Raw genomic sequence first — 1,140,220 nt, forward strand, 5'->3', positions numbered from 1 at the left:
AGCGTCCCACATGCCACAACTAGAGGAACCCACAACGAAGAATACACAACTATGTACCGGGGGGCTTTGGGGAGAAAATGGAAAAAATAAAATCTTTAAAAAAAAAAAAATCAACTAGAGGAGATACAAAGAGACAGATCCTTGCACATATTTTGAATTGTAAGGATGAAAAATTTAAATCCTCTCCAGATCAAAGACCCAAACTACTTACAAACGAAAGAAAAACAGGGAGATTCACCTGCCTCTGCAGCTCTTGAGCTCAGGAGACGAGGAGAAACTTCTGTATGATATTAAGGCAAAATCAGTTGAAATCTGGCTCTTCGTAGGCAGCCAGATTGTCTTTCAGGCAAAATAAAGATACGTCCAGAAATGCAATAATTTAGAAAAATGTGTCATTAATGTACTTTTTTGGAAAAAATATTACTTGACAATATAATCAAACTGACTAAGAATGAAGCAAAATTCAGAGCTCAAGAATGGAAAGTGTTGGCCACAAGAGCACTGGGGGTGAGCACCAAAAGCAGTTGTAGGTAGCATGAAATCTCAGTAACCCTCCTAAATCCAGCTGCAAGTGAAATAATATCAAAATATTTCTTTGAAGACAAACTATATAACGTAAAATAATAATTTAAAACTAACATTAATCTATATTCTCAGTTTATATTAATAAAAAGCCAAAGGGATTGTGAGTGTGTTAAATTCCTTATCTTAGCTAGGAAAAGACTCAAAAATATATTTGGATTCAAATAATTAGGAAAATAAAAATTAAAGGCTATCAAATCTTAAAGCAAGTCATAAATAGCTTAACATAGATTTATTTTAAGATTGGCCCTAAGCTAATATCTGTTGCCAATCTTCTCTTTTTCTTTTTCTTCTTCTCCCCAAAGCCCCCCAGTACATAGTTGTATATTCTAGTTGTAGGTCCTTCTGGTTGTGCTATGTGGGACGCTGCCTCAGCATGGCCTGATGAACTGTGCTAGATCCACGCCCTGGATCTGAACCAGGGAAACCCAGGGCCACTGAAGCAGAGGGTGTGAACTTAGCCACTCAGCCACAGCCCAGCCCCTTACATAGATTTATACCTTCAAAAATCAATAGAGAAGATAAAAATAAAAGCATGTTTATATGTATTTTTAACAGCAGGAAACAAAAAACAAATCACTGTGAAAAAGCATAAAACGAGATGACAGAAGTAACACCATATAATAAGGCATAAGAAAAGATGTCAGAAGTTAGGCCAATCTTATAAATTATAGCAATAAATGGAAATGTATAAAGACAAAAATAACAAAAGCAAAGACCCTCAATTAGGTCCAACTCTGCAATGTAACATATTTATGAGAGGTGCTCCTTAAACAAAGTGATAAAAACAAAAAAGAGTAAAAAAAAAAAAAACGAAGAACAAAGACATATCAGACAATGTTAAAAAATAAGAGGTAAATGTTACAATAACAGTATAAGATAGTGTAGAATTACAAGATAATGAGCAAAATGCACTAAATGAGACACACACAAAGAAGATACAGAACTGGTGAATCTTCTTAAACTGAATTATATCACACTTTGTATAACACTTCAAAGATGTTTTTTAAAAAATTGGTAAATACGAGAAAGAAGCAGAAACATCATAGCAGTGAGTGGCAATATTCTTCTTTAGTTTTTGTTACATCAAGTAGAAAAAAATGAGAGACTGGGTAATCTAATTAATAAGATTTAATATATGTGTCACATATATTTGTGTATTTGTGTGTGTATGTATAACTTTGTACTCTATATAGAGAGACGATAACTCCTTGTTCAGCATTAGAAAATTTATGAAAATTGAGCCTGTATTAGAACATTAAGAAATTCTATTTATCTATTGATCAATCAGTTAATTGATCTACTATCTTTCCAATGCAAATAACACAGACCACAGTCTGTAATCCCAAACAATAGAACTAGAAATTAGAAAGAACAGATTAAATGTTAATACATACGTGTGTGTGGTATGTCTGTGTATAATTTATACATGTACACATTTAATTTTTAATTGCCCATAGAAACTCTTGGGCTAAAAAGGAAATCAAAACTGTAGTTATATTTTTATGTTAAAAATAGTGACAATGCAGATACTGCTCATTAAATGTTACAGCATGTGGCCAAACTGAACTTAGAGAACTCTAACTTCTTAGACTTATTTAACAATAAATAAACATAGATGAGTGAAGGAAATATTCAAATAAAGGAATGTAAAAGAGATGAAGAATAAAACTAGGAAACTAAGGCAAACAGAAGAAATTCATAAATTAGATAGAAATACATCGTGTCTTAAACTTTTTTCATAACTCTTGTGTTAAGACAAGTAGTCCCTAGACACAAGGTCTCAGAAACTAGGAAATATTTATCTAAATCCATATCAACCAATGTTACATTCACTTGTAGTGTTAAGATTTGCTAACAATAATGCTATACAGCATCCATTTGTTGTTGAAATGGCTTACCATCATCTCCTGTGCAAGCCCAAATTGGCTCTTAACTTTCAGAAATTCATTACTGCAGACATGTGAGGAGATTTGCCTAGGAGGGTGTCCCTCATAACGTTGTTATTTATTGTGAAAAATTGGAAACAACCTAAATTTCCAAAAAGAAAGAGAGTTGTAATTTAATAAATACTCCATCCTTATGACGTAATACTATTTAGTCAATAAACTGGTACTATAGAAGAATATCAAATAACATGGGGAAATGTTTCCAATATATTAAGATCCCAAAAGTGCAACTCACAAAATGAGCTGTAATCTCATTCATTTAAATACAGAGAGACAGAGAGAGGGAGGAGGGAGAGGTGAAGTGGGGGAGAGAAGGAAACACTGGAAATTATAGGTGAAAATGTATAGTAAGATTTCTAACGATCTTGACTTTTTTATTTGTGCTTCCTCAAATTTTTTCAGTTTTAACATGAACTGATTGCTTTTATATTCAGTAATATCACTTTTATATTCATAAATGTCACATTTTTTAAAATAATGCTTTCACCAATATTTCATAGGATGAACAAGCCAGGTAAAGCAACACCACAATTAATCATTCTTTTACTTAAGAAATATGTACAGGGTGTATACTAAGTGCCAGGTGCTCTTCTAGGCACAAGATAGAACAGTATCAGAGCAAAACAAGTTTTAGAGCTTGCCCTTTAAAGAGCAAGAGAGAGAATAAGCAAATATAACTATATATGAGATCATGTGATAATAGAGTCCTGAGGAAAATTGAAGCAGGTAAGGGACAAGGAGAGATGGAAGGAGGAGGTGCTGTATAATAGGATGGCATTGTTTCATTTTTTTGGTTTTTTATTCTATATCCTTGCTTTTTTTTGGTGAGGAAGATTGGCTCTGAGCTCACATCTGTTGCCAATCTTCCTCTTTTTTTTTTTTTCTCCCCAAAGCTGCAGTACATAGTTGTATATCCTGGTTGTAAGTCATTCTGGTTCTATGTGGGATGCCACCACAGCATGGCCTGATGACCCGGCCGCTGAAGCAGAGTGTGTGAACTTAACCACTTGGCCCCAGGGCGGCCCCCTGCTTTGCTTTTTATATTTTTGCAGAGAAGTGCATCTAAATATATATAAAACAGAACATTTGCAGCTCAATTACTCTCCCATACTCCTTTGACTCAACAGGAATTGGCGATAATCTAAGATCTACAAACTCAAAATAGACTTTTAGTGCTTGATGCTTATCTGACAACTGTATTTTAATTTTAATACCATGACTAAAATGAGGGTGAACAGGAGGAATCCCCCGATGGAGCAGACGAAACTTGAGTGTTTGGGGGGAAAAAAAAAAAGCTCTGATTCTTTTGGGTTCTTTCGTAATGATTTTAAATCACTTTTATTTGTGCTGCTGTCAAGTTCCCCTGCCTAGAGCCGGGAGCCCCACCCAGGCCTACTGAATCAGAAATCTTGTTTCAACAAGCCATGCAGGTGATTTTGACGAATGCCAAGTCTGAGGACCGCTGCCAAAGAGACCGGCTGAGTGAGTGTCCTCGGAGGCCAGTGATGTGGATCGAGGCTGCCCCAGGGAGAGAAGCCCAGGGCGTCCTGGCCTACATGCCGATCTGTATGACCTGTTTCATATCTAAAGTTATACGACCACACAGCAACCAGACCCCATCTGCACTGAAACCATTTTAATGACTTTTTACGTCATCTTTCCTTTGTCTGGTAAAAATAAGTCACATACCCATGCCTTATAAATGTAGCCCTAACCCTCAACACATTGCAGCCCTTCACTGCCCATGGATTCTGTCCCCATGCTTGCAGCCCTTCACTGTCCTTGGGTCTTGTCCCCATGCTTTTCTCTGAATAAAGGAGCACTGCTACCAGAACTTGAAAGTCCAGGAAATCTTTCTTTCAGCTCTTTGGCTTGCCGAACCCGCATCATTTCTTCTGGTGGCACGTATGGGGATCTTGCTTCACCGGCTCGTGAGCTTAAGTTCTGGTAAGTGCCCTTTTCTCCCTTGTGCCTCCTCTTTTTCAAGGGTGGATATAATTCACTTATTCATCACAAACCTTCTCTGACAGCTGTATGAATCCATGTTTGCTGCCCATGGCTACTCTATGGGGCAAACCGTGGCATTCAGCCAGAAGAGAATCAGTACCTTGCGCCTGAAGGTGATGAAGAAACAATTAATCCATTCCTTCCTAATTCTCACTCTAATATATACATTTTACATGGGTGCGGGTCAACCACTTAAGTGGTTAGGATGGTCGCCAATCTCCAAGACTCTCGTGGCAGCTTTCTTTTCCCAAGGCTGGATTGGGATCCCTCCCTACGGCTCCTAACCACGCTCCAAACTATGGAAAAGTCCTCATTGAGACTCTAGTTCAAGGAAAGTACCAAACTCTAACCTTTGGTTGAGTATGGGAACCCCTTTTTGGGAGAATGGCTCCAGGATGATTGGGTAGAATGTCCCCCAGACCGGCAGAAAATTCTTCACTGTTTTTCTCTATTCTTCTTTTATCTCTGGGACCATTCATCGGGCTCCTATTATTGCCTGGCATAATAGGGAAGCTATACAAGGGATGCAATGTGGGGGGACGCCCCCATCACCCCTTGCTATAGGAACCCCATAGGAGGAAAAATGGGTAGGACAGCTGCCCTAGGTTCAGGAGGGATATCAAGGTAATGGACCCTTTTCTTTCATCTCTCTTAAAGTTACAGTGACCATTTTTGGCTCCTCTTGAGTTTTGCAACCGAGAAACAGAGAAATCTTTAAAGAGTCAAAGGCTCCCCCTCTGGAAGCCCCCACTCTGGTTTCTGGGCCTGACCTCCCCGCCCCCACCCCCCGCCGGTGACCACAAGTGGGATGCCCTCTCTTGGTGGTTGACTCGTTGAGTGTTTTAGGCACCTGCTGAGTCAGTTGTAAGCACAGGAGATCTGTGATTTATTCTGTGAACTGTCCTGCTGAGGTTGTGTGCCTGGCACAGGAACTGTTGCGTGACACTTATTTTGACAACCTTTGGGAAGAGGCTGTGTGAGTGTGAGGCCCGATCTCTTCTTTTCTGTTCTTTGTCTGTTTCGTTCATCTCCTCCTCTGTTGTCACCAAGTCGAGGTTAAGTTCAGGCTGGACCTGAGCAGAACCTGGACCTTCTGTAAAATCGAAAACTTGAAAACTTTTTGCCAGGAACTTAACTCTCAACCCCGGCACTGGGAGCCCTGGCCCCAGCCCGCTCCAGGCCTTTGCCTCTTGCCTCTCTGGCTTGCCTTGTGCTGGCTCAGGGACTAGATGCCCAGGCTGAGTGGGACTTGACTAAATCTTATAACTATATTCACACCCGCAGTTGGTTTCTGCACCTTTCTCCAGCCCACTGTCAGTCAGACGCTGGTGGTCTTTACCGCCATGAGGAACTGATGAGTCAGACACTGATGGTCTTAACGGCCATGGGGAATGCCCCAAGCATCCCCAGAGACTCACCCCTCGGGTGCATTTTAACTAATTGGAAACACTTTCAGTTGGATGAGTTTTTCTCCAGAAACTCCAGTTTGGAGAAAACTTGAGGGGTTTCTCTGTGCCTTTATGATGCAGTTGGACAGGTCGATCAACGTATAATGTCATTTGAGTTACGACAGCATTTCTGGAAAATCAAGAGTGACTGGGCTTAGAAAATCCTTGTGAGACTGGGAAAGCAGCTCTAGAGGCAGTTCAGATTCCACTCTGTTCCTTTATCTCAAAAAGGGTTATCATCTCCCCTCTCCAGGAACTGTGATCTAGCCTATCACTAATTCCTAAAACTGAAAAAAAAAAAAAAAGGAAAAAAGGGCCATCAGCATACCCTTGCCCAAAAAGCTAGAATCTTAAATGTCTTCTCCATAAATATTAGTAAAGAGGCTCAAAAGAAAATTTGGATTCATAACTGGTGAGCTTTGTCTTACTGTACCTGATTCATAGTGGTAATTTTTAAAACAATAGCTGTGGAGACTCTGTGCTTGTGTGCCTATACAAAGCCAGTCAATTTTGACAAACTCCAGGAAATAACTCAGGGAACAGATGAAAATTCTGCCCTTTTTCAAGGGAGATAAGCTGAAGCCATTCGAAAATACACTAGTCTAGCCCCTACTTCTCCGGAAGGGATGACTATTCTAAACATGCACTTCATTAGTCAATCTGCCCCAGACATATGCCAAAAATTGGCTAAATTGGCCTTGGGTCCTCAAACACCTATACCTGTACACCAAAAGTCTCTACTTTTGGAGATTGCTACTCAGGTATTTAATGATCGAGACTTGACTCTTAAACAGGATAAGGACAGAAGGACAAAATTACAGGGTAAGGTACAGGCTCACATTTTAGCAGCTGCCACTGCAGATATGTCACAGAAACAGGCTAACCAGGGGCCCAAGTCTCACACTACCAATGCCGGAGGCCTGGGTAAGTCCCCTTATTACCGTTGCGGTCAATCTGGACACTGGAGCAAGCAGTGCCCAAGAAGGAGCTTCCTCCTGGGTCTTGTCCTCTGCAAGCTAGAGGGACATTGGAAGCGTCATTGTCCTTGCCTCCAGAGTGAGGAGGGGCCAAGAACACACTTCCCTGCCCGGAGATGCAATCCTGAAGACTCAGTTGAAGGGGCCCAGAGGCCAGTCCAGTTCCCATCACCATCGAACAGACTGAGCCCTGGGTGACTCTGGATGTGGAAGGGAAACAAATCAATTTTCTTATTGATGTGGGAGCCATTTACTCTGTACCTATTTGCCACTCTGGCCCAACTCATAAGTTCCATCAAAAAATTGTCGGAATAGAGGGCGACTCCAAGTTTTGTTATCAAACTCTTCCTTTATCTTGCCAATATCGGACTCAGGTGATTTCCCATACTCTCCTAGTCCTACCTACGTATCCTATTCCATTATTTGGGCGAGACTTAATGAGAAAATTAGGAAGCCAATTTATTCTAACACGTGAGGAGGACGGCTTGTTTGTCGCTCTCTCTCCAAGCGCTGTTGTTTCCCAGATACCGTCTAATATTCCACCCCATATATGGGAAGCAGTTGATCCCCAGGTTTGGGACTGCTCCCTTCCAGGAAGAGCTATAACAGCACAGCCAGTCTCTATTAACCTGCAAGACTCTTCTCTTGTCACCATAAGAAGCAATACCCTTTAAAACCAGAGGCAATTGAAGGATTACAATGCCTCATATTAAAATTCCTCAGTCACAGCCTCCTTAAACGATGTCAATCTCCCTATAAGACTCTTATCTTGCCTGTAAAGAAGCCAAAGGGACATTATCATTTGGTCCAGGACCTTGACATAATTAATCAGGCCACTGTTCCTATTCACCCATGTGCCTAACCCCTGTACTATTCTTCCCCAAATCCCAGAGAACTCTAATTGGTTTACAGTCCTGGACTTAAAGGATGCTTTCTTTTGTATTCCTCTGGATGAAACTTCCCAACTTTTATTCTCCTTCGAATGGAAGTTTCCTAATGGAGCTCTTCCTACCCAGTTGACGTGGACAGCCCTTCAAGGTTTTTGGGATTGTCCTCGTTTGTTTGGAAGTGCCCTAGGCAAGGATCTACGGGATGTCAAACTTCCTGTTGGTGGTTTAATACAATATGTTGAGGATATTCTTATTTATAGTCCCACAAAGGAGGATTCTGATCACAATACTGTCCTTGTCCTTAATTTCTTAGACCAATGGGGATATCGAGTGTCCCCACAAAAGGCACAAATTTCACAACAACAGGTGTCCTATTTGGGCTACGATTTAACCCCAGGACACCGGGCACTTTCTATAAATAGGAAAAAGGCTATCCCCTAACTCGGACCACCAAAGACAAAAAGACAGCTTGGCACTTTTCTGGATATGGCAGGATTCTGTCATTTACGGCTTCCTCCGGTCTGGGTAATAGCAAAGCCTTTATATGAAGCAACCAGAGGCCCTGATTCGGAACCTCTGGAATGGACACAAAAGGAGGAAAAGGGCTTTTAATCGATTCAACAGCAATTGTCTTCTGCCCCAACCCTGCCTCTGCCTAATGTCAACAAGCCTTTTACTCTTCATGTTGCTGAAAAGCAGGGCCAGGCCCTCGGTACCCTCATGCAAAGACTAGGCCCAGAGACCCGAATTGTTGGATATTTCTCAACAACTCTAGACTTGGTGGCTTTGGGATGGCCAGCCTGCTTACAGGCTGTAGCAGTTGTAGTTCTATTAGTCGAGGAGGCCTCTAAATTAACTGTAGGACAACCTTTAACAGTCATGGCTCCCCATCAGGTACAAGCCATGTTACAAACTAAGGGACATCAATGGGTGACTGGAGGACGTCTAACTAAATATCGGGCCATCCTCCTAGACACCCCTGAGGTCGTCCTTAAGGTTTGTCAAACAATTAATCCAGCAGACCTTATGCCTGGTCCTGACTACCGAGTCCAGGATCTGGAGCATACGTGTTCTGAAATCACAGAATAAGTGTACTCAACAGGCCTGACCTGCTGGATTCCTGCATAGATAATATGGATGACACCTGGTTTATAGATGGCAGTAGCTTCATGGAACAGGGGATATGCAAGGCAGGCTATGCCATAGTAAACGCCTCCCACGTCATCAAGGCACAAGCCCTTCCAGCCACCACGTCCACCCAAAAGGCTGAACTCGGCGCTCTTACCCAAGCTCTTCACCTGGCGAAGGATACGGTTATTAGTATTTACACTGACTCAAAATATGCCTTCTTGGTCCTACATGCACATGGGGCCATATGGAAAGACAGGGAATTACTCAATACAAAGAACTCCCCTATCAAACACGGAACAGAGGTTTTTTTAAACTCTGTGCTTCTTCCAAAGCAAGTGGCTGTGGTCCATTGCCAGGGACATCAGGAAGATTTATCCCTTGAGAGCAAGGGCAATAATTTTGCTGACTGGGAAGCTAAACAGGCAGCTCAACAAAGTCATACTTTTAAGCTTACTCCCCACTCCCCCTGCTTTAGGCCTTATTAGTCCTATTTATTTGAATCAAGAAATAACCCTGGCTATATCACATTTGGGACGAATATATTTGCCTCGCTCCTACTAGTGGTCAGCTCAGTCAAAAAGCCTCTCTATGTTGGGAACAAAACAATCATACTTGTGATTTGTGGCCCGATAGCACCCAACCTGTGGGACAAATTCCCCCTTATATGTGATCTCATATCATAGCCTTGAAAAATACTGATTGGATTGGGACTGACTGGCATAGATGGCCCAGCACATGTTGGTTAGCCCCTAACGGCACTCAGTGGTTATGTGGCTCCAACTTATGGCCTTGGCTGCTGCCTGGATGGATTGGGCGATGCACCCTAGGCTTCATCTGGATACAGGGTAGAACTACATTTATTATATCTCCTCCTGCTAAGCTACCTAACCTACAACAACGCTGGACCCATTCTGTCTTCCACTGGTGTGATCACTTTGCCTCAATTTTCCTTCCCCAATTAGGAGTCAAAAGTGTCATCTGGCACATGGAAGCCCTAAACAAATTTCCTATCCAATATGAGTCAGCAAATTAAATCCATGTCTGACCCTATCCTAACCCTAAATGATTGGTTGGACTCCTGGTCAGGTCCTGATCTCTGAACTACTATCAAAGCTTTATTCATTGGGTTAATCATATTGCTTGTATTTCTTATTATAATGTGTTGTCTATTTCATTGTTTGTCTTACACATGTCAACAAAGTTTTGCCTTCCAGACCACTTCTTGTCAAATGGTTCTCTCATCTCCAGCGGACCTGGATACCTTGTCAGCTTTTGACTCCACGGGCACAACCTCCTGGTCCACTGAACTTCCTGCCTGTACCCCTATAGCCCCATTTAGGGACAACTCTACGACCTTGTACAGCTGGAAGTAGTTACAGAAGATTGACCATTGTCCATATCCCCAAAAGATTTCGGGGCCAAATGGGTTCGGGGGGATTTTATGATGTGGATCAAGGCTGTCCCAGGGAGAGAATCCCAAGGCATCCTGGCCTACATACCAACCTGTATGACCTGATTCATATCTAAAGTTATATGACCACACAACAACCAGACCCCATCTGCACTGACACCATTTTAATGACTTGTTACATCAGCTTTCCTTTGTCTGGTAAAAATAAGTCACATACCCATGCCTTATAAATTTAGCCCTAACCCTCAACACGTTGCAGCTCTTCACTGCCCATGGGTCCTGTCCCCATGCCTGCAGCCCTTCACTGCCCATGGGTCCTGTCCGCATGCTATTCTCTGAATGAAGGAACACTACTACCAGACCTTGAGAGTCCAAGAAATCTTTCTTTCAACCCTTTGGCTCGTCCAGCCCACATCACCAGTATTACATTTTTGTCACAACATTGTGACATTTAAATCTTTGGATTGAATAGTTTTATATTTACTGTGCTGATATTAAAAGTCATACCTTTGGAAACCGTTCTTTCAAATTCAATCAGTTCAAACAATAAAAGAACTTCATAGAATAGATTAAATGAATACATTATTCTTTAGACAAAGCATGCCAAATGCCAACATAAGAAATGTATGAAGGTGAAATGTCTTGGTCGAGATTAAAGGGTAACGGCAGTGGACCTTAAACCTCACTTCTTGGACTCCTCCAGCCCTAACTCCTGCCGCTTCTCCATCCTGGCAGCAGCCCCTGAGCACCTCTCTGGAGATTCTGCAGGATAGGCTTTGAAAATCATTGGCTTTTTGACTAGTCATTTGGCCCTTAACTACATACTGCCTTGGCCTTGCCTGGGATGTTTTTACTCATCTTTCAAAGGTGTGGGTCTTTTCTACACCAACAACCAGTTCTCCCACTCTGGACACCAACTGGGTGTCCTACAATTCAATTCAACTCGGACACTAACTACCTGGAGTTAGTATTAGGCTCCGTGGTTTAAGGGCTCAGTCCAAGACTGCCCTCGGATGCCAGTATCAAGTCCCAGGTTGCCACCTGTACTTCTGACCAACTAGGTGTAAATCAGGGGTTCCCACAACCCCTTCTTCAAGTTCAATAATATGCTAGAACTGCTCACAGCCTTGGAGGACGTTTGGTCCTGTCCAAAACATCCGTAAGACATTTGGTCCATGCCAAAAGGTCCTTGATATTTGGTCTTGTCCAAAACCATTTGGCATGGACCAAAAAATGCTCATGGGCATTTTGGACAGGACCAAATGCCAATGACCTTTTGATGTGGACCAAATGTCTTATGGACAATTTGGACAGGACTAAATGTCTGCTAATTGCTCACAGAACTCAGGAAAACACTTTGCTTACATTTACCAGCTTGTTATAAAGGAGACAACACAGGAACAGCCAGATGGAAGAGATTCATAGGGCAAGGTATGGCAGTGAGGGGGGAGATGCATGGAGCTTTCATGCCCTCTCTGGACCTGCCATCCTTCCAGCACCTTGACGCATTCACCAACGTGGAAGCTCTCCCAACTCTATCATTTAAGGGTTTTTCTGGACGTCCCACTCTGTAGGATGGAATCACTGAACTCAATCTCCAGCTCCTTTCCTCTCTCCTGGTGTCCAGGGGCGAGGCTGAATGTGCCAACCCTCTAATCACATAATTGGTTCCTCTAGCAATCAGCCCCCATCCTGAAGCTATCTGGGGAGCCACCAAGAGTCACTTTATTAGCATAAGCTCAAGTATGGTTGAAAGGGGTTTCCTATGAATAACAGAAGATGCTCCTATCACTTCTGTCACTCAGGAAATCCCAAGGATTTTAGAAGCTCTGTGTCAGGAAACATTGACAAAGACTAAATATATAGTTCTTATTGTATCACACTTCTCATAGTTTCCTTGTGCGTTATTTCATTATTACTTTTTGTTTGTTTAACTTTGGCATGCTTGTGGTCTGAGCCCCTTCATGAATGAGGCAGGAGAAAATATCATAGAGCATAGAATAATGTAAAGAGTGCGTGCAGAGAGAGATACAATGAAAACCAATATAGCCACTGGGCTAGCCTGGAAACTAAAGGCAGAGGCTCCGTGTGCAGTATGTTTCCTGTATTTTCCGTAGTTTGCCAACTACGTAGAAGAAGGAATCCAGCTGATTCGTAGAAGACATTGACCGGCAAGGTGACAGTCAGAGTGAGCAGCTACTCACTCGGTTCTCACCTTTTTTTAAAAAATCAAATAGGACCATTATTTTTCTCCTATGAACCCCATATTTAGGAAGATTTTATCTATTAGACTAACTGCAGTATTTTAAGTAGGAAATTAGTTTTCCCAATTTTAGTCAATGTAGAGATTGATCATGCCTTCTCACTGGGGACAAAATTTGTCCTTTTGGAGCAGGTGAAAAGATTCCATTCTTTTTATGTATAAAGCACAGATATAGAGATATATAGAGAACATATGTAATATATCTATGGTATTAAAATTTCATGGGGGTGATTAGGAAAAAAAATATGTCTAAAAAGACTGCTTGGGGCATGACGATACAAAAAAAGGTAATGGGGCCTGCCTGGTGGTGCAGCAGTTAAGTGCGCACGTTCCACTTCGGCAGCCTGGGGTTCGCCGGTTCAGATCCCAGGTGCGGACATGGCACTGCTTGGCAAAAGCCATGCTGTGGTAGGCGTCCAACATATAAAGTAGAGGAAGATGGGCATGGATGTTAGCTCACAGTCAGTCTTCCTCAGCAAAAAGAGGAGGATTGGCAGTAATTAGCTCAGGGCTAATCTTCCTCCAAAAAAAAAAAAAAAAAAGTAATGAAGCACTCATATAAATGACTTCCAGTCAGAACTTTTGATCATATGAGCTTACCAGTATTATCACACACAGTTGGAATTTCAGTCAAAAGCAAATAAATGTCAGATCTCAGCTTGTAGGTAAATGTGTTTCTCCATTCAAGAGCGAGCACTTTGCAGGCAATGTTCTAGATGCTGGAAATACAAAAGGACAAAAACAGTCCTGTCTTTATGAAGCTTATATTCCAATTGGGGGAGATAGTAAATAAAGGAATAAAAATACGTGTAATATATTAAATGATGATAAGGTATTAGATGAAAAATAAAGCAAGGATGGAGATTGACAGAGAGAAAGTGAGAGCTGTTCATATAAGATGAGCAGTTAGAGAAAGTTCTCCTTGGTATAGTGACATTTGAATAGAGTCCTGAAGGTTTTGAGGCAGGAACTATAGGGATAACTGGGGGAACAAGGCTCCAGGTAGAAAGAACAGAAGTTCCAAGAGTGGGCTCAGCATGTCAGAAGTATAATAAAGAGGCTAAAGGAGCAGGAACAGAGTGAGCAAAAGGAAGGATGCGGAGACAAGGTCAGTCTAGCAGGTAGGAGGGGAAGGTCATGGGAGGTAACAAAGTCACATCACTTAGTAAGGTGGGAAGTCGAAGTCTTTGAAGGGTCTGAACAGAGGAGTTCATGATGTGATTTCCATCCTCAGAGGCTACGTTCTCTGCCTTGTGGAGATTAGACCTTACATTGGTGAGTGTGGAAGAAACAAGACCAGTTGGAAAGCTACTGCAAGAGTCCAAGTAAGAAATGGTGGGGACTGGACTAGGATATCCAAATTTGGGATATATTTTAAAATAGGCTCTTCTGAAAGATCCAAAACAGCTTAAGGCCCCAAAAGACTCCAAACTGGGAAATGCAATATTATCCTGAAGTTCTAGATCTTATTTGGGGGGAATCTTTGCCTCTTTGTGTACATATTCAAAAAAAAAAAAAAAAAAAGAATTCTTCCTGGCATGGTAATTCTTCAGGGTGACAAAAACAAATCAGCAAATCTCACATTTTCTTTCATAGGAAAATTTTGTTTGTAGCTGGACTGAATTTTTATTTGGGCAAGGAGCAGCTCTTTTTACAAGACAAGCTTTGTGTATTTTGTTACGAGTGTCCTTTATTTCTGAAGCTGTCAACCACATTTCCAGAATCGCAAGTGGTCTGGATTGATGTAACCTGCTATATTATGCAGCTTTTGGAGTGCATTTGTGTTTTGAGAGCTCAGAAAGTACATAATGAGCATTAATGAGTCTTCCCATGCAATTTCTAGCTCACTCCTGGCATTGATCCACTCTTAGGCTTAGTGTGATAAAACTTTCTTCCAGATAAAACCTGACTTTGGCCCTGAAGTGTGTTTTTCCAATAGCTATTAGTCAATTTTGCAAGCTACCTCAACTTCTTTTGGAAGATAGGATGTCATAAATAAGTAAAAATAGTTATTGGTTTGTCCGGAAATGGAAAAGTGCAAGCTGGTGTACGTGCAAAGCAGCATGGCTGGGGCATATTTATGCAGATGGGAAAGACTGATTCTTCTCTGTTGTTCCATGGGTCATATGGCTTGTATATCACCCTCCTCTCAGTCTAACAAAGGGTCATAAACAGCATGCAAGCCAAGGGTCTACAATCAAAACAAAGACATTTCATGAGTTGTGAGCTGTCGCTTCGCTTTAGCAATGATTTGAGATCATTGGTTAGGGTTTGTATGGAATGTTTTCATAACGGGGCTGGATCTCTCATAAAGAATAAGATTTACAGGAAAAAAATTAACAAGGCTTTGCAAATTTTGTAAACTGGCTTTTCATTCCTGCAGTAAAAATGAATTTATATGACCAAGTAATAAGTATGCAAATATATATTGAGAAAACACTTGTATTCTATGTTAAAGGTATTATTTGTTGTGTGTGCTCAAAATATATATATACTTTTTTTTTTGAGGATGGTTAGCCCTGAGCTAACATCCACTGCCAACTTCCTCTTTTTTTTGCTGAAGAAGATTGGCCCTAAGCTAACACCCATTCCCATCTTCCTCTATATATGGGATGCCTGCCACAGCATGGCTTGATGAGTGGTGCATAGGACCATGCCCGGGATCTAAACCGGGGAACCTGGGCCGCTGAAGCAGAGCATGCAAACCCAACCGTGATGCCACTGGGCCAGCCCCCAAATATATTGTTAATTGTTTATAAGAGGAAAAATAATTTGACTTATCTTACACCTCAGAAAAAAGAACTGGTAGGCCTAAGATTGGGAAAAGGTCATAAAATGTTTAATGATCGTGGACCAGAAGGAGAGGGCTAAGATCAAACTCACATTAAATGCAGGGCAGCCAGCAAGCCACCAAAAGACAGCAGGGTCTCTCCAGTCCTGATTGGGAGTGTAGGGGGCTGGAGGTTTGGGGACCTATTTTTCAAGGAAGGAACTCATTGAATGGATGCTGCTGGAAAGAGAAGCATGAAAAGAAGCCAGCAAGACAGTCACCCCCGCATGTCAGAAGTTCAGGTGGATGTCATTAAGTCACGTGAGCACACAAAGAATAAGAAGGCATGAAGGAAGGGGGATCGTCCCAGGTTCTGGTATAATCCTGCTATGGCCACCAAGAGCAGAAGGCCACAAAATCAGTGAATCTCTACACCTAAGTGCTGTGTGAGTATCTATTCCACACCAACTATAAGTAACAAATCAGGTGAGGGGTTTTAAGTAGAATAGCTCTAGAATCAATGGCCTGTAACTATTTTATCCATGAGCGAAGTATTTCAATTTGAAAACAATCACCATAATGTTTCACATACAGATTGACAATATATATACACACATATATATGTTATAATTAAAAAATTTCACATGAATATGTTAATAAGTAATTAAACCACCTCATGTTCAGACTTGGTCTTGTCTTTAAAAAATATTATTTTCAAAACCTAAATAGAAGGGGCTGGCCTGGTGGCATAGTGGTTAAGTTCACACACTCTGCTTTGGTGGCCCGGGGTTCACAGGTTCAGATCCTGGGCGTGGACCTACACACCACTCATCAAGCCATGCTGTGGTGGTGTCCCACAGACGAAATAGAGGAGGATTGGTACAGATGTTAGCTCAGGGCCAATCTTCCTCACTAAAAAAAAAAAGTTAAGAAAAAACTAAAAAGAAAATAAATCACTTTTAAAACAGCATGTGGGAGGTAGAAAACAAAATAATAAAAATGCCATTAAGGTGAAAGGGGCATAAGCAAGCCCCAATATTTATATTTTTACAGGCCCCGGAGGGCTCAAGACTTTTTGAAGCTATCTAACACCAAAACTTCTAGTGTCTTAGGGAGTCAGCTCTGCCGTGCACAGACCGAAACCTGGAGCCCACTTACAATATGTGAAAACTTTAATGTAAGTTCCAAGTTTGCAGCTGTAAAGATCAACAAGTACAGTAAAAGCAGTTTCAAAGTCAGCAGGGCCCTTCATGTCCTTAGGGATCTTCTTTCTAACTCGTGCTCTTAAGGAAATCTCTGTAACTATTTGTGGTTGTTTACATCCTTATATGGAAAAAGAATGCATTTTGCTGAGGAAAAACAAAAATAATGAACTGGATTTATGGCTAGTTTGTCTCAATTATCTTCTTCCTCCAGACCTTAATCCAAGGATATTCAGTGAAATAATGTTCCAGTTTTAGATACAGTTACTAGAATTGCAACACTGCCTAGGAAACAGATATTTCATTTTTAGGTTACATACTGTAACATTTGAAACTGCCTTCTTTCCACCAAGAGCTGGGCACTAAACTTCTTCCTGAATGAGGAGGTGACAGAACCAGCAACGGGATCGTGGTAATGTTGTATCATTGTTGATTTCCGGAGTTGGTGGCTGTCCTGTGGTTATGTAAGAGTGCCTTGTTTTTGGGAAATGCACACTAAAGTGTTTATAGTTAATGAGCAACATGACTACAAGTTACTCAAATGGCTCAGGAAAAAGAAAAAAACAGCAAACAGAGAGAGAATGATGGATCAAATGTTGTAAAATGTTAATGATTGCATGATGAAATGAGAAAGCTTTTTGTGTTATTCTTGCAACTTTTCTGTAAGCTTGAAATTATTGCAAAATAAAAAGCAAAACAAATTTAAAAAAGACACAGTTTGAAGGGCCTCCAACTGGCCAAATTTTAGAGTATCTGAAGTTCAAAAAAAATAATGGCTGTAATTGTAATCCAATGAGTAAATAAGACTTCTCGAGTCCTCAATGATACTTAATAAAACAGAAAGAAGGAAGAAAGAAAAGAGAAGAGGGAGGGAGAGAAGGAGGGAGAGAAGGAGGAGGAATGGAAAGGAAGCAGGGAGGGAGGGTGGAAGGAAGGGAGGAAGGAAGGAAGGGAGGAAGGAAAAGAAGTACTTATCACCATTGTTGGCTACTATCATGCCAATATCTTACTCTGAAATTTTTTATTGAAAAATTAAGCATTCACCTTATCTTTTTGAGAGGAGTTATGATCATCACCAGTTGCAGAGTGAAAGAAAGGTTTTCTTTTCAGAAGAATGGCAGCTCATATATGTTGAAGAAATGACAGACTAAAAATCACCATTTAAAAATCACCATTTAAAAACCACCAATGAAATAATCAGGTATGCAAGGATTAGCAATGCATGCTGGAAAAACAAAGTGTGTGTGTGTGTGTGTGTGTGTGTGTGTGTGTGTAAATACATAAAGATAAAGGGAGTAAAATGTAAGTGATATTAATATTGATCTATGATGTGAGTGTACAGATATTCCCTGTATTGCTCCTTCGATTTCTTTGTATGTTTGAAAACACATAAACATACAACGGCTTCTCCAATTTCAGTGTCGCTCCATGTTTTGCAGCATATAGAAACTCAGTCCTAACGAGATAATCCATCCCATCGGTGGTTAAAAAACTGTGGCATATCTATTACTTTGTCCCCTCAACCACAAAATACACATAATGGAGGGGATTTTCTCCCAGCTGCTGAATTTCACTAAAGAGTTTAATTCCTGAGAGCTGCAAGATGATTTGCTTTCCAGTTAGGCACAAGAGTTCATGACATTAGGAAAGTGGCATGGGAGGTTTCACCCTCAAGTTTCCCAGATGATGGGTACTACTTGCCACAAAGTACCAGACTGACTGATCTTCTGAAACCAGAAATTAAGCATCCCACTGCTCTTAGGACCTAAGGTCTTAGAGTTGTTAATATTCACATACTAAAGGATAATTGAATTCCTCCTTATTCTCTATTCTTATTAATGCACACTTGTCTCAAGAAAAGTTTGAGGAAATATTAACATTAGATTGAGTCTTGTATTCATGGATAGCCATTCTGGTATTCTCTTCAGCTAGGAAATGTCTCCATGATGGTACGGCTCAGAAAGAAGGCTCAGCGGTCTTAGCGTAACTTTAGTGCCATCCTCAAATCAACAAATCCTCTCATAGTTCACCTTTATTTTTATTTATTTATTTATTTTTGTGAAGAAGATTTGCCCTGAGCTAACATCCATTGCCCATCCTCCTCTTTTTTTGCTTGAGGAAGATTAGCCCTGCGCTAATCTCTGTGCCAATCTTCCTCTACTTTGTATGTGGGATGCTGCCACGTGATGGCTGATGAGTGGAGTAGGTCCACACCCGGGATCCGAACCCTTGAACCCCAGGCCGCTGAAGTTGAGTGCAAGGGACTTTAACCCCTTGGCCATGGGTCCGGCCCCTCATGGCTCATCTTTAAAGAAAATGTCCACTGTTTCTAGAGCCATACAATAAAAACCACTTACAGTAAAAAATTTTTGCATAGACATGACAGAGTGATTTAATGTTTCTATTCTTATCACAAAATATATTTCACATTATCTTAATCATATCTAAATATCTTAATCATATCATATCTAAGTGTGACACGGGACGATTGATCTTTGCGTGTAAAACCAGATCTGACCTACAACTGCACTGTTCTTGTGGTCACATATCCCACTGCTCCCTGGGGACCAGAGGCCCACTTGAGAGACAGTATTTAGCAAACTGAAATATATTGCTATTATATGCTAGAATTGGTCCATCCCTCATGGGCGCGCCACAAATGCTCAGATGGAATAAGCCCGCTCTGCAATCTTGTGCAGCAAAACTACCAAATGGTGTAGGGGGAAAGCAATGGCCAAAAACCAATATTGCATTAAATTGTAACTTCCAGGGAGGGTTTGTTAGGGAGGCAGAATAAACAACTCTGGGAAATCTTTCAAGGACCCTTGCCTTACAGATGTCAATCCTTAAAATAATGGGTTTGGAGGAGCTCTATTTTTAGAGTTCGGTGACTCTTTAATTATGTCATAAGGGAGGGGTGGTGTGCAAAGTAGGGTGCACACTCCTCTGGGTGCGCACAAGAAGATTCACTGGGGAACTTGTACTTCTGTTTGTTTTTCGTCTATAAACAGGACGGGAAGTAAGCTTTACTAATATTTATGATCCAGGTTGGCATTGGTGCTGTCCCTCTGGCTACATGTCAGCCGTTCACTGTGGCCACCGGGCACCAGGAAGAACCCGACGGGGGAGTGGGGATCCCACTACACACGTGTCAACACACGCCTTCGGCTTTCAGTCTATTGGGATATAGTTCAACCCCGCTGAGTTGGGTCAAGCATTACAAATTGATGTGCTTGGGCCTTTGGAAAGAGAGTTAACACTAAAACAAACGTAAAAATACTTCACCTACGCAGACTGCACTGAGCAGTGACTCCCCGATTAGACGTCACTTTCAAGCCAATCGGATCTAAAGAAACCCAAGGGGATAGAACTATTTCTCAGTGGGGCTGAGTAACATTTATTTCGCTAATCTGCGAGCAAAGCTATAATCGTTTGGGTTATAATAGTTTTAAATTGTACGTGATTCACCATACTCGGGCAGATTTCTATAGTGAAGGCACATAGCCATGATAATTAATGATAAGGACCAAGGGAGTCTGTGCCGCCGAGGTAGCTGAGTCATGAAACAGAGGGAGCCCTGGAATTGTGGTTCTCCCCGCAAGAGATTGTAGGGAAGCCAATGGTTTGAGAACAGCTCGAGGCTGGTCCAGCTGCCTTGGGAATCCTCAATCGCATTTCAGGGGCACCGAGCAGCTTTTTGGTTTTGATTTGGGGTGAGACACTGAAATCAGTGCAGTTTACCCTAAACTTCCCTCTCATCTAGAAATACTTGGGGAAAGGCGCATTTCTTATTCAAACCATAGGTTCTCAAAAGTTTACATACTGTGTGTGGGACAGAATGCAGTAGTAAAACAATTATAAATGACCTGATGTTTGCTCTAGGTATGGCTCTGTGGTTAGCATACATGGATTATCTACCTCATTACACAATGTTTCTAATGTTTTATGACTCTGACCACACTTCATCTTTAAACAACTATGACTTCATGTCTTAATTCACAGAAGCCAAACATATGTGCACTTTCTTTTCCCTGATAACTACTATAAAGCATGGATTTTCTCTATGCAGATATTCCAAGTTGGTTTTAATTATTCCACCTTTCAATAGATCGCTAAATCTGCTTTCAATGCCTTCTACCTCAGGCATTTCAAAATATGGTGCACGGAAGACCCAGTCCCCAGCACCGCCATCCTTCTAATTGAAACCCAGCCCAGGGATCGGGTGAGGCTTGTAGTAATTCTCAGAGCCTGGGCCCTGCTGGGATTGCTTGGAAAGGCAGCTGGAAACAAGTGGTAAATGCCAGCTAAGCCTATGTCCTGGCTCAATAGGGACACTAGAGAGTCATGGACCGTATATTCCCTCATCGCAATATTTCTTCTCTGGAAAGAGGAGAGGTAAACGTAATGACCATTCAGGAGAATATGGGCCCTGGGGTTCTCTAAGCACTAATGTATTTGTTTTCTCACACACTTGCAAGTTCTATAGTCACATGACCTCAGTCCCAATCCTGTTACCCCACTTACAAACTGGGTGACTTGAGCTTCAGTTTCCTCATCGAGAAAGGAAGGATAATAATACCTACCTCATAGGATTGCTATGAGGATTCAATGAATTATTTTTTCTGGATAAAGTGCTGAGAACATGCCACTTACATAATAGGCTGTCTGGGAAAAACACTCCTGTGTTTCTCTTCTACTTGACTATGACACTCTATACTTCTGTACTCTGGTCACCAAATATGAGGGAGAGTTCCCCACCCCAAGCAATTCTGCCATACCAGCTGGGTGTCCTACAGTCCAGTTCTGACACCATCCACCTGCAGTTGGAGTCAGATCCCACAGGTTAAGGACTCAGTCCTGAAAGTCTGTCCCCTTTCCCCACCCGATCATTTGGACAATGATCACAAGTCCAGGTTGTCAGCTGTGCTTTGGACCAACTGTCTATAAATTATAGACTCTCATGACCTCCTCTTTAGGTTTGATTTATCTGCCAGAGCAGCTCACAGAACTTAGGAAAACAGTTTACTTACTAGATTACCAGTTTTGATGAAAAGATATAACTCAGGAACAGTCAGATTGAAGAGATGCATAAGGCAAGGTATATGGGAAGGGGCTGAAGCTTCCATGCCCTCTCTGGGTGTGTCACCCTAATAGTACCTCCTCTTGTTTGATAACCTGGAAGCTGTCAGAACTTTGCCCTTTTGGGGTCTTTATGGAGCCTTCATGACATAGACTGGTTGATTGAACCATTGGCCGTTGGTGATGGATTCAACCTCCAGCCCCTTTCCCCTCTCTGGAGAGCCAATCCTTAATTACTGGGTTGGTCCCCCTAGCTATGGGTACCCATCCTAAGGAGCTTTCCAAAAGTCGCCTCATTAACATAAACTCTGGGGTGGTTGAAAGGGGCTTGCTATGACAAAAGACATCTTTACCACTCTTACTGCTTAGGAAATTCCAAGGGTTTTAGGAGCTCTGTGTCAGGGACTGGGACAGAAGACCAAAAATGTGTTTCTTATTACAAGTCACAATACCACATAAGCACTCAACAAATGTTGGTTATTTTAGTCTAAATCCTTATAACAACCCTAAGAGGTAGACATTATTATTCTCATTTTACAATTGAGAAAATAAGCTCAGAGTAATGAAGCAATTTTCTTGGGTCATAAAGCAAGTAAGTCATGATGCTTGTATTTGTACCTAAGCTGGTTGTTTTGACGCTAATATTCAAGTTGTTTTCTCTACACTACACAGCTCCATGAGAAAAATATATATGTTATAAATGAGAACTAAGCAGAACCTTATAGTAGTGTTAAAAGAGAAACAACAGGCCCAAAATGGAGTCACTTGTGCGAAGCCCCATGTCAGCAAACCAGACTAAATACCTAACCTGATTGTAGTTTCAGCCTTTCCTAGGAATGTGACCTTTAACCAGTCAATCTGGAATTACCTGGTCAGCATGAGTGAGGTAATCTGCCTGATAGACCCCACTTCCCCCAAAGGAAGAGGACCTTGCCTGAAACAATCCACTCCTTTCTGGAAACTTCCTTTTTCCACCCACTTCTGCCTATAAAAGACTTTCATTTTGTACAGCTCCATGGAGCTCCTTTCTAACTGCTAAGATGGGATGCTGCCCAATTCATGAATCATTAAATAAAGCCAATTAGATCTTCACATTTACTCAGTTGAATTTTGTTTTTTAACGGTACAGAGAAGGCTATCTGAGTCATGGCTGACCTTCATTTCTATTTTGGTCAAAATATCTGGAAATCAGATTTGATCTAAATCCTTTTCAGAATATAATGATTATGACAACAAATTGTGAGCTCTCAATTTTGAGAAGCTATTTTATGAGATGTGGGAAAATCGAATTCTTTCTTCAGTGCTATGTAATAGCTATGTGTGGAATGCGGCCTTGGAGTTTCAAGTTTCAGTGTAAAACTGCTATTCTTGTTATTATTTCTATATGAACAAATTTAAATATCTACCCAATTTCTAAATTACTTACTGCCTGCACCATAGCTTTGTTTTTGGTTTACTTTTACATACTTTTGTGTGACAAACACTAGAAAAACTTTTTTTAAAAAAAGAATTGGAGATGCTTTACTTCCAGAAGCAAAAAATCCCTTGAAATTGAGAGAGCTTTTGGGGCCCAGGGCAGGCCACCCAAAATATCCCGCAATAGCATACTGTTTTTTATTAAAGCTACTTGAGAAGCAAGAAAGGCTTTCTGACCCTCCTGTCTCTGTTGCCTCTGAAAGCAGGAGGTTCAGCTCCCATTTGAGAGGGGCTCTCCGGCATCCTGATCACCAGAGCTGGGGGACTCAGGCCTGCATAAAGAAACCTTGCTCATTTACTGCTGCCAAGTCTAGACTCTGCTTAAATTTCTCTCTGTTTACATACCCCAAAACTAAGTTCTTTGTCCCATCAATTCTTCACATATTTATCATTTCTTTTTGTAAAAGATAGATATACTGCTTGCTTTGTTCACTCTCTGAGCATCATTTCTTTATGATCTCCAATACGTACGTATTAAACTGGGTTTTTCTCCTGTTAATCTGGTCTTGCATCAATTTTATTATTAGTCCAGCCATAAGGACACAAGAAGGGAAGAAAAGGGATTTCCCCCACCCGGACAGAGCTAAGCAAGTAACAACAATGTAGCATACTTTTCTTCTTCCTCATGCTGTAGATAACTGGAATAGTTCAGGCGCCGCATCTAATCTCTTACGTAAGTCTTACGCAAGAGACGGGAGCCAGTTCTTTCCTGAAACAGTGCCACAACTAATTCAGATATTGAAGGGCTTTTGCTTCCTAATATTCCTGGTGAGCATGGCATGCACTTACTTTACTCAGTTCACTTAAGTTATTTTTAAATCACTTGAGTAAACATGCATACACACACACGCTCACATTTATAAACATCCTTGTCAACCCAGTGAAAGCTCACATTGTATTTGTGCAAGTATGCTTAGCCTGGGCAGGAAGGGGAGAGAGAAAGAAAGGTTTGGATGATTAATGCTACTTCTTTGATCTTTTGTAGAAACATATACTATAACTGAAGACATTTTTAAGACAAGCTCTTAAGATTCATCAGGGCTTTTGTAGGACGTACCTCCAGCATAGAAGGCTGGTGACCCCGTTAACTGGCTCAGGAATTTGATTTTCCTTATTTTAAGAGTGAGGACTGTGAGGCAGCTAAAAGTGGAGTGACTGTGCTCAAGCACAAAGAGGAAATCAGAAACAGATGGATTAGGTCTCAGAGATCCTGTTTGGACCACGAGGGCAGAGTAGCAAAGAGGGAACGTGGAAAAAAGCAAAAGATACCGTTCAAGGTAACTCCTAACCTCTTCATTCAAAGCACAGTCTTCTAAGATAAGCCGCTGAGTCTTGGTCTTAGTCCACTAACGCAGAACAATTGTAACTGATCTTTTGGCTTCTCCGGTGAAGATAGTAGCTGCTGTCTGCCACTGGGGTATTAATTAACTCAACATCGCCTTAGGCCAGCTGTTGTTCCCGTGGCAGGGAACACAGCACTGAACAAACTCCTCTTGGTTCTTGCCTTCATGGGATTGACTAGGAGGATATGGTCCGGTCAATGGTTCTCAACCCTGACTGCACTTAGAATCAACCAGAACCTGTTATTAAACATCATGCGTGTGTCTCACTCCCCTGGGGGATACTTATTCACTTGGCCTGGAATGGAGCCAGGGTGCAGCGGTGGTTGACAACTACTGGTCCAGTGGGATATTGCTGTGGTACAGGCAACTGCTAACAGGACGTTCTGTTATCATGTTCTTTATTCCTTTATTTCTTTATTTTTGGTGAGGAAATTTCACGCTGAGCTAACATCCATTGCCAATCTTCCTCTTTTTTTTTTTTGCTTGAGGAAGATTAGCCCTGAGCTAATATCTGTGACAGTCTTCCTCTCTTTTGTATGTGGGAAGCCTCCACAGAGTGGCTGATGAGTGGGGTAGGTCTGCGCCTGGGATCTGAACCCTCGAACTCAGGCTGCTGAAGTGGAGCACATGAAACTTTAACGACTCGGCCACACGGCGGCCCCTCTTCATTCCTTTATTCAAACTGTTTTTCCAGAGTGTGTATTCATATCTCTAATGATATGTGAGGTGAGTTTAGGTGGTTCAGAGATGAAGATTTTTTATTCAAATAGTTGTATATTTTTTACGTGTACTTAACATATAACTGGCATGTCAAACTGATGAATTCAGAGATATTTGCTCTGTAAAATAGTATTAAAGTTACCTTTAAAATGAATGAATTAAAATTTAAAAATGAGTCAGCTTAAGTAAAAAAAATAAACAAAAAAACTAAACATAGTGGGTGTACTATGATGATATGGCGAAAATCATGGAGTTGGTATGAGAATGAGGCAAAATTAGGAAACTAACTTAAACATCACGAGAAGATCACCGTGCAGGTCCGAGCATGTCATAGATTGTCTAAATTCTTGTTAGTGGCTCCCATGCGTACATCACCTTCAAGATGAAAAAGACGTGAAGCTGACTCCATTCAGCCCTAAATGATCATTTAACATTAATGACCACTTCACTGGATGACCCAGTTGCTAAAAGCCAATTTACTGAATGACCACCTAAGCAATTAACGGAGGGAATGCTGAGAGACAAATAGCTTAAACCAGGCCTTTTGGTGTTTTGCTCTGGGAAGCAGAAGTAAATGTATGGGAAAGAACTGGGGTAGGACATAAGTCCTCAAAAATAGAGAAGAGAGTTAAGTTGCACTGAAGCGAAGCTCACTCTTTCCCATTACACATTCGAGAAGTATTCTCATATCTGAAATTTGAAACACACTTGAGATTCGCATTCAACTGAGCCGGGCTTGGAAATTCCTGGGGAGATGACTGCTGTGACACCGAGGAGGAGCTAAAATTAAAAAATAAAAAACCCTCAGGAATGTAAGTGGATCACAGTGAACCCATTTTTGCTGAAACGGCTTTTAGTGAATTAGTCGCTTGACCAAGTGGCTTCCACAAAACAGATTTGCTAAAGAGAAACAGTTACCTCCCTTATGGCAAATGGGAATGCATTTTTGGGAGCCTTGCTGCTTTCTCTAGACTGCTAACTTCTGGAAGTGTGTCACAACTTTGTATTTGTTCTAACACCTCACTCAAGTTAGCTGGCTAAGCAGGAACAAGCCTTGTTAAATAAAGTGTGTTTGAGTAGAGTGTGCTTTTTCTCATACTGCAACTTAGGGCACACAATCTCAAGTTCAAGTGTGAGTTGAGTCCAGCCAATCCAAATAGCTATCTATGAATAGGAGTGATAAATATGTGATCTATTCATCTATCTATGAGTAGATGAATTTTAACTAGGACTTGAAAGAACCAAATAATTCACTGAAAAACACTAATTCACACTGTATATCATGAACTATACACAATTATAGAATTTAATTAATAATGTAATGGAGTTATTTTTAACATACAGTGAGAATTCTAAAACCAATTCGTATCTTTTCTTCCCAACAAGTGTTGACCTGTTGACTTCCTTCCTTTGATGTGACGAGTAGAATTGTTTCTGTTCTAGAGTGGTCAGAATTCTCATCTTATATTGAACCTCCTGGTTCTATTGATCTTTTTATATATCCTCTGTGTGACTCCAGTCCCAGGGTGTCTTTGTGCTGAGGTTGTCACTCTCATGGCAGAAAATAGTCTCTTGCATTATAAATGTTCAAAGTGCTGGTTTTAGATACCGTCTTTACCAGCTATATTTAAAGGGGTTGCTTTCCTCTAAGGAGCCCTGTTAAATGCCTGCCACATAATGGGCATGTCTCCTCTCTTTATTACTTGACCTTGCTTTTCTCCCTCTGACTCAGACTTCTGATTTCTGCCTTATTGTAGCAATAGGAGCATTTAAAACTTAGCAATTTCAGCAGGAAGAGTAATTTCCTGATCCGATCTGAGTAGATATGACCCTTTCCTGTTCAAACTCAATTAACACCATGACACTCCCAGTCAAACATCATTAAGTGCTCTGACAGCAGAACCTCAAGGTTTTATGGTTTAGCCATTTCATATTCACTATTATACGGGCCTCATTAGCATTATGTGGCACATAGTATCTGAAGAATAAATGCTAAAAGAAACTTACCAGCCAATGTACTATTTGAGTATAACTGCCATATTTGTCTCTAAAAACTGGATCCCTCTAAGAGCTATTTCATGTTTTAATCTAGCCTGTTAGTGCAACCAGAATAGAACCAGTTGTGGACACAAGGGAGCTGGGCAGCGCCCCCCAGTACTATGGTTTTTCAAGGAGTATAGAGTTTATCCCCTACCACAAATTTTCCTCCTGAAATTCTACAATGAGAAGCATTTCACTCATTACTTTGAATTTAAAAACTAAGTTATTTCTGTAAAGGGTTATGTATTATGCTCCCAAAGATTAAAATCTGAGCTGGACTTAGTGAACAGACAAGACTGTCTTCTGGGAGATGACGTAAGAATGGAAGAATGTGCCTTGTGCTTTGTGAGAGGGGATAAGGGAGCAGAGACTGAGAAGTCAATTGAGGTGGTGGGCAAGGGGAACTAGAAACAGGCATTGTCTAGGTCCCAGCACTCTGCAGGGCTCCCTAATCCTAGACAGTTGTTTTTTGACAGTAGCAGTAAGGCCTACAGAGAATCTCCAGGCCTAGACTCGCATTGCTCACGAAACTTTCTGCAGTGCTGGAAATATTCTCTGTCCACTCCATCCAATACGGTAGCCACTGGCCACATGTGGCTACTGAACATTTGTGGCTGGTGCAACTGAGGAAGCGAATTTTTTATTTAAATTTTTAAATAAAAGAGAGTTCTGCCTATATGTTGCCAAGATCAATCAAAACTCTAATTCTTTAGTTCCCTTCTTCTTCATTTTTTTTTAAGGAGAGAATATTTCCAAAGGAGGTATACCAAATTACTGTTACTACTACTACTACTCCCATACATTGAGTACCTACTAGGTACTGAGTATATTTATTATTATTTTAATTCTAACAACAGATCTTCAAGATAAATATTAATTTTTTTAAGAGATGAAGAAATAGGTTCAGAGAGGTCATGAAGACAGTAAAGGAGAGTGCTGAAATTTAAATTTAGATCTGCCTGATTTTGAAGTCTATATTCTTTCCGCTAAAGGTAACACATATATAAAAATATTTTTAAATTATATCCATGTCTGCTTTTCTAGATCAAACCATACCTTTCTTACATTTTATTAGCATGAATAATAAAATTTTCTCTCATTCCATCATTCTCTGTTTGATACAGCCAAAGAGAGTAACTGATGTCTACAGCAGAAGTGGCTCTCTTAGGAAACACAAATGGAATCATAAAAGGCATGGACAGATTTGTGACTAACAGGGCCATAAATTGCTACTAGCACTTTGGGATAAAGCTACTTTTAAAGCTTGTTAGGGAGGACAGTTGCATATTCCCATTACATGTTACTTGCAGTAATTATTTATAGCTGGACACTGGGGTGGATTGACCCTGGAATGGCTCAGTTCGAATCCTAAGTTCATATAATAGGCCATTAGCAAATTAAAGAATCAGAATCCTACATGGGGCTCAGTTGTAAGCTAATAATTTATTAGTTCACGGAAGGTCTCAAGCTTTAGCTATCAGTGTCATTATACAATAATATTAACTGCTTGAAAATTAAGACTTATGAAAATCAAACATAAACAAAAGTACTCAAGTAAATTCACGAGAAGCAATATTAATTTTAGAGAAAGCAGAAAAGCATAATGCTATTGACAACGCGGTTACAAAGAGAACCCCAATTAAGGAAGTGTTCTTTTCAGCTGTTGGATTTAGTCTTCTCGAACCAGAGTTTAGACGGCAGGAAAATGAGCCAAAGTGGAAAAAGAAAAGACTAAGTATCCAATTAGAGCCGCAGTGTCAAGAGAAAGCCAGGTTTCTGAATAAGCAAGTAAGGTCAAGGGTCAGCTATTTTAGGAACAAATTGTACCCAGAAATGTGAGCTTAAAGGGAACTCTTAAAACTAAGAATGAGTCCTTAAGAGAAAATCAAGTAATATACAAAGCAAAAACCCATGGTAACTGCCAAACTAAGAGTGGGTCAGATATTCATAAAAAGCCCAAGTGAATGGGTAGTTGGCATCGACAGGATAAGGGTTGCTGTGCATAAGGAGAAAATTAGATCAATGACAGAAAAACCCAGGCACAACGGAGAGAGACCACAGTACAAGACAAGAAATAAAGTCTCTGAGAGGACAGTACAATCTGCTGTCCGCATCCTCCGGTTTGGCATCCAAGGATTCAACCCACAGCAGATTGAAAGGCCTACAATGGTCGCGTCTACACTGAAAAATGTACAGGCTTTTCTTTCCTGTCATTAGTCCCTAAACAATACAACAGAAGAACTATTTACACGGCATTTACATTGTATTAGGTATTATAAGTAATCTAGAGATGATTTAAAGTATATGGGAGGATGTACATAAGCTATATGCAAATACCACGCCATTGTATAAAAGGCACTTGAGCATCCATGGATTTTGGAATCTTTGGGGTCCTGGAACCAATCCCCAGTGGACACTGAGGGACGACTGTACTTGCTGTGGTCTGAATGTTTGTGTGCCATCCAAATTTATATGTTGAAATCTTAACCCTCCCAGGGTATTGGTATTAGGAGATGGGGCTATTGGAAGGTGCTTAGGTCACGAGGGAGGAGCTCTCATGAATGGGATTACTGTTCGTATAGAGAAACCTCCCAGAGCTCCCACACCCTTTCCTCCATGCGAGGACACAGGGCGAAGGTACAGGCTATGAAGCCAGAAGAGCGCTCTGACTAGAACACGACCATGCTGGCGCCTTGATCCTGGACTTGCCAGCCTCCAGAACTGTGAGAAATAAATTTCTGTTGTTTATAAGCCACCCAGTCAGTGGTATTTTGTTATACTACAGGCTGAGTGGACTAAGACAGTATAGGAGCCCAACTACTGAAGAATAAGGGCTTTAAAAAGGAAGCCAATTGTAAGTCCTGAATATACAGCTGAGAGTGAGCTCAATGCAAGTCTGACTCATTGCTGAGCAAGTGAGCTGTTTCCTTAGAATCGGGGACAGTGAGGTCTTGGCTGATGTGGGAAAGCAGCTGGACTAAGAGAAGCTTCAGTTCAGTCTTTAAAGATGGTGAGACCACTTGATGTGTAACCTTATTGAGAAGGAATAATGGCCCTAGGAATCAACACTAAGGACATCTCTTCTTGCGGCTGCTGAAAAAAGGTAGACGTGCGAGAGCCCTTACTTGCTCATGGATAGACTGGAGTGGGGTAGTGGTAGCTTGGAGGCAGTGAAGAGGACGGTAACCTAATTCCCTCTACCTTCCATCCCTCTACCTAAAGGCATAATCGGAGCTAACCAGAGATTTTCACCCTGGTCAGCAGAGGGACACTCTGAAACTTTTCTGATGGCAACAGCAAGTGATCTGCTGCTCATTTTAACGTCTTCATTCTTCCCTGTGAGAACCAAATGCTACAGTGTCTTAGGTACCATCAATTCATACCCAGGAAAATGGCAGAATGTACAGAATCCTTCTATATTTGCTCCAAGGATGAGGAAGACTGCAAGTCCAAAAGGCCACACTCCTACTGTGCATGATAAAACGTCACCAATTATCTCTGCCAACGGAGGGCATGCTTTGGAAAACTCACATGACTCGATGCTCTTCCATTGGTATCCATTTAGTCCCTTTCCATATGTATGTATTGTGTTTCCCCATCCACGTGTGTAAAAATGACAGCAGTTACACTTAAATGTTTAGCTTGCTTTCTTTATTTGATAGGAGTTTTGGCTTCTGAGAGGAGGCAAAGAGGGGGAAGAAATGGGTGGCTGAGGTGTATCTCAGGCCCACTGTCAAAAAGTCAGCAGTGAAAACTGCTTTTGCCCTTTCCCAACTTGCATCTATTTTCCCCAGCCTTGCATCTATTTGATTCTCCCTCGTAGCTCTGGTAACTCTCAGGTTTTCACTTCTTTTTGAAACTAATAATTGGGCTGCAGTCACAGAACACCGGAGCTATGTGGCAACCAACCAACCAATCGCATAAGTAGCAGAAGAAAAGCATTCAAATCAGCAAAACATATTAAGGATATGCCTGTAGATGTTTATAGATATTTTCTGTAAGAAAGAATGAAGTTTATATTCTATTTAGTTGCATAATATGCGAGGAGGAGGCAAAGGTGCCATTGCACAGTGAGAAAGAACATTGCAAAGACTTTTCCAGAGTCATGCTGTTTTAAGGATTATGTTCTAAGATGGAAATAAATCTAACAATTGGGATAGTGTTTTCTCAGATCTAATTAAAAAGTGTTAGCTTCCGGAAATCTCTCGTTCCTCTTTTTACAATTATTTTGAACATTTGTTTTCTGTTATCTATGGTGCAATTTGTCTGGACCCTGGGCTGTGGGAGTCACCTGCGCCTGCTTCACGTTTCTTGGGTAGCCTCTTGGCACGATTTCTAAAAGTTTTCAGAGGTGAGAAGGGGAATGGAAGCTTTCAGCATCAAGAAAAAAACTACAAGAGGAGTTCATTTTTATAAACGGTATTGTCTTATATAACCCCCTGGAAGACACCCAGTTCTCACTTCTAAGAGCTCTTATGAGTCAATTTGTCATTTGATATTTTGTGGAGTTCGCAGTAAATTGGAAGAAGTGAATTCTCCTACTAATCTTCAATGAGAAACTAAATTCACTTGATTTGGTACTTTAGTTCCTTGAAGGAAGCTATTTTATCTCTTCCCTCTCTCTGTCCAACTCACTCTCAACGTTTAGAACAGTTTCTTACATGTACTAAGCACCGAATAAGTATTTGGAGAATGAAATGGAATTTTGGAAAAGTTTCCTTCTTTTGGATATGGAACTAAAAACATATGAAGCCAGAAAGTTTTGTCATCCCCACCCCATCAACCTCTCCAGGTATCTGCCTTTCCTGGGGCTGGTGATGAGAATACCCCCTTCTCTCCCCTGCTTCCCCTCCTCTTTCCCTTCCTGCTCCCCCCTCCTCCTTTCTCCCCTCCCCTCTCCTATTCCTGCCCTTTCCCCTCTTCCATGGAGATTCTAACCAAAAAATCTATGCCCACGAAGAACAAAAACCAATGGAAAACAAGGTGCCACTTTATTAATAGTTGGGCAAGGACTCAATAATCCCCATGCAAGGCAGATTTGCAGAATAAGGTTTAAGTGAGGAAGTCTAAGGCAGGCTTCTTATTTCCCTGTCCCTGAGTCTAAGATTATCAGGGGGTCCACTTAGCTTCCAACACACAGCAAGAAGGCTATAAGAAGGTCTTACTGTAAGACGGCAGGCTGCATCAAGGTCCTTGGACAGAAGCACAGAGCCTACCACGTGGACACAAGAAACAACAGAAGACCCACTCAGATAGGCTGGTCCTTTAACACACAGGCATTCTGACCACAGGTAAAACATGCCCAGTGAGAGCCTCATGTTCACAGCAACCAGGAAACCACTGGTTCTGCTTTGGGCAGGAGCTAGTGGAGGACCAGTGGGGACAGAAAGATGGAAGTGCTTGCTTCCCTTGTGGACAGAGATAGGAAGTGGGAAAAAGGGACTGGAGGGCCTAGACAGGGAAGCGGAGACACAGAATTGGAAAGTGATTTCAGGAGTCTTTGTAATCTCTAGTCTCCAGAGAAGACCAGGCCATAGAGCTGGGATTTTGCCCCGGGCCCAGTTCAATACATGAATTGTCATCCTGGACTTCTAATTGACTCCCACCTACCTTCAACCTGTCTCCCTCTACTCTCCAAGCTGCCACCAAATTAGATTACTTTTCACTTCCTTAAACAGCCTCTGTACTTTTCTGTCTCCAAGACTTTGATGACTTTATCTTCTCCCATCGCTGTGTCATAAACCTATGCATCCCTCAAGACCCAGCTGAGATCCCGCTCCCATGAGACAGTCTGCTACTGCCCCAACCAGCAATAGGCAAGTTCTTGTGGATGTTCCCAAATTGTGTCTTATAGAGTGAAGAGCAATGACCTAGCAGTTTGAGTCTGAAACCTAGCTCCCCAGCTTTTTAGTTTTGATCTTGAGCAAGTGACTTATGTCTTTATTTTACTCAGTTTCCTCATATATCATATAGGGGATCGTCATGTCCTAGTAATTAGCATCAAGTAAATTATATAATATAATGCCTGGCACACAATAAGTCAGTCACTAAAAAAGGTGCCTGCTACTACCACATGTAGCCATATTTTAGCATCAATATACAAAATATGGTAGCCAGCCAGCCCTGGTGGTCCGGTGGTTAAGATTTAGTGCTTTTACCACCATGGGCCAGGTTCGTTTCCTGGTCCAGGAACCATACAGCCCATCTATCAGTTGTCATACTCTGGGGGCTGCATGTTGCTGTGATACTGAAAGTTTTGCCACCAGGATTTGAAATACCAGCAGGGCCACCCATAGTGGACAAGTTTCAACAGAGCTTTCAGACAAAGACATACCAGGAAAAAGGACCTGGCCACCCACTTTCGAAATATTGGCCATGAAAACCCAAGAATAGTAGTGGTGAATTGTCTGATAGAGCGCCTGAAGTTGAGAGGATGGTGCAAGATGACTGGGCAGGGCTCCCCTCTGCTGTACACAGGGGCGATGAGAGTCAGAATCAATTCAACAGCACTAACAACAAACGAAATATGGTGAATTATATTTATTTGTGAACCTGAGTTATCTCCTCCCACTGGATAATTCACTTGCTGAGGCAGCAACAATAGCTGCCCACTTTTGTATTCCTTCCATCCCCACCCCGGCGTCTGGCACAATGAACACAAACAAAACACATCTGATCGAAGGAATGGAGTTAAATGTGCCAAAACCGACCTGACTCTCTACATCAGTTCACATGATCCTGAATCATTAACCACTACTTACCTAAAAAGGGCACCATATCAATCAACTAATCGAGATTGTAAAACAGTACATGTATTCATTTATTCAAAATATCAGATGACCTAACTTTATACTTTTGCATATATCAAATGTATTTTTAAAGACTGTCCTTCATTTGAATAAAGTATTATATAACCTATTTATCATTTGTTCTAACTTTTGCCTAGCCATTGCCAGAAGTTCAGACCTTGCCAAAAATTTTTCCTCCACCTGGTTAAGAATTATTTTCTTTAGATTTAATCTGATTTTTCTATTATAGAACACTCTTCTTATTAAGATAGTTTAATAGACTCGACAAATGAGTTTGTTGAAATGTCTTTCATAATTGAGGGTAATGTTGATTCTTCCTAGGCCGTATCCTGTACCTTTCTGCTTTACCTGGGCAGGCTTATGCCACCTCCGGGTTTGGAATGCTATCTAAACATCTCGGAGGAGTAGACAGACCCCTTTTGTAAGTGCATGCTTGTTTCAACCACATGGCTCTTTAGCTCGGTTTTAAAAAAATAAAACTAAAAAAACTGTGAGTATAGGAACTTTGCATCACATTAACTCAACAGCGTCTTTAAAGGCAGAGATTCTTTCAGAATCTGGAAGTAACCAACAGGGCCCCTCTGTTCCAGGGTGCACTTCTGAAAGCGCAATTCCAATCCCAACAGGCCAAAGGGGCCCACAGCTGGCCCTGGGCGAGCCTGCCACATGCCCAAAAACGATTCCCGAAATCTTTTCCCTGCTGGCTGAAGTGTTGACAGGCGACAGAGCAGAAAGACCAGGCTGTTAATAGGAATATACAGCTCGGATAGTCAGAAATCAACCTACTCAAATTTCTCAGACCATCCTCCACTTCATTTCTCTCTTCCGGACAATCCAAGTACAGATTTTCCTTTTTAAACCTTCCTCCAGTAAAGTATTTATGTTCCTGCTTCCCTCCATCCGGAAAACATAAAAGCTTTAAGGTTCTTTACGCCAGCTAGAGTCAGCTGCCCCTCCCTTTCAGACCCCCTGTTCTCCCGGATTCCAAGGGTGGGGGCGGGGAAGGGCCGGCAGTTGGCAATAGCTTCCCTCTGGGGCTGTTTTCATCTCACTTGGCATCTCCTGCACCTCGTGTTCAGTCATGTCTTCTGGGGCCTCACAGGGAAACGAAAAGGATCGTTTGCTTGCAAAGAATGTAGGAACCCCTGCAGTCCATGAGCCTTTTCTATTTTACTTTCTTCTAAAAAGCCTTTACTTTTCTAAAAATACATGAGTATCAGCCTATTCTGATGGTTTTAGGGACATCAATACCTCAGTGCACGAGATATTAATGCTCAATAATAAAGCTCTGAGTTTGTACATTTAAAAATTTATGAGATCAATCATACCTCAATAAAGCTGAAAAAAAGTTAGTGAGATCGAAAGAGAGAGAGGCAGAAAATGCTAGCTACTCTGTTACTGATTTTCCTCCTTTTCTGCGATGATAAAACCCTTGACGTGTTCCTGACCACCTGGAACAGAGACTTCCTGTCTCAAGTTCCCCGCAACTAAAGGAGGCCACGTTAGAAAATTCTGGCCAATGGGATGTAAGATGACGCTCTGGATGCCCTTGGCAGAGCAGGTCCCTAAAGTCCAGGACAGGGCCATTCTTCCAGCCCTTCCTCAGCCCTGCTGTCTGGAGCAGGATTCAGTGCCAAAGGCAACATCCTAGGAATGGCAGAGAAACAAGATGGAAGAAACCTCACACAGCACAGCCACAACACCATCCCTGGAGTGTCTCTCTCTGGACTATTACGTGAGAGAGAAATACATTCTTATCTCGTTGATGCCACTATTGATTTGAGTTTCCATTTTATTTCATGTAGCCAACCGTATTTTAAGCAGAGGTGGATTTTCCATGAAACTAATGATGCCTAAGCTTCAGAAACCCTCATGTGCTTGGGACTAGTCCAAGGCCGGAGGAGGAAACTCAGCATTGTGTTCTCATGATTGTTTTGTACTCTTTTCCTTAAAGCGTTGCCCCAGATTGCATAGGCCCCACAACCCTGAATCCACACCTTATCCTCAGTAATTCGGTGAATCTTCTCGTGTGCCTCTTCTGGTAAGCCGAGCTTATACATAGCACACTAAACAGTTCGGGGATTTCTCTTGCATTAGGTAAACTTTAGTGTGCTTGGTGTCATTTAGGAATATCACAGCCCATTGTTTCTCAAAGTATATTCCTAGATATACAGATACATATTTAATTATTTTATTGAGGTCACATTGGTTTATAACATTGTGTAAATTTCAGGTGTACGTCATTATATTTCAGCATCTGTATAGACTGCATTGTGTTCACCACCAAAAGTCTAGTTTCCATCTGTCACCATACATATGTGCCCCTTTACCACTTTCATCCTCCTCCCACCCCTTCCCCTCTGGTAACCACCAATCTGGTCTCTTTATCTTCCACATATGAGTGCAATCATTCAGAACTTGTCTTTCTCAGTCTGACTTATTTTGCTTAGCATTATACCCTCAAGGTCTATCCATGTTGTTGCAAATGGCACAATTTTGTCTTTTTCATGGCCGAGTAGTATTCCATTGTGTATATATATATATATATATATATATATATACACCCCAGATCCTCTTTATCTAGTCATCCATTGATGAGCACTTAAGCTGCTTCCACATCTTGGCTGTTGTGAATAATGCTGCAATGAACAGAGGGGTGCATATACCTTTTTGAATTAGTGTTTTCATGTTCTTTGGATAAATAACTAGAAGTGGATATATTCCTAGATACTAATGACTGTTATAAGAAAAAGGAGTTTCATGACCAAATAATTTGGGGAAATACAATATTAGCCAAAACATTTTTGTCTGTCTTATTAACTGCAATCTCTCTCAGAGGATTTATAGGGAAATGTGCATAGGGAATCTCCCACAGAAAGAGAACACTGTGTTTCCTAAACTTATTGGACTACTAAACCCTCTTTGTAAGGAGTAGTTCATGGACTAGCTTTTGTGGAGTAGAATTTGGAAATACTCAGCAGGTCTCAGCAGGAAATATTTGCAGACTATCTCATAGGGCAAAATAGGTGTTTTATTTTTATAGTCTCAGTGGGACAAGGTGGTTGTTCTTCCTCATCTTATTTTTTGAATTGCTCCCTGTCTGAAGTTTGTTGTTCAGTAAGCACTAATTCCAATAATACTGTCATTTTTACATTGACTCTGGTTCATCTCTCAAGTCTCCAACAAAAGCCAGGACTATTACATACAACGTGTTATACCACTTGTGGAAGAAAGAGTGTGATTTCACGGGGATTGGAGTCACACTGAGGTTTCATCTCCCACGAAGATGGTTTTGATAGTGAGGTATGGAAAGCAACAACCACATTCGAGATAGTTCTGCATAAAAAACCTTTCTGTTTTTTTTTTTTTCTGTTTTTAGCTTGTGTCAATGCTGCGGAAATGTCCCAGCTCATTTATGTGAGTAGATTTTCATTACAGAGAAATAACTAGGCTCCATGCTTCTTGTTTCTAACTGAAATTTAAACGTTCACACTTGCCTTTGTCTTCTAGAGTTTCTGTAACAAAGTACCACAAACTACGTGGCTTAAAACAACAGGAATTTACTCTCTTCCAGTTCTGGAGGCTAGAAGTCCGAAATCAAGGTGTCAGCAGGGCTGTGCTCCCTCTGAGAGGGCAAACCTTCCTTGCCTCCTCCTAGCATCTGAAAGTAGCTGTCGGTCCTTGGCGTTTCTTGTTGTGCACCCGCTCACTCTGATCTCTGCCGTCACCTTCGCCTGGCGGTTTCCTCTTTTACATGGGTTAGGACTTCAACCTGTCTTTTGGGAGGATACAATTAAACCCCTGACAACGCTAAGGAACCCTTCATTATGTGTTGGGCAGCATGATGTCACGGTGGACAGAGCTCTGAGTTAGCAGTCAGAAGGCCTGAGTTGGCGCTGGGCAAACGTCTAACCAGAGATGATAATCCATGGCTTGATTTCCCTCCCAGCATTGTGATAAAGATAGAGAAAAGTGCTTCACAGCTTTTCACTGATAATCGAAGTGTTGTCACTGTCTTTAAAGAGAAACATGGTTAATGTGGATAATTGAAATTTGGCATATTCACACCTTACTTTAGACAATCTTTCTCTACCCCATTTAGCTCCCTACTAGATAAGGATACGAATTATTTTTTTTTTTAGTGAGGAAGATTGGCCCCTAGCTAACGTCTGTTGCCAAGCTTCCTCTATTTTGTATGTGGGACCCCATCACAGTGTGTCTTGATGAGCAGTGTGTAGGTCCATGCCCTGGATCCGAACCCACAAACCCCAGGCCGCCAAAGCGGAGCATGCAAACTTAATCACTACACCACTGGGCCAGCCCCAGGATAAGCATTTTTGTAATTGCTGCCCTTACCCTGTCAACTAATTGACATCAGGTGGTGAGGAGAATCTTTGTCGGTACAGCCAATTCCCAAATTGCACATGAAGTATTGAGTAATGGAAAAATGTCCATTTTGCTTTAATAACAATTCTCTATGTTTTAACTCAAGGTAAAAGACTGAAAAATGCCTGTGGGAGACTTTTTTAAGACTAGTTATTAATTAGTATACCCAAAATTACTCAGCACCCATTGTCCATAAACTACCACTCTTAAAGTCTTTGACACAATAATGAGGAAATAGCAGAGCTGTGGTTAGAAGCTGGTGTTGTAGGTCTCGAAAGGCGTTGGATGTAGTCATAGGAATTTGCACGCTAGTTTCAATTTTGCAAACATCTCTAAAATCATATTTTCATTTAGTGAGCACAGTGTAACTAAAATGTTCTTCTTTTTCCTTTGGTTTGAATTTATTACACAATTTTTGTTATACTGATTATCTCATGCTGGGTAGATGTTCTCTTTGGCAATCATATATCTTTTTAAATACATAAAAATAAAGTATTTATAGTGTGAAATTTTTTGATATACAGAATCTTATAAAACATGGGGATAGAGGGAGATGGAGATTTTAAGAAGAGGTTCTCGGTAGTTAAAATGTGGAGAAAGGGTAGATTAAAGGATGAGTACTGGCCACGTGAATCCCTTCTAATGAACGTCGACAAAACAGGCAGTCTTCTGAATACTAGATCTCTTTCTACCTAAACCTCTTACTTGACTTCAATGCCTTTTAACTATGACCTTCTGCAATTTCCCGTATGATATTCCACTATTTAAAACGTAGTTGGATGGGGCCAGCCCCGTGACGCAGTGGTTAAGTTCGAACCTTCCGCTTCGGAGCCCCTGGGTTCACCAGTTTGGATCCCGGGTGCGGACATGGCACTGCTTGGCAAGCCATGCTGTGGCAGGCATCCCACCTAGAAAGTAGAGGAAGATGAGCACAGACGTTAGCTCAGGGCCAGTCTTCCTCAGCAAAAGGAGGAGGATTGGCAGCAGTTAGCTCAGGCCTAATCTTCCTCAAAAAAAAAAAAAAAGAGAGAAAGAAATAGCAAAATAAATAAATAAATAAAATAAAATGTAGCTGGCTGATTTCTTTTAAGTGATTTTATTGAGGTCACATTGGTTTATAATATTGTGTAAATTTCAGGTGTACATCATTATATTTGACTTCTGTAAAGACCACATTGTGTTCACCATCAGAAGTCTAGTTTCCATCCATCACCATACACATGTGCCTCTTTCCCCCTTTTGCCCTCCCTCCACCTCAGTCCTCTCTGGTAACCACCAATCTGTTCTCCTTATCTATGTGTTTGTTTGTTTGTTTATCTTCCACATATGAGTGAAACCATACAATTATTTGTCTTTCTTTGTCTGCGTTACTTTGCTTAGCATAATACCCTCAAGGTCTATCCATGTTGTTGCAAATGGCATGCTTTTGCCTTTTTTCTGGTTGAGTAGTATTCCATCATATTGATATACCACATCTTCTTTATCCATTCATCTTTTGATTGGCACTTGGGCTGCTTCCAAGTCTCAGATATTGTAAATAATGCTGCAATGAACACAGGGGTACAAGTATCTTTTCAAATTAGTGTTTTTGTGTGCTTTGGATAAATACCCAGCAGTGGAATAGCCGTATTGTATGATAGTTCTATTCTTTTTTTTTTTTAAAGATAGGCACCTGGGCTAACAGCTGTTGCCAATCTTTTTGTTTTTTTCTGCTTTATCTCCCCAAACCCCCCTGTACACAGTTGTATATCTTAGTTGCAGGTCCTTCTAGTTGTGGGATGTGGGACGCCGCCTCACCTCAACGTGGCCTGATGAGAGGTGCCATGTCCATGCCCAAGATTCAAACCCTGGGCCACCGCAGCAGAGCGCACGAACTTAACCACTCGGCCACGGAGCCGACCCCTCTATTCTTAATATTTTGAGAAATCTCCATACTGTTTTCCACATTGGCTGTACCAGTTTGCACATCCACCTGCAGTATATGAGGGTTCCCTTTTCTGGACACCCTCTCCAGACTGATTTCTTTAAAATTTCAAAATATCCTGTATCATTTAATGAGTCTGTGGAGTGTGACTTTTTGTTCTCAGCTCTATAAGTAAACAGAGCCAAAATCTACAGAGAATAATTCGCATATTTAAAAAAAACCTCATACAGGACAGAATCCTTCCATGATACAGTACTTAAAGTAAGACAAAGCCTGGGAGGGCAGAATCGGCATTCTTGAAAGTTTTCAAACCCCAAATCAGGATATTCCACACAAGGAGCTACGAAAGTTCTACCGCATTTGTTGAAGCAACCTTCCCTCATTTGTGATGTGATCATCCCACGTGGGTTTCCCGCACTCTCTGGAATCCCCGAGAACATCAATAGAAATCGCATCCCTGACCCTTCTTTGGTGGTTTCTACCACCTTCCCTAAGCTTTAATTTACTATGATCTTGCTTATTGCACATTTTTTCTTAGAGTAGAATAGGTCCTTATAACCAAGCATTTTTCACTCTCTGCGAAAGATGTTCCCAGGTGAGGGGCAGAATATGGTTTTCCTTTCATCCAGAGACTCAACAATAAGCAGCTTCTCTTCTTTACTTTTTCCAGGAACTTGTCTTCAAATCAGCTCACTTCCCTTAAACGAGGGGATATCACATAACATCCTCTGTTGGAACACAAGGGCAGTGAGAAAAATCACTCCCTGAGTTACTGTTTTTTAAATGTCAACTTTCTTATGAAGTATAACACGCACACATCCCAGCGTGAAGGATATAGCCCAGTGAACTGCTGTGGATGAACCCCCTGCGGGACCACAACTAGAAAAAGCATCGAGGTTTGGCAGCACTCCAGGAGTCTCTCCAAGGCCCCAGTCACTCCCTACCCTACCCCATCCCGGAAAATAACCATTTTTCTGACTTTTATCACCATAGATTAATTTTGCCTCTTTTCCAGACTTACGCAAATGGAATCAGGTAATATTTACTCTTTTGTACCTGGCTCGACATTCTGTTTGTTGAGGCTACTAAAGCAATCATTCATTCATTTTTGTTGCTGACTCATACTCCGTGGTTGAAAATGCAACAATTTATTTTTCCATTCTATCTTGGATGGATCTTTGGGTTATTTCTAATATTTGACTGTTAAGAACATTGCTGCAATAAAAATTGTTGTGCATGTCTTTTAGAGAGCACATGCACATATTCCTGTGGATATATATCAAGAAGTGTAATTTCCGGGTCATAAACAGTGGAGTGCTGTAGCAGGCTTGCACCAGCTTTTAAGAGCCTACTGTTAATCTTTAGGAAATCTGCAATCTGGTTGTTAAATGTAGACATTATTAAAAGTTAAGTTATATAAACTTCTAATTAAATAAAGTAAATTAGTTTTATTTTTTTATTGAGGGAGAGTAGTGCTGAGCTAACATCTGCTGTCAATCCTCCTCTTTTTGCTAAGGAAGACTGGCCCTGAGCTAACATCCGTGCCCGTCTTCCTCTATTTTACATGTGGGACGCCTACCACAGCATGGCTTGCCAAGTGGTGCCATGTCCGCACCGGGGATCCGAACAGACGAACCCCGGGGCTGCCCAAGCAGAACGTGAGCACATAACCACTGTGCCACCGGGTCGGCCCCAAAAGTAAATTATTTTTAAAATAATAGTAATAAATACTCAAAACCTTTCATTTCTCCAATTTTTTTAAACTATATTTTGGTATTAGCTGTGCTTTCAAAATTATTGGCATTTATTATATCTGTGTGGTAGAAATGTTATATAATGGTGTGCTACCATGCATCTCTTCTCAACTCTGCATTCTGGAATATTATGTTGGTAGCATAATATTGGTTGTGTTGATAGCATTTAAACCACAGAAACTGGCAAACACTGAAACTCAAGATTTCATTCGTTTTGCTGATTTTTGAGACTTAAGAAATAAGGAGAAAATATTAGTAATGCAGATTAAACATAAAAATGTATTGCATCTGTAGCCGTTACATTGTAAATAGCATAAAATTTGAGAAAATATTTTTCGAATATTTGAAAACTCTTATCCAATTCAGCAAAGAATCACTCACATAATTAAGTAAATGAAGTTCCAAAATACGTGTTTTTGGTTTCATTTTTTCTTACTTGTTAAACAAAAATATCAAGCAATATTTATATTGAAACTACACTTGAAGAGTCTTAAACATTTATCAGCAAACCGCTGGTCAGAAGGTATAGTTATGTTCAGTTTTCACAGAAAGGGCCGGTTTTCCAATTTATACCCCCACCAGCAGTGTGAGAGACCCTCACTTGCTCCTCACACTAATATTTTGTTGCAAGTACTTTTTTTTCTTTTAATTTAAGTCTTTATGGTTCAATTGTAGTGGTATCAAATTGTTGTTTTAATTTGCGTTTCCCTAATGACTAATGATGTTGATCATCTTGCTGAATGCTTATCAGCCATTTGGATATTCCCTTTGGGAAGTGTCCGTTTTTATATTTTTTGTGCATTTTCTTGGGTTGTCTGTGTTTTTCTTGTTGCTTTGTAGGAGTTCCTTATATATTCATCATCAGATATACATCTTATATCTAATGTCTTATATCTTCTATATATCTGTCCATTTGTGGTTTGATTTTTCCTTCTCTCTCACTCTCTCTCTTTTTTTTTTTTTGTGAGGAAGATTAGCCCTGAGCTAACATCTGTTGCCAATCTTCCTCTTTTTCTTGAAGAAGATTGTTGCTAAGCTAACATCTGTGCCAATCTTCCTCTATTTTGTATGTGGGATGCTGCCACAGAGTGGATGGATGCGGCCACTCTATGTGTGTAGGTCTGTGCCCAGGATCCAAACCCGTGAATCCCAGGCCCCTGAAGCAGAGGACACGAACATAAACACTACACTACTGGGCCAGCCAATGACTTTTCCCTCTTCTAATGGTGACTTTTAGATCTCAATTTTAATGTAGTCTCATTTATCAATCTTTCCCTTTATAGTTGTGGCACACCATTTAAAAAAGTATTTGCCTATCTCAAGGTCATGAGGATATTGTCCTGTGTTATCTTCTAAAGCTTTATTGTTCTTTCATATTTAGATCTATGGTGCCTCTGGAATTGATTTTTGTATATGGTGTGAGATGAGGGTCAAAACTAAGTTTTCTCTACGCAGGTGTCCAAACGCCATCTGATTTTTCCATATGGATATCCACGTACCATTTGTTGAAAAGACCATCTTACCCCATTGCAGTGTAGTGTGATCATTGTCATAAACCAAACAACTATATATGTGTGTGTCTCTTTATAGACTGTAACCTTCTCCTTTGGTTTATTTGCCTATCCATGTGCCAAGACCTCAATGTTTAATGTAAGTTTTGATATCAGATTTTGTAAGTCGTCTAACTTTGTTCATCCTCAAGATTGTCTTGGTTATTCTTGGCTCTTTGTATTTTCATAACAATTTAGAATCTGCTATTTCTCAACTAGAGGGAGGCAGCAAAAGGGAGGGGATGTCACATTACATAATCTGCTGGTGTATATGTACAGTATGAAAAAAGTCTCCTCCCGATTTTGATGATGCATTAGGTTTGTGAACTGTATCATGAAAGTAACTTGGAGGGGCTGGCCCCATGGCCAAATGGTTAGGTTCATGTGCTCTGCTTCAGCGGCCAGGAGTTTGCCATTTCAGATCCTGGGTGCAGACCTACCTACTGCTCATTAAGCCATGCTGTGGTGGCATCCCATATAGAAGAGCTAGACTGACTGGCAACAAGGATATACAACTATGTGCTGGAGCTTTGAAGAAAAGAAGAACAAAAAGAGGAAGATTGGCACCAGATGTTAGTTCAGTGCCAATCTTCCTCACACACGCAAAAAATATTTTAAAAAAACAATGACTTGGGCTGCAAGTAATAGAAAACTCCAAACCAACTGGTTCAATGTTAAAGAACTTTGTTGTCTCATAACAAGAATCTGTTCCAGAGAATATGGCTCCATTCATGGAATGATCAGTATCTCTGGGTCCACTTGTGTATGATTCTGTTTTCCCTGTATTTTGATTTTATCCTCTGGCTGGTAAGACATAACTGCAGTTCCCAGTAACACGCCTGTGAACAACAATATCAAAGAAAGAAGCATTGTTTTTTTGCCTGTCTTCCTCAGGATCAAAAGTCCCCCATCAGACTTCTCCTTTTGCCTTATTGGCCAGAATTATATCCCACGTTTTTGCCCCAATCAATCACTAGTTAAAAGAATGGGACCACCATGAGTGACTTAGATAGGACCTCAGACTAGGCTTTGTTGTATTAAGTATATGATCTTGCAGAAGTGGGTGTCCATGTGAATAAAAACGAAGTGATGAAAGTAGCTGTAGGATAGGCATATAACTATTTCTACTACAGACAGACTATCCCTTTGGTTACTCAACACCCAAACATGTTCTTCTTCAGTCTACACTTCCAAAGATAATCATGCCTATCTGAATTCATATTATTGTTTTCTGAAAGGAAAACAACCCACTGTCTCTTTCAGTTAATATGTCAAGCCCTAATTCTAGTGTCTCTGGATGTTGTGAAGTCTTATCAGTTTCAGATAAAGCTTCTTATGATCCAGCATCCTAAACAGAGACTTAGTGGGCTGGAGGTTACCGAAGAAGTTGGATGATCTCTGGCTAATGTTGGCAAATATTGGGGTTTCTTCAGAGAATAGTTCCCTTAAAAGTGTCATAGGAATAGGTTTGATTTGTTTCTTATCCATTTCATGGGCTAATGAGCACAGCAGAGCATGTGTCTGCACTTTCAGTCTGAGAATTCATGTGCCATATTCAGGATCCTCTGCGCCTTATCTACTCCCCCGGTCTTCAATCAATGGCCACTGCCTTGATTTTACTTAAAATAATAGCCTTGTATGGACAATGCACTGGTCACAATCCAGCATTTCCCTTTACCTTTGTCTCTTTTCTTGGCTAGAGAGTGGCTAATGGGAAGTACTGGGGCAGCGTGTGGCCCACGAAGCTTGTCTCTTCCCCCAGTTTTATCTCCTACCAGTCTCCAGTCTCCTCTGCTTTCAGAAGGTCATCTTCAACCTAAGCTCATCTCTTTATTGTAGGACTTCGTGAAAGCTTGAAAAATAGACCACACTGAAAACCATCCAGGATCATTCCTGCTAGTTCTTTTAACGCTACACTCTGTCCTGTCTGTGACCAAAGGTATGATAGGTGATAGTTTGGTTAAATGTTTTGCAGAACAAGAGTCATGTAATCTGACATAATGGAGCCCTATCTCTTCCACTCCACTGATTTCACATGTTAGAGTCTGTTTCTCACAGAATCCCTTTCCTTGTGTTATTTTATGATTTAACCGTAGTACATAGTAGCTCATAAGGAAAACCAACTCTGTATTGTTTGAACAGAAAAGAAATGTGGTGAAAGGATTTTGAGTAGGTGTAGAATCTCTGTGTAAGCCAGAAAACTAAGCGTAGAGGTCACTTAGCCAGAAACAAGGGCCAAAATCCTGCCTTGAAACAGGGTTGGTGCAGATAGCAATCTCATCACTGCATAGATGCTGACTGAGAGACTGCTGACCACAGTGGAACTGGACACCTGTGTCTCTGCCATCACTGCAGCTAACATTGGCCCAGGAAACTCGACTGACAATGTTTTGGGGCCACATTGCACTGTGCTCTCTTCTCCCAGAGTTCCAGAAGTGGTGTAGGTCATAAAAGTCCCTCCTGTTTCAGCTTTCCCCTCATCATATCGATCCTCTCTTCCCCATGGTACTTCGGTCAGGAGAGGAAAGGGTAAAACAAGGATGATGACTTCCTGTTTCCCTTCCCTCTATCTCCTTTCCCTTCCCAGAATCCATCTTGTTCAGAAGGAGTTGGCTTTCCCTTCATAGTCCTCTCTGATTTTCACATTTCCACGTTTTCTTTCAGGATACTTAGTCTCACAACTCAGCTTTCATCTGGTAAGGTATCCTCTCCCTACCATGGAAACCATTGTATGGTCTGAGTTGGCCAGGAGTAACACTTGATATGGGAACCCCGGAGTGACCCAGGAACTAGTCATTTCAAATGATAGAAAAATACATTGGTTTAACATTCCCAAAATATTATTCCCCAATATACTACATAGATTTGATAAATCCATAGAACATTCTTTGGGAAATGGCCAACTAAGTGACTTGTAGGTTCTTATATTTTCTGGCCCCAGGCAGAGCTGATTCAGTTAGCACCAACTAGCATGGTTGGGGATTGTAAGAATGTTGAAATATATTAAGTCCCACTGGTTATTAGTATAACAGTAATTGTGATAAGCAGGAAAATTGATTAACAATATAAACCCAGCACACATAGATTGTCTTAGGAACTGCACATACAACAATTCTAATACATTTTTCTGGTTTGAATATCAGAGAGCAGAGTTAGGGACTTTGCCAAAGACGTCTTGTTTCAGGTGACGGGGAATTCTCTCAGCTTTAAAATTATTGGGTGGGAGAGGATGGATGTGGAGCAGAACCGAGAAGGATGTTTCTGGTAAACCCCCCAAAGCAATTGGGGAGCTTCTGGGCATAGCAGGTGTTTGTTTGGGTTCCAACATCTCACTGCATAGTAACAGCCCCCTCAGGCGGCCTGGTGGAGCTTGTTTGACACCTTCTCCTTATCCATGGGTGGGGGTGGCCACCCACGAGTACTGCAAGGAACAATGGGAAGGGACTCTACCTGGAACCTCTTTAACAGCCAAAGGGTAAATGGACCAGGAAGGAGCCACATGAACTTCCCTCTGATCTGCCACTGATGGTGAACTGATGGACAGAGAGCTGTGTCTCCCCCGGGCATGCCCTCCTGCTTGCGCTTTCCTGAGGCAGACCAAGCCTCAGCCACGACCTTCTTGTCTCCAGGCAGCCCCAAAGCACTTGCCTGGCCTGTTAGTAACTGCTTTTTTACTATAGCATTGCTATTTTCTCCTCTCTTTTTCTTCCCCCTCTGTTTTGTTGTGCGCTGCTCGGTAGCTGAGCTCAGACCTGCAGAGGCTGATCACTGGTTGACACATACAGGACCAGCAGCTGCCATCTCCCACTGCCTTGGTGGTGGGAGACAGATAAAGAGGCGGGCTCCTGGCGACAAAATGAGCCCTCCTCCTCCACCTCACCTCCTCTCACTCTCCTCTCACTCTCTGGTCCACTTATCCCAGGACAGGCTCCCGGTGGGCAACCAGCCCCAGGAGTCCTGTCCTGGATAATGATGGGTCAGGGGGCGTGGCAAGAAAGGAGTGAAGCCTCAAAGAGCAGTGGGGAGATTTGAGAGCTGAGATGAGAGACAGTGACTCTCAGGCACTTCACAGACCACAGATCACCTTGTCATGATCAGTTTAACCGGCAAGGTGTGAAGAAGTTTGATGTGGAAGAAACTTATGTCAAATCAGAGCTCACAAAGGGCCATCATGTGGCTAGTGACAGCCACGTCAAACAGAAGATCCTATAAATAATTTTTAAAAATCAACAAATGATTTGGAAATTATTAGAATGATTTGAGGAATGATGCCACAATTTAATCACTTGGCAAGTCATTTTATAAAATACATGAATTTTTAGTTTTTAAAAGAATGTCTGAAAATATATTCTTTAAATTTTAAAATTTACATATCAATTGATGTTACTTTACTGGTCACTAAATATTTTTAATATAATCCTTAGTCAAAAGTCTATATTACCAATGAAATGTTTGGCTTTTGGCATGCAAGAGCATTTTGAACTTCCTCCCCATAGTATATGAAGACACTCAAATTAAAAACTCTTGATATCCAGGCTCTCACAACAGAAACTTCTTTATCATGGCAGCCATAAAAAATAAGTAATTTCTTATTTCCCCTTTTCTTTCCCTGTTCACCCTTCAGTCCTGGTGAAAGGGGACTACCAAGGATTGTGGGGTTTGTTGATACAGAAATATGTGATGAGTTCCTTTCAGAGAGATTTCTGCGACCTGATTGTGCAGGACCCCAGGATTATTCATCTGTAGAAGGTATCAAAGAGCAGGGGTTATCTTGGGATGATCAGAAGGCTTCACCTGCGAGCCTCAGTACAAGGCTTTTCTGTTCCAGATGTTCCCTTCTTCACTTCCCAGAAGGACCAGAGTTCTATAAATCCTCTGACCCTCTACCTCTGGAATGTCTTTGTACTTATCTCTTAGAAAATTTGAGCAACAAATCGCATTGCAGTTAGCTAGACATTTTGGAGTATTCTTCGTCTCTCTCCCTTTGACATTGGCGTTGACATAGATCTCTTACGTCAGTATAGCTGGGCATCATTGCCTGCTTAGACACATTTGCCTGACTCTTCCCAAGGCCTGAACAGTTCAATGATTACGGAAGTTTTATTATTGCTGTTCAATTTGTGTTTATATATAAGATTAATAAAAATGTCAATTCAGAAGAGGAATAATGAAAGCATTTTATCCCGTAATGGGTCCTTCTAATCTGGAGAGTCACGCTTCCCCGTTTTACCAGTCACCACCAAAAATCTGAAAAACAGAGCCTGGAAGAGGTCTCTAAGAGACTGGGCCTTGAGAGGACTGAGCAGATCTGCTGTGCTGACCCCATGATTTTGGCCAACACATGTAAGTGATGTTGCCTTTGATCTCATACCAGCAACTCTGCTCAGGACTTGGTAAGAGAGAGGAAAAAAAGAAATGGGGAGGGGTGGAGAAGATACAATCAGCACGTGTCTGAATGTCACATGCTTACTCATCCCCATTTCCTGTACATCTTCTCTGACTCATAAGATGATAAGGGTCAGATACTAGAGAATTTGGTAATTGGGAAGGAGAGTGCCAGCTAACACACAATTTTTGCACATATCCATTTGGATGAGTTCAGTTTCACTAGTTTCAGTTGAAATTGATTACAATTTATTGAATGTATATATTGCTGAGGAAGATTTTCCCTGAGCTAAAATCCATGCCACTCTTCCTCTATTTTTTTTTTTTTTTTGAATGTGGGCCACCAGCACATGTTAGCGTGGCTGCTAACAGAGTGGAGTAGGTCCGTGCCTAGGAACCAAACCTGGGCCGTCAAAGCAGAGTGCACTGAACTTAACCACTAGGCCACTGGGGCGGGCCCTAAAGTGATATATTTTTAACTGATTGTATGACCTCTTGGAAAGTCAAATAACCCATCTGAGGCTCAAGACTAACAACTATTCAGGACAGTTGGTTGATATTAAATGCTGTGGTGTACATGATGCCTGGTACAGGATAGGCAGTTAGTGTTAGTCGATGTTCACTTTGTTTTCCTGATTACTGATAAAGATGGTGCATGCATAAGAACAACAAAACTGCTCAAGGAGCTTTGGGAGATTCAGGTCTCATAGCCACAAATGGTGGTATTAAATACAAGGGAAAGAAATAACGGAGCCTCTCCAAGTAACTGACAACACAATGCAACATAATGGAAAACAGCTGGCCAGTAAAGTCACAAATCACGCAAAAAAGACCCTGACAAAAGTGATCTTGGGGGAGCTGCTCAAATAATACACAAATCTATTGATAATATTTGTTAGACCAGAGTAAAATATGCTATATATATTTCTTGATAGAAGGATCATGTGAGTCGGATCACAGGAAGGTATGTCTATGGCACTCTGAAAATATGGCCATTACACTGCAGCAATGCTTACTATTACTTCCAGTAGACCCCAACCCACCGTGACGGTTAGTTAGCTCCATCAATCACTTTTCCCAGGACCTGCTAGTCTTTGGACTAATCATATTCCAAGTTTTGAGCTGAGGGAACAGACAGACTGTAAAGAGCTAAAAGCAACCATAAGTCTTCCTGGATCAGCAAGCTCGATATCAATGCTATTCAAGGCCCTTCTTTTAAAATTTTTTTTATTGAGATAAAATTCACATAGCATATTTTAAGCATTTTGAAGTATATAATTCAATGGCTTTTAGTATATTCATAATGATGCGCAACCCTCACCATCATCTAATTTCAGAATATCTTCATCACCCCCGCAAGAAACCTCTCTTTTAAAGTGAACATACTTCTGGAAGGGCAACACATAAAGTCAAGCACTAACATATATATGTTTTCAGATTGTTTTTAATTCCAAAAGATGGTAAAAATTTACTGTGCTAAGGAAAATGAATCACTTGAAACAGGGAGAGAGAAATATTGAAACAAGTACCAATAATTTACATTTTGGGTAGTCGTGGTGGCCTGCCTACAACAGAGCATCCAATGGTCCCTGCCTCCTGACAGTCACAGCCTGTGTCAGCTCCTCCTGCATCGTGTCAGGATTCGTCTGTATGACCAATAGAACACTGCAGGAATCATGCTATGTCACTTCAGAGGCCGGGTTATAAAAGACATTGTGGTTTTGTCTTACTCTTTCTCAGATTATTCCCTGTGGGAGAAGCCGCTTGCCCTCTCAGAAAGATACTCAAGAAGCCTACAGAGTGGCTTACTTATTAAGGGACTGAGGCCTCCTGCCAACAGCCATAGGAGGCAGCCATCTTGGAAGCAGATCGTCCAGCCCCAGTCAAGTCTTCAGATGACTGCAGCCCTGACCAGCAGCTTGATTAGAGCCTCTTGAGAGACCCTGAGCCAGAAACATCCAGCTAAGCTGCTTCTGGATTCCTGAGCCTTAGAAACTGTGCGTGATCATAAAGGTTTGTGGTTTTACACAGCTAAGTTTTGAGGTAATTTGCTACAGAGTAATAGATCACTACTATACTAGTGTTAGGGTAATCATTCAACAATAATGCAGCGTGAGAAGAGGAAGTAGCTGTTCTGCATAGAGCAAAGTACCTGTCGCTCATAGACATATAATCAGTGAAAAAACCCTTTAACTGGCATAAGTTTGAGCAGGTCAGATGGCAACTTCCTTTACCTAGGCCTCTCCCTGTCCCCAGACTGCTCTGTTACAATCTCTTTTCCCAGTGAAGGCAGTCCTTGCTCAAATAAAACCCTCTCATACAGAAATCATAGGCCTACATGGTGTGACTTTATCCGGGCCCCATTTATGCCTAGAGATGGAGGATTTTGATCCCCTGAATCTCCACAGGGATGGAGCTGAGAGAAGGTTGAGCTAAATACTTTCCAGAAGGGCCTTCTAATTTTTCTGTTTGTTTTCACTGGATTTTCTGAAAGAGGTAAAACAAACAAATAAAACACCTTAAAGTAAATCAAATAAAATGTCAAACCAATTTAAAATAAGTAGGGGATCAGGGAAGAGACACTGAAAATGTTAAACCAGGTATTAATACCTTCATTATTCCTTAATTTTCCAGAAAACAACAGGTTTCTCATGCCTTGCTTAAAAATTTACTCAGACCCTCTATTCTCTGAGTTGCTTAAACCACTCTACAGTGTTTTCTCTTGGCACCAAAATATGTTTATATAATTCAAACCTCCAGTCTGTTCAGATCTTGTTGAAACTTGTGATGCTTTGCTAGCTGCTAGCGGAGCACACGCATTTTTAGAGTTTGGGCCATAGACTTAAGCCACGTGTGACTAGATGTTTGCCTGATCAGTTTCTGTCACCTTGTCAACAAGTTACTGGAGGAGGTGTTCCTTTTTGTTTTGCAGGAATGTGCCCCAAAATGGGCTTAATGACCTTGAGTCCTGATTTTCTTGGATTTGCAGTGGCTCTTTGATGGCAACTCTGAGAATAAGCCAGATGCTGTCCAGATACTAACATCAGCAGTTGGGAACCAAGGAGCTCATCTCCTGTTTCATCAAATAAAAACATAACACAGATGCATTTTATTAATTGGGCATGAAGGACAGACATTGGATCCATAGGCCCACTGGTTTTTAAAACAGGCCAAAAAAAGTAATCCAGACTGTACTCAGGGGCTCTCAGAATCAGGTGTCCAGACTAAGTGATGATGTCCTCAAGCCTGACCCTTTCTGCAGCCTCCTCTTCTGTTTCTACTGGTCTTTGGAACTGTGCTTTGTGTGAGCTAATTAGTTAAAAAAAAAAAAAATTTTCGTTGCTTACATTTTGAGCTATTTCAGTGATAAAGGTCCAGAGGCAACATAACAGACGTCTGTGCAAGCAACATCAAGATTGAACAAATGTTAAAAATTTAGATTCTGTCTTTTGGGGAGAGAACATATTGTGGACAAAGTCAGGGCTCTAGGCCTGTGGTCGACTTGCCCTCGGTTATACCCAAAGACCCACACTCTTGTTTAGTTGCCTCCCTTTGAGTCACAGAGCCTGCGACTTGTTTCTGATTAATAGAATGTGGCAAAGGTGATGGGGTGTCACTCTCTGGATTAGATTACATTATATGGCAAAGGTTAAGGGATTTTGTGGGTGTCGTTATAGTCCCGGATCAGTTGAGTTTAAGTTTACTAAAGGAGATGATCCGGTTTGGGCCTAATCTAATCAGGAAGCCCCTTAAAAGAAGGTCTGGAGATCAGAGACTTGCAACAACAGAGAACCTTTCTCCTCATTGCTGGTTCTGAAAAAACAAGCTGCCGTGAGCTCTGCAGCTGCAAGGGGAGGAATCCTGCCAACCACTCAAGGGAGCTTGGAAGCAGACTCTTTTCTAGTCTAGCTTCTGAATGAGAACATGGTCTGATTGACACTTTAATTTCAGCCTGGTGAGACCCTGATCAGAGAACCCAGCTAAGCCCCACCTGGACTTCTAATCTACAGAAACTGTACACAGTAAATGGGTGTTGGTTTAAGCTGTTAAGTTCATGGTAATTGTTACTGTAGATAGAAAACTAATACAAGCCCTAATCTCATTCCTCTATCTCCTTCCCCATAGGTAACCATGTGACATGACGTTCAGCCTTACAAGAATGGAGGGAAATACCAATGAAAACAATGAGACGCCATTTCACACCCCTCCAACGGACAAAAATTTAAACGCCTGATAACCTCAAATGTTGGAGTAATGGGAAGTTTCATATACTGGAAATGGAAATGAAAATTGGTATAGCCATTTTGGAGAGAAATTGTATAAGGTTCTACATGACCTAGCGATTTCACTTTTAACATGTTTTTATACTTTTATGACATATATTGTACACAGGTTTTAATACATATTATCCATGAACAATATTGGGTATTTTTGTGTGTTTTAAATTTTACATAAATAGCATACTTTTGGAACTTGATTTTTTATTCACTATTATGTTATCCAGATTCATCTATTTTTGATACATACAAATTATTCTTTTTTTGTTTTTTTGTGTTTTTTTTTGGTGAGGAAGATTGTCCCTGAGCTAACATCTGTGCCAATCTTCTCTATTTTTTTGTATATGAGAGGCCACCACAGCGTGGCTTGATGAGCAGTATGTAAGTCTGCATCTGGGATCTGAACCCATGAACCCCAGACCACCAAAGCAGAGCACGTGAACTTAACCACTATGCTACCACCTGGCCCAGATTATTCTTTTTAACTCAGTAAATATTTCATTACCTTCCAATACCACAGTTTATCTACCCCCAAACTTTACTAGAGTGAACATATCTGTAATTATGTTGGGGAAGTTTCTCTAGAGAATATGCTTAGAAATGAAATCGCTGGGTCAAACAGGCATTATAAAATTTCTCTCTGAAATGGCTATAGCAATTTTCACTCCCACTTCTAGTATATGAAACTTCTCATTACCCCAACATTTGGGGTTGTCAGGCATTTTATTTTCTGCCAAGGTGAAGGGTGTGAAATGGCATCTCCTTGCCTTAACTGGTATTTCCCTCATTCTCATGAGGCTGAGCATCACCCCATATGTTTTTGTTCATTCCAGTTTCTTCTTTACTGATTGCCTGTTCGTGTCTTTCACCCATTTTCCTATAGGGTAGTTATTATTTTCCTCGCTGACTTAGGGGACGTGTTTATATATTCTGGCTCTCAATCTTTCACCAGTGAAATGCACTGCAGATATCTTACTCCAGTTAGTTCCCTTTCAGAAAACATATTTATGGGGAAGCTGGGTTATCTCAGCTGCAAAGTGTGGATGGTACAGTGGAACTCACAGATACATGAAATAATGTACACGCAAGCCCCTGCTCCAGTGCCAGGCACAGTTTAGGTGTTGAGTAACTATGAGTTTCCTTCATCTCCCTTTTAAAGACCTTCCTGACCCAGTAATAGGGCAGTGGCTAAGAGAATGGGCTCTGGACTTGGTTGGACTGAAGTCTTACTGAGTCCTACTGGCTCACCCTGTGCTCTTGGGCCACTCTGCTTTGAGCTCTGTAAGCCTCAATTTGCTCCTTTGTAAAATAGAAATCATAATGCTTGCTTTCTAGAGCCATTTGGAATAAAGCTCCAGCTGGCACGGTGTCTATAACACAGTGAGCCCTCGAAACAATGGTAGTTCCCATTATGTCATCATTATTGTTAGAAAAGATGAGAACTGCAAAGAATAACAAAGTGAACTAGAATGTGATAAAGTCTCTCTAAAAGATGTACTAGCTAACTAGTATCAGAAGGCAGAGGAGAAGGAGAGATTACATCTAGCCAGGGGCTGGTGGAGACTCAGGGAAGGCCAGAGGAAATGCCATTTAAATGCAGCTTGGAAGAAGGGTGGGTGGAATACAAATAGACAAAACTGAAAGAGAAGGAAAATTTTGCAAATAAAATTTTTAAAATGTGGGGGTATTAAGCAACGCAAACAAACAAACAAAACCCCTCGTATTCCAGCTGTGCGAAAGTGTGGGATAACGTGAGAGGGTGCTGGAGACAAGCTGGAAAGGAATGTTGAGACCAGATCACAGAAGCTCTTAGACGGCTTGGGACTTTGAAGTCAGATAGTGATGAAATAGCATTTAATCTTTGAAGATATCAAAGCACATTTTGCACTAAATAGTATCCCATGCCCTGAAAAGGACCTTCTCTGTGCAATGATGGAGTGCTTTTGGCTATGAAATAACGTTTGTCACAGGCGTCAGTGAATGACTTACCCAGAGGTGGGAGTGGGGAGGACTGAGGGACTGTGCACGTGATGGACGTAAAGGAAGCCAGCAGGTATGTCAGGGCGCAGGGCGGTGGGTCAACGGCACTATGGGATCCAGCTTGAAGCTGCTCAATCACTACCATCCCGTACTAGGGATCAACAGAGGATGAATTTTTTCTCCCTTAGATGGGATCAGTTCCTAAATATGACCCAGAAAAGGCAAAAAAGTAAGTACATAGCCTTCCTCATAGGCATTCCTTACAGATCCATGTAATAGTTTGAGCCATGTTAAAAAAAAATTGGATGCAACACAATTCTTTCAGAAAATTTTGTTTTAGACAGAATGTGTACCACTTATTATCTGCCTAAGTCATAGAATTTGGTTATACCAAAATATATTGGATTTACAATTATCTTTGTTTCTATGTTTTGTCTAGACTTTTCTCCTAATTTACCACCACATGATCAATTAACTTTAAAAGATGCTTTCGTCTAACTTGTGTGAGGAATCTAAAATAGTCAAACTTGTAGAAGCAGAGAGTAGACTGATGGTTGATAGGCACTGGTGGAGGGGGATGGAAAAGGGAGGTATTAGTCAAAAGGTACAAAGTCTCAATTATACAAGATAAATAAATCTTAGAAATCTACTGTCCAGCATAGAGCCTATAGTTAACAATACTGTCTTGTACACTTAAAAATTTGCTGAGTGGGTAGGTATGTTAAACATTTTTATCGCAAAAAATAATAATAACAAATAAAGAGGGTAAGTGGAAACTTTTGGAGGAGATGGATATGTTTATGGCACAGATCGTGGCAATGGTTTCACAGGTATATACTTATTTCCAAACTCATCAAGTCATACATTAAATATGTACAGCTTTTTATATGTCAATAATACATTAATAAAGCGGTTTAAAAAATGCTTTGGTCTTGTATTATTGTTTTCCTAACGACCGAACATTGCAGAATCTATTTACTCATAAGAGAACTGACTTTCAAAAGATAACTAGATACAGCTGCAAAACTCAATGCATCCAAATTATGAGTCTGAGGTTAGAACTGTTTCTATTTTTTAAGCAAGTTCTAGGCTTCAGCATGGTGAATGCTTCCTCTCAAACAGAAAATGGTGAGTAATTCTTCTAGTAAAACCAGAAATGAATCAAGCCACAAGAAATTTCCATCACTTGACCTCTATCCACCCACTGTAAAAAAATCCAAAGACATTTCTAGAGGAAAAACGGAGAGTGTTTACCGTGAACTTACCATCTTGCTGACCCTCTTGGTCCAAAATGATTCTGCTGGTGTTGGCTGTCCAGTGGGCCCGGATAGAGCTGAAATGATCTTTGTGAGACCAGCAATTTTCCCCCACTTTCTAACAGGCCTTTTGTAGCATCTGGCAAGAAGTAAGCAAACAGCAGGTGTATTCACCATTGTCTATTTTTGGGAACCATTTCTTAAGCATTCTAATCTTTTTTTTCATCTTAATCTAATTGGTAGAAAACACGAGAAGCTTTTTGAAACAAGCTTATTGTAATGAAAGTTTGTCTGAGACTTTATAAACACAGTGTTTAATTACTCAGAACACTTCATCCTTGTTTAAGCCAGAAAATATAGGAAAAAAGTATGAGAGAGGAGTTGATAGTTAGTTTTTAAATCTTCGCTTCAAAAGACATTTTAGCTGATTTTTCTTTATTAAAAAGTTATCTCTATTTCATATAAAGGGAAATCGGTCTCTGAGAAGGTCCCTGACTCCTAATAGTGCAGATGTGATGGTGGTTCTGACGAGAAACTCGAGCTTGTGATTCTTCATTGTCTATATTTGTTATCTGTCAGATCATGCTTCGCAAATGACGCTTGAAATACTATTTTTCATCAAGAGAGTTTTCTTTGTTAATAAATTAAGTGAGGCAATTTTTTATATTCCTATCAATTTTCTGTAATTTTCCCTAAGTAGCTGCTCCAGATGGCGTGTTGGAGACCGGAACGCAGGGTATTAAATGCTTTCAGGATATACTGCCATCTCTAATAATACTTTCTTCCTGATAACATGGCCAACCTTTTTCTTCCTAATACTTATCAAATTAACCAAAAAGGGACCTGCCAGAAGGAAAATTCCTATTTCCTCTTTGAGAAGGAAAATTCCTATTTTCCCTTCAGAATTAGAGGTTTTTTTATGTGGACTTCGGCACCTGCAAAGCTGGGGCAGAAACACAGCTCACACTAGTGAGCAATTTGGCCTCGTTGGTAAATAAAACATATACCCTTCTAATCAGTTTCATTTAAAATTAAACACAAATTATGTTCCAAGTACGGTTAAAGGCATTGTTTTGGCAAAGTAACTTCACAGGCTGAGTCACTGAGGTTGTACGATACTGTTCCAGGTGGTACAAAGTAAACATCTAGGCTCAGAACTCTCCTCTCCTGTTTGGTTTTGTTTTGTTTTTTCTTCCTTTGGTCCAAGTTCTAAGAATTCAGTTGGGCACAGGACTCTATTTAAAAGGTAAGTTTTCTACTCAGATATGACATATAGGCATGTCCCTGTTATCATTTTCTGAAAGTTATGGAAATGAAATGGCTGATACTGTTGGCCCAGCATGGGCAGAGGTGCAGAAAGTCTTCTTCGATTAGCTTGTGCAAAACTTCCCTAACACTTTCTCTTGTTTTCATGATATTCAGCACTCTTAACATCACGCCCTCAAAAAAATGGAAAAGAAGCTTATTGATTGGGTACGATCAACAAAGAAGGAAATGGAGCCCATTGCTCTCCCCTAGCCTCCCATCCTGGGCCATGGGCAGCACACTCTTCAGTGCTGGCAGCAGGAGCTAGTGACAGATGGGAAGTTAATAACCACTCTTGGAACATGACTTGGCTGTGTTCAGGCCCTGTTTTCAGTTTCTTGGCTGCTTACTTTAATGGAAGTCATTGAGACTGGGTTGGGTCTAAAAGTATCATGTGACTCAGCAAGGTATGCATGGCATCGGCTTTTGTCTGTGACCAGATAAGACTTTTTATAGACTTCCCCCTTCCCCGACTCTGGGAGGGGGACGAAACAAAACAAACCTCTAGTGTAGTTTACACTTAGTCCAACCTAAAAAATAAAACAATCCTATTGGATAAAAAATTTCTCATTTGAATAAAAATGTTCTGTCTCTCAGATCACTCCCTCTGTCTCTGCCTTCTCCCTAAGATGGTGCAGTTGGCATAGAAGGTGGTAAGGGGTGGCCACAGAACCTCGTGAGTTTGGGGGGAAAAGGGTACTCTGGTCTCGTGTTGAATTTGGAGCATGTTCTGGCAACATCTGCTGGTCTCTAGAGTGATGTTGCTTAGTCAACTACTTCCAAACCTGCTATTTTGGGCTGATGAACGCATGGGTCTTTCTTTCGGGTAACGCTTCTGGGCAGCACAAGTCAACTCTCACAGGCTGGCTCTGCTTCTCCTCATCTCCCACCTCCTGCTGACTTCTGAGTCTCTGTTTCATCCTCCACGTGGTCACCTGGCCAGAGAGTCTGCCCTTAGCCTCTGTTGTGGGTCACTTTCCCATATCCTAGCAGCCCCATGGCAGGTTCACCGGCCCTCAACACAGAGTCCTTATCTCACGGGAAGGAGAGTAGCCTGGGAAGCTACACTTCAAGCCATTTCTCTACTTGACTACATTGCATCTTCAAATTTACTTGGATGGACTGTTCCTCCTCTGGGATGTGGCTACGTATGAGGTGTCCTCCTCCCTGAGTCCCAAACAAGCAACACGACGAGTCCATGCGCTCAACTTCTATAATAGATTTCAGAGGGAGGAATCAGGGCACTTCCGTCTCCCCATCTCGCTCTCCTCTCTCTCTCTCTCTCTCACTCTCTCCCTAAGTCCTTTATATAATCGTCTCAGGGCTGGAAAAGGGCAGCTTTCTCTCCTCTTCTGTTCTGTCTGCCCCTAAGCTCAAACTCCAAGCTAAAGAAAAAGATAAGTGAATTCAGCTAATCCTTTCTTGTGACAAAGCATTGCCTGAAAGGTTTTTGTTTTGCTTCATTTAAACCATATTTCTAATGTTTTTTAAAGCTCTAAATGTTTTGTTTCACTTAAACTAAACTAAACCATAGTTTAAATGACAGAAACTGAACATTATCGGTCATTTTGTTGTTGCTGTTAGTTTTGTTTTGTATTCTTTTTATAGAAGTGGTAATCTCCTGCCTTCGGGCGGATGGGTACCCTGAGGGTCGGAGGACCAAGGCCACGTATTAGGAAATTCAGAAGTTAAAAAAGCACAGACATAATTGTCAAATTATTTCCCCCATCGCATTTGAACTACCCCAAATCTTCACAGAAATTTAGCAGAATAGGTGTAACTTTTGATGCTGTTCTCTAGATGAGGAAACTAAGCTTTACCTAAACAGATTTCACACTGCATCTAGCTGCAGAGCCCACCCTCCTTTCCTGCGTATCATGCTGCCTCTGTTGAAAAGCCGGAAGTTCAGATAGAGATCAAGAGCCAAGAGTGGAGCTCAGAAAGGAACCTTGCAAATGGCATCATCCACGCCCACTCACAAGTCAGGGAACAGAGCAGAGACAAATATGGCTCCCGTCACTACCACACCAGGCGATCTTGGATATCTAACTGTTCAAGTAAATGCCGGGCCATTCAGTATTTACTGAAATGTGTCATTCAGTAGAAAAAAAGATCCGGTGCATCTGATTGCTGTTTAATGATAAAAACAGAATCAACGCCTGACTTCATCAAAAAGGAGCAGGCTGTGAGGCACCTTGCCTGAATTCTTGATATCATCTGGGAAGCTCATAAATCATTCCATCGTCTTGTGAGGAGAGGAAGAGCAGATTCTGCTATTTCACCCTCCGGATCCCATGCTCTCTAAGTCTCCACTCTTCAGGCGGATGTCACACGATTTGAGTTCAGAGAATTTAAAGCTTAATGGGCTATTATTTGATAACTAAATAATTTGTTTCAAGCTTGCTTTATTTAAGCTTATAAACACATTGCTTTGTTTTCAGTTGCAGTTTACTCCGTGTAAATTTTCTTTCCCTACTTATTTTCACTTGATTTTATAAGGAATGCTCACAATCATTTGTGATTCCAAGAAGAGTGAGCTCTAACCCTTGGGCAGAGTGAAGAGGCCATCTCTCTGCGGGTGTGTCCTCAACGAGGATGTTAGAACCTGAATAGGGTAGGAAGGACCTCCTTAGAAATGAGTGGCCTGGTGTGTGGGGTCGGAGCCTAGACTGGGTGAAGAGGGTGTCTCTGCAGAGAGCAGAGGCAGCCTGGAGAATGAAAGCCCTAAGAGCACCAGCAGGGGTTCCATGGAGGAGGCAGAGGTGGCAGCCAAACCTTGGGGTGTTGGAGCCGAGGTGTGGTGGGAAAAGCATTTACATGGGACAGTGGGCGGTGACAGCAATCAGAGATCATTCACATGCTGGAGAATTGATCAAATAAGCAGATGTACAAAGAATAATGGGAGACAGATTTCTCACTCATGAAATGAACCTAGCGGTGTTGGGTTGGAATTGGTAGTATGAACATATGGTTTTTCAACATAGAGAGGTAGAAAGGAAATATAAACAGATTTAAATGTACACACAGACATATATATTTTGCCTGACTGTCCAGTGAGGAGGTCTGAGCACAGTGACGATCCATAAACAGTGAGCAGCACGCCTAGCCCTCCGATCTGGTTTTCTCAACACCACTCTTCACAAAAAGGAACCAGCTTCCTTGGAGGACTGACCGATTCCGGGCCTGGGGCAGAGAAAGTACAAGGTGGGACAGGAAAACCTTTCTTGCATCAGAAACTAAGAAAGTGCTCAAAGAATGATGGGGACATGTCCAAGAAACACAGGGCCAGGTTGAAGGGGCTCCCACTGGCCGAGTCTGAGACAATTTGTGCTTTAGAGTAAACAATAATACTAGGAGATTATAACCTATTGAATAAAATAGAAAACCATCAGTCCATACTGATATAAATAAATGAGTAAATAAATTACAAGTTTGATGAGAAATCCCTCTGCGCAAAATTTGATTACAAAGAGAAGAGGAGTAACTTTGCATTGGAGAAGGCTGGCAGTCCATAGCCAGGGATCAAAGTGAGCATCACCAGAACAGGACCAATGGAAATAACGTGCCACCCATCGTGTGCAATGAGAAGACCACAGCATCATGTCTGTGATGCTCCTGCCAAAGATGCATAACCTGAGTCTGATCCTGAGAAAGCAACAGATGACCCTAAACTGAGGGACATTTTACAAAATAACTTACTTAGAGTCTTTAAAAGTGCCAAGGTCATGAAAGTCTGAGCAACAGTTCTGGAGGGAAGGAGAATGACAAGACTGAAAGCTAAATCCATTATGTGGCTCTGAACTGGATCCACTTGCTGTAAAGGACGTTATTGGAACAATTAGCAAGGTGGAGATCTGGGGATCAGATGGTAATTATACATCAAGGTTAATTTTCTGATTTTGGTGGCTATATTGTGGTTGTGTGGGAGACTGTCCTTGTTTGTAAGAAATGCATGTTAAAGTTTTCTGCCCTTATGGGGTATCACGTTGGTAACTTACTCTCAATGATTCAGAAAGAAAGTCTTTATAGTTTCCTGATAACTTTTCGGTAAAAAAAGAATCCTTAATAGCATATTAGATAACAAATAAATGTGTGAATAATTAAAGCAAAGATATTTAATGGAAACTTTAGACACAGACCCTGGCATATTTATTTCTATAGCTACCATAGATGGTTAGACAAAACTGGCCCACTGTGCTAGTTTAATCTGAAGCAGAAAAATGTAATTGGTGTGAAGTTTTAGGTCACCTTTCACTGAATTATTATGATTATCATGATTACTTTTAAATTTAAAATAATTGCAAATGTATGGAAAAGTTGTAAGAATAGTACAAAGAACTTCCATAAACCTTTAAACTTCACCTAAACTCAACATGTATTAACATTTTACCATATTTGATTTTTCACCTCTTTCTCTGTGTTTTCTGAGCTATCTGATGATAAGTTGCAGACATTAAGCCCCTTTCCTCTTAAATGCTTCTGCCTCTGTTTCTAAGAACAAGGATATTCTCTTACATGACCACTGTACAAGAATCAAATTCAGGAAATGTAGCATTGATACAATATATATGGCCCATATTTTAATTTTGTCCACTATCCCAATAATTTCCTTCACATCCTGGTGCAGGATCTGATCCAGGTTTGTACATTACATCCAGATACCATGTCCCTTTAAGCTGGACCAGTTCCTCAGATTTTCTTTGTCTCTCATGATACTGAGAGTTGTTTTGTAAATATCCCTCTGTGCGGGTCTGATGTTTTTCTCTGGATTTTTGTCCCTCTACCTCCTCCTCTTTTCTGAGCCAGTTTTCCCATGTGTATAGCTGGCTCTTCTTTTTCTGCCTTATTAAATTCCACCAAATCCCAGAAATAGACACTTGTTTTGATGGGTGGATTGTTTACAACACAAGCTTCTAATTTTTTTTTACTTTACTGGGTAAACTGTGGATCAATACCTGAATAATCTTAATAATTTAGAATTATATAAGGACAACAAATGGATTAGTTTAGAGAATTACAGAAGAACTAAATTCACAGCTGGAATGAACGATTTACCATTGACTAAACAATTAAGAATAACCCTACACAGCAAAATACAAATCGTGGACTTACAAACCATCATAGCCGCAGTGTGAGCCTGGCATTGCTTAGAAACTGCATCTTTATAAAGCGGCTATAGAACACTTAGCTTGCAGGAATAAAGGTACTGTTTCTGTTCGGCGCGGGCCTCCCTTCATCAGGCCAGCTGGCTGCTGAGCTCTCACACTGGTTCCCTCCCTAATAATAGCACACTGTTGTGTTGTAAGGAGACTTGTGAGTACATGAAGTGAGAAGGTAGAGAACTAACTATAAAAGATGAAACAACCCAAGAGCAAAGAGGTTGTTAAGTGTGCTTAATTTCAGGGAAGGTGGGGCTGGGATGGGCTAGAAAACAATGGGTAGAAGGATTATGCTAAATATAGAAACAGATCTCCACGAAACACACAGGAATATAATGCGCTAATTATGTAACAAAACATCCACCTCATTTAGCAGTATTATAACCTCAGGATTCTCACAGCCACAGTATTTTCATCCCTGCCAATATGGGTAACTGTTAGCTTATAAACCGTGAACATGGTAACGTACGATTTAATATTGAGAGTACTGTCCAGCTGGAAGACTGTTACCCTAATCATAAGCATATTTTTGCTGGGTATTTTGATAAATTATATTATGCAAAAACTAAGCAATATTAATACTCATATCCTTCTACTGAAACAACCCCCCTCCAAAAGGGAAAGATTGTTTATAAATGTTAAAGCAAGCATTTAATGAGTTTATATTACTTATGAGTTTTTTTAAAGTACTCTCCTAAGAATGATGGTATTTTGTTTTAATCTGTTTCAGATGCAAAATAGAAGACTTACCAGATATTAGTTGGCCCTGCTTCACTCTAACTTCCGAGTCCATGCTGCCACCTGGTGTTCACTGAGTGCCTCCAGCTTTTAGGCAAATGAGTTTGGTATTTGCTGCTGCCTGCTGGACATTTCAAGGGGAAGCTCTCCTCACTGCAGCCTCCTCACGCCTACCTGTAGACGCCTCATCTTCTCATCCCTTTTCTATTCCTGCTACTGTTCCCAACCTTTTGTCCAATGGCTGACATAGACAGCGCCTGACCTGTTAGTTGGATGAATGAATGATGCTTGTCACCAGACTGGAAAACATGAAGCCAATTTTAGTTCTCTCTTTGCTCCCCACCGAATGGCCAAAGCTCTTTACCCATTGCCATCCCTTAGTGAGATCTTTACAGTCTCATGTTTGGATCAGTTCTCACTTATGTGTCTCTTCTTCCAACTGAAATTGAAATTTCCCTTCCTCTTCTTTCTGCCAGTATCTCAACTTTCCTTGAATGCCTGTAGCCCTTGCTTTCTGCACCAGAGATGTATAAATAAGGTAGTCAAGTGGATAAGGCTCTAGAGACAGGAGATATAGGTATGGATTCTAACCATCACTTACAAACTGGGTGAATTATGGACAGTAATCTCCTTAAGACCTGTTTCTTCATCTACAAAGTCGGGGTAATAATCACCTCCTCCAGGTGTATATGTGGATGCATGTGAAGTGTGGGAGAGCAAGAGTGTTATTTTTAGATTGCTTCCACTTGAGTCACTGGCCAAGACAGAAGAATATTTCCTAAGGAAAGAACTGCTGTTTTGTTTAGAAAATATCTTGATATGTCTTCTGGGTCTGAAAGGCAAAGCTACTTTTCTCATCCTTCTCCCCCACAAGTATAGATCACGGAAAAGGACTGAATTCTAAGAGAGCTGATTGTCTCGGTTTAGTAGAATATTTGAAATCCAGATATTTATAGTCAGTCGAGGAAAGAGGATGTAAGGTCGAGGAGCCTGAAATTTGGAGAAAAGGAGGAATAGGTGGAAGAGGTCTTTGGAAAGAAGAAGAGAAAGTGTTAGATGTAAACTATTCAATCTTAGCTTGTTTTCTACTCTGTTCTGTACTTAATGCCCTTTACTTTTTTTCCTCTAACTTTCAGAATCGTTTGTTGCTATAATGCACGAGTGTGAGTGGTGTTTTAGAGAATGAGGAAGAAGGGAAGAGTTTCATGAGTGGGATAAAGCAGGCAGAAAGAGGACCAACATGCCAGTGGTCAGCTGAGAGGGGGCACTGAGCATCAGGGAGAAGGAATCTGGGCAGAGGAGGCAGGAGAATGCAACACTAACCACCCCACTCTCACTCCCTCATTCGAACACACTAGAAAGTCGCCAAGATATTGTGGAATGTGTCGGATTGTGTACATTATGAGGGATGGAGGCTCAGGGCATTCTGTTTCAATATTAAAGGAAAGGGACCCACAGAAAGCTGAAGGACTCGGGAGTGTGGGAGTTACATTTGAAAAGCACTTCACAGGATGCCTAAGACAGAGGAAACACTCCAACGGTGAGTGGGGAGAATACTAATTAGGCCACTATCCAGTGACTATCATTACCATTTACTCAGAGGTGAATCGTGTATGTAGGTGTTCTGTGATCTCCCTTAAAGCATTGAAACGAATTTCTCATTATCTCTTGTGCATGCTGGTACTTTGTCCTCACATGCCTTTCTCTCTAATACAGTGTAAACTCTGAAATCAGGGGCTGTAGCTGGGTCTTCTATACCTGCCCCAAAGCTCCTAGTTTGGTATCTTGTACAGAGTAAACTCTTAAAATATTTTTGATTGAGCCACCCCGATACGTGGCGCTAGCTCTTGACTTATGCGTTCTGTTGATGAACAGGGACAACATGGAGGATTTACCTTTAGATGTTCTCCAGATCTCAGATCCCTTCCCTGCCAGACCTTTAAGGAAGGGCTTCCCTGAGAGAAGCAGATGAGTTTAGATTACATTTCTTGTTGTTCTTCAAAATGCAGGCTGTGCTTGGGATGTTAAGGTATCTGTATCCTGGTCGCTTCACTGAAAACTGGGATCAGAGTGAAAATGTTAGCCCAAAAAGGCTCTAGCTTGGAGCCTATTTGAGAAAGTCCATGAGCAAAGGGCCTCATTAAACAACAAGAGCTCTGTGCAGCCATCCTGGAAGCAAGGCTCCCCGCTGCCCTGCTGGTGCTGGTGTGAGACCCAAGTGCGTTTACTCGTGGGGGTGTGGCTGAAATGGCCTCCATATAACAGATTGGTTTTTGCAATCCATGCTCATGAGAAGGTGGTTCGACTTACAGCTGGAGTCATCATCTGTGACACTGCTTCCTTATTTCTCACCTCACTCAAAGCCTTTGCTCCAGAAAAATCATCACTAACCCTCAGATGTAGGGACCAGAAAGAAGCAAGGGAGGGTGTAGGGAGAGATGCGTGGGGCTTTGATCCCTCTCACCTGGGAACACCTGAGAATCATTCGTTATTCACCGAAAGCTACAACTTAGGACCTCTCAAGTTATGTTCATTGTCTTATAATTGAATAACAAATTTATCATTACAAAATCAATGCTATAATGAGACTGTAGGAGAAATATTTACTGTATCTAAGCGCAGAGAAAAAAATAAGGAAGAAAACCCAAAAGCATGGTTTCCTGGGTTAATATCATCACAGATTTTTAAAATGTAAAATGAGAAGGATTGGATAAATACTTTTAAATTATGAGAAGTAACTTATAACACAAAATACGTAGATTAAGATCCAACACACATCTACTGTATTTACTGAATGCTTAATATGTGCACACATGATTGGAGCCTCGTTTCGTCCACAAGTTGCCCTACAATAGAGCCATGCTTTCCAAGGCAGAGTAGTGGATCACAAGAAGGATGGAAGATAGCTTTAGGCTCTGCATTGAGACAGCAAATAGCACAGGCAATAAGGCAATATTGGCAAACATCCTGAAACAGAACAGAATGACTGAAGTTTGAAAACACTGATGTTGACCAAGGATTGTCAGCCTGTTTTATAGATGAGAAAAGATGCCCAGGACGATGATGCCATTTTCCCAAGGTTATATCGAGAAAGCAACAGAGATGCGCTTTGTATTTACTTCTCATTCTAAGATGAGTGCTGGCCTATCTTTCATTCCTTTTCCTTCTTTTTGTTCTTAGTTATTAATTATGAGCTATTTTAAAGCAGAAAAATAATGGAACAGACTTTATACCGACCATGAAAATTAAGGAAATGTTTATATTTTGCTGGATTTGCTTCGGCAATCTCTTTGCCTTCTTACAAGAAATAAACATTGCTGATATAGTCAGAGCACCACCCAGGTCTTTCCTTTCCCTTCCTCCCAGAGATAACCATTCTCCTGAAGTTGGAGCACATCATTTCCTTGTATTCTTCTTTTTTATTTATGTTTATCATATATGTATATAACAAGAAGCAATATAAATAGAGCCCCCAAAATTGAACCATGTAAAACATGCGGTCTTGTTACCATAAGGTTAGTAAAGGCAAGAGGAGGATTTGATAAGGAGGGCAGGTGCCAATGGCTGATGGTATTAAATCAGGGGCCAAGCTACCGCGAGGATTGCTCACACTACTGTTTACCTTTACAAACTTTTACAAATTGTATTTGTGCATATCCTCTTTCTACATTTAGAGGGGACTTACTGAAATGCTAAGTGTGCACATCTTCAGCTTACTTCAACTTATTGCCAAACTCTTCTCTACAGTTGTACCAATTTACACTTCTATCGGATGATAAGAGTTCTTGTTGCCCAGCCTCATCAGCAACACTTCACATTAACTTATATGTTACTTTTGGTGAATCTTATGGCTTTAATTACTAGTTTAAGTGCTGATTTCTAGTGGGATTGACTAGTTCATGTTTATTGACCATTTGGGTTTCTTTCTCTGTGAACTACTCCTCAAATACTTTGCCCACTCATATCGAGTTATTTGAATTTTCCTATTTATTAGTAGGACTTTTTTTAAAAAATGCTGAATACAAATACAGATACATTCCTTCATTCAACAAATATCTGTTGAACACATACTGTGGGCCTGAAATTATTCTGGGTGCCAGGAATGTAGCAGTAAATCACACAGAAAAAAAATCCTTACCCTCATAGTGCTCATGTTCTTGCAAGGAGAATCAAACAAGAAATAAAGTAAGGTTGTAAACTGTACAGCAGATTGGAAGGTGTTAATTCCTGCAGAGAACAACACTGCAAGGAAAGGAGATAGAGGATGTCAAGGTGGGAAGGTTGCAGTTTTAAACATGATGGCCAGTTAGGAGCTCATTGAAAAGATGACATTCTGACAAAGCTATGTGAGGAGGTGACTGGCAACCTATATAATCTGATGTTGGTTATTAGGTCGTACACAGCTTCTCCAAGCACATGCCTTGGCTTTCACTTTTGAGCATCTTTTCTCATCAGAAGGCTTAAATTTAAATCTTTTCTTTTATGGTTTGTACTTTGGAGGTCTTAAGAAATTCTTCCACCCCCGCAGTGTGGTAAACATGTTGTTCTATGTTTTCTTCTAAAAGCATCAGTTCTGCTTTTCACCTACAAGTTTTCAATCCATCTTGAATTTGTTTTTGTGGCCAGGATACAGCAGGAATCTAATTTAATTTTCTCTGTCTGGCTAGCACCATTTATTCAATGCTGTATCCTTTCTCAATTAATTTATATAATGTCCCCTCTGTCATTACAGACATTTACAGAGGGGGCATTAGAGTTCTGTTCCTCTGCCCTCTTTTCTGGGTACACATTTATTCCCATGACAACATCACATGATTTTAATAAACCAGAACTTTATAGTTAATCCAGATCTTTGTGTTGTGTTGTGAATTTCTTTCTTTCTTTTCTTTTCTGTTTTGCCGGGAAAGATTCGCCCTAAGGTAACATCTGTTGCCAATCTTCCTCTTTTTTTTCTCCTGCCCAAAGCCCCAGTGCATAGTTGTATATTCTAGTTGTAAGTGCTTCTAGTTCTTCTATGTGAGCCATCACCACAGCATGGCTACTGACAGATGAGTGGTGGGGTTCTGCAATGGGGAACTGAACCCCAGCCACTGAAGTGGAGAGCACCAAACTTTAACCACTATGCCATCAGGCCTGGCTCAATGAATTTCTTATTCTTCTTCAAAGTCTTGCTTATTCTTAGTCTTTCACTCTTCCATGTGAATTTTTGGATCACCTTATCAAATTCTATAAAATAAACAAATAAAAATAATCCTGTTCAGATTCCGATGGAAATTTCACTGAAATTATGAAGTGTTGCTAACTTAACATAAGGAGAATTGTGGTCTATATGATAATAAGTCTTCAATTCCATTCATTTAGGTTTTATTTTATGCCATTTAATAAGTATTTATAATTTTCTTTAAAAGAAAATCATCTGCACATACTTTGTTGGCTTTATTCTTCTATACATTTTAGTTTTGTTCCTAATTATAAATACTATCTCTGTTCTGAGTTACAGTTTGTCATCGCATGCTGCTGGTGTTTTAAAATGCTGTTGGTTTTTGTGTATTTGTTTTGTTTCTAGCATCATTGGTGAACTCATAAATTCTGACAGTCTCAATATAGTCACTTGGAATTTCTAAGTAGCCAAACATAGATGTTTGATGATAATTTTGCTTCTTTCTATTCAATCCTTATCCCTTTTATTTTATTTTTTAATGTCTTATTGTGTTAACCAGCTAAAGTAAAATGTTGACTAAAAATGGAGATGGGCAACTTGTCTGACCTCTAACCTTAGAGGAAGTACTTTTAAAATTTCAGCAAGTTGTTGTAGGTTTTTCACAGATATGCTTTAACAAGTTAAGGAAGATTCTTCTATTCTTGGTTTGCTGAAGGTTGTATCATGAATGGATGTTGAAGTTTAGCATAATGATTTTCCCGATTCTATTAATTTTCTCCGTATTCATTAATGTGATGAATTTTCTATTTTCTAAAGATGTATTATCTTGCTTTCCTGAGAAAACTTCTACTGGTTCCTGATGAGTTTTTTAAAATACCATATTGGATTTAGGTGACATATTTTATTTCATCTCTGTTCAAAAGTGAGATCGTCCAATAATTTTCCCTTCTTTATTGTTTTTGTCTAGTATGGGAGATCAGAAATTGCCACCCCAAAATGTATCTCTTTGGCTTGATTGTTTTTAAGAACAAAAGACTCTGAAAGAAACTGTGACCTTCCCCCTAACTGCCTAAAAGAATTTAAGATAGAAGGCCTATTCCAGGAAGGAGCTAATACTGTTAAGAGAACTATAGTATAATATAAACTAGGTTTAGCAGACAGGAAGGGACTAGCAAGCCTATTTTTATTAAAGTTCTCTCTTGGGTCTCATTGTCTACAGATGGCCCAGCAAACATTTGCTTTTCCATCTCCATGTAGATTGCCTTCTTCCCCTTTGAAGTCCCAAATCACTACGCCCAGCATCCTCCTTTGTCTTTAGCTGAAGATGGTATTTAAAAGGGTGGCTTCTGCCATTTTGGCGAGATACTCAGTTTTCCTGGGTTTCTCCCATGTATACAAGTTATTAAACTTTGTTTGATTTTCTCCTGTTATTCTGTCTCACATCAATTTAATTCTTAGATCAGCCAGAAAGACTATAGGGCAGAGGTCTAGCTCTGCCTCCCCTACACCAGTTTGGTTATTAAGGTTCTTTCAGCCTCTTAAGATGCATGAAGAGAGACACTCCCTCTTTTTTCTACTCAGTGCCACAATTTATAAAATACTGAGATTATATTTTCCATTAAAAATTTTAAAAAGAACTCACCTATTAAGTTGTCTAAGCTGATGCTTTCTATTTTTTCAAGAACTATTTTTGTAAGTCATGTCTTTCTAGGAAATAACCCATTTTGTCTACATTTTCAAATTTATTTCCCATAAAGTTGTTCATGGTATTTTTTTATGCTTTTGTAAAACCTGCTACTGTATTGACAATTATGCCACTTTTTTCATTACAAAATATTCTTTAGCTGAATGCCTTCTCTTTCTTTCTTTTCTTTTTGACTGATCTTGCTAAAGTTTGTGTATTTTATTAATCTTTTTAAAGAACAAAAGTTGGTGGTTATCTTTTCTATTGATTTTTTTTTCTTGATTTCATTATTTGCTTCATTTTTCTCTTTGCATTTACTCCATAGTTCTTTCTTTCTTACTTTGGATATAATCACTTAATTTATTAATTTTTGATTCTTCATCATTTTCTCATTGTGTTAAGGGAATTTAGACAACTTTGTGCAGCACATTTTCCATGAGACATTTTTTTTCATTTGTGAATGTACGAATTTGGTAAATTCTCACTGAAGATCATGTTAAAGCAAGGCTATGGTCATTTTACTTCCAGGAGATAATTTAATATAAATTATAATTAGAGTAGGAAAGTCAAAAAGAGCTATTCTACATAGCCGCCTATGGTCATGGAAATATTCTACAATGTATACCACCCAATTCAATAGCCACTAGCCACATGTGGCTATTGAGCACTTGAAATGTGGCTGGTCAACTCAGGCACTGAAGCTTAAAGTTTATTTAATTGTAGTTAACTTAAATTTAAAATTAAATAGACACATATGGCTAGTGACTTCCATTTCTCCCCCTCAATTTATTGAGACATAAATGTTTTCTATATCATTTTTGTAGAATTCTTTACTTTTATAAATTTCACATACCTTGTCTTATTCTACGAGATTCAAAAAAGCTGTTCAGATTGGAGCACAGCTCTAGAGTTTTTGTATTATTACCTTTGTCACAAGAATATGCTTACTTGCAGACATTAAAAAGAGAATAAGAAAGTTTCTCTCCCATTCCTTCCCTTCCTGAACAAGCCAATCCTAAAGACACAAGATGCAGGGACGGGCCCCTGGCTGAGCGGTTAAGCTCACACGCTCCGCTTCAGCAGCCCAGGGTTTTGCCGGTTCAGATCCTGGGCGCAGACCTAGCACTGCTCATCAAGCCATGCTGAGGCAGCGTCCCACACAGCACAATCAGAAGGACCTACAACTAGGATATACAGCTATGTCCTGGAGGGCTTTGGGGAAAAGAAGAAGGAGGAAAAAGATTGGCAACAGATTTTAGCTCAGGTGCCAATCTTAAAAAAAAAAAAACGACATAAAATGCAGCAGAGAAAAGTAGGCATCTGCAGGGGTATGGTGGGGAGCCACCCAGAGTGTGGTGTCACAATCTGATCAGTTATGGGACAATTGCCTAAATGTTTGATTACTTTAGGAAATCCTTACTAAAAAGATTTTAGGGGGCCAGCCTGGAGGCACAGAGGTTAAGTGCTCGCGCACATTCCCCTTCAGTGGCCCGAGGTTCATTGGTTCGGATCCTGGGTGCAGCCAGGCACCGCTTGACAAGCCATGCTGTGGTAGGTGTCCCACATATAAACTAGAGGAAGATGGGCAGGGATGTTAGCTCAGGGCCAGTCTTCCTCAGCAAAAAGAGGAGGATTGGCAGCAGATGTTAGCTCAGGGCTAATCCTCCTCCTCCTCCTCCTCCTCAAAAAAAAAAAAAAGATTTTAGGTGTGATTGTGATATTGTGGTTATACTTGTCTTCTTTGTCTAAAGAGTATTTATCTTTAGATATGCATAATGAAATACTTGTTGATTAAATGATATGATGCCAGTAATTTGCTTCAGAATAATCCAGTGGTATGTGCGAGGGGGCAGTGGGGATATAGACGAAGCAGGACCTGCTATGAGTGGTAACTATGGAAGCTGGATCGTAGGTGCACGCAGGTTCATTATAGCATCCTTTCTACTTTCACATCTTTGAAATGCTTTATAATAGAGAGTCTTTTTAAAAGAACCTATTAATTAACTTGAGTCTGTAAAGAAGAAGATAATCTCTCTTTATGTTTGGCCAAAAATGACCTAAAACATGCATGTAAAGCTTTAAATTTCCTTCTAAGTACTGGTTTAGCTGCATCATATTCCTTGTTATATGTGATGTTTTTATTGTCATACAATCTAAATATTTTCTCATTTTTCATACAAAATTTGCTTTGATCTGTGAATTACCTAGATACATGCTTTTAAAATGTCTAAATCGCTTTGGCATTTTATTGTTTGGTGGAGTTATCACTTTCTTTATTTTTAATTTTGAAGCCTTGCATTAAGACAGCATGATGTTTTTGTTATTTTTCTTTGGATATTTTGCAATTTGCCTTTTGGCCAAACATATGGTCAATTTTTGTAAATGTTTCAAGAGTACTTAAAAAGATTATTTATTCTCTAGGGCTCAGCTCTGTACACACTCAATAAATCCAGCCCGTCTTTTGTTTTTTAGTATTCCACAGTAGTCCACCCTTATTCACAGTTTTGCGTTCCATGGTTTCACTTACCCACGGTCAACTGTGGTCTGAAAATATTAGATAGAAAATTCCAGAAACAAACAATTCATAAGTCTTAAATTGTGCACCCTTCTGAGTAGCGTGAGGAAATCTCACTCTGTCCCACCCAGCCCCATTTGGGACGTACACCATCGCTTTGTCTGGCATATCTACACTGTATACACTATCTGCCTGTCAGTCACTTAGTAGCCAACAGATTGACTGTTGTGGTACGGCAGTGCTTGTGTTCAAGTAACCCTTATTTTACTTACTAATGGCCTCAAGGTCAACTTCATTAGTAGTTATTATTGTTAGTCTGTTATTGTGCCTAATTTATAAATTAAGCTTTATCATAGGTATGTATATATAGGAAAAAACATATTATTTATAGGGCTTGGTACTATCTGTGGTTTCTGGGATCCACTGGGGGTCCTGGAACATATCCCTGGTAGATAAGAGAGGACTACTGTACAACCTTATAATTTTGATTCTGCTTAATCTATCAAATAGCACATGCTATGGAAGGTTAAGACTCCAAAAATTACTGTCTTTTTACAATTTTTTTGGTAATTATGACAATATTTTCTTTATCGTTATGTTCACACAAGTTTAGAAATGTATCTTCCTGATGAACAGCTCCTTTTATCATTTGTAGTGAGCATTTTATCTCTCTATAATTCCTCCCTAAAACTCATTTTATATGTATCTATAATTTTTCATTCTAATTGCCATATCTCTTAACCTCTCTTTAATATTTCCATCTATTTTATAGATAATTTCCCCCACATTTATCTTCTAGTTCACTAATTTTTTCATTGATTATGTCTAATCTAACTTTCCACAGGTTTGTTTTGCTTGTTTGTTTTAGTGAGGAAAATTGGCCCTGAGCTAACAACTGTGCCAATTTTCCTCTATTTTAGTATATCAGTCACCACCACAGCATGGCTTGGTGAGTGGTATAGTTTTGCACCCAGGATCTGAACCTGTGAAACCAGGCTGCCGAAGCAGAGAGCATCAAACTTAACCACTACACCACCAAGTTGGCCCCCCAGGGTTTTTTTTAACCTTAAATGTCTGTGTTCTTTATTTCTGGAATTTCTATTTGATTGTTTTGCAAAGCTTCCTGCCCTTTTATCACAGGGTCTAAAAGTTTTGGTTCTCTTTTCATACCTTTATTTTAAACAGGCTTTCTTTATATTCTCTTTCAGATTGTTATTCCATTAAACTGACTTCTCAGAATTGTAAACTCACCCTCTGTTGTTTCTGTTGACTCTCACTCATTGTTTCCTCTTGCAAGTTGACATTTTTTATAATGAGCTTATTTTTGTCAGGGCTTGGTTTTCTGTGAGAATCTTCTGTCACAAGGGTTGTGGGAACATCAGTTTAGTGCAGTGTTACATTTGCTCCTGCAAATGGTTCTAAACTTTTTTCCCAGATGACTTGGCTGTTCCAGTTTCACATCCCAAATTCAGGTGAGGTTCTGGTCTGTGGCTTTTGATACTTAGGGCTGAATTTTTTCCCTACAGATCCCCACACTGAGGCAGATAAGTTTCCTTGTTGTCTCTCTGTGCCAACGCGTGGATTTTTTTCTGGTCCAATCTAAGTGTCAAGGCTTTTCAAAGGGATCTCAGTTATAACTCTCCTTGCATGGACCCAGAGTCTCATCTCCTACCCCCACTCAAGCATCAAACTCAACTCTCTACACTGCTGAACCTCACATCCCACATCCCTGAAAGCATCAGTATTATTTGGTCTTAATTTCCAGACCTGATTCTAGCTCAGTTATGCATTATTTTAAAAGTATTTATTTAGATATACACCCACTTGAATTAAAGCATCATGAGGCCAAGGATTTGTCTGCTTTGCTCACTGCCATATCTCAAAGCCTGGATAAGTACCCAGCACAGAGTAGGAGCTCAGTAAATATTTGTCAAAAGAAACAATGAATGAATTTACCCCACCCTCCTATACGAGTGTGTGTATGGGGCGGGGGGGAGTGCTGCATTTCTACATGTTTATTGTCTAGTCAGCATGAAGGGGACATCCTACCTGTAAAAATGGGGGTGCATTCTACCCATCATTCACTGGATGACGTCCAGTAAAACCCTGATCCTATTAGTCCCCAGTCCAATTATCTAAACCCAGCCTCCCTCCTTTCTGCCTCTGTCTCCCATTTGTAGCCCACTCTTCTTGGTGAAAGCCCCTTACCCCAACTCTACAACTACACCCCACCCCCAATTCCACCTCCACCTGAACGCTGACTCTCAAACCCTTCATCTGCCATCTCCTGCCCAGCCACAAACCCTGCCCCGACTCCCAAACAGAGTGTCCTACCAAGCACTTGAGTCTAAGCATCATGAGGCCAGCGACGTGATTTTGTTCACTGCTGTGCCCCAAAGCCCAGAGGAGAACCTGGTACAGAGGAGGAGCTCAGTAAATATGTGTTGAATAAAATAGAGACTGAATGAATTTAAACACAACTCACACTGAAATACCATATGGTATAAACATACAACATGCACTTAAAAGCTTCTGCTTTAAAGTAAAACAAAAACAGCAGAAATATGCAGCCTAAAGGCTGGTTGTACAATTTTTAAGTGGCTTTTAAAGGGTTTTCAACATGTAATAATGTTTCAAGCTCCCTTGCCACTGTTTCCGACATAAAACAAAGTAACAGACAAAAGCTAGGAAAACTAAAATCTGATATAAAAAAGAATTAGGGGCCCACTCGGTGGTGTAGTGGTTAAGTTCGTGAGCTCCGCTTCGTGGACCCAGATTTCATGGGTTTGGATCCTAGGAGCAGACCTATATACTGCTCATCAAGCCAATCTGTGGTGGTCTCCCAAATATAAAACAGAGGGAGATTAGTAAGATGTTGGCTCAGGGACAATCTTCCTCAAGCGAAAAGAGGAAAATTGGCAACAGACGTTAGCTCAGGGTCTATCTTCCTCACCAAAAAAAAAAAAAAAAAGGAAAGAAAGAAAAGAAAAGAAGAAAAATAGCAGGGAAGACTCTGCTGTAAAATTTAGACATGGCTTTAAAACACTCATGTGGAAATCCCCCAGCCACAGTTTCCAATTAAAAACAAACTAATTAAAGTCCAAAAGTAAAAAATGCGTCTTTATAGAAATAGTCCACCACATTTCTGGACCTGAAGTAGGAAAAACGAAAAAAAGGAGGGCCTTTTTGGAAACTAAATTTTGTTTAAAGTCCTCTAGCCTCAGTTTCTAAACAAAAACAACAAACTTTTCAAACAAAATAAGCCAGAAAAATAGCTGCCCAAAGCCCCAAGGCAAAATTTTGCTAAATGCTTTTTAAAAATCTACCAAGCTCAGCTTCCAATTAAAACAAAGAATAAGAGGAATATACAAATATACGAACTAATTTTTTTCCTTCAAGAGGCCTCTCTGACATTTTCTGAAACCTTTCCTCTAAAAGCTTTTAAAGAAACTATTTTTTAAATGAAAAAATTCTCTTTTAAAAAATAACAACCTCCCTTCTACTTGGTTGGAACCCCAATTACAAAGAGCTAAAATTGGATGCACTAAGTACGTTTCTCTCTCTTCTGACAGCTTTGAAATAAAGGCACATGTAAGTATTTGGCTCGGCCTATGGGACCCTCAGATTTGAGACCAAAAATGGATCCCTGTGCACATGCTCCTGAGAGCTACCTTCTGGGGGCAGATTTTCCAAAGGCAGCTGTCAGGTGGCAGACAGCTCCATGCAGCTCCCCGACGTATTGCTTCATTTCAGGGGTCTCTAGGGTTCTGCAGGGAGCTGCCCTCTCCTGCTCCCCTTGTCAGTCAAGCATCTCTGACTCCCGGGAAGTCTTTTCTGAAGTCTGACTGCCTTCCTTCCTGCTTCAGTTGGGGCCGACTGTGCTGGTATCTGCCCTGGGGTAATCTGGGCCTTGTTCACGCCTTTCCTCTGGCTGACTCTTGACCTCTCTCCTCTCCCCTTTCCTTTATTTTGGGATTCAGAAAACTGCTTGTCACCGACAGTTTATTTTTTATTAAAAAGACAAAGCTTTAAAAAAACGTGTTGGTATTCTACATGCATCTCCAGCTAGAAATGCTCCAAGGGAAAAGGATCTGGGAAACCCATTTGTGGCTCCCAGAACGCAGTTATCAGAGGGGGAACAAAGATATTTTGATATCCTGTGAGTTTAATGTTGTGGAGAAATTAAATTACAGAGGACCAGGCAGGTGACTGAGCTTGGCATGCCTTTCTCAGTTCCAGACGGAACTCCCTGGAGCCCTCTGAGGAAATCCCGGAGAGGCTGGGTCGTGGAGCGGCTGCCGGGCCCTTCGTCTCTGTAACCTAGCGGTCTGCTTGTCCTCGGCTCCCTAGGGCATCTCTTTCAACATCTGAACAGAGACGGGAGATGAATGAAGTCTTGGGTCTTCACAAGGTGGTGAGTTGGAACCAAGAGGCCTACAGAAACGGAGAGCTTGCAAAAGACTACCCCTACTGAAAGAAAGGACTAGAAATAAATCCGGCCCAGCGACAGGAGACAACAAGGAGGCAGGTGCGTCTTGCTCCTTCTGCCATTGCTCCAGGACCAGGCATCCCAAAACTCTCTGTTCTCCACCATGAGACAAGCAATGGCCTTGTCTTGCCTCTTACGCAGGAAACCAAAACCAAAATATAATATTATTTATCTGCTATTACTGCTCCACACTCCTCCAGGGTGTATCTCTAATTATAATCAGAATGACTTCCTCACAGCCAACTGAGCAGACTCTTCCTACACTAGAAACGCTCTGAGATCACACCACCCAGAGAAGTCCCGAAAACATTTTCCACGTCAAACGCTTTGTTTTAAGCTGTGTTTATAGGAACCAAGAGGGAACGTTACCAGATGGCCAAACTGCACAACCTGTCCAAACTAAGATGGTGATGGGGTGCCGTGGACCAGAGGAAACATATGCAAAACATGCCGTGTGCCGGAAAGGAAGATCTGCGCATTCCCCAAATGCCCCTGCCCCGAGCGATGACGCGGAGAGCCCTCCCCCTTCACGTCTCATAAGAATCCTGCTCACCTTCCCTTGAGGGGAGGGGGTGTTTTAGAGCATGAGCTCTGCCTCCTCCGTTCCTTGACGGATAAATAATGTTTCTGCTGTGCTATTCTGACCTAGTCTCGTTCTTTTGGCGGCAGCGGATCTGGACAAAAGGACCCACTTGCGGGTCACCGGTCCTTTAGGGCTGGGTAACAGAGAACATGAGTATCTGTTCAGTGTCACAGCTCCAGTTTCAGGACGTGGTAAGCATCTTTGTGTCTGATTATCTCTTGCTCTAGTTCAGACGGTCCGTCCTCCTCTGTGTGTATGTAAATAGTTAACTTGCCTTTTATTAGAAATATATCTTCTCTTGAGGTGATTTATATACATTATCCTATTTAATTTTTGCAAGACAGGTATTATCAACTCATTTTAGAGACAAGAACATTTAAATTCAACGAACACAGTGCTCAGAAAGCAGAGAAGCAGGATTTAAATTTGGATCTGTCTAACTTTAAAGTGCTTGACGTTTTTCGCCTATGCGCTATTCCCTCTCTTATATTCTGTGCACAATATAAAATCCAGCTGAAGCCTTCCCACATCCTCAGCCAGGGGTGGACTGGAGCCGGCTTGTCGAAGCCAATTACGAGCATCTCCTCCCCGCTCCACGTTCAGTCGCTTCACGCTGGTAACTGGAAATGAGCCATGGTGGAAGTATTTACACCACAGAAATTAGCAAATACCACAAATCAGTGCTTTCCGGAGAGCTGACTGGTAAACATTTACCAGCACACCACCGTCTTCAAACGATAGTACACTTGTACTTTGTACACTTTAGAATTAATTATATGGTCTTTTAAATTTCACATCAATAAATCTTATCCACGCAGACCATCTAGCAGAGGAGTTAGCAGACGCTTCAGTCTCTTAGATTCAGTATGTGATAAAACAGAATTGGATTGCAAAACTGAGAATAAGATGCATTACAAAGTGCTAAACCTGCCAGCAGGGGGAGCCCAATTCCCAAACATGTGCTCTTTGCCTTCTCTCTTGCGGTACAGCTGGGATCCAAATGAATACAGGACGTGGCTTTCATAAAATTTGTCAGAAACTCAATCACACATTCGAAATAAATAGAGATAAAGACTATTCAAATAAAGTTATATTGGCAGAACAAATCTGCATTATCCATGCTGTTGGAAATAAACGAGAACCTTGTACAAAACAAATCTAGTGGGAACATCAAATGAAGAACTCCGAATTTTAAAAGGTCACGACAGTTTTTTCAAAAAGAAAATCAGAAGTACAATGCATTTTGAATTCTCTTATCTAGGTCTTTTAGAATATATAAACGAGGCAACTTTTAGAAAGCCTATTAAAATATTCAAGGCTCTTAAAATCCCCCCAAAAATATATAAATATAATGTAACTACAATCTAAATCTCAATATAGTCTTTAAAAATTTTGCAAGATTATTCTAAATTCTACCTGAAGGAATAAAACAGCAGAAAGGCACTTAAAATACTGAAAAGTGAGAATAACTTTTACAAAAGGGAACTTGAACTTTCAGATTTTATATCATACTATATACAGCACAACAATTAACAGTGTGACACATGCCAAAACATACAGATCGAAAGAACATAATGGATTGTATAGACCTAAGTATTCAGGATTTGATTAAAGTGGCATATAAAGTTGGTGGGAAAATTGTGAATTATTCAATAAATAATGCTGGGATAATTATTTGGGGACAAAAAGTTGTATACTTACTTCTTACCAAGTTCTAAAATAAAGTGTAGATGGACTAATATCATATATATTAAATGATATATATATGTGTATATATCCTCCGGTGTTGTATTCTATGCATAGATATGTACATTTCTTGACATAAAACAAATGTACTTTGTGTGTGTGTGTGTGTGAGGAACATTGGTCCTGAGCTAACATCTGTTGCAATCTTCCTCTTTTTGCTTGAGGAAGATTGTTACTGAGTTAATATCCATGCCAGTCTTCCTCTATTTTTAATGTGGGACCCCGCCTCAGCATGGCTTGATGAGCGGTGCTAGGTCTGCTCCTGGCATCTGAGCCTGTGAACCTGGGCCACCGAAGTGGAACGTGTGAACTTAACCATTACGCCACCAGGCTGGCCTCTCAAATGTACCTTTTAAGCAAAAGGATCACAGGTGATCAGATTCATTTGTGATCAGCTCTCCAGGTGAATAAATAAAATCCTGCAAAATCACCGTATGAGTCAGGACCCTCTCTCTCATTCTCCACCGATTGTCACTGTTTCCCTCTGCAGCGTGGTCTCATCTTTTACTACAGATAAACCTTCTCCAATCATGGAGAAATGGCTGCCGACCAGTCCTGAGCATAGCGATCTAAGAGGAGACAGAATTTCTTTCCTCCAGCTTCAGTGAATAAGGTCTCAGGAATTTCTTTCTTTTCTTTTATAATTATGAAAAAAATCTGAACCTTCCCAGAAATAGAGAAAATAGAGTAACAACCCCCAATGTGCCAAGCATCCTGCTTTAACACGGACAATTTTGTTTTATCTACTCACATCCCCTTGAATTATTCTGATGATTTTGATTCAAATATCAGATTTCAAATCATTTCACCCACAAATATTTCTGTGTGTACATCCAAAGGATAAGAACAATATGGTTCATCACACCTAAAATATTCATTGCAATTCCCTAATAACATTAAATATTCAGTCAGCATTTAATTTCCCCAATTATGTTATAAATGTTTTGTTACTATTTATTTGAATGCAGACTTAAACAAGTTCAAGGATATGTTCTAATTGGTTTGGTCTTGGTTATGTGCTCATATCTGTACTGGTGACAGTGGCGTGTGGGCATCACACACTAGGACTGGCCAACTGTGGGTCATGGGTCCACACACACGGTCAGGTGGACAGGATTTTTGTTACAGGAGAGGTAGGGGCCTGGATAGGCACAAAAAGTAGCCAGTATAATCAATACAACCCAAACTAGATCATTGTATAGTGTTTCATTTTCCAACGGACCTCATCAGCCTGCCCCTTATCACACTGAGCTGCACTTCCGGTTTAGTCTCAAATTGAATAGTAGAAATGAGCCACCCTCAAGAAGCCCCTCAGCCCTTTCTGAGAGTTTTCAGGGGTTCTTCTCCTGTGTGTTCCAGAATGAGCTTCTCTGTGATGTCCCCATGGTATCGTGGCTCTTTCGTGGCATTGCGTGGGTGACTGCGACTTTTACCCTAACACCCATGCTGGAGAAGGCACGCTGCGTTCTGATACAGTGACTAGGCACTCCAGCTGCTAGGAGAAGTGGTTACTCTTGTCATCCTGGGTCTACTGCTTACTAGCTATGGGTGAGTGTTTTCAAGTAGATTCCCCTACGGCCAATCCACCAGGGGTCTTTACTTAATTCCGATTTATCCCTCAAGTGCTAACACGGCTCGAGCTTTGTCTACATGAGTCTTCTCTCACTGTAATCTCAGGTCCAAGCATCCTCTTTAGTCTGCCCTGACTTACCATATGTTTGTCTTTCTCTATGTCTGCTTCCACAAGTGTCTACTCTATGCACTCTCAGTTCCAGATTGGTTTTATTTCTGGAATACTTCCTTTGAAATTAATATGTGCAATGATTCACCAATTAAAGATGAAATGTTTCCTGAAAATTTGCAAAAACTAGCAAGCATGACACATTGAATTATTTCAGATGGAATGGAAAAATGCCCAACAGCAAATTTCAGTTTCGGCTTTAAGGAGAGAGTAAATCTGGATCTGATCGGAAGTTCCTAAGATTCCACTTTGATTTTGATCCAGCCGCCTCTGGTAATTGATTAATAAAAGTCTGTAAATTTCTTTTAAAGGCTAAGATCCCAACACATTTATCTCTGAAATGAACCTATGAGATTCACAACATTCTCGGTGCTAGTTTCAATTTAGCAGTGCTCTGACCAGCTCCTCCGTTCTGATTCTCCCCAGAGGTATTCTGCATTCTGTATCTTAGTAACCTGGTACAATTGTTCAGCCTAGCTTTGCTGCGCAGAGAAAGATGTGTCTCTTGGGATTCATAACAAATGGCAGGCCACGTGAGAAAGCCAATTTGCTGTTTCATTTGTGAAAAATTTATCAAGAAAATACTACGTATCTTATGAAAGAACTGAAGGCATGCATTGACAAGGTGTTAAAAATATTTGATGTTGTTTGCTTTCACTGGTAGTAAGTTCTGGATGCTGTAGACGAAGGGGCTATGGGTTCTAGAGTCAGACACTGGCTCAGAAGCCAGCACCACTTTAAGTTGTGTGTCCATCAGAATTAGTGTATTCACCTTGTATGTAAAATCAAGATCATGATAACCACCTCTGGGGGCTGGTTGTTCTGTTAATTGAGTTAAGGCACGTCAGTTGCATAAACAGTGCCTAGAATCTAGAAGATGCTCAATGATACGAATTCCCTCCTCTGAACTCATGGATTCATTAAATCCGCATTTCCCCAAGTGTCCTCTCTCAACACCAGTTCTCAACACCACGATTTCAATAGTTGTTACATAAAGAAAGAACTCTGTGATTAAATCTATTTGGGCAAAACTGGGTTTTACAAAGAGTAAACAGGTTATAGATTTTCTTTGTGCTTTTGTTTCCTTTTCTAACTGCAGGGCATCTAGGAGACTTTCATGTAGGTCTCTAGTGCACGGTTCCCAGTCTTATTCGAGTATCGAGTCCTTTTATCGTGAACACTAACAATCTGCCGGGCACATGTAGGGCAATACTGAGTGACACTTCATCAGAGAAACAGCTCCCTCATCCACGGCTGCTTTTCTTGTGCCCATACCACAATTATGATGAGACGAGACAGATTCTCGTATAGTTTTTTAAATGAACTTTTCATTTTTTTCTTATTAATGTTAATATGCTTGAAGGAAAAAGACAATGGCTTGCTATAAACAAAAGACATGTTTCTCCTTTTATTAAAACAATCAGAGCCCGGATTTGGTATATGATAGCTGTATGATATACTTACATATTTTCACAGATTTCTAGAAATTTAAAAAATGGAATAAACCCAAAAGGCTATTCAGTCTCATCCCTGCCAGGACAGGCCTCCTTTCATTAAACTGTTTTCTGACTCTTTTAGGCTAATAATTTTGTATGCCAGTTCTCAGAAATGGAATTTGCTGAGGTTGGCCCTGTGGCCAAGTGGTTAAGTTCACGCACTCTGCTTCACCAGTTCGGATCCTGGGCTCAGACCTACACACCACTCATCAAGCCATGCTGAGGAGGCATCCCACATAGAAGAACTAGAAGGACCTGCAACTAGGACATACAGCTATGTACTGGGGTTTTAGGGAGAAAAAAAAAAAGAAGAAGAAGATTGACAACAGATGTTAGCTCAAGGCCAATCTTCCTCACCAAAAAAAAGAAGAAGAAGAAGAAACAGAATTTGCTTTTATAACCAAATCTGCAGTGGAATGAGGCTTTTTCTTTTCTCTAATTTAGAAGATATGAGGACTCCGTAAGACTCGACTACTTGGGGAATATTCTCCCTACTTTCACCCTCTTCCAAATGAGCAGGAGAGAAGAAACAGCAGCTTCAATGCAGAAAGGAGGGGGCCAGGAGATGGGGGAGCCTAGCTGCCTTCATGGGCATGCACCCTGTGCAGTTTTGTGGAAAGGCTATGGCCTGCTTTAATTCTCTGCTGTTGTTGTCTTGAAATTCTTCATAATTTTTCAACAAATGGTCCCACATCTTTATTTTGCTCTGAGCCCCTTGAATTATGTCGCTGGTCTTGTTGGGGAGAAGCTTTGAAGAGAGCCTGTGACCCTTCCACGGTCTGACCTGGTGTGTGTTGGCTGACTCGAGCACTGACCAAGGTCATATTTGGTCAGAGATCTTGACCCAGATGCCACAGACAGAGAAAAATTTGATGCTACTAAACTGTGTGGCAGCCAAAGAACAAATTGAAGTGATAAATACATATTTTGTGAGTGAGCCTTTCTGAACTAATAAAATATTTGATTCATTATTCCTCCTCTGAAACTTTGTGTAACTTAACCTGAAAGGACAGCCTGGAGGTTATTATGCTTTTAATGCTAACCGACAATTTGCTCAGCCACCAATTTTCCTCAAGAAGCATTGCCATGGTGAATTCTGTCACACCTGCCAATCACTTCTACACTCCATTCATTTACCAGAGTAAGTAGTTGAATTCTACCCTAAAAGGAAATACAAAAGAGCAATCATTTTAGCCATCTTGATGACTCTGCCATTGGGATGAAAATGTTCAAAGCATCTTGAGGTCAAAACGATAATTCCACCACTTTAGATTCATTAAGAATATTTTTGGGCACCGTATGTATGTAAAGTTTTCTAGGTGCTGCTGTTACATAGGAAAATTGCAGAAGATACACATATTCATAGAATTTGACTTTTTAAGACTGGAGTTTAGAGCATGGACCCAAGAGAAGACTGTGTGTTTCCCAGTCAGTTTCATAAGAGGGGTAAATAAAAGGGAAGAGCTTTCCCATTGGGCCAAAGTGGAAGAACCTATGGCAGAGATTGAAACGTTGCTTGTGGGCAGAGGAGAAGAAAATCAAGAGAATGTCTTGTCACAGCAGTCAAAATAGGAGCTCATCACAGATGGAGATGTCAGCAGTGACAAATGCGTCACCACCCAGGAACCTGGGGTTGGACACCTAGAGAACAGGCAGAACATCTTTGCCTCTTTGCTCCATTTTTCCCTTCTGCCTGAGAAGCAGTCTCTCCTAATCAATCCTTCTGGGTTTTGATGTCTCCTGTGATCAGAGACTTTTCTACAATGAATGACTTTTTGATAACTGTTAATGGCCACTTTGCAAATTCCTTCAGATCTTTCTCTTTCGGGAGAAAATTTCTTAAAGTAGTATTTGGCAAGAAAAGTCACATGGATATAATTTTAAGTGGTTTCTAACAAAACCCTGAAATAAAAAAGGTTACTAAGCCACTAGTGGATATTTTTTAGTTTTTAGATATTTTACTTATTCTGATAGCCAAAAATATACTTTCTCTCCACAGTGTTGTTCATATTTTGACTCCTAAAAATGTCATGTATAAGGTTACTTTATCTTCAGGTGTATTTTTTTGTCAATTTAATCTAATTTAATTTCCTTTTCCTATTCTTAAATACATATTCCATTTGTAGACATTATTCTTTGAAAAGGGCTATTGGCAATCTCTTCCAATCTTTCTGAAGAAAGGGGTCTTCAGTTTGGTTAGCATGCTGGCTTTTCCAGAGGGTTCTATGAAGTGAACCTGCACATCTTTGCCTCTTCGTATTTTATCTTCTATTCAGTAGCTGATGTTCGGAAGAGACAAGAATAGCCCTTTCTTGGTTTGGTTGAACTGGAAGGTTTTCATGGGTGGCTTGCACCCGTTCCCAAGTGCTATTTTGACTTTGGCTAATGGCCCGAGTTATAAAGTATTTTGCAGGCTGCTCTTTGCGTGGGCATCCTCCTCCTGTTTAATTACGGAGCACAGAGGAGAGAGGAGGGTAGTTCTGGCGAGCAGCCTACAGATGCTGAGAGCCAATGAACCATTTCTGCAACACCAACTTTTCTTCTTCACTCAAAATCGTTCTTCAGCATTGATCCCAAGCTAGACTTGATTCCTCTTTTGCTTTTGTTCTGTAATAAAACCACAGGCGCTTGTCGTCTACCTTTCTCAAATGATCTTTTTCACATTACACAACCTATGCAGTCACAGTTTACTGAAACTATATAAAATTATCGTGTCCTAAAGAAAGAACTCAGTTCCTGTTAGAGTGTCACCATCAGGCCATCAGATTCTGAGTCTCACTTGAATACCTCTAAAGGATTTGTGAGTCAGATGTGCCAGGAGATAATTCGGTAGAACCCTCATATATATTTTTGGTTAGAAACATATATGTTTGGCTGAGCAGATCCTCAGCTGCTTTATGATTTCTAGAAAGACAGTTCCATGATAGAAAAACATATCTCAGAAAATTATGTGTAACAATGACCTTTCAGAACCATGGGCAAAACCAACTGGATTTGGAGATGGTGTCTTTGTGTTCATTTAAAAAGGTTTCGGAAACTCACCTCAATTCATTTTTAATTTATGGGTGACAATGGAGTTCTGTACCGTGCCTGTTGGACTATGGAAACTTTAGGTAACTTCTCTGTGTGTTTTGTATACACACTTGTGGAATTTAAATAGATACTTCATTTTGGGGATGCATGAGAACTTAAAAGTCAGTTCCATTTAAATTGTGCCTCTTTTGCCTTCAAGCCTGAGAGTATTGGGCTCAGTTACCCGCCCTCATGTGGATGGAAAGATGGTTTCTCCACGGGAAGCAGTGTTGATGTGAGAGGGCACGGGTGTTGGGAGTCAGACAGACCTGGCCTTGAACCCTGGCTCTTTCCTGGCCGTGTGACCTTGAACAGCCTGCATAACCCCTCTGAGTATGTTTCCTCTTAGTCACACTCTTCATGTTAAGTGTGAGAACTGGTGAAGTTACTGTCTATAAAATGCTGAGCACAGAGCCCGGAGCAGAGTGGGCCTGTGGTACCAGCCATACTGCACATCAGACATGGTGGAGCTTTTAAGAACAACACGTGCCCAGGCTCTAGGCTCAGAGAATCTAAAACAGCGGACGTGAGGGATGAACTGGGCCTGAGTAGCTTTTAAGATGCTCCACTGGTGATTCAGGTAGACAATTAGGGTCTGTGTATTCAGAAGCACTGTCACTAGGTCACCTACATTTAGGATTGTTACGTCTTTTTGATGAATTGACCCTTTAACATTATGAAATATCGCTCTTTGATCCTGGAAATATTCTTTGTCCCACAGCCCACTTTGTTTGGTATTAATATAGTCGCTCCAGCTTTCCTATGACTAGTATTTGCATGGTCTCTCTCTTTCCAGCTGGTTATTTATAACCTATCTGAGTCTTTATATTTAAAGTGAGTTTCTTGTGGACAGCACAGAGCTGGTTCTCCTTTGTCAGCCAGTCTGGCAATCTATGCCTTTTAACATGGAAATGTCCACTTTACATTTAATGTAATTATTATAATGTAATGTAATAATTTGATTTGATACTACCAACTGAGTATTTTGTTTTCTGTTGGCTCCATCTCTTCTTGGCCTCTTTTCTCCCCCTTTTCTGACTTCTTTTGAATTAAGTGCTTTTCAGTGTTCAATTTTGTCTATTGATTTATTCAGTTGTTGCCTTATTTGGTTACACCTCTTTATATAATCTTTAGAGGCTGCTCTAGAATTCATAATATGCACCTTTAACGTCACAGTCCATTTTCAAATAATATTCTATTACTTCATATGTAATGTAAGAATCTTACAAGAGTTTAATTCCATTTTCTTACTCTTATCCTTTATATAATTATTGTCATACATTTTTGTTCTACATCTATTATAAACCACATTGTTATTATTTTATTTTAAACAACTGCCTTTTTAAATAATGTTTTCTTTCATTTTTAAAATCCTATCTTTTTAAAATGAAAACAAGAATCTTTCATATTAACCCACACATTTAAATTTTTGGCACTCACAATTCCTTTAAGTTGATTTCAGTCCTTTTCTGGAATGATTTTCCTTCACTGCATTGCTTGTAGTGCAGCTCTGCTGGCAATACGTTCTCTTGCCTTTTGTTTGCTTGTCTTGGAAAAATACTTTGTCTTCGTTATTCAAAGATTTTTTTTTTTACTGAATATAGAATTCTGAATTGAGAGGTTTTTCTGTTTTTTCAGCATTAAAAATATATTATTCTCCTGCCTTTTGATTTGCATTGTTTCTAAAGAGTGATAATTATAGTGATAATTACAATCTTTATTATCCTGTAGATAGAATAGGTCACTTTTCCCCCCTCTGGTGGATTTTAGGCGTTTCTCTTTACTGGTTTTCAGAAGTTTGATTAGAGTGTATCTTGGTGTGATTTTCTTTCTATCTATCTGGTTTGGGGTTCTCTGAGTATCTTGCATCTGTAGGTTGATATTTTTCACGCATCTGTAAAATTTGGAGCCATTATTTCCTTCTGATTTGTTTGTGCTTCTTCCTTTCTGGGACCCATATAGACGTATGTTAGGCTGCCTGATATTGTCCCAGAGGTCACTGATGCCTGTTCATTTTTTTCAACCTTTCTTTTCCCTGTGTTTCATTGTCTATTGCACTGTTTTCACGTTTGCTGATGTTTTCTTCTAACCTGCTGTTAAATCTATCAGAGGAATTTTTTGTTTCAGATATGTATTTTTCAGCCCTGCAAGTTCCATTGGCTCTTTTATATAATTTTCATTTGTCTTCTCAGTAGGTTTATGTTTTTCTTTAAATCCTTAAACAGATTTATAATAGCTCTTTTAAAGTCCTTCTCTACTAATTCTGGATCTATTACTATTAATTGATTTTTCTGTGGGATGTAGATCATATTTTCCTGCTTCTTCAAATAGTTTATTGGATACTAGACATAATGAATTATTCCTTTGAAGAGTATTGAGTATTCTATTGTCAGTCAGATAATTTACTTGTGGACCAACTTGATCTTTTTGAAGCTTATGTTTGAGCTTTATTAGGGTGGATCTAGAGTAATCTTAACTCGGGACAAGTTTAGCCCTTGTCCTAAGAAGTGGCCTTTCTGAGGTCTCTTCTGAGTGCTTAGATACTCAACAAGGTATGTCTACTCTGGCTGGTTGGAAATCCACTGTCTCTCCGCCCTGCATAGCTCTGCTATTGTTCAGCTCTTAGCTCCCTACTTGTTGCTTCTTCCCTGATAGCTGGGTTTGGCCCAGCTTTCTAGAGTCTCACCCTATGCACGTGCAGCTTCATGTTCAGCTGAAGTCTCAAGGGGACCCATTTGCAAATTTCTGGAGCCCTTTCTCTGTGTAATTCCCTCTTCTTCCGTGCTCTGCCTGCAAATTCCAGCTGCCTCAGCTTCCTTGAACTCTGGTCTCTGTCTCTTCAGCTCAACCAGATGGCCATGGCCTACCTGGATACTCCTTCCCTACATCACAATCTTAAAAAGGCCTCCAGCCAGCAAGCTGGGCAGTCATTGTGCACTTGGTCTCCCTTCTCTCAGCCATCATGGTTCTGCACTGCCTATTGTCCAATGTTTGAAAACAGTTTATGCATTTTGACTAGCTTTCCAGTTGTTGGCCGTACTAGCAGTAGTTTGGTACCAGTTACTCCATCATGATTGGAAGCAAAGGTCTTCAGTCAAGTCTCAGAACCATCTGCTTGCTGACTCCTGCATCCTCCGTCCCTCTCCCAATACCTGGAATACAGTAGGCACTTGACAATAATATCTATAGAATGAATGAATTCATTATGATCCACACTGGCCTAGGCTAACTTTGAAGTGGGCAAAATTTGCAAGGGACAGTTTGAATTACCTGGACCACCTCCAAAGTTGCAAGCTGGGGAGCGGGTATGTGGTACAGTTGTTGGCACAATTACCAGTGATAATGATCACTGATTCCCTTGTACAAAAATAAAAGCAATAACCAAAATGGATACCACTGGGGCTGGCCTCGTGGCTGAGTGGTCAAGTTCACGTGCTCCATTTTGGCGGCCCAGGGTTTGGCAGTTCCAATCCTGGACACAGACCTACGCACTGCTCATCAAGCCGTGCTGTGGTGGCATCCCACATGGAAGAACTAGAATGACCTACAACTAGGAGATACAACTATCTACTGGGGCTTTGTGGAGAAAAGAAAAAAAGAGGAAGATTGGCAACAGATGTTAGTTCAGGGCCAATCGTAAAAAACAAAAAGGCTACCATTTATTTCAGACTTACATGTATTGGGTCTTGTGCTTGATGCTTTTCATGTTATTTCATTGTATTCCCACAACAGCACATGGTCATGGTCATTCTCATTTTTAAGGTGAAGAAACAATGGCTCAGATAAGTTAAATAACTTGTCCAAGGTCACTCAACTAATAAGAGGGAGTTGAGTTTGAATCTAGACTTTAAGATTGCAGAGTTTATGTTCTGAAGCATTATGATGTCCCGTTGGTACCAAACTTCTGTTACACTGAAGGGAGATCCATAGGGAGATCGAGAACATAACAAAGATAAGTGGCTAACCAAGCCATAAAACTTCATCTTCTGGTGAAGACAAGTGAATTGTGATATTTTTCCTTGTCTCATGGGTATTGGGGTAATAATAATGGAAGGAATTGGAGAAGATTGAAACTGTAAGGATGGGATGGTGACAAACCTTATAGGGAGACAGAGGATATGATCCTTTATAACTAATTATAAACCCACCTGAAATTTGCTATTTCCTTACGTTGTCAAGGTTGGTAATATCTAAATATATCTGAGGATGCTAGAACCAACATTTAAAATGGATGAAAACCAACTGACTTAATAATCAAATAAAAGTACCATTTGCTATAGAGAATATTCTTTATTGAACTTTTTTCAGTGACCTGAATTTAATCAGATAAAATTCTTTTTGGATACCATTCTAATAGAGCTTTTGGAATGGAAGAGTTATAATTTGAAGTTTGTACATCATTCTAACGATGGAACACAACGTCTTCAACTTAGTTATTTTTCACAAGCCTTTAAGGTACAACATTTTAACTATATCAAAACATAATTGTAAGAAATTTATTTTGAAGGGAAAGACTCTAAGTAAATACCACTCTAACTCAGATTAATGGGGGTAGTCAACTGAATTCGTGAAAATAGAAATAATTAATTCATTTTAATTTTATCATTTTCAATGGCAAAACTAATCAGAACATATTATCCACCTTTATACTGTTTCACCATTAGACAGTTTGTTTATGCACCTCTTTTGCTTTGCAGGCTTTTCCTATGCCTTCGGCTTCATCAGGGGCCCTGTGACCAGAACGCAGCACTTCTTCTCCATCATCTTAAGCCAGGTACCTCTTGACCATGATTCATGAACCTCTGCAATCTGTGTCCCAGACTTCCAGGAGCACTCGACTAGGAGACTCGTGAGATCAAGAGAGGGCTTGGGGTGCGAGGGAGAGACCAGGAGACACTGGAGGCAAATGAAGCTAGAGAAGGGGGTGAAATTTTCCAGGGAGGACATAAAAAAAGAAAAGAAAACTTGGACATAGGCCCAGAAAATGTCAGAGTTTAAAGGGAGAAAAAGAATAATAGGAGTCCATAAAGGAAATTAAGAAGAAATCATCAGAAAGTTAGGAAAAAGTAGGCTTCCCAGAAGTCAAGGTTAAAGAAAGCCTTAAAAAAATTTTCTTCAACCAAATTTGTATTTCTGGTGAGATTGTGGTCATGACATTTCTGGATAAATAAATTGTGAAGACAGGGTGATTATTTTTTCTTGTTTTTTTTTTTTTTTCCTGGGAAAGATTCACCCTGACTCAACATCTGTTGCCAATCTTCCCCTCTTTTTTTTCTCCCCAAAGCCCCAGTACATAGTTGTATATTCTCATTTTAGGTCCTTCTAGTCCTACTATGTGAGCTGCCACCACAGCATGGCTACTGACCCACTGAAACAGAGCGCACCAAACTTTAACCACTAAGCCATCAGGGCTGGCTCGACAAGCTAATTTTTAAAGTTCTTATTTAGGGTGATAATTGAGATCCAGGAATGTTGATTGATGTTTGCAAAATGTCTAAAACTTGTTTATTTTTGGATGCTATACAGAGTCAAACAAGCAATAGAAGTCCTCCTATTTCTTACAGGTAATTTCTTTGAAAAGATATGAAGGTTTTCTTAAAAGGTTGGGAGCCTATTAGCCTCATATTGATCAACAGACTGCATTTATTTATTTATTTATTTTTATTTATTTTTAAAGATTTTATTTTTTCTTTTTCTCCCCAAAGCCCCCCGGTACATAGTTGTATGTTTTTAGTTGTTGGTCCTTCTAGTTGCGGCATGTGGGACACCGCCTCAACACAGCCTGACGAGCAGTGCCATGTCCACACCCAGGATTCAAACTGGCAAAACCCTGGACTGCCGAAGCAGAGCGCATGAACTTAACCACTTGGTCACCGAGCCGGCCCCTGCATTTATTAATACATTGTTTCCTGCCAGCATTTTGACAAAATCAGAAATAATAGATTCCCCTATCAAATTCACATCTATCACTTCCTATTCTGCCCATTAAAAAGCACAGTTGTGGATGTCAAGAAAGCTCTGCCTTCCATCAGAAGATTTTTTGCATTTGCTAGAGTTAAAATAAACAAAAAATCAGTCACTTGATACTCTTAGTTGGATGAGAAGGAAAACACCAATGAATCAATTCTCTTTTCTTCCTGCTCTGCTTTCTATCAGTCATTCAACAAATATTTAAGAATGTCCTTTGGTGACAGTCACTGAGCTAGAGATTGGGAAATATAAGTGGATAAGGTGAGATAATGACTTTCAAGAAGAGACGGATGACGAGGGAGCACCTCCATTTGCTGTGGACCCTGTGTGTGCCAGGTGCTCTGCTAGGCCCTGTATGTACCGTATCACCAGGCAGATCCAGGATTCAGGGGTCTTCTTTAGCAAAAAGAATACAAAATTACAAAAGCAAAACTAGGTACAGGGCCTTAGAAGAGGCATGAATCAGATCCCATCACTTTCTTACCTATAGACCTATAAAAAACATCCCTTTCACACTGGGAATAAAATCTAAACTCTTTACCTTGGCCTTGAATGTTCTATATCATTTGGTCCCTTGTAGACGCCCCCTTTGGAGCCCTATATTAAATATGGAGTGCATTTTCCCTGTTTGAAGTATCAACCAAATTGGCGTTTGACTGACAGAGACAGGGAAGGAATCACTAGCTCAACAGTTCCCAAAATTCGGTCTTCAAAAGCCTATGTGGAGGACTCTTTTCACCAGAGGAGAGCCCTGCCCCAACCCAGTGATGCTGAATCAGTGTCTTTGTGGGTGTGGTCCACGGAGACGCACTTTAGCAAGGGGCACCCTCAGAAAGTCTGATAAAGTTTAAGATCACTGCTCTAAATCTAGACACAGGATTTCAATTTGAAGATCATTAGCAGCAGAACTTTGGTTTATATTAATTACAAATAGAAAGATGAAACAGTGAACATTTCTCAACTGTGGGCTGTTCATAAAAATGACTGGGCCCCAAGCCCCTTCCTATTTCCCTCCCGGATTCGGATGTAACTGATCTGGGTGGCCTCTGGATGTTGTGTGCCCTAGATAATGTACAGTATATTTCAATGAGATATTGCAGGAAGTAATCCTAACATAAGACCAGGATCCTCAGTAAAACCTGGAGTGGTCTACTGCAACATTCCACTCGCTCATCCAAAATAGCACTTTGAACCAGCAATGACATTTGTTTTATAGCTATTATTCTAGGATCTCTCAAGGCTTGTAAATTTTTGGAGGGAACACATAGTGGCCACTGGAAAAGGATTAGGCAGGGAGACTCCTTGCTAGAAAAAAGTGGTGAAAAAGAAGTAAGAGAGTATTTTGATTTAAGAGAGAGAGAGCCCTGCTTTGTGCCAGCAATGAGACTTCATTCTTTTAATCTCGCTGCTTTTGCGACATTCACTGAAACCCGTATCACCAAAACCAGCCTCATCAGCAAGTAGACTATTTTTCTCTTATTTAGAATGGCAAGTTCCACCTACCCCAAGACAGATGGCAAACTGGTCATAAAATACAATGAAAATATTAGAACAATATTAACAAATGTTAAAAGTAGAGACTTTGATGAACCCTCTATGTACTGGTCGGCACCAACGACCATCCACCCAGGGACAAGTCTTTTCCGTTCACTTGCCTCCACTCTCTTCATCTTGAAACAGATATAAATATGGAAGAAGAACTAAAATCTCCTGATCTTTCAGAAAAATCAGTATCATGAAAGAGCAGCACCAAACTTAGAAGAGCGAGCTGTGGAAATAAAACTACCAGAAGAAACAGAACAGTGACCAGACGAGGCAAGAACATCAGCTCTGATCGAGAAACAGTTCAAATAACGCAAAAGATTTTTCAAAGAAGGGAACTTTTTGATCTTTTAATTGAATAAGTGGCTTTTGACTGCACCAATGTGCAAGTAAAGGTGACTTTCCTTGTGTCTTCTATAACATCGTTAGAGACCCTGTGACTCAGAACAAATGTCAGGAGTTGCATATCAAAATAAGAATAAGCTCAGTTAATGGTGAGCCTTTTCTATTCTATCCGTCCTGGGTGCTTGAATCTTGACTGTAATTATCTGTTGAAGCATCACGATATTTGCTGGTAACAATGTCAAGAGTATTGGAATTTTAATGTGAGGCTCTTAAAAGACAAAACCAGAAGCTAAGAAAATAGAAATATAGTTGGTAAAGATACGTTTTGAAGAAAGTAATTGTAATAAGACTATAAAGTTTCCACATGAGCCTATATGTCCTCACACAGGGAAGCGATCAGAGAGTACTGTTGCTAATAGCTTACTATCCCAAATCTAGGCAATCCTAGGCCATAAGAAGACCTAAACCTTTTCGGTACCCACTGGAGAAAGGCCTATGACGACTGTAATTTTCTTGAAGATGTCTCCTTTTACCCTGTACTCAATCTCTGCATCTCTCAAGATAACAGACACACATTTTCTCCCTCTTCCACTCCTTTTCTCCCTCCTTCCCACAGATCGAGAGACTTAAACTTTAAAAAATTCTAAATGTTTTCCCATTTAATAAAAATGTCTTCCACATTTAAACCTACTGAGAAATAAGCATGAAGCAGGAAATGTGTCTGTTACAATGTGAAAAAGAAATAAGCATAACCCTTTGGGAAAGAATTAAAAATAAAAATAACTTGGCAGGATTGACAAGTCCAGCAAACTATGCTAGCAATAATGAAGAGGGCTTTTGTTGAATAATACATAACGTCTTCAGCTCAGATTGTTCTCCCCATGTTTCTTCATTTTCCTTTTGTACATAGACATAAATTAGTTATCAGAATTGTTCTGCTGAGGATGTTATTCAACAATCAGATGTAGAGTTTCAGAAAAAGTCTGACAGGAAGAAAGATGGTGGAGATCCAGTCCTCCCTGAAAACCAGAGTATCCTTGTGAACTGGACCCGAGGAAATTCACCAGGACTCATTTCTCATCCATCCTAATTATTGAACTAAAACACCTGGGGATATCTAATTGTTTGAAAAATGGCATTATTAGGCTCCTTGCTATTTGAACTTCAGTCCTGCTCCAAGTAAAACAGAATGAGATGTCCTTAAGAGCAGGCAGGAATAGTCCAACACAGAATGGATAACTGAAAACCCAACCTTCATTAGGATTTCAAAGCTAAACCAAAGATGACTGATTCTCTGTTTCTTTGCCACCCAAGTCAGACTTCAAGAACTTTCCTGCAAATACATGGCATCTCTCTGATCTGAGATTTTGTCATTGTCAGCCCTACACGGTCTCTTACGTCCTTGGTTGGTGAGTGTTCTATCGATATTGAGCCCAGGGGCAGACATGGATTCTGCAGGACTGAGACTAAAGGAATCCTCCAGATTACTGTCTTCCACTTTGCTGTGTATTGGTTTATTATGATTTCAAATCCACTTGTTGATGCCTTAAGTGAAGTTGTTTTGGTCTACGTGTTTGTGGCTTAAAGAACAATGTTTTGACCTAAGAGTGAAGTTAGCTGTGTCGAGATGTCACCCTTTTACTTCTGCGGCTGTTGATAAGCACTCAGTAACTTAGCTGGTGATGGGCATCGCTGGGGGCTGATGGTAAGGACATGTGAAGAAGCAACTATGGCTAAGGGACATTTAACCTTTAAATACCAAGAGTTTGCGAGGACTTACCAAGAGCTTTCCGTCTGGGCAGGACAACACTTTACTGACCTAAATAGCTCTCCAAAGATCTGGAGACACTTGTTCCTGCCATGGCCAAGGCAACTCTTTGGTCAACAGTGCTATTAAAGCAGGCAGCAGTCTCAAGAAGAGAAGGGACATCTGAGGGTCCTTGGAGTGACAACCTTCGGAGCAGCCTATCTTGCCTATCAACAGTTGCCATGGTTCCCTAGCAACATGCTCTAGCAACAGGGGACTTCTGTTTTGCACTGGCAGCTCAGCTCCGATGGCTAAGCTTCCTCTCCCTAGTACCTACTCATAAAAAGGTATGCCTCAAAATAAATTTGGACTTTATTCCTTTCATCTCCCCTTGCCTGGAACAATAATGTGATTACTCTGTCATTGGTTTGGAGTATGTTATGTAATTTCTTTGTTGGCTTATTAAGAGACATTATTCTGTATGCTATTGACTTGTGAAATTGTTATAATTCCCACAGTGAACCTGTGTTAAATAAAGTATTGGTAAAGACAGTCTCAGCCTCTGAGCATAATTTTGCCTCCTAAAACAAAACACACCTCTACCAGTTGGACTAGTGATAAGACATTCACTAAAAGATTTATAGAAAACAGAATAACAGTGAAGAGAACAGTGAAAGAAAATAGAGGAAAAACGAACCAGAAGAAGTGAAGAACCTATTCATCTTTCGAGAGTTGTTTTATGACTCTATAAACCGTTCCAAAATCCATCCTTATCCCAAGGGGACTGGCCTTCTTCACTCGAGGTCCACTGCTTCCCATAGCCCCTTCTATCAAAGCGTTCATAACCCTCTGCTGCATTTATTATTCACACAAAATGAAAAATTTCCATAAATGAAGCATTGAAAGAAAGGAATGAATACACAAAGAAAAATAAAGACACTTACTGTTCTTGCGCTGAGGTTTCTTCCCAAAATAATCACGGCAAATTGAGAAAGGACCACACTCAAAAAACACAGTCTTACTATTGTGAATTATCTTAGTCTGGAAGTTGAAGGAAGGTCTCTCTGCCCAGTTTTTAAATAGAGCGTCAACCCCATTTCAGTGATTTGCTCTGACTCTTGTAAGGCATATAAACTTGGTGTTTCTCTTTATTTCTAATTGGGGCTTTGCTGGAGAGAGAAATGTTTTGTGTATAATTAGAATAAACTCCCATTTATACAGAGAATCCATATAGAAAGACGACTTTGAATTTTTGAGTGCTACTGAATAAAGGCACACTACCTCCCATCATCCTGATGTTTCTAAGCTTTTCAGAGACGTGACAACAGGAAAAGTTATGTTCAATATCAAATGGTAATTGTGTTTTAGTGTGCCCAGTTATTTGAAATCTGTTATCTATCTATAAAATTGTATGATGAAATGACTAATTCGAATATGAAAATATGAGTATACCACTGTTGGAAATAATAGCTCTCCATGTATTTTAGATTTTAATAAATGAATGTGTAATTAACCGTTAAAGACAAATTCAACAGTAGTTTAGTCATCATAGACCATCTGTTATGTTTGTGGACTGTCAAGTTACAGCAAGTTTAGAAACTATAAATATTTCAGTTGTGTTCTTCCCTCGGGACTTCCGTGGGGGGTGTGTGTGTGTGTGTGTGTGTGTGTGTGTGGTGGGATGACGATAAGAAGTAGGTTAAAGGGAGGGATTGGTGTTCCAAATTGGGCATAGAAGGGGAGGAAGGATCAGAGTTTTGCTCCAATGCTTTCAAGTGAATTGATTTTCTCATCTCACTCTTTTTTCAGAACTCTTTCATATTATTGAATCTTTGAAACACTGTAGAACAAAAATGTTTATTTAATATACACTTATATTGTATACATTTTATTTATTTATTTATTTTTTGAGGAAGATTAGCCCTGAGCTAACATCCACTGCCAATCCTCCTCTTTTTTGCTAGAGGAAGATCAGCCCTGAGCTAACACCCATGCCCATCTTCCTCTATTTTATATGGGGCATACCTACCACAGCATGGCCCGATAAGCAGTGCTGGGCCCACACCCAGGATCGGAACCAGTGAACCCCCAGTCGCTGAAGTAGAGTGTGTGAACTTAACCCTATGCCACAGGGCCAGCCCCTACGTTATATTATTTACAATAAAATATTTCTGAGTAACTGCTCCTCTACAGTTAAAACTCTCTGCCCATTTTATTTAAAAATGAAATCCTCCCATGTTGGTATTTTGATGTTGCTTTGGGGGGATCTATCTGTCTATCCAGAAGATTCTATAACAATATACTAGAGCATAGCTCTCAAAGTAGGAATCTAAATGTGTAGTCATGGGAGTTTGAGGGTTCTTTGAGAAATGTTAAAATTTTTTGTTTTCATTTCATTAGAATTTTTCTCTTAAGGAGGCAAATATTTCTTTAAAAGGATACAGAATGCACTAACCACAAGAGAAAAGATTGATCAATCTGGACTTCATTAAAGTCAAGAACTTCTTTTCACCAAAAGGACACCATTAAAAGAGTGAACAGGCCCTCTGAAGACTGGGAGAAGATATTCATAATACATATATCTGTCAAAGGACTTATGTTTAGAATAGAAATCCTACAGTTTAATAAGAAAAGGAGAACTCAACTTTTAAAAAATGGGCAAAAGATTTAAATAGGCATTTCACAAGAGGATATCCAAATGGCCAATAAGCATATAAAAAGGTTCTCAACAGAGTCATCAAGGAAAGGAAAATTAAAACCACAATAAGATATATTATACGCTCTCTAGAATGGCTAAAATTTAAAAGGTTGAGAATACCAAGTCTCTCATGCCCTGCCTATATGACTTTATTTTTTTTATTTTTTATTTTTTAAGATTGGCACCTGAGCTAACAACTGCTGCCAATCTTTTTTTTTCCCCTGCTTTTTCTCCCCAAATCCCCCCAGTACATAGCTGTATATTTCAGTTGTGGGTCCTTCCAGTTGTGGCATGTGGGACGCCTCCTCAGCATGGCCTGATGAGCAGTGTCACGTCCACACCCAGGATCTGAACCAGAGAAACCCTGGGCCGCAGAAGCGGAGTGTGCGAACTTAACCACTCGGCCACGGGGCCGGCCCCTGATATGACTTTAAATTGTTGCAGTTTGAAAATTTATTTAGCCATGTCTACTAAAGTTCCATGTATACCTATCCTGTGACCCAGGAATTCCACTCCTGTTTACCCTAGAGAAATAAGTATATAGGTCCACCAAAAGACCTCTATAAGACTTACTCATAATAGCTCAACAGGAAATATGTCATCAACAGAAAGAGATAAATAAGTTTTGGTATATTCAGAAATAGAAGTGGAATATAGCAACACATCAATGAAAACTACATGTGACATGGTTCAATCTTAGAGACATAACATTGAGCAAAAGCAGCCAGACCCAGAAGAGTATGTCCTGCATGAGTCCATTTATATAAAGATCAAGAATGGACAAAACTAATCTGCAGTGATAGAATCAGAACAGTAGTCAGCTCTGCAGGGTTGAGTATTAATTGGGAGAGGGCATGAAGGAGCCTTCGAAGGTTCTAGAAATGTTTTATATTTTAATCTAAATGGTAATTACATGAATATATACATATGTAAAAATTGATTGAATGATACACTTAAGATTTGTGCAGGTGTGTATGTTATGACTCAATACTTGTTTAAAAAGATAGAAAATGAAAGCAGAGTAGGGTCCATCAAGTTTGAGAAGCTGTGCTAGAGCAAATACACTATATTTATGCACAAGAGAAGAAAAACGTTAATATTGAAGAGAAAATTATTTCAAACTAGGACTAGAAATGCATGATGTTAAATATATGTTATCTTAGAAAATTAGTTGGCATTATAAATAGTCACTATCTGTTAGAATATATTTAACATATTTAAATAACATTTTCAATTCTCTTATATAAATGTGCATAACTTGACTTTAGAAAGGAGCCCAATTCTGCCGTGCCATTCTAAAATAAATCTTGATCTGTTCCTTGCATCATTTTCACTTCATTAATTAACATCTAATTTATAAGCATCTCAACAGTTGAAGCGTTTTCACAAATAGGACAAACTAAAATAAGTACAGACATATTTGAACATCTTGGCAATACAAATGGCCCTTTGCCGTTCTATTTAATGATTTCAAAATCTCTTCCCCATGAAGACTTCCTGACCTGCTTAATCAAAAGTAATCACTCCATCCTTCATGTTCCTGTAACATTTTGTTCTAACCTCTATCATAGCACCTGTCTCTTCACAGATAATATTTGCTAAAACTGTGAGTTCTTTGAGGACAGACAACAAGCCTTATTAATCTTTTAATGCCTTTTGGCTCATACAATGTGGGGATTCAGTCTGTTGAATGACTGAATGCATTAATAGACAATTCTCTCTGGAAACTCTGCCTGACAGTCTTGGGGTGCATTTAACAACTTTGAAAACAAAGACTGTGCAACTCCACCATTGGGTCCCAGAACCCCACATCCTTGCTCACAACAGTCCCTTCTCCCTGGAATGCCTCCATCCTATACGCTCACCCCCACCAGCCTTCTCTTGAATAACCTCTCTTCCTTCTTCATGATTCAGCACAAGGTCATGTATGGCCTACTTCAGACTGGGTGAGGGGTCATTGGTATGTGCTTCCATGAAAGCAGGTGTGGACATCTAACACAGCACATACCACACTGAATGGTTTCCTGCTTTATATAGCCATTTCCCCAAGTGTTCAGCTAGACCTCAAAACTGCAGTCCAGGTTTGAGGGTCAGCAAAAGTGCAAAGGATATTTGGAATAAAGGTACAACTTAGTAGCAGGTGCTGCTCCCGGGTGCCTCACTCATTATCAAAAAGTTGCATCTGAAGTGATATAGACAATGGTTCCCCTATTGTCTCCCAGGGGTGAGAAACCCTTCGGGTCGGAGGGCTCAGAGCCACAGGTTCAGTCTCTCCTCTCGCACGGAGGAGGAGCCATGCCAGCGCTCAACGGTCCACCTTGTACCAGGGAAGGCACATTACTGCCACTGCCTCCTCAATCCTTGGCTTTTGTGGGGACCTGAGGGTAAGGTGCTCAGCTCACACTATCACTGGCCACCCACTTCCAGGGGACAGCTGTGGGTCCAGTGTTCCTTAGCTCTAGCTCACTGTGCATGAGAGCTTTGCAGCTGTGCCCTCAGGAAAGAGGAACTCACTCTCTTTAGCCTCGAACCTCTTCAGTTCCTTAATTTGTTGCAGTTTAGATGACATCACTGTGACCAACCTTTTGCCTGTTGTGCCAGCAAAGGGCTCAGGCCTCTTTCCAAAGCCAGGGCTCTGTTTGTGACTGACCAGCTCACCATCTGATTGTGACAGCCCCTCCGCTGTAATGGAGGCTTCTCAGTAGCCTACCAGCATGTCTTGGGTTCCAGTGTGGTGATCAGCTCCCACCAGTTCTGCATGAGCTGCCTGCTGTAAGCCTAGATGTGGTGCTAGTCCTTAGAGAAGAAAGGCTATCACTGCTGGGACTCCCCTCCCAAGGAGCCTTCCCCTGGAATGAATAAGGAGGGACCTTTGGGATTCCAGAGAATGGCTGTGACAGCATAGCAGCTGGGACAATGCTCAGGAAGGGGCCAGAGTCACCACCACACTTAAGCCTGGGCCTCTGTTCACAACCAGCCAGCGTGAACCATGTTCTCCTCTACCCAAACTTTCTCTGAACTCATCTGTGTTTCAGTTTCGTTTGGTGCTGGCCAACAGAGGGACTTGGTTATGGCAATGGGTTTTCTACTTCAGTCCCTTCCCAAATGCCACGTGCATTCAGGACAGGGTCCAGTTGCTCTGGGCTAGAAGCAGGCTCCATGGTGGCGGGGAAAGCTGACCTTTATCCCATTGTTCTCACTTCCTGCTAAAGTGCAGGTTACTCTTGCTAACCCTAGCAACACCAAATGAACCACACCAGGCGATAAACAGCTGGTTCCAGATCAAGGAGAGGAAAGAATGATAATTAGGATTTCAGTTGCTTTCTTTTTTGTTTTTCTTCAAACTGGTGATGAGGCTATATAACAGATATAGATATAGGCCATCAGTGGGGAGGCCTCACCTCCCAACTGCCTCCTCATCAGTCCACACAGAGATGCTGAAATAGGAGTCTTGGGTGGGAAAAGGAAATCATCGATCATGAACTTGGTAGGAAGACCATGAACTTGCCTTTTAAATACTAGCCTGGCACTCCAGGCTCTACCTACTACTAGATAAGGCAATTCTGTGTTTTCTCATTAGGCTACAGGAGGCTTGGCCCTAGCCAGCCATATCCCTCTCTCCTTTGAGCTCCTTGAATGAAAGAGACCATGTCTCCTACCTCTATATTCCCAGTGCCTAGCACTGTACCAGGCCCAGAGGAGTCACCAGAAAATGTTGGTTGATCAAGTGAGTTGACTGATTTGATTTCCATTCCACACCCTAGGGTAGATGAATATCTCCCAGAGAAGGTGAACAAAACCCAGAAAGGTTGGTCAGATGGTCATGGGGGAATCTGTGATCAGAAACCAGGCAAGGAAAGGGTTACCGAAAATCTGTTCCATCGCTAAACACAGACTGTAAAATGTTTTCCAGACAAGAAGGAAACCAAATGTGCTGTTTTTCAGAAGTTGATGTCCTTGTTTTTGCAGATGTTGCCATCCTACAGTGAAACTTACATGGTTGCAGCAGGCCCTCTGAAAATTGCTCCAGCTCTAAATGTCCAAAAGTTGCCACAGACCTGTAATGTCATGAATGGCATGCTGCATTGAACCTGTTATGTAATGAGACCTTGACCCTGTTATGTAATGGCATGTTATGTTGAAAACTCGTTATGCAATGGTGCCTTGAACTCATTATGTAATGGCCTGCGCATGCACCCTGATTAGGCCCAGTTGTTAAAGATGTAACACGTCCTCTGCACTCTGGAGTACAAGTCTCCACTGGCACTAAGGGGGCAGGGGGCACTGCTTTGGGAGCTATCCCTTGTGTTCTCCATTGCTGTGCAAGCAATAAGCCATTTTCTTCACCCACTTCAGCCTTGGTTGTGCTTTTCAACTCTGCGCTCACTGAGAAACAGACCCATTGAGTTTGGCCACAGTTTCCGCTTTGCTGTAACACCCCTAGGTCTCAATTACGTAGGAAAGGGAGGCTGAGCTTTCCCATAGCTCCAACTGGCCTTCAGAGAAGTGAGGAAGGAACTTCGTGTCCTGAGCTGGAGTTGCTCCCAGGGCATGACGAGCTTTGCGGCAGAGCCCGATGGCAGGAGAGGGGCCAGGACAGAAAGACATGGGGGATGGGTTGCAGAAGCTGCATGTAGGTTATATGAAGAGCTTAAAAGTACATCAACCTTCACCTTTCTTTTCTCATGAAGCTGAAATATCGCAAGTCCTGTATCCCACTGCTTGTCAAACATTTATCCATAGAATTGTTGTGAGATAAAGTTTTCATAGATTTACAGAAAAATAATAAAAATAAGGATAATGTTGTGGTTGTTTTCATAAAGCTAAATTTATTCCTTTTTAAAAGAATGACTCAATATAAGAATATATATTTCTTGGGGTTTTAGGGAGAGAGGAAGTGGACTATTTCTTTTACGACATTATGATGATAGCAGGTGGTTCTTTTAAAAAAAATATCTTTAGTTAATGAAAGTTGGCAAGCTCATACCAATCTCCCAAATGTGTGTTTGTTATCTTAATTTCACTGGGCTGTGATATGTGAAAGTTTGGAAACCACTGATACAATCTTTCTTGTAGATTTTATTTTGAATCCCTCACTTGTATTTGAAGACCATCTGCAAACTCTCTACACATTTTTCATCACTGATTTCAAGTGCAGAGCAGCATATAAAACTGGATTTAGCAAGTGCTGAGTAGATTTGCATATATTTCAAGTCCACACTTTACCTCTTAGCTCCAGACCTGTATATCCAACTATCTTCTTGATAGTCTCATGAGCATCTCAAAATTAACATGTCCCAAACTGAAAGGATTCCCAGTGCCCCCACCCTTTTTCCTCTGGTCTCTGTGTATCTGTAAATGGCAGTATTATCCATCCAAGTGCACAAGCCAGAAAGCTTGGAGTCTCCCTCATTCTGTACATCCAACCCATTGCCAAAATATGTCTTGAATCCGATCTGTCCACCGAAGCCAGATGACCTTTTAAAAATGTAAATCAGATCATGTCTCTTATCCTTACTCTTTGAATAAAACATATAAATGATCCACTCTGAGTACCCTTATTTCCCCTCTGCATTAATCAGGGTTCTTCAGAGAAGCAGAATCAATAGGAAGTGTATACGTATATATATATAGAGAGAGAGAGAATATATATAGAAAGAGATTTATTTCAAGGAGTTGGCTCATTAAGGAGGCTGGTAATTCCAAAATCTGCAGGGTGGAGGCTAAAGACCCAGGAAAGAATCAACATTCTAGTTCAATTCCCAGGGCTGCCTGCTGCAGAATTCATTCTTGCTCGAGAGAGGTCAGCCAAGTCGACTGACCTATGTCTTCCCCTCTGGAAAAGAGCAGTGTGCCTAGGAATTAAATTAAGACAGGCTGGAAGCATCCACTCGTATCCTCTAACACAGAGGGTGAGAGTAGGAACCCAGGGCAGTCCTAGGGGAATGTTAGGAGATAAACCACTTGGAGGCACTCTTTGTTCTGTGAGTCAATGCTTTTGATCCATGGGGCTGCCATGTGAACAGTGGAGATGACCCAAATGTCGCCTAAAACTTCCATGGCACTAGAAAACCTATGGGATAGGAAGGGAGGCACTTCAGAGAGCCATGTAAGAATAATTGGGGCTTAATATTGGCATAAGTGGCCACATAAAATATGTAGAAGAAGTGGTACAGAAAATGAGCTCACTGCTGAGATTTTCCCCAGTGATTCCCACTGCCTCTCCCTAAGTTGCTGGATCTCCAAACTTGAAATGTCCATTGTTAGTAAATATAATTTTTTTGTCCTCTTAGCTAGACTAGTAGAATTGGAACAAACTGAAGAGATGAAAAATGATATATTGGATCCAGGAGATACAGTCTATGAATAATAAGAAATCCAAAGAGATAACAGAAGGTCAAAACAGATGTAATCATAAAAAGGAATAATCAAACTTTCTTAAGATAGATAAATGCCTACATGAACATGTTTAAATGGATACTAAATACTGATTACTGGGTAAAATACATGAAGACAGAGCCATAGGTGGAAATAGCATGATGGGTTTTAGGTTCAGGAATAAAATTTAAAATGCTACTAATATCCAGGAAGAAAAAGAAAGATTACAAATAAAGTGAAAAGTTAGATTGGCCCCCTATGTCATCTATATTAACAGTAAATACAACAAAGCAATAGAGTTCTGAGAAGAAAACTTGTAATCCAAAAGCGGTAAATTAACCTCATGAGGGAAGGCAATATAAGACACAGGGTCTGGACTAGGAGAAGTCCTGGGAATCTCGTTCATAAGGAGATGCTCCCTTCTGGGGGCCTGAGAGTCTGCCCTTCTTAAATTTTGTGCCTGTGTGCCTGGTTTACCTTACCCTAGTCCTAACATTCTCTGACACACATCGCCACAAGAAGGCTTACCATCTACATGCCAGTTCTTTAAAAAAGCACTCAGAGATGTACCTGAACAGACTGAAAGAAAAATCAGAGAAAAAGTTAAAGAATGGGGGAATTGTAGTAAATAACAAGACTTTAAACATTGAAGCCAGTTAAACATAGAGGTTAATCTAAGGAAAATATTGTAAGCAGTTCTTGGAAAAGACATATGATGTTTAAAAAAAAATAGAGGGAGGTTAGTGGCTATGAACAACCCCTTAGTTTATTTATTAGATATCTATTAAACAATCTAAATATGAATCCTTGTGGTGAATATATTTTAAAGCAGACTAGCAATTTGCTGTCTCTCTTTATTGACCTAATCACAGTCCTTAGATTGTCTCCTCTGTGTGATCTCACTGTATGGAGGTGAAATGTGTTGCTGAGAGTTGAAATGATAATAAAAGTTCCTTAGTTTTTATCCAGGAACTAAAGAGGCTGCCAGGTAGGATTTTGCATCTGCCATTTTGATGTTTGTTTTCTGTGATTACGTCTTTTTGTTCCTCTTTTCCTCCATTACCAACTTTTGTGTATATATATATATATACTGTCTTTTATATTTACCTATTTTTTAAATATTTTACCTTTATATTTACCTATTTTATTTCCTTTTATATTTACATTACCTATGTAGTTAATTTTACTAGTGCTCTCTATTTCTTCATGTGTATTCAAGTTACTGTCAAGAGACTTTTAATTTTAGTCTGAAAGACTTCCTTCAGTATTTCTTGTAGGGTAGCCATGCTAGCAACAATTCTCCTAGTTTTTACTTGGCTGGGAATGTCTTAATTTATTCTTCATTTTTTAAAAATAGTTCTTCTGGATATAGAATACTTGGTTGACAATATTTTCTTTTGAATATGTCATCACAGTGCCTTCAGACCTTCCTGGTTTCGGATGAGAAATCAGAATTACTCTCATTAAAGATCACTTGCACATGACAGGTTGCTTTTCATGTGCTGCTTTCAAGATTGTCTCTTTGTCTTTGTCTTACAATAGTTTGATTATGATGTGTTTATGTGTGGATCACTTTGAGCTTATCTTACATCTCAACACTCAGCCACAGTTGGCAAATCTGCTTTAACATTTACTTCCTATTTGTGCAGAGCCTCAAAGTCAGCCATAGGTCTTTCTTGAGCATGTGCACAGCCTTAAATATGCACAGGCATTGTAGATCCTCAGGAATATGTCAGAACTTTTCAAAGCCTTTGTGGACATCTCATTCCTCAGTTTTTCCTTTTAGACTTTTTAATTAGCCTATTATTTGCCTCAACTGTTATCCAATACCTCAGACAGCCATGAAGTCAAACAATTGCCTCTAATTGTTTTCAACAAAAACCCCAGGAGAAAAGGCTTTTGCATTGGGTGGGCTCTGAGTCGGGTGAAATAAAGAAGCCTTGTAAATGGAGCCTTCCAGAGAACCACAAGACAGATCAAATAATGACAATTATCTGGAAATGAGGCTTTAAATACAGTCCACCCTTGTTCTGTTCCCTCTCATGCCTGCCAGGCTGCTGGTTTTCACTGTGATTGAGGCCATTGGTTCTCAAGGCTACTACAAAGCCGAAAAAGAGGAAATAGCAACAGAACATGTTAAACTGCCACAAAGCTCACTGTTTTTTACCAATATCCAGACATTTTTCTTGAAGAAAAGCCACCTGGATTGCTACAAGCCTTTGTCTAATTTCCAGAGTCTGAAAAAAGTTGATTCTGACCATTTTTGCCAGTTCTCCCATTGTATTCATGGAGGAGAGAGTTTTCAGAGATCCTTACTCTGTCATTTTCACTGATGTCACCCAAGCTTTGTTTTTTCATTTCTTCTCTCTCTATAATTTTAAAAGCTAATATTCAATTTTTAAAAGGACATAACACTAAAGACCACAAACCGAAAAAAATGGGACTTAATTTTCTAAAATCTTGGTTTTTGATAGAACCAATTATTATTTGATAATAATCTTTGCCTTTTTGAATGTGTGTAGAAAATCACTTACAGTAGAAAATCCTGGAGTGTGAAAGCAGAAGCCAGAGAACACTTTGTCCAAACTTCACCTCATTTTCCAGGCCAGGAGAGGACAGTTGCTTCTCCCAAGGTCACAGAGCAGGTTAGTGAGGGTCAATGTTAGAAGCCAGGTCTCTGATTCCCAGTCATATCTCTTTTCCAAATTCCAAATCACATTTCAAATTCATTATTTATGTAAGATTATTTGAAGTGGGACAAATGATGTCATAAGAGATTCTATAGCCTCTTTTCAAAAACTACCTGTTTTCTTCAATAACATGTTTTCCAAAATCCTGCAACTGACCTGACTTGATATTTCCTACTCATTTTAATATTCTAAGGTTGGAACATGATTTTGCTACATCATAACACTTTTGAATTTGTAGTGTAGCACTGTCTACTTTTACTTCACTGAGCTGGATTAAAAACTGGTCCTGGTGCCTGTTGGAAAACTATAAGCAATGTCTATGATTCAGATCCCTGACATTCTACTCTTTCCTATAAAAAATATTTTTTGAAGTTTATAACTCAAATTTCTAGGAAATTACCCGAAAAAGATGTTTCAGAACATTTCATTGCTTTTTATGCAGAAATCTTTGTAGCAAATAACTGACATAAAGAGAAGTAAGTATACCTAAGTGTATCCACAATACTAGGTCAACTAATATGATGGTTAATTTAACTGAATCAAATTAAATCCATAGCAATTTATTCAGCAACTAGTATGTACTATACACTACAGAGACAAAGAAATGAAAGGTGGTGTGGTAGAAAGAGAAATAAATGCAAGTCCTGCCACTAGCTGGTTATAGACCTTGGGAAAGTCTGTCTTTTGGTTTTAGCTTCTTCATAGTCACCTTCTATGATTTAAAAACTCAATCCCTTCCCTAAATGAGATTAACAATAATTAGCAGTCAAAACGAAGGAAAACTCACTTGCTCTTTTGTCGGAACTAATCATCACAAAGACCCTGCCAGTGTCCATGAGCTCAGAGAAGCCACTCCTACCTGCAGGAGGGGAAGAGTGAATGAAGGGAGGGAGCCTTGCCTGGTAGCTGTTCCAGGGCACTGGCTTCTGCAGATTGTGCAGTCCTCTTTGCTGCATCTCGAAAGACTCTCTGAACATTGGTTAGGCTGGGAAGTCTGAGCAAAGGGATTTGGGGGGCAGCTCAGTTGTCAGGGGTGCAATAGACTCTGGGGATAGAAATAACAAGGTGGTTACCTGTTCTCCATCAGGAGGCAAGAATAAGTTGTTTTCTGCCTTTCTTGCTCTCCAGTGAACCTAACAGTGGGCTCCATCTGTGACCTGTGAGTCAGAGAATCAGGCTCATTATTTCTGCTCTATAAAAACTCCTTCTGAATCCTGGTTATTTTAGTCATGCTTTTTGTACAGTTGAACATAAAATGTCTGAAGGGAGCTAAACCCACGCTAATTCTGAATGCTAAGTGGATGCACTTGATGTATAAAAAGGAGCATATTTCCAGGCTCCAGGGCATAATGAGCAGTTCAACACCAAGGTGGGGGATCAGCGATAAAAAAAACTAAATGTGTAAACTTAATTAGCATCATTAGCAAACTCGCCATATCCTATGCAACACTGATATTAAACCACCAACCAGAATAAATAAATCATGATCTAACATCCAACCAACCAGCAAAGAAAACAAAAAAACAAGAAAGGATCAAAACATAATTTTAATCGATTTTTTTTAGAGATAAAGCACTATGGTTTAATAACATAGTTACAAAATGAAGCTATTTAAAAAATAAGATCTCTGCCTATAAAAACGTATTTCTGATATTATGCTTAGGGTGGCAATGGCTACAAAAGCAACAAATCTTAGAGAAAGTAAAGATAAAGGTGTCAAATGCAAGTTATTATTCTTTTCCTTTTCTCCTTAAAATTACTATCTGCAGTCTCTTGGGGTTCTGAATGCTGAATTCTTTCTCCAGTTGATGGCGTCCTAGGCAGGCCTTACTCAGAGTACCTGATACATAGATCTGATCATGTACACTTCATTCACTCATTACGTTTTAAGGAGGGCCCACTACACATGAGTCACTGGGGGACCAGTGTCCAATGTCTGGCTTCTGGATCTAGCTCTTTTATAAATTGTGATTCTGAACTGGTTCCTTCACCTTTCTGAGCTTGAAATCCTTCATTTGTAAAACTATCTGTAAAATTACGGAGTGATGTTAAAGCATCTCTAGGTAATCTTTACCTACCTCTAAAATTACTTAATTCCATGTCACACAGAGGTAATACCAACATTATCTATAATAAGTTGGACACTAGAGTGACTCATTAACTCTCTCTGGCCACAAGGCAACTACCAAATACAGTTAGTTGTGCCCATGAGACTCAAATACCAACACTCAATGATACAAATTATTTTGTTAAGACACAGAAACATAATTATCTACAAAAAGTGATAATAATGACTCTGGCCATAAAGCTTGTGGTACTTTTCAATCAAATTAAGAAGTAGAATAGGGTAGCATTATAGAACTATCAGCAAGTCTTGTCTCTAACAAAGTATAATGGCCCACATGATATCTGTCAACTCATTCCAAGTTAATTTTTCATGATCCCTAGGTTAATGATTAATTTTACTGCCCATTATAGGTACGTTATTTTGCTCACTATACAGTAAAAACCCATCAAACTGATTTATGAATAGATCAGAAGAATTAGCATCTGTGAATTTGTTAAGGGTTCGTCAATAGCATAAGTTTGAGAAATTACCTCTGAGAGTGTGAAAGCAGTCATCGCTTTACCTTAATCTTCTTCAAGATAATAATAAATGTTACTTTAATAAATTATATATTAAAATAATATTTTGCCTTGTAGTGGCTAACTTCCTATTCCGAGAAATCTAGCAAAGGTATGGCCATACCCCATCTAGGAATAATCCTTGGGGAGATCTGCCTATGCCAGACTCATGTTCCTTCCTGGAGTGACAGGCCCTTCAGCAAGTTAGATGTCATTTTGCCCTTCAAACAGAAATCTCAACTTGGGGCCAGCCCGGTGGCGCAGCAGTTAAGTGCGCATGTTCTGCTTTGGCAGCCTGGGGTTCACCAGTTCGGATCCCGGGTGCAGACATGGCACCACTTGGCACACCATGCTGTGGTAGGCGTCCCACGTATAAAGTAGAGGAAGATGGGCATGGATGTTAGCTCAGGGCTAGTCTTCCTCAGTGAAAAGAGGACGATTGGCAGCAGTTAGCCCAGGGCTAATCTGCCTCAAAAAAAAAAAAAAGGAAGAAAGAAATCTCAACTTGTTTTAAAACAAAAGGACAATCTCAGAGGTTTACGCATATTGAACGTGTATCTATACTTTGTTATTTTCACATACATGGTAACTTCTGCTGCAGGAATACAGAAGCATATCCCAGATTCCATCCTGTGACTATGACTTGTAACTCTTCTTTTCGTCAATCGCATCCTTCTGATTATTTGCCTAATGAGCAAAGAGCTCATCTACACCACCCATGTTTATAATAAATAAGAAAAAAAATTTATCTGATGCTTGCTGTGTACCAGATACCTCCTAATTCCTTGCTGTCTGAATATTTGTTATAATAGCATGCAAAAAGCCCTTCCAAATCAAAGCAGAAATCCTGCTAAAATGAATCCAGGTGTGCATGTAAGTGAAAACATTGAAACTATGTGCAACATGTGTATGTGCACACACATGCACACATGCCTGCACAGACATGTGTCTGTTTGAACGTCTATACATGCATCTGTATCCTAGCTTTGTCTGCTGAGAAAGCTTAGAATGAATGATACCTCGGTAGCAATAAGTCTACCCAGCACCCGGATCATGGTTTCTTAAGAGTGTTGTCTGCCCTTCTTTCTTTAAACACCAGAGTGAGGTCCTGAAATTTACGACCCTCTCCCGCTCTGCTTTGCAGGGAGGCCACTAAGAAATGCAACCATGACGAAGAGCTAGTAAACAGCTGAGCTGAAATTTGAATGCGGCTCTATTTTACCCCAACGCCCAGCCTCCCAGCTACTAAGCCTTGATAACCTCTGACGAGCGCAGCCTCCCTCTTGCTTCCGATCAGCGTGGATGAGTTCATCTTGCTAGACTGTTCATTATTCGCTTCATGATCACTGATTCCTCCCTGTATCTGTGGGCAATCTCATTATCCAAATGGTTTAGAAGAACGAGAGGAAGCTGGTAGAGCAAAAGCTTGTATTTCAAAGTTATTTTTATGAGGTCTGTCATTTTATTCAACTTCTAAGAGCATGAGGTTTTTGGATAAAATACAAATCACAAGAAAGAAATCATGCACTTAAGATAAAAGCAGGCTCTTTTCAGAAATCCAACACAGGGAGTAGGATTCAAAATCTCCTTTACTTCTTTTCGAAGCAAACCCTAATTCTCGCCTAAATCTGAACTCTAACTCCCCCACTAAATCCTCTTGTGAATTTCATGTGAGCAAGAAATAGACTTCCAGTAAGCCACCAAGATTTGGGGGGTTATGTTCTGTGGTAGTTATCCTTCTGTAATTAATACAGAAATTGGAACACTGAAACGGAGCACAGCTTTTACAAAGACCTGAAAGTTCCATTTAGCATTCAGGGAGTGGGAGATGACGAGGCGTAGAACAGAGGCTGGTGACCTGGAGAGCCATGCTGAGCAGGATCAAAACTTTTAAACGGTGGCCTGGGACAACCTAGAAGGTAGTCTACCAGCCGCCAGCTGAAGCAAAGAGGCTGGAAAAGAAAGCTAGCAGGGAGTGCTGGCTGTTACAGGCTGTGATCACTTGACAGCGGAAGAAAGAGTGGGGCTCAAGCAAGAACTGGACAGTTTGCAAGCACAAATGACATGGAATAGTCTAGAAATTTTCAAGGCCTTGAGGGGTTGGAGAAGCTGACTGCTTCTAGACCTCAAACAGTGAAAAATAAAACCAAGAAAGATTTTGAATGACAAAGGCTCAGTAATGCCCCAACCCAACTCGACTGCATATTAGTGAAAATAAGTTTGTCTTCTGATAGGCCACTAAGATTCACGAGTTTTCTTCTTTCAGCAGTTAACGTACCCTTAGCTGGTACACATTCACTCTCATATTTACTCATTGGAACACCCGTTGTATACACACACACAGACACACCATTAGTAAACAGGCTCTGTAAGAACTGTACCTTAGCTGAATAAAATCATTTAGACTTTAATAGCTTTCCTGGCACTGTGAGCCTTTGTATTAATGACACTCAGTATTTAGTACTGAGATTTTTTTGTGATCCTTGATTTTAATATCCAGCATCTTCTCTTTTCTCAGTTGCTAAACCCGCTTGCTATCTGGAAAGTCAATGAATTCAAAAGTTTAGCTGCTTAGCAATGTCATAGATTCTGTTTTAATTTAGGGAGTAGAAAAGAGACATTTAGGTTGAAAAAATAAGTAAGAATCATCCTACTGCCATCTTTTTAAGGCTTTTAATCTAGATTGGGTAGGCCAGAGGCAAAAATGTTATAAAAGAAAATGATAACCACCATTTTTAATTTTAATGTTAGTGTTCTTGAGGCTCTGGAGTTGTCGTTGAGTTAATATTTTAAGGTAAAACATTCCTATCACAGTCATTTTGCTCTTTAAGTGAATAATAAAAACGGATTTTCCTCCTTCTATCTATTGTGGCTTTTAAACAGTAGAAAATGGGAAGAAATTTCGCAAATATATGGTTAATGTGATCAACATAGGTAGTCAAACTGACAAAAAATAAACTTTGAAGCCTAGATTATTCCAAATAATTTTTTAGGTAAAGACCACATCTTCATATTATTCTAGATACATAATAACTAATTCTGAGGCATGAATACAAAAAGAAAAAACATTTTGAATAATTTCCTAAATAAAAATGATCTTCATTAGGAAGGCAGCTTTAGCAGAATAGTGTCCATTTTTCTGAAGAGCAAATTCTTTTTGTCTTTTTGTGAGGAACGTTGGCCCCGAGCTAACATCTGTGCCAGTCCTCCTCTGTTTTGTATGTGGGTCACCGCCTCAGCATGGCTGACGAGCAGTGTAGGTCCGCACCCAGGATCCCAACCCGCAAACCTGGGCTGCTGAAGTGGAGTGTGCCAAAATTAAGCATTACACCACCGGGCCATCCCAAGAGCAAATTCTTACTAACATCATGTTATAAATTTTGGGGGGTTATACTTACCTTTGAAGATGAGTTTATTTGAATAGCTATACAGAAGTGATTCACTCTGTCTGGTCTCAGTTTATTAGTGTTAGAAGCAGCCGGAGAGTATGTCATACGTGAGACTTCCAGAATGTGAACACTCTCCACACCCTGCTGCTTTCTCTCTGGCCTGAGGCACTAGTTGGTCACCTGGGTTTTGTCTTTGCCGTCTACATGCTACACAGCCACCGGAGTGATCCTTCTAAAATAGAAGTCAAGGGCCGGCCCTGTGGCCAAGTGGTTAAGTTCACACGCTCTATTTCAGTGGCTCAGGGTTTCACCGGCTCAGATCCTGGGCACAGACATGGCACCGCTCATCAGGCCATGGTGAGGTGATGTCCCACATGCTACAACTAGAAGAACCCATGACTAAAATATACAACTATATACTGGGGGGATCCGGGGAGTAAAAAAGCAGAAAAAAAAAATGATTGGCAACAGTTGTTAGCTCAGGTGCCAATCTTTAAAAGAATAAAATAAAATAGAAGTCAGATCAGGTCCCTCCTTTGCTCAAACTCCTCCAGAGGCTCCCAATTGCTCCTGGAGGAAAAACCAGAGTTCTTACTACAGCCTCAGGGCACTCCAGGATACTACACTCCCTTGCCTCTCAGGTCTTCTCTTTTTCTGCTCTCTGCACTTGCTGCTGCCTTTGCTAGGAACATTCTCCCCAAGGTGTTCACATGGCTCACGCCCGCCTTCAAGTCTTAGCTCTGCGCCAGCTCTATGGTGCCTCTTCTGACCACGCACTTAAAATGCAACTTGAACTCTCCCCTCCCTTGCCCACCTCCTCCCACTGCCAACACCTTCCAAGCTACTCTTTTTTCTCTTCTTCCATAACATGTTTTACCTTCCAATACACCATGGAAACTTAATTATTATTGTTCATTGTCTCTGCATTCCACCCCCACTAGAATGTAAGCTCCGTGAGAGCAGGCGTTATTTATTTTGTTCACTAATATATTCCCAGTTCCTAACATTGCCTGGCCCACTGTAGGTACTCAAAATTATTTATTTGATGAAGGAATGAATAACTTGTTATCATTAATCCATTACACTTGTAAAATTAACATAATGCTTTATTTATACAGAGCACCTTGTTTATAGAAGACCCTGGCATATTTTTCTTTTTCTTTCCTTTGTCAAAATGGGAATATCTTTATGATTGCAAATAATTTTCCTGGTATCCTCATTTCTTAAACACCCATCATGGGTCATTTCTAAACTCCAGGTCAGCAGATACTGGTGTTTTCAGATATTTGCATCAATGCAAATATGTGAATTTCACAGACATCGTATTGACAATTTGATCTTTGAATTGATTTTTCTGTGCCTTCAATTTCTTTCATTCTACAGTGGGTACAATGTTTATAACAAGATGTTCCTTATGACTTGCAAAACTGTTTCTGCCATCCTGGTATTATTTTTTAAGTAAATGTTCTATGACAGCACAAAATGATGCTACAAATAACATTTTTGTTGTCGATGTTGTTGTTTTGTTTTACTCTCTTTTTCTTTGTAGGTTTTCCCTCTAGTCACTGGCTCTTAGGAGATCTGATGCTAGGAATAAAAGCCATTAAAGTATGTAATAATATTCCAGCATTTGGTTTTGCAAGAGGATTTACTATTTATTTGCATACATTCTCCAGAAGCCAGGTTTTATGTCGTAGTCAAGCTTACTGTCACTCAGAAAAGAAAAAAAATTGTATAACTTAATTTCTTCTGCAAAGGAGCATTATTAGGAAATACGAGGAAATTGTGTTCAATATGGCATGACAACACGTTTGGCTTCCTTGGGAGGTTTTTGTGAGTTGCAATCTGTCGTAAGAAGGAGCAGATTGGCTATAGTTTTCTAACAACCTGTAAACATCCCTTAGTGTTAGTCATTCTGTAAATAACCAGAAGAGATTTATCTTAAGTGCATTTGAGCCAACTAGATTTCCCTTCCTGGTTGTGATTGGCCCTGACTCTTTTGCCAAGGGAGATGTGTTTACTGGGCTCACAATGATACTAGGGGAAGTGGTTCCAGAACTAGAAAATTTCCATTTCCCCCGGGCTCTAAATTTTGAAGGGCTCCATGCCGGGGTTGAGAGTGTGGAAATTAATAAAAGAAACCGTAACTAAATTGGAGTCAAGGTGGCCTGTAGGGGGAGCTCTTACTCCTGTCATATCTGGTCAATTGCACCAAACAGGAAGAGAAGGACACCTGCATGTTGGACAGGAAGTACAACCCCTTTACTACCGAAGGAAGATGTCTCTCCCCGCTCAGCAATAGCCTAGCCAGTGGGACACCATTGCTGCCCTGAACTATTGCTTTCCCCCATGGACTTTGATTTAGAACAGCCCTTCTCTAATCTCCCTTTTTTTCTATAAAAGCAGTTCCCTTTCTTTGTTTGTTGGAATTTGCCTGTGGTATGCCATAGCATGCTCACCCCGAAATGCAATTCTTTTGGCTATTCCCAAGTCAACTCGTTTTGAGGCTTTTCAGGTTAACAAGAGAAGAAAGCTGTCAGTCATGGCTGGCTGTCTGCATATGCCTGGTTGAGACACTTCCTGCAGTCTTCTTTACCAATCTTTATGTTCTAGATTTCATTGAGCATAGGTTGTCTTTGATGTTTATTTTAGTCTGATATAACTAACCAAATGGCTAAGTTTGGGGAGGGGAGCTTTTCTGTTTTCTCTGAGCATAGAAATGTCCTAGGTGGGGAAAAGAACTTTGGATTAAGAACCAGAAGAACCTAGAATGATAGGCTGACTTGGTCAACATGACCCTTCAGGCTGAGGGTCTGAATCTTGTTTCAGATGATATTTCTATGGACCCACACAATCTAACACTTATCAACTTTTTCTCTTTGCCCTCCAGGAGTGGATTAAGCTGGAGACCCTGACTTGGAGTGGCCTGTCTCAATGCTTTCTCCATCACCAACACCATCCAGTATCACATCTTTCACTTACTGTCCAGTGCTTCAGAAGGGCTTCGAAATGCACTAAATGCTCTTCTACATAACTCCAAATAGGTTATTATGTTGTGAGCTCATTTGAGTTATGATTCCCAATTCCATTTAAAGACAATAACTTATTGACTCAGCATTAACCCAGCATTTCAGTTTATCCACGGTTACCTTATAACCAGGGATAATGAGTCACTGCCTGTTATGGACTGAATGTTTGTGTACCCCCAAAATTCGTATGTTGAAATCCTAACCCCCAATGGGATGGTATTTGGGAGGTAATTAGGGTGAGATTCAGTCACAAAGGGTCCTCATGATGGGATTAGTGACCTTATAAGAAGAAGAGGAGACACGAGACCTCTCTCCACGCTCTCCACATGTGAGAATACAATGAGAGGATTGCTGTCTGCAAATCAGGAAGTGAGATCTCACCAGACACTGGATCTGCTGGCACCTTGATCTTGGACTTCCCAGCCTCCAGAACTATGAGAAACAAATGTCTGTTGTTTAAGCCATCCAGTCTGTGATAGTTTGTTATAAAAGCTCGAGATGACTAAGACACTGCTCTTGCTCAGTTTCAGCAAGGCTTCCACCTTCTACCCAAATTTAACCATACCTCTCCTCTTCATTGGTCTCTCCTTGGTTCACTGATCGATGTCCCAAATTTTTACTTTGAATTTTTTCCTGGCATCTTGAGTCTATTTCAAAAACTGATGTTTTTTTATTTTCTACTGGTCCTCTCTGATGGCAGTTGCCTGTCTTCTGGTACTTCTTTGGATTTCCTCATTATCAGATATTGCCCAATCTACTAACCCGCCCCTGTGGGCAGGTATCCTCATCTCTGGGCCTCAGCTATAGCTGTCTCATCTACATCTCTATTAATTAAGCACCAATTATGTGAAATAACTGACAAGCTGAGCTATTGAAATATTCGGCATTAAGCGTGCCTAATGTCAACCTTAGATGGATGATCCTCACACTGCCTAGAATTGGGATTTTATCTAAAATATCTATTTCCCATAAATCATGATATAAAACAAATACGCAGTGCTCTGCATTTTGGAATTTCATGTATTCATATGTTGTATGCCATTTTGAAGATTAAAATTCTCCAAAGTTGAACAACTTGTCATGATTGTTGTAATATATCACTAGATTTTTCTAATTACATTAATAGAAGGCCCTATTTTAGGAACATAACCTTAGAATGGCTATTCTTAGTGAGCCATTACAGAAAGTTCTTTGTTGTGATTTCTGAAAAAAATTAAACAAATTCCAGTGCTATTAAACGGTTCAGAGTCTGTTTGTTGTTCCAATAACTAAGCTAGATCAAGAGAACTGTGGTTTTCTACACCCCTATAAATCAGTACCCCCAAACTGTTCATATACTGGCACACATGGAAAGTGATAAAATCATATGGCCCAGTGGAGAAAGCGGAGGAGTCTGCTCACAGCCTGAGATGAACGATCCCAGAGACTCTGGCCATCTAAAGTCTCCCTTACTAATACCAAAGGCCGAGGGGGTCAATAATTTGCGTACCTGTGACCTGTGCTATGCTGCACCAGATGAGAAACTCTATCATGTACCTAGGACTCAGGATGAAATCACAAAATTAAAATTACCCAGGTGCACGTGAAAAGATACACAACATCAAGAGTCATTCAGGAAATGCAAATCAAAACCACAATAGGTACCACCTCACACCCACTAGCATGGCTGGAAGAAAATAAAGTTAAAAAACAAAAAAAAAAATAACAAGTGTTTGCAAGGATGTGGAGAAACTGCGACCCTCATACATTGCTGATGAGAATGTAAAATGGTTCAACCACTGTGGAAAAAAGTTTGATAATTTCTCAAAAAGTTAAATATAGAATTGCCATATGACCCTGCAATTTCCCTCCTAGGTAAATAGCCAAAAGAATTGATAACAGGTACTCAAACGAGCACGTGTACACGTGTGTTCATAGTAGCACTAATCACAACAGCCAAAAGGTGGAAACAACCCAAATGCCCATCAACAGATAATAGATAAACAAATTGTGGTATAAACATTAAATGGGATATTATTCAGTTATTGAAAGGAATGAAGTACTGATTCATGCTACAATGTGAACGAACCTCCAAAAAATTATATTAAGTGAAAGAAGGCAGACACAAAATGTCACATACTTGTATGATTCCATTTATAAGAACTATCCAGAATAGATAAATCTGTAGCCACAGCACACGGATTAGTGGGTACCAGAGGCTGGGTGGAGGGAGGAGTGGGGAGAAATGGTAAGACTTTTACTTCGGAATGCTGGAAATGCTTTTGAACAAGACAGAAGTGGTGTGTGCACAACATTGTGAATGCACTAAATGCCAATGAATTGTTCACTTTAAAACGATTAATTTCACCTCAATACATTTATTTTTTTAATTATATAAGTGAAGTAGAAGTAGACATTTAAAAATTCTCCAAAGTTTCTGATCAACACTGATGCTAAAGCCAGCAATTCAGGTGCAAATTTCACCTAAAATGTATCCATATGTTCCAGAATGTTTTTTCCCATTAGCTAGAAAAACTGTGCCAAGAAAAAAATGGTTTATTCTATTTCAATTGAACACTCTTAATACCAGCTATTTTAAAAAGGAAAAGAGGTCAATCTATTGGGTTAAGTGGACAAAGGAAGAAGAGACGGAAGGCTTGAGAATAGCTGAACCATACATTCTCCACTTATTTTTCTACCCCTTTCCTAAAGCAGAATATGCTCATGGTCTTGGCATTTGTTTTTCATGAAAGTAGATATGCTGGAAATGAGTGGAATATTAGAGATCTTTCTTTGATTATAGCTTGACTATACCCAGGCTTCACATAAAATTGCTTGTTCCACAGAGAAACAAATAGTAGTTGTGTCATTTGAGTTCATCCCAAGCAAATAAAACAAACACCACTGTGATGGTTAATTTTGTGTGCCAACTTGGCAAGAACATGGTGCCCAGTTGTTTGGTTAAGCACTAGTCTAGATGTTACTGTAAAAGTATTTTTTAGATGTGGTTAACACTTGCAATCAGTTGACTTTAAATAAAGCAGATTACCCTCCGTAATGTGGGTGTGCCTCATCCCATCCATTGAAGGTCTTAAGAGCTAAGACTGAGTTTTCCCAGAGAAGAAGGAATTCTGCCTCATGACTGCAACATAGAAATTCTGCCTGAGTCTTCAGTCTTTGGACTCAATACTGCAAGTTGACCCTTACCTGAATTTCCAGCCTGCTGGCTTGCCGTACAAATGTGAGACTAGTCAGTCTTGCAATCACATGAGCCAATCCCTTAAAGCTAATCGAGAGAAAGAAAGAGAGAGAAAAAGAGAGAGAGAGAGAGAGCCTATTGGTTCTGTTTCTCTGGAGAACCCTGACTCATACAACCACTTCGGCCCCTTACACTGATCTTGGACACTGCTCCTGGCTGTTAAAATAAGGCCACTGCCACCTTGCTGATCTCCCCCTGAGGCCAGTATATCAGAAGTAAGAGTTTATTTACTTTAGGCTCCCTCAGAGAAACCAGGGCTTAATTATGATTGTTCCCCAATTCATCCTGCTTAGCAAGACAAGGTTTGAGAATACCAAAACCACACAACATTGGTGTCACTAGGTCTCCGTGACAGGACGAAATGATGGTACATTTTAGACCAAAGAATGTTCAATAGCTAAATGCATTCAATGTAGTGATAATTCCTCAAAGAAAATAAATTACAACAACATTTAGAAGGAAGTAGCTGACAGCTGTTCTCTTTTCATTATCTCCCAAGATGAGATAATAACAAACAGAATTTTTTAAATATCCCACAAGCAGCCTGAGTCAAATGAATTTGGAAATTGTCGGAGTCTTATTTCATCTCATTCCAGGGAGACAGAAGATGGATAACGCAGACATGTAGCAAAAAGAGCAAGGATCTGCATCTCGGTGTGGGCTGCCGTGACTCAACCAGCCTCCTCAGGGGGAACAAACCTCATAAGAGACCAAGAGAAAAATAGAGGTCTTATAAAATCCAATAAAGAAGCTTTTTGTCTGAGATGCTAGGTGTTATTAGTAGTCAAGAGGAATACAAATTAGAAAAACGAGGAAGCCATTATCTCCTATAAGATTTATAAAAATTAAAACATTTACAATATCCAGTGCTGATCATGATGTGGCAAAACTTCACACGCTGCTGATATCAGTTTCCACTGCTAGAACATTTTGGAAAAAAAACCTGTCATTATTGATTATATTTGTTCACACTTACAATGCACTCATTGACCCAACCATCCCACTGGGAAATAAAATCGCTGGAACATGAGGATTTGTGTATCTGGATATTTATGAAAGGATGTGTGTAGTTATTAAAAAAAAGAAACTGAAAATAACCTATGTGTCTATAAAGAGAGAATGGTTGAATAAAGATATTCTATGAATATCATAGAATGATATTCTATGAATAAAGATATGCTTTATATGCTATACGATATAAAGCAGCTATTAAAAGTAGTGAGTTGTATCTACTTGTATTAATATGGGGCACTGTTCGTGAAATACAGGCAAGTGAAAGCACAGTAGCAGAGAGATGCATAGAACAATGTGAATCTATGTTTATTAAAAAAAAATCCTATCTTTGAGTCAACATGTTTGCTTACATATGTTTGCACAGGCGTGCGTGAACCCACACCAAAGAGCTAACCTGACTTCAATGAGATGGAAGTGCATAAGGGGTGCGGGGAGGGTGTGAGTGAGACCATTAATGTTTCATTTGTATGCTTCTGTGTAGTTTGCCTTTGTATTGTTTATATTTTTTATTTTCTACATATTTTGATTTTTATAGTGTTTTTTTATTGAGTTCATAATCGTTTATAACATTGTGAAATTTCTGGTGTACATTATTATTTGTCCATCACCATGTAAGTGCAGCCCTGTGGCCATTCCCCCAGCGCTCTTCTCCCTGGTAACCACTGAACCATTCTCTCTTTGCCTGTGTGTTTGTTTATCTTCTACATATGAGTGAAGTCATATGGTCCTTGTCTTTCTCTGGCTTATTTCAGTTAACATAATACCCTCAAGTTCCAACCATGCTGTTGCGAATGGGACTATTTTGTCTTTTTATGGCTTAGTAGTATTCCATTGTGTGTATATGTATATATATATACCACATCTTTATCCAATCCTCGGTTGATGGCCACTTGGGTTGCTTCCACGTCTTGGCTATTGTGAGTAATGCTGCAATGAACATAGGGCTGCATAAGTCTCTTTGAATTGTTAATTTCAAGTTCTTTGGATAGATCCCCAGTAGCAGGATGGCTGGGTCATATAGTATTTCTATTTTTAGTTTTTTGAGAAATCTCCATACTGTTTTGGGTAATGGCTGCCCCAGGTTGCATTCCCTTATATTATGATGTTTTAATGCCTTAAAAACCCTGCTGGCTGGGGAGAGACTGCCCCTCCCTGGGCTAGCCAATCTTGAGAGAGAGCACAGGGCTCATCCTGAGCTGACTTTGATTTGCAAACTGCCCGAGGCAGAGCCACACCTCTCTCTGGCCAGTGCACCCAAGAGGCCATAGTCCTCTGCCTCAGTCACCCCAGCACCCAGTACCAGGCATCTAGGGACCACCCTTATAGCTGAGAGCCCACAGGAATTATTCAAACCAGTGAATCCTAAACTGTTTGCCCTCCCTGCCTTGCCTTTCCTAGGGAGACCCCAACACCAGCTCTGGCCTTATTTCCCTGTGCTCCCCCTTTCTGTCTCTGCCCACCCTGAGCCTTCCCCCTGTGGCCCTGTGGGTGTGCTTCCTATTTCTAGGACCTGTGAGAGTAATGAACTGTTCCCTGAGCCTCTCCTGTGTCTCAGCTTGTGGCCATGATTGACTGACCATCACACAAAAGAACAGAGAACAGACCTGTTAGACAACCAGGTAAAATGTCTGTCATTTAAAAACATCTAAAATTTCAATAAAATACATTCTAAAGTAAAAATCTAATATGTAGATTTAATAAACAATTAAAAAGGCAGGTGGAGACTTAGTTCCACCTGAAGAATGAATCGTAGAGTCCTGTTTTTATGACACAGGACTAAGTGGATGGATGCCACCATGAGGCCTGATGGATTCTCATCCCTCTGGTCTCCTCTCTGTCCCAGGGTTACGGCACAGCTCCGTCCTGTCTCTCTCCTGGTCCCCCCAAATCCCGCTGACCTCTGTTCTGCTGGGAACGGTGAAAACTTACAAGCTAGGGATGTTTAAATTGGTCCGGTTCACCTCTCTGGCTCTCAGTCTTCTCAACCAAAACAACAGCTAGATGAGACGACCTGTCTTTGTGGCTCTAATCCTCTAGGTCCCTGCCTCATTCACCCCTCTTGGAGGTTCTTTGGCTCTAGTCCCTGGAATTCCTATCCAGGTCCCCTCTGTTCCCCTTTGGTTTGCCTGACAAATATTCAGCAAAGCTTAGCATAGCCAGCTTTTACTCTAAGGCAGTTTTACCAATTATTGTGTGACTATGATGAAAGCACCATCATTGTTGAATTCTACAGTTTCCAGGAAACTTCCTTCTTGTTCTTTCTAAGCCGTGCTCCCTGGTGGACTGGGTTTCTAAAACAAGTTTCTATGACACGTTTACACTTCAGCTGAGAATTTCTGATCCAGTGAAGACACGTGTCCTTCCAAGTTCGAATTACTGGTTTAAACCAGCGCTCCAGGTTCTTTCTGAAGACTCATGAAATTATCACTCTTGTCTCTGGTTTGGATAGTCCTCCATCTGGGTGCTCAGCTCCTTATGAAACTCTGAATAATGCTAATCCTTGCACTGGCCCTCCATAAACCATTTAATAAGCTTCTTTTTCTCCCCCCGAAGTGGGTGTATTCACAAAGAACTTCCCATTTCAGAAATAAGAGGAGGAAAATTGGCGAACTTCTGGGGATAAATAAGAGGCCCTCCCATCACCACTCCCTAAGAAGGAAGCCTAGGGTTGGTCACGTCCTAGGACATTTTACTGTGCCACTGGGAGGAGCTTTCACTGGACAGGGGGAACAGGGCACTTGCGTGTGGGTGCAGGCCTTCAGACTGACCCTCCCCCAGAGCTGCCATGGTGGGCATGGCTCTCTCTGGCTGTCCGCCCCTCCCCAAACGCCCAGCACCTAGCACAGAAACTGCTGAGAAGAACCTGAGGTAAACACCTGCCTAGCCTCCATATTCTGTTTCATCTTGTCGGTGAATGTTCTTTCTTCTTATTAGAACAGTAAGATGGGACATTGGGGTTTGGGCTTGGGGTGAAGGAGGTGGGAAGAGGAAGACTTTTGACCTGTTTTGATTCTAAGCAAAAAGCAAAAGGAAATGCCTCAGGTCCAGCCTTTTTCTCTAGAACGCTACTGTGGGGTGGAAATAAAAGATTCCTTTGCTTTGCTTTGTCTATGTGAATATATTGTCCTCACGAAGCTGGTGAGGAATGGTGGCTGCTTGAGGGCCAGACACAGATGTGTTTGCTCATCTCTCTCTTTATTTATGAATTAGCAGCCCCTTTTAACATTCTCTGGAATAATTTTCTAATAGTCACTTATAAGAAAAGGGTTTCTGGGGCCGGCCCTGTGGCTGAGTGGTTAAGTTTGCACGCTTGGCTTCGGCGGCCCAGGATTTCACTGGTTCGGATCCTGGGCACGGACACTGCACTGCTCATCAAGCCATGCTGAGGTGGTGTCCCACATAGCACAACTAGAAGGACCCACAACTAGAATATACAACTATGTACTAGAGAGATTTGGGGAGAAGAAAAAAAAAAGAAGACTGGCAACAGTTGTTATCTCAGGTGCGAATCCTTAAAAAAAAAAAAAGGAAGAAAGAAAGAGAAAAGTTTCTGTTTATTATTTAGTAATAATAAAAAGTAATAAAAATAACATTTTAATATGTAGAAGTTTCAACTGTCTTGCTAAGTGCAATTATAGACTATATGGTCTTTTCGGGCCAGCCCCATGCCTGAGTGTTTAAGTTCAGGTGCTCTACTTTGGTGGCCCAGGCTTCACCAGTTTGGATCCTGGGCATGGACGTACAACCACTCATCTGGCCATGCTGTGGCGGCATCCCACATAGAAGAACTAGAAGGGCCAACAACTAGGATATACAGCTATGTACTGGGGCTTTGGGAAGAAAGAATAAAGGGGAAGATTGGCAATAGATGTTAGTTCATGGCCAATCTTACTCAAAAAAAAAAAAAAGAATATATAACCTTTAAAAAAAAACTTTTACCAACCTACTGTGTTTTTCATAAAGAAAGATAAATCTACAAACAAAAGCCAAATTGAATCCTGGTAGTAATTTTGGATGAAAATTTTTAATGTTACCTTCTTCATACATTATTCTGAAATTAGAAAAAGAAGAAAAACAAAATGAATAACATTAGAGCTGAAATCAAAGTTTTATTAGGTCCATTTATATATATCCTTCTGCACAGATGGAGAAAGTCTAGAAAGAGAGACCACTGTGTTTGAGTAGCCACCAGTGGCCCTCTTACATCTGGGGCCTTTCTGAGATCCCATGGTAAGAACCCAAGCCCTCGCTATGTCAAAAGGAAAGTGTGACTGAAGGTGGACGCAACTGCTCCGTGGACCCCTCTTCGCACAGGGAGTACATCACCGCCTCATTCCCAATTCCAGGGCAGACTGTGACAGGCACGAATTTGCCTTGGTCATCCTCCTCTTCTCTTTGCCCTCCATCCCTTGCTCCTTCCTTTCTTGTTTCATCTTCTATCTCAGCTAACAGTCAAAATGGGCAGAAATCTCCTATGAGGTGTAACACATCCTCCGGGATCTATGCATTTTAACAACGGCTTTCCAAAATTGAAAGACTTTTATTATCCATTACCAAAGTGATAAATACTGACATTTCAGGCATCAGAGAGAGGGAGGCCAGTGAAAGAAGGATCTGAGGACAAAGCACACCACCCCTCTGTGTGTGAGGAGGGGGGAAGAAGTGTTATAAAATGGGAGTGGCTAAGGAAGCATCCTGAAGGCTTCTCTCAAAGGTGCCCTCCCTACCTAACCGCGATCCTTCCATTAAGCACTTGAGACAAGACTATGTCACTAGAAGAAGCATGAGCGCCTGGTGGAGAAGTTTAATTTTAGCCTCTCATTCTTTACTTTTAGTCTGATTCAGCCTATTTGTCTCGAGCTTTTGGCTTCGTGTTAGGAAGCAGATTTTTACCCTCCTGTTCCATGAGCTAGTAATCTCTATAATTAAGAGTTCCGAAAGAATGCTGGAAAGGGTACAACCTAGTTCTTGGATAAAATTAAATATGTGCGTGGGAATTTGATTTCCTTCCGATTCCTTTAATTATAATCTTGAGCCTCTATAGCATTTGTGCCGCATTTAAATTTTAACAAAGCTTCACTTAAAAAAATGCGGATTCTTGAATGACTTCTTTCAAATTCATCTTTTATTTTCAGTTACGTATTTGCAGCCAGTAAATTTTTATGAACTATTTTCAAGTTTTAAATGTTTAACAGACTAAGACAGGCAATGGCTCTGCTCTGCCACATGAACGACTAAACCCTGAAACTTGAATGGTGTTGATATAACAGCTTCACATGAAGTGAGGCTGGTCAGTCATCCCTTCTCTGATTTGAAATGACTGCCTTCTGGTGCACGGGGACTCCAAGGTCACCGTGACGGGAGAAGAGAGGGCGAAAGGAGTGTATAGGGTGTTTTATGGACCAACACTTAAAGTGACTTACTTCACTTTTCCCCAGATTCTAATGGGCAGAACTTTGGCCCAACTTAACTGCAAGGGAAGCTGCAATGTATGGAAGAATAGATGGCTATTTGTTAGTCCAAAGGATTAACGCAAAGGAGGAGCAGAGAATGGAGGGTAAAGAGGGATATCTGTTAAGTATCATCATTTTCTACATTGCATAGAAGGGTTTAAAATAACTCCACAAAGCAGCAAAAGAGAGAAGGCAAAGAACTATTTTAACAGTTAAATAAACAGTGTGCCTTTGCTGTTGGTTTACCATTGCTTTAACATTGTACGGTCATGCACCGCATAACGGCGTTTCAGTCAATGACAAACCACACATATAGGAAGGTGGTCCCATAAGATTAGTACCATAGAGCCCAGGTTTGTAGCAGGCTATACCATCCAGGTTTGTGTAAATACACTCTACGATGTGCATACCAAGTGAAAATCGCCTAACGATTCTCAGAGCGTATCCCCATCCTTAAGAAACACAGGACTGTAATTGGAATCCACTAAGGATACCCAGGGTTCTGATTCTTGTTCAGAACACATGAAACGCTCATAATTGGGTGGCTACGTGTGGAGCAGGCAGTGGGGATGGGGTCAGTTTAGAATGAAGTGAAAGTTGTCAGTGGTCCCTACGAAGGGAGAGAACAAAGAAAAACAGGCAGCTGGGTTGGGGTATGAAAAAGAGAATAATATTCAAGGTATTTCTGGAAGGGGCAGGAGTAGCTAGATTTTCAGTTTCGGAAACTTTCCTTCACACATTGAACATTCCCTCATTCTTATTCCCTAGGATTGCCTCCTATCCCTCTTTCCATTTCTCTACATTCCCTACTTCTTCTAGTGGGTCACAATAATAAAAATAAAAAATAAATTATGGGGCCAGCCAGTGGCATAATGGTTAAGTATAGTGGGCTCTGCTTCAGCCACCCGAGTTCTGAGGTTCAGATTCTGGGTGTGGACCTACACCACTCATCAAGCCATACTGTGGCAGCAACCCACATACAAAATAGAGAAAGATTGGCACCGATGTTAGTTCAGAGCTAATCTTCCTCAAGCAAAAAAGAGGACAATTGGTAACAGATGTTAGCGCAAAGCGAGTCTTCGTCACTAAAAAACACCTGAAAATTTAATCCAAGAAGAGAAAAAGGTAGAAGATTAGAGACAGGCTAATGTTGCCCCGATATTTATAAAAGAAACAGTAATACATCCAGAGACCTCAGAAAACTAAGCCTGAGGTCCATTTCTGTCATGAAGGATACCAGGATGAATAAATATAGTCTCCTCCCTCAAGCAGCTCACAGTCAGGTAGGAGGAGGTGAACTGTGACTGTGGTATAATGTGACATGGGACATAAGGGATCTACATACAAAGTACAACGGGAGTTTAAAGAACACAGCAAGTATATCTGCCTGAGAATGCAGAGACTTATCACAGAAGGGATACTTGAGAGTGTCTCAAAAAACGAGACACAAACAAAGTCAAAGAAGCCTGAACTAGCATGACTTGGTCTGCAAGAGAGAGCCACGTTGGATGTAGGAAAATAACGGGGGCAATGCTGGAAATATAGGCTGCAAGTCCTCAAAAGCCAAATGAAGATGTTTGAACATTATTGGGAAAATGATAGCAAGACATCACAGGTTTTAAAATAAAAAAATAGAATGGTTATATGAGAAGCTTCCCAACCTGGTTTTTGTAGAACAAAGTCCCTCACCCATGTCTGTGGTCAAACACTCATAATGTATCTCCTTCTTGGAAACTCACAAGAACAGTAATGAGCATGACATACACTTGAGAATTCCTGAAATAAAGAAACTTGTTAACTTTCTTTAGCTCAGTGTTTCCAAAATACAATTAGGTATGTATATTAGTTTTCCATTACTGTGTACCAAATTACCAGAAGCTTAGCAACTTAAAACAAAGCCTATCTACTAGCTCACAGATGTGCAGGTCAGAAGTCCAGCATGGCATGACGGGGTTTTCTGCTCAGTCTTTCACAGGGTTAAAGTCAAGCTGTTGCCCAAGCTGTGTTCTCTCTCACCTGGAGGCTTTGGGGGGAAATCTACCTCCAAGCTCGTTCTTATTGTTGGCAGAATTCAGTTCTTCGCTGTGGCAGAACCGATGTCCGCATTTCCTTGCTGGCTGTCAATTGGGGGTTGCTCTCAGCTCCTAGAGGTTCCTTCTACATGGCACCCCAGATAATTCACAGTATGGAGATTTGCTTTCTCCTAGGCCAGCAGGAGTACATCTTTCTTTCTGTCTTCCGTTCTCTGACCAGCAGGCTCATGTGATTAGGTCAGGCCCACCAGGATAATCTGCCTATTTTAAGGTCAACTGATTTGGGACTTTAATTACATCTGCAAAATCTCTTCACTGCAGTAAGTATATTGGTGTTTGATTGAATAATTAGGAGCCAGGAATCTTGAGGATCCATCTTAGAATTCTGCCTACCACAATAAACAACTTTATTTTTCATGAAAAATCTTGTAGGATACTGCAACATAATGCTCCACAGCTGCCCAGTTTGGTAAGAACTGGATTAAGAACACTCTGGCTAGAACACTGGAAATCAGAGGTGTGGAAACATGGAAATCAGTTAAGAGACTATTGTAGTTATCAAAACAAGATAAAATGAGCATCTAAATGAAAGTATTTGGAGATAGAATCAATATAACTTGCTGAGCAAATAGGTAAAGTAGGAAATTGAAACCTTTCAGGGTTTTAGCCCAAAATATTAAGTGAATTGTGATGGTATCGAGCATAGTAGGAATTCAGAACAAGAAATGGGTCTGACAAGGAAGAAGTAATGAGTTTGGTTTTCCATATCTTGAGTTTGAGCCCTGTGGTATAGATGGGAAGAGAAAAGTTTGAAACTTTGGGGGAAATATAGAGACTGATGATATATATTTGGGAACCATCACAGTGGATAAGTTTTCCTAAGTTGGGTGAATAGAAGGAGAATGGAATAGGACTGGGGTTGGAGTGAACAAGTAAGTTTGCTAAAATACAATCAATGCCAAGTTCAATCCAAAAAACAATTTACTTATTAGGGCAGGAGAAGGCTACAGTCAAATTTATCTTAATATTAACAAAGTATTTTGTTGGCTATCCCATGAAATATTTGCAGACAGATGAAAGGTACATAGGCATTTGAGAGTCACATAAAGATGTGATTTCAAGCAGTGAGGATTCATGACTCTTTGTCAAAGGAATGGGTGGAAAGAGCACTGGTCTTGGAGTCAGGGGAGGATCTGGGCTCTTCCACTAAATGTGAGTTCACATGACAGATTAAACAACACGCACACATCTCTTGAATAAATGAAAAACTAGTTGTATGTCCTTGAACCATTCAAGCCACTTTCCAGGTCTCTGTATCTCCTCAATATGAATGCTGCCTTAGCCATTCTGAAAAACACTTCTATCTCCCAAATTCTAAGGATTATAACCTGCAGGGGGTGAAGTGCCCTCTTGCAAGGCACCACACAGTTCTTGTCTCTGTTCTGCCATTTAACATTTTCATTTATGATTTGGATAAGTACATTTTTAGCAATTATGTAGTTGAAACAAATCTGAGAGACACGGCTAAGTGACAGATGGCCAAAAATCAATATTAAATTGTTGGCAGGAATCTGGAAACAAAAACACAAATAATTAGCCAGTACTTTGACTAAATAAAGATTGTTGTTGAAACTTAGAATATACTTCCCAATAAGTATAATATCAAAGATGATAATATGGTTTTCAGACAAAGCCCTAAACTCCTGTTTGGTTAGTTCCTGAGCTATGGAACAAATGGTCTGCAAATGATCTCAACTAGGTGCTGTTCTTTATTCTTTTTTAAATTTTTAAATGATCATCTTAACACAGTAGAGTGACACCTTTCTGCCGGGGTGGGAGGTGGGTTCTGAAGCCAACATGTAGAGATCAACTATTCTATAGTCAAAATGACTGTTGACAATTCTGTGGGAAGATCTATATTGAAGACCAGCCTACGGTTCTTTAGTTAGCCCAGCACAGACCCTCCACCATCATTGGAACAGATTGTCATTTCCCCAGTTAAGCATCAGATAAAGTGGTTGGCTTGCATTCAGGGGCCATATTGTACCAAAAAATAGACACCTTAAAACACGCGACTCATGCTGAGCACAGACAGAGGCTCATTCTGTAGGACACTTGGTTTTCAATTTCTATCTCATCCTCATTCTTAATCGGATATTAATTGAGTAAAATGTGACTGAAAAAATAAAACAATATCTATATCTATCTATCATCTCTCCATCTCAAATATACTCGTAATGAGATTGTACCGTACAGCCAAGAGATTAGAGAAAGATGACAGATTGAGGAAGCTATCCTTCTGTTTCTAATTAAGTGTATATATATATTTTTTTTTTTTTTAAAGATTGGCACCTGAGCTAACAACTGTTGCCAATCTTTTTTTTTTTTCTTCTTCTTCTCCCCAAATCCCCCCAGCACATAGTTGTATATCTTAGTTGTAGATCCTCCTAGTTGTGGCACGTGGGATGCCGCCTCAGCATGGCCTGACGAGCACTTCAGTGTCCGCACCCAGAATCCGAACCGGCGAAACCCTGGGCCGCCCAAGCAGAGCGAGCGAACTTAACCACTAGGCCATGGGGCCAGCTCCAAGTGTATATATACTTTGTAATGTGCCAGAAAACAAGACAGTATGCTCTCAATTGAACAGAAATTATGAAAAATTCCTGAAATCAAGACATGGCATGTTTGATTGAAGGGTGGCAGTCTGAAACACAGGTAAGAGAGAACTGCCAAGGAGGATGGATTGAAACGTACCTTGCAGTGGGTGATTGGAGAGCTGAGGGGACCCTGGGGTAAATATCAAGGTAACGGTTGGGGAACAACAAATGGAGTATCCAGGCCACTCAGCCCCTTCCTGTTTCCCACTTGCACCAAACAATGACGGAGTCCAGAATCCTCTGTCCTTGAGTCCAGAATTCCAACTACTGTGTTCAGGACCAGCAGCACATCCCATCCCTCCCTGACAATCCTTGTGGACAGGTTATGATTTTTTTATTTTTGAGGAAGACTGGCCCTGAGCTAACATCCGTGCCCATCTTCCTATATTTTATATGTGGGACTCCTGCCACAGCATGGCTTGATAGGCAGTGCCATGTCCACGCCTGGGATCCGAACCAGCAAACCTCCCCCACCAAAGCAGAATGTGTGAACCTAACCAACCGCTAGGCCACCGGGCCAGCCCCTATGATTTTTTTTACAAAATACAAAACTCACTAACTAAGTAAAAAAAAAAACCCAATAAACATCAAACGTAAAATATATACCAAATTTAACTTTTTTTGCCCCCAAAGTTGGCAATTTTAAAAAATGAATAATATCATACATGAATGGGAATATGGAGAAATAAGTTCTTTCTTACAGTGTTGGTGGGAGTAAAATTATTACAGACATTTTTTGTGGGCCATTTAGTAGGATTTTAAAATATTTTAAAGATGCATGTTCTTTTACCCCAGAAATTCCACTTCTTGGGATCTGTTAAAGAGAAATTTTCACACATATGCACAAAGAGAAATTCTTACATCTCCACACAAAGTATATGAAGTCTCATTGCAGCATTCTTTATAATAGCAGAAAAAAAAAGGAAAAAGAGAAACAACCTAAATGTGCATCAACAGGGCAACGGTTAGATAAATTATGGTCTGTTGTTACTGTGTGTGTAGTAACACATAGTAACATTGCTGGGGCTGCCATAACTAAGTGCCCCAGACTGGGTGGCTTAACCAACAAAAATTTATTTTCTTGTAGTTCTGGAGGCTGGAAGTCCAAGATCAAGGTGTCAGCGGAGTTCTTCTGAGGTCTCTCTCCTTGGTTTGCAGACATCTATCCTCTCCATCTGTCTTTCTCCTGTGTCTGTCTGTATCCTAATCTTTTCTTTTAAGGACACCAGTCGTATTGGGTTAGAAACCACCCTAATGACCTCATTTAACCTTAATTACCTCTTTAAAGGCCCTCTCTCCAAATACAGTCACCTTCTCAAGTATGAAGGGTTAGGACATCAGCATATGAATTTGGGAGGACACAATTCAGTTCACAGCACTATGGAACACCATGAAACAGTTAAAAAGAAAGAGGCTATATGGACAGACATAGTTCTCTAAGACGTAAGTTAAGTTTAAAATGCAAATTGACCCTAAAGTAAATACTTTTTTTTTCTTTTTCTTCTCCCCAAAGCCCCCGAGTGCATAGTTGTATACTCTAGTTGCAAGTGCCTCTGGTTGTGCTATGTGGACACCGCCTCAGCATGGCCTGACGAGTGGTGCAATGTCTGCGCCTAGGATCCGAACCTGCGAAACTCTGGGCCGCCGAAGTGGAGCGCGTGAACTTAACCACTCGGCCACGGGGCCCTCTCCAATCCCACTTACTTTTAAAACTTAAATTCATTTATAAGATTATAGAATCCATCCCTGGAGTGGAAGCTGAGATAGGAGAGATGATCAAGGGAATTTTGTTTTATGTGTATTGAGTTTTTATGAGGAGAATATATTCCTAAATTATTTGTGAATCCCTCTCTAAAAATTCCCAAACCAAATCAAGACAAAATAACCCTTGCTCACTGTAAAATTTAACTCAGAAATACAGACAGGAGAGAAGGAATGTTATCCCTTCTGCCTTCATCCAAGGCACAGTTTGGGGCAGACCCTCACAGACTGCTGTCTGTGTTTATACAAACAGAGACGCACACAGACAGGGTCAGGTCACCCCAGAATTTGTCATCCACCCTGGGACACTTTCAAAAGTGGAAGGGGGAACTAGTAGTAATTACTCTTGAACAAAAGGCACAAACCAAGACTATTCTGGCAAACCTGGAAGGAAGGTCACCCCGCATAAACACGTGCACTTGTTTTCTAAATAAATGAGATCGTATTGTCCACGTTGTACTGGAACTACTTTTGTCATCAGCTTCACCACAAGAAAGGACTTGGAATCCTTCTTATCAGAACAGATAGGTCTTCTTTCCCTTACCCTTTCCACTGGCTGCATGATATTTCATGGTGTAGACGGACTGCAATTTATTTAAACTATTACTGACGAGAGTGACCTGTTAAACTAGCTCTTTTGTTTTTGTTAAATTGACACCTGTAGAAGAAAAAAAATCCAACCATCTAGAAGCTCCCAGAATGGGAAGTTAGAGTCCCATAACCTAGTCACAGTCCCCTGAAGTAACCACTTTTACCAGCTTCTATCTCACACTGCTTCTGGTGGTTCATTTCATAAGAACATAATTTCATAACTTATTGATTTCTTGGACTAAAATTTAGTATCTACATGAAGATTAGAAATATAATGCATTTATACCACCTTCCACATCCTCTCCTGCCCTCCAATGCCTCATTATATTGAGGAATTAAAATGATTAGAGTAAGACCCACTGATGTACGAATGAGTATAGCCTCCTATGGCCGTCTGCGTCCCTATGCAAACTGACTTCCAACAGATAGGAAGATGAAAAAATCAAATAGAATTTTTAGACAGGAGGAAATCCAAGGGGGAGGCTCCCCTGCCTGGGGCTGCTCCTCATCCCTTCCCAGAGGGACAGCCCTTCCCTGCTTCCTCCAACATCATCCCCTCAAACACAAGGCCGTCCTTTCTGAGATGCTCCTTCTTGCCCGGATGGGCTGGTCGTTAGTGTGAAGTTTTTCATTTATCAGCTGGGGACTCTCTTTACCCAGGTACATCTGCCTATCCATTTACAGAGAGTATGAGGAAAGTGAAGGAGAGACTCCCCACAATGTCCCCCGTTATCTCTTTCATTGTCACTGCTTCTGTCACCTGTAGGAAGCGAATCGCTTTCACCGAGTCTATTTCACTGAAGTCAAAGCTGAAAGCACTACTGATATTCCCTCAGTCCCCAGAGGAGGGTCCTGCCTGGTACAAAACTTCCCCATCAGAGGAGGAAGATGAGTCAGGCCCTAAGCTTGTCATTGTAACTAGATTTAGAAATGAATGATTACATTAAAGGGATTACAAATCTTTTCAGTTACCTTAATCTCTTCTATTAACTTAATAGAAATCTTAGTCAGAGGAATCAACCAGGAATACTATGTCATTTGCTAATGAGGCAAATTGCCTCAAAATAACAAGAAACTTATGACCCAACTGAATGTACACAACTCCCAGCACAGCTTAGTAATACAGTCTTACCTGTTCCTTTCTACAGATTTAGGAAGGAGGGAAGGGAGGAAGGAAGGGAGGAGAGAAAGAAGGAAGGAAGGAAGAAATGAAGGAAATAAAAGAAAAGAAACTCAATGAAGAGAATTTCCTAACCATCACAACTATTATGCGGCTAAAATTATGCCTCACTTAATTCAGCCCTTTATGAACGTGGACTGCAGTGTAATATCCTAGAAGTATCATGCCCCTTGACTGTCCTGATTCCTTGGCTTGCACACAGATGCATCCTGGTGGACCTGTTTATACATGTGGAGTTTGATTGACAGCCCAAGGACATGTTGACTGGACTGAGAGTTTCTTCACTAAGAAAATGCCAACAGACTACGGCTCTTGGTCCAAAACCTTTGGACCTGGACTCAGAGAGGAGCATTTTAAACTTGGAAAGGTGATGTTTAGGAACTGGGAAACATAGCCCTGAACATGGGGACACGTTTTGAAGGTAGTGAGGCAGTCTCAGAGAACACTCTGCTTTCCTGTAAGAAAACAGAAGCTTTCAGAGGAGGGTAGTCTGAGTATTCCTACATAAAGAGATTCAGTTTGCTTCCAGATGTTAACACCTAAATGCAAGAATCTTATTCCAAGATTGTAAATGACTTCAGTGGACTCCAAAGTTTGGATCTCATAAGTATTTGGTTTCCTCTTTATGCTTAAATATTTGTGGATTTCTTTTTACCTGTGTAAGGCTCTATGGTCTGCCTTCCAGGGCTAAGGAAAACGAGGAAGGCAGAGCCCTTCAGCTTCAAGGAGACTGTGGGAGACAGCTCTGAAGCCAAGGAAGGGAGCAACATTTGGGATGGTTGGTGGTGGGCAGAGATGCGCAGAATGGTGGAAAAAGTGATTAACAAGCCAAAAGTTCCAGAATGGAACCCTAATAGGTAGGTGCAGCTTTTAGATATTATCTCAGCATTTGACTGTTAATAAAATATTTTCCCAGATCTGGGGACTGAAGAGAAGATTGAGTAGGGAGTTTAATTTAAAAATCCATTCCAGTGTCTGGGTTACATGTAAGGAGTCCTGCCAAGTACTGTCAATATCTTGAATCAACAGTTACCTTCCACCTCTGTTGGCAGGAAAGTGCTTCAAATGTCATACACTTAGAGCTGAGTGAGGAGCCGACCCTAGGCTGAATCCCTCCAACGAACTGTTTCCACTTCAAGGTCTTCACAGACAGATGAGACAAATGCATTTTAATACGTCCTTGCTGGAAATCGTCTGACCAAAGCATCTCTGTGAAATTCCTGGAACCGTAGACTAATAGACTTACAGACATTACAGCTGTCAGGTTGGAAGGCTCTTGGAACATTGAATTTAAGCTAGAACACTAAGTTTAAGCCTTCCAATCTTTTAGCTACTGGTGGGAACTGACCGATAAGGACAGTGAGATGGAAATGACAATATACCAAAAGAGCCATTAAGGGCTGGCCCCGTGGCCTAGTGGTTAAGTTTGGTGCCCTCCGCTTCAGTGGCCCGAGTTCGGTTCCTGGGCGTGGAGAGCCTTTTAAATTGTCTGTACGGTACTTTAATCCATCAGCTTATTCCCTGATGGTTGGCTCTCAAGGAAACCAATATAAATCATCAGAACCCACTTGTGGGTCCTTATCAATCATGTGGAGAAGACAAGGAAGCCCAAGATGAGTAAGATTGCTTATTTGGGAATGCTCTCCAATAGTGAGTTAGATATTTTCCATGACTGCTCCTTTTTTTTGGAGGAAGATTAGCCCTGAGCTAACATCTGTTACCAATCCTCCACTTTTTGCTGAGGAAGACTGGCCCTGAGCTAACATCCATGCCCATCTTCCTCTACTTTATATGTGGGACGCCTGCCACTGCATGGCTTGACAAATGGTGTGTAGGTCCACACCCGGGATCCAAACTGGTGAACCCTGGGCCACCGGAGTGGAACATGCGAACTTAACTGCTGTGCCTCTGGGCTGGCTTCTCCATGACTGTTCTTAAAACATAAAAAGATAAAATCATAAACCACAAAAATTGAGATCTGGCAGTTGGGAGAAATAAGAACTGATTTTTATCGATCCCATACTATGTGTCAGGTATGAAGCTAGGCACGTCACATTTCACATTTCATTTAGTCCTCCAAACACCTATAAAGGTATATAGTCTTACTAACTTGTTATATGATGCAAGCTAAATGTCTTTATCCTTTAAATCCCCTCAAGCGTTACTTAGAGAGTATAAATTCTGGTCACCTGAAAGTCCACTGTTTGCTGATCTTGAAATTGGGAGGAAGTATAGTATCTATTGGAGACACTGGAGCAAAAATATTCTGCTTAAGAAAAGCAGAGAGCATCTGACCCAGTGGCATAGTGGTTAATTTTGCACACTCCACCTCTGTGGCCCAGGGTTTGCAGGTTCAGATCCTGGATGTGGACCTACACACCGCTAATCAAGCCATGCTGTGGTGGCACCCCACATACAAAATGGAGGAAGACTGGTACAGATGTTAGCTCAGGGCCAATCTTCCTCACCAAAAAAAAAAAAAAAAGACAGAAAGAAAAAGAAAGAAAAGAAAAGAAGATAAAAATAGAAAGGATAAGAGTAGAGGAAAAGAAGGGAAGGAAAAGTCTGTGTGAGAGACTGTCCAAGGATGAATGGAAGGAAGCCAGGAGGCTGGTCACTGAGGAGAGACATCAGAAGGGAAAATTAATGTTTATAGGACTTAAAAAAAACAATAATTTACTTGTTAAATGTATGCAGTGTAAACCATTTCCTCCATTCTTACTCTCCCATTGCTCCCCCCACCAAAAAAAATCCTGTTTTAATAAAATAGACATTGGATTGCTTTGTTGATAAATGCTAAGTCTTGCTTCAAAAAGGACATGGACTGGGAACAGAGGTGGCCAAGGCCAGAGGGGTGGGGAGCAGCAACTTTTGAACTTCATAGCATTGGGGCAGCTGACACTCCAAGACTTTTAGTGACTTCCTCGAGATATCCTAGCAAGAAAGTGGGGCCAGGATTTGATACCAGGTCTGTATCATCACAGACTCCATTTCTTTTTTGTCAATACCAGTAATTCACTAACATAGTCCATGGACCAGCAGCAGCAGCAGCCTCATGTGGGAACTGGTTAGAAATGCAAATTCTACTGAATCAAAACTCGGGCGGGGTAGGACCCAGCAAGCTGTATTTTAACAAGCCCTCCAGGTGACTCCGGTTCATGCTCGGGTTTGAGAACCTCTGCTCTATATTATAGACTCTGTACCATGCTGTCACCCCAGCGATTTAGGAACCATAAAGGTGAACTCCTTCATCCTACAAACAGAAAGCTGAGATTCAGAAAAGTGAATTGACTTTTCCAAGGTTGAATAACTAGTTTTTAAAACACGGCCAAAACTAGAACTTAGATTTTTTTACAAGTTTTAATCCAATTGACTTTCGACATTCTTGTCAAGGTCTCCAAAAACTATATATTGACAAATCCAGTAGGGACTTCTCAGTTCCATTTAATCACACCTCTCGGCAGTGTTTTAAAGAGTTGATCACTCTTCCCTTCTCGAATCATTTTGATGTCCTGGCTTTGGTGACATCAGTCTCCTAGTTTTCTTCTGAGAAAGCAAAAAGCAGCCCCTGGCATCTGGGAGCTGACCTGATGCACACAGTCAGGCCTTGGGGTTGCTGGGAGCTGGCCCTGTACTCACAGCTGGGCCCAGTGTTCTCCGTTTGAACGTAAACAGTTTCACAGAACATCAACCTTAGAAAAGGCCACTCTGTGACGTAGGCATTAAAACAAAGAAAAAAACCCCAGGACTGCTTCACAATGCCGTCATAACACAATCCTACACGTGAACGTTGTCCAAACCAACAAAATAACAAACGTCCCCCTCTCCTGGCTAATCCAAGGGCCTGCTGCTCCTTTATCAATCACGGCTTTACCCATGCTCTTGTCTTTACTCTTCTTCTCCACTGATTTATTCAGAAATCCAATCCTAGAATCATCCTCTCTTCCTGACAGCATCCAATCCAGACCAAAGTCCCACTTCACCCTCCCCAAAATCACCTGACACAAGCCCAAATCTTATAACAGTCATTCCAGCACCCTCTGATTGAGACTCCGTGGCTCCCCATGGTCTGTTCTCTCTCCTGCTGCAATGGGTACTAAACTCAGCTTTGTTCAACTACAGGTGTGCCCCTGGCATCTCTGGCTGGAGAGCATCAACAATTGCCTACCTCACTGCTGCTTTTCTCTCTCTCTTTTGTTGAATCATCTTCCTCTTCCAAATATCTACAGCTTGGTTTTGCCACATCCTCTCCCCTTCCTTCCTCTCTCCTTCTCTCCTCTCTCCTCCTTTCCCCTTCTCTTCTCTCTACACTTCTTCTACAGACAATCTTATCCACAGCATTTTTATACCAGTGACTCTAAAAGACATATATTCCAACTTTGACCTTTCCCATGAACTTTGGTCTCTTGTATTCACCTGCCTATATTATATATCCATGTAAATATCTAATAGGCATCTCATACTTTGCAGAATTAAACTCTGGATTTTTTCTCTCAAACCTGCTCCACTCTCAAAGTTTGCCCTCTTAGAAAATGGTACCACCATTACTTTAGTTTCCCAGAGCAAAAAGCCTTGGAATCATCCTTGACAACTGTCAATCTCACACTGAACATCCAATCCATCAAAATCCTTTAAAATATATCTTGAATCCAAACACTTCTTACCATCCCCACCTCTGATATCCCACCACCACCTATCTTGCAAGGTTCTGCAGTAGCCTCCTAATTAGCCTCCCAGTCTCCATCTTGGCTTTCCCTATTGAGGCAGAGACCAGAATCTAATCTTGCCAGTTTAGCAGAAAGAAACTTACTAGAAGTCCTTTCAATGGTTTAGAGAATCAGTGGGAAGGCTGAAGAAACAAACGCCAATTTGAGCCCCCAGTAAAAACTCTGATGATCTACACTGTAGACAGACCACCAAGAAAGCTACTGCCACTTCTATAATCACTCAACTGGTAAGCTGATGCATCCAAAACTATACTGCTTTGCCACAAACAGGAAGCCATCATGATCAGGAGATGCCACTTCTCTTGGCAATGATACTTGCCAGCAGAAAATAGAAGAACCAGCCAGCCCCTGGCCTTTACCTTACTAAATTTCATGTGAGTTCTTGTGATTGGTGGAACCTACATCACCTCCGGAACCCCAGCTAGACAGGAATCTGGGGGATGTGGTTTTTAGCTTTCTTGTGTCTGTAGGATGGGAAGGCACTCTAGAAAGCAGTTGAAATGGATATTGAGCACCAAACCCCAGGACCCAATATACTCCCCTTTTTCACCACTCAGCAGCTGGAGTAATTCTGCTAAACATAAACCTCATTGTGCCGCTGCTCTGCTTGCTCAACACCCTTACGAATGATGTGCCGTCATGTTTGGAATAAGAGTCCACGTCCTTATCAGACTTGATCTGGAAGTAGGCTCTCCTTCCACTCTCGTCCTTGCTTTCTGCTGCTTTCTGGCTCTGGCCTTCTTACACTTCCTCAAACGTGCTAGAACATGCCTTTTCCTAGACCACTCGACGTTTACTCTGCCCAGACAGGTTTTCCCTCAGATATTCACATTGCTTGCTACCTACTTCACTCAGATCTCTGGCCAAAAGGCCAGGGTAGCCTGCACTGACCCACTCTGTTGAAATAGCGCTGCCCCTCATTCTCCATCCACACCTCTCCCAGCTCATCCCTACCCCCGTGATCACACCTTTGTCATTTTCTCTGTCTGTATCACGCTGCATTTTTCCTCCTAGATCCTATACTATTTGGGATTATATTTATCTGTTTAAATGTTTGTAATCTGTCTCACCTCATTGAAATGTAAGCTTTACAACTTTGTTTTGTTCTACTTCAGACCAAGAACAACAGTGTCTGGCACATGGCAGGTGCTCAACACACACCTGTCAAATAAATTGTTTATTCCGTCTCATCCATCAAGAGGATCTCCAAAGTGTGAACTAAGAAATGTGTTATCAGTAATGAAGTCAATCTAGGTCAGGTCCACAATTCCTTATCCTCATTTCTGAACTCCAAAAATCTCTATTAACTCAAAATTAGACTTTTTTTGGTAACCCGTCTATTTTTTCATGGAACACCATTTTTACTTGGAAGAACAAATGACAAAAAACTATGGTTATTCAGGCCTGAGTATTTGGTAAACACTTTTTGAAAGTAAGATGAAGTGGGCCTGTAGCATCAAAGAAAATGACTGACAGTCTTTACTGTTAATGCCAAAATTTAAGCTTTTAAATGAAAATTAAAACTTTTGAGAATTTGTATTCACCACAGTGAGCTTGTCAGCTTTCCAATATTGGGCAACTTTTCTGATGAGATCAGTGGTGATATGAATGAGTGGAATTTTAAATTTTGTATAATGAAATGTGCTAATATTTGGAAGGTCAGCCTAACTCAGTAAAGCAATATTTGCCAAGTGACTAATATATCGTATTACAAAACGCATGGGGAGAAGATCTATTTAAAGTGCAAGACAGATCAATGGATTTTAATGAATTAGAGTACAAAAACTTCGCTGATAAGATTTCAGATTCCACGTTTTTACTAACCTCTATGAAACGACTACTTGCCAGATGGTGGCACAGTATCGAAGAAAAACATCCACACTTATCTGAAAGGGTTATTAAGACACTTGTTCCTTTTCCTTCTATATATCTGTGTGAAGCTGAATTTTTTTCATATACTTCAATCAAAGCAGTGTATCACAACAGATTGAATGCAGAAGAAGATATAGGAATCCAATTCTCTCCTAGTAAGCCAAACATTAAAGAGGTTTGCAAAAATGTAAAATAATGTCACTCTTCCTACTATTTTTTTATTATGGAAAATATAGCTATTTTTCACAATAAATGTTATATATTAAAATATAATGAGTCATGTTTATTTTTAATGAATTAATAAATATTTGTAAATTTTATTGGTTTCAATTTCTAACATGGCAAATATTGATAGATATATTCCATATAAATAAAAGCTTTCTTAAGTCCTCTAATTTTTAAGAGTATAAAGGTCTCCAGAAATCAAAAAGCTTGAAAACTGCTGCTTTAAAGCATTTTATCAAATTAATATTTAAACTTAATTCAGATGAAATTATAATAATAATGGTATTTTTTTTGAAACTCAATCAACTAATTCTGAAGTTCACTTGGAAAAGAAAATGTGCATGAATAACCAAGGAAATTTTGAAAAAGTAGATTAATGAAAAGAGACATCCTTACTTATATTTAAACATAAGATGAAACTACAGCAATTATAACTGTGTAGTATTGAGCACAGAAGTAGACAACTAGATTATAGGACAGAAAAGAAAAGTGCAGAAACTGACCCTTAAAATGTAATTATGGACAGATTTGGGTGAAAAACATAATGTTTTGTTAAAGTTCTTAGTTGCAGACAATAAAATCCACTCAACTGGCTTGAGATAAAAGGAATTTATTGAGGGAGTGTGGTGTTCACAAAATTGTTTCAGTGAATAAATGAAGAAAAAGATTTCAGGCTGAATTTCCAGAAATGACTCCCAAAACCACACCACAGAATTCAACAGCTAAGGGAACTGATGCACGCACTACAAGAGGAGGCTGCAGAATTAGGAAGCTGCTCCCACAGCTGTTGCTTCAGAACCACACCCCTCTGCCATCTCTGGAAGCTGCCAAAACAGGAATCCATCTGCCTAATTAGAAGCAGCCACCATAGTTGCTGATTCCAGAACTTGCTACCTCTGCCATGATCCAAGCCTGCCAAATGAATACCCGTCCTTTCTCTCTAAATAACTCAGTTTAAATACAAGTCTTTTATAAGTACCTCCTATTGGTAGAACCAGACTCAGATCCAAAAAACCTAGTTATATGGAAATCTGGAAGGAGGGTGGAATGGCCATTGAATGAGACATTCCATTGTGTTGACCATGATCTTTATCTCTCACCATAACAGCAACAAATTACAAAGGTATTACAAGAAAATACAGATGAGTATTTTTACAATCATAGGAAGGAGAAACACTTCATAAGCAAAGTACAAACCCCAGAAGCCACCGTATGAAAGACTGCTAGTTTGGACTACCTACAATGTTAAAGCTGTTATAGGACAAAAGATGCACAAACAAAATTGAAAAGACCTGTAATGGACTGGAAGATAATATTTGCAACATTTATAGCAAAGAATTATCTAGAATTTAAAAAGTCTCTTACAAATCAGTAAGAAAAGGATATCTAACCCAATGAAATCAGACAAAGTGAAATAAATAGGTAACTCACAAAAGAACCATAAATGGCAAAAGGGGCTCAACCTCCCTAGTAATTAGGAAAATTCAAGTTAAACGAATAATGAGACTTTTTATCTAGAAAATTGGTAAAAAAAAAAAAAAAATTACAAAGATTTTTAATGTCCAGAACTGACAAGGGGCACTCTCATACACTGTAGTGGGGACAATACTTAGACAGAGTTCTGGTGGAAGGTCATTGAGGAATATCCATCAAATTTTTAAAAGTAGAATAAATATCCTTTGATACAGATATTCCACTTTTCACTTTCCAACCTGCAGGATAACTCACACATGTGCATAAACAGACATATGCAGTGATTTCATTATAGCAGTTCACAATGATAAATTCAGAAATAATGTAAATCTCTATCAAAAGAGAAATGATTAAATAAAATATAGTAAGTCTACATGATGGATGTCAAAGCAGTAGTTAAAAAGAATGAGGCAAACTGATATGTATGGATAATACATAAAAACCGCTCTCCATCATATCCATCATATTTGTATAGGCAAATAAGTGCTGACAATTGCAAAGAAGTCTGCAGCGATAATACACACTCTCAAGAGAGTTTACTTTTAAGAGGAGAGTGCAATTGGAGTGGGAAGGAGGTTGCGAAAAGGGCCTTTTTCTGTACTTCTTCCTTATTGTTTAAATTTTCACCAAAATATATTTGAATGGGAGTTGTACAACTAAAAGGTAAAAGGTTACTTTGCTGTTGTTAATATTTTTCAATAAATATATATTTTTAAATTTCAGGCATAATTTGGGGCTGTTCAGCTCAGTAACAATCATGATAGGCATTTTCAATGCTTAGCTATGTTTTCTGAAATCAGATTACATTTATACTTTGGATAATGGCCATATTTCTAATAATTAATTCCATGTAGTTTTTACCACCATACTTACTCACGTGATACATATTTCTTGATTTTACAATTGGAAAACAGATTTTTTACATTTGCTTTTCTATTTATATACTAATTACTGAACCTTCAGCAATAAAGCCAGCACTGCTGATTGCAACCTCCCTAATTTCTCCCTAAATAATTATATCCCTATTTTCCCATCTCCACACAAGCACGAATTTGTGACCAATTATAGAAGCCACATGGGAAAAGGAATATATGATTGAGGACTCCAAAAACCCTGTGTTTCCTGAAATAATGCAGCAGTATTGATTGAGAGCAGTTGCATCATTCCCATCTCTTCTGTAAATACATCAACTAGCCAGAAATAGCTTATGAGGACTGAACCTCTTCCTGCCCCAAAGCGCTATGATGTAGGGTAACCAAGAATCACGGAAGACTTGCAATTGCAACAGAAAGGAATTTAGGTCGAATTTAATGATAAATTTCTCATCTGTGAAAGTAATGAAATTTTTTTTTCACTTTTAAAGATTGGCACCTGGGCTAACAACTGTTGCCAATCTTTTTTTTTTTTTTTTTTCTGCTTTATCTTCCCAACCCCGCCCCCGTACATAGTTGTATATCTTAGTTGCAGGTCCCTCCAGTTGTGGGATGTGGAACGCCGCCTCAACGTGCGTGACCTGACAAGCGGTGCCATGTCTGCGCCCAGGATCCGAACCCTGGGCCGCCGGATCCGAGCGCGCGAACTTAACCACTCGGCCGCAGAGCCGGCCCCTAAATATTTGAAGAATTATAAAACTCTGATGAACACGTACTCTAAAAAATAAAATCAGACCTCTGTCATCATCAACAGCAGTTGAGCCATTCCATAAATATTTTTTGAGTGCCTCCCATGTGCCAAGTTCTGTGCCCATCACTGGGAAGTATAAAGATAAAGGAGAGAGGATCTTACACAGAAAGAATTTATCAAACCTGTGGGAGAAATGAAATGCACTCATCCATTAATTCATTCATTTATTCATTTGTTGACAAGTATTACTGAGTGCTAATAAATGCCAACCACTAGGTTAAGCACTAGGGATAAATGGTGGCAAATACTCAGCTACAAGAGTGCAATAAGGGAATAAATTTCCGTGACAGTTTAGAGTGGAGCAAGGTTATTCCACCTGTGATATGAAAGAAAGCTTCAGATAAGTGACACTTGAGCTGAGTCATATGTAAGGTTTTAATAAAGGGAAGGAGGGAATTTCAGGTTGAAGAAACAGTAGGAGCAAAGGGAAGAGAAATGGAGATAGTAGAGGATATATTGGCATAGCGCCTAATGCATAAATGAAACTCAATACAAGATAAATACAATAGGACATTTGGTGCTATGGCAAACAACCCCCGAATCCCAATTGCTCACATCACGTCAAATTTAGTATTCAGTAGGTGGAGATTCATGGACCCATGAATCTAGTTGTTCTGTCTTCCATACGAATTGTGTGTGTTTGAGAGAGAGAGAGATCACATCACAGAGGAGGTTGTAGGGAGTAAGGACCAGGACTGGAAGGACAGACATCACTTTTGCCCACATTCTATTCAGCTGAACGAAGTCACACGGACACGGTCCAACTTGAGCACAGGAGACTGGGCTATGTAGTCGCCCCGAGCGCTGAGGAGGTAAGTGCACCTGGTTTGTTGATCACTTAGCATTATCTCTGCCACAGAGATAACCTTATCTATAAAGGCTAATTCATTTAAAGGACTATTATTTAACATTTAAGTATTTAGTATTTAATTATTGATACTTCAAGCAAACGTTGAGTAACTATTTTGCAAGACGATGCACTAGATTCTGAAAATGCAAGAAAGATAATATACTGAAGGAGTTTACAATTTAGGCAGGGATCAGGACTCACATATAAAGAGAGAAATAACACAATGTAACATATGGTAAGTGTCAAAATACAGAGCAACACTTTATACGGCTTTATTTTATGATTCACATAATATTACTATTAAAAGAACCAGATATACTGTTCTCTGGATTTCCTTACATCGTTTTAAGATAGGCTTACAGTGTTCCCCAAGCACAGAGACAAATGTGTTGCCCTTTTGAAACGCAGAGCCGTGAAGAAGAAAATGGAAGACCTTGAACAGGGAGTAAGTAGTATGTGCTCTCTGAAGGAAGATGCAACTCATACAAATGTCATGGTGATTTATTCGGTAAAGGCTCCTGAAGGAAGTTACTGGATCTCCTGACAAGCAAAAAGAAAAGTTTTTGTCATTTTATTTGGACCATTTACATTTCTCACGTAGAAGTGGTGTATCATAATCATTAGGAATACTGGCGTTAGAGTCAGACCCACATCATTTCAAGTCGCAGCCCCGTCATCTATTGGCTTTGGGCAACAACCTCCCTTACCCTCAGGTTCCTCATTAGTAAAAAAAAAAAAAAAATGGGGTGAAACTGGTGGCCAAATAGCCATTAATGATTATTCTTAAAAGTCATGTAGATAAACAGCATATTATCAGACTCCCACTAGGTTCCTTATACATAACACCTCTGACACCTGGGTCACCGTGGTAACAGGTGCTTAGGTTGTTTTTCAGGAATGAGAGTGAACTCCTTGTGCAGTTCAGGCTGGTTGAGACCACCGACCCATCAACTGGGCCTGCGCCGATGACCCTTTGATGTCAAGGAGCTGAAAACACCCTCAGATCATGCCAACACCACCACTTTGTGAACATGTGTCCTATGAGGAGCCATGAAGCTTGACCACGCTTGTGCAGATCATCAATAACCTCGCTTCTCCTTACCTCCAGTCATCTATCCCCACACTTCAGACCGCCCTGCCTCCTTATCACACAAATATCCCTAATCCCCATTTTCCAGGAGCCAAAATTTTCTCCTATTTCATTGCTTGCCTGCCTTGTGAATAAATCCTTTCTCTGCTGCAAAACTTGTCATCTCAGTGATTGGCATGCTGTGTGGTGGGCAAAACGAGCCTGGTTCAGTAACAATGGGATAATAACAACAACAATAATAATAATAATAATAATGCTGCCTCAGGCTCTCCTAAGGACTGCATGAATGAATACATCATTATACTTTACCACCTGGTGCATGATAAATATTTTATAATGAAATAGGATGATGATAAAATCAGTGTTTTTGGAGATTACTTAACAACATGATAGGTTGTACAAAGATACAATTTAAAGTAAAAATGGACATAATGTCATCCAAATTTTGATTTAAAAAATATTGAATAGATTGACACAGACATACAGACAGGAAGGAAATTCACCAGAATGTTAGCAATGGTGTCTTTAAGTGGTATAATTATGAATTTTTTTCTTTTTTATACAAGTCTGAATTTTCAGATATTTTAGAGTAAATATTTATTTCTTTCATATGCACTCTATTATCTCAAAAATCTCTTAGATCTCTTAAACTTTATACGCACGTGTAGTGCTTTATTAACATGATATGATTCATTTACGTTAGTTTCTCATAAAGATAAGAAGACATCCCTGAGGAAACTCTTTGCTTTGCTCCTGTGTTAGAATAATTGGCCAGCAACATTAAAAATTAATCTGCTGAGAAGCAAACAGTTTTTCTCGCTCCTAGGTTTTTTCTCTCTCAGTCAATAGTAAAGAAGTAAAATCTCTCTTCAAATCCTTATTTTTCCCCTTCTTTCTCTAACATGCACCTGGATCTGAATCAACTTCACGTTGGAATAATTCCAAATAACTTCTAACATAAAATTTCACTAATAGTGGAACACGCCAATCAGAGATGTAGAACTCTAGAACTCCAAGCCATTTCAGACTTTCTTTAAAGCTGGAGCTAAAATATACTGAATTTATATGTATATTGCAGTTTATGGATTTAAGTATAAATTGAACTTTTGAAAAAAAATGATCATTTTTATTTCCGTGTGAGATGGTTTTCTCTTTTGCATGGATGTTTCTTGAGTCAAGCGAACCCTTGTGTAAAGAAAATTCTTTTAGCATGTATTCAGTTTGGATATAGGAAAATTGTACTTGACATTTCTCTTAAATTGTTCTCTTCAAGTTATACTAATTTGAAATCAGAGCACATAGAATTGAGCTCATGAGGGAAACCTACTTACATTATATTACATTACCCTTGCCTATATGTGGCTGGAATAGTAAGTGTAGAGAAGCTTTTGCCTTGGGGAATGGAACAGCCACTGTTCAAAATGATGGACGAGTTTGCTCTTGTTATAACAGGAAATGCACAAGCCAAGGACTTTGCCCCCTGTCTACCCTTTGGCAGTGGCTTCAACCCCTAGGCCATCTCACCTACAATCATCCCCTTAGGAAGGCATTTTCTCCCATTTTGTTATTCTTGTTGGGTGATGGCTGATTATTTTTGCTTTTAGACCAAACAAAAACAAAACAAAACAAAAAGACAAAAAAACCTTTTTCTGGCCTTTTGTGGTTGTTTTGATTGCTCAGTTGGACTTTTTATGCTTTTAATCGCCTTCCTACTAATTATCTTTATTTGCTTATTTTATGTCTTTTCCTTCTTTCCATGTTAAATGGGAAAAAAGACGTACAAATCCCAGGTCAGCGGGTATGAGCTTGGGTATGCCAACCCAAGCATGCTGTTCCCCCTGCTCACCTGTGTGTGGGTTCCTCACCGTCTCCGAGGCATATTCCCTGCTCTGGTCTCAACCGAATTCCTCCAATAAGGTGAAGACAATCTTTGCCGCCCTTTTCCATGTTAGTTTATCTCTTGGCCTGACTACTATTTGCAAACATAGCCAGTTTCTCTCCCATAATACAGAAGATGAAACCACCTGGAGAAGGACAGTGAAAGAAGAGTTGCAGAGGCTGGGTTGTGAAAATACCAGCCTCGTTCTTTGTCCCAACACCTGAAGAGACTGTGTTGGGCCGTTCCTCAACACTCTTTGTCAACACCACATCAAGAAACCCAGCTCAGGAAAAGACTTGGAGGTATTTTGGAGGCATGGCCTCCTCTCTGATGTATGTATTCCCTCTGCAAACATCAGCAATAGGCGAGCTGGCCTCTTCATCTGCTTGTTCAAAGACAAAGGATTGTATCTCTTGAAGGAGCCCTGCTTTGAGGCAGTTCCAACTTTAGAGAGCTCTTCCTCTTGTTGAGTCTAAATGCTCACCGCAGGAACTTGCTTTTGCTGGTCCACGTCTGCCCTCCAGAGCCTCTCAGAATAAGTCTTCTTACTCTTCCATGTCACAAATTCTTCCTAAATTCTTCACATACATTAAATAGAAGCTACTACCAACTATTAACTCTACATCCAATCCTTTGAAATCCAGCTAGGAAAATAGGACTCTCCTACTCCTTTAGATCATAAATGAATAAGATAAAGAAGGCATCAAATCCCTTCTTTATTTTATAATTTTCTAGATCTAAGCAAAAATGCTGGGGTTTTTTGTTGTTTTTTTTTTTTTTTGGTGAGGAAGATTGTCCCTGAGCTAACATCTGTGCCAATCTTCCTCTATTTTGTATGTGGGATGCCACCACAGCATGTGTAGGTCTGTGCCTGGGATCTGAACCTGAGAACCCCAGGCTACAGAAGTGGAGTGCATGAACTTAACCACTGTGCCACTGTGCCAGCCCCCAAGAAAAAATGCTTTTTGTTTTAAGAACTGAGGGGGCACCTCAGTGATCCTCTAGCTCAACTCCCTCACTTTTTAGGTAAGTAATCTAAGATCCAGACATCTTGGTTGAGATCAGGGTCAAAGAACTCTGGTTACCAGTAGGAGTGTAGTAGAGGATTGTCTTGCTTGTTCTCAGAAGATAATAACTGTACTTTGACCATTGCAAATAGTTTTCTAACGAAATTGTTTTATTGCACAGCTTTCTGAAACTGTTTTACAGTAAGTTAACTTCTAGTAACATATTTTAGTTCCTAATCTTAAATACTAATTTATTCTAAAGTTTTTCAAAAGTTGTACAAAGAAGTTCCAAAAATATCATCAGAGACAAATAAAAACAACCACAGCAAAATTCACTCTCCGTTTTCCCCAGAATATCAAATCTCTGGGAACTACACACATACAGACGAACACACACATGGGCTCATACACTCAGACACGCACAGAGTGAACAAACGTCTCTGTCTTTCCCACAGCTGACTTTCATATAAACTCAGGATTACCACTATCAGTAGGGAGATGCAATCAAGATACTTAGCCAGAGAGCTGACATTTGACATTACCTAACAAACAGGATGTCAATACAATTGGGCTTACTCATACTGCTGCCCTTGAGAATTTGAAATAATATTAAAGGACAAGAACAAGAGGGCTTTCCCGTGTCCGTACTGCTTTTCACATACTCGTTTGGTAACAGCAGGGATGGAAGATCAATAAAATCATTAGGAAAGAGCTGTGCCTACAACTGGGGATGAGCTTTGCTCCAAAACTACACATAGTCTCTTCCTCCTTTAAAGATATATAGAAGAATATAAAGACGAAAATTCCATCACCTAGAGTAAAGTGCGATGAACATTTTGGTATACTTCTCCAGTATTTTTCCCATACATATATGTAAATCTGTAATATTTACAAAATAGTGATCAAAACGCTTTTTCACTTAACATTATGTTGCATTTCCAGGTCACTAAACTGTCTTCAGGATCGTAGCTCTGCATTTTTCTGCATGCTGGATATGCCATTTTTTATACAACACATTTTCTGTTGTTCAAATTTATTTTTTAGTCTTTCTTTCCCTACTGTGACAAATAAGGTCATCTTTCCCATCCCTTGTCCATTTCAAGCTAAAAACAAACACCACATATAAAAGAATTAGATCTAAGATTCTTTTTCTGAGAGTGATTCTTGAGAAAGAATTATGTAATAGCACTGTAAACAAAATAGAGATAAAATAAACCAGGAGACAAGTGTCACTCACTGTTCCAGCAAAAAGCTGACTCCAAAAATTACAGGCTCACAAATAGAAGTCTATGAAAGAGCAACATGGCCGAAGTTAGGAGAAAAAGAATGCAGAAGCAAGACCCAAATAGCCACAGAGATGGGGAGGAAGTAGGAAATGGACATGAAGGATAGCTGGAGGCTGACACAGCTTCCCCCGGGGCCAAAAAAAACCAATGTTGTTTTACATCTTCAGCAAACGTTATGAACTATAAGGCAGAGGGATAATGGGCCTGTGCTGGTGAGAACAGCAAGTTATTGGTGTGTATAACAACGTTTGCTATAAATAATGTTCTTGATAACGCTACTAGGATAATAAGAAGTTACATGTTGTCGCACTGGCAATGAAAACAAGATGCATTTGGAAACAGATGACCCCTGGATTTGTGGAAATGGAAACAAAAGCAAGCAGCTTAAGCAGCAATGTGTTGAGATCAGTATTTGAGGCAATACCTGCTGTGTATTTCACCCAACACTGTGCAATACAGAAAGTGTCACGCACTTATGTGTTAGATGTCAATTCATATGTTCCTTCAACAAACACCGAACACCTCCATACTCATGGCTCTGGGCTAGACTTTGAGGACACAGAGATGAATCCTACACCTGTCTTTCCTCTAGGACAGACAGGATGCGTGAGCTCTCCTGACATTCTGTAACTTTCCTTCCAGATACTTGTTTCAGTTTGGAATCGCACATTGTATTTGTGACACTTGTGATTATTCGATTAATGGCTGTCATTCCACCAGACCATAAGTTCCATTGATGTGTCTTGCTCACCACTGTTTTCCAGGCACAGTGTTTAGGACATAATAAATGTTCAACGAATACTTGTTGAAAAAACACTAAATGAAAAAATACTTGTTACAAAAGTTAGTGATAAGTGTCATGAGAGGTATATAGATAAAGACTGCTTAATTCCCAGGACAGAGAGATTAATTCCAGATAAAAGCTAAAAAGTTTTAAGGAAGGGATAGCTGTGACACTCAAGAGACCAGATTAAACAATTATTATAACCATCTAGGTGAGACAATTATAGGTGAGGGCATAAACAAGTAGGGTACAGATAATAAGAAGGGAGAGAAGCAGATAAATAACAGTATTACAAAGATAAAATTGGCAGACAGTGGTTGCTAATGGGATATGAAGGGCAAGGAGAAGCAAAGAGTTTAAGGATGTGCCAGGTGACTGGGAGGATAGGGATTCACAGAAGAAGAAAAAAAGTGGCTAGATAGGGCCATGGAGGGCATAGGACTTCAGATTCAGATGTATCAAGGTCATCCTGAAGGAGACGTCAAGCAAGTCCTTAGCAGTGTGGATCAGGAGGTTTATCAGAAGATCACCTCAGAGACACAGACTTTTGAGACATCTGCACAGAGATTCTGCTGGCAGTTATAAAGGTGGATGAGGCTGTCCAGGGAAATATTATAGAGAAAGAGAAGCAGAGGACCAAAGACTGGTGCTTGAGAAGTGTAGAAGTTTGGCAGGGTTATTTGTATGTAGTTTAGGAAGACAGAGAGGAGAGGGCTGTTTCTCTTCCAGGCCCATAAAACCCTATCAGATAAGAAACCATCCTACTCCGTGCTGGGAAAGTCAGTTTACCCCAAGGAGGCCTTCCAGGCTTCACAGGTCGGACAACACCAGTGCATTGTATAAAGGCAGCAGCCCAGACTCTCTGGCACCAAAATGGCTGGAGAAGTGTTAGAGTTTAGGACCTAGGTGGATGGCACACTGGACCCCAGCCCATGCAGGCTCCCAAATGCCAAGGACAGCTCTTGGTTAGCACTCCTATTTCTAAGATATGCTGATTTATATTATCAACAGCTGTGAGCTCTTTGATGGGCAGCCCAGTCTGACTGGTTGGTTGTGGGGCATCCTTTGAAAGCAATGAGGTCACACAGCTTGAGGCTTGTCTATCCCTGTTGTCAAACTGTTTTGTCTCCAGTCTCCTACAGTGATCACTTTGGGGAGACTGGAGCACCTCACAATTTCTTCCCCTAAGCTGTAGCTAATCTCACCCCCGTTTACCACTCCACCTGTTGAGAGGTCTCATGTCCTTACGCACCCAAGGTATTGTTATGCTAAACTACTAGCTAAAATCACTCGAAAATATGTAATGACTGAAAAGAGGAGAAAGGTGGGTAAAAACAGCAATTTATTTTGTCTCCTTTATAGTAAGAATAGATAAGCACCCAAAGTGGTTAATAGCCAGCACTGACCAGGGCTTGGTTGGTAGTAGATGGTCAAAGTTGAAATGAATGAAATAGTGATGGAAGTATCATGCAGTACATTTTGAAGCTTATGGCAATAAATGCAAATTAATCCAAATATATGCACTGGGCTTTAACTAAATGCCAAGAACTGGGACAGACAATGAGGACAAAATAAATAAGTGAATGGTCAAAAGCTCCAGGAAAGTAACTTCCATGAGTTGCTTACACAAAGGTCACAAATTAAGAAGCTGGAGGGCAGCATGAGCTGCAGAAATCTCAGGATTTTCCTTGGCCCCAGAGAGGTAGGTTGGGGCCAGCTGTGAGGAATATTGTATCCTATTTCACGGGATTTGTGATATTTAATAAGCGATGGAGAGCTGGTAATAGACTCAAGCAGAAGGAACACGAAATAATTTGATTTTAGCATTTATTGATTATATTTTTGTTCCATATTTCCATTAATAAATGGTTATATATAATAGCTGCTAAATTCTGGATATAATTTTCATAATAGTTCAAAGGAAAAATGGTTTTTGTGGAAAAATATTTATTTTACTAGAAAAAAAAAGTCTGAAAATATGATTTGATTTGTAGAAATTTGCTTTCGGATAATATCTCTAAGAAGGTATCTGTTGTGTTTTTATTAGGAGGAAAGAAGACCACAGACAGGACAGAGCCGTGGACAGGACAGTTACAGCTCTCCTTCCTGTCATGGCGGTGTCACAGGCAATCAGTATGCTATCATATGGTTGTGCTCATTCAGGTTATAAAGAAGAGAAACAGGTATGTACATTGACATTACTTCCCTATGAAGCTACACAAGGAAGTAAGGAAGAACAAGCAATAGCGTCCACAGTCATAAGCAACTCGGAAGGTCAACAAGGAAACACAGCAGCCCCAGCTACCGTAGCAGGGCGAGCTCCTCAGTCGTCAAGGTATCCATCGCTCTCCAGTGTGACTCGGTCATGCAGGTGGCTCGGTTCAACTTTGTCTTTGCTTCTCCTGATGCAGTGAATAGAGTGGTCAAGAACACAGGCCCTGGAGCACTGCCCGCCTGGGTCTAGATCCAGGCTTTGCCTCCAAGACACTTGGGAAACGATCTGATTGGGTCTTATCATCTCTAAGAAACACAGCACATACCCATCCCGCAGCATTCTTCCAGCCACTGCCTTGTGGGCCACAGGACAAACCAGACAACTCCTTCAGGTGGGCATGAAGGCTTGGTTGAATTAGTCACATGATGGAAAGTATGGTCCCCAGTGCATAAGGAACCACTGTCGCTGCCTTTCTCAGAAGGGGGCAGAGCTGGTACTCAGAGAACCATGGCGTGCCATCTGCTCCTCAAGAGGTGCATGCCACACCCAGAAAGGTAACTAATAAAGAAACTGAGTTAACTAAGCAATATAATAATAACACAATATAACATATATAGAATATATACCAAATCCTATATAGAGAGAATCATACAGAATATATTGTAAAATTCTAATAATTTATAATATAGGATTCCATAATATTATATAATATAGTATTATATAGTATTATATTACAATATACTATATAATACTTACAATATTATATATGCATATATGTATTGTGTATGCATATATGTATATATGCATATATGTATATGTATTATGTATGTAAATAAATAGAATAAGAATACTAGAACTTAGTTAACTAAGCAATATGAAATGAGGTTAAACGCAAGTTTAGAAAGAAACAGGAGAACACTTGTTCGACGTTCCACAGTGGTCTAATTTCTGTTGAGACCATCACCAGCACACCTCATAAACCACCATAAGAGAAAATCTATTTCTACATAGACTCTAGTTATTAATAACAATCTTACATGGGGCATCACTGGCATACTTGTATTGTTTCCTATCTTTTTTTATCTATACAAAATTTCCATTCTAACAAGCCAGGTTCAGAAATCTCATAGGATTGGTTATATCTACCTGAGAGCAAAAATTCATTAAAATTTTTTTTCATGAAAAATGTCAAACAGCACAAGTAAGGAGATAATAATATGATAACCATGCATATCCGCACAGCATCAGCACCTGCCGGCGTTTGACAGGCATGTTTCATCTATGCCTCCCCCTTGCTTGCTGAGAGATGAAAGTGAAATTCTCATGGACAAGGAGAACATCAGTGTTAAAGGGCCATGTTCAAAGAGGGAGGGCTAGGCTTCTCTGGCACACAGGTTTTCTTTACAGCATATTTTTCTTCCCATTTCCTCAGCCATTACCCAAATTCCGCTGGTGGCCATGGAGATGCCTCTTAGCATGGCCTCAGAATAATCTCTGTATTTTGCTCCCTGCCTCCAAACAAGGAGATGGTAACTCAAGTCCACAGACCTCTAGGGATCCCACAGATCTGCTTCAGCCAGTCTGTGAAATCCCAGAAAATGAAGGCAAATATTTTTACATGTATTTATTACATTCGGGAGTTCCAAAGCTTCTATCAGATTCTCAGAGAGGCTTACTACCTACAAAAGGTTAAGAACCTCTGCCTCTGCCAGATCTTGAAACTACGTATAGCAAACACACTCCCTAGCCAATTCTCTATATCAAGACCTTACGCCTGTCACCACCTCCAAGATGCCTTCCCTGATCATCTCACCTGCACTGATTTCCCTCATGTTTCCCTGCAGAATTTAAACCAGGCCACTTTCGTATTTATCACATTCTACTGAGATCCTGTTCACTGGACAAGCATTCATTAGCCACCTACCATGTGCCAGTCACTGTCCTGCACTTACTGAGGCGTGCTTTGTCTCCCATTGCACTGTTAGAAGAAGGCAGAGAACATCACAGCATCCAGTACATACGCTGCGTCCAAGGACAGATTGTAGTTGTAGCTCCGTTGAATGGAAACAAAAATGAGCATTTGGCATTCAGCTCAAGAACAGTTAAATTGGGCTCGTGATTTTTTTTTTCTTTTAAATGAAAAAACGAAACTTTTATAGAATGAGGAAATAATTTGATTATGCCGGGCATGGTGTTAAAGATACCCAAGCAAGGGGTCCCTCCGCTACCCCAATATACTGTGGCACTAGAAAACTATTCCAGCATTGCAAACTGTATATGGTGATCTCCACCCATCCTTTTAGCAGCCCCTTCAAGACACGGGGGTCTATGTGAGATGGATAGTTGGGTCTCCACTAAAAAACATGCCTGGAAATACTCAACAGGAAGTTCCCCCCACCATGGAGTCAGGAGCATCAACCTGGCACACAAAGGGCAGCAGGGCAGTTACTAAACATGCTAATTTTTCAATATTGGGCACGTGCATCTTTTAAAGTACATAGACCTCCCGATGATTACTGAGTTGTTTACTAACAGAGGTTGAAGATTATTATGCTAAAGACTTGGCAGAAAGTAGTTAACCCTATTGTTACAGAAGTGGGGGGTGGGGGTGATCTGTGTCCAATTTTATGTAGAACCTTCTAACCCAAGTTCCATCCCTCCTTCGAGTAGAGGCTGCTTGTATGGGGCTAGTTTTGCAAAACTCTTAACGGATTAAGCACGCCGTTTAATGAACAGATCTGGAGTCTAAGCAGTGGCCCTTTGATCCTCAGTTATCCATCTACAACCGGGACACTTCCGTTGAAGTAGGTGGTTGCAAGGATCAAATGAGCAAAGACGCGCTAAGCCGCACGTTGTTGTCACTCCAGGTACTGCGTGGCTGCACTCCGTGCGGGCCAGGTGTGCTCGCCTCGGCGTCCTCTCCCAAGGCGGGAGGGACAGACGAGAAGGGCGCGGGGAGGAGGCAAGGAGGTCACCCCTCGTCCCCAGACTGAGCGGGGCGGCAGAGCCTCACTTCCTGGGCACGTTTGGCCGGGGCGTTCCCAGGGGACTGGGCAGGGAGGCCACCCTCCCCCAGCTCGGCTCTGCGCGCCTCCCAGGCTGCCCGCCCTCCCCTCCCGGAGGCGCCGCGGGCCTCGGTCCCTGGCCAGCCCGTGCGCGAGCGCCGCCTCCGGAAAGGTGAGGGCTGGTCGGGGAGGCGGGGATGGCGATGGGGGCGGGGACCGCGCTGCCAGGGTCGCGGCGGCCGCCCGAAAGCGCCAGAGCCCAGTGAGCGGCGCTTCCCGCGCGGGGCGCGCCCGGAGAAGGCGGGCCAAGCCAGGACCCCGGCTGAGGCGGGAGGAGGAGCTTGCGGAGCCACCCCTAAGCCCTGCCCGCCGAGTCGCGGCCCCGGTGGCATCGCGGCAACTTCTCTGTGGAAGCCCCGACGCGCGCCCGGCGCGCACGCGCGCTCCCACTCGGGCACGCGCGCTGCTGGCGCCCCGCTCCTCCGCGAGCCCGCGCGCCCTCCGTTTGTTTCTTCCTATTGCATTCGTCCTCACACTCTAAATTAGGTCAGCGGGTGGAAGTTACACCTGGTACAGCCCCCGGCTCTGATGCAAAAGCAGCTTTTTCACCCCGGCTTCGGGAAAGCATTGCAACTGTGCGGTTCGGTCTAGCTTACCGCCCCCATACCGTGCAGAAAGCGCTGGCGACCGTGGCGCTGACAATGGTCTGCAGAGGGGAGCGGCGAGAAGGCTCTTTTCCACCCTAGTTCGGCCGGCTCTGCGCCTGCCCTCCCTCCAGGGACAGGGAGGAGGGGGTGCGACAGGTCGCCGCGCGCGCGCTGGGGCGCCCGCGTCCGGGGTCTGACCGCCTAGGTGAGTTCCTGCTCTTCTTCTGTCATTCCAGTTGCTGAGGGTGACCTGTTTACCTTGAAAACTTAGACGTGATCAAAACGTATCACGGTATGCAGTAAGAGATTGCAGGATGTGCTTCAGATATTACACCGGATAAATCAGAACTCAGAGCTGCAGGGGACATGTTTTGTTTTAAAGGTGAAAATGGATTTGTGTTTTCATGGAGCGCACGTGTATCTTTCCCTTTAGAAGCTATCACTTAGGAATTGATTTTTAACTAGCAGGAGGCGATGAACTAAGATAACTTGAAGCCAGAAAGTTTGTCAGAATAATTTTTCGTTGATCTGAAAGAGCGTATTGAAATATTCAAAGCTGATGACAAAAATGCAGTTTAAGAAGGAATATCAAAGTGAGATGGCAGGATTTGTATAATGTTTGCTATATGTATGCCTTTTGGTAGTACCTGGGTTCTTTGTGAAAATGTAAGCATGCAATGCTTATGCAAAGGGAGGATAAGGTTGTAAGCATCTATGTGCAAAGCTTTATATCGGTTGGTGCATGAATTTAAATGCATATTGAACATTTCGTGCTGGCAAAGAGCTGGAATATATCTATATCGCTTTGAGGTTAAGGTTGTTAACAATATTATAGGTAACGATTGGCATTTAACCCCTCATTTCAGCGGCTAAAGTGCTTTTATGCACGAGACTCATTAGCCTCTGGAGTCTTTGACGTTACCGGCTAAGGAACGGTTAATTTGTTTTGAAGTTTAGTGAAGAGAGAATGGTAGGTTTTCTGGCTGAAAATGCGGTGTAAAAGACTCCCCAGTGTTGGTAAAGGATGCTTTGGGGGAGCTCAGAGGGGAGGATCATTTGAGAAGAATGAAGCAACTCCCTGATGGCCACTGATTGCACAGAACTTCTTTCACAGGAGACCCCAAGGAGCTGGAAAGTGTCTCCTCCCTGGGGAAACCACTCCAGAGAACTTTGTTAATGCATTTGGTCTGATTTGAGCAGGGAGCTCTCTATAGACTCTTCTCTTAATTCAAATCCTATTTCTAGAAAGCTTCAATTACTGTAATGATGATCTTTGGAAATAATTTTTCCTTTTGTGTGTGTCTTAATATGGCTGAAGCACCAAGGTAGTTCAAAGGTTTTCATCAAATTTTACTTACCCGAGGGGTGTGAAATTGAAAATGCTATGTCTGCATGGTTAACTGCCTTAAAATGGAGAGGCAGGAGGGCTCTCCCAATAAATCTTAAATCTCTGTTTATGTGTGTCTTCTAAAGCCAGATTAAGAGAACTGTAAAGAAGGTATTGATGGTCACATATTGCTGATAGGTGGATATGCGAATACTTACATGCACTTCACTTGTAAATAATTCACATGCACCTTTAGAAAACTGGTGTCCAAAATTTGAAACCCATTGTGATGAGGACCCCATCATTGCTTTGAAGAAGGCACAAAGGACCAGACAAGCTTGGCAATATACAGGATCTTAATGTTGAGAAAAAAATGCAACGAAATCCTTGTGTTTACTGCATGTTGATGTTCTGATTCGCATTTTAAGTAGCAATTGAGTCACGTTCTCATTGTAATTTAGCCCTTGGTATAATGCATTGTTGAGATTAGGCTGTCAGCACTTGTCTGTGCAATCTGAATGTTTTTACTGGTAGAGAACTTAGGAAGTGTTCTGAGAAGAATGGCATGAAAGTATTAAGATAACTAGGGATTTATTTAAGGACAGACTGAAGGAACTAAATATTGAGCCTGATCCTGACATAGTTTGGTCCCTGGGAAGACTGAAAGTATAGTGGTGCTAAATGGCCAGTGGATGTCCTTCAGCTTTGTTATTCTCTCTCTTGATATCCTAAGAGAGTACATAGCATAGACCTCTAGCTAAGAGGTATCCAAAAGGAGCTGACATCCTACACCTTGGGTACTTACTTCACATCCAGAGAAACTTCTAACCACCCAAGAGACGGAATTTAGAGTTTGAACTCCATCACTGGAGGGAATCCCAGCTTTGAGCCATTTCCTCGTCTGTGAAATGGGGATAATGATACTTCTTATAGTGGTGGTGAGGAGCGAATGGGATAATTGGTGTAAAATGGCAGTGCGGTATCGGCACACAGTGAGCAATTTTACAAGAAGGAGAAGGTTGTTGACTTAAATATCATCTCCTGGGGGTTGCAGAGGGGTTGTTGCATAATTGGGGGTAGAATTGAATATTTGGGTAAATGGGTCAATCCCCTGTCCTGGTACACTTAGTGTACTCTTAGAGTATACACTACCATATGCTAGACTCAGTAATGAGCATCCTTTGGGGGGCTCACACTATCAAACTTGCATCTCCTCTACCTTAGATAGGCCTTCTGCTTACCTAGGTTGAAGAAGTTACCTGTGGTGGTTTTTGGACATAATGATGAGATAGTGAGGGAGGGAGGAGATGACCAATTGAAATTCTAAAATCGAATTTAAACACTAAATTAACTAGTTTCTGTTAATGCCATTAGAACTATGGCCCTCATAAAATGATGACAATTCCTCATTTTTCCGTGGTCAGTTAGAAACGTAGAGAACATCCGCCATTATTTAGAAACGGAGGATTTGGACTGGGGATGAAGCAGCACTAACATTCATTCAGATTTTCACTTGGTCGGCATTTCTAGGGCACCTAAGGCACTGCGCCAAGGCTTCAGGATGCAATAGCAAGAAAAACAGACCTGGCCCCTCCTGGACGGCAGGTCTGCGGAGAATACATAGGTAAACCTGTAACGTGACTGCGCTAAGCGCTATGCAGGAAACACATAAAGGGAAGAAATAGGGAACTGGATCCGTGGAGGGCAGGAGGTCAGGAATGCTTGCTTGAGGAAGTGATATTGGGGTTGTGAAGGAAGGTCCTTGGGGAAGAAAGAGCATTAACGCCCAGTGAACATCACTGCGGGGTCTCTGGACGCATGCGCACTGTGGGGGAGGACCGTGGCGAGGACAGGTATCCGAGGAAAGGGGAGATGTTGAGTGAATGAGGCTGGAACCCTAGGCCTGGGCTGTAGACACGTTTTGTTTTGTGTTAAGGGTTGCAGTCTCGGTAGAACTCTTACTTGTTTTGTGTAAACATTTTACCCTAGGCGTTTTTCAGACTACTCGATTGAATTATAAAAAGGATATTTACAATCACTTTTTTTAGCTAATCAAAACCTAAATTAATATTCAACGTAATTGACTAGTTTGTCAGCTCTTTGCGTTATTAATTGTCTGACGTTAAAGCATTTAGCTTAATTTTCTTTTTTTAATATACAAATTTTTGTTTAAAATACGTATTTTGTATTTTAAACAAAAAATCTGTTATCCAGTTTGAATCTATGTATCTATTCAAGAGCTGTAGGGACTGACTCACTTGTATTTCTCCTCTGGGAAGGCTCCCTGAGCAGACTCTGCGAAGCTGTGACATAAGCCTGCGGGGCCGCGGCAGGAAGTGGTGTTCACCCTCCGTGGGGTGGACTGCTCCCCGGCACCGTCCAGGCAAGGTCACAGGGCAAGGTCACGTGAGCATTTGGCATATGATCCTCTTCACCATATATGTGGTTTTATTCTCTTTGGTTTCCCTGTTCCCTTCTCTCTTCTCTTCTTTTTCCTCCTTCTCTCTCCTGTTTGTCGTTTTTTCCTTTAATGTTTCTTCTCTCTCTCTCCAGAGGTCCCCATGATTATTTCTCAGCCTTTGTAATTATGCTTTGGCCTCAACCTCGGGCCTTAAAGAGTGTTGGCCCTGATTTGGGTCATTCTGGATGGTACTGCCTGTGACCTTCTTCCTATTCCTTAATGCATAATTGTTCATGTCCAATGGGCACAACCTTTTCCCTTTTCATGGTCATCCCCAGGCGTTACCTGTGGTCCTGTGCATTGGTTGGTCTCAGCTCTCCTTTCTCATTTTTTTACATCAGGTTGCAGATAACAGAAACTATCCAAGCCGCTTTAAGTAGAAGGGGTTTAATAGAGGAATTAGGTGCTCACGAGTAGGTTGCAAGGGAAAGTTGCAACTTAAAGGAGAGAGGATCCAGGCTGAGGTTGAGGGATGACTCCCAGACAGCATGGCTGAACCGGCCCTCAGGGTTGCTACCATCATTGCCACAGTCTGGAGGCTGGGAATCGGAGCCACCGTGGGACGTGCTGACATCCAGAACACAGTGTTTGAGCTGTGTTCCAGAGATCAGAGAAGCTGCGGCAAAGTGCCACTCCACCCAGGAAGCTAGTGACTGAGCATGGCTAACAACAACAAAAACAAGCTAGCAAACCTCTTCCTTAGCTACCCTCCACCTCCCTTCTAATCCGCCTCATCTCACCAGTAGAACCTCATCTGTGCCCAGAGCCCTAGCTGCAAGGGACTCTGGGAAATGTAGTTATAGCTTTCCAGCCTCAGAGATGGAGGATGCACACTTGAAGGAGACTGGAATGAACGCTGAGTGACATTCCATCATGTCTCACACTTATGGAAAACAGATTTCATCAGAGACTTAGCTAGAATATTTCATTCAAAGCAGGTAGATGATATATTGCAAGAATCAGAAAAAGATCTAGTTGCTAGCCAATTTCCATTTCAAACAGATGGATATGATAGTCATTACAGTTGAAATTGCTGGAAAAAGCATCAAGCAAATAAATAACTAAAAATTACCAAGCGCGTGCCTCTGCTTGTGGTTCTATTTGAATGTGAAATAATATTCTTTTGTTTCAGTTTAGCAGTCAAAGTAATATATCAGGAAAATGATTTTGAAAAGGGTCCTACCCACTGAAGTCCTGGATAGCCCCCCGGTTATGAAAAGCAATAAAAAGAATGTAGTGTCCGATCAAAGAAATAATAGCTCCTGCCAGCTGGTTCTTTCATGAGATGAATTATCTGTGTATCTGTGTTTCTACTGAATCTTTCTTTGCTCTGTAACTTTAATGGTGCTTTTTTAAGGATTACAAAGATAGAAATAACCTGTTAATTGGAGTTTAAAATAAGAATATGCTTGAATTCACTCTAATAACTTATGTCATACCCTGGTGCTTGTCACATTCCTTTTTATGCAAACTAAAATAGGTATGATTGGATTTCCACTGTTGCTAAGTAATAAATTATCATTTATTTGCACTCAGAAATTACATTAGCATGTCTAGGAATTTGTCTTGATTATTGAATGAAATCATTTTATATTTGCCTTTGATATTTGGAACTAGAAAACGAGAGAAGAGTAGCTGAGACAAATGGAGTTACTTAGTGAATATGTCAGTCTATTACATATATATTTTAAATTGATTTTCTCGTCTCAAAATAAGACTCCATTCAGATATCTTCTCTGGTAGGTGATGAAAACATTTAAGTGCAGAATTACAAATGTCGCCTGGGGTAAGCCACACTCTAATATAGTATATCTTTTGAGTCCAGTGGTGACAGCAAGAGTTCAGCCACTCCACTCCAAGGCACCAAAAATAGACACATCAAAATAAAAAGGGTACTCTTGCTCTGTAAATGCAGCTTTAGACAAAATCACTGTCTTCTATACTGAGCCCCCACCTAAACCCCATTTACTGTGTCTTCTCAGGAGGGAACTGTTTGAATCTAATGTTATATTATTATTTGATTAATTCTAAGGGAAAGGAAGTAGTATTCATCTTTCTATGTTATAGTAACACATTAATGACCTCTCTAATTCCAGCTTCTCCCTGCCCCACATCTTTGTCTTTCATTCATATTTGAGTAAACATTCAAGAGAAAAACCAGGATTTTCCTCCCTCTGGCTTATAAGGGGGATGAGTTCTTGTCTTCAGCTATATGGAGCTTAGCTGAAGATTAAGTCATAGGACACAACTCCTTTTATGGATCGAAAATCAAAATGATCCTTTGATTTGCCAAGTGTATTATAAATTAGAAGAACATCCAAATTGGAAATCACTTTCTAGTAAGATCATTGATGGACCACATTGAAGCAGGGAGGTGAGTAGTGAAAGCATGCGTTTTTTGTATATTTTTTAAAGCAAAATGTGGAGGAGAACCAAGCAAGACTAGTATTTGAACATCATTGAATGATTTGTTTATTCACTGGCTCAAGAGGTGGATGTTAAGATCCTCTTGTACTGAGATTGGTGCTAGATGCTAAAGATACATGGCTCTGCCCTTGAGAGGCTGATGGTCAGGGGAAGACAGCGATAAAGGTTTATGGTAATATGGCACTCTTGTCATAGGTATGGAGAACAGTGGGTTTCCCAAAGAGAAAATAGTGTGTTCTCTCATGGTGAGGTGGAAGGTGGAATTAATTGAAACATAAACATATTTTTGACTTCAAGGAATGTCTACTGATAATTTTAACGATAACAAAACAAGAAAAAGGCAGCCAAGAGAGGCAAAAATGGCAGCTGTCCAGGACCATATCTTTTATCTGATCCCTTTAACTCACAGCAATTGAAGTAAGTGAGCTTGTCAAAAGCTAGAGGTTTTTAAGTGTTTAAAGAAAGAATGAGCTTGTAAGAAAAGAGGATTGTCTTTGGTACTTCAGTCAATGCTCAGAAAGTAATCAGTAATCTTTAAAAAATGTCAAGGGTGGCGGCAAGGAAAGGGGACCTCAGTCCTATCAGGACTTCAGTCCTACAACCACGAGAAATAGAATTCAATTCCAAGAATGGGCTTGGATGCAGATTTCCCCCCAAAGCTTCTAGGTAAGAGCTTAGCCTGGCCAATATCTTGGTTTCAGTCTTGTCGCATCCTGAGCAGAAAATTGAGCCATGTTGTGCCAAACTGCTGACCTATAGAATTTTGAGCTAATAAATGGGCATTGTTTTAAGTTAAAAAAAAAAAAGATCAGAGCCCATAATGTTCTACAGGACATCAAGCTTATAGTTAGGGTAATTCGAGAAAAAGCAGACACATTCCAGATGTTAAGACATTTGCAAATTAAGATGGCAATGCAAAGATTTATGCAATTATGAAATAGATCTACAGTGACCATATGACTTGTTGTTCAATCTGGGACACTTTTGAGAGTGAGGAGGCACTATTAATGATTGCCCTGAGGAAAGAAGCACAAACAGGGACTGTCCCAGCAAACCACGATTTATGGTCACCCAAGGTTAAGGTGCTAGTTGTGTAGCATTATTGCATTAACTGCAATGTTGATTTTTTTTTAATTGTGGTAAAATATACATAACATAAAACTTTCCACTTTAACCATTTTTAAGTGTTGTTTAGTGACATTTAAGTGTACAGTTTCACGTTGTTGTGCAACCATGTTCATCATTCATCTCCAGAACTTTTATCATCTTGCAAAGCTGGAACTATACCTATTAAACAATAGCTCCCCATTCACCTCTCCCCCCAGCTTCTGGCAACCACCATTTTACTTCCTGTCTCTATGATTTTGCCTACTCTAGGTACCTTTTATTGGTAGAATTTAGTATTTTCCCTTTTGTGATTGGCTATTTCACTTAGCATAGTGTCCTCAAGGTTCATAGGTTCATCCATGTTAAGCATGTGTCAGTTTTCTTTCTTTTTAAGGATGAATTATTCCACTGTGTGTGTGTGTGTGTGTATATATATATATATACATATATGTATATATATGTATATGTATATATGCCATATTTTGCCGACATTTTGTTTATCATTCATTCCTAGATGGACACTTAAGTTGCTTCCACCTTTGGCTGTTGCAAGTAATGCTGCTATGAACATGGGTGTGTGAATATCTCTGTGAGTGCTTGCTTTCAATTCTTTGGGGTATATATTGGCAATATTGATTTTTTAAATGAAGAAATTAAAAATGGAGGGAAAAAAGAACCTTCTTGTCCTCTGCAGATCTTTCTGGTCATACCTGTTTAGCATAGTACTCTGTCAGACTGGAGTCCAGCTCTGCCTCTGCAGAATTCATCAGCAAGAGCAGTTGTTGCAGATAATCTAAAGAAACTGGAGCTGAAAAAAGCACCCAGGGTCTCAAATGCTATCCCCACACAAGAAAGGAAGCTAGTTTTTCTGTCACAAGTACCGTGATACACTGACCACAGATGTTTCTAAGTGAAAAGAGCTGACGTCAGAAAGTCAGAATCAGAGTCAGGTGAATGGCCTTCAGCAGCTCAAGGAAGCGGGAGATCCACAGCATGAGACCGAACATCAGAATGCTCCAAGTGACCAAGAACATCTTGTAACACAAGGGACCATGAACTTCCTGGAAACAGGCAACAGAAACAACAACCATCTGTTGATTGGGAAGCTGAGATGAAAGGAGACAGGCTACAGCACACCAGGGGGACCTTCCAGACACAGAGGAAGATATTCTTCCTTTGGCTGGGGAAGTAGATATCAGAATGTCAATGTCAAGAACACTGGTGCATCTGATCTCAATTTAGGTAATCCCTTTCCGGAAATAGAAGCATCAAAATACAACTCTTCATCTGAAATTTTAAGTAACTTTATTTCCACTGGGAATTGATAGTCTTGGAAGGTAATGTTGACGTGTCTGTTAACACATGAGGATTGCCACATTTATGGATGGGAATTGCTCCTTCTCTTTAAGTCTCTTTGGCAGATGGCAGCCCTCTGTGGAGTCCTCAGTAGACTCATTCATCTAGAACAGCAGCCTTGAAGGAACTTGATAAACTTTTGGTCATTAGAGCTTCAGAAAATACATCTGCGGAAGTTACCTGCCAATCAGCAATGGTAACTGAGAGCCGAACAAGTGTTAAGGAGCTCTAAGAAAAAATGCACCCAAAGTGAAGATCTTGTGGCTGCCCAGAATGAACAGTGTCCACAAGTTGGCTGTCATCAGACTCCACCTGTATTGATAAGGACTGAAAAATTAACAGGCAGGTGCATATGAAAACCTGCACATGGATTTTTATAGCAGCTTTATTCGTAATTGACAAAAATTGGAAATAACCAAGATATCCTTCAGTGGGTGAATGGATAGACAAACTGTGGTATAGCCATGCAATAGAATATTATTCAGTGATGAAGTATCTATCAGCCCACGAAAAGACATGGAGGAAACTTAAAGGCATATTGCTAAATGAAAGAAACCAGTCTGAAAGGCTACATACTGTATGATTCCAACTATATGACATTCTGGAAAGGCAAAACTATGAAGACAGTAAAAGATCAGTGGTTGCCAGGGGTTTTTTTGGGTGGGGAGAGGAGATGAGTAAGTACAGCACAGGGGATTTTTAGGGCAGTGAAACTTCTGTGATATGTAATTGTGAATACATGACTTTATGCATTTGGCAAAACCCATGGAATTGTACAATACAAAGAGTGGACCATAATATAAACTATGGACATTTGTTAATAATGATGTACCAATATTGGCTCATTAATTATAACCAATGTTCCACACTCATGTAAGATTGTAATTAAACAATTGCATATAGTATATATGTATATTCGAAATTAACAAGCACTTCACCTGATGCTAGCATAGAAGATGTCAAAAATGTTAACTTCAGGGGTGTAAGTGATGGCACATCAAGTGGTAGGAAACAGAGCTCCAAGTCAAGGAAATTAATAAATGAGAGCAGTTCTGTCATTTTAATCCCAGCTGAAACATGCAATCAGCTACACTGTACCTTAGGTAAGAAATTTCACCCAAGCTCTTAGCATGTGAGGAAGATGCACTCAATCAGACTTCTGAGCAAACTACGTCCTTGCCGTCCAGTCCCGTATTGGTTGAAGACTTGGGTCAGAGCCCACAGAAGCCATCAACAGGCCTGAAACCGAGAAAATGCCAGTCCTGAAGCTGCAAGGCCGTCCGTCATTAAGTGCCTCCAACCTTCAGCTATTAATTTTTCCTACTACAGACATTGACTGGATTCTGCACGCAGGAAGCTCTTGAGGTTTGCACTGAATTGGCAGACATGCATACCTAGCTCTTCCTGTTTTGCTAGCAGAGAATGTTGTAGTTCCTACCTGACCATGGAAAAATGTACTAGGCCATATGCCATTCCCTTAAAAAAGCTATCTAGACACACATGCATGCCCAGATAGATGCAGTACATGTAGAAACCTGCAAGCAGAATGTAGAGCCAGATGTTTTTAAAAATTCTTTCCTAGCCAGAGTAATTTATGATTTTTTTGTCTGATAATTTGTTTATTTTACTTATTAAAATTTGGTCCTTTTGAAATGTATTGGCAGTATGTGCAGACAGAAGCTTTTTATTCTCGTAAAGATGATATATTCTGGCATAAAATTGATCGTTTTATGTATAACATGTCACTTTAGAGTGATAGTGAATCCTTGAAAAGCAGAAGCTACTGGGAAATCCCACCACTTGTACAGCTAGAAGCAGATCAACTTAACACTGTGGTCCTCTGTGCTGTGGCAGGGTATGCCCTGTTGAATCAATTGTCAGGTTATAAACTTTTAACCACATTGTTTGGCATTTTGATTTATTCCCAGTACACTTTGTATTATGATTCATCCATTAAACCGGGAAATTGAAGAATAATTGAATAATAAAAACATGGAGGAAAAACTATGTTATATTTTGACATGGAACTTTTTATTATGTGTAAATAGTAATCTCTAAAGCACTTATACAGGTTATTGAATACTTTGTGCCACAACTACTTTAGATAAAGCTGTGACTGAGTAACTCCTGTTTTCCTGGATCTGTTTATTTAAACTAGACTGCAGTGTGGCGTGGTGGACTTCCGGCCTTGTAGATTCTAGTCCTTTGTCTTTAAGAAACTAATTATATAGTTTTCATTTCTTTACTGGTTGGCTCTCAGGTATTTATAAATGACACCAAGGGCATTGGTTTTCACCTACAGTGACCTAGAGCTTAAGCCTCATTCCAAACACAGCTGATATTTTCCTTGGCCCCACTGCCTCAGCATGATGCTGTTCCCTCTTGGCCCTTATATCCTGCAACCACCTCCTTTCATGCCTTCCTCAGCATCATGAAGCCTTCACTTGAGCGCCACGTTAGCTATTTGAAGCTTCTTGCTTGCTGGATGACCAATGACTTCCTTCTGGTCCACACACTAATGGTCAATCCCGGAAGTGCCAGCAATATGACCATCTTGTGGAATTCAACCGTCGTTTTTCCCAAGGGTGGTGTTATTATAAAACCTCATGATAGAAGCATGTGACAGGAAAGCCTGAGAGACTTGTGGGGTACAGTGGCATTATATATCAGCCAGGTTGCAGTGGGTTGAAGGGCGAATGAAGGATGAAGAAGTAGGCAAAGCTATGGACCCCTCTTGGAAAGGAAAGAAGAAAGGGGATTCTCAAGCTTGAGGACAGAAGTAGGGACTGGCAATGGCTTGTATTTGTGTGTGGTTTTCTGTTTCTATTTAAGGAGAAGGAACTCTGTATCTATGCTGGCTGAGGGGAGGAGGCCAGTGGGAGAGAGACTAAAGATGGGAAGAGAGAGCATAAGCTAATGCCCCAGGAAAGATGTGACCAGCAGAGGAGAGGCGCTAGCGTTTGAAAGGAGTCTGAAAATTCTGAAACAAAAGGATGTACAAGATTTTGGGGTAGAAGGAGGAAAATTGAGGAAATTTACATTTTCTTAGTGAAGCAGGAGCAGAGGTAGTCTGATAAGGCACTACTTGTCAATATCTTAGGCTCCCTGGGGAAATTGAGTTCAGTTCTCAATGTAAACCATAAAAGTTTAAGCTTTGGTTTTATATCTCTTTGCCCATTTTTGACTCTAGTTTTCTCCTGCATGAGCTGTGCAACTTCTCATTTTCTAGGAATTTAGGAGGCCATAAAACAAAGATCTGATGATGGAAGTAGACTATTAGCCTTTCTAAGGAAAAAGCTACTTTAGAAATAACTCAAGTCATTATTTTCGTTATTTAAAAACTATTTTTCAAGAATACATAATTCTTCTTTTTTTTTTTTTAACATTTCACATTTTAACGTCATTGGAATTGGGATGCCTCTTACAGTTAACTGCCTATCCTCGACTTTCTCGGTAAAATCTTTTGCATATTACCAAATAGATGGTGTCTTATTCAGCATGGGTCGCCATAACAAAATACCATGGCCTGGTGACTCAAACAGTCAAAATTTATTTTCTCACAGTTTTGGAAGCTAGAAGGCCCAGATCAAGGTGCCAGCCAATCCACTTTCTGGTTAGAGCCCTTTTCCTGGCTTGCAGATGGCCATCTTTTCGCTGGGTCCTTATATGACCTTTCCTCTATGTTCCAAGAGAGAGAGCTCTCTGGTGTCTCTTCGCATAAGGACATTGATCCTATCTGATCAGGGCCCCACCCTTATAATTTCATTTAACCTTAATTACCTCATTATATTACCTCCAAATACAGCCATGCTGCAGCCTAGGGCTTCAATATACAACTTTTGGGGGCATGCAACCATTCAGTCCATGAAGATGGCATCCTGGATTCCATTAAGTATTGTAGAGCCATTACCGAGAAATATTTACATCTGCCTTAGGAACTTCAGGTTAAATCTTTTGTCTTATTTATTTTTTCATTTTTAATTTAGAATCACAACTCTGTATTCTATTTAATTTGTTTTTTTAAATAGATTATGATGAAACCCTTTGAAGTTTAAAAAATAGTATTTATAGTTTCAAAATAGAAATAATAGGCTATGTTTCCTTATAGGCTTATGTCTGAAGAAACAAACTGTCATAAAATGGAATAGGAAAACTGAAAAAATTAAACTTTCCAAAACAGTCTAGTTTATTCTGGGCACAGACTTAATAATTCCTGCTGCTAGGAGAAGTACAATTTACTGCCACAGGAAAGCTTAAAATGTCAAACATATTCTCATAAAATACAATGCAAGCTGCCTGCAAATTAGACCATTCTTTCAACTGGCGTATTTCCCACTTCTGTGCACCTTTCATGATCATGGCACTTAGAATCAAAAGCTTCTGTGCGTAATGTAAACATCCAAACCCTCCCACCACACTGGTTTTCATAGGTACAAAGCAGGTGTGAGTTTCTGAAGACAACAGAGGGAACTGTAAGATCCAAGCTACTAGGAACTCAGTGTAAATGAAACCAAAATAGCACTGAGGCAATCACACAGCAAGGAGGTGGTGTCAGGGAGCTCTGCTTAAAAAGCACCATCAGAGGGCCAGTACCCAAGGCCTTAGCAGGAGGTCACGGGGCAGCCAGCCTTTTCCAGCATCCAGATCAGGACTCAGAACCCACAAGGCCTAAGAGTTGTCAGTAGAGATGTCACCAAACTGGTGTATCCAAAGCTGAGCCCCCTGATGACCTGAAAGTCTTTTTCTTCATATTTTCAGTAGGGTTCCAACAAATTTAGTTGTCTGATTTCTTTTAAGCCCAAAGCCAACTACAAGCAGCACATTAGAAAGTAGAAGAGCTTCCTAGAGACTGAGTGGAAAGTACCAACAGCAGGGTAGAGCAGAGAAACAGCTAGGAAGTACCCAAAGCCTGGTGCTGCTAGTATAGACACAGACACTCAGTTAAGCGGTGGAGAATATCGCTGTTCTGTAATACGTTGTCATAATTGGCCCCTATGCCATCAATGAAAAATGTGTTATTTATAGGCTGTGTAGAAAGACATAAAAAGTATGTGGTATATGTTAGGAAAATTTCCATAAAAGTGATTAATATAAGTAATTCCTTGGTACTGAAAAGGATGGACCTCAGCTATTTCTGATGTTAAATTATGTGACACAGATTTTTACTCAAATTGGTCTACATTTTAAGTTCAGTACTTATTTATTTAGCATAGGGCTTCTCAGACTAATACAGAAGAGAGATGGCACACGCTAATACCATCCACCATCCTGGAGTAGGAGCAAGATGCGATGGGAGCTCAGAACGCTCTCTGGTTTCTGGGGATGTGATCAGGGGAATTATCCCCTTGGGGAAGGGCTGAGCCTGTTTCTTCTGGAGTTGGGCACAGCAGGGAGGTGCGTGGCGGAAGGCTAAAGGCCTCATTCCCCCAGATCAGAGGAGCAAAAACCGGAGGTTACAATGCTTTGATTCTCTTATTTACATTTTACAGTGTCCCTTTCAATTTTTACATTATGAGATTATAATTCAAACCCATTTTAGGTTCAAGTGTTGTTCATCGTCAATACAAACACCAATGCTCAATACTCTAGAGGAGGTAAAGGTAATAAAATTTTAGGTAGCGTGAAAATAAACTTTTTTTACAGCATGCAAAAAATTGCGTGGAGAAGAGAAATGTTCTGTAGGTTTCATGTTCAAACACTGCTTAACTCCAGGGTCCTGGGTAAATCATTTCTTGTATTTGTTTTCTCTCTGAAGTCATCATCTAAAGATACACACAGTGCCCCGAAACCTTTGATCAGTTGAATTAAATACTAGTGTGTTGGGCAAAAGCATAAGTAAAAAAATCATTTGGGAACAAATGTGAACCGTAATAGGATTAGACATGGGCAGAGCTAGGTCTTGACCTCAGGACCTTAGCACTTCAAGGTCATGTTCTTAACTCCTGCTCCACCTTCCCACTTCCACACGAAGACAGAACCTCAGCAGACCACCGTGAAGTCGGAGGGACAATGACAACGATGATGTGCTCACCCCGCAGGTTCTTCTTCTGATAGAGTTGACATTGAAATGACTTTTTCCTGTTAGCATTTGACCAACTCGAACCCTCTCCATTTAGATTATTTTAAATTTTCTCCACTGATGCACTATACTTAGGTGTATCCTTTCTGATAAAATGGCTCTTTAACATTGGTAATTTCTAGGGAAGGCAAAACCTCTTGATTTTTCCATCTTTCTTGTTAAGTATGGAAGCTGTCACTCCCACAGTAGAATTACAATCACAGCCCCACTTAGAATGCCAGAGTATTCCATATGTTTTCAGAACGTTGTCTTTATACCATAGAGTGATTGTCAATATGAAAATAATAAATGGGACTAAGATATTAACAAATTTTGAATTTGTTTCAAAGCATTGTTATACGTTTAATTTTGCCAATGTCATTGCACAGGCTGAAGGACCTTGGAATACAGCTTCTAAAAAAAGACAGCGATATACACGAATTTCTATTTTAAATGAGATGCTACCCAGATCACAAGAGACATACACACTAAGGGACTATAGGGGTCTACAGAAATATACGACTTTCCTGGGATGGGGCCTGTTTGATGAGGATGAGGTCAGGAAGGGGAACAAGGTGGGCAGACCTTCCTGGTTTCTGTTCCTAAAGGAACAGGGCTTGCTCTTCGAAATTGCTGTAAAAGAATTTTCCTTTCCTAAACAAACATTGATCCTGTGCTAATTTCGGATTTATTTGTCGTAAAAAGCTACCATAACTTTGAATTAATTACCAAAATCTTTTCACGTTCTCTACTCTGAGGTCTGAATTTTCCTGGAATGCAGTCAGGTTAAGACGAATCTTGGTAATGTTTCCAGGTGTGAGCTGGTGCCCATGTTGACTTGATGTTCGGCTGCCCGCCCTGGGGGAGGGACCCATCCTCAGGACGGTAAGGACGGGCAGCCCAGAAGGCTTAACCCCGGTGCTCATGGCGGGCACCAGAAGTGCATCTCCATCTCTCCCAGTAGGTATTTTCCAATTTAACGATGTCGGTTAATTATGAGAATTGCTGAGGCGTGACGGGTATGCAACATGCCATTTATTGACTACACTGGCCTGGCCTGACCAGCGTCGCAGAGAGAAGCAACAGATCTGCAGGGCTTGCGAAGTCATCAGAGAAGCATGCTCCTACTTACAGGCTTCTGTCAAACTGCAGTCCCTCCCTCTCTGCATCACACCCAGACTTCCGTCCTGGGCTCGGAGACAGTGCTGCCTACTTTTGTGCTCACGTCGGCTTCTAAGTCGAACTTCCTGTGTTGTGTTATCTATATATAAATAAATACACATACACAAATATATATATAAAGACAGAATTATTTGAGATCCTAGGCTCCCTCCTTAATGTTGAGCATCCCTTCCCTTCAGCTCTTTCCTGGTGATAACTCCAATGCTACTTAGTTTTCTTCTAGGTAAGAAAACTATATTTTCTTACCTATGTATATACATAGGTATGTATGTAGAGGTTACAATACTTTTATCTTGTTTATATACATATATGTATAAATTATATTTTACTTCTGTGCACAAAATTGTTTGAAAACAACAAACTAATTTTCTCTCTTTTGCAGACATCTGTTGTTATTAAACAGACCAATCTGTTCTTTCACTGTCCTTGAACTTTTGGTTGGGAGCTCTGTTTTTTATGCAAGCCTGTTTTTCCTCTGTTCTCACTCTTTATTTCTAAAGTAGCATCTGACCGACTTTTATATTGTGCCGTGTTGTCCATCACACATATCAGTAAAGAGAGAACGTGTATGGCAGTTGCACTCCACCTGCTAGTTGCCATTATTCCAATTTGTTCTCAGGGTCCCACTTTGGGTGCAGGACCCCTTCCCGGGCGCACGTGCTCCATTGTTCAGATCTCGCGATGGTACCTTCTGGGCTGTCGTATACCTTTAGATGTCTTTAGAAGAGTTGACTGCCCCAACCTGGTCTTTTTTGAACTTTGCAATGTACTCCAATGTGGTCGATGTTTAATGCAGCTGTCAGTATTAACGCTGTTCCAGAGATTAGGGTCTGAAAAATATCCAGCCAAGTTTAAAAAGTATTAGCTACAAAAAATTCTAATTTCATTTGGAACTGGAAATAGGAATTGGCACCAAAGCTTTTTGCTAGACTGCTTACTGTCAGTCACTTCACACTTTTCCAGGCTCTGTGCAGAGTCACGTGTTTGGGGACTGTGATAAGGAGAAATTCAAGTCTGGCACAGGCTATCAATGCTTGACAGTTATGTTGTGCTTTGGGGATGTTAAAGTACATTTCTATATGAAAATCAGAGTCTTAACAGAGGAAGGACACTTTCTTTGTATCTCAGAGTAAGTAACAGATACCCAGAGAAGCTAATGACTTGCCCAGGGTCACAGTGCCAGGCATTCTTCCTGTACAGTGTTTATACCATGACACCAAAATGCTGAGTTCTACTTTTGATGGTTTATTTGTTAGGGTTAATGTATGGGTGTTTCAGTTTTCAGATTGTGTATTTGATTGACTGAATGAACATAAAGGAAAAACACACTCTTGTGTCTTCTCTGCTCTCAGTCCTCTCCTGCGTTACTGCTGCACTCTGGTCACCAGACGTGTGGAGGGTTCCCACACATCAGGCAGGTCTGCAGCACCAGCGGGGTGTCTGCAGTTTAACTCAGTTCTGACACTATCTCCCTGGAGATAGCCTCAGATCCCATAGGTTAAAGGTTCAGTCCCACAGGACAGCCCGCCCCCCGACTTCAGATGCCAGTTGCAAGTCCAAGATGTCGCTTTGTGCTTCTGACTGACTGCTTGTAAATCAGGGGTTCCCACAGCCCCCTCCTTGGCTTAGACTTATTTCCTAGAGTGGCTCATGGAACTCAGAAAAACATTTTACTTATGAGATTACCGGTTTATTTTTAAAAGATATAACTCAGAGGCCGGCCCCGTGGCCTACTGGTTAAGTTCAATGTGCTCCACTTCGGTGGCCTGGGTTCAGTTCCCATGCACAGACCTACACTACTCGTCGGCAGCCATGCTGTGGTGGTGATCCACATCTAAAGTAGAGGAAGATTGGCACAGATGTTAGCTCAGGGCGAATCTTCCTCAAGCAAAAAAGTGAAGATTGGCAGCAGATGTTAGCTCAGGATGAATCTTCCTCAGCAAAAGAAAAAAAAAAGATATAACTCAGGAACAGCCAAATGGAAGAGATGTGTAGGGCAAGGTCTGGACCTCTCCAAGTCTCCAAGCTTCTGTCCCCCTGGAGTTTGAGGTGTGCCACCCTCCTAACATGTGGATGCATTCTTCTCCACCGACATGGAAGCTCTCCAAACCCCATCCTTTTGGGTTTTTCTGGAGGCATCATTGATTAAATCATTGGCTGTTGGTGTTTGAATGTAACCTCCAGCCCTTCTCCCCTCTCTGGAGGTCTGGGGGATGGGCCTATAGGTGCAACCTTCTAATTACATAGTTGGTTACCTTGGCAACCAGCCCCATCCTTAGGGTCCTTCCAAAGGTCACTTCATTCACATAAACTCAGGTATGGTTGAAAGAGGCTTGTTATTTATTAATAACAAAAGACACCCATTTTACCTTTATGATCCGGAGCTATTCCAGGAACTGGGAAAAAAGCTGAATATTCTAGCAAAAGAAGCTCCTATGGCTCTTATATAGGAAATTATTAGGGTTTTAGGAGCTGTGTGCCAGAAACAGTGGAAAGACCAAATATATATTTCTAATTATAAATCACAATATCACATTGAATGACTGTCTCATGGATAACATGCCCTAATGTACAAGAAAAATATGGAGAAACCCCCAGTGACAAAAATTATTAAACAAGAAAATGGGAAAAATCAGAAAATAGATATTGCTGAGAATTTCAGAAAGAGAGTTTTGCATAGTTCAGCTACTTATTTCCCCCCTGGATATATTTGTATATGGTTTTAACTTGTATATATTATAAGCATATTTTCATGACCCAAATTAATTTGTTTTGTGTTTTATGTTTAAATTAAATATTTTATATTCATTTATCCAACAAAGAAGGTAGGGCATCTGCTATGTGCCAGGCTCTGTTCAAAGTGCTGGGTGTGTACATCAGTAAGCCGAAAACATCTGATTTCATGGTGTTTACAAACTGGTTGGGTGAGACAGACAATAAACTATAGTAGGATGTTGAAATGGAATTCTTTCTTATTTTCTTTTTTTGCAAAGTAGTGCAAAAATACGGTCGTATTCGTCAGTGTCCGGTCAGGAAAATGGAAACCGCACTAGTTATGTTGACAGAGGGAATTTCATATAAGGGGTTGGTGAAACAGATATCAGAGGGCTGAAAATGCAAAGAGGGGTCAAATGAGGCAGGACAGCGCTGGGCTAGTGTGGGAAGCAGCTGCTACCTGTGCTGGGAGAGCAAAGAGAAGAGGACTTATGAGACCTAGAAGCTGGGAGGAGGGCCCTGGAGCTGGGACCAAGACCTTTGAGAAGGAGATTGTGACCAGCTAGTGCTGATACCTCGAGGGCTCAGACGAGGGGCCCTGAGGAGGTGGGACACAGATCTCTTGGCCGGGGGGCTGCTTGGCGTGTGCGAGTGTCTCGTAGGAGTGTGCAAAGGGCTGGCTCTAAGAGAGGGGAAAAAACCTAGGAGCTAACCAACTGTTGCCAGAAGCAAATGCTGCTGCCAGGGTGAAGGTTGGCAGGGTGAATGCTGCTGTTGCCGGGTAACTCTGGCAGGAACAGGAAGCAACCAGAAAGGGGCTGGTCCCTCCTCCCTCCTCCGGCCTTCCAGCCTCCCTTTGCTGTGCTCTGTTTTCAGGGCCCCTTGGCAAAGAAGAAGTGTTGTTCGTGGAGCCCCCACCCCCACGACACAAAGCAGAGTGGAGGAGGCAGTGGGGGGACTATAACTTAACAGCAGGCACGGTCCCCAAATGTTAGGTGGCAGTTACTCTCATGTTCTGAAACTACTTGCTGAAATACCTAAGCAGGACTTGCAGAAGAAGTGGCTGAAATCTGTTGGTTTTTTTTTTTTTAACGTGCATTAAAAAGTACATAACATGAAATTCACAATTTTAACCCTTTTTAAGCGTACAGTTCACTGGCATTAAGTACATTCACGTTGCTGTGCAACCGATCTCCATAATTATTTTCATCTTGCCATCTTCGTCCCCATTCAACAAGAACTCCCCATTCCCTCCACCTCCAGCCCCTGGCAGCCACCATTCCACTCTCTGTCTCTATGAATGTGACCACTCTAGGAACCTCAGAGAAGTGAATCGTACAATATTTGTCCTTTTGTGTCTGGCTTATTTCACTCAGCATAATGTCTTCAAGGTTCACCCATATCGTAGCAGGTGTCAGAATTTCCTTCCTTTTTAAGGCTGAATAATATGAAATTTGGTTCTATGACCCTTAGCCCAACACCCACGTAGAAGGATTTGGACATTAGGGAGGGGATATATTTAGATTTTGGGAGGCATGCTGTGGATGTCCCCTTTCCCTGCTAACACGTGCACAGCATCTTGGGAGAAGAGAGGGAGCTGTTTCTCCCATCCTTGAGTCAGGTGGCAGGGTTTCAAGGGACCGCACAGAAAGCTTGCTCTGGGCCACCTGCAGTTTAGAAGACAGACTGGTCTGGGGTCAAGCATATGCCTGAGAAATCTAAAGGCTGGTAGAAGCAGCCTATGGCAGCAGACAAAGAGATATTGTTTGGGAGGTAGCACTCTCATCAAGGATGGATCAAAGGTGAGTGTTTTCCTTGGACCACATGTGGACCACACGAGATACATGGCATTCGCCTAGATGCTGCATACAGTCTCATCTGGACGAGTGGATAGATGCAGGTGAAAAATACTGGAGGCGCAGAGCAGGGTGACCAGCTGCTGAGAGGACTGTCATAGGCAGCAAGCAGGACAGTGGGCCACCCATGTCAGGAAACTACAGGTGAGGGACATGCAACATTGAGGGTCCACAGGAAACCAATAAATGCGTCCCATGGGGGCCATAAAAACGCTCCATAAATAAAAAGCCTTCCCTTCCCACCACACCCGGAGATCACTGACGTCAGCTCACACCAGTACCAGCCAAAAAGGACTTTCCTGGTTCCATGACTTCTCCTTGCCAGTCGCCCCACCGCGTTCCACCTCGGGCTTCCCCGTGGCTGCAGGCACAAGCTGTAGATGAGAAGTTTCCAGTTGGAATGAAATTTGGAGCTTGGATTTTGTACTGGACAGGGAATATTAGTTTCAGAAGTAAGAGTGTTTGTGAAGGGGCCAGCCCGGTGGTGTGGTGGTTAAGTTTGCACGTTCTGTCTTGGCGGCCTGGGGTTCGCCAGTTTGTATCCCGGGTGTGAACCTACACACTGCATTTATCAAGCCATGCTGTGGCAGGTATCCCACATATAAAGTAGAGGAAGATGGGCACAGATGGTAGCTCAGGGCCAGTCTTCTTCAGCAAAAAGAGGTGGATTGCTGGTAGATGTTAGCTCAGGGCTAATCTTCCTCAAAAAAAAAAAAGTGTGAGTAAAGTGATTGGGAGAACATTTTCATATCTATAAGTTACTGAAAAATCTGTGACTCTGCCCAAGTTTCATTTAAGGGCAGCAGATGAATGAGCGCCACAGAATGGGTTTCCAGACACATCAAGGCACCTACAAATCCCACTTGTTCGATACAGCAGTTTCACAAGTAAACATTTCAAGCAGTGATGAAGGCTGTGGGCAAAACACAGCAGAGTGTTGCCATCTGCAGCACTGCCCCCTCTGCAAATAATGATCTAGGGTTGGTGGAAATTGAAACTATGGATGCCACTGCACTATTAGTAAAACAAAAGCGTTTTACCTCTTCTTCTTCTTCTTCTTCTTTTTTGGTGAGGAAGATTGGCCCTGAGCTAACATCTGTGCCCATCTTCCTCTATTTTGTATGTAAGATCCTGCCACAGCATGGCTTGACAAGCAGTGTGTAGGTCCATTGAGGGATCCGAACCTGAGAACCCTGGGCTGCCAAAGTGGAGTGCATGAACCTAACCACTATGCCCCTGGGTCAGCCCCACATTTTACTTCTTTCTTGCATAAAAGGGGACATGAAGCAGGACAACAGCAGTAAAGCCTTTTTTTTTTTTTGAAAGTAGCTCCCTGACTACTCTGCTGAGTGCAGCATTGTGGTCCTGGGGCCGACAGGCGTTTATGATCGGCATTATGGGGGAAGCTTCTGGAATCAAGAAAGCCAACAAGGAGAGACAGTGTTTTTGAAGAACTTTGCTATAAAAGGAAGCAGGGAAATTAGGGTGTAAACTGGATGGTGATCTGTGATCAGGCCTGGGAGGGTTTCTTTTTTTTTTTTAAGCTAAGAGATATTGAAGCATGTTTTTATACTAATGGGAAAATCCAATTGCTAGGGGAAAACTAATGCCTGAGAAGAGAGGGGAGAGAGTGGCCGGAGGGAGGCTGTTGAGCTGTCAGGAGAGCTCAGGATCAGTGTAGAGCTGGTGGGTTTGCTTTGTAGGAGAGTAAGGATAGTTCATCCCTTGTCCTTCTTCTATGGGGAAGGAGCACATGGGAACAAATGCAAATAGCTTAGTGGGTTTACTAGTATGAGCCTGCGGGAATCGGAATATTCCACCTCCCTGAACCATCCACCTTTGATAAAGATACCGAATATTTTGTTGAACATATGTAGATGCCCAGGATGAAATTTAGAACTTATCTGGGACTACATCAAACTTAAGAACTTCTGTGCATCAAAGGACACAATCAACAGAGGGAAAAGGCAACCTACAGAATGGAAGAAAATATTTGCAAATGACACATCTGATAAGAAGTTAATATCTAGAATATATTTAAAAACTCCTATAACTTAATGACAGCAAGGAAGAAAGAGAAAAAAAATACTGATTTTAAAAATGGGCAAAGGCCTTGAGTAGACATTTCTCCAAAGATGATATAAAAATGGCCAACAAGTATTTGTAAAGATGCTGAACAACATCCCTATCATTAAAGAAATGCAAATAAAAGCCCCAATGAAATTTCACCTTACACCCATTAGGGTGGATGCTATCAAAAAAAAAAAACCCCAGAAAATAACAATGTTTGGAGGATGTGGAAAAATTGGAAGACTCATGCATTGCTGGTGGGAATGTAAATTAGTGCAGCCTCTATGGAAAACAGCATGAAGGTTCCTCAAAAAATTAGAAATAGAACTACCAGATGATCCAGCAATCCCACTTCTGGGTGTATATCCAAAGGAATGGAAAGCAGGATCTCAAAGACTTCTTTGTACACCCATGTTCATAGCAGCATTATTCACAATAGCCAAAAGGTAGAAGCAACCCAAATGTCCATCGATGGATGAATGGATAAATATTGTGCTGCATACATAAAATGAAATATTATTCAGCCTTAAAAAGGAAGGGAATCCTGTCACATGCTACAACATCGATGAACCTCGAGGACATAATGCTAAGTGAAATAAGCCAGTCAACAAGACAGATATTGTTTGATTTCACTTATATGAGGTGTCTAAAGTAGTCAGACCCTTAGAAAGAATGGTGTTTGCCAGGGACCAGGGAGAGGAAGACATGAGGAGTTTGTATTTACTGGGTATATAGAGTTTCAATTTTGCAGGATGAAAACATTCTGGATATGTGAATATACTTAATACTCCTGATCTGTATACTTAAAAGTGGTTAAGATGGTAAATTTTATGTTATGGGTTTTTTACCACAACTAAAAATAAAAAGTTTTTCCTTTAATTTACAACTTATCATTTGCCTCTTTCCTCTAAAAGTCATGAACCAAAAAAATGCTTTTTAACTGATCATTCATTCATTCTCTTGACAATTCTCCACCACCGTATTTGCCAGATACAGTGAGAGGTGTTACAGATAACGAGATGAGTCAGGTGTGGTCATTGTTCATAAAGAGCTGAAAGTCAAGTAGGGGGAAATAAGCATAAACAAAGGATTACAATGTTTTTTCTGTTCTATGCGATCCATGGCTCCTGATTGTAAGCAACAGAAACAGACTCTAGGGATCTGTCAGCTGACTAGGAATTTATTGAAAGGATATGGACAGCATAGGAAGCCAGGGAACAAGATTTGGAAAATAAGTATGCCCAATGGCAGCTCCAAAATGCCAAGATGCTGAGGTACAACAGTCCGTCTAACCAAGACCCAGTGCCACTGATGAAGAGTCCTGCCACCACACTAGACATCACTGCCATAGTTCTCCCTTGGGTATGGAATCCAGTAGCCACTACATGACATGAAGCAGGCCATCTTGCCATTCCTTAGCTGATCTTTGACCCAGCCATGTATGGCATCTTGATTCTGGTTAGGCCCCCACTGAGTCCAGATTTGATGGACCAGAGAAGCAAGCTCCTAGAACCCCCTCCATTTGCTCAAGTTGGCACAGTGAATTCAGAACCTCTGGTAATGTGCCCATATGCATAAACTCAGTACAATCTAAAATTATATTTCTCTCTCTTTGGCAAGCTCCCTCCGAATCCATCCACGTGGACATTGACCCCAGATCTTTGCCTTCTGAATTCAACTGTCTGTAATCCTCCTGGTGTGTAAGCCTTCTGGGTTTGAATTTGTAATTGTCTCCCCGGGCCATTGCAGGGAAGTGACTAGGTACAGATCTGGGGACAGTGAGAGGTGCAGGGAATGCGGTAGGGTGGAGTGGGCTGCATTCTGTTCCTCTTACAGGAAACCCCTCTGGTGGGGGAATTGTAGGGCCTACAAGGAAGTCCTGATTTGTCCTTATTAGGCAGAGGAGGAAGTGCTATATCCATAAATTCTCCTATTCTCAGGGCTCCCTTTTAGCAGGAATCACCTGGCCGGGACACAGCTGCCATTACCAGGAGCAGTCGCAGCTGGACACCCTCACAGTTCCTTTACTTTTGAATGACTTGCTTTGGATTCAGAGTCCAGGATGAGAGTTCCTGATTGACTGAATCTAGGTCAAATGACCCGGCCATCTCTACTAGTTTCCTAGGGCTGCTGTGACAAATTACATAAACGTGGTGGCTTAAAACGACAGAAGCTTATTTTCTCACAGTTCTGGAGGCCACATGTCCTAAATCAAGTTGTCAGCAGGGCTGTGCTCCCACTGAAGGCTCTAGGGGAGGATCCTTTCTCTCCTCTTCCAGCTTCTGGTGGCTCCAGGCGTTCTTTGGCTTCTGGCAGTATAGCGCCGATCTCTGCCTCGTGTTCAATGGCCTTCTCTCTGTCTTTGCCACTCTGTCTCTTAGAAGAGTACTTGTTATTGGATTTAGGGTCCTCCTGGGTAATCCAGGGTGATCTCCTCTTGAGATCTTTAACTGCAAAAGACTTTTTCCAAATAAGGTCACATTCGTAGGTTCCAGAGCTTAGGATCTGGATGTATCTTTCGAGGGGCCACCATTCAACCCACTGTACCATCTGTTGTGTACTGGTTTGTGTTCCTCCAAAAGATCATATGTTGGAGTCTTAACCCTCAGTACTTCAGAATGTGACTGTATTGGGAGACAGAGTCTTTAAAGAGATAATTAAGTTAAAATGAGGTCATTAGGGCGGCCCTAATCCAATAGAACTGATGGAAATTTGGACATAGACATGTCGAAGGAAGATGATGTGGAGATACAAGAAGAAGACAGCCAACTATAAGCCGAGAGAGAGGCCTGGAACAGAGCCTTCCCTCACGGCCTTCAGAAGGAACCAACCCAGCTGCCCCTTTGATCCAGACTTCTAGACTCCAGACCTGAGAGAAAGTAGATTTCTGCTATATAATCCACCCAGTGTGGGGGACCTTGTTATGCCAGCCCTAGGAAACTAATACACCATCCCACCAGGGGAAGGGGGGCAAGAAAATTTCCCTGCTTCAGCGTCTCTGGTGAGAGGCAAGGCCTGCATCTCACTCTTACTTCACACCATGGGGTCATCCCTAATAAAAAACACAGCTGGATGTGAGGCAGCCCGAATAAACCAGACAGTGGCCACCACAGTGCTAGTGCTGAAGGGTATCCATGACCCACAGGGGAGGCACAAAGAAGCACATGGTGGTATCCTAGCTGGGGGACAGGAAAGGCTTCCTAGAGAATACAGCCCAAGCTGGACCTGCAAAGATGAACTGTTCTGTCAGGTGGTCTAAAGGACAACCGAGGCAGAGGGAACCGATGAGGAAATGCATGAAGACGTCAAATGTCTAATGAATTCAGAGAATCTCACGTCATGGCTCTAGATAAGGAGCTGTGCCTGAATGTAAATCAGCTAAGTCACTAAGCTGACGCCTTTCTCCTTATCACAGCAAGAGTTTCTCAAAGAAAGAATCAGTTGTTGATTTACATTGTGGTGCAAAGCCCTTATCCCATTGTAACAAGCAGTTCCCTGCCTGGCTACTTTGAGTTGCTCTGGTAGGGCATATGGCATGGAGCGGGGTGGGACATCATGGGGGAAAATGCTGGAGGGTGGGGTGGGGTCAGATCAGGGCCAGCTTTATGGCTTTATGTGACATACTAAGGTATTTGGACTGTCTAAGTCTGCAGAGGAGGAGCAAGAGATGACTATCATGATGCTTCACAGGACGAATTTCAGGGCACAGAGTTGTGAAGGCAGGGGGACTCGTGGGTTTGCAAACCAATATACTAATCTGGTCCCCAAAACTCAGTTCTTTATACCAGTGTTGGTTTGTAACAATGATTTTATCCATCTGTAGTGGAATGAGAAAATCAAAGAAGGTTTAGTCAGTTTTTCATAGAGCTAAATTTTATTCAATTTTAAAGGACTTCTTTAGTTCAAAATTATGGCCTCCCAACTTTTGTGGGGGTAAACTGTCCATTCATTTATGCAGTTAGATGGTGACAGTAAATAACAGGCTTTAAAAATACGTGTGTGTGTCCTGGCCTTCAAGTAAAGAATCAACTGGTCCCTCTGAGATTTTTCAGGTCTGTGAAATCCATGAGAGTGGGAACTCCTAGACAGCTAGGTGTGGGCCTAGGCTCAGGCTGGGACAGTGGGGAAGGACTTGGAGAGACACATAAGGGGAATGAGATGGAAGTGGAATACATGGGATAAAATACTTGACAGTCCAGGGGCCAGCCTGTGGTGTAGTGGTTAAGTTCGGCACGCTCTGCTTGTGGGCCCAGGTTTGGATCCTGGGTGTGGACCTACACCACTCATCAGCTGTGCTGTGGTGGCGACCCACATATAAAGTGAAGGAAGATTGTTAGGTCAGGGCTAAGCTTTCTCAAGCAAAAAAAACAATCAAAAAAAAGCAAACTTGACCGTCCAGGTGTTACTATACTTTGTATGTACATGAACTCTCTTCCTGAACCTCAAACATACAATCAGATTTTTTTTTTTTTTTTTTTTTTTGGTTATAACCCCATGAATGCCTCTTTTGGGTCAATTGTATTATAAACGTATTTTATAAAATACGCTAACACATAATTCATCCTCACATTTCTCCTCTTAATTCTATTCTTAGAAAATCATTACAGGATTTATAGTTTTATAGTTGACTACAGCCAGCTTCATGTAAAAGCTCCTTTGTGATCAATCATTTGACAGTAAAATGACTGTGGGATTCTCTGTCACCCGACCTGCCGAAACCTTCTTTCCTAAGAGAAAAGAGAACTGGTAATGCTCTGCTTCTCCACTGGTGTTGCCTTTTGAAACATCAGAACAGTCTTCTTCCAGGCTGCCCTACTGGGGATCCTATTACCTTTATCTTAACATAGACTGAGAGCTGGTTTTGTCAAATTGATGCCAGCAGCCAATGCCTGGGGGAAGCTGGGTATTATATTTTCATTTTTTTTAAATCTCACCTTTGATTTTCTTGTTCTTTTCTGGCATTCTCTAATCTACAAAATCAAAGTGAACTGCAATAGAGTTACAGTGAATATGGCCTAGTCATCGCCTCTGGAGGAGCACTGTTGGATAACAGATCTCATCATCATCTTTTCATTAACTCCTCTTACTGACTAAGGCATTGAAGACTTTGTCTTTGGTAGCTATCTGAGAGGACTGATTCATTTAGGCACAAATGCCTGAAGGAAAGGTGCAGAGACAGTTAAGTTGGCTGGTGACAGTGGAGTGCCTAGGTCAGGGCGTGGAAGAGTGAATCCCACTGGAGAGCATTTAGTTTCAGGACAAGCACGGGGGCTCAGTAAACCAATATCATCTCCTTTATGATTAAGGCAGGCTCCACAATTGCGTGAGAAAGATGAAATCCTTTGACTAAAGGCTCTTTCAAGACCCTTCTTAAATGTTTTTCCTAAAAAGTCAAGCTTTGCAGCTCTCAGTGGTGCCGATCCTATACCTGCTATGATGGAGAGATGACTGGGGTTACAACGTACATGCGTATTCTGAAGACCAGAGAGAAGCTTTCCAAAGCACACCCGGAGCAGTGATTCTTAAACAGGGACCAAGACTGGGGTGGGGTGGGGAGCAGGAGAAGTTGGGGGAAACTACAGGCCTCCATCCTGAGAATCACTGTATGTAGTAAGAGGTACAGTTTGTGGTGGTGAGGTGTACACACAAAGGATGTGAAGACTAGGGAAAATGGTTGAGAACTGGTCTAGATTAAGGTCCATTTGCTTCATCTTCACAGATAAGGAATCGGGCCCCGAGCTATTATAGAACTGGCTTTTCCTGCCACGCCAGGCATCTCTCCAGACCTCATTTTATACCCCAAGACCTCCACATTACAAAGTGCTTTTTGGCATGAATGGTCCATTTTTCTTTTTTAGTAACTAAGAGTCTTTTGATGAGTTTCATGACAGACCCACTTTATTATGAAAAAAGAAAAAATAAATATGAACAATGAAGACCTAGGACTGCTTGTCAAAGTGACATGGAAGTAGCTGACAACATGAACAAATATTGAGCAGTTAAGTTGTGCTGGCATGATTTAAGACAATTTAGTGCTATTGTCTTAAGTACTTGGTATACATTTAATTAAGCCACTGGATTCACAGTTGACTCTCAATGCTTGCAATTTTTCCAGGAATAAGCGGAAATCATTCAATTTAATTTGGGGAGAAAGTACTGTGTATTTTACAGAAAGCTTAGGAATTAATTCAGACACTGCTCTTATACTTCTGGCACATTCCATATTAATAGTTCTTTCTTCTCTGGGTAATTTATGCATAGGTCAAGAGGTCAACCTGGGCTGTAGCTGGTTCAATATTTTTATTATGTAAAATGACATTTACTATTTTTTTCCTAATAGGGCCTATATTCCCAAAGACTCATGCAAAGTGGTTCAGCATGTGAAAGACCTCACTATTTGACTTCAGTCCTGCTACTTTTCATTTATATTACACATTGAGAAAGTCGTGAGAAGAAGCTGTCAGTCTCGGAGGGGAAAACTGCCATGGTTCACAAAGACAAGAAGTAATTTTCCTGTAATCACAAGATGACTCAGGTTAGTACCTTTCAACTATTGCTGCAATTCACATAATCTGAGGTTTGGGGACACTGTGCGTGTTCCCTAATGAGCCCCAATTCCTATAATTTTAAATTTATGACAATGTGATATAAAGTAAGCTGGAGTTTATTTTTGCACCAGGTGGAAAAAAGAATCTGGAAATAGTTGTACAGGGTAAGTTAAAATTACAAGAATATATTTAGTATTTTTTAGAGAGTAAAATTGCTTCTCTAGGACTTAAAGAGCATTGTTAAATGATAATTTTTATCATACAAAAGTTTGTAGTATAATCTGTACTTGAAAATAATATGTAGATAAGTTTGAAGTATCTGATATTAAAAGGTTAAAAAGAACTATGTGTTTTATAATTAAGTGTAAGTAAAGTTTTTGAACTCTCCTGACTCACCTGTATTTTCACTCTAGAATTACAGTTTGAGTATGTCTTTGAAATTTAAAGCAGAGTTTGATGCTTTCCTTTTTAATACTGTGTCGTCTGTGGCATTTATAATAGGAGAACAATTTACAATATTTATATTTGTTTTTAGTTATAAAAATGTGACTGTTGCATACCTCAGGTATATCTCTAAAACAGGCCTCTGCTAAGGCAGGAAATCTGAAATACAAAACACAACTGGAAGAGCTCGACCTTAGTCCTGCTTTCCTCGGAGGCCTTTTGGCCCCCGGCAGGGTCTCTATGATTTATGACCCAAGATTCGAGGACCAGTTTGTCTGGAGTGAGGTATCGTTGTCTTGCAGAGGGAGCTAAGGAAACAGCTCATTGATTCGTTGGTTCTACAGTTAATTATGGAGTGACTGCTCTTTGTTCAACATGATCCTAAGCACTATGATATATATAAAGAAAGGTCAGATTTCAGTTCCTGCCCTCCAGGAGCTTCTAATCTAATTGGGAATGTATACAGAGTGGAGAGTTCAAGATGGTATCAGGAGACATGCCCTAAGAGTGATAGAGATAATACATATGCAGTATACAGAAATACTAGGAGAGATTAGTCTTATCCAGAGCTGTCCCTGAAGTCTTTATGGAGGAGGCAAAAGCTAGACTTTGAAGGCCAGGTAAGATTTTGGAAGGGTGAGGTGACTTTAGAGCATTTCAGATGAGAGAGAACGGCTTCAGCAAAGACCTGAATGAGGAGCCATATACAAGGCCCACTCAAGGAAGGGTGAGTTGAGTCCTTTGGGTGGAGGAATTCGAGTTATGGTAGTTACAGGATCTAAGCCTGGAAAGGTAGACTCGCACCAGGTCATGGAGGGTTTTGAATGCCAGTCTGAGGAGTGCAAGCTTTATCCTGTAGAGCGTAGAGGTACCCTGAAGGGTTTTCAACAGAGAGGGGATATTATCAAATGGACACTATAGGAAAATTATCCAGCACTGGCATGAAATAGGGATCCTAAACTGCTTTTCTTGGGGTCATGGAGGGAAAATTACAAGTTACAGCCACCAAGCCAGAAAGAGCACATATGCTATGTGGTCTCTGCAGTTGCCTTTTCCTATAGGAGTGTATAGTGAATATTAATGGAGAAAGAGTGTTGCAGACTCCCAGCATTATGGATATATTCGAGGTGGGACGGGGGACAGAGAGACCAACCAGAAAGTTATAATAACAGCTCCGATACTAGGTCGTAGCAGTGAAAAAGAAAGAGGAGAGGTGCCAAATATGGCAGCACTATTACAACAGCTCTGATATCCTCTTAGGCTAGCAGTGGTTCCAACAAGACATTGCCATTCCAGTATGTTCTATTGCCAGAGGGTTCCAACAAGAGGCCTTATTTAAAAAGAATGGAGAAGACTACAGGTAAAAGTTGTTCCTTGGCTCACAATATTGCATTAAATTTAAAAAGCAGAATACAGAACTGCATTCAGTTTTCTCGCAGTTTTCTGATAATATATTTACAGGAAAGAAAAAAGTATTAATTAAAAAAAATGTTTTTTTAAGATTGGCACCTGAGCTAACATCTGTTGCCAATCTTCTTTTTTCTTCTTCTTCTCCCCAAAGCCCCACAGTACATACTTGTATATTCTAGTTGTAGATCCTTCTGGCTCTGCTGTGTGAGATGCCGCATCAGCATGGTTTAATGAGCAGTGCTAGGTCTGTGCCCAGGATCTGAACTGATGAAACCCTGGGACACTGAAGTGGAACACACAAACTTAACCACTTGGCCACGGGGCTGGCCCCAGTATTAATATTTATAAACCAAAACAACACAAATTCACATAGTAACAAGTTATCTTCTAATAGAATATGATTGATAATTTTGACTTTTTCATTACCTAGATATTCAACATTTCTTATGATGAGCTGTTTCTTTCCTTTTTTTTCTTTTTGGCTTAAAATGCTCATGCTGCCTGTCCTTCAAGAACAGTCACTCAGGGACCTGGACTGATGCTTCTGTGATTGCAGAGGAACTCGGTGAGCCCCCCACTGGCTCATAAAGCTTCTGCCCAAGAGAATCCACATTTTTGTTGATCACATTTCATGGTCACATGGCTTTGCCTGAATCAAGTTGGGTGAAGAAGTGTCATTCCAGTCACATACACAAAACAGGAAAACCAAACATCTGTGACCACTCAGTGAGGACTCTTTGTAGAAGCAGGAATTGCTGATGTCCTTCTCTTTTTTCCTTTCTCCATGGGAAACATACCAAACCACTGACCTCTCCTGTTAGTTTCCTATCACATTCTCTCCTCTTTGCCATTCTCCAAGGAATAAGGGCTAGATATAAAACAAAACAAAAAGCAAACGCTAGTGCAAGAAGTACTGATGACTTAGAGGGGATTAAGACATGGTGGTAAGGTCAGAGACCCAACCAGCTTAAGTCAAAAGGGGAATTTATTGCCTCTCTGAGTTGGGAAGGATAAGGAAGAGCCCATAGAACTGCAAGAAGCAATCTTAGGACCGGAACCAGGACTCAATGCTGCCATGGATCTTTTTCCCTCTCCATTTGTCTCTCATCTCTGTTTGCTTTGCCTGACTTTATTGTCTTCTACCTGAAAACAGGTCTTTTCCTGGTGGTAGAAAAGCTGGCCACTGGCAGTCTGACTTTTACATCTTTCTAACTCTGTGATGCCAGAGGGAAGGACACCACTTCCTTAGCTCCACACTAATGTATCTTAAGGAAAGACTCTGATTGGCTGACCTTATATTACCTGCCCACCATTGAACCAATGATTGTGTCCACGCATGTGGGGTACCATGATTGACCAGGCCTGGGTCACATACCCATCCATGGAGGATAAGATACATATTATCAGAAGAAGTTGGATGGTGAACTTGGTTGGACAACTAAAAACAATAGCTACTCTAGTCTGCTTAGAGTTAGATATACCTAGAATATACCTAGAATGAGAGACCTAGAATGAGCGTTTAAAATTATAAATCCAATTATGTTGTCCTCTGACCCACCCACCAACTTAAAACCACTTTCCATTGCACGTAACATACAAATGATTTCTTCTAAATATCACTGCATTACTTTATATGACTTCTCCTTACCTTTCAAATTATTTTCCCTTCTCTCATGACTCACCAACAAGGCATGAGTTCCAAGGACCTAGAATTGGACAGCACACAGGTTAGGAAGTCTGGCTAAACGAAACCCTACCTCCTTCACTTCACCTTGAACCTTGCACTCTTATTTTAGTCCCAGTCTTACTAGCTTAATCACATTACTGAATTCACAAGGAATGTGCTTATATATATAACTCATATGGAAAATACTGCAGGAAATTTAAATCCAGGGAGTGTAAAAAATGTCATTTTGGATAGCCTCAACTCTACAGATCAATTTCACGGTCAGCTCTTTATTCCATAGTGTACAATCTTAACTGTAAAATACAATAAAAACAAAATGGATTTATATGGTTCACACACTTTAAAATCGCTCTTTGAATTTAGCTGTTTATGGTAGAAACCAGGCATTATGGGGGAGAATTAGAGAAAGGTCTCCAAGGGTATTGTCCAGATACTACAAATTCTGAGCTTGCAGCTGGAGCCAGCTTGAAGGGAATCGAGTGTATGTTGATTGCCACTTAACATTTTCAAGTGCAGTAAAGTAAAATTTATTTGTTCTAGGGTTCTCGAAATTGTATTGCCTGATTGATTCCTTGAGGGGGAAACATTTTAAATAGACTTAAGTCTACTGAGATTTTGATTAAAAAGAAAAGCACGCAGTGTTTGGGTTTTTCTCATGTGTAGGCAGTTCTAGCCAGCCATATGCTTACTTTGTAAATTCTAGTTGAGGGTGCAATATAAGCTGTTTCAATTTGGGTGGAAGCTTTGTCAGACCTCACAAATGAGACTTGTACTCTGTGAGGAGTTTGCCAGATTTTTTGCAGGGACTGTGGGCAGGTCTATAGTAATTAAGGATAACCTACTGCTAATTTAAATCTTGAAAAGCTCTTCCTGGCAGTAGAAGGAAGGATGGAATTAGAATATCATCGTTTGGTGATAATTGTAGCAATAATTGTTTTAAGCAAGAGTCATCAATGGATTGGATGCTAAAATTGGTGAGTGAGAGTATGAAAAACAGGGTATTTTCATAGTCTCAAAGTCACTCTCAAGATAGTTCTTAAATACAAAGGAAGGGGAGGAGGCACTTTATGGTTGAGTAACTAATCAGACGCCATCTTACCCAGTGCTTCCTACTTCCCAGGGTGGGGGTAGTGGGGGGGAGGGGACAGGGAAGCTGTCCAGAGACAATACCTTCTGTCTCACACTCCCATCTGCAAGCTTGTGGGTGTAGGATCCCCTCTCTTCCCACACTCCCCAGGGTTACTCTGTCTTCTACCGAAGCCAATGCCACCCTCCGTGCTGAGTTAGATTGCATTCTGGTAATGTTTGTTTGTTCATTATTGAGAGTCTGTTGTGTGCTAACTACTGGGGATTCAGGATTAAATAAGACAAGCTCTTGTTCTCTAGAATCTTCTAGCCAGCGCTAGAGAAAAATATCTAATAGACGATTACAGCCCTTTGTGATCCAGAGAGGGATGCGTGGGATGCAACAGGAGTTCATGATGCAAGATTGAACTAGCTGATGTGCACCTGTAGGGCCAAATGGGCTCTTAAATGATTGAAAATACTTTCTATTGATTGGTAAGAAGCCACAGTCGGAGCCCCGGGCCACTTCCCTGGGAGACCCCCTCGCTCACATGTCACAAGAGAATAATGAAAATATTGACCCACTCTTGTACTTTTCCACTCCTTTCTGACTGTCCTTATCCTGCATGGGAAGTCAGAGAAGGCTTTCTGGAAGAGGTGATGCCTGTGCCAAGAATCAATAGAAGTTAGCCAGGTAAAGCACAGCATCTGTTCAGGCCCTTGGATGAGAGAGAATGTGTCGTATCTGAGAAACCACGGATCATTGAGTATTACAGGCTCATCTGACACTGGGGAAGGATGCTGAAATGGCTTCAAGAGGTAAGTTGAGGACAGATCAGAAAGAGCCTTGTACGCCCTCCCAAGACACCTAAACTTGATCGGACAAGCTATAAAATGCCTTTGAAGAAGTCTAAGATAGGCAGCAACACAATTTGATTTATGTTTTAGAAAAATAGTCATGGCATAATTGCAGGAAAGAGACTGAAGGGTCAAAAAAACATTTGTTTACAGGCTGTTAAAGAAATTCAGGCAAGAAATGAGCACCTTTTCGAAGACAGAATCAGTAGGAGTATAGAGAAATGGTTGGAATCCAAAGACACGAAAAAGGTAGAGTCCGTAAGGCTTCAGGGTTGGGTTGGAGTGGTGAGCTATGTGTTAGAAAATTTTTAAATCTATTTAGCATCAGATAGAATGATTTTACTCAAAGTGAACCACTGATAAGATTCTTGTGTATGCTTCCAGAATCAAGAATCGATCTTGCACAACAATTTACAGTGGCTAACTCATTCCCAAACCATAATTCTCTGAAGATCTGCAGGTAAAAACTATGCATTTGCTAGTCTTTTGACAACAATGGGGCGGTTACAGTGAAGGTTTTGTTCTTTGCAGCTTATAAAAAGTGTAAGAACGACACAAGCTTTGGCAGTTGTAGGTTTCCAACTTTAGGAATCTGCATTCTCCTTTGGCCGTCTCCGGTGCATACTCTGACCTGCCTTTCTTGGCGTGGCCCTGTTTTCCCAGGATGGATTATGAGGCCGCCCGGCTGGAGAAGCAGCATGTGCACGATGTGTATGAGAGCACCGCCCCTTACTTCAGTGACCTGCAGAGCAAAGCCTGGCCTCGTGTCCGCCAGTTCCTCCAGGAGCAGAAGCCGGGCAGCCTCATCGCCGACATAGGTAACCCAGAGTTCTGCCACGTAGTCTGAAATACGGTCCATCAGGCCTTTCCTTTTCAGATTCATTTTACATTTTTCTTCTAACCAGAAGTCTGAAATTTTGTCCTAGACTATTCACTTTATAGCAGAAATTCATATGATCAAGTCAGAAAGTAGAAAACTTCCCCAGATCTACATTTAGATAGTGGCGATCTTCTCAGAGCCTTTGTGTACATCCTCATACAAAATCGACCAGATATTGATTGAATAAAACAGGACTGAAATGACTGCTTGTGAAACTGACCTCTTTAAATTTAGAGACATTCACATTGGTAAATACAGTGTTTGGGGGGCTCCCCTTGAGCCGCTCTCATGCCCACCACAGAAGAGCCAGAATTGGGGGATTATAGAAGAGGTCCTATAACCTCTTATTAATCTCATGGATCCTTTTCCTTGGGTGTTTTATTATTTAGAGCACATCTTTAATTAGATCATATCTTCATAATCACTGATTTGCCTGGAGGACTTTGGCTCAGAATCTTTCTGAATCGAGAAGTGGTAAACCACAGCCCAGCAGATCTAAGACTGAGGTTTAAGACATGGTAGGATTCCCACTCGAGGCACACCCACCTAAAACTGGTTCCCAGCGAATGCATGCAGACTGTGCCCATAAGGGTCATAGGTCCGTAGTTACAAACTGTCTAATTTCACGTTTACTCTAAATGTTGGTAAGAGAAACAGACATGTGCTCAAGGCTTTTGGCTTGTTAAAGATGCTGCAAGCAGTGTGGAATTTGGGGAAGGGTCATGTTATGTAGAAATGGAGAGTCTTTGAAAAATATCTCTATCATGTCAACTTTTTAAAAATAAATCTGATTTCAGAAGATTCAGTGAGTTTGGAACTTTTACCGCCCATAACGTAAGCAAAGTACCAGGATCTCAAAATTAATTGGGAGGAAAAGGAACTGTTCAATAAGTGGCTTTGGGACAACAGTATTTATATATATGTGTATATATGTGTATATATATATATATGCTACTTTCTCATACCTTACACCAAAAATTCCACTGAAGCCGAGATTTAAATATAAGAAAATGAAATCATTAAAGGACTAGATGACAACTAGATTATTTTAAAAAATACTCTCAGAGGCAAAAGACCTCTCTATATATGACACCAAAAAAAGTCAGAAATCAAAAGAAAATACAGTTGATTGTCATTATGCACACCGCTTATGTTCTGTAAAGTTGCTGTGAACACTGAATTAGTGAATACTGAGTTATTGCCCCCGGGGGAAATATAGGATTAGGTTCCGTGAGCCTCTGATCACAACATTTTTGTTAACTGATCAATTCCTAACCTTGTTTCATGTGTGTTTCTGTGTAAAGACACTGATTAAGTATATACTGTTGATTTATTAACTTTGAACTCATGGGCAACACATTATAACTGATGCCTGAACAAAGTTTATTTAACGTCTATTTTGACCACAAGCCTCACCACAGCCTTTTTGCCCTGAGGAGCCCTAGACAGCACATCAGCACTGTGCTTGGGGGCCATTTTAAACAGTGAAATCACCAAGAAAAAAGCACAGACATGCACAAAACGTGGCATTACATAGACCACGTAAAGGACACTTGTTGACAGCCTGAGAGCTGAATCAAGAAGGTGGGGAACAGGGCCAGCCCGGTGGCATAGTGGTTAAGTTTTGCGTGCCCTGCTTCAGTGGCCCAGAGTTCACAGGTTCAGATCCCAGGCATGGACCTACACACTGCACATCAAGCCATGCTGTGGCAGCATCCCATAAAATGGAGGAGGATTGGCAACTGATGTTAGCTCAGGGCCCATCTTCCTTACCAAAAAAAAAAAGGTGGGGAACAGGTGCCCCAGGCGACTCATATTCTTGACGGCTCTATGGGTGCGCGTGTCAGGGAACAAGTGTACAGGGCTGCAGTATTGACTCTGGGGTTACAAATAAAGTTTAGCAAGTAAGTGAACATGCAAATACAGAATCGGTGAGTAACGAAGGATTCACTGTATTGATATCTTAGACCACATAAGATTTTAAAAGTTCTACAAGGCCAAAATCTCGATAAATATATAAATGAAGTAAAAAAACCAAAAACTAAGTAATCCACTTAAATGGTTCAGTAACAAAGGTACAGAAGGATGTACCGTGAAAAATATCATCCCACCCCAGTCCCCCAGCACCACCTAACCCACACCAGAGGCAACCAGTGCTCTTAGCGGCTTGTATAATCTTTGAGATATTTCACGTTAATGTAAGCATATTTATGCCCATGGATGTGTGTATGGGTGGATTTCCCTTTTTCAATTACACAGATGGTAGTATGTTACACAAACAATTACACCCTTAGCTTTTGTTTCTTTTAATATATTGTGGAGATCATTCCATGTCTGTTCTTACAGAGCTGCCTTTATTAAAAGCTGCATAACATTCAATGCTAATAACACTATATTAACAGATATATGTTTGTTATATTTTGCTACTACAAATTATGGTACTAATAATATTCTTCAGATACCTCTGTGCAAATCAATAATTATATCTATAGCAGATTTTTTGACCCATTTGTATCTTTTGAATTTTGTAGTATTTACATTTTTTTACTATTCAAAAAATGAATAGTAATATTTTGATTACACAATGAAAGATATGTTTTAAAATAAAATTGAAATTAAAGAAGAAATAAATGAAAAGGAAAAAAAGAATCCCAAAGGGATTAGCAGAAGAAGAGAAGGCAGAATAAGATGACTATCTCCAAAAGGAAAAATTTTTTCTGTATGTGTTTTCCACTTGGCTAAAATCATCAACTGTTTGTATTGGCGAATGTCTGGTTGTTAGATTAGCAATTTATGATTAATTAGTAATAAAACTTTGCATAGGTAATAAACATCCAGAGGCAATCAGGTTCCAGTTGCCCAGGCAGAAATTCTCTAGGCTGCTTCACTATTTTGGGGGTACAACTTTGAGTTAACTAAAATTTGGCTACCCACCTCACCCCATTCCCCAGTCAAGCTGATTTGCTGAGGTGTGTTGATAATGGCTCCTGATGGAAACTAAGTCTTCAGGGCAGATGTCAGGAATTAAGTGAGCAGGAACTAGAGCCTAAATGAAAAGAACTGGAGTGATTCAAAGACAGCAGAAATGCGAAGTACTCTGAGGAAATACTGTGACCTCTGCACTTACGGTAATACTGTTACCTGAAATGGGCTAGCAACAAGTCCATTAGATGGTGCATGGAGGGTGGTCGGTGGTTCGAGATCTTGGACTAGTTTAGAAAGCAGGAGAAACACCAGAGCTAGAGTCTTTTTGAGCAAAGTCACCTTTTAACCTGACATCAGAGCCAATTGCCCTAATAATATTGAAATTTTTATTTTTGTGCACATAATAAAAATTAACTTTTCAATAATTCAGATTCCCTTTGCCTCTTAATTCTCAGTGTATTTATTCCCAGTCTCTGTGGTCATATTTAATTTGCTGAGTCATTCTCCAATTATCATCCCTTCATTGAGTCAATAAAAATTTAAAGCTCCTACTATGTGGCAGGCACCATGCCTGCACAATAAAACATATTTCCTCATCTCTGGCCCCCAGAAATGTATATTAAATGGGAAATAAATAGGCCATGTTCTTCTTTTTCCCGTAGGAAAAGAGAGTTCTCTTTCAGATAAGGTCTTAGCAAAAAGCTCTTATTTTCGAAAATGTGGTTGTTTCTGCAAACTTCAGAGGGAACATTCAGATTAATTTAGTTATTTCCAGCAAAGACTTGCCCACCATGGGCCAAAATATTTTTGTTGAAGTGAGGCAATTATCTCCTTTCTTCTTTCGTTATAGTGTGGTGCAGAATACAGAACAGAGGGGAGGGGAAGCATGCAGACACTTCCTGTAATCTGTCCTCAGTACTGTGAAAGGTTATCATTTAATGAGATTTCGTAAAGGAGCATGAGGATTGTCGTGTTCTGGAGCTTGCCGCAGTATCCAAAGTGTTCTGATTTATTTCTTGCACATTTAAGATAATAGGGTGACTAGGCTTGGCAAATATTCTTGATTTCCTTATTAGGATAAAATCTTCCCGTCTAGCATCTCAGTGTATGCACTTAGAAATGGATAATGCATCATATTTGGGGGTTCCCCTACTATTCTTAAAAATGAATGCCATTGGAAAATATGGGCTAAATCAAAGGGGCTGGGGCACTGGAAACGTTTCAGGAGATGCTGACGTTTGAAAAGACCTCAGTTTCCTCATTACCATATGCTCTCTGAATACTTCCCTGTAGCTCTAATGGTCTATGAACCTGGTTTTTTTAATGCTTTCTTTTGGTGAGGAAGATTGGCCCTGAGCTAACATCTGTTGCCAATCTTCCTCTTTTTTTTCCTCCCCAAAGCATATACATAGTTGTATATCCTAGTTGTAAGTCCTTCTAATTCTTCTACATGGGATGTGGCCACAGCGTGGCCTAATGAGCGGTGTGTAGGTCCACGCCCAGGACCTGAACCAGCAAACTCCAGGTCGCCAAAGCGGAGCATGTGAACTTAACCACTACACCACCAGACTGGCCCTTGAATCTGTTTTTGTTTTTAAAGTATGCTTTTTGGAGAGGAAGATTGGCCCTGAGCTAACATCTGTTGCCAATCTTCGTGTACTTAACCACTATGCCAGTGGGCTGGCCTGAATTTATTTTTATTAGTATCTTTGAAGTAATTCTCCCTCAGTTCTCTAAATGTATGCTCTGAGCCAATAAAAGAATGAGCAAACAAATTTTCAAGATTATTTTTCCTAAAATATGACCATCATCTTTGAAATATTCAGGATTTCAATTTTAAAATTTTGTGAATTATATTTTCCCCATGATTGCCCTTAAATATTGGATACTTTTTCTCATAAGAATTCTCAGGAACAGTGGCTGTGAAATCTAAAATAATTCTAAGACCCCAATCATTTCCATTGGGACAATAACATTGGAAATCTTGTTTTTTTATTCATAGGCTCTCCACTGTCTCAGCTGGCATCAATGAACCTTAATTATGCTTTTAGTGTCTCATATAATTTTGAATAGCACCTATTAAGGAGGAATTATTAAAGAGTGTTGTGATGTGTTTCAGATCTTTGGATAGCAGTAGATATTTTTTCAGGCAGAAAAATCTAGAGTTAATGCCAAGTAGGTACAAATATCAGCTCTAATGGTATCTTTAAACATTTCGGAAAAGGAATTAGATGATGTGTCTGTGTTAGAACATAAAACTAGGTACTAGGTTGTAGGTTCAAAATGGTCATTCATTCATGTTACCACTTTCTTCACTGTAGTATCAGTGAGCTCTGATTGATCCAAATCTTCGGGTTGTGTAAATCTTGAATTATTTGGGTCTCTGCCACCACAAAGTAAATGTCAAACACGGTCTTTTTAAGGAAAAAAAAAAATAGTTCTGTGTCAGAGTTGTATGCTGAGTCAACAGAAATCATTTAAAACCTAGCACTGACAATAGATTGGATAAAAAGATGTTGAAATCCTTTTTTCATTCAAATTAAAAATTTTTGAAAAGCATGTTTTATTGTACGAATTATTTTATTTATATCCATTGAAAAGTTGTTGGCAGTCGTTTGTTTTACGTAGCCAGCAAGTGGTAAGACTGGAGACAGAACAGGAGAATAAAAGCCCATCGCCTATAGAGCTGTAGATAATGAAATACGTATGTGAAGGTAACTTTTGTAAAGAGCCTGGACACTGTCCCTGGGAAACTGTCATTCCCTGCCGTGGGCCAGCCAACATTTTTCGGTTGCGCCAGCATGCTAAGCCCTCTGGACATTACCTCATTAAATATTCAACAAATACTCTTTCTTTTTCCTCATTCCCTTTCCCTCTTCTATTCTAAAGGAAAATATGTAAGCGTTCCCTGCAGTGCAGGCTTTTCTTTTGCTTTTGTGAATACCTTCATGCCACGTTGTAGTCTGTCTCGGTGAGTTAATGTAAAATCATTTCTATTCCTTGTGATGAGACAAACTGACAATTTTCCACTTTCCCTTAAGGACAGCTTGTAACACAGGTTTTTCTCTTATAGGTTGTGGGACTGGAAAGTATCTTAAAGTGAACAGCCAGGTACATACCCTGGGCTGTGACTACTGTGGGCCATTGGTCGAGATTGCCCGGAGTAGAGGATGTGAAGTCATGGTATGTGACAACCTTAATCTCCCCTTTAGGGACCAGGGCTTCGATGCCATCATCTCCATAGGAGGTAAGGCAGCCCGGTCACACGTTCACTCTTCGCCGTGAGAATAATGTCACGCGGTTGAGGCCACTCTCACAACCCAACATCCATTCTTTGTAGAAAGGGCTATGTAATTCAGTTTATCTAATCTTTAAAAATACTTCAACTGATTGATTTGACTAATTTCAAATATACTTAGGAGGGTACATATGATTGTTTAACTGGTTAACCTTCAAAGGGTTAATTGTATTCTTTTTGATGACTCATCTCAATTTCTTTTACTTATGAGTAAGACAGTATTAGAGGAGTTTTGCCTCTTGGAAACAGTACTTCGTGATCCTGAAATGAAGCCAGATTCTTCCAATGTAAAGGAGATCTTTAGAAGTCATACCACCTTTTTTAGGCCACAAGTGTGCCCTTAATTAGCAGAATATTGTAGGACTAAAGCACTGAATGTCACCTGGAAAGATGTGTCATCCAATCTGCCACTCACTGGTACTCAGGTCACTGGGGAAGATGGTCCCACCTGGTCCCAGATTGCATTGTTTTCATAATGCCACTCTTCTCTCTTACTGCCAGAGACTGTTCCTAAGTTAGGGAATCTGTTCCTCATATTTTCCCAACAGGTGTGCCCATAAAATACACGTAGCAAAAATGAAAAGAAACCACAAAATCCATGCCTGAAACATATACAGATAAGGCTCATTTTACTCAATATATGTATTCCTGAAACCTGGTATGTTACTCATATTTTAATATGCCAGGAAAACTTGCTATTTAAGGGAATCTTACAGCAAGTTCTTTCGCAAAGCAAATTATTTTTCCCAGTACACTTTTTAAAAAATTAATCTATTTGAATATAATGAGCTTTATCAAAGCAAGGTAAACCTATATAAGACTGAGCAGATAAAAACTGATTGCTAGATAAAAATTCAGAATAAGACTGTTTGCCCTCTTGAAATAGATGAGAAATTTGATTTATTCAACATTAGATGGGGACGATATCTTTGCATAGTGAGGGGACACAGGCCTGGATGCCATAACCTTGGAACTAGTTAGGACTGGCAGGAGATGGTTGCCATGGAAACCTGCTCTATGACGGCCCTACTTCTTTGCAGTTGAAAGTAAGTCCATTTTGGTCGTAAACATTAAGAGAAAGGATTCTTCTTGAGCCAAGCAGCACCATACAATGCTTTGAATCTTTAGTGGAGAGAAAATTTTTGGTTTAGTCATTCCACTGAAAGAGCTAGACATCAGAGAGGGCTCAGAGGAGTGTATTCTTTGCTCTTCCTTTGTTTCCATTAGTTTTAGGGTCCACAAGGCTACCTCATCCAGGCTGTGCTGTGGAGCCACTGTCATAGGCATTAGGGTACTGACCAGCTCTCCTACCTTTAGGAAATGCTGCACGTGTCCACGGTTAAGTCCTTCTCTGTTTCCCATTTAAATCTCAGGCCTTACCTGCAGAGGAAATGGAGCACCCCTGTTGCCATCTTCTCATTAAAAATGCTTCTTTTTTTTTTTTTTTTTGGAAGATTAGCCCTGAGCTAACATCTGCTGCCCATCCTCCTCTACTTTATATGTGGGACGCCTGCCACAGCATGGCTTTTGCCAAGCAGTGCCATGTCCACACCTGGGATCCGAACCAGCAAACCCCTGGCCGTTGAGAAGTGAAACGTGTGCACTTAACCACTGCGTCACTGAGCCAGCCTCTAAAAATGCTTCTTTATGAGCCGGCCCGTGGCCAAGTGGTTAAGTTCTCGGACTCTGCTTCTGCGGCCCAGGGTTTTGCCAGTTCAGATCCTGGGCGCGAACGGGGCACCACTCATCAAGCCATGCTGAGGCGGCGTCCCACATAGCACAACCAGAGGCACTCACAACTAGAATATACAACTATGTACTGGGGGCTTTGGGGAGAAGAAGAAGAAAAAAGAAGAAGAAGAAGATTGTCAACAGATGTTAGCACAGGTGCCAATCTTTAAAAAACAAATGCTTCTTTAAGTGGAAACAGCTTGTGTTTTTATGAACTGTAACTGTAAATTAAGGTGACGTCATCATTTTCCAGTTAGGTTTCACATTTAGAACCGTATTATGAGAAATTTCAACAGACCGTCTCTCCTATGTCCATGTATATTTACTTCCCTATTTAGAATTCTGAATGTTGGCACTTCTTGCTTATCATATCATGAAGAAATACATTTTTGCTTTTCCGAGTCTCTTAATAATAATGTGAGACGTAAGCATCATACCTAATTATATATTCCTTATGTTTTACTGACAGATTAGATAAAGAAACACTTTCTACTTAGTTTTAGAATAGTCTGACAAAAATTCTATGAAAATTTGGCAATATATCAAAATAGCATTAATCAACGATTTACTTTACACCAGTGTCCTCAACTTGGGGTTATGTTGCACCCCCTCCCACCCTCAGGGGACATTTGTCAATGTCTGGAGACATTTTTGGTTATCACAACTTGGTGTGTGCTTGTGCTCCCTACTGTCATCTAGTGAGTGGGCCCCCCACAACAAAGAATTATCTAGCCACAAATGTCAATAGTGCTGAGGTTGAAAAATCCTGTTTTATGCTAAACCCGTGGATTCTGAATGCTTATAGTTAGAGACAAGACATGCACACTTGAAAAGTTAAGTAATGTTACATCATAAAACAGCAAAATATTATAGGACTTTAAAGATGATCTTGTGTAACTTCTCATCTGATTCTCGAATCCAGTAACTGAATTCCGCCTACCTATTTTCTGGGCTCTCAGCAGGAACACAAGGCTTTAGGATACATATATTGAGTACTATTTTTGCCTTTAAGTTGTGATTATGATTTTTAAACAAAAGAGGATTTTTTTATCCTTTAAAAATTCAATATAGTTTCCTGAAATTAATAATTCATATAAATATATCTTTATGTCCCATTTGGATTACATTTACAGTGTTTCTTAATAGAGCATGTATGTATATGCATAATACATTTTAGATGTAATGAAAAAATCTTCATTTGTAAACTTTTTCTTTTTCAAAAACATCTGGATTAAAAGTTACTTAGTATTACATGTTAAATATAAATACAAAACATAATATAAAAGATTTAGATATTTCCTGGGTGAAATTATAGTATTAAAATGAATTATCACATAGCAAATATTTAAGAAATGAAAAAATACAGACTTTTCTTCCATAAAAAAGAAAACTTCTTTTGAAACCCAGAATCCTGAAATGTTGAAGACCTATGAGTCTGCTAAAAAGAGATTACTGTATTAAAATAGTCCTGTTTTAATGCTGGGGGTTTTTTCCTCTTATGGCCCCCCAAAAGGAATTCGGTCAACTGTCTTTATTCACAGTAATCGTGTCCGATTAAGTCTCCGTAAATGCTGATGTATCCAGTACTGAAACATTGCTTTCAGGGGAAAACCAGGATTAGGTTCCTGTGAGCCTCTGCTCATAACATTTTTGTGATCTGATCAATACACTCCCTTGTTTGATGTTTGTTTCTGTTTAAAGACGCCTTATTTAATTTTGAACTCATGCCAACAGCACTATAACTCGTGCTTGAACGAAGCTTACATAACATGTGTATTTTCTCTGGAAGACACGTCACAGCCTTGTTGTGCTCTGGAATCCTAGACAGGACTTCAGCCCTATGCTTGCGGGCCATTTTGAATAGCGACATCACCAACAAAAAGCACAAAAATGCAAAGAATGTGGCACTAAATAGACCAAGAAAAGGACATTTGTTGACAGTATGAGAGCTGAAACAAGAAGGTGGAGGGTAGCCTTGTCCGATGCCAGCTGTAACATGCATCTTGGAGGCTCAAGTGTTTTTACCACTCTGTGCATGTCAGTGAATGACCACGAACACGCTGAGAGTGCTGATTCGGGGGGTTGCAAGTAAATTTTAGCGAGTAGGCAAATAAGCAAATACAGAATCCAAAGATAGCAAAGATCGACCATATTTAGAAAATACACTTATAGAAATTCAAGTGAATTAGGTGCAAGTTATGGGAGATGTTAACGGCCATGAGTAGTCATAGATAGGAACATTAGCGTTGTCCTGTCTTACTCATTCCTGACCCCTATGCCTCCTTTTAGCCCAACGACCAAGACACTACTTCTGGAAGCGTATGCTTTCAAATTGACCATTATAAAGGGCTCTCTCTTTGGGGACAGGGTAAGGGGGTCAGTCTGATGCTTAGTGAAGTAAGGTGATTGGTCAAAGATCACAGGGCTGGTTATTGATAGATGTAGGACAAAATACACTCAAGTCCTGTTCTTCAACCCCATTTTGACCTCATACTTCCAGCTTCTTACACTGCTGCACTGTAGAGAAAGAGACCCAGGCTTTGTGTGCTGCTGACAACAAGGAAAACCTCATTGGAAACAACACAGAGTGCCTGCTGAATGAGCGTCCTTTGATAGCTTTCTCTATATATAGTAATCTCATTTAGACATTTACTGTCTCTCTGCGGCAGGTAAACTACAGAGATTTATCTGCCTGAAACCACTACTAACAGCTGGATTACGGTGAGGGTTACAGGAGCTGTTCCCCCTGCTCTCTTCCCCCACTGCCCATATCTGAGCAGTAATGTCCAGACTTCCCTTGGGGTTGACTTCCTGCCTGACACATGTATGTGGTAGGCCTGAGGGTGGAAAAATAATCTGATGTTTTCTCTTGACACAGTACTGTGATTATACTTCCCTAGGAGCTAACAGACTAGCACTTTCTACATGTGGTTTGATGAAAACTATGCCTAATAACGAATTGAAGACCAGAAAAAGGCAGTTCTGCTTGAATCTCAGGTTAATTTTGCAGGGGTTGGAAGTAAAATGATGACCTCTAAGTTGATTTTTTAAAAAAAATACACAACCATTTTATATTATATTCATATTTTAAAAATTCTAAGCAATCATTTGGACCTGTGCTTGGCTGGCTTATCTTTGCATTATCTAAACAGAAAAACAACCTTTAACATTTTTCTCCACTTCTATTGGCTTTATTAATTGTATTAACCCTGATTAGTGGTGTTCATCTTTCGGTGCTTTAGAAGCACCAATCACTCATTAAAACAATGAGTTATTTCATAGAATCCTATTAGAGAACACTTACCTAACCTCATGCTCCTTTGCAAATTTTACTTATTCACAATGGTCATCCTTCTGGTTAATAAAATTTACAAGATTTTGGAACTGGAAGAGACCTTACAGATTGTGGGCATCTTATTGTAGATGAAGAAACTGAAAATCCATAGAAGTTAAATAATTGCCCTGGATCTGTTGTCCAATAAGTACATGAGCCGAAGCTAAGAATGATGTCTCCCCTAAAGTCAGGTCTGGGGCTGTTTCTACCACCTGCCCTACCCTGTAGGAAATAAGGTTTTCCTACATGTCAAAATGGCATCATTGTTATATGGAAAATAGTAGTGTATAAATATGTCGGTTTATGTATGTGCATACACATTGAGACCTAGTTTCTTCTTTTCCAGTCATCCACCATTTTTCTACAAAACAAAGAAGAATCAGAGCAATAAAAGAAATGGCCAGGGTCTTAGTTCCTGGAGGCCAGCTGATGATTTATGTCTGGGCTATGGAACAAAAGAACAGGCGCTTTGAGAAGCAAGATGTGCTTGTTCCCTGGAACAGGGCTTTATGCTCCCAGCTCTTCTCAGAATCCAGCCAGCCTGGGAGAAAGAAGCAGTGTGGACATCCGGAAAGAAGCCATCCCTGTCGTCCTCCTTGCTCTGTGTGTAGCTGTTCTGGTTGTTTTAAAGAGCAATGTGATTCAAGACGGTCCCACAGCATGGACTATGAACCAGTGACGGCTGGAACCTGTTGTGCAAAGGTTTCTAGGGAAGGAGAGGAAGAAAATGGATTCTATAACACGTTAGGAAAATCTTTTCGTTCCTGGTTTTTCTCCAGATCTTTGGATGAATCAACTCTGAGGAAGCAAATTGAAAGAGTGAGACCCTTGAAAAGCACAGAAGGATGGACCAACAGCACTGTGTTGGTCCAGCCTTCCAGACGCTCTAGCTTAGACTTAGATCACCAAGAGCCATTTTCAACAACAGAGCAAAATTTAGATGAAGAAGTGTTTGTGGAAAGTTCTCAGAAACGTTCGGAAGGGCTGAAAGCACCAGCCGCCAGGCAACACCTAAATGGAGACCATCACGGTGAAATGAGGAGAAACGGAGAGGGGAATTTTCCGGAGAGCACCAATACAAATGAGAATTGGGCGCGTGCAGGTAACTTAGAAGAAGGTAACCCTTCTGCTAGGAAGATATTGAGAAGGATTTCTGCAGTCGGTTCCACAGATTCCAACCCAGATGACGCAATTTCTGTCGAAGAACAGCCCGACGTTTTGGATTCCAGAGCCTTTATGCGTTACTACCACGTGTTTCGAGAAGGTGAGCTCTATGCCCTGCTGAAGGAGAATGTGTCAGAGCTCCACATTCTGAGCTCTGGGAACGACCATGGCAACTGGTGTATCATTGCAGAGAAAAAGGAAAATTGTGATTGACCGGAACATTTTAGACAACTCTTCTAAAAGGTGAACCACGTTCTTTTCACCAGGTTTGGTATAGTTACCCGAATTTGCATCCAATTTTATTATTTCTTAATCCATTTATGCTTTGGTCTGTAGAGACTATGAATTGATCATCTTTTTAATGTTTGGGTACACACAGACCATGGCATCTAAAGCAATTGCCAAAGGGTATTTGTGGTTAAATGTCAATATAAGAGACCTGAAGAAGCAATATAAAACGAACTTCAATATAGTTTGGATTTTTTTCCCCTGAAAGGTGAAATTATTATAAAAATAGATGTAGATTGTTTTTCAGTATTATACATTGATTTTAAAAGATTCTGATTTTAAGTATTCCTTCTAAAAACAGAATTTTTATACAGTAAAGGGGCAATTTCTGCTTCTTGGGTTATAATTTAGATCTGTGTGCAAGAATGACAGGTAAGCCTGTTTCATTGCATAGATGTAAATTGAACCATATGATACATTATTTTGTTGCCAAGGCCTTGCTGTTACTTAAAAGCTGCAGAAGGTGAGAGACAGTGGAGAGAGACAAGAAATGTTACACAGACTTTTCTAAATGATAAGCAAACTTGCTTCAAGATAAGTAAATAATAAGGTTTCAGTGTTGCTCAGAAGGTTTTTAGAGGCGCTGTTAGCATGTAGATGTGGGTTCTAGAAGTTACTGCAAGTACCCAGGTATTTTTCTGACCTTATTAGAAGCATAAATATCAGTTATGATAAGACCAAGATTGACTAATGGGGAGTTTTCCTCTAGAAGGATGCTTTTCTTATGAATTGAAGGGATATTTAGGAAATGAGAATCTGGCTGAAGCACTGTTTTATTTTGGGTCTGAGGACAAATAGATTGTTAAGGTGCAAGATATTTAGCCTTGGCAAAGGATTTGTTGTTGGATTTTTAAAAATAATATCCTGGGGGACCAGCCCGGTGGTGTAGTGGTTAAGTTCACACACTCCACTTCAGCAGCCCAGGGTTCGCAGGTTCGGATCCCAGGTGTGGACCTACACACCGCTCATCAAGCCATGCTGTGGCGGGGTCCCACCTACAAAACAGAGGAAGATTGGCACAGATGTTAGCTCAGTGACAGTCTTCCTCAAACAAAAAGAGGAAGGTTGGCAACAGATGTTAGCTCAGGATCAATCTTCCTCACCAAAAAAATAAAATAATATCTAGGCATTTATCTTATTGAAAGTGACCACATTTTATTAGTTATATTAGGGATTTAGGCAGAATCAAGTCCTATTCATTAAAGGTTGAACTTCTGCCACTTTATAGACAAACGAATAGATTCGGTGTTGTATGGTCACTATAGCTGTTTACATTTAGCCATGGGTCTGTTTGAATCCATGTCATGGATCTTGAGATGTAGACATAATTAGGACAGGACTAGAGAGCTTAGAAAAGCAGATATAAGTTGACCCAGGAACATGGCCTCAGATAGTTCCTTAATGAGGAGAGAACAGACATTTGACGAAAGCCTTTTTACTGCATGAACCATTATAGTCCTAGATGAAAATCCAATTCTTATTTTATTTTCCACTAAAATAATAAAAGATTTCACTTGTTTTGGGTTCTTTTTCCCTTCAGTGATTGTGCTCCAACTTAAAATGATGTTATTTTCAAAGAAATCGGAAGGATTATTTTTAATGTTTATCTGAAAATTATTGATGTTTTTAACTCTCTTTTGGCTGATGAGGTTGTCTGGTGGCAATGAGACATACGATCTGTATTGTTCAGTGCAGTTTGCATTAGAGGGACAATGAAAAGAGACATGGCAGTGGAATAGAAATTAAAAATTAATTCAGTGTCTTCCATTTCTTAAATTAGAACATCAAACCAGGAGTATAAGTGGTTTCATTGGTGGAAATAAAAGATTCTCAGAGTCGGAGAAGTTCTTACAATTAAAGCTCGTTGGCCTTTTATTATGACTGGATTTTTCCTCTCCTTGAAGCCTGTTGTCACATGTGTATTTAGTCCCAGCCTTGCTGCTGGAAATCTATTTGAAGTCATCTCTTTCTGGTGGTGGCCGGCCACTTACATGGAACTCAGTTTATTAGACTGTGCCAGAAAAGCTTTGAGCTAACCCGTATGAGCGACCTCCAAGACACACACACACACGCACACACACAAACCCCACTTTGTATAAAATGATTCTCTAGAGTGGTTCGTGAGAGAGAAATATTTTCACATACTTTTGACAGAGCTATAAATAAAAAACCACTAATAAGAGCAATCTGTTGCTCTTCATCTATTGAGCGCAAGAATTCTATGCAGCCAGACATTATTTTGTATGCAAATATTTAACTCCCTTGTTGATAATCTTTCTTGGGTATATTCATGTGAAAAGCACTCTTAAAGCAAACTTTAGATATGTATAATATCCTATATATATATATATATATCTCCAATACATATATATAAGCCATTGAAGAGTCAAAACTAATGTAAATATCTTGATCATTTAAAACTCTTGTTCACCCTTAAGGTTGTCCTCAAAAGGAAATACAAGTCATAAGTGAGTTTAAATGTAAACAGGTTACTCGTGAGTGTGGTCTGCCTTAACTTGCTCGATGATAGACTTTACTGATCTATGGAAGGAATTGGAAAACTCAGCCTCCATTATTGATACTGGGTCACACCGTGTCCGTCCCATTCCTTCTTCTTTACTTGCTGGCGTTACTGCAGAGCCCACTCTCCGAAGTAGAGGGGGCATTTTGGGGATTGCTGGAAGGTCCTTCAAAACCTTCGCTGGCTTATTGATGCCTCGCTGGCCTATTTGGGGAATTCCAGATAAACAGTCAAATGATCTGGGGGAAAATGCAGTAACATAGAGAAAGGGTGCAATCAAAATAATATTATAGTGGGAACCATGCAAGTGGCCTATTTACATTATTATTCTTTAAATTGTCACCATAGCGATGAAATGACACCAGCATGTCCTAGTAACGAACAAACCATCTAACAAATCTTGCAGTATCACGTTGGTCCCTTCTCATCACACATCCCTAGGCAAGATGGTGTATAATTCTTGTTTGCCTTTGTATGTCCTTCCAAATTCTAGATATCAAGAATTCCTCTGTATTTTAACTGAGCATCAATTGAATGGGCCAAAACTGGAGGTAATCCAGAGAGAAAATAATCCAAATATAAATCAGCCAGGGACGTGAATGTAATTATATATTCATGGCCACAAAAAGAATAAGCACTGGTGGATTTTTTATTAATATAAATGGGTTTGGAGGAGGACAGAGGGTCTAACCCAATAGTTGTTGAAGTTGGTGGGGGAGAGTATTCCTTAAAAATGAGCTGTGAGCACTGAGTTTGGGACAGAGGGGGAAATGGGGTCCAGCCACTGGCTGAGCAGCTCCAGTCTAGGAAGAACAAATTAGGGCAGGCCTGAGCTTTTCTCTCCTATTATCTAGGAAATTGGGAATAATAATAGTAAGAGAAGTTAACTTTTCTTAATATCTAACATTGATTATTTTATCTGTATTCCTCACTGTAGCCCTCTGAGATAAGTATACTTATTGTTCCCATTTTGCAGATGAGGAAAACTGAGGCAGAAAGAAATTAATTAAACTGCCAACGTCACACACGTAGTAAGTATCACACATCTAGAAAAGGGCAGGGCTGAGATTCAAACGCAGGCAGTTTTGTTCCCAGCCTGTGCTGTCATCCACAATACCATATACACCCCACCCAGTAACGGTGCTAGGCAGAGCCTAAGAGCCTTGCAAAGTATGATCGTCCCCTTTACAAATAAACTTTAGGAAGGTTAAGCAAAGATTTCACAGTCAGACAATAATTGGAGAGTAATCCCTTAGATATTTTCCCCATTATTTTATATTTACTTTTTTCATTTGTAAGTCTGTTTCAATTTGATTTTAATTAAAAGACGCTGTGGTCACAAAATGCTCTGTGATCACTTTTCTCCAACTTTTCAACTCTTTAAAAATTGTATTACCGTTTTCCCATTTTATAGGTGAGAAAGTTGAGGGCTATTCAGATACTTCATTCATTTCATTCGTTCATTCAGCCCTGCTATGTGCCAGGTACCTATGAATATAAGGTGTGTTGAGTGTACACAGAATATTAGAATCAACTGACTCGAAAGTGCCTAGCTGGCACATTTTTCATATTCGTTTGTGTACTGCTACCAAGTTATATTGTTTAGCGTGAGAAAAGCAATATACAAAACCCTCAGAGACCCACATGCATATTAGCATATTTAAGGCCGACCCTAAAGTAAAGTTGGGCTTAATTTAACTGAGCTGCGCCGGACATATTAACTTCCCCTAGCACGAGCAGTCTGTGGCAGACATTTCAGAAAATAATGTGGCCCAGAGAATAAAATGCAGACTTCTTCAGGGCCTTCAGACCTTCATAAATTCACTCTCAAGTATTTTTCAGCCTGCTCATCTCCTGCCACCACACCCAAGTTTTTCTGTTCTGCAATCTGCTCTGTTACACAATGCCTTCATTAGAAATTACATAATGACAAGTAATTATCACATCCCCTAGATATAAACTTGGATTCCAAATGCCATCATTGTAATCCTTTTCCAGAGAAAAATGCGTGAAACGGGCTTCATGCCGTCAATTCAAAGGGCAAATGAGATAAGTGTTATCACACACCCATCCAACAGATGGAAAAGCCATGGGAGTGGAAAGGAAGTACAGACGCATTGACAGACTCCAAACCAGAATGCTCCACTCCGCTCATCCCAATCTTAACTCAGAATTATGATTATTGGCTTGACGTTATAGACTCGATATTTGCAACCTCAATTATCTACAAAACCAGAGTGGGAATATTTCAAAAGAACTCTCATCAACCAAGGGTTGACATTATAATGCAAATAGCCTTCGGCAGGGCATGGGAAACACAAACACAGAAACCTAAGAGAGCTCATCAAAGAGAAAACACTGACTGTGAATTGTCCTATTTCTGATTTTCCATGGGCCCCACGGGATGGGACGCAGTCGTAGGAATGGACATCATTTCAGTTGTAACACCCACTCTGCCTCCCTCCAGATGTGGGTCTCCCCCAATTGATTACACACAAGTAACACTGTATCTGGGAGTTATAGAGCTACAATATAATCTATGTGACCAATATCGTGGACCGCTTGTGAGAGCTGGTTGTCAAATTGGACGCCCCGTTTGGCAAATAAATATATATTTTGTCTTTTCTTCGACTAGAGCTGGGAAAAAGAACGTTTACCTCAACCCAATTAATTTTTCATTAATCCACATGAGACAATACATTTTCTCCATATGGAACATTTCTTTTTCTCTGTATGTTACCTCCACATAGTAAAGGTCATTAACCTGTAGCCAGTGCACCTGAATGTTGAATTCCCCGAAAACGTTACTTACGTTTATGCCCACCCACTGGGAGTTTGGGTAAGTGACAGGCATTTCTCTAATGAGTGCATCATTCCACTTCCATTAGATTGTCTATTAACATAGGTGGACGGACTCCATTAGTAAAGGTCTGCCCTTCTCTGTTTGGTTCCAGAGAACACTGGGGACACTTAAGGCGTCCCACTGTGGACCTCAGTGGAATTTCTGAGACTCTTTGAATATGTATGTGAAAACTGTCCCATTTTCCTTGGATATTCTCTTAAATATATATTATGTAAATATATATTTTCCTAGACGTCTGGTGTTCGCTGTCATTAGTGACCAAGAAAAAGTGGCCCTCTTCTGCGCTTGTCAAAACATTAACTTAGCAATTAGCATGGAAATGTACTTCATTGAATAGATCTTTTGTTTCAGGGAAATTGAGAGAGAATTGTTCAATGTTGTTGTGCCTCTTCTGGTGTTGACGTGTGCATTTGTATCCCAAAACACTTTTTTTCCACAATGTACAGTTACTGTAGCTTTTTCCAGAAGCAGCTAGCAATAGTTTTAAAAGCGCAAATGGATGTAAAATGTCTTGACTGCTGTAATAATTTGAAGATATTTTATTTGCATTAACCAATGATGTGTAGGATCTTTTTATAATAAGTATTATTTAAAATGGTGTAATTTGTATGCTTGTGAAATGTTAGTTGATTTAAGTTAAGTGTACATTTTACAAATGTTACCTGATGAACAAAAGTTTGCCTTTCACCTCCACTCTGAATGTGACAGGACTCATATTGTTCTTTTCCTTTATCAATTCAGCCAGCCAGCTCTCCTTATATTTCAAAAGAACCAGGCAAATTCCTATTTGAATTCTATTATCTTTGTCTAAAGGAAACTAAGCTAACCATTTCATAATAGATTGTCTTTCATGGGTTAATAAAAGAATATTATTGGCTAAAAAAAGACATCTTTTAAGATGAATAAAGATTTATTAGACTATCTGAAAGTGGGTATGTGTGAAAATATGGTACTAATATCGAAAGGACATCATTTTTTATGTTCGTTGAATGCAGTCCCATTGGTTTTTACTGACCTGCTCCATCTGCAGGCTGTCAGCTCATTATCGGAGCAGGGTGTTCAAAGGAAGGGGAGCTGTGCCCGTTCCTGCTGTGGCCCTAACGCAGCTCCGAGGGATGCCTTCTAGCAGCAGATGGTGCCCTGGCCTGGCGCAACCTTGCCCACCTCCCACTCCGTTCCCTGTGATGAAAGAAGCTCCAGCCTCTCCTTGAGCAGCAGTTTGCCCCTTACAGTGGCTGCCTGGGGGACAAAAATGAAAAGTATTGATAACAAATGAAAAACACTCTGTGCCAATCTTTTGCCAAGAATCAATGAAACCTCAGTCGTGCGCTGTGCACCATGTGGCATAAATCTCTCGGTAAGACCATTGCTACTTCTTCTCTTTAGAAACCATCGCTTCTTCCATCTTTGTGTTCATCTTCCATTTTTGAAATATCTAAGCCATAAGTTCAGCTTAAAACTATATGCTTAACAGATGTTTTTAGAAGTTTTCAGAGTTTTCTTGATAGTTGAAATCAGAAGGAAACCGTCAACTTCAGTACCTGCTTTTTCCTGTACACATCACTCTCCACCCTGTCCCTGGGGGCCAGGCACAGAAGACAGTCCCCACAAAGGTGCGCCCGTGAGCAGCCCCAGTGGGCGGAAAACCGTCAGAGGCTTGAGCTGCCAGAGACGTCAGCTGCCGCTGACTCCATGAAGGAGGGACTTGCCCAAGCTGAGAAGCAGACCTGCGTTTCCCCGCAGCACGTTGTTTGTCTTCCTTCGGGAAACTGCGACCCTTCGCATCCATCCAGCTCTTTGTCACACTGCAGCCCCCAGCTCAGGTCTCATCTTCAGGGAAATCGCCCCAATCCCACTGCTCCACGTTGATTTTCTTCTTCGCCATCCTGCAGCCCTTTGCATTTAGGCTATTTTACAGCACGACCTGCCATATTCACCTTTGGCAATTAGAAACCTTCCTGCATCATCCACAATTTTTCCCTTCTATCTCTCCAATTAAAATAAAAAAGAGAGAGTTGACTAAAGCCTTTCCAGTTCCAGTCACTTCTCTCCCTAGTATCTTTCTCCTTCATTTCACCCTCTGCCCTGCCCTCCAAGAATAAACCTGTAGTTGCCATTTTTAAGGGCCTAATGTAATTACTCACTGTAACGGCGATAAAGGAGCTCTCCCAGCCACTGACTCCCAGCCCGCCTTCTGCCTTCCTGGGGGAGAGTCCCAGCTCTGCTGGTGGAATTCAGTTCTGGGGATCAGCTGGCAACAGAGGACCATGTCTCAGCTTCATTGACTTCCTGCGTCTTGAGTCTCCTCCCAAGATAAGCTCTCCTCTTAGATCTCATAGGTCTGTCTCCTCTCTCGTCTTTCTCCATGACTCCCAGGCGTGAAGAACAAGTGTTCATCTGTTTGGGAGATTTTGATTTGAGTACTGATGAAACTGATGCTGTGTGCCTGGTCCTTGGACATTCACTGATCAAGGGTAAAAATGAAAACTACCAGTGACCAATAACTAACCATCAGTTACCAGCTTTTTCTTTCTCTTTAAAAGAAGGAGCCCATGGTATTTGGCTAAGTATAAAACAAAGGGCATGATAGTTTGAGATACAAAGAGAAATTCCATCCTTCCCACATACCACCCCTCAAAAATCAGGGCAGCCAGGCCTCCATGTTCAGAGCTCTTTTGCTCCGGAGGAGAACAAGACCATGAAGCTAACCCCATGCACACCCTAAAGAGGCCAGGGCCCCCAACGGGTTATCAATGGAGATGCTGTATGGAGAGGAAGGCTGGAGCAGCCCCACTAGCAGGGAGCCAGTTGGGGCACTGAGCTGGCCCCCGACACTGCCCCAGGAGTGGAAGGATCCTGACTGGGGATGACCCCATATGTTCCACAAGCCTGAGCACTAGCGCCACACTTGGGAAACTCAGCAAAGCTTCCTGTGGCCAAGCTTGGCATGAGGTGGGTGGAGCTGCCAGCTTCAACAGCACAGCGGGGCCACTTTGACAGGCTTAGTTCCTGTGCTGTAACACCAGGCCACTGTGCCCATCCCGGACACGAGCAAGGCGGTAGGCTGCCTGTGGTCATCCTCGTCGGGGGCAACTGGAAGTTTCTCATCAAAAGAAATGCAGTTGGACCCCCAAAGTTCCAGGAAACAAGAAGATTGTCAGGGCATCCTAATGCAATCCCACACTCCTCTGTTTTATCACGGGGCGATCTTCAGTGTGCGAGTTGAAGTGACTTGCACACTCCCACACAGGTAGAGCCCTCGTGCTCCAGGGGGTAATGCACAGCCCTCCTGAAGTACCATCTTGTGAGGCCTCAGGCCTCAAAGGGGCATGGTCTCTGAAGAATTGGTCTCTTTTTCACTACAACGATATGTTGGTAATTGATTCAAAATTTGTAAAGTATCCACCCCAAGAAATGAAAGAGCTTGTTTCTCTATCATTGTAAAGATGGTAATTTTAAAAGTAAATATCTTGGTATTTTGTGTTGAACAATTCCTCTGGGCAAGGGGCTTTCTAGGCAATGTTGGAGATTTCATGGCAAGAAACTAGTCTTTGGTCCTGGAGAATTAAAAACTAGCAAGAGAGAAAAGATGTGCATAGTTCTCTCTTTCTGGAATATTCTTCCTTTCCCCGCTTGGCCTGACTTCATCGTGCTTCCGTCTCAGCTTAAATGTACCTCTCTCAGGTAGGGCTTTGGTGCCCCCACCCTAACCCAGACCAGATACTAAGTTACGTTCCTTCTCTACCGTCCCAGAGCCGGCTACAGTCTTCCTTTTGAAATCTACCGCACGTACGTATTTTCTTAGCATATCCTTTCTCTACCAGAGCATACATGTCCTAGGGGCAGGGACCTCATCTGCCTCTTTCTTTGCAGAACCCTACAGTGCCTAGCAGCGCACTAGCCCAGTCCGGAGTGCTCAGGAAAATAGTTCACAGTTGCCTGGCTCAGAGCATGAGGTTCACACAGAGGAAGTTACAGAGAGCCATGGGGCCCCAGAGGGAGAGGAGGGTTATCCTAAAGCAGGTGACACAAGGCTCGATCTTAGAGGGTAGAATGTCGACAGGTGAGGAGGGCAGGGAATTGGGATAATGGGAAAGAGGGAGAGAAGCTCAGAGGGAACTGACGATGATGATGACAATGATGGTGCCACTTACCATGTGAGCACTGCACTGCAAGGAACCTGCACGTTCACAGTCTCATTTGTCTGTTACACCAACCTGAGGGGCACGAAGAACTGAGCCCAATTTACAGATGTGGGAACTGGGCCTAGAGAGGTCAGGCTACTTGCCAAAGTCACACGGCTGGAGAGTGAAGGCGCTGGGCTTTGCGCCCAGGTTTGTCCATGCAAACCCCCTTGTTCTACCCCTCGGTGGGAAGGTAGCTTTGTGAGGGAGTAAAAGGCAGAGGGAACTGGAGAAACAGGTTGCAGTTTGACTCTCAGGGGCCTTGAATACCACCCTAAGGAATTTAAACTTTCACGTATAATGCTAGCGAGCCTTTGAAGATTTTGGAGGAGATGCTTCAGAAAGATTACTCTGGAGCCAGTGAAGGTGTGGGTGGGGAGGCGGACTGAGATATGAAGGGGTCCACAGCAGGGGCCGGGAGACACAGTGAGGAGCCAGAACAGGTTCCCAAGTGCAAATAAGATGCATGCAGAGCTAAGATAGAATGAACTAGAATACAATCAGAGAGCCAGGGAGTAAAAAAGAAAAAAAAAAAGGCTCCCACGTTCCCCCCACCCCTCGGCTGCCTGGGAGGCTGTGAAGCCTTTAACCCACACAGCAAGCCAGACCAGCAGAGGACCTGTGCCACGGAGGCGCACACAGTGAAGTGGAACGAGGTCGCCCCCTTCTGGAGAATAAAAGCCAGCAGCTGAACCGTGACGGCAGCGCCAGCCCAAGTCCGCTTCCACGTCCTCACAGAACCTACTGATGCCGACTGGATACTGAACGGTCTTTGAAACACCTGGCAACTAACAAGCTGGTAACCAGGTAGTAATTCAGACCAATCTGGTTGTGCAGAAACAAGAGGCTGTCAAAGCAAGTGGTTACATGTTCTAATGCGTACCATTTCAGATTGAGAAGTAGTTTAGTGATAACAAAAGGGAATTCTACTTGAGTGAACGTAGATCATATAATCTGTGGTGGAAAAAATGAAGGCAGACCTTTTGGGACTATTAAATATGTTTGGAGGTGGTAAAGGACTGAATCGTGATCTTCAGCTGCTAATGCTACACTGGAATACCTAAGGCTATCAGCTGTCGACATGTGGAGGGTTCGAGCAACTGAAAGATATTACAGGTGCAATTTGGCTAGATAACAGTAGGACAAGAAAACTGCTCTGAACCATGGGAGGCAGTGGGAGGTCTCCAGAGCTTTCCTTGCTACCTATGTCCCACCACCCAGCTTGGTGTCCACTTCCTCACCCAACCCCTAATTTGAACATCCGTTCTGGTAGCATGTACAGTCCTGGGCCATTGAAAGGGGCTGTCCACATGGGACGAGCCAAATGGTGGCCCAATAGCCTCAGTATGCTGGACAGCACGGCTGCTCTGGCTGGAGAGTTATGAGAAGAAAACTGACAGTGGTCTTCCAGAACCTTCAGCACTGGCCTCAATACCCTCTAATCTCATCTCTCACTCAGCTTCTCTGGTTCCTCAGCTCCAGCCTTACTGCCTCCTTGCTATTCCTCAGACATTTCAGGACTCAGGGACTTTGCATTTGCTGTTCCTTCAACTGGGATGCCGTTCCCTGAAGTATAAGCAATGTCCCCTCACTTCCTTCCAGCCTTGGCTGAGATATCATGGTCTCAAAGTAGTCTCCCGAGATCAACCCATTTAAAAGTGCACACCACATCCTCCCCACCACACACACACACACACACTCCCTATTTCCCCTCGGTGCCTTGTTTTACTCCATAGCCCTTATCATCTTTAAATATGACATTTCACTTGTTAGTGCTATCTGCTTCCCTTCCTCAAGATGTAGGGCTCCCAGAGCACAGGGATTTTGTTTTGTCGTTTTTTGTTTTTTGCTCCACTGCTTTATCTCCCACACAAAGAACAGCATTTGGCATACAACAATCACTCAATAAATATTTGATGGGCTACAGTTGGTTCTTGGCTCTGCAGTACCCAGCGTTCACCAGCACGGAGACAATGCAGTCAGCCTTGGGCTCATGGGGCTGGGAGGTGAGCCCAGGGTTGGGGGGCCCTGCAGCCTTTAATTGCCTACACCTGATAGGTCTTGCTTTCCTCCCAGCCTGGGGGGGGTCTAGTATGGGGGTGAGAAAAAAATACACTTTTATCCAAAGTACATGAAATGAACAATTCAAAGAGACTTACACACCCCTGTGTTCATCACAGCATTATTCACAATAGCCAAGACATGGAAGCAACCCAAGTGCCCATCAATGAATGTAAAGAGGATATGGTATGTATATACACAATGGAATACTAGTCAGCCATAAAAAAGATAAAATCGTGCCATTTTCGACAATATGGATGGACCTTGACGGTATTATGTTAAGCAAAATAAGTCAGACAGAGAAAGACAAATACCGTATGATTTCACTCATATGTGGAAGATAAACAAACAAACATAGAAACAGAGAACAGATTGGTGGTTACCAGAGGGAAAGTGGGTGGGGGAAAGGCAAAAGGGGTAAAGGGGCATATATGTATGGTGACGGATAAAAACTAGTCTGTGGGTGATGAACATGATGCAGTCTCTACTGAAACTAATAAATAATAATGTACAGCTGAAATTGCACAGTGTTAAAAGCCAACATAACCTCAATAAAATAATTTTAAAAGAATACACTTTCCCTTTCACCTACACAGGAGTTTTAGAGTTGGAAAACCAAGAATTGACTGCCTTGGTCTTCAGGTTTTGAAGGGACCCCTCCTTCAACAGCTGAGGGGGATTCCCCTTCGCTGTCTGCCCAATGAGAAAGCCCTCAGGGCCCAAAGGAAAACTAGAGAGGGCCTGGCGAGCTTGGACCAGGAGGAGATCAAGAGAGCAAAGGCTTCCTTTCTTTGAGTGTTACCCCCCCACCCCATGTTCCACCTCTTGCTGCTAAGAGTTACTGGCTTAAGCAAATTACTTGCGTCTTAATGATAACAGTTCCAGGCGATTCAAATAAGATATAGCCTGTATTTGAATTTCAAGCATCAGGAAAGGAAACAGCTGTCCAGGAGGGCCCCTAGCACAGGGTAAAATGTAATATACTATCCAAACGTGTAGCACAGACATCTTGGGGTTTTTTTTGTTTTGGGTTTTTTTGTTTTTTTTTTTTTTGCTGAGGAAGATATGCCCTGAGCTAACATCTGTGCCAGTCTTCTTCTATTTTGTATGTGGGGGTGCCACCACAGCATGGCCACTGATGAGTGGTGTAGGTCCGTGTCTGGGAGCTGAACCCAAGCTACCAAAGCAGAGTGTGCTGAACTTAACCACTAGGCCATGAGGCTGGCCCGCAGACATCCTGTTTTAAAGGACACACAGGACAACAAGAACAACTGGTGAGTAATGAAGTTAAGACATTTGTTCTTTTCCTTTCTAACTGTAAAACCATCAGAGTTCCATATTGGCTAGGAAAAAAAAAAAAACACTTAAAATTGAAAGAAATATAGGAAGCTAGCATTTATAGCATCAGCAGGTCAAATTCTGAATTTCTAATTTATATGAAGACATTTTTCCAATAACATATCCAACTGAGAATTGCCCAAAGGTTTTAGGTCAGGTCAGGGCCAGGCCGAGGCAAACTTGGGACGTGTCTCCACTGATTTTCATGTCCTCACCCCCTCGACCCGGATACTGTGCCCACTGTGGTTCTGGTGTCCTCATCAGGTGATGATGGTGCCATGCCATTACTGGAAGCCCAGGGACGAAGTGTGCTACAGGCCACACATCCTTGGGAAACATCTCAAGGCCAGAGCAGTAAATTTCCAGAACTTGGCTCTCTCCTCCCTGAACCAGGCGCTCTCATTCCCTCAGGCCCAGTTTTCTAATCCAAGTTAATTCAACAGCTAAACGAATTCCCCAGAGCTCCCCCTCAGTTGACTCAGGCCTCCTCCCGTGCCGTTTCATCCACCGCAGCTCCACGTGGCTGTCAGTCACTTAAAACGCAAACCAGCTTTACAAACCTTTCCAGGGCTCTCCTTCACTTCCAGAAGTGGTCCTCAGCCTCGTGGCAGATGAGAAACAGCCCTGGAGATTTTAGTACATACCAGTGAACGGGATCCAGGCAGAACCCACCAGTTCAGATTTTCGGCTTCTGAGCCGACTCTAATGTGCAGCGGTGGTTGGGAACTCCGGCTGACAGAGCCCCGACTCCTCAAGCAGCATACAAGGCTTCCTCAGTCGGGGCTCACCCTTCCCATCTCATCCCTCACTGCACTTTCTCAATACTACCCGCATGGCACACTGATGGTGTTCCCTGAAGACACCTGATTGGTTCACGCCCCCATGGCTTTGTACATCTCTCTGTTGATCTAGAATCTAACTACTCAAAGTGTGGTCCACAGACCAGTAGCATCGCCCTTCCCAGGGAACCCAGAGCTGCAGAATCGGAATCCGCATTTCAGCAACATCCCCGGCTGATCTGTATGAACATTCAAGTTTGAGAAACGCTCTAGATGCTTTCCCAGCTTGCATCTCTGGAGAATTCACATTCACGCTTCCGTCCCCAGCTCAGGTGCCTCCTCTTCTGTGAAGCCTTTCCCAGCCCCACCCTCTTCACCCCTGACCCTCTCCTCCCCGGAACTGATTCCTCCTTCCTTTATGCCACCACTTTTGTAGAACCCAGGAACTGAAACCAACGTCATTCCCTGTGCCTCATTAAATACGACAAAGACCACACAGAAATGAGCCAGCTGCTCACTTTAGGAAATACATGTTCCTAGAAGAAAAGACTGTGAACCAAGTAAATAATTTACTTAGCCAGACTCACAGCTTGAGCATCAAGAGTGGCCTCGAGGCCCTTACGCCACTGTGCCCACCAATCCAGAGAAAGCTAGGAAGGCAAACCTCTGCCCAGTGTTGATCCCACCTTGCAAGACTCACCTTAAAATCACCCAGCCCAGGCCCTGAAATAAGTACCCTGCCCTAATTTCCTTTTCTGAGCCGCTACTAAGACTGTCAAGGTGATGTTCTCCACCACGGCAGTAGATCTAACAAACAGCTTTGTTGAATCAACAAGTTTTTCTGGTGGCCTTTCAGACAGTGGACAGGCAATACCCCTATCACAGAACATTGCAATTATTTATTTGCATGGCAAATAGCTCCCCACTACCAGGCCACTGCCCCCCTTCCTGAATACACACACACACACACACACACACACCCTGCACCCACCCTGGGGGGCCTTGCCTAAACCAAAGTAAGGGTAACAAAAGAGAGCCTTGGGAAGCAATCTAAACGAAGAAAGAGACATCTTTTAGCCTGGTATCACAAAGGAGCAATAAACATTGGCAGGAAGAAAAGTCTAATTGTTGGAGCTACTCCACCCTAAGGCCAAACCAAGAAGGGGCCTCTTTTCATACCGCCTCCTCCTGCAGCGCTCAACACTGCCCAACGACCCCCTCCACACACACACACACACACACACACACACACACACACACACGCCGTACACTCACACACAGAGAATCAAAATGACTGAAACCCTGAACTGGAGGCCAGAAAAGAGAGAAATAGAAAGGAAGGGTTGGAAGGGCCAGGGAGTGGTAGAAAGAGAGGAGGGGCCCAAGAGGAGAAGTTTCCCATCAGTCAGGAGAGAAACAGTCCTTGCTGAAGGCCAGACTCCTACTCATCCCTCATGCTCCTCAGGCCCCTCCTCCGGGCCCCGCCCCCTGGAGGAGCTGAGGACAACGGAATCGAATAGGGTAGAGGAGCCAGTTCCAAACCCAGATGGCCTCATGGAACTTTGTGGATGGAATATTCAACCTGAACCCAAAATTAAAGACTCTTTTGTATCGTGTGTACATTCTTAGAGATTTATTTTTTTGTACTTGATCACTCAATTGTATATATATTTGTGTATATATACATGCACACAGATATATAGATACATATGTATATATAAAAATATAGGTATATACAGATATATATCAATAAATATATAATGTTAATATGGTATATACATACCAGTGTGGCTACCTTTGTGTAATATTGTTTCTATCTCTCCAATGTTTCTGTGCTCTCTCTCTCTCTGTATGTGTGTAGCTCCTTGACAGCTACCAAACAGAGAAAATGTAGGGGAAAAATTAAATAATAAAGACAACAGGAACTTTTGGGCTCATACTGAAAGGACAGGAGCAAGAATCATGGCAAATGACTCGAAGTTTCCATGACTGTAGTATGAAAAGAATTTTCTTGGATTTATCTAAAACTTTCTTTCTAATCCAAACATAAAAATATTATCAGGTAATTTTTCACCACCGATGTGTTAATTATCTGTCTCTACCAAACAGATTACCCTGAAATTTAGTAACTTAAGACAACGAACATTTATTTTCTCACTCAGTTTCTGAGGATTAGGAATCTGGCAGTGACTTGGGTGGATAGTTCTGAACTGGGTTTCTGGTTCTCTCATGAGGTTGCAGTTAAGATGCTGACTGGGCCTGGAGTCATCCGAAGGCTTGACTGGGGCTGGAGGATCCACTTGCCAAAGGATTCACTCAAATGGTTGTTGGCAGAAGGCCTGGGTTTCATGTGGGCCTCTCCATAAGACTGCTCACAACGTCCCCCCAGAGTTCAGCATCCACAAGGAAGAGCAAGCAGAAAGACACAGTGACTTTTATGACCTGGCCTCTGAAGTCACACACTGTCACTTCTCCTCGATTCTATCCATTAGAAGTGAGTCACTAAGTCCAGCCCACTCTCAAGGGGAGGGGAATTACACTCCACTTTTTGAAAATAATGTTAAATACTTTGTGGACATACTTTAACCGTCATATTCCTCCCACTTGCAAAATACTGTCATCCTTCTCAATACCTCCCAGAAGTCTCAAGCCTATACAGCATCAGCTCTGGAGTCCAGGACGTCATCCTTTAAATCAGGTCCCAATGCAGGCGAATCTCCTTAGGTGTAGTCTTTAAGTGCAGATCTCCAAGTAGAGTTCCTCTCTGTCTGAAGTCCTGTGAACTAAAGACATTATCTGAAATGTCTATGTTATTCATTGCTATGTAACAAATTACTCCGAAACTTACTGGTTGAAAGCAATTTCTCATCTCAGTTTCTGTGGGTCAGGAATTCAGAAGTGGGTGGATGGGTATGACTCAGTGTCTCTCATGGGGCTGTAGTCAAGATATCAGCTGGCACTGTGTCACTTGGATGGCTTGATGAGGATGGAGGAACTACGTCTAAGATGACTCAACGACATGGTTGTTGGCTGGTGGCCCCAGTTCCTCACCATGTGGACCTGTCTGTAGGTTGAACAGAACCACCTTGGTAAGATATGGAAGAAAACTACACAAGAGCATGAATCCAGGAGGCAGGGTTGATTGGGGGCCATCTCGGACAGGTCAGCACACCTGCTAATGAATTAATGTTAGAAGCTGGACCCAGGAGCACTGTCAGAGGCTGTAGATTCTTGTAACGTTTCTGCCACTCTTCATAGCATCTTGATACAGTAACAAAATTTGTGGGTGACAGGAAAATGGGGATCATAATAACTGTTTCTACCAGATTAATGATCATGATTGAATGATGATCAGCGACTGAGAAGATCTGTGTGAAAACAACCCATAGAAATCCAGGCACTGTGGGCATGTGCTTACCTGAGAGGGCACTTTGAAGTCACGTGAACCTGGCGATTGTAAATCCCACTTCCAGCTATGTGGTCTTGGAAAAATCATTGGCTTTGTCTATGCCTTGGTTTCTTCAACTTCAAAAAGAGCACGTGAGAGCTACTTTAGTGAGTTTTTATGGGATTCAAGATTATATATGTAAGGTAAATAGCAACTATTGATCAATTGACAAATTGTAACTATTGTAAAGATTACTTCATATTTCATGATATTGTATGGTCACCATCTGAGTTGATGTCTTTCAGTTTTTAGAAAGAAATTTTTAAATTCATAAAAAAGGTGAATCTCTGCCATATAATAACTCATATAGCCATATTTCAGAAAATCAATAAAAAAGAAAAAAATCATCCATTACCCTACAACTCTAACACAATCTCATCACCATCTCTCCTTCCAGTCCTCTTTCCATGCACTTCTCCCATAACTGAAGTCAGAGGGTAGAGAAAAGTTTGCTTTTTGTTTCTTTCACTTTGTATCTTAATATAGAAACTTCTTATAGAGTTTGAGCTGAAGCTTGTTCAAAGTGTGTCATGCTCAGGCCAGTGAGCTGAGGGTGGGAGTGGGAGGTGGGAGCTGGGGGAGGGAGGGTCAGTGAATGAGCAGCAAGGCTGTGTCAGCATCAGCTGAAGTTCTGAGAAGCTGAGGTCCTGGAGAGTACCAAAGGCCAATGAGGGGAGACAGCAGTGGGGGTTAAGAGATCCTGCAAGTTGTGGTCTAGGCATAAAAGGTTCTTAACCAATCCAATCTTTGGCTCAATTCCTCTTCTATAAATCATAGATGTTACATGCACCTACCTTTATAGGGTTGCTGGGACAATTAGTCAAATTAGTATATGTAAAGTGCCAAGCACATAGTAAAGATGTTATTACTACAACGGTAAGAGTCAATGAGTCAGCATGTAGGATGTCCCAAAAAGTATTTAGCAGCCTAGAAGAATTCTTAACGGACTTCTTAAACATACAATTTATGCCCTAAAATTTCATAACTAATTTCTGTAATATAGGAAAGTCCATTTGGACATCAGCTTAGCGTGGGTTGATCATTCATCCAAACCATTGGTAACAAACCCCAATGCCTACAGGATTGAAGTGGGGAACCTAAGGACAGGCTGCAGGGAGGCGCATGCAACCTGGAGAGCGCAACCCCACCTCCAGGGGGCGGCAGCTACTGGACTCGGGGTTGCTCTGCCAAAGTGTAGACCAGGGTTGCCAGATGATAGCCAGAGAGAATTTTTTCAACAATCCTCAGAATTAATGCGCTATCCCACACAAGTAAGGTGATGCTACTAGGATGTTTTTGGACATTGACACACACGAAAATCAACAGTGGTTCGCTCACAGGGCTCCTAGCCCTGTGATAGGGAGCAGAGTTAGACTTTCTGCTTTATCCCCAGCTACTGGGAAGTTATTTGATGTAAATCTTAAAATATGGTTAATTTATAAATTAAATAAAAAGTACACATTGACATTCAAATTGTTTCAAGAAGTCCTACACTGGAGCCAAGAAACCCATTTAATTTTACTCAACCCGGTGGTTCCCATCCCATTAGATCTGGAAGCTTTGTTTTCCACATAAAATGTATTCTACAGAACACACTTTGGGAAAGGCTGCCCAGCTTTTAAAAGGGAAGACCCAGGGGCCGGCCTGGTGGCACAGCGGTTGAGTTCTCACGTTCTGCTTCAGCAGCCTGGGGTTGGCTGGTTCGGATCCCAGGTGTGGACATGGCACGGCTTGGCACACCATGCTGTGGTAGGCGTCTCACATATAAAAAAGTAGAGGAAGATGGGCATGGATGTTACTTCCTCAGTCTTCCTCAGCACAAAGAGGAGGATTCGCAGCAGATGTTAACTTAGGGCTAATCTTCCTCAAAAAAAAAAAGATAAAAGGAAGGCCCAAACAAACCAATCAACAAAAACAAATAGAATTCTGTTATGGTGCCATGCCCTGGGTACCCCAGAGGTGTTCCTGTAATGGTACTGATGGAACTCTGTCATCTGCCTGAGGTCCGGGCAACATGCTAGAGCTTTAAAAATGTGAGTTTATCCCTGAATCCTTGGAAAACATATATTTTTTTAACTACTTCTCTAACAGTTGCCTTATGACAGCAGCTTTAGGAGTCTGTGAAAGATACAGAAATATCTCTCCTAACGTGGCTTGAATCCTTTACATTTGGCATTGTTGGAATACAGCAAATTGCACTGCGCTCTAAGCTGTAAATGCGCTATGATGAGTTATAATGACAAGAGCATAGTTTTCACTTGCTTCTCTCTTATCTTTCTTACTAGTTTGCAAACAGGGAGAGTAGGGTGTGGTAGCCTTCGATCCCTTATCTGGAAAATGAGCCTAATAGTATTTCTCTTGCAGAGTTTCCTCAGCCAGAATTTTTTAAAGATTAAATAAAAAAGGGAAGGTGTGTACCATTCCTAAAACAATACGTGAGATGTAGCAGTATCTAATAAATGACAACTTTTGACATTATTTCTGCACCTCTGGTTAACATTAAACTCTTGGAGGATGGAGAGACTCGTGAATCCTAAGACGGACAATCACTAGAGTAAATCACAGCCTTGCAGTGTTTGTGGTTAGTTGAAAGTTTTTAAAGGGCTGGAAGAGTTCTTACAAATTGTCTTCTACAGATGAGAAAAAGAGAAACTGAGGCGGAGAAAAATTACGCAACTTGCTCATGTTTTCCACAAGAGCATAAATTACCAGCATACAACATTTGGATCCCACACTAAGAACGCGCTGAAAAGTTAAAAACTGAACGTGACTCCTTTCTAAAGTGAACACATCCATAAATCTTCACTTTGCATGGTCTCAGGGATGCTGTAACTTACACACATTTGCATGGTTAATAAATTTGAACTTCTGATATACTATGTAAAATCTCTGCAAATGTTCCCAGTATTTTGTTTAAATCCTTGTTTGCGTGAATTTCACAGTCAACAGGTCTTCTTGGTCAAGCATCGAAGTAGGCGGGCAGCAAAGCATCAGCCAGTCACATCACTAGGTGGCGCTAAACCCATTGGTGGAGGATCTGGGAAGCCGGCAGCGTGTGGGACAACAGAAGGTTGTGGAACACAGAAGTTTGACGTTCTGCTTCCATTTTAAATGTTCATACTGGTACATCAAAGCAGCTGAATTAAATATGCCATTATCCCGCGACCTTAAATCTAACTGAATTTAATAAAAGCAGAGCAGCTGGAGAAGTGGCCGCCAGCCCAGCATCTTGGGGCTCTATTATGGACTGAGGGAGGATCCTGACAGAATCCAGTCTCCCGACTCTAGACGCCCCCCTATCAGAACAGGAAGTGAACATATTCTGGATCTTCTTTCTAAGAAAAAGTCGACCATTCGTAATATTATTTAGAGATAACAGGAGCTGAATAGGATGAGCTGGTCAAAGAGGACCATTTCTAGAACTTAAATATAAGAGGCTATAATGAGGGATAAAAAGGGAAATGGAAGAGGACGAAGAACACATGGAAAGTAAAATCAGAAAGAACAGCAAATGTTTCAGAACAACGAAATGTTGTGAGTCTGGAAATGAGACATTGAGGAGAACTCAGAGTTACAAAATTTCAGAGCTGGAAGGAGCCTTATAGGGAAGCAGAACTGGGCCTGAGAACCAAATGATTTGCTGCAAACTATGTAGATAATTAGTGGCAGACAGAGCACTAAACCCACATTGGTGCTAACCAGTGCTCTTTCCACAAAAACATGTGGCCCTCTTAATGTCTGACTGAAAAGCTGCAAAAAACCCAAGGAAATCCACCTAGAAACATCCTCCTTTTTCTCTCCACGTGCACATGTGCACACATCCACCAGTCTAACAGCGCAGGAAATTGAAGGAAGCCATCTGAAACTTCAGCGGCGGGCACCGCCGCCACAGATAACATATCAAACGAAAGCCTGGAAATCGGCGCTGTTCACATGGCCACAGGAAGCCCAACTCAAGCTGTTTGACCCTATTTAGTAATCAGTTCCATGCTCACAAAAGAATGCCAGAACAAAAACAGAAGGGAAAACACACACACACCCACACCCTTTTTCCTTAGGAAGAAGAATTATTCCAAGAAGTTTAAAGAGAGGCCCAGCTAGTGTATAGAGTTTTGCAGGAAATTTGGTGACGATTCTGTGACGCCATTGTTTTTGCCAGCCCAGGGAAGTGCATGCCAAGGCAGTCATTGGGATTATTCAAATACATCAAAGCCACAGTTTACCTCGGTTAAACTGATATTTTAGGTGAAAGTATTTTGGACCCGAACATTTCCAATAACTATGAGATGTATTTTGGTTGGATGGGAAGTGCTGGGCAGATCTGTGGTTATGCCACCCACTTATTGGCTGTGTGATCTTGGGCTAGATACCTGACTCTTCTGAGCCTCTTTCTTCTTCTGGCAAAATGGGGTTGAATAACTACTATCTCACAGGGTGGTTCTGAGGAAAAAGTGAGAGTAGAGGTCCAATACAATAGCACAAAGGAGCGTCTGGAAAGGTTGATGCTCTTCCTTGAGTTTTTCTAATTCACTTCATTGGTGTGGACCTGGCCTCAAAGAAAGAAAAAAGTGGAAAGAAAATGCTTCATTTTCTTGGGAGCCACTGCTGAGTTCTCTTAAGCCTAATCTAGGTCAGAGGTTCTCCAAACATTTGGTCTCAGAACCCACTCACACTCTTAAAAATTGAAGAGTCCGCATAGCTTTTTTTTTTAAATATGGGTTATCAATGTTTATCGTCTTAGAAATTAACAGTGAAAAAATTTTTAAATATTGATTTATTTAAAAGTCACAATAATGATGCACTACATGTTAACATAAATTATGACAAATAAGTATTTTCCAAAACAAAAATAGTTGCGTGAGGAGAGCGATGTCATTTAACGTTCTACAAATCTTTTTAATGTCGAGGTCAATGGAAAAGGGCTGGATTTTCATATCTACTCTGCTTCTACCTTCAGTCTGTTGTAATATCTTGTTTTGCTTGAAGTTTATGAAGAAAAATCAGCCTCTGTGTGGGGGAGGAGTATTTTAACAGTTGCTTAAGATCATTTCGCATATTCTTTGATACCACACCCAAACTCAATTAAGTACTAGCTTCTTAAAAGGTAATTTCAAAGTGTAATCTGCAACCTTACCAATGAACTTTTTAAACTCTCTTATATGAAATCTATGGATCTATTTTGTACTTTGAATGGATCATTTACCCAGGCATGATTTTGTAACATTTGGAAAATTTTGGTTCACTGAGTTATATAGATGTTCCAAATGTTGACATATTCTACTACACAACACCAAAAAATCACATTATTAATATGTCACACCAATCTCATCAGAGGAGTCTCTATAAGGAAGCTGTCAAGCTTACTGTGATGGACACAAGTTTGCCATCCTCATTTTCTCTTGAAAGTTAAAATGTTGTCATTGGCAATGGCCACTGTCAGTTGTTTTGTTCTACTTGAGGTAACAAGCTCACTTTATTCTTTTCGAGAAAATATCTGTCAAATATCCAAGTCTAAACAACTATAGTTTGTCTTTCATTCTTTAAAATAAAAATGTGCTCCATGGAAAAAAAAAAGGATAGTTCAGCTCACAATTCAATTGCCAAGTGCTTTTCCTCATGAAAACCAATTTTACTATTCAGTAGAAATGCTTTCTGTGTATTTCCCATTTCACCACACAGTGACATGTACTCAAAGGTCGAGATTTAATAAAATTTACTAATAAGTTTTACTGATTTATCAAGGACATTCTTAAATGAAACTGGAATCTGTTTTACTGGGAGTGTGTGGTGACAATTCGGTGGCACTGCCTTTGTACATGCCAAGGAGACAGCAGTTTTACCCTCCATTGCTTTTGCACCATCAGTGGAAATGTCAACACAGTGAAAAAGTCAATATCTTAATACTATTATGAAAATAGTTTTAACCTTACAGACCCCCTGAAAGGGTCTCGGGGACAACCCCCCACCTCCCCCTAGACCACACTTTGAGAACCTCTGCTCTAGGCTCCTTTCCACACCTTAATGTTCCACTTTCCTCAGCTCTCCAGCCCCCTGATGACCTCTGGATACTCTAAGTTCCTCTCTGGAAGCACTCAATAGAATGTCCTATTTTCCCAAGTTCTCTGATTGACAATCGACTCTACCCTCTAATTTCAACTATTAAAAAAAAATTGTGTACCTATTATATGCCTAACACCATTCTAAGCACTGAAAACACAGTAGTTAACAAGACAAGCAAAGTCCTTGCCCTCCTGGCCCTTATATTCTAGAGGGTGAAGAATAGATAATCAACTTTTAATTAAGGTACAAGATAATTTCGAACAATTTTAAGCCCTGTGGTAACCATAAAAACCAGACTGATGTGAGCAAGAGTGATGAAGTGAGCCAGTAGTGAGATGACCCCAAATTGGGAGATGTCAAGTTTGTGCACCCAATGCGAGTATTTGGTAATTCATGGGGAGAAATGGGGATGGTTGAAGTTTCCAGTGAGAATCTGGCTAAGGTAGAACTGGAATACCTCTGGAAAGCTGGGAAGAGAAGAGAGGAGAAGGCACGGTTCTTTGTATCTGAAAGGACTGCTACCTTACCCTTTCCAGGGAGGATGGTACCTCACTAGTCTTCCAAGAGGAATAGCAAGGCACTGGGGGAAATGACCTAAGAGCAGCTAGGGAGGAGAGAGGAAGCCACTCTGCCCCGTGAGGGCCAACGTGGGAGAGCTGATGTTACTAGCTGCTGCTTGTTCTGCCTAGAGGCTAGTGGGAGAAGGGGGCAAGGATGGAACTGAGGTTATCTGTAATCTGACACTTCCATTACCCTGGCTGCAATACCCAATTTACAGCGACATCCAGAAACTGGCTGTCGCTTCTGCTTTGGAGTATTTCAGACCCACCTCTACAGCACACTAACATTTTTCATCTATATCAGTATTCACCTAAAACAGGTAGCTAGGGCAAAAAAACCCCACAAGTAAAAATAAAACACAAAGAAATCATACATAACTTGAAAGAACGGCTTGGAGGACCCACTGAGAAAATCACCTTGCCGTGGAGGAAATACGCCACTCACTGGAGAAAGTTCCTCTGGAATGAATTCTGGCCTTGTTTTCTCCTCCCCTTTACCCTAGCACGATGTTGCTGTTGTTCATGTGGAAGGAATGTGTCCTCTGCAGTGGGGGCTGCATCGCCCAGGCAAGTTTCCGGTGTTTTCCTCTGATGAGCTGCTCTCCTCAGTGCTGGGAATGGTCTTCCTCGCCTCGAGTTCAGCCTTTCACTTCTCCCCCTGTGATCTGTTTCCTTTGAGTTCATGCTCCTTCCTACATGCTTCACTGAAGAGGCACAATTCTGTCTCATGGGTTTCATGCTTTTCCCGAAAGTATGAATTATTGTAATCCCAGCAAAGATACATTTTCTCTCTTTCTCAGGTCATTTCTCTTTTAGCCACTTGATGTTTTTCAGAAGGAACCTACTGGAGAGGTCGCAGGTCACGATGCAGAACACTTCACTTTATATAGATGGTAAATATTCAAACTTTAAATCTAAAAAAATCCCCCTGCTCTAGAAATGCTCATCCAAGGCCATCCATTTAATTCCCTCTACCCACTAAATCATATGCTATTCCCCCTTCTTATTAAATCATAAAAATTCTGAGGGCAGATACCATTGATTATTAGTATATCCCTGTGGTCCCAGCCCTTGCTGACTGCTGATGCTGTTACGGTCAGGACATTAGAAAATATGGTCCCTCCACTACACAGTCTTCTTTGTGTGTTCTCAGAGGCAGTCGGGGGGTGGGGGGCGATAAGGGTGGTGGGAGGATGGGTTTTTCTCTAATCTCTATTCCGAGAGCAACGGCCCCTCTGGAAGCACCCCTTCCCCAATCATGTAACTTATTATATGGTTCCCTTTTGCGTTGGCTCTAAAATGTTTAAAGCCAAATGTATATGTCACATTTAGCAACTCTCCAGGATCTTCTTTCAAGCATCTTAAGCATTAGATACACGAAGGGCTTCATCTTACATTTCCCAGCTTCCACATCTTTTTGGCCTGACTACCACATCTTCATCATTGTTGTGCCATCTTCCTTTCTGAACTCTCACATGGTGTCTTGGCTACATTTTGTCTCCTGAAAATAGACCCCCATATAAACTTTAACAAGTTGGTCCTGCATTTCTATCACAGGGACATTTTTCACATTTGAAAATCGCATGAATCATAGCAAGCCTTCACCTGGGGCCGTGGGGTACACTTGAGGGGGAACAACACATTTTAATAAGGAAAAGGCAAGTCAGAGTCACACGGAGCAGTAGGTTTTCACAGCTGCCTGACTCAGTTTTACACCACCAGCATGCTCTAAGTAATGTGTGAGTAACCAGCCTTGGCTGCCTACTGCCTGGAATAGTATGGGGGTGGGTGGCAGCCAAGGGTGGGAAAGCTAACAGGAAATCATAGAGAAGATCAGGAAAGCTGCAGAAGAGCTGTCCAGGTTTCCTTTGCCATTCTCCGAAAGCCTTATACTTGGAGTAAATTCACACACTGCAAAGTGAAGCTAGGAAGACCAGGGTGCATTCTTGCTGGTCACTTTATTTCTATTCTTCACAGATTCTTAGCATTATATCAGCTTCAATCCTTACCTCCAGATCTTTGGTTTCTTGAAATGGGGCTTGCTTTCTGTCTTGCTGGGTCTGCTTGATCCCTTGCTTTGAGTGTTTCTTTATCCTTTGAGAACCCCATTAAACAGTGGCTCTGTCACTCCTTGCTGAACTAGTAGCCAGTGGTGGGCATGGGAGAAGGAGCGAAGACTGCAATCAGAAAGATCTTGTCAGGGGCTGGCTCAGTGGCACAGCCGTTAGGTTTGCACGTTCCACTTCTCGGTGGTCCCAGGTTTGCCGGTTCGGATCCCGGGTGCAGACATGACACCGCTTGGCAAAAGCCATGCTGTGGTAGGCGTCCCATATATAAAGTAGAGGAAGATGGTCATGGATGTTAGCTCAGGGCCAGTCTTCCTCAGCAAAAAAAAAGAGGAGGACTGGCAGCAGTTAGCTCAGGGCTAATCCTCCTCCTCAAAAAAAAGAAAGATCTGATCAAAACCACATTGTTGCTTAAAATCAATATTAAGTGAATACACTGAAAGTTGTCTTTGTAGCCCAAATCTTAATTTCTCAAATACTTTCCTTTAAGTTTTCCATTCAGTTTTTTTGGTATAATTAAGCTCACAAAGAGAAATAAAAGGAGCTGAAATCCTAACCAATGTATAATTTCTATTATGTAATAGCAGCTGATTTCTTTGTAGATGAAAATTTATCCTGTTTTGTAACCTTCCACCCAGGGCCTCCATGGAAGGTAGTAAGCATTCATAATGTCAGATAGGAAAAAGCTGAGATTTCACATTTTGGGTATTTTTCTTTGGCTCTGTATAGCCAAAGCATGAAGCATTCACACAGCTTCCCTGAGAAGACCAGTTTGCATTTAAATTGTTTACTGAAGCCAGCACGCACACTCTGGGGGTTTAAGGAAGAGGAAACTGTCCTCAGCTTAATTCCCAGAATATAGAATTCGAGTGCGTGGGAGGAATCAAGTGGACTTGATAAACACATGACATTCACACTGGGGGGACAACAGATACATGGCTTCAGCAGTAAACTTCCTAGGTTGGATGAGGATATTTCCTATATAAGAGGAACAGAGCAGCACAGTGGAAAGAACAGTACATTCAAAGGTATTTTGATAGACTGAACTTTGCTCTTGGCTCATGGCACTTTAAAACTGTCACTTGAAAAGTTGAATGTGTAAGGAAAAGAACTTACTCCCCCAAAATGTTATGAATAACGTGGCAGTGAACAGAACAACTGCTCTGGTTTATAGTCTGGAAAGCAGGCACCAAACCAGAGTCAAGGTACCTGAAACTCAGTGTTAATCACCTGTCCATCCCCACTGTGCCCCATCCATACCGTATTTGTCAGGGTTCTCCTGAGAAAGAGAAGCAATCAGCTGTATGAGCCATCTCCCTGATGTTCTGATTACCTCTAGCCTAGTCACATGGAGAGACAGGCCTCAAGTAGCTTATGGTACCCAAATCAGCACATTTCCACAGAGAAGGGCTCCTGCTCTAACAGTGAACGGGCTGCTTAGGAATTTAGAACCAAGGAGTAAAGGAAACGCTTCTGAAATTGCTAGGAGCTCACAGAGAGGCTTCCAGAAAAATAGGCTCTAGTGCCATCCTTCACTCTTTGTTCTTTGTTGTTGTTGTTTTTTCAAAGATTTTTAAATTTATTTTTCCTTTTTCTCCCCAAAGCCTCCCGGTACACAGTTGTATATTCTTCGTTGTGGGTCCTTCTAGTTGTGGCATGTGGGACGCTGCCTCAGCGTGGTTTGATGAGCGGTGCCATGTCCGCACCCAGGATTCGGACCAACGAAACACTGGGCCGCCTGCAGTGGAGCACGCGAACTTAACCACTTGGCCGTGGGGCCAGCGCCGTTCTTTGTTGTTTTTTAAGAACTGGTCCAGGAAGGAAATGATGTCCAGCGTCTTCGGAAGAGTATCAGAAGAGGGTCATTGAGGACGAATGAGAGTCAAACCACATTCACATCTTTCCCTAAACTTGGTGCCCCAATTTGCTACGGGATTCTTTTTACCCTGGTTTGTTGTATTACTTTGCTTGGACAAACTACCACAAACTGGGTGTCTTAAACAACAGAAATCTACTGTTTCACAGTTCTAGAGGCCGGAAGTCGGAAATCAAGATGCTGGGAGGGTTGATCTATTCCAGGTCTCTCCCCTGGGCCTGAAGATGGCCATCTTCACATCCACATGGTCTTCCCTTAACGGATGTCTATCTCAAATTTCCTCTTCTTATAAGGACAGAAGGACAGTCCTATTGGATTAGGGGCCGACCCTAATGACTGCATTGTAACTTCATTACCTCTGTAAAGATCCTATTTCCAAATACAGTCACATTCTGAGGTACTGGGGTTAGGACCTCAACATATGAATTTAGGAGACACAGTTCAACGCATCATACTTGTTCTCTGCATATATGGCTGTTAGTTTTCCTTCACCGCATATGCAATAAACCAATATTATAGAAAACTGGCATTTCTATAGTGCTTTATATTTTGAAGGAAGTTTCAGATCCAGATGACAATTTCTTGGATAGAATGGACTCCATCTTATTTATCTTTGGATAGTCAGACCCTAGAGCAGTGCCTTACCCATAACACTCGATAAATGTTCACGGAACGGACTAGTTATTCTCTCATTTTATCCTTTTCCCATCTCTGTATATTTCCCTGAACATCCAGAGGAATGCATACAAAGTATTGATTCCCTTTGCTTGGTTCAATCCCAAGGCTTCAAGGAGATAAAATCAATACATGTGAGACACTAAACACCATGATGATTCCTCAGCCCTGAATCCATACATCCAATATGATGGGTGTTTCTTTCAGGCAATGTTCCACAGGGAGGAAAAGGGTAAATGTTTTAGTTCAGTTCTGATAACATGCAGATCTATTTCTGTTTTCTGTCTGACTCCCTGTATATGAGGACTTTCAACACAAGGAAGGCAATTTGTCTTAGAAATGTTTTCTTTCACTTAAGTTTTTGTTTGTTTCTTTTGCTTTCTGAACTTGTAGTTCACTGGCTGAGCCAAATAATTAAATCATGAATCTGGCATTTTAAACATCTAGAATGTATCTTTTTAAAGTTGCCTTTATATGTGGAGTGTATTTGAAACAAAGGTCCAGCCAAAGACAAATCTTTAGACTTGCAGTGAATAGAATTGAGTTCTTATGAAACCCTAGGTGTCATGTAATTTATTTCTACCAAAGTACAGTAGACGCATAAAGCCAGTAGCTTGTTTCCCATGAGGCTCGGAGGGGTACTGTACCGTGAAGAGGTTTATGCGGATACAGACCTAGAACTTCAAAGATTAACTCTGTCGTGTTGGATCAAGCCCAGGAAAAATTGGCCTCCAAGTTGGGTGACCTTAAGAGTCATATTCATTGTCCTTCATAGTTCAGAGTCATCCTTCTCTACCAAAGGGACATAACTCTCAAGTAAAATAGATAATCACTTCCTAAGTGATATTGCTTCCTAAGAAGTAAACAAACTGGTATGAGGAAAAAGAATAAAGGGACGGAAGGCCCTTTCTCAGTTGCATAGAGGAAGATTTTTGAAGACGGTAACACTTAAGCTGAGATCTAAAGACTAAGAAGAAGTCAGCTTTGTGAAGCTGAATTTACACTTAGCGATAAATAAGGCGAAGGAGAGTGGGATGAGGGAGATGGAGAAATCTTGTGGGACTCCCAAGCGTCTGCCTCGTGCACTTGGCCTGGTGATGCTTACATTCACAGAGTCAGCAGAAAGTGGGGAGAAGGAAAGGTATGCAGGAAAATCAGAAGTTACGTTTTGGACATGTCATGTTTGTGATGACTATGAGAATTCCAAGGAGAGATGTGAAATAGGTAGGTATGAGTCAGGGTCCCAGCAGGAAACCAGCGTAATGTGAGCAGAGGTTAATAAGAGGACTATTTACAAAGGTATGAGCAGAGTTTAGGAAGAACAGAGATGGTGCAGTACCCTGAAGCTGGTGACAGTGGAGAGGCATTCTCATGCCTAGGCCTGAGGAGCAAGGGAAAGAGGCAGTGACTAGATGAGAGAGAGAGAGAGAGAGAGAGAGTCAGAGTTCAAGTCGGAGTTAGATGGAGAGGGCCTTCTGACAGGACCTGTGGCCTTCAGTAGAGACACAGCCAACCTGAGATGAGCCAAGAAGAGGGAGCTGGGATAATAACTTTACTGACCTCACTCTCCTCGTGCTTTTCAGTCTTCTGCTGGAAGCTTCTATTGGGCAAACCCAGCTGGAAGTCAGAGAGTCTTCTGATGTAGCCCACAAAGGTCAAAGTATCAGGGCAGAGAGGAGGGTTGACAGGAGTTGAGAGTGGACCTAGAAGGACAAACAGAAAATACACAGCAGAAGGCAGTTGGATGTACAAGTCTGGAGCTCGAGAGGTGTTGAGAGATGTTGGAAATGATTGGTATATGGGTGGGAACTAAAGCTTTGGAAATAGAGGAGGTCATGGAAGGAGGGAGAACGAGGAGAAGGGACTGAGCACTAAACTCCAACATTAGAGCTTAGCTAGAGAACAGAGAGCACTTTACAAAGGAGATTGGAAAGGAGTAGACAGACACGTAGGAGAAAAAACAAGATAGCGTGGTGTCACAAAATCAAAAATAAGACATGGTTTCAACAGGAAGAAGTGGTTATTTGATTCTCTTGAGTCAAATGCTCCTGAGAAGTTGAGTAACAGAAACGTGCCTTTCGAATTTGGCAAGCTTATTCAACAAGTATGCCAAGCACTGTGCTTGCGGGTTGCAAAGATGAGTAAGCCCTTGATTTTGAGGACCTCCCAATCTAGACAGGGAACTGGATTCCATGTTATGGGATGACCGCTCTGATAGAAATAGGAACAAGTGCCTTTTGAGAGCAGAGACGGTCCTGGGAGAAGTTTCCTAAGAACAATCAATTCTATACATGGTATATAAATTCTTCAGAATAAGGAGGGCTAGTACTGGAAAAATCTGGCACTTCAAAGAAGAGGAAAATGAAACTCAGAAAAGTAAAACAACTTGCCACTCCTTGACTCAGTACCCCATTGGAAGGATACTGACAATCTGAATACTCTGATTTCAGAACTTCTTGATCAGACCTTCAGAGGATAAACCTACAACCTATGCTTTATTAGAATGAAAGTGTCATTTATTTAAAATTTTTCTGTGAAAGTGATATATTTATGCCAGAAATTCTTAACAATAAATATAAGATAGAGAAGAAAATTAAAATCACACATAATCCACACCCCTAACTTTCCAGTGTGTTTTTCCAGTTTTTCCCTGAGTGCATGCCTGTTTGTATAAACATTTCTCTTTAAAAAATGTTTTATACACAGTCAACAGAATGAAAACCTCAGAACAGGATAAAATATTCACAAATCATTTACTTGATAACAGGTTAATATCCAGAATATATAAAGAACTTCTACAACTGCTCAACAACAACCACCAAAAAAAAGGATCCAATTAAAAAATGGGCAAAGGACTTGAATAGACATTTCTTCAAAGAGATTTACAAATGGCCAACAAGCACTTGAAAAGATCACTAATCATTAGTGAAGAGCAAATCAAAACCACAGTGAGTTGCCACCTCACACTCATTAGGACGGCTACCATCAAAAAACCAGAAAAGAAAAAGTATTGGCAAGGATGTGGAGAAATTGGAATCCTTGTGCACTGTTGACGGGAATGTAAAATGGTGCAGCCTCTATGGAGAACAGTTTGACAGTTCCTCAAAAATTAAAAACAGGGGCTGGGGCTGGCCCCGTGGCCGAGTGGTTGAGTTCGTGCACTCCACAGCAGGCGGCCCAGTGTTTTGTTGGTTCGAATCCTGGGTGCGGACATGGCACTGCTCATCAGGCCACGCTGAGGCAGCGTCCCACATGCCACAACTAGAAGAACCCACAACGAAGAATACACAACTATGTACCGGGGGGCTTTGGGGAGAAAAAGGAAAAAATAAAAAATCTTAAAAAAAAAAAAAATTAAAAACAGGGGGCCAGCCCCACGGCCAAGTAGTTAAGTTTGTGCACTCCTGCTTCGGTGACCTGGGGTTTCCCTGGTTCAGATCCTGGGCGCAGACATGGAACCACTCATCAAGCTATAGTGAGGTGGCATCCCATACAGCACAATCAGAAGGATCTACAACTAGAATATACAACTATGTTCTGGGGGGGGGGGGGTGCTTTGGGGAGAAGAAGAAGGAAAAAAAAAAGAAAAAGAAGATTGGCAACAGATGTTAGCTCAGGTGTCAATCTTTAAAAAAAAAAAAATTAAAAACAGAACTACTGTATAACCCAACAATTCTATTTCCGGGTATACATCTAAAAGAATTGAACACAGGGTCTTGAAGAGATATTTGTATGCCTATCTTCATAGCAGCATTATTCACAATAGCCAAAAGGTAGCAGCAACCCAACTGCCCATCGATGGATAGATGGATAAACAAAATGTGATATATACATACAATGGAATATTATTTAGCCTTAAAAAGGAAGGAAATTCTAATACATGCTATAACATGGATGAACCTTGAGGATATTATGCTAAGTGCAATAAGTAGTCACAAAAATACAAATACTGTATGATTCCACTTATATGAGGTACCTAGAATAGTCAATTCATAGAGACAGTAGAACAGTTGTTGCCAGAGGTTGAGGGGAGGAAGGAACGGAGGCAGGGATATTGCTTAACAGTATAGAGTTCTAGTTTTGCAAGATGAAGAGTTCTGGAGATTGGTCACACAACCATGTAAACATATTTAATGCTACTGAACTGCACACTTAAAAAATGGTTAAGATCACAAATTTTATATTACATGTATTTTACTATAATTAAAAACTAAAATTAAAAATTAGGGGCCAGCCAAGTGGCATAATGGCTAAGTTCGTGTGTTCTGCTTTGGCAGCCAGGGGTTTGCAGGTTCAGATCCTGGGCACGGACCTAGCATCACTCGTCAAGCCGTGCTGTGGTGGTGCCCCATGTAAAAATAGAGGGAGACTGGCACAGATGTTAGCTCAGGGCCATTCCTCCTCATACACACACAAAGAATTAAAATGTTTTATAATTTGTTTTATTTCATTTAATAATATCAAGTGAACATCTTTTCATATCAATGAACTTTTTTTGTATTATTATTATTTTAGGGGTTACACAAGAGTATTTTATTATCACATAAATTATTTAACCAAATCACTGTTTTTGGAAATTTAGGTTTTCTACAAAGCTAAACATCATAAACAAACTGCAATAAACATCATTGTAGCTACATCTTGGCCAAGTGTGCAATTATTTCCTTAGAATAAATTCCTAGAATGGAATTGCTGGGTCAAAGGAGTGGGGAGCTGTGTCAGGAGTGAGGTAGGGTGGGAAATGCAAAATGAAAGCTGAAATATAAAAACAAATCAGCAGGGGCCAGCCTGGTGGCACAGTGGTTAAGTTCATGCACTCTGCTTTGGCAGCCTCGGGTTCGCTGGTTCAGATTCCGGGTGCGGACCTACGTACCACTTATCAAGCCATGCTGTGGCAGGCATCCCACATATAAAGTGGAGGAAGATGGGCATGGATGTTAACTCAGGGCCAGTCTTCCTCAGCAAAAAGAGGAGGATTGGTGGCAGATGTTAGCTTAGGGTTAATCTTCCTCCAAAAAAAAGAAAAAGAAAAAAAAAACAATCAGCAGAGAACTGAAGTGGGGTATGATATAAATTAAGTGCTCTACAAAATATTTCTGGTTAGTGAAAGGGAATGTTATTTATCCATTCATTGATTCCTTACATAAATTGTACTACGACTCTGCTATGCACCATTGTCTTAGACACTGTGATATCCAACTGTCTTATTAGACATTCTCTCATCCCTCAAGGAGCTTAAAGACTAGGGAAAAGGAAAGCAAGTAAATGAACTTCAGTGCAGCTTAGTACAGGAGGGAATGGAGGAATGCCCGAGGGCTGATGGGAGCAGAAGTTCACCAATCAGGGCAGACTTCCTAAAGGACATGGCTGTGTGTCAGTGAGCTGAGTTTTTGAGTTTTGAGGGACAAGTCAGAGTTATTTAGACTTCGAAAGTGGATAACTACATGGGGTAGCCCATCCCCAAGATAGCCCCAATAATGCTCACCTCCTGGTACTCACACCTTTGCATAGTCTCCTTCCGCATTGGAGGACGGCTGTTCTGAGGGACCTAGAGAGAACGGCAGAGGTAACAGTGTGTGAACTCCAAGGCTAGACTATAAAAAACATTGCAGCTTCCTTCTTGCTCTCTTAGATTGCTTGCTCTGGAGGATGCCAGTTGCTGGGCCATGAGGACACTCCAGCAGCCCTGTGAAGAGGCCCACATGAAGAGGAACTGAGAGCCAGCACTGACTCACCAGCCATGTGAACAAGCCTTCTTCAAAGTGAACCCTCCAGCCCCAGTGAGTGACTGCAGCCCTGGCCAACATCTTCACTGCGGTCTCATGAGGGAACCCAACCCAGAACCCAGAGACACAATACATGTGATTGCAATTTTTAAAAGCCACTAACAAGTTTGGGGTGATTTGTTTCTCAGTTCTAGTTAATGTAACACACTACATCTTAAGCATGTGTGACTGTATCGTTGAAAATTTCTAAAAGTGGGAGATATTTGGAGAGACCCCAGAGAAGATTACAGGTAGGGGAACAGCAGGTGCTGGGGCTGGAGAGGAAAGCAGGGCCCAGATAACACGCAGCCATGGTACACACCGCCCCTCTCACCTTCTTCCTTGCCAAGGGAACCAATCTTGTTCACGTGTGAGGTGGCCATTTGGATGAGGTCACACAGGGAGGATGTGCGTCTTAAGAAGAGGAGCAGGCTGAGGGGAAAGCCTTGGCTAGGAGAAAACCCTCAAAGGGTGAGCAGAGGAAGAAAATCACAGAAGCCCAAGAAAGAGTAGCCACTCAAGTGGGAAGAAAAAGGAGAAAGTGCGATTACAAAAGCTAAAGGAAGAGTTTCACAAAAGAGGAAGTGGCCAATGGCGTCAAAGGCAACCAAGAAATCAAGCAAGGCCTGAGAACTGGGCACGAGAGTTGTCATGGTGGCAGCCACTTGTGTCCTTTGTGGAAGCAGCTTTGTTGAAATTGTGGGAACTTCAAAAGATTATGGGAGAACCTCTCACTTTATAATACCTAGAGTCCTTACAGTGGCCCACCAGGCCCCCAGCCTTCTAACACTCCATATCCTCTCTAATCTCGCCTCCTTCTCCCCTCCCACTTCCTAAAGAGTCCTTTAGCTAAACTTCCTTTAGCCACAGTGGCCTCTTCCTTGCTGTCACCTCACGTGTCTTTGCCACTTGCTTCTCTGTGCTTGGACCAGTGTCCCAACAAAGGTCCACACTGTTCCCTCTTTCACCATCTTCAGGCTGATGCCCATGTCGTCTTCTGCGTGGCCTTCCCTCACCATCCTCCAGTTGGAATGCTCCCACCCTCACCCAACACATACTCTCTAGCGCCTTCTCTGCGCTGTCCTTCTCCCTAGTGTTGATCACTCGATAGGCCACATCTTTTCCTTGCTTATCTTGCTTATTATCTGTCTCCCCTTCTCTACAATGTCAGCTTCATGAGGGTAGTGCTTCTTCTCTCAACTCTATCCCCAGAACCTAGCATTCAAGTGTTCCTAAAATATCAGTTAAGCATTGCAAAAATAAGACACACTCCTGTTTTCAAGGGACCCACGTGTCAGTGTAGGAAACTGACCTCCAACGACAGTGCGACAGGTGCGACATCTGAGGTGTGCACAAAATGTTAGAGAAGGCACCAAGGAAGGAATGACAGAGGAGGTGCACTTGAGCAGAGAACCCAGGAGCAGGAAAAGCGGACAAGTGACAGGGACATCATGTCCTGACGCATCTGGACGGGGGGGTGCGGGTGGAGGGAGGAATGGCTGCAGCCAGATTGAAAAAGGTTTTGAGGAGAGCATACTAAACAGCCTTAACTGTAACAAGTAGGGCAGCGATTTTCAAACTGTCCTCTGAAGACCCTAAGGGCTTCACTCCTGCCAGGCCACTTGGCGATGGAGCAAAGTCTGTTCCAGTCTCTACCCTCCCACATCCCCGTTTCAAACACAGCAGGCCAGCCTTAGCTATTTTATACACTGTGCTCTGATTAGTCCTTCTTTTGAAGGCTGTTCCATGGTCAGAATTTTGAAAACCATCTCTGTTGCCAATGGAAGCTGTGACCTTGAAGAATCCCCAAGTCCACATAGATCCAATGATTTCCTCTCACTACACACGAAGGCAGGCGAGGCCCTGGGAGCCAACTGCAAAAACGTGCAGGTTTTCTGGCTCAGCTTCAGGAGCAATGAGGGGCAGAAACCAACGCTGGGCTTTGGGTAGGGCTCAAACCTTATCAAGGCCCAGCAAAGGACAGCGGTACAGCAGGGCTGCGCTGCACAGAGATAGCAAGGCACGCTTCCTCGTGGCACACCTGTGATTAGCTCCTGTTGCAATCCCTCCTTCCCAAGAGATAACGCAAGTCGCTCAGGACACGCCCTCACTTAGCGGCAGACGTGGGGTTAGCTCTCCCGACTCTGGCGATTTCAGTGCATTGTTTAAAGTCCTAAACCAGCAGATAAAAACAGTGGAATGGCAGGACTGTGTGAGGTACGGGCACAGAACCGGGCGGAGGGGTGCGGGTAAAAGCAAGAAAGGAGCGGGGGAGAGGGGAGAAGAAGGCGGCCGGGGAGGGGGAGGAGGGGCGGGGGCGGGGAGGATCCATGCTCCCTGGATTTTGGCCAAATCAGGTTCCTTATCTGCAAAACAAGAGAAACTCGTGCTCTGAGCCCCTGCTACCTCTCCTTCTGGACCACTTGTTTTCGAAAAGTATAACATGTACAAATGTGCCAGATCCCCATTTTCTGTCAATTTCTAGGAGGATGTGACTAAGGTAAGGAAAGGAGGATCTTTGCTTCACTGTATCATACCTAGATCTTAACGTGCTGACCTTCAGTACTCCGCGCGGGCCTCCGGTGGCGCAGAGCGAGCCGGCCCGGCTCCCAGCTACGTGACTGCGCGCTCGCCGCGCCCCTCGCGGGCCTGGTGCGCCCCCGCCCCTGGCTCGGCTGCCTGGCCACCTGGGCAGGGCGGGTCACCCCTCTCCTCTCTCCCCCTCCCCCTCTCCCTCCTCCTTCTCCTCCTCCCCTTAACCTCCCTCTCCTCCCCCTCCCTCCTCCCGCCGCAGGCGCCCTCCCCGCGCCAAAGGGAAGCGCCGCGCGCAGAGCGCAGCAAGTCCCGGTGCAGAATTCCGCCTCCTTTCTCCATCCCAGACGTGCAAGGTCTCCGCGCCCTGGGAGCCTGGGCTTCCTCATTCTTAGACTGAGGACTTGGTGAGGCCCGCGGAGGGTCCTTCCTCCAGCTCTAAGGTCTGAGGCTGTGGTTTCGCGAACGCTGCTTTTCTGTTCTGCAAAAGCTGATAAGACCGTGTCTGGAAAGAACCATGAGTTCCTTGGGATAAAAGTGCGGACTGAATTTTGTCACCTGTTGCTTACAAAATCTACTAAAATGGCATTTTAAAATCAATGTTCATTTAGATGTAATAACCATAATAACATTTCTATAGAGCTTACTAATCACTTTAAACGTCAGGGTGGGATCCGAATCATTACTTCAATTTTACGGATGAGGAAATTAACATTGTTTCTTATAATATTAATCATTATTACTGAAAGTAGTACATTTTCAATGAAAAACATAAATTGCTAATCTATCTATATATCTATGTCTATATCTTCATCTGCATCTACATCTGTATCTATATAGATATCTGAGAAACCCCTTCTGGAGCCATTTTTGAGGAATGCTCCTGATCCGACCTTACACAAAAGGAAAGGGCAAAGTGATGTTATCTTTTAGGTCAGGAAAATAAACAATTTTCTATTTTTTCCCTTCTTTTGTAAGCAGTGACATTTGAGAGGTTTCTCAAAAGCAGGTTTCTGCCGGTGCCTGAACATTACCTGACTGACTGGAGCCTAAAGAAGGGTGTGGGCGATCTGGGGGCACCTCCTGTGCGCTAAACAGTGCGTTGTGAGGTGACAGAAGTAAATGGGGCTACAGTGTTTAGGGAAATATCTTCCTGCTCACTTATTGGTTGTGTTACATGGTGACCCCTGAAAATGGTGAGGAGGGTAGAAAGAAATGAGATTGGGTGGCATCTGCTTGCCCCTCTTTGAGGCTTGGGTGGTGTCCAAGGAGCCCCAGGGCTAGAAGTCAAGTTGCTGGTGGGGGTGGGGGGGCAAGTGGTGAGGGTGGCACAGGAAGCCCATCTGCAGAGCCCCTTCTTACTGTGCAGTTTAACCTGGACTTCAGCTGGGAGATGCCGTGATTCTGTCTTCTAGACCGTGTAAGGCTCCGAAAATCTAGCTCAGTTAACACAGCTGGCAAGTGATACCTCTAGTTTTCAAACCCAGCCATCTGAACTCTAGCGTCAGCACTGTCTCCTTCTATTCCAAAGATCCAGACATCACGAATGTTCTCAGGCCCCATCAGAGGGATGCTCCTGGGCTGGCAGAGACTTCCAGGGGAATGAGATTATGGGTGTCTCTAATCTACCATCATCTGGCTCCAGAGCAGTGGGATTATTGGAGACAAGGCCACACAGCAAGAGTTGGCAAACTATTGCCCATGAGCCAAATCCAGCCCGTGTAAGACCAGCCAGTTAAGACTGGTTTTTATATTTTTTAGTGGTTGGGGGAAAAAAATCAAAAAAAGAATTATGACATAAGAATTTATGTAATTCAAGTTTCCGTATCCATAACTAAAGTTTCACTGGCACGCAGCCATGTTCATTGTTTGCATACTGTCTCTGGCTGCTTTCACATTCGAATGCAGAGTTGAATACACTTACTGTTACTCGCGGTAATTATGTCCTATAAAGTCACTGGGAATACTGAATTAGCAAATACTGAACCATTGCTCCTAAGAGAAATGCAGGTTACATTCCTGCAAGCCTCTGTCCACAGATCAATTCATAACCTTATTTTATGTGTGTTTCTGTTTAAAGAAACTTTATTTTAATGTGTATTGCTTATTCATTAACATTGAACATATTGGTGATTGCACAATAACTCATACTTGGACAAAACTTAGCTAACACACGAATTTTCCCCTTTTAAGGCCCATCACAGCCTTCTTGCATATTGGAACACTAGACAGCACTTCAGCACTATGCTTGGGGGTCATTTTAAACAGCAAAATCACTCAAAAGGCAAAAATCATGATACTAAATAGTTCTCAAAAAAGACACCCGGACAGTATGAGAGCAGAGACAAGAAGGCAGAATGTCGCCTCGCTCAACCTCACAGCTGGGAACACAGGCGTCAGACGACTCACGTTTTTCCCTGCTCTGCACCTGCCCATGGATGACCATACAGGCAACACAAGTATTGACTTGGGGGTTGCAAATTTTAGTGAGTAGGTGAAGTCATAAAAACAGAACCCAAGAGTAGTGAAGATCGACAGTGCTTGCAACAGAGACCATTTAGGCAGCAAAAATCTAAGATATTTACTGTTGCTAAGTAGTATTCTCTGCCTGCCCCCAAGGAGCTTCAAACAGGCACAAAGAGACCGACTGCTCCATACCAGTGTCCAGACTGGAGGCAGCTCGTACAGGAGAGCAAAACTACGTCAATTATGAGGTCAGGAAACTGGGAGCTCCTGTAATCGAACGTGGAGAGAATTTCCAAACTCTAGATCAAAGCTTTAATGTCTTCCCGTCGCAGAGCTTCTGGTTTTCATTCATTCATAAGAAGGTACTTATCCAGTACCTTCTAATTTGCCTGGGTCTATGCTGAGTGTTGTGAGCCATTCAGAGTTACTAGTTTAATTACTAACACCCTTCTTTGGTCGGTGTATTGAGAACAGAAGTAGTGAAGGATACTTAGAAGGAGGGAAGACTTGAAACAAAAGGTCTGGCCAATTTATAGCTTGGATAACCAGTCTCTGAAACAGATTAAACACTTTGTTTGCTTGTTATGACTCTCCAATTTCCAGAAAGCGTTTGAGACAGTGCAAAACTAAAGCACATGCTAAACTCAGGAGGAAGGAGAAGAGCAGGCTAGGGGAGGAGGTCTGAGAAGGAACGCCATGCTAGCTGGCAGCCCGTGGGGGCCATGGGATTGTTAGGTTGCGTTTCAGATTGGATTCTGAGGTTCCCATCTCAAAAAACTAGGAGCAGGGGAGATAAAGTTTGTCCTGAGAGCAAACTCAGGAGAAAAGGCTTTCTGCTGCCTTTAGGGGGCGAAGAGTTTTCTGATGAGAGGTTTCTTAGAGCGGACCCAGGAGGGGGAGAGGCCCCAGCTCCACAGCAGAAACAGATCCAGACCAAAGGCTCAGCAGCTTCCTGCCCTGGCTGTTGGGGCTTCACTGGTGAAAATGCAACTCTGTATTTTCTTTGGACCCTAAATAATAAATGTCAAAGTATTTACTTTTCTGATGTCTGGCTGTACCCAAAGAAAGAACCTAAAGCACCAAGAAGAGTGATGGACTGAAGAATTTTGAAATAGCCTTTCACACAGAACCCTTTCTCACTCTGCCTTCGGATGAGTTGGAAATCATCAGTTCAAGCGCTCAGAGACGATATTTTGTATTATTAAGTGCGGGGCAATCCATAGACTCTTGAAATATTAGACTGCTTTGGCAAGTGAAGGATGGGCAGGCAAAGGCAGAAACTTCTTTCAGGAAACAGATGGGGGTCCACCCTCGCCATGTGCAAGTCGCAGCTTTCTTCTCCAGGGAAGGCTACAGGTGATTTCATCCTGGAAGATTTTCAGCGTCCACCACCCCATGAAAAAATCCCAGCAATGCTTACATCTGTAGGGACAGAAAACTCGTGTTTCCCCTAAGCCCCTCGTGGGGACTGGTGTACCTGAAGTCCCTCTGTGCTAACCCTGATCCTTAAGTCTAGGTGACATATTTCTTCTTTCTATTTCTTGACATGGAGACAGAGGCTCAGACAGATTAAGAACTAGAGGCTAGACTTCTGATCCCGCTTAATTTTTCCATTAATCATGTCCTATACTCCCAGGCACCAGAACTTAGTGATATCAAAAGTAGAGCCATGTGTAGAATATTAAGGAACAGGCCATGTGGTGGATAACAGCAGTGGAATCTTGCTCGCCCTCCACCCCCCACACACACTGGCGGCTGCACTGGCAGCTCAGCCTGGACACAAACTGCTAGAGTTCTTAAGCACTGCGGTGTGGGCTTGAACATCCTGGCAGGAGGTCACAATTCATCCTAGCCACCGGAAGAGCTAGCAATCCACCTTAGCATTTGATCTGCTGAAGTGGGTTTCACTTGAGGAGTATCATACGGTGAGTCATTGAACCAGGCATCTCTTTATTGAAATCCACTCCTCCCCGTTCCCTCCCCCGCTCCTATACTCTATCTGGAGCCTCTGCAGGTTTCTAAGCAGCTCTGTATACCTGAGACCAACCAGGTGCTAAAGATAATGCTGAAAAAATGAGCAGACGAGTAGGTTGTAATCCCTTTTCATGTTGAAGATTAATTTGAAGGGATTTGTCAAGTCCAGAGGTCTCCTCCTGGCTTGTTGGAATCACAGACACCCCTTGTGGATGAGGCTGGAGAACCCCCGTCTGAAACCACACCTTTGAACCAGGATGCAACCCCCTCCCATGGTCCCGGCAGCTTACATTTGGAAGCACTTAAAAGGCGCTGGGGAAGTGTGAGTAGCAACTCAAGTCTAAAGTAAAACCTCAGCCCTTCAACCTCATTTACATATTTTTATTTTTTTCTCCCCAGATTCTTGCGACCAAATTGCTTCTCTCAGAGGTGAGGCATTCGACAAAGATAAGGGGGTGCGAGGAGAGGCGCTTTAGCTGGGAAGAGAAACGTAGGATGGAAAACAGAGGGTGGTGATTAAATTACATACAATATGTTTCCTGTCCATTACAGACTGATGTCTGACAGTTCAAAGATTTTAAAGGGAGCTTTCCCCAAAACTTTTTAAGCCTAGATTTCTATTTGTGAACTGTTTGTGCTGAGTGAAATAAATGTCTTAAGACTTTGTCACTTGTTATGTTTTAAAGAAGAGGTGTTTGGGTAAGTGGGAAGGTAAATGACTCAGGAAGTCAGTTAACATACACTCCAACCAACCAGGACACACACAGAACAGAGTCCCTGAGAAAATTATCAGAGTAATTTGAAGTGAAGACCAGGAATGCAATTACATTCAGCTCCGGTAAAGCCTTAGACAACTGAGACCCTAATTACAAAGAGGGAGAGGTAGCTTGTGACTATTTGGAGTTGAATCTTTACTCTTGCCATTTGCTGGAAAGAAAAAAAGGAAAGAGCTAGTGTCCGATGCAAATGCTTTTGTCCATCCTTGGCCTAATTAAAATTTCCTCCAGGCTCCACCAGCCCTGACTGAGGATAAATGCTTATTTAGATTGATTGTCTCACAGAGTCCAAAGGGCTAATGAGGACAAGAAAGATATCCGCAGTCCAGTTAGTTCCCTTTCCACTGCCTGCATCTCTTGCTGAGGGGGCATTCATAGGGCCCTCAATATATATACGCTCTCATGGATTGTTAGATTTCTGTTTCCCGGATGAGATGGAGGCTCTGAGTCAGCAAGAACCACATCTGGTATTCTTTGTGTCACCCGAGAGCCTTGCTTAGGGTAGGTGTTTGGAAATGTTTGCTGAGGTGCTGCAGGCATGGTCTGGAGGGAGAGGTTCCTTTATCCAGCAGACCCAGACCACGGGGTGGCCCTCCTTCTCCCCATTTCCTGAGCCCGGAGCTGGAGCTGGAGCTCTCGTGGTAGGAAATGCATGTTCTTCCTCCTCTGTCTTCAAAGGCAAGCCTTGTTGTAAAGCAGATTGTCTGTGTTCTGCTCCATATTTTTTTGAGCTCTGGAAATGGGCCAGGCACTGCCTTGAGGACAGAGAGGGAGGAAGGTAATGTTTTCCCCTAAAGGGGTTACTGTCTACTAGCAACCCAGACAACGACAAAATAGTGTGACCAAATAGAACCCAGAGGAAGAACACTTCGCCCACCCTGGGGGGCTTCTTAGAGTCTCTCCAAGGATGACTTGGAGTTCCCTGGGCAGGACTGACAATGTTCCACTCATCCCTTTCACAGGAGTGTTGGGAAATATGACCGGCCAGGACCTTGGGGTCACCTCAGGAGATGCCTGTGGCACTGCTGGGGGACACCCAACTCACTAACAAGGACAGTGACTAAGAGCAGAGCACTCACTGTGGCTTCCCAAACTCTTCACCACCCAGGATATCATTTTATTTTGTTCTGTTTGTTTTTCAGTCCTCAGAGACTTCACGTTTTGAAAACTGGTATCTGTCAATTAAAGTACATTGATTAAGCAAACCTAATTAGTTTTCTCGTTGTAATTAATCAAAACAGGTAACCATCAATTGAATCTTCTGATTTAACAGGACAGCAAATGCCACTACACTGGGGAGGATGTAATTCTTTATCAAATCAACGAAGTGTCTTAATTAGTTTGTACAGATTTACTGTGCTAAGATATGATTTGCATTCTCCTTTTCTTCTTTTTCTTTTTTAAAGATGTTGAAGTAGCAACCAGTTCTTTACTCTGGTAAACACTCACTTTGTGAATCAGGGGCTGTGTCTGAAGATTAGATAGTTAGGGCAATTTCTGACTTTTTTATTGATGTGCACACATTTCATTTAATTAAGTATGTGGTTGACACCAGTCACTCTGTTTTCCATTCCACTTCTCTGTGAAGCCTCCAGCCACTTATGGAAGGGGTTCATAAGCAAAATTCATCGTCTCCAATAAGCTGGGGAATTCGGGAACCTAAAATGTCAAGTTAAGAAAAACAACCCTTAGGTTCCTGATAATTATCAAAGACCACATCTACTTATTCCATGGCCCTGGAATCATTTATAAGGTATCCTCCAGGCACGTGGTCGACACTCTGGGGCTGGGACGGCATGGGCGGGGCTGCCTCTGGTCTTCCCCTGGCCAGGACATCTTCATGGTTTCAGCTACCATTTTGTCCCACATTTCCGTCGCCTGTGGGACAGCTCCACTTACACACCCTGCAGAAGCCTCAGTGCATTCACAATTTAACTCCCCGTACTTTCCCATCTTCTTCTCAAATCTGTTTCTGCTCCTGAACTGCTGCTCTCAGCAGCATCGCCCTCCATCCAGGCTATGGAGCTATGATTTGGAGTGGAGTCCTTATCTCCAATCTTTCTCATTCCACAAAGACTCACCAAGTCCTGTTGATTCTACATCCTAATTCCCTCTGTTTCCAGTGCCTCCTCCCCCTTAGTCCCCATGGCACTCTCTTGGTTCTGGTGCTCGTGATCTCTTGTGGGTATTACTGAGATGGACTGAGCACTGCTTTCCCTCCTCAAGGTTTCCTACTGAATCCACCCTCCACACCCAGCTGTAGACTTTTCTTTAAAAAGCCAGATCTGATTCTATTGCTCCCCTCCTCAGAAGCTTTCCATTCCCATTGCCTGTAGGGCAATATTCAAATGCCTTAGAATGGTATGCAAGGCCCTTCTCAATCTGCAGGTGCCTGCTTCTCCTGCCCCTTCTCCTGCCACACCTTCCAGAACACCCTCCTCCAGCCATGCAGAGTCCTCCCTGCTTCGTCCCCAAGCCAGACTCCTCCAGGCTGCCCAAGGTTGCCTCTGCCTGGAATGCATTTCCACCCTCTCCTGTCTATCATCCTTCATACCCAGCTCAGACGTCATCTCCCTCTCTGGGCCTCTGGGTGGAGCCTCCACTGCAGCACCTTTTATTGCAATTATTTCTCTATTTGTCTCTTTGCAAAGACTATATACACCTCTAAGTCAAGAGGTGTGGGTTCTACTTCTGTGCCTTTCGTATTGGTACATAGTGAGTACTCAACAAATGTGTTTTGAATGATTAACCAAGGAAAAAGCTAGGGCCAATGCTCCTAAATTCTAGAGACTCCATAAGGAGATGAAGTTGTCGGGCCTTTGCCACCTTGCTCATGGGGTCTGGCCACCCAAGCTTGGATGGTACTCATATTAATTAATATTAATCTTATGCATGTATATAGTTTATTTAAGGCACATGTTTAAATTAGGAAAGAATAAGAAACAAACATTAGAAGTAATAATACTTACATAGTGCTTAGTATGTGTCAGGTGTGGTTCTAATTTCTTTATTATTATTCTGTATTTTACAGATATGAAAACTGAGGTTAACGATTTCCCTGAGATCACACTGTTAGTGTAAATGGTGGCTGGACCTCTGAGAATCTGTCCAGAGGCTGTCATGTAATATGACCTCTGCTGTAATAACAAAAATAACAAGAGCTAACAGACTCTGAGGGCTACCATGTGCCAGGTCCTGGTCTAAATGCTTTCTGTGATTTATCTGGTGGGAACCCTGACAACTTAACCTAGCAGTGCTAGGTTAATGGGGTAATAATGCCTCCAAACTCATAGATTTGCAGTGAGGATCAAATAAGATAATACATGGAAAAACTAGAATTGTGCAGCCCTACTGCTTAAGTGAACAAGCACCCATGCAAACCAGTGCCACTCTCAGTTTTGGGAATGATGACGGGGAAAGTGGAAAGGATGCCACTGGCTGGCAGTGACAAGGGCTCCAGCCCTAGGAGAGTCAGAGGTGTGAATGAAAGTCACACCAGAACCCCTTGATGGAGGTGAACTCAGAGAGAATGGCTAACACCAAAATGCTTCTCTACTGTTTTACTGGGAGAAAAACTGAAGCCTCCCCAGGGTGACGGCTGTCATCCAGATGTGGGTTCTAGCCCATTTGTTGCTGTTGTTTAAAACCTCAGAGCAGTCACAGCCTCTCTGCCCCTGCTTCCGCTTCTGGAAAATTAGATGCTTGGATTCGGCCACCTTGAAAGCCCCATCCAGTTCATCATTCTCTGACTCCCCCGCCCTGAGGCACTAGCTTTATTAGCCTGGCCAAGATACTGTCCTTCCTTGCTGTCACAGAGGGAGGCACATTTCCTCCTTATTTAAAGCCACTCTTCCTCCTGTGAACCCATTCTTTCCTCATCGTGGAGGAATTTTGATGCTCCATGTATCCCCTCCCTCTCCGTTGGCAAATTTCCTTTGTCATTAAACCAATGTATTCATGTCCCTTAGTTACTTCAAACCTATGCATACACGCCCTTGAACAGCAGAAAATTTTGCCCAAATCTACTTTCTCTGGCTGTGTCCTTTACCTGTCTGAGCTTACTGAGTGACCATTAGCTCTGTCCTCAGTGCCTTACCACCTCCTATAATAGTCCCTCTGGAACAACTTTAGATAGCTCTCCTGGCCCAAAGGGGACAAAGGTTAAAGACTGCCTTAGCCTATCTAGCAGAGATAGGCTGAACACCTGTCAATAACAGAAGCGAGAAAGACACAAAGTGATCTTTCTGCTTTGCCAATTAAAGGGAATCCAAGCAACTATTTTAAAAATCTTTTGTTTTTATGTTGGTTTTTTTTTTGGAAGGATGTGCAATGGGAAGAGGAGACATAAGGAGGTGTGAGAAATGAAAAGAGATGAAGAAGGAAGGGACTGGGGGAAGACAGAGGGAGCAGTCAACAGGGGAGGCCAGGGGAGGGCCTGGAATAACGCTGGTTTGAAGAAGTCAGGAGAGAATAGTCACAGGAGACGGGAGCCATGTGTGTGCAGGAACAGTGGCCAGAGTGAGGAGAACCTGGATATCAAGATGTCAAGAGGATGAGAAGAGCAAGAGGCCAAGAATTAGTGTGAAAATTGAAATAAGAAATAGCATTTCATAGGGCAACATAAGAAAGCACGTCTGGCTCTTTGGGTGTCTCCAAACACAGAGGTGTTTGCAGGAGGGGTGACAGACTTGAGAATTTAGTGGAGTATAGTCTAATAATTAGAAACTGTGCCGTGGTCCTTCTTTTGTTTTCCTGTTCTGCTTCTTTCTTCTTTTGCTGAAATGAGAGTATTATTTTATTTGGAGGCATCATCTCTTATATTTCTTGACTTCCTCTCTGTTTGTACTTATCTTGGGATTAAATGGGTTTAGGATCAGAGAAAACTAGAAAGTTGTTCAAAGCAAATAAATGGAGTTACCAGTCTTTGAAACTGCTTTCTGCTTCTGTTAGGTCTGCTTTGTCATGAAATGGCAAAAATCAGCAAAAATGCAATCCTGAAATTTAAATGGCCACTGGTGCTTTGATGTCAGGCTGAACTATGTACTGAAGTCCTTGAAAAGGGGAGTTCATGGAGAGTCCTCTTGGATCTCTCTGGGTAGAAGGCCACCTGGAGATGTCCACAGGTGACACTGTGGCAAAGATTAACCTGACCCCAGAGCGTGTGTGACATTAGGTTGGTTAAAAACAAACAAACAGCTATACTCTTATTTTGCCTTACCAGCCAGGTTGCTTTGCTTCTGGAAATTTAGCTGCTTCTTTCCTTTCTATAGGGCAGCAGAAAACATCCTCTATTTTCAGTATTCTGGGTCTTGGGGTCAAAGATCCTCCCACTCTTTGAGATATTACAACATTTCGCATGGTCCCCAGGGGTTCAAATCTCTTCTTCTTCTAATAATCTTTACAGACTGTGTGAACTTTTAATTTCCTGCTTTCTTGGAATGAGTTTAGTGATCTGCTCATATTTTAACATTTTGAAATATTGCAACAAAATAGAGCTTGGCTTATCTTCGTTACTGGAAAAAATACATCTTGTCCACCAGCCCTAGAAGTCAGGAAAACTGGTTTCTCTGGAGCATGACATTAAACCGCCTGGTTACTTGATTATCTCCTGTGCTCAGTGCTCGAGCGGGTGGGGAACCCTCGCTGAGCTCCTGCCTGGAGAGTCTTCCTGAACTTCCACAGGAGACGTGGAAGGCCTTTGTAAGCTGCTTTTCACTGAGAACACTCTCAAATCATGTGCCAGTAAAAGTTCTTTCACACTTCTTTCTACGAGGCTTCTAGCCTTGATTAGCGGTTATAAATGATATGTATCTATACTGAAAATGAGAAAAGAAAGGCATGACTTCTTAGTAAGTTATACTGTTTAATACGATTAATCTTTGACAACCTTGAGAAAGAGTGGAGCCTGTTAAGAAATATAAGAAAGAGTCCTTCAGAGGCAGGAAACTAGGACCCACTGTTGAAGATAAATATTTGTCTTTGGGTTGTTACCACTGACTTTTGGGTTCAGAGATCTCACTGTTATCAAAGCTAGATCAAGAAGTCCTATGATGGAAGGTACCCTGGGCTCTGACAGCTGCTGCCAAGTGGCCAGTCTACCAACAGGAAAGGAAACCTTGACACCAGAGACAAGGAAACTGAAGAGACAGGCACAGACCACGAAGGGACATCTGTGATGGTTGGAACAGCAACATCTGTGAGGATCCCATTGCTTGGATCAAGCCAGAGAATACCCTGAATTAGGAAGCATCCTTTCAGATCAGCTACAGTTTTATCTCTGGTTTGGAGATGTACAATTACTCTAGCAGCAAAGAAAAGACGTTATCCAACTTAAGCTTGAGAAACGCAGAAGCAGGCCACAGGCCAACAAGATGCCATCTTGGTCTTGTGGCTGGCAGAATGTTGAGTGGGTGTTATCTAACCTGAAATGGGACCAGTTAGATTTTTACAAATATTTACAATATTCCTTTTCTTCCTTTTTTCTTTAAAGGATTATTATAGGAGGAAGAGAGAGAGGAATTGGGTTGCTTGGAAATATTCTTGGATCTTTGAAATAAAACGTGTCCCGTTCGGGGGCCGGCCCTGTGGTGCAGCGGTCAAGTTCACACGTTTGGCTTCTTGGCGGCCTGGGGTTCGCCGGGTCGGATCCTGGGTGTGGACATGACACCGCTTGGCAAACATGCCAAACATGCACAACATGACATGCTGTGGTAGGCGTCCCACGTATAAAGTAGAGGAAGATTGGCATAGATGTTAGCTCAGGGCCAGTCTTTCTCAGCAAAAAGAGGAGGATTGGCAGTAATTAGCTCAGGGCTAATCTTCCTCAAAAAAAAAAAAAAAATGTGTCCCGTTCGATCCAGTAGCCACCAGCTACCTGAAGGTATTTAAATTTAACCTAATAAAAGTTAAATAAAATTAAGCAGTCAGCTCCTCAGTACCTTAGCCACATTTCAAGTGCTCAGCAGCTACACATGCTAGTGGCTATTCTGTTAGTGCAGAGATGGGACATTTCCATCCTGGCAGAATATTCTGTGTACAGTTCTCTAGAATTTCTTGGGCCCCTTTGCAAATATTATACAGCTACTTTATTTCTTTAAGCCTCCTTACCTCTTCAAACTTCTTCATTTATAAAGTGAGGCTAATAAGGTTTCCTTCAAAGGACTGCTATGAAATTTAAATGTGATATTAATTAATGTAAAGCATACATCCCAGTACCTAGCACATTGTAATGCTTAATAAATGGTAGCTCAATGAGTCCATGCAGACTTGAGCCAAACACATTTGTATTTTTTTTAAAGATTTTATTTTTTCCTTTTTCTCCCCAAAGCCCCCCGGTACATAGTTGTATATTCTTCGTTGTGGGTCCTTCCAGTTGTGGCATGTGGGACGCTACCTCAGCGTGGTTTGATGAGCAGTGCCATGTCCGCGCCCAGGATTCGAACCAACAAAACACTGGGCAACCTGCAGTGGAGCGCATGAACTTAACCACTCGGCCACGGGGCCAGGCCCCAAACACGTTTGTATTTTAAAAGCACCTGTAACCTACAAAGCTTTTTGAAACAATTTCCTTGAGGATCAGACTATTTTTACGGGAACAAGTCACTCATCGTGGTTGATGAGAGCCATGCTCAGAGTCATAAGGGGGAGAAGTCTTTGGCTTTCCACAATGCTTTGTATCTAAATAGGAAAGAGAAAGAAAGACATGAAAATCCCCTATGAGGAACATTTCTAGCCTTGAACTCATTTTTTTTTAGAAGTCCAACGAGATGAAAAATCTCTGCAAAGAGGTGTTTATACTATAGGTGTCAACACAGCCCTCGGCCCAGACAGGCAAATGGGCTGCTCTAATGGGAGCTGTGTATACACAGCGAGGGTAATTACTTTGGGCTGCAGCTGCAGACATGATTTAGCAAACTCCCTGCCTGCAGAGGACTGATACATCCCCGGAGAATGGGCCCAGAGTCATTACAACGGCACAGACCTACCTGAGCTTCCCCTGCCACGAGCTCTTTGAGGTCTTTTGTAATTTGCATTCCTTGGGCAAATGGAATTTAAATTCCTTAGGCAAATTTCATCCTGATGGAACACCTAGATGACACGCATGCCATGATCTCATCGTTTAGGATTTCTGCTTTATAATCATTAATGTCTGCTTCAACAGGCAGGTGAGGGAAAGCGTTTGGGCTGAATCCCACTCTGCTTTCATGAATGCTCCTCTGCCTTTCAGTAGCCACTGCTTTTCAAAGCACCTTCATGAATATCTCACTTGCACTGTCATGATATTCTTGTGTGGAGGGAAGGGCATAATGTATTGCAGGAAGACACAGGCCCGGGGTTCTGGTCCCGGGCTGCAAGTTAGGAAGCCTGTAAGCCCATGTTCCCCTTCTACCATGAAGCAATGCAGGATCAGAAGGATCGGGCAGGTGGCCATCAGACCACACGTGTAATTGTTCTGTGCTTGCAAAAGAGGAGAATCACGTCCTTCTATTTTCACAGGGAGGCATCAGTGGAGTCTTTGTACATTTCACATCACATATTCAGTTTGCAAACAGAACTATAAAATTCTTTCCATTGTTAACCTGAAACAAAACTTTCGCCTCATATTTATCTTGACCTACTTAATTTCTCCATAAGCACCTCAGTAATGGGGTGAGGGGATAATCTAATTTTTTTTTGAGACTTTGACTAATGTGGTTACTTTGCTACAGGCCTTCATTTTCCTGGAGTTCTTCCCAATTCGGATGCTGAGGCCGTGTGGATTGGCTCTTACTATGAGAACTTTGCCTCCAGAGAAAGATCAGTAAATGGAAGATGGGGAAAAATCAGCAAAGAAACCTCAGCTTGTTCTTTGGGTGCTGGGTAGATTCATTTGCCACCTCCTCCCTAAGCTATATCCCCACCTTAGAATGATGAGAATACCTGTGCTTTGTGGGGCGTGTGTGAGGCTTCAATAAGTGTGTGAAAAGTGACAAAAGTAGAATAAAGACCCACGAATGCAGCTATAAAATTCTACATGCCTCTATAGTCTTTGTCTCCACACACACACACACACACACACACACACACACAAACACCCCTGACTAGTGATGTTGGAAAGTACCAATCTGGATTATCTTCCTTAGTTTTTCTTTAGATTTTACTTTTCAAAAATCTCACTCGTCTCCATTAACCCAGAAGAGAAAATCTCTTAAGGAACCATTTCCTTTTGTTAGCATTTTCCAAGCTATTCCATCTACAAATTGGTAGGCAGGATGCTTTGAGTTTAACAATTACCTTGAATTTTGTGAAGATCTTAGCTACCCGTTCCTGACTGCATAGGCACCTCTCCTAATAGTCACGACACGGCATTGTCATTTCTGTTTTAATATCTGTGAGAGCAGATTTTAATTCTGTGAGGGCAGAGTATGTCAGCCTGGCTCGAGGCTGTGTCTTCAGCACTGAGCACGGTGTGATGTAAGTAGCAGGTGTTGAATAACTGACTAAATGAGCTGAATAAGTGGGTGGTGTGACAAAAGTGATCTGAATCTCCAGGAGTGTCTGTGAGAGTGTCTCCTCCATCCTGGTGACCCATGTAGCCCGTTAGTAACTCATGACATGGAAACGGTTCAAACAACAAAAGTAGGAGTTATTTCAGGCCTAAGACATTTTTATCTTTATTTTATACAGCTCTGAAGAGACCAGGTCTGGAGACAGAGCAAATATAAAAAGCCTTTGGTCTGTGTGTGTCTTTTTAAAAATTATAATGAGGTTGGGTTTTTCCATGCCTGGAGTGAATATTTGTCAAAATAAATAAAACCTCTTCTAAGGGCCGTATCATATTGTACCCAAGAAACGAGATTGGTACAATTCCAACACAAGGAACTCTTTCCTTTAGAATCAGTATCCATAGCATCTATATGGAATATCTATGCATCTCTGCCAGTTTAAACTTTAAGATTCCACGCAGTCGAACTATTTCCAGTCTCTGCAATCTCAGAATGGGCGGTGATGCGCCAAAGGGAGGGCTTAAGACAGACAGCATCCCAGATGCTCTTCTTTTCAAATAACAGAAGCTAACTCGATCAATTCCACGTAGCAAATAATAAATTTATTAGGTGCCTACAAGTACAAAACATTGAAAGCTGCTGTAGGGGATTATAAAGATGTGGAGGAGAAGAGCCCTGCCCTCGAAGAGCTTACAATCTAGGCAATGAGTCATAATGAGTAAGTTGCAGCAATATCACTGTAGGTGACTTACAGAGTTCTTGAAAATGTTCACATCCTTTGAATTCTCCTCTTGTCAAATATGTAAGGAATCCTTTCAACAGGAAAGCCAAACAGTGGGAAAGAGACCTTCGGTGGCATTAATCAGTGACCTTGGCTTTGCTTATGAGCATCTTGCTGTTGCTGTTGCTTATTCTTGTAATTTTCTCAGCGTCGTTTCCTAACGACCTTTGTCTGGAGGGAATCTCCATGCTTCCTGAACCTTCACCAGGGTTTCCTGTTTGTCAGTGAGTGGCTCAGATGCAGTTTGGCCTTGGAATGACTTCCAGTCCAATTTTTCCTTCAGCAAATCCATCTTTTCATTGTCGTTGATGCTAGAATGATATGCCTTGCCATCCGGGGTTTTAAGAGTGGGAGTAAGATGCAATACAAAGAAAAGCAGGCCAGACTTTTCCCTCACTTTAAACATTTAATAGTGCACTTATTGATTATATTCTGTACAGATATAGAGCAAGTTATAAACCTCTTCTTTTATTTTCTTTTCACTTAGACTGTATTCATGTAAAGTGTATTTACATTTAGGAAAAAAACAAAAGTCTTGAGGTACAAAACCCAAAAGAATATCTGAGGTATAAATACAAGTATATTTTAAATAATAATCTTTATCATGCTTTATCTATGTTGCAAAGCACACTGGACATGTGTACATGTTTCTTTTTCTTAATAGAATGGTATATACAACATACAATCTTACAAATCTGAAAGCCATTAAAATTGAATATACAAGTATATCTTCATGAGGAACACTGATATCCAAAATACTCAAATTTTAAAACTCTAATCTGCCCCCCCCAATTCTTCAAAGAACCTTTGAAATAACACTGACAATGGTAACTAAATTATAACAAAATAAAAATCCTTCTTACAGCTTTCATTCATACATTATTCACTTTTGATCCATACAATTCACTAATACTGTCTCTTAAGTCAATCTTCACCATCACAGTAAAACCTGTATAAAAAGACCACCCCCTTCCAAAAATCTGCACTGGTGTTTTTCTTTTTTTCTTTTACTATGATTACTGTTTTCCATTGCCACTAAAATATATCCCAAGGGCATCATAAAAAAAAAAAAAGAAAAATGGAGGAAAAAAGAAGCAAAAAAAAAAATAAACCAGAAAACCTATTTGCTGATAAGGACAAACCCAATTCATAAACATGTGCAGCTTTCAGAAATGCTGTTAATAACAATAACAACAACTTCTGTGGCTGGGTTAAATTGACATGGATTTCCTTGGACATACATAGCTTCCTACGTTCCTGTACATAGTGTCTTAAAGAGTATCTGTTATAAACATGAAAATGCAAAGAATTTGGACAGGTCAAAGTTTTGATGCTTGATTCAGGAGTAAATGTTAGTGTTCATTTTTTACATCTCAACTTTAAAGAAAAAATAAGGGGCTGACCCCCTGGCCTAGTGGTTAAATTCAGTGCACCCTGCTTTGGTGGCCTGGTTTCAGATCCTGGGCATGGCCCTACATCACTTGTTGGCAGCCATGCTGTGGCGGTGACCCACATACAAAACAGAGGAAGACCGGCACAGATGTTAGCTCAGGGTGAATCTTCCTCAGCAAATAAAATAAAATAAAATAAAATAAAAAACTGCACAAAACGAAACAGTGCTTTGGAGCTGGTCAGGGCGGGTTTTCATCCCTGAACTAACCTCTGCTGGTTAAAAATTATATACCATTTGCGATCAGGTTGAGAGACCAGCTGTGTTTGAAATGGGATATCAGAGTAAATTTACAGTTACTTATAAGGTAAAGAAGAGGTTGGTGGAGAATGTGTCTCCTAACTCAGAAAAAAAAATATAAATGGACAAGGGGGTTGGGTTCCCTTTCTGGATGGATCCATGGGAAGTTAGATATTCCAGGTTAAACTGAACTCGATGCATCAATATCCTTCTGGAGGCATCTCAGTGTGCCAGACACTGCTTTCCAACTTATACATCTGTGCCATTCAACCAGCAACAAACACACATACACACACTCCTCTGTGCAAACCTTTCTTTGCTCATCTCAGTGAGAAAACATATCAAAGAGAACCAACTATTCCAGTGGGTACACCAGTCCCTCATCACACTGCAGATAAAACGATGCAGGTACTCATACACCAAAATCACAAGAGAATGAAGTATCTTCATTATCTTCCGTAAGTATATATAGAGTTTTGCTTCTCAGAAGCAATTGGAATAAGAATACATTTTTTTTGCACAGTCTTATATATTCCAGTCAAGGTCTATAATATAGACCTTAAACAAACAGGAAGCAGCTTTTAAAATGTATCATATCGCTACAGTCAATGTCTACACTTCAACTTGTAGTTTTCAGGATTAGACGCGAAACCCAATCTTCCAAGGATTGGCGAGGGTTCTAGAACCAAACGCCCAGATGGTGGACACGGTTGCTTTGCCTCAGTAATCACCTGGATTTGGTGTCTTTGGTTTCAGTGTTCTGATTACAGAAAGAGTCTCGGATTTTCACAACTTCAGCTGCACACAAATGTCCAAAAGATTTCGTATACCACTCTGGCATGTGGCCCCTACCACAGGAAGGAAAAGAAAGTGAATTATTCAAATTGGAAAGCCCTGAAATAAGCTGAAGGGAGTTCTGAACACACTTCCATTTCTTGATCAGCAAAATGTGTAAGTAAAGATCACTCTTATTATTCCAAGGTAATCTCCTGGCACACTTGGAACCAGAACTTTCTCAAGGAACAAGACATCGAGTACAGATATTGAGTGAAGCTATTCAGGGAAAGCTTTGGCATATATAACAAAAAGAGATCAGATTAGTTACTAAAAGGGCATGTCACATTATTGAAACACCTTTGAATATAAAATGAGAAACATCTGCTTGCTAGTTCTAACTCTCATTTCCTGTGGCTTTAAATTCATGGCGGAACCACCATATTCACGTTGCTTTTAGTACCACACTTTCTAAAGGATTGAAATTAGGAAGTGGTACCCAAACCACTGAGAAATAGGAAGGTGTTTCTTTATAAACTCTGCTCTTCATGGACTATGCAAGATACAACACTGTATTTATTTAAGTCATACTTTACATCAGACAAAATGTCTCAATCTTTTTTACGACCCTCGCCATGTCAAAAAATCATAATCAGAATGTACCTTAAGTCAGCTCTGCACATGTAGGTAAGTTTGGATTTCCCGGACCCGCAGGGTTCGATCAGATACCTGGACAGGAGCACATTGACCCTCACTCCCACCACAGGCGCCCGGTCATGATCCACAGACGTGAGTAAAAGGGCACACGCTCCCTTGGGTAAATTGGTCCTCCATGTCCTAGAGAGACAAAACCAGAGGGAAAAAAAAATGGACTCTCCTGGAAGCCAAGTTGAAAACGGAGCCTCATTCTTAGAGGAGACAGCTGAGGGCAGGATTGGTGGTCACGCTGTGTGTGACCCAGCCCTGGGTGGACGCCATCCTCTGAACGACTGTGCGAGGACTCGTAAATGAGTAACTCTGTACAGTGCCACTTCTACAGTGACAGATGCTCACACAGTCACTTCTTCGAAAGAAAACCAATCTGAAGTGTGACTGACAACCACTTCTGTATTTCACAAATGTATCAGAACATGAGCATCCGAATGGACGCTGCTTTGCTGGAGAAGTTCTGGACTAACGATGTGACATTTCCTCAAGGATTTTTGGAATTCCTCTTTGAATAATGTCTCCAGAGAATTTACGAATTACACATAAGTCAGCTTTAACCACAGCTCACTGGGGACCCAAATGTTATTTCCTGGCTTATGAACTCACTAGCTATTTCGAACAAGCAAATCTATCCTAAAAGGGACAAGAGTCTGCTACCAACGAGCAGATCCAAATGAATGTGCCCCTTTCTGAGCTCCATTCCAGAAGAGTTCAAACTATTCTCGGGAATGCAAACACTGTTGGAATAAGTGCAGATATATTTTCCATATTCGGAAGGGTTCGACCCTTTTCTGGAGGTAAACGTTCTATTTTAAATAATTTTACCACCCGGTAACATCCAGTGACATACAGGCTCATCCTTGCCACAGTCATCAATTTGGCGGCTCTCACCTCAAAACCACGTAGTCCCGAGCAGGATGGGGGGCCATGCTGTTTTGGACATACTGGTAGATTTCAGTTTGGCTGTCCAGGATTTCAATCACTTTTGAATCCAACATGTCTACATCCCAAAGGTGCTGCTCTTTAAGGAGGCGCTTTAAGATGTCCTCAGGCACGGCAGGGACTTCAATGGTGGCCCTCCAAAGCCTCAGAGGGGGTCCTTCACTCACCTGCAGAAAGGACGCGTTTTCAGCGCTAAGACAATTCACACACACCTAGACTTGGAAGGCAAATTGCTAGCTGGGTACATGATCATCTGTTTAGAGGCTAATAATTATCTATGGCTTTCACAGGCTGTTGTCCCGAGTGGATTCAAGAGCAGGCCAGAAAGCAAACAGAACCAGTGATGTCACCTCTGGTTAAAACCATTAGATCTGTTTTCCTGGGACCCATTCTAGGGTCAAAGCAACAAAGCAAGATTATTTATTTGCACCCCAAAGCCTGCATGGCCATCCAGACTGCTCTCATTGTTCATTTCTTTTCAAGGTGGTAGAGACAGTATCAACAAATACTTCCCACGAGCCTGTCATGCTAAGAAAGCCATTAAAGATGCCTCTGCCCTCCAGGGGCTTTTGGTCCTAAGAAGTTAATTTCTTCCCAAGGGCTCCCTGCTCATTACAGGGCCAGGAGTAGAGTGACTGAGAACAGAGGAGAGTGCAAGGGGATCCTGACCAAAGTATGGAAAAATCTAAGCCTGTCATAAAATGCCCTAAAGCCCAAGACCACTACATTCCAGGGAACTCCAGTGTGACTCTGTGGAACCAAAGGATTTCCTTAGACGGTATGAGTCCTCTGACAAGTGTTAGATGAGTGTTATTCCTCGCTGGACTGGTTTCCACTCTTAGCTGGGGGACGAATCACCTGGCTGCCCAGCTCTGCAAGGAAGGACATGGATGACAGATCCCCATGGAGAGCTGTGCTGGCAAAAGGCTCTCGTCTCTGATGAACCCAAGTCCTGACCACTGGAACTCAACTGGCTGACCCCAGGGAGAAGACTCACCTTCTTATAGGACAGCTCAGCCTGCTCAGACGTAGAGTAGCTGACCCAGCCTTTAAACTTGTCTTTGACCTCTTTAAACAGGCTGTCCACACAGTCCTGGAGGAAGTGTTGGTAGTCAGCTGACTCATCGTTACAAAGGCGCCCCAATGCTTCCAGAGTGAGGGGCTTCAGCTCTTGTTCAGTGTAGGAATTCCGACATCGGCTCATTTCCTCAGGAACCTATGAGGGACACAAGAGACAAAAAGGAGGTTAGTCTGCCTGTACTCATTCTTGATAAAGGTATCTAAAAAGCTTGTTCTACTGCAAGGAGGTTAATTACAGTAGGATAATAAAAAATAAAATATGTTATAGTAGGAGGAAAAATGACAAAAATAGAGCTTACACTGATGAAGGCAGTTTTCTCAGATACAGAATTTATTTCAGATAATTTGTTGCTTTCGCTTTTTAAGTAAAGGGGTATGGAGGTAGGCAATCTCATTAAACATATTAACTCTAATGAGCTTATACATCATAAAATGTATAAATAGACATTCTCAGGCTATGTATATAATCTCTAGCTGGGAAAAGATCTTTTGATAAGATGTGAACAAGTATTGTTCCTAAGATTTGTCCCTAATCACACTATCTCTAACAAATAACACCACCTCCCATCTCCTCACCTGGAAAAGCTTCTTGCACTCAGCAATCATGTGGGCCAGCCCTTGAGTGGCAGCGAGGTTTTCATTCAAATCTTTCTGATCTGGTTTTCCCAAACTTTGTTTTCTTTGCATTACCCTAGGCAGAAGAAATAAGGGAGGGGAAAGAGTCACATATTCATATATCTTTAATCCGTGTGTTATTTGAGGAAACCCAAAGGAGAGAAAAAAAACTACTTCATTGGATCCTATTTGTCATTAAGGGGTTCAAGAGAGCTTTACTTTGGTCGTGAGAATTTCTCAGTTTTATCAACAATGCACAAAAAACATGAAAGAGACTGTTTTCAATGAAATCCAGGCTCTTTAAAGCCATCACGTTAAATAGGTTCTTATTTAAATAGGGCAGCTGGGAAGGTCTAGGTGAGTGCAGTGGGGAGGAAAATCGGCTCTGAGGGGTGTGGGGGGAGGCAATGCACACTGGGGTAAACAGTGTCACTATTCTTTCTGGTTTAAATAAAAAGGATACCCTCCTGAAGGTGAGGGAAAAAATCTATTGTTTCCTAGAGATTCTGTCTTAATCTTATCTGATCTCACTCTTCTCATCTCTAGTTCTCTATCCCATTAAAGTTGGAATGCCCCTGTCAATGGTTAGAAGTCGTTAAAAGGATATTGAAGCCTTGTATGGCTTTCAGAAGCAAAGCTAACTTCAACTAGCACAACTAGGCCCTCTGCTTCTAGCTAAGAAATATTTGTCAGGATTCCTTGAGAGCTGAGGAAAAGGATCAGCTGGATGGATTAGGCAAGTGGGGTTAAGTCCCGCTGGTGACTCCTTTCTCATACCACTATGAGGACTTTATGTGAAATATTCATATGAGTAAGCAGCTCCAACGGGCTTGGCTATTTCCTCCTGTCAGACATGGGCAAGTTACTTATTTAACTGACCACCCCACAGCCTCACTTCCCTCATATGTAAAATAAAGACTAACAGTATCTTCACCTCCTAGGATTGTTATGAGGATTAAATGAGATAAGAATGGCAAACGAGTAGTCCTAGGCCTGGGGCAGAGTAAGTGCTGCGCAAACAGCGGCCTTTGTTATGTTTCAGGTTCTCTGACTTATTTTACAGCCACTCCCATCTTGTATACGTCTGAGGGGAAAATTTGCAAACAATTGGCATAGGTCAGGTCCTAACTTTGAGGCTCAACATTATCTGTAGTTCTTTTAGAGCCAGCCACTTCCTTTCAACTTCCAACACAGCCAGGAGCTTGGCAGAAGCCAAGGCAGGAGGGCCCTCATCCCCCATCCAGTTTCTTAGGTCACTAAATCTGCACGATCCTTTGCTGGCAGAAAGTCTGAAGACACTGTTACAAAGGACACTGGGGAGGATCAGGGGAAACACTTGCCCCGGCAAAGCTCGAATCCAGACCTCTCTCAAAACCTGGTCCAGACCTCTCTCAAAACCTGGTTGTAACCAGATTGTCTAGCAATTCACACCCCCAGGGCTGAGAAGAAAGGAGGGAGCAGCAGGGGAGGTACAGGGGCTGTGAGGGAAGGAGGGCCCACTCCTTTTTGCTTGATTCAGTACGAATCCAACAAAAACACAGGGACAACCATAAAAAGAAAGGTGGGCTGCCTTAGTCTGAAGAGCGTGTGCATATGCATCTCATCTGACTGGTACCTTGGAGAAGAATTCTCTCTCTTGAGGGTGTTGAGGTGGAAGAGGGAAGGTGCCAAGCACACGGCCAGGTTGGTGGGAGTCATCTGGTTTTCTTTCACCGCTGCGGTGACATCGCTCAAGAAATAAAGGAGTGTCTGTAGGACCTCTCGGTTCTCATCGGGCAGGAGCATAATGGCGGCCTTGATCGCTTGGAGGCGCTGGTCCTTGGGCACATCTGCACAACACCAGAATTTCCCCCATCAGCTCAGTGATTTTCCACGTACATGGCAAGGAAACGTCCCAAAGCAAATAGCAGCATCAAAGCCCTCAGCCCAGGACTGAACAAGCACTTGCAGAAAGTGTACTCGAGATTAATATGGAAGAAATTAGGGATTGCCACCAGCGCCACTACCCTCAAGGATTTCCTGCCTGTGGAGGAGTTGAAAAATTTTAAATACCCACAATGCCAATATACTCCAAAATCCACCTCGGTGTTCAACGCCAGATGATGCCCGTTCCTTTAGTTTACAGAACAGTTTTTCTTTTCTAAGGACTTTTTAGAAATCCCTTGTTTACCATTCCCAATTACTGACAACATTACACACTTAGACTTTTTGTTGGGTTTCAATGAAAAATCTTGGCTAAGATATGTTCAAGAGGGTAAGAACTGAGATTTCTTAGGCTTTACTACAAAATGTTCACTCTCTCTCGGGACGTTCATAATTTTAACTGATCTGCTCATTCTTGAAATGGGAAAAAGGAAGCCGCTAAAGCATTCGGTCAATTTAAACAACAGATATATTTAACTAGTAATTTCTTTAAGTTTTAGAAAGGCTACTGAGAGGCTGTTACAAAAATACATGCTTGAGAAATAAACCCACAAAATAACATACATGCAGAAAGTGCTAGACCCAACCTTCAGGTCTCCTTTACTAGGCAAATCTTTCTTTTAAAAGCATGTGGTGGAAAAATCAAGACACTCAAATACAGCTCCATAGGACACACCGATTAAACAGCTCCATGGTTACAATCCATAACAAATACCTTGGTGGGGAAAATGTGACCTGTGTTTTCATAAAATCTGAAAGGATGAAACAAATAATGAAATAATCCAGACCAGCTTCATTTCTCATAAAATAAAGTACAATGCGCCAGTCCTAAAGACAATATGAGCACTAAGCGAAGCTGCTTTTAAATTACATTGCTGTAATACCACAGCGAGCCAAGAAAAACACGAGGCTGTAAAAGCTATAATCCTGATCTTGATCATTAATTTAGACAACTGTTTGCTTTAAGTTTTACTTAAAAGTGAGAAAGGCATGGGTATTGTTTTCCCAAGTATTTCTGGCAGAAACTGAGATGAATAACAGAAAAAGATTATTTATTCATTTTACAGCAAGATAAAACACACAGACACCTGTGAAATTTTAAACACAACAGGCCCTGCTGGAGAGATGGGAAGCATCTGAAATTTCTGAAAATTGGTACCTGCTCTTTTAAGCATCTTAGGGCACACTGTTCTAGATGTAGGCCTGGATCAGAATGTAAAACTGTACCACGGCTTCAGTAATTAGAGGCTAGTGCTAAGGGACATTATTTTTTGCATTATTCAACAGGTGTACAGAAACCTGTTCTACAAACAAGGAGGTAAGGAAGAAATTAATGATGTGTGTTTCCAAGCAGTCATCATGTGAGTCCAAATGAATGACATCAAAGGAAGCTACAGGTTTCAGTGGTCCCACTTTTCCCCACCTAACAAAGTTAAGATCAAAGAACACTTACATTGGTAGATCTGTAGAAAGGTTTCTGAGAGTTTGTTCGTCATTAGTGGCTCAGGAAGATCTCGAAAATACTGCTTCAGCATGTCTGCCACATCATACGCAGACTGTCCCTCATAGTTGACACAATCTATGGCGCTTTCATTCATTTGGCGTAGAGCCTGAATCCGGGATTTGACCCCCGATTTTCTGAAGAGCCCAACCTGTTGGAAGAAAAACATTAAGGGTCAAGATGGAAGCAGCATTTTTACTACAGAACTATAAAAAGAAGCATGCATCTGAGGTGCCACGATTAAGTGGGACCTGCATGCGGTGGTTCTCACCTGATCCAAGCAATGGTTGCGGAGGTAGCGCATGGCCTGCTGAATGCTCTGGGGCAGGGGCTGTCCTGTGCGCTGCACATTGATGGTCAGAGGGACCCCGAACACATTCCGGTCCTTGTAGTCTGGAACCTTGATCCTCTTCATGAACTTGGGCACAGCCCTATTTAAAGAATATTGGGTAGATATGTTGACTTGTCTGTCTACACTTATCCATCTCTGCAGACGGACCCTGTAGGCCCTAGATCTGTGCTAATAAGGTGGCTATTTAAATTTAAATTAAATAAAATTACAAATTCAGTTCTCAGTTGTATTAGCCACATTTCAAAGCACTCACTAGCCATTGGTGGCCAGTAAGTAGCTACCATACTACACTGTGCAAATACAGAACATTTCCATCATCATAGACAGTCTCATTGGACAAAGCCATTCTAGATCTTGTAAGAGTTTGGACTATGAAGCCCAGTAACATTTCCTCAGTTGGGGATTCTCCTTCCACCGTTAACTCTGAGAATAAGGGAGGCGATGGGCTTCCTTACAAAATGGCGGCACAGGAAGAAACAGAGGCAGAAAACAACATTCAACACCCTAATTTGGTGCTTCATGACAGAAAAACAAGTTGCTATTTGTCTGAAAACAGACAAGAATCTTTTCTAAGTTCTTGATGAGATCCAATGTATTTAGGGTAAAAAGGATCAGGTAATGCTGGGTGAGAAAACAGCAAATACATGATGTTGGTCCAACACAATGAGAACCAACTCCAGAGCTCAACAGTCGGGGCCAAGCTAATGACCCGAAGTCAAAATAAATTCTCCTGCTGATGACCCCGGGGAATAGAACATCTTGAGGCTTCTAAAGAAAGATGGAAAAGAACAATGAGGGTTTTGTGAGCCTACCCCAGGATTCCTGGAGTCCTGACACCAGGTCCAGCCCCAGCAGTATATGCAACGGCAGGAAACCGATGTCATGCATTTAATGCTGTCAGGCAGAAATTCAGCTCTACAAATGACCTCTCTGAATGGGACAAGAAAGGGCAAGGCCGAACAGGAAAAGAAGCCCGTGTAGAATTTCTCCCTACTCCGTGGATCCCACAATGTGAGGCTTTTACATTTGGTTTTGACTCACTGGAAAAACTGACCAGAACTCAAGAAGTATTATGGACTTTGAGATTCTTGAGGCTTTGGTGGGAAGGGGGTGGGCGCCTCAGAAATGAGAATGTAAAAAATGCTGTTTTAAATAGCCAGCAGGGAAAATATGACGCTAAGCAGGAGGAGCACAGAGGAACACTGCAGATGACAGACCGCTTGGACTTTAGAGTGCTTACCAACAGTCATGCCGTGTTACTGTTTATAGCTCTCGGAATGGTAACGTGAAAGCACAGAGCCAAATTTGTATTTCCATACAGTTAAGTGTATGGTATCATGGCTATAAGTGTGCATAAGACTTGCTTTGTCGGGGGAGAACAGCCCAGTGGCGGAATGTGCAAAGAACAACATTACGACCTCCACCGAGAATCTGAAGCATGTGGGGATAAACCGGTCAATACTTATTTCTGTCATTCAGAACAAACAACTTCTGTATTTAGCAAGGCTCACATAATAACAGCCTTTGAACAGGAGGTGCTTTGATGCTGAAGTTACACTCACTACGAGTCCTGAGGAGAGGAGGAGCTGCAGAGAGAAAGGACAGTTCCGCTGCTCCATGGGCCCTCACAAGTAACTCTGCTGTGCTACACTGTGTACTGATGAAATGGGTTGCTTCTCTGTTCTTCTAAGAAGCAGCAGTTGTGCAACTGGATAGTAAATGCTCAGATTAGTGGAAAGACTTGAGGCGACGCAGTTGACACTGTGCAATGTGCTGGAAGGTCAATCTAGAAACATTTCTCTGCTTTGCACTGATTGTAGAAAAATTAAGATATGCAAATATTAGGTCATACCCATGACCCATTCAGCCAATGTCTACATCTCACATCATACACACCAAGGGCTGTATTTTCCAAAGTAATTATGGACAGTTTATCTGATCAATTTTATGTTCATGTATATTTTAATCTCTAATATCTCAGAGTAGTGAATTCCTTAAATTTATGATTCACTGTTTGAGTCTGTGTTGGAAAAAGCATAACTTAAACTCTTTAGCACAGGTAGATTTTTGGGTGATGCTGCAAATGCTCACATCAAAAATGAATTCTAAGAACATACATGAATAGGGCTATAAAGCCAGGTACTGTACACTGGTCTCATAATATTTTATGATCTAGGGGCCGGCCTTGTGGCTGAGTGGTTAAGTTTGTGCGCTCTGCTGTGGTGGCCCACGGTTTTGCTGGTTTGGATCCTGGGCGTGGACATGACACCACTCATCAAGCCATGCTGAGGCGGTGTCCCACATAGCACAACCAGAAAGACCTACAACTAGAATATACAACTATGGACTGGGGGGCTGTGGGGAGAAGAATAAAAGAACATATATATTTTATGATCTAAACAACATTTTGCTTTCCTTCCTTCTAAAATATGATCCGATAATATACATATATATTTACCTACGGGGGGCTATTCCTACCATTGGGAAGGACGTGCCTGTACCATGTGACGGGAGACTAATGTATTCTCACCCCATCAACTGGCAATATGTCACTCAGAGAGCTGAAAACTCAACCAACCACGCTCCCTGCTAATTCCCTAAAGCTATACTGGCTTAAGCAGTATCAAATGCGGCCTCAAGAACGCAGACACCAATTGCATCAGGATGACAGACTAAGGATATTAATGAAAGATAGAACCGTCATATACTCAGTGTCGGGGCAGCCTCCAGGGGCCGACCGAAAACATTTGCAACTACAGTTCACTAAGGAGTTTAAATAAAGCCTTACCAGCTAAATCCATGCTTATTAGAAGGTGTGTATTTCTCCAGCAGGGCGGTCAGCTTCAGCAGTGAGTATTTCTGCAGCAGGTTCATCTGGGCCACAGACTGGCAGTTAATCTGCAGTGATACAGAGTTCAAGCTCGGCCGATGAGAGCTCTGGAAGCTGTGCCATCTCAGTCTGTGCCTGCAAGAGAAGCGAGGGGAGCGGGAGGGAGTACAAAGGCCTTTTAACAGGTAGATGCAAAATGAGCAGGGGGCTGGCATCTATTCTTAGGAACTAAGAGGACTCAACTTCCATTCCATTCTCTGCCCCCCACCCCGTGGTGAAACATACAGAATATAAAATTTACCGTCTAGGCTACTTTTAAGTGTACAGCTCAGTGGCATTAAATACATTCACATTGTCATATAACTACGGCCACCATCCATGCACAGAACTTACTTCATCTTCCCAAACTGAAACTCCACCTGTTAAACAATACCTATTCTTTCTGGATGTTAGGATGTCCTGAGCTGTCACTTTCCTTAGGAACTCACATGGCTACGAATGCCAGAGTTAATCCCATTTCCTCTGCACAAAAGCAGAATCCCTTTCTGATGTCCCCTCCCCATTCTGGAAGAGCTCTTACCTATTGGATCTTGTCAGGGAGGCCCCAACTCCAGAATCTCTCCTTTCCGGGATGTCAGCGGGCTCCTCAGGTTCATTTAGGGAGTTGCCTGTGCTGTCTAGGTCGCTGGGTGTGCCTCGGTCGTGGTCCACATCCAGGTGGATCTGTTTGGGAGAGGATGGGCATGGAGACACAGAGTCCAGGGCTGAGTCAGAGTCTCCTTCATCTGAAAACTTCTCCGACCACTGGTTGACTATCCTCTGCATCCCCTTCACATGGTAGAGGATGTCGTCCAGCTCGGGGAAGATGTCCTCGTTCTCCAGATCGGCTAGGTCCCCTGAACTGGAATAGAGGATGGAGCCTGGCACATTGTCGTAGATACTCAGGCGGCTGCTCATGGAGCTGGAGGAATTGCGTCTCTTAAGTTCCTTGGGGCTGTCGCTGCTGCTTTCCCTCCTCAGGCTGATATGGCCGGGGCCATGGAAGCTTCCAGTCCTCCAGTTCACAGAGCTGTTATTCCCTGAGGGAGAGAAACTGCCATTGGAAAGGGCCTTGGGGAAAGTGCCAGGCTTGTGATCTTCTGGGATGTAGAACACTGTGTCCTCTGGGTAGCTCTCGCGGTTTTTAAAGTTCTGTTCCATAACGTTGTTGAATGTCGACTGATTGAACGGATCAAAGCCCTCTAGGTACATGCCCACCCGCTTGTTGCAGGCACTGAGGCTCCGGGTCCTGGTGACAGGACTGGGTGTGCTGACGGCGCTGCTGGTCTCAGACTGGCTGCTGCTACTACTGGTCTGCGTGGAGTTGGAAACGCTCCTCTTTCGTACCATGGGGACGTTGATGTGGTTGCCGTTGAGGGCGGAGATCTCCACGCAGTTCAGCTGTTTCAGCTTCTCCTCGTCCATTCCCTCCTGCAGAATGGGCCCACTGATGATCAGCCCCAGCTTGGACGGCGCCTTGTGCTTGCTGTGGTGGGAGCCCTTCAGCTTTAAGCTCTCCATGCGTTTCAGCAGACTGTGCGTCTTGGACTTGGTGTTCTTCTCGTGGCCTTTCATGCTAAAGCTGAAGCTGGACAATTCCTTGGGAGAGGGCAGGCTGCAGAAAGAGTCATCATTGCCTACGAAGTTGCCAGAGGAGCAGACACTAATGACAGAGTTAGTCCGGGGTGTCACAGCATCCCCGCTGTGGGGAGCATGGGTGGGGAGGCTGCTGGTGCTGCTGAGGCTGCGGACAGAAGCCACCTCCTGGCGCTCGCTGAGGTCTGTCAGCATGCTTTCGTGGCTCGTGGCATTCTTCAGGTGGGGATCGTCGGGGGACCCAGGGACTGGGTCCTGCTTTGGAAAAAAGACATCAAACTCTTCAAGCCGGGACCACCGCTTGCTGTCCCTCTGGAAAGTCCATTTGCCGCTTATTGCACAAGGCTCATCCTCGTCCGAATCCTCACTCTGCAAAGACAGAATGGAGCCATTCATCTGCTGGGAGGGGCAGACAGAGGGGCACTGAGGGCCAGGGGGCCAGGACACGGCTCATAACACACCACCAGTGTCGATTCCCCCCTTACATCTTTATTTTATTTTATTTTTTTAAATAACAAAGATGCATGTGAAGAATTTCACAGGAAAAAGCCTGAGCAAGTGTTTCAAGCTAACTAAGAGTTATTTTATGGAAACTCTGGGATCTATAAGCTGTTCTTTAATTGCTCAGAGGAAACCTCTGAGATCTGTGAAAATTCCAGGCATGCAAAATATTTTGAACTGGAGTCAGCAACTGGTAGGACTCCCTCTGGTCTGCCTCCGATGTTGCCGTCTGTTGACAGTATGTGTTTATATTCCATTTTGCAATTAAAAAGATAGTTTTGAAACACTAACAAGAGTGGGAACTGAAATCTTTAGCTACTCTAGAAGTTTACAAGATCTCCTAACAGACCAACAGGGCCAGCAAGCAAGTTAAGCCATGACAGCCCTTCAGTCCCATACTTTTCAGCCTCTTATCTGTTTTTTTTTGGTCCCTCCCTCACCAGACATGGGAACTAGAATTAAGGCCACAAGCATTCTGTGAAGTTTCAACCTCAGACACGCTTCAGGCAATTTAACCAGGCTTCGCAAATACCCAGTCCTGACAGCATGTGCCATTTGTAAACACTAAGTAACATCTTGGCTGATTATGCCTGATTTATGGGCAGGACTCGGGGTTATGCTGTGACACCAACTATTGCATCTGCGCCTTTTTGGCGGGATATCAAAAGGCACCATTCAGTCTGATGCGTCTCTTTCCCACTGGTGTGGAAAATATCATATGACCCAAGTTTCACAGGACAACGAGTAGAGAGCCGTAAACGCTGACTGGTAGAGTCCTCGCCACAGCTCAGCGGGTGTTGAGGTTCCAGTTCATTTGTTTAAAAGGTTTAACTCCCCCAAGAAGGCAACTTGTGGCAGGTGACGGATTCTAGGATAATTAAAATTTGTACTCTGAACAGTCAGAAATATGTTCTTTGACCAAACCGATTCCTGTTTACTCTAATTTGTAACACTCACTCCCAGGACTACACCCACCTCCTCTCCTAAGATCTCATAAAAGGTCCTCACATTTCATACGTAGAAGAAATACCATCCGATTCAGTTATGTGTCACCATTGGACTAGAATGTGTGGGATTTCCTGCCCTCCTTTCCTCCTCCCCTAATTCCTTTTCTCCCGCCAAATCTCTATTATTCTTCAATATCCCATAAGCCAGCCTTCACTTCCATCTATACAGCTTTGAAACACAGTTACTGTCATAGTGGAGAAGACAAAGAGCTCCCATGAAATTCAGCTTTAATGCAAAATCCACAGGGATTCCGTAGGCCTCATGCCCTTAATATGGAGTAAGCATGGAGTTAATGAGGCAAAATAATAGATGATTTGTTAAATCAAAAACTCTAGGAAAACCACAATTTATTGTGTGGCTGCAAACTTGGTTTCAAGTATATAAGAATACACAAGTCTTTGCTAAACTTGACTGGATTATAGCATTAAAAAGGAGGACGTTTTGGGAACAAGGAAGTAAGAGTTTGGGAAACAAAACTTCTTACAAAACACATAATCCCAGTTTTTGGTCTGCCCCTTTTCCTCCCATCCTATTATATATTTTATATACTCACTCTCTTCCGATGAGGACTAATTTCCAGCTTCATCATCGCACATTTATTTAAAGTGTTTAGACGCCTACAGAGCAAAGAAATAACATTAGCAAAGACAGGAAACTACTGATGGGTGGATAAATATTTTTTCCAACAATTGACATGTTTAATGAGTTTCTTTGAATCCATTAATATCTATAATTTAGAAGAGTATTAGAAACTGCTTTAAAAAGTGAATAGTTTGAAAACAGCTTTATATTTCTTAAGTTTTTTCATTTAAATTTACTTTCACTATTATATAGTAAAATGGCAATCTGCAATGGTACTGTCAGGTGCCCCTTATTCTTCATGGAACAAACAACTCTCAATGAAGAAATGTATTCTTTCAATGGGCCCTAGGTTGAGCCATTCAGTAGCTCCATATAGTGCAAAGAAATAAAAGTCTGTGACGTCTCTCTTCGTAGAAATAGGAACAGCAACAAGAACCAACCAGAGTTGTTGGTAAAATAGTGTATCCTATTCTTAAATCCAAATTCAAATATAAAAAGAAAACAATTTTTAGTTATATTCAACAAATAATCTTAGATAGCCTATTCAAAAATTTATTGAGTTCTTGTACGGAAAGGAAATTTGAGTCCCTTAATGCCCAATTCTTTTTAACACTTCCTCTACCGGACAAGATAATGTTTGGTATAGTCACAGCAATAGTGCAAGTGATTATTTAAAAAATTTGTATACTGCAGCTTCAGGATCAAAATCTTCAGAATTCAAAAGTAAGCACTTGAATCAGATTCTTCTTTGGATCAAGAATTATATTTTGACTTTGAATATTCTTTTTACTCTTGCCAAAATGTAATATCAATTTAAAATTAGGGAAATAATTTAGTTTCATTGAAAATGAAATACTTAAAAAATTTAAAAAAAAACCTCCCTGCAAAATAATGAAATAGCTGAAAAAAGAAACCCTTTACATATGTAGGAATAAATGGAACGTAAAAGTGTGAATGACAGCCCCTCAGTCCAGTTCTTTCTAACACCTTCCAGAGATCATCACTTAGTCTTCCTCAAATGAAGCTTTAATATATCTGCTATCTTGCACCATCAATTTTCCAGTTTTTCCTAAAATCGCAACCCTTCGTTTTCATAGGATAAGAGCATTTAATTCACAGAAATTCAAAGTCACCATGAGACCTTTTCAAGCCTTTATCTTTCTGATCCTGTTCTTTCGACTTGTCTAACAACTTTGATGCATGAGGATAGAAAGTATTTTTGCCTGCTGATAAGACTGCCTTTGATTTCACAGATTATGCGGTAGCCTGTTTATAGAATAAACAAAGATAATTCAGAGCACCTATGTTCAGGAAAATTCTCTCTGTTGATGGGAGGGAAAGAAAACAAATAATCAAGAGAAAGTCCACAGACTTTAAAATGAGTGGATATAAGGTCCCTCTGTAAGGGGCATCCATTACTTAAATGACTTAGACCCAGCATGTTTTAGTCCTTAAATGTTTTCAAGATTTAAAGAGTCCAGAATGGTCACATTGAGTCTTAGGTCTAGGCTTCATTAATCAAATCTGTAATCAAACACCCACTTGACCTCATATGGGCTTTACTGGTTGAGTGGTCTTTATAACCAGGTTTACTAGGCATGGAGGCCTATGGGGGTGCAGGAGAGGTTTCCTTCACAAACTCTAGTTTGAGTCAAACAAAAAAGACTCAGGGGGCCAGTTTTATAAAGGTCAACACTATGTTTTTCTGTTGGTAGCACCAAGCTAATGGTATTTCAGTTTCGAAGCCCAGAAGTCATTCCCTGGGGTTTCTGTGGGATTCATTTGTCCCCTAGGACCTCCAAAGAATGTCCACTGATGAGATCTTACCTACTGAGAGAGAGACAGTACTGAGGCGAAGGAACAGTTCTAGCTAGATGACCTGGGGGCTCGCTCTGGGTCAGGCACCCTGCTGGCACCTCATATGTATTATTTCATCTTGGTCTGCCCAACAACCCTGTGGTACAGATATTACTGTCTACCTTCATTTGACAGATGAGGAAATAGGGGCTGGAAGAGGGCACAAACCTTGTCCAAGGCCACATGACTAAAACTGGCACTCAAAAACAGTACCTTCTGCATTCCTTTCTCAAATAAATGAGAATGTTGGTAATAAATGGGGCAGCTTATATCCTAAGTACGATTCCTCAGCTGAGCGGCAGAACACTGGTGTCACACACCCTCTGTCCAGAAGCTGTGGTTGTTCTCACCCCCCAGGGCCCTCACGGGGCTCAGCTCTGCAGGAATGTGTCAGTCTTATCTGCTGGGCAACTTGTACCCTGCTCTGAAGGGGGAGGGAGTGCGCGGCTGGGCCGTCAAAGGTTCAAGAGCTTTGCTGCTGGGAGCTCAAGTTCCCTGACGAAAGCAGAGCAGGAGGGCCTCTGGGCCTGGTGTTCAAAATGAACACAGGGAAAAGTGCGAGAGAAGTGTGAGAAAAGAAAGAGGAGTACTTTTCCAAGCAGGACCTGACAAACAGAAATTGTTCCAATTCTTCAAGATATTTTCTTGGAATGCGTGCAATCACTTTAAAAAATGACTTGCTTCCTTTTGAATAGGACAGAAAGAGTAACAAAATCTACTATCTGGCAGGCTGCTTTACATAGCTTAGGCATTTCAAGGGCTGTTTTACAACAGAGTGCAGACTGAAGATGATAGTATGGATAGCTAGTTATCATTACGCGATTATCACCTTATTTACATAACTCCCTGGTTTGTTTATAAAAGGAGTCCGTTGTAACTCTGAAGGAAAACAGCAACATGGAATATTTTTCAGAAGCTACAGTCAGAGTTAGAGGTCTTCTAACAGTCGGTCACAGTTTGCATTTTAATCTGTATGCGTCAGGACAAGCGAAACACTCCTCCAGCATTAACACTAAAGGTGACTCCCATAATCTTGGTCTTATCGGCAGGGTTGGGTTATACAGTAAAACTGGCAAGACTGGGACAAAAGCCAATCTCTCCAAAGAAACAAATACATAAACCTCTTACAAGTGTGAGTGTAAGAATGTTGGTTGGCAATCCAAACCCAAAAAGCCTGGTAGTTCCATAATTGTAACTTTGGTCATTACCAAACTTGATCTGGAAGATAGTATCAACATCATTCTCAAGAAAACAGTCAGTCTACAAGTCCCCGGCCCTAAGTAGTCTGTGTTAAGGGATCAGCTCCTACCAGATTTTTGACCAAAGGAGCTATACGATCTGCAAACGTCATAGGTATACAAACGTTTATAATAAATCTTTAAGCAGACACAAGTGTGTACATGGAAGCATTAGTAACATTGGTGTGGATGGCGGGGGCAAAAAGGAGAAATCATGTAAGAATTAAAGTAAATTCTAAAAAGTTTCATTTAAAATAAAAATGGTAAATATTTAATAATATGTTATTAAAGTAAAACTTTCCAACTGAGTTCTATAATGATATTACTATATGTATTGAAAATCAGTTGCGAAATTTGGAAGTCTACAAACCGGACAAAACCCAAAGCTGTATTTCAAACTACAGTTTCATGGTCTGCTGGCTCTTGAACTCCACGGGCCGAGAAGGCACGTGGAACAGGCTAGGCGAGCAAATGAGATGACTATCACATAAGCAGTAAGACAAGTGTCTCCCGCTCTGCTGACAGTTCAGAACCTGCAGCTCCTTTCAAAGGAAGGTTCTGGCAATCCACTGTAGGTGGCCTCCATCTTTTCGTTCAGAACATTGGTTTAGGCCTCTCAAAAGGGGAACCATTTCCCATGAGAAATCTATTTACGTGACTATGTGGACAAGAGCCTTTGGGTTTTCCGTTACAAACAGGCTGATGACTGTGAATTCTGAAGAATTTTTTTTTTTTAAAAGAAAACCCAACCTCAAGCTTTTTTCCACATCCTCAAATCTGGGCGTCCGATTTGGGCCTGAGAATCTTTAAGCACTTCTGGCATGGAGCACTGCATTTCCTTCCCGCACTTCACCTGTGAGATATTATTCTATGCATAAGAGAAAACGGAAGCCCAACCAGAATGCACTTGCAGAGTCCAAATTCAGATCAAAGCCTGGTTCTTTAGGCTCTTCTCTTCACAGAAGATCTAAGGGCACAGATTTAGACCTTTCAAAGGGAGGTAGCTTCTTGAACAGTGGTGAGAGCCAGTGTCAACCAAAAGAACACACAGGGTGCCTCTCCTTGCAGAGCAGGGAAACTAAATTTCCAACTGATATATTCCAAAAAAAAAAAAAGTATTCAAGAATCTAATCATGATCCTTTGGGCTGCAATGCCGCAATGATATTTTTATGACCCAGGAATTCCTAAACTGTGGCTGCTGTTCACAGGGCCCACTCACTAAGTGGCTTAAAATGTGTGAAATGGATCATCTGACACAATGGTAAATATTTCCTAGGATACATCTTACGAGTGACCTCATTTTTACGCGTTACCCCCACAGCTAAGCATTAAAACATTCAAAAAATGTCTGGAGTAGTTTATATTCCAGATGCTGCCTTCTTCCCTCCTAACTGCATTAGTGATATTTTTCATTCCAGATGACATAGCTATAATGTGACACACAGTGCGAGGTTTGCAATTAGATTCTTTTCAGAAAATGGGAACAGACCCTGGACATTTCTAAGCAGTCATTTCAGAGGATCTGAAAAGTGACAGTGTTTCTGTGGTTATATGGCACTTTTTTTTCTTGAACCACGAGAACTAGTCTATTCCATACACTATTCTAAACACCCTAGCTATCTTTCCCCCAAAACCACCGCTTAAGTTTTAACTGCTTCAAAAAACACTGTATTACATAAGAAAGCCCCCCAAAATCGTACTTTCACAGAACTACCACTACTTTCTTTGCCTACAAAGGGGAAATAAATACTGCATGTCCTTCCACCTTAATGATGTCTTTCCAAATTAAAATGAATACTGAAATGAACAGAAAATTTATTTTAATTTTACAGGCAAATCAGCACGTGAATTTTGTCTGTATCTAATTATTTTTTCCAGAATTCGCCTTTTAGGGCTTATAGGTTTTGAGAAAAATTACCAAGGATGAATAACTTAAAAGGAATAAAATGTCATGACGAGTTTGCAAGGATTGTCAGTGTCCCATCACTGTCTGCTACGTGGTTTATTACTTCCACATTACCAACACCTACCAGCTGCTCCTCAGCCCGGAGGTGCACCAACACCATGAGCAAGGATTTCTGGCAGTTTTATTCACATTTCACATCAATGCTCATTTACTGCCTGTCCACTGTATGTTAAAGGCTGTGCTGAGTTATTTTATAGCCCTATTTCATCCTATGGTACTATTCTGTACCTGGGGAAGCTGAAGAGGTTTAGAGAAGCTGTTCTGGATTCAAACAATGGTCCTGCTGACTCTAGGAGGCCACCCCCCCACCCCCGTTAATTCCTCTGAATGTGTTATTTCCATTCACTATAACAGCAGCTTTCATTCTGTTAGGGTACCTGGTTGGGACCACGCAGTCAATTACATTGCCTTTTAAAAAAACCCGTTCCAAGTTTCCAAACCACCTAAACGTGACCTGTTTTGGCAATTGTATCAAATATGGAAGGGTACTGAGTACCTCCGAGGACGGTGCCATTTGAATGGCTTGTTTAATGTTATTTAACACCAAATAACAAGACCTTACTTATTTTAATGAAAAGGCCTATGATTTATAATGAAGTCACTATACCCATTTGTGAATCAAAAACCTGACATAATTAGTTACAACAAAAGCAAACAAAACCATTTCAGTGATTAAGTACTCTGTTCTTAAAAAGAAAAGACTCAAAACATTTCCATGTACCTGCATAAAGCCTCAATGGCATCTCTGTCCAAAAAATCATGCTCCCTCTTGACCAAGGAAATATCAATGGGGAACAGGAGATCTATTAGAAAAATAAAAACAAATATTTTTATTGAGCACCTAAGTTCTTGCCAATCTAGCCCAATTTAGACGAGGAAAAAAAAAACCCAAACAAATAAAATAATTTATTGAATACTTACTGCGTTCAGGGCACTTCATTCCCTATCAACAGCTATGGGAGGATAGAGCAGTTTAAGACAATTCCATCAGTTTAGAACTTCAGAACATCAGTGTTCTAAAGGAGCTTAGATCTAGAGGGGTCTACAGACTCAAATCTCTCTTGCTGTCAAAGATAAGTGCTTCAAAACCCTGTCGCACCTTTACACAAATCAGCAGGCAATAGACCCCTGCTATAAATTACCGTCATTTAAGCCAGAATGAAAACCAGAACGATGCCCCCTTTTAATGTGGCTGGGTTTTTTTTCCCATGTGTGTCTTTGCTCACAGATCAGGCAAGAGGTCATGGAAAACTGGTCCAAGGAAAGGCGCAGAGAACAATGGGAAGTGGTAGCCAACGGAATCTAACCATTTGCATGACATCAAAAGCTAAAGAGAATTCAGGATGTGCTATTTTTAAGCAAATATTAGCACTTCCATATGGCTTTTCAGGAGTTTATATAACTCCCCCTAAAACAAAAGGCCTGCTATAAAGCCACTGTAGTACAACAGAATCCCAGATCCCTTAATCTGTAGGAGTTCAATACTCGTAGAATACTTAAGAGGACATCAGAACTGAAGAGCAGAACGGGAAAAAGTCAACTCAATGGAAGAATTCCTTTTCTATCCCTTGTTGATAAATACATCCAAGAAGAGTTGCAAGAAAAGACCAGAAGCACCGCCGTGGAAGTTTACAACAGCTCTGGAATTGCCACCAGAGAAAAGCAAGTTATGCCTCCTCGGGGCTCCAGCTATGACGGTAGATAATGGGCCTTCCCAGGAGAATGCTAATACGGTATCACAAGTAAGAGTCCTTCTGTGCAACTCTGTGGGTCTGGAACGGGCAAAAGAAGTCAGCACAGCAGGAGACCAGGATTACCATACCCCAAAAAATCCCTCAGGCCCCCAAAATGGCTAATGCTGCATATATTGGAAGAGAGATGGCTATCAGGACTCTTGGAGATGCGAGTAATTAGTCATGTTCTAGTTCTTGGGTTGAGTAGGGAGTGTGTGACTGTTCTGTTTTTATGTTTTCTAACTCATCACTGGTTTTACAGAATGGTATGGAGCTCCTCATCCTTATTAATCCATATTCTAGAGATAACACTTGAGTACCTTCTTTTTTCTTTTTACCATGTTGAAAACTAACATAATGGGTTTTATAGTCGTATTGATATGTTCTCTGAATGATAACATAGCCAGACCAATGAAGCAGGTAGAGCCCAAAGATTTATGAAGAAATACATGAAATTCAGTATCACAGGATTATATCTCTTCATTAATTTATAGATCTAGTCTCTTAGGCCAATGATGAGTAGCACTATGATACTGGGAATAAAAGAGGTGGCTTCTGTGAATGTAAACTATTAGTAAATACAAGCAAGGCACACTGTAAAGCTGTTTGAAGGTCGTGGCATCATATTTCACTTTGAACAGACATCAAGAACTCTCAGTAATAAATAATAGAGCTGACATTAAAGAATATATTTTTTACTACTTCCAGACTATAACATCAGATCCACAAATGTAAATTAAAATGCTCATATGCCTGTTAAGTGTATATAAGACAGCATTGTGTTATTTTACCAATTCCTAATTTAGTGGACCTAAAATACAGTGGATCTAAAATACAGAAATGTATTTTAGATTACTTTCCTCATCCAAATTAACTTTAAAATTCTGTTTAAAAAAATTCTAGAATAGGTAAGAACTAAATGTGAGAGGAGGGAAAAAAAATCAATCGTTTTCTCTTACCTGCCTAGATTCTTTCTGGCTTTGATCATTTTTTGATGATGGTTTATTGACGTAGAGAAGGAGTCCTCAGAGCTCTTCAGGTTAGAATTTAAACTTCCAGCTTCAGTTTAAGGGCAGGAAGTAAAAATTGCCAAGGACCCAAATAAAGCTAAACAGGAAGACAAGGAATGTGTGGGTTGGTGTGTGGGGTGTGTGTACTCAGCCTGCACACAGCGGCAGGATGAAGGGGAGAAATTATAGCCCAGAACAATATACAGTATCCCTCAAAAGCAGGCTTATGCTTCAAAAGACTTGGAAATGTGAAGACACCCTGAAATGTAACTTGTGAAAAGGCAGTTTGCACTTCAGGATTTGGAAAGAAGACAGACAGAGACTGGAAATGGTTTTAGCAAACACACACATCACAAGAAAGTGCTTCTTGGCAGCAAATCAACACCAAAAATGGACATAATTGAAGGAAATTTAATTTCTAAACAGGAGAACAAAAGGAACAAAAGGACAGCCATGTTACTGCCACTGCAAATGCAATTATCTTTCCCTATCTCCAGGAGAGCTGTGAATTGAAAACCCAACAGAATGCTGGTCCCACCCCCAAAGTCCTACTGAAAGACAGAGATACTCTAAATGTTGACAGGTCAAAAATTCTCCCTAAAGGAAAGATAAGCAACTCCACCCTAATAAGCATGCGGGTTAAGGAATTGGAGATAGTCTTTGAAATGGAGGATCAGTAAGATATTTTACAGTCTGACAATAAAGTAACGCTGAATCTGTCTTCATGAGAAAATATCATACCTTCAGTCTGGGCTACAATGGGGAAGACCAGGTATTGTAAATTAGGTAATGAATTAATTTAGCTGAGTGAGCCAGGGACATAAAAATGGTCTCTAGGATCTCTGACCAATTTGCTTCTGAGGAGTACCCCACACCCATTGCATATCCCTCTTCAAGGCAACCTGCTGATCATGTCTAGCACTTCCAAGCTCACAAACTATATCCATTCTCAGTGTGGGCTCACGGAATTTTGCTCATGAGTTAAAGAAGGGCGCTAGTGACCCCCTAGCTCCAACTGACAGCCCACTGCCATTATTACAGGAATCAGTCTGCTTGTTATTATCCCAGAAGGATAGAAGAGCAAAAGACATGTTTTGGAATCACTATTTATTGTGAGAAGGTTTGAACATCCCTGGTGAAAAAATTTAAGTGACATCATTTCAATCGGATCTTGTAAAGATTTTGTCACATGGTGGCTAACCGTCTCCTAGTATCTCCTTCCTTCTTAAGTGATGAAAAAGATATATTTTTAAAATGTAAATCAACCAAAATTATGTTTGCTTTTTGAGATACTGGCAATCCCCTATGAGTGTTCTTTGAGATTTGAACTATGTTTTATTTTTATAAAATATGTAGCATCTACCACAGTTCTGGGCATCTTTGTTGGTGCAGAATTAATATACTGGAGTGTTGATTAGTTGGATGGATGGATGAAAGGAAGGATGGATGGATGGATGGATCGAGAGATGAATGGATAGATGAATGAATGAATGAGAGACACTAGTGTCGTCATCTCAGTAAAGGTAAGGAAACAAAGAATGCTCAAGTTGGAAGAGGCCCTGAAAGACATTTAATTTACTCTCAATTTAGGAACACTTCATATTCATCCAACCTTCGCTTGAAAATTATCCATAAAATGGAGTTCACTAGTTCATAACTCTAATTCTTTTTAAATGATTTCCTATAGTGTAATAACACTCCCATTTCAGTGAACACCTATTCATCTTGCTGTGCACAGAGCACGCTCTGCCCACGCTGGGCAGCCACAGGCTGAGAATGAGTGAGATTTGAGGGGCTCTTCATCCTTGGCCTCAGCATTCAAGTGATCCCCAGGGTACTGATGACAAAATGAAGTAATAAAAATTCAGCCTAGATCTTTTTTTTTTTTTTTAAAAAGGCCCATTTTTCTTCCTTAAAAAATTAAATGCCAGAGAAAAAATAATATTCATCAAATGACAACTTAAAGTGAAAAGCCTAAATACAAACTAGGGGAAGATATCTTTAACACATGACCAACAAAGGCCTGGTATTTAGAATAAAGAGCTCTTACAAATCATTAAGAAAAGCCCGATCAACTCATGAGGAAAATGAGCGACAGCCCATTTCACAGAAGAGCAAACACCTGTGGCCAGATGATAAGAAGAAATGTGCATTATCATTAATGATCAGGGAAATGGAAGTCAAAATCTATAAGGTGTCATTATATACCCATTTGATTGGCAAAAATTAAAGTGTGACAATAACAAGTGTTGAGAGCATACGGATAGAGGGGATCTTTATATATTACTGGTAGGAGTGACCATTGGGACAGGCACTTTTGAAAAAAATCTGCACTGTAAAATTGAACATAGACATCATTACCCAGTAATTCTACCCCTAGGTATACCTGCAAACAAATTACTGCACATGTACCCCAAGAGTACAAGAATGCTCACAACAGTACAGTTTATAAAAGCAAAACAGAAAAAGCCGAAATGCCCACCAATCAGAGTGTGGATATGACTAAACTGTGGTATATCCACACGATGGGTTATTACACGGCAGGCAAAGCAAATGAACCATGGGGACATCGTATTGAAGAATCTTAACAATATAATAAGTGAAAAACTTAAATCCTACCAGATTACATAGAGCCTGATACCCTTTTTATAAAGGTAAAAATAACTTTATAAAAAAATATATTTTAGGAAAATACAATAAACCCATATAAAAATAAAATAAAATGATAAACAGAGATTTCAGGATGATGGTTCCTTGGGTAGCGGGCAGCATAGGGACCAAACAGGAGAGCACATGGGTGTGTTATTATCAAGGTCCTAGCTTTTGTTTTGAGTGGTGGGGGTCTTAGGTGCTTGTTACATTGTTTTTTTAAGGAAATATTTAAATAAGTAATAAAATATCTGAAAATAAATTGTAGATCAATAATGTCAAGAACCAAGGATAGGATCATGCCAATTAAAAAAAAAAAAAAGGCTTTCCCAGCTCACCTTCATAAAGCTGTGCGTACTGGGGAAAACCTGTTGCCCGGAGCCAATCGCAAGCTTCTTTGGCTTCAATTTCTAGAAGAGAATAGAAAAAAGACAAAATGTTAGTCATGTGTACCTCAGCACGCTTCTTTTTCCTCAGTGAACTCTTTTTTTGTTATATAGACAAAACATTATGGGAGGTGGGAAACAGGGATAAGCAAAAAGGAAAAAAACCCACTTAATTCAAATGGTTTAAATTTTTGTGCTTTTCAGACTTTTAAAAATGCGTATAATTTAATACATATATATATAGTGCATTATATATCCATATAATGGATAGACAAAATATCCATCTTTCCTTTAAAATAAAATGGGGTCCCAGCAGTAAGATACTCTGTGCTGCTTCTGTATTCTGGTTGCAAATGATTATGAAAATAGGGCATAATAAGAAAGTTGAAGGATTAAATCACTAATTAAGCCTGGCCTGCCTAACTTGGTCTACTTCTCATGTCAACAAAAGGCCACCAAGTACATCTGACACCTGCAATGGAATTAACCTGACCAAAGGAACAGACCTTCTGACACCCCTTGGGAGGCCCATAAAAGCCCCAGGTGCTGTGGCGATGGGTCTTTAGCTGTATCCTGCCGTAGAGGCCAGGCTGTCAGGTGACCCAGAAGGCATTAAGTCAATAAATCCCACAATCTTCGCAGGCTGAAATGCCCAATAAAGCTTCTACTTCCCCGTGGTTAACATCTTGTAGATAGTATTGATAAACAGAAAGGCCAAGAGCAACTGACACACGTGTTCGAACTCACTCATGCACATATTTACAATCCCGTTAAAACTGACTCACAGAGGAGGTCAGGGCACACTCATTAGTTTCTCTGTTTGCACAAAGAATATTCTTTCCACTCCTCTTCCCACCTTCCTCAGGCCATTAGAGTCCTTAGGTATGCAAGGCTATTCGCTCATTTATAACTGTCTACACATTGCTTAATCTATTCCAGATTCAAATCTTCATTAAGCATCTCTCCTCTGGGCCAGGTGGGAGGTGGAGAGCTCATCTTAGAAGTACACATATCTTACTTTTGTCTAGGAACTGTATGGTTTCAAAGCATTTTGTATCTATTATTTCATGAGTCCCTTGGCCTTTAAGGAAAGGTAATAAAGAATATTCAGGGGCCAGCCCGGTGGCACAGTGGTTAAGTTCGCACATTCTGCTGTGGTGGCCCAGGGTTCACCAGTTTGGATCCCGGGTGCAAACATGGCACCGCTTATCAAGCCATGCTGTGGCAGGTATCCCACATATAAAGTAGAGGAAGATGGGCATGGATGTTAGCTCAGGGTCAGCCTTCGTCAGCAAAAAGAGGAGGATTGGCAGCAGATGTTAGCTCAGGGCTAATCTTCCTCAAAAAAAAAAAAAAGAAAAAGAATATTCAAATTCATTAAAGTAAGTAGGAATGACACTGAGCCGCCAAAGAGAAAAACAACCACGACCTTCTGATGAGTTAGTTAATACCCAAACTAAACACAATTATGGCAGCAGAGTGGAAATAAGTGGCACAGAAAAATTTACTTCCATGAATCTGTCCAGTGCCGTGATGAAAGTAGCATTATTAAACAGAAGATTCAGGACTGAACTGGGGATGAAGGACAAAGTGACATAAATGTGTAAGAACCTCAAGGTGTGCACTGAATAAAAGAATATAGAGAATTGTACAATGTGAATTATCTGTACGTAAAATTTTTTTCATGTACTTATATCTATACCTTGCCTTAGAAAGGAATTAAGGAAGCTTTAAATAAAATCATAAAAAACATTTTCTAGAAAACTATACTGCAGGAAAAATACATAAAAGCTCAACATTTTATTTTAAAGCATGAGGAAATTACTTTTCTCTATCATCTCCATGGACTCTGCTCAAAGATAGAGATGAAAAGAAAAAAAGCTAAGTATTGGCTTTTAAAAAATATTTTAAATAACTTGCTGCTTCTGACACGTTGGTGGTTATTTCCACTGAACAGATTGCCAGACGATGAACAACAGAGTGTTAAAAAGTAAATGTGCTTGCTTACTTAACAAGTGGTGAGTAACCAGAAATTCTGTGTCTACCCTTTTTGGACTATATTCAGACATGACACCAGGTCAGCACACACACAAAAGCCTTCCTCATACACAATTCACTCACCAACTTTGCCACCTATTTAGAGCATGTTCCTGATTTTCTTATTAAAATGGCTTCATGCCAAGAGGCACGAAAGATGTAGGCATTATTTTTCTAAAACCCTTTGCATTTATTTATATAATACTTTACAGATTACAAAGTGTTTTCACATCTATTACTCATTTTAGATTCTGAGTGATTTCAGGAACACATACATACTTACTGCTTCTTGTCACTCTCTTACTCATTTTCCACCACCAAGAAAATGAAATGCCCACAAATGACCAAAAACTGATCTAAGAGCTGTGTCCAAATTGTTACTTTCTTTAGGGCCACTTGGTTAGAAAAAAATGATGTCAACAGGCCAAAGTTTGCTTCTTCAGCACATAATTTAATTAAAAGCTTGCAATGGCTAAAAAGCATGACTTCCAAGAACTACAGAGATCCAGGAAATTACCCCTCCTTCTCCCTACCCTAAAATAGATGAGAATTTGTCTGTTTTTTAGATATGAAACCATGGAAAATAGACAAGCGTGTATCTATTTTACATTTTAAAAAGTCCACTCATGAAAACTTAGGCTGTGTCACAATTGAGGACTCCCTATTTCTGTAGAATCAGAATAGAAAATGGTAAAACGTTGCCACTGATTTTTATAACTGGAATAGCTGCTGACCTCACTCTCACCTATTACCAACAGATGAAGAGAAAACGTTAACAATTCAACGAAAGTACTGATTTTTAAAAAAATCACTATTTTCCTTTTATTTAATATGAAATGAACCTATGTCTCCATCTAACACCCTTCCTGGTCTCACCCTCGGATCCAGGCCATTACTTTCACTCTGATCTCCTTAGTAAATCTCCAGGTCTTCAATTCTCTCCTCTCTCAGAGAATCCATTCACCAACCCTGGCTCATCAAACTTCCTAAGTTACAGTTTTGATCTTGTCTCTCTGTCACAAGCTTCACCGGAGCTCCACTACGTAGAAAAAGCAAGTTTAAACACCTCCATGTGGTTTTCAAGGCTCTCCACATGGCATCCAACCTAATTTTTCCTGTACTCCCTCTATATTCCAGCCAAAGTAAACTTGGCATTCATCTCCCCACACATCGCCGTGACTTCCCTGGCCTGAAATGCTCTCCCGTCTTCTCAATGTCAAATTTCACTCACCCTTCAAGGCCTCCCCCAAATGCTGCCTCCTCTATGCAGCCTTCCAGATACCTCCCAACAATTCTCTCAATGGCTCACTTTTATTGAGTGTGTACCATGTGCAAGGCCCGAAGTCTAAGCACTTAATGCATATGAATTCATTTACTGCTCATATTGATCCTGAAACGGGGATTACTAATATCATCCCCAAGATATATAGACGAGGAAACAAGCAGAGAAATAACCACTTTTCCTTAAAAATAAGCATTCTTCACATTCAAAAGCCATGTGGGAGAGGGAAACAAGACTCACAGAAATGAGCAAGGCAGGTTCTTCCCTTAAAAGATAAATAACAATGAACAATATTTAAAATATTAAAGAAAACCATCTACATGTTGCATTACTTCATTCATTTTAACTCCTCTCTGCCCGTTTTTGGGGGCCTCTAATCAGCTCTAAGGGTACGACTTCTCCTTCAGTGTGTCTCCGTGGTGGCATGAAAACTATGAGGATGATTTTTTAAAAACGTGCCCCACCGGGCAAAAATGCCATCAGAAACTAAAAATACAACGGAAATATAATGAAACTGTCATACCTGGGTTTTCTCTAAGCAAACAACAGACAGATGCGTTAAGGAGGAAACAGGAAATTTTTACTGGAAACAGCGTTAGTGGTTAGTTGCATCAGATGATGAACGGGGTCCAGAAGCCCCTTTTGTGTATGGCTGGAAACCATTAGGCCGCATTGGCACATTTCCTGGCATGAGGGGCTGACCCCATCTTCCCTTTACCCCTCAACAGTAGGTCAAACAGAAATTCCCCACCCCTGTCATCATTCTGTTGAACTTGCTGATCTTAGCCGGTTGAGCAACAGCAACTGGTAGAAGCAGGATGTGATCATTTCCATCTTCTGTGCCTCTGTCTTTACAGTGGGAACTCTCAGCCTCCTTTAACATGATACCAAAATCAGGATTCAAGGCAAATGCCGCATGTAATTCCTCTCCTAAATAAAATTCTAAGCAATTGGAGGAATGTAAGAAAATTCAAACACTTTCCAGATTCCTTGGATTCTCCCAAATCTGATAGACTGGTGGGCAAAGGTTCATAGAAAAGTTGATGTTTCACAGCCTGGGAGAAGCATGTGAGCTGTGGGAGGCGGGCGTGCTTTCTGATGCAACACCAGATCCATTCCTCTCCCTGGTCACACAAATTCCTTCAAATGGAAGGAAGACTCTGGTTCTGGATTCTCCTGCCTCCGTCAGGGTGGCCAATTTTACAGGACTGTCATGCCGCTGGGCACCTTCAGCCCATCTTTACCTGGTGGGTGGGTTTCACAGGGCTGGCCACTGGAGCCGCAAACTATGGCCTCGAACACTCGGACCAAGGGGAGGAGACCTCAGCAGCTCTCACCCCGCATGCAGGTGGCATCACCTTGGGAAGCTTTAGAAAACCACCACCCACCAACCACCCCCAGGTATTCTGACATTCTCAGTCTAGGGAGGGCCTGGACAGCGTATTTTTTAAAAAGCTCCCTAAGTAAATTTGAGGGTAGCCAGGATCCAGAACTGCTGAGCCAGACAGCATTTGTTCATATTCCGTGTCCCAGACTCTTTCTCCGCTGGGTTATCCTAACAGCCTCCCGACTCTCTGATAAGCAAACTATGACTTGAATCCCTTTCTCTCTGCAATTAATAAAAATAAATGTTAAACACACACGACTGCCAAAGACTGGTTATCAGGCGTTACCTAGGTAAAACAAATTCCTAGATGGCCTAAGTCAGACAGCAGAATATATATATTGATATTTATTAAACGCTAATATTATCTAATCACAGCAAAGATTTTGACTAGCAACCAGTAGCTTTCCTATCTCAGGTGCCTCAAAAATTCCAGACATCTGCTGTGCATATTCTGAAAGAAAGCAGTTAGGAAGCTTCTGGAAGACAGGTCAATACTAATTCAGTTTCTAAGGCCATTTGGCTTAACAGGAGCTGACCCAAATCCACTTTCAGGTACATTGAGTAGAGTCAAACATTTAAGTGAAGCCAATCGTCCTTCATTTTCCCCTTCCTTCAATATTTATTTATTGAACATCTTCTCAGTGTGCTGCCAGGAAGCCAAATGGAAAGATAATTCACAGTTGAGTCCGTGATGTCCGAGGATCCTCTACTTAGGAATGAGTTGGTTTCCTAAGGCTATTCTAAGGTCCACGTGTTTATTAAGTCTCAAGTGACCCTGTACAGGGAGCACCAATGAGTCCCCATTTCATAGGCAAAAGCCAGAGTCCTAACAAGGCCCACACGCCCTAGATCCTTACCACGCCCCATCCGTCACCCCATCTCCCTCTGGCTGCCTGGCCCAGCCGTACGGCCTCATCATCCCACCCCATCCCCCTTCTCCCGCTTTATTTGTTCCTTCTTCTAAAACACTTACTTATTATGCTTATTTGTTTCTCCCCTCTGGTAAGCTCAAAAAGGGCCAGTTTCCCTGTCTATTTTACTCTCTAATATATTCCAGGTACCTACGACAGGGTAGGGCACACAGTAGTTGCTCAATAAATAAGTAAACCACTGATAGGATGTTTGTTCTAGTGAAGTGGTCTTAATTTCTCTGACCAGAATCCACAATAAGAAATACATTTTACATTGTAACCTGGTACAAGTATGTAGGTGTGCATGAATATGTGTACATATATATGCACACATTGATGTATACAAACACACAAGTATGTATAATCATATGTAAAACTGCAACAAGTTTCACCAAATAACACTTACAATAAGTGATGCAGTCTTCTATTCTTCTATTCTTTTTTTTTTTTTTGAGGAAGATTAGCCCTGAGCTAACATCCGCTGCCAGTCCTCCTCTTTTTTTGCTGAGGAAGACTGGCCCTGAGCTAACATCCATGCCCAACTTCCTCTACTTTATATGTGGGATGCCTGCCACAGCATGGCTTGCCAAGTGGTGCATAGGTCTGCACCCGGGATCTGAACCGGCAAACCCCAGGTGGCCAAAGCGGAGCGTTTGAACTTAACTGCTGTGCCAGGGGCTAGCCCTCCTATTCTATTCTATTTTTAAAATGCTGTTTGTTACCTACCAAAGCAACCAGTGTGAAAGGCATTATTTTCATGCATAGCTTTTTCTTAAAAAGGAAGAAGTTAACTAAGAACTTCTGTATAGTACAGAAGAGAGTGTGATGTGACATAGGAAAGACATTTATGTATTCAGAAGTGGGACCGGGGAGATGGAGGGGGCTGCTTGAGCACCCCTTTTATTTTACGCTTGGCCTTTATTTAAGGGGAGTTATGACTGCATATGTAAGACTGGATGGCGGGAGAGGAGATGCAGAGTAAAGGAGACAGAACAAGCTAAGTAGAGAGCTAGCAGGATTCACTGTAACAGAACAGAGGAAGGGAGGCAGGAAGTGGGAAGGAGGTTATCCCAATGGAGCAGATATGAGCATCTCCTTAGCCTGGTTACCCAATGAGCAACCAGCACGATCTCCTCAGATACAAAATGGCTTTGCATCTGAGTGTCCCAAACTCCTCCTAATAATCCATCACAAAAAGGAGACGAAGTATTACCTGTAACAGGTCAGAAAAACAGGTCCAGGAAAGAATCCTTGGCTTAGTTAAGTAGCCTTAAGAAAACAATCTCTCTGGATCCGTTTCCTCATCTGTAAATCCTGGGATTGCCACGGGCTTTGTAAATTCCCTGAATTTCTGTCTCTGAGATCTCTCTTATGCCCATTTCCCCTTCTCTCTAAGACAACCTGTAGAATAGGTTCCATTTCTATCGTTAATTTTCCAGATTTATCATAATTACATGGAGACATTCTTCTTCCCTCAAAAACTGGATCAATAGTAACTGCTTTGAGTTCCCCAATTTTGTAGATTTACTGAAGTTTATTGCTAAAATATCTAATTTGCTTTATAATGCATTAATTTCTTGATTTGGCCCAAGAAGGCAATGTTCATATTAGAGAGAACACAAAACCCTAAATGTTTTGGCTTTTGTGTGTCTTCAGCCCTCAAACTAAAATTAAGCTTAATAGGAAGAAAACACTTCGCCTCAGAAAATTCTGAGTTTTACTTTGCTTATTGATCTTTTATGTTTGTGGTTCAGTTATGGCAGCATCCTGACTTCTGCAGAATCAGTGAACTGGATGCTGAAATGAATCTTGGGAGCTTTTCATCTTTTCTCGTGACAAACGAGAGAGCTGGTTCAGAGTTTAGGTACTTTGCTTAAGGTTCCAGAGTTACCCTGCTCTCACTCCCAGGTTAAAGCACTTTGTACATATTTCAGTAGTGCCTACAAAGATTACCCTCACCTTTATTTTTATTTTTTATTTATTCATTTTTTTGGTGAGGAAGATTAGCCCTGAGCAACACCTATTACCAATCCTCTTCTTTTTCTGCTTGAAGAAGATTGTCCCTGAGCTAACATCTGTGCCAATCTTCCTCTATTTTGTATGTGGGACACCACCACAGCGTGGTTGATGTGTGGCGTAGGTCTGTGCCCGGGATCTGAACCCTCGAACCCAGACTGCCAAAGCCGAGCATGCCAAACTTAACCACCACACCACCGGGCTGGCCCCCACCCTCACTTTTAATTCATCTGACTGTTTTTCAGTATGAGTAAGAACTGGAAGTTTTGGGAGTGTTCTAAGGTTTTTTTTTTCCTCCTGCTTGAGGTTTAAAGGCCACTACGTTGCTTTCTAGTAAAGCACATTCCTAGAAATAATATAAAGGGGGAGAAAAAAAGGACCCATTTCCCCAATGATGTGATGACAGCTTAATAAATGGTTTTGCCTTGAAAAAGAAGGAAAGTCTGGGAGACACACCCAGCCAGCCTATACCTGGGATTACGCCCTTGAAGTGACACTCCAGCGGTGCAGAAATGAAATCAACTGAAATCCCCTTTGGGGATCATTGAGTTCAAGTGTTTGCAAAATACAGTTTTTCACACAAACCAGGAAAAGGCAAGTCCCTCACATCAAAAAATATGTGCCCTTCCCTTGCAAAGGCAAACAGCTCTGTAATGATCTGATCCCACGCATGACGTGGTTCTATCAGGCACTCCAGACGTGAGCTGATTCAGTTATTTCCAGGAACAGAAATTATCTACCAACTCATCAAAAAATGGCACTTAGTACCCAGCACAAACAAGTCAAACTCCAGGAAAAGAAACTAGTACGGAAATGGATACGGAATCATCATATCTTTTGATTTCATTTCAATCGGAGGTGGGATAAAAAAACCTTTGGTTTACCAACACACACACACATTTCTAGTATTCTATATCAAATATTTCTGCATTTCAAACCATGCACTGCTGAGAAAAATGATTTGAAATAGAACTTAAAATACTGAGCCCTTCAAAGATGATAATTGCATAGATTAAGAAAACAATTTCAAGAAAGGAAATCATCCAAATAACACACTTTTAAGGGCCCTTATTTTTCTGAGCCTCATTTTTTTCCCCTTTTTTGTTTGAGGAAGATTAGCCCTGAGCTAACGTCTGCCACCAAACCTCCTCTTTTTCTTTTGCTGAGGAAGACTGGCCATGAGCTAACATCTGTGCCCATCTTCCTTTACTTTATATGTGGCACGCCTGCCACAGCATGGCTTGACAAGCAGTGTGTAGGTCCACACCCAGGATGTGGGCCGGCAAAACCAGGCCCCCCAAGTGGAATCCGTGAACTTAACTGCTGCGCCCCTGGACTGGCCCCTCTGAGCCTCATTTTTTCATAAAGTGAAGCAGATGGTTTAAGATTATAAAACCCATTTCCCATTAAATTTATTATTCAAGGCAAAAATACCTGGTTACAAACCTAAGGTAACACTCACTACCATCTCCATCCTTAAAAGCTGGCAGGCACATCAATTCTTTCTTTTACATGTGTTGGCAAAGCTCATTCTATGTCTGTCTTTGGCTTCTGCCCTAAGTTCTGCAGTGCTATAGCTCAGGAAACATAAAACACTGTGCAAAGCATACTGCTACAAAAAACCTTAAATTAGAAACAAAGGGAATAGTGAGGGATTCTAGAGAAACTGTTGGCCCATATTTTACTCCATTCTGACTCAAATGAAACATCAAGTCGCCTTATCGAAGACCAATGAGAATAAAAACAATGCAGACACTGGTTAGTAGAAGCTGCCTCTAGCCATTCCTATGTCTAACCTCAAGAAGGAAACATGATTCAATTGGATTTTCTCAGTTTGGGGTCCAAAAATAGAAAAAATAAAGATTACTATCTTCCAGGGGAGTTAAAAAATTATTTTCATCAAAATTGCTTGTGACACCCGGCCCCCCTAAACACACACAAGCTAATTGTCCAAATCTGATTCAGGTACATCGATTTAGTTTAGGAACATGTCTGGCTTTATAACTGATCCATTTTTCCTACAAACACATGGAGATCCTCATTTTATTGCCATCCCCATTTAGTTCACACATGTGGGCGGGAAGGGTCTGAAGCTCCACTCAACTCACACGTGACCTTGGACTAACCACTGAACTTCCAGGCACCTCAGCTGCCCCTCTGTGGGAAGAGGCACTGTTTTTCCAGGCTGCTTTGCAAAGTTCTGGAACTTCCCATGCAATGACTTTTACAAACGCACAAACACGATACAAGATCCCTTTTTTTGTGCTATACCTTCTGTAAAAGGAAGTTGTGCAGAGATTGTCCCTTATGGGTTTATGGTTTCTGCAGGCTGCGGGGGGGGGGGGGGGGGGGGGTTAAGATGATTTCAGAACTTTGGCATCTTCTATCGACTTTGTCACCCAAGTGTGACAAACGGCACGGGCAGGGCTGTAGTGCTGCCCTAGGCACAGGCCACAGGCCACTTCACCTCCAAAATCCCTTCCTCTATGGCTTCCTACGTGCTGCAGCCTGGGAAATGCTACAGCCTCAGGGTGTGGAAAACTTTTGTCCCCCAGACATCCTCTCGAGACTCCTGCAAGAAGGAAGGCGCCTTTCTGACAAGTTGCAGGAAGCAGCCTCCGGTCCCCTCGGCAGGACACTCCAAGGTGGGGCAGGGAAGAGAACAAAATGTGGATGGGAGGTGTCAAAGGCATCTGAGGACTCCGGCTTCACTGACCTCAGCCTTCGGTCAGCTTTTGAATTTTCTCCTGGGGACAGGAGAGGGTAAGACATGAAAAGGCACCAAGTGGAGGTATGTGTGAATGGAAAACGAGCGTACTTTCCACTAGGAAACTCAGTCTAGCAGCGGAGTAAAGAACAACACTAAAGGATTAAGAGAACTTGATTCCCACGGTGCTTTGGCTGGACTTTCCAAAGGTGTAACATTTTACTTTTTGGTGCCCAAGAACATTATTTCCTGACAGGCAGGCATTTTCAAGAGGCCATTCAAATGCTCGCAGTGACATCTGGGAGTAAATTTTCCCCTAGAAATATTATTTTAAAACACTTTCACTGAAGAAAGTATTATTCAGTGGTCAATAGAGGCTAGAAAATGGTATCCTGGACCCCTTCTCTAAAAAAATGACAGAGGCTCAAGTCTCCATTCAGTAGGTCCCAGAGAAGGGATGCAGAAAACACTCATTGATCAATCGTGGACCCTAACGTTATAGCCCCCTACTTAGGAGCACAAGCCCCGGAGGAACCCGCAAAGTAACTGCAAGACCAGAGATGGCCCCTAAATTCTGTTGCCTAAATCGAGGCAACTCCTGCCAAATAGAGCTCCATAAGTTGGACTCTACAGCCCCGGACCCCTGGTTGAAATTCTGGCTCTGCCACGTCCAGTGCTCTTAGGTAAGGCATTCAAATGCCCCCAGCCTCAGATCCCTCATCTGTAGAATGGGAAGAAGTGTATCTATTTTGGGGCATTGCCATGAAGATTAAATGTGAGAAGGAAAAGCAAACTGTGATCAATTTTAGCTTCTATAATATTATGACTCTCCCGTTGCTTGTGAGAGATGTTAAAAATATACAGGGTAAATATGCAGGGCTTTCTTCCTGTCCACCATTAATTAAGATGGAAAGGAGGGAAGAGCTGGTGAAAAAAATGTGAAGACAGAGCAGACCTAATTAAAGAACCCCCAGCAGGACCACTCCTTGCTCCTTATCACTGATCATGATAATCCTTAACAATAACAGAGGGGCTCACAAGGAAAAGTGCAGGCAGACAGGAAGAGCCCTTCTCAGCTGGGAATCTTCCCCCTTTTACATTAATTAGATTTCTGACTAATTGGAAGTTGAAAGCAAACACCACTGACTGCACACATACCAGCCACTCATTCCTACAAAACTTATTTTAGCCCCACAGCACTGTCCTTCTTGAAAGAGGGATTTACCCTCAAGTCTCCGAATTCTTCCATCAGCAATGGATGGCCACAGAATCAGATATAAAGACCATCATGAAAGTCTGCTCCAGAAAAGTCTTTTCCTCCTCATTTCACAGCCATGGAAAGAGGAACCTGGGGCTGCGCTTTTTATGACCGTGTTTGGAAATTTACACTTTACGGTTGGGCATTAGTTGACCTTGACCACCACAGGTGGGAAAATTTTTTATGTCGTGAATGCTGTAACCCCACAACTCAAAAGTCAGTATCTAAGGGGTACATCCTGCTAAAATGAGCACTCTGAGAAACTCAGAGGAAAGACTAAGTTTAGAAATTAAATTCCCTCTTCCCCACTGGATCCCAACTCATATAACTCTAATCAGTGGACTCCGCAAACATTAAAAACGAAAACCCCCTTTCTCTCCCAGGTCTGCTTTATAATTTCAAGAACCGGCTTGACATGACGTGAGCCTCGATGCCAGTTACACCGTGGGGCCAGGTTTTGCTATAATGTTCTAAAGCACGGAGAATTCGGTCTTGAGTGATTTGGCAATATCCAGAGAGGAAGGGGAAACATCTGAAGTTATTTTTATTTTTGCAAGTCTTCTGGCTGCACAGGGTGAATGCTAGGGTGGGTCAAGTATTGTCTAGAGCCCTTCAGGGTCTTTCTTTTTCTTTTTTTTTCACCGCCTCATTTCCGTCTTCCTGTTGCTAGGAAGGAGAGCTAAGCATGAGAAACTCGTGTTTACAATACTGGACCATCCTGTCCAGCACCAGCCTCTCTTCAAAGAGTACAACTTACTTCACCCACTGTACTTGGGACGCCTCCATTCTTCTGGACTAAAATCACCCTCCCCGGAATATTTTCAAATCGCATATTTACTCGCCTAAGTCATAAAAATACCACTCTCATTTGAACATTGCATCATGGCTTAAAATCTCCATGGAGACACCAAGGGAAACCCAAGTACTTATTTTTGTATTTGAAGCCACCTCCTGGAACCCCAGCAAACTTCTGACTGGAAGACACCCCCATATCCCCTTTAAGCCCTACACTGGTTCTGCAAACAAGAATTTAAGGACTATGCACATTTTTTCTCACTTCATAGTAATAACTTTAATCATAACATGTCTATTAATCTGGTATATTATCCAGCAGCACCCAAACAACCCTTTTTCATGTTAAAATGCCCTTAAACTTTGCTCCATCTTTGCTCTTTGAATTACAGCATAAAACAACAACAAAATAATAAACAAACAAAAAAAAAGGCATTAGCTCAAAGGGCATCAGCCTCTGACCTTCCCTCCAGAACTATAGGAAAATCCTTAATTAGTCCAGTCTATTAAAACTCCACTGCCTTCAATTAGCCAGTTAATTGCTTAGCTGATCAACCTTTTCACTCTTTAAGGAGTAAAGTGATGTTGCTCACAAGATGTACAACTTGAAACTTAAGACACATGGAAGTCACTAAAACCACTTTTCTCCTCCACTCTAGGGAAAGACTTAAGTTGGAAGCTCCTTATTCTGATGCTGTGGAGTGGGGAAACCAAGTCAGGGCCCCTTCACGAACTTCCAGCCAGTTGGGTACAGGGTATCACTCAGGTTGAATTAAAATAAAATCTGTTTTTGTCAAAAGCAAACTTTTAAAAACAGCTGGGAGAGAAAGTCAGTCTGCTCTGCTTCATTTTAAACTCTGAACAGTAGTGCTAATGAAAAAAATATGCACCCAGGATTGGGCCACACCGTAAATCAGGCATGCCACAATAAAAGTTAATATGCACAATCGCCAACATTTTCTCAGAAAACGTCTCGAAATAACTTCTGAACGCCCATCTGCTAACTATTTGACACTCATTCCCCAGGACTTTAGTTCTTCTTTAGGGGGGCTGTTGACTTACAGGGCACCCCTCCAACCATCTGCTGTAGTCTGCAAGCCAAGATGGCACTGGGTGCCTCCATTAATTCCACACTTATGGTCTGCAAATTATCTCTGCAGAGGACCAGCCTGCAGTCCAGATGGATGCTGAATTAGCCGACCTCTTGGAGCTGCTGATAGATTTACATTCAGAGTTCTGCGGGGCTATTCTTTTCCCTCAACCCTTCAGCAAATAGAGTTTTGAAAAAAATGTAATTTGAGACTCAGTATTCTGCCTTCTCCAGAGCTGTGATTTTTTTCTCTCCAAATGCATCATACATGCCACCCTCAAGAATCTTTCTGTAACGGCTGGCTATGCCTACCTAGACTGCATTTCTCAGCTCACCAACAGTGGCTGAAGCAGCCTCTGAATCCTGAGAATGAACCTATTTGCCAACCATGTTGGGTGTAAAAAGACTTAAGGCCAGCGTCAGGCAAGGTCTTCCTCTCCACAGTGGAGAGTAGTGACTATACGCAAGGGTTTCTTTCTACAGTAATTAGCATAAATCGCGTATTTGTTGAACATCTGTACGAGACACTGTGCTAAGCACTTGTATTAGCTTCTTTGATCCTCACAACCTCCCCGCACGGTAAATAGTTATTTCCTCCACGCTGCAGACGAAGAAGGTACAGACAGGTCATGTCACTTCCCAGATCTGCCCAGCTAGCAGGCTGCAGACCCAGGCTGCAGACCCAGGACGCCGACCCCGCCAGCCTCACCCCGACTCTGCTTGAAATAGGGGCTGCGCGCTGGAAAGACGCGCGGAGCCTCGGTGAATTACACGTGGCAGGGTGGGCTTGCTGCGGCCAGGGGTGTAACTCCTTCCGAAGGATCAAAGGCTTGGCCTGTGACGTTGGAGGTGGGGACAGGGGCACAGAAGTGGAGCAGGGTTCCAAAAGGCCGTCCCCTCGCTATGAAAAAAGTCGAGTCGGGAGCGTGCTCCCTTCCTTTCGCGGGCCCAGGGACTCGCTCCGCGCGGGCGCCACCTCTCGAGCCAAGGGCGTGGGCATCTCCATGGGGCACTTTAGGAAACCCGATTCAAAGCCCCAGCACGTGAAGAAACACAGCAGCCCTTCTAGCAGGCAGCCCTAGCATGCAAGCCACGGGTTTGCTTCAATACTCTCCAGGGGCCGGCAGCCACCAAACCCAGACTTTCCTGGCTAGGTCTGAGTTATTTTCCAGTGTTTAAAATACTTGAACAAAAACGGTTTGAAATTAAAGCAATTTTTTGATGAATCTAACTTCAGCAGTTTTTAAAAAAAACATTTCCAAGTGCCACTACGATCTCAATGTCCCTAAATAATAAACTCTCAGGGAATCAAAGCTCCTTTTGGACTTATATCGGAGAAGGACAGCAAGTACCGAGCCCGGAACGGTCTCCGAAGAAAAGATACGTAAAAAGGTGGTCGCGCCGCGCCCCTCTGAGCCAGAGGCCACCGCCTGGGGTTTAGAATAAGAATAGCAGGGCCGCCGGCCCAGCTGGGCTGGAAGCCTCCTGGACGTGTGCCCCCAACTCACCCTTAGGCCCCCCGCCCGGCCCTGCACCCCCTGCCAGGCCCTGCGCCCCGCGCCTGGCCCTGCGCCCCCCAGCCCGATCGGGAAATTAACGTGGGCTTCACTTCATCAGTCGCGGTCGGCCCCCCTGAGCCCTACCCGGAGCCCACGGGGCGCGCCAGCTCGCGGCCCCCAGGCAAGAACTAGCCAGGAGTCATTACCCGAGATTAAGACTTCCCTCCCCAAATTAGGACCCTTGTTTTCCCCACACTCCACCTCCTCCACTCCAAGAAACTCGGGCGACTCGGTCCCGAGCCTCCTCGGAAAGCGTTTCAAAAGCACAGAACGTCAGGCATCGACTTGACAAGGCGGGGTGACATTTCCTCCGCGGCGAGTCCCCTCCGCAGCTGGCTCCCGCGGCCGGCCCGACGGCAAGGCACAAGTCTAGCTTACGTGTTAGGATCATGGTGTCCGGCTTCTTTCTGCACATCAAATGCGGCGGGGGGCGGCAGGCGCGCAGTGGGGAAGTCGAGGCAGCCCGAGGCAGCTCGGCTCCTGCGCCTAGACACGCGGCGGCACCTGAGACGCGCGCTCCGGCGGTCCTCAGCGCATCCTGGCTCGCCGCTCCGTGCCCCTCGCCACGGCCCCAGAAAGAACACAGGGTTTTCCAGAGGTAGAAAAGGGAGAGCGCTCAGGGAGAGAGGTGAGAAGCCCGGGAGCAGCTGCTCCTGCTGCGGGGACATTCGGCCATGGCCAGGATAGGAGCGACGCGCCCTCGCACCGGCGGCTGCAGCGCACTGCCTCCCGCGTCCCCGGTCGGTCGCGCCCTCCCGCAGCGCCCGCCCCTAAGGGGAGGGACGAGCCCGGGCAGCATTGCCTCCCCGCCTCTGCCTTGGGTCGCCGGCCTCAGCCTCCCGCCGTCCTCAGCCCCGCCCGCTCTCCCGGCCTCGCCCCGCCCCTCGCCCTGGCCCCGCCCCTCGCCTCCGCCCCGCGGCTAGACGCGCCCACCGCAGCCTCAGGCCGTCCTCTGGCCCCGCCCCCAGCCCCGCCCCAGCCTCCTCCGCCCGGGGCTGGAATGTTTCGCTCTGGCCTCCACGTCTGCAGCGGGAAGCGCCTAAAAGTCTCCAACCTTTGGCCTCGGGGGCATAAGGCAAAGGCTGTGCCCACGAGGTGTCTACTTGCCCGGGAGGTCTCGGCTAGACGCTGGGACACCGTGCACTTTCCCTCTTGTTCTTGGTAGCTTTACGCGCTATTTTTTCACCTCTGCGATTCTGCCTCTCATCCTGGTGGGAACCTCATAAATTCGCGGGAGGAGAGGGGAAGAGAGGAGGTGAGGATGAACAGTTTTTCCTGATATGTAAAATGGGAAGAAGAGTACCCGTCCTTTGGACATTCATTATTCATTGCTAAAGCCCGCGGGGGGGCAGAACGAATGTCGGTAATTAACACTGCTGGAGAGAGACACTGAGTTTTTACTCAGCACGTGTTGAATCTACTGTTTGCATACTCACAGCCAGTCTTTTTCTCACCGTGGCCCTTGGGCCACAAACTAATAACAGCTCCTGAACTGTGATGGGCCCGCTCCAGACTGCAGAGTTAGACTCTCTGATGGCGAGAATCTGCATTTTTACAAGCCCTCAAGTGATTCTGATGCACTGAAATTTGATGACCCCTGATATAATAGGAAACTTCATTTTTAAAGATCACAATTGAATACACTCTCAGTAAGATTTTAAACATCCCGACCGACCGGGTTCCATGCAAGTTTGCTTTGGGGCTAATCGATGCTTTCTCTCTGTTAGCTCTGGGCAAAAAAAACTACTAACCTAAACCCATTCATTCAACAAATATAAGGATAGCATTTACTGTGGGCCAAACACTGTTGTAGTCTCCGGGGATGGAGTAGCGAGCGGAAAGACAAAACATCTCTTCCCTCCTGGAGTTTCCCTCCTAGTGGGAAGGACGCACAATAAACGAAATAAATAAGTGAAATATATATAGTGTCTTAGATGGAGATATATAAAGCAGGGGAGTGAAGAGGAGAGCTGGAGGCAGAGTCTGTTTTTAAATAGGGTTAAATGCAAATGGGAGAATTTAGTCTCTCTTAATTATGGTTTAAGATGTATGGATTTCATAGCCATGTCTTTTTTTGTTTTTTTGCTGAGACAGATTTGCCCTGAGCTAACATCCATGCCAGTCTTCCTCTCTTTTTTAGTATGTGGGCTGCCAGCACAGCATGGCTGCTAACAGAGCTGTGTAGGTCTGAGCCCAGGAACCAAAGCGGGCCACCCAAGGGGAGCGTGAAGTACTTAAGCGCTTAGACCACCCGTGCTGGCCCATAGCCATGTCTTAACTTACAGACACAAGACTCTTTTTCATCCCAGTTTTTCAAAAACAAAATAAAAATGCTAACTCCACGGCTGACTCCCTAACTTACCCAAACCAGAATTCAGCTCTGCAGAGTGGCATCTCAGGAGGGCATGGGACTCCTCTATTTAGATATTCCAGGGCTTTTCCCTACTTCTAAGTGCCTGGGACACAAAGGTGACCAAGGACAGGTCTGCCTCTGCCTGCTCAGAGTTTACAGTCTGGTGGGGTAGCACCAAGGGGCTTATGAAGAAGAGGTCCTGGGAGGGCCAGGAAGTGGGGACCTGACCTGGCCTGAGATGACAAGAAGAGGGAGCTGCCCTCTGAAGTCTGGATGCTCCGGGGACTGTCACAACACCTGCAATTGTCAGCAAAGGGGAGTGTGCTTCAAGGGGAGGCTGGAAAAGTAAGGGCAAGAACTTTCCATTCCCTGTATGACTGTGTTAAGGACCGTTTCACCCTAAACATGATAAACAGTGGGAAGCCTTTTTACTGGATGAAGGCATCCCATGATCAGATTTGCAGTTTGAAAAGACCACCGAGGCTGCAGTGTGTCCTTCAAACTTAGAAAATAGCAATACACCTCCGAAACATACTAATTTCCTTTATTTATTCAAAATCCAGACCTTAAAAATATAGGGGCCAGCTCAGTGGTGTAGTGGTGAAGTTTGTACATTCTGCTTCAGCGGCCTAGGATTTGCCAGTTCCAATCCTGGGCGTGGACCTAGCGCTGCTCATCAAACCATCCTGAGGTGGCAACCCACATAGAAGAACTAGAAGGACTTACAACTAGGATATACAACTATGTACTGGGACTTTGGGGAGGGAAAAAAAAAAAAGAGGAAGATTGGCAACAGATGTTAGCCCAGGGCCAATCTTCCTCACAAAAAAAAAAAAAAAAAAGATGTTCTAAGCATCTCCTCCAAAGCATATCAATTCTCAGATGAGTTCTTAATGTTTACTAGTAACCAGATGAAGTTATACTTTAATTTAATTAGGTTTCTAGGAGTCTGTGCAATCCCAATATACCTACCCCACTAAGTAAGCATCTTTCCAGAATAAAACATGCTAATTTTTTTGTCTCCTCTTGTTTAAGCCCCATTCCTTTCTCTTTGATTGTTGATGTTATCTTCTCTGGATCTTCTCTAATTTCATTACATCTCTCAGGAGGTTTGTGTTCTGTGGCTTGTTCATCATCTAATAATATTAATACCCCCAAAAACATTTCCCTTGGTGATGTGTCGGTTTGCATTTGGCCTTCCCTGAATCTCATCATCTTCCATTCTTTGATTTATTGACACAGCCTGTGTCTTGGGCCCAAGCTCAATTTTCATAGTTTTAATTCTTACTCCTGTTAGAAATGGACACGCTACATTTTGAAGGCTGCCGCACTTGCAGAATCGTGGTTGAAAGGAAGACTTTTGGAGCAGGCCACTTCCTAGCTGTATGTTGAACACACGATTTACCTTGTCAAACTTCAGTTTCTTCGGCTTCAAAAAAGGAGGCTGAAATAGTGCACACCTCCTGGGGTTTGTAGTGAGGTTTGAATAAGATAATGCACGTAAGCTTAGCACATAAGCCCTCAATAATTTTCGGCGTTATGATTGTAAATTACTAAGTAGGCACATCAAACAAAAATATGCGATTCATATTTAAATAATTATCCAGAAGACGAAAACAAAACAAGACCTTGACTTTAATCTCTGTGGATCCGAGGAGCCTTGACAAACTGAGAGAAGGAAAGAGTGGAAAAGTCATTGAGTGTCACTGAGCAGGGGTGCTTTACCAGATGAAAGAGGGTCCCCAGGACAGCTCAGGGTCCGTCCTTTCTCGTAACCTTCAACGCATCCCCCGAGGTTTCATTGGTCTGTCATGGGCAGCTGACACTACACTGGGCTCGTTAGCTGATCTGCATGAAGTGAGATTTGGGTATTGAAACACTGGACTCCAAGAGGCAGGGATTAATGTAGCCCGTTTCCCATCAGCTGTCTTAGGTCCTCTGAAACCCCATCAATACATTAGAATAAAAAACTGTCACAAATTACACCTGTTTTTTTTGCTACTGTTGTTAATTATTGGTTCTCAATGGTATATTAAAAAAAAAGAGATTTGACACAAGGACCTGTGATGTTTACTTCCTACCATGCTCTTCTCAGTTTGAGCGTCTGCTACACGGAAGTTCTTGACAGGGCTATCCACACCCTGTCGATTTGGATGTTTGCACATTCCACTGTAGTCTTACCAAGGAAAGAAAAACCACTTGGCTAACTCCTAAACAGCATGACAAGACTTAGTCACTAACAAGGCAACTCTCTGGTTGCTACATTTGAATGACTGATATTAGATATTATTGATATCATCCAAGGACATTCTTTTGCATTTTTGTACTGTGTTAAAAAAAAAAAAAAGAAGCAGAAGCTAAGTGTCTACAGGCACTCAAACATGTAATGCTGGTGAGTAAGGCAAGCCATGGCGGGATGGAGAGAACTGGGGAGCCCAGGACCCTTCCAGAGGGCAGCGCCAGCCAGGCTCCCTGGATTGTTGTCATGTGTTAACACGGCAACCCCATCGTTCTGGGTTTAAAGTTTTTCAGGGGCCCCTAGACTTCTATATTTTTATATCAAATCTCCCAATTTTTAGATGCTAGCGACTAATTAAAAAAAAACTTAAACCCATTCCAAGTAATTTCAACTTCTGGCTTCGTTTAGCCCTGGGGCAACTAGCGTAAACCTCTCTTCTAGTGATATGAGCCAAGCAATTTCTTTGGAAATTTATTTCTCTCCCACAGGAACCAAAGCCTCCTGTCCTTGGAAAATGTCGCAATAAAATTTGTGTTCAATGGAGCATTGTGAAATTAGTGTGGCAAATAATTTTCATTTGAAATGCTCAAAGGAAATAGGACAAATGATAGACGGATTTGAAAATCATTTTTAAACAGTCTATTCAATTGAGAGAAATAATTCAATTTGAATTTAATGGTTGTCCTTAAAACATTCATTTCTGTTTAAACTTCAGTGACCCACATCTGGTTTCTTCCCCCACCATCTACCCCGGGCTTCAGCCTTTTCAGTGTTTAAAATCCAAATTCTGGGGTTATAAGATGGAGAAAGAGGACAAAAAGACAGGGCTTAGGCCTCATAAATAAATAAATTCACCTCCTTTTAATTTTACCTCCAGGAGCTCTCTTGTTCAGCCAGACTGTTTTGACCACATCTTTTGAACAATTTAAGTTTAAAATATGCAGAACGTCAACTTTGTCTATCGGTGATATTTTTAGTTAAGGGGGGAACCCTTTGTTCCTGTGTAAATGTGATATAAATTCACTTTTTGGATAATCATTTAAGCCCCAAATATGAACCCGCCTGGCATAGTACTTTTTAAAAAAAAATTTTTTTTTTTGAGGAAAATCAGCCCTGAGCTAATATCTGCTGCCAATCATCCTCTTTTTGCTGAGGAAGACTGGCCCTGAGCTAACATCCGTGCCCATCTTCCTCTACTTTATATGTGGGATGCCTGCCACACCATGGCTTGACAAGCGGTGCCGAGGTCCGCACCCGGGATCTGAACTGGCGAACCCTGGGCTGCCGAAGCAGAACGTGCGAACTTAACTGCTGCGCCACCAGGCCAGCCCCAGACACAGTACTTTTATCATTCAACAAAGATTTACTAAACCCTAGAGAAGGCAGTGTGCTGGTGAAACAAAAATAAACATGAATACATAAGTCCTGGGGATGTGATGTACAGAGTGGAGACTATAGTTTTTTTGTTTTTTGTTAAAGATTGGCACCTGAGCTAACATCTGTTGCCAACCTTCTTTTTTTTTCTTTTTCTTCTTCTTCTTCTCCCCAAAGGCCCCAGTAAACAGCTGTATATTCTAGCTGTGAGTGCCTCTGGCTGTGCTATGTGGGACGCCGCCTCAGCATGGCTTGATGAGTGATACCCACCCACACCCAGGATCCGAATGAGTGAAACCCTGGGCCGCCAAAGCAGAGCATGTGAACTTAACCACTCGGCCACGGGGCCGGCCCTGTGATTATAGTTAATAATACTGTACTCTATATTTGAAACTTGCTGAGGGAGTGGATCTTAAAAGTTCTCACCACAGAAAAAACAAGGGTAACTATGTGTGATGATAGATATTAACTAGACTTACCATGGTGATCATTTTATACTATACACATATATTGAATCATGACATTTTATACCTGAAACTAACATAGTTATATGTCAATTATATCTCAATAAAAAATACTTTAGAAAATGACAAAAAAAAGAAGAAATGAACATGGAGAAAGGGCTTGGAGGAGAAAGCTCTTTTGGTGGAAGAGAGACAGTTCTGGAATAGTCTTGTGGAGGGTTTGAACATAATGAATTCTCAGTCCTGATTTGATAAATCAATGGGCATGCTTTCCTGAGATAATATTTCAGTAGAATCTCCTTTTAAAGGCTATTTCATTTAACAGCTTGGGTAGTTATTAGCTCAAGGCCTCGCTGCTCAAAATGGCAGAGAAGAGACCCCAGGAGTGCTGGCCCCCAGCCAGTGTTCCTGCCACACCCAACTTCCACTTGATCTTCACCAATGGCTGCTCTCATGCTTTCCTGGGACCTCTGATGGCACAAAAATCAAGCCCGTGAAAAGTAAAACTTGGGATCATTTTTGACTGAAAGAAACTGGGCTACTTTCTGATTGAATTAGCCAATTTTAATGGCATGCTCTGATTCTTGTCTATTCTGACATATCTTCAATTTAATAGTTATTTTTTGAGCTTGTAGCAAATAATTCATTGAAAGCTGAGGATGGACAACATTATTTTATAAGTACTACTAATATTTAATTATTTGCTTTCTTCTTTGAATTTTATGATTATAAAATATTCATTATTAAACAGTTTAGGAAATATAGAAAAGTATAAAGGAAAATTTAAACATTCTCATAACCGCACTACCATTGGCAATTATAGATATATTACATTTTCATGTCTATCCTTCTAGCTTTTTATGTAAAGATATTTTGTTGTACAAAATTGGGATCATAGTGTATATTGTTTTGCAACATTTGATTTCACTTAATATATCTGAAGCATATGACTTATTACAGCTGCTCCATATTCCCTCTTATGGCTATACCATGAATTAGTTAACCAACATTGAGCTTTTATTTTCTCACTATTTTTTCTTTTCTGAAACATCTTGTATATTTTAAACAGTAAGAATTATAATTTCCTTAGGCAAATTCACTTACTTTGAATTAAGAGGTCAAAGGGTATTGGTACATTTGATATATATTTCTGCCATCCAGAAAGTTTGTACTTCTTTTCAGCAGTGTTTGAACGTACCTATTTCTGTTCACATTAAGTATTGCCAGCATTATAATTTCTATTCTATTGCTAATTTAATTAGCAAAAAAAATGATCTCATTATTGTTTGTCTACATTTGTTTGAATACCAAACTGGCTGATTTTTTTTATTATAGTAAAATATACATAACATAAAGTTTTCTATTTTAACTATTTTTTTATTTTATTTTTTTCCTGCTTTTTTTTTTTTCTCCCCAAATCCCCCTAGGACATAGTTGTATATTTTAGTTGTGGGTCCTTCTAGTTGTGGCATGTGGGATGCCACTTCAACATGGCCTAATGAGCGGTGCCATGTCCGCACCCAGGATCCGAACCCTGGGCCGCTGCAGGGAAGCGCACGAACTTAACCACTTAGCCACCTGGTCAGCCCCAATTTTTTCAACTATTTTTAAAGATACAGTTCAGTGGCGTAAATTACATTTACATGTAATTTACATTTACATGCTGTGCAACTGTCACCATCCATCTCCAGAACTTTTCATCTTCCCCAACTGAAGCTCTGTATCTGTTTAACAAATTCCCCATTCTCCTCCCTACCCAGCCCCTTGTAGCAACTGTTCTATTTGCTGTCTTTAGGAAGTTGACTATTCCAAGTACCTCATTTAAGTGGAATCATACAATATTTGTCCTTTTCTGTCTGGTCCTTTTGTTATACTGGTTGAATATTTTTATATTTATTAACCAGTTTATTTTTTTAATTGCCTATTTAATCTTATAGCTCTTCTTTTTTGATGAAGCATTTTTTCTTTTCTTACTGATTTTTAAATATTAGGGATATTAACCATTTGTCATTTATTACAAAAATATTTTTACTAGCTCGTCATCTGCATTTTAAGGCTGTTTATGACATTTAAGAAATCAACAAGAGTCAAACAAAATTTGAAGGTCTTATCTATTTGTTCTTTTCAATTATTAACAAGGAGTTCATTCAAGCAGTTTTCCCTAGATTTGAAGACAGAAATGCTAGGACACAAAATCAGTTTGCAAAACGAGGCCATTTAATGTGTGGGATTTTCTCGTTTATTTCTAGTTATAGGTTTTATTATGTACTCAAAAAAATATTCCAGTTGTCTTGTTTGATTTTTCTATCTCCCCTAGCATCACGTAAGGATGCCTTGCATAGAGTAAGGCCTCCATAAAGACTTGTTGCAAAAGGCCAGCAGGGTCAGGGTATAAATTGGAGACCCAGGGACACTGAATTTTTGAGAAACTTTCTGACTTTCAAGTTTTCCATAAGTGCAATGTATGCGTGTGTGTGTGCATCTTTATTTACTAATAAATGAGTCCTACAACTAACTGCAGTGTCAAGATGGCCATTTTTAGCCTTTCACCTTTGGACAAAAACCTATTTTTCAGTACTGCTCTCTGCTACCTTGTTTAAAAGAGCCATTTTTGTGGTCCTCCCAAACGCTGACTTTTAAATCCATATCCAAATGCCATTCTAAAGCATCGGCTGCAAGAAAATTCTCTACCATAGTTTTGAAAATCTGAGTGAAATCACTCATGAGTTTGTTTTCACTAAGGAGATGTTTTTTGTTCGTCTGAGTTGTAATGTGTTGCTGTTTCTTCATAGTAGATCACGTCTTAAGATAAAAATACTATGGCATAGGTTTGGGCAATTGCCTGAATAAAAATAAACAGGTCTTTTACTTAGCTGCTAACTACAGCATTTTGGCCATTATAGTGTTATTTCTGGAAACCCCTACACAGCTCCAGATCATTAACTTAGTTTAATAGTCAACAGGAGAATGGAGCTGCAGTAGGTCGTAAGGCTTGAGTTTTCATGCATAACTAACTTGGTCAATTATCTCTTAAGGATTCAGTTAAATTAAGCTGTATTTTGGGGAATTGCAAGGCCACAAATTATACTTTTGTAAAAGCAGGCCTGGCAATAAGAATCATGAATTGTGAAAGACTGATGTTTGGAGATTTACCAGGAAAGAATGGACTAGATAGGATCTCTCCTATACAAATATTCTAGTGTTGAACAAACAACTATTTCTGTACTGATGATTGTCATCTTTTTGATGGGTTGACAAAAGAAAGATATAAAAGGCAAAAAAAAGAATTAGAAAAGTCTAGTGAATTTTATAAGTGAGTTCTCCAGGTTCTCTGAATTAGAAAAATGAATCTGTGAGGGTCCTTAAGTCCATGCACATGTAGAGGAAAGAGATCTGATATAAATCATGTTTCTGACTTGGTAACATACATTATCCGTGGCCTTGAGTTGCTCATACAATAATATCTCTTGCTCCTTGGTTTATTTTTAAATTATATATATATAATATGTATGATATACAACATATTATATAAATTATATATATTTTATTATATATTATATATAAATATATATTATTATATGTAAATAAAAATAGATATAATCTACATACAAAACAAGGATGCTGGATCATTTAACTAAGCATTTTAAGTTGAAAGTACCATATAATTAGGAGATAAATATTATTATTACAGGTAAGGAATTCAACTCAGAGATGTTGCATAGGTTGCTTCATTTCACATTGCTCACAATTGAGGAAGCAAGAACTTGAATCTCGGTCTCTCTGCAACGATGATCACAACCAGGGCTTTAAAGTCAAACTGTGTGAGCTTGGGGCACTATTTCAGGTCCCCCTTCTCCTCTACTGTAAAATGAAGGGATTGGACCAGAGGTTCTTCTCTCAGGTCCCTCAGGCTGTCTTTAGATTTTAGTTTGTCCCGATGTACATAATACTGAATTTACAGTCATAGTCACTTCCTTGTATAGGGCTCCAAACACATCCAGCATTCAAACATGCTAGTAATTACACAAAAAAATGGTGGAAAGGAAAAAGCATCCACTCTAGGCCACCATACCTCACGCCAATTCAAAACAGAAAACCCTGGTCCACGGAGGATGCTGCTGCAGCTCCCAGGACTGAACCTGCTATGGTAGAACTCTTGTCCCTTGAGGGCGAGGTTCTTGTGTCTCTTAAACCTGTACTAGAACCACAATTCTCAGAGACCCACAAGTTAAGCTTTTCTCCTTCCTGGATAACCCTCCTTTACTATCACTGAGGCCTCACAAGGGCTGTGGTTTGGTCCCTGTTCTTGCCCATCAAATTCAGACCATGCAGCTTGATTTGGTAGAATTTGAGGCTCTTCACTCAAATGACCTGCTTAGAAATGAATTCTTCCTTTTCCTTGTTTTCTATGTCACGGCTCTAATTTGCCAATCATATTTTGATTTTAATCCCCCCCCTTGGATTTTAAAGATGGAATGTTTCTATTGCTATTTGTGTGATTTTTTTCACACTTTTTGTGAGTGGTTTTCCACTTTCATACACCTAATCTCTCTTCTAAATTTATTCTCCCTTCCAGGAAACTGATTTTGATTATTAGAAAAGAATACTCAACCACGATCCAAAGTGTTACTGATAGAACACTGTGTACCAAGCCTATCCTCACAGTGACACGAACGCTTTTCAAACACCACCAACCTAATAAAAAGATGACAATATGTGTGCTGGCCTCTTGTTTTCCTGCATTATAACCTACATTTGAGCCATTATGCAGCCTGTCTGGTATGTAATAAGACTCTACATTGGCATAGCGCTCCTAAATATAAGTTTATTTGCCATAACATTCAATAAGTGAGCAAGATATTTTGTTGTATTTTCTTCTGATCTTTTTCTTCTCTTACCTTCCTTCCCCGACTTGCTCGTTTTTTTTTTTTTTTCGCCTTTTATATTCCAACTCTATGACATTCTGGGACAGGCAAAACTAGGCACACAGTAAAAAGATCAGTGGTTGCCAAGGGTTGGGAGGGAGTGATGAATTGTGGAGCACAGAGGACTTTTAGGGCAGTGAAACTATTCTGTATGATACTACAATGGTGGATATGCGTCATTACACATTTGTCCAAACCCACAGAATGTACAGCACCAAAAGTGAATCCTAATGTAAACTATGGACTTTGGGTGATTATGAAGTATCTGTGTAGGTTCCTTAATTGTCACAAATGTACCACTCTGGAGGGTGATGTTGATGGGGGAGGCTATGAATGTGTGTAGGGGGGTTGGGGTTAAATGAGAAATCTCTGTACGTTCCTCTCGATTTTGCTGTGAGCCTGAATCTGCTGGAAAATATAAAGCCTAGTAAAATATTATGAGAATGGGTTTAGGAGAACATGAAATATCAAATAATAAGGTCAAACATAAGCATTCTGGTGTCCCAGAGGGAGTTAATATAGAGAATGGAGCAAAGAGGCAACGTTTGAGTACATAGTGGCTGAGGATTTTTCAGAACTGACGAAATACAGGAATCCACAAGGACAGGAAGCACAATGTAAATGAAGCAGAATACATACAAAGAAATCAACACCTTAGACACCATTTAGTGAACTTGCAGGATAATTTAAGAAGAAAAAATCTTAAAAGTACTAAAGAGAAAAAGAGATCACTTGCAGCAAATGGAGATTAGATTGATGGCACATGTCACAACAGCAAAAATACAAACCAGAGAACACTGGATTATCTTCAGATCAACAGAGAGGGAGAGAGAGGGAAAGAGGATAACTTTGAATTATATGCCCAGAAAAACATTTTTTTTTTTTTTTTTGCTGGGGAAGATTTGCCCTGAGCTAACATCTGTTGCCAAACTTTCTCTTTTTGCTTGAGGGAGATTCTCCCTGAGCTAATTTCTTTTTGCTTGAGGAAGATTCCTCTATTTGGTATGTGGGTTGCCACCACAGCATGGCCACTGACAAGTGGTGTAGTTCTGCTCCGGGGAACTGAACCCAGACCACTGAAGTGGAGCATGTCCAACTTATCCACTAATTCATGGGGCCAGCCACATAAATACAAATTTTTAAGAATCAAAGTGAAAGACATTTTCAGATAAATAAGAATAAGAGGGAGTTAACAACCAATACAACTTACTGATGGAGATTTTGAAGGATGTACTTAAAGAAAAGGGAAAATGACCTCAAAGGTCTGGGAGTCAAGAAGGAATGGAGAGCAAAGAAACTGGTAAAATGACCTAAGTTGAAAAAAAAAAACTGTCTACAGAAAATAGGGATATTAATAATAATAATTGGTCTAATTTGTTGAGTTAAAAAACAAGACAACTACAGAGACAACAATAAATCAGGAGGGAGTGAGTGGAGCAGAATTTTCTAAGGTTCTTGTACTTATTTATTTAGTATGCATAGCAAACTTTCAAGAATAATCTCTAAAAGAACAGAAATAGTGTATCCTTCTCAATTAGTAAAGGGACAAAGTGGAACAGGAAAACAGAGATTTAGATTTTTTTGAAGCAAAAAATGCAGACGATAAGGCATAGGAGAGAGCAGGTCAAATAAAAAACACGAAATAAGGGGGCAAATATGTCCAAAGAGGTCAGTATTTATCAGTAATAATAATAAATATAAATGGTCTCAAGTTGCTACTTAGAAGCCAAAACTGATATGTTATATTGGTCTCCAATAAAAATAAAAATAAAACTCCAACTATATATTCTTTATTTGAACTATATCAAAAGCATTACGATATGGAAAGATTGAAAGTAAAAGGATAGAAAAACATACACTAGGCAAATACTAAGCAAAAGAAAATCAGGTACTACATAGATAGAACTAAAAGGCTTTAATTCAAAAAGGACCAAGCAAACAAAACAAAACAAAAACACTGACCATATACAAATCCATAAAGCAAATCTCAACAAATTTCAAAGTGGCATCATATTCTCCACTATGGTACTTTTAAAACGTGTCCAAGAAATCTTCTGCAATCCTTCCATCACAAGGTGGAGTCAGTGTTTCCTCCCCTGAAACCCAGGGGGTCCGATGACCTTCAATGACTAGAACGCGGCACAAGGGACTCTGCTTTACTTCCAAAGTGGGCTAGAAAAGGTCACGTTGCTTCAGCAAGTATTCCTTGGGACAATCACTCACTCTGGAGTCTTCCATGTAAGAAGGTTACCCACCCTGAGGCTGTGATATGGCGACCAAGTGGAAAGGTCAGAGAAAGAGAGAGATGCCACAGGAGCTCCAGCTGTTTCAGCCCACAGATGTTTGAGTTTTCCCAGCCCAGGCACCAGACTTGCGAGTGGAGCAGCCTTTGAGAGACCCTAATCCCAGGGACCCTGGGACTGCAATTGCCCAAGAGACCCGGAAGAAGGACAGCCTCGCTGAGTCCAGTCAATTCCCAGATCACGAGTAAAATAACTGCTATTGTTTGATGCCACTGTCTTGGGGTGGTTTGTTATGCAGACATGGATAACCAGAACAGCCATATTCTCCAACAAAAAGGCAATTAAATTAGAAATCAGTAATAATTTTACTTTGAACTATAAAGTAAAAAATTTAAAATGCTGAATGACAGCGAAGGGACTGCATATTTAAACTTGTGAGACATAGTGGAAGCCGGTATCTGATGAAACATATAAGCTTAATTGCTTATTTTAGCCAGAGGAAAGGCTAAAATTTAATTAAGTACTAGCCTAGAAAAAGAAGAGAGGAATAAACTCAAAGAAAGCAAAACAAAGGAATTAATAAATAAAACAGCTGAAATTAATAAAATTAGAAGATATGAGGAGGCACGGAAAACAAATGGTGAATAAATACATGCCAAAATCTTTAAGCTAATTAGTAATCAAAAATGTAAACTGAGACCATAATTAACTTTCATTTTACATACACTAGATTTGCAATTAAAAAGTCTGGCAATACCAAGTGTTGCCAAGAATGTGTAATAATGAAAACCTGTATATATTGCTGGTAGAAGTGTATATTGGTACAACCTATGAGGAAAACAATGTTACATTCATTAAAAAATGAACATTGACTATGCTAGGATCCAGCAATTCCACTCTGAGGTATGTACTCTGGAGAAACTCTTGCATTTGTTTATCTAGACAACTCAAAAATGTTTATAGTAACACTATATTAGGAAAAACTGGAAATAATGCAAATATTCATCAATTGGAGAATAGGTCTTTTAAAATGGCATATTTACATAGTGGAATATTACACAGCAGTGAAAGCAGGTGAGCTACAGCTACGAGCAACAACATGGATAAATCTCTGAAATAATGTTGAGTGAAATATCAACATTAAAAATAAAGTGCTGGGGCTGGCCTGGTGGTGCAGTGGTTAAGTTTGCACATTCCACTTCGCTGGCCCAGGGTTCGCCAGTTCGGATCCCCGGTGTGGACCCCTGCATGGCTTGTCAAGCCATGCTGTGGCAGGTGTCCCACATATAAAGTAGAGGGAGATGGGCACAGATGTTAGCTCAGGGCCAGTCTTCCTCAGCAAAAACGAGGAGGATTGGTGGCAGATGTTAGCTCAGGGCTGATCTTCCTCAAAAAAAAAAAAAAAGATAAAAAAAAGGAAAAAAGTTCTTATATGGTAAAGAAAAATTCATAAAATGTGAAGGAATGACCAATTCAACATTGGGGACTGTGATGGCTTCTGGAGCAAGACAGGGAGACCAGACGCAGAAGGGCTCATGGAGAGCTTCAACAGGAAAGGGAATATTCTTCAGTTGGGTTTCGGCTTAACAGCTGTTGTATTTTATGCTTTCTAACTTATATTCACATATATTTGCTTGTTGGCATTAAATATTAAATCATTAAGATTTTTAAAAAGAAATAACGTTAAAGAAAGTTTATTATATTGATAAGAAAATCAATTTTAGAATCAGATCCAGATTTCAGTCCTGAAACTGCCACTTGCTGCCTTACCTTGGAAAAATTACTTTATCTTCAAGTCTTACTTTCCTCATCCATAACATGGGAATAATAATACCTCACTCAGTAGCTGTGAGGATTAAAACAGATTATGTTTATAAAGGGCTCGATACATATTTACGTACATAGTAGCAACAGTAGCTGAAGCTTTAACTCAAAATTTATCTTTTTGGGGTGTGTGTGTGCGCGTGCACATGTGTTTGATCTGTTTAGGTTCTTAAATATACTATAATACTTGTAGTTGTAATTGCATTACACTGCTATTCTATCTGTGTCTTAAAAGGACTCTGAATTATTGTACTAATTATCCTCTGTTGTAGTATTATCATTGATAAGTTCCAGAACTAATGAATTAGTGATACTGAAAATAATAATCACTAACTTTTATTTTTGGTGAGGAAGATTGGCCCCAAGCTAACATCTGTTGCCAATCCTCCTCTTTTTGCTTGAGGAAGACTGACCCTGAGCTAACATCTCTGCCAATCTTCCTCTATTTTGTATGTGAGACACCACCACAGAATGGCTTGATGAGCAATGTGCAGGTCTGTGCCCAGGATCCGAACCTGCGAACTCAGGCAGCCAAAGTGGAGCCTGCAAACTTATCCACTTTGCCACTGGGCTGGCCCTCAATCATCAACTTTTTTAATATCTAAATTTATAAGTTATTCAAAACAATCCCCTCTGTCTTATTTCCTCCTTTTACCTTAGTTTGCATTATCAAAGCTAAATAATATTGATAATAACAATAATGATAGTAGTAACAGTAATTTGACTCTGTAAAGGAACACCTACTTTCCAATGTTAAAGTTTATTCCTCTCACATCACATCTAAGACATGGGGCCTTCCACGTTTCAGTTCTACGTTAAAAAAAAAAATTATGTCGTATTGCTATTGCTCATGATATTAGAAGGTTTAAAGCTGCAAGACTTAAAGTCCAAGATAGGGCTGTGGAAAGGTTTGCAATATTCTCCAGCACAGAGAACCAGGGAGAAAAGCAATCTAGGAAATTTAATCTAGAAAGCACAGGACATTCCTGGTTAGTTTTGACTTGATCTGGTCCTGATATAGCTCCTAAATGACAGTTTGAAATCTGCATCAAATTTAGAAGGAAGGAAGGAACACTGCCTAATGTGGTATACATTTTAAATCTCTCTGGGATGATCAATCTAATTTTAGGTAAGGTGAAGTCAAGAGCTCCTATCAGCATCCTCCAAATAGTATTGGATATGAATCAATCAGCTCCCAATTTACATACTTTTACATATTTTCATATTTACATATTTTCTGATAGGGTGGGTTTGCAGGTCTGTGTCTAGGAGCTGTATTTTAGTCAAAAAAATTTCTTTTTTCTCACGAGGCTATAACAGAAACTGTGTCAACATATCCATTGTATCATTTGGACTCTTCTTTAGAAGTGAGCTTCTAAACAATACTCAGTTTCCTGGGGGAGTGAGAGATTTAACTAAAAACTCGGACCTCAATAAATCTCCAGCCCAGAACGGCAAATGTAGCACCAGCCAGCTTCCCTACATTAACATGTGTGGATTTCTTTTTCCTCTTTTCAAAATGAATTTCTCTGTACTCACAGCTTTGTGACCCAAATTGTTCTCTCCCAGTAGCTTTTATTCACTCTATCAATCTCAAATCTTAAAATCAGAAGAGGAAGTTCGTTCACACTGACTGTCAGATCTTGAGGCTCACGCTCACGATTCTTCATCCGGATACGCACAGGCATGGAGAGGCTTGAGCCCTTCCCTGAAAATGATGTGTATGATGGAGCAGGTCACTGCAACCGAGGCTGGGCTTGCTAAGGCTCAGAGATGCAGCACGCCCAATTTTGGTTTCTAGGCCACTATCAGCTAACCAGGGCCTATGGCGAGAAACTTCAACAACTAAATCCCGTGTTGCGTGTTTGCATGCATGCACCTGCATGGGATACACAAATGGACGTGCTGGTACTTTTTCATGGGTAACATCTGTGGGCTTAAGCAGATTGTTTTCTAAAGACCTAATCTTAAGCTTTTAGGCTCCATGCTCTCACTTCTCGCTCTTCTGGGCATTTCCCAGACAGCGAGCATCCAGTTGGTCAGTAACGGTGAGAATAACATTTTTATGACACTGAGTGGAAATCTCTCAGCGGAAACGACATACAGGGGCACAGTTTCATTCCTAGCGTCCTGACAGAGCTTAACTCAAGTACACTTTCAAAGCCCCTCCATTTGTACTTCCTCATTCAAATCCCACCCCAGAACAAGCTCTTTTTCTTAGCTTCTTGCTCATATACGAATCCTATTCTTTTCCTTTAATTTCCCTGAAATTCCAAAACAGCGCGACTAAGCTGCGCCTTGTATTCTGAGCATTAATAATCACCTCATTTCCTACTCCTAGAACTTGCTCTGAAACAGTCTCTTTCTTTCCTAGGGACAAACTCTCTGACTTGACCTCTTCTCGTGCTCCCTAGCCCTTCATTGAGGCAATGCCTGGCTCAGTGTCAGGTCATCAAATCGTAATATTCGTCCTCTCTTCGTCTACTCCTCGCCTCATCCTACACATCTGATCTGGGTAATTTCTTCGTGCTCTACACAGCCCACCTGAGCCTTCAGTCTTCCCAGACAAGCATAGACAACATGAATATTTCTCAAACACTCTTTTATAGTTGATTACTTTTTCCTCCATCTTCAGAAAGGCGAAGAGACCCTATACACTTGGCCACCCTTACCACCAGTTGGAATAACATCTGTGCCTAGGAAGGAAGGAGATATAAACAAACTTAAGTCTTGGCTGACTGGGGCTGGAATCAAACAGCTTATTGTGAGACGAAAGGCTCCATTAACAGTTGCCAGGTCATCGGGCCTCTTGTCGGCACTTGGCTCGGGGAGACTCGCCTCAGTGAATTACTCTCAAAGTCTGAAACTGAGACCTCACGTGCTGGTAACCACAGCACTTGTTTATAGAACTCTTCCAAAGGATGTAATAGGCATTTCCTAAGATCTGTCAGCTCTGGGCTCGTATTAAATCAGCCATTTGTCTCTGAAGGGTGTAGTATTGCCTATAAAAGCACCACCACCTGAATCTCTTTTGCGGTCTGGGATGTATAGACATACATATCTGTGTGTGTGAGTACGTCCCTGAGCCTCTTAGGCAGCTTAAGAGTTACGTACAGGAAAGATGGGACTATGGGTTGGGTCGGGGGAGGCTCTATGACTTCTTTTATTACATGTACCTATTTTTAACAACCTTTTTTTATAAGAAAAAGTTAAATGAGTGTTTTCTTTAACATTTCATCTCACCTTTAATGTAATCAAATAATCATAACCAAGGAGAACTGACAGAGAATACGAATTGTAATGGCTTGCCCAGCAGGCTCAATTATTCCTTTAAAGGTGTATTTCTTTCTTCTAATTACATTAGGCGGTAATTGGAAGGATGGTAACTAATAATTAGGGTTTCATTGTCTCTCTTCTTCTCTTTGTCGCCAATACGCTAATGACTCACTATATTGCCCTTTACAAGGCGCTCTGGAGGGGTCGTGGTGTGGAACTCTGATCATGGGGCTTGCTGGTACGGATGTGGGATGCTGACACACAGGACTGGCTGTAAAAGAAAGAAGGCTGGGATGGCTTTAATATCCTGTTAGACAGAAGCATGACAGATTAGCGGGGACTCCCTCCTTCTCAGGAAACCAGGCCTCTGGCTATAGCTTTGTCTTCAGCGCCGTCTTAGATCTTTATAGACACTTTCCCCCTGAACTTTAAAGGACCCATGCTTTTCAGCTACAGTTTAATGTGCATGAAAGAAAAACTCAGATAAAGGGTTCCAGCAGAAAATCTTATTGAAGGGTCTGATTTCTCAAGATGCCTTCTACAAACTCAGACTTCACGTCCGGAAAAATATTGCAACAGAGGACTTTCTCACTGGAGAAAGCAATTGTTTTAAGGGACTTCAATTTGCTGCACTCCATTAGGGATGGGTTGTAGTCAAGGCCCTCGGTTAAGTGTCTTGGATGAGAGATGTCTAAAGATGGAGCAAGTTAGTGGGGAGTAATAACTAGGAAGTACAGGGATTGGAACCATATGATGCTGAAATATCCGGGGAAGACGAATTCTAGAGAAGAGAACATGAACTCTTATACAACATGGATAAAGATTTGTGGGCAGATGGCTGAAGAAAGCGGACACCAAAGAAGACTCAAATACATAAAAACACATGATATTTACTTGGGAAGACTCAATAGTTACATACATTAATTCTACCTTAATTAATCCATCAATTTAATCAAAAACCAATAAAAACAATAATATGTTTTGAGAATAATGATCACTAACATGTATTGTGTATTATGTCATGCACTTTCTGCGGGTTTTCATCCCTTAATTAGTTTAATCCTCACAGCAATCTTACAATTATTCATAGTCTCATTTTATAAATGAGGAATTTAGGCAGAGTTTAAGCAACTTGCCTAAGCTCACACAGCCAGTAAGCAGAAGAACTGAGATTCAAACCCAAGGATCTAGGTTCGGGAGCTTAAGCTTTATGTGTACTTTTGAATCAATGGAACGTAATAGTGAGTCTAGAAATGGATTCAAATAGAGGAGTTTAGGTTTTATTAAACGTAGCACTGCATATCAGGGGAGGAAGAGATGGATGATCATTCAGTACCTGAAGCTGAGACCTAGGTAGCCATCTAGAAACAAACAAGGCTGAACGCCAGCCCACTCTTTACACCAAAGTATTTTTCAAATGTATTAAAGATTAAAAAGTGCAAAATAAAAGGAAAACCATCTGAAGAAAAATCATCTGGGTGACTGAATAACAGCAGTTGGGAGAAGACGCTTTTAACTTTTAAACTATTTGCATTTATTGTCTGTTAAAATTAATTATTTTAAAAGAGAAAAAAAAGAAAGTGGTAGGGCTGCCTACAGGATGTGTGTGTGTGTGTGTGTGTGTGCGAGCACGCGTGCGTGTGCAGCATATATAAATGCTAGTGGCATTCAGACCTGTTCCTGAAAAAACAGATCATTGGGTATTCACTCTACCACAGAAAAACGTGGCTGTCTCATGCCTATTTCTATGTGATATTATAGATGGTCCACTCTTTATAGTTTCTTATTAATTGAACAGTATGAACTTTCCTTTAGGTTACTAAGTATATTATCTGAGTTGCTTTGAAGGAGAGACTATGCCAGAATCTGAGGCATGCTTTGTGGGGCAGAGGCTGATCCTTGGAGAAATCCAACGTCTCCAAAAATTAGCAACTACACTATATTTTTTCTGAAATTTACATATCCTCGTCCATAAGAAGTGTTCTGAAATGGCACAGAAGATAGCAGTCAGCCATCACTCACAGTGGTTGACAAGTTCGTGTCCTTTTCTTGACAGGTACGAATCATTCTTTTGGGTTCATTTGCATGTTTTCGGATAGAACACAATAATTCTGAGTTTATAAATATATATCCTAAAGAAATGACTCAATATATACTTGATTAGCTTCAACAGTATCTCAAATAAGCTTTAATTAAAGCATCTTTGTTTAGTGAAGTTACAGATCTTTCTCAGTAAATGAAGCAATGCTTTGAATTTCTGTGGAAGATCAAGACAACTATTAGAAATAAGGTAAACTATTCCCAAATATCGGTTTTTAGAAATCTGATTGATTGCAAGCTTTAATGCAAAATGAATGTTGAATTTTCATTATGTTAAGAAATGGCCATATTTAACCACCAGGGACGACTTGATCGATTATTTGAAAAGCTACTGCCATTTTTTGTCTTGGGAAATTAGCTGGTGAGAAGAATTCATTTTAAGCTTATGACTTAATAAAACTTAGGAACTATTTTGACCACTACACATTTTTAGGCAAATTCCTCCCCGGTATGTCACCTCTGTACATTTTCCCTCTCCAGGGAACACTCTGCTCTCTGTTATAAAAATTTTAGATTGCAATCTTTATTACACAGTTATACAGATTTAGTGTAGAAAAGATAGATAATACAGATGATCAAGGAAGAAAAAAAAGAAAACACTATCTTTCATCAAGAAGTAGGCACTATTAATACTTTGACATGTAGATAAGGGAACCTGATTTTGTCAATCACTGTTTTTTTGCAAATTAAAAAAAAAAACTTATTGAGCCAGCCCTGAGGGCCTAGGGGTTAAAGCTCAGTGCTCTCGCCACTTCGGCGGCTCAGGTTCAGTTCCCGGTCGCAGAACCACACCACTCGTCTGTCAGTTGCCATGCTGTGGTGGCGGCTCACAGAGAAGAACTAGAAGGATCTACAACTAGGATATACAAACATGCACTGGGGTTTTGCGGAAGGCAAAGAAAGAGGAAGATTGGCAACAGATGTTAGCTCAGGGTGAATCTTTCCCAGCAAAACAAAACAAACTTATAATACATGCTCCCATTTAGAAAATCAAATATTAGAGAATTGAGTGAACTCAAAAGTGAAACTCCCCTATCTATTGGGGTAGCTGGTTTGATTATTCAAATCATTTTCTCTGCAATTACTAGTATATTCTCTCTAAATATACATGTATATGTACACAAACACACATTCTATTTGTTCACAAATTCCTATGTAAACTGTTCTACAACTTGCTTCCTAAAAATACACATAACGTACATGTCTTCACGTCAATGTATATAGATGTGCTCAATTTCTTTTAAGGTTTGTATAGAATTCCTTTATATGGCTGTACCCTAATTATTTAATTAGCCCTCTATTGATGGACATCTATAACGTATCCATCAATAATACAATGTATAGATGGACATCTATAACGTATGCATCTATAATACAATGTATTGATGGACATCTATAACGTATCCATCAATAATACAGTGTATAGATGGACATCTATAACGTATGCATCTATAATACAATGTATTGATGGACATCTATAACGTAGGGTTACTGCTACAACCTGCTTCAGCGAACAGCCCATTGCTTATAGGTTTTACATGACAAGCACGTGACAAAACACCTCCTCCAAAAAACACATGAAAAGAAAAAGCGACTATATGGTTGGACATCAACATTTTCAGTCTTAGAATCTTAAATGCTGTAATTTTAATGAATGCCCTGGTTTATAATTTTTTTAGGTTTTAAACTTTTTTTTTCTTTTGGTGAGGAAGATTGGCCTTGAACTAACATCTGTTGCCAATCTTCCCCCTTTTTTTCTGCTTGAGGAAGATTGCGGCTGAGCTAACATCTGTGCCAATCTTCTTCTAGTTTACGTGGGATGCTGCCACAGTGTGGCTTGACAAGCGGTGGTAGGTCCATGCCTTGGATCCAAACTGGTGAACCCTGGGCCACTGAAGGGGAGCACGCAAACTTAACCACTATGCCACCAGGCTGGCCCCTAGGTTTTAAACTTTTCATCTGCTTATATTTTATAGAAAAAGCATGTTCACCAAAATCAGACATTTTCAATGCCTCAGGAAGTTCACTAATAAAATATTGAAATAAATGCTTTTAGTTAAAGAAAACTTAAACATTCTACTATTTGTTCTCTAAGTCCCCATATCTTTTAAATTACATTACTTACTGTGTCAATTTGTAATTTGAAGGCCCTCATCATGACTTTGCTAAAAATTTTGCCAGCTTAGGTTTATCCCCCAATTTGAGGTCTCTTGGTAAACAGTCGTTATTGATGAAAACACAATAAAGATATTATTTAATAGTTTGCATGAGGAGTAAAAGAACCCAAAGGCACAGGTCAGCAGTAACTTTATCTGAATATATTAATTATAAGCCAAAAGGCTATAAAATGGAATGAGATACCTCCTAACTAGTTTTTGTTTTACAAAATTGAAGCATTTTTAAATAGATGAAACGGAGACTAGTCCTGCTTGTTTTTTCACTCTGATTCCTAATTTTTTCAGATGTTTTTAGAAGTAAAGTGCTCTCTAGATTTATTCTGAATATGGCATCCCTCCTTTGTTGACTTAAAATTTGAGAAAATGTAATCATTTATTTTCTCGTTGCTTTGCTTAGAAAGCAAGGAGAATCAACCCAGCGATCTAGCAAAGATGTGACTACAGCATTCAAGATGAATTATCTCTAAAATACAGTACTATTTTTTTCTGCTGGAAAGTTAGTTTCAATTGATAGATTATTAAGCTCATCGTCAACCAACTGCTTCAACCCTTACCTCAAGCTGTGTCCAGGAGCAAATTCCTGCCATCAATATCATGGCCAGAAGGCCATCCGAAAGGATCCAAGTTACACTCACACAAAGGATACTGAGTACATAGTTTTGTTTTGTTCTGAATTTCTTCCCACTGTGCCAAATGATTACAAGGTTAGGAGGTTAGAATGTGCTGGATGCACCAGATGCTTTTTATATATTGGCTCTAACTTTGCCTTACATTGTTCTGCCATGTGAGACGCCCTGAGGAAACCTCTTCTCTTCCTTCCCACCAAAGCCGAGAGAAACCCATCAAATATTTTCTCTCGGAAATTCTGACTCTTGAGTCATTGGTGGGCTATGTATTCGCATACTTTCCATCCCTTCCTTTCAGGGCTTAATCATAGTTGTTGGTTAGGAGGAGGAAAGGGTGGGTTCCTGCACTTATAAACTCTAGAATGAAAGGTTATGAAAAGTCCAAATAATCCTGCATCAGATCTAGCTAAAGACAACGTTTGCAACTCAAAAGTCAGGTATTTTAGGTGAAAGCTCGCTGGAGAGCATCCTCAGGTAGGGTGCAACCAGCTTGTAATAACTATTAACGAGGTCTACCCAGGGGCAACCTGACACCTCTGCCCCTTTGAAAGTGAAAACCGCCCTGAAGTCAATGTATGTTTTCAGAGAATACATTAGGGTTAGAAGGAATAGTGGTCTTCTGTTGCTTTGGGGAGGGAATCATTTTTTTCAGGTATGAAGGTTAGAATAAGACGCCAGGATTAACTGCAGTGACTGGAATCTGATTCCCAGACAGGAAGCATCAACAACTGTGTGGATGGTGTTCAGGCTGAACCTTCAGGCTGATTTACTGGGAGCTCTTTGGGAACTTGTCATGCATGTCACACTGACCTCGCAAACTCAATTACCTAAGTCAGAACAGGCCGGATCCTTCTCTGCACCATAATTTACAGATCAAATCCAGTTACCCAAGGCAACCGTCTTTCCCCCTTTTTGATAGAAATGGTCAAATAAGTTTGCAACACTCTGAGACATTAAGACTCGGAGACATTAAGAATCTTCGGTGGTAAAAGCAGAAAACAACTCACATGCAATTTCAAGAGGCGGGATTAGGGAAAGCACAAGAGTGGGAAGTGAAATTGAGGCTACAGGAGTTCTGGAAGGGAAGAAAATTCACCCAAGAGAAGAAGAACATGTGTTTTTGCAAGAGAACCTGCTAGTAGTTAGCTCCAGAGGGAACAATGGGAATAAGCAGAGCAATAAAAAACAAAAAAGAGGGGTTAGTGATTAAAGGTAATTTAGCATTTGAAAAATAACAAAGCATTGGTAATCACCACATAGCTATTTATTGGCTTCCAAATCATAGGCTGACTGAGCTTCATCTAGGCAGACTGAGGGAAAAAGGGTCAGACAGTCTGTCCCCTCGTAAAAATAATAAACACATCATGGGGGCAGTGATTTAAAGGGAGAATTCTTCACAATGCTGTTCTGAGCTCTAGAATTTAAATGCGTAACAATGTGACTATTCTTAAATTCTATCTAAATGTGAATCCTTGGCGATTCGCTGGTATACCTTTCACACTCTGAGTGGGAACTTAACTTTTATAATGTTTATTACATTTAGATCACCGTTATTTTCCTTTTCCTTTCCCACCAGATCAATTTACATTTTTCCTCTCAATTTTTATTTATCATACGTAATACTTGATAACAAAAGTAAAGTAAATTTTTAAAGGAGAAAACATCTCTAACCAGTTTGGTTTACTCACTAGTTTATATAGTTGAATTCTTTGAAACTAGATATCATGGGAATATTTCAGGGTTTGGAAATGTGCATATAAACCAGCTGGACTTTGTTTAACATTTTAAAGCCTTCAAATATTTCACTGAAAGAAACTCAAGATATCTTTTTTATAGATGCCAAGAGGTCACATTTTTATTTGTTCATCTGTGTGTCATATAAAAAGTCCTTAATATTTTAACCATAGTAGGTCCCAGGTTCCCCACCCAATCACCTCATATCATCAAGAGAGGTTAATTCTGAGTCTAACTTTTGTTAAGTACAGTACTTATTTATAGGAGCCACATTTAGTCAAATTATTCATCTTTCTATTAAGAGGAATGTAATAAACATGAAGCAGTCTACAGAGAAACTGAAATATAGTCATGTACATCTGAAATTTGCACACTGTTATTAAGCCAATATGACCTCAATAAAATAATTTTTTAAAAAAGGAATGTAATAAAAGAAGCAAGATTTTACAATGCACTTACTCTTCATGGAGTAACCAGGTTACTTTTAATTTAGAAAGGATTGTCCTGAAATAATTTGTGTATTTGGGGAAAATTCATGGTTCTCCAACTGTACTTTCCTCCTAACTTCTTTATTCTGTATATAAGCAACGCTGAAAGTTGTTGTCAGACAAGGGTGAGGAGGTTCTGGGACAGAGACGAGAGGGAAAAATGCATCCCATAATATCTGGTTCTTCTTCTCCAGGTCAAACACTATTTTAAGGGGATACCTGTGAAGCTTGATGATCCTTCCCATAGTGAATTCTGGAACATCCTAAAGGGAGGGGCATACACTTATATTCCACTATAGTCCTGCTTCTCTTCCAACGCTCGTTCTGTAGGATTTCTGCACTTAATCTTTGCTGCTGGTGTTCACAATCAACACACACACCCCTCTCTCTTTCTGTCTCTCTCATTTTTTGTTGACACCTCTGCATCAAAGGGCAGTCATTTAGTTTCATTTTATGGAAGAGTGAAATAAATCCAGGGTCATCTCGCGTAGTCAACAGCAATAAGACTAGCACTTAAGAATCTGAGTTCCAGACCAGGCCTGAGTGCCCTGAACCCCTGGGTTGAGAGGTGCCACTTCTGGGAACCAGAGCGCTATTCACATCAACAGCTGCAGAATCTTGCAAGGAAATTTATGTAATTAGCGAAGCAGGCAGAGATAGGATTTTTGGCTTCAGATTCAAATTCCACTTCATGATTCCAAGGTGGAGAGTGTTTTGTTATCTACCCACGTGGGACTGATTTCCCTCGTAGGCCTCTAAATCAAATACCAGTACTGTGGCAAGAGCCCAAGAAACTGTAAGGGATCCAGACAGAAAATTCTCATGCATCCACTCCCCAAAGCTTTGGGTTCACAGCTCCTAAGTGAAATTCAACTAGAGGAAGCAGAGCTGGGCACTTCATATGATTCCCCTTGTGAGGCACTGGGGAGAGCTATCCCAGGGCCCCACAACTGGGTCACTCAGAATGACTCCAGGGCACTGTCCTTTATCAAAGGATTGGGAGACAGCTGCACATTCTTGCTTTGAGGTCTTTCTATGGGTGGAGAAGGGACTTAGTCGGCTCTCCTTGCTCTGTGCCCCAACATGAAGCTTAAGAACCCTCTCCCTTGCTTGAGGCACCATCTCATTCAACATCCTCTCTTTTGTTTATGTATTGTGCAACCTATAGGTGTATCACCTCAATTACAAACCCAGACAGGGGCTTTCTTCTCCCCACACTCCTATTCCCATCATCTAATAACTTTTCTTGGGTGAGCTGGCACTGGGCCCAATGGAACACATCCCACACACGTGCACTGTCTCTCTTGGCAGCTCCCAGGGCAATGTTTGTCTCCATCCTGGAGCCCTTGGTGGGTTAGCTGATGCATGGTCCTTGGAATGTTCTTCCCATTGGTGTGTGGATCTGAAGGGGAAATGGCAAAGAGGAAGAAAGGAGGGGACAGAGGGAAGACGTGGAAACCTAGCAAGCAAAGGGGAGGTGGAGGAGGACCACAAGCATTGCAGCGCCAGCTTAAGCCATAAACCTCTGAGTCATAAAGAATGACTCTGATGAGTGGACTGAATGCTGTTTGACTCAGAGAGTATTCCAGGGCCTGTCCCAGCTTGATTTAAAACCTTGACATGTTTCTCATCATCTGCACATGGTTTTCAGGGGTGCTGCCCTCCTGGATTTGGCAGCTAGGCTGTCCCATCTCCATTTCACCTCACTCAGAGGGCAGGGGCCTTGGACGCGTCTCCCTACTCTCTCCTTCTCCTTTCTCTCTTACTTGGCATGAGCTAAACCTCCAGAATGATTTGGCTTCGAAATCACAGAAAGCTTAATGCATGCTAACTCTGTTAAAAGAGAGGAGGTTTACCAGGGAAGGGAGAGGAGCAAGTAAGGTTGTCAATGTCCTTTAATGTTTTGGAAATACTATGTGGAGGAGGAGATGGTAGTGATCAGGATGGATTTGGGGTGTTGGCAGTGGGGGAGATGGACCTATAAAAGATTATTCTATATTTAACCTAATCTAATTTTGTCTCTTTCCTCACCCAAAAGATCCCTCTGTGTGCATGAGGCGGAACTGAAACTAGATGAATACGTTTATTAACTCTAGCATAATAGCTGCAACAACAATAAAGCTAATAATTCTAAGAACAATTTTCAATGAAGTGAAAGAGTGGTGGTGATCTTTTAGCATAATCCGTCGGGGCTTTTTCAAAGAAAAATTCCTGCCCCTGATTCTGATCCTAACTGAACCCATACTCCCCATCCCTGCCTCTTCTGGCGTGAGACTGACTGGTTTACGCCCCTCCCTTACTAATGGAAATGCATCACATCCCTCAGAGAGAACACTCCCTGGCCAGTATCCCATCTGAGACACAGAACAAGTAGAACATATTCAACAATACAGTGCTTCCGAACCTGTGGAATGTGGACCCATGATAGGAGCCTTGTGCTTCTTGTAAAAGCTCCATAAGTCAATATTTGTAGTATTTGTAGACTGAAGGGACAAACTATTTAACTCAGATATTCACACTTGTTAAAACATAGCTAGATACTTTCGTGATGAAGAAAATACAAAGACATTTCAAAGTATATTAAATTTATAGCAGCTTTTTGGTACCATATTTCAATCAATAGGGACTAAAAGTACAGATACAAGTCTGTGAGGATTTACAAAAGTTTTTCCTTTAATAAAAAATTTATTCCTGAAAGGTTGGGTACCACTGCTGAAGAGTGTCTGCCTCGTAATGGCGACTTTTGATAAAACACACATATGTAGTTACTGTTATTGGAACAGCTTTACTACTTAGTAGAAACATCATGAGAGGGAGTTCGGGAGAAGACAAAGAACTGTATGGGCCAGGAAGAGAAAGTGAAACAATGCTGGAGACTGAAGAATATCAAAGTAGAAGCAATTCTTGTCTAGGCAACTTCATGGCAGTAGGCTATGGTTTTAGATAACTGGATTTGGAGATTCTCAGATACTTATCAAATTGGCAGAAGATCTCTCCCCAAATCATTGTCTGCCCTCAAGTATGAGGTTGACTCCATGTAGCCTCCCTAAGTAACACTTTGAGCCTCCCTAAGCGATAACCAGACCTCGTTATTATTAAGGCATGCTCCCAACCTGCATACATGAACACTGAAGGACAGCACGGGAACCCAGGATTTTAGCTTCAAACCAAATATGTGTTAGCTGGCTAGAGTCCATCCTTTTATAATCTCACCATACTTCTTTAATATAAGTTAAAATTGCAATATAATACAAATGTTAGTTCATGTCTTTATAGCACAGTTTACCTGCACTCAGTTAGAACTGGATTGTTCAACTGGTGAATTGCATGATTAGCTGATCAAAGTCGGGAGAAAAGAAAATAATTCATTTCATGTTCAGCATTGCCCACAAGACCTCCCAGAAAGTACCCAGGACCAAGGAATGATTTTGAAAATGGATGGCAAACTCCTTCTTCCAGGGTTGGCAGACATTAAGGAGGAGGATGACTAGGTCCTTCAAATCTCACTTGAGGGATTAATTCAGCCAGATGAACTACGTGCCTATGACAGCACCAGGTGGGGTGGCTCTGCCCCTTGTGTGTGCTGCGTGGGGTAGGGAGGTCATGGGTAGCGATGTGTTATGTGGGTGAAATAGTAGGAAGCAGAAGGAAAGGTGCTTTCTGCTTCTAGAAAAAAGTGGCTAAAACTACTCAGTAGTCAGTCTTGGAAGAAGGAACTGGCAAGACCAAGATGGTACTCATGGTCCACTGTGGTGTGACGATATTCACTCAATCAAAACAACTGGGCTGGTTGTTGGGCAATATGGTGTGATCTCTTCCCTTCATTTCCTAGCATCTTTCTATGACATTTCACCTCCTAATGTTCTCTTTGAAGGCTTCCTGTGTCATTGACTTTAATTAGATCTTATCTATATGAAAATATTAACTGAGGACCATTGGTATGAGACACAGTATGCAACTCGGTCTAGAACTTCCGCCCTCTGGAGCTAACACGACATAGCTAAGCAGACATTCACACTCAGACATCAGGATAAAACCCTTTTCATAATTATGTTTTAATCCAGAGACTTCTCCTTCAGAGCTGTTGCAAATGTTCTATACAGAAACTGTTGACTGTGTTGACCAGGACTAACGTTGTTTATCACCTTGGATTATTCAGTGGGATAGCTTGCAAAACTACATTAGTGGAAAAGGAGCTATGATGGTTATGAAATTAAATCTGAATCAGCAGAGATTTTCCACTTTCTGGTGGGTTTCGCTGTGTTTTGTGGGTTTGAGTGTATGTGCATGTGACGGTCAGTAAAGAGGAGGACCATCGGCACAGGTAAGCTGCAGAACGGATACAGATCTGGCTCTGTGACTGGTTCTCACTTGTTTTCTCTTTGTCCTCTGGTTGCCAGATAAAAAGCAGGATGCCTGGTGACATTGCAATTTCAGATAAAAGCAAGTAATTTTTTAGCATCAGTATGTCCCATGTGCTATTTGGGACTGACTTACACTGAAAAGCTCATTGTTTATCTGAAATCCAAATTTCACTGAGTGTTCTTTATTTGTTAGGTTTAGCAGCCCTACTTTATACTGTGATCTTAATGGATTCTTAGCGTTAATGTGAAAAAAAAGTAAATGAAAGAAGGATAAGTGGACTAAGTCAGAAAAGGAATAAGTAGGCAAAGAATTTGAAGTGGCTTAGACATGATGCACTGAAAGGGTAGCTGGTAGATAAATGGCACATGGACTGAGAAACAGTATTTCCATATTTCCAGAGATACTCTGACCTTGTCACAAAGTGCTTGCTCCAGTCCTGAGCACTTAGCTTCAACATCCAGCTAGTGGTCTCTACTTGAATATTCTGTTGGCACCTCTAACACAGCGTTGTTAGTTGTGAAGGTAGACACTCAGCCAGGATTCCTGTTTGCCACGGCTCTTCTGGAAAGAAAGATTTGGCCGGGATCCCTGAAACTTAAACAGCTGCTACTTCAGCTACATTTTCCTGAAGAGTAGAGCCGAAGTGATGGAAGCTCCAATTAAAACACTAGCCTCCCCACCTTCATGCATTCCCCGACCCTGGTGAAATGGGCTGACCACACACGAGTGGCAGTGATTCTCTTTCCACTCAGTCTTGTGGCCTTGACTAGAAGGAGGGTGAATGGCCGCTTTGGGTCCATTTCCTTAAGCATGCATCGTTATAATGGCTCAGCTGGGTCACTTAGACGGCTAGATGAGTCCAGAAAGGCAAATCCAAGAAAAAGCCTTTAATCCAGGTCGACGGGTATTACGCCTCCTAGTGGTCTAATCTGCTCCTATATCACTAATAATGCCATTGAGTCAGGGCCAAGTCTCCTAGAGGTGGGAAGAGGGCTATGGCAGTTGGGAAGGGGTTGCATGTCTGCATCTTAGTGTATGGCCAAAGAACATATTCCCAACTAAGCTCACCATCTTTCCTCTCAGCCTTCCTTAACGATATCATCCAAGTCACACAGGCTCAGAACCCTGCCATCTTTTTTGACCACCTATCCTTCATGTTATCCTCTTCCTCCATAGCTGGTGGCTTATTAAACCCAACACATCCTACCTTGGAGGGCATCCCCAAAGCCTTTGCTACTCCCCTCATTCAAGCCATTAGTACTTTTCATCAGGACTATGACCATTCCCTAGTCTCCCTGTGTCTGATTTCTCTGCTCTTTAAGCGATCTGATTTATTTAAACTGATTAAATAAGCCAATTTATTTAGACTGCTGACTAATTTTTCTCAAACACATCTCTAATTTGGTACTTGGCTATTTAAAATCTTTCAGACTCCCCATCGCATCTCCAGTCCAGCTATGGGAGAGGAAGGCTGCAGAAGCCAGGAACCAGGAGGGGGCTGACAGGTGAGTCCAGAGACTCCTGGAAACTTGCTGCCCTGTGGCCCTTGAGAGAATTCCTTATTTGTCAGAGCTGGCAGGAAGACAGGCAGGCTTCCTGAGCCAGGAACCCACTTCCATACGATGAAAACGAAGAGAGGGTTAGAGAAATTTTGTCCAGTTTATCTCCTTCCAAAGGACACAAAACCCTGAAAATAGATTGAACTCTGAATGAACAATAAAAAGGCTCCAAGTGAGCTGAGCTACACAGCTAGAGGAAATGAACAAAAGAGCTTTTCTGGTGGAAGGAATCTGTGTACATTCTAGAGTAAAGAGGCAGCAAGAAGATAATTCAGAAAATGGTTACAAAGAGAGTCAAGGAAGAAAAGCTACAAAAGCTGACTGAAATAGACTTTGCTAAGCCTCCTTTTGTCTTAACATTTCCTAAGTTCTTAAGTCTAATTGGTCAAGACTTTTCCTGAAAGGTTGCAAGGGAATTTAATCTTCATATTAAGGATTCCCGGGCTCTTTAGTAAGCAACGCTGATTACTCAGAATTATACTCATTAGGTGTGTGACCTGGACCATAGCTCCTGTTGGGTTTACATGAGGTTCTTACACTCATTTTTCTGAGGACTATGCATTAAAGCTGAATGGCTCCGCAGTGGGGAAAGTTGGGTATTTTATCTCCTGGGTCTTGACGCTGTTGTTTGCTGCCTGATTGATGATGCCTGAAATGAGAGTCCAGCTCCTGAGGAGAGCACAGCTTTTCACGTGAGCTCTGCTATGTGCTAAGTCACCACGGCAGCTCCGAAAATGAATTTCTAATAACAACTGTCAGTGGATCAGTGACTTCACTCCAGGAGGAGACCCGCAAGACAGTATTTATTTGATCCACATGGTCTTGCAAATGGCATCACCTGCATAGATTATTTTAGCCATAAAATCTCCAACGGGGCAATCTATTTTACATTTGTCATTTTGTGAAACCATGATTTAAAACAAAAGTAAAGACTGAACTTATTTTTAGACCACTCAAGGAAAAATCCGGTCTTCTATGACTGACAATATACACCGGGTACCATTTACTTAGTTCATATAGAGTGTTATTTAAAAAAAAAAAAAAATCCACATTTTCTCTTCATTTTCTGTGCTCGAAGGGAAAGGAAGCTTTTGAAAATGAGGATCAGGCTAGAAGTTGTCTCAGATAAGGCCTTCCTATGCCACAGCAACAACGTCTCCAATAACGCTGCCACACTGTGCTTGCTCTCCGTTTCTTATTTCCTTATCTTTCTTATGAGGCCACTTCTAAGACAAAGAAATGCGTCTTTAAGGTTTTTCTTGAATGAGCAAAGCAGCACAAATAGTCTTTAGATTAGCGTTGCTTTGCCATAAAGAAATTTATTAATTTGAATATTGGATAGTTTTCCAAAATTTTAATGGTTGGGCGAGCCAGTATTATTTCCTAGATGAAGTTATTCTTCTCAGAGCTGTGGGTCTGCATCCAGATCTTGTCCTGGACACACGTCAGTTCATTGTGACATCAGGTGTCAGAGAGGAAAATCTAACAGGGTATTTTAAATCTTTTACCTCCAACAGCAACTTGATGCTATTTCTATTGCTCCCATCATGAAAATTAATGAGAGCAGTCCCAGAAATTGATTTTTATGCTTAAAATACATAGATTAAGGGTCAGGATATTATTGCCAATCAGGAAAGGGAGTGGAAAGGAAAAGACACAGTATCTTTTGTCTTTTGTTCAGAGATGGAAATAAACCGTCTCCATTCCTGATAAGCCTCCTTTGATCTTCCTCTTAGACTAAGGAGAGATCAACAACTGGCTGTTTTACATTTGCTTTTAAAATTCAAAGTGAAGTCCACACCAAACCAATTATTGACGGGCATTATTTCAGTCAGAAAGCCACATCAGGGACCTTGTTATTAGATCTATCTGTTTTCCTAAGAAGGCCCCCAAAATCCCCCAGTGCACTCAGGAAATGGACTCGATGATTAGAGGTCTGTTCTTCCTGATGGTGACCCTGTGGTTATGACTGCTGGAATAGAAGAGTCTAATTTATTATCATAATGTTAGGGGGAGCACACACTCCTCTTTGCACTGTAGAAAGGTCATGGGTATAGGAAATGGAATTCAGAATTTTCTGTGCAGTTTATTCCTAGTCCAGAAATAGTACATAGGCAAATATCTTTATCTCCACCACGTTATGAGTCAGAAGGAAATGTGATGTGTAGTACTTGGAAATTTGCGGGCTTTACTACTAGATAGTTCAAGGTTAGAACCTAACTCAGCACTACCCATTTTTTAATTTTACTACATTTTACTACAATTTTTTTTTTAAAGGTGTGCTTTTTGGTAAGGAAGATTGGCCCTGAGCTAACATCTGTTGCCAATCTCCCTCTTTTTTGTTTTTTTCTCCCCAAAGCCCCAGTCCACAGTTGTATATCCCAGTTGTAGGTCCTTGTAATTCTATGTGGGACGCCACCATAGCATGGCTTGATGAGCAGTGTGTAGGTTTGTGCCCAGGATCAGAACCAGTGAACCCTGGGCCACTGAAGCGGAGCGTGCAAACTTAACCACTATGCCACCGGGCCAGCCCCAACACTACTCATTTTTAAGTTTTGACTTTTTTGTTTGTTTCTCATACATAGAGCAACTATGTCCAATGAGACACTATTTTCAGAGTGTTTGTATTTTAGTATCTAAGAACTAGAAAGATGCAGTGAAATGTAACACTTCTTCCTCTTTTTTTTGCTTTGGAGTTTGGATATACAGGGATTAAAACTTTCTGTCTGTTGTTGAATTATCTGTGGGAGCTTCAGCAAATTACTTAATTCTTCAAACTTGAGAGTATTTGTGAAATGGGGAAATAATCTGCACCTTGTAGGGTTTTATTGCTTTTAAATTTAGAGCTAATATAGGTAAAATATCTTGGAATATTGCCTGGCTCTCAGCAGAAATTTGGTAAAGAACAATTTTTCTTACTAATAAAAATCACCACTGGTCAGTTGTTGGCATATCTCAGTTTTAGTCTACATGTAGGTCCTGGAAATCGCATTGTGGCTTTGGCCAAGTCTTAACCTGTGGAACCTGAGTTGCCTTCTCTGAAAAATTAAAGAGGTGGTCTAAATCAGGATTAAGAAAAAGCCACAACAAAAGCCTGTTGGTATTATTGCGTTCATCAAATTCTCCGGGAGATTAAGAACATGTAAGAACACTTCATGATTTAGGTTCCTTAAGCTCCAAAATTCTGTGATTTGTGAAACAAAGCTGATGTCAAGCTTATTTAGCATGAAAATTTTAATTTTTGCTAATTGTTATTAGGACATGCTATGCTAGAGGAGGCTACTGATATATATTAAAATTCTTTAAAGATAAAAGATATGATAGATGGATTTCTACATGTTCTTTAATATTTGAAGAGCCAAGAGTTCTGGTTTGATGAGGAGAACACAGTAGAACGTCTCATTTAAAACAGTCATAGTCGCTGAGAAGAAAATTCATTAAATAGTCTTTCCAAATAATTAGAAATTGATAGAAGTCTTAGGAATTGGGAGTTAGTGGGCATGCATTATTGATTTCAGAAGACTGCTTTGAAAACACGTGAGCTAACACTGTTTTGCAGACATCTAACAGCAGAGGAGTAGAGTCACTTAGGCTGTCTCAAGCCATGATTGAGACAATCGTGAGCTTTTAAACGGGGGTTGAGGTGGGGTGTGTTTTAACCTAAGGGTCCAACCTTTCCTACACCACTCAAAAGGGTTAAGATCCACAGGAAACCATTTTGTGGCTGAGGGCTCCTGTGCTCCTCAAATTCTGTGACTTACGAAATACATCTCATTTCACATTTATTGAATATATCAATTTCACTTTTACTTACTGGTTCTTAGAATATGTTACGGGTAGCCATCTCAGAAGCTGCTGAAGCAGTGGGAGAAAGTAAATTGCTAAGCTTATCAAAGATTTAGAAATCCTTCAAGGGTGCAGGAGAAAAAAGGGAATACTCCTCTCCGTCTAGTTTCAACTGGAGACGCAGGCAAGAAAGAAATAAGGACCTGCTACCTAATTATCATCTCCTCCCAAGAAAGCATCAAGAGTTTTTATGAAGGACTATGTGAAACTTTCAGGAATGGTTCCATTCATGTCATTTAGGCTGAACCAACCTAGGTTTATTCCTATTCTCGATTCATATGATTTTAAAAATTTTATAATAAATGTGAAGTCAGTAGACACTGAAAAAATTCACCGAGCTTTCATAGATGCTTCACTTCCTGTCTAGTTTACATACAGGAAAAAGTGGGTTTCTGTGTAATTTGATATAACATCAAATTAAGGCCTTGCCAAGGGTACTGCTCAAGATTACTCTGAGGCTCAAATCCCTATGCCCCACGTGAGGATCTACTGGGGAGGAGAGCAAGGAAGAAGTTGGGGCCCAAAGTGGATTCCAAATGAATCCTACTGCTACAACTACAAGAATGCCTGTCCTTGGGAGCAGGCTTGTGTCCATGGAAAAGCAGAGCTCAGGATTCATTTACGGCCTCAGAACTAAGTCTAAGATCAATAAGTCTACACGCAATCACCCCCATAAAAAAGCTAATCATCTCGACATCAACCCACCAAGAACAATAATTATGCTTCATCTCTATGGCGCCATTCTTTTGAGAAAAACGTATTCTTTATAGATATCATTTGAGGGTGTTTTTTATATAACTAATTTATAGAGTCTGGAAAGTCAAAGAGGCAATTATTTATTTTAAGAGTGAAGTTCTTAGCTTTGTAAGGTGCTTACGCAAGTATTTCAGTAATATGCTTTCAGCCTCACTAATAGAGACCCCGACAGGGTGTGGCCAGCAGATCTTCAAACCAAATCACTGCCAGGAAAATATTCGAGTAAGAGAAACCAAAGGAAGGAAATGGACAGTTACTTAGTACCTAAAATGTTCCAGACACATAGTGCTGGCGTTTGTACACCTAGATCATTTATCCCCAACATTTAATCATTTCCTGTGAGATGAGTAGTAATATTTCAGTAAGTGTTACTGTTACAGTAGGATTAAATGAGGCCATACATGGAACGAATTTAGAATGGGGCTTGGACCATAGCAATCCTTCAATAATCGTTAGCCATTATCACAATTTCCTTTTACAGATGATGCAATTTAGACTCAGTTTATTGTAGAGACTTCCTTAAGTTGTACAGTTGGCAAGTGATAAAGTAGTCACAAAAATCACTAAACTTCAGTTTGTCAGGAATATGTACTATTTTGAGTAAACTTCTGATATAGATTTGTACGGTTGACAAATATCAGAAAAACGGAAGTTTATTCCTCAGTAGCTTAACTGATCTAACAGGAGCTTACTAAGACCCCTATCAAAAAGAACACAGGAATCAGCTGCCAGAATCTTCCAGAGTTTGCAAGATCCAATTTAACGAACCCCAGATTACTCTCATCTTGAGTTCCTTGTTTCTTGTAAATTTTTGCTTCTTCTCCAATTTTCTCAAATTGATGTTGCTGCTTCTCTGATTTCAGACCCTCACTAGGTAACAAAAAAGTCATTAGTCTGTATAAAGTGTTTTCTTTCTTGATATGTTTAATGGTAATTGATACGGCATTTCTTCTCAGCATAATCATGATGATTGTTTTGAAATGTCTTGAACTCTGAGTAAACACAAACATTTAAAAAATCAACATATTTTTGAAAGGTGCTTTGTGGAATTGTCCTGAATATCTTGAAGCGATAAACATTTGAGGCCTATTTTTAAAGCTCCCCGTCAGAGGTTTGGCTTCCTGCAAACGGGTAGAGGAAAGCCTCTTTCTGGACACTCTCCAGTTCTCTGAGCTCATGAGGGGTGAGAATTTAAGCTCTCCACATATTCTCCTTTTTCAGACCAACCTGATTACTTAACTTTTGGTGCTTCTAAAGAAACCAAATAATGTTTCCTTTTCTTTCTTTGTCCTACCTCTTTTTTCAGCTACTGGATTAAGGATAAAACTACTTAGTTTATTGAATTTAAAATCCATCTGAGACTACAGATTTGGAATGATTTGAGAATTCAAATGCATTCTTGAAACTTGGTTAATTTAGTTGATCCTTGTCTCCAGCAAATTTTAAACCGTAAAGGAGGCTCACTTTTTCTACCTTAAACATTGCAAACAGAGGTTTAAGTGTTCATCTTCAACTTTCAACCGTCTGCCCACACTCTTACCTCCCTCTTGTTTTTTAAACACACGTTAAAAAAAGTCAACGTATTTTTGAAGTATATAGACTCATGAGACCTTGCAAAAATAGTTACAACCATCATTCAGCTTTTCCCAATGTGCATTATCAAAACCAGGAAATTGATAGGCATAATACAATTAGATTATAGACTTTAGTCAAATTTCACAATTTTTGCATGCCCTAATCTTTTGGAAATGTCTCTGTGGATAATTCTATGACTCTTCATCACATGTATGTAAGATTCATATAACCATCACCACAATCATTGTACAGAATTGTTCTGTCATCACAGGAAAACTGTCCTGCGGCTCCTTTAAAGTCACGCCCTCTCTCCTCTTTTCCAACCTCTGCAATCACGTATCTGTTCTCCACTTCTATACTTTTGTCTTTCACAGGATGTTATATAAATGGAGTCATACAGCATGCTTTGCTTTTTTATTACGGAGAATAAACGTATCCACTTTTTAGACATGAATCTCTAAAAATCAAACTTCAAAGAATTTTATTTTGCTTTCCTTTTCTGGATATACACTTTCTTATTTTATTTCATAAAAAATAAAATATATTAAAATCAGGTCAGGTTCTGGTTTGGCTTTATGGCTTCTGAAGCAAAATTTTAATATGCTTTTCATTTGTTCTCCATTTCCTCTAGGGAAAAAAAATGAAATGAGAAGTTTTAAATTGCTGAGAAAGGGATGAAAATTGCCTACAAATAAGAACTTTCTTCCTTATAGAAAAGATGGTTGTGGTAGGCAGATTAACGGCCTCCTTCCCCACTTCCAACGTCCATGTCCTCGTCCCAGGAAACTATAAAGATGTTATGTTACAAGGCAACGGAGAATTAAACTAATAGAATTAAGTTTGCTAGTCAGATGACCTTCAGATAGAAAGAGTGCCCTGGGTCATCCAGGTGGACTCAATATAATCACAAGGGTCTTTACAGGTGGGCAAGGGAGAGAGTAGAGGAGGTTGGAGTGACGCAATATAAGAAGAGCTTGCCAGCTCTTGCTGGCGTTGAAGATGGAGGAAGGCACCTGGAGCTAAGGGATGTGGGCAGCCTCTGGAAGCTGGCAAGTCTCCCCTAGAGCTTCCAGAAAGGAATTCGGCCCTGCTGACATCTTGAATTGGGCCCAGTAAGACCCATTTTGGACTTCTGACTTTCAGAACTGTAAGATCATAAATTTTTGTTTTAAAAGTTTGTGGTAGTTTTTTACAGATAATAAATTTGTGTTGATTGAAGCCACAGAAAGTCATAGAACAGTGAAATCACAGAACATGAACACAATGGTCAACCCTAAAGCAATTAGAGAAGACACTTTGCAGGCCAGCCTGGTGGCACAGTGGTTAAGTTTGCATGTTCTGCTTTGGTGGCCCAAGGTTCGCCGGTTTGGATCCCTGGTGCAGACCTATGCACCGTTTGTCAAGCTGCCAGGTGTCCCATATATAAAGTAGAGGAATATGGGCACGGATGTTAGCTCAGGGCCAGTCTTCCTCAGCAAAAAAGACCTTTAAGAAAAGAACAAAATTTTACCTGTCTAGACTGATGGTGAGTTAGTGGGAAGATCTAATAGGAGGCAGATCTATCATTTTAAAATTAAATTATTAGATCAGAAGAAAGGGTTTACTTTTAATAGGGACTTACTCTGAATAGAGCTTTTATTGCAAATGATAATTTCAAAACTTAAAATATTTCCATAATCATCCTTCCTGTAAACAAATAATAAAGAATGAGAAGCAACAGGATGCTCAGTTTTTAATAATCCCTATTAAATGTAAAAGAAAATACATTTCCATGCTATTTTTTTTATGAGGAAGATTGGCCCTGAGCTAACATCTGTTGCCAGTCTTCCTTGTCTTGCTTGAGGAAAATTGTCACTGAGCTGATATCTGTGCCCATCTTCCTTCATTTTATGTGCGACACGACCACAGCATGGCTGGATGAGTGGTGCTAGGTCTGTGCTGGGGATCCGAACTGTGAACCCTGCCCGGGGTCGCCAAACTCAACCACTATGCCACTGGGTCGGCCTCTCCATGCTATTTTTATTAAGAATTAAAATATATGCTAAACTTAGTTCTGGCATATCATCCACGAACAGGTTTTTGTTCAACACGCAATACTTCCTGTGTGAATCAGCCGTGTGCCAGGCCTGTGGGAGATACAGAAAAACTTCTTCTGGAGTTTACAGTTCTGTTTCCAATGATAAAATTAACATGCCGACCAAGCAATAATTAATGATTCCAAGAGTAAACAGATAAGGTTCTAATTTAGGATAGACCTAAACTCTGCAGCAGTGATCTACGGAAGCAGGGGGATAACGGAGGGTCTCACAGAGATGGAGGGACGGGAGTGCTATCTCACACAGGTGCGGACGGTACACATCATGCAACAGCAGAGGCAGCCACAGTAATCCTTACGGAGTGCTTACTCTGCGTTGGGCACTATCCTAAGTATTTTAAATTATATTATTTAATCTTCCTATGACCCTATGATGTAGATATTATTATTATTATTATTCCCATTTTACAGATGAGGGAACAGAGGCCGGGAGACCGAGGAGTTAAAACAAAGTGAAAATTAACCGGTATCGAGGAAGTCATTGGGTTCTCTATGGCTCAGCAAAAGCCATTCATTAGCTCCCCTGAGGAGTCATTGCTTTCTGATCGTCATGGTCTCTTTTTGTGTCTGCTAGATTGTCAGGACCCCACCCATCTTGTCCAGCAGCTGCCAGTGACCACATCCGAGCAGATAACCAAGAAACTTCTGAAGGCAACACAAGCAACTCCAAACCATACACTTTTGGGAGGAAATAAAATTCTTTAAAGTCAAAATAGTACGGTAGAAAGAACAAGGGCCTTTTGGTTTTTATTAAAGAAGTAAGAGACAACCAGCTCTGCTACAGGTTGAAAGAGTTGTTGCAATAAGAAGAAAACAGAATAAGATGGAAAGCCTACTTGTGAAGGAAACCTGTCTGTATTTATAAGCGTGAATCGCATTCCAGGGGTCAAGGTGGTGACCCCTAGAAACCAAAGATTGTACTTGAAAGGGGACTGGTTGTTGGTCATGCAGAGAGAAGTGTCAGCAGGGTAGTGAGTTCTGAAAAGTGTCCAGTAAAAACTGACCTTTCCTTGGGTCCTCTGGCTTTTTTTTTTAGTGTTTACAATGAGTGCTCAAATAAGATGTTTCTCTCTTTCTCTGTTGGGTATAATTATGTATGCATACAAACCGTGCATATTTATTGTCCATAATATACACTCACCTTGTTCCCTGGATTATTCCTCTTTAAAGACATAGTTTAGATTAAACTATATCTTCAAACTGGAAAGAATCCTCTGAAAAGTGAAGTGGCCTTTCTCTGAACCCTTATTTCCAATGAGAAGGACGAATGCCTTCAACAAAAGGAGACCAGTTATGGGCAAGGAAGATGGCAGAGCTGTGCAAATAAGTGGGGAAGAACTCTGAAATGCTATTGAACAAGAAGTTTTCTTTTCTTCTCGGAGTAGAGGTAGGCGTGACATAAGTACAGCGAGAGGAGACTACTTGTGGCAGGTATATATGTTTGCTTGTTTTATCAAAAGGATTTTATCAATCCTTTATCAAAAGGATTTATGCAAAATGCCCTGAAAACTGCAAAAATAAATTCCTATTTGAAACACTTAAATCATGAACATTTCTACTGCCAAAGCACCTTCGTTGTGTATGCATGTATATTTAATGAGTATGTGATTTTATATGCAGTGTATGCGTACATACATTGGGGTGATGTTATTTTTAAATTAGATGAAAGAACAACTTTGCAAAGTGAAACAGCCGAGGCAATTTTAAGGAGATAGTATGTATATGAGAGACTCTTCTAGAACCCATGAAAAGCATTAAATAGTAGTTCAAGAAAAACATAAAAAGTAGGCAAGAGTTACTGCCTTAAGATATTAATGAGTATCTGAAATGAAATATTTTTGAAACTTTTATTGTGGAAAATTTCCAACACTGGCAAAAATAGAGAAAAACAGTATAATCAATTCCCTTGTATCAGTTACTCAACTTCAACAATGATCAATTCATTGTCAATCTTGTTTTGTCCATATCCTGCCTGCTCCATCCCAACTTGAGTGGCTTGTTGTAAAGCAAACCCCAGGTGTCATATCATTTCATCTATAAATGTTTCAGCATGTATCTCTAAAAGCTGAATTTAAGTTCTAAAAACACTTAACAACAATCACACATAAAAATAGTAATGATAATTTCTTCTCATCATATCTATGAAGTGTTCAAATTTCTTAACTCTCCCACAATTTTTAAATTTTTATTTTTTCTAGTTGAGTGTCAGACTGGAGCAAAATATTTTTATGTGACAATAATACATCAGCCATTGAGCTACTGACTGAGGGATTCGCAGATAAACTTTGTTTTAGGAACAAATTTTGTTGGTTGCTCGCATGAAACGTCCTAATATATTTCCCATCTTTCTTGTCATTCTTTGAAAGTGTCCTTTTTTAATAAGAAGAGTTGGATATTGGGTGATGTGCCATTAGTGTTCTATGTCATCTGTTTACTTTGAGATATGAAGATTTTCATTGTTTTCATAATTACAGGAATATAAAGAACTAAAAAGCACATTTAAGTTATTTAAATATAGCATCGCTCAGCAAGCAAAGTGTATTGTTTATAGGAATTTTATAACTGCAATGTTCTCCAGCCATACTTCCCTCAAATTCCTGCATTACAGATGTAGTAACACACTCAAGGTTTAGAGGCTTACTGATATATACATTACAAAGCAATCAGTCTTTTGAATGGATTTTGAAGGAAGTAACACACAGTGACAGCAAGGGCTACAAATGAAATTGTGGTGGTCTAGGGCAAAAGTGCCAACAGTCCTATCGATTTCGCTATTTTATATTTCAGATGCTGTTCCAATCATTAGTGTAATCTGGAGAAATTTTAGTTTTTGGACTGGGAATCATGTAAAAACCAGAGCTTTTTCTATATAGAATGGAAAATGCAGAATCACAGTGAAACTACTCCAACTTAATATCTGTAGAATAGATTGACAGCAGTGAAATTAACTTATTCCTTCTCTAATGTCCTCCCCACTATTTGCTGGAAATTTGAGTTAGACACACACACACACAAATGGTCCTGACGCTTAAACTAAGATTTCAGATGATGGAAAATATTTAAGATGATAGGATATATTTGATTTGATTCTTACATATTTCAGTGATATAATACATCTTAACTGGATTAAAATAATTGCCTGTTTCAGTAAAATAGTTCTGAGTCACTTGGATATCCATTCTGGGAAAAAACTTATCTCAACCCTGACCTCATCACATTAAAAAAGAATCAATTCCATGAATTGTAGCTCTAGATGTGAAAAGTAGACAATACAGCTTTTAGAGAAAAAGTAGAACTTCCTCCCGACCTGGAAGTAGGCAGAGACTTCATAGATAACACAAAGAAGTACTAATGATAAAAAAAAGATAAATTTTTTTTTTAAGATTTTATTTTTTCTCCCCAAAGCCCCCCGGTACATAGTTGTATATTCTTTGTTGTGGGTCCTTCTAGTTGTGGCATGTGGGACGCTGCCTCAGCATGGTTTGAAGAGCAGTGCCATGTCTGTGCCCAGGATTCGAACCAACGAAACACTGGGCCGCCAGCAGCGGAGCGCACGAACTTAACCACTTGGCCACGGGGCCAGCCCCAAAGATAAATGTTTTACATTAAAATTAAGAACTTCTGTTCATCAGAAGACACCATTAAGAGCGTGGGAGAAGATTTTTCATAGTATATACATCCACCAATGGTTTTGTCTCCAGAATATATAAAGAATTCCTAAAAATCAGCAAGATAAAGATAGACGATCCTCTACACATCCACCAGAATGGCTCAGATGAAACAGATGGGAAATATCAAGTGTTGGATGTGGGGCAAATGAAACTCTCATAAACTGCTGGTAGGAGAGTAAATTAGTTCAGTTTGGAAAACTATTTGGTGGTATCTATCAACTGTGATACAGCAATCCTACTGAATATACACCAAATAGAAATGTATACATTTGTTCACCCAAACACAAGCATTGGAATGCTCATAGCAACATTAGCTGTAATAACTCCAAGCTGGAAACCATCCAAATGCACATCAGCAGTAGAATGGATAAATAGATTCTAGTATATCCACACAACAGAATGCTACAGAGCAATGAGAACGCTCTACAACTCTGCACAGCAATAAGGGATGAATCTCACGAGCATAATTCTGAGTGAGGACGGCCAGACACAAAATGGTGCACACTGCGTGACTGTATTTATGCGAAAGCAGAGCAAACCTCTACTGTTAGAATCAGGAGCCTTGAGAAGTGTGTAGTGACGGTGACCAGAAAGGGGCTTGAGGTCTTCTGCAAAGCTCTCAATGTCTTTGATGTGGGTTTTGGTTAAACAGGTGTGTACAGTTTTAAAAATTTACCAAGCTATACACTTATACATGCACTTTTCAGTATGTATATTATTCTTTAATAAAAAAGTTAAAAAGGCAATTACTTAGCATGCATCTATTTGTGCCTATTTGGTTTGATTCTCTTGAAAACCTGAACACATCCTTGGCTTTGCAATACTGGATTTGCTGTGGATTACTGAGTCTCATTGGCAGTCCTAGTATAAACCTTGAGTTTGTAGTGAATTCACATAGATTATTAATAATCCAGGTACTTATCAAGTGCAGATTGTGTTTGCAGACATTTCTTTACTTCCCTAATTCATATTTCAAGGTTCCCACTAAAGGATATCTCTTTCCTGAAGCTGACCTATTGTCTTTAGTCAGTCAAACTCATTGCCCTTTGCTCTGCACGTCCACGGTGCTTTGATTGTACCTCTGTTATAGCATTTGCTCCATTACTTATGAAGTTTTACTTAGTTGTTTATGTATCTAGCTTATCCACTAGACTGTTAGCCCCCTGATGGCAAGCACCTTTTTTGTGTCACAGAGCACAGTGGCTGATACATACCAGAAGATATGAAATAAACATTAGTTAGATTGTCTTTAGTACTCCAGATCTTAGCCTTTTTAAGCCAGGCATTGCTAAAATTCCAACCTAAGTGCAACCTTCAGATATGCTGCACTGTATTTTTTATAAGATTCATAATAAAACTTTAGCAAAATGTATATCATATAAGCAAATAAGCATTACAGATTCTGTGCTAGAGGCGAGGACAGGAGAAGAGTTTCCTTTGCTTGCGCTGATTGTGTTCTTGATCCTCCACTTAAGCTAAGCTCAGACCAATGCCATGAGTCAAGAAATAATTCGAATAAAGGACCCCTGCCAAAATTGATGTTTGCTTGAGGCATAACCAGATTGCACATTTTATTGACACAATCATGTCAATGATTTATGACTTACGTACGAATGTCAGAATCCATTAAAGCAGGCAAGGCAGTAGATTGACAAATCTATAGAAACAGGGCTCAGAACACAAATTCACCTTCTTTCTCACAGAAAATGCTTCTCAATCATTTCTGTTTTCTTTTTTTTTAAGATTTGCTCTGAGCTAACATCTGTTGCCAATCTTCTATTTTCTTTTTGTATGTGAGCTGCTGCCACAGCATGATTGCTGACAAACGAGTGGCGTAGGTCTGTGCCTGGGAACTGAACCCAGGCTGCCGAAGTGGAGTGTGCCGAACTTAACCACCAGGCTACCGGGGCTGGCTGTCTCCTAGTTTTCTTATTATCTATTGGCCATGCCATTTTAGTCAGTATCTCATTGGGTTCTACCATCTCCCATACTTTTAATGTCGGAGCCCCCAGGGTCTCAGATACTTGTGACATCTTCTCTAATTAAACTCCTTCTTTGGTGACCTCATCCTAACCTCATGGCCTTAATATCATCTACACGCTAATAACTCCTAAATTTCTATCTGTGGTCCAGACTTCTTCCCTCAGATCTACCCAGCTACACATACCCTTGGAAGTCTACTAGGCATTTATAACTTAATTACTGAACCAATAACACACTTCTGATCCCCACTCAAAACCTGCTTCTCCTTCAGACTTGTCCTTCTTAGTTCCTACAACTCCATTTTTTCAAAATGTTTTCAAATCATCCTTGCCTCCCCTCTGTCTCTCATGATGTTTCTTGAAAAGGAATCTGGGGGAAAAAAGGGACCTGAGGCTTGTTCTCACTTCAAGGCTTTTGCACTCACATGTCAGCAGAAGTTTTGTCTGTTTTAGTCATTGTTGTGTCCCCAAAGTCTAAGAGGATTTGGCACAAAATAGGTGCCCAATAAATATTTGTTGAATGAAAGAGTCTCTTTAACCTCTCTGCTTTTCTCACTAGAATATAAGTTCCGTGGGGGCAGGGATCATGTCATATTCATCTTTCTGTCTTCAGAGTTTAATATAGTATCTGGCAAAGAGTAGGTGGTCATTAATACTTGTTGAAGTGAACTGTTGAAGAAAAACACACTCTATGATTCTCTGAGTATTGCATTCCAAGACAGACAGAAAGATGGTGGAGGACTGTAGAGATGAGACAGAGACAATCCATTAACCAACAGATACACAAATATTAAATTTTACATTATACAGAAATGTAGTCGAATTTGGGAAATAAATTGAGGCTATGGTGATTCTGGACTTTTATTATTAAGAGAGCAGGAGTGAGGAAATTGATCATCACCACAGGGAATATTTGAGGCAGTCAACATGGCCACCTCTTCAGGAGAGCCACTAATATTTGAGGAATATTTATTATAAGCCAGACTTTTTGATGCACTTTCCAGTGGTGGCTCACTCCTGTTTTCTTGGCCGTTCAACCCTCTAGCTCCGGCCTGGAGAGTTGAGTTTCACTATATGGTGACACTTTCCTATATAAGAAGTACAATCACACAGCTACTAATATTTTTTTCTCTTGCGCTCTTTTTCTCCTCTTCCTCCTCCTTAATGGAAAGGTACTCGTAAAAATAGAAAAATAGAATGGTTGCTTTGGGAGTTTAGGTTGCTATAGAATCCACGATGATTATTTTAAGCAGGTCCATACAAAAGAGGCAGTTTTAAATGGCAAAACCAGCTTTTAGTAGTAAAACTCTTATGAAAAGAAAAATAATGATAAGCATAAAATTTGGACCAGTGGTTACCTCTGGGAGGTGGGAGGGACTTTCTAAGGTATTGGAGATGCTTAATTTCTTAAGCTGGATGGTGAGTACAAGAGTGTTCATTTTATTACTTTTTATATATTTCTGTGAAATGCTAAAAAAAGAAACTGCTCCACTGGACCAAGACCTTCTCAAACAATTATTTAAAGATCTTTAATGTACATTAGACTTAAATTCACCAAAGTCACTTCACTAGCATAAAAACTTTCCATGATAACATAATTGTAAGCATTTCAGCCCTCCTTGTGGAGAGCTTTTATGTAAAGGTCATTCAACAATACAGGCTAAAACAGCCTCTTCCTGTGAAGGTTATATACAGATTCCTTTTGTTTGCTTGTTTATATGTCATTTGTTTCAAACTCTAAATATTCTTCTCTTAGCATCAACATGATTGGAATTCCAGTTGAGAAACAAAAAGCCTGTTTAACTCAAAGTCGTGATGCTGCTTAGGCCCTAACCACTACATGCAACTTGAATTAAGTAAAAAAGCATTCATATCCATAATACAAATTAATACGTATACAAATACATAATACAAATTAGCATGAAGGCAAAAGAAGATGAAACTCTTGCTTCTCCACAAACTCCAGATTTCAGCAGGGCAGAAAAGAAGATTTGGCCCGAGATAGGTGTGTTATGAGAATCTGGAGCAGTGTCTGTCTAATAGAAATATGACAAAGCCACTTTTGTAATTTTAAAATCTCTAGTAGCCATTGTAAAAAAACATAAAAAGCAATAAGTGAAATTAATTTTAATAGAATAGTTTATTTAACCCAAAATATCCAAAATATCCTCATTTCAATAGGTAATCGATATGAAGATTTTAAATGAGAGATTTTACATTCTTTATCTCACAGTTAGTCTTTGAAATCTGGTGTGTATTTTACACTTCAAAGAGTGGATCCAGGTTTTGCGAAACCTAATGTTACACAATTTTGGATGATGCCCTCTTTAAGAAAAAGACAACAACCTTACTAAAGAAATTAGGTATAAAAGTGAGTATCGATTTAGAACGGAAAAAGACATCACAAGGAATGACTGCAGATTTGAAGATTCAGGTCCTTTTCTTTTGAAATCTTTTTTGATAATTTACCAGATACACTTGTGCAGAAGTGTTCCCTGATTCCAACCTGGCTTCTCCTCACCTTGCACACCGCAGCTCCTGCACTCACAAGGGCCCATCTAAGTCAGGGTCTCTGAAGTATAAGCTTCATGAGCTTTATGGGCTGAATTGCGTCTCCTCAAATTCATATGGTGAAGTCCCAACCTCTAGCACCCCAGAATATGACCGTATTGGGAGATAAGGTCTTTAAAGAGATGACTGAGTTAAATGAGATCATTAGGATGGCCCCGAATCCAATATGACTGGTGTCGTTCCAAGAAGTAGAAGAGACACCAGGGGCCCAAGTGCACAGAGGTAAGAGCATGTGAGGACAAAGCATCAAGAAGGCGGCAACAAGCCAAGGAGAGAGACCTGAGGAGAAATCAACCCTGCTGGCACTCAATGATGGACTTCTAGCCTCCAGAACCATGAGAAAATCAATTTCTGTTGTTGAAGCCACCCCATCTGCAGTATTTTGTTATGGCGGCCAGAGCAAAGTGATACAATTAGCTTCTTGATAAAACTTCTCCTTGGGGACTTTGTTCTTTCCTGCCTCATCCCCTTGTTGCACAGCTTCCTCCTCATCTCCGTCTGTTCTGATCCAACCCAACTCGAGCCTTCTCTCCTACTCCAAGTCTTCCTTGTGGCGAGACCTCTTGGGCTCAGAGCAAGCTACCACTGACCGGTGCTCATTTGGCAAGTGACTATGAGTTCCCTTGTGACCGCTTTTATATTATTATCATGTAGTATTACTTTCACTTTTCAACAGATCATATCTTCTCTCCCTGTCTAGGTGAGTCCTTTGAAGACTATCAGGGACAATATCTTTCTATCAACTTTGAACATGAGAAACATTTCTTGCATGATCCTTTTTGTATTAGGAGAGAGGAGGCCCATTTAGAGTTGTGGATGGTTAAAAAAAAAGTTATTTCCAAAGTTAAAAGATAATGGAAGCCACCCTACCTACTGGTAATTTAATGCTATATCTGCACCAAGCAGACAGAAACAGCATAACAACACTTATGGCAGAAGTCCCCTCCCCTCTCTCACTGCTTCCTAGTAATGCAGTGGGTCAGAGGCATTTATCTTTGTTTCTCCTGTAGCAACTCAATGCTGGATGTTGCCTTCTGTTTTTCTACTGGTTACACCAGCAACGGAAGTTCACAACAATATCTCCCAAAAAACTTTGGCCCGAACCAAAGGAAGTGAGTACATTTAAGGGTGAAAGGATGATTCAACCTCTTTGAGTGCTTAATCCTTGGTATCCCTTCTGAAACTGCCGAAAAGAATGCCAACAAGTTGTAATTACCATGGTGCTCGCTGGGAGGTGGAAATCTGCCAGCACTCATTGGATTGCAACCAACAATCCATTTTAAATAAGTCATCGAAGGAAATGAGCATCTATTTTGGTCATTTTTGAAGCGAATATCTGCCACTCCTAAAAAGTCCACAAGCAGCCTTGACACAGAGTTTCATAAAACTGCGCTTCTTATCAGCATTGTTTGTGCAGGCTTAAATGTGCACTAAATATAATATAGGAATTCATTAGAGAGTTGATGACAGAGAGGGGCCAACCTTGGTCTCAGAGTAAGAGTAACCTTCTCAGCTCACAAAAATCTGCATTATCCACCCACAGAGAAATGCACACTTACGCTCCTAGTAAGAAAACATATCTGTGTTCAAAATATTTATCCAATGCCATATTTTTCCAGTGAACCAAGGTCCTCTGGGGGACATTCATGGCCATCCTCAGGAAAGCAGGAGGGCTGCTTTTGCAATCAGAACGGTTTCCAAGGCCCTTGTGCCAATTGCCGTGTTCAATGATTCAACATCAGCTTCGGAAACTTCCTTGGGAGTTGAGTGGGCAGCCATGAATCATCTCTCGCCCTTTGCACATATCGTTACTGATCTCCTTGGAATATTACGTGAAAATAATACTTTGCATTTTTGTAAAGAATGTTTTTCCTCATGGCATCAGACAGTCCTGGAGTAACGGCTGGCTCTGGTGAACTGTGTACCCTGGAACTGGGTATGTTCCAAAAATGTTTGTAAGTGCTGTTTGGAGTCTGGGTCAACACACCTGATTTGGAAGGCTGTCACAGGCCAAGGCCGGCAGTGCTGGCAAAAACACAAGGGCTTCATTTTGAGGATTACAAAACAACAACAACTAATTTTAACCCCTTCACAGTTAACTTGAAGGAGCAGTGGGATCTTGAATTATTCTGTTTTTTATGGGTAAGAAAGTAAGCTGACAAAAATCAATTCTCCTTTTAAAAAAATGCATATCGTGAGAAAAATACTGAGCATGATATTCCCCTTTGAAAAGGCTAGTTCTCATTTTTTGGCCAAAGCTGATAGTATTATAGTCTATCATGTGGCAAGGAATAGCTGGAACCTCAAAGTCTTTGAATTCTAATCGCAAACTTATCATCAATTTGCTACATAGTTTCAAAGTTTAATGGACACCCTGGGATACCTGTTGAAGTTGACTAACATATTTTGTCACCAGTTGGAGACGGCACTCAAAAGCAGATGAGTCATTTCATGACACATGTTCTTACAAGCAGCAACAAGCACAATGGGAATTTTGAGCCTTCATATATAAATAAATAGCTCCTATCAATGGTGAATGAGCAAGCTGAAGTGACTGTGAATGCAGCTTGTTGTTACTAGAACCACGTTCCATGAAGAACAGTTGATGGAAATGAGGATACTTAATTTGTAGATAAGAAGATTCAGAGAATATCTAGTAGTTTTGGTGTGGTTGAAGGAACTCCGTGAAGGAGAATTAAACTTGTTTTTGCTTGTGTGACCTCAAAGTACAGAATATGACCAAGAGTAGCAACATGGAAACAGATTTCACACCAACTCAGGGGGATAATGTAACACAGCTCCTTAGACATGATGTCACTGCACCAAATGACGTGCCCTTCCCCAGAGGTATCCAAATGGATGGTTGATGGCCGAGTGGCAGAAACACTGTGATTTAACTGCAGCAGCATTCCCTTCTTCTGGATTTCAAGGATCATTAAAAAAAAATAAGCAAAGGGATCATCGAAGAAATATAGGCTGTAGCTTTTTAATTTTTCCAGTTAAGGATATTTTAACTGCTGGTTATTACTATCACCCTTTAACAAAAGGATATTTTAAGCCAAGAAAAATAAGAAAGAACTAATGTAAGAATGAAGGGTAGTTCTTGAATAGCAAATAAATTCAGCTCCATGAAAGATATGCTATTTACATAAATTAAAATACACAAAAGTCAAAACTATACACTCTACACTGATACACACACATATAAATGTGGATGGGAAGAAGACATATCAACTTATGAGAGTGGTTACCTCTGGATAGGGAGAGGAAAATGGGTCTAGAGTGGTATTTAAAAAGGACTTTAACTTTATGCATAATATTTTATTTCCTTATGTAAAAAATGATAACACAAAAATGATAAAATGTCCACATTTGTCAATTCTGGATGCAGGAAGCAAAGATGTTTGTTATCTTATTCTTTGGTATTTTTCTATATTAAAATAATTGCTCTCTTCTCAAACAAACCAAGCTTTACTACATTGTATTTCTGTTTCTCATTTCAATAGGCACCAGTGTGAACTGCATTACTGCTGATCCTCAGGCCATTATTTGGGAGATTGGAGACTATTCGTTTATCAACTGTATCTTGTAGGCCTATTATGGGCCATGCACTGTTTGTACTTCCTACAGTCCTGTGATTCTGTGGTTCCACTATTCTTAATTTTCAGCAGATACCCCGTTTACAGTTTCTTTCAGATCTCATATTTCCTCTGAAATTAGAAACAAAAGTCTTTTCCAGGGATCTTAGATGCAATTATATTAACATAGTTTGCTAACAGTAGTTATCCTAAGCTGATCAGATTCCCTAATTGGTAGCTATTTAAGCCCTTGATTTATTTTAAGAAGTGGCAATGAGATTGAAGAAAAAAAGATTTAAAGAAATAAAAGATCTGGAAGCTAATGTCAATCTTAGAAGAAACTTGCAATCAGGCATATGACCTGAACTAATAATTGATTTTTTAAATAGTGTTGGCCAGGGGACAAAACAAAAATCATTCACCCTCCAAATTAACACCAGTAATTCTTGCTTTTATAGCTCTGCCATTTATCTTGAATTGCTACCATTTACAAAGGCAAAGCAGAGAGGTGGTGCGGGTGTTAGATGTGACCTCTCCCAATTTATCAAAAACCCAGATAAAGTTGTGAGTCCTTGACACAGCACTGAGATCATGAAGTTCAACCAACATTTACACCAAACAGTGACTTATAGTTTATAGTGGACTTTCACACATAAACTAATCTCTAGCCACTGATCTCCAGACATGGCTTTTTCTGTGCCTCTAAACACAGTGACTAGCAAATGTCTCTTCATTTCTTGGAACACCCTTGAAACATTGCTTCCCTTGGGGAGCTTTTCTTCCTGCTCCACTAGCCCAGACTTATTACTACCTTCTCTGCCTTCTCACTGTTTTGCATATACTTTTATTAAATAGTTCTAATTTTATATTACAAATTATTCTTATCTTATATCAAAATCATTTTTATATATGTCTTTCACAAAAGACAGTGAGGGGAGAATGTTATTTCTACATATTTATGGATGATAACATAGAGGTTAGGGAAATGAGTGAAACCACAGAGCCGGTTAAGTTTTAGAGCCTAAGTGTGAAACTAGATCTGGTGTCTCCAGCTCATGCCCTTTTTATTCTGCAGCATCACTTTTCCCAGCGTGCCGCGGTGCTCAGTTTCACTCAATATCACAAGCATCACTACCGTCTTAGTTTCTTAAAATTACGGTAATGAAAAATTTTAAGAAAAGTAACAATGATTCTAACAGCCTGTATTTATTGAGTGTTTTCAACATGCCAGGCAATGTTCAAGAGTTTTAGACGTATTAATTCATTTAATCTTCACAACAATCCCACAAGATGAGTATTACTGTTATCTTTATTTTATAGGTAAGGAAGTTAAGGTGCTGAATGGTTAGATAACTTGCTTGAAGTCAGCCAGCTAAAGAGTGGCAGAACTGAGATTCACACCAGGTGGTCTGGCTTTGGAACCCATATTCTTAATGACAGTTGACTTAAACACTGATGTTTTCTCTCCTCTAAGGAACTTTGGACATGAACACTGTCTATAAGATTGATTTCAATTTTGATACTATGCATATTATGGAACCATGATTTGGTGCTGGTTCTCTATTTACAGCCTCAACTATAATTATATAGCCCCAAAAGAGAGACAGAGTCGATTCAGTTGATTGAATACCGTGGGTTTCACATGAATAGTTATTGTGAAACAAGTAGGGTTTTTATTTTCGGATTTTTCCCCCTTCTTACCCTTCAAATAATAAAGCAAACTGACAATTGAGGGAAAAAAAAAAAAGCCAAACAACCTGTTTCTGATTTGTTTGGGACTACATTCAAGGTTGTACAAATCATTCAGAATTGAATTTCAGAGTGTTCAAAGCAGCTATTCTCTTTTGAAATAACTTAGAGATGAAAAAATAAAATTGTAAAATATGCTGTGTCAAGCTGCCAAGTTAAAGACTTTTCACACGTAGAACAAAAAATGAAACAAAAACATTCATTACAGTGTACACTGTAAAGACCACCTGAGCATAAAACCCAAATAAAAAAAAATAAAAGCATGAATAAGGACAAATCCTTCATAAGTGTTTTATGCCCTGTGATAATAATCAATCAAGAACTTACTTTATTAAGAAAGTAAATTTAAGAAGGCAATATTTAACAACTACAAGAACCCTGAAACATAGCTGAGAATGTGTCCAAGAAGAAAAATTTCTAGTTTTTAATATATTACAATAAAATTCACAGTCATTATTAGAGTTATTTAAATACTACTGTAGTTTAATAATTAAGAAGAAAAACAATCTATGCCTCTGAGATTTTTGGAGTCCCCCAAATACCTAGGATAGATTCTGGACATTTTTTTCTATATTTTACAATACTGAACTCCTCATCTCTGACAGTTTCCTTAAAATATAACTTGGATGCTGTATATACAGTACTTATTCCTGGACCCTCATTATTCTATAGACTTTCTTAAATTATCTTTTTTTTTTTTTTTTGAGGAAGATTAGCCCTGAGCTAACTACTGCCAATCCTCCTCTTTTTGCTGAGGAAGACTGGCCCTGAGCTAACATCCATGCCCATCTTCCTCTACTTTATATGTGGGACGCCTACTGCAGCATGGCTTTTTGCCAAGTGGTGCCACGTCTGCACCCGGGATCCCAACCTGCAAACCCCAGCCGCTGAGAAGCGGAACGAGTGAACTTAACCGCTGTGACACCGGGCCTGCCCCAATTACCTTCTTTTTTTATCCCTACATATTTCCTAACCTGCCTGTCTCCTTAGCTTCCTGGGCTTCTTCGTCTTTTCATTTCTTATTATTTAATTAATTACTTAATTCACTCATTCATTCACTCAATATTTATTTCACTTCCCACATCATGACTTTACTCTTAACAAAATTGAAGCAGAGCCGGCCTGATGGCATGGTGGTTAAGTTTGCACTCTCTGCTTTGGCAGCCTGGGGTTCACAAGTTCGAATCCAGGGTGTGGACCTACACACCGCTCATCAAGCCATGCTGTGGCAGTGTCCCTCATATAAAAGAGAGGAAGATTGGCTTGGATGTTAGCTCAGTGGCAGTCTTCCTCAAGCAAGAAGAGGAAGACTGGCAACAGATGTTAGCTCAGGGCCAAGCTTCCTCACCAAAGGGAAAAAAACATTGAAGCTGCCTCCTTTTAACACATTAAATTTCCTCTCTTTTTCAAGGAGAGCTTGAGATTTTAGTTTTAGGGTCAATCTCTCATGAAAAATGAATAGTAGGAAGTGAGATTCATTCACATGCTTCTTCTGAACACTGCCCTCACAAGCTTTACCCTTTGCCCTTCCTTAAACATAAGAGAGTGTTGACTTCATCATATTTAGGCTGTGTTTACTTACATACTGTTCAATCACCACTTTCTGTGTTTTCCATCTTAGGTTGTAAGATACCAGAGGGAACTCAGCATCAAGTGTCAATAATCACCATGCTTACTTCATTTTAAATTTTTACTCAGATGATCTTTTATTTTTCAAACAATACCTGGGCTCTACTCAGCCAAGATAACCAAGGGAATTTCACTACAATTTTTTATAGAAACTTGGAAGATAAATAAAAGGTGACAAGAAGTGTCTAGATTCCTTCTATCGGTTTTAGAATTATCTTGGGGCTGAGTATTTCTAACTTGAGACAATTCCCCAAAGTAAAATGAAGATTAAATTTTCCATGAAAAGGAAGAGGCTGAATAAACCTAGAGATTGTGTATGTTCCTGTCTAAAAGATGAGTTGGCTATATGTTTGTGAACAAAAGTGGCTCGATGGAGTGGACTGGGGTCCCATCCGCTCTTCTTGCCAGTTTTACTCTAAGAATATCTTTCCCTTCCTTCTGTACCTAGTTGTAAACACAGGCTCCTACTTTTTAAGGCAAGTCTTCCTCAGGATTATGGACAGAAGAGGAAATTCCTTTTAAAATAGCTTTGCGATAGGACGCTTGTCCCTTACATGAAATAATCCTTTTGGGAAACAAAACAGAATGGATGGGAAATAACATGATAAGAAAACAGCTCTGTAGTTTTGCATTCATTTTAAATCCAATCTTTTCACCCAGGGAGTTGTTAATGCTTTGTGCTGACTCATTTCCCCGCCTCTGTTATTACCCTGGAGGGAGACGCCATTACAAGTCTTACACAGATTCCTAAGCATTCATAACTTCTTGGGTCTTTGATGTGTTTTGGGTCAACAGAATCATTGCAGCACGCCTATCATGGGAGTGGCTTTGGAGAGTCTTGAGGGGCAAAAATGCTCTGGGGAAAGACTTCTGGTAGAGAAAATATTACTGTCAAGCCAGAGAGATTTCTGAAGTCTTCATTCGGTTTAGCGAACTCCAAGGGTTAGGCCAAATGGACCCACAGACTAATGATGTCCACAGGGTGGACTAGCATATACAGTCTGTGTGGGCTGGGGGGCTGGAAATCAGAAGGCCTGTGGGCAGTGCTAACCTCTGACAGGAGTAAATGTCTTCACAAAGCTCACTTACTTTCAGTTATTTGAAGGTCAAGGTAATGAGAACCCCTAGCATAGGTTAAGGTTAAATACACTATTTCCCTCAGACTTGAAAGAGAGCTTTAGTCTTCTGTTGATAAGTATTGATATGGGTAAAGGTCAAATTCTAGATTTTTAAAAAACTTTCTACCTAGAAATAAATAAACGACTGTAGATGTAGACAGTTTCAGAGTAATTTCAACTCTTTCACCTATTCCTATATATATATATATATATATATATATAGAACCCATATATATATATATATATATATATGGACCCATATATACTCACAGGTTTTAGAAGCAATAAAATATTTTATTAAGCTCAAGTCACGGCCATTTCATTTCATTATTAGTAGGAGACTTTACAAATGAAGTAAATCATTGGCAAATAAAATGCTGCACTTTAATGATCTGAAAACATAGCATCTTTTTAAATGGTCACTAGACATTTTGCCGATTTCACCAATTACCTGTCACACTCTGGCTGGAAATTCTGAACCATTCCATTCATTTATTAACTTAGCCAGGGAACTGTTTTTAAAAATTTATGAGAATGCTTGTGGTCAAATTCCTTCGCTGCCTTTACTTAGGACTAAGTGGGGAGAAGGCTTTTCCATTGGTTCGTGGTACAAGCACCTGTCTTGTATTTTGCACTGTAACTGTAACTGGGACACTCATTGGCTTGCTTCTTAGCACCTTCTTGATCATTCTGCCTGAATTTGGCCAGTCTTGCAGTGGAGCATTTTGTGATCACATGTTAAAATGAAACTGTTATAGACCAGATGGTACCATTGGGTGGTCATACTAGGAAAAAAAAAAACAACACTGCAAGTTTTAATTTTCTGTAGGAAAATAGAGTTCATTTCAGTCCGCAATGAAGTCTAACATACATCATTTGCACCTCTAAGAGTAGCTAGTACTCACTCCAAGGCAAGGGCCCTGAAATGGGGGTCTTGCACCCTAGAGAGTGTGCAAGATGATCTTTGGGGTCTGGTAAGAAAATAGGATTTACTTCTATTTATATTTTATTTATTTTCTGCTTAAAGTAGAATGAAATTAGGTTTTGCTAATATTTAATATGTAGACTGATGTTGATTCCCACCTTCATTCCACATTATGGTCACTTACTCCCAGTCTATTGAGGGAAGATTGTGAATTTCATGGCTTGGATGGGTTGTCAGAGTCTCAATAATTCATTTGCTTTCAGCATATGCATATATGTTTCAATTTACCTATGGATGAACATAATTAACTTAAGAGATCTGAAAGATATATTATCTCATTTGAAAAGAAATTTGACTAAAAACAATGCTAATATGTTGACACAAAGTGAAGGGCAAGAGAAAGTTGATATTTCTTCTATGCCCAATATGAACTCTTGTTTTGACAATCTAATCAGGTTTGGCAAAATGTCTGCCTCCATTCTCCTCTGCCATGAAATTATAAGGAAGACTATCAAAATATTGATATGCATTCACTATTTTTCAAAGTGAACCTTGATCTAGGGGAAAATTATGCCTTGAGATATCAGATAAGGGTAGAACAAGGTTTTCATCATTAGCAAGAGAATTTAAACCTATGCACCTAAAATGTGCCTCTGGATTTTTTCCACGATGTTAAGTTATGTGATCCTCAAACTAATGTTTAATGATAAATGTTAGAAGCCACGGTTGAAAATTTTCACTTAGGAGCCAATGACCTAAAAACACATTAAGGAAAGAATTGTTCTTGCTCTGATAAAAATGGCTAAAAGAATCTTTGAAAAACAGTATGACGTCAAGCTAGAATACCTTCCTTTGACGGTCAACATTGTTAAAAATTTGAAGAAACAAGTTTTATAACAAATTATGCAGTGTAAGTGGTTTGGGATATAGAGTTAAATGAACGTACAGATGTTTCTAATGGGTCTCAGCTTAGTATTTGCTAAATTTTATTTCAATGACGGAATATGAATGATTACCTTCCCACTTTTATTATGAGCCACTAAAGGAAAGAAAAACCAATGAGGTGATATTCTCAATATTAAATGACTGCTTTAGTAAAAATAATATTTTGCAGAAAAACTATTAGTTTAACCACAGAAATAATTCTAGCCTAAGTTTACAGAGACAACATTGCAAAATTAACAGATGAGCTATTTTAGCAAAGAAGTTAAAGCCAAAAGTGCACAAAATGTCACAGGATGACAATGATATTCTAATGTTTTAATTAAAAAAACTCATCAAACATAGCGGATTCTTTACATTGTTGAAATAAGGTAGAGAATGACCACAAAAACCAATTGCTACCATACAGAGGTTTACTGATTATCTCATGGCAAAGAATTTGAACCTGAAGATGAGTTACTCATTTTTCTTTAACAAAGGCAATTAGTTCAAATTTGCTGACTTTGCTGTGATGAGGAGTAGCTGCCACTATTGTCTTAACTGAGTATACATTTTTAAAAAGGCTTTATAATTTGTTTCTCCAAGATAAAGGTGACATTTAAACAATGAGTGAGGAAGTAACATAAACAAACAACTTGTGTTATCTATAAGGCATTCTGAAAATACTTTGGCAATGTGTGCATTGCTATGTGACTTTATTATTGAAAATGATGTGTATGTATCACCTACTAAAACTCCCATAAGCAACATTAAAAAAAATCTAACTTCAGTTTTCTAACTGGCTACCTTGTTTTCTAAATGAAAAGCTGTAGTAATTTCAAAGATACGTGTTATAAATACAAAAATGCAATTTCTTAGTTGTTTTCAAGACATCAAAGCAGAGATATTTATCAGTAAAATTTCACCAAAATCCTTTGGATAAATGTTAGATTATATGGAAAATTTTGTATCATGATTTAGTAAAAAAGTTCCATTTTATCCATTTGGAGCTAATTTCTTTTTCTACCCTAATGGCCTTTAAAAAATCAAGTACTGAAATAAACTGAAGTCGAACCAGAGTGGCACCTCCTGTTAAATCAAGATTTAAAAACCAATTTGAAGTGTATTTTGTCACATTTTTTCCCCTAAAAATTGTTAATGATAACATTTATAGAGAAAGCAAAATAGTTTCTTTTGGTACTACTAAAAAGCAAAATAACCTTAAAAATAACATTTTTCATGTTTGCTTAATATAATAGTACAGTATTACAGATAAATGATTTAAAGTAGCAGTTCTCAACTGAGGCAGTTTTGCCCCTCGGGGGACATGTGGCAGTGTCTAGGGATGTTTCTTGGCTGTGGCAACTGAGGGAGGTACCGCTGACATCTAGTTGGGTAGAGGTTAGAGATGCTGGTGACCATCCTACAATGCACAGGACAGCCCCAAATGCCAACAGTGCAGGTTGAGAAACTCTGCTTTAGAGATATATAAACATAAATACATATAATATATATTGTGTACTCAAGAATATTTTACGCGTGTGTACTGAATTTAAAAAGTTTGGAGATCACTGTAAGTTATGACTTCTGAAAAGCTGAATCATCAGCTGAGATGTTGCTTGGTTCAAAGTGCAAAATATTTGGTATTTGTTTCAATTCACCATAGGATTTTTATTCAAAATTCCCCTCATTTTCACCCCTGTGAATTATAAATCATGGGTTGACAAGGGAAGCATTTCTCAGTAAGCAAGGCCACATTGGTACAATGTCTTTGGAGCTGTTTGTAGTCGTTTTTCTAAAGTACCCAAACGTTTAAAACAAAGATACATTTTCATCAGGTTATATATATACATTTGCATACAGAATTCAAGAAATGTAATCTCAAAGTATGGGAACTGAAATGAATTTCATAAAACGTATTCATGTCATATCGCCTAGGAGTTTCTAGGCAGAGAAGGACTGAATTTAGAAACACAGCTGAAGACTTTTGTTATCAGGCTCCTTGTCTCTATTTTGGTCAGTCTTCAAAAGAACGTTGTGAAGATAAACACCATTTTTAGTACGTATCAATCACTTTTTTTTCAGTAAAAGAGTATTGAATCTTACCAAAAAAGTTGCAGAGTTACAATTTCAATTTTAAAGGCTAGTACAATGAGTTTTCCTATCTTGGGTTCAGGGTTTGGGGATTAAATGCCCAGAGGTACAATACTTACTCTCCAAATTTAAATTCCTCTTATCTGATATTCTATCAAACTTGTTTCCTCTCAGCAGTGCCCAGAGTTTCAGATCAATTTTGGGTCATGATTTTGAAATAGAGATTTAGGGACTGAGTTACAAAATTAAAAAGGCAATGGACATTTGAATATAGGACCAGACGCACACACACACACACACACACACACCCCTTTTAGTATGCTTAATAAATGCAAAGAAGCAAGACAGTTTTACAAGTAGTTCCTTAAAATCTGGAGGAGTTGATGATGGGCGAAGGAGATTTAAAAATCTTCTATCAAAAAAGAAAAATTAATTGCCCAGTATTCATTATTTGAAGCTTAAGTTGTGAAAACGTCATTTATATTGTCTGTATTAATTGTGTTCCATATATTATCTTCTTTTAATTGATGTTAAAGAAATCGAAGAATGTTAAAGAGCATGAAAATAAAAAGAATGGTAAGAGTCACTGATGGCTTTGATTTTACTAACTATTTTTCTTAAAGTCTACAAATTCTAGAAAAACCAATAATCCCTTGAAAAAAATTTGGGGGTGGTAGTGATAGAGGGAACTACCCCTTTAGGAAGTCTGTATAGTTTAGCAGATATATTTGATATATGTTGATGTATGTATGTCCATCTGTGCATATCATTCTCTTGCTAGATATAAATGTAGATATATCTATAAAGATTACCTTAAGATTTTTGAGAGTCTATGCAGTCTTAACTTCTACAATTGTATATAATTTCCCCCATAAAAAGCATAGTTTTTCAGGGGAGCAACTGAATATATAACTATAATGTTGGGTAGTTAGCTAAACTCACAAGCTGGATGACTTTTGTCCATTTGTCTTTCTGACAACAAATTAAACGTTATTTGAGATTATTATTATAGAATATGGTATTGCTCATAAAAATACCATAGAAGAAAATAGAAAAAAACTCATAAAATCCTGTAAATGTTAAATATGGGAATGGCAAATCTAGGCAATAGACTAAAATCAACTATGGGCTTTCAAATGCAAAGATCACCGTTGACAAATTTTAGTACTTTTGGGGGTGGAGGGTAGAGAAGTGTATTTTTCTTCCTTTCAAGTTCCCAAAGTTAAATGCTACAGCAAGGATAGGAAGGAACGGCAAACTTGATGTCCATCTGTCATTATTGCTTGCTTGCTAATTTCTTGCCTTTATTTTCTTTTTAAAACAGTTAACAACACAAAGCATATTCCCACAGTTCTCTCCTGTTCTTCGTGCTGAGCAAATGTTGCTTTTCAATTCTGCCTATTTTTTAATGCTGTTTTAGTCATACAAAAATATTCATCAAAAAAGCAGAGGATCAAAGGTTATAGCGCTGAAATATATCAACAAGGATTACAATATTTATTGGAGGCAAAACTTCAGAAGGAGAAATAAATCAAAATACATCAAGCCAATAAATTGTAAAATTGGGAAATAAAGTGAACAGAAACAATAGGATTTGATCTTCGATAGAGATCCGTGTTTCAGAAACATTTTTGCCAATTCATTTACCACATTAAATCAGTTTGGGGAATGCTCTTTCTCTGACTTTGGGAAACATGGAAACGAATACTTCGGTATTGAAGGCAGATGGTCCTCATTTGTTATTTGGTGCCTTTTGGTTCAACAGAACCGCTTTAAGTTTTCATCTTTTAGTGACTTAGTCAAACGTGTCCAAATACGACATCTTCTGAAGAACTGTTTTACGCCTTTACTACCTTCAAAATGAAACCTACAAAAGGTGTTTGCCATTCTTGCTGCTTTTAAATTTCTCTCTCTGCTCTGAAGTTCTTCATATAAGCCTGAAATAATCTATTTGTCTTAGGTCATTTCATCTGGAGGAATAGAATAGAAATTTAAAATGAATCGAGTTTTAGTTTTCTCATTCTTTCAGGCTTATAATTATCAAAGGAATGACAGTGAGGGGAATAAAAGGAAAGAGAAGGAGAGCAGCATCTTCCGCAGGGAACTTTGAAGATAAATATTGATCTGTTTCTAAAACCCATTGGAAGCCACTATATCAGTTACCAATAAATACTAACCATGTTTCCTGTATTAGTCAAATAACATAATAATACCATACCACAATTTGTAGGGGAAATGCCAATTTTTTTTTTCAGTTCCTTATAAGTAAAACTATTCGTTACTGCATGATAGCTATAAAATAGAAATAAAAACTAGGCGGGCATTAAAAAGAAAAGAAACCCCAAAGTGAGGAGTAGAGGCCTTTTTCTAAATGTACATGAAGTTCTAGCAGGTAAAATAATCAATCTTATGTGTTGTTTATGTCAACGTTTCTAGAATGAAAATTTAACAGAACTCACACCTTGTATGTTGGCAAACTAAAGCTGATCAATAGTGAGATTAAATAAATCATAAGCAGGATTTTAATACATCATAGACAAGTCATTCCTACAAACAATTGTTACCGTGCCCTATAGATAAGAAATAGCCAGTGACTCCAGTTGAAACAAGCTGTGGTATAAATACGTAAACACTCTTCAGATAATTTAAGTTAACGTTACAAAGACTTCTCTCTCTGTTAAACATGAAAATGAATGACATTCTTCTTATTTTGGCCATATAAGATGACCAGCCATGCTGGCCCTCCAAGCTTTCAGAGTTGCCTCTACCCTGTGTATCCCCGATCCTCCTCTAGCCTGAGTTAGGTCACTGTTAATGTACAAGTCAACAGAACTCTGCTTTGCTTTGAAACAATTAGTAATTACTGTTTCTTCTGTTGAACTTTAAATCTCAGGGGGCAGGGAGCAAGTCTGCATTGTTTATTGCTATGTCTCCAGTGTCTAGCACAATGCTTGACATGAATGAATGAATGCTAAATGAATGAATGAATGAATGAATCCATATTTGTTCATTTCTTAAGATCATATTTTCTGCTTGTCTTGGTTTATGAGAGTTTGGTTTTTGTACTGCTTTTGGCACTCATTTTTCAAAAGAAGACTGATTTAGACAACGTTCATTATAATGTGATATTTTAATGTCAAAAATATAAGAGAAAGATGAAATGGATGAAAAATGATTGCCTGCTTTTAATGATGGACTGCACAGTATTATTGACAGCACTCGTGTTTTCTCAAGTAGCTTTCTCAGAATAGTTTCAAGAACTTCAAACATGCCTTTCATCCTCGTGTTATCTCTGTGATACGTGAAGTATTTTCAATATCACCATATAACAGCTTGGGAGGCAGGCAGGTCTGAAAGGCAGACGTCCAGAAATGTTTTCCATTTGACCAAATGTTTGTTTCCAGTCCTGGACTTTGTTTTCATTTGACCTAATCAAAGTATGCTTTACTCAAGGGCACCCTTTTAATTTCTATTTGCATAGCTTTCTATTTGCTATCGTAAAGATTAAAAAATGGCTTATACTTTCTTTTTAAATCTTTAAGTTTCAAGAAGAGATGTTTAAGGCAGTGGGAGTTTAACAACTACAATTTATTTATCATAATTTCACAATTACAAATAACATGTACTTATTTACATTAATTTTATTAACTTATTGCCCTTCTCTTCAGTCACACTCAGAGACAAGGTGAAAGATTTTCAATAAAAATTCTGCATGATAATATCAAGATTAAAAATGTCTCGATACTGAACTTACAAACACTGAGAAAATGGAATTTTCCTCAGGAATTATTATTGGCTATATATAGCTCAAGAAAGTAACATAACAACACAGACACAGGTGTATGCACACCTCCACCCACTGCGTACAGGCTCACAGTTGTGCACCACACACCTTCAACGACACCATTCCACCTACAACACACTTTACCTTCTTGAAATGTGTAGACCTAACCACATACGCTTCCGTATTTCTATAAAAGATGGAAAGAGAACGTCTCACTGAATTTATCAGGACTCTTCAGATTTTTAGAAAACGTAAGTTACAACTTGGGAAGATGTTGGAAAATTATTAGTTTTAAACCCTAGGATATACTATTTTAAAGGACATGATATTAAAAAAGAAAATTAATATAGTTGGCCTCTCCCATGAGTCAAATCCCAAACTAGATGGGCTTCTGTTTCCAGTGAAGAGAAACTCTGTGGCAGATTCCTTTCCCCTCATTAATAATGACATTTCATCTTTTAGGAACCTTAGCTATGTCTGCGGTAAGGTTCCAACTGCGCAATGAAATCTTAGACCAATGTTTAATGAGAATTTGGTAACTCAATGCAGTTCAGGGTAAGTACTTTTTTGCTTGTTTATTTGTTTTTCTTTGTAAGAAGATATATTCTAAGTGAAATATCCTTGGGCTTTCTCCCAACCAAATGAAGACTTTAAGTGTCATAAAGAACAACTTACAAACAGATGTAGAAACATCATCAATGTCTAGGAAATACTTAAAATGGCTAAAGAGAATGGAAAATACGCAAATGAGGGTTCTTCTAACTATTTAAGGAGAGTATCCTTAAATGATCCATTTAGTGTTCTTTCTTTGTTTTCCTAGTTCTTTAGGAAAGCCACTTTGTGTATTTTCAGAACCCTATTGGCAAGCTTTCGAGATAGCTCTCCTATTTGCTTTCTTGTGGCCTTGCAGCCCTCCATTGCGAAATACAGCCCGTGGCAGGTGGAGACTGTTGGTGTTTCAGGCTTCTCTTATCGCTGGTGGAACTGGCGCATTGTCAAGTCTTACTGAAGTGCCCTTATTTCTGTAGCAGCCAGCTGAAGAGATTGGAGTGCAATGGCCCTGACAGGCGCACACCCGCCCAGGCGATGTTTTCTTCTTCAGGAACATGGAAAGGACACTTTTGGGGAAAGGTGTAAGGAGACAAACCAATTGCCACTTCCGAGGGGGGTAAATTTGATCCCTTTGTGCTCTTATCTTCAACCACTTCCAACTTTACTGATTTACCTCTGCTGGGTTCCAGAGGAGGTAAAAAAGAGAGGAGAAAGCGTTTGATTTGAGTGCTTGTGGCAACGAATGAGTGACAATAGATGAGTCTCAGTGAGACAGTTTTGATAACAGCCTGAGTTCATGATGGGGTGTCAGATACTGTGATACGCAGCACCGCAGATGCACGCAGTACTTGATCAGTCACACAACCATGCAGGAAGAGTCACAAACAACACACGCTTCTTGTTCCTTCGCACATTCACTCATTCATTTGGCAAATAATTTACTGAGTGCTACCATGTGCTGGGCCCTTTTCTAAGCACCAGGATTATAGCAGTAAACAAAACAGCCCCCAATCCCTGCCCTTTGGAAGCTTACATCCTATTGAAGCCTACATCCTACATTCTCTACATTCTTAAGACATAGTCAACTGCTAGGCCATTTCCCAAATGTCTTATAAAATAAATTATCTTAATTAAAAAGTAATTAATATGGGAAATTTTCTGCCTTGGTGCCATACTGGGAGAGCTTGAATTTAAGTATTAAATGTGAGAAAATTAAACCTCAAAGAGCCATAAAAACACACTCCACTCTATATGTACGCTTCGAAAAAATATTTCCGTTGTAGTGCCACTGAAGGTAGGGCAAGATTCAAGGAAAATTCATAATCCACATTTTCTTAGAATTCTAGGTTGATTATAAAATATTACACATTCAGCCTTAGAAACTGCATGTCATTTTCACTTGTTGAATTCTAACCCGTTGCACAGGACTAGCGCACAAGCTCATGGAGTAATCTGCCTATTTTTCTGTTCACCTCTACAAAGAGCCACTACTCATCCTCCCTCACGTCCCAGGAAGAGCCACTCAAGTCAGTTTACTGCCAATCGGTCACTGATGTTTGTCCACAGGAGTGGCAGCTGCCTGTGGAAAAAGGCGAGGCAAGGTCTTCCCCAGCTGTCTCCACTCTGGTCCTCTCCTTGCCTGGTTTTAAGCCCTCACACTCTGGAACCAACTCAATCTGGTAACAACCATGATGATAACGTTAAAAACAATACTTTATATTTTCAGTTATAAATTGTCTTTACACAGAGGATCTCATCTGATTAAAATTATCTCCATTGACAGAGGGTTACCCTAAATTTCAGAAAGGTCAAGTGGTTTGCTCAAAGCCACCCAGCTGCCAAGTGGAAGAACCAGAGTTAGAGAACAATTCTTCTGAATTCTAAACCACTTCTCTAGTCCCTGCTTCTCCTTTTCATGACACACTCTTTGCTCCAGTTGGCTCAAGTCCATTTCCAGTTCCCACGACTGGCCACACTCCTCCTGACTGGTAAGCTCTCTTGCTCGCTTTGCCCCATCCCTGTACCCAGTGGACCTGCCAACACTCTGAGGCCCACCTTCACGTCCCGGCCTTCCCCTAATCTTCCTGAGAGCTCCAGCACACAGTTGCCTCTTCTTTCTCTGAAATATTTCTCTTAGCAAAAGGTTAGTCCACGGTTTCTCAACCTTGGAACTATTGACATATTGAGGCAAATAATTCTTTGTTGTGGAGGGGCTGTCCTTTGCATTGTAGGGTATTTATCAGCATCTCTGGCCCCTACCCATTAGATGCTAGTTGTGACAACCAAAAATGTTTCCAGACATTGCCAAATGTCCCCTGGGGGCCAAAATCACCCCCCAGGTTGAGAATCACTGGTTTAGCCTGCAGTTGTTCTCCAGTTGAATGATGTGGGTCAGGTGTGTCTCCTCATGAGATGTGAAGTGCGAACGGAATGTTGGTATTCCTTAAAGATGTTCTGCACTCATTATGTGTTATGGACCCTTGCCCCACGTTCCAGTTTCAAACTGGGGCCACCAATCACATCTTCACATTCTTGGCTGATTTTGAGTTGTAGAGCATAGTAATGAAGAGCCTACATTACAGAACTGTAAGAAATTGGTATAAACATCACCTCTCTCACCTACTAGTTGTGTAGCTGTGAGACACTTTTTGATTTTCTGTTTGTCTATGTCAGTATTGTCCAGTGGAAATATAATGCAAGCCACATTAAGAGTAAAAGTAAACAAATGAAATTAATTTTATAACATTTTATTTAATCCAATACACCAAAAATAGTATCATTTCAAAATGTAATTAATATAAAAAATTATTAATGAGATGTCTGACATTCATTCAATATCCTTCTGTATTAAGACTTTGAAGTCTAGTGTATATTTTACTCTTACAGAAAGTCTTAATTAGAATTAGCCATATTTCCAGTGATCAATAACCACATGTGTCTAATGGCTACCAGATGTGCTAGATTCTCCCATTAGGCCGTGAGCACCTTGAGGGCAGAGACTGTCTTAATTTTATATCTAAAAACATTACAGATTGTCTTAAATAGATTACCCTGATTTTCCTGGGTCAAAAGCTTGAGTCCTTTTTGGCCCCCTTTTTTTTTTCCCTTTGGAAACCATTTTAGCCCTTACATAAAATACAGGAAACATAAAAGAAGTCAATCTCCTCCTGGAATGGGTTCCTATCTACTTATAGAGAGAAGATATACATGTATGAACAACAGGGGAAAAAAGCAATATAGAATTACTATCTACTTTCAACTAGAAGCCTTCAAAATTGAATGGTCGAAGGAAAAAATAGCTTTTTCAATAAATGATGCTAAGACAACTGGATATCCATATGCAAAAGAATCAAGTTGGACCCTTACGTCATGCAATATACAAATGAACTAAAAATGGACCAGAGACCTACATTTAAGAGCTAAAGCTATAAAACTGTTAGAAGAAAACATAGGTGTAAATGTCCATGATCTTGGATTTGGCAATGGATTCTTAGAAATGACACCAAAAGCACGAGCAACAAAAGGAAAGCTAGATAAATTGGACTTAATCAAAATTAAAACTTTTATGCACTACTGAGAGAGTAAAAAAACAACCCACAGAATTGGAAAAAAGTATTTGCAAATCAATAGACATTTCTCCAAAGAAGATAAACCAGTGGCAACAAATACATGGAAAGGTACTCCAGGTCATTAGTCATCAGGGAAATGCAAATCGAAACTACAATGAGATACCATTTCATACCCAAAGGAGAGCTATAACAAAAAAAAAGGGAAAGTAATAAATGTTAGTACGGATGTAGGAATTGGAGCCCTTATACATGGCTGGTGGAAATGCACAATGGTGCAGCCTTTGTGAAAAACAGGTTGGCTCTTCCTTACTAAGTTAAAAATACAATTACCATATGACCTAGCAATTCTACCCCTTGGCATTTATCCAAAAGAATTGAAAATGGGTGTTCAAACAGAAACTTGTAGAGGAATGTTCATAGCAGCTGAATAATAGCTAAATAGTCAAACATATTTCAAAATAAATATATTTTCACAATAGCTGAACAGTGTAAAGAATCCAAATGTCCATCAATGGATGGATGGATAAATAAAATGAAGTATAATCATACAATGGGATATTATTCAGCCATCAAAAGGAATGAAATACTGATACATGCTACAACGTGGATGAAAGTTGAAAACATGATGCTAAATGAAAGAAGCCAAGCACGAAGGCCACATATTACATAATGGTTCAGGGGAGGTGGTGTCAATGAGGGCTTTTTGAACAAGATGAGCTTCTGAGCACAAAGGAGATGTAAAATTTGAATTTTCAGCAAAGAAGGATAAGGGTGATCTGGATAAAGATGGAAGCCTGAGTGGAAAAGCTTGTGGGACAAGTGGGGTTCCTGTGGAAATGCTAAAGGAAGTCTCTTTACATTCTACAATTTTGATCCAAGTAAGAAATGCTTTAAAGCACAAAGTATATTTTCATCAGAAACCAAATGCTACCAAATTGTTAAATATAATAAGTACCAATAAGTGAACACATAAAAAAATAATCCTTTGGATCTTGCAATCAGATATTATTTTCTTATTACCCTTAAGAAAAGAGGCAAGTATTCCTTGGGATCACTCACAGCTCATCAATTTTTATGACATTTATTTTACAAATACTGTGTTCCTGTGGAGGAGAGAGGTGGGGACACATGGCATATTTATTTTTTCTATATACAGAGTGAATCCATACATCACTGCTTTAGGAACTAAATACGGGCAATTTGTCTTTGCTTTACTCTTGCATTAAAGGCAACCTGAAATATACAGAATTTGAAATAGGAATTGTTAACTGTCCACATGCAAATCAATAGCCTTGGGAGGTACAACTGTGTGTCCTCCAGGGAAAGCTCAGTGACAGCCACACAGTCACAGCCGAGAATGTCAGCGAGACAGGCTGCAGGCTGAGTGACGAAAGGCAGCCCCACATAAGAAGGTGTTAGGTGATTGCATTTTAAACTTAATGGCGTAGGCTTGGGCCCAGGGAGTACTGGAGGTCTCTCTGGAGCACAATAAGGTGAAGGGACTATCTTCTGAGTCTTCAATTCTTAGCTACTTTAAACTCATTGGGTTTTCTCAGCCCTAAACTAAGGTCATCACCTTTCACAAGTTTTCCCCGAAAACAAAACAAATGCTATTGTGTCACCACCTCAGCCTCTTCACGGAGGATGTTAGACACCACTGACCCAGATCATTGCTGCTGGCAGCACATCCAAATAGAGAGATCTAGACTGGGAAAAGGCCTCAAAAACTGGCTGACAACCAGAATCCTCACTCAGGGACCTATTCTACTCAACGGGAAAAATTGCTTGCAAAGGTCTTCCATTTCTTAATGCAAGGAAAGCACTGCCAGGTTTCTCTGTTTTTTCTAAGAGACAACAAGAAGGTTCAAATTCTGATGTCTAAGAAGCCCTTTTTATTATTTTCATCAATTAATGTTGACCTGGCAACCTCAGGCATTCATGGTATCGTGCAACAGAACATATCACAGAGAGTTATACGACATCAAGAAATTTAGGGCCACTCTCAAAAACATATATTTTTACTAAATCCCTTAATCACTCATCCTTGCTATCGTAAATAAGTAAGGGACAGAAGAAGCCCCACACCTTCAGTTCCTTCAGAGTATGGCAGGAAAATTAAACCTAAAAAGGTGGTTGGTGTAGATTATCCTATATTGGAATTTGAGCGATTATGCTAAAAGTGTTTTGAGAAAGGAAAATGACATTCCACATCAGTATCTTGTGAGTATAGTACTGACGATGTTTTATGTAAGTTAGACACATCTTTTAAAAGGCAAGTAAGATATTAAAATTTTTCCTTTTCCCCACAGACCTTGCCATCTGATCGCTCCTTTCTCAGAAGTACGCAAATCCTACTTGCTAAAATTTCAAAACTGTTTTTGAAATCTGAGCACCATCTGGAGATTCCAGAGTTCTTGCTTTTTACCACAGTTTCCCCTCCAGATTCTGCTCTTGTGATAGTGTTCTTCCACACCATTCTGTTTTCTAGGTATCTCATCTTCTTTCTTCATTATAACAAAAGGAGCTCAGCATTTGGAATCAAACAGACCTGGTTGAAATCTGAGTTCTATCAGTTACTACTTGTGTGACTTTCTGGAATCTTCTTAAATGTTTGTGCCTCAACTTCTTCATTTGCAAAACAGAGAGAGTAACAGTATAGGTTTGTTAAAGGACAACGTGAAAGACTATATCTAAGCAACTTATTACAGAGCAGCACACATAGTAGGACCTCAATAAAATTCATTCCCCTGCCCCATCAGACTAGAACTGGCCCAGCCCCATACCAAGTCTCTCAATTGGTGCCTAAGATGTTGTGTGGCATCTCTGAGCATAAGCCAGCTGTGCTTTCTTTAGTAAAGTAAATAGTAATTGCTCACTTAAAATAACACAATTATCTGTTTACCTCTGTAAAGGCTTCCTTTTTGTGTTATATCTATTTTTGATCATTCCCTTACTATTTTTCTGCAACGCAACAAGGATTAAAAATTCTCATAGAAGGACGTGCCCACCAATGGTATTCATTAAATATGGTATAAAGAGAACACATAAAACTAACTTAAGTTTCACATAATGTTCCAAACCAAGCTATCAACATTAATTGGCACAGAAACATTTCTTTGTACACATTTTTGTGCAGGCAACTTTAAAAAAGAATTACTTGGTTGGCTAAGACCATAGGAATGTCAATTTCTAATAAACAACAAGCACGCCATTTTATTGGTCTGCTAGGAATACATATACATGAAAGTAGACCATTATAATTTGAAAAATTTATTTCAGCCTTAAAGTCCTTAAAACTGGCTTCAACTGTTCCTACTTTTACATTGCTTTTAATTTTTCAGTGGTTGATACCTTTCAGCAAAAGGTGGAGAGTTTTAAATTACCCAGTAAAACAGGAACAAATCAAAAGATTTCCTAAAAATGTGAAGAATGTCTGAAACCAATTCTAATAAAAAGGGAAATGTACTGAGTATGTTTAAGAAGCTGTTTCTTTTTGCATTTATTTTACCCCGAATTGCCATGATCAGATTATGCAATTTTTGGAATGACTATAGGCTCCGAGGGCGTATAAAATATCTGACACACACACAAAACTTTTTTGATAAAAACATTTGGGATCTTGTGATTATAAAAAGTGACTCAGTATTTCACGTAAACTGTTTCCATTTAATACCTGATGATTTTAGTCTTGTGGTCATTAGGGACACTCACCAGTCCTCCAGTTCTTTTTTTATTGGTCATATGTCAAGTGTGTCCTTCATTATCTCCTTGAAGGTAGATGTGTCCATACCGTTTGCTTTAGCTAATAGAAAATCTCTAAGTAGAAGCCTTTAACAGCTGGCAGGCAGCTCACCCATCCCCTGCCCGCAGCACCGTGGAAAAATTGATGCACACTCATGATATATGTGCATGCCAGGATGAACGGAATGTAGAGTGTAAGACATGATGAAATCTGAAAAAGTAGTGGTCAAGATTATGGAGATATTCAGTGCCAAGCAAAAGTGTTTGAACTTTATTTCAAAAGCAATGAAGGAACTTCTGAAGGTTTGTGAGCAGGGGAATGAAGTGACCAGGGCTGGGCTACAGGAGAGGCTGGAAAAGTTTTGAGGTGCTTGCTAGAAAAAGCCTAAGCAAAAAAGACATCGCCGTAAAGGACGATTCTTGTGAGAGCCCAGAAAGAAAAGAGGACACTGAACCTGCCACCGGCACCTTGATCTTCAACTTCCCAGCCTCCAGAGTGTGAGAAATAAGTATTTGTTGGTTAAGCCAATAAGGAAAAAGTTACCTAGATACTTAGATTCAGGTGAACATAAAAAGAATTACTCATTTACGCTTTCAAGTCTGCCGAAATTCTTTGTGGAAATAAAATAAATTAAATTTGTTTGCTCTATAAAGCAACCATAAAGCTTTTATAAACACAGCGAACCTTCTGTGAAAATAGTGACTATCTATTGGTTTTTTGAGACGTATGCGAAATCAGAGTCTATTTTCCAGAGGATCTCATTGCCTATGAGCAGATTGCAGTCCTGTTGGTCAGAAGAGCACATCCATGAAATAAATGGCCACTAAATCTCATTTTGCTTCTTGGCTGCTGTTGGAGGAATATAAAATTCTTTGCAAAGTGAGAACAAATGTGCAGACTCATCTGCTTAAGGACTTGAGAGCCTAAGTAGGATCTGAGAGCTACAGATGCCAGTGACATTAATTTCAGAATATTCGCGATTGTTTATGGGCAAGGGCAGGCCTAGACAGGTTTTGACATGTGTATCCTTGTCCAGCAGTGCTCGGACATGGGGTGGGGAGCTTGAAGTGGTGGTCAAAGGTGAATTCTATTCTGGGAAGGTCCTGATTTGTTTATCCCGCACCGCCCACTTCCTTCCTCAAGCAGCTACTTCCTCCTAAACAATATTTCCTCGCTCCTCAATATTAGCACAGGACAGCGTGCACATGAAGGGCGAGATATGGCAGGATCCCCGAGAGTAAGTGCTTACAGATTTTCACCTCTTCCTACTATCTCTATCATACTTACTCTTCCAAGGGCCAAAGGCCAAGTTACTCATCCCATACTAGTATCATGTATTAAGTAAGTTAACAACCAAAGATAAAACCAAAAAACGGAAAGTTGGAAGCTTCTTTAGGAATTTTCTAGATAATCAGAGAAGATGAGCTCTTGAATTAGGTGGGGCTCTGTCATTCTTTTCTTTGCTAGGTTTTCAATGAGATTTCCTATCCATATCAGGAAATGAAAGGCCAATCTGAAGAATCCTTGGAGAGCCCAGCCACTTAATCTCAACTAATTAAAGTCTGTTGCACAGGGCGGAAATGTCCTTTCTTCTATACCTCCGTGCGATTTTAAATAGAAAGTTGATATTCTTCTGTAAAGGTGGGAGTCTGCCTTTAAGAAAATCATACTTCTTTTTCAAAGTGTCTCTTGACTTCTTTTTCAAAGCGGCGTATTTCCCCCGGACGCTTTCAAAGGCTTTGTTCTCCAGGCACTCCAACCAATGTAATCATCACATTGACATTTGAAGATTTCCCAAACAGGGCAAGTCAAGAGATTTGTCCTACAGAGTTCAGGAAGGAATGTGAACAACCCGGCTGGCACCTACAAGCAGGGAGGGCAACATCTCATTCACTCCTTTCTCCCTGCACAGGTATTTCTGAGCTCACTGCTGGTTAAAAGGGAGCTGCGAACTCTAGATTGAATGTATAGCACATAGAATGGAGATGCCCATGTCAAAAGTCTATTTTTGGCAAGAAACAGTAGAGATTTTCTTTTTTTCCAGAGTTGGAAAATTATTTTTTTTTCCCAAAGTGGATTAATCAATTTGAATGTAACATTCTCGGTTAATATTATTTTCGATGTATATTTTGAGTTTTCTCTAGGAAATTAGAAGTACGTTTACATATGCTTCCATATTCTGGTAGAAACAGAGAAATTAGTGCTGCTTACATGATAGTGAACAGCACAAACATTTATATAACACTTTACAGTCTATTGAGATCTGCCCTATCGTTTCATTTAATATTAAGAAATGCTGATAGACTGACTAAAATTGACTTAGAGAGCAGTTACCCTTTCCCACAGTTGACCACATAGCTTGTAGGGTCAAGGTTCAGAACTTAAATTCTGGAAGTGTGAACTTCTCTTTCCAGGTCACTAGTCTGTCCTTTGGGGGAGATGCTAATGGCATCTCTTGGAAGTCGCAAGAATATGGCGATCGTAGGTCCTAGATTTTCCAGGATGGTCTGTATATACAATATTCTTTATCGTCAGACCATGTGACCTGAGTTTTGTTTCAGAAAACATTTTTCTCCATGTAGTAGTGGAGGCTACTCTGACTTTCTGTCATTAATATAACTTTGAGTCCCTCTGACTTTTGGTAGCTTCAGGAAACTTGGAAGGTTCTGGACTACTTTAGTAGATTGTTCTGGGTAGAGACCTGATTATTTCTGAGCTTTTCTCAAGTGGTTCAAATCAAAGTCTTGGGCACAAACTAAAGTGAACCCCATGGACTAATACTGTGAGTTGTTAATTTCCATGAACTATTGTGGCAAAAAATTAGGCACAAATGAGAAGTAGTACATTAGTACTCTGTGTCGACTATGAGGAATGGGGACAGGACTGACTGCTGAGCTTAATCTGAATTCCCTGCTTGTTTTAGTGATAATATTAATACAAGCAGCTCATCCCAGTTCTACACATGGTCTCACATGGTGATTGGTCAACAAGACCTGTATCATCAAGTCATTATTGTGACTTCTCTCCTACTCAGATACCAGGAGTCTCATCTTTTCTTATACCCCTCTCCCCTTTTATTTAAGCCCTAATCCATGTCATCTCAGAGATCATGTGGCAGAAACCTACAGGCCTGAGAGACCAGGAACAGGAATCTTAGTGGATTTTTTTTTTTAAAGATTTTATTTTTCCTTTTTCTCCCCAAAGCCCCCTGGTACGTAGTTGTATATTTTTATTGTGGGTCCTCCTAGTTGTGGCATGTGGGATGCTGCCTCAGCATGGCTTGATGAGCGATGCCATGTCCACGCCCAGGAATCGAAGTGGCGAAACACTGGGCTGCCAAAGTGGAGCTCACGAACTTAACCACTCAGCCACGGGGCCGGCCCCCTTAGTGGATTTTTCAGATGATGAAGTTGAAGCTGGGAGAAGTTTGTGATTTGCCTAATATCACACAGTAAGTTAATGGCACCGTAGTGTGTACTATTCTCTCAAGTTCGTGCATTACTGATAGATAAAAACTCAAGCACAGGCTCTATGGTTCTACTGAGTTCCCCAACATCAATGCACACTCTCAGGGGGATAGACATATGTGTTGCTACACATGCTAAAAGGTAAATTAAGTGTTTTGAGGGTATTTTCATTCAGTTATTTATAACTATGGCTAATTTATTGTGACATAGGCACTTGTTTCACTTCTCATCTCACATTTAGGCATCACACACAAACAAATAAATTGTAAAAAAAAATCATTTTACACAACTGATTTGATGCCTTTTGTATTTCATGGAATGAACTTTGGCCTGAATATTTTGGCATTTATGTAGCTGGTGTTTAGACTGAACTTAGTCTGGCTGAATGTCTCCATCGTTGTTCCCATCTGTTTCTTCATTAGTAAGTGGGATAATTGTAACATTTCACAGAGCTGATTACAAGAGACTGTGGATATTAAGGCACTTTGTAAACTCGAAATCTATATACAAACGTGAATAATGATTATTGTTGCTACAAAACTGAAGTGGCCATGGTCACTTTACATACTAAGTTCTTGTTCTAATATTATTATTGAGGTTTTTGCTTGTCTTTGAGTTTGCATATTTGGCAAGGAGAGGGTTCTGAAATATGCTTTATTTCCTCTATTGTGACACATGATTCCTTTTTAAGGAGTTTCCTGTTCGTATAAACAGGAAATGCACAATTACCAAAGAACATCTAAATAAAATAAAAAAGAGAGAGATTCTGCAAATTATGTATTTTATAAAGGATTTGTATCTAGACGATATGAAAGACTTATAACTCAATAATAAAAAGACAAATAACCCAATTAAAAAATAGGCAAAGAGAAATACCACATGATCCAGCTATTCCACTTCTGGGTATTTACCAAAGAACATGAAAACACTAATTTGAAAAGATATATGCACCTCTATGTTCATTCCATCAATATTCACAATAGCCAAGACTTGGAAGTAACCCAAGTGCCTATCAGTGGATGAATGGATAAAGAAGATGTGGTGTACATATACAACGGAATACTACTCAGCTATAAAAAAGGTGAAATTGTGCCATTTGCAACAACATGGATGGACCTTGAGAGTACTATGCTAAGCGAAATAAGTCAGAGAAAGAAAATTACTGTATGATTTCGCTCATATGTGGAAGATAAACAAACAGACAAACACATAGATACAGAGAACAGATTGGTGGTTACCAGAGGAGAAGGGAGTGGAGGGAGGGCAAAAGGGGTAAAGGGGCACACATGTTTGGTGATGGATAGAAACTAGACTCTTGGTGGTGAACACGACGCAGTCTATACAGAAGTCAAAATATAATGATGTACACCTGAAATTTATATAATGTAATAAACCAAGGTGACTTCAATAAAATTAAAAAAATAGGTAAAGGATCTGGATGAATATTTCTTCAGGGAAGGCATACAAATAGCCAATATGCATGAAAAGATGCTCAACAGCATTAGCCATGCATATAGAACGGGAAATGTACATTAAAACCACAAAAAGATACCACTTCACACCTGCTAGGATGGCTGTAATAAAAAAGACAGACAGTAACGTGTTGATGAGGATGGTGGAGGAATTAGAACTCTTATACCTTGCTGGTAAGAATGTAGAATGATGCAGTTGCTCTGGAAAATAACCTGGCAGTTCCTCAAAAAGATTAAACAGAGTTACTATACGACCCATCAATTCTCTCCTAGGTATATACCCAACAGAAATCAAAAGGATATATACACACAAGAACTTGTACGTGAATGTTCATAGCAGCGTTATTCATAATAGCCTCAAAGCGGAAACAACCCAAATGTCCACCAACTGATAAATAAAATGCGGTGTATCCACACAAAGGAATATTATTTGGCAATAAAAAGAAATAAAGTACTGACACATGCTACAATATTATGAACCTTGAACACATTATACTAAGTGAAAGAAGCCAGTCATAAAGGACCATATATCGTATAATTCCATTTATATGAAATATTCTGAATGGGCAAATCCATAGAAACAGAAAGTAGATTAGTGGTTGCCTAAGACTGGGAGTGGGAGAGTTTTGGGGGAAGAAAGGAGAGTGATTGCTCAGGGGTACAGGATTTCTTTCTTTTTTTCCCCTCTATCTCATTTTCCCCCCCAACTTTATTTAAATATAATTGACTTACATGGTGTAAGTTTAAAGTGTACAACATGTTGATTTGATATAGAGTTTCTTTTAGGGGCAATGAAATATTCTAAAATTGCACAACTCTGTAAAAATACTAAAAACCATTGAACTGTACACGTTAAATGGGTGAATGGTATAGTATGTGAATTACATCTCCATCAAGCTGTTGAGAAAGTGAGAGAAAGACAAAGAGAGAATTCTTCTTTTCCTGGATTCTAAATTATACACACCATTTCCTTAGTAAAAAGGCATAATGGCACAAGATGCAGAAGCTGAGATGCTCTCCACCTCCACACTGATGACGAGAACCTGGCCCCTAAAAACTCGTGACAAATCCTGAACGTGTTCATTTCACTCAAATTGGTGACCTGCAGTTCTCAGGAACATTTCTATCTTAGACAAGATGGATTAGTAGAATGAATTTGGTCCCACGTGGACCAAAGGACTTAATGGCCAAAAGCTTTGATGTTGTCTAACAACTAACCAAACAACACGTTGGATAAAAAGAAAACAGATGTACCGACACCACCGACGGAGGCTTTGATCTCTTCTGTGGTGGCTGCACGGTCATAAAGGACACTGGAAACTTTGTTGCTCTTCCTAATGAGCCTTCCCTGCTTGATTAGGTTCACTGATTTCATGCACACCAAACAGGCAGGGAATGGTATTGCTTTCTAGGAAAGGACTTTGAAGTTTTACTAATACTAGTCAATAAACCATTTCTTGCACTCAGTCCATAAATAACGATTATAGGAGATCTTCCAAAAATACTATATTCAGTCTGATGGTGTGAACAGAGAACACACCAAAAAAGCTCACAGCCATGAGTCAAGAACACCCTGGAAGTTTTTCTGTGTGTGAGGAAGATTGGCTGTGAGCTAACATCTGTTGCCAATCTTCCTCTTTTTGATTGAGGGAGATTGGCACTGAGCGAACATCTGTGCCAATCTTTCCTCTATTTTATGTGGGATGCTGCCACAGTGTAGCTTGACGAGTGGTGCTACGTCCGTGCCCAGGATCTGAACCTGCAAACCCTGGGTTGCCAAAGCAGAGCGTGCGACCTTAGCCACTACACCACTGGGCTGGCCCCAAGAATGCCTTGGAAGTTCCAATCAGACTCATGCAGCGATTTTCTTTTTCCAGTTTATTGCTTTTTTTTTTTTTTATTACTTAAAAGTATTGATTCTCGTGATACCGGCAATTTAAAAAAGTAAGTTATAAAGCAAGATTAGGCTGCAGTGCATCCAGGAAGGCTAAGGTCATTCCTCTTCTAGTTTTTGACACTTGGGGAGCTGAGAGGCCACAGGCTGCCCAAATGGAGAGTATGTAAAGACAGCCACAATCCAGAGATAGAGAGCATTTTCAGGGTTGTTTTGTGAAGAAGTCCCATGCTAAAGGGTTTTAGGTATTTGCCCCTTTGCTTGTGGTGTGGAGAAGGGATTGGTGGGTCACTGTGTCACAAACAAGCCTGGCTAACAGCAGGGAGAGGAAAGGGGCCTTCAGAATCTGGGCCAGTACATTCAGTACAGGAGAAATTGCAGGTCTTGTGTACTTTACCAATAAGAGCCTGGCCTTCAAGTTCTTTAAATTCTTGGTTTTATTGCTAGGCCTCAACATCTTTTAAATCCTGATAGGAAGATGAAAAAAATCAAGTGAGGGTTTTTATTCTTGTGAACTGACAGAAGCGATTGCTACTTTACGTTTCAGGTTTCACATGTATCAGCAAAGAGCACAGCCTTGGGATCAAAGGAATTTGTTCAGGATCCTAGATTCTTTATTGACTACTGTGTACATTTGGGCAAATAACCTTCTTACTCTTCTGTGACCTCATTTGTTAAATGAGGTGATCTCTAGAGTTTCTATTCCTAGGTATTTTAAATAAAAAATAAGATACAGATCAGTTATCACTCCCTAATTTACAAAAGGAATGTGTTCCTTCTAGAAAACTTAGAAAACACAGGTCAGCAAAGAGTTGGAAATTTCTTTCCCTTTTATTGGTCCATGACTCTCCGTAATTTTGTACACTTCAAGTCAAAGGTTGTTAGAGCAGGCAGACAGGGTAACAGTCATCTTGTCCAACCCTCTTATGTAACAGATGAGGAGACTGAGAGGTGATTCGTCCAAGGTCACACAGCATATTTTACTGAGCACATCACCGTGCTCAAATTCACTTAAAACGTCTTGTCCTCTAATTGTTTGCAAATAGGATTTTTTGATCTTCGCTTTGAAAGCTCTCTACAAAAGTGTGAACTCTGAGCCATAATTTCTTATATGTTGATATGTTTGGTTACATTTTCTCTGCAAAGGGAATCTTTGTGGACTTTTTTGTAGGTTGTTGTATCCAGCAGTTGGTGTGTCTAGAAAACACAAATAACTCAAGAATGCCTGCATATCTGGCACATTCAATTTAGCTCATTGTGTTTACTTTCGCTCACTCTAAAGACTGTCACAACGGCTCTTGGGTTCTGAGTTCTTTGGGCAGTGTAGTGGCAGCTGTTCTCCTAAATAAAGAGGTGGCCCCTCTTCACTCGGCCATCGGTGTCTGTCTGCAGCAGACACAGTATGGCATCAGAGGCAAAACAATATCACGAGAGGAAATATCCAAGCTGACAGGGTGGGAGAATATAGACAGTCCTGGACCAACAAATGCTGAAGCTGGGGTCAGGGGATGATGTGTGGGGACAGTTTAGGACTTTCTCCCTCCACAGTCAGTCACACACACACAGTAAATATGTAGTCATTCTTGTTTCTTTGCCATTCCAACTTGATGATTCAACTATCATCTTAGAGTGTGAAGAGCGCCATGGCTGAAAGGCTGCCCCCACTGTCCACATTCATTTCAAGTGACATTAATGTTGCCTTGGCAATTGCAAGAGACTTAGGTTTATCTCAACATGTTTGAAATTCAAGTCCAAGTTAGTACATGCATAGAATATATTGTATGAGACAGAGTTCTTAGAAATAGCTATTTACTTCATTACACTGTCTCCTTTGATAGGCAGGACTTTTTTTTTTTTTTTTAACATAAAGGATATAGAGATCTTCCATTTATTTGGTTTGTTGGCTCTCTCTGAAGGAACAACAATTTTCGGAAGAAATAATGGCATACTAAGCAAAATGAAGGGTTAAAAATATCATATTTATTCACACTTTTGACTACTGCTAAATAGACATTTTACAACTCTCGTTTATATTTATTGTAGCCCTTGACCATTGTTATGTTCATTTCAGACAGATACTCACATTTTTATTTGAAAGAAAATTCAATACATTTCTAGGATGTTTTCTTCTTTCCTACAGCTAAAATCTTTTTCTCAAAATATAAGATATTTTAAAGACTGAATATTACTTTTAAAATATTTTATTCGGATCATGGAGTATGTAAGAATGTACTCCAAAGGAATTTCAAATAAAGGTCCTATAATCTCACAAACAATACATGCCTCATCTCCTATCACATTGTTTCAGTTTCAATAAAATATTTAAACACAGGAATGAAAGTGGAATAATTTGGCCTGTTATCTGGCTATTTTGTCAACACAGTGTTTTGATACTTGGATACGCCTGAATTGCTCATTTTCATCCAGCTGTTTGGTATTAGATAAATACAAATTTCATATGCCGTAATTCCTTAGAGTAAGAGAGTCTTGAATTGAGGATCTGGTTGCAGGAAGATGAATTCTATTGGTTTATTGTCTCTCTCTGAGGTTAACATAATAACACCAAATGCCTGAGAAGTCTCAACCATTCACAGGCTATAACAAGTAGATGTTTTCTTTATTTTCCTTTTTTCTTTCTTTCTTACTTTTAAAATAATGAGGTATATTCAAGTCAGTGTAAAACCTCGGATCATGCTGTAGTTATTTTTCATATAACTTATTTGTATTCAAAAAAACTGATAATAACATACTATTAACTCTAAACTAGATATTGGTCTCTCATCCACGAGTTGAAGACAAATACCGGTTCCAATAAAACATTTAGTAAGTGGTTGGGTAATGCAGGACAGGTCTATTTCAAGCTTATTTCCTGTTTACTTAAGTATCCTAGACTAATTCTAATCAGCATCCTGAAATCAGCCTTAATTAGTACTTTCATTTTGACTATGTAGTTAAGCCAACATGCTTAGCTCTTGAAGAAAAGTTCTGTATATATGGAAATCTGAAGACAATATTAAAGATAAAGAGAACTGTTTCTTAGCACTACCATCTTAGAGCAGAGGAATCTAGCCAGGAGAACATCTGTTAAGTGGTAGAATACCTTTGCTCCGTTTCTTTTCTAAACATCTGTCTTAGGTTCCACTTAAAACAAAACAATGGTGCATGTAAGTTACATTTGTCAAATGCACATTGGAGAGTTGTATGGATTAAATTCTGAAGTCACACTAAATCAGAAAAGGCACACGAATGCTGAAAAGTTGAATTTTGTGGGGTTGTTTTGGCATGGGATGCTGGCAAAGAAAAGAGAGATTTGTCTTAAAACAGTTGATTTATGAATAACGTTATTTTAAAAGAAGACAAACCAGAAAATATTTTGAGGCCCTCGGTAAAGGTATGGACAGTTACGAGTGAATTCCGGGGTGTTAGCCTTGACTAGCCTTGTCTGTTAAGTCTTGTTGGGCTGTTTCTTTCAGAAAAGGAAAAAGAAGGAAAACTTCATTTCCCGATTGTTGGTTGTGTTCCAGCCTCTGCAGGCAGTAATTACCTGAGTGCTCTCATTTAAACATCATTACCGCTCCATAAATCAGATATTATTGTGCCTACTTTTGAGATGAACAACAAAACTGAGATTAGAAAAGTTAAGTACCTTGCCCAGGCCACTCAGCTATTAAACTAGAGACAGAATTTGAACCCAGCTCTTATTTACTCCAAAGCCCATGCTCTTGGCCCTACAGCAAGATGCCTTTACACATTATCAGCTTCTGAAAGTTGGTGTGAATCCATAAGGCAGAGGCTGAAACAGAAAGTTCTACGAGGAGGTCAGGAGTTCATGAGACAGACAAGGCGATCTCGGATGGGCCATCGTGAGGGCAAAGTGAGTTGGGGGTCCTGCTCCTCCACATTCCTGTGGTTTAGGAGCATCATCTTCATGTTCCTACTACCGAGGGTGGCTCCCCTGGAAAGACTCTGAGTCATTTGTACTATGTAGACAGGACAACATGTAATTACTGTACGTCACGCTCCAAGCGCCAATCACCCCGGTATATTAATTTAAAAAGGTAAGATTTAGCATGTTGACTGCAATAAAAAGAGCCATTTTAAAAATGGAGAAATTTATGTATTTTTAACATTTGCTGCATCATATCAGCCAGATGTTTCCCCAAAGGAAAATCAAGCTGTTTAGAGCACATTGATAAGTTACACAGAGATGTATAATACATTTTATTAACAGCCAAGTTATTTATGATAGCTGCTCTCTTCTGGTCTTTTTTATTGTAATAAAAAGTCTGATCCAGTCATTTAATAATGAAAGCATATTTGAGTTTGCCTGCGTTTTTATAAGTATATCCACTTAGTAACGAAAAGCTGAGAAGGGGCAATGCCAGGAGCAGGTATCCTTCATTCCAGTTTTACAGATGAAAATGAATGTCTTTTTGGCAGTGGAGTGCCATTCAATGGGCCAAGACAACCGTCGCCTTATTTACATGTACAAAATGAGATAACAGCCACAAGCTGGGTCTAAAGCAGTACCTTTTTGCATTTGGGATATATAAGAAAATGTGGAGAGAATGCACGGCATTCTCCTCAAGGCTTAAGGCCAAAAGGAAATTTGTATATTCAATATCTCTAATTTTTATCATTTTTCATCTTCGCAGCATGACAAATTTCTTCAATGTCATATTCTAAACGTGTGTATAAAAATAGCTATGCTGGGGCTAATTTGTGTCAATTTTCCTGTGTAGCAGAAACAGATGAGATACTGAAGAACAGATCCTCTTAAACTAAAATTTAACAATAATTAATTCATAGGTTTAATCCATAGGAGAACTAGAGTTTTTTCAGATGAAACATAATTAAACCTTCTCCCAGCAGTCACTCTCTTAGAGGATATTTCCTAAGAAAGGGAGCCAGATGGCTCATCACCATCCACCAGGCCTCGGTAATAAGTTAATTTGGACAAATTGCCACATACACATTCAGCCTTGGCGACCTTTAATTTCTAACAGCTTTAAAAGCATCCATTAAAGCAAAATGGAGGAGAAAGGACTATAAATAGCTCACAGTTTTCAGAAGAATTCTTTGAAGACTAGAACCTTTGGTACTTATTATACAAAACACTAATAGCAGGAAGCAGGAAGAAGCAGTAAAAGGCAAAGTGAAATTTTTAAAAACTGCAATTAAGGTATTACCCATTTTCTGAAGTTGCTATGAATCCCATTTTTGAAATTCTAAATGATATATTTATGGTAAACCTCAAATATATTCTGTGAACATAAAACATTTAAAACCATGTAAAACAGAGGAAATCACTAATTTACTTAAAGATGAAAAGAATGCTGAAGGCTGAATCTTTTGTGGTTTTGTGGCAGTGTTAAATGTTGTAAGATCAAAATGCATAAATCTTTCTCCGGATATAATCTCTTTATGTCTCATTCACTTTTCCAATGCTTACAGTTTCAGATTCTTGATTTTCTGTAAATTTCAAGGATTATATTATTAGTTCAACCCTCTTAAACAATCTTAGTTCGAATTGATTGTGCATCAATGAATGGCTTGATTGCACCTTGACTAAGGGGAGATGTGATTAAAACATTCTGCCCGCTCATCTTTGTAAATTGATATTAAAAACAGAATTAAAACTTAAAATCCTCACCCACTAATTAGCCTGTCAACCTGTCATACAGTTGTTTTAACCATATCCATAGGACATTACTTACAATAATGTCTATGAGGAACAAAAGAAAAATAGTAATTCTTTTAAGTGTATTAAAACACAGATTCTTGGATTCTGTTAATAAAATTATTAAACTCTGACAATATTTCTCTTACAACTCTGAGACAGGTAAATCTTATTGTACAGTCATGCATCGCTTAACAACTGGGATACATTCTGAAAAATGCGTTGTTAGGCAATTTTGTCATTGTGCCAACATCATAGAGTGTGCCTACACAAACTTAGATGGCACAGCCTACTATACACCTGGTGCTAATCTTATGGGGCCACCATCATATATGTGGTCCATCACTGACTGCAATGTCATTATGTGGCACACGACTGTACTTGCTTTGGAGGTGAATCCAAAATAATGTTAGGAATATTTAGGATAATTGGTGTGCAGGGCAATGATTATCACTTTTTATCATGAGTTTATTGAAATAAATACAACTTGAGATCAATATTACGAGATCATTTCTATCTAAAAGGATTTCCTACTTGCCCAGGTGAACTGTTAGGAGCTGGAAAAACAAAGCTATAGCTAGATATTTCTGGCGTCCAGGAGTCAAGGGGAAAGAGGAGATGTGATTGGTCTCGAAAATAATTTGACCGTTCTAAAATAAGACGTGAAATACAAGTCATTGAACCTTTTCAGATTTCAATTTTCTCTCTGTGAAATGAACAGACTGATGGCTTAGACGGCTGTAAGATCCCTTACACGTCTAATCTGTTATGACTATATAAAAATTACTCCCATACAGAAGTCCTGACATCCGTTCCATTGTTTTGCTTGCTCTTCTAAGGACCAGCAGCGCAGTGGACAAAACCATGCACAATGATCCATATTGTACAAGGAGAGGAGAAAACATTTGGTTGGCATTTCTGACCACAGTGGAGAAATATTTGCAGAGTCTCCAGAGTAGAGCATACGAAGTCACAAACCTCTTCCTCGGTTATAACTGATTATTTTTAAATAGCACAGACCTAGCACACATGTTGAAAGAATGAATGAATGAATAGATAAAATTGTCACTTTGACATCCTTTGGAGTGAGTTAATAAATATTAATAGCTTTAGGCTCTTAAACATTTCGGTTGCATTTATTTTCATTTTTACCCCAAACTAAGTTCTTTGTGTGTGCGTAAATATGCATGTGTTAACACGTGTATTTATATTGGTAGACAGATGTATTTCAACTTTTTAAAGGAAATCTAAAAATATATCTCAATATATAGACTCTATACAAACTGAAGTAATTTTGATCCTCTTTCCTCTCCCTCTGTTATACTTGAACCTTTGCTAATACACACAAACTATCCAGTAAATCATAAAAAGGGGCCCTCCCAGGAGACACTGCCCTATAGGTGTGTGGCTCAGTGAGGTGTCAGGACCTTTTAACAAATTAGAAAAACACCTCCCTTCCTCAGGTGGAGCTGCTCCCCTGCAGGGCTTGGAGATCTAAGGGCAGGCTGGATTTCAGCTCCCAGGTGTCCTCTTGGCCGGGAGCCCTTGAACAGGGCAGATCTTGTCCAACCGCGGCCCTGGGTTCCACAGTTAGCAACTGGAATCAGCTTAATTTTCTGGAAGCTCATAAAAATCATACCTCCCCAGTGATGTCCATGCTCTTTGAGGCGTCCTTCCAGGAGGGACGTGTCCTTACCTTGCAACAATCAGAAGCTGAGCAAGCATTTGCTGAGCCTACTGTGTGCACTGCACTCTGCTGGGTGATGTGGGAGTGTGTCACTGAAGTGAAGACAGGTCCCTGCCTTCAGAACACGCTATCTAGTTGGAAAGTCAAAACAAAACCAGGCATTGTGGTATGACTTGGAAATCAGGCTCTGAATATACAACCACTTGGTTTTTTCTGTTTCTTGCTTTATATAAAAAGGAGACTGGGCAGGAGGATTTTGAGTGCATCAACCTAGGGTAACAGGTTTCTTATCTCTAATCTACAAAGAACAACTTGCGAAATGTTATAACTAGCGCTCATTGTGAAGAAACAACAACAGTAGTTGTTATGTACAAATGGCTTTCCATGGTGGGGCACTTCCTAGACTAAGGACTTAACACCACATCACAGAGTATTCAGTTGCTGGAAAAGACTAGGGTGAATATTCCAGCATCGGGATGCCGTGTAGGCAAAGGCACAAAGACAGACTTGCTCTAAGACGTGTGTGAAACAGAGAAAAGTCCAAGGTAACTGAAACAAGGTATTGAGGTTGGGTTACATAAGGGGAAGCAGCAGGGCAAGACCAGACTGGGGTCTGTCATTACATCCTCTCCAATGGATCACAGGCACAGAACTGCCCAAGGATTCAATACCATTTAGGCATATGAGTTGGATCTGTAGCTGTGGAGCAGCCTTCCCCAGCGCCAAATGTTTGGGGGTCTAGTCCAGGATCCTGGTCAATGTTATACCACACCCTAAACACTCAATGAAACAATGAACCAGCTCAGACACACACATGCACACACATGGGCGCAGACCTCAATAGGGAAGCGCTCCCGATATGTAATCTCAGGACTGTGCTGTGTTCCCCTACTTGAAAGGAGACTCCGACGAGGGGCAGTATTCGAAATGGGAAGTCTTCCAGAAGATGAGTGTTAAAATATTGACTCCTGAGGAATTGTAACCCGGAGAAATGTTCTCCTCAAACAACAAAACAATTTACAAAGTGGCTTGACGTCAGTCCGAGAGAAAGCAGAGTTTGGGAGGTGAGCCAACGAGCTTGCATTGCTGTAATGCTTGTTCTGGTGCCAGGGATAAACATCAGTGCATGCCTTCAGCCCTCTGCCCGTGGAGAGCTAGCTAAGTGGTTGCAGCGCTCTCTACACATAAATAATCTTAATCTTCAAATGAACAGGAGACACATGGGAACAAGATTAGGGAGGCTTTTTTTCTTAGCCCTTTATGGAAACTTACAGAGGAACAAACTTCAGCCTACTATGGAAGTTTCACTTCAAGTAGATGTCTCTGGAGACCCGGGCATGTCTCTGTGCAGATTACCACACGAGACTCGCTCTCTTCCCATAAGAGTGTCCTCTAAGCCACAGAAGTTTAGAAGATGTAAAGAGCCTAACCAGAGTCAGAGGCGCAGAAAGGGCTGGCGATTCAAAAGAAAGTAAAACTGACCTTCATCTGATCACGTGATGGTCAGGCAAACTAGTTCATCTCATCTTCCTTAAGAGAGAGATATATTTCTTTTGGTACAATTTTTTTTTCTTTTTGCTGGGAAAGATTCGCCCTGAGCTGACATCTGTTGTCACTCTTCCTCTCTCTCTTTTTTTTCCTCCCCAAGCTCCAGTACACAGTTGCATATTCTAGCTGTAAGTCCTTCTAGTCCTATGTGAGCCGCTGCCACAGTACAGCTACTGACAGACAGTGGTGTGGTTCCACACCCTGGAACCGAACATGGGCCACCGAAGCTGAGCGTGCTGAACTTTAACAGCTCCGCCATCAGGGCTGGCTGTTCCTTAAGATATTTTTAATGCTGGTGGAGGAAAGGATGGAGTAATCCCTTGGCAATATTTTTTTTAGCAACTTTGGACAACCAAGTTATTAATGACCAATTTCTATTCAAATGGAAATATATATATTCTCTTTAATTCGAAGGTATCTTTGCTGTTAATGGGGAAAACTCCTAAATGTGTGACATCTGCACCTTTTCTGAAGACACCTGTGACCAGCACAGATGGGGCCACTCATTTGTCACTGGCACACTGTCAGCAGGGAGTGTGGTTCAGCATGCAAAGTATTAAATTATGAATAGTTTGGGATAGTATTAGCTTCTCTCTTCTAATCAGGTTCAGGAGGCTGAGAAAGAGAGGGTGGGAAAGGCCAAAGACAGCGTTGAGAGAAAAGAGAAATCTGTGAGGAGAGAAGGGGAGCTGGGAGGAAAGGGGAACAGCAGTGGAGTTCTTCCACGTTTGCGTTATTCTCGCGTGGACTCAATGTCTAGCCGAGAAATACTGCACTTCAATAAGGGGGGTTCGGGAGGTCAATTTGTGGATTTATATTATCCCTGTATGTACACTTTGAACTTCTCTTCTCCTGAAATAAAAGCAGATGCTTAGGAATTATCCAAAGAGGTGGGGAAGTGCTTTCAATTAAGAGTTAAGAAAAGGCCACTTCGAAAGGTATTATTATGCAAATATCTACTGTAAACGCCTTTAGGGTGAACAAGCGGGAGCCCATGTCCCACACGCAGACAAATTTTCCTCTGCTAAATTGCCCAACCTGATTTGGGGCACATTTTTCTTTTTCTGGGTTTCTGGTTTTCAAGCTCATTATACCCTTTGGTATATTTTTATATTCTAGATCAGGTTCAATTGTAGACCGTAGAAGGGAGATATTGTGAAAAAATAATATTTTGGTAAGAGTCTCTTTGAATGGAGCAGAGAAAACATAAGAAAAGCTATTTCCCTTTCCTTCTCCTTGCCCCCAACCCCAAGTCCTCTGGGTGGCAAAGCACCCCTGTAAAGAGAAGCTTTCAGTTCTTTCAATAGGGACAAAGGGACAGTGGTTGAGAAGCTCCTCTTGCGGTGACAGCCGGGTTGGTGAGGTTTTCTTCCAAGGAGATCCTGCTGGGCTGTTAGGAAGTAAGAGGCATTAGCACACCGCTTACTATCTTTCAGGGGCCAATTAGCCAGTTGGAAACACCCAGACCCTGGGCTCCTTTCATTTCTCTTTTAGCAGCTTGCCTTTTGGTCATTTACCATGCTTCATTAAGAGGGCTAAAGCTCAGATCTGTCCATTTGGCTCACCCTTAGGAGCTCTGATGGGAGTTTTCTTGGGGAAGGCAATTGAAGCCACTGGAGGGAGATATGGGGATTATCCACGGATTAGGATTATCTAAACCAGTGCTTTTCAACCCTTTTAACTAGGAGGAGTCCTTTTACAGGTAAAGAAACTCGTGAACCTTGACATGACAGTAATTGTACTGTTAGTATCTGTTGGGAACAAGCATGTGCTCATATGAAAGAAAGGCTTGTTGATCTTGTCTTCTTGGTCTTCAAACACATTCTGTTCCTCTGCCAACTACTCTTGGAAAGACATCTTTCCTAGGGCATCAACACTGAATTCCTTGTGGTTCAGACTCAAGTAAAGTAACAAAGGTTTACAGAAGAAGCCTGGTAACCATCATCTTGGAAACTCTTACTGACAGACAAATACAGATTGTTGAGATGTTTTGGAATAATGAATACTAAACACAAAGGAAAAGAAAAAAAATCTCTTTCCATTTCAATTACTGGTGTTCCCATTTGTGAAGGCTGAAATTTGAAGATGGCTAATAATTTTCTTGCTTAGTGATGATTCAACGTGTGTATGTGAATCAGAAGGAATTGAAATCAACTTGAGGATGCTGGAGATTATGGAGAGTAGGACCCTAATAACGTTTTTAGCCATGTTTTTGCCTATTTAGTGAATGGGTCTCAGAGTTAGAATTTCAGAGTACAAGCAGAGGGCATGCTAACGTTAGGAACAATTACAAAAACTTGCACAGTACTAACAGAGCGAACTTTTTTGCCCCTGCAATATGATCCATAATTGTTGTTTCTCTTTGTTTATTGTTTTAAAAATTGCTCTCAGTATTTGGGCTCCACCTACTCCCAACAGACAACATTGTCTTCTTCATCACCAAGAAAATTGAGGTGATCAGGTATAAACTACTTCAAGTTATTAGCAACATCTGCATTCTTGAGGCCAAAAAAGCTGCTCTTGTCTTTCCACGTGTTCTTTCTGGACTATATCTCACTGTTTTCCTGTTTGCTCATGACCCCCAAGTTGGTATCTCCTGCCCTGCCTTCTCCCCCAACTTTGGACCCAGACACATACCTGCCCACTGGCCACGTACGCCTCATACTCACCATTTCCTCGATAACCCATTTCTCTTCCAAAATTCCTCACCTCAGTGGAATAGTCATTCCTCCAAGGATCCAGGGGAGGAACCTGGTGGTAAACTTGGACTTCCCTCTGTCCTACACTCCACACACCCAATTAATCCCCAGGTATTAATTATTTTCTAAATTTTCTCAAATCTGTCCCCTTCTGTTTAGCTCAGCTCTACTTCCGTCCCTCAGCCTCTCATAATCTTTCCCCTGGATGCTTGCAATGACTCTTAATGACTCTCCACTGTCTAAAAATAAGGTCCCTGACTGTTAATATGACATTCAAGACTTTTCACGACCTTCCGTTTCCACTTTCATCTGCCACTCTCCACGTTCCACTTTACCAAACTGCACATACCAAGGGATTGCTCCTATTCCTCCTACTTGAAATCTCCTCCCTACATTTCTCCACCTGTTGACTCAAATCCACCTTCTCTGAACCTTATGCCAAGCTAAGTGCCTTTCCCCTGTGATCCTATTACACCTTGTGCATGCCGCTTTCCTATCACCTATCTGTTATATTATATTGTAATTATCTGTTACTTCATATCCCCTCCCACACCTTTGTCCTCTCTTTGATGCTCCTGTCAAGAAGGAAGACAGTTGCCTATACTGTGAGGAATTTTTTTGTTTTTAGAGAAAATGCTGGAAATTCTTTGACATACTTCTATTAAGAGCTGAGCTCTATTTTTCTCTCCCCGTGAATCAGGGCAGGATTATCACTTGCTTGTAACCAACAGAATGTGGTTGTGTGACTTCTAAGGTTAGGTCAGAAGAGGTGATGCCGCTTGGCCTTGTTCTCTGGGACTTTCGTTTTGGAGCCCTGTTCTACCTTGCAAGAAGATTGCCCTGAGGCTGCCACACTGGGAGGAAGCCCAGGCCATATGAAGAGGCCATGTGTAGGTGCTCTGTGAGCCCCAGCTGAGGTGCCAGTTGACAGCTGGCATCAAGCACCAGACACAAATGAAGACACCTCTAGGTGATTCCAGCCCCCCAGCCGTGGAGTCACTCAAGCCTCTGAAACTTCCCAGCTGAGGCCCCAGACCTTATGGAGCAGAAGCCCTGTGTCTGTTCTAACTCCTCACCCACACGCTCCATGAGCATCATAAATGGTTGTTTTACACCACTGAGTTTTGGGGTGGTTTTGCAATCATAGGAACCAGAACACACACCCACAGCAGTCCTCTGCTCATTAACCCTTTACTGGCTCTCTCCACTGATCCCTCCCCCTCATTCTTTCCTTGTGCTTCCTGGATCACTTCCAAAACAAGCTGCTTGACCCAAATCATTATCTCAGGAACTTTTTTAAGGGAAACCCAAGTTAAGACAGCATCCAGCTCCCACCGTCAAAAGTTATTCAGATGGACGTAAAACATTTTTAAATGCTTTAATAGCACTTTAAACAGGTTGCAGAAGGGGCTAAAGCCTGGAGCAGGGATGGTGGTCCTGAGAAAGCATAATTATGAGAGAAGGCAGGTGGGCAGGTTTAAGAAGTCCAGTAAAACTTCTGCCTGGAACTGAGATTTTTGGAGGTTTTTTGCAATGATGGCAAATTAAAGGAAGGAATTGATGTTAAAGATACGTTTTTATTTACGAGGCAGTTTTCACTTGGAGAAAAAAATAACTTTGTCTTCAAAAGTCTGAAAGTATGCGTTTTAAATATCTTAGACTTTCTTTTTCTATAGGATTCCCAGGTAACTGCTTAGAAAGGATTAACTTGATCAAGAGAAAATGAGGAATTAAAATGACAACAGCGATACTCTTAGCATAGAAGGAAGTTATTTATGTTTTAAAATATACAGTGTTTTCCCTTTCATTGGGTAGATTCAGTCACACGGCAGCAATCTGCATTGTGTGTGTGTGTATCCCATCTAAAGTAGAAGAATTTGACGCTCAGAAAGCATTTGAAAATGAAGACCACTCAGAAATCTCATTGACAGCCAGCCTTGATGGCCTAGCGATGAAAGTTTGGTGCACTCCACTTCAGTGGCCTGGGGTTCATTTCCCCGTTGTGGAACCACACCACCTGTCTGTCGATAGCCATGCTGTGGTGATAGCTCACATAGAGGAACTAGAAGGACTTACAACTAGAATATACAACTATGTACTGGGGCTTTGGGGAGAAAAAAAAAGGGAGGAAGATTGGCAACAGATGTTAGCTCAGAGTGAATCTTACCCAGCAAAAAAAAAAAAAAAAGAAAGAAAGAAATCTCATTGACCAGAGTACACAGACGGCAGTCTACCTCAGTCTAGTTTCTGACTGTGTTCGTAATAAAGATACCTACAAAAGTATAGTAAGTCAAATGACTTTTTTTTTTTTTATTACGGCCACATTCCATCATCCATCACTCACTTGCATACCACTGCCTCATTCATTTCTTTATCATGTTTACCTGAGTTCCTATTTAAATATCTGGAGATAGCCTAGGGAGTGGGGGGATGTCCCAGCGTCCAGGACAGTGCCTGAGACATATTTATAATATTTGTTGAACGCAGAAAGCAGTGTGCAAGGCAATGCACCTCATCACTGAGATCATAAATACTGCTCATTCCTGTTTTGTTGTCAGTACCGTGCCCCACCTAGAAGTGACCCTTGATTGCAAAACTCTAATGAACAAAAGCCAGACTGAGTGTCTCTCTTAAATACAGGCAGAAACAGACTCCTCTGTTAACAAGCATACCATCCAGATAGCCCGTGTCCTTAACCACGCTGCAGAGTTTCACCTCTTGCCCAGAAAGAAGTCATTGCTTTTTATAAGTATTTCATGCATGACCACTGAAAATAGAGAGACAAGAGGCAAAAATATTGCTGAAATGATGGCAAGGATTCCTTACTTGGTTGGGTGCCAAGTAAAAGTCAGTTCCAGTTGTTGCACGAACAGTCAAAACTTCAGGCACTGCCAGACATGACTCTCTGCTTGTGCAACTTGGCACAGTTGTTTCTAGGTCAGGATTACAATCGCAGACTTGGTACAGCCAATACTTTGCCCAGCAGGATTGACTATAGAAGATAGAATACCTTTCAAAGAGTGACACATTATATGCAATTACAGTAATTGTTAACACTTATTTAGCACTTACAACGTGCCAGAGAGCTTGCTAAGTGTTTTGCTTATAGTGACACATTTAATCTTTGCGACAACCTTATATAGTAGATGTGTTAATATCATGCCCATTTCACAGATGAGGATGCTAAGGCACAGAGAGGTTAAGGAACCTGCCCATAGCTACCCACCTTGTAAGTGGCAGAATGGGAATTCAAGCCCCGTCATCTGTTTCCAAGATCCATATTCTTAATTACCACACACGGCTGCTTCCACAGCCACTATACCTGACCGCCCCAAAGCCGTGCAGATGCCCTACTTTAGACATATGTTACAAGTATGCTCGAACAAGGGCAAAGCATAGACCTGCTTCATCTTCAAGGCAAATTATCATAGAGTTAAGGATAATCATGGTGCTCAAATAATCTTCTAATCAAACGATGCAATATTTTATTAACATTGGCACTAGCCCCATAGTACTACCTGGAACTGCTCAAAGCTAAAAGCACTTTCTAGTCTGCATTCATTCTAGTAGAATATTGCTTATGGCAAATCTAGAAATATCATGGAAACACTTAGCTGAAGTTTTGTAGTCACTTGAGACCATAACTCTGCTCTCTATAATCTTTAGAAGATTATATTACGAAGTGAAAGACAAATTCTTTGATACTGATGCTCCAGAAAAGCAAGAGCTTGGTCACCAGTTGTGTTGGCACAGAGTGGGGGCTCAGTGGCTAACTGAAGCCTCTTCCATCCTGTGCTTTGCACGGCGCTTCCTTACTCCTGTCTCCTTGCTTTGGCTCTCCTCTCAGGCCTTTGCCCTGTACCGTCTTTTTCTGGCGTCTTCACTTAACTGTCAACACACTCTCTTATATCCCCAACTTCTGCAGCAGTTTCGGCACCTCCCGGCCCTAAGGGAGACCTGGATCTCCCCTTAGCACATCTCTTCTCTTGCAGCTTTCTCTTGCTTCCGTGGCCCACTAAGTTAGTTGCAGGAAGAGACGTTCTCTCTGATGCTGTTTCCCAATCCTTGTCCTCCCATCTCTTTTGAAGTTGAGGCCGTCAACTCTTTATCAATCTAATGTCCTGTTGCTCCCCCTTGACTCCAGGCTCTAGCCCTGGGTTCACACTCTGACAGCCTCACCAGAGGAGACAGAGTCCCTGTGGACACACTGTGACCCTACGATTTCAAGAGCACCACTGGGCCGCAGTCTGGGCTGGTTTATTCCCTAGGGTGCTTCATTCAGAAGTCTTTGACTCTGAAACCTCCTTCTGATCCCAGCTTCCCAACCCCTCTCTCTCCCTCCACAGCTGGGCTCTGGTTGAGCCACTCATTCACTCCTGACATGCACCCTCAATTCTCCAGAATCCTGGCTTCTCATTGCCTTCAACCACCAAAACCTCCGCATTGAACGGAAGTTGCAATTCACCTTTTCTCTTTCCTCCTGTGATGGCGAATTACTGCTGGAGAAGATCCCACAGCTCTGCAGACAGGAGCCATTACCAATGGCTCTTCTGCACATTCTTAGACCTCTGTCTCTGTTCCTCACTGATTCCTCTAAGCCTTGCCGACTCCTCTCAAGCTCTGATCCATTTTTAGCAGACTACTGTCCAAACTGCGTCAAGAAAGTTGAGACTATTTGTCTTGATCTAAGTCAGCTTCCCAGACATTCCTTGTCAAGTTAGCTGTTGCCACAGCGACCTCGAGCCCATTTCCACCTGTCTCAGGGTAGGGGGCCTCCACCTAGCTAAGGCTCTCCTTCACTTGTGCCTTTCACCTCGTCTTCTGAATTATTGCTTCAGCAATTTTCTTATCCCTTTCTCAGAGTTTCAATTTCTATTCCTCCCTCCCTCCCTCTCCCCTCCCTTCCCTCCTTCCTTGCTCCCTCTCTCCCTCCCTTGCTTCTTTCCCTTCTCCCTTCCTTCCTGCTTTCCTTCCTTCCTCCCTCTTTTCCTTCCTCCCTCCTTTCCTCCTTCCCTTCTTTCCTTCCTTCCTTCCTCTCCCTCCCCCCACCTTTAACTGGCAACTTCCCCCTCAGCTTAAGTCTCTCTCATCCTGATTAAAAAACAATCAACCCAAACCAAAATAACAAAAACAACAATGAACAGAAAACCAATTCTCTCCCATCCCAAACTGTCCCTGTTTACCATTCTTCTTTCTTTTCAGGCAAATGTCTTGAAATGACAAGGCTCTACTGATGTCATCACTCCTTCACATGCTTGGCCATTTCTTGCCCTGCTACATGTCATCGTCTCCCTGAAATATCTTTGCCTGCCAGGACCCTCCAGGCTGGGTTGGGGCCTCTCCCTGGAATTGCTCTGGGACCCTGTGGCCACCTCTACCACAGCACTCCCTTCTCTCTACTTGACTACTAGACAGTGAGACCCTTCCATGCATGGAAGGTGCCATCTTCACCGTTGTACCCCCAATGCCTGACACAATACCTGGCACATGCGTAGGATCAACGAGTGTCTGTTGAATAAATGTTTCCTTATAAAGGTCTACCCAATGGCTCTGCTCCATTCATATTGCCTCTTTATTGCTTTAACATAATCTGATCATTTTGACCCAACATATTGCCCTGCCAGAACAATACTGTTCCCATCTGCTTCACTAGGCTTCTGCAAAGATGTCAGATAGTTCTTCGCAGATCACAGATTCTCCTGGTTGAAGTCGACTGGCCTACAGAACGTCATTTCTTCACTCAAATGTTCTCCTCCAATGACTCCTACACTTAGGGATGTCATAGACTAGGAAAACTTCCAAACGATGTGGGCACAGGATTGGATTGCTAATTTTTATTATCTTAAGTAAATCCATTAATCCCCAACACCCAAAACCAAGTTCTATCATCACCATAATTTCATAAGAAAGGGGATATTTTAAAAACAACACAAAAGTAAGAAGCGCAGAATAAAGGATAGGGCTTTCAATTGAATACATTTATTACTATAACAAATTCAGTACTTGCTGTGAGTCTGCTCAGGCTGTCTTAACAGAATACCACACACGGTGGGGCTTAAACAACAGGAATTTATTTTCTCACAGTTCTGGAGGCTGGAAGTCTAAGATTGGGGTGCTGGCAGGGCTGGTGTCTGGGGAGGGCTGTCTTCCTGGAATGCCCACAGCCACCTTCCGCCTGTGGCCTTCCGTGGCCTTTCCTCTGTGGATATACTCTCCTGCTGTCTCTTGCTCGTCTTATAAGAACAGGAGTCCCCTTGGATTAGGACCCCAACCTTATGACCTCATTTAACCTTAAAAGAGCCTCCTCATAGGCCCTATCTCCAAATACAGTCACGTTGGGAGTTAGGGCTCAGCATATAAACTTTGGGGGGCCACAGCTCAGTCCATAACAATTGCCCTTATTTTCTTATTTTGCTGCAGGTCATTAAGAAATTTCATCCTCTATCGGCACCAATTCGTAGGCCAGAATTTGGGAAACATAGTTCTAAACACTGTAAATACCACATTTACACACAATACAGCCTCTAAAAAAATTACTCACTTTATTTATTTACCGGTTTAGTTCTTATTGCCGTACTTATTGGTATTATAGTATCTAATTTTTGTTCTGGCAGAAATTTTCCATCTTTTTTAAATGGCAAAGTGCTTTGAGGCAAAGTTCTTGGATTCAAGACTTTTTGAACAAATTTATCCATCTATTTAAAAATATTCATTGAGCAGCTAACCATGTAAATAGAAGGCGACTGAACCCTATTATCTGTGGTGTCATAGAAAGAAAACGGCGCTTAAAATAATAAGATCTGGATTCTAGCCACCTCTCTGAGCTTAAGTTTCCTCATTTTTAAAATGAAGATAATCACATGTGTTTCCTTAAGCTGTCTGAGAGGATTCCACAGGGGTGATTTATGTTGAAGGTGTTTTTTGTTTTTTGGGGTTTTTTTTGGTGAGGAAGATTGGCCCTGAGCTAATATCTGTTGCTAATCTTCCTCTTTTTGCTTGAGAAAGATTGTCCCTGAGTTAACGTCTGTGCCAATCTTCCTCTATTTATATGTGGGATGCCACCATAGCATGGTTTGATGAGTCATATGTAGGTCTGCGCCTGGGATCTCAATCCCTGAACCCTGGGCCGTCGAAACAGAGTGAGGGAACTTAACCACTATGCAACCAGGCCAGTCTCAGAAATTTTTTTTTTTTAATGTGCAAAGCATTATATAAATAAAGGTATATAATAATTATTAGAGATAACATAATCGGGTTAAAAATATTGAAACGTAAGAATTAGATGAAAAAGCAATTCTTAATAACACAGGATTTCATTTTATAAAGTTATACTAGTAGATTCAGGAAATGACATGCTTCCTGATACCAGCAAAGCATTTTACAAAGTTATGGTGATGTTCCTTTAGACTGGATGGGTGCTGGAACAACTGGACAGAGTTATATTTTGGCTGAGCAACTGACTTTCAAGAGTATTGATAATTGAAGGAATATGGACCTAGATAGAGAGCTCTATTTTGTCACTGATCTCATCCTAAGTAACACTTTGATTAAATTAAATCAAAAGTCCTTGATTAAAAGTTCCAAGTAACATGCTTATAAGTCTCTGGGTGTCGCAAAGCTGAAATAAAGAGCTAATATATGGAGAGATAAAGACACAGAATTATCTCAAGAGGCTGAAATGATGGGTAAGGGGAGGTGTATGTAAAATGAACAAGATTAGATATAACCAGGACATATGCCAACCCTATATTTAGGCTTTAAAAAAAAAGCAAACCTCTGCTGCACAAGAGAAAGACCTGAGGATTCTAGTTCAAGTTCATGGTAAAAAGATCTCTTGCAGGGCCGGGCCCATGGCTGAGTGGTTAAGTTCACGCGCTCCAGCATCTGCAGGCCAGGGTTTTGCTGGTTCGGATCCTGGGCGCGGACTTGGCACCGCTCATCAGGCCATGACGAGGTGGCATCCCACATAGCACAACCAGAGGCACTCACAACTAGAATATACAACTACGTCCTGGGGGGCTTTGGGGAGAAGAAGAAGATAAAAAAAAAGAAGATTGGCAACAGACGTTAGCTCAGGAGCCAATCTTTAAAAAAAAAAAATCTCTTGCTTACAGGTGATCATAAGCTTAATATGAACCATCAATACGGTGAAGGTGATAAAAAGACCAAGAATAAATATATTGCAATTACAGATTATGTTAACGTTGTCGTATGACCTAGAACAAGGGAGGAAGGAATCCTACCATATCCTACCTTGTTCAGAGCTGATGCAGAGTATGTTGTTTACTAAACAGGGCTATTAAACTAGAAAGCATCTAGAAGAGAGTGTTTTAAAGACGTTGAAACCTTTCCCAGCAAGAAAATGCTCAAATAATTAAGGAGATGGATCCTGGAGATAAGAAGATATCTTTCTTGCCTGCTTTCAAATATTCGAAAGGTCATCATGTGGAACGTGGGCAAACATTTTATGTGATGCTCCAAGGAATGGTCCCATTACAACTGTCCTGTGAAGGTCTCTGACCCAACAGCAATGACACAAGAAAGAGAGTTAAGAGTAGTATCTGGACCTATAGCCACACTTTGATTGTGGCTCAGGACTTATTCATAAAAAATGGTAAGTCTGATCAAGAACTGAATCCAGAAAGGTGATCTCACTCAGGCATAGACCACCTGTGTTAGACCACCAATTGCATCTTAAGGTACCTCATGATGAAGCTATAAAAGGCTTACACAGAGTCATCGAAAGGACTGAGGGAGATGGGATGCTATGATCTGATCTACTCCCCAAACTTTGCAGTAAGAACTTGGGGGAACTCTCAGAAAGTTGTAAGAATAGTTCCAGGTAAAACTGAAGCTGAGCTATGAACACCGAGTAATCAAGTGTTTGGAACGCTTATGGAATTTACTAGCATAAGAGGTGAAACCCGTTAACAATATGAATAGCCATGCAAATATTTTAGCTAAATTAATGCATATGGAGCTAAAATGGATTGCAAAGGAAGAAATTGTTATTGGGGATTTTCTTAACTTCTTGACGTGGATGTCAGAGAGTAACAAGGCCTTTTTCAAACTGTTCTTGGAGGCTCTTTGCAACATGGAGCTGCTCCAATGTGGCTGCTCCTGTGTGAGTGATGGTTCTCCTCTGGAGCAATAAATATTGTGTGTGTGTGTGTGTGTGTGTGTGTGTGTGTGTGTTTGTGTGGTGTTTATATATGTAGAGATGTATATAAAACTAAAATCAGATGAAAAGAAAAGAACTATGAAAATTTGGGAATATTTATTGCTGATTTTACTGCTTCCTTACTACATGATATTAAACCTGAAAAGACAGTAAATCCTGTAAGCTGTTTTAACTGAAAATGGCAAGTGAATAGAAATAGCGCATCTAGGCAGGCCCTGAAGGCTGCCTTCCCACAGGCTGCAACATCCTGTGATGGCCTGAAAGCGTGCTTAGAAAGAGGAGGAATTACCCTGGGTCCGTGCCATATGCTAATTTCATTTTCCCCTCTTCTCCACTACCTTCATCTATTAAGAAGTTAAAGTCTGAAAAAAAAAAAAACCAACAAAAAAACAAAGGCAGCAAATGCTTAGGAGTAACAAAACATTGCTAAGTTATAACATCTGGACTTGATCATCACAACCCTGACGTCAGGACACAGCCCAGATGTTAACTATAGTAACCATCTAAAGTTTGGGTGAATGTGGTCTTTCCTTTAATTTGCAAAATCCTTTTTGCAAAAATCCTTGAAAACATAACAGCTTTGGGATATAAGTAGTCTACTAAATATTTAGGAGACCAGCTTTGGGATTACACAAATACAGCAGCTTTCTAGGTGTATTCATCTCCTTGGAATGTTGTGGTCACCTACTTGGAAACCCCACTCCCAACAAGAAAAAAAAAAGAAAGAAAGAAAAAAATCAGAAGCACTCGGAAAGAATAGCAAGAAGGGAAACTGTGAATGTAAAAACGACCAGTAACTAGGCCTGAGTCTTGACAGACATGTGGCCATAAGTTAGCCACTCTTCTTTCCTGTTCAAGGGCAGACTGGCTTTCCAAGTTGCAGCCAGCTGGGATGAGCGTCCAGACTTCTATGTGTTATGTATCTCCCTCCACATTTGTTAGGTAGCTGAAGAACAAGAGAAGACTTATCAGAATGCAGATGGAAAATAAAACTGATAATAAACTATATGTTAAATTTCTTTCCACTTTTTTTTTTTGGTGAGTAAGATTGGCCCTGAGCTAACATCCAATGCCAATCTTCTTCTTTTTTTTTTCCTTCCCAAAGCCCTAGTACAGAGTCGTATATCCTAGCTGTAGGTTATTCTGGTTCTTCTATGTGGGATGCCGCCGCAGCATGGCAGGATGACCAGTGGGTAGGTCTGCGCCTAGGATCCGAACTGGCAAACTCCAGGCCACCAAAGCAGACCGTGTGAACTTAACCACTTGGCCACCAGGCTGGCCCCCATCTTTCCACTTTTGATCATTATATTGAATTAGTGTTTAACTGACACTTGTACCGATTTCACAGTCAAAAAGGTAATGAGGCTATGCTACCGAGGCCTGTCTTTAGGATTATGACTAAAATAAAACGGAACAAAATTTCATTAGCTGTCTCCTAACCCACCCACATCCCCAGCTGTCAAATATCGTGGGAACAAATACTGATCAGAGAAAGACCGAACTAGAGTTAAAAAAACACATGATCTCTGGGAGTAGGGAAAAGGATATAGATTTCTGACTTACTCACAGGTGGAAGTTCTGAATACGGTACATATTCCTTTTCATGATTTCATCTGCTAGGGTTGTGACATGACTTAAAATCACTTAGCATTTAACAAAATACTTAGAGTTCATTTAGCAAATAGATAGAAGGCAGAATAGTGATGATCAAGGGCGCAGAGCCTGGAGACAGATGATCTACACTTAAACCCTGACTCCCTCGCTGACTGTATGATCCTGGAAGAGTTGCAGCCTCCGGGGATGAGTTTAAAATTTTGCAGTGTCAATTTGGTCTACTATGAAATGAAGAAAGCAATACCTACCTTATCGCATTTTTGTGAAATCAGTGATAAATGTGTGAAAAGCCTACAGCTGTATCTGCTTTATAAAATCTCAATAAATGACATTATTAATTATCCTAAAAGCAGAGATGTGTCCTGTCCATCTTTGTATCTCAATACACAGTGACTGGATAAGCACTCGGCACAGAGTTCCCGAAGCTATGAATGAATGAAAGAGGACAGAGTAAATGAACAAAGTTAGGGGTTGAGACCACAGCCTTCCACTTTAGCCAAGTGAGTTTACTCCTGGTTTCCCTAACTGGCCTGGCCACTGTTTTCACTGACTCTGTGCCCTTCGCCAGGATTCACGATGCTCCCTCCTCTCCTCGCATCTTGCCTACTTTTGCCTGAATTTATTAACCCAGCCACATCTGCAACCTCTCTCGTGATCACTTTCCAGACAACTCCAGGGACCGCTTCCTTGTGATGCCCACAGTACTGGGCATTAACGTCATCCGCAGTCGTCTTTGCAGCTCGTGGCTGAGTTCCTAACCTCCAGGAAGCACTCAATTAATATTTGTTGAACGAAAGAATATTGCCCTCTCTGTTGTTGAATGTTTAATGTACCTGTCTCCAGAGTAGGGCCCATGCCCTATACCTTTTCACTACAACACAGCATGGTTAGCAACAAATACTCAGGCATGTATCATATCTGGGTTGCAAGGACATTTAGAGATAATGTAATTTAACCCCATCTCTACCGAAGAAGAAGGTGAGGATTACATAGGCTATTGACTTGCTCAAGTCTCACAGAGCTGCTTTACTCTCAGGGTAGGGAATGCAAATCAAACCTCTTGACTCATGATTTTTGGTTGAATGGATGGAAAACAAAGTTCAGAAGGAGGTTTATAAATGATCACATGTATTTATTACTATATAACTCAAGCTTTCAAGATTCCTAAGAATTCCAACAAGGCCTTACTTAGACTAGATCATTACAATACCATTGGCTCTTCTTGTTACAGATTTCTAAAATAGTTTAACTAGTCAAGGGGCAAGGGCAGGGTCTCTGGAGACGGCCATAGGCGACTTGGAATAGTGACTACCAGTGATATATTGTTCGGGGTACAGAATGAAGGATATTCTTTAAACACATGTGGTGGTCTCTGACCCTCTTTGTTATTTGCGATCTGTGCACTGCCTTGTTTGTATTGGAAGACAGGATCAGGGACAAAGGTCCACCCTAAACTTCTGTAACACTGCAATCCGGATGTCACAAAACGGTTGTCCACGGCAGTCATGACTTATATCACAAAACCAAGTTCTCTGATGACAATTTTCCGTCTGATTTTGTCATGCCGTTCCCAGGACCACATCTGCTCACTTTAAAAAAACAAAACACAACAAAAACACCCAGGAAGTCTGACTTGCCCAGTGAGCAAGTGAATAACAGCACCCTAGCTATTGGTAGGGACGATCTTGTGTGACATAATCTACTTTACATGTTTTAGTCATTGTGTGAATGTATGCTCTGGTTAAAATGCAGATTCCTGAATAATGAAATGTTTGCTGTATTTAGTATTAAAAATTATTTACTGGAATATCCTGATTATATCAAAAATGTTAACTGAATACAGGATATGATGCTGACTTTGTTTATGTCAGCTACAGGAAAAAAAAAAAGAGAGGAATAGAAGCTGTGGGAAAGCTGTATGCTGAAGGTAGAATGTTCTCTTAATCCTAACCAGCTGTCTGTGCTTGAATGCATGGGAACTTAAAAGCAATCTCTCTTTCTCCCTCTCATAATGTGTTTAGTGAGTAGCAAGTTCTGTATGCATTTTGCCAAAGCAATGACAAAGCTGTTTTCTAGCTACAAAAATGTCTAAGAAAATACAAGAGGGAAATAATCAAAAGTCAACTTGAAATAAAATATACGTAAGTCCTGACAACAGATTTCTCAAAGGCTGTTAAGGCAGGGAACCACAAGTAAGGAATTACTTGAACGCAGCAAATTTCAATTCACTCATACCGTTTTAGAGCTGCTACTATCTTAACTTGAATCACCCAGCAAATCACAAGTTCAAGGCTGATAGAAACACAACATTCCGGTACCTGAAGATAAATAGCCTGAGTGTCACACTCCAAGCTCTTCAGATCCTTCAACTCCCCCGCCTTCACATTTTCCTGAAGGGACTGACAAATGATAAATCCCTGACTTCACAAAGGAAACTGCCACTTTACTCTGACTCTCTCAAAGTAATACATCAAGAGAATAGAGGAGTACAGGAAAAAAAATTACATTTTTACTTTTTGTTTACAACAAGTGGAAAAAATATGTAGCTAGGAGAGGACTTACATATTTGTTAGTTTCTAAAAATGGTTACCCATCTATGTCCCCATTTATTTATAATATTTACTTCCTAAGTTTTGCTTCAGTCCTATAATAAGGTTTGGGGACATCCGGGACTCTGTATTCAGGAGCATTAAGCTCACATCCAAATTTAAACTCTTGCTAGTTACGTGACTTTTGACAAGTTACTTAACATTCTGAGCTTGAGTTTTCTTATTTGTCAATGGGGAACATGATATCTGCCGTAAATGGTTGTGGCAGCGCTCGAAGAGATCAATGGCCTCTGTAAACTCCTGGAATATGGTAGGTCTTCAATGAAAATTAGTTTCTATCACTTACAATATTTCATTTCCTGTCTGTCCAGGGTTTTGTCACTTCTCATACGAGCAGGAGACATTCTAGGATTAGCCTTTAGAACACTCAATTTCATTTTGCAACCAAGGAAACGAGAAAATAAAAAGATCAGAAATTATAATTACAAAATGCCCACTCAGTCACTCCAGTGGTACTTGGTATGAGAAATTATGACTACAAAAGGTTTGGCCACCCCAATACCATCCAACATGAGAAACTATGAATGCAAAATGCCCTTAGACAATTCACCGCTGTGAGTTTTAATGAACCATAAGGATCCAGATTGAGTGCACTTAAAATATCTCAATTTTACAGATTTTACAAAAAAATGTGAACACAGTGGTAGGGTTCCCTTAGGACCTCAGAGAGATGTGGGCAAGTGAGGGACCCTGACGCTTCATTAGCTTCATTGTAAATCCACCCCTGGCTGTGGGGTGTGGCAAATCAGTGCTTTGTTATTATCATTATTATTTAAAATATACAGATAGTACAATCTTTGAAAATTTCACAACTTCTCCAAATCCATCATATTTCCTTCCTTTCTTTCCTATTTGCCCTATTTGAATGGACACGTAAACTTGTTTCTTCTGAGTAAGCGATGGGAATATTGACTTATTTGCACTGGTGTGTGTGTGTAAATTGCCTGAAAAAAAAAGTACTGGTATGCAACGTGGGTGCATACCAGCACTATATGCAAGATGTTTTTTCTGTTCTAGTAGATTCCTATCTAATTGGGTGGAAAGACTAAAATATGAAACGGTAGCAAAGAGATGAAATAAATAAAAAGAAACATAATTAATTATGGACATTTTAAAAATTGGGAAGTGTTACAAGACTTCAGATAAAATGGACATCAGTAAAGGTTGACATTGTTCTAAACATTATAAAAGCAAGAGAATTGAAAAGTGGAAAGGACTTGGATGAAGGGGTTCACGCTACATTTGTTGAGACCAGGAGCAAACTACAGAGGAGGAACGAACACAGTGCTTTAGCAGAAGCACAGGGAGACAGTATGACTAACATCAGTGTAGGCAGATAACAGAGGATCTTTACAAGCAGGTAGAGGTGTTTTGATTTTAGGTGCCTGGAAATTGCATGACCTTGAAGGATTTTATGCAAAAATAGTGACAAAATGAAGATGACAGTGGCATTCGTGATGCATTGAAGTGGCAGATGCTGGAAACATAGGGACAAGCTTAGAAGACTTTGAATTATTATTGAAGAATAATGGCAGTCTGTGCTGTGGTGGTGGATGTGGGACTACAAAGGAAGGGGCAGACACAGAGACAGACAGAAGGTAGAACTGACGGAATTTGGTGATTGACTTGGTATAAGAGATAAAGGGGAAGTGAGGCAACCCGTAGAAGAGGAACAGATTCTAAAGAATAGACAAGGAGATAATGAGATTAACCTTGGAATTGTTGATTTTAATCTGACGTTGCAAGACATCCAACATTTATTTAGTGGACATGTCCAGTAGATGGTTGGAGAGACAGGATTAGAGTTAAAAGGTGAGGATAAGACAGATAAAGATAGCTAGATAGATGGAGAGGTAGATAGCTAGCTAGCTAGATAGATGAAGGAGGCTCTGATGCTGGATAGATACAAGTATAACTATCATAAGAATTAGCTTTAGGAATTAGGAACATTGAAGCAAGAATATAATCTGGAAATAATTTATGAAAAAAAAAACATATGAGAGATACTAGGGAGGGGATACTGACTCAAATAGCTTCCAAGTGTTTTGATGGACTCAGAAAGAATGTGAGGTAGACATTTTGCCTCAACTTCCTGATACCTCTTTTTTATTTCACTTGGTCCTATACAAACATAGTTGTATATTCTAAGATACAATATTCATTTATGCAGTTCTGCATTTGGCAGTATGTGTGTGTGCATTTTGATTGATACAACTGTTTGCTGATTAAATCTTTCTGCAAATGTTTGCATCAGGCACTGTTCTAAGCACTGAGAATAACTAGATATACAATACTAAGTTCCTTGCCTTAAAGAAGAACTTAAGATTCTAGAAAGAGAGAGAGATAATAAACATACATAACATTCTGGGATAAACTGATTGCAATCGGTTGATAGGAGAATGTGATTTTAATAGAGTGAGCCAGAACGGCCTCTCAGTAGAGGCAACATTTTAGCAGAGACCTGAAGGAAGTGAGAGAGAGAGCCATGTGACTACCCAGGAAAAAGAGTTTTTCAAGATGAGGGAACAGTAATTGCCAAGGAACAGCGAAGAGACCAAAGTGCATGGCATGGAGTAAACTAGGGGGAGAACAGAAGGAGGCGAAGTAGGAGAGGTAGGCAGGCCCGGCTCAGGTAAGGACGTCTTGACCATAGATGGGATTTTATTCTAAGTGTGAGGGCAAGATATTGGAGGGTTTTGAGGTGAGGAGCCATGGACAGGATATTTAAAAATATCACTCTGGTTGCCATGTTTGGAATAAATTACAGGAGAGGGGCAAGGGTGAAAGTAGGGAGGCCAGTTAAGTAGTGATGGTAAGGATACAAGTCCGAGAAGATAGCGGCGTGGCCCAGGGTGGTAGCAGTGAGGGTGGGGGCAGTGGTTGGATTCTCGATGCATTTCACAGGTATGGCTGATGTGATTGTCTGATGGAAGGAATGTAGGGGGTGAAAGAAGAGAAGAGTCAAAGACGACTGCCATGAACTGAGATGACAAGGACGAATTTTGTGGGAAAGTGAAGAAGCTCAATTCTGGACACGTTAAGTGATCTTTGGCAAGTTAGCTCACCTCTCTGGATGTGTTTCCTAGTTCGTAAAACAAGGGTAAGAACAGAATTGAAATCATAGGGTTATGCAAGCATTAAATAATGCAAGAAAAGCTCTGTGCAGAGGCTAGCACTGAAGGTTAGGCGTTGAGCTAAAATTAGATATCAGGAAGTTGAAGAAAAACTTCTATCTTACATTCTTTCTGGGTCTTAACCAAAAAAAAGGGCCAAAAATCCTTGCTACATTTTCCTTCCTGACCCCTCTTTCTAGGGTATGGGCGCTACTGTTTTTGTGGGAGAGAATGTTAGTTCTAAGTGTCAATTAGGGCATGTGTGCAAAAAAATAATAATTTTGATGGTGATTGTGAATGAATAGGCAAATTAAGTATAGAAATGATGGTTATTAGAGGGGCTGGCCTGGTGGGGTAGTGGTTGGGTTCGAGTGCTCCACTTTGGCAGCCCTGGGTTGGCAGGTTCAGATCCTGGGCATAGACCTAGCACCACTCGTCAAGCCATGCTGTGGCGGCATCCCATATAAAATAGAGGAAGACCGACACAGATGTTAGCTCAACGACAATCTTCCTCAAGGAAAAAGAAGAAGATTGGCAACAGATCAAGGGTAATCTTCCTCACAAAAAATAATGATAAAAAAAATGATGTTTATTAGAGAGAAGTTCTAACCGAAATTAGGAAACTTCAAAGAAGAGACAGGGGTTATATTTTGAAGAGAAGAGAAAGAATTTAAAGAATTGCTTGAGGGGAAAATATTCCATGAGAAATGATAAAAGGCATTAAAATCATGAGGAAAATTGACAATCATGTGCTCATGAAGAAAATCACCACACTTTACAAAGTATAGCTTGTGTCCTGGACTTTATGCGCTAAAGAAATGACTTGCAGTCAACTTAGTAAAACGAAAAGAGATCATTTAACTGAGAAAACTGTTAATGCACCAATGTTGCCAGGCAACCATGAGGAGCTGATTACGCCCCCATTTTTAAGGTGACATCTGAGGTCTTCACAACACAAGGTAGTGCACTGCTCCCAACTAATCAACATGATAAGAAGAAAGACTGCTAGGTGGATGGAGGAATACAAGCCCAGAAGTCACCAATCCCTACCCCATAGGTCAAAGTTCAAAGTTGAACAACCATCACTAGGTAAGTATCTCTGAGAAAATGCTGAAGTAGAGGCGCTGGTTTTTAACATGCATATGATTCTAAAACACACTGCTTTGCTTACAAAAGATACTTAAAAAATAAAGTATTGTTACTTACTCATTTAACAGAGTAGAATGAAAAAATATAATCTATGCCTTTTTCTTGCATATTAATTCTTCCTCCACTTGGAAATAATTATCCACTGTTCGGGGAAAGGGTTACTTTTCAATGACATTCAAATAGTCGGTCCCCTATGCCAGGTGTTCACACTTGGTTCCAGGGACGCTTGGTCCTCGTGGGAGCCTTCAGGGAATTTTTTTTGGGTGGAGAGGAAGTGTTCTGTTAGGAGTTCTTGGAAGCATTTCTTCACATAGGTTATTGTGAGGATGTTATCTCTGAAGGACGTTCTTTTTGCTTCCTGTAATTCACAGACTTTCCTTCCATTTTCTATCGTCATCATCTGCTTCAGCTGCATTTGTACCCAAACACAGGCCCAGAAAAGGCGTAAATGAACTTGATGTTTACTATCACCTTTAAACAGATACTTGTCTACATTTTAGCTTGACCTATATAAGAAAACCACACTAATATGACAGAACTATTACTTATTATTTACAACCTTCATTCCAAACCTTACTCATCTAGTCTTTGCTTAATTCTATTAATAATTTAGATACTTGGGGGCCCAGTGGGTAAGTTCCCACGCTCTGCTTCGGTGGCCCAGGTTTGGATCCTGGGCATGGACATGGCACCGCTCGTGAGGCCATGCTGAGGCGGCGTCCCACATAGCAGAGCCAGTAGGACCTACAAGTAGAATATACAACTATGTCCTGGGGGGCTTTGGGGAGAAGAAGAAGAAGAAAAAAAAAGATTGGCAACAGATGTTAGCTCAGGTGCCAATCTTTAAAAAAAATAATTTAAATACTCTTCATGATACATCTATAATGAGATATACATACACAAATTTATATATGCATACAAATATACACATATATGAATACTGTACATACACACGCGTATACATTTATATGTATCTATGTACACATATTTATACATATAAATTTGACTGAGTTAATATCCATACCATTTGCATTTTTATGTTTTTTAAAGTAAATATCCTGACTTTTACAGCATTTGAAAAATTCTCTTTTCTATAATGTATTCTTATATATCACTGATAAGTGCATAATGCATGTCGAACAATTTAGCCATATAAGATGTGCATATCTTAGACTATGAAATTCCATCCTTAGATGACTTACTCTATCACAAAGAAATTTCTACACATATGCACATGGAGGTATGGACAATAGTATTCCTAATAGCAAGTGCTTGTTATTGGAAGCAACCTCAGTGCCTCTCAACAGGAGGATAGATCAGTAAATTATGGCACATTTATATAACAGCAGTAAGAATAAATGATCTTTTTGTTTCAACATGAATACATTTCAAAAATATAGTTTTGTGCAAAGTGAGTTACAGAAGAATATTTGCAGTATGGTACCACTTAAAACTTTTAAGTGTGAAAAACAATAATTAATATTGTTTTAGCTTCCTTAAATATGTAATAAGAATATAAAACCAGCATGGGAATGATTAAACCCCAAGTTCAGGACTGGAGAATTTCAGGAGAGTTGGGGAGGAGGAGGTGGGAGGGAATGTGATCCCGGAGAAGCACATAGTCATTTAAATTTTTAAATTTTTAAACAGTAATTTTAATGTTATTTTACTTAAGTTAGTGGTTGATACATGGGTTTCTTGTTTAACAGAGAGAGTCTTGCTATTAGTTAATTGAGAATGCATCTAAAGATATTTTAGGATAAAAGAGTTTTGGAGGGCAAAGTTACCAATTTCAAATGTTACCCGAAGTGCATCGAATCAAAAAACAATGAGTATGTTATGAAAACAGCAACTTAGGCCACACAGGACAGTGGAATCAAATGCCCGAGGGTGTGACCGCATGGACCATTAGCTATAGCAACATCACCTTCATTTTACAAAAGCAATTAGTACACGCTTCAGTCTTCAAAGTGAGCAAGGGTTACCTACTCTTAAAAACTTATTAAAAGCACTTGGCTTCTGACCCTTAGAACTCAATCGGTACAAGGTACGGGTCAGCTTTTTGCTATGGTCATAAAAGTTGCCATTTTCCTAGACTCCATTTAAAAACAGAGACATGACGTAAGTTACGTGATTCAAAAACATGCACTTTTATGTAGCATCAAGTGGAGAGCTCAAGTAATGGTGTTTTGCTAATCAGTTAAAATATTTTAAGTCTGAAGAGGGAGAAAAATATGGAAGAAAGAAAAGAAAGCATGCACACACAGGACAAATTATGCATCCTCAGCTCGTTCAACTCAGTACCTCCCTTTACATACAAAATGGGTGAAGAAAAGGAGTGAACAGCCACAGAAGTTCGAGAGTTGGGTATGTGTGGGTTGGGGGTGGGGATTAACGAAGATGGAAGGCCACCAAGGTTCACTCGGGGAACACTTTATGCAGCAAAGTGGGAGTCATGCTCAGGGTCACAGAAATAAAAACATTTTCTGCAAACCGGCCTCCAAAGAATGGGAACTCGGAATGTGTATGGTGGTGGCTGAGAAGGTGGGTGTGCGGTTTGGACTCATTTGCTCTAGTCTCCAAGAGGGCAGTGTCAGCAGGCGGTGGTTTACTCTCCTCTCCCTGTTAATGCCCTTCCCAGACTATGCTTTCTTTTTTCCTTTTTTTAAAAAATTAAATGGTTTTTTTTCCCCCCTTTCCCAGCCTATTGACACTTGGCTCTGATGTGCTGCTAATCCTTGGGGTGTCTGCAGAGTGGCAGGTCACAGACTGTTGTCATTGTCTTAAATGGTGCAAAGGGTGTTTACAATAGATTTTCAGGCACCGCTTTGAAATAATTTTTCTACAGATTACCCTCCATGTTTATCTTCAGTTGTGCAATGATCATGCTGTGCCTAAGAGCTTTGGTTGGAAACACTGTTTGGGTTCTATGTCATCAATTTATACAAATGACCACTGAAGGACTGAAAGAAACCTTTCTCTATCTTTCTTTCTTGCCCTAGCAAAAAAAAAAAAAAAGGAAGACAGAAAGAAGCTTAATATTTTGCATGATTGTTGTACATAAACTGGAATTAGTTACTGAATGTACATTTCATAAATTTACAATATCCTAAGTATAACATATCCAGCGTTATTCTCACCATATTGCTATATGTGCCATCTGCATACGAAAGACGTGAGTAAGGCAAACACATCGGGTTATCCTGTCACATTCTCCAAGGTGCTCCTGGTTGCCCCCTATTCTCATGGGTTCTGGCTCTTAAATAAGCCCTCTGCATAGTTCCAATACGATGAATAACTTAGACTATGAAAATCAACCCGTGTGAAATAAAACTTGAGAAGACCTAATATGGTACTCATCCCACACTGCAATGGGTTTTGTCCCATCACCTCCCTTCCCCACCTCCATTGGTTTGTCATCTCATTTGTCCATCCATGAGCTACCCATGCGTCAACACATGCGTGCTCATTTCATTTGGGTGGAATTCACTAAACGAAATTCTAGCTTCTTGTAATAGCACAAAGGAAAGATGTTTCTACTGCAGTTTGAAATTACATGTTCAAACTTGTTTTCATCAGTGAAAAATTATAGTCTAAAGGCTGTCTTATTGGAGATGAAAAACAATACACTGGATGGCATCCTTTTCAACCTGAGATGGGCTTCACTTTTAAAAGTTTTATTTTAAATATAGCATATTGCAAAGGTGGATTAGGAATGTTCTTACTCATCTGGTTTAGTTCTTTTTTTTTTTGCCAGATGTTTATGTTGGTGAGAAACCAATAACACTGTCTAGACCTCTAGGATATAGTAATCAAGCATGAATGGAAAACATGCAGAGGTCACACTTCAATCTGGACCTACAACATCCTGCTATTCAAAACCAGATTAGAGATGATGGATCATGATAAACTGAACCACACCGAATGCTGAGTCAGTCATTTGAGAGTTGTCTGCAAAAAGCTAAATATGTCGCAAAAAATCTACCAGATAAAACAAAGTCTAGACATCATTAAATGTGCTTTACCCTCCCCCCCATGCCAAGCTGTCAACAACCAGATGCTACCTTGTGATTTTTACAGCAGCATCCTGTCAATCAGGAATCCTCAACCTTTTATGAAGAAAGTTTCCCTGAAGTCATGGCTTCCTGAGGCGTGTGCATGTGTGTGTCTGCATGTGCAATTGCCTAGATGTGCTCACGCTAATAATAAATCCCCTAAAGAGACAGAGAAAGAAGAGAGAAAGGTGATACGTAGTGTCAGGATCACAGAGGTCATCAAGCAAGATTGCACTAAGCAATAATATGCCATATTTTTCCGCTATGCCTTGGTGATTTTCATTGTCTTGAAGTTGTTAATTTGTTTTTATTAAGACTGCTTCAGTTCTTAACTGAAATAATTTACTGACTGGAGATTCTTGCTATAGAGGATCAGAATTGACACTCCTCTATCATGGCACTGAATTCAACACGAAGATATTTTTACTGTCAAATAATGAGAAGTCAGGGTCAATATCTTGGCAAATCATAAACGTGGCCTTCTTCTCACTCTCTACTTCCTGCCTGCCACTCGCAAGACCTTATGAAATTTTTGATCTGGAACATATTTGAGTTATACCAAATGCAAGGTGTGGGTCAATGAGTGTCTCGAAAAAGGCAAAGCTTCCTGCTTCCCAGGGTATACTGGAGAAAATGACAGTGGAGTATTTTATATTTATATTTTTATCCAGTGGAAGGTGCAAGCAGGCAAGTTCGTCCAGTTACTAGTGTGAGAATTTCTTCAAATGTTAAGGAACATCCACATAAGTTATTGGCTGAACACACCAACGCTACTGTGAAAAAAAAATTCAATCTGAAATACCTGTATCAACGTTTGCACCACTCTCCTAGTGTGCACACACACACACACACACACCCCACTACTGTCACATCCTCATAGAGGCAAGGAGGCTCTTTTCTGCAATGATTCAAATGTTTTCATTTCCGTGAGTGAGAGTGGGAAAGTGATCATTATGACTTTAAAAGTTAACTGTGTCAAGGAAATTTTCATTTACAAATAGTGTTCATTGGGGTACAAGTGAGCGTGACTCTGACAAAGTACAGAAAAACTAGTAATGATGAACTAGTGTGGCTATCCTTTTGTTATAATGCGCTTGGACCAGTGGAAATTCATGCCGCACAGAAGAGAGAGGGAGGGGGAGGAAGACAGGCAGGGAGGGAGGAAGAAAAGGAGGAAAGGAGGGAGGGAGGGAGAAAAGGAGGGAAACAGAAGGCTGGGACAGAGTAAGGGAGGAACAGATATTGATTGGCTCAGCAAGTACTTTATGGTACCTGTCAAATCATAACTTGGAATCTGGTTTCCTCTGTAAGTTACTTTTTCCTGCCAAATAGACTCTAGACTATCAAAGTCCAGAGACAGCTTTTAATTTATCTCTGTATCTTTTCTACCCCCTAGCATCGTGTCTTTCACATAGTCAGAGCACAATCATTATGAGCTAATTCGTAGTTAATAAAAGATTATGCCCATCCGGTGTAAAACCCGCTTTGTTAGTCTTTCCTTCAGTGGATGTTCTGTCTGCCCTCTTGACTGTACAGCGTCTGAACCGTGTTCCATACTTTCTCTGTTTCTAGGTCCCTTATTTGAAAATGAAACATTCAACCTTAAAAATTTTCAGGCTTTCTTTCATCCTTCAGCCTCTCTACCTGGTAACAGTAAGAAGCCATAATTAACCACATTCTTTGGAATATACTAGTGAAATTACCTTTAAGAGAAAAGGAGGCCATGATACGTGAACATATTGTCAACATTCAAACTATGCTTTAATTAAAAACGTGAAAATTGATCAAACCAATATTAACACAAACTCATATCTTCTTTGGTAATTTTCTCATTGATTTAACCTCTACATTGGGTAAATGATAATTAATTTCCAAACAATTGAAAACAATCTAGGATGTCATTGATCTGAAATGGAGCAGAATTTTTTGAGATCATTTTGTATATGGAGCTGTAGAATTGTTTCACTATAGTTGTATACTTAATCCTGAAATGCTATTATCTCAAGTATTTTTCTGCTCAGAGTGTGACATAACTTTGGTGAGGGGTAAACATTTAACGATATTATAATTACGCCATATTTTTAACACAACTCACTTATCATTATTTTTCTTTTCTTTTAAAAATGCAAAATAGGAATCTCTCAAAGTTATGATGAGAAGAACAGGTGTCTTGACTTTGAGTTTGGTTCCATAAGAAATTCTGCAGAATCACAAAAGACTTAGGACAATCTATTTCAGTTCGAGAGCTCATGTATATTGAAGTTTGAGACTAATCTCGTCTATAAATTGAGATATTTAAAGAACAACTTCCAATTTTAGTTCATTTTGATTTCTGAATCAGTCAAGAGCACTCTATTTTACACAGCGACATATTTTAGACTTTCGTACACTTAAACCGAAAAAAGGTCAGCATCTTATCTTAAAAAAAATGATTGAATATATGACTTCATAGCACTTCGGAAGTAAAGAGTCTTTGTCCTATGGAGAGAATGGCCAATTCATTAGGGAAGATGCACTGACTTGCCTGGCCCTTCTTTGCAGAGATGGTCTCCCTTGGTTGTTTGGGGGCATCCCACTGATGGTCTGATTTATTTATTTGTGTTTACAAGTTACACTGCTCATGAGGGCAGTTGGGCCCACGGGGATCTGCAGAGCAGTTTGAACTGGTATTTCTCAATCTTTATACTCATGTCTGTCCCTCCCACCCATGATTTCTTTCTCTACCTTCAGCATTTGTAAGATACAGTACTATGAAAACAATAAATTGATCGAGTATATTTTTAAAAGCTACATACGCTTTTTCTGATACTGCCCCTTACAGATGTGCCTTCCCCCACCCTCCTGAGAATCACTACTTTAAAGAACAAATCAGTGATGAGTTTCAGACACCCCTCAGTGTCCAGGAGACACTATGTAGTTCTTCTTTAATAAAATGGAGTTCACTTTACCCATGCTGGTCCCCTCCTGAGTTCAAATTCAGGTGTCATATCGAGGGCTGGGGGGCAAGGATGGTGCCTGTCTTGTTTGTCATTCAGTGCCTAGCATAGTGTTTTGCATATGCTAAGTTCTCAATAAATATTTTTGAGATTACTTAATGATGTTTCTGAGTTGTTTTATTTTATTTTCTCCCCAAAGCCCCCCAGTACATAGTGGCATATTCTAGTTTTAGGTTCTTCTGGTTGTGCTGTGTGGGACGCCACCTCAGCATGGCTTGATGAGCAGTGCTAGGTCCACACCCAGGATCCAAACCGGTGAAACCCTGGGGTGCCGAAATGGAGCATGTGAACTTAACCACTCAGCCATGGGGCTAGATCTGTTTCTGAGTTTTGTCCACGGATATTTACTAGTGGATTTTTAAGATATTACCAAAAAAATATCCTAACTTATATGGGAATAAAAATAGGAGAATACAGCTCTTAGGATTATTTTGAAGATTAAATGGGAAAATGCCTTTAGAGCTCTCCACATAGATTCTGGTACTTAGTAGGCACTCAAATGAAAACATAATTATTGTTATTATATTATTTGTAATAGAGAATGCATCCAAATGATAATAACCACCAATTGCTAGGTGTCACATACAGTTCATATTACACAAAAAAATTTCATTCACGTTACATGCCTAGTCTTTGGCTGTGCCTGAGAAGAGCAGCAACAGTATTACAGTCACTACAGAATTTGATTATTAAGGGGTTAGATAACTTTGGCCTTTGGTTAAGTCTTCATCAATAATTCCAAGCAAATGCTTCAAAAATATCAGTGGTTGTTCACGAGCAATGGGGGAAGAGCACAGAAGGATCAATGCAAACCCATCATCATCACACGCAAACAACTCCAGCACATGCCCTCTGGACCACACATCCTCTTTCTTCCAGGACGACAGATTACAGAAAAGATGGCCAAGAGGTACTCAAAAGATGCTCACAATCACTAGTTATCAGGGAAATGCAAATCAAAACCACAATGAGATATCACCTCACACCTGCTAGAATAGCTATTATCAAAAAGACAAGAAATAACAAATTGTTGGTGAGGATGTGGAGAAAAGGGAACCCTTGGGCACTGCTGGTGGGAATGTAAACTGGTACAGCCACTATGGAGGTTCCTCAAAATATTGAAAATAGAACTACCATATGACCCAGCAATTCCACCTCTGGGTATTTATCCAAAGAAAATGAAAACACTAACTCAAAAAGATATGTGTACCTTCATGTTACTGCAGCATTATTTACAATAGCCAAGACATGGAAACAACCTAAGTGTCCATCGACGAATGAGTGGATGAAGAAAATGTGATACACACACACAAACACACACAGAGGAATATTATTCAGCCAAAAAAAGAATGAAATCTTGCCATTTGTAACAACATGGATGGAGCTTGGAGCTTGAAGGCATTATGCTAAGGGAAATAAGTCAGACAGAGAAAGACAAATACCATATGATCTCCATTATACGTGGCATCTAAAAAAAGACAAAACAAAACAAAACCAAGCTCATAGGTACAGAGAACAGATTGGTCGTTGCTAGAGTCAGGGGTCAGGGGTGGGCCAAATGGGTGAAGGAGGTCACAAGGTACAAACTTCCACTTATAAAATAAATAAGTCATGGGAATGTAATGTACAGCATGGTTAATAACACTGCATTGCATATTTGAAAGTTGCTAAAAGAGTAAATCTTAAATTTCTCATCATAAGAAAAAAGTTCTCAACTGTGTGGTGATGGGCGTTAAGCAGACTTACTGTAGTGATCGTTTTGCAATATATACAAATATCGAAGCATCATGTTGTACAGCTGAAACTATATAACGCTGAGCATCAATTATACCTCAATTTCTATAGAAAGAATGCCAGGTTATTAAAAGTAAGCGACCAGAGTCAGAAATTGAAAAACACAAACAATGACAAGTTTTACTTCAATTTATATCTTAATAATTTCCCTGAAATAGGGAACTTCCAGGGGAATGTTCTTTTAAATCCAGTTTGGGCTGTATGATATAGCTTCAGATCCTTAAGCAGACCTGTGACTAATTAATACACCCCTCCTACCAAGACTGTGACTTTGGACACGTCTTGTTATTACAATTATAATGATCTTTGGCCAGATATGCACCCTGCTCACATGTACTATTTTAAAGGAAGAAAGTTACAGAAGTTTTGCTCCAGAAAGGGAGGCGTGCAAAATATCCCTTTCAGTGGCAGCCTTGACATTTGGCATACTTTTTCCCATTCCAGAGCTGGGCCACGTGCTTGAAACCCCAGACCGCGGCTGGTGCTGCTGCTCTTTTCCATGTTTGGCTCCGACTATATAGTAATTTTCAAAGCAGGTTCCAACTCGCTTGGGAAGACTTTCAGATATTGTACACCTAGCCTGACAAACTCATGTGCAAGGACAGATTCCCTCATCAATGTGCGAAACAGTCCTTCTCCAGTCACTTCACTGCGGAGTTCGACAAGGTCCGCACTAAAGTCACCTCCATTAGATTCTTCTTTGTTTTTCTCCAGAGGTACAGAGATAAATTCCAATTGCCATTGAAATTTTACCTTTTCTTTTCTTTTTTTTGGACTGGTTGAACTACATTTGCTCAAAAGGCTTAGGCAAATTATAGTTGTGTCATGCCAATGGGGTGAAGCTTCTATGGGAGTAAAGCTTATGGAAGTAAAGCTTAAGGAAAAGAAAGGGGGGTTATAACGAGCCAAACTGATGGAGTCTTCTAAGCAATTTGCATAGTAGGTCATTTAATCCTTAAAACAATTTCATGACATAGGTACTATCATCATCCTTTTTATATTGGTGAGAAACAGATGACTTGCCCAACGTTATCCAGTGCAAGAGCCAGGATTCAAACCCAGGCAGTCTGACGTCACAGCCAGCTCTCTTAGCCACTGCATTATGCTTCCTCTCATCAAAGAAGGCCTCGACGTCGACATTCTCTTCTTTTTATTGAAATAGTAATATCTAATTTAACACATGATCACCTCTACCCTCTAGAAATGTGACAGTGTCTCATGAAGCATCAATGGCGGTCTCTCAGATCATTTAAAATGTTATACAATGTCGCATACATCTAGACAAGTCTTTGTTTACTGGAGGAGCCTGCATATTTTGAGGCCTACATCACTTTGGTTAAAAGGCATTATATATGCCCTTACTTGCTTTTCACTGTGAACCAATGAGCAGAAAACAGTTCACAGGAGCCAGTGTTTGTGGTTGCCTGTCATGGGAAGTCGGCCAGAATTTCTGTTGCCCCATTGAATTGAGAGCCAACCTACTGCACATGTATGTCAAGCATTCATTTTGCCAGTGAACTGGAGACCTGGTCAGCTGAAACGTAAAAATCTATTTCACAAAAGACAGAAGATGCTGAACAGTCAACAAAATACCCCAGGGGGATCCAACCTAATGTAGATACTTGAAGAATTCATGCCCATTGAATCTCACCTGGATTGAGACTTGTCTAAATTTTCCTGCCTTCTTCATGAGCAGTTCAGTTCTTCTTCCTTTCCTTAAACGTTTAGTTATCAAAGTAGTCCCACGTGTCTCGCAGTAGGTTGAGGCATCTAGAGTTTTCCCCTTCTACGTCATGTTTCTCTAATTGAATAGACTGAATCCTTTTTTTTACATCAGTGTGTTTTACACCATATGCTTTTCTCATCTTATTAGGTGTTGTTAAATAAACACTAATATTTAATTTCTTTTTGGTTCATTTATTCATTTCACTTTCCAAATTGATGAAAGCTCCTGTACACGTGTATTCCGGGTTTTGCCTTATCTTCAGTCTCTCAGCCACTTTCTAGTCTGAATTTTAGTTTCTTTTATTTTTCCTTAGAGGCAATCTTATTGGTACATCAGTCCAAACTTGTTTGTGGAGCTTTGTCAACCACACATCAAGGAATTCCAGCCATCTCATGCATGACAGCCCAGCATCTCAGTCTAGAAGAATTTTTGACTGGAAGTATTTGAAAGCCACGGTGAGTAGTAGGCAGGGATTTTTAATCTAGGGTCTATGGAGAGAATTCAGAGTGTCCGTGAACTTGGATGAGAAAAAAATTACATTTTTCTTTTCACTACACTCTAACTGAAATTTAGCACTTCTTCCAATTATGAATGTTGACAAACTGCCACTCCCCCATGCAGTGGTATTAGCTGTCCTTGTGGCTTTATTACCAATAGAAACTAGACTGTTCCATATCACATTGCAGTTGCTGTAGACAGCACAAAATACCATTTATACTCCACAGTTATGGGAGTTATCAAATCCACTCCAGATCATACAGGATACAGTTTTTCTGTCCACAGATGTTCTTGTGACATTGCTGGCCCCATTCGGCCACCAAACAGTAAAGCTGAAGGTCTGCACACTGATGACCTAGATGTGGATGTTGCTCCCCAGGATTTCCTATTCACAATGGTGACAAGGAGATGAATCAGACAGTTCAGTCCAATGCTCTTATTCTAGCTAAGCAATAACAATCTACACACTGGTATCTTTAAAAAATATTTAATTTACTTCCTTATATTTTAAACACATTATCTTGTTATATAATTAATTCATGTTATACTACTACATCACAAATTTTTGTTTGGGATACCTTGATAACTGTATTTCACTATAGTTGGTTTCCTTTATAATTCTATGTATTTTATTTATACATTAAAAATATTATTCTGAGAAGTGATGCACAGGCTTCAGCAGAATGCTAAAGAGATCTACTGGCACAAAAAAGGCTAAAAAGCCCTATGAGAGGGGGCTGGCCCCGTGGCCAAGTGGTTAAGTTCGCGCGCTCTGCTGCAGGCGGCCCAGTGTTTCGTTGGTTCGAATCCTGGGTGCGGACATGGCACTGCTCGTCAGACCACGCTGAGGCAGCGTCCCACATGCCACAACTAGAGGGACCCACAACGAAGAATACACAACTATGTACCGGGGGGCTTTAGGGAGAAAAAGGAAAAAATAAAATCTTAAAAAAAAAAAAAAAAAAGCCCTATGAAAAAGGATTAAGGGGCAACGGGTTTTCAGGAATGAAATGCAACCTGAAGCCATATGTCCCTGTAACCAAGGGGAGGGAGGTGGCACTAGGGGAATAGCAGGGACACAGAGGAGGTTTAAGATGGATGCACAATTCGTCCAGAGAAGGGCTGTCTGCCCCATTCGTCACCCAATGTCAACCTCAAAGTTCTAATTCCCTGAAAACTCAATGCCATCCTCTGCTCTTAAGAAAGAAGACAGTGGGGGCTGGCCCCGTGGCCGAGTGGTTAAGTTCGCGCGCTCCGCTGCAGGCGGCCCAGTGTTTCGTTAGTTCGAATCCTGGGTGCGGACATGGCACTGCTCATCAGACCACGCTGAGGCAGCGTCCCACATGCCACAACTAGAAGAACCCACGATGAAGAATACACAACTATGTACCGGGGGGCTTTGGGGAGAAAAAGGAAAAAATAAAATCTTAAAAAAAAAAAAAAAAAAAAAGAAAGAAGACAGTGGACCTGTGGGGTTGGGAAGAATGTTTGGAGAGAGGATGGGAGGAAGAGAAACCCCTATGGGCTGTGGTTGGGCAGAAAACCGCAATTACATGTAAAGGAGGACGCAGTTAAGACGGTCTCTTCTGTCACTCCACACAAGTGGAAGGCCTTCTCCTAGCTGCAGTTCTGTATTTTGTTTATATAAGGCTGTGGGTCCTTAAAAATAACAGATGAAATCCCTGTTTTATATAGAAGGAAGTTTAGGCAAGGGGAAGTAAATGGCAGTTTTTGTACATGACATTATTTGAGATAGAAGAACTTGGAATTGGTAAGTTACATAGTGTGCGTGTGTGTGTGTGTGTGTGAGAGAGAGAGAAAGAGATTGATTGAGAGAGAAAACACCTACCGAGGACACTTAAAACTTTGTCCCATGGCCAAACACTTTGGTCAGATCAAACCTCTGGAAGAAACTGAAATCTCAGATCAGCTTTTGAGAAACTCGATGAAAGTCATCAAGGTAATGATCATCACGGAGAGAACATTTCAGGTGCTATTAACAGAAGTATGTTCCGCCAGAGGCTTCAAAACACTTTTTACCTGTCACCTGATTAATTTCACAACATAAAGTGAAGTGGGAGGTTTGGACTTTCCCCCGCCCTCCATTCTGCAAAGTGGTCTGACGTACAATCAAGACTGCATCTGGTGTTCGAGAAGGTGACTTTTTGTGGATAATTAACAGCTATTATTTAGCCTTTGGTCAGTGGGAAGGTTGGGTGCAGAGAAGTTTGAGGCAAAGGAAAGATGTAAGAGCTCTTGGGGTTTGGATATGCACCAAATCAGACTCCATTTGACAAACACCCATTGAGCTATGAGCCACGTGCCAAGCACTGGGGAGGACCCAGTAATCAGAGTCGGCCGTCAGTAGCCTAAGTCCTTTCCTTTCAACTGTAGTTCCTGATTCTCTACTGTGTGAATTACCTAGGAGGTCGTACTCATCTTAGAAAATCTGGGCAATAGAAAGAATTTCTTCCTTCAGTGGACCGGGAGCAGCAAAAATCCTATTTGCTATTAGAGCTGTGGAAATGTTTAATTTTTCATCACACATAAAAAGTAACTATTTTTCTCCAAGTGTTTTTCATCTGATGCTAAATTTTTGACTCCGTATAGACCATTAATGTATACAAATGACAAGAAAGAGACAGCAACTTTCCAGGGGTAATATCCTTATTTTTAGAGGTCAACAGTTGTCAAAAGCTCCTCAGTTATGAAAATATAAGAGGAAATCTTATATAAGAGAATATACAAGGGAAGCAGAAATGTTTAAATTAATCTTACTCTCAAATTAAAACCCCAAACCACAATATATATTTTTGTGTTATCCTTAAGAAGACATTATTTCCAGAATCTTTCCATTTGAGACAATGGATTTGACAAATAAGATGATAATGAAGGAATTGCTTTTTTTTTTTAAGGTCAACCAATTATAGTTGTGAATTTTACTTCCTAAACTTCCTCTGGTCAATTGCAAATTATCATCATTAGATAAAACACCTTAAAAAATTCTCAGAAAGTTGGATTTAAGGTATCACATTTTACTCTAAAGCGATAAGAAAATGGTTAAATTAAATTTAAAATATTTTGCTCTCTTAGACTTGACATTGTTTACTCTCTCCCAGTCCTGGGCAATATTGTTCAGTTTAACAGAGAGAAAGATTTTCATGAGCGCTTAGTAAAGCCTTACAGCCTACGATGGTATTGTAACTAGCATGTTATCTTCATAATCTGCTTTATCACCATCACAAACCTTAAATTTCCCCCCTTCAAGTCACATCAGGACAATTATGTGAAAGTCGAACAACCTTTTATCAAGAACACACAGCACAGAAATCTGGATCAATACTCGGAGGCCACTTCTGATGTTTTTAACAATTCAGAACTTCATTCAGTATATGAAAAACAACTGGATTAACCAAAAAGGTTAAGAAAACATAATCTTTGACCCATCCATGAAGATGACATAAGGATACAGATTTAGAGAACAAACAAGAAGGAGCCATCAAACACCACTGGGATACCTTTCCTGGATTGGGAGAGGTGTTTTGTTACTGTGAGATGCTATTCTACATCAGTTTATGAACATTCTTAATACCAGGACCAGGGGGAAGTTCCTGTTTCCTTAGTGGACCTCTTCACACACAGTGTGCCATTTCGTCGCTGTCACATGAGCCCTAGAACACTTGAATTGCACCACTGTATTTATGTTTTATTATATTTCAAATGCCTGCCTCTAGCATACCTGACACCCTCTTGGAACTCAGAGCGGCTCCAGGCTGCCAGAGGAAATACCAGCAGGCTTTCACTGGGCAGCCCAGATTACTCCACTGACACACAGCCCTTCCAAGGCCCCTCTCCTGCACACAGCGCCAGGCCACCTCAGGCAAGCCAGCTCCACAGCTGACCCTCCCCAGCGCAACAGATCTGCGTGCTTCTGCCTGCGGTTGTTCATCACCACTGACTGCCCGACGCTCAAAAAGGACCTTGCTTTTATTTTCAAGGTTAAAAAAAAAACAAACTCTCATAAAACCTTATCTAGAAAGAATCAGACCAAAACCCAGAGAGGCATTAGAGTGAAAAAAAAAAAAAACCAAACCACTCCAGAAACGTTAAATATCAGAGGATGGGAGACTGAAATCATTACCATGACACGGATAAACTTTACCCAGCTGATGAGATCATCAATTATCCGAGTTAATAACTGCGTCTGTGTATTTAATTGTTTTCCTTCTAATACTTCTCATCCCCACACCCCCTGCCCCCACCCCAACCCCAACCCCCACCCCCCACGCCTTCGCCCCTCACCTGCCAGCCGTCTGTCTCTGGTGTTTTTCCAAATAGCATCCAGGGCTCTAGCCGTGGAGTCTCGGATGTGATCGCTAAAGGACCTCCGGAGAGGGGCTCTCAGGGGCTGAGCCATCACGCGGGCCTCAGCTCCCCTGATCACCCGCAAAGGACTTCAGCGCAGCCCCGGCGCGGCGACCATCCTCTCGTCCTGCTGCAGATGGCTGTCCCCGGCCCGCGGCGGGGCTGCGCGCTCCGGCCGCCGGCACTGCGGCTCGCGCTGCGGCCCGGGGAGCGCCGGTTGCAGGCGGCTGCTGGCCCGCCGCCAGGCGCGCGCGGCGGCCACATCTGGAAGGGCTTACCCCTGAGCCAGCGACACGCTCGCGCAGCTCTCGAGCTGCCTTCGTGGCTATCTAGATGATTCTAGCTCCCTGTGTCGTCCAATCACTCGACTCGGTACAGGCTGGGCTGTTCGTCTCTTGAATAACAGGTCTCTTCTTCCCCAGCCATCCAGGTCACCTTGCATTTTTGAAGGAAAGGCAGGGCAGGAGGCAAAAAAAAGGGAGGGAGGAAGGGAGGGAGAGGAGGAGGGGCAGGCAGGGTTCTCTTTAGTTTTCAAGGCTAATTCTCATTCCCATTTGCATTTGATTAACTTATTTGGCTTTTATTAAGGCCTGGCTTTCGATTATGCTGTTTATGAGATAGAAAGTTCAACCTTTAGTTGTGGTTGTGGGAAGGTAGATAGAGCTGTAGGGAGCATCCTGGGGATCAAACTGGATTCTCTCTGGGAAATGGAGACTTGAGTTTTAAACGAAATATCAATCAACTCCTCATATTTTCCCTGTAACTATGCTTCTCCTTATAATCAGTAGCTTAATCCAATAATTCTAGATTTTGCCTCTAAATAAGGTTCAAATGTACCCCGGTCTTGTGAATCTTTCAGTTCCAAGCAAGCAAATTTCATCATTGCAATTGCATGTCAAAAACTCACCCCAAAAGAATGAAGAAAAATGCCAAGCATCATGAAATCAAAATATGGGCCAACTGCTTCTTTTACAAGATGTGTTTTCGAGTTTCTAAAATGCCAAATAAATCTATTTCTCTGCCAATGAATTTGGCTGATTTTCTGCCTTTTAATGCATTATGAACCCTCTCCTTCCCCACTGTCCCCTACATCCCATCTTGTAACTCTCAAGGTTTGGCATGGAACCTTAATATTGGCATGAGATCGTGTCTAAGGGCCAGTTCGTAACCTTTGTGAGATTAGACAATGCTGTAAAAGCGCTTTGTAAATTGCAAGGTATCATGCAAAGGCTAATTATTATCATAATTATTTTGATACATGAAATCATTTTCAACCCACACTGATCTCCCTGAGTCTCCAAATTTTTATCGCACGTACCCTCCTTCCCCTGCAATTCTGACAACTTAATTATACGAAAGATGATAATTAAAATAGTGATATTATGCTCACGAGTTATCACCACTAAAACCACTGCTTATTAGTGACCCATGTGTCCCAAATTGTATTGTTCCCAAAGGCTCATGAGTCTCTCCAACTGAGAATGTGCTTCTTGGTCGATATTTCCTTTTTTGCCTCATCATTGGGCTGGGCATAGATCAGGAGGCCGTGAGCGCTGACTGCTGAGGTATGTAGACCTCTGTGCATAGGGGAATCAGTTCCAAGGAAATTCTCCATAAAAAATTTCAAAAAATGTTATCATCTAATACCTGGTTCCGTTTTAAAACAAAGTCCCCAAAGTCTGTGTGTGTGTGTGCGCACGTTTCTCCTTCAAAGAGGTCTGGGCAGTTTGAAACAGGTTGACTCATTTCCTGGTCAGATTGAACAGGACAGGTCTATGTGGACCCCTTTTACAGAGGAACAGCATGAAGTCACCATAGCATGAGCAGTGACCCCCACACTGTGCTAGGCCTGGGGAAGTTGAGGCTGAATAAAGCATCGACTCTGTCTTCAAGGAGGAGAAGTCACATGGGCCACAAATAATTTCAAAACAGCATGATAAATTCCACGATAGAAGCATGTGCAAGGTGTCATGGGAATACCAAGATAGAAAACGTAGCCTGGACTTCTAACTCCTCCTAGGCACTGGCCTCACCTAAATTTCCAACAAGATCTATGACAGTGTCAGGAATATACAATCAATCATTCCCAGCATGCAAAGCGACTGACTATAATGGCATGAAGCTTTTCTATTCCTAAACACAGACGGGGGAGTAATAAAGGGGAAATAGCATTTGTTGAGTACCTATGATGTACCACAAACTCTTCCAGCACTGTATATAGATCCACGTGTGTAGACCAGGATAAATGTTATTATCTCCTCTCGGGAGATGAGGAAGCTGAAGCGCAGAAAGAAGAGATTCGAGGAAGCTCAGATAATAAACGTCAGATCCAGGAATCACACCCAGTGCTGTCTGCATCCAAAACTCATTAGCCTCTCAATCAACTTGACTGGTCATAAATTAATGACAAAGATGATAATGACCCATCAGTGTTAACCTCAGTTGATACTAAGCTATGGGCCGAAGCTCCTTACTCTTAGCCAAATAAAATCACCAACTGGATCCAGCGTGTGGAAGAAGGCTGAGTCTCAGATGAGTCTTAGGTGATCCCAGCTGTGGAAATTGCAAGGCAGTGAGTCCAGAGAATTAAGGCCTAGTCAATGCATACTCTTTTATGATAGGACACTCAGGTCTGATCTCCAGAGGGTTCCAGAAAGACCGCCCTTCTCCTCTGCAATACTCGCTCTCCAGGACAACACCCCCAGTTCTTCATTGTAGCTCATCTCAGCAGGTGCTGGAAAAACCTATGGATTCTAAGTACAGGTTCCATTAGGTAGAATGATCCATCTTTCTAAGAGGTTTTTTATGTTACAGGGAAAAAAAAAGGAAACATAAACGTAACTTTTATTGACAGACTATCGGAGAGGGGCAGCATACCTAAATGTTTTCAAGCAAGGTGGGCTTTAATTATTAATTTTACTATAACCCACAGAAGGGCTGGGACCTTGGCCCATTACTTCTGAAAACTCAATCCAATTTTTGCTGTGAGGATATTGCAACGCCTTGTGGATGAATCTCAGCCACATGTCATGGGTATGGTGTAAAAACCATTCTATACACAGCCAATTTTAAATTATTCTTGTTTCTTTGCTTGCTTTCTGTATTTATTGGCCACTAGAAATGTTCCACGCAGAAAAAGTGCTTTTTAGAATCCACTGTTTATAGAATAATTCTTCAAGTTGTATTTCCACGGATTTCAAATAATCCAAGTCTTTTCTAACTGTGAGGGGTGAGGACCGTATGTGATAATTAGCGTTGTCTCAGCTTGGCAGATGGGGGAAGTGGGAACATGAGAAGTCTGTTGGTTCTTTTCAAGATCCCACTGGGAATTATAAGAGAAAAGAAAATGGTGACATTATGCTTTGATAGCTTCTCACTTTCTTATTTTTGTGATAAAGGACTGTTTCAGCTATTAGTGGAGTTGCTCTTTGACCTGGGGCGCTTTGCAAACTTTCCCAGATCCCTGGAGAGCACAGATTCTTGTCATATATTAAGCTACATATTCTGGCTCCAGTGAGTCCCTAATATTTTCCATCTAAGAAAACCATTTGGCAATGTATTATAGATTTTATCTAATTTTATCTAACTTATAAATTTTATCTTCTTACTGCAAACAAAAACTTAAATTTTATAGTGTTTCTAGGTCCCATTTGCTTTGATCTAATGTTAGGGACATCTTATTTTCCAAGTCCATGTAGCATCAATCCACTTCGGTCTTATAGCCACTGTCATTTGTTGATGCAACTCATTTAAATCTTTGGAGCAATTAGAAGATTTAGGACTACCCAAGGCGCTAATAGCTTCTTTCAAAATAATGTGAATAATCATGGGAAATGGAAAGTTTATTGGAGCAATGCCATGCTTGGATTTGGGTCTTTGGCACAGAGAGGAAATTATTAAAACCCCAATTGGTTAAGCCCTGTGAGTGATTCCACTCCTGCAACAGGCCAGCAGGCTTAGTACATAATAAGTCTGCCTGAAGGGCTGTAACTCCACAATAGTAGAGTTCTCCAATATGTAGGTATCCAATAAACCACGACAAGAAGAATTCGTAGTATGAAGTTTCTGTAACTTTAAGGAATTGTAAATGATTTCTGTTTACTCCAATTAATAACACCCAGCCTGTAGGTTACATGTTGCTGCTATTGTTTTCATTTTGAAATATTTATTTAATATGGCCATCTTCAGCACACTTGCTCTGCTGCAAGTGGCAATTTTATTTCTTAATCTGCTTCTGCATTTGGAACCCTAAGGATTACACTAAATTTGGTTGAGAATCTCCTTTGTGATAAACTCTGTTAAGTGTTCCCCACCAAAGGGCTCAAGCCAAGGTTGCTCACTCTATCTATTCGTTATCTATTGCTATGTTATAGATGAATAGACCACAGTGTTGATTTTCTTCAAATCGATGATCTCTGACCTGGGGGCAGACAAGATTCTTCTTGGAAGGCAGGAAGAAAATCTGAGAATCTATATCCATATCTATGTATACGGTTCTTTAAATATTTCTATTTTTGTCTAATGTATGAAGCACACAGGTACAGTGATTTATGGGTCTAATTTATAAATAAATAAATTTCTTGGGGTTCTACGCTCAGAAAATTGTACTGATGGGAATTACTGATCAAAGAAGTTCCGAGACTATTTCTCTCCAACTACTGACATATACCCAAATCACACTATCTTTCAGAGTAAAATCAACTTGTTAGGGGCACACTGTTGAATAAATGTATAAGGGGAAAGGGTGTAACAGAACAGGAAGTGAATATTAGGAAAGAGAGGATTTCCTTTTCTTCCTGACTGATGCAACACTAGCTTATTTCCTTTCCGACTCTGAATCTCCTTACTACCTGTGCTTTCTGAAACAAAGTTCTCCACCTGGACTGAGAAAAGCCACCTTATCTGTGAGAAAGGAAACTTCTACAGACAATGTTTGTGTCCCCCCAAATTTTGTATGTTGAAAACTAACCCCCAGTGTGATGGTATTTGGAGGTTGGGCCTTTGGGAGGTGATTAGGTCATGAGGGAGGAGCCCTCATAAATGGGATTAGTGTCCTTATAAAGAGACTCTAGAGAGCTCACTTGTCCCTTCTGCTGTGTGAGGGCTCAGCAAGAAGGTGGTGTCTATGAATGAGGAAATGGGCCCTCACCACATACCAAATCTGCTGGCACCTTGATCTTAGACTCTGCAGCCTCCAGACTGTGAGAAATAAATCTCTGTTGTTTATAAGCCACTCAGCCTATGGTATTCTGTTACAGAAGTGCAAATGGACTAAGACAGAGACTTAATTTCAGTCCTGCTTTGTGATCTCAGGACAGCATTTTCACAATTGCTAATGAGTTAATTGACTAGATCACTGATTCTGGTCCAGAGGGGCAGATGGAAGTGGAGGATGTCAGAATCACACAGAGTGGGACCTCACCTCTCCTATTGGGAGTGCAGTAAAAGGTTAACCAACTCTACTGGGCAAATGGTCTCACTCCACTTATAAAAAATTACCACAACAGAATCTTAATTATTAGTAAATATATTGGCCATTTGTACACTTTCAAGTTGCTTTGAACATACCTCTTTGGAGTTACTCATTTGTTGGTTTTGGTTTACTCATCTCTCAATTATTTCTTTTCCATTTTGTATAGTTGACTCTAGCTTTATATACTGGAATTTTTGGCAGAGAGATAGGAAATAAAAGATACTGGAGAATGGGGACCAGCCCAGTGGCATAGTGGTTAAGTTTGTATGCTCCACTTTGGCAGCCTGGGGTTCACCAGTTTGGATCCTGAGTGCAGACCTACACACAGCTCATCAAGCCATGCTGTGGCTGGCGTCCTACATATAAAATAGGGGAAGACGGTCACAGATGTTAGCTCAGGGCTAATCTTCCTCAAAAGAAAATATCCTGGAGAATGGAAAGAGAAAGTAGTCATGCCCCCAGAATTTTTTTTTAATGCAATGATTTCAGATTTTCTTCTATGTCATGATTTCAGAAGATTAAAATATTTTTAATTTCTATGGAAAAATCGACAAGGGTTCTCACCAATATCTATGCTAAAAGATAATACGTCTATAATTTTTTATTGCCTTAGCAAAGAATAGGCTCTCTAATGGTAAAATAGATTTTAGATACAGTTAAAACTTTAGGAGGAATTAATTTCTTTTCTCTTATTCTTCATTTCCTTTTATTCTTTTAGTCTTCCTTTTATTCCTTCTTATCCTTTATTCTTCATAGTGTAAAATTCCAGTATATTATTAATTAAAGGAGCCCAGCATTATGGCATAGAATTATGGTGATATAATTTCTCTGCTCACTCAGATTTACAGTATGTTATGGCTACTTGAATTGCTTTTAAATTATGTTTGTTTCAAATCCTACTAGCTATTTTGTGTATCTTTATATTGAGATTGAGACCAAAAAACCAACCTCTTGCTTATTTTGAATTATAAGACTTCTTTCTGAGAAACAAACAAAATATTCAGATGTTTTATTTTACTTTCATGTAAACTTACTACCACAAATCTCCATGAAGAATGCCAGATGTGGTTATCCTTTGGATTATAATAATTATCAATAACCTCAAATAACATGCTACAGTAATAATAAAATCAAAAGCAATTTTGGATAATGGCTGAGTGATATACTCAAGCTTGTACATTCAGGGATAATTTCAAAGTCGGACAACAGGAACCTAAATATTTTTCTATGTTAATATAACCTGTTGATTACACCTTTTCAACCATATTATTAATAAATGTCATATATTGTGACAAGACCCCATTGCCAGTACCAACAGGCTTGAATGTTTTTGTAAAAAGCTATTTTACAGGTTGACTTAGCTTCAGCCCATGAAAGGATCCTGCTGATACACCCACACACACCCACACACACACACACACACATATCACATTACCCACACACACCTACACACACACACATGCAAAACAAATACAAAACAATATTTTTTTTAGAAATTGCACAACAGGCAACACAGAATCGTGATCTCTGAAAGAAGATAAAAAAAAAAAAATACATGAGCTCTACCACTGCCCCAACTTACAGCCTAGGGGTAGTTTCTGGGCCAGAGTAGAGAGAGGAAAATCAAACATAACCTGGCAATCTCGAGGTGACAGAGATCAGAGATTACGGAGACTGAGGTAGCTGGAATTCGCAGGTCAGAGTACCAAAGAAGAGGGAGAAGCATAGAGAGTGGGCCATGCAGATCTGCAGAGGGTCTCCTCAAGCCTTTGACTAAATATTAGTCAGCACAGGTGTAAGAAGGAACTGTCCCAAGCTGAGGAAAGAAGTATTGGACCTCAGCAGGTTGATCACTTCCCGGAGCTTACGCAGGGCTGGGATTAGTTTCTGCTCCTACCAGCCAGCATGAAGAGACCCCATGTAACACGAGGCATTGGGCGGAATCCCCAGAAGAGTCATGCCTCAAGAGTGGGGCTAAATTAGTTCTAGAGTGATGGCTGTTCTTTATCTGCCAGGAGAAGAAAAGAAATAATAAAGATAAGACCAGAAATCATGGAAATTGAAAACAGACAATAGAGAAGATCAAAAGCTGGTTCTTTGGGAAGATCAATAAAATAGATTAATCTCTGGTCAGATTAATGAGAAATAAAAGTGAGTTTAATGAGGTCACAGAACTCAAGGTCAATATACAAAAATCAATTGTATTTCCATATACTAGCAATAAACAATTAGTAATTAAAATAAGTGCCATTTACAAAATGACCAAAAAATATGAAATACTTAGAGATAGATTTAACAAATGTGTGTACAAAAACCTGTACACAATGCTATAAAACAGAGAGCTATACCCTGTTCACGGATTTGAAGACTCAATATTACTTGGATGTCAGTTCTTCCCATACTAACGTATAGATTCAACATAAAACCAATCAAAATTCCAGAAAGTTATTTTTTTTGAAAAACTGACAAGTTGATTCTAAAATTTATATGGAAATACAAAGGACCTAAATGAACCAAAAAGATTTTGAAAAAGAAAAGCAATGTTGGAGGGTTTACACTACTTGATTTCAAGACTTACTGTAAGTCTACGGTAATCAAGACAAAATAATATTGATTTAAGGATAGACATATAGACCAATGAAACAGAATAGAAATTTCAGAACTATATCCATCCTACATACTCAGTTGACTTTTGATAAAGATGCCAAGGTAAGTCAGTGGGGTAATCTTTTTGGGCAAGTGGTACTGGGACAACTGGATAACCATATGGAAAAAAATGACCCTCAACTCTTACCTCACACCTTAAACAAACATTTACCTAAATGTAAGAGTAAAACTATAAGACTCATAGAAGAAATTTTGTGACCTTAACTTGGGTAAAGTTTTCTTAGCACCTAATAAGCATGAATTATAAAGGAAAAAAGATAAATTGGAACAAAAAAACCTTTGTTTTTTTAAAGATGCTGCAAAGAAAAGAAAAAGTCAAGTCACTAGCTAAGAGAAAATATTTGCAAAACATATATCTAATAAAGAACTTGTATCTAGAATATATAAAGAACCCTTATCATTCAATAACAAAAAGACAAGTAACCAGATTTTAACCAATGGGCAAAAGTTTTGAAATGACACTTCACAAAAGAAGATATATGAGTGGGCAATAAGCACATGAAAAGATGCCCAACCTCATTAGTCATTAGGGAAGTGTTAATTAAAATCACATTGAGATACCACTACCTACTAAAATTAAAAAGACTAACCATAGCAAGTATTGGAGAGGATGTGGGGTGACTGGAATTCTTATACTTTGCTGGTGGGAATGTAAAATGTTTTAACAATTTGGAAACAATTTGGAAGTTTCTTTTAAAGTTAAATATACCCTTGACCAACTGTCTCCTCCTAGCTATTACTAAAGAGAAAAAATAGCATATGTTTGTATAAAAAGAGTATACAATTGTATAACGTATGAGAATATTCAGAGCACCTTTTTCCATTTGCAGATAATTCTATAAAATTATCCATAAAATTACCACTATAGTGACAGAGACTAGCTCTGTGCTGGCCAGAAGTTGGGATGGGGGTGAGGGTGGGGTGAGATTCACCATAACGTGCGTGAGGGATTTTTTGAGGGGATGAGAAAAAAGAAAATGAAAAACAGGAAAAATTAGCAACATTAATAACCAATAGAGTGTTAATATCTATAATAAAGAAAGCACTTCTACAAATCAAAAAAGCCAAATAGAAACAGCCCCAAATTGAAAAAAACCAATGGATTTCATGAATAAGCATTTTATAAAGTATATGGAGGTAACAGAAGAAATAGAAGTGAAATAGAAGTTTAGTGTTCAAATATTGCTCTCACTGAAAATTCTCTGCCATTAGCAAATCATCAGAACTCTGAATCTCTAAAAATCAGATATACACCTTGACAGAGAGGAGGGGGGAAATTGCTGCTTAAAGAATGGTCGCCAGCTTGGAGTACGTACATATGGAAATGACAGAGCCAGTGCTGTGCTATTGGATCAAATTATATGAGAGAGTTTTACAATAAGGCACTTCAGAGATTATCAATAATAAAATTTATTAGAATGGCATCATGAAAGACTTATTCTATATTGAATAAGTATTAGTATCATTTCATGCAAGGTTATTAATATTGATATGTTTTCAGCCAAAGCAATAAAAACATTTCAACTCAATAAAGGTAGGTTATTATTGGATTGCATTATTATATTAGGATATGTTATTTGTGTGGATATATATTCATTTTCAGGGCACCTAATGGACCTTTAAAAAATGCTTATTTAAGTAAATAGGCATTTTGATAACATTAACAGCAAAAGAACATACAATTTCACAGTCTCTTCCTGATAAAAAGTAAGCCAAAAATTTCTTCCCAAATATTTGAAACAAGAAAAGAAAAAAGAAGAAAAGTGAAACACTTATTCTTCTGACTAGCATACAGAAAGCTAAAGAAAGAAAAGTCAGGAAAAGAGAGTAAAAAAGAACAGCCTTGAGAAAAGGAAAAATAGTAGAATTATGGGAGATGGAGCATCATGATTCGTTTGCATCGATTAAACTGTACAGGAATTGACAGTCTGCAAATTTCACCTGAAAGAGGGCATCTGTCGTGAAGGAAAGTCAAGCATACTCCCAGCTGCAGAGAAAAAGCAGACGGGGAAGGGCACGGGAGATTTTTAGCAAGTACTTCTTTTGACCAAATTCCTCTTTGTTTTTTCTTTTTTGGCGGAGGAACCCCTCATTAATAGATTTAAGAAACATGATGGCGATGAATGAACACTGGTACCTGCACTGCTTCCCTAATCTTGACTTTGAGACTTGGGGGTTCAGACCCTAATTCTCACTCATACTGATTATTGCCTTGGGCTTCTTGGTTTCTGAAACTAGTCAGTGTGTGGCCAACGGCTGGTCAGGGTCTGGACAGATGGTCAGAGATGAGCACAGAAATCAAGAGGAAGCATTTTGAAACTTCTTATAGTAATTTGACAGAGTAATTTTCCATCCGTTGAATCCCATGATAAAATACTTTGGCTTCTATTTTTTATATTTTGCGGGCTTTTTTCCCAATTTTATTTTTCTAGTAATCTGTTTTCATTATATTCTAAAACAGTATGTGCCCACAAGAGACTGAAAAAAAACGCATTCACCGTAAATAGTTTAGGAAACCCTGCTCTAAATAAATGTATAAAATATCTAGAGACGATGGTTGCTTGAGTATTTCAATAAATGGGACTTTATCTTGCTTGTATCTAGATAGAGAAAAAGGGTAAATCAGTTTTGTGAAGTTTTCAATCAGCTTCTGAATTAAACAATTGTTGATATTTGCATATTGCTTGCTATTTGTTCTTTATGTGGAAGAGCAGCATAGTATGTATTGTTACTATCTCAAATTGGAAATCAAACAAATAAAAGACTTTTAAAAGAAATGGAAGTATTTCTGCCTTTGGAATTTCATGCCCAGTGAGTGGTTCCTATCTGGCATGGAGACTAGAGATCATTAATGATGCAAGAACATCAAAAACTGAAATAGTCAAAGAAAAACAAAGGGTAGGTGGTGGCAGGAAATAGATCAGGCAATTTAGTCATTTAAGTGTGAAATATGATTATTCTAAAGTAAACCTCCTTTTTATCTAGCTAGTTTGAGGAAATGGTTAGCATTTCTTAGGACGAAGATTTGCTCCAAAATCAGTTAGAAAATCGGAGATCTTTAGAAGCAGCTATTTTCTTTAGTTCTCTAAATTCATATGTTATCTCTTCTTTATCTTAATGGTGTCACTTGTTATTTATTATCATGAGCAAGGGTTACATTATGATAAAGCAGAACTCAGTTTTTAAAAGTGTCTCGCCAAAAGCAAAAGCATAACTCAAAATCCTTTGATTTTTTTCCAACCTCGTCAGCAAGCCCCCTGTGATGTATACATATTAAAAGTCCTTTATCAATAGTGATTATAGTTTTTATCTATCTAATGGGTTTCTAGTATTGTAGTGCATCATTTAAAAAAAAAAACTGTTTTTGCCTCTTTTTCTTTTACTGTTAATAAAGAGTTAAGAATAAGGATGTCTTGATGTTTGCAGCTGGGGTAATACCACTGATTAATTTAATAAGATTTACTATACTTCGTAAAAGTTATAATCACTCTCCAAGGCCTCTTGGAGTCTGGACCCATCCCATTTTCCAGTCTTCTCTCCTTCCAAACACAAACTCCATGCTCCAGCTGGCTGGGCTGCACAATTGCATCACCGCGCCTCATGCATTCCCACTGTCCTGACTTTGCCAACACTATTTTCCTTGCCTAGAAATGTCTCAGATCTTCCTCTCCCGTTTTTCGAAGCTTTCTTTTTCTCCAGATCTTCTCTGGACCACTCCAGCCCAGGTGACCTCTCTCAACTAAATGTCTAGAGTCTCTTGAGTATCTTACCGCTTAGCTTTTACCACTTATCTTGCTTGACAGGCTGGAAGCATTCTCAAGGGATGTGATCTCAAGATCTAGGACAAGGACATTCTGAGACCACGGAACAGGAGAGGCAAGAAAAGCAGCACATATCAACATCGCTCATTCCTATCCTTTTTCCCTTTATCACTGGCCCTCAACTTTCTAAGAGAGAGGAAGTGGGAGAGAAAGAGGGTACAGAAGAGAATTGGATGGGCTGACATTTGGCTGGGCTTGGATTAAACTGGAGTAGGGGTAATAGGGTCCACTGAGGGGAAGCTGAAGATTGTAGCCTTGCTAACAATTATAACATTTATGTCAGTTTTCAGCACTATATAATAGTGGTTTTTCGCCGACACTTGGGCTGTTTCTAGATTACAAAATAGCAAATTAGGTAATGTCTGCCTGTGTCATTCCCTCATGCCCCTTTCTGAACATCTTCACTCCTGAGATCTCTTCCTTTTCCCTAAGGCATTCATCCGGTTTTACCACTGCCTGGCGTTCTAATCCTTCACTGCCCCAAATTGTCCGTCTCACAGAGATGAGAACTCCTGTTAGCTGGGTGCTTGATAATACTAGCTGGGCTATTCTAAGGTGACGTTGAGCCCTGGGAGAGGAGGGGGTTGTGGGATATAGAGGAATTTATATATAAAACAAGAACCTGATCCAAATAAACATCTACTTATTGAAAGTGAGTGGTGGAATAATGAGACATTTAGCTCCGTATTGCATTGTCTCTGTTCTCTTTTTGTCTCCCTACCATGTCTGCCTATGGAATTATTTCCACTGCTTTAAAACCTTGTTGTCTTTAGTTGATTGGATAATGAGTAGGTTGGTCAATGATAAGTATGTGAAACCAGATGACACAACAGGGCATCTTTGATTACTTTGGTTGTTCAATAAACTGTTCATATGTATATATCCTTTCTCTCACCTTGACTATAAACTCTTTGAGGGTAGTGTCTTAAGCAGTTTTATAAGCCCAGCACACTGATAAAAACATATATTCAGAAATATTTCTGGTTATATTTATAATAAAATATGACCTTTTGCTAGCCGTTCAGTGTCATGTTAATTTTTCTTATCCCTTAGGATTTGGTTATGCATGCAAACTTTGAAGTACATATTGAAATTATACCCTAGAGGGTATGTTACATTTAGGAATCTTGAGCCTGAGAGATTCTGATTCAACAGGCCTGGAGCATCCAAGAATCTGAATTTTTAAAAAAGTGTTCTAGAAAGTTATGAGGCACATTTTAACAAACATTGCATTAAGAGGATACGCCTTTCTTTTTAATTAAAAATGCCATTTTTCTTTCAATCAAAAAATTATTGAGTGTTCTTTATATGCAAGACATTCGAAGGTAAATCAGACATGGATTTTATTATATAATAGGGAAAAATAAGCCTTAATAATCATAATAAAGGGCATAAAGGGATAAAAACCTTATGAGAAAAAAGTTAAAAATAGAAATAGCTTATGACCCAGCCATCCCACTACTGGGTATCTATCCTAAGAACCTGAAATCAGCAATTCCAAAAGTCCCATGCACCCCTATGTTCATTGCAGCATTATTCACAATAGCCAAGTCATGGAATCAACCTAAGTGCCCAGCAACTGATGATTGGATAAAGAAGATATGGTGTATATATATACAATGGAATACTACTCAGTCATAAAAAAGGACAAAGTCGTCCCATTCACAACAACATGGATGGACCTTGAGGGTATTATGTTGAGTGAAATAAGCCAGACAGAGAAGGACGAACTCTGTATGACTCCACTCATAGGTGGTAGTTAACATATAGACAAAGAGAACTGATCGGTCATTACCAGGGGAAAGGGGGGTGGGGGGAGGGCACTAGGGGTGAAGTGGTGTACCTACAACATGACTAATAATGATGTACAACTGTAATTTCACAAGGTTGTTAACTATCATAATCTTAATAAAAAAACCTTATGAGAACTTCAAGTATAGTATTGAGAGTTCCAGGGAAAAGGGCTGATTTCAGGGTAGTGGAGACCTTGGGAGGCTTCAAAGAGGACGTGAACATGGATGTCTGTTGATAGTATGAGACGAAATGCTAGGAATATCAATGAGTACTAGGATATAAATATGTAAGTTTATCTGTGTGCTCTCTGGTATTAACTTCTATTATTTGAGACAGACAAGATAAGACTCTCAAATTGGAAAATTAGTATTAATATTACATCCATTAAAATACAAGTCAGAGCACTGTGTCTACCATAGCATCAATCAGATGTTTATATTTTTTACTCTCTGTATCATTTATGTAGACACTTAAAGAAATATAAATAAGGCTAAATTCTAGAGAACCACAAAACCATTGTGAGGTATTCCCTTGCTCTCCTTCCTCTTAAAAACAAAACAAAATAAAACAAAACAAATCAAAAGCCCAAAACCGCTAAGGGTTAAATAATTTCACTGAAGAAAAACAAAAGCGAGGTAAGCTGAAGTCATGGGAAACGGTAGAGAAAGAACAAGAGGCTGAAAACCCACCACAGATGGAGCAAAGATTTTCCAGATGTGGAATTCTTTCTATGGATCAGTGCTGTTAGCTTGGCCGACTTAGGTTCTACCAGGGAAAAAAATATTCAGCTATGGCTTCCTTCTAACTTCTATCTATAATCTAAGTAAACCTACTTTGCTGAAATTTTATATTTTGTTTCCTTTAGAAAAATGTCTTAATGTCTGTGATCTGCAGATATTTTTTAAAAGTTGGCTTACATTCTAGATGGGGATGTTTTTGGAAAGCCTGAAGATATTTGTACGTGTGCCGGAATATCTCCATTTGGAAAGACATTTCTAAAATCTCTTTGTCACAGTCCTTTTGTCCACATCACAGAAAGGCCAGGGCGCTCCCTGCATGTGAGGATGAGGGGGTCACTGCTCTGTTTATATTCTGCTGTCATGGACCATCTGGGAGAATGGCCCCTGATTAGCTGCAGAGCGATGAGTGCCATCTCAGAGTCAGGGTCACAAGTTAGACCGACATGATTTGTTTTTTTTTTTAAAGGCCCCCAAATCTGGTGCTCAAAAATATTACAAAAGAATGGAAGTTTTCTTGATATAATAAATAAGCCAGCTTCCTGCTTTACTAAAGTCGTAAGATAAGAAAAGCTTTATTTCCCGCTTTCGGTCACCTGGCTGACCTTCGTTTTGCATGGATGAAAGCTACTGTCTTCATCATTGCCACTGGAATGCAGCCATTAGAGGTCTTAGGGGAAAAAAAATCACAGAAATGCCCCCACATATGTGATTTGTTTTTTAATTTAAAAAAATACTAAGTCATAGAATTCAGGTAGATGCAGTAGAATTCTGATTTTTTTTTCTTAAAGATATTTTATTTAAAAAAAGTATCAACTGTGTCACCCCTGATTATTTGTTTGTTTATAGTCTTCTCTCTTTTGGATTTACAATGTTAGCTATTATTATTTAATATCTTGCTGATTATATTTAGTAGACTAAGAGAATATGAATATAGTCTATTAAAAATATCAAATTGTTGGGGGCAACAGCACTTGACTCAAACAAATTACAATGCAAGTTATAAACCAGATGACATGTTCAGGATGAAGTTAAGTGATTTTAAGAAGGAGATAATTTATTTGGTCAAGAAAATCCATGAATCTCAGAAATACAAGATATGATGCTACTGATGGGGATGAATGCATCTGAATGAGGTGGCACAGACTTCTATGGACTGCTTAGTAATTATGAAGTAGTAATATAGTTTTGTAACTTAAAAAGGCAGTATAACTGTGAAAAATTATAATTTTATTGAACACTCACTATTTACGTAGTTCTTGCTAAGTCTTAAGGAGCAAAACCAATTAAATGGCAACCCAAAATATGTCATGGTTCTTCATTGAGGTTGTTTATAATTTATTTTGTGGGACAGGATATATATATATAAAAGAAACAGAGAATGATGTAAGACATCAGGTAAAATTAAGTAATAGACTGTTTTTAATATTAATTGTATATTCAATAGGAATTTGGAGAAGGATGGCTAATCATCTGAGTTGAAGAACTTGTTCATATTAGGTCCAATTGAAAGCCTGACACATGAGGATATGGAGATATTCTGCAACTGTGGGCCGGGGGCCTCCTGAGAGCTGGAGCTGACACCTAAGGAGTCTGGGATGGAAGCAACTTTCTCCTTCTCTTTCTTTAGTTTGCAGTGTTTCTGACTTCTCTGGCTTGACCCACTGCTCCGTCATCCTGCTCATCTTTGCAGAATGGTTTCCTCTTTTACTTCACCTCACAGTCTAGATGAACTTTCAGCTGAAGCACCTGCTGCAGGTTGATGGAGTCTCTTTGGCTCATAATTTAAATGAGAGCGAGATAGGAGAGAGAGAAAGAGATTGGCCACTGGTCAGCCAATGTGTTCTCTGGCCTTGAGTCAAGTGTGTCCCCTCCCCCAACCCCGACCCACCTGCCCCCAGTCCAATTGACTCCAGCCAGGGCCTAGGATAGGGGGTTACAGGGCACACAGGCTGCTCCTTTCAGGGGCAGAAGATAAGATGACCAATGAATCTTGTCTAATTCATAGGGGGAGTTCATTGCAAAGTGGAGCAATTAGAGGAGGCTTTATGCAAAAACATGGTGCTTAAGCAAATTCTTGAAGCAAGAATGTGATTTGGAGTAAAAGGTAGAAGAGTATTTGGGGGACAGTAAACTTCAGGAGCAAAAGTATAAGGACATATATATGTAGATCATATAAATGATATGAATTATTACAGTTTTATTAATTTTAGTCATACTTTTATTAGAGCACTAGGAGGTGGGAGAAATGCTGATGTTAGGCGTGGAGAGGTAGAGAAAGTATCAGCTTTGGAGCAAGAGAGATTCAAGTACTGTATAGCGTAGTGTGTATTAAGGAAAATGTAAAGGAAGCAGCTAGCTTTCTTCTCAGAGACTACATGGTAGGTACACAATAAATAACAGCTATTGATAACATATTTAGTAGTAGTTTTTTGTGTGTGTGTGAGGAAGACTGTCCCTGAGCTAATATGTATGCCAATCTTCCTCTATTTTGTATGTGGGATGCCGCCACAGCATGGCTTCATGAGCAGTGTGTACGTCCACACACATGATCCGAACTCATGAACCCTAGGCCATCAAAGCAGAGTGTGTGAATTTAACCACTATGCCACTGGGCCAGCATCCCATAGTACTATTTTCTTTTTGACAACTTGAAGAAATTTCAAAGGAGAGAAATGAAGTAATCAAAATGAATGGCTAAGAGAAGAGAGTTACTTTTGCCTAAAGAAGAAAGGATAAAAGTTAACAGAAGTGGAGTGTGCAATATATTTTATGATCAATGAGTTTTTCAAAAAAAAGTTTTTGCATTAAAAATATATTAAATAACCTCCTTTAACTGTGGTATATCCAAAAATGAGCTATCAAGTCTTGAAAAGACATGGAGAAATCTTCAATGCATATTGTTAAGGGAAAAAAGCCAATCTAAAAGGCGATATGTTGTAATGTTATAGTATCCCACAGAATAGTTTCACTGCCTCAAAATCCTCTGTGCTCCATTGATTTGTGTCTCCTTTTCCCCAACCCCTGGCTACCCATTATCTTTTTACTACATCCATGGTTTTGCCTTTAAAAGAATGTCGTATAGTTTGAACTGTACTTTCCACTCAATTTTTCTGTGAATCTAAAATTGTTCTTAAGAATAGTCTATTAATTAAATAAACCACTTTTAAGTGCACAGCATCATGCTCAGTAACTTTTAAAAAGATGCTTAAAAGTTTGTTGGGAGACAAGGTTGAGACAAATAAAATACTCAACGGACAATGACAACCCACATATGATTAAGTATGAAAATGATCAGTACAGACTACATATGCTGTAGATGCATCATTTCAAAAAGTATGAAATTAATATAAGCAGAAGTTGCCATAGAAGACTTCATGGTGAAGGTGGGACCCAAATGAGACCTTGAGGGGTTGGGGAGATAATTTCTGGAAGGGAAACAGGGGGAGGAAAGGTCAAGTTACGCAGAAGCAAATTCAGGAGAAAGAGGAGATTGCTCCCATGGCTACAGCAGAAGATGCATGTTAGAGGAGGATGGGAGATAAGGTTGGAAAGGAAGGGTAAGGCCAGATTATGGAAACATTTGTTCGTCAGCCTGAAGAGTCTTGGCATTTAACGACTACATACAGCAGGTGGCTAACAGCATGTACTCTAGTCTGCATTGCTTGCTTTGAATCCTGCCTTGACCACAGTGTGACTTTGGGTATTTTAGGAAACCTCTCTGAGTCTCAGGTTCCTCAGACCCATAATGTGGTAAACAATAACACCTACCTTATAGGGTTGCTAGAGGATGACATCAGTTCATACCTATAAAGTGCTTAGAGAAGTGCAGGCACAGAGTGAATGCTTGCTATTAGTATCCATTCAACCATCATTCGACAAACGTTAAGTCAAAAATCTTCTTCTAAGAGGCTGGCATTACATAGGTGCAGGGAAAATGTCTACCTTTCAGGAAATCACAGCACAGCAGGGAACACACTTAAATAAACATATCCAAGAAGACCATAGACTTAGAAAGGCAGTCAAACTAAAGACGTGGTGAACTGCACTATTATCCTCTATTTCTCTATTTCCTTAAATCCCTTGGAAAGAACTGATTTAACATTAATTTTAAAAAGAAGTTTATAATATTAGCAGTTAGGAGTCACCAGAATGTACTTTCTGGGGGAGTTCAGTGGTTAGAAAATTTTAAAAACGAAACCCCATCATGGTGAGCTTTTGGTGACCATTTTGCTTATGGAATTCTATGAGATCTGTCTACCTGATTACAGTTGTCAGGGCAAAATAGCTTCTTAAATCCACGATCCACTCTCCTGAAATAACCAGGCTGGTCTTCTGTACGGACTGCACGTAACAAGATGGGCACCAGCCTTTTCTTGGGCATTAGTTAATTTGTTATGGGTGTTAATATCTGCCTTGGATTTCCCACTTAGATAAACCATATCTCAAAATCATAGTTTAATTCTACAACAGAAATGTTTATGGATCCATCTGGAAGAAATATTGCTCTCAAACTCTTGCTTTTGAAAAAACAAATCCAGTTCTTCATACCAATGGTGGGTCAATAAGAGAAGAAAGGTATAGTTATGCCAACAGAATTGTAGGTCATTACATACTCAGACAGGTCAAAGTAATACCTTTTTATATGTACCTCTCCAAAGAAAGGAGAATCAATGAAAAATTATCTTGTGGGTACATAATTGTGTCTACGTTGTTACATAGGGCTAATAAAAGTAACTGAACCGCACACTTTGCACTGAGAACTTTATAAAGGTAAATATTTGGAGCCACTGAAGAAGTGATCAGATAGTATTTTCAAACTAAATGAAAGTTCTTCTAATACTCTGTAAATAAAACTGATAGAAAGAGGCTTTTTTTATAAGTTGTCTTTCTTCAGGGAAGATTGAGAATGACAAATTTATTTTTCTATTGATAAAAGGTCAATGTCAATTAAAATACTGAAATACAAAACTGCTTTATTAGCCTGTATTGGCAGTTCATAGCCACCTCTTCATCCTGCTGATAGCCATTCTTTCAAGGCATAAAGGGGGGAACAAAATGTACACAAAACTTTTTGGGGGAAGAAATTTGAAGCTTGTGAAAAATTGTGAAAAGTTACAGTCGTTGACAGACTGGAGATTAACTAAGTGTATGCATGAGATGTTTGGGATGTCAAATAAGTATATTGATTCCAAAAAACTATTTCTTGAGCATCTGCTCTGTGCAAGATACTACACTGGGTGGGGAGTGACAAAGATGAAGTGAAGGTTTTTTGCCTTTAAGGAGTTCACAGCCTGATACGGAAGATAATTCATGAAAAGAAATACATCACAGAAATCACTAAATGCCGTAGAAAGATAGAGCCACTTTCATCTATGAAGACGTGGGAAGACCACTCCAAGTACAGGAGGGAAAATTTGAACTGGAACTTGTTAAAAGAGAAATTATCTTGTACCCATGTTGCTTGAAATATAACTGAAAAGCAAAGGAAATACATTTGATTGGTTCTGGTGACACAGTAGATTTATTCTACCCACTGGGTAATAAATGACATACCAATATAACATTAAGAAACACATTTAGAAAATTATCCGTACTGAAAAATATCCTATGAACTCAAGATCTTTGCCATTTAAGAATAGCTTACTTATATTTTTCATGAATTCCTTGATACCTGGAAGCTAATGTGTTTCCTCTCAACAGCCCAGTCAACCACAGCCAACTTTTCATGGATTCGTTTACATTAGGTTTCAGAATAAATGAGAGGTTATGTGCGGGCATACCCCAAATTCCTTCCTCATAAAAAAGCAGGCAAGCAGAGACCATAATAGTAAGAAAAGTGAAGCAAGTGAGTATTTATAAGCCATTAGTATAAAAATAATGAAATTCATTTTCTGAGAGTGAAAGGGAATAAAGAATTTGGAATGTTGGCCAAAGCCCAGCCTAGCCAGATAAAGACAATTTTCAGATCTTGTTGAACCCTGTAAAACAGCTGGGGGTCTTTGCAGTAACAGAAAGAGCTTTACTTAGAACAGAATGATAAGATTCTATGTTTGGCTTTGGGAGTATTATGTGTATAGAGTAAAGCATTTGCTGATTTTTGAAAGATCTCATTTATTTGTTCATTTACCAGACATCAAGCAACTACATTAACGCCAGGTATTGGGAGTAGCACAGAGGTGATGAAACAAAATTCCATCTTTCAAGGTGCTTATGGTCTGGTGAGCGACAAAGCACTAAACCAGTCTGATCTGTACTAAAATGGAGACATAAAATAGAGCAGAGTCTTTCAAAGGAGGACTCTCAAACAGAGCAGTCCTATTTTTATTTTTTCATCAAATCCCTTTGGATCTGCAGATATTAGAACATGACTTAGAGTGGAATAGATCGCATGGGTAATTCTCTAAATTGAAGCAATGATGATCAAACTGGAAAGGGGGCAATATTTTGCATTTCAGGGTTTTTTTTTTTTTTTTTTTTTTGTCATCTGCATTTCCTTTCTCAGTGATCACAGGCAGCCAAGAAAATTAATACCCAAATGCACCAAGTCAACTTTGTTATTTAGGATATTTACAAGGAGCTTAGGATGAAATTATGAAAACCCTGCTTTTTCCCCTCACACATTTGTCACAAAGAAGTGTTTGATTTCTATGACCTGCCTTGTTAGCCACAACACAAAGTTTGGAGAGACTGAGAATCTGTTATATGCCTCTGAAAGCTATCTTTCACAAGTGTTTCAGCCTATAATTATTCATTATCTTGATTTTTAACATTTTCTGGCCAACTAAATAACCTGGAGGCAGGAGAACAAACATTCTGAGAAAAATGACCAAGGAATGCAACCCAAGTCAAACTCTAAGTCATGTTTCTCAATGGTGCCCTTTACACATTGGTATGGGGTAGATCCCCCAATAACACCATTAATTAATTATCCAGCTGAGATATTTGGCAGTTGTGGGCATGGTAGGAGTAATGGAGAAAGTTGGAGGTGGAGAGTTAAATAAAGTTTTTAATAAATAAGTAAAATAATAATTTAATAAATATTAACTCTAAATCATTAAGATTGAAGTCAAAGTATCTTTGTAATTATAACTTATCAGTTAACACTTATTTATAGAACACCTACTATGTGCTAATAGCTGTTTTAATTACAGAGCACTCAAAGATAGTATTTGTGATCCAGACAAGCTCCATGGGCTAGAGAGGAGGACACAAACAAAGCAAGATAATAGGACTGTAATAGAAAACAGAGCATTTTCTAGGAGCACAGGAAAATCAATGACTAATTCTGCCTGGGAAATAATTCATTATTATATTGTTGGATCTAATAAAACAAGTAGAATTTTCAAGGCAGAAAGGGCAAAAATAATTGTCATTTTGGGGCAATGATAGTGGTCTATTTTCCATGGGCTGCCAGGTAGCCTGACAAAATTTGCAAGGTGTTCTAAGATTTAATTTCAGAACGAGAGATTTCATATTACTCCATATTACTACTTTTCAAATATATTCAGAGTCACATTTTAGTGACTAAAATGCAATGCTAATTTTCTAATTTACATGCCTCTATGCAATAGAGAACACATTCAAAATCATAAGCATAGATATTTTTCTCCTTCTCGCGATTAAATGAAACTACATTCATTTAGGATGAAGAAAAACATGGTCTGATGATTTTCTTTTCCTGAATAAGTCACTTCTCTCTTCTACTATCTCTGTCCTCTGCCTCTACCTATCATTTATGTTTTTTACAATGCAGTTGTATGATCTAGGCAGAAATAGAAAGATACAGAGTTTGGGGAGTTCTGTGGCTGATGTGGTGACTGAAGTTGGACAAACAAACCAGCAAACCAGTACAAAGGAATAGAAGGAAGAGAAAATATTGGTAGGTATATCCATGAGACTATAGCAGGAAACAGATGGCACATTGGGTAAAGTGAGGGGAGTTTAGTAACAGGACTCTCTATAAAGGTGTAGAGAAACCAGGAGCAAGAGGAGAGAATGGTTGTCAGAACCTGGAAACTTATGCGGAAAGGGCCACTGAAGAGAAGCCAGCCGTGACTCCTCAGGAGACAGATGGGGGAATAAACTACCCACCCACCCTCACAGCCCCACTGTCCACCCCCACTTTCAGTCTCCTGCTGGGTGTCCTCATTGGTGGAATAGGGAAGACGGAAAGGAGGGCAACCCATTGATTTTACCTACTCCAGTCAGCCTCCAGAACACAGAGCAGAGAAGAAGCAGGGTGGAGGGTGAATCTGAGGGGCAAAATGAACATATCCAGGACAGTAAATTATTCTGCACCCAGCTTACAAATGGCCAGGTATGTCAAGCAGGAAAGTTTGACCTTATCCTGTAGACAGTAGGGAGACAAAGAGAATGTTAAAGCAGCAACTGATATGATCAGTTGATGCTTTTCAAGATAACCCTGGAGACTGGTAAAGAGTGAACTGGTGTAATGACAGGTTAAGGCGGGGAAACCAGTTCTGGACGCTGTTGGGAAAGTCCAGTGGAAAGCGGAGGGCTACATTAAAGCACTGGTGGGGAGAATGGACAAGTGATGATTAGAAGGCAGCATTGACAGGATTGTGGGCAGGAGGTGAGGGAGTGGGGCTGGGAGCTGGGTAGATAGGATCCCATTACCCCAGGGACTAGGGATATATGGGATAATGGAATCATAGGAAAATGGGACATAGGCTATTTCTCAGGGACTAATCTGGTGAAAACCAGAGATTATCTGTTCACAAGACAGAATTTCAACCTAATAGAGACAAGAATTTCTAATGAGGGGTTAAGATATGACCAACTTCGCCTATACTGTGATAACCTCTGTCTGAGTTAACTCACTCAGAAGCTAATGGAGAAAGTGATCTCTTTCTTCCACACGGACAGCTGCTTAGCTGTTAATTGTTGCCCTGAGGAAGCATTTAAAAGCTCTTGGAGCAGACGTGGGCAGCAGTAACAGAGCTAGCTTCTATTAGGCCTGTGCACATGGTGGTTATAAGCACAACTAATTGTCATAAAAAACAGCACCATCTTTTAGAGCCTACTTGGTGCCAAGCATTGTTGCCTTACAACAACAAGAGGGCAGCTTCATTATTTACACTCTAGAAACAAGGGAAATGAGGAGCTTAAGTCACTTGCTCAAGGCCACACAGATAGGAAGCAGATGTGCTAGAGAACATACCAATGGCATTAGGCCTACTTTTTAGGGGCAGACAGACTCTGGTGGCATAATGGAAGTTATATGAAAATATTATGTGTTGGATAAAATTACACATTGATACTTGTGTGACCAATTCTGATTTTTTAAAAACAATTGATTTGACTTTATTTCAGATCCTGAGAATGCACATTCGGATAGTTTCCTGAAAACAATATTTTTATTTGATTCTTTTCCTGGGAAGCTTTGTGAATAAGCTGGGCTAAGAAATTCTCAGTTGATAAAAGCCAAAGGATGATGCTGGCCTAAGGAAATATTCTCAACTAGGGTTGGAGTTCCCTCAGGGCAAAAACCATGCCTTATTGGTAACTGCTTCCTCAATTGAACCTAATATGATGCCTAGTTCATATTGCTGGTCAATAAGTATTTATGAAATGAATGAACCAATGGGAAGCTGTTTTAAAATGATTTTCCCTTAGAGTTTTTTTGTCATCATAAGGCAAGAGGCAGCAGCAAATCTGATTCCACTAGACTGTGTTTACATAGCAACATGGATCAGAATCGACGATAGTCAGTTAAAGGACACACAGGGACAACCACACAAGTGTAATTCAAGAATTAGTAATGGAATGTACCCAAAATGATTTTGTTTAGAGATTCACAAAGCCTCGTGGAGTTGGTTCCAGTTGGCTTGGATGAGAGGTCACACAGATTAAAAATAGACTTTCTTAATAAAGAACAATAGGCTACATTCATTTAGCCAGACAGAAAAAAAAATGACAGGCCTTAGGGGTGCGTCTGAAGCGTAATCCTATTTAAAAGCTCAATTAACTCCCAGAAGATTGAGTGGGTCCTATGCCTTCACCGCCATTCCTAGGTCTAGCGAAGCTTAAAATAGAGACTCACAAAGATAGGAATAAAGAGATTCACATTTGTATATAGAACACTCAAAATATTTTTAATATTTTAAATAGAGCTTTAAAAAGCTTGGATATAATATATAATATTATTATTATTATATAATATATAATATTTATATAATATAATAATATATAATATATAATATAATTATATAATATAATATTATATTATTAATATTAAATAGAGCTTTAAAAAGCTTGGATATAATATAATAGATTGCTTACATTGTTACAGTCCTTTAAATCTTTTGAAATAAATCATATTCTCTTTTGAATTATTCAAATCTGTTACCATCAATAATAAAATATTCAAATATAAGCCTTTATCTTGACATGCAAATTCATTGATTTTTTAAAAATCATCTCTTTCTCATATTTATATCATCAAACAAAATTATATTTCCTCAAACAAATCAGTACATTCTCTAGAAATCTAAATCAAAATCCATTCTGGAGTAAATTCCAATCATTCTAATGTTTTAATATACAGAAGCCAGGTTCAGCTCACAGCAGTCCAACCTGGGTTAACCATATGCGATGGGACACCCAGGTGCATCCTGAGTAGGTCATATATATCAATTGGTGGATCCTACTTTTAGCAGATCATCTTAGGAACCTCTGTGAATGAAATTTATCACCCTTTTCCATTTGTGCCCCAGCAGTATAGAAATGACCACAGAGATTGCTAAATAAAGAGCGACAATTAATTTCATGTCTTTTTCTGGTTGTGAAAATTTTCAGGATTATGATCATAAGTGGTGGTTGCATTATATTTATACCCTCTGTTTAATTAGTTCTTTGTTTTAGTACAAATATCTTTAAAAATTTGAGAAGCTTGATAAAATGAAGCACTTCTCCCGTCAAACAAGTCATTTAAATAGCAGAGGGAGAAGAAAACTCTTGGCCTCTCCATTCCCTCACACAATGGCATTTCCATTCCTTCTTCCCCTTTCCCACCAGTCATGATTTACATCCTGATTTTCTCCTTGGAATCTGAAAGAATTTGCTGAGATTCTGGAGTAAGATGACAACTTTGCCCTGTTATATACCTTACTTAAATCGCAGCCAGTCTTGGGAATTACACAGAGAATGTCACAACCCAAGATAAAGCACGACTTTGGCTAAATTTCTTTTTCTTTGTGAAGCAAATACTCACTGAACCATTTATTTCTTGTCCTAACTAGATAGTTAACATGACCTATTTAAGACATTAGAGCTCTGGAACTGTAAGATGAATTTGTTTAATGTTTGCTATTAATCCATTCAATAGCCCTGCATTGTTAAATTGAGCAGTTTTTCTCTTCAACTGACACATGATTCCAGCTCAATATTTTCCTTCTATTCTGAAGGGTTGCCGTTCAGCATATTACAGTGAAGAAACCAGACACAGCCTATGATGAGGGAAAAGTTTAGCTCATGGAAGGATATAAACTATGAAAACTTTTTGTGAAAACTATCTAGCGGCAAAAATGAAATCACTAAACTAGAAAGAGAACATCCTCACTATAAAAATCATATCAGACAAACTCTAATCCTTTTGTGTAAAGTCACTTGAAGTTGGGACATCTTTTAGAGGATACTATAAACTTTTAATATGGCTCTTAAAAATCACAAATGTCCGAGAACTAAAGGATGTGCTTCGAGTTTGGTAGCGTACTTTTAATCTGTTTTTTAAAATATTGTTATTATTACACAGAAAATGTAAGACAATATTGAAGAAGATCAATAGATTTTTAAAAAGTGCATGATCCCACCAATTCAAGTCTAATTTTTCATCTTTCCATGTTTCTCATCAGTTCTTATCTATTTTTCCATAAGACTGGTAACAGTTATAATCATAGCACAGAACATAGAAAAATATTATACTTTTTTCAGTACGATTATTCATATTGCTTCACAATTATATTTTTGATGGTAAAGCATCAGCTTTAAACAAGTACATCATTTTCTATGACTACTAAATAAGCTACTTAAGATTAAGAAACAAATCTTGATAATTATTAACAACTAATTTCCAAAGGCCATTCTCCAGTACATTGAACAACACCTAATTCTTTTCCTCAAGAAAAAAGTTGTGGTCACAGTTACAATTTGTAGTAAAGTGACAAGAAGCATGTATCTTATTCTAACACAATTAGAAAAACTACATTTTTCTTCTTACATTTTGAGCAAAACAAATTCATTTTTCAGGAATTCAACAATAACATCTGCCCAGAGACTGATGAGATTTACACATTTTAGATATTTAATGACATGTCTACATGAAGATGGAATTTTGTTCTAAAATTGATAGGAAGGAAAATAAGACCAAATGTCAACTTACCAGCCTTTTCCTTCTCTGAAATACCTGGAATAGCCTGAAAAAGAAAACAAAAGCCATAAAATTGTGGAATTATTAAAAAGAAACATAACATTATTAGGAATAAAACGAAGTATCATAAACGGAGCAAAAATTAAATAGAATCTGACAATAGAAAGATGATAGGGCAGAGGATCTGAGTGGACATTTTTCCAAAGACATTCAAATGCCCAACAGGTACATGAAAAGGTGCTCAACATCACTAATCATCAGGGAAATGCAAATCAAAATCACAATGAGATATCACCTCACACCTGCTAGAATGGCTGTCTTCAAAAAACGAGAGATAACAAGTGTTGGTGAGGATGTGGGAAAAAGGGAACCCTGTGCACTGTTGGTGGGAATGTAAATTGGTGCCACCACTGCGGAAAACAGTATGGAGGCTCCGTAGAAAAGTGGTTGCCAGGGGCTGGGATGGGGGAAATAGGGAGAGGTTGGTCAAAGGGTACAGACTTTCACCTGTAAGATGGATAAGGTCTGAGGATCTAATGTCAAACATAGTGACTGTGGTTGATAGCACTGTATTATGTAATTGATATTTGCTAAGAGAGTAGAACTCAAATGTTCTCACCAAAAAAAAGAAAAAAGAAAAAAGATAAATATGTGAGGTGATGAATGTGTTAATTAACTAGATGGTGGGAATTCTCTCACAACGTATACATATATCAAATCACCACAATGTACACTTTAAATATCTTCCAAATTTATTTGTCAATTATATCTCAATAAAACTGAAAAGAAAAAAGAGAGAGTTGTGGAACTGTCAGTAAAGTGACTAGATCCAGCTATGAGAATTGTAAATACCATGTAATTGTTTTGTTCTCTGAAGACAGGCTCATATTACTCCTGAAGGATACTGGCAATTAACGAGACTAAAAAGACTCTTTGAATTTGGGTAGAATTTTTGTAGTTCAATTTCTTTGTCCTATTTTGGGAGGCAGAACAAGTAAATTGTTTGGTCAGTTTCTAGGCATTTCCAATCACTGCCCTGTCCCTTCTAGGCTCGGATTCCTCCTGTACAAAAGGGAGATAATCACACCTACTTCATACGGCTGCTGCAAGAACTAACTGTAATAGCCTCTATAAAGCACCTGAGGTCCTCAGGAAAAGGCAGCTGCTCTTATACTTGTTACTATGGGCACTGGGTCAATGGGTCAGTTCACTGATGTGAGAGGTTTAGAAGTTCAATTCCCAGCAATGATCCTTCACTATCATTTGAAAAATAGAATTCAGAGTGAGATGTTTTCAGAAGACTTTAAAGTATCAATGTCTGATCTACTCTTTGTGGATGCTCTAAAACAAATTAAGGAAGTTGAACTTCTGGTTCCCATTCACCTCAGTTATTCATGTATAAAATGCAGTTAGCATGAACATATTAACTTGTACTGGGAGCCTTTTATAAATCTATCTGGGGGAATATAAATCTATGTGGGGTAGAAACCCCACAACCGTTGACCACACAAGATGTCCACAAGTGATGTCTTCTTCAGGGCACAAAGTCCTCAGAGTTGGGGTAAGTAGGCAATGAGCAATTAATTTTGTTGCAAGTGTGTGTGTGTGTGTGTGTGTGTGTGTGTGTGAGAGAGAGAGAGAGAGAGAGAGAGAGAGAGAGAGAGAGAGAGAGAGAGAGATGAAGGCTCATGTGTACCCCTGCTGTAGATCAGTCTAAGGAAATAGCATCAATCTTCATTTCCAGAAATATCAAATATCAAGACACCTATATTTTTGTGAGGTATTGATCATGGGCTGCCGAGATCCTTACCTTTGGAATTTACTGGATTTGGAGATTGACGCAATTTTTCAAATAAGGGACAATTCTTTCCGTGAATAAAAAATAGAGTTTTTGTTTTGGCAAGATTGATCTATAGTGAAAGTATATTTTGACTTAATCATGATCTATACTTCCTTGTTCACTTCTTGTTCTCTGAGTGTGAACACTGACTCTGCATCCTGGCAAAGATGCAGCCATGAACAGAATATCAGGGAGTTAAATGGCAGAGTGGAGGATCATGCCCAAGGACCAGGGCATCAAAGCGGTTGTGTAGGCTTCAAGCAACTTCCTTAGTATCCTTTCATTTATAGGAGGCTCATCTGATTTTTCCTTTGCTTTAAGAGGAACTTCTCTGGCTCTATACTCCAGGAAAACTGTTTTCTCCCTTTACAAGAAAGTTATATACAGTTTCGGTGACATTTACTTTTTATGTCTTTTTTTGGGAAAGCATTTAAAAATGGAATTAAATCAATACTGTGCGTTATATTTTAAGCCTAGCCCCTGGATATCCCCCCTGACTGGAGATCAGAGCTTTTAAATTATTTTCTTTCTTTTGTGACAAGCAAATAAACAAACAACAAAACAAAACAGAAGCCCTTTCATTGACAAGATTGTAAAGGTTGGTGATAGGCAATTAAAGGATGTTCATGGAGAAAGTTCCTCAATACAAGAGTAACTAACACTTACTAAGTTCTCAGTATGTACAAGGTACAGTTTTAAGCTTTTACCTGCAGAAAAATAACTCAATCCTTAGAACAACCCCATGGAGTCCTGAAAGTAAAGTCACTTTTTCGAGGTCACAGTCAGTAATAGAAGCTGAGACACAACTACTGGCATGCTGGCCTCGGAGGTCGCTAACACTAATTTCAAAAACTAATCACAATACTTTAAAAGGAAGGAGGAAAAGGTTGCAGAGGTCCTATGATAAGACATTGACTTAGATCAAGGAATATCTGTACAAGACATTTAGAAATTATCTACATAAGCTCTCTCTTCTTTAGCTAAAGCATTTAAGACAAATAGAATGTCTTGCCCCAAAACACAAATTGAGCAGTGACAGGCCTTTTCCATATCTTATTCTATTTGATTACAGAGTGTGTAACACAGCATGTATAAATTTCATAAAAATGTTAATCAATGAGTTGTGCTATGAAGCAAATATGGTTTAGTCCCTATATAGCCAATGCCAATACTTCAAGTTGCCAGTGCCAATTACTTTAGAATCTCACCTCATTCTGCATGATTCTTTAAGCTACCAAGGGTCACTTCCATTAAATAAACTGCAAAGGCCGTAGTAAAATGTGGAGAAAGGAAAGTCAAATTTTAGTATACCCAGAATTTTATAACTGCTCTTTCAAGGTACAGCCACATAGTAATAACAGCTGGATATCCCTCGGCTGATTTATCTTTGAATTTGAGGGTGAATTGGCTCTTCAGAAAATGGCTTATGAATAAATTGATTAAATTTGTGAAATTTCCTGGGGATGGAAGTCATCAAATTTAAAAAATGCTGCCACTTGGTTTTTAATTAATTAGAGCTATTTGTTGATTCTTAATTACACACCTAGGTATCAAACCCTTAGCAAAGTTTTCTTCCTTGTGGGATTCACAGTCCAGTTGAAGATACAAGAAAAGACAGAGTGGTTCCATGCACCAGATACTAAATGGCACAGAATAGCACCATTGCTTGTGTGACGCTAAAAGGAGTAGGAAGATAGGAGATAATTAGGGCTACCCGGGTACAAATGGAATAGCTTTCCTGGGCACCGAACCCTTGGGAAGGAGGCATTAGTCAGGAGATTCTTCTTGCCCTTGACTTCTGAGAAGAGGAATGGCTAGATTTGGGTCCATGTCCTGAGGATCCGTAGTATTAAATCTGTTCCTGGGCTTGGAAAAAAATTATTCCATGCAAGCTGGCTGTAGAGTCTGGTACAGAGTAGGTGTTCATCAAACGTTTGTGGAATTAAAGTACCAAATGCACATTTGTATATAGAGTTTAAATAACATGTATGACTTGCTTATGAGAAAGCTCCCATAAAAAGCATATTTTTTAATTCATTAGGGGTTTTTGTTAATAGCTGCCATATGTTTCATTTGAACTGTATCCTCAGGAAGTGATTTAACATTTCTGGCAATAAAGCAATTAAATAGGATTTTCCTGCTGGCCATATGGGTTCGCTGTAACTTCATATTTTCTCTCATTTCTCAATGGAACAAAGGGAGGTCTACTAATAACTTCCAAATGAGAGAAAGAAATCGTTCATAGTCTTTTGTTATTCTTCTCTGTGATATTCAAATGATAGAATAACAACCTTTTCAATGCCTGTACTGACACGTAAAAATTTTCACTGAAGTTGATCTGTTAAGGTGTTTTACAATTGAATTTTTTAAAAAAACCATTAAAGAGAAAGCTTTTTAGTAAAAAGGGAGGAAACAATTTGCTTTCTCTTAATGAGGTCTTTTAAAGCTGTGTGTGGGAACTTAGACTGTGTGTGTGTGTCTGTTTGTATTTTTGGATGTGAAATATTGTTGAGGAAATGCCGATTTAGACATGTCTCGCGGAAATGTTGTAGACATATGTTGATGCTTTCAGTCTGCTGCTAGGATGGTTTTCTGCACTTGCAGGAGGACATCCACTGGACACCTTTTAGGAACTCATACCAACTACACAGAAGCTGCTAACATAAATAGTAACATAACCAGTAGTTAGCATATCTGAATCCATTTTAGGACAATGACAATTGAATTGATTCAATTTCTTCTCGATGATTTTAAGTGAAAATGGAGTATGATTTTTCTTTTTAGGATGTTATTGGTAATAATATGCCATGTCCCTCAATTATATAAATTCTTTCCTTCTTTTTTTTTTTTTTTGCAATTGGGACCATAGAATACTACCATTAAGAAGACTATTTGAAAGCCAACCTCTTCAAAAAATGGACAGCAATGACAGACTGGAAGATTCTATTCACAGATTCCATGAAGGGATTTTTTTTGTCCTGCTGTAAACAACAAAGTACTACCATTTATTTTGTACTTTTTGTTTTGTATGTTTTCAAATATCAGAGATGTTCACACACAAGTGTATGGAATGTTGTTTTGTCCTATAAGGATTTCCTCCATTTGCCTTTTTTAAAATGGCAAGAATCAGTGGTAGAGTAATTTATTCCATTCCTTTGAAAATATTCACTTTTGTTTCCACAAAAATATTTTACAGAGAAATTTCAAAATGGGTAATTGTGTCCTTGGAAGTTGCAGGAAAACATCCCTCAGTGATGGAACAGCCTCTGACTTAGATGAGGGCACAAGAGCCCATTGTGATCACAATGGGCAACAGGAAGAGTTAGAGGAGTCACATTTTTTGGGAAGACATGAAAGAAAAGAAGATACACTGGAAAAATGGGTTTGTTTCCATTTCTTTATTTAAAGGCTCTTTGAAATCACTCCAGTCTGTGATATTGTCCCGTCAATGATTTCTGTTTGCCTTCATTTGAACAAAGAACTTCATTGAAAAGCTGTGTCTGATTGGCAATCTGATATTATCTATTTTGGTTTACAAAGTGTTTCTCCAGCTTTGACAGCCATAGTTCTTTCATTGGAAATACAGGCTCTTCTTGGTGGTAGGAACTTAGACATCATTAAATCGTGTTTCCCAAACTACAGTATTTCGAATACCATCTTTACTATTTTCTACGTATATGTATCACTTATAGATTATTTAACAATTTTTTACATATCAAATATTACTTAATTTGTTTTAAATAATAAAAATAAAAGGCATGAATTTACAAGTCTGCTTTTTTTATGTTATTCATAACACTGATTAAAATAAATACTTACAGAAATTTAAAATGTGTGTCTCTGTATCAGCTGATGTACACCAGTAATCTATGTAACCATGCTTTGGGAAACACTCTTCTAGCTCTTTCTTTGTCCTTTTGTCTATGAGGTTGTTGAGATCCAGAGAGATTAAGTGACTTGCCCAATGTTATAAGGCTTTAGTTGGCCAAATGGGGATAAGACTGGAGTCTGGGTCTTAAAGCATTGTCTACTAATACCATCATTCACAAGGCTGGTGAAGCTGAAAGGTCAACAAGGCTTTATCCATCTTAGTGTTCATGATTCCAATGTAACTTGGTTTCTCGACCTTACAATGGAAGATAATGGAAATTCAGAGAAAGAGATAGTGTGCTGATATGAGGACTGTCTTCAAGGTACACATACATACAACCAAAGTGAAATAAATATGGAGATAATTATCTGAGAAATCTAATTCATGTTGTATATCCTTTGTTCCAAGAAGAATTTGGCAGGTCTTATTTGAGACAGAAGCTGTCAGCCATACTGAGGAACTTTTTTTTGCCAAGATTGCTGACTGTAACAACTATCTGTACAGGCTTGCAGAGCAAAATGATGGTTTCATCTATATTCTATGATGTAGAAATTTGGGGTCTCAGCTCAAAATGGTGGCTAAGCATTTGAATAAAGATGAAATTTATTCTTAAGAAACGTTTTGGTGTTGATCAGAGGCGCATCTGTGGTCCACCTTTGAGTAGAGATGGGATTATTCTCTAATAAATAAGAATATAAGGTGGGCTTCTCACCTTTAACATCTGTTTTTCTCTTTTTCAAAACACCGGCATTTACTGTGTTTAAAGCTGATATCTCTCTCTTCAACAATCTACAGAATATCTCGCTCCATGCTTACTTCAGAGAGCTAAATGTTGAATTTAAGGCTGTCTAGCTCTTGACAAAACTCTGGTCAAGGTCATTTTTATTTGGAAATATAAGAGAAAAGGTAATTATTGTTCTGAATTTTAAAAAATTCTTTCTTTAGCAAGCTAGATAAACAGAAAAATTCACGACTGACCTACATTGACTTAACTCTTCTCAGCATTTATTGAAGTTCTTAATTATAATGTTTCTATATCTCCAATAAATCCACTGTTGAACATATTATTTGTGACAGAATTCAATATCCTTTCAACACATTTCCATGTTATAAATTCCTTTCAGAATTTGACAAGTCATGCTTCCCTCTCCAAATCTGTTATTATGAAAGTTCAGTGCTAAATGCAATGTTTAATTGGAGCAACCATAATATCATTTTACCCTTTACATAACTTTGAAATTTTATTCATTCTCCTTTATTTATATCTTTTGCCATAAGTTGCTCTATTTTCATAAATATGTGAGTAATACATTTTAAAACATTTTTTTGATTTTATGGTCAACTTTGTAATAATGGAAAAAGAATTGTTGCTGAAGTAACTGAATATGTTCATAAATTTCACTAGAAAAATTGCATAATTTCTTCCTTTTTGGACACTTGTTAATATAGATATATCCCCTTAAAACTGCTAGTTCTTCAAAAGTATTCTTTTATTGTTTGGTGTGGTGATTTACATATGGTAGCCATTCAGAAATACTGACTGATTATTCAAGGGAGGTCGGATTTTTTTAAAGTCTGGTTTACGAAAGTTCACAATTAAGGAGCACCACAGACATGTGGCAGACTTAATTTCACTCAAGCTGACACCCAAGACAGGTGACTTATTCAGACAGCAATTGACTTAGAATGGCTGTTTATTCTTCTTCTCGGATGATGTTAACCAGCAATTCCTCTGCCCTTTGATGTTAAACTTATGCCATTTCATTCTTCCTCGTATCCCTCATAACGGCTTTTGTCATTGTGTCCATGCCCTCATTCTTCTAGCCTGAGTCATGGTTTTTTGCTGGTGCGTAACCCTCTTTCTCCCCGTATCTGATGAGCATCACAAAGGCAATTGTCCCCGCTGAAGTTGTTACTATACCACTGTTTTCCTTAAAATGCGTTAATGATGATTTTCCCTCTTCCTGGGATGCTTGGCCGTGAGCAAATGCTCTGAGATCCTCGTCCTCTTGGGCCCAGTTCTAATTAATCAGTCAACAGACACATGTTAAGTATCCACTACATGCACAGTCTTTTACTAAGTGCCGTGGTTCCACTAGAAGAAATAGAAGATATGCTGTCAAAATAACTAATCTCTTTATGAATTCAAGCCTGAAGACTGAAGCAGAAAATTAGAGGTGGACATGAACAAGTAATATATTTCTTGCTGCCACTAATAAGCTCTGTGACCTTTAGCAAGTTTCCAGAACTCTCTGAGCTCAGCTGCCTCATCTATTAAAAAAGGATAGAAATAATATTTACATCTCAGGGCTATTTGTGGGGATTAAATGAAATGCTGCATGGAGGGGGATTATCACAGTACTTGTCCCATAGCTCCCTAAGTGTAAACTATTCCTATTGTTGGATTAGTTAGTATAATACAAAAAAGTAACTATATATCTATTCCAAGATAATGCAAAGAAACATAGGTTGTCTGTCTCTGCCTCTTCCTCTTCCTTCTGTCAGATTAACTTGTTTCCTCATGTTCATTCCTCTTTTATTTATTTATTTGCTTATTTTTGCTGAGGAAGATTAGCCCTGAGCTAACATCTGTGACAGTCTTCCACTACGTTGTACGTGGGTTGCTGCCACGGCACGGCTGGTGAACGGTGTAGGTCTGTGCCTGAGATCTGAACCTGCGAACCTGGGCCGCTGAGGTGGAACGTGTCAAACTTAACCGCTATGCCATGGGGCCAGCCCTCTCTTTTATTTACTTTTAACTATTTGTAATTATTTTCTGTGTTATTCTGAAAACAAGTTTTCTTAGTTTCATGTCAACTGTTTCCTTTCAGTCTTATAAAGCCTAGTTTGGAGGCTACCATGCTCAACCCTCACCATTAGTTTGGAGCCTGTCATTGACTGTTGCTAGGTGGGACAATTCTTTGCCCCCTTAGGTTTAAACAAGTGTCACTACAGAGATATATGCATATAATTGGGGATATTATATATATATATATAATACTGGCCAAAAGCCTCGGATAAAAGTACAGAGGCAAAGCATTTGTTAATGGTTTAACATAGAATTGCATATACTATCTAGCTCATAAACAAAATAACTTGCATTACAAATTTCTTTGTTTTGTATATTTTCACTTAGCGTCTTAGAAGGCTGAGAGAGAAAGTATTTCACTCATACCCTCCTTGACTAGGTTAATTATTACCAATTATATTCAAATATAAGCTTAGGTTCATATCAATAATTCAATGCCTGCATGTTCATCTCTATTACCCCAAATTTACTAATATTATCACAGTTTCATAACTTCCAACTTAAGAGTTGGAGTGAGGCTTCTGGTAGAATCTCAAAACATATACCATCAAGTCAGAATTGCAAAAACAGTACAGATTGAAACTACTCAAATGATATACATAAATCTCTTTATGACAAACTATAACCCTGTTCACTGAATTGGAATTTACTCTTATCAAATATTACTTCATGTAAGTGGGCTCTTGGCTGGGGCCCAGAAACATTTGTGTTACGGGGAGATAGACATTCACTGTAGTGGGACCCACTAACAAATTTGATTTGAAATATTCATCTTATGTGTGCTGTAAACCACAATGCCTTATTTACACCGTGATACCAGGCTCAGCTAAAATACAGGTTCTACTGTGCCTGAAAGTAAAAGTTTTCTAATATTCCACAGCTCTAATGAAGCTTATCCTTTCGGACCCAAGAGTGCACAGAACCCACCATATGTGATTGGGAACTAAGGAAGAAATTTGGAGTGGCTAAGGACTGATAGAAACTGATAAAAAAAAAAAAGCATAAGGGCTTTTTGAAATGAGGATACTAATAGATAGTAACCAAATGTTTGATGCTTTGAAGCTGTGAACTGTAGGATCATGGAGATATTTAAAAATATTCTGTTCTTCGAAGATGAATACCTAGGCAGAAGAGATGTCTCTTACCATTTCTGAGGTACATGCCTGAATCGATCCATAAAATGTGAGGTGTCTACATGAAGAGGAACTTGATGCTGGGGCTTTTCAATTGTCTGCTCTTGATAACAGGATAAATATTCTAGGGCCTTTCTCCCCAAATCCCAAGGTCATGGAGCCCAACTCAGTTTTGTTTACCACACCAGGAACTTGAATGCCTTCCGTTGCTGGTTAGTTTCCATTTCCCCTCCACAGTTCCTTTCTACCTTGTCATCTGTGCAGGAAAGCTGATCTGAATGGGCCATATGCTCTGGTTTGCTTGGGATAATCCTAGTTGACATGAGCCTCCTGGTCAGTATAGCATTTTTCTCAGAATGTTCACTTTTCAAAAGGTAGCCTTTTAATTTTTGGAGTAGTTTTAGGTTCACAGAAAATTGAGAGGAAGGTACAGAGATTTCCTGTATACCCTCCGGCCCTACACATGCATAGTCTCCCCCATTATCAGCATCCTCCACCAGAATGTACATTTGTTATGACTGATGAACCTATATTAACACATCATATGACCCAAAGTCCATAGTTTACATCAGGGTTCACTCAGATGTTGTATATTCTATAGGTTTGGATAAATGTATAGCCACATGTATCCAGGATTACAGTTCCATACAGAACAGTCTCACTGCCCTAAAAATCCTCTATGTTCCTCTACCAATTCGTCCCCGCCTCTGCCCTAACCTTTGGCAACCACTAATCTTTTTACCGTCTCCACAGTTTTGTCTTTTCCAGAATCTCATATAGTTGAAATCATACTGTATGTAGCCTTTTAAGATTGACTTCTTTCACTTAGTAATATACATTTAAGGTGTCTCCATGTCTTTTTGTGGCTTGATAGCTCTTTCTTTTTTTTTTTGGTGAGGAAGAAGGGCCCTGAGCTAACATCTGTTGCCAATCTTCCTCTTTTTGCTTGAGGAAGATCATTCCTGAGCTAACAGCTGTGCCAGTCTCTGTCTATTTGGCATGTGGGCCGCTGCCACAGTATGGCTGGTTGAGTGGTGTGTAGGTCTGTGCCCGTGATCTGAACCTGCAAACCCCAGGCTGCTGAAGCAGCCTGCTCAAATTTAACCACTATGCCACTGGGCTGGCCCCTAGCTCTTTCTTTTTAGTGCTGAATAATATTCCATGGTCTGGATGTATCATAGTTCATTTATCCATTCACCTACTGAAGGGTATCTTGGTTGCTTCTAGTCTTGGCAATTATGAATAAAGCTGCCAAAAACATCTGTGTGCAGGTTTTGGTGTGGACGTACGTTTCTAGCTCCTTTAGGCATACCAAGGAGTGTGATTGCCAGATTGTATGGTAAGAGTATGTTTAGTGCTGGAATGTTCACTTTTTGATGACATGAAATTATCAATAGTTGTATTAATATGTCAGGTGGGTTTGCCTTTCCAGCTTCTGTAGTCTTGTCTAGCATTGTGGGAGAAGCATGTGCAGAGAGCAAAGTTCTGACTTTACTATATGGTTACATTTGAAAGATGACTAGTGATAAACAGCCTCTTTCCCAACCCTTTCCAGGTATAATCTAACAAGCACCTCCCTTTCAAGAACACGCAGGTTGCTCACTGGTTTAACAAAGTGCACGATGACACGAGTGGCTAGGGAGAGCTAATTCCTGTTTTCAGGTGATGATGGGAGTGTGTGATGCTGCTGCCCTACCAGTCACTGGGTGCACCAGACACTTGTGCTCTGGTGTCAGTCGCAGCCTGCAGGATATGCAGTCTGACGGGGTAGGAGGAAAATGTGGGTGAGGTGCGTGTGAAATATGCATACGTGAAATGCCTGGGGGAAACCGAGGTGGAGCAGTTTTGCCATAGAGTATATAGTGTAGTAGGGGCTTTCTTGCTACATGGGTCTCATCATTTACTGTATGGCATAAAAATCTACAGCGGTTATACTTGTTTGCAGTAATTACAGTTAATTTCAACACCTCCTTTAACTCTCAAAAGTGTCCCAGTTTGGAACTTAATTTGTATGGGAACACTTTACATAGATTCCATCAACAGCATCCCATACCCCCTGGCTTCCAGGTAGGTTGAGCCTTTGGGAAGCCCCAGGAGGGGATATAAGGGTGTGATATTGTGATTTATAATAAGAAATATATATTTGATTTTCCATCCCATTTCTGGCACAGAGCTCTTAAAACCCTTGGAATTTCCTAAGTTATGAGAGTGATAAAGGAGTCTTTTGTTATGCTAATGAGGTGACTTTTGGATCTCAGCTAAGGACAGAGGCTGGTTTCCGGGGAAACTAACCATATGATTAGAGGATTGGAAATTTCAGTCCCACCCCCCAGCCTCCTGGGAGTGGAAGGGGCTGGAGATTGAGTTCAATCACTAATGGCCAATGGTTTAATCAATCATGCCTATGTAATGAAGCTCCATAAAAACCCAAAAGGAGGGGGTTCAGAGAGCTTCTAGACTGGTGAACATGTGCAGATTTGGGGAGAGCGATGTGCTTGGAGAAGGCAAGGAAGCTCTGCACATTTTCCATGCCCTATGCATCTCTTCTACCTGGTTGTTCCTGAGTTATTTCCTTGTATAATAAATTGGTAATCTAGTGAGTAAAATGTTTCACAGCTAGAGTGCTGTGAGCCTCTCTAGCAAATTAATCTAACCCAAGGAGGGGGTCATTGGAACCTCTGATCTATATCCTATTGGTCAGAAGCATAGGTAATAACCTGGGTTTGCAACTGGCATGGGAGGGGAAGGGAGGAGGCAGTCTTGTGTGAGTGAGCCCTTAACATGTGGGATCTGACACTCTCTCCAGGTAGAGAGTGTCAGAAGTGAGTTGAATTGTAGGACACCCAGCTGGTGTCCAGAGAATTGCTTGGTGGTATGGAGGAAACCCTGCTCCACGTTGGAAATTGGTTCCAGAACCCCTTTAAAGGGGAAAGGAGTGTTTATTCCCCTTGATCCTACCTGGCATAGTTGCCTTGAACTGGTTATGCCCTTTCACCCAAGGCCATTGCTCTTCTCAAGGCAGCTGACTCTTTCCCTCTGAGTTCTGTTAACTGCTTCTTTCTCTTTGGGACCTTGGAGTGAACACAGCTCAGCTGTAAGTAAGCCGCCCTGGTTGCTGCACTGACCCTTGTGTTTCTCCTACCCTGCACCTTTGTAAATAGTCCCTTTGTAACTAATCCTTTCCCATATAATCCTATTTTAAGTGTGCCTTCTCTTTCTATTGGAGCAGTGATTGGTACACCTCTACTCCTTCTTTGAGTGTGCGTGGAAATCCCATTGCTCTTCCTGCCTCCCTCTCTCTGTGTGGGAGGTTATGTAGGGCATAGATTGTAATAAGTGGAAATGTCTTAAGAAGCACTGGTGTACCTTTAAACCTATCTTAACTCCCAGAAAATTGCATTTCAAAATGAGTTAGTGAATTCTGAGCCTTCTGTGAGATGAAATTTGTGGTACTGACACATTTCCAACTTATGCTAAAGGAAAAAAGATTAGAATCATTGAGTATATGGAAGATTACGTAATAGTATTGGCAATTAGCCACATTTTTGTTTGTAAACATAGATGGAAGGAAAATTAACTAGCAAGTATGAAAACATGAGTGTCCAGATTGAATTGCTTCAATACTAATTTTCTATAGAAAATTCGATAAATATATGTGCACATTAGCCACAAAAGTAAAGGCTTTGTAGACATGGCATGGTCAACTGAAATTTACATACGGCTTTAGAAGTTAGATAAAATTTTGACTCCATCGTTAACTAAATATTTTGCAAAATATATTATCAAAAAATATTTATCAAAGGCTGAGTAGAAGATAGGAGATAAGGAGAAAAGGCAATGATTTAGAGTTCTAGGGGAAAAGACAAGGATGAAATGACAGTGTTCAGCACTCTTTTGACCAATGTCACTAAGGAGCTAATGCTCACATCTATCCTGGGCTGTGTATAGTGGCGGGAGGAATATGGCAGAGTGGGGAGGGCCTGGATTAAAGATGCTGGGAGGGGTCAAACAGGGAAAGAGAGTACAGAAAAAAGGGGAGACATGAATCAGGACCATTAAAATGCCTGCATTTACAAGAGCTGGGAGAAGTTGAGGGGAATGGAAAGAGGGTTGAGAAAGGAAAGTCAGAGAGATAAGCTGTGGTGGAGAGAGAGTCAAGTTATAGTAGTAAGCAGGAGGGGTCAGCATTTTGTGAATAACTAGATAAAGTAATGGTAGAATGCTTCAATGACATGGGAAATAGGCAACACTTAGTAAGAGGTGACACTTACCGAGTGCTTACTCTATGCTAGGCACTTTTCTAAGCACTTGGCACATATTAACTGATATAATATTAATAACTACCCTAAGAAGGGGGTCCTGTCACTATTCTATTTTATATATGAGGAAACCAAGTCCCATAGATATCAGGTAACTTACTTGCCCAAGGTCTCAGAATTTATGAATGGTCAAACCAAGAATTGAACCCGGGATTTTAACCCAGATTAAGTCCACGTTCTTAACCTCTATACTACACAGCTTCTCTTGGACTGGCACATTCCTTTTTCTGTAAGTATGTAGATAACAATAGGAAAAAAAGGGAAATTAGAAACCAGTGATATTGGTATTGTTTTTAATTACTGGGAAACAAAAACCTAATTGGAATGTGGGCTTAAAGGAGTAATTGAACAGCGATCATCCTTGAGATGCCTAATGGGTGGGAGCCACAAATTTTAAAGGAGCTGAGAACTTTAACACAAAGGAAGCCCTGGCACATTTTCTTTTTCTACTTGTAGGTCTGAGCTGGCTGCCCCTTTCCCCTCTTTCTTCTCAATCAGACATTGCTGGCTAAGAGTACACTTATTAGAGTGAAAGGAGAAATCACTTAAATTTTATGACCGCACTAGAAAATGTGTATACACTTTCGCGAGACAGATTGAATGCTGTACACTTTAGCCTCGTGTAATGTCTCTCCTCCAGAAAAACACAACTGAGTGAGGCTCACTCCAGAGCTGGGCGCTGACAAGGAGCACTTCAAATGGAGTGAGCTTTCACAGATCTGGATTTTCTCATCAATCGGCAGTGATGCTGAAGGGCCGATTATACATATAATGAGTGTATCTTTCAGAAAGATCAAAAGTAATTGATTTAGTGGCTGTTTCATTTATAAAACTGTTTATGATTATGAACACATCAGCAAAATAAAAAACACCCCAAAAAAGTGAAAGTAATGTAGGAAGCACGTATAGACGCCTGACCCTAAAGAGTAACTGCAGTATAACCGAGATCCCATTTTTCTCCCAGTGACGAAGAATGCTTGCAAAACGTCATGTTCTCCACACTTCTCTTTTTCCCCCAACCCACTCCTTCTAGTAGCTTCCCCTGACCATTGTTTAATTCTGTGACTTTATTATTAGAGTTGACAAAAAGTTAGTTTGGGTTTTAAACAATCAAATTGGCACTATGTCTACTGATTTCTAGTTCTAAAAATCAACAAGATGCTGTTTTATCATCTTAAACCTTTTCCTGGTCTCCATTTGGAATATCTGGCCTCATTGTGACTTCTGCTATCCAGGAAATGGGTTGAAAACTTGCCCTATCAATTCTTTACTTTGAGAATTTAGGCTCCTCGAGGTCACTGTAATCTTTGTATTGGGTGCAACTTTGTCCAATTATCTATTTTTCTGTAATTAACAAAAGAAAATACTTGGGATTTATACCAAAAAAAATATGAAAACAATGTCATTTTTTTCCCCTTTTGGGGATTACAATATAGCAGGATCCCAAACCCACAAAACTGATATTATCCCAGTTACTTAACATGCAAAATCTAGTACTAGGAAAGGGTCATACATTTTAACAATATTAAGGATTATTAATTTAAGTACTAAACAGGGAAACAGTCAGTAAAGAAACTAGAGACAATAAAGTGATTCCAGAGCAAGAGATCTAAGCAGTTTGGTGCATTTTGGTAGCAAAGAGAATGCTCCCTCGGTAATGAGGTTGTCTCCTCTTTCCAATTAGCCACTGTCTTTTCTATAGGAAGTTAACCGTTCTATGACCCCAGAGAGATGAGGGTAGTTCATCCAGTTCTCAGGGACACTAGATGGTTTTCTGATATTTCTATCATTTTTTTATAAGAAACTTGCATACTTTTAAAGTTGGCTATTTGCAGGCTCTTCTGTTAACGATTCGCATCAAACCCACATGGCCCAGATGAGGGAGGTGACCTACTTTGAAATGTTTTTTATAGGGATTCAGTAAATGTGCTACATTCTCTGGTAAGCCTATTTTTAATTCCCACAACTCTTTTATTCAGTATTTGGGTTAAAATTCCATTAACAAATGGTACTTTTCCACATATTCTCCACTCTGGGAAACTTGAGTACTAGAAAATTAAAGATTTATTGAAGTGGGCCTGAAAAATATATCTATTCAAATGTGTTATTTACATTGGAGTTTTGACCATGCATTTTTTTTCAAGCGCTATAGTAAAATTTCTTTTATAATGAGAAAAATTCTAAATAAAAAATAAATCAAAATTGCTTTTATTAAACGCTTAGTTTGTTAATCAAAGCATTTGAGATATCATCTACTGGCTGTTTTAACTGGTGGTCATTGCTGTTGAATACCCTTGACTATTTTGACTTTGAAAGACAACCATATGTCTAGATCTAGTGGCCTCAAGAAAGTTAGTTAAAAACTTTAGATCACAGTTTTTCTTTGTTGTAAAGTGTTAGCCTATCTTTAAAGTTCCAAACTTTAAATAATTCTTAGTTTGTGCTGAAATGTATGAGTTTCTCTTGGAATGTCTGTCAGCAAAAAACTTGGCCAAACTGAAACCATATGAGTTCTGGGAAGTAATATTTCTTTACTGCATAGACGTGCCATTACCCATAGAGTTTACTGTGATGGTTTTAATATATGTCCACACATTCTTTGACACTCCTTCCTTTAAAAAGTAGAGGATTTGCCTCCCTAATAGAGAATGTGACACTGTGTGACTTCTGACATTGTGTCATAAAAGGCATTGCAGCTGCCTCCTTGCTCACTCTTTTGGAGGGTTTGCATTGGCATAAGCTGGCTCCAATGTCATGAGGACACTCAAGTCACCCTACGTGGTTCACATGGGAAGGAACCGAGGCCTCCCGCCAACAGTCACGTGAATGAGCCACATTGGAAACAGACCCTCCAGTCCTCGTCACGCCCTCAGAAGTCTTGACAACAACCTCACGAGAGATGCTAAGTTAGAACCACCCAGCCAAGCTGCCCCTGACTTTCTGACCCACAGAAACTGTGTGAAATTAGAAATATTCATTGTTATTTTAAGTTACTAAATTTTCGGGTAATTCATTATGCAGCAATAAATAACTGATATATTTACCCATATGTTTAAATGAGGACCTTGCAACTATTTTTTGTACAAATTTCAAAACTATAGCTAAACTAAAATTCCTCTTATTTCCTAGGGAACTAAGTTTTTAAAAGTTCCTTTAAAAGACTGTTTCATGTTCAAGGCCATGAATTCACCCCTAATATGAAGAATCACAAATTTCCTCTGCCACAATTAAGGAGCATTTTCTTTGGCGGCAGACCTAATGAAAACAAGCAGAAAGCTGGCCTCTGTTTTGATTATTATTCTCTTTCATCTTCCTTTACAGTTAAGCATTCTGTTTGGGTTGATGGTCATCATTTATTAATTTATATTTATTGAGCTCCCCACAATCCGAACTATACACAGTGTAACAAAAATTTATTTTTACCATTAAGAAACTTAGACTTTTCAACAAAGAGCGATGTGAGCATACACAGTCAGGCATGTGGTGTTCATATCATGTTGACGTATACACAGAGACAAGGCAGTGCGGCTCAATGAATACCTTACTGTTATTGAGCATTTTTATATACAGTGTATTATTTAATCCTCACAGTAATCCTATGAGGCATAAAATAAGCATTTCACTAGTTGGTGGTATTATTTCTTTTGAAAATAAATATTTTCCTGATTATAAATATATTTTAGAGACTTTGAAAATATGGAAAGATACACTAGTGCAGTGTTAGTGTGAATGGATGAGGCAAGCTGGCTTATGAGTTATATGAGATAGTTAATGTGTCTCGATGCATCGATTTCATGGCTTCATTAGAGTCTGTCAGCAGGGGCCATTGAGCATAGTCAGGACAAGTCTGTTACTTGAGAACTTCTAATATAGAGTCTGAAAAATCAGACTGGGTTTTTTTTTTTCCTTTTGAGTCGCATCAGAGAGAGATCTGGCCTTGTTTTTTAAACTTTTGTTGTTGCTATTCTCTCTCAAATGTGCTAACAAGGCGACTCTCAGAAACACCCTCGAGAGCAAACTGAAGATTTTTAGGAGCTCCTTTTATTGAGGAACACGTAGGAGACGCCTCACCAGGGCAATTCCTTAAAAGAGACTTTAAAACAAGCTCTAACTTTATCAATAGGAGACACTTCCTTTTTCTTTTCTGTGTTAATCTGCACAAGCCCTTAGCTTCCACACCAAATTCAAACCATGTACTTTTACTTATGCAGTGAAAAATAGATTTTTTTCACATTAGAATCTTATTGCATATCAAACTTTTGCAAAGTCTTTACTAAACTTGAACATTTGCAATTTAAACCAACCAAAATGCAGTGACAATTGTGTTTTCCTTGATAAATCTCAAAGGCATTATGTTGTTTGTGTGTTTGTTTATATGTATATATTTTTAAGGCAACTATTAGAGTATCAATTAGTCTTTTGACAATACTTTGGTGATGCTGTGTAAAGATTATTTACCATAAGGTAATCCAAGCGATTGTTTGACTTGTTTAAACACTAAATGCTAAAAAATGTTTTGAGTTTCTCGAAATTACACAGGCATATAAATGAACTGTGTAGAAAACAGACGTAACAAAGGTACTGGGAGTGAGGATCAAAACAGAGATGTTCTTTTTTAGAATCCTGTAACTTATGGCAATTATTTCATAAAAGAGCTGGAAAAAAGCAGCAAGGAAAGAGAAATCTCAGAAGTTAATCCGTCTTGGGTTTTTGCTTAGATAGTTTGTTTAGAGCCTTGAAAAGAAGTAGAAGTGAGACTAACGAGCCTCTGGCTCCCAGACCAAAGCCAGTCCCTTGAGGAGACTGCTGGAGTATTGCACGTGTGGCAAGAAGGGATAACATGATACACAGAAACAATTCTTTTCTTGCTTCCAATAGTCATGCTAAATTGCACAATACTTCCACAACACTTCTCAAACAATTACACATATTCTGGGACAATAATTTTATACATAAGCAGAGAAAAATCTCAGAAGGCCATAAATGTCCCTCTGCTACATAAAAGGAGGTTGACGAATGGGTGGCTTCAGAGCCCTGATCATAAGGGAGAGACATAAATGAAGCCGACGATCAGTGAACAATCCCCAGGAAATGATTGGTCTTGTATGTGAAGACAAACAGCTGCTGGAGCTTTCTGGAAAACGCTATAGAGATTTAAGAATTCATAGAAAAAGAACTTCTGGCACTATCACGGATGAAGGTCAAGATTAATATTCTCTGGGAAAACTGGACACTAAAGGAAAAGATTGTCTTCTTGCAGCATATTTTAAAGCTGGCAGTGGTTTATATTTATTCCAAATTAAAGAAAATGGCTCTATCAACCACTCACTCAATATACACCAAAGACTGAGTATTGCAAGGCAAACAACAGGATATTAAAAATCATGAAGTACAATTCCTAGTCTCAATGAACTTGAGGTGTAAGAGAGACAAAAAGACATCCACATGCAAATTTCACTCATGATTCCAGAGAGAAACTGGGAGGTGATGTTTGGTAGTAAGAGTCTATCTTTTTATTTAAGGAAGTCTTGCACTTAAACCATGGTTCAATGAGTATCAGCTGACCTCTACTCAGAGTTGGGGATGTAATGTAGTAGAAAACCCAGAGGCTCACAATAAAAGTACACACAATTGTGTACATAATCTTGCGATTCACAACTGAAAGGCCGCCTACCATTTTCCCCACCCTACCTGAAGCCACCTTATCAAGTTGGACAAGCACCATTGGCCCCCAATGTCTTTCCTCCACTAGGCCCACCAAAAGAGCCTGACAAATCAGGTATGACTAAGTAATCAAAAAGGTAAAACTGGGACTTGCCAGCATGACCATCTCCGATTACCTAGATCAGTGGTTCCCAAACCTATTGTGCATCAGAATCACCTGCTGGGGCCTGCTTCCAGAGTTTTTGGATGCAGTAGGTCTAGAGTGGGGCTCTAGAATTGCTTTAAGTTTCCAGGTGATGCCACTGCTGCTGCTCCAGGAAGCCTCATAGATGAGGGCTCATAGTGTGAGACTGTGACCTGGGGAGGAAGTGGGCCTGGGCCTGGAGGCCAGTATTATCAACCAAGTCAAGAAGGGGCCAGCAGAGCAAACTGACCAGGACCAGTCAGAGAAGAAAGAGAAAAACCAGAAGAGTGTGATGTCCTAGAAGCTGACCGAGGGGCCAGCCCTGTGGCTGAGGGGTTAAGTTTGTGCGCTCTGCTTTGGCGGCCCAGGGTTTTGCTGGTTTGGATCCTGGGTGCCGACATTGCACCACTCATCAGGCCATGTTGAGGCAGCGTCCCACATAGCACAACTAGAAGGACCTACAGCTGGAAAATACGATTATATACTGGGTGGCTTTGGGGAGCAGAAGGAGAAGAGAAAAAAAAAGAAGATTGGCAACAGATGTTAGCTCAGGTGCCAATCTTTAAAAAAAAATCAAAGCTGAAAGCAGTGACTTTTTTTTTTTTTTTTGTGAGGAGGATTGGCCCTAAGCGAACATCTGTTGCCAATCCTCTTCTTTTTGCTTGAGGAAGATGGCTCCTGAGCTAACATCTGTGCCAATCTCCCTGTATTTTGGCTTTACCAGTGGTGTGTAGGTCTGTGCCCGGGATCCAAACCCGTGAAGCCCAGGACTGCCAAAGCAGAGCATGTGAACTTAACCACTGTGCCATCTGGCTGGCCCCAAGAAGCAACATTTTTGAAATGGGAAGGGCAGTCTGGAGGTGGGAGTGTTGCTGAGATCATGATGAGAGGAGATGGAAAGTGTGGTAATTTGATCTCGCAACACAGAAGTTGAGGAAGTCCCTGAAAACATCAGCAAGGATAGATGTGGAAACCTGGTGGAGAGAGGAAGCTGGATTAGAGAGAGCGGAAGAGTGAGTGGGAGGGGAGGAAGCTAACACATTTATTTACTGAATTGTCAATCCAGACATTGATTCATCCAATTCAGTTTTAAACAAATATTACGTGAGACACAAGTCAGCCCTGGAGAGAAGATGAAGAATCAGGTTCTTGCCTTGAAGTGGCTCATTACAACCTAGATGGGGAGACAAATAAGTCAATACCTTCTTTCCTTCCTCTCCTCAGACTTTCCTCAGCTGAGTGTTACTTTCTGGAGTTGTGACTATTTGCCAGTCTCACAGAGCTTCTCAACTTTTTCATGTCAAGACACAAACACAAAATGATAATTTTGGTACAGATCATTGGGCTGACTAGATGGGCTACTCAAGCCTGGAGCTGTGTCCTAGAAAAACACATCACTGTCCGTGGCTCCAGCCTGTGTGATAAATAGAATCCTAGTCATCCCCAGACTGGTTCAATCTGTCATCGCCTCAGCCTAGGTATGCTCGGTTCTAGTCATATCTGGGCTCTTCCCATCAAAACTAGAGTTTGAGAGGCCTAGAGGAAAGAAGACACTTCCAGAGATAATGATTTTTCTACTGAATTTTGGGGTGGCCTGGCTTTTGGGTATTTTTTTTTACCCTTCATATGTTTTATGATTAGGTAATATTACCACTACCAATGTAGAATTTACGCGATATATATTATTATTTAAAAATCCTTTAACATATCCTTGCTGTATATTTATAAGGTCATGTCTTATTTCTCCAACTAAACTCTAAGATCCTTCAGGACTGTAGCTATGAACACAGTTTCTTTCTTTTTATCCTGCCTATGCCAGTGTACTATCTTTCATGTCGTAGGTAATTCTCATCGATGGATACATACACAGGTGTGTGAAGTCCGCATTCGATGCCCTGGCTTTGTTTGGAGTACCAGAGAAAGGAATACTGCTTTATTATCTAATGTTTAAAATCAAGCCTGATTTTTGACTTTGGCTGGTAGACTCATCTGATATTAAAAGAACCCAGAAAAATCTGACTGAGGTGGAGTTTTAGCAGACTATGTACACGTACTTTTTGTATTGATTATTAGATATTGAAATCAATACTGGTGAACTTTTGACTGAACACAAAGCTCTACTTTGCTAAAATAGAGTTGGTTCTGGGCCTCTTTTTCCACACCACCCTCTTTTAGTGGAATCTCGCATATTCTGTGAGCTCTGAGCAAACAAATATAGATAACAGTTTTGAGGCCAACACATTCAAACCTGTCACCAGCTACCTTTCTCTATGCCTCCTTTGCCAACAGGGTCCTTCCTATTGTGTGGCCATGATACTTTTGCATCATGTTTCCAGGCCCCAGATCTCAGGTGTGCGACAACACATGGGGAGAGGGGACGAGGTGACTGTCTAGTCACGGGTTAGGATTACATAAATCTGTCTTTCCTCATAACTCGCCTTTTTATTTTTGTTTTCTTTGCTGGCTTAACTTTTCTCCAGACTCTCTGTGGCAAAACTGGCAGAAAACAACTATTTAAAATGACTTTCCTCACAAGGACGGCGTCATGAGCATAATAGGTCAGTCTCATGGGTAGGGTTTCCTCCCTCTAAAAAATGTTTACACACTTGAAATTAGGTTAAAATAAACATCAAGGATAGATATGAAAAGGAAAAAAGATAAAGCAAAGAATATGCCCCAAAAGGCTTAAAGTAAGCCTCAAGGATTGTGAGCCAGTAGGAGCAAAGCTAGCTCACTCATTTATGACTCACTTGAGTCAGGTTTCTCTGGAGGTTTCGGTTGTTTCCTGGCTGCTATTAAACCAGCTTCCTAGTAAACAGGTTCTCACATTGATTATGCTGGAAAATTCTGTGGATTGATGTTTGCAAATAAGCCCAAACTTTTAAATTTACTGTTTTTGAAATTTGTATTATTTTATAAGTACCAAATTGGCCACCTTAGTTTTTCTCTTGCAGCTTCCTCTCCATCAATGTGATGGTGGATCCCACAGTAACACGGGGGGCTTACAGAATACTCAGGAAGTTCAATGCCTCTGGGGCCCCATATTTTAGGGCCTAACAAGTACATGCATACTTTAGTTTTAGCTTAAAGTATTTATATTTATAAGCAACAGAAGATAACCCCACTGGCACTTACTTCTCTGAGTTGACCCTAATTCTGAAGCATAATTTTTAACAAAAATGACTTTTATTGCAACACAAAAATAAATCCCTCTCTGTACAATTAAGCTCAGGCCTTGTGAGTGATAGTTACCTCATTAAAACGACACTTTCTTTGTGCCGGCCCAGTGGCATAGTGGTTAAGTTCACCTGTTCTGCTTTGGCGGCCGGGGGTTCATGGGTTTGGATCCCAGGAGTGGACCCACACACCATTCATCAAGCCATGTTGTGGAGGTGTCCCACATACAACATAGAGGAAGATTCGCATGGATGTTGGCTCAGGGACAATCTTCCTCAACCCCATCGCCAAAAAAGACACTTTCTTTGCTTTGTGTGTGGAAAATAATGATGGATAGGAGACAATGTGATTTTCTCTTAGGTGGCAATTCCAGTCTGTAGAATTCTTCTTGTTCAGAGATCTGAGGTCATGAAGTCATGGCCTAGGTGTATAAAGAACAAACTCTAAGCCTAGCAGTATTTTGATAAGTCTGGTTCAGTAAAAGGAAATACTCCAAAGAAGACTGAGAATAAAGAGCGTCCAGACTGAGAACTTCTTGTTCTGAGGGTACATATTGATTTGTTACAACAGCTATTGCAATGGACGGACAAGAAGGGGAAAGAAATCAATATCCCTGATTTTGTCACACAGCTGAAATCTGTTCACTATACAATGTCTTCAAATTTAAAATGTCTACGTTCTAACTTAGAAATGATGCAGATAGAAACATCAAAAAACAACCCCACCCCCCCAAAGAACTTTATATAAACACTAAAACTCAGGATGTTCTGGTTTCTGTTTAAAAATACAACCTATTTTTTGAAATTTCTAAGATTTCAGAAGCACAAATATTTTCACATACCAAAAAGATGCCAATATTGATATTGGCATCAAGTCAGGCCTTGCTCCTTACTTTAAGTGGCTTTCATGTTATCCTTTCCGTGCTTTATTCCTTTTTGCTAGGCCGTTCCTTGACATAACACATTGAGAATGTGACCACAGGACAATGTGTGTAACTTCTGAGGATGGAGACTACAACCCTGTTAGGGTGACTTCAGCCTTCGCAAAGCAACAACGAAATTTTATTAAACCAATGAATTAGCTTCGGTATTTTTAATGACCTCTAAATCACACACAGTAAAACCTTGATGGACCAGAATATTTTGGAAATGGAACATAAATTGCATTTTCTCCTTAATGCTGCTTTACATTTTAAAAAGAAAAAGTTTATTTCAACCACTGTTGAAAATCGTTGTAAAGTGCATTAGGACATTTTCCTGCCTTAGCAAATAAAGCATAACGAACGCAATGCAATCTTTCTTTAAAGACTGTGGTTCCTGCAGTGCCTCCAGCTTCTAATCATCTGAGCTGCATTCCCCACCCTCTAGTTTCGAGAAGTACACGCGAGGGTCAGAGTACACACAGCAAACCCCAGAAGCTACATCTTGTTGGGTTTGCCTTTTTTCGGAGAAGTAAATTATAGGTTACATGATTAACCCATCAATTAATACAGGTTAATCGATATTTTAGAGAATTAAGATAGTTTACTTGGAACGATATATTTAAATATGATTTTTTTCTGAACTACACTGAGTCTTGAATGAAATGGATGGGTAACAGTGATTTTGCGATTCTAGAATCTCCTGTCCAGAAGTTTACAAAAATGAGATCTCTATTTATCCTCCCTGAAGGAAGAGGAATGGATTAAATCACCTCTGTGGAATTTCTACCACACTGTGATTCTAGAAAAGCGATTTGATATCTAAAAAAAAGTTATTTAAGTAAAATAAATAACTGAAATTTTTTTTTTTTTTGCTGAGGAAGATTCACCCTAAGCTAACACCTGTTACCAATCTTCCCCTTTTTTTTGCTTGAGGAAGATTACCCTAAGATAACATCTGTGCCAGTCTTCCTCCATTTTGTATGTGGGTCACCGCCACGGCATGGCTGACCAGTGGTGTATGTCCACACCTGGGGATCTGAACCTGTGAACCTGGGCCACAGTAGAGAATGCTGAACTTAACCACCATGCCGTGGGGCTGACCTCTAATTTAATTCTTTTAAAAAGAGAATAGTACTTTTCATCTAGCCCTTATTACTACTTCATATATAACTTTTTAAAATGATTTTTTGTTGTCTGTCTTATTAGTAAATGCATGAAAAATTCTTGTAAAAATATCTTTTCCTTACCTATATTATAGAAGTTTTTCTTTGAGATGCAGAATAAAAATTTTCTCAGACTCAAACTTCTCTAAGGGGGCATTCAGAGCTGCATTGGGAAATGGCGCTCCAACTTGTCACAGAGTCCTTCGTACCTTCTCATCCCCCATTTAAAACATGGCTTTATTTAGAATATACAAAACAAATGCACAGCAACCCAAACTATATGTGAGTTCCTAAAGGGTTCAGAATGACTCCTCCTCCTTCATTACCTAACGTCAATTTATCAGCTATCTACAAACATACTCATTTTATTAGGCTCTACATTAAAGGAGGAAATTCAATTATAAGATCTTAGCAAGCCCAGAGTTAGTCAGACACAAACATTTTCCGGGTATCTTCTCTGTGGGCCAGGTCCTCGTTCCAGTACTAGGAAAACAGTGATGAACCGAACCGGAAATGCACCTCTTCTCATGGAGCTAACGTCCCAGTAAGGGAGATTGACTAACAATACTGAAAACACATAGGTTTATGTCATATTCAGATAAACATGAGGAAGAAGACAGAATAAGTCCGTGTGGTTTCGAGTGCCCGAGGCCTAGTGAGAGGATGGAAGGCGGCTTTAGCCAAGATACTTAGGGAAGCTGGCTCCCACGGAGGTGGCTGCAACCCGAGGACTGAGGAGACAGTCTTGCACAGACCGGGGGGGGGGGGGGGGGGGGGGGGGGGGGGGGGAGGGGAGGCAGCCCCAGCTGCAAGAGCAAAGCCTTTGGAATGGAAAGGAGCTTGGTGTGCTCAAAGGACAGAGGTCAGGCTAGAGTCGCTGTGGCATAGTGAAAGACAGGGGAGAATGGAGAGAAAAGAGGTCAGGGAGCAGGGCACACACCAGAGCTTCTAAACCCTTGTAGGAATTTCATGCTGGTTACAATGGGAAGCAGCTGGGAGGTTTTAAGCAGGAAGAGTGGTTTGATCTGATTAGTGCTTGGAAAGATCCCTCTGTGCAGAGGATAGGCTGCAGGGGCAGGAGAGGAGGCAGGAGACCGGTTGGGATACTGGGAAACCATGATGACTTGAACTGGGGTTCTGGGAGACAAACATCAATTGTCTCTGGCCAAGGATAAGGAAAGGGAAAACACAGGAGACTTTTGTAGGCAAAGCGGCAGGGCTTACTGACGCGTGGATGGATGGCTCATTTGAAGGAAGGAGGAAGATCAAAGATTGCTTCTGGGTATTTGGCCTGGGATACTGGCTGGAAACCTGAGCGTGTGGGGGAGTAGAAACCAATTGTCCTGCTTTTGTCATGTTAAGCATGAGATGCTTGTTAGATATCCAAATGGAGACAAGTCAGAATGATAGCTATGATTTCTCAGTACCTACTACATGCCAGACACTGCTCTAAGCCTTTTAGGTGCAAAAGCTAACTTACTTCTTTCATCTATAGCTGGCAGTAGGGACTACTATTATGATGGCTAAGGTCATGACGAATGGCATAGTCTGAATCAGTCCACAGGAAACCTGGCTCAGGGGCCCTAGCTGGTCATCAGTGTGCTAAGCTGAAGGAGGAGAGAGCAGTCTGGGCTTAGGGGAGAGATCCAAGCTTTACATACACATTTTAGAGTCATCACCCTACAGGGTGTTTTGAAACCATGGGACAGCATGACATCTTCCAGAGAAAGATTGCAGACAGGGAGGAAAAGATGGCTGGAGATAGCTTCTTGGGGCCTTCACCAGTTTAGAAGTCTCTCAAAGAAGAAAGAGCAAAGGAACAAGATAAATAGCAGCAAGTGTAATTGGAGGAATCAGGTACATGGCTATAGAATCTGTCTAAAGTTCATTGGAGTTCAAATATACGACTTCTTTTTTTCTTTTGAAAAGGAATCATATTCAGAGAACATGGAAACCAAGGACATGTGGGTCCAACATTTGTCTCTCTAGAATTCTAACATTTGTAGAGAAAACAATGTGAGCACACAAGAAAATCTTTTCCAGATAACTTCGTGTTTACTGTCAAGTCACGAAACTTTCTGATGTAGGGTGGAGGACAATTAAGGGAGGTTTGTTTGAACCCTGACTGAAGTTTCTGAAAGCATATTTGAAAGTAACATCCTATTTTTCTCGTGGCAAAGTCATCCCTTGGTCAAGGTCATGAAAACCCCCCTTCTTCATAAGAATGGGCCTCAAGAAGTATAGGATAATATATATGATGTATTCTGCCTTATAGAAAACAGTAATAATGAAGTATTCCAGCTAAATCTAGATGTATTGTTCTGTAGAACCACAGCACTGTTCACTTATCCACGCAATTTAAAGTCTGCCATGCGTGCATGACAGTATAAAGGAGCAAAATGAATCAAGCATTATTCATTGGACCTATACTGAGACATGTGTAATTATGACTATTAGTTTCAAAACAACCTGATGTTCTGGATAAGAGAATAGGTTTTCATAAACAATTGTTCTGCAAATAATGAAAAAATTTTACTTTATATTTTCATTCATGAAGGTAAAATTTATTACCTATTATATTTGCATTTTAGCTGGGAGAAGGAAAGGTATGATATTCAGAAGCTTTCCAAAAATTGGAAAGAGTGCATATTTCCAAAGGCTCCTCTTTTGAAAATAAAGTGAGTGAGTTATTTTCCTTCTAGAACTTCCAATAGGAGCTGGAGACCATTCATCTAAATCTATGAAGCATCTTCGACTATTTGCTAAAATCCAGGAAAGCAGAACCTTTAATCAGGTTTATTTTTCTAACAAATACCTCGTCCTAAAATGAAGTTGCTTGACTATGAGACAGTAGGGTTTATTATAGGGATTGGAAATAGAATTACAATGGTAGAAATTACAATGTATCAATACATGTTATGATATTTGCTAAATTAGTTTAATATTTCAGACTAGGAAATGTAACAATTCCAGGGGAAGCTTTTTAACCCTCAAAAAGAGAAGTCCTCAGGCCAGCCTCAGTGGCCTAGCGGTTAAGTTCAGCACGCGCTACTTCAGTAGCCCAGGTTCCCAGGCGCAGACCTACACTGCTCTGTTAGCGGCCATACTGTGCTGGTGGCCCACATACTGAAAAATAGAGGAAGATTGGCATGGATGTTAGCTCAGGGCAAATCTACCTCAGCAAAAAAAAAAAGGGGGGAGAGAGAGAGACAGAAGTCCTTCAACGTCATCTTCTTTATCTATAAAATAAGAATAATAATGGTACTTTCAGGGTTGTTGTGATGATTAATAAAAAATTTTGAAAATACCATGTAGTATGCCACCCAAATATAAACTGATATTATTGCTATATGACATTAATGGTACCTCAAGAAGACAAAATCAAAACGTTAAGACTGGTGTCAAATTTGTCGTTTTTTCCTCACATATTTCAGATATAGAAATCATTGGCTAGAAGCAAATGATTTACTAAGTAATCAGCTAAAGGATATAAAATGGAAAATATAAACAAAGTAAAAACAAAATCACTTGTCTCTAGCCAAAGGCAGAAGGCAAAGTATAGCTTCCTTCCTGGAGGAAAAAGTAGAAATAGAATGAAGATTTATTCAAACATTTACTTGACCATACCTTTATTGGAAAACTGAATTCCAGAATACTAAGAACATTTAATTTCTTTATACTTCTGCTATGCTAAAATCTTGATGACGTAACGCATAAAAGAAGGTCTGTATGAAAGAGCAGAGTATATGGATATTATTTCCATAACCCACGTTAGAAATTGGCAGTATGGTTTTTGAGTTCAAGGAAAAATACTTCTGATTCAATTAGGATTATTTTTAAATTAAATTACTCACTATCTGCCTCATTTCAGAATAACGAATTACCTCATTTGTAATTAAGGATGAATTCACTCATAGTTACGTAAAATAATTGGTCCAATATTTTCAAAGGTCATGATGCAGGGTAATAACATATTCTGGGAAATTTGTATTTTGTAATTATTTTTAATGCCTTGATTTGATTTGATAATCATATTAGCATCACGGATTATAAATAGATGGAAAAATAAGGAGGTAGATTCTGATCTCTTGGCACATTGTTCAACTTTACAATGTGTATATCAGAGAATTTAAGAGGATAAGACAAAATCAAGAAAACTGAATTTCCAAGATCATGTGTATGTTAGAATATGTATCTACATAATTCTGCATACAAAGCAAATTTTCCCATAAATTTTGGTAAAATAAGGTCAGAAATCATTATCTTACTGATGTTTAACAGAGAGAGATTCAGAACAATAAAGAAAACTTAATATAGTATGAACTGAATTATTGAATTGAGAGTTCCTTCGTGTCAAGAAGTTAAGTCCCAGACTTTCAACTGCTTTTGCTATAAACTGCATGAAAAAGAAATATTTTCCCATAGTATGAACTGAATATGCAATTTTGACCAATTGGGCTTCATCCATTTACTCTTTTATCCAACCCTATACATACTGATCCCTTACCATATGTTGAGTAATACCCTTCACTGTCACCAGCCTAATGGTACAGCCAGAGGAACTTCGTATTTTGGTGAAATTGCTGTCATGTTACCTTTGCAGATGGTTTGATGTGATTCAAAGAACACGATCTGGCTGCAGGTTTGCCCCAACTTGATCAGTCAAGTCACTTGGCCTGCCTGCCTCTCAGCATCCACCTCATGGGAACCAGGATGATGCGCTCATCCAATCAGAGGCGTGTTGGAAGATGAAGCAAGATAATATATGTTGGACATGGTTAAAAATAAATTAGAGTAACAATGTACAGTTTTAAAAAATTATTATTTTAGTTTAACGGGAAATAATTGTGGTTGGTGCTGTAGATACCACCTCAGATGAACTCCAATATTGAAGTTAAGGACTGGCGCACAAGCGTGGGCCCGCCAATTTTGTTAGAAAGGGGGAAGAAAGCACACAGCAACTACTGCTATAAAATGGAGAAATTGTCCTTTGTGTGTCCCATCATACTGCATATAATAGAAATAGCCAGGTTTGGATACCACTTGAGAAAATCAATATATCGTGAGCATTTGTTTTTTACCAGAGTCTCCTTTTTGCGAAGACACGAACATGAACAAACTCTGACTCCTGACCCCGAGAAATTCAGTCTTGTGAAATCCACTTCACATGTGTACACATCTCAGCTGTGTAAGGATGACAAGCCAGATGATCTTGAAGGGGTCAGCTCCTGCTACATGCCGCAGCTCCACACCCAGGTCATAGAAGGTGAGTCACAGCCTAACTAACCACTAATAAGCGGCAGCTTAATTCTTGCCACAGTAAAATAACAAGTAGCTTCTATTGTTGGTTTGCGGAAATCAAAGAATTCTATAGAATCAGCAATTGTTACGAACATCTGTAATTTCTCTTTTGTATACTTTGTTTTTTTTTCATACAAAATGTTTGTAAGTTAACCAAGCAATTAAACCAAACATGTTTACTGATTTGGATTTTTTTTTTATCATTACACCAGAAGCGCTTAATATATAATGACACATATGTTTGGTAACAGGAAAGAGGGAAATTTCTAGAAGAGCAGGAGCTCAGTAAATATTTGCAGAATGATTGATAATGAATTAATTAACTGATCCATTCCCTTGCTTGCCAAATAGGAATTTTACAGACTAAACTACCTTTATTAGAGAGTTGCTGTGAGGTTAAAAGACCGCGAGATGATGTATATAAGAACAATTTTCAAAGTTAAAATGGCTCTACCAAGCAATGAACATAGCTCAAATGATACAATAATTGCCCTCTAAGTCAGAGAGGACAAGGCACAGCGTCTGACTTTTCCGGCCTCTGGGGACAAGCTTTCTAGTGGATTTATCAGGATGAGGTGATGTGGAGCAGTTAGCAGGTGCCAGGCAAATAACAAGTGCTTGAGAAATAATGTATTCTCTTTTCAACTCTCCAGTTTCAGTTTGCCACTGTTTCTTTTCGAGGGTACATCTTCAGGAATGAGCACATCAGACAGCAGACCACAGTTAGCATTTTAGATATTTTGTTGATATTTGTGTTGTGAAATCATACTTGATTCCTGACTTGACACGGGGTACAGATGTCCTGTCATTATTTCACTGTTTTGAAATAAGGAGAGTGGATGGTTCCTATCCCCAGAAAATTTTCTTAAGTATCGGAGACTATTTCTGATTTAAGTTTAAAAGCCCATTTCTACGAAAATAAATCTATAAGCACATAAAGCAGGGTTTCTTAACCTGGGGCCCCTAGTTTCTAAATCCCTGAATTTATTTGTGCATGTGTACATTTATTTCTTAAGAAAACAGTCCCTAACTTTTATCAAATACACAAAGGGATTGTGATTCTCTCCAAATTAAGAATTACTGGTATAGAAAGTCTATAATAATTAAATAGTTTATGATGTGTTTCATTTGTGACTCAAGGGTTCACATTCATTTCTTCCTTTTTTACTTTTCCATTTATTTAACAAATATTGATTGAATGTCTCCTGTATTCTAAAGCAGAGGGAATACTGCAGTGAATGAAACATAAATTGCTGCTGTTCTCATGGGACTTAGAGTCTAGAGGGGGAGATGGACAAAAAGCAGTTAATAAAATACATAAAATCAGTTAGCAACAAGAGTTATGAAAGAAAATAAAGTGGAGTTGGGCGTAGAGCATGATACATGAGATGGGTGTGGTCTTAAGTTCTCAGACAAGGGCTCAGGGAAACTGCTCTGGCCAGGTGACCTCAGAGCAGAGACCTGAATGGAGGGCAAGAGAAAGCCATCCACACGTGTGGGTGAAACACATTCCAGGCACTCTTTGAGGCCAGATTTCATCTTCAACTTATTATTATTATTATTGTTTATTTTATTGAGGTCACATTGGTTTATAGCATGATGTAAATTTCAGGTGTATATCATTATATTTCAGCTTCTGTACAGACTGCATTGTGTTCACCACCAAAAGCCTAGTTTCCATCCATCACCATACACATGTGCCCCTTTACCCCTTTCACCCATTCCCACCCCCCCATCTTCAATTTCTTATGTGGACTTCTTTCTTGCATATGGTCCTGCTTACTTTTTGTTGCTGCTTTCCATGGTTGTTTTTCTTTCATAGGCCCACTGGATGTGAATTTCTGCTCTCAATTTCCTCTCCTGTAAAATGAGGGTGTTTGACTAGCTGGTTCCTTAAAATGTTAACATATTGTGGCGCCTATTGTTGTTTTATTGTTATAAACTTCACAAGTTTCAAAGTTCTCCCAAACTCGGTAACAATATGGCCTAAGCCGTAAATTCCATAATTAATTTATCCACCAAAGATTCACTAAGAAGTAAAATGTGTGTACTTGCCTCTGAAGAGTGTACAATCTGACGGTAACATGCTTCCTGGAAAGTTAAACTGTGCTCTATGGATGCATCCAATTGCAGGTGAATTATTCTTATTCCTTGGGGTGGCTTTACCAGCACCTAAGTCTATCTGAACATTTAAGGTTTCCCATGTCACGGTACTGACAAAGGCATATTCTCATCAAGCTGGAGGGATATCCAGGACCAATATTGCTCCTTTGAGATTCACGCTGGGGGAAACATTGTGTTAGGTAGAATCTGAGTAAAAGTAATGGGCAGAGGATCACATTTCAGCAAAAGCACTGTTTTTCATGCTGAACCAATTTCTCTAGCTTCTAATGACAACACTCTACAAAAGAAACTAGTTACAAACAAACAACAGAAAAGAAAAGAAAGGAAAAGACGAGAAAGCCCTCAAGAAACTGGACAGCTTGATGCATGCTCCCATGTATAGCAGAACCACCGGGAATCATCCAGTCTCTGTTGTCTTCCACAAAACTGAGACCAGCCCACAGACAAGAAGGAAGTCAGTGCACTTATAAGGCAGCTGTGAGTGTCACTCACACTCAAGGTGTCTTTAGCTTAGAGCAGGTTCTTGAACTCTAGCTTGCATTGGAATCACTGGGGAGCTTGTTGAAACATAGGTTACTGGGCCCTAGGCATAGTCTCTGAGCCTAAGAATTTTTTATTCCTAACAGTTTCTAAGTGATGTTGATGCTGCTAGACCATGTTTTGAGAACTGTTGGCTTAGAGAATTCCCAGTTAATTCCTGATTGGAGAACTGACACTGGGCCTCTGAGGGTGTCAAGGCAGTTAGAATGTTGTAAGGAGTCCTTGCAGAAGGCTTTGAAGCAGGGCAGCCAAGATGGTGTCTATAGTAAGTGAAACAAGCAGGCTCATCTTCCTGGTATGCAGCTGCTGAGATGTAAGAGGCTTTTCAAACATTGTGCAGCTTTGAGGTTGGTGCCCCGGGGAGGAACAGGCCCCATCAAGGCCAGCCAAGAGTGGACTGATTACATCTGTACCCAAAGTGTAGAGGACCAAAAGTCATCCATCAAATTCTCTAATCACACATGAACACGAGATCAGCTAAGCTGTCAGCTGAACAATCTTTCAATCAGTAAAATAATAAAATCCTTAAATTGCTCACTATTTTATAAGCCAGGTAGCATTTATGTAGCAATAAAGAAACTCTTTAAATTGAAATAGATCAAGCAGATACAGAGAGTGTGAATTAAAAGAGTGTTTGCTTTCACTTTGTGAATTCCAAACTAAAAACCATTACTGATCTTGAAGAATCTAAATATGATGGATGAGCTATGACAAAATGAAAGGTAAGTAATAAATGTAAAATAACACACAACAGATAATAGGAACTACCTTATTTACAAACTATTTAATGCTTATACTAAGAAAATGATTATTTTGTATTTCAAGAAAACATTAAAAATACAGAGCAAATTTGGAGGAAACTCTGGAAAATTCCATGTGATTAGAATAGCTAGAAAAGCAAACAGTTTGGTCAAGCAAGGGCTATGTGGTGGTTAATTTGATGTATCAACTTGGCAAGTCTATGGTGCCAGTCTTTTGGTCAAACACAAGTCTAGATGTTACTGTGAAGGCATTCTTTTAGATGTAATTAACATTGAAATCAGTTGACTTTGAGTAAAGCAGATTACCCTCCATGATGTGGATGGGCCTCATCCAATAGTTGAAGCCTCAAGGACAAAGACTGAGGTTCCTCAAACAAGAAGGAATTCTGCCTGATGACTGCGACATAGAAACCCTGACACATTTTCCACCCTGTTGTCCTGCAGAATTTGCACTTATGGATGCAAAATCAACCCTTTCCCGAATTTCCAGGCTGCCAGCCTGCCTTATGAATTTCAAACTTGCCGACCCCCACAATCACATGGGCCAACTCTTTGAAATAAATCTCTCTCTGTCTCTCTGTATCTGTGTCTGTCTCTTTCTGTCTCTGTCTCTCTCATACATGTTTCTCGTATTGGTTCTGTTTCTCTGGAGAACACTAACTAACACAGTATATATCAAAGACAAGATAAGACCCATCAGACTGGAGTTGTTGAATTTCAGACTGTTTTTAATGTGACTAATGTGACTATGGTGAACCCAGCAATAATTTTTACTTTACTTCAATCACTCGAGAGTGATTGAATTTTCCTCTTATTCTCCATTGTCTCCACACTTTGCCCATTGAAAAGCAGAGACTCTTATTTGCTGTGTATTTCTGTGAAACAGGTCACCTGCGCTTTCTATAATTTCCTTTGCTTGGAAGGTGCAAAGAGAAGTGGATTTAGGATTCCTCACTGATTTGATCAGTTTGAGAGATTGGATTGTCACCACCATGCTTCCTCCAGTTATTTTATATCATTTGCAGCCTTAAGTGTTGCTACACCAAGTAATTATTCTGATCAGAAAGTGATGGCTCATTGCCTGAGACGGGAACATCATGTACAAGGCTGCCGTTTTGCACAACTCCTAGGATTGTGCAATGTGGTGTCCCCAATCAGTTATGATCACTGAATAGAAAAAAGAATTAAGACAACATGTATCTGTACATTTAGAGTTAAGATGTGCTCAAATGAAAGTTACAAGATGGGGGAAGAATGTATTGTATATTCCGTGCAAGGCACTATGCTAGGTTATTTAGATGCATAATCCTATTTGATTTTTTTCACATCTGTAATGTAGATGGTGTCTGTCATGATGATGAGGATTCCCGTTTTCTAGGTAAGAAAAAGAAGGTCAGGGATATTAAGTGACCTGCCAAAATCAAGCTGTTAGTAAATGAAGGGACAGGAATTTAAGTCATATCTGATTCCAAAGCCTGTACTCTTTTCCTACACTGGATAGCTTCTAGGTGAGACTTTCACAGTGTGGAACAGAGCTTTAATGCCTTTGGTTCAATTTAAAGATACACCACCCTGATTGTTTTCAGAGAAGGACCTTTTTTAGACATTGGTCTGAAAATAAGGCTACAACAGGTGAGTCTAAGTCAGCATTTCATATCGTTTTGATGCACTTAGGGACCCAAATTTGAATTACTTAGTTGCTTGTTTCCAGAATGGTAGCACAAATGGATCAAGCCATCAAGATGTTGGGTTATAAAGTATCATTTTCTTTGGGAAAACAGTGAGGTTTGTCAGAATCTTGGGATTCCTTTTCCTTTGATATTTTCTGAATCTATGTTATTATCCTATAAACCTTTCAATCATTTACTCATTTATTCTTTCATTCAATATGTACTGAATACTTACTATACCAAAATTGTGTATTTTATGCTTAGGAATGTACAAAGATGAATTAGCTATAGGTTCCCTTTAGTACTTTCAATCTAGAGGGGAAGTTCTAGTAAATAAGTGAAAGACAGAATGCAGAGTGACAAATGGTTTTTGATGTTTGCTACAAACAATGCCTGTAAGAGTTCTTGCAAAATGCTGATAGAGATGGTTACTGATGAAATAATGCCTGAGGTTAACCACTATTCCACTAGAGTTATCACGATGAAAATGATGATGATAACAACACAAGCCAGATTGACCTGTTGGGAAAGCTAGTTTGAATAAAATCATTTGGGCAGATTTTGTGTGTGTGTCCGTGTGTGTGTCTCAGAAATAAGGGAAAGAAATTAATAACCATAGAAGTGTGTTGCACTTTGTAATTGGACATAGTTTCCACGTGGTGTGAAAGGAAAAAAATCTAATTGTATGCATACATTTAACCTAATAAGTTTAGTCATTTTGTAATTATTTAATTATTTTGCCAAATTGGATAATAGGTGGATGAGAAATGATGATAAACTTACTCTAGTAGACTGAAAAGGCAAATAATGTATACAATTCCAGAACAGTGAAGTAGGACAGATACTTAGAGCCCTCCTTCCCCCTCTTACTTTGCACACGAGGAGAGGAATCCTGAGTCGGGAAACACATTTGTCCATGCGTGGTAGAAGAACTAGCGGAAGAACGTGGGATAGAACTTGAGAGGAGAGGAAATCTTGGGGATGGAAATTGTAAATTTGTTTTTCCCTCCCCAACAATATCTAACTGTCAGGCATTGTGCTTAACATGTCAGGAGTTCCTTTAATAACAAACAAATTGAGAATTAAAAAGACGGTTGATTTCAGTTCCCCTAGAGCGAAAACAAAAAGTAATGATTCCAGAGCAGCAAGAGAGGAAATGAACCTCCTTGAAGCAGCGTTAAAAAAAGCTACCTTGGGAGTGAGAGTGAGGGAGAGAAGGAACCAGGGCACAGTTCAGAGGTGGGGTCGGTGTCACGAGGGATCTCTTGGAAGAAATAATCTACTTATGTGGTTAAGAGAGGGTTAGCTGAAGTAAGTTTTTCATTCATAGTTTCGAACTCAGCAAGGAGTTAGGGTAAAAAGATAAAGTTTTTATTCTATCTTAGAAAAGAAGGACTCATAAACCTTTGGTGGTATTGTTTAAGGTGTTATAGAAAGCCACTCAAATTTGTTATTTGGGAGTTTGGCACTGTGCCTCTCCCATCTCACGCTACATAAGGTAGATACCTTTTACTACATTGGGAAATGATTTCACAAGAATCTCACACATGAGAAAAGCTCTTCTGCAAATATGTCCCGAGTTGCCCTTTGTGATTAGAGAGTGTTGTCCTTTGAGAATATTAGATCACTTGTCTCTAAAACGTGGCCAAATTTTGAGCATAATACTTTCTTATGTGAAGAAATTCATAACGGTATTAGAAGAGGCTCTTTCAATTCAGCTAGAGTTTTGAAACACATTCCAAGTCTACTGGTTTTGAGGGAAGAAAAATCGTTCGTAATCTTAGTCTAAGATTTTTCAACTAGCAGCAGGAATGAAATGTAGGCTAGTTTGAGTTCGCAAACAAGTTGTGGTCTAAATATTCACTTTCAAGTCTGCTGTTTGGAACTCTGAAATCATTTTCTCATAGACAAAAAGACTGACATGGTAGCTGGGTTGCCAAGTTTGCTCACAACATCCCTTTAAACCATCATGCACATGGTTTAACTGTTTTACTTGTTCTTTGTAACATGAGCTGCAGGTACAAGAACTTGATGGCAAAGTGCACATTGTTCCTCTAATGTAAAGGACTCATTGACCTTCCCATTGTCCAGGCCGGGAATGTGTCCAAGAGGGAGGTGATGGAGGGCTGGGTGGTCTTGCCAGTATAAACCCCAAGTTCACACTCTCCTTTTTTTTTCATAGCCTGTGTGATTGGTTCTCTTAACTTCCCTTTTCCCAGACACAGCAGATAATTCTGACAAGGTTTTATCTCTTCTTGAGTCCAGAACAAGAGGAAACATATCTAAAACCAGATACGCTGTTTTTGGTAATTTCTGAGTATTTTAGAAAACAAAGGGAGAAACAACTAGGGGACAATTAAGTCCATCTCTTTAGTGATTCCCTTTCTGTTTATGAAAGAACAGAATCACATTTCGGTAGTAATGGTGATGATGAAAGCTTTATCTACATTTCTAAGGAAAATCACACACAGATAGCCCCAAGCATGTCATCACTACAGCTTAAGGATATGCGGGTGCTTTGGGACCAAGAACAGCAGGTCTGGACAGAGTTGGAGTAGCCGTATTGGGTGTGGGAGCATGAGAAAGGTGCAGGTCTGGGAATTTAATCTCTCTTCTGCAACACACAGCCCATTCTGGACCACACTTAATGTGCAGATTTAACTCTTAGTTAAATCACTCTGAGGATTAGAGAAGGCGGAGGAGGAAGGGAAGAATGAAGAGAAGTGACTGGAGTATTTCTATGGTCACTTCCAGGAGCTCTGCACCATAAGAAAATCTGGCAAGATAAATAAGCTACTGTCCCTCTCCTGTGGTCAGAGAAGCATAAGAAGCTCATTCCAGTACATGAAGTATGTATGGATAAGGTGCTTTCTATAAGAATACAGAGTTGGGGCTCCTAATCCTTGAGGGAAGGGGAAGTAAAAAACAAAAGCTTCCTGCAGATCTCACTTGCAGAAATATTGTGTAAATGGGGAGGTAGAGAAAAAAGGTATGTATGACAGCAAGGAGGTGGGGGAGAGCATGGCCTTCACATGAATGGTATGTGTGTGCCTGATGGTCGGGCACAAGCAGTTCCATGTTGCTGGAGCTTAAGGTATACTATGTGGCAAGGAGTGCAAAACCAAGCTAGAGAGATAGAATCATTCAGGGCTGTGAGCCACACTAAGGAGTTGGCTATTTTCTCTAGAACATAGGCGCTACTAAAAGTTTAAGCAGAAGTGACATTGAGAGATTTGCGTGCATTTTGGATGGATGAACTGGTGGTGTGTTGGAAGTAGATTTAAGGATGACAGACTAGAAAGGATACCAGTTGGGAGGCTGTTGCAAGTCTATGTGAAAGTTGATGAAGACTTTGTGGAGACCGTGGGTTGAGTGTTGATAGTAGGAATAGTGCGTATAGTTTCTGATTCAAAAAATATTTTGGTACTTCTGGTTAAATATGACTGAATAGACACATTCTCTTATGTTAGATTCCTCCTTCAAACACAATGTAATAGTAAAAATGAAAGAGAGAAAGAAAAAATGGAAGCAAAGGTGACAGGAGGATACAGAGATAATACAAGCCATAACAATAACACTTTTACTTTGGAAAGTAGATGGACTGGTGGTAGCTACTGATAGGCTGCAGAAACCTGTATTCTCAGCCTTCTTGGGGGGAAGTCAGTAAGAAGGAAACAGATCCTTTGAGCTTAAAAAATCTTAACGTGCTCCAGGGTTGGAGGCACCAGTTACTGGAGACGGGCCTATGGGGATGAAAAGAGGAGGAATGCCTTTATGCATAGCAGTTAGATTCCAAGATCCCAAGCCCATGCTGCACAGCCAGTTAACTCTCCATCTACCACTTCAACAGGTGAAGAAGTCTGCTCTCTGGAGACATGTATTGACAGGTCTTGGACCAAGGATAGCAGGCAGAGCTGAGGGCAGGGTGAGGTGCAGCAGTGGAAATAGAGAGGAGGTGAAAGTCAGCACCTTATTCTGCTCAGCTCCTTGAATTTTGACAGCCAGACATTACCTAGGAAGTGATGGAAAATTTCATTCTGGAGAAACATGTCAGCCAAACAGAAAAGACCAAGATGTCAACATTTGAGAAAATTCTCAAAAGTACTTAAGTCTCAACCAGATCTTTAGCCACCAGTAAACAAATGCTAGAGTGCCCTTTCCAAACCCCATTCCAACACAGAGTGTCTAATCAACGTTTAGTGACTTATCTTTGTATATAAACATGGAGCCAAAGCTCACCAGACATACAGGCAAGGCTGCTAACATGAAAGGCAGAACAACAATAACAAAATACACACAAAAAATGAAATTTGGAGAAAACAGAGACAATGCAAGGAGGAAAAGAAAACTACAAAGAAAACCATAATTAGAATCACTGGAGAAGTAAGTAATAAAATACCATACTAAGGACAAGATGCCATAGAAAAGGACTATGCAGAGAACATGAATGATCTCATGTATCTTTTTAAAAAACAGAAATTTAAAAATTTGTTAGCTGTTTTGGAAAATAAATTAGCAAAAAATTTCTCAGAAAGAAGATAAAAATGGCAAAGACATAGAAAATGGAAGACAAATGTTAAAAAAAATAGCAGATAAGTCTAAGAGGTCTAATATCTAAATCATAGCAAATATGGAATGAGAGAACACAGAAAACCAAGATGGAAGAAATTATTTTTAAAAATACAAAAGTATCTCCAGAAATGAAGGAATGAGTTTTTGGACTTAAAGGGGCAAACAAATGCCTAGAAAAAAAAGAGGAAAAAAAAAAAAAAGGAATAGAATAAGACTAAAGCATATCACTGTAAATTCTCACTACATTACAGGTAAATAGAAGAATCTAAATTTTGATAGAAAAGTGAAAACACATCACTTATAGGATTGGGAATCAGAGTGATATTGGACTTCTTAAGAGCAAAACTTCAATCTGGAAGGCAATCAAGTAACACTTTGAAATTTTAAGGGAAATGATTTCCAACCTTGAATTCTATACTTAACTAAACTATCAAGCAAATGTCAGGGCAGATTAAAAGCATTTTCAGATGTGGACATTAATTTCAAGAATGACATTCCATGAACTATTTCTTAGGAAGCCATTAGAGAACCTGCTCCATTGTAACAAGGAAGTAAACCAAAAAAGGAGAATGTAAATGAATTCTGGGAAATAGGGGATCCAACTCAGCATGAGCAAAAGAGAATGCCTTGGATGATGGTCACAGGTTGACAGCTAGGAAGGGGGATAGATAACAAATAATCCAAAATGAAGTAGAAAGGTAGAAATCTCTGTGAGAAATAGTTTCAAGAAAAAGATAAAACAAGACAAAACAAATGAACAAAACCAAAACTGGTAGATTACCAGATCAATAATATCAAGATATTGTAAGAAGTTTTACAGCTCTGGCATAGTTTGGAACTAAATAATTGAAAGGAAGATAGAAAACAAGCCCTGTTTCCCTCAAAGAAGGTAACCAAGGGAAACCAAAAAGTTGTTTCAAATAAGGGAATATAATCATATTATAACATTATGGCAGTAGGTGGGGGTATGTATAGTGCACGAAAGCTAAATTCTCATCTTTGATAGCTACATAACTAAAAGTGAAAAATCAAGAAACATCAGTTGAGCATTTTATTTAAAAATATAGAAGCAGATATCAATAAAAACAGAAAAACTATTTGAAGATGTGTGCTATGGGGAGGAGAAATCAGGATGGGGAAAGATGACGTAGGGGTTTGTTAATTTTTGTTATATACATAGCCATACTACTTCAACCATTAAAATGTGAATATGTTTTTGTTGATACAAATAAGAAGAAAGTATCACAAAAGAAAACAGGCAAAATCGTCTGGATTTGATATTGACTGGGTTTGGGTGGTGAGGAAGGTAGAAGAAACCTGAAGTACTCCTAGGTTTCTAGGTGAATGATTAGATTGGGCAATGTCAAGCTCATTATAGGAAAGCAGTAGGTACCTGGTGGCAAGAGATATGGAGAGGGAAAGGAAGATAAGTTGCATTTTAGATATGCTGAGTTTGAAGGTGGATGTGCCCTCAGGATGACTGAATTTAACTGTCTCAGGACTCTATCTCTCTTCTTTGCTTGTCTTTTCTTTGTGGACTTTAATATCTGAGACCAGGTTCTCCATGCAGTGGGGGATATGGTTGTAAGCATATTGGGAATTACGTCTTTCAGTTTGTGACCAGAAACCAAAATAAGCAGTCTTGTTTGACAGGTCTGAAAAATTCTGAAGATATGTATTATGATGGTCTAAGCTGGATCACCTGCTCCCCTCTGTGGCCAGAGGCTGGATCTGTTACTGGAAGAAGGTGTTTAGAAGACAAAAGCACTACACCCTACATCTATAATTTTTCTTAAAACCTGTATTCCCAGTCAGCATGATGGAGTGAACTTGCCCAGGACTCTCTCCCCTCCAACATACAATGAAAAGGGGCATCCATACTCCAACAGAGGACATCTTAACACAACACAGAAACATTAGAGAGACACACAGCCATATGATGAAAGGCAGAGAGGCTGGAGCCCCCCTTGGAGGAGCTGGAGTGGTATAAGAGAGAACTTTGCTCCCTCCCCTACAGACTGAGATCCACGATCATGGGAGGCTCCATGAGGGAAGGAATGGGGCAGGGGACACTCATTCACAGGAACATCAAGGACTCCCTAGGGCCCTTGCAGCCTAGAGGGAAGACCTCTAATGGGGTGAAAGCTTTTGCAGCGGGTGACCTCATCAAGCCAACACCCCAGGAGACCAGATAGCCAGTGTAGGCAAGAAAGCCCAGAGAGTGATCAGGAGAAAGTGCCTCTACCCCCACCCACCCTGCACCTGCTACACTGCGTGGGATCTCAGCTCAAGGCAGAGGGCTCGGAATATGCAGCTCTTCACCCACACCCAGTGGCAATAGGCAGTAACTGCAACCAAATAATATCAGAATGTGTAAGACCAGACCCACCTCCTTTAGCAATATCAGACACTACATCAAATCTCCAGACCAGAGAGAAAGTGACAAGTACCCAGAATTCAGTCCTGAGGACAGAGAAATATGTAATTTAAATGACAATGAATTCAAAATATCTATCATCAAAAACTCAGTGAGGTAAAAGAGAATGTAGAGAAACAATTCCAGGAGTTCAGGAGCTACTTCACAAAAGAGATCGAAACTATAAAGAAGAATCAATCAGAAATATTAGAGATGAAAGACACAATGGAAGAGATAAAACAAAATACAGATTCTCTGAATGCTTGAGTGGACGTCATAAAGGAGAGTATCAGCATAATCGAAGAGAGACATGTTGAAATGCTCCAGACAGAGGAGGAGAGAGGACTAAGACTAAAAAGAAATGAGGAAAGTCTCCAAGAAATATCTGACTCACTGTGGAAATGCAACATAAGAATTATAGGTATTCAAGAAGGAGAAGAGAAGGATAATGGGGCAGAAAGCGTATTCAAATAAATAGCAGCAGAGAACTTTCCAAACCTAGGGAAAGAGAGGGAAATATGTGTGGAAGAGGCTTCTTGATCTCCTAGATTTGTCAATGTAAAAAGACCTACTGCAAGGCATATAGTAGTAAAACTGGCAAAAACGAATGACAAAGAAAGGATACTAAGGGCAGCAAGGCAGAAGAAAATAACCTACAAAGGAACCCCTATCAGGCTTTCAGCGGATTTCTCTGCAGATACCTTACAAGCTAGGAGAGAATGGAATGACATATTCACATCTCTAAAAGACAAAAATCTTCAACCAGGAAAACTTGTTACAGCAAAAATATCCTTCACATATGAGGGAGAAATAAAAACTTTCCCAGACAAACAAAAGCTAAGGGACTTTGTAGCCACCAGACATCCCCTACATGAAGTCCTCAAGAAGGCACTCATACCTGAAAAAAAAAAAGCGAGAAAGGGGTCACAAAACACAGAGTAAGGAGATAAATAGGTAGACAGAATCAGAATAGGATAGCAAATACTCAAGTATAGCATTAAGCTAAAGGGAAGGAAAACACCAAAAACAAAGATAATTATGCCATTTTAACCACAAACTCACAACACAAGTTGGAATATGATATGAGAAAAACAAATTAGGAGGGGAAGAGGAAAGGGACTGAATCTGTTTAAACTAAGGAAATAGGAGACCATCAGAAAATCGCTATCTTATACATGAGATTCTGAATACAAACCTCAGGGTAACCACTAAACAAAAAAGCAGAACAGAGACACCAATGATAAATAAGGAGAAAACAAAGAAACACATCATAAAAAACTACATAATCTAAGGGGTAGACCAAAACACACAGGACCAGAAAGAGAGTAAATGCTGGAAAATAAGAAAATGAGTGATAAAATGACAGCGTTAAGCCCTCATACATCAATAATCACCCTAAATGTAAGTGGATTGAATTCTCCAATAAAAAGACACAGAGCGGCGAGATGGATTAAAGAAAAAGACCCAACAATATCCTGCCTCCACGAAACACATCTCAGCTCCAATGACAAATGCAGGCTCAGAGTGAAGGGATGGAAGATGATACTCCAAACTAACGGCAAACAAAAGAAAGCATGAAGTGAAGAAGTGAAACTCTTCCTGTTTGCAGACGACATGATCTTATATAGAGAAAATCCCAAAGAATCCATCGGAAAACCAATAGAAATAATTAACAACCACAGTAAAGTTGCAGGATACAAAATCAACTTACAAAAATCAGTTGCTTTTCTATATTCCAACAACAAACTTACAGAAAGAGAACTCAAGAGTACAATTCCATTTACAATTGCAACTAAAAGAATAAAGTACCTAGGAATAAATTTAACCAAGGACATGAAGGACTTGTACAATGAAAACTATAAGACATTACTGAAAGAAAGTGATAATGACATAAAGAGATGGAAAGATATTCCATGAACATGGACTGGAAAAATAAACATAGTTAAAATGTCCATACTACCTAAAGCAATCTACAGATTCAATGCAATCCCAATCAGAATCCCAAGGACATTCTTCACGGATTTAGAACAAAGAATACTAAAATTCTTATGGGGCAACCCAAGACTCTGAATTGCTAAGGCAATCCTGAGAAAAAAGAACAAAGCTGGAGGCATCACAATGCCTGACTTCAAAATGTACTAGAAAGCCATAGTGATCAAAATGACATGGTACTGGTACAAAAACAGGCACACAGATCAATGGAACAGAACTGAAAGCCCAGAAATAAAACTGCATATCTACCAACAGCTAATCTTTGACAAAGTGCCAAGAACATAACAATGGAGAAAAGGTAGTCTCTTGAATAAATGGTGTTGGGAAAACAGGACAGCGACATGCAAAAGAATGAAGGTAGACCATTATCTCATGCCATACACAAAAATAAACTCAAAATGGATCAAAGACTTGAAGATAAGTCGTGAAACCATAAAACTCCTGGAAGACAATATAGGTAGTACACTCTTGGACATCGAACTTAAAAGGATCTTTTTGAATATCATGTCTTCTCAGACAAGGGACATAAAAGAAAAAATAAACAAGCAGGAGTTCATCAGACTAAAGAGCTTCTGCAAGGCAAAAGAAACTAGGATCAAAACAAAGAGACAACCCACCAACTGGGAGAAAATATTTGCAGATCATATATCTGACAAGGGGTTAATTTCCATAATATATAAGGAATTCACACAACTGAACAATAAAAAAACAAACAGCCTGATCAAAAAATGGGCAGAGGATATGAACAGACATTTTTCCAAAGAAGATATACAGATGGCCAATAAACACAGGAAAAGATGTTCAACATCACTAATCATCAGGGAAATGCAAGTCAAAACTACACTAAGATACCACCTTACGCCTGTTAAAATGGCTATAATCACTAAGACTAAAAATAACACATGTTGGAGAGGGTGTGGAGCAAAGGGAACCCTCATACACTGCTGGTGAGAATGCAAACTGGTGCAGCCACTATGGAAAACAGCATGGAGATGCCTCAAAAAACTAAAAATAGAACTACCATATGACCCAGGTATCTACCCAAACAACTTGAAATCAACAATACAAAGTAACATATGAACACCTATGTTCATTGCAGCACTATTCACAATAGCCAAGACATGGAAACAATCCAAGTGCCCATTGACGATGATTGGATAAAGAAGATGTGGTTTATATATACAATGGAACACTACTCAGCCATAAAAAAGACAAATTAATCCCATTTGCAACAACATGGGAGGACCTGGAGGGAATTATGCTAAGAGAAATAAGCCAGACTGAGAAAGACAAACACCAGATGATTTCACTCATATGTGGAATACGAATAAACACAGGGACAAAGAAAACAGTTCAGTGGTTACCAGGGGTAGGGGTTGGGGGGTAGGCACAGGGGGTGAAGGGGAGTACTTATGTGGTGACAGTCAAGAAATAATGTACAACTGAAATCTCATATTGATGTAAAGTGTTATGAACTCAATAAAAAAATATTAAATTCCTTCTTTCAAGGCCCACCTCCAAATGTACCCTAATGATAGATGTTATAATTACCTCAGCTGGAATTCATTTAGCTTTCTTCCATAACACTCATTGCTTTATTGTTTGTGTGGGGGACTGGAATTGGCCACCCCAAGATATGTCTCCTTGGCATGAGGATTATTTTGGGCTGGTTACTTTTAAAAACTGCAGACATGAGAGAAACTCTGAAAAGTAGAAGTTACCCTTTGTTAAGAGGCATTTACATTCGTAAAGGAGATCTCCATCTGTAAAGGTGTCTCCCTCTCTGTACCAGGAAGAAGGGGGAATGACCTTATCTCTAGAAACTCTTACCAATGCAGAAGGCAAGGACTTAAATCTGCGTAATAACCTTACTCTCGTTTACTGTGCTTTCTGGTAATCTCCCATAACTGACTCCTCTCACCCCCAACATCCTCCTTTGTCTTTAGCTGAGGATGGTATTTAAAGTGAGAGCTTTCAGCATTTTCACGAGTTGCTCAGTTTTTCTAGGTCTGTACCATGAATACATGTTATAAAGCTTTGTTTAATTTTCTCCTGTTATTCTGTCTCACAAGAATTTAATTCATTGTCTGGCCAGAAGGACCCAGAGTGGGTAGAGGAAATGTCTTCCTCCCCTACACGTGTATGTCCTTTATCATTTATTGCACTTAGTAGAAGGTTTTTATATGTGTATACCTCCTCTGTAAGATTTTAAGCTCCTGATGTGAAAGTGTGAAATGTAATTGTAAAGAAAAATACCAGAAGGTTTATATGTAAATGAGAATTGTCCATGTGAGAACAGTAAAGTTGGAAGTTTGTAGACTTTAATGACTTTATTACTCACACCTTACCTAGAAGGCCCTCTTTGTAATTGTTTTCAAACTTAGTACTCATTCTTGTGATATCTTCTTTTGAAATATTTGTCCTTTTCTTTTCTTTCTTTTTTTTTGCTGAGGAAGATTCACTCTGAGCTAACATCTGTTGCCAATCTTCCTCTTTTTGCTTGAGGAAGATTGTCCCTGAGCTAACATCTGTGCCAGTCTTCCTGTATTTTGCATGTGGGTAGCCACCACAGCATGGCAGCCGATGAGTGGTGTCAGTCTCCACCCTGGAACAGAACCTGAGCCGTCAAAGCACACTGAACTTAACCACTAGCCCACGGGGTCAGCCCCTAAACAGTGAAATCTAGTGACAGGTTTCATGAAGTACAATTTTTGAAGTATATTTTTGATACAGATGTTTGATTTTGATTTAGATTTTTGAAATGGACAAATTTAGGAACTAAGGCAGGTGACTATAATGTAATGATGTTTTCTTCCGTGACTTATAGATTGACTTTGAAAGTCTTTCTGAAGGAGTTCCAAATGTTTTCAAACAACGAGGCGATTTATTTAGTAAACACGTTTACCGTATTTATTATATACCACACACACTTCTAAGTGCTCTACACATATCAACTCATTTATCCCCACAATAAACTGATAATGAAGGTACCATTATTATCCCCATTTTATAGATAAAGAAACTGAAGCACAAAGAATTTAAGAAACTAATGTCACAAACTAGGAAGTAAATTTGGGACTCCATTCCAAGGCCATGTACCTGACCACTGATGATATACTATACTATCATTGTAATGTTAATTTTTCAAATATAGTCACTAAGAAAGGGGTTGCATTCTTATGCCTTTGAGCCACATGCTTTCTCCCTCAGTTTTTGTAGCCTGTAAGCTACATTTGTTTTTTGATTTTTGAAAAAGAATTAAAGAGAATATATTGTTGCACATGAAAATTATATGAAATTGAAATTTTAGTGTCCCCAAATAAAATGTTATCGGAACACATTCATGTACATTGGCTTCTGTGTTGTCCACAATGCTTTTGCAATACGATGGTAGAATGGAGTAGTTGAGACAGACACTGAATGGCCCAAAAAAGCCTAAAATATTTGCTATCTGACCCTTTATAGAAAAAGTTTGATGACCCCTGACTTAGAAAAAGGATAATTGTCTCGATGTGTACTTCTGACAAGTTCCTCAAAAGAAATTCCAAAAGAATCCAGTTCCAGTAGTTTATATTATAGTGAGTGATTTGCCTTTTCTTCTGTTAAATTAAATTCTTGCATAAAATAACATAGACCCTTTCATTCGTTTAATTCATATACGCCAGACATTGCTTGTAGAAAATTTAAAGTATAAAGAGTAAAATAAAAACTTTAGCAGCATTACTTTATGGCCAGTTCTCATGCTCCCCAAAACATCTATACCGTGCTTTGTACACCATTAAGAAATCAATAAATTTTTATTAGAAATTCATTTTGTTGTATTTTGCACACAGCATGTTTCCTATTACTTGCTGAATGGCTCCATGTGCTTATAAAGAGATACAAGGAAATCATGTCGAGACAGCTTTATGATGACAAAAATGCAAAGCGTGAAATGCAACTTGAAACAGCCAATGGAGCGCTGTGGTCGAAGGCAGGTCCGGGAGCCAGGCTGCCTGCCTTCGATCCTGCCACAGTGCTTGTTTCCTACCCAAGGGACACACGGAAGCACTCAGTGGGGCTCATCACCCACGCTCCCTGGCTTCAGTTTCCCCCTCTGTAGACTTACGTGCTTGAAATTAAAGGATATGTAAGGTCGCAAGAACTTTTTGAACATATAAATTTACAATAAGGAACAGGTATGATGGTTTGAGATTTTTAACATCTCTAATAAGAGCCATTGTTTGCTGTGGTGGAAGATGCCGAGAAGATAAGAACAAGGTCAGATAAATATTTACCACTGGCTAAACATTAACCGTAGCTTTGTAATATTAGATGAATTATTTTATCCTTCTTTTAAAAATAGAATGTTCACTCATGTGTGGGTAAACCCATTGGTCCTTTTATTTTTCAATGTTAAGTGATAAATATATAATAGTAGAGATAAGTTTGATACCTAAACAAATTGTCCAGAACTATAGTTAAAGCTGAGTAATTTTTATTTAATCAAAATATCTGGAAATTCCTCCTTTACTCTTTAATTCAAAACATGATTCATTTAGAGATATGTAGAGATGGGTAATAACTTATTTTGGATAAATATTTTGCATCTATAATTTTAACTTTTATTATACCAACTGTAATATATAAAAAATAAAATTTTTAAATAAGTTTTTATAAAAATATATTTAATATTTTATAATATTTTGTAGTATAAAAATATATATTTTAATAAAGACATACATTTGAAGTATATATAGTCGTTTAAGAGACTATCAACAAGATATGCATGAGAAAATAGTCACAAGTTTTCATTTAAAATAACGTTTATGTCCTGTTAAACACTGGTTTACCTTTAAACTTTAGCTTCTTGGGGTATTTGGGTGAAGACAATTGTTTAAAGACACTTTTTGATTAAAGGGCAAGTCACTGTTAATCTGTGTCGCTTGCTGAAGTATGCCTCGGACATGGGCTCATCTTCACATACACACACCAAAAATCATTAAATGGAAAAGGAAATAAAGGGGGATCCTTTTGTCTAGGAGCTTCCTGTATGAATTTACATTAAAAGTGTAAACATAATTTATTAACTCAGTCATTATTATGTCATTAATATATACATGACACATTGTCTTTTGGGAAAGTAGAAACATTAGGTGATTATAATAACTATGATTAAGGAAAAAATAAATTAAACTTGTGGCCAAGACATTTACAAAACTGACCACAGGCCTATCAGTAACACTAGTATTCTAAATCACGCAAGTAATTGACTCATTCTCTAGGGAGGATAAACAAAAGCCCAAATGTGCAGAAATCTACTTAAAAAAAATCTATTTTAGCAAGAAGATAACAAAGCCCCACAATGAATCCTTTTATTAGAAAATTAAACCCTCCTTTTTTTTTTACGTGTACAATTTTCATGTCCCTGATGATATTACCCTGCCTTCTTAGTTGTCCTTGTGCACACAGATCGCTTTGCTCTGAAAGGTGGCTAGAGCTGGCTTTGCTCTTTGAGGCTGCAGCCCAGGCAGGTTATAGAGGGAAAGCCAAGGTCAGGCTTGCCCTGCCCAGTTCTTGGAGGATGAACACCCAGGGAAAGTGGGGATGGGCATCTGGTCAGGGGTTTCAGACCATCCAAAGAATTTTTTCTCAATTACATATGTGTCATTTCCTCCAAGTCAGGAGGAGAAAATACATATGAACTCTGTCTAATACCTTTTGAAGTTTCACAACCTTATACTGCTTGTTTACATAAAGCAATAAAAGATTATTTTTCTAAAGCTCCTTCCAGCTCTAACGTTCTATCCTCAGTGGTCAGGGAACAGTTGTCAATTCACTCTGTGATGGTTGAGAGTTAAACATGTTAATGGCTTTGTCCACAGACATGCGTCTCCACATTTCAGCCTCTTGGGATTCTGCCCTCCAGCCATATTGAACTTCTTGTCCTTTCTGTAATTGGCTATGCTCTTTCACTTCACACCTTCAAACCTGTTGTTTACTCTGCCTTAAAAACTCATTCCCTACCTCTTTGCTTGGCTAATTCCTATTGATGAAAATTTCTTTATTTGACATAGTTACTAGTACCTTATATATACAAACCTCCTTCCAGGCTTTTTTTAAATAAGACTCTTTCTAGGAAGCTTTTCTTGGTCATTCTAACTAGTTAGATGCTCTTACTCCATGGTCCCACAGCAACCGGTACTTTTATTCAAGCCCTTAAGATACTTTATTGTCTGTCATTGCCAGTGTCATTGACTTATGGGCTTGACCGTGAGCTTAGTGAAAGCAGAGGATGGGTCTATGCTCCTCACCTTTGCTATTCCCAGGAGCAAACCCAGTATCTGGCATTAAGCACCTGTGAAAAGATTCATATTGAGTGAATGCCAAAATAATTCCCAGAGTTTTTCGTGTAAGAATGCATATAAATCGAACTCCCTTGGAAGCAAAAAAAAAAAAAAAATGGAAAATTGAAATGAATCTGCGTGGTTTGAAATTCATTTACGCACCAAGTTCATTAGCCCGTTTCATTTTTTTGAATGTCACTCATATTTAGCTCATTGATAAAGTTCAGGTATGCAGACAATGCGAAGTTTAAAATCAGTGATTGCTCTTCATTTGAAATCAGACATCATTGGGAGGGTTGTCTTCACAATCATCACATTGTCACACAGTCAGCTAAATATGTATTATTTTCTACAGCGTGCTAATTACCATAAAGAACTAAAAGTTCAAATGTTCTAAATATTACAATCATATTTCTAAGTTAGACTTTGATATCTGAAATGAAACAAAAAAATCTATCCTCCAACAAATAATCCTTTATTTGTTATCTGTGTTGGTCAGCTTGAGCTGCCATAGCAAATTATCATAGACTGGGTGGCCTAGACAACAGAAATTTACTTCTCACTGTTCTAGAGGGCACAAGTCCCAGACTAAGGTCCAGCAGATTTGAAGGTGAGGACCCTCTTCTTGGCTTGAAGATGGCCGCCGCCTTGCTGTATCCTCATACGGCCTTTCCTCTGGGTACACGAGGGGAGAGAGGAAGCGGGCTCTCTCGTGTCTCTTCTTACACACTAATCCTACTCAATCAAGGCCCTACTCTCATGACTTCATTTAACCTTGGTTACTTCCTTACTCTCAGTACAGTCACCTTGGGGGTGAGGGCTTCCATATGTGAATTTTGGGGGGGACTCAATTCAGTCTGCAGCTTTATCATTCTAGAAAAACATTTTGAGCAATTCAACTTGAAGCCCTGGAAAGCATTCTTTTGGCGCGTATAACACAAAGTGGTATTGATTCATTTAAAAAAATCTTTTTTTCAGTTAAGCACTGTTATGATGACGCAAGAGAGGTTATTTTTCTGGAGTTTGGAGCAATAGTCACTGACTTGGCATTATCTTTAGAGGAATTGATATCATCCGGCCATATTTCATACAAGGCATTTCCTCTTGAACTTTTAATGTAACCTTATTTAGACTTTAAGACCTGGTCATGAACTCCGAAACTGTCAAGTCCAAACTCTTTTATTTAAAGATGAAGAAATTTAGTCCCAAAGAGCCTGAGTTGCCCAAATTCCTTAGCAAGTTATTCAAAGCGTTTCACAATTTGCCTCAATTTACATTTTAACCAAATTGCCCTTTATTCTCCTGCACTGTATATTTTCACCATACCAGATTACTTGGCAATTACCTTTCAAAGGTCCTAATTGAAACTTCTCTGGATGTTTCTGCCTGCACTCCCCAAACAGAATCGATTATTCATTTCTATCTCTTTACAATTTTTGCAAGTACTTTTATATTACTTCTTGAATTATGTCATAGTAATTTATGTTAATTTACGTACTTCATTAAATTATGAGCTTCTTGAAGTCAGCGACCGGGCTCTACTTATATGTGCTAGTCCTAACCTTAGCATAGTATAGTATAGGACTCAGTATAGTAGTATAGGACCTTAATAAATGATTTCCAAACTTCTTTTCTGAAGGTCATGTGGCTCATAAGTAGTACACCAATAACAAATCTGCGTCTCCTGACTGCCTGATCACTGCTCTTTTTACTCCTAGACCACATTTCACTCTTAAGTTGCTGGTTTTAGAGTTCTGGAAGGTCTTCTGGGGCAAAGCACTTCATAAGCATAAGTCAGGAAAGTCCTTCCCTGAGTCAGAGATCACATCCTAATTCTGTCTGACGCCTAAATGTTTCAAAAACACCATGCTGGAGAAAACTGTTATATTTCTTACTGGGCAAATTTACCCCAAGTCGTCAGCACCAAAAGTCAAGTTTGACTTTTACTGTTATGACTCTGGCTTAGGGAAGAACTCCGCAAGGCTTCAGCATGGTCACGTTGAGGGCTGCCTAGAAAAATCACTGATGCTCCAAGCAGATTAAAGGTCAATGAAGTTAAGCCTGGGGCAACTGTTCTCTGAACTCTGGCACAGTCTTACTGGTTTTCTGCTATTTTATTGCTTTTGGCCCTTCCCTATGGTTTAGCAAGGATTGTGAAATACCGAATAAAGTTACAAGAAGACAGGTTGATACGCATTTCGTGAGTCAAATCTCAATTCTTTTCATCATCAGAATTTTCTTTCTTGAGAATTACAATGAGTTGAGATATTTTTGCAACAGATGTGTTGAAATCTTATGAAAATTGATATGGACAAAAACACCTATTTTTTTCAATACAGTATGAATATCCAGAAGATACTATAAATTTTGCAATTCCCTGAAAATGTAAAAAGGCTTTGAAGAAACTAGAAGAGGACCACTCGATGATTAAAAATATAAATTCCACTTAGGGTGCATACTTCATAAACATACCTGTATATATTCTCATAAATTAGGTATTATCTTGAAAGAGACAAGAACTTTCTGAAAATCCCTAGATAAATCTTTAAACGCCAATCTTGCCATAACATTTTGCTTTACAACAAACATCCTCCTATCCACCTTAAGTTTTTCTGGAACTATAGCTGTAAGTCAGAAGATTCTAACTCACAAATTAGTTGAAACCGATGATATCAGAACAAATCACTTTTCCACATATGCAAAATGCACATATATAGAAATACACATCCCTAGATGTCTTTATTTATAAATAATAAAATAACCTGAGGAACCTCCCTAATCAGACTTCGATCTCAAAATATCAGTTTTGTTGCCCCCAGATCAGTGAGATTTGTGCTATTCTGTAGAAGAGTGGGGGATGGCCTTTAATTTGCATTTAGTCCAAAAAACGCTTGATTTCTCTGGGTATTTTTCCTTATCTGCTTGCTTAGCAGCATGGACCGTTATTAACTTGCCTCCTACGTTTTCTTCTGGTCTACAGTAGATGAAAGAAACGTAATGAGTTTTGTTTTCTTTTAAAAAATAAACATTAAAATATTTTTCCATGTTATCCATTGTAGTTTTTCTTTCCCAAATGACCCAATCACAAACCACAGAGTTACAATACCCTTGAACGGACAACACAAAATTCCCGCTAAGGAAGGAGCCAAAAAAAATGCTAAAAGAGAAGGGAAGTGAAAAAGAGGCAATGAGTAAAAAGGATTTTCCCTTTTATCTGAACTCAAGTACCCAAGAGGGCCATTTCTTTTAAATTTTCTTTTCTATTTTTGTACATACTGACAAAGTTATTCAAATTAAGACTATATTACTTTGCAAGTTTGTGAAAGATATTCATTTGCAAAATTATTTGAAAGGTCAGGTCTATTTTATCATGCAAAAGCAAAACAGTTACAAATGATCTTTTAAAACAGTATTTGTTCTCTGTCCTTTCTGCTCTTTCACAAAACCTGCCTCATAAGCTGATCCGGAATTCCTAGCAATTGAAATGGCTTATTTTGCATCCCTCACCCATCAATTTGGCTTTATTGGGTAATGTTACGCTCAGGTAATGCTATACAAATTTGGGCAAATGAGTTTCACTTCAAAGACCCGGGGCTCAGATTATAAATGAAAAGGGCCCCGTTCTGCTGGTGGTATGCACCTGCAGCTCTGCTTGAGGTCAGACTCAACCATTGGAAGAGGTAAAGTTTACTCTCAGCTGGTTCAACAAAACACAACTCATTCTAAATGAGGCAGCAGAGAGGAAATCTCAGCAAATCCAGTGACGTTGAAATTTGTTAGGAACAGCGATCCCAAAACCAGTTCTGTGCCATCCAAGAGCGCCTTCAATTATCTAAGGAGTTACGCAAAATTCTTTAAGGAATTCTCAAAACATACTTAACTGTTTATTACCCAAAAAAATGATATAAAAATATGAACCATGCCATGATTTCAGGAGATAAGATCATAAAGTGTCATAAAGTTAAGCAACGAGACACTATCGTAACTTTTAACAAGTTCAAGTTCAAGTTCTAAAGCATTACAACATGTACCAGAACATACGTGAAATTGAACTGATGCCGTTTCAGGTGGTTATGGAATGAGTAAGCAGAAATGGCCAGGAAATTGCAGGTGTGTTTACACTGGATGGAGTTCGACAGGAATGGGACAATTGCTAATTGAAAGACTTACGAAAAGCTAGTGCATCAACATTTTAAAAGTGGGTATGCCAGATCTCCGTTAGTGTATTTAGAAAGCTTTCTTTCAGAACTTGCGAGAATTCTGTGCCCAACCCCAGAGGAGACAGACCAGTTGGGTTCAAACGAACTGGGCTGCCTTGAGCAATTAATTTCACATCTGTGTCCTAGTTGCCTCTTCTGTAAGACGGGGATAGTAATACCCACCTTGTTGGATTATTTTGAGGATTAAATGCACATAAAACACTTAGCACAGGGCCTTGTCCAGAGTGAATATTTGGTGCGTGTTAGTTTCCCAAAGACAGTGGGGTGTAACCCTGTCAGTACATCAGAATCACCCGGGAGAATTTAAAACATACTAGTGCCAGAGCTCCACTACAAACCAATTAAAATCAGATCCTGGGGCTAGGGACCAAACACTGGTCTTATAAAAGCTCCCCAGGAGATTCTACTTGCAGTCAGGGTTGCAAACCACTGATCTAAGCTATCCAATTAGTCTGCCAGTGGTTCTTAACCTTCGCCGCACATTGAAATCACCTGGGAACTTAAAAATACCGATGCCTGGGTTTCTGTTTCTGATTTAATTGGTACACAGCTCAGCTTGGGAATTGGGAGCGTTACAAGTTCCCCAGTTAATCTTTAAAAAAAAAAAAATCTCACTATATTGAGGTATGATTGACATGCAAAAAGCTGTGTATATTTAATGTACACAACTTGATAAGTTTGGAGATGAGTATACACCTGTAAGACCACCACCACAATCAAGACCATGAACACATCCATCACCGCCAAAAGTTTCCTCTGCCCTCCTTTATTTATTTTATTTATTTTTCCCAGTTAATTCTACCGTGCCCAGGTTGAGGACCACAGAGAATCAGAAGGATAACACTTACTCCGTGTGTTCTGGTTCTATGGTGTGATTTCTTTTCTTTTATAAATAATGTAATTTTTCTCATTACACAAGTAATACATGTTTTAAAAATTAATAAATGCAGAAAACCATGAAGAAAATTTTTAAAAATGCTTAATCTCACTGCTCAGAAATAAACATTGTCAGCAGTTTGGTTTCTTTCCTTCTTCGTATGCTGTTTTATGTGGTTGGGTTCATGCTGCGTATACAATATTTTCTTCCTTTTTTATTTTACATCACACTGCAAGTATTTTCAATGTCATTTAATACACACTTTAGATACCATATTAAAGTATGTGTATAGAAAGTCTCCTTTACATATTATTATTTTGCATATTTCAAAGAAAGTTCCAAAGTATCCAGAAATCTTTTTAGGCAAATTTCCCCCACCAAAATCAAATGTCCCTTATGGCAGGCTAGGAAGGAATAGATTCAAACTTCTTGCTCAAGGCAGAAATCAAAGATCTGACAATAGGTACTACTGCCCAATTTCTCCTCATCAATCACATTGATCAGTAACCTTCTATAAGAAAGTCATGGCATTAGATACTGGGCATTGGACCAGGTCATGATTTGAATGCTAGGCCAAGCTAAGATAGATCTTGAACAGTCAAGGCAGGAAGAAGAGGGAAGAACAGAGAATGTCCTAAAACCAAAGAAATAAATCCAAACTCAGAGCCAAAGAGCCACTGGACACAATAGATGGGAACCACTAAACTTTGAGAAATCAGCAGAACTTTTGAGTTTCCTGCCCCAAAGGTAAAAAGTATTGAGCAGTGGCTTGAGTTGAATCGGCTTGCAGGGCAGAGATGAATTAGCACATGCTTAGTCTAGGAGTCAGTCTAGAAGCTGAAGACAAAATTTGCAGGGAGGGTGAACTCGATGACAGTAGGGGATATGAAAGCCGAGCAATGACGCTTAAATGACTTGCTGGAAGTTAACCAGTAAAACTGGAGAAAGTGCTCATGCTTAGGGGCAATGTAAAGACGGGCTTGGAAAAATTTCCTTGACATCCTCCAAACTGGAGGCAACAAAGTGTGAAATTGGAACGTTTGTCTTGATGCAGCAAGATTTCTGGGCACTCCGTAAAGTGGGGAGCCAAGCGCCTGATAATGTAATAATTTCAAGGATGAGCCTGAAATTAGAGAGAAACTCTGATGTACGTTAACCTTTCCTGGAGGCATTAGCTCACATCTCTTCCACTTCTGAACACGGACATCTGTTTCTCATAATCCATGATTAATTATCTGCTCTCTAGTCTTGTTGCCTAATTTTTAAATATATGTTAATCTTGTTACTAAAACAAAACTATAAACAAGGGGAGGTGTGGAAGAGGAAAACGGAACTTACAATATGTTTAGAATAAAACTCAAACTTACCATAGACTGCAGGCCCTGTGTCATCTAGCTGTTTACCCTGCATCAGCCACTCTGGCCCCTTCCTGTTTCTTAAGCATTCCACGCTCTTTCCTGTCTCAGGGCCTTTGCCCTGGATATTTCCTGTCTAGAATTTTCATCTCCTGGCTCTTTTCATCCACATGGCTGGCTTCTTCTCATCAGTTAAGTGTTCCAGTATCCTAATGAGGCCTTTCTAGACTATTCTATCAAAAGATTTACTCCCTCATCTCTCTATTTTTTCCGTTATACCCTCTATCATGATGCATTTATTCATTTATTCTGTAATTATGTGTATTTGCCTACTCTGTGCATGGTGTGGGTATACAGGAGTTGGTGCCTACCATCATGGAGCCTACACTTAAGTGGGAGATATAAACATGAATCATACAACTACACCAATAATTGCAAAATCCTAATTCTGTTAGTATCTACAGATAAGAGCTCATGGAACTGACCTGCAAGTATTTTACTTGGGATTTCTTTGTAGTTTGTTATCTATCTCCCACCTGAAATATTTCATCCCTGAGGGCAGAGTCTTTGCTTTCTGTCTGCTGCTGCACTGTGGCCCCAGAGCATGCATGTTGTAGAGACTTACTTGATAAATGTCATGGAATAAATGAATGTGAAGTATTTACATTTCTCTTTCTTTTAAACTTCACGGCAACCATGAGAACTATGTACCACAATCTTTCTTTTATGGATTAACACATGGAAGCTCAGATAAGAAATTAGTCCAAGGTCATAAAGCTGGAGACTGAAACAGAAACTGAACCTAGTTCCTGCTCTTTCTATTGCACAGAGGACATGGGAGAGGCAAAGAATCAATTTTGTAAATTGTTTACCACGTGTAGAACCTAAGCTCATTGATTACATTATTTTCATGTGTTCTCCCCATAAACTCAAAAGCAAAACCCCCAAAACCAGCTACCACACAAAAGAACCCCTACAACTTCATTTTTAAATCGCATTGCATGACCAACAAAATCCAAGCTTGCCAAGCACGCTCAAATGTTTCTCAGTGTTTGGTGATTGCAAAATTGGATTTCATTTGGATCTCTTTATATTTGGCACCAAAATGATAACTTGAAGGATCGAGAACAAAATGTATACTTGTGTGGCATTTGCTTTACTTGGCTAAAGGAAACCAGGTACAAAGGTACATACTCTCTTAACTCTTTCTGCACTCGAATAAGTTCTCTGAAATTTGAAAGGAGTTCCTACAGTGGTTTCTTTGTTACTTATGACTTGAGGGTTAGCAGGGAGAGGGGTGTGTGTGAGTGTGCATAATGTGTGCACATGCATGTGTGTAATATGCATGTGTGTATGTGTGTTTATGCATGCACAGGTGTGTATTTTGCTCACACTTATGCTTTTATTTCCTCCTCATTTTCATGGGATCTCTCCTTCCAGATCTTGGATCATACAGGGCTAGACTTCAGCTTTGGAAGAAAGACAGGAGGGCGAGGAAAGCCAGAGAACAGCTAATAAGGAGGTTTCTGGTTCAGATTCTCAGATGACACGCTGACCTCTGCATGGAGCATCAGCCCACCAACTTTCCTTCAGATTTACTCCCCACTTTGCATGCCCCTCACAGTCAAGCATTATTTTTAAGTTTCCAGGTCTCTGGGTAATGCCACTCCTAGCTCCCCTTTTGTTTGGTGGCCCCAGTACTGGCACATAAACCTCTAAGCTTACGTGGATTCCCTTTTTGGAATCCAAACCCTTCAAAGACCAATCAAAACCAAACACCTTTCCCCCAATTAAATAAAAACACGCATAGTTTAAGGAAAATTGTCTCATATCTCTAACTCATTTACTTATACACCATCAATGCAATAAGAACTAATTGATGTCTGAGAAACGCCTTAGAGTTTTCTAAAAGGGAATTGTAAAGTTTTCCCCTCACATTTAATAAACCTCATATTTTGCCAAGGATGAAACTCTTGGTATGTTTGAGATTGCATAGTAAATCTGTGCCCAAAGACTTTCAACACTTTCTTCAACTGGGACAAACGTCTTCCCGTACTGATACTTAATTTACATTTAATCCAACGTGTACGCCGTTAGTGGAATCCTTAGCAATCCAACTCTATTTTTAATTTCCATTTCACAACCTCTATCCTGTTACCATCCTTCATGTGGATCAAGAGAATAGAATCCCGGAGGGAGACCTTTGTTACATAAGTTGAGAGAAAAATATTTTGAGTTAGACTGATTACCTCTGTCCTTTGGAACAGAAGCACGTTAGGCTATGGAATGCAATCAGTCGTATCCCTGTGGCTTGCTAATATCTAAGGTTGTGTGGGAGGAGCTGATCCACCCCGTTAGTCATGTGTCAGTTTCCCTTGTAGGAGGAATTACTGGCCTCGTTCGCCTCAAGATGCTATGACACTCCCAGGCTCCTCTGGAAGGTCAGAGGATTCTGTGCCTTCATCCTGCTCTAGCCGTGATCTCTCTTCAAACATAAGACTCCTTTGAATACACTGGAGGGACAAGTGCCAGATGCATAGGGTGCCACAGATTTCTCTTTTGCTAATCTTGGAGTCTGCCTTCCTCAATTAACCTCTTACAACACCTTCATTGTATACCACTGAGCAAGCAGTTGCAAGACGGTGTTGCCTCTGGGTTTCCAGACGTGTGTCATTTCCACCGCATATTTAGCAGCACATAACTGCCTGAAGTGGGGAGCCGGAATGTGAGGCATGTCTCACCGAGGCGTAGGGTTTTTATTTAAAAAAAAAAGAAATCACTCAACTGCTAATGCAAACGTCAACCTCCCAGCCCTATTCTTAAAAATAAATAAATACAAGGAGTTCCCCGTGTGAGAGGTACATTAGGGACACAAGATATTCATTTCCATGAAGTCACTCACAGCAGGCCTGTCTGGAAAAATGCTTTCATCTTATGCAAAGGGAGGGGAAAATGTACCAGCACGAAGGTTTAAAGACCAAGACTTTGAAGTAGAGGCTGAAGTGGGAAAAGTGATCCTTCAGTCAGGTGAATTTGGGCCAAACCAGATTAATTTCTACAGTTCATCTCAACGCCTGCTCCACCGAGACCTTAGAATTGAGATTTGTAGAAGAGAAGCTTCTATATCTCACCCAATAGTGTCAAACTGGGTTTCCTGCAGTCCTGGTGTTCCCACAGGGATCCTGGGAGGAAGAGGGCAGTCGAAGCAATAAGGGTATCACACTGCTTCAGCCAGGACAGCTCTGCTTTTATCTGCTCCATGGATTGTGGTCTACTTTAATTCATTTAACGCACATTCATTGAGCATCTACTACGACATGCCTGGCACTGTCCCAAGGGTGGTGATGATAGTGATCAAGACAGACACGGCCTTGGCCTGATGGGACCTGAGGTCCGTGCAAGGTCCTCGGTGGGCTGGCGGGAGGTGTGTGAGTGGGAACATTCTACGATTGACTCCATCATTGGTGTCCCAACAGGCCCATTTGGAGGATGAATAAAGTGAGACTCATAGAGATAAAGTCCCACAACTAATTAACTGAAGAGTTAAGGACGGAATCCAGAGGCCTTGACTTCTACTTCAGTGTTCTTCCTCCCGAGCTCAGACAGGAAGAGAAGGAATAAAAAAATTTAGGAATCTGCTCAGCTGGAGAGGATGTGAATGTCGGTCCATGAACTTCCCCTGACTACATCTTATCTCTGTTCCTATCCTTTTGAGGGCTCTCTCAAGACGCGGTCAAGGCTGTGCGCCCATCCCTGGTCATGGGGAGGATCATACGCACGGGCCTTGTTCCTTCCAGACCAACGTCTTCGTTTCCCCTTTGATAGGAGTTCATCTGGCTACAGTTCATTCCAGGAGCTTTCCCATCAGCCACTCTGTTCCTGTGGCCCCTTCTGCACAGTCCATTCTCTGTGGAATTGCTCAGGCTCTTTTGCATTCTTTGCCGCATTGCATCACTTCCTTCCTTTCTTGCGTGCATGGGGAACACTTTTTCTCCAACCCCCACTCTTGCCCGCTCACTCTCCCAACCCTGAACTCTGCCTCTTTTCCCTTTCCTCTCTATGTCCCCCTTGAGGCTATGTTACTGTATTTTATAATGCTGAAAACTAGAAGAAAGGCAGGACGAAATTCAGTTTATTTTACTTTTGATTCTGCACTTCTGCCTTGTTCCTCTTTAGAATCCCTCATTCTTTTCTGATTTGGGGTTTCAGCTTTATTCCTGGTCACTGCTGCTGCCTGCTGTGCATCCCTCCCCCTTCACAAAATCAGTGATCCTGTCTCCCATCAGGCCTTGCAAGGTTAGATCTGATCAGTTTACCTGAAGAAGGGCGACCTGCAATGTTTGTGACTCAGGATGTGGAATCTTCCTTAGTCAGTCCAAACCTTGCCCTGCTAGGAAACGTGGCCCAGAGAATTGCTGGTTGTGATCCCACACCCCACACCGTCCTTAAAGATCCTGTCCTAGGCCGGCCAGTGACGTGGTGGTTAAGTGCACTCATTCCACTTCAGCGGCCCCAGGTTCGCTGGTTCGGATCCCGGGTGCGGACCTATGCACCACTTGGCAAGCCATGCTGTGGTAGGCGTCCCACATATAAAGTAGAGGAAGATGGGCACGGATGTTAGCTCAGGGCCAGTCTTCCTCAGCAAAAAGAGGAGGGTTGGCAGCAGATGTCAGCTCAGGGCTAATCTTCCTCAAAAAAAAAAAAAAATTAAAAAAATGCTTATCTTAAAAAAAAGTTAAAAAAAACAAAAAAAACCCTGTCCGACATTCAGCTTCCTGTTCTTGGGAGTTGCTTACTTGTTAACTCCAATATCTTAGTCCTCACTAGGGGGCCTGATGGAAGGAAAGCAAAAAGCAGCCTCCACTTAGCGCAGATCTTCTCATGAATTGTTTCTTTGGGCAACATTGTTTCTTTATTACAGCAAAAAACACAAACCAAACCAAGCCAAAACAAAATGCTATTTGTTTGTTTCTGGGAAGAAGGGTTTGTTTTCTTTCCACAGTGTGGCCCATTGAATCCTGCCTGTATCCTTTGAAATCCTAAAATCAGGTTCTCTGTAATCTTTAGTTAACATAGTTGTAGTAGAAAGCGAAACACTCTGTGGTCTGTTCATCTCATTTGTGTGTTTTCCTTCATCTGAATTCGGCTCCTGGAGGATAAATTCAGCAGGCTTGGCCTATCTACCAGCACCTGTGTCAAGAAGGACAGGCTAGGGGCTGGCCCTGTGGCCAAGTGGTTAAATTCGTGCGCTCTGCTTTGGCAGCCCAGAGTTTAACCGGTTCGGATCCTGGGCGTAGACATGGCGCCACTCATCAGGCCACACTGAGGCGGTGTCCCACATGCCACAAGTAGAAGGACCCACAACTGAAATATGCAACTATGTACTGGGGGGATTTGGGGAGAAAAAGAAGAAAAAGTAAAAGAAGATTGGCAACAGTTGTTAGCTCAGGTGCCAATCTTTAAAAGAAAAAAAAGGCAGGCGAGGAGAGCATTTCAAGAGATTCTTTGAGTTAAATTTGCAGATGAGGATGCTCTGATATTATTAGGACATGAGCCTTGGGAAGGCTTTCAGTTTAGAAAGCAATGATACAGAAATAAGCATTCACTCTCTTCTCGCCCCAATTACGATCAACCATCGTGTGGGCTCGAATAGGGTTTATGGCTTTAGGGTTGTTTTCTGTGTGTAAAGTTGATAAGTCTAGTCAAGGACCAAATCTTTGACCTTGGCTTCAAGGGACCACTGTGTTCCAAACAGCTGCGTTTATTCCAGTAAAATGTAACTCAGAGTGGGAAAAAAAAAAATTAGAGCTGTTCTGTTGGACGAAATGATGGGATTTTCAAACAGATACGGTTTTGATCCCCACTTTAAAGCTGAGAGATTAATGCCCCACTGGGATAAAGGGCCCTTAAACACTTCTGTCTCCTCGGGCAGTATATTTTCCATTACACCAAATTCAAGTTCACGTGGCGTCGCTTGCTTTCTTCCCTTCCTCTCCTCCTGTCTTCCCTTCCACAGAGCCTCGGCACGCTCTCCTTCACGGGAAGGGCATCTCTGGCTGACTGAAGTGTTGTCTTTGCACTTCTCACCACAGCACAACCACAAGGTCGAGTTCTTAGTTGCTGCAGGGAAGTCAGGAAGGACTTTGAGGTCAATACAGTGGGATATTGCCCATCGGAAAATGCAAGGCTGTTCTTCCCTATGAGGAAAAAGAATTCTTACAAAATAGTGTCCTATCAGAGGACACATTCCATTGAAGCCATACTTATTTGTGAACCGAGGTGGCACAGGTCACTCCTGGAAGGTGGACCGACACGGTTTGGTGCTAAAACATATACTCTGAGCTCTTAGGCTAAACAGCCCTCACAGATGGTAAGGTGAGGGTTGGATGTTAATGGTTCACCGTTTCTAAAACAAACTGAAGGTTTTTTCTGAGTAAAGAGAAGTGGTACAGATGTTAGCAAGCCTCTTCCTGCTCACCCCTTCTCTGGTGATGCTTGGAGGATGCAGCACGCAGGGCAGGGCTGGGGGTGACTGCCTTACTTGCCTTCACATACGCATGCCCTGGTCCCCAAGCGCCTGGAGAACAGGTGCTGTGTCATCAACCTCTCTCCATCTCCCGGCGTGTTGGACATGGAGTAGCTTTGTTGAATTTGGTTGAGCGTCAAGTAGGTACATTCCTTCTATTTAATCTATTGCTATACCTCCTTTTAGAGTCTAGTACGTTTGGTATTATTGACTTCGGCAAAAAAAAAGATGACAATCATTCTCAGCAAAATCATCAAAGACTTGCTTTTCCTGTTGTTGTTGTTGTTGTTCAAATAGGAAATTTTTCTCCTTACCTTATTTCCTGGGTTTTTCTTCAGCATTTAAAAGTGTGAACCATGCTCTCCTTCTCAAAACTATGTTCTTTTGTATTGTGCAAGAGCGCTCTCTAACAATTTTTTGGACACTCAATTCAGTTTCTTCTGAGGGTCCCTCATTCTTCCAGTAGCTCAGGCAGAAATCCTGAAAGCATCCTTGACTTCTTTCTTTCTCTTACTGACGACATTCAAGCCATCAGAATTTCTGTTTTCTCTTTCTTAAAAATACATCTAGAATATGAACATTTTTACCACCAATATGCCTACTCCCTGGGCCCAGCCACCATCCTCTCTCACCCGGACTGTCACACACACTTTCTAACTAGTGCCCCTGATTTCCCCTCTGCTACAGGCAATTCTCCACATGGCAGCCAGAGGGGTCCCTTTAAAGCCTAAGTCAGATCATGTCATGGCTCTACTTACCATCCTGGGCTTCTCGTCTCACTCAGATTAAAGTCAGAGTCCTCACTATGGCCCCCGAGGCTTCTGATGCCCTGGTCCCTCTCCCCAGCTCACTCAGCTCTAGCTCACTGACCCTTGCTGCCTTTCCCAGCATATCACATGTGCTCCTGCCTTGAGCCTTCAGCACTTGCTTTTCCCGCACTGGAAATGCTCCTCCTCGGGGATCGATATGGTTTGCTTTCTCACCCCCTACCAGTCTTTACTCAAAAAATGAATGTCAGCTTCTTAGTGAGGCCAACCCTGATCATTGTCTGAAAGGCCACACCTCACATTCTCTTCCTATCTCTGTTTCTTCTTAGTACATATCATTATTAACATACTAATATACTTTACTTTTTTGTTCTTTTTTCCCTCCAATATACTCTCAGCCTTCAAAGGACAGGCACATACAGTCATTATTATTATTGTCACTTGTGTTCACTGATGTAGTGTTTGCCATAGAGGAAATACTAAATAAGCATTTGTTGAGTGACTAATTAACTGAAAGGGGGTGTTTCCCATGGTTTTCTCTCAGTCTTTTCTCATGCTTCCTGGGTGATTGTCCCATGTTTAAATCAGCTGTCTGCAGATAGCACTGTATGGCAAATTTCTCCTTGTAGTTCCAGACATCTATGTTTAAGCTGCTTCCCAGGCATTGCCCTTGCCTTTTGTGTTTGCTACAACTCTTTCTCCTCCAAATGGCTTAAGCATATTGATGTGCATAACTGAACAATCCAGTTGTAGGGCTGGCTTCAGGTGTGGCTGAAAGCAGGACTCAAACAGTGTCATCAGAACCTGCTTCTTCTTGCTGCCTCACTCAGCTCTGCTTCTCCAGATTGGCTGCATTCTAGGTTTCTCTTTCTGGGATGGCAAGATGGCTACAGCAGCCCTGGCCTCATGTACTTGTGATTCTAAATCCAATACAGAGGAGAGAGTTTCTTTTCTAGTAGGTCCCACAAAATTCCTAATGTTCAAACCCTAATGGGACCAGCTCAGGACAGGTGGGTCCCAGCCTCCCTCACTCAGCCATTGGCAACACGGACACACACATTCACACACGCTCACATAACTTTGGCCAAGGGAATTGTAGCAGGTTTAGTGGCTCTTATCTGGGCCTCATGCTGTACGCTTGGGGGCAGCCTTGCCATACCATATAAACTAAGTGTTGTAAGGGACCCTCAAATGAAAATTAGGGTGGTTTTTAGAATAAGGGAAAATGGATGCCAAGGATATTCCTTGTCTTGGTGTCATCATCTTCCTAGTTGCTCAGTCATTAAGAAGTCTGGTTTCCTTCCCCTTCTTTACTCTGTAATCCAATATGTTACTTTACTGTATAGGGTATAATTCCTCAATATATCTCGGATCCATCCATGCCTCGTCCATCACATGTCAGCTACCTCGATTCTGGCCTCATTGCTTTCTTTTGTGCCTGGATCGCTATGAGAGTCTTTGAAAGACTGGCCTTCTCTAGATTTATTCCAATGTGTCCTCTCCCCATTCAGAAGATATTTTTCCAAAACGCACGCATGGTCTCCCTGCTCACCCCTGTCCTTTGAGGGAGCCCCCTCATCTTCTTTGTCACAGTGTAGGAATCAGATCTTTTGGGTCTGACTCTAACCAGCCTCTGCAGCCTCTGCTCTGGGCTCCAGTCCCTGCACTTCTGCCAGACCCAACTGTCTGCTGGTCCCCAATGGTGCTGTGGGCTTTCTCACCTCCATGCCTTAGCTCTCACTGACTGTGAAAAGTTCTAGAAAGTTCTTCTCTTGGTTCTCTACACCTTCACCAGGGTAAATCCATCTGTCCTTAAATATTAAAGAAATATTTGAGAGCACCCACTGTATGCCACCTTTCGCTAATGCCCTCAAAACTATTTCAGGTGTCCCACCCCAGCCTTCCCTGAGTGCAAATTAGTTTTTTCTTAGTGTGTCTTCCTGTTTAACTGTTGAGCTCTTTGAGGAAGTCTGTCATATCATCAGTAGCTAGCACAATGCATGGCATGTAGTAGACACTCAATAAATGATTATTGAATAAGTAAATACAATGTAAATAACTGGGAGGCAATATATGGCATTTGAAAGCATCTTTGCTACTAAGCAAGTACATCATAAAAGGATCAAATAAAAGCATGGTGCTCTAACGGTTCTCAACAGCAAGATCCGCTTGGAAATACATTTGCCAGGGAGTGATGTAGGCAGATCATCAATGCATTGAAATACATCAGGAAGCTATTCATTTGACCTGCGATTTGAGACTTTGCTTATTGGGAAGCGGTTATACCTCCCTACCATTCACATTTCACTTGTCACTTCTTTTTAAAATGTGTGCACGTGTGGTTTTGATAATAGGAAATAGGATACCAAATGTCTGAAAAAAGGAGGCAAAGGGAGTTGACCTTTATCTGGGATCATTTTAAAAGCCCCAGAAGATTCCAAGTCAAAGGTTCAAAATCATGCTTTCCTTAATAACTGCTAATCAAGATTAAACATTTGTAGAGAGAACGGCCATCCATATAAATCATCATGTCCATGAGCGACCCGTTTACAGCCATTTTGTACACAAATAGCAGCATTGTTCTGGGATTGGTAGTCAGTTCACTAACATTCCGAGAACATGTCCAAATGAATTCTTCCGTGGTGACGTGGGAAGAACATCATTTCTTCAGAGGCGCCAACATGGTGCGGAAATCCCTCCTTTAAGTGTCTGTATTCATCACTGATGAAATCTAATGCTTCCTTGCTGGCATTTGAATTACTACAATTATGAGACACAGTTCATGAACTTTCTGTCATATTTTGACCAAATGCTGAAGTATTTCCTCATCTTCTCGAGTACAAAGGAACATGCCATTGATAGAAACAGGAAAGCGAATAGAGGTACATAAGACACTTCATTTTAAAACAGGCAGTCATATTAACTCATCTTAATATTCTATTTAGTGCAAGATTTTTGCTCATATAGAAAGGGGCCTACACATTAAGCTATGAAGAATGCAGAAAGACAAATTGGCCAGGAATATATGTATTTCTACTCTATAATATCTATTCTTTAGAATATTCACAATGACGCAATATGCTTGGGATGACCCAGCCTCCACTGCGGGTTGGCTCAGAGAACAGCAACAAAGAAGCGTGACTACAGAAAGCAGCGAGGAGGGCTATAGCTGAAACCCCAATGACAATTATTAAGATGGATGCAAAGAGGGGTGACAGAATTATTAATCTTTTTCATAACCCTTGTCTTCTCAGATAATGGCCACATTCATTGAGCGTCATTTTGAATACAAAAGTGTGCTGTGGGGTTTCCCTGATGATAAAAAGCCTCCTTCATGTTTCAATGTTCCCTGCGGTTGAATATTCCCATCTTTCTGGGAACTGGGCTCCGTAAATCGCTCCTTATCTTATGCTAAGACAAGTAGGACAAGGATGCCTTTTTTGGGCTGTTGATCTTCTTGGTTAACCCCATTTTCTTGGTTCTTTTCTCAGTTACAGATGTGTCTCTCTTTAATACATCCTAGTACAGAAAATATCAGAATTTGATTCAGCTCAAAGAACGATTTGCCATGAATCTAAGCAAAATGCAAATATACTATTTAAAATATTGATTGTCCACCAAAAAAAATTTTATGTACTCCCTTTTAAAGAGCACATCTATTGTATAAATTGAAGCATTGTAATGGCTATCATTGATAGAGGGCTAACTATACAACAAGCATTCTGCTAAGAGATTTACTTCCATAAACCACTGAATCTTTGTGAGTATCCTTTAAAAGGGCTAGTTAAGTTATTTAATTAAAATGAAAGTATTTTAAAACTAGCTTATTAAAAATACTAAAACAGAGAAAACATAAGTGTGCATTCATATATATATACATATATAAAGTGTGCTCAGCTTTATAAAATGTTAAGAATAATTTTATAAATATGTATTGCTCTGTTTCATGGAAATTATTTTATTACTTTGAAGTGTGGATTATTTTATCAAATTTTAACCTAACTCTAATCAATTTCCAAAAAGAAAATCAATAAAATAGGAAAAGTATTAATGGGAGACCAATTCCATGTCTATAGTGTATGATTTTCTGCTTAAGAAATATGTGTAGAAATGCTATGAATGAAAGAACTATATCTTCTTTTAACCTATGATTTTTAATATTTGATGTCTTGCCTCTTGAAATGGGGATGCTCTGTCAGTGGTCGTGTAGTTTGGTATGGATGTAGAGCCTTCATCGTGAGCACTCGAAACCCAAGCTTCGACTTAACCTCCGACCCAGGAGGCCAAAGGACGGGCCTACTCAATCCCAAATTCTTTAAATCTACTATCTGAAATGAAAATTTCAATGGCTATTATTTTTGCTATGTGATGAGAATTTAAAAAATGATTTCTATGTTTCAAGGCTTGGCTAACATTCTAAATCAAAGAGGAGCGAAAGTACATGTAACTATGGAGTAATGTATTACACTTGGGTTTAAAAACACAGAAATATATATTTATATAAGTATATTCTATAAAATATGTCATCTCCCAAACAGCGGGAGATGTTGATATCTAGGATACTCGTTAGAAGACTTGTAGATTTTCTCATTTTCTCCTAATACTTTCACCAGCTTGAAACCTGAAAACATTTAAATCGCACTCTTTTTATGGCTCCAAGAAAAAGCATCAAAAAGGAGAAAGCCATTCCTGTGTAGTCTTAGGTGTGTCTTTTAGGTGAAGAGGATGGTTTGACAGTGAGGAACTGATCACATGAATTCTTAAGCTTCCTGTCTGTGTAGTGGCTCATATTTCCTCTTACGGAGAACATGGAGAGTGTTTTCACACAATCTGGTAAAAACTTCTCAACAGTGCATGTGATCATTTACCTGATTTCTTAACGGTAGGAAAAACAGTAGAATGTGGTGAATGAAATAAAACAAAGCTTGGACCGGCTCCGTGGCCGAGTGGTTAAGTTCCCGCGCTCCGCTGCGGTGGCCCAGGGTTCGGATCCTGGGCGCGGACATGGCACCGCTCGTCAGGCCACGTTGAGGCGGTGTCCCACGTCCCACAACTAGAAGGACCTGCAACTAAGATATACAACTGTGTACAGAGGGGGTTTGGGGAGATAAAGCAGAAAAAAAAAAAAAAGAAATAAGGCAAAGCTGGGGAGGACTTGCTAACGACATGCCCTCCCCCTTCCCCGACTCCTCAGTGAGCAATCCCCGTGTGACTTGGTGCTGTCAGGGAACACGATGGATTCGGGAGCATGCCCTGCTCTGAATCCCAGCCCCTCTTCTTCTCCCTGCCCATGAGGGACCCTTGTAATCACGAATTTTTTGTATATAGAAAAGGCAATATAGTTAGAATAGAAGGTGTGATTTTGTGATAGTTAGACATGTTAGGAAATAAGGCAGGAAGGTGTGTGGCAGAGAGGGAGGAGTGCTGTGTTTTGTGGATTCAGAGCTGGCACAGGGAGAGCAGAACTTCAGAGGTGTCAGTACACTTTTCATCTTTCCTGGGGATTCAGTCTCCTGGGATGTTTGCAAAGCTCTGGCCGAGTAACTGGCTACTTTCACTCGCAGAGGTCTTCCGTGTGACAGAAGCAAGACAAGACAGCTCTTTCTAGCCGATATTTAATCCCACCTCTTGTCAAGTGACTCAAGTCAATACTTCTCACCGTGTCAAGATTCTCCACCTGTTACATATTGATTACTGTGCTGATTTCATGGCTATTTGGTGTGGATTATATGTGTCAGTGGGTTGTAAATATGCTGAGGGGAAAAAAAATTTGGTAGAAACCATGAGTGACAGAAAGCAGTAGCCAATGAGTCTTTTAGATGCTTCGCACTGTTACACTGTGATTTGCCAGTTTTTGGTTTTGGTGGATTAAAATGTTTTTGGTGGGTTCGTTAAGGACAGTGTGGTACAGTGGAGATTCTAGGATTTGGCTAAAGGAATCCACTAAATTGAATGCTTTTAAGTCCAGGGATGGCATTTTCTGTTTCAATGTTCAGCATCTACCATAGAGATTGGCACACGGTAAGAGCTCTAATTTTCGTTCAATGAATCAATGGAAAGGAAAAAAGCTAGAATGTGGAAGTAATCACACCTATGTATACCAAAGCTAGCCCTTTAAATCACATATCCTTTACTAACGAATTCTAAAAGAAGCTAGAAATATGAACAACTCTATAACAAGAAAATAAGAGTCTTCCACAGGAATCCTCTTTATTGTAAGGAGGACATTTATTAAGGGATTTTATAAAATACTATAAAAATATTCTTTCAAGGTGAAACACTTTGAAAATTCAAAGTTTGTAGAAATGAAAATAGCAAATGTATGTCAAAAATGCTTAACTATACTTAGCCATAGATTCTTACAGAAATGGAATAAAAAGCCAAATATTCTTGAAAGATACTTTGCCTTATGTATACTTCCATATGCATTTACTGTGCAATATACATTTTGATAACATTACACATCCTGAAACATCCTCTGTGAATATAACTTCTTAAAGTTCCTGAAAAGTCATTGAAAGCTCTCTAGTTTTGGAACACTGGAGGCACAATTTTAAATTGGTGAGTCCTAATGATAAAAGCTGAATTTATATAAATCTAAATTGCCTCATATTGTGGATCTCTTATTTTGCCTGTGAAGTGATATACAATTTGACCAGAAGATGGCAGCATTCTGACAGAAAAAAGAAACAAAACAAGAAGGCGAACATGGAAACAAAAAAGCAAAATGCTGCAATTACCACGCTTTTTATTCTTCAAAGTTTTGCTCACACTATTTTAATTAAGATTAATCTGTTTTTGGATATTATCCTTTTCAAGGTGTAAGATGTCCTCACTCCAAGACAAATAACTTAGTAATTTTAAGAGCCCACCTGTATGATTTTCTCATCAAAGAAGAAAGTCCTTTGAAAGATCCAGCAATTATCTGAAGGCTATAGAATTTTAAGTCAGTGGTGCATTCATTTTCTCTTGGTGTGAAAAATAATATGTGAAAATAATATATATACTAATCAAACTTAGGATCTAGAAAAGATTAAAAGTATTAGATTCTTCTCCAAAATATCTGCTTAAGGTAGCGGAACATTCTTGTGCACTGTAAAATGCATTATATAGAAGCACAATTTTAAAAACACGAAAAGATTCTTTCACGGGAAAAAAATGTGTATTTATGCATATATATACTTTTATTTGTCTGCAAATCTCAAAAACCTCTGTACTCTTCTCTTAAACCTATTTTAAATTCAGACATCTGATTACAAGTATTTCTTTGTTTATAACAATATTGAAAGTCCTTCATCAGCTTGAAAGGGTAACAGAACTTCCCTTTTGTGCCTATCTTACTAACAACTTTAATTGAATTGAAATGAAAAGATACATAGGGGAGCGCATAGCTCATGTCCTTGTAATGTCCCTTCTAATTCATACAGAAAATGGAATTATACCTAATCCACTATGACAACATTCTTTAAACCGGCATGAATGCCAACCAACATTTAAAGCAACATTAATGAATAATGTTGTTTACTCTGTGTAACTCAGAAATATTCTAGGAATAATTGGGAAAAAATAATAAATACGTGATTCTAACAGTAACAAAAATATTGAAATAATTTTCATTTTGTGTCTCTTGCTTTTAAGTGGCATTGTAAAGTTTTTGCCATAAATGCAGTGATTGTTTTCTGGTTCGATGACAATATTTTAATGAAAGTTCATAGGTATTTGTAAAAAAAAAAATTAGATATAGTGTTCTATTCCTTCAAAGAGTGTAAGAAAAATAGTCCTTGAGCCTGAGTCTGAATATAAGCAGGTACCCTTGGGGCTATTCCTGCTGCCCAGGCAGCTCCTAAGTCAGGATATGCCATCTCTACTCCCCCGGAGCCAGCCTGACCTAATTCCCTCCACTTCTGCCTGAACTTGACCATCGAGACCCAATAGGAGCACTTACTGCTGAAATCCCCCTCTTTCTCATCCCAAGAAGTTGTCAAGCTTCTAGATCTCAGCCCCAAACTGAACTTCCAGAACCTTTACCAGGCAGAGTCCATCTCTTGTCATTGGACCTTTTCCTCATTACAATTCCCAAGAAAGTCTGACTCATATGGAAGGATGTTTCTTTAGCACATGTTGGAGCTGAAGAAGAAACCAGGCCCCACAATAGACAAAAAAATTATGTCATGTAGACTACAAATTAGAAAAATGTTAAAGTCTAGGCAAACTGATAAACACTTACATTTTATTCTCCTTGCAGAAATACTATGATTCATTTTAAACCTCTGTCATTTTCATTTTTTTTATTGTGTTCAGATTTGTTAATCTCTGGGTCATCTGTAAGTCAACATGCAAACTATTCTGCAATGTTTTAACATGTCACCTGATCAGCATGTGTTCTGACAATGTATTTAAAGAAAATCTGTTTTTAAAAAATTTTCCCCCTTTTGGGGGATATAAACTCTACTTGCAGCAAGGCCAATCAGGGAACTGTAGCGTGGTAGTCATCCACCTTTGGGGTGTGTGTACCTATCTTTAGTCCTGTCTGAATACAGTTTTAGTGAATGACAAAAAACACCACCATAACCTTGAATCTGTGGTTTTATCTTACTCAAAGTGTTCTTATCTCCCAGAGGGCAGCAGGAAGCAACTGTGTTCCTGGCAGTCACAATCGCAGCTCAGGACACAGATCCCTGCCATGGGATGTTAAAAATTGAAGTTTTGACCTAAACCCTAAGGTTACAGATTCAATATCAAAGTAAGTTGTGAGATAGACAAAAAATAGAACTTGCAAAAAGTATTTAGAGGAGAGTGTGCTAGAGAACTCTTAATTGCCCTACCCCCCTGAAGGATATAACAGGATCAGGAATCAGAAGGTTTGGGATTTGAGTGTGTTATGAGTCCACCCCCACATCTTGCTCTGTAAGACAGGGTTAGTAGGGTGCCTGCTCTCATTTCGAGGCTGGTTAAAGGAACTCAAAGAGACCCTTCAGACACAGGGACCCTGCAGCACGAGGGACACTGGAGACTGACCAGGCTTGACTGGGCTGCTTAGCTGATGATGAGTCAAAGCAAATGTGCTTGTATTCATATCAACTAGATTCCTAGATCTTTCAGGAAAAAGTCAGTGTTAGTGTTTCTTATGGATCAGAGATGTATGACATGGCTTTATTTAAGGGTCTATTCAGTGGGTTGACTACAGGTATAAACAGGCCTCAGTCACGAGAGGCTAAAAGTGTCTTTGCACTCCTGGGGGCCACAGAAAATATAAGTGACCTGAAAAAATAGAAATATAAAGGCCACATTAAGGGGATTAGAGATGTGGTAGCTAATCTCTAAGATGGCTGCCAGTGATCTTTGCCTCCTCACACATGTGCTCTGGGTGGTCCCCTCCCACAACGATCAGCATTGTGTGACCAATAGAATACAACAGATACTATGGTTTGTGATTTTCAAAGCTAGTTCATAAAAGGCATTGCTGCTTCTGCCTTGGTCTCTTAGATTGCTCGCCCTGGGAGAATTCAGCAGCTAAGATGTAAGGACGCTAAGACTGTCTCACAGGAAGACCCATGGGGAGAGGAGCCAATCCACAAACCTTGTGGGTCAGTCATTTTGGAAGTGATTTTCCATCGCTAGCCAACACATGACTTCAACCTCATGAGAGACCCTAGACTAGAGCTGCATGAACAGGCTACTTCCGAATTCCTGGTCCATGGAAACCATGAGACATAATAGATGATTATGGTTGTTTTAAGCCTCTAAATTAAGGTTGATTTGTTATGCAACAATAGATAACTAACACAGATTTTTGGTACTGGAAATGGGGTTCTGCTATAACAAAAACCCTAAAAACTGGCAAAATGTGGGAGTGGCTATGGGATCAGGTGGCAGGTGGATGCTAGATGGACCTCAAGGAGAGTGCTGTTGAAAGACTAGAGAACGTCAAAGATACTGTTAGCATAAGCTGGGTGTTCTTTAAGGAAGCTGTCAGGGAGAGCTTAAAAAAAAGTGAGAAAAATATTATCAGAAGAAAGGGGATTCTTTTTATTTAGTGGCAGAAAGTTTAGCAATACAGTTGTGTGTGGTAATGTGGAAAGGAGAAAATGCACCTAAGGTATTTAGTGATCTAGCCAAGGAGATATCCAGACTGGGTTAAAGGTACTGTCTGACTTCTTGTTACTTATCCTAAAATGCAAAAGGAGAGAGATAAACTTCTTCTCAGCCTCTCCGGACAATAAATGATACTAAAATTGAGAAATGGTTTCTGGATAAGATCAAAATTAGGTCACAGCCAAGAAAATATAGTCTAAAGATAAAATTCTTTGCTAAGTCCTCATAAATATAGAAGAGAATGCCTTAGAGAACTGTTCAAAAAGCTCTCTAAGGATGTTTAGGGTGTACTTCACAGATCTTTTACATTAAATATTAGGATTTCTAAGAATCATCAATGCATTGTTTCTCAGAAGCCTCATGAGGGGTCAGAGGTAGAGAAAGGTTTATCTTAAAGAGATTTTTAAATGTGGCTTTTGTCGGATGGAATAAGCCCTAATAAGACACACAGGAGATGCACAAAGTTCTAAAGAGATTGCAGAAACACTTCATTCTAGATCCAGAGATTCAGAGACAGTGCAAGACCAACAGGGGGCTTTGACCCCAAACCTCTATATGCAGAAACCAAGACGAGAAAACTACTCAGTTACAAAAGCAGTCTTTTCATAAGAAAAAGGAAGAATGACTCAAAGGGCAAAATCAAGATCTAAGAGGGTTGAACCAGGAACTGTGGAGAATCATTCCCAGGAAGTAGTAGGAATGATTCTTAGTCAAGAACCTTCAAGTATATGCCATATTGCTTTTCAGAATTTCTATAGACTGGTGACTCTTATGTACATCCCATTTTCTCCTTTTTGAATGGGAGGGTTGATAGTGGTTATACTGTATCTGTCATACGATTGTATGTTGGGTTTGTTCACAGGCCTTCAGGTCAAGAGGAACTATGATCAAGGGGCTGTACTTGAGGAACCATACCTGGGGTGTCTCATCTGAGACTGGATATGATTTCTATGAGAAAACCTTGAACTTTGCAAAGATGCTGTGATGAGATGAGTCTTCTGGGGGCCTTTGGAGGAGGTGAATGTCTTAGAGTATGGGAAAGACATGATTCATTGTGTTGGCCAGCCTTCAAGATGGCCCTCAGTAATTCTCAGTTTCATAAGCAAGCCCATGGTTTAGGCTCTTCCCACATAGAACCAGAGCTAGTCTGTGTGACCAATAGAATATAGCAGGTATGCCAATTTGACTTCCTTGATTTCTTTTACTCTCTCTGGGGGAAGCCAGATGCCATGTCACGAGGACACTCAAACAGCCCCACTGAGAGACCCACCCAGAAAGGAAGCAATTTTCTGGGACTAATCTCCCCGTCACATGAGTAAGTCAATTTACAAATGGATCTTGCAGCCCCTGTAAAGTTTTTAAATGACTGCATCCCAGCAGAGACCTGCCTGTAACCTTATGAAGGAACTTAAGCTAGAACACATACCAGAGTTTCTCTCAAATTCTGAACTTATTAGGAACCATGAGAAATAATAATTAATTATTGTTTTTTTAGGCCACAAAGTTTAAATATGATTTGTTTCATAGTAACAGATAACTGAAACAGCAGGTGACAGATCCTTAAATATCTTCCAGACCCATGGAGTATTCATGTTTATCTGGAGAAAACTTCTTTGTTCTCCTTGCCCTCGCACCTCCCATTGCATAGTTGCTAGCAAGTGATGTATGGGGTGAGCAAGAAAGGAAAAGAAAGCTAAACCCCCAGCCTCCAATCTTCCCTGGCTGCAGGCAGACACCTGCCTTTAGCAGGACACCACTGGGAGAGAGGGGAGGAGCCTCATAGGTAAAGGAAAACTGAAATGTTGGTTACTATAGAGATTGAACTTTCTCATTTTTGATTCAAGACTGCTACATTTGGAAATTTAAAATGATTGTATTACTTAAGACTACCTAGTAAGAGTTATGGGAGTCCCTGAGATTTTGTCTAAGGAAGGAGAACAGCAGCTGATATGGGCATCTGTTGTGGAAGGTGGAAGAGAAAATTAATTTATTTTGTGATTTCATTCCATTCGGTAGTGCATATTTAACATAAGATTACGTTTTTAGAAAAACAATAAAACAATGCAAAAAGAGATTAAGAAACCTTACCTTAATAAAACCTCCTCTGCTAGCCTTTGTCTTTCCTTCTTTCCATTATTACCAAAAACATCCTGGAAGGATGTACAATTAAAATGGGTATACTTTATTGTATGTAAATTATACCTTAATAAAGTTGATTAAAAAACATTGCTTTTTCTCCTCATACCTACTTCTGCTTCTTTATTCCCTTAGTCAATGACCTTATCGTTGTCTTATTTTTTCAAGATATAAATCTTGAATCTGCTTTTAATTCTTTTCTTTTTCTCATCCTGTGCAAAAGGTTAATTTTCAAACTCTATGAGTTCTTCCTCCAGCAGTGTATGTGAATCGACATCTTCTGTCTTCCCTCTCATTGCTTCTTTTAGGTCCTCACTCTCCCTGGCCTGACCTTCCCACACAAATTTCTCTGCTCTTCCTCATTCCCTTTGATGTCCCCCACACTCTCAATCCATTTTTCTGCACTTTTAGAGTTCTAGTTCCTTAAAATATAAATCAGATCATTTGATTTTCTTGTTTAAAAGCCACTGCCACATTTCCTTTAAGGTAGATTTTTTTTTGGCAGGGTATTGAAAGTTCTCCCCAAACTTACCCAAAAGGCTATTCTAGCCACATTTTCTGCCAGGTGTAGCTATGTACACCACACTTTACTCAAACTAGATTACCCAATATGCCCCGAGCATCTCTGATGCTTTTTTTTTAATGATTTGCACCTGAGCTAACATCTGTTGCCAATCTTCTTTTTATTTTTTCTTCTTCTTCTCCCCAAAGCCCCCCAATACATAGTTGTATATTCTAGTTGTAGGTCCCTCTGGTTATGCTATGTGGGACACCGGCCTTAGGATGGTCTGATGAGCGGTGTTAGGTCGGCGCCCAGGACCAGAACGAGCAAACCCTGGGCTGCTGAAGTGGAGCACAAGATCTCAACCAGTTGACCACGGAGATGGCCCCTCTGATACTTTTCACATGCTCTTCCTCTTCCCCTTTCTTCACCTGGCAAACTCCTCATCACTATTAAAGACCATATTCCATTGTCAATTCCTCTGGGAAGTCTTACCTAAGGGTTCCCACCTTCGCTCCAGAACTAATACATTTCTTTTAATCCTTATGTTTGGTAATAACTTTAATCTGGTACTTATCACATCTCTTCATAACCACGTGCTTGCCTATCTGCTGCTTGCATCACAGAAGGCACCTCATGAAGGTGAAGGCCGTGGAATATCTGGTGGAAACTGCAGAGCGACTCCCAGATTTCCTCCTCAGGGTCAATGCACCAATTCCTCTGCTGCTGGGAATAGTGGCTGCCAATGGTTGCAGCTGCTTCTCTCTTTGGGAAATGCCGCTGGCAGCAAGGAACAGCCTCTCTCAAGGTTAGTTTGCTTTCTAGGGAGAGCCTAAGACCCGTGATTGGCTGGTACAGAGACACAGAAGTCCAGGCCCCTTGCCTCAATTTGGGACAAGTCTGAAGGGCCACCCAAGCTCCCGAGATCTCCGTAGGATCAACCGAGGCCACAGTAGTTAACTGCATTGCAGCTCAGCCAACTCTGCCCTCTGAGCCATTGGGCCGTCCTCACTTCCGTACATGTCTATCTCCCGAGAGCACTCATCAATAAAGCTTTTCCAGGCAACTCTTGGTCCCAGAGTCTGATTCCAGACATTCCAATCTTGTCACCCTCCTTTTTTTCCCCTTACATTCTTTCCCAGTGCGTAGCACAGCGGCTTACACATAGCCAGAGTAAGTTCTTGTAGTTTTTTGGAAAAAAAAAAAATTTGGCTTCATAACATTAATGTTCATAATATTAATAGTGTTAGGGCTCAGGTACATTATAAATTGCAAAGGTTTTTGTTTATTAAAATGTAGAATAAAATTCCTTAAAGACATGAATACATCAGTTAGACACATTACACATGGCTAATAATGTTCTTTACCTTTTGATTAAAGTAAGGTGTTCGAATACCTAATAAGTATAAGAAAAATTCAACATTACTGGTATTAGGAAACTTCTCTTTAACAAATACGGAATTCCTTTTTGGTCTATGTAAGTATATGATCATGCATTGCTTAACGATGGGGACATGTTCTGAGAACTACGTCTTCAGGCAATTTCATCATTGTGGGAGCATCATAGAGTATACTTACAAACCTAGACAGTATAGCCTGCTACACACCTAGGCTATATGGTACTAATCTTATGGGACCACCACAGTGTATGCAGTCCATCACTTATTGAAATGTCATTATGTGGCGCAAGACTATAAAAGAAAGTATTAAAAATGCAGACAAAAATATACATAGAGTGTATGTATGTTTATATATAGTATTACGTATGCCTATCATAGTGTTATATATAATATTGCACTTAATACAGAAAGAAAAACTAAAAATGTGCTACAAGTAGGAAAATGACTGCACATTTTTGATACACTTACAAAATCCCAAATGTAAAATTAGATAACGTAGTTAATATTTGTTTAGGAAATATCTCTAAATGGAAACTCTACTAGTTATGAGTTCTAAATGTTCATCTATTAAAAATTACTTAAAATTCTGACTTTATTCTTCAATAGAAACAAACCAAAAGGAAAAAAAAAGTCAGAGGCTGGACCAGTGGCATAGTAGTTAAGTTTGCATGCTCTGCTTTGGTGGCCTGGGGTTTGCAGTTCAGATCCCAGGCACAGACCTACACACCACTCATCAAGCCATACTGCGGCAGTGTCCCACATATAAAATAAAGGAAGATTGGCACAGATATTAGCTCAGGGATAATCTCCCTCAAGCAAAAAGAGGAAGATTGGCAACAGATGTTAGTTCAGGGCTAATCTTCCTCACCAAAAAAAAAAAAAAAAAGGCAAAGGCAAAACTCTTGATCTACAGTCTAGTGTCTGAAATATAGAATTTAATGACTGGGCCCATATAACCCCAGACCTGGGCTAACCTGAGTTGCTCTGTTCCAGAGTCTACTGTCTCTCACACTTTTTTGTTTCTTATTGCCCCCCAGACTTGAGGACTCAGTGATGGTGAAGCTTTAAGAATGAATATGTTACCCTGGCAGCAGGGAATTTCTGGTGGCTGCCTCACAAAGATGCTCTTGGAAATGATGTAGACATATATTACAGGCTGCCTGTGCTCACAAAAAAAATTCTTCAACATTTTCCTCACCCATATAATTTGTTTAGTCTGGGAATTAAACAAAATTTATGCTATGGATTGATCAAAGAAGATCTTATTCAAAGGTCAACATATAAAAGAGATTAAAGTAAATAAGTTTGGCTGGTGCAGGTGGAGGGAGGCAGTTCTGGGGCTGCCACAGGGTGCACAGTCTCAACGGCACTGATTTATTCCATTATTACTGCTTGTTCGCATGATTCTCTGCACTTCATATTATGAGTAATTTGGTAAATTCCCATTCAGTGAATTGCTATAATATCTATACAGAAATAGGGACATCAAAGTGAATCAACAAATCACAACCACAAAATAAAATGGATAAAGCAATCTATGGTAAAGACAAAACAATTAGAATTGTGTTCATGAGCATCCATTAATTTTCCTTTAAAGGAATTTACTAATCCAGAAATCATCTGGATTATACTAAGCTGTTACAGAAGAAAGAATAGAGAATCCCTAAAAATTGGCAATGGCAACAATAATTTGAACTATAGAGACATAACTGACCTACCTAATACATAGATATAAGCACAGAGAAAGAAGCAAAACAAGGAGGCAAAGGGATATATTTCAAGTAAAGGAACAGGACAAAACCCCAGAAAAAGAACAAAATGAAATGTAAATAAACAATCTACCTGACAAAGAGTTCAAGCAAAAAGCCATAAGGATGCTCACTGATCTTGGGAGAAGAATGGATGAACTCAGTGAGAACTTCAACAAAGAACTGGAAAATATAAAAAAGAACCAATCAGAAATGAAGAGTACAATAATGGAAATAAAAAATTCACTAGAAGGACTCAATAGCAGAGTAAATGATACAGAAGAAAGGATCAGTGAGCTGGATGAAAGACTAGAGGAAATCACCCAAGCTGAACAGAAAAAAGAAAAACAATTAAAAAGAATGAGAACAGTCTAAGGGAACTCTGGGACAATGTCAAGTGCACTAACATTCGTATTATAGGTGTCTCAGAAGGAGAAGAGAGAGACAAAGGGGCAGAGAATCTATCTGAAGAAATAATAAGGCTATCATAAGGAATAAGGAAATCATAAGGCTATCAACTGACTTCTCAGCAGAAACCTCAGAGGCTAGAAGGGAGTAGCACAATATATTTAAAGTGCTGAAAGGAAAAAATGTACAGCCGAGAATACTCTACCTGGGAAAGTTATCATTCACAATGGAAGGAGAGATAAAGAGTTTCCCAGACAAGCAAAACTTAAAGGAATTTATCACTAAGAAACCAGTCTTACAAGAAATGCTAAAGAGACTTGTTTAAGTGGGAAAGAGAAGACCACAAATAGGAATAAGAAAATTAGCAAGAAAAAAACGTAGTAAAATCACTGGTAAAGGCAAAAAATTCAGTAAAGGGACTAGATCAACCACTTACGAATCTAATATGAAGGTCAAAAGACAAAAGTACTAAAATTACCCATTTCCATGATAAGAGGGTAACAGATACAAACACGCACACAAAAAGAGGTTGGATGTGATATCAAAAACATAAAGTAGGGGAGAAAGGGAGTAAAAGACTAGACAAAGGTATGAAACTAGAAATCAACTACAGGAAGAAAATCAGAAAAGCCACAAATATGTGAAAATTAAATGAAATACGACTGAACAACTATTGAGTCAATGAAGAAGTCAAAGGAAAAATCCAAAAATAACTGGATACAAATGAAAATGAAAATACAACATGCCAAAATTTATGGCATACAGCAAAAGAGATTCTAAGAGGGAAGTTTATAGCAATACAGGCCTACCTCAACAAACAAGAAAAATTTCAAGTAAACAACCCAACAGTGCAGCTAAAGGAAGTGGAAAAAGAAGAACAGAGCACCAAATCAGTAGAAGGAAGGAAATAATAAAAATCAGAGCAGAAATAAATGAAATAGAGACTTAAAAAACAAGAGAAAAAAAGTCAATGAAACCAAGAGCTGGTTCTTTGAAAAGATAACCAAAGTTGACAAACCTTTAGCTAGACTCACCAAGAAGAAAAGAGAGATGCCTCAAATAAATAAAATCAGAAATGAAAGAGGAAAAATTACAATGGATACTTCAGAAATACGAAAAATTATAAGACAATACTACGAAAAGCTATATGGCAACAAATTGGATAATTATAGGAAATGGATAAATTCTTAGAATCATACAACCTTCCAAAACTGACTCAAGAGGAAATAAAGAATTTGAATAGACCAATCACCAGTAAGGAAATCGAAACAGTAATCAAAAACCTCCCAAAAAATAAAAGTCCAGGATCAGACAACTTCCCTGGTGAATTCTACCAAATATTCAAAGAAGACGTAATAACTATTCTTCTCAAACTCTTCCAAAAAAGTGAAGAGATGGGAAAGCTTCCTAATTCATTCTATGAAGCCACATTACCCTGATATCAACACCAGCCAAGAACAACACAAAAAAAGAAAATTATAGGCCAATATCACTGATGAACATAGATGGAAAAATCCTCCACAAAATACCAGCAAATCAAATACAGCAATACATTAAAAAGATCATACACCTTGATCAAGTGGGATTTATTCCTGGGATGCAGGGATGGTTCAGTATCAGCAAATCAATCAACATGATACATCACATTAACAAAATGAAGACTAAAAATTACATGATCATCTCAATAGATGCAGAGAAAGCATTTGACAAGATACAGTATCCATTTATGATAAAAACTCGGAATAAAATGGGTTTAGATGGAAAGTACCTCAACATAATAAAGGCCATATATATAAAAACTCACAGCTAATGTCATTCTCAACGGAGAAAAACTGAAAGCTATCCCTCTAAGAACAGGAACCAGACGGGGATGCCCACTGTCACCACTCTTATTTAACACAGTATTGGAAGTCCTAGCCAGAGCAGTCAGGCAAGAAAAAGAAATAAAATGGGTCCAAATTGGAAAAGAAGAAGTGAAACTGTCACTATTTGCAGATGACATGATTTTATAAACAGAAAACCCTAAAGAATCCACTAAAAAACTTTTAGAAATAAATGAATACAGTCAAGTTGCAGGATTCAAAATCAACATACAAAAATCAGTCGCGTTTCTATACAATAACAGCAAAGTAGCAGAAAGAGAAATTAAGACTACAATCCCATTTACAATTGCAACAAAAAGAATAAAATACCCAGGAATAAACTTAACCAAAGAGGTGAAAGATCTGTACAGTGAAAACTACAAAACATTGTTGAAAGAAATTGAAGAAGACACAAAGAAATGGAAAGATATTCCATGCTCTTGGTTTGGAAGAATTGATATAGTTAAAATGTCCATACTTCCTAAAGCAATCTACAGATTCAATGCAATCTCTATCGAGTCTCCAACGACAGTTTCTACAGAAATAGAAGAAAGAATCCTAAAATTTATATGCAACAACAAAAGACCCCCAATAGCCAAAGGAATCCTGAGAAAAAAGAACAAAACTGGAAGTATCACACTCCCTGACTTCAAAATATACTACAAAGCTATAGTAACCGGAACAGCATGGTGCTGGCAAAGAAACAGACACATACATCAATGGAACAGAATTGAGAGCCCAGAAACAAACCCACACATATATGGAGAGCTAATTTTTGACAAGGGAACCAAGGACGTACAATGGAGAAAGGAGAGTCTCCTCAATAAATCGTGTGGGGAAAACTGGACAGCCACATGCAAAAGAATGAAAGTAGACCATTATCTTATACCATGCACAAAAATCAACTCAAAATGGATTAAAGACTTGAATGTAAGACCTGAAATCATGAAACTTCTGGAAGAAAACATAGGCAGTATGCTCTTTGACATAGGTCTTAGCAGCATATTTTCAAGTACCACATCTGACCAGGCAAGGGAAACAATAGAAAAAATAAACAAATGGAACTACATTAAACTAGAAGGCTTCTGCACAGCAAAGGAAACCATGAACAAAATGAAAAGACCAACTAACAATTGGGGCGAGATATTTGCAAACCATATATCTGATAAGGGGTTAATATCCACAATATACAAAGAACTCATACATCACAACAACAAAAAACTAACAACTCAATTAAAAAATGGGCAAAAGATCTGAACAGACATTTCTCCCAAAAAGATATACAGATGGCCAACAGGCACATGAAAAGATGTTCAACATCATTAACTACCAGGGAAATTCAAATCAAAACTACAATGAGATATCATCTCATGCTCATCGGAATGGCAATAGCTAACAAGACAGGAAAAAACAAGTGTTGGATGTGGAGAGAAGGGAACCCTCGTACACTGCTGGTGGGAGTGCAAACTGGTGCAGCCACTATGGAAAACAGTATGGCCATTCCTCAAAAACTTAAGAATAGAACTACCATACGTTCCAGCTATTCCACTGCTGGCTATTTATCCAAAGAACATGAAAACATGAATGTGTAAAGATACATGCACCCCTATGTTCACTGCAGCGTTATTCACAATAGCCAAGACTTGGAAGCAACCTAGGTGCCCATCAAGGGACAATGGATAAAGAAGATGTGGTATATATACACAGTGGAATACTATTTAACCATAAGAATCTATGAAATCTGGCCATTTGTGACAACACGGATGGACCTAGAGGGTATTATGCTAAGGAAATAGGTCAGAGTGAGAAAGTCAAATACTGTATGATCTCACTCGTAAGTAGAAGATAAAAACAACGACAAACAAACACATAGAGACAGAGATTGGAGTGGTGGTTACCAGAGGGGAAGGGGGGAGGGAGGAGGATGAAAGGGGTGATTAGGCACACGTGTGGTGATGGATGGTAATTAGTCTTTGGGTGATGAACATGGTGTAATCTACACAGAAATTGAAATATAATGATGTACACCTGAAATTTATATGATGTTATGAACCAATGTTACTGCAATGAAAAAAAAACAAAAAAAGAGTATGAACTATTGGTTCAAAAAAATAAAAAAAAACCTAGCACGTAAAATGTTCATTAAATACCCAGAATAGTCAGGAATATCAATATTTTTCAAGCGACATGTCTTAGGACACCACGAAGATTAAAAGTAGATAATTTCCTTACTTTCTTATTTTTGTTACATGACTCCAACTCTTTAGATATGTGATACTCAAAATACTCAAATACTTGGTCCACATTTTTATTTTTCCATTTAGGAATCTGGTACATGGTAGACAGCTCAAAACTTTACTCAAGAAGGACCTTTGTGTAAACTTTGTATATCTGCTATGGAACATTCGTGTGGAATCCCTGATTAAACATCTCAAATGACTTCAACTGTCTTTAAGAAGTGAGTAGAGAGGCCATCAAATGCCAGGGGTTGAATTAATTATCAAAGAATCAAAGTAGAGAAGTAGGAAAAAATGGGAACGTATTGAATATGCTATTAGAACTTTGGAACAACTAGGTTTGAAATGAACAAAGTGAGAACTCTGTGAAAATGGCTTCCTGGTTATTATTACTGCTCAGGGCTATGAATTATATTCTTGGTTGCTGTGATGTGGCATGCTGTTGGCTTGCCATTTTACATTGCCCAGAAATAACTGGAAGTTGTTATTTCTCTTGGATGAAAATATGAGCTGGATTCGAGAAGTAACATCTGCACATGGAAAAACTAAATTTTTCTCATTGTAATGATGATAACATACAAAAGTACTATTCATATGACCAAATCTTAGGTTGCCTAGATGATTTTTAAAAATTGGTTCTTGTCCTAAGGAAATCTGTTCAATTCTAACTCTTTCCTTATTCATGTGTTTCCATTTTCCCCAGTTTCTTTTCATTTCAGAAATTCTGCTCCAGACATCTAATTAACCAAGTTATTATAAACTAAACACAAACAAGATAGAAAAACAATTTTGCCAACTCAAAAAATTATTTAAATATCATGTGGTCACAGAGTAGTAAGGATCAGTATATCTGGGTACAAATTATATTTATTCTTGGCAAAATGAAACTCCTCAAAGTGAGATTCAAAGGGAAAAGCTTACATGAGGAGGTCATTGTGGAGATCAAATAACGCATCCCAAATAAGACTGTCACGAATTAACATGTAAATGAATTGGAAACAGATGTCAGTATCTTTAAACACAAGAAACGAGAGAATTTTGAATTTATTTTAAATATAAAAGCAAATGGCTATGAAAAATATTTCGATTTTTCAAAGCCCAAGGCTAGTGAATTACGTACTTACTTCAAAATCCAGAATATGTGACTGGAATCCTCTATGCTTTAGAATCATAGAATTCTAAGAAATATCTCATTACAATAATCACAGAATGATTTCCTTTTTAGAAATATTTTTTTCCAGCTCTTCGGTGGCTCAGTTTTTCTTAAAACAAAGCTATAAAATAAATTTTGCCTGATTTTTCCTTTTCATAAACAATGAGGATTTTAACAGACAAATATTTCTTTAAAATACACATACTTTAATGTTATTCCTTAGCTATGTCAAAGTTAAATGACCACATTTAAAAGCATTACAATCAAAGGCATTTTTCTAAGACTATTACATTTTGTTTGCATTTATCAATGGTAAGCTGTACTAATCCATGTTTTCTTGATATTTCAGAAGAGGCTGACTAAACTTTGTTTAAAAATTTGATCTATGTCATTTTTTCCTTTACTATGCTGACTATTTTCTTTACTTATCATATGTGGCATTGTGAAAAACTGTTTAAATTCTAGTCAAATTTATATATTACTTTGCATTTTTTCCCCAAAGACTTCAGTAAAAAGAAATATTTGCAGTTTCTCTTTGTAAAAAAGACAATGCTTTTTCCCTCTATTTTATTTTAACTATGGGACAGCATTAGGGAAAATTACCAGTTTTGTAAAAAATTCATCTGACAAACATTTAAGCAAAAATATAGTATATAATTTCCTGATAAAACAAAATAGAAATATTACTAGAATTTTGCATATCAATTGGGTTTTATATGATACTTTAAAATGATGTGGTGCCTATTTAATATGTCACAAGCAAAATGACTTTAGCTTAATGACCGTATGTACAAGATACGTGATTGCACTTTGATGTAAAACCTGGTTTACCCTGAAACTATTATGGGGAACCCCTGATGGTTTTTCTTTTCTTTCTTGGATCAGTTTTAATTTTATTGATATGCTGTGCACTGGGACAAATGTGAATGACGTTTTATGGTTCCATAGCAGAATCAATTTTCACTGAATACCCATGAAACATAGCTAATTTATTGCAAAGGAGATACTGCAGAATTCTCCACTAGGAAATAAACTCTGACCAAGCAATTCCTGTCAATGTGCCTGAAGCGTCTTATGTGTAACAAAGATGTTCTCATGTTCATCAGATCTCTTCATTAGACAACTGATGGAAGCGTCAGAACCTGGATAAGCGCTTCTTTATGGGGGGCTTGTAAAGTCTTTTGAGAATTGGATGAAGATATTGACACTCTTCTCATGTGTAAATGCTGACGGGCATACGTAATGTAAAATACAATCTCAGGAGGTTCAGTCACCCTCCTAAATTCCTCCACGGATTCTAGGTTGAATTCCTCTTCTAACCTTGTGTGGCTAATTCATCACAGATTAACGTCATACTCCCAATCAGACTGTCCCTGACATCTTTAATAAATAACTCTCTATCAAAACAATGTTTATGGGCTTTATAATTTTTATTTTTAAGCAGCCTTACATGGAAGTCCTTCTTTTACAGAAGCAACAATTAACAAGTCGGTTATTGGTTGTAAAAGGTGCCCATTAACCTCTGTTCTTCTCACTTTATGAGCTTTTCTCTTTTGAAACCCTTTCTCAGATCTTCCCAAACTTCAGATCTCCTACCCCAGATACAGACACCACCTAGGTCCATCGCTAGGAACAGACGCCACCACACAGTCTATACCTAGGAACAGTGAATAAATCTGCATTGGTGGTTTCCGTGTTTATCCTGAGTAATAGTCTTATACAAAATTAATAAATATATCATTAAAATTTATGCTGAATAATAATTATATGACTATATGAGAACTTCATAATTACTAATTTGGTTTCATCCAAAATTTAACCATATAGTTAAGAATTATTCAACACAGGCTTTTGGAAAATAACATCAGGGGATGGATATATACATATATAGACACATGCACACAAATATATGTATATATAATCTGGTGTATATATATATATGTACGCACACACATATATGCATGTAAACACATATAGAAAATCTGCTGTAGATGGATGATTTAGAAAGTGATGTTAGAACGATATAACCTGTGCCGCGCTCGGATGAGTCACTGCTGTTCTTTGTTGTTCAATGAAGGTGTTCTTGTGCCTTTGGAGAATTCAAACATTAATGACATTTCGTTTCTGATATAGTAACATCTCAAGCCAATTTATATTGGTTTTGAAGAAAGGAAGTTAGGATGTGGATCTCCGTAGGAGGCAGTGTGTAGGACTGTGGAAGATCCGGGTGCCCTCCGGGACCCATCTCTTACTAGAGACCATAGGCAACTCACATTAGCCATTGGAAGTCCCAGTTTTCTCGTCTGTGAACGCTAGGTAATAACAGCATCTACCTCAAGGCTAATGTGAGGATTTGATGAACTATGCCTTACAGGTCCATAATATAGTCTCTGCCGCATAGTGTGCACTCCATAAATGCTTGTTGTTTTTTTTTTAAATTTTTGATGTTATTATTACATGGGCAGAAAATACTTTTCTCCATCATTACAACCCCGGTAAAACTTTGGAATCTTTCCTAAAGTTCACATTCCTGTAATCTCTGCTTTTACCAGGTTTACATATAGATTCATAAAAATATTTTGAATGGCAAGTTATACTTCTTACATACAGAGTAGCCAAAAGACAGATGGAAAATTTCAAGAACAATGTAAATTACACCATTTCTCACTGGGTGAAAAAAGGGAAAATAAGATTCTGTTTTTAAGTGACAAACTTTAATAACATTTGTTAAAAATAACAATGTCAAAACTCATATACAGTGTCATCACCTCCTTTTCCTCTGACCTCAAAACATTTATGCTATTTAAGGAGGATGTCGCTATTGACGAGTGAATGTCAGACCGGAAAGTTAGTATTTGCTTCTGTGATGCCAGAGGGAAGGAAAATAATAGAGTGTGAGTGCCTCACTGAGTTGACTATAGCATAAACAATTATGTTTGGGGAGTCACATCGAGAGATTTTTTTCTTCAACAATAGGTTAGACTGATCGTGCAATTTTTGGAATTGTCAGTAAAAGCAGTTCAAATATCTGGTTGACTGTGGCGTTGAAGTCTTGTCTTTTCTTTTCTTTTTGATGAGGAAGATTGGCCCTGAGCTAACACCTGTTGCTAATCTTCCTTTTTTTTGCTTGAGCAAGACTTGCTGAGCTAACATCTATGCCAATCTTCCTCTATTTTGTATGTGGGATGCCATCTCAGCACGGCTTGCTGAGTGGTGCATAAGTCCGTGCTCAGGATCCGAACCTGTGAACCCTGGGCCGCCGAGTGGAGTGTGTGAACTTAACCACTACGCCACTGGGATGGCCCCATGGAGTCTTTTCTTTTTTAAAGTCATGTAGAAATGATCATGAACTTGTAGTCAGGACATACTGTTGAAGCTTTATTTTGGTCACTGTCTAGCAAACTTTAGGCAGGGTTTAACCTGAACCATTCTTAAAAGGAGTTGGTGGTCCCTGGCTGGGTGGCATTCTGCCTGTCCTCAGCTCCCACCCCTCCAGGGGCTGCTGTTTCCCTCCTCATCCATGTCATTGCTATTTTGGTGGAATAATGAAAAGATCAGGGGTGTATCTAATCTGTGAAATTAGAGCTACTGTTGCCATCTTGAGCTGGAATAAGATACAGCTGTCTTTTTTTCACTCTGTAGCAATCACAATAATGAAGGTTAATAATTTCTGCTGTTTTTGATGTCTTCAATAAAAGGATTATTTTGTAATTCTAGTATTCAGTACATTCTGATATGAATGCCAATATATTCCGACATTCCTTTAGATAGTTTAGGACACACTCAGAGCTGGTCTGTCTAGCTGTGGTTGGAACATGCCCAGACCATTGAGGGTCTCATCACTGTTATTAGAATTTCTTTATCACAGGGCTACTAAAGGAGTTTCTGGGGGTGGGGAGGGGCATTTAGACTAAATTAAAAACATATCCTTGCATTGCTTTTAACAGCGCTGTCGGTTATTCTGCACAGCAGAATGCTAGACTCTCCCAGTTCCTCCAGTTACTTATTTTACAAATAAAACTTGCTGTTTTCCTGGTCTAGCGCTTGGTCTCTTTCTTCGTAAATGTATGATTAATAGTGATTTAATGAACACCTCCACTTATCAGTATCTTTAGGAAAAACAACAATGACAAAGCCTCCGAGGTTTTAGTGCCCAGCTGTCAAATCTTTCATGTAAGTATCGTATATTAATTAATACGGGAACAGCTAGGGCACTGAATACCATGGCGGGAGGAAGGTCTGTATATTACTCTGCAGTGAATCTCAGCACTTCGTATAAAATGACGTAACCACTCATGGGTTGTTTGCAGAACCGTCTGGTATGAAAGGCATTGGGAGATTGCCTCAAAGGTACGAAACAAAGAATTTAGGAGAGAAATGGAGGAGCTTTTTGACATCGAGCACTAGACCTCTTTTCTTCTCATGTGTTTTTTGGTAGTGGATATCCTATGTTGTAACTTTTTCATTTTTGTGTGAAATACATCTCAGAAATCTATTTTAATCCTCAATTTTCAGTGTGATATATACATAGTATTCACGAAAAATCTGAAGATTACTCATTGGTCCCATTCTAATAATAAATATAAAAGAAGAAATCTTATTGAAAAATAGGCACTTAGAAACCCAGAGACCTTACACACAAAACGAAAGCCAAATATTTGTGGTAGTTAGTCACCATTATAAATAGACTTCACAGCAGCAAATCAAACGTAACATCAAATAATTCTGAAATGAAAGTAAGCATTCTGTAAAAATGTGACATTATGGAGCGGAAGGTTAGTTCAATTTAGGTGGATGTTAGAAGTAGGTGTTCTTATAATTTAACATTTCTATTTAATGTGAAAATGGAAATTTTAGTTCATGATGAAAAGAACAGCAGGGTAGGATAATAGAGTTTTTCTCTTTTCCCAAAGTAGCCAGACTGCAATGACACATCTTCTAGTCCCTAAGCTCCAAATCGAGGGGAAAAGTATCCGTTTAACCTCTCATAAAATAGGTAAAATTCTTCTTTCTAATATTCTAACCCCAAAACAACTAAAAATGTAAAACTGATTCATGGCCCAAGAATTATTTTCAAACTGTAGTTAAAAGGAAGCATTCAAAAGGATACCACCACCAATAACAACCAAAAATGTACACACGCAAATTCAAACAACCCTTCCTCCCAAAACAAAGGCTGTTTTTCAAGCTACTTTTATTATAGGCCATTTACTTTAAGATATTTCCTGAAAGTTAGTTGCCTTTGACAGTGGAGTGTTTTTGTCTGGGTGCTTTTTTCTCATGGCTGGCTGGAGAATTTTATTAAATTATAGTTCAGTAGCTGGACAGAGTCGCATGTCCAATTGTCTAACCCTACCTGTGATATCGGTCAAGATGTGTTAAGCAGTTTTTGATTGTCTTGAAGAGGAATATTGTGTTTGGAGGCTGTCGACATCACTTCGAGGCTGTGGTTTTGTGCTCAGGTAACAAGTCACACTTCAACAGCTAGACACATATTCATATCCAATTTTATTCAAATTTGACAACTTTTCAGTAAATAGCTGATTTGTGGTGCATGAAACAATGTTTCTGTTTAATAATTGATTTTAAGTATTTCTTAATTTTGCTTGTGGGGTGAATAGTGTGGTCAATTGATATGGCAAAACATGAAAAAATTGATAAAGAACCCATCATAAACTACTCTTAAAGTCCTAGAAAAACTGATGGTTTTGTTTTTGATTCTAAAACTTTACTGAAGATAGCTACCATAAAATATACGTACATATCTCAACGGAAATATGTTGACCAGATTTATAAACATGGGAGTATTGAAGAAAGTCTAAGAAACTGAACACAGAGTTGTATGACTTGTTACGAATTATAAGGTGGCCACACACTAAAATATGTATGTTACAAGGAAGAAATAGTGGATCCCAAGGGCAATTATTCTGAAGTAAAAGATGAACATGAAATGAATATCACAGTGAAAAGAACTGCTCTTCAGCATAATGGCAGGTGCCTTAAAAAGTGAATTTAGGCATAAATACCTTTAAAAAGAGAATTTACCTTCCTTTCTGCTTCCTTCTTATATGTCAGCCCCACCTCTGTCCCCAGTGTCCAAAAGGCCAATGTTCCAATGGTTCCCAAACCTTCAACTTAAATCTGTTGAGAGGCTTTTATCCTTTTCCTTAATAAGAAATGTAGTAAAATGGGATCACCGGGTTTCATATTTTAATTTTGCGTTTCAACCTTCTTTATGCATTATGAAAAAGAAGAGCACCATTTCATTGCAGTCTGAGCATTATTTCTGGCCCTTTACAGTTTACCCGCAAATAGCATTGTGTAGATGTCATTGGTTCCTTCTATTGCCAACATATACAGCACCACCACATAGCAGGTCATTGCGTTTCACTGTTTCCATGCTTACCTTCTTGTGCTAGACTGCGAGCTGTTTAAAGACAGAGAATGTGTTTTATTGCTCTCTGAGTCTTTTTCATCCAGCCTAATGCATGCCATATAGTATATGTTCAATAAATATTTATTCCATAAAAAAGAATGCTCTGGATGTTCCTGCAATTGAATATATCGACTACGTTTTAAATTTGGAGTATTCCCTTTTGAGTCTCATTTCAGACTTGTCTTTTATTTTCAAGGCAGGCAAACAAGCAATCCACACTTGTTTCTCTGTGTTAAGCTAACATGGGCATTTAAAAAAATAATACGGCACTATGATTTTCACTAAACTAGGAAAGGTTATTTTGGAGCGGCTGGGACTTCAGATATTTGAAGTAGTAATTACTTCCTCCATAAATGTTACCTTTTAGAGTCAAATACTGCTTTCCTGCTGCAGTTCAACTTTTTACTTAAAGGAAAATGGCTTTTATTTACAATTCACCACGCTATAGTATTATATCCGGTAATTCTTTTTTATTTGCTTTGGTAGCATCATACAATCACTGAAGCATCATCATCATAATGACAGTAGCTTACATTTGTTCAATATTTATTTTGTGGCAAGCATTTCACTAAGCACTTTACATGTGCTATGTCATTTTAGACCCACATAAAATTTGTGGTGTGTGTGATTTTTATATATCTGTATCTCCATTTCTCTATCTATCGATTGGCTGGTCGATTGAAGCTTTGAGAGGCAATTTTCTAACCAGTAAGCTGTGTGGTCAGGACAATAACGCAGGGAGAGCCGTCTTCAGATTTTGCATTCTTGGTTCTTTAAAGGTCTGAGTATCTAGTAACAAAATTGAATACCATATTTTGCATAATTCTGGATCCATGACCTGTTTTAGTGAAGTACTTGTGTTATCATTTATAAAACAAACAGCGTATGTTGGGTGGTACTTAGTTAAATACTATGAAGCCATTGCAACTAAAATTCTCAGCGTATTTCTTCTGTATTGAATGGATGTGATATCAACACTTACCTGATGATCAGCCACATTTTGTCTTGAGACTGACTGTTATCATTTGTGACTTACCATAGACTTGGGTTTGGTTCCAGAATTGGCCACTGCGGTGGAAGATGGTAGGTCAGTGGACTCAGTGTTAGAAGACAGATTTATCTGAGTCTGATTTACCGAAATGGTATCTGCTCCACTCTCAGATCCTGACTCCAGATCCTGTTAAAAGAAAAGGAATTGACATGAAAGGTATGTACATGCTCTCTACATGCCTTTTCTCCCTGCCACCAACACTTTCCACCTCCTCCTTCTCCCAACACACATTGACCCACTAGAGAGTTAGGGGCAACTGACATTGACATGTCACCCATCGTCATGCATTATTTTGTAATAACAATTATACTCTTCAGAGGGTTTGATTTTAGAAGGCAAATACTAGAGAATGAGGTAATATACTACCTTGGTAATTTAACAGCTGATTGTGAATTGGAAGTGGCAGTAGTGGGAGCCAGCTAGGGCACTGCAGTGAGTCAGGAGGTGGAAGCCCATAAACATCCCTTGCTTACTGTGTGACCTTAGGTAAATCACTTAACACCCCTCATGCGGCAGGGTCATTGTGGGTGTCAAGCTGAAAGACAGTTGTCTCTTTTCCTCACCTCACTCAGAAATGCCCCCATCAGACTTCCATAGTGACATCTGCCACAATGGCTTGGAATCATTTAGCTCAAGTGTCTGTGTGTCTAATGAACTATAAGTTATCTGAGGGCAGCAACTATGCTTTGCCATGTGTAATTCAATTCCTTCATTTGAAAATGGGTATAACAATAGCATGCGCTCACAGAGTTTCCTGAGCATTAAGTAGCATATATGCAAAGTGCATATAATCTGCACTTGATAATTTTCATTAAATGTTAGCCATTACTACAAATATAGTTATTATTAATATCATTATGGGTTTTTTAAAAAAGATTTTATTTTTTCCTTTTTCTCCCCAAAGCCCCCCAGTACATGGTTGCATATTCTTCGTTGTGGGTTCTTCTAGTTGTGGCATGTGGGACACTGCCTCAGCGTGGTTTGATGAGCAGTGCAATGTCCGCGCCCAGGATTTGAACCAACGAAACACTGGGCCGCCTGAAGCGGAGCGCGCGAACTTGACCACTCGGCCACTGGGCCAGCCCCATCGTTATGGTTTTTTAATATCTAGTACACAGAACGTGGCTATGACTTGTCTACTAAGTGAATGCAATTACTCAGTACTGTCTTCAAAGACTGTGCATTCAATTTATCAAACGCTCCCTTTGTGTTGTATGGTGACCTGAGACGCAGGGGAAAGTTAGGTATGAGGAGAATGCAGAGGGGAGGGAGTAAAGGTGAATATCACTCTACAGTTTCAACCTGAGAAAATTATGAGTTAAATATCTTTGAGTCTACTCTTTCTACATCTCAACTTTACCATCGCCCACATGGTGCATCTACCCTGAACCCTAACTCTCTGGCCCGATGCTATACCATTCTCATGTTTCTTAGTATGTTCCAGCCAAACTTGCTGTTTGTCAGTCTTTCCAGTCCACTAAGCTGGTTTCTACAGTGGGGACTATGTCTTTTCTTGTCCTTTGCCGCAGTATTTCCCTTTGCTGGCCCTTTCTTGTCACTCAGGTCTTAGTTTCAATGTCACTACCTCATAGAATCATCCTTTAACATTTCAAGCTAAAGTAGTTTCTTCCTTTCAACCTCCACAGCATCATTCTCTGTTTTATAATCCTATTACCTTGTTTATCTACCACATATGAATTATATCTAACCATCATCTTATCTATCTATCTATCCATCCATTCACCCTTCATTCATCGCTTTCTCTAATCCTTGTCTGTCTCCCTCACCTGGAATCTATGTATCACAAGAGCAGAGATTCACCTGTCTTGTTCACTGATACATCTCCAGATCTTAGAATAGTGCTTGGCACCTAGAACATGATCATTAAATATTATTTTATGAAAGAATAACTAGACTTACAAATATTAATGTTTAACCAGCGAGGTAAAAGATTTGTACACTGAAAACTATAAGACAATGATGAAAAGAAACTGAAGAAGACACAAAAAAATGGAAAGATATCCCATGTTCTTGGATTGGAAGAACTAAAATTGTGAAAATGTCTATACTGCCCAAAGTGATCTGCAGATTCAGTGCCACCCCTGTCAAAATTCTAATGGCATTTTTCACAGAAACAGAAAAAACAATCCTAAAATTTGTGTGGGAACACAAAAGACCCTGAATAGACACAGCAATCTTGAGAAAGAAGAGCAAAGCTGGAGTCATCACAATTCCTGACTTCAGACTCTATTAAAAAGGTATCGTAATCAAACTGGTATGGTACTGGCATAAAAACAGACACGTAGACCAATGGAATAGAATAGACAGTTCAGAGATAAACACATGCGTATATAGTTAGCTAATATTTGACAAGGAAGCCAAGAACACTCAATAATGAAAAAATAGTCTTTTCAATAACTGTTATTGAGAAAATTGGATATTCACATGCAAATGAATGAAATTGGACCCCATCTTACACCACTCACAAAAATTAACTTGAAATGAATTAAAGATTTAAATGTAAGATCTGAAACTGTAAAAACTCCTAGAAAAAACACAGGGAAAAAATTTCTTGACATTGGTCTTGGCAACGATATTTTGGATATGACACCAAAGCACAAAGCATGATAAAAGAAAAAATAAGATGTACAAGTTCTGGGGATCTAATATTCAGTACGGTGACTATCGTTAACAATACTTGTTAATTATAAACCTGAAGTTGCTAAGTGAGTAGATATTAAATGTTCTCACCTCACACACACAAAACTGTAATTATATGAGGTGATGGATGTGTTAACTAACCTTATTGTGGTAACCATTTTGCTAATATACAAGTGGGTCAAATCATCACATCGTATACCCTAAACTTATACAGTGTTATGTGCCAATTATATCTCAATAAAGCTGCAAAAAAAGAAAAGAAAAAAGTGGGACACAAAGACAAAGAGATAGAAAGAAAGGGTACAAAAAATATACAGCGATAATGAATATGAAAAGTAATATTACGTTTCTCAAGTGTGTGTGTGCGTGTGTGTGTAAAACATATAACCCTAACTAAATTTCTCATGCCCTGAGTGATTTCATATCAAGGCCGTCTACTCGTCTTTTGCATGGAAAAGAGAAACAACACTTTACTGTAAGATAAATGTGATTCATTAAAATTTCAAATTGAATCAACATCAAATGCATAGTCATAAGTAGAAGGTAATTTATAAGCCATTTATATTTGACTTTTATGTATATCAGAAATCTTTTGTGTCAGTTTTGCCTTCCTGTTTATAATTTGATTAGGTAAACAACAGGGCAACTTTGTATCTTTCTAACAATACAGCAATTCTGAGGCAAAATAGTAAACAGTGTTAAAAGCTGCCATTTATTGAGTTTTTGCCTTTTAAAGACAATACTTTACAGCCATCTCTGCTTCCAGTGTTCACCAACTCTGTGAGGAAGGTACTGTTATCGTCACCTGATGGATGATGAAGCCAAGGCTAAGGTGAGTAACTTGACCAAATTCACATTCTGTGGCAGGGCTAGCATTAAAACTCAGATCTGTCTGATCCCAACTTGTAAGTTCTATCAAGGCAGCCTCCTTACATCTTTACCTCTACCTTTATTTTAATATTTTTTTTATCTTAAAGGCATTCTTAAAGACTCCAACCTATATTATTTTTTATACCCTTTATTATAGTAGAACTCACTCCACCATTTTCTCACAAATCGTCTCAAACTGAGGTCCCTGTTTCATTGTCTGTCTTGTCCTCCCTACTAAATCGTAAATTCACAGAGCAGTGTGAGGGTGTGGCAGAGGACGTTTCTCCTCTGAATCTGGGACAGTGCTCCTTGTGGACAATCAAGGTCATAATCATGCTGTTATAATCCCCTTATTCCATGGTGCAATTATCAAAAGGAATGGAAAGTGCCTGTGGAAAAATTTTTGATGATGAGAGAATGTTAAAATTAGCTTTAAATACCAAGGAACAGAAATAAAGAACAAGGAATGACCTAGAAAAACAGAAAGACCAAAAAGAAGTTTTGAGGGCTGCAGAATATGTCTTATTCATCTTGGGCCCAGTGCCTGGCATGAGTACATGGGAGAGGAAAAGGGAATTAACAAATTCTACATATGTACGCTGTGCCAGATCTGTGCAATATGTCTTACATACGTTCTTCCATTTACTGCTCCCAATAAGCCACGAGGTAGGAAATATGTTTCTTTTTGTACATGAACCTCAAGTTGAGAAATTAGAGAATTTTCTTATGTTCTCAGGTATTCAGTTGTCGAGCTGTCATTTGAACCCAGGCCTGCGGAGGCACAAGATTAGATGTAGGCAGATGTGGAAATCATCACCTGCCTTAGCTCCTGTTTCTGTTCTGCCTTTACCATTCAACAAAGAACCATGTCTAGCAGGTAAGGGCTGTCTTGCTTTCTGAGACAGAGACTACAATATGGAGCTGTATTTAGCAGAAATATGGGCTGTGGTTTTCCTCCTAAATACATGGAGATTGAGGAAAGTTCAATGCAGAAGAAAAAGGGGAGAGATTAACAATTCACGACAGACAATTTTAATGAGAAAACATATCCCATGTTTGCATTAATGGCAAAAAAACTATTACAAAGGATCTCCTATTAAAAAGTATGGCTTAAAAGTTGATGAAAATGCATATGAAGCTTCTCTGCATGCTTCATATGGAAACAAGATGAAAACATCTCTTCTCACTGGTCTTCAGGGTATGGCTTGGATTGCTTTTCTTCCATTTGGATACTTTTCCTACTAAAGTATGTGCAAGACACTATGGGAGCACCAGGAAAGGAGTAATTGATTCTGGCTAGGAGGACAGAAGGATATTTAGGGAAGACTTCTCTGTAAAGAAACCATTTGAGATGAATTCCGAAGGCTAAGAAAAAATTATTCAGGTTACAAACAAAAACAAAAATGTCATTTCTACTGGTTTTCTAAGTCGAAGTATTTAATTTCATATTTATTCATTAAAAAAATTTACTCAACTTATTTAAACTGAAAAAAAACCCGAAAGTAGTTGACCCATTTCTCCCATTTTTAATTACAAATTTTTTTTTTGCCCAAGCTATCAAACTACAACGGGATTAGAGTCAGCTAGAGAAGGCGGTATGATGTAGTGGTTAAATGATATGGCTCTGCAGCAAGGCTGGTGGGTTTGTATCCCAGATCGGGCACACACAATTACTAACTTCTCTACGTGGTTTACTCATCTAAAAAACACTGTGAGGAATTAAAGTGATAACATATGTAAAGGACAGAATAGTACCTAGTATATACTAAAGTTAGCCATTATTTTAATTGTTTAAAATTATTTACTTTGAATTATTTACTTTGAAATATTCTGTCCCACAGTTAGAATGAGCCTTGAAAAACTTCAGAATAAATGGTAGAACTGTACTAATTAAAGAATTTTGAGACAGAATAGCTCTATTTTGGTAGGTGTTCAAATTTATACACAGGATTTTCCACCCCTTTGATCTTAGGTGACACAATTTCTTGACTTAATGTGTTGATTTTTGCATAACAAATGTAATAGAGTAATTGAAAAGGGATTCGTAGATTAATCATAAGTAAACTCTACCATCACATTTGGTAGATCTGTACAAACTAAGCCATTTAATATGAAGCTAATATAGATATATAAAGTGTATAGCCAGTCCTGGAATCTGTGTCTTCCAAATTTTATTTTGAGTGTCAAAATCTCAGAGGAGTGTCTGTCTTATATGAAATTAGTGCACAGTAGAATACATTGGTTCACAGTAGAATAAAATTCTCACCTCTGTCCTATTCATCGTATTTCACTGAGAGAATTTTAGAGTGTTTTCAAGTTACTCTCATCTAAATTCTTTCCTGCAGTATGTTGTGTTAGTTCAACCAGCATCCATCCATCCATCCATCCACCCATCCACCTATCCAACCATCCATCTATCCATCCATCCATCCACGCATCCATCCATCCACACAGCACATATTTCTTATCTTCTATACCCAATGTAAACTTGTGGGGCACTGGAAATAAAATACTAAACAAGATAGACATAGCCTTGCTGATGGCATTTATAGCATATCAGAAAAAACTGAAAATTAGGGAAATAGCTGAAATGAAGAGGATTTGATCACTAGGAACCATAATTTCCCAAGCTGACCGTCTTTTCTAACTAATAATAACCATTTTCTTTTGAATCCCACACTTCTCTAATGGACTCTGCATGAAGCATAGAATTCTTTGTGTCTTCTTTACAGAACACTATCAGGGTCACATATGGGTGGATGCTGCCATGAAGGATGTTTCATTCGTAAGAGGGACTCTATGAAGTAGAGATATCATGCTCATGGGCAAAGAGGTGGAAAGTGGAACGCTCACAGGCACGTGCCGCCGCAGGTTCGTTGGTGTGCTGGACGGAGAGGAGCTGGTGCTGAGAGCATTCTCAATGTCTTGGTCAAGTTGGTCCAGTTTCATAATTAGCAGCACCATGGAGTCTAGCCGCGCCCTATCTCGATCTTCTCTTATTTCCTGAGGAACAAAACATGTTGTTATTGAATCTGAAAGGCCATTCTTAGAAAGAATAAAAAGTTCCCTGTTCTTCAATGTGACAAAAAGGACACTGAATAATAGGCAGTCTTCTACTTAAGGGAGAACGGAAGTTCTATTCTGTGTCATCAATGGGCTCTTCATTGGAAAGATGCTGACCCACTGCCAAGAAAGCATTTTACATGAATATTAAATATATATCTTCTGGAGCAAAGTGCACGAAAAAGAAGTGTAACATCAATGACTACTGATACATAATTACTACTTTCCAATGAATTATTTTTGGGAAAAGTTATATATTTACTCTTCTTTTGTCATGGTACAAATCAACTATAACAAACTAATAATTATGGTTAGATATTTAAGGATGAATGCAAAAGAATATTTGAGGAAGAATATTTCTGAGCGTAGCAAAACAATGGGAAAAGAATCAAACAAGGCAGGTTTTCAGCTTGTGCAGGGGGCAGTTTTTTTTTTTTTTTTTAACATGGCGCCATTTACCTACTGATGCTTCAACTTCCGTCATTGCCAATATTTTCAAGCTTCTTTTTCTTTCACACATTTTGAAAACAGCCCCCACAACCATATGATTCATGGTTACTTATTCTGAATTCACTGTAATATAGACACATATTTATGGAAAGATTTTTGCTTATAGGAATAGATAAAGCTTCTCATTGACCAAATAGAGTTATTTGGGCATGACTATTTACTATTCTAGTGTGTTCAAATCTTCGAAATTCCCTGTGTTGTACAAGGTACGAAGGTTGGGTAAGGTGTTGGGTGAAAAAAAAAAGAAAACCTTGGAAACGCGGTAAGTTTCATCAGAAGCAAAATCTATTGAGGAATGTAATAGACTTGGGGCCAGCCTTTTTGAGGCAAATGATCATTTGCAACTCATGTTGGCATCTTCTCATCTAGTTGAGATATTTGCCTGGGAGAAATCAGGTTTGAAAGGACCACCCATGGTGACCTCGAAGGGAAAATATAGCATGACAGAAGCCTGAGGGGTGTGAGAACAAGGGAGCAAGTTGAGGGCTTTGCTTAGGTGATGGTAGTAGTAACAGCACGGATGAGTAACTGCCTGAATCAGATCTTTAATTTTGTTTTTGGCTTTGTTCTTTTAATCCCTCTGAATGCTCTAGCCACCATTAGGAGGGACCTCCAAAGAATAGGGAGTGGGGTAATTTTGTGGATTCATCTAATTCTACAGGGGTCTCCTTACCTCAAACAGTTAGAGCAGACTGTTAATTTTAATGAGAGTTATCTTTCATATGTCAAATAATTGGTTTATTAGATTCAGTTGGTCAGAGAGTCATCAAAAGACCTGAACCTTACCTCACACCCTTTTCCTCAATGCTACAGAAATTCGTTACATTCAAAAGAGCGTTATTCATAGTAAAATCCTGCTTAGACCTTACATGAGAGTCCCAGAAATACTGGAGATTATTCAACTTAATTCTCTTCTAAATATTCCAGAAAATGGAAAAATTTGACTGAATAGAAGACTCAGAGTCCCCTTAATTACGCCTCCAATGTACCTGCTTATATAATTTCCTTCTCCAAAGTTGTGTTTGGCAAGATAATGTTCTTTGCATCTCTATATCCACATATCTCTTTGTGTGATTGTCTTTAATTTCCCAGTTATACATCCTCAAGCACAAAGATTACATTTTTCTACCTGGCAGACATGGAGTCAAGTTGTACCCTGCGAACCAATGCCTTTTCAGGAGTAGTAATAATGAAATCAATAGGAGCCAGTGAAATAACACCTCCCAAAGCTTTAGAAAATATATCTTGATATTTTTCCAGCTACTGAGTTAATGTTGGATAAAGCATAATATCCTTCAGCTATCCTAGACCTATCACCAGTAGTCTCAGAAACTATTTGTCTTTGAATTAACTGGATGTTGAGATTGTGCTTTAAAAACATTTTCAAATCCATGGGCTGAGCATCAAGTTATTCCAAATGATCTGCCAAAAGGAATAAAATCACATAGCTTTGGTCTACAATATTCTTTTAGAGAAACAAGCTTATTGCTTTTCCTTTTCCTTCATGGATGCTTCCTTATTTACCATCTATTACGTTCAGCCTGAAGTGTCAAGTACTCAGACCAGTATCATATGTTATACATTCATAAAACTTCACAAAATAGAGTTGACTATAAATCAGATGTTTTGGATAAATATTATTGTCCTTGTCTTTAAAACCCAGGTATTAATGTTTCACAAAGTTCTAACCTTTCATACGTCCATGGCTAAACTCCAGTGAACAGCTCATGCCGGAAAACAAAGCTGTGTATTTGCAGATTTTGGCTAGGTTGATTTCTACAGTGGAGCTTTCATTTCATGTTGTCACGTCGTCCAGGAAGAGGAACCTCTTAAAAAGTGAAGCTGCCTATTAATGAAGCTCTCAGTATTTCAGTAACTTAAACCCCTTAAATTAAGCCAAGATGCTAAATTCTCTCCCTTCCCATCTTTCCTTCCTTCATTCCTGCAGTTCCAGCTGTTCTGGGCCAAGCACTATTAAAGGGAAAAAATATTAATTAGTGAATAAGAGATATAAAACCCCTGCTTTTCTGAATATTATAGTCAACCACAAGAAGACAGGCAGCAAAAGTTAACAAATTGATAAATAAGATAGTTTCAGATAGGAACAAGTGTGATAAGAAAATGAATAGGTTAATGAGATATATAGAAACCGCAGGAACAGTGTCCCACTGTGCATAGGGTGGTCAGAGAAGAGCTTTCTGTGGAAATGAGAGTTAAGTCATGATGGGGAGAAAAAGAATGAGGTAGGGGAGAGAAAGAGCGAAAGAGAGATTGAGAGAAAGAGAGATTGAGAGAAAAAGAAAGCAAGCAAGAAAGAAAGCAAGGAAGGAAGGAAGAAGAAAGAAAAAGAAGGAGGAGGAGGAAGAGGAGAGAGAACTGGGAAAAGCCTTCCACACAGAGTGAAGAGTGATACAAGGATGTGGAGGTGAGAATGAGTTTGGTAAGTAAGAGCATCAGAAAAGTTAGGGAAGCAGTGAGGGGAGGCGCTGAAATGGAGAGTGAATGAGTACTAGGACCAAAAGGAGGTTGAATAGAAATAGGAGCCAAATTGTATTTTGTTATGAAGGGCACTGCAAAAAGGTCAATTTTATTCTATGTGCAATGGGGCCACTGGCAGGAAGCAAGTAAATGAAAGATTTGCTATGTTTTTTGAACCTTTAGAGTTCTCACAACGTATTGACAATCAAATGCTTTTGGAACCTCACCATACTTTATATCAAGCAATGACACATGGCTAATACATACTAAATAGTTCTAATTATTCTAAGATTATTCCTCTAGTTCTAGTCATACTCCTTTTTGTGCTGAAGTCTGAATTGGACCCTCTTTACAGTGATTATGAAGAAATGGACACTTTCACAAAGCCCCCCATATTTTGAGATCAAAGTGAAAAAGAAGAAAACACTGGTTTGAGAGCTATTTCTTAGAAGTAGGGAGAGGGCGGGCAGTGGTCTGTTGGTAAATGTTTAGCAACCGGATCTCCAATTAAAAGGAAAGTCCTGATTTGTAGCACTTGCCGATTTCTGGGGTGAAAATACTCCCATGGTCAATTTCAAGGTCCCAACCAGATATTATTAAATGCGGAGTTGGGAGATGCACACAATTGGCTCTTGTGAGCTGATGTGAGCTGCTGCATGGTGGCTCTAACACACATTCTGAGTGGGGACCAGTAAGATGGAGAATCATTCTTAGAATTTGACTTGAATAAAAACATTGGTAGTTAAAGCAATGTATGTAATTATGTATAATGATATATTGAAATAACGCATTTTATTTATTTAACACATTTACTTTCCTTAACTTTTCTTCCTGTTGCCCAGGTAGAGTTCGGTATAAACTGTAGATTTAAATTGTGTACTTCTGGAGCATTCTCTTGTTTCCTAGTAGAGGCTCCTTTATCTGCCTTCCTTGCACTATTCCATTACTTATGTTTGTAAAATTCCTTAAAATTCATTATAATTAACATATCTTTATATTTGTATTTTTACTTAAATCAGTCAAAACACATTTCTTTAAGTTACCCATTATGTCACTTAGAGACTTCATTCAACGTTTCAGATTTTAGAAATCTGGAAGTCCAGGATCGGTTCCGGTGTCCCGACTGCAGAGGAGGAAAGTGAATTCCAGGGAGTTTTAGGTCTGATCCCTCCTCCATTGCCAACTTCCTGCTCTTCCACTTCTCTTTCCAATACTCCATTTTTGCTTTCCTTCCATAGAAACAATTTTTAATTTAACACCCATTCAGGTATCGTGTATTCTCTCCTCAACTCCTGCAACTTGGTTTCCATTCCTTCCGACATGCAGAAACACCAATGACCACAGTGAATTGCAAGAAACCTTTGAACCATCTAGTCTACTTCTTTACCCTTTTATTTAACAATCATTCAAGATATGTTTATTGCTCATCGTTATGAGCTACACACTGTTTCCTGGGGAGCAACCTATTTCATATTTGTACAGTAATAGTTTTTAGAAATGTTGTGGAGTCAAATTCTGCCTTTTTCTAATTTCTCAGTTCCTCCCTCCAGAACTGGGCATAAGTGGTGTCTATTTCATCAAACTTCCTTTCAAATATTTGAAGAACCCTGTTGTTTCTATTTTCTTCCTTTGCTGGGTAAATCATCCTTGGTTCTCTTAATTATTTCTCATATGGCATGTTTTAAAATCCTTATTAGTTCTGTTGTCTCTGAATATGACCTAATTCCGTCAATGACCCAATTAATGGTTGGTGCCCAGGGTTAGTTATATCACTCTACACGTTCTCTGACCAGAACGGAGAAGGCAAGTCCCTCCCCATGTACTATATACCCTCTTTAATATGGCCTAAGAATTAAGTGCCTGTTTAGAACACGAACAGACTATTCCTAATGGGATAGCCACAATCTGATTTGTTTTTTTTAATTGAAGAAACAGTATTTAGTTGGCTGCGAGCTGACTTTGAGTCAACAGCGTGATATATGTCTCCTTTTCCAGCGTGTGCTTGTGTATTGCTAAGGACAGAAGCATACTGTTGTCCCGAGACTGTAACCAGCTGTTGTCAAGGTATACATGATATATGGAGCTGCTGTGGAAGAAATTTCCAGTTGTATCTCTTTCAGATACAAGTCAGTGGATACTTAACTCTAATTAGGAGACAAACTTTTATTCAGTTTGATTTATGGTCAAAAACTTAATATGGTCAACTGTGTGGTGTTCATTGGGAGATCTGAAAGATGCTCCTTATCTACTCCCAAGATCTACTGTTTTGTCCTTGGGCAGCAAAGTCCCTTTGATCACAATGGCAGCTGGGGGAGATTAACATGGTTTCTAGAGGGTCTTCTTTCCTGGAAGCCTCTGAATTGGAATGCTCTGAATACAAGCTTCCGCTACCCGTCATTCCTTCCATCTGGGGAAGACAATTCCCACCCGTCTCTTTCTCTAGAAGCTCTTTATTGAAAAACACAAAACACAGCATACACACAGGGAGTGGGGAGGCAGTGTGAGTTACCGGACATTTTACAGACTGGGCAAATATGAAGTCCCGAGAAGAGGGAGCCTCGCCTAGAGACGCACAGGCTCTGTGTTCCTAATGCCAAGCATTTGGAAGAGAACCAAAAAATTCGGTAAAATACCCGGATGCTTCCAAATAGTGGATATTTGGCTCAGCAAACATAGCATTGCCTGAATGTTCTGCTTGTCAATGAATTGTGGCATCACATACAGCCATAATAAATTAAAGGCTAGGCCAGGAATAGAACTAAGACTTCCTGATTCTTAATCCAAGGTTCTGGCCCCTATACTGTCTTTGATTTCACACACATCTCGCTGGCTATTCTGGGCTGGTAATACTCCTTGCTCACCCATAAAAGAAAGAGACCTTTTAGCAAAAGACTTGGCTCAACTTCATCCTGAATTATTTGATCTGCAGCCAGTTGGACTAGTATGAAATCTCATATTAGTGTTATATATTTCATTTGACAATAAATTCCCATTCTAGATTTTCCTTCCTTAAAATAATATCCTGTTTAAAGAGCCAGAAAGTTATTAAATCTTTTATTCTTCAAAACCAGTGAAGATTTCATCTGAAATGACAGTCAGAAGGTAAAGATAATTTAATTATCTTATGTTAGAATTCCTAGGCAAGTTAAAGAAGTCAGCCTTAATTTTTTTTTTTTATAGTGAGGAAGATTTTCCCTGAGCTAACATCTGTTGTCAATCTTCTTTTTCCTTGAGGAAGATTGTCCCTGAGCTAACATCTGTGCCAATCTTCCTCTGTTTTATATGTGGGATGCCTCCACAGCATGGCTTGATGAGCAGTGTGCAGGTTTGTGCCCAGGATACGAACCCGCAAATCCCGGGCTGCTGAAATGGAGTGTGCTAACCCAACCACTGCACCACCACTACAGCACTGGGCTGGCCCCCAGCCTTAATTTTTATTCTGCTGCTTTTCAAGATGAAACTTACGTAGACTGGGAGGAAAGAAAACAAACCAGCAACTACCTCTTATTGGACAGATACGTTCTATTCAATCACAAAATCTTTGTGTATTACCTTTAATTATTAATATGTGCCAATATCATTATAATATTGGAGGACGGAGAGTGATAAATAATATCCTCATTCAAAGTACAAGGAATCTTTTAACTGATATATAAACCGTGGCTCTATATTGTCTTTATGTTCACTCCCTATTTATCTGCCTTCATTTATAAGGCATGGAGAAGAAAATCGGGCTCTCTTTTGCTGGATTTTTAAACTCTAACTAGGCTTCAAATGAAGCATTTCTTAGTTGGGACTTTGGTAAATTGCCTACACAGTCTCCGGAATGGTTTCAAAGGACATTGATGCAGCTGGGGCTAAGGAGTGCTCAGAAGTGGCAGGTGTGACCCAGGGAGAGAATTGTGTGGGCGGTAATTCCTCTGGATTCTAGGGAAATCTGAGGATGACTTCCTCCACTGGCTTCAAAGGCCCATTTTTGGGACTGAGATATAATTTCTTCCTAAATTATTTGGTAACCAGTCTTCACTTTAAATGCTAAAGTTGGACATGGACATTCAGGGTCCATGAATAATACACTTACAGACACAAAGTCAGCCTCCCTGAGTTTCTGAGTTGATTATTTGTTCTGTGTCATCATACCTATGTGAGATCTGCAAAGACTTCCAGCATTTTTTGCTTGTTTGTTTCGTGTACAATTCTCAGTAGCTCTTTACTTGGGCTCAGGTATTAAAGGAGACAGGACTTCTTCTGGTTTGAAAAATAAGAAAAACATCTATTTAGCATTAAAATTCTGTAAACTATGTTCAAGAATGTTAGTTATGATGTTTTTTTCTTAGATGTGGATAACAAAGACAGACATAAGTAAAAATTAATTCCTTTTCTATAAAAACATATGACGATTTAGAAGAAGAGTCTCGTATTGTCCTGGCTTCTGTCTACTTTTCTAGCTTCGCCTCTGGTCATTTTCCCTGGTCCTGCCTCATGTTCCTCGAATGTCAGTCATCCTGATATATATTTATATATAGTCACCACTATATATTTTTTAATATTTTTCTTTAAAGAAACTTAGTTTTTTACTGTTAAAAATGCACTTTTATTTTTTATAAATAAATGCTATATAATATATAAATGATAATCTTATATTTTTCTAAAGTGTATTAAACTGCAAAATTAGCAAAATAAAAATCCTTATACTCTCTGATATAACCTCCCATAAACCAAACTACGTTTTAGGAAATGCAGTCCTAAAAGTACAGAACTTCTTTTGGTTTCTCAAATATGCTAGGCTTTTTCTCATTTGAAACTAAAATTACCAGATTTCGTAAAATAAAAATATAGGATGCCCAATTATCTTTGAATTTCAGAGAAACAAGAAATATATATATATATATATATATATATATATATATATACGTTTGTATAAGTATGTCCCAAATATTGCACAGGACAATATTGCATGGGATGTACTTATACTAAAACATTTCTTGTTGTTTATCTAAAATTCAAATGTAACTGAGAATCCTATATTTTATTCAGCAATTCTATTTTTTTTTATTTATTTTTTTTTGGTGAAGGAGATTGGCCCTGAGCTAACGTCCATTGCCAATCTTCCTCTATTTCGTATGTGGGATGCCTGCACAGCATGGCTTGATGAGTGGTGTATAGGTCCACACCTGGGATCCGAATCTGTGAAGCCCAGGCTGCCAAAGTGGAACGCACAGACTTAGCCACTATGCCACCAAGCTGGCTCCAGCAATTCTATTTTTGATTCATGTAATAATGCTCCTTCGGCTTAACACACTTCTCCCCAGTCTGGGGCTATCAGAGGAAACCCTTGATTTCGAACACAATGTCACTCCAGTGGTGAGGTGTTACACAGGTTGTTTCCTTGAATGAATGAACAGGAACTGCTTCTTAAATTTCGCTATACAACTTCAATGAGTGAAAAGTTTCTTTTCTCGGTATCTTATTTAGTGTTACAATCCTAGGCAAATCTAAGACTTGCCGTTTTGGTTTTTCTTTAGTAACAAAATAAAATGTGAAAAATGAATGAGGCTGCTCTTGTGGAATTTCAAATGTACTTAAATTGTGAACGTTCTGTACTGAATTTTCCATGAATGAGTAAATTCAGAGTACGTTTTTGCCATTGTAGATTTTCTCACTGTGGAATGTCTGTGGCTTTTTTGACATTGGTGAAGAGGTCTCGCGTTGAAAAAGTATGGGAACTATTTATCTAGTCCAGTTCTCTCATTTTTTCTGGTGAGGTAATTACTTCAGCCAAATTGAAGACATTCCCAAGGCTACAAACTTTAGTTGATGGCAGAACGGGAAAATCTAGGCCTCCTGATTCAATTCATTTTTGCTTTTTGTTACTTAAGCAGCCATTAACGCTTTTAATCCTATAAGGCACTGTCTTCAACTCTACAGATGATCTAAAAGGATACGTTTTCCATACAAATTTATGTCCATTGAGAGATCTGGGCTGAGAACACATAGACTAAAAAAACTAGATTTAGTCACATATGGATGGCGTCTTCTTATTGTTATTAACCCACAAATTTAGAAGATAAAACCCTCTGATGATTTGTTCCTTTCTTCCTCCTTTCCTCCCTTCCTCTATGCCTTCTTTTTTTCCCCCTTTCTTCCTACCCTCCCTCCTTCTTTTCTTCCTTCCTTCCCTCCTACCCTTCTTCTCTCCCTCTCCCTCTCTCTCTTCTCTCTTTTCTTTCTTCCTTCCTTCCTCTCTCTCTGTCTCTCTGTCTCTGTCTCTCTCTCTGTCTCTCTCTCTCCTTCCCTCCCTCCCTCCCTTCCTTCCTTTCTCTATCAATAATTAACTCTATTCTCACATGTTACTGTGTGTCAGAACCATTGAACAACTTGCTAAAACAAACCTGCTGTTTTAGTAGGTCTTTGATGGAAATGGAGCATTTGCATTTTTAACAAGCTCCCAGGTACTGCTGCTGCTGCTGGAGGCCACACCTGGAGAACCTCTGAACCACCATTAGAGCAACAGTTCTCAAAAGTGGCTGATTTTAAGTGTGCTTACATAGCTTTGAACATTTCTATGAGCTAAGGCTCCACCCACCCAACTCTGACGTAGTAGCTGTGGGAGGACGCCAAGCTAACGTGTTTTTGAGAAGTTCCCCAGATATATTCAAAGCACGGTGAGGGTTAAGGAACATTGTAATCGATTTCAGAGAAAGTCATTTCATGGTTTCTGACAGAAATTAGGACACTGGGAATTGGATTCTCACCCAGAGGAATTCCACAATAAAAAAAATCTATTAATCCCTTATATTAACAGATTAATGGGAAAAATATAACAAATAAGTGACAAAAAAGCATGTATAACATTAAAAACTTATTTTAAATCACTTGTTAGTGATTTAATAAACAGAACAAAATAAATTTACAAAAGCCCTCTCAGGTAGCAAGGATTTAGAAGGCAATTTTCTTAACTTTATTAAGGATATCAGACAATTAGAGCAAGTATCGAGGATAACGGTGAAACATTAGAAACACTTCTATCATATTAAGAAAAAGTAAGAATGCTTGTTATCTTACATTCTATTCAACATTGTGTTCGAGGTTCTTGTCAATACGACAAAAACAGCAGCAGCAACAACAAGATGGAGATGGTTATGTTACAATGAAAGAGAATTTGTACCTTGAAAATCCCAGAGAATAATCTGATGATCTGTTAGAACAAACAGAAGAATTTTGCACAAGAAAGAAAAACAAAAGAACATTCTTGTCCACTGTCATTAACCATTTAAAAAATGAAACAGAAAAATGCAAATAACCGTAACAACAAAGACTAAAATATCTAGAAGTAACCAAACAAGAAATATTTAAGACCTTCACAGAGAAAGCTAAAAATGTCACCAAAGGATGTAAAAGGAGACAGAACAAAGGGAGAGAGACATAATTGTTCTCATAGGAGAATTCTTTCTAGCATACTTTACAACTAATTTGTTAGGTATGTTGTCTGTTTCCCCTCTAGAAGGTAGCAATCATCACCTGTTTTACATACTGACATAATACAAGAGTCTAGAGCAGTAAGGGGGGGTTGGCACATAATCATCACACAATAGATGTTTATTGAAGGAATGAATGGATAAAGTGTTAATTGTCTTTGAATTAATTTATAAATTGGTCATCCAACCCAAAACTCCCACGGGATTTTTTAATGGAAATTGCAAAGCTGTTTCTTCAAAAACAAAAATAAAGACAAAAAAAAAAAACCCAAATAGGACAGACAAAAAAACTTTTTTAGTATGAATATCTTTAAACATATACAAAAAAGAGACTATAATAAACTCTCATGTGTCTGTAAGCTTAAAACTTGTCAATATTTTGCCTATTTTATTTTATTTATCCCTCCCCGGTTAAAAACAAATCCAGTATTTTAGGTAAATCTCTGACATCATATTTCACCCACAAATGCTTAAGTATGAAAAATTGATCTTAAAATTTTCTTAAACGAGTAAAAATAATAAAATATCTTGGAATAAATTTAACCAAGGAAGTGAAAGATCTATACAATGAAAGCTACAAGACTTTCCCAAAAGAAATTGATGATGGCATAAAGAGATGGAAAGAGATTCCATGCACACGGATTGGAAGAATAAACAAGTTAAAATGTCTATACTACCTAAAGCAATCTACAGACTCAATGCAATCCTAATCAGAATCCCAATGACATTTTTCACAGAAATAGAACAAAGAATCCTAAAATTCATATGGGGCAAGAAAAGACCCCGAGCTGCTAAAGCAATCTTGAGAAAAAAGAACAAAGCTGCAGGCATCACAATCCCTGACTTCAAAACATACTACAAAGCTACAGTAATCAAAACAGCATGGTACTGGCACAAAAACAGGCACACAGATCAATGGAACAGAATTGAAATCCCAGAAATACAACCACACATCTATGGACAGCTAATCTTCGACAGAGGAGCTGAGAACATACAATGGAGAAAGGAAAGTCTCTTCAACAAATGGTGCTGGGAAAACTGGACAGCCACATGTAAAAGAATGAAAATAGAGCTTTATTTTACGCCATTCACAAAAATAAACTCAAAATGGATCAAAGACTTAAAGGTAAGACTTGAAACCATAAGACTTCTAGACAAAAATATAGGCAGTACACTCTGACATCAGTCTTAAAATGATTTTTTCGGGCACCATGTCTTCTCAGACAAAGGAAGCAGTATAATAAATAAACAAATGGGACTTCGTCAGACTAAAGAGCTTCTGCAAGGTGAGGGAAAACAGGATTAAAACAAAAACACAACCCTCCAACTGGGAAAAAAATATTTGCAACTCATATATCCAACAAAAGGTTAATCTCCATAATATATAAAGAACTGAAACAGCTCAACAACAAAAAATCAAACAACCCGATCAAAAAATGGGCAGAAGATATCAACAGACGTTTCTCCAAAGAAGATATATGGATGGCCAATAGACACATGAAAAGATTCTCATCATCACGGATCATCAGGGAAATGCAAATCAAAACTACACTAAGATATCACCTTACACCAGTAAGAATGGCTAAAATAACTAAGACAAAAAATATCAAATGTTGGAGAGGTCATGGAGAAAAGGGGACCCTCACACACTGCTGGTGGGAATGCAAACTGGTGCAGCCACTATGGAAAATAGTATGGAGATTTCTCAAAAAATTAAAAATAGAAATACCGTCTGACCCAGCCATCCCACTACTGGTGTCTGTTGAAAGCACTTGAAATCAGCAATTCAAAGAGACTCATGCACCCCTATGTTCACTGAAGCATTATTCACGATAGCCAAGACGTGGAAGCAACCCAAGTGTCCATGAACTGATGACTGGATAAAGAAGATGTGGTATATATATACAATGGAATACTAGTCAGCCATAAAAAGGATAAAATTGTCCATTCACAACAATGTGGATGGACCTTGAGGGTATTATGTTAAGCAAAATAAGCCAGATAGAGAAAGACAGACTCTGTATGACTCGACTCATATGTGGAAGATAAACCAACCCATGGGGAAAGAGAACAGATTAGTGGCTACCAGGGGAAAAAGGGGTGGAAAGTGGGCACAAAGGGTGAAGTGGTGCACCTATAATATGACTGACATATAATAATGTACAACTGAAATTTCACAAGATTGTAAACTATCATAACCTCAATGAAAAAAAGAAATATTAAAAAAAGAAAAAATTCTTGCAAGAGGAAAGGAGTACTCATCACAAAAATCTTAAAAACAGAACAATCTGAACATTCACTAGAACATGACACTGTATAAAAACATACAAATGAAAAGACTTACAAAAGTTAAAAGGCAATTAACAGACTGAGAGAAAATATTTGGAGCACATATAACAGAGAATTAAGAAATTATAAAAAGATAATCTAATAAAAATGGTCAAAGCATACAAAAAGGCTATTCATAGAATAAGAATGACTAATGACTTTAAACCCTAAACTTCACTGGTAATCAAAACAATACAAATAAGATCAAGAACGAGAATTATTATTTTTCATCTTTCAGATTGTCAAAAAAGAAAAAATCTTGACTGTACTCAGGGTTGACAATGCCTTTGGAAGTGTAAATTTCTGCCTGTTATGGAGGGTAGTTTGGCAGTATCTATTAAAATTAAAGTAGGACATATCCTTCACCCTGGCATTCTAATTTTAGGTATCTTTCCTAGAGAATTACTTGCATTAATGAAAATATTAGTATGCCCAATACTATTCGCTGAAGCATTGTTTTTTCCTAGTGACCAAAGAACTGGAAATAATCTATGTGGCTGTCAATAGAAAACTGTTCAATGTAGTAAATTATGGTACCGTTATCCCTTCGATCACCACATAAGAGTTGTAAATATGAGGGAGATAAACATGCACTCACAGAGCCACTAGTAATCTATTCAGCTCTTCACTGTGAATTAGAAAATTGCGCCCCTTTGGAGGGATGCACCCGTGCCCGCATTCACTGCTTGATGAGTAACACACAGGTTGCCCATCAGTGCCCACTCAGCACTTTGGTTTGGTGTCCTTGTGCAGGGAACAACAACCTGCACAACTGTACTTGGGACCCTCCTACTCAGAGGGAAAGCACTCCAAGAGGGTTTGGTAAGTGGAGAAAGAAAGATGAAGAACAATCCTTTAAAGCATGAAACTCTTTAGGTATCAAATGAGCACCTATGCACACACGTGTGCACACACACACAAATACACACACTCAAAGGAAAATTCTGTATTTCTATATGCATATACATAGATGCACGAAAAAATATCTAGAAAGATGCCTATCTCTGGGGGGGTGGGCGTGGAATTGGGAGGGGGGCAAAAGGAAACTATAGATTTTTCTGTGTGGTCTGAAATTCCTACAGTGAATATGTGGTTGCAATTTACATCAGTGATTATTATTTTTTTATTAGGTAGAAAAATAAACATTTATTAAAAAGAAGAAAATAAAGCACTACAAATTATATCTTAAAAAGCTGACAAACTCCACAAACATGAAAAAGCCCAGAAAAAATTTTATTAGTTAACTGCACAACACACTTTATAATATGTTTTTTTCTACCTTTTTCTTTATCATGAGTGATTTTAGAAGATTTTTGGTACATCCTTATATTGACATGCTCTGAAGCCTTTAAAGCCATGATTGAAAATCTTTATTATTGACACGGAAAGATGTCCACGCATTTGTTAAGTAAGCTTACTAAATTTTACGTAAGATAAATTTCTGTTTTCACATGTGAAGAGACAATTTATCTTTCCAGTAGTTTGAAGTCCCTAAGCCACTCTTCAGAGCCTTATTTGTTGAGTTCTGGAGATCATCTCTTTCTGTGACCTTCACTCTCAATATGTTGAATCCTGGCTGGGCCAATTTGATGCACAACCTGGTCTTCCTGGTTACTCCTAAGAATTACAGTTTTTTCCTCACAGACCAGACAAATTCCAGAAGAGCTGCATTGTTTCTTTTAGCCCAAAGATAGAAAAGAATATCATTATGACCTTGACTCTACTGTAAAGCCAAACTGACATTTCGTGAGATGTGATATGATGGGACTCTATGTGGAAAGGCTAAAAGTTACAGAGATCTAGTAAGTGAGCATAAAATCCAATTTTGATGCTTCTATATTTGTGATTTTAAGGCCGAGTTGCTATATACTTGCAATTAACTAAGAAAAATATTCTTATTTGACAAAATTTTATTTTTTAAGTCAAATGGCAATGAGCGCTGTGCAATGTAACTTGATGAAATTTAATAAAACTGTTGGTACTGTTGATAAATACTTAACCCAAATAGCAATTTAAGTAAATACATGTCAAAGTTTTAAAGATATTATTAGGCATTCTGTTATGGAAAGGGAATCTACAGAATGGGAGAAAATATTTGCAAACTATAAATCTGATAAGGGGTTAATATCCAAAATGCATAAAGAACTCATACAACTCAATAGCATAAAAGCAAATGATCTGATTAAAATGTGGGCAAAGGACCCCAAAAGACATTTTTTCAGGCAGACTTAGAAATAGCCGATAGGTACATGAAAAGGTGCTCAACATCACTAATTATGCAAACCAAAACCACAATATGATATTACCTCATGTCTGTTAGAATGGCTATTATCGAAAAGACCAGGCGTAGCAAATGTTGGCATGAACGTGGAGAAAAAGGAACCGTTACACACTGTTGGTGAGAATGTAAATTGGTGCAGCCACTATGGGAAACAGTATGGCAGTTCCTCAAAAATAAAAATAGAGCTATCATATGATCCAGCAATCCCACTCTGGGGAGTATATCCAAAGGAATTGAAATCAGTGTCTAGAAGAGATATCTTCATCCCCATGTTTATTGTAACATTATTCACAATAGCCAAGATATGGAAACAACCTAAATGTCCATCAAAGGATGACTGGATTATCCCTAAAAAAATGTGTTATATATATATAAATGGAATATTATTCAGCCATACAAAAGAAGGAAGTCTTGCCTTTTACGAAGCAGGAGGACATAGTAAGTGAAATAAGGCAGACAGAGAGAAACAAATACTGCATGGTATTGCTCGCATGTGGAATTTTTTTTTAAAAAGCTGATTTTTTTTTATAGAAACAGAGTGGAATGGCAGAATGGTGGTTTTCAGGGGCTGTTGGGAGGGGGAAAATGTAGAAATGTTGGTCAAAGGGTACAAACATTCAGTTATTAAAAAATTAAGTTCTGAGGGTCTAATGTACAGAATGGTGATTGTTGTTAATAATTTCGCATTATATACTTGAAAGTTACTGAGATTAGCACGACCAGAAGGCCCTATGACTAGAATATATAACTATGTACTGGAGGGCTTTGGGGAGAAGAAGAAGAAAAGAAAAGAAAGTTGCTGAGAGTAGATCTTAAGCATTCTCAACACACACGCACACACATACACACAGACAGAAGAGTTACCTATGTGAAGTGATGGATGTGTTAATTATCTTGATTTTGGTAATCATTTTACAATGTATGCCAAATCACCATGTTGTACAGCTTAAATATATGCAAATACATTTGTCAATTTTCCCTCAATGAAGATGAAAAAAATCAATGATAATTAAATTTAGGATGTATATCATTTACTTGTAGCATAAATATTTTTTCTTTGATCTCTTTTTTGGCAGTTACTAATTTAAAAAGGAGTAACTAGTCATTATAGCTCGCTTATATTATTAAGCATTTCATTCACTCAATCAATTTTTCTTTTCTTTTTTTATTTTTTTTGAGGAAGATTAGCCCTGAGCTAACATCTCTGTTCGTCTTCCTCTATTTTATATGTGGGAAGCTGTCACAGCATGGCTTGATAAGCAGTGTGTAGGTCCATGCCCAGGATCCAAACTGGCAAACCTGGGGTCGCTGAAGTGGAGAGCTCAAACTTAACCTCTATGCCACTGAGCCAGCCCCTTCTCCATCAATTTTTAAAGTCCACGTGAGAAGAGATGGGGCCCCATGCTTCTCTGTAACCACTAATATACCTAGCAGAGGGAATGCACATACTAGGACTCAAAACTATTTTTTGATTGATTACCAACTATTTAGCTACCAAGTCCCAATCTTTAATGAGCATATAGATAAGGCTGACAATCTCTAAAGGTCAAAGTTTCTACAGAAACAGAGCATAAACAGCTACTATGGGAACTTGTCTTTTTCATTTTAATTGAAGAGAAATTTTCAGAGGCGCTGATTAGAAAATGTGTTGGCAGTGGAGTGGTTCATTGTTCGTGTCCTTATAAGACTTAGTCAAAACTCAAAAACGTCTTTGTGGTATAATATTTCTGAGGGAAAGGGACATTTGAAAAATAGCCTTTTGCTTCCAAAATATTGAGGTTACTCATCTTCCAATTCCCTGAGATCATTAAGACCTGTTTATTTGCCTTTCTCTTGTGCATAAGGAAACCAAACAATGCCTTTTTCTTTCCCAATATGGTAATAACTGTTAACCCAAATTTCTGCCTAGGGAATCCCTCTAGCACATTGAAGAAAAATATTTCTTTATATAACTTGCTTGTTCTCTGTATAAACTATGTGCCCATGAAAGGGACCCATTAAGTTTTTATGGTTTTTAATTCAAATGGTCAAATTCAATAATACATGAGTCTCCTGTGGAGCTGACTTACACACACTTCCTACAATGAGTAGTCATTCTTTGGCTATCAGTTGTATAAACACAAAATAAAATGCGACTAATAGAGCTTCTGAGTTAGAGATCTTAAGACCAATTTTAAATAACATATCAAAATGGGATTCAGGGTTCCTTAAAATATTATGGTTTGAAGTGTATATATGCAACACATATTTAATGAGGGTTGAGCCAATGAATAAAGTAACTTTGTGTGTTTTCAAAAGGTGGGGTTTAAGACTCTACGGTGTGGCTTTTCTCAGAAGCCCGAGGTAGGTGGAATAGTACTCGGTGATAACATTCTGTTATTTTCATGGTGAAATTATGAAACAAGCAGACCACAGAGTAGTAATTTCAAGCTAGAAAGGACTTTAGACATTGTGTAGCTTTTTTGACAATGAAAACATTGCCTAAGATTAGTAATATCAAGAAACAATTGGCTTGCTACACTTTGCCTGCAAGAGATGGTAATTGGAGGGAAGGTTAAAATACACCAGGGGAAATTACACACGGTTACTGCATCCATTAGTTAACAAATGGATATTTTGGCAAGTGTAAATCTTTTCTTTTTGAACGTTTAAGTTACTCATGGAGCAGATTGGCCCATCTCTTTCTTAAGCCATGATTTCAGGGAGAGGGCTGCGGTTTACATTTTTTCCATGTTTATTGAGCAACTATTAGATCACTAACACTGTGTCATGCACAAGGGAGAAATTCTCTCTTCTTTTAAGGAATGTATATTACATCTGGTAGACTGATATGCAAACAAGCAGCCAAAACCAAATGGGATGAGATTAGTGCTAGAGCAAAGTTCTATTCAGGAAAAAACAAGACAGATTCTGATTTGGGGAGATTCTGATTGGGTGATATGGGGTCAGTTTCATAAAGAAGACAACAATTAAACTGAGCCTTGAGAATTGAGTAAGACTGGGAAGAAAGGAAGGCATGGAAGTGCAAGACGTGCTGGGAATATAAAAGGACACAAAACATGGTAATAAAATGGGTTTGCCTTCTGAATGAGTTGGGAGTGGGGCGAGACTAGCTCTGGCTAAAGTCTTGTGCAAAGCACAATGCAAGATACATACTCAACACACATAGAGAGTTCTTGAATTGAATTGAGTTGCATAGGTTTGCCCTGGCCCCCAAGCTTACCAGGCATGTATCTTCCTATTTTTTCTTTTCACTCACCAACTTTCCCTTTCCAGGTCTTCATGATGGTAGTTTTATGAGCAAAATGATTGTATTTGTGTAAAATATATTGAAAGTGGAAAAAGAAAATGAACGCTTTCTGCTCTCTCTGCAACCCCTACTGCATCACCTCTGTCCGGGCTCTCTACAGGCACAGTATTTCCCCTATTTGTTTCAAGGTGAACATAAATTTGCCATTTAAGTGATTCACCGAAGTAGGCATGTTTTACAAGCTGTTGAGGAGGGTCCTGTGCTAGGTTGGTGAGTTTCACCTCACTGCTCTTTGCGGTGACAGTTGAGTCCTAGTAGAAAGCATTAAGGATAATATATTTTTACATTTATCAAAGTGCTAGGCATTTCTTAAACATTCCGTGACTATTTAATCAGAAATGGCATTTCCATACAATTTCTGCTTTGATGTGTCTCATTATTCAATTTGATAAAATTCGATTAAAATTTTATTCAACTACCAATGTTTGCGGATGACTAGAAGGTCAAATACGTGAGAAAGCATGGATCTTTTGGTAGAAACTCTCCCAATTACTGATAAAATAATTCAAAGTACGTGTTCTTCCACTGAGCGCAAGTTAAAGGAAGGACTGGATATTTTTATTCTAAATGTCTCCTCGTGAATTGAAAGCATTGATCCGTTTCAGACTTAGAAAGTCCAACCAAAGGGAAAATAAGAATTAAGATCTCATTATTTTTTAAGATTCTGTTATTTGCTCAGCAAAATATAATTCAAATGTAAATTTTAATATGACTATAAAAATAGGAAGTAAATTAAATAGACCTAAGAAATGTCTTCATTCCATTTAATATGATTTTAAGAGGGGTATTTCCTTATGTTGTTGAAACAGAAACACAGCATTACTCTTCTGGCAGACAGTTCATGAACTTTGGAAATTAAAACAAAACAAAACAACTCATTGTCCTACCTGGAAAAATAATAGTAATGGTAAAAAAAAACCCAAAAAAGCAAAAAAGCAAAGATTTCCATTATTTTCCTTAAGATGTTTCTTGTGCTCTTGGTCAGAAATAAGTTATTTAATAGAATTAACCTACTTTGAGCAAGGATTTACAACAATCTTTGTACTTAGTAACACAATGAGCCAATGAGTATTGAATATAAATGGCTACAAATATAATAATATGCATTAGCTGCTAAATTCTGGGAGCAAGTGAGTGGTGAGAATTCTGTGGACTTTCTCACATACCATGTCTCTAGGAATATTGTTTTGAAAGCCCTCTAAGCATTTAGGATGTGCTGCTTTTCCTGAGTTCTTAGAACACAATGTGCAGTAAAGGGAGTGTTAGAAAGGGTCACTATCTCCAAGGGAAATATGCAAGCGCCACAGATGCACAAATCAAGCTGCTGTTTCCCACAAACTCCACGGCTCCTCTTGAGCACAGGAAGGGAAAGAAAAATCCTCTAAAAAATCAACCACATGTTAGTATTGAAATGGTGCCAGGAACACAGACAGCCCTAGAGGGTTTGTTTGAAATCAATATTGATGGAGCCGTGTGGTGGGTCAAGAGAATGGCACATCTTGCTCTCAGAGTTCACAGGACTGAGTATTTTTATTCAGCCAAAGAGGAAAACTCGGAAGGCAAACAAACAGCAGTGGCAATGATCCAGCAACACTGACAGTCGGACATTTTTAGAGGAATGTATAGTGAGAATATCTCAATCAATCCTCATTTAATGAAATCTCTGGGAGGCAGAGGGGGCTGTGTTTGGGCAGAAGGTGACATGGGGTATTACAAAGCCCTCCTGGTGAATGAGACTTGCATTTTGCTGAAATTTTTGATGTATTGGGTCAATATCATTATTATACTGTGTCATAGCAAAACTATGTCACATTAGCGTGGTCAAACTGATTGTACTTTAATGCATATGAAGCAAAAACAACCTACCCCCTGGCCTGCCTCCAAAAAAATACCTAAAAATTATTTCTCCCCCTTTTTTTGAATGGACCAATCTGATTATATACCAATTGAATAGCTGTCCATGCTTAGTATTCCAAGTAATTGTTCAGTAATGATCAATTTTTTTCCATAAAGAAATTATAGCTATTGTGTATATAAACCTTTAACATAAAGCTGGCAAGCCTTAGGCACTCAACTGCTTCTTCTCCCCCATTTTCTGAGCCTCAATAGTATTTTACATATTGCTGTATAGATATGAAGGGTTTTTATTAGTAGTATTAACAACAATTGCAGTGATATTTGCATACCTGTATTTTTTAGTTTTTCTGAGCACTTACTTCTATATTGTAAGAAATATTTTCTTTTTATATCACAGATAAAATTCTTCTGACACCCTCTCTATATTCAAAAGAACCTCAGCCTTAATCTCTTTGCCTTATTTTCTCATTCTATCCTTGTTCTTGAGGATCATAGAATTTAAAGCTGGAAGGAGAACTTGAGATCATTTACAGCGTCTTTGTCTTTAAACAGACATGACAACTGGGGCCCAGGAGAGGCTTCTTAGTAGGGAGAAGGCAGATCTAGGAACCAATTCTTCCTCCTCCAGATCTGTGTCGCACCATTTTTCTATGTCCTTCATATCTCACAGGGGTTCCTGTATTGTTTTTATTGCCTAATTCTGTACGTCTTTTTTCCTTCGCTTTAAAACTTGTCTACAGGGATCAGCCTGGTGGCATAGCGGTTAAGTTTGCATGCTCTGCTCTGGTGGCCTGGGGTTCACAGGTTCCCATTCTGGGCACGGACCTACATGCTGTTCATCAAGCCACACTGTGACGGCGTCCCACAAAACAGAGGAAGATTGGCACAGATGTTAGCTCAGGGCCAATCCTCCTCCCCAAAACAAACAAACAAACAAAACCATCTACATTTGCCTCTCACCTTAGAATTTCCTCCAACACTCTCTGCAGTTATGTCAATGAGGCACTATGGAAACCTTTCTTGTCATATTATGGATTTTTTTTTAATATTTTTTTTTTCCTGGGAAAGATTTACCCTGAGCTAACATCTGTTGCCAATTTTCCTCTCTCTTTTTTCTTTTTTCCTTCCCAAAGCTCCAACACATAGTTGTATATTCTTGTTGTAAGTCCTTCTAGTTCTGCTAGGCGAGCTGCTGCCACAGCATGGCTGCCAACAGATGAGTGCTGTGGTCCCGCTCCTGGGAACCGAACCTGGGCTGCTGAAGTGGAGCGTGCTGAACTTTAACTACTAGGCCATCAGGGCTGGCTCAGGTTTGTCTTAATTTTGTCTGGCTTTAGCCTACAACTTGCCACTTCTAAGTATTAATTCTTGGGGCATTTGTCTGATGCAGGTGTGGCTAAACTTTGATCCGTCTTTGGGGACTCCCTGCTGTTTGCTTTGATTCCACACGCCTCGTGCTGTTCCTTCATGATTGTGCAATTGTGGTGAGTGACTCTCAGCTTCTCTCCCTGTTTACTCAGTTCAATTCTCCCTTTACGGTAAAGTCCCAGGGTTCCAGCTGTTTCCCAATTTTTCATCAGTTACTAATGCGTTGCGCCTCCTCTTCAAGCATTTTCCACAGGTCTCTGTCCTGACAGTGGACTCTTCTGTTCCGTCCTCGTGGCTTTCCACACAAAGACGACAGGCTCAGCTCTCAAGCACCACTCCAGTCTTCCCCCATTTCTCCTTTCTTTGAACTTGCATAACCATTCTAGTGAGCGCCATACAATTTCACACTGATAGTTTCTAATTTGACAGAATTGGATTTTCTTGATATATGCTAAAGAAATCTTTCTTGAGCTGTTTCTGTCTCTGTCAGCTTGAAATCTATGCTACTCTTTGGCTCAGAATTAACCCTTTTTCCTACTCCATGTGGAAATATTCTGCTAATTCTCCAGAGCAAAATTTCTTAGTCATTCTCTCTACGACTCCTTTCTTATTCCTTTTTCCCTCAGAATTAATTAACCCTTTCACACTGCACTCATAGGCCCCTTGTCCTCTTATAGTCATTTTTGTCTATTTTCTGGAAAAAATTGTGAGCTCTTTGGGGTCAGAAATAAATCTTGGACTTTTAAATTGTGTGCTTTTTTCTTGAGCCTTTCACAATTTCTGCCCCTGCTAGAAAGAAACCCTTAATCTTTTCTTAGACTGAAGCTCTGGGACGCAGGAATAATGTTTCTTATGCTTTTGCCCCCATCACAGTACCTAATAAAATGTGGAGCACGTGGTGGTCACTTGATATACTGACAGGTTGACCATCTAGCCAGAAATCCGGTAGTGGCGTTCTCAGTTTGGTCTCAGAGAGAAAACCCTCTGTGTGAATGGCTTTTGGGAACAAGGGAAGGGCTATGATTAAAATTTAGGGCTCAGGAAGGAAAGGCATTTCGGTTTTTTTCTTAGTCTTTTAATCTCAGCCATTTCTAGGTCTCTGTGTGGGTATGTACTGGTGTGAAAAGGTAAGGTGGCAAAAGACAGTAGAGGAATGGCAGATGCAGACACACTCATTGGGTCCACAGAAGTCATGGGAAAAGAAACTATATCATTGGCAAGAGATGCTGTGTGCTCTTCTTTAATCACAAATTTGTTTCAAGTGTACACATGGCCCTAGCTTAATGTTCCCCAAATTGATATTTGATATTGATATTTGAGGATTTTAGTAGGGATTTTTCACTTGAGATGTTAATAGACGTAACTTGAGAAAAATATTTGAGTAATCAAATAAACTTGTGAAATTCTGTTTTTTATGATTTTTCTTTCTATAATACTTTACTGAAGCATTATAGTGTCCATTAGCATGTTGAAACCTTTGAGAACTCCTGAAGTGAATAAAATTGTTTAGCTTTATTTACTCAAGCACTTTTCAAACATTTGTGAACATGGATCCTTTGATCTATTTGTTTGTTTCTCACAGAACACTAGTTTGAGGAATGGCTGACCCAAATACTCTACGGTGACTTGAGTTCAGAAGAAAAGATACTCTCTGTGAGAATGGAGGGCACCCTCTCTCCATCTGTTGAGTCTCTGAGAGGTAACAGTTAAGTTATCCAAGATGTGTTTTCTGTAGGGTGGCCCTCCAAGTAGAAATGGCCCCTGAAGAACTCTCCAGATACTGGCCATAGCTAAGTGCTGAAGCAAATTAATTTTAATGAAGCTGTGTTTCACAAACTTAAATGAGCATACAAGTCATCTGGAGTTCTTGTTAAAGTGCGATTCTGGTTTAGGAGGTCTGGGTTGGGGCCTGAGATTCGAATTCCTAACAGACTCCAAGGCAATACCAACAATGTTGCTCTTTAGAAAGCCCTGTGAGTAGCAAGGTAGTGGAATGTTGAGATGGTGGATAAGATCTGGAAGCTCCTGACCCACCATGGACTCTAGCCCCATTATCATTCCTGGGAAAGGGTTGGTGCTCCCAAGCAAGGAATGCTGGAATGGTACGACAGGGCTGGAGGCCAAGGTTCTGCAATGTCCTTTGGCCGATTGGTTCCAGTTCTTTCTTTCTCAGAATCTGACCACTGTTCCAGCTGGATCTCAATGTATTGCACTTGAATGTGATGGGCAGTGGTGGAACTGCATGCTTTCTGCTACTCTTGTCTGTGTTTTCCCCAATATATGACATTCCAGAAGGTCACAGAGTGTTCTGCATGGTCATTTGCTTCTGTTTACTTGACAATCTTTTTGCACAAATTTTCTGAGTAGAGTCAACGAGGAACTGGGAAGTTTAAAAAATTAGGAAACAGGTTAGGAGGGAACTACTCATATTGTTCTTCAAAAGCCCTCCATACAATGGTCCTAGGCCATCAGTCCAAAGTCACTTTCACCTCTTCCTCAACACAGAGCTCTGAGGTCCATTTAGTCTAGTCTCTTCCTTAGCCTACTCATATGCCATGCTAAGTTCCTCATTCATGCAAGGGCATAGGCTGTCCATCCATGTATTCTCTTTCTTTCTAATTCTTTCTCAAATGTGAGCCTAGCTCGGTTCTGCTTTCTTCGCAAAGCCTCTCCTAGTCCCGTCAAAGCACACACTATAAAATATAACTTGTACCTGTTCTATTTGTTTCTTTTTTCCGTTTTCTACATTCTTGTCTCACAGTTACATTTTAGGTTCTTTGAGAACAGATATATTTGTCATTATTTTGTAAGTTTTTATTTGATTTTATTGTTCTCTGCTGTTCTAGTCTCTCACATATTCTCGTTTCATGCTCCGGTGCAGCAAAGAAAACTTCGCTAAGGACTTTGTTATCTCATTTGGGAAATACAGACTTTGGACTAATCTGTGGTTTTCACATTTCTTGAACACATAGAACCATTTCTTCAAAGAATATATTAGACAGTGACCCAATATATGGAAGAGATCAGAGCAGCCCCTGGTAGGGCTGCCGGGCAACATGGTGGAGGGAGGGAAGGCAGAGACTTTCCTCTTGCCCATCCCTCCACTCTTCACAGAATCTCTGCCTAATCCTACAGTTGCACAGAACAGTTTGAAAACCACTGGGTTCAATGATCTCTAAGGTCTTTTATGACTCTGACTTTAATCATTTGAGGAACTTTGGTGGTTTATAATAAAGTGGACAAACACAGCATGACAAATAAATAAAATTATAAGATGAAGTCCATACCTGACAATGGTTTTTAAGGTGTGGGTCATTGAACACTTGCACCGGAAACACTGTGATGCTTTTCAAAGATGCGAGATCACTGATCTCCTTCAAGGTTTATCTAATCATAGTGGGTGAGACCCGGACATTTGCAGTTTATCAACAGCAGTGCACACGTGGCTCAACTACTGAGCTTTGTACAATGAAAATATCTGGCTGCTACTCCCATAAGTTCTGATTTAATAGATTTTGGATGAGGTCCAAGCATCTGTACTTTTAGTAGTGATTTTCTGTGTACCTCTGGTTGAGAACCACTGATATAGTGCAGGGAAAAGTAAAATACCAAAAGCTTAGAAGTACACAGTTGCTGTCATTATGCAGCAAGTTTAGCTTTGAGCTTCCTATCAGTGAAAGCAAAAGAGGGAAAGTCTTATTTTATATATCTTTTTGCCATGCCCATCACAGTGCGGGGTATAAGTAATACTCAATAAGAATATCTTTATTTATTAGAAGCACTCTCACATTTCTTTTTGGTGCCTTTTATTATAGTGATAGGACCTCTAGATTTCAAAATTCTACTTGAGCAAAAAAGTATATGAAAATATTGTCAGCCAAGTATAACTAAGAATGCCAAAATACTTGTTTGGAAGATATATAGATATTTCATAATGCCTAAATACTTTAATTAAGTACTGGGTAACAAAAAATCCAAAGGTTAAATCCCCATTTGTTTTTGATTGCTTTCCTTTTTAGTTACGCATATCATGTTTAAACGCTACCTGATTATTGCATGAGCGTGTAAGTGATTCTTACCCGTGACCAAATATTAGAATCAAGTGGGAGGTGATCACCCTTTTATCTGGTACCCAGGCCACACTTCCAAACAGTTATATCAGAATCTCTGAAGATGGGACCTAGATATCAGCATTTTACAAAGCTCTCTAAGTAATTCCAATGTGAAGCCAAGGTTCCGGCTTCAATCAACAGTTCCAAACTAAAGAATGCATAATAATTATCTAAGGAGTTTGTTGGAAATGCAAATTCCCCTCTCCCCTACAACTGAGATTCTGACTCAATAGGTTTATCTGAAAATTTAGATGTGATTGTGCTGCAGGTGGTCTTTGAGAAACAATGACCCACGAAAAAAGTCAAACGGATTCTAAAAAAAAATCTAAAAGGAAATGCTGCTATAAGAAGTGAAGATGTGATCTCTATTTCCTATGCTGCTTAATTACCCTTTACCAGTGGATATGACAATTAGAGACCTTTAATCTGTGATAGATGCTAAGCCACAATTATACATTGAAGTCCAAGAAGCTCCTGACTTACTCCCTAGAGTGCAGCAGGAGCTACACTTGGGAGCAACAGACCGCTGAAAGACCTCGAGTCAATGTTTTGAAAAATGATTTTTAGATTGTATTTTGAGGTGGTGCTCATTGTCTTTTTCTCTACCAAACTTTTGAAGGCAAAAAGTGGAGTTCTACTTGGGAACACATTTTCTCCATGGAATAAAAAATTGGGAAAATTACCTGGAATATTTTGTTTATGAAATTTGGTAATTGATTTAAAAATTCTACACAATGGGAAGGCTAAGAATCAACATTATATTTCTTGGAAATTCTCAGTCTTAAAATCAAATGTTGTGAAACACAGAATTTTATAAAGTACTAGATTTTTTGGTGAAATTTATTTTTTGCTACTAAATTCCCAACAATGGGTTACATCATGGATAAATAGTTACTGAGAAAGAAAAAAATTCACAATATATTTTGAAGCTTCAAAGCATTATAACATGACGTGTGTGACTAATTGCTATCATATCTAGTTGCGTGAAAAACATTGATAAATGAAAAAAATGAGAGATGATGAATGGACGATAAGCGAGGATAAGCTATTAAATCCTCAACAAAGTGAGGATAAGCTATAAAATCCACAATTCATGTTAGTCAAGTGAGAGTTTATTAGGCCACGGCATTAATTTGAGTTCTTTCACTTGTCCCTCACTGAAACACTATTCAAACTAGTTAAAGTAAAAAAAGAATGTATTGGGGATATAACTGAGAAGCCCAGGAGGTAGATTCAGGCACAGATGCATTTAGGGAATCAACCAAATTTATCACAGCTCTGTCTCGCTTGTCTCTGTGATGGCTTCATTTTCGGGTAAGCTTTCTCCACGTGATGGCAAACATGGCCGTCTGGGGTTCAAGCCTTTATCTTGAGCTCAAGATAATCTCAAGACAATCTTTCTTAGAAAAGTACTCTCAGCAAAACTGGATGACTGTGGCCACGGGGATAAGATCTGACTGGCCAGAATGGGTGATATGCTTACCCATCTCTAGGTCTTGCGACAGGAAGTTGTGGGTGGGAAAGAGGGGGTGCCGAGTGGAGGGAAAGGGGTCATGTGATTGACAGTCTCCTAAGGCCAAATATAGCAGATACAGAGCTAAACCAGTTCTGGGCAGATAAAAGATAATGGCTTCCCACAATAGTTAGTATAGAAAATGAGCCCAAAGAAAGAAATAGTTTTAGACCACATCTTAGAAATTCACATGTAACATTTTATTGCAGCTCACTGTATTTGTCTAAGTTAGCGGTTTTCTGCCTCCCTATCAAATTTCCTTATTAAAAAAACAAAATACTTATTTATTGGAATGCATTCCTAAGTTGACTTTTCATGAAAATGATGGAGCAAATTAAATCTGAGATCTATCATCACACAATCTCAACAGGCTACTAAATTTGACCAAAGTAAATCCATTTTCACACAAATTATTGTAATCAACTCAACAATGTGTTATGTTGAAAATGAGACCTGATTAACTATAGTCAACTATAAACAAATATTTATTGCATTCTTTGGCTATGAGCAAATGCTGATGAGAGATATCTTTAAAAAAGAAAAAAGTGATATACGTGGGAATTGTGATCTAGTTTGGGAGCAAAACACAAGTTAGTGTGAACAATTACAAAACAATATATCACTAAACTATATAATACATACTATATGTGCTCATGCTAATAGGAACATTAGAATTCTCATTTTAATCCTACAGTTTTATAACTTGCATGCACATAACAAGTTTATTTACATTCTATTAAACATTACTAGAGAAATGTTCAGTTCTTTTCCCTAAGAAAGGCAATGCTCTGAATCAATTTTAAGGTTGATCTTTGCTTTATACCATTCAGGGCTGGAAAATCTCTTTCACCTACAGGAAGAGATATTGGTAATGAAGGGTGTGAAGTGCCTCCACGAAAATGCAAGAAAAAGATTCAAATGCTTTTTAATTTTGGCAACTAGGAGCTGGCTGGCGACATTTATAAGAGTAGTTCCAGGAGACTAGTGAAGTTGTAAGACAGAATCACATGAAGTGTAAACAGAAGGAGAGAAAATGAAGACAATGATATTAGACTGGCCTTACAAAAAGCAGGACTGAGAAGAAAAAATGCGTTCATGGCTATTTGGTTATGTACAATTGGCGCAGATTCCTTTCCTTACCCCGCCCCACCCTGCCTCGCCTCTCCTTTTTTTTCTTTTCCTTTTTCAAAGATGGAGAGGCTAAATCTAATTCATAAGTTGAAGAGAAAGAGCCAGGAGAGGGAAAAGTTGTTGACAGCATAGAAATTTGGGGAAATTGAAGAAGCCAAGCTGAGAAGGTAGAAGGGATGGGATCCAGAACACAGCTGAAGGTGTTGGCATTGGGAGGGAGGTGAGATTCCCATTCCATTATGGCTGAAAGGAAGAATTTGTGAAAAGACATGAACATTTGTGGGGAGAAGAGAGGAACTTGAAAGAATGATTTGACCCATGACTCTATTTGCTCTTTGAACAAAGAGGTAAGTTTCACTGCCCAAATTGTGTGAGAGTGTTCTAGGGCAAGGATGCCCAGCAAGGCTTGAGGGACGTGGCGAAAGAAATCTTTGGACTTGCCACTCCAGGGGCTGAGGAGTGTCACATTTCCACAGAGAATATTTCTATTAAGGTAGCTACAGGTCAGAAAAAGTCCTGGATGAAGAGCTATTCTTACATAAACCAATCACAAATGCCCATCCCATGTGTGAAGAGTTAACAACCAAGTCAGTTTTTCCTATTAATTGTCAAACATCAAAATGATAAATCCAATTATAAGTTGCGTGACTCTTAAGCTTTCTTCCCTCAAAATGGCAAGAAACTGATTTTTGTTTTATCACTAAAACGACAGACTGAAAGGAGATTATGCAATGACATGCAGGTTGTTATCTTCAATTATGTATGATGTCAGGGTACTTTGGTCTTATAAATTTTACAAGATATGTTCTGTTAGCTCAGAAAAAAAAATCACTTTTCTGGGAACAAATACAAAAAAATGATGAAGTTTTCCCCAAACACTTTGTGTTTATTGGATGGAGAAAGAAAAGTGGAAGTTTCTATAGATCATGGATTTGATGACAAGCTCTAATTTTAATTCTGTAGTTTTACAGATGAGTATGATATTCCAAATAATGGTCCCTTAACTAGCTAGCAAGAGAGTTGAGATAGAATAATGACTTCTAAGCCACTTCTTTTTTCACAAAATAGATCTCCATAATCCAAGATGTCACTACTCTAGATTTTAAACATACACATAGGAAACCAGTAATTTTAGTTTCCCCTTCTCAATTCACAAAATTTATTAGTATTTTCTTTGAAGCTGTAAAAATTTGCAGACATGAGAGTAAATATTGAGCACGTTTGAGCAAGTATGTGTGTGAGTGTGTGTGCACACACGTGCATGTGGGCATAAGGGAGAATGAGAGAGACAGACAGGTGGATGATGCGGCTGAGGACTTTGGGTAAGTATTGGCAGGATGAAACTGAATTCCCTTACTACTGTGATGTTCTATCAACTGAGTCATTGTGGAGTTTCTGTGGTATGTAAGAAACCATTCCAGATGAAGGAGGAATAAAAAATATAATCCCTTTTAAGACTTGGGGATTCAAGACATAATTTCTGAAGCATTTAATAAAAAATATAAAGCAATATTTGATAAATTGCCAAAGTAGTAATAGTGAGCTGGAGTAGACTGAGTTTTGTTTACTAAAACCTGAGGTGAGTTTTCTCTCTGCCAATAAATCTATTTTTTGAGGTTATACTTGAATTTTTTTAAACACATATTTTTTTTAAGATTTTATTTTTTTCCTTTTTCTTCCCAAAGCCCCCCAGTACATAGTTGTATATTCTTCGTTGTGGGTCCTTCTAGTTGTGGCATGTGGGACGCCGCCTCAATGTGCCTTGATGAGCAGTGCCATGTCTGCGCCCAGGATTCGAACCAACGAAACACTGGGCCGCCTGCAGCAGAGCACGCAAACTTAACCACTCGGCCACGGGGCCAGCCACTATACTTGAATTTTTAGGCTGATGAATTGGACCTATAAACAAACAGGTGTGAAATATAGACCAGAGACTGAATATTCTGATTATTTCATACTTAAACACAGTCTTAGGTAGCTGGAAAGTTTAAGACACATTGTCGTGGGTTGAATTGTGTTCTTCAAGAGATGTGTGTTCAAGTCTTAATCCCTGCTACCTGTGAATGTGGCCTTATCTGGAAATAGGGTCTTTGCAGACGTAATCAAGTTCAAACGAGGTCATGCAGAATTAGGATGGCCTTAATCCAATGACTGGTATCCTTATAAGAAGAGGGAGATTTGGACACAGACAAACACATAGCAGAGAAGACTAGGTGACCACGGAGGCAGAGATGGGAATGATGCATCTTCAAGACAGGGAGCACCAGGGGTTGCTGATAACCACCGGAAGCCAGGAAGAGGCAAGGAAGGATTCTTCCCTGGAGCCTTCAGAGGGAACATGAACTTTTTTTACACCTTGATTTGAGACTTCTGGCCTCCAGAACTGTAAGAAGATCCATTTCTATTGTTTTAAGCCATGCAGTTTGTGATTCTTTGTTATACAGCCCTAGGAAACTAATCTATACATATTCTGATAACTCAACAAAGGAGTACAGATGTGAAGTTTACCAAGAAAGAAATACAGCTAAGGAATTTTAGAGCTTTAGTACAATTTTCTTAATCATAAATGAGGAAATTTAGGCCTACAGACCTAACAATTACCTCCCCCAAACTGATTAATGAGAAGCGGGCACCAGAATCCAGGTATCTTTCTTCCTATTCTATTTTTTTTCTCATACTGTCCAAATGTACACAGGAAATATATTGTGCTCTGTAGAGATAAATTGGAAAAAGAGACTTCTCCTCCTGAATTTGCCTTATTGTACGACTTCAGCAGGCTTGGAGGCTTCCTTGAAGGTCACATCTTATTGAATTTTACTGTCCAGAATTCAGTTACCTATCAGTACTAGTCCTCGAAATGAGAAACCGTGTTTGTACTCCAAAAGGACTGTCCCTTTTCTTCATTATTTTTACAGAGTCTCCCCCCAAAACAGATCTTCTTAGACTTCTTTTTCCTTTTAATGTCATTATCTAGACAATTGGGGCTTTGAAAACTTAAAAATTCTTGTAGGAGTAACTAAAACACTTTTTTATTCTTTAGGCAGCTTTTTAACCCACAGCAACTGGACAATGCAGGAAACAGACAAGCTGAGGAGCAAATTGCATTTTCCCAGCGCTCTGCTCCATGGCTCTGTCTTGTAAGATCCAGCGCCATGGAAAAGATGTTTGATGTTATAAGGACCTATTTATTTGACACATTGCCAAAATGAATGGAATATTTTCAAGAAATTCACATACCACCAGAAATGTGAGAATGTATTTGGTCACTGGATGCTCACAAATTTAAGGCTTGAAAAAGGAAATTTCCCTATATCTTTATACTTTTTTGGGAGGAAAAGCAGGGTGATGTGACCCAGCTCTTGGTTTCTTGATAAAATAGTCTATAAAAACCTGCATTTCTAAAAACGTATATTAAAATGCGCACTTTGAGAGAATATGTTTTAATTTAGAGTCACAAAGTTTTTGAGTTGATCATCTTGAGGCATGTGCCCCAACACATTAAAATAGTTTTCAGTCATCTCCTGAAGATTTTCCAAAACTCTGATAGCCTAGTGAACTTCTACTTTGTCCTCAAAATTTACATAGCCCCCACCTCTTTTTACCCTCTTCCTCTCGTCGACACCATTCCTACTGTTTCTCAAGTTGACAAGTTGAGAACTTAAGGCTCCAGCAAACACTCAGTTTTTCCTTGAATGAAAACATTAATCAAGGTGAAGCAAAAACAGGGGAAAGAGATGGAGGAGCGATAGTGTATTTTAAGGCCTACTGCCTGGTTCTCATTAGACATGCTGTGGCTTTCTTTAGGTCCGCATTGATTTCTTATACTTCCAGGACATGCTGGTGAATATTTTAGTCAATTGAGCATCTTTCAAACGTTGAAATATGTCTTTTATTTTTTCATAGTCAAAACACAGAATTCTATCTCACACATGATCTGAGCCAACTGAATCATTTTCACATTAAGTAATAAGGCCTCGTTTCTTGTGATTAAGTCTATGTTTGTTTCTTTCAACAAATCACATCAGCACACATGACCTCATGTAATGGCTATGCCTGAGGCACAGAAAGTCCACATGCTTACGTATAGCAGATCACATTGTTGTATTTCTCTGGTGACTAGCTCCTGGGGACCATTGTGTGGGCAGATCTGCAGGGGCCTCTGTGACTGTCTTTTAGGGGATGGTCTGGCTGATGACTGTTTTTAAAACTCCCAACCTATGAAATTCCCTGCCAACAAACGCCATCAGGTTGTAAATGTAGTAAAAATTAATTCAAATAACAGAATCTAGAAGCTGCCTTGGATCTCAAAAGGCCATTTGATACTGACACAGCTCCTGAGCAGAGTTATGCTTGCTTCAGACAAATGGGTCTCCAATCTGATTTTCCAGTGAGTCACAGCACTGAATAGTTTTGAGATTCTTATAAAGTCCCAAGGAAGAGTAAACTCCTGGAGAATTTTTGTTGCATATTGATCTGCTCTTAGCTGTCATATAAAATGGACATTTTTTTCATCTTCGATATTTTTCTTTAAAGCAGCGGTTCTCAGTCCTGGTTGGACATCAGAGAAATCTAGAGAGTTTTAAACAAAACACTGATCCTCCCACCCCACTCTGATCAAATTAAATCAGAATCTCTTTGTGGACGCCAGCGCTGATATTTTTAAAAGCTACTGGAGAGACTTTAATGTGCCACCAGAGTTGAAACCACTGTTCTAATGTATGGCATTTACTGGTGACAAGTGTTTAATCAATAGTATCTATGTAGTCTGATGGTAGAAAAGATATCTTAGTTTTTTTGTTCGTTTGTTTAATTTGGAATTGCCCTACTCCATTCTTAGTAGTCTCTCTGGAGTCAGTTTTCAACAGAATAGCCAGAATGATTGTTTTAAGACAAGTCAGTTCATGTTACTTCCTGACTCAAAACAATTCAAAGCCTTTCTATTACTCAAAATTCAAATTTACTGTGGCTAAGAAGTTGTTGCGATCTAGTCTGTCCCTAAGACCACGTCTCCTACCACTCATCCGTCTCTCACGTCACTCTCCTCCCACTGGATTTCCAGCTCTTTTTCAAACATGCCAAGTTGAGAAGCTCTGCCAAGAAAACTCTTGCCCAGATTTTCCTGGGCTGGCTTCCTTCCCTTTTTCAGGTCTGTCTACTCTCAAATGTCATCTTTGTAGAGAGACATTCCCTGTCCAAAACAACCACATCCTCCCATGATAACTCTCCATTCCCTAACCCTGACTCCTTGCATTTATCAATACACACAACACCCGTTGCAAACTAGGAGTCAGTAAACTTTTTCTACAAAGGATCAGGGAGTGATATGTTAGGTTTTGTGTGTCTTACCCTTGTCTCTGTCACAACTTAATTCTGTAATTAGAGTATGAAAGCAGTCATAGACAATACGTAAACGTATGAATGTGACTGCGTTCCAATAAAACTTTATTTACAGAAAAGGCAGGTCAGATTTGGCCTGCAGGCAGTAATTTGCTGGCCTTTGCTGTATAAGTGAGGTTCTTCCATGTATTTGGGTTTAGGTGTTGTATTTTCTGTTACTGATACAACTGTCTCCGTTAAAAAAATTCCCAATTAATAATACATCCACATGTAAATTAGCAAACTTCAAATGTAATTAGTATTTGGATCAAGCCTGGTATTCTTTTGAATTCTAATGGGAACATATAATGTGTATGTTCTTTTTGAGTCAAAAATCCTTTGAGGGATAAAACCCAAACTAGCTCTTATTCTCTAATATATTGGGGGATTTGCAGCGGATCTGACATCAAAAAACTGCAGCTAGTTGTTTGTGATTTCACAGAAAGAAGCGTTACATCATCCTGAGTGCTACTAACCAGCTGCCAGGCACTCCTAGTGCCTTTGTCTTTCTTAAACCTGCTTAGTATAGGAAAGAATGTCTTTCCCTTCACAATTCGTCTTTGATGAGGAAGATTATGATAGCTGTAAACATAGTCACCCGTTAGAAATGACTTTTTCTGGACCATCAGCTTTTTAAACTTACGCTAGGAATAGCCTTCCCAGCAGGAAGATGGAATGACCATAAAAATAGTTCAGTGTTCCTCAAAGTGTATTCCACTGAATGTTGGGTCTGTGAGATGATAATAGAAATTAGGATGGAAAAAGTCTTTGGTGAAATAAATTTGGGAAATACTAATTTCTTTACTGCAGGATTTTCAGAACATCCTGGATGAAAGCAGCAATGGATATTTTTATCCATTATGAACTTTCAGGAAGGAGCTAGGGTATATATACCTTTCTCATTATTTTTTGATCTCTGGAACCTGTTTTACTTGCAGTGTATCTTGCAGAAATAGGGTTCTTTGGAACCCACTTTGAGAAAAACAATTAAATCCTATCCTCTTTAAAAGTTATTTAATAATCTCTGGCAACTTCCTTTGTATTATCAAGTTTTACCAATGCTATTAATAAAAAATGCCTTGTTTATTATTATTACGATTTATAATATTAATATTTAATAAATTTTTATTTACTATTTAATAAATATTTACATTTAATAAATTAAACTAATTTTAATTTAATATTAGTATTTAATAAATATTATGTTAATAAATGTAAATAGGTATGTGAAGTAGTTTGCCTGTCAAAATCTCAAATTTCTTGTCTCGGCTCTTGTTGGTCATCTACGTAAATCAATTTAATCTCTAGAAATAGTGATGTTGTTTTTATATATTTAAATTTTCAATAAAAACGTTAAAGGAAGCTTGTTCATTTTTTTCTGAGATGGAACACCTAGTCACCTAGTTCTTTTTCCAAATAATATAGGAATATGTCAAAGTAGGTCACAGTCGTGAATCCTAGAAAATAAAAGCTCGATAAGAGTATAAGTTTCATGAAATGATGAAAAATTACACCGAAGGAATACTGCGACTAGTAGAAGGAAGTAAATCGATACAAAGAGAGGAAACAAGAACTACTGCTTTTCAGCAGTAGCTTCCCTTTTACTTTACCACCTAGCATTTTGTGTTAAACTACTTTTTCTCCCTATTTACTATCTACATATATTCTTAGAAATATTTTTCAAGAGCACCACTTTATTCACGTTTCTTCAGAAACTGAATTCTAATTACAATATGTGATAGTAATAGTCAAGCGGTTCAAACTTGAAATATATCCTGGGATTAGTCTACCAAACTATCACTATGAGGAATTTCATTCATCTTCAATATATTTAAAACTCCAAATGGACAAATGTGTCTGATTTGAAGGCCAGAAGAAACACAGCATTCTGTATTTGTTTTCTTCACCCCCATTTTGTTTATTACCCAATTTGAGTTGAAAGCAAAGTAGTATATGAGGGAAATGCCTGGAGCACAGACACAAGGTTTACTTTCCTCTTAGCATTCATTACCCACAGTCCTTTCAGTATTTTTTTAAAAGCAAACTAGAGAAATAATATATAAAAATATTATAATTCCAATGTCTTGAATTGTCTGTTAGACACATTGGGCCCCATGATTTGCTAAATTATGCTGACCTGATACAAAGTCAGCCCTCAGGGCCATTGTAAACTTCAAGGGCAGCTGAAGTTCTAGACTAGTAGTTATCCAAGTGTCCCATCCAATGTTAATTTCAAAGAATATTCATGCGTCTTTCGTAAAAAAGGATTCTGGGGGCTATTTAATTGGGGAAACACGATATTAAACACAGGCAAGCAGAACTTCTCAGAGAAGTTGTAATACTTCTCCCAGCTTTTGTATGAAATGAGCATTAGGACTATCCCAGACGCACCTGTTGTATTGCATTTTTGTAACATGCCCTTGCTGATGAGTGGCTCTGTGCCTTATACTGCTATCAAATGTCTGACTTTTCTCTCTATCTCTTCTACCCAGGATTTACTGTTCTTGTTTAGGTGCAAGTTTAGCCAGCAATATCCTGCAGTTATCCAGAATCTGCAAAGCATCATACCAGTCATATCCATGATGAAATGCACTAATATATTTTCTATGCTCTGGAGTAGATCTGTAATGCACAAATTCTTCTTAAAAAGCAAAGCAAAAATTTTTTAGAATCATAAACTCAGAGGATAGCTTTAAAATTCCCAGTCTTGAAGAAAATTTTATCAAATGAGTGACAAAAAGAAGTTTTCAATGATTGATGTGGTAAGTTTAGGGGTATTCTACAGTTTCAAAGGAGTGAAGAAAATCATTATGTTAAAAAACTTTAGTGTATTATCATTATTATTATTATTTTTGGTGAGGAAGATTCTCCCTAAGCTAACATCTGTTGGCAATCCTCTTCTTTTTTTTTTGCTTGAAGAGGGTTAGCCCTGAGCTAATTTCTCTGCTGATCTTCCTCTATTTTGTATGTGGGACGCCTCCATAGCATGGCTGGTGAGTGGAGTAGGTCTGTGCCCAAGATCCGAACCCACAAACCCGGGCTGCCAAAGTGGAGCATGTGGTACTTTAACCACTCGGCCACAAGGCCAGCCCCTAAGATATTATTTTCAAGACCTAAAATAATATTGAATTTTGATTAATACAAGCTGTAGTATTTCTCCTCACAAATTTGTCTTGATCCAGTTATTTTATTATTAAACATTATTCCATTGCACTGTCTTTTAAAATTACAAGAACACAAGCAAATGTCATTCAGTGCTGGAAGAGATTCAGGGTGATTATCTGCAGTGTTTATGGTTCATGGAAATTTTCAATGCAATTTGAAAAAGTCCTTTCATTTCAGCAATAATTAAATTTTTGCTTTCCCTCTCTAATTACATTCTTATTGGTTTGTACACTTCCATTTTCTTCATTTCTCTAACTGGAGTCTGTAAAAGGTCTAGTCCCATTTTCTTCATTGATATAGCATTAATAAAGCAATAGTCATAACACTCATGCATGCTTCTAGCCTTTTCCCATATTTCCCCCCAAATGTGTACTCCCTGATATCTGACCAATACACGCAGGAACCTGCATATTTCTTCATTGCTGAGCCATTTGCTCTTTTAGTTGTTATTGTTGGTCTTTCATATGACCATTTTTCTCTACTTACTTTTGAGATTACCCTTTTCAATTTTCTTTTTTAGTTTTATTATTGAAAGTGGATATCATTGGATTGATTCTTATTGGTATTTGTAGCATTCTTGAAATTGTCTTTTACTTGCTTTGGAAAATTCTCACTCATTTTCTCTTCAACTATTGCTTCTGTCCTTTTTTCTCTCTATCTACTCTCCTTCTAGAAATCAAATGACATATATGTTAATATTTTCTCTGTGTCGATATCACATTTAAAAGAAATTCCATTATTTTTTCTGTGCATAAGTCTGGTTACTACTGATTTTCTGGGTCACTAAGTATTTCTTCTGCTCGCTAAGTCTTTTGTATAATTCATCTATTTAAATCTCAATTCCAGTCATGTAGTTTTTACAACTAGAATTTCGGCTTGATTCTTTTTAATATATACCTCTGCTGAATTTTATGCATATTTCTGGTAAAATTCTCTGTTTTATTGTTTATTTTCTTGAATATACTAATCAGTTTTTTAAAGTCTATGACTGATAACTCCAATATCTAGATAGATCATTTGTGGGTCTATTTGTATTATCTGTTTTTCTTTGCTCCTGTTTCTCAGCATGCCTGGATGTTTTTGATCAACTAATAGAAGTTGTGCATGAAATATTGTAGAGACTCTAGATAATATTTTCTGCCTCCAGAGAGAGTTCAGCCTATTTCCTGGCAAGCAGCTATAGTGGGGGCCAATCACATTAACTCAATTAGGAACTGAGTTACTTTTGGGCTGAGCTGAAGTCTTAGTAAGATTTGTTCTCTCCAGTCTGCTTCCATTCCAAGTGTATTGCCTTCCAGGGATCCCAACGAGAGCCCTAGGGGGCTTACATAATAACTTCTCCCGGGTTCCACCTGAACTTCAGTTTTTCTGTTAGCTCTGTGTGACTGCTAAAAGCTCTCTTGGCTTCTCACTCTTTGGTCCTGAGAAACCTTACATTTAGTTAATGCCTTAAATGCAAAACCTCTGAGTATCAGGCTCATTTCCCTGTGTCTCATTCTTCATGGATCATATCCCCTCATGTCCTGGCTGCTACGACAACTCTGAATGCCAATATTTGTCTCTTTCTAACTAAGAGACTGCTGAAAACTCTGCTGCCTTCTTGCCTCTTAGCAGGGGCTCTCTGCCTGGATTCTCTATCTCTTTTCTCTCATCAAGTGCTGGATTGGATGAGGAAATATTCTGAGAAGAAAGGCACCTCACAATATGTGAGGTCAACTCTCTGCAGTTCCCTCCTCTCTGGTATCTTGAGCCCTAATTCCTACGTGCTTCAACAGCTCTCTAATGTGTTCATATATAGAGGGGCCTTTTTTTGTATGTATTTTTCTGTATTACTGTTATTTTTGATGGGAGCATTGGTTTGCTATGAGCTATTCCATCATAGCCAGAAGTTTAAATCTCTATTTGATTTTAAATTGACAGATTCTTATAGACTCCATGAAAATTTGGGAAATTAAATTCTTTGTCATGGTTCTGGAAAAAGTTGGAATGAGCCTTCTGACCGCCCCAGTAAAAGATGTATTGATCTGACATTCAAAAGAACATATACATACTGAATCCTAAAGTGTAGTAAAGAGGAGACTTAAAATATAAAATAAATATATTATATCCTTAGGAAAAGTTCACTATAAAATTATGAATCTAAGGAGGATAAAAGCAAGATGTGAAAAATATACAGAAATATAATTAGAGAAAAACATTATTTGCTTGACATTTTCCAAGTCATGTAAATTGGTGATTTTTCAATACCTTTATTTTGGATTGGCTTTTATAGGGTTTCAGTGAAATCAACATCAGCAAAAGTAGGGGAGAAAAGGCAGAAAGTACAGTATTTAAACTAGGTAGAAGTTCAAGCCTATCTCTAAGATGGCCGAGTGATAAGGGATTTTATTGACTTCAAAAAACATTGAGGTCTGACAAGTGAAAATGTGGTGCAAATCATCTTACTTGTCTTGAATGCAGCATAAAGCAAACTTCGAGGGAAACTCCATTGAAGGTTACTATTTGTGTAAGTTATTATGAAATTTTCAAATGCAAAAGACACTAAAGAAATCACTCAGTCTACAGATTCCACAAAAAAAGTGCAAGGGCTTGGCTGTTCATGTGTGAAGTCATGTATTCTTCACTCTATATTTGAAGGAATGAAGAAGGAAGGCAGGAAAGAAGGAAGGAAAGAAGGGAAAAAGAAAGAAAGGAAGGGAGGGAGAGAGGGAGGGAGAAAGGGAGAGAGGAACAAAGGAGAGAGGAGGAAAGACAGAGAGAAAGATGGACAGAGAGAGAGAATGTTATTTAACTGCATCCTGCTTTGATCTTATTGCATGCTCTTGGTGTCTTTCCACTTCCTTCCAAAAGTCAGTAGGCAGTTAGTTGGCCATGGATTGCTGTATTCATTATGTCTTTAGCCAGGAACAGAAAGTAAAATTGCTTTTGAGGAGAAGTGGGAGGGTAAATGAGTGATCTGAGAGGGAAGCAGAAAGCTCTAGGCACTAACAAACACAAGCCCGGACTTCAGAGACAGAAGCACAAGTACACCATCTGGATCTTCATGGGGCTTGTAAACCAGAGAATGGAACAAGAGCTGCAGAGCTTAGAGTATCTGACTTTCCACCCTAAACCCAGAGGTATAAACATAGGCACAAAGTAAGGAACCACCAATTATTAAGGCTGTCACCTAGAACAACCCAAAAGAGCAGAACATCTGGTTAATTCCACAAAAGCCACAGTAATGAGTAGGGACAGAATTAGTATCTATGACACGCCGGTGACTACAGACTTCACTAGACATTACTGTCGGGAGGCCTCTTTTTTGAGTGATACCGTCCTACTGTGAGGTGCAACAGCTGTAAAAGAAAGGAAAACAAAACAAAAATAACCCAGACATCTCTCTTTTTCTGGGTTAAAAACCTGAGGAATCTGCATACACAGCACCTAAGAGTTTTCCGAGGAGTCAAACTGAATTCAGCTATCTGTGTGCTACTGAGAGATACAAAGGAATATACATTTCAAACCCTTGTGCCCATATTTCGCACACTTCCTCCCTAAGCAAGACTGAGAGAATCCTAAGAAAAGAGTTAGGGAATGGTTTAAGTCCTTGTCGAATCATATGGTTGTTGACTGAAACAGTGATCAGCCCATTGGTAAAATCATTCATAAACATCTTCACTACCTGAATGGCTGTGGGGAAAGGTATAGTAGCATATCAATTACAGACCAGGAAAATCACAACAAAACAAAGAACTATTGATTTTTTTTTCTAAAAATTAAAAAAAACAAGAACCCCAAAGGCTAATTAGACCTAGATAACTTTATGATGTTCAGTGGAAGAATGGTAAAATTCCTTCTGGAAAGAATTAAAAGTAATGTGGACAAATGATCCATAATTGAGAACAAAGAAACATGAAAAATGATGTTAGAAAATGGTATTTACCCTCAATATCAATGAAACTTCTACCTTGCTCATCCTACTGTCATGGTACCCCTCAGGCAACAACCCTCAAGGACGTAAAATATATGATATAGTGTATTTCACCAAGACTGTAACAGAATTGAATCTCATGTATAATATACTACTTTTGGGAATTTGAAGTCTATTTGTTTCTTTTCTCTGTTATTTTCAAATTGCGAGAAATGAAAAAATATCACTCATTTCTTGTTTTCATCTCCTGATTTGTACAAACCCTTCCCAATGGGAAAAATTGTTATTGGAAATCATGGTCTGGTCATGTTCATTTAGTTATGACTACATTTTAAATCATCACACACTGGATGCAGAAACCTTTGGCCCTATGTAAAATTAACAAAACAAAAACCAGTAAAAAGAAATAAACCCCAAACAACAAGGACTCAGTTCTCATGTCTCTTGTGATTTTAAAACGGTCCCCTAACCTTTTCCTGTGTTCAGCCTTCACTGCATTAACTAACATAGCAACTTTTTGCCAAATGTTGATTTTTGAATCAGAATGCAGTTCATTTTCCGTAGAAATAAAATAATCACCCTGGAAGTCTACTCGCGTCCAATATTCAGATAAACATGCTATTTTTTACTAAACCTTTTTTGTGCATTCATTGTTAATATCCTGTAATTCTTACATTTTGTTATTAGGCTAACAATTTATGATGTTCTTTTTGTGACGTTGAGTAATATAGTATCTATTTGGCATACGTTAGATTTGCTTCTGGTGAATGTGTGGTTGTGGAGAATACATTTTCAAATGTTTTATCCTTGTTGACCAGATTCACTCAGCTAGTAGGTGGTGGCAATGGGACTTTTGTCCAGGTAATCTGATTCCAGAGGCTTTCCTTTTTTCTACTTTTCAATACTATTTTCGAAAAGCATACTTTAGAAAAGAAAAAAGAAAGAAAAGAAAAAAGATATGAAGTCTTTATTTCTTCTAGGTGACAACCATCACAACACAATATTTTTCCTAGATTTTGTCAATTTTGGCATATGCAGAGGATAGGCTAAGATTTACGGTACAAAATCATATAAGAAAACTTTTTCTAATATTTGCTCCCATTCTGGAATGTAAGGTGTTGTAGTTGTTTATTTGTCTTTCGTTCTTATTTTTTTATTTTTATGGGGTTTTTTTTGTTAGACCAGCTAAATTGGTACTCCTAATTCTTTGAGAATACTATGCAAACTAATCTCAAATATTAAAATATCCTGCTTGTTTATTTAACATTTTTCAGGAAACTGATATGCATCTGAAAGATTTCAGAATGATGTCTGTGTAAATTCTCCTAAACTTTGGCCCTGGTATATAGTGAAATATGTGAAAGACTCAACGTCTAGGATATTAGCAGCATGGATAACTAAATGTTAATAATTTTTTTACCCTGAAGAGTACAGCTTTTGAAACAAAATTCATCTTGGAAACTACTTCTAGTCGACTTGGGCAACATCAGTGATTATGGCTGGGCAGGCTTTTACCAGGTGACTCATTCCCCTTTGCAACTGCTCAGTCCGTGGTGTGTCACTGTGGGTATCCACTTACACTCACATGGAAAAAAGGTTGGTCATGAATCATGAAGCCCTGGAATGGAAGCGTGTTTTCAAGCAATATTCATCAAATTTCCCAGGGTGGAAAGAGTAGTTTCTCTCTTGGATCTCCTAAAATCTCCTTTAGGAGTACTGTCTATGTTATCCTTAAACTTAATCCCACGCCCTCCTTTCTCCATAGTGTTCAGTGTTAAATTTTTCCTTTTAATTTCAGAAACATTCTGTCTCGGTTTAGAACATTTTGGGTGCAGGGGATGTGGTTTCTAATATACTGCCACCGATGTCCAATAGCAGATTTGGCAACAGGGGGGATACTGTTGTTTTTGATCATTTTCCGGGATCTACAGGGGGTTTTGAGACATCTCTGCTTTCCTACCATCGGTCCATTTAGTCATTTTGTTTTGAGACCAAGATGAACTCAGGCAACCCAGACAAGCTTGCAGGCATTTTTCATGGATTACTGAGGAAGCCAATTTAATGAGCATCTTGTACCTTACAAGCCACAATCATTCCAGAGGTTAACCTTACGAAGCAATTAAGAAAAATCATCCCAGTATTGTGAAATGACCTAGAATCAGAGATCACTGGGCTTGACAAAGACTCTTTTTATCTAGAAAGCTAAGTATACAGTTGGACTTGAGTAAATAATAGTCTTTGGAGATGTGGAGATTGGCACATAGCTCAGCTCCAACGGAGTTGATATAATAGAGAGAAATAGAGGTACCCTTTGCCTTTGCAAGGGAAGGTCATTTTGGAATTCATGGGACAATATTTCCAGGGTCAAATGAGGGATAATTGTCTCTTTCAAAGAGGAGATTGTGTTGGTATTTGTTTTAATTTACCCAAGAAGTGCAATTTTAGAACTTTATCTGTTATTTACTGGATATTGTATGTGTTACTGACAAACATAGGACAGGATTTAGGAATCTGACACGGGAAAAGTGAATCCTGGGTTGCCCATTTGCATGCTAATGGCAGGTTGTGATGCGACGTGAAGAAAAATCAAAATCTCAACCAAGAGCACGATGGGGTATTATTGAATGGAGGAAAACTTTTCAACTTGGTGACAGCTGTAACTTTGTAATATCAGATTACAGGTTTTCCCAACTTTGTATTATTATAGAAGTCTCAGTAATTACATGTGCCATTGGGATTGTCAGTTTTTAGTCCCTGAACCTTATCGTAATTCATAACTCTTTTGATATTTTCTTACATACTTAGGAAAACATGTTTTTAAAGAATGCAGGAGAAATTCTACAATAAAACATATTAAAATTAGAGTTAATGAAACTTAGAACATTGTTTAAAAATAATATTAAAATTAGAATTTGAAAAGTAAATTTATTTTTAACTGAAAGTGTACTTTATTTTTTGAACATTGTTTTCTTTTTCTAGTCTATAACATTTGAGGAGTTATCTAATGAAAATAGTTAAAATGAATTTAATATGTAAACTAAATAATTTTTCTTAATAAACATATACCTTTCTTTATAAATATATTAAAAATTAAAAGTTCATTCTTTTTTTTATCTATTCTGGAAATTAGACATTACACAGTCAGAGTAAGTGCTACTCAATGTTATCCTACGTACGGCTAGAGGAGATAATGAAACATTTTCTACTTGATATGAAAATGTCCAGATATCCTCAAGCCAAATCAATGATGTGATTGCTGTAATTCACAAGGTTTTTACTTTTCAACCATTTGCTGAATCATTAGGTACAAATATATAGGTACCATCATATAATCACCAGAAGAAAATAAAGTGGCTAATTGAAATTATTGCTCTGTTCTCCAACTTGAGCTGCTTCAGTATACTACACTGATCTTGAATGATCTCAGAACAAAAACATGTTTTCCTTGATACCTTGAATATAGCAACAGTGATAACCAAGACCTGAGAATAATGAAAGACTACACAACTGATCAGTTCAAGTCATGCTGATCTCCCCTGATAAAATCTTGAATCTCAGGATTAGTGTAAGCCCAGATGGCACATGTGTAGGGGAGGAAGACATATCCTCTACCCACTGGGTCCTTCTGGTTAAGCTACAAATTAAATTGGCATGAGACAGAATAAAAGGAGAAAATCAAACAAAGCTTTATGACATGTATACATGGGAGACACCCAGGAAAACTGAGTAACTCACCAAAATGGCAGACAGTCTCATCTTAAATACCATCTTCAGCTACAGACAAGGAGTGTGTTGGGAGTGGTGGTTTGGGGCTTCAAAGGGGAGGAAGGCAATTCACATGGAAATGGAAAAGCAAATGTTTGGTAAATCGAACTCTGCTAAGAGCGGGCTTAGCAAGGATTCTCCCAGTCTACTGGATACCCAGAGTTATCTATGGTGATGACCTGTCCTGGAGACAGGCTTTTATTTTAAATTTCTCTTAGGCAGTTAGGGGGAAAGTCAAAGTTTCTTTCAGTCTTTTGTTCTTGACAATAGTCAAAGGAAGGCAAAGAGACCCATTTTGGGGTGGCCAATTCTGATCTCCCACACATGCTTAGTATTTCTGGGCCTGGGATTCCTCTCTGTGATATTCTAAAGTCAAGCTAGCCCATCATGGTGAAATTTGCAGAGCTACCTCCACAGCTGAGCTGATTGCAGCTTCCAGATGAGAATGACTAATGACTGTGATGTAAGCAATCATAGTGAAATAACAATAGGAGCTTACAGTTGCTTGCTTTTGTTCCTTTCAGAAGTTGTTCACAGTCACTTGTCCTTCACAACAACCCTATCAACCAATTTAATCCTTATTTTATGGAAGAACTGAGAAATAGGTAAGTGACCAACACACATCACAATGAGTCTCTTCAGTATTTTCATGAGACTCAAAAGAGGAAATATTTTAAAAATATATAATTGTTTATAAATATAAAGAGGAATGGAATATAATTATATATATGCAATAAGATAACTAAAACATTCATTTTATCAAAGAAGATTAATAAAGCAGGAAGCCATTTATAGATATCTCTGATTTTGTTTGTTATAATGGTGAAATACAGGGATTCTTTATATGTTTACTAATAGAATACATGGCCCAGGGTACTTTGTTTTGTTCAGATAGAAATGTTTACTGAGTGTAAGCTGAGCAGCCAATTCATTCCTCTGGTTTAAGGAACCATATCTCATTGGACATCTCATGACTGTCCTCAAAAGAATTTAAAGAAATGCCACTAGCCTGGCTAGGTTTTCTTTTTATTCAACTTCCTATAATTTGAAACTCAATAGTGCTTAGTTACCATTGTAGAAATGTTATTTTATAGTTAAATTTACTTACAAAGACGCCAGCTTTATCTGCTAAAATATGTATTAGGATGTAAAAGATACTGATTTTGGCTAATTGTTTAAGCAAATAAATATATTCTGAAGTTGCAAAACATGACTGCCTTCTTTTATCTGCCTGTCCACTCAGCTGACAACTAGACATAAAAAATGAACTGTGAAACCTTCCTCAGAATGCTAAATTATGTTATTATATGTGCCAAGGTTTAAAATCCTCCTCATGGTTAAATGTTGAAATTAAAATGTTTTAATTGCCACTCTAATAGTTTTTCTTGAATATGGCATTTAGGAAAGAGTGTGGTGAAAAAAGGCAGATTATTTTTTGGACTACGTGCAGCTTGGCTTGCTTGTGTAGTTACAAAAAACAAATGTTTGTCCAACAAAATGCTGAGAATCCTGTCTCCTGGGAAACTTATACAAGGTCATAGTTTCGTGAGCATAAAAAAATCTTGTAAAAGCACACTAGCATGTAATATGAGAAAGTAAAGAAGTGGTTGGGGAAAAAATTTGATTCTGTTGGTTGAAACATCTAGTAAGAAAAAAAATGATAAGTTACTGTCTTCTTAAAATACTATGTTTTATATGCAAAACACATTCACAAAGTACATTATTTTCTTCAAAGATCATTTCCACCAAGTTCCTGAGAAGGCGAAAAGTAATGATCAAATCCCAGCAATATTACAGAGAAGGGAGGAGTTAGACATGGAACAAAACAGCCTGATGGGTGCACATGGAGAAGGGAGTATGAAAGAGTTTCTTAATATCCGTAGAATGTGCAGTATTGGAACAGTTTCGTGGGGGTGTGTAGGTGGTAAAGATTACAGAGCATAGACACATGTGGCTGTGACTTCCATCAACTCTGGGGACCTGGTGGTTTCCTTTACCATTGAATCCCTATGTGCCAAGTGCCTGGCACATGGTAAGCTCTCAACCAATATTTGTTGAATGACTGAATGAGTAAACAGTAAACAATCTAGTTAGATGAATGTGTGGGAACTGATTTGATATCAGAATCCATGGACAGTTCACTACAAAGGAGGTGAACTGACTCCTTTGTTTATAAATTGAACAACATGACTCCTTTGTTAATAAAACCAGATGTTACAAATAAATATTGCAAGCATGGAAAGATTTGCCTTGGGAAAGAGAAGGAGATGGAATGTTGTACACACAGAATCACACATGTTCAGATGTACACACTGTACATACGTTGCCCACACAGAAACGTCTTTGACTGTCCTGTTAAAATGTGTGTGTCAGATCGCGTTACTCTTCTCCTCGAGACCCTCCAAAAGTTCACATGACATTCGGGGTAACAGCCAAGGGTCCTCAAAGATCCCCACGTCTTGGACCTTATCTCCTGCAGGTTCATCTACCTCTCTCTGCTCCAGCTGGCCCTGCCCTCCAGCTCCTATCTCAAACCCTCCTGTTGGCTCTGACTTTACGATTCCTCATCCCCGCCTACACCTGCAAAGCTGGCTCACTCCTTCAGCTCCTTTAGATCTCTACTCCAATGTCACCTTCTCAATGGGGCATTCTCTGGCCACTCTGTCTAAACTTGCTTTTCCTGTCTTTTCTCCTGTTTTATTTTCCTGTACCATTATATGCTGTCCTACGTATTTTACTTATATGACTTTTATGCTGTCTGTCTCCCTCACTACAATGCAAGCTTCATGAAGGTAGGAATTCTTGTCTGTTTTGTAGTTGTTTTGTCTATCTTTTGTATCCCAAGCCTTTAGAACACTGGAAGACAAGATTTGTTGAATTAATGAATGAGCAAATGAAGAAATTAACCAAATTAACAAAAATTTGGGGGCTTTCTTGTTGAACTTTATTATCTATTTTCCCTCATTTCCAAATTTTTAAAGATGCAAATTGATCAAAATGTCTAGTAAGCGAAATGGCAACTATTAAAAGGAAAAAAACTTTGTGTCTAAAAGAGGAAAAATATCAATTCTTTTACAGATATCATGCAACAGAGTTTTTTGTAACAGGAAAATCTTAGAGTAGGGGTTCTTAATCTTGGTTCATGGATCCCTAACAATTTCAGAAGGGGGTCTCTGAATCTGTATATTTTTAGGCTAATTTGTATATGTATAATGCTTATTTTTCTTGTGAAATGGACTAAAGCTTTCGTCACATACTCAAAGACAATGTTTACAAATGTATGGTCTTTTTACCATCTATATTGGTATAACCTGGGTGGAGGGGTGCTTATAAAAGTTGCATATTTCTGGATCCCTCCCCATACATACTGAAACCAGAATCTCTGGGGGATGGAGCCAGGATAAGATGTTTTGCAACAAATTTTCCAGTTGATTTTTATCCAAATTTTACTTAGGATTCACTGCCTCCAGTGGGTTGTGATCCTGAAAATACGGTAACCATTTCACATGGCTGTTTGCAAGGTTAGCATAGTGTCACTTAGATTTGATCGTCTCAGAAGGCCAGTGAGGTCTCTGAAGGTAGGTAGCCATTCTCGTTGTTTCCCTGGCAGGGAAACTGATGCTCCAGGAAGAAAAGTGTTTGACCTAGTTCTCAAAGTTAAGTCCAAAGTTCTTTCACTCTACATGTTTACTTTCTGAAGATGACCTTCCGTAAAGAATTCACAAGGATCTTCCTAACATAGTAGCCATAACATTTCCAGTAGCACTCAAGACATTTATTGAATTTTTCAGCGTTATCAAGTAAATATGTAGAGCAATATAGACAACAAACAGCCCAGGCAAATGAAATTTTAGAAGCATTGCATAACATCTCTATATAACATACAAACTTATTAGCTTTTTCATCTGTTGACGATTCCTCTATGTTGCATTCCTACTGTTTCTGTTCACATTGCCCTTTTTCTTCTCAATTATTTTTGCTTTTATGTCCACCATCACTCAGTGTAGTACTTGCAGGCCCGTAGTTTCATACGTGAAAGTGTTCTGCCTTGCCTACATTGCTCTTGAAAGCAGGAATTATGTGCTTACATTTTATATGGGACTTGACGAGTAATAGATCCCCCAAGTAAGATGGCCTTTGTGGTCCCTCAGGTTTGAAAGCTGGGATCAGCTCCAAATACAGATTCCACTAATGTCGATGGATCTCCTATTACGACACTGTTCTAGGTGCTGGCACAGACTGTTCCAGCTGAATATCAAGCTGCAGAAAATCAATTCAAGACAACAAAATTAAATCTGCAGTGTTACCAATGGGTTTGAATAGCTACATGACTTATTTTATTTTGTAGTTGCCGTAATTGAAAACATTGTCCATTTTTAGGATACAATCTTGTTTGTGGCTTAGATGATGTGTATTAAACTAAAAAATTGGATTTAAAAATCTTTGTTCTTGATAAGTTTCTATTTCTAGGCACAACCTGATTGCACTCAACATTTTTAAAGTGCGTCTCTCTTTCTCAGAGCATTGCGACTCCTTTCCCGAATCTAGCATTAGGCTCCATTCATATTAAACGTTTGATGTGTTTGCTGAATGAAAGAATAAAGACAAAATATTTTAAAATCCTCCATTTCTATGTCCATTTTCTTGAATTATTTAAAACATTTTCTTGTCACACAAATGATACATATTATAGAATACACTCCTGCCATATTATATTATTATAATAATGACTGGAAGGTTTTTAGACGTTAAATCAGGAACAATGAAGCTAGAAGGAAGATGTCTCTTACAAAAGATATAATGTGAAGTAGAAAATTATTTTATAAATACATCAGTCATGAGAGACAAAAGAGAAAACTAGTATAATATTTGTTTATTTTTAAGAGGGCGAGGCAAGGGCAGTTAATTTCATTAAAGAACTTGGTATTATAGGAAATTCTAAGGATTCTAAGGAGAACAAAACACGAGAAGTTTTCTAGATGAAACTAAGGTATGAATAAATAATGCTAAATGAGACCATGAAAGTGAAAACAAAGTTCACACACGCTCTGGTTGACAATCTGTGGGTTTAGTTTAATGATGCCATTTAGTCAGCCTTACCCCTCCTCCCCTGCCAAGAAGTAATTAAACCTTACTTTTCACCTCTGTATTTGGTTGAGTATCAGAATAGTTGAAAGAACAGTTATTTATCATTTGTCCAAATTATCATCAGTTATTATCTTCTCCAAAAGACTTCATTGAAGTATAGGATAGTTTAAGCAGAACCAACACAGACCACAAGGTTGGACAGCAAAGTAAGAGTTGTAAGAGAATTATGAACCTAAGTGCAAATCTCTTAGTGATCAGCGGACACTAGAAAAACCCTCTATATGTTGGGAAAGAGCTATTGCAAAGCCCTTTAAAAAAGAAAGCAGGACGATTGCAAGAACTACAGGACACAAAGTTTAAGTCATATATGGATATGCAATCATCAAATATTACCAGAGATAAGAATTTTAATTCTAGCCAAAATGTGAGTGTTACGCTTACAATCATTAGGTGTGCGATTTCAGTGGAGCAGTTTTGGCAAGATCCATAATTTTAGAGTTGGAAGGAACCTTAAAGATCATCTAGTCTCACTCCCTTGCTTTATAGATAAGGGACATGAGGTCCTGAAAGATAACGTGGCTTTCCCAGGGTCAAACTGGGTAACAATTACAACACAGAACTCCTAACTCCCAGCCCACTGCTATTTCTACTAATTGAAGTTTTGATTTTTTGTAGCCTTGATAAGATATAGTCAATAAAATGTTCTAACATGGGGTGAGCCTGTTAAAGAATTCCCTTGTTATTTGAAATGCTAAGTTGGCATTTGAGAAAACTCCAAAGTAATACTCTGTTCTGTTACCACAGAGCTCACACTGTACAATACATGAAAACGGTGATCTGATATGAGGTCACTACTACAATTTTGAAATCACAGATGTTGCTGACACTTCATAAATAAGTAGTTGAAAGTACTTCACATGACCTTTTGAAATATGGGCTCAATCTATAATTGCAATTTTTTTCCCCCTCAAGCCAGATTTGTTGACATTTCTACCACTATCCTCCCGCTGTCGTGTATAATGAATACTAAAAACCAAGCCCATAGTTTTTCTTCACTTAGAATAAAAGTGAAGGAAAAAAGTTATAACTTTTGGTAAAAAACCCCTAGAAGTTCATGTATTCTTAGTTTGGTGGGCAGTTTTGTAAAATAGAATATTAAAGATAAAGCCTCATATGCTATAAGAATATAGAGTATTCTTTTGTAGAATAAAATCCACTAACTTATTAACCAGCTAAAAATGTTAGCACTTCCACAGATCAACCTATTTCTTGTGTCCAGCTAATGAATAAGAATTCTTTCCTAATAGAATATGATTTTAAACAACCAGAAAACTATAGTTTGATTTTCTAAATGTAGCACTTTTTCTAAAAGCTCTTTAAAGAACAGTTGTCTTGAAAGTTCCCTTTTTTCTTGCTATATCTCTGGAGAATTTCTATGTTCTGTGAAGCTATGTTTTTCAGATTTCTTTCTCTCCCTCCCCCTCTTTCATTCTCTGGTTCTTTTTTCTCTTTTCTCTGGGACAGGAAGTTGAGGGTGTTGACCTCATCTGGATCTTTCCCAATGTCGGAAGGTGGTCTTTTCAAAAAGATTCCAAGTTGTGGATTTCTTCCTGATTTTATTTTTCAGATAATTGTGTCAATAAATGAGTTCTAAATGTTTTTTTTTCCTCCTCCTTCCTCATAGCTGTAAAATGACCAAGTGGCTCCTCTGAGACAAATTACTGAGCCTTTAGAGAAATAAGTATTATCTCTTTGTTCATTGAAACGGCAATGTGTTTTCCTGACAGGGCGGGGGCTGGGCTTGGGAGCGCACAGTGACAAGCCCTCTGGTCTTCAGGGCCCTCAGCTCACTGGCATCAGTGTGCTCCATGCTAATGCTGTGGACCTGCCTCTGCTCACAGTGAAGTTTCTGAAGGGTTGCTGCTCTGATCTTCCTTTCCCATCCGGTCTAAATAGGGACTCTTTTGATTTTTAGAAGAGGGAAATGTTATGGAAAAACTGCTTCCTGTGAATAAGCATAATAAAACTAGAAGGATACAAATGCCACATAAAATAGTCTATAAAAAGATTTTTGTGCACAACTCTTTTTATAAGTTTATGAGTAGGCGGATGGCCTGTGGAAAACCCCCTCCACTCACCCAATATTGCTTTGTGGACATGTGCCTGGAATGCCATCCTGATTGCTCTCTGCCTATTCCTGAACCTACTCGTCCTTCAGTTAAATTGAAATTACTTCATACCGCCCCCTCAGAAACTTCCCCACATGATTCTGCTCACTGCCAGAAGGTTAGCATCTAGGGCAGAGCTTGGAGCTCAATATTAATATTGAGTATTAGTAGTAGTATTGAATATGAGTGTTGGTATAATAGTATTGAGGCCTCAACGAAGAACTGTTGAACATATGAACAGATGAATGCCAGCAGCCAGTGAGGTTGTCTTACCCTGATATGTATTGTCTGTATCCTTGGCAGTTTTTAAAATATACTGCCTTGTACTCATTTATATCTGAAAAGGTCTACGTGTCTAATTGCCTCACTGCATTTAAAGGACTGTGTTTCCTCTCTTCATAGCAACTTTTTATCCCCCACAGCTCCTTGCGAAGTGCCTTCCTTGTTCACCATCAAAGCTTGGTTGTCTAATTAAAAGATTTCCCTAACGATTTTCCTCAAGTTCACTGTAAATGTTCTATGCATCTGTTCATTTAATCATCATGACCCAGCTGTTTAGACCTGATTATGAGCTGGGGTGGCAAAGACAAATAAAAATGATTTCTGCCTTGGAGGATCTCTTGGGGAGGGACAAAGTAAATAAACACTTACAGTTCAAGGTAATGAGTGTTACTCTAAAGGTATGAGCTCTGGGAGTACAGGGTTTGAGATGGGACCAAAGACGAGGTAGGGAAATAGATGGGGAGGTGATGGTGTGGGTCAAAATTAAGGGCCCGGGGAGCGACTCCTCCCGTGCTTCCTGACAGCACACTTGCTATTTGAAGGCTAGAAGGGGTTACTGCTTATGAGGAGGAGATGTCTGATATGTATATGCATACATCTAAGGCCAGACGTACTTAGGGATCTCAATGCAAATGACAAACTACTGTGAGCACTAATTCTGGAGACGAATTCTTTCCTTCTCTGGTATCATAGTGTTTCACGTTTTACAGTGTGAGGGAAAAACAGGTTCCATGGATGTAAGAATATGTGTAGATGTAATATGATGATGGCAGCTAACGTGCCAGTGAATGAGCATCCCATACACCAATGTGTCTTGGGATGAATTCACCATCTCTTTATGTGAAAATTCGGCACATGGGTCCATACAGTGTACATGGACAGCTATTTTCCCCCACCCTTTTAGCAAACATTCATGGCTTCAGCCTCTTCCTGCCCTTCCGCTTCACCCCTGCCCTGCCTGGGGCTTGCCTCTGCCTTCAGGTGATAGTCACTACATATTCTGTCACTCTCCATCAGGCCAGATTTTTACAGAGTTTATCTTTCATAATCTTTAATAATACATTTAAAAAACAAAAGTTGTTTGTCCCTTTCTCAAATATAAAATTATATGTATTACTGATTTCAAACTATGCATGGTCCTTTACAGGAGGCATTTCTCCCATCCCTGCTCATGCTTCTTGCAAAGTGTTGTATTCATTCCTCTTTTTCTACAAGTTGAAGAGCAAGTTCACTGATTTACGCAAGATGACAGAGCTAGTTAGTGGTAGAGCTGGTATGAGCCACATCTCTCCTCTGGGACACCGGTGCTTTTTCTGTCAGTCTGTGGTACCTTCCGTATTTATATAAAAGTCAATATGCATGTGTTCAAGGATGCTGCCTGAGACTTACTGTGTGATGCTTCTGCATGCCTGCAGCAAGAATTTTAGTGGGACATTTATCTGCTAATATCTAGCCCGTTTACCTTAGCAGTAGTGGAGAGAAAGCCCAGTTCCAGGATCTTTCTTCCTTTTTCACCTTGCTCTATACTCACGCTACAAGGGGGAAGGCCGTATTACAGGACAGGTGGAGCAGAGTGAGACTCTCATTGCTGTTCCACTCCAACACTTTCCTCGGAGGGCACAGAACTGCTGTGAGGTCATGGGGTACACAGACCTTACCGTTCAGCAAATACATTTTCAACTTAGTCCATACAAATTCTATCTAAATGTATTCAAGATAATTTTATTAAAAATCTGCCAATTCTTCAGCTGTCATTTCATCCTGTGGTCTATAAAACACATACGATATATGCCAAGAATCCTGAGTCCACCTGGGAACATTTCTTTTCAAATGTTCAAAAACATTTGCCATTCTTGTTCTTGGTAACTTGTTCTTATTGCCGATGTATCTGTTTTTTACATCGCTGTATGATAGCCTTTTGAAAGCAGAAGAAATGGATGGAGTTGTAACCAATGTAACTTTACAAGACGTTGAAGCTCACTCTCTACCAACGGTCTTCAGAGAAGAGCATTGAACACATGTTTTATTAGTTACTGTAGCTGCTTCTGGAACTCTTATAACCCTACGGTTTTGTTGTTGATCATTATGATGCATAGGTATCATTAGTGTAAGGAATAAAAATAAGTCAGAAGTAAGTGGCTTTTTTCTTTGTCATCACAGAGAACATACATCTGGCAATTTTGAACTGAAATATCTTGACTATACAAGATGGCCTCTTATATAGTCTTAGAAAAACAAGCAAAGGAGTTCTGGAGATGCTTTTTATCTGGTTGCTAGCATTCAGAGAACTTCACAAAGGACTGTTATCTAGAGTGGTAACTTGGTGTGACTGAATATGTATCGGTTTGCCATTTTGTGGGAATATGATCTCTGGAATTTGGTCCTTGATTATGACCAAAGGTTCCAGATTCTATCGGTTGCAAAGAAGAATAACTGGTTGGCGTGATTCTGGTCTCTTTGCTATAAAGTAACAGAGAGTAATCATGGAGGGGATGCTTTAAAAATATGACCTGATAGGACATGGATTAGTTTCTTCAGATCTATTTAAGGTATAAAGATCTAATCTGATACATATTCAGACTACTTGAATAGTCACTATTTTGTTTGTCCCATTGATTTGTTACAGACATTCGTTTATGAAAATGCTTTAGTTTTGTTTACCTTTGAAGTAGACCTGTTGAAAATAGTGAATTTGTAAAAGATTTCATGTAGATTAGATAAAAGAGCTTTTTGTGTTTGATTGTCTCCAAATTGGGACTGGTCATTTCTGGTCATGAGGAAGCAATGTTGTTCTAATAGCTGTTTAGAGTTATTATTTTTGGCTTATTATTCTCTGACGAGGAAACAGGAACCTGACATTTTGCTGGATTCCCAGGACCTATGTCTTTAAAGACTGCGATTATCAACCTTCCCCAGAGAGTCATCTGTTAGAGAAGAGGGCCATCTGGGACTGGAGTGGCAGTTCTATTTGTGGGGACATGAAAGAGCTCAGAAGACCTAGAAGGAGAAAAATGACAGCTAACCTGCTTCCTTCTTTGCAATCTAAGGGGTGAAATAAATGAAAGAGATAAACTAAAATAAAAAGAAGAGAAAAAAAGATGACATTTGAATACAGTAAAAAGTTTTTCCCCAGAGTCAAGAAAGACTCAAGTTCAAGGCTAAAAGTGTGTAAAAATTGCAGTCTTGTTGATATGGGTTGAGGCCTTGGAGCAACTGGAGAGCTGGTGCTGGAGGCCACAGAGGAAAAAAGCTTCCCAAAGCCCCGAGTGCCTTAGGAAGAGGCACCTTTATCTTCTTATTCTGGAGGGCTACATGTGTTGTAACTAAGTGCACAGGGCCAGATATAATCTAGACTCACACAAGCAAAAAGCAACACAGACAAACAAAAGGCAACAGCAGACGCTCTTTTTCTTCACCAGCTTACTGCATTCATGCATCGTATTTATCATGTGTTACTTAGAATTCGAAGTCATAATCCTTGCCTTTTGGCAGTTTAGAATCTAATTAGGGAAAATGGATGTCAGACACAAGGATTTAAAACATGACAAGAAAAATCCCTCTAAGTCTTTACGGCTAAAGCACATTCACATTTGCTATCACATTTAAAGCATTTTTCTGTATTGTATATTAACACATCAACTGACATATGAAATGTATCACAGATATGTAAATTACAAGGCATGATATTACAACGATCCCCTGTGAATCTAACATCTCATCCTAGAACAGGAACATTACCAAAGATTTAAATCCACTTATATACTCCTCTCCGGTCTCATCCTTGCTTCCCTACACTCTGCTAAGTTTTTTTATTTTTGTATTTTAGTCTCTTGTTTTTTTAAAAACATAGGTTTTAAATTGTGTATATATGTGTGCCTAAGTAAGATATTATTTAGTTCTCTTTTTGGGCTCTATAAACATATTAGACTCTGTAGTTTTCTGAAACTTGCCTACCTTACTCCCTGAAACATTATTTTACAAACATCTAGTGTTGTGGGTTGAAGTACTTAATTTATTTTATATGTGTGTAATATGCCATTATGTTGATATACTACAAGGTATTTATCCATTCTCTTATCAATGAATATTTAGATTATTTCTAGGTTTTTAAAAATTATTATGAACATTAATAGAAGGCGTACTCTTGTACACATTTCCTGGAGGACGAATTCAAGATTGTTTCTAAGGCTATACCTCTAGAAGTAAGATTGGTTATTTTTAAAGTATGTGAACGTTTAGCTTTAAGGTATAATGCCAAAGTGTTTTCTAAAACTGTGATACCAATCATACTGATACCCAGGATGTACAGGAATTCCTGCTGACCCTAGTCAACTCTGACACTTGGTAACTTAGACTTTTTACTTCGTGCCAGTCTAGAGGGTGTAAAATGTTACATCTTTGTAATTTTAATTGGCACTTCTTTGATTTGAAAGCAGTTGCTAAAATGCTTTCCTTATACGGTGTTCTGCTAAACAGAATTTCTAAATTTTACCATAGTAAATATACCCATCTTTTCTAATGTAATTAGTGTTCTTTGTATAATATCAACTCCTTACTATTCTACTTCAAGGTCATAAATTTAATTTTTATGTTTTCATCTAAAATATTTCAAATTTCCTTTTCATATTTAAACGTTAATTCATCTAGAATGGTGTCTGTGTGTGAGAGAGAGAGAAAGAAGAGAAAGAGAGAGAGGAGATGGATTTAATTTACCCTTTTCCTGTAGATAACTGATTTTCCGTGTATCGGACCCTCTATCCTATACTGAAGTTCCATTTTTGTGGGGTTTTTCTGGGCTTTCTCTTCTGTTCCAGTAGTTAATTCGTCTATTCCTTCATAAATATCACATTATATTAATTCAATATCTTTAAAACGTTTTGACATTTGGGTAGGCCAGTCCTCCCACCTTGCACTACTTCTTCACGACCTCTTGGCTATACTCTGTCCATTGCTCTTGCATATACATTTTAGAATTAGCCTGCCGAGTTCTTCGAAAAACTCTGTTGGAACTTTGATTTCAATTGCATAGAATCTATGGACCAATTTTGGGAGCACTGAAATCTTTACAATATTGAGTCTTTCTATCTGTGAGTATGATATGTCCCTCTACCTATTTAGGTCTTCTTTAATATCTTGCAATACAGTTTTATAATTTCCTGCATAAGGTATAACATGGAAAGGTACCATGCATGAAGATTTACTTCTTTTTTTTTTTTGATGCAAAAGATTGGCCCTGAGCTAACATCAGTTGCCAATCTTCCTGTTTTTTTTCCTCCCCAAAGCCCCAGCACATAGTTGTATGTCCTAGTTGTAGGTCATTCTAGTTCTTCTATGCAGGATGCTACTTCAGCAAGGCTTGATGAACAGTGTGTAGGTCTGCACCCAGGATCCGAATCGGTAAACCCTGGGCTCCCGAAGCGGAGAGCATGAACTTAACCACTCGGCCACAGGGCTTGCACCAATGATTTACTTCTCTGTAACTACATTAGAGTTCTTGTTGCTCTCCTAAATGGTAACTTTTAAAGCATACATTTTCTAAATATTTTTTTTTTTACATTTTCTAAATTTTTGTTTGCTACACCCTCTTATTATTTTTAATAATTTGTCTGACTATTTTTGCAGGATTTTTTGAGTAGGCAATCATATTATCTGCAAAAAACATCATTCTTAGACTTTATCACTGCTGCCCAGCCCCCATAGGTATGGATCTGCTGTGTGAAGTTGAAGAGAGGCCATGATATTGTGTCCCATTATGGATGCTGTGAGCTGTGGGCTTTTTTTTTTAAATAGATATCACTTTTTAGATTAAGATAGTTCTAGTCTGTTCCTATTTTCTTAATTTTTTAAAAAACATAAATAGATGTTGGATTTTGCCAAATGCTTTTTCTGCATCTCTTGAGATGATCATGCATCTTTTTCTCTTTTAACGCATAAATGAATGTTTAAAATGACATGTATGTACAGATTTTTTAATGTTAAACCACCCTTTTATTCCCTGAATTAATCGAGTTTGGTTAAGGCATTTTGTCTTGTTTTATACTGCTGAATTCTGTTTGCTAATGTTTTGTTCAGGTTTTTGCATCAATGTTCATGAGTGAGATTCATTCTTTCCTATTCTCTGAAAGAGTTCACAAGAGATTGAAATGATTTCTTTCTCCAAAGCTGAGTAGAATTTCCCTGTAAAATCATCTGGATTTGGCGTTTCCTTTGCAGGAGAATTTTAAAGACTTTGCTTTTAAAAGTGTTATAAGATTATATTTTCTCCTTGGTTAAGTTTAGTTAAGTTACATTTTTTCTAGTAATTTGTCTATTTCCTATAATTTTTCAAGTTTATTGATCTAAAGTTTTACAACATATTCTCTAATTAATTTATCAGTGATTATACTCCACTTTCTATTTCTAATATTATTTATGCCTTCTTTCTTTCTTGACTCAATAGAGATTGGTATATTTATTTTTAGGTTTTCCAGATAACCAAATTTTTTTTGTTGATACTCCCAATTTTATGCTTGCTTTTTTCCCTTGATTTTTGTTTTTGTCTTAATTATTTCCTTTCTTTACTTTAATTGGGTTTATATCATTCTTTTTCTTACTCCTTATGACACTTGCCTTCTCTTCAGCTTTTCTTCTTTTATAATATGAGTATCTAAGTCTTTACATTTCTCTGCAAGTACCTTTTCTGTTGCAGCCCACATATTCAGATGTGCACTATTTTTTAATTATCATTTAGTTATCTTTAAAATTTCAATTATGAGTGTTTCTTTATCTCTTGAATTATTAGTATGAATACATCTTAATTTCCAAATTATGGGAATTTTTAATCATTAAATTCTAACCTAATTGTTTAACTTAATTGCATTGTGGTTTGAGGATGTGGTCTGTGTGACACAACTTTTTGACATTTGTTGAGACATATTTCCCCATGGTTTACAATATCAATTTTCAAAATACTCCATGTGTGATTGAAAAGAATATATGTTCTAATTATTGTGTGCAGAGTTCTATATGTGTATCAGATTAAGCTTGATTATTGTGTTTCTTAAATCATCTGGCTCTTTATTAATCTTTTTACTTGTACTCTCAATATTTAAGAGAGCTAATAGCTTACCACCAAAATTGTACATTTTTCAAAATTTCTATCTAGTTATTTTAAAGTTTTCTTTATATATTTTTAGTCTATTTTATTTGTTGCATGCAGTTTAAAGTTGTTATATCTTCACAGTGAATTGAAACTTTTATCAATATTGGTGACTTAACAATTTTATGTGGTGACTTTAATGATTGCTTTGTCTTAAATATGTTTATTTCATTTGTATTTACCTTTTATTGTTTCTTTTCCTTTCAAATTTTCCAAGTCCTTATGCTTTACGTATTTTGTAAATAAGATTTGGCTGGAGATTTTTTCCCTATAATAAACTTTTAGTTGATTATTAAAGTCCATTTACATTTATTGTGATTATTGATATAATTGGATTTTCTTATACCATTTTAACATTTTTATATTTTATTCATCCCATTTTTAATATATTTTGCTTTCGTTTGGGTATTGATTGACTTTGTTTATATTTCATTTCGTTCTCTGGAATTTATTCACCCTATTTCTATTCCTTTATTGATTATCCTTGACATTTTACCATGTATTTTTAGCATGGCAAATTTCTATTATATAATCTAAAATTGTATGTATGTCTCAACCCCCACTTTCCTGAAAGGTACAAGGAACTTTGTGACTTTTAACTCTGAGCATCCCTCTCTGACTTACTCTCAGTTATCGTAGCTACGTTCTTTGTTTTGTAATTTGTAATTGGGTCTCATTGCCGGATCTTAACATATGGGAACTCTGTGGGTCTTAATTGAGGACGGGGGCACTTTTTTGCTGCAAAGTTTTGCTTCTGCCAGTAGCTGGGAGATACTACCCAGCTTGAGGTTGTAGCTCAGCTTGGGCTCCCCTTCCCACCCTGAGGCTGGCTCAAGACTCAGTTTTTTGGTTGCAGTGCTGCTCTTGGCATCAGTCCTCAGGCAACCTTGTTCTTCCTGTCCTATCAAGGCTCCAGGTCTGCCTTTTTATCATTAGCTCGTGTTGTTGTCATGTTTCCGGGCGAGAGGTTCATTGGTGATCTTCCCTATCCCTTGTAAGACCAACGGTATCTGAAAGCATTCGTCCTTTCCAGAGCTTCGGTGAACTGACAAATGAAGTTCTTTTCAGGCAATACTGCTGTAAAGGTGAAGCCTCCCTTTCAGTCATTTTAATAATGACGTAAAGTAGGAATTATTACCACACATTTACCTTGAAGAAATTTTGACACAAAGAGGCTAACTTGCCCAAGATACAACAGCAATTTAAGTAAGAGATTGGACTCTTGATTTTATTTTACCTCAATTCCATTCTTTTACCTTAAAACTACTAAGATGTGAAAAATAATGTGCAAAGCAGTAACACATTAATGCTGAGGGGAGGTGGAATAATCGGTTTTTGTTCTTGTAGAAACAGTTGTTGTTTTTCAGGAATATGGTGGAATTCAGTTACACGTGTACTTCTTATATTTTCCTGGTACCACATACACCTGCCCACCCTCAGTTCTCATGAGCTGGATCATCATTAGCTTTGCTACCATCTATTTGCTTCTTTTGTGACCAATTTCTCCATAATCATTTTCCATATTTATGTCTCATTGCTACTCCAACTCCACAGATAAAAGATCAGGACCAACAGATTAAATAACTTTCTCAGTGTCCCAGTCGAATATGTGGTGGGATCCAGGAATCAAACTGAATTTTGTCTGGTTCCAGATTCCCCTCTCTTACAGTTTATATCGTTTATGAATTGCACAGCAGCACCGTTTCCTAGGAGGGAGAAAGAATTGGATAGTGACTGTGGCCTGAAGAATAGCATTTCTTTTTAGATTCTCATTGGTCCACTGTCCAATGTATAGGTCAAAGAAAAAAGCTCCTCTCTTTTCGATGTTGTAGATAAACAATCATCTTGGAAGTTCTGAAGTCTGCTATATTTTAAACAGAGCCTTGACATATTTTAAATAAAGCTTAAAAGGCTTAAATACTGCTTTTTAAAAAAATCCTATGTATTCCTTAAAATTGAGTTTTCTCATGAATGCCTGGTCCTCAAGTCTGTACTGTGGTCAGAATAATGGGCTTTGGAGCCCTGACCCACAGATATCTGAATAATAACTCTGACACTCAGTTACTCTGTGACCTGAAAGTATGTCACTTATTTGTCAAGACCTCGATTTTTTCATCTACCAGTTTGTACCTAATTTGAAAGTTGTTGTGACAATTAAATGAGACAATGCTTACAAAGAGTAGGGTCTGGTGCTCGCATGTAGTTAATGCTCAATTAGTAGGAGTTACAGGTATTTGCAAAGGTAAATTTTAGACAGGTTGTGTAACTTTCCATATCCTAAAAGTTTTATTGAAATTTATGTTTGAAAGTTAAGATTAACATAAAAGTTTGCAATAAAAATGATTGGAAGATATTATTGAAACATATAACCTACATAATTTGATATGACTTTGACCTTCTAATAGTTGCTAAAATTGCATGTTCAAGAAATGTGACATCGTTTTGCTAAAAGTCTATACAGATAACCCAATGGTCAAAAGCTCTTGAGTTGTCCTGGAGGGAAAGCATAAATTGTGAAGAGAATTAAATATACAAGCAACTCTAGTTTCTATCCTCCAGAATAATGTTATAATTACTCAGTTTGTGAGAAAACATCTGGGCAGAGCAGCTAATTGTGTATAAAAAGTGGCAATTGGGGCCCAGTCCTGGGGCCAGGTGGTTAAAGTTCCGCATGTTCCACTTTGGTGGGCTGGGTTCATGGGTTCGGATCCCAGGCGTAGACCTACTCAACTCACCAGCCATGCTGCGGCAGTGTCCTACGTACAAAACAGAGGAAGACTGGCATAGATGCTGGCTCAGGGTGAATCTTCCTCAGGAAAAAAAAAAAGTGGCACTTGGATTTCCCTTGATTTTCTGTAGTTTATATAAAGCACTCCTTAACAATAAATCCACTTGTGCTCAGCTACCCATTCAATCTCATTTTTTTCCCTCAGTGAACAAAGTGACTTCCTCCTGTGGAAGAATTTATTAAAACATTTGAATAAAATAATCCTTTGATACAGCTGAGGAAGAGGAAAGCATATTTGTCTTATCTGACTATACAACTTAAAAGCAGTTCAGGAAAAAGTAATTTATTGCCCAAGGGACTTTTATTTTATTATTTGAGCATAATGTGCTAGGTAACTATTCTAATGGCCGTTTGAAATAAAGAACGACTTTCAGCAAAGTCCCTGGAATGCTCCTTGGCAGATCCTCCAACCCTTTCCACCCCACCCTTCCACTCCACCCCCAAGTCACTTCCATCCTTACTCAGTGACATCAGCCTGGGGCCCTTCTTCTGAAGAAGATCTCAACGCCGAGGGGCAGTCATGGAGCTCTCCCACTCATGGGACCACAAAAATCCCAAAAGTTTCTTAGCTAACACCCTTTAAAAAATTGAGGCTTGTGGAAAACCTACGCACGGAAAGTCTGTTTCTATTTCAGTTGTGTATCAGTTAAGATGGAAAATTTTTAAAGTCCACACAGATGGTAAATAAATTTCTGCTACATGAGGCAGTTCCTGGAATAAAGCAATTTTCTCAAATAACAAGTGCCAACTTATTTTTTCAGTGGGACTTATTTTTAACTTTCCCAGGGAATGGTTGAGAGACTGGGAGCAATGTCCTTCACCTTAGGAATCTGTCTCCTTCCAGAAGAAACTAATGCTGTTCTCACTACAGAAGTACACGTATGTATAATTACATACGTACAATGAGTGAAGGGGTGGGTTGTTCATTTTCTTGGGGGAGGAGAATGTGTGAGGGATTGAGAAGATGGAAATTTTGCAGAAGTATTTATGTTTTCATTCAATGTTTAGTTTTCTATAACTTACTCTAAACAGTATAAAATTAACTCATATTCTTGCTTAGGAATTCATTAAATATCTTGAACAGATGATCATTAATCTCTGAGAATTCTTTACACACTGTTGGACTTGGCCTGTGTCTCCACAGAAGTCTTCAGCATTAGTCTCTGAGGAGATAGTTGAAACTCCCTAATGGTTTGCTGGGTTATCCTTCATTGGGAGAATTTAAGACACCAGAGAATGTAAAAATATACAATTTGCTAAAGGGTGATTGAAACATCTCTTCTAGTAGCATAGATTACCTCTTCATAAGAAATACAAAGATTGACTATTAAAGGATTAACTTGTGTTATAATATATGGATGGTTTTATTACAGCAGAGTGCTAAGTACATGGCCCTTACAAATTCAAATTTATTAACTTCCTTTTCTTTTTTTTTGATAAAACCTTTCACTCAGCACTATAGAGGATCCACCAATCTATCAATAAATATTTACTGATGCCTGAATACTAATCATTGTAGGAATAAGGAAAAAAAGAGAAATCTGTCTTTCCCCTAAAGAGGTTATAGTTGAAGGGACAGATATGAAGGAATTAGAGAACCATCAAGGGGTGGACTATGTGATGCTGAACATTTGGGTGTGGGGCAGAGGGTAATATGTTGATCTGATACGTCGAGAGATGCTGCTATGGATTGAACGTTTGTGTCCCCTCAGATTCATGTGTTGAAGCCCTAACCCCAATATAAGATAGTAGAAGGTGGGGTCTTTGGGAAGTAATTAGGTTTAGATGAGATTACGAAGGTGGAGCCCCCATGAGGGGCTTAGTGTCCTTATAATAACAGGAAGAGACATCAGAGCTTCCTTTCTCCACTGTGCATGGGCACAGTGGGACGGTAGCCATCTGTAAGCCAGGAGGAGAGTCTTCACCAGAACCTAAACATGCTGGCACCCTGAGCTCAGAATTCTTGCCTCCAGAACTGTAAGAAAACAAATGTCTATTGTTTAAGCTACCCTAGTCTATGGTATCTTGTCATAGCAGCCTGAGCAGACTAAGAAAGATACCAGTGCTCAGCTGGAATCTACGAGGAAACCATCCACATGGAAAAGGAAGACAGATTTTCGGAAGAGAAATTTTGAAGTCTCTTTTTTAGTGACACTGTTATAACTTTTCAGTCGAAGTGACAATATTTTTGTGTGTGTGACAAATTCTAATGCCTGGGGGTAAACACTGACAAATAAACAAGAATCATTATGTTAAGACACAAACACAATTGACTAACCAACAATTATATGGGAATTAGAGAAGTAGGGGGCTGGAGGGACATAAAGGTTTCCTAATTCGACATCCTCCCTGGAATAATGAGAGGACAAGCTTGGGGAGGGGACTGACTTGCTCAAGGTCAGAGGGGCTGTCAGAGCTGGGATGGGAACAGCACTCGTCCATGAGCTAACTCTTTGCGCCTTCCATCAGAACATGAGAAACAATAACAGGTTCAGTGTTCCTGTTCTGCAGCATGTATGTGAAAATTTGTCAGTCTGGTTTAGTGAGAATCAAAGATCTCTGAGATTAATTCCCAAAGTTTTTCCCTTGGTTTTCTTTTATTTGGTCACTAAATTTCCTGCGATGTTATACCAAATCAAAATGCAGGTATTAATGGTTGAATGAAAACATATTTTGATAGTGACATAATTAAAATGGCATTTTTTTATAAACAAAGAAAACCAAACTATGCTTTCCATTTTAAAAAGTAGTAAGTTTCTAAAAATTTGTAGCTGGCATTCCTTTTTTGACTTAAATGTGCTGTCTCAGGTTGAATTTGTTTAAAATAGCCTTTAAAAAGAGGTGTTTCCTATAATACAGTACAGATACCTTAATATTTAAAGTTTCTTTCTGAAAATCTTTATTCTGAAAAAAACTTTGATTTTCAATTTTGATTCAAGAGGACTTTAGTCTTCTTATTTTGAGAGCGCAGAAAAAGACCATCTTTCCTATCAGGTCTTTGGCTAAAAAATAGCGGTTAAAATAATGAATTTCCTGTTATTCTTAGCATGTGCCCAGAAGCCGTGGAGATTTTTGGACTGACTTAGTGAATTAAAGAAAGAAAGTGAATAAAAGACCCTATTATGAATAGCAACCGTAGAAAATAAAGATAATAAACAGTAGTAGTTTCACAATGGAAAGAAAGACATAACTGTAACCACAAAATCTCTCCCAGAGATGGGGAGACCCTTTGGTGTATTTCAACTTTGAGGTAAATTGAAGGAAATACAAACCCTGAGGCAGCTACTCAAATCTTCAGAAGAACACACTACAGACTGAGGTCAGTGATTGACAATTGTTGGGTATATGGCCTTAAGAACGGATCTGGTGATGTGAAAGAAACTAGGATATCGTCTTCGGAAACTAATCAGCTATGAGTGAAATCACGCAAACTCTAAAGAGGATGAACCTAAACTCTCATTATTTCCTTCAACTTAGTACATTCTTTAGTTCTCACATGCTTGGGTCATTATTTCATAACCAGTTCTCCGCTGAATTCTGAATGGGTGGTCTAGAAACTTCTACAAGACAACCAGTTCTCAGTATATTTACCATCTTCCAGGGAATAAGAAAAGTGAGTATGTTGTTTCTTGAAGCAAAAAGTAGCTATCAGGGTGAATTGTGATGAGGGAAATGTATCCTTTTAAAAATAACAAGCTTTGAACTTTAAATAGAATAAATGAAAAATTATTTTAGTATTGCTTCAGAAACCTGATTAGTATCATTTATTGCTTTGTGAATATTAGCTCTTCCGTGGCTTGCTGTGGACCCAGCTGTAAGAGCTTTATTTTTCATGTTGTTTTAAAAGCATTATGCCATTATTGAAACCTTAATATCTATCAAAAAGATTAAAGTTTTCAAAATATTAGGAAAACTAGAAACATAAGCAAATATATCCTTTTTTGTTTTTTTTAAAGATTTTTTTTCCCTTTTCTCCCCAAAGCCCACCGGTACATAGTTGTGTATTTTTAGTTGTGGGTCCTTCTACTTGTGGCATGCGGGACGCTGCCTCAGCATGGCTTGATGAGCGTGCCATGTCCACGCCCAGGATCTGAACCAGTGAAACCCTGGGCCGCTGAGGCAGAGTGTGTGAACGTAACCACTCGGCCACGGGGCCAGCCCCAGAAAATATATTCTAATAATTTCAACAGAATTTTCTTAACCCTCTAAGAAATTTAAATTTAGAAGAGGAAACAAGGAACATTTTTACTTTTACACATACATCCATGCCGTAATTCTTTTTAGTATGGCTAGTACATAAATCCATCATGTAATTTGTCACCTAAATGGGACGCTTCAGACAGTAAAAGGGGGACAGCACACATAAACCAGAGTGGCCAGAGAAATGAGGATGAATAGTCACCACACTAAAAGTTAGAGTTATGAATATTTTTCCTTCAAGGTTTTTGAGTTTCTTGAGGAGAATGACAGTAACTCATTCATGTTTGATTGCCTAGCAACTAACATAATGCCCATATGTTAGATGGTAAAAAAAAAAAAAGTGCTAAATGTATGAATCAATGATTGAATGGATTAACAAAAATATATGTTTCTCAAACAATTATGATTTTATTGTGGGATACACTCTTTCATGTACCTGAAATCAATGAAGATTAAAACATCAGAGTCAATGACATGAGAAGACAGCATAGCCTTTCTTTTTCTCTTCTTCCAGACACATAGCAAGGGAAGTTTTATTTTTCTCCTACATCAGCCTTACTAAAAATGGAGACAGTTCTGTAGTCAGTTGTGGCTGGGGAGGTATAGACTCATTCATTCTTCCATCCATCAGCCTACCCATTCGTCCATCCATCCATCCATCCATCCATCCACTAGACAACTTCGTTTCTTACTATAACGTACTGACCACTGAAACTACACAGGGAAACATATACTTTCTACCGTCAATGAGCATATAGTGCCACCAAATCAGGGCATTTCTTAGGTTCATCCTCAAACAAGATGAAAAATAGTTATTAACTTTCATTCATTTTACTTCTTTTCTCAGTGAAGACATTTTCAGGGAGAGAGGTAGGAAGATGCAGCTTTGGGAACTTAAAGAAAGCAGAATGAGTTTGACTTCTAAGAGAGTCTGAGAACGATGGTGGTCAGAGAGCTTGGATTTGTTGTGCGTTTCTGTAGGACTTGTTAGAGTAGTGAAAGTAAGCATAAAATTTTAACAAAGACTAAATATAGAGGACTTCAAAATGTAAGCTCAGGGATATGATGTTCATTTGATAAAAACTAACAGATTGGGTTAACTTGTCATGAAAGGAAATAACCTGATGATGCAATTTTGTTAGGAAGGTTAAATTTGATTATACTATTGAGAATGAACTAGAATAAGAGAAAACAAACTGGATCCAGCGCAAGGAATTTATTATAGTACCTCCTCATGCTGAGCTGAGCATGTGGATAGAGTGGAGACATGAAACTGGGGACACAGAAATATTTCTACAAGAATCTAAGAGAGATCACACACCACTTACCTATTCTAACCAATTTTCCTTAGCCATAACTAGGAAAGGTTAACCAAAATCACTAAATCTTAAAGAAAAATCAATAGCAGGGAAACAGACCACTGCACAAAAAGAAATAATTCACGTAACACCACCACATTAAAAATCTCTAAACTTCACATTAAATTCTTCCTGTAATTAGTATTCTCAGAGAGATTTGAGAGAATTGCGTCTATAAAACATGAACATGCTACTAATAAGGAGGGAACAGAGAACATGCCCCATATTCTTCACTTTTCCTTTTGTTATGGGTGTGAACTTTCAGCACCAATATAAGCCCAATCTCTCTACTAGACACTGGATCCCCTCCTCTCTCATCAGGGCAAGGACGTCATTTCTAGAACTCCTTTCTTGTAGCAATGATATTTCCTCTACTGGGTCATTTCTATCAGCTTCCAAATATGATGTCCAAACCTCTTCCATTAAAAATTAAAAGAAAGAATTTCGCTTGACTCCACATCTTCCTCTGGATTCCACTCTCTTTGTTTTCTTTTATAACAAATATTAATTTAATTAATCATTATTTAATAGTTGGCTTTGCTCACTTTCTTCAATTCCTATTCTCCATTTTGCTCTTGAACCCACTAAAAACAAGCATCTGTCCCCACTAAAATGGCTGTGAACAAGCCGGCCAACGGACGTTGTGCTGCTAAATGCCAGGTTTATTCTTGATCCACCCACAGCATTTGAAACATTTGATTTCACTCTTCTTTTAGAAACAGCTTCTTCACATGGCTTCCGGTATCCTATTCTTTGACTCTTTTCCTTCATTTATTCATTCTACTCCTTAATTGGTTTACTATTAATTTGTTGATTTATTTTCTGCTTCCTTAGGCTAGAAAGTAGGTCCTTGAGAACAAAGATGTTACTTTGTATCCCTCACATTCAGAAGAGTGCTTGGTACATAGCATGTCTCAGTAACTATTTATTGACTAGGTAATTGAATGAAAACAAGAAAGAGCTATGCAAGTTGAAAATATGACTTACACAATAAATATTTCAATGGATAGTGAATAAGAAAATGGATATGTCTGAACACCAAGTGGCTGATCTGGTCCAGTGAGTCAAGGAAATCTCACGGTAGACAAAGCAAAAATACAAGGAAACGTCAAATAACAGATAGAAGTTAAGAGACATAGATACAGGTTATTCAAAAGCATTGAATAGGAATTCTGGGAAGAAACAATGGGAGGTGGTAAGGCTCATAAAATATTGGGAGGAATGAGCTAATGAAAGACATGACTTTTCAGATTGAAAGATCTTAGTAAACGTTAGGCGTCACTCAAAAGAATCAAAGCTCCTCTTAGTCACATCCTGATAAATTCTATAACTCCAAGGATAAAGAAAACATCTTAAGAACACCCAGAGTCTTAAAAATAAGTTACAAAAACCAAGTTATCAGTGTGACATAGATCTTCACATCTTAAATACGGGGTCACAGGAGGGTTGAGGAGTGTCAGCTAGTTTCTTAAAGGAAAAAAAATGAGCCTAGAGTTCTAAGCCTGTTTAATTATTAATTAAAATATGAGCAAAATAATGACCCCTATAGACGTAAAAGAACTTAAAAACTATGCACAGCTATGTGATGAAGACATTCAAAGAGATATGTCAACCAGGGAAATAAGACTATAAGAAAGATGCAGAACATGGATACTAGAAAGTTGTGTGACATAGAAAATGGGAACAAAGTAGAAGGAATTTAAGAGAAAATTTATTAGACCTTGATGCCTGGGTGATCCCTCTTTTAACAACGTGCCTTATATCTGCTTCTATGTGGGTCCAATTTCACTCTTTTGTTCTGGAGTGGATATTTACATATGAGAAAGCCTTTTGTGGATTTGAATTTTTATAGTTCACCTAAAGATGAAGCATGGAACAATTATTTATAGCCACAAGGGAGACCGCATATGCTCAAATCTTGAAAATATATAAATAATATTATCAACAAAAATTAGGAGACAGAGCAGGGGAAAGAGAGACTAAGGGATAAGTGCTAATTTTCTAAACTTTTGAAATAGAAATACAATAAATACTATTTAAAATGGATAAATCAACAAATAGAGGAATAAGTATTTTATTTAGCAGGCATGTTCATGAAAGCAAATTCCAAGAAGAAGTAAAAAATACATAAACAATAAAATCAGTAGGTACAGAGGAGAAGCTTTGAGCTAGTATGAGAACACTAAATTCCACTGAAATGTAAGTTTTTGATGATAGGAAATTTGTCAGCCCATTGTTCTAGTCCACTACATCGTTTGTGCTTGGCACAATATAAGCAGTTGTTATGGGTTGAATTGTGTCTCCTCCCACCCTATCAATTGATATGTTGAAAATTTATGAAGTCATACTGGGCTACGGTGGGCCTCCACTCCAAAATGACTGGTGTCCTTGCAAAAAGGGGCAGTCTGGATAGAGACACACACACACAATGCCACGTGAACACAAAGAACATAAAGGCAGAAGAGCTGGCCCATTGGCTCAGCAGTTTAGTTCGCATGTTCCGCTTCGGAAGCCTAGGGTTTGCCAGTTCGGATCCTGGGTGCGGACCTATGCACTGCTTGGCAAGCCATGCTGTAGCAGGCGTCCCACATACAAAGTAGAGGAAGATGGGCAGGGATGTTAGCTCACGGCCAGTCTTCCTTAGCAAAAAATAGGAGGATAGGCAGCAGATATTAGCTCAGGGTTAATCTTCCTCAAAAAAAAAAAAAAAAAACCATAAAGGCAGAGATCAGTCTACAAGCCTAGGAACACTAAAGATCATCAGCAAACCACCAGAAGCTAGGAGACAGGCATGGAACAGACTCTCTGTCACAGCCAACACCCTGCTGACACCTTGGTCTTAGACTTCTAGTCTTCAGAACTGTGACAATAAATTTCTGTTGTTTAAGCACACAATTTGTGGTTCTTTGTTCCCATAGCCCTAGCAAACTAATACAGCAGTCAATACACAAGTGAAACGCTTCATCTTTCACAAATAGACATCACAAATTCCATGTAATGTCATTAATGAATAAATACAAATAAAAGCATGTATTTATAGTTAGGTTATAGTTATAGTTATGAACCAGAATTGGAGACAGTTAATAAAAGTAGTCTTTGGAAGAATGGGACTAGTCAGAGAGGAAATTTAACTTTTCATTTTATACTTTACTTTTTGACTGTGTGCAGGTATCAGTTATATAATAATAAGATAAAAATAGGTAGCTGATAAATGAACTAATGCTATCTTACTGGAAGTATCTTTTTTCAAGTTAAACAGTGAGGCAATTTAAAGCTTGGAATTGATTCAGGAATTTTGACTTCGTATAATTACTTACAACTATGGAAAGCATGCTATCTCTCAAAGAAAATAAGGTACATTTTATGTAGAAATGTCTTCGTATTATTCACCATAGTTTACAGTTATTTTTTACTTAATTTTTAAAGAGCTGTTAGGTTGAATTAAAGATGAAGAAATATAGTGTGAGGTGATTAAGTGACTTAATTGGAAAAAGAAGACAGTGAAAAGAATTGTGTTAATTACTACTATTCACTAAGACAATGTGTGAAGTGCTGTGCTTGTCTTCACTCCTCAGTCGATCTGCAGGAATGCAGTAACTCCCACTCTAGGCCAGGCATATGCTAGGCACTAAGGGGAGAACGCTGAATCAATTACGAATCTGCTGGTCCCTGCCTTAAGGAATTTAGTTTGAAGTATAGTTTCCTGAGGATGGCATAACAAATTACTGCAAACTTAGGGCTTAAAGCTACAGAAATTTTTCCTTTCACAGTTTCTGGGGCCAGATTAATCGAAGTGTGTTGGCAGGACCTGGCTTCCCCAGAAGGTTCTGGGGGGGGATCCTTACTTGCCTTTTCCAGCTTCTGGTGGGTCCAGGTGTTCCTTGGCTGGTGGCTGCATCACTCCAGTCTCTGCCTCCATCTTCATATGGCCTTCTCCTCTGTGTGTCTGTGCCTTCTCCTCTTCTTTCTTTTATGAGGACACTTGGCACTGAATGTAGGGTTGACCCAGGTAATCCAGGAAGATCCCATCTTGGGATCCTTAACTTAATTACTTCTGCAAAGATCCTTTTTCCAAATAAGGTCACATTCACAGCTTCCAGGGGTTAGGACATGCACATATGTTTTTGGGGGTTACAATACAATCACTACAGTATGGATAAGTGGATAGAAAATTCCAACACTGTGTGATAAGTACATACGGGGTTTACAGCATGCTAGCATGCACAGAAAACACCCGGAAGGAGACTCTAATTCAGTCTGAAGGGTTCAGGGAAGACTTTTTGAGTGAAGTGACATTTAAGATGACACCTGATGAATGGCAAGGGTAGGAAGGTGGGCTGGGGAGAGCTTTCAGGGTGAGAGCGAGAGTATGATGAGCTTGGGTAACTGGGAGAAGTTTAATGTAAACTGTGAAATGTGAAATGAAGAGAAGCACAGAATGAGATCGCATAGGTAAACGGGGCCCAGATTGTGACTGCCCTGGAAAACCTTGTGTGGCATATTAGAATCTTAAAGCTATGGAGGGGAGAGGGACAGATTTGCATCGTCTAAGAATAATTTGGACCGTAGTACGGAGACTAGATTGGTGGGGATTAGGACTGGACCCAAAGAAACTGTTATGATGGTGTTGCAGTAATTAGAGCAAGAGATGGTCGGGGATTTCATGGGATCTGGATGAGAAATATTGAGGATGTAGAATTACTCTTTTTATAACAATTGCTAATTACAGCTAAACTCACAGGTGCATTTCTACAGTGTTTCTAAAGTGAAGATAGATTCCAAAGTTCTAAATTTTCATTTTTCTAGAACATGTAAAAATATGAATCTGACTGCAATTTTTAATAAGCATTTTGAATTTCTGAAACATGTCTTTTATATATAGATTGATTTCCTCTAGTTCTTAGAGCTATTCACACACTTTAATTTGCATTGTCAAAGTAAATTTGGCTTTTTAAACTCCTTCCTAAGTGAAAGGATGGGACTGTACATTTGGGTGGTGGATATTGCCTCTGACTCACTCTTAATTATATGTACCTTTTTAGTTCTTTTGGTTCCAGAAAGTTTCACAAGAAGGAGGTCAGGAATGCAGAAGGGTGTTATCAAAGTGGCAATGGGATTCTCTCCAGAGAGAACTAAGGCAGCAACAGTGGGAGAAGGTAAATATGTCACTTTGAACATAAGCAGTCCCTCTGGCGAACAGCAGTGCCCATCAGGGAAAAAAATCCCGTCTGCTCCTTCTCACCTGGATGCCCACTGACCATGACAGCGGTGGTTAGGGTGCATAATATAATAACTGACATGCAGAGAGGAGATTACCATGGGCCTGAAAGTGGCCTGACCGGCAACCTCAGGGTGACATATTTGCTAATTTGCTAATATTTCTTCCAGCATGGAGTTTTATTAAGTGGTTGAAATGTTAACAATTACTTGAAAACACAGTGTCAAGTACGACTTCCCTGGACTTGCAATGTAGAACAATGACAGAAATCCCTATAAAGGTTATTATACACCTGAAGTGTGTTGGCTACACCTCTTTGGTACTTTGAGCATGACTTGGTGTCTGCTTTGTATTCCCCTTCAATAGCAGGGGTTCCTGGTTCTATTAACACACTTCTACCATTTCCTCCTTAGTAGAGACTGACTTTTATTTTGTTTCCATGAACCCTGATATGGTGTAGGAAACCATAGTGTGGTCATTTTTATTATTCACAATATTCCGTTTTAGTCTTCCATCATAAACAATAGATGCAAAATGACTTCAATGTAGGTTGATAACAAATAGTAGCATTAAATGTTCCCACTTTGAGCCTGTTCTTATCCACCATTCCCACCTCTCCTCCCCTTACTCAAACAACTTTATGTGCACCAACTTTTGCTATCATGATCTCCATAATAATCAGAGCTCCCGCTCAGTATTGTACAGCTCTCTCACTTTAAAAGGAAATACTGGAGGCACAAATATTGGGCAGCAGCTCACATGCATCACTGACTCTATCAATGTAGTGACCTATCTATTGACATCTCGTGAGTAAATTTAATCCTCTTAAACTATTTATGTGAAGGTTAGGAATTAAATTTCATAAGCAATACGACTATTGTCCCTTCATTCTCTATCAAGAAAATAAATTATCTCAGTGGCCAGGATTGGAAATTTAGGATTACAATAACTATAAGGTATTGCATGTGAAAAATAGATTTACTTCCATTTTAAGTTGCCCAGGACAGGCTGAAGTACAGCTTAGCATGCCCTTTCTTTCTAGTGTAGACAGAATTTTAAGTACAAAACTCTGGTGCTTTACATGATTACTAATATGTTTAAAAGAAAAATTTGCATGAAGATTATACTGAAATCCACTGGCTAGTTTCCTTTCTCCCCTGCCCTCCTGAACGATTGCTCACAGTATGGAACTTGTTTGAAATACTTTTCAGCTTGTTTAAAATTTGTCATGCCTCAACCCAAACACTGCGGACATCTGAGAGAAAGCACTTTGTAACTTCTAAGTGGATAGAGATAATATTTATGATAAAAGTCTATGTTGATCACAGGGAAAGAGTACAGAATAATTGAATTAAATGAAAATTCATGCCTCAGGAAAGAGCAACTTTTTATTATAAAACTAGAAACCCAGGAGAAGCTGAGAAAAACAAACAATTTCAGATTGTATTTTCAGTTTTTAAAAATTTCTTTTATATTTATGTCAGCATATACCTGAAATGGTAGTTAAATTCTCAAAGCTGTTTTTTTTTTCTTTCTGCACACGTAGTGGACAAATGTCTGAAATAGAAGGATAAAACATTTCCTTTCATCGTTCAAAAAAACCTTAATATTAGGTTTGTGTTACATTTCGATGTTGGCCAATTCTTTCTGATTACTTTTAAATTATAGCTTTTGCATGATAATATGCAACTCAGCATCTTCTCCGTGGGGCAGCAACTTTGCATTGGTAACAGGACATACCACTATTAACACTCTAAATTACAGCTCCTTGGCCCTGTCAATACACTCACATTATTCCAGTTAAAGTGAAATGCAAGGATGTTTAAAGTCTCCTCCAGCTGGAACATTCCATGAACCTATGAAAAGCAAATTCTCTGTCTCTCATCCCATGTTTGTTCGTAAGATGCCGCCTACAACAATCTAGTCCACTGAACAAGGTCTTGTTTGTTGCGTAAACGAACATGTAGCAGGACATTAAACATCATGTTACCATCTTACAGAAAATGAAGACAAAATGCACAGGATATTACTGAAGAAAGGAATGAAAATTAAAGTCCCATCTACGCGATGGCAAATGCATCCTGTTAGAAATAACTACTCTGCACCCAAAGCTCAGCTGTTCGTTTCTTAACGCAGGTACCAGTCGGATGTGTTGACTCTGACTGCATCTCTCTGTGCCTTTGCTGGGGAGTGGGGGTGGGTGAGAAAATGGTCTGTAGGCCCCAAAGGTGATATCTACTGCTGAGGCTGAGCCAGCTTCTGGTTTCCTTCTGCCTCTCCTTTGGAAACACGTGGGAGCAAAACACCATCATCCACTCAGTGACTGTGTGTTTTGTGATCTCCTGTACTCCAAGTCTCAATAAAGAATGTACTCATTGCAGGAAGCCAAATACACATCTCAGATTGTGCTTGATTATTGCAGATGTTGAAAATTAATTTAAATATGTATATAATTCATATGTATGTGTTACATATGTATTAAATTTATATATATATATGTATATATATTTTGTTAGGCCAATTTATTTCACCCTTAGAATTCCTGCTATCGGTTTGGGTTTTATAAACTTCATAATTCACTTAAGAAAAAGTTGAACTCTTTCAGAAATTCAGAAATGGATTTTGTGGTGTAAATTGACATCTAATCTAATAATATTTAAATAATGTTGGAAATGAAGGCTGTTATCTGGCACGCCATGCTTGGCCACTAATCTTTCCCACTCAGAGTTTGTCGTGGAGCAACAGAAGAGGAACAGCGTGGTCCCTGAAGGCCATCCTCTGAACAGATGGTCATCCATCACATCACTCATAGAGCCCATGTGCTCTTATTATTAAAGAATGTCTTGATTTATATTCAAGTAAGGTGAAAATTGAGATTTTATCTTTTATCAGATATTTATGAAGTACACTTCCCGTCTGCTACACTCTGACTGAAATACCTTTGGGTACCTCTTCAAAGTGACTCTGAAGAAAATTTTCGATTGTGCATTGGGCCGATATGTGAGTGGACTATGAAACATCATAATCAGGACTGAATTTTTAACCAGAAAGGAATTACTGTCTTGCTTTTTCAATTCTCACACTTTTAGTCAGTTACACTGTTAAATTGTCTCATTACAGTCATCCATAATTATGAAAAAATTAATTAATAGCCTTCCAGAGATCATTCTTACGTATCTATGAGGGTATGAGAGTTAGCGGGGCTCACCATCTCATCTCATCATCATTTTATAGTTGAACCATTTTGTTCACGTAGCTCCCAATCTTGTTTGGTCATCAAGCAAATTTCCACGATCTTCATTTCATTTTCTGCAAACTAATCCAACACTAGCTGGGGAGCAAATTAACATGGATCTTTTTCAGGACCCATTAGTATGTTCAAATCTAGATTATGTACTTTGTGTGTGTGTGTGTGAGGAATATTCACCCTAGGCTAACATCCATTGCCAGTCTTCCTCCATTTTGCATGTGGGATGCCCCCACAGCATGGCTGCTGAGTGGAGTAGGTCCACACCCGGGAACCAAATCCACGAACCTGGGCCACCAAAGTGGAGCACATGGAGCCTTAACCACTCAGCCACCAGGTTGGCCTTTATTTACTTATTTTTGATAAAGTAAATCCAGAAATTCCTTGGCTAAAAACCTAAGTTTGAAAACAGAAAGTTGCTTTGCCTAAGGTAAAGTCCAGCATGTGGAGTGCTGTCATCCTCTTCTGATTTTCATATCACCACGAAATAGTTTGCAAAAAAACCCTTAGCCTTTGAAAGTGTCTGTTTACATAATGGTTTTTTTTGAAGGATTTGCTTATTTCACTTACTTTCAGATTCAAGTCTGTGTGTCTTAAGAAAATAAAAAAATTGTATATCTCAAGGACAGTCAAAATAGGCACACAGGGATTCCTTTCCCTCATTCCCACAAGTGCAAAGTCTTCACGTCCTTCAAAGCTCAGCTCGGGCACCACGTGGGGAAGCCTTCCCTGCCCTCCTCGCCTGGATGGGATCCCTCTCCTAGCCTGTCATGCCCTAGTTCCATAGGTCTTAATACTTTCTACCTTGGATTAGGTTGAACCATGATGTTACTGTTCTTGTAGCAAACAAATTCAAAACCTAATACTACATTAGGCTCTAATAGTAATAGTTATATTAAAGTTAGTTTAACTGAACATTTTGGTATGTTTTCTTGCCCCTACCGACGCATAAGCTCCTTCAGGTTAGGATGCATATATAATTCTTATTCAGATTCTACACCACACAGAGCAAAGTGCATGGGAAAGAGAAGGTACTTCACATTTATTTAGTTAATGAACACATATTCCAGGTTCTACTACATAATGATAATCAGATAGCAAAGATGTCCATGCGGGTTGACTTACTTTATAAATCCTCCCTCAAATTTTGTCAGTCTATCCCCACAACTATTCCCAGACAGTCCAGCTTACTCGCAGAGATCTATAATCAGGGCAAATTTGTAAAATAAACAAAGAGAAACTGCCACTAACGGTCTATGATTAATTGCTAAAGTCACAAGTTGTTTTTACCACGTCATGCACAGTTTTAATTACTTTATACATGTTAACTTATATAATCTTCCTAACAACAGGGTGAAGTATCCCATTACATAGATGAAAAAACTGAGGCCAGAGAAAATAAGCAACGAACAAGATCACAAAGCTGTAAGTGGGGAAAGTGGTTTGGGTTCAGAGTCCATTGGCTTAATACTTTGTTCTATGCCTTGCACTATTCATAGTAAAAGCTGTGGAGGCTGACTAGGAGCCGTGCAGCACTCCAGAAATTTCCAACTTAAGCAGCTTCCGTGGCTGGCCACGTATGCTATGAATATCGATTCCACTAGAATTTGAGCTATTCCCAGATATAATAATTCTGCAATTCTTCAGTTATTTACCTGTCATATCTTCATCTCAAATTTTGGTTGAAAAATGCATTGTTCTAGTGGTTGCATTATATAGCTGTTCGGTCACATTTTCTCTCATTTGATGTTCCTAAAACCTTAGGAGGTAGGGACTGGTGTTTCCGTTTTTCATTTAAGGCCCACAAAGTTTAGCGAACATCCCTCAATTTAGATTGTGCTCCTTCTTCTCATCACAGCTGACTCTCTTGGTTAGAAAATCAAGCTCAGACCAAGCTATTCATTTTCTAGACCAAATAATGATGCTATTTTAACTTTATTTTAAAAAACCTCTGGGTTAACTTTTAAGTTATATAAAAAGAAGTAAACCCTTTTGAAGTTCCACTGGCTCAAAAAATAGAACCAAAAATTGAGGAGATTCATTAATCACTAGTTTTATTCCTGTGCCAATGTAGAAATAGAACTGAAAAAAGAATAAAAGTGTGCTTTCCGAGTTGCTTATATTTCCTTTGAAAATTGTGAGGTTATCTCTAAAGTAGCACTATAATTTTCTTGACAGTAGAAAATTATCTGTGGCATAGAGATCTTGTTGGCAGCAGAGATAAGTACTTTATTTCTAAGAACACGAGCCAGAAAATGAACAGATTCTGTTGGCACCATTGTGTTTCATGCCCAGATAAGAGGCAGGGTCCTGTTATGTAGCTTATGCTAGTTACCCCAGCTTTTGTGGATATTGGCATTTCTTCGATGGAGGCAGCCAAAACCTATGGTGGTTGTGTTGGTATTAAAAGATTAATAAGTCGGTCCTGGTTTATAGTAACAGAAATCCATGAGGAAGAAACTAAATCAATTTCACCCTTATGATAGCCTCTAATGGGCAATTGCCTCTGAAAGAACCATTAATTACTTAAAATAACATCATAAAAGTATATTAATTCTTGCTCCAATAAAAGCTGATGTTGGGTTAATGTGAACTTATTAATGATCTTGTTACTAATAACGTAAATTTGCAGTTTTGGTCCAAGTCACTGCTTGGATCAGAGGCCCATCACACATCATAACTAATTTTTTCAAAAATATCTGGAACAAGAAACGTTCAGATCTAATTGCTCTCATTCAGAGTATTTTTATGCCTTAAAGGCACCTGGCAACAAATCTCCCTACTTTATGTGGTTTTCACCATAGAAATGTAAAAGAAATTTATTATTGTCTGACACTTTAAATAAATGTCCCTCAATTTCTCTTACTCATTTGTCTTCAGTCCCTTACTCTGTTATTCCTGTCATCTCCACTCCCCTCCACTCCCAATGTCCTCAGTGACATTAACCAGAAATGCCAGAGAATTTCTAAACTGCTAGCCTCCCAACATTTTTGATTATATACTCCTCAGTGAGCATGTGTATGTTATTTACTTATAAACTATAACACATATACTTTTGTATTAATATATCATATACATTAGAAAACGTATAAAATTAAAGGATAAATTAAAAATAAATGTGAATTAGTATTATGATATTTTCCTCTTCTATATCATCCTTGCCCACTCCTCTGTAGAGACAATTCAGTAGATTATAAATGACATTTATGACTCATAGATTACTTTAGAACTACTTAGTTATAATTAATTAGTTATTTTGTGGCACAGGGTAATAATCATCCTAATCTTGAAGGTTGCGTCAGAGACCCAGATTTTACATATTCTTTTCTCCCTCTTGTTCCCTCATGCCCTGTTTTAGCACGGAACTACCAGGGATGGCAGAGAGGAGATTATGGTATAATGTATGAGATATCTGGTTTTGGTTGTATGGCTTCATTTCTTCTGCATCTTTCTAACTTAGGCTTTTTACACCTGACACTGTCTTCTGAAAATAAGTCTTTTACTATGACATGAGTATTCATTCATTCAAACACTTGTGAACAGGGTTCTAAGCCCTGGGCTGGATGCTATAGACAAAAGATTGACTTGCTATAGATACAAGACTGTCTCCGATGAGCTTATGTTTTAGTTAGCAATGGTGGGATCAAATGAATTTGTAGTTAACATTATAACCGGAATAAGTCCTCTATGGGTGAAAAGAGAATCAAGCAACTAACTTGGCTGAGGAAATCGGGGAAAGTTCCCCCGACGTGCAAACCTTTGAAGATCTTGAGATAGGAGCTTATCAGGGCTTCACCTTTAGCTGTTGGAGATACAGCCCATGAGGGCTGGCTCTAGTTGTCAGCGTTCCTCATGTGAAATGATAGTAACAATAATTTATGGCCACCGACCCTGTAATTGCTGAAGTCTAATTCGTGTTCCTTGTCTCCTTGCTAAACTTCTGCTGGCAATAACTACAACTTCATCATGTTGAAATGGAATCTGATTCCAACCTGCTCTGAATCCACTTTTTGTCAGGGACTTGTATTGCTATTCCTAGCAATTGACCAGTGCTTTCCTTGGCATCCTATATTAGCCTATCCTTCTCTCTCTCTGTCTCTGTCTCTCTCTTTCTGCCTTCCTTCTTCTCCCCCTCCTTCTTGTCCTTCTGTCCTCCTCCCCTTCCCTTCTCTCTCTCTCTCTCTCTCTCGTTATGGTTCCCTCTGTTCAGTGGTAGCCTATGTGTCAGTCAAACAGAAGCCTTATATGGGAACTCCAACATCATTTCAGGTACTACATGCTTCGCAGCATAAAGAACTCTTGCTGTCTGGCTCACGGTGGTGCACCAAATACATAGGGCCTGGGATATTGAAAACATTCAATATTTATTACTGATCGATTTTACCAGACACTGTATCTGGCGTTATATTTTATAATATAATTCAATGTTTTTGCATTTCTAGTTGGTTTTAGGGGAATCATGTTTATTATGAGGCAACATATTTGACCCCCAAATATCTGCAAATGTATTTTTGGCTTTCCAGTTGTTTATTAGGCAAAATCCGTTTAAATGGTAGGAAATAATTTGACGGTTTTCAGAGGGCTAACGACACAAAATGAGCTACTCACAAAGCTACCAGCTTCACCTGGGACACAAATCCAGCTAAAAGTATGGCTGAGAAGACCTCGTGTTATCCATCTATACACCCACTTTCCGCTTGGTCACAACTTTTCTCTGCCAGCCCTAATCCTTGACCCAGGGAAACAAAGTTTAGAAACAATACAATCTGCTCAGCAAGCCTATGCCTTTAAAACTAGCGTGACCTCTGTGTTAAATCACACTGTCAGTATGAGTCTGTCTGCAGAGCTATATATAATTACCCTGCTTTCCATTCCTTCCCTCTTTGTCAGCTGATACCAGGCTTATTAACAAACTGTAATTCTTCCGCTAGTCCTTGTTTTCATTCAACATATCTTGGGGCCTTAGCTTAACCATCTTTTTGGTTTTAATTTCTTGGACAATTTTTTCCTTCTCTTTTGTATTCTTCCAGCCGGCCTCCTCTCTGGGTCCAGTCTATCTTCTGGTAATTTACCATGTTTGTAAGTCACCCATCTATCAATGTTAGCCTCCTCACGCTAAAAAGCTCACATATGGGCATCCAGGAGATAGAAAGGAAGAAGAAGTTCATAAAAAGGAATGAGGTCACTTCAGGTACAGGTGTGCTTCTACCAAATTTACATGTATTTTAAAGATAGGGTGAGGAGAAAATATTTGATTTTAATTAGTTGTTGCTAATTGATGTATTACATTCGTCCAGAGATAAGTACAGTATTGGGTTTTGCTCCCCTGCTGTTTTTCCATAAGAAAAAGTGTAGCATTTGGTCAACATCACTTCAACATATAAAATAGTTTCCTGACATGGTGAGGTATTCTGCAGGGTGACATTAAAGCATCCAGTATTTATACAGAATATCACAGGACATGGATGCAGCTTGTTTACTCCTTTCCCAACATACTCTGATATTCAGGCATGCATTTATGTTAGGGTGCTGTTCCTCAACAGATTTATGTTATGAGTTACCATTCAATATAAAATTTCCCCTTCTCCCTTGATAACAGAATTTTTAGCAGACATCTGCTTGCCCAGAATGCAGACTGTCTTTCCCAGCCCTTATTGCTAGGTGTGACCATGCAACTAAGCTCTAGCATATGAAGGTGAGAGAAAAAGATGTGTACACCTCCTGGGTTCTGCCTTTACACAGGAGCGTGGCCACCCCTGCACCTTTTCCTCTTTTCACTGACTTGAATATGAATAAGGGCTCAAGGGGACAGAGCAGTTAGATAAAAGAGGTCTGGGGTTTTGAAAACATAGAGCCTACATATTGGTCAGAAGTGCTCATACCCAGTTATTATGAGTGTGTGAGAGAAAGATGCTGTTTAAGCCACTTTTATGCTGGTTTTCTGTCCTAGCAGTCAAATCTATAGCTTAAATGATACAGTTAGTCTATTGTTGAAATGTGAAGTTTGCTCAAATGTTCAGATCATTTTTGCCTTATCTTTTGGGGTTTATCTTGCTTTGTCACATGGATTACGTCTTATGTGAGCAAATAAAAATATGTTCTTCCATTTATATAACTATTATGGTCATTCAAAAATTGGGGAACTATTTAAATAATCTCTGGAGAAGACTGAATTTCGGACTCTCTCTAATTAGTAAACCACCTTCAAGAATAAATGTGCTAGTTCTTTAAAAAAACCTAACCTCAAGTCTTTCCCTGCATATTTTCCATCTTCACATCTCATTTGGTTTAAAGTGACCACTTCTTAGACTGTCTCCCTCCTCCAGATTTCTCTGAAATTTGTCTCTGAGAATCACTCTTAACCTTAACCAGCTGCCTTACCCCGAAGACCCACCCACGCCCTGTAAGTGTTGGTCATATGCCACGCGACCTTCTGACGCATTTTACTAATGTCTGCTCGTAATCTATTTGGTTTTCCTTTGATTTCAGTGGCTTCAATTTAATGATATATTTCATCATATTTATGAGAATTATTAGCTTAAAAGGGTAATATTTACATATACTACCAACGCAGTCTTCTCTAGCTGAGACTCCTAATAAATATATGTGTGGCTATCCTTAATGGCCAGAAATATCATTGGAAAACAAGAAAAAAATACATCTTGCAAAACAACAAATGCCTGCCAAGATTTATAGGTTTCAAGGAATGATAATTTATATCTAAAGCACAATGATATCTCTAGAGCACTATTTCATTACATTCTGAGGATCACTCTGATAGGCTCTGTTTTTGTTTTCAGTTTTTTCAAGACTTAGAACCTTGGTTATATCCTGACCAAAAAAAAAAAAAATTCATGCTCATAGATTCAATGAAGGATTTGGTTCACTCATATGACCATCAGATAATGATCTGGTTAAAGTTCTCTAACTAAAATTTTATTAGCTTATATTCTATTTCACCTTTCCAAGCTCTAATCTTGACGCTGTCACCATGGCTGACAAATAGTTTTAAAGATACAGACAATTAAGCAAACTTTTTTCAGGCTCCGGCACCTAATGCTTTAGACACGAAAATGTGGCTTGCTGTCTCTCTAAAAAGCTTATCCATTTGAAACTAGTTGCGCCAGCATAAGGACTCGAGTAGTTGATTGGAACTCTTGTTGCTATTTTGAAAAACTTTATAAATGTTTGTTTCTATTTCATAAATGTAATAATAATCATAATAACTTTATAGATAAAAGGTCATTTTGTGCCATGCAGAAAATCTTTCGAATAGTTTATATATCTAATATTATTTTGTTTTTGTACTTCCATTCATTGTATGCATTTCACCCATAATTCCATCACCTCTTATAAAAATTATACAAGGTAAAATGTGAAAATCCTCTGCTTCTACCCTTTTAATTTCATTCTCTCAAAGTAACTGCTTTTAACAATTTTGTGCCTATTTAGTCATAATTTTGCATATTCTTGTTTCATCATATAGAGAGGTTTATACTCCTAACTATATCTATCTCATCTATCTATATACACATTTTGTCATATAAGGCTGAGATGTGCTATACATGTTGGTCTGTCATTGTCTTTTTCCAGATATACCAAATCATGAGCATCATTCAAAGTTAGTGCACATGACTCTCACTCCATCTTTTTAATGGCTGCATAGTGTTCCATACGACAGATAAACAATAATTAAGCAAATTCTTTAGTGATGGAAATTTGAGTTGTTTCCTTTCTTTGTCAGTAACATACAATACAATGAAGAACATCTCTCTATATATTTTTATGGGTTTGTTTTATTATTTCTTTTGGTAAACTTCTAAAATGGCTAATTGCCAATTTGAAGATATTTTAACACTCTTTCAATAACAAATAGAACAAAAATTCCTACACATTTTGATTTTAGAAACTTCTGTCATAGCCCCATTTTTCCAGAATTAATTCCAAATCTGAAATTTTGCGTTTAATCTGTTTATCACAAAGCCTCCCAAATGGGTCATAGAGTCAAAGCAAATGTTCCACCAGACAATGCCATAACACTTTAGAATGATGAAATGCTTAAAATAGAATATTTAAGTTAGAACTTGTAAATGAGATATAATTACCACTCTCACAATGCAATCATGCTATAGTGACATGTCCAAGAGCAAATTCTTTCCAGCATTCTTAGTATTGATATAAATGTCCAAGTGGTGAGCATATGTTTCTGGAATTTTTAATGTTTCTGTCGGCAGTTGGGTAGGGTTTGTCTTATTTTAAGGGAGCTATGTCATAGGTCAGTTAATACTGTCTTAAGTCATTATTGCATTCCCTCCAACAGATTTGATGGGATATATGGGCATTTCTGAAAAAGTGACCTGAGCATTCCAATCATAACAACTTCATGGAGCATTAACATTTAAATATAATTTATATAAGGAAGGAAGAGTTTGCCAGAAGCACAGAATACTCTGTAGGCATACAGTTTGAGCACATTGATCTTTGCTGTAAAAACTTTGACTTCACTTAAACTAACTTATGACATGTTACTGATCTAGTTTGTTAGCAAAACCACAGTTTATGGAAACCAGATTTCTTCACCACAAAGAGAGCTGGAGATTCTTTTTTTCCTCAGTGTAGATAGCCTCAATTGAACAGAGCTAAGCACATTAGCTTCGTGTTAGCAGAATTGCCATTATAGATTGATGTTGTATCAAGAGGGGCACAAGGATGTTACACTAAAGTGTCTGATCTGCAGGGCTTTTTCAACGCCAAGGGCCATGTTGTATTTACAGAAGAAATTCTACTTGTATTTACACCAGGATTATAGAGCACTACATTCTTGGAAGAATTTGGGGGAAATCTTTAAAGATAAGACAAACTTTGGTCAACAGTTCACTAGCTAAACTATGCTTCTTGTAGCTTCACTCTAATCCTTGCTTCTCTCATTTGGAAACTTCCTGAGGGAACATGACATCTACAGGATTAGCCAAAGGGGACTTGGTATAAAAAAATAATTTCAGCGACTGATCCTCTTTAGTCAAAAGTTAAAGAAAAGTTGATACATCTATTGACAGCGAATGTGCCAGGGTATCATTTAAAATAACATCAGCACATTTTGAGGGATGGAGGAAGTACTATTGCTTTTATATCCATAAAAGGATCATTTTTAATGTGTCATTTATACTACTTTTATTATGATGAAATATGCTTTTTAAAGGGAGAAAGCAACAAGCTGAAATAAATGATATCAAATTAAAAAATACCATGACTGTCTTTCTAAAAATTAGAGATCACTGTTCAGATGGGCCTTGAAGTGTGCACTGTTTGGTAGCTATTTAATTCCAACTGAAGAAAGTGACATCAATTCCGTCTTCAACACAATTCCAAAACAGAATGTTCGTAAACAATGATAAATATTATCAGTGAAATGGATAGATTATTATATTTTAATTTTTACATATTTTGATGGTTTCGCCGAGAAGATACTCTTTGAGTTATACAGCTACACTACATTACACTATCTCTTTAATCCTAGCAAAATAGTAAGTGATGAAAATAAGGATATTTACAAAATTCCAAAAACCAGATAATCTGTGCATGTGTCTTACCTTTCTTTTGCGAAGTCTGACTTGGTTATCTGCGGGTTCCTGGGTGGCCAGAGTTTCCTTTAAGTGTAAACACTGCATACCATCTCCTGAGTTGACCCTTGGAAGACTTTTGTTTTGATGTTCTGAGAAACCACTCTTCTCCAGGCCATTTTCAGCTAACATTCCCCTAGGGCAAGAAAGAGGCTGCAGAAGGCAGTTTCCAGAATCTGGTTTTAATAATGGCAGTCCTCTGTCTGTACAAGGAATAGCCAAGAACTCCTCTTGTACTACACTGCAGGTGTTTCTTTCATGTTCATCTTTAGGGAAGTCGGGTTTCCTTCGTTGCTGAGCAATTACAGCAGAATTAAGTAATTGCTTCTCAGGCACAATATCTTTCACATTCAAAGAATCACATGCATCTATTTTGGATGCATCTTTTATTTCACTTAAGTTTATATCATTGCAAAGCTCCAGGCCTTTACTTATAATGTCAACAACTTTTCTCTCCCCCTTTTCTTCTACTAGCACTAAATCAGCTCCACCAGCCGTTCCCCAGGAGTTATAAGAATCTTCGTTACTTTCCATGATGGACAGTGTCTTTACCAAGGAGCCTGCTCCTCTGACACTACATTGGTCTGATGTTTTATGCTCTTGGGTAGTTAAAATCTGTTTATCATCTGTAAGGTATAGATCGGAATCGGTATCCTCATCAGAAATGTGCACTAGTGTTTCCGTGCTGGCCTCCAGAGAAAAAAACTGATCTGCACCTTCGTGGCTGTCATTTTCATCTATGTCTTTTGAAATGTGACCCATTGGCCTCCCAGGAAAATCTCTCAGCTCTGATCCAGGACAGCAGTCTGGTAGTGAAACACACTTCTCTTTGCGGTCCACATTTAGAGTTGCATCTTTTTCCATACTTGCCTGCAAGCTGTCAGCTACTAGTCCATGATGACATGCTGCATTATAAGAATCAGAATTAAAAGGCTGTCCCATCCATTGGGTCACATGTTCTTCCCAGCTTCTCTTTCTGATAGCTGCAGACATGTCATCGTAGTTTAACAACAGATAGAGAGACACGTTCCATATGAGACTAGAGGAGATGGAGCTTCATGAATTATAACCTCAAATTCACTGATTGACGAAGAGAGTGAGTTTTGTCAGTTCACCACCTATTAAAAAATTTAAGAAAATATATAGTTCAGGATGTAGTTCTAAAGTCAAAACATATCATGGAAAAGAGAGAACTTAATCTGGGTTATGAAAGATTATGTAGAATTTTTTTTTTTTTTTAAAGATTTTATTTTTTCCTTTTTCTCCCCAAAGCCCCCCGGTACATGGTCGTGTATTCTTCGTTGTGGGTTCTTCTAGTTGTAGCATGTGGGACGCTGCCTCAGCATGGTCTGATGAGCAGTGCCATGTCCGCGCCCAGGATTCGAACTAACAAAACACTGGGCCGCCTGCAGCAGAGCGCGAACTTAACCACTCGGCCACGGGGCCAGCCCCTACGTAGAAGTTTTTATAAAGGTTCTGTTTAATAGCTTTAATAGTATTATTTCTTAATAGCCTAATATTAGAAGAAAATTTCACATTTAATATTTCTGGTAAAAAATCATTGACAATACTTTTAAGTGCAACTGAACTGGTTGATCTATCAATGAATAAAGATATAACTATCAAACATTTAAAACTCCACTAAGAAAATATTTGGATTGCAATATTTAATAAAGTTCACCGGAAGAAACTTGTTGCTCTAGCTTACATGCTTTGCTAAATTACTTTTGTGAACACAAGTCATTACCAAAGCCACGAGGGAACTGTTCATGCAAAAGTTGAGCTATAGAGATAGCATGTGTAATGCATTTGTGTGTGAAAGAACTAATACAGATTCCAAATTACCGGGATGTATTTACTACAGGGAGTGACTAAGAGACATGGAATAATCCAGTTTAGTTCATAACGCATAATTCATGGATAAGAAAGCATAACACATACATTTACAATGCCTCAGGATAAATACATTTCCATGCATTCTGTTACTACTACTACTCCTAGCTAGCAAGTTAGTGTTAACGAAGCTCAGAGAAATTAAATAACTTGCCCAAGATTATACCATTGAGGAAGTAAGCCAAGATTCAGACTAAGCCCTGGTCCTAAGGCCTAGGCTGACAGCCAACAAACTTCACTGTCTCCATGGAATGACAGCCTACCTCCGCCCCTTCTTTCCACGTGTCTTTAGGATGTATAAAATCTAAACTCTTCAGGGAAGAGTTCCAGTGAGCCAAAAAGAAGATGTGAGCAAGATAACACAATTGGGACAATTCTTCAGAAATTTCAGTCTCATTCTCTTTGGCTCCAAAAGAGTTTAGTTTGTATACTTCTGTTAGAATTTGGCCATAAAAATTTATGTAAACAAGAAAACCAGGCATAAGATAAGGTCAGAATATAAACACATTCCAGGTATCCATCCTTTCGCCTTGAATTATTCAAATCCTTAGTTAAAGGAAGCAAATTCTATCAGTGTAAACTCAGTCTTATAAAAATGACTAACCTAAATGTCCTGTATTGAAACCAAATTACTGGACTATAAAAGAAAAATCCCATTCAAAGAGCAGACACTTCTAGTTTTTACTCCACACAAGAACCGTCAGCACATAACATGGGCTGGCTTATTGGTTTCAGCCATAAACAAGATTAACTACTGTGCCGGTTTGGGGTCACTTCAGTCTATTGAAAAGGACTCCGACTCCCCACCAAAAATTTCAAGGTATTTTGACCAAGCACTTGCCAGAAAGGTAAATATCCCCATCCTGTAAAGACCAGTGAAGTTGAGGAATGTACTAGAATTTGGTACCTTGGCCTGACCAAATATCTTTCTGGATACTGTTTGGTTCCCTCAAAGGTCTGTGACCATCTTTGAAAATGGTCAGCATTCACATTTTCCATGTTGGCATTCATTTTGCACTCAAAAGAAAATATAAAGTCCCTGAATTCCATGCATAAGTCATTATAGTGTGGGAGGCTGCGGAAAGTGGAAAAAACGCATAGATGCAGGCCAGAAAATTTCTGCTTTCATGGGCAGATTTGGGTTGTAATAGGGCGGTTCTGTTTTAGATGCTTTCTTTTCTTTATTTTTATCCAGTGTAGAAAGAGCACGGTAACTTAAGAAATGCCAAGTGGTGTTACTGTGTCATTCCTAAGCCACATTTACATTTAAGTTGAGACTGAATTCTGGTTTCATTTCTTTTACTAAGGAGAAATAGAGTTTTATTAACCCCTTGGGGAACAGATTACATAAAAATTTTGCCGTTAAGACCATACCATAATATTAATTAACTTATTTTACTCAACCTTGGCAAGTAGGTAAGTATTTTTATAATGTCAAGGAAGACAGTTCTACAAGTTGTGAGACAATCTAGCTACAAAGAGGGATTGTAAATTAGATAGACGCAACACAGCATTAACTCCTTCTGTTCTAACTTCTCATCTAGGTTCTTTGGACATTTTCAAATGATTCCTGTGAATGTACAGTGTCTTTATTTTTAGACATAAATCTCCTAATTATCATTATGACCATCATCACTACCTTTTGAGTACTCAGTCCATATCCTGTGATCTAATAGATGTTTAAAAACATTTATCTCTACGAGCTTTCTTATTCATACTTCCTATTTAAATTCTGATTTGTAAGATTTATGGTTAAAATCTGCCTCCAAGATCTAAAGGCTAAACAGAATATTAATAAAAAGAAACCTTGGATTATTGTCATTCGCATCTGAGCACATTGGTCTCATTTTCTAAATCATCTCAATTGACTAGAATCCATTCTATAAGATTGAAATGTCTTTGTAAAAGACCTGACTTTCCCTATGTGTCTCCTCACCAGGCAGCCTCATTTAAAATTATATTTCTAACTACTAACCACCTATTTTGCAAATTTCTATTACATTTTTTTTGGTAATCCCTTTATACAGTTTCATTCAGAATGAGCTCAGCTGCTCAGGACTTGGATGAAAGATCTGGAAAAGCATAGGTCATTCCAGGGTGTTGATTTTATGAAGTGTATTTCCATGGGGATTTTTTCTTTCTTAAATTCATGTATTCAAACAGCACTGTATTAATATTAAAAGAAAGATACTCAATGTACCTCTGATTATGAAACAATTCTGGAAAATATTTATGAAATGTCCAAATTCACTTTTTTTGATATTAGTGCGTAGGATGTTTAGACACAAAGTGATTTAAAATTTATTGTTTGGGTTAATTTTGTAAGAGTTTACCGTCAACTGACGTAAGCGTTTTTTGGCATACAGTATATATTTTAAAGTTAATCAAAACCAACAAGAATTGGAGACATTCTAGTTTGAGAATCACTGACCTATGTTTGATATCAATCATGCTCTCCTTTGCACTTGCTTCTGAAATAAACACATACCTTAAATTTGAACCTGGCAATTGTGCCTGGGAAGAAGAACCTGATGATAATCACTATTGTTGATGCTATAGCCTGGGAGAACATGGCGCAAATGAAATACTTGTGGCTAAAAATCAAGTGGGCAGTACTGTAGAACTGACAGCAATGCTGTCTTATCTTAATCATTTATTCAACAAGTGTTTATTTAGTGCCTAAGGGGCCATAGACACTCTGCTAAACATTGGGAATATAAACCTAAATAATATATTCTACCTTACCTAAAGGAGCTTATAATTTTAAGGGAGAAACTCATGTAAACAAAAATAATAAGTCCTCTCATGGCCATAAACACCATGGAAAGTTTAACACAAAACACGGGGTCATCAATTCCTCTCTCCCTCCCTCCCTCCCTTCCTTCTTCCTTCCTTCCTTCTTTCCTTCTTTCCTTCTTGCTTTCTTTCTGTGAGTGGTGTCAGGGGTGGTGGACATGTTAGTTAGGGTTTCTAGGAGGAAATCCCTGAATGAGGCCCTCTGTGGTAAACCATATCCAGGTGAAATGGGAGTTGAGGTAGAGTTTCCTGCTCTATGGTTGAAGTCTTCCTTTCTTTCAGGCTTCAGATTCTTCCTATTCTAGAATCATCTCTTTGGGAAAGATAGCAGAGGCAACAATAAATTCCAGAGTATTACTTACAACTTTAAAATTCACTGGTCTCCTTGGAGGGAAACCACATTTCTCAGGAGTATCTCAGAGAAAATGGAGGGGAGACGTTTGTCAAAGAAAAAAATTTCAGAAAATTTCCCAGAACTAATGACCCAAGTCTTCAGGTTGAAGGGAATCAATAAAGTATGCAGTAATACAAGGAATAAAAATAGACTGCGCCAAGAAATAACTTTGCGAAATTTTAGAATTTTAGAGGTAAGCGAATGATCATAAAGGCTATCAGAGACAGAACAGAGAGTATTAAGCATCGGAAATCTGAATTATATTAGATTTCTCAATAGCAACACTGGAAAATAAAACAGTCAAATGAAAGAAAATGTAATCATAGTACACTGCTTGGCTTAGCTGAGAAAATTTTATGTAGCCAAAATAATGCAAATAGTAAATAGTGACTTAATAAAAAAAAACTATGAAACAGCTATTTTTGGAGCACAGGATTTGTGGAGGATGGGGTTAGGGAGAGACGGTGGAGAGAATAGTTTCAGAGAGCTAACTCTTCGTTTTCTATAGTAGGAAGTTAACAGATAATGTCTAACTTGGAAAAAAAATAGTACAATCACGTTGTTTAGAAATGTGGAGGTAAACGTCAGGAGAAATAGCTAAAAACAATTTTAAATTATCATGATTATATGTGTCATTTGCTTGAGATAAAGAAAATTTTCTGAATCTCAGAAAGCATGTTAAATAATAATCTAAATTTTAATGTGTTCCAGAGCAGTAATTTTAACAAAGAGTTGATACATAAATATAGGTGTAGTTCCACTAAAATATGTCCAACGGGACCAAACTATTCCCTTCAGCCCTTCCCCTCTCACCCCATGACCCCCTCACAGTTACACATATTCCTGCCTCATACCTTAAGAGAAATAAAGGTGCCAGTTTGCATATTTATTTTGGGCCAAGGATGTCAGTACAGTTTTCCATGAGATTCTTAGGTGATTTCTCTTATGCCTTCCTTTCATCCCCCAACCCTTCTGGGAACTCCTGAAATTTGGGACAAGTATTCTTGGTAATCCTCTTCGCTCTAGTCTTTCTAAAATGTTATCTGAGTAAAAGTTTAAGATACAGAAATACGTAAATAGCCTAAAATGAGTAAATGCATGAGAAAGCGGAATTCTCCATTGCACTATTCTCCAACTTCTCCTGGTCGCGTCACTCACAGTATTTGGAAAGATGGCAACTTTTTTGATTCAACCCCTCAAATGTGGGTATCTTGTTTTATCCTTTCAGAACATAGATGACATATATAGATATACATATATACACATATATAAACACAAGTATGTATATATATATATATATACATGCATCTGATTGACTCCTGAATCGTTTTTAAACATATTCACACAGATCTTGCTTATTTAATAGAAGAAAAAACAAAGACATAAGAATTCTGCCACTTTCTCTTTATTTTCCTACTTTTTCCTTAGATGGCCAGAATTACTTCTAGTTTTCCTTAGAGACTTCCTTCTTAATTACCTATCCCATACATATCTAGCTCATGTTCTCCTCTTACTACTGCTTTAAAGTATACATAAGTGTAATATCTACCACATAGCATGTACTCAGTCATTGTGGGAAGGAAGGGAAGACATAAGAGAGACGATCACTTTTTAATGAAAAGAAGATAAAACTCTCTAAAATGCACTCTTGCAAGAATAGAGAACCCATCTGAACCAAGAAAAAAACCTTCCTTCATTGGCCCACTTTGTTGCTAATATGATAAGCGTCAAGTTGATGAGATAGAGAGATTGGGAATCTGTCCTTTAGTGATTTGAAACCTTAATGGATCTTAGCCCACTTTCAGGGAGTCACATTTGCACACAATAAGTGTTCCATTCACTTGAATTGAATTAGACAATTAGAACAGAATCAACAACACAGAAACAGACATGACCATAGCTTAATACAGTTCTTCAAATGTGCTCTCACTGACATCAAAGTAAATCTTCAATACAGTGAGGCCAAAGTAAAATTTGTTTTCTTGATGGAGCTGTCAAAGAACAAATCATCTAGCAAACAAAATGGTGCACATTTGGGCATCTTCTCACTGTCCCCCAGCTCAATGATAACATGAAGAGGAATGCTTCTCATTGTCAAACTGATGTTACATATTCAACATACTTAGACGCAGCAACACAGCCTAGGAAAGATATGATTCTTCCTAATTCCTTTATGTAAATGCATAAACAAATAGAAAATAAGATAACACATTTTTAAAAAGCATTCCTACGAGTCTAGTCAGGATAGCCAACTTTTACTAAAAAACCCTTAGCACTTTTTCTTTGAAATACTCTTGCTATTTCATCCAAGTTAGACAGGGCTATAATTGGGCTGTGGGCGAGAGAGACCTTCAATAACAGGATGCAGGGATTTATCTCCGTATGATTTCATGCAGATTTCCTTTTTTTAGTGGTAATCTGTGTCTTAATCCTTCGCGCAATCATTATCCACCTACTTTTACATACTTTGTCAAATGTTGGAATTTACTCATTATGCCTCATTAGCTGTTGGTGGAAAAAACAAACTCCTGTTAAAATTCTTTATTGGTAAATTCCTTAACGACGCTTAAAATATTATATATGAAATAGCTTCCTAAATGTCTCAGCAGCCTAAATAGCAGCCTAAATGTCTCTAGGCTGTCTGGAAATCTTCAGAAATTTTAGTAAATTACAGAATAACCCATCTATAATGAACTAAGTCAGTGGAATAAGTAGTACATCACTTTTTCCGAGAGACACATCCAGGCTTCCATCATTTTTGGTCTTTAGGAGAAAAATGAAGAAGTAGGCACTCAACTTAAAAATATTCTTTTAACATTTACCTACTTAAATATATATATATATTTCAGCTTTACTGAGCTTAGAAAACTTTTTCTCATTCTTAGCTCTCAGAGTCAAAGCTATTGCAAGGATGAGACATTTTGAAAGTGAACTCAGTCAATACAGTACAAGTCCGCTCATCAGAAAAGAGCAGGGTGTTACAAGATTGCAAGTTATTATTTCTGTGGTGCCCTATTTTTACCTCCAGCTTCCCACTATTTCGTGGAGCCTTAGTAGTTTCTAATTTTCCTGCAGGCAGGAACCCAGATGCTGCAGTGTTTGACTTACCACCACTTTATAACTCAGGTCAGCCAGGTTTGCAGATTCTCTTAACGTTTTCTTAAATAACCCACATGTAATTTGAGGAAATCTTGGAACATTCTACCATATTTGCCTGATATCATCACTAAGACTTTTCTGGGGATAATTGGTTTCCAAGAAATCCCAGAATTAACACAGTCATGAGGGACAATATTGCATCTTGGATGCATTATTTTCTAGATATCTGTATTCTCTTTGGGTTTTATGTTTTGTTTTTTAAAAAGTACACAGTCTTCTCAATAATAGAGTTCCATCCTATACAGAATCCTTTGAGTATTTAGAACTACAGTGTATCTTAGATATTTCTGCAAATAAATTCATTAATGAAGTCATTTTTTTGCCTTGATATCTCTTTTCTACAGAATCCTTTATAATCAAAGAAAAGTATTGCCTTTGCTCTGAACTTGTTTCACTTAGGATTTTTCATGCAACAGGAAAAAGCTTAGATCTGGATTTGATATCAAGAGTTTGGCTGCCTTTTTTTCTTTTTTTTTGGATGGCAAAGCAGTATGATTGAAATGTGGTTTTGCCTTATTATAAAAAGATATTTCCATTCAACAAGGGACACAGATGATAAAGCTTTATCATCAGCATGGCGAGATGTAGCTTTGCTTTAAGTGGCCACTTCCTATTTTTAGCTTTGCTATCATTTCCAAGAACACTCTAATGGTAGACACAGTAACAACCAAATGCAAATAAGAGATGTAGATACATCAACACATGTGCTTGGATAGCTAGGTGACAGCAAGATACTGAGATTTCAGTCATTCAATAAGTACAACTTTCACTGAAATTAGGAGCATGAAATTCTTGGGAACTTAGCCACTTCTGTTAGGTTGGTATCCTACCAGGGGCTGATGACTCTGATAACAACTTTTGTCTTCTCTATTTAATATCTGTAATTGTCATCTTGCCATCTCTGGACATACATATCAACTTGATTTTATTACCAAGTGTTCTTCTATATACCCAAGTAATAGTAGGTGCATCAGAAAGTTTTTATGATCATGATAATAGTAACAGTAAAAAAAGCTTCCATTTGTTAAGCATTTACTGCAGGCCAGGTACTGTATTTTGTGTTTTACTTACACAATCCCCTTTAGTAATAATACTCACAAATACTCTATGAGACAGGTACGATTTTGGCAGGACTAAGTAACTAGATCAATGTCCTCACCTATTGGTGGGTAGGGATTATTGTCTCCAATTTTTGTGACGGCATGATGTCTGTTAAAGAACCATTTTTTTTCTGGTGATTTGGGTTAGTTATCTAAGTTTTGTGTTCCTCAGTTTTCTCACTTCTGTAATGGGGATAATGGAAATTGTTGAGGGAAAAATAATGATATTGAGCTAAAATAATAATAGCCAGCCCTGCTGGTCTAGTGGTTAAGGTTCGACACTATATCCAGTTCATTTCCCCGTCAGAGAACCACACCACCCATCTGTCAGTTGTCATACTGTGGTGGCCGCATGTTGCTGTGATGCTGAAAGCTAAGCCACTGGGATTTCAAATACCAGCAGGGTCACCTATGGTGGACAGGTTTCAGCAGAGCTTCCAGACTAAGACAGACTAGGAAAAAGGACTTGGCCACCCACTTCCAAAAAAATGGGCATGAAAACCTTGTAAACAGCAGCGGAACATTGTCTGATATAGCCCTGGAAGATGAGAGGATGGTGCCAAAAGAGCGGGCAGGGTTCTTCTCCATTGTCCGCAGGGTCACTAGAAGTTGGAATTGATGGTACTAACAAAAATAATGATAATAATGAGCTAATAACATATGTAGAACACTTAATCCATGGCATATTGCAAGAATTTACCAGATGCTAAGCGATATGATGATAAAGAGGGTGACAACTCCTTTAGTTGTTGATGGATCTTAGCTGCAGAATTCATGGCTAAGTATGAGCTGAAACTATTGCTTGTAAGCCCATGTTATTGCAACATGATGAGCGACTTGGCCAAAATGTGAAACGCCATGATTCTTTCTTTCCTGACTAATTGACCTCTCATTTTTTTAAACAAAGATTTGTTTGTTATTCTGTATGCAAAACAATTTGCACATATAAAATCTCATCTGACGCTCAAAATGACCTGGTGATATAAATATTTTCATTATCTTCCCTACTTTACCAATAAAAAGCAGAAGCTCAAAGTAGTTGTGGGGCGTGGTTCAAATCACAGAGCATCAAGTGGCAGAGATGCAGCTCAGAGCCAGTTTTCTGACTCTGCCTGGGAGCTTCTCAGTACACCACCCCATTTAAATTGTGGAAAATTCACTAGTGCTCTGCTCTCACTGGCCGCGTGTAACTTTTAATTTCCAACTATTTCTGGATGCTCATGCTACTTTCTGGTTCTTAATGAACTTGTAATGTCATCTTAGGAGAGTATTGTTAACCTCTGGCCTCAGGCTCTGATGACTCTTGCCAACCTCTTTTTTTTCTTTCCCCCTTTAAAAATTATGGCTCTATCATTACAGGATGTCTAGAAAATTAAGAAAGGCCCACAATGCCCACTCTTCAACACTGATTCTCCTTTCCTTTCTTTCTTTTTTCCTTCCTATTTACTCCACAAACACTTATTGACTTTCAGATATTGACAACACCTGACATGCCAGGTGTATTGCTAATTGCTGGGAATAAAAAGAAACTCTAAGTGAATTTCTAAATTTGTTCTCTGATCTTCCTACTTCCTTTCTGTCTCATTTCCATTAAGAGAACTGATTTTCTTTTTGAATTATTTGAATTGAATTATTAAAACATTTCGTTCATTCATTCTAGTATAAAAACCTTTTCACACGTACAACTAGCTACAATTTTTTTTTCTACCCATCTGTCTTAACTATTGAGCAAGTTCATATGCACACAGTTTGCATTGCCTTTCAGGGTTTTTTTTGCATCAGAGTCCCTGTTCAATCTTTTCAAGTTCACTTATAAACTCTATAATCCACTGAATCAAAATCAACAATCTTTTTTTAACTAGATCTCAAGACCCACACTTCACCTTTATTCTCACTTCCTTGAAACCTAATCCCATCTATTTCTCAAAACTCTATGAACGGAATAGCAGTCTAATGCCAAACAGAACCATAGAAGTCAGTGTTGCATTTAGACATCCACACCAAAGTCAAACTGGAGTCAGGCTTCTCTGTAAACCTGTTTAGTTTAGGTCATGCACATATAGGGCATATCATTCATGTGGGGAAGGAGGCGCGATATTCACGCCACTTCCTTCAAATCTGGAGGTTTTTACTTTTCCCTCATCCTCTTTAACTTCTCATGTCTTAATTTCTTGACATGGCTCTATTTTGATAATAACATTTTCTAAGCCTGATCTGGGTCACCTCTAATTGGAACTTCGCTGTCCTGTAATGATTTCTACAGAGAGATTCTCATTGGAAGATAATACTGGCACCAATTCATTCATTCTCCAAGAAGAAACAAATAAGATGGAAACAAAAGATAAATTTTGAATGTCCCAATTTAGATTCATTTGAAGCCTATAAGACGGAATCCTCTAGAAGTAAGATTAAACCATGCCTAAAGTACTTGTAGTGAGGTGTACGGTATGCACAGGTTTGGATGGAGCCAGAAATACTGTCCTTGTTTATTATAATGACCTTAACAAAAAAAAAATAAATGGATGCCCTCTCTTTCACGCAGCCCTCTAGTAGTCATGCAGTCAGCTATATAGGCATCTGCTTTACTGCGTTTATTCCTCATTCCAATAAAGAGGACTGTGGTGACACTGGAAGTGTTGAATAGCATATCTTTTAAGTGTTAATAACATCAGGAAATTTCATCTGGTTCATAAAAATGGAAAAAAAGTATTAAGACACACATTCTCTCTAAAGAAATGTCATGTCCTAGAAATGACATATATTAATTTTATGAGACAGTCTCTTGGAAAGTGCAGGGTTTCAGCGTGCATAGCAACATATATTGTCATACCTGAAGTATGATGCAGATGAAAGAGCCAACTCTCCCGTTTTACGCTGCACTGGTCAGACGTTTACTTACATGCTGTACCAGATTCTATAGTCTACAACCAAAGGACTTTGCAGAAGGTTCAGAGTAGATATATGAGTCAATTAAAGGATTGAAAATAAGCTGTAGAAGAGAAGATGACAGGAAGTGGGCTTATTTGGCCTAGAAGCATACACTTATGTTTTCATATGTCCAGTTAGGCTTTTCGTATTTCCACTGAGGAAAAAACCCAGAGAAGTGGAAACAAGTTGCAGCAATAGAGATTTGGGTTAGATAATAGAAAGCAAGTCTGGGTACATGAGACTTAAATTGATTCCCTGGGGGTGTAGTAAAATCTCCTCTGGATGTCACCCGTTGGGGTAGGTTCATTATGTTACTATTTGAATACAAGGATATGAATCAGACAAGCTCTTTTCTAGCCCTATGTTTTTAAGAAACATCCGTTTAAAGTTAATATAATTATTAGCATATGGATTGATTCTGTTTGCATAATCATAAAATGTTATAAGGTCACAAACAAGTTATTCCTTTAAAGTATTTGTGGAAGGCATACAACATCTTTTTAAGAAAACTTTTGCATTTGGGAAAATTTCATTACTTAGTAAATTTGATTCTTTTTTAAAAGCATGATTTTTTTTCCACACTGCAACACTAGTGGCAGCTTTAGCCTTTTTTTTGTTTTTAAAGAGGAACTCCAATTTTCTGTCTAAAAGTAGCCTTCTGCTGGACATGTTCATACTTTATTCTGCATAATTATTATTTGACAGCAAAGCGATGTAATATAAAGATATCTGAATATGAAACGTGGTACTGTGGTTCCACTGTCATCTCGTCCACTAGCTAGTGGTGTGACCTTGGACAGGTCACTTTTGAATGTCATTCCTTAGCTCCCTTGTGGCAACCTCACGAGTGTTAAAAGAGTGCTATCTTGTGTTCTTTCCTTCTTTGAAATTCTACTGAGGGATTTTATTAAATGGTAATTTAGATAAGCTAGTATTTTATTTTTCACATATTTAAAAATAGATTCTTTTTTATCATATTTAAAAGTCAACAAGATAAATTGTTAGTGAGTAGTTAAAAATCATCGATATAGTTATTCTAGCATAGAATTTAAGAATAACTAGCTAATCCAGCAAATGGTCACCTTGTACTATGTAAAAATATAATGAAAACACTTGATTTCTTATGATCCAAATGTCAAATAGTTCTCATCTTTCATTAAGTAAATTTCCTGTTCATCTGATAGATTTAGAAATATACATGAATATTTGTTCCTTTCACATACCATAAAATAATGATTTTTCATTCTAAATATTCAGAAGTATAATATAACAGTATGTTATGCATTAAAAGTCCATGCTATTTCAGTAATTAGTAAATTTCTTTCCTTATACATTGCACACTTACATATCTAAGATGCCTTAAAGAGACTATAGCCCCGTGGAAATGCAATTTAATGATTATCTGAATTATGAACACATGATCAGTTTTCCATACGATCGTAGTGATTTCCGGCTGCCTTAAAATAGTAATAATGAATGTCATTGTCACTGAGATTTACTTCAATTATTGAAAACTATTCACAGAAAATATGTCCTGAGCAGTGACTCCAGGAATGTTAATATAAATTAAATCTAATTCTGGGACTTAAATTTTTGAAAATCAGATTCAATCCTATTTAGGATAGAAATAATTTCCGAAATTTTATGTGTGTACTTTTTTTTCCTAGTAAAACTTTTAAGCTGCACATTAGCAGCTTGACCTGTGGTTGAAAACTGGTGTGGAGAAATGTTGAGGAATCCAATCTTCATATTTTAAATGAGGCACAAAATATCCTTTGGAGATTCATTATTAAGAAAAGTCACTCTAGTCCTGTCTAGTCTCCCTGTTGGCAAAAGAAGGGGAGATAAAAATAATTCATTTACACCTCACGCTTTTGTGTGAGAATATGTATTTGTTTCATCTTATGCCATGTAGTAGGAAACCTGGTCTTTTAGCTCTATTCATAAATAAGAACAAAAAAGGATCAAAATAAAAATCTTAGTTTATGGAGGAAAAGACTAAAATCTCTATGGAGCCTATTTTAGAACTGACATTTTGCTAAAACAATTTGACTGACAGTCTTCTACTTACTAAAACACTTTCCACCTCTGATTTCATGGCTTGGCTCTAAAACCTAGGAAATCACCACTCAGTGCAAGATGCTAACGTTTCTCTCGATCTTTCTGCCTCTTCAAAGATTGTTTCCAAGTAGAAAGATAGATAGTCCACAGCGTCTTACCTAGAGATCGAGGAGCTGAAACTCCAAGGCATGACATTGTTCAACACTCAGGCTAGGAGAGAAGTCCGTCCCCGTTAGTTTCTCCAAAATATAAGTTCACATTTCGTGGTTGAGATCATTGCTCTATTCTAAGCAGTTTTACGCAGTGTGTGATTCTAACAAAAACAGCCTCTGCAGCTGGAGGGAGCCTTCGCTAAAGCAGGAGTCTGTCAAGGCGTTCCTAGTGACTTCTGTCTACTAAATTCAGACTGATGTTTTGCGAAAGGGGCCTCCACCACCAGGCCCAGATTGCCTGCAAGCATTTCCTGCCTCTGAGTAGTGTGCATGTGAGAAAGACTGCACGATGCGGAGGGGAGGGGGAGAGAGCAGAGCCCGCCCGGGCGTTTTAGGAGTTCTGATTTTACACAGAACTGAAGTGAGTTTGTCAAAGCTCTTGAGATGATTAGCTGGAGAGTCATAAAGTTGTAGAGCTTTTTCTATCCCACGCTGCTTATGAAAAAAATAAAAAAGGAAAGAAAACATAGTTCTCTTCCCTCATATACAACTTTTCCACTCTGTTAAGTGGATATACACAACTTAATCAAAATACCTTTGCAGTTCTCATTTCAAAAGATCTTTCAAGAAAGTAAGATGAATTTTAATACCATAATTCTTCTAAACTTGCAAACCTTTTTTAGACTACTTACAATTTTAAATGCTGCAGCCTGACATATCCTACCTGAGAGATCTGTAAGTAACATCCCAAGAATCCAGTAAATAGAACACTTTCTTCAAGATCTCTCCAATCCCAAGAATCCTTCCCAGAAGCAAGTAGTCTGTGTCTTGGCATATGCAGCATTACCTCTAGTCGGAATCCTCCAGTTACACAAATCCAGTGCTGGAAAAGCAGAAGACAGACTCCATCTTGATCTTATTACGGTCTTGCTGACATTAACCACTTGCAACCGCTTCCATCTAGCATGACAGAGTCCCTGAATCACGTCTCTAAAGCAGTTCACAGTATCTGCATCCTCCGGCTGACACAAATTTCGTGAACTATCATCTGTTTATCTTTTCTTCTTTCTTGTGCCTCCCCTGAATGACTTCCTCCTAGCTGCTCCAGGCTGGGAAATTGGACTACCATTTGGTTTTGATTAAAACCAGACAGCCAGCTCTGGAGAATTTAGGGAATAAGCTAATGGAAATTGCGAGTATGGCTTTAATTAGTGCATCAATTAATAATAGATGTTAGCTCGTCTTATAATAAGATGACACAAATATAAACACAGAGGAAGCTCAAGTGGTTTCAGGAAAGAAGTTACACCAATTCTCATTTCTTTATGACCCAAAATTCTCCTTAGGGAAAGTGGAAGGAAAGAAGAGAGATGTGGCCTTGGGACATCCAGGTTGTGGATAGGCGTGTGGAGCCGGCTTGGTTGTTTATATGAGAGAAACAGGAAACAGCATCTCTGAGTTTAATTATCTTGCTTGGTTGAAATTGCTCAGTATGTCTCCCTTCTACTTTATTTACAATCAATAGATTCTCTTACTATTTATGACTTAAGCATTTTCTTCAGTGATTAGTAATTGGATTAATCTGATTATTAGGTCTGTGTGTGCCTGGCAAATTTCAAGGGATTTCCAATAATGGGAGGCATAAGTACAATTCCAATTTCAATATGAGAAATGAGTGACATATAAAGAGGTACAAGAAATATTAAACCAATTAGCCCTAAGATCCATCCTGTACATCTCTGAAATTTTAAGTAGTTTTTATCATTCACTTTTATTCTCAGTTGGCTCTATTTTTATAAAGGCTGACAGATACCTGGATATTACCTAGCCATCTTTTTACTACTCCCTGAGAATATTGGGTAAGTAATAACACAAAGAAATATGATGTTACAGCTACTATTTCTTTTCTTATTGGCTAATTAAAATCTTTCAAAATTAACGCAAAGCATGGACTATGAGAGAAATATTAAATGGCAAGAATAGCATATTGCGCATGGATTTGAAGATGAGAAGCATTCAAATAAAAACATGTGGGCAGAAGAAATTTTTAAGAGTTTATATCAAAACATTACTGATTAAAAAATAAGCATTTAGATGCCTTTTATTTAACCTTTAACCATACGGCAAGAAGGAAGTCCATGCTTTCATAAATTCTTTAAAAAGTTATTTATATTCATATCTAAAATACTTCCACTGACACTATGCCCAATTAATCTTCCCAATAATCTTTGTGTGTATTCTTATTTTGCTTTTACAGATAAAGTATTAGAAATTTATGGAAGTAATTTTCTCACAATCAAATGATGGAAAGTGGCCAAGTCCACATTGGAACCCAGATTTTCTAACTCTACATTTTGTGCCTTTCCCCTCCCTATCAGAGTTCAGCTGCCTCTCTTGTCTCCCAATTAGTTGCTGTGTGAAATTGGGAGGGCTTCTGAAACTCTCTGAGTTTCACATTCCTCTTTAAAAATGGGGACAATTCCACATAACTTGCAGATTGGAAAGCAAGATCAACTTTATACACACATATATTTATAAATTTATATTTATTTCCCTTAGGAAAACAGTGGAGCAGAATGGAATGAGAACTGATGTCAGTTCTTTCCTAAAATAACTTGCGTATCTCTATCTCCATCTCTATCTCTATCTCTGCCTCTAGTATATAGTGGGCGCTCAATAAATATTAACACTCTGTTAATTCTTCTCAGCCGGAGTCTCCTCATGAGTTCTATAATCCCGCCTTATATAATTTAGCCTTGTTTTTGTTTACATTGGCCTGAGGAAATAACAAAACTCTATTCACATACATTTATAAATGCCTTTTTAGATATCTAGACACTCTTATTGGTAATTTTCTCCTTAATGTGCTCTTCCCTAAGCAAATAAGAATTCATCCTTATTCTATTATTAGAGGATTACTTCCCAAATCTTTAATTACTCATTTATTTTTCATCCTTCATTTACCTGGCTCCAAACAAACCTCAGGACTTATATCCTCATGAAGTCTTTACCAAATACGAGTATAAGGGTAATTAAGGAGATAATTTCCTAAATATTTAACATAGTGTCAGGCACATAGAAAGGGTCCAAAATGTTTGGCCCCTTCTCCTTTCTACTTCTAAATCTGAATACATACTCCCTTAAGTGCCTATTGCTCTAGACTAGATCAGCTAAGAAAATACGGTATAGAGGCAGTTACAAAGTATCAGGATAGGAGTCTGGCTCCAAAACCAACAAGCATGATGACCCAGTGCAAGTTGCTTAACCTGTGTAAGCCTCCGCTTTAGCCTCTGGATCAAAAATTTTTTTAAAATTAGAGATGATAGTCTATGTCAAGCCAATGGTATTCACTGCTAACTAGAATTATTTTTTACTATTTAAATTATTGTTCTTTACCATGTCTACATCTGTCTTCTGTGATGACGTTTTAAAGAATCTGGTTATTGAACTCAGCATTAAATGTATGCATTTGCAATAATTTTATTGGTGGAGCAATTATATACTTTTCTTTTAAGAAAAGAAAGTGGTAAAATGAGGATTAAAACTTATTGTGAAGATCAACTTTCTTCCAACCTCCTATGATCTAAATAATAACATCGCCTGTGATTGACAAGTCAATCCCCAGCCGTCTTCAGGAAATTTGAATCTGGGCTTTTTTAAAAGAATTATTCAATGAGTCTAATGTAATCCAACAAAATTTTGACTGTAAAGTGAGACCTATCTTTTGAAAAGAATGTCCTACTCTTTATAAATTGATTAGTGAACATCATTAATTCCACACCCACATTTAACATTTGTGATATTGTGAATGTAAGTAGGCTTTTATTCTGTCCATTTTGATAAAGAAACAGTATCATAAGAGTAGTGAACTTAAAATTATAAAGAGAATGAAGGCCTTTAAAGCACTTTTGAAGCGTCCACACATGTACGGTTAGTGGAATAAACGTAGGAGCACTTTGTCTATGAAAACTGATCCTCCAAAAATCTGTATTTAACAACTTTGCTTGCAGCTTGTTGGAGTTACCACGTATATGTCAAAACAATAAAAATAGAATGCACTTAGGATTTCTGGTTAACGTTTTCAGTAGTTTTTAGATGTACTTTCTTCCAATAGATTCATTTCAATAGACATACACCCGTGTAGGAAAAAAAAAATGCAAGTTTTTAGTTTGTATTTAATAATCTGCATGTGCATTATTAGCTGTTTTAATCAACTTTGTCACACTTTTGACACTCTACTTTCACTAGACATTTATTATTCACCCAGTGTATTCATTATAGGAACACAATTAAGTTTGATGTTGAACTAACAAAAGGATCAAAAGCATATAAATTTTCCAAAACCAATTGTAACTGCTTCTTAGATTATTATGTTTATTGCTTCCTTTCATTGAAAATGATTACAACCCAAGAATAACTTTGGAAAAAAAAGTATCTTGATAAATTTCAAATAGCTTTGAAAACATAAACTTTCCATGTAGCAGAAAAATTATCTTGGCACAGAAGTAAGAGTATATATGATCCTAGAAACTGATGCATGTTCCTGCCTGTTCAATAGGGCCAGGATACTCTTAGAAGCATGAAGACTCCAAGCCATATAAGACTCATTTTAGAGAGGTCTGATGTGCCCAGCCAGTAGAAGCTGAGGTTGTTTCTATGTCACACTATGAAAACTTAAGCCAACATCACCATGTGGCACATTTCAGCATCTTTGCTAAGCGCTGTTGTAATATTCTCTGAAATTATCATTTCATGGCTAAAAAATATCCTTGCGTCTTCAGTCTACTCAAAAGTGCTCCTTCTTCACTGTTGATTTAGAGCCCACACTCTCTCTAGTGTCTTTTACAGTTCTTTCAAGTGGGGCCTCACATGGTCTCTTACACCATCTGTTCACCTGGGGAAAGTGGGAAAAACCTATGACCAGACTCCTCGATGCCAGTCCAGATTCCTTCTCCTTAGTAAAATCTCTGCTCCAATTAAGTCTCTGCCCTTTCAGAGTCATTCTACCTGACTCCTTCTCCCGTACTCTACCATAGAGGCTTGTGTATGTTAATTTCTGTTAAAATACAAGTATTCCTTTAGTCTTTTTCTCTTTAACATGGAATCACTGGAGGACCTCAGTATACATACAAAGTGAGCATACTTAATACCCATCCACACATTCGGGTGACGTTTACTGACTATTTACTATACTCACGGTACTGTTCTACGCACTTGGGATATATCACTAACCACAACCAGACAAAAACCAAAAGAACTTTGCCCTCAAGAAGCTTAAATAGGAGCTAGGGGGTTGGTAATCAACACTAAACGTTATAAATATGTAAATTGTCTAGTAGATAGATAATTACCAGGGAAAATAGAAAGTGCACAGCATGATAAAGAGTATGAGGAGCAAGGGTTGAGGGGCAACCATGTTACAGAATTAAATAAGAGATACTAGGGTAGGTCTCCCAGGGGGACTTTTTAGTACAGATTTTAAAAGGGTGAGAGAGACGACCATATAGATATCTGGACATTGCAGAGTTCCAGCAGAGTAAACAAGGTCCCAAGGATGAGAGTGCCTGGTAGTCTCCAAAAAGAGCAAGGGGATCCGTGTGGCCCTGATGGAAGGAGAAAGGGCTAGAGGACTAGACGACGCACTCAGGGAGGGAAGGAGGAAGGGGTTAGGGCGTGTCTGGTAGGGACTTTGGCTTTGACTCTGAGTGATGAGTGGAGCCCTTGTAAAGTTTTGAGCAGAGGAGCGGCAAGGTCTGCTTTACATTTTAATAGGGTTACTCTGGCTGCTGTGTTAATAGCAGGCTGAAAGGAATTAAGGGCCAAAGCAAGGAGACTGGGTAGGGAGGTCACTATGGTAATCCAGGTGAGAGACACGCAGGGTGGCTCAGAGGGAGGCGATGAGAAAGGTCAGATGTGAACTTCCTTTTTGGTGTTTAGCGCCAAGAGTGCTTCCTGAAGAATGAAATTTGCTATGCAAGAGGAAAAGGAAAGTCAAAAAAGCTTCTTGAGCAACTCAAGGAGGGAGCTGCCATCAACTAAAAGAGAAGCTTGGAGGTGAAGTGAGATTTGCGTGGTAGAGAGCAGGATTTTAGTTTTGGACACATTACATTGGTGATGTCTGTTAAACATTTCTAATAGAAATGTCAAGGTGGCAGTTGCATATATGAATTCAAGTTTGGAAGAGAGGTTTCGGCTGGAGAAATCAATTTGGGAGTGAAACATATAGCGGCAATTGAAAGCAACAGACTGAATGAGATCCTCAAGAGACTAAATGTAAATAGAGAAAGTAAGAGGAGAAAGAGCTGATTGGCCACTGGATTTAATAATGTAGATGCCACTGGTGATAATGACAGGAACAAGTTCAGAGACTCTATGGACAAAAGCATCAGGCTTAGTAGCATAGTTTAAAGGAGACTTTGAGGAAAGGAATTGGAGACACAAGTAGAGTCAATTCTTTTGAAGCTGTACTGCAAAAAGAAGCAAAGAAATGACGGGGTAACTGGGATCGTGTGAAGGTTTTATTAGGATGGGAGAATAAGAGTCTGTTTGCAAATTTTTGTTTTGTTTTGTAATCGGTATGGTATTTTCCCAAGGGGAGGAGAATGATGATGTAGAAAAGAGAGTGGAAAAGTATGGGAGAGGATTTTTGAGTAGGAGAGAGAACTTGGGACCTAGAGCATGGAGACTGATTTTAGATAGGAGTATGATACATGTGAAAATTTTAGTGGATATTAGATATCACGAGTCTGTTAGTCACTCAGCAAACTTCAGCTAACCACTATTACAGTTTTGCTTGCTATTCAATTTAAAATTATTTTCTGTTGTTCTTAGTCACATAAAATTACCCATAATAGATAATTGGTTAACTAGATGATATTAAAGGAAGAGAAAAACGCAAAAATTTTGTAAACCTGCTTTTCTGTGTTATTCAATACATAAACCCACCTCCTGTTGTTCTCTGATGAAACCTGGTACTGCCAGGTTCAGGAGGACCTTTTCCCCTGACACTGGACTCTCACTCCAGTTCCATCCCTTAAGGTTGCAAAGAAAGGTATAGCTTTTGTGTTTCTCTCAACTTCTGGTAGTGTATTTTTGTTGTTTTCTAGTTCTGAGTCCTTTTCCTAATTTCTTCATTTTTATTTTTCAATTCCTCTTTCAGTCCTTCTAGATTTCAGTTGCTTTTGGCGTTTCTCATATGTATTTTAATACCTTTATTGAGATATAATTGACACACAACAAACTGCACATATTTAAAGTGTGCCATTTGATTGCTTTTGACAAATGCATACACTGTGATACCATCCTCACGATCAAAATAATGCACGTCCCCATCACCTCCAAGGTTCCTCATGCCTCTGTCATCCCTCCCCTTTGCTCTTTTCTCCCTCTCCGACCTCAAGCAATGACTGTTCTGCTTTCTGTCACTGCAGATCAGTTGAAATTTCCTAGATACTTATTTACATGAAATCATATGTATGTATTTTCTTCTGGCTTCTTTCACTTAGCATAATTATTTGAGATCCATCCACGTTGTTGCATGTTTCAACAGTGCATTCCTTTATATTGCTAAGTAGTGTTCCGTTGTAGGGATAAACCACAGTTGGTTTATCCGTTCACCTGTTAATCGACTTTTGGGACAATAACATTGGGACAAAGTTAGTACTTGACTATTACAAATTAAGCTCCTATGAACATTCACGTACAAGTCTTTGTATGCACCTATTCTTTCATTTCCTTGGATAAATACCTAGGAGTGAATGGCCGGGTCATTTGATAGACATATTTCTAACTTTTTCAAGAACTAACAAAGTGTTTTCTAAGGTGGATGTTCCATATTATATTTCCACCAGAAGTTTCTGAGAATTTTTGTTGTTACACAGATTTGACAACACTTGGTATGATCAATTTAATTTTAGCCTTTCTGATGGATGCTTAGTCACATTTCATTGTGATTTAATTTGCAATTTCCTAATGATTAATAATGTAGGCATCTTTTCCCACGCTTATTTGTCATCAGTATATCTTCAGTGAAGTGTCCGTTTAAATGTTTTGTCCTTTTAAAAAAAAATTGGGTTGTTGGTTTCCTTATTATTGAGTTATGAGACATCTTTATATATTCTGCATATGGGTTCTTTATCAAGTGATTTGCAAATATTTTATCCCTATGTATTTGTCTGTATATTTTTTTAACAGTGGCTTTTGGAGAGTAGAAGTTCTTACTTTTGATAAATGAACAATTGTCAGTCTTTTTCTTTTATGGATTGTGCTTGTGGTCTCATGGCAAAGAAATTAGGTTTCATTGCCTAATCTAAGATCACAAATGTTTTATGCTAGAAGTGTGATGGGTTTAGATTTTACAGTTAGGTTCTTTGAGACATTTAGAGTTAATTTTTTTATATGACAAGAGTATGGACCAAAGTTCGTTTCTTTTTTTTCCCTGGAATGTGGATATCCAGTTGTCCTAGCACTATTTGTGACAATCTTTTCTCCACAGAATTGTCTTTGTTCCTTTAACAAGAATCAATTGACCAAACATATGTGGTTCTATTTCCAGACTCTCTATTCTGTTCCGTTGATGTATTTGTTTATCTCTTATGCAATACCACACTGTATTGATTATCGTAGCCTTACAATAAGTTTTGAAATCAAGTGTTATAAATATTCCAAGTTTGTTCTTCTTTATCAATGTTGTTTTGGATAATCTAGGACCATTGTATTTCCATATGAATTTTAGAAGCAGCTTGTGCATTTCTACAAAAAAATCTGTTGGGATTTCGATCAATTTGCTATTTAGATCAATTGGGAGATAATTAATATTTTAATAATACTGAGCCTTCTGTTCCATGAACACAGTGTATCACTTCTTTTATATACATTTTCAATTTCTCTTTGCAGCATTTTGTACTTCTCACTGTAGAAGTCTTGCACATTTTTGTCAGATTTATCTCTAAGTATTTCATGTTTTTGATTCTATTGTAAATGATATTTTTAAAAATTTCCATTTCCAATTGTTTATTGTATTATATAGAACACAATTCATTTTTGTACATTGATTCATATCCTGAAAACTTGCAAAACTCACTATTTCTAGTAGCTTTTTGAAGATCCCTAAGATTTTCTACAAAGCTGATCATGTTGTATGTGAATAAAGATGGTTTTGCTGCTTCTTTTTCAATCTGAATGCTTTTTATTTACTTTTTTGATTTTTTTTTCCCCACAGGCTAAAATATGCACTATGGTGTTGAATAATATTGGTGAAAGTGGATGGTCTTGCCTTGTTTTGGATCTGAGGGAAAAAGCATTTGGTCTTTTAGCCTTAATTATGATGTTAGCTGCAAGGTTTTTTTGTAGATGCCCTTTATGAAGTTAGGGACGTTCCCTCTATTCCAGTTGTTCTCAGCTGGGGGTGATTTGCTCCCCATGGACATTTGGAAATGTTGGAAATATTTTTAGCTGTCACAACTGGCACACAGTGCTGCTCCTGGCTGCAAAACATACTACAATTCACAAGACAGCTTCCCATAACAAATAGTTATCTGACCCAAAATGTTGATGAAGTCAAGTTGGAGAAATTGTGCCCTACTCTATTTCTAATTTGCGAAGAGCATTTTTTAAAATCAGGAAAGTATATCAGAATCCAAAAAATATTTTTATGAATAGGGCTTTTATTTTTTATTTTTAAAGATTTTATTTTTCCTTTTTCTCCCCAAAGCCCCCTGGTACATAGTTGTGTATTTTTAGTTGTGGGTCCTTCTAGTTGTGGCATGTGGGACGCCGCCTGAGCATGGCTTGATGAGTGGTGCCATGTCCGCGCCCAGGATTCGAACCGGTGAATCCCTGGGCTGCCGAAGCAGAGCACACAAACTTAACCACTCGGCCATGGGGCCGGCCCCAGGATTTTTATTTTTAAGTCTGCATAAAGGATTTTTTTTTCAGTTTGTTAATAATGGCACATTTCATCAACTGATTTTCAAATGTTAAACAAATCTTGCCTTCCTGGGACAAACCATATTTTGTCATGATGTATTATTATCTTTTATATATTACTGAATTTAATTTGATAAACTTTTGTTAAGAATTTTTGCATCTATGTTCAAAAGGGATAATGGTTTGTTGCTTTCTTGTTATCTTTGTTATTGATTTCTGAATTAATTCCATTAAGGTTGGAGAATATACTATGGATAATTTGATTTTTTTTTGATTTATTGAGACTTGTCTTATGACCAAACATATGGTCCATTTTGGTAGGTCCATTTTAAAAGAACGTGTATTATTTTTTCTTGTAATGATTTTATTGATGAAGCACCTGATCAAGATCCAGACAACTGAAAAATTTTCACCATTACTCCGGCAAGAGGGAATGAAATAGCATCTATTATATATAAACAGCAGGCATATCTTTAGAGAGATCTTAGTTTCAGCGGATTCCTACTAAGCAACCTAATATTTTCTTGGAACAGAGGTTACCCTGCTCCTGGAATTTTTAAGGATTATCCAGTTTAAACCCTACATACCAGTAGAATAATCATTTATGTTTGAAATGAGTATTAGCTAAGTATTATCCAAAGGTTTAACAACTGAATTCACCCAATTTTAAGTGTAAACATTTCAGTGCATATGCTTGCTTGGGCATGCAGTAGAAATCATTATTTCACTTATAGATTATCAGCCTTGGTAGAACTGATGTGTTAACCATTAGAAATAAAGGACACAATTAGAACTGAAAGAACATAAACAATTCTTTATCAAACTCTTGAAAAACTTTGGTGTTCTGTTCAGTATCCAATCAGACATATTCACATTTATATAGTGTCACTTCTACAGCCTGCTCTTAATTATATTCTTGGATAAAACAACATACAACAGTGTTTTCTTTCATGAATTTCAATGACCAGGTTTCCATTTAGTATGAAAAAAGAAAACTGAAAAAAACTGTAAAATTAAAGTTTTTGTGAAATTGCATATCTCATTTTAAGTTGGAGAAAAATATGTTGGGCAGAATGTAGTAAAAACTTTGCCAAAATTCAAATGTTAGAAAAATAGTTTGAAAGAGTTTGTAAAACATGTGTCATAATAGGTTTCTCCTATCCTTATGTTGGAAGGTTGAATTTCACTACTAAAATAATCTTATTGTGGGATAAAATATAGCAGAGTTTCCTCTGCTTATATTAGTTATCCGTGGGCCAAAGTCGAGTGTCTGTTACAGTGGCCAAGTTCCTATGTAGACAAATGAATCCCAGAAACACAGAAGCTATTTTATTTGGGACCTTGCTGGGCTGCAAGCTTTTTAATGAGTTAAAATAATATTTTGGGTTTTAAGTAGAAAGTGTGAACTATCAAAAACACAGACATTTGACTTTAAAGTTTAGGACGAAAACAATTCCACATGCAAAGTCGGTTTGAGTAACAGGCCCACTGAACTTGGAGACAGAAACCCCTGAGTGATGGTTTCTATGACTGTTTTCTTTGGGCTACGAGTCAGGGAAGCTGATATGATGATACTGAAGCTCTTGAAGGAAAATTATTCTATCACTAACACGTATGTTCAAAAATTTCCATGTGCGAAAAATTGTTTTAGCTTATGTCTGAATAGCCATATTAAGATAATGACTTGCTTCTCTTCTAGATAGGAAGATAATGATAATTGTTGCTAAAAACCAAGAAGATAGAAACCACAGAATGTGCAAGATACATAAGCAAATGAAATAAGTGAATTAGAAGCAATATTTTTCTTAAAATGTGTCAAGTAGTTTTGTTAGCATTAATCTATTTTTTTACAAGTGCTGATTAGAAAAAAAAAAGATCAAACACAACTTTTTGAACACCTACAGCAAGACCCAAAGTTGTTAAGGATTTTGAACATAATGGTGACAATGTAAAGATAATTGTAACAATTACTTTGTAATCAGATAATTTTTGTAAGTATAAAGACATGTATGGCACCCTATAAGCATTTGGTATTGTTTTGTTTTCCATTTTAAGTGAAGGTCGTTTTAACATTTCTCTCCAAATTTTTGTTATCGTAAGGGCTAACTCTAATGTCTGCTTTTCTGTAAATGCTTTCCCAGATGACCCAGAAATTATACTTAGTTTCTTTCTTCTCTGTTTTCTCTCAACACTTTATTTATACCTCTATTCAAACATGCCTCTTGTTTGGGTAATATTAAAAGGAAGATCGGCTACAGGTGTGCCATAAACTAAAGACTGATCTCTTACATTTAGGAAGATCATCCCCTGAACTAAGAGAAGAATTTCAGGTGGAAGAAGGCAAATAAATAAACAAAAAAGAACACCTATCATGCCAGAAAGATGAAACAGCTAAATCCTAGAAATCAAGGGGGATGTCGCTGCCGGAACCTTCGTTTCTCCTATATTGTAAATATATATTACATCCTGCATACACAGTTGAATCACATCTGCCTCTCATATTGTGAGTTCAAGACCATGTCTTACTTATAATTCTATTCCTAACACTACATAGTTAAGAGCTAGGGAAAAAAAGGATGGAAAGCTATCAGGAAATCACCTGTGAGCATTAGTTTAAGTAGATCTTTTTCCTCCTATCCATACATTGGAAAGAACAGGAATTTTGATTAGTGTGGGTTGTGGGGGAGAAGGTGGGGGATAAACAGGGAGTAATTTAGCACAAGAGGCACATCTATGCACAGTGGGGTTGAGCAGTTGGTCTATAATGACACTCTTGGGGTTTATGGGAAACTAGATGGCACCTGAGAGATGGAAAGTAAAAGTAGAAAAATGAGGGCTATTTTGCAACCTTATCTGGAGTTGACTAGTGAAAGTATTAATGTTCTTTTCCCCTATCCTTTTTATATCCTGTCTATATCCTGTTTTCTCTAAGTCCTCTATGCTTACCTACCAACCTGCTGGTGTCATAAGGTGAGCACATCCATTTCTTAAGAGAAATAGAATTAAGAGATGATACAAAGAGAAACTTACTGCTGAGTTTTAAAAATTCCTTGAAATGCAAACCACAAAGGAAATACCTAGTTGCTTCTCTAATGGATGGCGGAAATTGGTGGGACAAGATACTGAGTTTCTGGTTTTTGGTTTCATTCTCTGAAGACATTTCTGTGTTTCTTGGCTGTGTGTGTGTGTGTGTGTGTGTGTGTGTGTGTATGTGTTTCCAGAAACATGTAGCATATCCTTGAGCCAGACCACATGCCTATGAGTCAAAATTTCAGCCTGCGTTTGTCTTAAACCGTGAAGCACTGGGTGTAACCTAACAGAACCTGGCAGGTTGTCTGAATAGTTCTTTCACCACTTGACCCAAACTACAGTAAATCAGATGACATATTGTTCCAATTTTACATTAATACTCCTATTTTAATAAGGAAAGGAAGAGTGTGTTCTATCAAGATTTTCAAATACAAACAAAATCTAGTTTCAGATCCAAACTATTACAGAATTTAATATTGGAGTCACCAAATGTAGTTTGCTTGGTTTTATTTTTCTTTTTGAAACTTTGTATGTAAGTATTTTAGCATTTGCTGTGGACTGAACTGTGCCCCACCCCCCCGCCCAACTCCAAATTCGTATGTTGAAGCCTTAACCCCCAATATGATGGTAATTGGAGATGAGGCCTTTGGGAGATAATTAGGTGTAGATTAGGCCATGAAGACGGGGCCCTTCATGGACATAATGATGCGATTAATGCCCTTATAAGAAGTGGAGGAGACACCAGAGCTCTCCCTCTGCCATGTGGGGACACAGGGCACACAGGTGGTCATTGCACACCTGCAAGAGGGCCCCGGTCAGGAACCAAATCATCCAGCACTTTGATCTTGTGCTTTCCAACCTCCAGAACGGAGAGAAATAAATGCCAGTTGTTTAAGCCACGCAGTCTATGATATTTTGTTATCGCGGTCCAGGCAGATTAATACAGCACTTTACAAGTTTGCAATGTTCATTGAGTTGCATTTAAAGGAAAACTTGATACTAGAAACTCAATGTCTATAAGTAATAGCAGTAGAAGTAATAATGATGATGATGATGATGATGGTGGTGGATGGAATTTAATGAATTATCCCTTCTCTCTTGCTAAAATTCCTGGGGGAAAGTCAGTGAAGGTGGGTATGAAATTTTATCCTTCCTTCTAAATAAATATTGGTGCTATGTACAGTGAACCTATGAGCCATTCTCAGCTCTGCTATCTCTAAATAAGATGAATCAAAATATTTTGCACACTTATTTTTAGAAAGACATCATATATTACAAAAAGAAAAATATACATATTTCTTCTACTTTTTAAAATAGATCCAGTTCTAGAACTTTGATTAGCTTAGGTGACTGATCCAGTCACTCAGCTAGTTAGTGACAAGGCTTTCTCCTCCCAGCCCAAGGAAAGTTCTTTCTGTCTCAAGGCAGAAGCTTAACTCTAGCCTACGATATTTTTCCCCAAAATCTTTTGTCTATGCTCTAACTCCAGTAAGGCCCAATTAGAGCCAAAGAGGCAAAAAATAAATAAATAAGGCTTTTGAAGTCTTCTTTGCAAAAGCCAAAAAAGACTTGCTTTCTCCTAAAACATCTTCCCATGAGGCAATAACCATTGAACTACCTAGCTCAATGAGATGGATTGGGAATAAGAAAACGAAGGGGAAAGGGGATACTGGGGAAAGGTTGTGAATCTGATTCTGCCACACTATCTAAAGGATATTTTAAGGATGACCTATCTCTCAGCATCCCTCTCAATCTGTTTTTTTCCTTCTATACTTAACATGCTCTTCAACTTCTCCTAAAATAAGGAAGCCATCCTTCAATCCTGTCTCCACTTGGAACTGTAATTCCTGACTCTGTTTTTTGTTACTAAAACCTTGGGAATCATAAAGGATACGCATGAAGTGGTTACTAATTGTCAGGCTCCATTCTCAGGACTGTACGAGGTTGCTATTTAAGCCTGACAACAATCCTGGGAACTAGGATCTATTAATACGCTCCCTGTGTAGATAAGGTAACTGACGCTGAGGGGCCTAACTAACCTGTCAAAGTTCTCACATTGGAAAGTGTGTCGGACTTCAAAGCACAAGCTCTCAACCACTGCCTTTCCATTTGTGCGTGTTACACTCCTCACTGCAATTTCGCACCCTGTTGATTCTCATCCTTCCATCTCTAAACTCCTGTCCTCAGCCATTTACAAAGTTCCTCTCAATAGTAACCTGTCATCTTTCAATTATGCAAATTGAAAGGCATAAAGTGAATAGAAGGAATAAATACTTTAAATGTCAATTATTTCCAAATTGTATTCAAAGTCTTTTATGATAACGTATTTCCATGTGAAAAACTGGAAATAACCTATTGAATAATTGTCAGATAAACTTGGAGTATGCATTAGTTGAAATTTTATGTGCCATTAGTGATGCTTACATTAGAGTACTAATTAATATTAGCAGGAGGCAATAAAACCACCACAATGTAAAAACAAAAACTCATAAAAATCTATCCATAGAGAGAAACGCTGGAAAAATGTATCAAAATATAACAGCAATTGTCTTTGAGTACTAGAACCTTGGTGATATATTTCTATGTTCTCTCATTTTTAGTTTCTAAATTTTCCATAGTGAGCACATAATACTTCAATAACGGTAGGACAGACTATATTTGAAATGTAGTAGAAATAGTATATGTAAAAAGAGTTAAAATATTATGAAGTTTCAGTCAACAACCATCTGTGTGGTTCCAGCCAAATAATTTCTTTGGGTCTCAGTTTTCTCATCTGTAAAAGGAGTGGGAGGGACTAAATATTAATTCCAACTCCCATGTATCGTGTTGTAATTTTCATTTATGTTAACTGCTTTAATCTTCCCAAATAATCATGAGAAGTAGACAATATTAGACCACCTTTTGGGGGATGAAGAGCTGAGTTTCTAAGCACTTAAGAAACCAACAGTAGACGGTGGGGACCAAGAATCAAAACCATGGATTTCCAAAGGGGATGCCTAAAATCTCCATCACAAATATTTTATCTACTATGTTCATCTAATTCTGATTATTTACGTCTCCTTTCTTAATGTCGTCTTTCTGAGTATTATCCCCAAATTCTTTCCAAGCTTTTTAGGTCTTATTCAATTGACTCTTTTTCCATTTATTCCCATAATTACAGGATATCTTACCTATTTCTCTAGAAACCTTTCCTTGATCGGCCTAGTTGACTGAACTGTATCTCCTCACCATTTTTGACACACACACAATGAGGATGTTAAGACCTGGCATGTTTGTACCTCCTTTTACTTTATTAATGGTAAGAATCATATCTTCTGTTGATATTGTATTTTTCTCTTACACACACACACACACAGACACTCCTCATCAGTTGTAGTTCAATAGAAGGCTCAGCGCATTATAACTTGGGTCTTGCAGATTATGTCAATTTGGGGGATAAAAACTGGAACATACTGTTCTGGAAGTCCCCAGAAAGTGGTGCGTGTGTTTTGCAGATTCTCAGCTCCCATATGGCAGGCATCATTTTCCTCCTTTCCTGCTCCAAATGAGGCAAAGAGGCAGCTCTTCAGCCTACAGATTCTAAGTGGAAGTTAAGACACTGATCTCCAGGAAACGCCCCACCAATCCTGCTGACCAGGCACAGAATATGCTCATGCAGAGGTTTACTTGTCACTTTCTCAGCCAGAGCCAGCAATTGTCAACCCTAAGGACACTGCCTTCTCTCTCTTGGCTCTGAAACCTGCAGAACTGATGCTACCAATATTATATTCTTTTGGTCTTCTATAGAGAGCTTAGTTTTTATTAAAGTAGTTTTTCTATTGTACCCCTTCATGAGTCCTCAGGGATTGGAATGGAGGAAAATCTGAGTGATCTGATGCTGAACATCTCATCTGTCCCGTGCAACACTGGACCACACTCCTCTGGCTGACCTAGTCCATCTGACACTCACTCACCTTCTGGCAAGTTATAGGAGATGTCTTATCTCTTCATAATCATTTTCATTTATTCGACACATGTTTACTGAAAGTTCGTTATCTGCCAGGCAGTGACTGAGGTTTTGGTCACAAATCAAGAACAAGACAAAGCCCCTTCCCCTTTGGAGTTTGTATTTTAAGAGGAGCACAGACATTAAGTAAGGACATATGTATATTGTGATGACAACTGCTATAAAGAAAAATAAATCAGAGCAAGGGACTAAATAGTGATGTGTCCGTATGTACGTGCGTGTGTGTGTGTGTATTTGCGTGTGTGCATGCTTGAGTGTGCACTTTTAGATCATCGGGAAGAAAGTCCTCAAGAGAATGATATCAGAATGACAGCATGGGGAAAGCATGGGGTTTCACAAGGGAGCTATAAAACAAATACAAACCCATGGAGGCAGGCCTATCCAGGTCTTTCTGCAACTCAGGATGGACACACCTTAGGCACAGGTTGAGTCTCCCGCTCTACATTGTTTACTGGTTTATAAAGAAATGGAGTCGGCTATCTCAAGAAAAGGTTGAAGTGTCAAATTCCAACATTTAAAAATTAAACTATATGTCTAAACAATAATTCTCTTCATACAGTGAGCCCCAGGGACATAGCTGTTGGAAAGACTCATTTGTCCTCAGAAACTATAAAACTGGGTTGTAAGCAAGATTTAAATGAAGTAGTGGGTATGATTACTCATAAAACAAACAAACAAAAAACAAAAAGCTATCCATTGTGATACAAAAAATCAGGAATTATTATGTAAAGGAGTGGACTCTATTTTGAAGTGTATTATTAATATTTATAAAACGTCTATTGATATTTATAACTCTGCTTACCTGATTAATAGATTTTGACAACCCAACATTCTATATAGTTCCTTTTTGGCCTAATGGAACCAGCCATACATTTACTCATGGGTAGAGGTACAGACTTACATCCTGTTAGCAAGATCTTTTTGAGCCCCCGACACACCCAGAATGCTACGTCCATATTGGATGTTGTGCAGAGATAATAAATGTGTCCTAGCTCTTAGGTAGCTTATAAATTAGTTTTGGGCAAAAGAGAATCATTTTACCACCAATGACAAGAATAGCAAAGAACAGTAAACAGCATCTCCCTCCTTACACACCAATGATGTCGAGCTAAGTTGTAGATCATGATTAATGAGAAATGAGAGGTACATGTCATACATAACAGAGAGGATCTGATTCCACAGAGAAGCAAATCAAGTTAGCAGGGTCCATCATGAGAGGTGACTAGGTGAAACTGGAGGGAGTTGCGAATTCTAAGGACTACAGGTTATAATCACAGAGCAGAATTACAGAGTTCAAAGCTTTGGTTTAACCTAGGTTAGAGCGATACACAAAAGATGTGTGCATTTTTAGGAGTGGCTCCAATGAAGGAGGAATGAAAATCTTAAGGAAGAAACTTCTCCATATTTAGTACTTAACTGGAACTTCTTGTTAATTATGTAAAGCAGAAAAGCAATTACTCCCATCCTCTATTTTACAAATGATCATAGTGAGGCTCTGAGAGATTAAGTGACTTGAGCCCTGGGAGGCAGTTACTGAATTACAGGGCAGGACTAACCCAGGTTACATTACCTGTTGACACAGGCTCATTCCATTATCCCAGGGGCCTCTTGATTTAAAAATCACGTGTCAGCCTTGCACAATAATCCGCAGCTATAAACCAATGGCAATTTTTGGAGAAGACATATTGCATATCTATATGACATGATGAAATAAGTCACGTATTTAGAGAATCTTCAATCTTCTTCCTTTTAATCCTTTTAAGTAGCACCTGGCCATCTGCACTTCAAAAATTGTTTCAGTGCACCCAAGAATCTGTTCCAAAGTTACCGTATTTTTTGAAAACAGATCATTATTGGTTATTACCAGATATAAGGGAATTTTGTCTTAAAATTCCAAAATTATTAACATCTTTCTTGTAAAACAGCCAATACACTTCGACAAGATCTATAAAAAATGAGAATGATGTAATTAATAAGGTAGTATATTTCTGAATCTCTAAGTTTCTGTTTTAAGCACATTAAATAGCCAAAAATCTTAGCAGTAAATAAAAACACACTAATCCGCTATATATTAGCACAAACTCAAGCTAGAAAGGTTTCACTTGTTTTTAATTCAAGAAAACAAAATCAAGGAGGATAAAACCTCTGTCTTTCCATTAACACATCCAGACTCACTTTCTGTAATTGTGCTCTGGTTCTGTTATTTATACCCTCACAATAGACTTGACCACATAGTACGTTTAACGTTCGCGCTTGATTTAATCATTCTAACATATATTGCTGTAAACTAGTATGAATGGCAACACTGCATCTCATTGATTGTTCTTTTGTCATCCCCTGGAACATAATAAAACCCAGGAAATGTTTGAAATGCAAGCTGAGGATCCCATGCAGTTCCTCTATCAAAAATAGTATAAGTTGTTTACGCTGTGAAACAATCTCAAGTCTTGAGTCAAGGTTTCAGGGAAAAAGTGCACACAGGTTAAGAGACTGAGACTTAATCAGACAAAAGATCAGGGCAGAGTGAAAGCAACTATTGATGATGATCATATAATAACAACAGCAACCAGAAGAATCCTAACAGTAACAATCGTAACAGCTAACTTTTAGAAGCCAGGTATGTTCCAGGCTCTGGGCTAGGCATATTACATCAACTATCTCATTTAAATCTCACAGAGACTCCATGAAGTAATAATAAAATGAATTAATATTGTTTTTTAAACTAATTATTAAATAATTAATATTTATAATTACAATAATTTATAATGATAAAACCTTAAGGATTATCTCATTAATCTTCATAAAACCTTCCGAGGTGCTGTGGGGAAATAGGCCTTCTTAAGTGCTGGAAGGTGGGAGCAGAGATATTACCAGGATCACCTGGAGAACCCAGTTAAACATGCCTGTAAATGGGAACACGTTTATCCTGGGTAGGCACTTCTGGAACGGTGATGCAAGCACTGAATATAAAAAAATAGCAATATCTCAAGAATTAGGATTTCGAGATCTGGTGAGACCTTACTCTTTGCAGATGGTGTCAACAGCAGCTGTGTGCCCTTGTTAGTGATGTTGAAGGGAACAGGATATAATGCTGAGATACGTTGCATCCACTCTCATACTGTGTGGGCATTTTGCTTCAGAGTTTTGTGTGTGTGTCCTTGGCCAGTTAAATGAGGAACTTACTCTAACTGTGTCTGTGTGTAGTGTATCAGTGGGTGTGATTATATGTTCTCTGTATTCCAGTCAGTACTCCTTCTGAGTGGATAAAGTACTCGTCAAAGAACCAGTACTCTCCCGAGCTCCCTAGCTATGTGGCTAATGATGTTATTGACCATGTCTTTTATTTTGCCTACAAAAGATCATTTCATCTTACAAAATTTTTCCTGTATTTATACTTCCCTCTCACTCTTAAAATATATGGCCAATTAAACACGTTTTTTTCCTAGTCATTTACATTCTTTTTTTCTTCACAGGTAAGGCTTTATCCTTAAATCTGTGTAAAATGTTATTCTTTTCAATAATTTCACATCCTACTCTCACATTTGGTCATAACCATTATTTACATAGATTACTGGCAATATTTAATTCTGCTTTTGTTCAATAGACCTGCTAACTGTGTTTTGGTGAAAGCTCAGATGAGATCAGCAAGTTGAGAGCTACTTTAAGAAAAGTAGGTTTATGCTCACTCATAAGTAGAAGATAAAAACGACAAAAAAAGAAAAAAACACATAGCATTGGAGATTGGACTGGTGGTTACCACTGGGGAAGGGGGGAGGGGGGAGGGCAAAAGGGGTGATTAGGGTCACATGTGAGGGGATGCACTATAATTAGTGTTTGGGTGTTGAACATGATGTAATGTATCCAGAATTTGAAATATGATGTACATCCGAAAAAAATAAAAATTAAAAAAAAAAAAGAAAAAGAAAAGTAGATTTAATGACCTTGCTCCAATCTACCCCTTGAAGCTGGAAGACCTTCTGCCCCTAGTCAGAAACTGATGTGTAGTGGGCACCCAGGAAATGACTTTCAGGTTAAATAGAGAAACTCTGTAGGTCAGTAAGTTGATAGCTTTTAATCCTTGTTTTTGTTCCTGGAGATGAGGAATTGAAGAGTGTGTGTGGGGGGGGTGGGTTTTATAGTTTATACGTTTAAAGATCCCATAGGGTGAGTGATCCCTCAAGTAATAGGGTAGGATGGGGTGATAGGAGAGAAAAAATATTTCAGGTAGTGCTGATTTAGACAATTATTTTTATGTTCTTGACCAAAGCTAAGATAAACTTCAAAATTTTTTCCAATGTAGCAGTGAAGAGAAGAAAGATAGTTTTATAAAATTAGCCACATGCATATTTTTCAAAACTCCAGAAGAGAGACAGTTTACAGAGATGTGTGCAAAATGAAATAGGAATGATTAGAGCTTTATAAACCTAGTTTTGGAGGACTTTTAATTTCAGGTAACCCCATAGATTCTGAATGTGTGCTGGATTTAATATATATCAGTCCTGTGTCTGAGAGACCCACGCGACTATACATCGGAAGGCGGACGGACTTCCCTCTGGGAGGAGGTGGAGATAGGTGAAAACTCTCCGACCCCGACCGAACAGCCTAGTACCTGCAAGTGGCTTTCTTCCAACGGACGCCCCCAGAAGATCAACACACACCTAGGCCAGGAGCAAGCACACACCAGAGGAGCGACGGTGGAAACAGGTGACCAGAACCCTACCTAAACCCCTTGCAATTACTCCTAATTGCAGAGGGAAACTCTAGAGTTACACACTTGAGCCTGCGGGGAGAGTCTTGCCCCGCCATTGGCAGGGAGACCCCGCCTGGTGTCCACGGCGCCCGGAGGGTCCCAGAGAGAATCACAGAGGGCGTGGTGGCCCCCCGGCTGCCACTGCCTGCACGGCCAGGCAAGGGATTGCCGGAGATCTTGGAGAGGACTGGGGCTGGGTGAAGCTCCAGAGGCCGGCTCCGCGCCCCGGAGGGGAAGCTCCAGAGTTCCGCCTGGGCAGCAGACAAAACTCTCTGTCTGCCATTAGTGGAGGGGCCATTCCCAGCATTCACAACTCTGGGAAAGTCCCGGAGAGAATCCCAGAGAGCGAGGCGATCCCCAGCTGCCTTTGCCCGCCCGGCCGGGCAAGGGATTGCCAGAGATCTCGGAGAGGACTGGGGCTGGGTGGAGCTCCAGAGGCCGGCTCCATGCCCTGGAGAGGAAGCTCCAGAGTTCCACCCGGGCAGCAGACAAAACTCTCTGTCTGCCATTAGTGGAGGGGCCACGCCCAGCATCCACAACACCGGGAGGGTCCTGGAGAGGAGAATATCAGGCAGGGCAGCAGCTGACCAGCTACCACTGAAATCAGGATCCCAGGCTATCCCCCAGTCAGGGCAAAGGGCTCCCCGAGTTCCTGGGGAACAGGACTGGGGCTGGGTGGAGTTCCAGCGACCCAGCTCCGTAGCCTAGTGGGAAACCCTACAGGCTCACAGCAGCCTCAGCGAAAGCCTCTGCACAGCACTAGTAGAGAGCATCCATCCAGCAGCCACAAGGCTGGAAGACCCCAGGACAAAAGTAGCATAGCTAGATGAGCTAACCACAGACTGTAGAAGATGCCAATAGCTCTGCTGTGACCCATAGTGGACAAGTGAGATTTTGTGGGTGCCAACAGTGATGGAGCGGCAAATATAAGTGATCCTACCCCTGGCCGCTGGAAAAGCCCATAACACCATTGCAGACCCCAAGGAGGGAGCACGTCTAGGTGGGCTGCAACAGTAGGCACCAGCAGCCTGAAGCCCCCCCGTGATGGCCCCCACGGCAGAAGAGGGAATCCAAAGGACCACTGTGACTACGAGGAGGGGCCCAGGCCCAGTTAGCAACTGAGGATAGGGTTCCTGGTTGGTGCAGTATAAACAGCTGCTCCCCCACCACACCAGCAGAAACAAGTGGAAGGAGCAATTAATCTCTATCTCTATGTGGAGGCACAAATCTACAACATCAAGCAATATGAAAAAATACATTAAATCTCCAGAACAGAAGGAAAACAACAAATACACAGACAACAATCCCAAAGAAAATGAAATATATAACCTAAATGACGATGACTTCAAAACAGCCATCATTAAAATACTCAGTGAGTTAAGAGAGAATTCAGATAGACAACTCAACGAGTTCAGGAGCTATGTCACGAAAGAGTTGGATACGATAAAGAAGAACCAAAGAGAAATACTTGAAATGAAGAACACAATAGAGGAGATTAAGAAAAATCTAGATGCACTGAATAGTAGGGCTGATAATATGGAGGAAAGAATTAGCAATTTGGAAGATGGGAATATGGAAATGCTGCAGGCAGAGGAGGAGAGAGAAGTAAGACTAAAAAGAAATGAAGAAACTCTCCAAGAATTATCAGACACAATTAGGAGATGCAACGTAAGGAGTATAGGTATACTAGAGGGAGTAGAGAAGGAGAAAGGGGCAGAAAGCCTATTCAAAGAAATAATGGCTGAGAACTTCCCAAATCTGGTGAGAGAGATGGATCTTCAGGTGACAGAAGCCAATAGATCTCCAAACTTTATCAATGCAAGAAGACCAACCCCACGGCGTATAGTAGTGAAGCTAGCAAAAGTCAACGACAAGGAGAAAATACTAAGGACAGCCAGACAAAAGAATGTAACCTACAAAGGAACCCCCATCAGGCTATGAGCAGATTTCTCAGCAGAAACTTTACAGGCTAGAAGAGAGTGGAATGATATATTCAAAAATCTGAACGACAAAAACCTACAGCTGAGAATTCTCTACCCAGCGAAAATATCCTTCAAATATGATGGAGAAATAAAAACTTTCCCAGATAAACAAAAATTAAGGGAGTTCATTGCTACAAAACCTCCTCTTCAGGAAATCCTCAGGAAAACCCTCATTCCTGAAAAATCGAAAAAAAGGAAAGGGGCTACAAAACCAAGAGCAGAGGAGATAAGTAGAAGGACAACAACAGAGAGTAGCAGCTCTTCATCAGAACAGATTAAACCATGGGACGAGAAACAAAGGAAATTGAAGAAAACCGGAAAACAAGACATAAAATGGTAGTGGTAGGCCCCCACATCTCAATAATCACTCTAAATGTAAATGGATTGAACTCCCCAGTCAAAAGACACAGAGTGGCAGGATGGATCAAAGAACAAGACCCAAAAATATGCTGCCTCCAGGAAACACACCTCAGCCCCAAAGACAAACACAGACTCAGAGTGAAGGGATGGAGAACAATACTCCAAGCTAATAATGAACAAAAGAATTCAGGTGTCGCTATACTAATATCAGACAAGGTAGACTTCAAAGCAAAACAGATAAAGAAAGACAAAGAGGGACAATACATAATGATAAAAGGGACTCTCCACCAAGAAGACATAACACTTATAAATATATACGCACCCAACACAGGAGCACCAAAATTTGTAAAGCAACTCTTAATAGAACTAAAAGAAGACATCAACAACAATACAATAATAGTAGGGGACCTCAACACACCATTAACACCAATGGACAGAACATCCAGACAGAAAATCAACAAGGAAATAATAGAATTAAATGAAAAATTAGACCAGATGGACTTAATAGATATATATAGAACACTTCATCCAAAAACAGCAGGTTACACATTCTTCTCAAGTGCACATGGAACATTCTCAAGGATTGACCATATTTTGGGAACCAAAGCAAACATCAATAAATACAAGAGAGTTGAAATAATATCAAGCATCTTTTCTGATCATAATGCTATGAAACTAGAAATCAACAAGAAAAAAGCAGAGAAAGGTGCAAAAATGTGGAGACTAAACAACACGCTTCTGAACAAACAATGGATTATTGAAGAAATTAAAGAAGAAATCAAATATTATCTGGAGACAAATGAAAGTGAGAACACGACATACCAAATCATTTGGGATGCAGCAAAAGCAGTCCTAAGAGGGAAATTCATTGCAATACAGGCTCACCTCACTAAACAAGAAAAAGCTCACATAAGCAAGCTCAAACGACACCTAACAGAACTAGAAAAAGAAGAACAAACAAAGCCCAGAGTCAGTAGAAGGAGGGAAATAATAAAAATAAGAGCAGAAATAAACAATATTGAAACAAAAAAGACAGTAGAAAGGATCAATGAAACAAAGAGTTGGTTCTTCGAAAAAATTAACAAAATCAACAAACCTTTAGCCAGACTCACCAAGAAAAGAAGAGAGAAATCTCAAATAAATAAAATTAGGAATGAGAGAGGAGAAATCACAACAGATACCAATGAAATACAAGGGATCATAAGAGAATACTGTGAAAAACTATATGCCAACAAATTGAACAACCTGGAAGAAATGGACAACTTCCTAGACTCCTACAACCTCCCCAAACTGAATCAGGAAGAAATGGAGAATCTGAATAGGCCAATCACAAATAAGGAAATAGAAACGGTAATCAAAAACCTTCCCAAAAATAAGAGTCCAGGACCAGACGGCTTCTCTGGAGAATTCTACCAAACATTCAAAGAAGACTTAATACCTATTCTTCTCAAACTATTCCAGAAAATTGAGGAAGATGGAGTACTCCCTAACACATTCTATGAAGCCAACATCACTCTGATCCCCAAACCTGACAAGGACAACACAAAGAAGGAGAACTACAGGCCGATATCACTGATGAACACAGATGCAAAAATCCTCAACAAAATTCTGGCAAACCGAATACAGCAATACATCAAAAAGATTATACACCATGATCAAGTGGGATTTATACCAGGGACACAGGGATGGTTCAACATCCGCAAGTCAATCAATGTGATACACTACATCAACAAAATGAAAAACAAAAACCACATGATCATCTCAATAGATGCAGAGAAAGCATTCCACAAGATCCAACACCCATTTATGATAAAAACCCTCAATAAAATGGGTATAGAAGGAAAGTACCTCAACATAATAAAGGCCATATATGACAGACCCACAGCCAACATCATACTCAATGGACAAAAACTGAAAGCCATCCCTCTGAGGACAGGAACAAGTCAAGGGTGCCCACTTTCACCACTCCTATTCAACATAGTACTGGAGGTGTTGGCCAGAGCAATTCGGCAGGAAAAAGAAATAAAAGGAATCCAAATAGGTAATGAAGAAGTAAAACTCTCGCTGTTTGCAGATGACATGATCTTATATCCAGAAAACCCCAAAGAATCCATAGAAAAACTATGAGAAATAATCAACAACTACAGCAAAGTTGCAGGGTATAAAATCAACATACATAAATCAGTAGCATTTCTATACACTAACAATGAACTAACAGAAAAAGAACTCAATCCCACTCACAATTGCAACGAAAAGAATAAAATACCTTGGGATAAACTTAACCAAGGAAGTGAAGGATCTGTACAATGAAAACTACAAGACTTTCTTGAAAGAAATTGACGACGACATAAAGAGATGGAAAGACATTCCATGCACATGGATTGGAAGAATAAACATAGTTAAAATATCCATACTACCTAAAGCAATCTACAGATTCAATGCTATCCCAATCAGAATCCCAAGAACACTCTTCACAGAAATTGAACAAAGAATCCTAAAATTCATATGGGGCAACAAAAGACCGCGAATTGCTAAAGCAATCCTGAGCAAGAAAAACAAAGCCGGCAGAATCACAATCCCCGATTTCAAAACATCCTACAAAGCTACAGTGATCAAAACGGCATGGTACTGGTACAAAAACAGGTCCACAGATCAATGGAACAGAATTGAAAGCCCAGAGATAAAACCACACATCTATGGACAGCTAATCTTCGACAAAGGAGCAGAGGGCCTACAATGGAGAAAAGAAAGTCTCTTCAACAAATGGTGCTGGGAAAACTGGGCAGCCACATGCAAAAGATTGAAAATTGACCATTCTTTTTCACCACACACCAAAATAAACTCAAAATGGATCAAAGACCTAAAGATTAGGCCTGAAACAATAAGTCTTCTAGAAGAGAATATAGGCAGTACACTCTTTGACATCAGTTTCAAAAGAATCTTTTCGGATACTATAACTCCTCAGTTGAGGGAAACAATAGAAAGAATAAACAAATGGGACTTCATCAGACTAAACAGCTTCTTCAAGGCAAGGGAAAACAGGATTGAAACAAAAAAAACAGCTCACTAATTGGGAAAAAGTATTTACAAGCCACTTATCTGACAAAGGATTAATCTCCATAATATACAAAGAACTCACACGGCTTAACAACAAAAAAACAAACAACCCCATCAAAAAATGGGCAGAGGACATGAACAGACATTTCTCAAAAGAAGATATAAATATGGCCAATAGACACATGAAAAGATGTTCATCATCGCTAATCATCAGGGAAATGCAAATCAAAACTACACTAAGATATCACCTTACACCCGTTAGATTGGCAAAAACATCCAAAACCAAGAGCGACAAATGTTGGAGAGGTTGTGGAGAAAAAGGAACCCTCATACACTGTTGGTGGGAATGCAAACTGGTACAGCCACTGTGGAAAACAGTATGGAGATTTCTCAAAAAGTTAGAAATAGGAATACCCTATGACCCAGCCATCCCATTACTGGGTATCTATCCTAAGAACCTGAAATCAGAAATCCCAAGAGTCCCTTGCACCCCTATGTTCATCGCAGCATTATTTACAATAGCCAAGACGTGGAACCAACCTACATGCCCAGAAACTGATGATTGGATAAAGAAGATATGGTATATATACACAATGGACTACTACTCAGCCATAAAAAAAGACAAAATTGGCCCATTCGCATCAACGTGGATGGACCTCGAGGGTATTGTGTTAAGCGAAATAAGCCAGTCAGAGAAAGACGAACTCTATATGATTCCACTCATAGGTGGAAGTTAACATATTGACAAGGAGATCTGATCGGTGGTTACCAGGGAAAAGGGGGGGTGGGGGGAGGGCACAAAGGGGGAAGAGGTGTACCCACAACATGACTAACAAAAATGTACAACTGAAATCTCACAAGGTTGTAATCTATCATAACATTAATAAAATATATATATATATATCAGTCCTGGTAAAAGGAACTTATAATGGAATGACAAGTGTGGGATACTGAGAAACACAAGCACCAGAAATAAGTGAATTAATAGGCAGTCCAGAAACACAGCGATAGCTGGAGAAGGTCTGGTCAGAACTTGCTATGGACATTTCCGTGGTCTCAGTTAATTGTTTCACTTCCACCTTAGTGGAATATTGCTATGATTAAAAATAGGTCTCAACGTCAACTAAGCATTCACACATTCCATTCCACAGTAAAATTTCAATCCTCCTTAGCGAACGACTTTTGTGGTCTTTATGAAATCCCAGGTTCAACGAACCCCTGGAGATATGTTTAAAGTGAGGTGATTGAAGTCCAGTACTAAATAGAAAATCTCACTCAGCATTCCAATTCTTGAGCTGCATAAACCAGATACGCACCGTCTTTTACAAAATGGTGCCTGGACAAACCCCATAGGCTTTGGTCGTGTCACATATTTCCTCCACAAATATGGTTCAAAAAGCATGCATTTGGTTCAATCAATTCCTGTTACCATCAAAATGTTTGTTAGGCTTGAAATATAATACCAATTATTTCTGAGGTTAGTAATGAGGGCATTAAGACAAGATAGGAAACCTCAACCAATCAGTTAATGGAACCCTAGACATGACAATCACTCATTTGAGGATTTGTTCAAATAGCAATCTACAAGAATGATTTTGAATGTCAGAATGGACACTGATCACATGTCAGTGTGAAAACTAGGACAGGAGTGCAGATTATTCTCTCAGGATTTAGCAAAATGTGTGGTATTAGTTTTTATACAATAAATGCAGGATTTTAACAGTTTAGAAACGATCATAATACTCTTTGAGAGACATGGAAATGATATTCCATATCACTATGCTATCAAACAAACAATTTAATAGGCTAATTCTTTTATTATTATTATTATTATTAGCTTTATTAACCTATAATTTACATACAATAAAAGTCATCAATTTCAAGTGTACAGTTTGATGAGTTTTGATAAATATATAAAGTCCTGTAATCACCACCAAAACTATGCCATAGAACATCTTAGCCACACCAGAAAGTTCCCTTGTACCCTTTGCAGTGACTCTCTTCTCTTAACCCCTGGCTCTGTTAACCATTGATCTTTTTGTCACTATAGTTTTACTTGTTCTAGAATTTCATATAAATGAAATCATGCATTATATTTGCTTTTGTATCTGACTTCTTTCATTCAGAATAATGTTTTTGACATTCATCCAGATTATTATACATTGCAGTAGTTTAAGCTTTTTATTGCTGAGTAGTATTCCACTGTATGGGTGTACAACAATTTATTTTTCTCCTCAGGAATTGATGGACATTTGGATTATTTCCATTTTGGGGTTATAACAAATACAGCTAGTACAAACATTCATGTACAAGTCTTTGTGTGGAGATATGTTTGCTTTCTCTTAAGTGAGTGCCTAGGAACAGAATTCCTGGGGGATGTGTTAAATGTGTATTTAAAAAAAACGCCAACTTTTCTCCAATCGGCTGAAGTATTTTGCATATTCAACGGTCTCTGAGAGGTCCAATTACTCTACATCTTGAAAACACTTGGTATGGTCAAATTTTTAAATTTTAGTCATTCTAGTAGGGGTGTAGTAGTACCTAATTGTCTTATTAATTTTCATATTCCTAATGATATTGAGAATTTCTCATGTACTTATTTTTTCATGTACTTAACATTTATGTATATTCTTTGGTGAAGTGTCATTCAAATCTTTTGGCCATTTTGCTTGGGTTTTATGTTTTTCAATTATTGAGTTGTAAGGTCTCTAATATATTCTGAATATAAGTCCTTCGTTAGTACATATTTTGCAAATCTTTTCTCCCAGCCTGTGGCTTTCCTTTCATTTTTGTGAAAGGGTCTCTTGAAGGAGCAAATGTTTTTATTTATGATAAAGTTCAAGTCTTTTTCTTTTTTGGTTTGGGATTTTTCTGTCTTATCTAATAAATATTTACTTAACCTAAGATTACAATCATTTTACCTATGTTTTCATTTAGAAATTTTATAGCTTTAGCTCTTATACTTAGGTCCATGATCTATTTAGAGATAATTATGGTATATAGTGTGAGGTAAGGGCCAAGACTTTTTTTCTGCATAGGGGTATACAAATTTTTCAGTAACATTCGTTGAAAAGACAGTCCCGCACTTTCATTGACTTAAATTGACCATGTATGTGCGGGTCTCTTTGTGAACCCTCCATTCTGTCCCATTCATCTGTAAGTCTATCTTTTCAACAATACCACACTGTCTTAACTATTGTAACTTTATCATGTCTTCATTTATTTCAAAACTTGTTTTAGCTATTCTATGTCCTTTGAATTTTCATATAAATTTTAGAAGAAGTTTAAAATTTCTTCAGTAGAAAGTCTTCTGAAATTTTTCTTGGAGTAGAGTTGAATCTGTAGATCAGTTTGAGGAAAATACACCTCTTAACACTATTGATCTCCTGATCAATAAACACAGGATATCTCTAGATTTATTTAGGTCTTTTTAAACATTCAGCAATATTTTATTGTTTTCAGTTTATAAGTTTTGCAAGTTTTTGGTTAGACTTATCCATAAGTATTTTATATTTTTGGTATTGTTCTTAACAGTTTCAATTGTTTGTTGCTAATATATAAAAACACAGTTGATTTTTGTGCATTGATATTATGACTTGAGACATGATTACCTGATTAGTTTTAGTAGCCTTTTTTGTGGATTTCTTAGAATTTTCTACCTAGGTGATTACCTTGTCTATTAATAAAGCTAGGCTTATTTAAAATATATTTTGTCAAACGTTTGACAAATATATACTTGTCATTTATTGTAATTTATTGTAAGTATGATATGGTTCTTTTTTTCTATTAATATCATAAATTACATTGATTGATTTTCTAATCATAAACTAGCTTTGCATTTGGATAAACTCTACTTGGTAATCATGTAATAAGTTAAGGAGGAAGAAACTAATATTGCTTGTTTTAAGGATTACTGTGCCTTGTATGTGATTTGTGTTTAGTAAATATGCATTTTTAAATATAGTCCAAAAAAATGAATGCAAAGCAGGGAAGAAATTTTTAAAAGTTTAGACTTAGAGAAAATATAACTTTGTAGTCTTTCCTGAAATAGTACCTTGTTGTAGAATTGTGATATTTTGTGTTGTAAATTTCCTTGAATTCAGAACTAGATAATTCAGACCAGATGGCCAATGCAATCATGAAACAGAGAATCTTAGAATGACAAAGACAATTATTTTATTATTCATTATTTTATATCATTTGCATTCCATGTATAATAGCTACATAAGTTGTATGTATGGGCACAAATACGTCAGTTTCTCTCTCCCCTCTTTGTCATTCTTTTTCTCTCTTTCTGTGTCTCTCTCTCTTTCTTTTACACACACAAACACATATATACACATAGGCACTCACGTGGGCAAATAGGGAGTAACTTAATACATTGGTCATTTAACTGACGAACCCAACAATTTGCAATCCAGAGGCCAAAAGGACTCAGAGCAGCCAAACTGAACAATTTTTATCTGTGATTTTTCTCATTATCTATTTCCTCATGATCTTTCTCTCTCTGTATATATGGTATAATTACTTGGAGCAATTTTAGCTATGCGGTAATCTGTACATAGTAGATTAAACATGGCACTTTAGCATGAGAAAATGAAACAGTAATAGGTGTAGAGATGGGAGGATCTGAGAGCCAACAGCATGAGGAGAGAGATTACAAAAAGCAGACAAAAGAACGGAAAAGTGTAGCAGCTGGGGCTGCTCAGTGATTGCATACTATTGTGCATGATTCATGCCCCTGAGAATAATCGCAGAATTTTAGCACAGTCTAATAGCTTATGTTCAAGATGATGAAATGGAGTCATTAAGAATAAGTTAAGTCTGATCAGTATACTCGGTTTAACAAGGCATGGAAGTGTACAATCCATTTACAAAAACTGTCCATTAAAATAGTTGAAAATATTTTGGCACTTTTGGGAGTAAACTTTATTTCTTTTGGGAAATTCACTTGGACAATACTCTTCAAAGTCTCTGTTCAGTAACGCTGCTTAAATCAGGAATTTGATATATCTACAAGGAGTAACCATGTAACGGTGGCAAGGACAGGACACGGCCAACCTAAGGTGGCGCTCTTCCTACAGACTTCAAGATTAATAGCACCTCCCCTGGAATTGTGCGGTACTGCAGCCCTGTCCACAGGGGCTGGGATTTTAGGCTTCTGTTGTGTTCACTGTTGTATCCTCAGTGCTAGGACCGTGCGTGGCACGTAGTAGCCACTTCATAACATTTTTTTATTAACTATGAATGAATGCGTAAATTTAACTGAATTTATTAAGTAACTGAAGTAACCAAATTTAAACGGCAACATTTAGAAACAAAATATTTGAGTTCTCAGAAGAACTAACAAAATTTTATGGATGTCCTATTTAAATCAGAGCGGAACATTTGACTGAAAGGTAATAGAGAGGTGCTATAAAGGAAGGGAAAGGACTGGGAAAGTGTCAACTTCATGAACATTGTGGAGGAAGGCTTGGGTTTCCTCCAGGTCACCTTCCCTGCCAAGGTTCACCTTTTCTGTCCTGGATAAAAGTGGGGCCCAGAACGGCTTCTTGCGTTCCCAGATTGGATCATGCTGCATTGTATGGACAAGGCTTACCCTTCGTATTCTCTGTTCTTGAAATCTCAGTCTATTGTAAATGGATGCTGTGGTGGTGTTGGACTCTATCTGTTTAATATACTTTGTCAGTTCTAGTTTTGTACGATATAGAGAGAGCATTAAGCCAGATGATGATACTAATGATGACAAGGCATTGAATTTGGAATCTGAAGATTAAAATTTTACATCTGGCTGAACCATTTATGCTGAGATAAATGATATCATATTTGAAAAACAAAAAAAGACTTTCTATTTGCCTGTTATGTTTTGTTTGTCCATGAGGTTAAAAAATAGTTTAGAATTATTATATTATTATGGATAGCAATTAAGCAATTTAGAATCCAGTGTTTCCATAATTTATGGTGAATAAAATGCTACAAACCCTATTAAACATATTAAAAATTAGCCATTTTGAAACTTTAAGTTTATTAAATTTTTTAAAGGCACATTGGGATACCAGCCAAGCACAATAGTTCATACATAGTCATTAGATATGTGCATTGGCTTTGAAGATATGTTAAAGAGAATAGGGGAGGGGATTAAGAAAACAATTTTTTACAGTATCTTGGAATTCTTATCTATTATAAAGTCAAAAATAGTTTTGAAAATCCTGTAAAGGATATGCTATTTATAGGGCCCATAGTCAGCTTGTCAGATGTAATGGTTTTCTCATATTGGTCATTAATCTTTGTTTCAGTAATAATCGCAGACCACCATAAATTCTGAATACCCATGGAATTTCACGGTCTGAAATTATTCTGCAATTTAATGTCCAAGCATTAAAAACAGACGAAGAATTTGAGAATTTGTTTTCTTTTAATCAGTTGCAATGTAAAATGTTTATGAATCTCAATCTTGAAAAACTATTTTAATATGATGAAATATTTTGGAACGCTTTAAAAAGCCATAACAGAACTGAATTACATCTTTTATATTGGAATCAACAGAGGAACTTTTTAAAAGCCATATTTAGCTGCAAAGTTTTACAAGATTATATTTAAGGTGCAACTCAAAATCACCTTCCAGATGTCTCATTTATAGAATATGACTAGTTCATCCATGAATCACCAACATGTCATTCTGCTTCCGCACTGAAGTTTCATGCAAACTAAGGAAATACCAGAGCCTTCTGTTCTCTTGGGTCTTTTATTATAGGATCCACTCAGTCCGTTCTGCCTTTTGATAACGAAAGCCAGCATGAAAAGATAGACCACGATTCCAAAGGGGTCAACATCTTAGTAATTGGTCCTAATCACTCTGGAATATTGTATCCCAAGTTTAGACTTCTTTCCATCTTCCATATTTTGTTCATCAATCATGGTTTCTGTCATAACTTGGCATGAGTCTCTAGAATGCTGTGTATTGTTAAAACAATCCTACACTTCCTGAAATAGACACTCTATGTATTCTAGAGCGAAGAACTCTTTGAAGAAGTTCTTTCTTTTTTAATTACGTTGTCCATAAAAAAACATACTCAGCTTAATTATAATCATGTTAAATACTTATGACATATAATTCTTTAAAATTCGATGGATCAACTACTTTTATTGCATGTGATTGTTTCAATTAAATGATGAGGAAAATTTCATATTATCTGACAGAAAGTTGATGATATAATGGAAGTATTGTATCAAAAGCAGTTTAATTGGGAAATAATAGTATTTTCCATTTAGAACTTATGATAAACAACTGAAAAATTTTTATAACCTTCTAAGGATTCTTAATAGTTATTATTGATCAATTATTGATCTTTCCATGGCTTTAGAAATAAAATCGAAAGCCGTCAGCATTATCTGAAGTGATCTACCTATAGACTTGGGTAAGAAGAGCTCTCTTGCCCTGGATTCAAAACTTAAGTGCTGCTGGTATCATGAGTCACATTTACTAAGTTTATTAAAGAAGCAAATAGGTGCCTTTGTCAGTGACATGGTACAACCTGTAACCATAGATATCACACTCTTGACTAATACTTTTCAGGCCCCAAGGAAATACTTGTCTCCATCTCTTGTTCTCTGTCCTCAAAAGCAAGATGGTCACATCCTACTGCTCTGAACATTGAGAAGATCATGGATTTTGCCTCTGCTGGCAGCAGAGACAGACACAGCTCATACCTTAAGATGGCATATTTGCTGAGCTTGGAAAATACAACGTACTTTAAGTGTTTGTTAGCTTGACTTACAACTTTTAAATATTTAACCTCTATTTATGCCCTCACCTCAATCCTCATCTTTATATATCTGACTCCTTCCCTCTTGCTAATCTGTTCTCCTAGCACCTGTCCATATAGACACATACGTAATTTTGAAACACTTGCCATTTCCTAAAACATCCTTATGTCTCACTCGTTTCTCACTGGTTGTTTCCTTTCTCGGAGTGTCTCTTCCTTTCTTGTCTTCTGGATGAAATTTTTTCATCTTTAAGATTCTATTCAAGTGTTAACACCTCTTTGAAATTTTCTCCAGCACCCCACACTTCAACATAGACTGATCTAAAATGACACAATATGAAATGTTAAGTGCCCATATATATTTATATAAAAATATATAGGCATAGTACCTAGCACATCGTGAGAATTCAATATGTTCATTGTTATTAATTCTTCATGTTAAGCTGGATTATCATCTCCTCACTCTCACCTTTCCCTCCACCATACTAGATTGGCTGGTTCTATTGTGTGTCTCCATAGCATTTCGTGCTCCCATATTGGCCATTTTTAACAATCACACACTTGACTAATGTTTGTCTTTCTGTGTATATCTCATCCAATTCTTAATCCAGAATTAAACTGAATTAACGAATTGCTTTCCAGAGGGAAAGTAAGAGTTGAGATTTGGAGAGATATTTGAGGGTCTGGAATTTAGAAGTAGTTATAAAGACAATGGATAACATTAAGGAATTTTTTTTTCAATTTTGTTTACTTATTTATTTTTAATTGCAGTAACATCGGGTTATAACATTACATAGCCTTTGGATGTACATCATATTTCGAATTCCGTGTAGATTACATCATGTTCACCACCCAAAAACTAATTATAGTGCATCCCCTCACATGTGAGCCTAATCACCCCTTTTGCCCTCCCTCCCAGCCCCCCATGGTAACCACCAATCCAATCTCCGTTGCTATGTGTTTGTCGTTGTTTTTATCTTCTACTTATGAGTGAGATCATATGGCCTTTGATTTTCTCCCTCTGACTTATTTCACTCAGCATAATACCCTCAAGGTCCATCCATGTTGTCACAAATGGCCGGATTTCATCATTTCTTATGGCTGAGTAGTAAAATTTAAATAGTTATAAGGAATAAAAAATAAACATTCAGAATAGTAAAAGAAGGGACATCTAAGGTATTTACTTATATGTCCCCAAGGGGTTATTCATCTGAAACTGGTAGAGAATTGTCAAATTGAGTTTACCCCCTATTCTTTTACTTCAGTTCCAGTAGACATAATCAACTGCCTTACGTCAACGGCCAAGACATTTTTTTCAAAGTTAATGTGCCTTGTTTATATCTTCTTTAAGAAAAAAACTCTCAGTTAACTTGAGTTAATTATTTTTATCATCATCACCTGGCATATAATAGGGGCTTAGGAAATAGTGTCAAATATTTGCTTTAAGAACAATAATGTAGCAGTAAAAATATGCATAAATATTATCACTTCTGGGAAAAAAGTTTGATATAAAAGTTGTAATGGAAGTTTAGGAAACTATTCTTACCCTGATCAGTTCTCATGTGGATTTAGCAATGCTGTGGTTTTAGTTGACATCATATCTTAAAAGCAAATCACCTCTTGATACCACAGAGGTATGATGCATTTCTATAACAACATATTGATATGAAACTAGATAGCTGGTAACCAACACAATGCAGATTCTTCGGACTGGATAGCTGACCCATAGAGAAGATCTCATATGTTTTTGACGACATAATTTCTCTTTTTAAGAAATATTTTTTTGGGCTCCAGAAAAATGTTGGAATGAATTGAATGAAAGGAAAATTATAATTATTTAATTTCAGTAAGAGAATTCTTCTGTCTTTCATACTTCATTCTCCCAGTTTATAAAATATAAGAAATTTAACTTATTTTTGAACTTTTCCCCTTCCTTTAAATTTAGTTATAATTGACCAGCTATATAAAAAAATCAACAAATGAATTTCCACTTATAAAAATCACTTATTTTCTTACTCTAGGGATGGCAGAAATTAGCGGTAAAAACAGGAAATAAAGAAACATCTTAAGTAGAAATTACTTTAAGTAAAGCCTTCTAAGTCAGTTATTTTCAATAATCAGCCTTAATGAGGTGATAGGTCTATGAGTAATAGGACAAAAAACTGAAGGGCAGGTAAAATAATTGTATTACAAGAAACTTAATAGCTTTTTAAAACGTCTTTTCCTTGAGAACTCATTATCCTGAAGAAAATTACAAACTGTATTAGAAAGCACTTTAATCTGAGCTGAAAATTGTTTCAGAAACTCCCCATCAAGCACTAGGTGAGGTAAGCAAATTTAACTGCTTTAACCCTATAATTACATTTCCGCTATCTGTGCTTCCAAATTTCCGTGAGATATCACAGTGAAATCACCAGAAACATTGCTGCGCTGCTAATACATATAACATAACTCATGGGTGTGACACAACTAGTCTAAGAAAGGTTGATACACTAAACAGCAGAGGAATTAAATTTTTAAATCATGTTAAAGGATGTGGTAGAAAAAACATCTGGAAAAGAACAGGTTGATTGAAATAGGCCTGCATGGCTTCAGGAATGGAAGTCATATTAAACTAATCTCCAAAGAACTCTGAGAGTATTACTGCCAAAAAAGACAAAGGCAGTTCAGGGATGTAATGCATTTGGATTTTCAAGGATCACATGAAAATGCTGGAGCTTAAAGAGTCAGTCTAGCAATGTGTTATCTTTGATTTTTAACCTTTTCATTGTTTTCAAAGACGGCCATCTGGCTCGTTTTTAAAATTCATATGAATAGGCAGAAACACGATATTCATTTAGGAAATAATTATTGTGCCTACTGTGTGCCAGGCAGGTACAGAGATTAGAGAAACAAGAGATGTGTCTTCATCCTTGAGACTCCAGAGTCTGGGCTGAGAGCTCAGCAACTATCTGGCTGGGTTAGAGAGACACTAACCCAAACTGAGGTTTTGCATGTTCTGCTTCAGATGTTTAAATTTTAGATTTAAATTTTAAAATTAAAGATGAGGACAATCCTCATTCCTATTCAATGGTGACAAAATATATATGGAGGCATAGGGTTTTCTGCAGGAGCACTTGTAGAAATAGTAAAGAAATGAAAGAGAATCTTGAAGCAAAATATTTTTATGTACATTCTTTTAGTTATTTCTAGAGCAGCTTCAGCTATCTTAAAATAAAGTTAAACCCTACGGAATAGATGAATCATTTAATCAGATTGGTAACTGGAATTATGGCTTGAATCCAGCTACATGTTTTGTGTTTAATCATGGAACTGTGTAGCTAGAAAGAATTGCAGACAACTCCGGTTTAGAGATTCTTGAAGTGCGTTCTATAATACAAAAAGAAAAGTTTTTATGGTCAAATAATCTAGAAATCAAAGGATTAAATAAAGTTAAACAGTTTTTCCACTGCAAGAATTCTCTGAATTTATTCTACTGATGTGTATTGTATTCTCCACAAAAGACAGCACAGTTTATAGCATTTCCCAGTCTTGTTTGACCATATGTACATTTTTCAAAGAACACTTCTTGGGGAATATTTATTTGAAACTCTTTGGAAACTATTGCCTTAGCCGAACTTCCTTACTTTGCAAAGATAGAGTCAATGTTCAGCAGGTTAAGTGATTTACACAGTCAAAAGTTAGCTCTGGTGAGTCAAGGCTAAGTATGCAGCTTTTAGATTTTTAGTCTGGCATGCATTCTTCCAAACCGTGGTCTTCAACTTGCATACACATATCTCCAGGAGCACATAAAGATTTTTCAGATATATGTAGGCACAGACAGCTTTAAGAAAATCTAGTTCTACATCTGTTTCATAAAATTGATTTACCTGGGGCCAGCCAGTGGCATAGTGGTTAAGTCTGTGTACTCCACTTTTGTGGCCTGGGGTTCACGAGTTCGGATCCTGGGCGCAGACCTACACACCCCTCATCAAGCCATGCTGTGGTGGCATCCCACATACAAAAAAGAGGAAGATTGGCAACAGATGTTAGCTCAGGGCCAATCTTCCTCAGGCAGGAAAAAAAAATTGATTTGCCTAAGAACAAGTCTGGGTTGATCATGGGAGCAGGCTTGCCCTCTCATTTCCTACATCTTTCTATGACAGATCTTCTTCTTATTTGTCACATTGGAAGAAATGATTTACTTTTATGGAAAAGGAGTATGCTTTTAAGGAATTTAGTTGTCTGTCATTGGTTAATCACAGAATTAGAAATAGGAATATTAAACTAAAAGCTTGTTACTTCAGCTTACACAACATCGGTCTCATTAATGAAATAGTTATCAATACCCACAGAACATTAACATATTTAAATTTTGATAGCGTTAGCCACTAATGTGGCATTGATTGTTAATTAGCAATGAAGTAACCTTTATACGTCATTATATTGTAAATTAAATACCTATCAGCTTTTGTGCACGTATACACCACCTTTCTTCCTATTATTTTAGATGACCTGTCTGTGTGCTTTTCTAAGGCCAATCTTGCCTGACACCTACTGAATCCCTCCCTCTCTCACCTACTATAGAACATCACTTGGGCCTTTCTCGTCTTGTCTCCTGCATCTGTACCTTTTCCCACTTGATTGGATTTCTCACCAGCATACACACATACCATTTTTCTCTCACATTAAATATAATCTTCTCTTGATTTCACTTGCTTCTCCAGCTATTTCTCCATTTTCTGTTCCCCTTTATAGCAAAGATTTTCAAGAGTTACCTATACTCATTATCTCCTTTTTCGCTCTTTAAATTCTGTCAACATCTAGTTCTCATGAATCTTTCATCTCCATCACTTCAAAGCTACTCTTGTCAAGGTCACCAAAGTCTTCCACATTAATAAATCTAATGGTTAATTCTCAGCCCTTATCTTACTTGGGGCGTTTGATATGGCTGCTCACTTCCTTCTCTTTGAATACTTTCTTCACTGGGCTTCCAGAACCCACATTCTCCTGGTTTTCTTTGTATTTCCCTTGCTGCTCCTTCTCAGTGTCTTTTGCTCCTCACATTCCCAAACTTTGATATTAGAGTATGCAGGGCTTCCCGGTTTCTATTCTCATCTGTAGACACTCCTCTTGTGATCTCCTCCTGCCTTATGGCTTTAAATGCTATCTATGTGCTCATAACTTTCTAACTTCCATATTGCCATCCAGGTTCCTCCCCTTAGTCTCTGGACCTACCTACTGGAATACCTACTTAATATCTCCACTTAGGTGCCTACAGGCATCTCAGACTTAAAATTTCCAAACGCTGCATTTCCAGTCTTCCTCTCCAATGGTTTTCCTTGCAGTCTTTTCTATTTCCATTAATGATAATTCAATCTTCCCACTTTTTCCTTCTTAACTGTTCACTTTCTCACACCTCATGCCCAATGCCATTGAGAAATCTTTGAAGTTCAATTTCAAAATGTCTCCAAAATATGACCATTTCTTACAACCTCTACTGCTACCATTCTGGTTCAAGAAACTATTATCTCTTGCTTGGACTTTTGCATCTATCTTTGTAGTCCAACCCCCATCCTACTTTCCCATCTGCATCGAAAGTCACAGCAGCCAGAGATATCCTATTAAAATGTCTGCTCAGTGTTCTAATCATTATTCATCTTACCAATAGAAAAACCCAAAGAGTTTACAACAGCCTACAAAACCCTACGTGATTGGGTTCTCACTAACTCTGCACTATTAACCTCCAATTCCATTAATCTCCTCCAGTCAGCCCACAAACACCTTTGCTGTTTTTTTATACACATCAGGGTGCTCTCAGTGGAGGACATTTGCTCTTGCTGTTCCCTCAGTCTGTAACACTTTTCCTCAACAAACTCATGGCTCATCCCCTCACCTCCTTCATGTCTGTTCAAATTTCATCTCTTTGGAGAGACCGTCCCTGATCTCTGTATTTAAAATTACAACACTCCTCAGAACTTCCTCACAATCTTTGGTGATTTAGTTTTCTTCATGTCACATATCACCTTTTAATGTAATTTACTTATTTATTATGCTTATTATCTGTCTCCACACACTAGAATATAAGCTCCATGAGGACAGGTTTTCTTGTATGTTTTATTTGCTAAGGTATTCCAAATGGGAAAATAATACATGCGTGAGAAAGACACAAAATATACATACCAACTTTAGGATAGTGAGCACATTTGGGAAAGAATCATATGGAATAAAACTGAGTGAAGATGACCAGATGGCTTTAGTTTTCTCATTTATACCATATTATTTATTTTTTTTAATAATAAAGGACCCAATTATCATTAAGAGTTTATTTTTGTTATATATTATTGTTGGGTACAAGGGTTTTAGTTGTATTTTTCCTCTGAACTTTCTGAACATTTAAAATATTTTAAAACGTTATAAAAACAGTTTAGGGAGCTGGCCCAGTGGCACAGTGGTTCAGTTTGCGAGCTCTGCTTCAGTGGCTTTGAGTTTGCCTGTTCAGATCCTGGGTGTGGACCTACTCATCAAGCCATGCTGTGGCAGCGTGCCACATAGATGAGCTAGAAGGACACACAACTAGGATATACAACTATGTACTGGGGTTTTGGGGAGAAAAATAAAACAGTTTACTGAGAAAGAAAGAGGGTGGCATATGGGGCTACTGTGGTTCTGAATGGCTGGAACAAAGATCGGGGAGAAGGACCGATGGTAGAAGGAGAGAAGGAGAGACAGACAGTGGCCAAGCATAGGGTAGTCATGGGTAAGTTAGGCTATTTTATAAAAGGATATTTAGGACATGTGTCATAGAGCAGTGTTTCTCAAACTTCAATATGCATAGATGCATAGTAATCACCAAATGATTTGACCAACTGTAAATTCCAATTCAGTTGGTCTGAGAGGAGCTGAGATTCTGTCCCGTAAGACTCTCCCAGGTAGTGCTGTATTCTCCTGGTGCTAGAGCGTCACGAACAAGTCCTATAGTGCAGAAGCTCGAACTTGTCCTCACACTAGAATCCTCAGGAGAGTTATAGGAAATACCGATGTCTGGGTTCAAACCCCAAAGACTCTGATTTAATTGGCATTAGGTGTGGTCTGGCCACCACCTAATATTTTAAAAAGTGGTTTTAATGTGCAGCTTTAAAGTGCTGTGGCGGGTCCAGGCCAGGTGCCTTCCTGGTAAATTGCCTCTTCTGAGGACCCCTTCTCAATGCATGCTTCCTATAGTCTCTTTCTGAGGGGTTTTGAAGCAGAGGCCACCGGGTTGTACAAATTGACGCTGCTGCTCAAGCCAGGCCATGTGCCAGGGATTAGGACCCCAAACCAGACACAGGCTGGACACCTGACAGGCATTCTCTTTACTGACTGAGGCCTGGGCAGTCAACTGCTTCAAGAACCTGAATGACCATTACATGCAAAGTAAAAGTAGGGACAACATAGGCCTACTTCTGAGAGGGGTGCTGTCAGAGATGCTGCAGACTTGCCAGAACTACTGCCAGACTGTCAAATCGATTATTTAATCATTTGATTGATTTATTATTTTCAAAATTTATCGATGGTGGGATATGTGCAAGATGTATAATTCAAATTTGGAGAAGACAGACTTTTTCCGGCCCTGGTAGAGCTTGTCATCAGTTACCACAAAGAGTAAACAACTTATCACATGATTGTGAACTTATTTTTAAGGTGGTGATGGTTACATGCATGGTCTGGTACTGAAAGGACGAGTACTAGGGGTCTGAGGGAAAGGCTTGTTTGAAGGAGTGATAGATAAGCTGAGACCTGAAGGATGAGTAGTAATCAGCTGGGAGAATGGAGTAGGAGGCAGAGGAAAAGCTGCTGTTGAGTACTGACTGTTCTATCACTCAGGGGAATTTTCAGCTGTTTAAACAATTTCCTTTATCTTTTTTCCTGAAGTATTTTTACTTAAAGCCTTTAGTGACTATATTATCCTGAATGTCTCCCTGGCTTTGTTGTGTGTTTTGTTTTCAATCTGAAAAAGCCAATGCATATCCGCTAATGGTTTCAGGAAAGACAAAATGAGGAGAAGCAACAGGAAACATGAAACGGCGGGGGGCGGGGGGGGGGGGCGGGGGGCGGAGTCTGAGCTGTGCTTCCTTCTGGCGGCAGTGTGTGGATAACTATTCAGAAAGGAGTTGGAGTAGAAGGAAGGACGGGAAGGGTGTGGGAAGAGGCTAGAGGTTGTGAGGCCATCTTGAAGACAGGTGCATTAGATCCAGTGAAAAATGATGGCACCTCATCCCAGGGGATTTGAGAAGGGCCTGCAGAGACTGAAGAGAAGCAGCCAGTTTGGAGACGTGTCATTACAGGACTTTAAGACTGATTGGAACATTTGATGGAGGAGAGGAAGACCCCAAGGATGACTCCAAGGAGCCAGACTCCTTGGCTCATTTGCAGGCTTCTGCCCTGTGTTTCATGAGTTTATAAGCTCACGATCACAGTTTAATACTCCAATTACCAAATTTCTGTTATTGTCTGATGACTTTCAACATCTAATAATTTTAGGTCTTTGATGGCTTAAGTATCTTCAAATACTTATTAGCGGTAGGAGAAAATGAAGGAAATCAAATTATTTCAAACAGTTTTTAAATTTGCTGTCCTCTTATGAGAAATGGAATACTATATAAATGGAAGTATGTTGCTCAGCATTCCTTTTGAATTCCTTTTGCTCTGCATGCCTTAGAGCACTATGCCCTGAGTCACTGGGTCGTGGCAGAACTGATTATGAGATACAGTTCACGCCAGGGTTGGGAGTGGGGTGGACATGCCAAACAGATGAAAAAATAATACCTACCCTGAGAAACATTCAATCAAGATGAGAATTTGGAGCATAAATGGCCAAAAATATTGACAAAATAGCCTGTCAATCTCATGGAATTTTTCTTTACTTTGATTAATCATTTTGCTCAGATATACTTGTGAAGTATAAAATAGACACTTACCTAGATATCTTTTCCTGTGAGACAGTGACCCACTTAGAAATGAAGATCTACACATAATCTTTTAAAGGTTGGCAGTTTTCAACTCCTAGTCCAAACAATTTCCACTCTCAAATTGATTTTGATCTTTAACTCACTTCTAAACAACGTAAGTATTAGAGGAGGAATGGGGAAGAGGGACATCATTATATTCCATAATGTTTTTGTTGGAATTAAATACGGATTTTTTTAGGTGTACTTTACAAAATATCTTGATATGCGATGGGAAGAGGTGATTAAGCAATTATTGGAAATACTGCAGGTCTGACACAAATGCATTAACGCTATTATGAATATCGTGATTACATTATATGAATATGTTATAATGCTATTACATATGTCCTAACATGAAATAAAAATCCGAAGCTAATTCAGATTTTAGCTTTATTCGTGACAGCATTTTCCTTAACCAAAGATTAGAAAATTTGATAGAAAACATTTTTTTCTTCTTTATTTTTTCTGAGGAAGATTCAACCAGAGCTAACATCTGTTGCCAATCTTCCTCTTTTTTTTGATTTAGGAAGATTTGTCCTGGGCTAACATCTGTGCCAATCCTTCTCTATTTTTTATATGTGGGTTGCTGCCACAGCTTGGCTGCTGAGTGGCGTAGGTCGGTGCCCGGGATCTGAACCCATGAACCAGAGTTGCCAAAGTGGACTGCACTGAGCTAAACCACTAGGCCATGGGTCTGGCCCCAGAAAACATTTTTTAATCTAAATGAAAAGAGGAAGAAAGTAAAATAAATTCTATGGAGGGACGTGCGTTTGCACTTAAAGAGTTTAACAAGTTTGATGCATGCATTTTAGCAAAGGAAAATGAGAGAAGTCAGCTTCTGCTAGTTAGAACAAAGGCTGGCATTGTGAGATTTACTTTTCTGGCATTTATAGTCTATTGCCCTGAAACACTTGATAAGCTCACTTAAATTGGGAGGTCAGAAAATCAGAAAAAATATGAAGATGGTAGAAATGTTGAGATCACAGGGCCCAAGGAGTTGATGTGTTTTCATCACTTCATTTTCTCTTTTCATTCGGGGAAGTAACGTGTACGTTTGTACTTATCTGTTGTTCAAAGCATTTTGTAATTAATGCTTTGGACAAATCTTACTAGGCAGGTAGGATACAAATGCAAAACTTAAGAATCAGAAAAGTAAAAAGCTTATTAAAATTAGATAACTCACAATGGAGGGGCCAGTATTAGAAGGATCTGTGTTCAGGTTCCCTATTAAATCTATTCCAGAATAGTATTGATAGTGACTGCAACTACCATGTGCTGGATAATAAGGTTTAGTCTATTCTATCTCATTTAATACTTAACACCACCCTAAGAGGTGGGTGCTTCTGTCCCTATTACATTGCAAGAAACAGAAGTGATACAACTTAAGTTTGGGGAGGGGTCATCATTTTTCCTTTTTAAGATGTATAGGCTCTGAGGGACTACTTAAGATTTCTTGTTTGTATTTCGGTTAACTGAAGTCCACGTTTTATAGAGCGCTGTGGGAATCACTCTCAATTGTTCTTTAGGTCACTTTACCAAAGCTTGCATTGGGACATATCCATATAATAGCAGTTGAGGAAAAGAAGATACCTAATCAGACAGCATAGTATGAGAATAATACGTTAAAATACAACAAGCGTGGACCAATTTTAGTATGTCTCAGTTATATTAAGGATTAGGCTGTCTGATGGATTTTAATCCATTTGATGCCATTCTCTTCATTCTGGATGAGTTTTATTCTTGTTTTTGTTCTTATAATGTTAATTGTTATCACTATATTTAATACAGAAAAGGAACTTGTAGCAGAGTCAGTAGCATTCATCTCCAAGCTTCTATCATCTCCAAGAAGTTTCAAAATTATATATTCTTGGCTTGGGGAGGGTGCTATAATAAAAAAAGGGCAGACAAAGCCAAACAAAGAAAAACAACTTTACAAACAACAGAAATTAGTTTAATGACATATAGCCTCGCTTATTAGTAAAGGGTCTAACAAGTTTGACGCATGAAATTCAGCCACAGAAAAGACAAGAAACAGCCTCTGCTAGCCAGAACAAAGGCTGACATTGTGAGAGTTCAGCGGCATAATATACAGGCTTCAAATAAGAGTTCTGGCCAGTGGGACATAAAGGACGTGCTTCATTAGCTATCATAGTGCATACCTCTCAGGCTTGTACCACGGGGCAGCATGCAGCAAGGGCATGGGCGCAAAGAATGAGCCATTCACTCAGGTTTCATAATCTTGCTCTGTTTCAGCCTCCTGGGTTGACAGCTTTCAAGTTAAGCATGGAAGGCTCTGAAGAAACAGTCTTACATTCTTCAGTGATAGAGTTTGTTTTTGGAAAATGGCTATCTAAAATAAGGAGATAAAGTAAGTTGAGGCTGTGAGCTCAATTTATTACATTAGATGTCTTTCCGGAGCATAGTGATATTTTTATGATTGCTTTGAACACTTCAATAAAATAGTTCTACAAAGATCGGTCTCAAATGAAATTATTTGCAATTTCTATGTCATTCAACCCTATGCAATCATATGAATATTCATTTTACAGTGAAAGCTTACTTTGTATGTAGAAAAATTACAGTAGAATGCTTTGCAAAGATATTGAGTAAAAGAAAAATAATTCTATGTAGTAGATTTCAGGACAACTACTATAAATTCCAATCTTTTTCCCAATCATCCAGAGCCACAGAACTCTGTCCCGCCTGGAAAACACAAAAGTATGTAACTCAAATTCAAATTAATGGCAACATTTTTGAATTCATTTCATACATCCTCTGTGCTTTGAAGAGAAATAAATTATAATTTGGTTCTGATTTATATTAATTTCCTAGATACGAAGATCAGTTTTAAATAGTATTGCCCGAAGGCTCAGGGTCTTAACTGTGTAAAATTGCATAAAGTTGCTGAGAACCGTTCTGAACTTGAACTATAATGAAGAGGGAATAAATAAGGCTAGAAAACCTATCCATCATGTTACTGTCATAGAATTTTCAAGACAAAATAGCCAAAGAGACCATACAATTCAAATTCATATTTAACATTATTTGTTGTGAAGAATATCACCATCGATGCACCTAAATATATTGGAGATATCTATTTCTAAAATATGTGAGTAATTTATGATCTACACTGGTTCAGGATTTTATCAAATACTCAGAAGGAGTAGTAGGAAGTCATTGCTTAATGCCTAAAAGCATTAAAAATCCCAAAATACTACACCAATCAAGATATTGTAAAAGAACTGTTTAAAATGAAAATTTCAAATTTTACCTATTTTCCAATAAGAACACTAATTTCTTTCTTAAAACACTAGATGTGAGCAAATACTCTGTAGGCTGGCCAGTCAAGTTTATGATAGTGTCAGAGAAGATCACTTGCATTCACAAGGCTCCCCACGGGCCTTCATCTGAGGCAAAAGTGCTTCTTAATTAACAAAGTCAAAATTGCTAGAATGTAGCTCCAGGTACACCTATAAAGCAGTTTGTCTTAAGTCCCTATATTCGACAATTCTATTTTTCTCCCTTAGCAAATCACTAGCAGTTTTATACTAAAAGCCTATCCCAGAGGCAGGCTGTCTAACTAGCCTTTAATTTGGTTTTCATATAAACCACATACTATAGGTTGAATTGTATCCCCCCAAATTCTTATATGGAAGTCCTAACCTCCAGTACCTCTGAATGTGACTTTATTTGGAGACATGGTCTTTAGAGAGATAATCAAGTTAAAATGAGGTTGTTAGGATGAGATACCAATATTGGGCATCAATACGGCTGGTGTCTTTATGAAAAGCTGAAATTTGGACAAAGAGACACCAGACAGGGAGAACCTCATATGAACATGGGGATGGCCATCCAAAGTCAAGGAGAGAGGCCCAGAACATATCGTTCCCTCATAGACCTCAGAAGGAACCAACTCTACCAATGCCTTGATTTTGGACTCCTATCTTCCAGACTGTGAGATAATTTCTGTTTTTTTAAGCCACTCAGTTTGTGATGCTTTATTACAGCAACTCTAGCAAATTAACACATCACACACACACACACAATGATCCACACATCTCTGATAATTTCCTTTAAAAAAAGATAACTGAGATTATGCTTCTTTTTCTTCATTCTAAAAAATATGTTGGTTAAAATTGTGACATTTGGAACACCCAGACTCCAACTGAGTTGCTAATTTATATTATGCCAGTGATGTATAAATCACTTTGTCTATTTAGAAAAAATTCAGATAAATATCACATATTTAGAAATTATTTAAAAATAAAAACCCACTACATTTGCAGGATTGAATTTTATTCAAACTCAAGTTTTTAAAACACGATTTCTAGGTAAAGTGAATAATACTCTGGCAATATTGAAAGGACATAGATGACAGATTTATTTGAAGTCTTTAATTGGAGAGTTTATTCTCTATTAATTTATGAATTTCCTCAACTGTTTATCCATTTATCTATCTCCCAGAGTTTTGCTATAATAGCATTTTATAGGACAATTTTGTGTCACACAGATCATTTTGATTTTTTGTTTTTCTAAGTTCAAAAACATTTCTAAACTATGAGAAGTTTTATATTCATTTACAAATTTGTAAAGACAAAGGTAAATGTCCAATTTTTAACATGGGTAAGATTACTAACCTTACCACTACCTCACAGTGTGGTGGAGGTATTAGATAAAGAAAATAGATAAGAGAAAGCAATCAGAGGAATAAGAATTAGGAAGGAAGGGGCTATCTTAACTTGTAGATAATGTGACTATATATCTGGAAAACCGCAGGACAAAATCAATGAGAAAACTCTTATAGACCGTGTTACTGGTAGGTTGAGGGAGTGGCCATAAGGGATATACCACAAGGGAACTCTGTATACTGATTTTGGTGGTTGTTACATGTATTAAAATTCATAGCTGTATGGCAAAAGAAAGAAACAAGTCCATTTAAAAATTAACAACCTTAATAAAATAAAAAGCTACTCTAGGCAATAAAAATTTACTCACCTAGCCGGCTATAAAACAAAAATACAGAAACCTGTAGCATTCTAGCAAACAAATAATAACCAGATAGAAGATATAGTAGAAGAAACTACTTGCTTTACAACCACTAAAACAAAAGTGTATAAAACAAAATACATAAACTTAAAAAGAAACGGACAGAACCTAAATGAGGAAAACCACCCAAAAGATCCCAAAGTACACTTGAATGCATAGAAAGATATATTACTGGATAGGGAGAACTGTTTAAAAAAAATTCCCAATGATTATAAATTTAGTGCATTCCATTAAAATACCGTTATGTACTTTACTGTTATCCTGGAACAAGACAAGGTGGTTATAAAGCTCATTTGGAAAAATAACAAATAAGAACATCCACACAATTCTTGAAAATGAAGGCGAGGGGTCAGGCCCTATGAGATGTTAAAACATATTACAGAGCCTATTAAAACAGCATGGTATTGGTATGTGACTAGAAAGACAGACCAATGTACTAGAGTTGAAATTCCAGAAAAAGAAACAAACCTCAGTGCAGTGCGTGTGGGAATTTATGAAAAAGCATGTAAAGACAGGGGGGTAACAAAGAACAGTTTACTAAGTATTGTTGGGATCAGTGGATGGCCATATGGAAAAATGTAAAATTAGAATCATTCTCCATATTGTAGTAGAGAAGGAACTATAAAAGGATCAGAGTTTTTTTTTTTTAAAGATTGGCACCTGGGCTAACAACTGTTGCCAATCTTTTTTTTTTTTTTTTCTGCTTTTATCTCCCCAAACCCCCCTGTACACAGTTGTATACCTTAGTTGCATGTCCTTCTAGCTGTGGGATGTGGGACGCCACCTCTACCTGGCCTGACCAGCAGTGCCATGACTGCGCCCGGGATCCGAACCCTGGGCCGCCGCAGCGGAGCGCGTGAACTTAACCACTCGGCGACGGAGCCGGCCCCAGGATCAGAGTTTTAAAGCAAGGGAATAACAAGAATCACAAGCACTGTAAGAAAACACGGGTGAGTTTATTTATAACAGGGGAGTAGAGGAAATTATTCCAAACGTGACTAAGAATCCAAGAGCAATAAGAACAAATATTGATAAGTTTGATATATGAAATAAAAAAATTAAACTTTTGCATGGCAAAAACCAGCATAGGAAAATAAAAAGACAAACTGGGAAAATCATTTGGAACTTATGTCACAGACAAATGGATACTATTTCCAAAATCAAAGAGCTTTTAAGTGCTGTTAAGACTTGAGAAGAATAAAACTAAAATTCTATGTAAAAATAGGTGAAAGAAATGAATAGACATTATACATAAAAAGAAACGTAAATGTTTAGCGAAATAAGCCAGACAGAGAAAGACAAATATTGCATGATTTCACTCATATATGGAAGATTACAAATACTTGGATAAAGAGAACAGATTACCAGAGTAGAAGGGACAAAGGGGCACACACGTATGGTGATGGATAAAAATTAGACTACTGGGGATGGGCACGATGAAGTGTATTCAGGAATTGATAAACAGTAATGTACACCTGAAACTACACAATGTTATAGACCATTATAATCTCAATAAAATTACTTAAAAAAAGAGAAATGTAAATGACCCTATACACATGAAATGGTGTTCAGTCTCACTCAAAATGAGAAGAATTCAACTTAAAATCACAATGAGATACCATTTCTCATCCATTAGATTCACAAAAATCCGTAAATTCGAGTACATATCTTGTCAGCCGGGCTCTTGGGAACAGGCACTCTCATACATCGCTGGGAGGAACGCAAAATGTAGACCCCCCTTTAGAGGGGAATTTGGAAATGTGAAAAAAAAAAAAAAAACTACACGTGCCTTTATCCTTTGATCCGCTAATCTCACTCCTAAGAATAATCCTGGAGATCTATCTCCACAAATACAAAGAAAAATTTGATTTCTTATAAAAGCAAAATGCTCATCAAAATGTGGGGATAACTGTGGTACATTTCCACGATGGAATACTGTGCAGTGGTAAAGAGAAATGAGGAAGATGTCTATATGCTGATATGAAGTGATATCCAGGATGTATTTTTAATGAAAAAAAAAGTGCAAAGCAATGTGTAGAGTATGCCGAATATTTGTTTTTGTAAGAAAGGAGACACAAATGTTTAATGATTTATAATTTCAAAAAGAAAATTAGAAGGATAAACAATTTTAAAATAACGATTTTCTATAGGGCACATAATGGTAGATACAGAGAAGAAAGCTAAACTGCTCTGCCTTTTCCTTCTTTTCTTTGTTGTTTTTTAAATTGTTCACACTTTGGAAGCGCAGTGGGTTAAAGAGCCTTGAGCACTATATCAGCCAAATGCAGCCAAGGGACCTTGATTCAAACACTGCAACTTGCAAAAAGGCATTTTTGAGATAATCAGAGAAATTCAAATACAGAATAATCAGTAGAGGATATTAAGGAATTATCACATTTTAGATGTGGTAATCACATTTTTACAAAGGCCCTCTCTTCTAGAGATATAAGCTGAAGTATTTATGGATAAAATAGTATCATATCTTGATTTTTTTTATCTTGAAGTAGGGGGTAAAAAGTGAGGAGGAGGTGTTTGTGTCTCAAAAGCCTTAAAACTGTACCTACATCTTGACCTGTCAATTACAATTTCCAGAATTTATCCAGTATGTATAGCTATGAATGTGTATAAGTTTCTTCTAATAATTTTTAGAAGCAAAAAACTGGAAATAACTCCTGTCTAAATAATTCAACTAGTTAAATAAATTCAATAGTGTAATACAGCCTTTAAGATTATGTTGAGAAAGTATTTTTATAAATTGAATGGAAAAGTGTTCCTATTATTACTAACTGAAGAAAATAGTTCATAAAACCATAATTAAACATAATCTAGATTTTATTAGCAAAAATTATTCAAGGAAAAGCATACAATGTTTTATAAGTGTTTATGGTAGAATCTTTTGGGAAGTCAGAATTCAGGTAACTTTTACTTAAAATCAGTATTTGTGGTTTGTCTTTATCTTTTAAAGTATTTACGATAAATGTATAATACCTTTGCAAAACAATAGCCATTAAAGTAAAAAGCAGCTCTTCATAAGGCAATTAATCAATTTCAGAAAAATTATAAAACTGAAGACACATAGGAAAAAATGGAAAGATTGAGATATTTGCAAAGTAGAAACATTTCACAGAAATGAAGAACAACCACTGCCCTGTATTGAAATCATTTTTTACCATGAGTGATGTTAAGATTCTTGCCTTCACAAAAAATGGTTTCTCACAGTGAGATTCCTGACATATCCATCTTAGCCCCTTAGGAGTAGAAATAATATTTCATTTTGCTTGATGCACAGAACCAAGTACAGTGTTGTGAAGTTTATGTAAAGGGTAGAATATTTTTTAAGGATCTGTCAACTTAATTTCCCATATTCATAAACTAGATTCTTTCCTGCTACCCTGTATACCACAATGGCCCCAGGAAGAGATACAGGCCAAACGCCTCCTTGGCAAGGAGGTGAATTGCTTGTCAGACAGGAAGAAGCTAAAGGCATGCCCTTCTTCCTCCAAGGAAAGAGAAATGAGAGAGAAAGGGAGTCGCACAGGAAGTCTAATTTGTTTTCAGTTCCTGTCTCCAGGTTTAAGCCCCATATCTGCAAAGCATATTTGATTGTTGAGGAAAGGCTAGAAGAAGAGCTTTTGCCCCACTCCCTGTTGAGAACTATGAGGGAAGATACAGTGACAGCAGGAAAATAACAGTAGCACCATAGCACGGTTAGGCCAGGGGCATCTGATTTGTCTCCTTCCCTTCCATCCTGTCCCACCCCCACCCCAGGCAGCCTTCAGCCACAACATGCTCTATAAAGGACCCTGGCGACCCCATCAGAGCCTAAGAGATGCCAAGATGCTTGAGATTGCTGGAGGAAGAGTTTGCCAGAGGAAGTCTGAAAGATAGTGAAGCGGCAAGGGCTATAGGCTGTGCTGGGTGCTGGAGCACATCTGCCATTTTCTCTGCCACTTCTCAGCATGTTTTTGAAAGAAACAGAGCCAGCCTCCAGGAGGGAGCCAAAGTACCACTGGGTGTCATGACCTAGGCACCATAGCCAGGAAAGGTTGTGACAAGTTCCACTAGCCTTGGATTTTGTTAGGACCCTGGAAAGAACCTGACTAACTGTGACTTGGTGGAAAACAGCACACACCCATGGACCACCTGCACTATGCGCTGGAGACCAGCTAAAGGATCAGCACAAAGTCAGGGCCCCGTATGCCGAATGTCCCAAAGGTAAAGTTTGCCCCTCTAGGAAGATACCATCCTGGGAGGAAGGAATAGCTCTGTTATGGAGCTAAATTTAGCATTGACTAAATATTTGTCAAAATGAGACTGACTGACATAGGACTGTCTGGGATATCATTAATCATCCAGTTAATGGTTTTGCATAGCTACCAAAATGGGTGAGAACTTGTAAGGAAGATTACATTAATAACAGGAAAAAAATGTGCACCATTTTCTTTGCACATTTGAGTGTTCATTGGATAATGTGTTTTAGTCTTGGTTAATTAATTTTAGTTTTAGATAATTAGTTTTGGTTTTGCAAAAAAAACTGCTCCAAGGTTCATAGACATTTGCTAAATACAGAATAAGTAATTATGTAACAAAGTTATCGAGACACTGAAATATTGCTATGCATTTTCTGGGAAGGCTATAAATATTTCCTCTGTCAATCCCTTGGGGTTTTTTTCCTGATAAAAACAATAAAATGTTTAAAATGTCATACTATATTTTTTTTCCTGCAAATCTTGATTAAATCTGCTTTCAGTATAGTAAGTAGGAATGATTTGTATCGACTGTTACAGGATAAAAAGATTTTAGATAAGATAGAAAGTTGCTACTCTCCACTCCCGTTTCCCTTTTCTGCATTCCTGAGGTTTTTCCCTCTCACTTGAAGCATTCAATTAAAAAAAAAATTAGTGTAAGACATTACACTTGTTCACAGTTCTCTTAATCTCTCTTAACAATATGAAATACAGATTTTGCCAGTACTGCTAATAGAATGGTCTGTTTTTTTCATATATATATCACTGATAATTCTCATATACAAGGAAGAGAGTAAGCAAATATTTTTATTTCATGTATAGCCAGGATAACAAGAGTGTGGATTTTAAGTAGAGTCACCTTTAAACTTTATTCTGTGATAGAGTTAGAGTTGAAGGTAAAGAGTACAAGGTTTATACAAACTGATAGTTTCTATGTTTAAAATCCAATTTTGACTTCTGTCTTCATGAATCTTGGTTTATGATGATATAGTACTGTTGAGCTATTTTACTCCCTTAGATAACACAATGTTAGGGTGCTGAACAGTTTACTGGGTCATGCTGGTTATTACAAAGCAATTGGTTAATTACAGGATATTTCCCCAAATTTATCTGCTTACAGGGTAAAGTTATCTTTTTTTTTAAATTTAGCATATTAGAACATATGAATATAAATTAAAGTATAGCTCCCTTGCTGAATGTTTTGGGGCAAAATGTGCATTATATTGAATTACCCATAAATATTCAGAGAAAGGAGGAGGTTTATGAAATAAAAATTAAGAATGAAAATCTTGAGCCTTTCAGATATGGAAATTACTTGGAACTATCTACAAGTTATCTGCCACCTCTTTTTAAAGGCTAATATTATATAATAAAATATAATTTGGGTTGTATAAATGAAGTTGGAATCTCTTTATCTTCAATATGAAGCTGGCTCATATTTGAGAGATGCTTTTTGAAGATTTCAGACTTTTGACTCTTTGCCAAAGTGGACATTTTTGAAACAACATTAAATATATCTGGCTAGACTTGAATAACAGCACACACACACACACACACAGAAGGAATTGAGCGAGAGAGCCCGTTCTCTTGAAATTATCTCAGATACTCACTAAGACCTAGACTCAAATATTTATTAAGATGTAGAAAAAGCCCATCTCCAGAGATAACATTTTATAATTTCTGAGAATAGTTACTGATAAAACTCTAGCATGTTTTTAAAAAGACTGTTTTAAAAGGGTATGTCATGAGTAACAGCCTAAATTGGGGAGTCCACAAAGAAAAAAGATTGGAGTTCCTTGAGCTGATCGTACTTATTCCAGAAAATCCACTGGACCTGTGTGAGGTGATATTTATTTCTATTTCCCTAGTCAATCAACGCATTACTCAACAGGGATTTCTCAAACATCTTCTATGTAACTGCTGAATGCTGGGCACCCGTGACATGGTTTCTGCCTTCACGGAGTTTTTGATCTAGTGTGGCTATGTGGGGGTCATTATCAAATATTCCTACAAACACATAGTTGCAAACTGTGAAAGGAAGGATGTAAAGTGCTGTGGGCGGGAGTGGGAATGAAGGCCTTCTTGAGGAAATGGGACTTGAAGGAGGAGCAGTAATTAATCATATAAAGAAGGACAGGCGTTCGCATGCCAGTCCAAGGGGAGCTGCTTGAACCAAAAACCTGCGATTTGGGAAAACTGCAAGGTCATCCCAATGCTGGAGCACAGAAAATTGTGCAGAATGAGGCTGGAGAAAGAGGTGTCATGCAGGAGTCGTTAGGATGGCTTCAGCACTTTGATTTTTATCCTAAGTCATGGCGTACAAATAGGTGTTCTCCTGGCTATATGAGTGACAGACAGACATGTTTCTGCTTGTGCCTTTTGGCCAGCAGGGTTGTTGTTCTTAATTTGGATACATTTAGGCGGGGCATGCATTCTCGTATACACACGTATATTTGTTTGACCCCTGAGAAAAGGGAGTTTGCAACCTTTTCTCAGGTTTTAGTTTTTTAAGTTTTGCACTAATCAACAACAGCCAGAGAGCGAACGGAGAAGCCGTCCCTGCAAACCCGGCGTGAACTGCGCAGGCGGAATCGGCGTTGAGGGAGGCGGGGGAAAGGGTGAGGTGCGGCGCAGCGACCTACTGCGCATGACCACCCCGCGTTGCCAAGGCAACGGGAAGGCGTATCCCGGAAGAGGAGCCTGGCTCAGCTGCCGGCTCAGGCCTGACTCGTTCCTGAAGCAATCCTGACCAGAGCAAAGCAGATCTGGAGTCACTTCTACTCCAAGAGTGATGTAATGTGTCGGCTATCTGCCTAGGAGCCCGGGGATTCAGAAGGGCAAGGGAAATTGGCCTAAGCGGACATCAGGGCTATGGCCGACCTTTGTAACGAGACCTTCAAGTCCTTTGCTGACGAGGTACAGAGATCTGGTTCATTCAGCTTTTCTGAAAGACTGCAACCCTGGCCCCATGCCTCTGGAAGCAAACCTGAGAGTGGAAAGCCCACTACATACTTGGAATATCGAGACAAGCAATCTGAGCTTTCGGAGTACAAAAATTATGAAGAGAAGTTCAGTAGAAAATGGATCAACTACCTCAAGGGCAAAGAAACTAACTCTGAACAGTACCAACCAGACACTAAACTTCAAACAGAAATCACTCGGGCATCTGAGGGAGAATTGAATGCCCTGCAGTCTTTTTGCACCATTAAGATAAACCTGATCCATCGTAGAGCGAACTCTAAGGAGAAAAACAGCAGCAGACAGAAAAAGCTGCGGTTTAGGTTGGATGCAGAGCCTTCAGAGAGAGATGTCTTAAACTGTACTGTCCCTGATGAGCTTTTGAACAGAGTCTATTTAAAAAACATGAGGACAATAGCAAAACAGGTGGCGACAGCTAAGCAACACATTTCTTCTCAGTGTCCTAGTTGTAACAGAAAAAGAGCAGAACTGGCTCAATCTGCCTTCCTGAAACGAAAGAAAACTTTACTGGAGTCACTTCTACTCCAAGAGAAGATAGATGAACATCTTCATACTAAAGACTTTCTGACCCTTATTGGAGAAGTGCATCAAGGCCTTCCCAGGCTGTCAGATGACCCCAGAAAGATCTGGAAAAGACTGAGTGAGAAAAGTCAGATTGGATACTTCAGTTTTTGAAAGGTCAGATAGAGAGCAAGAGATGTAGCAAAGTGGAGATAACGTTTGTCACTCACTTTTTCGCTACCGCTTCTCAAACTACTGACTCTAACCAAACTGGAGATGGTATTTATTCATGATAATGTGTAATATGGATAGCTGTTTCTGTTGTGTATTTGAATAATTATCATAATTTCTACAGGCACTTTGGAAACTAACAAGACTTTACTATGCTTCCTTCACAGATTTGAGGACTAAAAACTTTCCATCCAATATATTTTTCGGATTTGAGGGGGCAAGATTGTACTTGGAATAGTGACAAAGTTTTTAGAACAATCCAGGAGAGAGATGATGGTAGTTTGGACTAGGGTTTTGACAGTATAGACAGAAGTAAGAGATACTTAGTAAGAAATAATTGACAGTCTTTGGTGAAGAAATAGATAGGGGGATTTAATAAAAGGTAAATTTTAAGAACGTTACTAAGTGCGCTTGGATGAATGATGATTTCATTAAGGTAGGAACATTGGAAGAGAATCATCTTTGATAGGAGTGATTAAGCGGGGGGTTATTTGGACACGGTTAGCTTGAGGTATATTTGAGACATCCACATTGAGAGGTTAAGGAAACATTTGGTTATTTGTGCTTGCAGTCTAGAGGAATTTCTAGCCTAGAGATTTGAAATAAAAGGGTGAGGGTCAGGAATCATTGGCATCTAGTTGGAAATTGAGGTCATAGATGTGGTGAGCTCTTCTGGAAGGGAGTATAGTGAGAAGAGGGGAAGGGCTATGACTAACTCCTGAGAAATTCAGTGGCTGGATAGAGGAGAATAAGCCAGCAAAGGATGTTGAGAAGAAATTATCACAGAAGGATAAAGGAAACAAGGAATGTTTAGTGTCATAGAGCCCAAGGAAAGAGACTATTTCAAGGAGGATGGGTTATCTAAGCATGAAAATGCAGCAGAAAGTTCACATGAAGTGACTTAGTCATGTGTCCGCCTCTGTTGATGTGAGCAACAACCACTTCACTTACAGAAAGTGGGCATGTAAAGTGGATTGAGGAATAAATGTAGGGGAAGGAAATGAAGAATATTATTATAGGCTATTACTTTGAAAGTTTAGCTGTGGAGACGGGAAGCTGGAAATAGATGTAGAATTAAGAGAAGAATGCTTGGACAAATTATCTAAAAAGCCATTTTGGTCATAAAGATTTTATGAAACGTCTCTTGTTCATCTTACTTTCCATTCTGATGAAACAATATTATCCCCGGAAGAATACCATGGTATTTGGAAATACATTTATTGGGAAAAATGTCAGGTGGCATTCTGAGAAATTATATTTATTATTTACTTTCTCTATAAAAATATAAATCCTAGAATAAGTGACAGTACGTAGAGGTCATTTTTCTACTTGTATAACACCTAAGCTATCACAATCAAAAAGGCATTTGTTTGTAAAACTCACTACAAAACAGTCACTGTATCTATTCCAGTATTACTCTGAGTTTAGACCTTTATTTATGTGTAAAAATACTCTTTTTTTCCTGTAAAATTTAGCATATATCCCCTTAGTAAGTCATTTCTAAATGAAATGGAAAACAAATCATTATCATTTTCATAGTAACTCTTTATTTGAAATCTGCATTACATCATGCTTTATCTTTGGCATCTCAATATATTCACATTTCACATAATCAAAATTCTGAATAATTTCCCATTTAGAATTTTCCCATTAAAGGTCAAAATCCACTTCTTTAGTCAACTAAGCTAGAACTCTTAAAGTCATCTTTTGTTCCTCCTTTTTTTATTAACTCAATCCCCAAGCTAATTATTTTTCTGTAAGACCCTTAGATCATTCTTCAGTATCTTCTAGCCCTGACTTCTCATTTCCATCTTATTACTACTTTCCTCATCATCTCAGCCCTCCTACTCCTAATTTCTCTCCTTCTGAGTCCGTTCTCCATACAGTTGTCAGAATTATTTTTCTAACATGCAAATCTGTTCAAGTAATTCCCTTGATTAAAAAAAAAAAAACAAACCAAAAAACCCTAAATGGTTTGTCAGTGCTATGGAAATAGTTCAAATTAATTAATGCCACATAGAGGTTCTTTAATATCTCGCCTAAATTTACCTGTTTAAGCTCATCTCCTGGTCTCTCCCCTCTGTATTTAAGCCTGTCTAGAAGAATTGCAATTCCCTGAGCCCTCTTGTTCTTTGTGCCACTATGGTTTACGAGTACACGTTTGTTTTGTTGAAATTCTCTTAATTGTCGTTTCCAGCTGGTGTATTCTTCTTCTTCTTCTTTTTGGTTTAGTTTTTATATTTTATTATGGTAAATAGGTAGTATATTTACATGGTTCAAAAATCACAGGGCTGTTAAAAGGTTTAGCACGCAAAGTCTCCCTTCCACCCAGTTACCCTCCCACTTGCTTCTATGTTGGCCCTGCCAGACCTCTACCCTGCCAGGCTTAACTCTTTACTTGCTGGATCATGGGGCAATCAGGAATCCAGGGGTAAGAGCAGAGGTAGAGGGAATTCAGGAAATTGGGGAGTGGCCACTTACCAACCAGGACAGAGAATTTCTATATTTTAACCAGGAGAACCTGATTAGTGTGTGTGGGCTGAATATTCATGTTACCTATAAGTAGCCATTTATATTAGTTTTGTATATATTCTTCCAATGTTTCTTTATGCAAATACAGACACCAAAGATAATTTACTATGTATGTTCTTCTGCACCTTGGTTTGGGTTTTTTTCCTATTTTTTTCTTGTGATTATCTCTCTGTCTCTCTCTGTGTGTATAAATATATATATATATAAAATATAATATAACATAAAATTTGCCTTTTTAACCCTGGCTAATTGTACCATTCAATGGCACTACTTACATTTACAATGTTGTGCATCTGTTACCACTATTTCCAAAATTTTTCATCACCCCAAACAGAAACTCTGGACCCCTTAAGCCGTAACTCTCCATTCTCCCCTCCCTTCAGTCCCTGGTAACTGCTAATGTTCTTTCCATCTCTATGAATTTGCTTATTCTAGATACCTCTAGATATTTCTAGATAGATAAGTGGAATCATAATATTTGTTCTTTTGTGTTTGGCTTATTTTAATACATAGTGTTTTCAAGTTTCATCATCCATGTTCTAGCAGAATTTCATTTATTTTTATGGCCGTATAATATACCATTGTATGTACATACATGAGATGTATGTTTATTTATTTATCTACTGATGAACAGTTGGCTTGTTTCCACTTTGGGGTTGTTGTGAATAATACTGCTATGAACGTTGTTATACAAGTACCTGTGTGAACACTCGTTTTCAATCTTTTGGGTCTATACTTAAGGGTAGAATTGCTGGATCACATGGTAATTTTACATGTAGCTTTTCGAGAAATGGCCTAGTTGCTTCCACAGCAGTTATGGCACTTTACGTTTCCACCAACAACATACAGAGGTTCCAGTGCTTCCACATCCTTGCTAACACTTATTCTCCATTTTTACAAATTATAAGCATTCTAATAGGTGTAAAGTTGTATTCCATTTTGCTTTGGATTTGCATTTGACTAATGTTGAGCATCTTTTCATGTGATCATTGGCCATTTGTGTATCTTATTTAGAGAAATGTCTCTTCAAAGTCCTTTGCCCATTTGTAAAATTCGGTTGTTCTGACTATTTTTTGAGTTGCAGGAGTTATTTATGTATTCTGGAAATGAAACTCTTATCAGATATGTGAGTTGCAAATATATTCGCCCATTCCGTGAATTTTTCCATTCTCGTGATAGTGTCCATTGGTGCACAAAAGCTTTTAATTTTAGTAAAGTCAAATTTGTATATTTTTTTCTTTTGTTGTTTGTGCTTTTGGTGTCATATTTAAGAAACTATCGCCAAATGTAGACCCATATAGATTTATCCCTATGTTTTCTTCTAAGAGTTCTATAGTCTTAGGTCTTATGTTTAGGCATTTAATCCATTTTGAGTTAATTTTTTTGTTTATGGTGTGACATAAGGTTTCACTTTTTGCATGTCGGTGTCATTTTTCCAGCACCATTCTTGAAGAGACTGGTCTTTCTCTCCATTCGATAATCTTGGCACCCTTGTAAAAATCAGTTTATCATAAATGTGAGGGTTTATTTCCAGACACTAAATTCTGTTTCATTGATCTATATGTCTGCCTTTATGCCAGTACCACACTGTTTTGATTACTGTGCTTTGTAACTAGTTTTGAAACCAGTAAGTGTGAGTTCTCCATCTCTGTTGTTGTTTTTCAAGATTGTTCTGGTTATTCATGGTCCCTTGAGAGTCCGTATGAATTTGAGGATGAGTTTTTCCATTCTGCAAAAAACGTCATTGGAATTTTAATAGGGATTGCAGTGAATCTCTGTATTGTTTCTTAACAATATTGTCTTTCAATCCCTGCGCAAGGAATATCTTTTCATTTATTTAGGTCGTCTTTAATTTCTTTCCGCAGGGTTTTGTAGTTTTCAGTGTATAAGTCATGTGCCTCGTTTGTTGCATTTATTTCTAAATATTTTATTCCCTTGTTTGGTTTGTAAATAGATTTTTTTTCCAATCCAGTTTCATCTTGGATGTTCATTGCTATTGCATAGAAATACAACTAATTTTTGCATGTTGATTTTGTATCCAAAAATTTCTAAATGTGTTTATTTGATCTAATAGTTTTTTAAAACATATTCTTTAGGGTTTTCTAACTATAAGATTACGTCATCTGCAAACAGAGGTAATTTTACTTCTTCCTTCTAATTTGGATATTTTTTTTTTCTTTGCCTGATTTCCCTGTCTTATAATGAATAGAAGTGGCGAAAGCAGGCATCCTTGTCTTGTTCCTGGTCTTAGGAGAAGAGCTTTCAGTTTTTCACTATTGAATATGATCGTTGTCGGTTTTTCATATAAGGCTTTTTTCATGTTGAGGAAGTTCCCTTCTATTCTTAACTTATTGAACGTTTTCTATCATAAAAGGATGTTGGATTTTGTCAAAGGATTTTTCTGTATCAGTTGAGATGATCATGTGGTTTGGTGTACTCTTTTAACCCAGCCTAAAACCTCACCTTCTTTGCACTCATCCCCTAATCCTTAAATACGGACTAATAACGATTAAAGGCTGGAGGCTGTGTGCTCCTAAAGTATTCATGTAAATCCATATTATAACACTTCTGTCTTCCTTAACATGTTTTTCTTTCTTACTTGATTGTGAGCAACTCAGGGGTAGAGACTCTTTCTTACAATCACATCTATGGTGCTTAGCACAGTACCTCTCACATGATGGTGCTCAATGGAAGTTTCATGGGTGAAAACATAAGTGCATCCAAGCAATGAGATTTAATATGTGTTTTGCACCAAAATAATAATCTGCTAGCCTACTCTTTTCTGTCAATATTTACCCTTCTGTGGCTGTTTCCTGTAATTTTTCTCACTTTTCTCTCCATGGATTGGATTTCATTTTATCATATATGTACATATGTTTTCTCAGTGGCAAATTAGTGGATTTTTTCTCTCTTTTTTTGTGAGGAAGATTGGCCCTGAGCTAACATCCGTTGGCAATCTTCCTCTTTTTGCTTGAGGAAAATTGTCACTGAGCTAACGTCTGTGCCAGTCTTCCTCTGTTTTGTGTGGGATGCCACCACAGCATGGCTTAATGAGCAGCGCTAGGTCTGCACCCAGGATCCGAACCGGCAAACCCTGGACTGCGGAAGCGAAGCTCACAAACTTAACCACCATGACACTGGACCGGCCCCTGGAACATTTTTTGTAAGACATCTTTCCAGAAAGTATGCAACTAATTAATATAGTATTCATTTAAAAGAATTAATATAAAATATATTTCTCTGGAATATGCATTTTGAGATAGGAAAAAACTCATCTGAAGTGTTAATTTTAAAGCTAATTCATGACTTTCTGCAATTTTGAAATAGGGTAAAAATTCTTGATGCTAAAACTTGCAGATCGCTTTTGTGTTGCCTCTGAATAAATTCAAAAGGAATGAATATCCTTTCTTGAAACTCGTTATAGCTGCACCCAGGGGATTCCAGTGCAGCTGGAAAGGAAAGTGCATGAGATCAGATGTTACGAAATTACATATCCCAATGCACTAAAAATGTATCCTGCAACTTGGTACAAGATTATATGAAATATAAATTTATATAATTATAATATACAAATTCCATAAATAGGCTTCTATTTTGTTTATGTTTTCTCACCTAAATTTTTTAATAAAAAGAAAATTTCTGCACCCAGAAACAAATCTATACATTTAACAAGCAGTAATAGTGAAATCCTTGAAACAGAAGTAAGTAATGTGCCAGACTGAGAGAAAAGAAAGTTCAGTCCTGAACATCTGAGTCATTCAAATTCCAGTCTCAGAACCATTTAGGAATGTTTGGGACACCCAACTCAGAATACCTCCAATTTTAAACATGTTAGTTTATTTCATGATGGTGCCTAATATAGTAACTTAGTTGTTTCTGCAGCAACATGGCTTAACAGGTTGTAAAGAAATCAGAATCGTGGCTTTATGTGGGTGTAGACTTTCCCCCAATTTTGTCCGGAATTGACAGATAAAAAGTACATAGCCAAATAGTTAATTTGAGAAACAGAAAAGGAAAAGATAGCTGAACTTCTGTTCTCAGTTGATAATACCCTTTGCAATAGAGACTTCAGAAATTTTCCAATTTGCAGTCAAATTACAGTCAAAATTGCAAAGTTCTATCAGAGTGGCTCAAATAATCCTAAAGCCTAGTTTTGATGAGCCACTGTTTGTGAGGTATTAATCGAGGTTGAGGAGAAAGTATGTTGTGGTCATCCCACTCAAAATTTGCTTTGGATGTCAAGACTGATGACCCCACACAACACCTGAGAGGGTATGAAAAGGTTTATTACTCATATAGTGAGGGCTCTGGGGAGCATAGGGCAGACTCCCAAGGAGATCTGAAAGTGGCTTGAGAGAGAGAAAGGGAGACTGGTTTGGTCTTTATTGTGATTAGGGAGCACAGCTGAGGTGAAGACTCCCACCTGTGGGCTGGGGCTCGCTTGCATGGTTTGAACTTCCTTCCAGGACTGAAAAAGGGAGCCCCTGGGCTTTCTTATCAGCTGGCCCAACTGTGGGGCAGAAGGGCAGGGCTTGAAAGTTTTTGACTGTCAAACATCAAAAATGGAATCAGATTATTTATTATAATTCACCCCTGATGTTTGACTGATAATGGAAATACATCATGTTTCATTTAATTAAATTTTCTTAAGTATGCCATGATGGTGTTCTATGAGGCTTGTAGCCTGAGACTGGCCAAGGCAGTGAGAGTTCCACTGAACACCTTGTTCAAGAGCCCAACATTGTGTATTTTTAGAAGTGAAATGGTCGCTCAACAATATGTGGAACTCCCAAGTGGATAGTGTGGTTTTAATGTGCACAGAGATATGTTTAACCTTGATTTGTATTTTGGCTATCCATTTGGCAAGAGATTCCCAGAGTCATTTTCCCCAAAGAGGGAAACTTTGGATGAGTAATGGCTGTTGCTACCGTTGGCGGAGCCCATTGGCAATGGTCCAGCAGTCTGTACAAATGCACAGATGGAGTCACTTGTTGGCCAGGGTAAGATGACTGCCTAAAGTTTAGGTAATTTTGTTGACTATTGATTGGATCCCATTCTTTATCAAGGACGTCTGGATTAAGGAATGAGAAGCAGAAGGTCTCCAGTAAGCTCCATCATGTACAGTTTTGATGCTGTCTATAAAGTGTACACTCCCATTGCTCTTCACTCCTTTGATCCCAAAGGGCTCCCCAGGTAGCCAAGGCGCTGAGAGGGGTGACCTCCTCTAGCATCTTGTCAACTGGTCAGGGACTGAGGGCAGAAGAAGCCACTCTCTCTTGTAGGTGGGATACTCCAGAGGACCCAGACTTAGTTCTGTCCTGTAGGTAACATTTTTGTCTTAGCAAGGAGGCTTTGGTGGCTGTGCTGAGCTTGTATAGGGCTGCCTTGTGACCCACAGAAAGGCATAGAGCTTCACAGGCTTGGAGCCTCTAAGAACCTCTGTTTCCAGAAAAGCTCAGTGTGCAGTCAGCACTTGCCACTCTTATGGTGTATAGGGTGGAGCTGAGGAAGGGCAGTTTCTCACACCAGAAATCCATGGGCAACTTATGGTGACCAAGGGTGGTCCAGAGATTTCAGGAGATAGGATAGGAAACTGCTAAAGCTTCTACAGTGAATGATTCTCTAGGGAAGGGAGAGGGGACACTAATGAGAGTGACTGTTGTATTGCAATTTGGACAGATTCTACAGGCCCTTGTTGTATAGGGCCCCAATTCAAGAGGGGCCAGTTTGTGAATAACAGCATAAATAGGCTTAAGTAAAATTTGTAAATGAGGAATACGTTGCCTCCAGATCCCCAAAAGGCCTAAAAGATGTTGGGCTTGTTTTACCATTGTGGGTGCAGAGAGGGTCAATTGCTTCTTCTTGACAGTGTTAGAGATTCAGAAGCCAACAGCTCGCCAAATCACGTTCAGGAATTTAACTGGGGTTGCAGGGCCTTGTACTATGAGTAGAGAAACGGCAAACTTCTTTTTTGAGTTTTCCCTCTTGTTCCTCATCTTTTTTGTTTTTAGCTTGGTCTTCCTATCTAAAAAGAGACATTTTATTTCATGCAATTGGGAGTACACACATCAAAGTCACCTAGAAAATATTTTAATATATTAAAAAAATAAAATAAAAACTTTGTGTGTGTGTGAGAGAGAGAGAGAGAGAGAAGGAAGTAGGACAGATACACAAAGTTCTAGTCTCATACAGTCCCTGGGAGAGAAAAGTTGAAGGGAAAAAGACCCATTCACTCTTCCTGGAGAATAAATTACTCTCTTAAATGCAGGAATATTCCTGTAGCCTCTGAAGTTTATCTCACAGAGCTCTAGGGAAGCACATTTTCCAAAAGTCAGGATACAGTAATACACACCCCTGGAGAGATGTTCTCCTATAATGAGGTGGCGATGAGACAAAACCAAAACAAAACAGAAGAAACGTTTCTACAGCCACTCTCTTCAAGACACCACCATAAATAAGATATTTAGTATTTTCATTTCACAGTATTGGCCACACAGATAAACTTGTTAACTCTTTAGAAAAATATTGATTCTTTAGGGAAAAAAAGAAGTGAGAAATATTGCATCCTTCTGTTAGAGTCACTGGCTCTGAGTTTGGTTGGTTCCTTTGGGACAGGAGACTGCACTCAATGTATGTATGGTAAAAATTGGGTTAAGTGTCCTTGACTTTGTCAGCAGGTCCTCAGTGACCAGTCACCCAAGGAGCTTCTCCTTAGAAGGGCTGATTGACTGATTGGATGAGCATACACTGAGGGGATGCTGACCAGTGATCATGGTGATTTCCTGGATCCAGGAGCTGCTGTTTATCTGTGAGTTGGCTGAACTACTGCTGTCCTGGTTGGCCTGTGGTCTGAGTGATCTGTTGGGTGTTGGTGGAAAGTGTCTGAGTGCCTCTACCAGCTAAGACAGCAGATCTGTGGAATGTGTGGGGTCCTTCCCGTGTCAATACTCTTCTACTGCATCAGCTGCATAGTCTGTGCAGGGCCGCCCTGGGCTTGCTGGGCTTGGTCCTGTGGCTAGATCTGGACAAGGTGATCTGCTGATCTTATCCATCCCACAGCTTCCCAAGTATGGCCTGGCCCCACTGGGGCCACATTATGAGGATATGCCTAAGCTGGATGGTGCTCTTTGGAGTTGGTGGTCTGCTGGTCTTGCTACTGGTCCTGGTCCTGGACAGTAGTGGGCTGCTGAACCGGGGTGAAATAGTACTGGATGGGCTCAGCAGGAGGCACACTGATGCACCTGGTCCTGACGCCCTGGCAATTTTGATGATCTCTTGGAACAGCATCATTGAGAAAGTTCAACTGATCATATTTTGTAATTGCCAAGGCAGTATCCTTCATCTGTAGACTTTGGCACTTGTTTTCCTCTGGGATAAAATCTGGGCCTCCTTAGCAAAGAGCGCAGGAGCTTCTCATTGGTCTTCTCCAAATCTTCAAACAGGTATCTTTTGTCATTACCTGTACCAGGTATCTTTCATTGTTAAATTCTGGACTTCTTCCCTGGCCCAGGAGCAGCATTATGGACCTTGCTGGGCATCACTGCTGCTGGAACCACAAACTCCTCCTTCTGTCAAGGAGTCCAGGGAAGCTGATGAGTGACCCTGGAACTTCTCACGTGTTGGACAATGTGGAGGCCGGTCAGGCAGAGGGAGGGGACAAAACAAGGTTGAAACAAAACCAAGGTGGCAGGTGGACGATCTCTTTTATCTCTTCTTGTGTAACTCTGCTCTCAGCACAGATTTTCCTTCATTTCTCAAAGCAAAAGATTTTCTCACCTCTGCTTTCAGGACACATTTAGTTGCTATTCTCCGACTTCTTCTCATTATTCAAATTTCATCCCAAATAATATCAACTCAGAGATCTTCTGGATCACCCTATATAAATTAATGTTTCCTTCCCATCAGTTATGGCCCACCTGATGTCCATGGTTATTTCCTTCAATGGGTTTATAAATCATCTTATTTGATGTTTAATTTTTAGATTGTCTCTCTCATTTCTTTTTACGCTACTGGAATTTCCTTGAAACTAGGGTCTTATATGAATTCTTTGGATCATTGCGTTAATTTGAGACAATGAAAACAGATGGCAAAATAGCACGATATGACCTGCAAGCAGGCAGAAGTCATGCTTTATAAGGATCCCCAGTGAGAGAATTGTGATTGCTGCAGGTATCTGTCTCTTGCCTTAGCTGGGGTACAGAGGCAGGTCCATTAAAGTGAGATGTGGGAATCTTCCCAAGGGCGGCTTTGGCTCAAGGACTCTCCATCGCTTTGATTGAAACGTTGTTGGAAGTGTGCACAGACCAAGACTCTTCCCAGCCAATCCTCCTTCCTCCTCTTACTCCTTGCAGAGGTTTCAAAACTGCATTGCGGTCCGAAGGTTTTTCTCACCTTATATTGCTCTTCCTCTCCTGATAAATCCCTTGTGCCTCCAATCCCATGTTAGCTCCTGCTTCATAATGGACGCAAACTAATGCAATACTCTGTATACAAGAATTCATTTATTTATTCAATAAAAATATTATTGAGGACTAGGAATTTAAGGAATAAGACATGGTGCTTCCTTCAAGGGATTTAGAGTCTTTTTAGAACACAGAAATATAAACAAATATGTATACTAATACAACATGGTCAGTACAGTGATAAATATATTTTGAGTACAGTCATGCACTGAATAACAATGTTTCAGTTAATGACGGACCACGTATATGATGGTGGTCCCATAAGGTGAGTCCCATATACCCTAGGTGTATAGTAGGCTATACCTTCTAGGTTTGTGTAAGTACAACAACGAAATCGCCTCATGATGCATTTCTCAGAACATATCCCCATTGTTAAGTGACGCACGACTGTATAGTCAGAGAACTTGGAATTTTTAAGGAAATTTATCCAAGACGATATACTCTCTGAGCAAAGTATTTAAGGATGTATTTCTGGAGTAAAAAGAATGAAGAGATGAGAATAGAGACATAGGCATTGGGCAAACCATAGGATAGCCACCTTAATACGCTTTGATTTTACTTTGTGGTTTATGAGGGTCCATTTTTGCTAGGGCTGCCGTAACAAACTGGGTGGCTTAAACAGCAGGAATTTATTGTCTCACAGTTCCAGAGGCCAGAAGTCAGAAATAAAAGTGTTGGCAGGGTTGGTTCCTTCTGAGGGCGGTAAGAGAATCTGTTTTATGCCTCTCACCCAGTTTCTGGTGGTTTGCTGACAATTTTCGGTGTTCCTGGACTTACAGAAATGTCACCTCAATCTTTGCTTTCATGTTCACAATGTGTTCTCACCGTGTGCATGTCTGTGTCCAAATTTCCGCTTTTTATAAGAGCACCAGTCATATTGGTTTAGGACCCACCCCAATGACCTCATTTTAACTGGACTACCTCTTTAAAGACCCTGTCTCCAAATAAGGTCACATGCTGAGATACTGTGGGTTAGGACTTCAAGATAGATATTTGAGGGGAACACAATTCAGACCATAACAGAGAGAGTGGTAATGTAGAGGAATGACATGCCCAGAATTTCATTTCAGTTAAATCATTCTAGAATCTCAGTTGATGAAAGCTATTCAAGGTAATGATTTTCAACCATGGCTGCACATTAGAATTATCTAAGAAGCTTTCAAAATATACCAATGCCCAGGCCTTCCTTCTATATATCCTGGTTTAACTGTCAAGGGGTGGAGACCTGGCAGTAGTATTTTTAAAATTCTTCCCCGTAGAGTGTAATATGCAGCTGCCTTTCGAACTACTGTTTTAGGATGATAAGGTGTGAGGCAGGAAGACCAGTTTGGAGGTTGTTATGTTAATAAAGGAAAGAGATAATAAGGCTCTGCAATGTGGCATCAGCAGTGGGAAAGAGGAAGAGAGGAAGAGATGGTTTCTAAAAACAGGAAGTAAGTCAGTGGGACCTGAAGACTGATTAAATGGGGGGTGGTAGAGAAGAGCAAAAGGTGAGGCCTATGCTCCCATCAGGTACATGCCAGTGTCGTCAGCAGATATTAAAGATAAAAGAACTTTTATGTCTTGGAGGAAAGCATAATAATTGCATTGATTGAGTTTTTGACAAATGTTATTTTGAGAAAATTGTAGGTTCACCTGCAATTCTAAGAAATAATGCAGAGAAATCCTCTGTACTATTGACCCAGTTTCTCTCAATGGTAACATCTTGCAAATCAGCATTATAATATCTCAACAGGACACTGACACTAATACAGTCGAGATACAGAACAGTTCCATCACCACAGGGATACGCTGAGTCTGACATGCCTGTAGATAGTGGTCAAGTAAGACTTGTTAAGGTGGCATTCTATAAGAAGTGTTCCTCATCTGGTTTTGATCATTCTAAGGTACCAAAAATCTGCCAAAACTAAGTGAGATCCATGTACTTCAAGTGCCTCAATATGATATTACATGGAGGAATTTTCTATACTTAGGGTTTTAAGTAATGCATGTCTAGCTGAGAGTTGGAAATACAGGTAGGCAGCCATTCCACCTATAGGACAAGATCTGTTGGGGAAAATCATTTATACATACGCACTCACACATGCACGCACACCCAAAGATGCATGCATATATCCACCACAAATATGTACATGGACACTTGCAGCTCTTATTAAAAGAGACAAAATTTTGTGAGTGGCCACTGCAGGAACCCCTCACTTTTGAAGAGAGTGACGATTCTGTCTTTTAAAGGGTGTGTTTTCATTTTAACCACAGCCAAAAAAAGAGAGATTAAAAACAGCTGGAACATATGTCTATTTTCACCTCCTCCATCTGGAACTTTGTTTTTGGATATCACAGACATTTTCCAAACAAAACTCTGCTGAACAAAATGATAAATGTGGAAGAGACATGTATGATTCTCTTTTTCTTTGAAGAGCTTTATAGAATCCAAAGCATTGGTGTGTTTTTCAAACATAAAACCAAACCTTTGAACATCACAAATAGAATTTGCTTTCGATGGGTGATGTGGCATTTAATTTATATTTGAAATTAGGCAATGTTGTTAACTACAATGCTGGCTCTTTAATTGGTAGGTCCTATTTACCTGGGAAGTAAAAATGAAGTCTTTTATTATATGTTGATATTTGAATAGAACAGACAATTCAAATAATGTTTTAGCCAGTCTTTCAAGTTTCTGTCAGTAATTTACTCTCTAATTCACCTTTTTCCTCAAATCTCCCACCAAAACTACTGTAGCTAGACCCTTATTGTGTCATGCCCCAATTACTATAATAATTTTCTTACTCTTTCACTGACTACAGTATGCTTTTATACCAATACATTCTATGTAATAATTCCAGGTTAATCTCTTAAAACTGCTTTGGTAACATCACTCGAATTGTGTGTAGACTAAAATCCAAAATCCTTGACTTTTGTTACATACGTTCTTCTTCAGTTTTAAACAGGGATTAAGAACCAAGGTTTGAAAAGTCTTTGTTTCAAATTCCAGTTCTTCCAATTACAAATACATTTTGCAAAGTTTTGTTGTACTAGCTCAACTGATGAATTGTGAGGATCTGAAATTAGGTAATGGCAGAGAAGATAGGTGAAAAATGGAAAAAGATAATAAAATGGATAAACCTTGGGGAAATTGATCAAAAGACAGAAAATGATGTCAAGCATGATATTTACCTTAAGCTACTGTGTGGATTACCTGAGAGAGAGGATCTAGGAAAGAGAAGGGTTTGGTAGAATGAGGAGGAAACCATTATTTCAATTTGATGTATGACATCTAGATGATTATATTTATTCCACAGCAGTTAAGGACCAGGGAAGGAGAGCAGAGGCAAAGATAAAAATTTTGGAGGCAGTAGAAAATTATAATTGCTCTGTTCATCCAACATTAAACCATTAAATATAAACTCACTCCACTACAGAAAAATACAGCCTGGGGGGTGTGGCATATTTTAAACCCCCAGTTTTACTGGATAATAAAGTAATAAAGTTAAAGTGTATTCCATAAAAATGACAGAAACAGTATTAAACAAAAGTTCAAATAAAAATCTTGGTACCATTTACCTTGAACTTTTGGCTCAATATAAGATGATTCAAAAATTATGGCTACTTGACTATCTCAGCAGCTGTTTTCACAAAGACGAAAGATATAGACTTGGAATTCATGGTTAAATGATATTTATTAGACTAGGAGAAGTATGGGGGCTGGGAGAGGTCATGGCTACTTCTTTGCTCTACAATTTAGGGAACTTCTTTTGATTTGTGACCAAGCACATAGTTTTGAAATAAGTGAGAAAGGAGAAGGTCGCCTGTCTAACAAACTAGATTACCTCAGGGCAGTCGACCAGGTGACAGATGGAGTCAGATTGCCCTCACATTCCTGTAGGAGAAGATATTTTTCACAGTTCTGGACCATATCCACTCAACATAAAACAGAATCTGATAACAATTATGGGCTGCTAGTGCACAGTGAGAAGTCAAATACCAAAGCCAGTCCTTGCCAAGTTTTTCTTTGTATTTTAACCACATGATCCATATTCTTCATTAGGCTATCCTTCATCCGTCTAAACAAGAGGCTGTTGTTAGTTTATAAAACTTAACCATTCTTAGCCCAGATGCTAATGTCTGCTTCTTTAAAGTTATAATGGAGATTTTTGTATTTCCTATAATTACAGAAAAAGCTAATTGAAAACCAAAAACCAAAACCAATCTTTCTAAGAATGTTTGGGAGGATCTGATGGAATAACATTTACTGTTACAACAGTCAGAGGCAATGATTCTCCTTTTCTTCTGGGAAAAGTTGAGCAGACCTTTCTGACAGCTTCGAGAGAGCCAGTGTGTCAGACAGACTGCACGTGCTCTCTGAAAGAGACGTTCCGGTCAATGTCGACTAGGGTTGAGTTGATTTTGTGCTGCTCAAAAGCTCAGCTATTGGATCATGGAGAGTCATTTTTAATTTGCACTTATTTTATTTTAGTGACCTTGAAGTTTGTTTTTCATGTTGATTAACTGTTTGCATGTTTCTTATTTTGTGAATTGTTCTCTTCATCCTTTTTGCCCAGTTCTATATGGAGCATTCTATTTTTTTCCATAGACATAAGGAGATTTTCCTTTACCCATGGGATCAGTTATCTTTCTTCTATCTGATATGTATAAATATATTTTTTATTTTTAAAGAATAATAAAATATGAATGTTAAAAGGGAATATTTGAAAAATAAGAATAATAGAGTTAAATACACTTTAATCTCAATTCTAAAAATATATGTATAAACATAGTGATTTTGAAAAAACGACAAACTACACCAAAATGTATTAACAGTCACCATCTGCATATAATAGGTTTACTTTAATACTGTGCTTTGTATATCTATGTACTTTTCAAAATTTCAACTATGAACATGTATTATTTTAAAATGTTATGGAAAACAACAAAATTTTGGACAAAGAAACCTAGCATTCTTAAAATTAAGATATCTATATGCATATACGTTATTGTTTTGTTTTATTTTCCCTCATTTTTTTTCTATGCATATGTTTTTTCTACATTGACATCAATCCTGTATACATGATGTTAAAGATATTTTTCACTTGTGGTTTGTTAACATCTTAGAATATCTTTCCTACGATCTAGTAATCTCCCACAGTCCTGCCTTCCCCAGGTAGAAGTTATAAAACTCACCTTCCCAGTCTCCTTTGCAGCTGTAGAACAGACATGTCACCCAGGTTACACCAAATTGAATCCCCAGCATCAGATTTGTATTTAGAAGTATGCAGAGTAAGGAGGTGGCCACATATGCAGTAATCAATATTCTGACAATCATGGTCGCCAAAGCAACTGTTTTTGGACATGGCAATGGTGGAGATCCAGCCCTGAGCATCTTAGGTGATGAGGCGAGGTGGGCACTGGTGTTGTCACTGGAAAAGCCCTCACAGTGTGGCTGGGTAATGGATTTCGCTATTTAGTTTTAGAATTTTGCTTTCTAGCCTTCCAAAAGACTCTGGGAGCTCCAGAATATTCTTTAGCATATACTTTTTCTGATTAAAATAGCCAGAGTGGGCTCTATATTTCCAACAAAGAGCACTGCCCAACGACTTGCAGTTTATATTTGTTTTCTGTCTTTCAATATCGCATTAATTTTAAATAGTTTCTGGATACCTTCATTATTTAAATGTGCTGTAATTTATTTATTCTCTCATCATTAGAATATTTAGTTTGTTTTCATTCCATCAATATAATAAAACATGCTACACTCAACATTTACGTATAAATATAAATCCGTTTATGTTTTCTTCCAAAGCAGATATTTCCAGGAGAGGAATTATCAAATCAAAATGTTTTATACTTTTCAATACTTTTTACAAATTCTGCCAATGTTTTCATCATAACCCTCCCAGGAATGAATAAAATGAGTACTTTCAAGAAATTCATAGGTCATTATGGCGGAGCATAATAGATAAAGGAAAATTCTTATGTGAGATTAGAGAGAAAGGATCTGGTCATACCATGTGGTGTTTCTAAGTAATGGTAAGGAGCTAGGTTTTTATTTAAAGTGTGATGTGAAATTCTACGAAGATATTAAAGAGAGAACTAAAATAACCTGATATACATTTTTTTAAAAATGATCACCCTCATTTTTTTGTTGCGAGAAAGGAGAGACATTAGGAGACTCTTGCTGGAATCTAGATTAGAGATGATGGTGGCTTGGACCTGATTGCTAATGAAATGAGAAAGACCTGAAAGATTCGGGGGACCTTTTGGAAGTATAACTGGTAGAATTTATGGATATATCGGATATGAGATCTGAGAGAAAGTGGACTCATGGTGATAAATAGATTTTGACTTGGGCAACTGGGCATGGATGGTGGTGAAATACACTGAGATGGAGAAAACTAAGGGAGGATTAGATTTATGGAATGGGGTGAGAAATTTAGGGTTCTGTTTGAGCCTGTTCAGTGTACCTTTTGGCTACTATTGTGGACATTTAAAATCAGCAGCTGGATATAAATATCTGGAGTTTGGGAGTAGAGATCAGATATCGATTCATTGACATATGGGGATTAAAGCTTTAGAACTGAATGAGGTCACCTAGGAAGCACCTGTTGATAGAGAAGAGGTCAATCTGACAGTTAGAAGCCAAACAGAGCAAAGAGACCAAGTAAGTAGATGAAAAAGAGTAACTATATGGGGCAAAAGGTCTTATATTTATTCATTTTTGGAATGACTCTTAGATTCTGCCTCCTGCCACTACTTTTTTGTATTGAGATATTTATGGGGTTTTATTGAACTGAAAAACTTTTCGTACATCAAAGACACAGACTGTTTATTATGCTTGAATCCCCCTCATTTCTCTTTCCTTTGTTTCATTTATATTTTGATATCTCCTTCATTTTTTGTAGCCAAATCTGTTGACTTTTTAATGTGTTATATAATGCATCGCTTTTTAAAAGTGTTTACTTTAAGTGATCTTGTCCATCCCAAATCTACTAAACATTGACCAATATATCTCTCCCAATTTTTATGAATTCTTAAAAAGAAAAACGAACATCGTTAGCCCTTTAATTCATCTGGAATGTATTTTGGTAACTGAGCAGACATTTCTTGAAACTACGGAGTGAATCTTGGTTGGCTAGTCTTGCTGCCAAGGTTCTTCCCACTGAGAGGATTTCCCTCATTCAGTGTCCTGAGTCCTACCCCTAAGAGGGGCATTATGAATAGTACTCAGCAGAAAACCCTAGTGTCTGAGCCAATGGCTTCTTTTTGGTTCAGTTTTGTGAGTCTTAGGATTCTTTTTTTAATGGCTAAGCAATGATTAATCTCTGTTAACCAAGTTTGGTCATGTTAGTCTCCCGACTATTCTATTTGAATCTGTTGCTTGTAATTAATCCCAGAAATCTTATTGAGTCATGCTCTCTAAACAGGGTCACACCCTCATGCCCCCTTCCTTTTCCCCCCAAATATTCCAGTCTGAGTGCCATTTCTCTTTTATTTCTGTTTAAGGGATCTAGCTTCAGCATATGAATAAGTTATCACGGGCTGAGGCAGCCAGGCTGTTCAAATACCTTCTGAATTTGCACTGCAATATTCCCCAGTGTGCCTCATCCAATCTGTGTTCCAGTTGGATGTGGTTTTTAATAAGAGCCATAATCAATTTTGTTAGCAGCAGGCCAAGAGGAGGTGTTTTGGAGAGGGAACTTGACGTCCTTACATTCCAAATACTTAGATTCCCTCGGTTTTAAAATTTCTTTCTTTATTATTTTTTTTTTTTTATCAGCACACCAATTTTAGGAGCATCAGAAAATTTAACTGCTTCAGTTCAGCTGGGAACATGTGGCAGCCATTTGCTCTGACCATCAAATATTCCCACGTCTCCTTCTGGGCACATGGTAGGATTGCAATTCTTGCCCCCCCCCCCCCGAAACTGAGTGTGATCATCCAATTTGCATAGGCCAATGTGAAAGAGAACAAAAGACAAGTGCCTCGAATGAGAAATAAACCTTTGTTGTTCTAAGTCGCTTAATTTATGAGTGGCTTACTATTAGCGGAGTATAATGGAGCAGCTCCTGACTGATACAGAACCGGTCCCTTCAAGTGAGTTACTGTGGAACTAACCTGATTTGAGAACTTGCTTTAAAAAGTAAAACATATTGTTACTAGTTACACTCAGAAGTGATACAGTCAAAATTGATTAGGAAATCATTTGCGCACATCTTTGAGGAAAGGCTGTGTAGGCAAAGAACTTCATCCATGTGGGTGTGCTCATAATGGTTACATTGTTGTACATCAGGGTAAAATTGTAATTTTGTGACAAAGCACAGACCAAGAAATTGAGAGAAAATACTCTTATAAAGATCTCCTCACCACATGATAATAATAAAAAAAAAGCAAACACAAAGCCCAAATATAAGACTGCCTGATTGAAACAAACAAAAACCTCATGGCCTTGGGAAGTATAGGGCTCTTCTATTGATCTTGCCTAGGACAATGTAAGACTTCCAATGTGGCCTGCTTAACTCTGTATTCAGTTTAGAAGAGTTTTCTGTAATTGTTGATTCTATGGTAGTTGTTTTGATTCATTTGTTAGGAACAATCTGAGTCCTTGCTTCTATCACTATCTATCCTAACATTGTATCAGATTCTCCCAAATTACTTCTATCTATTTGCCTGAATTCTGAGAGAATTTCACAAATCTATGCTTCATGACAATTCTTCAGTTTTCTGCAGAAGTCTTCTCCTTTGTGTCTATAACCCTCATTTTAATTGTGCCTTAAACATTTCTTTTTTTTCTAAACCCAGTGTCTTTGCCTCTCATATTGTTGTCTTTTCAAAACAACATTCTGACTACCTTCAAGACATAGACTTGCAATATAGAGATGGTTGCAGAAGGTTTTCAAGTAAGTTAGGAGCAACGACCTAATTTTGGGTTGCGTTTATTTTCAAATTTCATACAAAGCGTGTGTAAGTTAACAATTTATTTCATCATCCCTTTCAATGAGTGTTATAGATTGTGGAAGCTCCTCCCAAATTTGACAACTGATTGACTCTCAATCTTCGATTCCTATTTTGTTGCGGGTTTTCGTATATTCCAGCATAGATATCTTTATTTGCTGTGAAAAAATGGGATAGTCTGAATCACAGACACCATTTTTCTCTTCAGACATCTAGAGAATCTGACTGTAATGACTAAAGGTCATTTGTGAAATTATACTCATAATTGTTTTGCACAGTCACAAGCATTAAGATCACTGAGAAAGAAATGTTAGAGATGCTTCCTGCACTGCTTCCCAAATCAAAGGCACATTTAGTTACTTTCAGATTTTTTTCCTAATAAAAATCACAAGCATGTTGTTTTTCAATGAGAGTAGTGTTCTAGATGTCTGGTGACAATTCTCCTGACTGTTTATTATAAATGTGTCCATTTTCATGAAAATATATTAACTATCAAACCCACATCAGTGAATATAACATCTTAGAATAATGGAACTAACAATTAGGTAAACAGAAATAACATGTCTTTAAATATCTCAAAAGTCATTTTTGTGTTTGGATTTTGGATAAAGAGAAATTCATCAAAATATCTTACTTTTGGCATTTGAATATACTAGCCCTGAATGAGATGAATATCAGATAAAGATTAAAAATTATCTTTAATCTTGAAGACTTCAAAGATATTTTGCAATCATCAAAAAAGCTATTGAGGAAAAAAGCAAGAAGTATATGCCGAATATGTTGAACAGTTTTGACTCTTGTTGAGTTAAAGAAATCTGGGTGAAAGATATGCTGGTAACTACTAGAGATACATATTTAAATATAAACATACGCTCAAGTGGAGAAAGATTACTAATTGTGAAAATATGTATCGCTAACACAGTGCCAAAAATTGCCTGTGGTTTGTTGTATTACAATATCTTAAAGAAGATCTTTAAATAGAAGGGCACTATATTTCTTCTCTGTAGACCCAAATGTTAAATCAACTGAAATAAACTGGTTTCAATAAATCTTGTGGGAAACCTATAATCATTGTACATTAGGGCACTGGAATTTTTGTTTCTAAATATATCACAGAAAAATGATCTAGAAAAATAAGATATTAAGAAGTCTCTTCCTTTTACTTGTGCAATCTCTACATGTCTATATGCATGCATCTTCTAGAAGTATATCTGATGAGTTCAATAATCCCCTGAATTTAACAATTTTTAATATGCCTATAGAAGTGGTCCACTTTGGATATATCGTTTTGAGATGAAAATGATAAAGTCATGTGGAGAGAGTCAAAATGATGAATAAACTAAATCCAACAGGATCACATCTATAGTCAGTTTTTGGCTGGCTGCTTCAGCGCAAAGCTTAGTTCTCTGTAGAGAAGAGACGCCATTAGGAACCTCTCAAATGTGACTTTCTCATTCACTATTACTTTGTCCTCTGGAAGTAGTGGGATGGTGAGGTTGGAGACAGTTTGAGGACAGAAGAGTGGGCTTTCTCGGCAGGGTTTCTCTACTTCTGTGGCTCACAACACCTTGAAGAAATAACCTTCAGCCTCAAGCATCTCCTATTTCAGGTTCTGCCACAGAAGTTCCGTGGAACTTTCCCAACTCTGCTCAAGCATTTAGATAATCAGATTCCTACAGGTCTTTCTTAAATGTAGATGCTTTTGTGGAAAAGATAACCCTCTGACTCCTCAGTGTTCGCAGAGGAGCAGGACTGCGATTGTGAGGGGCGCATGTGCTTTGATTGACAGCAGGCGAGCTTATAAAGGAGGCAGAAAGGAAAACAGGGATGTTTATTGGGGTACAGATGAGAGTCTTTCAAATGAAAGTCATACTTCCTTTATAAACTTTCCTTGGGACCTCAAGGCTCCTTCCAAAACTCTGGCTTCAAGGAACTAAAAATAGTCACATATAACACTTCACACAAACCATGTTGTGCCAAGAACTTAAAGCTCAAGAAATTCTTACCAAACACTTATCATAGTCAATGTCTTAATAATGTAAACTCTGATAGAAGTAATTATTTTAAAATCATATAATTGTCCTATGGTGTTAAATGCCTGTGTACCTGGTGCGGGGGTGGGGTACAAATCAAAAGCATGCTTTCTGAACTCCGAACTTTAAATTTTTATGATGTAGATACACTCTCTTCTTTTTTCAATGTTCTTTCTTCAGTGTTTGAAGGAGAGATTAGAATAATAGTGCCACCTTGTTCCTCATAAAAAAGTCCAACAAGGGCAAGGAAAATTTAGATTTTTCATCTTATTATGCCCACTTGGACTTTTATTGGCCATATATTAATGCTATTACACTTGCACTACTGGAGCCAAAAGTTCTTATCAAATTTATTGTTATTATTTTAACATTCTGAAACAGATTTTCCACACTTAATTTGGAAAAATATTCAGATGAAAGATGGATGCATTTCCAGCTTACATCTCAAGCTTTTATTGTAACTGACATTGGACAATTTCAAACTGGAGGAATGACATAAGAAATGACTGGACCATCTGCTTTGCTTGCCTCATTTCTTATGATATTTAATCAATCATCCAACCTTTGTTGAGACTGCTAATTTTGGCCACTTGAGTACATTTTAATGCCATTAAAACTAGTAAAAAGTTTCTCTGAAACACCATCCCATTTATTTGACTATACTTCCCCGTATAGTGACAAATTTAGATTTTACTCATTACTTAAATTAAAAGAAGGAACTTTTATTTTATGTATTTACAATAGCATAAAGATCATGGTGTGTGTGTGCACGTGTGATGGAGGATTGCATCATGCACAAACATAAGAGGCAGTGACCAGGAATTGCAGCATGCACAAACATAAGAGGCAGTGACCAGGCTATAACAAATGATATTATGATATATAAAGTGCATATGGATTTGATAAGGATATTTTTATTCCAAGTCAACATGTTGCTTTCTTGCAGGTCCCCACTCAAAATACATTTCATAACTGCACAGAAAGACTGTGTAAAAAAAAATTGTAGACACATTCTGATCTATTTTGAATTCGAACTGCTACATGCAAGATTTGAAATTGCATCATATATAGAATAAGAGAGCCACAAGACAACTAAATTTAGCCACCTTTGTGTGGAATGCAGACTTGCATACATTATTGGGAATTAAAGAAGTTTATACAGAAAAAGAAAAAAGGTGTCAGAGTCTGATTACTAATTTTACTCCGCCACTAGGAGTGGTCTGCCTCTCGTCTAAACAAACCCCACTGGGCTTCAATTTTCTCATGCAAAAAGAAACTTGTTTTCTAGAGTTTCTGGATTGTTCATTCATATTTTTAAGTATAGAATTATTAAAATGTCAAATAAAAAGCAATTCAAAGAGACTTAACAAAGAACATGAAATCGAACTAAAATTTCACTGTTTTTCCATTCATGTCATTTTGTAAATATCCAGCAGTAGTGTTTGGTGCATGCTGATAATCAGAGCCCTTTCAAGGGCTGCCCTATGCTGAGCAGGCTGAGGGGAGACTTGGACACCTGACTCCCTCTCCATCTCTGCTGAGCTCACTTGGAGTGGTTCTGCTCTGGTCGCCTTTAGTATTTCTATACCCAATAAATATTTTCTTTGAAGAGAGAATTTTTGGGTTAAATAAGACGTAGAAGTGACTGATAAGTGATTCCTGAGATCCCTTCTAGAACCAATCTGCTTTTCTAGTATTCTCTCATGAACCTGAAAATATAGTAAAATTTCCCAGAAGTAGTTATTTTTCTTTTACTTCAATGAATAAGCTGATATTAGCACATTGACATTTGTATACACTGGACAGCCTTATGACTGTAGTTACTTTGCTTTAATAATCAGCATTAGATAAATCAGTGTATGCAGTGGCCAGAGAATACAACAAGTAACTCAAGTCAACTTCCCAGGACATATTCTTACATCAACTTTGACTCATTGCATGAAATAGCTATCATTTTTAAAATTAATTAGCAAATAATTTTTTGCCGTTGGGAGCATTGATTCCAAAACTAACATTTTAATTATTCTGAATAAGAAATATGAGATTCTGTTTAGAATATGAATGTAAAAATGGTCTATGTCTATGGCTATACTCTGAAGAAAATTATAGCCTTAATTGTTTCTGTAACTGAAATATAATTGAAAATAAATCAAACTAAACATATAACTTAAGTACCCAAAACTAAGGCAAAAGTGAGATATTAACACAGATGAAACTTGAAAATTGTGAATTAGAAAACAAACAAGCATACTAATTGGAAAAGTCTCTTTCTATAGAAAGAGCAATAATAAAAATACCCCTGCAATGTGTTGTTAAGACAAAAAGAAAGAACGAAAATATCACATGAGAAGTTATAAAGCAGATATATTCACAATAGCAGGAGAGATCAAAGAATTATAAAGATCGTTATGCCAATCTCATGTCAATAATTATATACATTCACATAAAATGGATAATATTCTCGAACAATAATAAATTAGTAAAAGTGATTTGAGTGGAAGAAAGCCTGCACAGATTAAGATCTATGGGAATATTTTTAATTGTTTGTCACAAAAATTGAAGCTAGGCTCAGGTGGTTCTAACATTTTTATATTAGTGGCAGTACTCTAGATGACAAAAAGTTGGAGAACATCTTAACTACTTTTGTAATTTTATTACCAAATACTGAGGAAGAAGGCAGGAACAAAGGATAAACCAAGATCATAAATATCTAAGAATAAACTACAGAGATTGTAGAAGTCACTTACCCAGAAAATTATAAAATATTATTGAGAGACATTAACAAAGATCTAAATAAATGGACCCATATCCAAGTATATGGATTGGAAGACTCAATATTGTAATGTCAATTCTAGCCAAATTTATACATAAATTTAGTCCCAATAAAAATCTCCTTTTTCTGGGGCTGGCCCCGTGGCCGAGTGGTTAAGTTCGCGCGCTCCGCTGCAGGCGGCCCAGTGTTTCGTCAGTTCGAATCCTGGGCGCAGACATGGCACTGCTCATCAAACCATGCTGAGGCAGCGTCCCACATGCCACAATTGGAGGGACCCACAACTAAGAATATGCAACTATGTACCGGCGGGCTTTGGGGAGAAAAAGGAAAAAAATAAAATCTTAAAAAAAAAAAAATCTCTTTTTTCTGGTAGAAATTGACAAACTGATTCTAAATTGCAAAATGCAAAGGTCTTTGAATAGCCAGGACAAATCTGAAGAAAGGAAAAGCATTATAAAAGTCCTTATATAACAAGTAAAATGTATAGTTGAGAAAGGAAAACAAATCTCAGACTTACTATGTGTGTATCAGTCTGTATGAGGTATAGACCTACTGGACAATCTGATTCAGATTGAGCGTCCTCACCATGTTCACCATTCTCAAATGAGCCTTGCTTGAATCTGAGGCACTACCCAGATTTATTACTTGGAGAAATTGATGCTGATGGCAGTTCAGAACCCTGAACCTTGTCATTAGAAGGCAACAGAAAACATGCTTCTCTTCTTTTAGGAGCTGTGCCAAAAATTCAGACTAGAAAAGGCCCCAAGTTATGTAACTCTCAATTATTTCTTAATGGACTTGTATTTAAGTAAGTGCACTGCGAGGAGACATACCTGTTTCTCTGATAACCTTTTATTTAATTGGTAAACTCTCTTAAGGCATGGGTTGTATAGAATCCAGTGATTGAGATCTTAAGTAAGAAGAAAGGAATTAAGGAATTCGTAGGGGAAATTAAGACCTAAAGTAATTAAAATGTCTCAATGAGGCTCAGTAGTCAACATTTCCATTAAAAGATATATGCAATATTCATGTTATCTGGACCCCAGAAAATTAGTTACAATTGGAGTGTCCAAGGAAATTTTTAAATGACTCAACATCAAAGAAACTTTGCATTTTCTGTCAGTTTAGTAACTGACACTAGTGCACAATCCCCAGGCAGTAATCTTCACTGCAATCAGAAAGTAGTGTAGACATAGTTGAAATAAAGGAAAAGCAGCAATATAAAAATACACGACAGTGATCCTGTGAATGATTACTTTTATTCCTAATAGAGATTTCCTTTTGTTTTTATGCTTTTCAAATCTTAGATAGTTGAAGAGTTCCTTTTTATTTAAGTAAACTTATGTTAACAAAAAATAATAGGATTGACATAAACAACATCCAAAATGAAGTTCCTCCTCATTAATTTTACTTTCATACTGTGTGCATATATACATTGATAAGCATCAACTGATCAGGGCCTTTATTTGCATTTATTTACAAATGCAAATAAATTATTGTAATATAAAATCATTTAACAACTGCTCCAAATGGAGTATACTCATTTTATATGTAGTACTTATTTTATAAAGTCACCATGGATATTTTCCCAATTTAAGTCATATTTCATTCTTTGCTTGTTCAGTACTTTCCAACAAATAGTCATTTATTTTGGGTCTCACAAACTTTTAAAAATGGTCTCTACTCTCATCCAGTTTCTGAAGATAAAGTCTTGTGAAGCCCTCCTGAAGGCCTGCCCTTGTCTTTGATGTTATTGTAGGTGTGGCAGCGTCAGGTAGTTCTAATATAATGCTTGGTCGTCCACCAGTAAGTTAGCCTTGCTCTGGGTATGGCTTCTCACATTTTAGTTTGAGTAATCAGGTTTCTGATTAGCTCTTGAGCTCAAATTCCCATCTTCCAATAAGCAGTTGCTATCTTATGCTTTAATGCATAAGTTCCGGTCTGAGGAAAATATCATTAAAATATCCTGTCCATTTGATCTCATAAATAATAGAACTTTCAAAGAAATGCATGTGTGCTGTATCATCAGATTGCTAGAAATGCGACAAATACTATTTTTCAGGCTATCTTCCCTATTTTTGATCCTTGGAAATACCATTGCTATGACCAAGTTAATATTCATAGGAAAGTACTTGTTAGAATAATCAGGCTAACAGTATAAAGCTAGTATATGAGATGACAACTTGGATAACTTGGCTCAGTGTCTAGGGAAGAGTTAGGGTAGTTGGACAAAGAAACATGAACACAGAGAAAAGGGAATAGAAGGAGAAATTGAGTGTACATTTTCCAGGAAATCTGAGACATTTTGTTTTTACTATATATAATTTCAAGTTCTAGAAATTGCACTCATATAAGAAAACAACCTGCTTTGGTGAGTTTGCGAGCCAAGTAACCCAGAATTAATATTCATATTTCATTTTGGGTTCTTTTTCCAAGTATGTTCAATGTGCCTACTATTTTTCAGAATTAACTGTATGTTTTACATTTCAAATTAAAATATACTCCATTGAGCACCAATGGCTGCTGACATCATAGAAATGAAAACAACCACAGGTTAAGGGCCTCCTGATGGAAGAACACAGGGCCGAGTCTGAAGCTCCTGGCCAAGAAAGAGAACCTGAGTCTGAGTGATTCTCTAGACCCAAATGCCAACTTATAAAAAATACAGAAGGCAGAGTAACATCTTAAACTACACCATGGTATCACAATCCACAACATCCAGGCTGGGAAATTCTACAAGGCAAAAATCCAGAGTATTTCAGTAGACAAAATGCAAGGAAAATAAGAGATAGAAGGAGAATTTGTAGATTAAAAATATCTAAAAAAAAATTGATCAATGCCCATGTGTGAGCTTTATTTGGATCTTGATTTAAATACGTGTAAAAAATGACACAGGAGGCTACAAGATAGTTACATGCTTACTATTTATTTGGTGATATTAAGGATGCTTAATTTTTAAACTGTGATCATGGTATTGTAGTATTTTAAAGAAGAGAGCTTATTTTTAGAGAAGCATACTGAAATATCTACAGATGAAGGGACGTGCTGTCTAGTATTTACTTCAAAATAACACGGGAACAAGGGCAAATTAAAGGAGGTATGTATGAAACAAGAATGGCTGTGTGTGTTGACTGCTAATGCTTGGTCCTGGGTACCTCAAAATTCATTACACTGCTCTGTTTTTGTATATATTCAAAGTTATTCATAGATTCTTTTAAAGTTATGCCAAAATAAAGGCATTTCTAGGCTACTGAACAAACGAAAATAAAATAAAATGAACTTTTCAAATTCCTACTATTTCCCAGAATTTTGGCTTTTTATACTTTGCAATTCTGAGATAGTTTTCAGGGAAGGTCTTTGTATTCTCCTTTATTTTTTAAATTTGTTTAGATAAAAGAATCTGTAGCTAATATAATTTTCTCCTTATCTTTAGACCATTTCCATACGTGCTGATAATACAACTGAATTTTAAGGCAGAGGTCTTTTTGTGAGGTTGAAGACTTATTTTACAATACCAGAAATTAAAAATTTCTTAAGGTTTTTAGGTGGCCATATCTTAGATAACACAGCTGTTATTATAACATAAAGTGAACATGCTAAACATTAAAATAATTAAATGCAAGATAAATTGTTCAAAGAATGAGCAGTTTTGTTTAATAAAATTCAAAAATTATCTTGCTCTGCAAATTGTCTGTAATAACAAATACTAAATACATATTGACTAATATTTAACTTGTAATAATTTGTTCTTGTGCATAGAGACACTAATGGAAATATGAGCTTGGTTTTCTCATCTAGACATTAGGATGCTGAGTTTGACTGTCATCCATTTTTATGCTATGTTTATAACATCATTCGTTGGTTTATGAGTCTTGGTAACATTAAAACAATAATTAATATATGCAATTCTCTAATCTAGACAGAGTTTGATTAATCAGAATCACTAACTTTTTTCTTTAATATTTTATAAGAATTTCTTACATAATGTGGAAACAGAAAAGTCCCTGAATCAACAGAGAAGGGATAAGATCATAATTAGGGTTTTATAAGATTAGTTTGTAGTAATATTACCTTTCTTGCAAACCATAATAGATAATGTTATTCAACATAACATAAAAAAAAAAAAAGATGCAGGGTAAATTTTGATTACTTATCCTGAAAGGTCCTACACTCTACATCATATTGACAGTTTAGATCTCCCCAGTGTAAATGTTCAGGACCTTTGCCCTGCTTGAAAACAAGCAACTGAGTAAATGCAAGTGATTTTAAATTAAGAGTGACTGTGCAATTACTTTAGGGAATAAAAAATTAGCTTATCCATTAGTGTTATAGGTTGCTGTAAGGGAGAACACCCTGTCTGTTCATTCAATTAACTCTCAACTTCAAGGCAACCCATCATTTCATTTGTAACGTTGTTTATTAAGCAACTCTGAATTTTAAAAAAGCTATGCCTTTAGACAATATAGCCTTGGTAATATATTCTCTGGGATTACTTGGAACTATTTCGTACATTAGTTAATTGTCAGAAGAGATAAATGGTTTACATAATAGATTTTGATCAAATTCTATGAAAAAGTTTACAATAAAAATAACTCTATAACATTATTTTTTCTAATCAAAATAACTATAAACGTTATTTTGAAATGCAACGATAATCTTATGATATCTGTACTGAAAATGATGGTGGGATGGAAGCAAAAACGAAAATACAAATCTCAAATAGTATCATCTGCCTTAAACTGAACAAATATTTTCACTTTGAACTAGGTAGCAGAAATCATTTTTCCAAACAATTGTATGACAGAGCATTGCAATTATCAATTATTGTTAAAAACTCATACCTCTCTGAAAAAGCATTACACATTTTTGGATGAATACAATTTCAATCAATGTCAGAAAGGGACCGTAAGTATCTCAAGTTTTTTTTTTTTTAAAGTATTTTAATCATAAGCACTTTTCTCTATTTATAGAACTTCATTTCGTGAATAAAGTATTACGACTACATTTTCAGAAACACTTTAGCATGCAAACCTCTGATAATGCATATACATATATTGTTATATGTGATATTAAATATAAAAGGAGAAGAAAGAGTTTTACCTGGTTAATCACCTGTGTTGGTCTCAAGCAGAGTAGAACAAATGGATCCATCCACAATGTCTTGTCTGATAATGGTGAGTGAGGGAGGCCGTAGTTTTAAGGGGTGGGACTTATCTTTAGTAATGAATTCTCAAGGGACTGTTTCTAATCAGGGAATGCACTGCAGACAATGAAGCCATTCTGCATTTGTTGACCCTAGTTCTCTATGTACAATCTGCTGTGGGTGTATTCATGCATCAGCGGAGGAACTGACATATATTTCCCTGAAGTTTATGGTATTGAAGAATATTTTGAAACAAGGATTACATGAAAATAAGGTTGATCTTTCATTGCTTTGAAGTTTTTCCATTGTGTATTCATTTCTTCTAATGTTTTCTCTCTTGGGATGAAAATCATAAAAAGGCTTAACTCCAAACAGTATAATCTCTCACCTGATGATACAGGAAGTCCTCTGAAACATCACTTGTAGATGGATACATGTGCTCTCCGCCCTGAAAATTTGAATGGTGGGAGTGGAGGCTCACTATTTTTGGAGCCACCTTATTCAACTCAGGACAGTGTTACCTGTTAGACATCTTTTTATATCATGGTTATTTATGCATAGTATTTCACCAAAGTTGCAAATTTATACATCTCATTTCTGTATTGCAAATCAGATAGCTTTGTTTATCTGCCTGAGACCTGCATTTTCCAGAAGTATTTTTCCTTTTCGCACTGTTCCCCTAACTTGTTTGGACACATTCTTCAGCCAGTTCTGTCAATATTTTTAAAGTATACTTCTAGAATTCAGCACTTCTCGCCACTACTGCCCTAGCATAGCTGATCATCAGCTGACCTTGCTACTGGCTTCCCCTCTTCTACTCTGCTGCCCAACAGCCTGTTCTCTGTGCTGTAGCCTGGCTGATCCTTTCACACCACCAGTCAGATCATGTCAATTTCCTCATCCTCCAACAGCGTCCCACTCCAATAAGTTATCTTGAAAATTCTCTAATAACTTCCAGCCTAATTCAGAATAACACAAAAATTCCTTATGATGGCCCACAATAGCCCGGCCCCTCACCCCAGCTCTCTGAGCTTACTTAACACTTACTTCTTCTCCTCCACATACAGCCGCTGCTCCCTGCTCTCCAGGCAGATGGCCTTCCTGCCATTCCTCAAAGACGTCAAGAGCACTCCTGCCTCAGGACCTTGGACCTGCTGATTGCTTCCCTGCAATACTCTTCCCTGGATGGATTTTTCTGCATTTAGGTCTCAGTTCAAGCGCCAGCTTAACTGTGGGATCTTCCTTGACTACTAGAAATAGCAAATACACCATTCGTCATGCCCTCCTTGCCTTACTTTATTTTTTCTTCATAGCATTTAGTTATTTATGTGTTTTTTGTTTACTAGTTATCACACCCAATTGAATATAAACTCCGTGAAGAAGGGGACTCTGTTTTGTTTACTGAGGTATCTCCGAATCCTGAACAGGGCTTTGCAATATTCACTGAATAAATATTTTTTAAATGAATGAATGATTAAGCCTTGCTTTTTCTTCCCCATTTTATAGAATATTCTAATCAATAGAATCTAACAGAATAAATGAAATATCAGTCTATTCTAATAATGATTTACATGACTGTGTAAATCAGTATAACCGTCAAATGTATCTTAAAATCCTAGAAACTGAAGGCCTGCTAACATTCACCAGGACTCATCTCCTGTTACCAGGCTGGACTGCATTTTGCTCCACAATTGAATCTATGGACAATTTTTCTTTTCTCTCCCAGCACATAGTTGCATATCCCAGTTGTAAGTTGTTTTAGTTATATGTGGGATGCCACCACAGCATGGCTTGATTAGCAGTGTGTAGACCTGTGCCTAGGATCCGAACTGGCGAATTCTGGGCTGCTGAAGTGGAGTGCGTGAAGTTGACCATTCGGCCATGGGGCTGGCCCCTTACAATGTTTTTTTTTTTGTTTTTTGTTTTTTTGTTTTTTTAATTTTTTTTATTGTTTTCCTTTTTCTCCCCAAAGCCCCCCGGTACATAGTTGTATATTCTAGTTGTAGGTCCTTCTAGTTGTGGCATGTGGGACGCTGCCTCAGCATGGCTTGATGAGCAGTGCCATGTCTACACCCAGGATTCGAACCGACGAAACACTGGGCCGCCTGCAGCGGAGTGCGCAGACTTAACCACTCGGCCATGGGGCCGGCCCCCTGACAATGTTTTTTGATCTCCTTTTATACCCATTCAATTGGCTTAATTATCTTTATTGTAATAAAATATTCTCTGCATAAAAACTGGTTTCTTTCCACAAATAATCTCTCCAAAGATTCTGAAAAGTTCTTAATAGGCCTTTTATTTTCTTCCTTAAATTAAGTGAAGTTTTTTTCTGAAGCACTAATTCACTATATAGCGATTCCCTGTTATCTGCCGTGGATATGCTCCACGACCCCCAATAGATGCCTGAAACCCTAGATAGTACCAAACTCTAAATATACTATATTTACCTATACATACCTACCTATGATTTTAATTTATAAATTAGGCACAAGAGATTAATTACAATAACTAACAAAATAGAATAATTATAACAATATACAATAACAATACATTTGTATACAATACAAAAAGTGGAAGATTGGCAGCAGATGTTAGCTCAGGGAGAATCTTCCTCAGCAAAAAAAAAAAAAGAAAAAATGGTAAACACAATTCCAGAATCCTGATTGTTTTAAAACAAACTATTTCCAAATATTTTTGATTTCATATCACTATCAGGATTTTACCATGAGCTGTCTGTTTCTCCATGTCTCTACATCTTTATGTCTATATGCATCTATCTATCTATCTATCTATCTATCTATCTACCTATTGTCTATCTATCTATCTTACCATACTTATATAAAAGGGAGATATTCAGAATGTTTAACAGCAGGTTTAGGTGAGGCAATAACTAATTGGAATGAATGTAGGCCATAATCCTTGGATAGGGTCCTGGAGGCTCCTTACCTTGTCAAGCATCCCTGTGATTTGTTGGATTACAGAGAGACAGAGGCACATTGTAGGGGCTGAGCTGCATGAGGGCCCTCAGGGCACTTGACGCAGTAGCTAATGACCAACTGGTAGTGACGTGTTTTGACATTTAACAAGCAGTATGGCTGCTTCAATTATGTAAGCCATGAAATTTTAAATTACATACACACACACACAAACAAATTTAAAGGGTGAAATAAAGATGAAACAATAATTGTGGTATCTGAGTACAATTATTAGTATTTCAAGCCACAATAAATCCTCAGGGCAAAGTTGCTTGCTAAGATTAGTGGATAGAAATTCATATTACAAATAAGCTTCAAAAATTTATAGCTGAGGGGCCGGCCCCCTGGCTGAGTGGTTAAGTTGGTGCGCTCTGCTTCAGTGGCCCAGGGTTTCGCTGGTTCGAAACGCACACGGCACCACTCATCAGGCCATGCTGAGGTGGCGTCCCACATGCCACAACTAGAAGGACCACAACTAAAAATACACAACTATGTACCGGGGGACTTTGGGGAGAAAAAGAAAAAATAAAATCTTTAAAAAAAATTTATAGCCGACTTTGTCGGATTTTACTTTGAAATTTTGCTGATAAAGAGCACATAATAGAAGGAAAACACCCAGCTGTGCCAATTTCCTATTGCTGTTTTTGTATTCTTCTTCCATTCGATGTGTAGAAGGTAAGTGATCACTAAGATCGGTACAGAGAATTGAGAAGAATTAAAAAATCGAGCTATCATCTGGAAAAAAGATAAATGGCTTTTTCCTGCTGTAACTGAGCTGTGTTTGTATTATTATTGAAGGTTTTACTACATTGCATGTGATTAATTCCTGTCATGTTTTCCTGATTTTGCTGTTGGACTATTCTTTGGGGATCAAGACAAGAGATGTTCATTTTTAACAAGGTCCCCAGTATGCCTCTTTTCCATACTAAGTTTGAAAACCCCTAAACCAGACAGAGGGCTCTTCAGGAAAAAGAGTCATCTTATACCATTGCTGCTTCTTCCAATCTTTGTGAATCTTGGGTTATATACATCCCTTAATGACGATTACTTGAACAAAGTTTTGCAATTCCTAATCTGTGCCTCCAGGTGTAGTGGGAGCTACTGGTGATGATGTGTACAGATATAAATATATACTTGCCCTCTATGGATTTGCAGTCTTGTTGGGAAACCTCGAAAAAACTGTCAAATAATAAATAAACCAATTTGAGTAGTGAATGAGTGGCAGGGGTAACACAAACTCGAAAATGGCTTTTGCTGTATCACTGTTAAGAAAAAAGAAAGAAAGAAAACCCTAAGTTACATTTTTTAAGTATTTGGCAGTCTACTGTGGTCCTTCTCTAAATTATTTTATTAAATATCTGTGCAGGATCATTTGTAATGTAGACTTGAAATGCCTTTAAGATACTATTCAGGCATAGTAGTTCTTGCAACAGTTGTGGTCTAACTGCTACAGATAATAGGTCATGACAAAATACATGTGCAACTATTAGATAAGACCATGGAATGGAATCTGACTTATGTTTGTGTTATTTGAATCGTGTATGATGAAAAGGCATTTTTGCTTATGCAATTGAATAATTTAATAATTTTAAAGTAGAAATTGCCAAATGTACTATTAGAATACATCATAGTGATACCTTTGAAAAAATAGAAATGGTTGGTGTTGTGAATTTACGCATCTTTATAAACTGTCAGGCAAGTGTTAAACATTTCCCCATCAAGTTTACTACTGACCTCAATGGAAGTTGTTTAATTTCCACAGATACACAAATTAATTAAGAAAAAAGTGGAACCATGAGTTTAAGCATAGGAAATTTGAGAAAACTTCTGGTGCTATTTATATGCTACAGAGATCGAGATCCCTAGCTAAGTATACCAAGAGTAGGATGCAACTTCGCCACCAGGTGTAGCTGCTGAAGAAGGCGTGTGATTCAGAAAAATCTTTATTCTCTGGATTTGAAGAAGGCTTATACTCAAACTTTCATTTGATCCTGAAGAAGACATTCAGATTAAATGTAGTTAAGACAAAATCAATTTTGATTGGTTAAAATTGGATATTTAATATATTTCTTTTTTCTTTTAAAGAGCCATTATTGAAAAGGTACTTTACAATAAGTTGTCTTCAAATGGAGACAATGTACATACAAATGTTTTAAGGAACCTTTCACTTGCCTCCTGATAAGTTCTCAGTATTGGAATATTTGGAGCTTTGGGAGTCAAATGTGAATACCTACTGAGCAATGTTATAACACTTATTCAACTAAAGCTGGACTAGTTTTCTTGTCCATTTTGTTACCCAGTCCGTGCTGCTGTTCCTTCTAGTCCTTTCTCCTCCATGGAAAGCTGCGAATGGAGGAGAACAGAGAAATGCCGCTTCAGCTTGGAACAGCTACTGCATGGACAATAGGTCTAGAGGGGCCTCAGAACGTTAAACACACACATGCACACACACACACACACACACACACAGACAACACAACGTTTTATAAATGGATGTATGAGTTTCTTTTTTAAACATCAGATTTATGAGGACAACATTTGTTTTCTGATAAGATAAAGATTAAATATAAATCTGTAATATAAAAATGTAAATGTGTAGAAAGTCTGTTTGGAGACTTTCTATCCTAGAATCTAAAGTGTTACTTACTGTGTGGCACAGATGTTTGATTGTTGGTAAAAGTTTCTTAAGCTCAATTAGTCTTTTTGTTTTGTTTTTTACTGTAAATATAGAAATTAAGGTGATGGCTTTCTAATGACTTTTATAATCGTGCAAGAGGAGCACGTTCTTTATATTTGTTTTGAAAAGTACTTCTCAATAGCCTTTGGTGTAGTGTTCATACAATTACTATATTCCAGGCTTTGGAAATCATTTTCTCAGATCAAATACAAGCTTTAGATCCATTTAACTGTTCTTCAACAGTAAAGGAATAAATTTTCTCATTTCTGAGTTCTGTGTTGTGCTTATATTAAATTACTGTCTAACTGGTTTCCATCCACTTTCCAGATTACCTTAATAGAAAATAACATTACTGCCCCAGGTCATTTCTCCTGATATAAGTGGATTAGATACATATATTTCTTTTTGCTCCTTTTGGGAGGTTTAATCTGGCAGCAGCGTTTTCTGAATTTAACACTGGTTAAGGAACATTGTATCCATTAGCGGTCGAGGTATAGTTAGATGTTAATTACATTATCTTACTCCATTTTGTAGGTAGATTGTATTTTCTGTTAGAGAAAATTAAATTCATACAATGATCCTTTTTCCTTGAAAATGGAAAAGTTTTTTGCATGCATAGCAGCTTTCATTCGAACTTCTGAAGCAGTATGCAGTGTGATAGAAAAGACAAAATACTTCATAAGACCGTGCCCCAGAGGAGACCGGCATCATTTATACACCTGGGAGAAGCCTCATCTTATATTTAGCAAATGAACATTTTTTTGGAGATTTGAAATCAAACCCTTTTCTCTGAGTGCTAAGAAATTAGAAATGACAATTTGCATTTCACAGCACCTTTAGTCTAAAGTGCTCCAAGAATTATAAGTATGTTATTGTATCTTTAACTTTTTTTCATGAAAAAGAACATCTGAGCACTTTCCACACGGTTCAGGGTTGGTTAGATGCCCTCTGTGTCAAAGGTTGGAATAAAGCTTATTATCCCATGAACTTTTCTGCTCCTTCTGGACTAAGCCACAGGATTAATGATACTTTTTTTAAAATTGGATTTGAAGAGTCATCTGCATGTTAAAATATATTTCCTTTACCCCAATTTCTATAGTTTATGTCTTAAAAATCCCCTTTCTTCTTTGCTCCTCATTATCCAGTTATCTTCCCCATTCCTAATTCTTATCTGGCCTCCCTAAGAAGAGGGGGCCTGGTTGTGTATGGGAGGGAGGGGACAAATGACATCTGCATTGGCTTGAATGTCAGCAAACAGAAAGGACCCGTAATGTATGAAAATAGCTTAAGTTCTATTTATTGAGGCCCTAGAGGGACATATTTAGAAAGCCCCAAGCTACAAGAGTTAATGCAAATTTTTGCTTTTAATCCTAATATTCTAACATGGGCACAGGGAAATCTTGCTTAATTTTACTGATTTTTTGTTTGAAATATTGAAAGAATAATGAAAATTAAACCTACAAAATGTGCACTTGGAAGTTCTTTAGCTCCAAATATGCCAGTGTATTATTTTCTCATTTCATTTTCTGAACAGCTCCATGTGTGTATGGTTTCTATACATTTAGGATAACTAGGTATTGCTGTTTTTGACCTATTCATCTGAAAACTGGAGCTCAGAAAGATTAAACAATTTTTTCAAGCAAATTTAAGCTGTTTTTTCCACATTCTGGGCCATCGTCCTTAGAATATTGTCCATCCTCACACCCATAATATGACTGTAGCATCTTGATAAATCATATCTGGGGCCGTCCCCATGGCCCAGTGGTTACATTCGTGTGCTCTGCTTTGGCGGCCCAGGGTTTCACTGGTTGGGATCCTGAGCGTGGATCTAGCACCACTCAGCAAGCCATGCTGAGGGAGCTTCCCACATAGCAGAGGCAGAAGGACCTACAACTAGAATATACAATTATGTACTGGGGGGCTTTGGGGAGCAGAAGAAAAAAAAGAAGATTGGTAACAGATGTCATCTCAGGTGCCAAAAAAAAAAAGAAATCACATCTGCATTAAGAAAGCAAAGGCTTTCTAGAAGTGCCATCCAGAAGCTTGACAGAGTCCAACCACTTCTCAAGAGGAAAGAAGTGACTAGAATTGGCCTACAGTACTCATGATTCATCCCCAGGGGCTCAGGTAGCAACCACTTCTATCTCTAAAATTAAGGAATCTCCGCCGTTGGTACTGTGAGCCGGGAAAGAGAAGGAAATTGATGTGGAATTGGCAATGGCCAGTGTCAGGGGCTACCAGACCAGATGGACCTCCCTGCTTAGGATTCTCTCTGCTAGGAGGCAGATTTATGTTTTTTTCTTGCATTAGTTTAATACATAATCATCCAGAAAACTATAGCTACCAGCTTCCGGCTCAACAATAACAACAAGAAGAACAGTATTTCTCTTTTCCATTGTTTTGGGATACATTCGTGCAAAGTACGTAAATTCTGTGTAAACAAAATACGAAATACGCAGTTTATAATAGAAATTTATCAAATAGTTGGGAAACCAGGCTATGTGTTTTTGTGGAAAATGCACCAGCTTTGGAAGCAGTATTCAAATTTTAGTTCTGCCATTAACTAACCACATTACCTTGGGCAATTTCTTTATCCTTTTAGAGACTCAGTTTACGCATATAAAACAGGAATTCAACTTGCAGGATGCTGTGAACATTAAATGAGATTATGCATGTAAAGCACTTACCACAATTACTAGCACATACCGGCTGCCTAATAAGTGTTAGTAACTATTATAATTTATGCCCAAATAGGTCCTTTTTACCATAACAAAGACTTATGTTTCTAAGGGTGCACACACTCCGTCTAGAAAATGTATGGATTTCCACTGTAATAGTCTTATTAATATAGACAAATAATCAATTAGATTGGGTTAACAATCTGTTGTATTAATAGGCTAACTGAACTCTATACTCATTTGCTATTACAAGCAGGATTTCTAAGCAACTGGTACAATGTTCCATCCTTGCAGATTCAGCTTCAAGGTATTTCATAAGTAAGTACTATGAATATTGTATCCTGATAGTACAAAATAGAGCTCAAATTTGGTAGGAAAATACAGCTTCTACTCATGACCTTGGTAGTGATTAGCGGTAAAATGAGAGGTAAACATTTCATTTAGAATAATATGTGCTGTAAGTTGCATCCTAACTTAGTCCACGACTGGAGAAAATCTCACCTGTTCAGCAGCTTAATGGACTGAATCGTTTTTTTAAAAAAAAAAATCTTATTTTGCATTCATATGAAATTCTAATTAAAGAATAATTAGAATATAATTATATAACTGAGTGAATTTTCATGCGTGGACTTCAAGGTGAAGTTCAGTTTTATCTAGTTGTTAAAAAGTAAAATTATAGCTGGATATTTTAAAGCTAATTTCTTACGCAGCTTTCTTTTACTTTTATAAGCATTCACGAAAAAAGGAACTAGCATGTTTTCCACCTAATGCCTTAAGATAATAAATGATTGAAGGCTTAGAAGCATTTGAAGTACCACTTAGAATAATGAAATTGGCTCTACTTACCACCACATTGAACAATAATCTAATTTACGCTGTTGATATCTCAGAGACAGTTTAATGCAAACAACAAATTTACTTTCCTTGATGTCCAAATATTCTACAAAATGCTTCAAACTCCAAACACAGCTTTCTCCACAAAAGTACATGCTCATGGTTAGATATTTAGCATGAAGAGATTTCACTGAAGGAATAAAAATTAAAATGCTAAAATAATATAAAATATTTCACTGAAAATACATTTGCACTATTATATCTACAGTGTGGCGATGTTTACCATAAAAATGACCAGCAATAACAATGAATTTTGGAGGGTTAAGGTACCAGGTGCCTTTTGAAAGGATGTGTCACTGTAAGGTGGGTTACAGTGGCAACTGATTTTATAAACTCCCAAATCTCATTGGATTAATATAAAAGATATTTGATTTTTGCTCATGGCACAGTCTAGAGAGAATTAGATGGCTCTCCTGCAAGCAACGCCTCAGAATTCCCTCTTGTGAGCCTACCATCTTACAGTTTCAAGATAAGCCTGGCACCATCAAGCTTCTAGAAGGTGGAAAGAGGGAAGGATCTCACACACTTGATACCTAGATACTTCAGCCAGGAAGTAGAAATATATCACTTTCACTCATGTTCGATTGGCAAGAAAAGATGCATGATCTGACCCACATGCAAAGGAGAAGGGGCTTGGAAATGTAGTTCCCATCGCTCAGCCACTTCCAAGAACTTATTCTATCCTATGGAAGCAGAACATGAAACTTTGGTGGTCAGCTACCTGTCTCTGCCACCATCATTCACCCTCCTAACATAGATTTCAACTGGTAGAAAGAGAGTGGGAGGCTGATTTATGGAAGGTCGCTGCAAAGTGGAGAAAATATTGCCTTCCTTGTCCTGGAAGCTAATGACAGTTTCTAAAGATGATTTTTTGAGAAATACATACAATTATCCCATATTTTTTCCAACTTAACATAACTGAGAGATGGGCAACTTTTAAAAGCAATAGAGGACGTTCCTTTGCTTGCCAAAGAGAACCAGTCTTTGAGAAGGTATTGTGACAAACTTATCCGCAGAAGTTGAGTAGAATATGTTTTAGAGTGCTGCTCCTGCACGTGAACTTTGATTACTGATATCAGTATGGACAGTCAGAAAGAAGGGAAAAGTGAGTTTCTCCCTTCTGTCTTTTAATAATCATTAAAAATTTCCATTATCCCTAGGTGGAAGCTAGCTTCCACATTATTCAACTGATCAACCTGAAGGGGGCATTAATAGGAAAGGAATTATATGGTGGAGATTTTCATTTCTGCTACCATCATAAATTAGTAAGGAGGAAAAGCCCTCCCAGTGAGAAAAAACTCACCTAAATATGGGAGGTAAAATAAAATTAAAGAGTCAAATGCATAGCTGAGTTCACACACACAAATACTAAAGTAAAATAAATCTTATAAGCTATAAATGAAGTGGTTAAAGCCTCTAAGGCTAAAGGAGCAGTGGGCTGGAACAAAGAGATGGAATATATGACTTCTAACAGAATAAATAAAAATGAAATTAAAAAACCCAATCAACAAAAAACACGTCAGGAAAGATAAGGAGAATAGAGAAAAAGTTAAGCTAAATATAATGACAGTGGGATTATCCAAAAACATCAATAATCTCCATAAATATAAATGGACTAAATTTGTCAGTTATGAGAGAGACATCAACAGACTGAGTACATAAGGTCCATTTACAAGCTCAAGGTACATCTAAAACTAAAAGATGAAGAAAGGTTGACAGTAAAACGATAAGGATAAACCCAGCAAATACAAACAAACAAAAACTGGAGTGACCGTACCAGTGTAAGGAAACAGACTTGAGTAGAAAAAAGAAAAATGGGTATTAAAACGATTATTGCATAATGATAAAGGTTTCAATCTCATTAAGAAATGTAATGATTCTAAACTGGAATGTAGCTATCAAATAACAAATATTGATGAGCAAAAATTGTTAGCACTGTAAGAAAAAAATGAAAAATTCTTATTTTGGGGGATATTTTAATATAAATTTCTCAATATTTGATATACTCTCCAGAAAAAAATTTATAAAGAAGATTTGAACATAAGCTTATCTAATGTACATATCTTAAACTATTCACCAATAAAAATGCTATTATGTAAATATACTTATTTACCTAATACACTTGTGATTAATTAATAATAAATTATTGCATATTAAATGTAGTAATACTTAGAAAAATACATTTCCATAAATTCAAATATTAGAAATGAACAATATCTAAAAATTAGTGACATAAAAATTTAAGCCAAGAAATTATGGAAGAAACAAAATAGACCTGAAGATGATAGAAGAAAGATAATTGTAAAAAATAAATGTGGAATTAATGAAATAGAAAAAGCTAAAATAGAGAGGATCAACAGAGCCAAAGTTGAATCTTTGAAGAGACTAATAAAGTAGTTAAATCTGGAATATTTTTTCAAAGAAAAAGAGAAAGAGATTAAACAAATAAATAGTATTTGAAATTTAAAAATGGAATATAACTATTGATATATGTATTTATACATGTATCAAATTTTCTTGATATGCAATCTACAAAAATAATTTAATTTACTACATCCCAGAAGAAAACATTTTGAAAATATAAACTTCAAAATATACAATTCACTATAGCAACAAAAATGTAAAGTGCCTAGTAATAAATTAATCATCAGATAAGAGAGCATACATGGAGAAAAGTATAATATTGTACTAAAAAATATTGAAGAAAATAAATATATACAATGAACTTAAAATTAATGGAGACGTCTATATTCATGGAGAAGAATAATCAATGAAATAACAATGTCAATTCTTTACCAATTTTCTCCATGAAGGCAATACAATTCTAATAGAAATCTTGATAGTAGCTTGACTGGCATTTGACAGGATGATTCTAAAAATGCGTAAAACTGATCAAAGAGCCCGAAAGAGGTATGGTTATTTTAATGAAGAAAAACTCAGTGGGTGCATTTTTCCTATGATATCAAGACTTGTAACATTTTATTAGATAAGACAGTAAGAGACAAAAGCAGACAGACAAATAGCCAATAGTACAGAAATAAGGAGCCCAAGAATTGACTCAGACATATACAGAAACTTTATAGATGACAAGTTTGGCTTTGTAAATAGAGATTAAATAAAAGAGAGTGGAAAAGAAAAGAAACTTTTAAATCATTTACAATAAAATAAAACAGAATATTTGTAAAATTTTGGGATGAGGAGAAAGATTTCAACAAGACAACCAAAGCAAAAATGTTAAAGGAAATGACTAATAAATTTGACTGTTAAAAAATGTCTGGGTAGCAAAAGACAATAAAAAAGGAAACAACTAGGGGCAGTCTGGGGGAGGATATTTGAAAATTAAAAAATTAACAAACATTGGTATTCAAAATAGATTTTTGAAACTACAACTCAAGAAGAAAAAGAAAACAACCAAGTAGAAAAACTAGACAAAAATATGAAAAGGCAATTTACAGAAGAGGAAACACAAATGGCCGACACACACAGGAAAAAATGCTCACCCTCACTAGAAATCAGCAAAATGCAAACTACAGGCACAAAGAAATGCCATTTCTCAGCCTGCAGACTGGGAAAAATCTAAATAGTCCAACAATAACAAACACTAGTGAGGCCATAGAGAAACAGGATTTCTTTTCACTGATGAGGAAGTGTAAATAGTTTTAACCATGCTGGAAAGGAGTTTGTTGTTTGCTAGCTTTGAGATGTGGATAATTTATGTCCCAGCACTTCCATTCCTAAACATTTATCCTACAGATTAAGGTGACTTGTGCAATAACGATTGTAGTAACATTGTGAGTTTTAGTGAGTAACCAAAAAATGAAATGTTATCAATAGGAGAATGAGTGGGTAAATGGTGGTATGTCCACCAAAAGTAATAGAAACATTGGTGAAAATGAGTAAGAGTTAGTTTATCCTCTTGGATGGGTCTCACAAATATTATGTTGAGAGGGAAATAGCAAGTTGACAAGGAATTTACCAGTATGCCATGGTTCACAGAAAGCTTAATCACCTTAAAGGGTATACTATACATGGTTTAGGATACATACATATGAAGTAAAGGACAAAGAAATGCTTAGGAAGGATAAAAACTGAATCCATCATAGAGATAACTCTGTGATGACGGCTGGGGAATGTATTTGGGGAACGCATACAGGAAGTTTCAACTATTTGTAACATGGGTATTGAGTACGTAGTTGTTTCTGGTATTATTACTTATGCCTTTTTGTATGTCAGAATGATTTTGTAACTGTTTACTCAAAAGGATACAGATTGCAAAATGAATCATAAAAAGTCTAGTCTGATGCTCGTATGTATATTTTATTCATTTATTTTACGATAACTGAGGCCCAGAGGGAGGAAATCACTTAATCAATGCTATCTAAATAGTTAAGGACAGAATTAAGACTAAAAACCACGTACCTGACTCAAACTCCAGTGCCTTAATAATTCCTATTGCTAAACAACATTAGAGAACGAAATGTTTAGCTCCTTTTTGCAATTAGGAGAATGGATTCTGAGAGAAGTTTCATCGACTGTCTTAGGGTTACAGAATCAGAAAATAGAACAGTGTTTTTTCTACCCTGACATAGTCAATAAACACGTTTATCAACTAAAGTGGCTCAAATGGCTATGATTTTTAAATCAGATAAAACACAAGAATGATATATCTGAATTTCCACTCAGGACTTGCCTGATCTGAAAACGTCCACTAGCTGAGCCTGATAGATTATTTCCCTCTGCCAATGGAAGGAAGGGCTTAAGGGGAAATATTTCTACCCATGGAATTGAATAATGACTCGACCTTCAGTTCAAAAGAGCAGTGAACATATTTTTGTTGTTGTTTCTCTGTTGTGTGCTGTGTACGTATAAAGTAGATCATTTTATATTCGTGTAAGGTATGTGTATGTCTGTGTGTGTTTGTGCGTTTGTGCATACAGATTTTCTAAGTTGATGGCAGAGAAGGGCATTAGCTATAAATATTCAATTTAAGGGAGCTTAAAGAGTGTCGGGAGGGTGGGTGGCAAATTTATAATGTTAAGTAAAATCTACCTGTCAAGGCAGGAGTCCAGAGTGCCAAAGAGGGTACAGTGTGGCCTCACAGATAAATGAGAAAATGGGCCTCCCCTTGAGGATTTGTGCTTAATGGAAGGTACCAGTAGTCCAGGAACTTGTCTATCATTTCATGCCTCAGACAATGCCCAGGTAAGAAAATGAACATTTCAAGAGCTGAGCAGTGTCATAGGAATCCCTTTTGTTTTGTTAGTCTTTGAGACTCAACACAGCTGCTTTGGCTTCTTACAAATCAAGTAAAGCTAGGCACATTTGTCTTGACATCTGAGAGGTCTCCTTGCTTCCACTGTATCAGGTAAGCCATCTATCTTCTTTTGTTTTGGTAAATGGAAATGGAGATGGATGGGCGACAGACACATTTGTTTCGGGGTTCTTTGACGCTCTCAGGCAAAATTATAGTTACGGAAGAAACTATGTAGAACTTACTTAGATTTTTAAAAGTTGAAATCCCCTCAAATTAGTAAACCTAGCAGAATTTCTGGAGTTAACAGGGCAAACAAGGGAGGAAAAGAATCAATTTGGTAGTTTTACTTTTAATCCCTTGAGGAAACTCCATGCAGTTTTCCATAGCGGCTGTACCAATTTGCATTCCCACCAACATCACACAGGATTCCCTTTTCTCCACATCCTCACCAACACTTGTTTATTTCTTGTCTTTTTGATAATAGCCATGCTAACAGGTTTGAGGTGACATCTTATTGTGACTTTGATTTGCATTTCTCTAATTATTCGTAGCGTTGAACACCTTTTTATGTACCTGTTGGCCATTTGTATGTCTTCTTTGGGAAAAGTCTCATTTCTGGGTATACATCTGAAGGAAACAAAATCACTATTTTGAAGGGTTATCTGCACTCTCATGTTCATTGTAGTGTTATTCACAATAGCTAAGACATGGAAACAACTTAAGTGTCAACCAAGAGATGAAAGGACAAGGAAAATGTGGTACATATATAAATCTGAAAAAGTTGCACTCATAGAAACAAAGAGAAAGGTAGTTGCCAGGGGCTGGGGGTGTCTGTGTGTTGTGGGGGATGGGGAGATGTGGGTCAAAGGATGTAAACTTCCAGTTACAAGATGAAGAAGTTCTGAGGGGCTAATGCACAGCATGGTGATTAGAGTTAACAACCTGGTATAGTATATGTGAAATTTGCTAAGAAAGTAAATCTTAAATGTTCTCACCACAAAGAAAAGAAAGTAACTATGTGAAGTGATGGATGTGTTAACTAACTTTATTGTAATCATTTCATAATATATACATGTATCAATCATCACATGGTACACTTTAAATTTATGCAATTTTATTTGTCAATTATACCTCAATAAAGTTAGAAAAAGATCAATTTGTTCTCAGGTTCTTACTAGTATATGGAGAAATGCCACACTTAGCCTTGTGGGAAAAATGAAGAGTGATGCTATACAAGGACCACGCAACTAGTAGTAGTGACAGTATCTCTGCTAAAAACATGAGTAGGTCTCTACTCAAAGGAGAGTGTCCTATAACTTCTAAGGAGAACACTGGTAATTCCTATGTGACAAGTGGTGTAAATACAAAGAGAATGGGCAGAAAACTCCTTACTCCTCCATGTGAAGGTCTCCCCTCATCAGGCATCTGTCAAGGTTATGTCTAGGTCCTATGGTGGAGTTGATGAAAGTAAGAGGGCAGGTGCCAGGAGTATCCTGTAGGAAGGGTAGCTCCCATCCATCTCCCAACTTGGCAGAGAAAAGACTCAGAAAAAAAGGCGGCTCTTACTTGCCTCTAAGCCCTGAGCCCCTTCCAGGAAGCAGAAGCAGCCCTCCTTTGCAAAGCAACCTGCGCTGTCCATTCACATTCAAAGCAACCATTTGGAGCCACCTCCAAAAAGAGCAGTCTTTGGTATTTAAAAAAAGGGCAAAGTCTAGTCGGGTTCAGAGAAGGAGTCAACCAAAAATGAACTGCAAAAAAATTTAATGGCTATCTTAAGAGGCTGAAGGCCAAATGCACCCGGCTGGGCCCCAGCTAAAGTTACAGATGGTTTTGTTTCAAAACAACCACTGAAACTCTTACACTTGTACGTCCGCCACTAACAGACAGACTCACTCCATGGGATTCAGAGGATTCCACTATCAAACCTGACCCAGGGCCGGCCCGGTGGAGCAGCGGTTAAGTTCTCACCTTCCGCTTCTCGGCGGCCCGGGTTTTGCCGGTTCGGATCCCGGGTGTGGACATGGCACCGCTTGGGACGCCATGCTGTGGTAGGCGTCCCACGTATAAAGTAGAGGCTTCCCACATATAAAGTAGAGGAACATCCCACGATGTTAGCTCAGGGCCAGGCTTCCTCAGCAAAAAGAGGAGGACTGGTAATAGTTAGCTCAGGGCTAATCTTCCTCAAAAAAAAAAAAAAAAAAAAAAAACCTGACTCATTGTCACCACCACTGTAGTGTTAAGAAAAGAGGAAGATTTAAACAAGCTGAGGTCCAAAGATACTAAATCCAATTGATTATCCCCAACTTGAAACGAATTACAAGAGTTTGTTAATATTTTTAGGTATCTACTGCTGACACTTAGCTTTACTGTACTCTCAGATTCTAGGACTGGACGTGATCTCTGATGGAGATAATTACATACACAGCAGACACAGTAGACGATGATAAGGTTTTGCTATCACTATGACTATGCAAAATCAGTTTACAGGCACACATTCTTTCAAAAAATTAATAAAGCAATTTAATCATATCGGAAATAATATAACAGAAACCTATTTAAACCTCTATTGAGATTAGACTGTTGTTAACATTTTGCCCCATCTACAACAAATGTCTTTATGTATTTTAAACAAAAATTTTTTAAAAATACAAAATCCCTCTGCTAGCTCTTTCCCCTTCGTCTCTTCCCCAAGTAACCTCTATCCGGAAATTAGTGTTTATCCTCCCCACATTTGCTTCAGTATTTCATGTGTGAGTTTTTTAAGGGTTTAGGACATATGAATAGCATTATCGTCATTTATTTACTTGCCCATGTTGATCTTTAGATTTTATCTACACTGTTTATAAATCTTTCGTCTTCCATATGTGTATAGGTATTTTCTGCCACTCTATGGTTAGTTTTACATCTTATTTATGAAGTTGTTTATAACACGCAAGTTTTTAATGCATTTTCTAATGTTTTCTAAGTAGCTTCCATTCCTGGGAAAAATGCAGTCGATCTGATGTCATGTATTCCATGCTTGTTTTATACGTTGTCTGTGCATTGTTGCTATTTTTTTCAGGATTCTCATATCTATCCTCTTGAATGAGATTGTTTGCGAAATTTCCTTTCTTATGCTCTGCTTATTGGGCTTTACCCTCAAAGCTTTTCTGGCATAAAATGAACTGAGGCCTATTTTCTCCTCTGTTTGAAAGAGTTTGTATAATATTAAGTAACTTCTTGCTTGAATGGTTAGTAAACTTGCTGGACAATTGTCTGGACCTGGTGTTTTTGTGTGTATATACATATGCTGGGAAGTGAGGGGGATTTTTAACTATAAATTCAACTTATTTAATAACTATTCTATTCAAGTTGTCCATTTATATGTGTGTATGTATATATATATATATATATATATATATATATAGCAAAGTTATACACACATATATTCTAGGAACGTCCCCATTTTGTTTGCCTTTTAAATCTATCATAAAATTATTCACGTCTATCTATAGTTCTCTCCATTTTTTCATCCCTAGTATTATTTATTTGTTCTGTCTCTCCTTCTTTCTCTCTCTCAATCAAACTCTCTCTGTCTCTCAAACTTCACTCATTACTTTTGATTACCTTTTTGGTGCTAATTAAACTATATTCACAAGTTTTGAGATGGAGTATTTTCATTGTTATTCGGTTTTAAATATGCTCTACTTAATATCAGAATTTTTTCTTTGACCTATCAATTAGTTGATCATCATATGTGTTAACAGTTTTTGAGTGCTTACTAGGTACCAGGTTCTCCTCTAAATACTTTGTATGTAATAATTTATTTAATCTGTTACACAGCCCAATGACATAGGTATTCCATTCCCATTTCACAGATGAAAAAACTGAGCTTTGAAAGGTTAAGTAAGGGGCCAGCAGTTAAGTTCGCACATTCCGCTTTGGCAGCCAGGGGTTTGTTGGTTCGGATCCCAGGTGCGGACCTAGAACTGCTTGCTGAGCCAGTCTGTGGCAGGTGTCCCACATAAAATAGAGGAAGATGGGCATGGATGTTAGCTCAGGGCCAATCTTCCTCAAAAAAGAAAAAGAAGGTTAAATAAATTGTCCAAGGCCACACAGCTAATAAGTGATAATGTTGGACTTTTAATGTAAGCAGGCTGTCTCCAGAGTCCTTGCTTTTAACGGAAATGCATAATGCCCTTCCAGTAGAAGATGTGTGTGTGTGTGTGTGTGTGTTTGAATTTTCCAAGTGAGAAATTTGGAGAGTTTTGGAAGACATCCTCTTGTTTCATAGTTTTAACTTTGCTGCATATTATGGGTAGAAAAATAAAGTCATTATGAGAGCAATATTTTTATTATTTATTGAGAATAGATTTTTTAACCTAGCCCTTGTCTAACTGTTATAAATAATTCATGCGTGTCCCAACACAAGTGTATATTCCCTAATTGTTAGTTTCAAGGTTCTGTATATTTCTATTAGAAACTTATTAATTATCTTGTTCAGAACTTCTATATCTTCTTTTTTTCCTTTACTCGACCTATACATTTCTGTGACTGGTATCTTAAGATCTCCAAATATTATTATTATTATTCAGTGAATTCATCAGTTTCTCATGGTGATTATATCAGTATTTACTCTATGTATTTGAGATATATATTTTCAAATGCGTACAGATTCGAAACTATCACATATCCCTGGTGAATTATTTTTTTACCATAAAGTAATTACATTTTTATTCTTAATATTTTGATACTAACAATATTTTGATTATTTATATTTGATTATTATTATAATAATATCTGATTTATTTTTTTGTTTAGTCTTTTCGTGATCTTTTTCCATCATTTACTTGGAGTGTCTACCCCAAAAACCTCACTAGCAAAAATATGATGGTTCTAATAAGATGAAATATATAGGTGTAAATTGAACTATACCAAAGGAACTGAAATCTGTAATTCAAACTTCATGGACTTCCAGGAATGACAACCTTAGTCTAGTAGCCTGCCTGATGGCATATTAGTAAGACAAAACGTTTTAAAGATAACGGTCCCTCATTTCTGGAGAGATGGGCTGCACTAATCCTTATGGCTGCCACCTCTGATATTACTTTAGCTCTGGCAGTCTGACAGGTTTATACAGGCATATCCCTCTACACTAGCCCGGGATATTTTTAATTAGTTCTGGGATTTTTTTTTTGGCTTACATATTGATTTGGTCTTTTTGTCACTAGCGACACTTTATAGGTAAGAGTACCTACTTTGTAGGTAGATAGGATGGATGATGTCTTAGGGACCACTGCCACTGTAAAACAATTAGCATTGAGAGGAGTAGCCACCAGGGAGAATAAGAACCACAACAGCTACAAAGAAGTACCTCACAGACCCTTATGGCTGGGCGAGTTCTGCGCTAATGGATTACAGGAGAACGCGACTATAACCCAGCAAGGCATTGTATCAGGGTAAAGTCTCCTACACAGATGTCACTATTACATAACAATAACTCTCCATATCTGCTTTCTGACAAACGAGTAAGAGTTAACAGGGACCCTGCTGCTCCAAATGTAGTCTCCAGACCAGCAGCATCAGCTTTGCAGCCCAGATCTACTGAATCAAAATCCACGCATTGAAGTTGGAGAGCTGGAGAAAACATACGTGAATGGTGGATGGAGTATACGGTATACTAAAGGGGACACTGCAGGTAGAAGAATTAGCATTTTTGAAGATAGCGAAGCATAACCCAGCATGGGGTATTTGGAAAAATGATGCTACAAGACTCTTTTATTTGAATCCCACTAAGTGGATTGTATGTGTGTGTGAGTGGTGGTAGTAGCAGCAGTAGCAACAGCAACAGCAGCAGTAATGGTAGTAAAAGAAGTAGAAGGGCTTGAGGCTGGAGGCGCAGACAGGAATTCAATTATGATGAGTTTGAATTCATTGTAAATGGACTGATGGAATTTAACTAGAGATGATGTAGGGGAATTTATGATTTGCCAAGATCATTCTGCTAGCAGAGTGGAGATAAGGTGGAGGAAAGAAAAGCTAAGCTCAAGCAGACCATTAGCAGGTAATTATGGTAATCATGATTGTAAATGATGAAGCCCTAAATAAGACAGATTTAAAGAAAGGGTGATTATGTAGAGGAGAGAATCCATAGACTGTGTGGCCCATTGGAGGAAGGAGATAAGGAAGATGGAGTCATCAAGACAGACATTGAGTTCCTGCTATCTTAGGTTGGGGCCCCTGGGAAAGAAACAATGAGGCAGAGATCTGTGTGGGCAGTTTACTGGGAAATGCCTCCTGGAGAAACACTTTAAGAGACCGAGGAAAGCAGGACTGGGCAGAGTGAGCGTGATGTACTTGCAGTGGAGGACTTCGTTGGTCCCACATCAAGATCTGGAGCTGGGACAGCCCGTCAGAGCTGTCCCCAACAGAGACAAGGCGGGTGAGCCTTTGTTCCCACATATTTAACAATCACTAAATGTGGGCTGTCCCCAGGAATGACATACAACCTTGGGCAAAAGAGCTTCCTTTAGCTAAGGGCATTCTGGAGAGGGTCACATCAATAAGCTGTCAGCATTCCTGTAGCAACTGGGAAAACGCATGCCTTGGTCTTAAAGGAGGATCTAGGTGGCACACTCCAGAATCCACTATTCTTGTCTTCTGTGCCCAAAACAGATGGTTTAATTTTATTTTTAGTTTTTTGTTTTTTTGAGTAACAGCCCTGAGCTAACATCTGTGCCAATCCTCCTCTTTATGCTGAGGAAGACTGGCCGTGAGCTAACATCCATGCCCATCTTCCTCTACTTTATACGTGGGATGCCTACCACAGCATGGCTTGCCAAGTGGTGCCATGTCCACACCTGGGATCCAGACCGGCAAACCCCGGGCCACCAAAGCAGAACGTCCGCACTTAACCACTGTGCCACAGGCCGGCCCCCAGATGGTTTTAATATTCACTAAAGTGAGAGAATTCCAGAGTAGAGAGAGGTTTGAGATAAAGATAGGTGAATAAACATTCATGTTGGTTTTCAGGTATCCAAGGGACCTCAAATTAAAACTGATAATGAAATTGTCGAGTATATGGGCCTTGAAATTGCAAAGAGATCAGGAATTATAGATTTAGGAAGCTTTAGCATATAAGTAGTAGTTGAAAGCATAGTTATTGCTGAAATCATATAGAAATACAACAGTAAATACAGAGACCTAAATATGGCAGAACAACGTCATACAAGTTAGCAATATCAAATAGGAGCTTTTAAGGAGATAGAAGAAGAAAGTATTATGGTAGAAGCTGAACCAAAAATATTTGAGAACAAAAGTGTGTATAATATTCTCCAGGATTTTGAAGGGCATAAATAGTGTAAGGAAAGCTATTTCTAAAGGATTTGGCTTGTGGATGCTAACAAGTGACTTCAGTCATAGCAGGTTCCGTGGAGTGACAGACAGGACTTGTAGGCAGAGGATGTCAATTGCTTTTTCAGTAAGTAAATTGCCCTTACTGATTGTTAGGCTAGGAGAAAGATGGTGGCTGGAGGATTAGGAAGAGGCAAATTTAGTAAAGGACTGCTTTCAACGATGCAAGTTAGGTGTAAGGAAGCTGAGAGAGAGGATACAAGGATCCCAGGAATATTGAAATATTAAGATTACAGCACTGTGCACGTGCAGAGAATTGTGTGAAGAGGGTGACGACATTAGCTATGACCCCTTTAGTTAAAGGAAGTTGCCAGTCTCCAAGGTGATGCTCCAGGAAGGGAAAAGGGGGGTTAAATCCATGACTCCATTCTCCTCCCTCCCTTTCTTTTCCTGCCAGTGTTCTCCATTCAAAAGAAATTGAAGTCAGAAAGTAGGGCATCTTCGGATGAAGTCTATACTCCTGGGAGGAGAAGAATGGAGACTGAGTCTGCAAGGACAAATAGAAGAACCAGCACAATGGAGCAATAGTTTAATGGCCCAGATGAACCTGTGCTCTTTTTCTCTCTTACATGTGAAGAGAATTTTCTCTATGTAAGAAAAACTAATGGGATCTGTCAGCTATCCAGACGAGAGGGATGAGGAATTAGATTTGTAAGACTAGAGCTATTCCCAGGACAGTGAAAAATATATTTCAATTTATAATATTAGAAAAGTTCAAGGAAGTGAACACTCTCTGATACATAGTAAAATATGCCATCGAAACTGTACATTATTATCAAGATGTAGACTAAGATTATGACACTAGATTAAAGAAAAATAACATGATGTCAGAGTTTTTAAATTTATCATTTTTAGAGAATTTTTTGCTCTGAAGAAATGGAAAGCAGAGAAACTTGGAGATTTACCAGGACCGAGTCCTTCACAGTCAACAGTTGGCTCTTAAACTTGCAAAATATTTGGAGCATGTGTTTTTCTTTGCTTGTTAGTTTTCCCACAGTACAGATTTTCTAGATTTTGCTAAGCTAATTCAAGTGCCTGGCTTGTTTCTCCCTCAGCATCCTTATGCCTTTCCTCTGTGGATCAAATTCCCCATCTAAATTAGTACACATTTTTCTTGAAGGAAGGACCAAATAAAAAAGAATAAAATGGGCCAACGTTTCTTAGCATTATTTAAGACAAACAATTCTAGTATTATTCATTTCACTTCGCTCACTTAAAAATCATGACAGAGCTGTACGAAAGAATTGATAAAAATCACAGTTAATTTTTTGTGTGGTAAGAATATTCAACATAAGATCTACCCTCTTATTGAATTTTTAAGTACACAATACAGTATTGTTAACCATAGGTGCTATGCTGTACAGGAAATCTCTAGAACTTATTCATCTTGCATAATGGAAACTTTCTATCCCTTGACTAATATTTCCCTGAATTCCTCCGTCCCCAGTCCCATTCTACTCTGTGATTCAAAATAATAATGATATTAATAATAATAATAAATAAAGAAGGTGGGAGGAAACCTTTGGAAGTGATGAATATGTTTATGGCATAGATTGCAGTGATGGTTTCATAGGTGTACTCTTATCTCCAAACCGTCCAAGTTGTACACCTTAAATATACACAACTTTTCTTTCTTTCTTTTTTTTTTTGGTGAGGAAGATTGTTACTGAGCTAACATCTGTGCCAGTCTTCCTCTATTTTGTATGTGGACACCGCCACAGCATGGCTTGATGAGTGGTGTGTAGGTCCACGCCAGGATGTGAACTCGCAGCCCCCCGCTGTGGGCGTGGAACACGTGAATTTCACCACCACGCCACAGGGCTGGCCCCTGTACAAACTTTTATATGTCAATCATATTTCAATAAAGTAGTTTTAAAAAATCACAGGTATGTTGAGTTTGAGTTTGAAAATCTCAATTAAAGTTACTAATTTGTTGGATTTTTTTTTGTAGTGGAGGTATTTGACTCGGGCTCACTCAGGGACGAGCTGAGAAGAGAGAACTAGGTAAATTCTTTGTTTCAGTAAAACAGGAGTTTTACTGTTTTCCCTCTTCCAGCCTTTGTTTACCCAGATAAGTAAGAGATGGGAAAGGATAGCTTGCATGGGGCAAGGAGACATGGGGACTGGAGCGTGGAAAGAGAACCCCGGGGGGAAGTCTTTTGGGTTTTTACTGGCCCTTGGCTCACTTAACATAATGGAAGAATAGAGCCCTCCAGGAGATGTGGGTAAGGACATGTCCATCCTGGACCACAGGCAGATGAAGAGAGGGCAGAGGTGACCTTCAAGAGGCTTTTATTTTGAAGGGGCCAGTGAAGCCGCTCCATTCGGGGATGGCTCTCTTGAGGCTTTTATTTGCTTTTTGGAGCACGGTTTCAGGGTTTTAGACATATGAAGGGATTTCTAGAAGCACTGACTTCTGTTCTGACCTACATGTTTACAAGAATTTTCTCTGGGCAGTCTTAGCCCTCAATGTATGCTTAACGTTGCTTTAATGAAGCATCCAGTATAGGAGTTGTTCGTGCTTACTGAACTTCATTACTCATATCTGTGTATAGACTGAGCAGTAGGGAACATTGTTATTAAACAAGTAAGATGGCTTTGATATGTTTTACTTCTAATCTACCACAATATCAAACGAATTTGAAAATATTTTTCTCAGTGGTGGTGGGTGGATTAGGAGTAAATGTTCACTGTTGTCAAGATTAAATGCAAACTCTCTCTCCAAAAAGTCTTACTTTAGATCTTTTTCTCAAATCAATAACTATGCAATCCTAGCACACGTCTAGATGAGAACGTTAGAAGTGTTAATACCATTTTTATAGGTAACTTCAAAATATTTAAAATTTGTAATTCGTTCATTCAATTATTTATCGCGTACAAACTATTTGTTAAGAGGACTTTGGGTCTTGCTTACATAGAGGTGAACAAGCAAATTCCCAGCGCTCATGGAACTTTCTATTTACTGCTTAGTAACACAACCATTGGAAAAGCGCACCCTTTTGGTTTTCCTAGGAAACATATACCTCAAGGGTGCCCAGCATAAAGGACACACAAATGTAAGATTAGTCTTTTATTGTCTGAAGGCAAAGGTGCTACCTGCTGAAGAATCTGCACTTGTTTCTAGTTAAGGCAGGATGTAGGAAAGGTTTTCTTTGCTGTTCTCACATTCCTCTCTGGAAGTCTCTGCCTTCTAACCTGGAATCTCTCCTATACCGCCGTATTAACTTAAGCATCAACTGTAATTCCACAAAGAGCTTCAAGCACAGATCCTTTTGGAGCTACTACCTTTTTAAAGTAGCATTTCAAAACAACAAATAAATTTTAAAGCCTTTCAAAATCCTAAGAAATAAAGTAAGATGATGATTTCATAGGCAGTTTGTGGTTTATATTTTTGGTTGAAGGCCTTGCCTTAGTTAATTCATCATTAAATAGCTTCAACTTAGCAGGAACCTTCTCACAATGTTCCCATTGTTTTGATGTTGTTGAATCTAGAACATCAAATCAACAAATGTTACTGTACCCCCCATAGATGCCCTTGGCATTTTTGAAAGGCTAGTAGAAATTCCAGCTAGGTAACAAAAAATGAGCTAATGACACTTCATTTTGGTTCTTTTCGGTGAGAAAGATTCACTCTGAGCTAATATCCGTCGCCAGTTTTCCTTCTTTGTGCTTGAGGAAGATTAGCCCTGAGCTAACATCTGTGCCAGTCTTCCTCTATTTTGTATGTGGGTCCCCACCACAACATGGCTCGACAAGTGGTATAGGTCTGCACCTGGGATCCAAACCCATGAATGCAGGCAGCTGAATTGGAGCATGCAGGGCTTAACCACTATGCCAGGGGACTGGCCTCAACACTTCATTCTTGTTAACAGAGAACACATTCTTAAAATGAGTATTTTGACTTTCAACACTTCAATCCCATCAGGCCCTCTCTCCCTTCTCAAATATTTCCTTAGAAACTTCCTTGAATATTTGGATTTAGTGAAGACTTTGGGAAAAAAATTCTAAGCAGGATGTCTCTGTGGCATTCCAAGTAAAGAGTATTTATCAACAGCAATTTCTATTTTTATAAATGTCTGGGACCATGTGAGTTTACAAGAAAGAGTTGTCTATTTATTATAATGAGGTCCTTCATGCTCTCCCATAACAAGAACAGGCACAAGACTAATAATTTATCTTTTCACTCTCTATATTTACTCTGAGAACAGTAACTCTTCCAGCACTGATTTATGTGTGTGTCAAAAATGATTTCTGTTAAATATTTACATGTTATGTACACAGAAACTTCAATTTTCATAGTCCTGGGGTAATTAACTAAAATAAGGATATGTTGATATTTTTGTAATGCAATATCCCACTAATTCACGTTAATTAAAACAAAAACCAGACTGAATTTAGATGCATCATTTCAGGAAATGTTTCAAGGAAGACAGTTTTATTACTTCAACACGTATATATATAAAAGGAAAATAACTGTTACTGATCAAAACCTTGAGACAATATGGTTTAATAAAAAGGTAAGGATGAGCTAGAGTTTGTATCCATCCAGAATATGAAAATAAGTCAAAAACAAAACTCTAAAATAAAGTAGTATATTTCAAATCCTGTTTTGAAAATGTATGTTGTCTCACACTCAAAAATATATTTTATCATAGCTATAGCAGCTTTGAGTTTGAGTATGTGTCATCCTGGAATACCACATATTCTAAAATATGTAATCTTAAGATTTTTTGCGATAAGAAGTTATCAACTTTGGAACGGATGATATTTTAAAATGTTCATAACTATTGTTTGGAATGCTTAAAATTTGATATAAAAGTATCTTGCTTATTTGCTTAGATTCCATGGACATTTTCATGAACTGGCGTGTATCTGATACACAGCACTATATTAGGTTAATGGAAGTTCAAGGTTGTTGTTACACTACGTGTGAACTTGCACAGTATTTTATACATACTTCACAGTATGCACAGCAGAAGAAAAGACAGCATGGGCTTTAGATGAGAATTTTGATAGGAGCAGAGTATACTGCCCCGTTTCCATTGCATGTAAATTCTAGAAATGCCCTTGAATCAGCATATTCATAAACCTATGTTCCCCTGAATACAATTCATGGCTCACCACTCACTTTCAGACCAGAGTATTTGCCTTACCAGTACTTTTTAAGAGTTGATTGCAATAATGGCCTCAGTTTTTCCCCTCTCCCTGTATTTATAACCTTTGTCAGGTTACTTTGCAGTTCTTCCCACTAAAGTGTCAGAAAATATTTTTTCTAGGCTGTGATTCTGAATTTGACTATGTGACTTGCTTTGTCCAATAGAGTTAAGTGGCAGCAGGTCTGTTCTGAGCCTAGGACGCTAGTGACCTTCAGTGCTTCTACTTGCTCTTCGGCGTCTCCACATCACCAGGGGGACATGTTTGAGCTGGTCTGCTGGAGGATGAGAAGTGCCCTGGTCATGTCAGCTGAGGCCAATCTGGATGAGCAGATTGGCCGGCCCACCCCAGACACATAAGCAAGCCCAGCCTTGTATACCGAGCTGCTTAGAGACACCCAGCTGATTTCAGCCATTTGGACAATAGATGCTTATTGTTACACGCTACTGACATTTTTGTTTTGCTGTTGAATAGCAAAAATTAACTAATACAACCAGATAGGAAAATTCATCACATTGGAAGCAGGAAAGTTTATGCAGTGGTTTTTCAGAACAGAGAAATTCCAACTCCTATATCAGAATCATTTTAATCTGCTTTTTGGAATGTAGATGCCTAAGTCACCTCTCAGACTCACTGAATCAGAATTTTTGTGGAGAGGTATCTGAAAATACATACAAAGCCCAGTGATTATTATAGACATTAAAACTTGAAGACTGCTGCTCCATGGACTCGATCTCTGAAGATTTTTTTTCCTCCCCTAGGTGGTGGCAGCAGAAAATTTCCCAGGAGAAATATCAATGGGAAATTTTTGGAGACCCCCCCCTTAAGTTGTCCTTTTTGCTAGATTCCCACAAGTAGAGAAATCGTAAGAGTCACTGAGGAAAACAACCACATGTACACTTTCAAGATTGTGTCTGTTTAATGTTCTGTAAATAAAGCCGTGATGTATTTCTGCAACCATAGAAAAATTTACTGGCAAAAACATGGAAGCCAGACGAATTAAGCCCTGGGCTAAAACTCTGTGATCTCAGTTTCTCAATACCTTTATATCATAAGAAAGTTATTTTCAGTCTATTTTTTTTTTCCTGCATACAAAGGATGTGGGAAGTCTTACACTTTATAGTCATATATATAACTTCAAAATAATCTTGGGTAAATTTACTTCTTTTTTTCTTTTGGCATTTATAAAAACCATTTGAAATGGCTGGCACTGAATGTTCATATAACAGATTTGGGCACCAGAAAAACTCACATTTTTAGCCTAACTTTGGACTATGGGCTACTTAATGATCTGGATTCAACTGCTGAAATAACATACATTATTGCCTTTTTATATCCTGAAATATTAGCAAAACCTTTTCCATCCCTTTAGTTTTATGATTAACTTATTTTGATGTGACTATTAAAATACAAATGCAAATGACTGACCATTATTAGGGCTGTTTGTATTAGTCAGAGTTCTCCAGAGAAACAGAACCGATAGGAGATTCTATGTATATTTATCTGCTTTACAGATATAGGGGAGAGAGAGAGAGAGAGATTTATTACAAGGAATTGGGTCACGTGAGCATGAATGCTGAGAAGTTCCCATCTGCACTCAGCAAGGTGGAAACCCAAGAAAGCAGATGGTATAGTTCCACCATGAGTCTGAAGGCCTGAGAAGAGAGCCAATGATGTAAGTTCAAGTTTGAAGGCAAAAGACTGATGTCCCAGCTCCAAGACAGTCAGGCATAGAGCGTGAATCTTCCCTTACTCAGCCTTGTTGTTCTATTCTGACCTTCAACAGATTGGACGAAGCTCAACCAATTTGGGGAGACCACTTTGCTTTACTCAGTCTACCAGTTCAAAAGTTCATCTTATCTAGAAACGTCCTTACAAACATACCTGGAATAATGTTTAATCAAATATCTGAGCACCCTGAGGCCCAATCAAGTTGGCACATAAAATTAACCATCACACTGTTGAACATACATATGCCTATTATCACTTTTAAGCTACAAATATATGATTGCTAGAGGTCAATGTCTGAAAGGAATATTTTTGTACATTTAGAGTCTTAAGGCTTTATGTTAGAGACTGGACACATGGTTTCCAAACCTGGCTACACATAAAACAAATCACTGGGAGAAGTGAACGGAAAATAGAGCAGTCAAGTCTCTTATTTTTATTTCTATTTCTTAACTGCAGAAGTTTTTTGTTTGTTTGCTTAATAATAAAATAAAGATAAAATGTTGGCTGATATACAATGGAAGCACCAGGATTACAAAGTTCTGGTATCATAATTGGTCAGTCATAGAGTTTTTTAGAGTTTAAGTTTAATTAATTGATTTTTTTTTGTAGCCATGATTTAACTTCAGATGATACCTGTAAGGTTTGTAATGCCTAACAGTTTGCCAAGTATAAACAAAAAATATAATTCTTAAAATAATTTTAGATGAGATATACTTTTTTAACAAATGCAAAGATAAAACTTAGATAAGCCCCTTACTTAAAGGTTAAAATATTTTGTTAGTTTGTTTGTTCATCTTCTAGAGTTTTCCATCCTCATATAGATAACATAGCAATAATGCTTGCAAAAATGACCAGGAGAAAGATTTCTTAAAAACTTGAATACTTTGTGGCTTTCTGTGTTAGTTAAGATCACATTAATTGTCAAGAAATCCAAAAATGTAGAATGGTTCAAGGATAAGAAATTATAATCATCTCACAATTAAAATTCAAAAAGATTGCTCTTAATCTGGGCAACTCTCCTCAAACTGGGAACTTAGGAGTCCAGGCTCCTTTCATCTCATGGTTGTGCCTTGTTCAACAAGCTGCGTGCAAGTTCACTACACTCATTTTGTAGCAAGCTGGTGGAAGGGGACAATCACATGTGTGAGAGATGTATATACTGGCCCAGAAATGATGGTACAAATCGTTTCTGCTCACATTTTATCACCCCAGCTGCAAGGGAGGCTAGCAAATAGTCTAAGTGTGGGTCCAGGTCAAAGAAACCCAAAAGTGAAGAGTCACCCAAACTCTTTCTAATTTCCTTCTTCACTGGCTGGCACTGAATATTCATATGACAGATTTGGACATCATAAAAACTCACATTTTCAAAATAGTTTTGGACTCTGGGCTCCAGAGATCTGGCAAACACTACTAATAGGCTCATAAAGGCCATATTTGATCATTCTTACAGTGCAGATTTTAATTGGTGATCCACTGGAAGTGGTGTCTGCAAACATATCCTGTAAAAGGCCTGATAATAAATATTGTATGCTTTGCGGGTGATAGGGTCTCTGTCTCTATCACTCAGCATAGCTATTGTAATGCAAAAACAACCAACATGGCGAGGTTGTGCTGCAATAAATGTATGGTGGGATAGTGGGCTAGATTTGGTCCATGGGGCCATAGTTTTCTGACCACTATTCTAGTTGAAAAATTCATTTACAGATTGCTTATACTGTCTCCTTCTTACGAGGACTGTAGCTTTTCCTATTTGCTATTGTAATTAATTTGAGCGCAATTAAATTGGCGTTTATCTTGGTATATCCTAACTATATTGATTTTGGTGGAGGGAGTTGGAAGTTACACATAACCATCACGGCAATCTGGTTATTTGTCCTGGGAATGTTTGCCCAATGTGGAACAAAGTCTTGGGGAGAAACTATGAGTGGTTGAAGAGTTGCAATGTGTTTTAATCAGAATCTTTCAATTTCAAATGGACAGAATCTCAATTTAAAAATAGTTTAAGGAAAAAAGGACCTTTATCGGCTCACATATCTGAGGAGTCCAGAAATACATCTTCAGGTATAGCAAGATCCAAATGATTAAATGATATTTTTAGAAACATATATCTCTCAGTTATATTTTGCTGTATGTGGTCTTTCACTTTTAGGTTAGTTATTTCCAAGTAATTTCAAAAGCAGTCTTCAATATTTCTGGGCTTATAGCCTACCTGCTTAGTAATCTCAGTAAACACATGGGTCTTCTTTCCCTATTTTAGCAAAAGTGGTAAGGATAATTTTTTATTGTTCTAACTTAAATCAAATGCTCATTTCTTATACTTGATGGTTAAAAGGATGGGATAAACTCTTTGACCAGCCATGCATACATCACATTCCCATTCTCTGGAGATATGGGATGAATTAGGTCCCAATAAAACCATATGGATTAAAACTGAGGTAGGTAACATTAACCAAAAGTAAATCAAGCTGTTATATCAGAAATTGAGGGCATGCATAAGAAGTGATCAAAACAACAGATGTCAACCATGCACCAACATTTAATGAGTTTATTTTTCATAGCTTTCCAAATAAAGTTTAGGTTAACTTTTTAAAAGCTTCATATATGACTGCTTTGGGAGAGGGGATAAAGAAAACCACAAAAAAAGATATTATGAACTTGAGTTCAATCTCTGGGGATGCTTACTTTCAAAATGCAAAATTTGATTTGGTTAAAAACTGACATTATGCTCCTGCCCTGAAAGGATGCTTATCTAACACCTTAGGACAAATGCTGTTCTTTAGGACACTGAATGAAAATAATCTATTTGGAACATAAAGCTATCCTGATAAATGAATATTCTAAATTTGTGATATGATTATTAAGTACAACAGTTTATACCGTGAAAATATAAATTTCAATTAAAATAAAATAAGGATGTATTTAAGAACGAGATTTAAATTTGTTCCAGTAGCTATACTTTCCAGATGTGTATATTTATTACTCGCTTTTTAATAAATATAGATTTGAAATTAACTGGCCAATTTGTTCTTTTCACTGTTCTATATTTGCAGTTGTGTGTGCCACACTTGCCTTCCTAGAATACTATGTAATTCTTTTATTCCACAGGAAATAACATCCACCAGATGGTACAAGTACACATGCATAAAGCCCAGATGCCAATATTTTCAGAACTTCATTTTTAATGAGTGGAGATGAACACAAATATGCATTACCTAATGGTTAGCATTCAACATTATTCAAATTCCGGGGAAAAGTTGAGAATGTTCTCTACTATTACACTTGTTGCTCATCTAAAATCATAGATAATTAGACAGGCTAGTGATACAGGTAAAACCTTTTTGCCTGAAATGTATTAAGAATACTTGTAAATCTTGGATTAAGGTACAAGAAGTCCTCTACAAGAGTGTAACATTAAGATGACATTATTGAACAGAAACACATGTGGAAAGATCTGGGAGCTCCAACATGAGACTTTGTATGATGCCACTTGCAAAAATAAAAGTTAATGTGATGACGAGTAAAATAAATTCAGGAGATGACAGTCTTGTTCCAGCATGCCCTAATGTGAAAACACATGGGGAATTTTGTGAAGTTCTAGGCAATAACCACTACATGGAAAAATGACAAATAGCAATTCACCCAGAAAATAGCAGCTGTGTCATATGGGGAATGCTTGCTACAAATGGAAATATTTAAGCTGGAGCAAAGAAGACTTAGAAGAGACAGATCATTGTCACAAGCCTGCCATATGGAAGAACCTTGAAGATAATAGAGGGAAAGTTTCCCATTAACATAAACTAAAACATCCTGACATTAGTGTTGGTTCAACATGCAATAAGTTTTCTTGAAGGACTGTGGGTTTCCCGTACTAGCAACATCCATGGAGACCTGGAACTGTAAAGGTGGATAGTGGGTGTTCCATCAAGATTTTTGGAATGAGTAAGTGAAGATAGGGAAGATGATTTAAATTTATTGAGCACCTATTATTTTTCCAATAAAATAGTCATATAATTTATTCAAATGATACCTTCCATAGCAAATATAATCTTCATTTTACTGATTAGTCAACTGAAACCCAGAGGCTAATTTAGCAAAGATCACAAAATAAGTGGACACCCAGAATTCCCCCAAAGAGCTTTCTGACTCCAAATCCACACATGCTTTGTCTAGGATTGTTTTAAAGATCAAGGATGTCCAATCTGTTGGTTAATATAGATAATATTGGGGTAGAAGCTAATAAAATACAGATGCACGAGCATGTTACAAAATCTTAGATATGTGTAAATAAAGACATCATGAAGATTTCTTCTGCTGAGGGAAGACAGAAAACAAAATAAGATTATTTTAGGTAGTGCTAAATGCCATAAAGAGCATGTAAATGTGCAGTGGTAAATGGAGGAGACTTTATATCAGGTGGTCAGGTAGGGCCTCTTTGAAGACATGAGACATAAATGAGACTCAAATGAGAAGAAGGAGCCAGGTGTGCACACGGCCAGAGGCAATGAGTTCCAGGCCAAGGTAACAGAGAGCCATGAGACAGAAATGAACTTGACGTTTTCAAAACCCTGCAAAAATAGCTCTATTATTAAAGCTTGGTGAATAAGAGAGATAATTCATGAAATGAGGTCAGAGAGAAGGGCAGACAATAGATAAAGTCTTCTGGTCTATGGCAAGGTGTCTGGATAGTATTCTGTGTCCAATGGGGAGCCTAACATGAACTGGGTCATGTGCCAAAAGTTGTTTATTTCTGTCTGGGGACAATGTTTTCAAGACTGACAAGGGTAGAAGCAAAGAGATCACCAAACATATATATATATATACACGTATATATATATATATATATGTATGTTTAAGAAGAATGAGACAGTAAGATGGGTTAGCAGTGAAAATAGAGATAAATGGATATTTTCCAGCCTATAAAATCAACTTTATTGGGGTATAAATCACCTACAATAAATGCACACATCTGAAGTTTGATGAGTTTTGACACATATAAGTACTCTCAGCTACATTTTTGAGGGAGTGCAATCAGGAAACAAGAAAGCTCTTGGATGATAAAAATATAATATGAAAAATAAAAATGAAGTCTTGGGAAATAAATTGAGGTAAACTGCCAGAGTGTAGGACAAAGCAACTAGAAATATTGACAGAAAAGATAAGACATAGAGGATCATTGTCATCGTAAAGCTATTAAAAACATTTAAAAAGCAAAGAATGCAAGTGATATATACACAAGTGATATAAAATGATATTCTATACAATTTCCTGAGAGAAAATGCAGATAACTTTCAAAGGAACAAAGCTCAGTCAATATTAGCCTCATCAGTAGCACTCGTTATTAACTGACAATGCACCAGTGCCTTTAAAATTCTGAAAATTATTTCTAGCTTAGCATTCTATACCCAGCCAAACTACCAATCAAATATGAGAGTAATATAAAGTCATTTTCAGATCTGCATATGTAAGAAAATTTGCTTTCCACATACCATTTCTTTGAAGTTTTTGAGGATGATCTTTAGAAAAACATGGAAGAGAAAGATGTGGGATTCAAGAAACAGCAGATCCAACACAAAGTAATAATCAAGGGACTTCCTAGATAGTGAGGCAGTAGCCCCTGAAACCCAGTATGAGGAGAGTCAATGGAACTACTGGGAGTCACCCTTGTGGGAGAAAAGGGTGGTATAAAATATGATTGAAAATTTGGAAAAACTTGAGAATATGGTTAAGGTAAGTGGAGATTTAAAAGATTTTTTGTTGTTGCTGCTGTTAAACTTCGCTAACTGATCCATTTTAGAGATTAACTAGATACAACGGAATATAAATACTATCAACTCGGATGATATAAAAGTAAAGGCACAGCTGATGTCACATGTGGAAGGGGTAGGAGACCCAGAGGGAAGGTCGGAGTGAAAAGTTTCCCACTTTACAAAGTGAGGAGCAAAGTGGTTCTATTAATGGATTAAGAATAAAGTGGTTTAAATTGATTATTTCAAGTTGCAACAGTAACCAGGGAAGCATCTGTAAACAATGAAATCACTACTGGGAGGAAAGAGCGGGAAGAATGTGGCTTAAGTGAGCTGAGTTCTTCTCTCTCCTATCCGAAAGTCAATAAACAATGTCTACAGTCCATAAATCTAAAACATCAATACAAACACATAGCTTAGAAACAAAGAGATAACTACCAGCAGAATTCAGAACAACAAATGGTTTTTGCCTCTGAAAGCAGAAACGGAGAAAAATATAGTGATCAGGCAGATAACTGTTGTTTTCATCCTAAATTTTTCAGAAATATTTGAGTTTTTAAACCACATCTGTGTTTCATGTATTTCTTGAATAACCTTTTTTAAGAACAGTAAAGTCCTTTTACTGGTAATTAGTAATAGAACTTCTGAGACATCAGATGTGCTGAAAAACTTTTAATTGTTAGGAAATGCTTTTATTAATTTATCTATATAATTTGTCCATCCAATAACTTCTCAGTAATGTTAAAAAACCTGTAAGCATGATAAAAAGTATACCTGTCCAAATAGGTAGAAATGGTGCTATTATCATTGATTTAAAAAAGCAATGGATTTAGAATTGATAAAAACATTATGATAATTTTCTGGAGTGTGCCTCAGTTGATAATTATTTGTCTTATTTGTATGTTCTTTCTCATTGCTAGGCAATTCAGATATTTATCCAGTTACATCACAGATTTTTATTATTATGTTCTGGAAACTTTGATAGTAAAATGAGAAATCATCTTGCTCACTAAACTCGATTCAGAACAATTTTAGTAAAAAAAATTTGGAAGAATTATGGAAGCAACCAGCCAAGCGCTAATAAAAATCATATGCACTATAAATTGCACAAGATCTGAATATAATCTGTTCTTTGTTAACATCAAATAATTATTCAGTAGCATGAGGTTTCAATTCACTATATATTAGGGATCCTCAATAGTTGTTGGTGATAAATCACGTGGCAACATAAATGAAGTGTAATAATCAATTACGTTTGATGTGTTGCCATTTCTTGATGTCAGATTATCCATTAATCTCTGAATGGTTTTTAATCGGAATAACTTGTATAAAAGTTAAAAGAATATGATCTTTATTATTCAAGGCTATTTGTAGCAATATGTTCATATGGTTGGCAATCTTTATATTCTAGAGCACTAAACTAGATTGGTGTGTTCTCATTGCTTGGCTAATAATAACCTCCATGGCATGTGACTGTGGAGGCATGAGGTTGAAAACAATTCAAGAACGTTTACATCTCTGAGGCACTGAGGAAAGGATCAGGCAGACGCAGAACAGAGATATTTACGTTTTTAAGAAAGTAGATTTTTATTAAATTTTAACTTTGACCCAGTTTCTAAATATTTAAAATGTACCCTGGAATCAGGATGTAATACTTTGAAGTTGATTTTGGTTAGCTTACCTTGGGAAGGAGTTATGAAATCCTTAGTCCTCAGGTAGATTTCCTCTATTTTGACTCCTTGTTTTTTCACTAACCTGTCACACAATTTGTGTTTTTGATCTTTCTACACAAAATTTACATTATGCAAATATTGAATAATTTTCTTAATAGGGACAGAGTTTCAGCTTTGCAAGATGAAAAACTTTCTGGAGATGGATGGTGGTGAAGATGGTGATGATGATGACGACAATGTGAGTGTATTTAATGCCACTGAACCATATATTTAAAAACAGTTAAAATGCTGAATTTTATGTCATGCATATTTTACAACTAAATTAAAAAAATGAAAACAGAAAAATCACCCTGAAGTAATAGATGCAATTTTTATGGAACTGAAGTGTCTACACTTTTAACTTCTTAATGGCTAATTGCAAAATGCATCCCACTCAGTATTTACTCAAGGGTATTTTCTGAGTAAGTTATTCTTTAATTTGTTTTAGTGTGATTAATATAACCCACTTTTATTACATAGGAGATAATTGTATGTGACTCCAAAATTTGCAAATGTCACATAAACATCAGAGGGTTGGGACGTGGGGAAAGGAATCGAGTACTCCAGGAAGCTGGTCTACACTAATATTTATTACTGCCTTCTGTGTCTCTTTCAGTTAAGTTGTATTAAATTCCCAATTTTCGTGTGTTGGGGAGAAGCACAATTTGGAATAATATCAATTAGAGTCAATTACTATGGAATATGTTGCCATTTCCACATAGCCACATACTGGTAACCTCCAAGTCATAAGATATGTAGAAGAAGAAAACATATGGGGAATTGGAAAAAGAGAAGGAAGAGGATGAGGAACAGATGATGTAAATGAAGATAATCAGCTTAAATTATCAAATATGGTCAAAATGAACATCTGAGAATGCATTTAGTTCCCAAAATCCTTAGAGACTATCTTTAGAAGTTAGCTCTTTATTTGAAGATGAAGCTGTTCCTTCACAATTGTTTTCCATGCATGGCATATGTGATTGTATCTTAGAATTAGAATGTGTTGGCAAGTACGTGGGCTAATGGGGAGATACCCCCAAAGCACTTGGACTCAATTTTTAAGGACATGTAGAACCCAATCTTTAAAAGGTTTAATTATTGCTCCTATGGGGCGTCTATTTGCAGGCACGCTCTGAAACAATTGCTGGACTTCACTAGACCCTTGCAGGAGGGCGTGCTGCCTGGCTTTCACCTAGGCATGATGATCCGCCATCAGGTACCCTGCTCAGTGGAAATAAAGCTTGTCACCCACCCCTACATACTTGTAACACTTTATGTACTGAGGATATCTTACTACATTTTATTAAGCTACTCTTAAAATTTATTTTCCTCTTGGTAATTAATCCTAATTTTTGTAATTTCCTTGAATGGAATTATTTTTTCAAGGCTTTTAGACATAGGAAATTCCTGTGAAACTACTGAAATATCTCCAAGCCACTGTTAAATTCTGGCAAAGATGTGCTATAGTGTGACCCTTTCCCCCAGATAATGGGTTTGGATTTCATTTAAAGCAGGTATGAGATACTGGAGGTAATTACCATCTCAGTCAGTTAAGAAGGTGTGACTAAAGATCTTATCTGGCCACAGGAAGACAGACTGTATTTCTCTGCTTAGCCAAATGATTGAACCTTATCAGTCAAAACACACAACTTCCAGTTGAAAATTGGGAAAAATAAAACCCTAAATGAAAGAATCAACTAATCTGTTTTTTAGTCTCCAAAATGCCATGGAACTGCCATATTTTTTTAAACACAATATTGGCCAGATTATTTTGGGTAAGTAGAAAATAGGTTTTAATAGAGCAATGAGTTTTTTTCAACCATGGGCAGTTCTCTTCTCTGTTTTTTAATTGTAAAAATTAAATCATACCATAAAATGCTCAATTATCCACAATGCCAGAAATCTAACAAGGCTATTCCAATTTTGCCTATTCCTTTCTTATCTTTGGCAGGAGCATTTGGTGGGCACAGAAACATGGCTTAAATCCTTTTTAGCCTGATACGAGAAAGGGAGTTTGAAAAGGGAAATTAAAAAAAAGAGTAAAAGGTTTACTGTTTCCACAGGGCACTCTTCCCAAAAGTAATTCCTTCTGGCCCCAAATCAAAGGGACTAGATAAGCAATTCCTTCCCCCATCCGGAGAAAAGTGCAGAGCAGACTGATTTTGCAGTCCACTCAGAAAGGACTATGGGAATAGTGAGATTTGTGAAATGTGGTCAAGGTGAGATCTGTGAATATCATTCATTCATTAATTCATTCCTTGACGTGAACCTTTACTGAGAACCTACTATGTGGTACACTTTGTACTATGCACTGGGAAGGCAAAGGTGAAAAAAATACAGTTTCTGGCATTGTAAAGTTCATAGTCAGTTGGAAGATGTTGATGTGCAAACAGAGAAGTAACACTACAACATGGCAAGGTTGAAACAGAAGTATTAACAGAGTTTGGTGGGAGCAAGGGGAATGGACAACTCAATTAGATTATGGATCTTGAGAAATTCTTCAACAGAAAAACTCTAGCTGGCTCCTGAAGAATGAATGGAGCTTGCCATTTGTGACAACATGGAGGGAACTTGAGGGCATCATGCAAAGGGATGTAAGTCAGAAGGAGAATGATAATCACTGGATGCTTTCACCCATATGTGAAAGATAAACAAACACACACACACACATACAGAGGACAGACTGGTGGTTACCAGAGGGAAAGGAGAAGATCAAAAGAGGTAAAGGGTCACAGGTGTACTGTGACGGATGGAAACTAGACTTTTGGTGGTGAATGTGATGCAATCTATACAGAAGCCAAAATATAACCATGTACCTGAAATTTTACACAATGTTATAAACCAATGTGACCTCAGCAAAAGGGAATGAATGAAGATTGCAAAGTGACAGGTAAAATGGAGGAAAGGAGGAGCATTCCAAGTTATTCAGGTAGATTCGTTTCCAGGTGGCACCTTAGCAGGGCTCACACTGAAAATCAGAAAAAGACATAATAATAGACACCGTTTAGCCTCTAATGTATCAGGCACTGTGCTTACCGCTCTCCGTGCATTATCTCATTGATTTTCACCACAACTATTTCAAGCTAGGTATTATTATCCCTGTTTTAGTAGTAAAAAACCCAAAATCAGAGAGGCTAAGTAACTAGCTTAAGGTCAAAATGATTGAAATGCACATTTGTCTGGTGTTCTGTGATCAGTGAGGTCATTCAGTCGAGCTATGAAGTTGTTAGACTATCAGAAAACCTAAGACATTGCCATAGCAAGATCCAGACTCAGGGTAGGCATTTTGAAGTCATACATTAGATTAAACTAAATTAAAAATATATACTTTGACATTAATGTACTTAACATACACCAGATAAATTGCCTGTGGGTAAGGCTACTGACTCTTTAAATTCACTCTTAGCAAAAGGGTTAAAAATATTTTTTAAAATATGCTGGTCACATATACATCTTAACATTTATTAACTTCTTTTTCTTTTTAAAAATATTCATTCTGGGACTTGTGGTGTTTTTCCCTAAGATTAATACTCCACATATTTAGGCTAACCAATTTTGCATTTCTTAGCAAAGGCAAGAATTTACAGACCATTTTTCAATTACCAAGTTGCTGGCTGTGTTCCAAAAATTATTTAAGTGGTTGTGAGAGCATACTTTTCTTTTGAAAGACAGCTGTTCTTAACAGGAAGTCACAGGCTAATTTATTTACCATACAATTGTGTGGAAATGCTGGATATTTCTAGTAAGGAAAAAAGAATACAATCTCGATGCATACATGGTGTGCAAAAGGTAGAGTTGGATGTGTGGTAGGCACTGAATTAGAAATAGGTTTTTATCTAATATTGACTCTAGCATTCGATGGTGTTTTTTCCAAAACTTTCTTCTTCTTTCCCTCATCTCTTTGAGTCTAAAATTAGATTTTCTTTTCTTGCTTTATATCTTAGTCCTCATTGCTTATCTAGAACCTCAGCTTCAGGTGATTTGACATCTTACTCCACACTTCCCTCTTCTTCTACCTTAGTAATCTCCAGCTTGTCCACTCTCATTCCCCAAAATCTCAAGGTGATTCTTGAAGAATGATTCTTAAAAGGAGTAGGATGGTGCAGGAGGACAGAACACATACCTGAATTTTTGAGTGAGGATCATCAGTCGAATCTGAATAGTTCCATCTGCACCTGCCAAGTTGATAACCAGGCAGCTAAAGATGAAAGTTTTTTTTTTTTTTTTTTTTTGAGGAGGATTAGCCCTGAGCTAACTACTACCAATCCTCCTCTTTTTGCTGAGGAAGACGCCCTGAGCTAACATCCATGCCCATCTGCCTCCACAAGATGAAAGTTTTGATTTATTAATTCATTCAACCATCATTAATTCATTTATCCATTTATCCATTTACTCATACAACACTCATGCATTCAGCATCTGTTACGTGCCAGACATCATGCTAAGTTGAGTACTAAATTTGACAGCATGGATTCTTACCCTCATAAATCTAACCATCTAGTGTTCCAAATCTCTAGTGAAATATCTTCCTCTCCCAATATTCTTCTAATGTCTTCCCTGTTCTTTATTCCACTTAATCTCTTTTTCTTTGAACAACGTAGACCATTAGTGGAGGGCTCTAGTCTATTCAGAAGATTCAGTCTAGGCTCTTTGAGATTGGGAGAGACATCTTTTAGTGGGGATGGATGGGAAACATGAAGCATCTTTTTACAGTGGCAGCACTATCCTACTCTATGCTGCCAGCATCTTACGGAGATCTTGACGATTTCTCTTAATCGCCTCATTTTGTGGTGAAATGCTTGGATTCTTCAGGAAATGACTTCATGGTATTTTTAAATTCTCAGCCACTTGTTCCATGTCCTTATTAAATATCTGAGTCAACACTGATTTTCCTGATATGAATAGCTCTTTCCACAAGGAAGAGAATGTCCACCTCAGTTTTGATTCTCACTACCTGATCTCCTGCCTTAGCAGTTTTCAGTGATATATTCCAGAAAAATTGATGGGATTTCTACTAGCCCCAGAATCCTCTGCAACTTGTCAGTCAGATTTAATTACTCGTTCCATGACAAGAGTAGGCGTGTCTCGATTGCTAGCAAGAAGAAGACACAGGCAAGGAATCACTTTTTGTCCCTAAGTTACAGAAATACCATTTAATGAATATAAGAACTCAGTGGGGGAAAAAAGTCCCCCAAGGAAAATGATCACTAAACTCTTAGGTCCCCACCACCTCCAACTCTCCAGCGCAGGAAAGAGAGGCAAGGGGTTCTGTGGGGTGAAATGCACAAGAAAGCTGAGATTTGATGGAGTAGAATGGGCTTGAGCAGGGGCTCATTGAAGGTGCTAGGTATCTTGCAGGGAGTGAACAGAACTTCATGGAAGGAAAATATTTATATAGTGGAGAGGGGAAGAAAGGAAGGGTGGAGTAAAGAAACAGTTTAATGAGGGTGTTTCAGTTTGATGCACTGCTTTCTTCCACCCAGGAATTCAGGGAACTGAATTATTCCATCTTATGGCTGACTCTATCTTAGGAGTCATTCCACCTAATGGGTCTCCCAGCCCCTCAGATCTAGTTGGCCTCTATTTTCCAGTGGAAGAAAGGGAGAAACAGAATGGGAGAAAACTCACCAGCTTCCTAAAGGCCTCAGCCCGGAAGAGACAAACAGCACTTCTACTCACGTTCTCTCGGTGAGTACTTGTCACTTGGCTGAACCTGGATTCAAGGTGGACTGAGCCAAGGCCTCTAAGCAACAACTCCACCTTCTTGAAGGGAAAGCGCACATTGTTAGAGGACAGCTAGTTATATCTTTGAGGCAGGAGAAAATATGTATTACTACATGTATATTATGGCCATTGAGAAATAATTTCAGTGTTTTCAGTGCAGTCTGAAAATTGTTCCTTTGTAAGCAACTCCTAAGTTACGTTGAAACCCCAGGATCAAATGTTTATTCTTCTTAAGTGTTCAGAAAGTATAATGCTTTTGGTTATAAACAAGAACTAGTTTGGGAATAATTAAGCACTATAACTAAGCAATACGTCCATCATTTATCATCCACATCATGTTTATGAATCTGAAATACACATGAAATAATAAGATTGAGTCATTCTTTGAGCTTACAACCCCAGAGACATCTCTCAGCATAAAATCTAAGCCACTTTCAGGGAGTTCAATGCCCTGCATGATCTTTGTGCCCTCCCTTTTCGTTTGCCTCCCTTCGCTGTCTCATTGATTCACCGCACTGTCGTCACACTAGCTTTCTTTTCTGCCTTCAGTCAACTCAAGAGAATTACACTGTCAGGACCTTTGTCGCCCCTTGCTGCTGTGCTTTCCTTCCCCCAGATCTCAACAAGGTGGTCTTTTTCTCAACAGTTCGGTTTAATGCAAATATCGCCTATTCAAGAGGCCTTCTTGGCCACTGTATGCAACCTCATTGATTTCCACACTATTATCTTATCTTCTCTACTTACATATTCACTGTCTGATTCTGATTAGGACAGACATCCTTCTCTGTCTCAAATATAGGTATCTGGCATATAGTAAGCAATCGATAAATAATATTAAATATGACATGTTTTCCTAATATCCTAAGTATGATATAGAGTTTTCCTTGGTTTAATGATTTAAAGCAAAGGGTTAAAAAGGCTTAAACAAATTATTATGCATTTTTTTCCATAGAATAAACGAAAATCATTATGAAATATAGACAAGTTAGGCACACAGCATTTAAGGGGGTGTGTGCGTGAGGGTGCACCTTTTTAAAAGCCTATTATGTTCAGTGTTTATGTAAATTATCTAATTTAACAACGAAAGCAACTTCATGATGAATGTATAATGATGATTATTTTCTAGATGAGGAAATTCTGACTCATTAAATTTAGCAAGTTTTCAATTTTTTCAGCTAATATATCAATTGAACTGGAATCCAAACACAAATCTTCTGGCTTCAAGGCTGCTGCTCCTTCTGAGGCGTTTCCTTAATCGACATCCTGCATATTCAGAAATATCTCTTCACAATAGCATCATTTCCATGGAAAGCGTTTATTAAAACTTGCGGTAAAATAAATAGCGTTTGTCACTTAAAAATGAATCAGGTAAACTACTCAAAACACCAAACTAATCTAATTATTGGAGATATGAAATATAGTGAATTCTCCAGGCCCAATTTGGAAGTCTAACACATTTCAGAATGATCCAGATTTTTAGAGGTTAAATTAAGAAAGACTGCCACCTTGTGGTAATTTTTATACTAGGGCAGTCCTGCCTTCTCATAAAGGTTTAGTGAAAGTGTACATTTCATTTGCATTTTATCCTTTGCATATCTTTGAAATTTGTAGACATACAAAATAAAATAACATTCTATTGAAGATAGCGAAAACAACTACAGTCTTGAAATGCCAGTTATAATTAGAATTCCCTTGTATTTCAGGGAAAGAAAAATCTATCTTGTGCCTCAGTATGTGTTCCATATTTTTCTGGTTTAACTAATGGGAAGGAAGGCAGATAACTTTTAGCTCTGAGCCTTATCTACTGTTTGAAAATGCTTGGATCCAAGTGGAAATTCTAGGGAGAGAGTTGGGATGAAAAAGAGAATCAAGATTGAGGCTTCCTCCCCATTGCTCATTCTTTTTCTTTACCAAATCAAGGAACATGGCATGAGCCTCATATTGAATAGAAATAAGAATCTGGTTACAAAGTGGCTTTCTAATTTATTAGTATGCTTTGGGATTTTTCTAAAATCCAACCAAGAGTTAATATTCAAGTTTGGAATTAGTTGTAAGATCCTCAGTCTAATCTCCTCTTATAGAAATGATCATTCTGGCATTTATCCAGTGACATTTTTTCTTTTCTGGTGGGAAAGTTGGAATTATCTGATAATGACTGTTGTATATTATTCTTAAGTAAAATACGTCTGTGAGGATCATTTCTAGGAATGTAGATAACATTGAGAAGGGGGAAATGGGTATACCTAAAGAATCTCTTGTTCTGGGCTTCTTTGTCTGCAAATTATTGTGACTTGTTTTATGCTGCCTATTTAGTGTTTCAAGTTAGTGTGTGATTGGCTGTCACCATTTAACCTGCCTTAAGGTGAGAGTAAAGTGGATGGATGACACCTTGTACTTAATAATTCTGCTCTAAGGGAGGTAATGAAAAGAATCAGAAAACATTTCACTTTGAAGCAGTTACCTTGTTTCCCATGCAAAACCTAGCTGTTGTCTATGCCTACCAGCTCCCAGGACTGAGTGAGCCTTGGAAACTTGGAGTCCTGGATAGTGAAGAATCCAGTTCTAGGCAGAGCACTGGAGGCTGCGTAGGCAATAGAAGCTCACCTTCTGACATTACACTGACAGAGATTGACTGATCAATTGGTGTCCAGAAATTTCCAACACATTGTGATGAAAACAAGCTAAATAAGACCTGGTCTACCAGACAGACGTGGTATCTAGTTTTTGCTGGTTCTATGCTGGAAGAAAAATTGATTTCTTCATTAGCAATTAGAGATATTACCATACTAATTTGTCTGAAGTCATGAACTTCACAAGGTTTAATCGAATAACTGCAATATATTAAGCTCTATGCTGTGACCTGGATGCTTCACGATAGGCGTGATCAAGCAAAGTCCCTACCTTGCTGTTTACAGTTTTGTGAACATATGACACTAAAAAAAAAAAGAAAGAAAAGATAAAAAGGGGTTTAAAGAGGAAAAGAGCACAGTGAAGTAAAAACACACACAAAACAAAGCAAACAAAAATCTGGAAGAACCTGGTGCTTGCTGTGATTGAAGAGAAACCTGGGACACGATAAGGCTGGAGAAGTAAACATGGGTCAGATCATGCAGGCTTAGTGGTTTAATGCCAAAATACACAGGCATTGTGTAGCAGCTAAAATGAAATTAACGTTTACGTACCCGCTCTGTGACCAATTCATTTAAGGCTCACAATAACTCTATATTTTCAAATTCTCCCTTTTGTAGATGAGAAGTAGGATTTAAGAGTATGAAATTGCTCTACTTCCCTGGAAAACGTGTGGCAAGAAAAACCTGGTAAAGAATCCAGTGCCCATTTTTAGGTGATGTTAACTTAAAGTACCGAAATGTTTATCTGTCATTTTCCACATGCACATATCACATGTTGTCTACACAAAGACATTCAAGAATTAGAGCCGTCAAACTATTTCTGTCTACTGTGGATAAGTGGTTCTAGCTAGAAGTAGCAGAGTGTGTAATCAGCGCTGAGGATAGACTCTAACACCAGCTCAAAGTCTGTCCAATTGTATTTGCATCTTCCTTTCTCATTCTTTCAGTCCTTCAGTTTTTCTTACCTCCTCCGTATTCATTACCCTTTCCCTGTACCTCTTTCAGATTTCTTTATCTTTCCTTTATCCTTTTTTTCCTCTTCTCTCAATTGGGTGATTTAAAATTGGTTGTACTAATTGAATATGAATGTACTATCTCATCTTAAAAATCTTATTATGTATAGTTCTCATGCACAAACAAGTAAGCAAAACCAACAAAAAACCCAAAAGTAGATGCAGCAAATGAATTGGTGGATTAGGAACAGCTCAATGTTTTGGAGTTAGAAGACCCACATTTGAGACCTGTTTCTGGACTAAGATTTTACAAAGCATGAGAATTTCAGCTTTCTAACCTGTATCATGAAGATAACTTTTAACTTTTGACTCTGTGAAGATCATTCGGATATTGTATGTAGAAATGACAAGCTATTAAAAAATCCTAGTACTTTGATTATACGCGCTCAGATCTTCATCTGACCTATTTCCTATTGTTACTATACTTTTGTAAGGCTTTTAAACTAACACTTGAAATACTGAAGCACATATTACTTGATGCTATTTTGTCCTAAATCGTCCTTTTATTGTGAAAGAATGGCATTTGTGACATTGCTTTTTCATTGAAAAGAGACAGTCCTTTTGCTGACTAAACAGCTTGGCGTCCTAGTAGCTAATTCCCATTTCGTGGCATGTTATCATAGCGCCATCTGCTGGAACTTGGCAGGTTGATACTAAAGACTTAAAGGAGCATATCAGAGATGTATAAAGACAAACGTGATTTTGTCTTGTGAGCTACAAGCAATCATAAACTTTGTTTGAAATAATGATTCATTCCTTTCAGCTAATATATGTTCATGTAACAAAATGATATGTAGCATTTAAAACAATGAAATAACTGAAAGTAGTTCCAAGATTTATTAGAAAAATCTAAGAAAAAGGTGCAGAATAGGGTGTATTATTGTTTCATTTTTATTATTATTATTTTTTGGTGAGGAAGATTGACCCTGAACTAACATCTGTCTCCCACCTTCTTCTTTTTGCTTGAGGAAGATTGTCACTGAGCTAACACCTGTGCCAATCTTCCTCCCTTTTGTATGTGGGACGCCTCCACAGCATGGCTTGATGAGTGGTTTGTGGGTCTGCACCTGGGTTCTGAACCCGTGAGTCCCTGGCCGCCGAAGGAGAGCACACGAACTTAACCCCTATGCCATCGGCTGGCCCCTGTGTTATTGTTCTAATTAAAATATGGAATACATCTGTAAATGTATCTATGTGCATGATTTGAATAGAATGTATTATACACGTTGACATTTTAACTTGACAGTGTTTACTTTGGAGCAAAGGCTTGGTGGAGGTGAAGGTACATTATTTTAAAAATAATCCCTAACTATATTGTTTGAATTTCTATCTTGTACATGTATTACTTTTACTTTGTTTTATTTTAGTTTTAATAAAATAATTGGGGTTATCTGTATGGTGAGAGTTTGAAGCCATTTGTTGCACTTTTATATTTGACTATGTTTAAAAATTTTGTTAATAAGTGTGTTTTAAAGTATTATTAACTTGTTTCTTTATGCCCTTATAACATCTTGTCTATATTTGTTTTTTAGCAATTATGTTAATTTGGTTACAGCATAGTTACTATAGCAATACATCTGAAAATTTCCGGAACAAACATGATTTTAAATATTTTGACCTTTGTCCTCAGTAAAGACTTGCGTAATTTTTAGACTATGAGGTCTCTTATAATTGTAATAAGTAGCTTATCGTAATAGGCTTTGCTACTAGCCGTGTGACCTTTGGAAAAATTATTTAACATCTAGCTGCCTGTTTCTTACCTGTATAATGAAGATAATGTTATCTATCTTAAAGGGTGTTTATGAAGCTTAGAGAGCATGAAGCCCTAGGAGGTGCCCAATATTCATAGTTATTAGGATTGCTTATGTTAGCGTGCATGTGTGAGTGTGTGTGTGGTGTCTGTGTGTATATTGTGTGTATCTGTCTCCCTCACTAGTTTGAGAACTCTTTGAAGGCTCAGTAATGTCTTCAGCCTCATATCCTCAGAAGCTAGCAGAGTGCCTTATACACATTGGTAATAGTAACTTTTAAAATTCGTTTCCTAGGAGTTTAGGAGAGAATTACAAGAAAAATAAGATCTAAGGATCAAGAGACGCTAGAATGTACAGGTGACCTTTTGCAAAATCTGAATTTTCAACCCTAGACATTTTTCTACCTAAGTCATCTTTTCACTTAAAGTTTTTATTTATTTATGTATTGTTTTGCTAAATAATGGTTACAATCCTTCCAATAGGGTTTATTGAAAGGACTTATTTGTGTGTGTATTCACAACCTATAAACAGAGCAGGGCGGTGCATGTATTAACTTTGTATCTGAATGCAAAAGTTTGCGCCAGTCTTAGATGTTTCAGTGTAACGAGGTATTATCTCCCAGGGCAGGGGCTGGTTTACCATCTCCAGCATGTAGCGTAGTGATCAGAATTGAAGCACTCTGTTCATCCATGATGATTATTAAGCACAATGACTTATTTTTTCAGAAAATTTTATCAAACTCTCTTTTTCCTTTTTACAGATACATTGAGAAATTGAATTAGTTTGGAATGAAGGGGCATAAGAGAGGTCATGAGAAAATAAAGCAGGAACTGGCTTAATTCTAGTCTATGAATCAGGGAAGAAAATTCTAAAAGGAAAAGAGAAAATCTTCATATTGAACACGTTAACAATATGCATGTTGACTGTTACTGAAATACATTTAGGAATTATTGTGGTACAACCAGTGGCCTTGTGAAGTAATGTTAAGAGTGCTATTATAAAATAAGAAACCTTTTAAATAGTATTTTTGAGGTAGTTGGCATATAATATGTTGCACACTTTTAAGATGCACAATTTCATAATTTTTTTGTGTGTGAGGACCACTGGCCCTGAGTGAACATGTGTTGCTAATCTTCCTTTTACAAAGACATTTCATGTACAATTTTTCTTTGAATTTTTTCTAATTTGAGTATGTCGTTTACTTCTTGTTCCCTCTTGGTATAAACAGAACTGGAAGATAGAGTGAAGTAGTCTAATATGGATGTGCTCTGAAGTCTATGAGTAAATGAGAGAAGAAACACAATGAGAAATATATTATATATAAAAATACAAACATATGAAAACTGATAAATACCAAGAACTGATTAAAGAGAATAAGCCTCAAATATGGAAAGTAAAATGTATACCAAATAAAATAAAGATAAATTCAATCTATGTATCATAGATACTACAGAAAAAGAATCAGAGAAAAATAAAGGATCTTAAAAGCTATCAGAATGAAAAGTGGGTTACACATAAATGAATAGTAGTTAAACTGATGCCTTTCTTCTCAAGAGTAACAATGGAAGCCACCAACAGATTTAAAAGAGTGAAAGAAAATAATCACTCAAGGATTATAGACGCGGGAAAAACGTCTCAAGGATGAGACTGAAATGAAGACAGTTTCAGACAAATAAAAACTGAGAAAGTTTATTACCAACAGAGTATATTAAGGAACTTTTAATGAATGTGGTTCAGGAAGAAGAAACCTGATCCATGAAAGAAGATCTGAGAAGCAAGACTAGCCAGCTCTGAAAATGGTAGACCTGTGGGTAAGCCTAAACAAGTAACTATGTAAATTGATAATGATATATCTCATTTGTGGAGTTAAAAGAGATAGATTCAAAGTCTTGAACAGCACTGACATATAATTTGGGAGGTATATATTACTGTGTATTAAATAAAGCTCCACTTATTGTAAGAACTATGGTTGATGTTTATGAGTTTGTACACATAGGCTAGACTGGTATTTCCATAGCAGAGATTTAAGGCAATTATCTGGGAGTAATTCAGGAGAAAAAAATCTACATAATTTGCTGCATCCAGAGAAATATAAAATTGTGCAGGGATTTCTCTTCCTAGCCTCCCTAAAGCAAAGTGAAACCGTATCTTGCCTTCAGACAGAGGGTGCCAGATGGGCTGAGATGCTGAGGAAGTACCTTTTCCTGATTATTTGGGACAAGTCTCAGGTGGGGCTTCTTTTTCTGATTATACATTCTTTTTTTTTTCCAGTGAGGCAGCTGGTATGTGAGACAACTTCTAAATTGGAGAAGGGGTTGGCGGGCTGAATGGCCAGCATGATAATAACTAAGAATGAAATTATCAGCCAGAACAAGGGGTCCTCCCTTATTCCGCTTCAGGGTTTTCTTTAATTGAAATAGATTTCTCTTTATGTTTTATGCAGTTCTGTACCTGAGCAGACTACATTTTATGGGCAAAAAAGAAAGGTCATGGAACCTATTCTCTGATTTACTGCTTTAGTTGTGACCTGCGCTGGAAAGTACAATGATTTCTGCTGCTTTGTAATGCTGGACCGGTCCAGGTAGTCAATTTGGTTTCATTTCAGTCTGAATACTTCCTACGGACAGGGTCTGATTTCTGCTAATAACAGTCTTGGCGCATGCTCAAGGACTAGCTGGCTTGTCACTTACCTTGTTATTTCTTAATAATCTATTAAGCCCCAAATTCAAAATCCAGGCTTTTACTTTCTGTCCAACAGAAAGAATTGACTTTGGGCTCCATGTTTCAAGGGCAATATAAGCAGTTTAATAACCTAGAAAGGTTTTCATCATTTCTTTCACTCAACATTTTACCATTACTCATGGGATATAAAAATATAAAGAGACTGCTTTTCACATTGATTTTCTTCGCTCAGAGCAGAATTCAGTCTTTGGTCTTACTTCAGAGACAAGTATAGGTCCCAATGCATCCAGTTGTTTTTCTGGAAGCCTTACAGCTCTCAGTTCACCTAACAAGCAACTTCAGAGGTGTGTCGCATTTTGGGGGACTCAGATTAATCTGACAAATACAATCTTTCAGGCTGCCTATATGCTGCTTATCAGCATTAAGCTCTGACATGAAAAGAATCTGGCCTCTAAAAATATTAATTTGTGTTTCTCGAGGGAACTTGACTCTGTCTAAGACCTGAATATTTTGCAGAGCAGGATTCTCATCACACAATACGAGGGAAAAATAATTTTCCAAATAAAAAAATTTTAAAAACAATGTAGCATGGAGGTTGAACTCTCTTATGATCCTTCATTTTTTTTTTTGAAATTAACAGCCTTCACAGAATCAAATTTCTACGATGAAATGACATGGAAAAGGGCGTAGACAATCTCCCATTAGCATGGGACTCTCTTTCTCTGCTTTGTTGATAACTTTTCCTTAGTTTTTACTCAATGAAATTCGGTGAATAGAACTCTGCTTTGTGAGGTGGCAAGAGTTTCTGTTTTCTACATAAGGCACTGAAGGAATTCTGTATTTTGTCAGTCTGAAATATCTGCCTGTTTAGGTAACAAAGTTCCTCTTCATTTAGAAATAGGAAGATCCATAGTTATTAAAAAACAAAATTTTCTTCCATCTGAGTGCTAACCAGGCCCGACCCTCTTAGCTTCCAAGATCAGATGAAATCTGGCACATTCAGGGTGGTATGACCATAGACCAGAGGGGAAGGGGATGGGAGAGGGCAGAGGGGTAAAGGGACACAAATGTTTGGTGATGGATTAAAAACTAGACTATTGGCGGTGAACACAATGCAATTTATACAGAAACTGATAATATAACAATGTACATCTGAAATTATGCAATGTTATGAACCAATATGACCTCAAGAAAATAATTTTAAAAAAAGTTGTTAAATTTTAAATGGATTTCCTAGTTTGGAAATACTTTTCCTCACGACTTTATTTTGCATTCATTGTGAAGGATATCAATGTATTCAAAAAATATAAACGTGCAACTTGATAAATTCTCATAAAGTAAACACCCAAGTCATAAAGTAAACGCTGTCCAAGTCAAAGTAGAAAACTGACAGCAGTCCAGAAGCACGTCCTGTAGCTCCTTCAAAGTATTAAAGCCCCTTTCTTCCCAAATGTAGCCATTATCATGGTTTCTAATACAATAGTTTAGTTTTCTCTGCCTTGAAAATATATTTAATTGGAATTATTATGTATACATACATATGCAGATATAAACATAGGTATGTATATTTCTGTTGGTAATATACCTAGGAGTAGTTGGTGGGATCTTTGTGTTACATGTCTGTTCAAATTAGCAGTGAATTGGGGCCGGCCCCCTGGGTGGCAGCTAAGTTTGTGCACGCTCTGCTTCAGCGAGTTGGGGTTCACAGGTTCGGATCCCAGGTGTAGACAAAGCACCCTCATCAAGCCACACTGTGGGGGCATCACACAGAAAATAGAGGAAGATCGGCACAGATGTTAGCTCAGCAGCAATCTTCCTCACGCAAAAAGGCGAAGATTGGCAACAGACATTAGCTCAGGGCCAATCTTCCTCACAAAACCCAACCAAACAAAAACAGACAAATTAGCAGTGAATAAAATGCTCTTTCTAAATAGTTGCACCCATTTACTCTCCTACAAGGAATGTTGAGTCCCTGTTGCTCCATGTCATTGATAGTGATTGATGGTGCCATTCCTTCCAGTTTTAGTCATGTTGGTTCATACGTAGTAATATCTCATGGAAGTTTCAACTAGAATTTTCCTGATGACTAACGAAGTTTGAGGATACTTTCAATTGTTAGTTTCTTCTTTGTAACTCTTGCCCGTTTTCTGTTGTGTTTGCTATACATTTTCTTATTGACTTATGCAAGCCTTTTTTTTTTTCTTTTTTGGAGAAGATTTGCCCTGAGATAACATCCATTGCCAATTTTCCTCTTTTTTTGGTGGAGGAAGATCAGCCCTGAGCTAATATCTGTGCCAGTCGTCCTCTATTTTTGTATGTGGGTCATTGCCACTGCACGGCTTGATGAGTGTAGGTCCATGCTCAGGATCCAAACCCACGAACCCGGCCTGCAGAAGCATAGTGCGCCAAACTTGACCACTAGGCCGTGGGGCTGGCCCCCATACAAGCTTTTAAAACATTCTGGATACTCATATTCAGGTTTTTGTTGGTTATATGTGTTGCATGGGGTGTTTTGTATGATCTATTTTGATGAACAGATATTCTTAATTTTAATTTAATATTCTTAATTTATTGATCTCTTCCTTTAAGGGTAATGCTTTTTGGATATTATTAAAAAAATCTCTCCCTATACCAAGGCTACGAAGATATTTTCCTACATTATCTTCTGGAAGTTTTATTTTGCTTTTCTTACTGAAAGCCACAGTTTACCTGGAATTATCTGTTGTGTGATTTGATGTGCAAGTTTTATGTTTGTCCATATGGATCTACAGATTCCAGAAGTCCCCAGGTTTCCTCTTAAGCTTCTCAGACATTGATGCTACACATTCATCTTTATCTTATTCCCCCTGCATTAAAATGCAGCACTCATGTTTTACAAGATAGCACTTAGTACCCATTTATTATTTACCTGGTCAGACTTTGGCAAAACTTTCGCTTTACAGAGAAGATGGAGATGAAAAGAGTACTGAGGAATAGCTGAAATTCTCTCTACTTAACCAGAGTTTTTTCAGAGAAGATCACATGTGTCTGTCCAAATTAGGAAATCAACACCTGTTCTGCACTATCAGAGTTATGTTGGACTTAGTAAATCCATGATTCAACTTTGATGGGTGTTTACATTCTTTTTCAAAAAACATTTTTCTACATCTCCAGAAGTAGCATTTTACATTACTGAATTATGCGTTACTTCAATCAAGAGTAATCCTGGCTTACGATAAAAATGAATTACTAAAATTACCTTTTTATAATTATAATCTTTTTTATCTTTGAGAATGATAAAAGCCTCTTGTCAAGAGCATTGCTTTAATCAAGAGTTTTGGATGCCTATGGAATTATCTCTATCTTTTTTTAAAAAGAAAATCAAAAGTATTTGTTTTACACGGATAGAATACTAATTTCAATTAGTGACTCCAGCCAGTATTTGGTACAAATACAATGTCCAAAAAACTTCCAATTGCAGCAGTTAAACTCATTGCCGTCATTGGTAATTAATTTGATAAATGTCATGGTGAGAGCAAATTTGCAGTACTATAGATAAAGAGAAATACATTCAGTTGAATTAATATTAAAATTTTTAATCACTTGCCAAATCTCCAAATCTTATATTCCCACCTTGTAATGCAACCAAAATTATAAGTTAATAATTGTATTTTATGTGTATTTTGATTTATTACATGTGAAAGTATAGTTAAAAATATAGTCAATCTTAATGTGAAATAATGATTAAATCATAGTTAATTAAAATAAGGATACTTGAAATTTAAGGGCCGAAAGACTAAAAGTGAAATTAGTTTGGATAGAACCTATTTATTTATTTATTTATTTTTTGTGAGGAAGATTGGCCCCGCGCTAACATCTGGGCTAATCTTCTGCTATTTTATTTGAGATGCTGTCGCAGCATGACTTGATGAGCAGTGCTAGGTCCATGCCCAGGATCCGAATCTGCAAACCCCAGGCCATTGAAAGGGAACCTGCAAACTTAACCACTATACCATCAGGCTGGTCCCTGGATAGAGCCCTTTAAAAAAAGCGTTATTAATGACATCTTTATGGGTCCATTATCTTCTTTTTAGTAGAAACTGGAAAAATCAAATAATTTGAAATGTATATTTAAAACATTGTATTTCTTTTATTCAGTATGAATCTATTAAAATCTCTTTTCCCCGCCCTGTCCTCTCCTAAGCCCTGATCTGTGCCTAGTTAACATTTGACTTGATTGTTCCATGCAAATTTCAACATGTCTAAAAATAGGCATAACATTTCTCTCCAAATGGGTGTTCTTCCCATTCCTATCTCTGTTTGGTTTGGAATCTTAGATATCCTCTGACTTCTCATCCCTTTCAGCCACTTATTTCCAAAAGGTCGCCTTCTCATTGATTTTAATATATCTTCTTGGCTGTCTCCATTGTCCTTGTCAGCTCACCTGAATCCTGATATTGGTATCCTAATAGTGTCTCTGCCCTTACCTTGTCTTTTTCAGTTCATCTTTTAGAACGTTGGGAAATTTATTTTTAAAAATATGTCACTTGAATAATGCCTTGCTCAGAATCAAATCTTTAAGAAACTAGATTCTGAACAGGAATCTTGGAGTTTTCTAAATTTACCTCTACTCCCACATATAAAATCCCATCAGCGCATTATTTTTTTCTCAGCAATCCTTGACATTTGTTTCTACGTTTGCACCATGTTCTCAAATCAATCCTTTATCTTACTTTCAAGGCCCCATACTGTGCTATTCAATTCCAGTCTTAATCTTGCTCTAAAAGTGGATTTCTGCTGGCAAAACTGGAGATGATGAGGGAAAAGAGAGAGAGAAAGGGAAAGAGAGGGAGAGAGGAAGAGAAGAGAGAGAGAAAGAGAAACATGGAAAGGGAATTGCAGCGTCAACATCCATCTTCTTCACCACATTGCCTCTCGTTTTTGTGCCACATTTAGTCTTGTTACTCTCCAAATCCAGGAAACCTATGTGCATACTCAGATAAAATGACTCCCTTTCTGGAAAACAGTGAAGTATTAGTAGCATTCACAAATGGAGTACCTGTGTTCTTAGGGTAAACAAGCACTTTCTAAGGGATTCCTGATACAGAGTGATGGATGTCGAGATGAGCTACCCACATCTCTAATCAAGGAAAGATTTGTTGCCCTGTCTTCTGAGAGAGCTTTCAATAGAGTGTCTTTTCTCTTTTTTCCTTAAAGTTTGGCATCTGAGCTAACATCTGTTGCCAATCTTTTTTTTATCTTCTTCTCCCCAGAGCCCCCCTTTACATAGTTATATATTCTAGTTGTAGATCCTTCTGGTTGTGCTATGTGGGACACCACCTCAGCATGGCCTGATGAGTGGTGCTAAGTCCATGCCCAGGATCCAAACCAGTGAAACCTTGGGCCGCCGAAGCAGAGTGTGCAAACTTAACCACTTGAAGATGGGGCCGGCCCCTCAATGGAGTGTCTTTGGCTGTCAACTTCCTTAGTCATGGTCATGCCCTCCCTGGGACTGACAAGAATTTTAGCTTCAGGTCCCCCATGTGGTTGGCTGAGGCTATTGCTGGACCTGAATTGCAGCTCGGTGTCTCCCTTTGCCAAGTCTGGCTTCCTTTCTGCAAAACATATATGTATTTTCATGAAATGAAATATTTTGACCCATATTGGGATATATTATAGAGTGGAGTGGAAGTTGTGATAATAATATTTCTTTAATGAGCCTTTCCCTTCTACTCTCCCAACTACTGTCAATGAATGCAAGCTTTGTGAGGGAAAGGCTCATGAGAACAAAGCAAAGAGAATGTCCCCAAGAAACAGTAAGACAGCAGAAGTTCTTTATTTCCTCCAGGAAGCAAACTTATTACAAAGCTCCATGAATTATCTATTTACCTGTCCTAGAATCTTCAAGATTTGCAAAAATAGTATGACACAAAATACTAATCTGCCATAAAGTGCACTCTGCATTTTTACCATTTTCATAGTAAGGAGGCGCTTCTTGATGAGTCTTAGTCTGGATCACATGCAGACTTTGAACAGTTTCAAGAAATAGGAAGAGGAAAAGTTCCATGTTAATCTTGACAGATGCTATTTCTTCAAATAGAAGGAATATAGACTAGAAGTAAATCAGTTTTATTTTTGAAAATTTATTTAGTTTCTGGACATACGTTTTCATCAACTTTTCTAAGAGATTGCTGCAGACATTAAAGCAACATTTATTTTTATTTGGGTGCAAGTTTTCTGCTTGCTGTCAACCATCAACAATTTCTCTATGTAGCCATGAATCTCTTCCATGTACTTATTAGATTTATATTAACCTTAAGAGAGTACGTTGCAGATAATATTTAAATAATGCACCTAGCAACAATGATTAAGACACTGCTCATTTAGCATCTCATTTACTCATGTTTTCACTTGTTTTGTTGTTAATTTCTACAAGGTTGATTAAACTGAATTCATAAAATCAGAATCGCTACTCGTGAACAGATATAGGGCAAATTGTTCCCCAATGCCATCTTAAGCATAATGCTCCTGAACGTCAAAAAATTGGCTTTGTTGAATAGGGATTAATTCTTCTCTTTCAGCTATTGATGTGCTGTTCTAATTCTGCCAAATGCATAATGAAAATGAATTTAGAGTCCATTGGATAAAATTTAAAGGAGTGATATACCAGTTTTATTTAAAAATGCTAATATTTATCCTACCTCTGAAGTTAAGTCCTTTGAAGTGGTTTAAAATTATAAGGAATTTTAGATTTTAACTTAAAATGTATGATGGGGTGTAGAGAGCTGCAAAACTCTTTTAGGAGCTATCAAAGCAGCCCATTTTGAAAACCACCAAGTTAAGGAATGTTTGTGTTTGTTTTCTAAAAACACATTGAATTTCAGCACATTTCCATCACCCAAAAAACTCCCCTGATCCCGATGGCAGTCAATTCCCACTCTTACCCAAAACCCTAGGCAGCCACCAGTTTGCTCTGTTTCTCTAAGTTTGTCTTTTCTGGGCATTAGATACAAACGGAGTCATACAATATATATTCTTTTGCATCCTTATTCTTTAATTAACATAATATTTCTCAGTTCATCCATGTTAACGCATGTCAGTATTTCACTCCTTTTTATTGTTGAATAGCACGCCATAATGTTGGCCCACCACGTTGTGTTTATCCATTCACCAGTCGTCTGACACCTGAATGTTGCCAGTTTTTGGCTATTATGAATAATGCTGCTAGGAATATTTGCACACAAGCCTTTGTGGACAAATATTTTCACTTCTTTGGGTAAATCCCAGGAGTGGAAACTTTGAGATGCATGACAAATTCAGGATTATCTTTTCAAGAAACTGCCAAGCTTTTTTTCCAAAGAAATTACTCCAGTCCACATTCCCAATAGCAACCCTTTAGGATTCCAGTTTTTCCTTGGTCTCAACAACACTTGGCATTGTCTGTCTTCTTGATCATAGCCATTTTAGTGGGTGTGTAGTGGCAACTCATCCAGTTTCAATTTGCATTTTCCTAATGATTAATGATAATGACCACTAGTCATTTGTATGTCTTCTCTGGTGATACGTACACTTAGGTCTTCCGACCATTTCCTAACTGGTCTCTTGGCCCTTTCATCATTGAGCTGTAAGGATATCCTACACATTTCCCATACATCTGGACTCACATCCTTAACTAGAAAGATGACCTGCAAATATTTTCTCCCAGCAAGTGGCTTGTCTTTTCAGGTCTAAATAGTATCTTTCAAGGCACAAAAGTTTTAATTTTAGTGAAGTCTAATATATCAATTTGTTTTTTATGGCTCTTGCTATGATGTTATGTCTAAGAACTCTGTGCCTAACTCGGGATCATAAATACTTTATTTTAGTCGTTTCATAGTTTTAACTCTTAAATTTAGGTCTATGATCTATTTTGAGTTAAATTTTGTATATGATGTGAGGTAAGGATCTAAATCACTATTTTGTGTGGGTAATTGATTGCCCCAGAAGTATTTATTATATTGATTATTCTTCCCCCTTTGAATTATCTTGGCACTTTTCTGAAAAATAAATTAAACATAAATATCAGGGTTTATTTCTGGAGTCTTGATTTTGTTTCATTGATTTATAATGTCTATCTTATGCTGATACCATTTGTCTTGATTACAGTAGCTTTAGCGTAACTTTTGAAATTGGGTAGAATAAATCTTCCAACTTTATTCTTCTTACTCAAAATGTTTTTGGTATTTCTAGGGACTTTTCCTTTCCATATACATTTTAGGATCAGTTTTTTAATTTCTACAAACAGCCTGATCATTTCTAGTTACTTGAAGTGAAATCTTAGCTATTGATTTAAAACCTTTCTTCTTTTTTGGACAGAAACATTTAAAACGTAATTTCCCTCTCAGTATTCTTTTCACTGCATCCCATGATTTTTATATATTGTTTCTGTTTTCATACAGTTCAAATATTTAAAAAATTGCCTTTGAGGTTTCTCCTTTGACCATTGGATTACTCAGAGGTGTGCTGTTTAATTTCTAAATGTTTGGAGTTTTCCTGGATTTTTTTACATTGTAGATGTCTAGTTTAATTCTGTTTTGGTCAGAGAATAGATTATGCATGACTTAAATCTTTTTAAAATTATTGGGACATACGGTCTCAGTGAATGTTTGTCCTGGTGAATGCTTCGTGGGCATTTAAAAGGAAGGTGTATTACACAGTCATTCTCTGATGATTCTGTAAAAGCCAGTTAGGTCAGATTGATCAATAGTGCTTCTCAAATCTTCTGTACACTTGTTCATTTTCTGTCTAGTTATTCTATCCGTTATTAAGAATGGAGTATTGTAATATGCAACCATGATTGGTGGATTTTCTATTTCTCCTCTCAATTCTTTCAGGTTTTGCTCCAAGTATTTTTTAATGCATTTTGTGATTAGGTGCATATACATTTATATTTATTATGTTCTCTTAATGTATTGGTCCTTGTATCATTTTGAAATATCCTTCTTTGTCTATAGTAATATTTCTTGGATTAAAGTCTGCTTTGTCTGATACTAACAAAGACACTTTAGCTGTCTTCTGGATACTGTTTGAATGGTATCTCTTCTTCTATCCCTTTAATTTCAAATGTTTATGTCTTTGAATCAGAAGTGTCTCTTTTGTTGATGACTTATAGACTTGCTTGATTCTCTGTTCTTTCTTCTCTATCTAGCCTGACAATCTCTGCCTTTTGAGTGCAATGTCTAGTGCATTCACACTTAATGTGATTACTGATACAGTTGGATTTATATCTGCCAATTTGCTATTTGTTATATATTTGTCTCATGTCCTTTTTGTTCTTCTGTCCCCCTTATTACCTCATTTTGTGTTAGACAAATATTTTTAATGTACAATCCTTAATTATTCTGTTGTATGTTTACTATATTTTTGTTATTTTCTTAATGATTTATCTAAAAATTACAATACGCATCTGAATTTATCACAATCTTCTTCATAATAATGCTAACTTAAATATAGAAAAATAGAGAAACTTTACCCCAATGTATCTCCTTTTCATTTCCATGCCTTTTTGTAATTATGGTTATATTTACTACATCTTTATATTTTGTAAGCCTATGAGTATAGTTTTATTTTTATTACATAACATAATCTTATGTTTTTAAAAAGGAGTTAAGAGAAGAAATAAAACTATAAAATCTTTTACATCAACTCATGTATTTATGTTTTTTAGTGCTCTTCACATCTTCCTGTGAATTCAAGTTACCACCAGTAGTATTTTCTTTCAGCCAATTTTTAATATCTCTTGTTAGGCAAGTAGGCTAGCAATAGATTCCCTCAGTCTTTGTTTATCTAGGATTATCTTTATTTTGCCTTATTTTGTCAAGAATAGCTTTGCTGAATATAGAATTCTTGGCTGACAGTTTTTATGCCCCAGAACATTGAATGGTAATTCTCCTACCTTCTGGCTTCTGTAATTTGTAGTGATTGGTCAGTCATTAATCATTTTACTGTTCCACTGTCTGCAATGAGTTACTTTTCTCTTACTGCTTCTAAGATTTTCTCCTTGTCTTTTACTTTCAATAGTTTATCAACAATATGTCCAGGTGTGCTTCTCTGTGTTTATCTTACCTGAAAATTATTAAGCATCTTAGATCTGTTGATTCATGTTTTTCATTAAATTTTGCCCATTATTTTTTTAAGCACTTTTCTGCCCCTTTCTCTTTCTCCTCTCTTCTTGTGATTCCCATATACATATGCTGATATGCTTGATATTATCTCACAGGTCTTGGAAGGTTTGCTCACTTTTACTCAATCTTTGCCCCTCTGTTTTTCATATTGGAAAATTTCTATTGATACATTGTCACGTTCACTGATTATTTTTGTTTTTTGCAATCTAAAATCTTTGAGACCCTTTAGTGAACTTTTATTTCAGTTCTTTTATTTTTTAATTATAGAATTTCCATTTTCTGGTTATAATTTCAATCTCTCTATTGATATTCTTTGTTTGTTGCATCATTGTCCTCATACTTTCCTTTAGTTCTTTAAATATGGTGTCTTTCCTTCTATAAATATATTTACAATAGCCTCTTTGAAGTCTTTGCTTGCTAAATTAAACACAAAGGAATGTTCAGAGATGGTTTTTATTGATTGCTTTTTTTTCCTTGTTGGCTATACTCTGTCGTTTCTTTGCCATTACATAAATGTTTTGTTGAATATCAAACATTTTAGATAATATATTGTGACAACTCTAGATTCTGAAGTTTTTCCCTTTGAGAGTTGTCATTGTTTGTTTGTTCATTCACTAACTTGCATGGACTAGATCTCTGATGTCTCTCTTTATCGTAATATGTGGTCACTTATGTTACTGATCATTTTTTAGAAATTTTATTTGTAAGTCTGGATTTCTAGGGTTTGTCCCGTGTCTGCATAACTCAATATTCTGCCAAATATTTGTCAAATTTTGTGTTCAAACACCTTGAGCCAATAGGCTTCCATTCTCTGCTCATGGAGTTGTTTTGGCTGGGAATACATTCAAACTACAGATCATTTAAAGTCCACCTTGGCTTTTATTTTATCCTGAGATCTCTTCTTCACATGAACACAGACTTTCTTGAGAAGGAATCTATGGGAGATTTGGGTTCTCTTGAGTCTCTGATGATGATCACCTGTGCATAATTTTCAGGCAATACATGGAGAGGCTATCAAGTCTCCTCTGGCTGTCTCACCTCCAGGAAATCTCTGTTACGCATCAGGCTAGTTCACTGGTTCGTTTCTTGTCCCCAACTAGATGCTAACCTGAGGCTAACAGAGCCACTGGACCTTCCTGTTCACTTATTGCTGAGATTGCCACTTTAACAAACAGCATTCTAAATCAAGTGAGCTCTCTCTGTAGAGGTAGCAAAACTGTTGATTTTCATAGCCGGCCCTGTCCTGGTTAAGTTGCTGCCCTGACAGAGCATAGAGGGTGAGGGGCTTGGGATCCCTAGGCAAGAATTCCACAGACTGGTGCTGTTCTTACCTGAAGTTCAGCAGTTTTCATGAATAAATGCTTCTATTTGGGAAAATTTGTTTCCCAAGTGCTGGAATGATTGCTTTGACATCCAATTTTATAGTTGCTTTCTTGGGGAAAGGATTTGTCAATTGCCTTACTCCATCAAGCGAGATGTCAGAGCTTATAATGACAGTTTAAAATCACAAAACATCATGCTTTTTAAAAATTTTCTGATTAGAATGTGTATTGGGCAACACACGAATCAAATATTCTATCATCATTCATAAGCGAGAGTTGCAGGTTTGTAAAAAACAATATGGGAGATGTGAGCACACAGCTAACGTTTAAAGCCATGAAACTAAATAAGACTACTTAGAAGTGAGTATATATAAAAAAGAGACCCTAGGACTAAGCCTTCGGGCACTTAAATATTTAGTGGTTGGTGAGTTGATGTGGAAACAGCAAAGGAGACAGAGTGGCCAGTGAGATGTGGAAAGAACCAAGAGAAACGTCCTATAAGCCAAATGGGAAAAGCAAGTCCTTCAAGAAGGAAGAGGTATTCAGCTGGGTCAAATTTCGCTTCAGGCCAAGTAAGATGAGGACTATGACTAGTACATAGATTTGGTTATATAATGGTCACTGGCGATCTTGTTAAAAGTTGTTTCAATAGAATGGGATCAATAGAAGCTTCACTGGAGTGAATTTAATAAAAATGAAAGGAGAAAAATTGGTTCTAGGCAATTATTTTGAGGAGATTTTTCTATAAGAGAAGAAAAACATGACAGGTGTAGCAGGAACAGTATGTGGGCTCATGAGAGATATCATTTAACATGAAGATAGGAGAGAATAAACTATGATTATATGCTAACAAGTATGATCTAGCAGAGAGAGGATAATTGTTACAGAAGAGATGGGAGTCAGTTGCTTTAGGATTCATCAGAACCACCTGGAGGGCTTGTTAGAATACAGATTGCTGGGCGCCATCCATGGGGTTTCTGATTCATAGGTCTGGGGTGGGGCCTACAAATTTGCATTCCTAACAAGCTGTGAAATGAAACTGCTGCTGTTGTTGCTTTTCATCTGAGGACCGCCGTTTGGTAACTACTGTGCTAGAACCATGGCCCAGCACAATTTTCCTCTGTACTTACATAGGGATATTACAGAAATTAGCTCTGGATAATGAGGAAAATATAGAGGAAAGTCACAGAGGGAATATGTAAATATAGAGGAAATTAGAGGAGTTGACTTTGGCTGGGAGTTCATTGATAGTAACAGAAGAGAAGGCCAAGTGCTTGGCCACAGATTCAAGGAGAGATTAGCTGCTAAGGGGACACCTTGTGAAAGTTCCGTTTTGACTGCAATCAGGAGTAAGGTCATCATCTGAAAGTGAGGACAGGAGGGGAGGTGTTGGACGTTCGAGGACAGAGTAGAGCTCTAATTAGGATGGAACATTTGGTTAATTCCCCCAAATAGACCAACTTGTGTTCTTAAAACAACTAATTCATTTTCGTTCATCTGATACTAAAAGAGAAGATTTCAGTGAACCATTGGCTTTTAACTCAACAATTCTTACTATTTTCAGATAGATTTAAGCATTTAGATTCACTAGGTTTTATTTTTCTCATCCTGCATCATCTCCACCTACACAGCATTAGAGCAAAGAATAATGATTATTTCTGCATCACACTTTGTTCTCTGTCTGGGTTTCACAGTGGGGTGCAGAAGCCAGTATGAGTTGTTCTCAGTATCATAATGTTATGTTTCAAAGGTATAAAAATTTTTGAAACGTAGCTTGATAATTCCAGATTAAGTAAAACTTTAAGGTTAAAAGTGGTGCCGTCATGCTATTAACGCATCATTTTGCTTATTACTTCATAACCTATCCATTTTGTGAGTTAAAATCAAATATCAAAAAATACAACATGAAGAAAATCACAATAGTTCACCTAAAGAGAATGTCAATAATAGATTATTTTAAACAATCAAATGTATCAATTACTGCAAGTTGCTACTTACATTAATTGTCTATTTCTTGTGTTACCCAAATAATTTCCAGATAGTTAATCCTTTTCTTTAGAAGTGTGTTAATTTTACCTTTTCTTTTTGATTATTTAATACAAGGCAGGCTAATGGACACCCAATATGTGTAGTGCCACTCACTCATTATTATTAGCCTCTGAACCAAGCAAGTAGATATAAAATGAATTGTGAATTTGATAAAAGTGAAATTATAAATTTGGTAAGATAGAAATTGGTTGCTGGAGACTATATGAAACAACTTTTCTTATGTAACACATCACCACAAAATTTAGTGGCTAAAAGCCAACCCTTTGTCTGGGGGTTGGAATTTGGGTTGAGCTCATCAGGTCTGGGTGCTTCTGCCTTTGATTAAGCTCATTCATATGTCTGTACCCATTTGCCAGTTTGGCTGGGTGCTGGCTAGCTGGCTTGTTTCTGCTCATCCTGGTCTTTGATTCAGCGTGGAGCCAAAGCTTGAACACATGGCTGAGGAGGGTTCCAAGAGAGAGGGCACAAGAGTACAATGTCTCACAAGTGCTAGCTTATGACCGGCAACATCAAAGCAAGTCATAAGGCCAGCTGATATCTAACAAACTTTACCTCTTGATGGGATGCACTCAAAAGTCACATTGCTAAGGAGCTTTTATTTAGGAAGGTTAATAGTTTTGGTTATTTTTGCAAAAATCTGCCACAGCAACAAATTAATCCAAAGGACAATTATAGCGTAATAATTGGAAATGGGCAAGAGAAAAGGCATTGAAAGAAGACAGTAGGAATGTATTGAATAAAGAAAAGAACTATTTTACTTTTTAAGACACCAGGTTATAATGTGATTTATTAAAACAAAAACAAGAAGAAAGAACCTCTATGATTTGGCATTAGCTTGGCCATTTCTGGGGACTTTCGGGACTGGTGTTGTAGGGAGCAGTTACGTACCTAGGATGTGGAACAAATATGACATGGTGCATGTGATTCTGACCACAGTGACAATTTATTATTTATTTTGTTTTACTTTTTTTTGTGAGGAAGATTGGCCCTGAGCTAACATCTGTGCCAATCTTCCTCTATTTTATGTGGGATACCTCCACAGCATGGCCTGCCAAGTGGTGCTATGTCTGAGCCAGGTTATCCGAATCTATGAACTCTGGGCCTCTGAAGTGGAGTGCTCAAACTTAACCACTGTGCCACTGGGCCGGCCCCATACACTAATTTTTTTTTTTTTGACTTACTTTTTCTTTACTCTTTACCTAGAGGGGTTAATCTTCCCCTACTGTTGGATGAAATCTCTGAAAGATCCCGTATTTTTCTTACTCTTAGTTAAGATCTATTATCACTTTAAACACATAGACTTAGTATCAACTCTAACTGAAATGTCCAGGTGATCAAATTCAAATTAATGTAAAGCTTCTCTCATGCCCAAGGTGAGGACAAGCCTATGCTTCAAGCTGAAAGCCTGTAGAAGGAAGGGGACAGTGTCCTTTTGTTCTCTATTTTCTCCATACTCACCTCTTTCCCTACTAGCTAGTTGCCAAAGTCTAAGGGGGTAAATTGGGAGAACAGCTGTGTCAGTTTACTGGGGCTGCTGGAACAGAGGACCGCAAACTGAATGCTTTAAACAATAGATATTTATTGTCTCACAGTTCTGGAGGCCGGAAGTCCAAGGTCAAGATGTTGGCAGGGTTGGTTCCGTCTGGGGGCTGTGAGGGGAAATCTGTTCCATGCAGTGGTTTGCTGGCAATCTTCGGTGTTCCTTGGCTTGTGGATGCATCACCTCCATCTCTGTCCTCTTAGTCACATGGTGTTCCTGGGTGTACATTTATCTCTTCATTTGGCACTCTTTCTATATAGACACTAGTCCTGGTGGATTAGGGGTCCACCCTACTTCATTGTGACCTCATCTTAATACCTTTGCATCTTAATTAAACCTGAAATGACACTATTTCCAAATAAGGTCACATTCTGAGGTACTGGGGGTTAGTACTTAAAATATCTGAATTTGGGGGTAGAGGGTCACAATCAAACCCATAACAATAAGCAAGGAGATTGCATTTTCTTTAGAAAAGTGGTGCTATCATAAGCTAGTTTTGGTTCCCTGGGCTCAGAAGAAATTTAAATCTGGCCTCTTTCATTGAAGTTCAATCCTTCTCTCATGGGCATGCCATTTTCATGTGCCTTTCAGTGGTTCCCTGCTGGACCCAGGGCATCCACTTTAGGTTGTTCAGGTTGAACAGACAGACCAAGGGGCAGAGCAGAAAGGGAGTATTGAAGCTGAATTTCAGTCTGAGCTCTACTCACTTAAAAATGTGTGTTGGTTTAGGGGCTGCATATACTCAGATAAAGGAAGCATTTCTTTTGTTTAATAAAAGTTGCCCTTTAATTACTGAGGATTGTGCCCATAGGGCTATATCCACTCAGAGGGTATCTTTTTTTTTTCTTTCCATAAAAGATATAATGTACTCCAGCACTCACCCCGGCTCGGACCCTCTGTCTTATGGCTCCTTTCACCTGGGTAGGTACATTTAGGTTGTCATTTGTTCCTCTTTCCTCAGCTCTTGGGCATCTGGAAGCACACATCCAGTCACTTTAGCATAAAGTCTCCTTGCCTCTATTGGTCAGGACGTGGAATGACCTCACGCTAATTCTCCCGCCTCTGCAGCATAGCCTGCATCTTGTCAACTTGATATATGCACACATCCCTTTGTGCTGGTGTATTCTGGGAAGGCAGATTGACCCCAAAGCAACAACTCTATCCCAGATCTATCCCCAAAGCAATTAGTCAGGAGTTAGTCCAAAGTCAACACTCTTCTGGTTTTTTTTTTTTTTAAAGATTGGCACCTGAGCTATCATCTGTTGCCAATCTTTTTTTTTTCCTTCTTCTCCCCAAAGCCCCCCAGTACATAGTTGTATATTCTAGTTGTGAGTGTCTCCAGTCATGCTATGTGGGATGCCCCTTCAGCATGGCCTGATGATCAGTGCCACGTCCACATCTAGGATCTGAACCAGCGAAACTCTGGGCTGCCAAAGCAGAGCACGCAAACTTAACCACTCTGCCACTGGGCTGACCCCAATGTGCCTTTTTCATTTTCTCCATTGTCGATACACACCAGTCCACTGGATTTTTCAACTTCAAATAATGCCCTTGTAGGCCTGGGGTTTGTTAGCATCTCCTCTGTTGTCCTAAAGGAGGGTGAGAGAGATGGACTGGAGAGGAGTGTGTGTGTGTAAGGAATATGTATGGTGTCCAATTTTTCAACTGGAATACCATCACAACTTTGCTCACGGAATCCTCTCTCTAACTCCTTTTTTGTGTTCTTCATCTAGCTGAGGGGTCCAAGAGTCATAAACAGGTTCTCAGGGCCATTTTCTTCATAAATTTGAACATGACTGGTCTTTCTTATCCTCTCTTTTATATGCCTTTATGTGTCTTCTTGGCACCTCAATAGAAATTGAGGCTGGGAAGATGATATACTTCTGAGGGCTTGTGTGTTAAAGAGAACTTTTCTTGGTGGCGGTGGTGGTTGGGAGTGTTTCATGAGATGGCTATGTGAACCTCAGTTCTTCCTGAGCGCTGACTTGGGAAGCCATATCCATCCCCCGACCTTGCTATCTGATTCTTCTCTGGGTCATTGCTTGCGTACTGCTTTTTGAAAGCACGGAGTATTGAGTAGAGTATAATAGATTGTTGCCCTGGTTATTAGCTTTGGTGTTACCCTGGGCTTCATTTTATTCTCTGTGAAATCACATTATTGGACTAACTGAGCTATAAGATGCCTTCCAAATCTAATACTCTACGATTTCAGGACAAGTGCTATAATTTACTGCACAGTGAATACATTTCTGGCCTTGTGCCCTTGAAAGTATTGTGTGATGTTTCTGTATAATATGTGTAGAGCACTAAGTTGAAATCTATATTGCAGCCAATGGAGAAATATGGATTATATAAGAGAGAGCAACTATAGTTTCTGAACTTTCTTTTAATGAAGAAATTTTGAAGAGCTGTTACTGCTTTCCCATTACTATAAATAAATGAATCCTTTTATATTAAACATATTTAATTTAAATGAAAATGTCATGGAAGATAATGAAAACATATTCTCACTTACAGCAATTATCTAAACCATATGAATAGTGATGGAGATGTTTCCAAGAAATTTAGGTTTTTAAGAAAATTTTTATTAAGAAAAATCTACTTGCAACTGTATATAAAGACATCATTATGAAAAATTAAATCCTTTCCTTGCATGTATTGTTTGTAGGCTAAGGCAGCTTATTCTATACATGAGTTACACAATTTTGAAAGGGAAGATCAAAATATGGTTTCATTTTACAATCCACAGGAAGATATTTATAGTAGATATCTTTTATATTTTATGCCCCATTCACAGTCATCTCCTCTTCTTTAACTGTGCCTTCTCACTCATATGGGCACTGTGATATGTGTGTATGTGTGTGCATGTGTGTGTGTGTGTGTGTGGTCAGGTGTCGGTCAAAAGAACAGTTTATTCACCATGCCTGTGCCTCATCACTGGCTACAACTGATTGTAATAAGGGTAGGCACCTGACCTAAGTTCTTTCCTCAGAATTTGGGAATTGTGAGAATGAAAGCAAAATCAAGAGAGTTTGAGAGACAGACAGATAGACAGAGACAACACATGTACACACACAGAGACAGAGAGACAGAGAGACCTACATTTTTGTATGGTAACCTTTGGCTCAGGAACCAAGGGGTAGTTATTTTTCAGCTACTGTGTGAAGTGGACAATCAGAGTTTTTAGAGTGATTTCTGATGCTTGTAAGAGAAATCTCACTTAATTCTCAATTAATCAAAAAGAACATTGATTATATCCCATACTGGGACATTTTGGAGGTAGAATGGACATTAGGGTTGTTGAATTATGTGTATTAACAATATCTTGAAGGATCTGGTTCTTTCCCGCTCTCTGCTTTACCATCTTCAATATTGCCTTTATCCGCAGGCTGCAGAAAGAATCACTGTGGCAAAATCAGCCATTGCATCCAGAGAGGATACCCCTCAGAGTGATGGATCTTCCCTCAGAATCCTGCCAGCAGATTACCCCAGCACTTCAGTAGCCAGAATTGGGTGACGCGGCTGTTTCTGGGGCAATCATTGCGGAGGGAAATGGGATTCCCCATACACACAGCCCGACAGTCCGCATTTGGATGTGACGGTGGATCAGCTTCTCTGGAGACAAACTGCTGTAAAGGGAAGAGAAAAACTTGACCGAAAGGGTTATGTTAAGGAAGAAGGATGTTTGTTAGACAATAAAAGAAGTTGGCTGACAGAGAAGCTGAATAAAGACATAGAAAAACACAAATGAATGATGTCCAGATCACTTTTGGCCTAAACTAGTTGAGGTGGATCTCCATTATTTCGAATCAAAAGAGTCCTGACCGGAACAAAAGCTTAAAAATTAAAATCTAACAACCTTTCAAACTCTTTGGAGAAAAGGCGATTTTTAGTTTTGCTCTTAATCTAGTTTTGGAATGGTTTTCAGGTAACCAGTATATTGTTTTCTTATGTTATATATTAAATGAATCAATATCCTTCAGCCAACGACCACCAGGTACCCTCCTGTAGATGAACAAGTTGGGCTTATTACCTCATTTGCACGAGCGAAACACACACCATGGGGAACCATGGGGGCATCTCAATCAGAGGGTGTTAGAAAGGATGTATTATAGGATTTGGGCTTGTGTTTGGTGATTTTGGGGACAGTTTAAGGAAGAAAGGGTTTGCTCTGCATTGGATGTTTTCAGGAAGCAGGATATATTAATAATTCTTATCTAGAAGAAGGAAAGGCTAGAGAAAAGGTACAGCTGTAATGGGTATAGAAATAGCAGTCACTCATGTTAGTCAGGAGAGGAGGATGTTGGTATTTTTGTGGTTTGCACAGTGACCTTAGTTTGTCTGTGCCTAGAGAAACGTAGTATGCAGAATAGACTTCATTTGTTAGAAGTTTATTTTAGGCTTCAGGTCACGGTAACATTGTTATATCTCTAAGGAAATATTCTCTTATCATTCCCTTCAAACCATTTGTTACTTATCTTATATAGCTATAGTTTCATTCACTGCCTATCAATGCCCTTGGTTAAAGCATTTAGAAATTTTATTAAAATTAAGATTTTCATTGTTTATAGGAATAAGTTTTATTAAATTATGATCACTTTATAGGTAGGTTTTGTATTGAGGTTGTAAAATGAACTTTTAAGCTTTTTATCCTGTAAAAGACAGTGATCAGTCCATATTTCAACAAGACACTGAATCAATGGACAATGTCAGATAAAGAGCTTCAAGAGTGATCATTTAAATTTCCTTAAAAGCAATCTGTAAGTACAGCAAATGACTTTATTCACAAGTCTCTTTTTTCCTCCTCAAATTTTATCAAATCAGAAAAGATTTAGTTATATTGATCATTTGGAAATGGAGGAAAACAAGACTAAAAACCTCCTGTAGGTGGCAGTCAAACTCTGAATAATGATTTAAAATTTTCTGCTTGCTACAGTTGATTGCTATCCTTGGAAAGTTCTTTGAGTTTTGAAAAGCCAACATGCTTTACAATTCTCCCTTTACCACTATTTTGCAGTATATCTGAATTAGTAAATCTTTTGTACGTAGTCATTTAAGATGCACGGCGCAGAAGCTTCGGAAAACTGAAAATAAGAAGTATGATGTGTAATAGGATAGCACTTCTAAATCAATTTGCTTAGAAATATATGTTTGTTATAATTCTAATTTATGAGCTATCATAATCAAAGTAATGTCATAAGTAGAGTGCAAAAAGAATTTATTTTACTTACTTGTCGTCAAGTAAAGAATATATTAAATGTCATTTCTTTTCATAGTAGTAAAAATAAGTTACCACTTAGAACGCTGCTTTAGAGAAAGCATTGACTTATCTTTCATCCTTTCATGTCTGTGACAGGATATTTCTTGCTTTCAGATACTCAGAACAGTATGACTATCTTCTTCCAACATTCATATCTTAAAGAAAATAAAATTTACGTTTAAATGTGCATCAATAATTTGATATGTGTTGTATATTACATAACAATAATGACTCAAAGGAGGGAATTAATCATTGAAACTTTACAGAAAAAAGTTGTTTAATTCCACAAATTTTACCCGTATTATAAATATCATAAGGATTGCCCAAAATACTTAGCAATCTAAATGACATGAGCACCGATCAGTCTGAAGTGATGCTGGTGGACAACAACATGTGTGAGGATGCTGGAGTGTACCAGCTTGAGATCACTCTAGATATTTTTGTATCTTTGGGAGATTCTGAAAATAAGGCTCAGAGAGTCTAGCCTGTTTGCCAAAGAACCATTAAAATTAGAATCTAGCTGATCTGACTTTACTCCTATTATCCTCCTATGAAAACTTAGAAGCATACATAATACTGTGTACATACGTGCAACAGTAAACTTTTTTGTTGGTTATCGTGGTTGCAAAAGTAGAATTAAATTAACCTAGGAGTTTATAAGCAAATCAACCAAATGACTAACTTTAATCTCTTATGGCGTTTGTCCACTTTCCTTAAGTCCATTTTAGACAACTTTTGAAACCACAGGGCATTATAACTTAACAGTTAAGAAGCCAGTATTGTGCAAATTAGAGACATTATATTGCCTTTTGCTCTCAGATAAAAATTCATAAAATGCAAATGTTATTTACCAAAGTAATACGGATTGTGATGTACCAACTGAAAAAAAGATCATAGGATTTCAGAAAAGAGGAGAATGAACTATACTTATTTTGGTATGAATAATAACAATAATAATAAAGTAATAAAATATAAAAGAATAGTCCAGATTAGTGGTGATGTTGGTGGGGAAGTGGGTGGGTTATTCCATTGTTGTTACAACAAGGTGTGTGTCAGAGAATGTTGGATGCATACCTAATATTCATTGTCTCCTTATTCGCTAACTGAACTTCATTTTTAGCAGGGGTGTTAATGTGCTCTTACAATAACACATTTCCAGCCTTCCTTGCTGTAAATGGGGCCTTCTATCCTTTCCAAATAGAAAAAGAATAATTCTGCCTAGCCCGAGATATTGTTTAATATTAATTAAACTTTTAATATGTGCTAGCTATTATCTATCTAGAGTATGGTGTGCCAGGCTAGACTTTAAACATGAATAAATTCCTGTTAATTTTCAAGGAAGTTTTATTCTTTGAAGAGATAAATGAGAGGGTAGAAAAATCTACCTAGAGGTGTAGTAAGTGACATTTTTGAAGTTTACGCTTCAAAGCTTAAATAATTCTTCATTTCAATTATTTTATGCCAGTAAATATCTATTCTGGGAAAGATAACCACAATGATTCCTATTCTTGAAGTTACTTCTGTACTTATCCAGGGGAAAATAACAATTTGGACTGTGTAGATTTTTCTGAGGGCATACCATAATGTAACACTCCTGGCTACGTGTGTGTACCTTCATCTGCGTTTGTTTTTTAACTTCAAATTTCCATAAAACACTGAAGATATGAGGTAGAGAAAGGAAGCTCTTATAAATGCTTCTTATTTATTCTCTGTATTTTCAATTCTCTTGTAAATAGCTACTCTGCTGTTGTGTTTTCTTTGATGGTAAAGAGATCCTAATTCAGCCTTTGTGTAAAAACCCTTTATGAAATGGAGGACTGATTTTCCTTTATGTAAGCTGAGTAATCTCCTTAGATGTATCCATCTTAGCAGGTCTGATTTTGTGCTATCTAAATTGTTGAATCTTCAAGTTCTTCATCAGCCTCTTCAGTTTTAGCTGTCTGAAATATATATTGGCCATTTATCCATTTTTAAGAAAAGGTATTGAAAGTCATTCTGCTTCCTTAGTGGAAATTCTCTGGCGCTGCCCGTACTTGCCATATCAAAAATAAAATGCAATAGTTTTACATGTATCAATTAATCCTTTCTCAAAGCAATATTATGATCTTTTCTAATCTACAAGCACTTTTTAAAACCATCATAAATATCTAACAAAAGGTACATCAATGATGTTTCCTTTCAGTGCATTCGAATACATCTATAAAGTAATACAGATTTAAATTTAGCTTTTTACTTTCAATATACATTCTGTCCTTAAGTTTTTGCCTCCACCGTTTCAACTGTATTAGTTTTCTTTTAGTTATTAGCCTTTCTAAAACTGTAGTTTCAGGGATCATCCCGGTGGTGTAGCGGTTAGGTTTGTGCACTCCAGTTCAGTGGCCTGGGGTTTGCAGGCTTGGATCCTGGCTGTGGACCTACACACCGCTCATCAAGCCATGCTGTGGTGGCATCTCGTATACAAAGAAGAGGAAGATTGGCACCGAGGTTAGCTCAGTGACAAAATTCCTCACCAATGAATAAATAAATAAATAATAAAAAAACAAACTGTAGGTTCACAAGAATTTCAAATAATGTGCTTGAGACAGTATTTATCTTTCTAGGCTACAATTTGTTTATCTGGAAGACTAAGAAGTCAGACTAGATGAGCTCTCAGATTCCTTCCAGCTTTAGGTTAGAAAGTGTGAAAAATTAAGGAAATTAAATTTCTTTTTTCTGATATATTGAATTAATAGTTCTCTTCTTTTTTCTAAGTTGTACCACATTCATTTCTTTGGCTTTTTAGGCTTTTCTTTGTCGTCTTCCTTACCGATCTTTTCTAACTTTGAAGCATTCTCATCTGTATTTCAGCTCCCTATGTAGTTCTTAGATTCAGTGTAACCCTGATACCTTATTAAGAGTAGGATGGCTCTGGGTATGGCCCCAGGGCTACCGTGAGAAAACATCAGAGTCACACTTGAGAGAATTGGGATGTTACATTTTATTTCTGGAAGGCAATGATTTTGCCAGAGGGAAAGAGTCATTCTACTTTGGCAGGTTTTTTTTTTTTTTTTTTTAATGTTTTTACTTTTGCATCTTTACCCTTGGACTCTAGTGTCTGAGCCTACAAGGCTGCTAAATCCTTCCATGACTTTTTATCAGACTACATGCAGCATTCTTTCAAATGCAAGGTCAGAGTGTAAGTCTTTTTTGATATTATGGTTGTAAAATGAGAAGGGCTACTTATTTCAGATAAAAATTCTTTTTACCTTTCCATAAAAGCTTTATTCTTTCACACATGATATCTGATTTTTATATTCAGTGAAAAATAGAATAAACCTCAGGAGATGGAGTAACAGTGTTTGTGGCTATCGAAATCACAGAAGTGCATGGCTGGAGGATACATTGACAGGTCATTTTTTTCACCTCCATTGTCAAATAAATTTGCTGTTGAATCAGCCAGGAAAATGGGTCTGAAATCTTTTCATGCTGCTCTGGGACCTCAGAGTCTAATGCTTCTTTTTTAACACACAACATTGCCTAAGTTATCAATTTAGGTTTTTAATTATACTTAAGTCATTGGAGCTACAGCATATAGGAGTTTTTAAAAAGAGTGGGAAATATTAACTGGGTATGGCTACTTAACACATTCAAATTGTGATTTTCTTCTTGCTTTGAGGACAAATAGAAGAGACAATTGCACATTTTCTTTTGAATTCTTATCTCTCCAAGTTAGTCCTGCTTTATTAAGATCTAAATATGAATTCCCAACTGCCAAGTCACTCAGATTCATAGTTCAAGGCTTATACAAAAAATGATTTCATTCTTGAAGTTTGGAAAGTGTAAAAGTGGTAAGGAGCTTATTTCTTCTTCTCCTAACTGGTTTAAAAATAAATTGTATAAAACAATATGTATATAATTGTACTGTTTAGTCTGTAACATATAGAAAAGTTATTTGCCAATAACAACATGAAGGAGTTGAGTGGGAGCAAAGTTATATTAGGCTAAGGAAATGATATAATATGATAACTTGAATATACAAGGACAAATGAAGAGAGCCAGAAGTGGTATATAAGAAGATATAACTACATATACAAGAAATGCTATAAATATATACCTTCTCTCTTTTGTTCTCTCAGCTTCTTTAAAATAAATAAAATTATATAAAGTAATAATTATAACCATACATTGTTGGGTTTGTATCTTATATAGTTGTAATATGTATAACAATAATACCACAAAATGGGGAAAAAGTAAATCAAGCTATATAGGAATAACGTTTCTATATCTCAATGAAATTAATCTAATACAAATCTGAAGTAGATTCTAAGTTAAGATGTACGTAAAATCCATAGAGTGACCATTAGGAAATAATTTTTTCTAAAGCAAAAATATCATTGAAGAAATTAAAATATTATATTAAAAATATTAACAGCGCAAAAATATTCACTTAGTGTAAAGGGGGAATAGAGGAACAGAAAAGACAAAAGACATAGAAAACAAAAAGTAATATGGCAGATTTAATCCAGCTCTATCAAGAAAAGCATTAAATGTGAATGAATTAAATAATCCAATCAAAAGGCAAAATTGTCAGACTAACTGAAGAAACAAAACCTGAATAGACGCTGTCTATGGGAGACACACTTTAGATGAAAAGATACAAATAGATTGAAAGTAAAAAGATGAAAAAAGAGAAGGCGATAACGGGATATGTATGGTGATGGATACAAATTAGATTATTGGGGTTAACACGAGGAACTGCATCCAGAAATTGATAAATAGTGATGTATACCCAAAATTACACAATGTTATAAACCATTATGATTTCAGTAAAATTACCGGAAAAAAAAGAATACAATCCCATTTACAATCATAACAAAAAGAATAAAATATCCAGAAATAAATTTAGCCAAGGAGGTGTAAGACCTACACAATGAAAACTATAAGACATTATTAAAAGAAATTGATGATGACATAGAGAAATGGAATGATGTTTCATGCACATGGATTGGAAGAATAAATATAGTTGAATTGTCTATATTACTTAAAGCAATCTACAGATTCGATGCAATCCCAATCAGAATCCCAATGACATTCTTCACAGAAATAGGACAAAGAATCCTAAAATTCATATGGGGCAAGAAAAGACCCCAAATAGCTAAAGCGATCCTGAGAAAAAAGAACAAAGCTGGAGGCATCACAATCCCTGACTTCAAAATATACTACAAAGCTATAGTAATCATAACATCTTGGTTATGAAGACACCTTATAAAAAATTCTGTGAAGCACTAATATATAATAATGGCTAAATAATGTCAAGTTTGGATAAAATCCATTAGAGCTTCAGGTCATACTTACGATGTTTACCATTCTAGTGTTCACACCTATACTTCAACTATTTTGATATTTTGATCTGTAGTATTTTAGAAAAGTCATAATAGGGAGAAAAAGTGTCACCAGCTCATTGATTATTATACTTTAAACCAAATTTCTTTAATAAATTAATATACAACCTTTTTTAAAAAAAGGTGGAAAAGGATATGTTATTCAAAGAGCAATGTAAGAAAGCTGGCATGGCTATGCTAATATCAAACAAAATAAACTTTAGCAAAAAAACTATTACTATAGAGAAAAAGCAATGTTTTATGATGATAATAAAGTTAATTAACCAGAAAGACATAACACTTATAAACATATACACATCTAACAACAGACCTACAAAACTTATGAAACAAAACCCGATGGTAGCAAAGGAAGAAATAGAAATTCAACAATCCTTTGCTTTTAATAACGGGGAAAACAACTAGGCAGAAGATCAACAAGGAAATAGAAGACTTGGACAATTACAAACAAATCAGACCTAACAGACATCTATATAGCACCCCACCCAGCAAAAGCAGGATGTATATTCTTCTCAAGTGCGCATGGAACATTCTGCAGAATAGACTTTATCTTAGGCTATAAAATACACCTTGACAAATTTAAGAGGATTGAAATAATACATAGTATGTTCTTCAAAGACAATGGAATGAAATTAGAAACTAATAATATAAATTTGGTAACTTCACAAATATGTAGAAGTTAAATGACACATTCTTTAAAACCAATGGGTTAAAGAAAAAATCCACAAAGAAAATTAGAAGAGACTTTGAGATGGATGCAAATGATTATAGCACATATCAAAACTTATGGATGGATGCAGCTAGCACCATGTTTAGAGGGAAACTTATAGCTGTAAATACCTATGTTAAAAAACAAGAAAATCTCAAATTAACAACTTACTTTCTACCTTAAGACATTGGAAAAAAAAGAATAAACTAGATTCAAAGCATATGACAAGTAAAGATACTAGACTAGTAAAAATGATACAAACAAACAAAAACAGCCCAAAAAGAAAAACCCAGGCTCAGATGTCTTCACCGTGAATTCTACCAAACATTTAAATAAGAATCAATGCTAACTAATCCTTCCCAAACTCTACCAAAAACAGAAAGGAGGGAGCACTTCCCAACTCATTCTATGAGGCCAGTATCACCCTGGTACCCAAATCAGACAAAAACATCTTAAGAAAACTATAGACCGATAATAGATGCTCAATTACAGAGCTATTTCCCAGCTGTTACCAGAGAATCCAAATTACCAATACTTAATTGAAAGTAAAACATGATTTGCCACACTAAAAGGCTAGAAGTGAAATGTGACAGAATTTAAACTAGTAGATATAAATGCAATACCTATCTCTACTAAAAAAAATATACATCTATATTAGAAAAATCAAATCCTGAGAAAGAGCTCCCATCTTAAGCACACATTACCTGAAATCCAACCAGAAAGACAGCCCATGATTTTTTAAAGCAATTCGTTGTGTGAAAAAAAATTGTGAATGTTAGATGAATTCAGTGACAAAAATGGCACTTTGGGGCTAAAACTACAAAATAAACCGGTTTTCTGAAAACACATAGGAAACATTTCAAATCATTTTCAAAATGTCTGATTCATATGCTTATCTCAGAAAAACTTATCTGGTCTGTGTAGAAATTTATCTTGAAATACAAACGAAGCAAAATGAGTTTTTAAAGGGTGTGTGTATATATATATATATATATGCATGTATATATATACATACTAGAATAAGTTTGCTTAGTTAGATACCAAACTGGTATAATGACCTATGCAGGATAATAAAACATAAAGTTTGAGTTTATCTTCTTTACCATACAGAAATCATTTCTATGAGACAATAATCATTTGCATCTCATCAGTTTCTTTTCAATTTAATATCTAACTTTATAGTCTAGGCCTTAATTAATAGTACATAGAATGTTGCTGCCAGAGACACAGATGACTCTTAAGTGGTTTTGTTAAACAGTATTCTAGTATCATGTAAAAAGAGCTTGCAGGCATCCTTTTATCTGATTTTTAATGTTTTTCTTAATAGTCCTATATTATCTACTACCTTTTATTGACATGCAGCTTCATCTAAGCAATGAGACAGCCAGAAGCATGCATTCCTCAATGTTAATCACACATACACACACGCGCGTGCTTGCTCACACACACCTCCCCCTCCAAGATATTTCTGTATAAATGATAGATGGACATGCAGTTTTGAAGTGAATGTTGGTCTTTCTTTATGGGCTAGAGAATTAGGATTGAAGTTATTTGGAAGTACAGCATGCTTGTTATCAACATATTACTTCTCAGCCCCCAAACCATCCTCCTTTTTCCTGCTTTGGAATAGTGGAGCTGGACCCTGTAAACAGTTGACATAATGTTAAGCATTATAGTAGAAGCCTCTGGAAGGTTACCAAAGGAGAAGAGGTCTTCTCTTCCTGAATACAGTCTATTGGTCTATTGCTCTTTTGGTCCATTGCTGTGCAGCTGAGCTGCCATTGGCATGTGGGTCACTCGACAGTGGGCACCCCTGTGGGTGGTTTCTTAGTAAGTTTTGTCAGAACCCCAGAGGCAACTTTCTGGTGAGATTTGTTCTCATCTGAGAGGTGGCTTCCAAGAAAGTGTCAGTGCCCAACCCCATCCTCCTCAGAAAAACCTGGCTTTCCAGGTTTTTGTTTGCCAGGCGTGGCGTACAATACCTCAGAAAAATTCTCTGCTATCTGGTGGGCAACAGCTGTACCTTCAACCAGTTCTGAGTATCAGTCTTGGTGTGGTCCTCTTCTAAGATTCTCTTTCTTGGATATCTTCCTTCAGTCCTAGAGGTGGTGGTTATCACTCATATCTTTTTAGATTCCTATATTTTTTAGATTCTCTTTATCCTTCCTATTAGTTAATTCCCTCTTATGAATTAATAATTCTTTATGTTCAATTTTCCCTGTTCAAATGACTGTTTTGGTTGCTGTCTCCTAAGTCGGCCCTGACTGATACAGATAGCATTTTATTAGATTTTTACCTAAATGAAGAAGGTAAGGGCAGGAATTTTGCACAAGAAAATATGAAATGCTTATTCATATGTATATAAATATCACTCCCATATTTAGATAAATATTTACTTTATTCAATATTTAATTCACGGTATATCTCAGCCACGTCATGTCATTTTAAATAACTCATTTTTATCCTGAACATTTAATTTAGAGCACCATAAAGATTCATAAGTAGTTGCATATTTTATTGTGCAATGGTGCTTATCAGACATTCCTACTGAAACGTCCTATTCTCAGAGGAGAAGGAGCTAAAACCTTAGGGCAGAGTTCAAGGGGATCTTTCGAGTTTGGTTTGAAGGTACTTGTTATAATATTTAGTACATTATCTTAAGGTTTCACATTCTATTCCATAATGGAGGCTATTCTGTTTTAATATTAAAAATTATGCTTTAGGGGCCGGCCGGGTGCCCCAGCGGTTAAGTTCCCATGTTCCACTTTGGTGGTCTGGTTGGAATCCTGGCTACAGCCATGGCACTGCTTGGCAAGCCATGCTGTTGCAGGCGTCCCACATATAAAAAAGTAGAGGAAGATGGGCATGGATGTTAGCTCAGGGCCAGTCTTCCTCAGTAAAGGGAGGAGGATTGGCAGCAGAGGTTAGCTCTGGGCTAATCTTGCTAAAAAAAAAAAAAAAAGCTTTAAATTGCTGTTAAATTAATATTTTCCTTATAATTCCTAAAAGTAAACTAAGGTGCAGGAAGATATATATGTTTAGAATGATTTTAGCTATGACTTTTTCTATTTCCTAGCACATGGCCATGTTCACTGGGAGTATACGTTCCCTGGTATGATAAGTAATGGGTATATTGTTAAGCAGGCTCAAAAAAGTCTGGAGCTGGCTCCATTCAGTTTTCCCAGCCTAGCCACCTGCCTACTAGGTCTTAAGTGTATACCTACCTCTTCCTTAACTTAAAATAATCCTTGAGTTTTGAAGGGAAAGATATCTACGGGAGGAAATTTAGATGGGGAACTTGCAAAATTTTGCAACATTTATGGGCAACAATTCTTCGGGTGGACACTGGGCAAAGTTTGGCTGATAATAAACTGAAATCTTCTGTAGATGATATCAGAAAGGATAATTATTTGTTCCATGAACCAAACTTGATTGTGTGAAATTTGAGTAGTTTATAAGCTCTACTATCTCTACTCTTACGGGACAACTTGATCCTTGAGCAACATCTCTCATGGTTGTCATTTCCTGGTTGCATCTCTGCCCTGTAAGATGGATATTTCACTTCTGCTATGTTTCCATCTTTCTTGAGTACTTATTAGCCATTTCCTCTGGACATTCTTGCTATTTATAATTTATGATCTATCATTCTAATTTTCATTCCTTTCTTTTCTTTGTATTCCTACCTCACTGCCCCCCTCCCAACCTCCCCCAAAAGGGCCAGGACAATTATTTTATAGTACGGAAAAATATTTCTGCTTGAATATACTTCCTTTGGTCAAAACCAAAATTCTTCAAGTTCCTTCCAAATCTTAGGATTTTGTATAATAGAGCCAGAAATGGAAACATATGGAAGCCACCTTTGTTTTTCTGTCTTGCCATAACTCTCCTTTAAGATCAGAAATACAGACTCAGTTTCTAGTTCGCATTGTCAAATAGGAAAAGGGAAGATATTAGAATAAAAAAATAACCCAGTTTTATAAGCCTAAATTATATTTCACTGTAGCGTGGCATTTAAGGTACTCTTTGTATATTTCCAATGTGCCGCAAAATTCAAGGAGAAGAATGCAAAATAAAGATTTCTTTTTTATTTCTTAGAATTTTGCCAAAAGTAACCTTTCCAATTTCTGGGGGATATGTGCTCCCTTTTAATAATTCATTTATCCCAAAAGATTATTTTAGAAACAGGGGGACATAATCCAATATTGAAAGATTTAAAGACTGTTTTCCACAGAAAGATCTGGCTGTCAGCACATGATATCAGATTTATCAGGCATTCTGGGATCATATGGCTTATTTTCAACATGTTTACATTGTGATCCTGCTTAGAAATCTCTCCTGTAATAACTGTTTTGAGATCACTGCTATGTAATTGGAAATATAGATACTTAGGCTTTTAAATGCTATAGAACTTTAATTTGTAGCTTGTGAAATAGTGCTTGTAATGATCATCACTGCTTTATAACTTGAGGAGGAGAAATCACAAACTAGAAACTGCAAGATTCAGTAAAAAATAATTAAAGACCTCAAGCTATTCTCGTTTAATGGAGTCAAAAATTGTGAAGAAATTTTGTTTCTATAAGAGATATTCTGCAAAATAATAAATTTAGCAAAATTTAATATTTCCATTTTTACAGATTGTCTAATGAATTGACAAAGTTAATATTACACTTTTTTACAATCCGTAATATTTTCTTCCTAGCTTTTGATTTATGTTATTACTTTACCATTTCCTGAATATGAAACATATTGCTTTGAGAATTCTACAGAATTCTCAGCCTTGTGAATATTTAAACAAGTCTTATGCAGTCAAGTGTAAGAGAAGATGTGACTCCATTGTTTAAATGGTTGTAAAATCTGTACTACTCAAGACAAAAAGCAAAAAAAAAAATTCTCAGGAAGTAAAGGCTTGCTCAAAAGCTCTCCACACTAACACCCTCATCATATCTATCTATCATATCTCACTGTCTGAAAATGGCGTAGCCCATCACAACACAACTAGAGTCAGACTTTTGTTCTAATTGGGACAATTTCTATCACCAGAAAAGGAAAATATATAGACAACGTAGTCATTAAGGGAGACTTTTTATCATTGCTATAGGAATGTGAAAGATAGAGTCATTTGAATGAAGTGGACTATTTTACAGTGACGTAAACATAGTCACTTTTCTTACCAAGTACAGTAACGGGGCCCCTCACTCAAATTATCTCCTGACTCTGTTTGCCTGAAGTACCAGGTCCACCTTTAGGCAATTTGAAAAGGAGCATGCACCAAGTGTGTAAATATTTCAGTGACTGTCCTTCATTTCAGTATCAAACAACTGTTTCCAAGCTATATACGTATATATTTTTTTCAGGCTGTTTTGAAAGTCTTTTTTTGAGAATGAGAAAATTTGAAATAAATTTTAAGAACATATTTTAGTGACATTCAAGAGCAACTGCGAAAAGTCTTCCTTCTGGGAGAAAAAACTAGAAGCACTTCGAGAATTTCATACACATTGACATCATCTTAATGCAAATTTCCATTAAAATAAAATATAGCTTTATGTAATTATTTTAGCTCAAATTTAAGAGTTTCTAATAAATATAAAAGACATAACAAAAAAGGTCAGAAAACTGTGTATGAATATTTGGATTCTGATATTGAAAATCATTGAAATCTGATCTTATATTAAATAGTTTTGATATTGGTTAGAAAAAATGTACCATTTAAATATTTGAATTATAGGGCTTGGAGCTCCTTTGTTGAGCCATAGTAAGCAGATTAAAATTTATTCTTTTGGGGAAAAAGATTGGCCCTGAACTAAAATCTGCTGCCAATCTTCCTCTTTTTGGTTGAGGAAGACTGTCACTGAGCTAACATCTGTGCCAATCTTCTTCTCTTTTGTATGTGGGATGCCACCATAGAATGGCTTGATGAGTGGTGTGTAGGTCTGCACCTGGCATCTGAACCCATGGACCCCCGGCTGCAAAAGCAAAGTGTGACCTTAACCTCTATGCCACAGAGCTGGCCCTTTTTTTTTTAAGTGAAAAATTTTTGCTCATTTTCAACTTTCAATTGATGTCTTTGGTTCACTCCTCCATTTTAATAAAGTCTGAGATTTCACACATAAGAAATGGGAAGTAAACAGAGAATGTGTATGTGAACTTTAGTGCAACAAAGCTGGAAAAAAATTTGAAAATACTATTCATTTTAAAAGATTTTCAAAAGACGTTTATTCACTTCTCTGGCAAATCTGGACAAGCACAGAAGGGCAGCCCTGAGTAGACTCTGCCCTTTGGACATCGTTCTTGCTCTCTATGGCTATGGCTACTCCACCCACACTGTGTCTTATCAGAAAGAAGCTGCCCAAAGAAGACCTGACCAGGCCAGATCCTTTATGCTTTTAAACTCTATGTTAAAATAGTAAAGCAATTATAATTGTCCCTGGTGGGAAAGCCCTAGGCAGAACTGTGACATAGGCGAGCTGCCCTCCACTACTTCCCTTTCAGAAATGCCTCCTGCCCTTGAAGTGTCCATGGCCTCTTTTGGTTGGCCAGCTGCCCAGCTCTCTCTTCACCCTATTTCTCTCCCAATATTTTTGATCTAAAAAAATTTCATTGTCCTTAGTCTTGAATGCCTTCCTAGGTAGCTGAGTACTTAACAGAGAAACCAATAAAGGCAATGGTAGAGGCTGAATTGTTTCTTGTTATTTTCTATTTCGAAAATAAAAGCATTTTTAATTCTGGCTTTCAAAATCTAAATAAATAACTAAAATGGAAGTTTCTTGACATTGGTCAGCAAACCAAAGGATGAAACATTTTGAGGCAGAAGAACTTTTTCTAGCAGTTGTCCTGTGATACTACACATCTGTTCAGGTCTATGTAGGGTACACAAAATGTCACACATGGAAAGGCTTGCACTCATTTTTTTTTGGGTGAGGAAGATTGGCCCTGAGCTAAAATCTGCTGCCAATCTTCCCCCATTTTGTATGTGGGATGCCTCCACAGCATGGTTTGATGAGTGGTGCATAGGTCTGCTCCTGGGATCTGAAACTGAGAACCCCAGGCCACTGAAAAGAGCACGAACTTAACCACTACACCACTGGGTCGACCCTGAGATGCTTACAGTCCTTTTTATAGAAGATTATGGGTCATAAAACAATGAAGAGGGGCAATTGTTCTCTTATCCATAAGAAGATACTCAGGGGCTGGCCTGGTGGCACAGTGATTAAGTTCACACATTCTGCTTCACCAACCCAGGGTTCACCAGTTCAGATCCGGAGTGCAGACATGGCACTGCTTGGCAAGCCATGCTGAGTAGGCATCCCACATATAAAGTGGAGGAAGATGGGCACAGATGTTACCTCAGGGCCAGTCTTCCTCAGCAAAAAGAGGAGGATTGACAGCAGATGTTAGGTCAGGGCTAATCTTCCTCAAAAAAAAAAAAAAAAAGAAGAAGATACTCACATTTTCCTGCAAATCCACAACTTTATGTACTTATCATGTAGTCAGATTAAGTAAACTTTTATTGAGGACATATGATGCGCCGGGCTTTGTCCTAGGTACTTGGATATTTTACATTATACTTAAAGAAAAAATATTTTAAGTATTTACTCTATAAGATACTGGTGACTATTGACTTAGATAATAGAGCAAAAGAAATACAAAAGAAAGCACTTTATTCTTACAATGATATTGAAATCATTCATATTATTTAAAGTTTGCCAGAGAAGGTGACTCCATTACTTCCTTGAAAAAAATACTCCAATATATTAATCAAAAAATTAAAATTTTTTTATTGAAATTTTTTTGCCCTAAATTTTCACTGATCATAATTTCAAATGATAAATACAGTTGCGATCATAGTTTAGAATATTTGAAATACAGACTATACGGTTGCTAAATAATGCTTAGACCCACCTACCTTTTTTAATATAAAATAAAAAGCTAGAAACAGAGTAGTCCATTTAACAAATATTTCTCTTAAAAATGATGGCTTGTATGTTCATTGCAGTGTTATACACAATACCCAAGACATGGAAGCAACCTAGGTGCCCATCAAGGGACGAGTGGATAAAGAAGATGTGGTATTTATACACAACGGACTACTACTCAGCCATAAGAAATGACAAAATCTGGCCATTTGTGACAACATGGATGGACCTTGAGGGTGTTATGCTGAGTGAAATAAGTCAGAGGGAGAAAGTCAAATACCATATGATGTCAATCATAAGTAGAAGATAAAAACAATGACAAAAAAACACATAGCATTGGAGATTGGATTGGTGGTTACCATAGGGGAAGGGGGAGGGGGAGGGCAAAAGGGGTGATTGGGCTCACATGTGAGGGGATGGACTGTAATTAGTTTTCGGGTGGTGAACACGATGTAATGTACACAGAATTTGAAATATGACGTACATCTGAAAATAAACAAATAAATAAATAAATAAATAAAAAATAAATAAAATAAAATAGCGTCCAAAGAAGACTGAGGAAAATTAAATGAGAGAAAAAAAATGATGGCTTGTGGTACTTTTGGTCTCTGGTCATATCCCTAGATATTTATAAAATATTTAGAGCTGTTTGCAGGGTTTTACTTTGAGTTAGGTGGTAAAACATTATTATTACTGAATATTCATGAGCATATGCTGAACACACAGAACTCTGGAAAGAGGACAAAAGAGTTTAGGCTCTGTGTTGGGCTCCCAAAGGTGTCTATATTCTAATCCTAGAACCTGTGAAGACGTTACTTTCCGTGGCTACAAGGGCTTGGCAGATGTGATTAAGCGAAGGACTTTAAAATAGGAGGTTAGTCTGGATTATTCCAGTGGGTCCAGTGTAATTACAAAATCCTTAAAAGTGGAAGATGGAGGCACGAAAGTCAGAGTTAGGGAAGAAGAGATGACGACAGGAAGAAGGTTAGTGATATAAAGAAGGTCAGAACCTATAAAAGGCAAAGAAATGGATTCTCCCCTGAGCCTACAGAGAGCAGCACAGCCCTGCTGACACTTGGATTTTAGCCCAATGAGATCCATGTCAGACTTCAGCCCCAAGGAGCTTTAAGATAATGAATTTGTGCTGTTTTAAGCTACTACATTTGTGGAAATTTGTTACAGGAGCAATGAAAATCTAATACAGTTTTCGAAATTAAAAGCATAAAAAATTAGTGAATTAAAAATCAGAGGCAAGGACTAATGATACAAGGAAGTAGGGTACTTTGGGAGGTGGAGACTAGGGATGCAAAACAAATAGAAAAGGAGCTCAGAGAGCGAAAGCATGCCAAAATTTGGGAGCTGAAAGCATTTGAAAGGCCTGTAGCAGCCACTAAAACTAGGAAAGAGAGGGATGAACCCCAGCAGGTCATCAGAAGCCAGAATAAAAGATGTATTATGAATTACAAAAGGATTTTAAACTATAAAAAACACTTTAGGGTTTTAATTAGGAGAGTGACATAATTTCTAAATTTGTTTTTTGGAAAGATTAGTCTTGCTGTAGTGAGGGTAATGGATTGGGCTGGAACACTTCTGGATGCCAAGAAACAAGTTAAAAGGCTGTTGAAATAATTTACATTATAGCTTATAGCTATAGGATAGCAATAGTGAGGATGAAAAAAACCTTGTGGATTTGAGAAACATTTATGAAGTAGAATACACTGGTAAGTGAAGGAAGATCAGAGTCAAGGATAATACTCATGTTTCTTGCTTGAGCAACTGAATGAGTCATTTACTGAAAAATGACACAGAGAGGGGAATAATCTCGTGAAAGAAACATTATTTGTTCAATTTTGAAGTATTAACATTGAAGTATGCATGAGAGATTTAAATGGAGGGGAATATTGGGAATTTGGGTTAGACTTATAGAGTGAGTTTGGGTGGGTGGTATAAACGTGAGAGTTCTTAGTATATAGGTGATATTTGAATCTCTGAGAATGAAAAGAAAAGAATGAAAAGTTAGTGTGTAACAGTAACATCTGAAGAACGGCATTTAGAGGATGGGTAGAAAAACACAGAGCAGTGTGCTGCTAAACAAAGCTGAGTCGTAGATTTGTAGCATTTGCCAGTTTCCATGGAGTAAACATTCCCATCACTACTTATTTTTGAGCTCCTTGTGTTACACCCAAGTGCAGGTGGGAAGATATGTACACAATTGGCTTCCATCCCTCGTGCAAGCTGGTTCTATTCCATTACTGAAAAACTTCGAAGAAGAAGCAGAGAGTCAGGAGGCACGAGCAGTGAGAAATTTAAAAAAGCGTGTAGAAAATCCTTTAGAGACATTGATTATGAAAGCAAGAGAGAGATGGGGAGTGCAGGATAAATTTTGTTTTTATTTTGGTTGGGGAAAGAATTGAGTACATTTAAATGCTAATGATAAGTAGCCAGTACAGAGGAGAGGGAAGGAGTGTGTGAAAAGTGAAGTCTCTAAGGCGTTTAGTATGCATACAGGGAGCTGGGGGAAATGGAATCATAAGCACAAGATGAGTTTCCGACAGGAAGAGGGTAAGCTCTTCTCTCATAAAAGAAGACAGGTGGAAAGGAATAGAGGCAGATGCAAAAGCGTTTATATGTTTGTTTCAAGAATTATAGAAGTTATTTTACGATATATTGCATATTTTGCAGTGTAATAAGTCAGATGAAATTTGAAGTTGATGGAAAGGTGATGAATGTTGGAACTTTATAGAGATTTCAAGTAGGAAACAAGAGTTTTGGGGAAGTATTTCTTTCTTGCCATCAGTGACCGTAAATTGAGAGAGGCACAAATCTAACTGGTAATGAGATATTCTCCAGCAACTCTCAGAAATGAAGACGTAAACAGAGAAATCAGGAAATCGGACATAAACGGGATTGGCCTCTGTGAAACAGAATGGCAGAGGTCCGGTGGGGTAAGGTAGTAGAGGAAATTGTTCAGAGAGAGCTTAAAGAGATGGGGTGTGGAATTTTTGCTCTATAGAAAAAGAGGTAAAGATAGATAAGGGTTGCTAAATACAAAGAAAGTAGGAAGATTATAAGAACTAACTAGGTAAAAGAAATAGCATAAATTGAGAATAACTGATTAAGAATACTGGGAAGATGGAAATTGTGGTCAGAATGGTACAGGTCTAAATTATAGAGGTAGAGTTGACTTGAAAGATATAACAGGAGGGTGACCATGTGAGTAAGTGACTGAAGTACAATTGAAGGTCTTGGAGATGAAATCACAGGACTACAAGGTCAAGATTATGTATTGGTGATTAATTTAGATATTGAAGTCACTGATGATGATGCTAGGAATTAGTTATAGAAGAAGATGATTAGTTTTCGGTGATATGGATGATAGTGCTAAGAGGGATAAAGGGTGTTGTGTGAGTAATATGAGTCTAAAAGTAGCAAGCATTTGACTTGGGTTGAGAGAGGAATAACTCTGGACATGGCAGTAGGTGACGAGAGGACTTTGCTCTTCCTATTGTGTATGGGGAATGTAAGAGTTTCAAGGCAAGTGATATTTTGGGGCTTAAGAGTGAGTATGGGAATGAGATTCTAGTTAAATCTACAAAGTGAAAGTAATGTTCAGTGGAGTAGGAGCCTCACTTCTATTTTCTGAAATTCAAATCTTTGAATTTTTTCTTAAAATTTCCTTCCTTGTCTGAAGACTTATCTTGTAATTTTACGTTTGGAATAATCTCAACGGATTTTTTTTCATAACCTTAAAAAATGCAAACACTCTATATCCCTATATGAGGACAGGATACATATATACTATGTTATCACTCATTTTATTCTTTGAATAAATAAATTAATCTGCTGCTTTTGTGATGAGAGGCTTTGAGGGGAAGAGCAGAGCTAAGAGTTCAAAGCATTAGGCACCGGTGTGGAGGGGTGCAAGGATGGGGTGCAAATGGTGGAATGTACAGAAGGAGGCATGGGAATGGCTAGAGAACACATTTAAGTGTAATGTAATTTTATTTCTAAACTTAGACCTCTTATATAAGCCTTAGGTTTGAGAGAATAGGCAGAAGTTTTCAAAGATTGGATACTCTCTTTTAGTTACTTCTGAATTTTAGCTTCTGTGCCTTGCAGCATTTAATGTCTCCACTTTTAGTTGGCTACTAAATGAATACATTGTTTAGGTTAAAGCTGTAATCTGTTTGTCTCTTCAAAAGCATATCTCTTTATTTTGTTATTACTTGTTATCACTGCCCTCCAGAAAAACTGGCACCTACATTAACACCAAATGAATTCGTAAGGCATAAAGCCATTACAGAAGTTAGTAAGTTAATAATATTGATTACAAAAGGCGTTATTTAAAAAACATTTGAAAAGATTGTTAATGCACTTATTCATTTATTTAGAGTTAATGGATGCCTTTATTTAATAAACCATAGTGGAGAAAAAATGAACCATTAAGTAAAATCAATTAGGTAAGGAATCTCTTAGCTTCCACCCAGTGAAAATGATTATTATAATGCAGGTGACTCTTCAGATCATTCCTATTTAAGGTAGTTTATATCTTGTGCATTTTAGGATAATCCATACAATTTCACTAATGATGGAGACAACTCAGAGATACAGGAGAGCACGCCACGTGCACAGATTTGTAGGGTTACATGTGTGGTGGTACATATCCAGAATACCATGTCTGTGAAAAGGAGAAGCCTTTGATATACCGCAGAAGAGAAAAAATGTGGGATGTACTCAGGAAAGGAACACAAGAAAGCAGAAATAAATTTAAAAAACATTACATTTTAAACAAATTATTTTTATCAAGCTTAAAAAACACAAGAAACAGAACTTTATTTACCCCTGATAAATTATACTCCCATGGTTTTGGGTTGAATTTATTTAATGACTGACTAATTTTCATTTTTTAAGCTTGTAAGCTAGATCGAGTTTCAAAATAGTGTCAGTTCATAAATTAAAGTGTATGCAGCACACAGCAGAGTGTCCAGCACAAAAGAAGCAGTCAATTAATGTTAGCTATTATTGTTATTATGCGTAACTTGGAACAAATATTCATAGATCTTTGTGCCTAATGGCAAAACTGAATGTTGAACAATGAGAATGTTAATAACAATATATTTTTTGAAAAACTTCCAGTATCTTCACATACTTAGAGCAATCCCAACACCTTCGCACATTGCCCTTTGAGCTATGCAACTTTAATTTTCACTTGCCTTTTTAGTATATGTGCCTTCCTGCCCAGATAACATAGTAAATCTCTCGAAGGCAGAATGTGTGCTTTATTCCTATTTCTGGACTCAGTATCTGTTTTAATATCCCACACATAAGTGAGACTCAATGCACTTAGCATTATTATCAACATTTGGTTGGATGGAGCTGCTCCAAATAAAGGGAAATTTGGAAGAGGTAGACCTTGAAATATTTGCTGTCATTTAAGATAAATATCAGGTGGAACTGTAATATTGTTTGAGTCTTAAAGACATCACATGATACTCACAAGACTCTTGTCATTCCTTTATTTCCTTCTGCTAGGGCGGTTTTGTAGTGTCTTCTAGGACATTTTAATCTCTTTTAAACCTATCTTTTTCATTATCTTCTCATATAGATTGGAGTTCTTATTGCAAATAAATCCATTCTGACTAGTACTTTAAATAGAAAATAATTTTTTAAAAACATGTTATATACCTCACAAAAGTGGCATGCTAGTGTAGCTATTTTCTCTAAATTATGACATAATTATTTTCAATAATAATTATGAAATGAAATAAATAATAATATAGCCAGTAAAAATGCAGACAGTGAAAATTTATTTTTATTGACTTTTCAACAATAATGCTGGTAAGATATATTAAAAATAAAAATTAAAAATTAGATATTACAGCACACAAAAGGGAAAAAGTGATAGGTTGGTAGTTGTAAAACACATTCACACTTTTCTTTAAAAAATTGAAAATTTATACCTACATATTAATCTGTCATAATAATGGATAATAACATTATAGTTTCTGTTTTCAAGACTTAACTTCGGAAAATTTGCAGTCACTTCGTCAAAATGGATTTTCTTTGCATATTCATGCTCAATAAACAGTATATCAGATTCGTTATAATTGATTGGAAGCAATTTTTATTAAATTTAATTTTAAAATGTTCACAACAGATATACACATAATGTGTACAAATACTGTATATTTTTAAGTATGAAGTTTTAAGAGCCTTGGCAGCTGAAATAGACCAGGCTATTTGAGGTCATTTTCACCTTGGATAGAGAAACTACCAATTGCTAAATTTTTACAGAGAAGAATTAAGTTGGAGTTCATGAACCCGGGAGGACTTATTAAGTAAGTAAATGACTTCATATTTAAATTAAATGCAGTATTGATAAAACATTCTTCAGAGATTTCCTGTTACATTTTTGTTGATTGAAACAGAAGGATTCTACTCTGTCCATTACTGAATATTAAAGCTACTTTGTAGTTTAATCTGACACTGAGATCACAAAGAGCTCGGTTCCAGTCCTTCTTTTTGTTGCCCCACATCATCGCGATAGAATCAAGGACAAATCTGAGGCCCTCCGTTTCCTCATCTGCGCAGTCAGGGATTTCAGGACTGACTGAGCTCGATCTAAAGTATTTAGCTCAGTATCAGTACTGCACAGAGGTGATATACTAAGTAAATAACAGTTGATTTGCCTCCTTACTTTTTGGGTTTGTATCCTTAATTTCTGCTCACGAAGAAGAGCAAAATCTCAGAAATGTTTGCCCCTTGTGATCATGTTCTCACTGAGCAGATGACACAGTGACAGGAGAATTCAGGGGACTGCACTGATGCTTAAGCACACGCACACAGGAGCCTGAAAGTTGCAGCCTGCACATCTACCTGCCATGGGTTGGCCTGTGGCTTAGTGTACTGGCTGTCTCCCTCTGAGAGGACTCTGGCGGCCTGGCAGCCTCCGGCCCCTAATCATTGTGCTTGGGGGTCACTGGTGCCACTGGAGAACTGTTTACACCAACCCCAAACAGGCGAGGTTTTTAGGAGCTAGATTTGTTACAGATACCCTTATACTATTCCCAGACAAAAATTATGAATGGAACAAACAATCAGCATTCCTTCAAGAAAGGTCTGGTTGGATGTTTGGATTACGAAAAGAACAAAATAGTTCATTAGACAAGCAGGAGAAAGGTGTTTTCAATCATAACTGACTAGTATCTACTTCACTTCAAGGAGAATAATTTTATTTTATTCTCTCTATTCCTTTTCAGAATGTTGACCATCTGATGAAAGGCAGAGTGCATATAATTATAATTTCGGAAATTTAAAAAGCTTGGACCAATGTCAAATGTAGTTCAGAATATTTTCTCTCATAATTTTGGGGTAGCAATAATTGGCTTATTCCAACATTCTATTCTCATTAAGTATTAAAAATAAAAGTTGCACAATGATTTTTAACTACCTAGTTTTAACAGGTGTGGGAAGGTGGGATGGTTACCTCTTTCAATTTATCTTCTTTTTTCAAATTTTTTGTTTTTTTGAGGAAGATTAGCCTTGAGTTAACATCTGCTGCCAGTCCTCCTCTTTTGCTGAGGAAGAGTGGCCCTGAGCTAACATCCATGCCCTTTGCTTCTACTTTATATATGGGATGCCTACCACAGCATGGCTTGACAAGCGGTGTGTATGTCCACACCGAGAATCTAAACTGGTGAACCCCGGGCCGCTGAAGCAGAACGTGCAAACTTAACTGCTGCACCACTGGACCGGCCCCTTCCTTCTTTTTTTTTAGTTCAATCAAGTTACAGTTGTTCAGATATAATAATTCCCATAAGAAGCCTTCCTTGGTGAGTTGCTAAACACACAGAAGTGCAAATGACTGAATTAATAATGCATGTCAAAAAGGATCAAACAAAAAAATGTCCCTTCAGTCTCTAAGCCTTTCTAGATAAAGATACATGTTTATCATTAAACAAACTATGCAACAGAGTATCCGTTTAGTAAGATTTTTGTTTGGATTCCTGTTGGAGCTTTTCTCTGGAGGGTGTTAAATGCCCTTGGCCAACGTTTTATACCAGATTGTGTTTTGTTAACACTCTTGTACTTATTCTACCAGCCATATTGGAATTTTAAAGATATTCTTCTTTTGTTGTCAACTACTCTTCTTTATAAAATCTCAGCAAATACGTTGTTCAGCAGCGAAAGGACATAACAACACAGGGCTAAGCCATGTGTCTCCAAAGTAAAATTTAATGTGCAAAAGTTAATGTGAGTACATTTAAGAACGGGATCTTTCAACCAGAGCACTTACCTGTGGTTTCTCTGCTGGGCCTCTTCATAGCATGGAAGCATCAGGGCATAGTGCTCCCGTAGGCAGAGAAAAAGCCGCAGCATCTTTTATGACCCAGTTTTGGAAATCACACGGTGTCACTTCTGTTGTCTTTTATTGAGTCTCTTCTATTGAGTGACTAAGGCCAGCCTAGGTTCAAAGAGAGGTGATATAGATACTACCTCCTAGTGGAATGAGTTGTCAAAGAATTTGTGGATATGTTTTAAAATGGCTACAGGCAAAATATATATCAGCAAATGGTCATAAGGCATAGTACATTAACTTGCATTATCAATGCTGTAATTTGAGTAGGAAGCCAATCATGTCATTGCAGCATCAACATACAGATGGATACCCACAGAGACAGCCCTCCATTTAATTCATCACTCATCAGATTCTTACTGATGGAAATATGATAGGTCAGAAAATAGTCCAGCGAAGAGGATAAGAAACTCTGACTATGGATAAATTAAAGGACCTATCTGTCAACAAAGTTTTAAGGGCTGTTGAGATTTTCAACATGAAACAAAGATTCCCAGGTTTCTATGTAGGAGTAGGGAAAAAATAAATTTTTTTAATTAAAAAAATCATCAGGATTTAAAAGCCTGGCTAGGTTATTTAACACATATTTCCTAACTTTTATTGTGTTCATTTAAACTATGCCAACAGAATAAAAATATTTCTTAAAAGACTTCCATTGAAATATATTCTTCAGTTATATAAATTGGAAACATCTTTATGCACTAATATTTAAAATTCTTAATAGAAACTACATGATTAGAAATTGCATGATACAGATTTCTTTAAAGAAAGTAAGTTTTCTAGAATATATCAGGTTCTTACTGATGTTCGACTTCAATCATTTTTGAAAATGCTGTCTATGATTAGTTAAAAATCAGTTAACTCAAATTCAGTATTTTGGATATCTCTCTATAATTTCCTTATTAAAAATTACCAAGACTGCTGGACTTACCTTAATAGAAAACAAAGTCATGTTTTAAAATTTTTTATCTATTCAAGCTTGCTGGGATATTGAAATTAATATGAAATTCTTATGGAAACACTGTGAATTACTGTAGGGCTGAAACTAGGCTAGATATATACTTGAGAAAAGATGATAATGATGATGCAAAGTAAAATTGCCATATGAATCCTTAAAAGCACCTGTGTAACTTTGGCCAGATGTGTAAGAAAACAACCCTTATGAAAACACTGATCTAATTTAGTGCTTTTGCAAAATTCAGTTGAGAAAGTACTCAAATGATAGCAAAATCACAGTCTTGTGAAAGACTCCTGGCTCCTTAATTTAAAAGTTCCCCAAATGAATCTTTTTGTAAGCATAAAATTTTTTAATCACTGTGGTTTTATAAGGTGGAGGTATTTTGTTTCTCAGAGTGAAAGGAAAGGGCATAATTACTTATGTCTAATGGTTCCTCTGATTGTTGATACAGGTTGTTTAATAATTTTTCTAAAAGACCATGATTTAAACATTTTTGTACACATTTCCTTTAGTAATGGTTCTGTTCTTAGGACAATAGCCACCAGAGGGCAGTAAGTATGGCTATAATAGGAACTAATTAACTAAGACGTCATTGCGTCTCAAGTGTTTTTTTACCATGTAGTTTTTGCATAGCTTGCATTTCAAATTGATTTTAAATACGTTATATTATTCAATAATTCAAAATGCAAATCTTATACTGTTAAAGATTATGGTCAAAAGCGTACGTGACATTGATAATCAAAATAAGACCTAGTATTTATTGAACAATCTCTTATGTGCTGGATATGAGGCTAAATACCCTCCAGACATCGTAGCTTATTTTAAGCTTCACAAGAAATCTGTAACATTGAATCATTATTATCCCCATATTATAGTGGAGGAAACAGAGACTTAATGAGGTTAGTAAAAACCAAATTTCTTTAAGCCAAAATTTTAATAGTTTATTTTTGGGGGAGGAAGAGATGACCCTGGGCTTAGTACTACGTTTATTATATGCCTACGAGCTGTATGCTTGAAAAGATTATGAGAAGATCAAGCCAGCTAATCCTGAGTTGATGCAGAAATTAAAACTTGGATAAGTGAGCTCTTTAAGTTTGTAAAGATGATGAAGGATGTAATATAATGACTTGTGCAAAGGAAGAAATACATACATTAGTGGTACATTTGTTTCAAGATTTTTTTTTTGCTGATAGTTTTTAAAAGTTATGATGTTCTAAATAGTCTAATCAAGATCGGTTAAATGATGACTATTTAGCTATTTGCTGTGGACTGAGTTGTATCCTCCTAAAACTTAAATGCTGCAGTCTGAACTCCCAGTACCTCAGAATATGACCATATTTGGGCATAGGGTCTTTAAAGAGATAATTAAGTTAAAACGAAGTCATTAGTTGGGCGTTAATCCAATGCAACCATAAGAAGAGGAAATTTGGACAAGATAGGTACAGAGGAAAGACCATGGGAGGGCACAGGGAGAAGGCAGCCATCTACAAGCCAAGGAGAGAGCTCTCAGAGGAGACCACTCCTGCCAACACCTTGATCTCAGACTTCTAGCTTCCATAATTGTGAGAAAATAAGTTTCTGTTGTTTAAGCCATCCAGTCTGTGGTACTCTGTTATGGCAGACCAAGACGACTAATACAATGTATTTTCCATAAAGAACAACGAAGGTGTCAAGGCTCCATCCCATTGACGTCCCACTTCTCAATACTGTCCTTCCTTCCAACTACCCATCAAGGCACATGTCTCCCAGTCTCCAAAGCCTAACCAAGGAAATGGCTTGGATTTGGTTCCAAAAAGCTGGATTGATGGGATAAAAAATAATCGAAGTGAATAGAGAAAGGAAAATTATTTACAAAAAAGAATATTGAACTGAAGCTGTTTTCATTGCAGTTTCAGCTGAGATCTCCAGATAAAGTGAGGCGCAGGAGTGGCCTGCTGAACTTTCAAAGAGGGTTTCTTAACTGATTTTGCTAGCACAGCTGATGACTGATTTATAGCCTATATAACAATTTGGAGAAAAGAATGGGAATTTGAAGAAGCTTTTGGAGATCTCTGATAAGTGTGCTGAGTGTCAGACCCCTTCACCTTAAAACTAAGGAAAGGGAATCAATGAGCCCACTCAGAAAGTTTGATGCATGTCCCTGGAGCTTGGGGGACACAGTAAACTGATGTCTGACTCATACTTTGGAAATCTAGAGTGAGAAATTGTGATTGGTTAGTTGTTCTGATGCCAGAGGGAAGGAGTTTGGCTTGTCAAACTAGATCTAGAGCTTGTCAGAGCAAAGGATGCTTTGGGCTTTCCTATGCACTTGTTAAGGCCATATGTGTGAAAGACATGGAGTACAGTTGTCCTATTTTCTCTACACGAGGGCAGTCTTGAGAAGCAAAAGACATTAGCAGAAAAAAAATTAGAAGTAGCATCAGATGTCTAGAATCTGAGAAAGTATGTGTACGTGGCCAGCTGGAATAGATACGCAATTGCATGGATCAAGGAAACCTCAGATGAGTGATCTCCCATGTGGGAAGCATCCACTTTGAAGATCTGTAGGTCTAGAGAGCATCTATATGGATCATCACAAGATCCAAATCCACCAAATAGGAAGTGTTCACTATTTTTCCTGCTTCTCTCTGTCCTTTCTCACTCCTCCTGCCTGAAGGGTCAGGAGTCATCTTTAACAAAAGTTGAGAAAAGAGTGAAGAGGAGAAATAAATTGAATATACCCTCTTTTTCTGCTTTATGAACAAAAGACATGTTTAAATGAAGTTACAATTTATTAGTTATCATACCAAATTGAACATTCTAATTACTTAACTGATTCTGTGTTTTGTGACCAAAGCGACAAGGAAGAGCTTTTATTACCTAACAGCGAAGAGTCATGGGCCTATCCTAGTTTTCATTCACGATGTGAGAAAATGGGGGAAATCACCTGAATTTGCTTTTTGCTTACACTCCATTATTCTCCCTTACTCAAAGTAATAATTATTGCAATTCATTATATTTATGCAAAAATAATCTATAGTTCATATCTTGAAGTCAGAACTTTCAGATGCATAAATTGATTTAACAAAATTGTAATGAATTAGAATAGGCAGTATTCAACCTGAACAATTGGTGCTTCAAATAATATCAAGCTTATACATTAGTTTAAAGCATATTTGAGATAATTTTTATTATCTGGGATCTTACGGACTAGGAAAATTCTCCAACTAGACAATATTTCCTTAGGTTTCATTTGGTAACGTGCCTAAAGCATAGTGAGCTCGAGTGATGAGCTGTTCATTTAAAGTTCACTTGAAAGTGTCAGACAGTACAATAATTTAGCACTTTTTCCCCCTGACTGCCAACTGCGACTTGGCACCATGCATCAGGCTGAATGACACAGGTTTTTGGAGATTGCAATTTGGTTTCTGCATGTCTCATGGGCGTGAATAACAACTTTTCAAGAGCACTGTTATCCCCAGAGCGTGTATACAAAGAACTGTCTAATTCAAATTGCCTTAAAAATAGCTTATCACAAATATTTCTGATTTATTCTACCTGTTCATTTAGTTACCAATACTATTAGCCATAGAAAATCATAGCAGTTGACTATGCTTATTCATTTCCTAATCCGTAATATTGAACATTAATCAAGAAGTGATTTTTTCATTGTATGGTCGGCAATCAATTTTAGAACTATAGATGATTTGAAAAGCAAAAGACAAAGAAATAAAAGTAATGATTTCCCTGGAGAAAAACTTGCATAAAATAAGAAAAATCAAAACCTCAAACAATACCCCAAGTGTGAGTGCTGTTTCTCAAAATCTACAATTTACCTAGCCCTTGCTGTATGTTAGACATAAAGTTGATATTATTATTATTCTTACAGGTGAGAAAAATGTGGTTGAAAGGGACTAAATAAATTAATCAGTCATACTGGGAGTGAGTGTCAGAGGTACGCTCAATTCTAGGACTGTCCAACAACAAAGCTTCTGCACCCAGACACAGCACTGCTCTGTCTCTCTTGAAACGTTTTCTATTCAGAATCTCAACCTCTATATGGATGGCTGGGCAGAAGTTAAAAGATAATAACAATAATTTGCCAGCAATTCCGAAAGTTGTGTAATTTTCCTTTTAATACTTGAATTGCGATGAAGATGTGTCTCCCGTAACAGACACCCTAAATAAAAAAGGTGTAACCTAAACTGAATTTTAATTACCTTCCACCTGACTGTCTATGAATACGCCGTCCAGGATTGCTTGGTTAACTCCATGGCATTAGACACAAAGTTTCTTCTATCTTACTCTCTCCTTAGTGAGTTGCCTCCATCTACATATCCAAGACAATTCCTACCACCATGTCCATCTTCTGGCCAGGGTACTGAAAGGGCACACTCCTTTAAAAGACCTGGAAGTTGCTGGTATTACTTTATTTTATATTGAGATAAAATTTACAGAACATAAAATTCATATTTAAAAATTTTGGAGTGTATAATTTGGTGATTTTTAGTATATTCACAGAATTGTGCAACAATCACCATCTAACTTCAGAATTTTTCCATCACTCCAAAAAGAAACTCCTATTTCCCAATTTTCTGCCTCTTTTCCATCCCTTGGCAATCATTAATCTACTTTTTCTATGGATTTTCCTATTTTGGACATTTCATATAGATGGAGTCATGCAATATGTGGTCTTTCGTGATTTCCTTCTTTCACTTAGCATAGTGTTTTCAAGGTTCATCTATGTTGCAGCCTGTATCGTTATCTCATTCCTTTTCATTGCAGACTAATATTCCACTATATGGATGTGCTCACATTTTATTTATCCATTCCTTACTTGATGGATATTAGATTGCTTCCACTTTTAAGCTATTGTGAATAATGTTCTGAAAAACATGTGCAAGTTTTTGTGTGGACATGTTCTCATTTCTCTCAGGTACATACATAGGAGTGGAATTGCTGGGCCATATGGTAACAATGTTTACCTTTTTGAGGAGTTCACATTACTTTTTTTTATCATACATCATTGGCCAAGGCTTTGTCATATAGATATTTGAAATGTTGAGAAATTTGGGGAATCTAGCCTGTATTCTGGCAACCATATGCCCCACTAAAAATCTATTAGTAAATCGAAATATTTGTTACTCTTAGGTAAGGGAAGAATGGGTATTTGGAAACAAATGATCTTTTGACCATAATGCATCCTTTTGGGCACACAAATACCAGTGCATTCTCTTCTTCTCAGGTATGGAACACAGTCATTCCTCTCCAAGAAAGATGATCCAAACTAATGATGAAGATGGTACCTGAAGAAGGTACCAGGACCATCTTAAACTAAAAGTCTTGGATATTTGAGAGATATCCTCCTTAGGTGCATCAACTCTAAATTAATTTACATTTATCTGTCCCCTGACACATTCAATGTACAATGATGATGGAAGAGGAAAACCACGTTATAAATTACTATTTGGAAAAGACAAGAATGGGAAATGTCATAAGTCAGTGACCCACATAAAGTATCACTTACTACTGGACAGAATAGAAAAGAGTCCTGCACTGGTAGTCAAGCAAATTCCTTGGTTAGGCCATCTCCTGGTTTGCCCTCTGGAATAATCTTTTTTTGTCCTTTGTTCTCTGTGATCCCAAATATTGCTATCTGGAAGGTTCTTTCTTGTCCATTAATCTGCACAAATCACATCTGAAGTGAGAAAAGAGGTATGTCCTTGGAGAGAATCAGCCATCTGAAAATAGGCTGAGGTGATAAGGCCATAATCTTAATCTGATTTTTAGCTGTGTTTGGCCTTTACCGGAGAAAGCTTTTGGGCCGCACACTTATCTCTTGCTGAAACTACCTTTGCAGAATCACTTCTTAAAATTATTTTGGTTGGCTTTATCATTTCTGCAAGGCCTCAAGTTACCAGATTCTTGGTCACCTTAGATTTCACCTTAGAAAATCTGTATAAAAAAGAGCCAAATTCCTTTCAATTTCAGCATGTACACTTGTGAGTGTTGATCTTAGTTACTTTTGCTCAACTTTACTGAAAGTGCCAAGAAACAACCAGAACATACCAATTCTGTGATTTTCCCCCATAGTTTCTACAAGCTCAGATACACATTGTCTGCTCCCCAACAATCGCAGATAATTTCCCCAAATGCTTTCCCATGGCATAATGAGAACGTTAGTTTTCCTGTTTTGAAGTTTCTGTGTTGTTGAAACTGACGTAAATGATTTGATTGCTAGCTACTCTTGATCTCCTAGTAACCAGATTTTGTATTTGTTAGGATATTTAGGTAGCATAATACAGACCTAAATTTACACTGGCCAAACAAGATAAAACTGCATTATTTATTTAATATGTGGTCTGGCCATAACTAGACGAGGGGTGATATGAAGATGACATTGTGCCAGGGACCCAGGTTCATTCTACATCATTACTGCAGCATCTCTAGGGCATTGCCCTTTATCACATAGTTCAAGGAGCCTCATCACATGGTCTGCATTCCAACCAGTGAGATGGTGAAAAGGTAAAGAGGAGGGCACACTTAGTTTTAATGTCATGGCTCAAAAGTTGCACAAATTGCTTGTGATCACATTCCATTGAGCAGAAGTCAGCCGTATGGTCACACCTTGATGCAAGGTAGTTTGAGAAATACACCCATTATTCTGAGTGACGATGCACTCAGTTACAAAGCAAGGTTTGGTTTTGGTTTTTTAATGAGACAGAGGAAATAAATATTAGGGAAAACTAGCAGTCTCTTCCCTAATTTCTCACCTGTTAAAACGAGAAATCAAAGTAAGAATTAGCAGTAGCTTAACAAGTATTCATACTGCAAGTCAAATAGTCAAATTGTATATTTTTATTATAACATTCATCTCTAACGCCTGATTTTTCATATTCCAAACTAAACTGTTGGATTCCACGCTTATAATATATAAATGCAATACCTAGCATAATGATACTAATTTCAGGGATAATATTTAAAATTAGAGACTGACAATTTTTTGTCATTTTTTCTTTCTCTTATTCTTTTAGCTTTACTTTCGTGCTCGTTTTAAAGAGATGTTCCAAGAACAGAAAAGAGCAAACATTCCACACCCAGATATTTCTCTTTGACTCATTGTGCATGTAAGAAATGGATGAAGAAGGTAAAAACAACAAGATAAACAAATTAAAAAAAATCTTTCATAGAGTTAATTTTAATTCAGACGTTGATCAACAAAACTAGTTTCAGATTCAGACATGTCATTTCAAGTGAGATCTAAAATAATATCTATAAATAAGTTTTTTATATTCTAGCCACAGAAATTTTGTTCACTCAAGGTTTGTCCTTCTTGGCTGGATATGTCACTAACTTTAAATGTTTTCTTTCTCCTTGCCCATTAGCTTATAAGACCTAATATTAAAAATAGAATAATTGTATCATGGTGAATATAGGTTTCATACATTATGATTTCATTCTATTTGACCGTTTGATAATTTATAAATGCCAATGTTTTGTTTTGAGATTGAATGTCCTTGAGATATTTAATGGTTGCCTTTAGTAGGATGCTAATTTTACTTAAAAATCTAAATCTAACTTTCCAAAATTTTGTTTATGGAAATAAAAATTGAAATTAGAGGTCAGGTGATCTGGGTGATTACAGGTCTCATGTCACTCTTAACAAATTCCAATGATGAATCATACAAAAATTCAACTTGCTTTCATTATTGGAATAGTTTTGGGAAACAGTGTATTCTACAAAACCGAAAGGGTATAAGGCTCCCCAAAGGTCATCATGAGGTCTACTGAAAAAGGAAACAGATTCTCTTAACACATTCTGGCTCAGAATAGATGTATTTTTATATTGCAAATTAGAATTTGGACCAGGATACAAATTCCCAACTGGCTGCCCACAGGCCACAAATGGCTAACAGGTACATTTTTTTCTGGCCAATATAGCATTTTAAAAATAAAACTGAATTGATTGTCAACATCTTAGAAATTAAATATTTTACCTAAAAATTCATATTTGCAGCTTTTATTTAAGAAATAAAGGCTAAGGTTTTGTCATGTAGGGTCCCCATTGCCACATGAGCCACATAATTCTTGGACAGGGTACGTTCTCTGGCTCAGTTCACCAATATTGGTCCCTTACTCTTTTTGGATATTCCACATCTGCCTAGATGTAGGACCACTTGATGGATTTCAGTAGAGTTGGAAGGAAGGGGAGAGAGTGGAGGGCAAGCGGTATCAGCAGCTAAGCCTGGTCTTTACGGAGATTTCCAGCAATGCCTACTCATCTTCCAGCCCAGTCTTCTCTGAAGCTCTCAAGGGCTTTCCCTTCCCATCCTCTTTTCACCTAAAATGCCTCTTTAGGAGGCGCTGCTGCTGCAGGGGATAAAATAGAGCTCTTCTCTCAATACTTTTGCATTTCTGCTACTGCTCGAGTCACCTCTAGGAACTGCTGTTCTGTTCCTCACTGGAAGGGACAAAATGTGATTTTCTTTTTATTTAGCAGAAGCAGCTTTGGCACGGAGATGGGATTAGACGTCGCAGGGTTATAATGAGTGCCATGATAAATTGTAAGAGAATTTTGAAATTATAGCAAGTAGTAAAATCTTGGCGAAGCTATTAAATCTGACATTGGTAATTCTGGGTGAAATGTTAATTCCATTTCCAGAATACAAGTACAAAAATAATATTCATTACAGTTAAGAATGTAGAATATAGTATTTATATTACAGACTTGGGATAAATGTAAGTATCACTGTAGCATAGATCAGACATACGTATTGTAGAAGGTATCCCCATGTTATTACCTTATAGGACTTCTTTACAGTCCTATACAGACATGTGGAATGACATTCACGCACATTTGAAAGTTTCAGAGATTGATGGGACAAAGGGACTATATAATCTATTTCCTAAATTTACAGAAAATTGATATGAAGCTGTTGGACTTGATAAATTCTAATTTCCTTAAATTTTTAATATCTTTAATTTTTAGAAAATAAAAAATATTTTACATGTGAAAAGTGAGATCACGCAAAGTCTAAAATCTGGCAAAAAGACAATAAGGAACTTGTGGAATATGCAACAGAGTTACAGAAGCATGACTCTCCTTATTCCACATCCAAGAGATTCAAGATGGATGTATCAGTGCTGTTACTGTCAGGCAGCGATCCAGTGAGCGGGTTATTTAATATAATGCTCTGTCCTCCAGTACTTGAGAACCTCAGGTTTTTACAGATTCTGCTCATCATTGCTGCACCTTGCTTGCTTTGCTATATTTGTCACTAGCCTTTATTATTTCATATTTATTTACCCATGCTGAGTTACATTGGTCGGTAAATTATTTCCCTGGACTCCAATTCCGTCAAAGTTATTCTGAATTCACTTATGTTCTCCTAACTTATCCCCTCTCTTCAGGATTTTTTCTTCTTTAGCATTTGCAAGCTTCATCGTTTTTACTGCTTGCTTCCTCCCCAGCCTTAGAAATAAAAAGTGAGCCAAAGTGGTCTTCATATTGATCCCCATGGCACCTTGCTTGTCACCACTCTTAGTCTTGAAGTGCTTCCTTTCTAGGAGTAGTTTGTCTCTGGACTGGCTCTCTCTATGTTGCAGACAGAGCTTGTTGACCTTGGGGATTAATCTTTGGCTGGTGATGTATTTTTAAAAACTCCCTGAAGTTCAGATACTGTAATTTATCACTGTGGTTTACTTCGGTCAGATCTGAGAGATTATTCCTTCATAAAAATGCCAGCATATATGTGTTGCAAACTTGTCTCTCTGAACAAAATTATTTTCCTCTTAAGCATCTTTCCTGCTTCAGGATGACTCCGTTTTGGTTCATAGTATCACAGGGCATTTATTCTCTCTATCACTCATTATTCTTTCTGGGGCAATAAAAAGCATTTCGCTGTACATTTTTTTTTGTTGTTGTTCTAACATCCTAAGTTAGAATAAAAAGCCTTGAATTCTAGTTTTGGTTCAGCCATTTATTGATGGATTTTTACAAGGAAAATACCAGGTATACAGGCGAAGAATTTGAAAGTTAGAATGCCATGTACAAATAGGTTAATAATGTTATCACAGGCCAGCAGAGTAACTTGCCCAGGTAGTAGGCATGAGATAAATGTTAAATAAATCACATATTCCAGTTACTAATACTTTTCATAGGCACATGGAGCCAAAGGCAATCAGATACTATGCCCTCATATGTAAGACCCAGCAAGGCTCCTGCTTATTGACTACAAATCTGGAGTAGGATTTAAGACTCCTGACTCCTGGCCTGACTCATTGAAAGCATACTCTGTGGCCCACTACTTCGCATTGGTGTGTACACACTGTGGATGTGTTTGACTTTATTAACAATCACTGACAATTTTAATGCTCCTCGGTGGGATAAGAGAAAAATTTTCATTCCCTTGCCTTGACTCTGAGAATTAAGAATGTAAAGAAGGTAAAATCATTCTGTTCATGGAACTTTCAAAGTGATGTAGATGTTTTCGTGAGGTTTATTTTAATTTCTCGGAGCGCCCAATCTTCTCTCCTTCTAAACTCCATCATTCCTTCAGTCCAAAGCTTCACCTCAGTTTTTGCTAATTCTTAGGGTTGAGGTACAGTTTTGTCCTCCTGGCCTTCTCTGCCTCCTGGGTTCTGGCTTTTCCACATGGAGTTTTGCTTTCACTACCTCAATCCGCAGATGGAACTCATTTATACAACTAAATCTCTTATACTAAGCATTCATCATGTTAGTGGACTTTACTAGATATATATTTTTGTGGGGGTGGCTGGCTTATAGTAAGCGGTCAATTGCACAGCTCACAGCTTTCTGCAATTTTGCCAGCCCCTATTTTTTTTATATTCCATTTCTTTTTGTTGTCTCTATCTCAGATTTTCTCAAGAACTCTGAATCCTTTTCTCTATAATTGGCAGAGTCATTTAGTTCTCCTCTAGGAAAACTTGGCAAAAGTCGACACAGAGACACAGATTAACAGGAGGAGATTGGTTCATTTTATCAAGTCAGTTTTCAGTACAGTTGCTAAGAGAAATTGTGGTGCCACTTCTTTGTAAATAACATTCCGCCATTTTGATTTATAAACTTTATATTCTTAGGATTATTCCAATGCAAGTTTCTGAAGCTTTATAGTCCAAATTGAACACTTGGGACTTAATTTTGTCGGTAACAGAATATCCAGTACAAAATATCAAATAATGAAACTTCAAGGTCGATTTAACCCAGCAGCTGAACAATGTCAAAAAATGATAATTTTCATGTGTGGGCGGCCCCTCTCAAAAAGCTAGGTGTTAACATTTGCCAAGACAACATCTTTCTTCTCTATACTCAGAGAGTGTGTCTCTTTGGCAACTTTAAATTTGAAATTCTGGATTTTATGCTGACTAGACTTATTTATGTTACATACCTATTTCTGAATCAAATCACTATGACCAAGTAGACAAGATTACTCTGACTACTTTAGATCAATACATTCCCACCAGTGGATTTGAGTAAGAAGTCAATTCCATCTCAACCATATAGTTCAGCACGGTGGAAGTTTATTCCCCAAGAAAATTCTTGGGACAGATAAGACGTTGAGTAAGAGTCATCAACTGTCACATATGGAAAGTTTCTCTCCTCATATTGTATGAATCCTAAAATGAGAAAGTCTACTATTTGCATCTGACTTAAAAACAATGATATTGATTGCCTTCTTTCAGATGCAAGGGCAGCCAGTGTTGAATATTATTTGTTATAAACCAAATCCATTCTTCACCTTTTCTAGACTGTGGTAAACATTATTACTGCTCACTGAATATTGGTAACTCTCTACAAAGTAGTCTTGTACTTCACGGCCACCTCTGGTTGGTTAAGACCTTGTCACTAGTTCTGGCAAATAAATTTTTTTTTGCCAGTGAACTTTTGATGGAAGTGATATGTATCACTAGTGGGCCAGACCATATAAATGCCAATAAAAGATTCTTAAGACTTGGTTTTTTCCCTCTTGTCACAGAATCTGGCATAGATCCAGGGAGTAGTTTGTACACTCGTTGAGGATCTCAGAGGAAGGACAAAGAGAAAATATTAAGCAGAGCTCTCAGTTGAACCTTGATGGACGTGGAGAATGGGTAAGAAATAAAACTTTTTTCTTTTAAGCCACTGAGAGTTAAGGATTGACTATTAGCATAACCTAGCCTAGCCTATCCTCCACATATTAATTGAGTTTTGGCCTGGCATATTGTCACCTGGTGGGCCAGGAGCTACGTTTTCCAGTTCATTCTTATGGTCAGGTGACTGCTTTTCCCAATAGAATGGGAAAGGAATTGATGTATTCAATTTCCAAATTGCTCGTTTGGAAGGATATTTCCCTGGGCTACGGCTTTTACACCAGTGCTGGCTGGAAATGGCAATGTCGGCAGTAAGCGGAAAACCTCATGTTGCGATGGCAGAGCTTACCCTATATCTTTGGTCCACAGATGACTTAATTGATCCAAACAGCCTGCTGAATCAGTGCTTTATAGGAGACAGAAGTAGAACTTCTCTGTTCTTTAAGTCCCTGCATTTTTTATTATTTACTGAAATAGTCTTTCCTCTATCCTAACAAATATATCACCCTGAACACATAGTTAGCCAGTAAGGATTTGTACGTTGACAAATAGAAATGGCAAGCAATCGTATGTATTGGAATATATGAGGAAGCCATTTGGTGTAAACCTAATTCAGCCTGACTTTGTTTTTTCCAAAAGGGCCTGACCGTGGCCGTTGAGCACGCATTGTATATCTGCTTTAAATATTTCCTATGGCAAGAACAAATGGCCTTAAGATAAAGGTGCAACTTCCCCCAACATTGGCATTTCCTTAAGGATAAGCATCTTTCCTTAGGCTAGGAACTGTTTGCTGCACTCACCTTTGACCACCCAGCTCACCTGTGACCACCCAGCTCGAGACAACAGACCTGCCACCCTGCTGTGTTCACCAAGACAGCAGACCCAGCTGCTGTGTCCATCAATCACTGTGCCGACAGAGCAGTCTCGTGACTATTGTCAAAGGGACATTTCAATCATCCTCTTTGGGGGTATATAACCACTCTGTACACCCCACTTCTTTGGTCCACTTTCTTCCTTCAGGAAGAAAGACCCTGGGCCGTGGTCCTCACATTTTAGCTCAGAATAAACTCACCCAAATTTTCAATTGTAGATTGGTTATGGATTATTTTCATCAACAAGGTATAGTGATACTATATTCCCTCCCTAGGGATTGTAAGTAAGCAAAAAATGTGACCTTAACTTTTACTGTCTAATTCATTCATTCACGTATATATTCAACTGACATTACTAAATCGTTATACTATGGATAGGTTAATATTCAACATGAAGAGGGATATTAAGATTAAAATACATGGTACTTCCTATGAAAGGGTTTATCAATTAATAGGAAAGTTAAGAAATAAGAAAATTCTGCATTTAGAGAAAACTATGAAGCAGAATAAGATCAACGCATCACGGTATGGTGAAAGGATCCTGCACTTTGAAGGCAGTCAGACGAAAAGTGAAATCTGAGTTTAGACTACCACCTGTTAATCGCATGATCTTGGGCAAGTGACTCTAAAATGCACAAAGATTATTGTTTTTTAGGGTTGCAGTTATTATCAATCTTGTAAGTTGTCTAAAAAAGCTTGTAGCAAATAGTAGTCACTTAATTGATGTAGCTATCATTAATGTTATTTCAAAGTAGTTTGCACAAGCAAGGAAATTTCAAAGAAAGGATATATTTGCAAGAGGCAGCAAAATTAGAGAGAATTTTGTGTAGGTGACAATAAGAAGAAAACTGAAATTTGAATGCTGTAAAGTGTTTACCTCAGGAAAGGAGGTAGGCAACTTTAGGCAGAGTTAATATGTGGCAGCACAGGGTGAAATGCACATAGGATAAATGGGACATGGAGGAGATGGGGTAAAGTGCAGCAGAAAGGGTGTGTTAGAATAGAGTTAAGGGAGAAGGATGGAGATACATCTAAACTCTTCTCTCACTGCTTGCAAGTAGCAAAGCCAGGGATTGATCCCAGTTTGGGGGGACTGGAAAGATATCATTTGGGGGCCCCCCTTTTTTTTAAAAAAGAGCTCAAGATTATAAACACAAATTTAGTCACTGTAAAGTAAATGGTAAATGGCAGATCTATAATCCATTCTATCCCTTTTCCAGGGCAGGGGGATGCTTCCAGGAAAGAAAGAAGGTGACCTCATCAGATTTGATTGTAAATTTGTTCATGAAAGTTCTCTTAGCAAGCAAATCAATGGTATTGCCAACAGGAGAGTTACTATCTTTGGAATACTTTTCCAAAGGATAAATATGGTTTTCTAGGATTGCTTGTGGCCAACAAAATGTGGAAGTTAGACGTTTATGGGATGGCTCTGGGAAAATGTCATATTAACTACCTGAATATCGAGTGAAGAGGTTTTAATGACCAGAATGTCTCCTTCTGTGTCAGGGGTGTGACTGCACACATCTCTCGGAGATCATGTGTATTAATATAGGCCCAGAACACAGCTGGGGAACTTCAGTCGAAGCCGTGGACCTCTCCCTGCTTTGCCTGAGCCTCATTATTAATTTAATTATTTAAATAATTAGTAAAGCTTAATTCTGGGTAAGATCTCTGATTTATGTGAGTCTAATTTTACAATATGATCTTTCATGCTATTTTAGATTGGCACATTGAGTAAGGTTGTATGTCAGATCCACAAATCACAATATCTAAGATGTTTATTATTATTATTATCTGTGCAAGGAAAACAAAGAGATGGGGAAAATATGATGAGGGTTTGATGCCAGGTTAGTGGTCTACCAATCTTTGTATGAAATGGTGAAAACTTAAGGCATGTTATTGGGATAAGTCTCGTCAATGGAATTTGTAGGAAATCCATCTAGATCTTGGGGGAAACGGCTAAGTGGATAGACAGGGAGTGGCAGGAAAGAGGGCAAATTAACTGAAAGTTCTATTCCTTGGTCATTCTTAGCAGTGGCCATTGTTAGCTTGATAAAAACTAGAGTTTTAAAAGAAGAGTAGGTGGCAGTGGGAAAAAATGAAATCAGCAAGAGCAGATTTTCTAGTCCTGGAAAGCTTCTCATGTTTCTTTGATCATTAGGAGAGAAGCTACTTTCATTTGCAAAATATCAATTATGACCATTGATTACTCAAAAAATTATATACGCAGGTGGAGAACAGGTTCAGGTAACTGTTGATGAAAATAATACATAACCAAGCTATAAATGAAAATTTGGGAGAGTTTATTCCGAGCTAAAATGTGAGGACCAGAGCCCGGGGCCTTTCTTCCTGAAGGAAGAAAGGGCACCAAAGAAGTGAGGTGTACAGAGTGGTTATATACCCTCAAACAGGATGTTTCACATATGATTGAAATGTCCCTCCCACAATAGTCACAAGATTGCCCTGTCAGCACAGCACTTGATGGACACAGCAGGTAGTGGGTCTGCTATCTCGGTGGGCGTAGCAGGAGGCAAGTCTGTTGTCTCCAGCTGAGTGGTCACAGATGAGAGCTGCAGTCAGTTCCTAGCCTAAGGAAAGATGCTTAATCCTTAAGGAAATGCCAAGGTTGGGAGGGGGAGGGAAGTTGCACCTTTATCTCAAGGGCCTTTGTTCTTGCCATAGGGAATGTCTAAAGCAGATATACAATGCATGCTCAACGACCTCTGTTAGGCCCTTTTGGAGAGACAAACTCAGGCGAATTAGGTTTATACCAAATGGCTTCCTCATATACTCCAATATATTCTATTGCTTGCCACTTTTATTTGTCATAACTATGGAATCCCAAGGGGATTCTTTCTGTTCAGGCACTAGGACACTAAAAAGCAGAATATCAGAAAAACCTGGAGAATAATTATTGGCATGGTCTCCTAGAAACAGCAATCAAGGAGGCATAGTGCTGACATTATATATTGCTGAATGGAAATGATTATTTTCATTGATGGCTGACCCTCAAGTGGCTTAGATCTTTCATGAGCAAAAGCATCTGCTTGGTCTACAACTAACAAGCTGCTGCAAAAGAAGATGAGGGAGATTCCCCAGCTTCACTGTTATCTCTTAAAGTGTTGAATTTCCTTTAACTGTCGTGTCTTGAGGAATTACTCCCTCAGTTAAAGGCTAAGCCATAAAATCCTAAACGATGGAATGAGAGGCCACGATCTGCTTGCTTAATCTCTGACAAGGGATCTTAGACCATATGCAATGATTAGGTCAAGTGGCCTGGGCTGGTAAGCAAAACTTTGTTGGGAATGTTAGATATATGCGCTCAGTGTAAAATAATTCCTATGCTGGGGTGGGGGGGGGAGGAGCTATGCTCTAAATGGCATGGAGGTAAACTGGGTTAGTGGTACTGCTAACCCAGCAGTACTACCCCAAGGTAGGGGTGGAGTTACCATTTGGAAAGTCTGACTGGATAAGGATAATCGCTTCCCCTTTTCCTGAATGCATGCTTGGGATGAGTATCACGTGCAAATCGGGCATTTACCCATTACAAGGAGGATACCTGCTAAATCCATCTTTCACGCAATTTTAATTGGCTATGATAAATGGGAACCTCTGGAACCAAGCATTCCTCAGTAATGAACATTAAGCTACAGAGAATTTCAATACAGAAATGAAATTGCTGTTCTCATTAAGAAATGGTTGGGGTGGGAGTTTTGATTACTCTATCTCCCTTTTTAATAGTCCTGTCTGGTGAGTACTTATGGAATACAGTGTTTAGAGGTTAATACTAGATTATTAAAGGCTAGCCAAGGTGATTCCTTTGATTGCTTCAGCTGTACTTGGTACAGTGGAGACCACACAGGATGTTCAGCTGGCTAGTGGGGACTGGTGTGATGTTACCTACTTGGCTGACACATTCTTTTCACTACCAGATTTGGAGTCCAGCCAGGTACAATTTTCAATCTGGTGGAATGGAAATCAGCATGCATTCACTGTTTTGAGACAGGGAATTTGAATTCTCAGGCATATGGCCACAATCTAATGAGGTAAGACTTGAAATTGATAACCATTAGGGCAAGTTACTATACTGATTTGATGACATGATCACTACTGATTTCTCAGAGGGGGAAGCTCTGGAGGACAAATAGAGGCTGGCTGATATATCCAGCTGAAATTCCAGGGCTAGCTCAGTCTGTAAAATTCCTGGGAATTATGTAAACTGGAACAACCAAGGACACACCCTTGAGAAACACATTCTCACAGACCCTGCCAATAAGAAAGACACTAAAAGGTCATCAGGACTATTCAGGTATTGGTGAAATTACATTCCTCTTCTAGAAAACCTACGGCCCCTATTCACAAAGTAATTAGAAAGATTATTGAATGTGTAGACGGCCATGAGCACAGAAATAGACATTAGAAGAATTAGTGAAGACCGTGGTACAGGCAGTCTCTTGGTCAATACGAACCATAACAATATACATAGACCAAAGGCTTTGGCAGAAAGCAAATAAGGTGAAGACATTTTGGGTTTTGGATTTGTAAACTATCTGAAACAGCTGCTCATTACAGACCATTAGAAGGAGTTGCCAGCTTGTTACTAGACAGTGGTGAAAACTACCCATACCAGACCCATACCAGAGAAATACCAATCCTGTCTTGGCTGATATCAGAGCAATTTGAATAGGGATGGAGAAGCCAGTAAAATTCAATCATAAAGTGGCAGTGGCATAATCAAAAGTATACTAAGGGGGGACATCAGGGGATAGTTACCACATACATGAAGAGGTTGACTTCATGGAGTTCTTATAGTACATAAACCTGGAATCTACAAATTTACTGGAAAAATATCACAAGAACTATAGAAGTATCTACGTATAAATGGAGATGTGTCGGGATCAAAATGGCTCCCTCCATAAGGGAGGTGACTGCACACTTTGTTTAGAAATATCCTATATAACTTGGGCTCAGATGTGATGGGAAAGGCCCCGAGGGGCTGCATTGGAAGTCCCAGCCTTTTCCTTTCTTTGTCACTGCCCATAACTGCTTGTATCTGTGAAATTATTGGTGAGGTGTGATATCTGAATTTTAGGAGTCTGATTTGACAATGCGATTGTATGGTTTCTCATTTAGGCAGTCAAATCTTCTGCCCCTGAGCTATACCCCCTATTATCTCAGTTATGAAAGGAAATATTTACTTGGATTAAGTAATCATAACAAATCGCGAAATGAAAATTCAGAAAAATGATAGAATGCTTTTATTCCTTAGTACCAGACACACTTCTATGACACTCTTTTTTCCTACATGATTTAACTACATCTTCTATAATCACCTCTTCATATGATAATGATTTTGCGGTATCATTTTGTATAGGAAGAGTAGAAAGATCTGCCTTTCCTCTAGCATGAGCATTTTGGTTTTCATTGTTGATGAATTAGACTAGGTGCCCATGAGAAGTAAATCCCCTACTCACAGTTTTAAATTCCTGAGGAGTGGAAAGTCGTTCACAAATGTTCCTCAGTACGCTTTAAATCTTGTTTCTCCTCTACACTCACATTTTGCAAGCCCTTTGGACATCTATACATCACCTGGTCCTGCATTTCTGTGCCACTAGGTGAGTTGGTCCAATGGGTGGAGAAAGTGTTCCAGGAAGCCATTCCTTTACAGCCTGGCTGGCAATGACTTGACTCTGCATGAAAGTGACCACGTAAATATACTCGCGACGTGTTGACTTAATGTCCGGAGGCTCACCTTCCTTTTAGGTGGATCCCAAAATCACTGCAGCCACTTCAAAATCACCTGACGTAAGGGCGAGAGTGACAAATGGGAAGTGGGATCCTAACTATGTGAAAAAAAATCCCCTAAAAAGCTTAATTTTGTCAATTTCTTGTGTGATGCTGAGAACAGAGTGCTGGGGGACCTTTCCCAGGGCCTTGGAAGGAACTCGTTCCAGTTAGGAGCCCTGAATACACAGCTTCATTCCCTTCATGGTAAATCTGCCTCTGGGTGGGGCCCAATCATGAAAGGATTTGGACACTTGGCAGAGGAAGCCGGTTTGATGCAGTCTGCATCTAATGTCTGCAAGGGACGTTATTACGACCGGATAGTTTAGAAGTTCAGAGGAAGTCAGAGACATGTGAGATGGGTAAGTGGTCTCCATATGTTAAAATTATCGACCCAGTACTCATCAAATTATCTTGTTCTAATATCAAAGCTCTTCAGAGAAAAATGTTTCATCTTTGCTACAGTTTTCCTAATAACAGGATCCTGGGGGATGAAAGAGTTACGTTAAAGCAGTAGAATCAGTTTCACCAGGGCTAAATACATTGGTAATGCATTAAATCATCCTCTGGCTACATCAAATGGTTACCAATTTCCTAAAGCACCACCAAAGAGATTCTAGCTCAATCTTTTATCAAGGCCATCACACATTTCAGACTTTTAAAATCCAGTGCCCTCATTCTTATTTATTTTTTATCCTGTCTAAACAAGTCATCAACCTTGAACATGCTTCTTCATTTGAAAAACAGTGTGTTTAAAAACGTTTTAAAATACTTGCCCTTTAGTTGGCATTATCAGAAAAAGGAAGCTTCTATGGTCTCCAAAACGGAAAGATGCTGTAGTTGAGGAAGGAGCCTTTTCTTTTTTTTTTCAAAGGAATGCGTTTTTTGTTTTTTGTTTTTGTTTTTTTTGGTGAGGAAGACTGACTCTGAGCTAAAATCTGTTGCCAATCTTCCTCTTTTTTCTTTCCTTGTTTTCTCCCCCAAGCCCCACAGCACATAGTTGCATATCCTAGTTGCAGGTCCTTCTAGTTCTATGTGAGATGCCGCCTCAGCATGGCTTGATGAGCAGTGCTAGGTCCACGCTCAGGATCCGAACTGGTGAATCTCAGCCTGCCAGAGCAGAGCGCACAAACTTACCCACTCTGCCACGGAGCCAGCCCTTTAAAAAAAAAAAAAAAAAAAAAAAAAAAAGTCTGCTTCCTCCACTACTGCATCTTTCTGTTTTGGCAACCATAGGAGCTTCCTTTTTTTTAAAGCAGCCTTAAAGATTAATTTGTCTGACGATTTAAGGTGGACAAATTTGTGCTGCCAAAGAAATGGAAACATTGAGAAGTCAGTGAAATGCTGACTCCTTCCCCCTTGAAATGAAGGCATGGCTAGAAATAGCAATCTTTACTACTTCTCTTCCCCACTCAGCTCAGTGACGCCATGTTAGACATGGGCCCATGCACATTTGGGTTGAGTTGGTGAATGTTCCCTATTCTGATTATAGACCTGCATATTCAATTGCCTACTGTGTCTTTCCATTTAAGTATATCATAGGCACTTCAAATTAACGTCTACCACAAAACACCATGTGCTGTTTACTGCTCTAAAACCTGCTCCCCAATTTATATTTCCTACGCTGGTAAATGCTCCCGCCTCCAGATCAGTACCCAGTTTTGTGACCACCATCCTCTCTGCTTCTGTCTTATTGTAACTATTACCGTTCACGTGGTTACCATGGGAGCTTCCTCATGGGCTTCGGACTTCAGCTTTTCTTTCTCAAATCCATGTTTCAAAATATAACCAGAACATTCTTCAAAAGCAAAGCAAAAACAAATCTAACCATGCCTGTCATCAACTTAAATTATTTAATGGTTTTCACGTGCTATCACTTTAAATCTAATTTTCATAGTGACTTACAAGGGCCTCTATGGCTGGTCTTTTGCCAAATTTTCCAGCTTTACTATCGCCACTACTCCATTCCAGCTATTCCAAAGTACCTGTAATTTGCTCCTTAACTTCTATGCTTTTGCATAAGCTATTTCTCTCTATGTGGAATGTTTTCCCTCCACTTCTGTGCTTCAAGATTAACACTTCCTCATTCTTTAACTTATCTTTTCTCTATGCTCTGAAGGTCCTGTACTCTAAGTATTTTTTAATTTTCCTTATATAAGCTTATTACACTATATCAAAATTAAGTGTTTGTCTACGAGAACATGAACTGTTTTATTCACTTTGTCTTTGTAGTACCAAGACCACTCTTGCAATATATTAACTATTCAAAAAATAAACGTGTATTGGATGAACGAATAAATGTAGTCTGAAACTAACACACTCACTCACCCACCAAGAGAGATGCTATTTTTTAAAAGTCATCAGATATTTATACAGCACGTAAAGCTTACTGAAAAACATCCTATACACCCAGGGTAAAATATGATCAGTCCTAACTCATGAGTTAGAAGACAATCATACCAAATGTTAAATACCCTTGTATTTTGCTGACTATAGAACATCATTTTGTTAGTTATTTAGGAATTTTGAGACTGCCAGGCCAAACTGATGATATGAATGTGTTATATGGGAGGAATACAAAGCAACTAGAATCCAGAAGTGATGTGCAGAGGGTCTACTTTAGGGCAGAACCAGTAGAAATGGAACACGGGACTTGAATTTGAGAAATATTTGAGACGGTGCCCATTTGGTCATGGAGCAGAGTAAACAAAGTTTCTTAACCGGGTCATATACCTTAGGGAGAAGTCTATACCAGGGCTCAGCCTTACTATGGTGCACCCTTATTTGACAATATAAGATTTAGAGTGGTTGCAATCCCCTTTATAAAATAAAAAGTAAAACTTTTGTTAACCTGTAAGTGGTAATTGCAGTTTAAGGCTATGTTTTTTGGGGAAGAATCAATTGATTAAAACTTATTCAGTATTTAGTAATATTTGAAAATAAATGTTATTTCATTAATTTTTGTATTATCATAGATAATTTAAAAAATAACAGTAGTGTGTAAACATATGCAAGATACAATGGATCAGTTTATGGACAATGCTTGGCACTCACACGGATTCGTGAGTCCCTTGCAATGCCCACAGGGATCCTTGTATTACAGTTTGGAAAGCTATTTCCTTCTCACAAATAATCATTTTTGAAACCCTTGAGAAAAGCAGTATTAGTCCAATTCTGTAGCATACAATGGTTTCATCAGAAGCATCATCGTTTGCCATATAAATATATATTTTGATATGTTTTGAAACAAATTTAAAAACAGGTCATATATTTATTGACCTGCCTCCTGCAAACCTTTGCGGTTTATTATGCAAAACATTATATAAATAGACTTTAAAGGAAGAATTTAAAATAGGCTTTATTTTATGTAATGGAAACACTAAAATGTGTAGATCATTGACCTGTTAAAAGTCTAAAATAACTCTTATTTCGAATCACTGTTTCAATCAATATTTCATCTTTGAATCACTGTTTCATCTTGAATCAATATATGTGTAGTTCCTATGTATGTACCCAAATTTCTTTTTGCAAGCTTATTGAATAATACAGGACAGACGTACAACTGGACTTTCCTAATTACTTAAGCAATGTTTCTGCCTCTACATCAGGCTGCATCCAAGAGCAAATTGAGGATGAAGCTTGCTTAATTCATTACATATTGATAGGTTGAGAATCTAATGTACTAGTAGACTAATTATCCTAATTTAAGTACACATATCCCATAGAGCTAAAACTATTAGCCAGCAATCCTGATTCTCCTGTGTTTTAAATCATATAAATTTAGACCAATGCAGGAAGAAATCAAAACCTAGTCTTAAAATCGATTACCTTTGGAAAAGCTTTGCCTCAGGTATTTTCATAAACCTGAGTCTGCAAAAATTTTAATTGGAAGAATATAACCTAGGAGAATATTTAAGAGCAATGCTTTGAGAGTAGCAATAATCTATAGTGTTTCCTTATCACTAATCTTATGAAATCCAAATACCCGTATCTGGTAACGATTTCCTTCAATTAACCATCCCATACTCTAGTGTCATCTCTTGTTTCTTGAATGAAACTTCTGTTCAATCAGAGCAATGTTTGCTTACTTGAACATTAATTTTTACACTTTTAAATTTCTTTTCCAATTTAAAGATTATATATCCACAAGAGAAAAAAAGAAAAATCACCATTAAAGTTTATGAAATCCTTCTTCTGTGCATTGGATCCATATTTAAGAACTTAGCTCCTACAATTGACCCTCCCTTCACTTTCATTTCTGCATGATTAGCTTTTTCCTTTCTTTGGGATCAACATTACTCTGATATAAAGAAATTGTAGAAGTTTGGTCATTTCAAACAAAATTCCCTTACTCTATTTGACCATCTGGCTCTCTCTCTGCTGCCTTTATTTTATGCTGTGTTTTTTCACACTCAATATTTTATTTTAAAAATTTCTTCATTTTGAAAGATGTAGAGCACTCATTTTAACTGGCGTGTGATATTCTTTTGTATGAAAATACCTCGACATACTTACTCATTTCACTGTTGAAAAACAGATAAATTACCAGCTTTGTACACGTATGCTTTGATGAAAAAAGCTTGATTTTGATCCCTCGTGTATATGAGTGAGAGGTTCACAAAACTGTATGATTAGAAATGGAATTACTGGGTCACAAGATGTGGTAAATTTAGATAGACTAGCTACTGGAAAATTTCTCTCTTAGTTGGTCTTACCATTTTACATCCTCACTAGTGTTGGGGAAGATTTCCAGTTTCCCCATATCTGGGCAAATTTGTTTGTAAATTGTAAAATGGATGTGAAATAGTATGCTATTTTTGTCAGATTTTTGAGGTATAAATTACAAACAAAAAAATTACACATTTTTTAAGGCAGTTTGATGAGTTTGCCGTGTACTGCCGTGAAAAACGACCACAATCAAAGTATAAAATGTTTAAATTACTCTAACACTCCAAAGTGCCTGGTACCTCTTCCTGACTCAGTGCCTCACATCCACCACTGGCCTCGCAAAAACTGATTTGCTTTCTGTCACAGCAGAGTAAATTTTTTTGGTCCTTTAGAACTTCAGCAAAACAAAATCATACAATTTTCACTCAATTCTATCTTATTTCACTGACCACAATGTTTATGACATTTATCTAGGTTGTCATGTACATCACGAGTTCATCCCTCTTTTTTTCTAAGTAAAATTCCATTTTATGTATACGTTAAAATCTATTTGTCTATTTACTGGCAGACTGATGCTGTAGTTGTTTTCACTTTTTGGCTATTTTAATATAGCTAATATAAATATTGTGTATAAGAATTCTTTTGGACGTAGGTTTTTATTTTTCTTGGGTAAATACTTAGGAGGAGAATGACTATGCCATACGGCAGGCATATGTTTAACTTTTAAAGAAAATGCCAAAGAAAATTCTGAAATGGTTGTACCATTATATGAGAGTTCCAGATGCTTCTCGTCCTCACCGACACTTGACAAAGTCATTCTTTAATTTTAATTACCTTAATGGACACCTTTCTGTTATTTTATTTTCTATTTCCTTGATTACTATTGATATTGAATAACTTTTTATGAGTTTACTTACCATTCAAATATCTTCTTTGGTGAAGAGTCTTTTTAAATATTTTGATCCTTAATTTATGGGCTTTTATTTATTTTAGGTATATTTCTAATTAATTTTTGTTCATATTATGAGTTAAAGGTCAAAGTTTATTTTTTCTATATAGATATACAGTTGTTCCAGAAAAATGCATTGAAAAGCAATCCTTTATCCATTACATTGTATTAGCAACTTTGTTGAAGTTCAGTTGACCACATATGTGTGTATCTATTTCTGCGCTCTTTATTCTGTTCCATTCATTTATATGTCTATCCTTATGATGATACCACACGATCATGATTACTGTATTTTTAATGTTATTAAATTCCTGTAGTGTATGTCCTTTAACTTTGCTGTTCTCTTTGAAAATTGTTCTGGCCGTTCTGAGTCTTTTGAATTTCATTAAAAAAAAAATAGAATCTGCTTGTTAGTTTCTACAAAAATCCTCTGGCTTCGAAGGAATTTGTCATTGTTTCTGAGATTTCAAATTTATTGGTAGAGTTTTGACTGGGATTGCATTGAATTGATACATGAATATTGGGAGAATTAGCATTTTCATATTATTAAATCTTCCAATCCGTGACTATTGTATATTTCTTTACTTGTTCATGATTTCTTTAACTTTTCAGTACTTTTTTGGTGCTTTTCAGAGTAAGAGTTCTTACACATATTTTGCCTAATATATTCATAAATATTTTGGATTTTCAATACTATTTTAAATAACACTTTTATTTTTAATTTTATGCACCATATTTTTCCTTCCTGTATGAAGATATACAATTTGTTTTTATATTTTGTGTCCATAATCTTCCTATATTCACTTAGTTCTAGTTTTTGTTAATTCCCTCAGGTGTTTTTTTTCTTTGCTTCTTTTTTCTGATCTTTGTATACGTTGTTTTTTGTTTTTGTTTTCGTTGACTTATTGCACTAGTCTTGATCTTCAGTGTAACGCTTAATAGAAGTGGTGAAAACAGACATTCTTTTTCCTAATCTTGGAAGCAAAGTGTTCAGTGCTTCATCATTAATTGTGATGTCAGGTATAGGCTTATCATTGATGCTCCTTTTCAGACTGAGGATGTTCCTTTCTCTTCTCAGTTTGTTAAGAGTATTTAACATGAATTACTCTCGGATTTCATTGGGTAATTTTTCTATATCTATTGAGGTAACCATATGATTTTTTCTCTTTTATTTTGTTACTATGGAATTACAATGATTGATTTCTAAATGATAAATGGAACTTACATTCTTGAATACAACCCATTTTGCCATTATGTATTATGCTTTTTATATATTACTCCATTAAATTAGTTAATGTTTTGTTAAGGGGATTTTTATATCTGTATTCATGTGTGATATTTGTCTAATTTTCTTTTCCTGTAAAGTTTTGTAAGGCTGGCCTTGTAAATGAGTTAGGAAGTTCAGCTTATTCCTCTATTCTCTAAAGGATTTTGTTTAAGATTGGTATTTTTTCTTCTTGAAATGCTTGATAGAGTTTATCAGTGGAATCATCTATGCCTTGACTTTTCTATGTGGAAAGTTTTATAATTTATGAATTCAATTTCTTTATCAGATTTAATACTATTCAGACTTTTCTATTTAATTGTGTTTAAGGAATTTGTCTTTTTCTTCTGAGAGGTCAAATTTACTGGTATAAACTTAAAATATCTATAAGATCTGAAATTAAATCTGTACTTTTTCACTAGCTATTTTTTTCTTAGTCAGACAGGTTTATCATAAAGAACAAATTTTTGTCTTTGTTATCTTTACTATTTGTTTTTTGTTTAATTGATTTCAGTTGCTTTCTACATTCCTTTTTTCTACTTACTTTTAGTTTAATTTTTTTCTTCTTTTTCTAGTTTCTTAAGTTGGACACAGATAATTGATTTTAAACTTTTTTCTCTTCTAATGTAATCACTGACAACTATACATTTACCTCTAAGCCTAACATTAGTTGCATTCCCCAAATTTTGATATTTTGTTTTCACATTATCCTTCAATTCAATTGATCAATTCATTCATTTTTTTTTTTCTGTTTTGTAGTTTTTCTTTGACCTGTGGGTTACCTTAGGAGTATGGTGCTTAACATGCACATTTTTTATATTAATTTAATTATTTTACTGTAAGAATATGCTTTGTAAGATTTTTCACTTTTGAATTTTTCTAAACAATTTGGGGCATCGTGTACTCTGCAAAGTTAAATGTCATACCTTAGAGCGATCAGTTAAATCAAGTTGCATTATAGCATACTTTTACATCTACTTACATATCGATTTTTTAATCATTGTTTTTACCAAGTACTGAAAGAAGAGCATTAGAAGCTTCAACGATGATTTTGTATTTTTCCATTTTTCCCTTTAGGGCTTTCAGTTTTTGCCTCACGTATTTTGTATATCTGCAGTCGCTGCATACATATTTAGTTTTGTTATGCCTCTTTGATTGATTCTTTTATTATTATAAAATGTCTTTCTTTACCCATACTAATATTTTTTCACCTAAAGTCTATTTTGAGTGATGTTAGTAAGACCTCTAGCTTTCTTATGATTAGTCTTTGCATGGTGTATTCTTTTCCATTTTTTTACTTCTAACCAATATATATGTGTCTGCATATTTAAGCCATATTTTCTATAGATAGCACATAGTTGCATCTTGCATTTTTATACAGATTATCTATATTTTAATTGCTGTATTTAGTATACTTTCTTTTAATGTAATTATTAATGTGTTTGTATGTCTGCCATGATGCTATTTGTTTTTCTTTTGTCCTTTCTTTTGTTCTTCTGTTTCTTTCCTTCCTTTTCTTCAATTATATTTAATATATTATTGATTTCATTTAATATTATAATTTTGTTTAATTAAAATATAGCTAATTTATCTATTTTATTTTATCTTTTAGCTGTATCTCACTGTATTTACTCAGTTATTATATACTTAACTTATCATTGCCGACTTAGTTAGTGTTATGTTTTGCATATAAAATCTAAGAAGTTTCCAAAAATTCCATTAACACATTTCTTCTTTTGCACTATTGTGTCATATACTTTAGATTTATATTATAAACCCCATAATACAATATAGTTTTGTTTTTTCCTTGACAATAAACCCTGAGCTAACATCTGCTGCCAGTCCTCCTCTTTTTGCTGAGGAAGACTGGCCCTGAGCTAACATCAGTGCCCATCTTCCTCTACTCTTTATATGTGGGATGTCTGCCACAGCATGGCTTGACAAGAGGTGCATAGGTCTGCACCCAGGATATAAACCTGCAAACCCTGAGCTGCCAAAGTGGAGCATGTAAGCTTAACCTCTGTGCTATTGGGTTGGGCCCTACAATATAGTTTTTAAACAGCATGCTCTTTTTTAGAGAAATTAGGAGAATGAACAAAAAGAGAGTCTTTTATACTTATTCACATTAATAGTGTCTTCATTCCCTTCTGTAGTTCTTAGATTCCATTTACCTTCGGGGAGAAGGAAGCTTTTTTAGCATTTGATGCAGTGCAGGACTGCTAGCAATGAATCGTCCCAGCTATATTTATCTAAAACATACTGTATTTCATCCTTATTTTTTGAAGATTTCATTTTACGCAATAGAGCATTCTGTTTGATCAGTATTTCTTTCCCTTTCAGCGTTTTTAAAGATTATTCATGTCCACTTGCCTCCTTTATTTCTGATTAGATACTGGCCATCAGGCCTGTCATTGTTCTTCAAAATGCAATGCTTCAGTTTTCTCTGGCTGCTTTAATTTCTTTTTTTTCCAGCAGTTTGGCCATTATGTACCGAACTGTGGTTTACTTTTTGTTTAACCTGCTTATAGTTTGTTGAGCTTCCTCAATTTGTAAATTGTTGCTTTTCAACAATTTTTTGGAGACTTTTGGCCATTTTTTTCATCTACATTTCCATCCTGTTCTATTTCTCTTCTCCTTCTGAAACTCAAATGATTCATAATTAGACTACATAACATTTTTCTGCACCTCACTGTGGCTTTGTTTTGTATTTAGTTTTGTAATATTTTCTTTCTGTTCTTTAAATTGGAGTCAGAGTCCCTTCAGTTCATTGTCCCTTTCTTATGTTGATTTCCAACTAAAATAATTTCATTTTAATTTTAAAATTTCATTTCTGGTATTTTTACTTTTTTTTTATTGTTTCCATTTCTCTGCTGAGTTCTCTATCATTCATATGAGTACGTTTTCTTTTAAGTCATGGAATGTGTTTGTAATAGCTGCTTCAGGATTCTGATCTGCTATTTCTGCATCTGCATCATCTCAGGATCTATTTCTATTGGCTGGTTTTAAAATTCACAGTTCCATAGTTTTTCAAGTCTAGTTTTTTTTTACTTGGATACTGAACATTATAAGTTATAGAGACTTTGTTTTCTTCCTCTAAATATTTCTGTTTTCTGTTCCAGCAACAGTTGAATTACTGACTGATATCCTTGAATTTGTAGTTTTGATTTTACACTTGTCTAGTGAGAGTTTTTAAAGATGCGATATTTACCAAGTCCCTACAAAATGATGAGACTCAAGCTCCAGACGGTGTCTCTCCTGCAGTGGGTAGCTCTTACTTCCTTCGGCCTTTAAGCCGCTGCTTTCCCCCGGGCTACGTGGCCTCTTCCCCAGGCCTGCACCATTCGGGGTTCAGGAAAAGATCTGGGGGATTTATACTCATTTATATTCAGATTGGGGGGATATCGTTTTGTGGCTCCCATTCTCTCTGGAGTTTTCCCTTCAATTTGCAGTCCTTCTGTAAACCCTCATTCCATTCTCTAACACATCCAGTCAATAAGACTGAAGATTTTCTGATTCAGTTCTACCTGCTCTGCTCCATGAAGATTGCAGATTGCAGTTCAGGATAAAACCATACATGTCTTCCCCACCCAGTGCATTTCCCACCCCAAATTCCCCATTGATTGTTCTTCAGCGGCTCCATATAGCTGATATTTGTATACTGTCTAGAGTTTATAATTTTATCTGTAGGACAGTTATTCTGATATAAGTACTTCAGTATAGCTGGAAGTGGAACACGATTACATTTTAAGCTAAGACTGCTGCTCATTCACTTAAGCCTTTTTATGTCAAAAGACCAACTCTCAAGAGAGTCACTCTATTATAGGGTAATTGACTCTGATTATTAGGACGATATTGGACCACGAGTACTCAGTTGGGTCAGGGGAAAATATAATTGGCATCTGATAAGAAAAGTGCAGAAGTAACAGAGAGAGAAGTGCATGGTGACCGTGGAGTCAGATACGTCAGCAGTGAGCCGTCTAGACCAGCAAGACTGACGGGTCTCCAGAATGGATAGCGGAGGAGGGAGGCAGTGACTATGAGCTGCATCTCTGTGACCAGCTGCAGCGGGAGGGATGTATCCATTCAAGCAACCTTTCTCTTACAATTTTTCCTGGAAAAGAACAAACCAGAATCCTGGAGAGCTATTCTCAGGTTAGATGCTATTACTATGCAAAAGAAGTGGATATGAGAGGCGAATGGGAGTGATTTTGGTGGGTATTGTGGGACTCTGCACACGTCCTCTATTCCAGACTGAGGCACCCATTCCCCTCGCTGCCAGTGGTTTAGGATGCAAATAGATCACAGTGGATGGATTACATACTAAGGTCCTCTCAAGGCATCGTCCTCAGTTTAAGAGAACTGCTTCACAAATGTTAGGCTTTCTTCTCGGGGGTAGTGCACATCCAATGACTGGATCAGTGGGTACATAGTGCTGGTCCTCTCGCCATGAGGGGCTGTCTCTGAAGGGCTATGCCAGCTTGAGAACTGCTCATAGTCTTGATTGAGTCCTTTGTTGCACAAAATTTCCCCTAAGGTATCTCCCAAGGAATCTCCCTTCCCTCACATCTTTAAAGTTGTTCCTTTGAGTACTTGCTAGTAACCTTCTAGCATGCAAATCTGCGTCTCAGGGTCTATTCCATGAATCCAACCTCAGATATCCTTCCGTAAAGTTGGGATATGATCACCACAAATATTTTACTTATCTTTTGCCATTTTATTTTATTCTATTTTATTTATTTATTTTTTTGAGGAAGATTAGCCCTGAGCTAACTGCTGCCAATCCTCTTTTTTTGCTGAGGAAGACATGCCCTGAGCTAACATCCATGCCCATCTTCCTCTACTTTATACGTGGGACACCTACCACAGCATGGCTTTTGTCAAGAGGTGCCATGTCCACACCCAGAATCTGAACTTGTGAACCCTGGGCCGCCGAGAAGGGGAAGGTGTGAATTTAACTGCTGCGCCACCGGGTCAGCCCCTCTTTTGTCAATTTTGAAACTCCTAAGCACATTGTAGATTTATGTAGTTATTATCTGTTAAGAAAGAGATTATATATTATTATCTGTATCTATTCTACTTTTTTCTTGGTATAGAGTATTAAAATAATTTTGAATAATAATGTATGGTTAATTAACTTATTCTTAATAGTTTCAATAGATTGTTTTAAAATTTAAAAATCATGTTTTAGACTTGAGTATTCAGCTAAGATGGAGTAGCAGGTATTGAATTAACTCTCACTTTTATTAATTTTCTATTGCTGTGTAACAAATTACCACAAATTTAGTGTCTTGAAACTTCAAAAATTTAATTTATTATAGTTGTGTAGGTCAGAAATTTGAAATGAATCTCATTGACTTAAAACCAAGATGTCAATAGGGCTGCGTTCCTTCTGGAGGCTCTGGGGGAGTACCCATTTCTTGTTTTTCTAGCTTCTAGAGGCTGCCCACATGACTCTCATGGCTGCCCACACGACTCTCACGGCCCCTTCCTCTGTTTTTAAAGCCAGTAATGGCTGGCCAAATCTTCCTCACTATGCAATTTCTCTTGTTCTCACTCATCTGCTTCCCTCTTCCCCATTTAAGGATACTGGGTGATTACATGGGGCCCACCCAAATAATCCAGGAAAATCTCCTTATTTTAAGGTCGCTTAATTAGTAACTTTAATTTCATCTAAAACCTTAACTCTTCTTGCCATGTAATGTAACATATTCATAGATTCTGGGAATTAGGATGTGGGCAGCTTTAGGGGTCCATTATTCTGCATCTCACACACTTGAAGCAAAAAAAAAACACAGAGAAAAATACATGCAATTTACCGTATTGAGAGAGTTTCCAGGCAGAACGGGAAAGGGAATCCCAGGCAAAGCCTGGAAGGTCCCCTGAGTTGAGAGTTCAGGTAGACCAAGGTGGCTAGCATAAACAGCACAAAATATCAGAGAAAACAGAGGTACACAGCGAGAAAACTCTAGAGATCTTCAGACATCTCCCTGGAGAATTCAGTTGAATACCAATCAGCGCATGTTTGTGAGAAAAGGGAAGGAACCATCTGAAAGGGTTAGAGATAACAGTGTTTGGCTTCCACTCAGCGCCATGAGTAGTGCCTGTTCCAAGGAGACTGACGTGGAAACCTCATGATTCATGCAGTATTGCATAGGGAATATGGAAGGCTCTTGGCTCCTGAGGAATAATTAACTCTAGGCTGAGCACTGAGACTTAATGAAATTCAGGCACAAGAAACAGGAATAAATGGCACAATACATATAATAATCAAATTTCTCAAAACCAGTGATAAAGAGAAATCTTAAAAGCAAACAGAGGAAAATGACAAATTATGTACAGAGGAACAGACTTCAGAATGTAGCAGAATTTTCATCAAGAACAATGTAAGTGAGAAGAGAGTTGAGTAACATCTCAGAATACTAAAAAAAAAAAAGAACGTATCATCATAAAATTCTATCTTTAGTGAAATACCTCACAAAAATGAAGGCAAAGTAAAGACTTGTTCAGAAATTCAAAAGCTGAAATTATTCACCACCAACAGACCCACACTATGAGAAATATTAAAGGAAATCCTTCAGGCAGAAGGAAAATGATACCAGATTGAAACATGGATCTACATGAAACAATGAAGGCCATGGGAAATGGAAATTAAATGAATAAATGCATGTATTAGTTTGTAAGGATTGCTGTAACAAATTACCACAAACTAACAAGCTGAAAACAATACAAATTTATTGTCTCACAGTTCTGGAGACTACAAGTCCCAAACTGAGATGTCTCAGTGCCATATTCTCTCTGAAACCTGTAGGGAAGACTCCTTCCTTGCCTCTTGCTTAGTTTGTAGAAGCATCATTCCAATCTCTGTGTTTTTTCACATGGTCTTCTCCCCTGTGTGTCTGTGTCCCTGTATCTCTGCATCTCTTCTCCTCTCTAATAAGGGCACCAGTCATATTATATGAAGTGCTCACGCTACTCCAGGGTGACCTCATTTTAACTAATGACAGTTGGCACTCCCAATCCATGGGTTCCACACCCAGGGTTTCAACCAACTGCAGGTTGAGAGGCCTATGATGATTGCAACTGTTCTAAACATGTGAAAGCTTTTTGCGTGTATGTCTTCATTCCCTAAACAATACAGTATAACAACTATTGGCATACCGTTTATGTTATATTAAGTATTATAAGTAATCTAGGGATGATTTAAATTATACAGGAGGGTGTGCATAGGTTATATGCAAGTATTCTGTCATTTTATATAAGGGACTTGGGCATTGTGGAGTTTGGTATCACCTAGGATCCTGGAACCAATCTCCACCCCCATGCTGAGGGATTGTTACCAGTCCAAATGTGGATCCCTTCTTGGGTGTTAAATCAGACTGACCCAGAAGTAGTTGTTTCACAAAGCAGAATTTTTATTTACAGCATGCAGCAAAGAAAAATGGAGACCATAGGGAATTATTTCACAAAGCTATGGTCCTCCAAGCACAGGGAGGTGGGTATCTTTATTTGAGGTAGAGAATGAATACTCACAGGGGAAGTTTCATCATCGCATGTAGAGGTGGGCATAAGCTTGCACATGCGTGGTTTGAAATCATGCTTCTACATATATTGCATGACCTAAAAATGGCTGCTTCACCCCTCCCAGAGGAGCGGGATTCACAATCTTAATGAAGGCAGGTTACTTTAGTATGACTCTCTGCTTATTTGTGCAGGTGTCAGTCTTGTGGTTGTGGTCTGGACTGGTCTGGTCCATTTCAGGGCAACTGGGTCCAGGGCCATTGACCTTAGAGCTTCTTCCTGGAACATAACTGAAAACCACATAAGCTCAAGGCCCCAAGGTGTTAGACAAAGAAACACCTGCAACTTTCAAGAAGAGAGGAGAATTAGGTCAAACACAAAGGTTAGAGTTTAGGCAGGATAAGGGAAATGGGTTAGGGTCCACGTCTGGTGACAGGATCACTGTACATTTGCAATGATGGTATTTCCAAATAAGGTCACATTCTGAGATACTAGATATTAGGACTTCAACCTATCTTTTTGGGGGACACAATTCAACCAATAACAATGCATAAGATTATTTTCTTACTATTTAAATTTATTTTTAAACATAGCTGTTAAAAAAATAAAAATGCAATGTGAGCTTATTCTGCATAGGAACTGAAATGACTATAATTGTTTCCATGTCTAATTTATTTCAATGTAAAAAGTGTATATTTATGCATTCTATTCTTTTTGCGTAACTCAGTTGAATTGAAATATGGAGAAAATCTCCTAGAAGGACGTACCTTATCTATGTGGCCTCTTGTTTATTTTATACGAATACAGAATGGTCACAATATTTGAAGGTCCCTGAGAAATAAGTTGGTAACTCTAAGATACGTAACACTGACACTTGGCATCAGCAATATATCAGGCAGGAAGTTCAAAGGCATAAAGAAGGAGGCGTGACAGAGAACACATCCTATTTCCTCTTCACCCACTGACTCACGGGGCCTTCAGGCCTTCCATGTGCACAACTGGTACAAATTCACAATTGTTAGCTGCACTGCTGAAAAGGCTGAGGAGGAGTGGGAGAGGAGACACAAAATCCTGAACCTCTTCAGCATCTTGCAACAGTGCAACTCAAGGATCAGGACCAGGACCAGGAGGATGAGAAGAAAGAGAAGAGGCCACAAGAAGGGCTGTGAGCTGTGTATCCACCACCATGCAGTGTGGTCTCACCACAGCAGGTCAGCAGGGAAGAGGGTGGCAGAGTCCCCAAAGGCAAGAAGAAGTCACCGCCCATCAAGGCTGGCAGGAAGAAGAAGAAGAAGGAGGAGGAGGAGGAGGAGGAGGAGGAGGAGGAGGAGGAGGAGGAAGGGGAGGGGGAGGGGAGGGAGGGGAGGGGGAGGGGAGGAGAAGAAAAGAAAAAGAAGAAGAAGAGGGTGGTGTTGGATGATGAGGCCTTGAAGGGCAGTGACAATGGGGACTTCAAGGGCCAGGACGTGGATTACAGGTTAAGTCTGGACACTGGGCCCCACTCCTGTGCAGGAAGTCGACTCCAGTAGCTGCGACGTGCAGCTGCCTGCTCTGTCTGCTGCGCTTTATGGCTTCTGCTGGATGCATTGTCACCCCTGAGTTGGTTCTTTCTTTCATCCCTAAACGGAGACACCATGTCACTTCACTTTTTTATTTAACCACCCAGCCTGGGTAATCATGATTTCAAGGATCAAATACCATTTTAATCAGAACCAATCACCAGCACCCTACACACCACCAGTGTGCTGGTCCTTGTAAGAGGCCTCCCTGATCTGAGTCAGAATGTGCATCTTCCAGGCTCCAAGGACATCTGGAGAAAGAAGATATTTATAAACCTGTTTCCCAACACCTTGAAATGCTATAAGATATTTTATGAAAAATGAGAGACCATTTTAGCTTGTTATAATCTCGCAGAGGAGATCTCAAAATCTCAAAAGAGAGGTCCCACTCTCCACTGACATTATTGCAGAACCATTTAGGCCAAAGCTGCTTATAAGATGTTATAGAGTGAAAATGCCTTGAAAAGCCCGATTCAACTAAAATTATTAACAATAAGAAAAATATAAAGAAAAGACAGATTACCACAAGGCAAGAATAAAACAAGTTTATAATTAAAATTTGGTATTGATAAGGCTTCTGAAAGTATTTTTGAAGCAGCAGTAGCTGTTTGGAATACTGTTCACAACTTAAGACTCAAGAGTAATTATGATCCATCTATATCCGCTGGCAAAAAAACCCACAAAACCCTGTTAACTGAAGTTAATACTGTAACTGACCCTAAATTGCATGGATTGGCATGATAAGAAAAAGAAAGTAATAACACTAAACTCATGGCTTTATAAGCCAAATACTTTGAGCCACAGAAAGGTTATGAGGACAAACGCAGGGATAGGGAAAGAGCCAGGGTGCAATAAGACTGGCTGAGGTTTTTCTTAAAGGCAATAATTCTCATATTGACTCCGTGCTCAGAATTACCTACCGGCCCAAACTTCTGATGGGCCAAATGCTCAAACTGAACTTCCACTTCCTGTTTTTGATTAGCACATTCTGGAGAGTAGCAGTTTCATCTCTACTCTACCAATGTGGTTAGAACAATTTAATTTTTACATCCTTGCATAATAAAAGCACCCAAATCCAATATCAATAGAGGCACAAGCAATTCCCCTCTTAGAAATCAAGATTCCCTAGCATTTCCTTGTTTGCTAAGGTTTTTAATGCCATATGCATTTTGTCCTTCGCCTTACAAGTATTTCTTTGGGTCTTGTTTTGATCAATGTGCATTTTATTGAACACTTCCTTCCCATTGTTACTCCCTATCCATTACAAAAAGGGTAAAGCCATTTTTACAAGTTTGGGCACTAACTAGTAGACATGAAATAGAATATATTGAAAAAATTCTTGAACAAAAATTCTCAGTGTTTGCTGCCTTAACTGAGTCCCTCCCTACGGTTTATTGCCTCAGTGACAACTTACAAGAGACTCGTACTTTTATATCTCCTATTAGTTTGTTTCATTGTGCTGCTATGGTTGGATTATGAGGCTGATCATTCAGCGAGCGTCAGACTAATGACTCTTTCCCAGGTTCCCCCAATATCTTATGTGGCCAGAGGAAGAGGAAAACATTCAACTTCTAATTTCTCTTGCAAAAAGAACATGGTACTGATAAAGAGTCATTCCAATACCCCTATCACCAATCAGAAAACATATTTCTATTTGTATAGCTCCCCTGGGCAGTACATGCAGTAATAATGCCTTCTTTTCTATTTACCCTTGGTCTAGCTGCTACATGTTTTATGTATTTCACCTGCTGCTAACTATTTCACAATTACAGACTTACTCTCTATGTTTTATACTGTCCCATCTCATCCTAGTGGCAAATTTTTATTTGTTTTATTGTATTTTTTCATATGAAAGCTTCCAGGATACTTGCATTCCGAGGCCACATGGAGAGTCCTTTATTCTCTCAAATTCTCAAGGAGACACCAATGATATTGTGTTTTCTGGCTAGTTTGTCCTTATATATTATATCAGTTAACCTTCCATTAGCTTTCTTTCAAAAAAAAACTTATAAACAAGATGCCTTTATTTTACTTTTTTTCTTTAACTCAGAAAGATCATAAAGATTCTAGAGTAAAACTACACTTCTTTAAAATCTTGAGTTTGCTTCTTATGGCACAAAATACCTTTTGTCTTCCAAAGTAGGGTCATGAGCCAACTATAAGCTCAAGAATGCATGTCATCTGGGCATGGATAGCTACTGTCATTGACAAATCTTAAGACATGCATCGTGTGTTAAGCCTCTTTTACTTAGGACTGAATTAAGACTGTCACTCCAGAATAAATGTCTTGTTCATTAAAAAAAAAGCTAAAGCTTTCTCCTGAAAGATTAGGCCCTGTGCACAAAAAGTTACTCAGAGACTGAAAGGAACTCTTTCGTACCAAATTACTTTTATGACTGTCTGAAATATTATGTGAGGTCACCTAGGAATAGTCCCTCTTTTTCCTTCTTTTGTAGATGCCATTGAATGGCATGCAAGAGCAAAGGGGAGACGATACACATAAGAAAATGTAATTAGTATGTTTCCAATTTTCCAACCTGGCTCAATAGAATTGTCGATCCAGCCCAATTTGTCAAACCTGTAATGTAGACTAATGTAAAGAAAAGAAAGATGGATTAATTTCCACTCCAATAGCCTTTTGTAAATACACACCTTGATTTCATCCAGAGGAACACATGTCATTCATACTAACCTGTTTTTATAACTACATGAACGTTTTCAGAATGGGGTTTAGTCTATCCAGGAACAAAGGTTAACTAACAAGGTCACTGTCAGAAAAATGTTTGGAACTCCCATATGCACTCAGTTTAAAGGTTGGTTTACAGAAGAAGTTTGTCACACCTTAGAGAGTTGACCATACATTCACTACACACACCAGCTGGGACAGTGGAATGACAAGTTGTGATTTTGAAAAATGAGCTGTTTTGACTTCCATTTCAAGAATGGCCAAATAGGTTATTTAGACCAAATGTCCTGCTGAAAGCAACTAAAATCTTTGGATAAAATAAATTTTAAATGCCACTTTTGAAGAAACAAAGACCTGACATGACTGAATGGAATTATCAGATGAAATGGGAAAATCAGAACTCAGAGGTATAGGTAAGCAAAGAAGCTACTTTCCCCAAAGGGCACTTGCTGATTCAGGCAAATTTGAGCTTTTGTTTTGTTTTCATCATTTGCAGACCTCCGTTGCTTCTTACCCCATTTCCCCCTACTTTCCTCTTGTCTTCTCTGTTCCAGGTATACTGGTCTTCTTGAATATTTTGTGATTGTACTGGTAATCACTATGTTGTAAAAGAAATTATCAGCCACTTCTGATTATTAAGGAATTAATTCCAGTTATTATTATTAATCTGGCTAATATATACTATGTTATCTGGTTATTATATATTATAATACAAATTATATTGTCCAGTTACTATTATATTATTCTGATTATTGCTGTTATTAAGGTATTAATAACCTTACAGCATAAAGATAGGATAATCATGCTAAGAATCAACTCTGTCAAAAAAATTCCACCAAATAATAAAACTGAGGTCTTCAGTGTACTAAAACAAATAGCCAACATTAGTGGCTGAACTCTCTGGCATAGGTGTTTGGTATAGACTGTAGAGTGAAAAAGCATGTAAATCATATTTTACTCTTTCTATCATTTTCCCTTTGCTCTTGTGTGCCATCCAATGGCTTTCAGAAGAAAGCAAGGATTTGTTAACATAAACTGATTAAGATTGACCCTAGGGAATATGATGATTCCTAGTCTAGTTGCTATTAATATCTTTTGTTTTTGATACCCAAAGATAAAAAGAAAATATGTTTCTCTAATTTTCACATTGGTATGTCAAGTAGATGCTGTGATGCGAGGCACTCATTGCCATGGTGGATGCTCATGGCTGACAGATACCTTCTGTCATCTGGAATTACCCTTGGCCAAAGGCGGCTGCTTTATCCAAGTTCGTGTCCTTTTCCCTAGGATAGTCCACATCCAATGACTGGTCAATGCAGTAGGTACAAAGACCTTGTCATAATCTGAAGGGCCATACCAGATCCAAATTTCCAAATGGAATCTTCTGAGGTCTCTTTTGCCACCATAGCATAGTCCAGATTTTCTCTTTAACCAATCTTGCCATCATTGCTTTCTTTCACATACTTTCCCCAAAGGCACTCCACAATTAATTTCTTGCAGATAAATCTCATCTTCAAATCTCTTTCCAGAAAAACTTATTTAAGACAGTCGGTATCAGAAGTTGTTCTAAGAAGCAGGCATAAAATGAGGTTTGGTAAAAGGGACTACCCACTGGATAGATGGCAATAAGCACCTGATCTCTGGTCTTTACCTAGCATGCTTTAGTGTGCAATTGTTGAAATTTTCACTAGTCGTTAACTGAATGGAACACATTTGCTCTTATTTGCTTGGGAAGTATAAGCGAAGAAATAATTCTAAGGATTAAGGAACCAGATGGTGGTTGCTGGGTAAAATCAATGCATTGGAGAAAGCCAGTGAAATGTTGAGCATGATTAATCACCAATTTAAGGCAAAGTATGAAAGTCAGAGAGCCTTTGGCAGCTGTAAAGAGAACTTGATCTTCTACAGTCAGAGGACAGAAAAAGCTGAAGATCAGGCCAAGGGCTTGATTTTGAAGGTAGTCACACTCTAGAAAAGATTTCCTTCTCAACCCCAGCAAGTCTGTTATGCCAAGGTAAATGGCCTTAATTTAGACAGGGTAGGAAACTGAAATTTTGGATTGGGATGTCTAAGTCAGTGCACTTGAGAATCTTGAAACCTCAGACTGCTGGGCCTGCAGAAGTGGCACTTTTCTTTTTTTCAATATATAAAGGCAAACACTCTCCCATTGCTTGAAACAGTGCAGAAAACTCTGCCTCGTAAGTAAAACATTGTGCCCTCATTCCAAGATCTTACTCCTAGCTTCCCTCCTGGACACCAGAATGATAATTAAGGTCAAGTCACGCATAATCTGGCTGAGGAAGTACTGGATTGGCTAAGGGAAGAAAGGACCTATAGGCTAAAAGAGTTGTAGGACCTAGCCCACATGTATCAGCAGGAATCAGAAGACTAATGTATGGTATTCCAATGTGAGGATGCTAGGTCAAGTGGGATTCAATATAAAATTGACTAAGGAAGAGTTTATTGATATGGAAACACTCAAAGGGAATAGAACATTTAATACCTTGGGAAGAATTTCAAGAGAAAGCAGTAACATGTTGCTAGGATAGCTCCTGGAAGCTTAGAAAAAAATAATGGCATGCACTTAATGAGGTAGAAGTGTAAGGCATCCCATAGTGGATGGTAGAACAAGATGTCAAAATCTCAGAGAAATAGGCAGACTAGAGTGGACATACTACCTAAGACTAGAAAATCCACCACTCAACTATGTTCCATATGAAGGCCCAGAAAAACCTACCATTACCAAAGTTTTAAGTTATATGCTAGTGAGAGTGGTGCCAGGATTTTTAAGAAGCCCAGTGGAGCTATTCTTTTTGGACTGGAACTAATGACAGGAGATGCCATTACAGAACTGTGGATGATAGAATCTCAAAACAATAAAGTCTAGGCAGTGATACTTAACCACAAGTAATGAGATGGACACAAATATCATATGAATGTCAGGGTCACAATTCAGGATCTTGACCTGCCGAAAGCGCTAGAGATAGATAACAGATCATGTGTTCCTGGGAGCAAGAGAGATGGGCAAACAATGTAAGAGTTGTTGAAATGGCACAATCCAAAAAAATCTAGGATGCAAATAAATCAAGGTCAGAAATCTTAAGGCCACTGCTCCAATAAAAAAGTCAGAATCCATTGCTTGGTTTCTAGATGTGAACCAATTCTCAGATCTGAATCAATTCTTGAGAACCTTCTCAAGAAGGATCCTCCAACACCACAGCAATTGTATGCTAAAATATTTGCCCTAAAGGAAATATATCATTAACTTGGATAACCATAGCTGGGAAAGGGGAATACACAAACATTTCAAAGACTATTCAATACAGGGTATGAAGTATATTAGATATTATCCGGGGGAATCAAAGCATTATCATAGCCCCCTTGTTAAACATGGCAATTGTGGAAATCACATAATAAATGGCATCTTGATAAAGTCTGGTTCACAGTGAGTCTGTTGGGTCCATGCACACATGAAGTGAGTGTTTCTTTGGCCCAAATGTATAATTGGAATGGACATGTTGTGTAGTTGGTGGAACATCACAACTATTTTTTTGGCCTATGAGCTAAGAGCTATTGTAGTGGTGTAGTAAGTCTGGCCAAACTAGTAAATTACAAGCAGTACTGCCTCCCGGGCAGAATGGCAGACCATCGTGTTCTTCTCTTTAATGATCTAACTGATGCAGGCTTGATGGTCCTCTTTATATCCCCACTAAATTCACCAGTCTGGATCCTGGCCTGATGCAAACTTAACCGAGCAGCAGTCCCATTTGTCCTCACGGTGGCAGCTGTGGTATCTTTGCTAGACTACCTAACAAAGCCTTGAGAGTATGGTATGTGACCAAGAACCTGGCGAAATTTTTTCTTTTCCTTTCAGCAAGGAGTATTTGAAGAGTTTTGCACACTATGACAGCATTGTACATTTGTAGTCTTTCTCAGAACTGTGTTGGCTGTCCTACTATTTTTCATAATTATAGTCTGAAAGACCTGGCCCAACTAGATATTCTGTACAATATCACATTAGTCTAGTTTATCAATGACATTCCATTAATTCTGGATCAGCAAGAAGCAGAAAATATGCTGGAGGGCCCATGAAGATGAACACATTCCAAAGGTGGGATATTAAAGTCCTGAGACCATTTGAATATCCTTCACATCAAGGTCTTTGGTGGGCTACATAGAGCTCTATTTCTCCCTCTGTTCGATCCTGTTTTCCTCCCCGCCTTACAGTTGCCCCTGAGTGCACTCCCCAGTAAATTTTCTGCATGAAATCTCTGTCTCAGAATCTGTTTCCTTATGAGATAATCCAGAACACATAAATATTTGTAAATGGTGCTTGCTGTCACATACTTTAAAGGGCTAAATTAGAAATTTCCAGGATACCAGAATTTTCTCATGGTTGTTTGTATTGAAATGCAACACAGCCTGCACAGAATAGCTGTGTTTGACCAGTTTGTGACCATAACTTTCTCAACATATAAAAGGTCCCAATTAATTTTGGAAATTAGATATTTGCCTAACATTCTAGAGCTAGTTAGGATTAGCGCAATCAATACTCTATTACAAATTACAAGATAAATTTGACTAACAGAATTATGGTTTTACAGAACAATGGATTCTTGATTTTATTCTGGTCAGAAGCAGTGGATGTATAGACTCATTGGAAATAAGTGCTGCACATGCATTGGAAAAAATGCTATAATATATTGTAGATAATTTAAAATCTAACTACAATGTGTGTCATTAAAACTAAAAATCCTAAAATGCATATAATCTTGGACAGGACTTATAATCACGGACTAGAAGCACACTAGCATATAAGTGTCTGTAATGCTGATAAGATGCTGCTTAAGCTCCATCATTAGTAAAATGCAAAGAGGCTTATCTCACTAAGACTCTGGACAAGTATCACATAACATATACTTGGAAAGAGTTGAAAAGAGGGTCAAAGTAGAACGAAATTATTTACCTCCTACAGATTTGATTCTGAAGAAAGTCAGTGTTGAAAAATCACCCAGGGAGGATTGTGAAACAAGAGAATATGTCTTCCTTTTGTTAAGACAAGGGTAAAATAAAAATTAAATACAGTGTGTTCCTCTTATTCTCCTCAACTATGATTAAAAGTGAAGCATAGACAAAAGCCTTGCCTAAAAAGAAGACATTTTTTTGAGAACCTCAATATTTCACAGCTGGGATATTCTCAAAAGTCCCAGTATGAGCTATTAAGAAATCTGTAGTTAAATAAAGGAGTTTGCTTAGTTGATTAAACAATTTGAAATAAGTTCCCAACCAAGATTAAATTTACCTATGCTCTATTGTATTACACAACTGTAGGATTATTGTGTGCTCTTTTAGAAAAGAAATGAAGACTCATTTGACTTTGTAAAGCTATCTCAAGCATCTACAATTTATCTTTTTTTGGCTTTCTAAAATATATTTTATATCGTAATGGACGTATAATTTTATATATCTAACGGATATAACATATTCATTTACACAAGTTAGCATAACACACTGAAACAAAACTATGAAATCAGCACTCGTGAAACTACCATTGAGCCTTATCTATACAGCCAGTGTTCCCTCTAGCCCCTGACGAGCCAATCTACTCCTTTATCCCCAGAGGTAACGCTTAAGTTAAATTTTGTGTCCTTCACCATTTTGCTTTACTTTATGGTATCCCTTAAATGGATATATCATTAAATAAAACACTATGTCTTTTATTTGAGTTTATTTTATAGAAGTGATGTCGTACTCTAGTCTTCTGCAAACTTTTTGCCTTCATTTGACATCACATTCTAAGACTCGCCCATGTAATTTGTGTGGCTGAAATGAAATCATCTTAATTACCGTATAATATTTAATCATAGGGACTTATAAAAAGTGTTTATTTTTTAGAGCAGTTTTAGGTTCACAGCAAAATTGAGAACAAGGCACAGAGTTTTCCCATATAACTCCTGCCTCCAGACCTGCATAGTTTCCCCCATCAACAACATCCCTGCCAGAGTGGTACATTTGTTGAAATTGATGAAACTACATTGACACATCATTATCATGCGAAGTCCATAGTCTACATTAGGGTTCACTCTTGGTATTGTACATTCTATGGGCTTGGACAAATTTATAACAAATTTTATCCACTATTATAGCAGTTTTACTGGCCTAAAAAATTCTTCTGTGCTTCTCCTATTCATCCTTTCCTCTGTGTGGTCTCTGGAAACCACTAATCATTTCATTGTCTCCATAGTTTTGCCTTTTCCAGAATGTCATATAGTTGGAATCATACAGTATCTAGCCTTTTCACATTGGCTTCTTTCACATGGTAATATGTAGTTAAGTTTTCTCCATGTCTTTTCATGGCTTGACAGCTCATTTCTTTTTAATGTTGAATAATATTCCACTGTCTGAATGTACCACAGTTTATTTATCCATTTGGCTACTGAAGATGATCTTAGTTGTTTCTAAGTTTTAGCAGTTATGAATAGAAATGCTATATACATACATGTGTAGGTATTTGTGTGACATAAGTGATCAGTTCCTTTGGGTAAATACCAGTGAGTGCGATTGCTGGATTATATGGGAAGAGTATGTTTATTTGTAAGAAACTGTCTTCCAAATTGTCTGTACCATATTGCAGGCCCTGCAGCAATGAAGAGTTTCTGTTGGTCTACATCCTTGCCGGCATTGGGTATGGTCAGCGTTCTGGATTTTGGCATTCTAGTTGGTGTGAATTGGTAACTTGTTGTTTTTGTTTGCATTTCCCTGATGACATATGATGAGCAGTATCTTTTCATATGTCTATTTGCCATCTGTATGTCCCCTTTGGTGAGGTATCTGATAAAGTCTTTGGCCAATTTTTTAATCAGTTTGCTTGGTTGCTTATTGTTGAGTTCTAACAGTTCTTAGTATATTTTAGATAACAGTCCTTTATCAGATATGTCTTTTGCAAATATTTTCTCCCAGTCTATTGCTTGTCTTTTCATTCTCTTGACAGTGTCTTTTGCAGAGCAGATTTTTATTTTTACTTTAAAGAAATCCAGCTTATAAATTTTTTCTTTCATAGATTGTGCCTCTGGTGTTGGATCTCAAAAGTCATCACTAAATGCAAGGTCATCTAGATTTTCTTCTATGCTACTTTCTAGGAATTTCATAGTTTTGTGTTTTACATTTAGGTCCGTGATCCATTTTGAGTTAACTTTTGTGAAGGATATAAAATCTGTGTATAGCATATTTATGACAGCTGTTTTGAAGTCGTTTTTTTCATTTGATATCTCTGTCATTTTTGGGTCCATTTCTATTGACTGATTTTTCTCTTGGGTATGAGTCAGACTTTCTGCTTCTTTGCCAGTATAGAGATTTTTGAATAGATGCCAGGCATTCCAATTTTACTGTTAATGAGTGCTTAATTTGGTTGTTTTCTTTTAAAGAGCATTGGATTTTGTCCTGTAAGGCAGTTAAGTTACATGAATATTAGTTTGATCCTTTCAAGGCTTATCATTAAGGTTTTTTGAGGTGGGTCCAGATCAGCCTCTACTCAGGTGAATTTGGCCACACTACTAGAGAACATCTCATGTGTTTATTTATGAAGATTTCTCTGTTCTGTCTAGTGGAACCCTAAATGTTTTCTAGTCTTGTGTGGGTTCCAGGAGTTATTCAATTTACAACTCGCCCATATGTGTTCTTTCCTCCAGAAGTTGATTTTGTTCCATGTCATGGGTGATCACCTATGCAGGTGCAGATTGACATTCAAAGACTAACGAGAAATCTGTGCTGATTTCTGGAGCTCTTTCTTTGTTTAGGTCCTTTTTCTCCAGTTTTATCTCCTGCACATTCTTCATTGCCTTAATCTTCTCAACTCTGATGTGTGTCGTTTGATCTTGGTGAGACTACTGTATTCTGCTTGAGTTTTACCTCTGCACCACAGTCAAGAAATTGCCTCCAGGAAATAGAAATTTCCCCCCAGAAGCTGTCAAATTTTTTAGAGGAAGAGTACTTCATTTTGATTCTGATTTATAGAGAATATGAAGCTTTGTTTCTTTGAAACATCTAAATTTCTAAATTATTGGATTAAAGTATATATTAGTATAGCTTATGACTTTTAAAATTCCTTCTCTATCTTTAATTATGGTCTATTTTCATTCCTAATATTATCTGTTTCTTTACTGTTTATTCATCTTGATCAAACTTGAAATAGGTGTATATGCTTAGTCTCTACAGAGAGCCAATTCTTAATTTTGTTGTAATCTCTATTAATGCCTATTTGTATTTCATTAATTTCTTTTCTTCCTCTTTTTTCAGGGAGTAGGAAGGTTCTATTTGTTGATTGTTCCCTTCCCCTATTTTCCTGAGTTAAATTCTTAGCTTATAAAAGAACAATATTTTACATTTAAATATGTACATTTAAACATATTGACACACGTTTCTTAGAGTCACATAGAGTTAGATTAAGGCTGTTGGTTCTGGGCCTTGGGCTGTGAGCAAAATAGTATGTGTTACTTCCAACTGCTGTATTTGAGCTTGCTGGGTCCTCTTTCTCTCATATTCTGGTGACCACAGAGACCACATATTTTATTGTCAATATTACAATTGGTCAATCATCTGTTAGTCTAGGTCTCTAAATGTTTAGGTGAAATGGAGCTCACTTCTTTAGTCTCCCTGCTTTCATCAACCAACAGGCAAGGAACACGTGAAATGAGAAACAAACCTTAGTGGTTTTAAACATGCGATATTTGCAATTAATTTGATAGAGCAACATCACATATTTTATGCTGGAAAACATACAAAAACTTCATTTCTCAACTTTTAATGAGAAAGAAACTGTGTTAAAAGAGGGCTTGTAGGAGTGACATAAGAAAGATGGTGGAAAAGGAAGCTCTGGACCTCATCCCCACAGAGACATTCATGTAACAATACTATGCAGTCCAGAAAATCTTAATGAGAACTCCAGAAACTAGAAGTTTTGAAGTTGCAGTACCCCAGGCAAGTGAAAGCCAAGAACGGCTGCATTGAATTGAGTAAAAGAAAAAAAAAAAAGCCATTTCATTTCACCTGTGATAGCCCCGCCTCCAAGCCAGCGCAGCTTGGCTGAGCATTAATGTAAAGCTATGCTACTTGGTACAAAATATGAAAAGATGTAATTTGTGACGTTGATAACATAAGTCGGAAGGGAGAAGTAAAGGAGTAGAACTTTTGTTTGCGATTGAAGTTATCAGTTTAAAATAGATTGTTACAACCATAAAATGCTTTATGTAATCCCCATGGTAGCCATAAAACTCTCAACAAACTAGGAACAGAAGGAAATTACCTTAATATTATAAAGGCCATCATATGAAAACCCCACAGCTAACATCATACTCAGCAGTGAAAACCTGAAAGCTTTTCAACTAAGATAAGGAATGAGGAAAAGATGCCTGCCTTTCTCTCTTTTTTTATCCCCTGGAGTTTGCTGGGCTGGGGCCTCCCTTCTCCTACTTAGCCTCCCCTTCCCTCAGGTCCCTCCTGGGTCCCCTGCAGATCCCCCGGATGCCGATTTGGGGATACAGCAGGGAAGGTCAGGAAGTCTCCCCTGGGCAGCTATCCCTGTCTTTTGTGGAGTGGTGGCTAAGAGAACCCATAGAGAGCCTCAGGAGCCCCATCTCCCAATCCTGGATCCTGCCCAGCCCCCCATGGTATTGGGATTGCATGGTGATGAATGATCTGGTGGTGGGCACCAGGGTGGACCTCTTTGGTTACATCTTGTCTTTGAAATTTTTTTTATTGAGATATATATTGATATACAACATTGTGTAAGTTTAAGGAGTACAACATATTGAGTTGATACATTTATATTGCAATATGATTGCCCGCTTTTGCCACTTCTAATCAACATAGCCCTGGAAGTCCTAGCCAAAACAATTCTGCTAGAAAAAGAAAGAAAAGGCATCCAAATTAGAAGGAAAAGGTAAAATTATCTCTGTTCACAGATAACATGATTTTATACATATAAAATCCTAAAGAGTCCACAAAAACACTGTTAGAACTAATAAATTAATTCAGCAAAGTTTGAGGATGCAAAATCAACACAGAAAAATCAGCTGCATTTCTATGCACCAACAACAAATAATCCAAAAAGGAAATTAAGAAAACAATCCCACATAAAATAGTATCAAAAAGAATAAAGTACTTGGAAATAAACTTAACCAAGGAGGCAAAAGCCTTGTACACTGAAAAGCAAAACACATTGCTGAGACAAATTAAAGAATAAACAAATAAATGCAAAGACAAACCATATATCTGACAAGAAGTTAATATCTAGACCATATGAAGAACTACAATTCAACAACAAAAAAGCAAATAACCCAAATTTAAAAATGAGGCAAGGATTTGAATAAACATTTCTCCAAAGAAAGTATATAAATGGACAATAAGCACATGAAAAGATGCTCAACATCACCAACCATAAGTGAAATGCAAATGAATACCACAATGAGATATCATCTCATGTCATTAGGATGACCACCATCAAAAGATCAAAAAATGACAAGTGTTCGTGAGATTGTGGAGAACTTGGAATTTTTGCGTACTTTGGTGGGATTGTAGAATGGTGCAGCTTCTGTGGAAAATAATATAGAGTTTCCTCAAAATAGAATTTCAGTTTGCAAGGTGTAAAATTTCTAGAGATCTGTTGCACAATAATGTGCATATAGGTAAAAATAGATAAAATGGTAAATTTTATGCCATATGTTTTCACCACAATAAAGAAAAGTGTAGCTGAATATTGACCATTTCCTTTAATACTAATTCATTCCTAATGTAGCAATCCTTTTCATGTGTTTAAGTTCTTTATTTTCTTCTAAAAAGCAACAGAGGAGAGGCCGGCCCAGTGGCACAGTGGTTAAGTTTGCGCATTCTCCTTTGGCTGCCCGGGGTTCACCAGTTCGGATCCCGGGTGCAGACCTATGTACTGCTTTGTCAAGCCATGCTGTGGCAGGTGTCCCACATATAAAGTAGAGGAAGATGGGGATGGACATTAGCTCAGGTCCAGTCTTCCTCAGCAAAAAAGAGAAGGATTGGCAGCAGGTGTTAGCTCAGGGCTAATCTTCCTTAAATAAATAAATAAAAATAAAAATAAATAGAAAGCAACAGTGGAGAGAAGAGAAGTTTTAGGCAGCTTATATTTAATCTGTTGACTTTATCAGTAAGAATAATGGTGCTATGGTTGATACTATAGAGTCCTTGACTGTTCAAGAATCTTAGATCTCTGTTTTAGGAAGAAAGCCTCAGTTTACACTGAATACAAGTCACTTCCATCACCCTCTATGGTCAAGGTGACATAAACTTTCAATTCCTATAGAAAATTGCCAACTATCTAGCAAATATCAAAGAGATAAACTTTGTTTTTGAGCAAAGGTGTGGTTGGTTTTATGAAGAAGGGACTGAAACTGAGGTCTTTCACAGGGGAATAAAGTGTTGAAAGAAACATGCAACTACATACAATATTACCAAATACGTTTAAAATGTTAACATAAGTTAACGAATGTATCTGCTGACGAGGTTGAGCTGGATGAATAAACACATTTTAAAAAGACCACTACACATGTGCTACTGAGGTTATGACAGTGGATAATGAATTAATTAGAGAGAGGTAGGGAGATACTTTGTTTTGGGCTTTGCTGACAACAATTAGGCTTTATCCCCATCAATTTTGGAATTGTAATAAATGTGTTTCTCTCCTACGACTACCGAACTTTTCAGTTCAGAAGTAGAAACTGATGAAGTTGGTGAAAAATATTTTAAATAAACCTTTGAAAAATTTTTACGGAAAACAACTAGAGGGGCCTGCCCATGGTGGAGTGTTTAAGTTGGCACACTCTGCTTCACCCGCCAAGGGTTTTACCAGTTCAGATCCTGGGTACGGACCTAGCACCACTCATCAAACCATGCTGAGGTGGCGTCACACATAGCACAACCAGAAGTATCTGTAACTAGAATATACAACTATGTACTGGGGAGGCTTTGGGGAGAAGAAGGGGAAAAAAATATTGGCAATAGATGTTAGCTCAGGTGCCAATCTTAAAAAAGAAATTTTTTTAAAAAAAGAAAACAACTAGAACTCAATAAAGGAAAAACAGTATTACACAGTGAAAAGGATCTAGCTGGTAGAATGAATTCATACTGGGATCAACTGACATAATTGGGGAACTTTCCCAAAGCCCAATTGCAGCAGAGAAAGAGAATCAAACCCACGGGTTTACTTATGTTGACCAGATATGCACTTTAGAAGGTAAAGGAGAGTGCTTCTTGAGTGTTAGTAAGATGATAGTGGAAATGAAATGAGCATGGGTCTATAATGGGGTGGATATCACCAGGAGGCAGAAAGAGGCAAGGAGGTAGACTAAAGGGGAAAGGAAGGTTAAAGTGTGAAATAAAAACAAGAGAACTGGGGGCCGGCCTGGTGGTGCAGCAGTTAAGCTTGCACGTTCCGCTTTGGCGGCCCAGAGTTCGCCAGTTCAGTTTGGATCCCTCGTGCGGACGTTGCACTGCTTGGCATATGTGGTAGGCGTCCCACATATGAAGTAGAGGAAGATGGGCACAGATGTTAGCTGAGGGCCAGTCTTCCTCAGCAAAAAGAGGAGGATTGGGGGCAGATGTTAGTTCAGGGCTAATCTTCCTCAAAAAAAAAAAGATGAGAGAAATGATGATAAAACAAATGACAAAGAAGTAGAGTGTAAGGTGATTTTGCTTAGTTATAGGAGGTGGATGTTTTTGTAATCACTGGAAGCATTGTAATCACTGGGAGAATACCTTATCAATGGGTGGCTGAATGAGGAAGAAATAAATAGCATGAGAAAGAGATTTAAGAATGTGAACTTAAAAATTAAAAGAGTCTTCAATGTGGATGATGATGTTCCCTGGGTTAAAATAGGTACCAAAGGGAGAGAAAAATCTGGAATTCAAATAATAAAGTCGGTAGAAAATGTTGGAGAGTGTGCTGGAAATATTATCAGCAGAAGGGAGGCGTGCTTTTCCTCGGAGTATTGTGAGGACAATATGACATCAGGAAAATGTCATGTTTTAGGAAGCTAGAAGATCACTAACAGAACAAGCAGAGGATGGCAGGGATTACAAGGGCTGATAGAGATAATAGAAAGAGCGTTCTTGAACTGACTATGGATTCAAGGTCTGGACAAAATGGCATCGGTGAGTAATTTACCCATAACATGACAAGTGTAGCAAACAAGGATTGAAGAGGCAGGTGGTAAATAAAATTTCTGTTTTTAAAAAGACAAATATAAGTGGTAGTCCCTTTGTAATCGTTCTTCTTAACACATATGAAAATATTTGTATATTTTATCACCACATTGTTGACTAAAACCATATTTATTTTGGGCCATCAGAATGACATATTTTCTACAGATGTAGCATCATTAGTAACACTGACATTTCCAATTTGATCTCTCTTGGTGCTACGTTTGAAGATATGCCTCCAAAATTGTTATTTGAAAAATGCAAAAACAATGTCAACAACTGATTCAGTGACCTTTTCCTCCAAACAAATGAACTGAACCTAGGCACAGACAGTAGAAAAATCATAATAAATTTAGATGTGAAAAATTTAATCAATTTCTCTGCTAATTTCCTGAATTGACTTTGAAAAGGACTTCAGTGAAGTAGATTTGTAGATAGCTTATCTTCAATAGCTAGTTTAAGAAAATGAAACAAAACAAGCCAATTGGCAGTAACTTTAGTCAAGTTAGAATAAAAATCAATAAGCACATAAATAAGAACAAGAACATCTTAGTCTTCCAATGTTTAAATACCATATCTACTTAATGCTTCATATATTTTCTTTCTTAAATTAGTAGGAAAAATGCCTCAAAACTCTTCTTTTGGGAGGACTGCATTAGCTTTTATAAATAAATGGGAAAATGTAGACTACTTCCAAATTTCTTTAGAAACAGCTCTCAGACTCTCAAAGAAAAATAAAGGGCCAGTGTTGAACTATAAGGTTAAAATATTTAACTATGATGGAAAGTAAATAACACAGAATATTTTATTATCTTCTAATTGTGATGGAGAAAACATTTAGATAAAACATTTTTATTCAACTTTTATATTTTTAAGAAATGTACTTTCAAGATTTCATTTAATCTCGTGTTTCTCATGTTTACTTCATGCATCTTTGTTGTGAATAGCTTGGGAAATTTACTCAATAAAGAAAAGCAATCAGTAAAACTGAACACATATGTAGGAATTCTAAAAAAAAAAAAATCCCTAGATGTCAGTTCCTGAATTTTCAAAATTAAATAATAAACTTTGACATCTGGCTTTTTCTAAGTTGTAATTTGAGTTTAAAGGAGGACACCCCTTTCTAGCCATGATGGAGATGAGTATTTATAATAAGAATTCAGGGAAAGCCAGATAAAAATATAAGATACATCTGTTTGGAGGCATCAAGGGCTATCAAGGCAGCCAGGCACTAAAGGCCAAAGAACCCAGAGAGAAGGAACTACAGAGAGGTGACATGACATTCTGCAGCCTTCTTTACTCTTTGGGGAATTTGTTGATTTTTCAGAGTGGGGAAACAAGCTGAAACTCCTGCAAGGAGGCTGCTGCTAAGAAACACCCAGTAGCACTTTTGGCAATATCATGTGTATGAGAAGACAAAAATCCAAGTTCATGATTGTCAAATAGGACAGGACTTGAGGGAATAATATCCTGAAAATGAGGATGGTGCAAAGATATGAAACTAAAATCTGAGGTTTTGCCCTTCTATGTGCGAGCTCTATACGTACATTGAGCAGGGCAATAAATAAGACAAGAGACACTCAGAAAGCTTCTGGAAAGGAAAATAGAGGTTTTGACAATCTTACAATACTGAAGAGACCAAAATTTAGAGTTTAGTGTACATCAACTCTGTAGGAACAAAATAAACACTGAAGACTCTTAGTTAGGACCACTAGAAAGTAACATCCTCAGAGTAAAGGTGAACCAGAGATAGATTGAGAACTATTAAATTGCAACACAGCCCAGAGTCAGTTCAGTCCTTTATTTGATCAAGATAGTCAGACAACATTCTAGCTTCATACCAGAGCTTAAGATGATCAATTTATGAGATAAGAAAATGCTATCCCAAACTTCTATATTTTTTCCATGATATTCAATAATCAATAAAAATATCACCAGACATAACAAGAAATAAGGTCAATAACAAAATCAGATGATAGAAAAGACCCCCAGGTGACAAAGGCATTGGAGTTTTGAAACATAGACTTCTAAGTAACTGTGGTTAGTATGTTCAAGAGAATGGATGGCAAGATGAAGAGTCTCACCAGCATATGAAAAATAATCAAAAAATCAAATAGAAATTTAAAATTGAATAATAAATTAACTGCACAAGATAGGATTAATGGCATATTGAATGCATAAAAAAGATTAGTGAAGTTGATTATGGCGCAGTGTAAAAAATGTCCAGAAAGAAGCACAGAGAGTAAATAAAGGTGGGGCATAGACATAAAACAAGTATGTGGCACTGGAAGCCCAGACAGAAAGGAGAGAATGGGACAAAGGCAAGATTTGAAGAGAAAATGACTAACTGTTTCCAAAACCAAGGAGACACTAAGCTATGGAAACAAAAAGTGCTGAAAAACACAAGTAGGATGAATACGTTACAGTAAAAATCCTATAAAGAAAAATGTTGAAAGTACACAGGGAAAAGAGACAGACGCATTCAGTGAGAAAAGTTGAAGTGTTCTAAGGCCTTACTTTATTTTAGAAGGGGATAAACTTATTAATTTATATGACATTGTAATAAGCCATGGTATCTTAGAGAACCATTAAAAGAATAGAAAAAGGAAGTATAACTAACAAGCTAATTGGTACAGTCAACTTCAAAAACAATTTAGTGCTTTTAAAAGAAGTTAGAGACACATCTACCTTATGGTTTAGCCCTTTCTTTCCTAGATATTTACTTAAGAGAGCAATTATTGTATTTTATGTATTACACATCTATATACTAATAATTTATTATATAATAGAGTAATATATGTATTAAAGTATATATCCATATAAAGGCTTATATATAAATGTTCATAGTAGCTTTACTTGTAATAGCCCCAAACAGGAAACCATCAAAATGTCCATCAATAGGGGAATGGGTGAACAACTGTGGTATATTCATATAAAGAAATACTAAAAAAAGGGAACGAACTATTGATAAACGTTATAATGTGGTGAATCTTAAAATGATTATGCTGAGTAAAAGAAGGCAGACGTAAAGGAATACCTATTGTCTGGTGGCATTTACATAAAATGCAAAAAAGTACATATTAATTTCTTTTTTTTGGTGAGGCAGATTGACCCTGAGCTAACTTCTGTCGCCAATCTCTCTCTTTTTGCTGGAGGAAGATTGTTGCTGAGCTAACATCTGTGCCAATATTCCTCTATTTTCTATGTGGGATGACTGGCACAGCATGGCTTAATGAGCAGCGTGTAAGTCTGTGCCTGGGATCCAAACTTATGAACCCTGGGCTGCCAAAGCAGAGCATACCAGCTCAACCCCTATGCCACCAGGCCAGCCCAAAAAGTGCATATTAATTTTTAATGAAAAGAACTAGATTGGTCAATGCCTGGGAATGGGAAGAATGGGAGGGAAGGGCAGGAGGAAAGTACTTCAAAGAGGCCAGAGGAAGCTTTTGGAGATGATGGATGTGTTCATTATCTTGATTTGCTGATGGTTTTATGGATTTCTACATATGTCAAAACTTACGGTGTAAACAAAGATGTGGACTTCATTGTATGTCAATGTCAAAATTCTTAAAATAAGGAGACCGCTTTGTTATAAAATATACATACAAGTAATCTACAGCAATATCCTTATTTTCCCCTTTGAAATAAAGGAGAAAACAATGCCTCTCATTACCTAGATGAGAAAAACCTTTACACGGGAAACAAAAAACAAATGCAAATTATTGAGATACTATAGACAGTCTAAGTAATGGTGTGATATACAATTTTTGTGAATAGCAAGACTCAATCTTTCATTGATGTCAATTCTCTCCACATTAATCTAGAGATTCAGTGCATTACCATTAAAAATTTCAGCTCTGTTTCTTGAAAATTTGCAATGTATTTTAGAAATTTTATGTTAATTAAAAGCACCAGGCATGACCAAGGCAATCTTGAAGAATAATAACAAAGTTGGAAGACTTAGACAACCATATATTAAGACGTACTGCTACAGTTAAAGTTAATGGTGCAAGAATAAGAAAATAGACCAATGGATAGAACAGAGGATTCACATATCACTTGACTTAGATAAAGGGGACTCTTGAGTCAATTGGAAAATGATAACCTTTTCAATAAATTGTTTTAATTAATTGCATATTCATATAAGAAAAAAATGACCCTTTTTTCACACCAAAAATGGTATAATTACAGATGGTTTGTTGATCTAAATGTGAAAATTAAGATGATAATACTTCTAGAACAAAACATATAAGAATGACCTTGGAGAAAGAAATATTTCTTAAATAGGAAAAAATTTAACCAAAAAGTTAAAAATTGATAAATTGCATTAAAGTACGAACTTGTGTTCACAAAAACACATGAGGAGAAAGAAAAGGTAAATCAGAGAGTTAGAGAAGATGTTTACAATTCACATATCAGACAAAGGTCTTGTATGTTGAATATATAAAGAACTATGAAAAAATACCAAATAAACAGGAAATTCTATAGAAAATGAACAAAAACTTGAATTGGTCTTCACACAAGAGGACAAACAAATGTTAATAAATATATTGTTTTCTAATACCATCAATTGTCAGGAAATTGCAACTTAAAAATATGAGATACCGCTACATACAGATAAAGATAATAAATGTTCAAATCTCGCTGTTGATACTGTGCTTCTCCACTGTGAAAAGTATTGAAAACGTTGACATCTGAATTCTTCTCCAGTCTTTGCTGTAACTTTTGAATATGGCCTTTAACTGTGTTATATCTTGAAATATTTATAACTGGTTAAAGTTTTGCTATATGGGAAAATAACCAAAAATAGATAATGGAAAAATTATTAAAATTCAAGACTTTGTGAATCATATCACTTGGTTATAAAGAGAGAAATATGGCAGGGCATAAATAGTCATTTACTCCAAATTCGATCAAAGTTGACATGGGCGATATTTGGCTTCATTGTCTCCATCTTTTCAGCTATTTCATAAAAATTCCTTCTCTTTCAGCTAAAAAGGAGAACTACAGATTGGATTTCCTGCTGTCAAAATCTTTACCAGTGCCTGTTATTTTCAGAGCACCTACAAAGGTGTTTGCTTCATTTTGTTTGTAAAGTTCATTTTGCTGACAAAGTTTCAGAATAAAACCTGGAGTAATTAAAATGGTTGGATAAAGTGTCCTTTTTATTTTCACAGATGACCAGCATTTAATTGGACTTTGACGCATTCTATTGCAGCTCTTTCCATCCCCCACAACAAAAGGTTCTCATGTCACAATTATTCTTTTCTTAGGAACAGTTTGGTTTTGAGACAGGCAAATTACTTTTCCATTAAATTATGGACTCAGCCTAAATGTGCTATATTTTCAGTATGGAATGAACACTACTGACCTATCATTAGTTGAGCCAGATTTGAGTTAGTTTTCATAAGCTTTTTGTGTATTTACCCCTCAAGATCATTAGCTTCAGAGGTGGGATATGTCAGTGTGCATGTCTCAAACTCTTTCTCAAAAAGAATTGAAGACAACCATCCTCTTTCAGGCATGTATACTTTTGATCAATCAATGGTCCTCAATATTGGCTATACGTTAGACTCCACTATAATTTTTTTTTCACCCAGGAAGATTCTACCCTGAACTAACATCTGTGCCAATCTTCCTCTATTTTGCATGTGGGTCGCCACCACAGCATGGCTGCTGATGAGTGAGGTAGGTCTGTGCCCGGAAAGCAAACCAGGGCCACTGAAGTGGAATGTGCCAAATTTAACCACTAGGCCATGGGGCTGGCCCCTAGACATCCCTGTAGTTTTAAAACTCCCTGTGACCAGGTCCCACAACAGATCAATTCTGTTAAAATACTGATTGTAGAGCCCAGGCATCCATATTTATAAAAGACTCCCATGGGGTTCCAATGGGAAGGCAAGGCTGTCAACCATATCTTTAGATGCTGTGGCAAGCAGTTATTTCACCTGGCATAGAGAGCGTTGACCTGTACTTTAACAGAGAATAAAATAGGTGTTTCAGAAGAGAAATTTATGCAGATTTCTGCTTTTAATCTCTGCTTTTCGAGAATCTCTCCTTTTCTAGAATAGTCAGGGTACCAAACAAGAGAGGGTTCAGACATTCTGGGTATAGAGAAAGTCTACTTACCTCAGGGAGTGTCAAGTGTACTTAGACAAAGCTACAGGTCTTTTTTATGATTAGAAGGTACCAGGCAAAAGATACCAATGGATCAGTCAACTATTGATAAACAGAGTGAGGTGCCCAAAGCAGAAGCCATAGGAGCTGCACATCCCGCAGAGAATGGTTCCAGAGGCCACTTGGGTCCTGACATGGGGACATCTCACCTCCAATGACTGAGTGACCTGAAGAAAATTGTGAGACAATGGGACTTAGTGATGCCTCAGGAAACACTAAGGCATTGTCAGCCTCTTGAAGATTTCTGTCTTTCATTTTATGGATAACATAAAGTTGATGTTGCTTAGTAGGCATTATTTCTTTTTCTCAACATAAAGTTTGAGAATATTTACTAACAGAGTTCAGGGTTTTCAGGCAGAATTTTTGGAAATTTCAACAAACTATGAGTGACTGGCTGTAGCCAAAAGTAAATATGGTATGACCCTCCTATAAAGCAATCTTGAAGGCAAATTTTGTTTTGGATATTTCTAACACAGGAGTCTGAAAAACTAAATTCACTCGTCCCAAAAAATCTGCGCAATATTCTATATAGGCCCTTTTCTGGAAATTATCACTTCTTTTTTTGGCCTTAGCCTTTGCAGTTGAGTAATCTGAATCCTTTCATTCGAAATGGGAGATCCAGTCAGGCTATAGTTTATCAATCCCATGACAATTTAGGATGACTCGTGCAATGACATTCCTTCTAATTCACTCAGGCATCTATTTTTTTCTGTCACATTCTTACGTGGTCAACCTCTAAAATGCTCCCATTTTTGAAATTATTTCAAAATTTCTATTCTATGACCATAATTTTTCTCAAGTACATATTTTTTTTGCCAGGATACTCTTCCATCTTCCTGGGACTAAATGAGCAGGTATCTCTTTTCATTATCTATCAGTCTAATCTTGCCTTCCCCTCCTCTCAGTCCAGTTTAGATGCCAACACCCATTTTTTTCATTCACCCCTCTGCCATGGTTCTACTGGCCTTTTAACCTAACAGAACTCCAAGCCTTAATGAACCCTAGTAGCTGATTCTCACTACTTGTACCTGAGCAGCTGACCACAGCTAGAGAAAATTATACCACATGGATGGTAGTTTTCATTATAAACTGTGATTATCAACTTCAACCTGACATGCAATACTGCCAGTTACAACTGATATATTTTTTCTAGTTAGCTCAATTGTTCATATTTAACAATAATATTTAAAAATAATTAGTGGAGATTCTCTTCTTATCTAAAAGACCCTCAACTCCTCTCTTACTTTCATCCAAATTTCCTGCTTCTTATGGCACAGAAAAAAAAATGTCATTATTTTGATAATTACCATATGACAAAATGACCTGTGGCTATACCTACCTTTTTCAAATTCCTTCATGTTGCAACAGAAGTTCTTTTTTTAATCCAGATCTAATTCTTTCATATGTATTCTGGGTTCTATCACTTCTTACCTTTTCAAAATCATTGAGTTTTATGTATACTCTGTCTCCTAAATCTTTAATTTCTCTCTTAGCATTTAGAGCATACAAAAAATTACCAGGGGGGAATTTGGCATGTTGAAGGAGGTGGAATATTATAAGCTGGGCATAGAGTGGAATGGGATGAGTTTAAAGACATAAGAAGGGGATAGCTCATGAAAGGCTGTAATGGAAAGATGTTTAGATTTTATCCTCATTATAGGGGTAATTCATTGAAATATTTTAAGAAAGGAAATAATATGCTTTGGTATAGATTTTAAAGAACACTCTGTATTTTGAGGAGAAGGAGAAGGGGGCCAAGAGCAGAAGAGACAGAGCAATTAGGAGAGCTGTACTAGTTGGGATAAGAAATGCCAGTGCTTTCTTAGTCTTGGGAGTAGTAGAGAAGAAAGTATCATCAACATATTTGAAATAAATGTTCATGGAAGAATTAAATGCAATTGCAGATGGACTGGATATAGGTTGTGAAAGCAAGGAAACATCTGGAGCTTAGAGGAGTAGTATGAACAGGGGAAATAAATTTAAGTGTTGGCCGTGTCGTATAGATCATTGTTTCTGAACTCTGATGACACATTAGAAATAATAGGAAAAATACAAACAAGAAAAACAAAGAACAAAACAAAAAAGCAAATCCTCTCTCTACACACACAAAGATTCCCAGAACTCAGTCCCAGACCTTTTGATTCAATTGCCATGGGGTGGAAAGGCTTAGTTGTGAATATTTTTAAAAATCCCAGGTAATTTTAATGTGCAGTCAACATTCAGAGATGACACTATCCATGGTATTTAAAGCCTTGGCAATGGAAGGCATCACCAAGGGAAAAATTATTGTTAGAGAAGAAAGAGGTACAAGGCAGAGTCTTGAGGACTATGAAGATTTAGGGACTAAGTAGAGGAGCAGGAAACAAGAATAAATACGCAAAAATATGAGGTGGAATACTCTGAAATCAAGGTTTCATGAAAGCTAAGAAAAAGGACAATGTTTCAAAAGAAAGTAAATGCAGAATATTGCTGAGAGGGTGAGCAAGATAAGGACAGATTCTATACATAATGACTGGCAAAATAGAAGCTGGAGGTGACTTTAACATGAACGTTTCTGTATAATAGTTACAGAGGCCAGATTGTCATGGACTTAGATGAGAAAGTGAGATTGACTAAAGACAGAATTCTTGCAAGAAATTTTGCCAGAAGAGAATTAGGTTGATATGAGGAAGAAGATGTGAAAGCAAATGAGGGATTTTACTTGTTTTTATTAACAACTGGAAGACATTAGAGATTGTTTCTTCGCTGATGGGAAAGATCCAGTGTCAAAGAGATTAATGATGGAGGGGAGGAGAGAGTAGATGAGTTATAAAGGTCAACTTGTGAGACTGGTTTTTCAAGGGAACATGGAGAAGGGGAAGATGGTAGGGGATGCTAGTAGGTTTTGGTACAAGATGGGAAGATGAGTGAGCTCAGATTGAGTAGTTTTATTATATCATTAAACTTGAGGTCAAGTTATTAGTTGATTGTGAGGGTTGTAGAAGGGTTGCGAGAGATTTTAGGAAAGAGAAGAAAGCATAAAATAGATATTTCTGGGATATCTGTCTCTATAGTGGGATTTCCATGTGGTATTGTACTCTTGAGGCTTATTATCATGAGTTTAGAGTAAAATTAACCAATGGGGTTTTTTCCCCAGTAATTTTCAGTGATTCTGGAGAAAACACTGGTATATGTACTCTAGGTTTTTTCCTTCTCTTTTTAAAGGCAAGTGTAATGGATGAGAGAAGAGCAGTGAAGTAGAAATCATTATTTTCTGGGGAGGAATTATGATAATGCTCCATGGAATTTAGACTGGTAAGGGTGGTAACACAGATGAGAAAGTAATTCGGTTTATTGATACGATATCTCAATAATTAGCCATTGTGACCTTGGAGTATTTGAGCACTGTGAAGTATAAGAACAAGAGTGGGCATTTGAAAAGTGTGTGTGTGTGTGTGTGTGCATAGTATGTGTTTGCACTCATTTACCGGTTATCATATGAAGAAAAGTCTTAATTTCTCTGGTATGAATGCTCAGGAGTACAAATTCTGGGTCTATGGTAGTTGCATGTCTATATTTTTAAGAAACTGCCAACAGTTTTCTAGAATGGCTGTAACATTTTTCTAGATACTAGCCCTTTGTCAAATATGTGGTTTGCAAATATCTTCTACCACTTTGTAGCTTGTCTTTTCATCCTTTCAATAGCATCTTTTGCAGAGCAAATTTTTTTAATTTTGATGTTCAATTTTTTTTCGTTTTATGGATTTGTGTAAATAGTGTAAATAGTAAGCACTTTTTGTGTAAATAGTAAGCACTCTTTTCTTTATCCAACATCCAAAGATTTTCTCCTATGTTTTCCTCTGAAAGTTTTATAGTTTTACATTTTACATTTCAGTCTGTGAAGCACTTTGCATGTTTTTTTATAAGGTGTGAGAGACTTAAGCTGAAGTTTTTCTATTTGCCAATAAATGTACACTCGCTCCTTTGTCAAAAAATCATTTTGGCATATTTATGTGAGAAATGTGTATTTTTGAAGTGAAGACTTTAAAGTAGATTTTGCAATGAAAAAAATAATAAGTGGAGAACATCTTGTGAGTGGATAGATGAAGTAGGGAAATAGTTCTCTGTAAATAAGATAATCATTGAATCCAAGGCTTTGGGAAGGTTTATCCATAAGGATTTTAAAGTCACAGACAATATTGACAGGAGATAAATGAGGAGTGATCAGAGATCAATAGTTAGCAGCAATGAAGAGAGATGATGTTATATCTGAAAGGAGTTCATTTCAAAGGTACAGTTTACTAAAGAGAAGAGGAGTAACGGCTGCAAAATAGCTATGCAGAATCTAAGACAAAAGAATTATCTTGAGATTGCCTCAAGCAACGGTTAAGCTTCACTCAAGGCAAGAAGTTAAAGGACATTTCTGGGAAAAGATTGAGGATGGAGTGGAGTTTGATAATGAGACCGAAGTTTCTAGAGAAGAAGAGTATTGGGGACAGGAGAGGGAGTGGGGGATTGTGTCAGAGTTAGAGGTAGCAGGACGGCATTGAGAATCCGGGTGATAATAGATTCCCAGAGAGGCAAGATTTCCAGCGGAGCCTGTGGGAGAGAGTTTTGTGAAACATGATAAGCCATCGCTGGGATGAAGGTGGAGTCTATCCACTATTCTCAACATCATCTAAAGTGCTCTAAAGTGCAACCATTTATCTTCCACCTCTCCTATCTTGATAATGGGTGCCATCTTGCATGCTGCCGATTAACCCATGAATCCAGGTCATATTAGAACGGACACCCCTCACACACATGTCTAGTCCTGCCTGTTCCACTTAAAAAATATTTCTAAAATACATTTCATTCTCTCTATTGTGACTGCTTGTAACCTAATTCAAACCACCATTTTCTCTCACCAGATGAAACTCAATTAGCCTTTTGCTCTCTACAAATCCATTATTACTCACATTTCAGCCATTATGGTATTTTAAAATTTAAAATTTGATCCTTTTATTCTCCTGATTAAAACTATGCAGTTACTTCCCATTGCTCTTAGGATAAAGTCCAAAATCTTAAAGTGGCTTACAAGGCAATGCATAAGATCATTCTGCAGAATCCTCATCTTAACCTACCCTTCCTTTCATATTCTGTGCTCCAGCTGCGCTGGCCTTCTCTTCCTCTCTCAAAATTGCCATTTGTGTTGCACTCAGGATTTTCACACACACTTTTCCCTGTTCTTGGGACACACTCTCTTCTTCATTAATGAGGTCACCAGATTTAGGAATAATATTTAGGATGTCCAAATAAATTTTTAGCATAAGTATGTCCTGTGCAATGTTAGGTTGGCTTGTATTTTATCTGGCAACCCTGTTCCTTAGTTTACCTAATTCCTTGCCTTTCAAATTTCAGCTTAACTATTACCTCCTCTCTAGTCCTCTCAGACTAATTTAGGCTTCACTTCTTATACATTCTCATAACATGCAATACTGATATTTATTTAATATCTATCTTCCCTATTAGACACAGGCTCCATGATTTAAAAATAGTGTTTGTCCTAGCAAGTATCTAGCACAATATTGACACATGATAGGAACTCAATAAATAGTTTTGAATGAACAGGTAGCAAATAATAATGGAGCCTGGGGCTGTGCGAAGTCTTATACATGCCATATGCAATCAGGTAAACCTGTGCTTAAATTCTACCGCCAATAAACACCAACTGAGTTATCTTGGGTAAACCTATGTTTGCTCAACAGAAAATTGGAGTGATAATACCCTAAATGATAGGAATTTTGTGAGAATTAAATGTGAAGTTGCATAATAAATGTTCAAAAAAATGTATTGTGTCCTTCCTTCTTTCTTCTTGAATTTGGTGAAGAACTGTGATGCACTCAGCATCCTTCATCTTTTGGGAATCATTCAGAAGTCCCCTTTGATGTAAATCCCTTCATGTTGCAACAATCAATCTGCTAAGTATCAACTTTCCCTTCTCCTTTAATTCTGTTAACTCACAGATGAGGGCTCTCATACCTCACAAATGTCTTCTATGCCACAAGTTTGAGGTGGTAAACACGTGTGGGAAAGTGAGGACTTTGGCCCTTTGGGGTCTACATGCATGAAACTGCTTTATATTTTTTGATTTTGCTTTATTTTTAGTCACTCCCCATGCCAAGTTGTATGGAGGATAATAGTACACTGCATCTTTCCCCAAACTTCCCTCTAGGACATAGAATGGAATCTACTGTACTCTTTTTAAAAAAAATTATTTTATTGAGGTCATATTGACTTATAACATTGCATTTAAGTTTCATGTGTACATTATTATATATCAGTTTCATCGTGTTCACCACCGGTAGTCTAGTTTTTATTCATCACCATACATATGTGCCCCTTTACCCCTTTTGAAACCCCCACCCCCTTCCGCTCCGGTAACCACTAATCTGTTCTCCTTATCTATGCATTTGTTTATCTTCCACATATGAGAGAAATCAGATGGTGTTTATCTTTCTCTGTCTGGCTTATTTTGCTTAGCATAATACTCTCAAGGTCTATCCATGTTGTCATAAATGGCACAATTTTGTCTTTTTTACAGCTGAGTAGTATTCCCCTCTCTCTATATATACCACATCTTCTTTATCCATTCATCCACTAATGGGCACTTGGGTTGCTTCTAACTCCTAGAAGAAAATATAGGGAGTGTACTCTTTGACGTTGGTCTTTGCAATATCTTTTTGAATACCATGCCTACTCAGGCAAGAGAGACAAAAGAAAAAATAAACAAATGGAACTACATCAGACTAAAAAGCTTCTGCAAGGCAAAGGAAACCATTAAAAAAATGAGAGGCAACCCAACAACTGGTAGAAACTATTTGCAATTATATATCTAACAAGGGTTTAATCTCCAAAAAGTATAGTAAACTCATACAACTCAACAATAAAAAAGCAAACAACTTGTCAAAAAATGAAGGGATATTTTTCCAAAGAAGATATACAGATGGCCAACAAACACACGAAAAGATGTTCAACATCTCTAATCATCAGGGAAATGCAAGTCAAAACTACAATAAGATATCACTTTACACTCGTCAGAGTGGCTATAATTCACAAGACAAAAAATAACAAATGTTGGAGAGGATGTGGGGAAAAGGAAACCTCATACACTGCTGGTGGGAATGCAAACTTGTGCTGCCGCTATGGAAAACAGTATGGAGATTCCTCAAAAAATTAAAAATACAATACCACATGATCCAGCTACACTTGAAGTCATGCCAAGAAATGTAACTAGCTAAAGACTAGGTTAATTAAATCTAAAATGCAAGATTGAAAAGTAGGACCAAAATTCTACAAATCTTGGGGCCAGCATGGTGGCATAGTGGTTAGGTTCTCACGCTCCACTTTGGTGGCCTGGGGTTCACAGGTTTTGATCCTGAGTGTGGACCTATACATCACTCATCGAGCCATGCTGTGGTGGCAATCCCCACACAAAATAGAGGAAGATTGGCACAGTTGTTAGCTCAAGGACAATCTTCCTCAAGCAAAATGAGGAAGATTGACAACAGATGTTAACTCAGGGCCAACCTTCCTCAAGAAATAAAATTAAAAAAAAAAATCTAAAAATGTTGTTCAGCAATTCCCAGTTCTTTTCTCCCAAAAACTGTTTAAAATATCTTAGTGAACTGTCAAATACATGATATGATATAATAGGTGAAAAATGAACTTCTCTTAAAAGAATACACCCTGGGGCCGGCCCCGTGGCCGAGTGGTTAAGTTCGTGCACTCTGCTTCGGTGGCCCAGGGTTTGGATCCTGGGTGCAGACATGGCACCGCTCACTAGGCCATGTGGAGGCGGCATCCCACATGCCACAACTAGAAGGATCTACAACTAAAATATACAACTATGTACTGGGGGGATTTGGGGAGGAAAAAAAGCAGGAAAAAAAAAGATTGGCAACAGCTGTTAGCTCAGGTGCCAATCTTTAAAAAATAAAAAGAATACACACTGTGTGTGTGTGTATGTATGCACGTGTGTGTGTGTGTGTATGTATGCGAGTGTATGTGGCCGAATGATTATTGTACTTTCTTTGGCTTTAAACAGCTCACGTACTTCCCCACTGTGACTGGTAGAGGCTGGTGCTTATTAATTTACATCTGAAACCTTGCATGGCTGGGGATAACACATTCATTTCCTCTGACTGCGAAAGCAACCTGGAGGGATACAGAAGTGAGGGCGGCAATTTTCCAAGGCTGTGATACCATCGCTGAATGCTCAGTGCTACTACATGAAGAAGCCTGTGTGGGAAATAGACAACAACCTCTATATAAAACAGAATGATCCCAGCGATAACTAGTCAGATTAATAAATCGCTTTTACAACAGAAACACAGGAACACAGGAAGGGAGGTCACCATTTTGATGCCCTCAAGATATGCTGAAAATGAGAAAAATGGCAAGTAATTTTGTAGGCCCTTATCATGGAAATCAGATTTGACTGGGGCCTGGTTCATGGTCTCAGATTGAGTCCATTTCATTTGTTCTTCCTTTATTGCGGGCTTCTCTTTAAACTTCATTTTAAAAAATAGTGTTACTTGTGGAGGTTTCTTTTTTTAATCATTTGTATGGTTTCCATGGCTTGTACCTCACTTGGAATATGCAAACACAGATATTATAAGTGCTATATTCAGGCAAGAAGGATGGGCACACCTTCCCCAATATCACATTCTGGGGACATTCCCAAAGCTTCAGAAGGTTTTGCATTCGAATAGATTTGTTTTTTCCTCAGAAACTTAAAAAGAAAATTAAACTAAATTCCAGAAATTACCCTGCTATTTAAGATATTCCTTGTTTTGTCAGTCATGTTTTAGTTTAAGAAACAGAAAACACATTCAGAATTTCAAATAAGAAGGAATAAAATGTATACAGAGAAGCGGGTGTTTAAAACATAGGAAAAAGTTCTAAAGGACAGGACTCTAAGCGGGACCCATAGGAGTGACTCCTAGAACCCGTGAGGATGGACTCATCAGGAGAGTCACTTCTGAGGTTGTTCCTGAAGCTGAGCCAGAATCAGAGCCCGCCCACAGCCTCTGAACAACCCAGGAGCTAGAGAACCAACATCCATAGCTGTCAGTCAGGGACTGAATAGATGGTTGGAGAAGCCACATGACTGCTTCACCCCAGAACTTTCTCTCTACACACAGGAAGCTGGAGCAGTGCTGCCTAACAGAAATACAATGAGAGGCACATTTGTATTTTCAAATTTTCTTTCTTTCTTTTTTTGTTTTGAGGAAGATTAGCCCTGAGCTAACTGCTGCCAATCCTCCTCTTTTTGCTGAGGAAGACTGGCCTTGAGCTAACATTCACGTCCATCTTCCTCTACTTTATACGTGGGACGCCTACCACAGCGTGGCTTTTGCCAAGCGGTGCCATGTCTGCACCCGGATCCGAACCAGCGAACCCCAGGCCACGAAGAAGTGGAACGTGCACACTTAACTGCTGCTCCACCGGCCGGCCCCTCAAATTTTCTACTACGCTCATTTTTAAAAAATGAAACAGCAAAATTAATTTTAACATGTTTTATTTAAGCAAAACTGAAACACTTCAAAATATAACCCATAGAAAAATTTATAGAATACTTTCTTCTTCTGTTTTTTCCATACAAAGACTTCAAAATCCACTGTGCCTTTTACACTTACAGAAGCTTCATTTGGACTAGTCACATTTCAGGTGTTCAGTGGTCACATGAGGCTGGAAACTGTATATCGGACAGTTCAGGGCTGGGAAAGGATGTGGCAGAGACATCATTGTTTCTCCCATGCGTTTCTGAATACAAGCAGACAAAATGTGACAGGAACATAGCTTCTGCCTCAATTTGCCTTCAAAATCTCGTGCCCATGCCGATGATTGGCACGTCTAATTTCCCTCCAGAATCCTTGCTTCAAAGGAATCTGGAAAAGTGTTCCTTTTGTTTTGTTTTGATTTCTAAACTTCTCAGTTAGAAGGAAGGTGAAACGCAGGTTGAGTAAACCAAACTAGAATATCCAGTGGTTCTTAAAAAGGGAAATGCCAGTTCCTATGAAAATCTATTCATCTCATTTCTGTCATCCTACAAATACTTCAGTATATATTACTTTAAGAAAAGCTACCCGTTTATTTTCCTTCAGTTTTGGAGCACTTCTAGTCAACCAAGAGCCTGTTTCATAAAGTTTACTGTACTCAGGACCATAATGGCGTCTCTCTAAAATTATTTCATTTCACTTATTCTGTCTTAAAGTTACCTCCAACATACAATTTCTGAGGCTTTGCCCACATCTCAGTAGAAGGGCTTTCCTCAGTTTTCTTAGAATTCCTACCAAAAAAAGGCATCTGCATGAAAAGTAAATCCTTTTAAAAATGTTTAGATTGTTTATGACACGTATACATTCTTGGAAATTGCCTGGGTCTGGTTGGGTAATTCCGCCTGATTTGCAGGCAGCATGACTCATTATAATGCACAGCGGCAATGGAGAAATAAGAGAATAAGATGCAGGTTTCTGGTAAAGATTCATATTATGAGAAGAGAGGAGCTTTTAAAGATTATTTATAACAAAAGCAATGAAATGGTAGTGAAGTTTAGGGCACATTTTCTGAGAAAAAATAGTGCACGATACTAAAGGAATGTGCCATTCCATCTGCCTAAAATGCAATCGATGAGACATTACACCAGCATCTTCACTCCCACACCCAGTGCTTCAATTTATCACCTCTGCTCCGTGCAAGAATGAGCCAGAGCTTGGAAACCTGGATAATTTGTTCCATTTAGACACCTAGAGTTTAATAAACTTCTAAGCCTGTCTCCAAGGTATAAATAGTAACATTATATCATCTAGCATATAGCATCTAGCATTATATCATCTAGCTGTATAGCATATGGCATCTAGTCTTGTACGTTGTAAGTATGCTGTGTACACATATGGAGTAAATACTCAAATTCATATACAATTTGTTAAAGTGAGCACACACTGGTTTTAAAAAATATTAAACTGAGGGGTCAGCCGGGTGGCGCAGCAGTTAAGTTCACACATTCTGCTTCAGTGGCCCAGGGTTCGCCAGTTCAGATCCCGGGTGAGGACCTATGTACTGCTTGTCAAGCCATGCTGTGGCAGGCGTCCCACATATAAAGTAGAGGAAGATGGGCATGGATGTTAGCTCAGGGCCAGTCTTCCTCAGCAAAAAGAGGAGGATTGGCGGCAGATGTCAACTCAGGGCTAATCTTCCTCCAAAAAAAAAAAAAAATTAAACTCATACTTAATGCCAAATGAAAATAGTAAAATATTTGAGAAGAACACTTGCTGGGCTGGGGCTTTCAGGGAAGGATTCTTTAGCATCTTTTCTTCTCTCTTATAAAATTGACACTTCCAGGATTTCTTCATCATGTTCTTTTATGGTCCCTGCTGAGTGACTTTTTCCATGACTATAGTTGCAATTAGCACTTCTAAGCAGGTGAACTCTAAAATCTATATCTTTAACTTGACTACTCTTTTTAAATTCTCTTTTGCATTCTGGATCCATATTTCCAAAATTATCATTTTCCTTGTACCCAATGAAATCCTCTCTCTGAGTTCACTATCTTTTGTACTAACATCACAAGAAATACTTATCCTCCTGTCTAGGTTTAAACCTCTGAATAACTTGATTTCTTTCTCCCTCTTCCTTTAAACTATTAGTTTAATTCAGTAAATTATTTTTAAATACAGTTTTGTTTCCTTTATGAAAGTTACCATGATAATTCATACTTTTAAATAATTTTATTTTTAAAAATATCATAAATAGACATTTTTTCTTTTAGTGTACAGTTCTACAAACTTTAACATGTGTATAGACTTGTATAAACATCATCATAATCAGAACTCAGTTTCATCACCCTCAAAAAATCCTTTATGTTATCTCTTTGTCATCATACCCTTCCCAAATTTCTAACCTCTGAGAACCAGTGATCTGTTTTCTGCTCGAAGTCTGTCTAAAGCTTTGTTTTCTTTAGAATGTCATGTAAAGGAATCTTATAGTAGGCAATCATTGAGACTGGCTTTGTTCCCTTGGCATAATGTCTTTGAAGTTCATCCAAATCATAGCATTTATCAGTAGTTTCTCTCTTTTTAGTGCTGAGCGGTATTTCACCGAATGGACATACCACCATTTGTTTTATTGTCCTCCAAACTACATGAACTCTTTATACACTGCTCTTCAAGGGTTCACTTCAGGCCTGGTTCCCTCAACTCTCCTCCTCGTACAATTTCATTCAGGAAGACTGTGCTCAGTTATGTCATTATATTCAATACCTCCCTTTTCTTCCTATTTTATGAAATTTCTTCCAGTTTAAAATAACTTACCACTAAATCTTTACCTTATGAAAATTTTACTCACTCTTCAAGAGCATTTTCCAGGAATTTTCTTCTGAATCTTCTGAATCGAGTTGGTCTTTATGGAGCTCCTTCTTTTTGTGATACTAATGGTGATTTATAGTCACGCTTATCTTGTAGATTGTACATGGATATAAGAGATGAGTCATAAAAGTAAAAATGATATCTGAGGGTAAATATTGGAAACGAGGCAAAGTGGATCATAATAAATATGCAAAATGCTTTTAACTAGAGTTTCTTAAAGGTTTTTACAAAGTAGAGTGAATGCAGCTGTGGAGTATGAGCTTTGCCTTCAGCAAAATCCAACATTTTTTAATGTCTCTCTTTTTTTTTTTGTTGAGGAAGATCGACTCTGAGCTAACATCTCTTGCCAATCTTCCTCTCTCTTTTTTTCTCCCCAAAACCCTAGTGTATAGTTGTACATCCTAGTTGTAAGTCCTTCTATTTCTTCTATGTGGGATGCTGTCACAGCGTGGCTTGATGAGTGGTGTGTAGGTATGTGCCCAGGATCCAAACCAGTGAACTCTGGGCCACTGAAGCAGAGCATGCGAACTTAACCACTACACCACTGGGCCAGCCCCTTGATATCTCCTTTTTTAAGGAATTCTACCTGAGAGTCCATTCAAATACCTTCTAACAAGATAAGTTCTCTGCCTTTCCAATGAGATAGGTCACATCTTTGGTCTGAGAGTCACGCATACTCTCACTGGAGGAACATCCCTAACTCTCACAACTTGAATCCACTAAAATTTTGATTCATATATCTAAATACGTTCTTTCTTTTTATATTAGTTTGCTAGGGCTGTGATGACAAAACACCCCAGGCTGGGAGACTTAAACGACAAAAAGTTATTTTCCTATAGTTCTGGAAGCTAGAAGTCCAAGACCAAGGTGTTGGCAGCTCTGGTTTCTCTGAGTCCTCTCTGCTTGGCTTGCAGAGAGCCACCTTCTCATTGTGTTCTCACATGTTCTTTCCTCATGCACCCACATCCCCCGTGTCTCTCTGTGTGCCCACTCTTCGTCTTATAAAGACACCAGTCAGATTAGATTAGGGCCTACCCTAAGGCCTCACTTTTACTTAATTACCTCTTTAAAGGCCTCATATCAAATATAGTCTCATTCTGGGGTCCTGGGAATTAGGATTTCAACATATGAATTGGAGACAGGGGACACAATTCAGCCCTTAACACTTGCTCATTAAGCAACTTCTTAAAAACTTGTCTTCCTATATAACTGATTTATGGGGAAAAAACAAATTGGTCAGGCTTACTCAATTAGAAGGTCTTGGCAGATATATTTTTCATGACAAATTAATAAACTGACCTTCCAGAAAGTCTCTTGTGTGCTTTGGTTACATGAATTAGCATTTACTTGCCAATCAACTCTAGAACATCAATAAAATACAATTTTTGAATTATAATGGCAGATGCTGTGGTAAATTCTGGAAGATAAATGCCTGTTCTGGGCATCTGTTTTGGAAGGCAGCCCACCTTCTCCAGCTGTAGTCCTTTGCACTGTCTTGTGCTGCATCACTTTCAATTTGAGATTTCTAGAGTATAGGTCTCCCCCGATATTTAACCTTGAACAAGCTACTTTATTTCATTGATTATAAGATAAACATTTTTCACATTTTACCACATTATTGATTAGGATGTGTGAAATAATAGATGGTATTTTGTGGTTTGTTGACTTTTTTCTTATTGATATGTAAAACTAATGGTGCAATAAAATTTATAGCATCTTAAGTGTGTTGAAATAGGACACCTCTCCCTTCCTCTCTAGCTCCCTTTTCAGATTGAGGAAAGTAAAACTACCCACCTCATTGTGTTTTGAGCATTAACTAAATAACTGATTGCTTGATTTAGGTCTCGGCACAAGATATGCACTCAAGAAATATTGCAATTATCATTATTTCAATGTAAATTTTTGACCATAAATTATTTTTTTGCCTGTACAATGCCTCATGTATAGGAAATGGATACTAAATATTTATTTTATTGAAGAGGAATTAGGATTTGGAAGAGAGGGTACTGCTATGACTCTTACTTCAGTGATGGCTATAAACACAGACAGGTTTATTTATAAAAGCCCATTTCCCCTCATTCAGAGTTTGTCAGCAAGAGAGGTGGAAATGAGGATCAATACTTACTTTTTGATTAGGTGCTTAAAGACTAACTCTAGACACCTCCCTATTTTTGTGTCATGACAAGAATTTCTAGTCTACTTGATATAGGAGAAAAAGACAACAAAGATGAATTTGATGACAGCCTTTCGGTGCTCAGCGTAGATCCTCTTCAGGATATCTTGTCTTTGGAGGAAAGGAGTTGAAATGGAGCTGAGTTTACAAAATGTCTTTCACTGATGCTCCTGAATTCAGTTTTTGAGAGCTAAAGGCTAGGACGCATATGGAAGCTTTCTTTTGAAGATGGCCAACATGGGATGTGGGAAAAATGAGCACTCCATTATCCATAGCTCGGAAGTTCTCTGAAGCTCAGAAAATTTAAAGTCAACTTTCTCATCTACTTCTCTGTAAAGCAATAAAATGTTTTGTACTTCAATATTTTGTTCTGCCTTCAGTATTTCTCTTTTGTTTTCATTAGGTTAGTGCTTACTGAGAAGCTAAGGCTTTCATTAATAATAACCGTCTAAAGGATTCCACTCATAAACCTACATTTATATGTTTTTTTTTTCCTTCTTTAACTGCTGAACTGAAGGAAACCATTCTTTTTTGTTAGCTTGTTTTTTTTGTTTTTTTCCACAAGTGATTTTATTAGGATTATAATGGTTTATAACATTGTGTAATTTCAGGTGTACGTTATTGTATATCAGTTCTTTAATACATTTCATTGTGCTCACCCCCAGTAGTGTAATTTTTATCCATCACCATACACACGTGCCCCTTTATCCCTTTTGCCCACTCTGCCAACCCCCTTCCCCTCTGGTAACCATTAGTCTGTTCTCTTTATCCATGCATTTGTTATGTTGCACACATGCGTGAAATCATGCAGTATTTGTCTGTCTCTGTCTGGCTTATTTTGCTTAACATCATCCCCTCAAGTTCCATCCAGTTGCTGCAAATGGGATGATTTTGTCTTTTTTTATGGCTGAATAGTATCCCATTTTATATATATAGTGCATCTTCTTTATCCATTCATCTACAGATGGGCACTTGGGTTGCTTCCACATCTTGCCTCTTGTGAGTAATGCTGTAATGAACATAGAGGTGCATAAATCTCCTTGGATCATTGATTTCAAGTCCTTTGGATAAATACCTAGTAGTGTGATAGCTGGATCACATGGTATTTCTATTTTTAATTTTTTGAGAAATCTCCATACTGTTTTGCATAGTAACTGCACCAGTTTGCATTCCCAACAGCAGTGTACGAGGGTTCCCTTTTCTCCACATCCTCTCCAACATTTGTTGTTTTTTGTTTTGGTAATTATAGCCATTCTGACTGGTGTAAGGTGATGTCTCATTTTAGTTTTGATTTGCATTTCCCTAATAATTAGTGATGTTGACCATTGTTTCATGTGTCTGTTGGTCATCTGTATATCTTCCTTGGAAAAATGTCTGTTCATATCCTCTGCCCATTTTTTGATTGGGTTGTTAGGGTTTTTTTTCTTGAGTTGTGTGAGTTCTTTATGTATTTTGGAGATCAATATTTTATCCCATAAATGATTTGAAAATATTTTTTCCCCAGTTAGTGTGTTGTATTTCCGTTTTATTCATGGTTTCCTTTGCTTTGCAGAAGATGTTTAGTCTGATATAGTCCCATTTGTTAACTTTTTCTTTTGTTTCTCTTGCCTAGTAGACATGGTATTTGAAAAGACGTGGCTACAACCAATGTCAAAGACTGTACTGCCTGTATTTTCTTCTAGGAGTTTTATGGTTTTAGGTCTGACATTCAAATGTTTAATCCATTTAGAGTTAATTTTTGTGTATAGAGCAAGATAATGGTCTATTCATTCTTTTGCATGTAGCTGTCCAGTTTTCCCAACACCGTTTATTGAAGAGACTTTCCCTCCTCCATTGTGTGCTCTTGGCTCCTTTGTCAAAGGGTCCATAGATGTGTGGTTTTATTTCTGGGCTTTAAATTCTGATCCATTCATCTGTTTTTCTGTTTTTGTGCCAGTACCATGCTGTTTTGATTACTATAGCTTTGTAGTATGTTTTAAAGTCAGAGATTTTGATGCCTCCAGTTTTGTTCTTCATTCTCAGGATTGCTTTGGCTATTCGGAGTCTTTTGTTGTTCCACATAAATTTTTGGATAATTTGTTCTGTTTCTGTGAATAATGTCATTGGGATTTTGATTGGGATTGCATTGAATCTGTAGATTGCTTTATGTAGTATGGACATTTTAACTATGTTTATTCTTCTAACCCACGAACATGAAAGATCTTTCCATTTTTTTATGTTTTCTTCAATTTCTTTCAATAGTGTCTTACACTTTTCAGTGTATAAGTCTTTCACCTCTTTGGTTAAGTTTATTCCTAGGCATTTTATGCTTTTCGTTGCACTTGTAAATGGAATTATTTCCTTGATTTCTCTTTCTGCTAATTCATTGTTCATGTATAGGAATGCAACTTATTTTTTAAAGTTGATTTTGTACCCTGCAACTTGCTGTAGCTGTTGATTATTTCTAATAGTTTTCCAATGGATTGCTTAGGGTTTTCTATATATAAGATCATGTCGTCTGCAAACAGCAAGAGTTTCACTTCTTCATTTCCTAAATGGATTCCTTTTATTCCTTTATCTTGACTAATTGCTCTGGCCAATGTTTCCAGTTCTATGCTGAACAGGAGTTGTGAGAGTGGGCACCCCTGTCTTGTTCCTGTTCTCAGAGGGATGGCTTTCAGTTTTTCCCCACTGAGTATGATGTTGGCTGTGGGTGTGTCACATATGGCCTTTATTATGTTGAGGTACTTTCCTTCCATACCCATTTTATTGAGAATTTTTATCATAAATGGCTGTTGTATATTGTCAAATGTTTTCTCTGCATCTATTGAGATGATCATGTGATTCTTATTCTTCATTTTTTTAATGCAGTGTATCTTATTGATCGATTTGTGGATATTGAACCATCCTTGTGTCCCTGGAATAAATTTCACTTGATTGTGGTGTATGGTCCTTTTAATGTATTGCTGTATTCGGTTTGCCAATATTTTGTTGAAGATTTTTGCATCTAAGTTTATCAGTGATATTGCCCTGTAGTTTTTCTTCTTTGTGTTTTCCTTGTCAGGCTTTGGTATCAGGGTAATGTTGGCCTCAGATAATGTGTTAGGCAACATTTCATCTTCTTCAATTTTTTGGAAAAGTTTGAGAAGGATAGGTACTAAATCTTCTTTGAAGGTTTGGTAGAATTCTCCAGAGAAGCCATCTGGTCCTGGACTTTTTTTTTTGGGGGCAGGGTTTGATTATTGTTTCAATCTCTGAACTTGTGATTGGTCTATTCAGATTCTCTATTTCTTATTGATTCACTTTTGGGAGGTTGTATGAATCTAGGAATTCATCCATTTCTTCTAGGTTATCGAATTTGTGGGCATATAGTTTTTCATAGTATTCTCTTTTAATCCTTTGTATTTCTGCAGTATCTGTTGTAATTTCACCTCTTTTATTTCTATTTTTATTTATTTGAATCTTCTTTATTTTTTTCTTGGTGAGTCTGACTAAGGGTTTGTCAATTTTGTTTATCTTCTCAAAGAACCAGCTCTTAGTTTCATTAATCCTTTCTACTGTTTTTTTTTTCTGTCTCTATTTCATTTATGTGTGCTCTGATTTTTATTATTTCCCTCATTCTGCTGACTTTGGGCTCTGTCTGTTCTTCTTTTTCCAGCTCTGTTATGTGCATTTTAAGATTACTTATTTGAGATATTTCTTGCTTGTTTAGGTGGGCTTGTATTGCTATGAATTTCCCTCTTATGACCACTTTTACTGCATCCCATAAGAGTTGGTATATTGTATTTTCATTTTTGTATGTCTCCAGGTATTTTTTAATTTTCCCTTGGATGTCTTCAATGACCCAATCATTGTTCAATATCATGTTGTTTAGTTTCCACATATTTCTGACTTTCCCAGCTTTGTTCCTGTGGTTTATTTCTAGCTTCATAGCATTGTGGTCAGAAAAGATGGCCAGGATGATTTCAATCTTCTTAAATTTATTGAGGATTGCCTTGTTTTGAAGGAACCCAATCTTGAAGAATGATTTCTTATAGTCATGATGCTAAAAAGCCAGATGAAAAGCTAGGTAGTATTGAATTTTGCCTTTTAATTATTTGTATATTCCTGTATCCCAGGTGACCCAATTGTCCTGATTCATTAGTTCCCAAGAAACAAGGTTGATGAAGGTTACTTAACACTGTTTGGAGCCTCCCTCAATGTATAATGACTGCTTATGCATAAAATAAGAAACCAGATTTTTGGTGGAGCAATTTCAAGATTTAGAATATTATAGCATAATTCCAGATTTTATCTGGACCTACAAAAACAAATGGTACAGTGGCTTTGCAATCAATACAAAGTAACTTTTATCTTATTAAGAAACTTGGTCACTGATCTCAATACTAGTATAATTCTCCTAAGAGAGTGTCTTAGACTGCTGAGTTTGCTTTAACAGATTACCATAGACTAGGTGGCTTAAACAGCAAACATTTATTTCTCACAGTTCTGGAAGCTGGAAAGTTTGAGATCAAGTTATTGGCAGATCTGGTGTCTGGTAAGAGCCTACTTCCTGGCTTGTAGACAGCTGCATTCTTTCTCTGTGCTCACTTGGGAGACAGAGAGCTTCCTCTTCTTATAAGGGTACTGATCTCATCATGAGGGCTCCACCTTTACAATCTCATCTAAACCTAATTATCTCCCAAAGAATCCGTACCCAAAACCCATCACATTGGGAATTAGGGTTGCAATATATGCATTTGGCAGGGTAGGGGCACAAACATGCTATCCATAACAGAGGGATTCCAGGTGGTAGCTTGTAGATGCTTAAGCCATATTTTAAAATTCAGTGATAGTACAAGACGCCTCTGTTTCAGCCACATTCTTCTCCTGATTTCCTGGCCTTTCAGTGAGGAGGGAAACGATATCAGTGGGGATGTTCCTGACCAGTTCTACTCAGATGCTGTACTTTTCTTCTGTATCCCACTCTATTTCATTGTCCCTTGGATATTATTGTCAGCAAACTTCACAATATAATCATTAAGAATGATAATAAGCAATAGAAAAATGGGTAGACCTTCTCAAAGAAAAGGGACCCATGATCCCAAGGAAAATACAAGACTGTTATTCTTCCCCAACAGTGTTAATTGTATCCTGTTTTCCTAATATTGGGAAGAATGGATTTTTTATAATCAAGTTTTACTTTCTTCTAGTTAGGAGTTTTATCCAGAAAACTATGAAAATAGAAGAAATTGTGGTCACACTATGTCCTTAGGATCATACCTATGTTCTTAAGTCACTTGGAAAATTTCTTTTCCTAAATTGCATAATCCAGGATCCAGAAGCTCCACCAGGTGCCACATCCTGCATGGCACAAACATCTTCCTGACTTCTTAGTCTTGCACTTACTAAAAGATGGTTTTTAGGCTGGTCAGGGATTCCAGTTTAGAGGTGTGTGGTACCCTATTCTAGAACTCATCAAAATTATAGTCAAATCATTACTTGTGTTCCATGTTTGACAATGAGCTCCATGAAAACAAGTACTATAAGGGAGATAGTTTATCTTCAGGAGATAATAAAGATATTATTTGTCTGTCATATAATATACATTCAATAGATATTTGTTAAAATAATGAATAAACGAGTGAGTAAAGAAATGAATGCAGAAATCTACCCAGATAGTCATCAATTCAGGAAAAGCCCCAAATTTAAAAAAAAATAAAATGGGGCCAGCCTGGTGGTGTAGTGGTTAAGTTCACATGCTCTGCTTTGGTGGCTTGGGGTTCACAGGTTCAAATCCCGGGTATGGACATACACACAGCTCATAAAGCCATGCTGTGACAGCATCCCACATACAAAATAGAGGAAAATTGGAACAGATGTTAGCTCAGGGACAATCTTCCCCACGAAAAAGAGGAAGATTGGCAATAGATGTTAGCTCAGGGACAATCTTCCTCACCCCCAAAGTAAATAAATAAATAAAATTATGAAAAAAGTTCAGAAATCCAGGAACTAATTTGACAGTTCTATTGAACATACCTGTACATCTGAGGGCTTTCTTTTCTTTTCTTTTTTTTCTTAAAGATTGTCTCCTGAGCTAACATCTGTTGCCAATCTTCTTTTCTTTTCTTCTTCCCCTCAAAGCCCCTCCATACATGGTTGTATATTCTGGTTGTAGGTCCTTCTGGTTGTGCTAGAGAGGTTTCTTTTCTAATCTTTCCTTTCAAACAGTTTCTTTGTTCATTTGTGTCTGCATGTGAATGTTACCTGGGAGCCTTCTGGGTTAAGGGCAGTGTTCTCCCTGAGCCTGCCTCCTTTGATGCTTCAGCAACAGCCACCTGGCTGCCTCAGTCCTGACCAATTTGCTCACTGTGTCTGCCTCCACTGATAAATGCATCTCTCCTCCACACAGCATCGTCTCCCTTCCCAATCATCCAGCTGTAATTGGCTCATGAAGACGAGAGACTCTTCCATTCTGATATGATCCCCCAAAAGTGATTTACATTTATTTAATCATAACCAAGATCTGATCCCAGCAAATAGCTGTTTAGAGAGTTTGTTTCAAATTTAACTTATAACTACAATGATAACCTTCAAAATTTTATTCTGGTGGGTGTTATGAAAGAAATACAACTACTATTCTTGAAATTTTATTAATATTAAGCAAAAAGGCATTTAGCTGCCAAACAAATCACTTATTTGGACACTGTAAAGGATAAATGATATTTGCTTTCCCATCTGAAGTTAATTTTGTAATTGACAGATTTTTCCATATATTTTTATGGTTTTATTAGCATTTTATAGCATGTCTATATTTGAGAAAACTGCTTTACACTCATTTTAATTAGTTATTTCTCAGATATATACCAATTAGTTTCAGTAATGGAAAGAGTAAAGTCAAAAAGATTTTGAAAAGCAAGATGTCACATATGCATGCAAATTAAATTTTAATGACTTCCATCTGGGGATTGTTACCCAGCATCACAAGTGGTTTTAGAGAAAAATTGTATGAATGACAAATGGGCCTTGCTGGTTTTCTCATCTCAGCCAGAAGAGGGTGAAAAGACTCAATCTTTCAACATCTTTTAAGTTGCTTATGAAAATGGACATGCTGGGTGATTATAATAGGTGAGAAGAAGAAATAAAATGCAGCAAGATGTAATATGTGCACATAATGGTAGCTGATGTGATAATGACGCAACCATTTAATCCTCAAGAACACAGTACATGGTGATGGATTGTAATTAGTCTTTGGGTGGTGAACATGAGGTAATCTACACAGAAATCAAAATATATAACAATGTACACCTGAAATTTATGTAGTGTTATAAATCAATGTTACCACAATAAAAATAAATAAATAAATAAATAAACAAACAAACATACATTTCTGGAGTTTCTGACCTAGGTTTAGTCTAGCCTTTACCACTTACTAGTGCATGATAAAGCAAATAAGTTAATCTCTTTTAACCTTGCTTTTCCCACATGTGCAATAGAGATATCAATACCCATTTAGTAGGGCTTCTCGAGGTTTCAATAAACTCTTCTATGAAGTGCTATGTTGAATCATGGATAGCCCTAAATAATGTTCACTAGCATTATTTATATTAGTCATCCAAAGATTTTTTCTTGCACTATGTTATTACTGATCATTATTCCCACTCTGACCTTCGACCTTAATTTTTATCAAAATGCTATGAGACAGCACTGTTTTTAAATGACAAATCACACTGTGACTTGATCGTTATGGGTTAAACTCTAAAATCATTCAACCCATGACTCCTAAAGGGTGATAGATTCCTTATCTGGAAGGAACCTTTGATCATTACCCTAAACTGTCTTTCCCTCACAAATGAACCGTGGGACTGAACTTGCCCCATTGGGGAGCATAAGGGTAGTATTTACAAACATATCTAAGTAGATGTAGATAGGTTTATGGAAAAGCTCCAAAACTTCCCTGCCTCCTAAAGTGAGCAGATGCTTCCTCTTATAACAGGGAATGCCATATGGGACTTGTGAGGGCCATTGTCACTTAATGTGTGGTTGATGACATTCTGTTGCAAAATTAAGCCAGGTTTCATGTAGATGTCAAATGACCAATTCTTAGTACCTCAAAGTTCTTCTAATTTCAGAATTTTAATGCTTTGAGATCCAACCAATAATTAAAAACCAGCATCAAATTAAAAACAGCAAGAACATTATTGTCGGGCTGAAATATATTCCAGGCTGGACAGCCTCATATTAGTGTTTATTTCAGTTTTATTTTTGAATATTTATGCACATTTCCCAGGCTTATGAAATGGCTGAAAAACCCAATGCATGTTATATTTTGCCTAGATAAAACAGAGGGTTTCATCAGGTCCATCAATGCATCATAAAGAATTGTCATTTTTCTTTCATGTAATGTCAACAATTGTCAGGGTAATATGTAGAGATGAACCAAACTAGATAAACAAATACATTCTTTTGCATTTCTTGCTAGTTAAGTATCTGTGTTTGGTTCACATGATTTTTTATTTCCTACTTATTGTTCAAGTGGCCTTTGTATTTTAGACAAAGCCTACAGATAATGCACTAAAGTTTTTATGTGAGTTGTTATGATATAAAGTGCAGCAGTCATTGAAAATAATGTGTAGAAACAGCATATAGTGAGAACCCAAATGATAACATTAATCCATCGATAGCCAACATTTATTTAATGCACTAGCATTATGCTGGGTGCAGGAAAATCTAAATAAGAGTAAATTGCTGTGCAAAAGAGTGTGTCTTTAAAACTGAAGGAAATGAGTCTGGAAGCAGAACACTGGACCTTTTAATTTTCTCCGTGACAACTAGTGACCACTCACATGAGTTAGTGTCTATCGTTTACAGGCCCACGCTAGGCTCTGCTTTTAAGATTTTGTACATCAGGCTGCGGTTGATGTCAAATTTGTCCATGAGCTTTCAGTCTCTTCCATGCCCCTTTTTGCATTTGACTTCTACTTTTCTGTTATTTTTGTATATGGATCTTGCATGCCCAGCTCAATATCTATATCATGAAGTTGATTTTTCCACCTTGCCAAGTCTCTTTTGGTGTCCAGTTCCTAACTGGCCCCTGATTTTCATTTTGTTGCTCTCATCTTTACCTTGCCTTAGTGGTGTCATTCTTCTGTGTGACTATATGTCAAACTACCAAGGAGTTTAGAATTTAAATTGACTTACCTATGCCAATTTGAAAGTTAAATAATTGTTAAATTACATGGCACCAATAATAATTGCCGTAGGAATTTAAAGAGTCTGTCGGTGTGTGTATGTATGTGTTCATTCACTTGTACACCATATTCAGGCAGCTTGTACACCACAGGCTGGTTCAATGAGTACACACACAAGTGCGCACACACACACATGGATATATATGATATAAAATGGGCAAATATATAGAAATGGGTATATGTTCTATAAGGTTCATGGCTGAAGCATAGTTAAATTACTGCTATGCCCCTTCTTTTTGATTTCCAGGCAGACTTCTACTCCTTGTATCCCGACCTGACAGAGAAGAGAGAGTCTGTGTTTCCTACTCTTTTAATAAGGGTGCTACTCCTATTATGAGGACCCTTCATGACCTAATCTAAACCTAATTACCTCCTCAAAGCCCTACTTCAAATACTATCACATTGGGGAGCAGGATTTCAAAATATGAATTGGGGCGGGGGAAGCATAAGCGTTCAGTATGTAATGCCTGTGGAAAAGTAAACAAATCTTTGAGAAACAGAGCTCTGTTCAAGAAAAATGTTAGAGGGAACAATGTGACTTGCTTCAATTTGAAGACTGGAGAAATCTTTCTACTTAGGCTTCTATATGTGAGGCCTCTCTGGCCTACCTCTTCCAGGGATGGGCGCAGGAACTCGAAAGCACAGGGATTTACAACTTGACAGTCCCTTGGATGGAAATCTCTAGGAAAGTTCAAAGGGAAGTTTACACACGTTATTCATAAAAATTACCAAATATGTAGGACTGAAAGATAAAATATAGGATGCCCATTTAAAACTTGAATTTCAGATAAACAATGAATAATTTTCTTAGTATAAGTATGAGCCATGCTACCTTTTTATTTGCTAAACCTGGCACTACTACAAATAAGTAATTAACAAATTTCAAACCATTATATTCTGGAGGCAACACTTACGGAAGGGTAGGATTCCCATAAAAAAAGATAGAGAAACACTTGCAACTTAAATATCACTGACTTAGTAAGGCAAGAATTTTCATGGGAAGACTTTGAGATAATTGGCCAAAATAGTCAACTGAGAGACATTGTGGAACAGGGACACTGTGGGAGTGGTAATTACAAAGAAATTTACAAATGGTAATAATCAGTTTATAATTGAGTAGAAAAATTAAATGTGGGCATGATTCCATAAATTTTCATGATTAGTGAACGCATCTCTCCCCAATGAAGTCTTTGTACACATAAAGTTTGCCTAGATAAGAATTAGATTTAGGTGATATGAGTGCTTAAGTTTTGGTCTAAGCTCAAAATGTCACACTCAGCAAAGTCCTTACAGGAGAAAAAACGTTTTGTCATGGGCCACTGGGTTTGTGACCTGTAGAAGCTTTGTTAAGACCATTCAATTACACATAATTTGCCACTGAATCTTACAAAATCATTGCTGTGCTTCTTCAGCCTAATGATATTATTAGGATGCTTATCATCTTAATCAAGTGGAAAATATTGAAGAACTTAAAAATACATAGACCAATAAAGAGTTTTATGACTTACTCATTTTTTTTATTTTTGAGGAACATTAGCCCTGAGCTAACTACTGCCAGTCCTCCTCTTTTTGCTGAGGAAGACTGGCCCTGAGCTAACGTCGTGCCCATCTTCCTCTACTTTATATGTGGGACGCCTACCACAGCATGGTGTGCCAAGCAGTGCCATGTCCGCACCCGGGATCCGCACCGGCGAGCCCCGGGCCGCCGAGAAGCGGAACTTGTGAACTTAACCACTGTGCCACCAGGCTGGCCCCATGACTTACTCATTTAAGAGTATGCTTGAAAACATTCATTATGGCTACTGGTTTTGGACATGAATGTTTTGGTTCTCAGTGAATATGAGAAAAATTTTCTTATATTCTTTCTTTTCAGCTTCTAGAATAGTTAGTATATGGGCTTGTTATTAATGTCTAGTAACGATATTTTTAAAACAAATTTTCAGATGCAATTGTCTTAAATTTCTGTAATAAAAGGTAGAATTAACTTATAAAAAATGAGAGAAATCTTAAATTAGGGCTAGCACAGTTCTAAAGTGAAGGAGAAACATATTAAGCTTTGGTGAGCTCTGTGGAAAAATTTTAGACTATGTTCTTGAACTAGGATAATCTAAAAAAAAATGCCAACTGTATCTAATCATAATCTATTAAGTAAGTAAAATTTAAAATAATGTTTTAATAGTGTTACATTTTATCACATGAGTTATCACATGGGCTATATACATGAGTTTCTGGGGCTATGTGTTCACAGTCAGGTTTATGATTGTTAAAATTATTCTAGTTCCAAAGGTCATTTCTTTTTTGAGCTCTTCAATGTGACCATGTACTATACAACATTACTCTAAGGAAAATAACATGGGCTTATTGCATTTGAACAGAGTGAATGTTGGCTTCTGTTTTTCCTCTTGGTGTCAATAGCTGCCATATCCATTAAGAAGCTGAGAAGAATTATGTCATGCTGAGAGTGAGTGCTCATGAATGACAACTAGAACTGAATTGAATGATAGGGTAGTATCCTGTTGGGGCTCTGGGTTTACCCCTCTCCTGCCCTTCCTTGACCTTTAATTTTCGCTCCTATTTACAAGGCTTTCAGAACCTGTCCTCCAAGTCATTGTTTTGCTTTCAATCCTCTCACCCTGACTTGTTTACTGGACTCACATTTCATGCTCCTTCTATTGAAGCTTTTGGTCTCTGCTCTTGCATTTGACCTTGGAAGCAGTTATTGTATCAGTTTGATCTTCCACAGCAGCTCTGAAAAGCCATGGCCAGAAGATCTACAAGTTTCCTCCTCAACTTGCCACATCTATTCTCTGTGAATTTAGCTCCAAACCAACCATTCACCTTGGAGCGTGCTTTATGGGCATTAGATGCTGGATATAGAGAATGTGCCATGCTAAAGATGTCTTTAAGAATGATTATCAGCCAGGTGTTAGCTTCAGTATTTTGTCTGTCTGTCGTTTTGGCACCATCCTAGCCTATTCCTCGCAAGGTCAAGACTGCCTCCTGGCCATCCAGAAGCCTAGGATTTAGTGGGTCCAGGAGCCTCCATGACCAGAAACTTTCCTTACTTTTTTCCAGGTTTGCATTTTTTGGCAATATCTGTTAAAGAGTTAATCAGATAAACGAAGTGGTCTTAATGTGAGGTAAATGCTTGTACTTTATTTGGTGTTTTATCTTAATTGAAATACATGTTTTCCCAAAAGTATCACAGGGACTGACTCAAATGGTGGGAAGTACAGGATGGGTTGGAGCTCGTCAGTGAGATGTTTTTAGACTGGCAGGTCTTCACTGCTCCTCACATCATACCTTGTAACCAAATACCTCTGCTGCAGGTGTGTGAGCCAGCCTGGAGGAAACTCCGGTGGACCAGCTAGGAAGACAGAAAATCCTCTGGAAGGGAGTCATACAGTCCCTCAGTCCTACCACTTTCCTCTATTGTCTCAGCTGATGACCTTTTCTCCTATTCTTCAGAGTGAATAGAAGACTCCAAAGGGCAATTGCTCTAATTTTCTACCACTGACTCTACAAATTGACCTTGATTCTTACGTATTTATTTGTTTTTTTCTTAAGTATAATGTTATCTAAGATCAGTTTCACCCACCGCACTGTCCTTTCAACTTCTTCATCTCCACTGGCTCCTTATCCTTTGAACATTCTAAAGCAACCCTTTCTTAATCTCGCACTCCCTTCCAGAATCTGCTCTTTTTCACATTTCTACTTTCAAAGCAGACTTCCTGAAAAATTTCTACGTAATGACCAGTTTCATTCTTCAATCTACTAAAATCTGACATTTTCCCCATAATCCATTTGTACTGTCCAATATGTAGCCACTTGTCATATGTGGCTATTTGTGCTAACTAATTTTTTAAAAATTAACAGTTTGGTTCCTCAGCTTTGCTACCCACATTTTATGTGCTTAATAGACACATGCGCCTATCACATTGGACAGCGCAAATACAAAACATTTCTATCACGTGAAAATACGTTATTGGTGAGTGGTGCCCTAGAGGAGGTATTCTAGCTCAAATCCCCATGACCTTCATGTTGCTCACCCAATGGACATTTTTCAATTATCCTACTTGATGTGTTAGCAGGATTCAGCACTACTGACCATTCTTTGCTTTTGAAAACACATCCTTTTCTTAGCTTCTCTGCCACTACACTTATATAAACTTTTTTCTACTTCTCAGCAACTTCTCAGTCTCCTTTGGCATTTTTCCTTCTCTACACTCACTTAGTACTCCCTTGGATTCTGTCCTTTGGATTCAATTTCTATTTACATGCAGAGAAGTTTGAAATGCATTTTTTTGCCTAGACTCATGACTCAAACAAACATCTCTAAAACTGAACATGGAAACATATAGGCAATCTTCTTATCCTCTAGTCTTCCCTAAGTCTCTCAGTAGAACTATCATCTGTTCAGTTATATGACAAAAACCTGGATTTACCCTGTCTTCATGCCCACACCTAAGCGATCTCGAAGTCAAGTTAATCTTAAAATTATTACAATAACCCATAATTAATTTTCAGCTTCTACTTTGGGTCTCTTCCAATCTTTCTCCATACTTAATCCAAAGCTGTTTTTAAAAAACAGTTTGAAAATATTACTCTTTTCACTTGAAATCTTTCAATGGATTCCCCTTGGTATTGAAATAAAATCCTAAAGCTCAACATTGGCTTCAAGGACAGTCCACACTTGCACTCACCTTCTTTCAGTTCCTCTCAATTACCATGCTCTTTTTCAGCTCAGGATCTTACTTTACCTGAAATATTAGCAACTCACTCCCACTCACCTGACTCACACTCATCCTTCAGGTCTCAATTTATGTGACAGTTTCTCAAAGAGACCTTTCCTGGCCACATTCCTGGTTAGTTTATATCTCCCCATTCAAAGCTCTCCCACATTCTCTATTCATATTTCTTATAACTTATACTTTGTTGAAGATTCTGCCGTGATGGCAAATACCAAATCTGTTTTGGTGAATGAAAACATAAGTGGATTGGACCTTAACCTTATTTTCCAGATTAGTCAACTGACTTCCCTGTGGTCATTTGCTGTTGCATGACTGAGTCATGTCTTTTTCCCTCTGCCCCTGAGGAGGGAATTGAAGTTTTGAAGTCCTGTGACTTCTCAATGAATGTGAGGAGAGAAACATAAAGACACTAGTAGTATTTCTTGTTCCACTGCCAGAAGTTCCAATGCTCTGTCCTTTGGATTCACTCATCCAACCAATCCTTATGTTAAAATAAACATCTTTGATGGTGTTATCCATGCCCTCCTCACTTCTGTTTGTTGACATCTTATTTTCAGTTTGGATCTATTTCAAGGATTATATACTTAATTCCATTGATAATATTTGTTTAAGAGGAGAGGAAACATGAATAAAATATAATATTTAGTAGAGCAGAATGCAAAATAAGTAAATACAGTTTTCAAAACAGCCTTGGATCATTGTTAAAATACTGATCAAAAAAAATCTGAAGATTAAACACTTATAATCTTTGCAAAGATAGAACAATCGTCTCTTATATTTTTGTTGAGATTCCATGTGGGCCAAGATACACAGAGACTGTAGGTTACATGGAAACTAGATTATGTGGATACTGTATGGATCCAAAACCCAAAGCATCTTGATTAGGGTTTGTGTGACCTCACCAATAACTATGAAAATATTATCATCAAAGACAGAGGGCCAAAGCAATATTTTCTCTTTTACTCTTTAAATCTCTCCAGCCAAAGACTACAGTATTTGACTGCAGTGCTGTAATTTATATTTTGATAATCAGTAGGGGAAAATGATTTGCATTTATTTTCCAAAATGTCTTTCTTCTTTTCTGAGGCCTTGTTGTTGTTTCCCCTGTGCTCTCATTCTCCTTACTGTGTATTGATGCTGACAACAATCACATGACAAAACGTCTTATTAAAGACAAGGTCTTATTTCAAACTGAGAAAATAATTAGAAGGCTGACAAGAATTCCTTTGGGTACAATAGTATTTGTAATGAGAAAATTGTACATCATTGAAGCCAAAGGGCTTGGCCTTGGGAGCTGAGAAATGCTCAGTTTTTGTCTCAAGGGCTGAACCCAGGTGTCTATCACAGCTCTACTGGAAGCTCGTTGTTCCTTTTCCTGCCCACATATGCCAATCAGTGCCTTTCTGATGTCTTGCTGCAATCCTTATTAGGTAAATCCTGAAGTAGTTACCCGTTTCATTGTGTCTGGAAGAAATCCAGATACAGGTGCACGAATTAAATCACCTACTAGTGCATCACTTCAAGCATGAAGTTCAAACTCATTGGAAGCCACAATTTATATGCTTGAGAGACTTCTGCAATTTCAAAAAGGACTGCACTTGACTGCTAGAAGAAAGAAAGGACACACAAGTGTTAAGTTCAATTCTGTCTGCTGGCATCTTGCTGATAGTTTAGTTAGCATCCCAAGGATAATTCCGAAAGTCAGAGGAAAAAGCAGAGGAAATAGTACTGTGACTCATTCCCATACTCTTGCTTGCATAACTGGAAAGAAAAATCGGAAGAAGAGATACAGAGGTTTTTCTACTAATAAAGAAAAAATCTTAGTAACCCTAGAACTCTCCCATTACTGGAATGTAGCGCAATGTATTAGTAAATAGAACCTTTTAAAAGATAACAACTGCATTTCATCAATAGGAATAAATATCTAAATTACTGACTGTAGCACTATTTCTTCACCAGCATCCAAGACATTCTGACAGATCGAAATGTGAATTCTTGAAGAATGAAATTATTTTAGTAGCATATTTGCTCCAGTTCCTGTCATGAATAACAGAGGCATAACAAAAGTAAGCTTGCAAATGTTGTGTCTTAACATAATTGAACAGTCATGAGATTTTTAAATGTTGCAGTAAGCAGTTCAGTTTTCTCTCTCCTAGGTCATTTGATAGGGCAAGAAAAGCAATTATTGAGAAGACACACATGACTTCTATTAGCATGTAACCCACTGGTTTCCAGATAGAGCTAGTTAGCAACTAGTATAGATAAGAAAAGAAGAATTTTTTTTTATGTGCTTCTGTACCTTCTTGTTCTAAAGGAAAAGGTATTTTGGCAGCTAAGAGATAATCACGTTTGCAACTAGGAAAGAGATATGACGTCACTACCAAATCCTTATAAAATATTTCTTGTTTGCAGTATCCTAATCCTGCTCTGCTAACAGGAGATGTGCAAGTCCCATCATGAAATCAACCACTCAGGGGCATCTCGTCCTGCAGCCATATGCAATACCATCAGTGTTTTGGCCAAAACTGTGAGTGACTGAGCCAAAGAGGAAGGTATTCTTCCCCCACACTTTAAGTGTTTATCACTTTCTTTCATCTATTGGGAATGCTGGGATAACTTGCCTGATTGGTTAGATTTACTTATAGGCATGCATATGTTTGCTCTGTTCCTCCTCTTCTTTCCTCTCCTCCTATCTTGCTCCTTCTCCTCCTGTTACAGGAATAGTTTTAACACAATTAAAGTCAGCCCTGACGACAGAGGCTGTAGTTCAATGACTGTTGGGTGTGGGGACTTACATTACTTTGCATAGAAATATTAAGCACTATCCCACAGAATTTCTGTTGTATTGCATTTCTGTTCTATTTCTTACATTTCTATTGCATAGAATTATTAAACACAAATATTAGCACTATGAGTGTAAAGATCTCAGAAACCTTTTCATTTAGAAATTTTTTTTCGTATTTATATAGTTGTTTCCCAACTTTTTTATGTCATTCATTAATTTAACAAATAATTATTGAGCATCTAGTCTCTAGTATCTGTTGTCCTCAGACCTTGGGATGCATCCATGAGCAAAACAGGCAAAGATCTTTGCTTTGTGACGTTGACTTTCTGGCACATTGAGAAAAGTGCTGTGTATGTGGTGATGACTGGCAGAAGGGGATGAGGCTGCTTGCTGCTTCAGGTGACGGGTTGGGGATTTTGCAGACTGGGCCCTGCTCGGCTACACTGGGATTTGTGTGATCAGCATGTAGACACTCCAGTATTCCCAATTGAAGCATATCAGCATGCTGTGGAAAGCTCTGGTCTAGACCATACTGTGGTGTGTATGTGTGCACCCGGATGCACACGTGTGCATGTTTATATTTGAACTAAGAGCTACATTTAACAATTCTGGATTGGGAACTGAGTACACATGGGGGGCCACATGCCTATGTGCCTATGTCTAGATACTTTGAGTTATGTACGAAGTCCATAAGCTGTTAAATAAAATACGTCCTGGGGATGGCCCCATGGCTGAGTGGTTAACTTTGCGCACTTTGCTTCTGTGGCCCAGGGTTTCGCCAGCTGGGATTCTGAGCATGGACCTAGCACTGGAGATCAAGCCATGCTGAGGCAGCGTCCCACATAACAGAGCCAGAAGGACCTACAACTAGAATATACAACTATGTACTGGGGGGCTTTGGGAGAAGAAGAAGAAGAAAAAAAAGAAGATTGGCAACAGATGTTAGCTCAGGTAGCAATCTTTAAAAAATAAAATACACACTATCTTAATATTATGACAAACAAAATTTCCTAGATACTTGGTTGACCAGGTTCCAATTTAGATTTCTCAGAGCCTTTGGAGTTCAGGACTAAAACTTGGCAGCAGAGGGAAGCCACTCCTTACCCCCAGCCTGCAGCCCACTCCTTTTTCCTTCCCACCTCTGGTGCCCCACTAGAGTCTCAGAGGAATCTTGTATTTAGGTTCAGTAGCCACAATTCTTAGCTCATTTCACAACCATCTCATTCATTCCCCTCTTTCCTCCTCCTTTTCCTCTCAAAAAAATTCCTTTGGTTGTAACTTGGACCTAAGGCTACATGGACTGGCTGCATGATTTTTGACTTCAGCAAAACAGATTCAGAGAACCTGTGCAAATTGTAGAATAGGCTTAGAGACTATTTGGACAAGAAATTCCCAAGGTCCTTGAGACACAAAGGTGATCTGGAAGGAGAAGTGTGGGCTCTGGCAGGGTAAGTCCCCTTGGTCTCTCAAACTCCTTACTACACGGCAAGATGTACGGGGAAGCAGGGCCAGAGTGGAGCCACAATAGCACTGGTCCAGCTCAGTAACCACTCTTGCCAAAGTCTAAGGACAGTACTGACAAGTGCAACTGCTGGGTTACAAGAAAGCACCTCATTCTGTACCTCAGCTGTAGGGAAATGTCATAGGAGTCTGGCTTGGAGTTCTGAAGTCTGCTCTAGGCTCCTCTCTTGAACGCTTCTGATACCCACCTTCAACTCTCCTTGTTTTCCCAACCAAACTCTCATCACTCTCGACAGGGCGACTCTGACTTGGAAAATTGTTCTGCTGAGATCTGAAGTCAAAACAATTCCAGTGTTTAACAAGGCATGTGCCTCTCTAAAGAGGATGGGATGGAAATTTGTATTTTAGAAGTTGTAACAAAATATGTTCTCAAATGCGACAGACCTGAGAACAGAGACTGCCTGCATCAGTACAACAGACCTAATGGGATTGAGAACTGAGATAACCTCTGTCAATGCAGATTGACAAATTGGGCTAGGAAATATTCCTCCAGGAAGATAAAGATGCAAATCAATAAATTAATTAAGTGTTCACTGCAGGGAAATGTTGCAAACCAATGCTCGGAGCAAACATCTTCCTTACCTGGGAGATCGCTTGCTTAGCAATCAATGAATTGCTTCAGGAGCCTCATCTTCCTGGGGTGCACTCATCTTAAACTACTATGTCACAAACTTTTCCCAGTCTCAACCAAGTTCTTGCTTTGAAAGCCCTGCCTTGCACCATTTGAGCCTAGACCCCTAAATACTAAAATAGCCCTCCTCGACATTTCCCTTCTGAGATCCTACTATGAGTCTGATAAGGTGGTGTTCTTCATTGCTTCAAGTTTAATAAACTCAATTTTGCTTAATCAATAGCTTTTAGCTTGTCTTTCAGGGAGTCAACATTGACTGATCTGAGGTCAAGAAGCTCAGCTAGAAACTGGAGTTTGCTCACGATGGGACCCACATAGAGAATTTTTCTCTTGGAACACTGCAGCTCTTAGTTAAAGCAAGCATAATTCATTTTTCTCCTAAGTGTCATTCCCTTCCATTTGATTAATTCTTTAGTAGAGTCTGATACATTCAGGCAATACATGCTGGTGCTTGTGTGGACAATACAGTAGTAGAAAGTTAAGAAAATCACGGCTTGTTCTTCATTCACCTCACTGTTGGTGAACATGCAAAAGCAGTCGTATGTGGAGAGATCACATCCAGGACATTCTGGGGGTGACCAGCATTGGGGAGAGGGCTGGGAGCAGCTGGGAGAAACAGCCATTGGCTGTTGACTCAGGTGTGAACCTGTAAGCTTGACTTCCCTCCACTTCCCACCAAATGAATTAGGAGGAGGTGAGAGGCTGTGCTTGAGCTCACACAACATTTTCTAAGATAACAGCATCCTTAGTTCACTACAATTTAAATTTTAGATTCATATCTTGGAATTGGGACTCTCTAAAGAGTTGAGATGAAAAATAGCTTTTCAATTACCGTAGTTGGGCAAATGTTTACTTAAAATTAAAAAGGATAAAAAGAATATTAAGCAATTAGGCCTTAAATCTAAGAGACTTATTTAGAGCCGTTGAGAGTGTTTGGCAAACAGCTTTTCACAGCAGAAAGCTGTGTGGATCCCAGTGCATTCTTTTGCAGATTAAAAAGAAGGTGATTATGTTTTGGAAACAAATTCTTTCTTTCATTCCATGCCTTTCCCAATTCTGTAAGCTTTCCCAACCTTTCCTATTGTGGATCAGTGGAAGATAGGAGTTTTATAATCCTCATATGGAGCCATGTCATTAGATTAGATTTTAATTTGTGTTTAGCCAAATGTGTAGCACATTGTCCCTCGCTTCCAAAGTTCACCATAGTTGTTTCCGCCCTGTCACTCCATGACAGATGGCCAGGAAATGGGAAAGCCCGTGTGTCTTCTCCTGTCCTCTTCCTTCTGCATTTATCTTCACTGATGCTAGAATGTTACTTAAGAAGTCATAAGAGAAGTATTATATGTCCAAGTAAATATTGACCAGAAAAGGAAGAGATTGTGTACTAGTTACTGCAGAGGAGGACATCCTCGAAAGTACTCCTGGTCACAGAGACAAACGCACAAGGTCATACAGCTAGTAAAGAGGCCTCTCAGGATTTTCAGCTCAGATCTGTCTCACGTCTCATTCCCCAGTCTCTCTGCCTCCCTCGCTCCCTTCCTTTCTTCCTCCTTTCCTTTAGCTATGAGGAAGACCTGTACTATAATTCTGCTGAGGAAAGGATTCAATTTTGACATATGGTGAGAATTTTAGCATAGAAGTTTTTATAGTTGCACTGTGGTGATACAAGGGAGTGAAGAGAATTCTAGAAGATCTAAGCTGTCTAGATTTACCCTAGTTACTGTTGACTGGAGACAGATCTCAGATACCTGTATTCTCCACTACAAGGTGTAACCATAACCTGAACGTACACACTCCAAATGATTGTGCGATCTATTTTTTCAAGGGCATGTGTGGCATAACTTTCAGTCATATAGCAATTTAAAACTGCTGCTGGAAAATACTGAAAGTTCTCATATTACTGTAATAAAACCTAGACTGCAAAGTTAGACCTCAGTTGCAGGCACTTATGCTGGCTTCCCATGACTTGGGATGGTTTCCAGCTCCCACGTTTGCTTCATGCAACTGAGAATTCTCAATTGTAGACATTATTGTAGTTTTTAAAAGTGGGTAAAAAATGAAAATGGGGGGCCGGCCCCATGGCTGAGTGGAGGAAGTAGAGGAAGACTGGCATGAATGTCAGCTCAGGGCTAATCTTCCTCAAGTCAAAAAAAAAAAAAAAAACAGGAATATTGGTAACAGATATTAACTCAGGGTGAATCTTCCTCACCAAAAAAGAGAAGAAAAAGAAAGAAAATGGAATATGTTCCTCTGAACAGGGAAAAATGCCCTAATTTTCAAGTGTATGTGCTTTTGTTGAACAGTGCCACTAGTCAGTGCGACAGAAGTAAAATTCGGTTGCAAGTTGAGCTAATGTGTTTGAAAACACTTGAGTACACATTGATGAAATTTAGTTTAAGGGCCCAAGAGAAAATTGTTTGAATTTTTTTGAACAGAGTGTCTGAAGCATTGGAGTGAATGTAGCATTTATTTGAGTTACCCTTGGTGTTTGGAAAAAAATGTTTTGCTTACCTGGCACTTGCATGGGGGATGCTAAATGTAGAGCTATGTGGAGCCAAAATTTTGGAATGGCTTCATGCCCACAAACGCAAATTATTGATGAGCAGGAGCAAGGGAAGTTCAACGATGTTATATAAACTAAATCTCGGGAGGGCTAGTTCAGAAGTATGATTAATTTCGCATCCAGGAATAGAATGAAATATAACTACTGTATCGTGCCAAAATCTCAGGTTATGTCCACTATTCTTAAGCAATAAAATATAGCCTCTCAATAACAATTACCTTTCAAATAACATTCATGTACTGATAGGACTAACAAATAAAACAAGAAACATATTGCCTTGAGACTTTCAACAGGAGCAACGATGAAATATCACACCATTTATCAGTTAGATATATGTCCGTCTGTGGATATTTTTATTTCTTTGAGAGTGCCTGAAATGGACATAATAAAAAAATTCATTGATGATTATCAAATAGTGTGTTTTTTATCTGGAATTCTTAAAAGAGATATAATATCGGCACATTTTCTACACGTTTTCTACTCCTTCTTGAGAGGTTGAGGTCTTACTATACTTTTGGAACTCCTCCAACCCTTTTCTGGGGAGGCTCTATTTTGTTTAAAAGACCCAAGTAGGTGGGTAAATGTTCTGATTGCCCTTCTAAAATGTTAATTTTCATTTATAAGGTAAATAGTCCATTGATTTTGAGGTTTCACTCTGATTAAAATATGGAAATTATGCACATTCTTTAAATTCTCCTCTCTGATGATCTTTAGTGATAATTTTATGGATTGAATTGGAAATTTTTTTAGTCAACATTACCAAAATATAAGTCATAAGTATAATTATAATATATAATGTATATTATATAACATATATATTAATATGTAACACTTTTATATGCATACAATAATCTTTTTTAGTGTACAGGACTATGCATTTTAACAGATGCATACAGTCATATAACCACCACCGTAATCAGGATATATTTCCATCACCACAAAATGTGCCCCTGGGCCACTTTGGAGTAAATCCCTCCCTGAATCTGTAGCCCTGGGTAACATTGGTTTGTTTTTTTCCCTATAGTTTTACCTTTTCCATAATATCATATAAATGGAGTCATAGAATACGTAGACTTCTGAATCTGGGGTTTTGTTTCTCTTGTTATAATGCATCTGTGATTCTCACTATTCATATTGATGCGCTGTTGCTTGGATCAGTAGTTCATGTGTTTATATATGTGTATGCGTATACGCATATATACAAAACCAGTTAGTGAGATAAAAGATGTAAGAGTGTAACGTTTTTTGATATGAACACTCTGAATAAAGAAAATCATCAAATGTGAGTTATCAGCTAGCATATTTCCTTATCTTTTTATAAACATATTTTTATTATGAAAAATATCAAACAATACAGGAAGATATGAATAGAAAATAAAAATCTGGAAGCGCTCTCTCCTTTCCATAGGCTCATTTCTGCCTCAGAGGTAGCTGTAATCATGTAAAATACTTTTATATACGTATTTCAGTTTTTCTAATCATATAACATCATTTATCTAGCTAGCTTTCTATCATGTATTTATCCAACATCTATTTCGCTACATAACTGTCTAGCTATCAAGAACCAAAATTTGGATTTAGTTTTCTGTTTAACAGAAATCTGCTATTAAGCTTTGGATCAGCCGTGGCTATTGGAAAGCCAAATACTTGAATGACTACTCCAGGGTCATTTTTGATGTCCTTGAATTTGTGAATTATTGGGGATCAGTGAGCACACAGGTTAACATCATGCCTAATCAAACACGAATGATGCATGCCATTCAGAATTTTTACTAATATCTAAATATTCACTTTCAATTTCATGGAAACTTTCTAGATATAAGTAAGGTGTCAATATGTGCTATGGGTTTTCAGTTCTAACAGGCGATTATAATCCAAATGCTTATTTATTACCGCAAGTGTAAACTGTTGCAAGAACTAATGGTGACTGTAAAAATTGTTAATTTTAGGTGCAAACCTAATTATGAACTTTCAAGTAGTTTAACAAACTAGAAAATAGATTGACAGATATATATTATTGAGAGACTGGATAAATGAAACCTTGTAGGATGACAGCATTTCCTTTTTGAGTTCAAGTTCACAATGGTTAAATGGGGATATAAATAATGTTGATAAAGCTTAGGTCTTATTGCAATTTAAATTTTTAAAAATTGTTGGAGACTCTATTATTCATAACATTAAACAAAATAAACTTACAAAAGCTGAATTTTTACTTAGGTCATGAATCTTTCAATAAAAACGTTTTGTCTGAGGGGCTGGCCCAGTGGCGTAGTGATTAAGTTCTTGTGCTCTGCTTGGGTGGCCCGGGGTTCACATGTTTGGATCCCAGGCATGAACCTACACACTGCTCATCAAGCCATGCTGTGGCAGTGTCCCACATACAAAGTAGAGGAAGATTGGCACAGATGTTAGATCAGGAATAACTTTCCTCAAGCCAAAAGAAGAAGGCCGGTAACAGATGTTAGCTCACGGCCAATCTTCCCTTCTCCAAAAAAATAAAAACGTTTTTCGGGGAATTTTTACAAATTGGGAGACAAATTAAAAGTATAATGTTGGGGCTGGCCTGATTGCACAGTGGTTAAATTCGCATGATCCGCTTCTCGGTGGCCTGGGGTTCGCCTGTTCGAATCCCGGGTGCGGACATGGCACTGCTTGGCACACCATACTGTGGCAGGCGTCCCACATATAAAGTAGAGAAAGATGGGCACAGATGTTAGCTCAGGGCCAGGCTTCCTCAGCAAAAAAGAGAAGGACTGGCAGCGGATGTTGGCTCAGGGTTAATCTTCCTCAAAAAAAAAAAAAAAAGTGTAATGTCAACTTTGCCTTGTCAAATTCAATGAGAGGGAAAATTTCCAAAATCACGTGCAATAATACATATGATAAATTACCTTTGATCAGAAGTAATAAAGAACATGAAGATAAAGACAAGAAGAATGAATTACCCACAAAAAACCTTGCTCCTTTGCTGATTTCGTATGAAAGAAGGCAAATGTGTGGAACAAAGGGTCAATTTATCAACAGAAAGTGCTGAAAATAACTATGCTGTATTCTAAAGTCAAAGAAAATTGACAACTAAAATAAAGGACAATTAAAGTTTGAAACAATAAAGTTATACTAATGATTTGTTTGTGATAGCGTTTCATACTCTTGTCATCTCAGAAAGATGTTATTTTGCTCCAGCTTCAGCTTTGGGTGAATGTCAATTTTAATAATGGCCATTTGACATTTGAACAAATATGCATGTGGTGCCTCTCTAATATTAGGATACTGCTTGATAACTTGTACTTAATGTTATCTTGGATGTATGTTGACGTTTGTATTTATGTTTATGTCATTTCCTATTTTACTCTTATGTGTTCTTAAATGAGCATCTTATACGCATTTGTGTGTGTATTTGTTCAAATATATTTGTAGAATACACCTTTAGAAGTAAAGTTGCTGGGTTAAATAGAAAAAGCATTTTGAAATTTAATTGATTTTGCAAAATTGTTTGCTTGAAAGGCTGCGTCAATTTACATGTTCTTCACTGGTACATGGACTGTCCTGGTTCATGAGCGTCTTTAGCATTCACTCCCCAAAACTTTTAAGTCTTTGCGTCTCTAAAGAATAAAAAATGATATTTCGTGAATTTGATTTGCATTTTGTGTCATTAAAATGTCATATTGAGTACCTTTTCAACATGTTTACTATCCAGTTATATTTTTTCCTTTTTATACTCTACATCTAAGTTACTATTATATTGTTAATTTTTTCTCATTGACTCATAAAATTTTGATATTTTAGAAAATTAGCAACTTATTTGTCCTAACTATTGGAAAGATTTCTCCAATCAGTGTTTAGCATTTTTGCTAACTATACATATTTACTTATATCTATATTTCTATGTAAAATTTTAATTTTTAAAATAATTAATCAGTGCTTTCTTTTATGAATTCTTTTTAAAAAATATGTCTAAAGTAGTCTTCCATATTCAATGACTATTTAAAACAATGACTTCATTTTCCTCAAGTAGGCTTGTGGTTAGAATTTTTACTTTAAAATCTTAGTTCCAGTATAAATGTTAGTATTGAGTTAAATAGACAATTTTATTTTATCTTTTTCTGTAATTAACCATTTTCTAAACCTGCACTATCTGATAAGGTAGCCATTTGGCACTGGCAACAACTTAACCTTAATTTTATATTGGTTGACATAAAAAAAAATTTAACATTTGGTTCCTCAGTCACACTAATCACATTTCAAGTTGCTGAATAGACATATATGGCAAGTGGCTATCATTTGGTCAGCCTCAATATAGAATATTTCGAACATTCCAGAAAGTTCTTCTAGACAGCGCTGCTCTAAACTATGTAATGGATAATCTACATTTTCTCCACTGGTTTTCATTTTCAAGTTTAGTAAATAATAAATTCTCGTGTGTATATTCCAGTCTATTTCTGGCCTCTCCATTTTCTTTCATTCACTTTTCTGTTTATTCCTGTCTTGGTACCATTCTCCTTAAAACTCTTATTTCAAAATATATCTTAATATTTAATTGAGTTATTCCAGATTGACTTCTTGGCGTTGTTTTAAAATATTTTCAATAGGATTATTTTCACAAGAAGAGCAATAACTTATGAACAGTCAAGATATATTGTCTATGGTTTTGGAACTTCATTTTTTTCAAAATAATCTTCTTGGTTTTTTATCACAGTTACTTGTAACACTAAACATCAATCTGAAATTGTACTTTTTACCATGATACATGACTCAAGATTTTGTTGCTAAAAAATCATAAAGTGTACAAATAGAATTTTAAATTCAATTGTCAATGATTATTTCCTGGAAATTACTCATTAGAAATATAACTCAAATTATTATATTTTTAGCTTAATATTTAAAAAATTGGGCAGAAAAACACTTAGAATATTGCCGTTATTTGCAATTCCAAAATTTGTTTTATAAACCACTAAGCCTGAAGGTCACCAAAGCAGCTTAGTTTAGATCTAATACTGTAAACTAAAATCAAAGCATGGTGTAGTCATATCTGAAAACGTACCCTTCTACATTTAAATAGTTTTGTTCTGAGAGATAAAAATTACATTTACGCTTGACTATACTTTTGGTTTCTTATTTTGTTGCTTTAAAAACCAAGGTCATCTTTCTGTATTTCTATATGTCAAATCAGAAGTAAAAAATAAAGTCTCAAATAAAAGTGAATTAATTGAAGTTATGCAAGTATTTACCTTTGTTAGTTGCCTTTAAATGGATGTCAGCTTTTTTATTTGTTACATTGTAAATTTGAAATTAAATCTCTATTTAAAATAATCTATTTAATAACTAATTAACAAAATGTAACTCCCATAGAAATATTGAGTACAGTTTCCCCAGCAATAAAAATTAACACAAAAATTTTATATTATCTATTAATTGATATATGATTCATTGTATAATATAGGTAACTGATTTGCCCAATTTTACAAAAGGTTGTAGTAATATTGGTCATTAAATGTAGAGGTTCTGAATTACATTTTTATGTATAATTTGCTAAATTTTAGAATTACTTATTTCAATTAAGTAGTGCTATAATTTTTTAGGAAATGTATTTTCTTTCATCATAATGCATTCCTTCTGTTTAGTCTATTCCTGGTATCACATTGGGTAAAACTCCTATTATATTTAACTTTGTATAAAGCAATTAGCTCCCAACACATCTATTTTTTTCCAGTCTTTTTTTCTGGCCAGATATGATGATAAATTTTATATACATATACACATATATAAAAATTGTATTATAATACAATATATGCAGTGTATTATTTCATAGTTTTCAAAAATTTGTGAATATTTTGTAACCTCAGGCTTTCCAGGGCCAGTTCAACTGATCCCATCTCTTATCAACAGAGTGATTAAGAATTGTCTTTCAGTTGATGGGCAAAGTCATGTAGCCAGAGCATGTGCAGAAGAAGAAAGCTTGATCTGAAATGATCACAGAACCAAAGATCTGGAACCAAAGGACCAGGACACAACTGGAACTTGAAAGTCAGACTCTTATCAGAACTGAGGGGCCCCTCATTCAGGAAGACCTGGTGTTAAAATTCCTTACCCATCTCATCATAAATGTTTACAACCTTATAAATAAATGTTTAGAATCTTATCATAAGTGTTTAAAACCTTACCATAAATGCTTGAAGCCCACCGATCAAAACCTTCCCTGCCAGTTTCCACATGCCAGCCTGTTCTCTCTAACCTCTTGAATTTTGCCCCAAATCCTGAATCAGGGAGACAGATCTGAGGGCACATGCCCCCGTCTCCCTGCAGATCTCTCTCTCAGAATAAAGCTGACCTCTTTCCCCAAAGGCTGATGCCACAATTAATTGTCCATTTATGCACATCAGGCAAGAGAACTCCAATTTTCTGCAGTAACAATACTATTTGATTCTAACAGCAAACCTGTAATGTAAGAAAGGCTGGGATCACAGTCCTATTTGTACAGACGAAAATGATTTGTTGAAAGGCAAAGCAACAGAAACCTAAATTGAAACATAGATCTCTGAGATTGTCAGTTTTCCTCTTCTACAAGATATCCCTATAGATTGCCTTCAGATAATCTAGATTATTGCCAACTCTGAAGCACACATTGACTATTAGGTATGTCATTTTTCTTTCACAACTTTTACACTTGAGATATTTTCGCAATTTCCACAACCTGTTGAAATTCTACCTATCTTCGAAAGTCCAGTTGAAAACGTTCCCTTCATTCATTTCCTCCCTCACTTTCACTTCCACTCCAAGGCTACAGTGCTGTGTTCAGACTTCCCCTTGCAGACTTTATCATGAATTGCTTTTTTAGTAATTTAGTAACTTGTGAACAAATCTTATTTTTTTCACTAAATTATAAATACACTAGAGAGAGGGACACATTATATTCAATCTTATATGCTCAGAGTCCCCATCATAGTATTTAGCATTGAATAAATAGTGGTCAAATAAAATAAATGAATATAAAAAAGGATTCTTTTATACAGGCTAGGAAACTCTCAGGGCAAGTTTGCAGAGACATCTTTAGTTGAATGGAACATCCTAAAATGAGGACATCAGTTTTTTTTTTTTTTAAAGATTGCACCTGAGTTAACAACTATTGCCAATCTATTTTTTTTCTTTTTGCTTTTTCTCCCCAAATCCCCCAGTACATAGTTGTATATTTTAGTTGTGGGTCCTTCCAGTTGTGGCAAGTGGGACACTGCCTCAACGTGGCCTGATGAGCAGTGCCATGTCCGGGTCCAGGATCGAACAAGTGAAACCCTGGGCCGCTGCAGTGGAGAACATGAACTTAACCACTGGGCCACGGGGCTGGCCCCCATCAGTTTTTTTTCATGTGTTTATGTCCATTGACAGTCATTTCTTGAAGGAAAGTCACAAATTTGAGTTGTGAACATGACAGGAGATCTGGCCATTGCCTACTCTTGATCCCTCTTATACTCCTATCCTTATGCTTCCATCTTTGGCAAAAGGCCACTTCCTCTTCCCCCCAAAAGCAGGAAACTAGGGTCCTTGTTTTCCCAATACAACAGCAATATTTTGCTATTTGATGTTTTGCATTGGGAAAGATCTCACTAGGAAAACAAGGAAATGGTCTTCATTTTCTCCATACTTTTTAATTCTTATAATTTGCCAAAGTGAATGACACATATTTTCTCTCTTTTGACTGTTTTCTTAATGTTGAATCATCAAAGACAATTGAGCTCTCACAAAGATAAATGGAAATGAACTGAGTATGTAAAAAGAAGCAAATTGATGGAAAGGAATTAAATGGACCAAATATTTCTTATGTAAGTGGTATCTTCTCAGCACATCAGGCTTTGAATAATTGGCAGTCACACAGACTCACTTTGGAATGTGAAAGCTTGCTAAAATAATTCAATTGGCCTAGTCAACTGTTTCTTGAATACTGTGAGTAGAAGTGTAACTAGAGATGGTAATAGAAAGAACCAAAAGATTTTAAAAGAGAAAAATGAATTAGTCTCATAAAACATACAGACTTATACCAAAAAGATGAATTAATTAAAAAATATAGAGGAGTGGTTAAAATGCATTAGAGTAAATTTTCTAAGACATCATGTGATTAGTTGTAGATTGAGTGTTATGTACCAGCAGTTCTTTCTGTGCTTCACAAATCCCTGGGATCCTGGGGCAATTTTGGGAGGGGAGGTGATGGTTTGAGAAACTTTTCTTAATAAAATAACGTATTTGCCTTTTTTACTGTGTCGATACTCACACTGATGGGACAAAAGCAACAGTGGGGAACAGTGCTGGTTCCTTGGCAGGAATCCAGGAAATGGTACCAGTCTGGCCTCGAAGTCATTATGTTCTTCACTGCTACGGTCTTGCAGAAAACAAAGTGAATACAGTTTTTACTTAAGAATGTTCTTGATGAAACAGTGATTCCATTACTGTTTTATTAAATCTTGACTCTTTTTTAATATTCCCTGTAACAAACTAGGAAGTACACGCAAAGTGCTTCTGTTGCGAACCCAAGAGCAGTGGTTGTCTTCAGGAAAAGTACTTGTGCAATTCTTTGAGAGCTGAAGCAGCCGCTTTTTAAAAGGAAAAATTATTTAACTTTAAAGAATCTATGACATGCTTTGATTCTTCAGATTTAGACATTTGAGGGATCTTTTCTCAAAATGAACAAAATGAATATGTCACTTCAAGGAAAACAACTGACAGTATTCATTGCCAAAGATAAAATTCAAGCTTTCAGTTAAAAATTAGAATTTAGGAAGTCTTGTGTACCACAATGAGCCTGACCGGTTCCCAATAATTGAAGATTTTTCCGATGAGATTGGTGGTGCTATTAACATATAGGCATATAACTATTTATAAAAAGTTGTGTGTTTTTTTTGAGGAAGATTAGCCCTGAGCTAACATCTGCTGCCAATCCTCCTCTTTTTTGCTGAGGAAGACTAGCCCTGAGCTAACATCCATGCTCATCTTCCTCTACTTTATACGTGGGACGCCTACCACAGCATGGCGTGCCAAGCAGTGCCATGTCTGCCCCCGGGATCCAAACTGGCGAACGCCAGGCCGCCAAAGCAGAACATGTGCACTTAACTGCTGCACCACTGGGCGAGCCCCATAAAAAGTTATTTTATAACTCAGTGCCCAATAATTTTCAGATGACTAATGCATGATGTTACAAAATCACGTGTGCATAAAAAGTTCATACAAAATAAGATAGAATAATGGATTTTAAGGAAAAATTCATTCAAATGTTTTCAGTTTCCTCACTGAACCTAACCTTTAAGAAACTAGGATTTGTTGAGATTTGCTGTAGCATCAAAGAAGAATATGCACAATTACTTGAAAAATCCAGATTTTCTTCATATAATTCAACCTAAACCACATATTGATAAGCTGAATGCAGGAGCAGATATGAGAAAATAGCTGTGTTCTCTTAAGCCAAAATTTTCAATAGTATACAATAATGCAACTCTTCTCCTTAAACTGTTTTTGAAAATATAGTTATTTTTCATACACGTGGTATTTATATTAACATGTATTTGTTACTGTTATTTAGAGATAAATGTATAACAATACTTTTAATATTTCTCACTTTTATTACTAATATGTTAAGTATTGATAATCTCCACGAACAAATGCTCTTTGGAGGACTTAATGATTTTTAAGAGTTTAAAGGAATCCTGCAAAAGCAATGAGAACTATGAGTATAGATAATAAGACCTATAAATAATCTCCAAGACAAAGATGCTGCTCGACATGAGAAAAGACAGGAAAGGCTAGGTGGAGGAGGAAGGATTAGAACTCTATGTGGGAGGATGCTATTGTCAACTGAAATAAAGAGTTTAGATAAAGGTTAAATGAGGGGCTGGCCCTGTGGCAGAGTGGTTAAGTTCTCACTCTCCGCTTCAGGCGGCCCAGTGTTTCATTGGTTCGAATCCTGGGCGCGGACATGGCACTGCTCATCAAACCACGCTGAGGCAGCGTCCCACATGCCACAACTAGAAGGACCCACAACGAAGAATATACAAGTATGTACTGGGGGGCTTTGGGGAGAAAAAGGAAAAAAATAAAATCTTTAAAAAAGAAAAAGTTAAATGAATGAGTTTATTTGATAATCAACGTGAGGAACTCAAGTCCAGGGAACCATCCACAGAGCGCTCTGAGGAACTGCTCTGAGGTCGACAGATTGGAGTGTAGTTTATATACTTTTTAACCAAGCAGTGTGTGTGCAGGAAAGGGCTTACACATCTAATCTTCATATACTTCAAAGAATAAGAACTTTTTGGTTATACATCAAACAAGGCTTGTGCTGTTGGTGATATCTATGTGTGGAGGGAGGCGAGGACCAAGGTTGCCACGTCAATTTTTCCCTCAGTCTCTAAGAAGTGGAGCCAAGAAGTGTGAGAGAGATACCCATTATCCCTTCCTGCTGCTGATTCATCCTGCTCGAATCTTTAGTCATGGAAGGAGGGATTGCAAGCTCACGCAGACACAGGTTTAGGAGGCCTGCACGGCTGGTGAACAGCACAGCACGGATTTTTATTGTACCGACTTTAAGCCCATCACTTACTCCATCTGCCTGTTAGACCAGGGAGAGGGGTCTCAGCTTCATTCTCACTATGATAATCCCTCCCACCTGTCAGGGATCTGATACTATTGTCATTTGATTTTTCAGAATCTTTATTTTTCCACTCTTTCCTTAGTTATTTGAACTGGCGTTCATACATTCTCAATCCTTATACAGGTGAAAAATTAAGAACAAAACAGATATTTATCCAGTGACCTTGTTTCTCCACCTACCACTCTCTCCTTCTCTGAAAACTGCAAGCCATTCTACATGCTACGTGTGCCCATTGCTTCATTGCCGTCTCTGTACTAGATCCTCTAGTTACTACATTTTGTATTTTTTTTTAATTCCATCAGTTTTTCCAACCAAAAAAAAGCTCACAGTAAGTTTTCATAGACTTCCAAGTCTTTAAATCCTATGGATAATTTTCAAACTCAAATTCTTTTTCTCTTAGCAAAATTCGACACTATTAATCGCTTCCTCTTTTTTGAAACCTCGAACTTCACTTACATTTCACCACACACTTCTCTTTTCTTCCTGTTTGCCTGGCTGCTCTGTCGAATCTCTTTGCTGATTCATGTTTATTTTCCCAGCTGTTCAATGTGAGAATTTCTATTCTTATCTTCTGAATATTTTCTCCATAGGTGATCTTATTTACCCCCATGGCTTCAAACATCTCTGCACTAATGATTCCCAGATTTAAATGTTTGTGTGGGATTTATCTTTTGGTATGTAAACAAGCAGGCTTGACTGCACTTTCGATATTTCAACTAGGATGTCACAAATGCGTCTCAAATTGAACTTTTTAAAATAGAATTTTTATAATTTATCCCTTATAATCATAGCCTTCTAGATTCTGATGCTCAATGAATGGAGCCGTTATACATCTGGTAGCAAAATAAAAGATTATAGGATCCTTCTTTGACATCTCCTCCTAATTCACTCTCATTCTCTAATCGCTAAGACCTGGTGGTTTCCCCTTCCAAATCGATATATTTTTTTCATTTCTCTCTATCTCCTCTATTCCTTCCAGTAAGTCTACAACCTACTGACATTTTTTTTTGCCCAGAATGTTGCCAGTGTCCCCTAATATGCCTCCTCCACAGCCACTCCTCCCTGTCTCAGGTTTGTTCCCCATACCTGATAAAATGCAAATCTGATGATACAATTTCACTGCTTTGAAGCTTTTGTTGGCTTCTTGTTGCTTTTAGACGAAGGCCAAGTCTATACATAATCTCATACCAGTCTCCCCATGTGTCTGTGTTTTCCAGCTACTAGGACTTTCTTTTAATTCCTTCAGTGCATTATGCTCATTTTACTGTGGGCCCTCCCCAGGATGTTTTTCCCTCTCTCGCTTCTCTTTTTCTGTTCAGCTTCTATCCACTCACCCTTCTGATGTTAACTGAGATCTCATAGCATATTCTTTTCCCTTAGGGCACTTAACACAGTTTGTAATTACAAATGCTTATGATCATGTCCCTTTTCCCTATGAAACTCTTAAGGATAATTGTTCTTTTTATTTTTTCCTCTGTATTTTCAGCATCTTGGACTAGACATAGGTAATTTTCAGTAAGTATCTTTGGTTTGTGTGTATGAAAAATATGTGTTAATGGAAGAGCTTAAAAGGAAATACATGTCAGGAGGAAAAATGATGTGGAGGTGGAAAACTGGAAGTCCCTATATGAACTTCAGTTTCTCAGTTTTTAAATGCAAGGTCCCTTCCTGCTGTAATGTTCTGTGCCTTCTGATCAACAATATTTGCTCAATTTTGAAAATGTATATTTTTTAGAGGGATAAAATTTCTGTAAAAATGTTTATACATCTTACGGATTGACTGAATCTGCTCTTTTGTAGTTACCATAATTCAGAATAATATGAGATGCTTATCATCCCAAGCAGATAAGTTTTCAGTCTAAAAAAAATATATAGTATAAAAAGAAATATTTAAAGTGTTGAAAATTTTTTCTTTTTAATTTGAATAACTATATTTTAGAAATTTCAAACAGTTAAAAATCTATCAAATTAAGAACAAAATGATTTTAAAAAATTAATCCACATATATGGACTTGTCATCTATTTATTATTTGATATGTAGTCCAGTTTGCTGTTTCCTGGCTTTCCATTATTTTTTAAGGGAAGGTGAACATGCATATTAATGTATAATTACAATTTCACTAATTATACTTTATGTAATAAATAAGAAAAAATATATTAAGCTGTATGCTTCTTGAAACTTTTGAAATACAGACAAAAAATCCTTAATGTAGAGTTCTTGATTAACAAAATAATTGCCTTCCAACTTCCAAAACATTTTGTGGCACCAACAGTGCAGCACAGATTATGTGGATAGGTGGCACCTCTCAAATCCAGACAGTTTTCAACAACCACTCATTGAAGATTTACATGATCTAATTGAAGAATATCATGTAACTAGAATCTGAAATTAATGGCCATACAGTACAATTTGATCTAACACTAAATTTGTTCTTGTCTACAGTTTGTTATCTACCAAAGATCTCTTTAAATAACTTCAGTGTAGTTTTCTTAACTAGGGCAGATGAAATTGCTATGCACATTTTCGGTTTAGGGATACCAGGGTAATGTGTAAAACATCCAGACGAGGTTCTCAAATGGTAAAAAAGACTGAAAACACTCCCTAAAACAAAACCAACCAACCAACCAAACTTCTTGCTTAGAAACTGCTGCTAAATGCCATAGGACGAGAGGGCAAGTTTAGCTTTATCGAAAACTGTCTGAGCTCAGCCGCCTTTCTATTTTAGTTGCATGTTCTGCTTGATAAAGCTGGAATTAACACCAGTCTTCCACCCATAGGAAGGTAAATGAGCTATCAAAAATACATTGGAGTTTTTTCCTAAAAAGATAGGGGGCAATTATCATTTTATAAGGCATATTGTAAATATCAATTGTGCTGGAGAAAAGTAATTAGAGATTTTTTTCCAGGAATTAAGAGGTTATTAAATTTCCTTAAACTTTATAGCAGTATTGCCTTTATTTGGAATTATTGAATTGCTACATAAGAGTTTATCTGAGCCAGAAAGGTATAATCTTTATTTGGAAGATGAGACAGCCTACTATCAACTCAAAGTAGTTATCAGCTATCAAAGAAAGGCTAAGATACGAAATGCTGCACAAGACAGCGAGAGCTCAAAATATACATCTAGGGATATTACACCAAGGGTGAAGGGCTATTAGCATCTGTAAAAGGAAAAGATTCTGACAGCTCAATACTCTATTTCACTCTCCATTATTACAACAGATATTTCCACCACCCAGTTTTCTTTAAGTATCATTTTATCTTCTATCAGAATATGCATTGCATTTCTGAGGATGTTTTCTCTTGCAAGTGACTTTATTTACTCAACAATTTGAAAATATCTCTATTAAAGGCTTTGGGAGACATTTTACTCTTAAAAATAGAAGTATTCTACTAATATTCCCACTATAATTTCTACAAAGTCATTCTACATAGCTGAACCTCATATACTTCTAAAGTTTTCAGCTAATGGCCAAGAAGGAAAGTAACTCAAAACATTGTAGCACTGGATTTGAAACATTGTATTTTGTACTGTCATAGGAATTAATTTAGGTGTGCTATTTGTTGGTGCTTCTTACCTAACTTCCAAGATAACACAATGTTTTTTGTCTGTTTTTCTTCCGCATTTTTTTCTGTTCTTCTTATTGAGCCATTGGAATTATTAACGTATTCTGATAACGAATTCTGTGTTGCAAGACACTGAGTGTATCAGTCTTTTCTTTTTGATTTCCAAACTTCATATCTATAAATATTATCCACCCCCTCCCTGCTAAAGCAATAAAGGTATTCTCCTATATTCTGTTTTTAAAGTTTTTAAGATTTTCTATTTACAGTTAAATCCTTAATCCATCTGCAATTGATTTTCCAGTAAGAGATCTCTTATTTTTTCTCCCAAGTGATGTTCAACTGTCACAGCATAGATAACTAAAAACTCTATACTTTCTCTACTGCTCTACTATGCCATGTATGAGGGTTTGTAGTTACAGTAATGCGTGGCAGATTCAAAGCAATAGTCAGCATAGTCTGACTCATGAAGACCTCTGGCATTGGCTGGTTGATCATGGTTTTCCCAGAAGTGAAATCAATAGGAAGCCCACTAAACTCTTACTTAATCCATAAAAGCAGAAAAGTTCTAGATCAAGTGAACAAAAGTCTAACCTGAATCATAGAAACAGCACTTTAGTGGAACTCTTTTTGTGCTGTTCTGGTAGAAGCACAGCTCACTCCCAGGAGCCAGACATCTATTCCAGCAAAGTCTCATATTTCAGGGTCAAGGAGAGTAAATTTTCCAAAAGGATCACTAGTAGAAAAATTGAAACATCCATCCCACTTCTCCTTAGTTCTAACATACATATTTTCCACCTATTTTGGAACATAGAACCATTTAATAGCTTTTAGTTTCAAGAATATATTGCATCTTGAAGAACAATACCCTAACCTTAGAATGCATCGTACCCAAGGAGAAAGGAAATGATACCAGATAAAAACGTATATCCACACAAAGGAATGGAGAGTGCCAGAAATAGTAGGTATGTGGGTAAATAAAGTAAATAATTTTCCCTGTTTTTAAATTTCTTTAAATATAACAGATTGCTGAAAGCAAAAATGAAAGCTTCGGTGCATTTTATCACGTATGTGCAAGTAAAATGAGTGACAAGAGCACAATGGATGAAAGGGGGAAATACTGATGTGTACTACTATACATATACTTGTATAATATGCCTATGCTATGCATGATATAGCATAATATTATTTAAAGTTAGGCTGTGGTAGGTTAAGGATGAATATGGTAAACACTAAGAAGATTTTTTTAAAGGTAAGTATAGCTAATAAGGCAATGGAGGAGATGAAATTGAATAGTAAAAATACAAATTAATCCAAAAGAAGACAAGAAAAACTTGAAAAAAGGAATAAAATATAGAGGGAACAAGTACAGCACAAATAACAGGGTGGTAGATTAAGTCCAACCGTATCAATAAGTTCATTAAACACAAGAGGGCTTATACTCCAAATACCATGAGATACCATGAGACTAAAGAAGAAAGCAACACTCAGCTTTATAACGTCTACAAGAAACACATTTCAAATAAAAAGACAGAAAAAGGTTAAAGGTAAAGGAATGGAAAAATATACACTAAGTAGACTTTAATCAAAAGAAAACTGGTTTAACTATGTTATACCAGTGTGACATTATCTTTCCTAGATTAATGTTTGCATGGTCCATATCCTTTTTTCTTCTTTCTATCTCCTCTCTCCATAATTTTTTGAATGAGTAGAGTGAAAAAAGTTAGTAAAGATATAGAAGACTTGAACAACTCTAATAATCAAATTGATCTAATCAATATTTTTGTAATACTCCACACAATAAAATCAGTACACATTTTTTCCAAGTGCTCAGGGAACAATCACAAAAATGGACCAATTTCTGGGCCATGAAACATCTCAGTAAATAAAGGAAATAATTGAAATCATATGGGGCATAGTATGTGACTAAAATAGAATTAAATGAGCAATTAATAACTGAAGGATATCTGGTATAATCCCCAATATTTGGAAATTAACAACACTTTCCTAAATAACCCACGAGTTAAAGAAGAAACAAGCAAAATTAGAATAGATGTGAAAGCAGTGAAAATGAAAACATAACCTATCTGTATTTGTGGTACCCAGTTTTCGGCTTTACATTTAGGATCATGATTCGTGTTTTTTTTTTTTTTTTTTTGAGGAAGATTAGCCCTGAGCTAACATCTGCTGCCAATTCTCCTCTTTTTGCTGGGGAAGACTGGCCCTGAGCTAACATCCGTGCCCCTCTTCCTCTACTTTATATGTGGGACATCTGCCACAGCATGGATTGACAAATCGTGTGTAGGTCCACACCTGGGATCCAAACCTGGGAAACTTGGGCTGCTGAAGTGGAACAGGCGAACTTAACCACTGCACCACCAGGCTGGCCTCCATGATTCATTTTTTAAGCATTTGTGTATGATGTGAAGGCCCAACTTCTTTTTCCCCTCCATATAGATATCCATATGTTCAGCAGCTTCCGTTTAAAAAAATACCATTTCCCTATGAATCACATTGGTACCGTTGTTAAAAATCAAGTTATCAAATATTTGTAGGTTTATTTCTCAACTCTTTAGTCTATTCCATTGACCTATATGTCTATTCTTATGTGAGCACCACACTGTCTTGATTACAGCAGCTTTATATTGGAACTTGAAATTAGGTCATGAGAATTTTATTTGGTCCTCTATTTAAAAATTGTTTTGGTCATTATATCTCTTTTTCCTTTCCATATAACTTTTAGAATAAGCTTAGCAATTTCTGCAAAAATTGAATTGGGATTTTGAATAGGATGAAATATCCTCCTTTTCTGAAGTAGTATATCTTAAAGTCTATTTTTGTCAGATGCTAATATAGTCACAAGCTTTTCTTATGGCACTCTTTCATGATGTATCTTTTTCCAGTCTTTTAATGTCAAACTACCCGTATCTCTATATTTAAGCTACTGAAAGTCCTTCAAAAACGTATTTTAAACAACATGTGGATGGGTTCTGATTCTCAATCCAATAGGAGAATGGAAAGGCATTGAAGTTAACACTCAGTTAACATAGATGTCCTAAGTCATATGCCTTCCATCCGTTGGAGTACTGTTTGTTTTACAGTGAGTTTTTTTCATTTTCCTTATTTTTGGTGTTTTATCTGTTGCTATTAATTTGTTTTTCCTCCTTTGTACAAACGCTTTTTAAAAATAATAAGTAGCGCTGGCCTGGTGGCATAGAGGTTAAGCTTGCACAATCCGCTTTGGTGGCCCAGTGTTTGCAGGTTCAGATCCCAGGAGCGGGGCCTATACATTGCTCATCAAGCCAATCTGTGGCAGTGTCCCACATACGAAATAGAGGAAGATTGACACAGATGTTAGCTCAGGGCCAGTCTTCCCTACCAAATAATAATAACGATAGTAATAAGTGAAAGCAAGATACCGTCTATGTCCTTCATCAAGATGCCCTAGTCCCCATCTGTTTACACTATCCTCAAATAAAAGGAGACCTTTAGAATGTGTTTAGTTACCCTTCTCCCAACTAACTCCAAGAGTTCCCTGAGACGGTATGGACATTTTAATTCAGTTGTAACATATCTATCCTATTATAGAATTATTTACCATTAGATTACAAGATTCAGTCACACCATCATTTTCAATATATATTTATCTATTTTAAGGCTTACTGCTTAAAAAATACTTTTTGCCCTTCTTTTTCTCTCAATTTGGAATCTATCCTCTTATTCATATGACCCATTATTTCAGCCTTTAATTGAGGTCATAGTAATAACCAGCAGCTTGTCATTAATTCATTTACTCCATTTTAAAATTGGAAACTCCTGCATCTTAGTTTTAGGAAATGTCTGTGGGTGTGAATGTTTGGTCTAAGTGAAATCTTCCTTGGCTAGTGATTTTGGTTATCTGGGAGCTCTTCATCTGAGTGTTTTGTTTCTTTGATAGCTTAGTTATTTTAGGTGCATTGTTATCTCCTTTGCCTACTATATTAATCAGAGTACAACTTAAGCTACTTTAGCAAAAATACCCAACATGAGAAGCTCAAACAAGACAGGAATTAATTTCTTTTTCTATCAATTGGAATAATTCAGGGCTTCCAAAGGTGATCTTTGAATTTTCCTCGACCATTTCCTCAAAAATTAGTATGTTTTTGTGGTACTCCAGAGAAAGAAGTTTTTAATGAAATGACTTGAAAATTGCACCTCTTCTGCTCATATTCTATTACACCACTAATCATATGGCCACACCAAGTTCAAAGGAAGCCAGGTAATATGGGTGATAACCATTACACAGCTATATTTTGGGGATTTGGTTATTCAAAGAAGAAGTAGGAGAATGTATCTTGAGAAACAATTAGAAGATTTGTTCCTCATGTATCTAATTCACTTTCTGAGATTATTGGGAGAAATCTTGAGCAAATCCACAAGAAGTAAGTGAGCAGTCTCTGATCTGTTGACTGTTAATGTACCAATGGCAAGTTGTCAGTTCATTGTTGAGGCACCAGGAAAAAGATTCTTTGTTCTCCCCTCCCAGAAGTTATGTGGTATAGTCCTTTATCAACCAACCACGGGGTTAGGGAGAAAGTCATGTCATCATTGTAGCTCTCTTGAAATTTATTCAGAGGCAAGGAAACCAGCAGGTCTCTTATGACTGCACATATAGGCAGACACAGGAGTTCTGTAGGCAAAGTTCTATTGCTTGGTCCACCCATTCCTTTGTTCTGTAATGCTGCCTGAGGCCTGATACCGTCCTCTTTGCTCTGCCCTGCACAATCCGTCTTCAGCCACAGCTCATCCTTAAAGAAGCAAATGGAAAACAGATTGGACTTAAAGGGGTGGCAGGTATGCTCATGCAGGTGACCATATTTACAACCAGATAAAATAAACAATTAAGCAAATACACTGTCAGTTCTTAGTAGGATTGTGCAAAAGATGTGTCATTTAGAAGGTTGGTATGTCTCAAATAAGAAGGGCAAGGATGGGGACAAGCTAACAAAGATGTTGTACTATTGGATAGGCCTGAATCTCTGATACGAGACAGATAATTTAAGAGCTGGATGAACCAGAAGAGTTGTGAATTTAGGACTAGTATAACCTCAAATGTAGATTAATAAAGTTATTATGGTTTCAATAACACATAAAGGATTAAGTGACAATTTCACCTGCTTATTTGCCTTCAAATGTTATTTTTAGATTATTTCCTTAAAATTACTTTTATGGTAAATATACCACCAAAGCATGGTGTTATTTTAATAAATCACTATATTTCTATAAAATTGACATGAATTAAATTTACTATGCTATTAATATTTGGATTTAAAACATTATCCATATCATAACATCACTGGTTAGTTACTTAAAGGAAAGGTTCTAGTTGTATGGTCTACAAAGCAAAACCAAAAACTAGGATCTTTAAAGCGGTAATAGTTACCAGAAGTCACATAGAGCTCAACAGGAAATGATCCGTTTCTATTTTACTTTCTCTTCATATTCAAAGTTATTAAATAAAGTTAAGTGCCACAGCATGCTAATAACAGTAGGATAGACAGTGAAAACTAATAACAGAGATAGAAAATTTGTGGTGGAATTTTTGATTTGTTTAGGAGAGTAATAATCTCTAGCCTCATTCGCATAATTGATTGGTCTTCTTAAAATGACCTAAATTAAGAGATAAACTATGCAACCAGATAATTGAAATATGAAAAATTAAGAGTAGAAGAGGATATTGTAGCAATAAAGTACTTCTGCAAAGTTCTCTTATGAGCAGTTTTCCTAAATCATTTTCCTAATAGCAGCTTTATTGGCGTATAATTCAACTACCATACAATTCACCTATTTAAGCATACAATTCAATGGCACTTTAGAATATTCAGAGTTGTGCTACCATTACCACAATCAATTTTAGAACATTTTAATCATCTCCAAAAGAAATGCTACATCCATTACACTATTTCCTGTTGTCCCCCGCCCATTCACCCTAGTGCTAAACAGCTACTTATCTACATTCTATCTTCACAGCGTCTCATATGCTAGACATGTCTTAAAAATATCATACGATACGTGATCTTTTGTGTCTGGCTTCTTTCACCTAGCGTAATGTTTTCAAGGTTATACATATTGTAGCATGAATCAATACTTCATTCTTTTTTATGAATGAATGATAGTTCATTGTGTGATTATATACTATATTGTAATATATAATGCATATACTATATTATAATATATAGTGTATATATTATAAACATATTTTGTATAAAGCTTTCTCTGTAGCTTTCTATTTCTTTGGTCTTGATTATCAAAAGTGTACATACTGGATCAAAACTATAAAAACTTTAAAAAATTTTATTAAATTTTAATGAATAAATTAATTAATTTTTGGATGTACCTCATAATATATTTTGAGACTTGTTTTGTGGCCTAATATGTGATCAGTCCTGGAGAATGTTCCATGGACGTTTGAAAAGAATGTGTATTCTGTGGTTTGGGGTGGAATGTTCTGTGTATATTCACTAAGTCCATCTGGGCTAATGTCCCTTTAAGGCCAGTGTTTCCTTACTGATCTTCTGTTTGGATGATCCATCCATTGGTGTAGGCAGATAGAGTGCTATAGTCCCCTACTATTATTACTGTCTATTTCTCCTTTTATGTCTGTTAATAATTCCTTTATATATTTAGGTGCTCCTATGTTGGGTGCATAGATATTTACAAGTGTTATGTTTTCTTGTTGGATTGTTCCCTTTATCATCATGTAATGCCTGTCTTTGTTTCTTGTTACAGTTTTTGTTTTAAAGTCTATTTTGTCTGATATGAGTATTGTTACCCCTGCTTTCTTTTCTTTGCCATTTGCACGGAATATCCTTTTCCATCCTTTCAATTCCAATTTGTGAGTGTCTGTAGGTCTGAAGTATGACTCTTTATGCAGCATATACATAGGTCTTGTTTTTTTATCCAATTGGCCACCCTATGGCATTTGATTGGAGCATTTAGTCCATTGACATTTAAAGTAGCTATTGATATTATGTATTTATTGCCATTTTGTCACTTTTTTTTTCTGGGTGTTTTAGTAGTTCTTCTCTGTTCTTTTCTTTTTCTCTTGCTCTCTTCCCTTGTGGTTTGATGGCTATCTTTAGTAATATGTTTGATTTCTTTTGTCTTACTTTTTTTCTTTTTTGTTATAGGTTTCCCATTTGTGGTTACCATGAGGATCCTATTTAATATACTATGCATGTAACAGTCTATATTGAGTAGATAGACTCTTTAGCTTGACCTCTTTCTAAAAGCTCTACTTTCACTCCCCTCCTCCCACATTATATGTTTTTCAAATCATATATAGTCTCTTGTTTAGTGTGTGTCTATCCATTACCCTCTTATCATTGAAATAGGTGATTTTAGTACATTTGTCTTTTAATCTTCATTTTATCTTCACAGGTAGTTGATCTGCTGCCTTTACCATATTTTCACAAGTGATTTTATTGCCTGTTTTTTTATTGTTGTCTCTTTGTTTTTTTGATAATTTTTCTTTAATCTCTATTTGTGGTCATTGCTTTCCCACTTAAATAAATCCCTTCAGCATTTCTTGCAGAACTGGTTTCTTGGTGGTAAACTCCTTTAATTTTGGCTTGTCTGGGAAGCTCTTTATCTCTCCTTTCTGAATGACAACCTTGATGGATAGAGTATTCTTGGCTGTAGGTTTTTTCCTTTTAGCACTTTAAATATGTCGTGCCATTCTCTTCCTGCCTGTAATGTCTCGGTCCGCTGATAGCCTGATGGGCTTCCCTTTATATGTCACTTGTGGCCTTTCTCTTGCTGCTTTTAGGATTCTCTCTTTGTCTTTAATTTTGGACATTTTAATTTTAATATGTCTTGGTGTGGGCCTCTTTGGGCTTATCTTGTTTGGAGCTCTCTGTGCTTCCTGAACTTGGATGTCTGTTTCCTTCCTGAGGTTAGGAAAATTTTCATCTATTATTTCAACAAATAAATTTTCTGCCCCTTTGTCTCTCTCTTCTCCTTCTGGGACACCTATAATCCGAATGTTAGCACGCTTGATATTGTCCCAGAGTTCCCTTAGACTGTTCTCGTTCTGTCTAATTCTTTTCTTTTTCTCTTTTCTGTTCTGCTTGGGTGATTTCGTCTAGTCTTTCGTCTAGCTGATGTGAGGAAGTGTGGATGGAGTGGTTATGGCTTAACTGCCACAGACTCTCACTGTTTTTATCCTTACCGAGATTTAGTAGATTTTCTTGAATAAATATTTCTCCCTTTGGTGGACGCCTAAGCAGCTCCTCACACTGCCATTCAAAAAGTCATACTACTCTGAAATATTACAAAATTTTTATTTTCACTACATTAGAATCATTATTGTTTTCTCTACCATTTAAAAATATATTAAAAATAGAATCTAGAAAACTTTGCATTGTTAATATTGCATCTTCATATAGAAATGACACAGAGACTACAAAAAATGTGTAGCACTATTAAATAAAATTATCATTATTAGAAATATGAAATAATCATACTTTCACTGGAGCAGCATGATGTGTGTTTTTATATAAACAGCCATAGGAATAAACATTTTGATTTGTATTCTTTGAAATAAATCTCTTGTTAAACACCAGACACCAGGAGCTTTTTAAAACATTTTCTTTGCCAACACTGGAAGCACTTTTGTGTTACATATGATTTATAAGATTATTTAGAGTATAATTTTTGCAATATTTAGAATGGCTAATTTATATATAATGCTTTTGAAAGAATCAACTGACAGCTTATTGTAATAAAACATGAATTTCTTTTCCTAATAGGGTTTTAGAGATGAAAAACTTCTTGCTGTTAACAATTTAATGTACAACTATCTAGTTATTTAAAACCTGAATGTTTGATTTCCTCGTCCTGCAATGTTGCCTTTTTAGAGATACCAAATCTAACATGCAAGTTTTCATTTTCTCCTTGATAGCTGATTGTCGACTCATTAGGAGGATTAAAAATCTGCAGAGAATTACCTGTAAAGTCCCTGGATAAAATCTTGGCAAGTATCAGCTGATTTACCTTATGTAGAAGTCTATCCATTTAAAAACATAAAACTTATATGTCAAAAGAAAAGTTTTCTTGTAAATAGAACAAACGGAAGCTATTTTGAAAGCCTATTTAGTTAAGCCCTGGAATCTTTTCCTAAATGATTTTGAAAGGCAAAGAAAAATTTCATTTGACTTAATATGCATTATCATACATTAGTAGTTACTCATACGTTTTGGCCATTTGTAGTTAATAAGAATAAAAAATAAACCTAGTTATTATATCATACCCAGATTTTATATATTGGCTATAATGTAAATTAATATTTAATTGGTCTCATCCAAAATAATCCTAACCAGGCCATGAGTTCCATTTAGGATTTACTCCTTTTAATTATTTACATATTCACTCCACAAGTATATATTGAGTATGTATAATATATGAAGCAGTTATTTTTAACTCTTTGTTGTAAAAACTAAGCCCTTATTATTTAAACTCACTCAACTTTTGTACGTATTTTACATAACTCTCTTCACACTTTTGACCAGAATCTTCCAAATCTGTATCAGTAGCATATAATAAGTAATAAGGAGATTAATTATGTTAGTTAAGAATACTTGATACAGCTATCCAGATTGACAGAACTGGTCCTAGTGCTAAATTCCTATAAAAGGGCCTGAAGTTTACCCGGGTTTTTCAGGTGCACTGGTAAAGTTGTGATGTGCCATCCAGATTCCCCTTCAGAAATGCAAGATTTCTTTTTCCCAGCTTTTGAGAGGGTTGCAAAAGATGGCCTTCAGCTTTAGCTCTTTTTTGAGGATGGTTTTGACTGAAGAACACTGCCTTGTCTCAATCATGTCTCCTTTCAGGGCAGTCAACATCCAGTGACTGATCAATGAAGAGATATAAAGGCCTAGCCCTCTTAGCTCCACCTCCAAGCAACTCTGAGGCCATTGCAACCTCAAAGCTCCCACTGGGGACAGCTGAGTTCTGTGTTGGGACTGCATCGTGGCTCAATTTTACCCTCTGACCAACTATTTCTCCTTCCTTTCCCTAGATGTTAATCTCCATCTTACAGTCTACTCCCTAGGAACCCCTCCTGAGACAGGGGCCAAACCCTATTCAATCAATTGTAGCAGAGTTTTTGGCTATATTTTATGCAATGAGTGTGAGAAGCCCCCGACTATGAGAAAAAAAGAAATACAGAGAGATCGATGTGAACTAAGACACTATGAAAGGTGGTATTTTTTAGAAGTAGCTTTCAGGATATTGGATACCACCAATGAATAAAATTTCATAAAATATTTTGGAGTTAACTTTTTTTAAAGAAAACATTTCTAAAAAAAGTATAATAATCTACTATCACTTTTCAGAAAATAAAGAAAATTTTAACTCCAAAAATGTTAGAAATAGATTATCTAAGAAGATAATAAAAATGAACTTCATGAAACAAATGACACTGTTGCATTTATTAAAACATTTCTTTTTCTTAAATTTTGTTACAGAATAGGAAACACTTTGTTATGGAATTACACCAATATAGAATTTACCTCTGCCCAATATTTAATAATTGCCTCTATTTCTTCCTTGTTTTTGGCATTAATTGTGATTAAAATGATTACCTTAAAAATTTTTAAAGCTATAACTGATCATATTTCCACACCCAAATAGTCGAAGTTGGAAAGTAGGTTGCCACTCTCCACCTTCACAACGACACTTCCAGATAAGTATTCTACTTCCTGCCAAAACTACCACTCCTTTAAAAATTACACTTCCCTCTTCTTTCTGTGCTATTCACAGCTGCTCTGATCTTATTCTACATTTACTTCAGACTTCTGTGTGTGGATCCCACACTTCAGATTTATGCAACAACATTTCATTGTTTGGGTGGTCTTTAGCATCTACCTGTAAAATCCCAACCAAGAGCTTAGTCTTCATTCCTATTGCTTTTACAGCTTGAATTCCCATCCCTGTTTACACAAATTTGACCTCTCTTTAAGGCCAGATGTTGCAAGTTTTCCTAACTTGAACTGGTCAAGCTCAGAACTTTAAAATGTAATCTGCCTGTTCTCTGACCATGACTTACTGTTTTGTCAGCAATTTTACTCCTGTATTTCCTCTACTTTATCTCATCAAATCTTCCAAGACCTTGTTATCTCATTTCTGGAACCTATCAGATGCCTCCTGTTCCTTCCCTCCTTCCTGAATCTCATATCAAGGATCTAAACACATCTCTTGGTACCCTAGATTCTTTTGCATCCATAATTATACCACATTCATCCATCAAAAATCACTCCTGAACCAATGCTATGATCTACATTCTCTGCACATATACTTGGCTGAATAAGTGCTGCTAAGACAAGCACCACACTAGAGAAGATATAATGGTCAGTAACCTTGAGTGGACCACACTAAATCTGGTAAATACTTTTACTGGTCCTGGTTAGCTCCATCTCTGATTCCTCTCAAAGGTTATTCTAAACTTTCATGACTTTCCTATGTCCTCTGACTCAGTTTCCATCTATCTAATTTTCATTGGATGATCTTACTTCCTCCACCAAGAAAAAATAAAGAAACAAAACAGAACAAACAAAGTCTAGGATCATTAATGACAATCTCACTCTTCTTACACACACCTGAAAACATATCTATGCCATATTCATTATTCTTTTCTATATCAGTCTTAAAGATGAGGTTTTCTTCTTTCTATTTGAGGTAAAAACCTCTTTTTTAAAAATTTATTTTATTGCAATAACATTGGATTATAACATTATATAGCTTTCAGATGTGCATTGTAATATATTTTGAATTTTGTGTAGATTACATCATGTTCACCACCCAAAAACTAATTATAGTCCATCACCTCACATGTGACCCTAATCATCCCTTTTGCCCTCCCCCCTTCCCCCTTCCCCTATGGTAACCACCAATCCAATCTCTATTGCTATGTGTTTGTTTGTCATGGTTTTTATCTTCTGCTTATGAGTGAGATCATAAGGTATTTGACTTTCTCCCTCTGACTTATTTCCCTTAGCTTAATACCCTCAAGGTCCATTCATGTTGTCACAAATGGCCGAGCAGGGCAAGAGAAACAAAAGGAAAAATGAACAAATGGGACTACATCAAACTAACAAGATTCTGCACAGCAAAGGAAACCGTCAACAAAACAAAAAGACAACCTAAGAATTGGGAGAAGATATTTGCAAACCATATGTCAGATAAGGGATTAATAACCAAAATATACAAAGAACTCATACATCTCAATAACAAAAAAAACAACAACCCAATTTAAAAAATGGGCAAAAGATATGAATAGAGATTTCTCTAAACACCTCTTTATGGTTCCTTAACTTAATTTCTTTTTCTCTCTTGAGGGAAATTGCTGACTCAATAATACCCTCTTTCCCCTATTTTATGTGTAATCTCCTGTTAGTAACTTTCCCTCAGTGCATAGATATGCTTAAATATTCTCTTCCTAAACAAAAAAAAATGAACAACAACAAAACCCTCTTCTTTCTGTTTCTTATATTAAAACCCAATGCATTTTCCTCTCCCTTCTTTGGAAATTAATCAAGAACAATTTTCAATTATTCTTTGCATTTTATTGTCTGCCTTATATTTCCCTGAGTCCCCCTAACATGGCTTTGTTTTCCCCATGACACTGAATTTCTTTTTGTTATGGTCACAAATGAATCTTAATTGATATAATCAATTGATATTTTTCTTGGTAAAAGATTATACTATTTTTGATGCCTGTAGATGTATTCTTCAGATTGACTTTCTTAAACCCCATTTCACATTATTATTTGGAAAGAAACAGGAAAGCTAAAATCTATACTTCACCAGCTGTCTTGCAGCTATGATTTTAGATGTGAAATGGGTTTCTCCAATTAGATGCACTCGAGCGAGATTAGGAAAGAGTAAGTGAAGTGGAGACCAGTTCCCTGTGGCCTGTGACTACTGCTGCTAGTAAACAAGATATGGAAATGGGTGGGTAAATTTCACTTGTGTCCTAGTGCCCATTGTCCAACATCCTGCTGTCAGGAACTGACATCAGCAACAGACTCTTGATCTAATTTTCTAACTCATGGAGTGGTCTCAGTTTTGTGCACCCGTTCTCCAGCATTCCAGTTGTGAGAGTTATTTGGAGAAGCTCAGGTAGCTTCTTGTTTTTTTATAGCTCTAGTGATGGCTTTGAAGATATTATCTCTTTTTTTCTGAGTAACATTCTAGAAGACGTAGACTGGAACCTGAACCTTCAAGGCTTCTAACAATTTTGTAAAAACCAATTATCAGCTTAAATACCTTCCTGCTTAAAACATATGTGATGTTTTCTGTCTGCCCGCTGAGTAGACCCTGACTGCTAGAGCACTGCTGCTTCTTCTCCCTTTCTGAATTCCTTTCATGGCTGGGACATTGCACTCTTCTGCTCATTGTCACACTTTTCTGTACATCTCATTCGCCTTGGTAGGCTTCTCTTTCTCTTCTTGCCTCTATATGTTGGTATTTAGGAGCAATTCTCACAGTCTGCATACTCTCCTTAAAGATCTCACACATTCTCGTGATCCTAATAGCAAAGAAATGCCAATTCCTAACTTTATACTGGTAGGTCAAACTTCTTTTTACTTGAGACGTATATTCAGCTTGTGCTGCCTATCTACATGTGGTTGTTTTACTTGTTCCACAAACATGGAAAATACATTCACTCTGTTTCTCTATTCCCAAATATACTTCATCATGTACATCCTTATTTGATTTTGCTCTAGCCATACATAGTTATTTGTCATTTTTATTCTTATCTTATCTTAGTTAATATTACATTCTACCTTCAGTTAACAATCCCTTCTGAATCCTTATTGACTTTTGCCCGCATTCTTTGTCTTACTACCGTTTCTTTGATTTGGTCTTTATCTTCGCTCTTGTAGACCACAGCAAACATTTCTTAATTGGTCTTTCTGCCTGTCTCCCTTAAATTCATTCTTCCATACTGCAGCCAGAATGCTTTATTTAAAGTACAGCCAGACCATGTCACTTCTCAGCTTAGTTCCCTTCGGGGACTCCCCATCAGCACAAGACAATGCCTAAATTCTTTAATATGGTATTTACATCTATCAACACTCTGGATACTACTTACCTCTCTGGTCTTATCTTAAAGAAAGTTTTCCTGACTCCTCTGAAATTTGGGCCTCATGTACCTTCTGTCTGTTCTATTGCCACTGTCTGCATACTTCCACCACTGAATCACCAGATTATGCTGTCATGTTTTACTGAATGTATGCCCTTCCCCGCCCCCCCGCCCCCAGTTGAACTGTGAGGTCCTTAAGGGTAGAAATTGTGATGTATCTATCTGTACATCCGTAACTACTACCTATTTGTTAGTAATTGCTCAACAAATGAACAAATAATAGTATATCGATTTAATACATCTGTATTGACCACCTAATTTATTTTAATTATCCATTTTACTTATCTTCCCCAGAAGAATACACCCACAGATTACCTCACTTATCTCCAGCATTTAAAAGTCATGGCTGACACATGTATACATATGCAAAAAAATGCATTTATTGAATGAACAACACAAGACATATTTTATTAATATTGTGAACATTGTAGCAGGGAATGAATTTTAATTGGAAATCTAATCTCTCTTCACCTCAATTATACACTGGCAACAGATGTATACTTTGCCCACATATATGCTTATTTTTTTTGCATAAACATTGTTTTCTTGACATTTGAGTCAGTGATATGTTCCATACCCATGTAAACCTTATACACAGTGTCGTATGAGCTTAGCACAAAGATGTAATAATTACTCAATAATGACTGTAGAAATGACTTCCCAAAAACTGGATTCATGTGAAAAACATCTGTGCCTAAGGCTTCTTGCTGCTTTACATATAAAAGTTCCTTTAAATGAGTAAATAATCCTCTAATTTGGTTTTACTATCCATTTAGATATGCTACATCTTCTTGGAAATCTTTTTAACTTTTTAAGGTACTTTGACTCTCCTTCAAACATTTGATTTATACAGTCCTTTAGCTGATCCGTAATGCTCTCATTTGGTCTTTTTAAAGTAATAGTGACTGATTCTTGTCTGAAATACTTTAAAATAGAAAATGGAAAATAAGCGAATCTAAAGAAAATTAGAATTCATTTTTCCTAGATCTCTCCAAATCTAGAAGGACCAAATATTTAAAAAAAATTAATTCATCATTCTAATTAAAAACTAATTTTATGATAGAGAAGGTAATGATTAGAGTCTCTTTGCACAGGAGCTGTCTGACGTGGTCTAGAAACATGAGAACAGATTCATTGCATAGGGTCCCAGAGAAGAGAGAATTAATCCGTCTGCCTCCATGAGGAAAGAACCACATGACCTTTTAGTCCTGAAAGTCCTTCTGGTGTGATATAACAACAATATGAGTTTCTCAGAAAATTATAATTCCTTTTGGGAAGCTCAGTGATTCCTTTCTTTAGTGTATTGAAATTCTAGAGGCAGAGCAGAATTAATCTACCTGTTAAAGGCTTCTAAGAAAAGGAAAATCCAATTCACACTTCTCTATTGCAGCCTAAAGCCACAGCTTTAAGAACTCTAGAAATGGTGGAATTTTCCCAGACAAAGGGGAGGCCTCTCAAATGGGGGAATCATTAAAATAATTGATATAGTAAATTGAATTAAGGAAAATATTTACTATTGCAAAAAATTGTGCAAATCTCATTGGACTTGTATCAGGATGAAATAGAAATTGTGTCTAAAACTGCTCACAGATATAAAAGAATCACACAATAAATATTATTAACAAGGATTATTCCCTCCATAATGCTGACGGTCATATAACTGCATAACTCATCCTTAACCACTACCCCACCAGGCCAGCCCCAGGACATACCTTTTTGAGGGACACACAAGGGGTATCAAGATATTGTGGCCCATGCTGATGACTACATAATCTATGTATAATTTACATTGTAAAAAGATCAACAAAAGGCCTAGTTGTCACTGCTTTTTGGCTCAATTGTCATCAAAAATATATTAGAAGAACAAGAATTCTAGGCTTTGTCAAACTAGTGAAAAAAAAGCCAACAAAAACAGATTTCAGAATTCAGTTTGAAGGCAAAGAGAAAGTGTTAATAAAGTGCATGTTCATCAGTTATCTCATTTGCCGATTCACTTAATGTTTTTATAGAGTGTAAGGGAAATCTATCAATAAAAAGATTTTGTTGATTAGCAAATAAATGGTAAGATGTGTAGATTTTCATTTATTTGGGTCCTTTTTTAGTTTTTCCAACTGCAACTATACCAGCCAGATATAAATTTTGTGTTACTCTGTGTGTGTGTTCACAGCTGCCACTCACTGTCATTTTTAGCACCTCTTCAAAGAGTTTACCTTGCTTAAACACTTCTCTGACTTACTGAATACTCTAGGAGAAGTGTGTAAGTTTTAATGATTTGCAACTCATAAAGCAGCTTTTTATATCCCAAGTGAGGCTGGAAGAGCAATTATTTTAGGCCTAGCCACATCTTGAGGAAAACTTGATATATAACTCAGGGATACTTGGAACATGAATGAAAAGATAACAAATCAGCTTTTATATTTTGCACCACTGACAACATATCACGAGTCAAAAATGACTCCTACTGGACTTACATATACAAAAATGTCTCACTTTGAAAGGTGGAAGAAAATTTTTGGCTCCGTAAGAACAGGAATATATTTTTTTGAAATATTACTCTTTTGTAATATGTAAAATCCTAAATTTATAGGCTTGTTGTCAAACATTTTTAAAAGAAAAATACACAAAAATATGCATAGTGAGAAATTGTCAAGGATTGCATAGTTAAATATATTTTTGCATTGAAAAAGCCAAAATTGTAGAAGATTTAGAAAACTAACTAGATACTTGTAATTTTTGAGAAAATATCATGTTATAGATCTTGTCAAACTAGGATGACAAATTTAAAACTATTATATACCCTTAGAAGACTATGTACATCTAAGTAAAAATAGCCTTTCTTAAAGGATGATATCAGCTCCTCACCTCGACTACCGAGATGCTGATTTTTAAAAAAGAAATAAGAAAGAGAGCAGCCACAGAAGCCACACACCATACAGTGATACTTAGTCCAAGGTGTAGACTATGACAATTTCAAAATTTGAAAAGTGATTGTTTTATCCAACTCACCCCAGTCTCTCAATATGACCTATATTTTTCAGTCATTTACCATTTATGCAGCCAAACAATGAGAACCTATTCTGCTCACCCTTGGTATTTATCATGCTGTTTCTTGAGGTCAAATCCATCATGATGTCTTATCAGTTTTACTCCTAGACTTTTTCACTTACGTAAGCTTCTCTTCATTTCGACCGCTAATATATGTTCAGAACTTCTTTAAACATTTTTTATCACTTACTACTATCCCTAATTACTTTTGTATTAAAATAAATATTGTCACCCTTGCAAACTGGGGAAATAGTAGCCCTCAAAAAGGTATACATTTAATTAATTTATTAACTAATTAAAACCAACGATAGTTAAGCATATTATAAACAGAAGCCACCATGTGAGTACGTGTTGAGGTTTTACAGATGAATATAGCATAGTTTTTATTTTTAAAGGCAATACATTTACAATTTTGCTAGTCTGTCAGAGATATGAATATTTTGCTATCGTACTCCTCCTTGCTTATTCTATTCTATCCTACTAGTAATTTGACAAACGTTTATTGAACATCTTCTGTGTTCTGGACACTGGGAATATAAAAATAAGGCAGATATTATCCCTGCTTCCCTAGAAGTACAATCTAACAGGAAAGTAGATATGTGATTTGATCAATAAATAAATACCAAATTACAAAAAATACATTTTAATGCTATGCAGAAGAGGAGCTCAAGACCTTTCTGGCTTTAAGATGACCACTTTCCTATACTGTACAGTGAAATAGTCTCAAACGTTTGCTGATTTGAAGACTTGTCAGGTGTATGGAGATCCCACACTTGTTCCTTCTTTACCCAAAAGGAAGGCTGGCTGCAAGGTCTGAGCTTTCCTGAGGAACATATTTTGTTGCTGGGTCAGTTACATTGGCTATAGTTGGTACTGAGTGCCATACTCACACATTGCTATGTTCACTTTGTTGGGCATTTAATAAACCTAATTCTTTACGTATTAATACAGAATTAACACTGTGGTAAGTTACAACAATTTGAAAGAGAATCTTCTTAGAATTGTGCTATTATATCTTTGGGAAAGACATCTATCCACCACCACAACAAACTTTCTTGATCATATGTTTAATACAGGCACCCGATAACCACAGAAAGGAACAATCAAGACACAATTGTGTAATGTGATGGATCTTGAAAAGAATCAAGTTGCACACAGGTAGAAAGCAGAAAACCTAGTGTATACATCCAAGTTACGGTGGTGTCTGAAACACTAGGTACAGTTGTTTCCTGGAAGTTATTTGCCCTAAAAGATGTGGATAAGTGGAAAGAAATTCAGAGAAGACAGCGAAGTAGATTAAAACATTAAATATGAATAAGTTGTTAACGGAAAGACTGAAAGGTCAGGTTAGTGCTCATCAATTCTTTTAAGTATATAAATAAATATAGGAAAGACCCCAAGAATGGTTTAAAGACTTCAGAATTGAAGAAAAAGATTTTGTTTTCCTACACTCGAGATAGCTAAAGATCAAAAATAGTGTCTAACACCAAAAAATCATTAAATGTTCCCGGGATAGTTTTTTCTCTGTTGAATCTACCCATATCAACTGACTCCTTGATTTATTGCTGTTTACTTGTTTTGTTCCCCAGACTTCTTTTAATATTTCTATGTTCAAGGTACATTTTTATTTCAAATAGCTTCTAAAACTTTTTTCTTTAAAGCCTTATGAAATTATTTACTTTTTAACTCTTATAGAAAAATGCATGTTAAGTTGGAACTGGCTAAATTAGCAGCGAAATGATGTTATAATGCCACAAGGAAACCTGAGAGAAGCCATTTGAATAGAGGTCCAAGTACAGTATATTGAAACTCCCAGACCATTGAATCGAACCCTCTCAAATTACTGAGAGGAAGGTTGAATTTCAGAGAGCTCAAGTGTCTTATTGTAAGGCTTAATGAGAAAGCTGGCTAGAACCCAAATCAGCTCACGTGATTTTCTGCCTGCACAACTGGAAGTCTCTAAATTATTTGTTCAAAGCCGAGTCACACTCCCGTGGGGTCAGTACAGTATTTATGTCAATCAAGCATTTGACATAAATACTTTATTTAATCATATTATTTTGAGGGAAAGTTTTTATTGTTTTAGACAATGCAAAATATAGAAAACAAAGGAAATCACATTTTTGTGGCTCAAAGATAATATAGTGATTCTTAATGAGAAATATACACTCTACTCTTCAACTTAGTATATAAAAAATTCAGGATGCTTTTATGTTCATCAAAAGTGTCCATGGACTTAAAAGTTTGAGAAAACACTGCTCTAAATAATGCAATGGAAGGAATTTTGAAGAGCTAGAAAATTGCTGACATAGGATAAAAGTGGGTTTAGAGTCTCAGGAAAGGAGAAGCCAGACAAATGCTTAGTCCCGGTACTGGAGAGTTAAACTAGGAAGATCAGGGAGAGGAGCATGGTGAATGAAATACATGGATTCACCTACTTCTTCTGAGGCTAAAGTGGCAGAAAATGAGATTCCATTGATGGGACTCCACTACATTGACTCATATAGATGAGGGTATGGCAGAGAATACGATAGCAACAAATCTTGAAAGGGGAAAGTAGAAGGTCAAGTATTAATGGACTCATCAGTAGACATCTGAAAGCTACTCCAGAATTCAGGGGAAGTCCTGAAGCAAGCCAATTAGCAATGCAACTCTCCCTCCAGAGGACTTGGGATTTGGGAGAAGCTGGCCCTTCTAAAAGTGGGGTGGTCTGCAAATAAGAGGACATTTCTAATTGTTTCTAATCAGCATCAGTCTCCCAACTCTAAAATCTACTTTGTGAAATGTTCTGCCCATTCCACAAAACAATCACATAAAAAAAGCAAAAGAAATCACAGGAACAGAAACAAACAAAGACAGATTATAAATTACTTTCCTCAGGTAAAAGAAGATATACTATAACCACTTCGGAAAATCGTTTGCTGTTAAAGGCAAACATAAAACTACTTTGTGACCGAGTAAACCCACTCCTACATATATATCCAAGAGAAATGAGTGAAAATACAAGAATTTTGGCAAACCAAGTGTTGGTATGGATGTGAGCCAACGGAAGCACTTTTATACTGCTGGTTGGAGTATAAACTTGTACAACCATTTTGAAAAAAGATTGGCATTCTTTTTTAAAGTTGTGCATTGCCCTACTCTGCCAACCAGCAATTCGTCCTCTCTACATAAATATCTCAAATACCTTATATAAATTCTTATATATGTTTGTCAAGAGAATTATATAAGAATTTTTATAGCAGTCTTTTTTATAGTAGAAAAAAAGGAACAACTCAATTTTCAGCAACAGAAAGACTGATAAATAAGTTATGGTACATTCACGTGACAGAATTTCATTATCAATGAAAATGAATGTATTATACCTGGAACTATCAATGTGGTATTGAGTGAAAAAGCAATTCTCAGAACACTGCATACAATATACTACCATTTTGTAAAGATTAAAAAAATTGTTTCTGAGTAAAAATAAATGAGATAAAAAATTTTAAAGCAAATGATCATAATGTAAAAGGGAATATTTCTCTTGCCTGGATGAAATGGGGAAAAGGACACGGAAGGAGCCCATTAGTAAATGACGTATGTAACATGATATTATTGTTTAGGGCAGGGAGTTAGTGGGAATTTAATTATTCTACTTATAAGTAGATATATATAGAATTTGTATAACGTAAACTGAAATAATTTTGAAAATTATAGTATAAGAGAAAAAGAAAGATTAAACACTGAGATGTCATATGGACAGACAAAGACTGAGCTCTAAGGTATGTTCTTGAGTGAAAAAAATGAGGTCCAGAATATTATAGTTGATCTATGTTTTGAGAAGAAGATAGGAATAGATGTTTTAAAAAGTGTAAACTTTAAACTCTGGAAGTGTACACAAAGAACTAGTAAAAGCGGATGGTTCCAGGATAGAACCATTTGGAGGCTGATCATTTGGAGGCTAGTATGTGAATGGAGAGAGCATATTCTTTACTACCTATTTTAAATAAAGAAGAAAAATTGGAGAAAGATAATCAAGAGATAAATGTTCTCCGAGATCCAATGTTTTGAGATGAAAGAGGAGAGAGGAATCAAGAGAAAGCGAGAAAGAGAGGGAGAAAGAGACAGGAAGAGGGAGAGGAAAAGGAAGACAGGGACAAGGAGAGGGAGAGAGAGAAATTCTAGAAAAGGCAGTGACCGTCCCAAGAGGGGAACAAGCAAACAAAGCAGAAACAGAAATAAATGCTTTGGGCACATCAGACGAGATTGAAGAAAATTTTATTTTAAGAATTCTAAAGTCCAAGAAGGGATGGAAGTAAATGAGGCAAGACATTAAACTTCAAGAAAATAAAAGAAAAGATGGCGGAAATTTTTTCTTGTGTTAATGACCAACAAACCTACCATTTCGGGCGGCCTGGTGGCACAGAGGTTAAGTTTGCATGTTCCCCTTCAGCAGCCTGGGATTCGCCGGTTGGGATCCCAGGTGTGGACCTACGCACCACTGGGCAAGCCATGCTGTGGCAGGTGTCCCACATATAAAATATAGGAAGATGGCTATGGATGTTAGTTTAGGGCCAATCTTCCTCAGCAAAAAGAGGAGGATTGGCGGTAGATGTTAGCTCAGGGCTAATCTTCCTCAAAATTAAAAACAAAGAAACAAACAAAAACTCTACCCATCTCACTAAAAAAAAAAAGAAAAACAGAAAAACTGTTGTTTTCTTGGCATCTGAGGCAGAATGGAATCACCTCTTCTATTGATTTGTGGATCCAATAACATTCTTCCACTACTTGTTACAATGAACTCTGTGGTAAATTGATAACTTTAGCTTTATCTTTAATAACTGAATACTTCTCTTAGTAAACACAGCCATTTTCATTCAAAAAAAGAACAACAGCCAGGATTCAATTATGTCTAGTTCCTTTGTAATTTTGAGGCCTACAAGCCTGCCTTTGTGTTTACTTTTATTGATTTAAGTTCACTGTTACTTATCAGTTTCCCAGAATACCTTATAAGCAGTCTGCAAATGTCTTAGAACCACATTGGCAGCTTTTTCTGACAAATGTGATAATTTTTTCTGCATTAATGAAAAGTATCAAACTATCACTAGTGTGCAGGAAATAATGAAATTTATGTTTTATTTGCATTATGTTCTATGAAAATATATTCAGAGGAGGTGAATTACATTTGCTTGCATGATTGTTGCTCTTCCTTTTTTCTGTGGATGGTTAAATTTACTTGGCTGCAGGTGTGAATTTAGCACCATCCTTATTTAGTGTTTATTGCCAAACTCTCAATAAGTGTGTAACCATGTGAAAAGACCATTAGTCACAATGAAGGGCCAGATATATGTTTCTCAGAACAGCCATTGTTGACTTCTGAAATGACATTGAGCACAGCAGACACACATTTCCACAATCAGGAGACTCTAAATAATAAGAGATAACATGACATGCTGGTTCAGATTGTGGGCTCTAGAAGCCGGTTGTGTGGGTGCCTATCCCAGCCTTAGGGCTGGCTATGTGGGCTGGGGCAAGTTATTAAACCTTGTTATGTCTCCTTTTCCTCATCTGTAAAATGTAAATGTGATAATGTGTATAAAACATTTAGAACACGGTCTGGAAAAAGAATAAGTACCGTATTAGAATTTGCTATCATCATCATCATCGGGAGCAGTAATAGTTAAAATCTACCATTATTATCATTCCTGAGTAACTGTGAGTAAAACAGAAGATGCCCTCAGCTAAAATGTATATAGATCATTTACCTTGTTCATCTTGGTTTTGATAGTATAGGAAGAATTTACAACTGAGACTCTTTAAAAACGATTGCCATTTCTTTTTCTGTTTGTTGATTTTATACGTATATTGTTCATCAATTAATATACGTTAAATTTATTGATTTATTTGTTTTGTTCATACTCATTTTAACAGTTCTGTCACAAGTTAGACAGACCCCCTCCACCCTCTGGTAGGCAGGTGCTGTGTGCAGCTGTCCCCTTCTGTCTCAGGGTTTCAGGGGAGACATCTATTGGTGACTTTGCTGACTAGATGTTTTGCACTGAGTTAACCTGCACAGTGATACTAACTTGTTATTTGAACTAGAGACATTATCATATAGAAACAAAACAAGGTATGAGACCCACTCTGTTACCACAGAGGGGATGGAAAATGTGTTACGTAGGACATCCCTGGTAGGTATATAAAACTATGAAGTGGTTTTGATAATATTGTAATGATTAGGAACAGATAGACATGGATAGAAGTGCCTTGGGGAGGTTTAATGAAGGAAATGGGGCTATGAACTGATCCCTGGCAAAAAAAGTAACCCATGGAGCTAGGACTGGGTGTGGAGAGTGGGCATGAAGTAATGAGGCAAGGCACAAATGAATGCAATGTTTTATGAGACTAATGAGTAAACTAGTTTTTGTTGAATTTGCAGTGAAAATCCTTGGAGGATGCAATTGGACTCAAAACAATAAGAGAGATGAAAATAGTTCTGTGATAGAAGCAAATCTGCCAAAACCAGTTCAGTGTTTTCAGTAAAACACGCTCACCCACCTTCTTCTCATCCTAGCCAGAGTGGTTTTTCAGAAATTAATATCAAATTAAAGCAGAACTACTCTTCCTACCATTGTTGACCCTATTCCACACTCTACCCAGATGATGAAGATCAGGGATGTTGCCGGCTTTTATTTTGTATCACCCATGTATAGAAGTATACCTGTGCACAGTAGAATCCCAAATATATTTTAAATGAAATTGTTGAATGGAGACCAAAATTTAAGAAGGAAGAATTGGACATGGCCATCGCCTCGAGCTAATGGAAGACTTCATGTTATAACTCATGATTGTGATGGAAACAGATGTTCTTTTAACTCAATAACACTATGTTGGAGGACGTGCATCATTCTGAAGACGTGACTGTCAGTTGACCTATGAGCTGGACCCAGGCAATCAGAGGCTGCTTACTCCCTCCCCTGTCCTTGAAATGTATGTTCTGCCCACCATTCCCATAGTGGGAGCCATTTACAAGGACATAGGCTTGAGAAAGCAATGTGTTGTTGAAACCACCTGGACAGGATCCTTGACTCAACCCAGTTAAGGCCTCTACATAAACTTTTAAGATTCTGGTGGGCAGGTACAGAGACCTACTCATCTTGCAACCGCCAAACCCAAGCCTCACATGTAAGTTCCCTTGGTTATTAAACCTGCCACCTGCCAATCCGGAGTGTCTTGCCTCTTTCTTGGTTTCTCCTTACCCTCCGTGTATGGGGGCCAGCTTGTGAACGAACACATTATAGTTAAGCAAAGAGGGAAAAAATGTAGAGTCTAATAGAACTGAAGAGACCATAAGTTTATTTCCCCATTGAGAGATGTGCCTAATATTGATTGATAATTTGGGGGGGAAATTACACTGGCACCCATAATGAAGGGTCCATAGGTGTCTTATATCCATCCCATCCCAATTCCCCCACCTGAGATGCGAAGCTCATGCCTCCTCTTCCAACCAGCTGCAAATAATTGTGATAGGCAATAGTTGATTTATGCTGCGAACAAGATACACTAAAGGACAGAAAAAAATGGGGCTTTCTGATTTCTGAGAACAGAGTAGCTACAGGAGAGTAAAGGTGATTCCTGCTCTACAATAGTCCTTGCCTGTCACCAGGGGTTACTGGAGGTTCAGTCTATCGGACAGATGAAAAGACACACCTTGCAGGTAATGGGCAAAGTCACTAACCTTTGCTTAAACTATTTTGTGTATTCTCATTAAGTGTCGAAATACAACAGTTCAGTTATGTACAACAAAAAGCTATTTAGTCTTTGAACAGTGAATTCAAATCCCTACCCTGAAAACTTATGCAGAAAACAGCCAGTTTATCAGGAAAAGGCATAAAGACAGAGGCAGGGGATTTAATTGAAAACAGAGGCAGTAAATAATAAGATAGCTTAAAAACCCAGGAGACGGGCCAGAGAAGGTTAAGAATAAAGAAGCAGTTAACCTTTGTTGATTTTAGCTTCTCTGTTTAAATTCCCTGCCTCCTCACTCACCTTAGGGTGTCAAGTAAAAATCATATTAAAATATTGAGGTGGCTTGATTTACGGTTCGTAGATTTACTTTCCTCCCTATGGGTTCTCCCCATAAGAGGATCATTTTACCACCACGTTAATGTCTTGTTTTTGGCAGCAGTTTCCTTACCTATTCTCTTTCTTTTCTCCCATGTGAACTGCAGGTTTCAATGGGGCTGTTCCTTCAGCCTGAGCCCCAGAATGACAATGACCAGGAGCAGAGCCAGAGCCAACTTGCATGGCCATGCCATGTGAGTGGCAAATGGGTGCAGGTTATTGTGAGCCATTGAAATATTGGTACCAATTGTTATCACATCATTGTTAGGCTGCATTAAGTAGGATCATACATAAGGCAGAAAATAGTGCTTAATTAACCTTAGAAATGTGTCTTTAAACTAAAACACAATTCAGGAATCTAATAATTGTCTTTCCTACTATCTGATACTTATCTTTAGTGACACAATTAAGATGCAAATTTATTTTTGCATATAAAGAAGTGACCATTTCATCCTTTAGACTGAGTACTCTGAGGAAATCCATAGTTCTTCCCAACTGTTTTTTTTTTTTTTTGTGGTGAGGAAGATTGGCCCTGAGCTAACATCTGTTGCCAATCTTTGTCTTTTTCTTTTTGGCCTCAAAGTCCCATTACATAGTTGTATATCCTAGTTGTACGTTGTGGGGACCTGGAATTGGCCACCCCAAGATATGTCTCTTTGGCATCAGGATTATTTGAGGCTGATTGCTTTTGATAAACTGGGACAGGGAAGGAGGCTCTGAGGAATGGAACTTGCCCTTTGTTAGGACACGTTTAGGTTTGTAAGGTAAATCTCTATCTGTAAAAGGTGTCTCCTTCTCTGTACCAGGAAGAAGAAAGGAGATGACCTTCTCTCTAGAAACTCTTAATCAATACCAAAGGCAAAGACTTAAATCTGCATTTTATTGTGCTTGTCTGGTAACCTCCTGTAACTGACTTCCCTCCCCCTCCCAACTTTGGCATTTCTTTAAGGATTAAGCATCTTTCCTTAGGCTAGGAACTGATTGCTGCGCTCACCTGTGACGGCCCAGCTCCAGACAATCGACTTGCCTCCTGCTACGCCCATCGAGATAGCAGACCATTACCTGCTGTGTCCATCAAGCATTGTGCCGACAGGGCAATCTTGTGACTATTGTGGGAGGGACATTTCAATCACATGTGAAACACCCTGTTTGGGGGCATATAACCACTCTGTGCACCCCACTTCTTCGGTGCCCTTTCTTCCTTCGGGAAGAAAGTCCCCGGGCCATGGTTCCTCATAAAGCTTTGTTTAATTTTCTCTTGCTATTCTGTCTCATGTGAATTTAATTCGTTCTCTGGCCAGACGAACCCACATTTGGGAAGAGGAAATGTCTTCCTCCCCTACAACGTCTTTCTAGCTCTTCTGTGTGGGATGCTGCCCCAGCATGGCTTGATGAGTGCCGTGTAAGCCTGTGCCCAGGATCTGAACCAGTGAACCCCAAGCCGCCAAAGTGGAGCAAGCAAACTTAACCACTATGCCACAGGGCCAGCCCCCCAAATGTTTGATTTCTAACTGAAGCATAATAGGTGAGATTTGAGATCTTTTATGTTAAAGCCTTGACTTTTTTTATTTTTATGAAATCTTATAAAATTTCAAATGAATGTTCAATGTTATAAATTTCATTTTTATTATACATGTGTGTTAAATCCAATATACTTTGAATTTTCAAACTTGGCTTCTTTAGACTATTTGACATATAAAGTCCTAGAGAAAATGTATGTGTGTGTGTCCACGTGTGTGTAATATTCCATTGAGACATATAGGTCTTAGCACACTATCCATTCTGAAGAGATCCTAAATAATAAAATGATAAGCAATATCATGTAGAAATTTATACAAATCATATTTCATGTTATCTTATGATAATAATGCTGTTTTCTAGAGCTAGAGAGTTTTCTCTCTCCATGTTACTTTAATGCTTTATTTCTTGGAAAATTGCAGCCATATATCTTGATAATGCTATGTACTTGTGTAGTATGCAGAAGAGAGAAGGCTGCTAATAATGATAGACCAACCTCTTTTACATCTTGGGAACTGAAAATACAACTTCTATTATGGCCAAATATATTTCTTCTATGGCTGAATAAGCACGAGTCTTCCTTAAGAATCCATGAAGTGTGATGATGGGAGAAAGTGCTTACCAACAGCACTCCCCAGGGCTTAGAAGTAATTGTCTGTATGACAGAAAAATATGTGAACCTGACTCAGCTTTAGGAAAAGCTTTGCAAGCAACCAATATCACCAAAGGAGAGCCTGTACTAACAAGAGTGACCTCATTATATGAGATCTTTATGTCCAGAAAAATAATGCCACTCATATTGCAAGTGAATTTTACCGAAGACATTGCTGTTATTGTCCTCTAGATACTAGTAGATTATTAATGTTTCATATGATACGAAACTAGCCATATATCTGTGAACAAAAATGCAGAGGTCCTTTCTGACCTTTTTTATTGACATGAGATACTGTAAGTGTATCCAGCCTGGATTCCCCTCCAAGTGGGTCATGTGTTTAGAAAGACATGTCAGAATTATGAACAGCTGTAATTTCTGTACCGGAAGGACTATCCATAACATCATCTCCCTTAGCAGGATAGCAAAATTAATGCGATGTTTAAAAGCAACATTTATTTACTCAACTGGCTTTGTCTGCTCATTTCTAAAATCATAAGTGGCTCTTGAGCTTTTCCACCCACTGATTTTCAGTTCAACTGATATTTTAACTGATAATCAAGTCCTGTGTCTTTCCTTTGGTGGTATTTATGTAATGGAAATCAACACAAAACAACTTAAAAACAGCTTAAGGAAAGTAATAGGGCTTAATGATAATTTATGTGGCAAATCCAACTTTCACTCAGAGGGTAAGAATAATGGGGGGAGATGTTCTCTTGCATACAAACAAAAAGTATTGTCTATTTTCACCTTTGAGGAGACCGTGGAGAGGGAAATAGTTTTCCCCAGTCTCTCCAACATGTGGCCACATTACACTGAGATGGGGAGAGAACTGGCTTTCAACACCAGTACTTATTTGCATAAAAGTTCCGAGTTATAAGTTCCCCAAAGGGTCTGTTTTATTTAAACCTAACTATACCCTTGAGGAATTTTACCTCCGCTACTTAAGTCCAAGTTTTCATCCCAGGCTCCACCCCAATTTGATCAATTCCCCATCAATTCTCTCTTATAGAGTCTCCTTTATCTCTGGTCACTACCATTGCAGAGGTTTTGGAAAAGCGAGTCAACATTCTCTCTGCTCTCCTCTACCCTTTCTTTTACATAACTTTGCCTGATTGTTAGCCTCCCCCTACTTGTAGTCCAGGAGTTTTACACCCTTTTATTACACTTTCTGTCATCTTTTAACTGCTAAAATACTCCTTCTCATAACAATGGGGAATATCTTTCCGGGTGGTACCAGAAGAGGTGCCACCACTTTCTTTTCCCTTCCATTTTCACAGATGATTCTTTCCTGCTGAATATGGCCCAGGCTTAAGAATCATTCTCCACACAGTGAGTGTTCCAGGCAGCCACTGTTAATTGATATGAAGTCACTTACAGCAACTTTCAGTCCTACTTAACCCCTTCTTATTAAACTTCAGCTCAAAATCTGAAGCTTTCTCATCTCGATCTCCTGTCATCATTAGGGAACCAAATATTTGTGTGGTGACTCTTCTATCACTCCTGCAGACAGTTTTTTTTTGTTTGTTTTTAATCTCTTTACCTACATGGATTGCCATCTAATTCTATTTTTGTCCTCACTGGAATAGCCACAATATGTATCTAACCATTACCGAGAATTATTGCCTTTAAGATCTGAATCTCTGAAATACCTGTCTGTCTATACCCTGTATCGCTTTGCTTTTATGAAACATTTCCTACTGTACCCTTTACCTTCAATATGCCTCTTAATGGCTCCCTTTTCATATTTTCCACACTCTATAAACACTTCCTTCACCTCCCTTACAATCCCTCCAATCTAGTTTGAATCCTAATGGAAATCTCAATCTGCTCTCCTACTGACATTCCATCATGTCCATCCATTAATTCCAAACCATGAGTTAACATTTATATATGGCATTGCAAACCCCAGGCTGTTCAACCTTCAAAGAGAATATTATAAACCTCAGTGATTGCATGTACTACATATTTCAACTATTCAGCATCTGCTATTTATAAAGATGATCTATAATCCTTTAATTTCCTTTATCATCAATTTTTCTTCCTATGATCTTCTCATAATCTCCTTTCTAAAGCATTATCTTTCCCTATGGTTGTAAGGGTTGGAATCTCTGAGGAGGTAATGCTTGACCAGAGGGTTGGGTGATGAGAAGGAGTCAATCAGGCAAAAATCTGAAGGAAGAATATTCTAAGCAAAGCAAGAGAAAGCTTAAAAGCTTCAATTCAGGCAATAGTTTTGTATGTTAAAGAAGCAGAATGTATGGCTGGAGTATACTGGGAGAGATGGTAAATGGGAGATTAGATCTGAGAGGTAGGCTAGGGTCACGTAGAATCCTCTAGTGTGTGGTTAGGATTGGATTTTGTTCTAAGTGAAATAGAGGGTATGTCAACCTTGGTGTTACTGAAAGTTTGGGCTAGATCATTCTTTGTTGTGGGGCTGTCCTGTTGTTTAGCAGTGTACTTAGTCTCTATACACTAGATGCCAATAGCACCTCCCGCCACATTGTGACAACCAAAAATATCTCCAAACATTGCCACATTTTCCCTCGGAGACAAAAATCACTCTCCAAGGATGACATTGAAGTGTTTCAAAGAATGTATTTAGGTGGGTATGGCTAACTGTGTGTTTAAAAATTGTCAGTCTGGCTTCTTTCTGGGGAATGGGCTAATAGAAGGTAAGAGTGGAAGTGGAGACAGTTCAGAGGCTGCACTGTTCTCCAGGTGTGAGAAGGTGGAAAGTTGGACTACAGTGCTTGTTATGAAGGTTGTTTAACTCACACTGTGTTAAAAGGTATTCCTAGAATTTGGTCATATGATTTACTGAGAGGTATATAAACCATCCAACTACCAATTAAGGATGTCAGTAAGAAGTTGCATGGAAACAACTGGAGCTCAGAGGGAGTTCACAACTGAATTTACTAAAACAAAAAAGTTGGAGTCATCAGCATTTGTATTGTAACTGTTGAATTTACAGAAGACCAGAGAATAATAGCCCTTTCTTTCTCTCTCAAGATGAGAATGATTAATATATAGGCATAAGATACCTTCTTTACAGTGTATACAAAAATTAACTCAAAATGGACCAGATTTTCAAATATAAGAGGTTGAACTATAAAACTCCTAGAAGAAAATATAAGCGTACGTCTTCATGATCTTGGATTAAGCAATGGTTTTTTAGATATGGTACAAAAGACAAGTAACAACAAAAAACCCCCAACAATAGATAAACTGCACTTCATCAAAAGTAAAATCTTTTGTACTTTAAAGGGTACTATCAAGAAAGTGAAAAGACAACATACAGAATGGAGAAAACTAATGGCAAATTCTATATCTGATAAGGGTGTAGTATCCAAAATATGTAAAAATTATTACAGCTAAACCATGAAAAGAGAAATAACCCAATCAAAAAATGGGCAAAGGATTTAAATAAATATTTCTCCAAAGAAGATACACAAATGGCCAATAATCATATGAAAAAAACCCAAAAGCTCAATATCATTAGTCTTTCAGGAAATACGAATCAAAAGTATGATGAGAATGCCACTCACACCCACCAGGATGGCTACCATAAAAAGGTTGGATAAGAAAACGTATTAGTGAAGATGTGGACAAATTGGAACGCTGAATGTTGTTGGTGTGAAGGTAAAGTGGTACAGCCACTTTGGAAAATAGCTTGGCAATTTCTTAAAAAATTAAACGTAGATTTGCCATATGATCTAGCAATTCCACTCCTAGATATACCCAAGATAATTGAAAATATATGTCCATGAAAAATTTTGTACACAAATGTTCATTGCAGCATTATTCATAATAGTCAAAAAGTGGAAACAAACCAAATATTCATCAATCGAGAATGGATAGATAAAATGAGTATATCCATGCAATGGAATATTATTCAATCCTAAAGGAATGAAGTACTGATTGATGCTACAGCATGGATGACCTTGAAAACGTTACACTAAGTGAAAGAAGAAAGACCCCAGACCCCAAAGGCCACATAGTATATGATCTCATTTTTACGAAATGTCCAGAATAGGCAAATCCATAGAGGCAGAGGGCAGCTTAGTAGTTACCAGGGAGTAGAGGAGAAGGTAAAGGGGGAATGAGTGCTAATGAGTATGGCATTTCTTTTTTCGAGGTGATGAAAATGTTCCAGAATTCAACAGTGGTTATGGTTGCACAATTTTGTGAATATACCAAGCCAACTGAATTGCACACTTTAAAAGGGTAAATGTTATGATATTTGAATTATATCTAAAGAAAATAAAAGCACACACACACACACACACACAGTTTTGGTGAGCCCGCTGTTTGCCTAAAGCTACTCTTGTCTCCACAAAATAGAAAGATAGGTATAGGAATGAATGGAGTTTAAAGTAGTAGTTATATTATAGTTAAAGCTGAATCGAAGTGTGTCCATTACATATGTGGGAACAATGAACTTCTAATCTTTACCCCTGACTTAAGCCGATTTACCTACCCAAAATAGGTAGAGTTGTTACTAGGACACCTTCCTCAGAGATGTGTTGTGGGAAAGCAGATTGCACAGCATCCTTTCTGAAGGAGGACTGAACAGAAAGAGAAGCCCTGCAGGGGCTGAGTCAAGCATACCAGCTTTCTTCTTAAAAATGCACTAATTCCACAAGAAGCAGAGAGAAAGGCAGAAGTGTTACCCTTGCTAAGTCCTTTCACTTAGAAGCATGAACTCAGGAAAATTGAGTCCCTTGTAAACACGTGAAGAAGAACAGATTTGAGAGAATAATGTCTAGTTTTGTGCATGTTGTATTTTGTGACCACAAAATTTTCAAATGAAGGCGTTGGTAGAAAGATGAGTATATGGCTCTGGATGTTATAGCCCTATGTGACTCTGGACTCTTAAAATCTGCCTTAGGAAATGATGGGAAGGATAAGCATGAATCTCTTAAGAGCTGTCTTTCCCAACCACCAACGCAGTCCTATAGCTGCCACAAAAGTAGTTTCATGGAAACAACAATCCTCTGCTTAAGAGGATGGGTAGGTAGTGTTCAAAGGGAAAAATTTGTGATAGACGGCTGCTATGAATTTTAATAGTTCTTATTCTATGAAGTTTACTGTTTTTCTAACATTTCCAGCTTTCAAAATGTAGACCTTTAATTTTTGTTTTGTTTTGTTTGGCAGTGACAAGAATCCTACTATTTAAATCTGTTGGCTTGGGAAGGAGAACAAAAATTAAACATCATGATGCCTAAAAATGTTTATTTGAGCACTTGTAGAGTGAGTAGACATCATTTTATTACTATAAAAAGGAGGAGGTATAAATAAAATCTATTTCAGATGTGGTCTACATTTTCTAGAGATTATTCTGAATGGACTGTTTTATTATGATAAGCTAAATAATCCAAAAGCTTCCACAGACTGAGAAACTTAATGGTTTGTAAAAGAAAGGTATCCTGGGAGCTGAAATAAAAACATGGATATAAAAGCAGATAGATACTAGGCCCTCATGTTCATAAGAAAATTATCCAATTCATTGAATACTGATTGCCATTTTATTATCTGAATCGATACCAGTGCAGTTAATGTGGCATTTAGAAATCATAAAAATAAAGATGGGATAATTGTTCCCCTAAACAGAAGCCTTGCATAAATATTTTAAACCTTAGATAATGAAATCATATTGAAATTTAGAGAAATGTGGGCCCAGATAAATGCTACGGGCCTTAAGCAACTCCTGAGGTTTCCTTTGCTTTTCAATAGACTTCATTTACAATTTAATCAAAATATTAGCTATTGCCAAGACCAAAGGGATGAAGAGTTTAACAAGTCATTTTTCCCTTTTGATAAATACTTAAGGGATTATTTACAATTACATTAAAATATTAAGCATTATATTACCATTTTTATTTTACTTGCATCAAAAATTTAAACAATTTTAACTTTATACCTGCCTTGCAGAACAGACTCAAAGAATTTTAGAGGTAGAAATAACTGTAAAATCATCTAGTATAATTCTCTCATTTTATAGGTAAAAATGCGAAGGTCTACAAATATTAAATAATTGGATAAAAGTCATATTTAACTAGAGTTGGGGCCAGGAATTGAATGGCTCCTGAGTCCAGCTTCAGAATTCCTTTTATAAAATCATGTTGCCTCCAAAATTTTGTGGAGGATATTTGAACTAATCAATATGTTAAAGTCTTCAATGAATTTCATCAATATTTAACTTCACAAAAAGGTTTTTTTCTGTGTGTGTGTGAGAAAGATTGGCCCTAAACTAACATCTGTTGCCAATATTCCTCTTTTTGCTTGAGGAAGATTGTCCCTGAGCTAACAACCATGCCCATCTTCTTCTACTTTGTATATGGGATGCTGCCACAGCATGGCTTAACGAGCGATGTGCAAGTCCACACCCAGGATCTGAACCTGTGAACCCCAGGCTGCCGAAGCGGAGCGTCTGATCTCAACCACTATGCCACTGGACCAGCATTTTGCAGGATAGAGAGAAGGCATATAAACTCTCTGCCAAGAAGGAGCAAGAAGTGTGGAGCAGGTATATCCATAGAAAGTCTGGGAAAACCTCAAAATCCCTAGCAGACCTTTTGGAAGGTGTTTCTCTCTGAAAGTTAGTCAGTAAAGACTGGAGGAGGTGACTACTACTTCAAATACAAACATAGCAGTGCAAAACGTAAAAGAATATGAAAATCAAAGAAAGGTGACACCACCAAAGAATCACAATAATCTTCCAGTAGCTAACCCCAAAGACACAGAGATGTGTGGTTTACCAGAAAAAGAATTCTAAATAGCTCTTCAAATTAAGGTCAATGAGGAACAGAGAGCTATAAAAAATAGCCAGAAAACAATTAATATGATGGCATTAGTAAGTCCTTACCTATCAATAATTACTTTAAACGTAAACGGTTTAAATTCTCTAAACAAAAGGGAAAGAATGGCTGGATAGATTAACAACAAAAACAAAAAACATGACCCAATTATATGCTGCTTACAAGGGACTCACCTCAGTTTTAAGAGCACACATAAATCAAAAAACCATAAAAGCAAAAAGGTGGAAAAAGATGTTCCATGCAACTGGAAACTAAAAGAGAATAGGGGTAATATATCAGAAAAAATAGACTTTAACTCAAAAAGCATAATGAGAGACAAAGCAGGTCATTATATGATTATAATGGAGTCAATGATTAGGGGATATAACAATAAACAACCTGACTTTACGTCTCAAGAACAAGAAAAAGAGCAAAGTAAGCCCACAATTAGTAGAATGTAGGAAATAACAAATAGAACAGATATAAATGAAATAGAAACCCAAAAAACAATAGAAAAGATTAACAAAATGAAGATCTGGCTTTTTTAAAAAGATAAACAAAATTGACAATCCTTAACTGGACTAAGAAAAAAGAGAGAAGACTCAGATAAATGTATTCAGAAATGAAACAGGAGACTAAGCTGTTTCTGTTGAGCATGTTTTACTATCAACTGGACATTTGGATATTTTCCCTTGAGAAGTGTTCAAGTTTTTGGCCATTATCTTTGGATTGTTTTATTATTTTTAATTCTTTATGTATTCTGGATTGAACTTTTTGTTAGGTGCAATTTACCCCATTTTGGGGTTGCCTTTTCTAATCTCCTAATAGCATCTTTTAAAGAACAGAGTTCTTGAATTTAATATAGTACAATTTATCATTTATTTCTTTTATAGTTAGTAGTTTTGATGTTTTGTTTAAGAAAGCTTTACCTACATCATTTTCATAAAGATCTTTTCCTATGTTATCTATTAAAAGTTTTATTATGCTAATTTTTTGTAAGGAAAAATGTACCACTTTGGAGAGTTTCACTGTTTCCCCCACTGGGCACTAGTGTCCCCTTTACCTTGATATCAAAAAATAAATGTCCATATGTGCTTCTATAGCACTTGATAACTTCCTTTGTATAACACCTCATTTTCTTTGTTGTGTAGTGTCTCAATTTCGTTCTAGACATTAAATTGTCTCCATACATTGTATCTCTTTTTTTCCACTCTTGAATTCCAAACATGGATTTTGCATACAGTATATGCTCAGCAAATACCTTTTAAAAGGATAAATTGATTTATTTATTGTTGGGATTACACATATGTCCAGTTAATAGTTTTATATAATCTACATATTTTATCCATGATGAAATTGGGTTTGTTTCTAGTACACCTAACACTGAATTTGTGATTTCTAAGCAAAAGAACATCCCATCAGGAATTATTGAGAAATCATACCTAATTTTGCATATATAAAAACTGATACCAACTAGCTGGACTGTTTTTAAGAAAATATCTTTTCTTTGAAATTAAAAAGAAAGCAGTTCTACGGCCATGCATTTATAAGAGGCAGTCATTATAGCAGAACTTTTTCTTTGCTGCAGATGGTTAGACTTTCATTTTTTTTTTCCTTTTTATTTTTTTCTTATTTTCATCACATATGAATTATTATACTTATTTTGCAATGATAGAACGAAATGTTTAAGATGATAAGACAACATTTACATCAATATTAGTGTGACACTAAAGCTTCTACTCTTCCTCTTCCTCATGGTCTATAACTGATAAAGGCAGAAAGTACAGGGCAAGACAAGAAGGTAGTGAAGGAAACTAGGAGGAACAAGACTGTGAAAGGAGAAATGTACATGGATCTGTTTTCATGGCTCAGATTTATGTGTAATACTGAATTTTTGAAATACACTGATTTATTTTTCTTCTCCTTTTGAAACTCTACTTTCAGAAATACCTAGCAATGGATGTGTTCAAGAAATACGTCAGTTACAGGAAAATATTGTACATAAATTTCAAATAAGTTTTAAATTATTTTTAAAGTTACTCGATTGTTTATATCTGCCATTTAGGGTTTTTCCTATTAATGAATTTAAATATTTGACATTACTCTTGGTACTTTTATTTCTATTGTATTATTTTTATGATGACAAACACTTTAGATTTTAGACTTCATCATGAGTTCTTTAGATTTTTGTAGTTAATTCTTTAGATAACAATATATAATTATACTTTTTTTTTGGCAGGGAGAGATTCATTCTAAGCTAACATCTGTTGCCAATCATCCTCCTTTTTTCTTCCTTTTTCCCCTACAAAGCTCTAGTACATAGTTGTGTATTATTGTAAGTTCTTCTGGTCCTTGTATGTGAGCCACTGTCACAGCATGGCTACTGAAAGACAAGTGGTGTTTCTGTGCCTGGGAACTGAACTGAAGCTGCCAAAGTGGAGCACATCAAACTTTACCCACTAGGCCATCAGGACTGCATTTACAATTATACTTTTTTGTGATAATTTAAAATTAATATCTTATTCCAAGATATTTATCCAATCATATTATTTTAATTTAAGATAGATATTTGATGCATAGTGTTTTTTTAATCCTAGATAAAATATACTACAAATCATTCCTTTATGTGTGTGTGTGTGTGTGCATGTGCGTGCGTGTGTGTAAATGAGACTGTAAGAAAGTGGCAAGGAGTTTAGGAAAAAGAGTTTACATTTAAGCAAGAGAAAGAAATTAATAAATTAATACACTCAGGTTAATTTAGATTGTGTTTTTTGTTGGCCTCAAGAAACACATATAAGAAATCTAACGCAGCAAAACAGAATGATCAGGTGGTTTTTATGCCTGTGTAACTACTTATGTCAGGAAATGGGGTTGTAGTTACTTTAGAAGAGAAAATTACAATTCTAACCACAGAAATGATAGGAAAAAGATAAGTAGAGGTATATACATCTTAAAGCAATAACCATAAATCAAGGAGGACTGATTAGAAACTTGTTTGAGAGAAAGAATCATGAGGAAAATATGGTGAATTAATTTCTTGGAACAAACTGGAATTCATACAAAAGAAAATGTGTGAAATGTATTCATGAGAAGTGAGTATTTAGTAACGCAAGATGTTTTTGCAAACCAATATGTAGAAGACTATCATAACATATTTAAAAACAGCTTTCCGCTAGAAAATATACTCCCCTAAAGCATCCCAAAGAAATCAATTCTAAAAGATCAAAAAGATACAAGTGTAAAAAAATATCATAAAAGTAAGTTTTTGAAAAAAAAATAACCACGAAAACAAACTACCGAGAAAGATGTCACAGTATCTGATTTTGGTTGCTAAATCTGATTCAGTTTAACGGAATTCAGTTTAACTGAGTTGATTTAACTCAGCTCTAACCTGGTAAGTCATTATTTTGTGAACATTATTCATCTCATGTGGTTGGCTAAGAAGGGATCTTATCTCCCAACACTGAGCCATGTGCATTGTTACTAAATTTAATTAGAAGAAATAAACATTCCGATGAGGAAATAGTTCTTTAACTATGAGTATGCACGTTGCTATATTCCCCATGCAGCCAGGATGTTCTCATATTGTTTTAAAACACGCTGCAATTCTGATTGATGCACAGGAGAAAGAAAAACAAGGTTGTTCAAAGGAAATCAAACTCCTGAAATAACCAAGAAACCAGAGGGCTTGGTGTGAGAAAAATCAGCAAAGATAAACTATCACTAAGAAATCATGAAGAATAATCCATATTGTCCAGACCTCTCCTGCCAGGATAATGTTTCAAAAGGATAACAATAATAATCAGAATAAAATACTTCCCTAAGTATATTTCTGCCTTTTGTGTAGAAAATTCAGCCTACCTTAAATTCATCCCAAATTGCTCTGAGAGTCCCCAGGGAGTTTATTTGTATTCTGGAACTAGTCCTTTTAGCTATCACTTAACACACACTATCTTTTCTTACCAATTACATTGATGCTTTCGAGTTCAATGATTACCGTGTTCACAAAAGAAGGTAATTCTATCTCCTGCTTCATAGAAATTTTATTCTTTTTTTATCTAGTGGCATCTGCTATAAGTTTTAGTATATAATGTAGACTACCAATGATAATAAGATCACTAATCTGGACTATAAAGTTTTCAGCTTGGAGTATGCAATTGGTAATTAAGTTTAGAATCTAACCACATTTTTTCCACCAAATATAATGATTTTTGTTAGTTTGAGTTAGAACCTCTTTATCACATTAAGGATACAGCCTTCTTTTCTTAATTAATTTGCTGTGTCCACTGTGTATTTTTCCCTAATTTTTATTATGAAGTATAACTGATGTACATCAAACAATGAAACATAAATGTCCAATTTAATGAATAACTAGGAAGTACTACTATTCTGGTGACATCGTAGATATTTCTTGAATGAGTGAATAAATAACTGAAATATGGGAGTTCTTGTTTTACTCCCCAGTTGCCTGGGTGTTAGTTGGGGCACAAATAGAAATCTAAGTAGCAGGCTTCCCAAAATGTTCCAATTCCAGACCACCTTATACAGGTCATCAGGACAGTGGGCATCTCCAGTTACTCCATCCATGATTCTTTCTGTGGATTTTTAATGTGGGGAACTTGAACAGGTAAGACAACATGGATTTGCACCTACGTGATTCATAGCCTGTGAAGACCTTACCAAGTAAGTGGGGGAATCAACAGTTCTGGAGATTCCCAAAGCTCTCTCAAGCACACAGGCTTAAGTTAACCATTTCATGTATCACAAATTTTCTGTTTTCTTGGGTGTGGAGCTGCCTGGACTATGTCTGATTCTGTCTCAGTCTAAGTATTACTTACTTCATTTATGTGTCTTGTTGCATCCGTGGTTCCATTGTTTTCCTATTCTTGAGTTATTTCTTTCTCTCCATAAGTTTGTGGCAGAAGTATGTGGTTTCTTTTGAATTTACTAATGCATCTGCTTCTACTTCTACTCACTAAATTTGATATGTAGATTCTTCCAATAAATTCCCCCAAGGTCCATATTTTTCATGCAACAGAATAAATGCCAAGTAGCAGAGATGTTTTAGTCTGTGTGATTAAACTCTTCTTTCAACACAGCACACTCTGTTTATGACAGCATGTACTAAGTTATGTGTAACACTGTTAAAGATTGTAAATGTAGTGGAAATGGGCATTTAAACAGCCAGCATTGTTAGAATACGTGGCCCTTATACTTTTTGATGCTTAAGACCTCTGCAGATTGCACAAAATGGAAAATAACCATAAAATCCTGAGGTGACTGACGTAAAATAACATTTAGTTCCCACTGAGAAAACTTTCGTCAAAATCTCTGTTAAGGTTAAACATCTTTCAAAAATTCAACAAAGAACATAGCATGAAAATTGACTCTTAGTAACACGTGCTAAAGGGAAAAAAGAGAAGAATATTTCACACCAGGACAGTGAGAGGAAAAACTGAAAGTGTGACTAAAAAGCAATATGAAAAACTCTTCTGTTGATGCCAACACTGATTTCACACTCCCGTGTTAGCTGTCAATTCTATTTTAGATTATTGGGTGTCTACTGTTAAAGAAATCGATGGAATGTATCATGAATACTGCAGTCTTACATGTTGTGGGGACCTGATACATCCATGATGTATACTACCTCTGAATGATACTAGAAACTGCACTTGGGGTAGAGATGAATAAGCAGGTGAGATTTTGGAAAAATAGGGCTAAAGTATGATTATTGCAAAAAGAATACTGAGCTGGAAATGCAGGATACTTTGAAACATTTCATAAATATGGAAATCTTGACCTATTCCTTAGAACATCCTAAAAAATTAACAACAATTCTTAGTTAGCCTTCTTGGCACTGTCTATGGAAATTTATATTCCTATAGATCATAGAGAAGACATTAGCAAATTTAGCAAATAAACCAGTCAAATACTATCTTTCTATAATATTTGAAATGTCAGGACCAATTGTCTTTCTCTCGCTCTCTCTATACACATTTTACATGTAGGTGTATAAGTGAAATAAAGATATCTAGAAAAATAAGAATCAAGCTCATAACTCCGATGTTTCCTTAGTGGAAGCAGCTGGGATTGGAGTGGTACAAACAACAAGGATGTCTGATCTTTAATTATACACATCCGTATTATTTGCATTTTTATACTGTAGGTATGTTCATATATCATGTATGTAGTTTTTAAGATAAAGAACTCAGCTGCAAATATGTGTTATCCCTCGTGATAGAGGAAGGATGACTCTGAGAGTAGAGCAACGGGCTCAGAGGGTGAGACCATGGACCACAGGGGATTGTTCCCAAGTCTTGAAACCTAATAGATTCTGAAATTGCTTAGGACGGTTGATTCTGTTGTTCCTTTCATTTTCTTCCTTTTGAATGAGAATATCAATAACTACTATTCTATGCCTGTCCCACAGTTTTATTTGGGAAGTAAATAACTTATTTTTCAGCTTCACAGGTCCGCAGATGGAAAGTAGTTTTTCACTAGGATGCAATATACCCAGAGACCACCTACCTAATTAGATGGTTAAGATAATGAGATTTGGGGCTTTTGACCTAATGACACTTGCGTGAGATTTTGGACTTCATATTGTAATGTGCTCAGATTATTCAGGACTTTAGGATGGGGAGAATATATTCTGTATGTGAAATGGATGTGAATGCTGGGGGGCCAGAAGGCAGACTGTGGGAGGTTGAATAATGGCCCCCCGAAGATGTCTAAGTCCTAATCCCTGGAGCCCATGAAAATGTTACCTTATGTGGTAAAAAGGACTTTGTAGATAGGATTGAGGATTTTCAAATGGGAGATTTTCTTGGATTATCTGAGTAGACTCAATGTAGCCACGAAGTTCTTTATAATCAAATGATTACCTATTAGCTTAGTCAAGGAGGGGATGATTGTGCTGTAGCAAGCACTTCTCGCTAAACCTATTTAAATATATATGTCAAATAGAGTAGTCCATGACTGGGCTCAAGGAAAAATCCACCTCTGGAAAAAAAGCTGGATTTTCAGACTTGTTTTCATTGCCTTTTTCAATAATCTAGTTCCCTCGCTTTGGGGCTTTTTACGACAACTAATGTAACTATTTTCTTTCCAGCATTTGCCTGTGTTGCAGTTAGCCCAGGCATCTTATCTGGAGCTTTAAATGCAACTGCACAGACATTGGCAAGTCATATGAGTAGACAGCTTATCCTGCAACATAAGGAGCAGGAGAGACTCACTCCGGGCCAAAACCAGACACATTATCTGGGCAACCTCCTTATCAGAAAAATTTTGGCAATGGTAAAGATGTGGACATCTTGGATTAATGCCCCACCCCGACTTTGGCCTTAGACAAAAGAGGGGAACTGGAAAAGGCAAGGGTTGAAAATAGCCCATGGTTGCACTCAGCAGGAAGCTGGCTTGGCTCTAACAGCTGGGGTTTAGTGTTCTCTTGCTGGACATAAATAATTTCACAGTACACCAACATTAGACAAGGTTATTCTAACCAGGATAAAGCAAGGCAGAAACAAAATCACTCTGTAATCATGTCTGAACATGGAAAAAAGAGAAGAACTCTGTGAAAACCATGCTCACAACAAAACATCCTCCTCACTTGGCTAGCTATGTAACTGCTGCTTCTTTACCAACTATAGCGCCCTTCTGTTCTTCTTGCCTTCTGAATAAAAAATACTGAGATACTAAATGTTAGAATTACCCCTGCTTACCGAGAACATCCAATCCAGAAAAAAACCTGCTTGTTTACTTGAAACCATCCAAAAATTACCTAACATGAGTCCAAATTCTACAAACCAGTCTCTCCTAAACCTCTATACTGACATTCCCTGCAATTCTCCATTGTGTATGGTCTTCCTTGTTTCAGCAAGCACCCAGAAGCCTAGCTTCATGTAACTATGGTTGTTCCTCATTATCTTTGACTGGATGGGACTGATATAACAATGTCAAAATTTTAAGGACATCAAAGAACAGAGGTTTATTTCTCATTGATGCTATACGTTTGTTGTAATTTGACTGGGAAGCCAATGTTTACCCTCAATCTGGGCAAAATGATAACCTTCCCACTATTTTGGATGTTGGTGGTTGATGTGGAAGAGGGAAACAAGAGGTACTGAGTTGGCACAATTGGCCCCATTTGTGCAAGTCTTCTGGCTGAAAGAACATACATCACTTCTGTACACATTTCATTGGGTAATGCAAATCCCATAGCCACATCTCATTTCCAGGGAATGGAGTATGCAGTCTTACTATCTGTGTGGAGAAGAACCTAAAATATTTGGTGGACTGAACTTGTGACTATCATAGGCTTGCTTTTTATGGGAAAAAAGTATTGTTTGGTAGGAGGTTTTCTGAGGCATTATTCTCTTCCATTTCTGGACTGGGTCTTACCTATACATATATTCTCATTATTATTGTTCTTACACTTTATTGTATATATGTTATATTTCACAATAAATAAAACAATTATATATAGGATAAAACTTAAATATGCAACCTGGAAATTAAAAAATGGAAAACTGAACAGATTATTTTATTAGAGAGTTTGACATCCTTATTTGTCCACCGTTATTTATTATCTCATGAAAATGTCAAACAAAGCATCAAAAATTACCTAAACAGTTCTTAAAAATTGGAATCAATATTTGGTAATTGTGATAAATTTTATTTCCAAAGTCCAACTATATCTTAAATTTTGTTAAATTTATCTCTACTAATTAAACCTCTTGCTTTATCACTACCAACCGTCCATGACAAAGATGAGGAAAAAGAGAGGAAAAATAGAAGAGAAACAAAAGAAAAATAAGAAACAATTTAAGATGCCCAAAATCTGATTATTATGAGTTCCAGAAAGAAAAATAGAAAACTTTAAGAGGAAATTACCAAAGAAATGATAGAGAAACCCTTCCAGAGTGGAAGAATATTATTCTCTACGACATGAGTGAAAAAAGACCCATATCAAATCATATAACTTTAAAGTTTTCTAAAGGATTTTTATATGTTTTCTAAACATCAATATAAAGGAAATATAGCAAAACCTTTCAGAAAGAAAAAGAGTAAGAAAAATATGTTATAGACATCTCTTATGTGTAGAAGCAAAAATTCCTAGTAAAGTTACAGCTAATTGAATGTAACATGGTATTCTCAGAAGTCAACCAAAGAATGGGTGATCTCAGAAACTCAAAGATGCTTTAATATTAATTAAAGCTATCAATGTAACTTTCTTAGATTGAATAAGAAAATTATCTTACTAAATAGTGAATAAGCATTTTAATTTCAATATCTTATTTGGGATGATTAGGAATTTTCTAGGAAACAAACTCTGAAAAGCAGATTTGTGAGCAGGAATTTATCAGAGGATCATTTCAAAATTACACCTGAAATAAGTGCAGGTATTAGCACTGGGCACAGGGAGAAATTGAATTGCAATATATTTGCAAAAGACTCCACAGCCAGTCCACAGTTTGTACCTCTATACTCAGCAGTCATAAATGATGAGTTGGCTCCTTTTGGCCAAATCCATTCCTGCAGAGGGAACTAGCTGTTAGCCATCAGTAGCCCATATTCCTAGCAGTTGAGGGAATGATTGGTTTAGTCCTAAAGGTGGCATCTGGGTGGTACACCATAGCTTCCACTACATTCCAACCTTTTTGCCGCTCATACAGTAAATTCACCTCATCTGGGAACAGCTTTTCTGGGATTATGGTTGGTCTCTTGCTTTTGCTTGGAGGAAACTAAGAAGAGGAAGGCAAGTAAGACAAACTACAACACTCACTACTCCAACTGGTTTCTAGGCATGGTGTTTTATTGAGGTCCCAGAATTGGTTCCAGTTGCTAGAAGTTTGGACATTTGGCAGTTGCAGTGGCTGGTGTAGCCTTGGTGAGAGAGCCGATATTAAGCCCATGCCTAGCCTCCAGCCATGTAACTACATCATGACTACTCCATTTAAAAACACTTCACCAACACTGGCCATGACTCATGACAGAGACTGGCTGACATCTGTTGGCCAAGTCATTTTGTCTATTTAATGCTTCTTTTGTGGTGGATGCTCACTGGTGAGTGTTAACATGCAATAACAAGGTCTTCAGCCTTTATGCTTGCTCTCATAAATCTATTTACATGTCAATTGATGCAGTTCATATAGTTCTATCTTGTCACAGACTAGAGTTGAAAGGAATGGAAAGTGTTTTGGAACGGGTAAATGAAAAATATAGAGCTCAATCCATCCCTTTATCTTTGACATCCACTCTTATCATTTCTAGAGGGAGAAATGTGTGTCCCTAATACAAAAGGCACACAAAGTTCTAGAAGCTACCTGGAATGTGAAATATTAGCTACCACTAGAAAAACAAAATAAAGGAAATATATCCCATAAATATAGAGGCTATAGTCCTCACTTCATTAAATAGACATCAGGTCTAAGTTGGTAATCACAGGTGCCTTCTTCTCCCATAACTGTTGTGCTCCTAACTTTTAATCACACCCCATTTGGATGGCATTATTTATCTGGTGGAGTAACTCAACTCCTTATTCCTACAGGATTTAAGTCTTTGGTTATCCTCCTGCATTTTCCCACTGATCTGAACTGTTGGTTAAGGCACTACTACGGGGACCCTCTGTGAATCGTGAATCACCTGGGTTCCAGACATTAACCTTCTTTTCTCCATTGTGGTACAGCAGGACATTTTCTCCTTGGGAATCAGGATCAGTCACTTCAGATAACACAATGATCTGCCTGTGGCATCCAAATAATAGGAGTGAACACAAACTGATCAGAGTGCAGTCTCAGGTTCAAATTTAATGAAATCATGATGGTGTTTCCTGGTAGAAGTACTCCTTTTCTGAGTTCAGAAATCTAAATATCCAGAGAGCGCATATTAATGGAGATGGAGAGCTAAAATCTTTCTAATAGATTATGATTTTAATAGTAAGAGAAACAACTCTCAATTCTACTCTGTTTCTTAAACACATGAATTCCATCTATGGCTGAAATTGCATCATATATTGGCCACTGGTTTAAGGCATATAACACATCCCTTTGATTGATACCCTAGTCTTATAGACTATTAAATCTTCTATCAAACGTGTTGTGGTGATGGAAGATGTGATAAGACCTATGAATTATGTGTGCCATCTTTGCATTGTGTCTCTTGATCAAAGTATATTTTGTATGGAATGCCATGGCAATTGATAAGGCATTCTGTAATTCCATATACGTTAGTCCTAGCAGAAGAATTGTGGGTAGAGATAGTAAATATGTTTCTGGAATATATGTTTATTCCTGTGTGTATGTACAAGTGAAGTGGAGTGGTTTCCTCTCATTTTGTGGAAGACTACTTTATTGTGATAGATATTAGCTCTTTTCCTTGTCAGAGGGTTATATTCCAATGCCCTTTGTGATGTGATTTCCCCATCATCCTGGGAAGTAGTATATGGAGTATACTTTCCTACTGCCATTGCTAGGCTTAGTCATGTGAATTGTTTTGGTCAAAAGAAAATGAGCGGATATGATTTATGCCATTTGCATACAGAGAGTAGAGACTTTTAATGAATTATGTGATGGATTTCTTTCAGCCTCTTCTGATTTTGCCCTCTGTCACAATAGCAGGATGTTCCAAATTGGATTTGCTCCTTCACTGTGGGTCTCAGAGTAGAATACTAGAATAGCAGCCAAATGGGTGAGCAGATCTGCAGTCAACACATGTAACATGAACAAGAAATCACATTTGCTGCTGTTGTTATTGTTTTAAGCCGCTAATAGTTTGAGATTGATTTTTTACTATAACAAAATCTATCTAATGAATGCCTCTATGACATAAGGGATTCAAGCTAATCAACATGTCACCAGGTGGCCAGTTTGTATCCCCAGGGAATGAAACAAAATTGGGATTGAAACATTGGCCCTTACTTTTGGCAAGTTGACCACAAGGGTAGTAGCCAAATCAGCCTGGGAGAGGAAATACCTCCTGTTCTACCGATACCTAGACCCAGTTCCCGCTGTCAATATCCACTTTGTAAATAGGCCCATCGAGAATGCACCTGGATGGCTGGCAGTCACAAGGTAGTTCATATGCTCCATCTCATTTTTGAGCATGTCATTCATAGTGGCAGTCCACTGGTAGGCATTTATAGGGGTCAAAAATATTTTTATGCTTTTTTGCTTGTTTCGAGAGTTCCATACCTCACCACCAAATTCCCTGTCACTAATCTTTCAATTTTCTTCTTTCCAAGTCCCTGATTAGCGACCAAATCCATTAGCCATTGCCTATGAATGGGCATCGATCTGTATTTCAGGATATCTCTCCTTTTATATGATGTACCCCCTACCTCCAAAAAGTCTGCTGATGAGGAGGATGTCCCTACACTACAGCCTTTCAAGGACACCCAAATGGGGCTGTAATGTAGCAACTGTCCAATTCTGACTGTTCCTTGCATATTGTGCACATTATTCTATAAACCAAACCCATACATTTTCTTTATTTCATTTATTTCTTTGTCAGATGGTCATAAGCAGAGTGATGATAGATCATAGTTTGCCCAGAACACTCCTGATTTACACCCACTGTCCCATCTTAATTATTAATAGTGCCACTTTTCACTCCCCAAAGTGTCCTGGTTTGGATGTTAACTGCATAGTCACGTTAATCATAGATGTACGTTGAGAGAGAGGTGGTAAAGCAATGAAGACATGTGCATCTGAGCCTGGTTCTTCTGCAGTTTATCTGTGCATTCCAGACCTGCTCAGATCCAGTCTCATAAATTCCTTTTCCATTACACAGTGGCGTACTACTGTAGTCATCCAATTTTATGATTCAGTACATCAGCTAACATCCTGCTGATTATGTGCAGGTAGGGATACATTATTACTTGCTATCCCACGGTCAGATATTTTGTTTCTGCTGGGGACCAGTACCAGGTCACAGGGTGTTTTTCAAATGGAGAAGAGTGACCAATTGAAAGGGCCAGGACTTACTCTCACACCTGAGGGGTCTGTGCTAATTCTCCCGTTGAGGTTTTCTGAGGGCTCCATAGTGCATTTCTGCCTGCCATAAACACTTTGGATACTATCGGGTCTGCTAATTGAATCCAAATTGCAAGTCATCTTTTCCCCGATGCACAGTTTTTCTTATTCCAGGCACCATTCAATACTGGCAGATTTATGGATTATACAGTAACGGGTCAGAGAAGCGCAAGTAAATATGATACATGTTGTCTCAAAATTGAAAGAATCCCAACAAGCACTGAACCTCTTTGCACCCATAGTGCAAGGTAAAGAAACTTGCTTTCTCTTAAAAAAGGGTATTCTGAGATTGTTTCTACACTACTGAACACATGGAAAGTTCTCTGAGGTGGCAAGTCCCTGAAGTCTTGTAAGGTTTAGAACCCATTCTTTTGCATAAATATGTCTTGTTACGACATTTTGAAATTTTATTAATTATTCAATATTAATTTCTCATAATATGATTCAATTAGAATGCTGTCATCCATATAGAATAACAGTTATGATGTATCAGCAGGAGCAAGAGATCTTTCGACTTTATGATAACAAACCTGGAAGTCAGGAGAGTAAGGGTGCACCATCATCACTGCTGATGAAGGCAAAATGCTTCAGGTGAATTTACTGATAGGAATGGGAAAAAGGGAGCTCCTGTACACAAGCGACTGTGTATGTCGATTAACTCTAGTAAAGACACCAACTTCAGCAACTTAGCTGTGATTGTTGTCATCACCTGATTAATTTTGCCATAATCTATAGTTCTCCATGAGCTGTTCTTTTTTGCACTGGCCAACAGGCAATTAAATGAAGACATAGCAGGAATCACCAACCCTACATCTTTAAAATGTTTGTTGCTAGTACTAATCTTTGTGAGTCAGTTCTAGATTTCCCTGGCTTTTTATTTACTCTCTTGGTAGGAATGGACAGTTTCTAGAGCTTCCACTTGACCTTTTCTATCATAACAGCCTTCACTATACAGATCCTGGAACCTATATTGGGATTCTGCCAGGCACTAAGTATATCTGTTCCCACTACCTACTCAGCATTGGGAAAATAGTCACAAGATGTGCCTGACATGTCTCTCACTGCAACTCGTGTTAGATTTCTGCCCATTAGCCCTAGAATTTTCTACTTGGATGTATTAAACATGTCTAGGCTGCCAATCTACTTTATTCCTGGTAACTTCATGATCAATTAACCATTGCCACAAAACTCTGTCCTTCAAAAATAAGATCATCACTCAACTCAGTAGCTTATTATTCTAAATGTATTCACATGATCTATGACAACTCAACATTGCCACATGACCTGTGCACCTCTGCCTCCCTGTTGAAATGATGGAGCCCAATTTAATGCAGAATCCCTCATTGATAGCTCTGGTTTACTGGAAACAGCCACTACAGAGCTTTCCATGCTGGTACCCCTCTCACCAGTATGTTTCTCAACCATTTAGTGAATGGAGTCTCCTGTGGGTCATTGCAGAGAAGGAGATTCTTATAGCTGGATGAGCATTTTATGCATAACTGAATCAGTCTAACATTCACTCTAAGCCAGTCAAGTTCTGATATCTGATCCTTGATGACTGTAGGCTACCGCTGAGTTCAATGTTAAATTGGTTAAGATAGTAAAGAAAGTTAGCAAGACAGGTTCAGGGGAATTTGTAGGATTAAAGATCAACTTACACTATTCCCGGGCACTCAATTCAATATAATACATCCTAAATCCTAGGTAAGTAAACCTATCAATATATCCCTTTCAATAAATGCTTATATTTTATCCTTTCTGGTTTAATATCTGTAGGGTCCACTCCCCAACTCATGCTGATAGAAATTATTGGCATCCTATGACATATTTGGAGTATAGATTATCTCCTCTTCAGACTTGCCATGAACTTTCCAGTGTAGCCTATGAATAACTTTTTATGGACTTGAAGGCATAAAGGTGAGATCAGATGTATGCCCTAAGAAGAATCAGCAGCCTCTTTTGAAGAAACAGCATGATAACTGTTTTAAAACGTAGTGTATTGGGGGCCAGCCTGGTGGTGTAGTGGTTAAGTTTGCATGCTCCGCTTCATCAGCCCCAGGGTTTGCAGGTTCAGATCCCGAGTGTGGACATACACACTGCTCATCAAGCCATGCTGTGGTGGCATCCCACATACAAAACAGAGGAATATTGCTACAGATATTAGCTTAGGGCCAAACTTCCTCATATATGTATATAGTGTATTAATGAAAATTTGAAGTATAGTCAGGCCAACAGATTAGAAAAGGGCAGCCATTTAGAAGATATTTTGTTTTAATGAAAAGTTTATTACTTATTGGTGCCAAGAAGAGGGGACATGCCATGCCGTGGGGGGCCATATGGGAAGCTGAGAGTCAGAGGGAGATGGGGGAACTGTGGCAAAAGCCTTTCTTAAAGTTTCTGTAGGAAGGAATGGGTAAGACAGGGGAAGCAGACTTTAGGATTGGCTAGTTTGAATAGTTTCAGCAGGCTCTGGGGCGTATCTCTAGTTGTCTGGTTCCCGGCCCTAGGGTGATTAGCTCTGATGGCCCAGAGTGCAAGAACCCAACAAAGGAGTTGGTTGAGGTGTGGGCTCTGGATTAGTTGGTTTGTACTTAAGAAGCACACTCACATTTGAGGTGTTTACTGTTTCTGGGAACTGGTTGACATAGCGAGGACAGTCTCTCCAGGGTCAGCAAGATCTCAGATGTCAAAGCCTCATAACAGAAAATAAAAGACATGGTTAACACAAGGATCAACCATCAAATTCTTTTATGCAGAAGGACGCTGGTTCCTTCTGCGTGTGTGTGTGTGTGTGTGTATCGGGTGTCTGGGGGCATTGAGGGAAGATATCTTTGCTGGCAAGTTGGGCTCAGGGGCATTTGGCTGTTCAAAGATGTTAGCATTGACTAACTCTGCTCTAAAGTTCCCACTCCTTGCCTCAGAGTTTTTCTTTGTCTTAAAAAGTTTTTCTTTTTCTTTTAAATTCGTGACCTTAATTTAACATAAATTTCTTTCAAGATTTTATATTTAAAGAGTGCTGTAATTTAACAGCTTTTAGCATATATTTGCCTCAACTATAGGAGATGAGAGCCTCTTCAAAATGGCCCGAAATATTTTTTGATTTTTTTTCTTAGTTTTTTCTTAGTTGGGCATTCAAGGACTTCAGTTTGTCCTTTTCACTCTTTATGCTTTCTAGGCTTGTGAGAAAAAGCCATTGACTCTACAATCTTGATAATCATGATCGTTACCATAGTTACCATTTTCTCTAGCCACTTGACCTCCATCTGCACAACATCCTTCATCCCATGCTACCAGTGGGGATAATTTGAGTTATCATGATGCCACCACATGCCGTGGAATTACTATTGGCCCATTATTCCAAGCAAAGAGGTTATTTCTTCTCCTCTCAAATATATCAGCGGCTCAATCATGAAATCTTATTTTGATCTGATTCTACAACCCTGAAAGTTGGAAAGCCCTGTTTCCTAAAGCTATTCCAAAAACCAATTACTGGATTAGTCAATGTCCCAGCTGGAGAAAGATGGAACATTCACAGTGAGTAACTGAGGAAAGTATAATAAATGGATCCTGTACTAAAGTATGGGCAGGTATAAAGAAACTCTCAAGGAATGTTGCAGGACCCAGAGGTTAGCAAAAACGGGTAGCTTTTTCATAACTTGATCTCAAATAGCAGCAAAGAGAGCTCTTATCTAAACCCACGGTGGGTACATGTATTGAGAGGACCCGTTGACGAGAACTGCTCTCTCCATCAGAGGAATGCAGGGGTCTGACAGTGACCCTGAAGGGAGTCTGTAAAATAAAAACCTAACCTCAATTTCTTCCTATTTTCGCATTTTCTGCCAGAACTTCGCATTGGCTGAACCCAAAGAGAAGCCCAAGCATGTGACAGCAGGGAGACACATCCCATGCAGCTCAGCTTCCAATGACACAGGAGGAAAAGTTTAGACGGTGGATTTGGTAAAATAAACACAAACACCCAGCACAGGTACCAGCCCAAGAGGAGAAAAATTAGAGCTAGTTCTAATATCTTGATTTATTTTCTTCTAAGCCTCTATTGGGTTCCCTGCTCTTTCTGTAGATGCAGTGATATTAAGAATTAGTTGTTGACTTTATTCTTTTCTAAGAAAATCAGTTCTTCCATCCCCAAATATTTTAGTCTTCCAAATGAGAGGGCCAATGTTTTATGAAATTAGGAGTGAACATTTTTTCTTCTTCCTTACTTTTCCATATGTTTATATCTACGCAATGTAGGTCTACATCGCGAAAACAAGACTAATATGAAATTGGCATTTATCCCTTAACACAAATACTTCATTTTTGACCTAAATATATGACGAAGAAAAATGTAATCAGATAGAACGGTTACAGTGGCATTTTCTGCCCAGAAAAATTTCATACGCCTAAGATCAAATCCAGGCCTTGCCTCTTTATAGCTTTAACGACTGGATAATTTTTAAAAATTTCTCTGAATTTCAGTTTCTCCACAATTAAAATGGGGGCTAGAATACATAACATGAACAAAAATTGTTACTATTAGAGATAAAGTAGATAATGCTCCTGGCACGGTTGCTGGTACATATCAGGCACCGAATAATTGGAAAGGATTATTAATAGCACAGATGTAGAAGTAAAAGAAGAGAAAATATTGATTTAGATGTCTAAAAGATGAATGAATATCCATGAAGAAATTTAGAAATGAATTATCAAAGCAGCTTTAATAACTCTTAGGGTCCTGAAAAAGTAGACAGATGTATTTATATTCCTGAGATCTGATAGGGATGTGTAACCACCAGCCATGTATTTGTATTAAGATACAGCCCTTTTCTTTTCTTTTAAATTTTAGACGGGGACTGGCCCTGTGGCTGAGTGGTAAGGTTCGTGCTCTCCACTGCGGCAACCCAGGGTTTCAACAGTTCAGATGCTGGGCACCGACATGGCACTGCTCCTCAGGTCATGCTGAGGCAACGTCACACGTGCCATAACTAGAAGGATCCGCGACTAGAATATACAACTATGTAATGGGGAGAGTTGGGGAGAGAAAGCAGGGGTAAAAAAGATTGGCAACAGTCATTAGCTCAGGTGCCAATATAAAAAATACAAAATACAATAAATTTTAGACCTATCACCACATGCACACGGATTTCCTTGCCACAAAGGAATTAAACCCCTCTGAGCCACACATTTGTGAAATGTGTGCAGTCCAATCTGTTGGCTGCTTTGGGGCTTAACAAAGTGAATTGAAAACATCAATGATTTATGGGAAACGAAGATGCCACGATGGACTGTATATATTACAATGCAAGGATACCATTCAGTTAAAGCCGTTTACATTTCGAATTTTAGCAGTCCCTAAAATCAGCTTATATGCAAAGCTCCTTATACTAAAATGAGCTTAATTTCTGGTTGTAAACAGTTTTCCTGAACACCATAAATTTCAGGCTTCATGAGGATTCCTTGTTCAATTCAGATGAGCTGAGGAAAATCTTTAGTTACATTAAAATCTTACATGGCGGATTTACTCCTTCAACTTATAGCAACAATTTTCCAGGGCATTTTTTTTTCTACTGGTGTAATTTTTCCACCACTGTTCTAGCATGTCATGTTGAAGGACTAGTTATTTAATGGGTAAAATTTATTCTTTCTGATCTGTATATAATTTTCATGTTTGAAATTAGTACTTTCATAGTATTTCTCTATTACTTTTATATAGACTCTTAAGACTACCACCTTTTCCTTCAAGAATTACAAGATATACTAATATTTTTAAACTACATGGGAAAAGCCACTTACTGGTTTGAGCTGACCATCATCCATTCTCCTTTCTTTTTTTTTTAAAGATTTTATTTTTTCCTTTTTCTCCGCAAAGCCCCCCAGTACATAGTTGTATATTCTTCGTTGTGGGTCCTTCTAGTTGTAGCATGTGGGACACTGCCTCAGCGTGGTTTGATGAGCAGTGCCATGTCCGTGCCCAGGATTCGAACCAACGAAACACTGGGCCGCCTGCAGCGGAGAGCAAAGACTTAACCACTCAGCCAAGGGGCCAGCCCCCATTCTCCTTTCTTTTTGATAGCATTTTCTGAATTGCTTTTCAAGCATTCACCCTTTCACCATGCAGCGCAAGTAACTCTCCAGAAGCTGAATCTATCCTCACATCTTTCTTCCAAGGTATTCACCACACCCCTTCAAGCTGTTTATAGTCTTTAATTCAGGAATGGGCTCATGATCAGATTAAAATCAATGAGATATGAGTAGAGTATGTATTCTGTATATATGCTTCTTGGGAACAAGCATTCTTGATTTTCAACAAAAGTTATTGAGGGAGTATCATTTCATAAGCTGGAGTTGAATGAGGAAAGCTGTTGCTTTGAAAGCTGCTGGTAACCATTCTGTGACCATGAGAGTTTCCAGCCTTAGCATGAAGCAGACACAGCGGAAGATAGAGAAGAGAAATGCAACAAATTCCAGTCTTTGAAGATACTCAAGCCTGACTGAGGCCTTCGCAACTTCTGGACATGTTCCAGTTTCAGGTACATGTACCACAAATTGTCATAATTTTTAAGCTCAAGTATTTATACTAGTTTGTTATTTAGTTCTATTGCTTGCAGTGGAGAAATTTCTACACTTTTTTCCCTCTGTCTATTCAATCAACATTTCCATCCACCTGCAAGGTGCCATTATAAAGGCTCAGAGCTTCCTGCAGTCCTTTTAATGTGCATATGAAATTCAAATTGAATTTTCTCCACGTTCAAAGTTTTCAGAGAAAATTCTCTTGGTTTGATTTAGGTATATGAATGCATTTTATTTACAATTTCAAAATGGACTTTAATTATGTTCTTCCTACCCTATTTACTCAGAATTGCCAGGTAGTTTAAACAAACATGTGTCTACTTAATACATACTAATACGTTTTATATATAATATGCATATACAAAAATATGTAACCTATGTTATTCTAAAAGAGAATATGTATTCACATTTGGAAAATTATTTAAATTAATTTATATTTCTTTCCATTTGGGTAAGATAAAGATTATGCAGATTGCTCATATTATTTAAGTTTTTGACATTATCAGTTATTAAATAATTAAAAAGTATTTTAAAACAGACCCACAATAAAAAATTTACTTCTTACTTTTGTATCAATCAGTTCTGTTGTATTCATTGGTTTATAACCTGTCCATAAAAATTATGTTCCTAGCAGCATTTGACACAATAATTAACATGCTAGTAAATGAATTTTTGATACTTGTTACAAATCATAGTTTCCATTTCTTTTGTTAAAAAAACAATTCCACTTGTCAGTATGGAAACACGGCACTGATCTTTTTCTCCATAAATTTCAGAATTGGATAAAACAACTAAAGGAGAAAACACAGGTTTCTATGGAGCTATCTAATGTTTCTGTCTAAAAACCAAAAAGAACATGGCATGGGTACGGCAAAGACATGAGCAAAATGAGAGCGAGAACTAGAGCAGTAATTTTACAAAAAACATATTTGTAAAAACAATATGTTAAATGGTTGCTACACTGATACAAATAGGGAATCATGTGCAATTTCTCCTCATTCAATTTTCCAGCAAGCTTTGTAGTTTATCCAATCATGGAAACAAACGTGAGGAAACCAGAGATACTTTTTTTATTGACGACATCCTGTGAGGTAGGTACAGTTTGATAGATGAATAAATGAAGAACAGGGAGTTCAACTAATCGGCCTCAAGTTACAAAATTTGAAACTGGGATTCAAAACCAAGCATTCAGACTTAAATTTCATTTTCTTCATTACTAAATTTGACTCACTAATCATCATCACTATCATCAAAATAATAATAGTAATAATTATACATATATATACACACACATATATATATACATTAATGTCTAGGGTTTCTTTAAAAAAAATGTGCCTCCTAGATGGCTGGCCAGCCTTCTTTTACTGGCAGTCATTCATTTGACAACAGAGACACAATGACAAATATAAAGCTCTTTAATCTGAGTAATTTTATCTGCTGCCAGATTCACCAAATGTTAGTTTTGGACTATTACATTATATAAATATTCTGTTTGCCTAACAAATTGAATATTTGAATTAAAAAAGAAAACTTCAGATATCTAAATTTTTATGTGGTGTTTTGAGTCTTGCTGCATCAGGAACACACTGAATGAAGATGGAGGTGAGCACTAAGAGTGGCTTTGCCTGAATCCTCACGACTTCAGAACTCCTTTCTTCCCACAGCTGAGACATAGGTGTCTCTGAAAAACGAGAGTGTATTCAAAAGCATTTATTAAAAAGCACTGTCAAATTCCCAGTTGAAACTTTTCGGTGTGTGAACACAAAAACGAAATTAAAATAAAACTCCAAAAGCTGCCAGGAACCTTTTGAAATTTAGCAGCTACTGATGTTTCAGATAATGGCACTTTAAAGGAGTTAACATGCAAATCAGACTGCAGAATATTTTTCTCCATTAGAAGTAATTGTTTTCGCTTTACTTTCACTTAAAAAGTCTTTAAAAACAACTTGTCAGAATGCTGGATGTATTTTTCTCATTACTTTTTAAATGGACAATTTCTGTCCAACCACGAGTGTTTCCAAAGCCATTAATGAGCAAATTATTAACTAAACAGTAAGATGAGGATGCACAGAGTTTGTTATGAAAGATTTTTCCATAGTTAATTGGGCTAAAAGGACAGAGTTATGATTGTCTGCTTCCCTCCACTCTCCACTTAGTGGATACACATGCACAAGCCTAGAATACAATTTGAGTCTTTATAAGTTAAAGTTAAATTGTCAAATGAACATGATAGGGTTAGGTTAATGATGATTTTGTTATTATTTCACAGAAACACAACCACCATCTGAGGCAGATAAAGTATATATTGTCAATTCCCCTACTTCCTCAGGAACAGACAGTCAAAATCTACATATGGCCTAAGAATGACCTTCTTTTCTGGAAGTTCGTTGACAAACACTTTTTTCTCTGAATACCCATTCAACATCTGAAAAGAAACACGTTTTTGACTGTTCCTCTTTCCAATTTTGATTTTTCTCTCGTTTTTGTTCCTATTACATATATAACAGATTTAAGTGCTAATTTAGATACATTCAACTAAGTGAAATATGAATTAATTTTTTAACTCACACTTTTGACTGGATTGAATAGTTTGAGACTGATGTGGGAAGTTTAAAATGACAAAATGCTTGGCTCTCATACCTTTGTGGACAAAGAATGTTCTTCAGTTTTATGCTTAAGCTTTGATATCCACATAAACATTGGCACTGTCATCATGGGCAGTGGTAACGCTACAGCTTCTATAAGTGACTTTGTGGGCAGCACACATGGGAACCAGAATAGTGAATAGGGTCAGTGTTGCATGATGATTACAGTCAAGCAGTCAAGAAACAGGTTGTGAGCATATGTGTTATAATTGTCAAAAGGTCCCAAAATTGACATTAGAACCCTTTGGTGGTGAAAATAATCTTGGCATTGACTTTAGTGTGGTCCATGAAACCATAAGACATTTTAACCACACTATCATTTATATCTTCTTAAATATTTGTCAACCTCCAGGAAAAATGGAATACATATGATAGTTAGTGTTATGTGCAAGCTTGGCTAGGCTATGGTACTCAGCTGTTTACTCAAATACCAGTTAGATGTTACTGTGAAGGTATTTTTGTAGATGAGGTTAACATCTATAATTGGTTGACTGCAAGGAAAGATTATCTTTGATAATATGCCTGGGTCTCATCCAATCAGCTGAAGGCCTTAAGAATGAAAACTGAGATTACTTCGAAAAGAAAGAATTCTGCCTCAAGACTGCAGCATAAATATCCTTCTTGAGTTTCCAGCCTGCTGGACTGCCGTACAGATTTCAGATTCAGAAGGAATATCAACTCTTGCCTGAAGTTCTAGCCTCTGCTACACTATGGAGGAGAGGCTGCTCCCATCTCCAATAGGAGATATGTATATATATATATCTCTCCTATTGGTTCAGTGGGCCTGAGAAGAATAATTTATTTGTCCAGATCATCAATTATCTGTCTAAAATTATCCACTTATAACTTAGAGAGGTGATTATAATTGTGAAGATATGTTTTATTGGGATGCTGATTCAAAACTGGGATAAATGTGTACTCATTATATCTATCAAAAATCTCAGAGACAATCTTACTTTGTCATTAATTAACTAGCTTAATATTGCTTGTGTTGAAGTTGTTTTGTTGCATTATTTAAAAACTATCCGTATCCCATTGGTCAAATGCAACATACTAACCATGAGGTTGGATACTGTGGACTCATCATTTAAGAGGTTTTCACTGGAAAGGAAGATCAAGAAATAAAATCAGTAGTTGGGATGGAATGACCTGGTATTCTTTTGAAACTCCCATTAAAATATTATGGGATGATGGGACGCAGATGGAGAAGTGAAGAGAAGGCGTAGGGTGACTAATTCAGTTTATCTGGAACTATCCTGGTTTTGACACTGAATGTCCACACCCTGGGAAATCCCTTAGTCCAGGGCAAACAGGAACAGTGGTCACTCTGACTCAAGCACTGTGCTAATTAGAGACACTGTATAATCTTAATCTTATAAGTAGATATAATTGTAGCTATTTTACTAAGGAGACATTGAAGGATCACTAAATTACTTGGAGAACATCTCCACGTTCTCCTGTCTCATCCACCATTGTACCTATGTGCTCATGACTTACTAAAACAGTCATTTAATTGGATTTTCTGCTTTTTTTCTTCACTCCTAAGAGCCCTCTCTGTTTCCAAACAGCAGATGTCTTAAGAATAATTGCATTAGAATCATATAATTGGAAAAGTATATTTATGATTAGAAAACTTTAGTTATTAATTAGAAATAAATTTATATATTTGTTATATTATCTGTAGACTCACTGAATGCCATTTTTAAATCAATCAATAATGTAGGCAACTACATTTACTAAAATTATATTGAACCAATTGCATATTGAAATCTTCATTAACAGGAAATGGTAGTGAAACAGAATTAACTAATATTTTATTTTGTTATAAGAACAAGAAGAGAAAAAGCATAAAAATTTCAATAATCATTTTTGTTTTTTATGAACTCAAGCAATCAATGTAATTTTTGCAAAGTGTTGTATAAATTGACATATGTTAGGGATATGGTACATAGAATTTAAATCCTCTAAGAAGATTAATTTTTAAATGAATTTAAGTTAATTTTTATTTAGAGTAGAAAAACCTTTTGGTTGTGTCTATAGTCATTCTTCAAAAATGTTTGTTTTTAATGTGTTATATCATTTTATAGACATTTTTCCTAAAGTTTAACACACTCTTACTTTTCAAATAAATCACTGAACGTGTCTAGGTTTACTTGTCCTTCTGACTCAGCCACGGAGTATATTTAAGTATTATGAGTATATTTATAAAGAAATTTTCTGTCTCCATTTTAAAGCTTCAAGTAAATTTTTAGTTAAAAAACATCTTCCAAATTACTCAGACTCCTGCTAAGGAAAGATGTGCACAGTAGCAATTAGGACAGTTAATCAGTTGGATTTGTCATCTAAAGGGGAAAAATCATTAGCAAGACACTGGGTGGCCACTGACAGCTTAAATACTTATAAATCCCAAAATTGTCAGCTCCTTCATTTAAAAGGGATAGGTTGAGCCTTCTTCAATTTAAACTTTTGATTTATGTCACTTTGCCAAAAACCTAAACGCTAGGAGCCTTGTCATGCAGAAAACTTTGATAAAAGTTAAACAAGAAAATTGTCCTAGAAAAAGTCAAAAGCTGTTGTCTGCATACTACATCAGAGCCTCCTTAGATCTTAATAACTGTTATGTAGATTCCCACATACTAGAGGTCAGCCCCTGAACGCTTACTGTGCATCTACAATTGACTGAGTCTATGTCACAGAGTTGAATGAGATATAGATCCTGTTGTGAAGGGGTTCATATACCAGTGTCCAAAAATATGATTTGAAACACATCAATGAAATGTTAAAACTGCCACGAAATTAATAGATCTATTCTCTCAAATGGCTTAAATGGAAAAAGCCATATATGTGCTTTAAAAAAATGCAGTCAATTAGATTTGTTATTTAAGGATCAACACTAGTCTCAAGTGACAAATTGCCAAAAAGCACCCTTCAATTGACCTTAACTAGAGAAGTATCTGGAAGACCACTGGTAAAAATACTATGTGTATTCTCTTTAATGTTAACTTATATCCATTGATGTCCTAGGCTCATCGATACTCAAGTCATTGAATCAACTCTTCTTTCATTCAGTTTTCAAAGTTCTTTTCTGCACGATCATCAGGCTAACCATGTGGTTGATCCAACTCAGTTAGGACACTCTAATGTGTACTAAGATTTCCTAAGCTTTGTAAGGTAGATGTGAACTCTATTTTGAAAAATATTCTTTTCTTTATAATTTTCTTTATAATAAAGCAGAATTCAAAAGTCACTGGAACCCATAGGATACAAATTAGCATCTAGATTTTATTTTAATAATCATTGTAGCCTTGTCATCATTGAATTAACTACAATTAATTTCTGAATTCCTGAACTCTGTTAATACACACATGTACATGCACACTTACACGACCAATTTGATTTGCACAATTTACTTAAATGGCACTTAAAAATAAACAGTAATAGAAGTGCCACCATTGCAACTCTCTGAAGAATCCTTTAAAATTAATTATTCAAGTGATGTCACTTGAGTAATTATTTACCAAATACTTGCAGAAAGCTTATTGAGCTTTTGACAAAAGAGCTAAGGGTCAATGAAGCTTTGGTGAAATAAGTAATACTCAGCCTGTAATCTATTAAATATATTAATGGTACTTCATAGACTTTTAGAGCTGGGATATAGCTAAGGTAGTCATTAAATTCATCCACATTACATGCATAGTGGAAGTGGTGGAAGCTCTTATTTGAGAATATAACTCTTTTGCCTGAGTATTTAGAAGACTTTGGAAATCAATGAAGCAAGGGAACAAAAGTTCTGAGAAAGAGTTCAGAGGGAAAGTGGAGAGATGTCAAGACATATCTACATGGTCTAAGTAACCTGGACCAGGAGCGAAAGAAAGAAGAATTGAATAGCATTGGGTCCTAGCTAAGATCTTACATGAGAATTTTAAAGGGAGATGGAAGTTAAAAGGTCCAAATAAGAACTTTTTCTCTAAAATCTTTGTGAAACATTAAAACCTCTATGTTGAAAGCACAACTCTGCTTTATTGCCTACGTGCTATAAAACTCAAGGTGATGGGTAGTTGGCATATTATTGGATACTACAAAGGGACAATGCACCGGGCAATAAGACAGACCATCCTACTTTGAAATGTAGAAAAATCAGGAGGAAAAGTTAGCAACTTTGGAAACAAAGGAAAAAGGCAATGGGGATGCACAGAGTGTATATATATATATATATATATATATATGTATATATATATATATAAAATAAGTGCACAATTTGATGATTTTCCATTAACTGAACACACTTGTGGAACTATCACCCAGATTAAGAAAGGTTAATCATAATTCTCCTTACTGATACAAGTCCTTCCCAAACAAGGATAGCCACTAATCCAATTTCTAAAAACCTAGATTGATTTTGTATATTTTTGTTCCATATCTAAATGCTATTATATATGACGGAATTTTACAGTACACCTTTGTTTTACTCCATTTGGACTGTTACAACAAAAATACCATAAACTATTTTATAAACAGTAAATATTTATTTCTCACAGGTCTGGAGGTTGGGAAGTCCAAAAGCATGATGCTGGAAGATTCGGTGTCTGGTGAGGAGGAGATTTGGTGTCTAGACTGCTGTCTTTATGCTGTAACCTCAACAGGACAGAAAGAGCAAGGTTACTTTCTCAGGCGTCTTTTATAAGGCTACTAATTGCTTTCAGGAGGGCTCTGCCTTCATGACCTAATCACTTCCCAAAGACCTCACCTCCTAATACCATCACACCGGCAACTGATTTTCAACATATGAATGAATTGTAGGGGGACATAAACGTTTAGTCCATTGTAATAATCTTTTGTGTGTAGTTTCTTTTGCCTCTTTAGCACTCATGAAATTTTTCTACATGATGCATCTAGGTCTAGTTACTTCTCACTGCTGAATACATAAAATTTTCAGGGGAAAATTTGAAACTAGTAGTTGGGTATTTGTTTTCATTTTTATTTATTAGAAAAATATATAGCTAGAAAACAAAGCCATGATTCAGAGATATGAATGCTTAGGATAAGGCTGGAGCATGTATATGTCTAAAAAACAGGAGTAAATTAAAAAATACATATGTTAAAGATCAGTGCAGGTTGTACACAGCAATGTCAAAAATTTTGAGTTATGCTCAATTGACAGCATTATGTTAAACAAGGATTAGAGCATGAGTCTGTGTCGTATGATTTCCAGACAGCAAAAGGAATGGAATTTAGAGTCAATTGGATCAGTGGAGGATAGCCTCTCTGAGTAAGACAACAGGTGAGTAGTCAAAGTCATCTGGATTAACTGGTCATCAATTCCTCTGATGAATCTCTTGAGGTCACATGAATCAGTGTGATCATCGTAAGGAATCCAGTGGTTCCAGCAGTTCTTTCTTCACCTAGTTTTTCTAGTTATTCTCCATGCATCAGAGAAAGAATTACAATGTCTCTTCTTAGAAAAGAAAGGATGCAGTCACTGAGGTTGAAAGATCTTGCCATAATTGATCACCAAGTGGCTGAAAAACATGTGTTGAAACAGATTCTAAGTATTTTTGGCCAAAGAGAGCTAAAAATAAAGCCTGATCTGGCTGAATTTATAAATTTGGATGCACTCAATCAAAATTTGTTGTAAATACTTTGGTTCAAGTCTGTCAAGTGCTAATAATACTGTGAAAGGCTGATTAATTGAAGCCTAGTCTCACAGTTCTCTTATTGTTAATGAGGTTGAGATGTTGGGACCTCCATGGCATACTCTAGAGGAAGGAGTCCAAAGTCCCTGAAATACCAGAATATTTAAGTGCATCTACTATGTGCAAACTCTTAGCCACATGCTAATTGTAGCATTCAAGTAGGCTTTTCTCCAGGGAATTTTTTTTTTACCAACGAATAAAGAAACACATTGGTGAAGGGAGCATTAACATCCTAGAAAAGCTATAGGAGATGCTACTGTGGAATTAGGCTCGTGATGTCAATGGAAATAATTGGATCCTGGAATAGTGATGTTTAACCTTTAGAGACAGAGTGCCTGCAATCACCATAATAAGCATGGGGGGAGTGTAAAATAATATGTTTTGATCCACAATATGTTGTGATTCCTGTGATTATAAACTTCTAGTTGATCATAAACTTCTCTCCATAACGAATAGAGACCCTGAAGAAGAATTGATTGATCTATATATTTAGAACATTTCTTCTTCTAGAAGTCAGAAAACTGACTCTTGTCAACATAGTAGGTATCCATGGCTATTTACGTAGTTCATAGACTTGAGTCCCTTCACAGACCTGCCACTCCTTTACTGAGGGAGGGCTCAGGTCCTTATGAAGAAGAAACTTGAAAGACGACCACAATGTATACTATACATTTTCCTATAAACCTTTTCCAGGAAGCCTGCTGTCATGTACTGGTTTGAACGTGTCTGGAAAAAAGGAAAATGACTGGGCATTCCTGAGGTCATTAGATACTGGCTCCACGTTGACACTAAATTCTAGAAACCCACAATTCCACCACTGTCCTTAGGTCAGATTTGGAGGGAGGGAGGCTATGGGAGTCTGGCAATGAATGGAGATATGGTCCAGTCTGTTTCACAGTTTGAATTAAAAATTGTGGTTATTCCCCAATTCCTGAATATGTACTCAGAATGCATGTACTGAGTAACTGGTGGAATCAATGGAGCAGTTCCCTGACCCACAGAGGAAAGATTATTTTGATAGGAAAGATCAAGTGGGAGTCTGTGCAACCGTCATCCCCAAACAAATAATAATCTAATAGCAGAATTTAACCCCATACAGACATTAGGGCCACCATCAGAGTCTAGAGAGATGTGGAGAAAATGATTCATATCATGTCCCTGTTTAACTCACCTGTTTGGTTGGTGCCAAAATTAGCGGTTGTTTTGGATTATAATCAATGTTAACTGGTTTTGATGCGTTTGTGGTATCTTTACCGGAGAAAATAAGCCACATCCATTGTTACTTAATACACAGAAATTTATATAAATATGCATATATGTATATATACTAATATATTCTAAATATATGTATTCAGAAATGGTTCACCTCTATGTGGTAGAGTAAACATCAATGTCTTGTTTTATAATTATAACGCGTTCTCTAGCATTCTAGTCCTGAGTGTCCTTAAACATCGTATGTCCCACAGAACATCACCATTACATTACACTATATTAATGATATTTTGCCCATTCTACCTAATGACAAAGAAGGAACAAGCAGCCAGATGCTTCAGTAAGACATAGGTGTACTGGAGCTTTCTTATGAAATGGAAAGTCATCATATCAGGATTTTTCCAATCACCCAGCGGTCTGATATATGTGAGGATGTACCCTCTAAATTCAGAAACATTAGCTGTAGATCGCACCACCTTCCATGAAAAAAGAAGCAATATGTTTGGTGTAACTATTTGGATTTTGAAGACAGCATGAACCAAATTTGAGTGTACTGCTCTTACACACTTACTGGATAACTTAGAAGGCCACCAGTTTTGTGAGGGATCCAGGATAAGAATGAATTTAACATAAGGTCTATGCTCAGGTGCAAGCTGCCTTGAGGTCTGAACCTTAAAGTTGCGCATCCAGTGGTACTTGACAGGTCTGTGGTAGAACGGGAGCAATAGGGAGCCCTAGAAGGGAATCACAGCACAGACCCTTAAGAGACTGAAGCAAAGCTATGATAATCTCTTCTGCCTAAAATGATTCTCTATTCAAAAAGGAGCTCCTGGCTTGCTGCTGGGCCCCTGACCACTGTATACTAAGTTACTTGGCAACAGCAGCTTGCCAAGTAGTCTAATAATTTTTGATGCATCCAATCATAAAGTTACTGCTTGCAGCAACATTCTATTATTAGTGGTAATGCTATGTACAAGATCTGGCCTGAGCAGGTTTGGAAGACACAAGTAAATTGCAAAGCACATGGCTCACCCACTGTATTCCCTTCAACTGCTTCAGTGTCATGCCTGTACTCCCCAGCTATGGAAATATGATCAGGTTTTGAATAACAGAAGAGGACACAATTAACCAATTAACAGATGAAGAATTCATTGAGGCCTAGTTTGCCGATGAGTCTGCGTGGTGTGCAGCACTCACCAGCTGGAAGCAGTCAGCTGCATTATAGCTCTAAGTAAAGATACATAATCACGTAGCTCTACATAAAGTCAGTCCTGTCAGATAGAAGGGAAATCTTTCCACTTGGTGGTGATTTGAGCAAATGCAAATGTTCTCTGTTTGGAAAGGTCCAATTCTACACTTATTTCTGATCAATGTCTAATGGATTGGCTGGCTTGTCAAGAACTTAGAAAGGACAGGACTGGAAGATTGCTGACAGGAAAGTCTGAGGTGGTGGGAATTACGTGGATGGATCTATCAAAGCAGGAACATGGTGCAAAAATGTCTGTGTCATATTGAAACTCCCTAAAGAGTATCTATGACAGAGAAGGATCTCATTAATCATATAGACCAGAAGACCTGTCTGTGGTCTTGTTCTTTGTGTACTTGTGAAAACCAGTACACTTGTTTTCAGATTACGAGTTCTTGCTCAGTGGACCCATATTCCATGTGGCTTTGTTGGCAAGGATGGAGACTATGCATGAGCTCAATAACATGGACTTTTACACATCAAAGCTGATCTGCTTTGTGCCAAAATGACCAAGAAAAGGCTAATGCTGAGCCAGTTTGACACCATTTTCTGGGGAACTAGCCAGCCACGGGATTAAAGATTGATTACACAAAATGTCTTCCTTCATGAAAGGAGTGAGTGGTTTGTTCTCACAAAAATAGTTATTATAGATATAGACTGACCATTCTGTCCCACAACACTTCTGCCAATCCACCATTCATACATTGACAGAATGCTTATTCCTTGCCATTTAGACAATTCGACACTGCTTCTAGCTGAAGGATTCATTTGACCACCAACAAAGTGTGCCAGAGATCCTGCCACAGAGTTCATTGTTCTTACTATGTGTCCAACACTCAAAATCAGCTGACCTGATAAAATGATGGAAAAGGCTAACTGACAACTCGATTGCAGTGCCATCTGCAGGCGAAAACCTCTGAAAATTTGATGTCCTGTCCTATAGGTTGTGGCATATGCCTTAAAATAGTAGATCGTATATTGTGCTGTTTCCCCCAAAATCATTACATCGATGGATGGATGATCTCATAACAATACCTAAAAATCCATTTACAATATTTTTCCACAAACTTGGGCTCAGTTGAATTGGCAGTCCTGGCACCCAAGAGAAAGAGACACCTATGCCAAGGATCACAGTCATGGTTCCATTAAAGTGGAAAATGAGACTGCCAGCTGACCATTTTGAAGTCCTCTTCTACTGAACTGACAAGCAAATGAGGGTATTAATTTATAAGATGCAAGGATTTATCCAAATTACCAAGAGAAAATTGTGTTATTATTACACAGAGCACAGAGGGAAGACTATAGCTTTTACCTGGGGACTTCATAAGGAATTTCTTTGTATTTTCATGTTCAATAATAATCTCAGTGAGAAACCAGGACAACTGAATAAGGTCAGGATCAACATGGACATGGATTCTGTGGAATTAAATTTTTGGGTTGCTCAACCAATTAAGAATCTCAACCAACTAAGTTAATGGGTAAGGGAATAAGGAATAAGATAGAGGAAGAAGGGAACTATGATTACTGATTTTGACCTTGCTATCGGCTAAAGAGATAGGGAATACAGTAATGTCTTATGTCAAATGATTTGTTTAGCCAATTTTTTAAACCTTATATGGCTAAAGTTATAATTTAGGATACATGGAGGGTGACAAGTTGACATCACCCTGTGATGATTTGGTGACAGATGGAGTTTTGTGATTAATTCTCTGTTGGTCGAGAATGGAAACTGGACTGCAAAATGTGTGAAGAGTGGTGGTTAAGATCCATTTGTCACTTTCCCCTTCCCCATAGACCTATTTTCTGCTATTCTTTTGTCTGTTCTGTGTTCTAAGGACTGGACCCCTGTGGACTGCATTATCTGCATTTCCTTGCTTTTTGTCTTAAGGTTGGTTTCACCCAATGGAGGGCAGCAGCAGGAGGTTATAGAATGGGAGGAAAGAGTGGTAAGTTTATTTCTTCTCTACATCCATTCTCAGTTCCAGTAGTGGCTGGCCGCAGAAGCCATAGTTATGGTAGTGACTGCTTCTGGATAACCGTGGTTCTTTTGAACATCCCCTTTTCCTTTGTTCAACTGTCCCTGAGAAACACTCTTCCCTTTGCTGCAGTGGCCTAGTGGTGGTAAGAGCTTCACTGTTGCTAGTCTCTGGGTTCTGCAACATCTCTAGTTTACTTTAAACCTTCTGATACTCTTTATTGAATTCTCTTAGTGATCTCAACTCAGCGTGCCTTCTATTTCCTTCAGAGATCCAAACTGACATACCAATCTATAACAAGAGAATCCCTGTTAAGTGACTCTAACAATCTTCAAAGTTTTTTATCCCCAGAAATGTTTTCAAATTTTTCTTGGAGACTTACTTTGTAAAAGAGATTGGATGCAATGGATTGAAGAGTCAAGTTGGTGATCTTGATGTGTGCATCTAGAAAAGCATTCATTTGCCTGTGCACTCCCAATCTCCCGGCAAGCTCTTGAAGCATATCCAAGGACAAATTTTAAGTTTCCTGGATTGCATGCTGGTTTGAAGAGGTATAAGGATAGATTTGATGGTAACACAGGACCATTCTAATAATTATCATTTTGGTCTACATGAGACTGTTTAACTGAAATCCTGTGCTAGGATGGAGATTATCTGGGTTACCATTGCCAGTTTCCCATGGCTCGATACCCTTATCATTACATGAGGAAATTAATAGTTTCTCATGTATAGACTTAATGTAAGAGTTAAACATGATGATGCATGCAAAACATTCAGGGCACTGTCTGGCTCTTAGCAAATGATCATTAAATAGGAGCTGTATTATTCTACGCCTTCACCTGCACGCTATAGCCAAGGGCACAGCTGTATTTACTTTATTCCCCGTGCAGCCCAATCCTTACACACCTAGGAAAGGCTTTACGTGAGTTAGGAGGCAATAGCAGCAATGAGTTCCCAGCATGACCTTTCAGCTACTCTCTTATATAGGGCTCTTCTCGTACTTATCCAGCACAGTAAAAGTCCCTAATTATTGGTCTTATACCCCTGGAAAGTGTGGCAATATAACCATCAAACTCTCACAAAGCTTAGTTTATGATTATACCACATTTCTCCTTAACTTCCTTCAATATTATCTCATTAGGCTCCCTCATATGATTAAGCTTAATTTTCCTTCTCGTTTACCTCCTGAGATAGCATCATCATTCAAATTAAACCTTACAGCAACATATTTAATTGGAATTTCAGTAACTAATGGTAGTAAATATTTCTGTAGAAGAGAAATTATTTCAAACACCTTATTTTACCCACCTTCATGCTATGTCTTCATTTTATCTTTACTTTCAAAGTGAAATTTTAGCAGGGGAATCCATTACTGCAAAATGAAAAATGAATTATAATTTAACATTATGTATCACTGAATTTGAATTGCAGGACCTGTTCACAGACTAAAGAGTTCTGAGATGAGAAAGATATTTGAAACAACAAGGGACCTATCTCAAATAACCACAGGAAAGCTGATGGCTCTGAAAGATTTCAATAAAATACGTTAATTAAAACCTATACTCAAGCCTCCTCAGCAGTTTGGCAGTTGACAAAAGCACTTCAAAACAGTTTGAAGAGACTATGTTTCATGTTAGGGAGCAATTGAAAAGTCAGTAACACCTCAATCATTTGAGATAGAAATGGTATGATCTAAATTGGCCTCAAAAAGCGTAGATAAAATAAAAGTATAAGCATTATAATATTCTTTTTTTGGGCAGCCTGACAAACTCCAGCCTCTACTGGCATAGTTATAAAGCAGGCCAAATCAAAGGCAGATTTATTCTAGACTTTGTTTCGGTCACTTGTCTTAGGATAGAAGAGTATGGAAACGACTTCCAAACTGGAACAAAATTACATAGAAGTTATGACTAAGTTAAAACAAAGATAAAATAACACCACAGTTACCCAGCATTGTTGGGGAGTTCAGTTAAAGAGAATGCTTAATTGGTGGTTAACTCAACAGTGGGATAAATAGAATAAAGACACTTATAGATAATTGGCTTATTTTCATATTTTGCATATTCTACATATCATTGCAAATCGTTCCTTTGAAGCAACTTCAAATTACAATGTAAACTATAGACATCGAATTCTTTCAGAATTGCAAAGTTAACTGAAGTGTTATAGCACTGGCTGAATGCCGTCTTATATTTTACAATGACAGTGGATCACTTCTGCCTAGCATACTCAATATTTTCCAGTTTCCTGAATTTTTTTTTTGAGGAAGATTAGCCCTGAGCTAACATCTGCCGCTCATACTCCTCTTTTTGCTTAAGAACACTGGCCCTGAGCTAACATGTGTGCCCAACTTCCTCTTCTTTGTATGTGGGACCCCTGCCATAGCATGGCTTGGCAAGCGGCGTGTAGGTCCGCATCCGCAATCCAAATGCACGAACCGGCGCCTGCGGAAGCGGAATGTGTGAACTTAACCACTGCGCCACAGGGCTGGCCCCAGTTTCCTGAATTTTTAATTAGCAATATTGGGAAAATTCATTGGACCATCAAGTTAAAACTCAGCAGAGAAAACTGGTTGAACTTGATTTTTTCCATGAGAACCAGATTTAGTAGACAGTCAGTGCAACTTACCAAATAAGATATTAGTATTTTGACCTGAGTTACTAGAAATATAATAGGCTAGGAAGATAAGTGATTTTTCTTGTTTGCTTAGAGTTTTGGCAGACGGTGACAAGATTATTAAAATATCTTGCCAGCTCACCTGTGCAAGACATACTTAGAGAATGAGAAATCAATTATGAGACCCTTATGCTCAATACTATCTCCAGGATACATAATAAAAATAATCTGTTAGAAGGTTGAAGAATAGCAAGCAGTTCTTTGGAAAGAGTTCTCAGGGTGCTGTTCATCAATCCTCAACGTGTCCCTATTTTCCAAAGTGGCGACCTCGGTAATGCACACAAATATTTGGTTTTATTTTCCTTGTCTTATACTCCCTGAACCTTCTTCCCTGTTTCCTGAAGTCGCTACCTACCGTCCATTATTCCCATTTGGGGCCATAGTATTTCTCACCAGTTGTTTAAGCTTTCTCTTAAGTGTTTTTTAAAAATGTTATCATTGTCTTTATAAAAGTCTTATAAACTCTTCAGATTTATTCATCAAGTATTTATGTTTTAGTCTTGTATTATTAAAGATCTCACTTTTGCTCAATTTCAATAAAGTTTTACTATGAAACATTTCAAACATGCACCAAAGAAGAATGAAAAACATAAATAACCTCTACATGTCTACCGCACATATGCCAAAATTATAAAGATGTTTTTCTTTTTCTGAGTTGTTTTAAAGCAAATTCCAGATATTATGCCATCTCTAAAAATATGAACACTTTCATACATAACCAAAATGCTATTATGACATCAAAGAAAATTATGATTGGTATCGCTTGGCACCTAAACACCCAAATTTCCTCAGTAATCTAAAATGCCATTTTATCATCTGTTGTGTGAATCGAGATCCAAACAAGAACTACCCTTTATGTTATTATTACTATTTTTTTAAAGACTAGCCCTGAGCTAACATCTGTTACCTATCTCTTTTTTTCTTCTTCTTTTCCCCAAAGCCCCGCAGTACATATTGTATTGTTGTATATTCTAGTTGTAGGTCCTCCTTAGTTGTGCTATGTGGGACGCCACCTCAGCATGGCTTGATGAGCAGTGCTAGGTCTGTGCCCAAGATCCGAACTGGCAAAATCCTGGGCCACCGAAGCAGAGTGCATGAACTTAACCACTCGGCCACGGGGCCAGCCCATCGCAACTTTATTTTTTTGAATCATGCTTTTTCCTTGTTGAAGAAACCAGGTCAATTGACCAGTAGAGCATCCCACTGGATCTACTTACCTCCTAGAGGTACTAGTTATTGTATTCCTCTTTTCTGTTTGTTCCATAATCTTCAAATCAGTTCTGTAGGTTTGATTAGATCTAGTTCAAACATTTTTTGGCAAGAACATTCGATAGGGAGGTGGTGCTGTGTACTTCATATTTATATCAGAAGGTACTTTATATCTCCTGGTAACATTCTTAGTAATGCTGAAATTAATATGTGGTTTCAGGTGTTAATATTCTTGTTCCTTCATCATAAAATTCCCTATTAATCTGTCTTCTTTTGGTTTCATTCATAGATTACAAATTTGCTTAAATCAGTTATTTCTAGTGGCATACAGGAGCCTGCTTCCATCAACTCAGAAGAGCCAATTGTGTACATTTCTTTGCAACTCCAAGTTCAAAGACTCCATGTTGGTCGCTTGCAATTGACCATGGTAGGAGTATTTATTCCATAAAAGTCAGAAAATCCTACAAATCAGAGCTTTCCTTTTAAAGATTTTATTTTTCCTTTTTCTCCCCAAAGCCCCCAGGTACATAGTTATGTGTTTTTAGTTATGGGTCCTTCTAGTTGTGGCATGTGGGATGCCGCCTCAGCATGGCCTGATGAGCGGTGCCATGTCCGTGCCCAGGACTCCAACCAGCGAAACCCTGGACCGCCGCAGCGGAGTGCACGAACTTAACCACCCAGCCACCAGGCTGGCCCCCCCAGAGCTTTCTTTTTAGAGAGTCAATTTATCAGTGCATAATTAATTATTTTCTAAGTTAAAAAATAGACTCATAATTCTGCCATTTATTCCACATTCACAAGCTGGGATTCTCCTGTAAAGAATATTTTCTCAATATGGCTATTTGGTGACCCTGAAAAATACGGCCTTATTATTGGTGTCTCAGTGTAGACAACTCATTGCCTCTCAGAGCTAAACTTGGTTTAGAAAGATTTTATTCCTCTGTTTTGAACATCTCTCTCTCTCTAAGGATTAATGTACACATACACTTAAAATTATATTTTTATCCACATTTTTTTCTTTTAATGCTTATACTCAAAATAGTACTGAATATGCATGGGCATAGAACAATTGGAATTGATTTCTCTTACCTTTCTCTGCATCTATTTGAGGTGATTATAAGATTTCCTCCTTTATTCTGTTATTCTGAGGAAGTACACTGATTGATTTTCTAAGTGTTATACCCTACTTACATTCCTGAAGCAACATCCTTGGCCATAATATATTATTGTTATATATGATGGCTCTAGATTGCTAATAATAAATTTAGGAGTTTTGTCGTTATGAAAGAAATTAGCTTGTGATTTTTCCTTTTTATAATGTTGTTTGTTACTGAGATTATTCTGACCTCATAAAATGAGTTGATCAGTATTATCACTCTTGCTATAATTGTGAATTTATCTACTTCTCGATTTATTTACATCACTTTGTACTTTATACATTTTGAAGCTTTATGCTCTTAACTGTGTTAACAGTTGCAATAAATATTACCCTAATAACAGATAAATCTCCTATAAGGGACATATTTCATAATGATATGATGTTTACCACGAAGATATAATCATTGTAATTTTTAAAGTTGTATTAAAGTCTATGGTGTATAACTTCAATATACCTGCTTCTATTTCAGTATTTGCTCTTTTTCAATATTAATCTTCTGGTCAGGTCCCCTGGTATATATAGTTATTTTCTTTTGAATATCAGGTATGAAATATTTTATAGCTAATTTGAGGCTGTGGATATTGTTATTTTGTGCCAGAGAGGATTGACTTTTTCTTCCTGTCATGTTTAGAGTATGGGCAAAATAACTTAACCATCTCTGGGATAGAACTGATTCCTAGCTGGTTTTCAGTCTTCATGAGGCTTGGTTTATTTCCAGTTTGTCTTTACTCCTAAGTATATCCCTTCACTGGTACCTGTGGATAACTTGTCCTTTTTAACCAAGTTCCTTCTCCACAGGAGGTCTGAAGTCTAAGTTTTGTTCCTCCAGATCCATGAGATTGTCGAAATCTCTCATGAACGTCTCAGCCTTTTAGCCATCTGTTGAATTTACCTCTCTGGGATTTCTTTCTCTCCACTGTTTTTGCCCCTCAAAAATTCCTCACTGTGGGACGGCCCTGTGGCACAGTGTTTAAGTTCACAAGTTCAGCTTCAGTGGCCCAGGGTTAGCTGGTTCAGATCCCGGGTGTGGACCTACACACCGCTTGTCAAGCCATGCTGTGCCAGGCCTCCCACATATAAGTAGAGGAAGATGGGCACGGATGTTAGCTCAGGGCCAGTCTTCCTCAGCAAAAAGAGGAGTATTGGCAGCAGATGTTAGGTCAGAGCTAATCTTCCTCAAAACAAAATAAAATAAAATAAAAAATAAATAAAATAAAAAAATAAAAATTATTCAAGAGATTCTTTAGAGACCAAGCCAGCTTTTTCAAATTTTTCAGTGTAAAAATTTGAGCTGTGAAACAACTTCACTAAAACTCTCTAACAGGAGTCAACAATAATTTTATCACAAAAATAGATAACTAAGTTATTCTGAAAATTTCTCAAGATAGACAATATTAATCTTTCAGAAAGTTTTTCATTTTCATTTTCTCATTCTTTAGAATCTTATGTACAAATAAAGATGAAATGTGTACTTTAGTTCTCTTTTTATCCTTTCAAGTTTAAAGGATTAGGTTTCCTTTCAAGTGTCACATTTTTTAAGTTTCAAGCCTTCATTCAGAAACCTAGGAAAATCAATCTACTTGACTGCCCAGTAAACAAACAGCTCAATAATTTCTAGGCACACTAGAGAAAATACACCAATAGGGCTGTTTTTAATAACAAAGTAAAACTTGAACTAGAATGTTCTAAAAAACAACAATTCCAGTCACCCAGTGTATCTCAATAAGAATCTTCTTATCATTTATAACCTTCAAAGAAATGTTTAATTTAGCCACAACACTTTAGGGATTCTGTATATGTTTAATGCAAATTTTAAAATGTTATTTATTTTAATTCTATGAAAACTATGATAAAAATAACAAGTATGTTTAAATGCTTTATGTACTAATATTTAAATATCATAGAGATTACCAACACATTATATTGTCTTGGTACATCATCCAGTCTTTTATAGAGCAGAGAATAAAGCATTGAGATTTTAAGCCAATCATTTAAAAGTCCATTGTCATGTGAAACAGCTTATCCATGAATTAAATTTTTCTCTTTGCTATAAAATAACAAAAATAATTTTTAAATTGCATACTTACAGATTGGGAAAGAAGAAATAAATCTATCTTTGTTCATAGATGACATGAACATCTATACGGGTATATCCTTGTTTTATTGTGCTTTTTGCTTTACTGCACTTCACAGATATTGTGTCTTTTAGAAATTGAAGGTTTGGGGCAACCCTGGGTTGAGCAAGTCTTTTGGTGCCATTTGCCCAACAGCATTTGCTCACTTCATGTCTCTGTATCACATTTTGGTAATTCTTGTAATATTTCAAACTTTTTCATTATCATATGTTGTTATATTATTCTTTGCATCTTTTATGGTGATCTATGATCACTGATCTTTCATGTCACTATTGTAACTGTTTTGGGGTGCCATGAACCATGCCCATATAAAACAGCAAACTTAATCGATAAATGTGTACGTTTTGACTGCTCCACCAACCACCCATTTCCCCATCTTTCTCCCTCTCCCGGGGTCTCCTTATTCCCTGAGACACAAGAATATTGAAATTAGGCCAATTAATAACCCTATAGTGGCCTCTAATTGTTCAAATTGAAAGGAACAGTTTCACATCCCTCACTTCAAATGAAAAGCTAGAAATGATTAAGCTTAGTGAGGAAAGTATGTCAAAAGTGAAATAGGCTAAAAGCTATACCTCTTGAGCCAAACATTTAGCCTAGTTGTGAATCCAAAGGAAAAGTTCTTAAAGGAAATTAAAAGTGCTACTGCAGTGAACACACAAATGATGAAAAAGCACAACAGATTTATTACTGATATGGAGAAAGTTTTAGTGGTCTGGATAGAAGATTAAACCAGCCACAAGTTTCGCTTGAGCCAAAACCTAGTCCAGAGGGAGGCCCTAACTCTCTTCAATCTATAAAGGCTGAGAGAGGCGAGGAAGCTGCAGAAGAATAGTTTGAAGCCAGCAGAGATTGGTTCATGAGGTTTAAGGAAAGAAGTCATCTCCACCACATAAAAGTGCAAGGTAAAGCAGCAAGTGCTGACATAGAAGCTGCAGGAAGTTCTCCAGAAGATCTAGCTAAGATCATTAACGAAGGCAGCTACATCAAACAACCGACTTTCAATGTAGATGAAACAGCCTTACATTGGAAGAAGATGCCATCTAGGACTTTCATAGCTAGAGAGGAGAAGTCAATGCCTGGCTTCAAAGCTTCAACGGACAGGCTGACTCTCTTATTAGCGGCTAATGTAGCTGGTAGCTTTAAGCTGAAGCCAATGCTCATTGACCATTCCCAAAATCCTAGGGCCCTTAAGAATTATGCTGAATCTACTCTGACTGTGGTCTATAAATGGAACACCAAAGCCTGGATGACAGCACATCTGTTTACAACATGGTTTATTGAATATTTTAAAGCCACTGTTGGGACCTACTGCTCAGAAAAAAAGATTCCTTTTAAAATATTACTGCTCGTTGACATTGGACCTGGTCACCCAAGAGCTCTGATGGAGATGTACAATGAGATTAATGTTGTTTTCCTGCCTGCCAACACAGCATCCATTCTACAGTGCATGGCTGAAGGAGTAATTTCAACTTTCAAGTCTTATTATTGAAGAAATACATTTTGTAAGGTTGTAGCTGCCATAGATAGTGATTCTTTTGATGGATCTTGGTATACTGAAAATCTTCTGGAAAGGATTCACTGTTCTAGATGCCATTAAGGACACTCATGATTCATGGGAAGAGGTCAAAATATCAACATTAATGAAAATTTGGAAGAAGTTGATTCCAGCCCTCACAGATGACTTTGAGGGGTTCAAGACTTCAGTGGAGAAAGTAACTACAATTGTGATGGAAATAACAGGAGAATTTGAATCAGAAGTGGAGCCTGAAGATGTGACTGAATTGCTACAATCTCATGATAGAACTTTAATGGATGAGGAGTTACTACTCATGGATGAACAAAGAAAGTAGTTTCTTGAGATGGAATCTCCTCCTGGTGAAGATGCTGTGAAGATTGTTGAAATGACAACAAAGGATTTAGAATATTACATAACTTAGTTGACAAAGCAGCAGCAGAGTTTGAGAGGATTGAGTCCATGTTTTGTTTTGTTTTGTTTTTTGCTGAGGAATATTAGTCTTGAGCTAACATCTAGGTCAATCTTCCTCTATTTTGTAATTTTGTATGTGGGTTGCTGCCAAAGCATGGATGACGGGATTGACTCCAATTTTGAAAGAAGTTCTAAGTTCTATGGTGGGTAAAATATTACCAAAAGCATTGCATGCTACAAATAAATCATTTGTGAAAGGAAGAGTCAATTAGTATGGCAAACTTCATTGTTGCCTTATTTTAAGAAATTGCCACAGACACCCCAATCTTCAGCAACCACCACCATGATCAGTAAGTAGCCATCAATATCAAGGTGAGACCCTCCACCAACAAAATGTTTACAACTCACTAAAGGATCAGAAGATGGTTAGCATTTATTTTAGCAATGAATATTTTTTAATTAAGGTAAGTGCATTGTTTTTTTAAAGAAATAATTCTATTATACACTTAAAAGATTACAGTACAGTGTAAACATGGTTGTATGGGCTTGGAAACCAAATAATTTATGTGACTCTCTTTATTGTGATATTTGCTTTATTGTGGTGGTCTGAAACTGAATCTGCAATATTTCTGAGCTATGCATGTATAGAAAATCTGAAGAAATTAGCAAAAACCCTCTTGGAACTAATAAGCGATTATAGCAAGTTTGCAGGATACAAGGTTAATATACAAAGTCAGTTGCTTTCTTATACGCCAGCAATGAACAAGCAAAGTTTGAAATTAAAAATACAATACCATTTATATTAACACCCGCCAAAATGAAATATATAGGTATAAATCTAAAAAATATGTACCATATCTATGAGGAGAACTACAAACTCTGATGAAAGAAATCAAAGAAGAATAAGTGGAGAGATATTCCATGTTCACTGACAGGAGGACTCAATATTGCCAAGATGTCTGCACTTCCCTATTTGATCTATCCATTCAGTGCAATTGCAATCAAACTACCAGCAAGTTTTTTTGTGTAGATATCAACAAACTTAATCCAAAGTTTACATGGAGAGGCAAAAGATCCAGAATAGCCAACACAATATTGAAGAACAAAGACAGAGGACTTAACACTAACCAGCTCCACGATTTATGATGAAGCTATGGCCATCAAGACAGTGTGGCATCAGTGAAAGAATAAACAAAGATGCCCATAGCACAGAATAGAGAGCCCAGAAATAGACACACGCAAATATAGTCAATGGATATTTGACAAAGAAGCATAGACACAATACAATGGAGAAAAGACAGTCTTTTCAACAAATGATGCTGGAACAACTGGACATCTGCATGCAAAAAAGTGGATGTAGACACAGATATTACACCCTTTGCAAAAATTAACTGAAAGAGGATCACAGACTTACAAGTAAAATGCAAAACTCTTAGAAGTTAACATAGGAGAAAACCTAGACAAACTTGGGTTTGGTGATGACTTTTTATACCCAACACCAAAACACGATCCGTATAAGAAATAATTCATCAGCTGGACTTCATTAAAATTAAAAAAGTTCTGCCCTGCAAAAGGCAATTTCAAGAGAATGAGAAGACAGGTCACAGACTGGAAGAAAATGTTTTCAAAAGACACGTCTGATAAAGCACTTTAATTCAAAGTATACGAAGGACTCATAATTCAACAGCAGGAAAACAAAAAACCTGACTAAAAAATGGGCCTAAGACCTTAACAGCACCTCACCAAAGAAAACATAGAGATGGCAAGTAAGCATATGAAAAGATGCTCCACATCTTATGTCATCCAGGAAATGCAAAGGAAAACAGCAACCAGATAGCACTACACACCTATAAGAATGGCCAAAATCCAGAACACTGACACCAAATACTGGTGAGGATGTGGCACAACAGAACTCTCATCCTTTGCTGGTGGGAATGCAATGTGGTACAGCCAGTTTGGAAGAGAATTTGGTGATTTCTTACAGAACTAAATCATATCATCCAGGAATTATGCTCCTTGGTATTTAGCTGAAGGATTTGAAAACTTATGGCCACAGAAAAACCTGCACATTTATAGCAGCTCTATTCATAATTGCCAAAACTTATGACAAAACAAAGCAACCAAGATGCCCTGTAGTAGCTGAGTAGATACATAAACTGTGGTACGTCTAGACAATGGAATATTATTCAGTGCTAAAAAGGACTATCTATCAAGCCATGAAAGACATGGAGGAATCTTAAAAGTATAAAGTGAAAGAACCATTCTGGACAGGCTCCATACTCCATGATTCCAACTACATGACACTCTGAAAAGGGCAAAACTATGGAGACAGTAAAAAAAATAGTGGTTACCAGGTGTTGAGGAAGAGAGAGAGGGATGAAGAGACAGAGCTCAGAGGATTTCTAGAGCAGTGAAAATACACTGTATGAAACCATAGTGATGGATATATGTCATTATACATTTGTCCAAATCCACAGACGGTACAGCACCAAGAGGTAAACTGTGGACTTTGGCTGATTATGAGGTGTCAGTGTGGGTTCATCAATTGTAACAAACGTACCACTCTGGTGGGAGTTGTTGATAATGCATGTGGGAGGCTATGCATGTGAGGGCACGGGGGTATATAAGAAATATCTATACCTTCCTCTCAATTTTGCTGTGACCTTTAAACAGCTCTAAAAAAAGTGAAGTAAAAAAAAATGCATGCAAAGGTAATTTGACTATAAATGCCATTCAACTCACAGTATTCAAATAGGTATTATATTTAAAGGTAATCTTCATTTTTTAAAGTCATTTATCTTACAGGGTGTTTGTACATTTGTCTATAAAATTTGTCTTTATCTGAAGAGCTCAATTGCCTTGCCTATACTCACTCTTCTGGGAACATCACTAGTAAATAAAGCAGCCTTGTGTTGTTGGCTTTGATTAGAGATGCCAAGGAGAGATTGCAAGAGGATGGGATCATTTTTTCAATTTTGAAAGAAAATGCTAGTGAAACAGACTTAGGTTCTCTATTTCTGAAGTCACTGTTAACTTTATGGTAAAGGTAAAGTGTGATATGTAGTGATGATATATGTTAGTGGCAATTTCAGAAGTGACATAAAACAATTATCCATCTGAACCCAAACCCTGTGAAACGCGATGACAAGCAAGATAGTGCAGTATGTTCTAACTGCATGTACATTAGTTATGATATGAAATGTGGTAAGAATATCTGGGAGCAGTCATAAATATGTGATTTCTAAGTAAGCACAAAGCATTTGAAATAAGACTAAGGGCTGTTTAATTTTTTTCTGAAGGGAAATAAAAAAAGGCAAAAATCAAATCAATAATTTTGATATATTTATAAACACAAATATATTCAAACCTTGCAGAATAAAATTACAACTAATATATTTCAGATGATTTATTCTTAAACAAACTTTCTTGATACTATTAAATCTTGCTAAACAACCTTATCATCCTAGGCAAAATTAATACTATGGTTTATATTTATTACACTTCTGATTCATATAGATGGAAAAGCTTTATAAATGTAAACAATAAGGCAGGAGTTAAGCATAAACACATAAAACTCTAACATTTTTTCCTTAGAGACCCTGGTTAACACTGCTTCTGATGTGTGCTTACTTTGGAGAGAAAAGTATATAGCAGTAGAGAAGCTTATAAAGTGAGGAACATCTAGAACCATAGTTTAATATAGTGGGAGATCTTAGAGCTGCCCTGTGCCACAAACTGCACTTTACTAGTGAAGAAACGTGCCTGGAGAAAGCAAATGACTCACCTCACAGAACAGAATATGATTAGGTTTCTAAGGGCGTGGAAGTGGTACCACCACAGAGGTGGAAAAGAACCCTAGTCTATGAATCTATCAATCTTGACTTTCAATGTCCTAATTTCTATACTTTCCAGAGACATGAGCTTCAGAAGACAGAACCTAACTTGAAAGTCTAATTGGAAGAATGAATCTTAATAGTGCTTTACACAGTGGATGTGACATTTTTCAGAACTGAAATGTCTAAAGAGATGTCCTCTCTCTTGCCTAGAATCAGCCCCTTTTGAGCCCACGGCCTTTGGTTATGCATGTTTGAATATGACATTCTTTTCAGTTTGGCATCTCATTCTTCATCTACCAACATTTCTTCAATATTCAAGAGTGAGCAAAACACAGCATTTACAAAAGTGGTTTTTATTAATGGTCTCTAGAAGCTCCACGCCCACACCCCACAAAGCTCCTTGAAGACGACAGAAGCCTACCTTCTGCCTCCAGCTTCCACCGAGGGCTTTTCTCTGCAAGAGCCATGATGTTTCTTTCATCTCAGGCTTATAAATATCTTCCCATACACCATTTTGGAGGGAGGTGGAGAGAAAATGTTGTGAATTATCACCCCATTTAACTATCTTTGTTACGACGGCTATACCTGGAAAATGAAATTTATAAAATGATCCTTTCATGGGGAATCTGTGCACATTATTAGTTGAATGACAGGAGTCTTATGAAGAGCAGTCTTTAATGAAAGTCTTAAGAAAGCTTGAAAAAAAAGATATAGTTTCATTTTTATATCCATATTTCCTTACTTCTCAGCTTTTCTCCTAAGGTGATATACCTAACATTTGAATTAGCTTTCAGACCAAATGTTTTACCCTAATTATGGCTTCATTGACAGCATGATGGCCATAGCCAAATAACTTATATATACATTTGTTTTGCAATCTTAACATCAGTGAAACCATCTTTATCTGCATTGAAGGCCTTAATTACAATGGGAGGAAATTTGATGTGTTTGGTAAAAGCTACTCTATGAAATCAGAATATCTGATTTCAAAGCCCTGCATGCTGGCCATTTTGTTTGAGGTAATACTCAACTTCTCTGTGCTTTAGTTTTCTCATCTATAAAGAAGGTAATAGCTGTGAGGATTATTTGAGATGATATATAGAATGCCATTTAACACAGTGTATGACATATATAAGGCAGTCATTTTATTAACAACCTGTGAATCTTGTTTTCCTTTAAACACCTTTTTATGGGAGGGGAAGAAAGATATTACTTCTAGTGACAAAAGTACATCCCTATGGAATGGCGTATCCTACAGTTCCTCTGTATTTTTGCTTGTTAGTCTGCTTTCTGTTAACAATTATTTGTTGACTGCATCCAGTGAGCTAGTTATTGTGTGAAGCACTGAGAAACACAAAGAGGGACAGGGCTGGTTGGCGGGCCCCACAGTGCTCAGTGAACTGGTTTTAAAATTCCCTGAAAAAAACTCTACGATAGTCTTATTGGTATCCAGGTGGTCTAACTACTTTTTTCCAGTGTGAAGCATAAAAACCTTCCCAGGGCTCTGTAAAAATGCATAATCCTACCTTCCGAACTTAAAAGTAAGTTCTCTTCAGTTGTCAACTTTAATATTAAAAGAGGGAACTTTGCTTATCTAAACTGAAAAGTCATATTGCTCTTAAATAAATAACTGTCCGTCACAGCTATCTCGCTTCAATCTGATTAAATTCTATTCTCTGAGGATCAAAGACTTCTAATATTCCATTTTAAAAGTCAGAGATTTTATCCTGCAGCATGGCTGAAAATCAAATCCTTTAAGCAACTTCTGTTCCAACATTTCGCAAAGCGTATACTTCCTTAGGGTAATTTCTGCATACTGACAATAAATTTAGGAAGTTATAATGTTAATGGTATGAATAAAAAGTCATAATATAGAAACTAATAATTTTGAATTACATTTTCTCTAAAATATAATACTAATTTATAACACCCACAGTTTTGCATTTACATCCTTTTGTGTTTTATTCTTTATAAACATTGTCTTAGTGACCTTAAGCAAATTTTTTTCTATATATATAGCAATACATACTTCTTCAGTAACACATTTCTTCCTTTATTTTTGGAGAACTCTTGAACTTTTAGAAAGCCATATACATCCAAATATTTTTTAATTAAATAGGCCATTTTTTAGACCAGTTCTAGGTTCACAGCAAAATGGAGTGGAAAGCACAGGGATTTCCCATACAGCCCTTCTCCCACACATCTGCAGCCTGCTTCACCATCAAAATCCTGCAGTAGAGTGGTACATTTGTTAAAATTGATGAACTGACATTGACACATCATCATCACCTAAAGTACAGACTTCATACTACACTTCATTCCTGGTGCTGTACATTCTATGGGTCTCAGCAAATATACATGGCATGCGTCAACCATTATAATATCATACAGAATAGTTTCACTGCCCCGGAATTCTTCCATGCTCAGCCTGTTCATCTCTTCCCCACAAGCCCCAGCAACCACGCTTCTATCTCCGTAGTCCTGCTCTCTCCAGAATGTCACATAGTTGGAATCACCATAGTATGTAGCCCTTTCAGATCGGTCTTTTCCACTTACCAATATGCAACCAAGGTTCCTCCATGTCTTTTCATGGCTTGATAGCCCAAGTACCCCTTGCGTTGAACAATATTCCATTGTCTGGAAGCACCACAGTCTTCACTGAACATCCCTGTTGCCTCCCAGTCTTGGCAATCATAAACAAATCCACTACAAAAACTTGCGTGGAGATTTTTGTGTAGACACGGGTCTTCAATCCCTTTAGATAAATACCAAGCAGCACAGTCACAGGATCGTATGGCAAGCACATGTTTAGTTTTGCAAGATACTCTCAAATTGTCCTCTAAAGTGGCTGCAGTCATTCATTCCAACACCAGCAATGTATGAGAGTTCCTGCCACTCAATATCCACACCAACACCTGGTGCCATCAGTGCTCTGGATCCTGGCCATTCCAATAGACATGCAGTCACATCTTACCATTGTCTTAACTTGCAATTTCCCAATAGCATATGGTGTGGAGCATCTTTTCATATGATTAGTCATCATCTGTATATCCTCTCTGGTGAGGTGTCTAGTCAAGTTTTCTGTCCATTTTTCAATCAGGCTGTTCATCTTCTCGTTGTTGAGTTTCAAGAATCTCTTGCATATTTTGGATGACATTCCTTTATCAGATATGTCTTTTGCAAATATTTTCTTAGAGTCTGGAGCCTCTCTTCTCATTTTCTGGACATTATTTTTCCCAGAGCAGAACTTTTTAAATGTAGTAAAGTCTAGCTGATCAATTATTTCTTATATGGATTGTTTTGGTGTTGTATCTAAAAAGGCATCCCCATATCCAAGTTCATCCAGGTTTTCATCCTAAGTTATCTTCTAAGACTTTTATAAGTTTGCATTTTATATTTAAGTCGCTGATCCATTTTCAGTTAATTTTGGTGAAGGATGTAATATCTGCGTCTAGATTCATTTTTTTGCATGTGAATGTCCACTTGTTCCAGCATCATTTGTTGAAAAGTCTGTCTTTGCTCCATTGTATTGTCTTTGCTCCATTGTCAAAGATCAGTTGACTATATTTGTGTGAGTCTATTTCTGGGCTCTCTATTCTGTTCCGTTGATATATTTGTTTATTCTTTCACCGATACCACACTGTCTTGATTCCTGTAGCTTTATAGTAAATCTTGAAGTCAGTAGTGTCAGTCCTCAGTCTTTTTTCTTCTTCAGAATTGTGTTGGCTATTCTGGGTCTTTTGCCTCTCTATATAAAATCCTGTCTTATAGCAGTAGCTATCACTTTCAGTATAATGTTGAAAAAGATTAGTGAGAGAGAATATTCTTGCCTTGTACCTGATCTTGATAAGAAAGCTCTAGTTTCTGACCATTAAGTATGACATCAGTTGCAAGTTTTTGCAGATGTTCTTCATCAAGTTGAGTGAGTTCCCCTCTATTCCTAGTTTACTGAATAGAGCTTTTATAATGAATGGGTGTTAGAATTTGTCAAATACTTTTTCTGGATCTACTTATATGATCATGTGATTCTTTGTCTTTGGCCAGTTGATGTGATGAATTACTTTAACTGATTTTCCAATGTTGAGCCAGCCTCGCATAGCTGGGCTAAATTCCACTTGGTTGTGGTGTATAATTCTTTTTATACATTGTTGGATTCAATTTACTCATTTTTTTTGAGAATTTTTACAACTATATTCATGAGATATATTGGCTTGTATTTTTCATACAATGTCTTTGCCTGCTTTTGGTGTGAGAATAATGCTGGCCTCAGAGAATGAGTAAGAAATATTCTGCTTTTATCTTTTATCTGCTTTGGTCTTCTGGAAGAGATTATAGAGGATTGGCATAATTTCTTCTTTAAATATTTGGCAGAATTCACCAGTGAACTCATCTGGTCTTGTTGCTTTCTGTTTTGAACGGTTATTAATCATTGGTTCAATTTCTTTAATAGATATAGGCCCAGTCAAATTAGCTATTGCTTTTCATATGAATTTTGAGAGATTGTGCCTTTTAAGGAATTGGTTCATTTCATCTAGATTATCAAATTTGTTTATATTATTCCTTTATTATCCTTGTAATGTCAATGGAATCTGTAGTGATGCTCCTTCTTTCATTTCTGATATTAGTAATTATCTCGCATCTCTTTTTTCTCAGTTAGCCTATCTAGATGCTTATTAATTTTGTTAATCATTTCAAAGAACTAGGTTTTGGTTTTGTTGAATTTCTCTATTGATTTCTCTATTTTCAATTTCATCAATTTCTGCACTAATTTTTCTTATTTCTTTTCTTCTGCTTACTTTGGATTTAATTTCTCCTAGTTTTTCTAGTTTTTTTTAGGTGTAAGCTTATTGATTTTAAATCTTTCTTTTCAGATATGCATTCAATGCTATAAATTTCCCTCTAAGCACTGATTTCACTGCATCCTACAACATTTTTAAAGTTATATTTTCATTTTCACTTAGTTCAAAATATTTTTTAATTTCCTTGAGATTTATTCTTTGATTCACGTGTTATTTAGAATTATGCTGTCTAATTTCCAAGTATTTGGAGATTTCCTAGCTATCTTTCTGTTATTGAATTCTAGTTTAATTGCATTGCAGTTTGAAAGCATACATTGCATCATTTCTATTCTGTTCAATGTATTAATGTGTATTTAATGGCCTCAAATGTTAACTCTCTTGGTAAATATTCCCTGTGAGTTTGAGAAAAATGTATATTCTGCTATCCTTGGTTGAAGTAGTCTATAGATGTCTATAGATGTCTACAGTTGATTGATGGTGGTGTTTAGCTTCAAGTATGTCCTTACTGATTTTCTGCCTGCTAGAGCTTCCCTTTGCAGATAGAAAGGTGCTGAAGTTTCTAACTGTAATAATGGATTCCTTTCTTCCTTGCAGTTCTATCAGTTTTTGTCTCACATATTTTGATGCTCTATTGTTAGGCTTATACATGTTAAAGATTGTTGTCTTCTTAGAGAATTGACTCTTTTATCATTATGTAATGTCCTTCTTTTTTCCTGATGGTTTTCCTTACTCTAACATCTGCTTTATTGGAAACTAATATGGCTATGCTTCCTTCCTTTTGTTTAGTGTATATCTTTCTTCATCTCTTTATTTTTTATCTTTATGTGTATTTATATTTAAAGTGAGTTTCTTGTAGACCACATACAGTTGATAATCTCTGACTTTTAATTGGTATTTTTAGACCATTGATGTTTCCAGTGATTATTGATATAATTGGGTTAATATTTACCACATTTGTTACTGTTTTCTATTCATTGATTCATTGCCCTTTTTTGTTCCTATTTTTGTTTTTCACACTGTTTTTGCCTTTTATGGTTTTAATTGAGCATTTTATATGATTCAGCTTTCTCTCCTTTCTTAGCATATCAGTTATACTTTTTTAAAATATTTCTTAGTGATTACCCTAGAATTTGCAATATATATTTATAACTAATCCAAGTCCACTTTCAAGTAATACTATATTACCTCATGGATAGTGCAAGTAGCTCATAAAACAAGGTGTTCCTAATTCTTCCCTTTCATCCTTTGTATCATTGCTGTCATTCGTTCCACTTACACATAAGCTATAATCATTGAATAGATTGTTGCTATTATTATTTTGAACAAAGCTTTATCTGTTAGATCAAGTAAGAATAAGAAGAAGTTTTTATTTTACCTTTACTTATTTCTTCTCTAACATGCTTCCTTTCTTTATGTAGATCTGAGTTACTGACCTATATCATTTTCCTTCTCTCAGAAAAACTTTTAACATTTCTTGCAAGGCAGAAATTCAGTCTTCATTTGAAGAACAAATGCCTTCAAGTTTAGTTTGTTTGAAAAAGTCTTTATTTCTCCATACCGTTTGAAGGACAATTTCACAGGATACAGAATTCTGGGTTGGTTGGAGTTTTTCTCTCAACACTTTAAAATTTATTCCCATTCTCTTCTTGCTTGCATAGTTCCCAAAGAGAAGTTGGATGTGATATTTTTTGCTCCTCGGTAGGTAAGGTGTTTCTTTTTCCTCTGGCTTCTTTCAAGACTTTATCCTTGTGATTTTCTGCAAGTTTGAACATGAAAATATACATAAAACATATTTATATGAATCTGTGGTTTGGTATCTGATGTTTCTGGGAAATTCTCAGTCATTATTGCCTCAAATCGTTCTTCCATTCCTGTCTCTCTTCCCTTTCCGTATTCCCATTGTGTCTGTGTTACACCTTTTGTAGCTGTTGCACAGTTCTTGGGTGTTCTGTTCCACTTTTTTTCAGTCTTTTTTCTCTTTGTTTTTCAGTTTTAAAAGTTTCTGTTGACATATCCTTAAGCTCCGAAATTCTTTCTTCAGTTGTGTCCAGTACTAATTTGCCCATCAAAGTAATTCTTCCTTTCTGTTACAGTATTTTTGGTCCTCAGCATTTCTTTTTGTTTCTTTCTTAGAATTTCTATCTCTTTGCTAACATTACCAATCAGCTCTGAAATAGCGTCTACCCTTTTTTTCTTTTTTAGAGTCTTTAGCATGTTAATCATAGTTGTCAATTCTCAACCTTATAATTCTGACTTCTCTGCTGTGTCCGAGTCTAGTTCTAGTGCTTGCTCTGTGTCTTCAAACTGTGTTCTTAACATTTTAATATGCGTTGTAATCTTTATTAAAAGCCATACATGATGTACTGGAAAAAGGACCCTCCAGTAAACTGTAAACCTCCAGTAAACTGGCCTTTATTAATGTGTTTGTAAAGTGTGAAGGGAAGGGATAGCATTTATAATTCCATGATTAGGTTCTCAGTCTTTTAGTAAACCTTTTTTACTGAAGTGTGAACTTTGCACAAACTTCTCAGTGCCCTCCCCCTGAGGTGTGAAGGGATGACTAAAGTGGGCTGGAGCTGGGTATTTACCTTGTCTCAGCTAGGTTAGGCTCTAATAAAAAACCCCAAATTTGGGCTCTGGCAGAATAATTTCTCTTGAGGGCAGGCTCTGTTAAGACTAACAGAATGTTCTAGTGTATTTCATGATGGTGATTTTTCCTCTCTCCCTTTCTGGAAGCTCGAGGAGATTTTTCTCCAATATTTACTGTGAGAATTAGGTAGAGCCTCTGGAGTTGAAACACACAAAAGTGTGTGGGCCCCCGACATGACTGAACAGCCCCTGGAGTCGTTTCCTCTCATACTTGTCCAAATTCAGTTTCCAGCAATTCCTCAATTACAGTTTAAATCTTCTTTTGTTCTTCTCCCCAAATCCCCCCAGTACATAGTTGTATATTTTAGCTGTGTGTCTTGCTAGTTGTGGCATGTGGGACGCTGCCTCAGCGTGGCCTGATGAACGGTGCCATGTTTGCACCCGGGATCTGAAGTAGAGAAACCCCAGGCCACTGAAGTGGAGCACAAAACTTAACCACTCAGCCATGGGGCCGGCCCCTCAATTACAGTTTAGATTTTCCTACCCCAGTGCTAATTCCTGTGGAGGTTTCTGCTTCATCAAGTTGTGATTCCCTGTATCCCCTTTCTCTCTAATTTTGGGGGCAGTGGTTTGACCTGAGACCTTCCTCTTCTGATAGATCTAAGCCAAGTTGTTGATTTTTTCATTTGTTGAGCTATTTATTGTTAGATTGGAGTGACTACTTCCAGTCTCCTTAAATGCTGGACCAGAAACAGGACTTCTCAAATATGATATTTTACAAATGAGTATATATGTTTTCCAAATGTTTGAATATGAAGACTTTAATTACTTTGCCATTTTCTGCAATCTTGAAGTTTTACTTTTATTTCTTTCCTCACCCTACTCCTATGAAAAAAATGTGCTGCAATTTACCTTGAGAGGGCGTAACTCATGGCTATTATGTGTCTTCTATTGAAATGACCAGTTTTAGAGTCAGTTAAAGAACTACATGAGAAAAAATAGTTGTTACTTAGTAACAGTTGAGAAAGTCTTCAGTAAAAAGTGATATTCTGTATCTTGCTTCCCCTGATATGCCAGATGTGGTCCTCATTGAGTTGGTGTTTTCCAAAGGCTAATTCATCTTCAACAGATGAACGTTTAATTCTAGAACATACAGGTTGGAAAAATAACTTTAGAAAAAGAGACTTTATGGTGGATTTCATGGAATTCTAAAACTCTGCTAAGTGATGGCAGCATCTCTGGGACAAATATATATATAGTCCTCCAGTGATAACATTGAAGAAAATACAGTGAATTTTTTAAAACATCATTAATGTTATAAATATACTGAAAATGTAAGAGAAAGCAGTCCAAGGCTACTTACCATGGATACCCAATTAACGGTAATGATGATTAACTCCCTAACATTTCAGGTAAATAAGGCAGCTGTGTACTGGGATACTCATGAAATATTTCATAATTTCTAATTTCTGCCTATTTTTTTAAACTTTCCACTTTCAACAGTTTCCTTTAATTTTGTAAATCATAACTATTTACTGGAGAATCATAATTTACTGAGAGTTACACAACAGTTAGTCACAAAATTAATTGGAATTCAGCATGTGCTTTCAGTAATTCATCTTCTGCAGAATATGACAGAGTAGAGTTAATTAGCAGTGATTAAAAGAATAGTGTTTACCTCTAGAGTTATGTTTATGTTCCAGAGTTAGGACTTAAATGTCAATGTGCCTTGGAAGAAAATAACTAACCCAACTTATGAAAATGTCTACACATGGTTTGATGAACTTCAACACATGCATAAAAGAACATACTTTAACCAAATATGTTAGGAAAGAATTAAATGTGAGCAAACATCCTGAGAGGTAAGAACACTAGTGGATTACAAGTATTTTCCTTCTCCAGTGAGTGGGAGAAAATGATTGCTCCTTCAGTTGTCTCCAAACTGCCATTGTTGGGGAAATATGATTGAAAACAAAATCTTTACCCAACCCAGAAAACCTTTCCAGAAAGGTAATAGAGAGAGAAAAAAGTTTTAATATTGAAGAAGCACTAAACCAGAATGTGATGCGCATCATAGGCAATTGGCTAAGAGGTTCCACAGATAGGAAGACATCTCATGCTTTAATACAAACAAGCAGATACAATCCGTTACAGACGCATTTTCAAGCTAAACAATGACTAGTCCTCTAGTAAACACACTTGACAGTACCATTTGTCATTCATAGTTCATCCTAAACTCACCTGGTAATTGAAGTGACTATCTGTGTTGGCTGATTGGATTTATCCAGAAAAAAACCAAACTTTTCATATCTTTATGACAGGAGGGAGTTGATTTGGGGGTTTCCTTTGTGAGGAAGATTGGCTCTGTGATAACATCTGTGCCAATCTTCCTCCACTTTTCATGTGGGATGCTGCCAAAGCGTGGCTTGATGAGCAGTGCCACATTCATGCCCTGCATCCGACCCTGGGAACCACAGGCCACCCAAGCGGAGAGTGAATTTGATCACTACACCCCAAGGCTGGCCCTGACAGGAGGTAGTTTTACAACGTGAAGCAAGGCACCCACCAAAGTTAGGCACCCACCCTCCTAGAGAAGCTGGGAGAAAGAGGTGCTATCTCTTTTGATATTTGCGTTTCAAAGAGATGGCTCCCAGATGTTTGAGAAAGACATTCCTAGGTCAAAAAGCTGGCGAAAAGCATGTTTAGTTTTCAAATGGATTTATACCTTTAAAAGAGAAGATACTATACTTGCAAGTTTTCTAAAGTAAATGTTGTGAGAACAGAGAAGGGAGTGAAATCTCTTCCCTTATTTTCAACAGGGAGAATTAAGCCTACTAGTTTTAATGTGTATTTATTCTTACAGTATCAAAGTTTGCAGCTTTTGGTAGTGGTCTGGTACAGTCAGGAGTATACAATGGAGGACTTAAAATAGAAAAAAATTAACATCTACTTCCTCCATGTTCTTCTTTCTGTAGGATATTCTGACAAGCCTAAACTCAGCCAATATAAACTTACATAAGAAGTACGAAAACAATGAAGAGACAGTGAGGGAACCAAATATAGCAGTAGGCTTCAACTGAATCTTTCTTTTAGAAATGCAAGAGTTAGAACCACATCTCCTTTTTCTAACTCTCCTACCACAAATTCAATCTGAGCGTGAAATTATTTGTGCCGCAGACTGTACCCCTGATCAAATGAGCACAGTGTGGAATAGGAGAGGCACCTCTTGGACAACAGCAAACAACCCCCAGGACTTCTCTAAATACAAATAGGGGTTCTTAAATTGTTTCAGTCACTGTGACAGTAGATGGGAGCTGAAACCAAAAGACCCATCCTCCAAACGAAAAGTTCATAGAGGATCGCTTTTACTTTAGGAATGCCTTTTGTGTTGGAGAAGATCCTGCTTTCCAAGCAGATAGCATCTCTCTTCCTCACATACAGTACTGTCTATTCTATGTTTCAGAAAACCAGAGGGAGGGAAACCATGCCCTTCATTTATTATCACTCCAAAATGCATAGAGTCTTGGGTTCTTTAAAGGCACTGCTGAAAGTGAACACAGTACTGAAGCTGAATTCCAGCACTATTAAATTATATATAGATAATGAGCTCTCAACTGCATTTTAGTCAGTTAATTATTTATTGGATTTTTCTTAAATGGCAACCTTCATTAGGAGATTAACGCAGGACACTGAATACCAAAGACTACCAATTAAAACGGATACATGAAACAAAACCAGCAATGTCAAATAGTATCGAAATTACTTATAAAATAGGTTGCATAAAAAAGACATGTCTGAAAGCCTTCTCTGAAGGTAAGTGGATCTGGGTTTTGCCAAATCAAGCTGACAAAGAACATTTGTCTCTGTAGTTTCAAGCTCTCTAATCAAGGGATGTGAGCTCTGTTGGCAACAGTTCAAAGTTTGTGATGATGCCTAAGGAAAGATGCTACCCAGAAGTTTTTCAAGGCCCTGCACTTCTGAGTGCATATTTGGTAGCAAAAGATGCAAAATACAAAACTTCCCAGGGCGCGTGTTCCTTCACATTCCTCAGTATTTAAATGAAGATGGTGGAGAAACTCTAGCCAGGAGCTTGCTTGAGGAAGATATATAATCTCTCACAAAGGAAATGGGGCAGGGAGAAGGAGGTTGAGGATGATGGAGGGAAGATGGAGAGAAAAGAGGTTAACCTGACCTCTTTTGCTTGGTGCTAAATAGCTGGTACTTCACTTTCCCTCTTTTTTGAGAAAGAAAAAAACCTATTAGTCAGAAAACATAAAAGCAGAAAGAAAGGAATTTAAAGAACTAAACTAGTTTCAGGTCATCTTTTCTGGGTGGGTTTTTTGGTCGACACTTGGGTTAATGTTCAGCCACATGTCTGCCCAAGAAAAAGTAGCCAAGAAGGTTAACCTCTTTCCCAGCCGCCAGCTTACCTCTTCTGTGTTAAACCTCGAGAGAACCCACGGTGTGTGAGGGCAGGTGCACAACTTCTCACCAGAAATGTTCAATGCATCAAAATTATTCTTTTTTTCTTCTCTGATTTTTTCCTATATTCAAAAATTGCTTGTCCTGGGTCGTCTTAGTTAAATGTTAGTGTAAATTTGTAAACAATTCCTTTTTTTTTCTTTTTTCTTTTACTTATAACTTTACCCTGAGAGTTTTGAAAATCAAATTTGATTTCTAGAGAAGAACACTTGGACCCAAGTCCTGTCATCAAGACTTCCCATATTGTACTAACGTACATTTTTACTATTTTCAGTTTATTTGTCAGCACAATTCATGTCTGAAGAGTGTGTGGGTAAATATCACTTGTGAATTGTTGCCAGTTTGGGGTTGCAGTTCTTTAAATTACTGTGTTCTTCTCCTAGATCCCTAATTCCAACAGGCCCCTCCCTTTTATTGCACCAATAAGGCTGGAACGGTCCCTGAGGGTGTGACCCACTTGGGGGTATATGTCTTTGATATTTTTCAAGATTTCTGCTTACACCGTTTGGCCTCTATCCACATCTCTGCTGCTCAGAAGACCATTACAGAGACGGCATCATTGCAGCACAGTGTGACATGAATTATGAAGGGAGAATAACTCTCTTTTCAGCCTGAGGCAGTTGCCTTTTTGGTAATTGTGCAAGTGAGGCAGAGCAAAGGGGTAGAATCACAAATGTGAACACCGCCACAAATAAAAATTAAACTGTCATCGGATTACTTTTACATACTTTTTTCCTCATGTGGAGTTTTTTGTTTTCTACAGCTTTTTAGCCCCTTCTTAAAGCAGTGAAATCTTTTTTTCCCAGAGAAATTTATCACTCTCATATAGAAGATGTGAAAATAGAGCTGCTATGTTGTGAGGGAAGTGCGCTGAGGCTCCATGCTTTCTTTTCCATCTAAATTCCTCTGTGATGCCCTGATTATTCCATGGAACCCCAGGGTTCCAGGAACCCAAGTTTGAAAATTACATTCAAGTCAGTAATCCAGAATTTTTGGGCCCATTTTCCTTATTAAATATTCATACAGTCAAAAGAGCTTCTGACCTCATAAATAATTATAACTTTTAAAAGGTTAATTTGACAGAACCTCACACATGCAAGCCTGTTTCCATGTCTGAGTCCTCTCTTCCTTGCTGAGCTCTTAGAGCTTTTTCACTTAGAATTTAAAATATAACAATTTGTATTGTATTGATCATTCTCTCTTAATTTCCCTCTTCTCTTCTAGACTAGAAACATCTAGAGAACAGAAACTGCAGTGTATACTTGTCTGTATTCTAACACTTAGTGCAGTGTGTAGCACTCAAACTCTCTGAGCTTGTTTCTGTTGATTGTGATGATTATAACTCCCAGATTTTGGAAACGAACATTTTTGGAAAACATCTCAGTTTGACTGAAGTGTGTTCCTGTTCCCCTCAGCTGACTCTCGGCCCTGATCTCTCTTTTCTTAGAGAATTTACTTTAGACGATTTATAATTGTCAACTCTTTATCTGCCCCTTTGAGATGGAAATCATTTTAAAAGCCTCCTGCCAGTTTTACAACCTGGGACTGTCTTTCTCAAGGACCTGGGACCCACCTCTTTGAAATGTAATTATCCAAAAATGTAGTGTCCCCGTGTCCCAGCTTCTGCCAGGAGAGTAGAACCCAAACTTTCACACGACACCTTGCTCTAAGTTGCAAAACTCTCTCCTATGAAAATATGAGAAAGTTACTTTTCCTTTGAGTAAAACCAATTAGCAAACAAAGAAGGTCTATAATTCTTCTCACCAACCTCCCCCCACCCCATCTCTTAAAAATCTCTAGCCCTTTATTTTAGTGAAATTGAGCGCAGGCTGAGCATTGGCTTCTCTCCCCTATTGCAATAGCCTTGAATAAAGTTTTCCTGACCTGTTTAATTTTGTCTGGTTCAAGTTTTGCTTTGACACAGACTTCTACTAAACAACAAAGCAATTATTCCTCTGCTCAAACTTAACTTGCCGTAATCATATGAAACTATATTTTTTCAGAGTGATGAGCAGGTTGTTTAAAAAAATGTCCCCTCACTGCCCACCTTGAAAACTTTTTGCTGTTGGAGTTATGAAAAGGAAAAATCTGGAGAAAATTGTTTCAATAAAACCAATAGGGGCTGGTCTAGTGCAAGTGGTTTAGTTGGTGTTCTCTGCTTTGGCGGCCCGGGGTTTTGCCAGTTCAGATCCTGGGTGCGGACATGGCACTGCCCATCAGACCATGTTGAGGCAGTGTCCCACATAGCACAACCAGAGGGACCCACAACTAGAATATCCAACTATGTACTGGGGGCTTTGAGGAGAAGAGGAAGGAAAAAAAAAGAAGACTGGCAATGGATGTTAGCTCAGGTGGCAATCTTTAAAAAAACCAACAAAAAGTTGAAATGAACTGGTTTGTACCCTGTAAATACAGTGATCAGCCTTATGCAAAACATTGAGCCAGTTTTTCTCATGTGTAAGGTATATCTTTTATGGAAGGGCCTTAAACACAGCAGTAAGTTTTTCAGGCCACGAGGGAGCTCTTACAGGCACTAAAGGTATATTTTACAGCCTTTAGTAGACTCTAAATGTTATGCTCCTTTCTTCTTGATAAAGTAAGAGAATTTAAGTCACCCAGGTTTGGAGGCAAGGAGAGGCTTATTTGAGCCAATTCTGTATCTTTCTTTTCAGCTGGGCTGTCTGCTTCAAGCTCTGTCCTCAAGGCAGCACCTGAGCAAACATCCAACTATCCATCCTGAATTCATCAAGAGTGAGTTGAGGAGAGCAGAATCAGCCCCAGGAAATACAAGGAAGTAAACCAATTTCATTACATTTTAGGCTGAAAATGATCTTTGGGGTTAGAGCGTTCCCTCCTTTCATGCTGGAGATGAAGAAAATGTGGACTTTCTTGGAGTCACACAACGAGTTAATGGTAGAAATGAAGCTGGGAATTAGGATTCATAGAATCCTAGTCCACTGCTTTCCTATGATTTTATGTCTGTTTTTGACATTTTTCTTCTATTTTTGTCATTTATCCCTCTGTCCTTTGATTCTGTTTCCAGGCTGTTTCACAGAGATTCCATAAATTCATCCACTCTACGAATTTATGGTCTATATGAGTCATTCTGTCAAGGACTATGTATGTTTTTAAAAGAACAGTGCAGAGAAATATGAAATGGAAAATCATGAACAAGCCATGGTGGAATTTCTTTCTGCATGGTGCATGTTTTTGGCACTGAGAGAAGGTGCCTTCCTTCATGTGCTCCATCCCCTGTGCTATCTCTGCTACAGAAAGCAAGCTCTGGCATCACAACACAGTGGCAAACACAGTCTAAATAAGAGACAGATTCTGAATACAGTAGAGTATCTGAACACAAATGACTTCAACGTACAACTTACAAGAAGGTAACCTGGTTTAATTTCATCTAACTTTTCTCTATTTAGACGACAGAAACCCTTAGTTGGTACATTCTCATTTCTCTTTACTGGGAGGAGAATTAGATTATAGGGAAATTCAAAAAAATAGCCATCAGTGCTTATAGACAGTTCCACCTTTTTTTAATGGCTGTTTCATTCCTTGGCTTAAATAGAGTCAAGTGGAGAAATTCCAACGTAAAAAGATAATCAATTAACCAGCTTAAACTTACACACACAATCCCCCACACATAAAATACATTTCTTGATCAAATAGATCTGCCATGTAATGTGTAGGGGATTGGTTCATCACATTTTTTCACTTTCTTCTCCTCTAAATAGACTTTCTCTCCCCACACTGGACACTATCAGCTTCTAGTGTCATTAATAAGCTTTTATCTTCATAGTTTAAGGACACTGCATTGGTTCTAAAGCATATAGGCTGTTTCTGTGCTCAGCTTCCATGTGAATTTAATGTCATGCAGCGTTTCCTAGGTTTTTTGCCATTCTAGCCTATCTCCTGGAATCTTTAAGATATTACTGTTTTTAAGATACCCCACGTTCCCACAGTGCTATTCTTTGAACAGGTAAAATCTTCGAGTGGAACTGACCTTTTAGCGGATCCTTCATTTTTATGCTTATTAGCAAGTTGAACATTTTGAGAACAACTTTCTGAGATTTTTTTAAGGCTGTGGATCCATTTTGTAGTTTTCTTCCTTTAACTAAAATACCTTTCTCTAAAAAGGAAGAAGTGACTCTGTTTGACATTAAACATTAGAAAATCTATATGAAAAAAAGTGTTTAAAATACTTATAGTAATTCTCAGTGGTATCAAATATTATGAAAGAAAGTGGCAGGAAACATATCAATAGAAAATGTTTGAATTTATAAATGAAAAAAAGAGAAAGAACGAGGATATGAGGGAAGTAACATTAGGGCACAGGAATGAAGTCCATTTATTTTGTTACTTTTATGTTCCCTGTATCATTACTTACAGTTTTATTTTAAAATTATATTAAATATTAATGTGAGAGGAACATCTAAGTATGGGCTAATTGGAGTTATAATTTGGTACTATTGATACATTGAATATATTGAAAGATGAGAAGGTAAATTTTTTCTGTCGGTGAAGTTTTAGAGAATAATTGATCACAATTTTAAATACCAAACCTGGAATTATGATGTCATCAGTAGCATTTTATGTTTCTCAGGAAGTATTATGATGATAATTTTTAAATTCTCAGAGTAAAATTCATTATTCAGTGCTTCAATTAAAAATTATGCACTCAGGGGTCTGGCCCCGTGGCCGAGTGGTTAAGTTCGCGCGCTCCGCTGCAGGCGGCCCAGTGTTTCATTGGTTCGAATCCTGGGCGCGGACACGGCACTGCTCATCAAACCATGCTGAGGCAGCGTCCCACATGCCACAACTAGAAGGACCCACAACGAAGAATATACAACTATGTACTGGGGGGCTTTGGGGAGAAAGGAAAAAATAAAATCTTTAAAAAAAAAATTATGCACTCATAGCAAACTGCAGAAAATTGGATTGAATACACAGTATTAGATATCAGGCATTTAAAAGGTTTCAATATTTAAACAATACTGTCCCTACAAGAATGAAAACTCCTGGGGCCATCCAAGTGGCCTAGTGGTTAAGTTCACGAGGTCCACTTTGGCAGCCTGGGTTTCACAGGTTCTGATCCCAGGTGCAGATCTACACACTGCTTGTCAAGCCATGCTGTGGCAGTGTCCCACATACAAAATAGAAGAAGACTGGCACAGATGTTAGATCAGCAACAATCATCCTCAAGCAAAAAGAGGAAGATTGGCAACAGATGTTAGCTCAGGGCCAATCTTCCTCACACACGCACACACACAAAGAATGAAAATTCCTTTAGAGTTGTGTTTGTTGTCTGTTTTGTTCACTACTGAATCCCAAGTATCTAGAACTTGTGCCCTAGCAAAAATTAGGTACACAGGAAACATTTGCTCAATTGATGTCCTGGACCAGCATTTCTCAAAGCATTGTCAGAGAAACACTGAGAAACATTCCTTTTGTTGTTAATGAACATTCTGTGAAAGCGGGTTTTCTGGTTAAAGAAGTTTGGGGACCACAGCATACAAGGGTTACATTTTAGATATTCAAATTCTATATTATCAAATGTGTCTGAGAATTCCTTTAATTAAGGAGTGTGTAACTGTGGTTGATTTCATTGACTGTGGTAACCTTGTCATAAGTAATAACACGGTCATTTTCTAGTTCCAGTGGGAAACGCTATCCTGAATCCCTCGTGCCCTCACACAGGATAGGCCATTAGATCCATGTTTATGCTCAACAGGGGATTCACTTTGAGTTCAAACTCCATTTAGGAAGTCATTTTTTTAAAAAGATTGAAAGTCTGCGCTCGTTCTTTGATGATCCTTCAAAGAGTATGAAGCTCTCATGGAGTAGCAAATTCAGGTTTTTAATAAAGTAAAAGCTTACTCTGTTCTTAGCACTGTTTTAAGCAATTGATAGACATTCATCATTTAATCCTACAAATATGCCTGTGAGATAGGTCATGAATTATCTCCATTTTACAAGCGAGGAAACTGAGGCACAGACTAGTTCTGTACTTTGCCTACGTTAGCAGAGTCAGTTGCAACAAAGCCAAGATTTGACAGCAGGCAGCATTGCCCCATGGGCTGTCTGGCTCTTTTATCTCTGTTTGTAAAAACTAATTGCCGATTTTAGTGAGGATCTCTTTTGTTAACCGCACATAATAGAGAATTTTATGATTACCATTTTTAACAAAAATGTTTTGGGATTTAAATATATATTTTATGTTATGCTATTTAGAGGGTAGTGAACATACATTTTTACCTTTAGCTGCCATATGGCACCATAGCCCCCATGTCCCTCAATAATTAATCACAAAAGTAAAGCATCTGATACAAGTATATTTTCCAAATTTAGGCTTTTCAATCTTATTTATGTGACTTTGCCATTTAGGAATATACTTCTCCATATAGATAATCATGTATGCTTGACCAATTGAGAAACTATGTCAAAATGTCCCATTTTGAGGGAAAGACCAGTATCATAAAAATTTCCATATGTAAATAAGATAAGAAATATATAAGTAGGCAGAAAAATATCACTAGCATGTTTCCATAAAAATGCTGTAACAGTTTTAATAATTTAGAATAATTGGGAACATATAAATCAAAAGATTCTTAAAATAATGTTTTTTATATATAGGAAAGAAGACGAACTCAACTGAGTCAAAATGTTAATTCACCAGAAATCTGGAGGAAATTAAAGAAAGTCTTGACTGTTGCTATGATTGATAGACTAGATTTCCTAAATAATTCTTTCTAAAATAAAATTTTGTCTTTTAGTCACACAAAAAAAATGATCATATCTCCTATAATTTATTGATATTAATGATAATGATATGATGAGCAGAGTTTTCAGGCTACTTGTATAAGCTCTTCCTCAGAACAAATGAAATATATGGAGAAGCTGTATTAACTCTTTCAAAACCTCAGAGTACCAGATTTTATTTTCCACTTTGGCTAAAGTAATTTTTTAGATAAAATACATATCTATTAAATATCTACTATATTTTTTGCATGGTGCTATTTATCACATGGTATACAAACATGAGAAATTGGTTGCACTGCAAAATAGAAAAAAAACATGGATCGTTATCCACAAGCAAGTGTAACCATATAATAAAGTTTACTTGGAATTTCAACATATTAATTTAGAAAAATAAATAAATGGTGAAAACAATTGCTATTACAAATCCTACATTCCTGGGTAAACTCAGGATTGCTAATTCTTTAAAACAGGATTTTTTTCTGATGTATTTTTTATTTCTGATTTTATTGAATTTTTTTCAGAAAGAATGGCAATAATTTTGCTGTAACTACATGGAAACCTGCCCATAAATGCTGCATGTCTTAAATTGAAAAATGCACTTATGTTAGATATTGATTCATTTCATGGTTTATTCTTTATCTGTGCAACCAGAAACCTGTACTTGTGTAAGTAACAGAGCAAGTAATCATATTTTATTGCCAACAAAAATGAAATTAAAAACATTTTAAAGAATCCCATGGATTTTTTGCCCCACAAACTGGTCCAGCAATGATGCTCAGCTTTTAGTTATGGCATTGTCTCGTTGTCAGTTTGAGAATGTGCTAAGAAATCGTTTCCTTATGTGACTATTAAGAATAATTTACAATGAGGAAGTGGTTTTCGGAGGACAAGTGAGCTTCTAAGACCTTTCGCTTTTGGTGGTTTCCATAGTCAGTCTAAGGAAATTAAGGATATATAGGGCAGAATTTAACTAGGTCTCTTTAATCAAAAAGTCCTGAATTCAATAGCTCAATTTCTAATTAAAAATTGCTCATCTGCTGCATGCTTCAGATTCTTTATTTCTGAGTCTCCAAGCTTTCTGTTTTCTTTGACTAAATCAATTTAAACTAGTTAATGTAGTATTCTTTGTCTTCTAAGATTCTAATCCCTTTATTCTGTTTTATTTTTCTACATTTTGATACTTAGGTTATGGTCAATAAATGTTCTTTCTTCCTGACAAATAGAAATGGCAAGCAATAGGATATATTGGCGTGTATGAGGAAGCCATTTGGTGTAAACCTAATTCGGCCTGACTTTGTTTTTCCCAAAAGGGCCTGACCGTGGCCATTGAGCATGCATTGTATATCTGCTTTAAACATTTCCTATGTCAAGACACAAATGGCCTTAAGATAAAGGTGCAACTTCCCCCCACATTGGTATTTCCTTAAGGATAAGCATTTTTCCTTAGGCTAGGAACTGATTGCTGTGCTCACCTTTGACCACCCAGCTCACCTGTGACCACCCAGCTCAAGACAACAGACCTGCCACCCTGCTCTGTCCACTGAGACAGCAGATCTACCTGCTGTGTCCATTGATCACTGTGCCCACAGAGCCGTCTCGCAACTATTGTGAAAGGACATTTCAATCATATGTGAAACATTTTCTTTGGGGGTATATAACCACTCTGTGCACCCCACTTCTTTGGTGCCTTTTCTTCCTTCGGGAAGAAAGGACCCAGGCCATGGTCCTCACATTTTAGCTCAGAATAAACTCTCCCAAATTTTAATTTATAGATTGGTTATGGATTATTTTCATTGACACTTCCTAAAATAATATGTGTGTTATATAAATATTTCTCATATTTTCAAGCTAATTATCAGTGCAAATAATCCATAACCAATCTATAAATCAAAATTGGGGTGAGTTTATTATGAGCCAATCCTGAAGACCATATAGCCCAGGAGAGTCCTTTCACAAAGGAATGGAGCACTCCAAAGAAGTGGGTGCATACACAGTGGCTATATACAGTCAAAGAGCACGTATCACATATGCTCACAATGTCCCTTTTACAATAGTCAGGAGATTGCTTTGCCAACACGTCACTTCGCTGTACACAGCAGGTCGGTGGTTGCAAGGTGAGTGGTCACAAGGTGAGCACAGCAGATCAGCAATCAATCCTTAGTTTAGGGAGAGATCCTTAAACTTAAGGAAATGCCAGTGTGGGGGAAGTTACATCCTTATCTTTAAGGGCATTGTTCTTGTCTTTGTGTCGTAGTAAATACTTAAAGCAGATATACAATGCATGCTCAGCGGCCACATCAGTCTCTTTCAGAAAAACAACTTCAGGCTAAATTGGTTTTACACCAAATGGCTTCCTTATATACTCCAATATATCCTATTGCTTGTCATTTATTTATCATATCCCTAACAATGGGCATTGAACTGATATCCCTGGAAATCTGGTAGCAGATACCAAAATCTTTAAAGTCAGATATGCCTCTTTAGTGTTCCTATTTTTCTCTTTTAATTTATGGAATTTGGGGTTCTATTTAAGAGTAAATACTTGCTTGTTTCAATATTAATGTATTCTCTCCAAAATATATACGTAAATTGGTACATCACATGCATCCTCTTTATTTTTTGGCCATGAGAACTGTCTAGAAGACCTCTGTACATCCCCAAGGTTCACAAGCACCCAAGCTTGAGGAACATGTCATTGGATATCACAGGTGGCCTCCAGCTCTAATCTCTAATTTTACATACCTGTATTTAGAAGAAAACCTTGAAGATTATGGGGAAAAGAAAAGCTTATATTTCTTAGACAATATAAACTATGGGTTTACAAGAATTGGTAGCTGTACATTAGAAAAAAATCGCCTGACATTTTGGCTTGTTATCTTTTCTTCAAGACAATGAAAATGAGACACAGATATAGAGGAAATTATTCTCAAATGGATTTGGAGTGTTGGCATTAAAGATCAGAAACCTTGGAAAGCTTGAGTTTGTCTAACTCTGTAGCTTTGCCTCTTTCTTTTCTGGTTATGTTACGCTAACCTGTTGGGACACGTGTTCTGTAGCAATGAAGGACAGTGCAATGTCCTGGATCCCCCAGAAGAAGTCAGCCACATGCCTGTTAGCAAACTACATCCATTTTACATTTTTGCTTTTCAAGACACTCTGAGTTCACGTATAACATTCAGGTAGAATTTTATAATATAAGATTAGAGAAGGTTTATTCATTGTCTGAGGGTGATGCCAAAAGAAAAAGATTTTCCAATTTTATACTTTTAAACCCTTTTTAAAAAAGTACTTTAACTTCTAAGTAGTGATATTCATTTTCATCTGCAAAAATACAGTAAAAAATAGCCTCTTCATGACTATTCTCGTTCATTCAATCCTGCCGCCTAGGCTTACCTTTTGTCATACTTGTAACTATTGCATTACTAAATGTGTCAGCTCAGGGGCACCTTTCGTAGTATCTTTTACTAATTAGACTCACGTTTCTCCATGGCTTATGTTTTCTCTAGGGTCTTGCTGCCTTCTTCCGTTAGCCGGTCCTCCCACGCTCTCCTTGGACTGTCTTGTCTCATAATTCTTAAGAAAGTCACAATGTTCCCTACAATATGCGCGTCATGCATTCTGATCCTAGCTGAATAAAAATCTTGGCAGAGTTCCAATTTCTTCTCTGCTCTGGATTTTATTTAGTTGAAGAAATTTTGATTCAGAGAGGTATATTTCACCCAAGTCATTCTGCATAAGAGTAACTCTAACATAATTTTTACTCTTGTAATTTTTGATATCATTTACTCTTTGAAATTAATCTTGGATTTTTATTTTACCAGTCCATGGATTATGGAACTTAACAAAATTTTATTTTATTATTTTAAAGTTTTTCAGCTTTATTGAGATATGAGAAACAAAATTATAATAAGACATTTAAAGTGTGTGATGTGACGATTTAATATACATACACATTGTGAGAGGATTCTCTCCATGGATGCAGTATTATGAATCACTGTATTATAATAATCCTCAGGATTTATTCATTTTATAACTAAGTTTATACACTTCTACCAGCCTTTCTCATTTTCCTCATCACGCAGTCCCAGGCAACAAATTTTCTACTTTGTTTCTATAAGTTTGACTTTTTAAAAACAATTCCACATATAAGTAATACCAAGCCATGTTTATCTTTCTCTGTCTGGCTCATCTCACTTAGCATAATACCCTTCAGTTTCATCCCTGTTGTTGCAAACAACAGGATGTCGTTCTTTTTTTAAAGCCTGAATAATATTCTATTGCATATATATGTCAGCTTTGTTTATCCATTCATCCCCAATAGAGAGTTTGTTTCCATACCTTGGCTATTGTGAATAATGCTGTAATGAAGGTGGGAGTGCAGCTATGTCTATGGGATAATGGTCTCATTTCCTATGTATATATATATACCCAGAAGTGGGATGGCTGCATCATATGGTAACTATATTTTTAATTTCTTGAGGAACTTTCATACTGTTTACCATAGTGACTGTATAAGTTTACATTCCTACCAACAGTGTGCAAGGCTTCCCTTTTCTTCATGTCCTCACCAGCATTTGTAATTTCTTGTCTTTTTGATAATAGCCATCCTGACAAGTGTGAGGTGATACCTCATTGTAGTATTGATTTGCATTTCCATGACGATTAGTGATGTTGAGCACTTTTTCATGTACCTGTGGGCCATCTATATGTCTTCTTTGGAAAAACGTCTATTCATATCCTCTGCCTATTTTTTAATTAAATTGTTTGTTTGTTTTTTTGCTACTAAGTTGTGTGAGTTCCTTATATAATTTGGATTCAACCTCTTATCAAATAAATACGTGATTTTCAAATATTTTCTCCCATCCCGTAGGTTGTCTTCTCATTTTGTTGATGGTTATCTGTGCTAAGCAGAAGCTTTTTAGTTTGATGTAGTCCCACTTGTTTATTTTTGCTTGTATTGCTTTCACTTTTGCTGTCAAATCCAAAAAATCATTTCCAAGAACAATGTCAAGGAGCTTATATCCTATGTTTTCCTTTAAGAGTTTTACAGTTTCAGTTCTAACAATCAAAAATTTAATCTACTTTGAATTAAATTTTGTGTATGACGTAAGAATTGGGACTAGTTTTATTCTTTTGCATGTGGATATCCAGAATTCCCAACACCATTTATTGAAGAAACTATCCTTTCCCCATTGTATATTTATGACTCTTGTTGAAAATAAGTTGACCTTATATGCATGGATTTATTTCTGGGCTCTCTGTTGTATTCCATTGATGTATGCTTATTTTTTATGCTAGTGGCATATTGTTTTGATTATTATAGCTTTTTAACATAATTTGAAATCAGGAAGAATAAACCCTCTAGTTCTTCCTTCTCAAGATTGCTTTGGCTATTTTGGGTCCTTTGTGATTCAGAACAAATTTTAAGACTGACTTCTCTATTTCTTGGAAAAATAACATTGAAATTTTGATCGGGATTGCATTACATCTGTAGATCACTTGATAGAATAAACATTTTAACAATATTAAATCTTTAAACCCATAAATATGGAGTATCTTTCCATTTAATTGTATCTTCTTCAATTTCTTTCATCAGTGTCTTGTAGATTTCAGTGTCCACATATTTTACTTCCTTGGTTAAATTTAACCTAATTTTAAAAAAATTTTTTGATGCTTTTGTAAAGGGGATTGTTTTCTTAATTTCTCCTTCTCATAGTTTGTTATTAGTATATAGAAACACAACTGATGTTTGTACATTGATTTTGTATCCTGCGACTTTACTGAATTGGTTTATTAGTTCTAACAGCTTTTTGGTGGAGCCTTTAGAGTTTTCCATATACAATATCAATTTACCTGCAAATAGAGACAGTTTTACTTCTTCCTTGTGCTTTGGATGCCTTTTATTTCTTTTTCTTGCTTAATCGATCTGACTAAGACTTCCTGTACCATGTTGAATAAAAGTGGTAAGTGTGGGCACCCGATCTTAGAGGGAAAGCGTTCAGCTTTTCACTCTTGAGTGTGACTTTAGCTGTGGGCCTGTCATACATGACCTTTATTATGTTGAGATAAGTTCCTTCTATACTCATTTTTTGAGAGTTTTTATCAAGAAAAGATGTTGAATTTTGTCAAATGCTTTTTCTTTATCTATTGAAGTGATCATATGATTTTTCATCCCGAATTTGGTTAATGTGGTATATCACATTGATTTATTTTCATATATTGAACCATCCTTGCATCCCTGAAGCAAATCATACTTGATCAGGATCTGTTATCCTTTTAATGTAGTGCCGAATTTGGTTTGTTAATATTTTGTTGGGGATTTTTGCATCTATGTTCAACAGGGATTCTTTACAGTCTTTGGTTTAGTTATCAGGGTAATGTTGCCCTTTGAAAATGAGTTTGGGAGTATTCCCTCCTCTTATTAGTTGGAAAAGGATTGGTCCTGATTCCTTGTTAAATGTTTGGTAGAATTCACCAGTGAAGCCATATGGTCCTGGGCTTTGATTTGTTGGCAAGTTATTGATTACCAATTCAATCTCCTTACTAGTTAGTAATTGATTGCTCAGATTTTCTATTTCTTCATAATTAAGTTTTAGCAGGTTGTATGTTTCTAGGAATTTATCTATTTCTTCTAGATTTTATAATTTGTTGGTATATAATTTTTTGTAGTAGTTTCTTATGATTTTAGTGCTTCTTTGTCAGTTGTAATGTCTCACCTTTCATTTCTGATTCTATTATTTGAGGCTACTCTCTCTCATTTTTTAGTCAGTGTAAAGGTTTGTCCATTATGTTTATATTTTCAACTAGCTCTCAGTTTTATTGATGTTTTTGATTGCCTTTTAGTCTCTATTTCATTTATTTCTACTCTGATCTTTGTTATTTCCTTCTTTCTACTAACTTTGGATTTAGTTTATTCTTCTTTTTCTAGGTCCTTGAGGTTTAAAGTTAGGTTTTTCATTTGAGATCTTTCTTTTTTTCCTAATGTGTGCTTTTATCACTATAAAATTCCCTCTTAGAACTGATTTTGCTGCATCCCATAAGTTTTGGTATGTTGTATTTCTATTTTCACTTGTCTCAAGACAGTTTTTGATGTCCCTTTTGATTTCTTCTTTGGCCCATTGGTTTTCAGGAACATGTTGTTTAATCTCAACATAATAGTGGAGTTTCCATGTTTTTCCTTGCAATTTATATCTACATTCATATCATTGTTATCCAAAAAGATGCTTGATTTGGTTTCAGTCTTGTTAAATTTTTAAGAAATATTGTGTGGCCTAATATTTGATCTATCCTGGAGAATGTTCCATGTGAGCTTGAGAAGAATGTTTATTCTACTCCTACTGGATGGAATGTTCTGTATGTGTCTGTATATGTCTAACACGTAGTTTAAATCCACTATTTCTTTATTGATTTTCTCTCTGAATGATCTATTCATTGTTGAAATTGAAGTATTGAAGTTCCCTACTATTGTTATATTGTTGTCCATTTCTCTCTTCATATCCATTAATATTTGCTATAGGTGCTTCTATGTTAAGTACACAAATATTTACAAATGTTATATCCTCTTGATGAATTGACCTCTTTATCATTGTCTAATAGTCTTCTTTATCTATTAGAATTTTGGCTTAAAGTCTGTTTTGTCTGATACAAGTATAGTTACCCCTGCTTTCTTTTGGTTTCCATTTTCATGGAATATCTTTTTCCACCCCTTTACTTTCAGTCTATATGTATCTTTAATGGTGAACTGAGTCTCTTGTAAGCTGCATATAGGTGGGTCTTGTTTTTTGTTTAAATCCATTGGGCCACTTTATGTCTTTTGATTAAAGAATTTAGTCTGTATGTATTTAAAGTATTTATTGATAAATATGGACTTACTCTTGCTATTGCTATTTTGTTCATTATTTTCTGGTTGTTTTGTAATTCCTTTGTTTGTTTATTCCTGTCTTGCCTTCCTTCTTTGTGGTTTGATGATTTTCTATAGTGCTATGTTTTGTTTTGTTTCCTTCCCAAAGCCCCAGCACATGGTTGTAAATCCTAGTTGTAAGCCATTCTAGTTCTTCTATGTGAGCCACCACCACAGCATGGCAACTGACAGATAGGTGATGTGGTTCTATGACTGGCAAAAAACCCCTAAGCTGGTGAAGTGGTAAGAATGCCAAACTTTAACCACTAGACCATCAGGGCTGGCTCTAGAGCTGTGTTTTGATTCCTTTCTCTTTTTGTGTTATATATCTACCATGACTTTTTGCTTTAGGTTATCATGAGGCTTACATAAAATATCTTATAGTTATAATTTCTATTTAAAGCTGTTAACAATTTAACCTCAAGTGCATATAAAAGATGTACATTTTCAGAAAATTTAAAATTTAATCTCTTCTACTCGTCTGTCATTGATTTTTAAAGTATTCCATGACTCAAATTTTCTCCAAAAGATAGCAAGTCAAGAGCACATTAAAAAAGTGGATGTTTCTCTCATGCAGTTCCTGAATTCTTTTTAGAGCCACTTCCAGATACCTATACTCTCTGTGCTATCATTCTCCTACATTGAATTATTTTTATATCTTTGGAAGAACTCACTAATATATACTAACAATTATCTTGGAGAGACAGAGTGATCATAACAGAGGACTCTCACTGATTCTACTAGTATTGACTTTCAAATCCACCTGGAATACATGAAAGGAAGAATTGCAGGAGTTGAGCTCATTATAGCCTATTGCTTGCCTGGAAGGTTCTTAGGTAACCATCTACCTTCTTAGAATTTAGCAACTACCTAGAGAACCAACATCACCTCGATCTTTGTAGTGTCCTTTGCCTGAGTGGGAACTTATGGCACACAACAGATCAAGAATGATTCAGTCAGAGCAAACCCTAAGTCCAGAAAAGCTAGAATTGGGCCAAGACTACTCAGTATAATCTTTTGTGTACTCTTTAGCTCTCATTCGGGAAGCCTGGATGTACAAGTTGGTGTGTCAGAATCCCCTGACTTTACCCTCCCAAAAGATTAGCAGTGATTAGGGAAAATGTATAATACAGATGATTTATAGGATGATTGATTTCGACAGACTGCTTTGTCACTGGACACAGTGAGGCTGTACGGTACAATTTAAAGAAAGCTTGTAGAATTGTGGGACTTAATTCTAGCTGAACACTAGTAACACCTGGAAAGAGAAAAAATATAGATGCCCATTCTCCACATCAGAGTGATTGCTTTGTAACATCTGGATAGTATCCAGGAAACTGTATTTAAAAAATAAAAATAAAGCAAATAATTTAAAAGCATGAGCTGCCATGTTTGAGGATTGAAAACTACCGGTGTAGCGACTAAGGGCATGACCTAGTAGTCATTCAAACAACAGTTTAAGACCTCACTCTGACACTGTCACTAGCTAGTTCTGTGACCTCAGACAGTGGATGAAATTTTCCAAAGTTAATTTTATCCATATGTGAAATAAGGATAAAGCTAAGTGGTTGACACATAGGAGGATCTGGAATGAGAAAGTGGCTGCTGATATATTCTTAAAAATAGGCTGAATGCAACTGCATCATAGATGAACCCAACTTTCATGAATCTAATTATGTTTTTAAAAAGGAGAGTGAGATGAGTAAGATAGAGAGATATAGAGAGAAAAACAGAGAGAGAGACACGCACACAAACACACACACAGATATTTTAAATAGTACAGGCTGTACCTTTCCACTTAATGAATGTATGCCCTAGAATGTGTATGACACAGAGGACATAAAAGAACTTTTCCCCGTTTGCTCACAGTTCCAGTGCACCTTTCCAAATGTTAGCATCTTGCTCTGCTGACCATGATGCTAGTGCTAAAGATAGGAATTTTTTATGTGAAAGGCATGGAAATGAAAGCCAAATAGTTTATTTGGATCCCTCTCTCAGAATAGTAAATTGTTTCGATAATTTGTGGAAAATCTGTGTTGAACTTAATGAAGAAAATATATTTATATGCTCAGTGTCGATATTCCTATGAGATTTTAAAAAATAATCACATGATCTTTACCTTGCAGGTTGCCTTCAATCCTAGTTTCTCAGTGGGATGTAATTTCTCTGCAATAGTTTATAACTAATACCTCATAAAATTCTCAAATTTATCTACAGAATTGTAGATTCAATTTCTATTTACCAAAACTGATCCTCTCATTCTTAAGTCTTAGTAGATAAAACGATGGCTCAATCTATGAAGTTGCCCTTGCTCAGGCTAAAAATGTTAGGGTCCTCTGAGATTTCGTTCTCTTTTGCACATATGTCTGATCAATTGGCAAGTTATATCAGTGCACTTCCAAAATGTTCCCCAATTTCAACATTTACCCTATCAATAACTCAAGTTGTTGCCATCATCTCCTTCTACATGACTTCCTACTGTGAATAATACACTGCTTCTTCCTGCAACTCCTCATGTGACATTTCTCTCTTTTTAAACTTTTATTCTTACTTTTTAGTTTTGGTCCACTTCATGTTATTTTTACAAACGTTCTTTTCAAATTTCCATCTGACAGATTTTACTTTAATTTTATCCTTGTGAGAGGTCCATGGTACCCCAGTGAGGCCCAGAGCATCCAGGACGAAATGTCCAGTGTTTTTTCCCACACTACATCACAGTGCCTTAAAAGCAGTCCTAAGCATTGTATTGAAAGAGAGCGATCTTGAACAGACCCGGATTCTTGGTGCAGAATCTTCAACGAGTGAACATTTCTTTAGGAGAACCAATGATGTTTATGAGACCTGGAGATATATGATGGTCACAGATGGTATGCCATGTAATGTAGGCCCACATCTGCTCACTGTGAAACAAACTGTTCTGTCATTTTATGAGTCAATTTTATTTGTGCAGAACATGAGTGATTAAGATAGCTGGATTGCAAGAGTTTGATGTAAAATGAAGTTTCACTCTGTTGAGGGAAAAATAAGTAAGCCAGGAGAGATTTACAATGCCACACATTGCTTATTTTTATAGCTTGATTTCATCATTTCAAATATAAAACTACAAGCCTACAAGATCAACCAAAGCATAGAAAATGTTATAAGGATATCCAGGATCCTGGGTAAAGATGCTGCTGTCTCCTGAATTATCTAGAACATTGCTTGTATTTCTAAAATCATTTTATTTTTGATGATGTATTCCTAGGATGAATGCTTTTATGATAGTAAACTATTGAAAGACTAATTAATTTTATGTTTTTATGACTTCAGTACATAATCTATTCTGATAAAAATTATTACAAATTATCAGGATATAATAATTCATAATCTTTTTTCTGCGTTTATGTAACTACATTTAAGATGATGGATGGATCATTACAAAATATGCTGCTCATAGAAATACATGCTTCCAAAACTATGCCAAATAGGAAAGTGTCCTAATAACAAGGATAGGGAAGTTCAAAAAGTACTTAATGTTATGGACAATTGGGATACAAAGTCCATGAAAGCTGTCAAACAGCCAAACTGAATCATAATGGTGCTAATACTTAACTGAGAATACGTGGATTAAATGCTGGAGCAATAAAGAACAAAAATAGGATATAAAAGAGTGAAGGGCAAAAGGAACAGAGACTGTAATCTAAATGTGTTAGGGCAGAGAAGTCAAGAGATATTTGTGTAAATATTCAACATCTTGCGATTAATTAATTCAAACTAATTTAAAGCATCTCAGTTATGAGAATCTCAGTGGTTTAGATTAGAAAGTGATGTTATCTTTTATGAGACACCTTGAATTTCTAAAATATATCAGAAAAACTATTTTAACTTGGCAGAGAATTTTGAAAGATTCTCTGAAGTTAAAATGTCTCATAAATGTGCTTAGTATAGGAACCCTATTTCTAACACAGCCAGTACACATATAAATAGGGTCAAGGAAAAGTGTTCCAAATGTATGTCACATTCGAGCCTGAAACTGCAAATGAATATGAATAAGAACTATTTTTTAAACTGTATGTTAAAAGTGTTTTATATGTAAAAAAATCAGATTATTATTTTTAAGGACCATGTAGCTATGGTGAATCAAATTATAACTTTACTGAGTTAAGATAACAAATTTGATCTGAAAAAATTAGATACTATTTTGATATTTCTTTCATGTCCATAAAGAAGATGCACTCAGACAGAATTAGGGCACCATCCAATACTCACAGAATTTGATTTCAGTGGAATAAAAGGATATTCTATCTGCATAATATCCATACCGCTTATTTATGTCAATGTATAGAGTCATTGATGTGTCTCATTGGTCACATCTTGGTCTTAAAGAATTAGGGGTCCCCGTTAACATGCAAATATTTTAGCTAAATCAAACCATGTTTGACTGTTCCCGCTCCTCAAAAAAACTAGTCATGCATCAAAGGCCAAGTAACAAGAGTACAGTTATTAAAGTAAGGAAGTACTTTGAGAAAGATGGATTTGGCATTTGTCTCAGGGTCCTGCAGTGGGGTGATGACTTAAAAAAGACAATAGGGCCATAAAAACCAGCGATCAAGAAGACTAAGAAGTCACACATGGGTCACTAAGTACCCTGAAGACCTAATTAAGTTACTGTACGTTTTGTTAAGGTGTCTAAAAAGAAATCTCAAGTAAACTCTGTATTCAACTTTTCATTCCATCTAATATTAACCCTGAACTTTGTAGACTGTGTCTGTGGGAAACGCTAGTGTCTTTACTCAAGAGCATTCTTTTAGAACAAGTTTATTTTGGCATTTGGATAGAAGGACCAAGATGGTGACCTAAGAAGCTCTTGAACTTCCCTCCTCCCATGATGCATGAAATGTACAGCTACATACAGAGCAATTCTTTCTGAGAGAAATCCAGGAGCTAGCTGTCTGACTCTTACACATCGGACGAATGAGAAAATACACATATGGAAAACGATAGGAAAGACCAAGCCACAATCTCACTATAAAACCCAACTCCAGCACAGTACCATACAAACAGGAGGGAACCCTCAACTTCCAGATTCTCCCTGGGGAGCTAAGGGTTGACTAGACATCTAGCATTCCAGATTTAGAGACTCTCATCTGAAGGATGAGTCCCCAGAACACATAGCTCTGAAAGCCAATGGGACTTGGGTGTACCGTCCCACAGGACTATAACGAACAAAGAAGCAGTTCCTATGGGCACATGGGGACTCCCTGTGCCTAACCCTCCAGGGCATAACAGAGGACACGGATAAATACACTCATCTCCAGCCTTTCCCCAGAAGGGGTTTGACTGCATACTTTAAAGCTGCTGCCTGAGCTTGCAACATCTAATTAGAATGCATCTTGGTGCTGACTGCATCCTCCTTGGAGTCCAAAAGAGACAGTATGTGCTTCCCCCACCTTCTCCCTCGAGCTCTCTCCAATAATAAAACCAAGTCACCAGTATCTTCCTGGAAAGAGCTTATCAACACATCTAGCACTCAGACTTTACAGATGTCACCTAAGGGACAGACCCAAAATCACTTAGCTCTGATAGTCAGTGGGGTTTGCATTCATGAGTCCCACAGGACTATAGTAAACAAAGAAGCAGTTTTCAATCAGGTGCAGGAGCAACGTCCCTAACCCCACCAATGGCTACACACCCTGGCTCAGCATAGAGGGAGCAGCCCAAAGCTCCTATCTCCCAATCTCCCTGGAAGTGGTTTAACTGCATACTTTCCAAGCTGCTGCCTGAGAGTCTAGCTTCTAATCAGCGTGCATCTAGGTGCTGACTGTGACTCTTCCGTTTGGGGCACTGTCAGGTCTTGGCGCATCCTCACCTCCTGGGAGCCACAAGAACAAAAACAGCAGCTTGGACAATCACAAAAGTTGAAAGGCCTCCACAAGCTCAGGTATGGCTAATGGACAAGGTTCATCGCCTATGTGAGGCCAGTCTGGCAAGACTGAGAAAGGAGGCTGTTTTATCTACTGAGCAGAGAGCAACACAGAGAGTCGAGGAAAATGAAGAACATGGGAGTATATTCCAAACAAAAGAATATGATAATTCTCCAGAAACCCATTGTATTATGCTAAGAGAGTAGAACTTAAATGTTCTTACAAAAGAAAGACAAAGATAAATGGATGAATCTCAGGTGATGGATATATATGTCAATTAACTCGATGGGAGAAATCCTTTTCTGTACAGTATCAATCATTATGTTGCACACTTTAAATATATTACAATTTTATTTGTCAATTTTACCTCAATAAAGCTTAATAAAAGCTCTGTTTAGTCTGATAATGTGCCAAAAATATGTTTTAATTTTTTAAGTGCAATTCACTTAACTGAAATATATGGAATAAATTTGTCTCTAAAGAAGCAAGAGGATCCTAGCTTAACACTTCAATATAAAGCAATGAAAACTCAGGGGGAATGTATATGATTGCATTTAATTTTCACAACGTATTGTAACAAAATTAATACCTATGATGCACATATTAATTGTAGTCTTTTATATATAAGAGAACTTTTAGAAATTCATCCAAATTCATAGGTCTACTGAATAGTGGAGTAGGATTTGAAAATACATGTGTCTCTGAAATCTATGCTCTTTACACTGTATTATAATACATAATTTTACAACATACAAAATACTATATATCAAGGTAGTTTAAAGTATAATCTGACAGCTATACTTATCCTTTCTGCTAAAGTTAAATTTCCAACTTCTTAATATAAAATGTTGGCATTCACTTGAATTAACTAGATTTTAAATGAGCATCTCCTCAACCATAGGAGATAGTTTAATGTATAACTTCACAGCTATATCTGCCCTTTCTGCTCAAGTTAAACTTCTAACGTCTTAATTTAAAAAAAAAATTGGCATTCAGCTGAATTAACTAGAGTTTAACTGAGGATCTCCTCAACTGGAGCAAACTTAGTGAAAAGTAGCAAGGACACTTAGCTGCCTGAAAGCAACCATTCTAACGTAATTCTATGTGTGCATGACGTAACGACGTATTTGTAGTAACATCCCAGGTGACAACAAATATGTTTACTTAAACATTCTCACCTCCCTAAAAACAGAGAATCATAAAATTATGTTTCTCTAGATGGCTACATGCTTAGCACACAAAAACACATTCACACACACACACACACACACACAAATTAGAAAACGTCATACATCTAAAACACAATCCAAAATTAATTGCAAATAGCTTTTGAAAGTTAGAAAGAAACATGATAGGATTTTTCAGAAAATCTAGAACATTAACTGAAACCAGTTTTTTCTGGAACCCGAAGTGTACTAAATATTATTTGCACAAATATCTATTCATCAATTGCCGAGATTTTAAATTTATAATTAATGTATAAATTTAAAATGTATTTATTTAATATTTATACTATTAAACACATTTTTTTCAATTAGAATTTATGAAGTAAATAAAATACTTTGCTTATTTTCAATTAACATCAAAGGAAATTTTTTCAATGTTGGTTTAACTATAACAAATAACTAGCTAGCTAAACAGATAATTAGAGTTCATCTTAGAAATATTGGGTAAACTTAACATGGTAGGTAAACAATATAATTCACCATATTAATAGAATAAGGAGAAAAATAAAATATTGTTATTTAAATATATATAGAAAAAGAAAAGTGATGCAGCTCAACACATTTTTATTATTACAAAAACATTCAGGAGTTGGCCTGGTGGTGTAGTGGTTAAGTTCTCATGTTCTGCTTTGGCAGCCCAGCATTCATGGGTTCGGATCCGGGGCTCAGACCTACACATTTGGAGAATACATTTATTTATAAGTACACATGGAAAATTCACCAAGGCAGATCATATTCTGGGCCATATAACAATTCGTATAATTTTAAAAATTGAAATCACAGAAAATGTATTCTGTGACTATAATGAAATTACATAGGAAATCAATAATGGAAGTATAACTGGAAAATACCCAAATACTTTAATTAGAAATTTAAAGCTAGTCATTAGTGGATTTACAAAAAGAAACTGGAATTCTCCTTTAACTAGAATAGAAAAGATATAAAAAGAAATACTTGGCAATATAAAACAGTATGTTATTAATAAAACTTGAATTAAAAAATAATGGATATAATAGGAAATAGAAATAGCCACCCAATCCCCAACCCCCACAACATGAACCCCCCTCGTCCCCATAAGTAACCAGGGCAAGACAGTTTGGGTACAAGTTTTAGAAAATCTCAGGAAACAAATATTCCAATGTTATTTACATTTAAAAACTGTTTCAGAGCATAAACATAGATGACATTGAATTGATTTTACATGGCTAACATAAATCATAAAAACCTAGACCCAAATAAGGAAAATAGTACCTATGACCACTATTGCCTATGAATATGTTCACAAAGATCCAAAGAAGTTATTAGCACATTTATTATGACATTTCAAATACAAAATGTATTCAATGTGCCAGATGGTCTCACAATAAATATTAACTAAATAACTAAACATTCATCAGTAAGGAAATAGTTAAGTAAATTAATTAAAAAATCACAGCTATTTTTTAAAATGAGGTGGATCTCTGCATACTGATAGGAAAATGTATCTAGAACATGTATTTAATGGGAGAATCAAGGTGAAAAAATAGCATGTATGATATTATCCTCTTTTTTATAAATATATCTGTGCATGTGTGTATATGTGTTATACATCTATGCTAAAAACAGACCAAATATGATGGTTTCCCAGTGAATCAGAAAGGTATAATTCTTCCAAATTATTTAAATGTTTTATTAACATTCATAAATTTTATTATTGAAAATTATAATTTTCTCTAAAAGAATATGTGTCAGAATAGGTATGGATAACATAAAAAGATCAAAAAGATTTCCTTCCCCTGGAGCAAACTCAATGCTTTAAAAATTTTTTTAAGCCTATTCGTATGAAAACATGAATTGCTCTGAGGGCATAACATTATTTCTGTAGTTTCTTAATGTTCATGTCTGAGCCCTTCATGTGTGTATGAGTATCACCATTTTAAATATGAGTTGAAGTGTTTTGCTAAAATTTCACCAACAATAAATAGTGAAGGCAAAATTGGTTCCAAGGACTCTATCATTTCACTGTCCATGTTCTCAACCATGATATTAATTCCCCTGGAGGAAATAAATCTAAAATAAATAATTTATACTATTATATGAACCCCTCAAAATTTGCAGTAAGATCATAACATATGTTTTATTAAAAATTATTAAAGTATCTCAGGGCCAGCCTGGTGGCATAGTGGTTAAGTTTGGCGCATTCCACTTTGGCAGCCTGGGGTTCATGGGTTTGGATTCTGGGTGTAGACCTATGCCGCTCATCAAACCATGCTGTGGTGGTGACCCACATACAAAATGGAGGAGGATTGGCATAGATGTTAGCTCACAGCCAATATTCCTCAAGCAAAAGGGGGAAGACTGGCAACAGATATTATCATAGGGCTAATCTTCCTCATGAAAACAAAAATTATGAAAATATATAAACACAACCACAAAGATCTTCTTGGCATGGTCTTATATATATGAGAAGATTATAGTGATCCCACAGAATTATGGCATAAAAATTGAAAGAAAAAATTTCCTCTAGCATTCTACGTATAATGCAATATATTTTAGTGATTTCACAAAAACCTAGGAAAGCCCTTTGCTGAAAGTTTTTTTGCTACAGTTCATGCTTTGACTTCAAAATTTAAAATATTGTTTACCAAGATCCAGGAGGTTTCCTAAAGAGCAAAATTGCTCTGGACATTGCCCATAAACTTTGCAATATACTGTGCTTCATTTCACCTAAGACCTTAGATTTCCTGGTAGCCGATAAACCTTTTCGCTTGATAGAGAAAAGACTTTTGTGGATGACACAGACATACCTTTACTTTGTACTAGAGTGGCTTGGTAGTGTTCCAGAAATTATTGATTATCTTTCCTCCTCTATATCCTCTGTGTCTTCGCAGGTCTATAGTATAAAATGGAAGGAACATTCTCTGAATATAACGTCCCTCCAAAAATGGAGATTAATTTTGAATAGGAGACTTGGTAATAGCAATATGTGGAGTTTTTTTCTAAAAATAACTTGTGATCAATAATTATTAAATGATTTTAACTTTTTTCTTTCAAACCATAAGATAAACGTAAATTGTAACAATTTTTTGTGGACAAATCATTTTGGTAACAAATTAATAAACAAAATAGTAAAGGGTAATAACATGATAAAAACTTACAAGCTCTATTTATGTGCTCTTTGAACAAATTCAGCTTTGCCCACACAAGGATGAATCTGTGGGCTTGAAGAATCATGATCATTTTCTTACTCCTCTGCTAATAAGGTGGCATCAGCAAACCATTTTAAGCAGAGTATTATGAAATTTTGTTTTGATATTTTTATTGCATTTTACTGAAAAATTTTCTGTGAAACTAATGAACAATTAGCTTTAGGAGCCATGATGTGCACTGCTTCATTTCTAAGTTAACATTGGCCTCCAATGTATTCCTAAGGTCATATGTTCCTGAAAACTTGCAAGATTAAAATATTTTACTGTAATTTGTAAAGGCCAGTGCTTCGCTCCATGCAACTTCCAGCATCACTCTTTCCTTCAGATGCCGTTGGAGTGGCCATGGGCAATATCTGATATCCAAATAAGAGGAGGTTAGTTGGAGATCTATTTAATCTGGATTCAGTGGGATATAGTGATGTCCTTCACAGTCACTTCCACATCCAGTTAAGTTATTTTTAGTTGTTGCAGTGTAGAAATGGTTACCAGGAAATCTACTGTCTCCCATTGTGCCAATTCACCTAGTATTATGACAAAAAGAGGTGGAATCAGACATTACTTTGTGCCTTAATAGTGTCCTAAGGTATGAACCACTGAAGTATGTGCATGGTGAAGGAGAAATAAGGTCTGGAATACATGGAGCTGAAAACTAGTCTGTGGAAAATTCTTCCAATGGTCATGCAGGAGTATTTATATATGGAGTATTTGGTTGTAATTGACACCTAATCAAAACAGAAGTTACCTCCTAATAGCATATACTAAATAATATAGCATATACAATTTAAAAATATACCATAAAAATAAAATTTCCATGAATCTTTGTATTTGTATGGCACAAAACTGTAGCAGTACCACAAATAGTATTGTAAGCATTAAGCATCTCAATTGTCAATAATAATAAACAAATTTAGATCAGCCATACTAAATGAAAGACTGAGTCTCTAACTCATTCCATATAAAACATTATAAAATTATTGTCATATGAATAGGTGAACATCTCATTGCCCTAATACCAAAACATTGAACTTTCCTCACTTTTCAGTCTTTCATCTCAAACTTTTCCACTTCAGTGGGAACACGTTGCTCCAACTTCAGTCTCATATGGCCATTTGTCCTTGTGAGCTCAAATTTTTCCCTAAGTGAAGGGGAGTTTAGACATATAGCTTAGGACTATCCAATAGAACATTAAATTGGTCTCTTTCTTCTTATTTCTGGTGGAGGATTCACAACAATAGGCATCAACTCTCCCAGGTTTCAAAATGAGGGACTAAAGCATTATAAATGTTACAGAGGAAGTTGTAAAAATCAATTTATGATACTCACTAATCAACTGTCTTCAGACAATACGAATAAAGGTTAAGATTTCAGTCAGGGAGTTCAGAAATTAAGAAGTGCCTTTGGAGAATGCTATTCGAGGGCTGTAGCATTTCCCCAACCCACCCTCTGAGCGAGTGGACAGGGAATTCCTCTCCCTCACCTCTACTCAAGCCAGAGGGGCTTTAAAGGTAACACAAAAAGTATAAGTAAATCCCCAGAAGTTTGGAACACACTGATTTCTGTTGTAACCCATACCTAGAAAATTTTAAAAGATTGTGGCTGTTGCTTATTTCGTGGCGAGCAAATACAGTGGAATATATTGGGAGGGAGAGCACAGCCCATGAAGACAGAACAATGTGTGTGGTTTCTTGTGATTCACATGTGGACTACATGGGGAAGAAAACATCCTGTGTGTGATTTTAAAAGAGCTACTATCCAGGTATGGCCCGGTGGCACAGCGGTTGGGTGCGCACGTTCTGCTTCTGCGGCCTGGGGTTCACGGATCCAGATCCCGGGTGTGGACATGGCACTGCTTGGCAAGCCATGCTGTGGTAGGTGTCCCACACATAAAGTAGGGGAAGATGGGCACGGATGTTAGCTCAGGGCCAGTCTTCCTCAGCAAAAAAGAGGAGGATTGGCAGCAGTTAGCTCAGGGCTCATCTTCCTCAAAAAAAAAAGAAAAGAGCTGCTATCCAAAAGATTGTCCCACTAAGGATGAGGTGACATTAGCAGAAAGAAGTTTTTGCTGTTCTGTTAGATGAAATTCAACTAGTAGCTAGTCCTAGCAAAGATGCCCAACAACAAAAAGCTGCAACAGAGGTTAGCAGCAAGGAAATCTGCAAGGAGTCCACAGAACGTCTCCCAGAGAAGCTCAGCTTCTCCCCAGTCCATCCCTGCTCACTACTGGCTCCGAGGCTGAAGTTCTCATGCACTGAATTCATGCTAAACGGATTAGATTACGACCACATCCTTGTGATCCCAGCCCAGTGCAGGCTTTCAGCCTAATGCAGCCCACAACTGACAAAGCAGAGAATTTTAACTGTGAAAAATATTTGAAATCTGATTGAAATGGATTGGGGTCTCCTTGTTACAGACATAACCCAAACGAAGTCAAGAGGATTAGATGAGAAACCTAGAAACAATGAGCTTTGCATAACAATATTCATTAGAGTCAAGGAATCCTTGACTTGAGGTGGAAGAAAGGATATTATTGGTCATAACACCTTTCTTCCTGTTCCCTGGGGGTGAGGGGGAAAAAAAGTATTTGGAGTAATATAACAGGCAAGTGCTTTATGTCATCATTAGCCTCTTGGACCTCAAGGGGAGCATTGGGAAGACTGAAGGGCTGCAATGAAGAAAGAGAAGTTTATAAGATAAACATGGGTTACTCACTGGAATCTGGAGAAGGAAATTAAATAAGTGAGGTTATTTCCATAGGCACATTCAGAACAAGAGACTAAGCTCTTAGATAGTTCAGATCCATGCCTTTTAGATAATCCTCTGGAGCCTCAATATGTTTTTTCTTATTTTACAGAGAGTGACCCTCTGTAGCCAAAGTCGTTTTTGACAATTGGCCTTTCCATTATGGTATTCACAGGCGATTTCTAACTCTCAGAGCTCGCATCACTTTCCTTGAAGACTTTCTTGACCTATATCTACATATGTTCATAGGTACACCCCTAGAGTTCACATCCTTAGAGTCCTGCCGTAGACCACCTTCCTTGTAAAAACTCTGTGTCTAAAAGAGATTAGTCCAAATTCAAATATGCTCCTTCAGAAACAAAGAAAGGATGCATCATGAAGTTAAAGCTAAGGAAGAGGGGCCTCTCCTCTGCCATCATAGTTCAAGCTGGAATTTTATCTGTTCCTAATTGTATCTGGAAATGTCACTCTATCAGAGTGAGTTCTTTCCAAGTTCTTGCAATTATTTAACAATGTCCAATTTGACAAGTATGTGTTGGTCACTAAAATCAGGCTGTATTTTCCCATCCTAATGCAATAGAAAGAATGGGAAGGACTATTGGAGACTGTGGGGAAATTTTGTTTTAAGACAGAAGTGACTATATTGGGAGAATGAGAAAACAACCTGGAGACTGGGAGAAAATATTTGCAAAAGACACATCTGATTAAAGACTGTTATCTAAAATATACAAAGAGCTCTTAAAACTCAACAATAAAACAAAAAACCCAATTAAAAGATGGGCTGAAGACCTTAACAGACACCTCGGCAAAGAAGATATACAGAAGGCAAATAAGTACATGAAAAGATGCTCTACATTGTATGTCATCAGGGGAATGTAAATGAAAACAACAGTCAGGGGCCAGCCCCATGGCCAAGCGGTTAAGTTTGTGTGCTCTGATTTGGCAGCCTGGGGTTTGCCGGTTTGGATCCTGGGTGCAGACCTACACACCACTGATCAGGCCATGCTGTGGTGGCATCCCACATAGAAGAACTAGAATGACTTATAATTAGAATATACAACTAGGTACCAGGGCTTTGGGAAGAAAAAAAAGGAAGGGGATTGGCAATAGATATTAGCTCAGGGCCAATCTTCCTCACCAAAAAAAGCATTAAAAAACGTAACTACATTAAATAATAATAATAATAATTTTTTATAAAGGCCTAATGATGACCATTAAAAAAAAAACAGTGAAATGCCACTATATATCTATTAAAATGGCCAAATTCCAAAACGCTGACAACACCCAACGTTGGCAAAGATGTAGAGCAACAGGAATTCTCATCCATTGCTGGTGGGAATGCAAAATGGTACAGCCAATTTAGGACATAGTTTGGCTGGTTCTTACAAAACTTAGCTGGTTCTTACAAAATTTAACAAACTCTTATGTGGGATCCAGCAATCATGCTCCTTGATAATTACCCAAAAGAGTTGAAAACTTATGCCCACACAAAAACCTCCACAAAAGGATGTTTATAGCAGCTTTGTTAACAATTGCCAGAACTTGGAAGCAATCAAGATGTCTTTCTATAGACGAATGGACAAAGTAAACGTGGTACATTCAGACAATGTAATTAAGTACTAAAAAGAAATGAGCTATCAAGCCATGAAAAGACACGGAGGAAACATGAATGCACATTACTAAGGAAAAGAAGCCAATCTAAAAAAGCTACATAGTGTATGATTCCAAATATATGAAATTTTAAAACAGGCAAAAGTATGAAGACAGTAAAATGATCAGTGGTTGACAGGGGTTGACAGGAGGAGGGATGAAAAGGCAGAATGCAGAGGATTTTTAGGGTAGTGAAAATACGCTATATAATACTACAATGACAAATACATGCCAGTATGCATTTTGTCAAACTCATAGAATGTACAAATGCAAGAGTGAACCATAATGTAAAGTATGGACCTTGGGGATTATGATATGTCAATGTACGTTCATCAATTGTAATAAATGTACCACTCTGGTGGGAGATATTGATAATGGGGGAGGCTAAGCATGTGTGAGGGCAGGGAGTATATGGGAAATCTCTGTACCTTCCTCTGAAGTTTTCTGTGAACCTAAAACTTCTCTAAAAAAAAATAAAGTCCTAAAAAAGCAGACAGACTCATATCGAGCCAAAATACTGATACTAGAAGCATGTGACAACACGTGTACATGCTTACCTTGGAAAGTAGTATGCAATTAGTGCAACTATCAAGTTGTCCCTGGGAATTCTACTATTTACCCCAACTAGGCATATAGGGAGTAAAATACAGTCATGGCATAGTTGACCTACCATTTTTTGGTCCCCTTACTTAAGTATGAGAGAGCACACAATAGAAAATTGCCTCAATAGTTGGAGGAAGAAGAATGTAGGATGGACCAAAGTCTTCTTGCTTCTACATGGATTCCCAGGTTCCTATTCTATAGGTTAAACTATCACAATCCTACAAGCCCCTTTAACAGGAGCAACTAGGGGTAGAGGAGGAGGCAGATTATTTCATACTGTGGATAGCAGTCAAGAAAGTTTGAAGACAACTGATTTATGCTTCTGGGAGAAAGACAAGTATTATCAAGGTAACCTCCAGGAGAGAATTAAGACTCTGGTCAATTGATTCTGCGAAATGTAAGCGAAGCATTATTACAATGAAAACAAGAGCCATCAGGGTTATAAAATGAATCACTTGATAACAATGCATGCTAATGCACATCTTCTCTTCTAACAGTTACAGGATACAATTAAACTTTATACTAACTCTAGGCCACCATGGACCCCTAACCTAACCCCAAAGAAAGGATACCGACTGAGGCAAAAGTCACTAAAGGGTATGTCAGGAAAAAAAATTATATATAAAATAAATATTTACTATTCATGGAGCAGAGCCACATGGGCTTGTTCATCCCAATAGGCCAAGGGTATGAGTCCATATAGTCAGTGGCTTTGTCCAACCATCTTGCCAAGACTGGCCTCTAGCCCAATGCATCAAAGCAGCTGGTTATTGGAATAAAATATTTTGATTATATACAACTGGCAATATAATGCTATATATTTTAGTAGAGCTTTATGATTTTACTCACTTTCCATGTGGAAAACGGTGAGAAAATAAATATATGGCCTCTACTACTATCAATCAAATTACATAAGGTTATTTTTATGTACTTCAAAGTCCAATCCATTATTGGCTCATGAAATCAATTTCATGGTTAATCATCAGTATTTTCTTAAAACTCATATAAAATGACTAAATATACTTTTGTGAATCTTATTAATTTTATGGTTGTGAGTGTACTGGCTTATGACAAAGGAAATAATTTTGTACTGAGGGTAGCAGTCAAAAATTTTAAAGGTCATTGACCTGAGCCACTTAGAGACCAAAATTGTCAATTGAATTTCTTTAAGTAGTATTTTAATTTCTTTCAATATCTGTAATTATAGATTAAATATTTTCTTATTATAGGCCTAGCCCAAGAAACTAAAAGACAATGGAGCTATTAACTCTAATTGAATTCAGGGGTCAAAGGGTATATTGTGTAAGAAAAAAATGATTAAATTCACTTGCACAAGAATGGGAAAAGACTAAGACATTTATTACCTGACTTGTTTTGGGAAAATTAAGTGAAAAGCTACAAAACACTTCAAATTCAGTTCTTCAGTAGTTACTTGCCTGCACCTAATAACTTATCAACTTTAGTTGATAGATAATACTAATTTGTATCTTTTTGATTTAACTGCTCTTAAGAAATTAAAATCTTTTATTTTGTCTAAGAATCTTTTAAGTTGCTTTTACTACTATAATTTTCAAGGTTGCAAATCTGTTCTTAAGTCATTAGAGGTGTCTGTGCTCATTGAAGTGTCTGTATAACACCAAGTAGTCAATGGGAAAGACAACATGGAGGCAATCAACTTCAAGTCAGACATCATTGTATAGTGAGATCTCCAAAAGAGTAGCAATAGCAAACTCTCTGATTAAAAGACTTTCTTGGGACTGGCCTGGTGGTTTAGCAGTTAAGTTTGCACATTCCACTTCAGTGGCCTGGGGTTTGTGGGTTCAGATCCTGGGCATGGACCTATGCAGTGCTTGTTAAGCCATGCTGTGGCGGGCCTCCCACATGTAAAGAAGAGGAAGATGAGCACAGATGTTAGCTCAGGGCCAGTTTTCCTCCACAAAAAAAGGATTAGTGGTGGATGTTAGCTCAGGGCTAATCTTCCTCAAAAGAAAAAAAAAAAAAGACTTTTCTCAAGTGCCTACATCACTGGATAGTGTATCTTTATTTTCTTAATTAACTGATTCAACAGACATTTACTGAGAACCTACACTATGTCAAGCATTGCTATAAGAGATAGGAATTCAGAGATAAGCATTCCCACGCTCAAGATGCTCTTGGAGTGAGTAATACAGATATGAAAATTTATACTTCCAATATTGTATTCTAAGTAGACGATTGTGACAGCAGAAACTGGCATATTTTGGTTTATAGAGGAGAATGTCCAGGAAAGACCCAAAAGACAACACATAGTTCTGTATGAATAAAGCAAGTAGTAAAATTGTTAACAAGGAAAGAGGGAGAAAAAGGAGAAGCAATGGTGGTGAGACTTGGAAGAAAGGTTTGAACCAGGTCCTGTAAGATATTAGACGTTGTCTTAATATGTTTGAACTTAATCCCCAAAGTACCTGGGCAGCAATTAAGGTCTTTAAACAGAGAAGTGATTTAATCAAATTTCACTTCAGAAAGTGAAGTGGGCTACAATTTGAAGAATGGAATTAAAGGGGCAACGCTTAGCATTAGGGAAACCTATTGATATGCCATTGTAGAAATTCCAAGGCAACTAACAAAATTATCAATGAACACACTGACAGTGGTGATGGAAAAATAGTTGAATAATTTCAAATATTGTGAGGAGGGTATAAGACCAATCTTCATAACTAAGTTGGAGCCAGTTATGAGGGACAATTTTTGTAAAATTTAAACTTCCAATTATTTTGGCTTGAATGACTGTGAAGATGGTGTTTCTACCTATTATAATTAAGAATGAACAAAAAAAAGTGTTTCAGGGTGGAATAGAAACAATGATTTTAACTTTTTGACATTTTGAAGTTAAGAGTGGGGATGCCCCGTAGTCAGTTTGTATTGTGGAACTTTAGAAGAAAAATATGTCCTAGGTAGAAAGATGGAATTATTAACTTACAGCTCTCAGATAAAGACATAAGTACAGAATAAGAAGAATAAAAGTTCAGAAACAGAACAATGAAGAAGATTCACATTTAAAACGTTAGTGGAAGACGAATTCAAGCTGGAAAATGTTACAATGTGTTTAGAAAATTATGAAGGAAAAATCAGGAAAGAATATTATGGAAGTCAATTCCTCCAGGAGCCTGTTACTCTCAAAACTACAGGTTTAATTTACATCTAAGATCCCCCAGGATGGAAACAACAGTCTTTAAAAAGAGATGCACACAGAAACAGTACAGTAAGTAACCTGAGAATATTTTTTCATCCTTAAATTCGTGCATAGACAGGATTTGGATCCTAGAGAAGAATGCTATTATCAGTCACTGGGGAACACGGAGGAGAGAACGAGCATTGGTGAAATCTAACATTTGCTGGTTCATTTTTTAAATGTACTTTTGCACATGCGTATTTGTAAGTATTTTCTTAATACTATGATTTTCATGTTGGATCCTTAATTTGTTTAGGCAAACTATCTGCTATGTTCAAATCTAACAGTGTTCTAGCCTCATTGACAAAGGAAGCTAGACTAGCATTACTGTTGCTCATTGGACTATTTTTCTTCCAATGTGCCCCATACTTTGGGGCCTTCCTATAATCATTCCCTGTTTTAAGCATTTTTAAACAATTCAGTCATGAGTTTTATCAGAGCAGACAAGCATGAAATGAATTTTCTATCATGGTTTATGAATGCCAGGAGAGCTCAGAGATCAGTAACGTTAGAAGGCACTGGTGCTTAATGTTTAACTTTTCCTTTTTATTTAAGTAGGCAAATCCTTTCAAGCATTATTTTGAAATCCCAAGGACAGTGGTTGTCCTAATTTTAGAGCAATATATTTTCTCTACTCTAAATAGATGACTCTTTTACACAGTAGCCTTCCCTATTGGAAGTTGTGTACCTAAGTTTTGTGATTACATTCAGCTATTATGCCACTTATATTTGTCTCAATTTGTTTAATTTGATACCAATTTTGAAAGTGATTTCATTGTTTAATATTTGTAATACTTTAGTTACATAACTAATTTAAAAGGTAATGTATCATATCACATTATTAATTTGAGAATATTGAAACAAGATTCTGTATTTAAAATTAAATATAGCAAGCAGATAAATATCTGTAAACATTTCTCATTCTCTTAAATTTGCCGGTAAGTACCATAATTGAAGAATACATAATTGGCCTACATCTCTAAATTGCCAACATATAATAAGATTGTTAAATTGTCGATCCTCAGAAGTTACACCCTGCTACTTCTTTTATATTTATACCCTCACATTAAACATTCATGACTATTATTTATTCACTCAAATGATTTAATTCAAATTATTTGTGTTTAAAAACCTACGAAGAAAACCAATTTTGTTTTTATGCCTCATTTTGCTTTTTGCAAGGGTACTTGGAAGAATCTGGGGCCCTAAATGTGAGAAATCATTTCTTTTAAGGTCATCATGAGGGTGGGCAGGCTGATCACTGGGCATAATTATTTGAGATGGCCCACCAATTCTACTTCCCACTCCACCTGGTCTGAGGGATTACGAAATGTACAATAACAATAGATAGAACTAAAAGCAAATGCTCGGGTATTTCTGTCATGGTGCAATATAGGCCTCTTCTCTATGGTGCAGCATTTTCCTTGGTCTCTGGAAGATGAAGAGAATTGTTGCAAAAGTCTGCAGAAGGACAGCAAATTTTCTACCATCACAATTAAACAGCTACTACCTGGCAGGAAAAACATTGTGTGGAGAAAAACCAAATAGCTTAAGGCACACTTCTGCCAAAAGATTCTGTAGATTAAGCTGGAACGTGCTCTGATGTGTTTCTTCAGCCTTCCTGTGGCAACATGCAGCCATCCCCTGTGTATTTTCTTCTTTTTAATTGCTTCTTGCCTATCTGTCTTATTTCTAAAACAAGATTTTTGAATCCAGGGGAGATCATGCGGTCTTATTTTCTGTCTACTATAATTCTAGAGTGAAAATATGTGCAATAAAGGCTTATAATATGGATAGTGATTATGTTAGCAGTCAGGTGAAATTCTAACATTGCGTGGTTGAAATATTCCACAGTTAAAATCCTTTTTCCAATATCTGCTTTTGAATGGCATGTGTGTGAGTGCACTTGACACAGTCTTTCCCAACTTCCAAGGATGAAAACGAACACCAGAATACAAAACTCAGAAAGAGAAACTTGTGAAGGGCTTGGGAGAGAGCGCTCAAATAATTACTTAGGAAACAATGTTCAATTGAAGGAAATCAATGTAGCTTTCCCTCAGGACACCCAGATTTTCTTCATGAAGGAGAAACCACTGAAAAATAGCATAACATGAAACATGTATAGGTATTGAATCTATCTCATGCCTCAGAAACCAGAGTTTGATGGAAAAATGGAAAGCTATTCTCTAACCTGTGTAACTTGCTTTCTGAGGAATCCAAAGGAGTGATCTTTTTGTTCCCCAGCCACCATCTTATGCAGAAACTACCAGTGAGCAATTAAGAAGGAAGTCGTGTGTGCATGTGTATTTGCGGGAGGTGGAGTGGAGTAGATGGAAAGGGCACTTTTTTTTCTTCATGGGAGATATAATTCCCCTAAAAAGCACCCAAAGTTAAGGTGGAGAGAAGAACCCTGGGAGAAATGTACTTTGGGAATGATTGTTCTCATGTGATTTGTAAAATTAGAATATCAAACCAGGTAGGAGGATGTTATGGACTGAATCATGCCCCCCACCCCCATTCATATATTAAAGTCCTAACTTCCGATGTGACTGTACATGGAAATAAGACCTTTAAACTAATTAAAGATAAATGAAATCATAAGAGGGGGCCCTAATCTGATAGGACTGGTGTCCTTATAAGGAAAGGAAGAGACACCAGAGATCTCTCTCCCTCCCTGTGCAATGTGAGGACATGGCGAGAATGTGGTCATCTACAAGACAGGAAGGGAGGCCTCAATAGATACCAACTCTGCTGGCACCTTGATTCTGGATTTCTAACCTCCAGAATTGTGAGAAAATAAATTTCTGTTGTTTATGCCACCCAGTCTATAGTATTTTGTTATGGCAGCCTGAGCAGACTAATGCAGAGGATAAGGGAAGATATCTCCTCTTCTGAGAAGAATCACAGTATTCAAGAGCTTCCCACATACTGAGAATTAGCCATGCACTGAATTCCAGTTTTAGACTGAAGAAGAGTATTTAAAGATTTCAATAGAACATGGAAAATGGGCAATGGAAACCCACCATGGTGCCCATTGTCAAGTATGGTATTTGACTCATCTTGCCTCATTTAAGTTAAGAGGGAAACATCAACATAAGATTTATTAAAAGTAATTTACAGTAAAAAGATTTTTAAATCATCTTGAATTTAAAATATACCTCTTCAAATGAATAAGTACAGGAACATCTGAAAGAAAATGTCAGAAATATCTACAAAATTCTTAACAGAATGTTAAAAAAAAGCAACTATGAAAATATGAGAAAAACAACAATGAAATTATGTGATAACAGGGAAATAAAAGGAATGAGGAAGAATTATAAATAAATTTAACATGTAATGCCAGAAATAAAGTCAACAATTGATGTGCTTGATATTGTAGCTGAATCAATGTTATAAATGACAAATTTGAGAAGTTATTCCAGAGGGTAGAGTTAAGAGATAAATACATAAATAGAATTAAGGTGAAAATAATATCCATGAAAGACAAAGAATTTAGGTTATTGTAGAGAGGAAGATAGGGCCCAAGTAAATGAAACTATTTTTTAAAGTAACTTAAACCTGCCATAAATGATGTGAAATTCACAGAATGGGTGTGCCATATTACAAGTAGTTATCTCATCTCTAGTGTAACTAAAACCAGATTAATTCAATTATTATAAACATATAACAAAGACTATTGCTAGAATTCCAACCATAGAACTCAATGAGAGACTTCTACTCCCAGAATGATAAATGGAATGTATGTTTTCATTTTCCTCCTGCTAAGGACAATTAACAACCTTAGACATTATATATGTAACAAGCATTAAAAAAAAACCACCCTCTGATAGATGGAAAAAAGAAGACAGACTGGCTAGAAACCTTGGATTTTCTTTTGCCTTACATATTAGAGAAGCAAGAAACCTGGAAGCACCAACAGGCTTGAACAAACAAAAATCTCCAAGGAAAGCTTTCTCTCTTATCCAAAAGATGAGGTAATGGTCAACCTAACTGGATTTAGGCAATGATCACTCTAGTTTAGCCATATACAGAAGAAAACGGTGGCCTTACTCCCACACTGTTAGCAAGACAGAATATGAAAGCTAGACTACTTCTGTTGCCAGGCTGTAATGAGACGCCAACCCCTCTTCTGGAGTGATGTCAGAGAAGGTGGAGTAGGCATTTGGACTTTCATCTCTGATAGGCATTAATGAGCCTCCATTCCCACCCTATGGTGTCGGTGGAGACCATCTGGGGAGCCCGGACTACCACTCCTACCCGGTGGTAATGAGGCATCCCTTCTCCTTAAGCTGAGGTGGTGTCAGAGGAAGCCTGGGGGGAAGGTCAGTCCTGCAATAACAAAGCCACACCCTCCCACTGAGTCAGCAGAGGCTGTGTGGGAAAAGTAGTGAGACACCCCTTCTCCTTACAGCAAGTGATGTCAGCCAAGACTTCATAGCCTCCTGGCTGTAGTTGCCATCTGTCTGGGCAGCAGAAGTCAAGTGGAGATATATCATTTCCACCATGATTTGACAGTAATGAGTAATGATGCATCAAGGAGTCACATGGCCATACTCCCAATTGGACTCTGGGTAGAGTTTCTTCCTAGCTTCCTCTTCCTAGCTTCCAATGGCAGCCACTGAGCTTTGGTGTTTCTTGGCTTGTAGCTGTATCACTCTATGGTGATTTCTCATTGGAAATATGTCAGAAGGAACTATCTGAAAGAAAAAAAACTTTCATTCCAGAATGCTCTATCCTGTGAAACTGTCCTTCATGACTGAGGGAGAATCAAAACATTCTCAGATAAAGAAAAACTAAGGGAATTTGTTACTATCATCCTTATCCAAATGAACGGCTAAAGGAAGTTCTCTAAATACAAATGAGATGAGAAAGAAAGGAATCTTGGACCATCAGGAAAGAATAAAGAAAATAATATGAGCAGAAATATGGGTAAATACAATAGACTTTCCTTCTTATCTTGAGTTTTCTAAATGTTTGATGGTTAGAGCAAAAAATGTAATGCTTTCTAATGTGGTTCTCAATATATGTAGAGGAAATGTTTAAGCTTTGTATCATAAATGGAGGGGGGGTAAAGTGAAGGGAGATAAGAGCCATATGCTTCCCTTGAACTAGTAAAATGTCAATGCCTGTAGACCTTGTTATGTAGATATCATGTAATAGTTAAAGCAACCACTTAAAAAAAATTCTATACGAAGAGATATACTCCAAAGCACTGCAATTAGTCAAACTAGAATTGTAAAAATTATCTAAGTAACTCACAGGAAAGAGAAAACAGAGAAATGAAAAAATAGAGTGGACAGGAAATAAAATGCCACATTTAAACATATCAATAACATGTCAATAATTTGATATCAGTAATATTGATAACATATCAATAATTATGTTAAGTGCAGTTCTTCTAGATACACAAATTAAAAGAGATTTACAGAGTACACAAAATAAATGACCCAAATATATACTGTTTATAAGAAATTCACTTCATACATAATTATATATGTAGGTTATAAGTTATAGCCCCTAACAGAATAAAACAATAAGTTATGGCAATGCACTTCTATCAGAAAACACAGAAAATGTGGCAATATCAATTGCTGGCAAGATGCAGAGAACTTGGATTTCTCGTACACTGCAAGAGGGGATGTAAAATGTTACAACTGTTCTGAATAATAGCTTGGCAGTTACTTTGAAAAACTGAATATTTACTTACCATACAGCCCAGCAGTTTTACTTTTGGATATTTGTTCAAAAGAAAGGAAAATGTTTGTTCACAGGAAAACCTGTACCTAACTGTTCATAGCATCTTTATTTGAAACTGTCAGAAACTGGAAACAACTAAACTGTCCCTCAGTTTGTAAATGGCTAAACAAACTGTGCTACATCCATACCATGTAATTTTATGCAGCAATGAAAAGGAATGGATTATTAATACACACAACAATTTGGATGGGTCGCAAGGGCATTAGGCTGAGTTAAGCAGAAAAGGCTGATTTCAAAATGTTAGCTATTGTATGATTCCAATGACAACATTCTCAAATGACAAAACCACAGAGCTAGAGAAGAAATGAGTGGTTGTTAGGAATTAGAGATAGTCAAGGGGAGAGGGGTGAATGTGACTATAAATGGGTAGCATGAGGCAGGTCTCTGTGGTGATGTAATCTGTATTTTAGTTGCAGTGGGCTGTTGCTTATACAGATGTTCTCATGTGATAGATAAAATGACATAGAACTATATACTCACATTATACAAATGAAAATAGCACAAATTAAGAACTTTAAAATATTTTTCCATTAAGCACAAATTCACTTTTTGGTCGGACTACATTTCATTACACCTGTTGAAAATTTAGCTTCCCAATTAGGTTGTCCAAGACAATATTAAAATAAAGAATGAATTTTAAAAAACACAAATTGAATGTGAGTAAAAGAGAACAAAATTTTTTCTTGAGGTGGAAGATATATGATGCAAATATAATGGTTTAAATCTGTAAGCAATTTAACGCTGGCTTTAAAATTCCATCTTATATCAATAAAGGTATATATGGACATAGGTACGCATCTATACAGAGAGAGGCTGTGAAAGATAGCCTATAATTTTTTCTTTGCTCTTTCCTTAGCTCTCCTAATTTATTTCGATAAATTAATTACTGTTGAAATTATAAAAAAGCTAATGAAAAGGGAAGAATATCAATTGATGCTTTTGAAAATTATACTAAGCATTTAATAAAGCGGGTACATTACAAAAATTCGGTAGATTTTATTCCAATCGTGTATCACACAACATGCAAATATGTAAACAAAGATAAGAAATAATAATGAGTACAGGATTAGATTCATTGTAAATGCTAAATATGGTCAAAGGAAGAGTTAGACATTTTTGCTCTATATATTGAGCCCGAGTTCACTCTACAATTGTCAGGAGTAATTCACTTGTTTATTTTTAATAACAGAAGAGCTGGCCATTGTCACAATTAAGAGCACATTTCTGGAATTTGTATATCGGGGGATCAATTCAGCTTTATTTTTATTCACATGAAATCATGAAAACACCAAGAAATTAAGCAACATTGGTTCTTTCCTAAGAACTTAAAAATTATATAGCAGAAAAGAAATCATATGAGTTCATCCTCTTCACTAAAAGTAGAACCACAACATATCCCCTGGATCTACTTCAATTTTCACAATAAATTTGGAAGCTGTGCCATCTTTTACCAAGTTTTGGTATGATAGGAAACAGTACCATCCAAAAACTTTCTTTGTGGTTTGCCTTTTTTGCCAGGACAGATAGCGTTACATACAAATAATTTGCTTTCATCTTTGAACTCATGTTCTGAATATTTCTTTTTATTTCAAGTGCCAGTACTGCCTGTTGAGTCTTCAATACATATTTTTTTCAACTACTAGTCTAGAGGTTACATTAGTAATAAGAATTCTCATGATATTTTAAAGTATTAGTTCTAAAATAAATATTTGTGTATAGTCCTATAAAATGATAAAAAGTTAAACTAAACTAAACCAAAAACAAGATAGGAGGAGTTTTGACATAAGAATGGAGATACTAGATAGAATTTTCTTTCAGATACCAGAGCAACACTGAGTTTTTTAGTAAAGAAAGCACAGTAACTATGGTTGGTTAAGTGTATTTCAATTTATTTTCCACTGAAACTCATTTTAAATTAGAAAATACTCAGCTACAACTGAAAATACTAGAAGCTTATAATCCATGAGAATTATGCTATTTTTGGGCGTTGGAATTGTAATTGATTCAGTTGTCTTCTTTTTGCTTATCCACTTTTCAACATTTTCTGAATGTTCCAAAATTTCTCATATAGGCACGTATGGATTGAAAGTATAATAAGTAAAAACAAGAAAAGAAATTCAAATGGTTAGCACAGAAAGCCAGTGCTATGAACTGCTGCTGAATCAATGATCAGAGGTGGAGTTTGGATGAATGAGTATTTGTGGATATAGATTCGAAGTTATTCTTGAACTAGCTCAGAATGAGCAGAGTTGTGAAAGGGTAAATCAGCAAAGTGGGTGAGTGGTAGAAAGTGTTTGGAAGAAAATGTGGGAACGTATTTTAGAAGCTCTTAACTCGCATTTGGCACTATGATGATTTTTTTTTTTTTTAAAGATTTTATTTTTTTCCTTTTTCTCCCCAAGGCCCCCTGGTACATAGTTGTATATTCTTTGTTGTGGGTCCTTTTAGTTGTGGCATGTGGGACGCCGCCTCAGCGTGGCTCGACGAGCAGTGCCATATCCGCGCCCAGGATTCGAACCAACGAAACACTGGGCTGCCTGCAGCGGAGCGCGCGAACCCAACCACTCAGCCACGGGGCCAGCCCCCTATGATGATTTATTTTTTACTATATATTCTTGAGATGAGGACTACATAGATGAAAATGGTATTTGAAGTAGGGCAATGGTAAAATTCATGTGTGAGTAAGGGAAAACACAATTTTGTTTTATCTTGTTTATTCTCAGATTACCAATACTTGCTGTAAGAAAACAAATTAAATGTGACAGACGCATTTTCCATATTCTTTTTTGTCAAGGGAATTAATTAGCTTTTTCACTTATACATTGCTCTAATTCTATAAAACCAATGGAATTTAAGAGTTAATACTAAATAAAAATATGGCTTTTCTGATTAATTTTTAATTTTCATATGTTTTCCGTATACGGACTTTTACTTATATCTTTTTTTTCTTATTCTTACTTAATATAGAATTATTTTGCACAGATATGCAATATGGAGATTAGCCAATGACAATATCAAGAGAGAGACATTAAGTAAAATGCCCCTTTATCCAAGATAGTAATTTCTTGGACTGAAATTCATTAAATCCATTAGCATATTTAGGTTTGATTTTTATATTTCACATTTTACAGCAGATTTCATATCACTCTAAAAGTTTTCTACCACTAAAATTATACTTATGGTATATATATATATATATATATACACATGCATATATACACACACTGCTGTGAGATATGTATAAAATGTCAATTCATAAGCTCCATAGACATTAATGCACACTCTAATGTGACATACATATGGATTAGCACGTACATTTATTGCGAAGGCTAATTTGTCCTGGTATCCCTTGAGAAATTTAAATTTTCTTAGATTTTTCCTTAACATTTGAGTTGGTGTCATCTTCTTCATTATTTCTCTGTCTTTTCTTCTCCTTTGCATTCTGGTTTTCTAATTCATGTGTTCTTTTATATATGGCCAATCTAGATAGTTAGAGAAAAGCTACTGGGAATTTCCTTGGAAGCAAATGATATGCTAAAAAGTTACTGCAATGTTCCATGGCCTCTACACTGCAAGGGACTCACAGCTTATTATTAGTAGGAGCACCAGCAGATATCTATGCTCATCATAAACAAAGACATAATAATTCTTGCTTCGAACGCTATCTTTACTATCTTGACGTTTATAATTACTGTAGTGTCCATCATTCTTTAGCAGCATGGAAAAGTTATCCTAAATGTCTCAGGCAACATAAGAAAGTCAACGTTTTATTTAATTTGATACTTTAAAGGCTGTCATTTTAATTCTATTCATAATTGTCAAAAAAAATCATTAAGATGACTACTCTGTGTAAATTTAGTCAATAATTTTCTGAGGCCACTTGTTCAGTGTCATCTAAAAATGGTCTTTCTGTCATGGTACTTATTTGAGATTTATGTAAAACTTTTCATCTTGAGAAATAACTTTCTCTTCTTATAGCAACCTAAAAGTGGTTGGATTAATACAGTTTTAATTTATGTTAATGATCAGAAACATATTTTCAAATAAAACCATTTCAACTGATAAAATTGATATAACATTTTTATTGGAGTTAGAATGCATTAAAAAAGCATATGATGTCATTTATTTTTCAAGAGTCCTCGAAAATTTTCAATTGGTTTAAATATGACTTAAATATTGAATATATTTCTGATGACCTGCATATACAGCTATTAATAGGAAAATGGTAGATTTCCTTTTGGCATATTAAACTAGAGAGAGGAGATTAATGTTAAATAAAAACAGAATACTAAATCTTTCAAGAAAAATAATTAGAGTCTGATATTCATGCTAGTGAATGATCTCCAAGCTCAAAATTCGCCAAATATCTTTTGTCTCTACAGATGAAATTCCTTAGATATTAATAAGTATTCTCAGCATACATCTCACTGTCCATGATAGTTGAAATCAGAACCGGACTTTTAACCATCGCTTCCAAAGATTTTCAACACTAGGACATTACTATCAGTACTGATTTCTTGATCTCAATCATTTCCCAGTAGAGCATCAAGCAAAATTGTGATTTTAGAAAAGTAGTCTTCCAAACTTCTCTTTTGCAATGTCTTCTGTGTGACAGAGCTGCCCCTATCCAAGGTACCCTGACTCTCTCCTTATGTCAACTTCTGGCCAATGAATCCACTCAGTTCAATCCATTGTTGGACTCACAGGCACACCAGCCCTTGCTAGTCACCAACTAAATTAACCTCTCTTAAGTCCTACCCAACTGACTTGTATTATATACCACTTTAATCATTGAATTAGTTTTTCCTCAGAGGGGAATGGCTACTAGCTCTTCTCATAACATACCTGCATATTATTAGGGATTTTAAGGCTTGGGAGAATATTTTGGTTTGTCAGAGGAGATATTTTGTGGAGAGGAGGAGTCTTGAAATCTGTGTCAGTTTGTTCCCTTCAGGAAAGGCATGGTGGAGTTTTTTTTTTCTTTTTTTTTTGGAGAATGCCTGTGAAAGACTGAGGAGAGAAGGGGCAGGACTAGTGAAGAGGCTTAAGACGTTGGTGCAGGTCTGACACTTGGGAAAGGAGATGGAGAAAGGAGAATGGAGTAGAAAGAGGTTGAGACTGGGTTGCATTGCAGAGAATGTCCTGGGCAGCCCAGTGGGAGATTCAGCACAGAGACTGGGCAGAAATGGCCAGATCCCAACCACTCCACTGTGCTCAGTCATTGGCTAGCAGCTGCCAAGGAAGATGCCCTTGACTTGAACTCTGTGATAGATCCCCAAGACACTGTGGCTAGAGGCTGTCACCTAGATGTACTCATCATAGCAGATTCTTCCTTGGAGGAAGATCTGAAGGAAGTGGCTGCTGCAAATTCCTCACCCAGAACTACGTGCTCATCTAAAGGCCACGGTGCTCTGACCCAGTATTTCCTTCTGTACAAAGTCACTTTATTCTGAACCTATACATACTTGTCCACTATTTCATTTCTGTATTTTTGCTTATATTTTGATAAAAGTATGAAAGGATTTTTATCCTTATCCTTGTTGCTCCCTTCCTTTCACTTTTAATCTTATTCAGTTCTGTAACTTATTTACCTCTCTACCTTTAGTCATTAATTAATCACTTTACGTATTTAGGCAGTTCATTACACGCATATAAGGTAAGTTAGTTATTTGAATAGGTAATATATGCACTTTGTAGAAAAATCAAAGCGTACTCCCACTTTTATCTGTAGTCTAAGGCCAAATTTCTTAAGGGATCCTTCATCGATTATTCCCAGAAATCTACAAACTTCTGGCACATGCTGTGATTTCTCTGTTATACTGCAAAGCATGACTATAATACCTAGATTGTTTCATATATGTTGAAACCCAACTCAAATGGGAACCCTTTCTACATGGTTTTATATATCTTAGTTCCAAGAGTTATCTGTGAGAAAAACCTATTCATAAATAACAAACATAACAAAATATAGCACAGATGGTAGTGGTTGGAATGTTTATCTGATAAAAATGCTGACATGTTCCTATGATTGAACTGCTTGATTTGCAGAGCCTGTGGCTAGTATATTTCCTAGATTCCTGTTGGTTATATTTGATTAATGTCATGTGCACATGGATGGCTTGTAGTATAAGTCCACCTATAATTTTACAAATTCTATAAAAAGAGAATATAAATTTAGGATCTTTAAATGTTAAGACAATTCAGCCAAGCAGAATAAAGAGAAATCTCTGCTAAATGATGTTTATCTTCTAAAGACTTAGGTCTTCAAAATAACTCTGAACCAAGAAAAAGCTTGAGTTATTTCTGCATAGTGTGTAGCGAAGGTTAATATGGCCAAGAGGAGCAGAGTCTGGAACGTGATAGTGGGTGCAATGTGATTGGCCAACCTACGACCCAGAAGGGGTTTTGACTGACTAGGGCTAATGCCTCCAACCCCTTACATTCCTTCTTTCCTGTTTAACCCGCCCATCATATGACAAGCTTTCCATGAAAGCTGAGAAAAAAATGCATACAAGGTACAAGACAAGAATGAAAGCAGGGGGAATAAATAGGCTGGAAAACAGACAGATAGGATCTAAAAAGAGGATGGGAAAATGGAGAGCAGACTGAACACAGCATGAAACAGGGCCGTGGAAGAGCAATAGACTCAAGATCATGTCTGGCCTCTGAGAGGTAAAGAATTACCTTTATATCAACACTCTATTGGCAAACATCTTGGGGAAGTTACTTTTCTTTGCTGTGCTTTGTACTGAATACAGATATCTTTTTAATTCTACACGATAATCCATGTAAGATGTTTGGAACAGTGCATGGTATATGACAAGCACTCTATAAATATAACCTATTAGTCAGCACATAAATATTAAAGGCATGGTGGGTAATATGTGCCAACAACTCTGGGGAAGGGAGATTCACTCTACACAATAGTGCAGCGCTTCTCACCCATTTTCACGTTGGTGTGTGCGCATACACACACACACACAAATGATACTACTTGTATAGCTCCCTTTAGTAACCTGGGGGAGACTCAGAGCCACAGACAAGGTTTCTGGCAGATGTAGACAGCTGAGTCAATGATTCCAGCCACCCTGAGCCTTGTCTGGATGCTCTGAGAATGAAGGGATCAGTATATCATGAAACAGCAGTGTGCTGTGGAATGTCAGCTGGAAGCTCTGCAGTAATGGTGCATTGGCAAGCTAAGTCACTCAGCTCTTTGCCATTTGGGAAGGCATTCAACTAGAAGTTATAAAAACCCTCAGCTGATAAGAATTCCAGGGTAGGCAGTACAGGTCTTGTCTGGAAGCTCAACAGTGACCTCAGACACCATCTTTCCCATGCCTCCCATCTCTTCTCACCACTCACAGACCTACTACTTGTGTCAAGTTGCCATGGACTCCAGCCTGGATTATTTCTGTGTCTTCTAAGGTTGCTCCCTGTGCATGCCCTTGTTTCCCTACAGTCTGTAATTACCATATCAGCCAGAGGGATCATTTTAAAACTAAGCCAGATCATGTGCACAAGTCTTCCCATCTCACTAAGAGAAAAGCCTAAAGTATACACTGGTGTGAAGTCGTGCAGGATCAGCCCTCCTCTGAACTTCTCTCCACTCTGTGCTCCCACCACAGGAAATCACTCATGTTTCCTTTGACTTGATTGCTTTTCCCCCAGAAATCACATCTTGATCCAGATGTCCCGGTGTCATTAGGGCCTTTGGATATTTTGTTATTTACAATGTGTGATGATTAATTTTATATGTCAACCTGGCTAGGCTATGGAGCCCAGTTTTTAATCAAACCTCAGTTAAGATGTTGCTGTGAAGGTAGTTTTTAGATGTGACTAAGATTTAAATCAGTAGACTTTGAGGAAAACAGATTACCCTCCATAATGTGGATGGGCCTCATCTAATCAGTTGAGGACCATAAGAATAAACACTAGAGTTCCTTGAAGAGAAAGAAATTTTGAGACTCAAGAGTGCAGCATCAACTCTTGTTGGAATTTTCAGCTTGCCAGCTTGCCTTGCAGATTTCTGACTTGGCAGCCCCTACAATCATGTCAACCAATTCCTTGAAACAGATCCCTTTCTCTGTCTCTGTGTGTGTACAGTCTAATGGTTGTCTTCCTCTGGAGAACTTTACTGCACATTATTCTACCCACAACTGACACATTCTGTCCCCTTCTCTGTTTTGTCTTTGTCTATATTTATTTTCTGTCTTCTCCTACTAGAATACAAGCTACGTTTGGGCAAGATATTTTTCCCCCATAGATTTATAATAGTGCCTGGCACATGATAGGTTTTCAGTAAATGTGTGTTGAATAAAAATAAAGATAATCATGATGTTCTCTTGCTCCAAATCCTTCAATACCTACCCCAAGTAAGGTAATTGGGATGAATGAAATGGACATTGAGAAACTAAAAACAAAGAGTAAGAGAAGTCTAAGGAATGTACAGATGTGGACAATAACATTTATGGGTAGACAGAGGGTGAACAGCTAGGAAATTCTAAGAAAAAAGAGAATTTCCCTATGTGATCTAGAAAGGAGATATTTCAGAGACAAAGAGAAATGGGAATGTAAAGAAGGGAATGCTCAGCTATACTAACTTTTCAGCAAATCCAGCAGATAAATGAGTAAAATTGAGAATTAATTTGGCATTGGAAGAATACATTCTTTGAGAGGAGCTTCATTAAGAATGAAAAAAGTGCCTCTAGAAATAAGCTTAAAAAGAAGTGTTTTGGAAATATGTAAATTGATGTGGTAAAAAGTTTTGTAAGTATAAAATTAGGAGAACCTGACTTCTGCTAATTGGTTGTGTGAACATACTCAATGCATTTATTACTTTAAGTATTTCTCTCAACTCTAACAGGAGGACTATGCTAGATACTTCACTTCCCTAAGGTTTCTTGTTTAAGACTGAATCAGATATCATGAAAAATTAAATAAATAAAACTACAAGTTATAATGTTCACAGAAATAGTAATAAGATCATGATTTTGACAGTGTATGCTTTATAAAACTTCTAAATGTAAAATCACCAAAAAATCAAAATAAAGAAACAAACTGTCAAAGTAAAAAGCAAAATAATGATAAATAGCAGAGCACAGATTGAAGGACTTTGGTGCAGCTTTTAATTTCTCACAGAGAGACAGAGAGACAGACAGAGAACTTCCTGCATTTGTGCCAGGCAACAGAGAACTGACATCCTCTAGTACTTTGGAGAAAATTGAAAAGAAAACTATAATTATAGTTTCTCATTCTTTCTGACTCTTACAAAAATACATTATTTAAGGTTATTGCACAGTTGTTTCCTTAGATATGTGTTTAAAGGAAACAGTGTTCTCGTAGATGTGTTATTCGGTTTCCACAATTCTTGAGGTAAACTTGACTGGGATCAGACTGTCCAGCATGATATTGCTATTCTTCTTAAAAAGCCAAATCACTCTTTACTTTTCAAAAATGAACTAATATCATGATTTTTGACAAACCATGCATAATTTATAACTTGACACTGAGTATAAACTCTTAAATTCTTTCGTCATCTTAGACTTTTACATAAAGAACTAAAAAGCATTGATAAATATTAAAAATTATAATAAGTGTGTGAAAGAAAAACACTGAACATTGAAATGTTAGTGAGACAAAGTCAGGGAGAGTAAATGCCTTGTTCACGGTTGTGGAGAAAACTAAATGCTGTTTTCATGAAAACACAAAATTCGGTCTCCATCCCAGTTTCATGTTTTATAAACTAAAGTGTCCACTAGCCAATCTATTATTAAAGATTTTGTAAGTCAAATCTCCTCTTTTCTATTTAATATCAGCAACCTACATTTTAACAATAGTTCATAAACCTATCAAATCTTAACTACAGTTCTGAAATCTATCAAATATATCAGTAAACGTTTGCAGTAGTTTTTTCTTGCATAGTTAGAACTCTTAAAGACATTTTATGAGGCAGACATTATTATTTGGCTGGAGAAGCGAGCATTATATACAAATAAGCTTGGTCTCTCACAACCAAGTTTTTGTCCCAAATAGACACACAATATGGTAAAATGTTTGCAGCTGATACTAAGTGTAATATAATGTTAACCTAGGAATGAGTTGTGTTTTACCCAGCCTCCACTGGGACTAAGATCTAATTAGACTGCTCACAGTGAGCTTTGTGCCTTTGTGAGTTAAGGTCACTACAATTACTGCAGATCTGGGTCAGAGTAGAACATCGCAATGGTAGAATGTTTGTGTTTGGGAAGGAAACTTACAATCAAGGGAGGAGAGAACTGGGATTTAGGAAAATTCTTACTATATCTACGACTAGACTTTGACATACGTACTGGAGGGAATATAACATTCAATAAGTTGGACTTCCACATTCACTGTAGAATAGACAAGTACAGAATTGAGAGCTGCAGTTGAGCAGGCATTATATATTAATAACGTCTCCGAGAGGATCAGTCGGAATGAGAACTTACACACTTATTCCTACATCTTCCATTCTTCCTGAGAACAGAATGTTGACATACTGCTTCCAAAGTTCTTCCTGTAATACTGCATCCCAAGTGTTTGAAAAGATACTATCCTCCAACAGCTGCATCATAAAAAGGAAAGTTATCCCAAGGTTATGTTCATGGGGCAAAGTATTCTGGGGGATTAAACTTGCATACTGAAAGAAAGAAGGGCCATTGGGGGACATGAGTAGGTAAGACAGATTGGATTTGGGGGAATATAACACATTTGGATGCAGAAAGGTGCCCATCTATAATGGCAGTATGTGGATATATATAAAAGGAGATGTCCGAATCTCAGAAATAATTTTGTGGCTAAATTTTTGATGAAAAGTCACATCTGAAAATAAAGTTTTATGAAACCCTCATAAAGTTTATGAATTCACCAAGGGAGTACTTATGGAAGATGAAGAAAAGAGGACAGAGCTTGTCTTAGTTGGGTATATAAATATCTTCCCACTTACAGGCTCAAAGGAGAGACTAAAGATTATTTAAAATATATGTATATATATAAATATATATATATATACACACACACACACAAATAGTTTTACTTAAGAGAAGAAGTAAATTTTAGAACAAGAGTCCTCTTACTTACTTACTTTGAAAAAGCATTCACAGAGAGCATTGATGAGTTTTCCAGCATTTTAGAAGTCTCTTGTGTCACCTGTATTGCGGCTCTGTGTATTCAGAGAAGAGTTACAACTGAATTGTAATTTCAGATCCAACATCAAGCTTAATTTCAGCACTAATGTCACAGTTCTTAAATATTTGTCTCCTCGGCACCCTTAAGGCTGCAGTGGTAAAACTAAAATGATGTTGAACTTCTTCCTTTCTGTCAAGCTTCTGTGAAAAACATCTTTCAAGTTCATTGGGTCAAATGTGACGAGAATGGCTGACACCTGAGAACCAAACCAACACTATTCTCAGCATTGAACCAAAAAGGCACGGAAGATATTTTTTAAGTTTCCTTAAGATGGCCTTAAAGTGTGACAGTTGAAGCAAATATAGAATAAGAACTAGAGCCATTCCATAGAATAGAGAAACTACTTTTGGAAAAATAGGACAATTTCAGTCTTTATATTTTTAAGGGCAAAGGAAAGATGGAATAGCAAGAAAGCATGATGTGTAATACTTAAAAATATAGTATCTGGGCTAAATTCATTATAGGAGATTTTTACTAAAGGTTTTTATAGATCCTTGGTTACCCCATAGACTAACTTGAGTTTTAAAATGAGTAAGTCTTACGACAGTACAATTTAAGATATCTAGTTTCTTCAGAGAATAAGAAACTTGGATCCATACATATCTCAGGCATTGAAGATTTAAAATGAGGACAATATAACTGTGGCAGAAGGTTTTGCTGCCCAAAATGTGACTACCCCTTCCTTTGGGTAGTGTTGTCGCTGAGCAATGAGCAACCGTCCAGGTCTCCCTTGACAAAAATGTGTGGCCATGGGATGTAAACTTAGCCTCAGAATATTCACAGAAATTACATCCCTGCCTTTTTCCGTCTAATCCATGCCTAGAGTGTGAACATGCGGCTTAAAGATTCCACAGTCATCTTAGAGTTTGAGGAAACTATTGGGGAAGAAAGTTGGATTTCATCAGCCATTGAGAAAGTAGTTTAAATTATGAGAGTGAGAGAGACCACCCAGGGAGAGTACATAGAATGAAAATAGTAATTAAAGACCGAAGCTTAAGACACACCCATGTGTGAGGAATAAGAGGAGGACAGAGGACATAAGCCAGGTACTCAAACAATTTACAAATGAATGGTGAGAGCCCTTGAGAGAGAAAAACTGGCCATAGAACTAGAAGAGAATGTGATAGAGACAAGGGAATCGCGAGTTTTAGGAGGGCGATGAATGTTTTAGTGTTGGCATGTAGCAATGATATAGGGGCAAAAAAATATCCATTCACTTTGACACTTTGCAATTTTTGGAATGACTTGGGAAGAATACCTTCACATGGGTGGTGAGGGTAAAATTCTGACAGTATTTTTTGAACAAGGAAAAGGAAGTAAGAAAGTAAACCACAACAAAGTAGACAACTCTACGGAAAGTTGAGTGGAAAGGGAGAAGTGGGGGCTTATAAAGAAGGGAATACTGGGTCAAAGTAGAGGCATATTTATAGTCTAAAGGAATGGCTTCAGTAGAGGGAGCAAAACAATAGGAATGAGAGATGGGGGCCATGGATAGTTCAGTCTGGTCCTGGAGACCACGGGGGATGGGAATAAGAATGCTGGTGAAGGAACTGGATTTAAATAGGAACGGGAACATATCTGTGTCCTTGGATGAAAGGAATTAAGGACAATTGCAAATGTTGGCAAATTTTCAGTTAGAAGGAGGCATAAACTGAATCATGTCCACACACAGTCCTTCTCTATCACATTCTCTTCTAGTTTTCTGGCCAGTTTTTCTCTCTTCAAGGACTCTCACCATTCATTTGTAAATTATTTGAGTAAAATAAAAAAGTCCTTTACCATGGAGTAAAATATCTGAAATTGCATCAACTTTGTCTAATCATTTAATCAACTAAAGAATCAATCAACAAACATTAATCCAGCATTTACTATATTCTAGGAACTTCAAGAAATAGAGTAGCAAACCAAACATATTCATCATTCATCTTTCCCTTTACGGAGATAATGATGTAGTAGGAAATTTTATTAAATTTCAGTTGATTAAAATGTATCTCTTTAGAAAATAATATCGCAGGCGTTAACAGTGTTTGTCAGATTGTTTCTTACTAAATTGTTAGACAAATACGAAGGCTCTAACAGCAGCAAGTGAGTAGACTGATTTATAGTTGTTGTTTATATTTATCATCATTTACTATCAAATTAATAGTAAACTCCAAAATTGAAATGTATGACAGAAGCAGCAATACCAGCACTTTCCTTATAATCATTGAATAGCACATTGTCAGGAAAAGATATAATTGAAATGTTTGTACTCGCATGCTTAGTAGAAGAATTCTGATCAATATCAAAGGTCTTTTGGAAATTTTAAAGTGTTATGATAAAAATAGAATTCTTTTTTTGTTACAATACAGTCAAATCTTCATCGGTTGCGTTCTCTCTCTCAATAGTCTGCAGATCTATGTACATATTCTTTAGTAGCTATGTCAGAGAGGGCAAATTTGCTGCCTTAAATCCCCATTATTCACGCATTTATTGACTCAAAATTGTCCCCACCTCAGAAATAAATTATCTAAAGTTAAAAGTTTCTCCATGAATTTGTCAGCTAATTTCTCAAAATTCTTAGCTCTTTCTCTCTTCATATTCAAATTAAAATACTAAATAACTTGTAATTTGTTGAAAAATACACAGTATAAAGTTAGAATACCTTCTGATCATAATTTCCTCTTTCTATCACAGACCTTCAATTATTAGAAACCCCCAAAAGTGTTCATTATAACCATTTTCACAATGACTGCACTAAACCAGTTTTACAAGGCACAGTCTCAAGCTGGTTAGTGAAGATAATCATTCAACGAGAACCTCCCCTTCAGTAAAGGATCTCTTTGGCTCAGTGTGTGCTATAGGTGCAAGAAATGTTTTTTTGTAAAATGAGTGTCATCCCGGGCAGTAGTCTTCGTGGCAGGAGACATGGAGCTCTTGAATAGCTTCCTTCTCTGATCAAAATACCCTTCATCTGAAATACTCACTTCTCTTGCAAATAATACAGCTAGCTGTCTGCTGAGTCCTTTATGACACAGCCTTAACCAATTTGAAGATAAGTAATACAATCTGCTATATATTCCTGTGTGTCATTTGCACTCTATTTTCTGGCTGACCTGTCTTCCCAAGAATGTTCTCTAATGGCAGAAATATCATCTACTCTGTTTCCCTTTCCACAATGCCTGACAGAATATTGGGCATTTAGATGAGTAAATATTTGTTTTTTGAGTACTTCAAAACCATAATCTGTGAGATTCATTCTAGAAAATCACTATAGTGCTCTTTCAATGATGATTTCATTTATATTTCAAATCATTGCTAAAATGGAATAATTATAATGGAATAATTATTTTAGGTGTTTTTCTAAATTATTTTCTTGTTTCCTATGTTTATACGATGTAGGTAGACAAACTAAATATCATTCAATACCTCATTTTGAAGAGGAAAAGTGTAATACACTTTGGTGTTCACTTAAATTATAAATGATATCTAGGTGTCAATATTTTCCAGTTCCAGAAGAGACATAAGAATCATAATAATTAATAATATTTATAAAATGCTTTACAGTTTACAAATTATGTTCATATGCCTAAATCATTCAAATCTGTTTTATTTAGACTAAAGTTAACAACCTAAGAATGTTTTTGATTCAATGAAAGAGATTTTTTGATAAAGAAATTTTGCTGCCCCAAATTTGCAGTCAGCAAAACCCAAAAGCAAACCAAGCTTTTCAGAAAATAACCAGTGGTCTGATGCATCTGAAAAAAATGTTGCATAGTAAAATTCTAGAGGGAGAGACAGGGAGCCCTAGAGAATGGTCCCCACTGATTTCATGAGAATTTGAATCTGGCTGCTATTGTCCTAAAGTAGAAACTGAGTATGGAAAGCCTTCTTCAAGTCACTAACTTCCTGCTAGTAAACACTTTAATTACATCATGATCATTTCAAAGAAAGGAGTCGGTGACATCATTACAGTCTCCTCAAAAAAAAATTGTTGATTTTTTTCCTTAAGTCTATGTGAAAAAAAGCCAACTGAAAATTTTAAAATCACAGTGGAAGTTGAAGTTTTTATTATAGTGTTCAGAGCTTGAGGAACCATAGTTAATCTTAAATGACGTAATTACAGTAATTAAGTGTGGAACATGTAGGACATGTCCAGCATATTATATGTCATATAGACAAATTAATAATCTCAGAACTTGAAATGTTATGTGCGTTGAATTTTAGTGTGTTTGAAAGTGATGTCTACCTTTATATTAAGACCTTATGATAATCAAAGAAAACCACTCAAATATTTCAAATGATTATATAGACAACATTCCATATTAGTATTAGTTTTTCCTGTTTGTATATGCTATAGTGCTGATAAAGAGCACTGTCTTAGGCAAAGACAAGAAAACTTTCTAGCATTGTTTTCCCAGAATGTTTGAAGTATTGCTAGCTGTGTGAATGTTCATTGGGCAATCTGGGTACATATATGGCCAGTACTCCTCTTTAATTTGGATCTAAGGCACTAGAAGAGAATGCCTAGCCTATGATGGGTGATGCTTCTATGGAGAATTTCTAGGTGTCCATATGGGAAGTGGGCTCCTTAGCATTAAGCCCTACCAAGTATTGCACAAACAGATAAAATGGCCTTTCAAAATGGGTCCTCCACCCAGATCTTCCTAATGGATAAAGCAGATGGTAGAGGTGTAAAAAAATATTCAATTTGGTATAAACATGTATGGCAGTAATTGTTTTCCAAAGGAAGCAGAGGAAAAAATCACCTGCATTGTATTTCATAAAGGACATTGCCAAAAGGTTTCTACGTTCCAAAATACCTTGACCATTGGTTTAGAAATTCCTTTCATCCAAGATTAATTATGTTGGGCCAAGGCACTGTGCCTCCAGGAGTCTTGTTTAAGATACAAACAATCTTTGGAAGAGGGTAAACAGTGTATGGAGGCTCTGCAAGGAAAATGTAACCAATATACAAGGAAAGAAAACCTGGTTGAGGTACGATGGGGGTGGTGGTGTTGTAGAAGGACTGCTGACCGTCTAGGTGGCAGCTTTGGTGATGCTGGAACCTGAGGGAGGACTTGTACCAAAAGCAGGAAAAGAGATTAAACAGCCCCCAAATTAATCTCCTATTTTGCTGTTTTGGCTGACTAACCGCAACCTGCAGACCAAATCCAGCCCACTACTTGTTTTGTAATTAAAGTTTTATTGAAAAGCAGCCACAGTAATTCATTCATGTATTGCCTGTGGCTGATTTTGCTTCACCAGTGGGAGAGGTGGGTCATTGTGACAGAGATCGTATGGCTGACAAAGACTAAACTATTTTGTGTTTTCCCCTTACAGAAAAAGTTTGCTGAAACTTGCCGTAGAATAAAGCCATAGCCTGATTGTTCTACTTCAAAAATAATGAAGACCTAAGTAAATAAAAAGGATACTTGCATCTATCTTTAACTCTCACACTGAACTGTTTATACTTCCACTGTAAGTGGAACCCTTCCCCAGTCTCTATAGGTAATTTCTTAGCCTATTCCAGCTGACTCAAGGATCTGCTGAACACTTAAATGACTATCATTTTGAAATGTTATGATGAATTTATATAATATTTCCTATTATTAACAAAGCTGACTGCATAATGAAAAAATCCACAACCTGGGTTTAATTTAAATCATAACTAAATGTTATTACTGAAGTGAAAATATAAAAATAAAAATTGAAATTGATATCTGCTATTGTTAATTAATCCTAAGGTATTTTCAAAATCTCTGTTACAAAATTACCCATTCAAAGTAATATGTGTGCAAGAATATAGGCCTTTAGAGCATTTATTTATTTATTCCATAAATCATTTATTTCAGGTAGGTAGGTACTGAGCTAAAGACAGGAGATGGAGAGATGAAGACACAGGCCTTCCCCATAAGACAGTCACAGTAGAGTATAGGGGCAGGCATTTAAACATAGTATGGGGTAAGAACCATAATAAGATCTATCTCTCACATCTCGAGTGGCCTAGACGTTTTGTGGAGCAAGTGGCCCCATCATGTCAATGGAGTGGAACTAAAACTCCTTGGCCCTTTAGTCAGAAAGTTGTGGGTTTGACTTCCGCCTCTGCCACTTTCAGACGTGCAACGCTGGGCAAATTTTAAAATTTCTTTTTTCTCCTCATGTATGAAATGGAACTAATATGCAGTTGTGAAAATTAAGTATAATATTAAACTTAAGGAGCTTAGCACGTTCATGAATTATGTTAAAAACTCAAAGTATGTTGGCTATTAATATAATTATTTTTATTGCTAAACTTTAGACTTCTCATGTTTTTCTCTCTTATCTGGCATTTAATCAGTTAATATGTCATTATATGCCTCTACTTAATTTTAGTGTTATAAGAACCAGATATGATAGTGAATACAACAGAAAGCTAAGCTTTTGCTTCGTTTTGTTTTTAGAGTTTTTTTTCCCCTTGACATTGAGCAAATTGAAGAAGTATTGATTCATAGACCATACCTGGAAAAGACTACGCTCAGCTGGAAGAACTCACGGCTAGTCAAATCTACCCTATCCGGTGATTTTACTACCGTCCAATCATTAACAGAGAAAAGAAGAAACTGACACAAACCAGTGTCTTAATAAAGCAATACATCACTGTCAAAGAGCATATGGAGAACCACGTCAATAAGGCCAGTAGAATCAGAACAAATTGAAATCTATTAAAAAATGTGTTATCTAAAACTTGTCATCATTTATTATCTTTATGTGTAGAATAGACAGCATGGTGTATTTAAAAAGAGCAAGAGTTTTATTGTCAGAAACTAGGTATAAATCCTGTCTACATAACTTACTAGTGTGATCCTAAAAAAGTGAATATTTGTTATTTCACTGTTGCCCAGAATTGCCTCCTCCATGGTCCTCATGGTCCATCAATGATGGACCCCCACCTCTCACTACAGGGGTGATGAGGACAAAAAACCCTGCCTCCCTGATTGGTTCAGGGATGGGCATGTGACCAAAGCAGGACTAATTAGTCCTTCCTGGGATTATTACAGAGGCTTTGAGGAAAGAGAAGTTGTTTTTCTTCTTTGTAAGCTAAGAGGGTTAGATGTTGGTAGCAATTTTGTCTCTAAGGAATAAAGCTTGGCAGCAAAGGCAGAGAAGAGTGCCAGAGATAAGAGATGGAGCCCTAACATACACTGTGAGCCCATGAATGGAGCCGTGGAAAAAATCAAACTCTGTAAAAGCAGAACTGAGAGAGCGAGCACCACAATAAAGCCATTCATGCAAGATTAACTCTAAAGACATGGGATTTTGATAACATGAATAGTTCAGTCACAGGGTGGGTTCAAGACAGCCCCAGATGTTGCCACTGGTCTTTATATAGTTATAATACTGTCCCATTCACTCACAAACATGACCTGGTTTGGAATAATTTCTTTGCAGTCATAGCTCAGGGTCTGTATCTTACCCACCTTGAATATGTTATTAACATCTTTTCCTGCACCTGTTGGGGTTAGGCTTGAAGTAAAGGACAGCCAGGAAAATTGTTAAGAAATTTATAGAAAGGATTAGTGGTGTGAAGTTTTGGGTTCTCGTTAGTGTTTCTCCTTTCCATGTGTGGAGTAGGAGAGACCCAGTATAAATTGAATAGAAACATTATTTTAGTTTTCAGATTTATCAAAGCAGAATTAACAGAACAGAAAGAGAATATACCTAAGACTTCCCAGTCAAGAAGAGAAATTGTACCCTGGATAGCCTTACACAAACATCACCATGTTTTATGAGATGTGAGAAATGCCACAAGGAATTATTTTTAATAATATTTCATATGCTAATATTTTCAAAGCACTTGCTTAAAAATAAATCACGAACATTGTTATACTTAAAACAATAATACCCTTGCTTACTTGTACTCTGTCATGCTTTCCAGAGCAGGAAGAGTGTGCCTACATTGTGAAGATCATCCCAGTAGGGACACTCCTGAATGCTGTAGCCTGTAGAGGTTGCCATGTGCTATGTGGGCTGTTGAGAAAAAAAAATTGTGAATAATTACCCTAATAAGCCATCTCCTGATTGAAATTCACATTTGCTTTTCTCTATTAGTAGCTACGGTCTCTATACTTATTTTGGAGTATGGTAAACAGCATAAAATTTTATGCAAATGGTATGATTATGCCTGTCTTAGATCATTTGAGTAGAGAAAACACATCATTTTAATCTGATTTTTCAGGAGATGTTGACCAAATAAGGAAGAGACCAATGTGTGTAAGTGCACCCACTGACTTCAAGGTCACTGCTGGCTGACAGTGAACAGCGCTGCCACAGTCTCTGCCTGAGTACATTTCAAAGGTTATCTATTTCAAAACAGATATGCCACTTAAAAATTTTGAGTGTTCTCCACCCAATTATGAAACTAGATGATTGAAAGACTTCCTAGTGTAATTAGCCAATTTTCTTTCAATAGTCACGAACTCTGTGAATTCTCATTTCTTCCTTAGCTTTTCATTAAATTGCACAAGTAAGCAGTGGTCTTGTTTTACATGAAATCTTCTAAGGCAAATCTTCACTTAAAATGAAGCTTAAAAATTAAAATAAAACACAAAAGCCTTGTTTAGAACCTTATTTGCCAAACCCTTTGGTCTCTAGTTTTCTAGTTCAAACAGATGGAGAGAGCCTGTCACACACTTCATTTTAGACTATTTCAGTGATGCTTACTTCAGTGTGTGACAGAGAAGGGTACAACTCACAGGGCAGTAAATATGACTCATTATATCCATTCTGGTCACATAAAAGTCAATACCAGGCTGTGTCCAGAGGGATAAATCATATGCCCCTAATTTCCTGTAACTCATATCACTGTGTTATTGCTGTTCTCCTTACACAATTATTCAGCTATTTAGATGTTTGGCAATGAGATAAGTTAGCTATCAACTGAACATATTTAATTACTTTCCTCTGTCATTGGAAAAAACTGATTTTCATCAAGGGAAATTAGAATTTCAAGAGCAATATAGGAGGAATGAATGGAATGGCCTTTGTCAGAGGTTTCTCCAAATAAACATATGAAAAATTGTCCTGGCTTACGTGAATGTTGAATACTAACTGATTGGAAGAAAGATCGCTATCTTTTAATAAAAGGAATTGGTGTCGTTGTGCATGTTTGACAGATGGTATGTTGAATTGGCACCACGCAAGCGAGGCTACCTTAACCTCCAGTAGAGGTACCAACGATGCATCCCAAGTTTTGACAGACTTGTTCTATTCCTCATTTAATGCGGCCCCAGAGCACTCATTTCAATACAAAGAACTCCCAATCCTTACTTTCTGGCAAAAAGTCACTGCAAATTCTATTTAATTTGCTCCTCATTTCCCATATCCAAATCAATTCTCAAATTGGTAATGTGTGATGATGGATCTAAATGTCTTGTGCTACTGTACTGGCTGTCTCAGAAGGTTTTGGCAAGCTGAGAAAACAATAAAACAAATAGATAAATCTATCATTTTAATGAGAAAAATATAAGCAAATTTGAGCCATATATATTCAAATAACTCTTTGCTTTGCTGTGTACTGTGATGTGGATTTCTAGAAATAGGTTGACTGTTGCACTCCATTTGTCATTGGAAGGCAAGACATACTTCCAAGTTAGTAAACAGTGATCCCATCACATTCTCCCCGTGGTTAAATTATGCACATTTCTGCAAAGAGATACAACTAAGAGATCTTTGAAGCTGTTTAAAGATAAACTGAGGCATATTGAAAATGTTAAGAGTTTATTTGAGCAAAAATCAATTGGAATGGACAGCACCAAACCAGAAGTGGTTGGGAGTGCTCCACTGATAGGAGCTCGCAGAGAGACTTTTGTAGAGAAAAGGCAGAAGCAAAGTAAGGGAATTATTGATTGGTTATCGTTGAAAGCCTAGTTGGCTGTTTGTGATTGGTTGTCTTTAGCATTTTGGTTTTTTTACCCTTGAGGCATTTACAGGCTTAGATTTTAGTTTGATCCCTTAGGCTGCCAAGGCATTAGAACCACTTGAGTCTAATGGTCTCCCTGCTTAATTAGTTAAATACAACTAAGCTCAACACAGCCATACCTGTCAAGGGCTTTTCTGGAAAATATTTTGAATCTTGTAAATGGGTTATTTCCTGGACAAGAAATACCTATTTGGGATTTTAGTCCACTTCCTTTCTAAGATCTACGTCTCTAATAGGTAAGGATTATTAAAGAGGCTGCCAGGGAGGCGAGGCGGGCAGAGGGGAGGTGTGCCCTAACACTGTGGCATGTTTTCTTCCATTGTTTAACTTTACTGGCCTCTTTTCATCTCTCATTCACTGCTCTCTTAGAAAGGAAGATTTGCACAGTCCAATCCGTGACTTTGAAAGGAAGACCCTATCACACACAGCCAGCCCTTTTTTCTTCCCTTCTTTCTGAGAGGGAGCTGTCCATGGAGAGCATGTGTTGTGCTGGTGTCTTCCAGGGGCAGGCTTTGCAGCTGGAAGGAAGGGTAAAGCGGCCAACATTAGTGCATGCAGTGCTGGCTGCCTGGGTTCAAGCATATGGAATTAAGCAGCCCAGCTCTCTGCAAATATAGGCTGTATTCTCTAATACCTGCTTTATCATAAATTAAAGTATTATTTTGGCTCCTATATGTTTACGCTTTTGTCTCATTTCTAAATTGATTTAGAACTTGAATAGGAAATCAGGATATTATTTACTAGGTGTTTCTTAAAATGCTGAATAAGTATTATGTATGCCCTGGATTCTTTCCCTTTTTAAAATAGTCACATCACGTAGTTCCTCTTGCTAAAATAACAGACATAGACACCATAGTTTTGGGTTGACTGGGACGAACTTGATTTGTCCCATTCTGGCTGAAGTCTATGAAAGTCTAGAGACAGATGGGCACCTGATTTGCTGATTACACTTGTGACTCAACCCATCATAGAGAAAGCAAATCAGTTGCTCTAGTCTCCAACCTTAGTTCTGGGTTGCCTTAGGGAGGAGAGGTCAATGGTGGGCAACATATTTGTTCACACACACAAGGTCCTCATTGGACAGATTTCTTGAAGGAAAGAATATTTGCCTCACTTTCAACTGCCAAAGCCCTTAATTTTGCAGTGTATTTTCATGGTAGATAACTATAACATCTGTGAGGATTCTGTGAGGGCATGATCTTTAAGTTTACTAAAACTTTATTTTACTGCACTCCTATACAAAACATATCCATCTCTCTCTTCTGTTCCAATCTTAACAGACCTGCTGCGGTAGTTCTTTCAGAGTCAATATATTTGTGAAACAGGCTGAAATGTGGTTATAAATTTGATATAAATATTCCAAACATCATCCACTATGCTCTATATGGGCTCTAGAACAAAAGATACTCTTCCACAGAAATCAAATGCTGGTGGCTTTGGTATCCTACAATGTCTATCGTTTTTCGGGCTCTGAAGATCTCTATCCTTGATCATTTGAGGCAATACAATTCCAAATCTTCTATGCCTGTAACTGACATGGTGGCTTAGTTTCAGTAAAGGAGTAACTTCAGTCATTGGATAGAAAGCCTTTTAATTGAAATCCTACAGCCCTATTCCTAGGAGATAAGCAATAGAAAAACAATAGATTTAGGGCAAAGAACTGATATTGCCTTCTTCTTGCATATGGAAAGCACACTAATTTTATAAGAAACTGGATTTCCATGGAGGGTAAATGAAAAATTGAATTTCAGTTTGCAATTTCATGAGGAAATTTTGGTAAACTTTCGTAAGGTTGGGGAAACCTAGTTCTCTACTTGACTTACATGTATCTGCAGGATGTTTCTTTAACTTGGCTCTTGATTTCTGAGAATCATAATGGCTCTTACCTGCTCTGTCCTCTAACATGCAATTTTGGCTTCAGTGTGGGTTGACAATTTTAATGTAAATTGAAGTTGTATATCAAAGTGTAGGTCCCAAATCCAATACAATAGCTTTCAAAATAGAATCTATGCAGGAACTAGGGTTTTCCAGGACTGGATACTTGTTCAAAGGTGTATCCGAATAATCTTAGATCTGTAGTCAATAGTGATTTTAAAGAAATTCACTCTTTATTTTAACATCTCAAAGAATGTTGAAGGAGAACCAAATATATGCTATAGAAAAAAGTTTTGAAAAGCCACTATCTAGACTCTCATCTCATATTCTCTGACATCTTGCATCTTCTCTAAAACATGTCATATTTTAGTCCCTTGGCTCATTTATAATGATGATGATGATGACAATGAAAATAATGAGGATGAGTATAACGAAGTAGTGTTTATTAGGTGTTTATTCTGTACCATATGGTGTTCTAAGTGCTTTACATGTGTTAAATTGTTTAATTCTCAACCCAAGAAAGTTCTGGTTCTGTTTCTCTCTTCCTTTCCTCTCTGTACTGTTCTTTCTCAAGTCTCTCTCAAATTATAAATTTTATATAGCCTGACTTAGCCTCTCTGCCTATGTTTTTCACCATTTCTCATCCTCTCTTTTATTAACCATTATTTGTATTCTTTATCATAAAAGACCCAGACAGGGCTGTTAAGAACTGAGTTCTCTAAAAGAGGGTAGGGAGGTATAAGGATTTGTGCCTGATTAGGAGCATGCAGACTTTAATAGCTCTTGTCTCTAACATATATGGGTTTTACTTGATTTTAGTTTACCTGGCTAATGTGCACAAAATTTTGGAACACAATTTTAAGTAAATATATTCATATTCAATAAGTAAATTCATACTCAAAAGTACATTGGAACATGATATAAAGATTATTTCTTAAACTAGTTTTTAAATCTGTTGGGGCATGGACTCTTATGAGAATCTGTTGCAACCACAGATTTTTACAGAATGACTTATGATGGCATATGCACAGCATGGTATTTATGCAATTTACTTGACTAAAGTGGAAATGCATGTCTTGTATATAAAAGGTCTTGTGTGAAAATGTATTTATAAAATGTTTTCTGATTCTTATTGTTTTTCATGTAAAATTTGTTACTATTGAAGGAAAGAAACAGATTTAATTGGATAAGTAAAGTAGGAAAGTGGATTTTAACTCTAACCCAAAGTAAATTTTAATGACAAGTTTCCTGTTATTTGGCATGAATACAACTTTGAAATTGTGGCAAGATCTCTGATATGACAATGATCAAGTTGTTTATGAAACTCCATCAATTTTGACTCTTAGTTTTGATGGTGATATAGTGTGGAAATCCCTGACTCACAAAGGAAAATGGAATCTGGGCTTCTGTTGCTGACACTGCTGTGTAGTGATAGGCTTGTGTCAAAGAAAACCAGGATTCTCGAGTACATCTCAAGTTGAATTAATGTCCTAACATTTATATATCCTAAAGTGAGAGGTCCAATTTGGTAAGATCTCTGACATTCAGGGCTTCATTAGCAAGAAAATGATTATGAATCATGTTTCACTGTGAAGGTTGACTGAGATAAAGTAATGTTTGAAAGCACTTGCATTGTGTTCAAGTATTAGAAGGTTTGTCTGTAGCCAAGTTAATAATGCTTTATGTCTCTCAACCCTCTGAAGCTCTAGAAAGTTTTGCAAAGTTGTCTCCTCCGGTGTCCTCTACCAAAATGGCAGATTAGTCAAAGAAGCTCATAGTTCTTTTGCAGCATAATCGATACTGTTTATGTGGCTTTAAATCAAAAGACTTCTCTCACTTATGAAGCTACGTGTGCCCATCAAGTTTGACAAATTATTAGTGAAAATGTGCCTGGAAAATTTTTCTCAAAATCATATTTTTTATGCAAAAAGAGTAAATATATATTTTCAAATTAAGCAATATGTGGTTCAAAGATTGTTCTCTGAAAAGTAAGCATATTTTGTGCAATAGAAGAGAACACTGTAATCAGTACCTATTTTCTGAGAAGACTTCTCAAAGTGACAGGAATTCAGAGGTCAATCAGTGAATTGACAACTTGCCTGCCAGTAGATAAAACATATTTTTGGATTTTCTAATAGATATTTTAGTGCCGCTGCATACAGATATGGAAAGCCAATGACTATAATGAAAGATGTCGCTGTCGTTGCGTCTTTTGTGTTCTGATTAGGTGACATAGTGATCAATTATTCCATGATCTGCCTCATCACATTAGAATAAATGTCTGAAGACTGGAGAATTGCTTCTTCAATGGTATTTCTTTGCTCCAAACATTAGATCAGCAACATATCCAGGGCTCACAGCTTCACTAAGTTCTTTTTTAAAAAATCTGGGACTTCTTTTACCTGCAAGCTAACCTTGTAGAATATTTCAAGGTGATATTGTGGTGAATCCAAAATGTTAGGAAAATAACATCCTTTTCAAATGAAGCTTTTTTTCTTAAACATAAAGGCATTAATTGCCAGGTATGCTTTACAATGGACAGGCTTTGTTTTCTTATTTTCTCATCAAGATTTTGACAAGACTGTGAGGCACAAGAATTATTTCAACTATTATTATAACTCATATTTGTTAATAAAATAGAGTTACCTAAGTTTTACTCAACCCTAGTAAGCAGAATAATGTTCACATCCTAATTCCTAGAACCTTGAATATGTTACCTGAAATATCATATCATAAGGGACTTTGCAGGTGTGACAAACTTAGGGATCTTGAGGTGGAGACGTTATCCTGGACTGTTTAGGTGGGGCCACTGTAATAACAAACGTCCTTGTCAGAGAAGATGGGCTACAGAAGACTCAGAGTCAGAGACTTGAAGAAGATATGCTGCTGGCTTTCCAGATGGAGGAAGACACCACAAATCAAGGAATGGAGGCAACCTCTAGAAGCAAGAAAAGGCTGGGAAATGGATTGTCCCCTAGAGCCTCTAGCTGTGCTGACACTTGCCTTTAGTCCACTTAAGATCCATTTCGAACTTCTGATCTCCTGAGCTGGCAGAAAGTAAATTTGTGTTGTTTAAAGCCATCAAGTTTGTGTTAATTTGTTATAGCAGCAATAGAAATCTAATGTACCAACTATTTGAAAAAAATTTTTCACACTCAAGCTATGCCTTAGGTTAAGTAAAATCAAAGCCAAGTTCTATGATCATAATGCACTGCTTGTTTACATAAAATCCTACCAACAGGTAACTAGTCTAGAATAAAACACAGTAACAATTTTGAAGAACTAACAATGAAAATTAGCATTCCATGTAGTAGCACATACTTCTGGAGAAAAAAATGCCTCCATGACATAAAGTCATATATATATATAGTGAGGTTGTTTTTTGATTGGTCCATTTCTCATTTTTTTAGACAACTTTTAAAGCGAGAAGGAGTAAATAGAATAAAAGTAATATATAAATATTTATTGTATACACACACACATATACATACCCACATCTGCAGTGGAGGTATACGGGATCCACAATGTATGCACACAGAAGGAATCTTCCACAGAGATGTTGTATGACATGATAAAGTTCATCCCTAGGACTAAAATGCAGAGTTTCTTCCTCTTGGTCTCTTGCTTACTGAAATTTCTCACTGCTCAGCTACAGATATCCAAACTTTTCTTTTAGAGTGAAAACAATTGCAGATGAAAATATCTTTTAGTGAATTATTTTGTTTTAATGACATAAAAAAGAACAAGAGTGTCAGTAGCAAACTTTATTTTCTTTTTACAACTGCTAAGCCCATGAGGAAAGAGGCACTGCAGAGCAAAGTTTCTGAAAAATGTGGGAAGGTGTAACAGTCGTTTACATGCCAAAAATTTTTGTATACTTGATGCACAAATATTTTAATTCTGTAGTTCTTGCTCTGGAAAAAGTCCATCTAATTCAAGGATAATTTTGCCTCAAAATGTCTGCCATCTCAGCAATAACTGCTTCTCTTAACACCTGAAACATATGCTATAGTGTAGTTTTTACTCAGCAATGTCAGTATATGAATCTACCACCATCTACAGGAGACACAAAAGCATCCGTTTCAAGAAAGGCGCTTTGTTAGTAAAAATAATTCTAATCAAATAATCATGATTTTAATCAAGTTAAATAATAAATAATCATAAGCAAAATCAGAGTTATATAATTTGATAGATTTTTTTCCAGTCATAAATATAAAGAAATGATTCTTTTGAGATATCCTGCACATGATACCTTGTACAAAGTGCTGCCTTTCCAGTTTGATGGTGACTTCTCCCAGTTTACTAGTGATAATAATAACAATGTCAACTGTTTGTTGAACACCTACTAAACGCCAAGTACTATGCTGAATGTCAAGCTGCATTCTATCTGGAAACAATTGGCTTTCTTTGGCTCTGTCTCAATTATGTATTCAAATATTACCTTTTCATCATTCTCTCAAAACCTGCTTCTATAACTCCTGTTAGCTAGATTTTAAAACTCTACTTCTAACTTCTAAATATTTTAATGCTTCTTTTACGCTTTCCAGGACCTGATGTGCTGAGTCCTGAGGAAGTTCCTTGACTTGTTTTCTAACTAATTCAATTTTTAGCCATGTCCTTTTTGTTAATCACTCCATCTATTGTATTTTTTCCCCAATGATGAAATTTTTAATATCTGTTATCTCTAAATGATTGTGTTGTATGCTCGCAAAATCCTGTAATACCTTTTTGAATATAAGGAATATTCATTAATACAAATTCTTGTATGTGACATTGACTCTATTTCTACATGTATTTTTGACTTCTTCTGTCTTCGTCTTACAGATTGGAAATTGGATCTAGAAGTGAACCAAAGTCCAGTCTTCACAGAATTCTAGGGATAGAAGCAAGAGATTTACATTGGGTAAATCATCATAAATTATATGTATAATTACAAATCATGGTAAGTTCTAGATGATGACAGAGAGAGAGAGAGAGAGGCTGAACCATTTAGATATATTATATCTATATCTATCCATCTATCTATCAAGAAAAATAATCTGTGTCATGAATGAACTCGATGATTTTGTGGAGTACAGCCAATCAGCCAGCCTGAGACTACTTGCTCTAAACTATTTCATGAGAGACAAATATAATTTACTGTTTTGGGGGGCTTTCTTTGTTACAGCAGCTTTGTTTAAATACTACCTAACTGAGTTAGAGAAACAGATCGGTACTCTAGATAGCTGATGATACTTGAGAAACATGAAGAATATCCTTGGTCCAAATCCACACTTACCTTCAGGAAAAATCAGAAAATATAATCCACACTTGGGTATCCATGCATCAAGGTAAAATCTTGGAATATTGTCTTACTAAAGAAAAATGATGAGAGTGAAAAATAGAGGACAATTAGCTCTCTCTGCTCCAGCGATCCACGTTTCCACTTTCACTGCTGCTATCTGTAACTGCTGTTAGACTCTACCTGGGAGTTGAGTAAAGAGATCTAATGACCACTCCTTAGTATATCCCTGATTCAACCTTGGGGTTGGTCCTGGGCACTCTCCTTTTCAACAGTGCTCTCCTCCCATTTAGTGTTGTGGAACATTATTTTCTTCTCCAATATAATCATATCTACTTACTGATCTCAGAGATGTCTCATATTTTCTAGTCCTCCCATAATTGAAATATAGTGCCCTTATGCTTTTAAAAACATGGTTATATTTTGTAATTTTTTGGAAATTTTGTTGGATATCGTCTGCAACTTATTCTAACTCCACACTTTTGACGATTTAATCAATGTACTCTCTGAAAATATATTTAATATAGGTGGGAAAGAAACTAATATTTATTAGCATCTACCTTAAATCAGTCACTCTACTAAGCTATGCATATATGCTTGTGGAAATATTGATATATTGTTATCTATATCTATGTTTATATTTACACATAAATACATATATATTTGCCACACATGTAAAAAAATTAATCCACACTACAACTTTTTAAATTATTTTCATTCTCATTTCACATTTTTTTAAATCCAAAAGACATTTATTAACCACCTACTATATTTCAGGCCCTGTTCAATGAATAGGATCTCCATACCAGTTGCCTAGATGAAGGTAATATAAAATTTGCAGAGAAAGTAATTGAGGTCCAGAAGAGTAAATAAGTGACTAAGGTCATAGAGTGAAAGAGTAATGAAATCCTGTCACCAAAGCTAAGAAATTTCCATTCCTGAAAGTAAAATTTATATTGCTTTAATACTCTTTTCCTTTTGGCCTTGCTCTACTTAATCTACTTTTGACTCAGCAGCCAAAAAGATGTCCCAAGCATTGGACCATGCTGGCCTTGCCTGAACACTTTTTGCTTTGTTGATATCTTTTCATTTTCAGGGCTTAGCCAAAATGCCACTGATGACTTATCTCTAAACATAAATTTGATCAACCTTTTGTTCTTTCGCAGCATACTCTTCATTCATTCTTGAGTACTTATCATTATTTTTAATTATGCACTTAGTTTATGATGATTTATTTAATGTTTGATCTTCCACTAGAGTTTCACAAAGACTGGAATAATTTTTGTTTCTTTCTTCATTCTTTCTAATTCAAAGTACACCAAGTGTCTAGTAAAGTGTATGGCTTACATCACTTACTTGAAATATGTTTGTTGAATAAATGTTGGTATGAACATTTAACCACTGGTATAGGGCATGCATCTACCAACAAGATCGGCTATTGGAGCTCTTCTATGATGTCAGGCATTGACTCTTTGGCTGTTGAAATGTAGGACGTTTGAGAAGTCTGAGAGATTGACCAGTGTAGCTGGAGTAACACGGATCTGGAAACTTGAGAGACTCATGTGGGTAGACATTTACCAACCAGTACAGAAGTGTTTCCAAATTTTAACAACCAATAGAGCCACCAATCACTAGTTGAATATCAGCATGAAGAGATGGATAAAATGGAGCAACATCTTAATTTCTTCCTCCCTAGCTTATAATAGCATGTATATTACCAAAGCTCTTTAAAATTTGAACAGATTCCATCATGTGGTTTTATCTCATGTCGTGCCCAAGTAAGCCTGATAACAAAACGCAAGAATCAAATCTATTTGCATTTAGATTCATTTTTATAACTTACTTACAAGTCAATCCTAATTTGTTACCAACATATTGATCTTTCTTCCAGTGAAGATATCATGTGAGTGTAAATAACTTACTCTTCTTTAGAAAACTAGAGAATTTAAATTTCATATTTTTAATATTTCAGTATGGTGCTTTTTTCCAGTATATTGAACTGTTTCAAAAATTCATATTGTTTTAAAAATATGATTCAAATAAAATTTCCTGGAGTCTTTTATGAATTTGGAATCTTGTTTTTGTGCAAGTCACCAGCTGTGGCCAGACTCTTTGCCTATTCCTATAGCGAGCAATGACAACCGTTGTCTTTTGAAATAAAAACCTGGACATACACCAAAATTAGAGAAGGTACAATTTTAGAAAACGTTCCTAAGATAAAAACTGTACCACATATATTTCTCAAAAATTTTTGGATACATTGTAATATTAAATAAATTATTGAATCTAACTTACTATTACAGCTTTTAAAGTTTTAAGAGCTATACGTTATTATAAAGTTGTAACCTCTATTTTGTGGAGTTTGTGTCCCTTTGCAATTTGATAAAATAAACGACTTTCAAGACTGACCATCTACCATTCTCTCCTTGCAAATATTGCTCTTATTGCCATGAAAATATTATACAATCTCTGTCTTTGTGTCCTCTGCCTAATATGTTTTGCTTGGAATTCTTATTCTTTAGAAACTTGTTTATGTTTTTCTTGTTAAACATTTCTGATTTCCCAAGACAGAATTAATCATTTCTCCTCTGGGTTCCAGCATCAAATTGAACAAATTTCTCTTTTGGTATTTTAAAGATCATAAAGTAATTGTTTTTGATTTCTACCTTCTCTACTAAACTGTGAATTCTTAAGGGGTCAATTTATTATTTAATCACCCACACAAGCTCAGATCCAAACCTAGTGCCTAAAATTTAGCCGATGTTTCAATGAAAATATATGGAAATAAAGTGTCTAACTACATCATTATCACTATTCTTTTTTCTCATAAATCCCAAACCCACGTAATTTCTAGACACTTAAACTACCTTCCCTTGAACATACCTTGACTTTCTTTGTTATTGTTTCCTAATTATCATTAGTGCCTTTTCTGTTCTTCTAATGTTCATTTTCCTTGTCTGTTTTGTAATTCCCTTTCTCCCACCTGAGTGACATAGAGAGAGGTAAAATATAACACAAAACACAGCCTGGTTATTAAAATATACTGTCATAGACTCGTCACCTGGCACATTTGTTCTGTTTACCTTTATGCAAAGCATTATGATGCATTATTTATAATGCTTTTCCTAGCTCATCTATTAAAGGCAATTAAAACAAAAGGAGGAATAATGTTCTGCAGCTGCCTTTACCCTGAGGACCTTCTAGGAAAAGGAACAAGATGAGTTTTGGTATTTATGAAGTTTGTTGTGTGTTAGGCCTCTTAACTGAGGCTAACACAACCTTTCACATAATCTTAATTAGATTTGACGTTTTATTTGTCTTCATTAGAACGCAAATTAATTTTTAATTAAAAAAGAAAAGATTACTGCATCACTGAATTATTAAGAAAACAACTTTGTATTCCTTAATTCTATAAGCAAGACATAATTATAAATGACTAATGCTTCAGGGCAATAATCCAACCCATTAAATAACTCACTTCTATGGGGACAAAGGAAAACATTCAAATAGGGTTTTGGGGTTTTTTTTTTGGTGAGGAACAGTGGCCCTGAGCTAACATTTGTTGCCACTCTTCCTCTTTTTGCTTGAGGAAGAGTGGTCCTGAGCTAATGCCTTCGTCAATCTTTCTCTGTTTTGTATGTGGGATGCCTCATAGCATGGCTTGATGAGTAATGTGTAGGTCTGTGACCAGGATCTGAACTCGCAAACCCTGGGCCTCTGAAGTGGAGCACAAGAACCTAACCACTACGCCCCCTGGGCTGGCACCCAATTAGTTTTAATTGAGATATTTTCTAGTTTTATTTTCATGACAATTTTGTGTTAAAAACCAAAACTCTTTAAAGAATTCTTAAATGTACAGGAATCCTAGATTTCATATTGCCTTCTTTTAAAACAAGTGGATTTAAGTCACAAAGTACTTAGAAGCAGTGTGAATTTCTGTTGGTATTTATTCTTTCCTTCTTTCACAATGATGTTATATAGATATAGAAACAGATACATATAAAGAACTCTATTACAAGTAAACTATAAAATGGCATGTTAAAGATACGTAATGAATCAAAACAAAAACTGAAGCTTTATTCAACTTGGGAACTCTGGGAAATGTGCAGCTCTCACTTCAGAGTTCTCTCACCCAAGACACAAGAGAACTAAATTGCTTATATTGATTAAGAGCTGATTCTGAGAGGCATTCATTCTCTCACTCAACTGACCTGCCAGGAACTTTGGGCACCAACAAAAGCCCTCAGACAGAGAAATGTAGGTGATAATAGCCAGAAGTATGGAAGACACACACCGAAACACCAAGGGTGAGGGGATATGGAGTAGAGTGAGGGATCTTCCTTATGACAAAGTCCTCACATATATGAACATGTGTTTGGTTTATAATCGGTATTGACTTTAGACAATTAAACTCTTGTAGTAGCTCTAAATCTTACTAAATGTTTTTATTATGATATTTATACTTATTCTGTGTTTGGAATTCATTTAAGAAACAGCAGAAAGATTTCTGAACCATGATTCATATACTGGCTTTGCCAAAGAACATCAAATGAAGTTTTTTGTATAAACGCTGCAAGTCAGAATAGTGTAGTCCCTGTAATGATATGACAAATAGGTGCATTTGATATATTTTGATCCAATGGTATGTCAAAAGAATACAAATCGTTATATAAGAGTTAATGTTTTATTAACATTGTTTATGGTCAACAGTGGTTTTCAGGATATAGAAAGTATACTTGTACATAAAACAAGCTCCATTGATAACTCTGCATATTTTACAAATGTAAATTTGTAATATTTAAAATAATTAGACAGATTCTCTTCTTGTTATATCTATAAAGAAGTATGGAATATTCTCAGAGTAAATTCAAACAGCATAAATGGTATATATGGAATATGGACTTACATATAAATAAATAAATTAATTAATTAAAGAATATATATGTGTGTGTTTGTGCCTATACATATAAGATGTATGCATGTATATCTTACTTCTTTGACCAATCTATCTATTGGCCTATTTCTTACAATTTTGTTTAATGGAAGACACATTTAAAAGCCTTAGACGACAAAGATTTAGAATTATAACCTATTTATATTTTTGATTAACTTCCTTTCCCTAATCAAGATATTACCGACATTAGTTAAATTAACTGTAAGCTTATAAACCAGTGTTGTGATATCCATCAATATTATTACATAGCTTTGTGTTATTCATACCTTTGCTAAGCATGCATGAAGAGGAAACACACAAGTAAAGAAACAGGTTAATTAATACATATTTGAAAATAAATGTCTATATTTGTCCAGACAGATGCAGAAAAACTGTGGATTTTGAGCCAATGATTACAATAGAATAGACGGATGAAATCAAAAGCTGTTTCTTTAAGTAGATAAAAAAATTAATAGACCTCTAGTCCCACAGATCAAAAAAGAAATGAGAGATAAGGCACAACCTACCAACATGAGGAATGATAGCATCGACATCATTCTAGATCGAACAGATACATAAAGGATAATGGACTAACACGAACAACATTAGGCTAATAAATTTGACCACATATAGGAGAAGAACAAATTTCTTGAAATACACAAACTACCAAAGCTTATCCAGGAAGAAATAGACACCCTGATAGCTACATATCTATTAACTAAAATTTGATTTTAAATTCCTTCCCACAAAGAAAATTCCAACTCTAGTTGTTTACTACTAAAATCACATAAAAAATTTAAGGACAAAAATCATAACCACTTCTACACAGTCTCATTCAGAAGAAGACAGAATACATTCCACTGTTTCTTTGCGGACACTATTACTCTGATTCAAAAACCAGACAAAGACATATATGAAAAGAAAAATACAGGCCAATATCCCTCATGAACACAGAGAAAAATATTCTTAAGAATTTTGTCAAATTGAATTGAGCAATATGTAAAAAACTAATGCATCATGATCAAATGAGATTTATCCCAGGAATGCAAAGTTGGTATAATATTCTTAAATCAATCAATGAAATTTACCACATTAACAAATTAAAAATTGAAAAAAACATTCTCATCTCTATAGTTACAGACAAATATTTGACAATATTCACATCGAGTTTTGAAAAAACATTCTCAACAAAGATTATTATTAAACTTTCCCAACCTGGTAAAGATCTAGAAAAGAACCGACAGCAAATATCATACTTAATGGTGAAAATTAAGCATTTTCCCCTCAAGATCAGGAACACAGTAAGGATGTCGAATTCTCAACAATTTATTAAATGCTCAACTGGAGATCCTTGCCAGTGCAATAAGTAAAAAGTAAATAAGTAACCCATAAAATGTGCAGCGATAGGTACTCCATATATTTACTGAAAAATGCCAGTAGCCACGGAGGCTTAAAACTTAAAAAATAAAAACCTCAAGACATTTTATCTTCTGTTCATCTCCTTTCTCAGACAACTGAATGTACATGTCATAGTGCCCATATCTCCCTCCTAATTAAAAACGAATAATAAAATAAATACGTAATTGGATGATAGATATATGGATAGATGGAGAGAGAGAGAGAGAGAGATGATAGATAGATAGATAGTTCATCAAACAAATAAATGGCATCCAGCTCAGGACAGAAGATGTAAAACAGTCTTTATTTGTAAATGGCATGAAATGTTGGCTTTCTTGGATGGTGGGTGGTGTTCTCCCCACGTCTTCACACTCTATTCCCTTTGAACATGTACATCTTTTTATAAGGACACCAGTCACACTGGATTTGGGGCCCGCCCTATGCCAGTGTGACCGCATATTAACTTAAGCAATAATGTCTGCGATGACCCTATTTCCAAATCAGTTCACATTCTGAGGGCCTGAGGGTTTGGAATTCAATATGTAAATTGGAGGGGGGTATAATTCAACCCACAATATAACTCAAAACTGAAAACTGCACAAATATATCAACAAGTAAATGGAAAATTTTGCTGTGTTTATACAATAGAATACTACCCACCAATAAAAAGCTTTGATAAACTATCGATTCATGCCACATCACAGATAAATCTCAAAATAATTATGGTGACTGGAAAAAGCCAGGAAAAAAAAGGATACATACTGTATGATTATATACACGAAATTCTGGGAAATACAATCTAATCTATAGTGACCTACAGAAGATTAATGTTCACCTGTGGGTGGAAAAGCAGGTTGGTGAGGTGCAAAGAGGACCTGTGGGAAGAAATTACAAAGGGGCATGAGGCAATTTTGGATTACATGGATGTGTTTATTACCTTGATTTTTGTGATGGTTTTACAGGTATATACAGTTAGCAATTTTTATCACAGTACACAGTTTAAACAAACACAGATTTTAGTATGTGAATTCTACCTCAACGAAGGTATTTTTAAAAAGACTTAAATATTGCTTTTCACAAATCCACATCTTTTCAACAGTTTAAAAATTGATTCAATGATAAATTTTACAATTAAAAAACACGATTTATAGTAAAATGAGAAAAATATCAATATTGATTATCAATGAGATTGCCAGATGTTAAATAGTCAAAACAAGTCAAAATTAGATTTGGGATGTTGACTAACAAAAATTTGAAGCATAAAGTTCTGCCAAAATATGTATATCACAGAGTCATAAAGAAGGAACTCATCTCTTGTCTTGCTCCAGACAATCTAAGAAAATGGATAATTTATCTCCTCTTACTAAGTTTAAACTGTTAACAGCAAACTAAAGTCCATTCACAACAAATTTTATAAATACAAAAAAACAAGTGAAAAAAAACCCTTTGACTTTCATCCAACCTAAAGCAAAAATTACAAACATTAAATTGTTTATTTTTATTAAGGTTTTTTTCTTCAGGGTTGATCACCTCCAGAGTTTTCCAAGCCTGGTCATGTTAAAATGAAAATGAGGAGAGTAAAAAGAAAACATTTATAATAGAATAAAGGTTTATTTTTGCACAGTACCATTTTTCAAGGTCAGTTAGCAATCTCTCCGGGCCAGATGTTTAATGGACAAAACCCTGGTTGCCAAAGTGACTTTAGCAAGATGCTTTATTTAGATAGAGTCATAAATATGGATGGACTCTCAGGAAAACCTAGTCAAAATTCTCATTGTCAGAGATGGACAAATTGCCACCTGGAAATAGTAAGTGACTTTCCTATTGCCTTTAGGACATTTGCTAGTTTAGTCAGTATTAAGCCTCTGATCTGTTTATTTCTACTAGAATGATCTTATTGTATAACACTGTTACTTAGTCATTTTCAAGAGAAGTGGCAATGACAGGCTTGCCTATACTTTACTGCTCTACTGAAGTCCATGCAGAATTTATTAATGAACATTAAGAAGATATTAACCAACAACTTTGACATTGACTTAATATTACATATTATGAGTGGCTAAAGAAATAACAGACATTTTTACAGACACTTTTGAATGCAAATAGTTAAGTTCCACAACATGAGATTTAATGCTAAGGACCTACTGCAAGGCACTGGGGACCCTTATAAATTAGCTCTGGCTCCTGCCCTTGTGATCATAATTAGTAAAATTTTTAACCCTTCAGGAGATTATGGCCATGATACTAGTAACAAGAATGTGTGCTAAATAAATACTTACATATTTATTATATTTTAGCAACGAGTCCTAATGTTTTGATGAGATGACATTGAGAAAAAATGAAGTATGAGAGGATTTATTATCCATTGTAATTAGTGCTGCTAAACAGTTACTGAAGGTGTGAACATTATTACATCCTTAATGAAAAATGATCTCTAAGCATAGAGGATAAGCTCATGATATATGAACTTATTATCCAACATCAAAATCTGGGAAAGATTTACCTAATTAAAGTAGAAGATGTTTTTCCCCAGAGAAAAGAAGGGTAAAATGCTTTTGAAAATAAATGAAGCTCTCTGTAAGTCCCCTTGAATTTTTAACTCATGAAATAGAAAATTAATTGGCTTTGTGACAGAATTTTAAAGCTTGTTTTTGTCGAGACTTTAAAAAGCACTTTGCACTAAAAAGCACTATGTCTTCTGTGGGGTAAGAATGTCTTTGTGAGCAACTGGGAAAATGATAAACAAACATCAAAAAACAACCTTGGAGTATAAAAAGTCTTTTTAGTAAATGTATTCATACGCTTGTTAACGTGTCTATCTACTCAATCCTACACTGTATTAGTTTTCTATCACTACTGCAACAAATTATCAGACTCTGAGATTTTTAAAACAACACGAAGTTATTTTTTCACAGTTCTGCAAGTTTCTATGCTGGTTAATGACGTTCCATGGGGCTTGACTGGATTCTATTCTCTTTTTATAAAAGGCTGAAGTCAAGGTTATGGTCAGCCGGCAGACAGATTCTGCTCATTCAGGTTGAGACAGAATTCAGTTCCGTGGAGCTGTAGGACTGAGGTTCCTGTGGCCTTGCTGGCTGTCAGCTGAGGATCATTCTCAGTTTCTAGAGGCTTCCTGCATTCCCTGGCTAATGGTCCCCATAATCTTCAAAGCCAGTACCAGCAGATCTAGTTATTCCTTTGATTTAAATCTCTCTGATCTGCTCTTTGCCTTATGTCTCTGACTTCTCCTTCAGCAGGAGAAAATTTCCAGCTTTTTAAGGGTTGTTATGATTAGATTGGACACACTGGGATAATCTAGGATGATCTTTCTAAATTAAGGTCTTTTACCTTTCTTACATTTGCAAAGTCCTTTTTGCCACGTAACACAACATATTCACAGCTCCCAGGAATTAACACACCTTTGGGAGAAGGAAGATTCTATATAGCACATACATGTTTAAGGGAGTTCTTATTAGTCTGACTTTACCAAAAGCAGTCTGCACTCCACTTTACCCACCAAGGATATCTATCTATTTCAAACCATTGCTAAAAGGCTTATATGAAAAACAGAGGTGAAAGAAGTAACCTGCTAGTACACTTTTATTTATATATGAGGTCTGAGGGCACATCACTAGATTTGTCTTCATTATATCAGACCACATGTTAGCACGTTCTTTGCACCTCATTGTCTATCAATCCTTATGCATAGTTTATCACCAGCACATATTTGATCTTTCTCTTCATGTTACACATTAATTTTTTCTAAGGTGACAACTTGTTTAAAAATCTAATATCTTGTCTCACTCAAAGTAGTTGCTCAATGAATTGTTTCTCTTCCTTTGCTTAATCTCATTAACTTATTTGATGTTCCTCCTGCCCCTCTTCCTGAACAGGTATTAAAAATCTACAGAAGAAGCCTTACTTCCTCAGTTAAATCTTGTGGAACAATTCCGTTTCATATTCTCTTCTCTTCCCTGAAATTCTACATCATTTCATTGTCCAAACTATTAGAATTTAATAATATAATATTCTGCCTTCTGTAGTTTGATACATTCCTGTACATGTTACTGTTGCTATGATGATGCTAGAAGATGGGTCTTCAAAATAAAATGCAAAGCTGCACCTCCACTAGTATAGTTCTGAGTGTTAGTAGCTGTTCAATAAAACTGTAGACTGAAGTCAATTATTACTTCCTATGGTAAGATACGCAAGGATAAGGAGACAGGGGAGAGCATAAGGGGATGCCCTTGTGTTAGATAGGGGATGTGTGATTATCTGCTTCAAACTGAAGCTTAAGAAGACAATAAAAATGCTAAAGTAGCTACCAGCTCTCTTTTTTCAGTGTGCAGCTATTTCGGTAAGAAAACTTTGATCACAGAAGGCAACACAGGTTCATAATTCCCTCTTTGAAACTCCAAAGTTCTAAAAGCTCTGAAAACCAAAAACGTTTCCAAAATTCATAGGCTAATAATTACTAATCTTAAATAATTTAGCTCCCCAAAATGTAAATTTATTTATTAATGGTATCTTTTTATTCCACTTGGTGAGAGTATTTGTACATTTTTCAGCAGGCATTTTAGTGTGCTGCCACCTCAAAAACCTGTTAGGGTATCTAGGATGTGCAATGCAGTAACTTTCTAAAATATGGAAAGAAAGAAAGAAAGAAAAAGAAAAGAAAGCAGGCTGAATTCTGAATCATATCTAACCCAAAAGTTGTGAGTGAGGAAAAAATGATGAAATCTCAATTCCATAAAGGAATGAGGGGACCCTAGAACAAAGTAGTTAATCAGAACTTTCTTCTAGGGTAATTATAAATTTGAAAAATCACTTTAAGATATGTAAAAATTACAATTATAAAATGTTGTGTCCTTATTAACTCTCTGGATAATTTTTTAAATAAGACTAGATTTATGTAGCTTAAATTTCCCAAACAGTTGCTGAACCTCCCATATTTCCTTGAGAAGTTATGGTTTCTGATCACAGTGATGGAGTTTGCCTTATGTACTTATTGTTAGCATTTGTCTGCATTTTAAAAATAAATGTAAGAATTAAATAAAATGTTGTATAAGCTGTAATTATCAAATTTTGTTTACGTCATCCCATTAATTATCAACTATATGACTGTATTTCTATAATTACTCCCTTTAAGTACTATTATGCTGGTGGACTATTCAAATGCATTCCGTGGCAGAATTTCCTATATAATCATAAGACTAATGATGATGAATTTGATGAACAAACATGATAATTGAATAGTATAACTCCAAAACATCTGGCTCCAAAGGCTTATGCAAAATATAATTCTACTGTGAAAAAATATTTGGCTTCAGTTTTTATCATTTATTTAACAACAGTGTATTAATTTTTTAACTTTGTCTTGAAATTCTGAAAGTGGTTTCTTAGCTACTAGGAGGCGGTGGTCCATTCAACACGGGAGAATGTAAATACTATAACAAATATATTCTTGCCTTTACAGCATAATCCAACTTATAGAGTGAATTCCTCACTGGAAAAGCTAACAGTGTATCTCTACTATAGAAATCTTCACTAATGACAGAATGAGATGCAAATTATTTTATCCAAAACTTACGTCAATATGTTTACACCTGTGTCAAGATTCCAAGTATAGGGGAAAGAGACCTGAGTTAGCAAATGGGAAAAAGAATTAGATCAATTTGGCCATTTTTCTGTCCACAGAAAGTATTTTCTGAAAGGTATGGGTAATCTCTACCTTAGTGAACCACAAGACAGGAAAGAATGAAAAAGCATGAAAATCAAGATTCCATTCAACTTTATGGAATTATGAAATAAAATCGATCGTTTCATAAAAATGGATTTTATTACATTAAAAATTGGGAATTTACTTTTGAACTTATAGGAGAAATTCTATTCTATTTTAATAATAATGAAAACTAAAACTTTTCAGTGGCTTACTTTTGTCCCCTCAATAAATTAACAATCAATAGTGAAATCAAAATTTATTGCTTGGGGCCAAATTATAAATATCTCAAAATAAGAAAGAGTTTGGCAGTTTCTTAAAAAATTAAATATGTACTTACTTATCAGTAATCCTGCTCCTAGGTATTTATCTAAGAAGAATAAAAATGTATGTCCACACAAGGACTTGTACATGGAAGTCCACAGTGACTTTACTGGCAAGCCAAAACCAGAAACGGCTTTTAGGTACAAAAGCAGGTGAATTGACAACCATTTATGGCAAATTTTGGTATATCCATATGATGGAAAGTTACTTAGCAACTAAGAGAATGAACTCCTGATACTTATAACAACACAGAAGAACCTCAAAAACATTACACTCAGTGAAAGAGTCCGCACACAAAAGAGTACATACCGTATGATTCAATTTATTTGAAATCTTAAAACAAGCAAAGCTAATCTATAATAAAGAACAGCAGTTCATTTGTCACTTGGGGCTATGTCAGTGGGAGGGTGAATATTCTCCTAACGGGTCGTGATGGACTTTTTTGAGATGATGAAAATGTTCTATACATTGATTTTTACAGTGGTTATGCAGTTACATATATTTGTAAAACTTCAAAATTTTATACGTAAATTCAGTGCATTTTATTGTATGCATATTATACTTCAGTACAGTTTAATTATAAAAAAATCAATTACAAGGATGATTGTCTACCTGTTAACACAGTTCTCATAGTAATAGAAAAGATTAAAGAGACTGTAGTATCTAATAAAGCAGTCATTACAATTCTGGTTATATTAGCATTTTGAATGGGTGATTCTTAGGAAATCTTTCATTTGACATTTTGTAGATAATAGTAGACAAAATTTATTGAATACTTATTAATGTTTTTTGAGTGCTCACAATAACCTTATGAAAGTTGGTTCTGTTATAATTTCCATTTTACTAATGAAGAATCTGAGGGTTGAAGAGATTAAAAATTGCAAAGCTATGGAGCCAGCCCCGTGGTGTAGTGATTGAGTTCGCAGGCTCCACTTCAGTGGCACTAGGTTCTAGGATTCGGATCCCCGGTGCAGAACTGCACGCCACTCCTCAAGCCATGCTGTGGTGGTGTCCCACGGCAGGGTAGGGGAGAATATGCTCAGATATTAGCTCAGGGCCAATCTTCCTCAAGCAAAGAGAGAAAGATTGGCAATGGATGTTAGCTGAGGGCCAATCTTCCTCACACGCAGACACGCACAAAATTGCAAAGCTAGTGAATGACAGACCCAACAACAAACCAGCTCATGTCTGCCTTTTATGCAGACGTAAAAAAGTAACCTGAAAACGCTGTAATTAAGGAAGCTCACTTTCTGCCTAAGTCTGATCTCCGATTGATAGAGAATAGATGTTAGGGTTGTTTTTTTTAATTAAAGTATTGTAATATTTCTTGGTATTCAATCTTTACATCAACCCAAATGTCTCAACAGAGAATTGATGCCACTGATAACTTGAAAAACAGAAATCACTAACACTTGCACATTGTTACAAACCACCAAGCTCTGTTCTAAAAGCTTTATTTTGTTAGTTCACTTAAATTTCACAACACAAAGGAGGAGGTCCTATTGTTACCATCATTTTATACAGGTGTGGACTGAGGGGAAACAAGAAAGAGTAAGTTCCCTAAGGGCATACAGCTGGTCAGTGAAGAAGAGAGAATTGGAAGTGAGAGTTTGAACACAGAAGCCGTACTTTTAACCGCCATGTTATGTGGACTATCCTCAGTTTGCACAGCATTATCTCCATGGATTCTTCCTGCAGAAGAGAATTGTGCAAAGTGAGACACCATTCTGATATGTGTGTGTTCCTGTGAACACGGTACTGTGCAAAGTGAAGACCATCTGTATTGCTTAGGGAAAATTTAAATTAAATTGACAATTTCAATTGGATTCCATACTGGTATTAATCTGTAACATTTATTATCTTGCTGTATGTTATCCAGGGAAGTATTTCATTATCATAAATGTCTTGGTATTTCCATTTTTAGCAGACATATATTGGTACATATTCATTACCCATAAAAATGGGGTAGATATCTTTCAAATCACCTTATTATTAAAAATTTATAATTAAAGCTTTCCTTATATCATTTTCAAGGTATTTGTGTAATAACAATTACATGAATTATGCACAGAAGGGCAATATTATCTACATTTGAAAGGATAGAGATTTTGCAAGAGTTCTTTGAAAGAGAACAATAATTCTGTGCTAGAATACCGTATTCTGGCCAGATATGTAAATGAGCTACCTAGGGCAAATAGAGGTCAGACACATTTTCTTTTGATTAAGTGAAATACCGAAGGTAGATGTTATTAAAAACATGCAGACAAGCTAGCATGCTTTAAGCGTCTCCTATATAGGAGGGAAAATCCCTACATCTGAGGACAATGGGGTTTAGAAAGATAAAATAATGCATTCCCGGTCTATTATTTGCAGGTGGCAGTGCTGAAGTTTGAATCTAGATCTGTCCCCAAGGCTAATTCCCCTCCAGCAGGTCAACCTGTTTTGTCCAGGCCACAGATGTTGGCTTGTTTTTTAATTGTGCTTTTCTAAATTTACTTTGTCAAGATTGGATAAAGCTATTGGAATTATCTCCAGTATGTGTCGGCTGTTTAATTTGGAGCGTATATTTTAAAAACTAATTGAACAGAGTTAAGTAGATGCTGTTTACTTCACTCTCCAAATACTGGGAAGAAGAAAAGGTTGTCTCAGCTATAAAAATCTCCTCTCTCTTCAACATTATTTTCAAGGGTTTCAATCTCTTCCACCAAATATTGAGACTACCCAAGTGACATGAAATACAAATTAGAAAAATAGTGATTATAAATTGAAATGCATTTTGAAATCATATTTTAAAGTATAATATTTCTTTGCTATTATCTATGTGATTTGTTTAGTTAACAAACATTTGTTGATCATATACAGAGTGTCAGATTCTGAGCTGGGAACCAATGATACAGCAAGGAAGAAAACAGAGAAGATAAGTGTCCCCGTGAAACTTACACTCTGATGGGGAAATAGTCAATTAATAAACAGGTATGTTTGATCAGAATGAGACAGTGCTGTGAAGAAGAACATATCAAAGTTAAGGAAAATGAGATTGTGAGGGTTAGGAGCCCTGTTCTGATGTTTATTTAGGGTTTTCAGGAAAGGCCTTTATAAGCAAATACTATTTGAGCAGAAACATGAAGGAATTGAGTGAAGAGAACATTTCAGGAAGAATGAACTGAAACTGTAAGGGTCCTAGAGCAGAAGAAAGCATGCTATGCTCAAGAACCAGCAAGGAGGCCATCGTGGCTGGAGTACAATGATGTGATGGAGGAAATGTCAGGAGGTGAAATAGGAGATGTAGCCTGGGCCAGACCATGTAAGGCTTGATTGTAATTAATAGGACTTTGCTTTTCCTCTCATTATCAGAGAGTTGGAATAATCTGGTTCATTTCTGGAGGTCTCTTTGGTGCTGCCATGTGGAATAGACTGGGCAGGAAGGAGACAGACAGAGGAGACGAATTGCGTGATTATTGAAATAGTTTGGGCAAGAGATATTTCTGACTTGGCCCAAGGTGGCAGCAATGGAGGTGGAGGAGATCAGTTACACATTTTGGGATATCTTAAGTTTGCGATGTCACTAGCCATCTAAGAGGAAAGAGGTTGGAGAGTTTAGTCTGGGCTTTGGAGGAGACAGACGTTTAGAAATTTAAGATATGAGAAACTGAATGAGATTACCTACAGAAAAAGGGAGAAGACAGAGATCATGAAGGTAGAGACAGAACCTCAGAAGTGAGGCAGAGAAAGTAGATTCAGGAATGGAAAGAGAGTGAGTGGCTGAAGTGATGGCAGGAGAAGTAAGGAAGAGTGGTGTCCTGGATGCCCCAGGGAAGGCAGCGCTTTAAGGAGGGACTGAAACACTGTTCCAGTGCTTCTGAGAGTTCAAATGAGAACTGAAAACTGACTGCTGGGTTTATTGACATGCAGGTCACAGTGGCCCGGGAAAGAATTGTTGCTAAGCATTCGGAATGAAAGTGTGATTGAAGTTAGTTTGAGACTGAATGAGAGAAGAGCAATTGGATGACTCTTTCAAGAATTTTGCTACAAATGGAAGCAGATAACAGGTCAATAACTGGAGAAGATTGTGGAGTCAAGATAGTTGTTATTTAGAAGCTTTTTTTTTTTTAAGATGGAAGAAATAAGGTGTTTGACTGCTAAAGAGAAAAGCAAATTGATAATTTGAGAGAGAGAAAGGAGAATCACTGGCGTTGTGTCTTTGAAGATCTCAAAGGAGAACCTGTGTGCCTTTGGAGGGCTGGTTTAGGAGGCTGTTCCAGCAGCTCCGTCATAGTGCCAGGAAGCCAGGCAGGGCCAAGGGTAACGGCTAAAGAGATGCTGCTGAGCTGAGCACATGTCAATGTTATTTTTCCTTTTTGTTCTTTTTTTCTCCCAGTTTTATTGAGATATTATGGACATATAACTTTGTGTTAGTTTAAGATGTACAACATAATGATTTGACATATGTATATATCGCAAAATGATCACCATAATGAGTGAACATCCATCAACTCACATAGTTACAATTTTTTTTCTTGTGATGAGAACTTTTGACTTCTTAGCCACTTCCAAATATACCATACAGTGTTAAATATAGTCACTGTGTTGTACACTACATCTGAGAACTTACTTATCTTATAACTAGAAGTCTGTACCTTTTGAACACCTTCACTAATTTTCTCTGGATGTTACTTCTTATCGTTGCTGTTTTCTCAGTGAAACAGAAAAAGATCATTTGAGAATACAGGCAGGGAGCAGTTAAAGATTTGAAGAGAGAAGTACAAGTAAGAACTAATGACCTAGGACAGCAGAAGGGTGAATGAACTGGAAGGTGAAGTAAGATTGCTGGGCAGGTAATACCTGTGCTATCTACAAGAGCCAGAATTTTAATTTTTGTCTGATGGTGAGGGGTATGGGGAGGAGAGGAAGAAAATGTTTCTAGCCAAGGTTGTTCATTCCTATACCATTCTCTTAACAAAGTCTTTGTTCTATTTTAAAAGTTCAGAGTCAATATGCATATTACACTTTTACTTAGGATGCATATTTTCCATAACTGTCCTGAAAAAATCATGAACACCATACAGTTATTTAAAGCTATTAGTTTTTCCTTATAAAGTTGTATTGGTACTAAATATATATGAGTGGGTGAAATTTTAGCGAGTTCTAATTAGTTTCTAGGCACTGATCCAAATTCCATTGTTTTTCTCCTATAATTCTTTACAGAATGCGTTAACAGTGAAAGATTCCTTCAACTTACTCTGTATGGACATATAAGAACAGCTCCTTGAGGAGAGCCAGCTAACTTTCCCTTCTCTTTTAATATAAACAGAAAAATTAGTAAAAAAAATGAGACTAATATCTCTCAACTGGTATATATGCCATTTTACTATCACAAATTAATCAAGTGATTAACAGGCAGGGTTAAACAATCATAGAATGTCGGAACTGGAAAATATTTTTGAGATCATCCAGTATATTTCATTTAGTTCATAAATGATAAAACTGAGATCTAGAGAGTTTAAAAATTTTCTAATAACCTTAAATCTGCTGATGGATTTAAATAAAGACTGCTTTCGAATTAGCCTGGTGCTTCTTCCACTTATTGTGGTCTATTTTTTTAAAATTTTTATTGAGTTAATGATAGGTTACAATCTTGTGAAATTTCAGTTGTGCATTATTGTTTGTCATTCGTGTTGTAAGTACAGCCCTTCACCCTTTGTGTCCACCCCCCACCCCACCTTTCCCCTGGTAGCCACTAAACTGTTCTCTTTGTCTGCATTTTTAAATTCCTCATATGAGTGGAGTCATACACCCATTGTCCTTCTCTATCTGTCTTATTTCACTTAACATAACTCCCTCAAGGTCCATCCATGTTGTTGTAAATTTTTTATATCTTTAATTCCTCTCTTTCTCTTCAATTATACAAGTTATTATTCCACTACATAATTGCTCAGATTATTTAATTATAAATTTGTGTGTATATTAATTAAGCAACCTATACATGTCCAATAGAGCATTTTGCTTTATGGATGTTAAATAGTGTCTCCTAAAAGTTCATGTCCACCTATAACCTCAGAATATGACCTTATGTGGAAATAGGATCTTTACAGATGTAATTAGGGTAAAGATCAAGATAAATTCCTACTGGATTAGAGTTAGCCTGGAATCTGCTGGGAATATCCTTATAAGAGGAAAAAAAAGGACGTACTGGCACAGAAAGAAGGCAATGTGACAATGGAGGCAGACATTGGAGGGAGATGTCCACTAGCCAAGGAATGCCAAAGATTACCAGCAACCACCAGAAACTAGCGGAGAGGCATGAAACTGGTTCTCCCATTGAGACATTCAATGGTAAGCCCTTCAGAATTCATCATGTATTTTTTTTCCTGCCAATACTGGAGAATATTACTTTGATCATGTTTGTATACTGTCTAGAAAACTTGGGAACATAATGTGGCTATAAGAGCAATTATTTAATAAGTAAATAGTCTGCCACAGTCTTTGTGTGAAGGTCTTTACGTATTTTAGCTCATTTAATTACAAGGCATCAGCATTAGGACCTGTATGAGTTTTCTATTGCTGCAGAAATCTTAGGGACCAATTCAGAATTCTGTCTACCACAGTACTAATAAGAGTGAACATTTATTGATTCCTAGCATATGATTTCATATACAACTCTCTTAAATTTGGAATTTGAGTACTGGCATAGGTTTCAGAGATCATTGGCTGAATCCACTGTCTACTTCCCTGCACTTCCTTCTTCCTTTATCATTCCTCCTTATTTAATGTATTTTTATTTTTTAATTAATTAATTAATCTTTTTGAGGAAGATTAGCCCTGAGCTAACATCTGCTGCCAATCCTCCTCTTTTTTTGCTGAGGAAGACCGGCCCTGAGCTAAAATCTGTGCCCATCTTCCTCTACCTATATGTGGGATGCCTGCCTCAGCATGGCTTAACAAGCAGTGCGTAAGTCCACACCTAGGATCAGAACCTGCAAAGCCCAGGCCACCGGAGCAGAACGTGTGAACTTAACTGCTGCGCCACCGGGATGGCCCCATATTTAATGTATTTTTAGAACAATAAACTTACAAATGGCCCCAGCGAGCTCACATCTTCTGTTCTCTCTTATTTATAATAGATGTGGCTTGTCCTGTATTTGGTCTCATGTGAGAGTGGCAATATTTAGAGAAAAATGTGAGTTATATATTTTATGAATGAATTGAATGATCAGAATTCTAGTAACCCATGCACTTTCATCATTTTTTTTAAAGGGGATTTGCCCAGTAGCTCCAAATGTGACCTCTCACACTTTTTACTGACATAACTGAAGAACATTAAAAAATAGAAGGATAAAAACTCACAGCACTATTGGGAGCTAGGCCCAGGAATTAATCCTAAGAAGAGAGTCCACTCTTTGCAGGGCTGATGGACCTAACATGAATAGTGGGCTGAGTAATTCATGAACTCCCTGCTCTTCTCTGAAATGGCATGAGCACATTCACTTGAAAGCACAGGCATTTACAAAGGCAATCCATCTATTTCCTATTGTTTGCTATTTCAACCTTGTTTCAGCAAAGTAATCTTTACCAAAGAGGAGAACTATGTGACTACTGATTTTTGTGTCACCCACAGTGCTGTTTTACTGACTCTATCCCAAAGTCATTTTGTAGAAGTATAGGGAAAAAGTAAAAGAGAAGGAAGGAGAAAGAGTGACGTGACAAGATGGGGGAAAGGAGTATGCGTGCGTGTGTGTGTGCGTGGATGCAGGGAGGGCTGGAGGTGGCGGGTCTCATCCTAGGAATATAGTCCTTGAAAATAAAGCATCGTCAACTATTAAGTGTGATGGAATCCTGGTGCAGCAAACAAGGCAAAAGGACACAAAATCATAAAAATGACAGTGGGCCCGAAATCAAATTAGAGTACAGCAGAGCCACGTGCCTTTTAGAATCCCAGCGTATCAAACTGCCACTGTGAACAGTATCGAATCAGAACTCAAGTGCTTGGAGAATGGGGTCAAGGGCAATTCACATGCTCTGCTGTTAGTAAATACTAGGAAGGAAATGATTTTCCATCATCTAAGCCTCAGCAGCCAGAAAAAATTCAACATGGAGCATGTGAAAAGTCTTCTAGAAAAAAAATAAAGGCCTTCGGGACATCATTCTAAGATTCAGAAACATGGAAGCTTAAGAGGAAAAAAAGAGAAATAGCTAACAAATATCAAAAATAAAATCGATAGATAACTAGATTTGGAAGCATTTTCAATGCAAATAATAAACAGACGTATGTACAGAATTCTTATAAGTTGACAAGAAGGGGATAAACAAAAGAATAAATAAAGATTTTATGAGGCAACTGTCAGAAGAGTTGCTCCTACTTACAAACATGAAAAGATGTTCATCTCATTGGTATCAGAGAAATTTAAATCTGAATAACAATAAACTAGGACTTTGCGTCTATCAGGATGGCAAGATACTGTTGAAAGAAATACACAAAATTCAAACACATAAGTGTAATCTTGTAATTGTAAAAAAAATAAAAATTATTGTATTTATAAATGAAAATTAGTTCATTTACATTATTATATTTATACGTGATTACATATTCATGGAGAAAAATATGCAACGATAAATACTAAGTTTAATAACTATTTCCATTGGAAAGAGGAGAAAAATGAACGTGAACAGTGATTTGAATAAGTGATAAAAGAAGCAAACGAAGAGAGGAAGGCTGTCTAAAGAAGGAAACAAAAAAGAAAAACATATCAATTATTTTGAACTTTACTTTTAATTTGGTTATGACAACATGATGCTTATAATGCCTATCACTAAGCTTTTTTAAACATCACTTTATATCCAAGCCTAAGTATTTCATGTGTTAATTATGCTGAAAAATTAACAGAGAATAAAGAAACATTCCAGAAGTCTTAAAAGTTGTTCTCTTCTGGGAATGAAATTCAGAGTACTTTTCATTTTCCTTTTGTACATTACACGTATTTTTCCATATTCTTGAAATTATTTGTAATTTTTTTAGAAAAGGTAGACATAACTAGCTCACTCAGTTTTATATTTAACGTTATTAAAAATAGGCAAAAAAATTTCTCTAATAATCTAACATTTTGTTTAAGGACGTAAAGAGAACTTTATTTAAAAATAATATCAAGGAATGAATGGTTAATATATTGTATTGGCAATTTAAAAGAGAAATCTAAATGAGAAAGTTGTGATCACATTCAAATGAAGATTTTCTAGCTGTAAAAATGTTAAAACTTGACTTATGTTCTTGTCTTAATGGCTAGTCAGATCTCCCTCTTAAAGGTAAATCATATCAGCAGCTAAAGGAGACCCAAACTTTTTGAATTTTTTGACCATGTTCTTAGTTGGAACGCCATAGATTGATACCACTCTTAGGGAAATAAGAACACAAAACTGGAAAATTGATTACTTAATATCTTCATGCATGCTGGAAGAAATAAAGGGAATTAAACTGGCCACAAGTGGAAGATTACCACACCTTCATCCTTAAAACACTTGTTTTGACAGATTCTCTTTTATGCAATCTCATGATTTCCCCTCCCATTCATTTTCGAAAATTGCTTTAGGATCCAAACTGGAAATAAGACCTTTTTGAAGAAACCTACCACAATAGGCTGACAATATATGTTCACAAAGCAATACATGTATACATTTTAAGAACAGGAGAGTAAGAGTAAAGAAGGTAAAATGAACATCTTCATGGAATTTAAATTATGGTTGAAAAGAACAGTCCCAGTATTCTCTGAACAGGAAAAAAGGGAGTATAACATTGAGGGAAGAAAACATGAAGGATATTTATGTTAGCTGAAATTTTGACTGTTGGAATACGTGACATAAAGTTCTTTTGCTCGTAGATGGGACGATTTTGTCATTACTATTATGCAGGTATTGGGGGCATGGATTATCAAAGACACACTTCTATCAAAAATAACCTAAACATACAATCAATCAAATGTTTCATTTGGTCTGCTGCTTGGTCTGTTGGCATCTGGCTACCGACATGTCTGTTTAGTTGGTCTAGGAGCTGTAACCTGGCCCCAGGACTGCAGTTCACTGCTATTTTCATTACCCCATCTCATCACTGTACTTTTTCTGACAAATTTATTTTTAACATATACTATGAGAATGATGCAGAATAAGGCCTTTGCTGTGTCTAAAAGAAATTCCAAGCAAAGTTACAAAATTCTCCACTAAATTTGTCTGCTAATAAAAGTGATTATTTTTTTGATTAATAAAATAGTCTTTCCTTTATTAAAAAGACTAGGCACAACAGCCATGGGAAATGTAAATATGACCTCAAAAGAAAACGTTGAACTCTACAACTGGGTGTACACAAACACACACACACACACACACACAGAGGAATGAACAGAATGGAGGACTAAGTAATTTGGTATAAGATTTGATTAGTACAGTGAGCTGATCTGGAGAACTTAGAGCAAATTTTTTCTATTACACTCAGGGAAGATAGGAAGGCCCTTCAGGACTTGGGGCTGGGGTGGGGCTGAGAGGCCTTATTACTACTAAACTATGGTTTGTGTTTCCTATTTTTATTTTGTTTGGCTTTTAAATAATTGACAAATAGTGAATTCTAATCATTTTTTAGCCGGCTATCTAGGATATTAGTGTGAATTGTGGCTTTCCCCTCACTATCTAGAATGTACCATTTCCCCCACATCTTACTGAATTTCTTCAGGGGAACTCCACTTCTGAAATTTATCTTTTGCCAACCACAGCCAAATATTTCATTACAGAATTGATTTTATTTTCTCCTCCATGGACACATCCATAGATACTACCCACCCAGCATGACACCTGTTAAATACTTCTATAAATCATTCTCCTACTCAGCTGCCTTACCACCATTCAAGAGAAACCTGGGGTAATTGATCCTGATGCAGTCTTTCCAGAAGATCTATTTCACCAACCAAGAGGGACTGTTCAACTGTCCCACTAAATTCTCCCAACAGTTTTCAAGTGATATATGGTAACTTATGCTTGTCCAAGGGGAAAAAGATTTTTGACAGTTTTAACTTCAGAAGAAAGAAATCTGTGACAAAGTAGTGGCAGCCTCTTCTACACTTTTCTAAAGTCCATCTCTGCAGCTCTTCAGCATCACTGATTTCTCCGTGAGCTCTTTGAAGAGGTTTTCCTATCCCCTTGCTTATTGTAAACCAATTGTTGATGATCACTCAGTGCTTTATTAGACCACTAACTAAATGCCCTTAGGTCAGCCTTTCTGAGCTTAGTTACAGGGGTGAGCATTTCATTTCATGGTTTTCTTAAAAATAATGTGAGGCACATCATCAGGTTTTTTTTTTAAGCTGAAAGCTAAATTGGTATCATTGACTTAGCCCCCGAGCCTTGGGTTTCTCAATAAAGCTCTACAGAGTTGACAGCCAGATTTAAGACCTAGAGTAGCATCTTGATGCTTAGAAAAGAGTGGAAGAGAGTTGCTAAACTCTATCTTCATATTATCGGCTCTAACACTTTGTTGGAAGATCAGAAATGCACTTGAGGACTTAGAACCTCAGGAAAAGCATATCTTTATTATTCAACAAACAGCAGTATGACAAGGACATTTATTCATCCAGTTTTCTAATGTGTTTATTTTTATCTTGATAATTGTGACATAACCTAAAATTATTAAGCATTCTTTAAAAAAAAAAAAAAACACCCCTATCAGCATGCTACATGAGAAGCAAATGAAAGTCAGGTCCTGGGGTTAAGAAAATAGTGTTAAAAGGCTTGTTAAGAGTCTCTAATTGCACCATTGACATCATACTGCTATTTTAAAACAATTGCAGTAAATTAAGAATAATAAATCAGAAACTTGAGCATTACAATTTCATAAAGAGAAATAAATTTTAAACATAAAGTAATAGCCTCTTTTAGGGATAGATTCTCAAATAGATATAATTAATTTCATTTATGTGCTAAATATAAAGTATATTTGGATTTTGAACACATTCCTCTGAATTGCATAACCTTAAGATTACAATATATTAGTAGGCATAGATACTTTTGGGGATCAAAACGTCTGAATCTTCACAATGGAAAACTTTTTAAAGTAGAATTGAAATTAAGATTTTTTTTGAGTTACAGGATTTCTACATGCCTAGTTCAACAAATATTTGAGCTATCCTCAGCTTTTAAGAGCATTTTCTTTAATCAGTAGTTTGTATATAACTAGAGCCACTTAAATTTCCTTTAATTTTTTGGTATATTTTACAAGTTAATAAAAGATACTTTGCTTTGCGTGTATTTTGAGTTTTGCTTATATGTTTAAATTTTGTATTATCAATAATGCAGGTGTTTTAAAACACATCTAGCAAATGCTGTGCAATTATAATTTGATATCCAAAGAGTGGTTCTCTAGATGCTGAGGAGATGACAGGGCTGAGTCATTTTCAGGGAAAGTGTCTGCACAAGAAACTCTCTTATTGTACCAAGAAATGCCTGCCCTCTGTGTAACTGTTAGGAAAATCTTCCTGGTGCATTTATAATTTGAAAATGAACAGATCTCCAGCTCCCTTGAATGCCAATGCTTTCAGAAGAAACTACAGGCCATGAGCCAAATGTGATGCTGTCTATTTGTACAGCAAAGATGCTTTTCACAGATGAACATTTATAATAGATTTGAGGGTAACTTTGAACCTCGGTTAAGTGAAGTTTTATCTCCCCACAAATGAATTCCATTTTTCTCATCGGTAGATCTATATTACAAAAAAATGTTCTCAGTTATTATAATTATATTTTGAATGTCAACATTACAAATTTGTAAAAATTGTTTTATTTCTTGTTATGTAAGTACCTACATAATAGCCTCAATTTTGCCTGTTGGTCCCCAGGCTTAAAATATTTACTATCTAGCCCTTTACAGAAACAGTATGGCTACTTCTGTCTTAGAATAATATGAAATCTATAGAGATTTAAGAAGAACAACTTTATATTCAAATAGGGCTCGAATAACAACTTTGTGTTCAAATAGGGCTCTATTGAGTCCAGGAACTGCCATTTATTAAATCTATGTGCCTGGACAAGCCACTTGCACTCACTAAATTTCAATAAGGTCACCTATATACAAGAGTCGCTGTGACATCATGATGGGTTTAACAGTAAGGGTGCCTATTTCACAGGGTCGCTACAAAGATTAAATTGCTAGGCTCATAGAAAGATCTAAATAATTATCCATTGTAGCAAAACCAATGTTCAGATGCTCAATCTGGTTTTACGTGGAAATTCAACTCCTGGCAAGCGCCATGACCTCCATAAACACACAAGCAAAATCGTAATCATAGAAGGCAAATCTACCCCCAAATACTTCAAGGAAGAGTTTGAAGAGTGGGTCTTCCCTGTTCAGAACTTTTTGTTTGTTTGGTGATTTGTTTTTGGTAATGATTAGGGCTCAGGTTGAACAGGCCGTTATGATCAATTACATTTGGTGACAAGTTGCAGGTTTGGGTGACTAGGAGCCTACCAATCAAGAGGTTGTTGGAAGAGACCCCACAGAGGTTTAGAAACTGATTCAGGGCACTTATTCTAGAAGCTTGCTCTTTACCCCACACACTCAGGAAGTGCCAGATGAGTTTGCCCACTAGAAGAGGTCCAGAGTTCCAGTGGCCCAGTTGGAATGAATCAGATGCCTTGCTAGAATCCACTAGCTTTCACATGAAATGACTTAGAATCCCCCTCATCAGTACCCTGAACTTAGCTCCTGTTGATCTTCTATCCGCATGAAAAAGGGAAGTTACCCCACACCAGGCTGCACAGCTGACTGCCCAGCAGGGGGGATACCAAGACTTATGCTAAGAACTAACACTAACAACATTAACAACTACCTTTTCCAAATTGTCAGAGGACACTTCTATGCCCAAGGAGGGCTGCTGTCACCTCAAGGATTGGTGGGAGGAAATCCAGTGCTGACTCCTGGTGTGGGAAGTACCCAAATAAGTACTTGGAGCTCCTGGAAACAGGCATCTTTCTTCTTGCTTTGGAAATGCAGAAGGGAGGATAGATAAGTGGCTTTCTCTCTTTTGCAATCCTGCATTGTGTATTCTGCAGCCCCAAGGAAGAGTTTCAAAGCAATGTATGCTTGGTCACAGAATAAAACTATAACATGAAAGACTAATACAATGGAATATGTTAAATTATAAATGCTTTAACCTTATGATTCATCAGCACCTTGGAACTCTGACTGTCGGTAATAACACCTTTTAAAGAAAGTTTTCTATTTGCAATTGAGTGACTTTTTGTCTATGGTAAATAAAATGAACCAAACTGCATAAATTATCCAAAATATTTCACATTGGCATTCCCTAACATCACAAGGTACCATATCTTCTTAAATGTAAGGAAGATTGAAGACGTTATTGATATGCTTTATGGTGGCTGTATTTTGCCTAGATGAATAACTTTCGTTTTATGAATATTCCAAAAGCAAATGAGAGATCTATTTGCATACCTCATTAATGATCCCTTTTTAGCAGGAGCATGTTCCTAATTTTATATATCCATAAACATGTCTTTTCATCATCTGAATGAAAAATAATATATTTTCTGCCAGAATTTATACTTGAGTAGTGGTGTTTGAAAACCATAAATTATGCAAAAGATTTCAATATTTGAGAAGAATAAATTACAATACTGTTATTACTTGCAGTGTGTTCATAGCATAGTGGACTCTTTTCTCGTCTTGGTCCTTTTATTTCCATCTATTTGATTGCCATCATATTTCTAGCTTTGCTGTTTTTCATGCTTTCTTATGTGAATATGGGAGAAATGTGATGCCAAGAAATAATGTTTAATTTTCAAACATTTGATAAAACCTTCTTTTCTTGTTTTTTAAAATGATTTCATGTGACTCTTTTTTTATTGGCAATAAGGCCAATCATCCTCTTTTTTGTTTTTCTCCCCAAGGCCCCAGTACATAGTTGTATATCCTAGTTGTAAGTTATTCTAGTTCTTTCATGTGGGAAGCTGCCACGGCACAGCTTGAGGAGCAGTGTGTAGGTCTGCACCCAGGGTCCAAATTGGCAAACACCATGCCGCCGAAGCAGAACATGCGAATGTAACCACTCGACCATAGTCCTGGCTCCTTATTTCCTTTATAAACATAATAATTTATATTAATGGATAAGAGTTTCTTTTATAAGTACTTTTGCTTTATGTACACTTTCTTTTTAATGGTATAATGCCGCAATTGAGCAAAACCAATTTACACTAATTTAATGTCTGAGCTACTTTCTCAATCCACACACTCCCATTTAGAAAGATAGAACAGTAAATCCAAGTGTTAGTTAACTTAGATGAAACATAATTCTTTATTTTCAACCTAAGACTAATATAAATTTCTTGAGGGGAATGGTTCTGACTTCACTTTTCTCCATACATTCATTCAAAGGGTATTTATTGAACGGCTGCTATGTTTTAGGGGCTCTGAGGCACTGAAGATACAGAAATGAGGAAGGCAGCTCAGCCATCATGAATTCAAATGAGATAACTTCAATAAGTAGAGGAGGAGTAATGTGTTATCATAGAGACGTGCATATTGGAGAAAGAGAGCACATAAAAGGAGCGTGGACTTTATGATCAGGGAAGGTTTCCCAGAAGAAGTGTCATATGAACTGATCTTCATTACATTAAGTAGGACTTAGCTGGAAGAGAAGAGATGTCATTTCTTGAGCAGAATCTGTGGAAATCCAGATAGCAGGACTATTTTTAAGACTTCATACACTGAACAGTGAGAGATGAGTCTGAAGATACAGGCTGGAAATTAGAGAATTTGCATTCATCTTGGAATTCAGGAGAGTTTTGAAGAAGTTTAACAAGGAAATGACTACAGTGAGGTTCACTCTAATTTCACATCCTTGGTATTCCTTTATTCATTCTGGATATGTTTATAGAATTCAACATGTATAAGCTCTATCTCCCCTGTCCTTTTAAAATAAGAACAATTGGGCATACAGAGTTGAGTGACAGCTCATAGATCACCATTTTAGTGGTTAAACAGCACGAGGAGCCAGAATTTTTCTCTTTTTTAGATACATGTTCAGCGGAATTGAACATTGGCACCTTCTCCTGGACTATCTTTTACTTTCCAAGATAATAGTTTAATAAAGTAATTAATTAAATCATCACCATTACAAAATGTACAGGTTCAAATTGTAATGATTTTGGGTTATTAGTGTGCTAACCATGTAGTCTATGCCAAAAAAATACACCATGTGTCAACTATTCAGAAAGAGCCTGTCAATTCATTATAGGTGATCAGCAATCAGATGATATGTCTGTTCCAAGTGGCAGCTGTTCTTGTCTGGAGTGCAGAATATCACCATGAACATGCCTGTGGACTAGCTAGCTCACTTGACTACACGACTGGGAAACACTTGTGAATTTTCCTTATGAATCTATAACTTGTAGATTTTTCTCAGTACCTACATCGTTTTTTGTTCTTTTTTTTTTTGAGGAAGATTATCCCTGACCTAACTGCTGTCAATCCTCCTCTTTTTGCTGAGGAAGACTGGCCCTGAGTTAACATCCGTGCCCATCTTCCTCTACTTTATATGTGGGACACTTATCACTGCATGGCTTCTCAAGCGGTTCCACGTCTATACTCCGGATCCGAACCGGCGAACCCTGGGTTGCCGAAGCAGAATGTGTGCACTTAACCACTGTGCAACCAGGCCAGCCCTAGCTGCACCCTTTTACCCATCATACACACAATAGACATTTTCCGTCAGAGAAATATAATGTCATTGAAAGAATGGATACTGTATCAATTCAATTAATTCTAATATACAAAAATACTTATATCCATATTTATTTATTAATGATTATGTGAAATGGAATATTAAGCTGACTTTTAAACTTCTGCTCAAGACTTAGCTCTAGAAAGAATGTATTAAACTGCTTTGAAGAGCAGGCAGGAAAAAATCATAATACTAGACCACTGAGAGGTATTTTAGGGGATAAATACAAGCAATATAAATTATACTGTTATTCTTAACTGGAGAAAATTAGTGACATTGAAGGGAAGGGGGATGAAATTCCTCGTCACTTACTCATCCTTTGAAAAATCACTCACTTCCACCTAACATTATTTTCCCTTCTCTTGTCTTCCCTTCCTTTTATTTCTTACCTTTTCTTTTTTCACTAGACTTCTTGTACAAACTGAAATGAAGTATTACTGATAGAGTGAAAGTTTCACCCCATCCATTGCTTTCTCTTCTCTCCCACTCTCCACCCTACTACTCTGAAGTTGATGTGTGTCTCTGTCACGTACTTCTCGTGTGTGGTTTTATGAAACATACACATATCCAAAGCAACATACGCATGTGCATATCCCAACAAATTTATTATTGCTGTATGTGTTTTATGTCTATAAACGGTACGATACTGTTTTATTCTTTTGCATTTTCTCTTTAACTCAGCTTTATTTTTAGATTTGTTGATAATTGAAAAGATTTTGCTTATTTGTATATGTACCTATATATAAATATTAGAAAAAACTGAGCTTAATCCTTTTCCTTACTGATGGACAGCGATGCACTGATGGGCATCCTTTTCCTTACTATGCATTTTTGCTGTTATGGTGCTGCAGTGGCTATGTTGTATCTGACTTCTTGTGTACACATGTGACAGTTTCTCCAGGGTGATGTCATGGCTGGAGCCGGTTCATGAGACACTTTTGTGGAAATTAATAGGCATTCATAGGGGCATGGAGCTCCACATCAGGGTGCATGACTTGGTGTGCATAGCAGAAGATGAGTTTGGCCCTGTACGTTACCGCTTGCCTAAGCTCTCTAATCCAGGACACAATTTGCCAACTCTAGTAGATCCTAGAAATAAAACCACTGAGTCATAGAGAATGTACGTCTACAGCTTTCTGTGGTATTACTGAATTTCTCTTCAGCAGACTTGTATCTGTTTCACTCTCCTCAGTAGGGTTTAACAGTTTGCAATTTCCCACATTCTTTCCAAATCTTCCTACTGTCAGATATTTCTTTTTGGGTCTATTTGATGTGTGTGAAGTGGTATATTAAACATAGCACTTCCAAGACATTTGTGAAGATAAGACTCCGTCCATGTGTATGCCCAGACTTTGGCTTGTCTTTCTCTTTTAATGGGAGTTATTTTTCCTCATGTAGAAATTTTAAATTTTAGCAAGCATACTAATCAGATCTTTTATTTATGGTTTAACCTTATTATATAGAGTACCTGTCACAATCACTTGCTGCCTGGAGAATGTAACAATTCTGGGAATTTACCTAGGAGTGATGTTTATCTAGGAGTTGCCATGCTGTGTTAGACACTAATTTCCATATCAATCTCTCATGCAAATTGTATCGAGCACATGCAGATTTTATAATGATGATAATGCATGTGATCATCATTGTTGGTTCAAGATGATTGCATCAATTGTGATGAAATTTCTAACTAGCAACTTGTGGAAAAATCAAACATGCCAGAGCAAAAAAACATGGACAACAGATAAATAAATTTTAAATGTAAAATTTCAATCATGAAGATACTGGAGGAAAATATAGGTGAAAATTGTTATAATCTCTGGGGTTCAGAAATTTTTAATCCAATTTTACAGGTAACCTAGAGATCATAAATAATGTTTAGATTTGAATTCATAAGCAAAAACTTTCATGTGAAAATAGAAACAAACAAAACTAAGGAAAAGATGATAAATTTTTCTGAGACGAATATGCCATGCAATGCATTAATATTGTCTTTACATAAGAATATTTGCAAACTGAAGGAAATTGATTAAATGTCAATAGAAATGTTAATAACAGTTATGAAAAAGTTGTTATTAAAGAAGAAATACAAGCTGTTGATATTCAGTTAACTAGTTTTCTTCTGGAAATTGCAAATAAAAATTGAGGTGTAAATGTTTTGCTTACCAGATTGGAAGAAAATAAGACTTAACTAGATTAATTATGTAAGGTATAAAAATTAATAAGGTGGTTTTATGAAGCTCTTGGTACAATTTATATCCTAGAGTAAACGTTCAGTTAAGAGTAGTTATTTATTAATAATGCAGGTTGAGGATATTAAAAAAATAGTATTCACATCCATTACTGTTGGATATAAAGTGGTATAATTTATGTTTTAAAAATATACTCTGACCGCAATGTAGAATGGATTGTTAGAAATGTATACAAGGTTGAGTGTATTAAAGACTTTCATTAAACCACGTTGATGCTAACCCTAAGTGGGAAAGAACTCAAACTGTTATGATTAGAATATGCAGTCAAATTAATTGTTATATATCAAGACAATGGGATACTATGAGCCATTAAAAGTGATACTGTATATCAAAGGTTTCCGTGATACATTTTTCAGTGGGAAATATTGCTTATAAAAGAGTATGGACTATAACACATCATTTATAAAATAGTTTATTGTACTTAATACTTAAATACATTAAAATTAATATATACCTTGTTTCAGATAAATTTTACATAATTCGTATGAAATACTTTATGTATAAATAAACTTTAAATAAAACTTATATATATATCTTCTTCACTGAATTAGCTTGCATAGTAAAATACAAAAAGAAGATTGTTTTGTTTTTCTCAGACCATTGCTTCAATCACATCCCATCAGCTTGTCAATGTCTTTGGATGATATTTTTGACAGATCCCTTATGCATCAGTCTGGGTCACATCAGGAACAGACAGCATACTCAATTTTGAAATAAAAAGCAGTTTAGTAGGGTGGTATTACAGAGATAATGGTAAAAGTAAAGATACCAAGAAGAAATAGCGAAGCATTCAGGGACTCCCAACAGTGGAAGCTAACACCAGTTGTATGCCTTCAGAGGGAAGGTTAGGGCACTGGTACTTGAGCCCTTGAAGTAGGAATCTACAGCCATGGTACTCCACAGGAGGTGTCACCATGGGTAAGAAACTCAGACATTACCTGGCCCTATCCACTACAGAGGGCTACGTGAAATAAATACCTTGAATTCTCTTCCCTCCCTCTCTCTGATGTCCTACTGGTACCCTAATTGGATGAACACAAGCAGAAGCCAGAGGACATGGGGGCCAGGGAAATGCAGTATGGAAGGGTCAGCCTCGTGAGCAGGGAGTAGAGAAGAGAAAATCCAAGAACGAGTGAGAAATGCAAATATAGAATAAACAGCATAATAGAGCTTTTGGGTGATTTTTAGGCAATAAAATAGTCTCAGTGGCTGGCCCGGAGGTGCAGCGGTTAAGTGTGCCCGTTCCACTTCTGGCAGCCCAGGGTTCATGGGTTCCATTCCCAGGTGCGGACATGGCACCACTTGGAAAGCTATGCCGTAGTAGGCATCCCACATATAAAATAGAAGATGGGCATGGATGTTAGCTCAGGGCCTGTCTTCCTCAGCAAAAAGAGGAGGATTGGCAGATGTTAGCTCAGGGCTAGTATTCCTAAAAAATAAATAAATAAATAGTCTCACATTCGAGTTAAAATGTCTAGTGCAGTCTATCCAAAAACTTGAACTTCACCTTTGGTTTAAGGCTACTTCCTCTCCACCCGTAGAAGCCATCAGAGTCCTTCATTTGTACAGCCTCTTCCTTTTCTCCTCCCCTAATGTGTTGCCTCTGGCTTCTCCAGGGATGGGGCTGATCCTAAGGGATAAGAATGGAAGTAAAGAGGACATAGACCTTTTTCCCCTGTTGTTTCTTGCCCTTGCTTGACTGCTAAATTCTCTCTGTCATGGCAAGCATCCAAAATGATCATTCATTTAGCGGCTCTTTGTGGATGGTTGGGAAACTTCACATCATGAATGACGCCCTTTTCCATGGACCCTGCACTCCCCTGCTGCTGCTTTGAGAAGTCCCCCCGCTCTGTCCTTTGGTGATGTTAGAATATTAGTGGGTTTCTATATAAGCCACTCATCTGAGATACCTTTTCCTCTAGTTTACAACTATAAGTTATACAAAATTGATAGTAAGGTAAGTGATTCATGTCCACAGAAATGCAAGTTGTGCCCAGGGGAATGCAATTGATTATTGTCCTGTGGATTGGTGGCATTATTGCATATATTAAGCAACTTAATTTCAACATTCCTGATGGGCTTATATATTTGTCTGTTCTTTGGATTCTTTTTTAAATCAGTTGTGACCATTTACTGATTCCCTCATTAGCAAATGAGTTAAAATCTTTGATACATGTTTATTTTATATGAGAGTCATGATTTTATCTTTCTTTCTTTAAATATTCTTTGTTAGTATGACATAACTTTTCTTTCCTAGCCTCTACATGCTCCAGCAGGAAGCCCTTTGTGGTGAGGTCCTTTCCAGATGACTGACTGAGCCACATCTGACAGATTCCTTCTGGCCCATGGGGAATTTACACACCCTTGATGGACCAAAAAGTAGAAGTACAGCAATTAGCACTCCTAATCTCTCTTGTCATTCTGCTGTTCAGAATAACTCCAGACCGTGTGAGCCAGAAAGGAACTTTACTCTAATGCTTTGCTTAAAGACACACAATTTCCCCAGCTTCTATGAGTTTTATCTTTTTGTCCAGGTTCTGTCCTGGGACCTTCTTGCTTGGCTTAAGCAAATTAGGAAAATGATGCTTCTCCATCGTTTCATGGAGAAGAAAACAGAAACACTGCTGTACTGTCTATACCTTAGAAATTCCTACGATCACCTCATCTCTGTCACCTGTCCCAATTATTTAATCTTCTCATTGACTGGTTTTCAGGAATGGTTCACTTGATTGCATTCTTTTCCCTGAACAACAGGATCAAAATGATGAAGCATTTAGTTACAATTAGAAAGAAGATAATGCACTTGAGTAAAATTTCTAAATTAATTAATATCATTTTTTAAGGTCTTAGAACTAAAATTTCCAAAGATCATACACCATCAAAATATTCTAGGGTGACTTTTGTAGGACAAAGTATTCTTCTATCATATTCATCAAAAATGTCTCACCTTTTTTCACTCAGAAACGCATCTTTATCAAGGAGCTTCATAGCAAAGATGACATATTTGAGATGTATCTTTGCCTGAAATCTTTTGTATTTAATTAATACAAATCATATTTTGACAGTAGCTAAAATGATCAAAAAAGGTGAGCTTTAAAAATTAGGAATTACATCTTGCTTTTCTCCTCTCGTAACACTTAACACACTGTTATATAGTCACGTGTTGTTTCTCTTTCCAGCATAGTGTAAGCTTTAGGAAGAAAGGCGTCGTTCCTGCTCACAGCTTTATCACATTCTCCTAGCACAATTAAGAGTATATAATTGACTTTAAAGAAAGTTTGAGATGTTGTATTGAATTTGAAATTATGTTTCAAGTCCACGAAAATCACTATAGATACTACTTACAAGCATTTTCAAATATTTCTTCACTCTCATACTTTAACAATCTTTCTCAGTTGTAGTTTGTTACCAGACTTCTGGTAAAGGGAGATTGAAAATACAAGTAAGATGCCTTTTTTATGAATATCTTCTTCCTGGTTCTTCCCATTTCTTTGGGGACATTTTATTATTCTCAGTGATAGCAAGTCACATCAGGAAACTTCCACAGGAAAATGAGTTCTGTACTGTCCCAGGCTGGGGTGTCCTTCTAAATAATGAGACCATCAGGAGATTACAGGCAGGATAGTATTAAAGGAGGTAGTTTATTTTCATTGGCTAAAACAACAAAACCAGAACATACAACAGGTCTGCAATATCCCAAAATTTACTGATTGCTTTCATGGGATCAGCATGATTTATGACATGAGTTTGAGGCAATTCAAGGTTATATCTACAACACACTAACATATTTCCCTTTTACCATGTTTAACGCAGTAGAAATTAAATGGGTAGAATTCCAGCTGGCACATATGAAAATGAGCATGTACCTGGGTTTGACCTTGATGTGTGTCATTTTGGTGAACATTATGAATTTTATGTGTCCCGGGGAAAAATGAAACTACCAACTGAAAGATCAGATGACAAGCAATATTTCCTCTACTCTATCTTGCAAGATTTTTAGATACGCAATGGATGGCAATCTGGTCAGTGTTGAATTGTTTGGAAAGAATATTAACTGCACATCTTATGAGTTGTTGATTGTAGGAACATCTATAATGTTTTATATATGATATAAGTGTAGCAATATTAAAATTTTACTATTAATATTAATCTTGCATGTTTTCACACCTGATCAGAAGGGTATCCCATGTGTGCGTTCAAATAATGCAGGATACATGCCATAATATGCTCATTAAGCCTATCAATGCTCATTAAGTCTCACAATTGGTCATAGTCATGGGAAAGACGATATTCTTTCACATAAATGAAGAAGAGCTAAAACTTAAATCTTACATTAGGAAGACTTCTAGCAAATGCGATGGTTAACATTAATAAATTGCAAGATGGAAAAACCAAGCACAATAAAACTCTAATTTTACTTGATGTGAGAAAGTTTGATAATTAGAAAAAAATATCACTCTGTGATACTCAAACCACCAAAACCTGTGTCTTATCAGTGGAAGAATGAACACACTACAATGTGTGACAAATATGTAGGGAAATTTCAGTTATTATGCACTCAATTGTATAAAATCTTATATACTTGAAGTAGTTTTTGGTAATGTCTGTGTTTTACGTATTTATTTCTTTTTTTTGCTGGAATTTCAGCAATTCTTAAATGCATTTACCAGAACCTGTTGGCATTCAAGTATTTTAAGAAAAATCAGAAAAAAACCTTTCAGTGGTACCTTGTGGGAAAAATCAACCCCCAAGCTAACATATGGATGAGCTGTCAGACTGGCATCAAGTACGTTGCAATTGGTGAGAGTCGACTAAAACTTGAACTTTTTACCACCTTCTGTTTGTCTTTCCTGGAGGCAGTCTGGATTGAGTAAATGATATATGGTTTCAAATTTCTCACTAATACCCTTTATTTTCTAAAAACTAGGAATGATTCCATTTCAAATCTTGTAGTTTTATTTTGTGTTCTTTGATTTTCTCACTTTTCTGTTGATTATTTCTTAGAACTGATTTAGTGTCTAAATATGTTTTTCCCAAACACTGCAAATGATCAGAGTAAGTTTCTTGGGATCCAATGTTGTGTTTTATCTGCATCACAAGGCACAGTGTCTGTTTTTATGAGTGGTTTAAAGCATATTACAATTAATTCATATTTGTGTTATTTAAATTTTATTATTTACAATGTATTTATTAATTACCTTAGTAGTCATTCATGAATTATACTATTTCATATTTCATATCATATCTATACTCACTTTATAATCATTACCAACATTTTAAAATATTTTAGTTTTTAGATAGCTCTCTTTCACTGAATTCTCTTTAAGTACAAAAATTTAAGTAAAGGTAAGAGGGGAAAATTCACAATGTAATTACTATTCAGAATTCTTGACATCTTAAATATTATTAAAAATAAATTATATTGAGTGGGTTGCACCAGTGAGGAACAATGTTACATGTGAGGTTATGTTATTCACAAAGGGCTACATGGTATTAAGGTAATGGAGAAGCCAACTGCTGTGTTATTTTCCTGGGCGGCAGAGTTAGGACCAAAGGTTATGGACATCCAAGTCAGTAAGACATGTTGGACGAGAAACTGCAAACACAGAACATTGTGGTCAGTGTGGTGATTTGCAGCTACTTGGGTATAAGAGAATACAAAATAGGACCTCACATATTCACCTTCGATAAGTGGATTTTGTGCATAACAATGATTATTGGGTCTTTAAGAATATTTTAAGCGGAAATTTTTTTTAATTTTTATTTTTTTCGGATGTACATCACATTTCGAATTCTGTATACATTATATCATGTTCGCCACCCAAACGCTAATTATAGTGCATCCCCTCACATGTGACCCTAATCACCCCTTTTGCCCTCCCCCCTCCCCCCTTCCCCAATGGTAACCACCAGTCCAATCTCCAATGCTATGTGTTTATTTTTTTTGTCGTTTTTATCTTCTACTTATGAGTGAGATCATATGGTATTTGATTTTCTCCCTCTGACTTATTTCACTCAGCATAAAACCCTCAAGGTTCATCCATGTTGTCACAAATGGCTGGATTTCATCATTTCTTATGGCTAAGTAGTAGTCCATTGTGTATAAATACCACATCTTCTTTATCCATTCGTCCCTTGATGGGCACCTAGGTTGCTTCAATGTCTTGGCTATTGTGTATAATGCCACAATGAACATAGGGGTGCAAGAGTCTTTATGCCTTTGTGTTTTCAAGTTCTTTGGATAAATACCCAGCAGTGGAATAGCTGGATCATATGGCAGATCTATCCTTAATTTTCTGAGGATACTCCATACTGCTTTCCATAGTGGCTGCACCAGTTTGCACTACTACCAGCAGTGAACAAGTGTTCCCTTCTCTCCACACCCTCTCCAACATTTGTTGTTTCCTGTCTTGTTAATTATAGCCATTCTGACCAGAGCGAGGTGATACCTCATTGTAGTTTTGATTTGCATTTCCCTGATAGCTAATGATGTTGAGCATCTTTTCATATGTCTGTTGGCCATTTGTATATCTTCTTTGGAGAAATCTCTGTTCAGATCTTTCGCCCATTTTCTAATTGGATTGTTGGTTTTTTTGTTGTTGAGCTGTATGAGTTCTTTGTATATTTTGGATATTAACCCCTTATCTGATATACGGTTTGCAAATATCTTCTCCCAATTGTTAGGTTGTCTTTTTGTTTTGCTGATGGTTTCTTTTGCTGTGCAGAAGCTTTTTAGTTTGATGTAATCCCATTTGTTCATTTTTCTTTTGTTTCCCTTGCCCGGTCAGACCTGGGACTTGAAAATATGACCGACCAATGTCATAGAGCATACTGCCTATGTTTTCTTCTGGAAGTCTCATAGTTTTGGGTCTTACATTCAAGTCTTTAATCCATTTTGAGCTGATTTTTGTGCAGGGTGTAAGGGAATGGTCTACTTTCATTCTTTTGCATGTGGCTGTCCAGTTTTCCCAACACCATTTATTGAAGAGACTCTCCTTTCTCCATCGTATGCTCTTGGCTCCCTTGTCAAATATTAGCTCTCCATAAATGTGTGGGTTTACTTCTGGGCTCTCAATTTTGCTCCATTGATCAGTGTGTCTGTTTTTGTGCCAGTACCATGCTGTTTTGGTTACTATGGCTTTGTAGCATAATTTGAAATCAGGGAGTGTGATTCCTCCAGCTTTGTTCTTTTTTTCTCAGGAATCCTCTAAATAAAATGGGTATAGAAGGAAAATGCCTCAACATAATAAAGGTCATATATGACAAACTCACAGCAAATATCCTTCTCAATGGAGAAAAACTGAAAGCTATCCCTCTAAGAACAGGAACCAGACAAGGATGCCCACTGTCACCACTCTTATTTAACATAGTATTGGAAGTCCTAGCCAGAGCAATCAGGTAAGAAAAAGAAATAAAAGGGATCCACATTGGAAAAGAAGTGAAACTGTCATTCTTTGCAGATGACATGATTTTATATCTAGAAAACCCTAAAGAGTCCACTAAAAAACTTTTAGAAATAATAAAGGAATACAGTCAAGTTGCGGGATGCAAAATCAACGTACAAAAATCAGTTGCATTTCTATACACTAACAACGAAGCAGCAGAAAGAGAAATTAAGAATACAATCCCATTTACAATTTCAACAAAAAGAATAAAATACCTAGGAACAAATTTAACCAAAGAGGTGAAAGATCTGTACACTGAAAACTATAAAACATTGTTGAAAGAAATTGAAGAAGACACAAAGAAATGGAAAGATATTCCGTGCTCTTCCTAAAGCAATCTATAGATTCAATGCAATCCCTATGAAAGTCCCAACAACATTTTTCACAGAAGTAAGCAGAAATTTTGAAGGCATTCAGCTACCATTAAACCCACAACAAAAGATTGGAAAGACATTTGGCAGGAAAGATCAGGGAGAAGGAGTAAGGAGATCTCCAAAACAAGAAAACATTAGTATCTGTACAAAAATGACATTTTTCAGGATATTTAAATCAGGCAGTCTCCAGTGGGACATTGTCGTATATCTGTAAACTAAACTTAGTTGCACTGAATGCGTCTGTACTATATGGATAGTTTTTTTTTTTACAAAGAGAAGCTACTTTTGTATAGTTTTGACCCTTATGGAAACATGTTTTTGATATGATACACAGTCTTTGCTTTTTTTCTATGGAAATATTTCCTGTAGTGATAGAAAGATAGTCCTGCCCCAATTATCTTGAAGGACTTTGATATCTCTAACTTTAAATCAATCCATAAGATATTTCTGATTTGGTACTATTTGTAATATGGATTTTTTAACTCTTTCTCATATATATTGCTCTATTTTCCCACCAAAATGTACGCTAATGCGATCACATATACTGACAATATGTCTTAGCTCATTCTTGTATAATCAGGTGGAATTTTCCTCCTTTTTAAATGGAATTTGAAGGGGAGTGTGCTGGATTTTTCATTATCTTTGGAAATGTGGCTTTTCTTTCTGCACCATTTATTTGAAGTAGTACTTCTTGAATGTCATAATAATAATGTAAATTAATTGTTTTAAAACATATTAGAAAGTGTTTGTAAATAAAACTAATATTGGTATAATTTTGTAAGGCATCATACATTCCAATCATTAGGTATAGTCTAGGAATAAGAAGAGTATGTTATTAAAAAATGACAAAAAAAGATTCAAAGATTTGAATCAGTGAATACTGGACTATCTGACTATGACTATCCTTATCTTTAAAGTTGGGTTTATTCTCATTTACAATTTAATGAGTTAATACTTTTTAATCGAAGACTGTATTTTTATTTTCATAAATCTTTAACAGCTACTCAAGATCTAAGTTTTTAAAAAATATATGACATGAAAGGGTGTCTGGGAACAAATAATTTTTAAATATACTATATAGGAAATAACAATGGGATTATAGAATTGTTAGTTCTCTATATTGTTACTAAATATGAAAATATCATAATTTTCCAGATTCTCCAATTCTATAGCTTCAGCCCAGATACAATCTGACCTCTTGTAAAAGAACAAATGATGATCCAGGTGTAAAACAATGTGCATGCACTCCATAATTTTATATACTTGTCATGAATAAAATGTGCATAAAATATTTATAGGAAGACATAGAATCCTTTGTGGATATCAAAAGGCAAGATGAGAGAATCAGAATTAAAACTGGCAGGCTAAATGGAAAGTTCTTAGAGTAAATTTGAAAGTTTTTATTTTTAGAAAATATTAAGTTATTTGAGTGTGCTTAGGCACAAGTGGCTTGAGAGCATTTCTTTGCACAACAATGTGGATGAGTTATGTAAACAAAATCTCAATTAGCCATACAGTACACTGCTGAAAAAACTACAGCAGTATTTCTCAAGAGATGCTTCAGTATAACATTCTCTGAAAAAATGATTTCTCTGGTTAAATAACTGAGAGTCCTTGCAAAACGAATCTCTATCTTGAAGTTACTCAATACATATTAAATGCTTTAACAATTAAACAAATTTGTTTGACTTTTCCTGTCCAGTGCTTTTCATGGTTTTGTTATTGTTGTTCAATTTTACTGTTGTTGGAGGCGATATGATGTTTTTTCCCCAATACTCGCTGATATCTTGTGAAACTAGTGTTCAGTGAAACATACTTTTGGAAACACTGATTCAGTGTAATAGGAATCTGCATTAAGAGACACATATTCCAGCCTAATTAAAGGGGCATATTGCCTCCTTCTGCAGGGTGGTTCTTTACAGAAAAGTTCACTGAAGGAAATGTATATTTGCAGAACATCCTTAGTTATGAAATGTAAAAGGCATATATCATTGAAGAAATAAAGGATCAGTTTGCTGTCTCAGTGACTGCTTCAATCTGTCATTCACTTTGGTGGATGTTTTGATGCTTTATAATAGAATTTATTTACCACATTTTCCCAGGAAAGTTTTTTCTTCCTAAAATAAATGTTGTCATTATAGTGGCAAAGCCTTCGTTTTAATATGAGAGACAAAGTTATCACCTTTGACTATAATTTATACTAAACATTTTTATTTATTTTAAAAATCCAATGTAATATATATTTACAACTTTTACATTACATGTATATATTTCTAATAACCCCAATAAAACATATTTGTAAAAGGATATAATATATTATTTAGAAACGTTATTGGAATACAAATATTTTACTATAACAATGATTTAACTAAAATGATATTTTAAAGTTAAACTGTATAATGTTTAATTTTTGAAAGATATGCTTATATACCTTAACATTATGTAGGGACATTAGCTAAACTGATATAAATTATATCATCCAAGAAAGTGGAACTGTGTGATCAAAATTAATTTTTTTCCCTGCTATCCATAATATATGGCAAGAATTAATTTTTTTAATGTAGAACTAAAATTTTCAATCCCTTAAAAAGCATAAAGTGTACTCTATTTGTGGAAAAGTTAAAAATTTATTGTGCTTTAAAAAACAGGTAAGTTTTGAAACAGGAGGTAAAAAAAACCCAAACCCAATCACCAAGAAAAAAAGATAAGGTGTGATTCCAGCACACTTTTAAACTAGACAATGTGTTTTGCTGCAAACAAGGCTTGTAGTAATGAAAAAACATGGACTTTTCATTTATCTGTGGCATTAACATGCTACTCCTAAATTTCCCAAAGGAAACCAAGGGTGTTATGTGTTAAATTATATAAATTTTGGATAGGCGTAACTACTTTCTAAAGAGTTTCCTATACTTTTTGAATAATCACAAAGTCATTTCTCGAAAAGCCTTAAGTTTGGTTTCATTTGGGTGGCCCAATTTTCAGATAAAAGTAGAACATGATTTTATTAGTGTAGGATGAAAATTAGATGCAACCGATTGAATCTTCTATACCTAAGCAATTACTAAGAGAATTCCACTTAAAACTTATTCCAACAGCTATTTTACGCTAAGAAAATCCAATCTTTTATTTTAAAAATCAACTTTATTTATTGTAAGTGTTAGCGTTTGCAAATTAGAAATTTGAATGTTTTAGGTTAAGACTATTTTATTGAAATCCCTGAATAAAGAAAAGTGTCCCAATTATACTTTAATCTATTTGGTAAATAGTATTTGGGGAAAAGTGCAGAGAATTAAATGAAAACTTTCAGGTACCAGATTATTATTGGCTTAAATACATCTTCAGAACAGGATAAGATTCAGAAAAATACCGACTTATTCAAACAATGAATAATTAACATCTTCAGTTATATACTTTTCCTTCTGTTTACTGATTTTTGAGATGATTCTTCTTTTCTGAGGTCATGAAAAACTGGACTAATCCAGACATCATGGACTGAGAAGCTAAGCCTGCAGAAATTGCATATGATATTATCTGCCTTTCATTTTTTCAATATATATTATACAATTTGTTGAAGTCATCATGGAGGGGACAATATTTGAAAATAACAGCTCTGAGCTTAGAGCAAATTATGCGTTTTAACAAGAATAATTGCCTAAATCTTCAACTATCTTTTTGTTGATCATTTCTCTTTAATTTTCAAGATATAATATAGTTTCCATAATTCATTCCCATTTTTGAATACTGATTGTGTTTATGGACATGACTGATCACTGTTCTGAGATAAGTAGACATTAGAATTTCTCTTGACTATCCACTTGCACAGCATTACAGAATTTAGATGCATGGCAGGACAAAAGCAAGAATCATTCCCAGATAATCCAGATCAAGTCTTTGCTGTTACACAAAATGGATTAAATATATTTCCCCACCATAGCAGAACAATTGAACACAGTGTTGTAGATAAAATGCCAATTTTCTTTGACATTTTCAGTGCAGCATCTTAAATTTGAAAATATGTGGCTAAACTACATGAAAAGAACTATACATTTAGACAAAGCAGCCACTATGTTCGTATATTGCTGTAACTTATCTTGCATATAGTCTTTTAAGCTTATTCCAATAACTTTTTTATGCTAGGAAAAATTGTAACAGTTTTGCATTTATCACATTAACCCAACTGGATCAATCTTACTTCAACTGTTATGAGTCTGAAAAGTAGAGTACAATCATTCATAAACATTTGATAAAAGAGAATTAAGCTTTTGATTATAAATAACACAAAACAAAAACAAACACAGAGAAAGATAAAATTGAGGCAGAATGAGTTCAATTAGTTTTATTCCACTTCCTGATCTTCAATGGGACAAATGACCTTTCAACATTTGTGATCATGATCAGAATATTGGCAAGTGAGTACCCTGGGCTACCATTAACGACGTACCTTTAACTTAAAACAAATT

The 1,140,220-nt window shown here is 38.2% G+C and overlaps 3 protein-coding genes and 4 long non-coding RNA genes across 30 annotated transcripts; 4 read left to right on the top strand and 3 right to left on the bottom strand.

Annotated features, from left to right (window-relative positions):
- The first annotated feature begins 3,408 nt into the window (after nucleotides 1-3,408).
- LOC123281389 (uncharacterized) lies at nucleotides 3,409-56,270 on the top strand. Its single transcript, XR_011498767.1, has 3 exons — nucleotides 3,409-4,478; nucleotides 50,837-51,109; nucleotides 52,029-56,270. It is a non-coding gene; the product is annotated as an uncharacterized lncRNA (long non-coding RNA).
- A 21,974-nt stretch (nucleotides 56,271-78,244) lies between these two features.
- LOC139042306 (uncharacterized) lies at nucleotides 78,245-117,933 on the top strand. Its single transcript, XR_011498875.1, has 3 exons — nucleotides 78,245-78,434; nucleotides 90,996-91,072; nucleotides 116,573-117,933. It is a non-coding gene; the product is annotated as an uncharacterized lncRNA (long non-coding RNA).
- A 26,403-nt stretch (nucleotides 117,934-144,336) lies between these two features.
- Nucleotides 144,337-157,506, bottom strand: LOC139042272 (uncharacterized). Its single transcript, XR_011498802.1, has 3 exons — nucleotides 157,402-157,506; nucleotides 148,405-148,582; nucleotides 144,337-146,008 (listed from the first exon to the last, which is right to left on the bottom strand). It is a non-coding gene; the product is annotated as an uncharacterized lncRNA (long non-coding RNA).
- TRMT9B (tRNA methyltransferase 9B (putative)) lies at nucleotides 156,191-214,535 on the top strand. 12 transcript variants are annotated; one of them, XM_070499910.1, is made up of 8 exons: nucleotides 156,191-157,586; nucleotides 186,281-186,475; nucleotides 188,861-188,907; nucleotides 192,106-192,201; nucleotides 192,337-192,412; nucleotides 192,616-192,770; nucleotides 198,831-199,004; nucleotides 204,467-214,535. In XM_070499910.1, exons 4-8 carry the CDS (start codon nucleotides 192,174-192,176, stop codon nucleotides 205,495-205,497), a joined length of 1,464 nt encoding a protein of 487 aa, XP_070356011.1. In that variant the 5' UTR covers nucleotides 156,191-157,586; nucleotides 186,281-186,475; nucleotides 188,861-188,907; nucleotides 192,106-192,173; the 3' UTR covers nucleotides 205,498-214,535. The 12 variants fall into 12 exon arrangements, with proteins under 12 accessions (XP_070356011.1, XP_070356010.1, XP_070356012.1 ...); XM_070499909.1 differs by lacking the exon at nucleotides 188,861-188,907 and adding an exon at nucleotides 191,729-191,913; XM_070499911.1 differs by lacking the exon at nucleotides 188,861-188,907 and having other exon boundaries at nucleotides 156,191-157,763.
- Nucleotides 214,536-222,736: 8,201 nt separating this feature from the next.
- LOC106847858 (uncharacterized) lies at nucleotides 222,737-242,428 on the bottom strand. Of its 2 annotated transcripts, none has more exons than XR_011498799.1 (4): nucleotides 242,306-242,428; nucleotides 239,489-239,551; nucleotides 235,564-235,706; nucleotides 222,737-222,843 (listed from the first exon to the last, which is right to left on the bottom strand). It is a non-coding gene; the product is annotated as an uncharacterized lncRNA (long non-coding RNA). The 2 variants fall into 2 exon arrangements; XR_011498798.1 differs by lacking the exon at nucleotides 222,737-222,843 and adding an exon at nucleotides 227,531-227,773.
- A 15,153-nt stretch (nucleotides 242,429-257,581) lies between these two features.
- On the bottom strand, nucleotides 257,582-737,227 carry DLC1 (DLC1 Rho GTPase activating protein). 12 transcript variants are annotated; one of them, XM_070500031.1, is made up of 19 exons: nucleotides 650,469-650,788; nucleotides 648,152-648,310; nucleotides 635,950-637,097; nucleotides 550,078-550,227; nucleotides 543,679-543,819; nucleotides 450,149-450,182; nucleotides 284,716-284,787; nucleotides 279,707-279,788; nucleotides 273,895-273,958; nucleotides 270,778-272,201; nucleotides 270,156-270,332; nucleotides 267,287-267,446; nucleotides 266,968-267,166; nucleotides 265,207-265,420; nucleotides 263,553-263,667; nucleotides 262,894-263,112; nucleotides 261,846-262,063; nucleotides 260,910-261,083; nucleotides 257,582-260,320 (listed from the first exon to the last, which is right to left on the bottom strand). In XM_070500031.1, exons 3-19 carry the CDS (start codon nucleotides 636,970-636,972, stop codon nucleotides 260,200-260,202), a joined length of 4,587 nt encoding a protein of 1,528 aa, XP_070356132.1. In that variant the 5' UTR covers nucleotides 636,973-637,097; nucleotides 648,152-648,310; nucleotides 650,469-650,788; the 3' UTR covers nucleotides 257,582-260,199. The 12 variants fall into 12 exon arrangements, with proteins under 12 accessions (XP_070356132.1, XP_070356135.1, XP_070356133.1 ...); XM_070500034.1 differs by lacking the exons at nucleotides 648,152-648,310; nucleotides 650,469-650,788 and adding an exon at nucleotides 737,160-737,227; XM_070500032.1 differs by lacking the exons at nucleotides 648,152-648,310; nucleotides 650,469-650,788 and adding an exon at nucleotides 651,310-651,862.
- C27H8orf48 (chromosome 27 C8orf48 homolog) lies at nucleotides 706,322-707,531 on the top strand. The gene is given in 3 exon segments (XM_014847811.3): nucleotides 706,322-707,244; nucleotides 707,246-707,306; nucleotides 707,309-707,531. Coding segments are annotated over 3 exon segments (909 nt in total). The 5' UTR covers nucleotides 706,322-706,473; the 3' UTR covers nucleotides 707,386-707,531.
- Nucleotides 737,228-1,140,220: the final 402,993 nt, after the last annotated feature.

This window comes from Equus asinus, chromosome 27, assembly GCF_041296235.1.
Source record: "Equus asinus isolate D_3611 breed Donkey chromosome 27, EquAss-T2T_v2, whole genome shotgun sequence".
Taxonomy (NCBI): Eukaryota; Metazoa; Chordata; class Mammalia; order Perissodactyla; family Equidae; genus Equus; species Equus asinus.

What these genes read in the sequence shown, in the direction of transcription:
- TRMT9B (XM_070499911.1), top strand. Translation starts at nt 192,174, where the DNA reads ATGGTTGGAATCCAAAGACACGAAAAAG. An exon ending in AATCCAAAGACACGAAAAAG is followed by an intron (nt 192,202 to 192,336) that starts GTAGAGTCCGTA and finishes GTATGCTTCCAG; the next exon opens with AATCAAGAATCGATCTTGCA. An exon ending in CAGCCTCATCGCCGACATAG is followed by an intron (nt 192,771 to 198,830) that starts GTAACCCAGAGT and finishes TTTCTCTTATAG; the next exon opens with GTTGTGGGACTGGAAAGTAT.
- DLC1 (XM_070500034.1), bottom strand. Translation starts at nt 636,972, where the DNA reads ATGTCTGCAGCTATCAGAAAGAGAAGCTGGGAAGAACATGTGACCCAA. An exon ending in AATAAGCATGGATTTAGCTG is followed by an intron (nt 267,447 to 270,155) that starts GTAAGGCTTTAT and finishes TTCTTTAAATAG; the next exon opens with GGCTGTGCCCAAGTTCATGA. An exon ending in ATGTGCAGAGCTGACTTAAG is followed by an intron (nt 260,321 to 260,909) that starts GTACATTCTGAT and finishes TTCCTGTGGTAG; the next exon opens with GGGCCACATGCCAGAGTGGT.